The 1153433-nt window shown below is 41.2% G+C and overlaps 1 protein-coding gene across 1 annotated transcript; it reads left to right on the top strand.

Annotated features, from left to right (window-relative positions):
* The first annotated feature begins 215059 nt into the window (after positions 1-215059).
* On the top strand, positions 215060-221371 carry LOC125460104 (cytochrome b-c1 complex subunit Rieske, mitochondrial). Its single transcript, XM_048547214.2, has 2 exons — positions 215060-215346; positions 220584-221371. The coding sequence occupies exons 1-2, from the start codon at positions 215136-215138 to the stop codon at positions 221192-221194; spliced, it is 822 nt and encodes a 273-aa protein (XP_048403171.1). The 5' UTR covers positions 215060-215135; the 3' UTR covers positions 221195-221371.
* The last annotated feature ends 932062 nt before the right edge of the window (positions 221372-1153433 follow it).

Here is a 1153433-nt window from a genome sequence, read left to right as displayed (position 1 = left end):
GTCTTCCTTTCACCTCCAACACAGCGCTCTCCTCCTCTCGGTCCACAAGAGAGTGGGTCTTTATTGTGTTCCAGATGTAATCTGGTTCACAGAGCTTGAAGGTTTGTTCCCAGATGTTTCATCACCATTTTTTTATTTAAAAAAATATACTTTATTCATGAGATGAACAAAAAAACCATATTTATACACCTACCCAGTCATGCAAGCCGCTCCAGGTTACCCAGGGGGTACGTACACCAACTAAAGGAAAAAAAAACAAAGAAGAAAAAAAAACAAAGCAAAGAAAATACCCCGGCAGTTGTCACCCCGCACAGTCCCAGTTGGCCCCCTGACCAGTTGGGGAAGGTGCCAGCTGGGCCCAGTTACCAGATAGGGCTCTTTTTTCTATTCTGGACGAGGGGTTTCATACCGTGGTCTTTCCCCACTGCGCCTTGGCGGCGGCTGCCCCAAGCTTTAGCGCGTCCCTCAGCACGTAGTCCTGGACCTTGGAGTGCGCCAGTCTGCAGCACTCGGCCGGGGTCAGTTCTTTCAGCTGGCAGACCAGCAAGTTGCAGGCAGACCAAAGAGCATCTTTCACCGCATTGATGGTCCTCCTGGCGCAGTTGATGTTGGCCTCGGTGTGCGTCCCCGGAAACAGCCCGTAGAGCACGGAGTCCCGCGTCATGGAGCTGCTCAGGACGAACCTCGACAAATACGACTGCATCCCCCTCCAGACCTCCTGCGCATAGGCACACTCCAGAAGGAGGTGATCGACAGTCTCGTCCCCCCCGCAGCCACCTCGAGGGCAGCGTGCGGTGGCGCAGAGATTCCAGGCGTGCACAAAGGATCTCACTGGCAGAGCCCCTCTCACCGCCAGCCAAGCAATGTCCTTGTGCTTGTTTGAAAGTTCTGGCGATGAGGCATTCTGCCAAATGACTTTGGCAGTCTGCGTGGGGAACCACACGACGGGATCCACCCTCTCCTTTTCGCGAAGGGTCTCGAGGATACTACGTGCTGACCACTGCCTGACGGCCTTGTGGTCAAAGGTGTTTCCTTTCAAAAATTTCTCCACGAAGGACAGGTGGTACGGGACGGTCCAACTACTTGGAGCGTTCCGCAGCAACGAGGCCAGACCCATCCTTCGCAACACCGGGGACAGGTACAACCTCAGTAAGTAGTGACACTTGGTGTTTGCGTACTGAGGATCTACGCACAGCTTGATGCAGCCGCACACAAAGGTAGCCGTCAGGGCGAGGGCAGCGTTCGGTACACCCTTTCCCCCATTTTCCAGGTCTTTGTACATGGTATCCCTGCGGACCCGGTCCATCCTCGACCCCCAAATGAAGTGGAAGATGGCCCGGGTGACAAGTATTGTATATCTTCACACAGAGAGAAAGTCTATCCAAATTTAAACTAATTTGATTTAATCTGCATGCCAAAAGACAAGTATTGTATATCTTCACACAGGGAGAAAGTCTATCCAAATTTAAACTAACTTGATTTAATCTGCATGCCAAAAGACAAGTTGCTTGACCACCCTTAACCAGTGTCACATATGTGGTATGACATCTTGAATGCAACTGGTTCACAGGTGAAGAGATTTATGTTAATCCTGTATTGGTGAGATTACATGAAGGTTATATCGCACAATTTTGAACAACAAATCTTAAAAATAGATGCAGGGGAGAGTGGTTATGGTTTCAAAGACATCAAAGACATTTCTGAAATGACTGCCAGACTACTCGGACCCCTTGGCATCAGGGTAGCCCACAAACCCACCAACACACTAAAACAGCAGCTAATGAACTTAAAAGACCCTGTACAGACAACAAATAAAACGAACGTCATCTACAAAATACCTTGCAAGAACTGTGACAAACACTACATTGGACAAACTGGCAGAAAGCTAGCCACCAGGATACATGAACATCAACTAGCCACAAGACGACATGACCCACTATCACTCGTATCCTTACACACAGATGAGAAAGGACACCACTTTGATTGGGACAACACATCCATCCTAGGACAAGCCTAACAGAGACACGCATGAGAATTCCTAGAAGCATGGCATTCCAACCGGAACTCCATCAACAAACACATTGATTTGAAGCCAATCTACCATCCTCTGAGAAAAAGAACAGGAAATGACATCACCAACCCAAGGAAATGACATCACCAACCCAAGGAAACCTAAACAGATAAATAGAATGCGGGACATAACACCAGCACTTTGTCGGAGGCTCACTGATGATGTTACCTAGAATGGTGACGAAACGTCTGGGAACAAACCTTACACCTCAGTGAACCAACTTACATCCGGAACAAAATAAAGACCCACTCTCTTGTGGACTGAGAGGAGGAGAGTGCTGTCTTGGAGGTGGAAGGAAGACGTTGGGTTGGCTGTGCACCCTTGCAACCAGTGGATCTTAATGCTGGGTTCGGCCTAACACTGGTTCAGGGGAGCAGCCAACCTGCAACGATGGCTGCGGCAAGTGCTCGTGCCCCAGGTCAGGGGGTCCGGAACACCATCCGCGTTTCCGTGAAGAAGGTGGATGAAGGTGCACCTGTGGACCACACCTTCTTCGTGAAGAGGGTCCTGTTGGACTGTTGTGGGTTCGCTGCTGCGGACATTTACTGCCTGCAGGGTTTCCCCGGAGGAGGTTTTTACGACGTGACCTTCAGGAGTGCCAAGCTTTGCGAGCGCTTCCTGGAGGTTTTCAAGGAGAAAGGAGGTGAGGGCCCCCTCTCTGTATTGCCCGCTGTCCCGCTGTTTGTGATGCCAGCACAGAGGAGCCGTATGGTGACTGTACACATGTACAACCCGCATGTGCCAGCAGTTTATGTCCTGACCTTCCTCGGAAGGCATGTGAAGGTGGAAGGGGACCTAACTGACATCATGGACCCCTTTGGCATCTGGACGAGTAAGAGGCAGGTCAAGGTGACGCTGAGGATGGGCGCAGACGGGAATGTCGTCCACCCACCGTCCAGCTTCACGATCGGCGGGAGCAGGGGCTACGTGACCTATGCAGGGCAACCTAAAGTCTGCCATGCCTGTGGTAGGTCAGTTCATGTGGCGGCCGACTGCAAAGCAGGAACTGCAGGGAGGAGGGACACCTTGCAAAGGATTGCCCCCAAGTGAAAAGCTGCAACCTTTGCGGGGAAGCGGGCCACCTCTATTAGGGCATGCCTGCGGCGGGGGACCATATACGCCCAGGTCGCCGGCAGGGCCAATGCGGGCCCAGCCCCGCAGGATGGGCCCGAGGCCAGCAAAGCACCCCTGCAGGCTCCGATCCCCCCCGACAACCCGAGTCGATGGAGGTGGCGACAGGCGACCCAGGGGAGTGGACGACGGTCAGGAAAGCGAGGAGGAAGGTGCGTAGACAGGCCCAGGAACCGCAATCATCAGGCGGGAAGAGGCAGCTACAGGGGGGCTATAAGAGCTCCTCTGACGAGGGGGATTCGGAGAGGGCCCTCCCGAAGCAGAAGTTAAAGATCTCGAGGGGGAAGGAAAGCAGCACCCCACTTCCAGGTGACGGGAGGCATCCCGAGGCTCCCTCCGATACCCAGTCAAGTGCCGCTGTGGCACTGGAGGGCCTCCCGGAACTTCCAGGCGGGAAGGAGGAAACAGCGCGTCCCCAGCCTGACCCAGAGACGGACCTTCCTGCCTCTGCACCCCTGACGGGGGGATGCCACCCGGAAGGCAGCACGGACGGTTTTCTGAGCCCAGAGAGCGTCCAGCGGTTAGCCCGGGCAATGGGCACGGAGGGACAGATAGATGGGCAGGACCTTGGACTTGGGGAGGGTACTGCGGTCACTGCCCACAATGGGGCCTGTGGGCCTTCGATCTGGTCGGGGGGTAACGACTGTCGCTCCTCGGGCCTGGCTATTCTGCTGCGGGGGCGCGGCTTCACCATCTCTCAATTTCAGGAGGTGGTGGGGGGCGCCTCCTAGTGGCTGACGTCACCTACAGGAACGCTCCCCTGAGGCTGATCAATGCATATGCCCCAGCGGTATGGAGTGAGCAGTTGGCCGTCCTGCAGCAGCTTCCACCCCTGCTGGCTACATCCAGGCCAGTCATCCTAGGCGGAGACTTCAACTGCATCATCAATGCAGATGGAAGATCCGGCATGGGGACAGCGGGTGGGGGGAGTCAACTGGACGTCACATCCTGAATCCTGATGGGCACGGTGAAGGACGCCAAGCTGCTCGACGTCTTCTGCACCCCTGCAGACGGAGCGCAGCGGAGGTACACCTGGTCAGGGCCAGACGGGTCTATTCGCTCAAGGATAGACTTCCTGTTTGTGTCACGGGCGTTCTCGGTCAGGTCCACCGGCGTCGAGCCAGTGTTCTTCTCTGACCACTGCGTCCTGCTGGCCAGCTGTCACTTACAGGATGACCAGCCGGCCGGCAAGGGGACGTGGAAGCTCAACACGACTCTGTTGACCCCAGAGAACGTCGAGGAGCTTAAGAGGGAGTACGCTGGTTGGAGAACCGTGAAACCCCTCTTTGAGTCTCCGGGCGACTGGTGGGAGACGGTGAAGGAGAACATCAAGAGGTTCTTTGTCCTCAAGGGTGTTCGGAAGGCGAGAGAGAGGCGGGGAAAGCTGTTGCGACTCCAGAAAAGGGTGCAGAATCTGCTCCTTCTGCAGTTGATGGGGGTCGATGTCACGGAGGACATCCGCGAGGTGAGGGGCCAGTAAGCCTCGCTCTTCGTCGCGGAGGCCGCCCGGATAATCTTCTGGTCCAGGGTCCGCTCCGTGGAGCAGGACGAGACGTGCTTGCGTTTCTTCTTTCAGAAGGTGCACAAAGAGAGCTCTGTGCTTAGCCGGCTGAAGGAGGACAACGGCTTGGTGACGTCGTCTCGGCCCGACATTTTGAGGATCAGCAGATCCTTCTATGCCGGACTGTACGACACGAAGCCCACGGACAGCACGGCCTCCGAGTCGTTCCTGTCGTCTATCACGGAGATCTTAGACGACGGCACGAGGGAGTGGCTGGACCGGCCGATATCCCTGGACGAGCTGACCAGAGCCCTCAAGTCCTTGGAGAGGAATAGGACTCCCGGAAGCGACGGCTTACCGGTCGAGCTGTATTCCGCTCTGTGAAGCCTGGTCGGCCAGGACCTGCTGGAGGTGTACGATAGTGCGCTTCAGGCAGGGGAAATGTGCAAGTCCATGAGGAAGGGCATCAGCACCCTCATTTACAAGAGGAAGGGGGAGAGGGAAGAAATTAAGAATTGGCGTCCCATTTTACTTTTGAACGTGGACTACAAAATCCTAGCCAAGGTCATAGCCAACCGGGTCAGGTCTGTCCTGGTGTCAGTGATTCACCCTGACCAAACCTGTGCTGTGCCGGGCAGGAAGATCGCTGAGAGCCTCGCGCTCATCAGGGATATGATCGCCTACGTACAGCACAGGCGGGTGGACACCTGCCTCGTCAGCCTGGACCAGGAGAAGGCCTTCGACAGGGTCTCTCATGCTTACATGAGGGACGTCCTCTCCAAATTGGGGTTCAGGGAGGGCATCCGCAATTGGATCCGGCTGCTCTACGCCAACGTCGTTTACGCAGTCTCGATCAACGGGTAGGAATCAGACAGTTTTCCTGTTAGATCTGGAGTCAGGCAGGGCGGCCCGCTCTCTCCTGCCTTGTTCGTGTGCTGTGTGGAGCCCTTCGCCGCATCCATCAGGAAGGACGTGAGCCTGAAGGGCGTGACTATCCCAGGCAGCGGAGGCCTTCAGGTCAAGACCTCCCTGTACATGGGCGATGTCACCGTCTTCTGCAACGATCGTCGGTCGGTGAGTAGACTATTGGACATCTGTGGCCAGTTTGAACTGGCCTCGGGTGCCAAAGTCAATAGGGGTAAGAGCGAGGTCATGTTCTTCGGGAACTGGGACGACCGCTCCTTCATCCCCTTCACCGTCAGGACAGACTACCTGAAGGTGCTGGGTGTTTGGTTTGGTGGAGCTGGGTCGTGCACTAAGGCTTGGGAGGAGCGTATCACCAAACTGAGGCAGAAGCTGAGCAGGTGGACGCTCCGGTCCCTCTCCATCGCAGGTAAGAACCTGGTTGTCAGGCGCGAGGGGCTTTCGGTATTGTTGTATGTGGCGCAGGCCTGGCCTATTCCCTGGACCTGCGCCGCTGCAGTCACCCGGGCCATCTTCCACTTCATTTGGGGGTCGAGGATGGACCGGGTCCACAGGGACACCATGTACAAAGACCTGGGAAATGGGGGAACGGGCGTACCGAACGCCACCCTCACCCTGACGGCTACCTTTGCGTGCGGCTGCATCAAGCTGTGTGTAGATCCTCAGTACGCAAACACCAAGTGTCACTACTTACTGAGGTTCTACCTGCCCCGGTGTTGCGAAGGATGGGCCTGGCCTTGTTTCCGCGGAATGCTCCGAGTAGTTGGACCGTCCCCTACCACCTGTCCTTCGTGGAGAAATTTTTGAAAGGAAACAGCTTTGACCACAAGGCCGTCAGGCAGTGGTCAGCACGTAGTATCCTCAGGACCCTTCGGGAAAAGGAGAGGGTGGATCCCGTCGTGTGGTTCCCCACGCAGACTGCCAAAGTCGTTTGGCAGAATGCCTCATCGCCAGAACTTTCAAACAAGCACAAGGACATTGCTTGGCTGGCGGTGAGACGGGCTCTGCCAGTGAGATCCTTTATGCATGCCCGGAATCTCTGCACCACCGCACGCTGCCCTCGAGGTGGCTGCGGGGGGGACGAGACTGTTGATCACCTCCTTCTGGAGTGTGGCTATGCGCAGGAGGTCTGGAGGGGAATGCAGTGGTATTTGTCGAGGTTCGTCCCGAGCAGCTCCGTGACGCGGGACTCCGTGCTGTACGGGTTTTTCCGGGGACGCACACCAAGACCAACATCAACTGCACCTGGAGGACCATCAATGCGGTGAAAGACGCTCTTTGGTCTGCCCGCAACTTGCTGGTCTGCCAGCTGAAAGAACTGACCCCAACCGAGTGTTGCAGACTGGCGCACTCCAAGGTCCAGGACTACGTGCTGAGGGACGCGCTAAAGCTTGGGGCAGCCGCCGCCAAGGTGCGGTGGGGAAAGACCACGCTATGAACCCCCTCGTCCAGAATAGGAAAAAGAACCCTATCTGGTAACTGGGCCCAGCTGGCACCTTCCCCAACTGGTCAGGGGGCCAACTGGGACTGTGCGGGGTGACGACTGCCGGGGTATTTTCTTTGCTTTGCTTTTTTTTTCTCTGTTCTGTTTTTTCCTTTAGTTGGTGTACGTACCCCCTGGGTAACCCGGAGTGGCTTGCATGGCTGGGTAGGTGTATAAATGTTTTATTTTTTGTACATTCTATGAATAAAGTATATTTTTTCAAATAAAAAAAAGGTGATGAAACGTCTGAAAACTAACCTTCCATCTCAGCGAGCAAACTCACATCCAGGACCTCTACCCGAGCAACAAATCTTCTCAAAACTTGCTAACACCTCGTGCTTTTTCTTTGGGAATCCATAACCTCATTTATACTGAGCGGTATAATTACCCTTCAATTTTTTGATCTGAGTCTAATTATGTCTGAGAAGAATTGTATATCTTCACATAGGGAGAAAGTCTATCCAAATTTAAACTAATTTGATTTAATCTGCATGCCAAAAGACAAGTATTGTATATCTTCACACAGGGAGAAAGTCTATCCAAATTTGAACTAATTTGATTTAATCTGCATGCCAAAAGACAAGTTGCTTGACCACCCTTAACCAGTGTCACACATGTGGTATGACATCTTGAATGCAACTGGTTCACAGGTGAAGAGATTTATGTTCATCCTGTATTGGTGAGATTACATTAAGGTTATGTCACACAATTTTGAACAACAAATCTTAAAAATAGACCAGTAAAACTTTGCCAGATGATGGTTCTGCACTTGAGTCATAAAACTTTCTTCTAGGGTTACAGATATGAGCAGTTAAGTTCAGAGATATGTCTGCAACATAGACATCATTGTTATAAATACTACTGCTAATAATTGTTTTACCTGTGGATTCTGCAAAGAATCAAAGTGGCCATGGTGGTCTGGAACCAATGTTGAAGTAGGTCTTCCTTGTCTCCTAGCAACAATTCTTTAAACCTAACTTCAGCTCAAAAGATAAATGGGATCTTGGACTGCCTCAGGGTGAAAACACCAAGGCAGCAGCCCAAAAATCACACCAAAACCTCCTGCTAACAGTCATGTAAACCAATTGCACATTGATGAATTAGAAAATCTTGTGTTTATGAATGCTCCTGGTTGATTTGGGAATTTATGGTTGGACCTATGTGTGCTGTTGATGGTCTATCTCTTGGAAAGCCAGCTAGCATTGCACACCTGAACATGTCGAGATAATGACTGGCACCAACAACAGACAATTTTTACACGGTTGTTTGTCCTGGAAAACAAAACTTTATGATCTGTCTTATACATTTTTTAGGTCATGAATTGGAAGAATAGGATCAAGTAACAAGCAGGTTGAGGCAGTGTTGACTTGGCAGACACAAGTGATAATTGTGTTAAAAGGTTACCACCAGATGCAGGAGGAAACAGTCGTTCTTCTAGGTTGCTTGAGATTTTTTCACAATCTCTCATAACACACTGACCATTCTACTGATCAAAATTCTAAAAGGGCTGTAGCCTTCTCCTGTACATGTCCTGAATGTGCATCCTGTTTTGAGGGTAGTTTTACCTGTGGGCTGCATGTTATCATGTTCACTCTTTACTGATCTTCTCCCCGTGAGATTCTGTCTTGTGCCACCCATGTGATGTGTAGCTATCGGTCTGCTACAATAGATTTCTGGTATTGACGATCAAGTTGCTTCTCATCTAAAATTCAATTTAAGGCCTTGGAGGTGGCACCTATTCTGATGCCATAAAACAAACAGCTGAATTGTTGAAAATTTGCCAAAATGTGGAAAGTGAACTCTCAGAAAATGTATTGATAAAAGGAACTCGTTACCAGAACTAGGTAGGAAAGCAGATGAAAATTGAAAGCTTTTATTGGTAATACTGTATGAAATTGCTTTAGCACTCTCCATTGGCACAAGCTACTAGTTTTAATTTCACTGGTGAATTTCAGGAAGTTTGAGAAATCCATAGACCTAATGTGAAAGTTAAAAGCATGTGTAAGTATTAACCTAATTGAGTGATTAATATTTGTTATTTAGTTAAAAAAAAACCCCACCTATCCTGGAGAGGCTGCACAAACTCAAATGAAACCTGACGGTTTGGGGGCAGCTTTCTAATATGTTGTCAATTTCAATATTTTTGACCAAAGATATACCTAGGTGCACATTCTTGGATCTTAAAATTCACTGCTCGGCTTCTATTTACTGTCTAGCGTGCTCCCTCCATTACCAACATAAGATTCCGTGAAGCACTTTTCACTTTAATGTTGTCTTCATGTTAATGTCTAAATAATAAAACTCTTTCAATGACAGATATGATTTATGATGTAGTGCTATAATCACAATACCATTCTCTCCTATTACTCATCAGGCCCTTTCAAAGGAATTGGTTTGAAATCGATATCGATGCATAGCAAACCTTCACATATTGCTTCTATATGTTGAGCATGACATATCCTCAAATTTGTTGAATTGTTGTAGACCTATTTATAAATTACATTTAAATAACAATATTGTAAAATCCTGGCTGCAGTAAAAAGTAAAAGAGACAATTCCACTCTTGGTCTGAATGTGTTTCCTGTCAAGTAAACATTCTGAAAATATTCCTTTTTCTGATGCTCAGGCTGAGAGAGTTGTATAGAGTAAAGCTTTTAAATACAAAACTACTCATAGTTATTTTCTTGGGCCAGAGAAATGCTGACAATTGATTCTGACAGTGACAGTTTCCGATATGCCTTTTGGCCATAATTTGAATGTAACTCTATTCAAGTGTGGTTACAAATCAATATTCCATTCTTGTACTTCTGTATCATTACATTTCTTAAAACAAATCTCTGTAATCTTCAGCTGTGGCACATTGACAGATGCTCTATTAGTTTGGACATCTGTTATAAATTACAACATTTAATCCTCTGATGGTACAAATATAATAATTTTTGATGATTTATATTTTGCATTTTCTTCTAAGATAATCAGTAAGGCATTGGTTTTGCTGACTCATTAATTGTATGTTCTTTTATTCCTAATTCTTGGCTCATCAGATATTTTCCTTTAGTATGTTTATTCGATTTCCTTTTTCTGTAAGTTATGATGGAACCTGCTTCCACAGTCATTTTCAGAAGCAGGTTTTGGAACACACAGCATAAAAATAAAGTTTGCTCTTGTCACCTGAAATAAGGGAACATTGAGCTGCAACAAACAGGTTGGTGTGCCAAGACTCCCATGGCCAGCTAAGAAATCAGTGCCTGTAAAACGCAATAGAATGTTTAAAATAGACTCTATATTAAAATCTCAAGGTCTAAATGTGAACAGTATATTTCTTGCATGTGCAATACTCTCATCTCCACCAAATACTTGATATATTTCATAGTGAGGAAGTTGCAAGTATAAATTGCATGGTCAAAAATTCACAGTGACAACACTGAAACCAGTCAGCAATTCAGTCTGAGATAACAAGGTGCGGAGCTGGATGAACACAGCAGGCCAAACAGCATCAGAGGAGCAGGAAGGCTGATGTTTTGGGCCAAGACCCTTCATCAGAAATGGGGGAGGGGAAGGGAATTCTGAAGTAAATAGGGAGGGAGGGGGGAGGTGGATAGAAGATGGATAGAGGAGAAGATAGGTGGAGAGGAGACAGTCAGGTCAAAGAGGCGGGGATGGAGCCAACAAAGATGAGTGTAGATGGGGAGGTAGGGAGGGGATAGGTCAGTCCAGGGAGGACAGATAGGTCAAGGGACAGGATGAGGTTAGTAGGTAGGAGATGGGGGTGGGACTTGAGTTAGGTGGAGGGGGTAGGTGAGAGGAAGGACAGGGTAGGGAGGTGGGGGCAAGCTGGGGTGGTTTTGGGATGTGATAGGGGGAGGGGAGATTTTGAAGCTTGTGAAGTCCACATTGATGTCATTAGGCTGCAGGGTTCCCAGGCCGAATATGAGTTGCTGTTCTTTCAACTTTCGGGTGGCAATGTTGTGGCACTGCAGGAGGCCCATGATGGACATGTTGTCTGAGGAATGGGAGGGGGGAGTTGAAATGGATCACGACTGGGAGGTACAGTTGTTTATTGCGAACTGAGCATAGGTGTTCTGCAAAGCAGTCCCCAAGCCTTCTCTTGGTTTCCCTGATGTAGAGGAGGCCACAACGCGAACAGCAGATGCAGTATACCACATTCGCAGATGTGCAGGTAAACATTTGCTTGATGTGGAAAGTCTTCATGGGGCCTGGGATAGGGGTGAGTGGGGAGGTATAGGGGCAGGTGTAGCACTTCCTGTGGTAACAGGGAAAAGTGCTGGGAGTGGTGGGGCTGGAGGGGAATGTGGAGCGGACAAGGGAGTCATGGAGAGAGTGGTCCCTCCAGAAAGCAGATAAGGGTGGGGAGGGAAGAATCTCTTTGATGATGGGGTCAGATTGCAGATGGTGGAAGTGGCGGAGGATGATGCATGGCATCCAGAGGCTGGTGGGGTGGTACGTGTGGACGAGAGGGTTTCTGTTTTGTCTGTTATTGCGGGGAGGGTTTGCGAGGGATGAGTTGCAGGAAATGCGGGAGACACGGTTGAGGGCATTCTCGACCATTGAGGGAGGGAAAGTAGCAGTCCTTGAAAAATGAGGACATCTGAGATGTGCGGGAGTGGAATGCCTCATCCTGGGAGCAGATGCAGCAGAGGCATAGGATTTGGGAATAGGGGTTGGCATTTTTGCAGGAAGATGGGTGGGAGGAGGTGTATTCTAGGTGGCTGTTGGAGTTGGTGGGCTTGAAATGGATATCGGTTTTCAGGTGGTTTCCAGAGATGGAAACAGAGAGGTCCAGGAAGGAGAAAGGGGTATCCGAGATGGTCCAGGTGAACTTAAGGTTGGGTGGAAGGTATTGGTGAAGTGGTTGAACTGTTCAAGCTCCTTGTGGGAGCATGAAGTGGCCCCAAAACAGTCATCAATGTAATGGAGGAAGAGGTGGGGTTTTGGGCCATTTTAGCTACGGAAAAGGGATTGTTCCACGTAACCTACAAAGAGGCAGGCATATCTTGGGCCCATGTGGGTACCCATGGCCACCCCCTTTGTCCATACGAAGTGGGAGGAATTGAAAAAGAAGTTGTTGAGGGTGAGGATGAGTTCGGCTAGGCGGATGAGGGTGCCGGTGGAGGGGTACTGGTTGGGCCTAAGGGACAGGAAGAAGCAGAGGGCCTTTAGGCCATCTGCATGGGGAATGCAGGTGTAAAGGAATTGGATGCCCATGGTAAAGATGAGGTGTTGGGGACCAGGGAACTGGACGTTTTGGAGGAAGTGGAGGGTGTGGGTGGTGTCATGGACATAGGTAGGGAGTTCCTGGACCAAGGGGGAGAAAATAGATTCGAGATAGGTGGAGATAAGTTTGGTGGGGCAGGAACAGACGGAGACAATGGGTTGACCAGGGCAGTCAGGTTTGTGGGTTTTGGGAAGGAGATAGAAGTGGGCAGTGCGGGGTTGGGGAATGATGAGGTTGGAGGCCATAGGTGGGAGGTCACCTGAGGTAATGAGGTTGCGGATGGTTTAGGAGATGATGGTTTGGTGGCTGGGGTTGGGGTCATGATTTGGGTGCGGTTGGAGGGGGTGTTGGAGGGTTGGCGCCTGGCCTTGGCGATGTATAGGTCAGTGTGCCTTACTGCAACCATGCCTCCCCTTGTCCACAGGTTTCATGGTGAATTTGGGATTGGAGCAGAGGGCTGCATGTTCCGTGGGGCAGAGTTTGGAGTGGGTGAGAGGGGTGAAGAGGTTAAGCGATTGATGTCACGATGGCAGTTGGAGATGAAGATGTCAAGGGAGGGTAGGAGGCCTTGTGGTGGTGTCCAGGAGGAGGGGTGTGTTGGATGTGGGAGAAAGGGCCAGTGGAGGGAGGGATAGGCTCACGGTTAAAGTAGTAAGTGCAGAGGCAGAGGCGGCGGAAAAGCTGTTCAATGTCCAAGCGTGAGCGGTATTCGTTGATGTGTGGGTGGAGGGGGCCAAAGGTGAGCCCTTTGCTGAGGCCTGACCGTTCGTCCTCAGTAAGGGGGACGTTCGGGGGGGGATGGTGAGAACTAAGCAGGGCTGGGTGCTACTGTCTCCTCTGGAGCTGCTGGCGGCACAGCAAGTTTGGCGTTGTCAGAGTTGTGATGGTTTTGGTTGTGGGCGGAGTTGCATCAGCATCAGTGGTGGGCGGAGTTGCGTCAGCATCGGTGGTGGGCGGAGTTGCGTCAGCATCGGTGGTGGGCGGAGTTGCGTCGGCGGTGGGTGGAGTTGTGTCAGCGTCGGCAGTGGTTGGAGTTACGTTGGCTGTGGGTGCAGTTGTGTCAACGTCAGCTGTGGGTGGAGTTACGTTGGCTGTGGGTGGAGTTGCATTGGCAGTGGGTGGAGTTACGTTGGCTGTGGGTGGAGTTGCATTGGCAGTGAGTGGAGTTACGTTGGCTGTGGGTGGAGTTACATTGGCTGTGGGTGGAGTTGCATTGGCAGTCGGTGGAGTTGCATTGGCAGTGGGTGGAGTTACGTTGGCTGTGGGTGGAGTTGCATTGGCAGTGAGTGGAGTTACGTTGGCTGTGGGTGGAGTTACATTGGCTGTGGGTGGAGTTGCATTGGCAGTCGGTGGAGTTGCATTGGCAGTGGGTGGAGTTACGTTGGCTGTGGGTGGAGTTGCGTCGGCAGTGGGTGGAGTTACGTTGGCTGTGGGTGGGGTTGTGTCAGCGGTGGGTGGAGTTACGTTGGCTGTGGGTGGAGTTACATTGGCTGTGGGTGGAGTTGCATTGGCAGTCGGTGGAGTTGCATTGGCAGTGGGTGGAGTTACGTTGGCTGTGGGTGGGGTTGCGTCAGCGGTGGGGGGAGTCAGGTAGGCGGTGGCAGCACCAGCGTCGGCACGTGCATCACCTGCACATCGGCTAATGTGGTATATTGTATCCGCTGTTCCCATTGTGGCCTCCTCTACATCAGGGAAACCAAGCAGAGGCTCAGGGACCACGTTGCAGAACACCTATGCTTGGTTCGCACTAAACAACTCCACCACCCAGTCGCGAACCAGTTCAAGTGCCCCTCCCACTCCTCAGATGACATGTCCATCCTGGGCCACAACGATGCCACCCGAAGGTTACAGGAACAGCACCTCATATTCGGCTTGTGATCCCTCTAGCCCAATGTTATTAATGTGGACTTCACATGCTTCAAAATCTCCCCTCCCGCTACTGCATCTCAAAACCAGCCCAGCTTGTCCCTGCCTCCCTACCCTGTCCTTCCTCCCACCTATCCCCTCCTCCCACCTCAAGCTTCACCCCTATCTCCTACCTACTAACCTTACCCCGCTCCCTTGACGTGTCCATCCTTTCTGGACTGACCTATCCCCTCCCTACCTCCCCACCTACACTCACCTTTACTGGCTCCATCCCCGCCTCTTTGACCTGTCTGTCACCTCTTCACCTATCTTCTCCTCTATCCATCTGCTATCTGCCTCTCCCTCTCTCCCTAGTTATTTCAGAGTCCACTTCCCCTTCCCCCTTTTCTGAAGAAGGGTCTAGGCCCAAAATGTCAGCTTTTGTGCTCCTAAGATGCTGCTTGGCCTGTTGTGCGCATCCAGCTCCACACTTTGCTAGATTGGGTCTGTGTTGTGTTATGGCACAAATTTGAATATGTTTGATTTATTGCTGCCAAGAAGTGGTATATACCGAAAGCATATATATCATACTGAACGAAAAAAAAACTTGGTACCGTTTATATCCCTTGCGTACTCTGATTGCAGAATGGACAGATTTAAGTGTAATTGTTCAAAGAGCTTTTATTCCTGTAAATGTGGTAGAATAGATAATCACTTGAAATGCACAGGAGGACATGGCCAAGTGTAAAGTTAAAGTGAATTAATGACCATGTATTATACAGAGGCAGTAGATTGGAGGCTTAGCCACAGACAATACAAGGAAGGAGCATCTTCACCTGAAGTGTACCTTCTTATACAACCTGTCTTCAAAGCAAGCTTCAAAGTACTTGTGTGGGTTGGAATTAATTGTATATCATATGTGCTTAATGCATAAAGGTTTTCAAAAGATGAGAGGTTTTGAAACTGTAGGTAACTACAAAAAGGCTTCTTCTGATGAAGAGGTAAATTTTCGATTTAGTATCATTGGCAAAAGAAGTAAGGTAAGGATTTTTTTTTTCATTCAGTGAATTGTCAAGATTTGGGATATTTTGCATGAAATGGTGGTCAAAACTTACTCCATAAACAATTCCAGAAAAGTATTGGACAGCTGTCTAAGGATGGGAAATCTATAGGATTGTGGGACAAATACAAGGGCACGCATCATGGCTTTCCACAGAGTCAGTCCAGGCAAGTGGTGTGAAATTGCCTCGTCTTTTATTTTGAGCTTCTGTGAAAATTTAATCATATGATAGCATTATCATTACACTTTAACAGAACTGATGATCATTAAATTTCCGCTGATGCTACATTACATCTACAGTGATATTAACATTGATTATTAAACTTCTCTTTCCTGCAAGGTGAGCCATTATGGAACTTAATAGCTAAAACCAGTTGAAGGGGCTGATTGAGTTGCTTCTATGCAGAGCTGCAATGCAGATATTGTAAAACCCTCTTTCTTTGGAGTAAAGGTTCTGGCTCAGATGTCAATGGCGTACAACATGTTAAGTAGAGTTCCACATCATTTGGCACTCCTTCATTATGTTACTAAACAATAGCACATACAATGACACAAAGCTTAGAAGTGCCAATGTTCACCTCAGGAGATCAATCAATCATCAGACCTCTGATGCGATTTTTACGCAGCTGACCAACATGTTCTCCCTGGCTGCAGTGGCACATTTTTTACAACATCCTTTTTGTTATATTCCTTCTCTTGATTTGAATGCATCGTACAAGCTAAGACCTACTTTTGGCCCATTTACTTGGATTTCAATTATATCATTGTTCTGTTTGAAGCCATCGCCAATGTATTCTATTTAGCCTGTCTTCAAGGTAATTCTCAAAGAAACACAAGCACTGTCTGCAGCGTTATCTCCAACTTGTGAGGCACAGATCCCTTAGGGCTCCAACAGAGTTTTTGAAATTACTTGGGACATTTAGCAAAAATCTGTGGATCTTCCCAACATGCCTTTTTGTTCTCATATCCATGGGACAGTTCTTCAGTCAGGGTACTAATTTCTTCTTTGATGCCCATTCCACCACCACGACAGATGCAGCGCACAGAACTTCGCTGCAACCAGTTTATATTCATTAACAGGAAAGAAGTAAAAGCTACACTTCTTTAATAAAATAACACATTTACAATTCAAGAGTAAGTTGTACATTGGCTTACATTGTGTGTGTGTGTGTGTGTGTGTGTGTGTGTGTGTGACTTACAGAGTGGTCTCACAACAGCTAATCCCACTTCTGATGAAGCTGTGCCAACTGCTGCTAACATGATTATTTGTAAACCTCGATGCCAATTTTATCCTTTGTTTATTTAAATGGGAACAGCAGTTGCCCTTCAGAGCATTGCAACTTCCCTCCTTCTAATTGGTGAGCTCCCACTGAGAGCTATTATTAATGCCTATAGTGCTCATTCACTTCATGCTGCTGATGGAAATAAAAATGAGTACTAGTTGTCGGGGTTGTATCTAATCACTGTTATCTGATATGCATGTTAGAAAAGATTCCAGAATAATATAGGCCTATTAAGTGAAACTATGTATTAAATATAAATCCTGCTCCATTATTCCCAGTATAATAAATAAATACAAAAACACCAGCAATTTTGAGTTTTAAATATTTTGATTTTTTTTCCTAAAAGTTCTACAATTTGTTGAAAATAGCATTTATCACATTTAAAGTTCTACAATTTCAAAATAAAATTTTTACAATTTGTTGAAAATTGTATTTATCAAATTACATTGTGACCCAATACAATTGGCAGGATTGTGTGGTAAGTTTGCAGCTGTCTGACAACATGATTTCTAGATATGCAAATTCAGATTCCTTCAGAACCTGGCCTCTAATATACTATTGTTGGCAAATTCACAAGAACAATATGCCGATCCCACTTGTCAACTGAAAGACCTTTCCATAATCTTGCAGAAAGTGGATACATCATCCTAAGGGAAAACTGAATGTATGTGTCATTTCTATATCATTAACAACTGGCTGTGAAAATTTATGCAAAGACGTAAATGATATTACCAGGAAAAGTGTGTACTCACACTTATGGCTTCAGCTCTCCACAAGAGGCCAGAGAGTAAGTCCAAATTGAAATCAAATTTATGGTGAAGAAGAAGCACTCTGCTGATGGATCTTTCTTCAGACATTCCTGCCAGATGGCATAATGGCAAAGATTAATGGTCAATACGATGCTATAATAAAAAAAAGAGTAGGTTCTTTATGCATTTGCCCTGAGAGATTTGTATTTAGACTTAGAGTCCCCATTGTGTGGAAACAGGCCCTTTGGGCAATAAGTCCACATCGGACATCAGAGCATTCCACACAGATCCATCCCCCTATAACCCACCTAATCTACATATCCCTGAACGCTGGGTAATATAGCATAGCTAACCCACCTAACTGGCACTTCTTTGAACTGTGGGAGGAAACCCACACAGATACAGAGAGAATGTGCAAACTCCACATTTACAATCATGCAAGAGTGGAATTGAATCTGGGCCCCTGGTGCTGTGAGGCAGCAGTGCTAACTATTGACTCACCATGCCCCCCATTTGGATGGGTAGGTATATCATAACTCTGTAAATACCTTGTAGCAGCCTGCTGGGTGATAAAATACAGATAGATGACCAACTTGGCCGAACAGCAAGGGATGCTGGGTATATTGGCCAAGTGAAATTCTGAAATCACAAAACCCACACACCAGACAAAGTGCAAAGACAGCAGCCAGGTGCTAATACTATTAGTATAATGTAAAAGGCGACAGTTTTATTCCGCACAGACACCCCCAACAATTTATCCACTAAACACAGGGCAGCCCAGACAGAAAGGCATTAGGTCCTACTACACAAAGAAACTAAATGATTGGCTCATGTTTCAAACTAGTAAGTGTATCCCCCTGATTGGCTAGATCTATAGAAAGTTCTAGAAAACCATCTAAAAGAATCAGAAGAAAAGTTCACCAGCAGACCCCTCTCTTGGGACTACTCTCAGAATCTCTGGAATTGTTTGAGACCTTCCGAGGAGACCAGCACGTCAAGAGGCAGAGCCCTGCTGACGATCCAGGGAGAGAGGGAGAAAGCAGATTCGCAGACTCAGAGGCAGAATCACAGAGAGGGCAAATGTGTAAATTTACAAGAGACTTGGGAAGAATTGTTACCTTAAAGGGCCAAATAGGATTGGGGTACCATTTTAGTGTTGAAGATTATTGTAATTTTGTTCCGAATAAAGTAGGATTGTTTTGCTTTGATAACGGCCTTTGCTTACATTGACTTGATGGCGTTGGTATTATGGAACACCTGGGCAAAATCACTTATAACATTCTGGTCAGAGTTGTCTAAATTGTTTTAAGGCGAGATGGGACAACAAACTCAAAAGACAAATAATAGATTGCAGTATCATCATGGTATGCAACCTTTTTGTAACCTTTTTGAAAACAATGAGCTGAATGACCAGAGATAATGGGAACTGCAGATGCTGGAGATTCCAAGATAATAAAATGTGAGGCTGGATGAACACAGCAGGCCAAGCAGCATCTCAGGAGCACAAAAGCTGACGTTTCGGGCCTAGACCCTTCATCAGAGAGGGGGATGGGGGGAGGGAACTGGAATAAATAGGGAGAGAGGGGGAGGCGGACCGAAGATGGAGAGCAAAGAAGATAGGTGGAGAGGGTGTAGGTGGGGAGGTAGGGAGGGGATAGGTCAGTCCAGGGAAGACGGACAGGTCAAGGAGGTGGGATGAGGTTAGTAGGTAGCTGGGGGTGCGGCTGGGGGTGGGAGGAAGGGATGGGTGAGAGGAAGAACCGGTTAGGGAGGCAGAGACAGGTTGGACTGGTTTTGGGATGCAGTGGGTGGGGGGGAAGAGCTGGGCTGGTTGTGTGGTGCAGTGGGGGGAGGGGATGAACTGGGCTGGTTTAGGGATGCAGTGGGGGAAGGGGAGATTTTGAAACTGGTGAAGTCCACATTGATACCATGCAGCCATATGGTATCAATGTGGACTTCACCAGTTTCAAAATCTCCCCTTCCCCCACTGCATCCCTAAACCAGCCCAGTTCATCCCCTCCCCCCACTGCACCACACAACCAGCCCAGCTCTTCCCCCCCACCCACTGCATCCCAAAACCAGTCCAACCTGTCTCTGCCTCCCTAACCGGTTCTTCCTCTCACCCATCCCTTCCTCCCACCCCCAGCCGCACCCCCAGCTACCTACTAATCTCATCCCACCTCCTTGACCTGTCCGTCTTCCCTGGACTGACCTATCCCCTCCCTACCTCCCCACCTACACCCTCTCCACCTATCTTCTTTGCTCTCCATCTTCGGTCCGCCTCCCCCTCTCTCCCTATTTATTCCAGTTCCCTCCCCCCATCCCCCTCTCTGATGAAGGGTCTAGGCCCGAAACGTCAGCTTTTGTGCTCCTGAGATGCTGCTTGGCCTGCTGTGTTCATCCAGCCTCACATTTTATTATCTGAGCTGAATGACCAGTTTGGTGTTGGTGTTGAGGGAGAGATGTGAGACATGGCACTGAAAAATGCACCTGGTCTCCGTCAAATAGTCTCAATGATATTTAACATTTAGCTGAAAGGTACTTCACAACACATACTACTGATTGGTCAGTGTAAGCAGACAGTCTGGCTGTCATTTTACATAGAACTGAGCAAAGCCTTCCTTTAGTGGATCAACATCTCATTGCAGATAGCGAATAGTTCTCTAGTTCTTGATTAGGAGATAAGTGGGCCATGAAAGAAAAGTGAGAAAAAAGGTGTATAGCAGTAGAGAGTTTTCACAAGATACTCTCCCATTCCTCATTCTCCCTCAGACAGAGCTGCAGTCACTGTCTCTTTCCCGAGAGATTGTCTACCTACAGATAGATACATGACTGGCAAATTTTTGTTGGGGGACTTTAAAGGGCTTTGAAACCCAAAGTGTTTCCAAGGGCAACAGAATGAGCAACATGCTCCCATTTCACTGAAACAACCATATCGCACCATGGACAGCAATTTGTTACACAAGGGAATTTGGTTGTGTACTTGTGACATGTTAATCCAGTTATAATGATCTTAATCTCAACAAATGTAAGACATCATTTGAACCCCTCATTTTTGTGGCATTTACTTTGTTTTGTTCTATTTCACTTAGAACAGTAGGCTTTCAGGTGAATGAAATGATCAACTTTTGGGAAGAGGAAGCAATGTCTTTTTGATGATTGGTGTATTAACAGGTGAAATGAAGTTCGTTATATGGATACCAGGAAGCACCAGGAGCTGACAAATGGATGAACATGTATTAAGTGAAGCATGTATATGGGGCATATCTACTTCCTCCCCCCACCTTCCTCCTCCTTTTTTGAATACAAGCCATTCTCTACCTTCCTCCAGCTGCAAATCCCACTCATCTCTATGGTACTATGTTGTGAAGGCCACAACCAATCCTGAACATCATTGCCTGGGAATATTTAAGGGAGCCTCTAGATTTGCCCAGGCTTCTGAACTGCTTCTTTGGCAACTAATCACTTGCTGTCTTACTGGCCTGGTGATGATTGAGCCTCTGTTGTATTTCTCCTGGTGATTCAGTGTAGGGGTTCTTTACAAGAGTCAGCAACCACCTGCACCTGATAGCTCTGGTCACCCAGGAGCCAAATGCTGAGAATTGTAATGAAAAGATCACCTGTAGCAGATGTGATTGAAGAAAAGGCTGAAAAGTCTCTGAATATCTGACTTTGACCTTGTGTTGGTTGCAAACAGTTGATATTAAGGGAGGCAAAGCTCTTCCAATTCACAAAGACATTTTGTCAGTCTCAGGAGAGCTTGATTGATTGATTGCTCATAAGTAGTAATCAACTCCCTTACTCCTGTCATCCAGCCTAAGACCATAGGATCACAAGATGTAGGAGCAGAAATAGGCCATTCAGCCTATTGAGTCTGCTCTGCCATGCAGTGAGACCATTGCTAAGGTGATAATCCTCAAGCGCATTTTCTTGTCTTTATCACATAACACTTGATTTCCTTACTGATTAAGAATCTCTCCATCTCAGCTTTGACCATATTTAACAACTCAATCTAATCTGCCATCTGCAGTAAAGAATACTGCAGATTCTCTACTCTCCGAGAGAAGGAATTCCTCCTCATTTCTGTACAAAAGGTATACAAAAATGTATAACCCTTTATTCTGAAATTATGCCCTCTAGTCCTAGACTCATCCACAGGAGGAAACAACTTTTCTGCATCCACCTTGTCAAATTGCCAAAGAAAGCTTTATGTTTTAAGAATGTCACCCCTTGTTTCTCTAAATTCCAAAGGCCTATAGACCCATCCTCTCTTCATACGACAGTCCCTCTGTAGCTGATATCAACCTAATGAACCTTCTCAGGACTGCCTCCAATGCCAATATATCTTTCCTCAGATAACAGTCCCAAAACTATTCATTGTATTCCAGCTGTGGCCTGACCAGTGCTATGTATAGTTTTAGCAAGACCTCCCTATTTGTCTACTCCACTCTCTTTGAAATAAAGGCCAATATTCCATTTGCCTTCCCTCTTATTTACTGAACTTAGGTGCTAGTTTTCACCATTTTGTATGTTTTAGTTTTTGATGAGACAATCTCCTTGCTCACCTTTGTTAACCATGAGTGGTTGACCCTTCTCTTCTTTTTGACCAGAATAAGTTTTTGCTGAGCATTGTGAAAATTTCCTTAAATGTTGGCCAATGCTTTTCCCCAAGTCCACTCTAGGCAATTCTTTCTTATACCTCTGCAATGGTCTTTATTTAAAATCAGCATACTGGTGCGGGACCCAAGTTTCTCTCCCTTGAACTGAACTTGATATTCTATTATGATGTGATCACTCTAGAGGTTCTTAACTTCTGATATCTCTTATTAATCCTGTATCATTACACATTACTAGATCTAAAATAGCTTATTTCCAGGTGGGTTGTACAACATACTACACAAAGAAACAATCCTTGATACGTTCTATAAATCTGTTTTCCATGTTACACTTGACAATTTGATTTGTCAAGTCAATGTGTAATTTTAAAGTTACTCTGATAATTACAGTGTCCTTCTTACATGCCTTCATTATTTCCTGATTAATACTTCGTCCTACAGTGAGGCAAGTTTTTATGTCTCTATAAACACTCCCAGTCATGACTCCCTTACAAATTCTTATTTCCACTGAATGTGATTATTTCAATCTCTTATGTTTTTTTCACAACTCCCACCATGGCAATATCTTCATTTATTGTCGACGCTACCTTGTCTCCTTTGCCTTTTTGCCAATTTTTCCGATACTTGCAGCAACATCTTTGTAAAAGCTATCAGCTCATGCTCATTTGTGCTGCCAACCCATTAAGCACCCTGATCACTGCTCCCTCAGTTGCTGAAACAGAGGTCCAGTTATATGTGCCATCAATGAGATAGAGTGGAACAAATCACCAAGGCTCCTTCAATACAACCTTTCAAACTTGCAACCTCTACCATCATAAAAAATATGGACAGTAGATAGATGGGATGACCACCACTTACAAGATTCCTTCCAAGTCACATTGTCTTGATTTGCTACAGTGCTGCCATTTCATTATTACAATTGTGTTAAAATTCTGTAACTCCCTTCCTAACAGCATGGTGGATATAACCAAACCACATAGACTGCAGCAACTCAAAAAGGCAGCTTATCAAAGCTTTTTCAAGTATAATAAGGGATGAGCAATTGGTGTCAGTCCAGCCACTGAAGTCTGTGTCCCATGAGTGAACAAATAAATAACTAAATCAAGATTGAAAATCCAGTTCAAAAACTAGGGATGATGAAACTATCATCAATTGTTATGGAAACTCACCAAGTTCAATAATATCCTATTAGTGAGTTAATCTGCTGTCTTTACCTGGTCTGATGTCGATGTGTATTCACATGGACGGGAATGTGGTTGAGTCTTAATTGCTCTGAAGAAGCGGCCAACAAATGTTTACTATAAAAGAATATTAAAACTCATATGATGTTGCATGCTGATTAAAAATAAGCTTATAGGTTTGAAATACTTGAATGGTATTAAATTAATATTTTTAAACAAAAAAAAGTCAAACAAATGAGCATGTTCCCTAATATTGGGCTGTGCTTGATACCCTAAACATACAGGCACATTCATACTTGAGCAAACACATGCATTTGTACTAAAACTATTTTACAGTGAATAATTGCAATTAAATTGCAGCTTTTTGAAACAGATCTCTGAAGAATTTAAGTCATTGTTTTTGGTTACTTGCTGAAAGAATTTAATCAAGTTAATAATTCACCTTTAGCAAACACAATGTTACTCATTTATTTGTCCTAACCTTTCCAAATGGTAATTAATTTTGTCTTGGATTATTTTCACTAAAAAATTCCCACCTTTAAAATTAAGCTGATTGGCATTTTGTTGCTGGGCTTATCCTCCCACACCTTTTAAATAACAGCAGAAAATTTACTATCCCTTGTCCTCTGGGCCAACTCCCCGACCTAAGGTTCTAAAATTATGTCTGAAGTCTGCAATTTCCACCTTCAGTAAATTGGGACAAATCCTTTCTGAACGAGCTGACCTTTTATCTTTGATTACTGCTAATCTGTTAAGAGCTTCCCCTACATCTGCTTGTGACAAATTTGATATCACTTCTGCCTCATCCATTAATGCTACATTGACAATGTCTACTTCTCTCATGAATACAGTCATACAGCATTGGAACAGACCCTTCTGTCCAACTCACCCATGCTGACCATGTTCCCAAACCAAACTAGTCCCACTTGCCTGCATTTGGCCCATATCTGTCCAAACTGTTCATATTCAAATGTCTTTTAAATGTTGTAACTGTACCAGCATTCAGCATTTCCTCTACAAGTTCGTCTGACACATCTCTTTGTTAAAAAGTTGTCCTTCATGTCTTTCTTAAATCTTTCTCTCCTCACCTTAAAAATATGCCCATTAGTTTTAAACTCTCCCACTCCAGGGAAAAGTCTGTTACTATTCACCTTATCTGTGCATCTCATGATTTTATGAACTTCAAGAAGATTACCCCTCAACCTCCTACGGTCCAGTGAAGAAAAGGTCCCAGCCTGTACAGCCCATTTTTATATTTCTGGCCACACCCTGGTAAATCTTTTCTGGATCCTCTGCCATTTAATAATATTCTTCCTATAGCAGGGTGTCCAGAACTGTACACAGTACACGACTAGAGGCCTCACCAATGTCCTGTGCAACCTCAACACGATGTTCCTACTTCTGTGCTCAATGGTCTGAGTGATGAAGACAGGTATGCTAACTGTCTTCTTAACCATTCTGTGTATATGTGATGCAAATTTCAAAGAATTATACAGCTGAACCTCTGGGTCTCTATGTTCTACAGCATTACCCAGGGCCCTACCTTTAATTATGTAAGTTCTGCCACTGTTTGTTTTACCAATATTCAATACCTCACATTTATCAAAATTAAACTTTGTCACTTATCAGCCCATTGGCCTAGTGGATCAAGATCTGTTTGTAATCTTAGATAATCTTCTTCACTGTCACTATAATCATCAATTTTGGCATCATCAACAAACTTACTAAAGTTTTCATCTAAGACCTTGGGTATATCGCCTGAATCCTTTGGAAAGTTTAATTTTTCAGACCTATTTAGCCGACCTTTGATTATAGTTTTACTAACGCAGTATAAAAGATACTTGGGTTAATCTTAAATTGGGCCCGTAATCTTTGATTGAAATTCACTTGGATTAGTTCAACTCACTGAATTTAATATTCCCTCCAGTTGTGATCACTGAAAACACTCTCATGAAATTTGCTCCATCTGTTCCACTCCATTCCCCAGAACCAGTTCTAGTAAGACTTCTTCCCCCAGTTGGCTGAAATGCGTTGATCAAGAAAGCATTCTCATACAAATTTCCAGAATTGCTCCCGGCTTTGCCTTTTAAGCCATTACCATCCCAGCATATATTAGGATAATGAAATCCCTCATTATTGCTCCTCTGTTATTTATTGCATCCCTCTGTAATTTACTCATTAATTTTTTCCTGTATCTCTCTCCCACCAATGTATATAGCCAGGTGCAAAACTTTTCCTCTCAATTCTTTAAATCTAACCAAAATAACTCAGACTTTGACCTCTTGACTACATTATTCCACTCTAGCATTAGTTTCTTTGATCAATACTGCCTGCTATTTTCTCTTTCCTCCCTGCCCGTGTGCTTCCTGAACATTTTGTAGACATGAATATTAATATTCTAGTCTTCTCTTTATTTGACACAGGTCTCTGTATTGCCATATAAACATAAGCATCATCTTATGCTTGCAGCTCACCTGTTATTTGCCACTCCTTGTGTGTTTACAAGTGTACGGTAGGTAAGGACAAAACCATTTTCACTTTTCCTCATTGTTTTTAAAGCGTTATTTGCTTTCAGCCAATGAAATAGAACATAGAGAAGAATCACTTTTCAAATGCCCTTGACATTTTAAGCTCAATCATAGGTTTGATAGACAGACAGTGTTTCCTTTGACAACTTGAACATGATTTTAAAAGTTAATTTGCAGTACATAAACTTATAGATTATCATTAATACGAATGGACATCTTGGGTATTTGAGACAGAAACACAAAAATAGGTCTGTGACTTTGTAAAAGAACAATGAATATTTTAATAAAACACATTAACATTTTAAGTTAAACTTGAATCTAAAAATGAAGTCCATCAATGTGAGAACATGCTTTGAAATATTCCTGGAATTTTGATTGTTTCTTTGAACCTGTTAAGCTCCCCTGGAACCACATTCCTACCATTGTATTTTTCTTTAATGTTACCAGTTTTGTTACTGAATGGTGATGACTTTGGGATTTACAGTCTCCTCTCTAAGCACATTTAACACATATTTAGAGGGATATGGGCTAAATGTTGGACACCGGGACTAGATTTGTTTGGGATACCTGGTCAGCATGGACAAGTGCTGCACATCTTTATGGAACTATGTGAGCTGAAAGAGTTCTGAGACCTCATCATCTTCCACAAACAAAGGCAGTTTGAGATGAGCGTACATTTTATAATCCAGGATGGATGTTTAAATGTATGCCTTTAAGACTGCCACTCAGTGACCTAGATTTTGCTAAGAGTTGGGAATAGGACAAAATGCTCGTTCCCTGCCCAGTAGAAAAGTCAGCTGCAATCCTACTGACTTTACAAGTGGCTGTTCCACAGTGGCAATATGTCATGGGCATCCTTAACAAGCTGTGAATGAAACAATTTGGCTGGCAGCTCTTGCAGTCCCAGTATTCAGTAATGGGCCCTGTTGGAAATGCAAGCAGATCCATGGAGAAGACAACATAGATTCCAGAGTGAGGTGAATCCTGTTTTTTTCAGATGGGGAGAGATTCAGCATGAAGGGAGGATTAGGAGGGTCATAGTGGCCTGGATTTGGAGGACAGAAAGGAGCTGGGATACTGTCTTAGGGTGGCTGTGCCTATAGTGTGCAAAGAGCAATCCCAAAAGGAGGCATCCCAGCACCTTCCCATTTCCTAACATCAGATAGTGAAAAACTAAGGATTCTACTCACACGCCTTCTACCATTCACCATTTCATTACAGTGGAGACTGATTGAAGCCTTTAATTTCCTCTGTAATTGGACAGTTAGAGGTCTAAGGGCACTTATCCAAGCGGAGAACCTAACCAGGATTGGAAGGGCTGCAGAAAGAACTCTGGACCCCATTGTACGTGACATCCACCTCAACTGAAAACATGCCCAGCAGTGACTTGTGAAATTCATAGTAAAGTGACTGGAAATTAAAGTATTCTTTTTTAAACAGAGTAAATGTCTGGTTTCGTCTTCCCCTGCATTCTCAATGCTATCTCCACTAATAAGGTCAATGATATGCTCTACAGGAGTATTCAATGTTGGAATTGTTTTAGGGTATCTTGCATTTGTGTCTGATTTCAATCATTGAATACTATCTTGCATAAAACTGGAGGGAGAGGACAAAGTACTGAGAGAGCTGAAAGCTGTGGCATTATAGTCTCAGATACGCTGCATAGTACAAATGAAGGATGCCAATTATTTCCATGAAGTGAAAGATCATTGCTGTGAACACAGTTTGTAACTGCACATTTTGAGAGTGACTATAGCAAACATGCTAATATCACCGTTGAAATAGTGCAGTCATAATGCAGTGTAACCAGAATGCCATGAGCATACACACAAGTTCATAACATTTTCTTAGATTTCCCATTAACACTTACAGGACCATGTTAGAACCCCGTCCACCCGGGCTGCATGCACTGTTTGCAGCACAACTAAACAGTATGAAATTGTATAATCTTCAGTTTGCAAGAAAGTTTGTACAAAGTTTAGATGTAACTAGTTAAAGTCACAGCTATTGCTTCAGTCTTCAATGCAGAGGGTGGAAATGCTTCAAATGTTTCCTGGAATATTTCCCAAGGCTGTAATAAGCAAAACAAATGGTCAAAAAAAAGAAGTAATTTTAGAGACAGAAATTGGAATCAGAGGCTATGTGATATATTATCAACATGCAAGTCTTCTGTTTGATGACTTTTTGTTTAAACAATAAAATCACTAACATGGTCAGTGCTTGATCCAGATGAAATCAGAATCTTGACCTATACTTAACAGAAGGCAAATATTAAGAAGCTAATTAGACCCTATGAAGCTCCTTTCCAGTAAGGACAGGCTTTGTGACAATTTTATTAAAAGTATGACAGTAAATCATTGTCTTCAAATGTGTTTATCAGATAGTCAAGTCGACAAATCTCTCATTTCTTTAAACAATTAATTAAGTGATGGTAATGCTGTTGAATGCCAGGTGAAAATGATTAGTTTCTCCTTTGTTTGAGATGGTCTTCTGCTCCAGGGGTGTGTAATAACATCTCTGAACAGGTTGATTAGACAAATAAGTTAAATACCAAAACTTTTCAAGATAGTCACTTGTGCATTGCAGATATCACTAACTACTTATCAGCCAAACCTAAATGTTGTGCAGGTCACGCTGCATTTGGATACAAATTGCTTATTTTTTTCAGGAATTACAAATGGAATTGAACACTACTATCATCAGCCACCTCATGATGGACAAGTTTACCGAGGAAGCTTCTGCAAATCACTAATCTCAGAAACTCCTGCAGTGATACCTTGGATTGAGCTTCCATTTTTTTTGTGACAGGCATAACTCCAATCATTAAGGTGCCTTACTTCTGATTATATTAATGTCAATTTGATGAAGGCTTCCTTGACCAAATGTTGCCATAAAATATTAATTTCATAATTTCCTCACAAACTTAAATATTGAATTACTTTTTCTTTTTTTAATTACCTATTTTAAATTTTGATATGCAAAACTATATGGTTTCCTTATCCACAAAAAAAACTGGATTTTAATTACCTCCAGATATCTCATCCAAAACTACATTGATGAATTGTATTTCTGCCTTGTGGCAGAGTGCGTTCTGACCACATCTAACAGGAGGAAGTGCTTTATGGAGAAAACCCGAGTTTTGTTAAGAGAAAGCATACTTATTTAGCTTCCTTCGACGTTGATCCCCTTCACCCACTGTCTTTACTTAGCAGAAAAGACATTGCAACTTTATTCACATTATCACAATATCATCATTGAAACCCAGCGCACATCTTTAAGGGGATAGATCCTATTGGCTCTGAGTGGTTACGGTCGACTAAGTAGAGCTTGTTAAGTTTACGAACACTCAGTGTTTGCCAGATACTATGTAAATAAATAACTTATCTGTGCTTTTAAGTGTTCATCTGCTTGTTTTCCATCTAGGTGATTAATGTTGAAAATCAACCCCATAGGTTTGAAAACCCTTTCCTTTTCTTTCTTTCACTGCATTGCATATAGTCCCACTCTCAGTTGTCCATCTGCACATTGTCAATGACAAGGAACTAGCTAGCTGCCAGTGGGGATGTCATCTTTAATAAGAAGGGCTGCCAGTCAATTGAAGGACCAGAAGCTCAGCAGTGTCAACAGAAGTAGTGACTATTTGTGGAGCTGGAGGAGGAGCATATGGGGATGATGAACTGAAAAATGGGATTTATGCACATCAGGGCCAATTAGGAAGAACCCAGAGAAAGGAGGATGTCTGTGAAAAAGGAAAATCTTATTGCTGTCAGGGTGGCTATTAGTGCTTGGGAGGATCTGACGTAGATTCCGCCATCCTTAGAGTTTGTCAGAAAGCCATCAGGGTTTGGCTGGCAGACTCTTCACGTGGCTAAGCTGCTGCCAAAAGCCAGTAGACCCTTCATAAGTCACTGGTCAAATTGTGCAGTACTGGTGGCTCATGGTTGGGGTACAGTGCTGCCCACTATTCCTTTCCTCCAGAGATTTTTCTAATCAATCTGTTCAGGTGTGTTACAACACACTTCTGGAGCACTTGGGTCTTGAACCCAGGCTCAGAGATAGGGACATTACCACAGAGCCCCTTAAAGCCTGCTGCACCTGGAATTCCAAGGTGGTCCCCCATCCAGGTACTAACCAGGCCTGAGTTGGCTTAATTTCCAAGAGCTCTCTGCTACTTCTAGCAGCCCATGTAATTAGTGCTGATATAGGATAAGCCACTATTCAGTTTTAATAAGAAGATGTAGATTATTAGAAACATATAAGATTCTTAAAGGGTTTGACAGGGTAAATGCTGAGAGAATATATGCCCTAATGAGAAAATCTAACTCCAGAGAGCGTGGTCTCAGAATTAAGAGGCACAAAGTTAAAACTAGGATGAAAAAGAATTTCTTCTTTTAAGTGGTTATGAGTCTTTGGAATTCCCTGCCAGAAAGCTGTGGGAGGCAGAATCCTTGTGTCTTTTTAAGGCTGAGACAAGGAGAGAGGGAGATAGATATTTCATCAGTAGAGAAATCAAGGGTCCTGTTGAAAATAGTCAGGGGAGTATCAGATCAACCATGTTCCTACTGAATGATAAAGCAGGTCTAGGGGCTGAAAGTCTACTTCTTTCCCAATTTCTTACAAACTTATTGTGCTCAGGAGGCTAAGGAAATTCAGCACATTCACAAAGACTCTTTTTATAGATACATCACAGAAAGCATTCTAACTGGTCACACCAGAGCATGGTATGTCAACTGTTTTGCCCAACACTGCAAGAAATTACAGCGAGTTGTTTAAGCAGCTCAGTCCAACATGCAAACCAGCCTTCTACCCATTGACTCTACCCATATGTCCTGCTATCTTGGGAAAGCAACCAGCATAATCAATGACCCCTCCCACCCTGGTTAAATTCTCTTCCACTCTTTCAGTCAGACAGAATACATAAGAGTTTGAATACACGTATGAATAGATTCAAGAACAGCTTCTTCACCTTTGGTATCAGACTTGTGAATGGATCTTTCAAATGTTAATGTTAATCTCTCTCTCTCTCTCTTTATACACATTCTTTGTGGCTGTAACACTGTATTCTATGCTCTGTTCTGTCACCCTGATGCATTTTGTACCATAGAATCTGCCTGTATAGCACAGAAACAACACTTTTCACTGTATCTCAGTACGTGACAACCATAAAATCAATTAAACCAAATCAAATCACATAAAAAAAATAGCAATAGGTGCCGGTTACAATGACTAGTTAGGCATAATTACAAAGACTGTACAGAGGCAGTCTCCATTGGATGCTTGTGCTAGCTGGCCCAGTGTTCTACCCAAATATATGTGACACCATCGGATTGGGTATGTCTCAATCCAGCTTCAACATTTAACCCTTCCACAACCATTATCTTATCTAATAGCCCTCTGTTGTGGCAGGGCTGCATCATTTACAATTTTTGTGTTGTTACTTATCTTTGCTTAACCCAAAATAATGAAAATATTGAATTAAGATTATAATAAATAGCTTTAATAGCTATCGAAAATCTTCACAAATCAAAGCCAAATGATTAACAATTAGCGTACTATAAAGATAAGAACGTGGAGATATGAAGATGGAATAAGCATGAGGGGCTAAATGGGCTATTCCTGTTCCAACTGAAGATTAGGAATGGTTTTAGGTACCAGCTATTTTTAGTACGCTTTTTTTATTCATCCACTGGATGGTGGTGTCTCTGGCTAGGCCAGCATTTATTGCCCATCCCTAAGAGTCAACCCTATTGCTTTGGGTCTGGAGTCGCATGTAGGCCAGACTGGGTAGGGATGCCAGTTTCCTTCCTAAAGGACATTGTGAATCAGATGGGTTTTCCCAACCATTCACAATGGTCATTATTAGTCTCAATTCCAGATGTTTATTGAATTCAAACTCCATCATCTATCGTGGTAGAATTTAAACCCAAGTTCCTGGAACATTACCTGGTTCTCTGGATTAACAGTCTAGTGATAATACTTGTAAGCCACCACCTCCCCTAAACTGCCACCTATACTGTTTGAACCAGGACACTTCTGTTACTATTTACCGAGTAATTAGTGTCCCAAAAGAAATTCATCAGCATTAGATGAATTCCATTTAATTTTAAGTTTCCCAACCCATTACTAATGAAGCAATGATCATGATTTGTCATTGGTAATAACAAGAATATTGTTATTTTTCTTCATGCACAGTTAAACATGGAAATCCAAACTCTATGTGAGTTTACGTTTTTCATCTAGTTGAAATCTTTGAACTGATGAGGTCTTCCACTTTATTCTGCTCATTGTAAAATCTGTTGGAAAAGTTGCACCTCATTGAATGGAGAGTAATTAAGTTTTAAATGGTACTAAGTTTGTAGTTACCGCTGACCAGCATTACTCATGCTGAAAGGTTAATTTTATATTTGCCATATAAGAATTTTTTCTATCATGGTAAACCAAAATTCTATACATTGTTCAGACAATATTTAGAGAATATTTCAATATCATGTCTTTGTCCCAATCATTTATTTTGCGCTTTATAAAATAAAAATTGATATTGAAGAGAGTTAGAGTTTTTTAAAATTTCTGATATGCCGTCAGTGGGGATTCACCCTCCTCAAGAACGTTAAGTTTTTGGCTGGTTGGAAATCCTTTTGACTTCATGCTTGATTTAAATTGACACGGGGAGAAAAGAAATGCTTGCAGAGGTTGTTTGATATTTGTGGGCAGTTTTCTTTGAGGTCAGTGACAAGGGCCATTGTTTACCACTGACTGTGAAATCTGGGTGATTACGGTGAAAATTAAAACAGTCAAGGGAATGTTTTATTGATGCTAGAGAGAACAGGATAATTTACAAATGAGTCAATCAAAATAATTCAAATTCAGAACATGTTCAGAAAGAAGTTGTACAATAATTATTGCAAGTGATGTATTAACAGGCATGAATGTCATACACTTTTCAGAACATTTGATTAACTCTCTTAGCTTGAACTGAAAGATTAATTGTTGACCATATGCAGAGATAGTTCATATTTGTAATCGCGAAACACCATTATCAGCACATGTGAATAAACATTCAAAGGAAGCAATAATCAGCTGGTCATCATATGATTAATTTCTTTAAAAGCTTTAATGCAATTTGTTAGAGTTAATTATATAATTGTTGATCCCATTCGTTCGTACAAACTGTTGAAAATGGGGCAAAGTTGTCCAAGCTTTTTCTCATGCTTTCTTTAATCTCAATCTCATATCTTGTGCTAAAACGGTAAATGTGAACAATGAATATATTTAGATTGTGAACTGTGAAACATGCAAAAAATTAAATTACATCTAAAAATGTGACCCCTTTTAATGAAGGAAGAGAAACTTAAGGATAGGGAATCGATGCCTGTGCAGAAGCAATTAAAAACACAGCTAATTGCAGATCTGGTTTTAAATGGATTGACTATATGTCAATATTAACAACTTCTGCAAAGCAAACTAAATGGAACATCTAAAGATAAATTCTCTAGGGTCCTTTTCTACTCATTACTGGCCTCAAAGAAAACTGCCCAAAATGTTTGAGCTGTCTCTGTAATGCATAGTCTCTCCTTCAAAAATACCTAACCTACAACATGTGAACAATGGTGGTAATAGGATATCAAAAAGAAGAGTAACACAATTAGACAATGGAAGAACGTATATCTTCTGAATTAGAATTCAGTTTTGTCCTACTGTGAGAACAGGTCCTAATCAATAATTTCCTTTCTTCCCAATAAATGTGATCAAAGGGGCATCATTCCCTTGTCCTACTTAGCCCCTCAATAATCTTCAATATGACCACTACATCATTTTGTTTCAATGTCTCCTCTTTGTTCTCCGATCATTAATTGAACTGCAGTTGCATTTCTCTTGTTATGAAGACAGTCGGTTTCCATTTCTGCAGCATTGCTACATTATTTCAAAATGATTTGGTAATTGCGTGGAACCTTATCATTCCCTAAATGATGTGGGCTGTGGCAAGAAATCTAGCAGAGTGCATGAAAAGTTGAGTGAGGCCTATCTTGATGTTGGGAGGAACAAGCTGTATCTCCCAAAAACCTTGTGATAAAATTCTCACTCGGCATTTGTGATATACCTGTTATCACCGTCATTAACGGCAATTGTACCTCATTAATGTGCAACTTCCTATCATACCATCGTCTCAAGAAAACCAGATGCCGAGAATTCTCAGCACGGAAGTCTGACTGGGTATCTAGTGGCTCAGTGCACACTCCTCAGGACCACCATCTGGGACAAATGGTATCAGCATCTCAGGGCACACTCCAGGGCAGTGCTGCACATACCTGTGTCATACATTTCACACCTACATTTCATCCGTGAATAAACATACATTTCTAATGTTCCTCATCACTCATTACTGCATCACAGATTGTGTATTAAACTTGCAATGTATCAGTCCTCACCACTTGGTCTGATCAAAGAAATGTATTTGATGCGGTTCCAGTATTTGAGCCTGAAAATGCGATTATTTCAAATTTCTGGAACCACAAGGCATAACGTGATAGGAACAGATGTCTCTGAGTAGAATCCAAGCATTATAAACATAATAAATTCTGAATTAACGTGAAAAAAAATCAAACTGACTTAGTGCTAGAGTGGGAGAAAAACAAAACTGTCCTCTCAACAATTAACAAATAGATCCAGCTCAGGATGTTTTGGAGGCTGATGATGTTATTGGGATGCTTGGGAAGATTAAACAGAAGTGCAAGTTGGTCGTCAATGTTTCCAAATTGCTCTAATGAAAAGGAAAATGTCTGTTTTTTTTTCCCTGGAGAGCAGAGGAGAGAAAAGTTTGGGAATTTGTGATAGCTGTGAATAAAGGAGGACATCAGTACAATCCCAGTCAAACTTTCTGGAAAAAGAAATATGCTACACATTTCCAGAAATATGTAAAGGATTGGATACACCAAAATGAACTCCAACCTTTGAGGCAGGAACCATGTGAGCCATTTAAGCAAATTGAGAAATGTAACCAACGAATGTAACTTCAAAGGAAGAGAAAATAAAAGCATGGTAGGCCAGTTTATTTGGAGCCCTGCGCAATTTTTTATTAATTCATATGATGTGATTGTCACAGGTTCACACATAACTATCTCCCATCTCCAACAGCCCTGAAGGTGGTGGTGAACTTCCATCTGAAACAGTTGTAGTCAGTTCAGTGCAGAGCTGTTAGGAAGAGAGTTCTGGGATTTTGATAGAGCAACAGTGAAGGGAAAATGATATGGTTCCAAGTCAAAATGGTGTGTTGAGAACTTGTAAGTGATAGTGTTTCCATGAATCTGTTGCCCTTGTTCTTCCAGTTGGTACATATCATGGGTTTGGAAATTTTTTTGTCTAAGGGGTTTTGATGAGTGTAATTTAGAAATGATGTACTCTGCTACTACTGTACATTAATAGTGGAGAGACTGAACATTCAAGATGTTAGGTAGGGTGCCAGTTAAGCGGGTTGCTTTGTCTTGGAAAGTGTTGTGTTTCTTGAGAGTTTTGTAACTGCAATTACCCCAATGAATGGAGAATGTTTCATCACAATTTTGAAATGTACCTTGGACAAGCTTTCAGGAGTCAGAATATGAGTTAACTGTCATTGAACCCCCAGACTCTTATCTGCTCTTGTAGTGTTGGTATTTATACGGCTGGTTCATTCCTGCCTCTAGTCAATGATAAACCCCAGGAAATCCATACTGTCAATCATCTTCCAGTTTGGCCTATGTAGTGTTTTTCACAGTCCTTGCACGGTATTTGTTACTGACAAACATAATGATCCCATACCCAAAACCAGCAAAACTGCAGTAATATACAAAATACCATGGTGCCATGGTATTGTTGCATGGTATTTTGTATATTACCCCAGTTTTGCTGGTTTTGGGTATTGGATCCATTACATTTGTCAGTAACAAGTACCATGCAAGGACTGTGAGAAACACTATACCAAACCAGAAGAAATTGATTGTACAGATATATGAACACCAACTCGCCACCAAGAGACATGACCAATTCTCAATTGTCTCACTACACACAGACAGCGAGGAACACAAATTCAACTGGGACAACACATTGATAATAGCACAAGTCAAACAAAGACATGCCAGGGAATTCCTGGAGGCCTGGTATTCCAATCAGAACTCCATCAACAAAAACATTGAAGTTGACCCTGTGTACAAACCACTGAGAAGCAAAACTGGAAGTAATACCAACCAGATATGGTAAGAACTGCAGATGCTGGAGTCAGAAATAACACAGTATGGATTGGAGGAATCCAGCAGGCCTGGCAGCATGAGAGGAGCAGGAAAGTTGATTTTTAGGATCAGAGCTCTTTCTGAAGAAGGTTCTTTACTCAAAACGTCAACTTTCCTGCCCCCCTCATGCTACCTGGCCTGCTGTGTTCCTCCAACTCCACACAGTATTACCAAACACCCCAGCAAACTGAGGCATATAAATAACAAGTGGGCCAGAACAGCAACACTTCACCGGAGGTGCATTGATGATGTTACCTAAGCAGGGTGATGAAACGTTTGCAACCAAACCTACCAGCTCGGTGAGCCTGTCTATAGCCTCAATTTTCCAGGTTGCTGGGTAATTGCTTGTGCTCTAATTGTACTGAAACAGCTTAGTTAGGCATGTAGCTATTTCTGGAGCACAAATCTTTAAGACTAATGCTGAGTGTTGTCACTGCCAATAGGATTTGTAATATCCAGTGACTGTAATGGTTTCTTATGTCATGTGGAATGAATTGAATTGGCTGAAGATTGGCATCTGTAATGTTGGTATCTCAGGAGGAGAACAAGCTGGAATATCCACTTGGTGCATCTTGCAGAAGATATCTGTCACTGTTTCAGCGCTTGTTGATGTGCTGTGGTCCATCAGCATTGAAACGAGGATATCTGTGGAACTGCCTCCTCCATTGAATTGTTTAATTGTTCATTCATGAGGTGGCAGAACTGTAAAACTTAAATCTGATCCATTGATTTTGGGATTGCTTAGCTCTGCCTCTTTATTTCATCTTACATTGAATGGCATGCACATAACCCTATGTGGCAGCTTCACCAGGTTAACAATTCATGTTTTCAATGTCCTGACTCTACAGGTGACATGCCCTCCTGCAATCTTCATTGAACCAGGAGTGATTGCCTGGTTTAGTGGTATTCCAGACCATGAGGTTACCGATAGCAGTTGAATATAATTCTATTGCAGCTGATGGCCCATAGAATTTCATGGATGAAAACACCTGAGCTGCCAGACTTATTCAAAATCTATCCCTTTCAGCACAGCTTCAATGTCTTTTCAGTTAGCACAAAAAAAAATTTCCACACCACAATGAATCAAAGAATGAATTGGAGCAGAATTTTGGGAGAGGCAGGGGCAGAATCACCGGGGAGGAGAATGCCAGGAAAATTTCAGGTGGACATGTGGGAAGAGAAATGGGCAGGAAAGAGCTCTGCAAAGATGTAAGGAAAGACTAAGATGGGGGAAAAGAGAAGGAGGTTAGGGGAATGGAGGAAAAGAGTTCAGGGGAAACAATCTGAAGGAGGAGAGATATAAAAGGAAATCTGGAGGTATGGGGAAAGGTCAGAGAGAGTTCTGTCTGGGCTGGGAGTGGGAGCAGAATCTTGGGGAAGGAGATGGGGCTGTGGGGGAGATCAATTGAATCCTGGAGCAAGATATAAAGGAGATCTCATTTCAGGTGGTAGAGATCAGTGGAGCTCAATTCAAAGGCTGCTTCTTATTCTTTTTGACCAAGGTTGAGCTGTGTAGAGATTTTTGGAGGATTTCTCTCTCTAAGATATAGTGAATTCTCTCTCCACATCTTACCCAACTCACCTCAATAATTACCATGCCCCTATGGCATTTATTATGACTGATTTCCACCCCACCTTAGCACATACTGTTCCAGGAGCAACTCACCACTCAGTGGTTGTCTCGGAATTCACCAGCATCCATTGGGCTCGTGCCATCTCTAAATGCCCAGTGTGTACATGAAGAAATGATGTCAGTCTGCTGCATGGTTATGGCAGGCAGGGGGAAATTGGCACAAAATACCCCACTCCCTCTGTGTGGGCAGTGTCTTTGAGGTCCTGCTGAAGAAATGTTGCTCAGGATGGATTTTCTCTTCTTCCAGGAGCACTAGAGGCCTTGACAGCAGACCGTGCCCAGAACTTGTAGGGACCTCGACAGCAGACCACGCCCAGGACCTGTAGGGGCCTCGACAGCAGATCATGCTCAGGACCTGTAGGGGCCTCGACAGCAGATCATGCTCAGGACCTGTAGGGGCCTCGACAGCAGACCATGACAGCATGTTGTCTCAGCCATCTGTAGGACTGCACAGCAGTGAGGAAGGATGGTCAATAAATTCCCTAATCTCAAGAATAAATGCCATCGTCTTTTCTCTGGTCCCTTACACTCACTCTATCTCTGCCACTGTACCTACTTCCCACCAAGACTCATGCTCCATCACTCTCAATTTTATCTGCATCATCTTCGTCATTCACTATCACACACACCTAACTCCCAGAAGCACTAATCCTGTACTGCCTACTCACTCACTCAGGACACATCCCAGCCTGCATCACTAGTAATAGCAGTGTAATAGCAGTAATACCATTTTCATCTCCTGTATCTCTGCCTCTCTCTCATTCCAGGAGGAAAACTGGTCCCAACTGGGCTCATAGAGCCAAGATGGGTGGTATGCTATATGTCATCAGGCTCCTCACTCCCTCACCCCCTATAAGGAGAGGATCATGTCACTGACTGCTCTGAACTGGGCCTGGGCTGGTATCAGACGCTAGCCTTCACTTACTGTGTGGGAAACACCTGAGACAGTGCTGTGTCTCTTGACTGAGGCCAGCTGTCAAGTTCCTTGGTTCGTTGCCTGTGCTAAACAGCAAGGCAAGACAGCAGTAATATGAGACTGATATCTCTGATTGAGGGGCAAAATGCAAAAGGCAAGGATTCTGTGAGCATCCAGGTAGGCTCAGAGCGAACAAGAGCTAGTGAAGAGCCTGGAGAGGCAGCCTGGTCCAGTCCATGAGCTGGGTCCATGTCCCTGAGGGCCCAGTGTTCCTGCAGCAGCATTACAGTGATCGTTGTCAGTGCAGCCCAAGACACAACGTTGAATGAAGAAGTGCTTTGTAAGTGGATCAGAGGTGTGTCATGAGGGTTGTCAGAGGCCGGCACATGTTGGTGCTAATGTCCATGGATATAGAGTGTGTACGTGGCTAGTGCCCCCAGATGTCAGTTACCACAAAGCCTGCCATTACACATCACCTGTTGTTATGGGGACAACAACTAACATTAACAACTATTCACCCTCCTTCCCTGATCGTTCTCTACTCCTTTGTCTACCCAACAGCCCTTCTCTCTCTTTAGGCTCTACCTCATTGTTTACTCCTTATCCTACGTCCCTCCCTATTCTCTGCATATAAACTGACATTTTACCAGCCACCATCAGTTTCAAGGAAGCGTCACCGGACCCGAAACATTAACTCTGATTTTTTCTTCACAAATGCCGCCAGACCTGCGGAGCTTTTCCAGCAACTTCTGTTTTTGTTCCTGAGATGTCAGTGCCTGTTTTCTACTGTGGAGACTGGTTGGAGAAAGCTGTGAGCTGAACCTGCTAGCTGCTCCCTCTGGTTTTTCTGTTGTATTTTCCTGATGTTGTTTGTTTGACAAGTTTCATACAATAGAAGTCTGAATATTAATGAGGTGAGTTGGGCTGTTAACAAGATGTTTAACAATCAATAATAAGTCAATCAGCCTCTCACAGCTGCCTGGTGAGTTTTTTACCACACTGTTTGTGAAAAGCATTAAACATGGTGCAAGTTGCTCCCAAAGTCGAGACTGGCCTTGTTGCTCTGATAGCTAATTGTGCCACGCATTCTTGCCACAGCCCACATCACTTGGAGCCCAAAAGAATCTACCCTGAGTGATGGGAGATGGGAGTATTCCTTCTATATGATAGGAAATTGGCAGGGGAGAAGGGGATATCAATTAGGTGTTGGGAAATTGGGGAGTGGTGGGGTACCTCGATCTGGATGGTAGGAATTTAGGGGCAATGGACCAACTTAATCCAGCTGGTGGGAAGTTAGGGATAGCAGGGCAACTTAATCTGGATGATGGAAACTTAAGGTTAATGGTGGGAGACTGCAGGTTGAGTTCAATCTAGGTGGGAGGACATTACATTTTAGAACTAAGTATACTTTGTAATGTTGACTATAGCTTTATCATTTCCCCAATATTCCTATAAATTGTAATGATGATTCAAATATCTCTTCATTGAGGATTAGGGTAACAATAAATTTGACTTAAATACATTTTTTGGAGGGTTTGGGAGTGGGGTAAACATAGTCAAGCCATTAACAGAATGAGGTTTCATAAGGCACAGGAACATATGCATATTCATAACCAGGAACTAAAAATGAATTGGGAGGTGAATGCGCTCATATTGCTTGGTAAGCAGGCTACACAGTACATTGTATAGTTTAACACAACAGTTGGGACGAAGAAAAATCCATGGCACAATATTTTTGATGTCAACTGATGTGTGAAACAGTTCAAATTTTGTCTGGGCAAATCATGATTGCTGACTTTCTTATGAACATTATCCCATGTTAATTTAGTCGGTTTCTGTGCAGTGAAAGGAATTATGTGATACTAACCAGCAATATTAGAGTGCAATGCCATTTTATTTGATAAATACTGATGACAGTGATGCCAATTGATACATACTTGGGTTGTCAAATCATAGCTATTTGACTATTCTGGACTACAACTGATGTCAAATGATAGCCAGATGATTGCATTTGTGCAAAATGATATCATATGATAGATTTTGAATGTAAATCAAAGCTTTTTAAAAAAGTATCGAACGGTGTCAAACATTTCTGTTAGGAACTTAGAGTTACAATCTCACTCTGAAATATAAACCAGAAAGAGAAATTATTCCTGCAGCTGCCATATCTCATTCGTTGCCACAGGAGAAGCATGAGATCCAAGATCTGAGGGTTAAGATCTAACAGCTAGTTTATAGAAAACTACTGAAAAACTAATTGAGCCCAATTAGAGTTAAGATCAATAAAGATGTAAAATTACAGCTGCTAATTCAAAGATGGCCTGTTACAATGCAACTAATACAAACAGCGGTATGGCGGTAGTGGTCTATCAAATATTATCTGGCTAGATGACAGTGCTTACCTGGATGGATTGAGAATCATCCAAAACAATGTGGAGGAACCTTCTCCACAAGGTACATAAAGGCCACAAGGGAATGGAAAAGTGTGAGCTCAGAGTCAGATCGGCTGGGGACATTGGCATTTATGAAATAATCAGAAGAATAGCATTTATATGCCCAAAACATAGAAATACACCACAAAAAGAGATCTCTATGTTACTGTACAGTACACTCTTATTAGGACTTGATGTGCTCCTCATATCACAGAGGATATCAGAAAATGACAATTAGCGAGGTGCAGTGGGAGAGTTTCCCCATGGGAGCAGATGCTCATTGCTGAGCAAGAAAGACTACGAAGCTAACCTGGCTGCTTCAGGATGTGAGAAATCTCTGCCTTCAGCAGGAGAAGGGATCATCACTCTGCTTGTGGCATCATTATGTTCTTATACAGCACAATGACACTCACAACACTCAAATCTACCAGAGTCCAGTGAATCAGAAATCAGAAATCAGATGCACACCCCAAATACCACATCACGACCCCATGACTGGCAAATTTATTGACTCAGAAATTGCTTGAATTTATAATTTGAATTTATAAATTTCCTGCTCCTCAGAACCCTCCAAAAATGTCTTTGACTGTGAATCTTAGTGTAACTCCTGCACAACTATAAAATTGAATCCATTCCAGGCACATAGAACCCTGAACTCTTTACACATGACTTCCCATTCTAGGTCAAACCCTCCACTCCTCTGCTCCTCCTTGAGGTCCTGCAGTTGGTATTTAGTACACTAGTTAGGAAATCACAATGTTCATAAAAATAATAGAATACAGTCTGTTATTTTAAAAAAAGAATTGGAAGTATACACAATGCTCTTAGATCTCTCTAAAGAACCAATTAGAATTGGGATTTGTGTGCAGATTTTAGAAAATCTTAGAATTTTAGAAAATTAGTCTAAAGCAGTAATCTCTGGATTACTTCCAGCGCCATGAGCAGGTGAGCATAGAAATAACAAATGAGATAGATGAACATGTGGCTGAAAGGAGGAATAAAGGAGGGAGTGTTTACATTCCTGTGTCATACTCTGGGAGTGAATGCACCTACATGAGACAAGTGGATTTAGAATACATCAAAATAGAATTGGGACTGAGTTACTTGGGATGCATTTTGTTGTGCTATTGTGGAGGGTTTAAATTACCTTAGCAGGTGTGTGGGAACAGGAGAGAATATTAGAAAATAATACCAGTAATAAAATGCCAGGAGATGCAGATAGCAATAAAATACAATAGTAAGTAAACACATGATTCCAGAGCAAGAGACAAAATACTGAGATGTAAATCAGGGATACATAGCATGTAAATGAATGCACAGTATACATTTAGTAAAGATTGGAAAATTACTGGCACAGATTGCCATGTGCGATTATGAAAATTGTTGTGATAATGGAGACTTGTCCGAAGGAAGGACAGATTTAAGTGATAAATATTACTAGTTAGAGGTGTTCATAAAATATAGAGAAGGCAACAAAGGAGGGGTGGTGGGATTTTTGGTAGAGTATTACAATGGTAGAGAAAGAAGATGTTTCAGAGGGTTCAAGGACACTTTCAATCTGGAAGAAGTAAAGAAATAAAAAATATGCAACTATGTATTTGGGAAAATATATAAACAATCAATTAGTGAGAAGGACATGGAGGAAAAATATCTGAAAATAAATTGTAGAGAGCTGTAATGGGGGGATTGTCTAGGTAATAATTAGGATGGTGGTAGTGTATTGTGCAACAACGAACAGACATTTCTAGATTACGTTCATGAGAATTTCCTACAGCAAAAGTATGGGAAGTTACGCTCCAGCTATTCAAAAGCCTGGTTCGGCCACACCCGGGGTATTGGGTCCAGTTCTGGTCACCTCATTAGAGGAAAGATGTGGAAGCTTCAGAAAAGATGCAGAGGAGATTTACCACGATGTTTCCTGGAATGGAGGGAAGGTCTTACGAGGAAAGGTTGAGAGAGCTAGGGCTTTTCTCTTTAGAATGATGAAGGATGAGAGGTGACTTGATAGAGGTGTACAAAATGATCAAAGACATAGATAGAGTAGACAGCCAGAGACTTTTTCCAAGTGTGGAGGTAGCTTTTATGAGGGGATTTAATTTTACAGTGAAAGGAGGTAGATATCGGGGAGATGTCAGAGGTACATTCTTTACTCAGAGATTGGTAGGGGTGAGGAATGCATTTCCGGAGTGGGCAGTGGAGTCAGCCTCACTAGGGGCATTTAAGCAGCTATTAGATAGGCATATGGATGATAGTATAAGGTAGTGGTGGAGGTCATATAGGCCTAAGGTTTAGGATAAAAATTTGGCATAACATCATGTCCCGAAGGGCCTGTACTGTGCTATGTTCTGTGTTCTAAAATGTATCGAAGCTAACAATAAAGGTAGCACTGCTAGAGGTGATTCTTGGGAATGAAATGACAGAGCAGGTTATTTAGGGATAATGATCATTATGCCCTATGGTTAGGATGGTGGTAATTAATGGCATGTTTATCACAGTTTGCCAAATCCAGAGAGGGTACAGAGAAGAACAGTAGCATTTCTATGTGGCTTTTCCTAACTTGACAAATGTGATTGATGCTGTGAATTAATAGCCACTGTTGGAAATATTGCATATTTTGGATGCATGAGTGGATTAACGAGCATCGTCTGACTTTTGCATGTTTGTCTCGTGATATGGTTATCAATAAAGGTATCATGACATCAACACTTGCAACTATAATGGCCTTTAACAAATGCAACAAAAACAAAGTTGCCAGAAAAGCTCAGCGGGTTCTGGCACCATCTAAGGAGGAGAAGACAGACTTAACGTTTTGGGTTCAGTGACCCTTCCGCAGAACTTCTGAGGAAGCATCACCAGACCCAAAATGTTAACTCTGTTTTCCCCTCTACAGATGCTGCCAGTACCGCTGAGCTTTTCCAGCAACTTTGTTTTTGTTTCTGATTTACAGCATCTGCAGTTCTTTTGGTTTTTATTTGGCCTTTAACAAAGTTGTGCACTTTCTATCAATCTGTTCAGCATCCTATTTGCTGCAACAATATGGCTTGACAGCACAAAAGCTTAACAGTGGAATGAATTCTCAATGGTGCAGACAGTGCCATCTTTAAATTCTGTTGGATGCATGTTAACATGAAGGCAGTGCGGAAAATCATTTGTGCCATGCCTGTTACGTTAGTTGTGAATCTTTTTGTGGTTCTTGTGTCGTTATTAGGATCAATAGAGGCTCGCCTACTGGGAAACTTTCAGCTTTTTATTAAGAATTATTAAGAATTGTCTGTTAAATACACACAAGGCAAGGTTTAACGCAAGGCATCACACAGAGCTATCTCTCAATGGAGTCCTCTGTCAAGCAATCTTACATTAGTGATGAAATAGACTTAACATCAAATCTTTAGGCTACTTTTCTCTCAACTCTGACTCTATTTTAATTTAATCCATTGTTTGTATTTTTATACATCATGTTCGTTGTCAGCTTGCTTGCCAACAAGTCCTTAACATATTAAATACTGGGAAAACTGAAGTAATCATCTTCTATCCCCACCATAGACTTTGCAGCCATGTCATAATTGTGGTCCTTTCTTGGTTGTTTTCTTATAATGAACCAGGCTGTTCAAAACTTTGGTGTTTTATGATGGTCCAAGGTGAGCTTCTAGTCTTATGTCAACTTTATTACATGAAATGATAACTTTATGTCGTGCTACTCCCTTCTCATTTCATTTGCTGAAAGTCTTAACCATATCTTTTCTATTTCTAGACTTGACTATGTCAATTGTTTTGATTTTGGGGTTACTGTTTTAACCATCTACAAACTTCAACCTACCCTTATTCCACATAATCCCCTCAACTATCACCCTTAATCCTGTTGACCTACATAAGCTCTAATTTGAAATTCCAGTTTTTGTGCTTTAATGGCCTCACATGTCCTACCTTTGTTATCTTTGCTACTCTGTAATTTCCTCTGGTTCCTTCTCAGAAGCTGCATTACTCTGATTAACTGCATGAGCCTGTTCACTTCACTCCACTCTTGGTGCAATGTTTTCAGTCACCCTGTTCTATAATGCCCTCTGTAAATCTCTTTGCCGCTTCACCCTCAGTCAGATTCTCTGTAAAGTCACCTCATTAGCAATGATCATGTATTTCTGAAGTGTGTTTATATGTACATTAATGAAGATATATAAATTAAGGTTATTGTCTTTGAAACATCTGAATGATTTATGCCACAAAGCAATATTAAAAAATTGTTCTTTTAGGTATTTACATGACAACATTTAAATTGCATTTATGCATTTTAGGCATCATTTTCCTCTTTATTACACTGCATAACATGATCTTCATTAAACTTTGGTTACATAAAAGTCAATTATTGATGCAATCTTTTATCTGTATCAGAAATTGTTCTATTTAATTAGAGCGGCGTTCAGAAGTTGGGATTGGTGAGGTTAATGATTTTTTTTAAAGAACAACAGAGAAAATCGTTTTCAACTAGGCCTTTACAGTTTTCTTGAAGAAATCAGTTACAATTGCAGAATAAATGGAGCAGATAATTACAACAAAATGTGATCAGGCCTGAAAATAGGCACGGAGATCGTGAGGCATGGTTAACTTGATTAACTCTGCGCTGCCTACTCATTGCAATGATTGTATATATGCAGCCTGTGCTAAGCTTGCTGCTGAATGTTTCATGCCTGAGCAACAAGCTCAAAATTGTGAGCGACAAGCACTTCTTAAGGCTACTAGACACCATTTAAAAAAAGGGCCCAATTTAATGTGAACAGGCACTGGAAGTGTCTGAGTTGGGAGTAAATGAAAAAATGGTGTAACAAGACGGAGACCATGTTCCATGGTTCTCTAATGCAAAACGAGAGGCCTTGACGCAGGAGGTGAATAGGAAATGGATCCTCTATCTGTATAGTGCTCAATTTATCACCACTAGTTTATTCACTTACCAATCTTTTATCATGACTCATACTTCACAGTCAAAGTTTAACCTGACACTTGCACAAGCATTGCTACAAGCTTCCCACTCAGACCTCTCTGTTAGCTGTTCAATCACGTTGTCTGCGCGAGAAAGAGTGAGTTTGTTATCTTCTCCTTCCTCCTCCTCCTCCGCTGCCCACCACAAGGCTGGTAACAAGAACTGTGGCTCATAATAGAAAGGGTGAATGCAGTTGACCATCGTGAATCAGGATACACAACTTTGTATGCAATATAAAGCCCACCTAGTAATCCAGGCAGTGAAAGTATTGCTCAAACAGTAACCTTCAATTGTTTTAACTCTAACGTTTCATGTTGCAGTATGACTTACATTATATGCATACAAGACATGTGTTCACAATGAGTCCAGTTAGCAGATATCTCTGATTGTCCAGTAGTCACCCTCTTCTTTTTCATCCTGGCTTAAATGCTGATTGTGTAGTGCATAGGTGCGTAAGAAATGCACCATGACTGCAACAGCATAGGAATCTTTGGCCTGAATGATGTATACCAGGACAGGAAGATAGGAAAAGGAGGTGGGTTAGCTCTTTTAATGAAAGTGTAGATCAGAATAATAGTGAGAATGATCTTGGTTTGAAGGATGAGAATGTAGAATCAGTTTGGGTGGGCAGAAGAAATAGCAAAGCGAAGACGTCGCTGGCGAAATACTTTATAGGCTCTTTCTCTATAACTACTCTGTAGGACAGGGTTAACATCCAGAAATCATTGAGCTTTGTTAGAAAGGTACTGCAATGGAAGATTTTAACCTTTCTATAGGTTGAAATAATCAAATTAGCAGATGTAGCCTGGACGTTAAGTTCTTAGTAGTGTGGTGAGTGTAAATTTTTAGAAAAAACAGTTTCCAGTAACAACCAGGGAACAAGCTATTTCAGACATGGCAATGTGCAATGAAACTGGACTAGCTAACTAATGGCCTCATAAAAAGGTCCCTGCTGGAAAGAGTGATCTTATGTTAGAATTTCACATGGAGTTTGTAATTGAGAAATATGGGCCTGATACTGAAGTCTTAAACTTATGCAAAGGCAGTTACAATATTGGAAGACTGGATTGGGAGTATACTATAAAAGGAAATGTATAAAAGTAGTGACAGACATTTAAGCAGATTTTTCATAACTCTCGGCAAGGATCCAATGAGAGAAAGGGGATAATAACCTCCGCCACCACCCACTACCAATCAATCTGAGATAGGAAACCTACAAATGAAGTCAGAAAGCAGAAACCTATAGGCCAGATAATCTAACTTCTGTCATTGGGAAAAGTGCTGGAATTTATTATTAAGAAATTAGTGTCAGTATTTTTAGAAAATCTTAAACATCCAGGCAGAATCAACATCGTTTTGTGAAAGAGAAGTTTTGTTTGATGAGTTCATGAATTTTTGTGTGAGCATTTAACAGGCAGGGTGGATAAGCCAGAACAAGTAGATGTAGTGTATTTGGATTTCCAAAAGGCATTTAATAAGATTTGTTATCAAATATAACTGGACAGGATAAGACGAGATAACAACGTGTGGAGCTGGATGAACACTGCAGGCCAAGCAGCATCTTAGGAGTACAAAAGCTGACACTTTTCTGATGAAGGGTCTCGGCCTGAAACATCAGCTTTTGTGCTCCTAAGATGCTGCTTGGCCTGCTGTGTTCATCCAGCTCCAGACTTTGTTATCTCGGATTCTCCAACATCTGCAGTTCCCATTATCTCTGGACAGGATAAGACCTCATTATTGGAGATTAAAAATAAGCATGGATAAAAGAGTGGTTAATTAATGGTGAGTCAAGATAAATTGATAATGTTTAGGTAGCAAACTACGTCCATTGGACTGCCACAGGGATTAGTGCCAGGATGTCTATAATCTACTTCAATAACTTGGGTGAAGGCACATGTTGTCAAATAACAGCTCTGAAGGGGTTAATGTTCAAATTATATTGTCTCCACCTATTTTACTGATTACACAATCTCTGAATAGAGACACAAAGTTCTATTCTATCTTCAGGACGGACCAGATAGATGTCTCTGTAACAGCCTGTTATGCCTAACCAAATGTAGCTGTGCTTATTGCTATCATGCAATAAACCTATATTTAAGGACAGCCCCTTTTGTGGACACCCTACAGTAGTGTATACCCTGTCAGTAAACAAGATAAAGCAAAGACAAAGGAGCAGTTGGTGGCAATGAAAGACTCCAACCGAATCTTACCCAGGATCACATAATTGTCGACTGGCAAACACCACAAGTTATCAGGAGTAATTGCCTGAGAACATACCATAGCACTGACTGTATTGTTGTCAAATGTGCTGACAATGCAAAGTTAGACAAAAAGCAAATTATTTAGAGGATTCAAATCAGGGGCGTAAAGATGGCTTAAGTGAATAACAACAACAACAAAGAAGCATCATGTCAGAAAATATAGTTTTTCTTTGTGACAAAAAGAGTGGAAAACTAGAGTGTAATTTAAATGGGGAGAGGGTGAAGAACGGTGCTGTGCAGGAGAATCTGGGTGGGTTTACGCATGAGTTGTAAGACACTTTGCATGCAGGGCAGCTGCAGTTCAAGAAAGCAGCTCAAACCAGCTTCTCAAGGGCACTTAGGGATGGGCAAAGAAAAATGCTGTCCAACTAGTTAATTAAAAAAGTACACGAGAAATTTGAAAACAAATGAAAGATTTGCCTTTAAGAAGGAAAGACATGCTACAACTGTTTGGGTCTTAAGTGAGACCACACCGAGACTGTGTACAATTGTGATCTGTTTACTTAAGGACGTACTTGCACTGGAAATAAGTTCACCAGCCTGATTCCTAGTATACAGGAGTTGCCTTTTGAGGAAAGGTTGAACTGATTCAATCTACATTAATTAGAACTGAGAAAATTGAGAAGCAATCTTACTGAAATGCATAAAATGTAAGATTCTGAGAGAATTTGACAAAGTTGACACTGAAAGGGTATTTCTCCTCATCGACAAATCTAGAACTGAGGGCGCTATTTCAAAATAAGGGGTCTCCCATTTAAGGTAGACAGAAGGAAGAATTATTCTCTCCTTCAAATTCTCTTGCACAGAGAGCATTGGCGGTTGTGTTTTTGAATATATTCAAGGCTGACAGGGAGTTAAGGATCATGAGGGGCAAGCAGAATGAGCATAAGTGTTGAATTAGACTTTGATCACATGCCACATCTGTAGACTCATCACCTTTAATTAGCGCTACAAACCTCCCTTCACTTGCACTAACTCAACAACTGACAGTAGAGTTCAATAGGAACTAACCTGAAAGTGATTGGGGATTCCTTCAAACAGCGCTGGTGGGTGAGGTCTTTCCTGCACTAACTGTATGATCAGTTGAAAGAGCAAATTATTTGTACAGGCCAAAACTGGCAGCAAGTGTGTTAGATCAGTTTTACACCCCAACATCATAATTGCCTTTTCATAAATTAGAAACACTAACGCGCTGCACCGAAGAAACTAGGAATTGAGGCAAAATGTTTCTGTGTAGAGCTCGTTCCTATTCATTAAGCAACTGTAGATTATAGGATTGAACATCACAGATGCAATCAAGAGCCTAAATCTGCTGTTCAATTTACTGGAAAAACATTTTACCTGATTCAAAACATTCTGTAGGATCTGGCCCAGTATCTGTGTCAACACACTTTAGATTTTTGATCTGGACTTCAGTCATTGGTACTAAATGCTTTATGTTGTTTAGGTTAGAATTCTGTTTGATTAAAGTGATTAATGCTTATGCTGTCAGCTTTTTACAAAGCTGCTGTGAGCCACAGAATTGAAGTTAATGCATAATTCTGAAAGTTTGTGCTCCAGATGTGAAGAGTACAATATTTATGGGCATTTTCCTACATTTTTCTAAGTTCCGTATCTTTGTGATCATTGACCATGATGAAGGTGGATGGGTTTGCACAGAAGCTTGCTGTTCAAGTGTCTAAGGATACATGAGCTTTTTACCAATAATTTCCATTTTATTATAAAAATAACAAGGCATCAAAGGGCAGAATGATCTGCTACTGGAAGTTGATGGCAGGAGAGGCATTTAATTAGGCAGGATGCTGTCATACTTAGACCCACAGCCTTCCCTTCGCTATCAAAATTAAGTTCTGGTTGAGAGGTACCTGGTCAAATTTCTAGTCTCATTGCCAATTGAGGCTCTTAACAATTAATGACTCAGGGAGGACACATTGCCATTTGAATTAACCTAGCTTGCAGTTGGACCTTTCGCTTTTGGGCATTCACCATAGTTCCTAACTTATAAGCAACTTGTTACCTCAAGGAACACTTAGACCAAAAGTAACCCATGCTTGATTGAAGGACCGAAATCAGGCATGGTGCTTCTGCAAATCTGCATCCCCCCAACATGCTGTGACCTTACAACCCCAGCCCAAGAAATAACCCATTCTCCACTTCACCAGTCCTTGTTTTGGGTTCTCTGTGAACTTAGGAATCTGATGTAGGAGTGTTCTTCAGGCAGTACCCACTGTTCCTTCTGTGGTGCTGCTGAGACAACATCAGCAACCCCTTGTAGATCAGCTGGCAGTGTTCGTTGGGCAAGTCTCTTGTTTGGGGGTAGTGACTTCAGGAGAAGGCTCACCACTGCCTGGTTGATATGTGGCCCAGCGGACTTTCTTTGGAAGAGGTAAATTGGCCTCTCACCAGCTCTCGAGACGAAATAAAAAAAATTGACATCTGGTTGGGATTCCCCACAATATTGGTAAGGCCCCAGAAGCTGAATCATGTGGCAAACAAATGCTGTCAGCATCTTGCTCAAATGCAAGTTTCAAAAAGAATGTGATGGGTCTTATGAGAGTAATGATTCATAATTTAAAATGATATGGGGAATATTAGTTGCTGATTAGTTGAGAGTCATTCCAGAAAGCAGAAATTGATGGGGGCAGAAGTGAAAGGATGTAAAGAGAGAAAGCTTATAGGAGTAGATAAAGTCACTCAGCAGACGCCTGGAAGAGTTAGAACGGAGCAGAGAATGTGAAGATTTCAATGGATCTTTTTGAGTTGGCTGGCTTATATGCTTTGTGGGATCTACGAAGAAAATTCAACTTACACCTGTTCTTGTGCTATGTCTCACATCTAGTATGGAATATACCTTAATGAGATATGCCTGTAATATCATTCCTGTTTCATGATTTGTGACCTATTAGCATAACGATCTCAGCCTCTACTTTGCTGGCTTCACTTGTAGCACACATGCTCAGGAAGCGTACAATAGTTTGTAATCAAATTACTCCGTACTAGACAAGGCACAGCTGTGCCTGTGATTGTAATATATGTATGATGTGGAAGTGCTGGTATTGGACTGGGGTGGACAAAGGCAGAAGTCACATGACATGAGGTTATAGTCCAATAAGTTTGTTTGAAATCACAGCTGTCTGAAAGCTGTCTCAAATAAACCTGTTATACAACAATCTGGTATCATGTGTCTTCTGACTTTGTAGTATAGGTAGATGCAGAAACTGTTCTAAATGTCAGATCAGTATTTTAGTACTATATTGCCCATGTCTACTTCTTATATTGTGAGAGCTAATACATATATTGCCTTATGAGGCATAGGTAACTTGCTGAAATTAAAAACCGATTACTGCATTTACACATAGAAAATGAGGGCCAGTCAGGTCACCTTATACAAGGGGAATATTCACAGATTTTAAATGCTTCCTGAATAGCCTATAACTGTAACAGTATATCTGGAAGGATTGTCTGATATTGAAAGCCATTATGGTGCAGGTGTTTCTGGAAAGTGAAATGCTAATCCTGTGCTGGTATGAAATGCATAAATGATCAGAAATAATGCATTTTATGCTTTATAAATCTGTCGTAAGATCCATACAAATATTTTCAAATGAAATAGAGAAAAACTTTGCATTATTGTTTTAGTGAACATCAAAACTTTGAAGTAGATGCTCATTGGAGAAATGACTGTCCTAATCAAACCCTAATTGCGATATAATTTGGATAGTATTCAGAGCTAATTGCTGAAATTCAAGACTTGATTTAGTATTACCAAATAATCCACTTTGAAGTGAGCTTTCAAATTGGATTCCTTTGAATTTTGTGCCGTGACAAGCTGCTGAAGTTTGATCTGCACGAGGTTTGGCAGGGGGATGTCAATGCAACCTCTGCAATAGGACAGCAACCTATCGCCCTGATTGGTTCTGAAATCAGAAGGTCAAAATCTTATTATTGAGTAGCAGCCATCTAATGATAATGGCTAAGTGGAGGCTACTTAAATATTCCAGTCACTTTTTTCGGCAGTTGTTAGGGAATACATCTTCTTAAAAGATCATCTGAAGGTTGCTGTATATAGATCACTTCAGCCTCATACTTCTACAGCTATTTCTAACAAGTTTAGTAGCAAAATCATTGTTACAGTGCTATTTTAAGATATCTTAACCGATCCTCATAAGTAGTTTGTATTGTCTGGTGTCATTTAGGGATAGTTCCTTCAGAACAATCAACTGCAATGGAAAGTATCTGTTCAAAGAGTTTATTTCGTTCAAAGGGAATGAATCATTTCAGTTCTCTTTTGTTGCTGTAATTTAATCAATAACTGCCATTACAAGTTGCCATCTCTCTCTTGTCTGCTCTTTCAACGCTTAAACACATGACGTTAGAAAAAATCAATGTTTAAATTTCTAATAAACAGCTTACATGCATTTCATGGATTTGTGTTCTTTCCTAGTCATATTTCAAAAATCCAGAATATACCTTCAATATTAAGATTCAAGTTATTCTTATCAGAAAATACAAACATATTTTAATGATATGACATCAAAATTATATATAAATAAGTGTTAATTCCATAATTGCAGAAAAGATTTGAAATGATTGAAATCTAAACTATTATTAGAATTAATAATTACATGGCTATGCAACCTATATCTAATCTCTCAAAGCCAAATTTTTTTATTATTCATTCAGCCACCACCTGAATGAAGACATAGATCATGTCATTAAAAAGTAAATCCATTAAGATAATTCAATTTTTGATATTAAATAGCAATGTACAAAATGTTTTTATGTTTCATAGCGTTGTAAAGCACATGAACAGACCCTTCGTTCTAACTAGTCCATGCTGACCATAATCCCAAAGTAAACTAGTCCCACCTGCCTGCTCCTGGCCTACATTGCTCCAAATGTTCCTATTCATGTACTTCGCTAAGTATGTTTTGTTGTAACTGTGCCCACATCCACCACTTCTTCAGAAAGTTCATACAAATGAACCACCCTCTGTGTAAAAGAATTTCCTCTTATGTTGTTTTTTTTTAAACCTCTCTCCTCTCACCTTAAATAGAGAAATTTGACAAAAGGAATAAAAATGTAGTCCTATCAGTTCCTAATCTTACTTTGATGCACATTGTTGCGAAGCTATATAAATATGTAGTCTGAGTTTGTAGTTATTTCAGTTTGACTTTAAATAAACACTTTTGAAATGGTTTAGCCCTTGGAATGACTAAAAATCTAACTTAATGTCTTAATTTACATGACCATTTAAAGGTCAGTCACATTAAAATCTTTAGTTCAATGGATTTTTCTTTCATAAATTGTCTCAATTCACTAGAATAGTACTTTGTAAGGTGGGGACATTTTTATTGCACTTGGAAGCTGAGGCCTTTATAATGCCTTGTTTTTGCTGACTCCTTTTTGGTGGGAAATGGAGGAGGAAAAGCATCAATAAAAGTTGGAAAAACTACACACAAAATCTGTAAAACATCAGAGACCAAAGCAGATGGATAGAATAGAGATGACCTGAGTGCTGCCATTCCTACCACATCAACTATGCTGACTCAGAGAATTGCGCCTACAGGTTAACAAACAGCAGTGTTTGAAGAAGCTCTGCTTTACCACAGAGGCGGTAACTATTGTGCTTTATCTGACACATTAAGATCTCTGCTGGTGTCACCAAAATCCTTGATTTCATTGACTTTCTGGGTATCTCAGCCACAGTAATTGAAATTCTTGAAAAAGAAACTTGCTTTATGAAGTGCAGCATTGTTTTAATAGGAACCAAACAGGAAGAAATTCCTTTAGAGATAGTAGGAACTGCAGATGCTGGAGAATCTGAGAGAACAAGGTATAGAGCTAGATGAACACAGCAGGTCAAGCAGCATCAGAGGAGCAGGAAGGCTGATGTTTTGGGCCTAGACCCTGCTTCAGAAAAAAATCTGAAGAAGAGGCTAGGCCCAAAATGTCAGCCTTCCTGCTCTTCTGATGCTGCTTGGCCTGCTGTGTTCATCCAGCTCTACACCTTGTTATCTAGGAAGAAATTCCACACTTCTATTAGTGAAAGTGTCTGTTAACAATGGTAAAGGAGTGGACAAATTGTCAAAGAGATTCAAGCGAGTCAATTTTTCCCGAAAAATGTTTTTTTAAAAAAAATTGCTAGTGGGATATGAATATTGTTGGTAAAACCTGCTCCAACTTCTGGCTAACTATAAACCCGATCTTTCAATCACTCACACTGGCATGATCATTGCAAACAGTCAACAAGTAATTCCAATCCCAGAGGACACTCAAACTCCAGGAAGATGAATTTTCGAATGCACGTTTCAGAATGCCTGCTACTGACAATGACTGGTGTGTTTCATATTATATTCAGCTCCATTATGATGATACATAAGAAGAAAAAAGAACCATATTGGAGGCAGTGGTGAACGATAATCGCAGTAAAGTTTTACTTGCAGACTCAGAGACCTACATTTACAGAATAGAAAGCAAACATGGACAGCCATAGGGGAGGGGAAAAGCTACACAGGGTGATTTGCTCCAGGAAGGGAGCCACGTCATGGTTTGAGTTTCCCCTGTCCCTGTGCGCCACTACCACTGCACACCCCCCGACCCCACACCCACAAAAGGGATGGATCTATCCATGGGCCTGGAATTTTTAAACCTACCTCTCAAAGCAGATATCAGGGAGTTTTGAAGGAAATTTAAAAGCAAGACCTAAAAACCAGTAATCTCAGGATTATTCCAAGTGCTAGTGAGAGAATAGATGTAGGTTTGAACACATCAAATATTTTGAGGCTCACTGACCGGTTCTGGGGCAGGCAGTATTTCTACAAGCTTGGACAGGTTACACCTTAACGATACTGGGACTACAATCTTCGTCGGGAGATTTGTTAGTGTTGTTGAGGTGCATTTAATGAGCCTATCAGGGAGATGGGAACCTGAAGGCTCACCCACTTTGGAAGGAAACAAAGTTAGTCAAAGCCAAAAAGCTGCTGAAATACTAGGAGACAGGATAGCTTATAAAAGGGAATGGGAGAATGGCAAAGAAGATAAATGATTACGTAGTGTCTCTTTTCACTGAGGAAGACACAGGAAATCTCCCAGAATTAGAGATCTAGGTGCCGAGGCAGAATAAGGAGTTGAAAGAATTTAATATTTGTAAGAAGGTTTTACTTGAGGAAAGTTGCTAAGTCCATAACAACTGATATTCTACATCGCAGAGTGTAGAAGGGGTGGCTACGGTATTAACAAAGATGAAAAACAACAACAAAGAACTGTACAGCCCTCGAATAGGCCCTTTGGTCCTTCAAGACTGCACTGACACTGCATGCCTTTCCAAACAAAAAACCTTTTGTCACCACACAGTCCAGTATCTCTCTGCATATTCATATATATCTTTCAAGATGCCTCTTAAACATTGCTATTGTGTCGGCCTCCACCACCACCTTTGGCAGCACATTCTAGGCACTTACCACATTGTGTGTAAAAAGCCTGTCCCTCATATCTCCTTCAAACTTACAACCTGTTATCTTAATCCTATGTCCCCTAATAATTGATATTTCTATCCTGGGAAAAAAAAAGACTCTGGCTCTCCATTCTATCCATGCGTCTCATAATTTTGTAAGCTTCTATCAGGTTGCTTCTCATTTTTTTGAAGTTCAAGTAAAAAAAAAATTTGTCCAATCTCTCCTCATAACTGTATTACTTTCCAAACCAGCCAACATCCTGGTAAACCATTTCTGGTAAACACTCTCCAAAACCTCTATATACTTCTGGTAGTGCGGTGATCAGAACTGCACAATATTGCAAATGTGACCTAACCAAAGTTCTATACAGCTCTAACATAACTTGCCAATTTTTAGGCTGTATGCACTGATTGAAGAAGGCAAGCATGTCAAATGCCTTTTTGATCACTTTATCCATCCTTGTTTCTACTTTCAGGGAACTGTGAACCTGTATGCTCAGATCCCTATGTATGTTGATGCTACTAAGGGTTCCATCATATATGGTAAAGTTACCACCTGCATTAGATCTTCCAAATGCATCATCTCTCATTTGTCCAGATTAAATGCCACCTGCCACTTCTCTACCCAAGTTTCCAGCCTATCTATACTCCCTGTATCCTTTGGCAATCTTCCTCACCATTTGCAGGTTTCTCAATCTTAGTCTGAAAACTCACAAATCAAGCCACTTGCATTCTCCTGCGAATCAGTTTTATGTATTACCAACAATAGGGGCCCCAGCACTGATCCCTGTGGACCATTACTGGTCACAGATCTCCAGTCGGTAAAACAGCCTTTCATCGCTACTGTCTGTCTTCTATGACGAAAGCAGTTCTGCACTGATTTTAGCAGCTGCCTGTGATCCCATATGACTTCATCTTTTGCAACAGCTTACCATGACGGACCTTGTCAAAGGCCTTGATAAACTCCATATAGACAACATCTACCCCTCTGCACTCATCCATCATTTTTTGTGACTTCCTCAAAAAACTCAATCAAGTTTGTGAGATGTGACCTTCCCCATAAAAGGTCATGTTGCCTGTCATTAATAAGTCCATTTTTTCCCAAATGTGAGTAAATCCTAACCCTAAGAACCTACTCCAAAAATTTCCCTACCGCTGACATAAGGCTCACTGGCCTCTAATTTCCCAGATTATGCCTGTTACCCTCATAAAAATATGTTGGCTGTTCTCCCGTCCTCTGGGACCTCACTTGTGATTAAAGAGGATGCAAAGATTTCATACAAGGCCATAACAATTTTATCCCTTGCCTCCCTTAGTATTCTGGGATCAATCTCATCAGATCCTGGGGACGTGTCTACCTTAATGCTTTACAAAACACCAACACCTCTTCCTTTTTTATATTGCCATGTCCGAGTATATCAATTTGTCCCTCCCCAGACTCAATATCCACTGTAGCCTTTTCCTTTGTGAATACCAATGTATTCGTTAAGGACCTCATCCACTTCCTACTGGTCTATGCATAAATCCACACCTTTATTCTCGAATGAACCTGCAGTTTCACTACTTGTTCTTTTGCTCCTTATATATGTATAAAACACCTTGGGATTTTCCTTAATCCTGTTTGCCAAAGATATTTCATGGCCCCCCTTTAGCCCTCCCAATTCCTTGTTTGAGCTTTTTCCTGCAATCTCTATGTTCTTCAGTGACCTCTGTCTTCAGTTTCCTAAACCTTATGTCGCACTCCCTTTTTTTTTACTAAACTCTCACTTTCTCTTTTCACTCAAGGTTTTCAAACCTTGCCATCCTTAGGTTTCATTTTCACAGGAACATACTGGTCCTGAATTCTAACTGATTGACCTTTAAAAGATTCCCACATGACTGATATACCTTCAAACGGCCACCGTAGTCTACATTCTCCAGTTAGTGGATGCCTAGTTGATGCATAGATTCTTCAATTATTCCTGCAGATTCAAATCTGGCAAGTTTCATACAAATATTTAAAAAGATAGTGAGAAAGGAAACAAGGAACTACTGACCTGTTAACCTTACATCAGTACTATGGAAAATGCTAGAATCTATTGTACAGAATGGGATAAATAAACATTTGGATAATAATGGTCTGTTTGGGCATAGTCAGCATTGATCTGTGAATGGGATATCATGTTTGATGAGTCTTTTGAGGATGCTGTTACAAAATTGATACAGGGAAGTTGATGGATGTCTTTAGATACAGTGGCCCACAGAAGTCTAGTGAGAAAAAATAAAGCTTGTGTGATAGTAGGTAGCGTATGGGCATGGATTAAGGATTGGCTAACAGGCCAAAAAACAGAGAGAAAGAGTAAATAGGTCCTTCTTGTGTGGCCAGGCTGTGGCTAGTTGGGTACCACAAAGGTCAATTCTTGGGCTCCGACTATTCACAATATTTGTCAAAGGTTGGGGTGCTGGGGCTAAATGCATTGCTTCCAAATTTGAGGATGATACAGAGCTATGTGGGACTGTGTGTCATGAGGAAGATATAAAGTGCCTTCAAGACGATTTGAACAGCCTTAGTGATTGGGCAAGAATATGAGAGAATACGGAATGTAGTATGAAAAAATGGGAGTTCATCCACTTTTTTAGGGAAAGCAGTTGTGCAGAATGTTTCCCAGATGGAAAGAGATTGGATAGTTTATATTACGAAGGGACAATGTGCCGTTCTCAATAAGATACTGAAGGCGAGCATGCAGCATGCTATTGGAATGTTAGTCTTAGTTGTAAAAGGATCTGAGTGCGAAAGTCTTGCTTTCCTTGTGTAAAAGCTTGGTTTTATGCCACATCTGGAATACTACACGCAGCTTTGATCTCTATACCACAGTAAGGATGTTATTACCATTAGAATGGATGCGACAAAGGTTCACCACGTTGGTTCCTGGGATGGTAGGAAGGTCCTATGAAGATTAGACAAACTGGGCCTGTATTCTCAAAAGTTTCAAAGAAGGTGTCGTTATCTTATTGAAACCCAAAGAAATACCTAATGGGATTGACTTATTAGAAGCAGGTAGGATGCTTTCCCTGAATAAGGATCCTAGAACCAGTCGGCATGATTTAAAACTAAGGGAGATAACACTTAGGACTGAGATACGGGGAATTTCTTTTCTGCAGAGGGTTGTGAATCTTCAGAATTCTCTATCCCAGAGGGTGGTAGAAGCTCAGACCTGTGTATGTTTAAGACAGAAGTTAATACGTTTATGGTTACCAGGGCTGTGAGAGTAATGGGGATAGTTAGTTAAAAGGTATTAAAGTGTTCCAACAGCCAAGATCATAATAAAAGTGGCTGAGCAGGCTCAATTGCTGGACGGCCTCCTCATACTCCTGTATTCTTAGCACCTAATCATGGAAACTGTTCAACCTGCTAAAAAAAAGTAGTATTTGGAATGAGTTTATGCGCAACAATTTTTAAATTTTCAGTACTTTTCTTGATATGAAATTAAATGCAAACAATTTTGCTTTCATTGTCTATCCAAAGCCATAGATTATGACATGGAAATTCCATCCCTTTGACCCTTAGTTAAAGAACTGGGATTCCTTATATTGAACAGATCCAGTATTCAAAACACAAAAACTTTGCTCCTTTACAGGAAAGTACTTTGTTAAGATCTTTGAGCTCTTTAATTAATACACAGGTGGAAGATTTAGCTGGTCACATCTCAGCCTTTTCAGAAGAGCACTTAGCAGGAGACAGAGCCTTGTAATAACAGTAATAGAAAATGTTTCGCAAATAAACTCTGACCTGGCATAATGTACAACATATCGCTTCTTGAACATGATAAAAAGGTTTTGTTTCAGTGTGCTTTAGACTGGGAAGCCAATCAAAAGCTCCTTCTCTCCACTGGTATAACTAGACATTTTGAATGAATTTCTTGTTAGGACCAGGAACTGGGTGCTTCATTTTTACTTTTGCATTTATAGCTAAAGTTTCTTGTCTTTAAATACTGAGAGTCCAAAAATACCTGGGCCATTATGAGACAGCTCTTGATCAATACAAAGAGGGTTTTTACGCACATCAGTTTGAAAATGATAGTGTCCCTTAATCGTCACTTGGCAATTGTATTCTGAGGAAATTAAGGTTGAATTTATGCCACAACTGTGCTTCCATTGGAAATCCTGAAAACTTTTTGGACTCCAGCCAGGATTGCATCCACACCATGCAAGGGGTCTGAGTTGATTTAGATTTATTTAATATTGTCACTTGTACCTAGGTGCAGTGAAATGTGTGTAATATTGCCATCTTGGTTTACAGAATAAATTGCTGAATAAATTGTGTAAATGGTAGTATACTGAATAAATTAATATCAAATTAATATTATCAGAACTGAGTAATGTTCTATGTTCTATGTTCTATGAGACAGCTTCAATTTTCCTTCTCCAATGGGTTCACCCTCTCTCCTTCTCCAGTCGCTGCTGTCTGATGTCATCCCTGGGGTCCTGGCAATGTGCTCCTTTTCTGCTACCAATTGGCACCATCACTTCTGCATTTGCCACCTCCAAGCTGGAGAGGGTCATGGTGCCTGGGTCCTGCACTTCCTCCAATGCTGGGCATCGACTGATGAGTCCTGGCTCCAGCTTGACCAACGGGGTCCTGGCTCGTCTTCTGATGCAGCCGCATGAGATGAGCAAGAATGGAGATACATGGGGCCCGGGTCTCCCACAGGAGGACATCAGGAGATGGCCTCAGCACATTCAAAACAAAGAAAATATACTGGAGCTACCTAGCTAGAAATTAAATGATGAAGCTTTGGGTCCACAGCATGAGTCCATGAACGGCCGAGCTGGCTCACAGAAGCCGAATGTTACCATCCCCATTGCCACCATTGTAGATTACCATCCAAGTATGCGAGGAAGATTGAAGGCACTTGCTTCCCGTTATAGTGAAGTATAATCATTCACTAGTCTGCATGAGTCACGCAACCAAACATTTTACTCAAACATATTCAAGTGAGGAATGGATAAATGGTTGGCAGAGACACGATGGTTGAAAGGACTGTTTTAATGCTGTAAAAATTCTATGATTCTATTCCTTCATGAGACATACTTTAGTCTCATGGCAAAAAAAATCTCTCCAAATAATTTTACCCAACTTGGACTTAATCTAAAACACAAGATTCAACCCAACACTTGGAAATTTCTGTACTGCATTCCCAAAGACTATGATTTTCTGAGAGAATAACAGTCGAGGCTGTCCACTATTATGGAGAGAACAGAACAGGAACTTCCAACATACACACAATCACAGGGCAACGAGCAAATTATCTTGGTTCCATCCAACTTTCCCTGTCCTTATTTTGATTTCTGTCCATGACTTTGCATTTAATTTAATCTTTTAATTCATGCTTATTGTTTCAGTCTTATTGGAGGGAATTCCAGTCCCAGATATGGTTGCAGATAACAAAGTGTGGAGCTGGATTAACACAGCAGGCCAAGCAACATCTTAGAAATGGCTGCAATTGTGTCAGGTATGGATCATGAAATTTTGTAAGAATCTCAAACTAAACATCACAAACGTATTGATTGATTTAAAAGAGAGGGATGGAAGGAATCAACTAGCCCAGTCTCACATTGCAGTCTGGCCGTGTACATACGTGTTGAGACTGTTTGCCTCAGATTTTACCTTTTCTTAACACAAGGCCTTGGGAAGCCTTCACGTTAAAAATAGGGGAGCAAGCTGTGTCCGATAGATGAATGTTTTTGGAGCATAGCTAATGAGTCAGGAAGAGCAGTTCATTTCATGTGATCAAATCTACCTGCTTCCCTCTCCAGGATTGTTGATCCCCTCCTTCTCTGAGGCTCACAGTAAGATTGGAAAGCTGACCAAGACCCAAAACCCTCCTTGCATCCCTAAACATCACCCCATGCTCTTCCTGTTCCCCGCTATGTTAACACAAATGTAGCTGCAGTTTTATTATTTCACTTGGGCTGGTTGCGGCTCCTGGCAGAATGTGCCCTACTCAATGTGGAGCCAAGCATGTGAAGAGACAAATTCTTTTCATTGATTCAAATTCACTACTTGGGCATAATAAGAAGAGCTTTGCATGTTCTTTAATTTAATTAAGTGTTTTTGTGAGCACAGAACTTTTCAGGTCAATCACCGTTTAATGGTTATTTCACGAGGGAACTTTGCAGACAGAGATGCGCCTGTAAATGTCAGATGAAAAAGACATGACATTTGCGATTGTGCTTGGAAAAATCACAAAACAATGACTAGAATATAAAGCCTATGCGCAATAAGGTATCTTTGTTACTTTTACTGCCAATGGGCTGCTTTCCATTACTGGCAGTGCCACTAGGAGTGCTGGCTGTTGCCAATCATACACTGAGGCCTTCACCAGTGATCATTGAGGAATCTGGACACAGAGATAAATGGGGTGAGTTAAAGTTGAAGTGGAAGGGATCACTGGCAAGAGGAAGGAAGAGAGGTTGATGTAAAACAAGCTGAATGGTAATGAGATAACAAAGTGTGGAGCTGGATGAACACAGCTGGTCAAGCAGCATCTCAGGAGCACAAAAGCTTTTGTGCTCCTGAGATGCTGCTTGGCCTGCTGTGTTCATCCAGCTTCATACTTTGTTATCTTGGATTCTCCAGCATCTGCAGTTCCCCTTATCACTCAACGTTAATGAGGCAGTTGCAGCCTTTAGAAGGCACTTAACACACAATTATCCCTTTTAATTGGCAACTCACTGTTAGCTAATGAGAAACCTGCCTCGCCACTGGGAGAGTGTGTAAAAGATGCAGACGTCTGCCCTTCTATTTGAGGTACACTTGACTGGATTTCTCATCTGATTCTGCCACAAATTTCACCAAAGACTATATTGTTCAGATCTGCCCTTAGCACCTGAAAGAGGGCTCCCTGACAAATCCATCAGGGTTTAAAAGGTTGCCTTCAGAAGGTACCAGAAACCCGTCAAATTCAAGAGAATCCACTAACAATCTCGACCTCGACACCCTTCCCCCGCTGCACTAATCCCTGGTGGATTCAGTTGTGAGATTAATTATACCCCACTTTAGCCCATTCTTAATTGACTCAGTAGAGTCAGTTTTCTACTGATGGAAATGGAATTCATAGTCTTCCATAAAGAGACACCTACCATGCAACTTGTTTGGGCAGGTTCCATTGTAAAATGCCTCTCCCTTTCTCCATTTTCCCTTTCCCTTTTTCTTATAGTTGCTTAAAATGTATTCAAACATTAACCTTTAATAGTGCTGAAAAATGTCAATGGTCTGGAAAACTCCTTTTTTTTTCTCACTCCACGGAGGCTGCCTGACCTTTGTGTAGTTCCAGTGATTTCCATCTTTTATTATAGATATCCAGCAGCAGCAGTACTTTGCTATTGTCCTTCATCTGTGTCATTCCCTCAAGATTTCTGTGGTCTCTGTTCCCAGTTACTTTCCAGAACATTTAACAATTATCAACATGTTGGAGTAGAAAGTCTCATCCCTCCTATTAGACAATATTCCATGACAGTGTTGCCAACCCAATGGATTGAGGATGAGATTTCTAAATTCCTGGAAGTGCAGGGTTGGATTAGAACAAGTCAGCATGGATTTAATAAGGTGGAGATCGTGCCTGACAAACTCATTAGAATTCTTTGAAGAGGCAACAAGTAGGTTAGACCAGGGAAACCCATTCGATGTTATCTCTCTAGACTTCCAAAAGGCCTTGATAAAGTGCTTCACGGGAGGCTGCTGAGTAAGATGAGTGCCCATGGTGTTCGAGGTGAGCTACTGGCTTGGATTGAGGATTGGCTGTCTGACAGAAGGCAGAGAGTTGGGATAAAAGGCTCTTTTTTTGGAATAGCAACCGGTGATGAGTGGTGTCCCATAGGGTTCAGTGTTGGGGCCACAACTGTTCACCTTATACATTAATGATCTGGATGAAGGGACTGGGGGCATTCTGGCAAAGTTTGCCGCTGATACAAAGATAGGTGGACAGGCAGGTAGTACTGAGGAGGTAGGGAGGCTGCAGAAAATTTAGACAGTTTAGGAGAGTGGTCCAGGAATTGGCTGATGAAACTCAACGTGAGCAAATGCGAGGTTTTGCACTTTGGAAAAAAGAATACAGGCATGGACTATTTTTTAAATGGTGAGAAAATTCGTAAAGCAGAAGTACAAAGGGATCTGGGAGTGTTGGTCCTGGATTCTCTAAAGGTTAACTTGCAGTTAGAGTCCGTGATTAAGAAAATGAATGTAACGTTGTCGTTTATCTCAAGAGGATTGGAGTATAAAAGCAGCGATGTGCTTCTGAGGCTTTATAAAGCTCTAGTTAGGCCCCATTTAGAATACTGTGTCCAATTTTGGGCCCCACACCTCAGGAAGGACATACCAGCCCTGGAACGTGTCCAGCGGAGATTCACACGGATGATCCCTGGAATGGTAGGTTTAACGTGCGATGAATGGCTAAGGATCCTAGGATTGTACTCATTAGAGTTTAGAAGGTTGAGGAGAGATCTAATAGAAACTTACAAGATAACGTATGGCTTAGAAAGGGTGGATGCTGGGAAGTTGTTTCCATTAGGCGGGGAGACTAGGACCCATGCACACAGCCTTAGAATTAGAGGGGGTAAATTTAAAACGGAAATGAGGAGACATTTCTTCAGCCAGAGAGTGGTGGGCTTGTGGAATTCATTGCCACAGAGTGCAGTGGAGGTCGGGACATTAGATGCCTTCAAGGCAGAGGTGATAAATTCTTGATCTCACAAGGAATTAAGTGCTACAGGGAGAGTGCAGGAAAGTGGAGTTGAAATACCCATCAGCCATGATTTAAATGGCAGAGTGAACCCGATGGGCCGAATGGACTTATTTCCACGCCTATGTCTTTTGGTCTTATGGTCTTATGGATTAGCCCTTGTAATGGAGATCACCTACTGGTACAAAAATGATAGGACTCGTCTGCACTCCTGAGGTCTATCTATCTATTATTTCAACACAGTGTTGCTAAACCGTTGGAGGATTTTCTTTCCTGAGTTGTTTTTTCTATGTTTCCTTCTTCTCTGCTACGACCATTTATATGCCATCTGTTACCACCTCTTGTCTCATTTGCTATCATCCTTTCATCCATCTGACCTTTCTTTTCATTTAATAATTCCTGCCTTAAACACTGAGATTCTTCTTTATTCTTTCCATCTCCCTATTCACTTTCTATTTGTGTTTGTACACTATTTTAATTCACTAAGCAGTCTGATTCTTCATGCTTTCAATGTAATTGAAAAAGCTTAAAGTGGCCATGATGTAGGCGTATTTCTAATGGTATGTCTGATTAGCCCAAGAAACACATGAATTGAAGCTCAGAATCAGTGTAATTTTGGTCCATAATGAGCAAGTATTTTGTAAGGTTTTGTCCTTTTCAAGGATTTTGATGGTTCTGAAAAAATGTTGAGAATTATAAGTATGTGGGCCAGCTCCCACAGAGCCCCAACCAGTTGGTGTCTGTGTAGGGACCTTATAACCACAGTTGTGAGTGACTGTATCGGGCCCAAATGTCTGTGGTTAATGAATTGTGCATATCTAGTTTTACCTATCAAAGGAAGACAACTGTGGGAGGGGAAGGACTGAACTGTCTAGAGAAAATACATGCAATTGTTGAATCTGCAATAAGGAACAAACATGGAAACATAGAAAATAGGTGCAGAAGTAGACCAGTTCACCTTTAAGCCTACACCACCATTCAATATCATCATGGCTGACCATGCAATCTCAGTATCCTATTTGCACTTTCTCTTCATAACTCTTGAACCCTTTAGCTGCAAGGGCCATGTCCAGCTCCCTCTTGAATATATCTAACTAATTGGCCCTAATAGTTTGCTGTGGTAGAGAATTCGACAGGTTCACAACCTCTGAATGAAGAAATCCTTCCTCATCTCAGTCTAGAATAATTTACTCCTTATTCTTATTCTGACCCCTGGATCTGAACTTCCCCAACATCGGGAATGTTCTTTCTGCATCTCGCCTATTCAGTTCGATCAGGATTTTACATGTTTCTATGAGGACTCTCCTGATTCTTCTAAATTCCAGTGAGAACAAGCCCAATCGATCCAGTCTTTCTTCATATGCCAGTCCTGACATCCCAGTAGTCAGCCTGGCGAAAGGCTTGACATGCACTGCATTCTTCATTTTTAAGCAAAGGACTTAAATTTGATGATGATACAATATCTCCTTTTCTTTCAAAAAGGTTTTACTTTCATGTTTTACATTTTCTTGTGTCAGTTACTTTAAAATAAAAAACAGAGTTTGGTGTACATCACATTTCAATCTCTGGTTCTGGAAAGGTGATATTATGACAAAGTGTATTGGTTACGAATTTATGGAGATCTGCAAAAATTTATCTGTGAGTTGGCCATTAAAAATGAATGACTTCACAATACCTTCCAGTCAAAGATGAATACTCTTTATTTCAAACCTTATGCCAGAAATTAGTCCATTCTAGGTATCACATGGTCATATATAAGCTATAAATTAGCCACATCTTCTCTGGATTTACAGTGACAGTGTTGACAATAAATATTATTATTCTTTGTTGAATCATGTCAGCTGTGATATACTTCAAATCAATGTGTCGTTTCTGTTAACTTTAAACTGCATACTAAGTTAGAAATGAAATACTTTAACATATAATGGAAGATCACTTGAGATAGGGATTCTGTATTGAAATTTATGCCAATGTGCAGTTAAAAACAAACATACCCCCCTAATTAATTTATATAAAACTGAGGCAAACTAACTGGAGCTAAGCAAGGCCAGTTTTAATGCTTTAATAGATTTTGCATCAATTACCCAAGTGAGTTGTCTGCTATAAAGAATATGCAACCAAATATAATGGCAACCAGATGGCAATTGCTAGTTCAAGTACTGCAAATTATAACTTCTTTAATAGTGGTATGGCCTTTTTACTGTGACAACATATGAGTTTTTAATGATTGCCTCCACACTTGATTTGCCACCAGTGTACCATAACAGGCCCACCACCTTCACCACACCTGATCATGTCTGCCTAATCCTGACGTAACAATAAAAGTCATCAATCTTCAAGGGCACCTTGGCAATGAGGGGCACTCATGCCCAAGCTGCAGACTGAGCATTGGCCACTACTAGCAATGGCATTGATGGCTAAACAGCAGGCCAACTGATTGAAGGCAGAAGCAATTATTTTCCACAGGATAATGTCAAAAATTATATCAAGATTTTCCTCTACAGATTGAACTACTAGACCTAAGAAACCCTTATTTCTTTTTGAAACACCTTAATGACTTGACAAAATACAAAGCCATTAAATAACGCTGAAAAGAAGCAGGTGTCTTAATGAATTTAAAAAAAGCAACACTTGGGCAGACCTGCCCATTTCAATGAGAATTATTTGTTATTTTTGGAAAAGCAAAATAATCCATTAAATTGTAACAAGACCATAAGACTATAAGACATAGAGGCAGAAATTAGGCCATTTGGCCCACAGACTCTGCTCCACCATTCAAGCATGGCTGATAAGTTTCTCAATCCCATTCTCCTGCATCCTTCCCCTAACCCTTGTCTGCACTATACCAATGATTTCTGATACTGTTCAGCTTATGTTTACCTGCTAAGTACAATTAATGCATTTACCAACAGATTTCATTTAATGATAATTGATCTAGTTTTATTCTCTCACAGTCAACATAATGTAACAAGAAGTATTCATCAAAAAATGTGCAAATTATCTTAACAAGTTTGACTCTTTTTAGTTTTAAATTATGTTTGTAAAATTAAGATACACTTTTTATTTTTAGTTGGTGAAAGGAGAGATACCAAGGGCCTCTAAGTATGAGATAAACACGTCTACTCAACCAGAACAAGTACTCTGGAGAACTGAGCTGTCAATATTACCTCTCCCGACCAGCCAATAACATACCGCTAGCGACAGGATCCTGTCCCTGGAGAGCTCATCTACATAGCTCTTTTCAATCAATGTTTCTTTTGTAAATCAATGATTTTTGTCTTATTACTATGACTCAGTCCTGTGTTAGTGATTATATTGTGCTGAAATATTTCTTCATATTTCTAAACTATTGTGTGAAACAGTCTCCAAAATGCACTGTTAAATCTCAATGCCCCTGTGTTCATCCAAAAAGGATTTTGGAAAATATACATAAATAAAAAGTGATCCTGCATTCACTCTGGGTAAATTGCTATTTATGTTTGGCAAGCGCCTTTTCATAAGTTAGAGTGTATTTCTGAAAAAAAATCTTGAGGCTCATTTTTAAAAGCCTTACTTCTTTCAAAGCTTATATTCACAGAATTTGAATTTTTCTTCATATCAAGCCAATTTTGTAACAACTCCCTGCATAAAATGGCTTTGTTTGTGTAAATAGTTTTGGTCGGGTGACACTTTATTGCACAAGCAATGAAATCCTCATTTTATGTTTTGGATTTTGTGGTTAATGTTGAAGAAACAGCCATTGACTTTGAAGGAAGATGACCACAAAAAAAAATCTAATGATCTCTGTGATATGAATTTCCCTTGCCCCACTGTTCATGTGAACTTTGTTTCCAATCAAGGGGGATGTCCATGTAAGGTTGCAGACATGCTCACCGAGCCGATGGGTTTGGTTGCAAATGTTTTGTCACCCTGCTAGGTAACATTGTCATTGCGCTTTCGGTAAAGCGTCGGTGTTCTGCCCTGTTTGTTATTTATGTGCCTCAGTTTGCTCGGGTGGTTGGCATCACTTCTGGTTTTGTCCTTCAGTGGTTTGTGTATCATTTATATACATATACAATATTGTTTATAGATGATCTACAAACCACTGAAAAACAAAACTGGGAATAAAACCAACCACCCCAGCAAACTGGGGCATATAAATAACAAGTGGGACAGAACACCAATATTCACTGGAGGTGAACTGAACATGTTACTTAGCAGGGTGACGAAACGTCTGAAATCAAACACATCAGCTCAACAAGCAGGCCTACAACCTTATCCGCAACCCGAGCTACAAATCTTCTCAAACATTTTAAAGGGTCCCATGAATCCAGCAACAGTGATGTCATCAGTAGAGAAAGTGCCTAATCATGTTAAAGTATTCTTAATGCCAACAAGCTAGGAAGTTAAAGGGTTTGGAACTTTTTTTACTTTTAATTAAAATATTACAGGCAGTAAAGGCAATAATTGTGGAATTTACACATTGGGATAAGGTAAAAGTTGAATGACTGTTAAAATTTTAAACATTTTAAAAAGTGATTTCTAAAAATTTTAATGGAAAATGTAACATACTACAAATATAAAATTAATTTTACAAGCCAATGAGGCAGTTATTATGAATTTAATATGCTGTTAGAACCCTAGTTACGCATCTTTCAACAGTGAGTCAGATTGTTGAAGGTTTTTACGATGAGGGTAACTGTGTAAAAGAGCAAGCTTTTTGCAAAATTTTAATTACTGGCTATATATGTGCATTAATCTTTGAAGGTGGCTGGACAGGTTAAGAACATGGTTAGTAAGGCTTACGCCATTCTGGAATTCATAAACAAAGGCACAAAATACAAAAGCTAAGACATTGTGTAAAACCTGTATGAGACACTGGTTTTGCCTCAAATGAAGTATTGCATCCAGCCAGGTTGTACACACCTTGGAAACGATGTGGAGGCATTTGAGATGATGCAGGGAGTGTCAATGAGAACCGTTCCAACATTGAGGGTTTTCAGTTAACACAGAGAGATTGAAGCTGTTTTTCATAGTGTAGAGTACATTAACAGCAAATGTGATAGAGGTGTTCAAAATCATGAGGGGTCCTGATTAAGCAGATGGGGAGAAATTGTTGCCATTGGTGGAAATATTGAGAACCAGAGGGCATTGATTTTATCTGATTGGAAATTTAAACATTGGTGAATTTTTTTTTAAACACAACATGTGATCAGGATCTGAAATACACTGCTTCAGATTGTGGTGATGGATTCAATCAAGGAATTCCATGAGGATTTGGATACGTTATCTGAAATGATAAATGCTCAGGGCTACAAGGAAAAGTAGGAAGCTTGCAGAGGACCAGCACATACCTATAGACACAAATGATCTCCCTTTTAGTTGTAACATTTTGTGATTCTATTATTTCTTCTCGATTGCAGTTTGGATGGCTTTCAAAAGTGCATCCTATGAAGAAATGTAGGATCACTACTGCCAGACCTGCTGAGTTTTTCTAGCAATCTCTGCTTTTGTTCCAGAAATAGTATAATCAGTTTTTGAGGAAAAATGATGGAGAGAACTGACAGGTTTATCATCATTACTTCTGTAAAACCTCAGTCAATGTCTTGTTCTGAAAATATTTACCACATTTATGCACATAGTGAATCCACAATCAATGCTCGTTGTGAATAAGAATTGGAGTAATATGTATTCAACTGAATAAATTTCAAGTATACAATGCTGTTCAAAATGTTGACTATAAATGTTAATATGCAAAAGATTTACAAACTGTTGATCCTATATGAATTGATGTTAAATTAGTGAAACTTTTCTGAGTTATAGAATGTTCTGTGATCAAGATTCATGAGTTGATTACAAATCAAATTTTAAATTATGACAGTTTTGTTTTGAATTCTCAAATAAATCTGATGAAATTAAAAATAAACATTGAACAATTTGCTTTAAAGATTCCTTAGTGTCTACTTGTTGAGATTAGGACGTTGACATCAGGGCAAAGAACAAGTCTTGCATGAGCCAACACTTATGAACAGTAGGACCTGCTGTTTGCAAGTGTGTCGCCTGCTTAAGGGCAGGTTCCTGAAGCTGCTAGCCCAACCAACGATGGCAGGCCGTGGGAGAGTTCGGCGCTGCTAAGATAGGCAAGAGATCTATGGATCCTGGGTTGGCAAGCTTTAAGAACATTTTGGAGGAGAGGAGAGGGTTGCAGGACATTTTTTGTGAGATGATATAGGATAATGTAGGCTGCCATTCTTACTCAAGTCTCCTTATTTAGGCTGTTGAGTCTCTGCCTCCAATGGACCCCCAGATTGTCACAAGGAAGCTGCCTCCATTAAGTTGGCAGCTCCCACAGAGGCAAGGGAATCATTGTGTTTTATCAGAATACTGACGCTTTGTAAAATTGTCCTTATTTATGAGAAGAATGAGGTATACTGATGGCAAGACCATGTTGGCGAAGTTGCCACCTCAATATGATTTCCCCTATTTTAACTGTTTCACTGATCTCCCAGTTTACCACATGGGTCTGATAAATTTCTGTCCTCTAGGAAAATTAAATGAAAAGATACTTAGGCATAGAACTGGTATCAAAAGTCAACTCATTTTAGAAAACAGCCAATTTTGATTTCTATTGATTTCAATGAAACAAAAAGAATGAAGAGACTTGCATTTATCTGACATTTATCATGTTCTAAGTATGTCCCATTCAATGATATACCATTGAAGTGTAGTCACCGTGGTGCTGCCAAATTGTACACAAGAAGATGCCATGTGCTGGTCAAAGGCAGTAGATACTGGGAACACCATTCCCCGTAAGTTCCCTTCAAGCCACTCATCATCTTGACTTAGAAATATATTGCTGCTCCTTCGTTGTTGATCAGTTAAAATCCTTGAACTTCCTACCTAACATCATTGTGACTTTACCTACAGCAGTCGTTGAAGAAGGCAGCTCACCACCACCTTCACAAGGATATTTAGGGATGGACAATAAATGCTGAGGTCCACTGAGGCCCACATCCCAAGAATGACTTCAAGCAATGTCACAAACGATAATAGATAAAGTGACATTGGTTGAAGTATGAATACTTGCCAAAGCAGCAGAGAGAATTTCCCTGCCCCTTGAAATAATTCCATGTCAGGCTCTTTCACCTCTGCCTGAAAGGGCAGAGGGGCCTCAATGTAATGTATAATCTAAAAGACAACACATTTAAAAATGCAACACTGCCTAGTATGCAGCAGTATATGAATTTCACCCGGGCTATACTTACACAATCTATTCCTTTTACTAGCTGCTTTTTATACTGTTTTAAAATGAAGGCTTGAATTTATTGAACACAACTATAAAAAAAACTCATTACAGTCCTAAAAGAATATACTCGCTGCAGGCTTTAAACTTAATTTATGCATATTATGCCCTCTGGTACAATGTGCATGAATTATACATTTCATCACATTTATATTTCTTAAAACTGTGAATAAACATTCCAGTATAATTTACTGTGTTTTATATTTGCATATACCAATCAACTCTGCACTATAATGCTTACCATTATCAATTTCTTCTCCCATCACTATGGACTATAGCAAAACATATTAAAACTTATTTAAAATTTTCTGTTTTAACTAGTCTTTACATTCATGGAAATCTTTTCATAGCTTGTGAAATGCTTATGCCACATTCAAATGTTTTTTCTACTATAAAAGAACTGCTTAATATAAATCTGTTGCAAAATATTTTCTTTAAATTTTCATGACATTTTTCTATATGATGTGTGCATGTTTTTTTCATGTTGCTTCTCTTTAGGTCACAGAAGGTGATAGAATTGTGATTGAAAAGAAGAAATAATAAACCAACTCATCACATTTTGACCTCTGCTACTCAACCACTGTGTTGGAATACAAGAGCTAAGATTGAAAACGAAACCATCACAGCATGATTGGAGCCTCTGTAAAGAAAATTTGCAGTGTCACATATGCATCACCAAGCCTATAATCTGTTTTGTTGAGAGGAGGGAAAAGCATGTGATATTATACTGTCTATTGTTTCACTTACAAGAGATAATAAAGCATGTCAATGGAAGGTAGTTTTCAAGAAGTAAGTATCATAGAATTTGGAAGGACAAAATCTTTTTTATGAAAGGTTATTATAGTATTCAGTAAAGTTCCCGTAATTTATTAGGTTGCAGGATTTTTTTTTGCATTTATTCATTCACAGGAAGGGGCATTACTGACAATTCCAAAAATTTTACTCAAGTTCACTTTCCTTTCCAAAGGCAGGATCAAGTTGCCTCTTGAATCTCTGCTCTCCATGTAGTATAGGTGGATCCATAGTACTGTTAGGGAATTCCAGAATTTTGAGCCAGCTGCAGTAAATTAATAGCAGTATATTTCCACGGCTTTATGTAAGATGAACAGGAACCTGCAAGGAAGAGTGATCCTGTGCTCTTGCTGCCCCTTTACTTTTTTAGATAATAGAGATCCAATGTCAGGAAGGCACTGCCAATGAAGCCTCGACAAATTATTGCAATGTGTATTGCTGATGACATGCAGCCAAGAGGACTGCTTTATTTTGGATGATATTGAGCTTCTTGAGTGTTGTCAGAGCTTCAGTCATCCAGGCAAGTGGACATAATGGAATTTTTTTTGCAGGTCGTGAAAAGGCTTTTTGCGTCAGTAGGCACACATTGCAGAATAGTTAGTCCCTGATCTGCTGTTGTAGTTATAATATTTATGTAGTTTACACAGTTAAGTTTCTGGTCAATGAATACATCCAGAACATTAATGTTGGGAGATTCAAAACTACTAATGCCACAAAATATATAGATAATACTGTGTCTTGTTAGAGATGGTTATTGTTAGCACTTACATTATGTAAGTATAATCTTACAGCCCAAGCCTGAATTGTACTCAGATCTTTCTGCAAGTGGGTATGTACTGTTCATCATGTGAGCAGTTGCAAATGATCCCGAACACGCGCTTTCATCCTTACATCTAACCTAATGATTGAGGGAAGTTCTCTGATGTAGCAGCTGAAGACAGTTGGACTGAGGACAATAAAGTGAAGGACTCCAACAATTATATCTCGGGGTGAGATGATTTTGTGGCAATGGAAGTATTCAATCTGATCGAACCAAATTTATTTTAATAATGTCGATTGCTGTCGCACTCAGTCAAATGTAATTTTGAGCTAAAGGGTAGAATTCATCACCTTAACTCTGGAATTCAGCTGTCTTGTCCATGTTTGGACCGAGGCTGTAATGAGATCTGAATTTGAGTGGCCCTGGCATAAACCAAACCAAATATTAGTTAGCAGGTTATTAGTGAGTAAATCAAACCTTCCACTACCTTGTCAATGGCTGAGGGTAGGCTGATGGGTCAGTAATTACTAAGTTTGGATTAGTCTTGTTTATTGTGAATAGAACAAATCAGGGCAACTCTCTGGTAGTTGCCAGTTTGTGGCTGTACTGAACAGTTTGGTTAGGGTTGCTGCTTTGTCTGGAACATTAGTCTCAGCACTGCCGCCTGGCTCTATCAGGGCCCATAGCTTTACATAACTTGGAGCAGAAACATATTTGGATCTTTTTAATGTGTCCAACATGTTTGTTTTAACTTTCTTTGTGCTTACTGGCAGTAGCTTAAAAGAAAACAAAATGCAAGCACTCTGCATTCTATCTTTCAGGTTCTGCTTAGGTGTTAATGTGGAATGAATCAAATGGGTTGGAGCATGCCATTGGTGATTTTGAGTGGATTAAGAAGAGTCTAATATGGATCATCTATTCATTTCTGGCTGAAGGTTGCTACAAGCTTTTGAACTTTGCCTTTTGCATTCATTTATTCAGTTCCACCATCATTGTGACAGTGGGTGTTCAAGAAGCTTCTTCCTCTCAGTGTTGAATTCTTTGTCTACTTCAATTCACATTTAGATGTAGCTATACTACATATCTTTGTAATGTTCGGTAGGGTCTCCCAATTCTATGTTTTCTCTGTTTATTATGCATGTGGATCCATCTTATAGATTCAGGTTGGTGCCTTATTTGTAGCTGCTATTCCTGGCAGGTTTTTCACATTCCTTGCTGGACCAAGGTTGCCCCTCAAGCTTAATTTTAGAGTTACACCTAAATTACAACAATTATAGTTTTGCGCTATGAGGGTATTGGAGAATATTTTTGATCTCATTAACTCTACGTAAGTTCCTTAATGTAAGATCCTTGATGTAAGTACACTTCACAAGAGTGAAAGGTTGGCTAAGGGAGCTGGAATACTGGGGAAGAAGTGAACAGCATGCAAACAGGATGGACTATAAAATCAGTTGCCGTGCTTGTCATTCCATGCTTGCGCTCCCATCCCTTCTGGTGAGGGAGATGTCAGATAATCCATTCTCCCATGAGCTAATTGAAACTCATAAATGACGAATTAATGACAACTTTTGGACCTCCTCCCACCACTGCTGAGGAATCGCATGGTGGGAGGTACTTATCAAGTCACACCTTAAAACTTGTTGAGTCCTGGGCCCCCTGTGTCCCAGGGCTCACCAGATGCAGTAACCTTCAAACACCTTGCCCCCCAACCCACCATTCACTGAGGCTTGTGAGTCTAGCCCCACATGGACTTACCTCAAAGTCTGGCTTTGGGGTCCGTTGCTGTTCCTTTGGTGGACATTGCTCCCAATGGCAAAGCTAGAACAATGAAGCAGCCAACATCCTTACTGCCCAGATGTTCTCCTTGGGGGGGCCTCCCGCTTGGGGAGGTGTGGGCATGTTATCTCAAGTTAAAGAAAGGTTGTCAGCTTTCAATGACCCTGTGAAAAGCCAACCAAATCGATGCATGATCAATCCTAATTTTTATATGATGACATGGAGACCACTTCTCTAGCATACAGATCAGCTCCATACAGCATCTTATCTCTTTCAGCACAACCAATTATTCATGCCTTACACCAACTGCAGAGAACCAAAACCTTTCATAGTCCACATCAAATAGTGCAAATCTTTTCAAAATGAATTAAATGAATTAACTGTCGAGTCATGTTTCAAGGACTACGGTTTTTTAATGCATTCTAATTCCTAGACTTCAACATAGATGAACAGATAAGTTCTTCAGTTAGATGTTTATTTCATATTCTTATGGGGAAAAAGAGGAAAAGTAAGATTTTTTTGCATGACCAGTTTACGGATTTTACAATACTGACAATATTGTAATGTTGCTCCATTTGTGGCAAGATAGTCATGATGTTGACAGGAACTTTAATAATAGCAGATGACATTTATAGCGGTAAATATCACATCAATGTCATTGTGATAACACCTTTATAATGTATTAAAAGTATCACAATTGGTACACTTTACAGAGCCATTTTTGACTACCATCTAGCTTTCAACAAATGTCTGTTTCATTTATAATGATATAATGAAATTATACAACTGCCAATAAACATTTACCACAGGGTACAATATGTATGATTATACTGTTAGGCTAACATAAAGTGTAATCACATTTGAAATATTTATTTTATAGTTACAGAGTCAGATCGAATAGTTAAAAATAGAATAGGAAGAAATGAAAATTTCCTCCCAAAGGCTCTCATTGACATAATTTTTTTTTCATTAAGATGTCTCAGCTTGTTAGAGAAGATCAAATGCAAATGCTGGTCAGGTTTCAAGCTTGCTTGAATAGATTAGAGGTATAAGCACCAAAGGTGCATTACTGGCAGGAATTGACGCCTTACATCATGACAAATGACAGCAGCAAGTCAATATTACAGCTGATCAAAGTAAACCTTTGTATTCTTATTGACATTGATTCCTGTAATCTCTCTTGAACTAATTACTATTTTATTGACAAAAATTTTAAGTCAAACATTAAGAGAGATATTTTCTGCTGTGTGTTTGTTTTCCAAAGTAAGTAAGTATAACAACAAGGGAACGAGAGAAATAGTTGAGCTTCCTCCTTCTCAGTTGCTATTTAGTCAGTGATGAAAAATAGTTAAGATTGTTATAGGTCAATAATTGAGAAATTCTAGTGGAAACGTGCAGAAGGTATTAGAAATAAAAGTGGATTATGAATTCAAACACACTTCTGAGTTAGATAAAAGAAGGAAGGACAAAATATCAGATATATTAGGAAACCAGCACTTTATAAATCAAAACTAAATAGAGAGCTGACTAACAGTACCCTATTACAAGAGATTCTGTGTGCTAAATCATAAGAAATTTAACTTTTACTTTGTAAAATGAATATATTGATGGTTCAATTTGAATTTCCAAACAGAATACTTTTAAACAGTAAAATATATTTATTTGGTAATGTTAACAAAGAAGAATTAAAAATGAATTGAGCCAAAAGTTCCTGATTTTCTTCTCTTCACCGGGTGGTTAAGAAAAGCTTGAATAGTTAACAAGAATTTAACAAGCTTTTTAATAATATATCAAAATTATGACTTTTTTTCTGTACTAAAATTATGCTTGGATGAAATATTTCTATGACCAATTACAGACAAGTGAGTCAGCCCACCTTATTTCATGTTCATTGACTGACCACAACAAAGATTTATGTTCTTTTTAGCCTGAGGCTATGCCTCTCCACAATAATAAAAAATACAGTTCCGTTATTACTGTGTGAAAGAATGGGCAATTTTATTATCTGTGACCACTGAGAAAAATGAGAAAGATGTGTCATCTAACATACATAAGCGGAAGTACAAATTTACAGAGAGGTAGGGCCCAATATAAAAGGAAGATAAAAGAATATTCAGTCTTTATGGTATCCTTTGAAGTGCATGTTTTTAATCTAAAACCAACCCTGTTTAAATGATGTAACATCAGTGGTAGCAAACATTTCACTTGCGCTTTCAGTTCTAGGTGTTCTCATGTTTATTACTATTTAGACTTTATATAAGTCACTTGTCCTTCTTGAAAGGCTACAAGAAAGAGATAGAGCTTTCTTCATTTCATTCCAGTCAGAAATCCATCTCTCCTACTCTGACAAAAGCAGCTCTCTGATATATAGCTGGCTTGTGATTCTAATGTCTGCGTTCATTGTTTCCATGCTTGATAACATAGGAAATGCCTTTCATCTCCAAATGTGAAACTAATCATACAAGTGTAAATCAGAACAAGTGATGAGAGTTTCTTTATGCCTATGTAGTTTCAGTATTTTTTGATAAAATGTCAGTTTCAGCTTGATTTTGTTTATTCCACATTAGTTCCACAAAGCTTTATTAACCCGTGTGGTTAGTTATTTGCTTGGCAATTTTAAGTCAGAGACTTTTACCTTTGAAAACCATTTTAGTCTTTGGAGATCCCAGGTGTTAAAATCAGATGATGGAATTTTAACTCCTAGTTCATAGAATCCATACAATGTTGAAACAGGTCCTTTGGCTCAACAAGTCTGCACTGACCCTTAGAGAATCCCACCTACATCCATCCCCCAATCAACATATCCCTGAACGCACAACAGGCAATTTAGTGTGGCCAATCCACCTAACCTGCACATCTGTGGGATGTGGGAAGAAACCTATACAGACACAGGGAGAATGTGCAAACCCCGCACAGACAGTTGCCCAAGGGTGGAATTGAACCCAGGTCCCTGGCGCTGAGAGGCTACATTGCTAACCACTGAGCCACCGTGTTTGTAACAGTATCAACATATGTAACACAACTGATTATGATAGATTTGCAATAAATATTTTTGAAATAGTTGGAATATGAGAACTGTTTTAAAATAACCAAATTTCATGAGATATCCTTTGGATTAAGAAGCAAAATACGCATACATCACCAATACTTCCATAAACAGGACAATCTGTGTCATGGTGAGCACTCTGAACATTAATGTGTGTTTACAGCCTTTTCAATAGAGCCACTGAAGTGGATCAGGAGCAGAAATTGCAGGAGAAACTCCATGGGTTTTGCAGCATCTGTGGAGAGAAAGCTGAGTCAACGAAATTCTGAAGAAGATTCTCTAGACCAAAACATTGAATTTACTTTCTCTCCACAAATGCTGCCAGACCTGCTGTGGGTCTCCGGCAATTTCTGTTTTTGTTACAGATTGCCAGCATTCATCGTTTTTTTTTTCTGTTTGTTGCTAAAATAGAGGCTGGTTGATGTTAGTACTGCACCGATCACTATCATTTGTACAATTATTACTTTATTAAAGTTTGCCAGAATTGAAAGCATTGTTCACTATTTACAAATCTTTTCTTCTTTCATGAGCAAAAATGATTAAATTAATACATATGCTCATAATATAGAAACCATAATAAAAACAAAAAGTTCTCAATTTATAACAGGTCTGGCAGCATTTGTGGAGATAGAAACAGTTGATGTTTTATTTTACCTTTCTTCAGAACATTAACAATCTGTGTTTAATCTTCTAAAAACATATTTGTGAACTTTGTCCAAAATTGAAATTTCCATAAAATAGTAAATGTTTGTAAAAATGTTTCATTGGTTTAAAATTGTATTCTAGAACAGAAAATTAAGTCAAAGATATAGCAAATTACCAAACACAGATATAGATTGTAATGAAGGCTCATAATAAGTCATTGTTTGGATACATTGGAACGACAGCAGACAAAACCATCCATAGCCCTGAGTTTGATTTGTATTTCGATATAAATGATATTCAGAAAGAGAGACACAATTTTGCTTTCATTTTTGAGTTCTGTAAATGATAAAAGGTTACCTGTAAATTTGTTTGCATACATTTATGTGAAGCTTTTAAAAACCTGGAGGTGAATAGCCCAGCGTTTAGAGACAAAGATAGAGAAGAGGGAAAGATTAGGATGTTAGGTTGTTGCTGATGGTAAAAGGGTTGAATTTTTGTTTCTTGTATTTATGACAAGGCTCCTTTAAATAGTTTTTGTACAATACAATATAGTTAGTGTGCTTTCTACTGTTGTGTGATAAATTTTGATGTTCCTTTGTTGAAATTGGCAGCCTTTGGCAAATATGTTCAATGACTGATCACCGCAATACGCAAATCTACAACATCAAAACTTAGGATCTGATGAGTCGGGTTTCATTTTGGGATCTGACTTGTTCAATGTTGCCATCAACTGGATCAAAGCAATTTGAAAAATGTTTTAAAACATTGAGGTAATTTTGAACTTGTAGAATTTTTGAGCAGTTATGGAAGGTATGGAGTTAAGAAAAGTAGTGGGAGCAGTGGAGGTGAATTTAAATGACCTTTTCTCCGTGAACTTTTAGGAATACTTTTATTCACTCCTACGAATCATTTAAATCTGACAAGCAACTTGTCGCCTCACGTGAAATCAGTTTCAAGTGCAACTTCTGATAGGTCTCCCAGAGGCTTGATTAAATAATGAATGCATGTTGTAAAGCTAGACAACATTATCTTTTCCATGGTTTATTTGCAAACTGTTGAGAAGCAGCAATGAAGAGGACAAGCTTCAAGCAAGCTCCCCAGTGCTCAGATACTTTCTGGGAGTTGATGTGAACAATGGGAGAAATCCTAGAGCCTAGCCACAGAATCCCAGATAATTTGCAGCCCGGGAAGGGTCACTGAACCCAAAATATTAACTCTGATTTCTCTTCACAGATGCTACCATGTCTGCTGAGCTTTCCTAGCAACATCTGTTTCAGTTTCTGATTTAAAGCATTCACAGTTCTTTCAGTGTTTATATGAGTTCTCTGATTGGGGCTGTCAATCTAGTCCGATCAGGGAGCCCTGGCTGACAGATTTAACATGTGTCAAAGGCTCTGTTCACTCAGAAAGCGGGCTGCGTGGGAGCTGGATCAGAGTTGAGGGCTCTATGTGTAAATCAAGGGTGACTGGATGACTGGATACTGGCTTCTGTGGAGTTACTTCACTCAACCTATACCATAAGGTGACCTTCATATTCATCTGTATCAGCCAGTGAAGCTGATTGGTGCTTACAGGGCTACAAGCAGATATGTTTGACCCTTCAGTAGGTGCCTTTGTGTATGAATGAGGAGGCTTCACCTCACAACATTATTCTGGAAACTGTGGTTGATACCTAAATTCAGCTGGAATCTGCCGGAAGAACCAAGTTTTCAACGGTTATGAAATCAATTGCATAGATTTGGAAATACTAAACGGCAATACCAAAATTTACATCTCTGGGCCTTTTGTGTTTGCATTGAAACAATTGAGTGTGCCCCGCAGCCTGAGAGTTAGCATCTCTTTATAGTATTTTATTTTACAGAGTGACCGGACAAACTGCCAGTTTCTACAATTTAGTTGAACATGAAATCAATTAAATTTAACAATTTAATTTAACATGAAATCATTTCACAGTTCACAGCTTGGAGTGCAGAAGTTTTCATCAGTTATACTTGTTAAATCACAAGTGAACCAATTACAAGAAGTGCAAGGAGCAGTGTTACAAGTGTAATGTAATTGGCTTCGCAGTCACTGTCCTGTTCGTACTGACAAAGACTGCAGACCACCTACCATTCTGATTTAGTCCTGTTGTGTCAATAGAGCATGGCAGTTTAATTTTGAAAAGCCAAAAAAGACAATCGTAGTAATCAATCTGAATAAAATATATAATAAGAACTGCAGATTCTGTAAATCAGGAGCAAAAACAGAAGTTGCTGGAAAAGGTCAGCAGGTCTAGCAACACCCTGTGAAGAAAAAGTCAGAGTTAATGTTTTGGGTCCTGTGACCCTTCCCCAGAACAAACTATAATAAAATATTATATGCATTGTATTATATTAAAAGTAATGTGTGAATAAAATATGTGTCCACTGTTAAATCAAAGAGTTATAGAATATCAACAAAGAGGAATGTTACAATCACCAGTCATGTCCATAGCTTGATTAGTGAACAGTGAATTAATTTAGCTCCCTTCTTATTTTCAAATCCCAAATTAAAAATTTCCTGCAGAAAAGCTGTAATTTTAAAACAAGATTAAAAGTTAGTTTATTTAACAATTATAGCTTAAAGTTACTAAGTGAAAACATGATAGGTATTAAATAAACTACAGATGCACAGATTAAAAGTGGGTCTGAGGGGAAAAAAAACATGTCTAAAGATGGAACTTCCTTCAGTCCAATATCATTGCAAGCCTGTAATCAAATGGAAGATCTCTTTTTTTGAAGTGAAGAGGTTATAAATGTTACAGTATAATTCAGCATACTGTGTTGGGCTCTGCAGTTATGGATTTGAAAACCTCTTCCACAGGTAGACTGAGGAGAACAGGTTTTGAAAAGAAGTGCAGTCTCCCTAACTTCACTTTTATCTCACTATGGATTGTAGCTGTTAGTGGCCTTGTTCAGTAAGCCAGATAGCATCGGCATTCTGCTGTGTGATGGACATTTTACATGTTTTGAACAGGATGTATTAATTGAGCATCTGAACCTTTAACAGTTCACAAATTGCCACCTGGACAGCTAAGGGTTTTACCGAGGAATGCCCTGTCACATGCCTCCCGGCTGCTGTTCTGTTTTTCTATCCTTTGGCAACCATTCACTGGTTCCATAGAACTTTCGCTGCAATATTTCTCTTACATGCCATGTAACATGGCCAGTGCCTTTCCTCCCATTAAGGATGTGAATGAAATAATCATCATTGCTGATATTACTACTTAGTGTGGACTAATATATTTAGCAGTGAATGAATCACTGTTGGGGACAATTGCAGTAAGGACCTGGTCTCATGGTTAGCCAGTCTAGGTCCTGGTGCATCTGTCAGCTAGTTTTCTTTTTGAAGAGTTTGATGGGAGGCTTTTGAATGCTCTTTGGCCATTGTGCAGACCTTGAAAAGTTATGCCTGGAATGTGAAAATGTACTGAATAAAGAACGGGGTCAGATTTTCCGATAGGCACCTTTTCATCTTCTGTAAAATGACCTCAGGGAAACAAATTGCCAGCTCCATTAGGGTGAGGATGTATTGATGGCCAGTTTTGGATTTGAGTAGCAGACCTACACAATGTAGCAACATCTGGCCAAAGGGAGAGACAGGTTTAATTTTGGCATGTGGATTTTTCACCATCTAGCAAGGATGGCAGGATTTGCAATATTGGGCCATGCTGGACCAGCTGTGATGTTGGTAAAAGTGCTTACTTATGCTCTCTGAAGTTTTTCAGGTATCCATATTTACAGATCCGGCCCTGGAATTCAACACGTATGTTGCAGGATTTCTCCACAAAACATGGATGGCACTGTAAGCTGCTGGAGCACCACCCCGTCTTCATGTGCTGGTTTCCCATTGGGACCCAAGGTGAAGACACTGTTAGATAAGATTTGAATATGGAAGGCCATCTGAGAGGTTAATAAAGAAGGTTTTGACTAACCAACTGAGCAACATGCAAGTTTTTAAACATGAGTTTTCCACCAGTCAAATATGGGTTATTTATTTCAACAAATAGCAACAGATATTGTGTGCAGTTGTTCCCTGAATGTTATTGTCACTGTTATTTCCATGAGTGATATTTTTCTGTTTGTTCTTTCAACAAGTAACCTTGACACAGAATATGCAACATTTATGAACTGTAAGTGACTGTTTGCACTGAATGCTTGGAAACTGCATAAAATGCCTTTAAACCTGATATGAAATTAGAATGCTATAACAGGCAAAGATCAATTTACTCTCAGGCCTAAAGATCAAATCATTTCTTTTTTTTTCTGTTGGGATTAATCACAAGCTTATTTCTTGCTTACATTAGTGCCTTTAAAACACAGTATTAATTCATTACAAGCAGATAAATAATACTGGTAAGGTGCATGAACTTTGAGGGTTGATCAGCACATGGGAATATGATAACGTTGCAATCACTGAAACATGGTTGAAGGAAGGACAGGACTGGTAGCTCAATTTCCTAGCTTTAAAATTTTCAGATGGGTTGGAGGGGAAGTAGGAGAGTTGGGGCTATTGTATTATTGATGAAAGGAGACCATCACTGTAGTAAGGATGGATGCTGTCATTGAAAGGTCTTCAAAAGAGGCCATCTGGGTAGAGTTAGAAATAAAAAAGGTACAGATACTTTCTGGGATTATACTACACCCCTCCCAACAGTCAGCGGGAGATAGAGAAGCAGATATGTAAGCAAATCACAGAAAGGTGTGAGAGGGTAGGATTATAGTTGTAGGGACTTCAGGCTTCCTAACATGAATTGGGATCACTTTAGTGTGAAAAGATCAGATGGGTTGGAACTTTTAAAGTGCAAGTAGGATAGTGTTTTGTGCCAGTTCTTCGTCCTCCTAGGTATAATGCAGTGTTAGATCTAATCCCAGGCAATGAAGCCAGTCAAGTGTTTGGTAGCGACAAAAACTCTGTAAGCTTCACAGGCACTCTGAAAAGCTTTAAGGATAGTGCAGAAATGAAGCGACTAAATTGGGAAAAGGCAAATTTCAACATAACTAGATATGATCTGGTAAACCAAGGCTCAGAACAACTACTTGCAGGTAAATGTACACTTGCAAAGTTCTGAGGAAGAGTCACTCGACCCGAAACATTAACTCTGATTTCTTTCCACAGATGCTGCCAGACCTGCTGAGTTTTTCCAGCAATTTCTGTTTTTGTTTGGAAAGTGAGAGTGGTTTACAAGAAGTATGGTGAGAATTCAGGGCCAGCCTGTTCCTCTAAGAGAGAAGGAGAAAGGCAGCATCTTCAGCGAACCCTGATTGTCAACGGATCGAGAGTTTTGTAAAGAAGGAGAACAAAGCATTTATCAGGCATGGAGTATTAAAAACAAGGGAGGCCCTCCAAAAATATGGTGTCACAGATTGCTTAAAAAGGAAATCAGGAGAGCAAAAAGATAACACAAAATATTTTTGGCAGATGGGATCAAGAAAAAACCTCAAGGCTTTCTATAAGTACATTAACAATAAGAAGAGTAGGAGTAAGAGGGAAGGAGATGGCTTAGTGGTATTATTGCTGGACTGTAAATCCAGAGACCAAGATAACATTCTGGGGACTCAGGTTTGAATCCCCCCACAGCAGATGGTGGAATTTGAATTCAATAAATATCTGGAATTAAGAATCTAATGATGACTGTGAATCCATTGCCAATTGTTGGACAAACCCATCTGATTCACTGATGTCCTTTAGGGAAGGAAACTACCATGCTTACCTGGTCTGGCCTACATGTGACTCCAGATGCAGACCAATGTGGTTTTCTCTTAACTGCCCTTCAGGCAATTAGGGATGGCAATAAATGCATCCCATGAATGAATAAAGGAAAAAAAATCAGGGAAAGAAAATGGCCTATTAGGGGCCTAAGGGGTAATCTGTGCATGGAACCAGTAGGCATTGGCAAGGTCTTAAATGAATATCTCTTATCCATGTTCACAGAGGTGAAACATCCTATCAGTGGGGATTTCAGTTGGAATTGTGGGGTTCTTTATTACATTAAGATTAATAAAGAGGAGGCGTTAAATGTTTTAACTGGAATACAGGTCCACAAATCCTCTGGGTCTGATGAGATGTACGCCAGGCTGCTATAGAAGGCAAGGGAGGAGATTGTTGGGATCCTGGTGAAGATATTTCATACCTTACTAGTTACAGATGATGTGACAGATGACTGGAGGATAGCTAAAGTGGTTCCTTTGTTCATGAGGGACAGCAGGGATAGACCTGGTAATTGCAGACCAGTTAGTCTGACACTCAGGATTTGGTGTCAGGACTGAATCTGTTTGTAATGTACATTGACAACTTGGATGTGAATGTAGGAAGTATAATTAGTACAATTGCAGATGACATGAAAATCTATTGTTGACACTGAGAAAGATAGTCTCTGGCTACAGTGTGATAGTAATCAGCTGGTAAATTGACCAGAGCAATGGCAGATGGAATTAAATTCTGAGCAGTGAAGGGCGATGCTAATAAGGGAAGGACATGGACAGTGAATTGTAGGTTCCTCAGGAGTACTGAGGAACAAAGAGACTTTGGTGTATAAGTCCATAGATCCCTGAAGGTGTCAGCACAGGTAGACTGAGTAGTGAAGAAGGCAGATCCTTGTCTTCATTAGCCAGGATGTAGGATTCAAGAGCAAGGACATCTTGTTACAACTTTATCAAATAATGGTTTTGGCCATGGATTGAATACTGCGTGCAGTTCTGGTAACCACACTATTGGATGGATGCGATTGCACTGGAGTGGGTGCAGGAGACATTCACTAGGATATGCCTGAGTTGGAAAGACTAAGTTATAAGGAGAGATTGGATATGCTGGGTTTGTTTTCCCTGGAGCAGAGGAGGCTGAGGGAGGAATCTGATTGAGGTATACAAAATTATGAGAGGCACAAAAAGAGTAGATTGGGAGAATCTTTTTCTCATGGCAGATGCGTCCATGGCCAGAGTTCATAAGTTCAAGGTGAGCAGCAAATGGTTTAAAGGAAATCTGTACAAGAATTTTTTTTTACCCAAAGGCTGGTAAAAATATGGAACACGTTGCTTGAGGGGATTGTGGAGGCAAATATTCTCACAACATTTAAGAAGCATTTGGATGAGTACTTAAAATGACAAGGCATATTAGGTCATTGGCCAAATGCAGGTAAATAGGATTTTTGCAGTTTACTGTTTGTTGGTCAGCATAGACATGGGTGGGCTGAAGGGCCTGTTTCTGTGCTGTATGATGCTCTATGACTCTAATGTGCCTCTGCAAGTTGTATGACTTGAGAATTTATAGGTAAATATCTAGAAAAGTATACAATTCAGAAAAATTCTATTGTGCAAAAAGAAACTGGTCTAGTAGAATTAAATTTCTTATTGGTCAGATAGATGCTAGAGAAGGTGGAATCAAAAAAATCCAATGCAACAAATTATCTAATGATGCAAATAACTACTAACACAAAAACAAATAGCATTTGAGCTCGGAGCCAGAAGAGAATGTTTTATTTCATCCAAAAGGTGCATGGTTCTTCATGCAAAACAGAACATCAGAACAAAATGGTAATAAGTTGTCGGTGATGGAAATCATGTTTTGCAATAGGAAATGAAGTACTTTCTTGAGTAGATCCATTGTTTTCTTCTACAATAAAAACATGAGATTTCTGAACGGTTAAATGAGCTCACAGTAATTGTGTTACTTTATGAAATATCTTTTGTGTTTTATCTTCACATATCACTGTCTTGTAGGCAATATAAGTAAGAAGAAAGTTGGATGTACACAGACAATACAGTTTCTGTTCACCATTAATTAGTTAAACTTGATTGTGAGCTGCACCTGCACATATTGAATTGTTGCTAGTGTCTTCTCTCATGTATACCTTAACTTATTAATCAAACAAAAGAGGATGGAAGTCGCATGTTAAGCATTCTATCTCTTCATTATCAATGGATATGAAAATCAGGACAGATATAAAACTGGCTGTAATGTTACCATTCATTCTATCACACAATGTCAAGATCTATGGCAACATATTACAAAAGGGCAGATATCAATTTTTGAGCTTTTTCCTTGGCCCCTGAGTTCCACAGCAGTACAGATGTTTCTCTCTATCTACACTTCCAATTGTTTTCAAGATTCTAAACAGACCCAATGAAACCACTCCTTAAGTTTCCTTACTGTTACGAATAGAATTTAGTTTCTGCAAGCTCTTGTCATTTTCTAGCCCTTGGATGAGTGGAACATTATGATGAATCTATGAGCCACACTTTTCAAGGCTAATGTATAATTTCTGAGTGCATTACCCATCCTTGCACAAAGTATTCCAGATGTGTTTCGATCACAGCAATGAGGCCAACAAACCAGACGAGAAAATCAATAGACAATATTTCACTTTTTATGACTTTTGCTTTAGCAATCAAACCAAAATTGACTTAAATTTAACATGTATTAACAGGTAAATGACAGTCAATATGATGTTTAATTCACACATTGATGTAAATTGTAGTAGTTCTACCAGACATAGGGCTTTTGTTCCTTTCAAGGAAGATGCCTCATGGTGGTTTAACCTGAAGTCATTGCACCTCAGGTAGGGGGATTTGTGAGAACGAGAGTTCTTTGTGGTAACCATAGCCAGTGCAGGAATTGCACCCAAACTATTGGTGTTACAGTACATTAGAAACCAGCTAGCCAGCCAAGTGAGCTAACCAACTCTCTTTTTGCATATTTAATCGCAGATACAACAAATTTAGGTTTCACAGATTTACCAGCAGCCTATTTAGTGCATATATTACTAATGTCAACCATTAAGCCCTCCAAAGTTCCAAACTTTGCTAAATTTCTGGCTGTTTTTTAAGGATGTAGCTTCCAATCTTCAGCTAACAGTAATACACATCCTCGAATTCCATCGTTATGATCTTAAGTAAAATGGTGCACATCCACAAAATCATCTCAGCCCTGCACACAATGGTCTTGTTATCCTTATCTGAGCCCTCAGGGATAATTCTGTGCATTGTACAGCCGGTTGTAACATTTGTCTATTGCCAGCTCCTGAATCTAGTCTCTGTATTTTTCATTTTTGACTGTGCTGCTCAACTTTATTCCTTCTCTCCCTCTACAGAAGGCTCGCTATGTAAGCCAGTTTTCTCTTGTGCATCCTGGGGTCAGGTACCTGTGGCACGTGCATCTAGCAGCATGACCATCTTGGTGGATAAACGTGCCACTGGTTGAGGATAACAATCAATATGTTTCCTATCTCAGACAGTCCTGAGCCACAGGCAGCCTTGGAACTGCAGACATGTACACCTCATCTAGGTTTCTTGTTCCTTGAAACAAACACCATTTGCAAACTCCACATATTGCAGATATTGTATAGCTGCAGCAAACTTCCTGCCTTTTATAGTTTTGGTCTCTGTTTGTAAATTCTGACACCTCATTCAGCTTTCTTTATATAATCAGTGTACATCAATGATAAAATATCAATAGCACTCTACTGTTCCTAGATATTTAGCATTTATATAATATCTGTTTCTATAGCAAACAAAATAGTTGGTCCTCCATGTAGTGATTGTGATGAGGTGAGCCAGGTAGACCTCATAGAAACTGAGTTCCCTGATTGGACCAGGACCTTCTGCCACTAACTTGGTTCTGCCTCTTCTTCTACCATATGCGTACCTCTAAGCAAAGTAATTCTGGTAATCAAAATACAATTGTGTCTTGCTCTTGTATATGAAAGCAAAATAAAAATAATTTCCAAACTACATGCATTAATATCTTATCCAAAAGATAATACCCTTAACAATGTTGTACTTGCACAACCCTGCACTGAAAGACTACAGACTACAGGCTTCCTCATGATAAATAAGCAATGGTGACTTCCTCCATACGTGATATTAACATAAAGAAAGTGTACTTGTATTCATATACTGGTTTGATCTTGAAAGGAATGAGAGATCATAATTAACAAAATACTGGTAGTTAATAGCCAGTATTCATGTTGATACGTTATAGGTAACCAATTGCAGCAGGAACATTTGAAGATCATCTCACCCAAGAATTAGCATTAGCTTGGCTGTCTAATTTAGAAAGCATGTGCTTCTCTAACCACATCTGGGATTTTAAAAAATATATTATGGAACAAACTGGGAAGACCTTTGACAGATTTCAGAATCCTTCAATTCTGGGCCCAAAATGAATGCAATCCTGCACCTCTAAATATTTGGAGCCATTTACCCATCCTGCTCTTCACTTCTTATTCGCACACATTTTTTAAAAAAAGCCACTATTCAATTGACATCTCATAAAGTTGTAACTTAAAAGTCACCTTTGGTACCCTTTTCAGATATATAAATACCCAGCTGGATTAAAAAAAAACTAGCTGCAGCTCTCAGAAAAACAAGAATTTTGCCAACAAAGCAAACCACTATTGCTTGTTCAATCAGATGTATATTGCTTTGCTCTAATCCGAGGCCTGAAGTGCGTAGCAATAGGTCAAAGAATATAATCAATTATTTGATCTTGATGGTAGCTTCATCCACATCTGCATGAATGAATTTCTGATTGGAGGAACAACTGTTATGTCAAGATCTATGAAGCAGGGCAAGGTAATGGATTAGTCACCATAGCTTCAATTAATGGTTTCATTTCCCAGTGGCATAGTAATGTCTATCAACTAAGAGTTCCTGTCAAAAGCAACTAGACAACGACAACAACAGTTGCACTTAATTTACAGAATGTGCAAAATCCTAAAGTCAAGAATTGACAGAGCCATCCGGTTTTACCTCAGGACAATACATAAATGATTTTCTTCTTCCCGAAACTTCAGCTCAAAACACAATAATTTGCACTGATGAGTGAGTGATTGGTGCGTGGTATTAATCTCTTAGGCTGATAAACATCACATAATGCTTTCCTGTAATGGTAAATTATATGGTACTGGAAAATGTGAGGATAATATATTTTTTTAACTCACAATTTGTTTATTTATACAAATATTTGAAATTGTAAATTTTGCTAATTAATAAAATGATTATTAATGAAAAATGAAGAGTCTTTTTCATCCTTTTGTTTACAACCTTGAGTACTCTGGTAAGAGATGATGTAGAATTATTCTATTTTGCTGTTGCCTCCTGTTTCACCAAGTTATATCCATCACTTATCTATTCTGTACATGCAGATTGAGACAGAGGGTTTTCTGCTAAGAATTCCTGCCAATCTCTGTGAATTGGGCCAAAGAATTACCCTCTATTTTCTCTATAATTTCAAAAAGAAAAATTGCACCTATTTTGAACCTATCTTATCTCAGCTAATACATGCTGATCTAATTGTAAGTGCATTCAGAGATTCTGTAATGTGGTTTTGCACGAGGCTACTTTTGTTATTATAAAATATGCTACCACTTGATTTGTGGAATGCATATATTAAATATAGCACAGTTACCAGTTAATGCCAAGAAAAAGATATTTTTCAACCTTCAAGTATGGCTCATGGTTTTCAATCAAAACTAAACCTCAAAAAGAACTGGGAAAATGTCTTCATGATACTAAAATTTCCCATGTGTCTATTTTACATGGCATACATCAGCAAACTGAGGTTTGTATTGTAAGCAGAACGTTAGATAAGGTAAATTAATATTCAGAAGAAATAACACAGATAATGTCGATCTCTGTAGGTGGCGGTTCTTCCTCATCACATTGCCACTTTCAAGTTGCTTGTTTGAAACTTGGCTCTGTTGTAACTGCATGTATCAACATCACACAAGAATAACCTTGAATGTTAAATCTATGACAAATATGTCCAGTCAATGTCAACATTTGTCCAGAAGACAATAATATGCTCATATGTAGTAAATGCCTGCTGGAAATTTTGGATGGATTCTTTTAAAGATCATCCAGGCAATGAATCTCTTGGGAATTATATTGTTATTTCTATCTGCTTCAACTGTTTACAATAAGGAACAGATAAACCTTTGAGATTCCAGGCTATATACAGCATGATAATCTCAAAATATGCATAGGTATGCAATTCAGAATAAATTGTGTTAATTTTCAATTTCAGATCCTTAGATAATAAAGCAGTCCACAGAGTAGGACCTTGTCAAAATTCAGGCTTGAACTGGTATGTACCAAGTAACATTCAGCTTCAATGGAATTACCATTGACAATTCACCAATTATCAATACCTTGTGGCTACCATTAATCTGCATATTAACTAGCCCAGCATCATAAAAGCGGTTATCACATGAGCAGGTTATACTCTGGGTATTCTGCACTGAGTAACCCACCTCAGTTTATCTGTCCAATACCCTACAGCATGTCAGAAATATGATGGAAACTGAGGCATTTATCCAGATTCCAGATGATTGGAGCTCCAACAACTCTCAAAGAGCTCAACTTCATCTGGGACAAAGCAGCTCATCTAATCAGCATCCCATCCTCAACCACAGTATGCACTCATTGCCTCTCACCAGCGTACATGTTCTTAATGATACAATGCAAGGTTTCTTCTACAAAGCCCCTCCAAACCTGTGACCGCTATCATTTCAAAGGACAAGGACAGCAGATTCATGGGAAAATAACATACATGTTCTTCTCCAAGTTGCACACTGCTCTGGCTTGAAACAAAATTTTCATATCATGTTCATTGCAGAATCCAAAAACAGAACTCCGGCTCTGAAAGCACTTTAGGAGTATTTGCTAGCCCCACCCACCCCGTATCGCACCCATTGCAAAATTTCAAGAATGTGGCTCAGTATCACCTGCCTCCTGCTCAAGGACAATTAAGAATGGGGAAAAAATTCTTAATTTTACCAGCAAAGCCATTAAATGAATAAAAAGTGTGGTGGGCAATGCTTCCTGATCAATACCATTTGGTGCTTGGATGTAGTGACCCTGATAAACCATTGCTCCCCAGATTTACAATATCTTGCTGAAAAATGCTGTCCCTACTACCTGTCACAAGAGTTCACCTCTGCCATCCCGACAGCAGTCTACATACCATCCATGTGGATGTGAACAATGTCCTGGGTTCGATTTACACTGCCACAAATGCTCTAGAAACAAAATTCCCCATGGCACTATTCATTGTGGCTGGTAATTTCAACCAATCCAACCTCAAGTGGGCATTGCCAAAATACCAACGATGCATCTCCTGCCTCACCAGAGGACCGAACATTCTGGGCCACTGCTAGACAACCATCAAGGACACCTACCACACCATCTCCCGCCCACACTTCAGGAAATCACACCACTGTGCTGCGTTTCTCCTCCCAGTCTACTAGCAGAAGGTGAAACAGGAGAATCCCTCATGAAATGAAGTACAGTGCTGGTCTGAGACAGCGGAAGACTGTCTCCAGGATTGCTCGAACTCGATGGACTGGACTGTGTTCAAGTGTTCAGCGGAAAACCTGGACGATTCATCACCACCATCACAGACTTCATTAGCAAATGTGTGGAGGACTGTGTACCAAAGCTGTCAATCCGAGCGTTCCCCAACCATAAACCTTGGATGAACCAGGAAATTCAGTTCCTACTGAAGACCAGACGTCCAAAAATTCAAGCCGGGGTGACCCGGGCCAATACAGTTAATCTAGACATAACCTCCACAAAGCCATCAGGGATGCCAAGAGGCAGTACTGGACCAAGTTAAAGGCCCAAACATATCAAATAGACTCCTGTAGCCTGTAGCAAGGCCTAATCAACATTACCACATACAAAATGAAGCAGAACAAGATACTGGACAAAGACACATCCCTCCCTGGCGTGCTCAGTTGGAACAGAATGCTGGTGGCGCGATGCCCCGTGCTCCGAAAGCTTCAGACGCACCTGTTCCCTCTGTCACTGCTGCAGTTGCCAGATTAGTCTTCTTGGGAGTCAACGGGCCTGGACAGTATCCCCCGGTCGAGTACTCAGATCCTGTCCGGGCCAACCGGTGAGGTACTCACGGATATCTTCAACCTCTCCCTCCTACATGCCAAAGTCCTCACCTATGTCAAGAAGACACACCAGCATTCCCGTCCCTAAAAAGCACTTGCAATGTGCCTTAATGACTATCACCCAGTGGCTCTGGCCTCAATAATCTTGAAGTGGTTCGAGAGTCTGTTATGGCTGTAGGAGTATCCTGTACCTGGCCTTTTAATGTGACTTGTACCTGACCACACTAAGCGACCCATGCCAGTTTACAAGATAGCAGACAGAAGCTAAGCAAAACTAAGCAGCCAGCTCACACAGTGAAATACAATGTAACCTTTGAACAGAACCGCTAGAAGGTCAGCTAAAGAACGCTGTATGTTCCCATCCAAGACAGTTCTGATAAACAGATGCCTTAGGACAGATAAAGGACAGTTTCCAGCTTTATTAATGGAAGGATGATTGTCCCAGTAAATGAGTGATGTCAGGTGCTAGATTAGGTCCGCAAGCAGCTGCAAAGCATAACAGCTAAAGTTATTTTGTAGTAAATAGTTGCCTCTTTGACGCTATCAGCAATATTAAATTGTTTCTGGCTAAAAATGCTCTAACTATAGAAGTTGGTTTCAATACATAACCAGGATATAATACAGGCCTTAAACAAAAATTTAAGCTTAGATGTAAAGATTAACTCGCCTTAGGAGGCTCCTTCTCTTGTGCCCTGAACCAGATAGATTGACCGCAACCAATAAATTATAACTTGCTGACAGTAGAAGTAGTTGCATAATGCTTTAGACTTATAATTAACTTTATAACAGAAGTTAATCTTGGAGCAATCAGCTAAAACTAGCTAACTTTTTATTTTTACATTATGTAATTGGGACAGTGGGAAAACAAAATAACTGAATGTGACAAAAGATGGCACTAAAATACAATGAGAAATAGAATTTGAGCTGCCCTTACAGATGAACAAGCCTAACAAAGTGCAAAAGGAGTATAGCCATTAAACATCTGGAATGCAAATGAATAGGATGCATGGAAAGATCCCAAGGTCTAGCGATTACAATGTCTAGCTAATACCATAGGATCAACATAACACCATGGGAACCTGGGGCTGTCTGTAGAACTGCCCATCATTGGTTAGGTGTCCCACAGGATTGGGTGTTTGGATAAAGGGGAAGGATGATGACTATGTTATATTCGATGACTGTTAACACAAAGTGTATAAAAATGCTACATTTTTTTGTAAAACTAGATGGTATATCATCTATCTATCTTCTGAAGCCAGATTTAGGGAAGATCCTCTTGCCCTCTCCCGACCTAAACTGGTTCCTGCTTGAATAAACATCTTCCACTTGTCTGAATCCTGCCTGCCTCCTGGTCTTTGTCCCACATCAGAGAAAACCCTCCAACAATGGCCGACATCAACTCTAGTCTCCCAGCCCACCTCGATCCCCAACAGCTTGCTTACCAATGTAACAGATTCACAGAGGATGCCACATCCCCAGCACTGTACTCATCCCTGGAACATGTGGACATCAAAGGCACCATCAGACTCCTAGATAACAAAGTGTGGAGCTGGATGAACTCAGCAGGCCAAGCAGCATCTCACTAGAACAAAAGCTGATGTTTCAGGTCTAGACCCTTCAGAGAGGGGAATGGGGAGTGGGTTCTGAAGGTAGGGAGGGAATAGGTCAGTTCAGGGAGGACAGACAGGTCAAGGAGGCAGGATGAGGTTAGTAGGTAGGAAATATGGGTGTGGCTTGAGGTGAGAGGAAGAACAGGTTAGGGAGGCGGGGACAAGCTGGGCTGGTATGGGATACAGTGGGGGGAGGGGATGAGCTGGGCTGGTTTTGGGATGCAGTGGGAGAAGGGGAGATTTTGAAGCTGGTGAAGTCCACATTGATAGCATTGGGCTGCAAGGTTCCCAAGTGGAATATGAGTTGCTGTTCCTGCAACCTACGGGTGGCATCATTGTAGCACTGCAAGAGGCCCATGATGGACATGTCGTCTAAGGAATGGGAGGGGGAGTTGAAATGGTTCGCGACTGGGGGGTGCAGTTGCCACCCTCCCCTCCAACGCCATCACACCCGGAACTTTCCCCTGCAACCACAGGAAGTGCTACACTTTCCCCCACACCTCCTCCCTCACTGCCATCCCAGGCCCCATGATGACATTCCATATTAAGCAGATGTTCACCTGCACATCTGCCAATGTGGTATCCACTGTACCCGGTATGGCTTCTTCTACATCGGGGAAACCAAGCGGAGGCTTGGGGACCGCTTTGCAGAACATCTCCGCTCGGTTCGCAATAAACAACTGCACCTCCCAGTCACGAACCATTTCAACTCCCCCTCCCATTCCTCAGATGACATGTCCATCATGGGCCTCCTGCAGTGCCACAATGATGCCACCCGTAGGTTGCAGGAACAGCAACTCATATTCCGCTTGGGAACACTGCAGCCCAATGGTATCAATGTGGACTTCACCAGCTTCAAAATCTCCCCTTCCCCCACTGCATCCCAAAACCAGCCCAGTTCGTCCCCTCCCCCCACTGCATCCCAAAACTAGCCCAGCTTGTCCCCACCTCCCTAACCTGTTCTTCCTCTCACCCATCCCTTCCTCCCACCCCAAGCGGCACCTCCATCTCCTACCTACTAACCTCATCCCGCCTCCTTGAACTGTCCGTCCTCCCTGGACTGGCCTATCTCCTCCCTACCTCCCCACCTATACTCTCCTCTCCACCGATCTTCTTTTCTCTCCACCTTCGGTCCGCCTCCCTCTCTCTCCCTGTTTATTTCAGAACCCACTCCCCCGAAACATCAGCTTTTGCACTCCTGAGATGTTGCTTGGCCTTCATCCAGCTTCACACTTTGTTATCTTGGATTCTCCAGCATCTGCAGTTCCCATTATCTCAGCATCAGACTCCTGTTTATCAACTACAGCTCCACCTTCAACACCATTGTGTCCTCCCGACTGATCTCCAAACTCTGTGCCCTTGGTCCTGGTGTAATTAGATCCTCAGCTTTCTGACCTATAGGCCGCAGTCAGTGAGGATAGGTACTGCACCTCTTCCACAATAACATGGAACACTGGAGTTCCCCAAGAATGAGTGCTCAGCCCCCTACTGTATTCTCTGTATACCTATGACTGTGTTGTCAAATTCTGAATAAATGTCTTCTACAAGTTCACTGATGACACTGCTGTGGTGGCATGGATATCCAACAATGATGAGTCAAATTACAGAAGGGTGATAGAGGGCTTGGTGATGTGGTGCAATGAAAACAATCTGGCTCTCAATGTCGGCAAAATTAAAGAACTGGTCATCAACTTCAGAAAGAAAGGAGGAGAACACGGCACCATTTACATCAAAGGAACCGAGGCTGAGAGAGTGAAGAGCATCAAGTTCCTCGGAGTGATGATAACCGACAACCTGCACTGGGCTTCCCATGTAAATATGACAGTCAAAGAAGGCACAACAATATCTCTTCTTCCTCAGACAGCTCAGGAAATTTGGCATGCATATAAAGTCCCTCACCAACTTCTACAGATGCACCATTGAAAACATACTGTCCAGGTGCATAATGGCCTGGGATAGTAACTGCTCTGCCCAGGGCCGAAAGAAACTACAGAAGGTGGTGTGCACAGCCCAGACCATCATGGAAGCCAACCTTCCATCCATAGACTCTATTTACATGGCTCACTGCAGGGGAAAGACGGCCAACATCAAAGACCCATTGTACTCCAGTAATGATGTCCTACAACCACTTCCATCAGGCAGAAGACACAAAAGCCCGAACGCATGCATGCGCAGATTTAGAAATAGCTTCTTTCCAGCTCTTATCAGACTGATGAATGGAATCTCTAGCCTCGAATAATGCTGATCTTGTCAATGTTGATCTTACCTGTGCAATGTAACTGGTATGCCTCTCTTTAATCCTTTTTGATCTGTACAAGCTTTGCTTACTATGATCTGCGTGTACCACTTGCAATCGAGTTTTTCACTGTATTTTGGTACGCATAATAATAAATCAATTAATCAAAAAAACAAACTTGGATAGAGAAGAAAGAATTTGCTGCTCAGTGTTTTAAATTCTTGTTTGATTTACCTAAATTACACAAAAGATTGTTTAATGAGCTTCTGGCTTGTGCTCCATCCTTTATTGCAAACATATATGCTGCATATGTGAATATTGAATTCCAGTGATTAAAGATAAAGCAACATGTAAATTGCTGAATGCAAGCTTGTATTCCATTCTAAAGGCCTCCTGACCTCTGGTGGATGGTGCTCCACTGCATTGTAAGTTTACTCTAGCATGCTTATTTTGCACTTAAGAATTCATCCACTGATGCAGCCAAGCCAGAGTATATCAATCCCAGTTGCAAGCCCAAACAGAGGGGAGGTGTAGGGGCAGGAAGAGCATTTAGCTGTAAAACTACCCAATGTCTTTCTAAAAGTATAATGATCTGGTGGATGATCAATTGTGGTGACCCTGTGTAACATTGGAAAAGGCAAAAAGAGTGTGTTTACATTGTATGTAATATTCTTTTCCACAAAATCCCTACAGGCCATTCAGCCGAACAAGTCCACAGCGACTCTCTGAAGAGCATTCCACCCAGACTCGCACCCCTACCCTATCCCTGTAACAGTACATTTCCTATGGCTAATCTACCTAATCTACACATCCCTGGACACTATAGGCAATTTAGCATGGCCAATTGACCTAACCTTTTTGTATATAAAATCCATGTCTCAGGATGAAATCATGACAAATGCAAACATAAATGTGGGGTCCACTGTGCTGTAGCATTGCTTTTGTGAAAGCTAAACTTGTGTCTAAATTTGAAGCTAATCCTTCTCATAAAACATTGATACGTGTTATATGCACATTTGCACACAGAGTGCAGCATCACAGAAATGGGACTGAATCCTCTGTCTTTTGGCTAAGTGCCAGTTTTGTGAAGTTTCTCACTGTTGTTTACTAAACTCACCTCATCAACTACCCACCCAACCACTATGGCACCCTTATTGTCCAATTCTAGCGCTGTTCTATTTGTTTGCTATACTTGGAACAACTTGCCACTGCTTGAATATCTTGGTAGGGACCAGTGTCCCTGATGCTAGTGCCACCTTTAAAAAGATACCCAGAGAAGCATTGATAGTCTGGAAATGTTGACATGGTTTCTGACATTTACCCTTGACTTGGCAGAGGAAGGAAAATTTGCACCTCATTTTGTCAGTATTAATATCCATGTGGATAGGAACAACTTCATGTAACAATTGTATAGGACTTTGGTTCGGCCACATTAGGAACACTGCACATGACTCTGGTCGCCACATTGACAAAAGGATGTGGATGTTTTGGAGAAGGTGCAGAGGAGGTTCACAAGGATGTTTCCTGGTATGGAGGGGGCTAGCTATGAAGAGAGGTCCAGTAGATTAGGATTATATACATTAGAAAGAGGAAGGTTGAGGGGGGGCCTCATTGAGATCTCCAAAATCATGAGAGGTATAGCCAGGGTGGATAGCTAGAAGCTTTTTCGCAGAGTAGGGGACTCAATTACTAGGGGTCATGATTTCAAGGTGAAAGGGGAAAAGTTTAAGGGAGATATGTGTGGAAAGTTCTTTACGCAGGATGTGGTTGGTGCCTGGAATGCGTTGCCAGCAGAGGTGGTAGAGATGGGCACGATAGTGTCAGTTAAGATGTATCTAGACAGATACATGAATGGACAGGGAGCAGAGGGATACAGATCCTTGGAAAATAGGCGACAGGTTTAGATAGCGGATCTGGATCAGCGCAGGCTTGGAGGGCCAAAGAGCCTGTTCCTGTGCTGTAATTTTCTTTGTTCTCTTTGCTTTTTGTTCAACCTCAGGACCAGTAAAGGAAGCCACAATACTAGACAATGGCAGCCTGGTCACTGTAATCTCAGTCCAGCAATGCAGGAAGAAGGTCAAGGTTCCTCTCCACTTGACCAGCTTCTCTCCAATACCTCACACTTACTGTGCTTCAACTACTGGGCCCACTTCCCACCAAAGTTCATGTTCTACAAGTCTCACTATCACAACATCTTTGTTTACTCACTATCACTCACCTTAACCGCAGGCACTTCCAACCCTACATGCCCTCTTTGTCACTGACCGACACATTTGGGAAATCTCCCCACTTGCATCAACAGCAAGGTCAGTGCCACCGACTTTTGTTTCCCTTAATACCTGCCTTTTGCTCTTTTGGAGAAGAAACTAGCCCACAGTGATGCAGAAAGATTTAGCATGAGTGTCAAAAAATGCTTCTTTGAACTGCTGGGAGGTTGTGTGCATGCCAATTGCTGAGCCAACACATTGGCTTCTGCTGGTGAAAACCAACCTTGTTTACTGACCTCACAGTTCAGTGCAACAGAAAGAAATAATTGGAGGACTGTTAGTGGGATGCTGCCTGACACTCAGGTCCTCATCCCTTAGAAGAATATAGAACATAGAACATAGAATAGTACGGCGCCGGACAGGCCCTTTGGCCCACAATATTGTGCTGAACTTTTACCCTAATCCTAAGGTCTATCTAACCTCCACCCTACCTTATACTAACATCCATATGCCTATCTAATAGCCGCTTAAATGCCGCAATGAGGCCGACTCCACTACCCTCTCCGACAATGCATTCCACACCCCGACCACTCTCTGAGTAAAGAACCTATCTCTGTCGTTTCCCCGATATCTACCTCCACTCACTTTAAAACTGTGCCCCCTCATAATAGCTACCTCCACCCTAGGAAAATGTCACTGGCTGTCCACTCTATCTATACATCTGATCATTTTGTACACCTCTATCAAGTCACCTCTGTTGTTGCTCTAAAGAGAAAAGCCCTAGCTCTCTCAATCTTTCCTCGTAAGATTTCTCTCGATTCCAGGCTATATCCTGGTAAATCTCCTCTGCACTTTTTCCAGCGCTTTTGCATCTTTTCTGTAATGAGGTGATCAGAACTGGACACAATACTTCAGATGAGGCCGAACCAGGCTTTTGCATTGCTGGGGCATAATGTCATGGCTCTTGAACTCAATCCCTCTATTAATGAAAGCTAACACACCATACCCCTTCTTAACTATTCTATCCACCAGCGAACTGTGGACTTGAACCCCAAGATGCCTCTGCTCCTCCACACTGCCAAAAATCTTTCTGTTAACTCTGTATTCTGCTTTCAAATTTGTCCCTCCAAAATGAATCACCTCACACTTTTCAGCATTAAACTCCATCTGCCACTTCACAGTCCAGCTCTGGATCCTGTCAATGTCCCTTTGTAACCAAGAACAGCCCTCCACACTATCCACAACTCAACCCACCTTTGTATTTTCTGCAAAATTACTAATCCACCCTTCCACTCCGACATCCAAATCATTTACAAAAATCACAAATAGAAGAGGACCCAGAACAGATCCTTGTGTTAACACTTGCAACTGAGCACCTTGTTGAATATTTTCTGTCCACTACCACCCTTTGTCTTCTCAGGGTCAGCCAATTCTGAATTCAATCTGCCACGATTTCCCCATCCCATGCTTCCTTACATTTTGCATGACCCTACCATGGAGAACCTTATCAAATGTCTTACTTAAATCCATGTATACCACATCCACTGCCCTACCTTCATCCACGTGTTTGGTCATGTCTTCGAAGATTTCAATAAGTTTTGTGAGGCATGATTTACGCTGACTATCATGAATCAAACTGTGCCTTTCCAAGTGATCATAAATCCTATCTCTCAGAGCCATTTCCAATAATTTGCCCACCACTGACGTAAGACTAACTGACCTGTAATTTCCAGGGCTTTTCTTATTCCCTATTTTGAAGAAGGGAATAACATATACCTCTCTTCAATCTTCCGGCAGTATACACGTGGACAGTGAGGACAAAAAATAATTGCCAAAGGCCCTGTGATCTCCTCCCACACTTCCCATAGAATCCTTGGATAATTCCCATCAGGCCCAGTGGACTTTTCTATCTTCAAGTTCCTCAACATTCCTAGTACATCTTCCTTACTAACATCGGCCTGTTTCACACTGTCCTCTCCAACAAATAAGTCCCTCTCAGTTGTCAATACCAAAGAGAAGTGTTCATTAAGGACCTCTCCTTCGTCTTTAGGCTCCATGCACCAATTCCCTTTGTAATCTTTGATTGGTCCTACCCTTTCTCTGGTCATTCTCTTATTCTTCACTCGTGTTTAAAAAGCCATGGAGTTTTCCTTCATCCTATCTGCCATGATTTTCTTATGCCCCCTTCTAGCTCTCCTAAGACCTTTCTTCAGCTCCTTCCTGGCTAACTTGTATCCCTCTAGAGCCTTTTCCGTTCCTTGTTTCCTAAACCTTACATAAGTATCTTAGAACCAAGACTCCCTCATTCGAACGCATCTTCCCTGCCTGCTAGGGACAAACATATTGAGTACATATCAAGAGGAGAGCATCCTCTGATAATAATTACCTTGAGTGGCTGACTGATTACATCCAAGTCACTGAACTGCGATTGGATGCTGCCTCTGACTTCCTGTGATGTGATCTTCTGACTGAAGGTTATTTCCCTGATGACTGAGGACTGCTGACAACCATGACAGTGTCCTGGCTTTGTCTTTGCACTAAATGGCTCAACAATACAGTAATACTGTGATCTTGGTACCTGTGGCTGAGGTCCAAGGCACAAAAAGGCAAGACAAGACAGGTATGCTGTGGGCATCTAGGTAGGTTCAACTAAGAAAGTGAGCAAACTGAGCAGTGAAGCAGCCTGGACCAGTCATGACCCTGTTTCACGTCCTTGAGCACAAAGTGTTCTTGCTGCTGCATGTCAATGATGGTTGCTTTTGTGCCTCGCGGTGCAACATTGAAGTGCAGATGCAACCTGTAAGTTGATTACATATTGAGAGATTGACATATGGCAGGTGGCAATGTGAGTGGGCTTGGGCTGCATGCGGTCAGTGCCCATGAGGGGAACCCTGAGATGTTGCTGCATTGTGTCCAACATGCAGCTCCTTTGGAACAAAGGTTGGATTGGAGTTCCTTCTAGTTCCATGTTGAAAATTGTTGATGTTTGCTCCTGATGGATGGTGAGATATAAACCCGTGAAATTGTGTAGAGTACTTTTGAATTGAAAGGCAGAAAGTTAGAAGGTGATGGAGTGAAGAATGCATTGTCATTTAAAGAGGTAAAGTGATTTTCTAAGCTTGGAGATTTACATAGCTGAAAAGGTACAGACAGCTCTGAAATTGAAACCTTTATCAATTGGCTGTGTGATTGAAAACCTTCGGCTTGTTTTAATTTTTCGGCAACTAGCTTGAAGATCATCCAATTAATTTAAACCAAACACTTAGAGATTGAAAACCAAATGATTTTAAATTTGATGGTTGTGACAATCTTGGGCCAATCCAACTATGAGAAAATTGACAGGTCATCGGGGGTATCTGAGAAGAAGGTTTTTGAAAATGGAGGTGACAGCAAACCATCATCTGAGGAATAAACATCTAGCTCTCACAGAAATCTCTAAGCTCTCAGGAAACAGTGTTTATCTATAAATGATACTGTGACACTTCTAGCTAGAAGTCCTTACAGAAGAATTTACAGCGAAAACACCCCCAACAGAAGGCTCAGCAGAAGAAAGGCATTTATGACTGTAGAAGGCAGAACATTCTGGAAGACACACCCTATCTGGACTTTGAGAATCTAAGTTTTAATTCAGTTTCCTTATTACTTGAGTTTATATAAGTGGGGCTTGTGTTTATTAGAACAGCAAACCCAATAGAATTTTGTCCAATACAGAATTGTTATTAGTGAAGGGGGAATTGATTGATTTGTTCGTAGTGCTGTTAATTTGTTCACTTGTTATGGTTAAATAAATAAGTTGTCACTTGTTGCTTATAAAGTGAATATCAGGGATTTTCTTTCATTTAACCACTCCTTTTTAACAGATTAGGCGAGGTGAGGTGAGCTACTCTGGGTGTTTCAGGTTTAATTATTAGAAGGGGACCTCTACTCCTGCCATAACAGGCTGGGGGCTTGTGTTTCGATTTTAATTCTCAGAGGCGTTCGACCTCCCCTTCCTAACAATACGAATGAGGCAAGATACACAGTTAATAAAATTGTTACCAAGCAATAATCCTCCTTAATACCTTTACCTAACAGCAATCATTTCTCAAAATCTAGAAGTTGGTTAATTAATATAATGAGCTGCTCCTTATGGAAAAAAAGCCTCACTGAGTTCTCTGATGATTCTACTTGATCTCTCGTCATATCCTGTGTTATTGAGGGCATAATAAGTTTCAACCACTGATCTTAAAATGTAGGATACATTAAAATAACTTCTCTATTTTGGATGAATTTAACAAACTCAGATGCCTAGATATTTAATTTTAAATCCTTTCACACAAAAGGGATTTGGGAATTCTCTTAAAGTTATAGGTTAAATGTAAAATGGTTCACACAATATATGTACACAAACATATAAATTAGAACGAAGAGTAGGCAATTTTGCTTCTTGAACCTGCCCCACCATTTAATAAATTCATAGCTGACCTGATTGAGGCTTCAGCTTCACTTTCCTGCCTATCCCAATATTTTCAGACTCCTTTCAATCAACATTCTTTGTTCCTTTGCCTTAAAAATATTCAATGACATGCCTCACTGTTATCTGCGGAAGCGAATTCCACAAACTTACAACTGTCTGAGACAAAAAATGATTCACCTCCTATAAATCATAATTAACCCCTTGTCTTTAAACTGGGCCCCTAGTTTGACTTTCCCCTATTAGGGGAAGCATCCATTCAACATCCACCTTGTGGAGCTTATATTAGTAAAAACGTTTGCCTCTCATGCTTTTACACCACAATGGATTTAGTGCCAAACTGCCCAACAACACTTTTCCTCAAAAGGTAATGCCCTCATCTGAGGAATGAGTTGAGTGAACCTTCTCTAAACTGTTCCTGACTAACTTTATCCTTGTCAAGTAAGGAGATCAAAACTGTATGCCAAGTTCTAGGTGTGATGTTATGAGTGTCCGGTACAACGCTAGCAAGACATCACTACTTTGATACTTAATTCTTCTTGCAATAAATGACAACATACAAATGATTTTCAATCCTAAGCACTTGCTGTAATATTTTGTGATGCATGTACCAGGTCACCCAGATTGTTTTGTATCTCATTGCCCTGCAATTTCTCTCCATTTAAATTATATCTTGCTTTTCTATTCTTCCTGTCAAAGAAGATAAGCTCACATTTTCCTACATTAGTCTCCATGTGCCAATTGTATTTTACCCATTTACTTAATCTAACCATATCCTTCTCCTGACTTCTAATGTCCTCTTCACAACCTATTTTATTATCTACTTTTGTGCCATCAGCAAATTTGATGGTCAAACTTTAGATCCTTTCATCTGACACATTAAAAAAGATTGCAAATAGTTAAGGGTCCAGCAGTAATCCCTGTGGCATGTAACTCATTACATTTTGTTAACTTGAAACTGACCCATTAGCTGGTGAGAGTAATTGTTTTAAACTTCTCCTTCCCTTTCACCTCTTGATTCACATTTATTTCTGATATGTTATTTGTATCCTCTGCAATGAAGAAAGATGCAAAATATTGGTTTAATTCATTGAGTTATCCTCACTTCCCATCATTATTTCCTTAGACTCACACTCCACAGGTCCAACACTCTCTTTGATTGTTCCTGTACTTTGCTAATGCTTGCAAAAGCTTTACTATCTGTTTATATATTTCTAGCTAGATTTCCCTCATACTTAATTTTCTATTTCTTTTTTGTTTCTTATATTCTATTTAATCTTCTGATACGCTACTAATATTGACAGGAGTGTATTCCTTCTAATTTGGTTTGATACCATCTTTAATTTCCCTTCAAGTCTTTCTTTCTTACTGAAATGTATCTTTGCTGAATGCTATTGTATATCTCCACTGACCCATCCCTAAAAGTAACTTCATTAGAGTGGAGCACAAGAAAAACATCCTAAAAGAACAAAGCTCATGAAACAACATGTGAAAATAAATAAATTGCCATGTATTTGAAATATGCCTGCAGCCTTTTCTTCTAATTGTGTATAAGGAAATCAAGCAGCAAATTTTGGCTCTTATTAGTTTGAGGATTGCCAAAGGTCGTTTTGAAAAATGTTCTTGCACCAATAAGACTAAAGGAACATCTCAGGCACCTAGTGGAAATTCTCTGGTTGATAATGTGATATATCATCTCCTTGACCATGCTAAATTTCACAGGGTCATCCTCTTGGGTGCTATTTAAGTAAAATTGTTTTAACTGTACAACATTCAATTTGTGACAGCCAAGTCTGCCTTTGCAATTTAGCACATGCTCATATTTTTCATGCCTTACTTTTCTCATCTTCCTAGATTCTGATTTCACTGTGTGATTGTTTGAGTGCCTGCATTACTATTGCTGGAATCTTATTTCCATCGTCTAGTACTGTGTGCTCCAAAACCTATCACTTGTGAGAATTCTGGTCTCCCATTTCTTTCTGGAGCTTCAGAACCATCCGTTATTAGAACAGGGATTGGCATCTTAATAATCAGGCCACAAGCAGTCTATAGTACTGTGTGCTCAAATTAGATTTGGCAATATATTTCTTATGATGATATGATAGCTATTATCAACACTGGTGTAATAAGATCTTCATGTATCTGTTTTTACCAACCATAAATATAAATTTCCATATGTCCAATATTTCTGAGATATTATTGAAATATTTTCATTCAAAGATGTTCCTGCTAAAAAACAATCTTGTTTATTACATGAGCCAGGTATTGTGGTATATAAATGATGGTTGCTTGCTTTGGAGTTTATTTTTTTTGGAATGTTCTGAATAATTGTTTTTATTCCAGTCATTGCCTGGAGCTGTATAAATTATCAGTCTGTATTGATCAGTATGTTAACAGGCCTAAGGAGAAATCAATTTAGTCTAGCCCTGCTTTGTAATTTTCTTTTCAACTTGTACATACTATTTGCGAGGCCAATGACCTGTGGTATGAATTAGCATAAATGAATTGTCACTGGCTTGTAGAACTTTTAAACATGGAGAATGCACATTCTGATACATTGTCTCTGAATCGTATCATCTCACCGATGACTGTTCGTATGCCTAGAACATATACTACTGTGATGGTCCATAGATAACAGAAAGATATAATGCTGTAGGGACAAATCTGTAGCAGTATTTGATGTAACACGATGTGAAGCTGGATGAACACAGCCGGCCAAGCAGCATCAGAGGAGCAGGAAAGCTTGATGTTTCGGGTCAGGACCCTTCTTCAGAAATGAGGGAGGAGCAGGGGATTCAGAAATAAATAGGGAGACAGGGGGAGGCGGATAGAAGTTGGATAAAGAAGAAGATAGGGTGAGAGGAGACAGACAGGTCAAAGAGGTGGGGTTAGAGCCAGTGAAGGTGAATGTAGGTAGGGAGTTAGGGTTGGATAAGTCAGCCCAAGGAGGACAGACAGGTCGGGGGGTGGGGTGGGATAAGGTTAGTGGGTAGGGGATGGGCGCGGGGCTTGAGGTGGGGGGAATGGTTAAGGAGGCGAGGACTAGCTGGGCTGGTTTTGGCATGTGGTTGAGGGATGGGAGATTTTGAAGCTTGCGAAGTCCAACCTCACACCGCGTTATGTCCGATTCTCCAGCAACGGCAGTTCCTACTATCTCTGTAACAATTCTAATCCCGCTGTGAAGCCTCTTCTAAGGATGCCTTCTTTAAAGAAGCTCCCCTCCTCCCTCCGGAAAAACCTCAGCTCATCTCTCTCCCACTGCAACCTTCTTGTACTTTCTTCGGCCCTGAAACTGCTCGGCCACATTCTAAAGCAAACCAAGTACTACAGCCACATTTATTTCTGAGTACCTGCCTATGGAACCGGATAATCCCCAAAGGACTGAAGTCTACGTTTAAACCTTCCAAATTTGGCCTCAACCATGACGACTGCTACAATCAAAACATTGATCTCCTACAGAAGCGTTTCCCGCCGCAACTTCTGAAACACACACTTGCTGCAATGCGCCGGCATCTGCAACCAAGCCTACGCCATCTCAGAGCCTCCCTCTCCCAGACATGCAAAGGACCTCTCCTAATTTTATCCTTCATAAGATCCACAACCCAAACTCTCAATTTTACTCGGCTTTATTAGATTGTAAAAACCTAAAGTACTTTAAACTCTCTGGTGCTTGCCACCAAACCCAGAACCTTCCCCAGCATTCGCCTGCCGCCATTAGCCATGTGACCACCTTTGGAGCACCAACGGCTTTCATGGATGACGTCACATCCGCTGTCACCCAGTACACCACTTCCAGTACAACCGACGCCATCAACACCGCTGCTGATGCCGTCGCCGCCTCCGTTTCCAGGGCCGACACAGACATGCTCGATTTGCCAGCTGACATCGCTCCGCCAATGCCGACGCCGCCCCACCCACTTCCGATGTCACCCCGCCCATCACTGACACCACCCCACTCATTGTTGACTTCGCTCCACCCACAGCCCACGTCGCTCCACCCACCAATTTCACAGCCAGCATCTCGAGACAGCGCAATAATACAGAGCCGAGTCTTCACCATGCCCCCAGACCTCCCCCTTACTGAGGACCAACGGTCAGTCCTTCGTAAGGGTCTCACCTTTGTCCCCCTCCACCCACACATTGATGAATATAACTCTTGTCTGAATATTGAGCAGGTTTTCTGCCGCCTCTGCCTCCGCGCTTATTTCTTTAATCATGAAACTATTCATCCCTCTACTGACCCCTTCTCCTGCCTCCAATGCACCCCCTCCTCCTGGACACCACCATCCCTCAACTTCTTCATCTCTAATTGTCATCGAGACATCGATCGCCTCAACCTCTCCACCTCTCACTCACTCCAACCTCTCCACCACAGAATATGCAGCCCTCCGCTCTCTCCACTCCAGTCCTGACCTCATCATTACACCCACGGACAAGGGAGGTACAGTTGTAGTATGGCACACTGACCTCTACATTACTGAGGCCACACACCAACTCTCTGACACATCCTCCTACCGTCCCCTGGATCACAGCCGCACCCCTGAGCACCAAACCATTGTCTCCCAAACTATTCACAACCTCATCACCTTAGGTGACCTCCCACCTACAGCTTCTAACATCATTATTCCCCAACCCCGCACTGCCGGCCTGTATCTCCTTCCCAAAACCCACGAACCTGACTGCCCTGGTCAAGCCATTGTCTCTGCCTGCTCCTGCCCCACTGAACTCATCTCCATCTATCTGGATTCCATCTTTCCCCCCTTGGCGCAGGAACTCCCCACCTATGTCCGTGACACCACCCATGCTTTCCACCTCCTCCAGAACTTCCAATTCCCAGGCCTTCAACACCTCATTTTCACTCTGGACATCCAATCCCTATACACCTGCCTTCCCCATGCCGATGGCCTGAAGGCCCTCTGCTTCTTCCTGTCCCACAGGCCAAGCCAGTCCCCCTCCACTGACACCTTCATCCACTTATCTGAACTTGTCCTCACCTTCAACAACTTCTCCTTTAGTTCCTTCCACTTCCTAGAGACAAAGGGGGTGGCCATGGGTACCCGCATGGGCCCATGCTATGCCTGCCTCTTCGTAGGGTACATGGACCAATGCCTCTTCCGAAGCTACGCTGGCCCTATCCCCCATCTCTTCCTCCATTACATTGATGACTGTTTCAGCACCGCCTTGTGGTCCCACGAGGAGTTCGAACAGTTCATCCACTTCACTAACACTTTCCACCCCAACCTTAAGTTTACCTGGGCCATCTCTGACATCTTTCTCTCTTTCCTGGACCTCTCTGTCTCCATCTCTGGCATCCACCTGGAAACCAATATCCATTTTAAGCCTACCGACTCCCACAACTACCTAGAATATTCCTCCTCTCACCCACTAACCTCATCCTCCCCCGCCCCCCAACCTGTCCATCCTCCCTGGACTGACCTATCACCCCCCCTAACTCCCCACCTACATTCACCTACACTGGCTCTAACCCCGCCTTTTTGATCTGTCTGTCTCCTCTCACCCTATCTTCCCTTTTATCCATCTTCCATCTACCTCCTCCACTCCCTATTTATTTCAGAATCCCCTTCCCCTCCCCCATTTCTGAAGAAGGGTCCCGACCCGAAACGTCAAGATTTCCTGCTCCTCTGATGCTGCTTGGCCAGCTGTGCTCATCCAGCCTCACACCATGTTATCTCAGATTCTCCAGCATCGGCAGTTCCAACTATCTCTGTAGCAGTATTTGATGTGGTCTGTTTGTCCTTTCCTGTTGCATCAGTGTTTTTTTCCAAGATTTCTAGATTTCCTTTTTGCATGATTGTATATCTCCTGAATATCTGTATTGTCTGTTTGCTTAGTAGATGAGACTGTTGGCTTGCATAAAATACCATAAGATACGTTGCATATTTTTGGCCTCAGATTCCAATGTAATAGTGGTTGAGACTCTGTAATTGTAATGATGGAAAAACTATCAATGTTTATTATCGTTACTGCACTGCAGCCCCAATCAACTTCTGAAATTCACACATGCTCAGTTAATTATAGAAATCCAGAATTGGTCCCAATCAGTCCCATTAGGGATCCATCTTGATTTGCCAAAATCTAGCGGCAATGTGCTCAGCAGTTAGTAGAATTTATTCTGGCTGAGTAGAGAAGGCTATTGACCCACTTTGACACTGCACTGATGATTAAGGTGATCCACAGCAGCTGACTTCTGCTGCTATCTTCATCTAGACTTCCTTGGTCAGGCACAATGGCCTCTTCTTGCCATTTCTTAGGATGAGCACCTCATGCTTTTCCTGTACAACCTCCTCCTATTTCTTTTTGAGTTTGATTCATCCTTGTAGGATGTAAGCCTCCCTATTTTTTTGTGAGAGATGTTTGAACATTGTCGGTAATGACTGACCTTGATCTTAACCTCTGCTATGAGCCAGTTGGAAGAATTAGCCTATTGACTATCAGGCTCCTACACTGCACCATGAAGCTCCTGATCTGGCTTTTAAGCCTTGGAGTCAGACCTGAACACAAAGCTCTTAGCTTAGAGTAGCAAACGGACTGCTAAGTCACAAGGCAGTCACCTCATGGTTTACCCATCTGTATTCTTCAGGAAAATCCAGGTTGAACTCAATAAGTCTGTAAGGTTTGAATAAAACCTTATTTTGGCTTTAGTTCCCATGTAGAACAGTTTAATTTTCCTTGCACTGTTTAGAATCTTTTCTTCTTCCAAATTATCTTGTTTTAAATAAAAGAATGGAAGCAAGTTGATTCTCTGTGGCTATGTGATCAAGCTGATGCCAGGACTGAGGGAGTCAAATGACTTGAGGCTGCTGCTAACAATTGAACAAATGTCCTGCTTCATTGACTTTAATTGGAGTCTCACACCATTCCAGTCAACCGCAAAGCCAATTGCATATGAACACAGTGGGCAGAAAATTGAGCAGTATGGATGGCTTGCTCCTTGCCTTGAAAGGAGAGTCTGCAGCCTGCTGCCAGAATGAGCAGCCTGGTCCATAGCCAAAACCCATTGTGGGAATGCTCATTTAGTAGTAAGTGGGACATTTACCCCTCAGTTGGAGGAACATATACCACCGTCTGAAATTGTCAATCTCTGGCTATCCCAGTCATGCCCGACCTCTGTGCTAAACATTGCTGGAACTGAAATAATCCCAGAATGAAGGCACCATGATGCTATATTGGGGTTAACCAAGCTCTTAACAGCTCAATCGACCCTTATTTATGTGTGGCGGGCACGTTGCCAAATTTTGGAAACCATCCACCATCTTTATTATGGGATTGAGTCTTGAGACTTTTTTGGAAAGTTGTGGCTTGGGCACTCTCCTTACTCAACATGCCCTCTTCACCAAAATTAACCTGGCAAGACATTTAATGATCAACTCATTATTAGCAACCTGAAAAGAACATAAGAACATAAGAAATAGGAGCAGGAGTAGCTTAATTGAGCCTACTCTGCCATTCAATAAAATCATGGCTGATCTTTTCATGGACTCAGCTCCACTTAATTGCCCACTCACCATAACCCTTAATTCCTTTACTGTTCAAAAGTCCATCTATCTTTGCATTATAAAGTAAGTTCAACAAGGCAGTGTCAGCTGCTTCACTGGATGGGGAATTGCACAGATTCACCACCCTTTGGGTGAATCAGTTCCTCCTCAACTCAGTCCTAAATCTGCTCGCCCTTATTTTGAGGCTATGCCCCATAGTTCTAGTTTTGCCCACCAGTGGAAACAACCTCCCTGCTTCTACCTTATATTTTCCCTTCATAATTTTATATGATTCTATAAATTGTAAATGCCAAGAATATAGTCCCAGACTACTCAATCTCTCCTCATAAACAAACTTTTAACTCCAGAATCAACATAGTGAACCTCTTGTGCGCTCCCTCCAGTGCCAGTACATCCTTCCTCAAATAAGGAGAGCAAAACTGTACACAGTATCCAGGTGTGGTCTCACCAGCACCCTATACAGCTGCAGCATGTCCTCCTTGCTTTTAAACTCCATCCCTCTAATAATGAAGGACAATATTCCATTTGCCTTCTTATTTACCTGCTGCACATGCAAACAAGCTTTTTGTGAATCATATACAAGGGCACCCAGGTCCCTCAGCACAGCAATATGCTGCAATATTTTACATTTAAATAATAGCCCATTTTGCTAATATTCCTGCCTAAGTAGATAACCTCACATTTACAAACATTGCTAGAGCTTTGACCACTGGCTTAAACTATCCACATCCCTCTGAAGACTTTAAGTGTCTTCTGCACAACTTTGCTCTACCACTCATTTTAGTGCCGTCTGTGAACTTTGACACACAACATGTGGTCCCCAACTCTAAATCATCTATGTAAATTTTAAATAATTGCGGTCCCAACACTGAACCCTGAGGTGCACCACTAACCATCAAACCATTATTATGGGATTGTTTTTCGCCAACCAGAAAAACACCCATTTATCACCACCTTCCTGTAAAAATTCCATCCCCTATTCCCAATTCCTTCGCCTCCCCCACATCTGCTCCCGAGATGAAGCATTCCACTCCTGAACATCCCAGATGTCCTCTTTTTCCAAAAACCGCAACTTCCCCCACACAGTGATCAAAAATGCCCTCGGCCTTATCTCCTGCATTCCCCGCAACTCATCCCTCACACCCCATATTCACAATAATAACCAAAACAGATTCCCCCTTGTGCTCGCGTACCACCCCACCAACCTCCAAATCTAACGCATCATCCTCTGACATTTCTGCCATCTGCAATCTGACCCCACCACCAAAGACATTTTTCCCTTCCCACCCTTATGTGCTTTCAGGAGGGACCACTCTCTCTGTCACTCCATTGTCCGCTCCTCACTCCCCACCAACCCCACCACCCACGGCACTTTTCCCTGCAACTGAAGTAAGTGCTACACCTGACCCTATACCTCCACCCTCACCCTGAACCCGGGCTCTAGGAAGACTTTTCACATCAAACAGATGTTCACCTGCACATCTGTCAATGTTATATACTGTATCTGCTGCTCCTGTTGTGGCCTCCTCTACATCGGGGAAACCAAGTGGAGGCTTGGGGACCGTTCTGCGGAACACCTACGCTCAGTTCGCAACAACTACACCTCCCAGTCGAGATCCATTGCAATTCCCTCCCCCACATTCCTCGGACGATATGTCCATCCTGGGCCTCCTGCAGTGCCACAACGATGCCACCCAAAAATGCAGGAACAGCATCTCATATTTTGCTGGGAAAACCTACAGCCCAAGGGTATCAATGTGGGTTTCACAGGCTTCAAAATCTCCCCTCCCTCGGCCACGTGCCAAAACCAGGCCAGCTAGTTCCTGCCTTCCTCACAATTCCTCCCACCTCAAGCCTCACCCCCATCCCCTTCCCTCTAACCTCATCCTGCCCCCATAACCTGTCTGTCCTCCCTGGACTGACCTATCCCCTCCCTAACTCCCCACCTACACTCACCTTCATTGGCTCTAACTCTGCCTCTTTGATCTGTCTGTCTCCTCTCACCCTATCTTCTCCTTTATCCAACTTCTATCTACCTCTCCCTGTCTCCCTATTTATTTCAGAATCCCCTTCCCCTCCCCCATTTCTGAAGAAGGGTTCCAACCCAAAACATCAAGCTTTCCTGCTCGTCTGATGCTGCTTGGCCTGCTGTGTTCATCCAGCTTCATACTGTGTTACGTAATTTATCCCCACTGTTTGCTTTTTGTCAGTTAACCAATCCTCTATCCATTCTAATACATTCCACATAATGCTGTGCACTTTTATCTCATGCAGCAGCCTTTTGTGCAGCACCTTGTTGAATGCCTTCTGGAATTCCAGATGCACCACGCCCACCGGTTCCGTGTTGTCCACCGTGTTTGTCATGTCCTCAAAGAATTCCAATAAGTTAAACATGGTCTGCCTTTTATGAACCGATGCTGCGTCTGCCCGATAGGACAACTTCATCTCAATATCTCACTATTTCTTCCTTGATTATAGATTCAAACATTTTCTCCACTACTGAAATTAAGCTAATGGGTTTATAGTTACTCGCCTTTTGTCTATCTCCTTTTTCAAACAGGCATCACATTTACTGTTTACCAATCTGCCAGAACCATTCCAGAGTTGAGCGAATTTTGATAACTTACCATGAGTGTATCTGTTATTGCGCCCCACCAGCTCTTTTAGTCCCCTGGGATGCATTCCATCAGGGCCAGAATACTTGCCTACCTTTAGCCCCATTAGCTACAAGCCCATTAGACAAGCAACAGAAAAACCTGGAAATGAATTGGTATTGTTTATGCTTACTTAGCATGCCATAGCAATTACAGGGAAGAAATAAGAAGTTATAATCCTTGAATCATCTTTTGGGAGAAGTTAAGTTATATAAAGATGTTTACTTCCAAAGAAATTACTTTAAATTGTTGAAAAGACAGCTTATTAATTTATGACAGAATAATAAATAGTTGAAAAAATGTAAAACATGCTTGAGGGGAAATAAGGACTGAAGTGAGGAAATAAAGGGAAATAAATCTTCAGAATCTGTTAAATTGTTACTTTGAGAGCTCAGACATGAGTCAATGGCTCATGTTGAGTTATTATGAGGTAATAACATATATCTAATCACAACAATGTACAATCAATGCAGCATTTACCCTCAGCTCTCTTGTCAATGGCAGTTCTCACTTTGACAGCAGTATGGCTATGTTAATGAGTTTTACTGACATGAGAGGACCGAAGAACCACCTCTGGAGGTGGCTTTCTATAGTCTTTGTATAGGTAGTACTGCAACTAGTCAAAGGATTAAATAGGTTAGCAGTGGTAGAATTTGACATTAATAGTTGCCATTTCTAATTCTACTATTGAAACTAATGGAAGTGCAATCATGGACACACAGTTGCTCTCAGATAACAAGGTGTAGAGCTGGATGAACGCAGCAGGCCAAGCAGCATCTTAGGAGCAGGAAAGCTGACGTTTTGGGCCTAGACGCTTCATCAGAAATCAGAAGTCTAGGCCCTAAACGTCGGCTTTCCCGCTCCTAAGGTGCTGCTTGGCCTGCTGTGTTCATCCAGCTCTATACCTTGTTATCTCGGATTCTCCAGCATCCGCACTTCCTATTATCTCTGACACGGTTGCTCTCAGTTGCCACTGATTCTCTGAATTGTATCCAGGAGTTAAAGTACATGAATTCAGAGCACTTTGGTTTTTGTATGCTAGATGTCCAGACTATAAAGATCACCTTATTTGAGATCCAAGTGAAACAGCTAAACAGTTTAACTAAGCTTAAGCAGAGCTTGGCAAAACACAACAGTTAGAGAAAATGAAGCTTTAACTAGAATAATCCTGAAATCAAACCAACTATTAATATGGAACCCAGTATACTACAGGCAAGAGTTTTGTTATAACTCCTCAGTATATTACTGGCAAGTAGCTTGTTGTTTGTCCAGGCCTGTAAAGGTATGTTACTTCCAGTATCATCTCGAGTCAAATGGGATTACTCCTAAACTGTGCTGGAGGATACACTAACAGTACTTTGAAATACTCCAGGCATTTAAGGCTGTGGGGTTGAATTATTAAATCCAACGTCAAATTCATCTAATCTCCCATCATCAGATTTGTATCCTATACCAAACACACACTGAAAATAAGGGAACTTAAATACTGAATTATATGGAGATATAAATGGGGTGAAGAAATAACAAATGTAAAGAATTTGCTTCAAACGAACTTCAGGCCTGTTGCCTTTACAAATGAAGACCTTGGTTCAGACCATTGTGTTCATTGATGGTACCTGGTTTAATTTTCATAAAAGTTTAAAACGAAATACCTCTGGATCAAATGCATTTTCTATGCGAAGGAATAGTGACAAGGCGGGTATATGTCTGCAAAACTGCTGACAGATTGCATTAAAAGATGACAGCTGTTGTCATTGGAATGACAGCCGTGCATAAATCATATTTGTAAGACTGGATGATCTGTGGAGCTCATGCATCATGTCTGTAAGCAATCATGTTAGCTAACATTGAGTTATATTAGAAAGGATTTTTTTCCTGCTATCCAAGTGTACAGGTCTGTGGTTATGGAAATAGTTGCATTTCTCAAGATGTTAAGAATTTTTCTGTGAAGGTTATAGATTCAACAGAAGACATTAAAAGCTATAGAAAGAAGACCCAAGAAAAATTGCTGCAGAAGTTGGTCAATTTGTCATTAATCTTAAGATACTTTAACTGGATATAATTACATATGTCAGACTTCCATTTTCTAAGATTTGTCAGGAATATAACCGGACAGCCTGTTTGCTGACCATGCAGCAAGTGGCTTTTTTGTCACCTGTTGTTCACAATGAAAGCACACAATGGGCAGCATTTTCAGGATCTGGGAAGACTGGAAGGCAGGCTTGTCGCTTCCAAGCCAGTGCACAGGAGACAAGTCTGGGGGCCAGAAAGGCCACAAGTCCTCATAAGCAGGGCAGACAATTAGCTGCGCAAAGAATTTGTTTACACATGCGTTTGAAAAGCTCAATGAGATTTTCTAATATACCTGTAGTTTTATAACATAATAGCTAGGCGAACAGATCAATTTCCTGCAGGCAGCAATGAGTGACAGACTGTGGGGTTGGAGGAAGGAAGAAGAGGAAAGGTATACATTGGTGGGCAGTTGGCATTAATATTTCTGGCAGGCTTATATGCCTGACTGTTTACCTGGTTGGGGACATGACCATCAAGCACCCTGTACACCCGCCACAATGGAGACCTGAATTCACTCTACTAAGTTTTTAAAACATTGTACAAATTTGCTGAGTGAGCACCTTCATACTGAGGTGTGCTCCTATTTCTATACCTTGTATTACAGTTCATTGCTTTACTGAACCGTGAAGGTTTCTGAATATTTCCTCCCAGATTCCTCCTGCTCTCCCTAAATAGAGACACACCTTTGTTTGACACCCTTGGTTTTGGGATGCAGATATCACTGTTACTTGCAAGAAAACTGATTTTAGCTTTGATAGAGGGCTGATGAATCTATTCTCCCAACTCCCATATGGTTAAGAATGCAATTCTTCAAATGGTACTTCCTTCAATCTGGGACACAAGAGATGTTAATATCAGAGTGAGAGAGCAGATATGTGTTACATTACTCGACAATGGAACAGAGATCACAGAAAATCTACATATTACTCCTAATCATTGCACTTCTTTATTATACGAAGCAGTGTGTGTAGCTTTCACTACAGCAGGCCAAGCAGCATCAGAGGAGCAGGAAAGCTGATGTTTCAGGCCTAGGGGGGACAATGTTCTGAAGTAAATAGGGAGAGAGGGGGAGGTGGATAGAAGATGGATAAAGGAGAAGATAGGTGGAGAGGAGACAGACCGTTCAAAGAGGCGGGGATGGAGCAAGTAAAGATGACTGTAGGTGGGGAGGTAGGGAGGTGATCGGTCAGTCCAGGGAGGATGGACAAGTCAAAGGGGCGGGTTGAGGTTAGTAGGTAGTAGTTGGTGGTGGGGCTTGAGGTTAGAGGACAGGATAGGTGGAATGACAGGTTAGGGAGGTGGGTGAAGAGCTGGGCTAGTTTTGGGATGCAGGCCCCTGCAGCCTAATGGCATCAATGTGGACTTCACAAGCTTCAAAATCTCCCGTTCCCCTACCACATCCCATTCTTGCTTCTATGATGCTGCTTGCCCTCTATGTTCATCCAGCTCCACACCTTTTTATCTCAGGTTCTCCAGCATCTGCAGTTCCTACTATCTCTGAGTAGATTTGAATATTTGTTTGGTTGACAGAGTGGGAATATTGGACACAGTGTACGAGAAATAATTCTTTACTGTGAATACTCCAGATCTGGGAACAAATGACAAAGCAGACCTTTCATTTCTCTCAAAAGAGAAGCCAGAAATCATGGGAAATAAATATGTCAAAGGTGAATGTGACCAATGAAATGACAGTATTCCAGACATTAAATTGTTCTCTCAGGATACAGTCACAACGAAAGAACACAAGATTAAATATTTGTTTTGAGGAGGCGGAAGTGCTTAGGTCTTCTTTAACCTTAAATTTAAGTGGCATTGTTCATGAATACTCTGCTTTCTGTTTTGATGAGAATTGTTTAGAAGGTTAATAAAACGTAATGTTGTCTAGTCACTTCACAGAACCAACCAAGGACATGTAACAACAACAACAGCCGCAGGTTCATCAAGAAATTCACCCTTGAGCTGAAGGCTGCACCACTCCAAGGAAGCAGGAAGCAGGCTATATGCAGGTTTAATCACAAATTAAAACAAGAGCAGATTTAGGAAATCCTACAGCCAGCAAGATTTCAGAATATGGATTTCGAAAAATCCCTTCAGACAAGCTTGCAATGCAGATTCATGGACACCGAAGCTTCCGGCAAGCTGGGAGATATCCCACCCACATTGGCAGAATTGTATGCAACCTATCTTCACAGTCATGGGCAGGGAACATTAAAATTAACTTGAGACAGAAAACAACTTCAAGGGTTAGAAACATCAACAAATGTAATCAGCTAATAAAAAGCTATCCTGGGATGCACGGTGCCGTGCCCATCCTGCATTGCCATCCATGATCAGTCGATTCCTAAATGCGACCTACAACTTACAAATAGCTGTGACCTCACCTGGAGGGCATGTCTTTTTATCTGAGCCAAAGTGCATATTCAACTTCAGAGAGACAGGATTTCAAGGGGAAGTTGCATCATTCATGTACCATTATAGCTCAGACTAAAGTCATTTGTAATCTTATCATTATGCATATTAATTCCTGCAGTGTCCAACGGTGTGAGGTGCAAACGCTGGTCACAGGCAATCTTGACGATGTCACCAAAATTAAAGTAAAATGCTGTGGCTATGGGAAATATAAACTGGGGAAAAAGAAACAGAAAATGCCAGAGAAACTCAGCAGTTCTGGCAGCCATTGTGGAGAGTAAAACACAGTTAATATTTTTAGCCCAGTGATCCTTCATCAGAGCTCACTTCAGTCATGAGAGGCAGGTGCAACTTCTGATTGTCTGATTTTTGTTCACTGTCAGGGTTGATGAATGAAGATAACTGTTTTGAATGGTTTGAAGGTTTCCCTGTCTGGTCCCAGACTGTGGCGGGTACATCCACCTATTGCAAGTGAGAGAATCAGCTAGCATCAGACAAGACGGAAACCATTGGGGGGCGTGGTATCCAATTAATGAACTGAGCTCAAGTTCATGGTATGAGAAAACTCGTTGCATCTTGCTGTGAGAAACTCTCCATGGAAGTCAACAAAAGTAATACTCAGGATAACAAAGTGTGGAGCTGGATGAACACAGCAGGCCAAGCAGAATCTCAGGAGCACAAAAGCTGACGTTTCGGGCCTAGACACTTCATTAGAGAGGGGGATGGGGAGAGGGAACTGGAAAAAATAGGGAGAGAGGAGGAGGCGGACCGAAGATGCAGAGAAAACAAGGTAGGTTGAGAGGAGAGTATAGGTGGGGAGGTAGGGAGGGGATAGGTCAGTCCAGGGAAGATGGACAGGTCAAGGAGGTGGGATGAGGTTAGTAGGTAGAAAATGGAGGTGCGGTTTGAGGTGGGAGGAAGGGATGGGTGAGAGGAAGAACAGGTTAGGGAAGCAGAGACAGGCTGGTCTGGTTTTGGGATGCAGTGGGGGGAGGGGAAGAACTGGGCTGGTTTTGGGATGCAGTGGGGGGAGGGGAAGAGCTGGGCTGGTTGTGTGGTGCAGTGGGGGGAGGGGGCGAACTGGGCTGGTTTTGGGATGCGGTGGGGGAAGGGGAGATTTTGAAGCTTGTAAAGTCCACGTTGATACCATTGGGCTGCAGTGTTCCCAAGCGGAATATGAGTTGCTGTTCCTGCAACCTTCGGGTGGCATCATTGTAGCACTGCAGGAGGCCTATGATGGACATGTCATCTAAAGAATGGGAGGGGGAGTTAAAATGGTTTGCGACTGGGAGGTGCAGTTGTTTGTTGCGAACCGAGCGGAGGTGTTCTGCAAAGCAGTCCCCAAGCCTCCGCTTGGTTTCCCCAATGTAGAGGAAGCCACACCGGGTGCAATGGATACAGTATACAACATTGGCAGATGTGCAGGTGAGCATCTGCTTGATATGGAAGGCCATCTCAGGGCCTAGGATGGGGGTGAGGGAGGAGGTGTGTGGGCAAGTGTAGCACTTCCTGCGGTTGCAGGGGAAGATGCCGGGTGTGGTGGGGTTGGAGCGGAGCGTGGAGCGGACAAGGGAGTCGCGGATGGGGTGGTCTCTCCGGAAGGCAGACACGGGTGGGGATGGAAAAATGGCTTGGGTGGTGGGGTCGGAATGTAGATTGGCGGAAGTGTCGGAGGATGATATGTTGTATCCGGAGGTTGGTGGGGTGCTGTGTGAGAATGAGGGAGATCCTCTGGGGTCGGTTGTGGTGGGGGCGGGGTGTGAGGGATGTGTTGCGGGAAATGCGGGAGAAGCGGTCAAGGGCGTTCTCGACCACTGCGGGGGGAAAGTTGTGGTCCTGGAAGAACGTGGACATCTGGGATGTGCGGGAGTGGAATGCCTCATCGTGGGAGCAGATGCGGTGGATGCGGAGGAATTGGGAATAGGGGATGGAAATTTTGCAGGAGGGTGGGTGGGAGGAGGTGTATTCTAGGTAGTTGTAGGAGTCAGTGGGCTTGAAATGGACATCAGTTTCTAGCTGGTTACTTGAGATGGAGACTGAGAGGTCCAGGAAGGTGAGGGATGTGTTGGAGATGGCCCAGGTGAACTTGAGGTTGGGGTGGAAGGTGTTGGTAAAGTGGATGAACTGTTCGAGCTCCTCTGGGGAGAAGAGGCAGCGCTGATACAGTCATCAATGTAACGGAGGAAGAGGTGGGGTTTGGGGCTTGTGTAGGTGCGGAAGAGGGACTGTTCCACGTAACCTACGAAGAGGCAGGCATAGCTTGGGCCCATGCGGGTACCCATGGCCACCCCTTTGTCTGTAGGAAGTGGGAGGAATCAAAAGGGAAGTTGTTGAGGGTGAGGACGAGTTCGGCTAGCGGATGATGGTGTCGGTGGAGGGGGATTGGTTGGGCCTGTGGGACAGGAAGAAGCGGAGGGCCTTGAGGCCATCTGCATGAGGAATACAGGTAATGTGGTATATTGTATCCATTGCACCCGGTGTGGCTTACTCTACATTGGGGAAACCAAGCGGAGGCTTGGGGGCCGCTTTGCAGAACACCTCCACTCGGTTCGCAACAAACAACTGCACCTCCCAGTCGCAAACCATTTCAACTCCCCCTCCCATTCCTCAGACGACATGTCCATCATGGGCCTCCTGCACTGCCACAATGATGCCACCCAAAGGTTGCAGGAACAGCAACTCATATTCCGCTTAGGAACCCTGCAGCCCAATGGTATCAACATGGACTTCACAAGCTTCAAAATCTCCCCTCCCCTTACTGCATCCCAAAACCAGCCCAGTTCGTCCCCTCCCCCCACTGCATCCCAAAACCAGCCCAGCCTGTCTCTGCTTCCCTAACCTGTTCTTCCTCTCACCAAACCCTTCCTTCCACCTCAAGCCGCACCTCCATTTCCTACCTACCACCTCATCCAGCCTCCTTGACCTGTCCATCTTCCCTGGACTGACCTCTCCCCTCCCTACCTCCCCCACTATACTCTCCTCTGAACCTATCTTGTTTTCTCTTCATCTTCGGACCGCCTCCCCCACTCCCTATTTTTTCCAGTTCCTTCTCCCCATCCCACTCTCTGATGAAGGGTTTAGGCCCGAAACGTCAGCTTTTGTGCTCCTCAGATGCTGCTTGGCCTGCTGTGTTCATCCAGCTGCACACTTTGTTATCTTGGATTCTCCAGCATCTGCAGTTCCCATTATCACTGATACAAAAGTAATACTCAGCTGAGTTCTGGTAAGATTCAGCGGACTATGTTTCAGTCTGGATAATAATCAATAAACAGCGATTGATAATCTGCATAAATGGAAGTTAGAGTGTGTCTGATCATGTGCCCTGGTCATCCATGAGAATATTTTTCTCTCAACAAGTAACAGGTCAAACTATAGAGATTTGAAAGCAATGTCTTCACAGAGCTTAAAGCTGTGCTTAATAAGGAGTTTGAGAAGACCAATATTCAACAAGAATTGGAGCAGTTTCACTTCCTTAATGAGAGTACTGATTTAAAAGTGATTCACACAACACAATCAAACCATGAAAATTGATAAAGAAAAGATTGTCAATAATTTTCCTTGTACAGAGTTTGCCAGTATTCTCACACAACTGACACAATAGAGAGATACAATGACAAAGTAAAATATCTCTCTTTTACAGAAATATTCAGATCTCCACGTCAATATGAACAATTAGTTAAGGTGCCACAATTGAGTGATTATCAGTGTTATAATCATAGAATTCATACACTATGGAAACACGCCATTTGGCCCATTCAATCACACTGATGGTCCGAAGAACATCCCACCCAGTCCCAATCTCTCTACCCTCCTCCTGTAACCCTGCATTTCCCACGACTAATCCACCTAACCTACACATCCCTGGACACTATGAGAAATATAGCATGGCAAACCCACCCAACCTGCATATCCCCAGACCATGGGAGGAAACTGGAGAACCTGTGCAGACAGGGGCAGAACATGTTCTTAAGTAGCAAAGGAAAAGTCTTGAGAGAGAGAATAAAAATCTTCGTTTAAGTTTACAGATGGCTATCATGGCGATGCAAAACCTTGTTAATGATAGAAATCATATGTAGAATGAGAGTGATCTTTTGAAAAATGGCTTAGAAATAAACGGGAAGTAACCTAAGTTGTCATGCAGCCAACAGCGCTGCATAAAAATATCTATAGACCCTGGCCCAGAAATCCATTTCATTATCAATGATGATTCTCGTCTACTTTCTGGTGAAGCTCCACAAATAATTTTGCCTGCAGAGAAACTGCCTTTCTGCTGCACCCATGTACTCACCTCCCCAGGCAATAATAATAGACATACATTATATAGATCTTCCAAGGGTGCTGAGTGCACTGTTGGAGTTGATTTCTTGTGCAAAAGAAACTTGTTGAGAGATATGAAAAGTGGAAATAATTAGTTAAATGAACATGGCTAATTGTTAATGGTTAGAAGAAGTACTGTGAAATAAGCTGTGTGACATGTAGAGTAAAGCATTTATCATATTTTCATTCTGAGAATAGCTCCTGAAGATATGTAAAAGGAGCAATGTCATCATGTCAGATCATCTGGATTTGTAGAGTTTTGGAGTTCCAGAATATGTTCCCTCTGGTCGTGTGCTGTAAATAGTTATGTTTTATAAAACTTGTTAATGTTCATTCAGATGCTTTTTTTTAGCCCAGCGAGCAGTTAAGCGTCAAAAACAATTCCATGGATCTGGAGTCATACGTAGGCCAGGCCAGGTAGGATGGCAGTTTCCTTCCTTAAAGGACATTAGTGAACCAGATGGGTTTTTCTGACAAACATCAATGGTTTCACAGTTATTATCAGCCTCCTAATTCTACATATGTTTTTAATTCAATATCCATGATCTGTCTCAGCAGGGTTTGAAACTGGATCCCTCGAATATTATCTGCGTCTGTGGATTAATAATCTAGTGATAATCCCACAACACCATCATCTTCTCAAAATCTCATTTTACTACAAAATGTTCCACACTCAGAAGTAGTGAGCAGGAGGGGTCTTAAATAAACAAGGTGTTGGTATCCCTAAACGAAGCCAGTTTCCAATTTACACCAATGTTAAATCCAGGGTGTGAAGGTCTTTGGTTGGCCCTCCTGCCTTGCCACTAACTAAAGGCTTTTAGTGGCCAACTGAGAATAATTTAACAGTCTCAGATTGTTACCACTCAGATTAACTCAGCCACACGAGTCTGTCGCTATGCCAGTGAGAGGGAGGTAGTTGTACATCCAACAGCACTTGTCTCTGACGACCTTTCCACTTCAGCCAACACTTCCAAAACTAAGAAGCAATCCCCTCTATCATTTGACTTTATCCAGGGTCCTCCATAATCATAGGGCTCTGAGAGTGCTCTTCCTGTGGCAGCTATGGCGTCCGACTTGGTACTGCTGGATGCAGGACCTGCCAACTTCTGATTGGTCAGCAGCAATGTGTCCTCATAATCCTACCTCCAAGGAAAGACCCACATAAAGGACTTGCCAACATATGTGCAATTCAGCAGGGACTCCTGGGGCAGCATAGGAGTCCACTTGGCTCTGCAGCCGGCAAGCAAAACCCTCAACATCTAAAGGAAATTCTGCCCCATGTGTGCATTTTTGACCTGAGATCAAAGCTGTTTCTTGTAGCTTCCCTCCACGATGAATGTTCGGCACAATGAGTGTGTTGAAATTGCTAAAGACACAAATTAATTAGGAACCATGCCTTAAAATGAGCTTTAGAAATGTATACTAGCCTTCAAAGGCAGAGATAGTTTGAGGTGGAAATTGGTCTTCACACTCTTCCTTGACTTCTTGTTCAGCTAAATTATCATCCTCCTGTGGCTCATTTAAAGGTCACTGCTTTTGTTACATTTACGCTGAGAAAAGCTCATCACAGAATACATAGCTTCCTCCTAAGGTATTAACAGGCTGTTGCCTGTGGATATCTATGGGTGTCCATAGCATGGTCTAGTCAAAATAGCATACATGGATGAAGTGTGCATGTGTACACTGCATTGAAACCTCCAGACCTTGCAAAATAGGAGGTGCAAGATCCAATTTCTAAGTGCTTGCTTCTGATCCACAACGCGAAGCAATGAAGTATAAACAGGAAATCTTACCCCTGACATGAAATGTGCTCAATTTCCTTATCTCATGGTTTCTCAACAAATGACCCCAGCTAAAAGCAGTGAAATGTCTTTTCGTTGCTTTGATGTTGCCCTGATCCTGAAGTAGAATTTGTTCTTTTCCTCTGTTGACTTCATTCAACTTGAGATTCTACATTTTTCAGGTTTCTTCATGACAAGTGGAATTATTCACTTGAAAGGTGAACATTATTCAATGTGTGTGTGCTTCATTATATGGTGCACATAATTAAAGCAAGTACAATTAACTTATAAATATATGCATGAAAACAAAGCAGCTGAGAAACAGTACTCTATTCCGGTAACTGGTACCAATGATTAATTTGTGATTGGTGAGGGATTTCTGAATAGAACCTTTTGTAACTAATTATTTAGGATGAAACCAAAAGAATCCATGGTACTATTAGTGGTAAAATTAGGCCCATAATTGTATGTGAATATTCAAGCCTTATTAACATAAGGAAGTAGAAGTATTGGAAGGAAGACATTCTTAAGGAACCCAAAGAATTAGACTCCAGTTTCATTTGATCTGACATCACTTTGGTATTGAGCACATGCAATTTGATTCTTAAGGTAAAGGCATAGTTAAACTGTTTCTTCTCACTATTTAAAGAAGAACAGGGGAATCCTCCCCTGTGTAGACCAATGTTCATTGTACATTTTTTAAAAAAAAATCATTTACTGGATGTAAGCTTTGCTAGTTGGATCAACATTTCTTGCCAATCCCCAGTTGCCTTTGGGAAGATAGTGATGAGCTGCCTTCTTTAAATTCTGTTTGGGGTTAGTACATCAAAAATTCTAAAGGGAAGGGAGTTCCAGCATTTTGACCCAGTGGCAATGAAGGAATTGTGATATATTTCCATATCAGGATGGTAAGTGACTTTGAGGGGAACTTGCAAACGATAGCTTTCATGTGTATGTGCTTCCCATGTCTGTCTAGATAGTAATGGTCATGGATTTGGAAGGTGCTGTCTAAGGACTCTTGGTGAGTTGATGTAGTGCATTTTATAAATTGATGCCTCTGTGCATCAGTAGTGGAAGCAGTGCAAGCTTGAGGATGTGCTATTTGTGTGCCAGTCAAGAGAGCTGCTGTCTTGAGTATTGTTGGAGAAGTATTCATTCGGGCAAGTGGGGAGTAGTCTATCACACTCCTGGATTGTGCCTTGCAGATAGTGGATAGGCTATGGGAAGTCAGGATGTGAAATATTTGCTACAGGTTTCCTAGCTCCTGATCTGTTGTTGTAGCCACAGATCATGGCCAGACCTGTTCAGTTCCTGGCTCCACCCTCTAGTATTGTAATAATTGGGGATTCCGTGAGGTAATGCTTATTGAATGTAAGGGTATGATGGTTAGGTTTGTTCTTGTTGGAGATGGTCATTGATTGGCACTTCTATGGCCCAAGTGCTACTTGTCACTTATCAGTCCAAACCTACATATTATCAGGGTCTTGTAATTGGACATAAACTGAAAGAAATTGTTTGAACCGACTCATTTATTGTCATGTATTCAATGTAATAATACGGTGAAAAGTGTGTACCTTTGCCAGATATACATAGAGCCATTCACATTAACTTAGAATAGGATAAGAAAACGAAATAAATTAAGAAGTCCAACTTTCCTTCCCACTGCTGTAATCCTGCTCTGGGCTTTCCAGCACACACCATGCCTTCACCAGAGTCCTGATCCAGGCTTTCCAGCCCTCATCATGCTTCCACCAGAATTCCGCTCCAGGCTTTCCAGCCCACACCATGCTACTGCCAGTGTCTTGCTCTTGGCTATCTCACTAGCCTGATCTTGCTGCTGCTGCCTCACTGGCATCATAAATGGTGATGAATATTTTGCAATAATAAGTGAAAATCCATACTCCTCACCTTATGATGGAGAGGAGGTCATTGGTGAATCAGCTGATGAGTGGAGAGTGTTATACTGAGGACTCCTGCAGTGCTGTCCTAGAGCTGAGAGACTGATCTCCAACAACCACAATCATCTTCCTTTTTACCGGGTATGACTTCAACCAGCAGAGAGAAAACCCCCTTTAATTCCAGTTTTACTAGGGCTCTTTGATGCCATGCTCAGTCAAACACAGCCTCGATGTCAAGGCCACTCACTCTTACCTTATCTCTAGAGTTCATCTCTTTTGCCGATGTATTGAACCAAGGCTATGAAGATTTCGGGAGATGAATGGGCTTAAAAATGACTAAAATTAAAGAATCTGACAATGTCTCATTGTTGTTTATGTGAGCTCACTGTGTACAAATTAACTGCTGCGTTTCCTGCATGGCAACAGTGATCAGTATATCATTTGTTATGAAGCCCAGTGGGGCACACAGAAAATATTAAAGATCTTGTTGAGCTGTGCATTGTTTCTTTTGTTTGGTGTTTCATGTCTCTTTCTAACTAAACACAATATTCAGAACAGAATCCAGCAAATTAAATATTAATTAATTCTTAGAATTGTTTTTTGATGATCAAATAAACATAAGCCAAAAATTAGCAGTCTCATCTAAACTTCTCAGTGAAGAGTTGCTCCAGTTAATTTCCCTAAAGTATTTTGAAGGAGTAGCATTTGTCATTTCCGTTGAAGGTATTGCATTATATATCTCCAGACATAAAGGAAGGAAACAGTGAAGCAATGCTATGATGAAATACTGATATTCAAGTGGGTTTTGAAATTGTTGGCTAAAACAGAGGCCTGTAATGTAATTCTGCTGCTTTAAGAACAGAGGAATTGAGTCTACTGATGCTTGAAGTTGACAAGACACCAGGACGGGATAAGATACATCAAATGATGTTAGACCATAAGACCATAAGACATAGGAGCAGAATTAGGCTGTTCAGACTATCAAATCTAGCCCACCATTCAATCATGGCTGATACGTTTCTCAACCCCATTCTTTTGCCTTCTCCCCATAACTCCTGATCCCTCACTAATCAAGGCCTTATCTATCTCTGCCTTAAATATAGTCTATGACTTGGTCTTCACAGCCTGCTGCAGCAGTGAGATCCTCAGATTCACCAAACTCAAGCTGAAGAAATTCCTCTTTATCTCAGTTCTAAATGGTCATCACTTAAATTTGAGGCTCCACCCTTGAGTCATGATCTGTTCTGCCACTGGATACATCATCTCTACAGCCACTCTATCTGAGGCAGCATGTTGAAGGAAATTGGAGTGGAAATTGTAATGGCATACCCATAACATTCTAGTCTTTCCTAGTCTTGAGGGATGTGCCAGTGGACTGGAGTATTACAGACGTCACGTGCTTGTTCAAAATAAGTTAACATGATCAAACCAGTAATTACAGAAAGGTCAGTTTAACTCCAATGGTCAGGAGGTTTCTTGATTCAATTATTCAGGATAGAATCAGTAGCTGCATGAGAAAAGGAGGGTTATTTAAATACAGGGATTGTAAGAACTGCTGATGCTGGAGGCAGAGATAACACAGTGTGGAGCTGGATGAACACAGCAGGCCAGGCAGCATCAGATGGCTATAACACAATATTCTGCATTCTGTTCCACTACCTTGTTGTACTTATGTAAAGTGTAATTTACCTGGCTTTCACACAAAACATTACATTTCACAGTATCTTGGTACAAAGGAATAGGGCATTTTAGATTTTTGTAAAATAAAACCTCTGATTTTGGACATCAGTAGCTAGAACAATGTTTGCGACAAGTCCCCCAACATTTCCAGTGAATTACAAAAAGACATGTAAAAAGTGAATCATATAATCATAGAATCCCTACAGTGTGGAAATAGGCCCTTCAGGCCAACAAGTCCACACCGACCCTCAGAGCATCCCACACAGACCCATCCCCCATAACCCACCTAATCTGTACATCCCTGAACACTACGTGCAATTTGGCATGGCCAATCCACCTAGCCTGCACATCTTTGGACTGTGGGAGAAAACTGGAGCACCTGGAGGAAATCCACGCCAACGCAGGGAGAATGTGCAAATGTGTGAAATACCAGGGGTTTGCGGACAGACAATGTAAGTGTGAGAATTCATGTATCAGAGCAAAAAGCAAACAGGGCAAAAAAATTCAAAGGTACTCAGCATGGTTGCCAATTTTTGTTGGGCTCTTGATTAATATTGATATACCACCATTTTGACCTTTGACTGCACAAAGCTTTGATCAGGTCGAGAACAGCCAATGCACAGAATCTGAGAAGAAAATTCTTAGAACGGCCTTCAGAGAGGGATTTTTGACCATGTAGAGTAAGGAGGTTTGGGCCTTGGTGAGATGGCCCTCAGAAGGTCAATGTGGACTCAGTGGGTCAAGTGGCCTGCTTCCACTCTGTAGGGGTTCTATGATGTATCTAAGACCAGAGGGCATTGGTTTAAGATGGGGAGTAAGTGGTTTAGAGGACATCTGAAAAAAATTCTTTTAACCAGAGGATAGTAGAAATATGGAACATGCTGCTAGAGAGAGTGGTAAAAGCAGGTACTCTTGCAACAGTTAAGAAACAACTGGATAAGCATTTAAAATGCCAGGGCATAGTAGGCTATGGACCAATTGCAGGTAAATGGGATGAGTATAGTTTGCTGTTTGTTGGTTGGCATAGATGAGGTGGACCTGTCTCTAAGCTATATGATTCTCCATGATCTCTGTCAAATCTTGTGCCCAGTTATTAAATGGTAAACATATACCCACTTCAGAAAGATGGCATTTTTCTTAACAAGTGACTGAATGTAAAATGGCTAGACACATTCTATAATTTCAAAAGTTGTTTCTGTCTGGATCATCTATTCTGATATTGATCTTATACCAATTTAATTGCGATCATTAAAATAACTAATGACATTCACCAAGTATTAGTTGACATTATCAATTGGCAAAAGTCTGTACCTTTTCTTGAACTACAGTTTTCAATCAAATGTAATTGAAAGTCAACAAGTAAATACATGAGAAAATTTCACTAACAGTTAGTCCAGTCTGAAATGACTTATAAATGGTTTGGCATAAGTGAAAATGTGGAATTGTTTAGGAGAATGCCACTTTTAGGAAAAACTCACAAAATGCCTCACCATTACTTTAATTTCTTTGCCACTGGCATATATCAGCTGTCTTTGTTCTATGGATGTTTATGATAGATTGGTAGGGTTTGCAACAAACAGGGACCATTGATTGTGCATTGATCAACAGTGATTTATGAGAACCTTCAGGTTAAAAAGGAAAGCTTCATAGCTGGAATAATGCAGTAGCTATAGAAGTGTCCAAGCATTAAAGCAAAGCTTAACAATAATGAAATAATAAAACAAATAGGTTTGGCTGCAATGAAAGATTTTCTATTTTTTTTTTCACTTCTTGACAGCACCATTTCAACCAGTAGCTTTCAAATTCTAACGAGTTAGTATTCCAAAACAAACTCAAGTGAATCATTTCCATAAGAACTGGTCATGTTAATATCTGCTTTGGCACGTAATGTTCATTTTTATATAATTTTAATTGATTTTTTATGGCAGTACTTTCTTTCTATGTATGAAAATGGCACATTTGCACAATATTTTTTCTGATCTTCAGTGTTGAAACATAATTGCTGAAGGTGCTTCAGTGTGTTAGCATAAACTTTTATACAAGTCCAAACGTCAATTTAGCTCTGATATGATAGTTATTGCAGAATTATAGTACTTCAGAAGGATATGAAAAATTGCTTGATTGACGGCTGAAGTTGTTAATCTGCCTAGATGGCTTGTCTTTGTCATAGCGCATTTGATTAATCTTTAAAGCTCTGGTAGTAACCTTTTCACTGTGTTTAGTTTCTTTGTAGTTTATTTTGTTGCAGATACTGATGCCTACACAACAGTAGATATATCAATCTAAAAATAAATTGTGGGCCAATATTGATGAGAAATTGCATTATGCATGTTTTTATTTCATTTTGATCCACTTTCTAGCCTTTGATTTGGTTTAAAGTTTTACTTTCAGGGTCAGGTAACTCAGTTGACCAGATGTCTGGTATTTGGTTCACGTTAACACCAACAGTAAGTTGGTTTGTTCAGTTGGCTGGATGGCTGGTTTTAATGTAGAGTGGCATTAACAGTAGGAGTTCAATTCCTGAACCAGGTGCTGTAACCATGAATGCCTTTCTGCTTGCCTGAGGCATAGTAACCGCCACCGGTTGCCTCCCCCTCTCTAATGAAAGAGCAGCCTTATGGTCTGATACATCTATGGTATCTTTATCTGGCAGATATGAAGCAGACTTGGGACCTCCCTGGTTGTCTTGCCCCTGAAGGCAATGGTAAAGTGTTACGGAAAACTAGCCAAGGAATTCACTGAGGCTGATGCACGAGGAACCAATCAGCCCTAGTGTCTGCCTTCAAGAAGAACATATATGAATGAATGATTATTTGTGAGTCATAATGACAATTAAGGCATTCCACCCTTCAGCTGAATGCTGACACTCTAGGCAGCAATCTAGTTAGATCTATTCCTGCAGCCCAGCCAAGTTTCATTTATCCTCACCCCTTTTTCTTTTGAAATCATTCATCATCTTGTGTCCTCCACACTAATGGGTGGCAAATTCCAGGTTATTGACCAACCATAGCATAAAAAAGATTGTTTACATTTCCCACTACATCTCTTCCTAAAACCCTATCATAAGTTTTTACACCCAGCTTAAATCTCGCCTCAAAGTTTGTTGATCAAAGGTGAACTATCCTAGATTCTCCAAACTAGCCTTGTAGCTAAAATCTCTCACTGCTGGAACCACTCTGTTAAGTCTCCTCCCACAGCCTCTCAAGGAGCCTTATGTCCTTCCTGAAATATGCTGACCAGAACTGGGTGCAATACTCTAGTCTAACCTAAAATGGTATATACCAAGAATTGGTATAACTTTCCCTCTTTTGCACTCTGTACCTCTACTTGTGAAGTTCAAGATCCTGTAAGCTTTGTTAAATACCCTCTCCATCTCTGCTGCCACCTTCAAGGACTATGAACATGAGTTCCCCAGTCCCTTTGTTCCTGTACATCCTTTAAAATTGAGCCATTAATCCTATAGAGCCCTCCCTATCCCTTGTGCCAAAATGCATTACCACACATTTAACTTTGATTTCAAAGTATTTGTTCACAAATGTGTGCGTTCCACAGCCAGCATTTATTGCCCTTCATTAACTGTCCTGGAAAAGGTAGTGGTATCAGTGCTCCAAAACCATTTCTGTTACACCAGCCTCAAGCTCTGCATTGATTCCCCTTTCTACTCCTTTGCTCCCTCACTCATGGAATTCAGAATAATTCAGCGATTACCATCTTTGAGGTCTTATTTTTACATTTTCCCCTAGTTCCTGAAAATGTGATCTTAGGACTTCACCATCTGCTCTCTTTGTGTCATTGGTACTTATGTATACCGTAACACCTTATTTTGGGACTTGATTGGAGTGCAGGGCAGAGATAGGCTTCAAATTACAGTTACTCATTTGCTGGAAATGAAAATGACTAAAGCTTCAAAATGCATTTGAAAATTCAAAGGCTTTTCTCTCTGATGGCCTTAGTGAAGAGGTTTGAGTGGTTTCAACCAAATAGCTAATGAGTAGAAATCTACAGTTCAAAGTGAACTGGCTGAATGCTGATTGAGAAATTGCAGGTGGTGGCCAAAAAAGAAATTTGTGCACATGTTCTACACTCTAATAACATTCTTCACAGCGATGAACGCACAATTCACACAAAATGATTTAAGAGTAGTGTGATTATTTACCAATATTCCACAAAGAGCAAGTATACACACATTGAACCTTAAATGAGAGAATGAATAGTCACAATTGTTTATCATTGAGAAATCAATACTGTGTCCTGTTCCTTCATCAAAAAATGAATACTTCTTGAGGAAATTAAATGCCAGGTAATAAACCTAAAATAGATTCTGAACAGAAAAAGACAATAGTGTAGTGATTATTTGCACTTTGATTTATTTTATTTTATATTATTTATAATTATAATGCCCATTGCATGCTGCATTATAGTCTATTATTGACATAGTTAACAGTGAATAACAAGTCCTGGGATAAATTACATTTGGAAACCTAGTCAATAATATATAGGGCTGTGTGTCTTCTTGTACATTACATTACAATGGTCTTTTGCTTACTTATTTTGCTTTTCTTTGCAGGATGGTATTGTGGCTCAGTCGTTAGCACAGTTACATCACAGCGCCAGGGACCTGGGTTTGATTCCACCTTTAATGACTGTCTCTGTGGAGTTTGCACATTCTTCTTGAGTCTGTATGGGTTTTGTCCCACATTCCAAAGATGGACCAGTTGGTTGGATTAGGTATAGAAAATACAGTTCAGAGAATCATAGAATCCCTACGGTGTGGAAATAGGTCCTTCAGCAAGTCCAGACTAATCCTCAGAGCATCCCACACAGAACCAATCCCCATAACCCTCTTAGTCTACACATTCATGAACACTATGGACAATTTAGCATAGCCATCCAGCCCGGGTTCCTGGTGTTGTGAGGCAGCAGTGCTACAGGTTACAGGGATGGAATGATCTCCAGAGGGTTGGTGTTGACTTGATGGGCTGAATGGCCTATTTCCATACCATAGGAATTTGATGATTACATTGTAAAATAAATTAGGCTTATTTGCCACATGTTTTCTCTTTTAAAAATGGTGTTATTATAATTTCCTCTAACAGTGCAGAAATACATCCAGCTTCTACATGAAACATGTGTAATATATAACTGTAACAAATATAAAAGGTTCTTTTGGTCATCTTAAGAGATATTTATATGAAAATATAATATATATGGCAGAAATGTCAGTTATCATGAACCTCATAATTGTTCCTGGCTGTTAGAGAAGGAATTTCTAGGATTTGAAGTTATCATCCATGAAAATATTTGCACCTAGCACCAGTTTTCAGAGTTAATGGCTCAAAAAAAATGCTAATGACTGTGTTAAGACAAACTGAAGTCAGTTGAGTGCATCCTATGGGATATTTAACCAAATAGGAAAACAACATTAAACAAATAAATAAATCAATTAAAATTAAAGAGTTTTCTGGAAGATGTGTTGATGTTAAGTCAAATGTAACCAACTATAGTCTGTAAACAAACTTTTTTCTAACTGAGATTTTCATCTGGCTTGTGGAGAACAAACATATTCCCTGGATTTTTCATTGTGAGTAATAGTAGGACAGTCAGTGCTTATCACGGTTATGGAGTAATTAGAACAGTGACACATGGCCTATGGACATGGACAGTTGAACGAAGAAATCTAGAAGCTGTAGTTAGAGTTACCATGCCACTCCATAGAGTATGTTTGAATAGTAACAGATTAATTTCAATGCCAATGTGTGATGCAGGTGTATCTTTCCATTAATTCATAGAATCCTCACAGTGTGGAAACAGGCCCTTCAGCCTAACAAGCCCACACTGACCCTTGGAGCATCCCATCCAGACCCATCCCCCATAGCCCATCAAATCTACACATCCCTGATGGGTGGAGACTGGAACATTCCATCGGAAAAGATTGGCTGCAGATCTGTCAGGGGATGTCAACCTGACGTTGCCCACCCAATAAAACAGTCCAGAGTGGCCCATTGGCACATCAATGCCTTTGGCCAACATATGCTGCAGTAATTAAACAAAGAGATGATCCATTGTGTTTGCTTTACTAACATTATCCTACACTCTTTCCATAGGAGAAATAGGCCCAGATTTCCAGGCAGCAGTCTGGTGACAATATTTTACACATCACATTATTGACATCCCTCATGGAGGACAAAATGCTAGTGTTGACAAGTTGCCAGGGAGACCATTCCTTTGCAGACACTGATGTGGAGGTCAGTCAGAGGAGTAGGAGTTGCATCTTCAATAGGCAAATGGGAAACCTCAATTAAAGCTATTCAACTATGCCTTTCCCTTTCTGATTCACTGTTGCAGTATTTTCAGCAAATCTGTGCAGTGTGTAAACACTGAAAGCAACAAATTATTTCTTCAGCTAATCGGCTTAAACACATAGAATCTGCCAAGGGGTATAAATTAGATTCAAATCATGCATGTAAAGTGAAATGTATATTTGCAAAGTTAGATGAGATTTACAAAAATAGGTCATAATTTTACCTTTGAAAAATTGGTGGAGATGAAACACAGAATCTAATCCAGGATATATAAACCAAGAGGCATAAATTAGATTCTCATGAACATAAAGTGAAATATATATTTGCAAAATTAGATGAGTTTTTAGAAAAATACAGGACGTAATTTTACCTTTGAAAAGTTGTGGAGATGGTAAGGGCCCATGAAATTGCATAAAGTGGCACTGGGTGAGGGTTCAGATGCCATGACATCAACTGATAATGCCATTTAGGGCAGCTAGTGAGTTGAGTAGGGAATGTTTTATTCTGTGCTTAGTAACTTGTGATAAGTTCAGAAAACCACCGTCTATTGCCTTCTCAATGATTTTTCACTGGGTTCTGATTGCTTGTTCAAAGGTTGTAAAGAGTTTCCTCACTCAACTGGACCTATTAGATATAATCTAATTTATACCACTTTGTTTATATATCCTGGATTAGATTCTGTGTTTCTGTGAGGTTACTTTAAGCTGATTAGCTGAAGAGATATATTGTTGCTTTCACTGTCTACACACAATGTAGATTTTCTGGAGATATGGCCACACTGAATCATAAAGGGAGAGGCTTAGTTGAATAGCTTCTTTCAAGGGCAGCATGGCGGCTCAGTGGTTAGCACAGTTGCCTCACAGCGTCAGTGACCCGGGTTCAATTCCACCCTCAGGTGTGTGGAGTTTATATGTTTTCCCTGTGTTTGTGTGGGTTTCCTCATGCAGGCCAGGTGGATTTGCCATGTTAAAATGCCTGTGGTGTTTAGGAATGTGTAGATTGGCTGGGCCTGGGTGGGATGCTTAGTGTGTTGTCGACTTGTTGGATTGAAGGGCTTGTTCCCACACTGTAGGGAATCTATGATTAAAAATTTCACTCAACAGGTTATGGCCTAACAGAAATACGTACAATTTCCAAACAAAAACCTATGCCTGGCAGCCACAAGCCCAGTGAACTGGTTTCCAATAAAGAGGTCCAAGTCATTATCTTCGGTGATGTGATTTATGAGAAAACCTTTAAAAAATGTTCTAATGTGGTCATTCAGTGGATGTCCTTAAAAAAAACAATTCTAGGCCTCTGCACAGGACTGCAAACACATATCTGTTTACAATTTTCTAAGCACAACACCTCAAAAATATCAAATAATACATCTTCATAACAATGGGGTTAAACCCACAAACAGTCCATACCATACTAAGCTGCAGTTTAGCTTTATAATCAGCCAGCAAGTTCAAATGCAGCAGCCAGAGATGATTGGCTTAAGATGAAGGAATCACACGTAAATTTGGATTTTATTATTTTAATTCATGTGCTGTGTGCACTGTTGGTTAGGCCAGCATTTAGTGCACATCACTCATTGCCCTGGAGAAGGTGATAATCTGCCTAGTTGAATGCTTACATTGTAAGGAGAGAAGAGATACCCACAGTGATGCTAGGGAGAGAACTCCAGGATTTTGACCCAACAACGGTGAAGGAATGCTGATATATTTCCAAATTCATGGTGATGAGTGGCTTGACAGGGAACTTTCAAGATGTGGTGTCCCTTTGCATCTGCTCCCTTTGCACCTGCTCCCTTTGTCCTTTAACCTGGTAGAGGTTATGGGTTTGGAATGGTCACGTTGAAAGGTCATTACTGAGCATTGGAGTTTGTCCTTTTATGCATTGTTATTCACCTGCTTATTGATTAATAGTTACACATTAACTGCAAAGTTTTCTGTTGGAGTTTTACTTTCATGGGTGGAGTTGATCACACTCAGTACTAATCTAAACATAAATTATTGCTGCCTTTACAACTATTTGTAGACATGTCTGAAGCATGAAGAAAATCACAATCCAAGAAATGCGGCTTTCACCCCCTGAACACAGGCCTTGAATGATGCATGAGAATGATCAGAATTAATTTATCATGAAGGTTTTCAAGATTGCCTTCATTTTCACATTCAGAGATTGAGCAGTTTATCGGCGCAGTGTGCATCCAGATATCATTAGTTACCATTTCATAAATCTCTAGCTACCTCTCTAATAGCTTAAACCCCTTTATAAACCATTTTGCTTTTAGGTGAATAGGCCAGACAGCTCACTAAATTGAGAATTGAAGACTAGAGAGGACTTGGATTCAAATTCCAGAATCCTTCAAAATAAATCAAATGTGTACCATAATTTTGAATATGGAACACAACAGCAGAAAAGATTGAGCAAGGTTTATCACATTGTTGCACTTTATTGCTTGCTGATTGAATCAGCACCTCCCAGAGTAGTTTTCCTCTATTATGCCTATGTAAGATATGTTAAACATTTAGGCCTCTTCTCCTTCAAATTGGCCTTTGCATTTTGCTTCTTCTGAACACACACCTATGCTTCCTTGAAGGGAGTGACTGCCTTGATAGAAGTGATGCTATTGCGGTCACATTTCGGGATTTGCCACCTCCCTGCTTAGTTTTCACCTGAGTGCAATTACCTACCCATCTGGAAAATTCAGCTCGAACTAATCTTTAGCACAACCCTAAAAAAAACGTGCTAATTGTTGATTTTAACAGTTGTCTGAACGGGTGAAAACTGATGGCTAAATTTAGTTAAGACAATCTGTACAAGCATAATTCAATGAGCTACAATAACAGATATATATTTGGATGGACAATCGAGCCACGATCATAAAGTCAATCTGATCCTTGTGTGAAGTGTTATTACAAAAATAAATGACCCATGAGAACCACCTTGTGGGGAGTAGAATGGTATCAATAAAAACATGCATCATTACTTTACAGCAGACTCAGTTACAACATAGCTATGTTAAACCCAGCAGGGAGGGAGATTTATTTTGCTCTGTTAGTCTGTGCTATACATAAATCTAGAATGGACAAGTGAACGTAGCAGTGAGGAAGAATTCAATTAAGATTCATAATGCGTGGTCAGTCTGCTGCTGCCCAATTGCCCTCCTATCCACGTTCATTTCTATCTTCAAAGTTCAAACACTTTGCGTTCAACAATTGCCTCCGTAGGCCCCAACATAACTGATATTGTTAAACATTCCATTCCTCATGCAAAATTATTACTGTTGTATTCAAAAATGCCATAATTTATCCATCTCTGCATTACCCATCTCTCTAACCACTATAGAACTTAATGTGTTGTCACTTCTCATCTCCATTTTCATTTTTCCAAAATCTCACTTTACAAGGTGGCACATCACAAGGCAATTAAGCTTAGAGGACAAATGATGGTCTTGTCAAAGATGTCCATACTTTATAAATGAATAATAAAAAGATACAAATTAGTAATGCTTTGCATTCAGGAAATGCCATGAAGTTAAATGTTTAGCAAAAAGAAACAGGCTACTAAGCTCATTTATCAAAAGATTTTTTTCTAACTTGTTCAATATGAAACCTCATGCATTATTCTCCCTCTAATGCTGGTAGCTCCCTCAGGTGTTCTTATATCAATGGTGTGGGCGTGTTGGTGTTGGACTGGGGTGGACAAGGCCGGCAGTCACACCACACCAGGCTACAGTCCACAGGTTTGTTCGAAATCACAAGCTTTTGAAGCTCCATCGCTTTGTCAGGTGAAGTTGAGAAAAGCGTGGGCGGTGTTCCCACATGTGATGCTAGTGTCCATGTTGATGACCTGACATGTCTTGCAGAGGTTGGGAATGACAGAGTTGTGTGGTGTTGTCCTGAAGGCTGGGTAGTTTGCTGCGAACAATTGTCTGCTTAAGGTTTGGCAGTTGTTTGAAGATAAGAAGTGGAGGTGAAGGAGTGATCGTGGACAGATGTTTATCATCATGGATGACATATTGAAGGCTGCAAAGAACTTGTTCATGGACTGCACCAGGCTGCATCTCAGGGCTGCTTGCTTGCTTTCTTAGCACTCACTCCTTTTGCATCAATCTATACAAACCAGTATGACAGAAAGAGCTCCTGAAATGGAAATATGAAATACTCATAATTTGTTTGAATTGTGAGGGTTTTATGGCTTAACAAAATTAACATGGATGAACATTAGCTTGCTTTCAGTTCAAAAGAATCAGGAATTTTTTTCAGGAAAGCTTGCACATTGGAAAGCTTCTATTTTTAGTTTTCAGACATCTGCTTGGAGTTAAATCTAAGAACAATTTCTCTTGGAGAAATAAGTTAGTTCAGAATACCGATGAAAAGGTCAGCTCACTGTCAAGATTTTAATCAGAAGGTTCCAGACCAGAAGTGCTTACTTAGAGCCCGGAAGGTGTTATTTGAAACTCAGAAAGCCTAAGTTCAATTATGCGAATAATCTAGGAAATTGCTATCAAATGCTCAAGACTGAGAACTGAAAGAAATCGATAATTTATACCTATAGATGTAATAGAGAAAGGAATTGGTAAATGAACACTGTAAAGTGCTGGATTTATAGTAGATGTGAATGTATTTTTATTCTGGGTTTTGGAATCTTTCAACTTCCATCATGTATTTTTCTTTTATTTTATCTTCATTTGTTTTTGCATAATAAACTTCTGTTTTATTGGTGCAAACAAATCTGCCACATTGTGTACTTGTGTGTCATTAGAAGACTACCAGTTAAATAAAATAAAACCAGAATATGATTTACCAAATCAAACTCGATTACAATTTGTCAAGTAATAACATCAATAGAAAGCATAACAATGACCTCCTGCCATTAGTAAACATTACTTTACTGTGTGCAGTCCAAACCCTTACCAAAGTCCTCCTGAATTTATCTCCCAAGATAACAAATGAAGCTCACTAAAACATGTAATGCAAAAACTGGATTTGTCAAACTGGATTTGTCTAAGTGAAAACATGGAACTCTAGTTGCCAAAAGAGTAATCATGTGTGATATACCCATTGCCTGCACATTTAATTCACAACTTGGACCATTGAACATTGCTTAGTGGTAAGGAATGGATGGGCTCCAGAACTTCAAAGCTGCTATTCTGGCTGGTCAGAAACTCATGCACAGAGCTGATTGTGAAAAGTAAACATTTATTTACAAATGTAAAAGAATAATTATAACAAAATGATACCCAATCTCACCAATATATCCTCAGAGATCTTCTTCTTTAGTTCACTCCCCCTCCACTCAATGCAATCCTGGAGGTTCCACGGCTGTGGTGGAGAGCGTATTGTCCAGAGCGAATTCTGATGGTCTCACAAGTTTTGTTGGGAGACCTTGGTGGCATATATGTCTCAAAAGGTTCCAGAGACAGATGCAGACATGCTGAGGAGGGCTGGGGGTGGCAGGCAAAGTGGAGGTGGAAGGCACGGCACTCTGGAGTATCCTGATAGGAGATTTTGGAAGAGGAGGAGGGGCGTTCTGTTTGGTTTCTCCTCAGGCTGAGTGCTAACTGGAACCATCCTGTCTCCTTGTGAGGCATTCATAATAGGAGGTAATGGGAGAGTACCACAATAATGCCCAACACTTCTTACTTTGTCGCCAGGGCAAGGAGGTTTCTGCAATCCATCATAGCAGTCCCAGTGTTCACCTGCTAGGTGAATATCAGGCACTCCACCACCTATTCTGACTCTATAGGCTATGCTGTGGGCCATTTTCTCCTGCAGTAAGTGAAAGGGAGGGATTTAATGAATGAAAGTGGTGAGAACTATAATGGAGAAGGGGAGGTTAAATGATAGAAAATCCCTGACATTAAATTTACAAGTAAAAAGTAACTATTTATTTATTTAACCCTAACAGCAAACAAATTAACAGAATGACTAACAAACCAAAAAGTTCCCTTCTAACTCCTAACCATTCCCTGACTGAACAAAATTCAACTGGTATCCTAGTCCAATAAACACAAGTCCCACTTAAATAACCCAAGTAGTAAGAAAAATATTTAAACTTAGCCCCTCAAAGTCCATACAGAATGTGCCTTCTGGAATACGCTGCCTTCTCTACTGTCTCTTGCATTTCATCCGCTGATCTTGCTGTCAGGATGTTTTCTCTGTGAAGACTGTTAGGTAGAAGAGTGGTGGCACCTTTGATGAATAAGAAGTTGCTTCCTTAGAGAGCTTAGTGATTTCTTATGAGAGTTAGGTGCTTATCCTTCAAGGCAGAGATTGATAAATTCTTGATTTCACAAGGAATCAAGGGCTATGGGGAGAATACAGGGAAGTGGAGTTGAAATGCCCATCAGCCATGATTTAAATGGTGGAGTGGACTCGATGGGCCAAATGGCCTTACTTCCACTCCTATGTCTTATGGTCTTATTTCTCAGTTGGTGGTTTGCTCTCACACTGATTTTCAAAATCCTGCTCCTCATAGATACCTTGCATGACATATCAATTTTCTTACGATACCATTGGCTCGAGTTGTCACAACTATCAAATTTAAATTCAATTGGCTTTCAATTGCTAAGTGCTTGGTTTAAGTTAATTGGCTGATACCAGCAGGTTGCTGAAACATCAAGACAAGCCTAAAGTTTCCAATCACCACAACCAATTGACACATGTTTCCCATTTTAGAATTGGCTGGAATCTTCCACTAAATGCAGATGCCTTTTCTTTCCTGTATAATTCTCTAAGGTTAGAAAAGCTCTTTATCTCTCAAAGGAACCACACACTCTGCACAACTTCATAATTGTGCAGATTTAAGTAATGGTGTAGGTGGGAGAAAGGTTGTGAGATGCCACAGGTGATTGAATAGGCAGTTCATAGAGCATTCAGGATTATTAATGGGGGCAAATTGCATAATTAGAGCTATGGATAGGGCTTGCAACTAACTGGTGGAGGAGTGAGTTCAGTTGCATGGAAAATTACGGAAAAAATAAGGTAGGGAGAAGGGCTCAGCAGAAGTCATTAAGTCTCCAGAACAAATAATAGGACAGAGTATATGGAAAGGATCAGGAATCTAACTTCAGGTGCTGCAGATAAGAGGGCAACTATGAGAAAGGGGCCAATGAATGCAGGACTGATGGGTGTTGTACTTAAATGTAAGCAGTATATGAAATAAGATAAATGAGTTTGTAGCGCAGATTGAAATTGGCAGGTAAGATGCTGCAGGTATTGTTGTAAGGGAATGGGTAATTCTGGATTTGGTGGTGTGTAATATTGCAATCTTGACTAGAGAATTTAAGGTGAAGGAACACCTTGGGGGCAATGACCACAATACAGTAGAATTTACTCTGCAGTTTGAAAGGGAGAAGCTAGAATCAGACGTAACAGTATTACAATTGAGTAAAAGTAACTACAAACGCCTGAGGAAGGAGCTAGCCAGAGTAGATTGGAAGGGGAGCCTAGCAGGAAAGATGGTGGCATAGCAATGGCAGGGGTTTCTCAGGGTAATTTAGGAGACACAGCAGAAATTTATCCCAAGGAAGAAGAAACATATTAAGGAACCAATGAGGCAAATGTGACTGACAAGGGAAGCCAGGAACAACATAAAAGCAAAGGAAAAATCATATAATGTGATGAAGATTAGTTGGAAGTTTTCAACTTTGGGAAGCCTTGAAAAACCAGCAGAACATATTTAAAAAAAACAATAAAGGGGGTGAAAATAAAATTTGAGGGTAATTTGGTTAGTAATGTAAAAGAAAAACTTCAAGATATTTTTAGATGTATAAAAGCAAGAGAGAGAGACAAGAATGGACATTGGGCTACTGATATATGAGTTGGAGAAGTAGTATTGGGGAACAAAGAAATGGTGGGGCTTTGCACTAGTTTTCATAGTGGAAAACATCAGAAACACTACGGAATTTCAAGAGAGCCAGGGACAGAAGTGAATGTAATGGTCATCAGTGTGGAGAAGGTGTTGGGGGAAGCTGAAATGTCTGAAGATAGATAAATCATCTGGATTAGATGCACTACATGCCAGTGTCCTGAAGAAAATAATTGAGACGTTTGTGGATGTGTTGGCATTCGAGGGAGCCCAGAGGAAGCTTGCAAGAATGATGCCAGGTATCCCAAGGGCTTGTCCTACAAGGAATGATTAGAATCATAGAATCCCTACAGTGTGGAAACAGGTCCTTCAGCCCAACGAGTCCACACTGAACCTCAGAGCATCCCACCCAGACCCCATCTCCCTATAACTCACCTAATTTACACATCCCTATGGGCAATTTAGCATGGCCAATTCACCTAACCTGCACATCTTTGGACTGTGGGAAGAAACCGGAGCACCTGGAGGAAACCCACGCAGACAAGGGGAGAATTTACAAACTCCATACAGACAGTCGCCCGAGGGTGGAATCGAACCTGGCTTCCTGGTTCTGTGAGACTCCAGGCTTGTATTCTATGGCATTTATAAGAATATGGGGAAAACCTTATTGAAACTCACAGAATACTGAGAAACCTGGTTAAAGAGAACATGGAGAAGAGATTTCTACTTTTAGGAAAGACTGGGACTGGAGGGTACATCCTCAAATTGAAGGAATGACCCTTTAGGATTGAGATGACGTGGAATTTCTTCAGCCAGACGGTGGTGAATCTGTAGAAGTCACTGCCATAGAAGACTGTAGAGGTCAAATCATTGGGTGTATTTAAACCAGAGATAGATATGTTCTTGAATAGTAAGGGGATCATGGATAGGGGAGAAGGCAGGAGAATAGTCGTGAGAAACATATCAGCTATGATCGAATGACTAAGTAGACCTGATGTGTTAAATGGCCTAATTTGGCTCGTCTATCTTATGGTACTATGGGATTAGCGGGTGCGAGCAGGTGAGGGAACATATTGTGTGTACCAGTGAAAGTGGTCGAGCATGAGGATTGACAAGAGATGGATCCACCAGAAGAGAAAAAGTGAGTGTGAGGCAGCAGAGAGCAATAGCCTCACTTACACTGCTAGAATGGAGGAAGTCAATGACCTTCATTTGACACTGCTGATGTTTCCATCAGATTGCGGGCACCACATTCACCCAGGTAGCAGCAGGGCTGAGCTGGCAGGGTCTTGTGTCTTGGCCTCCTCTTCCTATCCTGGGGGAAGAGGATATCTCACTCTCTGCACTATCCCATTCAAAATGAGGTGCTCTTTATCTGGGGTGTATGTCTCCAAATGTGCAGGACAGCTCCGGACTGCCAGCACTTGACAGGATGAGCAATGGTCTTTTAAATATAGTACAGGTATTAGGAATCTTGGGATATCCTGATAGTGGTGAGTACTTATGGCTATGGTGGGGAGGGCATTGCCAGCATTTTCTGTTTTTCTTGTACTACATTACAGGTATTCTGTGAAGTCATCAGGTTCCAAACATTGGCCATTGTTCTTATTGCCACTTAAGCGTGTGGTGGAGTGCCTGGAATTAGGATGTCCCTTGCCCTACATTTAATCATAATTTCAAACTACATATTATCCAGAGTATGGCTAGAGAAGTAAATAGTATTTGCTTCAGTTTGTGTAATACCAAATAACAGGTATCCAGTTGGTAATAAATTATACTAGCTTCGTTGATGTTGCAAGAGATTTGCTTGCCCAGATCCTAAAAACAAAATCCAACCACCTCTTATAATAACCCTTCTTACAAAAAATTATATAGAGCCTGAGAATGTGGCTGCAAGCATTGATACAAACCACTGCCAAATTCTATTCCACTCCCACACAAAACGTTATCTCCACACAATTCTATTAAGAGTCTTTCTCTGAAGCATGTGTGAAACTTCAAAGTTTCACACATTCAGACAAGATTTGCAAAGATGTTGCCAGGGTTGGAGGGCTTGAGCTATAGGAGGGGCTGAATATGCTGGGTCTATTTTCCCTGGAGCATTGGGACCTGAGGGTGACCTTATGGAGGCTTATAAAATCATGAGGTGCATGGATAGGTTGAATGACCAGGGTCTTTTTCCCTAGAGTACGGGAGTCCAAAACTAGAAGGCATAGGTTTAAGGTGAGAGAAGAAAGATTTAAAATGGGCATAAGGGTCACCTTGTATGGAATAAGCTGTCAGAGGAAGTGGTGGAGGCTGGTACAATTCAAACATTTAAAAAGCATGTGGACCGTTATACAAATAGGAAGTGTTGAGAGGGATATGGATCAAATGCTTTCAAATGGGACTAGATTTATTAAGGATATCTGGTCGGCATGGACGAGTTGGACCAATGAATCTGTTTCCATGCTATGCTGCTCCATGATTCGATGACTCCATGATGCCAGACACTTCATGAAATCAATGGCAGAGCACCTAAGCAGATGCATTTTTGTACTTACACTTGAAATGGCTCTCTTTGGATTCTTTGAATCATTAACTGTTATTTAGAGGAATGGTTACTGTGTCATACCAGTAGGCATTTTAACAGCTACAAACAAAGCAATCTTCAGCTACATCTTTCTGAATAGGTTGTACTCTACCTGCCATAATTCTCAAAATAATCCAATGGCGTATATCCATGCAGTCATACCCGTGATTATTTGTCATATCATTTTCACCATTTATATTATTTGGCATCACTTTCATCGACAAGGATTACTTTATCTACATGGAAAAACTTAACAATCCATTGTTGCAAAATTTACGAAGAATCAAAATGTAAGATCAGAAGCAGAGCATTTTCACACAAATGTCAGTAGGGCTCATTTCAATGATTGATAGGGATGCTGTTGTAGGTCAATAGATCTTCATAGGCATAATGTTATTTGCCTGCTAATTGCACAGTATCAATCCTGTCAACAAAAACAGGATTGCTGTGAAATGCGACTTGTGTGTTTTCACTTTAATATCAAGTAGGTGATAGACAATAGCATAATGTTGCAGGTATTGTTTGTTAGGGCAGAAGATCAGACAAATGTTTTAGCTTTTAATAAGCTGCTTTCAGAAGGCATTGTTATGATATCAACAATGGTTCAAAATGAACGTCAGGATCTCTTCCTGCCAATTATTTGGATTTTTATAAAATTATTTCCCATGCAGGATAATTAATTTATAGAGACATTTCTTATATGTGTGTAACATGCTGCTGGAACTTTGCGCTCTTTAAACGTAAACACAAACATCAAGGACCTATCTGTGAATACAATGAACAATTTTTGATATTCACAAGTTTGAAACAAACATGCATTAAATATAATGTGTACAATCATGCAGATAATTGCAAGGAGCTTTTTTTTTAAACTCTGAGAGGAAGATCATCAATAAAGATAATGAATATTTCTGGCAAAATTCAAAATTTAAAACTGGAAATACTCTGCTGAAGTGGTAGCATGGGTCTCTTCATTAAGGGAATAGATCGGAATAGATCAATTGGTCTCAAGTTTGTAAAATTAATGACATGCAGAAGGAAGCTTTAATTACAGTAATTTGCTGAAAATATTTTTAAATAAGCCCTCAAATGGAAAACAAGTCATCAAAAATTACAAACGGAAGAATGAAGATTGTCAGCAGACTAAGAATCATGTCAAAAACTAATCTGACACAATTCTAAAAAACATATGGGATTTTTTGATAAAGTTCATAGATAAAATCCCATACAGTGTAGAGGCAGGCCATTTAGCTCATCAAGTCCACAGAGGCTCTCTAAAGAGTATCAAACCTAGATCTACATCGCTAATGCATCCCTGCATTTCCCATGGCCAATCCACCTAGCATTCACATCCCTGGGCTCTATAGGCAATTTAGCACAGTTAATTGACCTGTTCTGCACATCTTTGGACTGTGGGGGGGAAACCAGAGCACCTAGAGGAAAGAGATAATGGGAACTGCAGATGCTGGAGAATTCCAAGATAATAAAATGTGAGGCTGGATGAACACAGCAGGCCAAGCAGCATCTCAGGAGCACAAAAGCTGACGTTTCGGGCCTAGACCCTTCATCAGAGGGTCTAGGCCCGAAACGTCAGCTTTTGTGCTCCTGAGATGCTGCTTGGCCTGCTGTGTTCATCCAGCCTCACATTTTATCACCTAGAGGAAACCTATGCAGACACAGGGAGAATGTGCACAAGGACAGTCACCTGAGGCTGGAATTGAACCCAGTTCCCTGATGCTGTGAGCCACCATACCACCCTCTATTCAGAAATGGCTGGAATAAAATTGGGCTCACTAGAAACTTTTCTTATTGACAGCAAACACATCTTCACATGTGTGCTGACTGCTGACTGAAAGTGTGCCAAAGGTCATCTTGGTTTAGTGGTTAGCATGCCTACACTTCAGGTCTGCTGAAGTGTGTAATGTAGGCACACCATAAAGTTACTTGTGTGCAACACTGATTTAACGCTAATGCTGAATGCTACATTCCTTCCATCATGAGGGAATGACCTTTGCCATCATGCGAAAAACAGAGAAGTGGGACCACAAAAGAAAGAGGATGACATTGAGGAGGATTAGGAAGGAATATTACCCTTTTACACCCAGAATGTACAGAAAAGAAATCTAATCCATACAAGTTACTAATAGCCTCAGTTCCAATTCCTGACAGTAATAGCTCTAGGCTTATTTCCGTTTGATTGCCACTTCATGCTTTTTGCCATGATTCAAAAACCATTACAAAAAAGAAAATCCAAAGCAAAATTATAAATTATTTAAGTTATATTGTATGAAAGTATGATAATCATCTTGGTATACTCTCTTGTTCTGCTATGCTGTGCTACTCTAGTATCTGCAGCATGGCATATAGAAGGCTGGTGATTACAGTGATTTAGACTGCAGATTGATTGATAGCTAACTTCAATCTGTACTGGGCCTAGAGGTCCCAACTTCGGGCTGTGTTATCTTGGCATGGGTGACAATAGCCGAGAATGATTGGCTGAGAAGCACAACAAGTGTTCTGATAGAATGGCAGGAGCAAGTGACATTCACACAACACAAGAGCCATGAAATGGCCATCTCCAGTAAGAGAGAATATACCATTACCTGTTGACATTCAATGGCATAGGGTCACTAAATCATGCACTATCTACATCCAGGAGATACCTTGGACTATAGGCTGAACTGAACAAGTTAGATAAATACTGTGGCTGCAAAAACTTGCCTCCTTGACTCCACGAAAACTGTCTACTGTCTATAAGCAAGAAGTGTGCTGGAATATCCTTCACGCACCTGGAACCTCGAACAATACTAGCAACTTCAATATTCATACCCCTCACTATGTATGCTGGATAGCACTATCTACAAGTTGTGGTCCAGAAATTTATCAAGTCTTTGTAAACAGTATGAGGCAACCATGGCTGACAAAGGAAGCCAAGGATAGCATAAAAGCAAAAGAAAAAGCATACAATGTGGTGAATGTGTAGACCTGAATGACAGAAATGTCTGAAGAAGGGCCACGACCCAAAACATCAGCTTTCCTGCTCCTCAGCCCTACACCTTGTTATCTCAGATTCTCCAGCATCAGCAGTTCCTACTATCTCTTAATGTGGTGAAGATTAGTGGGAAACTAGCAAATTGGGAAGCCTTTAAAAACTAGCAGAGCATAATTACAAACACAATAAAGGGGGCAGAAATGGCCTCTACTACCAATCTCTGCTACCAAGAGAAGCAGATACCTGAGGACATCAACACCTGCTATTTCCCCTCCAAACCACCCACCATCAGACCTGGAAGTCTATCAAAAATGGTGAGGTGAGAGTGACTGCCCTTGACATCAATGCTGCATTTGATTGAGTGCGGAGTCAAGAAGCCCTAGTGAAACTGGAGTCAATAGGAATCAGAGGGAAAACTTTCCACTGGTAAAAGATATACCGAGTTCAAAGGAGATGGTTATGGTTGTTTGAGGTTAGTCATCTCAATCTAGGGAATCTCTGCATGAATTCCTCAGTATAGTGCCTTAGACACAACTGTTTTCAGTTGTTTCATCAATGACCTTCCCTCTATCATAATTGGGGATGTTTGCTGATGGTTTCACAATATTCAACAATATTCTTGACTTATCAGATACTGAAGCAGTCGATCGTACAAATGCAGCAAGACCTGGACAATATCCAGGCTTGGGCTGAAAATGGCAAATAACATTTGGCCCACACAATTACCAATGACAATCTCCAACAAGCCAGAATCTAACCATTATCCCTTGACAGTCAATAGTTTTCCTACTATTGAATTCCCCAACATCCTAAGAGTTTCCATTTACTAGAAACTGAACTGGATCAGCTACATAAATATAATGGCTATGATAGCAGGTCAGAGGTTAGGAATTCTGCAGTGAGCCACTCACCTTCTGATTCCCCAAAGCCTGTTCACCATCTACAAGGCAAAAATCAGGAGTGTGATGGAATATTCCTCATTTGACTGTTCGAAAGTAACTCCAATACCACGCAAGAAGCTTGACACAATCCAGGAAAAAAGCAACCCGCTTGATTGGTACCACATCCACAAGCAGCCACTTCCTTCACCATTGATGCTCAATAGCAGCAATGTTTATGATTTACAGGATACATGTAGAAATTAACCAAGGTTCCTTAGACAGTTCATCGAAAAGCAATTTCTTAGCACTAAATACCAACTTACTGTCACATGTATTTTTACAAAAAAGAATACAGTGAAAAGATTTATAAGTTGACATACCAACTTATAGTTGCACGTATATGAAGAGCAGAAGTCATAAATGAGAAGGAAAATAAGTAAAAGTTCATCAAGTTTCAATTAATGGCTCTTGGGTTTGGGGTACACTGAAAAACTGGGCTAAAACATCCATGTAAGTCTGGGCCTAAATCGCAGAGCCAGGCCTGGGCCTGTCATGTCATGCTGAGATGACACCTCTATGCCGGGACTAGACCTTCATGCTGGGTGGCTAGAATGCCCTGAAACCAGCTCCAAAGAAAGAATGAGGTGTCCATGCCAACAGGATACCTTGCACCAGGACGAGACCTTAATGCTGAGCTGCTGGAATACCCAGAAGCTACTGAAGAAGACATTCACAATGGGGCAAGAACAGGAGAAGGAGCCTACAGAGGGGAATAGACAGAATGAGTAAGTGGGCAAATACTAGTAATATAGTGTAAAAAAGAATGAGATAATGCACTTTTTCAGGACAGATAGAAGAAAGTAATATTATTTAAATAGGGAAAAAATGCAGAAAGCTACAGCACAGCAAGACGGCCCTCATGCATGAATCACAAAGAATCTTGCCTCCGAGTTCAGCAAATAATAGGGAACCACATTCATGTTCCTCTCCAAGCCACACATCATCCTGACTTGGAAATATTTCACTGTTGCTGAATCAAAATCCTGGAATTCTCTCCTGAATGGCATTGTGCGACAACCTAGAGCAGGTGAACTGCAGCATTTCAAGAAGGCAGCTCACTACCACATTCTCAAGGGCAACTGGAGACAGATAATAAATTCTGATCATTCAGGAACACCCACATCCCATAAATGAATGAAGAAACGCCAAATTGAATATTGGTCTTTATTTGAAAGGGAATCAAGTACAAAAGTAGGAAAATCTTAAAACTATATAAGTCATGAATCATACAATACCTGAAATACTGTAAGCAGTTTTAGTCCCTTTATCTATCAAAGATATACTAGCATTGGAAGCAGTCCAGAAAGTGTTTGTTAGGTTGATCTTAGGTATGGAGTGATTTTCAAATGAGGAGAGATTGAATACATTGAGGTCATGCTGAATACAGTTTAGAAGAATGAGAGGTGACCTTATTGAAACTTTCAGATTCCTGCTTTTAAGGGAGATAGGAAAACATTCTGGCAATCACAAAGGATGAAATATTTCATACAGTATTCTTAATTAGACTATGATCAACTCAACTTTGACAATCTCCAGGCTTTTCTTGAAAACAAGTGAGAATATTTTTCTTGTTTCTTTATTCTGTAAAGCTTACGAAAGACTACCAATGTCATCAATGCCACAAACCTATGGACCAGATTTCTTTTTCCTGTGGAAATATTTAATTTTTATGACAGATTTGGTCATTTTCCCAAATATTAATAATTTGGAAATGCTTTGCCTGTTGAAATAAAAGTAGGTTCCTTATGGTACGCTCCTAAGTCTGGCTAAGTTGGCTCACCTCATTTGGACAGCAGTAGAATAGCTCGGTGCTTCTGAATCAGAGTGAGGGAAATCGGCTAAAGCTGAATGTTCCCAACTACTATCTAGTGATGACTGAATTAAGTGAGCAGCAATATTTCATAGACAAAGGCAAGATTAGATTCAGTTTTGTTTGATTTCAATTGAATGACCAAACAACACTCACCAGCAAGGGTCAGACATAAATAGAGTACGCAAATGAATTGGCAGAAGGAGATGAATGTTCACAGTATCAGACTACGTTAATGGCTCAAATCTTCAGAAGTGGAGTGAAGGTGCTCAAACATGATTGTTGATATGAACAATAAATCCATATACATTGCTCTATATTTTCCAAATGTGTCCACTTCATAATTTTTAACACTGATTTGGGGAGAGAAGGTTTTTAGATTAAAGCATCACAGCCATTGACTAGCGTGCAAATAATAAGGTATTCAAATTACTGTTACTTTACTAGTCTGCTAGTAATTCTGCACCAACCAATTCCCTGGAGTATATAATTGTCTTTAAACTTCTGGATTAATCCATCATCTACATGTAAATTTGGGGAGGAGCAAGTACACAGATATATAATAGTTCTACATCAACTAATCAATTGATTCAATTCAAAATGATTTAGTATAGAAAGTAACGAATGATCAAAAGAGAATATGAAATTTAGCTTACCTTCTATGCCAACAAATTAAACAATGCAATACTTAAGTTATGTTTTATTTCTTTCTGCATATCAGCATCACTGAAGTATCAAACAAATTTGAATAGCCCAATTAAAGAAAACTTTAGTATTAATGAATTAAATTGACCGAATCCAATTCAAATCACTTCCAGTTCACAGTAATTAAATGCATGTTCTACTCTCCAACTATAGGTCCACACTTTGGTCAAGTAAAGAATTGTTTTTGAAGGAGGTTTAGTCACATATATAACCTAGTACACGATGGAAACGCTTGAACATAATTTTAAAAGTCAACAACAAAAACAATATAAGTCACATTAGCTTAGATATTCCGAAAAAAACTGTGCAGTGAGTGACACCTTAATTGCTTAATAATGTTTTAAACAAAGGAACGTAATTCTGTCAAAGTAAATCTCTGGAGTCCATATTAATGCAAATAATTGATTCTCTAATAAGATTTGGCTGCTTGACAGATAAACAAAACATTATGATAAAATGCCATATATTCTACACACAATCATTTTCTGCTACAACGTGTTACATACAAGAGTATATAGCTAGGTTAAAAAAATGGTCCTTCTCTTTTTTTTAAATATTATGGCATAAAAGATATATTCTACTAATACATCTGCCAGCTGATTTTTGTCCACAGTTCACAATAATTTGCTTATAGAACATTTTTAGCATACAATTTGAGAATGTTGTTGATGCTAATGGGTAGATCTGTTTCTGATGCGTTCATAACAAAGACCCATTTCATTGCAGATTTGTATTTCAGTACAATTTGCGACCTTATGATCTGGCAAATCCTCCACTCTTTCATTACCATCAAACCAGAAAATCAACCCTAGTTAAATGAAGAATGCAGGAGAGCATGGCATGACCATCATCAGGCATGTTTAAAAATGAGGGGTCAACCTGCTGAAGCACCTAAACAGAATTGCTTGCATGCCAAACAGCATAAGCTACAATTGATGACAAAGCTAAGTGTTCCCACAAACCAACAGATCAGATTTAACTACTTTGACATGTTGTGATGCCCTTCTGGGGCAAGTGTGACTTGAATCCAAATTTTGTGCTCAGAAATAGGGACACTACCACTGCATCACTGGAGCGTTACTTAGATGTAAGCTCTGCAGCTCAGCCACATCAAGTTGTGAATGACGGTGGGCAATTAAACAACTCACTGAAGAAGAAGGTTCCACAAATATTCCCATACTCAAGAATGGGGGAGCCCAGCACATCAGTGTAAATTCCTGATTAATTTGCAACAATCTTCAGCCAGAGGTGTCGAAAAGATGATCTATCTCAGCCTCCTGAGGAGATGTCCAGCATGCCAGTGCAGATTTCAGCCAGGATAAAGCAGTAATCTTGATTAGTGCCACATCCAGAAACATTCACTTCCTCCAACATCGATGCTCAGTAGCAGCAGGGCAGCATTGTGTACTATTTGCCTGATGCACTGTAAAAACTCATGAAACTCATCAGGCAGCATCTTACAAACCCACAACCAGGACTGTTTAGGAAGGAAAAGGCAGTGGATACATGAGAACGTTCACAACCTGCAAGTTCCCTTCCAAGTCACACACCATCCTAACTTGGAAATATATTGCTGTTCCTTCAGCGTCACTCCGTCAAAATCTTGAAACTTTCTCCCTAATGGCATTGTGGGCTTAGCCACTCTGGCTGGACTTTAATGGTTCAAGAAGGCAGTTCACCACCACCTTCTGATGAGCATCTAGCGATGGACAATAAATGTTGGCCCAGTCAATGACACCTGCATTCCATGATTGAATAAAATTTTAAACAGTTTCACTCACTTGTCAGTGACAGATTTTCTAATTAATCAAACATGCTGGTATAATATTTCATACTTTCATTGCTAGGATGCAATCAGATTGAGAATGAAGGGACTGCTGCTGATTTTTAATCTTTTAGACTCCATCATCATACTCTACAAGCATCCTGTACAGATACTCTACGTTGCCTCCTGAAATATGTAGACAGGTAAAAATTCTGAATGTGTAAAAATATGAAAGAGGACACAATGTACCAAATTGTTCTACAGGGAGTCATATTGGTCCAAAATATTGACATCCCAATAATCCAAAGCATTGAATTTCATATGAAGGCTTCTCAGATAAAAGTTACATATTGCTCCAAAGTCATAGTCACTGATGCAGTAGTTATCAAGAGTAGTCAGTACTTGGTTAAGGGGAAGCGTGGCAATGTGGTATTATCACTGGACTATGACTCCAGATATTCAGGTAATGCTGTGGGAATGTGGGTTCAAATGCTACCATGGCAGATTGTAGAACTTGAATTCAATTTACAATAAAATCTGGAATTAAGATTTTAATGATAACCTGATTGCCTGAAAAAATCCATCTGGGTCACTAATGTCCTTTAGGGAAGAAAACTGCCATCCTTCCCAGGTCTGGCCTACATGTAACACTAGATTCATAGCAATGTGTTCAACACTTAATTGCACTCTGGGCAATGAGGGATGGGTAATAGTCCAGCCTAGTTGGAGTTGCTCTCATCCTGTGAATAAAGAAGGGAAAAATAAATGTTTTGGACTTCCTTTGGCAGCATGGATCAGTGGTCAGCACTGCTGCCTCTCAGCGCCAGGGACCCATGTTCAATTCCACCCTTGGGCACCTGCCTCTGTGGAGTTTGCACTTTTTCCCCATATCTGCGTGGGTTTCCTAAGGGTGCACCAATTTCCTCCCACAGTCCAAAGGTGTGCAGCCTATGCTAAACTGTCTGTAGTGTTCAGGGATGTGTAGATTAGGTGGGTTGCAGGGGAACGGGTCTGGGTGGGATGCTCGGAGGGTCAGTGTGGACTTGTTGGGCTGAAAGACCTGTTTCCCCACTGTAAGAGTTCTATGATTCCTTGTTCTCTGCTGTTATAGTTTATCCAGTAAATCAATGCGTAACAGGGATCTGACCATATGGACCAAAAGCTGAACATGGGTGCTGAAGATACAATAGAGCTTACTTTAGCATTTGGCTTTATCTACATCAGCAAGTCTTCTGTCGAACATCACTTCATCCTCTGTTATTCTGACCAATAAAGTCATGCACCAAACCTCCAAAGCACCACTAAGAATTTGTCACCAGTCGTTCAGAGTGAGACTCAGCATTGAGCTGAATTTTTCCAGCCCAACAGCAACATGGGCAATTGCAATTCAGTTAGAGATATGTGGTGAAGTTAGAAAAATTAGACTCTTGATGTGGAGAAAATAAGTGTGAATTTCCAGCACAGTTTGAATGGTGAGATGAGAATCTCACTAGTGAGAGTAAATGACATAATTGCATTCATTTACATATCATTGATATGTAATCTAAGCTCATTGATCTATAATTTCTCATTCCCTCATTGCAATAGAAAGAAACTGAATGGAGACAATGTCCAACATGGAAGTCAGAGCTGCAGTTTGCTGCTTTTACATCCAGGTCTCCATCTTGGACAGCATTCCTCAACAGCTTAGAGTACATTCCACAGAGACCAACTGCCCATAGTCACCTCCCTCGTCCCCCTCATGGAGTTAGGATATGCACCAGTGTCACCACAATTGTGACCAACTTAGAATATAATTCTGCACTCTAATAGTGCTCTTTGGGGCACTCAAGCACTTGTCGTTGTTCAAAATAAAGCAATAATACTTGGGAATGAACATGCTAGTTATACCAGAGTACTGTTATGTTGTATCCAAAAGGCAAGTCAGACCAGTATGTATCACTCAAAAGTTTACAATGCTGTGCTAGGACGCTTTGGGTTCAGGGATAGGCAAGTACTCATGCACTAGAGTGTAATGTAACTCAAGGTTATTAGTTTGCTGTCTTAGAGCTCAGTCACTTTGCACCTACTTAGATGTTCACTGCATCTCTGCCACGTCTTACCTTGCCTTTTTGCATTTTACTGACTCATTCAGAACTTAGAGCCTCACAGTCCGCCTGTCTTACTTTGCTTTTTAGCATGAACTTGAAGCCAGGCCACTCATCCTGGTTGTCAGCAGTAAACAGTCCAAGGAGTGGGCCTACTGCTGTACATCACCACACTATGTCAATGTCACACCTACAGCATGTGTCAGCAACTTACACAACGAACAACTATATGTACACCAACCAGCTACCATCTTCAGGGGCATAGCCTTCAGTCAAGTCAAGTATTCCATCAGGGGGTACTAGCACAGTAAGACAAGGGCACCCTTTGATATCAGTCCAGAAACTTGACCTTAGACTTGTCAATTGGCTCCCTTGGTGTCTATCATCAAGGAGTCTGTGTAGTACGGTCTGGGAATGGGCCATTGTATGTCGTGTAGATCTAGTTCAGCAAGTCTGGCAATTAGTGGTATGTTAGTCCGAGAACTGCACTGAGACCAGTCAGAGATATGGGCACTTTTTTCTGAAGAAGGGTCTCGGCTCGAAATGTCAGCTTTCCTGCTCCTATGATGCTGCTTGGCCTGCTGTGTTCATCCAGCTCTACTTTGTTATCTCAGATTCTCCAGTATCTGCAGTTCCTACTATCTCTGAAACACTCATCAATAGGGGCTCTCTTTAGAATTCACTTACAGGCATAGGCCATGGTCAGTCCAAGGAAGCTAAAAGGGGGTTATCAGGGCCACTCTTGTGGTGGAGACACTGGGCTCAGTGTTTCACATTGCTGGCTCACAGCGGCGGGGACCTGGGTTCAATTCCAGCAACTGTTTGTGTGGAGTTTGTACTGTATTTACATGGGCTTCTACCAGATTTTTTTTATTCATTTGTAGGATGTGAACATTTCTCACCAGCATTTATTGCCTGCCCTTAGTTCCTTTATTCATTCATGGGATGAGGGCGTTGCTGACTAGGCAGCATTTATCACTCATCCTTAATTTCCCAGAGGGCGGTTAAGAGTCAACCACTGTGCTGTGGTTCTGGAGTCACATGTGAGGCAGACCAGGTAAAGATGGCAGTTTCCTTCCCTAAAGGACATCAGTGAACCAGATGGGCTTTTCCCAACAATTGACAATGGATTCATGGTCATCATTAGATTCTTAATTCCAGATATTTACTGAAAGCAAATTTTACCACCTGACGTAGTGGGATTCGAACCCTGTTACCCCAAATGTTATCTGGGTCTCTGTATTAACGTCTATCAATAATACCAGTAGGCCATCACCTACCAATGTGCCCTTGAGAAGGTGATGGTGAGCTGCCTTCCTGAACTGCTGAAGACCACCTGCTTTTCGGTTGACACAATGCCTTTAGAGAGAATTTTAGGATCTCGACCCAGTGAAAGTGAAGGAACAGTGATATATTTCCAAATCAAGATGATAGGTCGCTTGGAAGGGAACTTGCAGGGGGTGGTATTCCCATGTATCTGCTGCCCTTGTCCTTCTAGCTAGAAGTGATCATGGATTTGGAAGGTGTTGAGGAAGAATCTTTAAGAATTTCTGCTGTGCATCTTGTAGATTGTACACACTGCTACTACTGAGTGTCTAGTGATGGAGGGAGTGGATGTTTGTGAATGTGGTGCCAATCAAGTGGCCTGCTTTGTCCTGGATAATGTCAGGCTTCTTGAGTGATGTTGGAGCTGCACTCTCCAGGCAAGTAGAGAGTTTTCCATCGCACTCCTGACATGTGTCTTGTAGATGATTGACAGGCTTAGGGGAGTCAGGAAGTGAGTTACTCACCATTGTATTGCTAGCCAGATGTTCTGGGTGCTCCAGTTTCCTCTCACAGTACAAAAATGTATAGGTTAGGTTGAATAGTCATGGTAAATTGACCTGCTTTGTATAGTGATGTGCAGGTTAGATGGATTAACCATGGAAAATGCAGGGTTAAGGGAATAAGGTAGTGGAGCAGGGGGTGGGGGAGAGGCTGCATTTGTGTTGGATGTTCTTTGGAGGGTGTGTGCAGACCTAATGGGCTAAACGGCTTCTGTCCATACTGTAGGGATTCTGTGGTTCAATGAAGTCATTTACGAGGATTAGAGACAGCATGCTGGGATGCACAGTGAAAGTAATTGTGAAGGGAAACAAATCAACTTATAAGGATGGGAGAAAATAGAGTATGGGAGGGCAAGATATTGTGGGGGGGGTGGGAGCGAGGTTATTGATGTTCGCCATTAACCTGGCTTCGATGGGGAGACAGTGCTTTCTGATGTCTGGCATGACTAAGCTATATGCCTGGGACTCAGGAGGTGAAGTAAGGGGATGTGCAGTTAAAGAAATGGGTTGGTTGGGAAAGTGGTGAGAATCAAAGCCAATGGCGTTAACAGGATTGGAACACAGAAAAGAGCTTGAAGATCTTTGGATAGTGCAGGTCACCTACTCTGAGAAACTGAGCCTATGACTCACTCTGTGATGCTCTATCTCATCCCCATCCAATTCACAAGTGCTGAATCAAAATGGAAATGGCTGCCTCTGACCTGGAGTGAAATAAGTGGCTTTTTCTTCTGTCTGAGGGAAGGAACTTAGTGTTGGTGGGAAATGAGACCTTTAAAAGGCAACAGCATTAAACAAACGCTCTTATAGTACATCTGTCATCACAAAATGTTCTATGTGGACCTCAGGCATTGACTTACTGTGCTTACTAAAAATCCCCATGTATTGGCCACATTGTTCAACATCACATATTAATCTTACTCATTTCTGTGAAGCACAGGCAATGCCATGGGAGCTTTAAGATGCACCTTAGTTGCTAGAGTGGCCATTACATTTCAAGGTTCTAAATGCCTGCACAGACTGCAACCCCTTTTAGTTCTCATTAGTTTATTACATGTGCACTAAATTATTAACAAATTCATAAGGGTCAAACATTTTGACACTCTGCCACTTGTCCACTACATTGTCCATGCCTGAATGCCCAAAGGGAACTTCTGTGACTGATTGCCAGTGCGGACTATATGTTGCCCTCTCAAGCCTCACAGTAATGTTATTGCTACATAATTGTTTGTTTATTATATTCATGGTTGCTGGAAGTTTGCCTATGCTCATATGTAAGAACCAAGAGAACTGCCGATGCTGTAAATCAGGAACATAAACAGAATTGCTGGAAAAGCTCAGGAGGCCTGGCAGCATCTGTGGAGGAGAAAACAGAGTTAACGTTTTGGATCCAGTGACCCTTCCTCGGAACTCAAACCAGTTCTGAGGAAGGGTCACTGGACCTGAAACATTAACTATGTTAATATGTTTTGCTATAAAGGGTGAACTTACAGTCACAGTGTCATAGAGATGTACAGCACAGAAACAGACACTTCGGTCCAACTCATCCGAGTTGCCCAGATATTCCAGATAAAAGTAATCCCATTTATCAGCATTTGGCCCAGATCCCTCTAAACCCTTCCTATTATATACCCATCCAGATGCCTTTTAAATGTTGTAATTGTACCAGCCTCCACAACTTTCGCTGGCATCTCATTCCATGCACTCACCACCCTCTGCATGAAAAGGTTGCCCTTTGGCTCCCTTTGAAATCTTTCTCCTCTCATGTTAAACCTATGACCTCTAATTTTGTATACCGCACCCTGGGGAAAGGCCTTGGCCATCTACACTTTCCATGCCCTTCATGATTTATAAACCTCGATAAGGTCACCCTCAACCTCCAACGGTGCAGGGAAAACAGTCCCAGCGTATTCAGCCTCTCCCTATAGCTCAAAGCCTCCAGCCCTGGCAATGTCCTTGCAAACATTTTTTGAACCCTTTCAAGTTTCACATGGTCCTTCCTATAGCAGGGAGACCAGAATTGCATGCAGTCTTCCAAAAGTGGCCTAACTAATGTAGCAGTCAAATGATATTGATTACAAGCCAGTGGTTTCATGGTAAAAGATTTTTTTTTAACCGTCATACTGGGCACAAATAGCACAGAGTGGTCGGAGTTAAAGAAATACGAAGAGAATTCAGGTGATCAGAAACATTTGGAATATACTAACAAGCATTAGGCAATTCAGTTTCTGGAATAGTTATTCAATAATGGAACAATAAAATTGCAGCATGGTATATTTTTGCATACAACATATTGTATTATTTAGTCCTAGTCATTATAAAGAGGCCTGAGTTCTTGAATTTGCGTTCTCCTCAAACAGTCTGTCTTGAACCCAAACTCTTGGCATAAAACCATGCAACAAAAGTTAAGTAAATTAAAAACTGAAAGCACTGGAGAAACTCAGTAAGCCCAGCAGCACGTGTGGTGGGAGAAACTGAGTTAACATAGCACATAGAACATAGAACATTACAGCACAGTACAGGCCCTTCGGCCCTCGATGTTGTGCCGACCTGTCACACTGATCTGAAGCCCATCTAACCTACACTATTCCATGTACGTCCATATGCTTATCCATTTTTTTTTTCGCACCCCCCCACTCCTCTCAGTAACACTGACTGACTATCACAGGGCCCTCACCTCGCTCCTCTCAGTAACACTGCCTGTCACAGGGCACTCACCCGCTCCTCTTAGGAACACTGCCTGTCACAGGGCCCTCACCTCCTCATGTCAGTATCGCTGACTGACTATCACAGGGCCCTCACTCGGACCTCTCAGTAACACTGACTGACTGTCACTGGGCCCTCGCCTACTCCTCTCAGTAACACTGCCTGTCACAGGGCGCTCACCCGCACGTTTCGAGTCCGTATGATATTTCTCCAATACTTAAGGGATCTTGGAAATTGATTTTTTTTGTGCTACAAAATAGAAAACAGAAGCTAGTGGAATAGATGATGAGTGTGCCCAGAGCAAAAGATAAAGGGAGTTCTAATGGAAGGGGAGAAGAGCAATAGATAAAGATTGGGTAATAATGGTAGGTATGAATAATAAAAATTAGGACAGCACGGACACATGGCAGAGGAGGGTCAAGTGGAGGGGGTATAATTAAAACAGAGGACAATGTTCATGGTCTGAGCTTGTTGAACTCAATGTTAAGTCTTGAAAGCGGTAAAGTTCTTAAGCAGAAAACGAGGTATTGTTTCTCCAGCTCGTACTGAGCTTTGCTGGAACATTGTAGCAGATTTTGGACAGAAATGTTTGATGTAAAAGATTAATTGTATTAAATGGGGACAAGAGCAAGATTTCTATTTCACCATCTCCCCCTCCCCTCCCCGTGACTATGGCTGGAGCTGGGATCCGTGTCTTCAGACCGCATGCCTCCTCAGCACTGACAGTTTTAGGAAGCCCGAACTCAGTTTTGAAGGGGCCCTGAAATTTCAGCCCATAGCAGAGATAGCTATTCGTTGTCATCATGTTTTCGCCAAAATGTGTAAGTAGACATTGTCATCTATAAAAAAAATCAAAAAATAACTGTTTTACATTTATTGCTGTCCTTGAAAATCTCAGCCAACAACTCAGACTAAGGAATATGTAGTTCTAGGACCAGTCTGATTTTAAATAAATATAAAATTAGCATACTTGCTAATTTCTTTGTCAGCATGCCGCAGTTTTTAAAAAATTTATACAGCTTAATATGAATATCTAATTTTAGGAATAATCATTAAGTCTGTGCTCTGTGAATGGAGTGAATGGAAACATTCATTGATGCCTGTATTCACTGTAAGACATGTACCAGCCAGCAGGGGAATAAACGATCTGAATCAGGCTTGAAGACTCTGATGAGCCTATGTTAATTAATGACATTATTGATGAAAATTTGGTTTCAACCATTCTGTGTCTTAAATTTACTTAGGTGTGTTGTGTTAGTTGACAATCCTGACAGCATCTTATCCCTATATTTAAACCTCATGGTCAACCAATTAAATGCTTTTGCTAATAACTCATGATTAATTTAATTTCAATTGATTTTAGTGCCAGTGATTTAGATTGTCAATGCAATGTAACAAACTGAAAATCTAAATACTAAGTAACGTTAAAAGTGCGAGCATTATAAATTCATGCTGTTTGCGCATTAAACACATACAGCCTGCTTTTAAAATTATTAGATCAGGCTACAAATGTTTGGTTATTGTGTAAAAATCTCTCTCCAATCGTTGTGTGGGTGACTATGGACCACATGAATTGCAATAGTTCAAGAACCTGGTTCACCACTAGGCATTTACGAATGCTAGCCGAAGGAGAAGAACTGAACCAATAATGCTATTATATCTAACAACAAATAACTCTATGATCAATGATTGAGGGGTGTGAGAGACATGGGCTATAGTGGGACCTGTGGCAGCATCAGGCAAGATGTCTGGGATAATGGGAACTGCAGATGCTGGAGAATTCCAAGATAATAAAATGTGAGGCTGGATGAACACAGCAGGCCAAGCAGCATCTCAGGAGCACAAAAGCTGACGTTTCGGGCCTAGACCCTTCATCAGAGAGGGGGATGGGGTGAGGGCTCTGGAATAAATAGGGAGAGAGGGGGAGGCAGACCGAAGATGGAGAGAAAAAAAGATAGGTGGAGAGAGTGTCGGTGGGGAGGTAGGGAGGGGATAGGTCAGTCCAGGGAAGACGGACAGGTCAAGGAGGTGGGATGAGGTTAGTAGGTAGATGGGGGTGCGGCTTGGGGTGGGAGGAAGGGATGGGTGAGAGGAAGAACAGGTTAGGGAGGCAGAGACAAGCTGGGCTGGTTTTGGGATGCAGTGGGTGGGGGGGAAGAGCTGGGCTGGTTGTGTGGTGCAGTGGGGGGAGGGGACAAACTGGGCTGGTTTTGGGATGCGGTGGGGGAAGGGGAGATTTTGAAGCTGGTGAAGTCCACATTGCTACCATTAGGCTGCAGGGTTCCCAGGCGGAATATGAGTTGCTGTTCCTGCAACCTTCGGGTGGCATCATTGTGGCACTGCAGGAGGCCTATGATGGACATGTCATCTAGAGAATGGGAGGGGGAGTGGAAATGGTTTGCGACTGGGAGGTGCAGTAGTTTGTCTGGTGTGGTCTATCTTGTCATCGGAAGCATCTCATTCTACCTTTTTATGCTTTACCAAGTGGTGAGCCGACTTTCTCATAAATCTATAAACCATAAGACGCCAGAGCAGAATTAGTCCATTCAGCCCATTGAGTCTGCTCTGTGCAGCAGCATATTGCCAATTAAGAAAGCCTAATGGCTGTTAAATGCCTTGTTAATAGTCTAACACACCTCGTTGATATCCAAATCTCTATCTTATCAAGCTTGCTGGATATCAAGAAAACACAACATGGAAACCAGAACAGCTACCGTCTGAATTCAGCTCACCACTGGCTCTGAAAAACTCCATGCTGCATTTGACAAAACTAAATCACAGGCCATGATTCACAGGAACCAGTCACATGCACCTCTTGTCCATGGATATCGGCATTCACACTAACCAACGCCTTATAAGCATTCTGCCACGTCTCTGGTACACTGGTAGGATGCTCTGGATTGCAGGGTGCATCAGCAGCTAGCATTGAAAGGCTGCAGCATGAACACATTGCACACAAGCACAGACACCCAGTCCATGAATTGGACCAGGCTGCATCTCAGGGCTGTTCACTTGTTCTCTTACTGCTCACTGATTTAATGGTCACTGACTTGCTCACAGCTTCCATGCCATGCCTTGCTGTGTTAATTGGCACTGTCAGAAACCAGGCAGCTTCCCTTGCTGCTCAGCATGTCTCAGTCAAGGGGGCATGCGTGCTGTAGTATGGCCGATTGGAGGGTGAATCTCGCACGTGTACGATGTGTCAGCAGCTAATGTGGAAAACACACTGCATGTGCAGCAAGCAAGCAGCCATGTCCCAAAGTCTTCGGGGACTAATCATAAGCAAAGTCTTTTGAGGAACCCATCAATCAAGGGGCCCTTGTACTGTGAGTCAAAGCCCCTGAAAGGAAACTCAGCAAGTTATTCTTTGGGATCATGGGCTGCAGGCTGGAGGGAATGATGGATGACAGTTATGAATGGGAGCTTCAGTATCTGCAAGGGGTGTGGGTTAAGGCTAAAAAAGGAGGCGATTGTCCACAGTCAGGAGCACCCGGGCTTCGAGGGGGTGGGGGCAGTGTATGATCACATTTAGCATGGGGATGGGTGTGATGGTGGGCAGGTGCAGGCTCTTGTAGAAGGGGTTGGGGGTAACTTGGAGAAGTACGAAGCCTGTTGGGTTTATGGGAAGGCCAACAGAAAAGGGATTTACATATTTGGGGGCCTCACTGACACTTACGGGTGGAGGTTAGAAACTACTGACCAAGAAACACTTACTTTCCATTGTGATGGAAATTGGATGTGTGCAACGGGGAAGAAAATGACTGTGACCACACTTGGAGTGGGCAACTTAAATATCTTGGCCCAAGAGAGGGATTGCAAGACCCACAGATGTTAGGGCATTTAAAGGGAATAATCATTGACAGGACCCTTGCCATTTTATATTAACTCAATCTGTTGTGTCATACTTGATCATCTAATATCTGAAGATACAGGCTTGCAGTACTGCTGAACATTGTATTCAAAAATGCACTTGATGTCGCTTCTAACGTGACTCTTTCCAATCTGCACCTGGCTTATATCCCTGTGATATTAGAAGCTGCATCTGGTAAGCAGAAAATCCTATGAATTTCCTTTTCATTCAGTTGTGGAAATATAGGATGGTAACAGTTTTCTATCACTATTTGACCAGATACAGGGCGAACTAAACAAAATCCATATTTAGCCATGTGTGACACAAGGCAAATTAATTTGTTTTATTTCTTAACAATTGTCCTTAAAGTATATCCCTGCATTGTGACGTTGTGAGCAAAGCATCATGTGTCTGGGTACTTTCATTAAATTGTCAATAATCTCACTTTACACCTCTTAGTCATTGTGAACCAACAACTCTATTTTGGAGGCAGGCCTGGCTCTTGGACGCCACAACAATATGTTTTGTGAAGATTTGCTCCAATGTGACATTTTTAAATTAATTACAGTTGTACTAACATTTCTTTCAGGGTATTAATTTTGCTCTTTCTGACTCTCACCGCCTTCCATTATTAGTATTGTTCTCCCTGAGGAAAATAATGACAGCAAGAGAATGTATCAAACTATTTACTCCAGTGGGACTGGCTTTTCCTCAAGTCAGCAATGCATTGGCCCATTTTACAACAGAACCTATCCATCCTCAATGTATGCTTCATGTTCCACTTATCAATGCACATAACCTGTAGTTTTCTGATCAAAAACCTTAGCTGCTATTCCTCAGCTCCCCTATTCAATTCCTACAGAGCTCATCAACCAGCCTAAATCAGGTTTAACAAAGTAACGTAAACTATAGAGGAATCAGGATGTCTATACTTTTTGCCCTTCTAAATCTAATCAAAATGATCCCAGTTATTTTTCCGAAGCAGAGTTATTGGACGCAAAATGTTAATTCTGTTTCTTTCTCAACAGATTCGGCCAAAACTGCTGAGTTTTTCCAGCTTCGCAAGCATCCATTTGAATAGATAGACTGTCCATTTATGTGGGTAGATTTCCTTGTCTATTCCACTTGGCTACAATGTACGTCCCCGTTACACAGCAATTTGTTACCCATTTATTGAAGCAAGCTACATCGTCCTCCTTAGTTACCAAATAGCATTTAAAGCAACTGTAGCGACATTAAATTATTTTGAAATTTAATAAAATATCGTGAAATAGTCATGGGTCGGGGAAAACTGGAGCATATTTACAAGAATGTTCCCAGGGTTGGAGGATTTGAGCTGTAGGGAGAGGCTGAATACTCTGGAGCTATTTTCCCTGGAACATCACTGACTGAGGGATGACATAGTACAGGCTTATACAATCATGAGAGGCACGGCTAGGGTGAATTGTCAAAGTCTATTTCCCAGGGTAGGGGAGTCCAAATCTAGAGGGCATAGGTGTAAGGTGACAGGAGAAAGATTTAAAAGGGACCTAAGGGCAAATTTTTGTGGTGCATGTAAGGAGCGAGCTGCCAGAGGAAGTGTTGGAGGCTGGTACAATTACGACATTTTAAAGACATCTGCATGAGTATATGAATGGGATGCTCTTAGAGTGATATAGGCCAAAAGCTGTCAAAAGGGGCTAGTTTTATCTAGGATATCTGGTCAGCATGGATGAATTGGACTAAAGGGTCTGTTTCCGTGCTGTACAACTCTATAAATCAATATGGGCTAATAATTGGAATCTTAGGATGGTATTACAAAGACAGGGTTGACAAGATTGTTTCACTGAAAAAAGTTAGTTTGATCTCTGAGGCCCCCATCATACAATATGACCGTAAAAATAAGACTCACCAAAGTACAAAAGGTTGGCTTCCTTATGGCAATTGTAGGTACCTTAACCATACAAATAATGGGATAACTACTACAGGTAAAATAAATCTGTAACAGATAAGGAGGTGGATATGGTTCTTTGGGTCAAAAGAGATCGAAGGGCATGGGGAGGAAGTGACAACAGGATACTGGATAATCTGCCATGATCACATTGATTGGTAGGGTAGGTTTGAAGGACTGAATAGCCTTCTACTGCTCCTATTTTATTTGTTTCTATGTAAGCAAGTGATCATACACTGCCCTCTTATACTCCTAACTTTAAAGACCAGTCTGACCATATCCAAGTGGATTGAGATGAGAGAGCATTGGTCAATCCACATGGACAAGGAGAACCACGACTTTGACTGGGACAACACCAAGACCCTGGAACAGGCTAAGCAAAGGCAGGCATGAAAATTCCTAGAAGCATGGCATTCCACCAAGCATGACATTAATAAACACATTGAATTCGACCCCATATACATTCCACTACGAAGGAAAACCGGAAGTGAGGCAATCCAGCTCAACGGACCGCAGAGTTTAAAAACTAGGCGGGAAAACACACCGACTCTTCTTCGGAGGCTGCACTGAGGATGTTACCAACAAGGTAATGAAATGTTTGCGAAACAAGAAACCAGGTTGGCGAGCCAACCAGCCTCAACACCCACAACCCAAGCTGCAAATCTACTCCAAAACCTCAAATATGTGTCTAGCTCCTTCTTAAAATTACTCATGAACTCAATTTTTTGGGTAAAGAATTCTAGATGCCAACAAATTTGAAAGAAATGTCATATTTTTTAGATATTTTACTAAAGAGTTTGAAATTATGAGCACTGACTAGTGATCCAATTGCTGGAGACAATAGTTTTTCTCTATCAGCCTTATCAAAATTTCTCAGCATTTTTAAAGAGGTTTATGAGGGTACCTCTTAATCATTATGTTCCAAAGGCACTGATCCCAACATTTTCAAACTCTTCGTAACTGAGGTGCCTCATCTCTGGTAACACCCTCATCAACTTTCATTGTATAATTTCAAAATGTGGTGCAAAAATTGTTCAGAGTACACCTTTATAGAGCAACCAAAACTCTAAGTGGTTATTTCTCCCTTAATAGAAATTAATCATTTGACAAGTGACAATCACAAATATGAGTCTTTGCTGCATGAACAAGTATTAAAAACTCTGTAGCATGTAAGATTGACACTCTTAAGTGAGCTGCAATGGGTTTTATTGAATTATCGTTGCATTATTGCACAGATTTCAAAAGTGTTATACCATTAAGAGAGCTTGACATTTGACACTATGGTAGAAAAGGTCTCCATCTTGCTCTTAGCTCACTAGTTAAGCAATCAGTCAGTTGATCAGTGAGTCAGCTCGTCATCTATGTAGAAGTAAAGAAAAAGCAGTGCCTGATACTTCAACATTCCTGCAACATCTTAGGAGCAGGAAAGTTGGCATTTCAGGCCTAGACTCTTCATCAAGTCCAGAAACATCAACTTTCCTGCTCCTAAGATGCTGCTTGGCCTGCTGTGTTCCTTCAGCTCCATACCTTGTTATCTCGGATTCTCCAGCATCTGCGGTTCCTATTATTTCTGATTTCAATGTTCCTGTTGGTTTGTGTCTTAATAAGATTTCTACTACATGGCTGATTTCCTAAACAATCATTTACACAGCGGGGTGCCTACCAATAAACATCTTGATGGATAGCTGCATGTGTTTATTGAATGGGAAAATTTATTCAGTAAAGGAATAAGCATCTCAACAATATGTTTGTTTACACAAGAGAATGAGCATTTAAATAACATGCTTGTTTTCATAGAGAATTAGTTGAGGAATTTCAATACAGTAAATATATTTGTATTAATGAGTGTGTTTTCTTTCAACAGTGGCAACACTAATAGTTAAATTATTTTCATTTTCTATCAGCATGTTTCCTGAAATATGCCTGTGATGGATTGTAGGTGAGCCAGTAAGGGCAGCAGGAATAGCACAGTGTGTGTGTGTGGGGTAGATGAGCTGGCACCGAGTTGGCATGGGTATTATAAGAGGCCATTTGGATGTTTGGGGCATAAGTGAGAAGTCACATCACTTCACCCGATGAAGAAACAGTGTTTTGAAAGCTTGTGATTTCAAATAAACCTGTTGGACTATAACCTGATGTTGTACGGCTTCTACCTTTTACCAACCCAGTCCAACACGAGCACCTCCACATCATGGGGCATAAGTGGTTATTGAAGATGTGGAAAGTGCTTAAATGGGCTTAGGTGGTAACGCAAAGCTGTGAGGCATGAATTAAAATGGGTATGTGGAAGCCTTAGAGAATGATGCCTCATGGGGAAATAGTATAAGGTAGCATGAGAGTATATAGGTTCATGGACAATGGGTACAAGACACAAGAGTTTGAGAAGCTATAGATGGGGAACAGCAGCATCAATTGACAAAAATTTGTAGGGAGCAAGTGAATGAGAACATAGCTTTGGATTGCATGGCTGGACATAATGAGTGAGGGGAGAGAATAAGTGAGATCAGGAAAAAAGTTTTAGAATTTAATCTTTATTTCAAAACTTTGTTTTTCAAGTAGATGAGTAATGTCAGGCTTCAGGAGTCACACAGCCTGACTCCTATTCCAGACTGCCTCCTGGGCTGAAATGCCACAAGCTATTTTTAAAGGTTGAGATCAGGGTTTCTCCTGCCTCTGTGAACATAAGGAGGAAGAGAGAAAGAGGCTGTGAGAAGACTAGAGAGAGGAGGACTTGAGTAGAGCACAGTAGATTGCAATGAAATGGTGTGGGATGCATCATGAAGTGAGAGGGAGGCTGTAATAGAAGTTGAGGTTGAAAGACGGTTATAGGAGATAACAAAAGTGGATGGGGGAGGACAAGGGCCAGGCTGCATGAGTGAGGATAAGTCTAGAGCATAAGAGAAGGAGGAGAAGCAGGCTGCAAGGTATGGAATTTGCAACAAAGAGACGACAGGTTTAAATATGTCAGTAAGGGAATACGCCACTGACTGTGAGCCAGAAAACATTCTAACCATTTGGGGTAATGACTACCTTGCAAATGACTATGGAATCTCTCACTCAAGACTGCATTACATCAGAAGCTACTACATGGGAAAAAAGTGTAATATATACAACTTGAATGGATACTCTGTGAATTACAATTTTAAATCTGAGATTAAGATTTGAGATGCAGCAAAAAGAGTTGTCACTGCCTAATGTAAAGGCTCTAGCTGTGTGTAAAAATGATGGAAATATACTAACTGTTATCTCACCAGGAGGAAGAAACTGGCTTCAGGGTGATGGCTTTTTGCATGTAGAATTATGTGCCATTTATTTTCGACAAAAAGTTATGTTAACTTATGCTTGTTGACTTGTGCTGGCTTAAACATTGTAGCATATATAAAAGTAATGTTTTTGCTCTCATTTGGGTTTTGGGCTCAATAGAAGGTTGACAGTTATTGAGAATATTGATGCATCTTCCATGTCTGCTTCCATCTGAGTCCAAGCACCCAATATATCAAAATAAATACAAAAGGTGCTGTTACTGTGTAACCATGTCACCTAATAAGTCAGAGAAATTGAGTTTTGACAATTACTCTCGCCTGCATTGAACAAATGATGTATATGTTTATAAAATTTATATAATCAACTCCTTTGGTTACCTCAGTTTGCTATATGGCTGGTTTGTGATGCAGAATTATGCCAACAGTGTGGATTCAATTTCTGCACTGGCCAAGGTTACCATAACAGCCCTCCCTTCTCAAACTTGTTTGAGAGACCCACAGATTAAACCCAACACCAGTTCTCTTTCTCATGAGATAGAAGCTTCTGGTCTTCTAGGGCTAAAACAACTTTCCCTTTGATAAACAACTCCAGGTAATGTTTCCCAAGAACCTGCAAGGTTTTTTTTTATCAGATTCTGAATTAAAATCTAGGGTTTAGATTCTACAAGATTGCACAGCTCTCATTAGTGCACTTCATTCAAAATCAGCATATTCCCTGTGACCATTGAATTTTAAGTACTAGATGAGTTTCCACAATCTTTTTGTGCTTGTATAAAGACCATCAAGTTCAAAGCCAGCCCTGGTCATATAGTTGACGACAAAATGCAGTGAATTATTCATCAGTTGTTCCATGACTCACATTCATTTCAGGATTTAAGAACTAATCTGGAACTTTTAGGCACAGGAAAACTGTTAGGCAAGCTTAAAAACTTTTGTAATATACATTTTTTCATTTCCTTAGAGAAACTGATCACTGTAGCTCAGTGTAATTAACAGATGATTCTGCATATTTTTCAAAGCCATTTTTATTCATTTAAAATCAAGTTGTTCATAGGTGGTAGATTGCCACTGATTAAAAATGTTTATTTTTGTCTGATTTTTAGCGGTATCAATTAAATTTCATCAGTTTGATACCCTTAAACATACAAGGAATATTTTAAAAACTCTCTTTTCCTAAAATTATGTTTTAAGCCATTGTCCAAATGTGCTGGTGATGCATGGTAAATGTTGCTTTTCGTGATACTCAAATGGTTTTGAGTAGAACTTCAGAGAAACAAATTACTTCCAGAAGCAAAAATGATTCATCACTTCATTCAGACTTTTAGGGGCTTCGGTAAAGAGAATTCCTCACTGAAATTGTTTCCCCACCCACACTACTGAGTAAAAAGGCATTGTAAAGCCTCTCCACCTTTCTCCTTGCAACCATGTTTTTGTCACAAATCTCCCTTTCTTGGCCATGCACACGATATATTGGTTGAAAGTCAGTGTGTACTTAGGGGCACATTAGAACCACTGAGGCAGAGGTGAAAAATGTAATCCAATAGATTTTCTTAGTAAGCTATGGAGAGATTTTCCCATCATTGATTTTATATTTAATTTTTTATTCATTCATCGACTTTGCTGCTGGACCATTATTGCCCATCCCTAGTTGCTGTTGAGAAGGTGGTGGTGAGCTGCCTTCTGGAACTACTGCAGACCCTTTGATGTAAACTCATCCACAATGCTGTTAGGGAAGGTGTTCCAGGATCCAACAACACTGAATGAACGGTATTACATTTCCAAGTTAGCTTGGTTTGTGACTTGGAGGGGTACTTGCTAGTGGTGATGTTCGCGTGAATCTACTACATTTATCCTTCAAGGTGGGAGTGACTGTGGGTTTAGAAGGTACCATCAAATAAGATGTGGGGAGATTCTGCTTTGCTTCCTGCAGATGGTGCACACTGTTGCTCCTGAGAATTAGTGGTAGAGAAAAGGAATGTTTGTGGATGTGCTGCCAATGAAGTAGAATGTTTTGATTCTGGATGGAGTTGAGCTTCTTGAGTGTTGTTGGGTTTGCACTAATCAGGCAAATCGGGAGTATTCTATCATACTCCTGACTTGTGCATTATGGGAAGCTATTTTTATTGGAGATGGAAAATTCAGAGGGTAAAAGTTAGCGTTATTAAAGAGTTTTTAAAAATGCCTATTTCTTCTTGCTTGAGCTGTGATTGAAAAACCTTGAGTAACACTGATTAGTTGCAACAAAACCTGGAAGACTTTGGTTTGGAATGTAAAATAGACTTTCACTTAAAACAATTAATGAGTTAATTTATTTGTAAAATAAATGAATCTTAAAATTGGAACAGCAGTGAGAAAGATGATTACACACATCAATGATCAAATACTGCGAGGAACGCAATGTTTTGTATGCTACTGCAGTAGAGACTGACAATTGGTTATGGCTGAATAATATATTTTTTAGATGTTTGACTGAGATTAATTGGTGATACTATTGACTGAGATTATTGGTGAGTTGAAGTAGATTATCTGTGGGTCAAGGAAATGATCACAGTTACAATATTTCAAAACAAATTGGATTATGTTGAAAACAATACTACTTGTGCACAGTCTGTTATAAATAATGGGTTTAATGAACCAAGCAGTTTTATCTTATTCTAAAATTTAAGCACATTTAAAAAAAACTTAGAGTGCACATTTCTGGAAAAGTTAAAAATGCTGCGATATCTGCTTTTTAGTGTATTTTATCGTCATGGAAATAATTATGCTGGAACATGCAAATGAGATTGGTGTTCGATAGAATCATAGCTGAATTAGATTTCATCTGGCTTATGCTGGTCCCTTATTTATATGTATTATCTGCCATTTAACAATGGCTTCATTGGAGAATATATTCACCGAAACATCAAAGAGACACCTCTCGGGTACAGTCAAGCACTTGCAATAAACTCTCATTAATTTTTTTCTTGGGTGCAAAGAACTTCTAAAATGGAACAGTTTAATATCAATGAACACTCAGCTGGGAATCTATAAGAAGTTACAGAGATAGATAGTAAAATTTAATTATAATGTTGCATTGCTTTTTAAGACCTTGAATTCCAAACAACAGAAACGTCTGCTGTTGAAACGTATTATCTAATGAAACGGCTGTTTTTAAAATTCAAGTAATGACTTGCTAAGAACATTGCAGATATTGCACATTTCAAAGTGGTTTGCTCCCACAATATATCAGGGGCCTGTTAATTACATGCATAAACAAACATTGTTCCTTCTTTGCGACAGCAATTTTGTTTCTGTGTGGCCTTTCTCTGTCAGTTCCATAAAATATACATTTCACTACACCCAAGAATGGCCTGCATGTCTAAACCATTATACGCTTTCTCTGCTCTGACATACTACGAGGCCAAAGACTTTGTGAGCATTTCTTTCTCTTTATGCTTGTATAAGCTTCTTCACTTCACTAAAAAAAACAGATTATTGACTTCTCTCCATGATACCTGTTATTAGTAAGTCAGATTTGACAATGTCCTTTTTTGGAAAATACCAGCCCAATATTACCATAAGACACATTTTCTTTTCCTTTACAGCTGTAACATATGATTTATTCCCATTAAGTTATTTTGAAAGTCCCCACTTGCACTTGGATAACATTTTAGGTAACGCTATTGGCATTTGCTCAGTTACCCTTCTCTGATTTCTTTTACTCTTAAAGAAAATCTGCCACTTTTTCTTAGCAGACACACTTGTGAATAGACCATTGCTTCTATTTTTCTTCTTCTTGAATGGCTTAAAGTCAGCTTCTAGCTAGGTAAATTTGATAAAGGAAACATTTAGATCTTAGTTACAAATTGCACTGAACTGTTCCAAATTCTCTTTTTGGCACTTCTGTCCCTTGAAATTCCCTCATGCTTGTCATGGTGCTCCTTTCAGCCTGGTTCCTTTAAGGTTTTGGTAAACTATAGCGTTATATATGAAACTATGTTTTAAAACATTTGTGTGGAAGAAAAAAGGTTTAAAAATCCTGAAACATGTCACTTCTAATTTTGTACACAAAATAAATATCCCTCTTTCCCACACTGTTATAAAGACCTAATTTTGGTGGATTAATTTAATAATTTCAATTCATGCATTTAGAATAGGCCGGGGAATGGATAAACAAGGAAATTAATGCAGAAGTGTTCAGGACCATTTCTTCAATTTGACTTTGACAAATTTTAAATTACCACAGCCTGTAAATAAGGATGAACACACATTTGATAGTTTTTTGTATGCAACATTAGAATAAGTCTGTTGGCAGAGGTTACTGTTTTATGCTGTGGTGACAGCCTATTATTCTAGTGAAACTGATAATTCAGAGGAACACAGATCACTTGCATTAGCATTTCTTTACATAGGGACGTGATCAAGATGTTAAGAAACAATCCTTGTCTCTGCACAGGGAAGGTGCAACAAAAGATGTCAACCTATGATCATACTCTAATGCCAGTTGAACTGCAAATATAGAACATTGTTCCAAGACGGAATTCCTGTTATTTCATGAAAGGAATGAAATCCTATCAGTTTAATTAAATCCATCTGAATAAGACAATGCAGATAGGGTGGATGGCTGATGTGCAGTCATTCTGTATCACCAACTTAGCAAGAAAGATGACCAGTTGTTCCACAGAATACACGTGCATCGTAAAAGTGAGGGTTTCTTTTTATTATTTGTATGTAAAAATAGCAGTTATGGTCTTAAACCACCAACAGTTTAGTTCATTTGGAAAATTCATGTTAAATATATATAAATTCATGTTAGACTGATAAAACTGATATGTTGTATTGCCAGTAATGTTTCAATGTTTTTAGTATTACTTTGATCAGTGAGCAGAAATATTAGCATGCAAATATGGGTGGGTCATGTCACTCATTAAAGATTTTCAAACTCTGGCCTGCCTGCTGCATGCTCAGTCTATGTGTTTTTATAGAAGTAGGGCAAAAGACAGGCACCCAATTTGTTCCAAGAACAATTGAATGGCAATTTAAGTATGAAAATGAGACTGACATCTTTTGATCTAACCTGGTTAGCAGCTTTATAGTGGGCATCCATGTTTCTCATGTCTCACTCTCAGGAAACATAGCAGTTGAAATGAAGTCAACACAGCTTCAAAAAGTCATTTTCCTAACTGTCAAGCTCTTGCCATCATTATCCCATGTAAAGATCTTCAGGAATTGGCCATAAAAGGGCAAGGTGCAGCTATTGTCCACAATATAACACAGCAGCGATAAATAGGATACATAGCTGGTGGTATCATAATAATACCGTTACTGGCATAACATTCACAAAAGAGGAGGAAAACAACAACAAACTGCCATTCCCAAATGTCATAGTAGAGCGAACAGCCAATGGGGAACTTCAAACCAGCGTCTACAGGAAAACAACACACACGGACCAAATACTGAACTACAGGAGCAACCATCCCAACACCCACAAACGAAGCTGCATTAGAACATTATTCCAATGAGCCACCACACACTGCAGCACAGAGGAACTACGCAGAGCAGAGGAAAATCACTTATACAGCGTATTCAAAAAGAACGGGTACCCTATGAACACAGTCCGCCGATTTCCTCAGCAATAAACCCAAACAAACAGACAAAACGGGCTCAGAAACCATAACCACTCTCCCCTACATCAAAGACATTTCCGAAATGACTGCCAGACTACTCGGACCCCTTGGCATCAGGGTAGCCCACAAACCCACCAACACACTAAAACAGCAGCTAATGAACTTAAAAGACCCTATACAGACAACAAGTAAAACGACCGTCATTTACAAAATACCTTGCAAGAACTGTGACAAACACTACATTGGACAAACTGGCAGAAAGCTAGCCACCAGGATACATGAACATCAACTAGCCACAAAACAACATGACCCACTATCACTCGTATCCTTACATACAGATGAGGAAAGACACCACTTTGATTGGGATAACACATCCATCCTAGGACAAGCCAAACAGAAACACGCATGAGAATTCCTAGAAGCATGGCATTCCAACCGGAATTCCATCAACAAACACATTGATGTGGAGCCCATCTACCACCCTCTGAGAAAAAGAACAGGAGATGACATCAACACAGGAAATGACATCACCAACCCAAGGAAACCTAAACACATAAATAGAAAACGGGACATAACACCAGCGCTTCACTGGACGCTCACTGATGATGTTACCTAGAATGGTGACAAAACGTCTGAAAACGAACCTTCCAGCTTAGCAAGCAAACTTACATCCAGAACCTCAACCTGAGCTACAAATCTTCTCAAAACTCACTAACAAGAGGTGATGTCAGGTTATGTGATACTCAGTATGTAGAAAGATTAACTTCATGATAGCTATGCAGGAATCCATCCCTGCGCTGTATATAATGCATACAGTTCCAGAAATCATTTTGGTTGCTGAGATTGACAACATCGGCATTCCCCACTTGAAGGTGACTGGAGTGCCATTGTAACATTGAAATGACATAAGCAGTGTTTCAGTTCACCAGCATCCTGATGATTATTTTGTGTAATTTATAAATGATTTTGACCACACAGTTCCAGCAATTTTGATGCCAAAATAATTTGTGAACTAGACTATAAGATATAGGAGCAGCATTAAGCCATCAAGTCTGCTCCACCATTCAATCATGGCTAATATGTTACCCAGCCCTATTCTCCTGCCTTTTCCCATAACCCTTGGCCCCCCTACTAATCAAGATCAAAAAGAACACTACCTTAAATACACTAATGATGACTTCCACAGCCTTCTGTGGCAATGAGTGCCATAGATTCACCATCCACTGGCTGAAGAAGTTCCTTCTCATCTCAGTTCTATAGGATTGTCCTTTCACTCTGAACTAGTGCCTTCAGGTCTTTGTCTCTCCGGCTAGTGGAAACATCTCCATTTTCACTCTATCCAGGCCTATCAATCAGATTGTACCTATCAGATACTCCTCATCCTTCTAAACGCCATCAAGTATGGACCTAAAGTCCTCAACAACTCTTTATATGACAAACCCTTCATTCCCAGTTCATTGTGAGCCCCTCTGGACCCCCTCCAATGTCAGCACATCCTTGCCTTGAAAGGGGACCAAAACTGATCACAATATTCCAAACACAGTATTACTAGAGCCTTATACAGCCTTAGTAGTACACCCCGGCTCTTGTATTCTAGCCGTCTCAAAACGGATGCTAACATTGCATTTGCCTTCCTAAATGCAACCTAAGACTGCAAGTTGACCTTAAGAGAATCCTGAATGGGGGCTCCTGGGTTCTTCTGAGCTTCACATTTCTGAAGTGTTGCACCATTTAAAAAATAGTCTATGCCTCTATTCTTCCTACTGAAGTGCATAACTGTAACTACTCCCTTTTTATTCCATCTGCTTTTTCTTTGCCCATTCTTCTAGACTGTCCAAATCCTTCTGTATTTTTCCCACCTTTTCAACATTACCTGTCCATTCACTTATCTGCAAACTTAGCAATAATGTCATCAGTTCCTTTGTCCAGATCATTAATATATTACATGAATAGTTGTTCTAACACAATTCCTGTGGACCTCCACTACTCAACAGGTGCCACCCTGAAAAAGACCCTTTTATCCCTACTCCCTGCCTTCTGCCAGTAAGCCAATCATCTGTCCATGCCAGGACCAGGAACCTAGCACCATGGGATCTTATCTTATTTAGCAGCTTCTTGTGTGGCACCTTGTCAAAGGTCTTCTGGAAATCCTAACGTATCACGTCCACTACTCTCATCCGCTCATTATCTTCTCAAAGAATTCTAATGGATGTATCAGGCATGACTTGCCCTCCACAAAGCTGTGCTAACCCAGCCCGATATTGACACTGATAAAATCTCCCAAAACAGGCACAAAGGTATTAATTAAGGCCTTGATTATTGTAACAGTAATGGCACCAATTTCTGTCATTACTCCACTGGTTCCAGTGAAGACAGGAAGGCTGCAGATTTAGCTACACTAGTAAGTCATCTAATCAACTGCCTTTCCTACTTCCATGTTAACCATCTTTTGGAGGAGAAGACACTGATTATTGGAATTTGTGCATGTGTAGGTGAATATGGAGACCCCAAAGTTGATTTCAGTGATTTGATATTTCTCCATAAAGTGTGCTTGTGAATTCTTCGAGGAGTTAATGGGAACTTGTTATTTTTACACCATTGTTCTCACAATTAATGCCTTAAGATGTTTCACCCTATTAAATGAATTGTAATTGGGTTTTTAATATCTTACAAATTCATAATTACCACTGAGTCCTTTTAAAGCTTGGAAAGACTAATTTCACATTTTAAAAATGTCGAAGTTCATCATTAAAATAAAACAATTCCATACATTGTTAAAATAATCATTCGTATTTGTTTATTGATTCCATTTTGAAAATTGCAGTTTCAAATAATGGAAGAGCAGCTTCTATTAACAATCATTAATCAAATGCATTTCACATTCTCTGTTTATAAATTTGTTATAAATATTCCCAAAACCCTCCATAATGCTTAATTGTCTCACTTTAGAGTGATCTGCAAACAAAGCAGGAGTGAGGTGAGGAAAATCTTTTTCACTCACCTAGTAGTTAGGATATAGAATGAATTAATTTGATTTAATTTGATTTAATTATTGGAGACAATCAAGTGGACCTTGGATAATTATATGGATAAAAATAATGTGCAAGAGTAAGGGGAATAAAGCAGGAGTTTGGAACTAGATAACACAAACATAGTGGGCTGAATGGCCTCCTTATACACTGTAACATTTCTGTGATTCTGTGACGTAAATTATGCTGTTACTTTGTCCAATTGACTTACAAAGAAAATTTCCAAAAAATATCCTAAATTGTTAAAGACTTTGAAGTAACAGATTTGCCTAAAAAAGATTTCACTGTCTCATCTAAATTCTTTACCGATTTCCAATAAGAATCAACTTATGGAACACACATTAAGTATGGAATATAACACCTCACGCACAAGACCTAACTTTGGAAAGACCTCAGTCCAAATCCTTAGACAGAACATTTATATTTTTTTGTGAAGGTCTGGAAGTAGGAATGAGCAGACAATAAACCTGGAATTATAAGGCTTTTTTAAAAAATTGGAACAAACCATGTAAAGAAGTAATTTTATCACACTGGCAGAACATCGTTAATCCTATCAACACTCCAAAAAGTGGATAAATGCCTTTAATCCTCGCCAGCAGTTTTGTGAAAACACACCCTTGAATTGATTAAATTGATATTCCTATTCAATGAGTTTTAATAACTAGAATGATCAAACATTAAACTGAGTAGCCATCCCACTTAATTCCTCAATATCATTTGACATTCAGAGCTATTTTAATTACAACTTTGTTCCGTATTCATTCAATGTTAGGAAGAATTGTCATGTTCGTTGAAGGGTGTTTTATAATTATTTACTTTTAAATATTTGAATATGATTTTAAATTGAGTTGAATAGCATTGTGAGTTTGAAGTGAATGCACTTACTTTGGATTTTTTTTCAATTACTCAGCAGGTCTTTAAATTAAGAACCTGCTGAAGGTATTGACAAAATGTGTCAGAAAGGTCATGAATTTGAACATCTACTATCTGCTTTACATAATTTTATAGTTATCCAGTTTGTATCCCCACAACTAATCAGTGCATATAAGAAAATGCTGAAAGAGTGGGCTGTTATGGCCTAGTGATAGTGTCCTGCCTCTGAACCAAGAGACCCAAGTTCAAATCCCACTTGCTCCAGCTTTGGAACAGATCACCCATAACACAGGAGAACTCTGGTTCGAATCCTGCCATGGTAGATGGTGGAATTTGAATTTCATAATTATCTGGAATTAAGAACCAAATGATGACCATGAATCAATTGTCGATTGTCGGAAAAACCCATCTGGTTGACTAATGTCCTTTAGGGAAGTAGCCTGCCATCCTTACCTGGTCAGGCCTACATGTGACTCCAGACCCACAACAATATGGTTGACTCTTAACTGCCCTCTGGGCAGTTAGGGAAGCTGCCTAGCCAGTGAAACTCTCTTCCCGTGACGGAATAAAGGTACAAAATAAGGCAACTCAAATTTTGACTAAATTCAACTTCCAAAATGTAGGACAGAAAGGTACCGATGCACTTCTATTACTTTATGGGTCAGTGCTAAATGAAGTACTTATAAATTTCATCATTTGTACACTTCATTGCACGTAGAGTCAGAATAGTGTATTGGTTTTAAATTTGCATAATTTTAATTCAGCATTATCCTTCCTTTAATATTCAGCCAACCATTCCCTTGTTATGTAACTATAATGGTGAATATTTTGTATTCACTGGCGAGATGTAGGTGTCAATGGCTGGGCAGCATTTATTGCCTTGTTCTCGTGGCATTGAGACGGTGGTAGTGAACTGCCTTCTTGATCCAGTGCAGTCCACATTTTGTCAGTTAATCATTAGAACCTTAGGGAGGCATTTTCCGGATTTTGACCAAGCAACAGTGAAGGAACGGCAATATATTTCCAAGTCAAGATGGTCAGTGGTTTGTAGGGTAGTTGTAGGTGGTGGTATTCCTCTGTATTGGATGCCCTTTTTCGATCTAGATGGAAGTGGTTGTGGGTTTGTAAGAGGCTGTCTAAAGGTCTTTGGTGCATTTCTGCAGTGCATCTTGCAGATAGCACACACTGCTGCGACTGAGCGTCAATGGTGGAGGGAGTCGATGCTTGTGGATGTGATGCCAATCAAATGGGCTGCTTTGCCCTGGATGGTAACAAGCTTCTTGAGTTTGGTTGGAGCTGCATTTGATAAGGTTCCCCACGGCAGGCTCATTCATAAAGTCAGGAGGTATGGGATACAGGGTGATTTGGCTGTCTGGATTCAGAATTGGTTGGCTGACAGGAGGCAGAGAGTGGTTGTAGATGGTAAGTATTCTGCCTGGAGGTCAGTGCTGCGTGGTGTCCCACAGGGTTCTGTTCTTGGCCTCTGCTCTTTGTAGTTTTTACAAATGACTTGGATGAGGAGTTTGAGGGGTGGGTTAGTATGTTTGCTGATGACACAAAGGTTGGAGGTGTCGTTGATAGTATCGAGGGCTATTGCAGGCTTCAGCAAGACATTGACAGAATGCAGAGCTGGGCTGAGAAATGGCAGATGGAGTTCAACCTGGATAAATGCTAAGTGATGCATTTTAGAAGGTTGAACTTAAATGCTGAATATAGGATTAAAGGCAGGATTCTCGGCAGTGTGGAGGAACAGCAGGATCTTGTTGTTCAAGAGCATAGCTCTCTCAAAGTTGCCACCCAAGTGGATAAGGTTGTTAAGAAAGCATATGGTGTTTTGGCTTTCATTAACAGGGGGATTGAGTTTAAGAGCCGCGAGGTTATGCTGAAGCTCTACAAAACTCTAGTGAGACCACACTTGGAGTATTGTGTCCAGTTCTGGTCGCCCTATTATAGGAAAGATGTGGAGGCTTTGGAGAGGATGCAAAGGAGGTTTGCCAGCATGCTGCCTGGAATGGAGGGCTTGTCTTATGAGGAGAGGTTGATTGAGCTCAGACTTTTCTCTCCGGAGAGAAGGAGAAAGAGAGGTGACCTGATCGAGGTGTACAAGGTAATGAGAGGCATGGATAGAGTCGATAGCCAGATACTTTTCCCCAGGGCAGGATTGACTGCCATGAGGGGGTCATAGTTTAAGGTGTTAGGAGGAAGGTATAGAGGAGACGTCAGAGGGAGGTTCTTCACCCAGAGAGTTGTGAGCGCATGGAATAGTTTGCCAGCGGTAGTCGTGGAAACAGAGTCATTAGTGACATTTAAGCGACTGCTGGACATGCTCATGGACAGCAGTGAATTGAGGGGAATGTAGGTTAGGTTATTTTATTTTTGGATTAGGATTATTCCATGGCACAACATTGTGGGCCGAAGGGCCTGTATTGTGCTGTACTTTTCTATGTTCTATGTTCTATGTTCTATTATTCCATCACCCTGTTGACAACACTGAAAATCATCAAATGAGGAGGTTCACAATTTCAACAATTGGAATTAATAAATTCATTAAAATAAATTACATAAATCAGCCAATGATCTTTGAATCAGCAGATTAAAGGAGACCATTTCTTTTTACAGAATGGCTGTTATGTAAATACTATAAATGGAACCCACTTCACTGTTTCTCCTTCACTTCTTTATTTACAGCTTTGGGAAGCGGAGGAAACAATGACATGACAGGTTATATCAAACAGGTCACAGAATTCTGGAAAGTAAACTGTGATATTTAATAGATTTGTAGATTCATACAGAGCAAAAAAGACCCTTCTGCCCATTGAGTCTGCACCAATTTAACTAGCACTAAAGGTGCTCTCATCTCAATTTCTTGTACCAGTCCCATATCATTAAATGTTATGATATTTGAAGTACTCATCCAAATATTTTTCAAAGCTTGTAAGATTTCCAGCCTCCATGACCTTCTCAGGCAGTGCATTTCAGATTTCCACCACCCGCTTATTGAAAAGGTTTCTTTTCCCAAATTCACTCTGAATCTCTTGCCACTTACCCTGAAACTATGCCCTCTTGTGATTGCCCCCACAATCAAGGGGAACAGCTGTTCTATATTGACCTCACCATACCCCTCAAAATCTTATACACCTCAATCATGTTTCCCTTCAGTCTTCTCTGCTCCAAAGAAAACGATCCAAGCCAATCTAGTCTCTCCTGATAGTTCAATTTCTCCATCCCAGACAACATCCTGGTGAACCTCCTCTGTATCCCCTCTAGTGCTATCACATGTTTCCTGTAGAGAGGTGACCAGAACTCTGCACAGTGCTCTGCTTGTGGCCTGACCAAGAATCCATATAGCTGCACTATTACCTCCTTACTCTTATACTCAATGTCATGGCTTAAGAAAGCAAGTGCCCCACATACCTTCTTAACTATCCTGTTCGCATGCGCTGCCAACTGCAGGGACTTGTCAATAATTACTCCAAGATTCCATAGGAACAGGAGTAGGCCACTCAGCCCCTCGATCCTGGTCCACCATTCAATAGACCATGGCTAACTTGTAGCCTAAATGTAAACACCTGCCTTTGACCCACATCCTTTAACGTCTTTGCTTAACAAAGAAACCTATGTCAGATTTAAAATAATCTGATCCAGCATTGTGGAAGTGAATTCCAAATATCTACCACCTGTTGTGTGTAGAAGTGCTTTCTAACACCTGTGCTGAATAGTCTGGCCCCAATTTTCAGACAATGCCCCCTAGTTTTGGAAACCCCAAATAGTGAAAGCAGTTACCCAAACAAAAATTACTGAAAAAATCTCAGAAGGTCTTGTAAAATCATCGAGACAAAACATCTTGGGTTCAGTGGCCCTTCTTCAGAATGGTGTTCTTCAGTTTTGAAGGTATTTGAACATCCACACATACACCCCACTATAGTGTAAATCCTTTTTTTTTGGTCGAGCAATATCCCAATGTTTTCTACAATGAAAGAATATATTTATCCTAAGGAAAAAGCTATTGAAGAAATTGCTATCAGTTTAATTATAAGGAATTCATAGTAAAGATCTCTATGATATAAGAATTCAAATAACAATTCTTTGAATGCAACTGTTCATAATTGCGAAAAAATATTTTTCACAATAAATCCCATCATACCTTAGGCAGAATAATTATACTTTTAAACCTGCATATAAACAAACATACTTTTATTTATAGCCAAAATTGATGGTAGAACAGGGAGTGAAAAGGTTATCTAAGATTAAAAAGAGATCTTGATAAATTGGACCAATGGTCTGTGGAGTGGCAGGTGGAGTTTAATTTGGATAAATGTGAGGTATTGCGTTTTAGTAAAGCAAACAAGAGCAGGATTTTAACAATAAACGGTAGGCCCTGGGTAGTGTTGTAGAATGGAGGGACCTAGGGGTTCAGGTACATAATTTTTTGAAATTTGTGTCACTGGTAAGACAGGGTGTTTAAGAAGGTATGCAGCATGCTTGCTTTCATTGCTCAGACCTTTCAGTACAGGGGTTGAATGACATATAGGCGAGGTGACACATTGGTGAGGCCTCTCCTGGAGTACAGTGTGTAGTCCTGGTATTAAACCAGAGAGGGTTCAGAAAAGATTTAGCAGAGAATTGCTGGGTTTGGAGGGTTTGAGGTACAAAAATAAACTGGAGTGACTTTTTTCACTGGAGCGTAGAAGGTTGAGGGGTGGTCTTCTTGAGGTTTATAAAATCATGAAGGACATAGATAAGGCGAATGACAAGGGTCTTGAACCTAGGTCGGGGGTGTTCTAAACCAGGGGACATATTTTTATTCAAAGAGTGGTTCATGTGTGGAATGAACTACCAGAGAAAGTGGATGCAGGTACAGTTATGATGTTTCGAAGACATGTCGATAACTACATTAGTAAGAAAAGTTTGGAGGGATATGGGCCAAGCACAGGCAGTTGGGTCTGGTTTAGTTTGGGAACATGGTTGGCATGGGGTGGTTGGACTGAAGGATCTGTTTCCATGCTGTAAGACTCTTTTTACAAAATACATCAAAATTAACTAGCAGAAAGCAAAGCTCAACTAGCCTTAAAATTATGTTATAAAACATAGGATAAATCATAGTCAGGCATATTAATAAATAACTTTGAAGTAATTTAATAATTCTGCAGTCCTAATTTGTGGACTGTCCATTTTATTCTTAGTCACCCCAGATGTGTAAATATTTCTCTACCCGTAATAACTGAAGTGATGCTGATTTGCAAAAAGTAATATAAAAGCAGAATACTGATTTACAACTAATGGAATTATATTTTATTATGGATTGATATTTAAAATTAATAATCAATTAGGTAGGGGGAAATTACAATTTTTTTCCCATTGAATAATTAGATGCTACTTTGACATGACTAATGGTTTATCATGCAACATGATTAATAATTTTGTCCTCTTCCTTCTCCCAGTGATAGATATTAGACTTCAAATATAGAAATAATATAACATAGAGATTCACGAGTATCATGATGGAATGTTTGAGAGTTTACAAAGTCCATAGCTCTTCTAATCAATCAGTGAGAAGATATAACCTGCGATCCAAATTGCAGGAAGCGATAATATAATACATTAAATTCTAAATTTCACATTTAAATTCCCGATAACTATATTGTCTCTTTTAAGATGTTGAAAATCTTCATCCATTGCATCCAACAAGAGAAAATAAATGAGGTTTAGTTATTACTTAGGCAGATCTATCATTTTTGTTTCTATGGGACTGTACTTGTGATTAAGGTATTTGGTTTGCAGAAACTTCGATAAATATTCTTATTTCAAACGTAAAATTCCTCTCCTTTCCATGATTCAGATTCGCAGAAAAATACTATTACAGCAATACTGTCAAAAATAATTTTTTATAAGGTCATCCTAAAACTTTGAATTATTTTTAACTTATGAAATTGCTTGCCTTTCCAATTCTTTGTTTAAAAAAATCTGTGATGGACCATGTGCTGATATAATCCTCCCTAGGTACTTGACTTGAGGAAATGCCCATTTTGGGAGGCACAGTGGCTCAGTGGTTAGCACTGCTGCTTCATAGCGCTAAGGACCTGGGTTCAATTCCGCCCTTCGGTGACTGCCTGTGTGGAGTTTGCACATTCTCCCCATGTCTATGTGGGTTTCCTCTGGGAGCTCCAGTTTCCTCCAACAATCCAAAGATGTGCAGGTTAGATGGATTGGATATGCTAAATTGCCTGTAGTGTCCAGGGATGTGTACGTTGGGTGGGTTAGACATGGGATATGTTAGGTTACAGAGAAAGGGTAGGGGAATGGATCTCAGTGGGATGCTCTTTGGAGGGGTGATATGGACTTTGTGGGCCAAATGGCCTGTTTCCACATTGTTGGGATTCTATGAAATCATACTAAACTAAATTTGTTACTGTCTTAGATGTGGTTCTATTGTTTCTATTATGTAACATTTTCATTTTCATGTCTTTCTCATTTGGTAGCTTGACAAATGCTTTGATAAGTAGGTTGCATTACTCCCTACCTTAAATCTTCACTTTGTTTTCTCTTTCCAGTTATGTATAGTCTCCTGATTGCACCTCACAGTCAATTCAGTCAGTTAGGTGGCAAAAATTACACACATGAAGACTTGACAAACTAAATCTAATGACATTTATTCATAACACCAAGTGAAATGCAGCGAATTAGACTAATGTTAAAGTACATGATACCGGGATTTAAGTGGACAGGTTAGCAGAACCCATGGTAATTCTCCTTCAGCTGTTAGACTGTCACTTAGATTAGAAAAAAAAGCTTATAAAATGGGACTGTAAACAACAAATGCTGGTGATCGCAATGGGTCAGGCAGCATCCATGGAAAGTGAGCCAGCTAACATTTTGAGTCTAGATGGCTCTTACATATCTGTAAAATAGGATTCATTCTGAAGAAGGATCACTAGACCTGAAACATTAACTCTGCTTTCTCTCCACAGATGCTGCCACATCTGCACAGTTTTTCTAACAATTTCTGCTTTTGTTTATAAAATGGGATTTTGGATATTATCAATCCAAATATCTCATACCTTTGGTACACTGTATACAAATATACCCTTCACGTGCATTTCTTTAGTCTAAAGAACTGTTATATTCTTGTACCAACAAGAAAAATGTGTATATTGATTTTGACTTTACCTATTCAGTGAATTTGAAAAAAATGCTGACAATTTTTAAGGATTGTACCAAACAAAAATGCAGTGTTTTTGGCTTTATAATGGTATGAGACTATTTTCATAGACACCAGCGAATCATTTTTAACTTGCAGCCGCAATGATACTACAATTGATTGTACCATTATGGACTGAATGGCAACACTCATACAAGCATTTCAGATTCAACCTTGAATAGCTTATGTCATTCCAATCCAATGCCACCTAAGGTAGGGAGCTAGGGTGACAAGGCTGAAGAATGAGACCATTTAGATAGCTCCTTCAGGAGGCGATATTGACATGATTTGTCAAATGGCCGCTTTCTATGTTCTAAAATTCTACAATTCTGTCATTGTGGCCATAACATAAGCCTTTGCTTGACTCACAGAATAAACAACACAAGTCTGCCTGAAAATTGAAATAGGTAAAGAGTAACAAGTTGGCAGGCCTTTGTATTTTACTTTTCATTCAGTACAACGGTGCTGACATAAGCATAAATGAGCAGTAATGAAATGACTGCCTGTCTTTAGGACTCAATGAAACAAGAAGACTTCTACAACAAGACAAAATAATTGCGATAATTGAAAGTACTTGTGGAGTGAACTCGATGGGCCGAATGGCCTTACTTCCAATCCTATGTCTTATGGTCTACTTATTTTTTTGCTTATGATGATGTGTTGCCTATCTGCTCAATTCTATTCCATTTAAATTTGTCAATCATTTGTTTGTTTACCTATTTAATGGTATCTTGTGTGTACATTAGAAAAGATAACAATATCAGCCACATGTCACAAACTTTAAATCTTATGTGTAAGATTACTTGTATGCAGCAAATTCAATTATTCATTCCTAACTAACCATGCCACACTTTAAATAGGCTGTACTTGCTGACTCTGCACCTTGCAACTCACATTCAGTTGCAGAGTGCAATACAATTGCAAGTACTTTGTAAAACAATTAATTATATTTTTGCAATTGTAATACAGAAAAGAAATGGAAATTTTAATCCCATGCAGCTTCTTTCAGGATCAGCTGATACTAACAGCCTGTGCTGATCCATGCAAATCGCTGACAGTGATGCCATAGGCAGCCACTCACATCAAAAATGCTGCACCCCAATCAGAGGAAAGGATGCACCACACTGTTCTTGCTCCCTCTTACCCATCACTCTTTTTACCCTTCCTCCTGCTTCCCTGCTCCCTCCCCCCACTTTATTTTATTTCCCCTGTTGTCAGCCTCCCAATTAAACTCAGAAATCAGAAATGGTAATGCAAAATGTGACTATCCTCCAAAGCTGTCCAACATTGACAATATCTTTCGTTCTGTTCCCATTGAAATGTATCAAAGGTCATCAAATTTCTATGCCTGCAAATGTAGAGACAGATTAAATTTATCATGAAGTTTTGGAGTTCTAATTTCAATTTAAATATTCCCATTAACTGTGATAATTATTAGCAAACAACATCTGAAACAAGTGTGCAGTCTGATTCTGTCAGATTTTAATTATTGCTAGACTCTTTTAACGTTATTTTACTTTTGCTTTCATTCTTCAGGTACAGGCCAGACGTATTCCAACAGCAGTGAAAGATAATAGAAACAAAACTATCTCCATCCTTATGGATGATGAGTTCCATTCTGTCTCTCCCATTTCCCACTCCTTTCAGCTACCTGCTGCTTGCTTACCAGTCCTTTTGTCATCCCACGTTTTCCACTGTCTTGCCAGTCTTTCCTGCTCAATACTTCCTTCATTGTTATAGTTCATTTCCTGTTCTCTTCTCTCTGCTTTTGGTTCTGTCCAGTTCTCTCCTGGGTCCTCTGTTCTTTCCATCTCTCACATGTTATGGAGCAGCAGCATATCTCAAGTTATAACTTCAAATTACAGCCTAGTGATCAGTTCCGGGGAAAAAAAATTACCTTTGTCTGTATCCAAGAAATTTTCTATTGGAACAGGTTGCTGTCAATTGAAACTAGCTTGGTAGATACTGTTCCACATCAAGTATGGCTATCTAGAGGCTCCTCCATTCTTACTATCTGCATCAGGTATATTAGACAGACTTACTGTCAGATCATGTATCATTGGACAACATAAAGCTTCTAAGTTTAAGTATAAAATATTGCTAATCTTCTGTTTGTCCAATGCATCTCAAATTTCTTGTGTATTTCCAGGAAAGAGGGGAGCAGTATTTAAAACAGGATTTAGTGTGTCTCAAGGTTATGAATGACAAATATGTTCTTGCCGCCAAATATTTACTAACACTGAAGGCATTACCAATTGCTTCCATTCATCTATGGAATATGTTTGTCACAAGACTGTAAGACCTCCAATGTGATAGATTTGTCTCAAATATTATCAATTATTCTTAAAATAACTCCAGCACATTTGGCATATTAGGGAAAACTCAGCGATTCTGCCTTCTCAGTGAAAAGCTGTGTTTAAAATAAAGGCAGTCCAGCAGTCCATGTGAGGCATTCCACAGATTGTATTAGGTTGCTGAATGTATGAAATTTGATGGCATTTTGTGATAGAATGGCAGGTTTTGCAGAGTGATCTAACAATTTACAATGAAATTTAATAAAAACAAGCAGAATGTCTATGAAAGTCACCTCAATTTACGCTAAGCAATAACCAGCTGCTGAAAACATATTGTTTGAAACAACATACATCAAATCAATGCATTTTCAAACCATCCTTAACTCTTCAACTGCAGGGCAAAATGTACAAATTTTCATTATTTTGTTAAAACATTTGATTTTTGGCCAGCAGTGCCCAAATTTCATGTGATCCCTTCATTGGATCAGTGATAATTGCAGGGAACTCATTGTCTGTCAAGCAAAGGACTATAAATAACCTTAACATGGAATTCACCAGTTTTAAAATCTCCCCACCCCTAGCCTCATCTCACATCCAACCCTCCCTCTCATCCCTGCCTCCTTGACTGACACGGCCTGTCCGTCTTCTCTCCTGCCTATCCACCTCACCCATCCCACTGACCAATCCCCACCACTCCTCTCTCTATTTGTTGCCCAGATCCCTTACCCCTCCCTATTTCTGAAGAAGGGTCTCAACTCGAAACATCAGCTGTCCTACTGCTCTGATGCTGCCTGATCTGCTGCATTCCTCCAGCTCCACACCATGTTGTCTCTGACTCCAGTATCTGCAGTTCTTGTTATCTCTACAATGCCTGAGTTATTTCTAAAAAAAATTTTTATGTTCAGTGGAAACATAGGTTAAAATTATTATCTCTTTTCTCAAGACAGTATATCAGCCTAATTATAATTGTTTATGTTCAATTTGTTTCTATAGTCCTCAAACAGTTAATAATTGATTATGCAAGCAATATTTCAACATTTGCATTGTTCTTGATTAAATTGCTACTGAAGATTTACAATGTCTAATCTAATAGAATTAAAGTAGATTAGACTGCAAACTGAAGTAACCTTTCTGAAGCTTTTTAATAACTAAGGATCAATGACCTTAGAAAGAAAGTTAAAATATTTTAAAAATATTTAAGATATTTAATATTTTAAAATGTTGAAAGAACTTGTATAGCACAAAGTTGATTGGTGAGAATTCAAAAATGCATTAATAATAGTCTGGGTGTCAATTAAAATGTGTACAATGTAAATGCTCATAATTTTGTTTTTGTAAATCAAAAACAAATATTGCTCTGTAAAGAAAAAGGCAGGTAACATTCACTGCTTTGTACATACAAATTGGGCATCTTTAGATGACTGTCATGCGTAATTAAACAAACATATCAAAAACTGCAATGCAAGATATGACTCTCCTCCATAAGCAGTACAAAAAATACATCTTGCTCACTGTTCCCTGTTAAAATGTATTAAAGACCATGAAGTTCCTGTATTTAGAAGGTGGTTACAGATTGATTTTACCATAGACAGATAGGACTTGTCAATTTAAGTTTCAATATCTTTTTGAATGGATAGAATTTTAAATCCTAATTATTCTCAAACAAAATCTCAGGCATTGGAAATTAACTTTAATGTGTATGCAGTCTCATTTTTTCAGATTTCAATGGTTATCACAATCTTTTAATGTACTTTACTTTCTCTTTTGTTTTGGTGCAGGCTAACAAAATATATTCTAACAAATTGTATATCTAAGGGCATCAAAGCTGGTGCTCTCTGGATAATGACAGATGAAAGTATGATGACGGGACAAAAAAGGGGTTTATTCACCTGTTAGCTGATCTAACCGATTAAGCTAATCTTGACTTGTGAAAGACATTGAGAACAGAACAGAAAATAGATAGGCTTGCAGAATGGACAGACAAATGACAGACACAAATTAATACCAAAGTAATTGAGAGGAATTATAGATTTCATGATATAGTTGTAAAGAGTGAAGAGAGACAGAGTAACATGGGAGTTCATGTCCACAGTCTGTAAAAGTAGCAGGACATGTTGAGTTTGTGATAAAAGATCACTGAACAGAAACGTTAACTCTGCTTTCTCTCTGCTGAGTTGGTCCCACAATTTTTCTTTTCATTTCAGAATTTTAGATGCATTAAGTACAAATGCATGGAAATGATGCTGAACCTTATAAAGTTTCCTTTGGCTATAACTAGAGTTACATTCTGTTCTGATCACCACACTTTTGAAAGGATCTGGGGGTTCTTGAGAGGGTGCAGGGAAATTTACCAGAATGGTTTCAGCAATTAGGGACTTTATCTACATGTTTAGTTTGGAGAAGTGTTTATTCTCCTTGGGACAAAGGAATTTGAGGCAAGATTGATACAAATGTGAAACTTTATGGCACATTAAAACAACATAGGTACAGGCCATTCATTATCAACCTTGTTCTGCCATTTATCTTGATCTTGGTTAATCAAAAACTTTAATGATTTTTGTCCGCACTGTGCTTGTAATCCTTGACATCACTGGTAATCAGAAATATATCAGTCTCAACTGAGCTGTCACAGCCCACTAAAGTAGAGAATCCCGAAGATTCACAACCCTCTGTTCGAAAAAAAATGCATCTGAAAAGCCCTATGGTGCAGCTATGGACCATTCAGCCATCAAATGTGCACTGACCCTCTGAAGGGAAGGCACAGTAGAAAGGCACACAGATGCAGGGAGAACATGGAAGCTCCACACAGCCAATTGTCCAAGGCTAGAACTGAACCTGAGTCCCTAGCACTGTGAGGCAGCAGTGCTAACGACTGCATTACTGGGCTGCCCTCTCCATCTTGGTCCGAACTGGCATCTCCTTTGTTAATAAATTGTGCTTCCTGCTTCTAGGTTTCCCAACAAGGAGAAACATCCTACTTACATCCACACTGTAAGTACTTTTAGATTTCAATGAGATTGACTCTCTTTCTTTAGAATTCTAGAGAATATAGGCCAATTTTGACTCATCTCTCTTCATTAAGACAGGCATGCCATCCTGGAATAATTCTGATCAACTTTCATTACACTTCCTCTATGGAAATAATACCATCCTGAAGTAAGAAAAACAAAACTGCACACAGAAATACTGGATAATAAAATGTGAGGCTGGATGAACACAGCAGGCCAAGCAGCATCTCAGGAGCACAAAAGCTGATGTTTCGGGCCTAGACCCTTCATCAGAGAGGGGGATGGGGTGAGGGTTCTGGATTAAAAAGGGAGAGAGGGGGAGGCGGACCGAAGATGGAGAGAAAAGAAGATAGGTGGAGAGAGTATAGGTGGGGAGGTAGGGAGGGGATAGTTCAGTCCAGGGAAGACGGACAGGTCAAGGAGGTGGGATGAGGTTAGTAGGTAGATGGGGGTGCGGCTTGGGGTGGGAGGAAGGGATGGGTGAGAGGAAGAACAGGTTAGGGAGGCAGAGACAGGTTGGACTGAAATACTGGTGCAGTTTAACCAAACTTCTTTGCAACTGAAGCAAGTATTCCTGTACTCAAATCCTTTTGAGATAAATCTAACATTCCATTAACCATCTTAATAGCTTCCATGTTCACCTTCGGTGACTTATTGAGCAGAACCCCTAGAGTCCCTTATCACAAGTAGGCTTTATAAACTCTCACCGCTCAAGCAATACTTAAGGGAAGATAAGACAGGCAAAGAAAATGATGTTTCCATTGGCAGTTGGCATAAGGACTGGATGTCACAGATTTAACATTGTGTCCAAGAAGTGCAGAACTTCTGTTTACGAGTGGTAATAGACCAGGAGCTCATGCTAGAGCAACTGGTGGAAAAAGAGGTGATAAATAGTTTTGAAAAATTTGGATGGGTTCTTGAGGATGGTAAACTCATGTGGTTACAAGAACAAGACAGATGGATGGGATTGGCTGTACTTTTCTGCAGAAAAACTCAATGGGCCACTTTTCTCCTTCTGTGCTGTAATGACTGACTTCTTTTTCCTTTTTTCTAAACATTCTTTCCCCTTCTTTGATTCATTTGATATGCTTGATTGGGCATGCAAGTTACTATTGTAACTCACATTTATTGCTTCAAATACTCTTTATTAAGAATGTTTCAGTGAACTTCAATAAGGAGATAGAGAGTTGCTTACTCTGTTCATGCAGTACCCAAATTTACTGTAACAGTTGTGCAGCATTTCAAACTTTAATTCATTGCAAATTCCAGTGTAAAGATAAAAACAATTAAATGAATATGAAATGGTCTGCTCCTCCTCCTACTGCACTTAATTCTGGCCCATAATCATTTAAAAGTACCATAGAATATTAATTTGCTCGCAAAGTTTGTTATGCACAAAACAAAAAGAAGTAAAGAAAGAGAATGTCTGAGGAAATTATATTTATATTTATGGGCATGCAAATTCACATTCTGTCTAATGCTTTGTTATGATGCCTGTGGAACACTCAGTTGTGGTGCTTGTTATAGCCTAATAATGGCATTGATGCTGAGGAATGAGGATATGAAAAAGTGTGATATGTTATAGTAAGCATATAGTACTGAATTTCAGCAAGGATTTATGAGCCTTAGTGTGATCATATTGACTCTCAAGCATTAAAAATGAATGTTTATTTGCCTGCATACTTATTTGTCTAAAACAAACAATGTGTAAAGCACTTTTAGAATTCTAATTTCACAAGATATTCTGGGCTAACAACAGAGCCTTTCACAATTCTATTCAAAACATTGAAATAGAAAATGTAAAAGAATGTTAAAGGTGTCTTAGATGCAAACTAGACATTCTTCAACGAATACACACACACACACACACACACGCACACACGCACGCACGCACGCACGCACACATACACACACAAATTTCTGTAGAAATTCAACAGGTATAGCAGTATCTGTTGAGAGAAATCAAAGTTAATGTTTCAGGTCCAGTGACCTTTCTTTATCACTACATGTTGTTACTGTGGTTTAATTTGATAGACATTGTTAAAACTATAGCCAAGCAAAAAAATACCACAGGTATGTTACTCTGCATTTAGCATCAGGTTACTTAAATGTTTATGGAAAAACAGCATGAGGTATTTCATGATGATTTATTATTTACAGCTAAAAGATTAGAAGATTGACATTTCCAAATGCCAGGCTTCCAGTAAAAAGGATGAATGAATAATCTTCATATTCAGCTGTAAATTACAATCAGGAGGTGCTACTACCCTAATTGAGTGCGTAACTGAAACCCCCACCATTATCTTTAACCATTGACTAGAAATATAACTGGAATATCCAGGTAATTACTATGGCTACAAAAGGAGATCTCTAGCTGCAAATTCTTTAGTAAGTAACCATCCTTCTGACTCCCAGAGCCTATCCAGCATCTACAAGGTTCAACAACTGTAGGACGAAACATGTTCCACTTTCCTGGAGTACTACTCAAACATTGTTCAAAAAAATCAACACCATGCAAGACAAAGGAACCCAAACGATTGGGACCCCATGTGCACCTTAAACATTCACTTCTATCACCATTGATGCACAGTAATGGCAATGTGCACTAGTTACAAGATGTACTATACAAATTCATCAAAACACCTTCCAGAGCAATTTCTAATCCTCTGATCTTCACCACCTAGAAAAACAAAGACAGTTGGTGCACAGGAAGACCATCTGCTGCAAGATCCCTTCCATCCTGACTTGAAAATATATCATCCTGCAACTGTAAGATCCCGTCCAGTGTTTGAAAGCATAAATCAAGATTGACACTCGAGTGCAGAAGTGAGGGGCATTGCATTAATGGAGATGGTATCTTTTCAGTGAGACATTAAATTTAAGATCAATCAACTTACTTGGGTGGCTATAAAATATCTGTGGCATTATTCTGAAGAAGCAAAGGAGAATTAACCCAGTATGGTGGTTAATATTCATTCCACCCTCGGCCAACATCACAAAAACAGGCAATCTGCATATTATCACTTTTTTTAATTGTGGGAATTTGCTTAGTAAAAATTGATTGTCTTTTCTTACCATACAACTTTGATCATACTTCAAAGATTTTCATGGACTGTAAAGTGCTTTTAGACACCAAGTGTTTGTGAAAAGCACTTAACAGATATCACAGCTTCTTTATTTTCTTATTGACCCTTCACTGTTGCTGGATCAACATCCTGGAAGTCCCTTTCTATTAGCTTTGTGAGTGTGCTTACTATGCAAGGATTGCGACAGTCAAGAGATTAGTGCCAGCACACAAAGTCAAGAGCAGTCTCCAAACCAGTCCAAGGGCATACATATGGTCAGTCAGTTACTCAAAGCCATCAATATCAGGATTCTCTCCTTATAAGGGGTGAGGAGCCAAATATAATGCAGCCCATCACCCACATTGACTCGCTCCTGCTCTATTGTGAGCTGTTTTCCTCCTGGAATAAAAGAAGTAGCTGCTAATAGGGATAAAAATGGATATAACAGTTGTAATAGTTGGTGCAGGTGGGAAGAGATCCCAAGTAAGTGAGGAGGCAGCACAGAGGGCATGAAGGAATAGTAGTGTCAGGGATTGGGTTGGTAATAAAATCAAAGCAGTGGTAAGAAAAGAGAAGGTTGAGGCTGGTTTAGAAGTTAAAGGGAACAAATTAGAAAGACAAGGCAAGCAAGACCTCAGGAGTGAACAAGGTGTGACTAATGAATTAAACTAAATTCATTTCAATGCAAGAGGCCTAACAGGTAAGGCAGAAGAACTCAGGACGTGTCTGGAAACATGGAATTGGGGTATCATAGCTCTTTATAGAAACATGGCTGAGAGAGCAACAGAACTAATAGCTCAATGTTCTGTGTATAGGTGCTACAGGAAGGATAGAAAGGGAGGCAACAGGTGAAGGGGGGTGGCATTTTAGATTAGGGAAGATATCACTGCTGCACTTAGAGGATATTGCTAGGGAATTGTCCAGTGATGCTGCATGGGTGGAACTGAAAAATAAGATGGAGATGATCACTTAGATGGGATTGTACTATAGGTCCTCAATAGTCAGTAAGAAAATGAGGAGCAAATAGGGCTGTATTGGTAGGTATTGTTAACTTTCCATGCATAGACTGGGACTGCCATAGTGTTAAGGGCTAGGATGGGAAGAATTTGTTAAGTGTGTTCAAGAAAATTTTCTTTATTAATGTCAACACGTATCTAGTAGAGGAGAAGCAAAGCTTAACCTTCTTTGGGAAATAAGGCAGGCAAGTGACTGAGATACTGGTGAGGGAGGACTTTGGGACCAGTGACCATAATTATATTAGCTTCAAAATTGTAATGGAAAAGGATAGGCCTGGTCCACAAGTTAAAGTTCTTAATTGGATCAAGGTCAATTTTGATGATATTAGGCAAAGGCTTTCAAAAATTGATTGATTTAGTCATTAATGAAGCATTTTTGATAAGATAAATCAAGAAAGCCGACTAGTCCTTGCAGAGATAAACCCTCTGTGAAACTCTGAAGCAGATAATAAAAGGTTCAGCCCCATTGCCACTCCATCATCATTGTTGCATTACTGCTGCAAATGTGCAATCTATACATGGGGCATGACAGCAACTCAGCACATGTAGACAATACATCACAGCCTCACATCTCTACCACCAAGATCATCAAAAACAATAGTATCATAAGAATGTTATACCCCTCACTTACCCCTCCAAATCATGTAGCCTTTTGATTGACTTTACTTGGCTGTACCTTTTTCTTTTATCTATTTTGTTAACATTGTCCCAAATAATGCTCGTTAATCTGGTGATTGTTCAGTGCTATGTTTATTGTAATTCAGTATTAACTTTTCTGCTGCTGACCATACAATATGTAAGAGTGAATAATTCATATCTAATTAGTCACTAAGAGATAACCCAATGAACCTGAAAGCTAAATTGTGAAATATTTGACTGGCATTGCTTGCCTACTCCAATACTAATTTCTGTCTTATATGCTTCAGTTCGTTCTCAACAATCTGTTTAAAATGTTGCAATAATGTGTAATAAAATTTGTGTCACCACTTTTTCCGGCTAGGTTGAACCATAAGTTTCCATCAGGCTCTGTTTCAGTGAACAGTTTTATAAATAAACTTCACTGATTACTGGAAAGCAAGTCAAAAGACAAGAAATGAGTTTAATGGATCATATAGGGTTTTCCCTGTCAACTTCTGAGCTTTATCATCAGGTTTAAATGTGGCTCAATCGTTTGTACTGTGTGGGACACAGTCATTCAATTCAACCTTCCACATGTTGGCCAATTAAAGGTTAAGAGAGGCTTATCATCCAATTCGAATGATTGTGAGATCTCAGGCTGGCTAATCAATCTAACAACTAAGAGATTGAAAGAACTAGAAGGATAGCAAGCATAAGTAAGTAATGGAGAATACATGTCAACACAGACTCTAACTTTTAAGATTTTAAATTATAAGTGGCTTTGTCAATCAGGTTTATGGGAGTGGGGAACTTACATAATATGAGGCCTTCAGCTGCTACAATATCTAAACCTGCCTGGAGATGTGACTCTAATCTGCTGCTATGAGGATGTCTCCAGGCAATTAACCTAAACCCCACCATCTGCTGCGTCTTGGAGGATGAGTGAAAAATTTCAATCAGTCTCCTTTTCACTCAAAAAGCTGGCTTGTTCACCTGTTCTCTCTCCTCTCACTTCACTCCTCCTCCACCAATCCTTACTCTGGGAAAATTATCCAGAATGGAGCCAGACCACCAAATGGCTGTGTTATTTTTAGTGCTTAGCCATGTCTGATCTGAGCTCTGGTGGAGGCTTAATCTCTTCTTTTTCTTCTCCTTAGCCTCCACCCATTCCACCATCTCCTGTTCCTCTGACCAAAAGGCAGGTCTGACTCCTAACAGCACCATCTCCACCACAGAATGGCAAGGAAACAAGTCCCAAACATACTCACATAGAATGAGGACTGAATTTCATGCCAATCTGATCCATATCATTCGGCAACCAAATTGGAGCCTCAATACCAAGGCCATATATTCTTCACAAGCACAAATTACTGTTATCTACCAGGTAGCTGTAATACATCTTCAAGCCTGCTTTAGGTAACTTTTCTTGTCCACTACTTTCCCCCTAATCAATCAGCTCTGAGGTGTTACTAAACACTTCTAGACCAGGTGGGACTTGAACCCAGGTCTACTCAGTCCAGGGGTGGGGACTAACACTGTGCCACAAGAGAGCCCCTTAACCTTTCATGTGCAGACAGACAAAGAACTGTCTTCCTGATAGTTTAGAGTAAGTGTAAATGTATTTCAATTAGATGGGATCTCCAGTATTTCTGCAAATTAACATTACTTGAAGTTTGATGTCTTGGTATCTGTAAAGATTCAATGATGTCCGGGTTAAGTTGTAGTTTTAGGTCTGGTTCATTGTTCTTTTAGAGTTGAGGTGTGATATGGATCTTCTCACTAAACAATGGGTCCAGGTGGCTGTCCCTGTGACTGTGCATTTCCTCAGAGCATAGCCCAGATATCTTTTGTTAATTTTAAAAGTTTTGTTAGAAGCCCAGGCTTTGTTTGAAACTCCAGGGTTTTGGCCCATATTTAAAATGAGAGATTTTTGCCCAATCCTACAAGATTGAACCCACATAAAACGATTGGCTTGGATGGAGTACCCAGCCGTGCATGCAGATCCTGAATGAATCAATTGGTGTGAGTATTTACAGGCAACTTTTACCTCCCCTTATTCCGATCTGAGGTTCCCACCTGCATCCCTATGCAAAAGAAAATCAAGCAATGTAATGTGCCTTAGTGACTACCATCCAGTGGCTCTGATATCCATCATTATGAAATGCTTTGAGAGGTTAGTAATGGCACACGAACTCCAGACTCCCAGATTGCCTTGGTCCACTACAATTTGCTTACCATCATGATAGGTCAATGGGAAATGCCATCTCCCTGCCCCAACACTTGTCTCTGAAACATCTGGATAACAAGGATACCTATGTCAGACTCCTATTTATTGATTATAGCTCTGCCTTCAACACCGTAATTCCAACCAAACTCATCTCCAAACACTGAAACCTAGGACAGTGCTGCCCTCTCTGCAATTGAGTCTTCAACTTCCTGACTCACAATCACATTCAGTAAGGACAAGTGACAACATCTCCTCCACAATATCCCTGAACACTGGTGCCCTGCCAAGTTGCATACTCCGCTCCTTACTATATTTCTTATATACTCAACACGGTGTGGGCAACTCTAACTCCATTTACAAATTTGTTGATGACACCAGTATAGTGGCATGGATCTCAAACAATGATGAGACAAAGTACATGAAAGAGATAGCGAGATTAGTAGCTTGGTGTAAAGACAACAACCTCACCCTCAATGTCAGCAAAATGAAAGATCTGGACATCAACTTTAGAAAGTGGAGTAGAGGACATACCCCTGTCTGTATAAATGGTGCTGAGGTGGAGATGGTCAAGAGCTTCAAGTTACTAGGAGTAAGTATCACCAACAATCTGCGCTGATCCATCTATGTTGACATAACAGTCAAGGAAGCACGATACTGCCGCTACTTCCTCAGAAGGCTAAGGAGATTTGGCATGTCCGCAACGTCTCTCAGTAACTTTTATAGATGCACCGAAGAAAGCATCCTAACCAGATACATCCAAGCTTGATATGAAAATTACACTGCCCAAGACCACAGAAAATTAGAGACAGTTGTGAATGCAGCCCAGCACATCAGAAAAACCAACTTTCCATCCACTGACTCCATCCATACTTACTGCTGACTTGAGAGAGATGCCAATGTAATCAAAAACCCCTCCAACACCAGTTATACTCTCTTCCACTCTCTTCCATCGGATTGAAGATGCAAAAGTTTGAAAACACATGCCAACAGATTCAAGAACAGCTTCTTACGTGCTGTTATCAGACTTATGAACAGTCCTCTCTTATGTTAGAGGTGATCGTTCTCTGTATTTTCTATGTAGCTGTAACGCTATAAACTGCATTCTGTTTTCTTTTCCTTTATTCATGCATGGAATGTGGGCATCACTGATCAGGCAGCATTGAATACCCACCTCTAATCGCCCATGAGGGCAGTTCAGAGTCAAACTGATTGCTGTGGGTCTGGAGTTCAATGTAGGCCAGAACACGTAAGGCAGGCAGATTCCTTCCCGAAAGGACATTAGTGAACCAGATGGGCTTTTCCCAACAATCAAAAATGGATTCATGGTCATCATTAGCCTCTTAATTCCAGATATTTATTGAATTCAAATTCCACCATCTGCTGTGACAGGATTTGAACATAGGTCCCCAGAGTCTCTGGATTAACAGTCCAGCGATAACAACACTAGGCCATCAACTCCCCAGTCTAAATATCTAGAATTAAGAAATTAGTGATGACTGTGTATCCATTGTCGATTGTTGTAAAAACACATCTGGTTCTCTGATGTCTTGTGGGGAAGAAAACTGCCACCCTTACCAGGTCTGGTCTACATTGACTCCAAATCCACAGTAATGTGGTTGACTCTCAACTGCCCTCTGGGCAATTAGGGATGGGCAGTAATTTCTGCCTAGCCAGTGATGTCCTCTTCCTGTGAATAAAAAAAAAATATCCTTATGTCTGTATGATTTGTCTGGATAACACGCAAAACAATACTTTTCACTGTTGCTCGGTGTATAAGACAATAATAAATCAAATCAAACAATTTCTGACAATCGGTAATAGCTTTGTGGTCATCATTAGATTCTTAACTTCAGATTTTCATTGAAGTCAGATTCCAACATCTGCCATGGCCATATTCGAACCCAGCTCCGCAGAGATTATTTGGGTGTTTCAATCAATGGCTGTTATGTTTCACTGAGATGATGTCACAACAAAGCAAACATTAAACTGCTGTGTTTCTCAGACGTTAAGTAGAATATAGAATCAGTTACGTTTGGACTAATTAGGCCAGAACTTGACCTGTGGTAGTGTACAATGGATGTTGGTGAGTTCACTGTCCTTGTATATTTACAGAGGGCGACAGCAAAGAAACAGACCCTTCAATCCAAACAGTGTATGTTGTCCATAATCCCAAACTAAACTCGTTCATTTGATGTATACTCATATTCAAGTTGGATATAAAATGAGTTGTTAACTTGCATCAGAAAAGGATGGATTACAACTTGCTCTTATTCATTTTACACGATGACAGAGATAAGAATTAAGTCATTTACTTCAACTTACTCGTAATAATATCGAATCTCACCGGCTGGTCACTCATTGCTTTAATAGCCACATGACTGTAAACACTTCACTGACACTACTGAAGTCCACTGCTAATCTTCAGAAAGAATCAAAAGTGAACTCAATCGAGAGCACAGTAATTTTGATGGCGCTGGCATGGCGAGGTAAGCAACGAAACAAGGAGCAAGGTCTTCCCCGATCGTTTCAGTAATCAACGTTCTGGATAGGTATATATTCCTTTGGCACTGTTTTCTGACATCTCTAAGTAGCTCCACCTTTTGCTGTACAGCCTTTGCTATGATATAGCCTCTGTTGCTTTTCTGCACCTCAATTCATCTCAAATTAATTTCTAGTTCTTTATTTCACATTCAATTTTTGTTTCTCTTTATTACCTACTCATGCCATTTTGTATTCATTATAATATTCCTCAGAATTTTCTTCATTTTGGGCCTCTGTTAATATGTTACACTCTCTATTTTGACAGAGAACTACATTATATAAGAATACATTTATTTTACACTCAACTGGTCTTTTATTTAAATATTTCCCACTGCTGACCTATCCACTAATTTGTTGGTAGTGCCTTTCGTTGCAGAACATCACATTTTTATTTCAGTCCAATACTCTGTTACCATGATTTTTCAGGTAGTATTTAATGGAACCTGTTACAAAGAAATGTGGAACAGGAAGATTTAATTACTGAAAATGAAAAACCTAAAAGATCACTAATGTTTTTATTCTTGCATGAGATGTGCGAGTCAGTAGACGAGTTTTTAATTCCAGATTTATTAATTGAAATCAAATTTCACCATGTCTCGGTGGCATTTGAACCCATGTCCCTAGAATATTAATCTGACCTTCTGGATGACAAGTCAAGTGACACAACTTTAATTCTGCCGCCTCGCCTAATTTTGCAAGTATCACTATTATTATTATTTTTTTCCCTTTGGAACCAAAATCTTTGCTTCCTGACGTTCCTTTCTACATGTGTTATGACCCTGCCCTCAGCACCTGGTGAGGAGGTAAACTGAGTGACTATCCCCTGCCACATGGTTGGACTCATGACAAGTGCTCACCACACACATTTAAAACTTACATTGTGATTGCTTATATGGCAACTTCTGTTGAAGAAGTGCCCACTTCCTATCTCTCTGTTGGCATCAGCAAGCTTCTCTTACATTCTACCCTTTGCCATCCTTTTTTTTATTTCTATATTGAATTTATGGTGGAATTGTGATTTCTCATCAATTCTCTTACTCCATTTAAGTTAATTTTTCAAATTTATTTCTCAGACCTAACTCAGGCCACTTTCTGTTGTCTATTTCCTATTGTATTAGAAACTAATTGATCTAAGAAGCATTCTAAACTACACTGCCTGCTTTGACAATGCTCGCTAAAGCCTAATTTGAGATAGTTAAAATCTCCAATATTATTGTCTTGTTATTACTTTGTGTTTCTCTGAATTCTCTGCAGCTCTCTTCCTAGATATAATATCCATTGTTTGACCTGTAATACACACTAATGGAATACAACTTCCTTTCCTATTCTTTAAATCAATCCAGATGTATTGCATTTCTAGTTGCGAACTATCTATGCTATTTGTATGTATTTTCATTGCCGTATGGATTGCATTTTTACAGAATCTCTCAGGTCTCTGCTTTTCTGCTCGGCAGTTTGTAAATCGTACCACTCGTTAAATTCCTCTCCATATCTTTGCTACCTGTTGTCTTTTTCCTGCTGTCACACTTTACAATCCCTTTCTACTGTACAATGGAACTTGATTATCAATCGTTTCTCATTTCTAAAGATCTTACAACTGAAACACTAATCAGCCCTTTTGTCTGTATGGGTGCTGATTGAGCGACATATTTCAAGTACTTTCCAATTTTATTTCAAACTCCTAACAATAAGGACATTTCTTGTTTCATTTATTCCTGTAGACTGGGAATCTGTTCATACCTGAGACATGAGATTTGGAAGAGTTCAATGTCATAAAGCTTACATGGAAGATAAAAATAGGCAAACTGTAAATGCAGATCCTTTTTTAAGGGCTTTTGTGAATGGATTGTTTTATGGCAAATTGCCGAAACTTAAAAGTTATAGCCTCCACTTCTGTAGTTTTGTCAATGTTTGATTATTGCATGGTTTTGGCATCTCAAAATTCTTGTTACAGCATTAATTCTCTATTGTAATTGCAATTCAATGCATTAGCTGTTTCATCCTGTAAACTTGACCTACTTGATATTCTGTCAGAGTAAAATGATATTGGCAGGAAAATGCAATGTGGTAATTAATTAAAGAATGTTACGATACCCTTGAGAATGCCCGTTGGTATTCCAACCCCATTACTCCTACAGTTGTCATGAAAGTTAAAGATTTAATCAAATCACTCTAAGTCCCCAATTTTTCTGACTGATGGATTCAGGTTAACAAAAGCACTGACCAGGTTTCTGGTCAGGTTTCTGACCAGGTATGCAATTGGAATTACAATGTATTACATATAAATCAATTCTAACCACAGGCAAAATATGAATTATGAGCATATGACTCCACTGGCTGAAGCTCTAACCCCTTTCTTAAACTGCTACATGCACAGACAAATAAACAAATATAGATGTTACGGGTGGAGAAAGAATAAATACTGGGAAAACACAATTCAATGGAACTAATCCACAGGATTTGATGTGGTGCCCATTTTGCACCTTCCGAGATCATAGAATATCTACAGTGTGGAAACAGGCCCTTCAGCCCAGCAAGTCCATGCTGACCCTTGCAGCATCCCACCCAGACCAATGCCCCTATACCCACCTAATCTACATATCCCTAAGGGCAATTTAGCATGGCCAATCCACCTAACCTGTACATCTCTGTGACTGGAGGAAATCAGAGCACCTGGCGGAAACCTACACAGACATGAGGAGAATGTGCAAACTCCACTTAGACAGTCACCCAAGGGTGGAACTGAACCCAGGTCCCTGGTGCTGTGAGGCAATTGTGCTAACCACTGAGCCACTGTGCCACCCCATTGTCACCAGCTGATCTCTTGATTCTTTTAGTTCTTTGCTGATGGCATGAGGAAATTGGTACCATATTTATAAAGGAGATAGCAAGAACTTCAGATGCTGGAGTCAGAGGCAACAGTATGGAGCTGGAGGAACACAGCAGGCTAGGCAGCATCAGAGGAGCAGGAAAGTTGACATTTCAGGTTGGGACCCTTCTACAGAAATGGGAAGGGAGAAGGGAGCTGGGAGATAAATAGAGAGAGGAGGGGTGGAGCTAGGGGAAGGATACGTAGGATGGTGATAGGTGAGTACAGGTAGGGAGTGATGGGGTTTGGTCAGTGTAATGGATGGGGTAGATAGGTGAGAAAGAATGTGGACAGATTGTGTCTGGTCAAGGAGGCAAGAGGGAGGATGGGTGCAGCAGGGGAAAGGTACTTGGGTTGGAGATAGTTTGGATGCTGGTAAGGGGTGTTGGGGATTGGTTGGTGGGAAGGGCAAGGTGGATAGGTGGGGAAGATGATGGACAGGTTGTGTCAGGTCAAGGGGGCGGGAATGAGAGAGAGGCTATTTATAAAGATTTTCCGTCACTTGTTAGAGGTAAGTTTGCAACAAATTGTGCAACAGAATAGCTATCTTCCATGCGTTGGTTACTTTACTGAAGAGAGAGAGAATGGTTTTGATGGTTTTAGAATGTCTGGCATTTCCTGTTCAGTTTGCAAGGTGGTGTGAAGGTTCCAAGGTGAAACAGGTTTGCATGTAACACAATGGCGTGGAATATTCAGTAACTTTGTGCCTGAGCACTGATCTGGAATTGAATGGGTTGATAGCTGTGTAGGCTCCAAAGGGTCTGAAATTTTTGAGGTTGTTTATTTCCTATAGACTGGCTTGCATTGTTTAAGATGAGGTGTGGATGGGAGGTTTTCCTTTGGCTTCATGTAGCTAGTCCCTGTTCCAGATATCTGCCCCTAGTCTTGTATATTTCCCAGTCTGTTCCAGCCAGCCTTTTCCTGGCTCAGTTGCATCCCATGGTTCCTGGAGTCCCAGTGACCTAAATCCAATATACTGTAGTTCCCATAACTTCTCCCTTCAGTGGATTTTTAAGTCTAGGGTATGTCCAACAACTGATGGGGATTTTTGGACCACTTTATACATGTTCATTTGAAATCACAAGTTGTTGAAGCGCTGCCCCTTCATCAGGTGGTGTGAAGAGAAGCACATAGGTGCATCATTTATAGGCAGACAGAACAAAAGATCAAACAAATGGTGTGAGTGGACTGTCGATAGGCTGAATAACAAGTCTTTGCAGGTGATCAAAAGTCTCTGACGGTGTGAGTAAAGTGTCAACAGCTAAATAGCAAGTGAAGGGATGATTTATCATCTGATTAATTGAGACAGAGCGAGAACTACAAAAAAAAGGTGGTGATGAAAACAAACCAAATGGCTGGAATACCATGATAGGTATAAGAGTTCATGCTGAAGGTCTAACCAAAGTAACACATAATCCAAAACAGTACAAACTAATTAAGGTAGAGAGATCATAACATGTTAGCAAGGTGACTGTGTCAAAACAGGACAGTAAGGAAGACTTTACAAATACAGGGTTACCTGTAGCACAACATGAGCCCACAATCACAGTTGAGGCCATCTTAATGGGTACGGAACTTGACTATCAGTTTTTGCTCAGTGGTTCTGCCTTGTCGTGTATCTCGAAGGCTGCCTTGGAGGATGCTTGTCGAAAGATCGGAGGCTGAATGTCGTTAACTGCTGAATGGAAGGGAGCATTTTGATACCATCGCTTTGTCCTGTGTAACATCTGCATTGTAGTTCAAAGATCCTAACTTAACCATGATTAATCATATACTTTTCAACCTCTACAAAATTGACTGACTCCAGGCCTATCAAATTTCTATTGACTGGAAATTCTTATTTACAACCTTTCCACTTTGCTCAGTGTTGTTTACTGCAACGGCCAGCTTGTTATTTCTCTTCATATGATACCACTTTTCATAAAAGCCACCTTTCCTACATGAGATGCCATACTAAGACCTGTCCCATTACTTCTACTTTAGCTTAACCTTATTGGCTCTGCATCATCAATGAAGCAAGTCCCTTCTTCAATTCCTCTCCTTTAGAGCTATGTTGATCAGAACTCCCACTCTCCTCGGAGTGGTCTACACAATACCTCTTTTTTTTTCTGGTTTACTTCATTATTTTCAAATGCTTTCCTTAACTGTTCTGCTTTGGTTCAAAAGCTTCTTTAAAGCCTATGTATTTCGCCTTGGCTTTCATCAGTCTAATTGCCTCCCACATCTTCTGTTGTATCCAGGTTTATTTATTTCTCTGTTCCAGGGTGTTTTATTTTATATGTTATTGTTGATGTTATTCCTCTACTCATGTTAATACTGTGATAAATATTTACTGTTTCTGAAAGAGACCAGGTTCAATAAGTCTGTGAGCTCAGACATTAAAAAAAGCTGTTTACTAATACATTAAAATATATTTCAATATACTACACACAACATAGAAAATGTATTTTCCCCTAGGTATTTGAGAACATCTAAATAAAGTGATATTACAGATCTAGTGCAAGAAATTTCTGCAAGAAATTACAAAGAGTTGTGAATGCAGCCCAGTCCATCATGCAAACCAGCTTTCTATCCACTGACTCCATTATACTTCCTGCTGCCTTCGGAAAGCAGCCAACATAATCAAAGACCCCTCCCACCACAGTTATACCCTCTTCTATCCTCTTCCATCCTGCTGATGTTACAAACATTTGAAATACGTACCAACAGATTCAAGAACAGCTTCTTCCACAATATTATCTGACCTATCAGTGGATCTCTCCTTTATATTGGACTTGATCTTTCTCTGCACCTTCTGCATTCTGTTCTATTCGCTAATGTAGTTATGTAATGTATGATTTATCTTGATAGCACACAAAACGTTACTTTTCTCTAGATCTCGGTACATGACAATAATACATTAAATCAAATCAATAGAGATTAGTTTATTTATTTTTTATTTCTATGTTATGATCCTATCTTTGTTATTGTCAGTATTTTTAAGCATTTGATTATTGTTTTCTTTGTTACAGAGGAGGACTCTTTGACTTATTTTCTGCGATACTTTGCCTTGCTAAGTAAGGGTGAGTTCATAAATGATTCCAGAGGTGACTCCAGCTGAGATTTATTGGCCACTCAAATTTGTTATTTGATTGATGTTATATTTTTGTGTTGTGTAATAGAAATCCTGAAAAAGTCACACTTGGTACTGATGTACAGTGCCTTCATCCTACTCAGTTAATTTTGATAACCTTTTCCCCTCAAAATATTTGTTGATACACTAGCTCAGTGCCAAAGGAGCCAAACTTACTCCAGAGGAAAAAAGTCAAATGAAATCAAGCAAAAGAAACATCTTTGGCAACATCGATTTCCCTAAGACTTCCACCACCGAGGAAGATGAGAGTAGCCCCAGGAATATCACTAATTTAAGCCTTCCCTCCCAGACATGCACCATCTGGACTGTCACGTGTATTGCCATTCCTTCTTCATCATTTATCTTGCAACACCTGGAATTCCCTATGTACTACCATCACTTAAATACCATTTCAAAGACTGAAGTGGCTAAAGAGAAGGGACACTGCCAACTATTTATAACTGTGCACATTCTGACGTATGTTGAATTCAATGAAGTAAATGCAATGGGATATAAAAGTTGATTTTAAATTTAAGAAGGGAATTCTGTTAGAATTTTAGAGTAAGAAAAATAACAAATGTTGGAACAGACACTGAATACCCAACAGAAATGGTCGGATTCATGCCTAAAAGTTGAAGAGTTTAATTATCTTTGTGATTGTACCATATGGTCACACAGATGCTGGCACCTCCTCTAATGTTGTCATCCAAGTATCCATTTGTTATGAACGGCTGTGGACACTTCAGTTGTTCAAGCAATACATCCTCTGCATAAATAAATCAAAGACATATTGAAGTATGCAGTATAAAATGTATTTTCCCCTGGACATCATTTAAATTTTTCCCATACCTTGGTGCTTTTCGCATACTTCTGCACTTCCTGAAAAGTTTTAAAAGTTCTTTCATAGAAAGTGGGTGTTGCTGGCTAGTCTTTTTTGGCCATCTTTATCTTCCCTTGAGAAAGCGGTTTTGTGGTGTACTTGAACTGCTACAGATCATATGGGAATAAGTACCCAAACAGTATGTGAGGAAGGGGATGCCATGATTCTGATTTAATGGCAGTGAATGAGTGGCAATATAGTTCCAAGACAGGATGGTATTGGCTTGAAGGGAAACCACACATCTGCTGCTCTTGTTCTTCTAAGTGGGAGTGTTGTGGATTTGGCTGATTATGCCAAAGGAACCCTGGCCGATTCCTGCAGTGCATCTTGCAGATGGTGTACACTGCTTTTACTGTGTGTCAGTCATGGAAGGAGTGAATGTTTAAGGTTGTGGATGGTGTAGGCGGAATGCTGAGTCCTGGTTAGTGCCAAACTTCATGAATGTTGTTGGAGGTGATTTTAAAAATTGCAGCATTCCTTCAACGATCTTTGGCTTTTAAACCAGTTCTTTTCAGTTTAGTTCACAATCAAAAATACCAATATGGTCTTTACATTTCTGCTCTTCAATGCCTCGCTTTAGAGAAATGATACCTTTCGATCAAAAGCTGCTGTCAGGGCATTTTGCTTGCACGGACAAGTAGCCATCTCATGGGTTCAACCAAGGTGCATCTCAGGGGTCTTCACTTGGTCTCTCAGCACTTGCTTGGATGCCCACATTGTCTCTGCCTTATCTTGCCTTTTTGCACTCTGTCCCCTCAGCCAGAGTGACATGCTCAGTGTACCTCTGCCGTGCTGTGCCTTGCCTTGCCTTTGGTGCACACGCAAAGTCAAGCAGTTTGTCATGCTTGCCAGCAGTGATCAGTCAAGGGGGTTAGACATGTTGCTGTATGTCAACATGCTAAATCAATCTTTCATCTGGACCATGTGCCAGCTGCACATGCAGTAAACACTCTGCCGACGCTTCAACCAAACGGCCATATCTCAAAATCCAAGGGTGTTAGGTCCTCAGCCAAGTTGAGGGAGTTACTCTTCAGTCATGGCATCCCAGTCAAGTAACTGAAGGGCAACCTCTAATATTAATCAAGTGGCTTGCGGACAGTCAGTGAAATATTTGAAGTGTTCAGGGCCAGAGATCTATATCTCTACAGTCTGGTCAGTGGGTGATGGTGAGCCCTATAAATCTAACTAGCCCAGGGAGCCATGGTAAGTGAGGCAGGAAACTACACAAAGAATATTCAAGGTTTCGTCAGTCATCAGTCGGGGATGTCGGTCCAAGTTGGTCACAAGGATGGACCACAGTAAGTCCTGGTGCCCATTCACTAAAGGTCAAGGGGGTATTACCAGGTCCTACTGCTGTGGAGGGTATTACCAGGTGCTACTGCTGTGGTGGTGGGGGGTGGGGTGTGGGGGGATACTGAGGAGCTCACTGTGGAACTTGGAGCAGTATGCCAAGATGCAGAAGAGATAACAACTGTGAAGGAGGCAGCTCGATAAATAGGAAGAAGGACGATAGGCCATAGAAGTGAAAGGGATAATGCGGGAGTTGGATCATTGACACTCAGCAAATCCTGAATTTTATGGGTGTGGAAGAGTATACTTTAAATTTGGCATGTTGACTCCATATTCTTGGGGTTGGGGGATAAAGTGGGAGTAGAAGAGTTAGATAAGACCAGTTATGTGGGAATATGGGAAGTTAAAAGTAGATGTGGTTGAAGGGGACCGCTACTAAGAAGAGAATGTGTTCACCAGGGGTAAAAAGCTGAGCCTGAACCTCAGTGCATGAACCCTGTTTGCCATTTCCTTCTATTGTGTTGGAAATAACAAAAGTGTAATGAATATGAAAATGGCTGCCATCACATACTAACTGGACAGTTTAAATATTTCATTCTTGTCAGAGGAGATTTTACCTTTGAGCAATTTGAGGGCCTTTGAAGAGTAACAGCATTAAACAGATACCCACACAGTAAAGCTGAAACACACCTGCAATCTCGACATGCAATGTGAAACTTAGGCATTGACCTACTGTGTGGAGTGCAAATCTTGCCAGAAAGCATTTTGACCATTTCAAGCAGCATCATGCTTCACTCCTGCTTATGGCTGCGTTGTACAAAATATGCCTTGTGGCCTGGAAAGATTTACCCTAGTTTACAAAGTAGCAATCACCTTCCAATGCATAAGGTACTGGAGCTGCTGCCTTCAGAATTTGGACTATAAAAGTTTGTGTGGCACTAAGGCAGACTTGTCTCTGCCACTTCCATCTCAGACTCTCAATTAAATAAATGTTCACACACACACAGCTGATGTTGAAAAGTGAGCATATATTGACAAATGTAATAATGTTTTTACAATGAAATGTCACCTAAATGCCTTCAGACGTCATCTTCTTTCTTTTCCTCTCACCACGTCTCAGTGCAGCCTTGGATTCATTTGTCAATGAAAATCATTCCTTCTTCAATCACCTTCTTGCCCTAAACTGCTGACCACTCAATTTCACCTCCTGGTTCCCATCTTATCTGATGGGCCTTCCCTTTACAGCTTTGTAGTTCTCTCCTCTAAATTTCCCCTCATAAACCATAAGAATTAGGAACAGGGATTGGCCATTTAGCCTCTCAATCCTACTCTGCCATTCAACAAGATGATGGTAAATCTGACATCCCTAACCTCCACTTTCCTGCTTTTCCCCATAGCCTGTATACTGGAATCCCTGGAGTACTGTGAGCAGTTTTGGTTCCCCGTATTTAAGGAAAGCAATTGTTTCATTGGAGGCAGTTCAGAAAAGATTCACTGGGGTGACTCTTTGTATAGAGGGATTGTCTTATGAGCAAATAGTAGTTAGGATAGGACTCTATACACTGGAGTTGAAAAGAATAACAAGTGATCTCTGTCAAATGTATAATATTTCTGAAGTGGTAAATGCTGAGATGTTTCCCCACATGGGAGAGACGAGGACTAGAGGACATAATCTTAGAATGAAGGGGTACCAATTTAAAGCTGAGATAAGGAGGAATTTCTTCTCTCAGAAGGTTGTGAGTCTTTGGAACTCCTAGCCACAGACAGAGAATAAGGTGCAGAGTCCTTGTGTGTATTTAAGGTTGAGACAGATAGATTCCTGATGAGGAGAATTAAGGGTAATGGGGAAAAGGCAGGAAAGTGGCCATGAGGAATGTCAGATCAACCATGGTCCTATTCATTGGCAGAGAAGGATCAAGAGACCAAATGGCCTGCCTCTGTTCCTATTTCTTGTGGGTCTTAGAAGGTCAAATTTAGAGGGGAGAACTACAAAGCTGTAAAGTGAAGGCACATCAGATAACATGTGAACCAGGAGGTGAAATTGAGTGGTCAGTAGTTTAGGGAAAAGGATAAAAGGAGAAGGATTTTCATGGACAAATGAGTTGAGCGAGAGCAAGAAGGGGAACAGGAAAGAACCTACAGAAAGATGCAGATTCAGTGCTCTGCCATGCAGGCCATTAGAAGAATTTTGACCAGATTGTCTGCTGGAAATGGGGCCGGGTAGAGGCAATTTATTGAATGGTATCAATTTGATTGATAACAAGGTCCAGAGAACTCTTCACAGTTGGAGGTGAAGCTGGTAACAACAGGGGAGAAGAATTTTTTAGACGATGGCTTGAAATTAGGAAAAGCAAGATGTGAATTATCTTTATACTCCAATAATGATGCTGGAATAATGAGCAGTTTTAGCGCACTACAGCAGGACCCAATAATGTTTACTAATGATGAATAGCTTGAAGTTAAGAGAATGCAGCTAAATGCGACTAAATGTGCCATGCAAGGAGACTGATGTGGATTTTGCCTTCAACACGGTACTTAATGCAGCAATGCTTACCCTTCATAACACAAGAAAATAGTTATGGATAATTTAGTGTTGAAGGACCCAACTGACACTAAAAATAGCTATTATATCCCAACATTATATTCTTCAGGCACAACAATGTCCGGGCTAACATGAACTATTAGGTTACAAACAGCATCATGCTCTGGTAGCATATCATGCCTCAGGTAATTTGCTGGGAAAGATGGAGTATGAGACCTTTATACACTCTGGTCACATGCTAAGATACAGTGATGATATGAGAGTGTCTCTTAAAGGCAGACTGACATGATCATGAGATAACAAAGGTCTTGGTAGAAATGGTCTCATTTCATTTCACAAACGAGGAAGTTAAAGTCTTACAAATGTCGGACATATACATTCAAATTGACTTAAAATGGATGGTCGAGTTGACAGTATGTTTCAAAAATAAATAAGTGGATCCTTAATTTCAAAGCGTTCATTTCTCTCAGCTCTCTGTCCATGACCTGTTGTTGATCTATATTATTGTTGAATATGCATGGCCCATACGGCCCTCTAGCCTTATATGCTGCCTAGTTTGATAGAAATGTGTGTTGAAAATTCCCTTCCTCATCTTCTTTATCAGAATCAGTTGTACAATGCCCTTCATATCACAAAGCACAAAATCCTACTAACAAGAAGTTAATCTTCGTGCCAGCATAAAACAAGGGCCTTATTGTAAGAGAAAGTAGGAATTGCTGATTCCTCACGTATCACCCCACCAACCTCCAGATTCAACTCATCATTCTCCGTCACTTCTGCCATATGCAATCTGACCCCTCTGCCAAGGATATGTTTCCTTTCTCACCCTTATCTGCCTTCCAAATGGACCACTCTCTCTGTGACTCCCTTGTCTGCTCCACACTCCCCACTAGCCCCACCGCCCCTGGAACTTTTCCCTGCGACCGCAGTAAGTGCTACACGTACCCCTACACCTTCCCCTTGCCTCCACCCCAGGCCCCAAGAAAACCTTCCACATTAAACAGATGTTCACCTGCACATCTGCTAATGTGGTATATTGGATCCGCTGTTCCCGTGTGGCCTCCTCTACATTGGGGAAACCAAGCGGATGCTTGGAGACTGCTTTGTGGAGCACCTATGCTCACTTCGTATCGAACAACAACATCTCCCAGTCACAAACTACTTCAATTCTCCCTCCCACTCCTTGGACGACATGTCCACCCTGGGCCACAACAATGTCACCCAAAGGCTGGAGCAATAACACCTCATATTCCGCTTGAATTCCTGCAGCCCAATAGCTTCAAAATCTCCCCACTGCCGACCTCATCTCAAGACCAGCCCATCTCGTATCCACCTCCTGGACCTGTTCATCTTCTCTTCCACCTATCCGCTCCTCCCATCTCACTGACCAACCCCCATCTCAACTTCCTACTTACACTCAACTTTCCTGGCTTCATCCCCGCTTCCTTGACCTTCTGTTTTCTCTCCACCTATCTGCTCCTCTATCCACCTTCTATCATCACCACCCACTCTGTATTTATTTGAGCCCCCTTCCCCTCCCCCATTTCTGAAGAAGGGTCCAGACCCAAAACGTCAGCTTTCCTGTTCCTCTGATGTTGTCTGGCCTGCTGTTTTTTTCCAGCTCTACTCCTTGCCCTCTTTGTGATATGCCCAACTTCAGAACTGGTTAACACTATCGTACTCAGGACAATAAAAGTAACTTGTATGTTTCACTAAATTCAACTGGCTCAGATGCAGTTTGGAAAAGAACCCATTTAGCCCAACTTATTTCATTGCTTGGTACCTTGATTAAAATTTTAATAGATGAAATCTGCAAGTATTTCATTGCCTTAATGTCGGATGGTGTGTACTGTAATTTTAACGTAATATTCTCTTTCCTTCAACCATCCAGCATTGCTGTTTTACGAGCAATTTGTTTACCTTTGTTACCACATGATTGATATACTTTAATGTTTTTAGCTTCATTACTTAATTATGAAAAGGTATGTCATGCTGCAATTCATAGATTGCTACTGTATGGAAGAGGTCCTTCAGTCCATCAAGTCTGCATTGTCAAAAACACAGCTGCGAATGTCTCTGGAATAAAATGCCATTAATGCAGTATTATGTAGTCTAGATGGGATCTAGGTGTTCAACATATCCTTTTGACTCTGCTTCATTCTCACAAAAACACATTTTGGACCAAATATCCTCAACATTTTCTGTATTTACAGAGTCATACATCATGGAAACAGATCCTCTGGTCTGGCTCTTCTGTGCCAACCAGACATCCCAAACTGACCTAGTCCCATTTGCCAACGTTTGGCCCATATCGCTCTAAACCTTTCCTATTCATATACCCATCCAAATGTCTTTTAAATATTGTAATTGTATTCGCCTCCACCAATTCCTATGGCAGCTCATTCCATACACGCACCACCCTCGGCATGAAAATACTACCCCTCAGGTCCTTTTAAATCTCTCCTCTCTTGCCTTAAACTTATGTCCCCACCTTAGGAAAAAGATCTTGGCTTTTCATGCTCCTCATGATCTTGTAAACCTCTGTAAAGCCACACCTCAGCACCCCACAGAATAAAGCCCCAGCCTATTCAGCCTCTCCCTGTAGCTCAAGCCCTCCAACCCAGGCAATACTGTGGGTAAATCTTTTCTGCACCCTCTCAAGATTAACAACATCCTTCCTATAGAAGGGTAACCAGAATTGTATGCAGTATTCAAAAGTAGTCTCACCAATGTCCTCCACAGCATCTGTGATAATGGGAACCGCAGATGCTGGAGAATCCAAGATAATAAAATGTGAGGCTGGATGAACACAGCAGGCCCAGCAGCATCTCAGGAGCACAAAAGCTGACGTTTCGGGCCTAGACCCTTCATCAGAGAGGGGGATGCTCTCCTCTCCACCTATCTTCTTTTCTCTCCATCTTCAGTCCACATCCCCCTCTCTCCCTATTTATTCCAGAACCCTCACCCCGTCCCCCTCTCTGATGAAGGGTCTAGGCCCGAAACTTCAGCTTTTGTGCTCCTGAGATGCTACTGGGCCTGCTGTGTTCATCCAGCCTCACATTTTATTACCCTCTACAGCATGTACAGCTGAAACATGACACCCCAACCCCTACACTCAATGTTACAATCAATGAAGGCAAACATGTCAAACACCTTGTCCACCTGCAACTCTACTTTCAAGCAACTATGCACCTGCACCCCTAGGTCTCTTTGTTTGGCAACATTCTCCAGAGCCGTACCATAAGTGTATAAGTCCTACCCTGCAGCTATTGATGGTTCAATAACCTCAGAAAAGGGCCCAGCAATCTCTTCCCTAGGTTCCTACAAAAGCGTGGGGAAGAACCTTATCACGTCCCAGGGATTTATCTACTTTTATATGTTTTAAGACTCCCAGCACCTTCTCTTCTGTAATATGAGCTCTTTTCAAGACATTGCTATTTATGTCCCCAACTTCTCTAGCCTTACAAAAATGCAAAGTCCATCTACCAAACCTCGGCCCACTGGCCCATCTGATCAAGGTCCCATAGTACTCACGATAATCTTCTTCACTATCCAATGCTATTTAATTCGGTGTCTTCTTCAAACTTACTGACCATACCTCATATACTCATGACCCTAAACCCTATAATGGCGAAAAGTAGTAGACACAGAATTGGTCCTTGTGGCACATCACTGGTCACAGGCCTCCAGTCCAAAAAAAATCCTCCACCACCAATCTCTGTCTCCTACCCTCAAGTCAATTTTGTAACCATTTGGCTAGCTCAGACTGGATCTGATGAATTCAAACTTTACTAAACATTCTACCATGTAGAACCTTGTCTAATACTTTGCTAAGTCTACTTAGACAACATCTACCGCTCTGCCTTCATTAATAGTCTTTGTCACCTCTTCAAAAGACTAAATCAAGTTAGTGGGACATAATTTCCCATGTACAAAGGCATACTGACTATCCTTAATCAGTCCTTACCTTTCCAAATACATGTAAATGCTGTCCCTCAGAATCATCTCCAACAACTTACCCACCACTGACTTATATAGTTCCCTAGCTTTTCCTTATAGCCTCTCTTAAACAATGGCATCACATTAGCCAACCTCCAGTCCTCTGGCACCTGACCTGCGGCTATCGATGATACAAATACCTCAAAAAAGGGGCCCAGTAATCTCTTCCCTAGCTTCCCACAAAGTTCTGGGAAGCATCTGACTAGGTCCCAGGGATTTATCTACTTTTATATGTTTTAAGACCTCCAGCACCTCATCTTTTGTAATATGAACACTTTTTAAGACATCACTATTTATCTCCAGAGTTCTCTAGCTTTCATGTCCTTCTCCACAGTAAATAATGATGTGAAATACTCATTTTGTATCTCACCCATCTCCTGAGGTTCCACACATAGGTGGCCACCTTGATTTTTAAGGGGCACTATTGTCTCCCTAATTACTCTCTTGCACTAATGTATTCTTATTAACTCTATTTTCCAAAGCTATTTCATGTCTCATGTTTGGCCTCCTGATTACCTTCTTATGTATATGCCTACTGCCCTTATACTCTTCTAGTGATTCACTGAATTCCAGCTGTCTACACCAGACATATGCTTCTTTCTTTTTCTTGACCAGCACCTAAATTTCTCTAGTTATCCAACATTCCCTATACGTATTAGTGTTGCCCCTCACACTAACAGGGACATTCTGTCTCTGAACCCGCAGGATCCCCAGTTCTTTGTTACTTTGTAAACACAACCCAACACCTTGGAAGAATCCAACTCCAGAACAATACTTGGCTTTTTCACTTCTGCACCTGCGCAGTGCAAAAGGACAATACTCGAGATCGGAGATAATGGGAACTGCAGATGCTAGAGAATCCGAGATAACAGTGTGGAGCTGGATGAACACAGCAGGCCAAGCAGCACCTTAGGTGCACAAAAGCTGAAGTTTCAGTCCTGAACCCTTCATCTAGCGCGCCCACTGACGGCTGTGGCGTCTGCGCACTGCTCATTGATGGCACTGGCGGCTGCGCTATGGCGTTCGACTCAGCGCCTGCGCAGTGGTCGTCCCCGTGTCCTCTGGCTTAAGGTCGCTGTCGGCGGTGTCCGATTGACGGTTTCCCGTTATGTTGTCGTTGATCGCTCGTTCGGGGCCTTTCGCCCCGTACCTCTCCGCCACCACCAACATCGTGCCGTTGCAGCTCAAGCCGCTGGTGCTCGGCGTGGTTTCTAAGGCCGATGCGGTGATTGTGGATATAAAGAGGCCGGTCCTGTGCCGGGAGTCGTTGCAGGGCCAAGCGGCCCGGAGCGGCGCTGTTGTTACCGCCGGCCTGAACGGTGAGTGGAGCGGGAGGGTTCGGGGGAGAGTAGTTCGGATTCGGAGATTGAGCACTCGGAACGCCTTTCTCCCACCCGGGGTCGGAGGCTTCTGTCGCCGCTGCATCCTGCAGCGATTCGGCCTCGCTGCTCCCAGGCTCCGTGACCTTGTGGATCAGGGAAGTTGTTCTAAGTCGGTCAATGTGAGAATCTGTTTTAAAACCTAGGCCTCCAGGGAAGTCAATCACACTGCAGTTGTATGCAGTGCTACACCCTTAACCCTCTCAAAACCAGCATCATGCCCAGTAGTTTTAACTCTAAGCAAAACGCCGAAGATGCTGGGTGGTCCAGGCATAATCCAGTGGGAAGACCACAACAGTTGACACTTCCGCTCGTGATCTTTCAGTAGAGCTGTTAGGTCAGTTTTTACCCATGCGCAACCCACCTGTAACTTCTGTCAGAGATAATGGGAACTGCAGATGCTGGAGATTCCAAGATAATAAAATGTGAGGCTGGATGAACACAGCAGGCCAAGCAGCATCTCAGGAGCACAAAAGCTGACGTTTCGGGCCTAGACCCTTCATCAGAGAGGCCCGAAACGTCAGCTTTTGTGCTCCTGAGATGCTGCTTGGCCTGCTGTGTTCATCCAGCCTCACATTTTATTATCTTGTAACTTCTGTCAACTGGGTTTTAAATGAAAACCAATCTGTAAGTATACCTAGCGAGGTTGCACTCCTCTATTGCAGCTTCACCACTTTAGCCTGACTGAAGGTTGGCCTCTGGCGTAAAAGGAGCAGTGATCAAGTCTGAGATAATAAGGTGTAGAGCTGGATGAACGCAGCAGGCCATGCAGCGTCAGAGGAGCAGGAAAGATCACGTTTCGGGCCTAAACCTTGCTTCAGAAAGTGTTTTCTGTGGGTTTGATTCAGGGGCTGGTGATGTTTGTGTTCACAGGTGCAAGATGTGGGAGCCCTTGGAGTCAATCTGGCTGTCTAACTTTCTCTGGGCATGTAGTCTATGAATAATTTAAAATGGAAAAGTAGCCTCTAAAAGTGTGGAGGATTGTTCCCTTTTATTTTACCAGCATTAGATTTATTCTCTGAATCCCTCCACTATCTCCACTGTTTGTCCCACTTGACTGATTTAACTGTTCTAATTCATATGTCTTGGGTTAAACTTTGTACATGTCAGGAAAGTGAAAATCTAATTTAATAGTAAACAACAGGCTTGTCCTTTTGATACAGGTTTCAGTTACTCTGCATAGATGTATTCTGTCTAATTGCTACAATTTCCAGTGAGCCTGTAGAAAGTATCTGGACAGATGTAATTGTAATGAATAGATGTTCAATAATTGGAGATAACAAGTATGGAGCCTGTTTGGAGAAAGAGCTTATACAATAGGAGTTGATGATGTCATCTGTTTGTGTAGTTTTACCTTAATAAATGGAAGTTGCCTTCCACAGTGGCCTATCAGGTAGTGGGATCCAGGAGTGTAACAGTTTGCAGCCTGTAACTGAAATAAGTTTTTTGTTTTATTTTTCCTGTTTGATGTTTTATTTGTTAAATCTTAATGTATAGTGGAAATAAATGTCTCCAGTTGTCCAATCACCGAGTACCTTATTCTCATTAAATTCTTTCTTTTTTTTGCATAACGTGCTGGAGGGGATTGCACTCTGCCAATATGCGTTGATGTAAAATGCAACTGATGGTGTTGTCTTAACATGCATTGAGACGAACTTGTCTTCCGCTTGACATGCTTTAAACATGAGCAGGATATGAAACATTAATCACTGAATGTTACTTTTAGGAAATTCCACTTTTTATATTACGACAATTGTACAAATATTGAGGTCATCCATTTTAAACAAAAAAAGATAGTTTGGGGTATTATTGAGGCTGATGAAGCTGGGGATAGTGGAGATTCCAAAGGATTTTAGGGTTCACATACACCAATCACTAAAATGTAGTAATTGGGTAGAAAATTCATATCAGGCCACTCGGATGTTGCCTTTAAAACCAGAAGGCAAATAACAATGTGGAAACAGAAGATCTTCTCTGCAGCCTTCATCAGTCCCATAGAAATGAAACTGTTTATTTGAAAAATCTTTTGTGCTTTTAGTTTCACTTCACCCCTGTGCTCCTGATCTTTGGGCATCAGGTGCAGAGGGGTGTGGGTGTCGGAGACCTCCTTGTTTGTCTGCTCCTGGGTTTGGCCAAGTTGGCTATTAACAGGTGTGGACATTGGACAGTGGAGTAGATCATAGTTGCCAACTGTCTGCCCTCTTCTGTCACTGTCGTTCATGATCAAGTTTCATTGGAGAGCGAGAAAGTGGTGTTCATCAGTGCACTCGGTGTTTTGAGGAAATTGTGGGCACATCTGCCTTCCGGAGAGACCACCCTCTCCGCGACTCCCTTGTCTGCTCCACACTCCCCTCCAACACCACCACACCTGGCAGGAAGTGCTACACCTGCCCCCACACCACCTCCCTCACCCCCATCCCAGGCCCCAAGATGACTTTCCACATCAAGCAGATGTTCACCTGCACATCCGCCAATGTGGTATACTGCATCCGCTGTACCCGGGTGGCATCCTCAACATTGGGGAAACCAAGCGGAGGCTTGGGGACCGTTTTGCAGAACACCTACGCTTGATTCGCAATAAACAACTGCACCTCCCAGTCGCAAACATTTCAACTCTCCTTCCCCCCCCCTCCTCCCATTCCTTAGACAACATGTCCATCCTGGGCCTCCTGCAGTGCCATAATGATACCACCTGTAGGTTGCAGGAACAGCAACTCATATTCCGCTTGGGAACCCTGCAGCCCAATGGTATCGATGTGGATTTCACCAGCTTCAAAATCTCCCTCCCCCTACTGCATCCCAAAACCAGCCAAGCTCATCCCCGCCTGCCTAACCTGTTCTTTCTGTCACCTATCCCCTCCTCCCACCTCAAGCTGCACCTCCATTTCCTACCTACTAACCTCATCCTGCCCCGTTGACCTGTCCATTCTCCTCGGACTGACCTATTCTTCCGCCCTTCCGCCCTACATTTACAACTTTGCAATATTTTAAAATGCTAATTGGTCTTTCTTTACTATATTGCAAAATATATCCTTTAAAGTCCAAATTGATTTGACAAATGGATCATTCCTACTGCAGATTTATGTTTTGGTGTATATAGAAGTATGCACATTAATCTTCATTTCTGATGTTAATCACAATCATGAACATTGCTTAAAACCACATGCTTATTGCAATAAATAAATCGATAGAAGCTCTCATTGTTCATTCAAATGAAAGATTTCAGAAGGAAGTTTAAGGCCAATAGTTTGTAATAGGTCTATGGCAAAAAAGGAGAACTTCGAAAGCAGCCTTAAAAATAAAGGAGGTATGGGTGCTGCATTTCAACTTAAGATAACAAGGCCAAAAAATGTCAGTGCATAGCACAGTAGAAAGCATCCAATAAGATGCAGCAGCAAGTGGAATTAAAGGTCCTGATCAATTTGCTTGCCAGCACAACTTTGATGTTTTTAATTGGGCAAAATGGACCATGGGCTCCCCTCAGACCAGATTACAGGTGTTGGAAGAAATGTTGATGTGATTGAAATTTTGATTGACGAGTTAGGTTGAGTGTTTATTTTTCAATGTTGAATGCTGTTTATTTTGGTTGAGACAACATAGTCTTTTGGATGTAGTACTTCAGGAGAGGTAGTAAATGTAGAATTTTCTGCCACAACAGTCAATTAAACGTATAAATTGCAGGACAGTAAACAAATGCTAACAAGTCAGGCCATATAGTCAAGAGTGTACAAACGTTTGCCTTGCTTGCTTTCTTTTTTAGTAGTAGTAGTCGTAGTAGTATGTAGTTTCCCCAGCACCCGTGTATGCGAAAGAACCGGTGACACGCAGGACCCCCGACGGGTAATACCTATATGAAAGAAAAAGTGAAGGGGAGGATAGAGATCAAATCAAAATAGAGTTGGAGGGGGAAACAGTACTCCAGTCCCTAAATGCATCGAGTGTGTTGGTGGTCACCTCGTGCTTGCTCTTCAAGGACACCCGAGCTTAAATACAATGATGGAAGAGGGTCAGGCAGTGGGCTGTGATGACCCCGTCCACAGGCTGCTGCCTGAACCTGTTAACGGCCAGTCCCAGGAGCAGACCTACAAGGAGATCCTCCACACAGGGTGCCCAAAGATCAGGAGCGTGTGGCTGAAATGCAACCAAAAATACAAAAGAATGTTCTTAAGATAACTGAAAAGGGGGTGCAAATGCTCTCACACAATATGCATGTGGCCCATGGTCTCTCCAGGGCCGCAAAACAAACAGTTGGGCTGAGAGTCCTTGAACTACTGAATCTGTGGTTACAAGGGCCTGCTCCACCCCGGATCTCTGAGGGAAAGAAGGTGGATTCCTGTTGGGAGAGAGCCCTCCACTGGGGATCCCTACTACCTGTCAGCCAATAGGCACGCCATTTGATTAAAGGAGAACAACCCTCTGTACAGAGCCAAGAGGTGACTGAGGTTGAGGTCACAGGCTCCCAGGCGAGGTATAGGATCCTGGGACTAATGTGAAATTCTGTCTGAGCAGGGATATGCACAGATGGGATTCTATCGCACACCTGAGCATCCTCCAACTGGTGCACCATGTTGGGTCCGAGCACCACCGGTTTAAGGTGTTGGATGGCAGTGGCTGCGAGTTGAATGTCTGCTGCTGCCCTGTGCACCAATTTCTGCAGCATTATCCAGCCCAGGCCTCTGCCACCCAGCATGTTCCCAACCCTGGTTGCCCCCTCAGCCACAGCCCTCTTCTCTGCCAGCCATTTGAACCTGCGATTTGTGGAGGTGTGGATTCCTGAGCAACAGGTCTCTGACAGCCATTACTCCTGATGTAGGGTAGGTCTGCCGCAAGGTGACCATGTCCTAGACAGTGATCAAACCCTGGTAAAAGACAGGCATGTCCTGAGGGTGACTGGCGAGCCATCCCGGTCAAAAAACAGGAGCTGCGTGTCATGGTTGAAGTTAAGCACTTCCTTGTTGAGCAGGGGTGCCAATAGTGGTACAAGTTAGATTCAGCAGGTTTTGGAAAAATGTATGCAAAAGGATTTGCATGATTTGTATTGTTTACCAAATGTTAGGGGAAAACTAAATACTGAAATAGTAATCAGACAGTTTAAGCTTTAGAAAATACAGATTTTTAATGGTATCACTTTGAGAATATGGGAAAATAATTTTATGTTGTCTTTTTATCTTGCATAGTTTCATCTAGAGTTCGATATGCACACAGCGATATCAAAGTTCCAGACTTCTCTGATTATAGACGACAAGAAGTTCAAGATGCCAGGAAATGCTCACAAGATAGCAGTGATTTCAGGAGAAGTTTCTCGTATTTATTAACTGGAACCACAGCTGTTATGGGAGCCTATGCTGCAAAGAATGTTGTTACCCAGTTTATCTCAAGCATGAGCGCCTCTGCTGATGTGTTAGCACTGTCTAAGATTGAAGTGAAGTTGAATGAAATTCCAGAAGGCAAGAACATGACCTTCAAATGGAGAGGCAAACCTCTTTTCATCCGCCACCGTTCGCCCAAGGAAATTGAGGTTGAACAGGCAGTGTCCTTAGCTGAGTTGCGACACCCAGAATTAGATTCTGACAGAGTGAAAGATCCAAAGTGGATGATTGTAATTGGTGTTTGCACTCACCTGGGCTGTGTACCAATAGCCAATGCTGGTGATTATGGTGGCTACTACTGCCCCTGTCATGGATCTCACTATGATTCATCAGGGAGAATCAGGAAGGGCCCAGCTCCACTTAACTTAGAAGTGCCACCATATGAGTTCATTAACGAAGATCTTGTGATTGTCGGTTAATGTTATGAACTTTAATTCAAGTACCTTCCACTTTTACTGGTGTATCTGCTCTACTGAACTGAACCTTTTTAGCACCGGCTTGTTTAAAGTAGTCTTTTTGATTTCGAGTGCTTGTGGGGGCAGGGGGATGATGTAAATCAAGTTTACCATCAATAAATATTGATTTTTGCATCATCAGCAATTGTGGTCCAGTTTTTGAAGAGTATGTCTTGCAATTTCAGCTCACATTGGGAATTGTGTAGGTCACCATCAAAAACTTATTCATTTGCATGCGTGCAGTCACTACTGGAATTGATTAAAACATTCTTGCACAAATGCAATCTTTTATGACCGTGTCGAAATTTAAACTCTTCCTGTAAACAGTGTTTTAAGTGCGTCTTGCTGCATAATTTTTTTATTGCATTATGCACAGTAAGTTTATATAACTAGTTTTCCTTATTTCAGAAAAGTGCACACAGCAGAAAACATTTTCTTTTCGTTTCTAGATGTGAAAATATAGATTAGTACTGCAACTGATGCTGTTCTATCAAATGTCTGCTGTCACATATTCTAGCAATTTCATGCAGTCGTACTTTCAAAAACCAAGCCAGTGGGGAGCTGAGCTTTAACAGTTCTAGAATAAGCTCACTGGTTCCTAATTATCATCAAATCTATGCGTGTCAACCTGCATGTTAGCTTGAGTTCATGGTAACTTTGAAACTAAACTTCACAGAATTAGATATCTGCTTCTTTATATTGGGGGGGGGGGAAAAAAGACACACCAGTGCTGATGTCATACTTATTGTTTCCCCACTTCTGCTTTCCTGTGCTCTACACAAGGACCAGACTTGTAATTTCTAAACTTATGTATAAAATTGACTAAAGCAACTGGTTTGCACCATCTATCACTAGGAAGGAACTAAGTTTGTTTTGCTAGATTTCACACGAATGTTTTCCTTGAGAATATGCAAGTTTGTAAATACATGAATTTACAAGTTAGGTGCATTATTTTAAAATATAACTAGAAAAATGTCCAGAAGATTTTTACTTTTCTCACTTCATAACATTGATGCTCAACTTTGTGGATTTTATTCATGATTGAGTTTTTCTAACTTGATAGACACTTGCTTATATACATGATGTATTTCACTTGAAATACGTATGGAACTGTAATTGCATTTATCCTAAGATGGATTGATTTAGATAGAAAACCACTTTACAATGCATACAGTAGTACTTTGTGTCCTGTGCTCTTGATATCATTTGGAAAATGATTTGATTTGAACTTAGGCAGTTCTGAGGAAGGGTCACTGGATCCAAAATGTTAACTCAGTTTTTTTTTCCTTCACAGATGCTGCCAGACTTTTCCAGCAACTTTTTTTTTGTTCCTTTTTACCTCCTGGGAGCTGATTCATTATTTTCATTTTCTTATATTCATTTCTGACTTTTTTTTATTCCCTAATTATCACTAAACCCCTCAGAAGTATACATATACAGTAAAGCAGTTAGTATTGACATGGTTCATTCACTGGATTTGTATGCAGAATAGCAATTTTGCCATTATTAATAAGTGGCTTCATTCAGCATTTTCAGAGTTGCAAGGACCATTGTTGAAAAGATGTAAGATTATCATTAAGTAGAATGTAGCTTGATTCAAAAGAAGTACGATTATTTTTCACACTTAACCAACATCTTAAAAATATTGATCTATGTGCTCGTATATGGCTATAATTGAAGTATTTGCATAAGCGGCACACAGGAGGTGTGTCATGTAACAGAATCATTGTTGATAACTTCCTCCCCTTTTAACTCTCAGAGCTCCATCTAGTGTTTGAACTACTGATTGACTGTAAATCATGCAGTGCAGTTTAGTTCAAATGTGGTTCCATCATACTGTTGAAGATGGTAATTATTCTTAATTTTCTAACTTTTCATCTCCCCTGCTACACCTTTTTTTTGTTTCATTGGTCTCTTGAATATTTAATTAAATTTTACATTAGCCTAAGGATTTTTGGCTCAATCACGGTCTTGGGAAACTGGAACCCAGGGGACAAGAGGGGTTGAGTGGAGTGCAGGTTTTCCATTCATCTTTCTGGATCTCAATTCACACTGTGAGTGAGGCTGATGAAACATTCAAATATGATCGAGCTGAGATAATGTCAGCCCTGGCCGCCTCGTGAACAAACAGGTTGGATGCAATCTTAAACTCGGTGTTGTTTGTCTTAGCGATGGAAATGAGATGCTTTCCCTGATCTGATTACCTTGTAACTTTGGAGCAGGTGACAATGCTGTAGTGCTCATGATTTTTTTTTCTTTCGCCCTTAAATATTGTGATTTCTTAAACTTCTTTAGCAATAAGTCATGCCAGAGAATAATGAATTTACATGTTACATGATAAGTTTTAACATCGTTCTCTGAAATTAATGAACGGGCAAATTCCTTTGTTCCATCTAGTGTACTAAATTTCCAGTTTGACTATCAATACTGCTTTTATATTTCAAACTGTGGCCTCTGAATAACGCTGTCAATTTCAGTGAATCATTGCACATTCTGAACTGTGGACTTTTATCAAGAACTATGTTACAACTGTTTTTGGATTTCATGATAATTCTTGTAATGAGCAAAGTAAACTATTTTAATTCTGTCAGCCTAAGCCAGATTTAAAACTCCTCTCAGAATTATAAAATGATCATCCCTATAACAGACGTGATGAATAATAATATGAAACTATAAGCTTGTTGAATTTATTTGCAGAAACCAACTGTTAAGACCAGCAATGCAGACATAGGCTTATTTGAGAAATTTTCCTTGGTAGTTGTACACTAATAATGCGTTTGATATGCTGTGTAGGGATTATCAGGAGAATGTACTTGTCGTAATGTTTTAGTATTAATTGTATAAGCCTAGAGGTAGTCAATACCAGTGCTAACTTGCAAAATGAATGTGCATCATCCTAAAGTTCCCTGTATTTTACAGTGCAATTTTAACTACATGGTCAGCATATTTTGCTACTAAAGATTCTTCTTCTGTTTCCTGTCACAAGCTTTTTAATATGCCGTTTTTTTGCTAGTTCTTTTTGTGCAATTGCTGCTTTAAAGCCTGTGAAATAATTGGTTTACAGTCATTTATATTTAAATTGGTAAATTGATCTATATTAGCAAATAATTTTCTGTTAGAAAAGATGTTCCTGTTTAAAATGAGCAAGACTTTCAACACTAATGCAGTGCAAAGATGGATTTAAGAATGTTGTACTTTGAATGAAATTGAATTTGGAAAGTAAAGGATCTATTGTTGGCAACAGACAATAGGACACCAGCTTTATTCTGTGTTTGCAATAAATAATTTCAAGATTTAAATACAGAATAAGTTTGCATTTATTCCACAATATTGTTTTTTTTTTAAACAAGCAATTGGGAAGGGAAATGGTGCATTAGCCTTTATTATATGGGCAATGTAGGGCAGATATAAACAAATCTGATTGCAATTGAATGAGGCTTCGGTGGGAGCACATCTTGGACCCTCTGTGTAGTTTAGATCTTTTTATCTAAGGAAGGATTTCCTTCCAGTGAATTTTCATTAAATTCGTCTTGTGTTGAAGGAGTTACCCTAGGATGAGGGACTGAGTAAGTTTTTGGTCTATCTTCTTTGGCATTTTAAAAGATTGAGGTGATCTCATTGAAATGTTCAAAATTATAAAGGGGCTTAATCCTGATGGATTATTGTTGGTTGATGGTGAGGGATTGTTCCCATTGAGGAATTGAAAACATGAGGGCACAGTCTTGAAATAAGGGGTAAAAATTTTACAACTGACGTTAAGAAAAAATTACTCAATGGGCATATGACATGTATTTGTGCAAGTATGTGGTCTGTCACTTTTTAAAAGTCTGATCTTGTGATGTAATGATGCTGTCTGCCAGCTTAGTCTAACCTTACTACCTGTAGAGTGAGCACTCCTTTATAAATTTCCTGTTGTTTTAACACTGCAGTCTCTTGTTCCTCTTTGGAACATTAACAATGTGAGTCTTTGCAATTCTTTATTGCAGTGACTAATGGATCCCGCCATGTTTAATGTACTTAATGCCGAATTAGGGAATTGAGGGATTATGGAGAACAGACTGGCAAGTAGGGTTGAGCCCAAATTCAGGTGTGATCATATTAAATGGTGGAGTAAGTCTATGAGCCATACATTATGTACTCCTTTTTCCTATTTTTATTGTTATTCTATAATCCTATACAGAGGAAATTTTGGCTCTGCAAAATTGTTTTATTCAACAGCTACTTTCATGACTTTTTGAGCAGTTTTTGCTATGACCTGTGCCAATTGGGACTATCACAGCGACTCCTCAAACTCATTCATTTTGTTTGGAACAATTCAACCAGCAGAAAATTTATGACCATTTGGAAAAACATAATCATAAGCAAAAAACTTTCTCCATCAACAATCTCATTTGCAGACATTCAGCCCTGATGAAGTATCACATCTATATTCATTTTAAAGGTCCGTACACAATTGATAAGCTTGCGAGTGTTTCAGCGATTTCCTGTACATTCACCATATGTAATTCAGTGCTGTCTTTCCCCAGCATACATAAACACAGAGTGGGGAAATATCAGCCAATATACTGTTAAGAAAAGTCTTTTTATATTCTTGGTTACATGGACTGCTAAAACATCTTAAGACTTCATTATGGCTCTGGTCTGGGAGCTGCCAAAACTGCCCTTCTGTTGGTATGGATCCATTCCTTTTGTGAACTGCATCTACTCGTGCCCCCTTTTCAATCTGTCTTTCTCTGGGTTGTAAATTTTGTAGTAAAACACTTCAGCAGTTATTTAGTAATTTAGCTTAATTTAACATTCTTTGGAACTCTTATCTTGACTCCTCCATTAAAACATTGTTTTTATTTAGATGTGGAACCACAAGTAACCTTCATGGAACTGAAGAGCAAAAACCCATTTACCTCTAGAGCCCAAATTTCCAAATGATAATATAAACATTCATCATAAGATGTATTACAAATACTCCAGATACTTTTTGCTTTATGCACAAACTTATTTCTCAAAGATCGGTAAAATACACTGACAGAAACATGTTTTGAGAGGCTAGTTGGACGTTTTCCCTGCCAAACCTTGAGGGAAATGGACTGTAAGTTTGAACTAGAAACTCGAAATTTACGAAAAAAGCCAAAATCAAATGACCATCTCCAAAAGACCTAGGGACCAAACTTAATGGAATCAAAATCTGAATGAATGTCCGAAATCAGCAGGTTTGGCAGCATCTATGGAGAGACATACAAAGGTAATGTTTTGAGTCTAATGACTCTTGTATTAACCATGTACAATGATTCCAGTATTTTGTTTTTATTTCATGTCTCCAGAATCCTTAGTACTTTGGTTGTATTAGCAAGATCTTTATGGGTAGGATCACATTAAATATGAAATTTAAAGATAATAAAATGTCCGGCTGGATGAACACAGCAGGCCAAGCAGCATCTCAGGAGCACAAAAGCTGACGTTTCGGGCCTAGACCCTTCATCAGAGAGGGGGATGGGGAGAGAGAACTGGAATAAATAGGGAGAGGGGGGGAGGCGGACCGAAGATGGAGAGTAAAGAAGATAGGTGGGGAGATAGGGAGGGGATAGGTCAGTCCAGGGAAGACGGACAGGTCAAGGAGGTGGGATGAGGTTAGTAGGTAGAAGGGGGTGCGGCTTGGGGTGGGAGGAAGGGATGGGGTGAGAGGAAGAACCGGTTTAGGGAGGCAGAAACAGGTTGGACTGGTTTTGGGATGCAGTGGGTGGGGGGGGGGGGGGGGGGGGGAGGGGGGAGAGCTGGGCTGGTTGTGTGGTGCAGTGGGGGGGAGGAGACGAACTGGGCTGGTTTAGGGATGCAGTAGGGGAAGTGGGAGATTTTGAAACTGGTGAAGTCCACATTGATACCATTAGGCTGCATGGTTCCCAGGCGGAATATAAGTTGCTGTTCTGCAACCTTCGGGTGGCATCATTGTGGCAGTGCAGGAGGCCCATGATGGACATGTTCATCTAGAGAATGGGAGGGGGAGTGGAAATGGTTTGCGACTGGGAGGTGCAGTTGTTTGTTGCGAACTGAGCGGAGGTGTTCTGCAAAGCGGGTCTCCAAGCCTCCGCTTGAGTTTCCCCAATGTAGAGGAAGCCGCACCGGGTACAGTGGATGCAGTATACCACATTGGCAGATGTGCAGGTGAACCTCTGCTTAATGTGGAATGTCATCTTGGGGCCTGGGATAGGGGTGAGGGAGGAGGTGTGGGGGCAAGTGTAGCATTTCCTGCGGTTGCAGGGGAAGGTGCCGGGTGTGGTGGGGTTGGAGGGCAGTGTGGAGCGAACAAGGGAGTCACGGAGAGAGTGGTCTCTCCGGAAATCTGACAGGGGAGGGGATGGAAAAATGTCTTGGCTGGTGGGGTCGGATGTAAATTGTGAAAGTGTTGGAGGATGATGTGTTGTATCCGGAGGTTGGTAGGGTGGGTGTGTGAGAACGAGGGGGATCCTCTTGGGGCGGTTGTGGCGGGGGCGGGGCGTGAGGGATGTGTTGCGGGAAATACGGGAGACGCGGTCAAGGGCGTTCTCGATCACTGTGGGGGGAAAGTTGCGGTCCTTAAAGAACTTGGACATCTGGGATGTGCGGGAGTGGAATGTCTTATCGTGGGAGCAGATGAGGCGGAGGAATTGGGAATAGGGGATGGAATTTTTGCAGGAGGGTGGGTGGGAGGAAGTGTATTCTAGGTAGCTGTGGGAGTCAGTGGGCTTGAAATGGACATCAGTTACAAGCTGGTTGCCTGAGATGGAGACTGAGAGGTCCAGGAAGGTGAGGGATGTGCTGGAGATGGCCCAGGTGAACTGAAGGTTGGGGTGGAAGGTGTTGAAGTGGATGAACTGTTCGAGCTCCTCTGATGACTGTATCGGCGCCGCCTCTTGCTCCCCAATGTACTGGAGGAAGAGGTGGGGTTTGGGGCCTGTGTAGGTGCGGAAGAGGGACTGTTCCACCCTACGAACCTCCGGATACAACGCATCATCCTCCAACGCTTCCGCCATTTACGATCCGACCCCACCACCCAAGTCATTTTTCCACCCCCACCCCTGTCTGCTTTCCGGAGAGACCACACTCTCCGTGACTCCCTTGTTCGCTCCACACTGCCCTCCAACCCCACCACACCCGGCACCTTCCCCTGCAACCGGAGGAAATGCTACACTTGCCCCCACACCACCTCCCTCACCCCTATCCCAGGCCCCAAGATGACATTCCATATTGGCAGATGTGCAGGTGAATCTCTGCTTAATGTGGTATACTGCATCCATTGTACCCGGTGCGGCTTCCTCTACATTGGGGAAACCAAGCGGAGGCTTGGAGACCGCTTTGCAGAACACCTCCGCTCAGTTCGCAACAAACAACTGCACCTCCCAGTCGCAAACCATTTCCACTCCCTCTCCCATTCTCTAGATGACATGTCCATCATGGGCCTCCTGCAGTGCCACAATGATGCCACCCGAAGGTTGCAGGAACAGCAACTCATATTCCGCCTGGGAACTCTGCAGCCTAATGGTATCAATGTGGACTTCACCAGTTTCAAAATCTCCCCTTCCCCAGCTGCATCCCTAAACCAGTCCAGTTTGTCCCCTCCCCCCACTGCACCACGCAACCAGTCCAGCTCCCCCCCCCCCCCCCCCCTCCACACACTGCATCCCAAAACCAGTCCAACCTGTCTCTGCCTCCCTAACCGGTTCTTCCTCTCACCCATCCCTTCCTCCCACCCCAAGCCGCACCCCCATCTACCTACTAACATCATCTCACCTCCTTGACCTGTCCGTCTTCCCTGGACTGACCTATCCCCTCCCTATCTCCCCACCTATATTCTCTCCACCTATCTTCTTTACTCTCCATCTTCGGTCCACCTCCCCCTCTCTCCCTATTTATTCCAGTTCCCTCTCCCCATCCCCCTCTCTGATGAAGGGTCTAGGCCCGAAACGTCAGCTTTTGTGCTCCTGAGATGCTGCTTGGCCTGCTGTGTTCATCCAGCCTCACATTTTATTATCTTGGAATTCTCCAGCATCTGCAGTTCCCATTATCTCAAATATGAAATTTAATTGGGTTGAAAATTCTGAATGCTCAACTTCTCCTCAGATTCCCTCACCATTATTCTACACAGGCTTTGGCTCAAAAGTTGAAACCACAAGTCTTAAAACTACAGGCTGCTCGTAGTTCAGAACATTCTAGAAGACATTTTGTCATTTATGTTGCCTTTAGACAGTGACAGCAGAGAGAATGTCTTCGTCTTTGAGTCTACATCACTCCTCTGTAAGGGCTTTTGCAGTGAATGACACCAGTGCCAAGGCGCTCTGATGTTTTCGGAAGATTTTGTTAATGTGTGATACTAGATATAATTACAAGTATTATTGAAAAATTAATCTGGTACAACACATGCTTTTAATAAATTTCATCACAGATTGTTACTTTATCCTTGGTTTTTTTTCAATATGGATGTGAATCAACTTTGTTTCCATGACAAAGAACATAACTCAATGTCAAAACTATTGCAATTAATAAAACTTAAGACCTAGGGACCAAACTTAATGGAAACAAAATCTGAATGAATGTCCGAAATCAGCAGGTTTGGCAGCATCTATGGAGAGATATACAAAGGTGATGTGGAAGATTTCATTACCTTCATAATTCCAAGCTGTTAATCTGAAAAATACAGTTGCATATGGAATAACATAAATTTTTGGAACGCAATCTCACTACCCTATTAATGCACTAAGTCACAGGTTCGGATGCAGTGACTTTTCTTATGCAGTGTTTAACACTTAAACTTGACTGCATTATCAAGATATTCAGTGCACTTCATGTGAAAGTGTGCTCCAGTGGAGGCAGAAGTGCCCACCATCATTAGGATCTCACCATATTAATGCCACTGAAGCAGGAACTGGCCTTCATACTATGGTGCTCCATTACTGTTGTTGAGGAATTAGCCCAAAAAAGGCAAGTTAGCTGCACACTTTATGGACAGGGATCTGGAGTTGCTGGTGGATGGGGTGGTAGAGAGAGGAAAGCTGTCTTTTTTTTCTTTTTTTTACAGCCCACTGGAGGAGGCCATGAGACGACTCAACCTGGGTCAGTGCTGTATCCTGTGTTAAAGGAATGTGCAGGACAAAGATGAGTAGTTTTCTGTGCTCCTCAAGGATGAGTGCCGTGTCAGTCTGCTGTCTCGGGCAGGGCTACACCCCCATTTTAACTTTGACACTGCACACGCCGTTCACCAACCACACTTCTCACTAATCCGTTCATCGTGTCCATTCCACTGTCCTCATATATGTCACCTTCTCCAACTATTACTCCTCCTTATCCTCTGCACTTCCTACTTACTCATAAGGGATAGCTCACCACCTTGCCAGATACTGCATTACTGCTGATTGTTCTTTTGTCTACTTCAATCCCTTTCCTCTATTATCTGCAGCAAAAACTGGACCAAACTGGGCTGACGGGGCCTGGACGGACCTGGTCAGTGAAGGCTGGTGGTGGAAGTTGGCTGTCAGATATGTATCTCATTTCTTTCACGAAGAAATAGTTCAATTGAGTAGAGAAGAGCACAAGTATGCCTGTGGACACACTGAAACCTCAATGGCAAACCATGTAAGCTTTAATGTTGCTTTGCTGACCTCTCCCAGTAATGCCAGTGCTAACCCATTTTGCATGTGCACAAGCTTTTATTCCTCTGGCAAAATGAATACTCTCCCTTCTCTAATGCGGGTATTAACAACACCTAGTGAATGTCTGCCCAAAGAGGTCAGCGCAGGAGATCCTCAGGGCCACGTCTATCTCCTGAGGAGAAACTGATTCCTCAGATGACATACCAGCAAGGCGTTCATTTGCACCCTCCACCAATTCAGACAATTTCACCTCAGTGGGTATTCTATCAAGATTAGACATGGCAGCATTATTTGGTGAGCGTATCACTAATCTATCTCAGCTAGCTGAGTTGTCTGTCTCCAGCATGCGAGCATCTGGCTGTCATCATTGAGAGTTTGTGATTGCAATGGAGACCCAGGTTCAACCCATTCGGTATCTGGCTGATACATACAACCTATCACTCTAGCCAAAGGTGGTGAGCATCAGTGGCAGGGAGCGAGGGACCTTGATTTCAAGTCCGGTGCCTGTTCCTCGCAGAGACACTAGTTGGTGCCAGCACGTAATCATAGGGAGGAGGAACCATACACAGACACTCTTGAAGATGCTTCAGGATACTCCAGAAATGCCTTGGCATTCTGCCTCCCATGTCTGTGATGTCAAAGCTTGCAAGTGTTACTGTTAAGGATGCAAAACCCCCTTGAAATTTATTGTCTGTTCCATTACGGCCCTTATGAACATGTGAGTAGCATTGTACCTTTATTGTGTGCCAGTCGTAGGGTTTTGTAAAATTGTCATTAGCCATGTTTGAAGGGAGTACCCCTTGTCTCCTAGTAGCCATCCTTGTATGGCCCATGGACCTTGGAAGGAACCTGTGAATGCTCTGGTTATGTGTCATTTGTGGCAGTTCCAAGAATATGATCTGGAGAAAATGACATCAGTAACATCCCAGATACAATAATAATGTATTGAGGATTTAGAAGTGCCATAGAAGTCCCCAGTTTCTCCTTGATGTGAGCCACTAGTATAAAATTTCAGAGCAGCTATAACCTGGACATGCACCAGGATGTTGGGATGGGATAGCCATCCAGTCCTTCTGAGTGCTTCTGTGTTCCAGCTGTTCACTCATTTTGATGATGATGATGACCCAGGGACATCCTTAATTTTGCGTTGTCTTTCAGAGATGAAGAAAATGATGGGACTGTAGATCTAGATCTTATCATTCTCCCCTTGGTGAATCTTCACCTGCTGCTTTTCCTTCTGATAGCTGTGTGGGCACTTGGTGCAGATTCTGTTCTTTTTGGATTGTTAACAATATTTTCATAGAATCATACCATAAAATCCCTACAGTGTGGAGCAGGCCATTTACCCCATCAAGTTTATACTGACCCTCCAAAGACCAACCCACTCAGACCCATCCCCTACATCATTCCTGCATTTCCTACTCCATTGGGCAATTTAGCACGGCCGATCCACGTAACCTGCATATCTTTGGACTTTGGAGGAAACTGGAGCAGCCAGAGAAAACCCACCAAGAGACGGGGAGAATGTGCAACCTCCACACAGACAGTCACCTGAGGCTGGAATCGAACCCCAGGGGTCCCTGGCACTGTGAAGCAGCAGTGCTAACCATGAACTACCATGTTGCCCTTGTGATTTTGATCACGGTCTCAGATTTGAAGCACGGCCAAAATGACTCCAGCCTTGGCCATGTTCTTGTCAGGTGCGTGAGTTGGTAAACTTTGGGGAGTGTCAGATAAACAATTTTCTTGCTGGAGATCCTGAGCTGTCGCATCCATCATGGTGAAGCCTTATGTTATTTGAGATAGAGATTTCCTAAGGAGGTCATTGCCGTGTTTCTGTAAGGAATACTGAGGTTTACCACCTTATTCAAATGTATGTTGCATGAGCAAAGTTTTGATGCTATACTGGGAGAGTAGAATTCAGCCAGTGAGCCAAAATGGTAGCTGTCCCATCCGAATCACACAGAAAAGACTTCCTTGTATATCATCGACCATGTCTTTGCATATTTACAGTTTTTAGGAGGTGAATAAAGCAGCACTGAAGCACTGTATTCCAGCCCTAACTACAGAATGTGTTTCTTACACAAAACGTTCAGGTTACAAGTTTGTGTCCATTTGCCTGATTATATTTGCTGAGCTCAAATTGAAAGGAGGCAATTATTACTCATAAGGTAATAGTCATAAATGCTTGAGGTCATAGATCTTGTTGTGCACTTGTGGACAATGAATAACCTACTAATGAAATGCAAATTGAAGCCAAATAGATGGCATTACTGAATTACTTTGTTTGTGATTATTCCAATTGTTATTAGCATAGCCTACAAGTGTTTCATTCCAACTTGAAGGGAAAGAAATAATACTTTATTCCACCCATATTTCAGGCAACATCAACCGTTTTGTTTGACTTTTGATCCAACTTGGCAAGGTTCCAACTTGTGTTTTTGTGAAAGAGTCCTAGGCTCTGCCTAAAGCTGAATAATCCCTCTTACTCCCAATCTTTAATCTTCTCTTTGGTGCTGTCCCTATGTTCCCAATGACCTTTCAGCCTCTTCCCCATTTCCTTTGGGTCCTATTACATATGTAATAATGTGTCTGCTTTACATCCCAAGTCTATGGCTTTGCAAATTCCTTGTTGGCCATATATTTTCATGTAAAAAACAGAGTGTCTATAGCCTGTGCGAACACCCCACAATACAGTTTAATGCTGTATTTAATTCCATCTCTGTCTTGAGTTGCCCCCATTCACTATAATTATCCCTTTAGCAACCTAGTGCAATGATCCTCATCTCCAGGCCTGAGTTCCCCTTTCCCCATATCTCTATGAGCTTCCCCCGATAAGCCTCGTGACCATTAATGCCCAAACCTCGGGCTGACCATGGCCCACAAAGCCAAAGAGGTTTGGCAGCACAGCCCCAAATGAGCAGGGCCTAGTTCTCGTACTGATATCTTCACAGCACTACCACTTGACCCACCTGTAATCCCAGGGCTGGTAGAACTTGATCTGCAGGAATGACAATGGCCTAGGCCCTGAAAGCAATCACGTGATTCATGGACAAAAACAAAGTTGCTGCAAAAGCTTAGCAGGTCTGGCAGCATCTGTGGTGGAGAAAACAGCATTAACGTTTTGAGTCCAGTGACCCCTTCCTCCTTCCCCAGTTCTGAGGAATTGTCACCGGACCTGAAATGTTAAAACTATTTTCTCCTTCACCGATGCTGCCAGACCTGCTGAGCTTTTCCAGCAACTTTGTTTTTGTTCCTGATTTACAGCATCCACAGTTCTTTTGGTTTTTACATGATTCATGGACACTGGTAAGAGCAAGTACCTGACTAACCCTAGCCAATCCTCACAGACTAGAATTGGATTTATCCCTTGACTTTGTAATACTATACCCCTGACTGCCTGTAGCCATTACTGGTTTAATTTGACTTTCAGACATGTCTATCTGTTTGAAGCACATTCACCGTATTTGTCACAGAAACTGCTGGTACAAGCTGTAGATGTGATATGAACAGCGACATGTCCATCTCCATGGCAGTTAATTGCTCCGTATCATGTCAAACTGCTTGCCTCTCCGTCTGCGTTATACAAAAACAATGCAGGCCACAGAGACTGCTTTTACTTGGAGGCTGCCAAAGTGTGTGAGTGACAAGAAAGCAAGCCAAGAACCATAAAGGTGCATTCTGTGCAGATGCATGCAAAATCATCTGGCAGGCACATGCACATAGTTGGTGTCTGTGAGCTTCGATGTCAACTGTTCAAGGGCTAATGTGTATGAGAGTTGGCCTGAGAAAAGCCATGATGTGGCAAAGTGGGTGGTTTGTTGATGTCAACTAGCATGGACAAAATGTCAAGGAGAATGATGGCATGGAGCTTGAAGGGGCATTGTACAACACACACAATTGGTTGATGACTGGTATAGGTATTTAATGAACTGAAGTCACATGCTGTGGTTTTCTTTACATGAGGAATTTGTGCAATCCAGTTTATTGGGGAAGGGAAGAATAATGAAACATAAGTTCATAGCAATAAAGTAGTTGATAGATTCTGAAGTTGCCATTTAAAGATTAGGAGAAAACTGGACATTTTTATGACATTGGTGTTCTAATTCTTCCACTTTTGCATCATTTTCTCAATTTTACCACACTGCCATTGTCACACCATGGAGATAAAATTCCTGCTGTTGGTCTCTAAGAAGTTCAATAAATATGGGAAACCAGTGGAAAAGCAGAGTTACGGTCAGGGATCAACCAACTTGCTCAATAGCAGAACAGAGCTTGAGGGATCCTTTGGCCGACTTAAGCCCTCATTTCTTATGTTCTCCAATATGAAAGGTGAACTTCCATCTTCCTGTATTATGAAAACTCTCTTAAAAATCGACATAAAACAACTAGATGAGCAAGGAATGTATACTCGTTTGGGAATTCACCTGATTTTCCATAAAACTAAATTGGTAGTCGGCATAAGGAGGGAGGAAGTGTTGGGTATCCTAAAAGGCATTAAGGTGGACAAGTCCCCAGGTCTGGATGGGATTTATCCCAGGTTATTGAGGGAAGCGAGAGAGGAAATAGCCGGGGCCTTAACAGATATCTTTGCAGCATCCTTAAACACAGGTGAGGTCCCGGAGGACTGGAGAATTGCTAATGTTGTCCCCTTGTTTAAGAAGGGTAGCAGGGATAATCCAGGTAATTTATGACCTGTGAGCCTAACGTCAGTGGTAGGGAAGCTGCTGGAAAAGACACTGAGGGATAAGATCTATTCCCATTTGGAAGAAAATGGGCTTATCAGTGATAGACAACATGGTTTTGTGCAGGGAAGATCATGTATTATCAACTTAATAGAATTCTTTGAGGACGTGACAAAGTTGATTGATGAGGGAAAGGCTGTAGATGTCATATTCATGGACTTCAGTGAGGCGTTTGAGAAGGTTCCCCACAGCAGGCTGATGGAGAAAGTGAAGTCACATGGGGTCCAGGGTGTGCTAGCTAGATGGATTAAAAAAAAACTGGCTAGGCAACAGGAGGCAGAGAGTAGTAGTGGAAGGGGGTTTCTCAAATTGGAGACGGGTGACCACTGGTGTTCCAATGGGATCTGTGCTGGGACCACTGTTGTTTGTGATATACGTAAATGGAAGGTGTAGGTGATCTGATTAGCAAGTTTGCAGATGACTCGAAGATTGGTAGAGTAGCAGATAATGAAGGGGACTGTCAGAGACTACAGCAGAATATAGATAGATTGGAGAGTTGGGCGGATAAATGGCAGATGGAGTTCAACGCAGGCAAATGCGAGGGGATGCATTTTGGAAGATCTAATTCACGAGCCAACTATACAGTAGATGGGAAAATTGATGTTCAGAGAGATCTGGGTATTCAGGTCCATTTGTTCCCTGAAGGTAGCAATGCAGGTCAATAGAGTGGTCAAGAAGGCATACGGTATGCTTTCCTTCTTCGGACGGGGTATTGAATACAAGAGTTGGCAGGCCATGTTAGAGTTGCATAAGACTTTGGTTCGGCCACATTTAGAGTACTGCAAACGGTTCTGATCGCCACATTGCTAAAAGGATGTGGATGTTTTGGAGAGAGTGCAGAGGAGGTTCACCAGGATGTTGCCTGGTATGGAGGGTGCTAGCTATGAAGAAAGGTTGAGTAGATTAGGATTATTTTACTAAAAAGACGAAGATTGAGGGGGGACCTGATTGAGGTCTACAAAATCAGGAGGGATATAGACAAGGTGGATAGCAAGAAGCTTTTTCCCAGAGTGGGGGACTCAATTACTAGGGGTCATGAGTTCAAAGTGAGAGGAGGAAAGTTTATGGGAGATATGCATGGAAAGTTCTTTACGCAGAGGGTGGTGGGTGCCTGGAACACGTTGCCAGCAGAGGTGATAGATGCAGACACGATCGTGTCTTTTAAGATATATCTGGACAAGTACAAGGATAGGCAGGGAGCAAAGGGATACAGACCCTTAGAAAATAGGTGACATGTTTAGACAGAGGATCTTGATCAGCGCAGGCCTGGAGGGCCGAAAGGCCTGTTTCTGTGCTGTAATTTTCTTTGTTCTTGTTCTTTGGTCAGCAGATTTGGGAGATCAAGATTAGATCAATGAGCTCTTCCCCATCTGACTTGCATGTTATAGCTACATCTAAATGGTCCAATAGCTTCAGGTAAGAGAATTGGGAAAATTCTTCTTGCCACTTTTCACATTTGACTAGTCTTTAACACCTTCACACCACTACAGTTAATCATATCTGTTACAATCACTTAGCATTGAGGAAGATTAATGACCCACTGTATCTAAATTATAGTTTAGCTGATAGTAAATTATGCACTGAAATTTCTGTGAGTAAGGGACATACCAGTCCAAACTGAACTCAATATCAGTAGGCAGTGTTTCTCTCCATACTTCCTCATGTTGCTGAAGCTTGGAGAATTTATAGATATCATACAAAAGCCTGAGAACAATATCAACTGTGTTAGAAGAATCATACAAAATAAATATGAGCATCTTCCAAGATTTAGACATACCAAGCACAGAGACCAAGGCAGTTTCATATTAGCTACTGCAGATGGAGCATGCTTTTAGAGTGCCCGACTGTCCAATCTGATGCATAACTCAGGCAATGGAGACATTCTGGAGCCAGTTTCAAAATCTCTGTAAAATTCTGCTGTATTGACATGAACACATGGGAATCAAATGTTGTTTCGTATACAAAACAGAAATTTCTCATCAAAACTGTCAAAACCATACAAATAACAAGATCACCCACTTAAGCAAGCATGAGGAAAGAGACAAAGAGAACAGCTGGTTGAGCCAGAAATCCTCCACCACCACCTCTACTTGTCAATAACCAATTTCTTCCCTGTGGGTGAGCTTGCAAGGCTAGAATAGGGCTCAGAGCCCATATGTAAATCCACAACCAGTACTGACATCTTGCTTTCACTCAGCCACACACAAAATAGAAACACACTTGATGGGAGGGATTGCCGATTGAGGTAGAAGTTGGATTGTTGTAAAACTAGAGAGAAATTGTAACATCCATCAAGTCAGTAAAAATCAGGGAACTATTTGCCTGCTTACTTGACTGCTGACCAATGTTTGCACATTAGCTGAAATTAAAGTTATTTTTTGAAAATGTTCAAACACTGTACTGCAGATGTTTCTTTTGTGATTGCAACATAAGTAAGTTTCCATCTCCTATTGATAAAGTCCATTAAATGAATATAATTCTCCAACCAATACAATTATATAACTAAACAAAATACAAAGCCATGCTGCCCCAAAAGCCCTCATTAATCAGTTTTCTTTGTTCAAACATTGTGGATTATTAAGTATTCCAAATCTGTATTAAAATTCTCCCAAACGTAAATCAGTTATCAACAAAGTGGGGCTGAAACTCATGTATTCTCATTTATTGTACCTATAAAAGCAAATAATATATAAACAAGTTTCTCGAGTAATTTTATTTTGCAATGATGTTTCTCCCACCACCAAAGTAAATCCTGTTAACAGCTCTAATTATTATGGTAATGTGTCAGTTTGTGAACTAACATTGTGCTATGAAGCCAAGAGACTATTTTGTAATGCACACAGAAATAATCAGATCAAAGTATGATTTACTTATGCATGCAGCTTGCTTTTATTTTCAGCAATCAGAAAGAGTAAAGTGCAATATAGATACAAAAGCCAAATATTACCTCAATTCCATCCAATATAGTACCTTTGTGGAGTTGTAACAAGATCAGTAGTATTTGTATGTGTCACAAACATAAATATTAAATAAACCACATAGAAAATTTTCATTGCAGCAAGTAATTTTTAATTAACCTATTTGGATATTTTATGACATATTTCTGCAGCAGGTGAGACTTGAACCCAATGCTCAGGGCTCTCTTTTCATTCATTTAAATATAAATTATATTCACTGTTAATGCAAATAGAGAAAAGAAGGCGAGTCCTTCACATTCAACAGACTCTTAACTTAGCTTTTTAAAGAACATTGAACATCTACTTATATGAAATAATCAGTTTTGGAATTATAGTTCTTTCTTAAAAAGGCCAATGGATATTCTAGTTCACAAAATGGGAAATAAGCTAGGAAGTTATTCCATTAGTTTTGCAGAATTCATTGTCAACTTCAGGCTTTCTTGCAAGAAGTAATCTATGTGGTTTGCATTATACAACACCTTTGATGCAGAAAAAATGTCCCAACTCACTGATTAGCACTATATTCAGATAAAAATGACATCAAGACAAAGAAACAGGTGTTGGATGGGATGCTTAAAAACTTTAAGAAAGTCATTTGTTTTAAGAACAGTTCACAAGAAAAAAGGAGGTCGAGAGATTTCAAGACAATGCCAGATTTTTATGACGGAGATGAAAAGTGGGAGTCAGGAAATTTCCCACCTCCATGAACCCCTCTCCGTCCTGATGGAACCTGCCTGCCCGATTTTCATATGGAATAAGTAGGTATGGGCTGGAGTCAAGCCTGATGCCCCTAAAGGCAAGCACAAAGTGGTCATGGAGAGAGGGGCATGGTGAAGCTGCCAGGTGAGAAGGAACCTGTTCATGAATTATTTTAGATCTTCACCTCCTCATACCAGATTCAACGTTCATGCATCTTTCATGCCTGCCTGTATCTCCTCTGCCCTTTCTGAACCTTAAGCCCCTCCATGTTCACTCACCCAATGCTCAACTAATGAACCGTATATTAACACTTAGACAGCTTTGAAATGTTCGTGAAAAACAATCAAATATTCATTTGAAAATCATTGTGTAATGGTATTAAATCAAATGCAGTTATTGAATAAGTCATTAATTTTGTTTAAATAAACACACAGACATTACAAAGGTTCAAACAAAAATCAAGTTTATTACAATGAATGAAATCTATCATATAGCTAGCACCTCCCACTGTAACTGTGTTAACCAACACCTGGCAGCTGAGTGTGTTACTGTGCCTTGGAGTATCGTCAGGCATAATACGACCAGTTGGCAAAACAAATGACTGGTCACCTTTCAGCCCGCCACATTTTCAGGGTGTTGCTTATGCAGTTTCAATGGAGAATGCTAGTTATATCGGACAGCTTTATTATTCTGTAATAATTTGGTCTTTGTTTGAAGTGGCTTTTCAATGCCTGCATGTTATTTTGGGCAAAATTAAAGGTTATGTCAATGGAAATTTCATTGTGCTTGAGTGACGGTTTGAGGAATGGTAAGAGGTGGAATTTTTACTCAGAGCAGCTGTGAACTATGTCTTCTGAAAACAAAAGAACAGCCTGACTCCATCAAAATTGCAAGAGATACGAAATGGCCACTCTGACAGTGGCTCACCATTAATTGGTCACAGATTGAACAAATCAACGTCATGGGAGGCATGCATGTAAATAAAGTTCATTCATTTACAGTTTTCCTAAATACAATGGCTGTGGAATTCAATCCATGATAAAGCACCAATAAAATTCCTAGAATACCAATTCATAAAAAGATAATTTGACTTATTTAGTCAGTGATGCTAATCCCAGCTTTCTATATAAATATAAAAAAATCAATTACTATCCTCTTACTCATAATGAGTAATCCATAGGTGATCAGTTAAAACATCTACAAAAGAACAGAAAATAACACAGTACCCACAAGTGTTTTCAAAGAATCAAAACTGTCTAAGCTTTACTTATCGATCTGCTCAGATTCATTAACACTTAATTGAATTTAATCAGCAAAGTTAGCACAGCAAAAAACTCCAAGTTGCCGACAGCTGCATTTAGCCTCTAAACAAGATGTTGTGTGTCATGTGGTATGATGCTTTTTAACTTGTAAAGCAGATGTATTGTGACTAGCAGAAATTGCAATCCATTATTACTCTCTGAGTTTATGATTTTCTATTGCTGAGGGAATTCATTGTTTACTGAAAATGTACAGCCTATTTATGAGTCTTTTTGGGTTTTGGCTAGGTCGTTACCAATATTTGTTTGATGCATTTCATATTTTGTGAATGAAGCCTGGGCTGTTTTAACAACTGAGCCTCATTGATATCCCATAGGAAGGATCTAAATTCAGTCCGCAGTTTAAAGCTTTTCTTATTGAAGGACCGGTTTGATTATTTGAAGTATAGCTGCCCCAGTTGCCCCAAAAACATAAAATAAGAGAATTTGTCTTCACCATAGTTCCTGACTGTTAGCTAAGCTGCAGCCTAATCATGTCAGATTTTAAGTTGCAGTTCTGTCTCAATAACATCATCGGGATCTGACATGATATATGAAGGATCATCATGGTATCTGCAGGTTAATTCTCTGAGGAGTAAAGCAGGTTAAAATCCAAGATGGCAGCATTTGGGCAGATTTCTGGTTGCTGCACAATTTGGGCAATTTTTGCTGCCAATCTGCAGTAGTCACCTAAACATCATTAAATATTGTAGCACGTTAACACTTGGACAGAATTCTGTCTCATGTGATAATACTGAGAAAACACATTGGGAAAGATTTATAATCTTGCTCAATAATGATTTTAAAGCTTTAGAAAATTATTGCAGTCATCTGGATTTTATTCCTATCTTGCATATTGATTTCAAACTAAAGTATTGTGGTTGTCTGCTGGTTGGAATGATAACAACACAGTGATTACTAATCCATACAAGTTTAGGCTTCGGGTTTGTAAGAACGTGAAGTCAATAACATCAATGCTGTTATTGAAGCCACATGTTTGAAGAGAATAGCTTTAACTTCAAGTCTTGCAAACTTTAGTATATGGATTAGGGTTTTTGAATTACTTGCAGAATCAGTACAGCAAACAGCTCAAAAAATCGGCAGTTGTGAATTAGCTTACTCTGCATTTACTGAACTTAAAGCTTTCTCCAGTTAATCAAACTGTTAGAACACAAGTGAACTTTTGTTATTTATTTACTTACTCTTCCTGTGCATGCATCAAATTAAGCACATTTTCCCAGGGGGAAAGAAAGTCTTTGCTTCTTATATCTCATGAGAGTAATAATCTCTTTTCTGCATCATACAGGATTCCTTCAGACTGAATCCTTTTCATTCCATCTCTGATAACAGCAATGCTTTTTTAAAAGCCTATTCTTCTAATCAACCTGTTCAGAGATGTTATTACACACTGCTTTGAGCAGGTGGACTTAAACCTGTGGTTCCTGGTCTATAGGTAGGGACACTACAACTGAACCTCAAGAGGACTCTAAAGATAAGTGATATACTCAAATAAGTATTATCTTTTTATCAGTGTTGGTTACTGATTATATGTGTTGTTTTAATTTGTAACACTTGCGATTATGTAACCTGTTCTGAGGAAGGGTTACCAGATCCAAAACGTTTACTCTGATTTTTTTTCAACAAACCTGCTGAGCTTTTCCAGTAACTCCTGTTTTTGTTGTTGTTTATGACAACTTTTAGTTAGTTTTGTTGTTTAGCCTTATCCTGTTATCAGCAAGAGATGGGAGCTTTTATATTTTCATTAAGTTCTATTCAAATATGTGTTTGGAGAAAGTGCCACCTGTCTAAGAACCAGAACTGTCATTGCAAAAGTTGAGATAATTTCTTGTTCCCTTTGTAAGTAATATTTCATTCTTATTTCTGTCCATCCTAAGTGACAATGGATGTGAATACATTAACACTAATTTAACAGTCTATTTCAGACACAGATGGCCTTCCATCCACTACTTTCAATATATATCCCCAATACCACCAATGCACAGTGGCAGCAGTGCATATCATCTAGAAGATGCCCTGCAGACACTTACCTGTCTTTCCCAGTCCACAGGCTCTACTGCAGTGAAGAACAAGGCAGCGGGTACACAAGATCACAACTACCTGCAAATTCACCTCTAAATCGCACATCATACTGACTTGGAATGCTATAATTGTCGCTTCACTATCACTGAGTGAGAATCATGAAACTCCCTTCCTAACAGCATTGCAGTTTGCATTCCAGGCTTATCGACATTGAATGCAAAATCAATTCAAGAAAAGTGCCCACAGTTACGTGACACTTGGGGAACTGCAATGACTTCCAAGCCCCAGTACTCCCAGGGTCACAACAAAAATCAATGAATGAATAAAAGTATACAAATTTCCCAATTGACCAATTTACCTGTCTACTGGTTTTATGACCAGGATTCTGTACTTGACAACAACTGAATGTTTAGCACAAATAATAGTTTTGTTTACCTGTGGATAAAACTTAAGTACTATCAACATATAATGCATTTAGTTGAAACTCTTTACATCCCCTGCATACACATACAGAAAGGCACACAAACATTGGAATTGGAGTAGAGGGAAAAATTGGGGAAACACAGTTCAATAGCATCAGTGACTTCTATTGGCCTTCTCCAGTGTCACAATGATGTCGCCTGCTAAGTGGAGGAGCAGCACCTCATATTCCACCTTGGGAGCCTACAGCCCAATGGCCTAAACATTGATTTCACCCGTTTTAAAATCTCCCCACCCCCGGCCTCATCCCACGACCAACCCTCCCTTTCATCTCCGCATCCTTGACCTGACACAACCTGTTCATCTTCTCTCCCACCTGTCCACCCCTCCTACCTCACTGACCAATCCCCAACACTCCCACCCTGCACTCACCTATCACCATCCCAACTATCTTCCCCAGCCCCACCCGTCCTCTCTCTATTTATTTATGAGCTCCCTTCCCCCTCCCCCATTTCTAAAGAAGTGTCCCGACTGGAAACTTCAACATTCCTGCTCCTCTGATGCTGCCTGGCCTGCTGTGTTCCTGCAGCTGCACATTGTGTTATCAATAGCACTAGACCACAGAATGCAATGAGATGTTTGCTTTGCTTCCAGATACCTTATCTTCGGTGAACTTCTTCTCCAGATTCTTTCTAAGAGGCACAGGGCATTTGATACACAAATTATAAAGTCTTTTTATTACTAGTTGACAACAGCTTACGGTAACTGCTGGAAAAATATGGCTTTCTTCAGACTTTTGCTGCAGAGATATAGAGATACAGCCTGGTTTTTCTAGTCAATGGTCTTCTGCATCTGCATTATTCAGACATACCAGTATTCAGTTATGCAGGTGCCAGTCAAAGAGTGGCTGTTATGCTGATGATTTTTGTTCTGAGGAAGAGTCACCAGACCCGAAACGTTAACACTGATTTTTTCCTTAGAGATGCTGCCAGACCTGCTGAGCTTTTCCAACAACTTCCATTTTTATTGATGATTTTTGTATCTGCAACTGTTCACAATCATACAAAACAATTCAGCTGGCCAATTCTCCCTGCAAACACGCTAGTGCCATGCTATCTTATCTCTCCTCTCTCATTGCTTGCAAAGCAACAGTGCAAACGTAACTCACAATGAGTTCCAGAAGCTTGTATTTAAAAGTACAACAATTCCCTCCACAATTCTTGGCTTTAAAACAATTGTTGCTTCATTTCTCTCCACAATCAAAACTAAATTGTTGGGTTCATAAGCATTTCACAGAAGATATCCAGACAAGACAGTATAGATCAATAGAAGTTCTGATTGGTGCTGGGTATAGCACACCGGCTGATATATGGAGTACTGCCTGTGTGGTGAGCTAAGAATTTTCCCTTTCAATTTAAGTAAATTTTCAAAGGAACAGAAAACAATGTAATTTCTTTTAGTCCTATTTTATGTCGAATTTTTCTGCAGATAGGTATGTCAGTGGCGTAACTTGTAAATTTAATCTTGGTAATTTTAGTGTTCCAACTCTACTTTGTACAGCATTTATTCTTTTAATTAAGATTTTGAGAAGATTATGGGCTGAAGACCTGGTTGAGTACAAAATCATAACTGTTAGTGTAGTATGAGAGAATGAATCATTGTTTGAGGTGCTTTATTGCATAAAAATTGAAATGCAAAAGAGTAAGGATAAGTCAGACACAATGCCACTGTCATTGACTTGAATGTATTGCAACTCTGTCACAATTTCCAAGATATTGAAATAGTAATTCACCTAACTGTTGTTTAGGCTATAATCTGGTGAACATGCATACGAATGAAAATTGTCAATCTGGACTTTGTAGCTTTCACAGCATTGTACAAAACTTATCCAACCCTTCTGACATGTCCTAGATAACATTCTGCCCTCAGCCAAAACTAAGACAGGTCATTTAAGCCAATAATTTAATGAGACCTTCTAGTGTGCACATAGGCTATCGCTTCTGCTGATATGAGCGCATTAATTTACTCATTGAATGTAGAGACCTTTGAAATGCCATATGGAAACAAAATCCACATTCATATGATCTTTCCTTAGTTGTACAATTGCATTAATTTTCAACTTGTAGAACATAGCAAGCAATAACTTAACACTGATGCAACCCAAATGCTTTTGAGATTCAACAGTATCAATGTTTTCACTGGGTGCAAGTTCATTTATGAAAGTTGTACTGATGGTATTCACCATGGTAACTGAGCCGTCAAGCATTTTAGCTTTCAGGATTCTGTATCTTAGGAAACCTGGATTTTGAAAATACATGCTGCACCTGCAGTCTCCACCTCATACATGATCAAAGGCAACAACTGCATGAGAACACCAGCCCCTAACAAATTCCCTACTAAGTCAGCTTGGCTTGGACAAACATTATCATTCACTAATCGTTGCTGGGTCAACATCCTGGAGCTCCCTGCCGAATCATTTTGAGCACCTTCCTAACATGAATTCCCATGTCTTAAGAAGGTGCAGCACCACCTTTATGATGGGCACCTCAAACAGGCAATGAATGTTAATTTGAAAACATACATCTTAACAATTAATTTTCAAGAACTTTTCCTATACTTCTCAATACAACCTGTTGTAGGTAAAATATTACCAAGTTTGATTCTAGTGAGTCAGACACAGTTTATTAACAAAAGCTTTAAAAGCTTTAGGGAGAAGCAGGGACCTCAAAGGGGCCTCACCAAACTTCTCAGCTATTACAGACTATTTCAAAGCAAATATGCATTTGCTGTTACTTGCCACCCTCTCCCTCAAGTCATGTACACAGTTCTTTAATCTATTCCTGGTGTCTTGCAAGACGGGAGTTTCATCTTGATTCGATCTAAAAGTCCTTTGTGTCGTTGATCTCTTCACTTCTTCCTTCAGTAAGTTAATGTCTCTTAAAAGTTCATGTCTTTACTTCCTTCTTCAGTAAATCACTTTACAATGTCTTCTAAAAGTTAGTGTCTTTAAAAGTTCATGTCTTTACTTCCTTCTTCAGTAAATCACTTTACTTACTCCTTCAGTCCCCCCTTGTGTTCAGAGCCATGAGTATTCATGGCCTCTAGTTCACTTACAGTCATGGTTTAAACGTTTCCGTGTCACCCATTAAGGGGCACTCAACAGTCTTGTTGGTGTGCACACTTGCACCTGGCATAATTTTTGCAGTTAAGATTTTACAGCACGAAGTAAAGACAGCCATAACAACACAGCAAGCAATAATAATGACAATCAATATAATTAAGGCATGCAGAATGTACCGTGCGCACCCCCCCCCCCCCCCCCCCACCCCACGAGCCACTTGAGCCAATCGCCCCCTTTCCCGGGGCCTTGTCTGAAGGCATCAAGCTGTTTACAGATATCGTTAAAGGCCTGGGTGATGTTGTAGGACTCATCCGTAATGTGTGTTATACTTTTGTCTGCTACTATCGTGCACACCCTGCCCTGCTGGGCTAACTGGTAATCGAAGGCATACCAGGTCTGCTGCGCATAGAGTCCTAATTCAGCAAGTGCTTGGTTTATACCATCCAATCCCCTTGTCATACTATTTCCTAGAATGGTCAGTCCACAGACGACGTTGTTCCTATTTTTGGCACTAATGACTCCCGCTGCTCCCCCCAGAGGCAAGGCCCCAAGTAGCCAAGTGAGGACCCCAGTGCTCCCGAGTCCTTCCAGTCTGCGCAGAATTTTTTGCTAATGGCTCAGGTCACTATCTTCCTATGGGTGTGTCCTCTCTGGGGGCATGGGATGGTAAGCGGTCCTATTGTCCCCACTGCAAAGAGGACTGGGAGGGTTGGTGTGGCTGCTGTGAAGGCCTCATTGAGGAGGAACACAAAGCCCTTCTTGGCTCGATAGCATGTGATAGCGGATCCATTCTGTATTGTATACTGCTGAACATACCTGTCAGACGGGTAGGGCCCACCCCCATCGACGGAGGGCGAGGGATGAGATCTCCCCAGATTGGTAGGAGTCAAACGGATACCTCCATGTCCCAGTTCCATCGCCATAGGAGGAGACGTGTGTGTTATTACAGTGACCACAGATAAACTGCCTACCAGCAGTAACATTGAGACACCATTGCTCATTGCAAGTGCATGTTAACTTGCCTTTGTTAACTTGGCAGTGCTGACGAGAGAGCATCGTGTCTGCACACAAGAGGCATTCTTGGGGACCAGGGCGTATGCGCATCCCCAGTCCTGTCCCTAGAAGCATAATGGATAGCTAAGTGGGTTGGAGTGAGTCATGTCATTACATCCCAGGTGCCTAAACCTCTGGGGTCATTGGATTCGTCGTCATCCCTGTAACGGGACAATATGACCTGGCCACCCCACCTTGTCATCAGAGTTAATCAGCACAATGCAGTAGCCCTGTATTCTGCAACGGTATGTACCGGTTTGGCCCACAGAGGGTGCTTCTGACATATCTGCCGTGTATAGGTCAAGGGGGGTCCACCAAGTGGTGGCTACAAACAGTGCTGCAACTGACTGGGCGAGTGGGTAACACACGGTCTGATTACCGTGTAGGTGTATGTGGATCTTGTAAAACAAGTTATCCTCTAATCCCGACACCCCTGTAGCCATGACAATACGGAACACTGTGACCACATACATCACCTTAAACATGTTTACACTCAAATGGCAAAAACTGTGTCTGACCACTTTATGTTAACAATGTTCCAAAGGCCCGCGCTCCCGATCAACTTGCTTGGAGGTCTAGTAGAGGGTCGTTCTGTGAGTCAAACATATCTTTCAGGGTCTCAATTGGTGTCTGCATATTCTTTAAGTTGGGACCACTGTTTCGAGACGCCCTTTCCTCGCATATCTATGCAAGCGCAAGTGTCTTCACTGATGATAACTTCATTGGGGCCATTCCAAAAGGGGGAAAACTCAGGTTTCCAAGGTAGGGTCTTTACCATAACCTTGCCACCTGCGGATAGTACTTTGGGCCAATCCTCTAATTCCCTCTGTTCATCTTGTCCTTCCTGTCTGTCACTTTCAGTTTTGCACAACACCTTTAACTGGGCGCTCAGTTCCAGCACATATCCCAGGGACGTCAACATCTGTTGTCTTTCTACTGGTGTGAAGAACCGATATCTAGCAGTTGGGGCTGTCAGGGTCCCAACCTGGATGACTGGGATGAGGTTAACTTCCTCACTCAGACCGTCCTCTGGTGCAGTGGGCCCCTCCCTGGGGTGGTAAGGGGCCAAGGGTCCCCACTGACCCTCTACAAAGAATTGGTTTGTTTTTTCTAATTCCCTAATTTGTGATTCTAGGGTCCTTTTTCTCTCTATCCACCTCCTTGTGGACTCTGGCGCGTGCCCTGTAAGGCAGGCCAATTGGTATAGTTTCCTTAGTCTTATCTTTCTCCTGACCTGAAAGCCAGTCTTGTTGTTCTAGGGCCTGGCACAGATCCCATCATTCATTAATGTCTATCCATCAATAATGAGTGACCCCAGGAGTCCCCATTGTTCTTCCCCTCCCGCCATGATAAATGATAGGTTTATACTCATGACCTCACCCGATGTCGAGGCTTTGGAGACAGTGCAAAGGAGGTTTACCAGGATGCTGCCTGGACTGGAGGGCTTGTCTTACGAGGAGAGGTTGACTGAGCTCAGACTTTTCTCTCTGGAGAGAAGGAGGAAGAGAGGTGACCTGATCGAGGTGTACGAGGTGATGAGAGGCATGGATAGAGTCGATAGCCAGAGACTTTTCCCAAGGGCAGGATTGACTGCCACGAGGGGTCATAGTTTTAAGGTGTTAGGAGAAAGGTATAGAGGAGGCATCAGAGGGAGGTTCTTCACCCAGAGAGTTGTGAGCGCATGGAATAGTTTACCAGTGGTAGTCGTGGAAGCGGAGTCATTAGTGACATTTAAGCGACTGCTGGACATGCACGTGGACAGCAGTGCATTGAGGGGAATGTAGGTTAGGTTATTTTATTTTTGGATTAGGAATATTCCACGGCACAACATCATGGGCTGAAGATCCTGTACTGTGCTGTACTTTTCTACATTCTACATAAAGGAAAATTGAAAAAAAGTGGTCTTTACACCAGTGCCACCACCTCCTCCAACATATTTAACAATTGCTAATCTAGTCAATAATGCCCACATCTATTGAATGAACTAAAAAAAAAATGTGGTCCGGAGATCCAGGATGAAGGGATTTCCAATGATCATAGCTGTGAATGGTTACTTTCAGGAAGAGATAGTCCAAACACATTTTAAAAAATATCAGACTGCTTTTGTTTGATTTGCCAATTTTGGTGGGGAAAGGATCTGACTGTTTGGATCCAAACTAGATTTAGTTAAATAAAAAAGAACATGTAATAATTTACCATCTTTTGTCTTAAATCTTTCTGTGGAATTTATCCTTGCACAGAGTATTCTGTCCAACATTCCCACAATGCTTCTTGGTTTCTGAATAAGTATTAGAACATAGAGCAAAGAACATTTACAGCACAGTACAGGCCCTTCGGCCCTCGATGTTGTGCTGACCTGTCATACCAATCTGAAGTCCATCTAACCTACACTATTCCATGTACGTCCATATGCTTGTCCAATGACAACTTAAATGTACTTAAAGTTGGTGAATCTACTACCATTGCAGGCAAAGCATTCCATTCCCTTACTACACTCTGAGTAAAGAAACTACCTCTGACATCTGTCCTATATCATTCACCCCTCAATTTAAAGCTATGCCCCCTCGTGCTCGCCGTCACCATCCTAGGAAAAAGGCTCTCCCTATCCACCCTATCTAACCCTCTGATTATCTTATATGTCTCAATTAAGTCACCTCTCAACCTTCTTCTCTCGAACAAAAACAGCCTCAAGTCCCTCAGCCTTTCCTCGTAAGACCTTCCCTCCATACCAGGCAACATCCTAGTAAATCTCCTCTGCACCCTTTCCAAAGCTTCCACATCCTTCTTTTCATGTGGTGACCAGAACTGTACACAATACTCCAAGTGCGGCCGCACCAGAGTTTTGTACAGCTGCAGCATAACCTCATGGTTCCGGAACTTGATCCCTCTATTAATAAAAGCTAAAACACTCTATGCCTTCTTAACAATCCTGTCAACCTGGGTGGCAACTTTCAAGGATCTGTGTACATGGACACCGAGATCTTTCTGCTCATCTACACTACCAAGAATCTTACCATTAGCCCAGTACTTTGCCTTCTGGTTATTCCTACCAAAGTGCATCACCTCACACTTGTCCGCATTAAACTCCATTTGCCACCTCTCAGCCCAGTTCTGCAGCTTATCTCTGTCTCTCTGCAACCTATATCATCCTTCGTCACTATCCACAACTCCACCGACCTTAGTGTCGTCTGCAAATTTACTAACCCATCCTTCTACGCCCTCATCCAGGTCATTTATAAAAATGACAAACATCAGTGGACCCAACACCGACTCTCGCGGTACACCACTAGTAACTGGTCTCCAGGATGAACATTTCCCATCAACTACCACCCTCTGACTTCTTTCAGCAAGCCAATTTCTGATCCAAATTTGCCACGTTGTCTTATGTTACAGATCTACTGTTAAGTTAGTTGCGTTTAAAAACTCATAGGGATACACCATCCAACTTTCATGAGGCTATGGTGAACACAAACGTTAAAGCCAATTGTCCTTTATTTTCTGATCTATCTAGAAAACAAATTCCACAGAAAACTTGAAAATGATACATTGTGCTATAATTTTATTTCATTCCATTAAGGTGGAGTTCAGTTATTCTCTTCTACCCTTGATTCCCACAGATTCCTCTGTACCACAGTAAGTTTGAAAATCACAGGGAAACAGTAAATGCAAACCATGCCTTTAAAATAACAGACAAATAGGATTTAGCCAATAAGTTAAATTAGAAAAGTACTGGCTTTGTTGACTGTATAAAAATAATTCAAAATCTTTCTACAATAAGATGTAAATTAACCTTTACTTGCTATGCATAACAAAATCTGCCAGTGAAGTGCTCAATTCAGCAAAGATGCTTCAATATCAAAGGTCAGCTGTAGAAGAAATGGAATATAACAGTACGCAACTGGTTAAATACTATTCTGCACTGGAAGCCAATGCATTGGAGAAGCTATAGTTGACTGACAGCTCAAAGGAATACTTTGCAATGAACTTCTAAATTCTAGGTGTAATTCAGAATAACCAGGTCAGGGCCATATTCAAGGTCTTGACTGGTGAAGAATTCTGACAGCTCGTTCTGATTTCCAAAAACTAGAGGCTAACTGCATTTCAACAAAGCTATCACACATCTCCAGCATTCAGTTTAGATCTCCTCATCATTAGATTCTTAATCCGTTCACTTAAACTTAAAAATGGTGATTTCTGCAAATTCTTCTCGAACAATTAAAATGTAAATCAATTACAGTGTGTCTTTAAAATGGTAACATTTTGCTAGACTATCAGACCTGTGGAATTCCATTCAAATATGGTGGGCTGCTGACGTGAAACTAACATTGACAGCTGAGGTTTTTATCATGTAGTTGTCACTAATCATATTGAATTATTTTTATTGATTCATGGAATATGGGCATTACTAGCAAAGCCAACAGTTTAATTTATCCTTAATTGTCCTGAAGAAGTTGGTGGTGAATCATCTTTTTAAATTGATTGCATGGTGAATGTATTCTCACAATGTAATTGGTGAGCCAATTGAAGGCTTTTCCTGCAAAATAATGAAGGAACAGCTATGTGTTTCAAAGTCATGGTTATATGTGACTCAGAGGGAATCTTAGGAATGATTTGTACTGATGAGCTTACCGCTTTCTTTGAAGGTGCTTTTGGAAAAACTTTGGCAAGTTGCTGCAGTGCATCTTGCAATCAGTCTTAATGCAGCCGCAGTACAGAGGTGGTAAAGGCTGTGAATATTGAAGTCATGGATAGGGCATAGGTCAACTATGGCTGGCAAATGAGTCACACGGCTGGGAAGGCTGGAAACCCTTCACTTAGGACCACAGTTTTAAACAATCATATGGACAACATTATTACTGAAGTCAAAAATGTATTGACTGCATTGATTTCAGAAACCATTTTTTCTGATATGTGAAATTTAGTGAAGTTGACATTCTGAATGATTGTGGGAGTTATTTCCTCTAAATATTTTAGGCACTAAAGAATCTTCTTTACTGCTAGGTACCATCTGACAAAACAGTTGAAGTGCTCACCAGGAATAGCAAACTTAGTTAATAGCTCACATCATTTTGTTGGCTAATACTGCAGTCGCTGACTTCTCTTAAAGCAATCGACAGAACAGAATAAAGAACCCATTGGCGTGTATTGCATAATGCTGGAAACCACATTTTGTTTAACTTCGCTCTTCATGGGGAAAGGATTGGAAGGGATGAGTTAAAGCAGTGTTGTTCAATTTCTCGAAGTTTGGTTATGTGAATCTGTTTACTATTGATGCTCAGTGTTCAGCGAAGTCACTGATCTCTGGATAATTCATCTATGGTGCCTGAGAAACACTTGCAACTAAGGATACCAAAGCACCCATGAAAACTTTATTGTAATGGGCTGTGGCTACAATTCTGTTATAAGTGACCAGGCATATTCTATTACCACAGCATGTAATTGATGCCTGTTTTCACTTGGTGCACCAAATAATAGACAACAGATAATAGGTGCTGGAGTAGGCCGTTCGGCCCTTCGAGCCAGCACCACCTTTCATTATGATCATGGCTGATCATCCACAATCAGTATCCTGTTCCTGCCTTATCCTCATAACCCTTGATTCCTGTATCTTTAAGAGCTCTGTCTATCTCTTTCTTGAAAGCATCCAGAGAGTTGGCCTCCACTGCCTTCTGGGGCAGAGCATTCCATACATCCACCACTCTCTGGGTCAAGAAGTTTTTCCTCAACTCTGTTCTAAATGGCCTACCTCTTATTTTTAAACATTGTCCTCTGGTCCTGGACTCACCCATCAGCGGAAACATGCTTCCTGCCTCCACAGTGTCCAATCCCTTAATAATCTTATACGTCTCAATCAGATCCCCTCTCATCCTTCTAAACTCAAGAATATACAAGCTCAGTCGCCCCAATCTTTCAACATATGATAGTCCCGCCATTCCGGGAATTGACCTTGTGAACTTACGCTGCACTCCCTCAAAATCAAGAATATTCTTCCTCAAATTGGGAGACCAAAACTGCACATAATACTCCAGGTGCAGTCTCACCAGGGCCCTGTACAGCTGCAGAAGGACCTCTTTGCTCCTATACTCAATTCCTCTTGTGATGAAGGTCAGCATGCTATTAGCTTTCTTCACTGCCTGCTGTACCTGCATGCTTGCTTTCATTGACTGATGTACAAGAACACCTAGATCTCATTGCGCTTCCCCTTTACCTAACTTGACTCCATTGAGATAGTAATCTGCCTTCCTGTTCTTGCCACCAACGTGGATAACCACACATTTATCCACATTAAACTGCATCTGCCATGCATCCGTCCACTCACCCAGCCTGTCCAAGTCACCCTGTATTCTAATAACATCCTCCTCACATTTCACACTGCCACCCAACTTTGTGTCATCAGCAAATTTGCTAACATTACTTCTAATGCCTTCATCTATATCATTAATATATATCGTAAACAGCAGCGGTCCCAGCACCGAACCTTGTGGTACCCCACTGGTCACTGCCTGCCATTCCGAAAGGGACCCGTTTATCACTACTCTTTGCTTCCTGTCAGCCAGCCAATTTTCAATCCAACTCAGTATTTTGCCTCCAATACCATGTGCCCTAATTTTGTTCACCAATCTCCTATGCGGGACTTTATCAAAGGCTTTCTGAAAGTCCAGGTACACTACATCCACTGGCTCTCCCTTATCCATCTTCATAGATTCATCCTCAAAAAATTCCAGAAGATTAGTCAACCATGATTTCCCCTTCGTAAATCCATGCTGACTCTGACCTATTCTGTTACTGCTATCCAAATGACTCATAATTTCATCTTTTATAATTGACTCCAGCATTTTCCCACCACTGACGTCAGGCTAACCGGTCTATAATTTCCTGTTTTCTCTCCCACTCCTTTCTTGAAAAGTGGGACAACATTTGCCACCCTCTAATCCACAGGAACTGATCCTGAATCTATAGAACCTTGGAAAATAATTACCAACGCGTCCACTATTTCTAGAGCCACCTCCTTAAGTACCCTGGGATGCAGACCATCAGGTCCCGGGGACTTATCAGCCTTCAGACCTAACAGTCTATCCAACACCATTTCTTGCCTAATACAAATACCCTTCAGTTCGTCCATTACCCTTGGTCCTTCAGCCACGACTGCATCTGGGAGACTGCTTGTGTCTTCCCTAGTGAAGACAGATCCAAAGTATCTATTCAACTCATCTGCCATTTCCTTGTTCCCCATAATAAATTCACCCGTTTCTGACTTCAAGGGCCCAATTTTAGTCGTAACCAATTTTTTTCTTTTCACATACCTAAAAAAGCTTTTACTAACCTCCTTTATATTTTTGGCCAGTTTTCCTTCATAGCTCATTTTTTCTCGGTGTATTGCCTTTTTAGTTTTCCACCGTTGCTCTTTAAAAGCTTCCCAGTCCTCCAGCTTCCTACTCATCTTTGCTACGTTATACTTCTTCTCTTTAATTTTTTTACAGCCCTTAACTTCCCTCGTCAGCCACGGCTGCCCCCGCCTCCCCTTAGGATCTTTCTTCCTCTTTGGTATGAACTGATCCTGCACCTCCTGCATTATATCCAGAAATACCTGCCATCGTTGTTCCACTGCCATCCCTGCTCGGGTATTGTACCACTGAACTTTGGCCAGCTCCTCCCTCGTAGCTCCATAGTTCCCTTTATTCAACTGCAATACTGACACTTCCGATTCTCCCTGCTCCCTCTCAAACTGCAGATTAAAACTTATCATATTATGGTCACTACCTCCTAATGGCTCCTTTACTTTGAGGTCCCTGATCAAATCCGGTTCATTGCACTACACCAGATCCAGAATTGCCTCCTCCCTGGTAGGCTCCAGTACAAGCTGTTCTAAGAATCCATCTCGGAGGCACTCTACAAACTCCCTTTCTTGGGGTCCAGTACCATCCTGATTCTCCCAGTCTACCCGCATGTTGAAATCTCCCATAACAACTGTCGTGATACCTTTGTGACAGGCCAATTTCAACTCTTGATTCAACCTGCATCCTACCTCCTGACTACTGTTTGGGGGCCTGTAGATAACTCCCATTAGGGTCTTTCTACCCTTAGAATTTCTCAGCTCTATCCATACTGACTCTACATCTCCTAACTCTATGTCCCCCCTTGCAAGGGACCGAATATCATTCCTCACCAACAGGGCTACCCCACCCCCTCTGCCCACCAGTCTGTCCTTTTGATAGCGCGTATAGCCTTGAATATTAATTTCCCAGGCCCTGTCCACTTGAAGCCACGTCTCAGTTATCCCCACAACATCATACTTTCCAACTTCCAACTGAGCCTCAAGCTCAAACACCTTATTTCTTATGCTTCGTGCATTCACATATAACATTTTAAATTTGTTTCTCCCCTCACCCTTCCTATCGATCCCTATTTTACTTGGCCATACTGTACGATCCCTTCTTGAGTTTTCTGCTCTGTTGATTCTGTTGTCCTTCTTAACCTCTCTTATTCTCGCTTTCCCTTTAACTTCATTCTTAAATTTCCAGTTTGGCCCTCCCCCCATTGCTTAGTTTAAACACACCTGTGTTGCAGTGGCAAACCTGCCTGCCAGAAAGCTGGTCCCCCGATTATTAAGATGCAAACCATCCCTCCTGTACAATTTATTCTTACCCCAAAACATACCCCAGTGATCCAAGAATTTAAATCCTTGCTTCCGACACCAGTCCCTCAGCCACACGTTCAGGTCCATTAACTCTCTGTTCCTGCCCTCTCCAGCCCGAGGAACTGGAAGCAAACCAAAGATAACCACCCTGGAAGTCCTGCTTTTCAGCCTTCTTCTGAGTTCTCTGAAGTCCCACTGTAGAATGCTCCTCCTTTTCTTCCCAACGTCATTAGTGCCAACATGCACCACCACCTCTGGGTCTTCACCTTCACCCTTGAGGATTCTCTGCACTCTATCAGTGACGTCCTGGATCCTGGCACCAGGAAGGCAACACACCATCCTCAAATCTCGCCTGTTGCCGCAGAAACCCCTATCAGTCCCTCTCACAATAGAGTCACCTATTACCACAGCTCTCCGTGATGTCTGACTTCTCGGCTCTGCCTCTACAGCAATTTTTGACTCGCAGACCTGTCCACCTCTCGGACTGGCAGTGTCGTCTGTCTCAGCAGTTTCCAAGACAGTCAGCCTGTTTACAATAGGTGCTTCCTCTGGGGTCTCTTGTGCTTCATTCATGTCTTCCTTTGTCATCGACATCCCCCTTCTCTCTTCAGGTATCCTCGGTGTAGTGGCCTTGCTGAAGGTCCTGTCTAGAAAATTCTCATTCTCTTAGATGAGCCTGAGGTCTTCTAGTTCTTTCTTCAGGGCTGCAACAGCCTCCTTCAGAAGCTGAATGTGTACACACTTACCACAGCTATAGGAGCCAGAAACATCATCAGTGTCCCTGACCTCCCACATCATGCATGCAGCACACTGAATCAGCTTGGCAGTCATGTCTTCACCCTCTTCAACAGTGGCGTAATCTCCTCACTGAGCCTCTTCACCGAAAACTCGCACTTTACTCACCAGGCACTTCCCTCAGCCCTTGTGTGTTTGCTGTGAGCCTGTGGACTCTTAATTAGGTTAGAGGAGGAGGGTGGGAGGGAGGCCCTACCGTATAGGACCTGGGGCTAAGAACACACCTACTTAAATAGCACTCCGCTGCAAAAAGGACCCGCTGGCTTCGAGGTAAGTACTTAAATAGCACTCACTTACCTTCCCAACTGCCTCTCTGCCCTGACCTCATGTCCGCCCGCCTCGCTCAATGTCTTCTATAATTAAGACATGGTGCAGTAGTCATCTTTGGGTATTATTACAACTGAAGTTGGAGATATGCACTATCATCTCAAGTTCCGCCAAAAACGGCTGTTTTTTTAAAACTGGCCCAATGTTCTTTTAGATGCCCGAATTTAAAAAAATCTATATATCACTTCAGTCCCTTCAAGTGACCCACTATCCAAAGTTTTTTAAATGAGAATCCTTAAAAGCTTATTGGTATGGAAGCATCTTCATAACAGAATGTTTATCTTAAACAAGAGAGGCATATGTTTGTACGCTTGCATGCGTAATGTGTTTATAGGTATATTGGCGAAGGGTTTTGTCATTCAGGAGGGATTTTTATGTATCAATCAAAGCAGTAGACACTAAGTATGATACAGCACAGAAGTACATTGTCTTTTGTACCAATGTCAGCTCTTCAAAAGAGCGATCCAAATGCCCAATTTCCCTACTCTTTCCCTCATCTAGAGCCATGGAGTCATACAGCATGGAAACAGACCCTTCAGTCCAACTCACCCATACCAGAATCTGAAGTGGACATGACAGATGTCACTACCTCGATACTTTTGCAGGGCTGAAAGAGAATTCCTTTGTTCCTAGTTGCTCCAGGGCATAAGAGGCAAGCTACTGTGCATTACACACTGCCTGTGTCCAGTGGAGAGTTGGAGGAACCCGAACTGGTGCTAAAATCCCCCAGGAGGAGCTACAAAAAAAATGAAGCGATCTATGGCCTTAGATTCAGAGGGGAAGAGATGTCATGATTGTAATGAGGTCAGCCAGCTGGACCACATAGAATATGAGTTCTCTGATTGGGGCTGTTAATCTGGTCCAATGAGGGAACACTGGCAGAGAGATATAAGCAGGGGTGGCAGAGGTTCTGTTTACTCTGAGAGCTAGCCCTGAGGAAGCTGGCTCAATATCAAGGATTATTTGGCCCATCATGCCTGTGCGAGCATATTCATAGAGATGTTCAATTCATCTCAAATCCAACATTAAAAGCAAAATAATGTGGATGTTGCCATTTACTGTCTTCTGTCCTCAACCCTATTCCAGGCTCTTGTTTTTGTTTCTTCTCCCCTTCTTCACTTTCAACAGTATATAACTCAGCATATTTCAAACTTCATTCAGTTCTGAAGAAGAATCAACTAAAAATTTGAAAGGTTAACACTATTTCACTCTTCACAAATGCTACCAGACCTGCTGAGATCAATGACAACACATCCTAAACAATTGTCATGGCAATATAGCGAAAGAATGTTCACATAAGAATCTAAACTCTTATCACACATTCACCGAGCGCTATAAGGTGACCCCTAAACCTTTTATGTTCCAGCTTAAAAAAGTGTCCATTGTTAACCAGCCTCTCCTTATAACTCCAACACTCTAATCCTGGTAACAACCTTGTAAGTCTTTTCTGAACCATCTCCAATTTAATAATATCCCTCCTCACGCAGGTTGGCCAGCACTGTATGCAGTTCTCCAGAAGTGGCCTCACCAAGGTCCTCTACAGCCGCAACACATTTTCTCATTCTGTCTGCAAATGGGTGGATCCTTTGTTCCAATTTTTCTTCCTCCTGTGTGACAATGTGAGGATAGTTCTCTTATATTTAACATGAACCTCTTCAGTTTCAGGAAATTTTATCTTTTCTTAAGAGTTATGCTATACAGCATTCGACAAGCTATAATAAATCTAGACATTCCTTCTCGATTACTATAGTGCTCTATCAAATTTGCCCAGAAATAGCAACAGAAGCTTTGGAATGCTGCTTAGTCAGTTCTTTTATGGTTCTGGTATTAGAGTCATAAAGTCAAACAGCACGGAAACAGACTCTTCAGTCCACCCCGTCCATGCTGCCTGTGTACCCAAACCAAGCTAGCCCCACCTGCCTGTGCTTACCCATATCCCCCCAAAACCTTCCTATTCATGAACTTATCCAAATATCTTTTAAATGTAATAACTAAACATTCATACATCGCTTTTTCTAGCAGTTCGCTCCACACACAAATCACTCTCTGTGAAGAAGTTGCCCCTCAGATCCCTTTTATACCTTTCTCCTCTTACCATTAAAATATTCTGCCTAATTTTGAACCCTCCCATCTTAAGGAAAATACGCTTGTCATTCACCTTGTCTATGTCCCTCATGACTTTTTTAAACTTCAATGAGATCAGCCTTCAGTCTCCTACACTCCAATGAAAGAAGCCCCAGCTTTTCTAGTCTACTTTTATATCTCAAACCCTCCATTCTCTGCAACATTCTAGTAAATATTTTATGAACCATCTCCCGTTTAGTAATATTCTTACCATAATGGGGTGGCCAGAACTGTACACAGTACTCCAGAGGAGTCCTCGCCAACATCCTGTATAACCTCAACCACCCTGTCCACCTGTGATGCAAATTTCAAAGAATTATTGAACATATCATTCTATCTGTTCTGCTATTTTGTCTATGTTTCCCATTTTCAAATTATGACCACATCTATTAAGTGTATACCTTAATACCATCTTCGTAAATGACTTTAACTCATTTTAGCCTAGTCTAGAGAATTGGCTCAGGACATAACTATTGTGAATGATTTTTGGGTAGCCACTATCAATGTACAGGTTAAATTGATTGGTTTCACAAACAAATGGAATTGAGGAGCCCATAAATCAGAGTATTAAAGACCATTAATAAAGTAGGCATGGATGTGTCATGAGTAAATAGCCAGTGACACTTCATGCTAAATCACTTCAAATGAGGGTCTTCCACATCCATATAATAAATGAACAGGCAAATCCAGTTCCATCCTCCAAATTTTAACATTATCTTTTAATTATCTGTGACAGGAGAGCACAATTATGAATCGCAATGCCACAGGAAGCCAAAAATCACTAACCTAATAAAGTTCCACAAATAGATAGTTACTTCTGCAATTGTGATGTCCACTATGAGTTACCTATCATAAGGATACAAGTTTGCGGCTCATACTACAAGTAATTTTAAAACTTACAACATAAAAGAGGCTATGTAGCTTCATACCCATGCCAGTTTTCTTGTAAGAGCTGTCCAATTAGTCCCAAAAATCCCTAATGATGCCTCACGCATATCCTGTATATATACACTTCCCTTTCAAACATTGTTTCCTGTGTGAGATTAGCAATACTAATTGGAGAAAATTGTTTATGTCCAAATTGTATTTGTTCAAGATAAGGTCTTCGGCCAATCTTCTCTGCACTGTTTCTCCAAACATTTCAACCTAATTCAAACCTTCTGCCTTTTCCCCTATCTCCTGCATATTGTTTCTATTTAAATAATCATTCAATTCCTTCTTGAATACTCGGCTTGGACCTGCCTCTGCTACACCTCCAAACAGAACATTTCAAATCCTAATTACTCTCCACTTATACCTATTTCTTTTGCAATGCACTTTAAATCTATGTTTTCTAGTTCTCAATCTGTTTATAAATGGGAATAGTTTCTCCCTATCCACTTTTTCCAACCCTTCATTATTTTGAGAACATATATGAAATCTCCATTTAGCCTTCTTCTTTCCAAGGAAGCAGTCCAAATATCTCAACCATGGAACCGTCCTCCTAAACCTCCTGTATACTCTCTCCAATGTATTCACATCCTTCCTACAGTGTGACACTCAGAAATGTGCTAAGTATTCCAGCCAATATTTTATATAAGTTCACTGCTATCTCCCTGCTCTTGTATTCCATACCCCTACTAATGAAGCCGAGAATACTGCTTGCTTTTGTACAGCTGTCTCAATCTGTCCTGCTACTTTTAATGACTTATATACATGTACCTTAAGGTCTCTTTTTGTTCCTGCATGCCCTTTAGAAGAGTACCCATTGTTTTTTAATGTCTTTCTATCTTTGAATCAAAGTGCAGCACCCACGCTTCTCCACATTAAACTCATCTTCCACTTATCTGGCCACTCCACCAATGTATCAATGCCCTTTTAAAGTTCTACATTTTCTGCCTCACAATTTACAGTTCTCCCATGTTTATTGTTCCCTGTGCAGGATCTAGATCATTTGATATATCCGGAAAAGCAAAGGTGCTAATACGATTTCCTGGGGATCTCCACTACAAATATTCCTTCAGACTGAAAAAGACCTACTGATCATTACTCTCTGTTTCTTGATCCTCGACAAACTTTGTATCCACATTGTTTGTGTTATTTTAATGAATGATAATATTCCTCACAAATCTGCTGAGTGGCACTGTATTGAACGCCTTTTGCAAGTCCTTGTACACCACATCAACAGTCTTCTCATCAGCTCTCTTTGTTACCTCTTCAAGTAAACTCTAGCATGTTGATAAACATGTTGTGCCAGTAACAATTCCATGCTGACAGATCCAAAGTGATACATAGTTTTCCATATGACTATTGATTCCATCACAAAGAACTATTCGTAGAAGTTTCCTCACCACCAAAGTTAAATTGGAATTTCTGGGCCAATCCTTACAATCCTGTTGTTTAACAAAATTATGTTTGCAATTTTTAAATCCTTTGGCACCATACTGAATCCAGAGCAGAGTAATTGCCAATACTTCTGCATTTCCACTGTCACTTCTTTCAATATCCTGAGATGCATCTCATTTGTTCCTTATGCTTCATCATCGTTAAGTATCAGCAGTTTATCCAATAAACCTCCTTATGAATTTTAAACACTTCTAGCAACCGTTTTCTCCTCTATCACCATGGCCTGTGAATCATCTGCCTCAGAGGTAATAACTGATATAAAGTATTTATTTAACATCTCAGCCATCTTGCCTGTCAAAATAAAGTCCCTAATTAGCCCTACTCCTCCTTTTAGCATTCTTTTATTATTAATGTGCTAAAAAAACTCTCTGGGATTTCATTTTATTGTACTTCCATAGCTCTCTTTGCTGTTGTAATTCTTTTCTCATCTCCCTTCTGATCCTTCTGAATTCAGCTTGAGAACCCTGCAGCCCAATGGTATCAATGTGGATTCCACAAGCTTCAAAATCTCCCCTCCCCCCACTGCATCCCAAAACCAGCCCACCTTGTCCACGCCACCCTAACCTGTTCTTCCTCTCACTTATCCCCTCCTCCCACCTCAAGCCGCATCTCCACTTCCTACCTACTAACCTCATCCTGCCCCCTTGACCTGTCCATCCTCCCCAGACTGACCTATATCCTCCCTACCTCCCCAACTACACTCACCTCTACAGGCTCCATCCCTGCCCCTTTGACTTGTCTGTCTCCTCTCCACCTATCTTCTCCTCTATCCATCTTCGATCTGCCTCCCCCTCTCTCCCGATTTACTTCAGAATGTTCTCCTCATCCCCTTTTTCTGATGAAGGATCTAGGCCCAAAACATCAGCTTTTGTGCTCCTAAGATGCTGCCCAGCCTGCTGTGTTCATCCAGCTCTACACTTTGTTATGCTGGCTTTCAATTCTGTTTACTACCTGAAACCTGCTGCATAAAGACTTTTCTTTTTTAACATAATTTCCATTTCCTTTGTCATTCATTTACATGCTGAGGAGTGAGGTCATGGCAGTTTGCATATGGAGCTGGCAGTGGTTTTCCTCCAAAAGACCAACTCATTTCTTGTGGCGGAAAATCACAATGCTCTGCAAATACTTGGGGGATATGTTGAAAAGAATGAATTTTTTTTTCTTGGGTGAAACTTGAGTTTAAATGTCAGAACCTCTTCGTCCATGGATCAAGCCTGGAAATGTTATTCCTGGTATTGTTTAGGCTCTTTCCCCATATGATGTAGAACAAAACAAAAGCAGAAGTAATAATACACAGGCTTTTTACGATAAATTCTTTATGGCACTATGATGTAAGTTGAGTCATTTATGTATAATGTGTATGTTGATATAATTTATGTTATTAGTATGGATTTTATCTTATGCATCTGAGGGATTTAATGATTAACCTGACAACATTTCTGGAGTCATGGCTTTTTTTTAAAACCAGTATGAGAGAGGGTCCCTGGAGTGATAATAGGAATTTTTTTGCATTGGGTGAGTTTTACGAGCAGACAGGATAAATATTGATAGGCATTAGTTTGGTTTCAGATAAAAGAATCAGAAATTGACTTTTTATTTTCTGTTCAGGGTGAAAAATCTATAGTTGGAAAGCTTCTGTTTTCAATTTGCAGACAGTGTGGTTGGAGTTAGATGTAAAAACGCAGCTCTTCCTTGAGAAAGGAGATAATTCCTAACTGTACAAAATAGGTTATCTCTGTGTAAGGATTTTATTTTGAAGGTTCCATGCTAGAAATGTTTGGCTTGAACTCTGAAGGTGTCATTTAAAGCTGAGAAAGTCTAAGCTTAATTGTGGGAATAATCAATGAAGAGGCTATCAAACTCTGAAGACCAGTAATTACGTCAAACCTATAGATGTGATAGACGAGGGAATATTCTCCAGTGCTTGAATAATATACTGTGCTGAAATTGATCAAATTCTGTTTTACTGCATGTTTTTTTTAATTCAAATTGTATCAAATGCAAGTAGCATGGTCTATTCTATTTTCAGTTGTTTGATGTAATAAACTTCTGTTTTATTGTTAGAACCAAAACTACAGCTTTGCATGCTGTGTTTCACTGAAAGACCTTCGTTAGGTGAAAATAAACCAACTTTAGATGGCCAAGCCAGATTTCATACTGACCTAACCTGTCCAATGATAACATTAATTAGTTTATAACAGTGCACAGCATCTATCTAACTCACTACTTTTACAGTCTTGTACAGTTAGCTACATAAATGCTATATGTAATCGCTATGGGTTAAATATAACCACAAACCATCATTTAGGAATTGTTTGTTTCCTTGCAGAATTCACATTTTCTTTATGCTTTATTTGTTCATGACGTTAATTTTGTTTACAGATCAAATGGCCTGCCATTCATCTTGTCCCTGCACAATTAAAAGTATGTGGCTGGTCATGACATTGTACCAATGACAGTGACATTTTTTTAGTCTTGAGAAAGGGAATGACTTGAGCATAAAATCATTAGAAGACTGATTTTCAAAGTCACTAGCTACCAGCAGTTTATTCATTTCTGGCATAGTTTATCAAGAGTGTCAGAACTGCTGAACACGTTACTTGTGAATGCCTCTGGCACTCAAAATTCTAATAGCCAGATTGCTGGACTTTACAGAGCAATGCAATATCATCTAATAAATCCCTGAAAATAGAAAGAATTGATTATGTTCTTCACCAGTGGTTCATGGAGAAGGATTGGCATTAGTTTTGAGGTTTTCTATTTAACATCCAAGGACTAGACAGCTAGATGATTTCACAAACTTACAAGGTGAAGCATAGTTAATTTTTCAGGAATTAGAAGCTCATGTTTTAATCCTACAGAGGTGGTGGGATATTGCAATACAATTTCATTCTACATACCCTTCCAGTTTCAATGCTCTGTTTGTCAGGTTTAGAACCATTCTATTCATTTATCTCCCTCTCATTTGGAGCAGGTGATAATCTGGTATGGGAACATAGCCAGAGGCCTAGATGATTTTAACAATCATAGTTCATTTGATTATCATTCTTTAGCTGCCCAGAGGATATTCATTGGGTTGAGGAAAAGGTTGCCAACAGGAAGGTTAGTTCAGGAGGAGAGACATCATGGAAGTCTCACAGTTGGCATTGCCAAGTGGTGACAGAAGAAATTAAAACTTTTCACATAGGCCCTAGGGCAGCAGGAGTGGTTCTTTAAGTCCCACAAAGAAATTAATTTTTTGAAAGAAAGATCTTGGGGGGTCTAATTGGAACCTGACAGTTCCTTTTGCAGAGTGATTGCAGTAGGCCAATTGAAGATAACAATATCTAAATACCTGATGTCTAAATCACAGTATCTTTATGCCACAGAAAGGTCATTTGTCTGTTGTGCCCATGACTAATTCTCCTTTTCACATTCCATAACTTTCTGCTCCCCAAAGCTTTTCTGACCTATGAGCTGCAGAAAGTGTAGGCAACCCCCCACTCACTCCCTTACACTTCCTGCATTGCAACCTTACATTGCACCTCTATATTTTTCAGGCAACCAAATATACCTGACCAAGCAGTGAAGGAACAGCATAAAGGTAGTGATGATGACGAGACCCTTGTAGCCACAAGCTCGCACACCAGCGTATCATTGTTATCGGTGTTGGTGATGTGGCCTTAGTGGAAACGGGTCTAAGGCAACAGTGAGAGTCTGAAAGAATGTGTGATGTACATTCATGAATGTCCTTGGCAGTTCATGAGAGGTCAATGATGTATCTTTTTTGTTCTATGAAGTATGAGTACTGAATGCAATGTGGAGATAAAATGTCGAATTGGAGTAGGATTCGTGGGTGAACAACAATGTTGTAATACTGTGAATTACGCAAAGTGGTGTACTGAATTATGGCATATGGTTTATCTGAGACCTCATATTGAACCATAATCTTTATAAAGACTACAGTTCCACACCAGAATCATAAAGCATTCAGTCTCAAACAAAATATAATTCTGCACTGATATTACTGAGGCCTGGGTATTCCATGGTTTAGAGTGACTGAACAAATTAGAACAAGACGCCTGTGCAACAACTAACGCTGCATTAGTTTAGAGGATGGCATAGAGGTGAGACTAGGCATGATTGGCCTGCATCTACAGCTGGATGATTTCACACACTTACAAAATGAAACATTTAACTTTTCAGGAATCAGAGGCTAATGCTGGAAGCCGACAGCAGCTGTGGGCATTGCAGTGAAATTTCTCTCTGTATACTCTTCCAGTTTCAGTGCACTGTTGGTCAGTTTTGAAACCATTCTGTTCGTTTATCCCCTCTCAGTCAGTGTAGATGATAGCCTCAAGTGGCACCAACCCTCACCAATAGAGGGTGAGGGTTAGACAGGTTCTGAATCAGAGAATTTTGGTGAGGACTTCCATAGGCCTGGCTAAAAAAGAAATCTGATGAGTGTCCACAATTCAGTTTGGTGCATTGGCAAGTCTGCTTGAACACTTGAGGACAACATCAAATAATATTAAGGGGGAATCTTGCCTCAACTTGGCGTGGGGCTTTACATAGAGTTTAGAGACCATCTTTCCACATGAACAACTCTATTAGCATACTTGTGGACCCAGCCTTGGTGCAGCTTCTGATGGCTGATGTCTCAGATTCTATTGCAATGCCATCAATTTCCATGAAATGTTCGAGAGCTTTTAGTGAGAGCTCAGACATCTGTCTTTTATAACTCGGTCTCACTCCAAGAAGTTTTTCCTCATACAACTGATGCCTCAATGACTGTCACCTCACTTTTCTTCATCCTTTCCCTCTTTCTTCTCCTCCTCCCATTTTTAAAGAGATGTGAACCAGTACCTATAGATCTCTTCCTTCTCGCACCTTGCATTTATTTAACTTAAACTCTGCCTGCTAATCCTCAGCCCACTGGCCCAGTTGATCAGGATCTTGCTGCATTCCCAGATAACTTTCCTCACTGTCCACTATGCTCCCAATCTTAGTGTCATCCACCAACCTACTAATGGTACTTCCTATATTCTCATCCAAATAATTTATATTGATGATAAATAGTAATGGATCTCCCACTGATCCAAATGGTACATTGCTGATCACAGTCCTCCAGTCTGAAAAACAACACTCGACCACCACCCTTTGTCTTCAACCATCAATTTTGAATCTAATTGGCTAGTTCCACCGGGGTCCTGTGAGATTTAACCTTACTCGAAAACCTACCATATGATACCTTGTCAAAGGCCTCACTAAGATTTATGTAGACAATGTCACCCGCTCTGCCCTCATCTACTTTCTTTGTCACCCCTTCACAAAGCTCAAACAAATTCATGAAACACAATTTCCCACGCACAAAGCCATACTCACTATCCCAAATGATCCTTGTCTCTCAAAATGCCTGTAGATCGACTCTAATAACTTAGTCACCATGGACATTAGGCTCACCAGTCCACTGTCTTCAGGCAGTCTCCTGCAGCCTTTCTTAAATAATGGCACAATATTAGCCACCTTCCAATCTTTGAGAGTTTCACCTGTGGCTGTCAATGATACAAATGTCTCCTCAACAGGCCCCACAATTTTGTGCTTAGCCTCCCACAAAGTCCTGGGATAAACTTCATCGGATCCTGGGAATTTATCTACCTTAATGCCAGGAGGACCATATTTCTACAGCATGGAACACACTTATTCTGTTTGAGATAATAAAATGTGAGGCTGGATGAACACAGCAGGCCAAGCAGCATCTCAGGAGCACAATAGCTGACGTTTCGGGCCTAGACCCTTCATCAGAGAGGGGGATGGGGGGAGGGAACTGGAATAAATAGGGAGAGAGCGGGAGGCGGACCGAAGATGGAGAGTAAAGAAGATAGGTGGAGAGGGTGTAGGTGGGGAGGTAGGGAGGGGATAGGTCAGTCCAGGGAAGACGGACAGGTCAAGGAGGTGGGATGAGGTTAGTAGGTAGCTGGGGGTGCGGCTTGGGGTGGGAGGAAGGGATGGGTGAGAGGAAGAACCGGTTAGGGAGGCAGAGACAGGTTGGACTGGTTTTGGGATGCAGTGGGTGGGGGGGAAGAGCTGGGTTGGTTGTGTGGTGCAGTGGGGGGAGGGGATGCACTGGGCTGGTTTAGGGATGCAGTAGGGGAAGGGGAGATTTTGAAACTGGTGAAGTCCACATTGATACCATATTGCTGCAGGGTTCCCAGGCGGAATATGAGTTGCTGTTCCTGCAACCTTCGGGTGGCATCATTGTGGCAGTGCAGGAGGCCCATGATGGACATGTCATCAAGAGAATGGGAGGGGGAGTGGAAATGGTTTGCGACTGGGAGGTGCAGTTGTTTGTTGCGAACTGAGCGGAGGTGTTCTGCAAAGCGGTCCCCAAGCCTCCGCTTGGTTTCCCCAATGTAGAGGAAGCCGCACCGGGTACAGTGGATGCAGTATACCACATTGGCAGATGTGCAGGTGAACCTCTGCTTAATGTGGAATGTCATCTTGGGGCCTGGGATGGGGGTGAGGGAGGAGGTGTGGGGACAAGTGTAGCATTTCCTGCGGGTGCAGGGGAAGGTGCCGGGTGTGGTGGGGTTGGAGGGCAGTGTGGAGCAAACAAGGGAGTCACGGAGAGAGTGGTCTCTCCGGAAAGCAGACAGGGGAGGGGATGGAAAAATGTCTTGGGTGGTGGGGTCGGATTGTAAATGGCGGAAGTGTCGGATGACAATGCGTTGTATCCGGAGGTTGGTAGGGTGGTGTGTGAGAACGAGGGGGATCCTCTTGGGGCGGTTGTGGCGGGGGCGGGGTGTGAGGGATGTGTCGCGGGAAATGCGGGAGACGCGGTCAAGGGCGTTCTCAATCACCGTGGGGGGAAAGTTGCGGTCCTTAAAGAACTTGGACATCTGGGATGTGCGGGAGTGGAATGTCTTATCGTGGGAGCAGATGCGGCGGAGGCGGAGGATTTGGGAATAGGGGATGGAATTTTTGCAGGAGGGTGGGTGGGAGGAGGTGTATTCTAGGTAGCTGTGGGAGTCGGTGGGCTTGAAATGGACATCAGTTACAAGCTGGTTGCCTGAGATGGAGATTGAGAGGTCCAGGAAGGTGAGGGATGTGGTTGGAGATGAAGAGGTCGAGGGAGGGTAGGAGGCCTGGGGGTGGTGTCCAGGAGGAGGACTTGTGTTGGAAGCGGGTGAAGGGGTCAGTGGAAGGAGGGTTGGGTTCCCGGTTGAAGAAGTAGGCGTGGAGGCGAAGACGGCGGAAAAACTGCTCTATGTCCGACCGTGACTGGTATTCGTTGATGTGTGGTGTTGGAGATGAAGAGGTCGCATCCCTTCCTCCCACCCCAAGCCGCACCCCCAGCTACCTACTAACCTCATCCCACCTCCTTGACCTGTCCATCTTCCCTGGACTGACCTATCCCCTCCCTACCTCCCCACCTACACCCTCTCCACCTATCTTCTTTACTCTCCATCTTCGGTCCGCCTCCCCCTCTCTCCCTATTTATTCCAGTTCCCTCCCCCCATCCCCCTCTCTGATGAAGGGTCTAGGCCCGAAACGTCAGCTTTTGTGCTCCTGAGATGCTGCTTGGCCTGCTGTGTTCATCCAGCCTCACATTTTATTATCTTGGAATCTCCAGCATCTGCAGTTCCCATTATCTCTGATACTATTTTAACCCACTTATTCTGTTTGAGTTGTTTTGGATTTAGACCTTACCCAGCCAGGCAGGTGAACAAACAATCTTTTTATAGTCAGGTGAATTTCATAACGTATCTTAAAAACAATCACTTTGATTGAGGACTGCAAGACAGAGCAAGAAAACAAAGAAAAGAGTTTCCAGAGAATTGCCAGTGCTCCAGTTAAAGGTAGATTTGTGGTGCCAAAAGCTGCAAAGGAAGCTTTACTGCTGAAGGAGCAGAATGCATAATCAGAGGTCAGGCAGACAAGTAGTTTGTGATTTATAGAATTATACTGTTTACCATGTATTATTACTTGTTAAAACGAATGAAAAATATGTAATTCCCTGTGGAGTATTAGTAAAGCACACAAATTGTCCCATCCTCCTCCTTTGCCAGTGTCCCACTGAGCGAAACAGCTGTAGGTAAAGCTCACCAGTCTCTTGCCCGTCCCACACCTTCATCCACTTATCCTTCAGACACTATTGATTGATCAATAATCCTCACACATTACTTGGCCTATGTATTAATTTTCCGATGTAAGTTACACTGCAATTTAGCCTCAAGGTTCCAAATATGTTTCTTGAATAAAGTGGCATTACAATTAAAAACACTTCTGCTATTCCAACCAGAATGGTCATTCTGCAACAAATCAATTTTTTCTTCTTATAATGCCTTCAACAGAGAAAGGATCTTCCTGTACTCTTGGATTCAGGCAGCACTGTTCTGTGTTTCAGCTTTTGATAAATGTATTTTTTTTGAAGGAAGTAACAAAGAGGTAACGTTATCTATAATTTCTCAGCAGCCAGCAGGGATATGTGGCAACAATAAAAGCAACTGCAACCACAGTTAGATGTGGAAATTCCTCCCCGCGATGAAGGCCACACCACTGCAGGGAAGGTAAAAGAAGACCTTAATAGGTTAACCACAAATTAAAACAACCATGCATCAAATATTTCTACAGTTAGAAAAGTCACAGATCACAGAATTGTTATGGGGCAGAAAGACATTCAACTCGAGCCTGCACCAGCTCTTCAAGTGTGCGTCATCAGTCAGTGTTAATCTCCTGCTTTTTCCTCACATCCTTGTACACTAGTTTTACTCAAATAATCATCCTAAGACCTCTTGAATGCCTCAACCTGACCTGCCTCCAGCACTTTTCCAAGTCGCGTATTCCATGGCCTAACTAATCACTGTGTAAAAAAGCTTTATCTCACATCAGAACTGCCGATATTGGAGTCAGAGATAATACAGCGTGGAGCTGGAGGTACACAGTGGGCCAGGCAGCATCAGAAGAGCAAGAAAGTTGATGTTTTGGATTGGGACCCTTCTTCGGAAAAGGGCAATTAATACCTAAAACAAAAGATATTTGTATGATGGGTGCAAGTCAGAGCAAAATGTTAACTATTAGTGATTTACGAAGGCATTGTAAAATAACTTGCATGAAAAGTAGCGTGAAGGGAGTCATGCCTTTACTCCAGCTGAACTTGTTTATGAGGGATTATGTCACGGTGACGTTAGAACGCAGGGAGCTGGATGCGAGCCTGGGTTCAGAAAAAAGATCTTCTGGGAACATGTCTTGTATAAAAACATTGGAACTTGCAAAATAGGTGTGGGAATAGGATATTCAGCCTTTTAAGTCTGCTGCACCATTTAATTTATTTGTGGCTGATCATCCAACTCACTTGCCTGTTCTTCTTTCTCCCCATATCCCTTGTTCCTTTTAGGCCCAAATGTTATATCCAACTCCTTCTTGACATCATGTGACATTTTGGCCTTGACTGCTTTCTATGGTAGTGAATTTCACAAGCTCACCACATTCTGGGTGAAGACGTAATTACGTTTAATAAAACCAGTTAATGATTCCTACAAGAGTAAAGTTACCGTGGCTGTGGTTACCATGAAGGTCACTCCTTTTCAACACCCCCCCCGCCCCTGACAGATGCATGGTTAACCTCAGATTAAACCATTACAAATCATCTTACAATAACATAAACCCAATCTTACAACACTGAGATACATGTCCATTCCCCAAAGGTGGAGTTATGTCCTAATTTCCAAATCACATCTTTGCCTGTCCTCATACATCTCCTGCATCTTCTTTACGTTCAAGCTCTTTAAAATGAAGAAACAAATTCATACCCACTTGGAAAGACATGGGTTAGTTTGGTATAGTCAGCATGAAGTTGCCAGAGGGAGGTCATGACTATCAAATTTGTTAGAATTTTTTTTGAGAATGTGATTAAGTGTACTGATGAGGGAAGTTCAGTTGATGGATTTTAGCAAAGCTTTCGACAAGGTCCCAAATGAGATATTGATTAAGAAGGTTAAAACATTCGGAATTGAGGAAAACTTGGCATGATGGATCAGAAACTGCCTTAATAAGAGGATGCAATGGTAGTGGTGGAAGGCAGTTTGAGCGACTGGAGGCCAGTGACCAGCGGTGTACCACAAGGATCAGTATTGGGGCCCTTATTGTTTGTTATGTACATAAATGATATAGATGAAAATGCCAGAGAATGTTGAGCAAATTTGCAGACAACACCAAGTTTGATAGAGTGGTTAATAATGAAGAAGATAATTACAGGTTACAGGAAGATATAATTGAGTTGGTCAGATGGGCAGACCATTGGCAGATGGTATTTAATCCTGAAAAGTGTGAGGTGATAATACTTTGAAAGGAGAAACAAGTCGAGGGAGTATTTAATGAATGACAGGACAGTGGGTAGCTTAGAAGTACAGAAGGATCTTGGGGTAATTATTCACAGATGCCTGAAGTTTGCAAAGTATATGAATAGCACAGTTAAAAAGGCATATGGGGCACTTGCTTTCATCAGTCATGACATAGAGTACAAGAGCTAAGCAGTAATGTTGGTGTAGTACAGTATGTTGGTCAGGCCACAACTGGAGTACTGTGTGCAGTTCTGGTCACCGCACTACAGGATAGATACAATACCACTAGAGGGGAGTGAAACGAGTTTCACCACAATGTTAACCAAAAGAACCGTGGATGCTGTAAGTCAGAAGGGTCACCAGATTTAACTCTGATTTTTCTTCACAGATGCTGCCAGACCTATTGAGCCTTTCCGGCAACTTCTGTTTTTATTTCACCACAATGTTGTCAGGAATGGAGAAATTGAGCTATAAGGAGAGAATAGATAGGCTTGGATTGTTTTGTTTAGAGCAGAGAAGACTGAGGAGGAATCATGATTGAAGTGTAGAAGATTACGAGGGGCATAGACAGGGTGAATAGAGAACAGCTGTTACCCTTGGTTGAGGGTTCAAGCATGAGAGGGCAGGAGATTCAGAGGGGATTTGGGAAGAAATTTTCACTCAGTGGGTGGTGGGAATCTGGAATGCGCTGTCTGGGAAGGTATTGGAGGCCAGGATCCTTACAAATATTAAAAAAAAATTTGGAGGAACACTTGAGATATCATAACATTACAGGGTATGGGACAATGCAGGAAATTGGGATTAGTGCACCGATAGATAGTGATAGTTATGTTGGTGCAGGCTCGATGAGCTGAAGGGCTTTTCTTGCATTGTATGAATCTATGAATCATTCAGCACGATGTGGCTCCAGCCATTGTTCATGCATGTGAAAATGGTGTTATCTGTACGTATCATGTATAACTGATTCACCGTTTATTCCCAGATCTGACTGGAGCACCTCACGTTCCATAAACATAGCTTTCCAATACTCCTGGAGAGCAGAGAATAACCACAGCCTCCTTTTCGAAGTACTGTTTCATTCTTAAATTCTCCTGCTATTTCACCTTTATCCTCTGAGAACATTTTTAAAGAAGATCACATATTTCTTCATAACCAAGGTAGAAAACGTTCTTTCAACTTTTCTGGATGCTTTCCCCTTCCATGTTCTCACTATACCTCTCCATGGGCCCTCCTTACCCTGTGTCTGAACTTCCAGCTAGTTTAATTCTCGTTGTAAATGGCTTCTTGTCCTCAAACATTGCTCTTCTTTCCCTCTCAAAAGCATGATGATCAAACTCAGTCTTCCAGCCCACTTACAACTACTCTAAAATTCAAAATGATCACCTTACTGCCAAATTTCCAAAGTCCTTGAGCACTCTGCTACCATTTAGATTCATGCCCATTCTCCAGTTCTAAATTTCATTCCCTCCGATAGTTCAATCTCTCCCACAACTCTGAAATGGCCTGAATCAATTTCACAAAGAATGTTCCCTGTGCCCGTGAAGGTAATGAACTAACTATCCTCATTCTCTGCAACCTTTGACACAGTTAACTACGTTTTCCATTTCCAAACTCCTCTGCTGCATTGAAACCTCTATGGAAATGCCCATGCTTGGTTCTACTTTTATTTTTCTAATTATATTGCTTTCATATATCAATTGCAATTTCAATGCAGTTCCAGCAACAGCTTTTTTTCAACTCACATGTTATCTCCTCAGGACTCCCTTGAAAATCCATTTTTGTTCCCTTCTTTCTTTTCAGCTATGTGTTGCACTTTGTGACATTTTCCACATTATGTGGATGACAGTTCTTGTGGTGCAGTGGTAATGTCCTTATCTCTGAGCCAGAAGATCTGGTTCATGTCACACTTGCCCGGAAGCTGTGTCATATCATGACTGAATAAGGTGATTGAAAATAACTACACAGACAATATCCAGCTCTGGTCATCCTTCAACTCCATTTGATTTCCCTTGCTTCTACACTATTAGACTATTTGTCTCCCTTCAGCTCAGGAAATTCAAAATCAGTTGGTTTAGTTCAAGCAATTTCTGGTGGAAAGTCTGTCTGTACATGGATATCAAACACCAAGATGATCAGATTAGCTCCGTCATTAAGTAGCTTGCTAGAAATTTATTGTCTAGGTTCACACCTGAAAAATGGCTAATTGTTGTAAGTAAGTAAGTAAGCTTCTGACAGTGTTTTTTAAAGTGTTCCTCAGCAACAGTCAATGAAGAGTGAAGATATAGGAAAAGCAATTTAGCAGAAACATTGTTTCTTTGAGGACCTGCCAGTACAAACCTTCATTTGTCCTTACAATGAAAACTTTTTAAGTTACTATTGTAATTTAAATTCTCAGCCATCGTTCATTTCTTTTGGGATTTAAATTCTTATTTGTTTTAAATGTTTGTCCTCCAGATCACATCATGTTGAAAGACGCAGGTTACATGTGTGGAATAAAGTTTATTTTCCTGGATTGAGTTCAAATATGGATTTTCCAAGGCCTAAATTGTCTGCTCATTGACTATAAATTGTACTACTTGTTTTTGTAGAAGCAATACATAATCATATTTCTGAATATTTTAAAAATATCCAAGCAATATTTCCAAGAAAAATGCATTTGCATTGAGTAATTCACTAATGGATCATCTGAAAAAATACTCCTTATGTGACTGTTTCCTCTTACCTTAGCTACTCTAAAATAGTAAACTTGTGTTTTCATTAAAATGTCTGCAGGCATTGCTTTCTGCTTATGTGATTAGCCATAATCACTCACAGTTAATTCCACCGATAGGAAGTAAAAGTGCAACTAAAAACCAAAATCAATTCATGTACAATAAAGAATGGCTGTCTTAGAAAAGAACTTCACTAGATTCTGTCAGCTTTCTGCTGAGGTAAAATAATTTATAATTTTAAACGTGTGGTATGCACAAATGTTTAAATTCAGAAGAGTAAATTTGTAACTGAGCATGAATTCATTACCTGTACTTCAAAGAAAGATATTTTTATACCACTCGCTCAGTTAAGAATGGTACTTCCTATCCTTGTGCATTTAGATGTCCACATGAATGATTCAGTCATAATTCTTTCCACAGCCCAGTGTCTGTCATATGTTTTGTAAAAGTATGGTAAAGAACTCAGTACAAGAAATAAATGGTGCCAATTTTAACTTTCCTTGTTTGGTTGAAACAAATCAGCCTGAAAGTCCCCAGCATATTTGTTACATTGTTCCCATTGAGAGCTATTTTACTGACTACTTGATTTGATTCCTTCAGGGGATTTGTGCTTCACTGACTGGGCCAGTATTTGCTGCTAATCTCTAATTGTCATTGAGAAGGTGTTGATGAGCTTCTTTCTTGAGCCACTGCAGTGCATTTTATACAGGTAAACCCACAATGGTGTTAGGGAGTTCTACGATTCTGACCCAGCAACAGTGAAGGAATGTCGATATTTTTCAAAGTCAGGTTTGTGCAGGTACCCACAGCTGGATGATCTCATTGGAAACACTGACATCAGGGGCATTTAGCATATTCTAGGCTCTTGAAGTGTTTTGAGCCCAAAATCAAAGAAGATTCCTCCAACTTCTTTTGGATCTATTTGAGAAACCATACAACTGCACTTCTGAAGAAGATATTCTGACGAAGCGTCTAGGCCCGAAATGTCAGCCTTCCTTCTCCTTTGATGCTCCTTGGCCTGCTGTGTTCATCCAGCTCTGCACCTTGCTGTCTCTGCACTTCCCTAAGTAAGTTTTGGCAGACCAGTCTCCAGTAACAGGGCTTGCTGCCTGTAGGACCAGGGAATCATGCTTTCTCAGTGGTTGTTAAAATCAAATCATTCCTAACTTCACCTGTCACACAGCCCAAGGCCCCATTGCTTGAACAGACAGTAGTGTAAATAGCATTGGTAATCAGTGTCAACAACTTGCTTTTACATAAAACAGCAATGCCTTCCTCAGTCCTTGGTTTTCAAAGCAGTCCTTTTCGCATTTCAGTCCAGTCTCAAAAATACAGAAAAATAAAAAGATACAGTCCTTACATAGTACAAAAGCTAAACAGTGAAACTCAGGTCTTTTCATTTCATGTTCCGAGGGATTCTTAAAATTTATATCATTTTCCTTTTATCTTCCTGTCAATATTAGACACTCCTCTCTCATTACTTTGCAAGCTCATGACCTGCATTTGTATGTGTGTGTATGATTGTGTGTTTTTTTTCAGGGTTGTGGGTACTAGGGATCTACTCTCTCCCATTCAAGAGATCTTTGGAATTGGCTCTCCTTCATTTTTGATCCGGTGAACTAAGTTCAGTTGAAGTGTGACAGCTACATATTCAAAAATAAAAGTAAAGATATTGCTGTGACTGACTGAGATGGGTTTTCTGAAAAAAGGTTTTTGAAAACAGAATTGCAGATAATTTTAAAAGTATCTTTAATATATTGAAATGCTGAGATATTTGATGCCAATATTTTCATAATGCAGAATGAAATACCTTATGAAAAACTAGGAAGAGTTAAAAGTGATAACTTTAAGCGTTTAGAGTAAGAGTTCTGCTCAAAAGCCAGAGAAACAGATATTGGATTATGTAGAGCTAGAAACTGAGGAGAGTGAAACAGAGAAGTTAGAATTGGAGCAGCAAACATTAAAATTAGAATTTCAAAAGAAAAGAGAGAAGGTGATGAGGAAGCGATGGCCTATAGTATTATTGTTGGACTGTTAATCCTGAGACCCAGATGATGTTCCGGGGACCAGCGTTTGAATCCCACCATGACAGATGATGGAATTTGAATTCAATAAATATCTGGAATTAAAAGTCTAACAATGACGATGAACCAAACTCAATTGTCGGGAAAAACCCATCTGATTCACTAATGTCCTTTAGGGAAGGAAAGTGCCATCCTTACCTGGTCTGGCCTACATGTGACCCCAGACCCACAGCAATGTGGCTGACTCTTAAATGCCCTCTGGGCAATTAGGGATGGGCAATAAATGCTGCTTAGCTAGCGACATCCTCATCCCATGCATGAATAGAGAGAAAAAAAATTCCAGGAATGGACAGTCAAAGAGAGAGAGAAATGAAGAAAGGGAGAGAGAAAATTCCAAGGTAAGAAAAGAGAGAGCTACAATTCAATCAGTTTAAGGTGCAAAGGAAGATTGAAGCAGATTTGGTGAGAGAACTACACCCAACTCAGTTCCTCTTTTTCAAGTTCTTCCAAGTTTCCCCATTTAATCCCTAATTTTGAGGAGTATGAGGCAAACAACTTCCCTATCTCTTTTGAAAACCTATAATCGTGGGTTAAGGTGGCTTGTCTCTTATTGGACTGTTATAGAGCAGGCTGATAGGGAGAGCTGAAGAAGTTTATCCCCCCTGAATGAAGAGAGACACACCAACTCTAGTACAAGGAAAGGGGCTATTTGACATGCATACTGAAAGAACTCCACAAAGTCTGTATCCCGTCACCAAGCCACCCTTTATTTTCATATGGATAGCACAAGACACTGACCGAGTTCACTCAAAGCCAACTCCAAGAGTGAACAGAACCCCTGACACTCTTGCCTATTTCTGTCAGCCGTAACTCCCTGATTGGGCCAGGTTTTCAGGCTCAATCAGGGAAATCATATTCAATTATCTCCACTTAGCTGACCTCTTTCCAATGACTACACATATCAGAGACATGCAGACTAAATTTCCATATCATCAAGAAACATCATGACCAGGCATGCCTGGAATATAAACAGCTGAAGCAGCTCATTTTTCACCACTGGTTACACAAACTTAAAACTGAAGATACTTACCTAATTGAAGCATGATAGGTACCTGTTAATAAAGGAAATTTGTTGTAACTAATTAAGGTGGGGTTTAAAAAATGATGGGGGGGGGGGGCACGCTTGCCCCTTCTCTCCTGGTCATAACAATACTAAAATGTTAACTCATGTTGAAGTCACTCAACTTTCATGCTGGTGATGCCATGGAGATTTGTTGCTTGCTCCTGACCCCGTCAAGCTAATTCACATACCAATTGTATATCAAGGCTCAGTTGTTTAAATTGCTCACAATAATAACTTTGATTGGTGATATTTGTCGCAATTAAATTTGATTTTTTTTAACTTTTCAACTGAATCCGAATTTAAAAAGCATAATTTATCGATTCCAGGGTCCCAGCACAAAGGTTTACCCATCGAGAGTTTATTTCAGGAAAATGGGTCTGTGTTCCCCACAACTTTTTCCCCATTAAAATTAATTGGATCCTCTCCAACTCCCCAAGCTCATAAAATCAGTGCCTTTGTAAATATAATGATCTGGCAGAGATTTTTGCATGACTCTACACAAGTACTTAGTTTATCTCAGAGATAGAGTAGATGTGTGATATCAATTGGATGTGTTTTTCCTTCTAAATTGGGTCCTATGTTTTGAACAGGAGGGATTCTGTAGGAGCGCGCACCCCCCCCCCCCAACTGGGAACAGAAACTCAGCAGGCAGGCAGGATTCAGGCTAGTGGCAGATGTTTATTCAAACCCGCAGACAAGGGTGGCGCAGTGGTAGTATGGCGCACTGACCTCTACATCGCCGAGGCCAAACGCCAACTCTCCGACACCACCTCCTACCACCCCCTCGATCATGACCCCACACCCGAGCACCAAACCATCATCTCCAACACCATTCATGACCTCATCACCTCAGGGGACCTCCCACCCACAGCCTCCAACCTCATTGTTCCCCAACCCCGCACGGCCCGTTTCTATCTCCTTCCCAAAATCCACAAACCTGCCTGCCCTGGTCGACCCATCGTCTCAGCCTGTTCCTGCCCCACCGAACTCATCTCCACCTATCTGGGCTCCATTTTCTCTCGTTTGGTCCAGGAACTCCCTACCTACGTCCGTGACACCACCCATGCCGTCCACCTCCTCCAGGGCTTCCAATTCCCTGGCCCCCAACACCTCATTTTCACCATGGACATCCAGTCCCTATACACCTGTATTCCGCATGCAGATGGCTTCAAGGCCCTCCTCTTCTTCCTGTCCCGCAGGCCCGACCAGTCCCCCTCCACCGACACCCTCATCCACCTAGCCGAACTCGTCCTCACCCTCAACAACTTCTCTTTTGATTCCTCCCTCTTCCTACAGACTAAGGGGGTGGCCATGGGCACCCGCATGGGCCCCAGCTATCCCCATCTCAGACAACCAGCTTGTAACTGATGTCCATTTCAAGCCCACCGACCCCCACAGCTACCTAGAATACACCTCCTCCCACCCACCCTCCTGCAAAAATTCCATCCCCTATTCCCAATTCCTCCGCCTCCGCCGCATCTGCTCCCACGATGAGGCATTCCACTCCCGCACATCCCAGATGTCCAAGTTCTTCAAGGACCACAACTTTCCCCCCACAGTGGTCAAGAACGCCCTTTCCGCGTCTCCCGCATTTCCCGCAACACATCCCTCACACCCCTCCCCTGCCACAACCGCCCAAAGAGGATCTCCCTCGTTCTCACACACCACCCCACCAACCTCCGGATACAACGCATCATCCTCTGACACTTCCGCCATCTACAATCCGACCCCACCACCCAAGACATTTTTCCATCCCCACCCTTGTCTGCTTTCCGGAGAGACCACTGTCTCCGGGACTCACTTGTTCGCTGCACACTGCCCTCCAACCCCAGCACACCCGGCACCTTCCCCTGCAACCGCAGGAAATGCTACACTTGCCCCCACACCTCCTCCCTCACCCCTATCCCAGGCCCCAAGATGACTTTCCATATTAAGCAGAGGTTCACCTGCACATCTGCCAATGTGGTATACTGCATCCACTGTACCCGGTGTGGCTTCCTCTACATCGGGGAAACCAAGCGGAGGCTTGGGGACCGCTTTGCAGAACACCTCCGCTCGGTTCGCAATAAACAACTGCACCTCCCATTCGCAAACCATATCCACTCCCCCTCCCATTCTTTAGATGACATTTCCATCATGGGCCTCCTGCAGTGCCACAATGATGCCACCCGAAGGTTGCAGGAACAGCAACTCATATTCCGCTTGGGAACCCTGCAGCCCAATGGTATCAATGTGGACTTCGCCAGCTTCAAAATCTCCCCTTCCCCCACCGCATCCCAAAACCAGCCCAGTTTGTCCCCTCCCCCCACTGCACCACACAACCAGCCCAGCTCTTCCCCTCCACCCACTGCATCCCAAAACCAGTCCAAACTGTATCTGCCTCCCTAACCTGTTCTTCCCCTCACCAATCCCTTCCTCCCACCCCAAGCCGCACCTCCATCTCCTACTTACTAACCTCATCCCACCTCCTTGACCTGTCCGTCTTCCCTGGACTGACCCATCCCCTCCCTACCTCCCCACCTATACTCTCCTCTCCACCTATCTTCTTTTCTCTCCATCTTCGGTCCGCCTCCCCCTCTCTCCCTATTTATTCCAGAACCCTCACCCCATCTCCCTCTTTGATGAAGGGTCTAGGCCCGAAACGTCAGCTTTTGTGCTCCTGAGATGCTGCTTGGCCTGCTGTGTTCATCCAGCCTCACATTTTATTATCTTGGATTCTCCAGCATCTGCAGTTCCCATTATCACTGATACAATTTATTCAAGCAGAGACTAGTTGATGCAGGGAGAGGGCCAAAGAATCTTCATCAATTTGGAAGGAAGATCAATGACATACTCTGATTTATACAGTGAAAATACAGCATTTAATACATTTTGTTACGATAACCAAATACGGTGTAGTCACTGCCCTTCCCTCTTAATCCACACACCCAATCCTGTGCCTGACCTAACCAATGATGAGCATTCTATTGACTGCCCCAGGTTCCCATGATCTAATGGTGTTAGCTAGACATTGCAATCTCTGGGGGGATCTTTCTATGCATCCTATTCATTGGCATTCCAGAAGTTTAATGCCCATACTCTTCAGGTTTTTCTCAGGCTTCTTATCTCTAAGGAAAGTGTGAATTCTATTGTTCATTGTACTACATGTGCTTCATTTTATCAAATTCAGCTATTCTTCTAATATTTCCCACTGTCCCAATTTCATTATGTTAAAATTAAAAGTCACTTAGTTTAACTAATTGCTATATGGCTAATTTATGATTTAAAGTTAATTATGAAGTGTAACATTATACAACGAATTCTACTGTTGGCATTTTGTAATTTATGGGTTTTGAGCAATCTATCTTGCTCAGGGCATAAGAGAAAGTGTCTCCTAAGGTTAGTTAACCTTCACATCTAGGATTAAATTTTTTTTGTACTACTTGTATTACATTCTGATTATATGGTGAAGCCAACTTCTATGACTGAAGTGTTTTTAACTAGAAACCATTTAACATTGCGGGTAGCTTCAAAGAAGCAACTATTTGTGACAAAATAACTTTAGCTGTCATCGTTGCAGCTGCTTAGGGACTTCATCTAGCACATGATGTTATTCATTTACTGGGACAATCATCCTTTCATTAATAGTCTAGAATTGTCTATAAGTCTAGATGTAAAAGAACTAAAAGTCTAGAATTGGTCATTTATCTGTCCTTAAGCATCCTTTTATCAGAACTGCCGTGGATGGTAACATACAACGTTCTTTTACTGACCTTCTAGAAGTTCTGTTCAAAGGTTACATTGTATTTCACTGTGTGAGCAGGCTGCTTAGTTTTGCTTAGCTTCTGTCTGCTATCTTGTAAGCAGGCATGGGCTGCTTAGTGTGGCCAGGTACAAGTCACCTTACATGGGCAGGAACAGGTCACCCCTACAGAGTCCATTCTAATTTCACATTAGAGAAAGTGATGAAGAGATAGGAATGTATACTGAGCATGGCATAACCCCCTCTATCAATTTAAAATCCAGCCCAAACTTTTCCAAAGAGTTGCATGGAATTAGGAATAATCTGTTGTTCATCATTAAATCATACCCTTTATTTTCCTTTGCAATTGGTAAGAACTACCAATGCTGGAGTCAGAGATAACACAGTGTTGTGCTGGAGAAACACAGGTGGCCAGGCAGTATCAGAGGAGCAGGAAAGCTGATGTTTCAGCTTGGGAAGCTTCTTCTTTTATTAGGTTTTTCTTTTCCTTCATTTATATTTAGCTTTATTGAATCAAGCTATTTTTTATTCAATGTAATTTTAGTCAATTCTAACAAGCCTGGAGTCTTCATATTCCAACAATACCTTTTACAAATGCTTCAGATACAAACATAGTCAATTGCTGAGAGTAGGTTTTCACAGTCTTATGTTTTGATGCTCAGCATAGTTAATATCTTTTGAACCAGTTGTACTGGCATCAAATGTAAAGTGAAATTGAACCATGAATGAGCACCATATGGGTATGTGGCTTTGGACAAAAACACTGTGAATGTCAGGGACCGATAGTGACGTACTGTGTTGGACAACCAGGTAGAAGGATGAGAAACAATAAATGGCAATGATAGAGCTGTTTGTGGAATAAACTCTGTAGATTATATTGAGGCCTCATGGAACCGATTCCAAAATAGCATTGATATTAGAATTAGGTTTATTGTCACATGTCCTCACACGATCACAGGCAAAGAAAATGATGCTTATGGTGAAGGGGCTGATAAGTATCACGCCACTTAGTTGAGCATCCGGTTACTTCTCACATTCCCCACACCTCATATTATTGAAAATGACAGCACATTGACAAGAAGCCAGCTGAATTGAGGCAATAGACAATATAACCTGTGAGCCATCTGTGAAATGTGAGCAGCCAACTACTCTTTTATTAGAAATACTTTGACAGAATGTAGGTGTCACTCCCCAGGCAGGTATTTATTGCCCATCCCAAATTATGCAGAGTGCCGTGGATCTGGAGTCACATGTAGGTCAGACCAGGTAAGGATGGCAGATTTTCTTTCTTAAAAGATGAGTTTTATAACAGTTGACAGTGTAATCATTGAGCTAGCTTTTTATTTCAAGTTATTATTGAATTCAAATCTTAACCATTTGCCATGATATGATATGAATTCATGTTCCCAGAACATTAGCCACGGGATGTTCCCACGACACCACCACCTTCATTCTAGGCCCTTAGGTTGCACATAAAAGAAACACAAGAATACATAGTATAAATATGTACAGGGAGACATTCAGAAAAAGATGTCATAAGAGAAAGTAGGTTGTGTAAAGACTGTATTATTTCATTTTTCTGTGATTTTGATTATGGACTGAAATGGAAATAGAACTGCATTACAAGTCAAGGATTATTGAAGGATTGCTACACTTTTTAAAAGCAAGTAATCTGACACTCATTGAAAGTGTTGCTTACACAGCTATTTGTTTAAGGTCTAGTTACAGACGAGCTGGAGCCAGGAGCTTGTGTAAAAGGGTTTGACTAGTGACCAGTTCTGAATGGGAAAGGCCTTCTGCCTGCCAACAATTGGCTCCCAGGTAGCTGAACAGCTTGGGAATGTAAATATTTGGGAGAAGCAAATAGATCTTCATTAGTTTTCAAATAAAATGACACTAAGTGAAACTAATGCCCTTTCAACCGTAACATAGCTGCACTCTTTGCTCTTATATAATCATGGCAATCGCCATCACTGAGTGAAAATGTCAGTGCTTCATAAGCATAAACTTTCCTGTGCAACTCAAACTTTAACCGTTTTCAATAATAAAGCAACATGATATTTTATCATTGTTAATTGCAAAAATGCCCACAATCAACTGCTATGCCTTACTGGGGCAATGCACTGGAAATCAAACCTTGCTGTTCCTGGAATCATCACAAAAGTTAAAATTTTAAGAAGTATATAGCATTTTCCAGTTAATCTGTATTTCAGTCCCAGGTTCACAGAAAGCACAAAGCAGGTTTCTGTGCTTTAGAATGACTATTTATTATAAAATAAATAGATTCTAACTACAGAAAGAATATCATGAACCATCAACATACAAATCTAGTTAACTCTAACTCCAGGCTTATAGTTAACCCTAGTCTGTTTATAAAACTCCCGCTGTCAAAATATATGCAAAGAGAAACAATAACATATGAGTATAGGGATAGACTGGGAAGGCAGTTCAGTGGTTCCTGACAACAGGCGTTGCTGAGATGATCTTTTTGCTGATCAAAATGCTGTTTCTCAATCTTCCTTCCTTTCACTTATTTGAAGGAAGCACTGGGTGACTGGTTAACAATTATAAAAGTCTTTGACTTATCAATTATCCATAGAATCCCTACAGTGTGGGAACAGGCCCTTTGGCCCAACAAGTCCACACCAACCCTCAGAACATCCCACCCAGACTCATCCCCTAATCTACACATCCCTGAACACCACAAGCAATTTAACGTGGCCAATTTACCTAGCCTGCACATCTTTGGACTGTGTGAGGAAACCCACCCAGAGAGAACAGGCAAATTCTATACAGTCAATTGCTTGAGGGTGGAATTGAACCGAGGTCCATGGTGCCATGAGGCAATAGTGCTAACCATTGAGCCAATTATAGGCAACAGGTTACAGCACTTGAAAAGGGGAAGCAAACTATCTTCAGGCTTGAGATGTTCTTTACTGCTGAGAAAATAGACAGCTCCTGCCCTTGTGATGCCTCTTACAGTAAATTCTGCAAGAGTCTCCTAATTGATCTTGTGATTTTTTTTCTGACCTGCATGACAATGACATACAAATGTATGGTCACAGGGAAATAATATGTGTGCCTGAAGATCTGATGCTGAACTGACCTGATCTCATAAGGAGAAGTTAAGTCCTGGTGGCTGAATGCTGACTGGCAAAAGTAGCATGCTTGTCGCAATTATTTGGCACAACCAACAAACTTTTAGGTAATTGTCATGAAATTTGATGATTTATGGAAATTAATGATTGGAAGAGATGTGAAATGTGTGGTAATATAAATGTGTCAGAGTTAACTATATGTCTGAAGTCAGATTTAACTGGAATTATATGCTGATGGTTTATAACGATTTATCTATAGTTAGAATTTATTTATTGTAATAAATAGTCATTCTTAAGCCAATAATTACACATGGTGAAATAAATGTTGGTGACAATGTGGTTTCCTTTTAATAAATCTCAATAAGTTTTGCTGCATGATTGCACATTAGAACTAAAAGGTTGACCGTTTGTTCAGGTAGAAAATTGCAACTATTTATTGATATAAACTTCTTGTGTTAATACACATTTCTAACCTTACAAAGCAAAACACTTTTAAATATTAAGAGCAATTACAGAGTTCATTGTTCGATATAAATATTCATAAGCTTATGAAATCTGTCAGCACTGAGTAGAGAGGCCAAATGAAAAGCTTTCATTTCCTTTCAGTGGATCCATACAATCAGATATCTTCTGAGTGTTGAGTCCAGGCAAGAAATCAGACACTGAATTTTTATCTGGATAAGTTTGACTTTAAAATTCACTTTATGAAATATTTATATTTATTTAGATTTTTATATACATATTGTGCTACAAGTAAAAATGTTTTGAATAAGAGCACCAGATTTATAGCAATAAAGCGACCAATAAGGAGATAAATCAAAATTAGCCTAAAAGTAAGAATCTCTTCAAACTTATGATTAGTACAAAGTACATACTCTCCTAAATGACACAATGGCTCAGTGGTTAGCACTGCTGCCTCACTGCACCAGGGACTTTGGTTCAATTCCACCCTTGGGTGACGGCCTGTGTAGAGTTTGTACGTTTTCCCTGTATCTCCGTGGGTTTCTTCTGAGTGTTGCAGTTTCCTCCCACAGTCCAAAGGTGTGCAGGTTAAGTGGATTGACTGTGCTAAATTGCTCATAGTGTCCAGGATGTACAGATTAGGTGGATTATCAGTGGGAAATGCAGGGTCACAGGGCTGCGTCTGGGTGGGTTGATGTGGACTCAACGGCCTGCTTTCAGCCCATAGTAATTCTGCGATTCCAAAGTGGTGGAGGAATTCAGTGCAACATGAAGTGGAAACAGGAAATTTATTGAGCATTAAGTTCAAAACATTTGCAGTTGGTGGCAATTTATGTATTTCATTATAGTACACATCAGCAATTCTTTATTTACAAAATCAATAAATCTTTTGGCATTTTTAGCACAATGGGTTATATGATGATGCAATGGCTTTAAGAGGTGGATATTGTCCTGGTTTATTTTATGAAGAAAGGTTGAGGCAGAGGTACCGAGCGGGCTGTTCAAAGTCTAAAAAAGTAAACAATATGTGAGGCCTGAGATTACAAGCTGTAGAGCTGGATGAACACAGCAGGCCAAGCAGCATCAGAGGAGCAGGAAAGCTGACGTTTCAGGTTGAGACCCTTCTTCAGAAAAAAACAGAAAACATGTGAGGCCTTGTTTTTTTTCTTAAAGTTGGAACAATAGAAAAAATCTAGATGGGTGGGGTCAAGCAAAGCAAGTGGCAAGTAAAACTTGTGACTATAGTGGTAAGGTTAAAAATGATATCTTCAAACCAGATCACTAAGGGCTAATTGTTAAGAGTTAATTGGACATGACAATAAGCAATTGAAGACAGTTGGGGAATCACTAGTTTAGTGCAAGATGGTTGTTTCAGCTGTCAGCCACCTGAAGGATGGTTTTCTGCACAGTGGAATGCCTTGGAGTGTACCGAGAGCGCAGAGAATAGTATTAATATTTGGGACTCTGCAGCACTCGATGGACTCCGCCTTGGACTGAGATTGCAATTCGTGCTGGGAAACCCAAGTTCTCTCGCTCAGTCATCGTAAAGCAGGGTCACTGATTGATAGTAGGCACATCCTCCCCCCACCCTATCGTAAACAGATAAACTGACATTTTCCTAACTACCATCAATTCTGAAGATGGCTCACTTAATCTGAAATGTTAACTCTGATTTCTCCCTTCATATGCTGTCAGACTTGCTGAGCTTTTCCAGCAATTTCTGATTTTGTTTCTGATTTACAGCACCTGCAGTTCTTTCAGTTTGTATTTAATGAGACTCATATCTAACGTAGTATAAGCTCATAGACCCAATCATTAGATTGCTTATGTTTCTAATACACCCAAAGTAGGTTATAGATTATATTATGTAGTTTCAGCTAATAGATTTACTTATTAGCTTGCATATGTTTCTAATATATCTATATTATTATTTATAAATGTAATAATTTAGATTACTTACCCATAGAGTTATATTTGCCTCAACCCACCAAAATCCACTATTGAACCATAACACTGCCACACCAGTGTTGGGTAATGACCAACTCCAACATCCATCGCCCATTGACTTTCAGTGATATCACCATCTTTAAACATTCTAGGGGGGTGCCATTGATCAGAAACTGAACTGAACTGGTCATATAAATACAGTGCCTATAAGAGCAGGTCAGGAGTTATGATTCTTGCAGTGCGTAATTTACCTCCTGACTCCCCAAAGCTTGTTCACTGCCTACACAGTACAAGTCAGGAATATCATGGAATACTCTTCAATTGCCCGAATGAATGGAGTGCAACAATAACCAAAAAGCATGGCACCATCCAGAATAAAGCAACATACTTGATTGGCACTACAAAAGCTTTCACTTCCTCCATCACTACACTCAACAGTGCAATGTTGTGCACCATGTACAGGATACAGTGTAGAAATTTACCAAGGCTCCTAAAACTACACCTTCCAAAACACATAGTGACTTCCATCTAGAAAGAGAAGGGCAGCAGATACATGGGAATATCACAACCTGCAAATTCCCCTCCAAAGCACTCACCGTCCTGACTTAGAAATATGTTGCTGTGTCTTCTGTGTTTCTCAGTCAAGATTTTGCAATTTCCTTTCTAATGACGTTGTGGGTGTATCCACCCCAAATTGAACATAAGTGTTCAAGAAAGCAGTTCACTACCACCATCTCAAGGCCAACTAGGAACAGACTATAAATGTTGGCCCAGCCACCGATGTCCACATCTTGTGAGTACATAAAAACAAATGCTCTCAAATTTCGTGTGTTTGTGTGCTTCTCTTAAGCTTTCACACTTTCTCTTCAAATATTTTGAAATTCTGAGAGTCTGATTAATGACATCTTTGTTACAAATATTTTCACCTGTATGTCTGTATCTGGTCACCCCATTACAGGAAGGATGTGGAAGCATCAGAAAAGGTGCAGAAGAGATTTACCAGGATGTTGCCTGGTCTGGAGTGCAGGCCCTATGAAGGAAAGCTGAGGGACTTGGGTCTGTTCTCATTGGAGAGAAGGAGGCTAAGAGGGGATTTAATAGAGACATACAAGATGATCAGAGGATTAAGTAGGGTGGACAGTGAGAGTCTTTTTCTGAAGATGATGACTTCAGCTTGTACAAGGGGGCATAGCTACAAATTGAGGGGTGACAGATTTAAGACAGATGTCAGAGGCAGGTTCTTTACTCAGAGAGTGGTAAAGCTGTGGAATGCCCTGCCTGCCAATGTAGTTAACTCAGCCACATTAGAGGCATTTAAACAGTCCTTGGATAAGCATATGGATAATGATGGGATAGTGTAGAGGGACGGGTTTAGATTAGTTCACACGTCAGCGCAACATTGAGGGCTGAAGGGCCTGTTCTGTGCTGTATTGTTCTATGTTCTATGTATTTGATGCAATGAATAATAGAATTAACAGTGATACCCAGATGAAGTTATGTGGCTAATTTGCTTTCAATTTTGTGGCTTGTGCATGAAAAGTTCAAAAATAAATTGGTTATGGGAATTCTAAATTTTCTGTTGCTTTACTTGGTGATATGTTTGCAATGTTTTAACTATGTAGCTTGGATATAACCAGTAACCTGATGGGAAGTTTTTATTTTGTTCTTCAGAATTGCACTTGATGTGTCACTGTGGGTGTGAAATCTTTAAAAGGCATGAAATGACAGACTTCAAAGTGTTTAGTTATATAGATAATACTTATTTCATCACTAATTCTATGTTTACTTTATTTATTTGGTTGAAATAATTATAGTGTATGGAATACATCACAATGGGTGTTCATGCTCTTTTCAATGGCCACAAATTTGCACACAATCACTCAGATGCTCACAGCTGGTAAAGCATCAATATATTTGGCTGTGTAACTACATTCAGTGTGGTAATACTCTATTCCTGGCATTAAACTAAATTAATACAAAAGTATAAAACAAACATCTTTGAAATTCCTATTTTGCTGACTGACAAAGTCATTACTTCTGGTGTGGATGGTATGTGTGGATGTACATATATTGCCTTCTGTAACTACAATCCAGCGGACCGGCAGGCTTACTTGATTACTTAGTATTCTGTTTACCGTGGGGAAAAAGTACTTTTTTTTCATCATGATTTGCTTAAAAACCTATAAGCAAATTCTTTGACCCAGGACTTTATAATAGAGCCAATTGGTTAATACCGTTATGGATGTTTGTTTTAAGTTTGTAATTCTGTTCATCGCCTCTATTATAAGAGATAAGCAAATCCATTTATATTTGTTTAAAAATAAATGTTGTTTCACTCGTGATCACCTTTGAAGCACTGCTTTGAAATATTTGCCACAATGATACCGATGTTCTGCTCAGACAGGTAAAAATCTTTGTCTTTGAAGTCTGAAATAACTGTGCACAGTTTGCTATCCCATCAACATGTTACTCTTTATTTGCCTGTGCACAGTACATGAACCTGGAATGAGGAGAGTCTCTGAATCTCCTGTTTATATCTGTCAACCAGTGCTCCCTGATTTGCCCAGGTTAACAAGACTAATCAAGGATCTCATAGTCAACGAGATTCACCTGGCCCTCATTCCAATGACTACAATGTCATAAAACAGTTACCTGTTCCCCTATTGAGTGAATCATTGTGTATTTTTCAATCTGACTAAGCTCATGTTGCATCGGAAATGACAATGGTCAAATTCTGATGTAGTCCCATTATATATTTTTGACCATTTTGTGTTTTATTAGGGGCATTTCTGAGTCCAACATCAATCCTTAAAAAGGGACTTCAGATCCCATACAAACAAAAGTATTTTGCCATCATTCCAGTACCTATGGCAACAATACCAAGACACTAAGCCCAGAGAGCTATAGTCATCGTCCTCAGATTATTGTCCTCTGTTTCATGCTACCATGACCCTTCCCCCAGTAATTCACAGAAATTCACAGAACCCCCACAGTTTTGGGAGCAAGCCATTTGGCCCATCGTGTCAACACCAACCCTCCAAAGAGACATACAGACAAAAGGAGAATGTGCAAACTCCAAACAGACAGTTGCCTGAGCCTGGAATCGAACCCAGGTTCCTGGCGCTGAGAGGCAGCAGTGCTAACTGCTGAGCCACTGCATTTAATAGGCAATTGAATAAATGTCATGATCAAATTAAGCCACAGATTAAAAATCACCGTTTAACATTTCACTTTAAATATGAACATTATTCAGCACATAGCATGCAAAGATTAATTCAAAATTTACTTTCCTCCTTGAAGTATTAGAAACAACTAAAATGTTAATCCTGCCCTAATCCTTCATGTAAAATTGATCCTCAGCATATATTTGTTAATTTCCAATGTGGTGAAATGCTACCACATAGTTTCTGTCTTGTCAAAGGTTTCAACCACTTTTTATCTGCTCTTTCTGAGTGCAAGAGGCTATACATAAACACACTATTAAAGCTCTTTGACACTGAGGTGTCAATCACAGAAACTACAATGAATCACTGCACTTTCTCATTGATGAATCCATCTTTGCCCCAGACACAGTTGTCAATCAAAAGCTGAAACTGAAAAAGTACTTTCCCCAGACGTCTATCACACAGAATACTTGCAATTGAGTGAATTGACTTGGTTCAAAGATCTATGCTAAATATTTAAGCATTAGATTTTTGATGTGTATGTTGCACATATGCTTGAGAATCAGTCATTCCATGTGTATTTAAGACTTGCTGATCCATTTACATCTTTGACTTGACCTTATAAATTAGTATTTGTTAGACCGTAATGTACATTCTGTGCCACTTTCAGAAACAATAGCAATAACTGATTTGATTTTTACTATGTTCCGACTATTAAAAACAGAATCAGATAAATACTCTATAATAATAAACTCGGTTTTTAATATCAAATCTTTGCACAGATTTCACCCTTAATCTGAGCTGAAATGATGAGTATTCAAACTGAAAGAAATATTTGACATGATGGAAAAATGTTCATGTTTTATGCAGTTCCGTGTGAGCAGAATGATTTCCCTAGACATTAGTAAAGCTAATGTGATATTCATAAACTGAGCAAATTTATATCTTCTACTTCAGCAAAGTTTTTCTTTGAAATCAAGGTGTACAACAGGAACAAAACAATCTTCGTCTATTATTCTGCTTATTGCCTCAATGACTTCACTCAATTTAGGTAGAAGCTACATTTATTAAAAATATGCTGGGGATCTGACTGATTATGTATCATATCCCATCAAATGTTTTCTGTCCTAATTCAATGAAATTCACAGACCTGTAATTCCCCATTGTTCATTTGCTTCCTTTTTTGAACGATGGGTCACATAAGCCTTCTTCAACATGGGAAACTCCTTGGACCAAATGGGACTGAAACAATTATCACATTTGCTTGTCATGCTGTGAATAGAAAATATATAGAAATGAATCGAAAAACATGTGTTCCCAATGCAGGTGCAGAGTACTACATATTTCATATGGAAAAATGAAGACTTTCTTAACAACTTATGTTGAAGAGTGAAGGGCAGCAATCCAGCAGATTTCAATCCAATACTGCTTTATGTGTAGCAAACCCAGTTTTAATTATTTATTATGTAGAATTTCATTTAATTTTACCAAATGTAAATCAATTGTTATCTTTATACTAAGGAGAGACGTTTATTAGGCATTGTGCAACTTAAACACTCATAAAGGTGAATGTACACAAACTAGAAGCAGAGTGTAAATGACATAAGAAGCATAATTCATAACAGTTTTGGTGTTGGTTATTAATGTTATGTCAATATTTTCCTCCGCTTGGGGACCGCTTTGCAGAACACCTCCGCTCAGTCCGCAACAAACAACTGCACCTCCCAGTCGCAAACCATTTCCACTCCCCCTCCCATTCTCTAGATGACATGTCCATCATGGGCCTCCTGCACTGCCACAATGATGCCACCCGAAGGTTGCAGGAACAGCAACTCATATTCCGCCTGGGAACCCTGCAGCCATATGGTATCAATGTGGACTTCACCAGTTTCAAAATCTCCCCTTCCCCTACTGCATCCCTAAACCAGCCCAGTTCGTCCCCTCCCCCCACTGCACCACACAACCAGCCCAGCTCTTCCCCCCCACCCACTGCATCCCAAAACCAGTCCAACCTGTCTCTGCCTCCCTAACCTGTTCTTCCTCTCACCCATCCCTTCCTCCCACCCCAAGCCGCACCCCCATCTACCTACTAACCTCATCCCACCTCCTTGACCTGTCCGTCTTCCCTGGACTGACCTATCCCCTCCCTACCTCCCCACCTATCTTCTTTACTCTCCATCTTCGGTCCGCCTCCCCCTCTCTCCCTATTTATTCCAGTTCCCTCTCCCCATCCCCCTCTCTGATGAAGGGTCTAGGCCCGAAACGTCAGCTTTTGTGCTCCTGAGATGCTGCTTGGCCTGCTGTGTTCATCCAGCCTCACATTTTATTATCTTGGAATTCTCCAGCATCTGCAGTTCCCATTATCTCTCATCAATATCAACATCTCACTCTGCTACATGATCAATTTGCAAAATCCTGTGTGCTTTTGAGGTGACAGTGAAGGCATTGGATGACCCCACCCCCCACCGCCGCTGCAAAGCCTTGTCATTTGCAATGCTATCTTGCATCACAATATAAACAATTAAAAATATCTTTATCCTTTCATGAGTTGCGGACATCACTGGCAATATTAGCATATATTGCCCTTAAACTGAGAGGCTTGCTAGGACATTTCAGAGAAGAGAGTCAAATGATGTATGTCTGGAATAACATTTAGGTTAAGCCAGGTAAGGGTGGCAGATTCCTTTCATTAAAGGACATAAGAGAACCAGATGGGCTTTTACAACAATCAATGGTTATTTCAAGATCAGCACTAGATTAGATTAGATTCCCTACAGTGTGGAAACAGGCCCTTCAGCCCAACAAGTCCACACCACCCCTTGAAGCATCCCACCCAGACCCATTCCCCTATAACCCACACACCCCTGAACACTATGGGCAATTTAGCATGACTGATCGACCCAGCCTGCATATCTTTGGACTGTGGGAGGAAACGTGCGCAGACACAGGGAGAACGTGCAAACTCCACACAGACAGTCGCCTGGGGGTGGAATCGAACCCGGGTCCCTGGTGCTGTGAGGCTGCAGTGCTAACCACTGAGCCACCGTACCACCACTAGTTCCTTTCAATTTCATATCCTTGATTGGTTTAAATTCCGCCATCTGCCATGGTGAGATTTAAATCCATGTTCCCAGAGCATTCAGCTGAGCCTCTGAGGGCAGTAATCCAATAATATTACCATTACATCTTCAGTCCTTTTTATATTGTTCGGCATTTTGTTCAGTGGCTAACTTTTGGATTCCAACTGCGTTTCAGCTATGTGTTGGATTGCTACCTTTCCCTGACAACGCACATTGCGCCAGGCCCACCTTGCATGGATCACCTGTTCTAACATCTGGCCTTGTTCAGACTGCAATAAATCAGGGAGTACACCATCAGGAATTGGAACAAGCTAATCTCCAAATGCTTCATCATCACATGAAGCAGCCACCTTTTAAATATCAGCAGTATGTAATGAGGCCGCAGGGAGCTGGAACCCAGGACTGGATTGGGCATGTTTAATAATAAAGTTCTTAATATTAATATAAGCATCAAATGATTCTGGCAGTGATGGGGTATCTGTTGAGGCGTCATCAAAACCTTGCTTGACAAGTCTTTCTTTGGCAATGTAGCTCACTACATATGAGATTACTGAACTGCAGCAGCTGCTGCTTCAAATGCAGACTTAAGGGGCTGATCTATACTCGTGAAGCACTCTTCTCTAACTCTCACCTAAGTGCTTGTATCATTGGTTCAACAGCCCCAAACGTCTTTCAGAAAGAGCCAAGACTGCTGGCCCAATGCAGACTGCGGCCACTGTGGAATTTTTCTTGCCTTAACTCACTTTGAGTAAGTCTTCAATGACTTCACCTCACTTCAGGTAACCCTTCAAGTCACTGTATTAATGAAGTCTTATGACAATTTTATTTGTGTTTCCTCAATCGTCACCTATGGTTGACCAATCTTGGCTTCATATTCCTCTGAGAAAACCACTTTCTACCTTAGACTGGTGTCTCTGCTACAATTACTATGTTGTAATCTGGGTTCTTCTGATCTTCATGCAAGTTTTCAGGCCAGATTACTGAGTTACTTTTAAACAATGTTTATATGAGACTGTACATGATGACATGGTTACAGCATGGAGTAGGTACAGGTTCTAACCTCCTAACCTCCTAACAGCAACATGCAACTACTGTGCGAACCATTTCAATTTCCCCTTGCATTCCTTCTGCACCTCCCAGTTGTGAACCATTTCAACTCCCCCTCGCACTCCTTAGACGACATGTCCATCCTGGGCCTCCTGCAGTGTCACAACGATGCCACCCGAAAGTTGCAGGAACAGCAACTCATATTCCGCTTGGGAATCCTGCAGCCAAATGGTATCAATGTGGATTTCACAAGCTTCAAAATCTCCCCTCCCCCCACCGCATCCCAAAACCAGCCCAGCTCATCCCCGCCTCCCTAACCTGTTCTTTCTCTCACCTATCCCCTTCTCCCACCTCAAGCCGCACCTCCATTTCCTCCCTACTAACCTTATCCCACCCGCTTGACCTATCCGTCCTCCCCGGACTGAACTATCTCCTCCCTACCTCTCCACCTATACTCACCTCTACAGGCACCATCCCCGCCCCTTTAACTTGTCTGTCCCATCTCCACCTACCTTCTCCTCTATCCATCTTTGATCCGTCTCCCCCTCTCTCCGTATTTATTTCAGAACACTCTGCCTATCCCCCTTTTCTGATGAAGTGTCTAGGCCCGAAGCGTCATCTTTTGTGCTCCTAAGATGCTGCTTGGCCAGCTGTGTTCATCCAGTTCTACACTTTGTTATCTATGCAACTACTGAAGACACAGTTTCATCACAGATTACCTCAGGGGCTCAAATCCATATTCATTAAACATAATCTCTTCACCAATGATCAATTATAAATGCAGACAATTTGCTTTAAGTACAACGAACAAGATAATAACAGAATGTTTTGCAGTCTTGTTCCTAGCTTTCTTTTATCCAAACTCTTCTTTCCAACTGAATCTTTTCCAATCTTTTCATCAGTATTGGCGGCGATAAGTTATCCTTATTAAAGTCAATGAAAGCCAATTATTTCTTTAAGTTTAGCTGGCTTGCTTTGTTAAATTGAACATTCCGAGTGAGCTTTGCCACCTTCGCAGGTAAGCTGCCTAATTTCTTAATCTCCCTTCCTTAGAAAGACAAGGAAACCAGCAGCCCTCAGATCACAGAGATTTCAATATTTCCTTGCTAAATAGATTCATCTATCAAAACGATTCTTCAATTTTGGCAGCACAGTGGCTCTGTGGTTAGTAATGCTGCCTGACAGCACCAGTATGATTCCAGCCTTGGGCGACTGTTTGTTTGGAGTCTGCATGTTCCCCCCATATCAGTGTGGCGTTCTTCTGGGTGACCCAGTTTCCGCTCACAATCCAAAGATGTGCAGGTTAGTTGGATTGGTCATAGGAAATACAGGATTATAGGGATGGGGAGGGTTGTGGCCTGGGTGGGATTCTCTTCAGAGGGTTGGTGTGGACTTGATTGACCAAATAGCCTGCTTCCACACTGCAGGGATCCCATGATTCTATTTCACAAACTGCATTGGATAAAAATTATGAACAATCTTCCTAACACATGCTTCACTTAAAAAATTCCCCTGCCATTGAAAAACAGCTCACTTTTGAGGAAGAATGTTATCTGGAGGGAAAATTGTCCTAAGTGGAATAGCTTTTAAGAAACCTAATCAGTGATTATTGCTTAATATCAAGATATATTTTATGCTTTAATTAGGTATTAACATGTTAGGTATAGTTACATTTATTGTAACATACTTCTATTTTTTTCACTCATTATGAAATAGTCATTAAACTTAAGTCCAGTTGCAATACATGTAATGTAACAGAAAATAAATACCATAAAACTGATTTTAAAAAAATGGTCAACTTCAGCTGATTTACGAAGCTGTGTATTTTAATATAATTATTGGCATGTCATAGTATCTATGGTTAGTTAGTTAAAAAATGCAAGGTGAGTATATGAAACTAGTGTGATGGAAATTTAAAAGAATTAAAGGGTATAATATTTGTGAATACTGTTTGAATTTAAAGGGAACAGTGTATATGAGTATTGTTTGAAATTGAAGGGGACAGTGTATGTGAGAATTGGTTAAAGGGCCAGTGAATCAATGTGTATAAGTATCTGTAATAAGCTGAATAGTAAAGGAATATGAATTTGAACTGAGTTATAAATACATGAGGGCTGTTTCAGCTCCTACTCAGGAATCAGATATGATAGGGAAAGTGTTCGCTCACCTAACTTCAGACGAGGATGGGGAAGTATTTTGTAGCAAGAGCTGATGGTAGAGCAGGTGTTTAAGTCAGGCCTGAATTTGATGCTGAGTTGATCATGGACAAGAGGCTGGAAAGGGAGTGTGCTGTTTTCCACAGAGCATAATTGAGTTCATACTGCTAAGTGTCTGGTATAGATCTGAATGCTTTAGAACGGGGTGGGAGGATGGATTTTAACGTATATGCTGTGGCATTGGAAGATAATTTCTGAGTTCCCACATTGTGGGGAATTGGATAGCTTCAGATTTTGTTTTGGATGGGCGCTATGTCCTCAGTAAAAAGGAGAAGTGAGGCTAGGGGAGAGCTGCTGAGGCTGTTTTTATCATGAGGAGGTCAGAGCAAAGCCATCAATGTCATTTGTGGGTTTGGTGAGATAAATAAGATTTGTTTACACTATTAATTCTGAAAACTCAGATGAGGTATTTATGATCATAGACCATATTTGGTCATTTGGTATACCTTTACTCTATTTAGCACTGCTATTTATTAACATCTGTAAAAGCTTGAAACCTAGTCCCATTGTCAATTATATAATTATGATTTGTAGAATGCATAATTATGCTGACTACTCTGTTTCTCAGTAGCCTGATAACATTTAACAGGAAGTTTCTATTTCTAGCAAGATCATTAAGATTTACTTGGAATCATACAAATTAATGAGTTTTCTAAGCTATTTGTTAGAATGATTTTCATGCTATCTTTGAAGTAAACTTGCTCCCCTTTGAAAAATTCTAATAATTAACTATGCATATTCTTGGTACTTCAGACTATTGGGAAGAGAAGAACATGCTTGCTTTTGAAATAAGTCAACAATTTAAATTGCTTTCAGTGTACTATTGATTCAAACATGCTGAAACAAAAGATAAAGCAGTTCAAAATGTTTGAGTTCAAATTGCTTCAGCCGCTGAATATTGGCTGAGGTAACATTTTAAATTGTTTGTTAGTCTGTTTGTCTGTATACAATTTATTATAAAACCTAATGGCAGATTTTGACAAAACTTTGCACATATTATTGGCCAAAGGAAAAACTGTTTATTTCTTGCAAAAATCAATCAAATCCTGAAATATTTAAAGATCCTTTAAATTTGGACAATAGGGTGAATCAACGTTTTTATTTTGGAATGTTATGACTTATTGATTTAGGATATTGTGGATTTTTTTTAGCTCCTGTGGCATTTCTCGTAGTTGTTATTGTGTGAAAATAGTTTTTGGAGAAGATTGTTGGATGAGAATTCGCCAGGAACCTCTTCAGTCTGCTTCATCATTTGTTTCTTTTGCCTTGTAGCTGCAGCAGATTAAACAGGCAAGGAATAGTCTAAAGGAAGAGCTTTGTAATTGTAACTGAATTGAATTGTTACAACTAGGTGTGGAGGGATGAATTGGCTTCCCGCTTTTTAACCCTTATCATTAGGTTGCAACAAAGATTTTAAATTCTGCACTAGTTCACACTTCAATTATAACATTGTATTTGTTCATATTAAGAAGTCAATTATAAGGTTCCCTTGAACAAAAAAATAAGCAGTTTATTACTTACTAAGCCCTGACAAAAGTAATAAAGTGTGACATTAAACAAACCAACACGCACACATTAACATTTAAAAGGGGACAGTTTCTACTACTAAAAAGGTCAAGAATAGGCAGCTTGAAAAGTCCTTGGTGTTACTGAGATACTATAATTGGTTTTAACTTGAAACCATAGTTGTTTAATTGTCTTATATCCTCAGCAGTAGTAAAATTTGTGGAAAACTTGGTGTTCTCAGAAAATGGATGTTTCTCCAATTCACTTTATCACAATGCACTTCCTTGAAAGACTGAAAGAAACAAGAAGAATGTGCCCTCCATGTTTGTTGTTAGCAATCCATTGCTGCTGCTGCCCCAAAGTTGTTTGCCTGAAACAGAACTCTCTTCTGTCTTCCCATTGTCTGCCTTCATTGATTTTTCATGCTGGATGATCTGCAGGTGTTTTTCTATAAGACCATGAGAAACAGGAACATAATTAGGCTATTTGGCTTATTGGGTTTGGTTGGTAATTCTTTGATGGCTGATATACCATGGATGGTAGCTACTGACTAATGGAGTTCTGCAGGGCTTAGTGATGTTAACAATCTGGATAGAGGAACTGAGGGCATGGATGGTAAGTTTGCAGACAACAGAAAGATAGATGGAGGGACAGGTTGAGCTAAGGAAGTGAGCAAGTTGCAGAAGCACTTGAACAGGTGAGGAGAGTGTGCTGAGAATGGAATACAATGTGCGAATGTGTCGGGTTAGGAATTTTGGTCAGAATAATAGTGACGTAGACTATTTTCTAAATAGGGTAAGGCTTCGGAAGTCTGAAGCACAAAGGAACTTAGGAGTCTTAGTTCAAGATTTTTTAAGGTTATGCACAAATTAATTTAGAAGTAGAAAGAAAAATGCAGTATTAACATTCATTTCAAGAAGGTTAGGAGCACATGAGCAGGTCTATACTGCTGAGGCTGTATAAGCCTTTGGCCAGGCAGTATTTGGAATATTTTGAACAGTTTTGAATCATGTTTCTAAGGAAAGATTTTTGGTATTGGAGCAAGTCCCCAAAGATATTAAGGAAGAGATTTACAAGAATGATCCCGGGGATGAAGGGCTTGTCATATGATGAGTAGTTGAGGGCTGTGGGTCTGTATTGAATGGAGCTTAGCAGGAATCCAAAGTATTCTAACAGATTTGTCTGGCATGACCTCCTCTTGATGATGACGTGCTGACTCAGCCTTATTTTACCAAGCACTTCCAAGTACTCCATAAACTCATCCTTAATACTGGACTCTAAAATCTTACTAATGGCCAAGGTTAGACTAACCAACCTATGATTTCCCATCTTCTGCCTCACTCCCTTCTTATACATGGGTGTTACATTAATCTTTTCCGGTCCTCTGGGATCTTCTCTGTCTCCATTGATTCCTGAAAAATCACCAACAGTGCATCTCCAAACTCTTCACCTATCTCCTTCAGAATGTTGGGGTGTCGTCCATCCTGTATGGCTGATTTATCTACCTTCAGATCTTTCCTCTTCCCCAACATCTTTTTCTTAGTCATATCCACTACACTCACCTCTGCCCCTGGCTCTCTTAAGGTTCTGGTCTGCTACTGGTGTTTTCCCAACGCAAAGTCTGATGGAAACTAACTATTCAGTACCCCTGTCATTTCGTTGTACCCCATTACTACTCCTCCATCTCATTTCCCAGTCGCCCGGCATCCACTCTTGACTGTCTCTTACCTTTCATACATGTAAAAACACCTCTTGCAATCTTCTTTCATATTACAGTTATCTTATCTTCATTATTTCCTCTTTTATTGCATTTTTAGTTATGCTCTGTGGGTTTTAAAGGTTTCCCATTAATCTTCACTGCATTGCATGCTTTTTCATAGAATCTCTACAGTGTGAAACCAGGCCATTCAGCCCAACCAGTCCACACCACCCCTCCAAACAGCATCTCACCCAGACCCATCTCCCTGCCCTTTCTCTGTAACCCTACATTTCCCATGGCCAATCTACCTACCCTGCAGCTCTTTGGACTGTGGGAGGAAACCAGAGCACCCAGAGGAAACCCATGCAGTCACAGAGAGAATGTGCAAACTCCACACACAGAGTCGCCCGAGGGTGGAATTAAACTTAGGTTCCTGGCACTGTGAAGCAGCAGTGCTAACCACTGAGCCACTATGCTGCCCTATCTTTTGCTTTTATGCTGTCCCAGACATCCTTTGTCAGCCATGGGTGCCTTGCCCTCCCCATAGTATGTTTCTCCTTCCTTGCAATTAATTTCTGCTGTGTCTCCTGAATTATCCCCAGAAACTCCTGCCATTACTGCTCCACCATCTTCTCTGGTAGGCTCCCCTTCTCAGCAACTGTGGCTTGCTTCACCTTCATCACTTTGTAGTTACCTTTACTCAATTGTAGTATCATCACATGTGATTCCAGCTTCTCCCTCTCAAACTGCAGGGTGAATTCTATCATGTTGCGGTCACTGCCTCCTAGGATTTCCTTCACCTTAAGCTCCCTAATCAAGTCTACCTCATTACACATCACCAAATCCAGAATTACCTGTTCCCTAGTGATCTACACCACAAGGTGCTCCAAAGAAAAACGTTGTAGACATTGCACAAATTGCTTTGCTTGGGATCTGCTACTAATCTGATTTTTCCCGTCCATATGCATATTGAAGTCCCCCATGATTATTATCATAGTGCCTTTCTTACATGGTTCTTCCATCTCCTGATTTATTTTCTGCCCACATCTTGACTACTATTAGGGGACCCGTACATAATTCCTATCAGGATTATTTCCCTTTGCAGTTCCTCAACTCTATTCATATAGATTCTAAACCTTCTGACTCTATATCATTCTTACTATTGATTTAATTTTATTTCCTACCAACAAGACAACCTCCCACACCATCCCTCCCCCACTTCCAATCCCCACCTCCACTGACTGCCTGCCTGTCCTTTCAACAGGACATGTATCCTTGGATATTTTAGTTCCCAGCCTGAAATCCTCACAGCCATGTCTCTGTGATTCCCACAATTTCAATCGGGTACAAGCTCTTTTACCTTGTTTCATATACTGCACACATTTAAGTACAACATCGTCAGTCCTATGTTCACTGTCCCCCTTCTCTTGTTGTCCCATTATCTGCTGTGCCTGAAGTTAGATTCCTGATCCTTTCCATACTCTGTATCTTATTACTTGTTCTGGAAACCTGAATTGCTTCTCCTGAGCCCTCCCACCCTTTAACAAATGTAAAGTTTTCATCCAACATGTGATTATTCCACCAAGTTAGAAGTCAACCAGAAGTTACAAACTGAGTTTCATTCACTTGTTATAACAATGTGAATCTCGGCTCAGACTGATTCCTGTTTACTGATAGGCTCATGAACTTGGCCCAATCTGGTCACGTGACCAGAGCAGCCATGTTATGTTAGTATTTATTTTATCTCTTTTAAGAAACATTTTAGTCCATAGAAAATTTCAGGTCTTAAAATCAGGTGATGGAAGTCAGAAATTGATCGTCCATTTTTATCACCATTGTAACAAGTTAACCTGAATGACGAAAACATGCACACTGCTGAGTTGCCTTTACTCTTTTGCTGTTTGAGAACGTAGGAAGTATTTTTGATGTAAAAATATACCCAACGAATTCTTTTTATCTTTGAATTTCAATTTGTAACATAAAGTTTCTAAAAGATATGCAAACTATTCTGAAGGCTAACAATGACATTTTTATCTAGTGGGAAGGATTTTCCTGGGAAGGAACCAAGGGATCGGTTAAAGTGTGTTTGCTTTAATGCAAGGAGTATCAGGAATAAAAGTGATGAACTTAGAGCATGGATCAGTACCTGGTGCTATGATGTTGTGGCCATAACAGAGACATGGGTTTCTCATGGGCTGGAATGGTTGCTGGATATTCCAGGGTTTAGAACATTTAAAAAGAATAGGGAGGGGGGAAAAAGAGGAGGGGGTGTAGCACTACTAATCAGAGAGGGTATCACAGCTACAGAAGCTTCCATTGTCGAGGAAGATCTGCCTACTGAGTCAGTATGGGTGGAAATTAGGAACAGCAAGGGAGTAGTCACCTCGTTAGGGGTTTACTACAGGCCCCCCAATAGCAGCAGGGAGATTGTAGAAAGCATAGGTCGACAGATTTTGGAAAAGTGTGGACGCAGTAGGGTTGTTGTAATGGGTGACTTTAACTTTCCTAATATTGATTGGAACCTCCTTCGAGCAGAAGATTTGAATGGAGCTGTTTTTGTAAGGTGTGTTCAGGAGGGTTTCCTAACGCAGTACGTTGACAGGCCGACGAGGGGAGAGGCCATTCTAGACTTGGTGCTCGGAAACGAGCCGGGGCAGGTATCAGATCTTGTGGTGGGAGAGCATTTTGGTGATAGTGACCATAACACTCTCTCATTCTACATAGCTATGGAGAAGGAGAGGATTAGGCAGAATGGGAGGATATTTAATTGGGGAAGAGGAAACTATGATGCGATTAGACACGAGTTAGGAAGCATGGACTGGGAGCAGTTGTTCCATGGTAAGGGAACTATAGACATGTGGAGATGGTTTAAGGAACAGTTGTTGGGAGTGATGAGTAAATATGTCCCTCTGAGACAGGCAAGACGGGGTAAGATAAAGGAACCTTGGATGACGAGAGCGGTGGAGCTTCTAGTGAAAAGGAAGAAGGTAGCTTACATAAGGTGGAGGAAGCTAGGGTCAAGTTCAGCTAGAGAGGATTACATGCAGGCAAGGAAGGAGCTCAAAAATGGTCTGAGGAGAGCCAGGAGGGGGCACGAGAAAGGCTTGGCAGAAGGAATCCGGGAAAACACAAAGGCATTTTACACTTACGTGAGGAATAAGAGAATGGTCAAAGAAAGAGTAGGGCCGATCAGGGATAGCATAGGGAACTTGTGTGTGGAGCCTGAGGAGGTAGGGGAAGCCCTAAATGAGTTTTTTGCTTCTGTCTTTACGAAAGAAACGACCTGTGTAGTGAATGAAACCTTTGAAGAGCAGGTGTGCATGCTGGAATGGATAGAGATAGAGGAAGCTGATGTACTGAAAATTTTGTCAAACATTAAGATTGACAAGTCGCCAGGCCCGGATCAGATTTGTCCTCGGCTGCTTTGGGAAGCGAGAAATGCAATTGCTTCGCCACTTGCGAAGATCTTTGCATCCTCGCTCTCCACTGGAGTCGTACCTGAGGACTGGAGAGAGGCAAATGTAATTCCTCTCTTCAAGAAAGGAAATAGGGAAATCCCCGGCAATTATAGACCGGTAAGTCTCACGTCTGTCGTCTGCAAGGTGTTAGAAAGGATTCTGAGGGATAAGATTTATGACCATCTGGAAGAGCATGGCTTGATCAAATACAGTCAACACGGCTTTGTGAGGGGTAGGTCATGCCTTACAAACCTTATCGAGTTTTTTGAGGATGTGACTAGTAAGGTTGATGAGGGTCAAGCTGTGGATGTGGTGTATATGGACTTCAGTAAGGCATTTGATAAGGTTCCCCATGGAAGGCTCATTCAGAAGGTCAGGAGGAATGGGATACAGGGGAACTTAGCTGCTTGGATACAGAATTGGCTGGCCAACAGAAGACAGCGAGTGGTAGTAGAAGGAAAATATTCTGCCTGGAAGTCAGTGGTGAGTGGGGTTCCACAGGGCTCTGTCCTTGGGCCTCTACTGTTTGTAATTTTTATTAATGACTTGGACGAGGGAATTGAAGGATGGGTCAGCAAGTTTGCAGACGACACAAAGGTCGGAGGTGTCGTTGACAGTGTAGAGGGCTGTTGTAGGCTGCAGCGGGACATTGACAGGATGCAGAGATGGGCTGAGAGGTGGCAGATGGAGTTCAACCTGGATAAATGCGAGGTGATGCATTTTGGAAGGTCGAATTTGAAAACTGAGTACAGGATTAAGGATAGGATTCTTGGCAGCGTGGAGGAACAGAGGGATCTTGGTGTGCAGATACATAGATCCCTTAAAATGGCCACCCAAGTGGACAGGGTTGTTAAGAAAGCATATGGTGTTTTGGCTTTCATTAACAGGGGGATTGAGTTTAAGAGTCGTGAGATCTTGTTGCAGCTCTATAAAACTTTGGTTAGACCGCACTTGGAATACTGCGTCCAGTTCTGGGCGCCCTATTATAGGAAAGATGTGGATGCTTTGGAGAGGGTTCAGAGGAGGTTTACCAGGATGCTGCCTGGACTGGAGGGCTTATCTTATGAAGAGAGGTTGACTGAGCTCGGTCTCTTTTCATTGGAGAAAAGGAGGAGGAGAGGGGACCTAATTGAGGTATACAAGATAATGAGAGGCATAGATAGAGTCGATAGCCAGAGACTATTTCCCAGGGCAGAAATGGCTAGCACGAGGGGTCATAGTTTTAAGCTGGTTGGTGGAAAGTATAGAGGGGATGTCAGAGGCAGGTTCTTTACGCAGAGAGTTGTGAGAGCATGGAATGCGTTGCCAGCAGCAGTTGTGGAAGCAAGGTCATTGGGGTCATTTAAGAGACTGCTGGACATGCATATGGTCACAGAAATTTGAGGGTGCATCCATGAGGATCAATGGTCGGCACAACATTGTGGGCTGAAGGGCCTGTTCTGTGCTGTACTGTTCTATGTTCTATGTTCTAATGACATTTTTATGAAAAAATAATAAAGCACAGTTGCAAAATAAAAGATTTCACACAATCAATTCTCCAAAGAAAATTATTAATGTTAATAATAATGTGACAATGCACATTCTTTTTAACCTTTTTAACCTTTTTGTTAATTTGTTGAATAACATTTCAATAGCAAGCATCAAATATTAGAAAAGGAATTAATTTCTAAAAGCACTCACTATGGCTTAAATAATTTGACGAGGCCAGTATCTTTGTGTAATGTAGAAATGTGTAAAGTATAAGGTGAATGCTGTTCCTTGCAGCCAAAACACTTTCTTACATAAAAACCCTCTATTTAGAACCAGTGGCAGTTCTGTCAGTACATCAGGGATTGGAGTGGTAAAGCACTTAAGTATTTCTTGTGAACACAAAAATATGTTCAAAGATTATTACCACGGGGATTATAATAGATAAGAATGAACTGTAGATAATGTAAATGACTTATGTGCCTCCTCCATACATCTCTGGCTGCTGGTTCAACTTGCCTCTTTCTCAACTAGAAAAAAAGCCATCAGAGGAGATCCAGTTGATTATAAAGTATTGTACTTGTAGGGAGAAAGAAGAAAGTTGGCTGGGCATTCTAATTGAGACAGAACAAGACCATTAACACCCTGGATATTATATTTGACTTCTGGCTCCTCATCTGCACTATTATCAAGATCATCTACTTCTACTCCTGATGCATTTCATACCTCCAACTGTCCTCCAACACAGCCACTTCTGACAACCTTAATTTCATGCCTTTATTATTTCCAGACTTGACTATTCTAATGCTTTCCCGTCCAACCTTATATCATCCGTCCTCATTAGCTTGAACTCACCCAAAACTCTGCTGCCCATATGCTAATTCACAACAAGTTTCATTCTCCCATCACTTCCGTGTTCGCTAACTGATTTTAGCTCCTGACCTGTCAATGCCTTGAAATCAAAACTTCTTGCATTTGTGTTGAAATCACTCCACGTCCTCTCCTCTCTCTGTCTCTGTAACGTCCTCCAGTCAAGATTTTCAAATTATGCCCTCTTCTGCTTTTCCGACTTTTTAAAAAAAATATTGTAACCCCACAGCGTGGAAACAGGCCATTTGGCCTGACAAGTTTCCAAAGACCCTCTGAAGAGGATACCACCCAGACCCGGCCACCAACCTATCCTTGTAATGGCATTGTAATGACATTTCCCATTGCTCATCCACCTAATCTACACATCCCTGAACACTATGGGTAATTTAGCATGGCCAAAATCCACCTAACTTGGACATCTTTGGACTGTGGGAGCAAACTGGAGCATCCGGCAGAACCCCATGCAGATACAAGGAGAATGTACAAACTCCACACAGTTGCCCAAGGCTGGAATCGAACTTGGGTTCATGGTGCTGAGGGACAGCAGTACGAATCATTGAGCTGCTATGCTGTCCCTAGTTGTTCCTCCATGAGCTTCTCTGGCTCAGTAACTATCTTCTCTTCTTTAAGATATCCCTGAAACTTGTTTTTGACCAAATAGTTTAGGCCAGCTCTTTGAATATAATGTTATGTGACTCAGTGTCAAATTGTGTTTGATACAGCTTTTATGAAGCACTTTGGGATGTTTCACCATCTTAAAGTTGCTATAAAATATTAGTGCACAGCATATTTAATTATCCTTTATCTCAAAAGATCTCCGGACTTTTCTGCAGCTTCTCTCTCAAGTGTAATAATTGAAATGCATATTTTAATGTCAAAAGGACTGTTATGTTGGAGAGGAGAATTTATTCCATATTAAAGGTTGTTGACCATCAAGTGAGCATGAATTAGGTAGAAACCCAGTTTCAAATATCTACACAACTTTGTTCAACCCATTCACTCTATTAATTTGTGACAATGCCAATTTTTGAAGTAAATTTCCATTCCAATGCACAGCCAGATCTTTGAGAAGAATCTAACCACAAGTTATTTGAGACTGTTGTAATCAGACTCCATTGAGGCCCTAAAAAGACAAAACTAAAAAATGTCATGACAACTTTCTGGGAATTGTAGCTTGAATTGCAGAAGTTAAAAATATAGACTGACAGATGAAACATGCATCAAAGACAAGAGGGAGAATTTTGACCTCGTGGTGGCTGATCAACAGGAAAAATATGTTCGCTGCTCAGGAGATTCACTGCAAAGTTTATTCCATTTCACCAGCTGGATCTTATTTGCATAGACCGAGCAAACCGGTTCCTCGGGGAGGGAGTCCATAAGCAGTTCTAAGAAAAAGTCACTAGACCCGAAACATTAACTCTGATCTTTTTCTTCACAGATGCTGCCAGACTTGCTGAGCTTTTTCCAGCAACTTCTGTTTTTGTCCATAAGCCGTTTACTCAGTTTGAGACAATCTACACTGGGAAATTTAGAAATTGCACAATGATCACTCGTGAAAAAGCTGAAAGAGGATTTCATGAACATAGAAAGTGGGACTGTGAAGCAGAACCCATTGTGGAATTGACCAAATTATTCGTGAGGTTCAAAAATATGTTCTGCTTTTGCCCTTAATCTGTTAACCAGGGTAAAATGATAGGAGTATCGATGATGAATATTTATCTATGCAATAGGTTGACATAGGTTTTGGACACTAGATAAGATTAGATTCCCTACAGTGTGGAAACAGGACTTTTGGCCCAACAAGTCCACTCCGTCCCTTGAAGTATCCCACCCAGATCCATCCACCTATAACCCACACACCCCTGAACACTACGGGCAATTTAGTATGGTCGATCCACCTAACCTGCACATCTTTGGACTGTGGGAGGAAACCGGAGCACCCGGAGGAAGCCCATGCAGACACAGGGAGAACGTGCAAACTCCACACAGACAGTTACCCAAGGCTGGAATCGAACCTGGGCCCCTGGTGATGTGAGACTGCAGTGCTAACCACAGAGCCACTGTGCCACCATAAGTCATAGGATCCCAATTTACATCAATTTATGAAAATCCTGCTCGGTCAGATGAACACTTCAATGGTCCACACAAACAAAAATGTTAAAATGGCTGAGGGGCAGTAAATGAGCAAAAAGCTTACATGTGGATTTTAATTTTGTACCAGCCACACCTCCATCATGAATAGGGAATTGTTAAAACTTGCCTTTATCTGTTGGCATACCTTTAAATTCACTGAATGGATAAAGCATTAGCTGAAACCAGTAGCAGAACAAGTATCTTGCATCGTAGTGCCATGAATAGCTTTAGTAGGTGTGCCTAAGACAGATGCATGAAAACATTTTGTACTATTCATTTGAGGTTTTAGTATTCTATCAGCTTCAGACTTGCATGAAGATTAACGTGGACCCATATCTTGTTGCTAGAAACTCACAAGTTCTGGCAAAGCTCTTTTTGCAATCAATATATTCAGTTTTTATTGTAATAGCTTATTTTCTTTCTATAATGTATCTGTTAGATGTTGTGTGAAATGTTTATTAGCCTGGTGGAATGATCATTTAGAATAATGAAGTTGCCCCACTACTTCCAATGCAGCACTAAAGGGGTAGAGCTTCCATTTATATCTGTGGATAATTATGTCTCAATACGCTAATCATCTGAAATGAATATCTGTACAATCAGACTGATAATCTTAGGTCTCATTTCTGTTTTTTTTTCAGTTTTTCTCTCCCACAGAGTCAGTACAAAGTTGTGTTGTTCATTATTATTTAATCGCAAATTCTATTTAAATGTAAATATAAGCAATTCTGTTATACAACCTTCTGAACATCGCAAGAAAATGTCATCAGATAACATAGTTTAAAATTTGTAAAGGAAAGTTTGATTTTGTAAACTATATAGTAGCAAATTAAAAATGGCACCTTGACTTCTTTTACCATTGTATCTTTTAATAGAACACAGCTTCATTAGGTTTAGTGTCAGGAACATAGACAAATGGAACTGTTATAATGCCCCACCAATAACAAAACAGAAATTTCTGGAAAAGCTCAGCAGGTATGGCAGTATCGGTGGAGAGAAATCATAGTTAATATTTCAGATTGTGTGACCCTTCAGAACTGATGGTAGCTAGGAAAATGTCTGACATTAAATTAATTATCTTCTTTTACACATGCTCTGAGACAATTTCTCTCACTTTCTGAGTGTTTATAAGGCTGTGGGCTCTTTTCATGTTTTGATGTCAGGAGACCTGGCATAGTATGGGTAACTCACAAGTGATAATATTTCTTCAGGTCAGGCTATATAATTGAATATTTTCCTGGGGTAGGGGAAAGTTCCATTTCCAGCGGCACAGCCAAGAAGTAGGGCAACTCAATCTAAATATTGTGTGGGTTGGTATATTTACAACCTATAACTGTGAGCACTTATACTTTTATGTTACTTCTTTCGTAGGTTTCACAATTGTCAACTGCTGTAGCCATGCATTAAATCTTAGTTTACTGAATTCCAGAGCATTTACTTCTCTTTGTAAATGAGGGCACTGGGATATGTTTGAAAATAAATCCACATTTAATCAGAATTAACCTGATGTAGCACTCCAGTTCTCAGAGGACAGCTTAGAATTCATTATTTTCAAATGGTTATCAGATCTAGAGTGCAGCTATGGAGACAGCTTTGCTAAAGCAGCAAGTCTATATTGGTGATTAGAACTGTTTTGAGTATAATTTTGTTCTGTGTGTTCATGTTTGTAATGAATTTAAAATTAATTTTATTTGTTTAATGGAGCTGCCATCTTTTAAATAAATTGGTTGCTATGACATTTAGTTTTAGTTAGACCAAATGCTGAAGCATACAGTGTAAACTGCCAATAATGAATAACCTGCAAGATTACAAAATGCAACGCATAAACTCTCTATTCTAATTGCTTTACCAGAGAAAGGAAGTATACAATGTTGCACATCTTGTTGAGTACAAAGTTTGAAGAAAAATTAATCTGAAACTTAGTATCTGGTTTGGACTGTAGATTTATCATCTGCTCAGTTCGAGGACAGGATTTGTGGTACTGTTGGGGTGGTCAGTATGTTAGGGACATGCGTGGAATGAATAGTAAAGTTTCAAGAGTAACTCAGCACTGATGTTTATCTTACGAAAAGAAGGTAACTGTTGCTTTTTTTGTGCAATCTCATTCTGTCGGTTGATCATCATTTTCATACTTATTCATAGCCAGATATGTTATAGGCTGAGTACAGGATTGAAAATTTTGTCATTTGTTTGAAAATGGGGAAGTATGATTATTGGCAATTATGATACGATTTGCAGCATATAGCAATGTATGTTTTTCAACACTTTACTTGGGGAAAGGATCAAGATCTTGATAATCCACTTACTAACCACTCCAGTGGGGCATATGCTTCATTTTAATGCTGCTGCTCATGAAATTCTTGGTCGACATCTGCAGCTGTTAGGGGGGAAATGGGTATATACTGTCACTTGCAAATTATTCATTCAACAATTTCTTCCTAAACAGTTATTATTGATTTGGCAAAGTAATAAATTTGCTATGATTTTTGTTATGAATGGAAGCAAAGGTATCCATACTGGATAGGTAATGTGCAACACTTATGCTTCCATGGCAATTCAGAAGTCTACTCCATTGTCGATGAACTGATATTTCAGCTCCTTATTACTCAGCCATCCATTTGGTGTGCTGTCTAAAAGTATTTCTTAACTTGTACAGTTCACAGAGTTGAAAGACATCTGATACTCGGGAAAACTGAAATGAAAGCATGGCTGTCAAGATTGCATACGATCTTATTAGACTCTGATAAAATGAATGGGTGCAAGTTAAAATGTCCTGTGGCAGAGTGTCATGACACAATAGAGGCCGGAGAATGGGCGGGGATGGCCGAGGATCGGGTTTGCACTGCTTGTCACCTTCCTGATACCGTGCTATTCTCTCTACAACAAGAAATGGCAAGTACAACCTTCCTGCCCAGAAGCTGGCTCAGGTCCTTAAGCGGTCATTTAAGGATGTCTTCTTTCGGCCACAAATATGGACTGTAAAAACTGTTGGCCTCACTCTGAGCTCAGGACAGTCCTGATTAGGCACCTTATGACATTGGTTTCCCTCACAAAACCATTGTCAGCCTCTCCTCCCTACCAAAGCCCACCTTCCCCTTGAGAGCCTGGTTAGTGCTGATGAGCCCCACTACACTCAGTTTGGTTTCAAGCTGACATGGATTATGCTCTGCGTGCTATGGGATGCCCATCAGTGGCTGATGCTCTGATGGCACAGCTAGCACTGACGTGAGGCATGCCCACTGGTTAGCCATGGCCCATCTTGGATCTCAGCCCTTAAAGTGACATGAGTCCTAATGCCAGAGATAATGGGAACTGCAGATGCTGGAGAACCCAAGATAATAAAGTGTGAAGCTGGATGAACACTGCAGGCCAAGCAGCATCTCTGTGCTCCTCAGATGCTGCTTGGCCTGCTGTGTTCATCCAGCTTCACACTTTATTATCTTGAGTCCTAATGCCAGGCAGTTAATAGTCTAATGAGCACAGAATCAGGTCAAGGCTCTTTGTAAGAGTTAAGGCATGTTTCCACCACACCCTCCACCACCAACACAAACTTCAAACTGCTCTTCAGGCAGAGTCACCTCCGTCCTGTCAAAATTTAAAGTATGCGTATGTACAGTGATGAGTCTGCTTTCAAGAAAAAAAAAGATGATTTTATCAGAAGATAGGAAAGAGTTTTGAAGTTTGTGGCAATTGCGTGGTTTTACACTGCACAATATTTTGAGATTATTGAGTCCTAAAGGGTTTTGTAGGAAATAAAAAAAAGCAAAATATTTATAAAAGATTGCTCATTTTCAGATAAATAACTCACACCAAGTATAGTTCTGCTTCAAAGTTTATTTCCAAAATGCAATCATTTCTAATCACTTCCCTGGCACACAATTATTCACCCACTTCCAATTCCTCATCCAGCCACCTCATATTTTAAGCCTTACAAGCAGATCGAAACTGAATGCTCTTCCAAGCACTTATGTTCACTGCACTGAATCCCAACCTTTTGCCTTGGCAATTACTGACATATATGTAATATTTTCCCAGATGACAACTGATGACATCTTGCAACACTTGCCACCTCTGCCATGATGTGGTACTAGATGAGGGTTGTTTGAGGTGATTCATTGTCACCAATCCACTTTTGTCTTTGCTTTGTCTTGGGCCTATCCAATCATTAGTAGTAAGGGATTTACCATAGCTAATTGTGAAGAAGGGTCACTGTTTTTGAATTAGAAAAAGTTCTATTGCATGATAGCAATAGGCAACACTGAATGTGGGCAGACACAATTACTAGAATTTAAGCGAATTGGTCCAAATGCATCTCTCCTAAAGATAGGGTAAAACACTTGTGTATGCCCACAGACTGTATGATATCAGCAGAACAGCTGAATTCAACGTAACATAACAGTAATCTGTTCAGAACCATTACTCTGTCTAAAAAAATAGGGGGCATGTTAGTGCTACAATCAAAACCATGCGTGTTGTCTGCTTCAATCCATGTTTGCTGAATGGCTGCCTGAAATTAACAATGTAAATTACATTATGGCTAGTTCATAGTATACTTTTGTCTTGAAGTGAATGGCTTTTTATCCATTCAAACTGAAAAACAAACACTGCGGATGCTGTAAATCAGGAATGAAAACAGAAGTTGCTGGAAAAGCTCAGCAGGTCTGGCAGCATCTATGAAGAAAAAATCAGAGTGAACGTTTTGAGTCCAGTGACTGAGGAAGTTTCCAGCAACTTTGTTTTTGTGGCTTTTAACCCAGACCTGGGAAGCAATTATGAAAAGATTCCCACTGACATTAATGTTGTGCACCAACATATGTAATGGTTGATCGTTTTATTTTGCCTTAATATGACCTAACTGATGTGAAGTGCAAAAAGGCAATTGTTTATAAACATCTCCTAAAACTATATCCTGTTGTTTTAATATTGGGGCAAAGTATAATCCAGATGAGGAACAATGAACTGGCTTACCTTCTTTATTCATCCAACCCCTCGGTTGGTTGCAATAAAGTTGTTATTGTGAATAACTTTCTCCTAAATCCTATTGAACCCAAGTTTCAAAAAGTGTTATTTTAACCAGACTTTCTTGAAATAACAGAAAGGGCGTGTTTATTATTTACTACATACACGCAGAAATCTAATGCCATACACATACACCTTAGACATTAGTGGTGAGACGGAACCAAAGAAGTTAAAGAAAATAGGAGTTGAACACAGCTAAAGGAGCACAGCAGGCCAGGGAGCATCAGAGGAGCAGGAACATTGATGTTTCAGGTCAGGACCCTTCTGCCTGTCCTGCTGTGTTTTTCCATCTCTACACTATGTTATCTCTGACTCCAGCATCGGCAGTTCTTACTATCTCTAGATAGTTGAACAGTAGCTTTCATGATTCTTGGTCTTGTGAGTTGATTGAAGTTCCTTTGTCCTGATTTCTTTTTTAAAGTAATTTGCAGTCCTGGGAGTGAAAAAAGGTCTTTGATCACCTAGAGCACAGGGTGACTACCAGCTACTTGACTGTAACCTGAAGCTTGAACCCAACTTGGTAGACACAAGATGGGTCACACGCATCTACCTGAGGAGAGTTGAATGTGATTTTATTGTCCTTGTCCTTGCATTTTCCTGGAGGATATACCAGACATGTGCATGACACAGTTAGGGCCTGATTTTAATTCTGGCAATGGGTTTGCAGCGAGAATAAATCGTACCCAAGGAGCTGAATGTTCTGATTTTCTAACAGTGTTTTTTTGAGTGAGATTCATGGCAGCCATGCTGACGTGTCCCATGGTGACTTTTCTTCTTCAACCTGCTCTTCATCATGTTAATTATGAAACGGCTCTCTCCGGTGCCAGACTTGTGGAACCAGACAGGTGAGAGGTGAAAATGTTCGCCATTGCTGGGGCTTTGCAATGTTCACTCTGAAGGCAACCATATTTAAACTCTAGCTGTGCACCCACTTCAGACACTCCATGCCAGGAACAGCACTTCACACTACGTTCCTGCACCGCTATCCTGAAGGAAATGGTCAAAGGAAATTGAGCTGCTTCTCTCACTGACAGAAATTGGGAGGTATTGGTAGAAGAGATGGTGGAAAGGAAGGCAGTACATTCATCCTGCTGACTGGGAAAGGAGGCCAAGCTAGCAACCACAGTCAGTCTGGTCTGAGACCTGGGCCAGGTTCTTGGGTGAAACTCAACACACAGCAATACAGAAAGAAGGGCAGTGATCTTCTGTGCTTTGCAAATGTAAGTGCCACCATCTTCTCTCTGCTACCTCATACTTACAGGGCCAACACTCACTCTAACTCTCCGACTGCGCAATCATCTTGCCAAAACTCATGGACTATAACTCTCACTATTGCATGTATCTTTTCCACTCAATAACTCTAATCCACCTCATCGTCCCAAATGACTAACCCATCCTGTGGTCTGTGTTTCCTACTCACTCACTAGGGAGACATCACTGCCTTTCCTGATTCTGCATGAAGATGGAGTTGGATGATGTCTCAGAGAAAAAGTGGCAAGTTGAAGCCTCCAGGTAACTTTCATGACTTTCATGATAGGAATTGATGCCCCCTAGTCTCTTCGGCAAGGACAGGAGAATTGGAAGCTACATTGAAATTTGATGACTTTGCCTCATAATGAGATGCTGGTGCATGGGAATAAGGTCATCGCTGTTCATTTGCAAGTGTATGAACTTGCCAGTTAAACCGTAGAAGAAAAATCTTACTTTTTTCTTCATGTTAAGGTTCTGATTTTTTCACATTTGTCATATGCTCCAAATGTTCTTGCCATTACCCATGTTCTTGCTGAGATATTTGTATCATCAATAGCCACAGGTAAGATGCCCGAAGACTGGAGGATGGCTAATGTAGTGCAGCAACTTAAGAAAGGTGTTAAGGAAAAGCCAGGGAACTACACACCAGTAAGCCTGACATCAGCAGTGACCAACTGGTTGGAGGGGATCCTGAGGGACAGGATTTACATGTACTTGGAACGGCAAGGACTGATTAGGGTTAGTCAATATGGTTTGTGTGTGGGAAATCATGTCTCACTAACTTGATTGAGTTTTTTGAAGAAGTAACAAAAAGGATTCATAAAGGCAGAGCATTGGACATGATCTACATGGACTTCAGTAAAGTGTTTAACAAGGTTTCTCATGGTAGATTGATTAGCACGGTTAGATCACATGGAATACAAGGAGAACTAGCCATTTGGATACATAATTGGTTCGAAGGTAGGAGATGGCGTCTGATGGTGGTGGAGGGTTGCTTTTCAGAGTAGAAGTTTGGGACCAATGATGTGCCACAACAATCGGTGCTGCTTCCACTGCTTTTCATCAACATAGGACGTACGGTTAGTAAGTTTGCAAATGACAACAAAATTGGAGATTTAGCGGAGAACAAAGAAGGTTACCTTAGAATACAATTGGACTTTGAACAGTTAGGCCAATAGACTGAGGAGTGGCAGACAGAGTTTAATTTGTATAAATGTGTGATGCTGCATTTTGGAAAGGCAAATCAAGGCAGGACTTAGACACTTAATGGTAAGGCCCTGGAAAGTGTTACTGAACAAGAGACCTTAGAGTGCAGGTTCATATTTCCTTGAAAGTTGAGTCCCAGGTAGACAGGATAGTGGAGAAGTTGTTTGGTATGCTGGCCTGATTTGGTCGGTGTATTGAGTATAGGGGTTGGAGGTAATGTTGTGACTGTACAGGACATTGGTTAGGCCACTTTCGGAATACTGCATCCAATTCTGGTTTCCGTGTAATAATAGGATTTTGTGAAACTTGAAAGGGCTCAGAAAGGAGGGTTTGAGCCATAGGGAGAAGCTGAATAGGTTGGGGTTATTTTCCCTGGAGCTTCAAATACTGAGGGGTGACCTTACAGAGGTTTAAAAAATCAGAAGGGGCATTGGTAGGATGATTAGCCAAGGTCTTTTCCCCAGGACAGGCGAGTCCAAAACTAAAGAGCATAGGTTTAAGGTGAGAGAGAAAAGATTTAAAGGACCTAAGGGGCAACTTTTTCATGCAGAGGGTGGTGCATGCATGGAATGAGCTGCTAGACAATGTGGTGGAGGATGATACAATTACAACACTTAAAAGGCATCTGGATGAGTATATGAACTGGATGGATTTAGAGGGATATGGGCCAAATGCTGGCAAATAGGACTGGATTTACTGAGGATATCTGGTTGGCATGGGGAAGTTGGACTGAGGGGTCTGTTTCCATGTTGTTCAGCTCTATGACTCCATGACTCGAAGGGAGCTTTATACTGTGGCCTCAGTTTCTGATGGCATTTTCAACTGGTTTTGCGCACACGTATTAGATGAAGTGTGCCTGTCTAACTCCATCACTTCTTTGTCTGGCAGCCTGGTGTGTGACTGCAGGAAACATGGATACATCTGGCTCCTTCTCCTTCACTTCTTTCTCCTCCCTGAATGTCAGGCATTCTTCAATTTCCTTTCACTGCAGCTAGACTCCTCTGTACAGCACCGAGTTATGAAGAATAGAATAGACTGCAATCATCCTGTTGTGCTGGTGCGTAATGAAGGCCACTTCCAGATATGCCCAGGCACTTGAATTGCAGCTTTAACAATCCACACTTGTTCTGTTATTGCCTTTTGCAGATGTGGCTTCTTGCACTTTCTTCAGATTCACTGATAAGTACATAAATCAGTAGCTGGGCTTTCAGAGGAGCCTTGTATTTGAAGAGGTTGTAAGAGAGCATTAATGGGGTTGGAGGGGTCTTTGATGATGTTGGCAGACCTTCCGTGGCTACGAGAGGTATAAACAGAGTCTCGTGGATGGGAGTTTAGACTTCCCTGATGGTCCAGGCTGTGCACTCAACTTTCTGCAGTTTCTTACAGCTCTGAGCAGAGCAGTTGCTGTACCAGGCCATTAGTCACCCAGATAGAATGCTTTCTATGGTTTGTCTGTAAAAGTTGGTACGGGTCCTTACGGACATGCTGAATTTTCTAAGCTGCCTGAGGAAGGAGAGGTGTTGTTATGCCTTCCTAACCATTGCATCTATGTGGGAGATCCAGGACAGATTATCGATTATCATCACTCCTAGGAACTTGATGCTTTTGACCCTCTCAGCTCTATTCATCTAAATAGGGATGTGTCCTCCTCCTTTCTTCCTTGTCAGGAATTGAGATGCCAGCAATTGAGGCAATGTGAAAGAGAGACACCTACAAGGCTGTGATTGCTGCAAAATAAATCATGTCAGTTCCCTGGATGCCCAGCAAGGACATGCATAAGAGCTTTGTAATGGTCACTAACTAGCTGGAATCCTTTTGTAATGCATGAATAATCCTAGCTGATCAGGTGAGACTGTTATTTGTCACATGTGCATTCAATCTCCTCCAGTAGCTGTAGCAATCCAGCACCATCAATGAAGTTGATAATTGTCTGAGCTTGACTAGCCTCATCTGCAGTAAAAATCAATTAATGGGTGGCCTCGGAAAACGGGGCATCCCTGAGCTGCTTGGTAGTACAGTTCTGTGAACGAAAGTCTTGATGATATGTACAGCGCTAAACACACTACTCCTGGCTTAGGAGCAGACTTCTATGAAAAGCCCTCGCCTTTCTCAGAGCGTCTTGCCTTCTTTGCTGCATCTGCTCTACCTTCATCAGATGCTGCAGTCCAAGTGAGACTGCAGCTGTGGCCTTGGTGATATGTGATGTAAATAGAGATCTTTCAGTAACAAACAACATTGTTTCGAAGTCCAGCTTTATTACACGCAGGCCACTTCCAGATCTGCCCAGGCACATGAATTGCAGCTTTAACAATCCACACTCGTGCTGTTATTGCCTTTTACAGATATGGCTTCTTGCACTGTCTTCAGATTCACTGATGAGTACACGCAGATTTTACCAATCTGTTGGAACAATTTCAATAACCCATTATTTCTACTAATTCTGCAAAAATCAACAGATGATGGCTAAAAAAAACTAATGTGCAAAACAGATCAATTATTTTAAAAAACACTGCTAAGAAGACATTGAGGGAGTTAAATGGATGTGATTAAAAGAGCACTAACAAAAGTGGCAAGTTGAAAATGACAGATCATGAGACAAATCAGCATTCAGCTTGGTTCATTTCATGACTACAATTTTTTATTCATTCATTGGATGTAGGAAACATTATTGGGACCAGCATTTATTGCTCCCTGTCCCCTAATTAATTATTCTTGAGAATGTGGTGATGAACTGCCTTCTTGCTGCACTCAATGTGGTGGAGATAAACCCACAGTGGTGTTAGGGAGGAATTACAGGATTTTGACCCAGTTACAGTAAAGAAACAATGAGATTGTTTCAAGTTAAGCCTGGAGAACAGCTTGCATTTGATGGCATTTCCATGTAGCAGAAGCCTTTCCCTTCTAGGTGAACAAAGTTGTAGGTTTGGAAGGTTCCATTTAAGGTATATCATGTACATGGTCACACTGCCACCACTGCGATTTGAAGGTGCAATTTTGAAGGTGTTAGATGAGATGACAATCAAACAGGTTGCTTTGATCTGAGATAATGGGAACTGCAGATGCTGGAGAATCCCAGATAACCAAGTGTGGAGCTGGATGAACACAGCAGGCCAAGCAGCATCTCAGGAGCACAAAAGCTTTTGCTCCTGAGATGCTGCTTGGCCTGCTGCGTTCATCCAGCTTCACACTTTGTTAGGTTGCTTTGATCTGATAGTGTTGAGCTTCCTGAGTGTTGCTTGGAGCTATATTCATCTAATAAAGTAGGGAGTCTTCTACCACCCTCTTGGCTTGGGCCTTGTAGATGGTGGACAAGTTTTGTGGGGTCTGAGGTAAGCTACTTGCTGTAGGATTCATAGTCTCTGATGTGGTAGCCATTGTATTTATGTAACTCATCCGGTTTAGTTTCTGGTCAATAGTAACCTCAGATATTGATAGTGAGAGTTCTGGATTGGTAATGCCATTGAATGTCAGGGGATGGTGGTTGGGTACTATCCTGTTGGAGGGGGAAATTGTGTGATATCATTGTTACTTGCCACTTTTCAGTCCAAGCTTGAATGTTGCCTTGTCACATTGAACATGGATTGCTTCAGCATCTGAAGAGTTGTGGACAATGCTGAACACTGTGCAAATATCAGCGAATATCTCCATTTCTGACCTTATGACAAAAGGAAGGTCATTGATGAAGCAACTGGAGATGATTCAGCCTAGGACAGTACCCTGAGGAACTTCTGCAGAACGACGTAGGACGGTGATGATTGACTGCCACAAGCCAAAGTCACTTTCAAAGTAACAAGGAACAAAAAGCGATGTATAGCACAGGAATGGGCCCTTCAGCCCTCCAGGCCTGTGCCGACCATCATCGCCTAACTAGAAAACACTTCTGCCCTTATTCGGTTCTTGTCCCTCTGTTCCCTCCCTATTCAAGTAATCATCCCGATGCCTCTTAGATGTCACCAATGAGCCTGCTTCCACCAACTCTTCTGGCAATGTGTTCCAGGCTCCTACCATTCTCAGTGGGAAAAATGTCCCTCACACATCTCCTTTACACTTTTCCCCTCTCATCATTGAATCTGTGCCCCCTTGAAATTGAAACTTCAGCCCTGGGAAAAAGGCTCTGACTCTCCACCCTATCCATACCTCTCATGATTTTGAAGACCTCTATCAGGTCTCCTCTCAGCCACTGTTTTTCCAGTAAAAACAACCTTAGTCTTTTTAACCTTTCCTCATAGCCAATGCCTTGAGACCAGGCAACATCCTGGTGAAGTTTCTCTGCACTCTCTCCAAAGCTTCCATGCCCTTCTGATAGTGTAGTGGCCAAAACTACACATAATACTCCAAATGTAGCCTAACATGCGTTTCATATAACTGCAACATGTTTTGCCAATTCTTGTACTCCATGCCCAGCTGATGAAAGTAAGCATGCCATATACCTTCTTAATCACCTTGGCCACCTGTGTTGCTACTTTTAGGAACTGTGGACTTGCATGCCCACATCCATCTGTATGGTAATGCTCCTATGGGTTCTGCCATTAACAGTATAGTTCATTTATAAATTTATTCCTCCAAAATGCATCACCTCACATTTGTCTGGATTAAACTCCATCTGCTATTTCTGTGCCCACGTCACCAATCTATCTATATCTTGTTGTATCCTTTCATAATCATTGACACTATCAGCAACTCCACTAATCTTCATATCATCTGCAAACTTAATAATCAGACTCACATTTTCCTCCAGATCATTTATATATACTACAAACAACAGAGGACTAAAACTGATCCCTGTGGAACACAAAGATAGCAAGAACTACAGATGCTGGAGTCAGAGTCAACTCAGTGTGGAGCTGGAGGAACACAGCCGGTCAGGCAGCATCAGAGAAACAGGAGGGTAGATGTTTCAGTTCATAACATCTGATGAAGGGTCCCAACCAAAAACTTTGACTCCCCTGCTCTGATGCTGCTTGATCTGCTGTGTTCCACCAGCTCCAAACTGTATTGTTCCAGTGGAACACTACTAGTTACCAGTCTCCATTCCGAAAAACTGCCTTCCACCACTACCCTCTATTTTCTGTGACAAAGCCAGTTTTGTATCCGTCTCGCAAGCCCACCTTGAATCCCATGTGACTTTAGTTTTTGTACCAATCTGCCATGTGGAACTTTTTCAAATGCCTTACTAAAGTCTATATAAACTACATCTGCAGCCCTTGCCTCATCAATTATCTTTGACACCTCTTCAAAAAATTTCAGCCAGGTTGATGAGACATGACCTTACCCATTCAAAACCATGTCGCTAACTGGTCCATTTTCTTCTAAATGCTATATGTCTTGTCCTTCAGTATCTTCTCCAAGAGCTTCCCCACCACAGGAATTAGGCTCACTGGCCTATAATTTCCTGGATTATCCCTGCTCCCTTTCTTAAATAAGGGAACAGAATTGGCTAATCTCCAGTCCTCTGGAATCTCACCTGTGGTCAAAAAGGATGTGATGATTCTGCTAAAGCTCAAGCTATTTCTTTCTATGCCTCTGGCAGTAGCCTGGGATAGTCCCATCTGGCCCTGGGAACTTGTCTACCTTAATGCAATTTAGAATATCCAAAAGTTCCTCTGTCAATATATTGACATTCTCTAGAGTATTCACACACTCATCCCTGACCTCAACACCAGTCATGTCCTTCTCCTTGTTGAATACTGATATAAAATACTCACTAAGAATCTCTCCTACTTCCTTTGGTTCCATCCATAGCTTTCCTACTTTGTCCATGAGCGGGCCTATTCTTTCCTTTGCTACCCACTTTCTTGTAATAAATGCATAAAAAGTCTTGGGATTCTCCTTGATTCCGTTTGCTAAAGGCATTCCATCACCCCTTTTAGCCTTCCTAATTCCGTGTTTAAGTTTCTAAGAATTTCTCCACACTCCTCAGGGGTTTGTCAGTTCGTAGCTGCCTAGACCCAGCATATGCTTCCTTTTTCCTTTTGACTAAGCTTGCAATTTCCCTTGTCACCCATGGTTTCTGAATCTTGGCAATCCTAACCTTCAGATTGCAGGGAAATGCATATCCTGCACTTTAATCAACTCCGGATACCACGCATTATCCTCCGACACTTCCGCCATTTACAATCCGACCCCACCACCCAAGACATTTTTCCATCCCCTCCCCTGTCAGCTTTCCGGAGAGACCACTCTCTCCGTGACTCCCTTGTTCGCTCCACACTGCCCTCCAACCCCACCACACCCGGCACCTTCCCCTGCAACCGCAGGAAATGCTACACTTGTCCCCACACCTCCTCCCTCACCCCCATCCCAGGCCCCAAGATGACATTCCACATTAAGCAGAGGTTCACCTGCACATCTGCCAATGTGGTATACTGCATCCACTGTACCCGGTGCGGCTTCCTCTACATTGGGGAAACCAAGCGGAGGCTTGGGGACCGCTTTGCAGAACACCTCCGCTCAGTCCGCAACAAACAACTGCACCTCCCAGTCGCAAACCATTTCCACTCCCCCTCCCATTCTCTTGATGACATGTCTATCATGGGCCTCCTGCAGTGCCACAATGATGCCACCCGAAGGTTGCAGGAACAGCAACTCATATTCCGCCTGGGAACCCTGCAGCCATATGGTATCAATGTGGACTTCACCAGTTTCAAAATCTCCCCTTCCCCTACTGCATCCCTAAACCAGCCCAGTTCGTCCCCTCCCCCCACTGCACCACACAACCAGCCCAGCTCTTCCCCCCCACCCACTGCATCCCAAAACCAGTCCAACCTGTCTCTGCCTCCCTAACTGGTTCTTCCTCCCACCCATCCCTTCCTCCCACCCCAAGCCGCATCCCTACCTCCCCACCTACACCCTCTCCACCTATCTTCTTTACTCTCCATCTTCGGTCCGCCTCCCCCTCTCTCCCTATTTATTCCAGTTCCCTCTCCCCATCCCCCTCTCTGATGAAGGGTCTAGGCCCGAAACGTCAGCTTTTGTGCTCCTGAGATGCTGCTTGGCCTGCTGTGTTCATCCAGCTTCACACTTTATTATCTTTAATCAACTGGTGTGCAAAACTCTGCTAACATGCCAGATGTAGATTTGCCCTCAAATAACTGCTGTCAGTACACATTCCCCAGTTGCTGTCTAATTTGGGATGTAATTGGCCCTTGCCCAATTAAACACCCTCACTGAAGGCCACTCTCGTCCTTGTCCATGACTACTCAAAATCTTATGGAGTTATGATCACTAAGCCTAAAATGCTCTCCGACTGAAACATAAATGACCTGTTCTGGCTCATTCCCTATAACCGAGTCTCGTATGGCCCCCTCTCTGGTTGGATTGGAAAATGTACTATCTCAACAAGCCCTCCTTGACATGTCTAACAAATTGCTCTCCAACCAAGCCCTTGGCTCTAAGGGCATCCCAGTCAATAAGAGGCAAGTTGAAGTCATCCACCACAATTACCCCATTTTTTATACTTTTGTAATATCTGACTGCATACCCATTCCTCTGTTTCATGTAGGCTGTTGGGAGGTTGATAGAAAACCCCAAACATTGTGATTTCACCCTTCCCATTCCCGAGCTCCACAAATAATGCATCACTGCAAAATTCCTTCAATGTACCAACCCTCAACGCAGCCATGATGTGATCCCTAATCAGCAATGCAACTCCCCGTCCCTTTGCTTTCCTTTTCTATTCCATCTATAACGATATCTTGGAATGTTAAGCTGTCAGTCCTGTCCGTCCTTTAACTATGTCTCCGTAACAGCAATAAGATCATAATTCCATGCATAATTCTCTTACCTGTTATACTTCATGCATTAAAGTAAATGCACTCCAGCCTCTAGTCCCTTTAATCCCTGCGATTTACCTCTGCCTGCTCTTACTCTGCACTAGGAAAATCTCAGTTTCACTTTTGTCCCCAGTTCCTGCACTTACTGGTCTGTTGTTCTGGTTCCCATCCCCCTGCCACACTAGTTTATATCCTCCTGAAGAGCTCTAGCAAACCTGCTGTCCAGGGTGCTGGTGCCCCTCCAGCTCAGGTGCAACACATCCTTCTTATACAGGTTCCACCTTCCCCAGAAGACATCCTAAGGATACATATTTCTGAAGCTGTCCCTCCGACAGCAGCTCTGCAGCCATGTGTTTAACAGTAATAATGGGAACTGCAGATGCTGGAGAATTCAAGATAATAAAATGTGAGGCTGGGTGAACACAGCAGGCCCAGTAGCATCTCAGGAGCACAAAAACTGATGTTTCGGGCCTAGGGTCTAGGCCCGAAACGTCAGCTTTTGTGCTCCTGAGATGGTGCTGGGCCTGCTGTGTTCATCCAGCCTCACAATTTATTATCTTGTTTAACAGTATGCTGTCTCTGTTCGTAGCCTCACTAGCCCATGGCACAGCTAATACTCTTGAGACTACTACCCTGGCAGTGCTGTTTTTTAACTCCCTACCTAACTCCCTGAATTGTCCTCACAGGACCCCTTTCCTTTCCCTTCCTATGTCATTTGTGCCAATGTTTTCCTTCCATTTCAGGATGTCCTGTACCCACTCAGAGATATCCAGGACCCTGGCACTAGGAAGGCATCACACCACGCTTGAATCTCATTCACAGAAACAGAAATGCCTGTCTGTGCCCCTGACTATTGAGTCAGGAGCTACTATCGCTTGCCTGGACTTTGCCCCATCCTACTCTACAGCAGAACCTGTCGCAGTGCCACAGGCCAGGCTGCTGCTTGTACTATCACCTGAGAGGCTATTCCCTCCTACAGTCGTCAAAACAGTATACCTGTTTGAGAGCCACACCACCTCCTACCGCCTCCTCGATCATGACCCCACACCCGAGCACCAAACCATCATCTCCAACACCATTCACGACCTCATCACCTCAGGGGACCTCCCACCCACAGCCTCCAACCTCATTGTTCCCCAACCCCGCACGGCCCGTTTCTATCTCCTTCCCAAAATCCACAAACCTGCCTGCCCTGGTCGACCCATCGTCTCAGCCTGTTCCTGCCCCACCGAACTCATCTCCACCTATCTGGACTCCATTTTCTCCCCTTTGGTCCAGGAACTCCCCACCTACGTCCGTGACACCACCCACGCCCTCCACCTCCTCCAGGACTTCCAATTCCCTGGCCCCCAACACCTCATATTCTCCATGGACGTCCAGTCCCTGTACACCTGCATTCCGCATGGAGATGGCCTCAAGGCCCTCCGCTTCTTCCTGTCCCGCAGGCCCGACCAGTCCCCCTCCACCGACACTCTCATCCGCCTAGCTGAACTCATCCTCACACTCAACAACTTCTCTTTTGACTCCTCCCACTTCCTACAGACTAAGGGGGTGGCCATGGGCACCCGCATGGGCCCCAGCTATGCCTGCCTCTTTGTAGGTTACGTGGAACAGTCCCTCTTCCGCACCTACACAGGCCCCAAACCCCACCTCTTCCTCCGGTACATTGATGACTGTATCGGCGCCGCCTCTTGCTCCCCAGAGGAGCTCGAACAGTTCATCCACTTCACCAACACCTTCCACCCCAACCTTCAGTTCACCTGGGCCATCTCCAGCACATCCCTCACCTTCCTGGGCCTCTCAGTCTCCATCTCAGGCAACCAGCTTGTAACTGATGTCCACTTCAAGCCCACCGACTCCCACAGCTACCTAGAATACACCTCCTCCCACCCACCCTCCTGCAAAAATTCCATCCCCTATTCCCAATTCCTCCGCCTCCGCCGCATCTGCTCCCACGACAAGACATTCCACTCCCGCACATCCCAGATGTCCAAGTTCTTTAAGGACCACAACTTTCCCCCCACGGTGATCGAGAACGCCCTTGACCGCGTCTCCCGCATTTCCCGCGACACATCCCTCACACCCCGCCCCCGCCACAACCGCCCCAAGAGGATCCCCCTCGTTCTCACACACCACCCTACCAACCTCCGGATACAACGCATTATCCTCCGACACTTCCGCCATTTACAATCCGACCCCACCACCCAAGACATTTTTCCATCCCCTCCCCTGTCTGCTTTCCGGAGAGACCACTCTCTCCGCGACTCCCTTGTTCGCTCCACACTGCCCTCCAACCCCACCACACCCGGCACCTTCCCCTGCAACCGCAGGAAATGCTACACTTGTCCCCACACCTCCTCCCTCACCCCCATCCCAGGCCCCAAGATGACATTCCACATCAAGCAGAGGTTCACCTGCACATCTACCAATGTGGTATACTGCATCCACTGTACCCGGTGCGGCTTCCTCTACATTGGGGAAACCAAGCGGAGGCTTGGGGACCGCTTTGCAGAACACCTCCGCTCAGTTCGCATAAAACAACTGCACCTCCCAGTCGCAAACCATTTCCACACCCCCTCCCATTCTCTTGATGACATGTCCATCATGGGCCTCCTGCACTGCCACAATGATGCCACCCGAAGGTTGCAGGAACAGCAACTCATATTCCGCCTGGGAACCCTGCAGCCATATGGTATCAATGTGGACTTCACCAGTTTCAAAATCTCCCCTTCCCCTACTGCATCCCTCAACCAGCCCAGTTCGTCCCCTCCCCCCACTGCACCACACAACCAGCCCAGCTCTTCCCCCCCACCCACTGCATCCCAAAACCAGTCCAACCGGTCTCTGCCTCCCTAACCGGTTCTTCCTCTCACCCATCCCTTCCTCCCACCCCAAGCCGCACCCCCCGCTACCTACTAACCTCATCCCACCTCCTTGACCTGTCCGTCTTCCCTGGACTGACCTATCCCCTCCCTACCTCACCACCTACACTCTCTCCACCTATCTTCTTTACTCTCCATCTTCGGTCCGCCTCCCCCTCTCTCCCTATTTATTCCAGTTCCCTCCCCCCATCCCCCTCTCTGATGAAGGGTCTAGGCCCGAAACGTCAGCTTTTGTGCTCCTGAGATGCTGCTTGGCCTGCTGTGTTCATCCAGCCTCACATTTTGTTATCTGAGAGCCACAGGCGATTCCTGCACTACCTGCCTGCCTCTCCTGTTTGCCACCCATGCATTTAGCTGGACTTATTGTGTGACCACCTCCCTAAAGCTAGTGTCTATTGCTCTCTCTGCCCACTGTATGCACTGCAGTGTGTTCAGCTGCTTCTCCAACAGAACCATGTGGTCTGTGAGGAGCTGCAGCTGGTCACACTTCCTGCTGACATAGCTGTCAGGGACTCTAGGCTGCTCCCTGATTTCCCATATCTGGCTGGAGGAGCATACCTTCCATAGCAAGACCTATGCGCATGCATTTGATGCACGTACATAAAACCCAGTACTCAACAAATGGTGATTGTTGTAGTTCAAGTTAAAAATGTTGGGGAGCAACACAGTTGCTCTTTCTCACCACAACTAGCACCCATAGTGTCAAATATTTGTGCAAACTGGGACCAAATCTCTGACCAAATACAGATGTTCTTGTTTATTTTGATGAATCAAAGAATGAGTGAAGCCATTCAATTTGACTACAATCATTTGGGATTTGCTCAAGCTCAAATTTGATGATCTGTTTCAGAAAAGATGTATTGTTTACTTAAAGTTATTGTTCCCTCTTTTAATCTTACCATCTTTCTTAAACTTCATTCACATTGAATGTTCTGTTTGTAATCTTCAGGGAATGTGCTGCTGCTGCTGGAATTCAGTTATTCTTTTACTGTTATACAATTTTGTTGGGCAGTTAAAGCCTGAAACATAGATAAGTGTCATGTTATCACACCGTCTTTCAAAGTCAAGGCAAATTACATTCGAGTATGTGATGAAACGAAAAAAGATGAAACAAAATGAATAGTGTTCTGTTTAACCACTGAGCATTCTCCAAGTTTAGTTTGTCACCTCGAATGCAAGCACCGACACCAGTCTGTGGGGAATAAAGGGCAGGAGTGCAAGAGTTGTTGTTGATTTCAAGTTCATAAAAAAACATTTGAGTAAAAGAGAGAAAATGCATTAAAAGCTGCAAATTGAATTATCACTGTTCTGTCAGACTATACTTTGGTGGTGGCAGGAATAAAATGTTGATTTATGGTCTGATTGGGTACACTGCTGGCCATTTCTGAAGTTTTGGCCAGATCTGGCTAGCATCTGGAGGTAGTTTGCCGGCAGCTGGCTTGCAGGGTGAGCCTGTGAGGCCCATTTCCTTGGAGCTACAGCAGTTAGAAGGCCAAAGCTGCTGTTGTTGCCATCTCGCAGAGGGGTTCACTTACCACAAGGGTTGTCTCGCAGCTGGGGCTACCATTTATTTACTTAAATTCTCACCCTTTTTTGAGAAAGCATTTCAGTTAGAGCTGCTTTTTGTGTTCTCCACCTCTGACATTGAATCTCCCACCTCTGCCAGTTGGGCTGCTATCCTTCATAGGTTGCCAACCTTTTGACTGGACCTGCAGCTTCAAAGATCCATTCATCACTGTCAAATTGTTGGCAGATCCAAAGAAGCCCTTTTCATTGAGTGCCTCTGAGGAAATCTCCTCAGTGGGGAAATTGACTTCACAGCAGGGTCATGAACTGAAAAATAATCTCAACACACACCCATTGTTTAAGAGCAAAATAATGTACTGTGTGAGAGCACATCTTTCTATGTTTCCATGTGTAGGCTTTAGAGAGCAGTATTATCATAAAAGGATTTGTTCAGAATGAAAATGAGTTGTGATATTTTTAATTGTTGTGGTTTTAATAGTGCGCATTTGCCTAACACCATTTTAGAATTTATTTTACCACATTTTTGAAAGCTGTTCATTGAGGTGTAATAATTATTAGATTTTATATACAATGGACTTTAGGATATTTCCTTTTTTCCTTACTTTTCCCCTTCCTGTTGTCACCTCATGCTTCACAGATGACTAAATATCAGTGCCCTGAAAATACAAATCTATTCCTCAACAATCCTCTTCAAACCTTTCACAGATGGTAGTGCACAGATGAATCCCTACAACACAGAATGTTTTTAGATATAAATTTATTTTAAATTGGTCACATTGCACATATTTTTTATTTTTTTTCCTTGCTTGTGATATTTGCTTCTATTGACAGCTCTGTCTTAAGCCAGGATTGTGCCATTTTGAGGTATAAAACTGTGCCATTTTACGATTGTCTTTGCTGTTCTATGATTATCTACAATAAGACCTATTGAATACACTAGCATATTACCTTGTTCATCCTTGGATTTATTTGTTAATTTTAAATAATCCTGAATTTTAAAATATCTTCTCCAAGATGCTGTATCTTGTGTTCTGCGCAGTTCATCCTTAACTTTGAATCTTTGCAGAAATATTATACCTCCTACTATTTCTCCTGAATGTACTTCTAATTCCTATTATGGTGAAGTTGTTTTAAATCTGTAGCATTTAAAACTCATTGTAATCTGCTGCCTCTTCAGCTGTCATGTCTGCATTCATCGAAGCTATTTTAAACCATAATGCTTGTTAGACTCTGCACAGCTGCAAGGTTGATAACTTCTTGTTGCAAACTTTCTATGACAGTAATATTACATTAATTCCTCAATGGAGTTTTCAATTTTGTTAAATAGCTGTGTTGTTGTGATTTACAGCTCTCAAGGTTTTAAATTCTGTTCCACTGCAATACAGCTTTTCTGCACTGTATGCTGGTTTTACCTACCTATTTAATAAAATAAAAAGGTAACTGTGCATTTTCAGGGTTTTCCCACCTTTGGCAGCCAAGATGAATGTTTTTCTAGTCTTCCCCAGGCAAAATAAACATTTCCTTTTCTTTTCTGGTCATCTTTCCATCACTACCACAGTTTCATTAATAATAATAAATTTTGACCAAGCAGACAAAGCCCATGTCCCATGAATGAATTAGAAAACAAATTAGTCCTGGTCAGTGAAACCTTAACTTCCTTTTGACTTTTCTTCCTCTGCAAGACACTTTGCCAAAATTACCCTAAATTTTGCTCTTTGACATCTTAAAAAAATTCTGAAGCTTTACCAATTCTATGAAATACAACCTAAACTATCTTTCTGGTCCTTTCATTATCCAACACAGCTATGATCAGTGGAGTCTACACACAATGGCAGCATTGCTCAATTTTGAGAGTTACAAACCCTCTTTTTTATTTCCTTGTCTTCTCTTTCAGGATCTTGCACCATTTTTGTGAATTTTTTTCTTGTTTTATTTAGGGCTATTTAAATCTCCTCCTGAAGCCTTCTCTTGCTTCTTTGAGAGCCTTCTTTCCTAAGGTTCTTGACTTGTCCTCAGAGTAACTGGCTTTTTCTCTTTCATAAGTCTACACTCCTCTACCTGTGCCTCATACCAGATTACTGCTGGAGGTTTATCTTTGGAGTCTTATTGGTCCCCTGGCTCTTTTTGTGTTTTAATTGGTGGCTGCCTATCTGTATCGTCTTTATGTAACAATGCTTTTAAAGGGGCAGAATCACTTTCCTCCAAAAAAATGTTTTCTTCGGTGTAAAATAGATTCTGTCACTCCACTGCTAATCACCACGTTGCATTCTGGTTTGGGTATCTCTGCCACCAATTTTCATTTCTCTATGTTGAGTGCACAGCCTTTCTAATATAATCATAGATGATAGATCACTGCTGAGTCTAAACAGAGATGCACTTGACTTAAGTGACATAGCAGCGTATTGCATAATAATAGACACTGGTTATGATATCTTGCTAAGCACAATTATTTGGGACTATTGGGAGCTGTGCAGAATATATCTACCCCCTTGAGGGAACTTAGAACCATGGGGTCATGCAGCACAGAAACAGAACCATCGGCCCAAGTCGTCCACACCAACCAAGTATCCTATATAAATTTAGTCCCATTTACCAGAATTTGGCCATGCCCTCCTAAACCCTTCCTATTCATATAGCCATTGAGGTCCCTTTTAAATGTTGTAATTGTACAAGCTACCACCACTTCCTCTGGAAGCTCATTTCATATCCACCACCATCTGCGTGAAAATGTTGTTCCTTAACTTTTATATCTTTCCCCTCTCATCTTAAACCCATGCCATCGAGTTTTGGACACCCCACCCTGGCAAAAAGACCTTCCCTATTTACACAACCCATGTGCCTCAAGATTTTATAAACCTCTGTAAGCTCACCTCTTAACCTCCGAAGCTCCAGGGAAAATAGCTCCAGTCCATTCAATCTCTCCCTATAGCTCAAACTGTCCAACTCTAGTAACATCCTTGTAAATCTTTTCTGAACTCTTTCCAGTTTCACACCATTCTTCTTACAGGAATGAGACCAGGACTGCATGCAATACTTCAAAATTGGCCAAACCAATATTCTATACAACTGCAACATGACCTTGCAAATCTATACTTAAAGCACTGACAAATGAAAGCTAGCATACCAAATGCCTTATTTACTATCCTATCTACCTGTGATTCTACTTTCAAGGAACTATGAACTCCAAGGTCTCTTTGTTCAGCAACACTCCCCAGGACTTTACCATTAAGTGTAAAACTCCTGCTCTGATTTGTCTTTCCAAAATGCAACACCTCACATTTCTCAACTGTCATGACTCAATTACTGTGACAGTATCGGATTGAGTGAAGCTTAATGCAACATGGAGTTTAACTCCTTCAGAAACATTACATTATACACCATCTGTCTTGCTCATTCAACCAGAATGAACAGTTTTCTCCAGCATCTTTGTCCAGACACATCATGATTTTGAATATACCTTACTAATTGAATATTTTCTGCAGTAGCAGATTGAAAACTCAACCACTAATTTGGCATTTTTATATTTGTTGAGTTTGATGTTAAGGAGGAATAAACAGGCATGAAATTTGTGAAGTATGAATATTTTACTGTCAGAAAATAATCAGTTTTAACATTAATCTAAATTATCTTGAGATCACATCTTTTACCGTCAATCATCATCGAAAATTAAAGTGTTGTTGACTTAATCCTCAAATTGTGAAGATCATCCAATTTATGTCAAATCTATTCAGAGATATTTTCACTTACTGGTGAACGAGATAAGAGTTGTCTTTTCAATTCATTTGCTATTCTTAACTCAGCAATCACCCTCAATAAAGTGATTTAAATGTTTAGTTTTTTTTAAAAAATCTATTAAACCCCTTTCGTACATGGTTTAAGCATTCTGAGATGGTAGAGGCACCTGATAAATTGATCAGTCTCAAATGAATACCAAATCTTTTCTTAAAGCACTGCAGATGCTGATTCCAAAAGTGCATCTTTTCAAAAGAAATAAAATTAATTTTCACAACATAAGCTTTCAAGAAACGAAGTCTCTTGTTTGATAATATTATATTTTGAGGTAGTGTTACCAGGAAAGCTGATATTCTGTATACTTTCTAAATGGTGCATGCAACATGTAGGTAAATCTGGCTGGGTGACTTCACAGCACAAATTTCTGTGTTTCACCTTTGGGCAATTGATTTAAGAAAGGTTCAGTTTGTCTCCATTTTGCCTGTGAGGTCCCTTTCATACGCTTCTGTATTTACTGTTCAATAGTCCCAAAGGCAGGGACCTGAAAATCAATTGCCCTGAGCATGCACAAAATGTTTTCTGGTGGTTCTATATTCCACTTTCACTAGAAGAGATCGCGGTCTATTTTGCAGTTAGCCATGCGATTTTGCTTTGATTTAAGATATTGACAAACATTTTTCTGACAGGTGATTTACATGAAATCAACTGACTCTGATCTAGCTGATACTGAGTTGCTTGTTGGAGTAGTTATGAAGTATAACCTCATATTAATGAATGTAGAAAAGTTTCTATATTTAATCATTCACCAGATATGGGTATCACTGGCAAGGCCACCATCCTAACTGCCCTTGAGAACATGACGATGAGTTGCATTCTTAACTGCTGCAGTCCATGTGGCATGGGTGAATGATTGAATAAATTATTTATTGTCACACGTATTTTATAGAGAAAAAAACAGTAAAATACAGTGAAAAGATGTTCCACTGTCACCATAATTCAGCAACATTTTGAATAGTTTTAAGAATAAGAAATGCATAGAAAGATATAACTTAAAGAGAGTGCATCAGCCCTGAGTCAGCTCGTTAACAATGAGGCTTGTACAACCATCTCTCTTCCACCGCCTTGCCTCTATCTACACTGGACTCAAGAAATGTTGAAGCCACCAGTCTTCAGGCATCATCTTTGGCCACTGTGCCGATTAACCTCCATCACTGCCTCACCGCCAACAGCGCCGAACCCCCCAATGCCAGAGTTGCATCACTGGGCCCACCTTGTCGATGTCCCCATGATGTCTTTCCAACTCTGCTTCACCACTGCCAGTGCCAGGCCCAACCAGTGACAAAGTCGCCGATCCGCAGGCACCATCTTCTGCCACTGGGCCTACTTCGCCAACATTCCTCTGCCATTTTAACAGCTGATGATTCTGATGCCAGGTCCTGGAAAAGTAAATAGGGACTCACTCACCACTGCCATAAGATTTGCACTGGACCCACTCAAGTCTGCTCTGGGCTCATTTACCACCACCATGAGGTCTCTGCTGGTGTTCCTCACTGCCGCTGATGCTGCCCGAGCTCAGGCTGACAGGTAAGTAAAAGGGAAAGAAAGGCAAAAGAAAAGAAAAACAGTTGGAGCAGACGAGCCCCAGCTCTGGAGCCCTACTCCGCTACCAGCTTGATGATGAACCCAGTGCTGTCAGAGAGGGAATTTTACGATTGTTGCCTCAGTGACAACAAAGATATGGTGATATAGTTTTGAGTCCGAATGATGAGTGATTTGGAGGAGAACTTCAAGTGGTGGTGTTCCCATGCATCTGCTGCCCCTTCACCTTTTAGCTGATCAAGATTGTGGGTTTGGAAGGTGCTGTCTGCGCAGTCTTGGTGAGGTGTTGCAGCACACCTTGTGGATGGTACACACTACTGCCACTGTACATTGATGACAGAGAGAGACAATGTTGAAAGGATGAATAACCAGCTTTAGGTGCTGGGAGAGCTGTACTCTTTGAGTCTGAATCAAAAATTATTTTGCAAAGAAAATATCATTGTATTTGCATAGCCTAGCTGTCTGGATCTACCTACTGTGTGGGATGATTTCTTTTTTAAAATAAGTTTCGATGGCAGAAAGTGCTATGATTAGATTATATTCAATACTTACCTTCTAGATCTCTGTTGGATTTGTGACAATAAGGCTGGAATTTATTTGTGTTGTACAGATATTCATGAACCTTTAAATACAGTGGGGATTATATTTCTTTCACCCGTTGAAATCCTCTGAAATGCCATGAAATTTACGAATATAGAAGCAAATGGAATATGAGCAGGAATTGACCATTCAAAGCTATGCCAGTATAGTGTAAGCTCTTGGTGAATTTCCTACCTCAGCTTCAATCTCCAACCTGATATTATTTGTAACCATTTCCTTTTATCTAAAAATCCATTGAGCTGAGCCTTAAATTACGCAACTATAGATGGACACACAAACTTCATGTGTGGGAAATTCCAAAGATCCATTAGCTTCTGAATGACATATTTTACTCCTCTTACTTCTAAATGACCGACTCCTTGGATAGCTTGAAACTGTGAGCATTGATTTTAGACTGTTCTGTTCAAAGAAACAGTCTGTCAGTACCTGTCCCCACCGTCTCTACAGGGCTCCAGTTTGGACTTCCTGAAAAACAGATGGACAGACCCCCCGACTGACCACAATGAATGGCCACTGACCTGACTGACTCAGATCACTGGCCCTTATCTTTGTATCTCCCTGAATGATGATACGCGATTCCCCCAACTGCTTGGGCTGACCCTGCAGGACTAAACACTGAACACCCACAGTCTGGGCTGGGACAGATCTCCTGAACAGGAATGTCAAATGTGTAAGGCTGAATACGTTGAACCCCTGGATTTGTGTGGGCTGTGCTGCTCACTGTGAGTAGGGGCACACCCTGACATTGAGTGCCTTCCCACGCCCTCCCTTGGCCAGCCTGAGAATCAGCACCCACCCAGTTTCTGACATGGCTATTTAGTTGAATAGACAATGCAGTGTGTTTGCTGTAGTACATGCTGTAAGTTTTAGATTGACGTCTCAGCATGCTATCCAAGCAACTGAACCCACACTGACAAGCCCAACAAGCAGCCTGTCTGTGAGTCTGCACTAAAGAGTGCATCAAAATGGCAGTAGTGCCAGCATTTGGCACTGCCTGAAGTGCCGATGTGCTAACAGGCAAGGCAATGCATGGCACTGATTGGTTGAGCATACCAGTAAGTGCAGCACTCCTTGCTCCAGTGCTCTGCATCTGCTAATGGCCTTTTCTTCCATGTCTTGCAAAATTGATTGAAAGCTGGGCATTTCCTTGCTGCATGCAGAAAACCATACTTTCCACATATATTTACGTGTTCTAGTGATTCTGTCAATTGTCATTTTTGGACTTTGGAGCTGTAAGCATCACTGACTTATGAGGTATTTAAGTCCATCTTTCAGCAGCTCCTTGACACTACAAGTTTTGAGCTTCAAGACAAAGCTCTTTTCCTTGTGCACAAACCTCAGTGACTGTGGTGACATATTGGCAGCTCGAGAAATAGTTTGGCTGCAGAACCTTGGATTCAGGATCCAAAACCTCATAACTGGCTTCAACAGCCACAACTAGTTCCTAATTCTCTAAGATCCAAACAGTTACTTGCAATATTGTCCCGAAGAAGGCCGGAAAGGCACAGGATCAGAATATCAATTTTTGGGTCTTCCCTACTGCTTTGCTACTGAAACCATCCTCCAACAGGCTGAGAAAATTCTGTCGAAAGAGTCTTTAAAGTGTAATAGATAGTTTAAGTAAGGGGCAAGGAGGTGGCAGATGAAGTATAATGCAGTGGAATGTGAAGTTATTCATCTACTAGAAATAACAGAAAACTATAATACTTTGAAATGATGTAAAACTATTAAGTATTACTGTAGAGACAGTCTGAGCGTCCTTGTACAAAAACCACTGAAAGTTAACAAATATTTACAGCAAGCATTTAAAGTGCTATGTTAGCACTTACTGCAAGAGAGAACAAGCAAGACTTGCTGCAATTGAGCAGGCCTTTGTTGAGATCACATCCAGAGTTATTTGGGCAATTTTGGTGTCCCTATCTCAGGAAGGATAAATGTCCCTTAGAGGGTGTGCAAAATAGTCTCAGCTGATTGATTTCTGGGATGAAAGTGTACAGTGAGAAAAATGGGCCGTCATTATTTAGAAGCTGAGAAAAATGTGAAATAATCCCTTGGAAACAGAAAAGATTCTGTGAAGGCTTGGTTTGGTAGATACCAAGAGGTCGTTTTCCCCATTATAGAATCAATCCAAAGATAGGAGGATTACCATTTTAAACTGAGAAATGGAGAAACTACTTCGTACATAGCATTGTAAATATTTGGAATTCTCTATCCTAGTGAACTGCGGATGCTCTCTGTTCGAGGTTGATATTACCATTAAGTGAATCAGGGTATATGGGAATAGTGCAGGGAAGTTGAGTGATGGTCATGATTATATCAAATGAAAGAGCAGGCTATGGGGACTAAACAACATTCTTTAGCTCTTTTTTCTGATATTCTTATGTGTTTGTGTCAACCAGATGGATAGGAAGAAAGTCACCGATAAACATATAGTTAGTGACAAGAGGTAAGATAAGTGGCCCTATTTTCTGGCGCAGCATATATCTTTGCACAGATGAGTAGCAGATCAGATGATTGTTCAGAATATTAAAAAGGTGGAGAATGACTAAAATGTTAGTCAGAAAAAGAAATGGGAGGAAGCTAGCTGGGAATGTGAAAATGAGTAGCAAGAGTTTCTGCAGATATTTACAAAGGAAAAGAATAAGTAAAGTTACGGTTGCTCCTCAGTCGAGTGAGTAGGGAATTAATAAGGAAGTGGTAGATGAAATGACAAATATATTTTGCTTTTGTCTTCATTGTAGAGGATATTTAAAAACAAAAAATCATACCTATAAATCAGGAGGTGGAATTGAGAGAAGAAATTAGCAAAAGTACAATTTGCAGGGAAGCAAACTGATGGAGCTTTGGAATGGCAACTCTCCAAGTCATAGAAAGTCCACAGTGTACAAACAGGCCAAGCCTCTGTAGAGAATTCCAACCAGACCCATCCTCCTTCCTTATCCTTGTAACCCTGGATTTCCCACAGCCAATGTACCTAACCTACAAATCCCTGAGCACAATGGGCAATCAATCTAAATTACACATCTTTGGACTGTGGAAGGAAGCCAGAGCACTCACAGAAATGGGAAGAACATGCAAACTCCACACAGACAGTCAGCTGAGGGTGGATTTGAACCTGGATCTCTAGTGCTATGAGACAGCAATGCTAACCACTCAATCACTGTGCCACCCCAAGTCCTAATGGACTTCATGCTAAGGACTTAAAAGGAGGAGCTGTTGATGTTGTAGATGTTGATGTTAATTTCCCAAAACTCCCTAGATTCAGGAAAGGTTCCTTCAGATTGAAAAGTAACAAGTATAATACCTCTGTTTAAGAAGGGAAGGAGGTAGAGAATAGATAATTATAAATCAATTAGCTTGATCTCTATCGTGGGAAGCGTATTATAATTGCTAAAAAGATTTAATCTATGCACTTGGAAATCCTGTGGTTAGTCAGGAATAGTCAGCATGGTTTCATCAAAGGGAAATCATATCTAGCCAGTTATTTGAGTGATTTGAAAGGTTAATATGCTCTGTGGGTTAAGGGGTGCCTTAGATATACTATGTTTGAATTTCCAGAAGACATTTGATAAGGTACCAAAACAAGGGTTGTTGTAGAAAATAAAATCTCATGCTATGGAGATAATTTATCCACATAAATAGAAGATTGATTAGCTGGCAGAAAACAGAGAGTATGCATAATTGGACCTTTCTATGACAGGTAGGATGTGATAAGTAAAGCCGTGCAGGAGGTCTATGCTCGGGCTTCAAATTTTCACAACATACTTTGATGACTTAAATGAGGGATGCAAAGGCATGGTAGCTATCTTTGCAGATGACACCAAAATAGATTGCAAAATGTGTTGTGAAGAAAACATAAGTAAGTTGTAGGCAGTATATATAAGATGAGTGAGTCAGCAAAAATCTGCCAGATGGAGTCTAGTGTCTTATGAATATAGCTTGATCATATGGGCTTGTTTCTATTTGAGTTTAGGAAGTTGAGGTGTGACTTGACTAAACTGGATAAGATCCTGAATAGTCTTGACAAAGCAGATGTGGAAAGAAGGTTTCTTCTTGTGGGTAAGTCAGAACTGACTTTAAAAAAAGGGGTAACCCTTTCAGGAAGACAAGAGGGGAATTTTCTTCTCTCAAAGGATTGTGCGATTTTTGGAATCCTCCGCCTCAGAAAGTTGGGCAAGTTGGTTGTCTTTACCAATGTGAGGGGACTGATGAATCATGAAGTTGAGAAGATCATCTCAGCTGAGACTTAAGCTCCTTTCTTGTTGATCCGTGTTGAGAATCAAGTATATTGCACTGTGAGTCTTATTTTCATTCAATTAAAGAGTTTAAGATCCTTCTCAATAATGAAATAATATTGTGTACACTCTTAGACTCACAGTAATTGACAATTTTTAAGAGAAGGTGGATAGTTTGCTCTAAGGCAGAGTAATTAAGGGTTACTGGGGATAGATGGGAATTTGGGATTCGAAACACAAACAGATCAGCCATAATTTTATTGAATGGCAGTGCAGACTCATGGGCGCTGAGTAACCTATATTGCTTCTATTTCACATGTGCATACTCATATAATCGAACTCACCCCACCACCCAAAAGCTGTTCAAATTTCACACAAGATACCAACTGTTAGCTTGAGCATCCTGTTAATATTTCACCCCATTCTTACTTTTCCTTTGTGTTCAGTTTTACAGAATAGATTAATGAGCTCCACAAGAAATATGAGGAAAGTAAAAGATGCTTAGGAAATTCAATATCAGTGTTTCAAGCTAAATTTTTCCTGATATAGACTCATAGATTCAAACAGCACAGAATCAGACCCTTTGGTTCAATCACTGACAAGACATCCCAATTTTATCTAATCCCAGCAGGCCAAGCAGCATCAGAGAAGCAGGAAAGCTGACGTTTTGGGCCTATTTCTAAAGTTTCTGAAGAAGGGTCTAGGCTCGAAACGTCAGCTTTCCTGCTCCTATGATGCTGCTTGGCCTGCTGTGTTCATCCAACTCTATACTTTGTTGACTCAGATTCTCCAGCATCTGCAGTTCCTACCATCTCTGAAACAATTTTAACCCCACTGCAAAGCCTCTTCTAAAGATGCCTATCTTGAAGAAGTTACTCTCTTCCCTCCGGAAAGACCTCAGTGGATCTCTCTCCCACTGCAACTCTCTTGTAATCTCTTCGGCCTTGAAACTGCTCGACCACGTTCTGAAGCAAACCAGGTACTACAGCCACAACACCTTTCTTAGCACCTGCCTATGGAGCCGGATCATCCCCAATGGACTATAGTCCACTTTTAGGTCTTCTCAATTTTTCCCCAACTGCGACAATGTCTATATTCAGAACATTCAGAAGAGTTTCTCTCTGCGACTCCTGAAACACACACTCGCAGAAATGCGCCGGCATCTCCTGGCACACTACAATCAAGTCTACCCCACCTTAGAGCCTCCGTCTCCCAGACCTGCAAAGGACCTCTCCTGTTTTTTATTCTTCATAGGATCTACAACCTAAACTCACAATTCTACTCAGCTTTATTGGACACTAAAAAGAATTTCTGAAGAAGGGTCTAGGCCCGAAAAGTCAGCTTTCCTGCTCCTCTGATGCTGCTTGGCCTGCTGTGTTCATCCAGCTCCACACATTGTTATCTATTGATCTAATTCCATTTGCCAGCATTAGACACATATCCCTCCCAATCTTTTCTATTCAGAAACATATTGAGATGCCTTTTAAATGTTGTAATTGTACTTACCTCCACCACTTCGTCTGGCAGTGTGTTTTATGCATACACCATGTTCTGTGTGTAAAAGTTGTCCCTGAGGGCCTTTTTAAATCTTTTCCTGTCACCTGAAAGCTATGCCATGTAGTTTTGGACTACCATCAAGACTCAGGAAAAAGACCTTGGCTATTCATCCTATCCATGCCCCTCATGCTTTTATAAACATCCATAAGATCACCCCTCAGCCTCCAATGCTCGAGAGCAAAAAGCTTCAGTCTATTCAGTCTCTCCCTGTAGCTCAAACCCTCCAATCCCAGTAACGTCCTCGTAATTCTATTCTGTGCCTTATCAAGTTTAACAACATCCTTCCAATAAAAGGGCCACTAGTCGTCTAACAGTGGCTTCATCAATGTTCTGTACAGCCGCAACACGACTTTCAAACTCCTATATTCAAAACATTGACCAATGGAGGCCAGCATGCCAAATGCCTTCTTCACCATGTTGTCCACCTGCAATTCCATGTTCAAGGAACTATGCACCTGCACCCCTAAGTCTCACTGTTTGGCAAAACTCCCCAAAATAAAAACATGTCATTGAAGAAGCACGAAGTTGAAAAGTTTATCTCAGTTGAGACTCAGAAAGGATGAGAGTGGTGGCATAGTGGCTCAACGGTTAGCACTGTTGCCTCACAGCGCCAGGGACCCAGGTTCAACTCCAGCCCCAAGTGACTGTGTGAAGTTTGCATATTCTCCCTGTTCCTGTTGGGTGTTCCAGTTTCTCCCACATTCCAAAGAGGTGTAAATTAGGTGGATTGGCCTGGCCATGCTAAATTACTAAGTGTTCAGTGATGTGTAGGTTAGGTGAGTTAGCCATGGGAAATGTAGTATAGGGAAAAGCTAGGGGATTTGGTCTGGGTCGCATGCTCTTTGGAGGATTGGTGTGGATTTGTTGAGCCAAATGCTCTATTTCCACACTGTTGGGATTCTTTGGCATGGCTAATGCGTCTTCTTAATGATCTGGTCTTCCTTGAGAAGCAATTTTAAAATACTGTGAGACTTGTTTCCATGGCATTAAGGGTTAAAGATTTTTCTCTCTCACGAAATTATACACATATGTATAGTGTCAAATTCATAGTAATTTTCATTGAACGTGAACTTTGAAGTCCAAGGATATTGTAACTGGCTCTCATTGCGAACGTATATGTTCAGAACCTGGTATTATTCTTATTAGTTTCCAGTTGATTGAAAGTGCGCGATCACAAGACTGAACAAAGTTTACACTATATGAGATAAACTGAGACCCATTTCTTCTTAGTTGCCCAGTCATTCATCACTTTAAAAGGACATGTGAGATTATGGTGAGCCAATTCTATCACTTTGAACACACTGACTGTCTTGACATAATATATATGTATTCAAATCCAGTGTGACAGCTCTGTAATTCATTTAATGATAACTATGTTACATAATAAATAAAGTATCTGGTGTCATTTCCCAAAGGGGCATGGTAACTTTTGATGGTGGCAATCTAGTTACAACATGCCAACAATTGTACGATATTAATCTGATGACATGGAAACCCTTGCAGTCTGATTTACATTAAGCGTTAATGATTTGTTGGGAATATTAGGCTAAAAGTTAACTAGGAAACCAGGATGATGTTAATTTAGAGCTGTCAGAATCACAGAATCATAGAATTAGAATCATAGAATTCCTGCAGAGTGGAAGAAAGCGACTTCGTCTATTGAGTCCACACTGACCCTCTGAAGGTCATCCCACCCAGAACCACCCTTCTACCCTATTCCTCTAACCCTGCAGTTGTTATGGAGGGAAGATTTCACTTCGTAGTAGTGGTAACAACTCTACTGGGTTTAATGTATCTTTGCATACGTCCATGTAGCTAATTTGTGTGATGAAGATCCATGTTATTTTGATCTTACGATTCCACATAGCCACATTTGTTATCATAAATAGACTTTCATCAGATTTGGAAAGTCAGTGTCTGAAACAGGGTGCCTGGATTGCTATCATTGCATTTAATAAGTCATGGATAATGCTACCCACAACTTTCTAATCTGTGCTGTTGATGGACCAGCTACTTTGCAACAGACAATGACACGGAATCTATCATAAGATATTTGCTTTGATTTGTTTCAATATGTGGCAATAAAAACTGATTTAAAGCTGAATACTGCATTACGATTCATAATGATGTAAGGCTCTATTTTACAATATAGCCACATATGTGCAGCAAACCAAGAGGCGTAGGAAATTAGCCCTGTAGGCATTACATTCATTCAAGACGCTGCAAGAATACAAAGTTCACGTTCTTATAGAAAATAATTGGTATGTTTGAACCGATGCAAGACAATTATGAGAAGCAAAACAAAAAGGAAATGGATTTCATTTTGCGACAGAAAATTCCAAAGTCTATAAGGCTTACAAATGAGATGAGCAGACAGGCCAATGATTTTCTGTATCTGAAATAAGGAAAACCTAGGGACGGAATCTTTTCCGTTCCTCAACTCTTATGGTGAGAAATTCAGGAAAATCAGTCAGATATCCAGCTATGATCTTGCTGATGTTGAGTCCTATTTTCGAACCAAGTGCTGGATAGCCATACCAGATTCTCGCTAGTGAGAGGCCTATTTGTGAGGGTTTTCACTCATTTATCACTCCAATTACTATTTAATCTCATCTCAATGATATGCAGTTTGCTATTCTCTCACAACATCAGACACAAACTAGACCCTGAGAATTCCCAAAATGAACTTCAGAACAAGTACCTGGTAGCTCTAGCTCACTGCTTACTCCCCAGAATTCTATCACACAAACCAGTCACTAATATTTGAGGGCACACTCCATGGGCAGCACAAACATGCAAAATGCATCAACGGATATTGGCATCCAACATGTAGTAACCTCATCACATCATCATGGCATTTCTCTGATCCATCTGAATTAGAATTAGAATTACCTTTATTGTCTCGTACTCCAATGAGAGCAATGAAAGTTTACAAGTCACCACTTATAGCACCATCTTATGTACAAAGGTACCTAGGTACAGATGCTTAAATACAAATGCTTAGTAGAAAAAACGTTAGAAAAATAAAGAATTAAGAATCCAGCATTTCAGATCATAGGAATAGAAAAAGAAATAGAGAATAACAATCCTTCGAACCCACATCACACCAGCACCTGGCCCCCAGCCTGCACCAAGACTTGCCTCCAGATGGCACCAGGGTTCACCTTGAGGCTGGGAACCTGCTCTGGAATCATCTTAAGGCTGAAAGTCTGCACGGAGGTCACACCAGGCCAAATGACTGCCATGCTGGGCTGGGAGAGACCACTATGTTGGGCCGGGAGACCGTCATGCTGGGCCAGGAGAGACCACTATCTTGGGCCGGGAGACTGCCATGCTGGGCTGGGAGAGGCCACCATCCTGGGCCGGGAAACTGCCACGCTGGGCTGGGAGACACCACTATGTTGGGCCAGGAGACTGCCACTCCAGGCGAAGAGATCACCAACCAGGCCCGCAACGAAGCCAAGATGCCAAGTCTGCACTGAGGCCTGGAGTTCAAGACACCACTGAGAAGACAGAAGGGAGGTAAACACAGAAGAGTAAAAAAAGAAAAATAAAGTAAATAAAGAAAAGTAATGGATGGAGAGGATGAATTTATGGCTGAGGAGTTCTAAAATAATAGACAGCAAATTCTGACTGTAAACTTTTAATCAATTTAGAATGACCCTTTTAAATACTTATAGGCCACTAAAAGCTTCTACAAGCCAGCAGATAAAATGGTCAAAACATTTTACATAATATGTACAAATTACTACATGTTTTTTGCATATATTCAAAAAAAGATTTCTGGAACTTGCAGTGGTATTGTGTGGATGAAAGGAGATGTCAATAGAAGTTAACATTTGACCCATCTGCTGCACTTCTGTCCTTATCCCTCCCTTCCTTCCCAGTTGGCATGAGGAATTCCCTTGTCCATGCTTTCCATCCCACAAGTTTCCACATTAAAATGATCGTCCTTTTTTTTACTGCCATTTCAAGCAGGGGTTGCCACCGTCAAACATATATTCCCTTCTGCTCTATTATCAGCATTTTTGCAGAGATCATGCTCTCCTTGATATCCTAGTTCACTCCTCTGTCACTCCAAATTCGTCTTCATTCTCCTATAGAATCTTCCCGTGCAATTGCAGGGGATGTAACACTTGACCATTCAGCTCCACCCTGCTCAATGCCCAAGGTCCCAAACATACCTTCTACGTGAAGCAATACTTCACTTGTACTTCCTTCAAACTTGTCCATTGTATTTGCTTTTCATAATCTGGTCTCTTTTACATTGGCAAGACCAAATGCAGACTAGGTGATCAATTGCGGAATACCTCTGCTCTGTCCATGGGAATAATACTGATCTCCCAGTTGCATGCCATTTCAATAAACCACCTTACTCTCATGCTAACATTTCTGTCCTGAGCCTGCTGCAATGTACCAATAGAAGACAGCACAAACTCTGAGAACCACTCCTTATTTTCCACTTAGGTACTTTGCAGCCTCGAGGTTTTGACATTGAATTCCATAACTTCTGAAACTGATTGTATTACGTCTGTTCTGCACTTTTCTTACATTCTCTCCACCTCTCCTCTACATCCTTGTTTCTTTATGTCTTTTTTACTTTGCGCTTTGTGGCGAGAGCCCACGCCCTTCCATTCATATCTTAATTCATGAGCATTTTACACCTCTGAGTTTCTTTTTCCACCATTAGCAACTCCTTTGTCTTTTGCCCCTACTCCTATTGAAAGGATATGTAAAAAAAAGTTCCCAACAACTTTTAGTTCTGAAAAAGTCATGCTGAATTTGAAATATTAACTCTCTTCTTCTGACAACAGATGCTGCCAGATTTGTTGAATTTGTCCAGCATTGTATGTGCTTGTTTCACATTTCCAGCATCTACTTTAATTTAACATGAGTTTTCTGATTTAAAAAAAAATCTACATGTAAATGTGGAACAGTTAAGAATGCTGCAACCCAAGTTTATCCTGTCAGCTGTGGTACTCTTTTATAGATGGTGAATTTACCTTAAGATGCTTACAATAGTACCTCTTAATGAGGAGGGGCATTTATTTCAAACTGTCTATCACACTATCATTGCTCATCAGTTTAAAGCAGTAAGTAACTGTTTTGATCCTTGATTTATGTCAAGCTAACCAAACTTCACAGCAGCTGTAGCAGAAATATTGAATTTCAAATCGGTGCTCAGTGGTAGTACAGTACATTTCACACTTTGCCAATTTTCTATGAGATGGACTTTTGTCCATCTTAGTCCCAGCTAATTTTCACTTCAGTGCCTTCAGTTGTGGTGGCTGGGGAAAGAGAAATTAGGATGGAATTCTTACGACTGATAGTTTTCAATGATCCATGCTTGAAGTGTAGACCTACAGATGATAACTAAACACAAAATGCACTTTGACAATTCTTCTTTCATTCTGCTCTTCTTTTTAAACAATGTTCTCCAGTTCTAGTTTTACACGAGTGGAACATTTGGTACATAATCTTATGACATCTTAAATACAAATGTGAGGAAGAAAATATAAAGGAAGTAAACCATGAAGGAATGATCAACGATCACTTAATCTGACTGAAATATTTCCAATACTTTCAGCACTTAAGAACAGCCTACAAGACCTGGCTACCCACTTTATGGACATGATATAAATACAACAGGCTGCAAACAAGAATATCAAGCAATTCATTTAGGGCAGTGAAATTTTCATATTAATATTTGAGAAGATTCTATGACTCTCATCCTGATAAAAGGGGATATTTTAATTCCGGTTCAGGTTTCCACCATTTTTCCCCAAATTGTCTTTTTTTTTACATATAGTAATGCACTGTTTAAATATTATTTATTGTAAATGGAGATCAAGTGCGATGAGCTTCTGTCCATTTTCTATTAGGCCCGTGTGGTGTGTGCACATATTTTGAGCAAAATGAGTCAGAAAATGTATGCTACTGTGCATAGTTTGTTTTTACGGTGAGGTAGTAACAATGAGCAGTAGAGCTTTTCGTAATAGGTCCATCTGCTATACAAGGTGCTATTCTGCTGTTTTGCATTTGGCTGCAGATTCAGGTTGGAGATTTTTACAGCTGGTTCAAATTATATTTTAGTCTCATATCACAATGGTAAAATAATTTGAATGATTAGCTTTGATTCGTTTTTGCTTTTTGGATGATTTAAATTGTTCTATTTGTTTCCATTTATTTCCTTTAATGGGCAGTCAGATCACACAGTACTGCACATATGTTGTATCTAAATTGTACAAGAGAGTTTGTATGATCAGACTTATCAAATTCTGGAAAGGAAACCTTTGAGAAAAGGCTGAGACACTAACACAATATTGAAATGGTATTAGAAACAAGTCTATGTACAATAACTTAGGTTACTGCCTACTTTTTATATTCTGAGAAAGCAAACACAAGGCATTGTTTAATGTAGTTTGTGACTGTAGATGAATAAAAGAACCTTCTGGCAATATCAAAGTTTTTATCAATCATTTATTACATGGGGAAGTCTTTCTACTGCTACACCTAATATTACCAATACCGGAAGACCTTTTATATTTACTATACAGGGTAAGTATTTTATTTGAAGACTTTAGTTTGGAAGATTTACTTGCAGCAGAATGCCAAGTATCTGCTGATAGTGAACAGGAGATAGCAGCAGGGCATATAAAATTAAACATTGTGGAAATTAGATCTGAATACCTCTTTTACTACAGTGAGTTTTGGGAAGTCAACCAATAGTATAATAGAAGTTGTATTGTTTCTTTATAAGAACTAATGGCACCTGATTAATCTCAGCCCAATAACAACTGATAAAAATGATAAAGGATAATTTAAAAACAAAATCCAGACAACTGGAAAAGTAAATGGAGAAAAGTTGGGACTTGGCTTTTCCAAACTAACCTTTATATAAAACCTCTACTTATCACCAGAATAGGTAAATTGTTAGAAAATGGCATCCTATTTGTAAAAGACCGTGTGAAATTTCCACTGGTATTGGATCCCAAAGCATTTTTTAAAATTTGTAAACTAACCAAATGAATTTACACAAGTAATATCTCAAAGTAAACACTCAACCTTCCCTTAGCCACTTGCAGTAAAAGGAGTATAAACTCTTACAGCCAATTTGAACAAAAGAATACACTCCTGGTCAGTTGCATCACAGAAATGATCACAAAATACTTAAGGATGAGTGGAGTCATTTGGCCTGTCCAATTCATTTGCTGAGGAAAATCTCACCTCCTCCCACTGCTGAACTAAATGGTTTCTGAATAATTCCCAGGTTTCTACCTCCAACAGACTACTCAGAAATTTATTGCAAGTGTTAATCATTCTCCAGATGAAGAACCAATCCTGACTTTAATATGATCGTTTAACAGTTTGAACATGTTTCTCCAAGTGTTATTAGCAATATTCAATTTAAGCAGTTTTGAATTAAAATTTCCATACCAGATTTTATGCATTGTGTCCCTAAAGGCTTATTTCTCAGACCACCCTCTTTATTGCTAATGAAGTCCCAATCCATTCAGTCTTCTTTCATTACTCAAAGCTCTTATACTAAAGATCATTTTGAATATGGACATCAAGCTGAACTGTTTTCAATTGACTGATAACACTCCATTATCCATTTTTATTTGGAAAACCTCACAAATTTCTGTTAATGGTTTGGGACAAATATCATCTACCCCTGGAGATTTGCTGACTACATACTTTTCTCCAGATTATTAATTGCACAAGACATATTTACTTTTCTAACTAGCCCCCAACGTAGAATTGAATTCCTTCTTATGGAGTTATACTCCACATATCAGGTGGAAATATTTCTTCGAAGTTTTGTCCTTGAAATGGGTGGCATGGTGGCTCAATGGTTAGCACTGCTGCCTCACAGTGCTGGGGACCCAGATTCAATCCAACCCTTGGGCAATTGTCAGTAATGAGTCAAATAGCATATAAAACAGACACTTCAGTCCAACCAGTTCATGCCAAACATAATCCAAAACTAAACCAGTCCTGCCCACTCCTAACCTATATCCATCCAAAGCTTTCCTATTTACGTACCTATCCAAATGTCTTTTAAATGTTGTAACTGTACCCACATCTATCACTTCATCAAGAAGTTCATTCCACACACAACTACCCTCTGTGTAAAAAAAAAACTTTCCCCCATGTCATTTTAAAATCTGTCTCCTCTCACCTTAAAAATGTGCCCCCTTGTCTTAAAATCCCCCATCTAGGGAAAAGACAACTACCATTAACTCTATCTATAACTCTCATTATTTTATAAACTCCTACCAGATCATCCCTCAACCTCCTAAGCTCCAGTGAAAAAAAGAGCCCAGCCTATTCAGCCTTTCTTTATAACTCAAACCTTCCATACCCGGTAACATCCTGGTAAATCTCTTCTGAACCCTCTCCGGCTTAATAATATCCTTCCTATAACTGGGTGACCAGAACTGGACACAGTATTCCAGAGGTGACCTCACAATGTCCTGCACAACCTCAACATGATGTCCTAAATCTTATACTCAGTTTACACAGTCTTCCCATGTCTATGTGGGTTTCTCCTGGGTGCTCCAGTTTCCTCCCACAGTCCAAAGATGGACACGTTAAGTGGATTGGCCATGCTAACTTGCCCATTGTGCCCAGGGATGTGCAGGCTAGGTGGGTTAGCCATGAGAAATGTAGGGTTAAAGGGATGGGATAGGTCAGTGTGCATTTGATGGGCTGAATGGCCTGCTTTCACACTTTAGGGCTTCTATGATTCTCACTAACAGCTTTATACCGTTCTCTAATAATGTCATTGTTGAAATTTTGTAACCTTTCTGTCTTGAAGTGCTTTGAGGGCAGGCTTATGTTGTCTTTCAATATGCTCTCCTCCAGAGAAAACAAATCATATGTTTCATTGCCTCAAAATCTGGATCAATCATTTGTCTACTAATGGATTCCTTTCATTTTGAGCTTAGGGTTCCTAAACATGCACAAAGTGGTATCATTTTTTGTGTAAACCTAAATAAAATGAATTGTTCAAAAAATGATTAAATTCTCCATTCAGCCTCTGAAAGCCCAAACTGTAGAATTCGCTGTCAGTAGCCTTCTGCTTCTCTCCATCATGTTCTTTATTTAAAATATTTCTGAAAACATTTCTTTTTGTCATGCTTTTAGTAATGTGTTCTAATATACCCTTATTTGGCTCAGTGTCATGCTTTGCTTTATAAACAATTTGTATTTGTATTGTACCTTTAATGTAATAAAACAGACCAATAGGAACATTATAAAACAATAATGGATTTAAAAAATACTTTATTTAGGTATGCACCCGTTAAAATATTCATCAGAGCTGCATTTTAGTATCCCTGTACAAGGTTAAGAAATCCTACTTCATTAGTAGCTTCAAGATATATACCAGGTCATTGACTTGCACAACCATGATATTTTTGAGTGAATAGTCAAAAAATTTGTACGTTAAATTGTGAAAAAAAAGGAAAATATCTGCTTAAAATAATCTGATGAAAATTCACAATTCTGCTTCACAATGGTATTCGGCGGCCAGGGTTGTAGCTATTCAGTCATAATCCATCAAATTAATTGGAAAATTATTTGAAAATACAACAGTTGGGTATAACTAGTTGAAGTCAGAGTTAATATGGAAACAGCGTTGGCATGGAACATTGTTAATGAAACAATGGCAAAGCATATCATCATAAATAATGCACTTTTCAGTTAACTGGAAGGCAAAATAGCTTAAAGAAGCTGATCCTTAAATTCTATGGGATTCTCTGCAACTTGCACTATCGATTTATCAGATGGTTAAAGCAACCTCCAGAGTAACATGGGCTTAGATTTTCTGGTCATAATTGTTGACACATGTATTGCCCTGCCTACTTTGGCCTCTACTTGCACACTTTGAGGAGAAACTAAATCATCTTTGGAATTAGTTGAGTGAGAGATAATTATGTTGGATCATGGGAAAAGCAGGTGGATGGATAATCGGGATGATGGAATAGTTTTTTTTATTTCCAAATTATACCTTATTCACAAAAAATCTTTGTATGTATACATAGTCACAAATACTGTTGGTTCTGTACAGTAGCGTGAGGGAATAGTTGGCTATGGATGTAGTTAGCTCAGCATAGCAGAGTATTCTAGTGGGAGCTGACGGTGTGGGGTTGTTCACTCTATCTGGTTATACTGGCTAATCACTGAGTTGGATCAGATGCTAACTAGCATAGCCTTTCTTAAGTAAGTATCCAGCATACCTGGCTCAAATCTCTAAGTCTGAACCCAGTGATAGAGATATGCAAGGTTGCAAGCTGCAGCGTGTGGTACTTGGGTGCTTTCTAAACAAAAAGGTGTCTCAGTGGTTAGCACTGCTGCCCCATAGCGCCAGGATTCCACCTTTGGGTGACTGTCTGTACGGAGTTTGCACATTCTCCCTGTGTCTGTGTGGGTTTCCTCCGGATGCTCCGGTTTCCTCCCACAGTCCAAGATGTGTAGGATAGGTGGATTGGCTGTGCTAAATTGCCCGCAGCGTGCAGGAGATGAAGTTTAGGTGGGTTATGAGGGATGATTCTGGGTGGGATGTTCTGAGGGCTGGAATGGACTTGTTAGGCCGAAGGGCCTATCCCCACACTGTAGGGATTCTCTGATATATGTGTGGAATGCCCAGGTTACGAAATCAGTCCACCAGAAGTTTAAACTTCCAGGGAAATTTCAGTGCATGCATCCGGATGTCCGGAGGGTCCTGCTGTGTGTACCCAATCTTAAGATCAGATTTAAACAACCTAAATACCAGAGGATTTGGGCCATAATAAACAGCTGTTTATGGCATATAACTAAGCCTCCGGTGCCAGTCATACTATTAGTATTCCTGCTTCTGGGCATTTTTATTGTTACTTTCCTAATTGGATATGGAATGTGTGCTATTTTTATAACTTAATTAAATGTGACCTCAACTTAATTTGATGCTCATTATTGCGCAATCAATGGTTCAAATGACTTCAAGAGACTATCTTTGATTTGCCACATTACTCACTATGTTGCATGGTTTACTTGTAGAAATTATTATCGAAAAATGTTATCTATCTCTTACTACTTAACAATCACCAACATAAAAAAGAATGGAATTATCATTGTGGGAATTAACTAAAGAATCTAAATGAAATGGAAACATACAATCTGCATCTGTGCAAATCTTTCTAATAACATGGCCACGGTAGTCCATTTACCCAAAACAGCATCCTGTAATTAAATGCAAGACTTAGTATTTATGAAAACCAATCACAGTAGACATATTCAGGTGAATTATATTATTTTGGGCAATTTTTCTGAAGTTGTTGGATTAAAGCTGAAAGATAAAGTCACAATAGTCCTACTCCCTCCTTGGAGAGAGAGCTATGACTCGTGGTGGTTTAATCTGGCAGTCACCATGTCTGATTTGAGGGGAGAGGTTGAAAGGAGAATCTTTCGTGGTAATCTTGGCTGCTACAGGAGTTGAACCCATGCTGTTCGTGTCACTTTGCTTTGTAAAAGACTCAACCAGTCAACTAATCTAACTAATCCCTTTCTCATTCAATGATTATTATGTTTTTCGAAAACAAAATAAAATGAATTATGATAGAAATGGTTTGTGCTTGCATCTTGAGTTCAATGTGAAAGGAATGATGATTGCTTTTCATTGCAATGGCAGAAGTCAAGAAAGATTTGGAGTTTTAGCATACTTTAGAGTGGAAATGTCCAAAAATCTAGTGTCTATCCTGGTGTAGCAGCTTGTGCAGGTTATCTGTGGACAAAGGGTAAAAACAGCAAGTCTCTTCACGCAAACAGATTGAAGAATCCTTGTTTAGTCTTGCAGAGTCCAAAACAGAATGTGTAAAAATCAAGTTTAAATCAGATTTCAATCTTGCAGGGAAACATATTAAAGAATGAAGAATGCAAATATGTCTGAAGGGGCAATAATCCAGACAAACAACAGATGTAAAATAAAATCATGTCTTTTTTTTTCAAAAATCTATGGCATTACATATCATAACAATTATTAGAAGTAATTAGGATTTGTATGAAATGAATACATCAAGATATTTCACAAAACAGTGCATTCTATGCAGATACATCTTCTGCTCCTCCATAATTGTTTAAAAAAAATCAAGGCCACATGGGCTTTTCAGTAAATATCACAGTAATGTACACTAGTACACTTCTTACTGCACTAACATTAATGACCTGTGCCACTGCTACAGTGTCCCTTATGTCTGATTCTATCCCCACTATACCATGTGCCATTCCTGGAATAGCTCACTGCTCAGCAGATTTCTGTTGAAAGAGCAACATTCCTGACACATGCTCCATATTTAAAATGTCGCTGTGCACATGGACATTCATTGACATCTGAAGCTGTCCAGCTCATTGATGGGCATTTGTAGCAAAGAAGGGAAGATGGCACTGCAATTCTCTGGTAGTCAGGTGCGAGGTGACCATCTGGATCTGTGAACTATCCATTGAACTGGAAGAACTGCTATCAGTTCCCAAAAAGGTCTCTCTCCATCAGGGAAAGAACTATACTCTTCTCCCTGCTACCTCACATTCAAACTGTCATTGCTTTCCACCAAATTCATGCTCTGCCATTCTCACAATTTCCTGCAACATCAACTCTCACTCACTCTTGCTGATCTCAAACTTCCTCACCATTAATCATACAGAACCTCTGCACTGTCTTCTCACGTACATGCATCACCTCACCAACCTTTGAACACCTGCACCAACACTAAAAGCAATTCTACACACTTTCAACCCTGTCTCTCCCTCCCTTTCTCTCATTCCAAGGAAAAACATCCGATGATAGTGCATAGGGTGCTTGGAAGGATGGATGGATGCTTGGTGTTCGCCTAATCATTTCCTACAAGGAGGAGAGCTACATGCAACACCTCCAGGGTTGGCTCAAGAGGCAGACATACCCACACACTCATACCTCAGTCACTCATCCCCAAGACCAAAGAGATTGCAATTTGGGGATGGTGAACCTGGCACCACTTGCCCCATTCCTCATAAAGTGCCGAGACACTGCCCGGAGGCACTCAGCCAGAGAAGACTGGAACCACCATCACAATCCTGCCTTCCCTCTTGACCCTTGGGATTCACCCTTGCCAAGAAATCCACAGTAGGCCTGATTCTGCCATGAATCTCATCATAGTACCAATCTCTCAGAGCCTGACAGGGATTTCCATCTACAGGATCTGCTGAAAATGCTACTCCCTAGAATTATGTCTGCCGACTTACACACAGCTAGCTTATCATTGGGATAAAATGAGATTCAGCTATCTGACTGGTTTATGGCTCACACCATTGACTTCAGTAAGGCCCATTAGCTTTAAACCATGCTTTCAAAATTGTCTCTTTCATTTTTCACCTTAGATTTGAAATCTTCAGACAGTATTGTCTTTTGTTCTAATAATAGACCAAATAATAATCCATAAGCAAGATATCTTGTTTGCAAAATTTTTACTTCAGTTAGTTAAGATGCTTTAAAACTTATGCTTTATGAAATAAGACAATAGATTATTATTTCTCATATATGGCAATGCATTCACATTGACCTATTTGTATGGCAGTTGTAGTGCAATGCTAAAAAGCAGACCTGAGTTTTACTGTTTACCCTAGTATGTTCTCTGCTAAATGGCTTGTATTACATATGAACTTATAATACATTGCAGCCCATGTCTGAACAGAGAGATATCAGGCTAGAGACAATTTCATATTTCACATTTGTATGCTGATCTGAATCTGAGATGTTGTCTCAAAGTGTAAACAAAATGGTTTCACATCAATGAGGAAGTGAATGATTACTTTACGATGACTTTAATTTGTTTCTTTGCAATTAACTGTTAAATTAGTAAATGATCTTTCAATATATATTTCAAAGTACTTAATTTGGACTTTATAGTGATAACTGTGTTAATTAATTATTATTAAAGATATCAACATTGGACTGAATGCAGCGAGGAAGAACTGATGTTTGAAAAAATATCCCATGCGTAGACAAGAAATTATTAAGTGTCTTCAGTTGGTTGTTTAATAATATTATTATTACTATAATAAACTTTTTTTTACTATTTTGATTGGGCATTTTGCTCATATATTATGTTTATTCTTTCTGAAACCCATGGTTTAATCTAAACATGTCAAGAAAGAATGCCCTGCACTGCAAACAGTTCATTATGAGATATCATTCAAGCTTCTAGAAAATATATGTATGCAGCATACACACATGACTTGCTGTCTGCTGTATTGATTTTTAAGTGTCTTTTTAAAGAGAATATTGGTCAGAGAATTGATGACCTGCAGCACCTAGGCAGCAGTTTTCCAAGACTTGAGGTAATGGTGCACCTCTCAATGCTGCTAACTGACTCTTCCGTGCAAAAAGATGCTGCAGTGGTTCAGTAGAGGTCAACTGAAATAAAATTAAAGTGACAGGCAAAGACTATGTCTCCACAGGAGGATGCAAAGTTTTTTTAAAATTAGAAAATGAACAGCTATCAGGACAGCAGCATTGCACAGGTCTGATTTTGAAACTTAAAATGTTTTGGAATCTTGTGATTTCAGATTTCACTTCCTTTGCATCCAATAACATATTTTACTATATAGCTGAGAATAATGAAGAATGGGGGTATATTCTGCCTGTCCTGCATCTGCTGGATTTTTAATAAGGCTAACCAAATAGTTATACTTTTCCACTTTCTCCACATGGTCCAATATTTTTCTTTCACATATTTACCAATTCACAGAGATCTAACTTCAGAATTTCAAATAAGCTTCTGTTCATAAGTGACTTTTATTAATAGGCTAGTTCTCGGACATACTTGATTTCTCAGGTGTTCTAGATTTACACATTACTTTAGAAATCAAGTATGTCCGAGATAGATACGTTCACATATACTTATGATAAAGGTATATGGGCATTGGCACATTTGTTACTTAGCTTGCTGAATATTTTTTCAAGTTGAGTATTACAGCAAAAGCTTAAAATCTGAAAGGAGCATTTTTTGTAATAAATGTAGTTTCAAAATTAGAAGCTGAATGCAGTGGCCCTGAAACAATAATGTGAGACGCTAATATATAATTTTTAATGCATGGATTTGAAATTCCTCTCTGTAATATGCCTGCAGGCATCAAATCATTTAAAATAAATAGATTAATGTCTCTACTCACATAGTAGAGGGAGAAAACTTTCAGTTGAACAGTTTCAGCACTGGAATATTTTGAAGCATTTAATATAAGGCTTAGTTCTGCTTTGGATGAGAAAGGGGCGTTTTTGTGCCTGGTTGTTTTGTGAAGGTGTTAGCGGAGGTGTAACACACATGATACTTTGTAGTCAGTAGGCTTCTCCATTGATTGGAGATAGTTACTGTTCAAACAATGCCACTGAAGCTTTCCAGAGGTTATACTAATTTTTGGTAATGCGTTAGTGTTCTTGTGACATTGTTCATCAGTACTGGGCCTACATCAGGGAAGCCTATCATCCTCTTCATGAACCATATTCGGTAGGTGTACCCTTGAACAATCCCAATATCTTGAAATCAAAAATCGACAGCAATATGGAATCTTATGAATCCCAAGCATTGGACTTGCACTCTGCATCCTACAACTCAATGTCAAGGGACACTACAACGAACATACATGTAGCCAGTTCCATTGTCCAACAACATACCTTCAGTGTGATCTACATTTAACGAACATATCTCCCATCAATTGAAACCAGGAGGTACAAGGTAGATGGTCTGATCTGATATGGCCCATCATGCTCCTTAAACACCATCATGCCATGTTTGACCAAACAACTATTACCAATGTAATCCATTTGCTTTTCACTGAGCATTCCTCATCATCAAGCTTATGGCCTTCCAGATAGCAAATGCCTACAAGCCCCCTAGTGCCAACTGGGCCCAACATATCTTTACAAATTAGCTGTCTGTGCTGAAGGTTGGAATTGGTGCCATACAAACTGAGACGACTGTTAGTGTAATGAAAATAATGAAAATGTTGCAAACTAGACCTCACAATAATGCACTTCTCTCATCAACAACATATTACCACAAGAACCTTTCCAACATATGGAAATATGTCTTCAAATTCCACCACAGCTAACGGCAAAATTTGAATTCAATAATATCATATCTTGAATTTAAGAACAAAGCTAGTTACAAAAATAGTAACCAGGAAAACATTGCCAATTATCTTTAAAAAGTTATCTGGTTGATTACTGTCCTTTAGGGAAGGAAAATCTGTGATCCTCACTTGGTATAGACTGCATGTGACTCCAGACCCACATCAGTAAGGTTGACTTTTAACTGCCATCTAAAATGGCCTAATGAGCTAATCAGCTTAAGGGTAGTAAACCCTGTCCTTTCCAGCAGCACTCATATCCTATGAAAGAATTATAAGGAAAAAAAACCTATGATACCAAACAGCCTGGGCCTATCTACTGTACTAGTTGGAAGCATGAATGCTCTCTGGATTTATACTAAATCAGATCAATACACTGCAGTCTATTTCCTGCATCCTGTCAAGGCTAGCCCAAATTCCCACACAGCCAGCACAGGTCACCTCTGAGATAATGGGAACTGCAGATGCTGGAGAATCCAAGATAATAAAGTGTGAAGCTGGATGAACACAACAGGCCAAGCAGCATCTCAGGAGCACAAAAGCTGACGTTTTGGGCCTAGACCCTTCATCAGAGAGGGGGATTATCTCTGATACAATTTTAACCTCACTGCAAAGCCTCTTCCAGGGATGCCTAACCTGAAGAAGTTACCCTCCTCCCTCCGGACCAACCTCAGGGTATCTCTCCATCTTCGGTCCGCCTCCCCCACTCTCCCTATTTATTCCAGAACCCTCACCCTATCCCCCTCTCTGATGAAGGCCCTAGGCCCGAAACGTCAGCCTTTGTGCTCCTGAGATGCTGCTTGGCCTGCTGTGTTCATCCAGCTTCACACTTTATATCACAGATCACCTCTGATCCATTTTGCTCTTCAATTACCAGCCACCAATAATTCAAGGAAGTGGTAGACCCTGGTTGACAGGGCTGTTAAGAAGGCATACAGTGTTTTAGCTTTTATTAATAGAGGGATCGAGTTCCGGAACCATGAGGTTATGCTGCAGCTGTACAAAACTCTGGTGTGGCCGCACTTGGAGTACTGCGTACATTTCTGGCCACCGCATTATAAGAAGGACGTGGAAGCTTTGGAAAAGGTGCAGAGGAGATTTACTAGGATGTTGCCTGGTATGGAGGGAAGGTCTTACAAGGAAAGGCTGAGGGACTTGAGGCTGTTTTTGTTAGAGAGAAAGTTGAGAGGTGACTTAATTGAGACATATAAAATAATCAGAGGGTTAGATAGGGTGGATAGGGAGAGCCTTTTTTCTAGGATGGTGACGGCGAGCACGAGGGGGCATAGCTTTAAATTGAGGGGTGAAAGATATAGGACAGATGTCAGAGGTATTTTCTTTACTCAGAGAGTAGTAAGGGAATGGAATGCTTTGCCTGCAATGGTAGTAGATTCGCCAACTCTAGGCACATTTAAGTCATCATCGAACAAGATTATGGACGTACATGGAATAGTGTAGGTTAGATGGGCTTCAGATTGATATGACAGGTTGGCACAACATCGAGGGCTGAAGGGCCTGTACTGTTCTATGTTCTATGTAAAATTGGGAAGAATAGGGAAGGATTGGAACCAATTGAACCAAAACAATAATGTAATATATTATGACTGCAGCTGGTAGTAACATTGAGCTAGTCATATCTCAGAGTCAAACCTGGTATTTCATTTCTGCAATTTGGTTTCCATGGTGGATAATCACTCAAATTACTTACACAAGGTTGTCTATGTTACTTTAACAAAAGAACACAAGGTGATGACTCAGAAGAAAGAAAAACAAAAGTATATAAAAAGCAATTAAAAAGATCTTTGGATAAGCTACAAAAATAAAACTTTACCCTTTTCCCAGCAAAGTCCTTGACCGCCAATCAATACCAGTGAAGTATCTTTAATTTCTTATTTAACTGATGAGGTTGCAAGAATACCATTCTGTTACTATCTCTCCCTGAGATACTTTCCTCAGCTGAAATTTAAGAAAAACCCTTTCTAAACAGTTTTAAGACTTTTTTCCCACTCTGAAATTCTGGACTGCCAAAATGAACTGCCCTTCTCTAGATATGAAACCTGATTGTGATCTCAGGATGTCTTAATGTTTGTTGTAAAAGTTCAGCTTGGTAAATATTTCATCAATCAATTCACCAGGTGGTTTATCCAGTAATTTACCTGAAACCACATCCTTTCTTAGAAACAGAAATTGCTGGAAAATCTCAGCAGGTCTGGCAGCATCTGTGACGAGAAGTCAGAGTTAACGTTTCGGGTCTGGTGACTCTTCCTCAGTTCTTTTGGTTCTTATGCTCTCTTTGAAATGATATTTTAAATCACTGTTAAACGTGAAGTTCTGTCTTTTGTCATAAGAAACAAATTAACTTTTCAGAACTGAAAACTAAAATCTGTGGTATCTCTATTTTAAAATCTAATTTCAAATATGGCAATAACAGATTATATGTTTTTATTACGCATAACATCCTAAAATTTCCCCTTGCGTCAAACAGTCAGTTGCTTCTGCAGGGTCATCTACAAAACAGCCCTTAGAATGGTGACAAGGGAATACAACCCTGTGTAGATATCTTGCCTGGAAAGCGAGTATGTCTCTTTATTCAAACTTCATTGTAAATCTTCCAAAGATGCAGATGTAGCAGACTATTTGGTTGAATTATCAGATAATGCTTGCCAAGCCAGACTGCATGAGACAACAGAGAATCTAGATTTTTTTCTGTTCAAATCAGAAATGTTGGAGAGCCCTAAGTCACCTCAGAGAAGGCTTTGTGCCCGTTATCACCTAGCCTGCTATGTCTGAAATCTGGAAAAAAAACGGTGTTTGCAATGTAATAGCTGTTTGCTGCTTTATGCTAAAGGGTATCATTAAAGCATTTTTAATATTTGAATACTTCCACAAACTACCACCATCATATTACTTGGAGGAGGGTATGTACCAAGCTGTCATGGGTTGTTATGAGGCTATGGAGCACTATTAGAGGCACATAGGTTAGTGTGGGCAGTATGAGTGGCTATAGTGAGTATTGAAAATTTACAGTTTGATTGACAGTTCCAAGAGTTTATTGTGATATTAAAGGATTAACTGCTTTTGATGTGTATATGGCATTAATTACTCTGAAGGATTTAAATGTATTGAATACACTTTCAACAACATTTTTTTTTGAATATAGTGATGTCAGTAATAGGTTCTTTTGAATTTTATTTTATTTCACATGGCTCCCGAGGTCTGTCCTTGGTGGACAGTGGCTGAGGTGGCTTGGAGAATATTAAGGTAAAGGATAGTGAGCACAGAGCATGCATTAGCATAAGCTGGACTAAGTTAGCATAGGGTCTAGAAGGGACATAACAGGGTGAGTGGGAGTTTGTGAATCACAAGTCATAAAGCTTTGGCAGAGGGACATAGGTTAGTAAGAAGAGTATGGGTGGCCTTGGGAATGTGAGAATACATTAGCATGAATGAAACATGCAAAATAGACAACTGCAAAAGTAGTGAGGGGTGTGGGCTAAAGAGCCAAACTATTTTTATTAGAATTGCGAAGATGTCCCAGAGCACTGAAGCAGGCCTTTTAAACAGACTGCCTTGGCACTCCAAAGCCCATGTGGCTGTCTCCACGCACTTTCTGGGTATACTCAGCCAGAATCTAACACTGATTCTTAGAGTGAAAATCTGGCTGCTGTGAGCTGGCTCTCCCAAGCCAGGAAAATACACAACTCAGTGCACATCCCTGGTGTGCAAAGCCTCGGGCCTCGTTGTCAAGGTGGGAGAAGTTCCACTTAATTTTCGGTTGGTTTTGCTTTAGGTTTCTTTCTTCATGACTATCAGACAACATGGGTCTGCCATCAGGCAGAGGTTTGATTGAGCCCCGAACACCCACTGCCCAATCCAATATGTTTTGTTTCATCTTGGGCTAAAGGAAATATTTTAAAACACAATTATCTCTGAAATTCCCACATTTATAACGAGGAAGTGAAAATCTTTTTTGCAGTCCTCTTGTCCTATTCTGGTGCTTTCTTTTGCTAAATGTCCATAATTTTTAAATAGTCTAAAAGCAGATCTTGGGCAGCACTGGTATTTCAATGTAGTCAGAGGGCCTTAAGCACTGGGTGAACATCATTGGGCAACTGCAACCTAAACTATTGCATCAACACATTCCGAGAGTGAAGCACAACTACAAAGGATGAAGGGTCTAGGCCCGAAACGTCAGCTTTTGTGCTCCTGAGATGCTGCTGGGCCTGCTGTGTTCATCCAGCCTCACATTTTATTATCTACAAAGGTTGCATTGGCTCACAGTCAGGAATTTGTTGTGTATACAAAACAATGCTATTTATTTACACACACACTGGTATAATGATCACTCAGAAACATTCCAGATATGGGTAGAAACAAATGTATATATTGATTCTATTTAGAATGGAAAAAATTGTGACCAAATATAAATTCTCAGATAAACTCACTTTTACCACTAACTACAATAGAGGCTTCTTATTCAAATGAAAGCAGTTATTTTTAATTTTTCATTCATTCAGGTGCTGTGTATACTGCTGACTAGGCCAGCATTTATTGCCTATTCATGACTGGTCTGGAGAAGGTCGTGGTGAGTTACTTCTTGAACCACTACAGACAGTCCTGGAGGTACTGCCAGTGACAGAAACAGAAATTGCTGGAAACGCTCAGCAAGTTTGGCAGCATCTCTAGAGAGAAACCACAGTTAACATGACAGGTCCAGTGACCCTTCCTCAGAACTGATGGTGGCTAGGAAAATGTTGGCTTTTAGGCAGAAGATTGGGTGAAGGGGGAATAAGAAGTAAACAATAGGTGGTGATAGAGCTCAAAAAGAGAGAAGAACAGTTGAACAGAAAAGGAGTGGATAACAGTCAGCCTAAGAGAATGAATGGCTGCTAATGGGGACTATTCGTGGCTAACAAATGATACTGTGTCATAGCAGACCATGAAATAACAAGGCCTGGAGTGTAAGAAGTGGCGTAAGGACATGGGAGAAGGTGCCTCAAGCCCTAAAGTTGTTGAACTCGATATTCAGTCTGGAAGGCTGTAGAGTTCCCAAACAGAAAATGGGGTGTTGTTCTTCCAGCTTGTGCTGAGCTTCATTGGGACACTGCAGCAGGCCTGGGACAGAGATGCTGGCCGGGTGACAGGCAACTAGAAACTAAGGATTTTTTTGCGGGCAGAAAATAGGTGTCCTTTGTCATGGTCACTCAGTCTATGCTTTGTTTCCCCGCTGGAGAAGACACCACGTTGTGAGCCTCGAATACAGTAGACCAGGTTGAGTGAAGTGCAGGTAAAGTTCTGCTTCACCTGAAAGATAAGTTTGGGCCCTCGAATACAGAGGAGGGAGGAGGTAAATGGTCAGGTGTTACACTTTCTGCAGTCACAGGGGAAGGTACTCCCACAGTGTTTTAGGTATGGAATTCCAAGATTCTAACCAAGTAACAATGAAGGAACTGTGATATATTTCCAAGTCAGGGAGTTGTATATCTTGGAAAACTTGCAATTACTAGCATTTTTATGAATTTCCCACACTTGCTTTTCCAGGTAGCAGATGTCACCTGTTTGTGAGATAACTGTTAAAGATGTATTTCACCTTTTTCCCAGAATTATTAATTTAAAAGAACCCATTCCTTAGATTTCTATATCAGCGTTGAATTCTATCTGCTCTTCATCTTTGAACCATTGCAATTAATTCCATAACTTTATTGGAATAGCTATGGCTTTATGCATATGAAATATATTGTGATAATATGAAATGTCATATGGTATAGAAATGATCTTAAATACAACATTGTTGTAAATTGGATGCTTAATACCCTTGACCGTGACCATAAAATCCACTTAACAGAAATAGATTTTGGGAGCTAATACCCACTCAGTGTGATACTGCAACATTAAGTTCATCAAATGTCACCATCTCTAAGGCCCAAAGAATATTCAAAAGGTGACTTACTGTGTATTTCTCAAATTAATGTAGTCACAACCTAAAGTATTCCTTTGCTCGATATCCACACTATTTCTTCCTTATTGTAAAGCCTATCGAGCTATCATTCTGCATGTGGGGAATGTTCCATTGGTGAATTGTGTTGTCTTGGTAACAATACAAACTTCACGAAGAGTGGCAGCAAGTTAATAAAGGACAGCTTTACCTGCTGAAAGATCAAATTCATTATAGAGTCTTTTAATGTTTCTCTAATATCCAGAACAATTTTCAAAATAATCAGCACATAGTATCATTTAATTATAACCAAAATATTATACACCTGTCACAAAGCCTTTCCAAACATTTTGCTTAAGAAAACCTAGCATGATAAAGATTCATTGTAAAGAAGTGTAAATTTAAATGTATTTGACAAAATAAAAGTTTATTTATTGAATGGAAGCATTTCAACTGGTGATGAGGTACTGAGTAGTTTTTCACACTAATCAAAAAGCAGCTGACTTTTAGAAAAGAAACTTCAAACTTATTTGTTGACTTATCATTTGATCCTGCAATTCTACTGGTCCTACACAACTGGGGACATACAGTGGAATAGACTGTGAATGAAACAATTGGGTATTGGCCATTTGTAGGTATGGGGATTTTGATGTGTGGATTAGCCCAGGCTTGGTTAAGGTGAAATATAAACAGAAAATGCTGGAGGAACTCAACATGTCTGACAGCATCTGTGAAGAGAGAAACATTTCAATTTTAAGATGAATCTTCTTCATTTCTGTTTATTTCACATTCCAGCATCTGCAGTATTTTGCTTTTATTTGATCGAAAGTGATACAGACAATGTGCAAACTTCATGTTGCCAGTTCATCACAGTTCGTGGATAGCAACCACTGCAAAGCATGTTGCTAAGTGACTGCATGCACCACAGGGGGTTAAACGTATGCAAGATGAATAGAGCTAGCTCAGGCTTTACCTTGCCAGCCTGGACGTCTTAAAGGGGAAGTGCTTTCAGGTTGTAGCAGGTGCTAGTAGAGTTTGAAGGTGTTTTCCACAAAGGGAGGTAGAGAAGCCGTGGTGGAGTAGGCCATAGAGAGGTTCTGGGGTCTCTTGTGTAGCACGGGAGACCTTAGTTTGGGAGGTGGAAAAAAGGGTATTTTCTCATAGAGGGTGTGAGGGCCTCTTGACAATGAAGTTGAAAGAATTGGGAGCAGATAATCACAGAAATTAATGCATGGAATCTGCCACTTAGCACTTGGTGCAGTGCCAATAAAGGGCAATCACTTCACAGGAGTATGATGTACATGTATTTCAAAGGAGGTTGATCTTAAATAGCCTTCAATCACTATGATGTGGAGGTGTCAGTGTTGGACTGTGTTGGACAAGGTTAAAAGTCATATGACACCAGGTTGTTGTCTAGCAGATTTATTTTAAAACGCACACTTTCAGAGTCTTGCTCCTTCTTCAGGCATTATTGAGAAAGGTAGCATCAGACACAGAATTTATAAGCAAAAGCAGTTCATAGAATTGATGAGAATATATTGAACAAACCTAAAGTGGCTGTTAAATTTTAAATCAGTTAAAAACAAGATGCTGGTTCTGCGCGATTAAAATGCAAATCCCAGAATTTCTTTCAAGTCATTGACCCGTGATAACTAAAGGCTTTATAAGTGTACCAGAAGTGACATCTCAGATCAGACATTGTATTTTAGGTGTGAGGCCTTGCTTAGAATCTGTCAGGCTGGTTTTATTTCCAAAGTTGGAATTTTTAAAATGCCACATTGACTGCCTACAAATTGTGTGCTTTTTGAACAAAATAAAATGTACATGCAATTACAAATCTGCAAATGCAAATTCACCCCATAGATTCACATGTTTGTGTACGTGCACGCGCGCGCGTGTGTGTGTGTGTGTGTGTCTGTGTCTGTGTGTGTGTCTGTGTGTGTGTGTGTGTGTGCATGTTTGCAGATTAATCAATTGAAACCTCTATCTCAATTGAAAGCAATGGATCTTCTGCCTGCATCTGGGAAGTTAAACAAAAGCCTTCAGTTCCTGATGAGCTGCCAATACTCACATAAAAGTCCCAAGATGACCAGACATTTCGACTCTCAGTTGGAAGCAATGGATCTTCTGCCTGTGTTTAGTTAATGTGACAACACATAGAGCTCTATGCTTTGAATCTCAATATTACCAAAGCAAGTAAACAAGACATGAGCATGAAAATTGCTGAATGCTATCTACAGATTGAAACATCCAGTGAGGTTTGATAATGACTTAAGAATAAAGATGGTCATATATAAAATATGGTCAATATTCAAAGTTGGAAGTGAGTAAAAATGAGTGGAATTCAATCAGAAAACATTGTATGTAATTCATGCCTTTTATGCATTGACCAACAGATTCCTTCGTTTCGGTTCATAACTCGATGCAGAGACAAGAGGCATCATTCCAACCAAAGCAGCAGAGGCATTCCAAACAGAATCTGGGACCAAACCAAAGGTTTTAGAATGGAAGCGCTATTACAAAGCCTGCACAAGTATGAACCTATATTACTTGGTAGGCAGTGTCTACAAACTATATGTAAAATATCCACCATTAGCAGATTACCAATGTGGCCAGACTTAAGAAGCAATTCATGTGGTGTGGTCTGTAAAGCACAACTTAAAATTGCCCAGCTTTCAATAGTGTATGTCTGGCATATGGCACCAGAGAATATTGGAAGCACAGATACAGAAGGCAACAGCTAAAACAAGTGGTTCAATGTCATAAGAAACCACAAATAATGTCCAGACAAGTGCATAATTCCAAGTCACTAAGGCCACAAAATAGAACAAAATTAAAATCCAAATAATTTCCGTTTCTGGAAATCGGAAACAAAAATAGAAATTGCTGGAAAAACTCAACAGGTCTGGCAGCCTCTATGGAGATTTTTTGTGTTCAGCCATCTTTCTTCAGTTCTGTCTCTATCCAATTTACACAAAATTATGTGGACTTATAAATGTGGCAAATGTTGATTCAACAGATTATTGCCAAACCTGCCATGTGCAATACAACAGAGATCCTGTCTCAGGGACCCATCTTATTCAAATATTGTTACAGCAACTCAACTTGGTTATCCCAGATATTTTATGTTCCCAACACTATGGGCCCAGTGAGTATAGGTCTTTCTGGCATTTAGTGACCTGTCCCTGGTCACCATCCACAACATCATCAAGACAATGACAATGACCAGAAACTACAGGATGTTAACAAAAACCCTATGGTTATACTCAGTGAAGACCACCATACTCTGCAATGTAGATCATCAACTGACAGTATACAAGGCACAGTTGGAACCGAATGTGTATACTCATTCTGAAATGTGAAAACTTCATTGTATTGCAAACCCAGTGCCAAACTGCTATTCAGCAGACAAATGCGCACAACCCTCCCCGTCATCACTCATCATTACTCCCAGGAGTACAAGATGCATTCAATGAAAACCAGGGGAAGATAAAAGATGTCTACAATTAGTCTGTAGGCAATGAGCTACCCAACCTGAATATCAATAGTCGAAAGTCTATTGCAAAAGTCTGCTGCATCACCCAATTGACAGGATACGCAATCCAGCAGAATTTGTCAGAACATGCCTGCAGCTAAGATCATATCAAATACAAACACCAAATGGAATGACAGAAAATGAGCTAGATGCCAAATCAAAATGTCTTGGGCTCCTGTAAGAGGTCTAGAAAGATAGTTAGTCTCTTCTGCATTCAATTATGCAGGTTTTCAAAATCTATGAATATGTAGGTCCTTATAAATAACAAATAATTATTACTTCCTCAAAACCATTGGCCTTCCTTAATAAAGAAATCATTTCTGCTGCAACAGCTTGAGGCTAATAGCTTATTCAGTGATATACCTCTAGTGTGCACTTAAGTAGAGCCTAACAACATACGGCATAGAACTTTCATTGTTCAAAATGTTATCCTTTATACTCAATTCTAATAGCTCCTACATTGACAGTTTGGAAGCTGCTATCAGCACTGATTAATCTATTAAAGTAATAATGGCATCAGGCAGTACTTAAGTGCATTCTGAACATCCTCAGGTAATTAACAGCTCTGTGATTAAATCTAAAGTCAGCAGTTATAGCAATATTATTCATTGTTTATAATTGTTATAGAGCAATACTTGTAATCAATTAATCATGATCAGTATTTGATAATTGAAGAGTTAGAAATAATTATTTCATTTATCATTTCATACATATTTCTAATACTCCCTGAAGATTTGACTCACACTAAATTTATTGCCTATGGTTCATAGAATCCCTAAGGTGTGAAAACAGGCCTTTCAACTCGACAAGTCCACACCAACCCAGGTCCATCTCTCCGTAACTCACCTAATCTACATATCCCTGAGCACTACGGGCAATTTAGCATAACCAATCCACCAAGCCTGCATGTCTTTGGACTGTGGGAGGAAACCAGAGCAACCGGAGGAAACACATGCTGACACAGGGAGAACGTGGAAACTCTACACAGACAGTCGTCTGAGAGTGGAATCTAACCCAGGTCCCTGGTGCTGTGAGGCAGCAGTGCTAACCACTGAGCCCTCGTGCCACTTGTTCTTACTGAGAGGAATGGCATTATAGGAGACATATTAATGTAACGACATACCAGTAATGACAGTTGCAGTTGTCAGCCAGTCTTTGAGGTGCTTGTGCTTGGTGATTGGTGGTGTCCCTAACCTGAAGCCGTGAAATGTGGGATGAAGTTCCACCTGCTCCAGAGGTGTATAGTAACGTCTCTGAACAGGTTGATCATAATATCTCAGAGAATCTTTGCATTTCAATTTTGTGTCTGATTTCTACTTGTTTTCAATTCAAGATTCACTAAAAAACGTTAAAATTGTCAATTTACATCAAGAGTTTTGTTCACAATTTAGGTCTGTTTTAATAATTCATTAAACAATTTAGGTTTCATAGGTTGCAAACTAGAACTATTCCTCAGTTTCTCATCTTCTACTGCACAATATTATATCATGACATAACTTTCAATGAACAAAGACCATGAAAGTAGGACTGGTTTCCTACATGATTAGGCAATGCGTAAAACATAGTCAGCTCATCAATCAACAACTGGGCTGCAGGGTTGGAGAAATGAGAACCAAGTAATCCCACCAATCTTCCTGTGACATAAGAAGTTCAAACAGAATCAGTTCATCTGGCCCTAAGCACGTCCTGCCATTTAACAAGATCATGACTGATCTGCCCCAGGTCCCAACTCCTCCTTTAAAGTATTATCAAACCTTGGGACCCTCGTCAGGCTGAATTTTACATCCTTCTTGCTGAAGTGCAAGTTGTCTGATTTTTTTGAGGTTTTCCACTACAAGCACTAGTAAGATTTCTTGCATTTTGCCAAACTCACTGCTTGTAAAGATTGTGCCTTTTTTCTAAAATAAAACATTTGTGTACTTTTAATTAAGAACTGAAATAAGAAAATAATTGTTTTAAAAATCGAGGATTGCTGTATGTTTGAAAACAAGTAACCTGACGCACATTATGAAATTACTGGTTAAAATGTAGTTGTAGACAAACTAGTGCTGAGTGGTTGTGCAAAGATGGAGCTTTGGGTGGTAGAAGTAGCTGATTGGTTCATCAACAAATGACCTATTATCAATGTCAAGGGCCTTGTTCCTATGTAATTGGTTCTCAGACAGCTGAATGGCTTGGAGCTATGAACAAGATACAGAGAGCCTTCATATCACCACCATTTTTGGAGTTTGTTCTTATTTTTTGCAGTAACAGCCATTTTGAGTCTGTCAACATCGCTTTCTCCTTCAACAGTTCTTGTAAGTTATGACTTTTAATTTATGTGTCAGAGACCTTATATATTTCTTTTAAGCAACCTGTTCAGGATGTTAAAACACACCTCTGGAGCAGGCGATACTTGAACCTGAATTGCCTAATCCAAAGGCAGAGATAATACTACTGTATCACAAGAACCCTAGAGACCTTCTATGAGTGAACCAGCGACACTGTGCATCTTGCAAACCAGTAGAAGCATCCATAGAAGGATAACCAAGGACACTACTCTGAATAGCACAGGAATCTTAAGAAGCATCTCAACAACTTTTGTGAACGGAACCGCTGAACTGCCTTCCCAGTCTTTTCCCTCCATCCACAATACACTTTTTTGACCTTGTGAGAAAGTGTGTGTGTGTGTGTGTGTGTGTGTGTGTGTGTGTGTGTGTGTGTGTGTGTGTCTGCACACATAGTTTTAAGATCATAGAGTTTTATTAGTAGTTATATGTCAATGGCTCATTACTCACCTGTACCTAGAGTCTATTTACTTAAAATGAATTGCAGCTTTTGCTACGTACAGAAATTTGTACTGTTCTGTGATTTTGCTCAATTTGCGGGTAAATTGGTGAATTTTGTATACTTTCTAAAATCTTTAACTTTTCTGCCGACTCTGGGAAAAGCAGGGTTGGATTTTCAATGCTCAATACTTCCTCTTGCACCCTCCACCAGCTCAGATATGGTCACCCTGTTAAGAATATCATTTTAAGAAGTTTAAGACCTCATGCTGATGAGCACCTCACTATGACAGTTCACTAGCTGGCCAAGGAAGAAATATTCCAGGCCATCGGCCCTCAGAGCACTGGAACGTGCCTGCAACATGCTCAGTTGTTCAGCTGTGGGCAGGATCTGACCCTATGTGTTTTTAGTCTAATACTTCATCTATGTACACTGGGGGGGAACAAGAGAGGCTGACTTGTATGTGGGGCACAATGGTCCTCAATGTCCAGAAGTTGCAGTAATCATGCAACTTTCTCTTTGTTTCCATGCACAGTTTTCTCAGGGTCTGCTGGGGAGGTGCACACACATGCACTGCACCTTCTCAGGCATTGGCCTTGAGGACCAAAGGCATAGCAATGTGGTAGTGAGGAACCTGGTACATATTCCAGATGCCCCTTCCTCACAAGGAGACAGGGCTACACCAGGTGGCACACAGATGGAGGAAATCTTTTCTCAGGATATTCCAGAGGTAAATAGTTCCTCCACTTCCATCCTGCATGACGCCTCTGACACTTTGAAGCTGAACTTGAGGAGGGTTGACTTCCTTTAGGAAGAAGATCCTTAGCTTTCAGACTCAAATGTCCCCAGGGTTGGCCAAACAAATTTCCAGGGCCAATGGCATCCACTACCAAGTAGGATCCCTCCAGCCAGCTGTGGATTCATAGTCTACACTGAGACATGGTGGGAGAGAGAGAGACAGAAAATAAAACTCATTAATGCCAATTCTGATGAAGAGACATGCTGGGTTTGAAACATTGACTTTGTCTCTCACTTCACAATTGCTGAGAGACTTGTGGAGTCTCTCCTGCATTTTCTGTGGATATTTCAGATTTCCAGTATCCACAATATTTTGCCTTTATATATTAAGGAGTGCTTTGGTCATGTAGTGAAACAACACTCTATATGTACTTTAACATATTTACCCCCTGCAGCCCCCTCCATAGAATGAGACAGTTTCCCTCCTGACTGGTCACTGCCATTTCTTTCCCCATTGTGCAGTTTTGATTTTCAGCACAATGGAAGGTGACCATGACTGTTCCTCGGCCAGTGGCTTCTACCTTTTATGTGTCTGGGAGACCCTGAAAATCTAGATTCACTTCCTGATTGCCCTTCTAGGGGCTTTGCATCTGCCCAGGTGCCCATTGAGCCTATCTGCATGAATCTGTTCCCCTTGCCCCCTGCCCCTGGCAATATAAACTGACCATGCAAAATGAAGCAAGGGAGCTCCTGACTATGGATGACTATTCCTCCAGCATAGCTCCCTTCCTACTCATGCTTTCCTATATTTACCCTCTCCCCATACAAATGCTCTTGCCTGGCTTCGCTATTGTCATCCCTTTCCCCTCAATTACATTTCTACCTTTGAGCTACCAAACTCAAAATGAATGAGAATTGCTCAGACCCCACTTTACTATTAGATCACTGATACAGTGTTAGGCCTTCCCAACCCCAGCCACACCCCAGCCCCAGACTGCGCATCATGCAGCCACAGAACTGACTGTGTGAAATGCAGAAGCCTCTGACTGAGAACACGCCATCCAAACACCAGTTTGTGGCCAAAATCCTTGACTGGCTTGGCAGGCTGCCCTTGATTTATTGCGAGTTGTGTGGAATAATAATAATAAGTGTTGCGTCTTTCAATACAGCTGCGATGGCAGCCACATCATGGCATCTAGAGGACAGTTGAGATTGCAGATTTTGATCCACTCAATTATTTTCCAGACTTCACTTATACGATTCTACACCCTGCCCCATCTCTCACTACCCACCTGGCCAATCCTGTTCAGAAGATCCATTGTTTTTAGTATCAGGAGCATGATTTCTTTCAATCAAATGTTGATTCTGTGCTTATATACAGTGTTCATGGGCTTCCAGTTAAGAAACTTTGCACTGCTATCATCAAAGCTGCATCACCTTACTACCTACTATAACATTTTAGCACCACCTTTATTTACTTCAATAAAAATGTGTCAGATACATCATGGTCGAAAAGAAGTTTTTTCAACAGTCACTGTTTGCTTATACCTGAAACCCCTTTGTTTGAATTCCTCATCAATAGCAAAGTGTATGTTTGCCATATTGTCAATTGTGAGGGAATAATTAATACACTAGTTTAAAAATGAGGTATATAATTTTAATTAAATAACTTTGCCGATATCTAACTGCCAGTAATCATCAGACTGTTGCACATACTATTAGCAGCTGGCTGTATCCGATATCTGTTTGGTGGCACTCAGTCTCAATGGCAGTCCTATTACCATCATGCAATTAGCAAGTCTTATGCATGTGGATGATAACACAATCCAGTAATAATACCTCATACTATACAGTTGGATTGCTTTAATACAGAGCTATTAAAATATTGGTGGTGACAGCAGTACCAAGGACCCTCATGCAAAAGAAGTCTATGCCTGTCAATAACAAAATCCTGTAGCTTCCAAGTATGCAGGCATAAATCATGTGAGGAGTCCTGTTGCTATTTTGCACTTATCTACAATTTAATCCCTGGTACCAGTATTCATACTGTGTTTAAGAAGACAGGTGGCTATGCTAATGCATTCTATGTTTGGACAAATGGTTTAATTGTGATTTTAAGGAACATTCTGCTTCACGTCATGCTGAATTTGGTGAATGAGAGAGGTTTGCATGAAGTCTTCTTGTGTAAAATTGCCAGATCAATCATGCTGACCATTTCTAAATAGTGATGTAATGCTTGGACTGTAGTACAAAGTTATATTGAGTATAAGATGGCAGTTCTTATACTGCTTTAATGTGCATTGAATTAATCAACTAGAATGGTCTCTTACCATAGTTTTTCAACTGATATTAATTTATTACTAAGACCAAAATAAATAATGGAACCTTAACTTTCCTTACAGTAAGTTATGAAATAAAATGTTGAATTCAATATTGATTCAAAATATGAACAAAAAGCATCTTTGGATGAAACAAAACAAATTTGCAGCAATAAAAAATGGAAATAACACTTCTTTAGCAACATAATAAATGTTGAAATATAATATTCCTTAACAAAAATGAATAATATTTTACTTTGGACTGCAAATATAAATTTCACAAATAAATGACAAAAACCAGTAAGCAATTCAGTAAAAACTACAAAATTTCAACGAGAACATAAAAAAGCAAAATTAATTCACGTAAATCACCTCAGAAGAATAAGATTTAACTCTTGTGTCATGTTGTTGCTTACACCATACAAGAAAGTCAGAATAGTGATCTACAACATGCTAGTGAGGAAAGGCATAAGTGTAAGATGAGGTAAATGCTCTCTGTGTTTAAAGTAATATAAAATCTTCCACAAGACTGTCACCACCATAAATTGCCAAAAACCGAAAGAACCATGAATGCAGTGAATCAGAAACAAAAACAGAAGTTGCTGGAAAAGCTCAGCTGGCCTGGCAGCACCTGTAAAGAAAAAAATTAGAGTTAAAGTTTCAGATCCAGTTCTCAGGAAGGGTCACTGGGCTTGAAATGTTAACTCTGACTTTTTTCTTCACAGATGCTGCCTGACCTAGAACATAGAACATAGAAAAGTATAGCATAGTACAGGCCCTTCGGCCCACGATGTTGTGCCATGGAATATTCCTAATCCAAAAACAAAATAACCCAACCTATATTCCCCTCAATTCACTGCTGTCCATGTGCATCTCCAGCAGTCGTTTAAATGTCACTAATGATTCCGCTTCCACGACTACCACTGGTAAACTATTCCATGCGCTCACAACTCTCTGGGTGAAGAACCTCCCTTTGACGTCTCCTCTATACCTTCCCCCTAACACCTTAAAACTATGATCCCTTGTGGCAGTCAATCCTGCCCTGGGGAAAAGTCTCTAGCTATCGACTCTATGCATGCCTCTCATTACCTTGTACACCTCGATCAGGTCACCTCTCTTCCTCCTTCTCTCCAGAGAGAAAAGTCCGAGCTCAAAAAACCTCTCCTCGTAAGACAAGCCCTCAAGTCCGGGCTGCAACCTGGTAAACCTCCTTTGCACCCTCTCCAAAGCCTCCTTGCTGACCTTTACCATAAATCGATAACCACTTCTTCAAGTAATGTTCTTCAGTTAGCGAGTTTTGAGAAGATTTGTAGCTCAAGTTGAGGTTCTGGAAGTGAGTTTGCTCGCTGAGCTGGAAGGTTAGTTTTCAGACGTTACGTCACCATTCGAGGTAACATCAGTGAGCCTCCGGTGAAGCGCTGGTGTTATGTCCCGCTTTCTATTTACCCGTTTAGGTTTCCTTGGGTTGGTGATGTCATTTCCTGTGTTGGTGATGTTATTTCCTGTTCTTTTTCTCAGAGGGTGGTAGATTGATTTGGAGCCAATGTGTTTGTTGATGGAGTTCCGGTTGGAATGCCATGCTTCTAGGAATTCCCGTGCGTGTCTCTATTTGGCTTGTCCTAGGATGGATGTGTTGTCCCAATCAAAGTGGTGTCCTTCCTTATCTGTATGTAAGGATCTGTTTCAAGACCATCAATAATACCCTTACTGGCATAACATTCACAAGAGAGGAGGAAAACAACAACAAACTGCCATTCCTAGATGTCACAGTAGAGCGAACAGCCAATGGGGAACTTCAAACCAGCGTCTACAGGAAAACAACACACACGGACCAAATACTGAACTACAGGAGCAACCATCCCAACACCCACAAACGAAGCTGCATTAGAACATTATTCCAACGAGCCACCACACACTGCAGCACAGAGGAACTATGAAGAGCAGAGGAAAATCACCTATACAGCGTATTCAAAAAGAATGGGTAACCAATGAACACAGTCCGCCGATTTCTCAGCAACAAACCCAAACAAACAGACAAAACGGGCCAAGAAACCATAATCAAAGACATTTCTGAAATGACTGCCAGACTACTCAGACCTCTTGGCATCAGGGTAGCCCACAAACCCACCAACACACTATAAAACAGCAGCTAATGAACTTAAAAGCCCCTATACAGACAACAAGCAAAACGAACGTCATCTACAAAATACCTTGCAAGAACTGTGACAAACACTACATTGGACAAACTGGCAGAAAGCTAGCCACCAGGATACATGAACATCAACTAGCCACAAAACGACATGACCTACTATCAATTGTATCCTTACATACAGATGAGGAAGGACACCACTTTGATTGGGACAACACATCCATCCTAGGACAAGCCAAACAGAGAAACACACGAGAATTCCTAGAAGCATGGCATTCCAACCAGAACTCCATCAACAAACACATTGATTTGGAGCCAATCTACCACCCTCTGAGAAAAAGAACAGGAAATAACATCACCAACGCAGGAAATGACATCACCAACCCAAGGAAACCTAAACGGGTAAATAGAAAGCGGGACATAACACCAGCGCTTCACCGGAGACTCACTGATGATGTTACCTAGAATGGTGACGTAACGTCTGAAAACTAACCTTCCAGCTCAGCGAGCAAACTCACATCCAATGTTCTTCAGTGTAAAAATTTACCATATTTCTGATTTTATAGTGTAAATTTAGCATTGGATTTTCAAGTTTTCCAGTTAGATGTCTTACACTGAAATTGTACACATATGATAGTTGTGATCATGTTGAAGATGGATATCAGATTCCAGTAGCTGCCTGGGATGAACACTGGCCGCATTAAAAGATATTCATCCAATTCAGCATTCCATGATGAAATAGGTGCCGAGGAGTTTTTAAATTCAATTCTTCCTGCTCTTCCCAAGAAGATTATGGTATCAAAACTCAATACACCAGCTACATCAATGCTATTCAAATGAGTCCTCACTCGATGAAAGTAAGCCATTGTAAGGTATATTTTGGATTTTAAAAAAAAAACATTATTTGAGATTAGACAGTTGTGCCAAATACAGAACTGATTTTTAGTGAATCAACAAACAAATTGGAGGATGTGGTCACTGGCTTTTAGTTGTAGCTGTTCTGCTTGACTCCGTTAGCTGCGTGTGGCCGAGAAAGAAAGGTCATGATGTGGAGGTGGCGGTGTAACACCAGGGTGGACAAAGTCAGAAATCACACAACACCAGGTTATAGTCCAACTGGCTTATTGCAATCACAAGTTTTGGAGCACTGCCCCTTCATCAGATGTAGTGAAGAAGAATGTATATGCACTGAATTTACAAGCAGAGAGATCAATGGGCAGAGAGACCAAAAGATCATGCAAATAGTGTGTGAGAGAGATAGTAGGAACTGCTGATGTGGGAGAATCTGAGATAACAAGGTGTAAAGCTGGATGAACACAGCAGACCAAGCAGCATCAGAGGAGCAGGAATGCTGACGTTTCAGGTCTAAACCCTTCAGAAAAAAAAATTCTAACGAAGGATCTAGACCCGAAACACCAGCTTTTCTGTTCCTCTGATGCTGCATGGCCTGTTGTGTTCATCCAACTCTACACAAATAGTGTATGAAGGTATTGTCAAATGATACCTTTGATCACCTGCAGAGAGTTATCAGATAGTGTGAGTAAAGTGTCAACAGCTGAACGGTAAGTGAAGGGCATGATCTATAATCCAATTGCTGGAATAACATGCTGAGGGTCTAACCAAAGTAAGAAATTATCCAAAATTGTACAAACAAATTAAGCTAGAGAGATCATAAGTTGTCAAGGTGAGACAGTTGAACCAGGACAATAAGGAAGACTTTACAAACACAGAACAGTATGGTGAGGTTACATGTAGCGTGACATGAACCCAAGATCCTGGTTGAGGCCATGGAGATTGACCATGTAGACTGCCTCAACCAAAAACTTTTGATTTCAAACAAACATGTTGGACTATAACCTGGTGTTGTGTGACTTCTGATTTTAGAATAAAAGGAGATGTTGCTGCAAATAAAATGGCAACAACTGCTAACAAAGTACCAACAACAGCTTGGCAAGTCCTGATCCTTGATAAAAAAAATCCCACCCCTTACCGACCTCTTCTACCAGAATCCCCTTTCCATTATTGCAGATGAGGAGGCTTTGACACGCTTGCTTCTGCTGCCACGTAACTATTTCAAGTTGAAGAGCCACTTTAAGTGACTGCCTTTATGCAGTGACAAGAACGCCCAAATTATGTGAGCCGTCAATCACCAGGAAGAACACTCACGTCTTCCATTCTGAGAAAAATCCACTGACCAAGTTAACAGTCTTATCCCGTGCAGATAATAAATAACATGCTAATGAGCATATGTAAATTTTAATCATAACCAATATATTTGAGCTACTGTGAACAGAATAGTGTTCTGTATTGTTTATTATGATATCAAGGATGTCATCTCCCAAAATTAATGAACTATACAAAAACCTGGCTTGTCAATAGGATTGAATTAATAACTGTAAGTAAATAACAAGAATAAGTATTAACTGAAATAATCTTGTGACTTTTGATAATTACAAGACTTCTGAACAGTGAATATCAAACTTAGAACATGCCTCCATTTCATTATCAGAACAATTTTTGATAGACAGTAAAAACAATAACTGATTTAAACTTTAATTTTTTTTTGTAGTAATGCTATTAAAATGAAAGTGTGGTATATGTGTACGCATATATCTGTTTGAAATCCAGTGACAGATACCTCTGACAGTTTTAAAGAGATATTTCAGTTACACTTGATTAGTTATGCTGATAAAGAATGTTCAGTCAATCAAAGAAAGCAAATGTTATCAGTATGTATGGAATTTAATAAGATGCTATTCAGTAAAGTATATCCCAAACTTCGAGTCATGTGCTGTTCCTTAAAGGGCCATTTGACTAGTAATTATTTTATCAAACATTTTGTATATCAGAGAGGGAGCCAGCTGATTTGTATTTTATACCCATGACAACCAAGTGATGTGAAAAATGTTCTGATGACTTATCATTTTTGTTATTTGTGGTTTTGACATTTTAATATGAAGTCTGTTATAGTTTAGTTCATACTTATGTTTATCATGGTGAGGAATGTTAAATTTTTTAATTGAATCGCTGTGTCATAACGTCATATATTTCCCAGACACACAAAGTAGGATTGTGTGCAACACAAAGCACACTCTAAATTTTCCCAGTGATAAATGTGGGGAATTCTCTTACCTCTGAGAGTTGTGAATGTTTCGCTAAATATGTCATTGAATATACTGAGGATTTAGACAGACAGGTTTTTGGATTCTTAGAGAACCAAAGACCACGGGAATTAAACAAAGGACTGTGGATGCTGGAAATCTGGAACAGAAACAGAAAGTGCTGGACAAACTCTGAAGTTCTAGCAGCATCGGTGAAGGGAAAGCAGAGTTAATGTTGTGAGTCTAGTGACCCTTCTTTGGAACTGACGATATCAAAGGGTACGGGAAGATTACAGGAAGTGGGAGTGAAACCAAAGAACAGGAATAGTGGAGAAGGCTCAATGAGCTATATAGCCTATTCCTGATCCAAGTTCTTCAGTTCTATGTAATATCAAGTTAATGTGGTGGGATAAATGTTTCTAAAAAAAGAAAACAAAGTCTTCCTTCAGCAATAATAAGTGTCTATCCAGTCTAGTTTTTTTTTATTACGAAGTTTCTATATTCATTTTCCTCTGTAATAAACGTTTACCACACCAAAGACTATGCTTAAGACAAACCTTGAACTGCTTAGTTTCAAGAGTTAAATTTATCTCTTCACTTCTGCATTTCCTTTGAAACAATACTTTTACAGCAAACAGAAATGTTCCACAGGACTGTTGCAACGGGAAACTTCATTCCATTTTGTCGTTGCTCGAATTAAGTCCAGGCTCCAAGGTTGAGTAGTTCTTTTTCAATTAAATGTAGATGAAACTGTAGATAATGTAGGCATACAATTGGTAGTGCAGCACCATGCCTTGTGGAGCTCCGTAGCTCTACTGCCAACTTGCACGTAGGAGATGTGCCATCGGCAGTTGCCTGCATTGATTGCCTTGTGGTGGTCATGAATTGGAGTGACATAGAAAAGTATGCCCAACAGTCATAAATGGTATTAACGTGACATCAGTTGCTTAAGGTGAAATGACAGAATACCAAATAGGCAATGAATGTGCAGACAAGGTCTTTGTATTCACTCTTAAAATAATTAGTATTATGAAGCAGTTTGGGCCATTTCTAAGACTATATCAAATAGGCAATTCAGCAAATTGTAGGTAAGGTGTTTTTGATGTATTTTCACTGGGGCATATTCTTTGGGATCATTGTTTTGAAACATTAGAACAATTGGCAGCTATATGATACAGTCTGTATGGGTTGAAAGATCTTATCCTCCTATGGACATCGCGTGAGCTATGCAGGATTGTTTGGTGTGAAACGTGACAAGGATATGTTGAGAAGGGGCAGAGGGGAGAAGCTTTGTGAAGCAGGGGGAGACATTTTGTGAAGTGGGAGGAGAAGCCTTGTGAAGTAAGATGTTATCCTCAGAAGAATCTTGTCCAAAAAGGATATTCCAGAATTAACACTTTTACTTCGCACTGAGCCAGGACTAGTTTGTTTTGGATTAAACAAATGGGAAAGGGATAGGGCAAAAACAAAAGTGAAAAGTGGAGAAATGATTTGCATAATGATTTAATTATGATCTGGAATGCATTGTCTGAAAGGATAATGGAAACAGATTTGACAATAAATTTCAAAAGAAACTTTGGGCATAACCTTGCTCATTTCATCTTTTCAAGTATATCAGGAATGAACCCTGGATTTGGAATGTTAATTGAGAAATGAAGCAGAGATTTGTGAGGATTCAAAAGGGAATTATCAGCTAACATGTTCAGACAAGTAATAACATCTCTGAACAGGTTGATTAGAAAAGTAAGTTTAATTTAAAAAACACACCTCTGACCTCACTCTGTCTGGTACTCCAAAAAGTTCAAAATATAAGTTTATAACAACTGTAAATTGTAGCTATATTGCACCCAGAGGAAGCCCATGCAAACATGGGGAGAATCTGCAAACCACACAGACAGTTGCCTGAAGGTGGAATCGAACCTGGGTTCCTGGTGTGAAGGTTGTGAAACATCCCAGGGTATTTAAAAAGTGTAACTTGTAATGTCAACTTGAGTAGAAAGTAACACTCTTCTGAAGGTGAATCATTGTGCACAGTGATCGGTAGTCTCATCAGTTCTAATTCCCAGTGCCATAAAATAATTTATTAACTTCACTCCTACTTAAAAGCACACACTGTTTTAAAAAGTATTGTTTCACATTCTGGATATAAATACTTCCTTGCCAACAATAAATTTACTAATTCAAGTCTTACCATAGTTAGTGAATGGGCTTACAAGTCAAAAGTTTCACAACACCATGGGCAGCATGGTGGCTCAGTCATTAGCACTACTGCCTCACACTAGCAGGAACACAGGTTCGATTCCACATTTGGGCACCTGCCTGTGTGGAGTTTGCACATTCTGCCCGTATCTGCATGGGTTTGCTTCAGTTTCCTCCTATAGTCCAAAGATGTGCAGGTTTGTTAGATTGGCCATGCTAAATTGCTTGTTGTGTTTAGGGGTGTGTAGATTAGGTGAGTTACAGGGAGATGATCCTGAGTGAGATACACTAAGGGTTGGTGTGGACTTGTTGGGCTGAAGGGCATGTTTCCACACTGTAGGGATTCTATGATGATGTTTCATCATGTAATCTAACATGCCCTCCTTGCTGGACAGTATGTCAATCTCTGAGCTTCATTTAGTAAAATTAGAAACTGCATCGTTGCTTGATAGACATAAATCCATTTATATTTGTTATGCAACAATTCTAGCACTTGAATGCTTTGGAAACGACGCTATTGAAGGGGGTTCACATGAACAAGCAAAAGAAATTGATTTGTTTCTTTGAATTTATATCTCATGAAGATTTCAAAAGCACGTTAGAGTACATCTTGAATTAGGTCCTTTGAATTCAGCAAAATAACAAATTAATCAAATATTTTCAAAATAGTGGAAAAGAAATCCTGCAATTTTTCATCATTATAAAGGCAAAGTAAAAAGTAATTCCATGGTTCATTGAAAAAACTTGTCATCTCATTATGGTTCAGGAATGTGTAGTGCAGGGTGGCATGGTTGGTTGGTTATTCCATTTCTGAGTTCTTTCATTCAGCAACTTTAAAGGGGAAGTTGCACCATTGGGATCTATATTTTAAAATAGCTAAAGGAGGTTATGATTAACACGTCATTTTGTCCTTTCAAGTTTCTTCAAAATGATTTTCTGAACCTACTTTTTTGCCAGTGATAACATTGTCAGGGGAAGTGGCTGAGACAAATATCCCAAGCTTAAAGCACAAGAGAGCTGACTGTTAATCAGTGGGGGCAGATGCTTACCCAGATTGTATCACTGATCGTCAATTTGAAACATGTATATTAATTCTTTGATTTTCATTTTCCAAGCTAATTCATCTGTAATATTTTATGGATTCACAAAGTTTTAAAATATTTTGAAAGACCAAAGCAAATAAATGAGAGACATCTTTCCTCTTTTTCAAATAAAATATTAACAATGATCTAATTTTTGTAAATCTTAGTACTATAACAGAATATCTTTTCTCAGTTTGCAATTGCATTATAGTTCGCATATATGTCGAACATAGTTGATGAGTTCATCTGGAAAATATTCACTGAGGATAATACAGGTATAATCACACTTGCTTCACAAACAATTCAGCAGTCTTAGCTTTTCAATCCAAGTATAGAGTATTGAATGCTTGTAAACAATAATGGCACAAAAATGGAAAATATCTCACTTATCTACTATATCCAATCTATATGGAAGTGTTTGTTTTCATGATGAGAAAGACTGTCCCTGCTATTGGAAATTAATAATTATGATTCTGTTATATATTTTAAAAGTGTACCACTCCTACATTTGGATGGTATACATTTCACTCAACCATACGTGACATAACTAATGTCAATTTCTACAGGATCAATAAGAGTGCATGACGCAGAAACTGAGCCATTCATTCATTTTCATATTTATTAGCTTCAATCTATTATTTGCCTATAAATGATTATGAACTGGATACCTGGAAGTGCATAATTCTGTTATAGAAGACCGTGTCAACATCTGGACTCAGATATTAACAATTAGGCTCATTGGGATCATGTTATCATGCAGGAAACTCATACACAAGTCCAGAGCATTCAACTATAATAGCTCATTATCTTTACACTTTTGGATTTGGTTTTGATTGCATGGCAGCAGGTGTGATGTAGATGGGGCAAATGAATTATTGAAAATAACAAGAATCCAAAGATAAACTAATCTTAGTGGTGCAGCTGCCTAATGGGTAGTCAATGCAGCCACTTAAGTGTCCAATGAGAGACCACTTGTCACACAAACCGGCATTTATTCAATGTTGGGAGGGTCTGCAATCTGGGGAGGCCTCCAACATGTCCTGTGGAAACTTCACCCATGTTGAAAGCATTTAGCTCTTAGTCTGGACAGTGGAAAAGTCCCAGTCTCATAAATCAAATTCTAAGCACTGCAATGTTTAGATAGACAGATAAAATGGCAACTAATGCAAGGTATATTTCAAGATATAATTTCATCTTTAATTATTCCAGGTATATTTTTAATCAATAACAAACCCTGAAATAATTATATGCCTAGAGAATATAATTAAAAAACCTTTGACCAAAATAGTACCATAGATATAAATTAAAATTAAAGTTACCGGTATTCATTTTTTGGGTTTGGCCAGTTTGGAATATTTTTGGTCATTTTAAAATTATGAATAAAGGTCAGCAATATATGGAGAGTTGCATTTAAGTATTAATTACATGTAGAAATGTTGACAGCCACAAACAACCAGCCACGATGACAATCAGTTGACTATTTTCTCATTAACATTTAAGTAGTGTTGAACAAGTCGTCCGTATGGCAACAAAATGCCATCTATCGGCTAAAAGGTACGTAATGGATATTGTCATAACAGTGATAGTTTTTGACCTGAAATTCACCCACCTGCCAAATAAAACATTTGCAGGTAAAAATTGTCATTATTCCTACCTTTATTCTACAGTTTGTATTACAGCGCATATAGGCAGTACATTTATTTAGATATTCCAAAATACTGCTTTCTCCAAATGACTATTTCCAAATAAAGACACACTTCAATATTTTGTGTCTCTATCTGACATTGTTTGCATGTCTTCTTACTCACCATGAAGCTCATTGTAGCGTATTCTAATCAGTTCTCCAGCACATTGTGCTAGGAATTTGTCCCTCATGATTGCAGAGCACAATGACCCAAAATGGTGTTGGACAAAGTTCACAACCATGAGCGTGTATATATATTATTTTAAATCAAAGGAAATAGTATTTTATACCTACTGATATCTTGCAAATGGCCAGGAGGTCAGGCAAACCAAAGATTAATTCCACTTTTTATTTTTACTCTTTCTCTTCTTAACACTATGGAAGAAATAAAAGATTTAAATGTGCAGAACTGACTTCAGCTCAAAATACCAATTAATGTGTAATTGCTCTCACGATGTAGCATTTATGTGGGAATTGAGGCTTGCAACAAATTACTGTACAAAAGTTCCAAACTCAGATAATTTTGAATGTTTGGTGATGTAAACACGTTGGAGGTTGATTTTAATTGTGGAGGACACCATGTACATGCTACTTACAAGCTAGAGGTGCAAAGTTCATGGTCTGACATAGCTTGCCACCTAAAAAGTCTCTGTCTCTTGTGTCAAGTCAGGCCAATGAGCAGAACCAGGAGAGTTGAGGTTGTAATTCCAAAGGAATTGGGCAAGGGAGGTGATAGATAGAGTTGATTCTTTTTAAGGCTCAGAAAGGGCAGTTCTTCTCCTCTTGGCTCCATAAAGTTAAATCTAAAGACATATTTTCCTTCTTTTTAATTGACTGGCTGTTATCCCTCTAAAATCAAAATGTTCGGTCACTTTATGACGATCTAATTTTTTAAAAAATCGCCCATGTGATGTGCAGTTCCAATCATTTGTATCTCAAATTGGCAGCCATAGCTAAATCATAGTCGTGGTAACAGGACAGCAATGGAAAAGGCTTCCTACCTGAGATGGAAAGATGCACCGTCATTGACAGAATCCTACTGAAGATGGTAGCATCATAGTACCAAAATACATTGAATGGTCAGTGATTCCAACTGCATTTTAAGGCTGCTACAATCCCACGTGGGCCAAAAAAAAGGAATTTGAAATCATCTCTGTTGGTAACATTCATACCACCACAATCATACCTATGCATACAAACAAATGTTAGTTGACAAGTAGTGACCATACATATAGTCCTAACAGTTCTCAATTTAATTAGCTTTCACAATATACTTGTGAATATACATACTCATATACTTACAATTAGCATCTGTTGCATATTTCAATAAATTTATGCTGTAGGAGATTTGTTTCAATTAGAGCTGCCTTTAAACGAATAAATTTTGTTGCATTTCCAAAATTGTGATTTACAATATATATATAACACACACACACACACACACACACACACACACACACACACTAGTTTGCATTTTGTTTGTGTAAAATATTTCATATATTTGATAGAACATAAATTTCTGTTCTCTAGTTCCTGTTCTAGCTAGCATGTGGATTGGGAATAATCCTGAGACTTGTTTCTTTGAAGTCCTGCTTTATAATTTATTTACTAGCCCCCTATATATTCTTCTTGCAGGACCCCATCCGTCAGTTTCCCTATGTCCTTGATACCAAGACCTCTAGCTGTTCTTCCTTCCCCTTCAGAATATCCTGTAGCCTATCAGTGGCATTCCTGATCATAGCATCAGGGAGGCAAGAAACTCATGTCATATCAGCAGGTGCAGAAACATTCTTCTGTTGCCCTTATCATAGAAGCCTGTATCACTATTGTTCTCCCGCTCTCTTTTCTTCCCCTGATGCCTTGGACTTAGCCTTCACTGTGTTCCCTTGAAAAATCATCTCCCTGAATATTATTCAAAATATATAACCTGCTCAAGAGAAAGAGATAGTCCCAGACATTTACCTGCCTATTGTTTGACTCTGTCTGGAAGCCATCCACTTCCTTTCTGCTTCAGCATTCTTCAGCTTTGGAGATATCTACAAAATCTCAATTTTGTGAATAACCAATGGTGACTTCCACCATCACCCCAGACCCAAGAAGCCAATTTCCAGTAACTGCAGATGGAGATACTTGCTGCACACTTGGACACCCTGGATGCAACAAGAGTCACATCTCTGACTTCCCATCTGACACAGGACCAAGTTTCCACCTTGCCGAGCTGTTTTGCCTTGGCGTATATTCAAACTACTTTATTTTCAATTTACTTCTTCTGTTTTATGGAATATTAAATTTACATCACCAACATTACCCTGTTCCTTATCATTTAACCAATCTTAATCTAAACTAAAGCCTACCTTTGCCTTTTAAATACTGGTTAGTAATAATATTCACTTAGCACAATCACTGTCCTTCCCAGGCTGGCTCCTAGTCCTAATCAATGAGCTTATGTTTTCCCACAATGTCACTATTGAATATTTCAGAAACTCACTCTTTTTGCGTAGCTTTGCAAATCCTGGTTTCCTTTAAGCTGTTATGCAGTGACGTCGTACTTCTGATTTCTTAAGTCTCCCAGACCTGAACATTTCTGCCACTCTTATGTTAGTTCTAACTTCTCCTCTGTTCTCTTGTACTGTTTTAAACCTCCCGACTCTTATGCTGGCTCTGATTTCTTCACTGACCTCTCGCACTGTTTTAAGACTCTCTAATGTACTCTTGCGCTGTTTTAAACCTTTCAATCTCCTGCTGATTCATAATTATTTCACTTCATTTATAATTTGAAATTTTGTCATAATTGCACTGTTACTGAATCTTATATTTATAATTTTTTAACAGTAATTATGACATATATGGATAAAGTGAAATCTTGCCCTTCATTCACATTACAACTAAATGCGTGAATCAGAGCTCTGGGCCTCCATTATATTTTCAAAAAGAACATTCTTCTTAGCTAAGAAATTCTGCATCATCTTCCCTTAAATACCCTTTAACAAGCGCATGTTTTGTAAATTTTATATGAGCAAAGATTTAAATCATGATTGATATAGACTGCAACCTCAATCATTGCCTATGCCTGCTCACCTGTTTGGTCTTATCATTTCCTTCGTTAAGCTTAACACAGAGAGGAATGTTCGCCAAATGATGTTGGAGTCGTCATAAATTTTTGGAAATGGTATTTAAGCTGATGTCAAATTCTTCCTTTGAAGTCTTGTATCATTAAGCACATCATCTTACCGGTGGCTCCAATGATTAATTTACATGCTCAAATTTATGAAAAGTACCAAGAAATCTAAAACAGTAGAGTATGACAACCAGACAATGAATAACTTTGAAGTATCAAGTTTTTTACTCCCATGTATCTGCATGACTACTTAAAGTACCTGATATCAATTGTCCTTAATTTCATTGGTATTTTCAGGGCTCATGCAGGTATTGTGCCACCGGTGGGCAAAATAGACTGAGGACATTTGATCTTTTGTTCATTTAGATACATCAGTTCCGTTATCGCACGAAATGTAACATACCTGAACCTTTCTTAGCTGAGAATATTTTATGCCAGTCAAAATCCCTTAGACATTTTTTGGAAAGCTGCTCTGTTAATTAATGCAGACCTATCTTGGTTCATATATCTCTTGCACTTCACGTTAAGTTTACACACAAGAGAAAAATCTAACAATCTTTACATACTTGAGCTGAATTTGCCAAATGAATTTTGAGGTGGTTAGAATTAATTTTACTTCATTCTTAATCTAACGCTAACACATTAGCTGAAGGAGTTGATTTGATTTTATACTGGTTACATTTTGTTTGAAGAAAGGCAGTTGTACACAGTGTATTTGATGGCTAGCCACAATCATATGGCATCTAATTGTGTTGAAAGTTGTTTTCATTTTAGTCCGTGACACCCATTAAGCACAATAATTGAAACCTGGAACTGAATCTGACAAGGTGTAGAGCAGGATGAACACAGCAGGCCCAGCAGTATCAGAGGAGCAGGAAGGCTGACATTTCGGGCCTAGACCCTTCAGAAGACGGTCATTTTCTGAACAAGGGTCTAGGCCCGAAACATCAACCTTCCTACTCCTCTGGTGCTGCTGGGCCTGCTTTGTTCATCCAGATCTACACCTTGTTATCTCAGATTCTCCAACATCTGCAGTTCCTACTATCGCTGAATCTTACATTTGATTTTGCTAAGTCCGGTTTCATTGAGATTCAAGGAGGGTTTTCCTCCTCGAGACCTCATGAGTTGACTCACTGCATCTTGTCAAACCTGATGCTTTAACTACCCACCTTGTTCCTTTGGAGTCCATTTTTACACATTCTAGCCATTTTACCTTCATAGAACCTGGAACAAATCATTGCAGCCAGGATATCCTGGAATTCACCATCATCCTTGGCAGTGGTGTCACATCTAAAAGGGCATTGTGGATCTATACAGGCACTGTTAATCCAGGGCTGCCCTGGATAGTTCCTGCCATTTGCCCTGGACATGGTAGACATGAGAAATTAGTGCCCTGCTTGGTGGGCAGGAATCTTCAATTCATGGTGGATGATGTGCTGAAAATATGGGACATCCTCATCCCTCTGAACCAGCAATGGAGGCCATGACATCAGAGCATCCCAGCTTGCTCTGATGTTGCTACCTGGGTCAGTGAAGTCAGAGGCATCTGGATGAATGCACAGAAATGTAGGAAGAAGGTCAATGACTTTTTCCACTCTCCAGCATTAAGAGCCACCATCTCTTGACTGTTACCTCACACTCATAAGAACATAAGAACTAGGAGCAGGAGTAGGCTGTTTGGCCCTTCAAGCCCCTTCTGCCATTCTATAAGATCATGGTTGATCTTTTTGTGGACTCAGATCCACTTACCCGCGTTCTCACCATATCCCTTAATTCCTTTATTGTTCAAAATAAATCTACCTTAGCTTTAAAAACGTTTACTGAAGTAGTGTCAACTACTTCACTGGGCAAGGAATTCCATAGATTAACAACCCTCTGGGTGAAGAAGTTCCTTCTCAATTCAGCCCTAAATCTACTCCTTTTAATCTTGAGGCTATGCCCTCTTGTCCTAGCTTCACCTGCCAGTGGGAACATCCTCTTTACTTCTATCTTATCTATTCCCTTCATAATTTTATATGTTTCTATAAGATCCCCCCTCAATCTTCTGAATTCCAATGAATATAATCACAATCTACTCAGTCTGTCCTCATAAGCCAACCCTCTCAACTCTGGAATTAACCTAGTGAACCTCCTCTGCACCCCCTCCAGTGCCAGTACCACCTCCCTCAAGTAGGGAGATTAAAACTGCACACAGTACTCCAGGTGCGGCCTCACCAGCACCTTGTACAGCTGCAGCGTAACCGCTCTGCTTTTAAACTCAATCCCTTTAGCCATGAAGGACAAAATATCATTTGTCTTTCTAATTACTTGTTGTACCTGCAGACCAACCTTCGTAATTCATGGACAAGGACACCCAGGTCCCTCTGCATAGCAGCATGCTGCAACTTTTTACCATTCAAGTAATAATTCCTTCTACTATTACTCCTACCAAAATTATTGACTTCACAGTCATTTACAATGTATTCCATCTGTCAGACCTTTGCCCACTCAATGTATTAATGTTCCTCTGCAAAGTTTCACAGTCCTCTGCACACTTTGCTCTGCCACTCGTCTTAGTGTCATCTGCAAACTTTGACACCCTAAACGTGGCCCCCAGCTCCAAATCATCTATATAAATTGTAAATAATTGTGGTCCCAACACCGATCCCTGAGGCACACCACTAGTCACTGCCAGCCAGAATAACACTCATTTATCCCCACTCTTTGCATCCTGTTAGTCAACCAATCCTCTATCCATGCTAATACTTTACCCCTAACACCATGCATCCTTATCTTATGCAGTAGCAACTTTGTCGAAGGCCTTTTGGAAATCTAGGTACACCACATCCACTGGGTCACCATTGTCCAACTTGCTCGTCATGTCTTCATTGAATTCCAAAACATGTGTCAAGCATGACCTGCCTTCATGAACCCATGCTGTGTCTGCCCAACGGGACAATTTCTATCGAGAAGCCTTGCTTTTTCTTCCTTGATAATAGATTCAAGCATCTTCCCCACAACACAAGTTAAGCTAACTCATCTATAATTCCCCATCTTTTGTCTACCTCCCTTTTTAAACAGTGGTGTCACATTTGCTGTTTTCCAATCTGCTGGGAGTGCCCCAGAGTCCAGCAAATTTTGGAAAATTACCGCCAGCGCACCTGCTATTTCCCCCGCCATCTCTTTTAGTACCCTGGGATGCATTCCATCAGGGCCAGGAGACTTATCAATCCTTAGCTCCATTAGTTTGCTCAGCACTACCTCTTCCATAATAATGCTTGTTTCCAGATCCTCACCTACATTTGTCTCTTTGTCAACTACTGTCACAACTATTGTCACTTTGTCACTTGTTCTACCTTTGCTAAAATATCCACCTCCCGTAAAGACTCATGTTCTATCACTCTCACTACGGCCTGAAACATCTTCCCCCACTCACTGGTCTTCCAAGAAGAAAGTGTCAAAGACAAGTGGATGTGCTGCCCGACATTATGACACCTCACTTATTTTGAGGAGAGGATCCTGAATCTGTCCACCCTGGGTGGCCGACTGACTATGTCCAAATCTTTGATCTGATATTGGAGCTGTCTGTGACTTATTGTACTGTGAACATCTGACGGAAGGCTTTCTGAAGCTAGCATAAAATTACAACAGGATATTGATAAATAATGTGGATGGTCAAAGCTGCAGCAGATGGCGGATTTTAATATACACAAGTGTAAGGTTATTCATTTCAGACTGAAAAATGATGGATCAGAATATTTTTTAGAAGGCACAAAGTTAAATACAACAGATATCCAACAGGATTTGGGGATTCAGATGCATAGCTGTTTAAAATGGCATGCAGGCTTGCAGAAAATAGTCAAGAAGGCTAATGGAATACTGGCCTTCACATCTAAAGGACTGGAGTATGGTGATGCAGATGTTATGTTGCAGGTAAACAAAACCCTGCTTAGATAAAAACCGAAAGAACTGAGGATACTGTAAATCAGGGACAAAAACAGAAGCTTTCCTCAGAACTGAAGGGTCACCAACCTGAAACGTTAACCCTGAATTTTTTGTTCACAGATGCTGCCAGACCCGCTGAGCAAAACCCTGGTTAGGCCCCACGTAGAGTGCTGTGAGTAGATCTAGAAGGATGTTTTGGCCCTGGAGAGAGTCCAATGCAAGTTTAAAAGGATGATATCTGGACTTTAAATTATGAGGTGAGATTAGACAAATCAGGTCTTAGTTCTCTCAAATTAAAAAGTTCAGTGCTGCTCTGATCAATGTTTTTCAGGAGATTTACAGGGAGAAACAGAATAGATGAAGATAAACTATTTCCACTGGCCAAAGATTCCAGAATCAGGGAACATAACCTAAGAATTAGGGCGAGGCCAGACAGGAGAGATGTGAGAAAACACTTCTGCATGGAAAGAGTAGCAGAGGTTTGGAGGCATCTTCCTCAAACTGTAGTTAATGCTAATTCAATTGTTCGATTTACTTCAGAGATAGAAATTTTTTTATTAAGCAAGGGTATCAAACAATATGGAACCAAGGCAGGCATTTGGAGTGAGGCCACAAATCAGCTTTGGTCTTATTGAATGGCAGAGCAGACTTAAGGGGCTGGTTGGCCTATTTCTGTTCAAATTCCTATTTTCCTTTGTTTCTAACTCCACTGACCCGACCATGGATTGGAACCATGTCACGGTTCCAAGATTTGTGCCTGTGTTAGATTACAAGGCAATATAGTCGTACTGTGAGTCGAGTCTCTCTGGCCGAGGGTCAAAAGACAAAGACAATACAAGACAAGGACACTGTGAGTGTCTAGGTGGGCCTAAAGTGAGTGAGCAATATGACAGCAAGCAAACAGGCTAGAGAGCCTGGCCCAATACTAGGCACAGAGTGTCCTTGCTGCCACATTACAATGATAATTGCCTCTGTGTCCTGAGGTATGGCATTGAAGTGCAGAAGCGTCCTATAACTGGATCATGGATGTGCCATTAGGGGAGTTTGAGGCCAGCATGACAAATGCCAATGCCTTGGACATGAGACGATGCTGCCTGGTTCTTTGAAGCAAGTTGATCGATTGATTGATTTACTGCCACGTATCTCAACGTACAGTGAAAAGCTTTGTTTATGAGCAGTACAGGCAGATCATAGCAAGCAAAGGATGTACAAATCACAAGGACTTAGAGGTTATAGTATTTGAAGCTAGACTTGTTCCTGAACCTGTTCATGTGTGTGCTCAGGCTTCTGCAACTTCTGCCTGATGGAAGAGTTTGTATGAGACCATTGCCAGGGTGCAATGGATGTTTGATGATATTGACCACCTTTCCTGGCAGCAAACCGTGTAAATAGAGCCCATGGATGGAAGGTTGGCTTCCATGATGGTGTGGGCTGTGCACACCACCTTCTGTTGTTTCTTACACTCCTGGACAGAGCAGTTGCCATACCAGGCCTTAACATACCCAGGTAGATTTCAATGGTGCATCTGTGGGAGTTGGTGAGGGACCATATGGACACACCAAATTTCCTGAGCTGTCTAAGGAAGAAGTGTTTTTGTTCCTTCTTGATCATCGAATTTATGTGGGAAGTCTAGGGCAGGTTGGCGGGTATCGTCACCCCGAGGAACTTAGATGCTCTTCACCATCTCAACCTCAGTTCTGTTGATGTAGATGGTGGCGTGTTCTCCTCCTTTGTTGGGGGATGGCAATGCCAAATTGTCCATTGTGTTTAGGGATGTGCAGGTGAAGTGGATTAGCCATGGGAAGTACAGAGATGGGGGTGGGTCTGGGTGGGATGTTCTTCAGAGGATTGGTCCAGACTTGATGGGCTGAACAGCCTCCTTCCACATTGTAGGATGGTATGATGCAAAGCTAAAGCTTGGACAGGTCACCTTTACCAGGCCAGAAAAGATTGTCAGCATTTCTGCAGACTACTCAGCCATTGTCTGCTGAGCAAATCCTCGAAGATTACAAAGGTGTTACAATAAAGCTTTGAATGCTTTTCTGTAGATTATCAGCTCAGTGTAGATGAATGTGTGAGACCGTTGAGGACACATCCAGCTGCTCTCAAGCCCAGCCTGAAAGACAAGGTAAACCATAAGATATAGGAGCAGAATTAGACTATTTGGTCCATACAGACTACTCCATCAATTGATAATAAGTTTCCCAATCCTCCTCTTCTTTCTCTCATAATCCTTGATCTCCTTACTAATCAAAAACTTATTTCTGTCATTAAATACGCCCAATGTCTTGGCCTCAACAGCCTTCTGCAACAACGAATTCCACATATTCACCACCCTCTGGTTAAAGAAATTCCTCCTCATCTATGGATTGTGCCTTCACATGAGGCTGTGCACTCAGGAACTAATCTCTACTACTAGTGGAAACATCTTCTCTACATCCTCTCTATTCAGACCTCTCGACATTGGGTAAGTTTCAGTGAGAACTCCCCCCACCCCACCCCCAATCCTTCTCAACTTGGACTCAGAGTACGGACCAAAAGTCTTCCCCTTCAGTTTCTCTACTTCCTCAATGTTACCTGCCCCTTCAGTCATCTTTGTATTGAGGTGGCAAAGCAGGGAGTAATGAATAAAATGATGGCTCTTGCAAACTAAATTAGCAGCATGGAAACACTCAAAAATTCCCGAAAGCTAAGTGTATGCGTAAATCCAAAGAATTTCAATAAAATCTTAGCTGCCATCAACAATTGAAGAATGTTTGTTACAAATTTTCACAGGCTCTTTATTATCCCCAATGTGAAAGATAGTTACTGGCAACTGAAAATGGATGAAAGCAATAGTTTGGATGCCTTTTGAATGATTCAGATTATTGCGTATGTTTAACATTCCCAGAATTCTACAACATTATCAATGTGATAGGCAATGATATTCGTGAAACCGATAGTGAATAATCTGCAACCCTGTGGAGGAGACATTATGGAAGAAACCATCATAGACAATGATCAGGATCTAGTGTGACTGCTAGAAAGTGCTCATGAGATCAACTTGAAGGTGGACAAGAAATTGAAGATGACTGAACTCAAGTACACATCATGTATGGACAGATGAAGGACATTGCCTGGATCCTAATGAGCTGAGCTAGAGCAGAGAAACAGCAATCAACAGCTATGAAAACAATGGCTAAAATTTGATTCTTGGAACGTTTTGGTCCATATTTGTTTGCTCCATACTGGTCATTACGATAGCCAACTAAGCTGGTCGGCTCACATCAATATCTGGATATTTATAAATTAACTAACAAGATTCGATGAAGCTTCACATGAGTATTTGGGACTGTTCTGTTTGCGGTTCTATTGAGATCAGACATAATTCAGGTCCCTTTTCAAATCATACATTCTTTCTATATTTTGTTATTCCCATTATAAACATTAATGTTCAGATTTATGAGGAAAACTGTCTATATGACCAAATTATGCTTTAAGTATAGTCTCTCAATGATGATGCTGCAATATTTTCATAAGCGGGAGTATGAAATTTCCATAAAAATTACAAAAGCAGTTTCTATTATAAAAGAGAACATGTTAATTTATAATGAAATAAAGTTGGCAGGAGGTAGGATGTGATGTAAATTTTTTCTACTTAATCTCCTGCAGTGTCACATATGGGGACAAAAGTGTTCAGAGGCATTAGGGTGATAGAGAGTACAAATGAACAGATATCATTTAATTTCCATTTTACAGTGATAATTTTCCATTTCCTTTATAACTTCCTAAATCCACATTTATAGCTGGTAGTGCTAGTAGCACCTTCACTGGCATGTTACCTGGAGAAGTTGAATTTAAAACAGAAAATTGAGTAGCAAGGTACACATGTAATATTGTTTTAATTGTCAACGCAGGAGCAAGAATGCAGTTTAAACTGTAACACTATAAGGAGTTAAAAGGAAATAATTGGCATCAGAAAATTTGGAAGCAACATTAAAGATGTACAGGGTTGAATAAGAGATACAGACATTATTTAATTATTACAGAGAGGCTATGAAAAGATAAAATAGAAGAGCAAAACTAAAAAAGAACAACAAACAATAGTTTTAAAAATAAAAATTAGAATCTTTGGCATGAAGCATTTTTATTAATTCACAATAAGAAGGCATTGTACGTAAAGTAATTGTCCATCTCTGTGTCCTGAAAAGGTAGTATTGGACTTTGTCCTTGAATAAATATAACTTGCTTTTAGTCAAGCTATAATAGTCAACTGTGAAAAATTCCATCAATTTCTGGTTGTTCATTTTAATGCTTACAATTCACCTGCTGTCAATGAATGTTTGATTGTTGTTGGGTGACAGTTGGGTGCTGCAAGATTCAATAGGCATGCACTACACACAGTGTTGACAACTCAGGTTATCTGTAGTGTCTGTGACCCCTTCCTGACATTAGGCCCATTGCTTATGTGCATCAGGAGCTGAACATCCTTGGCAGGCCAGAGAGTGAAGTTATTTGGTCACATACAATATGTGGCCAGTGTTCTGAATCAAAAAGCAACCAAACCAATTGATCTTACAGATTAGTTTGCTTTTTTAGTTGGATATAGCAAGGTCCTTCCAATAAACAATCTCCATTGTTGACACCAGTGCAACACCCCTCCTACCTACTGCCTTAATTGTATTAATTATGTAACCAAACTCCTGGGTGCCATATTGCAGAATTACCTTGGAGAAGAGGCAGACGTGTTCACTGTGTTTACATGTGACAGCATGTTGTAATGAATATGCCTTTGGGGCCATACTTAGAACCCAGATGAGCACTATTTCAGATGATATGAGCCAGAGGCAGCCCATGTGATTGCAATGCTCTAAGAGAGGCAGGATGCCCAGCAGTGTGGAGATAGGGTCAATGATCTGAACGCTGCGAGGGGTAAGTGTCGCCATCACCTCTCTGTTATCTCCCACAGGATCACCACTCACTTTAACTCTGCACACCGATGTTCACGGAATACGTCTTTCACTACTACATGCATCATGTCCACTCTCCATCTCTCACCCACCTCATCCTCCCAATTTATAACCCTCTACACTTCCTACTTGGGATACTTCACTACCTGCCCAAATTCTGGGCCATCACTAACGACTGTTAGGACTTGGGCAAAGACTAGTAAGAGCCTTAATGACATGTCTCTGCAGCTGGTCAAGGATGAAATGCCCAGAATTCTGGCACTCGGTGAACTGCCAGGTATCTACTCAGCTCCAGAGGATAAGCCTGTGTTTTGACTCATCAATGATGATGTCAAAATTTTTGATTCAAGATGGCGCCAACACAGTGAACGTTTGGAAACCCTCTACAGCAGATCTTATTCTCATGTTTCTTATGATCTTTGTATGTTATGACGTGCCTGTACTGCATGCAAAACAAAACTTTTCACTATACTTAGGTATATGTGGCAACAGTAAATCAAATCAAATGCGCAAATACACATGGACACATCAGGCAGGTTCAGACATATTTGGTAAACTGGAACAAAGGATGGAAGAATCCATCAATGTTATTCATACCATGATGAGCCTAGCAAGTTTGCATCTGCTGCATGGACAGTTGAAGACTACCTTGGGGATCGAAGTCTAGCACGTTTGATGTTTGCCAAAAAAAACACACAGGCCTGTCCTTCATTGCTTTTAGATAGAGCTACACAATATTAATGGCAAGGCAAAAGTAGAATTGGTTTCTTTAACTTCATTCCAGGTGCACCTTCTACCCAGGAAGACCGGGTGGTACTAATGGGCAACTACGGGGAGGGAAAGATTTTCCTTTTGATAAGTTCTACAGGTTGGTGGTAGGTTGCTCTCTAAACAACATGGACGCAGTCTATGGTGGCCTGCACTTGGGGGAAGTCAGCAATGTCTGGGCTGATTGACTGTCCTTATCATGGCGGATGTTTGTGAAGAGTTGTGTTCTGAAGAAAGTGGTATCGGTGACATCTTGGATACATATATGTGTTGAGGATTAGAAAATGCCACATAGGCTGCCGGTTGAAATGAACTACTGTCTTATGTGACCTTGACAATCACTGGGATGGGCTGGCACCCATTTCTTCTGAGCACACGTTCTCCTCCAGATGACAGTTCAGTGATGATGGTTGAGATATCATCAGTGAGCTGATTCACCGCCTTTCAGAAGATTGAAGAAAATGACATGGAGGGCTGTAGATCCAGAGATTTGTCATTCTCCTCTGCCTGTTTGGTGGATTTGTAGTTGCTGCTTCTCCCTCCAGAGGTTCTGCTACAATCACTGGCGATTGCTGTTTCAGTGTTTTGGCCATCTAACTTGCTGTACATGTTCCACACAGCAAGCTGTCCAACCCCCGACAGAATGTTCAGTGCTCAGAGATAGCAAGAACTGCAGATGCTGGAGTCAGAGATAACAGAGTTGGAGAAACACAGCAGGCCAGAGCGAATCGGAGGAACAGGAAAATAGATGTTTCAGGCCTAGACCCTTCGTCACGAAAGTCAACTTGCTCCTCACTTTCACAAACTGCCTGCCTCTTCCTCTGCACTAACAAGCAATATAAGCCACTTAGGCCATCAGCTTATTACTGAGCCCTAAAGACCATGCACACTTAGATAACAGAGCGAGTCACAGAGGCTATCAGACCGAAAGTCGTTGCTAAAGTTGGTCATTGTGTGCTAAGAAATCAATATGAAGTAGACAGAGATAGAGGCTGGCAGCTTCCAAGTGAGTTCATGCTAAAAGAGCAAACTACGTGCCATAAGATGCATGTACCTCTATGAATCTGATAGCATCCTATATAAATGGCTGAGATGCGCGTCTGCATCTGCACGCAAAAGCAACCCGGCAGAAACTTCCAAGTTATAACTGCAAGCTCCAAAATAAAGTGTTGAAGGCCTGCAGTGGTCTTTTAGATGGACTGAGAGAAAGGCACAATGATGTTTGAAGCTGGAAGTTTGCTGATGCCATCTTGCTAGGAGGATGGTGGTCTCAGATAATGACCAGTAGCATGATTGTTAGAATAAACTTTTGGCAAACTGCAGCCACCAGGTACCGGCTCTAATTGACATGTTGGGAAAGTGTACCATCCAGTTATTTTTAATGGAAGAGAACAGAATTAGACGTGGTTTACAAATAAAATGAGTTGAGGTTTTAATTAGATGCAAATGCTGGAAATAAAGTTGTCACGTTTCAAGAATAGGATTCTGAAGTCACTAATTAAGGCTTGAGGGGATAATTGGGAAAAGTTTTCATGCTGTCAAGAATCTAATCTTTTCATTCTCACCACATTTTCCTTTCTTTCACCTCACCACTCATAAAACAGCAGGCATAGAGAAATTCTGCTCAAAGTGTTTTAACAAACTTTAAAATGGAAAGAATAGCATTTATTGTTCATCAACCTAATGAATACAAGAAGCGAACTCACAAACTCACACGGTCCAGCACACACAGATAAAATGGTAATTACAAAAAGCGGCATGCGTTTAGATCTTAAAACTTTAAAGGTTCACAGTCGTACTTGAATAATACGGCTGAAATTGAACTCATCGTAGAAACAAGCATTCTTAATAAAAATGCCAAATCTACACCAATTAATAATTAAAATATTTTTATTTTAAAACTATACAAAATTGGATCCAGTCATTAGTTCCTGAGTAAATTGAAGAATACCACTCTCAATGTTTTCAAAATTGACCCACATGTACCCAAATGCATAAAAGCTCCACTTTAAGTTTTGTTGCCTACTCAAAGGCCTGCTAACAAACACAAACTGGTTTCAATAAAGAGATTGACTTGCATTTATATTTGTTTCTAAGGTTCTGGGGTGTCTCCCAGACAATTAATTACTGTTTTCAAAGTGTAGACATTATTGTAAAGTAGGAATTTTATCCTGGTGATGTTGCAAGTTTCATAAGTGGAACCTGCTTTGATCATAATGTTTTTAAATCTAATACAAAAGAATTGCTGAAACTTGATTGCATTAGATGCAAATTGCAGCTAAAATTCTGTGATCTTTTGCACTTGTTATATGAATACAGGTGAATTATGCTGAAAAGAATAGCACAATCAAACAGAAACTTGAGACCATAAAATAAGAAAAGGTTTGTTTTCATTTATTGCACGCTGAGTTATCTCAATACCTCCATCTCTCACCTTGGGAAGTCTTCAAGTTTCCTGCAAATTTCTTGCCTTATATATTTTGCTAAATATATAATTAGAAGTTGACTCTAATATGTTTTTCACTTTTTAAATTGCTTTTGTTAAGCATTCTAACTGAAATTGAAATCAACACATTAGACAATAAATTGACAGCAAACTAGGACGTACTGTGTTGTTCTTTAACATCTAGAACAAAGGTTCACGTTAAGCTCAAACTAAAAATCTTAAGCATCTCTATCTGCCGACTATGAGTGCGCTGTGGAAAATTATTTTGGCAGGCTTAATCATGCTCAAGGATCTACAGTTCAAAACAGCCCTTATATTGGCTCTAATTGGCACGCTCATTCCTCTCAGAGAAACAACAGAATAACTGATATGAGAAAACACCGAGATATAAGTGACAGGCCATGTTTATTTTGGGGATTTGGTTGGTTATGCTCAGGGAGATGTTAATAGATTTGTGAGGAAAGTGAGAACTCCCATTTGGGGATGGATTTCATTTTACTGAAACACAGAGGGAATGAACAGGTGTGTTCAGGAGGGTTTCCTAACGCAGTACGTTGACAGGCCGACGAGGGGAGAGGCCATTCTAGACTTGGTGCTCGGAAACGAGCCGGGGCAGGTATCAGATCTTGTGGTGGGAGAGCATTTTGGTGATAGTGACCATAACTGCCTCACATTTTACATAGCTATGGAGAAGGAGAGGATGAGGCAGAATGGGAGGATATTTAATTGGGGAAGAGGAAACTATGATGCGATTAGACATGAGTTAGGAAGCATGGACTGGGAGCAGTTGTTCCATGGTAAGGGAACTATAGACATGTGGAGACGGTTTAAGGAACAGTTGTTGGGAGTGATGAGTAAATATGTCCCTCTGAGACAGGCAAGAAGGGGTAAGATTAAGGAACCTTGGATGACGAGGGCGGTGGAGCTTCTAGTGAAAAGGAAGAAGGTAGCTTACATAAGGTGGAGGAAGCTAGGGTCAAGTTCAGCTAGAGACGATTACATGCAGGCAAGGAAGGAGCTCAAAAATGGTCTGAGGAGAGCCAGGAGGGGGCACGAGAAAGGCTTGGCAGAAGGAATCCGGGAAAACACAAAGGCATTTTACACTTATGTGAGGAATAAGAGAATGGTCAAAGAAAGAGTAGGGCCGATCAGGGATAGCATAGGGAACTTGTGTGTGGAGCCTGAGGAGGTAGGGGAAGCCCTAAATGAGTTTTTTGCTTCTGTCTTTACGAAAGAAACCAACTTTGTAGTGAATGAAACCTTTGAAGAGCAGGTGTGCATGCTGGAATGGATAGAGATAGAGGAAGCTGATGTGCTGAAAATTTTGTCAAACATTAAGATTGACAAGTCGCCAGGCCCGGATCAGATTTGTCCTCGGCTGCTTTGGGAAGCGAGAAATGCAATTGCTTCGCCACTTGCGAAGATCTTTGCATCCTCGCTCTCCACTGGAGTCGTACCTGAGGACTGGAAAGAGGCAAATGTAATTCCTCTCTTCAAGAAAGGAAATCGGGAAATCCCCGGCAATTATAGACCGGTAAGTCTCACGTCTGTCGTCTGCAAGGTGTTAGAAAGGATTCTGAGGGATAAGATTTATGACCATCTGGAAGAGTATGGCATGATCAAATACAGTCAACACGGCTTTGTGAGGGGTAGGTCATGCCTTACAAACCTTATCGAGTTTTTTGAGGATGTGACTAGAAAGGTTGATGAGGGTCGAGCTGTGGATGTGGTGTATATGGACTTCAGTAAGGCATTTGATAAGGTTCCCCATGGAAGGCTCATTCAGAAGGTCAGGAGGAATGGGATACAGGGGAACTTAGCTGCTTGGATACAGAATTGGCTGGCCAACAGAAGACAGCGAGTGGAAGTAGAAGGAAAATATTCTGCCTGGAAGTCAGTGGTGAGTGGGGTTCCACAGGGCTCAGTCCTTGGGCCTCTACTGTTTGTAATTTTTATTAATGACTTGGACGAGGGAATTGAAGGATGGGTCAGCAAGTTTGCAGACGACACAAAGGTCGGAGGTGTCGTTGACAGTGTAGAGGGCTGTTGTAGGCTGCAGCGGGACATTGACAGGATGCAGAGATGGGCTGAGAGGTGGCAGATGGAGTTCAACCTGGATAAATGCGAGGTGATGCATTTTGGAAGGTCGAATTTGAAAGCTGAGTACAGGATTAAGGATAGGATTCTTGGCAGCGTGGAGGAACAGAGGGATCTTGGTGTGCAGATACATAGATCCCTTAAAATGGCCCCCCAAGTGGACAGGGTTGTTAAGAAAGCATATGGTGTTTTGGCTTTCATTAACAGGGGGATTGAGTTTAAGAGTCGTGAGATCTTGTTGCAGCTCTATAAAACTTTGGTTAGACCGCACTTGGAATACTGCGTCCAGTTCTGGGCGCCCTATTATAGGAAAGATGTGGATGCTTTGGAGAGGGTTCAGAGGAGGTTTACCAGGATGCTACCTGGACTGGAGGGCTTATCTTATGAAGAGAGGTTGACTGAGCTCGGTCTCTTTTCATTGGAGAAAAGGAGGAGGAGAGGGGACCTAATTGAGGTATACAAGATAATGAGAGGCATAGATAGAGTTGATAGCCAGAGACTATTTCCCAGGGCAGAAATGGCTAGCACGAGGGGTCATAGTTTTAAGCTGGTTGGTGGAAAGTATAGAGGGGATGTCAGAGGCAGGTTCTTTACGCAGAGAGTTGTGAGAGCATGGAATGCATTGCCAGCAGCAGTTGTGGAAGCAAGGTCATTGGGGTCATTTAAGAGACTGCTGGACATGTATATGGTCACAGAAATTTGAGGGTGCATACATGAGGATCAATGGTCGGCACAACATTGTGGGCTGAAGGGCCTGTTCTGTGCTGTACTGTTCTATGTTCTATGTTCTATGTTCTATGTTCTATGTTCTAAGACAGGGGCAATTGGAGGTAATGGTCTTCTGTCTGGGAACCGTGGATCGACTTTGATAAAATGCTTAACATGTAGAAACTGAAGTGCACAGTAATGGTGGGAACACCCTTTGCACTTTCTACTAATCAGACATCATAATGTCAGCAGCAGAACTAAACCATCTCCATTGGATACAAGAGCAGGATGGAAATGTTACCGTATTTTTGGCACAAACAAGATTCACCATAATGAGCACAAATTAAACTTCGGGAAGTGTTACCCAGAAAAGCTCCTTTCCACCAATGATAGCTCTTAGGGAAATTGACATGTCATATGCCACAGACCAAGATTCAGTGTGTGCTGGTAGTGCTTAAGAGGTGATGGTGGGGTAATGTACGACATTACAAAAAGGCAGAGGAACAGTTGGCCAAGATTTAGCATCTTGTCCCTAATCGTTTTCACCCACTGAGCTGGCTGCTTCTCCATTTTACTGGGATAATGCAAATGAAGAGATGAATGAAGAAGTGAAGCTAGTCATCAAGGATCAGCCAAGATCATGGGCACGTTTATGTATAGCACCATGCTGTGTTAATCTCACTCCTGCATTATATGCCAGCCCTGCAGATGGCAAACACAAAGTGTAGGCACTTCAACCCAACGGTCATGCTATAAAGTCAATGAGGAGTAGTTCCCAACAAGTCAAGGGAGACACTCTCCCTTCATTCAGGAGATGTGGCACAGCATCATAGAATCCTTACAGCATGGAAGCAGGCTATTTGGCTTATTGAGTCCTCACCAAGACTCCAAAGAGCAACACACCCAGACCCACCCCACTATCCAATCCTAGTAAATCTGCATTATTCATGGCTAATCAGTGTAGCTTACATATCCCTGGACAACTATGGGGCAATTTAGCATGGCCAAGCCACCAAACCTGCTCATCTTTGGACTGTGGGAGGAAATCCATGCAGACATGGGGAGAATTTGCAAACTTCACTCAGACAGTTACCTGAGGGTGAAAGTGAATCTGAGTCCCTGGTGCTGTGAGGCAGCAGTGCTTACCACTGAGCCACCATACATTAGGAGCAGCCTCTCTTATATGTCTAAGGGCTTGAGTGTTATCAGTTGATCACTTGGGACAGTCAGTATTGAGACATCCATGCCTCTACAGTCTAAGAGATTGCCTAATGAGGAAAGGCTAGACTGTCTGGGCCTGTGTCCTCTGGAGTTTAGAAAGCTCAGGGGTGACTTCATGGAAACATGCAAGATCCTGAGGGGACTTGACCATATAGTTGTATAAAGACGCGTCTCCTTGTGGGAGAATCTAGAAGTCGGTGTCATAGTTTAACAACTGGGGTTGCCCACTCAAGACAAAGATGAGGAGAAAAATCCTTTCAGAAGATTTGAATCTTTGGAATTCCCTTTCTCAAAACAAAACAGTGGATGCAACATCTTTGAATATTTTTAATGGCGAGAAGACAGATTCTAGATTACTAAAAGGTTAAAAGATTATTGAGGATATTGGGGAAAGTACAGTTGATGTTAAAATCAGATCAGCCATGAACTTATCGAATGATGAAGCAGGATCAAAACACTGAGTTGCCTACTTGTGTTCCTCGTTCATATGTTTGTATGTTCACCTCTTCCACTGAAGAAGTGCTGAAAACATCCAAAGGAGCTGTTATCTTTCTTGTGTCAATGAGTGGGATCTTATAGGACTCGGACTGACATGGAGGTGACATTGAATGAGAATTGCATGATAAAACCATTGAGGCCTAGTTTGATGGCAGGAGCATCTTGCACCATCTTTTATGATTTTCACAAGTCAAAATGCAAGTTTCTTGCTAGGCAATGGTGAGTTGCCAATTTAAGGGATCATTGCTTCTAAATACCTTGGTGGCCCAGTTCACCTCATTAATATTCAGATTCCCATCTTATAAAATGTGCTAAGCCAGCTATTGGCCTCTCAATGCAGAAATCAAAGCAGATGCATCGTGACTTGCTCTGAACAACCTTTATGTTAAACCTGGGGCACCAACATCTCACGGCACTCTCCATGGCCACCAGCCTCTTACATCTCAAGTCTATAAACATTGAAATCTGACATGTGCCAGTCTTTAAGAACCCTCATTACACATCTGCACTCAGGAACTCACACCCAGCTCATGGATTGCACCAGTCTACATCTCCAGGGTTCTTTGCTTGCCGTCCAAGTCCTCACTCAGACATTTCATGGTCAACTGTATTTATTGCTCTATTACTTCTAAAATCAAAAGATTCATCAATCAGGTTTCTTTATTCGATACAAAGTTATTGATTAATTATGAACCAAAAGAAACTTTGCCCCTCTAAATAATGTGAAACACACACACTAGCAGACAGACAACAGTTGAAAGCAAATAATGGATTTCTATCTGCAAAGATGTACTTTTGAGAAAAGAAAACTTTTTCCTAAAATAAGTCTAAAGTTCTGAAATGCCAAAAGCATAAAGTTTGAGATTCTCAGACAGCTGGTGATCTGACATTCCATCATGTGTCAGCATATAAGCTAATTTCTCTGGGATCTTAGCAGATGCAGTTTGCTCAGGAAACACCATATCAAGAAGACTTTTAGTCGGTCTTCAAGAGGAATCAGTTTTCACACCAGTTTCAGAAAAAAAGAAGCATCAGAAATGTGAGCTGAGCAGCCTGTCCCTTTGTATCTTCTACCATCAGAAAATCCAAGATCAATTCTAAGCCTGCAAAACGCTGTACAGACAGAACTGTCAGACCTAAAAATAGTCAAGTATTTACCCCGAAGTGAAAACAAGCAATGAAGACTCATAATTAACTGGAACCACGTAGTTTTCAAGAAATGCTTCGATTAAAACAACTTCCAATGTAATTTTACTGACTCGTTTATGTGACAAAAATGATTAAATGTGAAGCTTTTATAGTACTCAGTGTCCAGTGATGATTCTGAGCCTGACAGATGAGCTGTCAACAGCAGTTCTCTCATTGGCGCTCTTGTTCAATAGATCTTCTCTGACTGGCTGACAGCCCTCAATTGGCAGGCATTCCAGCCTCACATTCCTTGATCATGGATGAAGCTTCTGTCTCTGTTTAGCTAAATGCCTGATTGAGTTTCCCTACAAGAGGCAAGGCAGGGCTGCCACTTATTCTCCAGCTTAAACCTTATTACTTCCACAAGATTCCATTCATTGCCACTCACAAAAACACTGTCTACACTTCCAATTTTACTCGGTTTAAATATGCTTTCTTGAAATTGTACCAAAGCCAAAAAACAACACTTTATGAACTACAGAAACGAACAAAACAAACACATTTTACATGCTCTGAGATGAACTCCAGTCAGGCAACCATAAATAATTAATAGATAGGAGAGCCTGGGTAACAGTGTTGACAATTTAACAAATTTAAAACCAACAGACTAATAATTTATGTGTCACAGTAAAGAGCTAGGAAGTCAGTCACTTTATTACAGCATAGAACTTTCATAATATACTGAACAGAACTGATCAAACTGATGCAATGACAAAAAAGCAAACAAAGTGTCAACAGAATGAACACATAAAGAATACAGCAATTTACAAATTTCAGGTTCAAATCATTGCTGTTTTTGCAAAATGGTTGAAAACAAATTCTGTGAAACAATGCAAGAAAAGTAGTTTTTCAACTTGTGATATAGTTCAGCTGAATAATTTTGTCTGGTAGGTTTGTCTCCTGACATTTGATACAGATTAAATATCAGAAAGGCTGAGATAGGTTCAGCTGTGAAAAATAAATAAAAATGGATGTAGTTCTCCTTACAGTTTATAATCACAAATAATGGCTGTTATTCTCCTATTTAATTTCTTATACTGTACACGAGTGTGCTCACTCAGGTTAAGGCATGTCATTGGTGCATGAAGATTTGTAAAGCTCTGCTGTTGTGGTGTTAATCATGGAATATATTGGGGCATTCTACTGTTGAAGAGATGTAGTTGGAATCTATCGTGTTTTTAAGGCAATTGTTTATGTATATTTTATGAACAACATACATAGAATTAGCAAGATTTTTATGCTCTTGCACTTCTCTCCAGTGTTTCTCCATTCTATGTGATCTCTTATACAGTGACTGACACAGACTGCTATTACATGATCTAGCATTAACTCTTTATTCTACATTTCTCTTCTAAACTATTGGTTTTATACAGTACCTATACATCTTCCTACATCCTCCCTTCAAAATCTCTATTCCACAGTGATAAACATTGCAATGATTTCACTAATCTCCTCAATCCTGTTGATGGTTTTTTCAAAAGAGTTCGAGGATCTGATTTCTCCAAATTTACCATTGTGTGCTGAGAGTCATTGTTTTATAAATATCAATTATTTGAACACGTTCTCTTCCTTGGGCAGCTAGTTCCATTCTGTTAATATTTTTCTTCTCATTCAAACTGTCACACTACAATTTTGCCTTTATCCCTTCTCCACCCACAGGAGTAGAGAATATTTATTTCATACAGCTTGTTTGAGTCCCTGCAGCTTTTCTGTTTTCATCATAAATATGAAAATATTTATCTTTTCAAGAGAGTTCTTATCTTCCTTTTCTGGTTGACAGTTGCTATTCAATGTATCTGTTATGGCCTGACAGTTGTCCAAAAAAAATCCTGTTGTAGAGTCATATCTCATTAGAATTAATTAAAATCTTTGTATCCTTCTTAACATTATCATAGTTCCTTACACATTCAACATTATGCAAACAGCTTATGGTCTATTGTAATTACAAACCCCAGACACAATCAGAAAAGTTTTCACATGCCCCAATAGCTGTTAATGCTTATTTGTTGATCAAAGCGTGCCTTTGCTTTGCTTTGGTTGATGACCCGGGCTCATTCTGCCATCTTTTTTGAATTTGCAAGAACACCGTCTCAAGCCTTGTTAATGATACATTAACCACTATAATGTTTAAATATTTTGGTATCATTATCAGTTAGAATTTCTGATGAGATAAACATTCTTTCTATTTTTGCAAAGGAATTATGCTGATTTTTATTGTGGCATCATGCTTGATCCTATTGTTGAGATTGTTTATTTGTGTGAGATATGGAGAACATTTTCCCAATTGGTTGGCCGTTTCATTGAAACCTCTGCAACACGGCGTCATCTCTGGATAGAGAGAACACTTTGACAGTCCTTTCTTCTGTGTGTTTGCTGTAATGCCTATTTGCTTGCACAACATGCCTCAAGAACTTAATTGCTGACTGCGAGAACTTGAAGTTCTCCTTCAATGTTAGCCCTGCCTGCTGGAGCAGAATACAGCACTTCCTTTCATAAACCATGAATCCAAATGCCATGCACATGATAAGTAACAGTTTCCAATCCCTCCAAGACAGTTGTCAATGTCCTTTGGCATATTTCAGATTCAGAGGTGATGACGAAAAGTAAACAGTCACAACAATATGATACAAGTGGTGTGTTGAATGTTTTTGAATGTGGATTTCTCACACAATGGGAACTACCAGAATTCCCTGTTAGCATTGAGCTTGGTTAAAGAAAAATCTTTTAAAGTTGTGACATCGTCTCAACCAATGATACTGTAGGGTGGATTTCTGTCTTTACAGCTTTATTTGGTTTGGTAGCACTGACACAAATTCTTAGTGAGCCTTTCAGTTTGGAACTGGTACTGTGCTAGAACACCAGTTGATTGGCTTGGCCACTAGTGACACGGCTTCATGGCGAAGCAGGGCCTCAATCTCAGAAATGAGTGAATAATCTTCTGAGAAGTGAAGAGAGAAATTCACTTGGTGACTGTTCTCATTGTTATGTTCTTATCCTCCCCAGGATGCTGAATAAAGTTGAAAATTTATTTCTGAATCCATTTCTTTCATTTCCTTGCTATCCGTTCATCAGCCTTGAAAATAAGTCTCAAATTCACGCATACTTTTCTACTGAGTAAAAAACACCCTTGATTTTGTCTCATGTACAAATTCTTTACTATTGTTCTGCCTACATCTCCGACTGCCGCATCCGACCTTTTTGCACTTTATTTCCTCAGCTAGAGCTTAAAATTTCAAAGTCCCTCTGTCTTGTCTTGCCCTTCAGTACAGACACAAAAGCAGGCAGCTTATCACAGCTGTCAGTGGTGATCAGTCAAGGGGGTCAACACATTGCTGTATGTCACCCTGTTACTTAAATTTTTCACCTGCACCCACGTGACAGCAGTGTTTGTGGCAAACATGTTATTCAACCATTTGGCCATGTCTTAAAGTCCAAGGGGATTAGTCCTCAGTCAAGCTAAGGGTGACAGCCTGCAGTCAAGGGCTCTTGGCTCAGTAAGTCCGGGGAATGGTTGAATATTAGCCCAAGGGTTTGGATATGGCTAGTCAGCCATTTGTGGTGCTCAGGGTCTGTATTATTACAGTTTGAGACAAGGCCGCAGTTGGTCTTGCATGTCAAATGCCAGTTCAGTGATATGTGGAATGTTAGTGACAGAGCTTGCACTTGGGTCAATCAGGGGCCCAATTATCCATTAGTTGGGACTGTCCATCCAAAAAATTCAGAGGGTGGCCCACAGTGAGTCTGGAGGGTCAACTTGGTGAAATCAAAGGGGATTATCAGAGCCCTCAAAAGTGTAATTGGCTTAGAAATGATTTCCTTTCACCATGAACTGTAAGTATTCCCAACATGGTCTCATACACAATGTTCATTTCTTGTGGAGGAAGGATAGCATGTCAGGCAGAAGGTTTCAGTGATGTTATCATATTTGCAATCTCCTACAGTATTTGTGTGACATAATTTGTGCTGCATTTATTAAAGTAAGATCCATATCACAATGGTCCATGTAGTGACGTTGGATGGTCCTCCTTGGCCAAGTCCTCCCTGTTGGACTGAATGAGCTATCATTTGTTGTGTAATGAATGCTCACATTACCAAGAATTTGTTCTGTTTCTGATATTCCCCAAATGGGTTCATTCGAACCATGACCAATGGATCCAGTCACTGTAGGGGCTGTAATTGCTGTGGTGACAGTGAAATAAAAGAGCAGGAAAAATGAGGAGGAACAAGTGCACCAGCAAGCCCCAGTCCAACAGTACCTTTGAGTAAATGATGAACAGCTTCCACATGAAGACATTACAGCTGACGATTCCGTTGGGGCAAGCAGAAGGTAGAGGAATGAATGAGTATATCATCCTCCAGAGGAGTAAGATACATTAATTGTGGACTAAGGATGTCCTGATGTAAAATGAGCCTTTGTGATCATTTAATTTTTAAAATTTAGTTCCAAGTTTCTTCTTTTGTTGCTTGAAGTTTGTCAACTTTAGTTTTTTTCAGCTGGTGTGTCCAGCCAAGAAAATGGGACTAGCAGAGAAAAGGAATCATTGCTCCACCTGTGGGTCCTTCCTCAGCCTCAGTTTGTCACTCTGTAATCTCCTATCACTGCAGCCATGGTAAAAATTGTGGCTTTTTAATACTCTTCAGAATTATACTCACATTTTGCCTATTTTCTTGTGATATTTTCCATTAATTATCACCATCTTTTTAAATATAACTTGCTTATTATTTTTCTCTTCCAGTACTGGTGTTATTCTTGAACCCAATTCAATTTGCACTTGGAGTTGTGAATAACCTCCCCATCTAGTTAGAATAGAAAAACTAAGAGCTATTTACATTTGGCATACATGCAGGAATTAAAATAGTGCTAAAGAACACAGGAAGAAGAAAATTTACATGATCAGTCCGATAGCGACATTGAGGAAATGAGTGACAAAAAGCACCATTGTGGAAAAAGAATAGAGTTTAAAAAGGCTAAGATATAATTTTTAAAAAGCCGAATAAAAGTTCCACTTCAGCATTCACCAATCCTCCTGTCACTGTTTCCACCCTCACCAATCTTCCACTAACTGCTTCAGTACCACTAATCAGCAAATTTCTATCCATTCAATTTAAAGGGAAAGCCCAGGCTGGTCAAATTAAGTTTAAGCACATAGCCTCTGCCCCTTCCCTGACCTCTAGAGCAGTAGTACGTCCATACTAACCCTGAATGACTATTTCAAATTTGATATTTTTAACATCTGAATTTCTGTCAGAAGTGTAGGAAATGATTAGCACCAATTCCTAATTGTAATAATGCTACTGCTTTTGTTTTCGGTATCTTCCCAAATGACAATTCAGGGCAAAAAAAATTTGGAAAGTGAGGCCTCTATGATTTTAAAAGCTGACCACTGTAAAGATGAGGAAAACCTCTGCTCCATTTTTTTTCCAGTTTCTAATTTAATGTCCTGTTTTTTATGAAATATTTTAAACTTCTGTGACTTTCGGACATTCAATTGGTAAAACAACAGTTCCGTATGTTCATTTGAAATTGAAATACTGAACAGATGCATCTAATCAGTGTAGAAAGAAGTATAAAATTTTAAGGCAATATTAAAGGGTTAAATCAATGGGCAGCTGTGGGAAATATAGATAAGTATGAGGCCATCCATTTTGAAGCTAAGATGTATGGATCGGCATACCTCCTAAACAGTAAAATGTTGGAAGCAGTTGGAGTCCAAAGAGACACGAGGATCTGTTTAAATGTATCAATATTATGTCATGCAAATCCAAAAACGTTTCAAACAGGCCAATGGAATACCTACTTTTATACCAAACGTAAGAGAATTTAAGCGTTAGACATTATATTTCAACTATACAAAGCACCTCTTAGACCAGACCTAACACAAGAAGTGCTGTCTTAGTTACCATGTCTCAGGAAGTATGTGAATTTGGAAGAAGTCAAGGTAGGAGTTTCATGCTGAATGAAGGGCCTTAAGGAGTGTAGTGGAAGAGCGGGACCTTAGAGTTTAGGTGCACGGATCTCTGGAAGTGGAGGGCAGTTGAAATGGCTTTTAGCACACTGGCCTTCACTAGTCAGGGCACTGACTGTAGAAGTTGGGAAACTATGTTGCAGTTGTACAGAATGTTGGTGAAGGTGCACTTGGAGTATTATTTTCAGTTTTAATTACTTAGCTATGGGAAAAATGGTATTAAACTGGCAAGAGTGCAGAAGAAATTTGCAAGGATGTTGCCAGGACTCAAGGCACTAAGGTATGGGGAGAGGTCAAACAAACTAGAACGTTTTTCTTTAGAGCGTAGGAGACTGAGGGGGAATCTTAAAGAAGTGCATAAGATCATGAGCAGCATGGATAGGGTGAATGCACTCAATCTTTTTCCCAGGGTTGGGGAATCGAGGACTAGAGGGCACCAGCTTACAGTAAGCGGGGAAAGGATACATGGGAACCTGAAAGGAAGTTTTTTACACAGAGGGCCGTATGTAAATGGAATCAGCTGCCAGCTGAAGTGGTTAAAGCGGATACATTAACAACATAAGGAATGAATTTGGACGAATGCATGGATAGGAAAGGTTTAGAAGGATATGGGCCAAATGTAGGGAAATGGAGTTTGCATGGATGGACATTTTTGTTGGCATGGACCAGTATGGGCTGAAGGGCCTTTCCCTGTACTGTAAGATTCAATGACTCCAACTGCAGCCTAGATTTACTACAATTATACATGGATTCCAATGGTTAAAATATAAGGAGAGATTACACAGACTAGGATTGTATTATTTGGAAGTTGGAAGATTGAAATGTCATTTAATTGAAGTTTTCAAGCCAGTAAGAGGTGTCATAGGCAGAGAGAAACAATTTATGCTGGCTGGCGAATCTGGGACTCAGGAATATTATCCAAGGATGAGAACCAGGCATTTCAGGAATGAAGGTAGAAGTGTTTCTTATGTGAAAAAAGTCGAAGAAGTTTGAAATTCTCTTCATAACTGGCATTCAAAGTTGAGTAAATCAAAGACGTTGAAGGATATTAGGCAAGCGGATGTTAGGAGTTAAATCATGGATTAGTCACAGCCTCATTAAAAATTTGGTGGTGCAGTCTGGAAACAAAACTGACACTCCAATTTCTATGTTACTGGGCAATACATTGCTGGATTTTACATTCAATGCTATTAATAATTTAATCAGTTCAATGCAAGTGTTTGTCACAAAAATGTGTGCTATTTGCCACAGGGTATCAAAATTGTTAGATCATTTGAAAGCTGAAAATTAAACTAAAGTGATTAATTTTCTTTTCAACTCACCAGCTGTGTTAAGATATCAACTGGCTGATGCCAGAATAAGATGAAGTCATTAAACAGACCTGCCACTATTCCCCTCTCATTGGTTACATTCTTTTTATGCATTCTGGAAATATAGACTAATCACAGACCTGTAGCCTTGGGCACATAATCAGTTTACAGCTCTCAGCATGCATAGCAAACTTCACCGTGGTATACAGATGATTACCTAATTTCACATTTGGGAGGAAAATTATTTTAATACTAAAGAGATGTTTTATTGAGGTAAAGAAATTTGTCATCCTTGTGCAAACATTAAGCCCTCTCTTGCCTTTACCCTCTCTGGTAAACTTTATACAGAAAGATTCCCCAGTAGAGACAACTACCTTGAGTTGCTTTTGTTATATGCAGTCGGGCATTTGGACTATTATGTTTGTTAGTATAAGTCGATAAATTCATTTGGATTGAAGAAAATAGCAACAGCATGAATTTCACATACAAAAAGAATGAGGCTTTTCTTATTTGCAGATTTCTGTAAGGGACTCACTTCTAAATAGATTTATCCAGCTTCTTATGCACCATGGCACAACTACTTTGTAAAACGAAAACACATCGTGCTATTTGATGATAATAAAATGTGAGGCTGGATGAACACAGCAGGCCAAGCAGCATCTCAGGAGCACAAAAGCTGACGTTTCGGGCCTAGACCCTTCATCAGAGAGGGGGATGGGGAGAGGGAACTGGAATAAATAGGGAGAGAGGGGGAGGCGGACCGAAGATGGAGAGTAAAGAAGATAGGTGGAGAGAGTGTAGGTGGGGAGGTAGGGAGGGGATAGGTCAGTCCAGGGAAGACGGACAGGTCAAGGAGGTGGGATGAGGTTAGTAGGTAGATGGGGGTGCGGCTTGGGGTGGGAGGAAGGGATGGGTGAGAGGAAGAACCGGTTAGGGAGGCAGAGACAGGTTGGACTGGTTTTGGGATGCAGTGGGTGGGGGGGAAGAGCTGGGCTGGTTGTGTGGTGCAGTGGGGGGAGGGGACGAACTGGGCTGGTTTAGGGATGCAGTAGGAGAAGGGGAGATTTTGAAACTGGTGAAGTCCACATTGATACCATATGGCTGCAGGGTTCCCAGGCGGAATATGAGTTGCTGTTCCTGCAACCTTCGGGTGGCATCATTGTGGCACTGCAGGAGGCCCATGATGGACATGTCATCTAGAGAATGGGAGGGGGAGTGGAAATGGTTTGCGACTGGGAGGTGCAGTTGTTTGTTGCGGACTGATCCCAGTTTGAAACATTCTCATCATTTGATCTTTTCAATCAAATAGGTATACAATACATGTAAAAATGGCATCAGATGACATTAGCTAAATTGACATCAGATTATCAGTTGCATATAGATTAAAGTAAATTCTATTATCATGCCTGAGAGGATATTTACAAAATCAACCCCAGTAAATTTTCTTACTTAAATTTCATCTGGAAAGAGCACGTGGAATAATTTACTTGCAGATGTTAGACTGAGATTGTACATGTATTCCACCAATGGTTGGGAGAGTTTAATTAATTTGGTAGCTAAGTAACACAGCCTAGAAATACTCCTGTGTTAAACTTTGGTCCATGGTATGTCCTACATTTGGGATCGTCTGCAGAAACCCTGAGAGAAATAGGAGGTGACTGGCCAGATTTCTGCCATGACTGTTACGTTTGTAATCATTACTGAAATATACATGCATAATTCAGGGAAGAATAGAATTTAGTTTAGCTGTTTATCAACACGAATAAATAATCTATTGACACTCATCATCATAAACAACTATAAACATATACACAAGTAACAGTCACTCGGTAATTATTGGTGTGGAGCCTCAAAAACAGCAATTGCTCACTGTTTCATAAAACAAATTTAATAATATATTTTCTCATAAACAAGAAGAGCTGCTTCCTGTTGTATGCTTCAAAAATTTTTTTCGAAAGGGTAAAATTGGGAACTTTTCCAAAATCTAGGAGTAGGTTGTCATTGGTTCTTTCAGGACAGCCACTACATTGGAGAATACCACCTTTAATCTTAGATCTATTGTCAAATTCATTGTGTGGTGCCTCATGCGTCAGTGTCACAACAGAATTTACACTGACTTAAGGATATATGAGAACATATTCTCAGAGGGATGCTTGTTGTCCCACCAAATTGCACCTTTTCAATTCCTCATCACATGCTTCTCTGAGCTATAATTGCTATTAAATTATATCTTGGTGATTTACATCGACTGGAGATTAGGTTATGCAGCTTACATCTAGTTTACTTGACTGGTAACAGGACTTCACGCTCTGATTTAAGTAATCTTACGTTGCAGAGCACTGATTGTTACATTTTGATATGAGTGAATTATCCAAACAGAAGGTTTAGAAAGTCAACATCGAAAGTAATTTTCTCATAATTTTTGTTGCAGTCTCATGGACTCCAATATGTTTCTTGGATGGATAGTCAGCTCCAAAGTGTATGTTATTTCCATTCCTTTAGAAGAAAATCAAGACTGTCTCGGCTACATTTACAATTTTATAAACACGCTGCACTCATTAAAAATTCAGAAGGAGAGAAGGTCGAATGTGCCTGTAAGTAACCCCTCTTTTCCTTTAATTTTGCATGACAAATTTATTTCACACATTAGGTGTTGAAGCCACAACAGTAACCTCATTTTGAGTGATCTTGATGTTGTCCTTTTCAAACTCAGATCTCACATCATTGATGCTCAAAGGTTTTGATAACACACATTAAGAGCCTTTCTTCAAAGAATGGTCTTTTCATTGTTGGGTAAAAAGTAAACCTGCAGAAATTTAAGAAGATCAAGTGATATAGCTTGCATAGTTAAACAGCACACAGGAGCACTGACATTTGAGAGTGGGCCTGATACTTGCACTCATTCATTCACACACCAAATTTGCAACCTTTTTCCACGCCAATAAGAGTAGGATTCAAGCAGGGTAATCTCTTCATAAAAGAAGGAAGGATAAAGCAAATATTTCAAAATTAATGGGCAAAGAATATACCAATTGGACAATTTTAGCATATTTCTATCTATTTTTCACCATATTAAATGTTCTTTTGAGATTTTTCCTGTGCCTTTCTGTGAAATGCAACAATAGGATAAAATTCCAAAAATAGCAGCACAGTTGCACATTACACTGGATATAGAGCAACACAAATGAGCAAATGCACATTAGTCCCAGACATTTCTTTTGGCAGTTTAAGAAAGATCTCCCATTTATATTTATTAATTCTCAGCTATTTTCACTCATTTGAGGGCTATTTAACAGCTTTACATTACTTCTTTGTCCTCAGAACTGAGAATGTTTTCTTATTTTAGAAAGGAAATCAGTAGAAAAATCTAAAATAAACAAAATAAATGCATGTACTAATTGAAATATGACATTAAGAAGTCAAATTGGTGGAAGAGGTTTCAGGGAGCTGAGAGGCAGTTGCTTTGTATTTGCTCTGTTACAGTAAGCAATGTGTGTGTGGTTTAGGGAAGGATGCATTTGTCCAGTTTTCCACGAAGTAAAAGAGAGAATGCAGATTGTTGCTATTGCAGATCACAGTTTTCCAGTTCTGGAAGTCAGGGAGATGAGATGACAAGGTGTAGAGCTGGATGAATACAGCAGGCCAAGCAGCATCATACGAGCAGGAAAGCTGATGTTTTGGGCCTCGATCCTTCTTCAGAGGTTGAGGTTAGTGCCAATGTCATCTCATTTTGCTTATGCCCACCCTGGAAGTGAGGGAGATGAGTTGAGGTCAGTGCCAATGTTATCTCCTCATACTGCTCATGCCCACCCTGGAAAAAAAGTTGGCCACAACCTGACTGACACTGAAAATGTTGCCTTGCAATGATAGTATTCATTGATAGTGACGGCCTTTACAGGATGAAAGTCTGACTTACCCCCTCAGTGAAAACTAGAATTCACAATTATGTCTTCCCACTGAAGATAATGTAAAAACACAATCATTGCATACACGTTCAAGTGCTTGAACAGAATTTCTTGACCTAACATGGTCATAATGACACAGGTTCCTGTGTAAATGATTGGGAGTTGGCCCTTTATTTGACACTCTGAAGACATGTCAAATCTTACCAAGGAAGCTAGTGGAATTTAAATTTAATTAACAATAAATCTGGAATTGAGAAGTCAAGTGGCTAAAGAAAAGTCTTCATGAACTTAACATTGATTGTTGAAAATTCATCTATCAGACTGATGTCGTTTCTGTATTTACCTGGTCTGGCTGACAGCAATGCGACTGACTCTTAACTACCCTCTGAAATGGCCCAAAAAAATGACTTAGATCAAGGATAATTAAGGATGGGCAATACATCTTGACCTTGACAATGACGCCCACACCTCGTCAAAAAGTTATAGAGAAAAGCAATGTATGAAGTTAGTACACTAGTAAAAGCCTAATTACATCCCATTCCACCAGATAATTTCCTTTCAAACATGTTTACAGCAATGCAAACAATGTAAGAGTAGAAGTTAACACAATTATATTGCTCTTCCATTGATTGCAGTCTTGTGAACTTCAACTGTGTATTCTCTACACTGACAGTAATGTCCAGAATTATGTCGAGACCTTTGGAGACTACAAAGTTGCTGTCAGTTTTAATGGAGTATAGACAATGAAACTGTGACAGCTCTGCATCTGCAGGACTGTTGTGTTACTTCTTGCAGTAGATGTCTGGCACACCTTTAAGGGACATGCTTATGATGCCATCACTAAATCACAGCAAGCAACCAAATGGAAAAATGCTGACAGTCTCCGTCTTACTGCACTCCATTTTCTTGAATGGGAAACAGTGAAGGAAATGGGCTACAATACATCCAAATTGTTTAGCTTGAGATCAGACATGAAAGTGCCTGTGATTGATATCTATGCGCAGAGATACCAGGTGCTGCAATAAAAATTTGTTGAATTCCTATATACTGCATGACATAGCCCATCCTGATTTCCATTGTCACTTTAAGATTAGGGGATGGATCCAATGGTTTTGTTCACAGTCTTGCTTAAGATTAAAATGACCTCATCTTGTTTTTAAAGATTTGTGACTAGAATTCATTGCTAATGCCTTTCCACTTTAACCAACCAAGTGGATATGATGTAAAAACAAAATCATGGTAGACAAGTTTCAAGAGCTCCAACATAATTTCTGGACTTAGCAATTCAAAAGCCACTAATTACCAATAGTATTTGGACTGGTTAAGAATATATCAGCTCCTGAGTTGTTTTTGTGAGGACAAATCTCCACTATTCACTGATCATGGTTTAACGTTGAACCAGGATTTTTTAGTCTTCACTCCTCAAAGCTCATAGTAATGTGAATCACATGGACCTCATATCAAAATAGAGCTGCTGATTAATTATCCTCGATACCTTGTCTCTTTTATTCTGGAAACAAAGAATTCAAATATTTCAAAGAATAGTTGCTTACAACCCAATATTTATAGCGATTTGAAGACTCAAGCCTTTATCCACTATTGGCTCACAGCCTGCTGTTATTATCTGCAAGAATATATACTTTATACTTTATTCACAATAAAACAATCTACCACCCCAGCCTGTAGTCCTCAAAAATACCATCACCCTGGTTTGTTGACAGGCAGACTCCAGGACTGTTCCCAGGATTCCCTTAGTTTTATCTTAAATTTAAAGCAACGGGCTGAATTTTACGTTAAATTGGCAATTAGTCAATTTTGGGTGATTCTTATGAAGGTTTTTCTTGAAGACCAAGCACAGTTTTTCACGCAATCATCAAAAAGTAACCCCAATAGCTGTTCACCATGACCCCATGGCACCTTGGTCAGCTCATTCTCCCAATCACCACAGGTGGAACTATTCACCACCCCTAGGATTCTGGGATCCCTGATACTTCTCAAAACTCACCCACCCACCTCATCAAATACTGGGAATTCAATGCTCCAACATCATGTACTTAGTGGGAAGATAGAGATACAGTAGAAAGTTGCCACACCATAGCATTTAATATTAATGGTAGAATTACTTTATAATAATAATAAAATATATGACAAAGTTCATCACAGTTCAGTTAACTGCTCTTGCGCTCAGGAAAGCTGATTAGGGAAGGATGGAGTACCCTGTAGATGCAGCCCGGATGACACTGCCATTCCAGGGCAAGAATGCTACGCCAAGACATGACTGGATGAGACTGCCATGCTGGGGCACTCATCACTGGGACAGGAGAAACCTATTGTTCTCCATCTGATGCTGCTGCCGATCCACTGTCCATCCCTTCTGACGAAGCTTCGGCTCCTTCAGGTGCTCGGGCCTAGCTGAGCGGACAAGCCTCAGGCTCAGTTCCCCTACTCTGTCACCATCTTAGTAAACCAGTGCTTCTTAAAGCATGTAGATAGTACCAGTGAAACTTCATTGCAAATACAATCACACGTTCAAATATTAATTGCTATTTGAGAACCGGCCTGTACGGGTTACTTGACATGTCCTTAGCCTCATCACATTTTAAAACCTGTCTAAATGAGTGCTACATTTCCCTTAAAGCCCAGTGTAGCCCAACATCTTCTCATTGTTCAATGCAGAACTACCACATACTGGAAAGCCTTCACATAGTTCAAAACACTTACTTTTAAATAATAATAGCAAAAGCAAACAAGGCAAAAATACAACAGAAGCTGCATTTGCGTCTCTGAAAGGACAGTACACTGTGCCTTTCAAGAAGCAAATTTATGGTCAATGAGTGATCACTGCACCCAGGTTACATCCACAAGTCACTGAGAGTCCCCATTAACAACTATTCACCCACCCAGCCAGACTGTTATGAACTTCTTTTTTCTATCCAATTGCTCTTCTCTCTCTTCAAGCTCTATCCTATCATTTACTTCCTACCCCATCCCCCTCCCTATTTTCTGCATTTAAGCTCTTGTTTCCCTAGCATCCACAGTTCTTTTGGTGTAAATTATGTGCTGTCTGACTTGTTGCCTTTGATATTGCAGCACTCTATCGTGTAAAAAATAATGCTCACTCTGCTCAATGGCTTCATCTTCCTTCTTGGAATTCTGCTGCTGCTCTCCCAGAGCTCCCTAGTCCATCACATTCTGTGGTTGCCTGCTGTAGAGCACAGCATACGAGGATTATGCAAGCTGCCTGCTTGATATGTCACATTGCTTGCTTCTTGATGACCAGGGTGGAAGTATTAGCCCATTATATCTTCACTTGACCTCAATCAGCGAGTTACCTTACAGTGTCTCCATCCGTGGTTGCAAGAGGCTAGCCCTTGCCTCTCAGTAACTATCTTAGAACTTAAACAGGGCCATAAGAATCCTCAGGGATTTAAGCATCATGGCAATTCCCAGGTTACCTGACACAGACTTCTAAGGTATGTTAGCAATGATCACAAATGACTGGTAAATTGAGATAACAAGGTGCAGAGCTGGATGAACACAGTAGGCCAAGCAGCATCAGAGGATCAGAAAAGCAGACATTTTGGGTCTAGACCCTTTTTCGGAAATTTCTCAGATTCTCCAGCATCTGCAATTCCTACTATCTCTGACTGGTAAATTGATGGAATGGAACTCTCTTCTGTTGAAGAAATCATCTGTATTATGATATCATACTCTCGATGTGATGTGTGCACAATCTATAGTGCCCACCTACACCGGGGGAAGCCAGCTACATTAGCAATGCCTACTGCCCGGGTTGCAGCCCTGAGCCTGTCACCGGGAAACACAGTGTGATATGGCACAAATTGAATCAGAAACAGACCAAAATACATTTGTGGGTCAAGGATTAATAATTCACACGTACGTCTCCAGTGGCTCCTTGAAAGCAGCCGGTTGCATAAAAAATTTAGTGCAACTGACATCTTAATGGCCAATGGGATAGGATAGGCCACCCATTCTGCCATGTCACAAATCCCACTCCAGCACTTGGCACGGTTCAGTCGCTGTGACCACAGCCTGTGGCAACATGGCTCCTCATTCATTTGGAGGAAATGGCATCGAGGACAATACGTGATTCTGTCCCTCCCGTACCTCCTACACATCCCTAGGGCACCTTCAGCTGAGACTTTTTCATGTGGAGGTTGTTTGCCAGCTGCTAGAAGTTACTACTAGCCCTGGGCTTGCTGGCTCAAATGTTAATCCTCCATTTCTCTGTGTCTTTGTTGCATCACAACAAGCACAAGAATAATTCCTGTACCTTGTCCACTGCTTTTTAGCATCTATATAAATGATCTGGATGTGAATATAGGAGGTATGGTTAGTAAATTTTCAGATGACACCAAAATTGGCGGTGCAGCGGACAGCGAAGAAGGTTACCTCAGAGTACAACAGGGGCTTGGTCAGATGGGCAAATAAACTGAGGAGTGGCAGTTGGAGTTTAATTTAGGCAAATGTGAGGTACTGTATTTTGGAAAGGCAAATCAGGGCAGGACCTACATACTTAATGGTAAGGCCCTGGGTAGTATTGCCTCAGAAAGAGACCAAGGGGAGCAGGTTCATAGTTCCTTGAAAGTGGAGTCATAGGTAGACACGGTAATGAAGAAGGTTTTTGGCATGCTGGCCTTTATTGGTCAATGCGTTGATTATAGGAGTTGGGAGAACATGTTGCAAATGTACAGGACATTGGTGTGGCCACTTTCGGAATCCTGCATCTAATTCTGATCTTCCTGCTATAAGGAAGATGTTGTGAAACTTGAAAGGATTCAGAAAGCAGGTTTTGAGCTACAGGGAGAAGCTGAATAGGCTGGGGCTATGTTCCCTGGAACATCGAAGGCTGAGGGGTGACCTTGTAGAAGTTTATAAAATCATGAGGGGCATAGATACGGTGAATAGCCGAGGCCTTTTCCCTAGGATGGGGGAGTCCAAAACCAGAAGGCATAGGTCTAAGATGAAAGGGGAAAGATTTAAAAGGGATTGAAGGTGAAACTTTTTCATGCAGAAGGTAGTGTGTGTGTGGAATGAGCTGTCAGAGCTGGAGGCTGGTACAGTACAACATTTAAAAGGCATCTGGATGGGTACGTGAACAGGAAGGGTTTGGAGGGATAAGGGTCAAATGCTGGCAAATGGGAATAAATTAGTTTAGGATATTTGGTTGGCATGGATGAGTTGGACTGAAGGGTCTGTTTCCAAGCTGTACATTTCTAATCTAATCACTCTAATCAAACAGCTCAGGGACCACAGGAAAAATACGAGGTCCTTGGTAATGTAAGTAGTCAGCATTCACATTGCTCACAAATGAAGGTTTTGTTTAATCCTCTGATTACATATGTTTACATGGAACTTAGGCACAGATGCCAATTCCTGATGAAGTAAAGCCATGTTGTTTGGCAATGGTTTATTGAAAGTACTGCCTGAGGATAAGACCTGTCATAGAAGCTTAGAAGATGGGAGTAGGCATAGACCCTCGAGCCTAAAGGTTTATATTTTGTCCTTAAAATATGGTTCTGGACTCTCTCCTTCATCAGTAATATGCTTTGTGCCTCTAACCTATCTAGTCCTGTTAGAATTTTATAGGTTTCTATGAGATTCCTCCTTTATTATTCTAAACTCAAGTGACTCCAATCCTAACTGACTCAATCCCATCTCATATCAATCCTTCCATCCCAAGAATCAACATGGTAATCCTTCGCTGTACTCCCTCTGTAGCAAGAACAACTTTCCTCAGATGAGGAGACCAAAACAACACACAATATCCTGGGTGTGGCCTCACCAATGCCATGTGTATTTGTAGCACAATGTCCTTGTTCCTGTGCTCAAATTCTCTCATAAGAAAAGTCAACATACAGTTTTACTACCTGCTGCACCTGCATGCTTACTTTCAGTGACTAGTGTATGAGGACATTCAGGTTCTGTTGAACATTCCCATCTCTCAATTCATAGTCATTCAAAGAATAATTGTCTTCATATATTTGCTACCAAAATGAATATCCTCACATTTATCCACATTATACAACATCTATGATTATTTGCCCACTTACTTATCCTGTCCAAATCATTCTGCAACATCTCTGCATCCTGCTTATCCTTCCATCCAGCTTCGTATCATCTGCAAATTGAGATATTACATTTAGTTCATTATCTAAATCATTAATGTATATATTGTGATTAGGTGGTGACCTGGTACCAATCCCTGTGGGGTCCTCCTGAAATGGCTGCCATTCAGAAAAGGGTTTATTTATTCCCACTCTTTTTCTTTCTTATCTGCTAACCAATTTTTTTATCCATTTCAATAACCCTTCAGGGGCTCTGGTTTCCTCCCACAGACCAAAGATGGGCATGCTAGGTGGATTAGCCAAATTGCCTGCAGTGTTCAGGGAAGTGTAGGTTAGGTGGGTTATAAGTGACAGGCCTGGGTGGGATGTTCTGAGGGTCGGTGTGGACTTGTTGGGCCGAAGGGCCTGTTTCCACACTGTAGGGGTTCTATGATCTATATCAATACACTACCACCAATTCCTTGTGCTTCAAATTTACACACTATTCTCTTATGTGGGACTTTGTTGAAAGCCTTCTGAAAGCCCAAATAAATCATATTGACTGGGAGATGGAGGGCCCAAGGAGCAAGTGGTGAACTGGAGCTGCCGAGTGACCACGCACATCTTCATGTCAGGAATTGTTGCCATCTAGTTTCTATCTGTTGGTTGCGAATGCAAAACAGCACATCAATGATGCAAGCTAAATTATGCATGCCAATGAATGCTAATAGGCCTTTCACTACTCACTAGTGGAAATCTCATCTCACTGTTCCACACTCGGGTGGAAAATAAGGGTTTTTGCATTCGGCATCAAGAAGCTCCTCTCTGTTAGCCTGATGTGATTTTCCCAATTTTCTCAAAAATGCCTATGTCATTTCTTGCCTGCAAAGATTCCATCCACAGTCCCAAGCCACAACAGTTTAAGAATTGTATTAGGTCTGCCCGTCTATGGAATTACATTTCAATGTACGGAAGTATCAGCCTTCTCCCGAAGGCTGTGCCAAAGGTTTCTGCAGCTGAATACTGTTTGACCTTGCTCTTCAGGTAGCTTTCATGACTCTAAGCTTTGCATAGAGAAGTATCATGGCCGATGATGTTTCACTGAGACGGGATTATTGCTTATTGAAAACACTTCCCTCTTTGCAGTGTCAGTATTTGAGCTAGTTCAAAAGCTATTGACAGTGTTTCTTTTTTGTCATTGTCTCCCAGCTCTTTTTCCTCTAGCACTGCCTGGCCAGATATCAGTTTTGAAAGGAGGGAGGAACAACAGTAAGGTACTGATGAAGGTCAGGGAAGATAAGAAGAGGTGTATGTATGCACAGTCTGCAGTTTGTAAGCGAGCAGATATAATGGGATTTGGAGGAAGTGGGCTGTACGAAGGTTGATTATGTATGAGCACAGTTCCACCTCCAGTTTTCAGTTCTGTCACGGGACACAACCTCAATCATAGCCACTTTGATGAGGAGAAGTACAGCTTTCTGTATGAGGTAGAGATATGGAGTCCATATCTGCTTTTATTGGTTACACACTGCTTACTGTTGTTGTACATCTCTTTTGTCTTGTGATTGAGAGGGATACATGTATGAGAGAGGAGAGTACTCTGTTGTGTAATGTAGCTGCTATACAAATCTGGGTCTCAGATACTGCCCAGTTTTACATTCAGATTGATAACATGATTGGAGAAGTCTCCACAGGGTACCCCTTAGCACTTATGCCAACAGTTTGCCTTTTGGGGAAATTTATTTGATACTCAATGATTTCAGTATCAATATAGAGGAATACTGTGGACCATTCAAAGGATTTTCTGAAAATAAAAGTAAAAATTAAAAGTGTAAAACCATAGCTGTACACCTTTCTATAGAAAAAAAACAATAAATGTAATGGGTATCACAAAGTAAAATTTTCCCCAGTCTAGGAGCTGGTGTGATTATAACAAGCTCAGCCAGGTGGACCTCATAAAATACAAGTTCCCTGATTGGGGCTGTTCATCTGGTCCAATCAGGGAGCCCTGGCTGACAGATATAAACAGGAGCATCAGAGGTTTTATTTACTCTGAGAAAGCAGACCAGTGTCCTGTATTATGCACATATAAATCAATGGTGATGTGATGAAGGTATAACAGCCACTGTGGAGTTATTTTCGTGGTGATGAGAAAGAAATACGCTTGCTGCAGTCACCTTTGTGTTAGGATAAGCATTTTTAGCATCACGCCATTATTTAGGAAGCTTGACTTTCGGTGCTGTCAAAGCTGGGCCCGGTATGTGGAAACAATGTTTCAGAGATAGTAGGAACTGCAGATGCTGGAGAATCTGAGATAACAAGGTGTAGAGCTGGTCAACACAGCAGGCCAAGCAGCATCAGAGGAGCAGGAAAGCTGACATTTCAGGTCTAGACCCTTCTTCAGAAGGTCAACCAGTTCTAATGGAGCTTGATACTGGCAGGGCTGTATCTGAGTTTGCGGAAGATGTCTTCACTCTAGACTCCAACCCTTATATTTGTATAAGACCTTGGCTAAACAAAGGACCTATACTAGGGAACCTTTACAGATTAAGGGTACAACTTCAGTTCCTGTCTCTTATAAGAAGCAGTTGATTCAGTTACCACTGATTGTAGTAAAAGGTTTGGGCCCAAACCTGATGGGATGAAATTGATTGAGAAAGTTTCACCTAGATTGGCTCAATGCTTTTCAATTAGAAAATGGCTGCTTGAGTGAAATTTTAATTAAATATATGGAAGTTTTTCAGGAAGACCTAAGGACTATCAAAGGAACAAAGGCCACTTTGCACATTGACTAGGATGCGGTTCCACGATTCTGCAAGGCCAACCAGTGTCGTTTGCTTACAAGGAAAATTAGAGGCAGGAATCATCAAACCAGTCCAGTTTGCAGAATGAGCAGCGCTGTTCATATTGATTGTGAAGCCTGACAGATTAGTTCGCCTTTGTGGGGATTTAAAAAAAAGTAAACTGTTTTTCACAACTGGATAAATACCTCTCAAAGAGGACTTGCATGTAAAGCTTGTGGAAGGCTGTCCTTCATGATGTTGGACATGATCCACGCATACCTGCAATTGCAATTAGATGAGGATTCCTTAGGACGCTACAATTAATACCCATGAGGGTTTGTACCAATTTGTAAGTCTGTGATTTAGGGTATCACCACTTTGTGCTATTTTCAGTGGAGGACAGGGAATATTTGTCAAAGTCTAGCCCAGGTTATCATTTATGTAGATGATGTGCTAATAACAGGGAAGACAAATAAAGAACACTTAGAGAATTTGGACATTGTACTTAGATATTTCTTCAAGTCAAGCATATGACTTAGGAGGGAAAATTGTGCGTTCCAGGTACCCCAAGTAACCTACTTAGGCTACAGAGTCAACTAGACCAAGTGACACCCTTTAGAAGATAAAGTGAAGGTGATCAAAGGTGCACCAGTTCCCATGTCTGTACCAGAGCTGGGATCTTTCCTTGGATTCAATCACCACTGACAATATCAGACTTTTGACCCAAAAAGATCTGCTTCTGGCAAATCTAAAACAACTCGTGGTGACGGGGGAAACAAAAGGGCCATCACAACCAAAATTGAAAGTTTTTGTATCCGGTGAGATCAGATCACAATCGAGTTCAGCATTTTATCATTGGGAGCAAGAGTGATAATCCCAAGCAAAGTCATTGCCAAATAGTGGCTGAATTCTGCCAGGGCTGTCCAAAATGAAGATGTTGGCAAGAAGTTATGTCTGGTGGCCAGGATTGGTTGCAGACATAGCAGCATTGGTGGGGCAGTGACCAGAGTGCCAATAAGGACAAAAAGTACAGTCAGCAGCTCTGTCACATTCATGGGAACGGCCAGATAAACCTTGGGCCCAGTTACACATACGGTATGCCAGCCCTTTCTTCATGTGCTTAGTCAATGTGGACACCCACTCAAAGTGGCTGGACATGTGTAGAGTTCATTCATCAAACACGGGGATGATGATAGAAAACCGTCTGCATCACTTTCAATTCATGAGCTCCTGGAAGTATTGGTCACAGACAATGGCCATCATTTACCAGCAGGGAATCTGATTATTTTCTAAAGTTGAATCGAACAGCATTCAGCATATAAGGACAATCCCATACCATCCATCACCCAATGGTCTGGCAGAAATAGCAGCCCAAACTTTGAAGGCAGGCTTAAAGAAACAGCTTATAGCTTCACTCAATATCAAACTATCCTGGTTCCTATTTAATTATTGGACCACATCACTTGTAACTACAGGGATAAGTCCAGCAGAGTTATTAATGGGGAGAAGACTCTGTACCAGATTAAATCTGACCCTGACCTGGGTGGGGGGACGGCACCAGGGCAGATGAAATAACATCAGGAAATGCCAATGCCATACACAAGATTCGACTTCATGAGAGACAGTTTACTTCAGGGGATGAAGTTTGGTGTAGGAACAACAGAAATGCCCCTGCATGGATAAGAGACATGATCAATGCAACTTCAGCTCCCGTGATGGACAAAATTTGGGTAGGTGAGGTAGTCATGAGCAAACATGTACACTACAGGAAAGCTGCAAACTCTCAAATGGGGCAGGAGCAAAACATACTCTGCCCTCAGAATAGTTGAAGGTCTGTTGGGACTCATGGATTCTACCCCTCCACCTAGCATTGAAGAAACCTCGGGATCTGAGATTGTTATGACAGATGTCACAGCCTTTATGTCTTTACTGCTTGAAAAAAAGGCTAAATCTCTTCTGAGGCGCTTTGGGTTTAAGAGGTGGGCAGCAGGCCTGTACATTCTACCTGTATCTGGGGCTGAGTCAGAAGATCTGGGCCCAGTGCAAAAATGCACCAGGAGAAGCTACAAGACAAAGAATAGGCCTACATCCCTGGATTTACAGACGAAGGGATGTAGTAATTGTAATGAGATCAACCAGGTGGATCTTATAGAATATGAGTTTCCTCAGTGGGGCTGTTAACCTGGTCCAAACAAGCAGCTCTGGTTGATAGATATAAACAGCAATGTCAGAGGTTCTGCTCACTCTGAGAGCTGACTCTTAGGAAGCTGACTTAGTGTCCAGTACTAGGTGTGTAATTAAAAGGTGATTGGGTGATAGTATACAAGCCTTTGTGGAGTTATTTAAGAAATATTTTCTAAGATTCTTTGCTATATTATATGGTTGGCAACCATTAGCCATAAATTAGTCAAATGAGCAGTATTGCATGACATGATAACCATATCCAAATGAATGGGCTCATAAATTCCAATTTTATGAGGTCAATATTGATTGAAGAGAGATTTAAAAATAATTTGCAAGAAGCTTTGTAGTTTGTCCTTGGCAGTGAATGTCATATACCCATTACTCAACAAACCTCAGAAAACAAATGTAATTGTTCATTTATCTACTTGGTTATGGGCTGACTGAATTAAAACCAGCTGAATAACTTTGTTTAATTAATGAAAAAGATTAGTGTTAAACAATTGAAAAGCAAATGACATCTAATAAATCAAATAGCTCCCTCCTACTAAAACATTCATCGATTGGAAAAAAGTGTAGTCCAAGGATGGTGTAGCAGCACTGGTTATTCACTCACGTAGTTGGTGAGGAGAACCATTCAATGGGGAAAGTGGAAAATTGTGGGCAAACATAATGTGATTATGTCCATTTTAAATAAGACAGAATATGAAAGGCTAGTGCCATTAATTTCACTCAACACTGCTTGATATGGATGGGAGTTGCTCAGTGGGGGAGAAAAGCACTAAGATTCCAAAGGATAAATCTAGTGGAATATGACAAATATCAAGCACACAAAATCCATGAATGAAAAATCATGTTATGTTACTGGCAGCATGAAATATTTACCTACTTTCCAAATTGCAGAGTTTCAAAATACTGTCCTGCTAACAGATCATAGAAATCTATTGTTCATTAAGGTAGGCTGAGCAAGGTATCCCACTGGAGGCAATTTTATAGGGAATTTTGATTAATAATGGAATTTCCAGGTGAATAAGAAAGTAAAAATTGTTACTGCTGCTGTGGAGAAAATTATCATCTTAAATAAGTTTTTCTACAACAAAATGAAATAGAGATCAGGACATTTTATCTCGAGGTCTTAAGATCCACATAAATGCATATTGCTGTGTGAAAGATTAAGGTCTAGAAATTGCTTTGAACCACCTCGTCAGAGCAAACTAGGTGTTGTAAAACATCCCCTCTGCTATTATAAATAGGCCTCATGACTTATCAAAATTACACCTCCAGCCTCATTTAGCTGAATTAGTTGCATTGGTATTTGAAGCAGACATCAATGGCAGGCCACTGCATTGTCCTTGTAGTCAGGGGCACAACCATGCTGCTCCAAGCACCAAATGAAGGAATTCCTCTTTCTTCCAAAATTGGAAACACTAGAAACTTCAATTAACTGCCATGTTGACCAATGCTTACATAATGAGGATTGTGCCACAGCTCAACCTACCTGTCGTCTTTCTGTTGGAGCTACTCTCTTTTTGCAAATTTCTCCGATGCGAAGTTTCAACTGGGCAGTCTGTGGCTGGCAGTAATGGTCCTAAGAGCACCAACAAACACTATAATGCTTTGCAGAAAAGCTCACACAAGCCTAAGTGCCTGAAGGAACAAAAATCAATGGGCAGAAACATCCCATCCTCAGGATGACATGGGTCATGGCGAGAAAGTTGGGAAAATCACATGAGATGGCCAGCAAGAATCTTCTCAATGTTGATATATATGTAAGAATTGAGCACAACAAATTAATTGAGAGGGAAAGATTAATAATCAGAATCAAAAGCCAGAAAAAGGCAAAGATTCACCCATCAATGATGCAGACAATTGTGAATACTGGATATTCAAGTGTGAGTTGATTAGACATTTGGTTATAGTTAGCACTTTGGAAGAAACCTATTATAGTTCAGGAAATAAAATGTGAGGCTGGATGAACACAGCAGGCCAAGCAGCATCTCAGGAGCACAAAAGCTTTTGTGCTCCTGAGATGCTGCTTGGCCTGCTGTGTTCATCCAGCCTCACATTTTATTATCTTGGAATTCTCCAGCATCTGCAGTTCCCATTATCTCTGATAGTTCAGGAAATACCTAGGTGCAATAAAAACTTACAATTAGTGAGACAAGCCGAAGTAAACAAAGAAAACTAAGTCTTTATTTGGGATGCTAGTGAAATATTTTTATAGAAATAATCATTTAGGGCAGTATAATATGTCAGGCACAACATTGAAATTATATGAAAAGTGAATCCAGGCAAGAAGACAGATAAGAAAGTAGATCTGATCAGTATGGTAGCTTAGTTGTTAACACCGCTGCCTCATAGTGCCAGGGACTTGGGTCCAACTCCAGTCTTGAATGACTATGTGGAGTGTGATCATTCTCCCTTTTCTGTGCAGGTTTTGTCTGGGTATTCTGGCTTTCTCATACAGTCCAAAGCTACGCAGGTTAGGTGGGTTAGCCATGCTAAATTGCCCTGCAATGTGCAGGCTATTTGGATTAGTCATGGGAAATTCAGGGTTACAGGAATAGAGTAGGGGGTGGATCTGGATGGGATGCTCTTTGAAGGGTTAGTGCAGACCCCAAGGGCCGAATGACCTGCTTCCACACTGTAGGGATTCTATGATTCTATTGTACAGTGTTCTTCTATTTGATAGGAGAGGCTGTATGGCTTGTTGGAACACATTTCTTGTTCAATATTAGTCCTTCTTCCAGCAAAATTTCAGCATTGCTCTTTCTTATTCATCATGTTCAATTTTGAAGGAATTGGAAGATCAATAATATGAAAAATAATTCTTTCCCATCCCTCCAAGATGCCTGCCATTGTAATTTAGCATGTTTCAGGTGCAAAAGTGATGGAGAAAACCTAAATAGTTAGAACAACACTTTCCAAAAGGTTTGATGAACATCATTAAAAGTTTACATTCTCATTCATGGTAACTGACAGAATCCATAATGAACATCAGGCTTGGTGAAAGTGATCCTTTATCTTCACTTCACCAAATTTTCATCTAATTATTCTACAAAGTAGATTTCTCTCTCTACAGCTTTATTAAATTCTTAGTGAGCCATTCAATTTTAGACCAAGCTCCATTCCAGAACATCAGCTAGTAGGGTTGGCCACTGAAAAAATTCCTCAATTTCATGTTTTGCTTTTTCAGCTGGATGCATGATTTTCCCAGAGTGGACAGGCAAAGTGACTTGGCATCTGCTCTCAGTTTTTGTGGCAAAGGCTTTTTTAGATTCAGTCATTTTACTGTATCAGAGATGTCCAATACAGATGACTCAGTGTCACATTTGACGTGTATTTGATGCCCATTAACATCTATACCTGAAGTCCAATACTCCCCTTGTGATTCTTTTATTTCCTTCATGAATGTGATTTTAGTCTTAGCTGGCTGTTCAATCTATTTGATATTGCTTTTTTTAAAAATGAGATTTCTTTCTGTTTTATGATTACAATCTTTTCACCTGGGCAGGCTGTTTCAAAAAAAAATGTGGGCCGTGCAGTAGAATGACATCCACAATTTTAAAATCTAGTGTTTTAAAACCCAGAGAAGACAAGGGCTATTAAGGAGTCCAATCACCCAGAAACATTAGGGAACTCAGATGTTCATGGGACAACTACTTTTAAAAAAAACTGTGGATGGTGTAAGTCAGAAATTGCAGAGATTGCTGGAAACACTCAGCAGGCATTGCTTTTAATGTCAAACAATCCAGCAAATGAAGTAGAATTGGGAGAAGAACAGCTCTGAACCAGTGTGAGGTGGTGCCGATGGACGGAGAAGTTGAGATGTGCATATGAAGGGTCTGTTCTGAAGAGGGGTCACCGGACTTGAAGCATGAACTCTGCCTTCTCTCCAAAAGTACTGCCACATCTGCTAAGTTTTTACAGCAATTTCTGTTTGTGTTACAGATGTTCACAAAAGTGGACAATTAAATGAGCTAATTTTTACATCTCACACAAGTAAATGAACTATTGTGGCACTTATCATACCGGATCTAACACGGTGTTGGAGGGGCCATCAGCAGAAGTCCTTTGAAAAGAAATATGCTAATTTCATCAGAAATTCCAGCTAGTATAATGCCGAGCTGCCAAACCTGCTGCTGGTGATGCTTTGTCAATTGCATGAAGGACAGTGTCACTCCATATCCAAAACAATGACTAAACAAAACCGGATTACTGTGCATCCAAGTTTTTAACAGAAACAGAACAGTGATATGTAGTGATGTATTTTAAAAAACTCACTTTGTCATGCAAAATAATTCTGATTCTACACTGCATTTTACAATCGAAATAGTCTGTCATTAACAATATTCTTGAACACAAAGAAAATGCAAAAATGCCACCAAAGATAAAAAAGATCACATGATGAATAAGAGCCTTTGAAAAGACATGCTTCAGTAGATATCTTATGTGAAGTTTAAATGTATATAAGTAATAGAATGTTAACAAATAGTTATCTTGGAAAGACCTTAGACCCCAGCAAACTTGCTGAAATAATGTAGTCCGCCTAGCCTTTCCAAAATATGGAATGTTTTCACACAGGAACTAGTTGAGGTAGGGACTTTTGCATATTTTAACACTAAAGTATGTAAACATTTAAAACTATAGATGATGTGAAGGAGAGTAGTATTCCCCAATAATTTTGCTCCCTCTGGCTAACAGTCAATACAAATACACTAGGCTTCTCTAGTTCTGTGGAAGACCGCTGTTCACTGGTTAATAGACTTAGCTAAATTGACCAAAAGAAATTCAACTTTATCCATCTCAAATAAGCATTTACACAACATTAGTTTCTTCCACATTAAAACAATTTACAGCAGAAACAAACCATCTTCTGTTAAAAAAATTCTGTGGACAAATACTATTCACTGATGTTTTACAACATTTTTGGAGATGTATGACTACATAAATTATTTGGTACATGGTGTGTTAAGTTAATATTTGAACAATCTATACATTATAAACTATGCATTGTTCATAAGACAGGAGTTTGAGTTTGAGTATTTCTTCCATAAACACAACAACTGCAGTGATATCATGGTCCAAGTAACAATTTAATGTATTGTACTGCTACATGTAAGTGATGGCCATCCTGTAATAGTAAATGCTGTGAAACCTTTTATGTCAGCCACAAAGACAACTAATGGGTTGCTTATATGTTTTTCCAAGGATTCTCATTCGCAGGCAAACACACGTTGCAACTCCACTCATTCCTCTCTCTCACGTCATCTCCTCATATAAAAACCGAAAGAACTGCAGATGCTGTAAATCAAGAACAAAAACAGAAATTGCTGGAGAAGGTCGGCAAGTCTGGAAGCATCTGTGATAAAAAAAAATCAGAGATAACGTTTCAGGTCCAGTGACCCTTCACTTCTGTTTTCAACTCCTCACACATTCATGTGCACAACTAACATGAACACTCACCCTCATCCTATTTCCAGCTCACACCCATTCTTCAGCATTGGTATTATGACTTCCTCTTTAACATTTCTGACTCTTACAGCAGAAGAATGCACAGAATTCCAGGCAGAGCACTGCATAAAAGAAAGCTTTGTGGTTGCTGAAGATCTAAAACAAAAATAGAAATTGCTGTAAAAACTCAGCAGCTCTTGTAACATCTGTTGAGAGAAGTCATATTTCAAGTCTGATGACTCTTCCTCAGGACTGGCAGAGAACTGTAGTTGGCTGACCAGTGGTAGCACATTGACTGTCTACTTGTGCCTACATAGCCCATTGTGAAGCAAGTGTTAGTCTATAAGAGGTCACAGACATCATAAATAACCTACCATGAAAAACTGGGCTTCCTCAGGCATAGTGTTAACAGACATAAATCAAGTTGATTCTTAGCACGTGTTAGGGGTTTTGCCATCGTCAAGTTGAAACGCTGTACCCATTTCCTCTGTCCTGTGAAACAATATCTGGCAGAAGAAAAGGAAGCTGGTGTTGCTCTTGTTCCTCCTGCTGCTACTATTGTTGCTCCTTTTTCTTCCCATCAGAAGCCTGATGTAGGACTACATTTTTTCTCATGTATGCTGCACCCATTATACAGTGAAGACAGATAGCAGGGAAGATGAAATTGAGTTTTTAAAAAGCCAACAATCATTACAGAGACTTGCATAAAGTTGGAAAGCACATTGTTAGAACAGGTGCACCCTGGTGAAACCCTGGAAGTAGGTGGAATTATGTCAGGTGTCAGATACTAACCCCTGGCCACACCTAAACCTGCCCCAATGCACCCTGCAGTACTTAAACATTTTGTGCCCTGAAACAACATAACACCGTTTTAACGTGACAAAATCTGAACGCATTTGTTTTCAAGAACATAAGAAATGTAATCTATTTGTATTGGCTCACTAGAATTGTAGAATCTCCTCTTCTCACCATGGTTACGTACTTCTCTTTCTAAAAGTTGCTCAGCAAATAATGCCACTAAAACTTGAGCATTCCCTGCAATATCTTCTGCAGCAAATCTGATTGGATTGCAAAGAGATCAATACATGTACTGACAATTAACTCTTCAGTGTAAAACGTATACCCCCAAAATGATTAAAATCATTCAATTTACTGAATCATTTTGATAAATAGGATATGACAAACCAAAAGTGTTATAAGACCTAAAACTGAACGCTTGAATTGCTGGTATAGTCAAACTGCCATTGGTGTTTTTGCTCTGAAATTGAGGTCAGATACTCAAAATCTGCAACACCCTCTAGGACTCATAACCACCAGACACCCTAAGTGAAAACATCTATCACTTTCCAAACTTGACAGACTATCTAAAGCAAACTCTGTGTCATGTTTATCAAATTATTCAAGCTCTTGTCAAAATGTTCATGCCTGTAATATAAATTTATTAATTTTTCTAATTGTGATTGACATTCAGTTCAATTCTCCTTCAAATACCATTATGATTATCTGATACCAAAAGGAACTTAATGAGCCCTAAAACAAGATTTACAGCAGAATTTTTAAATTGTTTTTGAACATTTGTGCTTTTCTGTTTCAGCTTAGCAGCTATATGTTCAGTATTTTATTTTACCATCTTTTGAGTACAATAACTTCCTAATTGTACTCACCCATTCATGTCTACTGGCAAAGTTACATCTACCTGGTAATTACTTTTCAGAAATGACAAGCTCTGTAGGAGACAGTCACTGCACTGTGCACCTTAGGATTAGACATATTAATGGCATTTGTAGTTAGCTGCACCTTTTCAAAATAATATTCCTTTATCTCCTTTAAGACATGCTGCAATACTGTTCCAGTAGCTTGATTATGGAGATGCGAACAATGCCATTGTTCTCTTTATATCATCTCAGGCTGTACCAGCAAAATTTCACCAGCTTATATATAGAAAAGTATTAGACTGTTTCTTGGAGATAGTAAGAACTGCTGATGCTGTGTCAGTGATAACACAGTGTGGAGCTAAAGGGACACAGCAGGCCAGGCAGCATCAGAGGAGCAGGAAAGTTGATATTTTGGGTTGGGACACTTCTTCAGAAATGGGCCATTTTTGAAGAAGGGTCCCAACCCGAAACATCAACTTTCCTGCTCCTCTGATGCTGCCAAGGTTGTTTCATCACATACCAACGGGTTAAGGGTTATGGTCAATAGGCGGGTAAGTGGAGCTGAGTCTCAAAAAGATCAGCCATGATCTTACTCAATGGCAGAGCAGGCTCATGGGGCCAGATGACCTACTCCTGCTCCTGGTTCTTATGTTCTTATGTACTTATGTGTCAACAACAATTTTGTTTTAACTTTGTTCTTTAATAATCTAGTCAAAATGCAACAAAAAATGAGATCTATGGATTCTGTTTATCTGCCTAGCTCTGGTGCATTTATTTAAGCTAAACTAATATGTATAGTAAAGAGTTGGCAGCAGTCACCACTTGTGCCTTGGGTGCTACAATAGTGAGAGCCTCTGCTTATGTGACAACATTCAGGCACTTGGTTTATTTGTGTATTGAGCTCCTAATTGCAGATTACAACCTTGGCTCTTCTTGTCTGTGGATATGTCACCAATGTGTTGATTGTTGTCCTCAAGTTCCAGAGCACTATCATTATCTCTGTATTTTCTTTTATGTTTGCTGTGCAATGTAGCATGAAGTACACTTTTCTCAGCTGTCTTCTATTCCTTTTCTCAGCATTTCTTTGTTAGGTGTTATGACTTCGTTAGACCTGGGCACATGGCAACTATGTTCCCTTTGTGGCATGAGCAACTTTGACATTTTGTCTGCACATAGTTGAGATAAATCTGCACTTGCACGCAAGTTTTGCACTATCACCATTCTCCCTTGTTTGTTAAGAGGTGGAACCTGTATCTCAGAGAATTTAGAATGGTGGTGGCATGTTGCAATAATTTTAGTTAGCTTTCCGAGCACAATATCTGCTGGAGAAGGTTACCCCATATTCAGAGGTATAGATTTGAGAGTTAACATGCCAACACATCTTTCTTGTTTCATAGCCCTGCTCTTCAGGATAAGTAATTTAATGATATGAACCATTTGCTCAGCAAACCTTTTGGTCCAGGATAATATGGTAATGACATCACATGATTCACATCCCATTTGGTACACAAAACCCAGAAAGGTCTACCAGATAAATGCAGTTTTGAAGGTTCCAGTGGGTGGAGAACATTTCTGGTTTAATCCAATGTGGCTTGAACTGATCACCATAAGACACAGGAGCAGATGTACTGGGATAGTAGGAACTGCAGATGCTGGAGAATCTGAGATATGAAAGGTGTAGAGCTAAATGAAATCTGAAGAAGGGTCTAGTCCGAAACATCAGCCTTCCTGCTCCTCTGATGCTGCTTGGCCTGCTGTGTTCATCTAGGTCTACACCTTATATATAGCAGAAGTACTGAGTTTGCTCCATCATTCAATGAGATCATGGCTGATCTACTAATCCTCACATTCACTTTCCTTCCTTTTCCCCATAACCTTTGATTTATTTAATGATTCAAAATCTGCCTATCTCAGCCTTGAATATACTTAACGACCCAGCCTCAACAGCCCTCTGTGATAAAGAATTTCACAGATTTACGATCATCTGAGAGAAGAAATTCCTCCTCATCACTGTCTTAAATAAATGACCTCTTATTCTGAGTTAATACACTTTAATCCTGAATTTCTCCTAGAAGAGGAAACAATCTCTCTGAATATATTCTGTTAAGTCCCCTTGGAATCTTGAGTTTCAATTAGGTCACCCATCATTCCTCTAAACTGCACTGAATACTGTTCCAATCTTCTCAATGTCTCCTCATAAGACAGTCCTCCAAGCCCAGTATCAGCCTAGTGAACCTTCTTGGATTGCCTCCAATGCCAATATATCCTTCCTTAGATAAGGTGCCCAAAACTAGTGCCTTGCATAATTTTAGCAAGACTTTCCTATTTTCATCTTCTATTCACTTTGAAATGAAGGCCAATTTCATATACCTTCCCTATTTACCTCTAAACTTGGATGCTAACTTTTTGTGATTCACACACAAGGACACCCAAAACCTTTTGCTCTGTCATTTTCTGCAGTCTTTCTTCATTTAAATAAAACTCTCCACCTTTCTTCTTCTTAATCTCACATTCATTATACTCCAACTGGCAAGATTTTTGCCACTCAACCGGTCTGATTCGCTCTTCAGACTCTATGTTATCTTCACTATTAGACTTCCCACTTACATTTGTGGATGTCACCAAAAGGTACCTATATTGCATTCATTTTCCTCATCAAAGTCATTAATACATATTGTAACTATTTGTGTAGTCGTCCATTTTTCTTTCATTTGATGAATACAGTGATTCTTGAAGGAAAGCCCATTTTACTATTAGTAATGATGGCAGTGTAACACCAATTAGCTAATTGTAAGTGTAAGGGAAGAAGGATAGTTTCAAAATATGGAGTAGGAAATGTAACGGTTAAATCTTCGAGATTTAACTTCTAAACATGATTATTGTAATGAGTGCAGATTGGTCCATTTCTTCTGTTAGGTTGGGCAGTTCTGCCTGGAAATAGCATTTTCCATACCTTCATCCTAAGCAAATAGGTGTTCCATCTTAACTTGCAATATTATGTTCACGCCTTGAAACATCAGCTTTACACCTGAAACTACTTGTTAATACTCTACCCGGCCGAACATTAGCAAAATACACAGATCTTACTACCCAATTTACAATTTACATGTAGCATTAATATTGTATTTTGTCTGCCACTGATCAGAAACATCAACTTTTCTTTCTGACAGCAAGATAAAGCTGACATTTCCAAATGCTGAAACAAGGCGTTTAGTCAAATTACTTACTGATGGACTTTGTTGTGCTTAAGTATTCTGTACTTAGGTTTCACCGCTGTGTGTTTAGGCTTGATTTGAAAGGTGCTTAAAAATTGAATAAATCACGTAAAGCATGTTTGATTCGAATTAAGTAGGAAGTAGCTGTCAAATCAGCAGCAATAAAATGAATATCATATTTTATGTTTTATTGTGGTTCCATTGAAATTTAACCTGTGGCATTTTATAAAATTTATACATCTCTGTTATTCAAAATAAAGCATAGAAAAGAACTTTACCATTTATATGTGCTATAGAAGTGTATAACTGACATATATACAAAAAATTAAGTTATTATATGTGAGAAACATATGAGGAATCAAGGGCTATGGGGAGAGTGCAGGGAAGTGGTGTTGAAATGCCCATCAGCCATGATTTAAATGGTGGAGTGGACTTGATTGGCCGAATGGCCTTAATTCCACTCTTATGTCTTATGGTCTTATGGTCTAAACAGAAATGGATCCAAGGTTAAGGTAATTCTAAGCGTGATTGGGCAATTTCCATTGAGTTGAGGTATATAATCCTCATATACATAGTCTGCATATGTTTGAATTGAATTAGCTTTATTGTCACATGTACTCACATGAGTACAGTGAAATATTTACAAGTCGCCATGAAGGGCATCATCTTAGGTACCACGGTAGCTCAGTACAGATTCTTAAGTACAAATTCTCATGGAAATAATTTAGAAAGGTAAAGAAATTAAAAAGTCCAGCAATACATCAGAAAAATAGTGAAATAACAGTTTACAGTAACAATCCTTCCAACCCAGACTGTGCTGGGTCAACAGTGAGGCCGGGAGTCTGAGTCCACACTGAGGCCGGGGATCTGAGTCCACACTGAGGCCGGGGATCTGAGTCCACACTGAGGCCGGGGGTCTGAGTCCACACTGAGGCCGGGAGCCTGTGCTGGCTTTTAACCCTGCAATGCCGATGTTACCAGATGATAGGCGGTAAAGAGAAAACATTTTAAAAAATGGAATGAAAGTGAAAATAAAGAAATGGATGGATTGGATAAGCTCTGACTCAGGCGTACTACTCTGCTGCCAGTTTGGGGAATTTATTTGTCCATATGGTGCAAGTATGTGCATTTGGCATGTTTCTTTATTTCATGAGATTAAACAATAAGATTGCTAATTTCATCTACTTCAGTAGCCACATGGAAAATATTGCCCTTAACTCTGGAACTGTACATGCATTCTTGTGATTGTGGGGATTAAAATAGACTCAGAAAGTTATATTGACTTATTGTTCTGATTCTGCCAGCTTAAATTTTAAATTGCAACACCAGAGCCGAGGAGCAGAGCTTTTCTTTAAACATACAGATGCTGCCATTGAACCTGATTGTAATCTTAAACTGAAACTACAGCATTGCAGATTTAACAAGCAACCACCAGGTCAAAACCATCAGGAATGAAAAGAGAAAAGAAGGAGTAAAATCAATTATTTTTAGTAACCTTTAGTTTTCTAGTGGTATTAATAATAGTACTCCCCATGGAGTCAAAAGGAAAACTCAACTTGGTCTTGCCTCAGGACTTTACTTCCTTCCTCTCATGTTTTTAACTTCCTCTCTCGATCACTGCCCCATTCCCCCCATCCCCAAACTGCCCATTTACGTGCCTGCTGAATGCCCTTCTTCCCAGTTTATGATGTTCTGCTCCTTAATCTAACAATTGTGTAGTTGTGTTTCTGTCCAACCTTTGGCCAGTGTTGTCTGAAGCCAACAGCATAAATGAAGCCTAACCTTCCTGGTTGGACTCTTAGTCTGCCAATTCTGGGCCATTATCTGTATTTTTACCTGTTAAGATCTTCCCTTAGTTTCCTAATTTGATTTTATTATTTTGCATCCTCCTCTTCCCCAAAGAAAATTAGCTCAGCTTTGTTTATTTTTCCTCACAAATTGAATTTCCAGTAATTGAGAACACCATCACTTCTTGCCTAGGTTGCTTCATAGACATGGTCATATCTTTCCTATCATTTGGTGATGAACTGTCCATACTGCTCAAGGTGTGTAATGGCTTACATCAAAACAAAATGATACCACTTCATTTGCACTCCGTCCCTCTGCTAATGCAACTTGGTGCGTCATTTATCTTTTAAAACAATTTGTTAATGTATTGCGCTGATATAAACACATTTTTAGTGATTGGGGACATGAAGAATTTTTGGAGATTTAACTCAAATCAGCAATAGATTTATAAACCCATGATCATTCCATAGTTATGTTCCAGCGATTGAACTATTCCATCTATATGAACTATTAATAAACTGTGTCAATAAAGTCATTGTTCTCCTAGGTCTGGATATTTCACAGAAATTTTTCTGGTGACAAATGCAGAGCAGAGTGAACATTTTCCCCATCCTATTGACACAGCCTGATCCTATCTCAGGTTGTGGGACAGAATTTTTTTTTAATTTCAAAAATATACTTTATTCAAAAAAGATCTTCATATACATGCATAGTCACTGAAGCAATTCGATTCTACACGTTCTTAGCATATGGAGGACAAACAAACATTGGACATTGGAACTGTGAGGAAAGTCAATAAATGAGCCCAAGGCATTTCTTACTTATGCAAGACAGTATTTACATACATTTGAGGCACCAGGAGAGTCCAGTAACTAATCAGACCTCCATTGTACTTGGGCCAAAAGACATTAGACGGTGGTCTTTCCCCACGGCGCCAACTGCCACAATGTTTAGTGCATCTCTGGGCCTTGGAATGTGCCAGCCTGCAGCACTCAGCCAAGGTCAACTCCAGGCTCTGGAACATCTGCAAGATTCAGGCAGACTAAAGAGTGACTTTCACAGAGTTGATGGTTATCCAGGCACAGTCGGTGTTTGTTTTGGTGCGAGTTATGGGAAACTGACCGTAGAGCACAGGGTTTTGTGTCATGGAGCTGCTTGGGACGAACCTCAACAAAAACCACTGCAACTCTCTCCAGACTTTCTTTGCAAAGGGACAGAATTCTGGATGCTTTGAGTACAGCAGTTATTCTCAATAATACTGTATACCTGCACAGACAACCACAGCATAAGAGGGATAACTGTATTGCTTGAAGATCTTTTTAAAAGTCCAATTTTAAATAAATCATTTTCCGAAGGGAACAGAACCTATTATCGTAGTGGTTGAAGTCATGGGAAAACCAGCTTTTGAAATGACAGCTGACTCCAATTATGCTAAGTTGTACTCACAAGCCTGCTTAATAAGGATACATGCAGCCCTGGGGAACGGAGGGGAGGGGGCTAGAGTTATAACCTTTTCAGTCCCATCTCATGACTGTCTGATTCCCACAAAAATGAACTAAAATGCAAGAAAGAAAATAGGTCATCAGTAAAAAAAAGCGCAGAAATTATCTGTCTAAGGCCAAATTCTTGTCCAGCAAGATTTCATAATGTGTTCATTTCTAGACCAGAGGAAGTTCAGGGCTCTGACCTTTATATAAGGCAGATCCCAAATGGAAGAAACAGAATTATGAATCATCCAGGGATATCTAAAGTGAATTCTGAACAACCAGCAAAGAAGCAAAAACAAGTTATTTTGTATTACTCAATATGAAGACCACTTTACCCACATTCAGTTGACATATTTACCTTCAGAACCTGAGAATTGCTGAGGAAAGACACATCTTGTCAAAACTTTTCATCTTGCAACCTTCAGGACAATTTGCAAGAATATCAATAATAAAAGACAAACTACCATTTATACAGTATGCAAGGAGATTGGTTGGCAAGGAACTCTGACTGATAGAGGCTTTTCAAGACAGAATGCAGCAGTTAATGATGATTGATTGTTAACTGCCAGGCTTTGTTTATATTTCAAAGCAGGAATGTTGTCTCTGATTATACTAATACAGAGGGCCCTATTCTTTGCAAACAGAAAGAACATGTGCTTACATTGTGCCTGTTTTGAGTTAACAGAATAGGTGACAACCATTAGCTGGTTATTTTCTCAAGACAAGTTCATCATCACTCAAATTAGAACATCTCACGTAAGCTACTTTCCAGTGGAGATGAGCTATGGACTTAGAAATTTCCTTTCTTATTTTAATTGGGTTTTTTTCCCATTGCTGTTGCAGATTTGGTCCTGAGAAGAAAAGAGATTGGAAGATTTGAGAAACTTGGAGCAGACAGAAGAAATCTATAGTACCCCTCCCAGTGAAAGCAAACACTCAGCTTGGAAAATACAGTGAAGCTTAACTTTAGACTGAGGTTTTGTTGATAAAATGAAGGATCACTTATCCAAATTTAATTGAAAGATTCTATGAACTTTTATGTCCAGAGAATAGTTATAATATTGAGACGAAATCAAAGAGCATTTTGGATGGCTGTAGCATGCCTTTTGGTTGGTTCCAAAAATTAGAATGAATCTTTAAGATTTCACAAGATGCAAATCTTAGGGGCAAGCAAAAAGTTGAATAAGTTCATTGCATGTGATTGCTTATATATAATAGTGTTAAAATAATAACACTTACTTTGTTTTTTTTTTAATAAATTGACTCCCAGGAATTTATTCCCCATTCCTAAATTCCCTTTGAGAGGGTGGTGATGACCTGCCTTCTTAAATCACTGCAGGTACACTCAGAAACGGAGTTTATTTTCACGAAATAGATGAATGCTACAACATTGTCTATTCACTGCTTTCTATGTAGCTGCAATTGTCAGTAATTTACACCTCTACTTACTACATTACAGTTTTGGATCACCTGATCTACTGTTTAGTCATTCAGATCTGTCACAATCTGATAACATCCATCCTGCCTCAAAGAAGTCACAAACTGAGCTGCCCCTCTTTCTGCTTCATCTGATGGAGTACATGCCTTTGGATTGAGGCATTTGCATCATCACATCGTCAGCTACCACCACATAATTCATAATCAGCCTTTTCCCATGGCAGTTAACTTGAAAGTGTCCCTCTACAAAGCATCTGCATTGAAAAGCAATAAGGCCCATCACTGTGTTTTCTGTACCACTGTTACCCCGTCTATAAACAAACTCTGAACAGTCAGAATGCATTTCAAACTCCTCCAGACATGCTTTACATTTTCTATTTACAGTATTGGCACCAGTATTGTTGGACCAGATGACTGAATTCCCCATATTACAGATATATTAGCTCCTGCAAAAGCTGTGCCCTCATGTAATCTTAAACATCTTTGTACTTACCTCTATGCATTTTTCTCATCACCAATGTCGCATCTCAGGCTGAAAGAGTGACACTGACAGTCACAGATTTAAATCTAACAATCATTTAATGAAGATTTTGTGAATGTGACTTCTTATTGATCTGAAGCATGCTAGCTGACTTTGTGCCTCCAGGTCAAGTGACACCCTGTGTTGCACAGATTGTTTATTTGCAGCATTGTACCTAATACTCAAGTCAGCATCATTACAGCTGCCCACAGATTTTCACAGTTTATGTATTGTACTTGAATTGTGAGATCCTGACCTAATATCCGAAAATCAAATGTTTTTTTAATGATGCCTATTAGCTATGTTGCAAATTTTATTTCACAAAGTTACTCATATATCCAATAAATAGCTTTGTTGCTATTTGCATTTCACTAAATAGTTGCATGTAATTTTACCTTTTACACTGTCTGTAGTGATGTGTGTTTAATGGCTGTCATAAATTGCACACAAAGGCTTTTATAGCAAGGGCAGAAATTACTTGACTATTCAAAGTAGGCAGTACACTAAAAATACAATTGCATGTCTCTAAACATAGCCTGAGTAGGATAAATATTTGTCTATTTTTCAGTGTTGTTTACTTTCTGTTTGCTGCAGTACATGGCTTACAAGCATTATTGTTATGAGAATCCATCATGAAGATGAGCCCTGAACTTCTGTGATGCTGCAAGTTCCGAAACTGAATCTGCTCAATTGTGATTGTCATTCTCCATTCACTTGTCAACCAATTTTCTACGAGAGCCTATTTCTGAGGGAAAAGATGTAGGCAAGGCAGAACAAAATCTGAAACTGTGAGTGAAAGACTTCCACAGCCTTGACAGGGAAGAAATGAATTTCTGAGTAAACTGTGAACTTTGTTAAAAGGTTCACCTAGGATAAAAGTAGATTTAAAGCAGGAAGCATATTACATTTTTTTTTCTGTCAGAAGTCCATCAATCTTTACGGAAATTTTCAAACCTCTCCTTCTCCTCCTCCTTTCCGCTAGGCAATAATTCTTGCAAGTACAGAGTTCCAGTATTGTCAGCATTTCTCTGGTCGCTCACCCAACTGGCTATTTGCCATGTATAAGCTTTGGTTGTGTTCATAATGTGGGGAGCATTGCAGCTAGTTGATCCTGCTCTTGCCTGATGTGAACACACATCCACTTTCCAGAATTAGGAACTCTAGCTGATTTTTTTTCTTTTTACCTTGGGGGCACAGAGACAAATTGGAGAGCTTTGATGCTATCAGATTGAAACCATTTCTTTCAGCATAAACAGGCATTGCTGAGACCTTCCTGCACTGAGTGATTCTGTATTATAATATAGAATGCTTTGATGTTCCCAACCATGCAGGCTTTCAGAATCAATATTTGATAAAGTAGTAGATAACTAGCCAATAATTCCCATGTGATCCATCCTCTCTTCAATTACATTTTCATTTCGCTTTCTGGGCAAATCATTCTATTTATTTGCTTTTTGGAAGGTAATGTTTACGATTATGAAATAGCAGGATGGTGTTCCAGTAATTTAACTCCTTAGTGATGTTTTGAACTTTGGCTTGATGCCATGAGTTTAATTATTTTCAAGTGCAATTGCAATATTATCACAGAGTTATCTTGAATTCAATCGTTGTAAATAAAGCTCAAAAGATGATTAAAATATGCCTCAACAATAGCACAAGATGCAACTGGGCAATTGGCCTGCATTTTCCTGGCTCCATTTAAATGGGCCTGGGGATGAAGCCTTGGCAAATGAAAGAAATTCTTGGGTGCCACACTGGGATAGCTGCTTGCCAATGAATTCCTACCCCTAGGGGATTTTAACAGATATGGTTGAGAATGGCATCGGCTGCCTGCTTCTTCATAGTGGTGAGTAGCTAAATGACCCAATAAAAACCCCACAAAGGGAACATTTTGTGTTAACACTGTAATGTCTGCGATCTGTTACTGTGTGTGCCAACCTAATGGAGACAGTCTCCATATCACTGGCAGAGGCCTATCAGAACCAGAGGCTCCATACACCAATGCTGTGACCCTGAGGGTAAAATACCAGAGCCCCATCTATCACTGATACTCTGGGTGGGTTTCCACTCCACCCAAATGCTCCCACTTGCTTTGGGACATTTTATTTATTGCAACCAACAGCATCTCTAAATTGAGGTGCCCTCGCCCGTCCCCACCTACTTCACTCTCCCAGTGATGTTGCTGACTTGACAACACTGAGAGAACTCTGATTGGAGCTGATTCTTCCAGACCCCATTTGCTTCCCTCGAGGGGATACAGAGAACAGAGTCCACCTATTAGGATGCCTCCTCCTGGAAAGATGCACCAATAGATATACCAACATTATGGGCCATCATTCAAACTGAACTTCGGGAGTCCTAATGCCAACTGTGAAGCCTAGTCACATCAGGAGTATAGGTAGAGTTAATTGTAGGCATCTTTTCTCTGAGATGGGAGATTGCAAGATTAAGGTGCATATTTTTAAAAGTGAGAGAAGAGAGATTTAAAAAGACGTGGGGGCAATTTTTTTTACACTGCAGATGGTTTGCATGTGAACTGAACTACCTGAGGAAGTGTTGGATGCGAATATAGATACAATCTTGAAAAGGCACTTAGAAAAGTACATGAATGGAAAATGTTTGGATGGTTATGGACCAGGAGCATGCAGGTGGGACTAGTTTAGTTGGGATTATGTTCAGATGAACTAGTAGGACTAAAGGTTCTGTATCTGCACCATATGACTCTATAGCTCGATGGCTCAATAACTAACACCCATTAAGGATATAATACATTATCTAAGTCTTTTCCCTCATGTGGACATTTGTAGGTTATAGTGGGGCAAGTCTTTAGTCACTAATACACTTGGAACAAGTCTTGCTTCTTTCTAATCCAATTTCATTGCAATAAAAGAGAAATTGCAAACGCTGTAAGAAGTTCAAAATGTTAAACTCTTAAATTTTGGAACCTGCAATCTAGGTTTTGATGTAACAATTGAGGATGCAAGCAAACATTGAAGTATGTTTAATGAGCTGATTAGGTCAGCCTAATGCATGAAAAAGCTATAATTTCAAAGATTGCAGTATCCAAATCATTTTTTGTTACTATAAGGACTTGGTGAGCATGTCATTAATTTCCATTAGGTTGACAGTATTCTCTATATGTACAACCTTCATCTGAAAACATTCTGCTCTTGCAGTGCTGCATTTACTTGGACTTCTACCCCTGTCGCAAAGGCCTGAAACAGCATTTCATATTGCCTGATCTTCACTCTCATCATTATATTCTGATTTGCTGCTGACTTTGAAATCATGTACACTTGAATTCTTTTTACAGAGGAAAACAGAGCATAGTTCTTGGGAGATGTTGTTACAAAAGTCTGGTTGTCTTCACACTCAGGCTTAGGCAGGTCAGAGGGATACCAAAATAGATGGTGAGAACTGGGAGGAGGATGCGAATCTTAGGCAAGTCCTCAACTGTATTAATTGTTTCTCAAAGAAGCCATTATTAGGCTCCCAAAAGAAAGAAGAAGAAATTGCTGGATGCGGTAAGTATAGATTGAGTTTGCGTGAAATGCCAAATTTGTTTCATTATTTGGCATGGCATAGACAGATAGTTACAATCATCCAAGGGTCAATCAAAACTTGTAATTTCCTTTTGGTCCTAAATTGCGAATCCTAACAATAGATTAGCACTGACACAATGCACTGAATGCTATAATATTCCGTATTTCTATCACACCGATGCAGTACAATAACATTATAGAAATAGAGGCATGTGCAAGAAATGTAAACAGACTGATTATGACAGGAGCCATTATTTTGTATCTGTAATTACTGTTTTACTGGCAGTGCCCTAATGAAGAAGTGAAAGTGTGGAAAGGACATCAGCTGCAAGATGAAGAATTTGTAGATCAGCTGAACATTACTGAAAGTTTCCGCTCATTGCTTTTCTGGCAATGTACATCAGCAGATGCCAGTCACCATTCTCTGGAGTGCTGTGATTTTGACAATATTGCTCCTTACAATTGCTTAGCATAAGGAAACCTCCTTGTACCATGCATGTGAAAGGGAGCGCATCATTTTGAGTTGCCCTATCTTAAACCTTTACCAAGGAGAAGACAATTTATCCCCTCTTTCAGTCCATGATGGGTAATTAAGATCCATCAGATGGAAGTGAAATTTGTTTGGTATGATTAGGATTACCCAAAAGCAATGTATACAGTGGGAGAGAAAACACATGCATAATAATTCCTGAATTTTTTAAAAGAGACCTTAGCTAATGTTATTGCTGGACAAGTAAGATTTCGGATTGAAATCTGTGTGATAGATCATTTTCTTGGTTTTAATTAGATGGTCTTTCACTGAAATACAAACTTGTGATGTTGCAGGTTTAGGTTTGACAATAGAACAGCAGTTTATTATGTAAAAACAAAGGATAAATTGAAATTTCTTTTAAATGCCAGGGAAACTGCAGTTGTTTATAAAAATATTTGAGAAGGATTTTTAAGGGTTTACGTCAATTGCAAAGGGACTTATTGGAATTTACTTGACCTGGAAACTATAGTGACAAGAAAGAAATTAAGACAAAGAAAAAATACAGGCGGAATTCAGTCAATACTCAGATGCAGACACAAAGAGAAAGTAAAGACATAAAGAGAAACACAGAATTTACATGAGGTGAAACTAACAAAGCTCTCAATGAAAGGATTGCAATTTAGTTTGTCTAGGGAAAGCATAAAATTCTAGAAGTTCCTGGTGAAGTGATGCTAGAGCAGGCTAAAAGGGGCTAAATTCTAAAGAAAAATGGTGTTAATAACTCTGACATGCTAAATAACTAAAAGTTTATGTCAAAGGACTGGTTTAAGAACCTGGTGTTGCTGGTTGGCTGATTGAGAAGGAATTCCATTTAACTATGACATCACAATTGATGAGATGCAAATGAGAGAGGATTCATGCCCATCAATATGAATCCTATCCTCAGACTTCAGATGGAATACACCCGGCATCAAACATGATCTGAGGACCAAATCTAGTCAGTGAGAAAGACAGATATGCAATGGCTGAGTTGGAAAGGCTGTGAGAATTTACATTGTACCATATTTGCATGGAAAGTGGTACAGATGATACTGCTTACATGAGGTTTGTTATATTTACTACTTAAAGTGAAATTTATCCTTTCAGTTGAAATCTTAGACTTCTTGTTCATTGATGTTTAATTTGTATTGGTTCTGATTCATGCAACATAAGAAACAGCACGTGGATGCGCTGGTATTGAAGCTATTTTTCAGACACATTTGGGTAATATTATGCTGCTAAGTTAAAAAGAGCAGCATACTTCAAGGAGGGTGTCATGTTTCAAGTAATCCCAGGCATGGTGGAGGTGTGAATCTTTTATACACTTTGTATACACAGATACAGTGATGAAATTTTGAACATATCTCTGAAATGTGTACTGACATAATGACACGAGGCATAAGTAAAGACCATATGTTTTTATTCCTCTGTATTTTTAATTGTTGACTGAAATGAAGAAAATCACTTGTTTGAAAGCCAAGAATTGTTGAAGGATTGCTGTACTTTTTAAAAGCTAGTAATCTGACACTTGTTCTGAGTGCTGTTTAAATGGCTGTTTGTTCAAACAGTGGGAGAAGCTTAGTTACAGCATGCTGGAGCTTGGGGACGGTATACAGATGGACATTTGGTGGGCAATAAGTAACAGATTGATCTGTGAAACAGTGATCAGTTATTGATAAGAAAGGCCTTCTGCCTGCCAACAGCTATGAGATTGACTCCAGGGCAGCTGAACAGCTAGTGCATTTGAATGATTGAAGAAAAGTCAATGGATCTCAGATAGGGAAGGAACATACCCTTTACTCAGCACTTAAAAACACCTCAAGCCTGAAGAAAACCAGTTTATGTTTGCCTTATCACTTGGTGTAAGCTGAGTTAGAGTTAGAGTTACAGTTTTAACTAATAGAATTATTTTACAATAGTTTGTTGTTGTTCATCTGCAGTGAGAGTGTATTTATCAGAAATACATAATAATTCTCATTAAGTACTGAAGCCTGATCCATACTTAGATTAGATTCCCTGCAGTGTGGAAACAGGCCCTTTGGCCCAACAAGTCCACACCACCCCTTGGAACATCCCACCCAGACCCATCCCCCTATAACCCACACACCCCTGAACACTACGGGCAATTTAGCACGGCCAATCCACCTAGCCTGCACATCTTTGGACTGTGGGAGGAAACCGGAGCACCCGGAGGAAACCCACGCAGACACAGGGAGAATGTGCAAACTCCACACAGACAGTTACCCGGGGTTGGAATCGAACCCGGGTCCCTGGTGCTGTGAGGCTGCAGTGCTAACCACTGAGCCACCGTGCCACCCTAATACTGTCCGAGCATTTTTCTCAACCTGGGACAAAAACTCAGCAGGCAGGTAGGATTCAGGCAAGTGGAAGATGTTTATTCAAGCAGAACCCAGTTTATGCAGGGAGAGGACCAAAGAATCCTCTCCTGAATCTGACTTCAGAAGATATATCAATGCCATGCCCCTGCTTTTACAAAGAAATTCAGCATTTTTTATACATTTTGTGTTACAATAATCAAATACAATGTAGTCATCTCCTTCCGCTTAATTCGAACACCCAATCCTGTGGGACACCTAATCAAGATGGGCTCTTCCAGGTTCCCATGAATTTATGGTATTAGCTAGACATTGTAAACTCTTGAGATAGTGGGAACTGCAGATACTGGAGAATCCGAGATAACAAAGTGTGAAGCTGGATGAACACAGCAGGCCAAGCAGCATCTCAGGAGCACAAAAGCTGACGTTTCAGGCCTAGACCCTTCATCAGAGAGGGGGATGGGGAGAGGGTTCTGGAATAAATAGGGAGAGAGGGGGAGGCGGACCGAAGATGGAGAGAAAAGAAGATAGGCGGAGAGGAGAGTATAGGTAGGGAGGTAGGGAGGGGATAGGTCAGTCCAGGGAAGATGGACAGGTCAAGGAGGTGGGATGAGGTTAGTAGGTAGGAAATGGAGGTGCGACTTGAGGTGGGAGGAAGGGATAGATGAGAGGAAGAACAGGTTAGGGAGGCAGAGACAGGCTGGGCTGGTTTTGGGATGCAGTTGGGGGGGGACAAGCTGGGCTGGTTTTGTCATGCAGTGGGGGGAGGGGACGAACTGGGTTGGTTTTGGGATGCAGTGGGAGAAGGGGAGATTTCGAAGCTGGTGAAGTCCTCATTGATACCATTGGGCTGCAGGGTTCCCAAGCGGAATATGAGTTGCTGTTCCTGCAACCTTCGGGTGGCATCATTGTGGCACTGCAGGAGGCCCATGATGGACATATCATCTTAGGAATGGAAGGGGGAGTTAAAATGGTTCGCGACTGGGAGGTGCAGTTGTTTATTGCGAACTGAGCGGAGGTGTTCTGCAAAACGGTCCCCAAGCCTCTGCTTGGTTTCCCCAATGTAGAGGAAGATACACCGGGTATAGTGGATACAGTATACCACATTGGCAGATGTGCAGGTGAACCTCTGCTTAATGTGGAAAGTCATCTTGGGGCCTGGGATAGGGGTGAGGGAGGAGGTGTGGGGGCAAGAGTAGCACTACCTGCGGTTGCAGGAGAAGGTGCTGGGTGTGGTGGGGTTAGAGGGGAGTGTGAAGCGAACAAGGGAGTCACGGAGAGAGTGGTCTCTCAGGAAGGCAGACAAGGGTGGGGATGGAAAATTGTCTTGGGTGGTGGGGTCGGATTGTAGATGGCAGAAGTGTTGGAGGGTGATGCGTTGTATCCGGAGGTTGGTGGGGTGGTGTGTGAGAACGAGGGGGATCCTCTTGGGACGGTTGTGGAGGGGGTGGGGTGTGAGGGATGTGTTGCGGGAAATACGGGAGACGCGATCAAGGGCGTTCTTGACCACTGTTGGGGGGAAAGTTGCGGTGCTTGAAGAACGTGGACAACTGGGGTGTGCGGGAGTGGAATGCCTCATCGTGGGAGCAGATGTGGCGGAGGCAGAGGATTTGGGAATAGGGGACGGAATTTTTGCCAGAGAGTGGGTGGGAAGAGATGTATTCTAGGTAGCTGTAGGAAGTAAAGGGGGAGGGGGAGAGGGTTCTAAAATAAATAGAGAGAGAGGGTGTGGCGAACCGAGTGTACGTGCACTACTGGGAGGTTCAGTTGTTTATTGTGAACCGAGCATAGTTGTGCGACTGGGGGAGGTGCAGCTGTTTATTACGAACCGAGCGTAGGTGTGCGTCTGGGAGGTGCAATTGTTTCTCGTGACTGGGAGGTGCAGTTACCACACTTGGTTCGCAATAAACAACTGCACCTCCCAGGTGCGAACCATTTCGAATCCCCCTCACATTCCTTAGATGACATGTCCATCCTGGGCCTCCTGCAGTGCCACAATGATGCCATGCGAAGGTTGCAGGAACAGCAACTCATATTCCGCTTGGGAACCCTGCAGCCCAATGGTATCAATCTGGACTTCACCAACTTCAAAATCTCCCTTACCCCCAATGCATCCCAAAACCAGCCCAGCTCGTCCCTGCCTCCCTAATCTGTTCTTCCTCTCACGCATTCCCTCCTCCTGCCTTAAGCTGCACCTCCGTTTCCTACCTACTAACCTCATCCTGCCCCCTTGACCTGTCCATCCTCCCCAGTCTGACCTATCCCCTCCCTACCTCCCCACCTACACTCACCTCTACTGGGTCCATCCCCACCCCTTTAACTTGTCTGACTCCTCTCCACCTAACTTCTCTATCCATCTTCGATCCACCTCCCGCTCTCTCCCTATTTATTTCAAAACTCTCTCCCCATCCCCCTTTTCTGATAAAGGGTCTAGGCCCGAAACATCAGCTTTTGTGACCCTAAGATGCTGTTTGGCCTGCTGTGTTCATCCAGTTCCACACTTTGTTATTGTAATCTCTAGGCCTTGGAATCTTTCCATGCATCCTAATAATTTGCATTTCAAAAGTTTAATAGCTATACTCCTTCAGCCCTTTCTCAGGTTTGTTTATCTGTAAGGACATCTGAAATTCTATTACCCATTGTATTTTATTGCATTCAGTTACTCCTTTTATTTTCCCACTGTCCCAATTATATAATGTTAAAATAAAAAGTCAGCTCTTTTTAACTAATTGCTTAACTTCTGTTATAAAGTTAATTATGTGTAATATTATACAGTTACTTCTACTGTCAGCATTTTGTAATTTTTTGGTTGCAATCAATCTATCTTGTTCAGGTCATAAGAGAAGGCATCTCCTAAGGCTAGTTTTTTTTACATCTAGGTTTAAATTTTTTTTAAGGCTTATATTATATCCTGGTTATGTTTTGAAACCAAGTTCTATGATTAAAGCATTTTTAGACAGAAACTGTTTAATATTGCTGGTAGCTTCAAAGACGCAACTATTTACTACAAAATAACTTTAGCTGTTATCCTTGCAGCTGCTTGCGGACCTAATCTAGCGCCTGACATCATTCATTTACAGGGACAATCATCCTTTCATTAATAAAGCTGGAATTGGTCATTTATCTGCCCTAAGGCATCCTTTTATCAGAACTGTTTTGGATGGGAACATACAGCTTTCCTTTACTGACCTTCTAGCGGTTCTGTTCAAAGGTTACATTGTATTTCACTGTGTGAGCTGGCTGATTTGTTTTGCTTAGCTTCTGTCTCCATCTTGTATCCTGGCATGGGCCGCTTAGTGTGGTCAGGTACAAGTCACCTTACATGGCCAGGTGTAGGTCACCCCTAGACATACTTTCTGTTAACCTAGGTAAAGAAAGAAAGGTAAATTTGGGAAGTCTGCACACCTTATGAATTTTTTGACACTTGTGACGGCTTAGTTTCTTGTCCATTACCCCTATGAAGCGCAACACATAACTCAAAAGTCTATCCTCTTACTAATTCAAATTTATCCATGCTTCAAAAGCTGTTATTGCTACCTTTTATATCATTTACAAGTCTTCCATTCTCTTTCAACTCTTTCAATTCTTTTTCACCTTCTGTCTACAATGTTTATTTTCCTCAGGTTTTTAATATTAACAACCCTCATGTTGTCTTTTATCCTTATGTTAAGCATCAATTTTTGGTTTAGCCACTTGCAGCAACACTTTCAAACTTTTTTATTTCCATTGCCTTTCATTTGTCACAATTATTTGGTATTAGCCAGAAAGTTCAAGCATCCGCTCACCTCTACCACTAATGCTCGTGCTCTGAGCAAAGCCTGACATTCCTCAGCCTGGTGACACCCAGGTATGGTGCCAACACACACTTCCTTGAAGTAAACGAATACAGGCTGAGAAATATTTTGCGCTCAGATAAGAAGCTTCAGGAATGCCGTCTCCAGCTGCCCATGGATTCCTGAACTGGTAGTTGTTGCCTTATTTCAGCAGGTACTAAATTCAGAAAACTCTGCCAAAATAATATGTGAAGTGAATAAAATGTGTCATGCTTCATAATGCTAGTAAGTGAGTCAAGTGGAGTGAGTGAGTCAAACAATGTGCAATGTCAGTAGTTTATGTGTTCGGACATATTTGATTATGATTTCACGTAACTTGGCCATTCGCACAGATCTGTAGATTTACTTCTGCATTTAACTGTTTCCTCAGGGCTTGGTTGCTGGTATTGATGATGATGGCTACTTGCTTCCACTGTCTTCCTAGGCTTTCTGACCCTCTGGACAAGGAGGCCCCCTATCCTTCTGCATACCTTTTGCACGAAGCTCTCCAGGGCTGAATGAGAAAATCTGTCTTTATCCTATTCTTCCATCAGTGTGAGCATCATTGTTGTGTCCAGTATTTTTCGACAATCACTAATTGTCCTTGAGAATATGGTTATGAGCCACCTTCCTGAATCTCTGCCGTCCATCTGGTATAGGCACACCCATAGCACTGTCTGGCCTTTAGCAGTATTCCCACTTTTCTTCCTGGGCAGGGACTCTTATATGCAAAGTGTAGATGGAACATGACTTTTGGTGATAAGAACTGTGATTGTCCTGTTAATTAGATCAATTTATATACCACAATCTATGGTGCTTCTGATACTGCGTAATTTTTATTACAATCTGTAAAAAGAGCTTCCCAAAATCCAGAGTTTTGAAATTCTTGAGGTATATTTATTTCCATATCGTTTAAATTGTTAAATGCTTACTTGGTGACAAAGCTCTTTTGTTTTGCTCTAATAAGAGGGATACTGCCAAAACTTTTAATCTTGCACTGAATAGGCTAGTATCACAAGACTATCAATAACCAAAGAGAACATTTCATACTGGTTGAGAAAATAGTGCTAATTGGCTGGTACATAGCCTTGGATTGGTCATGGTGCTGCCAGGGAGAATCTTTGAAGGCTGGCACATCATACACTCTTGTTGTGAATATCTGTAGCTTCCAGAAATTTTAAGGGAGCCTAACTGCTAATCTTGTGTTTGCTATTAGCTTCGTAGTATACTTGGTGGAACTTGACATGCTTCAACAGCATGTCTTATTTTATAATATTTAAATTATTATGGGATACCTATTTCTTTGCCAGTTAGATGCATGTGCCAAGATGGGTATCATACGTAGTATATTAGCTGTTGATCTTCAGTTTCAGCTACATTAATTAGTGAGATGGAAAACCATAAAATTGTCTGAACTGAGGTTTGACATGCTTTCAGAATGCTCTCTCATAGTTGGTTTTATGAGTTGTAGTCCATATTAGTTTCAGTTATGATATTGACTAAAGGATATTGAGAGTCATTTTACAGTTTGAATCCTGTGCTCAAGCCTTTGTCATGGGGATTCATGGTTATCCAGTACCAAGTAGGGGAAATATTGCAAGTGTGTTGGAAGTGGAAGTGTGGGCGCAGTGGGAGACTTGACATGTTTGCTGTAGTTTAATCCTTTAAGAGTGAAATGTAATCCCAATTAAATTAGGGGATTAGCTATCTTTCCAGTACCAGTAGTTATTCCTGGCAAGACAGCAAAGTAGTGTAGAATCACTGAAAATACATTTTTGAAGGAAATTTAATTCCGGAACATCAGCTTTAAAGAAAAGGAAATATTTTTAGTGTAATATTTAATGGTAAAATATCTAAAAAACAAAAGAATTAAAGGGAAAAATGTTAAAACATGCAGTTCTGTCCCTGTAACGGAAAATATAGCATCTCGAAAAGAAAGTTGCATTTATATCAAGTCTTTTATGGCCTCAAAATATCTTAGAGTGATTTACAGACAGTTAGTTTACTGAAAGTGTTTCATGACTAGAATGTGAGAAACACAACAGTGAAATTATACATACTTTGTTCCTACAAATATCAATGAAATAAATGAGCAGGTGACCTGTTTTTGATATTGCTTATGGAAAAAGTACTGGCCAGGCTCTATCAGAACTCTTATGTTCTTCAAACATTTTATTTTATATTTTACAATATTTTTATATTTTACAACAATCTGAATGGATGTATACCCTTAATGTAACAGTTCAAAGAGGTAATCTCCAGCAGCGCTGATCTGAAATGTCAGCCTAAAGTATGTGCACAAATCCTTGCAAAGGCCTATTTTAAACCAGATGATTGCCTTGAAAGTAAAGTATAGATACCCTTCTTTTTCTTAAGTCTGTTTGCTACTCATGGTGGTGCACTTCTACCAGACAGTTAAATATGTCCTTGATTGCTTCAGCTATAATTTGCTAAAATGCATTTTTTAAATCACTTTCAGTTTAAGTAAATTAGTGACGGCAGTTTCTTCAAATATTACAGAACAGAGAGAGATTTGTCTCATTTTCCAAAACAAAAATCATGTTTGATAAGGGAAATGGGTAACTTACAAAGGCATGGTTGTTGGTGGTTTTCTCTATACCACTTTTTTTAGCAAAGCTCCGAGTATGCAATACAAAGTTATGATTTCAAACAGCAATCTATATATTTAAGAGATCAGTGAAAAAACTGATTTGAATATCTTGATGCACATTTGTCGGAAGAAGTGAAAACCTCCAAATTATGAGGCTGTCTAACCTCTTGAAATCTAGTCTCCATCTATCTAAAGCCAATGAGGGCAAAATTCAATTGATCTCTGAATAATTGATAATCCATAATTACTCTTTGCCCATTCAGTGCAAAGCAGACAACATGCCAACTTGGTACTGATTGCTGGTTGAATCATTCCTGCATCCAGACAGCACTAACTGTGAGAGATAATGGGAACTGCAGATGCTGAAGAATTCCAAGATAATAAAATGTGAGGCTGGACAAACACAGCAGGCCAAGCAGCATCTCAGGAGCACAAAAGCTGACATTTCAGGCCTAGACCCTTCATCAGAGAGGGGGAATGGGGAGAGGGTTCTGGAATAAATAGGGAGAGAGGGGGAGGCGGACCGAAGATGGAGAGAAAAGAGGATAGGTGGAGAGGAGAGTATAGGTGGGGAGGTAGGGAGGGGATAGGTCAGTCCAGGGAAGACGGACAGGTCAAGGAGGTGGGATGAGGTTAGTAGGTAGATGGAGGTGCAGCTTGAGGTGGGAGGAAGGGATGGGTGAGAGGAAGAACAGGTTAGAGAGGCAGAGACAGGCTGGGCTGGTTTTGGGATGCAGTGGGGGGAGGGGAAGAGCTGGGCTGGTTGTGTGATGCAGTGGGGGGAGGGGACAAACTGGGCTGGTTTTGGGATGCGGTGGGGGAACTTCACCAACACCTGTCACCCCAACCTCAAGTTCACCTGGGCCATCTCCAACACATCCCTCACCTTCCTGGACCTCTCAGTCTCCATCTCAGGCAACCAGCTAGTAACTGATGTCCATTTCAAGCCCACCGACTCCCACAGCTACCTGGAATACACATCCTCCCACCCACCCTCCTGCAAAAATACCATCCCCTATTCCCAATTCCTCCGCCTCTGCCGCATCTGCTCCCAGGATGAGGCATTCCACTCCCGCACATCCCAGATGTCCAAGTTCTTCAAGGGCCGCAACTTTCCCCCTGCAGTGGTTGACAACGCCCTTGACCGCGTCTCCCGCATTTCCCACAACACATCCCTCACACCCCGCCCCCGCCACAACCGCCCAAAGAGGATCCTCCTCGTTCTCACAGACCACCCCACCAGCCTCCGGATACAACGCATCATCCTCCAACACTTCCGCCATCTACAATCCGACCCCACCACCCAAGACATTTTTCCATCCCCACCCTTGTCTGCCTTCCGGAGAGACCACTCTCTCCGTGACTCCCTTGTTCGCTCAACACTGCCCTCTAACCCCACCACACACAGCACCTTCCCCTGGAACTGCAGGAAGTGCTACACTTGCCCCCACACCTCCTCCCTCACCCCCATCCCAGGCCCCAAGATGACTTTCCATATTAAGCAGAGGTTCACCTGCACATCTGCCAGTGTGGTATACTGTATCCATTGTACCCAGTGTAGCTTCCTCTACATTGGGGAAACCAAGCGGAGGCTTGGGGACCACTTTGCAGAACACCTCCACTTGGTTCACAATAAACAACTGCACCTCCCAGTCGCGAACCATTTCCACTCCCCCTCCCATTCTTTAGATGACATGTCCATCATGGGCCTCCTGCAGTGCCACAATGATGCCACCTGAAGGTTGCAGGAACAGCAACTCATATTCTGCTTGGGAATCCTGCAGCCCAATGGTATCAATGTGGACTTCACCAGCTTCAAAATCTCCCCTTCCCCCACCGCATCCCAAAACCAACCCAATTTGTCTCCTCCCCCCACTGCACCACACAACCAGCCCAGCTCATCCCCTCCCCCCAATGCATCTCAAAACCAGCCCAGCCTGTCTCTGCCTCCCTAACCTGTTCTTCCTCTCACCCATCCTTTCCTCCCACCTCAAGCCACACCTCCATTTCCTCCCTACTAACCTCATCCCACCTCCTTGACCTGTCCGTCTTCCCTGGACTGACTTATTCCCTCCCTACCTCCCCACCTATATTTTCCTCTCCTCCTATCCTCTTTTCTCTCCATCTTCGGTCCGCCTCCCCCTCTCTCCCTATTTATTCCAGAATCCTCACCCCATCCCCCTCTCTGATGAAGGGTCTAGGCCCGAAACGTCAGCTTTTGTGCTTCTGAGATGCTGCTTGGCCTGCTATGTTCATCCAGCTTCACACTTTATTATCTTACAGTGCACTCGTGTTTCGTTCTCCCTCTCATATTCCATCTCCCCCTCATCCCATATGCTCTCTGACTTAAAAGCCCCACATAGTATACCAATGGCCTTTTACTTTCTCTTCTCGCTGTAACACCATCTTAAAATGTACCTTTCATCTTCAGAATGTTATAACCGGATCCCGTGTGAGAGTCCCCAGTCTGTTCCTGTTTCAGACAGTATACCCCAACCTGTTGTCTTGCAATGTTACAGGGCCAACACAGCAAACATGTCCTGGGGAATAAGTTACTGAACTCTTGACGAGACTGTGAAAATTGGCAGAACACTTGAGAGTGGGTCAGCACTTTGGGAAATGTTGAAGGACCGCTTTGTTTCTAGAATAAATCATATTGTGACCCAAAGGAAGTTACTGACTGAACCAAATCAGGATTAAAGAAAGCCAAAGAGCTGGCTCTTTTCCATGAAAATGCAATAAATGCTGTTCAGGAATTTTAATGGTCTATAGACAATATCGTCCTCTATCTCTGGTTACCCTCACACTGCAAATCCAAGTCCCCGGGGACAATACTTGTGGATCCTGTTGGTTTCAAAGGAAGGACAATTGGATTCAGAGGCCCCAAGTTCCAGTACTGGATGTTAAGTTTCTCCACAATGAGGAGTAAGAATGTCCATGCTGCACTTGTTATCATAGGGTCTGCTCCAGTCAAGGCTACAGAAAGAAGCAAAATCTCTGTCTCTCTGTCTCTCTGTCTCCTTCCCACAGTATCTTGAGATTCAAACCAGGGATCATGACATGACATTGAAGATGTACAGTCTAGTCAGGCACTGGAGGAAGAGCAAGAGGCTGTTATAAAGACATGTCACTTAATTTTCATATTTGATCTACCATCTCAGCTGTTAATATTTGTGTACTTTCAAGAACTGATGACAAAGGAATGCATGTGCAGTGACATCAGGGATGGGTAGGTTGCAACTGAAGTTGAAGATAAACGTAGTGCAGGTACCAGGAGGGTCAGGTCTGACATTCGTTCCACTGCCAACAACTCAAATGAAAACTTTAATGAGGCAGACTTTCGAAGAACACTGGATGCATGCAAAAGGAATGTTTGATGCATATCGAGCCTGTCAGAAAACCTACAGTCAATATTAAGGCACATGGTGAATCTGCCACCAACTTGGTAAAAGCTTTATGCAGAGTATGAAACCTATGCATTTCAAACATATCAAATTGGAGGGCAACTCTGTTTGTCTACTTTTTGCTGCAACTGTGAAACAAGATCTATTCACAAACATCACAGCTTATATTGTAGTGCAGTCAGAAGTCATCCAATAGCTCAATGTAGCAGCAGAATTTCAGTCAAAGGCCAGTATTAACACTGCGTGTAAGATATGAGGTCATGTGGTAACACTGAGCATAAGTGGGTTGCTGCAATGTAGGCTCAAACTGCTGTTTACATCACTTTGAATTCATGTGCAATAAGCCTTTCGGGACACGAGGAGCCCAACAATCTGCCCTTCAATGGGTTACTAGGTTTGCAGTCCCTTGATATCTTTGCCTGAGATTAAACTTGCTCGCTAACTATAGACCTTGGAGATATCTGCTCTTTGTATTGTTGAATCTATCGTGATGCAGTGGCACAATCAAACAATACAAAGTGAAGACTAAGTATCGACAGAACTTTAGAAACTGCCTGTTCCATACAACAGCTCAATATTCAAACTGATGCCTGTTAACCCTGCAACTTGTCCTCTTCAGCTTCATGGCAAATTGCTCTGAGATTTGCAGGTACAAGATGATAAAGGGCCAATCAGCAGGGCCAGCAGGGAGTCAGTAAGGGAGTGACAAGTGAGATGGTGACGAAGAAGCAGCAACAATGGGTACATTACTTCTGATACCTGTTCCTATATTGTGTTGGGGCAGAGTAATGATGTAAATAGTGCCAATTTCCTGTTTGATTGTGTTAATAGGCTTTCCAATAGTCGCTTGGGATCTGATCATGGTCCCTTTTGACATTAGTGTATTAAATCCGAATTCTCTGTTCAATATGTTTTCAAAGTATGACCTTTACGTGTTGAGCAAATGTTTGGAACTTCCCTTAACCAAGTGCATTACAGTACCTTTGTCTACATTAAAAGATCTGTAACAGATTCTGATCTGTCTGCTGGTAATTATTCCTTCTGTATGGAAAATATGTTTAAGTCCCCATTTTGAGAAAAGTGCTGAATTGAGCATGCTGAAAGTGCAACGTGATTTGGTACTGTGGACGATGTTAATCTGCAATGCTACTTGCAATTCCTCTGTCAGCATTATTGTCAACATAATGAAACAGAAAGGGTTTATTGGCAGTATAATTTCACTTTTTGTTATTCTTCCCTTGACTGCTTTTACATGGCAACATTGCATTCTATTTATTTCCAACATTTTTCTCATCGTGTTCTAGCTAAACTTCAATACTTTGTAAAATACCAGCAAACTGGCATTGGTCAACTGCTGTTGCGCAATCACTAAAACAAAAATATAAAAGCTTGAATGGCTATCGTTGATCAATATGTTGCCAATGCTTTGAAAGTACAACCCTCAAGACTAATGCAGATCAGTACATGACAGTTTACTTATTAATTAACAATGATTGCGCTTCAGTTTTATTTCAAAATGGCAACCATATAAGGTTTCCTCAAACAAACCTCCAGTATGAATAAAGATGATAGGATGCATTTATACTGTAGGAGCTGTTATCTGTCAAGATCAGACATGCTTAAGTTTTGTCATCCACCAGGAGAGGAGAGAGAACAGAAACTGCTGAGAATACTCTGTCGGCCTGAAAGCATCTGGGAAGGAAACAATTGATGGACAAAATTATATCAAACTTAAGGGATGGGCTGAGAGTCAGTGGTGAGGATGTCAGTAATATAGCAGGGAACTGTACTGTGATGCATTTCCACCTTCAGGCATTTTCCCAATGGTGGGCTGCAATGTGGATTAGCTCCCTTCTTTAAAGAGGCTTTTGCATTATTTAAGGTTGTTGATAGGGTGGCCCCATTGTGTGTATAAGCTATCAGCCCAATAGGGCAGCCTACTTGTACTGGCCAATATGATCACGGTGGGCTGAGCATAATCTCAGTGTGGGAGTTCCTTAGACTCATAAAGAGGGTCTACATGCAGGAAAGGCAGCCCCCAAATCTCCAAAGATTGTCCTGTAGGCATCCCTTCAGACCCTCACCCCTTCCCAAATCTCTTTGCTTTCTTAAACTTACCAAGCCCACTGCTGAAGTCTTTTGCCTGTGATCACCTCTCCCAATTTCAGATCTGCTCATCTTCCAAAATAGGAAGAACAACAATGGTATTTTCCCAAGCCTTCCACATCAACATCATGAAACTGAAGCGTGCGGTAAAATTCAAACGTTCTGAAGACTCCTAAAATGATAGCTTAGTATCTGCCTTTACTGATATTGCAAAGGGCATTTCCAGAATTTTTTATTTTCGATTTTCAGGAGCCATGGTATTTTATTTCTATATTAAGTCATGAGAGATGCTACATGGGAACTCCCACAACAGGCAATATTTTGCAGCCACAACTTGGCAATGTGGTTCAAAGCCATGTAGGATGTCAGTAGAAGCATCTGCTTCAAATGCCTCACAACATGAACCAAAATCCAGCTGGGAAGATGTGTTATTGGAAAATGTAGAAAGTCCTTGAAACCAAGGGTAAATGTGAGGAAGGGAACATTTTTATTTGTGCACAAATATTGTAAGAAGAATGTACCATGAACAGGGAAATGTATTTAGACTGCAAAGGAAGTAGATAATACTATAATATCATTGTATGCCAGCACTGCCAAGATATTATAAATGTTGGTTTCTATCAGATCATCTGAGATTTAATGGATAGATTTACGATCACCAATCCTTCTTTCTGGTATAATTCGAGCTACTGATCCCATATGGGAAGAGATATCAACATGTCACTTTCAGAACAAGGTAAGGTCTGATTTGATTAAACAGTAAAGGTTGATTACATTTTACTTAGTAGCTGGTTACAAAATATCTACAATGCATGATTGTCTTTTGTGAAACAGCAGTGTCAAGTAAATACATGTTACTGTTGGCAGCAGGTAGCTAAAGCAGTAATAATCTGTCAGGTGCTCTCTGCAATTCCACTGAACACATGGAGAACTCATAAGACACACCTCACTACCCTGACTATCCCTTCAAGAACTGCCCTTTCTATCCTGATAGGAAGAGATTATCTTGCAGTATCAGTTAACCTTTCCAGGTACCAACTATCCTTTGTAGCAAATAGACTGGAGGAGGTTACAAATCTGGAAATGATTTGCAATTAAACTCTACGTGAAAGAAAACAAGTTTGAGGTATAACAACTACCATCTCAAGCACAGAAAAATGAAAAAAAAAAGACTGTAGTCAAAAAAGCAGTTTTTAAACTTTCTTTTATTTACTTTACCCAACTCTGATCTCCTCTACATAGCCTAAACAACAAACTATCACACTTTAGCAGTTGGTGGGAGCAGAATCGTTGAACAAACTGGTGATGGAATTGCTCTTATGTGTGATGGATACATCACAAGCTGCTGTATAATGAATTTAATGATCCTGTTTAAATTTTAGTGAATGAATAGATGTGTGGTTGAATGGGCATGCAAATAAATGAAAGATAAAGCAATTTGATGCAACTTTAAGAAAAATACTGAAAAAGCTCATCAGGGCATATGACCCTTGTGCAGTCACATAGGCCTTACACAGACACACAAGTATAAAATTAAAGGGGGATAATGTTTAGTAGAGAGGATGATAAAAAGAACTGCACGATTTTGAGCCATTTAGATGTCCTTGACTTCTAAGACTTTAACCTGAGACCATGGTTGATTTGTTTGCTTTTTGGACAATCAGCAATAGTGAATTTGCTGGTTATCTTTTAAGGCCTCAGTTGTTAGATACTACTTTCTAGCCAGTGTTTTCAAATTGGGTGTTCATTTCTGCGAGAGGAAAAGAGGGAATGAGAGAGAAAGAGAGAGATTTTACACACTTCAGTCAGCAAATCTCAACTCCATCTTCTTCAGTGGCCTCTATTTTTGCAGCAGCAGTGGGAGCAGTGAGAGCAAGGACTGGGGTCTGCCGGGAAGTTAAGTTAATCCTTTAAAAACTTACCTGCTGAGCAGGAGCGGACACGGGACGGCTGAGTAAGTGAGGTAATACATTTGGACGGTTGCTTTAGTGTCTCCCACCCATCCTCCTCCTCTAACCACAAAAGAGGTTCTGAGCACTGATTTGGTACTAGTTTTTTTTTTAAAAGCCTGTTTGGGAATTCAGAACAGTGGGAATGGGTGTTAGGGCAGTTGCATGCTCCTCACATAGAATGTGGGAGGTAAGGGTCACCAATAATGTCCCCACTGTCTTCATCTGGGGAAGTGTACCCCACTCCAGCTCCTTGGAAACCGCGTTAGGGAATTGAGCTGGATCTGGATGAACTTTGGATCATTCAGGAGGCTGAGGGGGTAATTGAGAGGAGTGACAGGGAGGTAGTCACACCTAGGTACAGGAACAAAATAGATGGGTTACAGTCAGGGGGATGGAAAGGGAACAGGCAGACAGTGTAGGGATCCCCTGTGGCCATTCCCCTCAATAAAAAGTGTACCGTTTTGGATACAGTTGGTGGGTGGGACTTATCGGGGTAAGCCATGGGTTACAGATGTCTGGCACAGAGCCTGCCCCTGTTGCTCAGAAGGGAAGGGGGGAGAGGAGGAGAGCGTTAGTCACTGGGGACTCCATAGTTCGGGGAACAGATAGGAGATTCTGTGCGATTGAGAGAGACTCACGGTTGGTGTGTCGTCTCCCAGGTGCCAGGATCCGTGATGTCTCGGATCATGTTTTTGGGATCCTTAAGGGGGAGGGGGAGCAGCCCCAAGCGATGATCCACAGAGGCACCAACGACAGAGGTAGGAAAAGGGATGGGGATGTAAGGCAGAAATTCAAGGAACTAGGATGGAAGCCTACAGCTAGAACAAACAGAGTTGTTATCTTTGGTTTGTTACCCATGCCACGTGCTAGCGAGGCGAGGAAATAGGGAGAGAGAGCAGTTGAATATGTGGCTACAGGGATGATGCAGGAAGGAGGGGTAATTGGGGCTCATTCTGGATAGGTGGGACCCCTACAAAAGGAATGATCTACACCTGGACCAGAGGGGCACCAATATCCTGGGAGGGAAATTTGATAATGCTCTTTGGGAGAGTTTAAACTAATTCAACAGGGGAATGGGAACCTGAATTGTAGCTCCAGTATATGGGAGGTTGAGAGTAGTGAGGTCATGAATAATGTTTCAAGGTCACTGGAGTATACCAGCAGGCAGGAAGGTGGTTTGAAGTGTGTCTACTTCAATGCCAGGAGCATCCGGAATAAGGTGGGTGAACTTGCAGCATGGGTTGGTCCCTGGGAGTTCGATGTTGTGGCCATTTCAGAGACATGGATAGAGCAGGGACAGGAATGGTTGTTGCGGCTTCTGGGGTGTAGATGTTTCAGTAAGATCAGGGATGGTAGTAAAAGAGGGGGAGGTGTGGCATTATTAGTCAAGGACAGAAAGGATGTTTGATGAGGACTCGTCCGCTGAGGTAGTATGGACTGAGGTTAGAAACAGGAAAGGAGAGGTCACCCTGTTGGGAGTTTTCTATAGGCCTCAGAAAAGTTCCAGAGATGTAGAGGAAAGGGTTGCAAAGATGATTCTGGAAAGGAGAGAAAGTAACAGGGTAGTTGTTATGGTGGTCTTTAACTTCCCAAATATTGACTGGAAACGTTCTAGTTCAAGTAATTTAGATGGGTCAGTTTTTGTCCAATCTGTGCAGGAGGGTTTCCTGACACAGTATTTAGATAGGCCAATAAGAGGCAAGGCAACATAGGATTTGGTACTGGGTAATGAGCCCAGCCAGGTGTTAGATTTGGAGGTAGGTGAGCACTTTGGTGATAGTGACCACAATTCAGTTATGTTACTTTAGCGATGGAAAGGAATAGGTACATACTGCAGGGCAAGAGGTATAGCTGGGGGAAAGGCAATTATGAGGCGATTAGGCAAGGTTTAGAATGCACAGGATGAGAAAGGAAACTGCAGGGGCTGGGCACAATTGAAATGTGGAGCTTGTTCAAGGAACAGCTACTGCGTGTCCTTGATAAGTATGTACCTGTCAGGCAGGGAGGAAGTGGTCGAGCGAGGGAACCGTGGTTTACTCAAAAAGTTGAATCTCTTGTCAAGAAGAAGAAGGACACTTGTGTAAAGATGAGGCGTGAAGGCTCAGTTAGGGCAATTGAGAGTTACAAGTTAGCTGGGAAGGATCTAAAGAGAGAGCTAAGAAAAGCCAGGAGGGGACATGAGAAGTCTTTGGCTGGTGGGATCAAGGAAAACCCTAGAGTTTTATATCGGTATGTCAGGAATAAAAGGATGACTAGTGTAAGATTAGGGCCAGCCAAGGACAGTAGTGGGAAGTTGTGCGTAGAATCTGAAGAGATGGGAGAGGTGCTAAATGAATATTTTTAGTCAGTATTCACACAGGAAAAAGACAATGTTGTCGAAGAGAATACTGAGATACAGGATATTAGACTAGACTGTAATGAGGTTCATAAGGAGGAGGTGTTAGCAATTCTGGAAAGTGTAAAAATAGATAAGTCCCCTGGGTCTGATGGGATTTATCGTAGGATTCTCTGGGAAGTTCGGGAGGAGATTGCAGAGGCTTTGGCTGCGATCTTTATGTCGTCATTGTCGACAGGAATAGTGCCAGAAGACTGGATGATAGCAAATGTTGTCCTCTTGTTCAAGAAGGACAGTAGAGACAACCCTGGTAATTATAGGCCAGTGAGCCTTACTCCAGTTGTTGGTGAAGTGTTGGAAAGGATTATAAGAGAGATAGGATTTATGATCAACTAGAAAGGAATAATTTGATTAGGGATAGTCGACACGGTTTTGTGAAGGGTAGGTCGTGCCTCACAAACCTTATTGAGTTCTTTGAGAAGGTGACCAAACAGGTGGATGAGGGTAAAGCGGTTGATGTGGTGTATATGGATTTCCGTAAAGCGTTTGATAAGGTTCCCCATGGTAGGCTATTGCAGAAAATATGGAGGAATGAGATTAAGGGTGATTTAGTGGTTTGGGTCAGAAATTCGCTAGCTGTAAGATGACAGAGGGTGGTGGTTAATGGGAAATGTTCATCCTGGAGTTCAGTTACTAGTGGTGTACCACAAGGATCTGTTTTGGAGCCACTGCTGTTTGTCATTTTTATAAATGACCTGGATGAGGGTGTAGAAGGATGGGCTAGTAAATTTGCAGATGACACTAAAGTTGGTGGATTTGTGGATATTGCGGAAGGATGTTGCAGGTTACAGAGGGATATAGATAAGCTGCAGAGATGGGCTGAGAGGTGGCAAATGGAGTTTAATGCAAAAAAGTGTGAGGTGATTCACTCTGGAAGGAGTAACAGGAATACAGAATACTGGGCTAATGGTAAGATTCTTGGTTGTGCGGATGAGCAGAGCGATCTCGGTGTCCATGTACATAGATCCCTGAAAGTTGCTACCCAGGTTGATAGGGTTGTAAAGAAGGTGTACGGTGTGTTAGGATTTATTGGTAGAGAGATTGAGTTTGGGCGCCATGAGGTCATGTTGCAGCTTACAAAACTCTGGTGCAGCCACACTTGGAGTATTGCGTACAGTTCTGGTCACCGCATTATAGGAAGAATGTAGAAGCATTGGAAAGGGTGCAGAGGAGATTTACTAGGCTGTTGCCTGGTATGGAGGGAAGGTCTTATGAGGAAAGGCTGAGGGAATCAAAGCTGTTTTCGTTAGAGAGAAGAAGGTTAAGAAATGACTTAATAGAGACATACAAGATGATCAGAGGATTCGATAGGGTGGACAGTGACAGCCATTTTCCTGGGATGGTGATGGCTAGCATGAGGAGACATAGCTTTAAATTGAGGGGTGATAGACATAGGGCAGATAGCTGAGGAAAATTCTTTATTCAGAGAGTAGTAAGGGCATGGAATGCTCTGCCTGCAAGAGTGGCAGACTCGCCAAGTTAAAGGTCATTGAAATGGTCATTGGATAAACATATGGATGATAATGGAATAGTGTAGGTTAGATGGGCTTCAGATTGGTTTCACAGGTCGACGCAACATCGAGGGCTGAAGGCCTGTGCTGCACTGTTATGTTCTATGTTCTACCAAAAACAGCTCGTGCTCCTAAGATGCTGCTTGGCTTGCTGTTTTCATCCAGCTCCATACTTTGTTATCTCAGATTCTCCAGCATCTGCCGTTCCCTTTATCGTTGAAGTATCATTTCGTTTTTATATTTGATTTCTGTTTATGTTTTTTTTCATATTGCGGGCAACCAATGTGTTATGTATTTGCTTGTCCAGCATACTGCTTATCTCATGATTGATGTTTTTTTAGCAAGTTTTGAGACGATTTGTAGCTCAGGTTGAGTTGCTGGATGCGAGTTTGCTCGCTGAGCTGGAAGGTTAGTTTTCAGACGTTTCGTCGCCATTTTTTTTATTTGAAAAAACATATTTTTTTCATAAGATGTACAAAAAATTAAACATATTTATACACCTACCCAGTCATGCAAGTCGCTCCGGGTTACCCAGGGGGTACGTACACCAACTAAAGGAAAAAAAAACAAAGAAGAAAAAAAAACAAAGCAAAGAAAATACCCCGGCAGTCGTCTCCCCGCACAGTCCCAGTTGGCCCCCTGACCAGTTGGGGAAGGCGCCAGCTGGGCCCAGTTACCAGATAGGGCTCTTTTTTCTATTCTGGACGAGGGGTTTCATACGGTGGTCTTACCTCACCGCGCCTTGGCGGTGGCTGCCCCAAGCTTTAGCGCGTCCCTCAGCAGTAGTCCTGGACCTTGGAGTGCGCCATTCTGCAACACTCAGTTGGGGTCAGTTCTTTCAGCTGGCAGACCAGCAAGTTGCGGGCAGACCAAAAAGCATCTTTCACCGCCTTGATGGTCCTCTAGGCGCAGTTGATGTTGGTCTCGGTGTGTGTCCCGGGAAACAGCCCATAGAGCACGGAGTCCCGCGTCACGGAGCTGCTCGGGACGAACCTCGACAAATACCACTGCATACACCTCCAGACCTCCTGCGCATAGGCACATTCCAGAAGGAGGTGATCGACAGTCTCGTCCCCCCCGCAGCCGCCTCGAGGGCAGCGTGTGGAGGTGCAGAGATTCCGGGCATGCATAAAGGATGTCACTGGCAGAGCCCCTCTCACCGCCAGCCAAGCAATGTCCTTGTGCTTGTTTGAAAGTTCTGGCGATGAGGCATTCTGCTAAACGACTTTGGCAGTCTGCGTGGTGAACCACACGACGGGATCCACCCTCTCCTTTTCCCGAAGGGTCTCGAGGATACTACGTGCTGACCACTGCCTGACGGCCTTGTGGTCAAAGGTGTTTCCTTTCAAAAATTTCTCCACGAAGGACAGGTGGTACGGGACGGTCCAACTACTCGGAGCATTCCGCGGGAACGAGGCCAGGCCCATCCTTCGCAACACCGGGGACAGGTAGAACCTCAGTAAGTAGTGACACTTGGTGTTTGCGTACTGAGGATCTACGCACAGCTTGATGCAGCCGCACACAAAGGCAGCCGTCAGGACGAGGGTGGCATTCGACACGTCCTTTCCCATATTTTCCAGGTCTTTGTACGTGGAGTCCCTGCGGACCCGGTCCACCCTCGATCCCCAAATGAAGTGGAAGATGGCCCGGGTGACCGCAGCAGCGCAGGTCCAGGGAATAGGCCAGGCCTGCGCCACATACAACAGTACCGAAAGCCCCTCGCACCTGACAACCAGGTTCTTACCCGCAATGGAGAGGGACCGGAGCGTCCACCTGCCCAGCTTCTGCCTCAGTTTGGTGATGCGCTCCTCCCAAGTCTTAGTGCACGCCCCAGCTCCACCAAACCAAACACCCAGCACCTTCAGGTAGTCTGTCCTGACAGTGAAGGGGTTGAAGGAGCGGTCGTCCCAGTTTCCGAAGAACATGGCCTCGCTCTTACCCCTATTGACTTTGGCACCCGAGGCCAGTTCAAACTGGCCGCAGATGTCCAACAGCCTACTCACCGACCGACGATCGGTGCAGAAGGCGGCGACGTTGTCCATGTACAGGGAGGTCTTGACCTGAAGGCCTCTGCTGCCTGGGATAGTCACGCCCTTCAGGCTAATGTCCTTCCTGATGGATGCGGCGAAGGGCTCCACACAGCACACGAACAAGGCAGGAGAGAGCGGGCAGCCCTGCCTGACTCCAGATCTGACGGGAAAACTGCCCGATTGCCACCTGTTGATCGAGACTGCACGTTCTTAGCAGAGGCAGTAATGCAGAGACTCGAACAAACAGCTCTGCCAATCATCCAACCCAAACTTTGGGTCTGCTATGTGGATGACACCTTTGTCATCACTAAACAAAACAAATTAGAGGAAACATTCAAGACCATCAATAATACCCTTTACTGGCATAACATTCACAAAAGAGGAGGAAAACAACAACAAACTGCCATTCCTAGATGTCATAGTAGAGCGAACAGTCAATGGGGAACTTCAAACCAGCGTCTACAGGAAAACAACACACACGGACCAAATACTGAACTACAGGAGCAACCATCCCAACACCCACAAACGAAGCTGCATTAGAACATTATTCCAATGAGCCACCACACACTGCAGCACAGAGGAACTAGGAAGAGCAGAGGAAAATCACAGATACAGTGTATTCAAAAAGAACGGGTACCCTATGAGCACAGTCCGCCGATTTCTCAGCAATAAACCCAAACAAACAGACAAAACGGGCTCAGAAACCATAACCACGCTCCCCTACATCAAAGACATTCCCGAAATGACTGCCAGACTACTCGGACCTCTTGGCATCAGGGTAGCCCACAAACCCACCAACACACTAAAACAGCAGCTAATGAACTTAAAAGCCCCTATACAGACAACATATAAAACGAACGTCATCTACAAAATACCTTGCAAGAACTGTGACAAACACTACATTGGACAAACTGGCAGAAAGCTAGCCACCAGGATACATGAACATCAACTAGCCACAAAACAACATGACCCACTATCACTCGTATCCTTACATACAAATGAGGAAAGACACCACTTTGATTGGGACAACACATCCATCCTCTGACCAGCCGAACAGAGACACGCATGAGAATTCCTAGAAGCATGACATTCCAACCTGAAGTCCATCAACAAACACATCGATTTGGAGCCAATCTACCATCCTCTGAGAAAAAGAACTGGAAATGACATCACCAACGCAGGAAATAACATCACCAACCGAAGGAAACCTGAACAGATAAATAAAAAGCGGGATATAGCACCAGCGCTTCATCGGAGGCTCACTGATGATGTTACCTAGAATGGTGACTGATTATCTGGGAATGAACCTTCCAGCTCAGTGAACCAGCTTACATCCGCTACAAAATAAAGACCCACTCTTTTGTGGGCCGAGAAGAGGAGAGTGCAACTGTGTTGGAGGTGGAAGGAAGACGTCAGGTTGGCTGTGCACCCTTGCAACCGATGGGTATTAATGCTGGCTTCGGCCTAACGCTGGTTCAGGGGAGCAGCCAACCTGCAACGATGGCTGCGGCGAGTGCTCATGCCCCGGGTCAGGGGGTCCGGAACACCATCCGCGTTTCTGTGAAGAAGGTGGATGAAGGTACACCTGTGGACCGCACCTTCAGGCCCCTGCAAGGACCCCCCTAGTGTGCAGGAGGGCCAGGTGGTGCAGGAGGGACCAGCTCCGCAGGATGGACCCGAGGCCAGTAAAGTGCCCCTGCAGGCTCCGCTCCCCTCCGACAACCCGGAGACGATGGAGGAGGCGACAGGTGACCCAGTGGAGTGGACGACGGTCTGGAAGGTGAGGAGGAAGGCGTGCCGGTGGGCCCAGGCACCACAACCATCAGGCGGGAAGAGGCAGCTACAGGGGGGCTATAAGAGCTCCTCTGGCGAGGGGAATTCGGAGGAGGCCCGCCCAAAGCAGAAGCTGAAGACTTCCACTGAGAAAGAAAGCAGCACCCTACTTCCAGGAGATAGGAGGAGTCCTGAGGTTCCCTCTGACACCCAGCCACGTGCCGCTGGCTTCCACGGCCTCCACGAACCTGCAGGCAGGAAGCAGGAAACAACGTGCCCCCAACCTGACCTAGAGCCGGACTCTCCTGCCTCCGTATCCCCGACGGCGGGATGCACCCCGGAAGGCAGCATGGACGGTTTCCTGAGCCCGGAGAGCGTCCAGCAGTTCGCCGGGCAATGGGCACGAAGGAACAGATGGAGGGGCTGGACTTTGGACTCGGGGAGGGTACTGCGGTCACTGCCCACAATGGGGGTATGAGTTGTGAGCATTAATGTGCAGAGCGTCAAGTCCAGCGCACGATGTGTGTCCACATTGGCCGACCTGACCACCGTCAAGGCAGACCTCCTGTTTCTGCAGGAGTGCGGGATACCGCACCTCGGCAGGTAGGGAAATGGTCAGGCGCCTGGACCTGTGGGCCTTCAATCTGGTCGGGGGGGTAACGACTGTCGCTCCTCGGGCCTGGCTATTCTGCTGCGGGGGCGCAACTTCACCATCTCTCAAGTTCAGGAGGTGGTGGGGGGGCTCCTCCTCGTGGCTGATGTCACCTACAGGAATGGTCCCCTGAGGCTGATCAACGTGTACGCCCCAGCGGTACGGAGTGAGCGGTTGGCCGTCCTGCTGCGGCTTCCACCCCTGCTGGCTACGTCCAGGCCAGTCATCCTAGACGGAGACTTCAACTGCATCATCAATGCAGATGGAAGATCCGGTGTGGGGACAGCGGGTGAGGGAAGTCAACTGGACGTCACATCCAGATTCCTGATGGGCACAGTGAAGGACGCCAAGCTGCTCGATGTCTTCAACACCCCTGCAGACGGAGCGCAGTGGAGATACACCTGGTCGCGGCTAGACGAGTCTATCCACTCAAGATAGTCTTCCTGTTTGTGTCACGAGTGTTCTCGGTCAGGTCCACCGGCGTCGAGCCAGTGTTCTTCTCTGACCACTACCTCCTGCTGGCCGACTGTCACTTACAGGACGCCCAGCAGGCTGGCAAGGGGACGTGGAAGCTCAACACGACTCTCTTGACCCCAGAGAACGTCAAGGAGCTTAAGAGGGAGTACGCCGGTTGGAGAACCGTGAAACCCCTCTTTGAGTCTCCGGACGACTGGTGGGAGACAGTGAAGGAGAACATCAAGAGGTCCTTTGTCCTCAAGGGTGTTCGGAAGGCGAGAGAGAGGCGGGGAAAGCTGTCGCGACTCCAGAAAAGGATGCAGAACCTGCTCCTTCTGCAGTCGATGGGGGTCGATGTCACGGAGGACCTCCGCGAGGTGAGGGGCCAGCAAGCCTCACTCTTCGCCGCGGAGGCGTCCAGGATAATCTTCCGGTCCAGGGTCCGCTCTGTGGAGCAGGACGAGACGTGCTTGCGTTTCTTCTTTCAGAAGGAGCACAAAGAGAGCTCTGTGCTTAGCCCGCTGAAGGAGGACGACGGCTCGGTGACGTCGTCTCGGCCAGACATTTTGAGGATCAGCAGATCCTTCTGTGCCGGACTGTATGACGCGAAGCCCACGGACAGCAAGGCCTTCGAGCCGTTCCTGTCGTCTATCACGGAGGTCTCAGATGACGGCATGAGGGAGTGGCTAGACCGGCCAATATCCCTGGACAAGCTGACCAGAGCCCTCAAGTCCTTGGAGAGGAATAAGACTCCCGAGAGCGACGGCTTACCGGTCGAGCTGTATTCCGCTCTGTGGGACCTGGTCGGCCAGGACCTACTGGAGGTGTACGATAGTGTGCTTCGGGCAGGGGAAATGTGCAAGTCCATGAGGAAGGGCATCATCACCCTCATTTACAAGAGGAAGGGGGAGAGGGAAGAAATTAAGAATTGGCGTCCCATTTCACTATTGAACGTGGACTACAAAATCCTCGCCAAGGTCATAGCCTACTGGGTCAGGGCAGTCCTGGAGTCGATGATTCATCCTGACCAAACCTGTGCTGTGCCAGGCAGGAAGATCACTGAGAGCCTCGCGCTCAGCAGGGGTACGATCGCCGACGTGCAGGACAGGCGGGTGGACACCTGCCTCGTCAGCCTGGACCAGCAGAAGGCCTTCCGCAGGGTGTCTCATGCTTACACGAAGGACGTCCTCTCCAAATTGGGGTTCGGGGACGGCATCCACAATTGGATCCGGCTGCTCTACACCAACATCGTTAGCGCAGTCTCGATCAATGGGTGGGAATCGGACAGTTTTCCCGTCAGATCTGGAGTCAGGCAGGGCTGCCCGCTCTCTCCTGCCTTGTTCGTGTGCTGTGTGGAGCCCTTCGCCGCATCCATCAGGAAGGACGTTAGCCTGAAGGGCGTGACTATCCCAGGCAGCGGAGGCCTTCAGGTCAAGACCTCCCTGGACATGGACAACGTCGCCGTCTTCTGCGCTGATCGTCGGTCGGTGAGTAGGCTGTTGGACATCTGCGGCCAGTTTGAACTGGCCTCGGGTGCCAAAGTCAATAGGGGTAAGAGCGAGGCCATGTTCTTCGGAAACTGGGACGACTGCTCCTTCATCCCCTTCACCGTCAGGACAGACTACCTGAAGGTGCTGGGTGTTTGGTTTGGTGGAGCTGGGGCCTACACTAAGACTTGGGAGAAGCGCATCACCAAACTGAAGCAGAAGCTGGGCAGGTGGACGCTCCAGTCCCTCTCCATTGGGGGTAAGAACCTGGTTGTCAGGTGCGAGGGGCTTTCGGTACTGTTGTATGTGGCGCAGGCTTGGCCTATTCCCTGGACCTGCGCCGCCATCTTCCACTTCATTTGGGGGTCGAGGATGGACTGGGTCCACAGGGACACCATGTACAAAGACCTGGAAAACTGGGGGAAAGGACGTGCCGAACGCCAACCTGGCCCTGATGGCTACCTTTGTGTGCGGCTGCATCAAGCTGTGCGTAGATCCTCAGTACGCAAACACCAAGTGTCACTACTTACTGAGGTTCTACCTGTCCCCGGTGTTGCGAAGGTTGGGCCTGGCCTCGTTGCCGCGGAACGTTCCGAGTAGTTGGACCGTCCCATACCACCTGTCCTTCGTGGAGAAATTTTTGAAAGGAAACACCTTTGACCACAAGGCCGTTGGGCAGTGGTCAGCACATAGTATCCTCGAGACCCTTCGGGAAAAGGAGAGGGTGGATCCTGTCGTGTGGTTCCCCATGCAGACTGCCAAAGCCATTTCGCAGAATGCCTCATCACCAGAACTTTCAAACAAGCACAAGGACATTGCTTGGCCGGCGGTGAGAGGGGCTCTGCCAGTGAGATCCTTTATGCACGCCCGGAATCTCTGCGCCACCGCACACTGGCCTCGTGGTGGCTGCAGGGGGTACGAGACTGTCGATTACCTCCTTCTGGAGTGTGCCTATGCGCAGGAGGTCTGGAGGGGGATGCAGTGGTATTTGTTGAGGTTCGTCCCGAGCATCTCCAGTACACTGGACTCCGTGCTCTACGGGTTGTTTCCCGGGATGCACATCGAGACCAACATCAACTGCGCCTGGAGGACCATCAATGCGGTGATAGACGCTCTTTGGTCTGCCCGCAACTTGCTGGTCTGCCAGCTGAAAGAACTGACCCCGACCGATGGTTGCAGAATGGCGCACTCTAAGGTCCAGGACTATGTGCTGAGTGACGCGCTAAAGCTTGGGCAGCTGGCGCCAAGGCGCGGTGGGGAAAGACCACCGTATGAAACCCCTCATCCAGAATAGAAAAAAGAGCCCTATCTGGTAACTGGGCCCAGCTGGCGCCTTCCCCAACTGGTCAGGGGGCCAATGGGGACTGTGCGGGGAGACGACTGCCGGGGTATTTTCTTTGCTTTGCTTTTTCTTCTTTTTTTTTCCTTTAGTTGGCATACGTACCCCCTGGGTAACCCGGAGTGGCTTACATGACTGGGTAGGTGTATAAATATTTTATTTTTTGTACATTCTATGAATAAAGTATATTTTTTCAAATAAAAAAAAGGTGACGTAACGTCTGAAAACTGATTTTTTTTTCTGAATTGGTGTCTTCCTCTATATGGCCCTTCTCATTGCGGCATTTAACTATTGTATTTCTGAAGATTCAATTTTTTCAATTCAAAGATGGATTAATTCAACTTTCCGTTCTGCTATTCAAATTCTGGTTTACAACATTCATCATAATGTGATACAAGGTGTGTGATTTATATTTTTTTAATCTAATTTATTTTTCAATTTTTGTATTTTAAACTAGTAGCATGTGGATTTTTTGTGTCTGAAGAGGTTCAACGATTAACTTATAAGTATTTCCGTCACCATGTTGTCTTTAAAATATTGCTTTGGTGAGACATCTGGAGGGTAACGGGGATTTATTTATGTTGTTCACTTGGAAACTCTCCCAATGTAAACAACATAGTGCTTTCAGATTGAAGATTCTGAAATTTATTTTTGGGCTTGGGGAAACACGCATAACCTGGAAAATAAAAGCTATTTAATTGTATTCTGGGGAAGTTGCGTAAGTCTTTGCTGAAGCTGGATATGTAAAACAGTTTCTCCTCAGAAAGACAAGATAATAAAATGTGAGGCTGGATGAACACAGCAGGCCCAGCAGCATCTCAGGAGCACAAAAGCTGACGTTTCGGGCCTAGACCCACTGATGAAGGGTCTCGGCCCGAAATGTCAGCTTTTGTGCTCCTGAGATGCTGCTGGGCCTGCTGTGTTCATCCAGCCTCACATTTTATTATCTTGGATTCTCCAGCATCTGCAGTTCCCATTGTCACTGATACAATTCTCCTCAGAAAGACATGTAGTTTAGGCTGTTAAGAAATAGATCACCTCAGAATAACGAGTTTAATTTAAAAGGTCCAGACTACAAGTATTTGGATTTAATCCTGAAGGATCTTTTTGAAACTGAGTCCATACACAATTGTATGAATACTCCAGGAAGAGGCTATCAATCCTCAAGATGGGAAAATTGATACCTCAGTTAAATTAAGACCTCTCGATGGGAAAGAGAAACAGATTCTCTCTGGCATGATTTCTGTGGTGGAATGTTGTTGGAATGAATGGCATTGTATTTTCTTGTGGGTTTAAAATCTTTAAAATGTTTATTTATGAATAAATGGTTTGCTTTTTTTAAAATCTCCACTTCTTTTCCATGATGAACTTTGTTTTATTGTTAAACCCAAATCTGCAGCTTTGAGTGGTTGTGTTTCAGTGAATGATGACCTGATAAAAATGAGAGTTGAACCCAAGACTCATCTCAAAGCAAGCAATCATATTTGGTATGTTTTTCAATTACAGTAAGCTGTTTTGTATTAATCAATAAATGAGAGACACCTCCCCATAAAAGTGACAGCATCAGATTCATTTATGACCTCCATTACACCTTTTCATATAAGTAGCCCATGGCTTTATCGGATCTATGAGACATTTCCAGTTGAAATCCTGAAGTGACCATCTCGGCTTACAGTTAAAACCATTTTCTTCAGTTACAATGTGTAATCTATGTTTAGTGATTTCCATTAGATGAGGATACTGGAAAGACCAATCATAAGGACTCTGGAGTTTAAACAATGAATAAGCAAGTAAGACAGATCTGCTGATCTCCCTACTGTTCATGTCATCAAATTCCATGTGAACATTTTGCCAGCTGTTTCCATGAGCATAATAATATTCAGCCATTTTGCTATTTGCTGCCAAACCTACCTCCTTAGGCATCATTTGAAAGGTTAATACCTCCAAGCCAAACATTAATACATTCCATTCCACTATCTCCTGTGAGATAAAACTCAATTCCAGTTTAACAAGCTCACCTTACTGCCACATTAGTGTCAAATTTTCTAATCTGCCAAATTTGGATCAGTGCCTGTCTGATGTCTTACTAGGGTCATGAGACACATTTCACACTTGTTTTCCACTAAACTGTGAATATCATTTCTGAGTGCCTTAATTTATGGCTAAGTTCAACTTTTCTTATCAGAACATGTCTGATTCCTGAATGGGTAGTAATAAAGGTACCTAATCACAAATATTTATCTAAGGGTTGCAATTATTAACTGGTATTAAATCATGCTATTGAGATCAACAACCAGAAAGATAATTCAGAGGTTGTCACTTAGAAATATACAGGAAAAGCATGAAAGCATTTAACTGCATAAAATAAGCTTTGATCAATTTTGATTTCCAAGCTGACTTCTCATATCTTGTAATCTTCACCCAATTGTTATCCCATTCAAAAACCTAGTTTTCCCACATTAGTCAAGTTCTGCTCAAACATTCCATTATGATCTTATAACATGCTATTTTAGAAGAAAATCCAGTAGATTTTAAAATCACATTTATTATAATAAATTTTAAATCTATTTATATCTAATTCCTTCCCATAATGAAAAATATTGTGTGAAACATTTTGCAAAAACTGACATTTTAGAAAATTCAATTTTAATATTTGCCATAAAATACATGACAGTACATAAATATTGCTGATCTTGCAACTGATTCCATAGATTTTAAGCTTTCTTACTGAATGGGAAGCTAAATAGGTAAGAAACAGAGTATAGAACATTTAAACCAGATCTTCATGCATTTTGCCTAGTTTTGAGTCTGTAATTGTATTATCAGTGTGTGCGAGCAATTCCCGTCAGTTTTTGGGTGGCTGTACATAAATTAGTGCATAATAATTTCCACCCAATTTAGCATTGTTTTATAAGCTGGCTTTTGAGAGATATTATGGCCAAAATTGTAAACAACAATTAGCTTTAAGAGACATTAATTTATTATTGGCATCAAATTTAATCTTCACATTCTCACCTGCTGTAGTATTGCACATGTCTTGGCATTACTGTATTTTGCAAGGTCAGTAGTGACACAGGGATCAGGAACTGAGCAAATGATATATTACTGCAGATCAAGATATAGTTGAAATCTCACCAGAAATGGTTTAATTTCTCCCCTGCCTGTTCTATGAGTTCTGAGTTTCACAAATATCAATCTTTGGTCTTTTTCTCTTTCATATTCATGTGTTGCACCTATACTGCCCTTGTGTAATATCAGACATGTGCTTATAATTGTGGGTCAATCCACAGCAGGAGAACTGCAGCGGTTCAAGAAAACAGCTCACCGCCACCTTTTCGTGGGCAGCTAGGGATGGACAAGAAATGCTGGCCAGCCAGCGACGCCCACGTCCCACAAATAAATAGAAAAAAAAATTACCTTCCAGATTAACATTGGCACACAAAAATATGTCCATCACAGTCTAATAAATAATGCATTTATAGCCAGAAATCTCCTGCCCATCAAATTCAAGGTACGGAAAGTGTTGGGCTTGTGCATAATTTATTGGTTTGCATGAGATCATTTCCTCATAGAATCGTAGAATCTCTACAGAGTGGAAAAAGGTAATTCGGCCCATTGAGCCTGCACTGACCCACTGAACAGCATTTTACCCTGACCCAGCCCTCCATCCCATCTCCCGTAATCAGTACTTACCATGGCTAACCCACCTTAGCTGTACATCATTGGATATTATGGGACAATTTAGCATGGCCAATCACCTAAGCCTCATAACTCTGGATTGTGGAGGAAACTGGAGCACCTGGAGGAAACCAACGCAGACACGGAAAGAATGGGCATCATCCAAATAGTCCAAAATCTTAACTAAAAATGGACAAATAAATCTTGTGGGTGATATACTGATTTAAAACAGATCCAGAAGAGAGCTACAAAATGATTTACTAACTGATACAATCTCGGATACTTAAATGGGCTGAAAGGCCAAGCTTGTGTAATCTGGAGTTCCACAAAATAAATTGGCTGATAGCATGTATACAAATAGTTTAACAGATTGAGGAATACTAGGAGAACTGAATATTTTCTGAACATCGCTTTGGTTGTTCTTATCGCTGAGAGTCGAGGACAGCGTTGCTGGCTAGTGTAGTAGATACACACTCTTTACTAGGAGCAAGGAGTGACTTGGGCTGGTTCTTGATTAAAGCATTCCAGAAAATTATATCTCTGAAGATGTTGTGGGTAGGGGCAAGGGATGACAGAAATATTTTGTTATGTTAATATTTTGTTAATATGCTGTGGAGTTGGCTTAATAAACCTGCTTACCTTTACTTGCTAATCAGGTTTACACATTTGAAATAGGAATTGTTGATTTTAAAAATCGAGGTGGGAAATCTCCACTCATTGTTGGACATAAAACTTCCAGTAATTTTATTTTTATTATCTTGTGATCAACAAAATGATGAAAGTAAATGGGATAGCTTAAAGAATAACTTGCGATTAGTTTTGATTGATACAGCAAGTCAAATTCGTAATATCTTTTAAATATCTGTGGAGTGTGCAGTTTTCTCCTTGAATGTCGTTAATAACTTGGGTTTGCATCAGTTATAAAGGGATTAATTGCAATTTCTTGAAAAATACATGCCCATGTGAGGTGGTGATCCCTATCATGGGAAGCATTGCCAACAGGAAAGAAGCTTGTAAAAAAAATCCATGTGACTGGCAGATACAAAGAGATGCAGACACAAAGGAAAGCTACAAGCAGAGGAGATGGAGGATAAAAGTCATCGGTGTACTGATGCAAAAAGAAGCAAAGTAGAAAGAAGAACTCAGATTTCTTGAGAGAACAAAGAAATCTTTCTAAGAAAGAGGTCAGTTATTTTGTTTGGCAGAAATGGAGATACAGATGTTGGTGGTAACTTGTGAGGTGGCTGAAATGATCTAAAACCTCGAAATCTGTGTTAATAGATCAGAGATGCCATGCAGTTGGATGCTTTTCCAAACATATTCAAACTGTGAGCTTGGGTGTTGTTTGTTGGTTATTTCTGAAGGAACATTGGAGAGACAAAAAATCAGGACTCTCATTGGCAAAGGGATAGTGTGTTTATAGAAATGGGTCTAGCTGATGACAATAGTATCCAGAAAGAGCAAAGGTGAAATCTGTTGTTTAATAAGTTTCCTGACTTACCTTGTATAAGACCATACTGTGAGCTATGCCTAATGCCATATGTCTGTGTGGAGTAAAGCAGCTGTTTGTGGTTGTTGCTTTAACTATACAAAAGTGAAATTTACCCTTTTATTTGCAGTATCATTTGCTAGTTAATTCATGTTTAACTTGTGTGAATTCCAAATCATACTGAGGTAAAAGACACCAAAAAGTAAAATGTTGTTGGTAACAACTTCATTTTGGGTTAATTGAATAAATTTGGTTATTTTAGTCCCCAACAGGGATTTTAAGGGCCTAGGCCCGAAACGTCAGCTTTTGTGCTCCTGAGATGCTGCTTGGCCTGCTGTGTTCATCCAGCTTCACACTTTGTTGTCTGGGATTTTAATAAACTACTTTGGCGACTGTTATATTGCCCCCAATTTTCACTGTTTAAACATAGAAACATGTAAACTAGGAGCAGGAAGAGGCTATTTGGCCCAGATGAGTCAGTTCATCATTCAATAGGATCATGGCTGCTCAATCTCAATACCATATTCCTACCATCCCACTAGAGCCCTTGATGCCCTTAATCTAATAATTTTTGTCTTTCTTGAATATATTCATTGACTTGACCTCTACAGCCTTCTTAACATAATGGACTTATTTCTTCCTATCCCTATTTTGCTAAGAACATTCTACATCTTTGCTACAATATGTTTTAAACATAGCTTTTCACAGTGACAGGAAGTGAAAGCTGTTGTCTGATAAGATGCCATAATTTCAGTCTTAATTGGGGATTATTCACTTGTGTTCAAGTACACACCCAGACCTGGCTTTGAAGCAGCTACACTGCACATTCTGCAGATGATATAGACAGTGGAAGAATCCAGTTCTGGGCCTTCCTTTAACAGAGCACACAAGGACAGGAAGCTAGTTACAATAGTTAATCCTCTCATGTCACTTCTAATAACTCCAAAACAAATTACAGGAGGCATTGATTCTGGTCTGAAAATCAAATTGTAACTTTTCAACTCTTTTATATCACACGGTTTGATCACATCTCATCTATAATCCAATGATTTCCTTCTCTGGTTTTTCAACTTGACACAGTAAAGAAACAATAATGAATGAACTTCAGCTTTGCATAGAATTGTGCCAGACTGTATCCTCCAATTTGTTATATAATACTACAGTCAATTCAATGGTTAGTTATAATAAAATCAATTGTTCTTTGAAGCAGAGGAAATTATTCAAGTCTTATAATGGTAGTTAGGCGTTATAAATGTCTGTCATGATGTGTTTCTACATTTTGAGACATACTATGAATGCAAAATTAATTCTGGAAGTAATCCATTGTTTTGACAATGTCACTTCTGGGGTGAATAAAGCTGAATGCTAATTTAAACAGACAGAAATGTGGAATTATTTGGAATGTTCGTATTATGTATGTGGATGCAGGGATCAAAACATTTAATGTTTACAAACTGAGTTTTGTCTGCATAACTATGAAAAGATAAAATCTCTTAAGCAACATTAATTACACTCAAATAAGCAATGACTGCTTCAAATTTGTCCATAATTAGGGTTCTTGTATCTCTATGCAATAAATCAGGGTCAATATAAACTAACAAAACATATAGAAATGAGCATCACTTAATATGTTGGTGTCAAAGAATTTAATAATATTATTGGTTCATTCTTTTGAATTGATAATTTTATGTTTCTTTATTCAGGGCAGCCTTCTAAATTAAATGATAGTTTAATCTTGCACGCCTCAGTGCTGAAAGCAATTATGGAACTTAGATGAAACTGTCCATTTTAACACCGTCTATCTGGTAGGAGTGGAGCAGAGTGGCTGTACAATGGCAGGACACATTGCTGTGTGCCACCTAATCCTGTATTTTCAATGAAATAGCTGTGTTGCCTTACTTTATGAATACACCTAAATCAAGGTATTCTCATGCAGTTAGGATGGTAATGCCATTTCAACATAAACAATCCCTGAGTTCCACCGAGCACTAGAGCTGCCAGTAAATCCTAGCCAAGGCAGGGGTGGTATGTTATTATCAGCAGGAGGTTTCCTTGCCTGTGTTTGACCTTAAGACTTCATGGCATCCAGTCAATGTTGAGGACACTTTTAGTTATGAAGTGAGATTGGATTGACTGGGACAAAGACAGAAATTGCTGGAAAAACTCAGCAGGTCTGGCAGCACCTATGGAAGAAACAGAGTTAAATTTTGAATCCAGTGACCCTCCTTCAGTTCTGAATTACCAGCACAATACCATCATCTTCCCTTAAATATATTCAAGGTGGTTTGGAGCTTCCTGCAGGGATGGAAGGTATTGGTGGGACAATTCTTCCTATTATACACAGCTCCTTCCCTGACTTTTTTAGCTGGGAGAGCGGGGAAGCAGCCAAGGGTCCTCTTGTCTCCATGCAGGTGGATGGTCACTTGATGACTTATTATTAAATTGATACATTCATTAAATGTAATAAAATGTAATGAGGCATTTTACAAAGAGCCAACAAGGAAAATTTACATTAACCCATATGATGTCATAGAAAAGTAAATAGACAGAGTTAGCTTTTAAGAATATCAGTGGAGGAAAGAGGTAGAAATGCAGAGGGGATTAGGAAAGGAATTTTGGGGGCCAGAGCTTTAGCAGCTGAAGCCACAAGCACCAAATGGTCGAGCGATTCAAATCAAGAGTTCGCAAGGGGCTAGAATTAGAAAATCACAGTATTTTGTGATGGGTGCAGAGCTTACGGAAAACACATAAATAAGGAAAGATGAAGCTATGGATGGCTTTGAAAACAAGACTGAAATGTTTAGATTTTGGTCTATAGCTCAAGTGTAAAATGTGAAAGGGATTTTGTGTGAGTTAGAATCTGGGTAGCAGAGTTTTGGATGATTTCATTCTTTTGAAAGATAGGAGATTTTTAAAAAGATTCCACGTAGCATTTTGAAAATCCTGCAGTTTTGTGTTTCTCAGTCATGACTTTCCTCACATGCTGTGAAACCATAACCCAGTGAGTATCACCACTCACTGAATTCTGCAGTTCTGCCCACTTTCTATTTATGCTGTGATTGAGCAGCCATGATTATTATGTTGTGCTCCCTGACCTGTGAATTTGATTTTTGTTTCTTATGTCTTGCCAGGATATTGGGAGGCAAAATGCAATAGTACTATGGTATTTAGTTGGGGCTTAGGAATAATATTCACGAGATTGCTGATTTTTTTGTAGCATTTACCGGTAAGGAGTTGGTCATTGGTTGAATTGGGGAATGTTTCTGGAATGACAGTTGAAAGAGAGTGTCACAGGACAGAGAAGTTGGCTTGATGTTCAGAGTTTGCTTCAGCATAGAAGACTATTTTTAGGGCTTCTCCTTAGAAGGCTTTTCCTTAAATTGTGATAATTTTGCTCTAATCATTCATGGTATAAGTGGATACAATCTGTGAAGTTTGTTGAGTAAAAAGTGAACATCAAAAACGCTCTTCCCAATGTGTATTAAGAATATGCTGTTCAGAATATCAGCTGGTATTTTGTATTTATACAGGTTAGATTTACGCAGTTGAAATTATGTAGTATGTTGGATTTTAGATATTATCAACAGAACAAATGTTACAAATATCTGTTTTTATCACATGTTGAAAATTTTATTTATAAAGGACTTCAGAATTATAATGCTTTGCTTGTGCATAATTAATACCTTTACAAACAAAACTAAATAAAAGTAAATTTAATTTTTAACATTTCAACATTGCTCGGGCAATGAAAAACTAGTTAATTTGACATTAACCAAAGTGGTTCTGAAGTACACCTGTAAGTCAACATTATTTTCTGAAAATATTGGAAAGTTAAACACTTCCAGTTCTGATGTTACATCTATTATATTTAATGCATTGTAAATCATGCCTGAGGGACTCAATTTCCTACAATTTCCTAAACTTCCCCTTCACTACACACTTAGCAGTTCTGTGATTCATTGAAGTTATTTTGAATTAATCCACATGGCTGGAAAGTTAAATTAGTTACCTGTTTGATCTGTTATTGAAGTCAATACAGCTGGTATGTTAGGTTATAATTACCCTGTACAATCTTGAATAAATATGAATATATAAATTTCCAATATTTTACATTAGAAACCATTCAAAACTTCATTATGTTGCAGCTGCCACATTTGTTTTAAAAATTCTTGATTCTCAGAGATGTCAGATTTTTAAAAGTGGATTTTCACTCGAAGCACAAAGGCAAGAAAATAAAAATGAAAGCTATTTTGATGAATGCTATGTTTGTTTGTTTTTATGTCAACCAAAGAATTATAATTGTCCATGAATCATTTATCACACAAAGGCCCCAGCTGCATTTAACATCAGACCTGCTAGAAACAAGCCTTGGAAAGCTTTCCTTTGTTGCAAAGCTTTCTGGAAAAATAAATAACGGGATGCATCATTTTCCACCATTTCATAATAACATAAAAATTAAATGCCATGTCAGTAGAGATCCATAAAGTTATGGAGATTTTACAGTGCAGGAAGATGCCCTTCAGCCCATCATATCTGCATCAGTCACCAAACATCCACAATTTCTAATCACATTCCCCAGCACTTGGTCTGTAGCCTATTATGCTATGGCATTTTGAGTGCTAATCTAAATATTTCTTAAATGTCGGAAGATTTGCTGTCTCTACCAACCTTTCAAGCAGCAAATTCCACATACCCACTACAGTCTGTGTGAAAAAGTTTTCTTTTAATCACCTGTAAAATCCCTGTTCCTTAGCTTAAAATTATGCCCCCCTGGTTTTTGACCCCACTACAAAGGGGATAAGTGTCTCCTAAAGCTACTCAGTCTATATCCCTTAGAGCTTCATACATCTCAATTAGATTTCCCCTCTGCCTTCTCTCTTCCAAGGAAAACAACTCAAGCCTATCTATTCTCTCTTCACAACTAAGTCATACCATCTCAGACATCATTCTGGTGAATCCCCTATGTACTCTCTCCAGTGCAGTCAGGTTCTTTCTCAACTGTGGTGATGAGATCTATACACTGTATTCCAGCCATGGCCTAAATGACATTATATGCAGCTCCAGCATCTCCCCCTTGGCCTTGTATTCAATGCCTTGATTACAAACCGCAGGTATCCAATATGTCTTCTTAATCACATTATCTATATGTCCTGTCACCGCCAAACATCAATGGACATGCATACCAAGGTCCCTCCTATTGCATTTGTACAATTTAGCATGTCGTTGCATTGTAAGTTCTTCTAAAATGCATCACCTCACATTTTTCAGGGTTAAATGTTATTTGCCAATGCTCAGCCCATTCATATTGTCCTGTGGTCCTAGGCTTTCGTCCTTGATATCAACCATACCACCAATTATTGTGTTATTTGCTAAACATGCAGGTTACGGAGATTGTGCTTATTAAGGATGCACATGTGTAGTTATAATTTTCCTTTAATTAGTTTAAGGTAAAAATATTCAACTGAAACCCAGGCTCCACCTAAATTGCTTGACTCATTAGTGCCTCTTTCTTTCAGTTCTCCCTTTGTTCGAAAATTCCAGAGTTGGTTCCAGAAGGACAGTGGGACTGAAGCATGCGATGGGAGGACCAGTAGGCAAAATAGTGAGCCTAAAAATTTAGGATCTCATGGGTGTCTGGTGCCTTCCATAATGGGCGTTGCTTAGTACAAGACAGATAAAAGTGCAAGTAGGAAAATGATTGATATAAGTAATTACAAAGATAGTTTCTATTGCAAATGCTGACATCAAAAACTTACTCAACCATAAATAGCTCAGGTTTTTAATAAAGGCGTGTTATTGGAAATGATGTCTCAGAGCTATGCGTGGTCTTTCATGTGAAACAGGATTCAGTCGTAATTAAGCCTGCAGTGTAATCATAAGTTTTAACCTTAATTTAACATTTTAGTTATGAAATCTACAATCACTTCTTTATGGGGATTATAATATACCTCCCAATAATGTGTTTGAAGGCAGGGGGAGGCATGGAGTTGAGGTGCATGTAAAATCCAGCTGCCCAAACACCTACTCTCACTCAGTGTGAAAGATTACATGAAGCAGGGGTGGTGTCTGCCCATTCATCAGCCTAATGAAGCCCTTAGGTGGCAAACAAGTCACTACTTTAAAGAGCCCTATTATGCCCAAAGGAGGCTGTGACTTAAAAGGTCCTCTTCCCCTTTATCCTTCTCTTCTGGTTGCTCGAATATAAGTGCTTAGCACCCTGCTCTCCCTGATTCTAGACTTCTCTGGGCTTCTCAGTGTCATGGGACTATCTCTAGCCCTGGCAGTGGCTATCGTTCCTAGTTTCCAATCGACCAATTGGCCAGTGCTCTCTGAATTAGGAGAAAGCGTCATTTTTTTTAGTATATTCATTAATGGGATGTTGATGCCACTAGCTAGACCAGTATTTATTGTCCAATCCTAATTGTACTGGACAATGTGATGGTCAGCCTCCTTCTTGAACTGCTACAGTCCTTGGAGTGTGGAGACAACCATGCTGTTGTAATAAAAGGGAGTTCCAGAATTTTAACTTATATCACTGTTCCTTCAGTGTCATTAATTCAAAGTTGGGATAGTCTGTGACTGGGAAAGGAATTTTGGTTTGTTGGATTCCAAAGCATCTGTTGCCCTTGACCTTCAAAGAGGCATAAAGTGCAGGTTTACAAGAAGCTGTCAAAGGAGCTTTGGTTAGTTAATGCATTGTACCTTACAGATGGAACGCACTGCTTACACTTTATGTCAGTGATGAAAGGAGAGCATACTGAAGATAGTGTATGTGATGCCAATCAAACAGGCTGTTTTGTCCTGGATCGTGTCAAGCTTCTAGAGTGTTGTTGGAGCAGCAAGTGGAAATTTTTCCTTGCATTCTTGGCTTGTGTCTTGAAGATGAAAGCACCTGTCCAAAGGGAACTTAATACAGTTGCAGGGATTTTGGTCAAACCTGGAGATTTTAAAAGAAATGAAGAGACGCGCAGAAAACCATGAATAAACTTGAATGTTGAATGTCAGAATGAGGGATACTACTGAATGGACTGCCTCAGTATTATATTTTGGGATCATCATTATTTCTGGCCTCAATGACCTAGCTTTCAAATCTCAATGTAAAGTAATCCCATTTTGTTATTGTTAACAAATTAGGAAAGGTTACAGAAATTGAAGGAGACAGTTCAGAAAGAGTTGGCCAAAATATCACCACCACAGAAAGTTGGATATAAATATAGCTGGGAAGTTTTACACAGTCAATTGTCATGGGTTGATTTTGGGTAGGCTGCCTTTTTTGTCGCAAATGTTTTGAAATGGGTTTCAGGTCAGAATTGAGTGTGCTTTGTTGTTGTTTGGGGTAGAAATGTCAGGGATCATCTGATCATGTAGCAGTGATCACGGTTGGTTGGAGAATGTGAGATGGAGATCATTCAGGTAGAGATAACAGGTTCGGGGGGCAAATGGACATCCAGATGAGTTTGAGAGCTTGAAATCAGTGATAGGTAGATTTCAGGTTTTAGTGATGTGGGAGTTTGAGGCTAGAAATACTACAAAAGTTTACAGATTAGTTTGTTGGGCCAGGACAGGTAATCCTGTTCTTCTTGGCCCACAAGCCATGCTGTATAGCATTAACTGATGAGTCCAATCCACCTTTTCTCCTTGTACCTGACTCGTTTTTTGATGTCTGGGAACTTAAGCAAGATGAATTAAAAATGGAAAGGTTATACAAATGGATGCATGCAGACTTCCTAAAGTATTTTTATCTCTGGCCCACCTTCTGCAATTGGATTGACCATCTGCAGTTTGCATTGTATCAATGAAAACTTGTTTGAATTCCTATTTCAGAACTTTACCATTTAAACTTCCACGAGACCCAACACCAATGTCCAAAACACTAGTTAAAAAATTCTATAATTTCATGGAATGAATTTTGTTGTAAACAATCGTCAATAAGCGTTTACCATTATACATTGTTGTTTTGTATAAAACTCACTGATTATAACACCTCAGTGTTGGGATATACATCTTGCGCAGTCATGTAAAATGGGCAAAGGCAAATTGATCATTTGCTTACAACTCCTTCATACATTTCAACTGATGTAATTCAACAGAAAGATGTAATGCAGAAGTCTCAATGAAAGATGAATTTTAAGGTAATAGATGACCTCAGAAACTATAACCCATAAAAACAAAAACAGGAGCACATATTGTAAAAGGAGAGGTTAGGTGCCAGAGAGTTTAGAGTTGAAATCATGTAACACACTGATCTGTACTAAAAGCATGCACCCACGTGCATTATCCAAGTATCAACATTTCAATTAATAGGTTTGAGCATCTGGAAAGTGTTATCTCAAGTGAAGTGAAAACATTCACGTTGATAAAAGAATTTCTCACATCAATAATATTTGGTTCTAATGTTGTCAATCTTAAAGGACATGTTTTTAACCACTTGAATTAAAGCAAATACAATCACTGGAAGTTATACTTTATCCCTTCCTGAATAGCTTGAAGGATATTTTTTAGAAAGCCTTTCAGGAATTGTTCATTTTCAATCAGTCTGGATGGTACTGTCAGCCTAGAACTGCCCTTTGTGGTTCACATAGTGGAACAGGAACAAAAAAGCAAATGCTTCTTATGGCACATAGATAACACAGCAAATGCGGCATGGTGGCTCAGTGGTTAGCACTGCAGCCTCACAGTACCAGGGACCTAGGTTCGATTCCCGCCTCGGGTGACTGTCTGGGCGGAGTTTGCACATTCTCCCCGTGTATGTATGGGTTTCCTCCGGGTGCTCTGGCTTCCTCACAGGGTCTAAAGATGTGCAGGTTTGGTGGATTGGCCATGCTAAATTGCCTGTAGTGTTCAGGGGTGTGGGGGTTATAGGGGGATGGGTCTGGGTGGGATGCTTCAAGGGACAGTGTGGACTTGTTGGGCCAAAGGGCCTGTTTCCACACTGTAAGGAATCTAATCAAATATAAGTGCACACTTGTAAATCTATTGCTATTTTAAAAATCAAGCAACTCAGCTTCACTTTTCTTAACATCCCACCATGGAATTATGTTTTACTTTGTCTCAAAGCACAGTGTAACCTAACATCATTTCAATGTTCAATTTGTGACTATCACATACAAGAAAGCCTTTGAACAGTTGAAAGCATTCAGGTTTATTCAAGAAAAAAAGAAAATAAAAATTAAACTAATAGAAGCTGCTCTCACCTATTGGGAATGTGTCAATGAAGTCTGTCTGAATTGAACCACACATTGCTATGCTCTGCCATACAGGAGGTAGTGTTTCTCCGACACAAAATTCTCATCTTACTCTTTGGAAAACTGTATTCACTTTTCCAGTTCTTCAATGTCCATCGCATCCGCTCATGGCCTGCCCCAGCTTTGCAGGCACAGTATACAGGAGTTCTGCAGCACATTCTGTATAAAATGTTCTGCAGGGCCTTATTCCTGAATTCAGCACAAAATACAACAGGAGATTGTAGGAGCTGTATGAGTAGTGAGATCTTGTCTTACCATTACCACACCTCTCAAGCAGTGAATATGAAGAGATGTTGGTGAAAGCATAAAGCACAATGTAGAGGAAGTTAATCTCATGGCCTTGAGCAGCCTATGTGATCTGTGACTCATATGTGAATTGTGACTCATAGGTGCCAATTTAAATATTGACTGTGATTACTTCTGCTTCACAGGGATAACTCTTTTCAATCTACAATCACCAATGGTATGGTCAAGATTGCTTGTGACTGACCCACCATGGATCAAATCAAAGAAAGACAGCCATTATTCAAGGGCTGCCAGTACAGCAAGTCAAAGGGAGCACCTGATCTCAGTCTAGGCGCTTGCACACAATGTATCAGCCACTTGCGTGGTCAGGCACAAGAGTTCTGTATCATTACATTCATGTCTGTGGACCATGGTCTGTCCTGCAGGTCCAGTGCAACTAGTCCAGGGTTTAGCAGTAAGTCAGTCTGAGATATCACAGCACCTTGCATGTGAATTGTATTCAGGGTCCAATTGTGTAGGGTACAGATCCTGATCACAATCAATCAATCTTGACTATGCCATTGGTCGTTGCAGATTGAAGATTGTCATCTCAGTGAAGCAGAAGTTTTCAAAGGTGACATTTAAAGTCTCAATTTTAGGTCACATTTCTCAACGCCTTGCACTGCTGTGACTTTCGTGTCAAGAATTATCACCATCTAGTTTCACTCCATTGCATGGGACAGCAGCAAACTGCTTACAAATGAGGTGAGAATGACTCACTAGCAAGATTCGTGTCTTGTCGTTCAAACCTCAGGAGCAAAATCTGACCTGTTTTTTCTTGATGTCAAGAATCTCATTTTTGATTTTTGTCACATTGTCCCAAATGGCTCACCATTGCCGATGTCATTCTGGGGTTGGGAGAATTCCATCTGATGATTTAATTCCATTGCATATTTGCCTCTTTTATTGCATGGTTAGCTCAGTACTGCAATTGATTTGTGGGAGAGCAGATTGTACAGGGTCCAGGATCTAATTGAACACATTCCAATCAATGATCTTGGTGCAACACAGAATCTACAGGACCCCAGTATATACATACTTGGAAAATGCTTTAGTGCTATAGACTCCTGCAAGGAGTGTTCTTTGTGCAGTCTTCAATAAGCTGATGGTATTCCACACACTAGTGAACACACACAAAGAATTTTTGACTCATCCATGTCTTCTTTTGTAGAAAGTGCAGAAATCATAGATGCAAAGGAAGAAATCAACATTTTGTTTACCTTTAATTTGGGCAGGAGACAGGGGCCTATGATAGATTTCTTTTTTCATTTTGACCAAGACAACTTCTTCCAATCTCTTTTTTAACCTTTCCACAGATATTGCCAGATCTGCTGAAAACTTTCATCTTTTTTATTGCAGTCTTCTAACATCTTTGAAGATGTAACTAAGTACAGTGAAAAGCTTTGTCTTGTGAGCAGTACAGCCAGCACAGCCAACAAGGACATACAGATCATTGGACATTAGATAGAATGAAGCATACAAGCTACACTTCACAGGAGGTGTGCAAAGCAAGATCAAGATTATTTGAATTTGGAAAGCTTATTTAGCAGCCTAATAACAGCAGGGAAGAAGCAGTTCTTGAATGTGTTGGTGTGTGTGATCAAACTGCAGTATCTTCTGCCTGATGGAAGAGGTTGTAGGAGACCATTACCAGGGTGAGAGGGGTCTTTGATGTGTAATATTTTGCTTGTTTAAGAATAAAACTATGACTGGATAACAAGCTGTAAGAGCTGGATGAACACAGCAGGCCAAGCAGCATCCAAGGAGCAGGAAAGCCGACGTTTCAGGTCTGGACCCTTCTTCAGAAAACTGGATTATGATTTATGTGGATCACAGTAACAGGTGATATTAATGGAATCCTTACAGTGTGGAAACTGGCCATTTCACCCAACTTATCCACACTGACCCTCTGAAAAGCATTCCACCCAGAGCCTTCCCCCTACCCTATCCCTGCATTTCCCATGGCTAACACGCCTAACCTGCACAATCCTGAACAGTGTGGGTAACTTAGCATGGCCAATCCATCTAATGTGCATATCATCAGACTGTGGGAGCAAACTGGAGCACCCATTGGAAACCTATGCAAACACAGGGAGAACATGCAAACTCCACACAGACAGTTGCTGAAGTATGGAATCGAACCCAGAGCCTGGTGCTGTGAGGCAGCAGTGCTACCCACTGAGCCACCTACTGCCCAAATTTTGAAATTTTTAAAATGTGTATATTGCTCTGTTCATACAAAAGAGATTATCCTAAATTGTTTCTTACCAAGCATGATACGTTTACTTAAATACTTATACATTTGCTTCTTTTCTATTTAAATTGTTCAGATCAATCTTGACCAAAAACCCAAACACAATTTGTTCAGGAGATCAATTGTGAATTACAACTCTTTGGGAAAATCAAATAAAATAAATAAATGACACACATCACAGAACTGAAAGATGCCCTGTGCGCTACCATGCAACAAAATATCTAATATTGAAATTCAATTAAGAGTAAAAGGTGGTTAGCAATAGCTGTAATGTGCTATATAGTGCTTACATTTCAGTGTGAGTGATAATGGGAACTGCAGATGCTGGAGAATCCAAGATAATAAAATGTGAGGCTGGATGAACACAGCAGTCCACAAAGCTTTTCACTGTACTTAGGTACAGAAGCTTTTGTGCTCCTGAGATGCTGCTGGGCCTGCTGTGTTCATCCAGCTTCACATTTTATTACATTTCAGTGTGCTTTAGTTTGCTTAAGATGCAGATAGTTACAACATGGCAATATTTATAGTAGCCTTTAGCTGCTTAAAAAAAGCAGCCTAGGAGCTTCAACATTCACCAGACATTCGGCGCTGTCTTTTCTAATTTGTTGATTGTAAAGTTAATGTTGTCACTAGTTTATAGAAAATTAGAAATAAGCTTTGTTCGCAGTTAGTTTCTACCAAGGTAAAAGTTGTGAACAAGAATCAGAGTGCCAATTATTATACCCTGGTTGTTCTGTATCTTAACTCCATTTACGTACCCCAATCCTGGAACTCTCAATGACACCTAAAGAAAATACCAGTTTTTGAGATTTTCACCTAACCCATTGTTACAACCAGAGCCTAGCCACAGTTCCCTAACTTGTTAACCGTCCAAATCGGATACCTCAAATTTTTAAGCTCCCAGGGAAGAAAAGATAAACGTGCTCACTTTCACCTAACCACTTGGTTGGGTGAAATAAGTTTGATTTGATAAGGATCCATTCTGTTGTAGATGCCTTTCCCCCAACTCCAAATGAACATGTGTTTTAGGAGGAACTAATTTAACCAGGGCTTTCTAAAATTAATAAAAACATTGAATTTAATCATTACTGAACATAAGAAGAAATAATAACATAAAACATATAAACACAAATTAGAGTTAAGAAGAAATTAGTCCAAAAAAAAAGTTAAAAGAATGGACCAGTCTCCAAACAGTCAATGAAGAGCAGTTACACATACATCGCAACAGTTATTGGACGACATTGGTAACACTGACATTGGCAAGTTCAGCAATGATTTCAAGGTTTTGGATTTCATATATTGATTGAAATTCCTTTATCCTGTTTCTTTATGAACTCACATACAGCATACAGCAGGAACTGTCTAATCCTTTTGCTTTACCTTCAGTGCAGAGGGTGATTAAAATAGCTCTTGTCAAAGATATGGCCATGCACTAAGATGTCTGCCCAACAACGCACTAACAGATTGGATTTCCTGCATTTGTCTTCACCTTTTTAAGCAGGCAGTCACAGCGACCAGCGTACCACCAGCAACAGGGCTCCAGACTCTGTGGAAAGGACCTAAGTTGAGCACAGAAGGAGCTAAAGAATTCCTTGGATCCCAGAACAATCATCAGTAGCATATTATGCAAACAGGGGTTAAGCTCAAATCTCCATACAGTGAAACATGTTGCACTCTGTTAAGGATGGTCATGGCTCAATTACACATTCATTTTTGGCCTCAACATGAGCAGTAACTTCATGAAGGTGCCATGCCAGCTGAGGGACCACCCGATGGCATTGAAACGGGAGTGCGCACAGCACTCCAATATCCTTCCTACCCCATCAAATACTCAACTTCTGACTGTCTTCAGTAAAGGCTATCAATATGCTTACAGGGACGTGATGGCGTGCAGCTCCCATGGGACCCTTGGAATAATGGGGCCCCTCAACCAACACTGCTGCTCATTGCTGCTCATTTGAACATGACTGAGATGCCCAAGTTCAATTTATGATCACTAATGGTACGTTGCAAATCACCTTTGACTAGCAGCTGGCAGCTGAACACTTTCACTCAGCATGCGTGGCAAATGAACGATGAAATGATTGCAAGTCAAACATAGCCGGTGTCTGAAAATGGTTGCTTCATGTTTTTGTTGCTACAATATCGAGGTATCCAATGTGGTTGCCTGCACTTTCACCCATCAAATTGATACTGACTCCATGGCACCCTCCAGCCTTTTGCAAGCAACCCTTATCTACAGAATAGAAAGTGATGGCCGGGATTGCAGCTCGCAGCAAACAGCATCAACACTGGGTCCTGCCTTGTCATCATGTACTCCCCTAGCGCCTCTATGTTCCCTTTTACCTCACTTTATTATCATGGCAGCACATTTCCACTCATTCCTCCAAGTGGCGAACTGCCACATTAACCTTCTCCTATAACCATTCTCTCTGACCCCCCAAACACTGGCATTACATTCTGATGATGCTCACCTTGCTCCTCTACTCTCCGCAGTGGAGGTCATGGTGGTGGCCACAGTCAATAGCGCTCTCCTCAGTCTACCATGACCAATGATACTGTTTCATATTCCCCTTTTGCCTTGAACTTAACCCTCCGCCCTGTCATTGTGCCTATCCCCAATTCTAAAAAGGCCTCTGCTTACCCCCACCCCAGCCTTAACTTCTTCACCTGTTCTGACTGTTGGACTGGAGTGGGACAGATCCCCTGATTGTGAATGCCCCAAGTGGACAACTGGCCAAGTCAAAGCCCCAGAACTGTGTGCAGACAGTGCCATGACTGATGGTACTGGAACCCCGACCAATAACACCCTGAAATTAGACTGAGAATGAGTTCCCATCACTTTCCGACATGCCATTTGGTTGAATAAATATGTTGAGTACGTAGGACAGGCATATACAGGTATGCTGTAGGTGTTAGATTGATATTTTGATGCGCCATTACCGAAGAGATCTCTGCCAACAAGTATAACAAGCTGCCCGTCTCTGTGTGTTTGTGCTAAAGAACATGACGATACACCTAGTGCTGAGAGTGTTTGACATTGGCTGAAGTGCCAATATGTTAACAGGCATGGAAAGGCAAGGTGTGGATGGTGTGAGAATGCAGGCAGTTGCTAAATTACAGAATGAGAGGATAAATTAAGTTTTTTAAAGTCCAGTAAAGTGAAAGGAAAACTACCTCGAAAGCTGGTAGCTTGAGCTTTGTAATCTGTGTCAGAGTTTGGGCACTTCAAAGATGTTGATGGATGATCTGTACCTCATTTTATAGACAACAGTTTGATCTGTGGCACAAAGAGAGTCAACATCCACAGACAGTGCTCAATTCTTGCAAATTGTGTGAATGAGAGAGATCTACACAGAATTCTTACCTCCTCAGAGTCTCATGTGTTTGTTGTGCTGTACAGGTAAAGTGGTTTTTGACAAAGGGTCACTGGGCCTGAAATGTTAACTGTGCTTTATCTCTGCAGGTGCGGCCAGACTTGCTGAGTTTTTCCAGCAATTTCTGTTTTTGTTTGTTGCTTAGACAATTAAATGGTTTTCTGATTGTCACATGATGTCTCTCCAAAAATAACGCAATTATCTGAATATCCTGGTGCATTCCAAATGCATTGTTTCCTTCACTTAATGATGTCTGGAAAAATCTTTATCATATCCAGGGTCACATTATCAAACTGATTATGTTTTCACACGGTTGAGTGCCCAGGTGATTGCCTAAATGTTTTGCTAATGGATATGAGCATGACCCCTGTTCATAGTCCTTCAAGGCAATCCTTCCTTTTGGGCCTTCACAGACAAGAAGGCTCCATTTAATGTCCTTGGAAATTATAGGGTAGTGTGATGTAAGTTTAAACAAGGGCAATTATGATGGCATGAAAGCAGAACTAGGGCGAAGACAATAGAAATGCAGTGGCAAACATATAAGGGGATATTCCAAAAAGCATGAGATAGATACATTCCAAAAAAACAAGAAAAATTTTAAGGGAGAGACCTGACATCAGTGGTTAACTAAAAATGTCAAAGATACATCAAATTCAAAGCAAAGACATATAATTTTGCAAAGGTAGCTGACAGGTTTCAGAACTGGAAGTGGTACCAACAGTCCAACAAACAGCAGCATCTAAATGTGTCAGAGATAATGGGACCTGCAGATGCTGGAGAATCTGAGATAACCAAGTGTAGAGTTGGATGAATACAACAGGCCAAGCAGCATCTTAGGAGCACAAAAGCTGACGTTTAGGGCCTAGACCCTTGGGCCTGAAACATCAGCTTTTGTGCTCCTAAGATGCTGCTTGGCCTGCTGTGTTCATCCAGCTCCACACTTTGTTACCTAGCAGCATATAAATAACAAGCAGGACAGAACACCAATGCTTAATGCACTGACAATGTTACCTAGCAAGGTGACAAAATGTTTACAACCAAACCCACCGGCTCAGCAAGCAAGCCTACAATCTCGTTCACAACTTGAGTTACAAATCTTCTGGAAAACTTCAAAAAGAGGGGAAAATTAGCAAAAGACAGAAAGTTGGCCAAAAATATAAAAACAGATAGGAAACACAGAAAAATAGGAGCAGGAGTAGGCCATTCAGCCCTTCAAGCCTGCTGTGCCATTCAATATGATCGTGGATGATCATCCCACCTTCTCCCCATACCCTCTGATCCTTTTAGCCCTAAGAACTATATCTAACTCCTAAAACATTAAATGTTTTAGCCTCAGTTGTTTTCTGTGGCAGAGAATTCCACCAGCTCACCACTCTCTGTGTGAAAAAAAAACTTTTCCTCATTCTCAGTCCTAAAACACCACCCCTGTATCCTTAGACTGTGACTGCCAGTTCTGAACTCCCCGATCAATGGGCTATCTTTCCTGCATTTAACCTGTCCAGTGTTGTTAGAATTTTATCAGTTTCTATAAGAACTCCCCCATATTACTCCAAACTCCAAGGAATGGTGTCCTAACCAATCCGATAGATAACACAATGTTGGAGCTGGATGAATACAGCAGGGCAGGCAGCATCAGAGGAGCAGAAAAGTTGACGTTTAGGGTCGGCATTCTTCTTCAGAAAAAGCCAATCCAATATCCCTTCTTACATCGGTGTCTTATCGAACTGATTCCAGGAATCAGTTCGATAAACATTTGTTGCTTTTCCTCCATGGCAAGAACGTCATTCCTCAGATTAGGGGAGCAAAACTGCACACAGTAATCCAGACGTGGTCTCATCAAGGCCTTGTACAATTGCAGTAAAACACCCCTGTTCCTCTCGCTGTGAAGGCCAACACATCATTTCCCTTCCTCACTGCCTGCTACACTTGCCTGACTACTTTCAGTGACTGGTGCACAATGGCACTCGAGTCTCATTCTACGTCCACTTATCCCAATCTATCACCATTTGTTGAATAGCCCACCTTTTTTTTTGCTACTAAAGCAGATAAACTCACAGTTATCCATGTTATACTTCCTCACCTCCCCGACTTCTGAAGAAGGGTCCAGGCCTGAAACGTCAGCTTTCCTGCTCCTCTGATGCTGCTTGGCCTGCTGTGTTCATCCAGCTCTACACCTTGATATCTTAGATACTCCAGCATCTGCACTTCCTACTATCTCTGAAGCATTTTTGGCCTGCCGTGTTCAGACAAGTTGAACAGGTGTCTTGCATCAATCTTCACTAGTGAGGATACAAGCAGCATCTTAGACGTAGTTGTGGATCAGGAATTGAAAGGGAGACAGGAAGTCAAGAACAGTACAATTACCAGTAAGGTGGTACTAAGTAAATTGTTGGAACTGTGAAATGTAGGATTTTGCGATCAGTAATTTGCTGATGTTTAGCTAGTTCAAATCACCCCCAGATCCCTGGTTCTTACACTGGCCTTATTTAGGAATGTGAAGTAAAGAAAACAGTTGACAGGTGTTTCAGAGCAAAAGAATCTCTGCATTTATTAAATACAAAAGGTAAGTATAATACCAGAAATAAAGGCAAATGTAATAATGCAGTGAAATTGACACATTCAACTATACAGAGGATAGATTAGATACATTTAAAATTAAACACAGGTTAAACACTATATTAGAAGCTAAGCAGCAGTTTTAATAGCAAAATATTTAAGCAGGCTTCCTATCCTTGGGGTCCATGCACTGTCACCACCCACCTTCCCCTCTCTGCTCGCCAGGTTGGAAACTTTGGAGTCTTGGGAGTTTAAGCTCAGCACTGGGGAAAACTAGCGATTTTGAAGCGCTGCTGGCCATTCCCACTTGCCATAACCGGTGCCTCAATGAAGGCTTCAGTTGGTGTAGGCCTTCAGTCTGGGTTGAGTCCACTGGTGCAGTAGGAAGCATATTGGATTAATCAGGTGACTACTTGTTTCTCCATACTTCATGGTGGTTGTGCAGGTTGTCAACTCGCGATTTGTCCGAGGCCTCATAGTGTCAATCGGGTCGGTGGTTTTCGGAGGTTGTCAGTTCTCAGGTCTGCTGGTCTTTGTCAGTTGCCATTGGCTCCCTTGGTAGGGGACAGGCCTATGTTGATAGGTTTTGGAATTGCTGTCAGGATCCCACTTCTGGGCATAGTTATGTGGAAGGTCTTTAGATGAGGTCAGGGCCTGCAATATTACTAGTTGCAGGCCTCTTATCTTTGTGCCAAATCTGAGCTTGCCATTGTGTTGGTGGTGTTCCTTTTGAGATTAATTGGCTCCCTGACATTTAAGAGTGGGTGTGAATGTATTTTGATTGAGGTTGAATGTTCGATTTTTCTCTGCATGAACATTGATTGAAGTTGAATGTCTGGTATCTGTATAGGTTCCATAATGTCTGGGTTGGAGTAACCTGAGGTGTAAACGTTAGTTTCACTCTCAAATGTTACATTTGGGTGATTGTTCTCTTAGTATGAAGATATAAATTGGATTTTGGGGCTGAATAATGGTCCCAGACCAAAAACATTCTGGCCCTGTGTGTATTCGTTGCTCCCAGAGGTTGGGCTTTCATTCACTATTTCAGATATTAGAAAAGTCTTGGGTCTTGACCCTGTACTGTAGAAGATGCGGATTTTTGCTCAATGCAATAGAATTGACCAGTCTCCAGGCCTTGATGGATTTCATCCTAAAAGTCTTAAAAGAAGTAGCTTGTGAGATAATTAATGTTTGGTAATTAATTTTCCAAAAGTCATTAGATTTGATGAAGGTTCTGTTCATTTGGAATATAATGAGAGAAGCAGAAATCAGGAAACTATAGGCCAGTTATCCTAACAACTGGCAGAGGGAAACGTTAGAAACTGTTATTAAAGGTGTTCTGACAAAGCATTTGGATAAGTTCAAGGTAATCAGGCAGTGACAAAATGTATTGTCAAAAGGAAATCATGCTTTACCAATTCATTAGAGTTATTTGAAGATGTAGCTTGTTCTGTCAATACAGTGGGTGCATTGTATTTAGCCCTCCAGGGCGCATTTGTTAAGGTGCCACATTAAAAGTTATTATTTAAATTAGACTTCATGGTGTAGGAATAACATTTTGGCATGGGTAGCAGATTGGTTGGCTAAAGAAAGCAGAAACTTGAAATAAATGGATTTTTTCAGGTTGGCATAGGGATCAGAGCAGGGGCCTCAACTCTACAATTTATAGCAATAATTTGAATAAAGGAACCAAAGTGATGGTAGATGATGACACAAAGATAAATAAGGTTTCAGAGTAGATTTGCAGCTCAGGTTGTAGATGTTGTGGTTGGTTGGCTTGTCGAGCTGGTTCATTGTTCTGCGGACTTTTCATTACCCTGCTGGGTAACATCATCAGTGCAGCCTCCAGTGAAGTGCTGTTGTGTTTTCCCACCTGGTATTTGAACTCTGGTCTTCTTCAGGGGGCTGGATTGCCTCACTTCCGGTTTTCCTTCACAGTGGAGTGTATATAGGGTTGAGCTCTATGTACTAATTGATGGCTTACTTCATGGAGTACCAAGCTTCCATGAATTCCTGTGCAAGTCTCAGCTTTGCTTGTCCCGGGATCCTGGTTTTGTGCCAATCGAATTGGCAGTTCTCCTTATCCATTCGATTGGGACAACACCAGGACCCTGGGACAAGCAAAGCAGAAACAGGCACAGGAATTCCTGGAAGCCTGGTATTCCACTAAGAAAGCCATCAATAAACACATAGAGCTTGACTCCATACACACTCCATTGCAAAGGAAAACCGTAATCCAGCTCAACGGGCTCCAGAGTTTAAATACCAGGCGGGAAAACAACAGCGCTTCACCGGAGGCTGCACTGATGATGTTACCCAGCAGGGCAATGAACCGTCTGCAGAACGATGAACCAGCTCAGTGAGCCAACCAACCACAACACAGATAAATAGGAAATGAGTAGTGAAGAGGTCATAAGGTGTCTACAAAGAGATATAGATAGATTAAGTGAGTGGGATATGATCTGGCAAATGCAGAACAGTGTGAAATTGTCCATTTTTTCAGAGTGAATAAAAAAATGCATATTAACTAAATGGCAAACGATTACAGAGCTCTGAGATGTCCTAGCGCATGATTCACAGAAGGTTAGTTTACAGCTACAACAAGTAATCGGGACAGGAAATAAAATGTTATGTTTTAGTATGAGGGGAATCAAATACAAAAGCAGGGAGGTTGAGATTCATTTAGGGGGCATTGGTGACTTTGTATTTGGAACACTATGCTTAGAGAAGGATGTTAATGTGTTGGAAGGAGCTCACTGAAAGTTTACTAGAACGATACTTGGAACAAGCAGATTGCCCTGTGAAGAAAGGCTACACAGACTAGGGTAATATCCTCTCAAGTTTAGAAAAGTCAGAGGTGACTTAATTGAAACATAAAATCCTGAATGGAGTTGACCATTTTCATGTCGAAAAGATGTTTCCTCTTGTGGGAGAATCTCAAACTAGGAGTTATAGTTTAAAATTAAGGCTTTGCCTATTTAAGACAGACGTGAGGACTTTACTTTTCTCTCAGGGAGTTGAAAGTCTTTGGAATTATCTTCGCCAAACAGGTAATAGGAGCAGAATCTGAATATTTTTAATATATTTACCTCTGCCTTAACAGGATGGTGAATTATTGGGGACATGCAGGAATGTAGTGTCGAGGTTAAAATCAGATCTCTCATGATCTTATTCAAGGATGGAGCTGGCCAGAGGGGCCGAGTGGCCTAGTCTTGTTCCGTGTTTGAATGTTACTATGCAAGTATGTACTCATCTTTGACAATGATTTCAAATCACTGGCTTTACTCGATTTTTGCGAACATATTTCAATGAATGATTTCCACCCAGTAAATTCATTAAGTCCTTTCTTTAATTAAGCGTGGTTTATATAATCTCGCCTCAATAGTTTTTGTCAAAGTGACTTTGGCTACTGTTGACTAGCCTGCTTTAAATGTTACGTCCCCTTATTTGATATTCCATTCAGTGAAAATAGGAGAGTTACTCTATCAAAACTTTAATCGGCTTAAACAGCTCAATTAGATAATCTCTAATCTTCCATAATCAGGAAGTAGATTTTCATCCTCACCATCTGGACATCAAACAATGCTTGTAGGGCACAGAATGTAAAAGCTGCCTGGAGAAATGCATGGTTCTGACAGGACCTGCCAGATTTCCTTTCCATACATCTTAATGAAAAGAGGATCAGGCAGGACGTATTATCAGCAACTCACTGATGTGTGTCTGTAGAATTCTCTTCCCTAGACAGTGGTGGAGGCAGCGTTGCTCAACCTTTTAAATATAGAGACAGGTACCTTTTTGATCAACAAGAGAGTCAAAGATTATGAGGGGTAGGCAGGGAAGTGGAGTTGGATACCTCAAGCAAATCAGGTATTATCAGATGGCAGAGCACACTCAAGGGCCGAATGGCCTAATCCTGTTCCAAATTCATACATGTATATTTATGTTTGCATATTCACTCTACCGAGGTTATACATAATAGTCAGCTATTAGATCAAAAATTGAGTCTACAGTGTAATCTCTGTAACACAGCATTGGTTAGACCGAAAATCTTCACCTACCAGACTTTCTTAAACCTAAAATTGCATGAAAATTGCAGAAACATTGCAATGGGTTATTTTCACAGCACCAAAAAATTTCAGGCTGATGATTTTTTTGGCAGAATGCCAGTTGGATAAATACCTGTGGTGCAATTCTTGCCATGAGTCCAAACAGGTTTCTTAGCTGTATCTTACCAAACTCACCACTCTTTGAGCCCTCATGGCAAGAATCATGTCTGATCTCAGATCCACCTTACCACATCCTGTTCAATGGGGAGCTCACCACTCTGCAGAGTTTCTCCCATAGGTCAGCATTCCTTGTAGCTGCACCAATTTCCAAAGTCTGCTGTTCATCTATAGGATGCTGCCATCTAGAAGCTGTGCTGCTTGGCTGTGGAAGGAATGAGGAGAGATGGTGGAGAACAGGCAGCCAGCATGAAATGAGAAGGGCCTGAAGATCCTTGTGGATGAGCTGGTGGAGAGAAGTCCCCTTCCTGAGGACTGGCAGAGGAGGCCATGCCACCATGTCATGGTCATGTGTCCAGAGATTGCCATCCAGATCAGTGCCATCTCCAAATTGAGGAGCACTGGGCAGCAGTGCAGAATGAAGGTGAATGAACTTCACTCTATCAGGGTAAATGCAATGCTCTGTGCTACCTCATACTTATCTGTGTACTGCGTCACCTCCCATCAAAGCTGACACCCCCTCTGTAGCATGAAATACTTTCCTTCAATTGTTCTCATTACACCGCATCCTTCCACACCACTGACGGTGCATACTTTCTGCACTGTCCCCTCACTCTTTCAGAATACCTCAACCCCTTCCCCCACATGCACCAGCACTGAGCCAGGCCATCTACTTGTATCTTACTTATTCAGCTCCTTTATGTCATTGCAGGAGAAGACATCCCATAACAGGGTGGAGTGACAGAGGACCAGTGGTCGGGTGCCGGATATCTATGTCCTTACACACTGTGAGGAAAGGATATCTGCCCTGGCAAGAAATGATGGGGAGCATTCCTGTTGGGATGTAGAAACATCCACGTCCTGATAGCTGAATAAGTAACACCTGTTACCAATGTGAATTCGGATGTATGAATTAAAAACAGGATTAGACTATTTGGCCCTTGAGTGTGCCCTACCATCTGATGATACCTGATCTGCTAGAGGTGTCCAATGGGCCACATTAATAAGACATCAATCCCACTAGCCTGAGGCCAGAATGCTTTTGGTTTTTAATGTCTTAGTGGTGGACCCACCCTCCACCTCCCACATGGAGATCTTCCTAATCTCCTCAGATGACAGTGCAGACACTTTGTAGGGAGCATTATCTATACAGCCTTCTGCAACCCCTTCAGCAGTGTGAGTGAGGACATCCCAATGGGCTCTATAAGGGCAAACGGTGAATTCCAGGTATCGACAGCTCTGCAGCTGGGTGTAGGAGAAGCAATCTGAGGGACCATCAAAGACCAGATGCCTGCAGAACCCAAGCTGAACATATCCTTATGGTCTGGGTGATGAAGGACTTTGTCTAGATGCCCAGGAAGGGTAGCAGTGATTGGCAGATGTGCAGGATTTAATGGCTCTCACCGTGGAGAAGCTGGAGTGATGTAGCCAGTCCCACAATGACTGAAACCAACAAATGCTGGAGATCACAGCAGTTGGACAGCATCCACAGAGAGACAGTAAGCCAACATTTCGAGTCTAGATGAGTATTCATCAGAGCTGAAGTGAAGTGTAAAAGAAGGTGCATTTATGCAATAGTTGGTGGGTGGGTTGGGGTTGGAGTGCTTGGGGATAAAGGATGTTGCCAGTTCAGGTTAAATGATCAGAATGTGAAAATAGCAGAAGAATGGTGTGTCTAACTACCAGACTTGAAAGAACGGACAGTCCCACTGAAGTGGGAGAAAGGGAGAGAAGACATAGTGATAGAATGTAACAAAGAAGGGGAAGAAATGGGAAATGGTTCACAATTTGAAGATATTGAATTCATAAAGCCCACAAGTCTGTAAAGTGCCTAGTCTGAAGATAAGATGTGGTTCCTCCAGTTTGCACTGTGGTTCACTGGAACACTGCAGCATACCAAGGACTGACACACATGCATGCAAGTAGGATTCTGCATTAAAATGACCAGCTATAGGGAAGCTGGAATCATGCTTGCACACAGAGCAGAGGTGTTCTGCAAAATTGTCACCCAGTCTGTGTTTAGTTTCTCCAATATAGAGTAGGCTACAATGGGTGCAGCGAATACAAGACACAAAATTCGAGGCGGTACAGGTCAAATGCTGCTTCACCTGGAAATACCGTTTAGGCCCTCGGACAGTGAGCACGGAGAAGGTGAAGGGGCAGGTGTTGCACCTTCCACAGTTACATGGGCAGGGTGCCATGGGAAGGGGGAAATGGGATTAATGGTCAATGAATGGACTAAGGTATCCTGGAGGGAAAGATCCCTGCGAAAGCCTGGAATCACTCAGACACTGCAACAATGCAGCCAATTCTGCCACTGTTTGCTTGCTTTCATGGATAGGTTGCTGTCTGCCGTGGAGAGACAAACTGCCTCCATTCCCTACATGGAATGGGAGTGCCCAGTGCATTGTAGTGGGAGGCAAAGGAAGAGGATACTACTAATAGCATGCAAGGGCTTTGGCTGAGAATCTCATATAAATAGCTTGTGCAGCATATGATGTGATTTGAAAAGTTTTAGTTTAGCTTACAACATGCTGTAAATAGTTTGTTTAGCAAATAAGGTCATGTTGAAAGTTTGATTATCAAGCACTGTTAGTTAAATAGCTACTACCTTCCATAAAGCCATGTGTGTCACCATTCACCTGGTTGTTTCTATATCTGTTCTGCCTGTTGACATTGTGTAGCACTCTTCCACATCACTCCTTGGCATTAACAATGCACTTAGGATGGGGTTACATGATAAACAAAAATGCTAAATGCATCATTTGGGAGCAGGGGTAGCAATGTGTAGGTGTAGGATTGACTCATTCTTACACTTTCCCCTTACAATTCGTCTCAGTGCCAATATGAGTCACTTGGCAGCCACTCACCTCAACATCGCACTCTATCCATGTGCTTCATAATTCAAATGATAATGAGCAGTCACAGAGTCTACAGCACTGAAAAAGACCATTTGGCCCATCAAGTCTGTGCCAGTAATACGCTGCCAGTGGCTTTCAGCCACAGAATTAACATTTCACTGAAAGCCTCAACATTACCCTCTCTCTTCTGGGTGCCAACTCCATCTGCACTTCTGAAAACAAGTTGCTGAAACTCACCATAAATAGTGTTCACACTGTTGCATTGCAAGCAGTAAGAGAGGTGAGATAAGATAGTACATTGCTGGAATATATGTGCAGAAAATGATTCAGCCAACCACAAGTAGCTGATTGGTTTGTGCAATTGTGACCAGTTATGTTTGCCAAGGGTTATCAGCCTGACAACAACTCTTGTTCCTGAGCTACTGAACAGCTTGTGGATGTGAGGTTTTCTGAACCGGGAGAAATCTCCAGACTGCTGAAAGAACAGGTTCCATGTCAATATTTCTTTGCTGTAAAATTGCCTGAAGCCTGAAGAATGACAGTTGTTTTCTCCCAGCAGTTGACATCCCTCACACCCCGCCCCCGCCACAACCGCCCTAAGAGGATCCCCCTCGTTCTCACACACCACCCTGCCAACCTCTGGATACAACGCATCATCCTCCGACACTTCCGCCATTTACAATCCGACCCCACCACCCAAGACATTTTTCCATCCCCACCCCTGTCTGCTTTCCGGAGAGACCACTCTCTCCGTGACTCCCTTGTTCGCTCCACACTGCCCTCCAACCCCACCACACCCGGCACCTTCCCCTGCAACCGCAGGAAATGCTACACTTGCCCCCACACCTCCTCCCTCAACCCTATCCCAGGCCCCAAGATGACATTCCACATTAAGCAGAGGTTCACCTGCACATCTGCCAATGTGGTATACTGCATCCACTGTACCCGGTGCGGCTTCCTCTACATTGGGGAAACCAAGCGGAGGCTTGGGGACCGCTTTGCAGAACACCTCCGCTCAGTTCGCAACAAACAACTGCACCTCCCAGTCGCAAACCATTTCCACTCCCCCTCCCATTCTCCAGATGACATGTACATCATGGGCCTCCTGTACTGCCACAATGATGCCACCCGAAGGTTGCAGGAACAGCAACTCATATCCCGCCTGGGAACCCTGCAGCCATATGGTATCAATGTGGACTTCACCTGTTTCAAAATCTCCCCTTCCCCTACTGCATCCCTAAACCAGCCTAGTTCGTCCCCTCCCCCGACTGCACCACACAACCAGCCCAGCTCTTCCCCCCCACCCACTGCATCCCAAAACCAGTCCAACCTGTCTCTGCCTCCCTAACCGGTTCTTCCTCTCACCCATCCCTTCCTCCCACCCCAAGCCGCAGCCCCAGCTACCTACTAACCTCATCCCACCTCCTTGACCTGTCCGTCTTCCCTGGACTGACCTATCCCCTCCCTACCTCCCCACCTATACTCTCTCCACCTATCTTCTTTACTCTCCATCTTTGGTCCGCCTCCCCCTCTCTCCCTATTTATTCCAGTTCCGTCTCCCCATCCCCCTCTCTGATGAAGGGTCTAGGCCCGAAACGTCAGCTTGTGTGCTCCTGAGATGCTGCTTGGCCTGCTGTGTTCATCCAGCCTCACATTTTATTATCTTGGAATTCTCCAGCATCTGCAGTTCCCATTATCTCTCAGTTGCTGTATGCTGTTGCTTTTAACAGGTAACTAAGAGACTATGTAATTAGTATAATAATCATCCTGTGCCTCTGGCAGAGAAGTGAAAAAAAACTAGAGAAAGGACATCAAACAACAAAATGCTTTTGGAAGGAAAAGGAATACCAGATTAAAGTCTGTGGGCTGACACTATGAACTGTGTTCCCCAGTGTTTTGCCTCCCACTGTAAGACCAATTTTCTTTGTCTGTCTGTGTCTGCAAGGACTTGAAAGAGGTTTAGAATTATATGCTGATAGATCATAGTTTGTTTACATACAGTTGTAACTTATTTCATTGCAATAAGTAATCATTCTTGTTAAGTGCTGGAAATATTTTCTGTTAATTTGACTATCAGGCGGGGAAGTTAGAGGTTTTGCCATTCTTTGTATTGAAAGGGAAAACGGAGAATGCACGCTTACGGGTAGTACAAAGTGTGTGCTGCAGCTAGAATGAAGCCCCACTTGAAAATCAGAACAGAGAGTAACTTAACAATAAGTTGTTACTTCTGCCAGCTCTACTATTTGGTTATTGTTTTAAGCGCAAACAAGGCAGTTGCAAACCTTGCGTGAGAACTTGTCATATGTGGAGAGAGCTAAACGTAAAACATTATAGATAGTGTGTAACTTGTTTATATACAGTTCTTTGCTGTCCTTTATGGAGCCTCATTTCTTATGTACATACAATTTATGGCTTGAATGATGAGCGGATATGTAATGAAAAGATTGGGTAACACAATTATGTGTATTTCTTTAAATGTAATTGGATAATACAGTCATGTGGGCCACATTGCATAACTTGCATTCTAATCAGTGTTGGGCTGATGCAAAAGTGCAAGGCTTTAATTGAAAGGTATTACTGATAAAAATGATAAAATGTGAGGCTGGATGAACACAGCAGGCCAAGCAGCATCTCAGGAGCACAAAAGCTGACGTTTCGGGCCTAGACCCTTCATCAGAGAGGGGGATGGGGAGAGGGTTCTGGAATAAATAGGGAGAGAGGGGGAGGCGGACCAAAGATGGAGAGTAAAGAAGATAAGTGGAGAAAGTACAGGTGGGGAGGTAGGGAGGGGATAGGTCAGTCCAGGGAAGACGGACAGGTCAAGGAGGTGGGATGAGGTTAGTAGGTCGATGGGGGTGCGGCTTGGGGTGGGAGGAAGGGATGGGTGAGAGGAAGAACAGGTTAGGGAGGCAGAGACAGGTTGGACTGGTTTTGGGATGCAGTGGGTGGAGGGGAAGACCTGGGCTGGTTGTGTGGTGCAGTGGGGGGAGGGGACGAACTGGGCTGGTTTAGGGATGCAGTTGGGGAAGGGGAGATTTTGAAACTGGTGAAGTCCACATTGATACCATTAGGCTGCAGGGTTCCCAGGCGGAATATGAGTTGCTGTTCCTGCAACCTACGGGTGGCATCATTGTGGCACTGCAGGAGGCTACTGATCTACTGATAAAAATGGTTTGGATTGGAAACTGCTTATCTGTAAGAGCAGCATAAAGTCTTTCAAATTGTGATGAAGATTTGATCTGTATGTCACATTCTTTTGTCTGAACTTCTCCCATGCATGCATGAATAAACTTACAAAAAGATTTTCATCGGGTTTCATTGGGTCTTAGAGGAAAGAAAGGGTCGAATTTGCCCATTAGCTTTACTGGTAAACCCAGGAGTAATGGGGCTCAAGAGTCAGTGCACTTTCTCCAAGTGTATCAGAACACCTTTGAAGCTTTAAGTTTATATGCATAACAGAGGAGAATTCACAGACAGCAGTAAAGAAACTGTATGTAAACATGTCAAAACTTCTATCTATAAAGTTATCACACTTAGCATTCTCTATATCTGACAAGATAACCAAATAACACAGCTGGTAGGCATGACAGCTTATTGAGAATTACTCTCTATTCTGCTTTTCAAGCAGGCACACATCCCATTCCTAGTTGGTGGGAGGTTCGTATATTTATTCAAATGAGAGCTGGAGGCAAGAGATAAGACCAATGACACAATTTTCAACTGTGCCCTCAGACTTCAGTTCTGCTCACTGATCAAAATGGGGAAGTACAAGTAGGGCATAGCCATTTCCACCGAAAAATTAAAGTAATCTTCACCAGAAATCAGGAACAATTAATAGGAGGTTTGGGGAATATTTCTGTGGTAGCGATTTAAGGCTTTTAGATTTAAAGTATTTTCTGATGCAGGTACGTCACAGGTTTAATTCCTGATACTTTAAATGCTGTTGCTGAAACCTTTTCATTTGAATCAGTTTCAGAATCCTTTCAGGTGGTTCATGAATCACATTGTGTTGATTGGGAAAATGAATGGCTATAATGGTTCAGTTGGGACAGTGGACAGGTACTTCATTAAAGGTTGAGTTAAACCGATTTTTTTGGCAATTTAGCTGAGGGCTATTGGAAACAAGAAGGAAAGTAGAATTCAAGTTACAACAGATCAACCATGAGCTTGTTGCATGGTGAAGCAGACTTAGTGGCTGAATGGGGGAGGGTGGGGTGTATTTATTTCAGAATCCCCTTCCTCGCCCCCATTTCTGAAGAAGGGTCTAGACCCGAAACATCAGCTTTCCTGCTCCTCTGATGCTGCTTGACCTGCTGTGTTCATCCAGCTCCACACCTTGTTATCTTAGTGGCTGAATGACTTTCTGATTTCATGTAGACCCTGTATGACAGACCCTTCTGACAGTGAGAAATACAAAATATAAATTTCTCATCTTTATTAAACACACCAAATTCACTCAAATTGACATAAATCAACACCAAATCACAACATGTAGGGAAACTGACAGAAAATATGTGCTTGTTCAGAACCCCCTGAAGAAGGTGACTAGCCTCCAAAAGTTAGCTCTGTTTTCTCTCCACAGATACTTGCAGTCTTGCTGCGCTCCTGTCGCAGTTCCAGTTTTTGTTTACTCCAGATCTCCAGTATCCAGTTCCTTAATTTGTTATCATAAAGAGTTCACTGACAGGAAGTTAATCAAGAGAACAGATCTGTCCTGAATGCTATTAAGCTATTAAATACTGTTAAGGTTTCATTCATCCCCACAACTAGAAAGCTATGTACCAAATTAGATTTCGTTGTTATGCACTTTGTTTTATTTTCAGATTAAACTATTTAAAATGAAATAGCTTGTCACTACACAGGCCCCATCACAATCCAGCACCAATTCCATGAATGTGTACAACCTTGATTCTGAGCAATTATGATGAGCGTTCTGATTGATTTAATTAAATAATTTATTGTCATGTGTATTCAGTGTAAAAATACAATGAAAAGTGTGCACCTTTGCCATACATACATGGTGCCATTCACATTAACTTAGAATAAGATAAGAAAAAAGACTTGAGAGTCCACCTTTCCTTTTCCACTGCTGCAGTCCCGCTCCAGGCTTTCCAGCTCTCACCTGTTTCTGCCAGAGTCCCTTTCTCAGTTGCCTCACCAGCTTGCTGTTATATTCCCTGTGTGCATCAACTTTTCTTTGCATTAGTTCATTGAATGCAGCCATTCTGGCCAAACTAAGTTTCTCTGAAAAGATGGTGGTGAGTTGACTCCTTGAACCATTACAGTTCTTGGAGTGCATGTTCATGCATAATACTGTCAGAAAGGAAGTCCCAGGTTTGTGACTGAGCAGAAGTGTCCAAATGGCAATATTGTTCCATTAGAATGCTGCTTGGCTTGGGGAATGGGGGAGTCTTGCAGGTGGTGGTATTGCCATGCATCCGTTGCCCTTATCCTTCTTGGTGGTAAAAGTTTGTTAGATGCAATTGAAAGAGACCTGATAAATTACTGCATTGTATCTTGTAGATGGTGCACAACACTGCCACTATGCATCAGTGGTTAAAAGGAGTGAATGTTGTAGATGTTAAATGGGATGCCTGTCAATTAAGCTGCATTGTCCTGGATGACGATTAGCTTCTTCCATGTTGTTTGAGCTGTCCTCCTCCAAACTAGTGGAAGATATTCTATCAGACTGTTGACATATGTCTTGTAGGTGGTGGACAGGCATAGGAAGATAGGAAATGAGTTACTCACCGCAGAATACTTAGCCTCTGACATGCTGTTGTATCTGCAGTATTTATATGGCAATTCCAGTTCAGTTTCTAGTCTATGGGAACCCTGTGATGTTGATAATAGGGAATTCAGCAGTGGTAATGTGTTTGAATGTCATGGGGTGATGGTTAGATTCTGTCTTTTGGATGTGATCTGGCACTTCTGCAGCACAAATGTTACTTGTCCTCTATCACATTAAGTCTAGATGTTGTCTGGGTATGCTGTCTTTGAACATGGGGTGCTTCAGTAACTAAAAAATCAAAAACAATATCCAATCATCTGTGATTATCCAAGCTGTGACTTTTGGATAGAAGAAAGGTGTTTGATGTGGTGTATGAAGATAATTGTACTTTGGGCACTATCCTGGGGATCTCCTATAGCAATGTCTGAGATGATTGACCTCCACTGCCATTATCATCTTCCTTTTTGTTAGCTATGTCTCCAACCAGTAGAGAGTTTTGTTTCTTAAAATCCTGTCAATTCAAGTTTTGCTAGGACTCCAGATGCCATTTTGGTCAAATGCTGCCATAATGCCACATTAGGGGCGTTTAAACAGTCCTTGGATAAGCATATGGATAATGAGGGGATAGTGTAGGTGGAGGGGCTTAGATTAGTTCACAGGTCGGTGCAACATCGAGGGCCGAAGGGCCTGTTCTGCGCTGTATTGTTCTATGTTCTATGTTCTATAAAGGTATGAAAGTTACTGACATATATAAAAACAAGAAAAAAATCTATTAGTTTACTATCAATGAAGGATAAATCATTAAAAGTGAAATACAAGTTGGATTTAAATTATCTTTTGCATCTCAGGATGTTCCAAAACACTCTATAGCTAATGAAACACATTTGATATTTAACCTGATGTGGCAGACATTTCATCCACAGCAAGGTCCTACTCATTGAAAATGAGACAAATGACCAGTGAATCTCATGATGGTTGAGGAATAAATTTTGGCTAGATGTTTGAAGCATTCAAAGGCACAGTGGCACATTGGTTAGCACTGTTGCCTCACAGCACCAGGGACCTGGATTCGATTCCAGCCTCGGGCAACAGCCTGTGTAGAGTTTGCACGTTCTCCCGGTGTCTGCATGTGTTTCCGTTGGGTTCTATAGTTTCCTCCCACAGCCCAAAGTTGTGCAAATTATGTGGATTGGCTAGGTTAAGTTGCCTGTAGTGTCCAGGGATGCACAGGTGAGATGGATTAGCCACAGAAAAGGAAGGGCTAAAAGGATAGGTTGGGCCTGGGAGGGATGCTCTTCAGAAGGCTAGTGTGGACTCAATGGGCTGAATAGCCTGTTTGCACATTGTAGGGATGCTCTTCTAATCCCTTACTCCTCTTTCAATGAGGCCTTGGGATCTTTTACATATTCATAATATGCATATACAAAGCATCTGTTAAGCATTCCAATGGAATAATGTCACCTTAGACCAAGCAGCATTACCACAGAGATAATGGGAACTGCAGATGCTGGAGAATCCAAGATAACAAAGTGTGGAGCTGGATGAACACAGCAGGCCAAGCAGCATCTCAGGAGCACAAAAGCTGACGTTTCGGCCTAGACCCTTCATCAGAGAAGGGTCTCTGATGAAGGGTCTAGGCCCGAAACGTCAGCTTTTGTGCTCCTGAGATGCTGCTTGCCCTGCTGTGTTCATCCAGCTCCACACTTTGTTAACATTACCACAGAGACAGTGGGAGCTGCCGGTGCTGGAGAATCTGAGATAACAAGGTGTAGAGCTGGATGAACACAGCAGGGGAAGCAGCAGCAGTGGAGCAGGAAAGTTGATGTTTTGGGTCTAGACCTTAAGAAGTTATTTGGATGAGCACAGCAGACCAAGCAGCATCAGAGGAGCAGGAAAGTTGACATTTAGGGTCTAGACCTTAAGAAGTCATTTCTGAATATCAGCCTTCCTTCATGACTTCTTAAGGTCTAGACCCTAAATGTCAACTTTCCTGCTCCTCTGATACTGCTTGACCTGCTGTGTTCATCCAGCTCCACACCATGTTACCTCACCATTACCACAGTGGTGTGAACAAGATACAGTCTAAATTGTACACACAGATCTTGTGACTGTGATCTTCTAAACTACCATTGAAGCATGCTGACAAGATTAAAATAAACAATAGGGGAACCAATAAAATCATCTAAAGACAGTTTCGCTTATCCTCTCAAATATTGTTTTAAAAATTCAGGTTCAGAGGCTACAGCAGAAAAGGAATTAGAGACATTGCTACAATCATACTGAAGATGGACTATCAGTATTCAACTTTCATCATTTGAGTTTGTTACCTGAGATTTTCAGTCTCTGAAAATCTGGTCTGAACCAAACTTAATGTCTCATCTCCACCTATCTTCTCCTCTATTCACCTTCTATCCGCCTCCCACTCTCTCCCTATTTATTTCAGAAACACCTTCCCCTCCCCCATTTCTGAAGAAACGTCAGTTTTCCTGCTCCTCTGATTCTGCTTGGCCTGCTGTGTTCATCCAGCTCTCCACCCGTTACCTCTGATAAATAGTTGGATTCAGGTTTCTATCACGCAACTTGATTATTCACAAAAAGTGCAAACTGCAAATGCCTCAACCTTTCTGTCTGTATCAGGTTTACCTCCCACCGCAGAAATCTTCCTCGTATGTTCCTTGCCTGTCTTTCACGTGCATGTGTCCTCGCATGGTCATTACACATATAAACTTATATTTCCTTAAAATATTCGAGTCATTGCTAATCTAAGGAGAAAAATAAAAGGCCCCTCTGTGCGGTAATTTTGTAAAACAGAATAAGCAAATTTCCCAAATAATGCCCAAATGAAGATTCCACTTTTTCTAAATTTTGTGTTAATATGAATCAGAATCAACATATAAATCAAACACAAATTAACTGGTAAATAACAGTCAAAATGAACTACAAACTACATCTAAATAGTAGATGCAACAAAGACTATCTCCCAAGATTATAAGTATTTGCAGTACTTCCTACACAAATGTGGCCATCTGTGCAAGTTCAGACTTTTCCATCTTAATGCCTGGTATATTATTCTTTGACTTTTCTAGCTCAATGCATCCAGCCTTCAAGTCACCTGTTTCACTCAAGCTTCTGAAGACAGAAGTCACCCAAATAGCACAATCCTACTGAACATCCTTAGATAGGTTAAGAACAGACTTGATGGAACAAATTTCTCAGCAAGTCTTTTAAATTGCTACTTTAATAAATATTGTTAAGTATTCTGTATGGTTTGAGTAAAACTGACATATAACAGTGGAATTACCGAATTCACAAACCATGCTCCAAACCAGTCTTTGGCTTTCTGTTCCTTTATACATCAACTCCTATAAATATTCCTTCACTGAACCATCTCTGTTGCAGCTTCTTCATTTCTGGTGTGATGATACTGTGTCTTTAAGAAGTGTATTTTGTCCTGGGTTTTTTTTTATGAAGCAGGAACAATAGAAGCAGCCTGAATGTGTGGGAACCAGCTTTCACATAACCAGAACATTCAGTTTCAGCTTTCTGCAGTTACTGGGTCTTGAAGCTGATGCGGAAGCTTTTATTCCTCTCTGTGTTACAGTTAAAAGCTAGGGTTCTCTTCCTGCTGCTAGAATTGCCTGTGAGACAATCTATTTCACTGAATTTGCCTTTGCCAACGGTATGTTTATGGGCTGTTACATTTTGGGAACAGTTAATTAGTGATAGTTTACATACATATAAAATACTGTAAAGTATTTGGTAGACTTGCAGTTAAGCCAATTCCTTTCTTTATTTTTATTTTGTCTGTCTTTTAAATATAGAATAAAAGTAAAACATATTTTGCTGAAAGTCAAGTAGTTATACAGATCAAATTGCTTCTGAAGTGCAACACTTCAGTTAAAATGGAAACCGTTAGCATCTGGGCTATCTTCTTAATATATTTCAAAGTGGGTCTGCTCCATAACAAGAAAACAAAGTGTGTAGCTGGATGAACACAGCAGGCCAAGCAGCATCTCGGGTGCTCCTGAGATGCTGCTTGGCCTGCTGTGTTCATCCAGCTACACACTTTGTATTCTAGGATTCTCCAGCATCTGCAGTTCCCATTATCTCTGCTCCATAACAAATTGGGAGCACTTGTCCAGATCAAACTCTCTAATTCCAGGTTAGGTTTAGGACTATTGGATTCAAAGGCAGTGAGTAGTGAGTATTGGCGTTTGTTTGTATTTTGGGTGTTGAAACAAGGTGTGCCTTGTGTAGTAATGGCCCTTTCAGTTGCTAAGAGTTTCCTGGGGGTGGAAGAAGTCACTTTGTTGGTTTTACAGAAAGTGAGCAAGGCAAAGCTTCGGAATTGGCAATCAAGTTGAAGGTGAAGTTGCTCGTGTCTATGAGGAAAGGAGAAATAATTGCAGCAATAGCTCTATATTTACAATTGCCAGGAATGCAATCAGAATCATTGGAGATTGCTAAAATACAATTGCAAATGAAGCAGCTTGAATTAGAGGCAATAGTAAAGGAAAAAGAAAAAGAAAGAATAGCCCTGGCAGAACAAAAAGGAAGAGAAAGGTAAAGGAAACAGTTTGAATTATGATTAAAAAGAGAGAAAAAAGTGAAAGAAAAGATAGCCCTGCAGAAGAAAGGGAAAAAGAGAGTGTTCTTGATCTTTGGAGGTTGGTATTGAAAAAAAATCAAAATCGATTGAAAATGTCAGAAGTAGGAGTGGTGATGAGGACAGTGATGGACAGCAATCCCATTGTCACCAAAGCTTGGTAGGTATCTATTTAATTATATCCAAGTGTTGCCTAAGTTCAACAAGAAGGATGTAGAAGCCTTCTTCACTTCATTTGAGAAACGTGAGATAGAGGTCAAGAAAGTTGGCACTTCCTACTTAATCACTGCTCATCTTTTCTGTTTCAATCAATGGCTTGGATACATAAACTAGGCTTTCTATCTGCCTGGATTTTAAAATGTATTGTCGCTAGCCCAGTTGATGATACATCAGTAGCTATGATTGTTGGTAATTCTTTGTTGAAGTGATCTGACATCTTGGATGAGATAAGCATTGTCTTGAATCCCTCCAAGGATATATGTAGATGTAACCACTCCCATGAATTTCTTTTGTTCCATGACACCATGCGCTGCTATGAAATTGTTGATGGTTTCAGTCTTTTGTGGATCTGATACCTGTTGCGTCAATGTTGTGCTCCAAAAACTCACAATTCTAGTTCACAGTCAGTCCTTTTTCTTCGAAGTTTTTCAACCTGATTCACCTAATCTGTACATCCCTGGACACTATGGGCAATTTAGCATAGCTAATCCATCTAACCTGCCCATCTTTGGATCGTGGGAGGAAACTGGAGGAAACCCGCACAGCTACAGGGAGAATGTGTAAACTCCACACAGACAGTCACCTGAGGGTAGAATCAAACTTAGGTCCCTGGTGCTGTGCTAACCATTGTGCCACCGTGCCACTATGCCACCCGTGCCTTCTAGAACTTCTGAGATGTTTATCATTGTTCTTTGAAAGAAAATTGAGGTGTTAACATAATATTTTCCAAATTCTGTGACAAATATTTTTAGTAACATTGATCCTTCACCCAGAGGTAGTTGGCAGAAGCCACTATTAGCAGCAATTTTGGTCAGAATTGCTAGCTTCTCCAAACTCTAGCCACGAATGTTATATATGTTTCTCTTCATTACTTTGATTGTGTAAGATCAATTTAATTTGCATTAAAATTTTCAGTTTTGGTACTTGCACCATGCCAAACAGCCAATTAATTGGCTTTGTCACTGGCGAAAATGTTCTTTCTTGAAGTGTTGCCTTCACTTTGCATTTTCATTTTCTTCAAAAGTGAATGTGGAATGTTATTGAACATTATAGGTATATGTTTTGCACATGGCCTTAACATATTATGGGAAGCTATTTCTAGCCTTGCAAGGCCACTGAACAATTTTGAGAATCCTTTTCTTTCCTGTCTATCCAATTTATTGATTGAGTCATAGAGATGTACAGCATGAAAACATGCCCTTCTGTCCAATTCGTCTATGCCAACTACGTATTCTAAATTAAAGCAGTCCCATTTGCCAGCATTTGACCCATATCGCTCTAAACTTTTCCTATTCGTATACCCATCCAGCTACCTTTTAAATATTATAATTGTACCAGCCCCCTCCACTTCCTCTGGCAGCTTATTTCAAGCATGCACCAAGCGCTGCATGAAAATTTTGCCCCTTAGGTCCCTTTTAAATCTTTCCTCTCTCACCTTAAACCTATGCCTTCTAGTTTTGGACTCCCCTACTGTTGGGAGAAGACCTTGTCTATTCACCTTCTCCATGCCCCATGATTTTACAGACCTTTACACGGTCACCTCTCAGCCTCTGAAGCTCCAGAGAAAAAAAGCCCCAAACTTTTCAGCCTCTCCTTATCGTCCACACCTCCAACCCTGGAAACATCCTTGTAAATCCTTTTTGAACCATTTCTGTTTAATAACATCCTCCCTGCAGCAAGGAGATCATCTTTCAATTAAGTGGAGAATGAATGGAAACATTGTGCCTCAATGATGAATTTGCATAAATTTGAATCACATCCAGAGTCTCCGTGGTTTCGCTCTCTTTATATTTTGTTTGAATTTGAGTTTGAGATTAATGCCTTCTGGTCCCTGGAGTGGAAAGGTGGATGGCAGGAGGAAGTCTCGTTTTAACCAGTTTTTTTTTCTGAAAGGGACTATCCACCTACCCAGTGTCTGGCATGACATTTGTTTTTGTGCTTATTTACTTTAATTTTAGCAGTTCAATAATCTATCCTAAGTATGTTAACTAGTTGGTTTTAGGCTCTTTAATTACTTGAATGATACTTTTTCTGGTAGTTTCCTCATTATTCTTGAGTTTGACTCCATTTTCCTGTGAAATATATTCTTTAGGTAGAAGTACACTCTTTATGCTAACGCAGCTTTTCTGATTGCGGCAAGAAACCATTGTAATAATGGGCACCACCCTCACTTTCTGCTTTCCCTACCTTACTTTAGAAAATTGTACAATTTGAATTGACTTTTTCCACAAAGCCTCACTTTTTGGTGCTGCTGTTATCTTGTTGCTTGTTTGGTCACTTGCTGTCACCATCTGTATCTCAGTGTTAATGGGAACTGCAGATGCTGGAGAATCCAAGATAGTAAAATGTGAGGCTGGATGGTCTAGGCCCGAAACGTCAGCTTTTGCGCTCCTGAGATGCTGCTGGGCCTGCTGTGTTCATCCAGCCTCACATTTTAGTATCTCAGTGTTGTTTGTTGAAAGAGGTTGTGTCCCAGGTAGAGTCTAGAGAGAATGCTAAGCTTAGGCTGTTGTAAAATTACTGGCTTATTGAACTGTCTGTTATTTTATACTATTAAACATAGCATACAGCTGTTCAGAAAATAATATCAATTTGGAATCTGAAGTCATGAGATTTCTTATGTCAATGGGAACATCTTTGCGATGAGATGTTAAAGTGAGGCCCCTTCCACTTGTTTCAATGAATGTAAAAGATCCTGAGACACAATTATGAAGGAATTATCCTTGATGACCTAATCAATATTTATCCTAACAATATAACAAAAAAAATAGATTATCCGGTCATTATTATATCGCTGCTTTACTAAATGCACAGTAGCTGACATTTTTCCTACATTACAACAGTATCACATTTTTAATTGTATGGATAGAACAATATATAAAAGTGCTTCTTTGATTGCAAAGCTCTGCAGACTTCTGGTCTCCTGTGAAAATCTCTAAATAAATGCAGATCTTCCTTTTAACAGAATTGCACCAACTTTCCATTTGCTTGCATCAACAAAATATTTTTGCTAACGTTGATGAAAACATTATTATTCTTCTAATGTGTTAGGAATATTCCAGCTTTTGTTGTTTCATGTAAAACCCATTAACTCAAAACATAAATCTTGACTTCTTGAAGTATAGGATTTGAGAACTGACATTATTTTCCACACTTAATATTGTCAAGGTAACCTTGTGACAATTAAATATCTGAATTGGCAATTGTAAAAATTATGACCAGCATGTTTTAGTAAGCTTGCTAACCTGTCAGTCTGGGAAAGGTGGGGAATGCCATGAACAGGAGGCAATAATATGGGCTTCAGAGCACTTGATTTATTTTTTGCTTTCTTGTTCCATGTGCTTTGAACCTAGATTGCTTGGGAGATATTTAACTACAGAAATCAATTCTTCCATGAGTAAAAAGAAACTGATTATTATGCCTTGTCATAAAAATGTAATCGCATCTAGTTAGGAGAGAAACTTTTTGATCATTTATCAGGACTAAATGAGGTTGCATTTAATACCACAGTAAGCATAGCTAAGTACCCCTAGCCATTTCATAGAATGAAGGGATGAACTGAACAGCAATCAGGAGAAGAATTAAGGAATTTAGGAAGACAGAATTTAGTGAAGCTTTTGAAGATGGAGAAAAATGCAGGGAATACATATTTTGAAAAAGGCTTCCAGACTGAAGAAAAGAGAAATTACAAACCTGATAAGGGAGTGAAAAGAGAGGAGAATATATATTAAGACTAAATTCAAGAAACAAAGTATCTTAGAAGTGCAAAAGGCTAGAAGGGGTTGCAGAGTTAAATGGCCGGCATCAATGATGTTTATGGCAGTGTGCTAGACATATCTCGGGGGTGGAAATAGGCAATTTGTTTGATGGTTATTTTGTAAGTGTCAACTTGGACTGCTCAATCTCTTTCACATAGAACAACTTTCTAGTTCATAAATAATGGACACTTATAACTTCACAATCTGCTTAGATCTGAACCCAAAGGATGATGCATCTCAAGGCAATGTCCAGTCCCTGAAGAAAATTTCTGTTGTGCATTTTCCAATTTATGTTTAAAAAATGTCAACGGTTTACATCTCATGATACAATGTGGATCATCCAGCATGCACCAATACATATAAAGAGATATCGATGTAATGATGACTGTCTGGCCAGCACTTAGGTACTAAGGTTCTTTTTTGGCAGGTTACAGCTCAAAAAAAAAACAAAATAGCAGACAATGTACTAGAAATAAATATAAACCATCAAAAACAAATTTAGAACTGACATTGAGAAAATTGTTATTTTACTCAGGATGACAAAGACCAGAAATAATCTATTAGGATACAATATATAAATGTACAAAATATTATTAGATACTTTGGTAAATTTAAGGTAATGGAGGGATCAGCTTCAGTTGGTCCAAAGAGTACATGATATTCTTTACATATTAAAAAAAGGCATTTTAATCTTTACCCTTACAGCTTGGTTACTCAAAAATAATTCAAAGAAGTGAACATTCATTTATTCCAGGAATTGTCCTGCCTGATCAAAAAGACTTTGAACTGTCAAATCTCAAACTTCAATGGATAATGCTTTATTGGTATTGCATTATGACGAGAACATTCTAGCACCAGATGAATTCTGTAAATGTAGCACTTTCCAACCAGGTTTCCAACATTATGCTATGATTGATGGAAGATTGGACAAGACCTCTTTAACACAACACATCAAGCACAGCCAGGGATGGTTAATGTTTTATAGGTGGCATACATATTTAACCTGAACAGCAACATTAATTCCATCCAGGATGTTCGGGTATTTTGCACAATGTTTGAAAAAGACACTGACCTCAAATTGGGGGAAGAAAAGAGATAGTAGCCCTTCTCAAATGGATCCTTGCAGATAGTTGACCATGTTACATATGTACAGCACCTCATATTCCATCTTGGAACCCTACAACCCAATGTCCTCAATGTGGACTTTACTAGCTTCAAAATCTCCCCCCCTCAACCTCATACCAAGACCAGCAGCCCCCCTCATTCCTGCTTCATTGACCTGTCCAGCTTCTCTCCCGCCTATCCGCGCCTCCCTCCTCACTGATCAACCCCTATATCAATTTCCTAACGACACTCACCTTTCACCTTTACTAGCTTCAGCCCCATCTCCTTGACCTGTCCATCTTCTGTCCCACCTATCTGCTCCATTATCCGCCTTCTATCACCACACCCACCTCTCCATTTATTTTCCCTCCCCCCTTTCTGAAGGGTCAAATCCTGAAACTTCAGCTTTCCTGCTCCTCTGATGCTGCCTGACCTGCTGCGTTCATTCAGCTCCACACCTTGTTGCCTCAGACTCCAGCATCAGCAGTTCTTACTATCTCCATGTTCCATATTGGTCACATTCATTCCCAACACTACAATGCAATATTGACAATGATCTGAGAGGTGGATCACTTTTCAGTTAAGATGAAATCCTCATTCAATTGCACATAACTTCATTTTGTTTGCATCTTAAATATAAGTCTGTGGGTTCAGACCAGTCACCAGGGAATAAAATGTACTGAAAACAGCAAGTGCTGAAGAGTCATCTAGACTCGAAACTTTAGCTTCAGAGATAATGGGAACTGCAGATGCTAGAGAATCTGAGATAACAAAGTGTGGAGCTGGATGGACACAGCAGGCCAAGCAGCATCTTAGGAGAACAAAAGCTGAAGTTTCGGGCCTAGACCCTTCATCAGAAAGGGGGGATGGGGAGAGGGTTCTGAAATAAATAGGGAGAGAGGGGGAGGCGGACCGAAGATGGATAGAGGAGAAGATAGGTGGACAGGAGAGTATAGGTGGGGAGGTAGGGAGGGGATAGGTCAGTCCGGGGAGGACGGACAGGTCAAGGGGACGGGATGAGGTTAATAGGTAGGAAATGGATGTGTGGCTTGAGGTGGGAGGAGGGGATAGGTGAGAGGAAGAACAGGTTAAGGAGGCGGGGACGAGCTGGGCTGGTTTTGGGATGCATTGGGGGGAGGGGAGATTTTGAAGCTCATGAAATCCACATTGATACCATTGGGCTGCAGGATCCTCTCCACCTATCTTCTCCTCTATCCATCTTCAGTCCGCCTCCCTCTCTCTTCCTATTTATTTCAGAACTCTCTCCCTATCGCCTTTTTCTGATGAGGGGTCTAGGCCCAAAACTTCAGCTTCTGTGCTCTTAAGATGCTGCTTGGCCTGCTGTGTTCATCGAGCCCCACACTATGTTATCTTGAAACTTTAGCTTGCTGTTTCTCCATATTGTTGTCTGACCTGCTGTAATCTCCAGCATTTGTTGCTTTCAGTATAGATTCCAGTATCTGCAGTAATTTGTTCCTACAAAGAATAATGTATTACTGAATGCATGTACTCTTTGACCTCTTAATAAAAACAACAGTACTTTCTCCAAATTTTATCTTGAACAAATTATTACATGAAACAATGCATTGAGAGGTGAACAACAAACAGAGAAGGAAAGAACACTTCATTTCACAGGAAAAGATAACAAGAAATAAACAAAACTGAGCAAGCTGGAGAGCATTCACAGTTCTGTGTAATTGTTTCACTGTGCTCCACGAAATACATTTGAAGAGAGTCCTATTGGTCTCAAAATGCTTACTGTTTGTCTGTACAGCTGCTGCCAGTCCTGCTGAGTTTCTCCAGCACTTTCTTCTTTTGTCTACAGTAGAGAAGACTTTATGATAGAGCATGTGCACTATGTGATTTGTCATCTGCCTCAGATCACTTCTATTTTTCCTAATGTGAAATCTGTTTCTGCACTATGTAAAAGAATTAATGTCTAAAATGTCAGGTATGTTTCCTTCACCTTACCCTCGGTCTTTACAGCTGTGTCTACAGGGGATGTTCTCCCACTTAACTGAAAGTGTTGCCAAATCTCTTCTTTAAAATTGGAAGGTATGTGGCAAGTCTTGCACAACTGCTGTTTATTGTTTCAGCCACCTGAAACTGAAGGTTGTACAACCAATAATTATAACTTTTTAAAGTGCCAATAACCCATGACAGCATTTAACTCCGCCATACTATATTTACTACAATCAAATGCTGTTTACAGCTCCATTTCCTTCGCTCCAGAAGAATGTCAACAATTTCGAGGACCTTCCACATTTACTTCCAGATTCCCCGCTCCCTTAGTGGAGTTTACAATTTATGTACTGAGTTGTATGAATTGTCCTATGATTTGGGAGTTTAATGGGAATTGAGTTTGGACTGGCCAAACCCATTCTCATGCATCATATTCAGTATGAAGATAAGGCCTCAATCTATCCATTTGAGCTAACATGTAAACATTACCTCAACAAATTCCCTGTTTTTATCTGTTGAAAGTGGTGCTGTTGCAGTTTCATGGACTATCCACTGCACCATGGCCACTGTATGTCTTATGTATGGAATGCATCACAGCAAGGTAACTTCAACAAGTTTGTATCCTGGTGTTCGAATGGCTAGTCTTTCAGCAATATTTAGCAGTCTGAAAGCAGGAGAAAACTGTTGCAGAGAGAGGTTGGATGCTGAGAAGCAAGGGATCATAACCAGGTATCGGTTTTAGGGTAATCTGGGAAAGGAGCAGGGTCAAAGGACAGTAACACTATATCAGCACCAAACTTCTCAACATCAAACACTATGGGCCACAGTGTTTCTGGCCGATGATACTAGGAGTCATATACGCTGTGGGGCTCAGCAGATCTTTATTCCTCCTGCATCTACTCTCTCTCCTTCTATTGTGTATCATCATGTTTCAGAAAAACAGGGAGGAATGCTAATAGTTGTGTAGCACTGTCATCGCTGAATCGCTGGATGCGACAAGAGGCAAGTGCATGATTAACAGTATCAGTAAGCGAATGAGGATGAGGTTGAGTACCTGGTTGCTAAGAATGAAGATAATAAAATGTGAGGCTGGATGAACACAGCAGGCCAAGCAGCATCTCAGGAGCACAAAAGCTGACGTTTCGGGCCTAGACCCTTCATCAGAGAGCAGGATGGGGTGAGGGCTCTGGAATAAATAGGGAGAGAGGGGGAGGCGGACCAAAGATGGAGAGTAAAGAAAATAGGTGGAGAGACTATAGGTGGGGAGGTAGGGAGGGGATAGGTCAGTCCATGGAAGACGGACAGGTCAAGGAGGTGGGATGAAGTTAGTAGGTAGATGGGGGTGCGGCTTGGGGTGGGAGGAAGGGATGGGTGAGAGGAAGAACCGGTTAGGGAGGCAGAGACAGGTTGAACTGGTCTTGGGATGCAGTGGGTGGAGGGGAAGAGCTGGGCTGGTTGTGTGGTGCAGTGGGGGGAAGGGGACGAACTGGGCTGATTAGGGATGCAGTTGGGGAAGGGGAGATTTTGAAACTGGTGAAGTCCACATTGATGCCATTAGGCTGCAGGGTTCCCAGGCGGAATATGAGTTGCTGTTCCTGCAACCTTCGGGTGGCATCATTGTGGCAGTGCAGGAGGCCCATGATGGACATGTCATCTGGAGAATGGGAGGGGGAGTGGAAATGGTTTGCGACTGGGAGGTGCAGTTGTTTGTTGCGAACTGAGCGGAGGTGTTCTGCAAAGCGGTCTCCAAGCCTTCGCTTGGTTTCCCCAATGTAGAGGAAGCCACACCGGGTACAGTGGATGCAGTATACCACATTGGCAGATGTGCAGGTGAACCTCTGCTTAATGTGGAATGTCATCTTGGGGCCTGGGATAGGGGTGAGGGAGGAGGTGTGGGGACAAGCATAGCATTTCCTGCGGTTGCAGGGGAAGGTGCCGGGTGTGGTGAAGTTGGAGGGGAGTGTGGAGCAAACAAGGGAGTCACGGAGAGAGTGGTCTCTCCGGAAAGCAGACAGGGGTGGGGATGGAAAAATGTCTTGGTTGGTGGGGTCGGATTGTAAATGGCGGAAGTGTCGGAGGATGATGCGTTGTATCCGGAGGTTGGTAGGGTGATGTGTGAGAACGAGGGGGAACCTCTTTGGGCGGTTGTGGCAGGGGCGGGGTGTGAGGGATGTGTTGCGGGAAATACAGGAGATGCGGTCAAGGGCGTTCTCGATCACTGTGGGGGAAAAGTTGCGGTCCTTGAAGAACTTGGACATCTGGGATGTGTGGGAGTGGAATGTCTTATCGTGGGAGAACTACATTGGGGAAACCAAGCAGAGGCTTGGAGACCGCTTTGCAGAACACCTCCGCTCAGTTCGCAACAAACAACTGCACCTCCCAGCCGCAAACCAATTCCACTCCCCCTCCCATTCTTTAGATGACATGTCCATCATGGGCCTCCTGCACTGCCACAATGATGCCACCCGAAGGTTGCAGGAACAGCAACTCATATTCCGCCTGGGAACCCTGCAGCCTAATGGTATCAATGTGGACCTCACCAGTTTCAAAATCTCCCCTTCCCCAACTGCATCCCTAAACCAGCCCAGTTCGTCCCCTCCCCCCACTGCACCACACAACCAGCCCAGCTCTTCCCCCCCACCCACTGCATCCCAAACCAGTCCAACCTGTCTCTGCCTCCCTAACCTGTTCTTCCTCTCACCCATCCCTTCCTCCCACCCCAAGCCGCACTCCCATCTACCTACTAACCTCATCCCGCCTCCTTGACCTGTCCGTCTTCCCTGGACTGACCTATCCCCTCCCTACCTCCCCACCTATAGTCTCTCCACCTATCTTCTTTACTCTCCATCTTCGGTCCGCCTCCCCCTCTCTCCCTATTTATTCCAGAGACCTCACCCCATCCCCCTCTCTGATGAACGGTCTAGGCCCGAAACGTCAGCTGTTTGGCCTGCTGTGTTCATCCAGCCTCACATTTTATTATCTTGGACTTCTCCAGCATCTGCAGTTCCCATTATCTCTGATGCTAAGAATGAATCCTGGTTTCCAGGAAGTGCTGTTTGGTAAATGATGGGATTGCAGTGCACCGTGCAGCAGGAGTAGTAGTAGGTATGAAATCCACTTTAAATGCAATTTCTCTGGTGACCATTGACATTAGATCATTAGAACTCCTGTGGCACTGCTGTCAAATCCTTAGTGTTATGCCCCCCAAGTCTAGTTGGCAAAGGAAGAAATGTCTTTACTTAGTGTACATTTGCGCACAAAGTGAAACATTATAGGTACGTTCCACCTACCCGTGCTCTCATTTCTGTGTCATTAAACGTCTCTTTGTACTGTCTCGAAAACAACAGTGCAAAGTAAGCCTAATGACAATGAATTAACCAAATAAAAACCGAAAGGACTGTGGATCCTGTAAATCAGGAACACAAACAAAGTTGTCAGAAAAGCTCAGCAAGCCTGGCAGCATCTATGGAGGATAAAAACAAAGTTAATGTTTCTGGTCCGGTGACCCTTCCTCAGAACATGTGTACAATGAATTAACCTCCATTAAAAGATGACGTCCTCTTAAAGGGAAAGCATTGCTTTATATGTCCTCAGGTAACCACCCAATCAATGCTTTCCACCTCTCCATACTCAGCATCAATTGTTATCATTAACCCAGGTTTGCCCTTAGTGGGCTTTGCATGTAAATAATTTAATTGTAAACGCAGGTAATTTGGTAGTGGATGAAAAGCACCATGTATGAGTTGGGGGTCGGGGGAAACTTCTGGATGTATGGAAAAAAATAAGCACAAGTCCAAACTTAGTAGCTGACCTTTCCAAACGTTTTCCTCTTTACGAGGGGTAGGCCTGAAGTGTCTCCTGGCCCTCTAATGGAACCATAGTTTCCTTCTGCTTCCCATCAGCGCACCTAATGCCTCTAGCACTATATCTTTTTGTCTGGATCCCTCTGTCAGCCCTGATGTTCAATTTACAAAAATGTTTGCTGTGACAATCTTTGCACAGCATCCCTTTAAGTGGCCTTGCCTTTATAAAAAAGGAGGTTGCCTGTATTATGTGATCTACAACAGCATTGTTCATGCGTTGTCTTGCGTGCGCAGTTTGCTAGCAGTAGTATGAAGGAGAGAGTGCTGAGAATATTCAGGTAAAGTGGATAGACAAATAGCGTCTTACCAACCTCAATCTGCATGGATATCTGCATGTTGAAAGTCATGGTAATTAAATATTGTGCCCATAATATGCAACAATTTTCACATGAGAGGCCCTCTGGTGTCTGAGCATTCTGCAAAACTATGGTCTAAATTCTCTCATTTTAAGACAAAGTGTTTTTTCAAGTGAGGTTGATAGATCCGCTCCATCAGGCCCACAGCAGCTTTCCTCATGCAATCTTCCATTCTTCTTCTGACTAATGATGCAACCAGCCTCTTCAGTGTCCACTCCATAGAACCAACAGGAGAAGCGAAATTGCCCACTGCTGCTGGGACTTTGCAGTGTCCACACATATTTAGACCCCAGCTGCACAGCACTTCACACGCAGCAAAACCATCATCTGCCCTTCACACTGTGGCTCTGCACTGTTATCCTGAAGAAGTAGACCTGCAAGGAAAGTTAGCTGAGGCTGGTGGTTAGCCATTATTGACTTGTGTGCATGAAGCTGGTGGAGGACAGTTGTACAGAGACTTTGTTGTGAAGATAGAGTTGCAAGGTAACTGCTCTGATTTTCATGTCAGGAACTGGCACCATATAATTTCTTTGGGTACAGGAGGAGAATTGGGAATTGTATAGAAATAAGGCAAGTGCAGGTTTAGATGATAATGAGATGCATACATGGAACTAAAGTAGTTGCTGCACTTTAGTGAGGTTACAAACTTACTGCTCATATATTAAGAGGACAACTTTTATTCTCAATGATAAGTATCTGATTTTGCCATATTTTCCCAGCTTCCTCATCTTGGCCCACATTGAGTCATAGAGTCATAGAGCCATAGAGTCGTACAGAACAGAAGCAGGCCTTGTGGTCCAACTCATCCATGCCAACCAGACATCCTATATAAGTGTAGCCCCATTTACCAGCATTAGCCCTACATCCCTCTAAGCCTTTACTAATCATATAGCCATCCAGATGCCTTTTAAATGTTATAATTGTACCAGCCTCCACCACTTCCCCAGGTAGCTCATTCCATATACGCACCTTGCTCTGAACGAAAAAGTAGCCCGTCGCACCTTAAACCTATACTCTGTAGTTTTGGACTCCACTGCCCTGGGGAGAAGACTTTGACTATTCACCCTTTCCATGCCCCTCATGATTTCATAAGCTTCTATAAGGTCAAGCTCCAGTCTCTGACACTCCAGGGAAAGTAGTGCCAGCCTATTCAGCTTCTCCCGAAAGGCCAAACCATCCAACCGTGGCAACATCTTGTAAATCTTGTCTGCGCCCTTTCTCGTTTCACAACATCTTCCCTACAGGAAGGAGACCAGAATTGCAGGCAAGATTCCAAAAGTGGCCAATCCAATGTCTTGTACAGCTGCAACATAACCTCCCAATTCCTGTGTTCAATACACTGGCCAATAAAGGCAAGCATACCAAATGCCTTCTTCGTGATCCTATTTACCTGCGACTCCATTTTCAAGGAACTATGAACCTGTGCAGCTCAAATGAACTGAAAATTCTGCCCATTTTTCTTAAGGCAACAGAAAATAGAACCCTCTCCAATATCTATCTAATCCCTCTTTAAATTATGTTGTAATCCCTGTGCCAACAGTTGCTTGGAGAAAGCATTCATCATCCTAATAAACCTATCTGTGAAAATGCGCCATTTAACATGCCCTTCAGTAGTTTATTGCATTGAAGTAATTTTTTGCTTATTACTGATTTTAATCAATTAGAACAAATCACATAACTCTCAAAGCCTTTCACAATTATGAAATCTCTGGCTTTGTCTAAAACAGTGAAGTAAATCCAGCATTTAGTACCTTGTTTTCATAACCGTAACTGTCTGTTGACATAATATTCTAGTGGGTCTGTTCTTTCTCCACTGGTCCAATACATTTCCTGTACTGGTGCCCAGAACATCTCCTAGTATTGAAACAGAGTCTTATCAATGCCATCTATGAATTCAAAATTCCTCAGGAATTTCAAGATCAATTTTTTTTTCTCACCATCAAGTGTGATGCAATCTTTGATAGATATTTATTTCAGGCTGTAATAAACTTCAATGTAATTGTGACAAATGAAAGATTTTTGTTCCATTGAATCCGAATAAGAATTTTCTGGTTTAGAGGCAGAGCAACACATATTAATAATAAGTACTTTGCTGCCCAGTTAGTGCGATTACAAATGAATAAATACAGGAGAATGATAATTTGTGAATTGTGGAGCAGTCCGTTGAAAAGCTTGCTTATTTTAATTGGTAAAAGCAGTTGAGTTGCTGCTTTTTTGCTTCTGAAAGAATCTTCACCCTATCAGTTTTGACACTTAGCAGCCCCTACTATGGGACACCTCAGGTTAAAGTCAGAAATGCAGAACATTGATGTGCTGCTGAACCCTGTCTGACATTGAATCCATCGGGCGAACTATTTTCTTTCACTTGCACAGCATTGTCTGCATTTACATGTACCTCTCTATGTTATCACAAAAGTCTTCTCAGACTGTAGTTTACCTAAAACACCGTAAATTACTGAAACATACTTATTTCCCCACATATAGCCATGTATTCATCTAAAACTCCAGCCATTTCCTCCCTAAGCACCCTATACTTTTTAATATCCTCGCCAGAGTCTAAACTAGGCAGATACAAGTTAGAATACTTAATTACTTGTAAGGTGTTGTTCAAAAATGCAAATTGAGGGAAAGAAAGGTTTGATTAAGAGTGAGGTAACAGTCAGAAAGAAAACATAAAAGGAAAAATATAACTTTTTAAATTGCCACCAATAATTAAAACGTGCGGGAATGAGATGCCACACTTATAACATTAAATTTGCAGTTCCAAAGAAGAGGTAATTGCTACTAATCACACTAGTAAAAATTAATTTACATCTGCATGCAGCAATCCACCTGTTTAGTGGAAATCCAGAAGTTAAGTACTGCAACTTCACACACGTATCAAAATTATTATCGTCTGTTAGTGAGGTGTTGATAATATTAAACTGATGGAGGAACAGGGAAGATTAGGCATTAATATATGTATGTATATGTCTGCATTTAGCCTAAGAAAACCTTCTGCCTAATTTATTCCAATGTTACTCTTTGTGTAAAATTTGGGACAATGAGTAGAAAAAGTTGCTGCAGAAATAAAAGTCCAACATAATCCTTTGAAATTTGAGTTGGCAGACTAAAATTTTAGAGGAATCTTATGTCGCATCCAAATTGATTTTTTTTTCTGTTTCAAAAACTGTTTCACTATATCTCTATTGTTACAGAGATAGTAGGAACTGCCAATGTTGGAGAATCTGAGATAACAAGGTGTGGGGCTGGATGAACACAGCAGGCCAAGCAGCATCAGAGGAGCAGGAAGGCTGACATTTCGGGTCTGGACCCTTCAGAATGGTCCAGACCCGAGACGTGGGGTCTCCTGCTCCTCTGATGCTGCTTGGCCTGCCTGTGTTCATCCAGCCCCACATCTTGTTATCTCATTATATCTCTATGTCTTGTTTTGGAGTTTCTCTATGCCAAGCCACTGTTCACTCCCACCAGCATACATCCCAACTCCCCAAACAAATCCAACTCTGAAGAGGCAATAATGGGTTTCCCATTGGATATAATCCTGAATATCACTAGTTCTGGGAGACCGAAATGAAAACAAGCAAAATGAACAAAAAAGGGTTTTTTTCACCACTGCCAAACTCATTACGGGATCAAGACTGGAGTTGATCAGGAGGACTCAGTGATTGTGGTTTATTTGGACTTTTGGTAGGCTTTCGACAAATTCCAGAAGAAGAGATTAACCTGTAAAACTAAAGAACATGGGATTGTGGGTCATGTATGATGATGGATGGAAAAGTTTGTTAGCAGACAGGAAGCAAAGTGTATGAATAACTGGGTCTTTCTTTGAATGACAGGAAGTGACTATTGGGAAACTGCATATGTTAATATAGGTTAATGATTTAGTTGAGAGAACCAAATATAATATCTTGAAATTTGCAGATGACACAAAGCTGGGTGGAAGGGTGAGTTGCGAGGAAGATAATTTGATGACTTTTTGTTGCAAAATGATTTGGACAGGCTGAGTGAATGGGTAAATGGATGGCAGATGAAAATTTATGTGCAGAAATATGGGGTTATATACTTTAGTGGTAAAAATCTGGAGTAAAATGGTGGAAGCACCAGCTCAGTAATAACAAGCTAAGTGGAGCCCTGTGGGTTTCGGTAGGCCCACTCAGCTCCTGACCTCATTACAGCCTTGGTTCAAACATGGACAAAAGAGCTGAATTCCAGAAGTGAGATGATAATGTCAGCACTTGACATCAAGGCTGCAGTCAACCGAGTGTGGCATCAAGGAGCCCAAGCAAGACTGGAATTAGTGAGTATTCGGGGCAAACTCTCTGTTGGTTAGAGTCATGCCTTGCACATAGGAAGGTGGCCATGATTGTTGAAGTTCATTCATCTGAGCTCCAGGACATCTCTGCATGGGTTTCTCAGGGTAATGTCCTGGGCCCAATTATCTTCAATGACTTCATCAATGACTTTCCCTCTTTCTGAAGGTCAGAAGTGGGGATTTTTGCCAATGATTACACAAAGTTCAGCACCATTCATGACTCTTCATACACTGAGACAGTCCATGTCCAGATGCACAAGATCCGGGCAATATCCAGGCTTGGGCTGACAAGTGGCAAGTAACATTCATGCCACTTTAATGCCAGGCTATGACCATCATGAATAAGAGACAATCTAACCACAACCCTTGACACCCAATGGTGTTACCATCACTGAATCCTGCACTATCAACATCCTGGGAGTTATTGATCAGAAGCTCAACTGGAGTCACCACACAAATACAGTTGCTACTATAGCAGGTCAGAGGCTAGGAATACTGTGGTAAATAATTCACCTCCTGACTCCCCAAAGACTGCCCACAATCTACAAGGGACAAGTCAGGAGTGTGATGGAATACTCCCACTTACCTGGATGATTGCAGCTCTGAATCCACTCAAGAAGCTTGACATCATCCAGGTCAAATCAGCCCACTTGTTTGGCACTGTGTCCACAAATATCCACTCCCTCAACCACCAACATTTACTAGATGCATTGCAGGAATTCACCAAAGATCCTCAGATAGCACCTTCCAAACCCATGGCCACTTCAATCTAGTCCACAGCAGGTGGACTGCAATCGTTCAGGAAGGCAGCTCACCACCACCTTCTCAAGGGCAACTAGGGACGGGCAATAAAGGCTGGCCAGCCAACAACACCCACATCCCATAAAACTGAATTTTTAAAAATAGCTGTCCTTGTATACCAGTCTCTGATGGTGAGCATTGAGGTGCAGCAGGCAGTAAAGTAGGCAAACCGTATTTTAGCCTTCATAGCCAGAGGCTTAGAGTGCAGTGACATGATATCTTGCTGCAATTATACACAGCATTGGTGAGGCCACACCAGGAATATTGTTTGCTGTTTTGGTTTCCTCATCTGATGAAGGTTCTTCTTGCTGTAGAGGTAGTGCAGCAAAGATTTATCAAATCGATCCCTGGGATGGCAGGTTTGACGTATGAATTGAGATTGAGTTGATTAGGATTGTATTCACTCAAGTTTAGAAAATTGAGGGAGGAATCTTATAGAAACCTATAAAATTCTAATAGGACTAAACAGACTAGATGAAGGACAGATGTTACTGATGGTGGGGGCGTTCTGGACCATGGCTCATATTTTAAGGATAAGGAGTAAACCTTTTAGGGCTGAGATGAGGAGAAATATCTTAACCAAGAAAGTGGTGAGCCTGTGGAATTCACTACCACACAAAATAGTTGAGGCCAAAACATTATGTATATCGAAGAAGAAGGTAGATGTAAGATAGAGATAACAAGATGTAGAGCTGGATGAACACTGCATGTCAAGCAGCATCAGAGGATCAGGAAAGTTGATGTTTTGGGTCTAGACCCTTCTTCAGAAAATAACCCTTCTGAAGAAGCATCCAGACCCGAAACGTCAGCTTTCCTGATCCTGAGATGATGCTTGGCCTGCAGTGTTCATCCAGCTCTATACCTTGTTATCTTGGATTCTCCAGCATCTGCAGTTTCTACTGCCTCAGAATGTAAGATATAGTTCTTTTGACTGAAAGGAACATGGGATATGGGAGGAGAGCAGAATTAGGATATTAAGCTTGATGGTCAGCCATGATTATATTGAATGGTGGGGCAGGCTCAAGGGGTTGAAAAGCCTGTTCCTATCTTCTATGTTTCTATATAAGGTATTGCTATGTCCAGCTGAACCAATAACAATGCTGCCAAGGCTGTGTTTCACAATGGAAACCATCATTGAGCTAAGTGACATTCTGTGAATTGAAGCTACAGATTGCTTCAACCATTGACACTATGTGGGCAATGAGTAAGACAGCCACCTGACATAATATAACTTTTAGTCCCAAATACAGAATAATGGGTGACATCTTTTGGCTTCCACTCTGGGTGGCATCGACAGCAAACACATCGCCTCAAGACGGCAAAGAAGATTACCAGACTCGGGAGGCCAATTTTTTTGGTTCAGCAGTTGGAGCTATTGGTTCACAACAAATTAATTTAAAAACGTATAGGTGGCCTCCGCATCTGATTTGCATGCATTCCCTCTACCCAGCCATTTGTACAGGAAAACCTACCCAGACTAATTTAGGCCTGGAATAAATGCAGAAGGTTTTGGGCTGGAAATGAAGGGCTTGATTTTTGTTACTGAGGAAATCTCTTGAGTTAGGAAGTTTTTTGACCTGGCAAACCTGCCTGAGTTTAAATACCCGGTCACATATTTTTCACTCCGGGGCAGGGGTGAAGTTGTCAGCTGGAATCATGCCTACCAAGGACGGAAGACTAATTTAAGCAGCCACTGGGGCAGGTGAATGCTGAAGCAAGCTGGGCAAAAAGGCCAACTCTGTTCTCTAGGATGGAGTCTCAATGTAATAAAATCCCAGTAGCCCTTACATTTCACATTATCCCATTGTCATCATCCCCAATACACACACAGGCACAGGATAGTGAAGAAGACATAAGGAGGTTGCAGATGAATATGGTTAGGTTGAGTGAGTAAGCAAAAACAGAGGGAATACTGTGTAGGGAACTGTGAAGTTGTTCACTTTAGCAGTAAGCATTAAAAAAAACACAGTATTATTTGAATGAAAAATGACTGTGCTATTCCGAGGTATGGACGGGTTAGGTGTTTGAATGCATAAGCCATACAGATTTAGTAATTATTTAGCATGCAAGTATAGCACACGCTCAAGAGAGCTAACTAGTCCATCCTTGGTAGAATTGAGCTTTAATATAAGGATGCTATGCTTGAGTTAGTAAGGGCATTGGTGGGAGCATATCTCAAATTTGGTACGAAGTTTTGGTCTGCTATTAAGGAACAATGTAAATGCATTGGACACAGTGCAGACGAGCTTTGCTGGATTGCTGTCGAAATAAATTTATTAGATTGATACCTGGAATTATTGGGTTGTCTTCTAAGGATAGATTGGACAAGCTGGGCTTGTTTCCACAGAAGCTGAGTAGTTTAGAAAGTTACTTGATTGAAGTCTTATAAAATGCTGAATGATCTTGCCAAGGTAAATGTGGAAATAATGATTCCTCTTGTGGGTCAGTCAGATATTGCCCTTTTAGGATCGAGATGAGTAGAAGTCTTCCCCTCACCCCCATGTGTAAATTTAAAACTATTCACCTGAGAAGGCAGTAAAGGTGAGGTCTTTAAATATTTTTAAGGTGGTGATTGATAGATCCTTCCTGGACAAGGGAATCAAAGGTGGAGAATGTGATACTCACAACACAAATAGTTCTGCTGAGATCTTATCGAACGGCAGTTCAGTGCCAAAGGGCTGAATGCCTGCTTCAGATATTCATATATCATTAAAATATCAATAAAAAATGCACTAACACTTCACATCTTTTCATTTGTCCAAATAAATATTTAGATACTGACAAAAGAGACTACATAAAGAACAAATTAATATAACCATCTAATTCTCTGCTTAGTTAATCTTTTCATTAGGTCGAATTCTCAGACAAACATGCAGAATGACGACACCCAGATTTAGGTGGCTAATTCAGCAGTACTATATTTACTGTTTTTATTATGTGGTTCATTGGTCATATACATAATGCATACTGAGTGGTTCATCACTCAGGGGCAATAAATTGGTATGTGTAATATGAGTAGCCATAGACAGCAGCTGGAATTGGCATTGAGTTGGCATGGAAGGCATGAGGAATGTGTTTTCAATTAGTAGGGCCTTTTTGAACATGGCTCTCAAAAGATTTCCAAAGCCAGATTCATCATGAGCCCTCTGTGAAGTCATGAACTATAAGACATGAAGAAATTGACCTGACTCCATACAAATTTCAGGGAATCTAGGATGTGCATAGTCTCCCAAAAGGAGCCAGCCAGGGTGGGAATGCAGAGTGATGACTTTGCATAAATTGCTAGTACTGGTGACGGAGAGGGGAATTCTGGGCTCAGATTTTGCCTGCCATTTTTGAAGTCTGCAGAGACTTGGTAAAAATCTGCCCTGTAGTGAGCCTGAGTTATTGCATTGGGTTAAATGGACTGCGATCAATGCCTGAACTGTTTAATTTAACTACTGTATTGTGTCAACATAAATATGTGAAGGCATGATTTGAGAAAAATCTGTTCCTCTGAAATGTAGATTGAGTCATGGAAGAGGTGCAACAAATAGAACTTTTCATTAGATATGCAGCTCACAATCGGAGTGCCGTTTGTATTTGCTGTGATTCCAGTGGTCACAAACATCATCTGGGTCTTGCAGTGGGACAAAGAACACCATACCCATCAATCTAACCTCATGATAAAGCACAATGTTTAGCTTCAATGAATTAAAATGTTGGAAAAATCCAAAAGCTAGGTAATAACTGGACTTGGAACATTCCAGCTCTCACCGATACAGTCACAAATCGCCACTTACATTGCCAGCTTCAATAAATATAGCTATGCATTAGGTTTTCACTGTTTTACACCCTCTGTGCCTGCTGTGCTAACAGTTTTCACAGTGAATTCCTTTGGGAATTTCAGATCTTTCTGAAACAATAGCTGGCTTCTAATATTGTCATTTTTCAAGAATGACATATGATTCCTTTTAAAGCAATTTACACATTGACACAGCACCTTGTAAAACAAATCACAATCATCCAATATAAAGAGCTCAGCCCAGCTAGAATAGGCTTTAAAGCAGATATCCTGTTCTTCTCGAACACCTCTTCATCATCTGATCCTGCAAGGAACTTGTAGGCTCATAACAGATCCTTACAACCCCCAAATCAAATTTGCTGTATGAATGGAATGTGCTTATACATTAGATTTACTTAGCGGCTGTATATTTGGATACAGGATGTTAGCTTGAGGCTTTACCATGAAATATTAAATGTACTGAGTGCAACGTTGTGATACTTCTTCAATAACTGGATTTAGGTGAGTGAATGAAATAGAAAATTTCTCTGTAGCTGAATACACTGGCTTCTGAAATTCTATTCTGCCTTGCCTCATGCTGAATTGTAGAGTATGGACATAAATTAAAGCTCATTTTAGAATACTAAGATTTTGAATAAATTATTACAGCAGTTAACATGGGCGCAAAGGATTTTGGAATCTCCGACCTGATGAGTATCAGTTCACATTTTAATATCAGTCCATGGCACAACTCACATAGCCAGAAGCCACACGACTTAAGCTTATAAATTCTGTGTCTGTGTGCTTCTCTCTCTTTTCACCTGATGAAAGAGTCATGCTCCAAGAGCTTGTGATTTCAAATAAGCCTGTTGGATTATATGGTCTGAGGAAGGGTCACCGGACCCGAAACATTAATTCTGTTTTCTTCTCCACAAATGCTGCCAGACCTGCTGAGCTTTTCCAGCAACTTTTTTTTTGTTCCTGTTGGATTATAACCCGGTATCGTGTGACTTCTGACATAATCCACCCCAGTCCAACACTGGCATCTCCACATCAATTCACATAATTCCAAGCAGAGTAGAACAACATCGCTTCATCAGAGGCCTCACTGATGATGTCACCGAGCACGGTGACAAAATGCCTGAACGAAAACAAGCCAGCTCGGTGAGCAAGTCAACAACCTCATCAATTCGCATAGTAGTAGATGTTAAATTATTGTTAGCTCCATGCCGGGTCGTCAAAGACACAGCAGCAAATACTTACTCAGTGAATGAAACAGTTAAAGATACTTTTCATCCATCATTCGCAGGAGCTTTGGTGGCTACCATTGAGAAGTTTATGACTCAGACTGAATTGCCAATGATCAAAAGAAGGGTGTATGACAGTGGAGCTAATGAAAATGGCTAGATCAACATATTTGGCTTTTCATGAGGAACCCTGGGGGCTACCTGGGCATGAAGCTTGAGTCATTTCAGTGTGTGGAATTCATTCACCTTGCCTTCTGCCCGGATCCAGTGGGAATTATTCATGATCCATTGGACAGAGTGGGAAATGAGCAAGGGGTCATCAAAACTGGGGGCACAAGTGAGTGATCAGATCACCTAGTGATGGACAGTGAAAGTGGGGAGGGTGCCGGGGCAATGTGGATGCTTATTGCTATCTATATGGAGAGAACTTCAGAATACATCAGCACAGAAAGATCTGGGTGTCCATGAGTATGAATTGCAGAAAACTAATATGCAGCTAAAGTAGGCATTAGGAAAAGTAAATGACATCTTGCATTTATTGCCAGTGGAATAGAGTATAAAATAAGGAGATATTGCTGCAACTGTACAAGGTATTAGTGAGATTGCACTTGGAGATTTGTGTACAGTTTTAGTCCCCTTATTTGAGGAGGAATGTAGTTTCATTGTAGATAGCTCAGAGGAGATTGATTCCAGAGATGTGTTTTTTCTAATGAAGGGAGATTGAGCAATTTAGGATGCATCGCGGGATGCATCCAATGGCCCTTAGCTTGCATTGTTCGCACATGCTCCCATTAACATTTACCTAGAGGTTGTCAGCCTTCGCAACCTCACATTCCTTTCTCATTATACACTCACTGCCTTCAGCTCTGACAGAGACAGCGACTTGGCGTCCAGGCAGCGTTGGTGCAATGGCATGGCCTCATGTCACAATCAGTTGGATAAAGAAGCTAATCTCCTCTCCACTACCAATAGCACTTCCAGGTCATTGTCTGTAAAGCAGTGATCAAGGTTTCCTTACGTCTGGGCCACATCCTGCGCATAAAGACTCCTTCCCGGCTTGCAGTGTCTGAAATTGTGTGTGGATATGTTTTAAGTGTGTCAATGAAAGGCATGAAAACCAGAAGGTCCAGAGAGTGGTGGGCACTCCTGCCTCCCTGGCTTCACAATTCCTTGGGAGAGATGCCCAAGAAGCTGGCTGTATAAACCATAAGGTGAAGAGCAGAAGATTGCATGGCAAAAACCACTTTGAGCAATTGGCTGACCAGGCACCAGGAGTCACACTGGAACAAAAACACTTCAATTGAAAATAAAAAAAGTTCTGCCCACACTTTCTGGGTGCTGTATGAGGCTCCCAATCCCTTGAATTAAAATTGCATTGATGGGTGATTGACAACATTGAGCAATGGCCATTACAATTTAATTTTGCTCAAGGCTACCTATGAAAGCTGGTTTTCACAATATTACAACCCTGCAATTACAAAAGATGTGGTGTAAGAATGTGTTGGTGCAAATTCCTCCCAACATTTTAATGATCTGCCCACCTTGTTTTGTCATGAGTAGGCTGCTATAAATCTGACTTTAAATCGGAAATATAACATTCCTTGGGAAATTTTTACAGGTGAACATACGTACAGTCTTATGAACAAGACGCATAATGAGGACACTTGGGCCCCTCAAGTCAGTTCTGCCATTCATTCATTTTATGATTGGCCTGATTACTTTACATTCCCGCCTTTCCCATGCTCTTTTCCCTTTCGCTCATCAAGAATCTACCTACTTTGCCTTTAAAAGTATTCAACGAATCTGCATTGAAACTAAAGAAACATTCTGGGCCTGGGGTAGAATTTTCACAGGTAAAAGGACATCTGACGAGAGGAAGGCTTTCAACACCGTAATGACAAGAGTTCAAAGGCACAAAAGCACAATTTGCTGAAAAAGCTCAGCAAGTCTGGCAGCATCTCTGAAGAAAATATCAGAGTTAACATTTTGGGTCCAGTGGCCCTTCCTCAGAACTGAATTGGTGTGTGGTATGTTTTAAATGTAGCAACAAAAGGCAGAACCAGGGAAGGGTTATCGGACCCGAAACGTTAACTCTGATTTTTTTCTTCATAGGTGCTGCCAGAGCTGCTGAGCTTTTCCAGCAACTTCAGTTTTTGTTCCTGATTTACAGCATCCACAGTTTTTTGGTTTTTAAGAGTTCAAAGGCATTATGTTGGTGTTAGACGCAGAGATGCTGGTGTTGGACAAAGTCAGAAGTCACACAAAGCCAGGTAATAATCCAACAGGTTTACTTGGAATCACACAAGGCTTCAGAGCACAGCCCTTTCATCAGGTGAAGAGGAGAGCACATAGACACAGAGTTTATAGGCAGACGGATCAAGGGCGGAGAGATCAAAAGATCATACAACTGGTGTGAGTGGAGTGTCCAATAATAAACGTCTGCAGGTGACCAAGAGTGTTAAACGGTGTGTATAGTGTTTATAAAATCAATCAGTGCTGTGCTGTCATGACAATCAGGCAGAGTCAATAGGAAAACTCCAAAGGTGACATCTCAGATCAGATACTCAATTGTAGGTGTGAGACTGTTCAGAATCTGTCTCATTGCTTCAACCTGGAATCAGGCTGGTTTTATTCCAAAAGCTGAAGTTTACATGATGCCTCGCTGACTATGACTACAAATGGTGCGCTTTTTGAACAAAATGGAATGTATCTGCAAAAAAACAAACATCTTGGATGATACGATCCACCCCATAGATTTGTGTGTGTGTGTGTGTGTGTGTGTGTGTGTGTGTGTGTGTGTGTGTGTGTGTGTGAAAGAGAGGGAGAGAGAGAGAAAGAGAATGTGAATGTGTGTGTGAGAATGTAATAAGTAATTCAAAACTGTACCAACTAATTAAGGGAGAGAGATCATAACAATTTATTAAGGTGACGTTGCCAAAACAGGTAGTAAGGAAGATTTTACAGATCCAGAACAGTGTGGTGGAGTCACCTGTAGTGCAATATGAACCCAAGGTCACGGTTGAGGCCGTCTTCATGGGTACAGAACTTGGTTATCAGTCTCTGCTCGGCGACTCTACGTTGTTGTGTATCTTGGAGTTTGCCCCAGAGGATGCTTACCCAAAGATCAAAGGCTGAATGCTCTTGACTGCTGAAGTGTTCCTCGACTGGGAGAGAACATTCCTGTCTGGCGATTGTTGTGCAATGCCTATTCATCTGTTGTTGTAGCATTTGCATGGTCTCGCCAATATACCATTGCCTTAAAGTATCCTTACCTGCAGTGTATGGGAAAGACAGCATTGACTGAGTCAAATGATTATCTGCCTTGTACGTGGTGGGTAGTGTTCCCATGTGTGATGACAGTGTCCAAGTTGATGATCTGACATGTCTTGTTGAGGTTACCATAGCGAGGTTGTACAGTGTTGAGGTCGATATTGTCCTGGAGGCTGGGTCGTTTGCTGCAGACAATGGTCTGTTTAAGGTTTGGTGGTTATTTGAAGGTGAGAAGTGGAGACGTGGGGAAGATCTTGGCGAGGAGCTCATCATCATTGATGACGTGTTGAAGGCTGTGAAGAACATGGTGTAGTTTCTCCACTCTCAGGAAGTACTGGATGATGAAACATACTCTATCAGACATATCCAACATCATAGAGGATGACTTCTTTAACATGTTGAGGGTGGAAGCTAGAGAAGTGCAGCATTGTGAAGTTATCCATGGGCTTGCGGCAGAGTGAAGCACTAACATGTTCGTCCTTGTTGACGGACACACACACACACACACACACACACACACACACACACACACAAATATATGGGGTGGATCATTTCATCCATGATGTTTGTTTATTTACAGGCACATTCTATTTTTTTCAAAAAACACACAATTTGTCGTCATAGTCAATCAGTGGGGCATCTTATAAATTCCAGATTTTGGAATAAAACCGGCCTGATTCCAAGTTAAAATGAGGAGACAGATTCATCAGAAAACATCTGAGTTGGCTCAGAACTGGGTCACCAGACCGGAAACATTAATTCTGATTTTGTCTTCACAGCTGCTGCCAGGCCTGCTGAGCTTTTCCAGCAACCTCTGTTTTTGTTCCTGTAGTTCGGTCGGTTTTGTCTCAGTCAGACATGGCGCCCTCTTAACTAAACTATCCTGACTGTTGATTACGCCTTGTCTAAGTGTAGAGTATTTCTGTCCCTCAGAAGTGATTCCAATTGTTTCCCCAATATTACATTAGACTGACTAGCTTGTAATTTCCCAGTTTATCTCTTACCCTCTTCCTGAATAACGGTTTCACACTGGTAGCCTTCCAGTCCTTTGGTTTCTTTCCTGTGGCCTGAGAGGAGCTAAAAGTTATTGCTCAACCAAGGATACCCCACAATTATGGTTCACAGGGCCCTCAACTGTCTCCAACCCATTTCCTGACCTTTGGCCCTCAGCCCCTCTATAGCCTCTCACACCAATGATATGGTCCCTCTAATTCTCACTTTACACCCTCCCAGCAGGGAGATAATTATTTTTTATTGGCATTTTATTAAATTATTTAATCATAAGTTATAATGTGGTATAACTTCTAATTTTTTGCTTTCTGTTAAAATTTTCAATCTTCCTAATTTTTGCACTACCTTAAATTCCCAAAGTATAAGGTTTTAAATTTAATTCTTTCTTATTCAGATTTTGCAGAAAAGCTTGTTTTCTCTGATTTATGTAACTAAATGCTTCTATTAATCTAGATAAAATGTTTAACTTTCGTATGATCATAGCATTTAATTCAAACGCTTTTTCAAATTACGCTTACCCTACTGTACTAAACAATTTCACACTCTGAACTGCTTCATTATACACTTGTATTTGTTAAACCTTTTTAAACAAGGTATCATGTATTTCTTGAGCTGGTTCATTTTATTTACTCTTCTGTCCATTCTAGGGTTAATGTAGCTTAATACTGTGCAGGTTTTCATGTACTTTCTTATTGTTTCTGACAAGGCCATGAAGGAAATACTTGCTTTGAACATTGTAATGTTGATGCCTTCAATATTGAGCTGTTTAATATGAATTTAACATGGTTCAGATGTATTAAAAATTTCCAAACCAATCCTTACTGTTTAATGGCTTGCCAGTTTGAGTAACCAAAAGATGTATTTTCATATCATTTTGCATTATACTTGGAATACAATGTATATTCCAGTTTAACAAAGCCTTTGCTTGAATATCACTGTACATCTTTGATACAAATACGCCCAATTGACGTAAGAACCTTTAAATGTGATAAAAATTTCACAGTTCCAAAGTTTAGCACTAGCAACTTTATTTAGCAGTAATGGCAACAAATAACTGCTTGATATTTCTCTGGTTCAAATTGTATTGTGTGTTGAAATCTGGGTATTTTTGCACACAGGGACCTTCAATTATTCTAGCTGTCAGTGAATGCAGAGAAATTCTCCAGCCATTATAATTCACTGAGACATATATGAATACGTAAAATTTAACTGGGCTGTGGATTTGTTTTAGTTGAATACAGTTGAATTCATTTGGTGGTTCCTTCTTTTATGATGGATTCAACTCAAACAGGAGGACACAAAAATAAATTTAAAACACAAAATAAAGAAAAAAATACTCTACGAACAATAAATTTTGTATATTTATGCAGTACCAGAATAACATTAGATTATTGATTAATCATTACAGCAGGATTTTCAACTTTAAAAAATTTTACGCAAACGTTGCAATTTCAAAAATCCAACACAGCAAGCAAACAGCTCAACAGCTAGAAAGGACTGCCTGGACCTTTCTTTGTTTTCATTGGTGATAATCACATTAAAATGGCTTACAAAGTAAATCGCAATGAAGCAATAATCATGTTTAAGGAATATGACATTTTTTGAAAAAATTTATTGAACATAAAATTTCACCTTGTACATTATATTAAGAAATAAAAAATGTGTAGCTGAACTGTAGAAAATAGCAAAGAATTAGAGGTGCATAAGATTGAAACACTTGCATGTGAGAGTCATGGAGCCACACTCATACACCATGGAAATAGACTGTTTGATCCAAACGATCCATGCCATACATGTTCCCAAAATAAACTAGCCCCTCTTGCCTGCATTTGCCCCCATCCCTCCAAACCTTTCCTACTCATGTACTAATCAAATTGTCTTTTCAAAGTTGTAACTATATCCACACTTTCTCTCAGTTTGTTCCACACGCAAACTACTCTCTGCGTAAAAAAGTTGCTCCTTATGTCCTTCTTAAAATTTTGTCCTCTCACCTTAAAAATATACCTCCTACTTTTGAGCTTTCCCCACTCTAGGGAAAAGACCCTTGCTATTCTCCTATGGGGAAGAGATGGCCTAGTGGTATTATCACTGGACTATTAATTCTGTGACCTAGGTAATGTTCTGGGCACCCAGGTTCAACTCCTGGCATGGTAAATGGTAGAATTTGAATTCAATTTTAAAAGATCTGGAATTAAGAGGCTAATAATGACCATGAATCAATTGTCAGGGGGAAAATAAACATTTGGTTCACTATTGTCCTTCAGGGAAGGAAATCTGCCATCCTTACCTGGTCTGGTCAACATGTGATCCAGACCTGCAATAATGTGGTTGACTCTTAACTGGCCTCTGGACAATTAGGGATGGGCAATAAATTCTGGCCTAGCTAATGATGGCTTCAACCCATGAATTAATTAAAAGAAAACCTTCTCTACACATTTCATGCTCTTGTAAACATCTATAAGGTCACCCCTCAACCTCCTTTGCTCTGGTGAAAAAAGGTCCCAGCCTCTCCTTATAACTCAAACCCTCCATTCTTGGCAATCTCCTATAAATCTTTTCTGAACCTCCTCCAATTTAGTAATATCCTTCCTATGGCAGGGTGACCAGAACTGCACACAGTACTTCAGAAGAGGCCTTATCAATGTCCAGGCGACCTCAACATGACATTCCAACTCCTGTACTCAAAAGTCTGAGCAATGAAGACAAGCACACTGCATACCTTCTTAACCACCATGTCGACCAGTGATGAAAATTTCAAAGAATTATGCACCTGAACCCCTAGGTCTCTCTGCTCCACAATAAATTTTATCTCATTAAGTCTGTGATCAGTCACTTCCCAGCTTTCTGTGCCTGCTACTGACATCCCAGTAAAGCACCAAATAACCTCTTGCTATGTATATTATTTTATTCTCATGAGGAAATGGTGTATTCATTAAGCTCAAAACATCAGTTAACATTATTCTTAATGTTGTATATTGAAGTAAATGTTAAAAGACTGGGGATTTTGTCAATTGATACTCAAATTGGTGTTAACAGCCATTGGAACAGGGCTGCATGTTAATTCTTACAGATTCCTCAGATCTATTCTTGCTTTGGAAAATGAGTGTTAAGAATTGGGAAAAATGGAACAGGCTGACAGCCCAGGTAAGGTTTCTACTATTATGGAGATCTATAGCTCTGCAATCAACTGTCTTCTTATAATAAGTGGCAGGATTCTTTACCAGCTTCTCACATCTGGATACTGTGATTCACAGCCTCACCCGCCTTGACATCATATCCTCAGTACCTGCAGCTAATCTCTCTTGGCATCCCTACTGGATAACATTCCTCAGGCTGATCCTTGGTTAGATACAATTTACTATCTGCACTCTATCCAATTCATTTTGGGAACTGGTGGCTAACAAATGCAACTCTTCGAATTTTGTCACAGCATTTATTTGATTCAGCAGGCTCCATAAATAACATTAATATACACCATTCATATTTTATAGAAGAATTCTTTATTAACACATCAACTTCTCACAAACCTTTTATTTTGCAATCTCCTTTCTAATGCACCTCATCATAAGACACAAAAAATCAATCAACAAAGTGCAGAAAGAAACAGCTCATTTGATGTGCTGTTTATCAGCTCTCGCACTCAGGGCTGAATCTTATATTTTCTTGGTTAAGTGGCAGTTGCAACAGTTCTTTTTGTAGAGTTTTTTGCTTCAAGGTCTCGCGAGTTCCCATGGCGACCCTCTCATTCAATTCTAACCCCATCTTACGAGGCACCATTCTCTAGGCTGATGCAAACCTGAACAAGCACAGTCAGCCTGGAGCTGCCTTCAATGTTCCTGACATTTACGCCAGGCATGACAGACATGGGGAATTTCGTCCCTTACTTTGCAGATATTGGCCTGGTGGTCCTTCTGCATAGGGTGGTATATAAGTTGGATGTCCTCTTTTCCAGGAACAGCAGAGAAAGTCACAATGCCAGCCTGGTCCAAGATTATCACATCTCAGTCATCTGAAGGATTGCACAACAACATAGGAAGAAGATCAATGCCCTTCTCCATTTTAACAGAGGAAGTGCAACTATTTTCTCCCTGACATCTCAAAATCACTCTTTCTCTGGCACTGCATCCACATCCCATTAAGAATCATGCTCTTTCTGTCACTATTGCCTGAAATATCTTCCCTCATTCAATCTCAACCAGCCCATCCCCTTGAGACCACTAACCCTGCATGCCCTCAGTTTTGCCTACTCATTCACTCAGAATAAATCCCCCACCTGAGCCAACACTAACAGTTTCACTTCCTCTAATACCTGCCCCTCTCTCATTCCAGGAGAAAAACACCCCACAATGAGGCTGCAAGAGCCAAGAGCAGTGGTATGTTGCCAACATTCAGCTCCTCATACCTTACGTGGAGATCATTCTGACTCTGATCTCCTAAGTGGCCTACTTACTGTGTCAAAGCCTCTGAACTGCTATTGGAGCCTGCTCTTGACTTACTGTGCTAGGACACTCTGAACAAAAGCTACCTTCCCTGACTAAACTAAGGTCTGCCAATAACCATGGTAAGCTTCCCAGTTTTGTGCCTGTGTCAAATAGCAAGGCAGTAGAACAGTACTGTAGCCTGGTATCTGTGGCTTGAGGGGGCAAAGATCAAAATGGGAAGGGAAGACAATACAAGACAGGGATGCTATGCATATGCAGGTGGGCTCAGAGTGAGTGAGCACCGTGGCAGCGAGCACAAAGCCTGGAGATGCAGCCTGGTCCATGCCATGTGCTGGGAGAGTGTCCGTGAGTGCACAATGTCCTTGCTGCCACGTCACGACAATAGATGTTGGTGCTCCCCAAGGTGTAGCACTGAAGTAAAGAATCACACTGTAAGGGAGCTGGACATGTGCCTTGCAGGTTCTTTAAGGACTGCACATACTAGTTGCCAATGCCTGTGGACCTGGGATGCCCAGGTCAAAGCCCATGCAATGTGTCCTGAAATGTTGGAAGCTGGCATCCAACATGGTGGTCCTTTGGAACAAGTAGCAAGCTGAAGTTGCCAGGTTCCCACGCTGATTTCCATGTTGAGAAAGCTGAATGTCCAGCTTGTTTGGCACTTCTGCTGAACTGCGAAGTGTTTAACAAGAAACAACTCTCTTAATTGGCAATTTGCTGCTTTCGAGCAAGAAACTCATCCCACTACTCAGCAAATACACGTGCAGAGAGTTGCTCCCAACATCACAATAGGCCTTGCTGGAATTAACACATAATTCTGCAACAAATTTCACCGTAGATCATATTATTCAAGCCTATGTAAGATCCCACCTGGAATGTTTTCTTTTTGGAAAAACTGATCCACAAGCACTTTGTAAGAATCATCTCAAGAGTAGTTATGAGCTTACCAGATTTTAACCAAAGTTATCTATATTTGTGCAAAACTAATTTTTTATTTGATGTACAACAATCTTAGAGAAGTTGCTGCTAATTATCTCCCCCATTTCAGTAGACATAATTCTTGAAAACTTAGAGTAAGTTCAAATTATTCGTTATTAATGTCCTCAGCTTTACCTGAAAATATTATTAGTGAAAGCATATAATGGTATAATTAGAGATATAATTTCTTATTTACAATGAAAATCATTTGATTAGTTTGTTTAATATGAAACAATGTTTCAGAAGGAATATTTTAATGTGTCTTTGCCATTTAAGAAGGACAAAGTTATTCCATGAAGCATATTGGCATAAAAATTACAATCATAGCCACAAACTCTATTTCTAATTCTAATTTGATTAAAGAATGTCCACTTTTTGATGAATTCTTTGTTGAACAGGAGCTTTCTCTTAGTCACCTGTTAAGGAATCCAGGGCAGTGTTATGAAGTCTTAATGTCTAGGAGACGCTTTGAAAGTTACTGTGAAAGGGTATGCATATAAAGTGGGTGAGGGGTACGGTAGGAGGTGGGTGAGGGACATTTCTGGAGCAGATGGGTGGGGAGATATGGTGCCAGACGGTAAGTGGTTAGGGTACCCATGGGTAGGTGCCAGTGTGTCAGGTAAGAGAATGAGTGTGTTGAGTAGTTCAGGAAGTTGGAGTGGGTGTGTATGAGGTCTTGTTAGCAAATGCTGAGTTAGTCGAGAGTTTAGTTCTCTCACTTTTCTGAGTTAACTACTAAGCTTAAATGAGTTGGAACCCTCTGAATTCTCCAACATTAGGGGATTTTTTGGAGCGTTCTACCCACTGAGGAATTGTCCATTAGAATTTTAAATTTCCTGCTCAATTTCCTTGAGTCAGCCACGCCAGGGATTGACATAGTCCTGATGTACAACTGCATGCTACACTGCTGCAAAAACTATTGAACCAGTGGAACATTGGGGCACAATCCTGGACAGGACACTCAAGCACAAGTTTCATAGCTAACATTTCACAAATGAACTTTACGTCTGCTGATACTTACTATAATGAGTAGTTTCCCTACAGATTATTTAATTACTACTAATTATTTACAGTTCTGTGAACAACGTTGTTTTAACATAATTTGCTTTATTGCACAGAGTTCACAGCCTCTCAATGGCAAAATTAAAATAAAAGCTAAAGGAATGTTTAATTCACTCTGCACATTCTTCCCTTAACATGCCACCTCAAACTGCTACCTTCATGAAGTAATGTAAAATTGTAAAATTCATTCCAAGCAAGATGAACATATTCTATAAAAGCAAAGTCACTAGTGAAAATAGGTCTATGATATTGCAACAAAGCTAGTCATATTTTCAGAGATCATTTGTATACATTTGTGTCAAAAGTATTGCTATTGTGAAACATGCATTTTAAGAGCAATGAATGAAGTAATGTTAAATATTTGATTTATAATATGAAGAGTAATAAAGGAATGTGTTTTTCATCTTGTTACCAGCGTTTTATTTGCAGTTTGATTCCTCTAAACCTAATAATTATAGATGCATTTAATCCAGCATGATGTAGCCTAAGATTAGTTAGTTCACTGAGGGTGAACATTGTGCTAATTTATGTTTGCTTTCCTGTTGGGGAAATGAGTGATGGTGTTTAAATTTCACAGCTATTTCTGGGAGCAGGTTATAATGGATGAACGCAGGCGGATCCATATTTGATATTCCAGTGGCAAGATAAATTTCAGGTATTTCTCTGCTTGAAAATTTAAATAATGATCATAAAGATTTGATAACCTCAAAATAATCTCTCTGACTATAAATTATCGATAGGGATGCAGGTGCTTAAAATGTTCCCCTGCGACACATCTGCTTCCGTTAGCAGAGGAAAGCTGTTTCCTATAATACAGTTGATGTAGTACCAAATGAAAAATACTGACGTTTGTATGGCACAACAAACCAGTGATATTTTTTCAGAGGATAATATTGGCTTGTGTTTTTGTTCTTGAATTTTATAAATAAATTAACAGATATGTAAATGTATGTATTTTTTTTTCTCTTGAAAATTGGTCATTATTGTACATTTTGACTTTTGGAAACTGAATGTCAGTGTGCTGCACATTTAAACAGTTGGGATATACTGGATAACTGAACTGTGGAGGCTATTGGCTTACCTAATGGAGGATGCTGGGTGACTAAATGCTAGTGCTGGGCTTCGATTGATGTAAGATAGTATGTAACTGCTTGGTGGAATTGTTTGTTTACCAAAGTCCGGCTCAATAGATCATATTTTGTTTTTTTCTTGGTTTTAATGAATGGTCTGTAAAAACACTCTAAATGTTACACAATGCTGCAAGTGAGGATTTAACAATAAAACAGAAGTTTACTACATAGCAGAAATTAAGACAAAACAGCATAAACCAGATTATTTATATACAATACAAATTTAAAATATAATCCCACTAATCCAGACAACTGCCCTCATACAAGTGAGAATTCTCTATCGTATCTATAAGGCTTAATTCAATGAGGGTTCATTTCCCAGTTTTGAGATTCTGACTACCTCTTCCTTCAGCCTTTATTCAACTGATCATGGACTTTCTCAGTTTCAAGAAACCACTTAGAATTTTAGCCAAACTATTCTGGTCTGGAACTTTAAAACTAAACTCCTTATACTGAGATAGTTTATTTCTTAATAGTTCTAAACTATCTTCTTTCTTTAGGATTGACAGTTTTACAAACACAACTTCCGCCAATACTTCTGTAAAACTGTTGAACTCTAGCCCAACTTCTTTTCAAGCTATTGTTTTTTTCAGGGAAAAAAAAACTTCTATCTAAAATCTTAATGCAGAGCTGTTTACTTTAGCCACTTATAATTCTTCCAATACAAACAACTTCCCATTAGCCTCCAAAAACTATATTTCTTGCACTATTCTAAAAAACAGGGATATTACCATAACTACAAAAATACTTGCACATTATATCCCTTTAGACATAAAGATCAAAATGCGCATGTCATTACCTACAAGAATGACCCATTGGGCCAAGTGGTTTACTTTCAGAAAGTGAACCTTTTTGTATCAATAATGCTATTAGTATCAACTGTGTTCAGATAGAGGTAGTATTCTTATATATTCAGTCAATTGCATCCTACTTGTAGGATGGACAGAAATCAAGTCTTCACCTACACTTAGTTGTCACTACTGGCTCCAAACACCACAAGTTGGCTCACTGTCTCCCCTAACATGCCAACTGTACTTTTTTTATTTATTCATTTATGGGATGAGGGCATCGACGGCTGGGCAGCATTCATTGTCCATCTCTAATTGCCCAGAGGGCAGCTCAGAGTCAACCACGTTGCTGTGGTCTGGAGTCACATGTAGGCCATACCAGGTAAGGATTGTAGTTTCCTTCCCTAAAGGGCATTAATAAACCAGATGGGGTTTTCCTGACAATCGACAATGGATTCATGGTCATCATTAGATTCTTAATTCCAGATTTTTCCAAAATTCAAATTCCACCATTTGCTGTGGTGGGATTTGAACCTGGGTCCCCAGAACATTATCTGAGTTTTTGAATTAACAGTCCAGCGATAATACCATTAGGCTGTTGCCTCGCCTCAGAAAGCAAGCTCACACTGATATAAATCAGGGGTGTTATGTTACCACCAAACATCATGAGCTTCAGAGGGGAAATGTTGAACTTGATAACTCCTGAATGGATACCTCTTTTGATACAGGGTGAAAGGATTCCAAGAGGACAACATGACCATCAGGTTCTGGATCAAAGGCATGCTACACCATTTTTCATGGATTCCGATTGTTGGTTTACGGACAGTGAATAAAAAAAAAAATGGAGGTAGTGAGGGTGTCATCCAGCCATCACTGGCAACTCAGCTAGGAGATGAAATTGGATCCAAACTGGGACATGAGAGATAAGCTTCAGTCTTAAATAGTGGGTCCATCAGCATAAACTATACTCAACCTTACAATTCCTTTGTGGAGGGAGGGAGGAAAGCTAATCAATCTCGGTTGCAACACAAGTAATCCTGTAGCGCTAGGAATGGGGCGACTACAGCAGGTATAAGGCAACGTTAAGAGTCACTGCTGCTATCCCATATATGAGTGAGCCATAATATCAATATCAATCATTTTTTGCTTTTAATATTTCATAGAATCCCTACAGTGTGGAAAGAGGCCCTTTGGCCCAACATGTCTACAGTGACCCTTGGAGCATCCCACCCATGCCCATCTAATCTACACACCCCTGAAAACCACAGGCAAGTTAGCATGGCCAATCCCCCGAGACTGTGCATCTTTGGGCTGTGGGAGGAAACTAGAGTACCTGGAGGAAACATACGCAGACACGGGGAGAATGTGCAAACTCCACACAGGCAGTCACTAAACGGTGGAATTGAACCCAGATGTGTGGCACTGTGAGGCTGCAGTGCTAACCACTGAGGCCCCGTGCTGCCCCATTTTGATGAACCTTTACTGCATTGGGGAAATGAAGTGTAGACTGGGTGACTTCTTCACAGAACATCTACATTCTGCTTGCAAAAAGACACTGAATTATCTGTTGCCAGCCACTTTAACGCACCATCCTGTTTCCTGGCCAACATCTCTGTCTCTGGCTTGCTGCAGTGTTCCAGCGAAGCTCAACATGAGCTGGAAGAATAACAAGATAACACAGTGTAGAGCTGGGTGAACACAACAGGCCAAGCGGCATCAGAAGAGCAGGAAAGCTGATGTTTTGGGCCTAAGCCCTTCTTCCGAAAAGACCCTTATCTGAAGAAGAGACTAGGCCTGAAACGTCAGCTTTCCTGCTCCTCTGATGCTGCTTGGCCTGTTGTGCTCATCCAGCTCTACGCCCTGTTATCTCAGATTCTCCAGCATCTGCAGTCCCTACTATCTCTGGAGGAACAACACCTCATTTTCCCCTTTGGGATCCTGCAGGCCTCCGGACTCAATATTGAGTTCAATAACTTTGGGGCCTAAACTCGCTCATGTCCCAGCCCCCTACCCCACACACCAGGCCTTGTTATCACATAGCCTGCCATTACACACCCGCTGTTGTTAGTCACTGATAGTCCCCATTAACAACCATTCACCTTTTCAGCATGATTGTTATCAACTCCTTTGTCTGCCCATTGCTCTTCTCTCTTTTTAGGCTCTATCCTATCATTTACTCCCTCCCCCATCCGCCTCCCTTTTTTCTGCATATGGACTGATATTTTCCTAGCCACTATCAGTTCTGTGGAAGGGTCACCAGACCCGATACGTTAACTCTGACTTTTTTCTTCACAGATGCTGCCAGGCCTGCGGAGCTTTTCCCGCAATTTCAGTTTTTGTTCCTGATTTACAGCGTCCGCAGTTCTTTTGCTTTTTATTTAGAAATATTCTGAAACTCACCTCCAAGAACACAAGAAAAGTGCTTAGACAACACCACTTGTCCCAGTGACACTTGACTTCTTCTCACAAGGAATCAAGGGCTATGGGGAGAGTGCAGGGAAGTGGAGTTGAAATGCCCATCCGCCATGATTAAATGGTAGAGTGGACTCAATGGGCCGAATGGCCTTACTTCCACTCCTATGTCGTATGTTCTTATGGCCTTTTGGCTTTTATGGCCTGTGTGTTCGGCAGACTAGACGTCAATATAACGGCCCTGAATGAAGTCCCTTGGAGCAAGACAATGCTGACTAAACCCTCTACTGGGCAGGGAGAATTCGAATTGCCTGTTCAGTGTCTGTTCATGGTAAAGAAGTCTATCACCACTAAACCTTGAAGCTTACCAACTGGTTTATCTGTACTTATCATGCCCCTGTGTCTTCCCCTCCAAGATCAGCAGCAGGTGTCTCTCATTGGCATTTACGCTCCAAATATGAAGTTTAACTCAACTGTCGAAGATAAGTTTCACACAGATCTTCATCAACTAGATGCCCATCCCAAGGACAAAATTGCTATTCTTGGTAATTTCAACATCAGGGCTGGTCATTGCAACATGGCACAGAAAAGAGCACTCAGAAACCAGAATGTTAGAACGTGCAATGAAAACTTTTGAACTTACGTGCAGAAAATAAGCTCTTCATTCCCAGCATGTTCTTTCATCAAAAGGATGACATTAAGATTACTTCAAGATCCCTGCTCTGATCACAGGCACCTGAGGCTACATCTCCGTGCACCAATGTGATCTTAACAATGACCTATGTACTTGGCCCATACCCAATGCTGAGCATCATACAGCCCATCAACTCATTCACTTAAAGCTGAATTTCCATTTCAAACCTAACCCCAAGCCCAAAACATACCTAGAGACATCCCAAAGACAACCTGCGTAGCTCATCCTACAAAGATAGGCATCGAGCAACCTTACAGATCAGACTGAAGCAATAGATCTCATTGCTAATTTCACTCCTAATCAACTCCAGAAACACAAAGCTGCACCATTGGAAAATTCAAACAGGTTATTTGACCCAGTACCAAGAAAAATAAGGACTGATTTAATGAAAATGACATAGAAATCCAAAACTTGCTCACAATCAAAAAGGTCAGGTCATTGAGCTCACTTCAGTCAGCTGGCCACCCAAGAGAAAAAGGCAAAGATAGTCTACAATCAGGCCTGGTGCACCCTTCAACTTTAACTGAGGAACATCTAAAATGGTTACGCGATCACAGTGTTGAAAAAATTGAGGGAACTGAAGATCTTACAGAAGATGTTTAGATCTACTCCCAGGCTTCAGACATCTTCAGGATAACACAAAGGCACAGAAGAAACTAATCCATAATCTCCTTTTCACTGACAACTGCAATATTCTGCCCCATAGTTAATCAGACCTGTAATGAACAGGTATTTCTGAGGCAACACAACTCTTTAGATTAACAATCAGTTGAAAGAGAACTGAAGACCTGTTGTAGCCTGCAGCCCAAGAAGAATATAGACCACCAAGCTTTGGCATTGAGAAACCCTGAGCTGAAAGTTGTCAAGAAATTTTCTTATTTGGACAGTCATCTCATTTAATGCCACTATGGACAAAGAAGTGACAACAGGATTTCAGAATAAAAAATGCACACATGGAGCAAACACTGCATCACAGCACAGAATAAACTCAAGGTGTAAATAGATGTAGTCCTTACCATCACACACCCCCTTCTACATTGTGCTCAGTCATGGATCCTGTACTCACTGTCATATACCACTTCTAAAGTGCTGTCACCAGCACTGCTTCTGCAGCATTTTCAAGAACTGCTTGCAGCAAACCAACACACAAACTGAAAACCTAGAAACAGTCAACATCACTGACATTGAGAGCATCTTTCTGTAAAGCCAGGCCAAGATCAAGTTGTACAGTGAGCAGTAATTGGAACTGACTGGCCCCACACAAGCATATGAAGAATTCCCTGAAGAGCACCCTCTCTGTGTTACATTGACCATCAGCAGTGAGAAGCACAGGTTATAGTTTGTATCACTGTGGGATGCTAAATTAAGATTGCTATGTAGAGAACTATGTGAATGAACCAAGAACTTGAATGGTAGAGGAAAGGGTGAAAACGTTGGATCCAATTTTCCCCATCTGCGATGGCACCATCACCTGCGACCACTGTAAGACAGTCTGGCAATCATGGCTATGCCTGACTAGCCATTAAAATGGGCCTGCAACCAATGAGTACGCCCTTCATAAAATATTTATCTATTAAGAAATGTTAAGTGTAGGTGTTCTGATTTGCCGTCAGTAATCTGTTGATTTTGAGGTGTTTTGAATCACCCCCAGACCCTTGGTTCTGACACTACTGGACCAAAATAGAACATAGAACATAGAACAGTACAGCACAGAACAGGGCCTTCAGCCCACGATGTTGTGCCGACCATTGATCCTCATGTATGCACCCTCAAATTTCTGTGACCATATGCATGTCCAGTAGTCTCTTAAATGACCCCAATGACCTTGCTTCCACAACTGCTGCTGGCAACGCATTCCATGCTCTCACAACTCTCTGTGTAAAGAACCCGCCTGTGACATCCCCTCTATACTTTCCTCCAACCAGCTTAAAATTATGACCCCTCGTGCTAGCCATTTCTGCCCTGGGAAATAGTCTCTGGCTATCAACTCTATCTATGCCTCTCATTATCTTGTATACCTCAATTAGGTCCCCTCTCCTCCTCCTTTTCTCCAATGAAAAAAGTCCGAGCTCAGTCAACCTCTCTTCATAAGATAAGCCCTCCAGTCCAGGCAGCATCCTGGTAAACCTCCTCTGAACCCTGTCCAAAGCATCCACATCTTTCCTATAATAGGGCGACCAGAACTGGACGCAGTATTCCAAGTGCGGTCTAACCAAAGTTTTATAGACCTGCAACAAGATCTCATGACTCTTAAACTCAATCCCCCTGTTAATGAAAGCCAAAACACCATATGCTTTCTTAACAACCCTGTCCAATTGGGTGGCCATTTTAAGAGATCTATGTATCTGCACACCAAGATCCCTCTGTTCCTCCACACTGCCAAGAATCCTATCCTTAATCCTGTACTCAGCTTTCAAATTCAACCTTCCAAAATGCATCACCTCGCATTTATCCATGTTTTCCCATCTCAGCTCTTGCTCTTTATTAATGACTTGGATGAGGGGATTGAAGGATGGGTCAGCAAGTTTGCAGACGACACAAAGGTCGGAGGTGTCGTTGACAGTGTAGAGGGCTGTTGTAGGCTGCAGCGGGACATTGACAGGATGCAGAGATGGGCTGAGAGGTGGCAGATGGAGTTCAACCTGGATAAATGTGAGGTGATGCATTTTGGAAGGCCGAATTTGAAAGCTGAATACAGGATTAAGGATAGGATTCTTGGCAGTGTGGAGGAACAGAGGGATCTTGGTGTGCAGATACGTAGATCCCTTAAAATGGCCACCCAAGTGGACAGGGTTGTTAAGAAAGCATATGGTGTTTTGGCTTTCATTAACAGGGGGATTGAGTTTAAGAGTCGTGAGATCTTGTTGCAGCTCTATAAAACTTTGGTTAGACCGCACTTGGAATACTGCGTCCATTTCTGATCGCCGTATTATAGGAAAGATGTGGATGCTTTGGAGAGGGTTCAGAGGAGGTTTGCCAGGATGCTGCCTGGACTTGAGGGCTTATCTTATGAAGAGAGGTTGACTGAGCTCGGTCTCTTTTCATTGGAGAAAAGGAGGAGGAGAGGGGACCTAATTGAGGTATACAAGATAATGAGAGGCATAGATCGAGTTGATAGCCAGAGACTATTTCCCAGGGCAGAAATGGCTAGCACGAGGGGTCATAGTTTTAAGCTGGTTGGTGGAAAGTATAGAGGGGATGTCAGAGGCGAGTTCTTTACGCAGAGAGTTGTGAGAGCATGGAATGCGTTGCCAGCAGCAGTTGTGGAAGCAAGGTCACTGGGGTCATTTAAGAGACTGCTGGACATGCATATGGTCACAGAAATTTGAGGGTGCATACATGAGGATCAATGGTCGGCACAACATTGTGGGCTGAAGGGCCTGTTCTGTGCTGTACTGTTCTATGTTCTATGTTCTATGTTCTAAACTCCATCTGCCACCTCTCAGCCCATCTCTGCATCCTGTCAATGTCCCGCTGCAGCCTACAACAGCTCTCTATACAAAATCCTGGAATTTTCAAATAATTCTATAAGTTAAAAAAAAAGGCAGCTGGGCTATGCTCTGGAAAGACTACACAGAAACAGAGATAGCTGCTTGGAACCATTGTTCAACCTGAAAGTCCAATCTACACATCCACTCTAAAGGAACAGGAATGTGAAACGAAGAAGGCAGTGGGCAGGTGTTTCAGGAGCAAAAGAATGTCTGCTTTTATTAAATACAAAAGGTAAATATATTACAAGAAATAAAGGCAAATGTAATAAAACAGTGAAATTGACACTCAATTATACAGAGGACAGTAAATAAATACACTATTAAATCAAATACAGGTTAAACACTATTAAAATTAAACAACACGGTTTTAATGACAGAAACTTTTTGTAAGTCTTCCGATCCTTGGGGTCTCCGCACCACCCACCATCCCCTCTCTGCTAAGTAGATTGGACACTTTGGGGTCTCGGGAGTTTTAAGCTCAGCAGTGGGGTTAAATAGATTTTGAAGCACTGCTGGCCATTCCAACTTGCCATGCCCAATGCCTCAATCAAGGCTTCAGGCAGTGTAGGCCTTCAGCCTGGGTTGATGCTGCTGATGTAGTAGGATACATAGTGATTTATCAGTTGAGTGCTTGGTTTTGTGGTGGTTTTGAGAGTCAGGTCGGTGATTTTGGAGGTTGTGCATTGACAGACCTACTGGTTGAGGTTGGTTATCTTGATATGGAACAGGCTTACATTGGTAGGTTTCAGATTGCCTTCAGAATCCCTCTTCCAGAGATAGCTGTGCAGATAGTTTCCGGGGAGAATCACACCCAGGTGAGATCAGGGCTTACAATAATTGTGGGTCTTGTATCTTTTGCACCAAATCTGCGCTTGTCATTGTGTTACTGGTGTTCCATTTGAGGCAGTTGAGTTCCTAATAGTTTGATTGAGGTATGAATGTATTTTGAGTAAATGGAATGTCTAGTATCTCTGTGCATGAATATTGATCGAAGTTGAATGTTTCGTATCTGCAAACGGTCCATTCAGTTTGGATTGGGTGGGGTTTAGGCCTAGTTGATTGTTCCTTTACAGTGCATGTGTGAATTGGATTTTCAGTTTGAACAATGGCTCCAAGCAGCTATCTCTGTTTCTGTGTAGTTTTCCCAGAGCATAGCGCAGCTGGCTTTTTTTTAATCTTTTAGAATTATTTGAAAATTCCAGGATTTTGGGCTAGTATTTCGGAATACGGAGATTTTTATGCTCAATCCTATAAAAGAAAGAAATAACGGTATTCACACTTCAACAATAAAGGACCAAGATACATAAAACACATCTGTGTATCTTGTCAGCTCCTAAGTTATACAGTTTCTTTCAACAAACTGGACAACATAACCTTGTAATCAGTCACCTCAGCCTTCCTTTTACTGCCAGCTTTCCTCACCACTGAGAAAGCAATTGGGGAAACAATATATTTTAAAATGTGTTCCCAATATTAACTGGCTAATTTTAAACTTACTTTACTGAGCCAAACAGGAGGCACACCCACTGGATCTGTCCTGTCCTTTTCTTTCAAAATTCAGGTTGAGCTCTGGTCCTGTCAAAGTGTTTATAGAACTATAATCACATTAAATCAATAACAAATCTATATTTGATTTGATTTATTTATTATCACTTGTACCTAAGTACAGTGTAAAGCTTTGTTTACGAGAAATACAGGCAGATCATAGTAAGCAAGGATGTATAGATCATAATGAGAGAAAAAACTTAGACAGAGACACACAGGTTCCATCACACGGGACGTCTGCTAGACAAGGTCAACATTAGCAAGATCAGTATTACTTAAAGTTAGAGAGTCCATTCACCAGTCTAATAATGGCTGGGAAGAAGCTGTTCCTGAACCTGCTGGTGTGCGTGTGTTCAATCTTCTGTATATTGACAGTAAGTTCTTCACTAGTTTACCAGTTTAAGAACCTTGTGCAATTCCTACAGAAAACGAAGAGTTAAGTTACACAACTATATATCCTATCCTCAAGATATTGTAAAGCGTTTTGCATTGTATGTTGAAGAGTTGAATTTTGTAGCCAATCTGCACATAATACAGAATGATGAAACAAATTAGATAACACAGTGTGAAGCTGGAGGAACACAGCAGGCCAGGCAGCATCAGAGGAGCAGGAAAGTTGACGTTTCAGATTGGGACCCTTCTTCAGAATATTTCTGAATTGAATCATTATTTTTGAAGAAGTCCCAAAACTGCTTGGCCTGCTGTGTTCCTCCATCTCCACATTGTGTTATCTCTGAGTCCAGCAACTGCAGTTCTTACTACCTCAGGGTGAAACAATTGATCAGTTTATCTATACTGCGGTGATTCAACAAGGAGCTTTTGTCAAGTGAACTCACTTGTCTTCTGCTAAACTATGCATAAAATCCACTTGATCAGACAGATGAGTCTTCAGTATTAAGAAAACAACAAAAACATTGACAAGGCAGATGGGTTACAGTCAGGGGCCGGAAAGGGAACCGGCAGGCAGTGCAGGGATCCCCTGTGGCCATTCCCCTCAACAATAAGTATACCGTTTTGGATACTGTTGGGGGGATGACTTACCAGGGGAAAGCAGTGGGGCACAGGTCTCTGGCACAGAGTCTATCCCTGCTGTTCAGAAGGGAAGGGGGAAGAGGAGCAGAGCAGTAGTCATTGGGGACTCCATAGGGGAACATATAGGAGGTTCTGTGGAGACGAGAGAGACTCACAGTTGGTGTGTTGCCTCCCAGGTGCCGGGGTAGTGATGTCTCTGATCTTGTTTGTGGGATCCTTAAGGGGGAGGGGGAGCAGCCCCAAGTCATGGTCCACATAGGCACTACCGACATAGTTAGGAAGAGAGATGGGGATTTAAGGCAGAAATTCAGGGAGCTAGGATGGACGCTTATAGCTAGGATGAAAAGAGTTGTTGTCTCTGGTTTGTTGCCCGTGCCAGGTGCTAGTGAGGTGAGGAATAGGGAGAGAGAGTTGAACGCGTGGCTACAGGGATGGTGCAGGAGGGAGGGTTTTGGATTCTTGGATAATTGGGGCTCTTTTTGGGGTAGGTGGGACCTCTACAAGCAGGATGGTCTTCACTTGAACCAGAGGGGTACCGATATCCTGGGGGGGAAATTCACTAAGGCTATTCGGGTGGGTTTAAACTAATTCAGCAGGGAGATGGGAACCAAAATTGTAGTTCGAGTATAGAAAAGGTTGAGAGTAGGGAGATCCAAAATAAAGTTTCAGTGATGCAAGATGGCACCAGCAAGCAAGAAGTTGGTTTGAAGTGTGTCTACTTCAACGGCAGGAGCATCCGGAATAAGGTGGGTGAACTTGCAGCATGGGTTGGTACCTGGGACTTCGATTTTGTGGCCATTTCGGAGACTTGGATAGAGCAGGGACAGGAATGGTTGTTGCAGGTTCCGGGATTTAGATGTTTCAGTAAGAACAGAGAAGATGGTAAAAGGTGGAGAGGTGTGGCATTGTCGGTCAAGGACAGTATTACAGTTGCAGAAAGGATGTTTGGGGACTCGTCAGCTGAGGTAGTATGGGCTGAGGTTAGAAACAGGAAAGGAGAGGTCACCCTGTTGGGAGTTTTCTATAGGCCTCCGAATAGTCCCAGAGATGTAGAGGAAAGGATAGCAAAGATGATTCTCGATAGGTGTGAGAGAAACAGGGTAGTTGTCATGGGGGACTTCAACTTTCCAAATATTGACTGGGAACACTATAGTTCGAGTACTATAGATGGGTCAGTTTTTGTACAGTGTATGCAGGAGGGCTTCCTGACACAGTATGTAGACAGGCCGACAAGGGGCGAAGCCACAATAGATTTGGTACTGGGTAATGAGCCTGGCCAGGTGTTAGATTTGGAAGTAGGTGAGCACTTTGGTGATAGCAGTCACAATTCTGTAATGTTTACTTTAGTGATGGAAAGGGATAGGCGTATACCACTGGGCAAGAGTTATGGCTGTGGAAAAGGTAATTACGATGAGATTAGGCAAGATTTAGGGACCATAGGATCGGGAAGGAAACTGCAGCGGATGGGCACATTAGAAATGTGGAGTTTGTTCAAGGAAAAACTCTTGTGTGTCCTAGATAAGTATGTACCTGTCAGGCAGGGAGGAAGCTGTAGTACGCAGGAGCCGTGGTTACGAAGGAAGTGGAATCTCTGGTCAAGAGGAAGAAGCAGGCTTATGTTAGGATGAGATGTCAAGGCTCAGTTAGGGCGCTTGAGGGTTAAAAGGTAGCCAGGAAAGACCTAAAGAGAGAGGTCAGAAGAGCCAGGAGAAGACATGAGAAGTTGTTGGCGGGTGGGATCAGGGTAAATCCTAGGCTTTCTATTGGTATTTAAGGAATAAAAGAATGACGAGAGTAAGATTAGGGCCAGTCAAGGATAGTAATGGGAAGTTGTGTGTGGAGTCAGAGGAGATAGGCAAGCACTAAATGAATATTTTTTTACAGTATTCACTTTAGAAAACGACAATGTTGTCGAAGAGAATACTGAGATACAGGCTATTAGACTAGGTGGGATTGAGGTTCATAAGGAAGAGATATTAGAAATCCTACAGAGTGTGAAAAAAGATAAGTCCCCTGGGCCAGATGTGATTTATCCTCGGATCCTCTGGGAAGCCAGGGAGGAGATTGCCGAGCCTTTGGCATTGATCTTTAACTTGTCATCGTCTACAGAAACATTGCCAGAAGACTGGAGGATAGCAAATGTGGTTCCCCTGTTCAAGAGGGACATAGAGACAAACCTGGTAATTATAGACCAGTGAGCCTTACCTCAGTTGTTGGTAAAGTGTTGGAAAACGTTATAAGAGACAGGATTTATAATCATCTAGAAAAGAATAATTTGATTATGGATAGTCAGCATGGTTTTGTGAAGGGTAGATCATGCCTAACAAACCTTATTGAGTTCTTTGAGAAGGTGACCAAACAGGTGGATGAGGCTAAAGCGGTTGATGTGGTGTATATGGATTTCAGTAAAGCATTTGATAAGGTTCCCCATGGTAGGCTATTGCAGAAAATACGGAGACATGAGATTGAGGTAAGAAGACAGAGGGTGGTGGTTGATGGGAAATGTTCGTCCTGGAGTCCAGTTACTAGTGGTGTACTGCAAGGGTCAGTGTTGGGTCCACTGCTGCTCATCATTTTTATAAACGACCTGGATGAGGGCGTAGAAGGAAGGGTTAGTAAATTTTCAGACGACACTAAGGTCGGTGGAGTTGTGGATAGTGGCAAAGGATGTTGTAGGTTACAGAGAGACATATATAAGCTGCAGAGCTGGGCTGAGAGGTGGCAAATGGAGTTTAATGCAGACAAGTGTGAGGTGATGCACTTTGGTAGGAGTAACCGGAAGGCAAAGCACAGGGCTAATGGTAAGATTCTTGGTAGTGTAGATGAGCAGAGAGATCTCGGTGTCCATGTACACAGATCCTTGAAAGTTGCCACCCAGGTTGACAGGGCTGTTAAGAAGGCATACAGTGTTTTAGCTTTTATTAATAGAGGAATCGAGTTCCGGAACCAAGAGGTTATGCTGCAGCTATACAAAACGCTGGTGCAGCTGCACTTGGAGTATTGCGTACAGTTCTGGTCACCTCTTTATAAGAAGGATGTGGAAGTTTTGGAAAGGGTACAGAGGAGATTTACTAGGATGTTGCCTGGTATGGAGGGAAGGTCTTATGAGGAAAGGCTGAGGGACTTGAGACTGTTTTCGTTAGAGAGAACAATGTTGAGAGGTAACTTTATTGAGACATATAAGATAATCAGAGGGTTAGATAGGGTGGATAGGGAGAGCCTTTTTCCTAGGATGGTGACGGCAAGCATGAGGGGGCGTAGCTTTAAATTGAGGGGTAAAAGATATAAGACAGATGTCAGAGGTAGTTTCTTTATTCAGAGAGTAGTAAGGTATGGAACGCTTTGCCTGCAATGGTAATATATTTGCCAACTTTAAGTACATTTAAGGCATCATTGGACAAGTAAATGGACGTACATGGAATAGTGTAGGTTAGATGGGCTTCAGATTGGTATGACAGGTCAGCACAACATTGAGGGCCGAAGGGCCTGTACTGTGCTGTAATGTTCTATGTTCTAAGTCAGTTAGTGTCCATTAAGAAAACAGTTGCAAACCTTTCAATTTAGCCCCCTTCATGGAACTGCAACAGCTAAGGCTACTGCTGCCAGCTCGTAAGCTAAGACTCACATGAATCTGGTACTCAGTAATAATTATATTATTTCAGCAAAGATGCAATAATCTAATCAGCTTACAGTTTACAATAAGCCTTGACAGGCAGATTCAGAAATTATTCTTGTGATCATCCACTGTACAATTAATTAAGCTATTTAAAGTAATTGATTTCAATTTATACACTTGGGATATCCTGTAACACCATCTTATGTCAGTGACAGCTAACTGACTGCCTGCTGACTGTAACTAAGATTACATATTCTGTGAATGTTTCTTTTGCATATTTCTGTGTATTGCGTGATGGGTGTAAAGATGTAAAGGTCGTGTGAGACAGCAACTAATGTGAAAGATCCAGCCGACATAAACCTTGTGTTTATCGCCCCCATCAGCATGTTGCAAATTTACATTTCTTTTTGGGGGAAAAAATACTTTCTAAAGGCACTTCTCCAGGATCCTTTTGATGAAGCATTCAGTGCTTCCTACCATTGTTGTTGAGGATTCTGATTCCACTTTCTGCAGCCTTGCGATGGCTCTTGCTGATGTCCTCTCTAAGCATTATTTAATGCAAATGCACAAATTTCCACCTGATTGATGCCAGTTTTCCAGTGTTCAGGGACAGAAAACAGCGAATTAACGGCAACTCCTTCTGTTGACCCTATGCTGACTAGTTAAATATTCTGTTGTGTTACTTCATCAAGTGCCAGGGGTGACCTGCAAAAACAGCTACAGCCATAATACCTTCTCTTTTTCTCAGTCTCATGTATTATTGCAGAAAATGAGATGCCATTGATTGGTCACTTAAGGCCTCAACAGCCAGAGGACAAACAGTTTGGCTGATGCCTCACCTCTCCATTTTAATATGTTTGACAGTTCGGGAGTGCATAGGAAGATGATGATAACTCACTTTATTTTATATGTTCTCTCTTCCCCCACAATGCTTAAACACTTCCATGCAAGATACTGCTACACCTTGGATATAGCTACTTTGTGTTGCCTGGAATTGATTTCTGTATGAATCTGTCTGCTCCTCGTGCTGATGTAAGAATTCACCTCTTTCAGTGGAAGAGGACATTCATACACTGAATTGGACTCAAGTCATATGAATCTCTTCCTATTTATCCTACAAGTTCTTTCAGGTTTACTACCTATATATCTTCTGAGTTAATCTGTTTCTCTAAAAACTGTTGCCTCAATCTCTGTGTCTGTTTCCGACACAGACTTTTTGATCTAGTTTCTAAATCAATGCTGTTTTCTCCCTGTGTATTGGGTTATATGCTGTTATTTCTTTCTATCTTCTTGACCTTCACATTGTTCGGAGTGGTTATTCTTAACCAGAAATCACACTTTAACAATAATTTTTCTGCTTTCAATCTTTTTCTCATGAGTAATTCTGCCAGTAATATTTATTCCTTCTTGGTATTTCTCTGTAGCTGAGTACTGTTAACTCCCTGTATGCATTAGCATTAGATGCTTCTGTCTTCACAAAAATTTTTCAATATTAGCATGCTGTTCAGTAACTGGGCCCATTGTTTGAGACAGAGTTACCTCATCTACGTGCAGTTCTCATCTGCTTTTTGAGTTACATTAATTTCTCTGAGTCTCCCTGGTTGATTGTATGCTGGTTACTGTAGTAGAATATAATTCCAAACTTTCAATGAGGATTAAGTTTGTCAGTCTGATCCACTGTTGCCTTGGATATTGTATCAGCCTTAATCGTTGCTGCCTGGGACATAAACTATCACATAGCAGTATCTTATTAGTCTGAGCCTGCACCTTTATATTCAGTACAGAATCCTTGTAATTTCCGTTGATCCTAGTAATGTGATCAGTAGTCCGTGGTCTGTTTTGACCTGGAATCTCAATTCCATGAGATAATCTGCAAATCTTTCAAATCCCCATTGAACAACTGAGGCTTCATTTTCAATTGCAGTGTGTCTGTTCAATTTTTATCAATACTTTTGATGTGAAGTACACAGGCTTCCGGGTTCCCTTGTTCTATATCTCTGAATGAGACCTGCACACAGTTCCGTGGATGATACATCTGCAGTTTAAAAAGCCTGGGTTACAGTGGGCTACTACATCAAGGGAGAGCATCTTCTCCTTAACGTTTTGAAAAGGCGCAGTCTATTCCTGACCCTTTTACTATTGTTAGCCTTTCTTCAACAATTCACTTATGCTTTCAATGATATTAGCTAACTTAGTGTTTAACTTTTCTATTTGGTTCACTGTGTCTAAGAAGCACAGCATGCACTTCGGCACTTCAATGAAGGAAATACAATAATGGCCCTTTCTGGGATCCATTGTGATACGTAACTCTTGTGCCATTGAGAATTGATATTTCCCATTGAGTGTAAGGCCTGCACTTTGCAAGGTTCTTAAAACCTCTCTGGCCCTGTGGTTATGCTTTTTCCTTTGTTTGACCATTTGGTCATCCATGCGGCAAATTGTCCCTTGCTTTCTTACAAGAATCCTAACAACACTCTGAAAGATTTCTGGGCCAGTTGAAATTCTGCATGGTAGAACATTGAAACAGTATCATCCACAAGGTACATTGAATGTAGTCAGGAATCTTGATGTATAGTCTCAGGGAATCTGGCAAAAGCTGCTATTTGTGTTTAAATTGGTAAAACTTGCTTCTGGCTAAATTGGCCAAGCTGTCAACAACTGATGAAATTTGACAAACTTCTCTTTGAATCCCAGTGTTCAATCAAATGAGATCTAGAGATTTTGTCTCCCACTTGGGAAAATAAGTTGTTACCTGTCTTGAGCATCATCTTGTCAGTTTAGTTACTAGTGATATTATTCCCTCTTTCTATCATGCCGTTTAATTGCGCGTTCACCTTTTCTAATATTGGGTGAGAGATATTCCTTGGCAGATGAGTTTAGAATTCTGTTTCATAGTAAAGTGATACTCTGTTTTAATTTATCTAATTAAGCTTTTGAATAACTTCATAAATTCATGATTAAAACAGTGTCTTCCATTTTTGTCTTGGAGCTTTGCATTCATATTTTTCATTTTTATTTTCTAATCAGCCTGTTCAGAGATGTTATTACACACTTTTAGAGTGGGAGGTCTAAAGAAAATCAGGCCTCCTGGCTCAGAATTAGGAACATTACTACTACACTGCAAGAACACTATTACACTGACCTTCTCTAAAAAACTCAGCTAATATGTGTTTCTACTCAGCAGTGAAGTGTTCTCATTCTTCAAAATGTAGAAAATCTCACTGAATACTTATCCTTTATCACTGAGTTCCATGATGAGTTAACCATGCATCCAAAGATCTGTGCCTGCTGAACATACAGTTTTACACTCAAAGATTGAACATCCAATAATTTTAACCAAAGCAAGCTGTTAGTCAGTACTGAAACAGCTTCCCCTACATTGTGTTTAAATTCTGTATTTTTAGTGATATACCAGAATCTTTGCTGGTCTTCTTTGGACATGCTTAGTAATGTTGATTTCATTGATCTTCATTATTAATTTTTTTTTGTTTTCAGAATGAATTCCTTTTGTAAGTTTTTATTTCCATTGGTGGGACTATTCCTTTGTATCTGCGGTGATGTAGATGTTGCTCCTTTGCAGTACTTCTTGAAGTGAATTATTCTCCCACATTGATAGGGCTCAGCTTCTCCCACTGGGCAGTTGGTGTGCCAGTGGTGTTGTCTTGAACCACACCTTGAACAGTCCAGAATGGGCAGTTTCATTGTTTCCCTCTCTTTTCACATGCTGGTGGGCTTCCGGGACGGAGAGAATTCCTTCCTGGTGCTTACCCATTTGAACAGACAAATGAATCCTGGGTGTTCCCTTGAAGAATAGACTAATTCTGGGCCCAGATCGCCACTTGAGTTGTATTTTGGATCAGTCGGTTTAGTATGAACTCCTCTTCTGATGAAGGAAATCTGACAATTTCATTTTCCTAATGCCATAATGATGCAAGTTAAAATTGCTCCATTGATTCCCCTTGTGACTGGGACCTTGTATTACCCTCACCCTGGACTAAAGTCTGCATCAAATACCTCGATTAATGTTTCATACTTTCATTCACATGATTCCTCATGGAGACATTACCTGTTTATGGAAATATACCAAACTGATCTCTCTATTCCTTTATATGAAATCCTGCTGCAGTCCTGCATTTCTGCCACAGCCACTTCCTGACCTCCATTTCTGGCCTCATTTGTACTGAGCACCTGCTACTGCTTGTGCAGCATTTTTAAATTGCTGGCTGCTGCATTCACCAACTGACTTGTTTTGTATGTGTTTAAACTGCTTCTATTTAAAGATAGACTCATAGTTTTCCCACTTGGATTTCTTTTCTCCTTGGATGGCTATGTCTTTGTGAAAATGAAGAATGCCAATATTGTTATTATATTATGTGAAACAGTGACGCATCACCTGCTGTCACTATAGTATATACGTCAAAACACCACGCCGGTGTCAGTATAGTCTATGTTATGATCATAGTCACTGGAACTATCTGAGATGCCTTGAGGTGGATTTACTGTCACCAATCCTCCGTATTAGTATTAATTTAAGTTATTGATACCAAGTGGGAAAAGATTCCCATTGTGTCTTTGGCATAAGAGAGGACCAGGCTTTTTAAACAGAATCGCTTTATTACTCAGTACTTAGTAGCTAGTCCTAGTACATTTCACTTACATGATAGTCTCTATTAAGACATCAAGCTGTGCTTAAGAGTAATTGCACATTATTATTTAGCATAAGAATAACTCAAACAAAACTGGTAAGCAAATTGGTTGGCTACCTCACAATCTGAGAGGGAGATCTTAATCCTGATGTCAGATAACTCTTTAGGTTCTAACTACCTAGTAGAACATCTACTCTCTTCAGTACAGAACATTCTTATTTAAACTTTCACATTTACAGGTTACTGAATGCAGATTGCTCATGTAGGTTAAAAGTCCTTCTCTCTTCTGCTTTATTGTCTCATGTGCTCAACTGATGTCAGATTAGCATAATCCATTATATCATCATTTTTTGCAACTCCACTATGCTACAAATACCATGCTCCATCTTTTATTGTTAGACTTCAAGGGCCCAGATGAGTGATTTGTATCTTTGTGTCCTGCAGACTTTCAGTCTTACTGATCTTTTAATAATGTTTTATCCAAAATAAACATTAAAAAATGCTTCCATCAATCACCATATAATAGCTATCATATAGAAGACTGTCGTTTCTAATACTTTCTATATGATAGTTATTATACAGGAAGAAATAAGGTGCAGATAATTTCTCCACTGTTATTTCTAATGACAGTGGAGAAATTATTTGCACTTGATTTCTATGTTCACGCTTTAATGATTGTGTCTTCCCTCTCCTTAACATCACTTCTTTTAGCAGTGAATCATAAGCCATATTCTGCCATCATCCACACAAGAGCAACTTTTTTAATTAATGTGCAAAATTAGGCACAATTAGATGACACAATGCCTTCTTGATTGATTAATATAACAACCTTGAAGTGTATTTTCAGCAACATTTTTAGCATGTTTATATAGCTTTAGGGTATTCAACTCACAATGATGAAGATCTTATTGCATTTATGACCCAATTATACTGTAAGTGTTGGCTTTACATCAATGCATGCTTTAGATTAATCTGAAACATGAGCTCTAAGTTACGATGTTTGTTTCAAGATATGTAAAATATGTTTCTGTCAAAAAAGGAAAGCTTTTGTATGGATGTACTTTCATCCATGAAGAAAATATCACGTGTCCTCTTTCTAATGTTATAAAAGGGTTGACTACCCTGTGGCTTCTTTGTCTATCTTTGAAATGTAAAATTAATTTATCTGGCCATCTGCAAACTGATATTTCCCTGAGCAGTAATTCCTCATGTATAAGGCTTGCCAAAATGACAAGAGGTTATTCTTTCACTTAGATCAGTATGGCATAGTCTAGTCTTGTCCTGGGATTCCAGCAAAGTCAGGAAGTTACAGAGCTGTAGACATCTAAAGCACAGAAAATGGAAATTCAGCCCATCAACTCTATGCTGGTCAAAAAGGCACCTAACTATTCTAAGATAAAATATGATAAATAAGATAAACTGTAGATGCTGATGGCCTGGAAGAAAATCGGCAATTGCTCAAGAAACATAACTGATCTGGCAGCATCTGAGGAGAGAAAGCATATTTAGTGTTATGATCCCAATGACCATTCAGAAAAATATTTCATATTCCAACCACCCAATGATTGAAAACAGTTTTCCTAACATTTCTTCTACACCTCACTTCCCTGAACTTAATTTGACGTCCCTTGATCATTGTTCCCTCCACCAAGGGGAAAGTATTTTCCTGTCTACCCTATATTTGCCCCTCAAAATATTATACCACTCGATCACATCTGCCCTCCGTGTCCTCTGCTTCAAGGAAAACAATCACCACCAATCTCTCTGTATATTTAAAATTTCCAGCCTAGGCAATATCCTGGTAAATCCCCTCTGAACCCTCTTCAGTGCAGTCATATCCCTCCTCTAATGTGGATTCCAGAACTGCCCTCAATAATCTCATTGTGGCCTAACCAATGTTATATACAGCTCCAGTAACATCTTCCTGCTCTTAAGCCCTAGGCCTTGACTAATAAAGACAAGTATCCCACATGCCTTCTTAACCACTTTATGCACCTGTTCAGTGGACATGCACACTAAGATTCCAGTGATCCTCAGCACTTCCCAAGGTCCTGCTGTCATCCTGTATTTCCGTGCCTTATTTGGCCTACCCAGCATCATTTCAAACTCATCTAGATTGAATTCCATATGAAATACTTGGACTATTATACTATTATAAAGGTACTAATTATTTTTGTTGACCCACATAATAGTAATGGAGTGTAAGAGTGTATGAAATAGCAATACTTTGATTACTTTGATTGGTAACAACTTGCTGTGATGCAGACTTCCTCCCACCAATCAACGTTTTGAGATGTCCATTTACATAAACACAACTAAATTTTTTAGTGTAACAGAATAGGCATGCTTCAGTGATTAGCAGTGCTGGCAGTCCAGAATAGAGCTGAGTGATGACATTCAGTAGAAGTGTAAAAAGTGGGATATTTTGAGAACAGAAAAAGCAGCTTAAAACTGGGTACCTCTGAGGAGCTATTAATCATCAGAAGCAATAGAATTGCATTTCACAATAATCTGTCATTTTGTCCTATGTCATTTACCTAAATCTTCTGCCTCCCCTACCCAGGTGACTAAAACTGACTACCTACATGCAGTAAAGGCAACATGCTATAGACGGAGCTAACCCAGTGATTAAGCCATGCAGCAAAACTCGGGCAGTATCCAATCTTGGACTCATGTGGAATGTGGCATTCATGTCACACAAGTACCAGGAATTGACCGTCTCCAATGAGACAGAAACAATAATTTTCTCTTCAAATTCAATGACTTTACCATTGCAAGTCTCATATCATTAACATCCTGATGACAGACATTGACTTTAAACTCAACTAGTGCACCCTTATAACAGCCATGCCTTTAATGGAGCAAGCGAAAGGCTAGGGATTTTAACCTGACTTGTCAAGGGCACTCTTTATCTATATAAACAGTGAAAGAAACTTGATGCCAGCCATGACAAAGCAGTTTATTTGGCTAGCACCTCATTCACCAACCTAGACATCCCAGTGCCTCCCAATACCTCCATCACTGACTAACTCTAACCCAAAAGCAATGTGAAAATATCTTCAAGGTACTCTGTAGTGACTTATCGAAGTTTCTTTGGCAGAACATCCACCATTTAGAATGACAACAGCAGCAAGTTAGTGGGAAAACCATCATCCCCAAGCTTCCCTCACAATCAGACATCACCCTGATTGAGGTATATATTATTGATACTTCATTATTATTGGATCAAAATCTTGAAACTCCCCATTAGCCGGCACTATGGGCATACCTTCTTCACACAGTTTACAGTAGTTCAATAGGAAGCTCACCGCCTCCTCTGCAGGACAACTGGAGATAATGCAATACATATTGTGAGAAGTAATTTCAAAAAGTCCTTTGGCATTATAGCAGTGACTTTAATTTCAGTGAAGTTGAAGCATAGATGATGGATTTGAAACATGGCAATGATTAATTTCTAAAATGTACCTGGAAACTCTCAAATCATTAAACTGCTAAATTAAAATTTAGAAGTGTCCTGAAAAAAAGACAAAATGTATAATTTACTGTGCTTCACCAGAGGCAATAGGTTGTCTCAAATAGATACATTGTCAGTTGTTTTTCAGAAAGCTATTCAATCAGCTTTAAGGCATTTAAGTAAGGCAAATACTTGGTCAAAGCTTACTTTTCTGAATAATTCTAACTGATGCCTTGGGGGTTTAAATACTTTATATTCAATATTAATGACAGGCCTGGCTACCTTTCCCATTGGGCCTAAACAGTAATTATTGGGGTATATAAAGTAATTCACACAGAGCAATGAGTTCAATTGTTGCTGTACAGAGACTATGATTGAACTAAAAATGCTGTAGGCTGTTGCTTGATGTGAGATTAAAATAAGGCACGAAGGAAATGCAAGACTTCCATTTTTCTTGTACTGTTGATAACACATTAATAAAATCCTATCTAGTGATCAGCACTGATGCTAGAACTATGCATGCTACAGTGCTGAAATTCCCGAGGCACATTTTGAATTATTGCATCAAAATATCAATCAGCTTTGTATTATGCTTCAATGGATAATTAAGACAATACAAGCTTGGGGATGATTAGATCTTCAATCAAAGCAACTGAATGTTGAATCCACCTGGAAAGAAAATTGATTTTAAAAATAGTTAATGGTGTTAGAACAAAAATAAAATTGTAACAGGGTAACAGGTAGAAGCAATCCATCCAGAATAAGAATCAATTAAAGTGGTTCATTCACACAAGCAATATGGAAAAGAAGAAAGTGGAAGCTGAGAAATGAGGCAATTTTTTTTGCTGTTGTGACATCACTGTATTGGGAGCTGATCAAAAATCAAGAGTCAAGCTCAGGGTGCTGAAAATGCTCTGAGGTACTGCAAAATATTTTATAAATACAAAGCAATGAAAGGTTATGAAATTTACTTTGTTAGATTGGTCCCAATGTAGGTCCAAACAAACAGTAAAGGAAATGTTACCCTCCCTAATGCTTTCCAGATTTAGTCCTGAAATGTCTGATCATCACAGACAGTACATGTAAACCTTATGAACTTCCAGGTATCTCTTGACTATTAGAGTTGTGGGGCTTATAGGAATTTACCCATACTGGTTAGGAAGAACATTATCCTATCATGTCATCGACCAGTTAAGGATCAGAGTTCAACATTTGTTTGTCTGCCTTATGCTTATTCATGGTTTATGTTGTTACTGTTATTGGGTGTTTCATTCAGCATCTTTCTTCTAAAAGGTATTATTTTTCCTTTTGCTTCAGCTTCTATTCTTGATTCTGCTCTCAAATCTAGATGTTTGTTTTATTCATTCATGAGATGTGGGCATCACTGGCTGGCCAGCATTTGTTGCCCATCCCTAGTTGTCCTTGAGAAGGTGATGGTGAGCTGCCTTCTTGAACCTGCTGTGGCTTGACTCATAATGCCAATAGGGAGGGAATTCCAGTATTTCGACTCAGTGACAGTGAAGGGACAGCGATATATTTCTAAGTCAGGATGGTGAGTAGTTTTAGAGGGAACTTGTAGCTGGTGATGTTCTTATGTATTACCTACCCTTGTCCTTCTAGATGGAAGCGTTTGTGATTTTGGAAGGTGTTGTCTAAAGTGAATTTGTTTTGTGAATTTCTACAATGAATCTTGTAAATAGTAAACATTGCTGCGACTGAGCATTAGTGGTGGAGGGAGTGGATGTTTGTGGATGTAGCTCCAATTAAGCGGGCTGCTTTGGATCAAACTCCTTGAGTGTTGTTGAGGATGCACTCATCTAGCCAAATGGGGAGAATTCCATCATGCTCCTGACTTGTATCTTGTAGATGGTGAACAGACATTGTGGAGTCAGGAAGTAAGTTACTCACCACAGTATTCCTAGCCTCAGACCGGTTGTTGTAGTCATTGTGTTTTTGTGGCAAGTCCAATTGAGATTCTGCTCTGGAGATCCTCAGCCCAACTCAAGTCCAGAATCATGTTAGTCCCCTGTACATCTCACACAAGTCTTGGCTTATGGGTATCCCTGGAAGGAGGTATTCATAGAATGATCAAATCCCAATTCCAGGACACCTCTATTCTTTGTGTCAGCCCAGGCCATCTCTGTTCACTTTGAGTCTTCAACTTTATTCTTCAAGCCATCAATAACAAACTCCTTCTTGCTTTGACTGGCACCTTATCTTCCACTACTTTCCTGTTTCACTCACATTCTCCCATCCCTCCCTTACTCTTTTTGTACAACCGTGTTAACATTTTACATATAAACGACATTCAGGATCAGGATATTCAGTCCTACTAACCTGAGATGCTCATCATGTTTGACAAAAACCTTTTACTACTCTTCTCCATCTAGCCCTTCTAGCTAATTCTACTACTCCCTTTCCTCACACCATCATTCCCAGGACAATGACAGAGCACTCCTTGCCCTCACCTAAGACGCCAACAATTTCCATAATCAGCAAAACACCCAGCCATTTTTTTCCTTTATTCATTCACAGGATGAGGGTGTAACTGGCCAGGCAGCATTTATTGCTCATCCCTAATTGCTCAAGGGCAGTTAAGATTCAACCACATTGCTGTGGGCCTGGAGTCACATGTAGGTCAGACCAGGTGAGGATGGCAGCTTCCTTCCCTAGAGAGCATTAGTGAGCCAGATGGGTTTTTCTTGACAATCAGCAATGGATTCATGGTCATCATTAGATTCTTAATTCCAGACATTTATTGAATTCAAATTCCACCATGGCAGGATTTGAACCCAGGTCCCCAGAGCATTATCTGAGTCTCTGGGTTAACAGTCCAGCGATAATACCACTCGGCCATTGCCTCCCCAGCCTTTTGCTAGCTTCAACATGATGTAACTACCAAATACAATTTCCTCTGCCCTCTCAGACCAATTTTGTCCACTGCACCATCCCAGTTCATTCTACATTCACCATTAATACTCTTTACCTTCCATAATGTTCCTTTCTCTTTAAGTATAGTAGATGCAGCATTTACTCTTTTGTGCCTAACTCCTCACAGTCCAAGTCTCCAGTGTTGTGTTATGTATCATGGTCAGTATATCTTTAAGAGACATGCTCCTCATATCATCATGTCGTCACAGTATCACTGTATGTGTCTTCAGTGAATAAAGGTCTCAATTTACCTTACCACTGGAACTACAACAGGCTACTGGAAGCATGCTGCTCTGTTTAACCCAGCTCCTTACTGTGAGCTCAGAAACACCATCATACATTACATTACTGAACACAAATTCCATACGTTGCCAGTAACACACTTCAGCAATCATTCAGAAAGTCATATTGGCTTCCTGAAAACATAAATGGATTTGGTACATGGCAACAAATCATTTTCAAAGGAAAACAAGTTTATTTTAATACAAGAAATATTATGACAAGACATCACATCCATGTCACACCAGGGACACATGGATATCAAATGCTGTATATGGCTAGCAGGTGAATCTGCGTGTTCACTGAGGATGAATCAGGATATTCAATTATTCAAGTGTGAAACATGCCAGTTGTACCAACCCCAGCAGTGGAGGTAGCCTCTACATCCGCACCATGTTCTATCCACTTCTAACATGAGAGTAGCAACAGAAATGTTCTTCAATCACATTATTGTGATGAATTACTTCTCTAAATTTCCCATTGTTTGATGACCTAGCAACACCACAGGTGTGATCTTTGTTGACATGATAAGTTTTAGTTTCAGTTTATTCAGTCAGACTCTGTCTATTTCAAGATATTGAAGACTGCAATTCACTGGCAAACCATTCTGAGACATGTTATCAGAGATAATGGGAACTGCAGATGCTGGAGATTCCAAGATAATAAAATGTGAGGCTGGATGAACACAGCAGGCCAAGCAGCATCTCAGGAGCACAAAAGCTGACGTTTCGGGCCTAGACCCTTCATCAGAGAGGGGGATGGGGGGAGGGAACTGGAATAAATAGGGAGAGAGGGGGAGGCGGACCGAAGATGGAGAGCAAAGAAGATAGGTGGAGAGGGTGTAGGTGGGGAGGTAGGGAGGGGATAGGTCAGTCCAGGGAAGACGGACAGGTCAAGGAGGTGGGATGAGGTTAGTAGGTAGCTGGGGGTGCGGCTGGGGGTGGGAGGAAGGGATGGGTGAGAGGAAGAACCGGTTAGGGAGGCAGAGACAGGTTGGACTGGTTTTGGGATGCAGTGGGTGGGGGGGAAGAGCTGGGCTGGTTGTGTGGTGCAGTGGGGGGAGGGGATGAACTGGGCTGGTTTAGGGATGCAGTGGGGGAAGGGGAGATTTTGAAACTGGTGAAGTCCACATTGATACCATATGGCTGCAGGGTTCCCAGGCGGAATATGAGTTGCTGTTCCTGCAACCTACGGGTGGCATCATTGTGGCAGTGCAGGAGGCCCATGATGGACATGTCATCAAGAGAATGGGAGGGGGAGTGGAAATGGTTTGCGACTGGGAGGTGCAGTTGTTTGTTGCGAACTGAGCGGAGGTGTTCTGCAAAGCGGTCCCCAAGCCTCCGCTTGGTTTCCCCAATGTAGAGAAAGCCGCACCGGGTACAGTGGATGCAGTATACCACATTGGCAGATGTGCAGGTGAACCTCTGCTTAATGTGGAATGTCATCTTGGGGCCTGGGATGGGGGTGAGGGAGGAGGTGTGGGGACAAGTGTAGCATTTCCTGCGGTTGCAGGGGAAGGTGCCGGGTGTGGTGGGGTTGGAGGGCAGTGTGGAGCGAACAAGGGAGTCACGGAGAGAGTGGTCTCTCCGGAAAGCAGACAGGGGTGGGGATGGAAAAATGTCTTGGGTGGTGGGGTCGGATTGTAAATGGCGGAAGTGTCGGAGGATAATGCGTTGTATCCGGAGGTTGGTAGGGTGGTGTGTGAGAACGAGGGGGATCCTCTTGGGGCGGTTGTGGCGGGGGCGGGGTGTGAGGGATGTGTCGCGGGAAATGCGGGAGACGCGGTCAAGGGCATTCTCAATCACCGTGGGGGGGAAGTTGCGGTCCTTAAAGAACTTGGACATCTGGGATGTGCGGGAGTGGAATGTCTTATCGTGGGAGCAGATGCGGCGGAGGCGGAGGAATTGGGAATAGGGGATGGAGTTTTTGCAGGAGGGTGGGTGGGAGGAGGTGTATTCTAGGTAGCTGTGGGAGTCGGTGGGCTTGAAATGGACATCAGTTACAAGCTGGTTGCCTGAGATGGAGACTGAGAGGTCCAGGAAGGTGAGGGATGTGCTGGAGATGGCCCAGGTGAACTGAAGGTTGGGGTGGAAGGTGTTGGTGAAGTGGATGAACTGTTCGAGCTCCTCTGGGGAGCAAGAGGCGGCGCCGATACAGTCATCAATGTACCGGAGGAAGAGGTGGGGTTTGGGGCCTGTGTAGGTGCGGAAGATGGACTGTTCCACGTAACCTACAAAGAGGCAGGCATAGCTGGGGCCCATGCGGGTGCCCATGGCCTTCACCAGTTTCAAAATCTCCCCTTCCCCCACTGCATCCCTAAACCAGCCCAGTTCATCCCCTCCCCCCACTGCACCACACAACCAGCCCAGCTCTTCCCCCCCACCCACTGCATCCCAAAACCAGTCCAACCTGTCTCTGCCTCCCTAACCGGTTCTTCCTCTCACCCATCCCTTCCTCCCACCCCCAGCCGCACCCCCAGCTACCTACTAACCTCATCCCACCTCCTTGACCTGTCCGTCTTCCCTGGACTGACCTATCCCCTCCCTACCTCCCCACCTACACCCTCTCCACCTATCTTCTTTGCTCTCCATCTTCGGTCCGCCTCCCCCTCTCTCCCTATTTATTCCAGTTCCCTCCCCCCATCCCCCTCTCTGATGAAGGGTCTAGGCCCGAAACGTCAGCTTTTGTGCTCCTGAGATGCTGCTTGGCCTGCTGTGTTCATCCAGCCTCACATTTTATTATTCTGAGACATGTTGTCTGACTCATATCCCATCATCACCCCACTAGTCACACTCAAATAAACGAGCTCATGTTATCAAATTAATTATCATTAAGTATCAAGCAACAAATCAAGATTTTTTTCATTCCTTTGGTGCAGTTTCATGCAACACCAGTGGAAAAGATGTTAGAATCCCGAGCACAATACATACTTGGAAGTCCAATATGAATAACCTTGTGCAGCAACTAGTTGTTGAACCATTCCAAGACACAGAACATTCTTCTTCAAAGACAAAGAAAAGAACAATTATTGAGCAGGCAGGGAACTACCAAAATTCCAGGCTGGGCTCAGATTGAGTCAGAAACACAAATACAAATTTATGGGTACGAGCAAAGGTTTCTCATTTATGCAGCCAGTTGAGATTTTTTGAAATTATTAGTTATCGTCATGCTACATTGCGAAACAACAAACGCTAACTCAGCCTGACGTATGACACGCCAATTATTCATGAAGTGTTTGGGGAAAAACGCATTGATGGTAAATTTGTGATGATGTTGAATTACAGCAATCGGCAGGAAAAGAAACAAGTTGTTAAACGAGTAACAGGGAATGATGCATACATTTCCAGACATGTATTTGAACGTCAGATCAGGATGAGTTGTCAAGTTGTTAAAGCATTACATTGATGCTTGAAAACTCATATCTGTTTGTAAAATTGTCAGATTAGCAACACCTGCCTATGTGCAACCATGTATATCTGTTTGGAATACTTTCATTATCTTTGTGTAAAAGGGGCTGTTGAGTTTGTTTTATGGCTAATATATTAATTAACATACATACTCCTTTAATCATCACTGTAACGCAGTATATTACCTGAGGGTATAAAGGTCTCATACTCCATCTTACCCCGGGATAATCTGAATTATATGCTGCAGGAAGCACACTACTCTGTGCAACTTAATGGCTTAACATTAGCCCTGGCACTTATGTACCTGCGAATGTAATGTTTGTATTTAATAGCTAGCAGCAAAAAATGTATGTCGGATTCTTTAACACAATGATATCCATATCTGATTTCTTATTTCACAAGGGATAACAAGAATTATCGCATCAGATTAAAATGTCAATCACCAAGTTTTTCTTCTAAGCCAAACAGTGATTTACTCATGCTTCATTAACTTTCACTTCCTGCATTCACTGCTCATAACTGGCCAGCTCTACACTAGGAGGTGAACTGCAGATTGAGCAAACATATTGTAGAACACTTGGCTCTTGTGTCCACAAGTATGACCCTGAGTGTCCGGTTGTTTGCCAATTCTGTACATTACTCACATGCTGACTTTTCTGTCCATGGCCTGTGACAGTGTTCCAGTGAAGCTCAAAGCAACCTCAAGGTGCAGTGCCATATTTTTTGAATCAGCACTCAACAGCCTTCTGAACTATGCATCCATTTCAACGACTTTAGACCATTACTGTTGACTCCATCATGTGCCTTTATTTTATTCACAATTTTTTCCCCATTTGTATTGCTACATTGGCGGGGGTTGGGGGGGTAGTGGGGAAGAGTGGGAATCTGATTGAGGTGTACAAAGTTGTGAGGACTACGGATATATAGATATGGTAGATAGGAAGAAACTTGCCCCCAACTGGGGGCACAATTTTGAGGTTTGGAGCAGAATGTTTAGAAGGGATTTGAGAAATTTATTTTTACTTAAACAATTCTGCGTATCTGGAACTCACTGCATAAAAGAGTGGAGCAGGCAGGCACCTTCAAAATGTTCTGGGAATATTTTATTTAAACCCATTTTCCAGCACTGGAAACACCATAGCATACCAGGCTATGGGTCAAGTGCTGGAAAATAGGTTTAAAATAGATAAAATAAATATTTGATGGCTAACACAAATGTGATGGGCCGAAAAGCCTCACTGCATGTTGTCAAAACTCTATAACCTTTGATTTCTCTTTTTAGAGTTTGCATCATGAAATCTATTATTATTTGCCCCTCCACTATTCTAATCTATTACGGCACTTCTCCTTTGGATACAGAATTGGCTATCCAATTGAAGATGGGGGTGGTAGCAGATAGAAAGTACTCAGCCTGGACCTTGGTGACCAGAAGTGTTCCACAGGGATCTGTTCTTGGACCTCTGCTCTTTGTCATCTTTATAAATGACTTAGATGGGGAAGTGGAATGGTATGTTAGTAAGTTTGCCAATGACACGAAGGTTGGTGGAGTTTTAGACAGCATGGAGGGCTGTTGTAGATTGCAACGGGACATTGACAGGCTATGCAGAGCTGCTCAAAGAAGTGGCAGATGGAATTCAACCCAGAAATGGATGAATTGATTCATTTTGGAAGGTTGAATTTGAATGCAGAATACAGGGTTAATTCTTGGCAGTGTTGAGGGACAGAGGAATCTTAGAGTCTATGTCCACCCAAGTTGATAGGGTTGTAAAAAAGGCATATGGTGCATCGGCTTTCATTGGCAGGGGGATTGAGTTTAAGAGCCGCGAGGTTATGCTGCAGCTCCATAAAATCCTGGTTAGACCACACTTGGAATATTCTGAAGAGGGGTCTCAGCTCAAAACATCAAACTTTCCTGCTCCTCTGATGCTGCTTGGCCTGCTGTGTTCATCCAGCCTCACACAGTGTTATCTTGGAATACTGTGTTCAGTTCTGGTTACCTCATTATAGGAAGGATGTGGAAGCTTTAGAGAGGGCACAAAGGAGATATCCAGGATGCTGCATGGATTAGAGGGCAGGTCTATGAGGAAAGGTTTAGGCAGCTATGGCTTTTCTCAAAGGAGTGAAGAAGGATGAGAGGTGACTTGATAGAGGTGTGCAAGATGATGAGAGGCATAAATGGAGTGGATAGCTGTAGACTCTTTCCCAGAGCGTAAATGACTATTACGAGGGGGCATAATTTTACAAGAAGATATGGAGGGATGTCAGAAGTACACTGTCTTTACAAAGAGTGTGGTGGGTGCTTGGAATGCCCTACCAACGGTGTTAGTAGAGTCAGATATATTAGGGACATTTAAATGATTCTCGGATAGGCACATGGATGATAGTAAAATGTAGGGTACGCAGAGTAGTTTGATCTAAGAGTAGGATAATAGGTCAGCATAACATCATGGGCCAAAGGGCCAGTACTGTGCTGTACTGTTCTCCGCTCTTTTTTCCTCCTGTCCCTTTCTCTCTTTCCGCTGTCTTAAATATGCCCATGTTTTTATTCCTCTTCAGCTCTGGAGAGATTGCTGACCTGAAATATTAACTCTCTTTCTGAACTTGCCTGGCCTGCTCATTTTTACAGCTTTTTAAATTCTTATTTATGTTTCAAGCATCCATTGTGTTGGGCTTATGTTTTATCATTGCTCCTCTAGTGAGATTGGAGACATGGGGAGAGCTTCAGATGTTGTTTATCTGATGCTCCACTTGCCTCATGATACAGCTGCTACTCCCCTGTCTGACAATCCAAGAAATCCTCTTGTTGATCTCTGGAGCTCCGCTACATAGTTGAGCATGAGCACTTTCTGGTCTTCTCTGAAAGAATATCGAGAAAGTCTAAGCGATTTCCTCACAATGATAATACAACTTCCCAACTTCTTCAGCCAAAGACAAAATTTGCAACAAGCAAAAATGTCTCTCGTAAACTATCAACCATTTTCACAGTTGAACAAGGGGCAATCAATATCTAAGGTCTAGTTTAGAATATAATTGGTCTTTCAATAATTATTAATTCTAGTGAATCTCCCATGGGGTGATTTGCTGGTATATATTCAGACATTTGATTATTTCTGTTTTAATGAGTGCTATGCTCCTTAGAAATGGTGAATGGATAAAGAAAGAAACATGTTGCTGACTGGTATTGCACTTCCAGATGCAAATAAATCTGTGAGAACAATTGTAGCATAAATAGGTGTATCATTCACACATCACAGTTACTCAAATATATGTTTATGTGGTTTGATGCAGACCTACCACATAGAATGAGGAATTGAACAAGTCGGTCATACGAACAGAAACGTTAAAAAAATAACATCATATGTTGCAAAATCTGTGGAACTATGGAGTTAGAATTCAACTTCCATGTGTCTTGAGGTGTCCAAAAATGGCTATCAGAGCTTTTAGACTCATACACCTAGCCCTTTGACATTCTATTGATTTCAATGAAAGAAAGTAACTGGCAGATTGCATGTGGGTAGCTGATCCGCATATATTGGAGTATCAAGTTACAAGCTATGAAATGTGCACGTGAAATTTCTGTGAATGTTCTTCTGCTGCAGTTATTTAAATGTTATTTCGGGTTAAGAAGACAGCCAATTGAACAGGAAGAGGAATTTCAACACCACTATTTCTGGTGGTGGATGTGACACCTGCCTACATCAGGTGGGAGTCTCACGCTGTAGAAATCAAAATTCTAATGAAGCCTCTTTGGCCACTTCCATCTTGCACAGCAATAGTTGTTCTGCGTGAAAAGTATTAAACTTTCCACCCTGGGACCAGGATGAACTTGAATACTCCTCTAGACCCTTGCTTAGGAAATCTTTCCCAGCTACCACCAGGTCTATTCTTGTTGTTTAAGCCAATGCAGTTACCTGCATGTAAAAATACTGGTGTGGAGTATCTCAGGTTGCGATGCCCACACATACACTGTACCTATGCTATTTGCTCCTTTTCTTTAAGAAAGACTCTTTAACCCTCTGTGTTTTGTAAAACCAATTTATTAACATCTGTCCATCATGGGTTCTCAAACACATCTCTCAAGTGTAGAGTGTAAGACCTCTCCAATTACAAGCTCATTCTAGACTGGCCTCTTTTTTCTTCCTGATCAGCTGCATTATCAAGATTTACATGAATCTCCGTATATCACAGAGGATCCAGCTTTCAGGCCAGCAGAAATAAGTGTAAAGATCCTGAGTTGCATTGGAGTTGAAAATGTTAAATGACATATGGGAGAGATTTATTTTGACTGCTCGTCATTATTCCAAAGACCAATCAGTTGGGCAATTGATAATGCATCAAATTCCCATAAAAGTGATGTGTGATACGTCCAACTTCCACAATTGTTGAAGTTTGTATTTAATATGTCAATCAAAAATAGTGCCCACAGCCACCAAAACCTCAAGCCAAAGCCTAGCCTAATTGCAGCCCCAAACTGTTCCACCAACTCCAAATCAATTCCATACATTTATAACAGAATATAAAAGGATATTAAACTGTCATATCTACAATAAAATCATTTTGACTATTCACCAACGGGAAGAAGGTTAAAGCTGGAAGCATCAGTTTTGGACAACAACCTCAGGCCAACTATAACTTCACAAGGAAACAAAACCAATAGAGAGAAGCCATAGCAAAAAGCTACAGAGACCATAGAATCCCTACAATATGGAAGCAGGTCATTCAGCCCATCAAGTCCACATTGACTGAGTTGGTAAAACTCTGGACATGGGTCAAAAGACTCCGTTAGATTTAAAACCAAGACATAACCTGATAAAGATACAGGAAGTTGGAAGACACAGTCATCTGGTAAACAGATCAGCTGTGATCTAATATCATCAGAAGGAATATTCAGGAGAAACAGGAAGGCATTGAAAAGGGTGTTCCTGATGACCAGGCAGTCTGGAACTGGAGGCCACAGTTAAAGGATACAGGGTGGGCTATTTAGGACTGAGATGAGGAGAAATTTCTTCAGCCAGAGAGTGGTAAACTTGCAGAATTCTCTGCCACAGAAAGCAGTTGAAGTCAAAACACAATGTTTTCAAGAGGGAGTTAGATGTATTTCTTAGAGCTAAAGGAATCAACGAATATGGGGAAAGAACAGGAACAGCGTACGGAGTTGGATGATCAGCCATCTTCATATTGAATGGCGAGCAGGCTCGAAAGGACAAATGGGCTACCCTTACTCGTATTTTCTATGATCTTGCACAAGCCAAGGAGTGAGACTGAGTATGATTATCATAGGATGTGGGAAAGCATATCTATAGTGTATCAGATGGTGTACTGAATGGTGCCATCATCTTAGTACTGAAATCAATCAAACCATATTGGGTCACCAAGTCAGAGCTCAAGGTTGTCTTAACCTGTGAGCTATGAACTTTGAAGGGTTGGGGCTGGACAAGACGGAGATATTACTTATTATAGTGAAAACGGTAATAATAATATTAAAAATTACAAAGACTAAGTAAGAAAAGATCTGGAATAATGTAGATCAAGTATAGAGAACCTTAAGGGAAGAAGTGAGGTTCATACAAATCATGATTATGTAACTGATGACTTGACTTCAACATCAAAAGGGAAGGTTTTTTCTCCTGAATATCAGCTCAGGATTTCTCACAATATTAGATCTCGAGCGATCAACTCATCTAAAGTACATGGATTCTGATTTCCTGTCCCTTAAAGACAGGGCAGAGATTCTGGTTAACATTGACAGAGCTTTTGCCCCATGTCTAGGTTTGTACCACCTCTGCTACTTTGTGCCTGAGTTTTTTTTTAAAACCTACTTGTGGTTTAAAATGGGCATGCATAGAGAGATGTTTTAGACTGTGCTAGGGAGTTGTATTTGAGAACCTACTGTGCACAGATGTAAAAAAAGAGTGTGGCAGTACATAAGGAGTTGAAGACCCTTACCTAGAGATAAGGAACAAGCAGCCTCCTGACAGTATACATATCAACTTCTATGGTCCAGAGATACCCCAGTGTGGTACCTCATTATGCAGGTCAACTAAAGGGTAGCCTGGCAGTTTTCACCTTAAAAGAATGCTGGTTAGTACATTGCATGGCAATTAGGGTCATCTGGCTGTGAATTCACCAATCCAGATTGGGTGGATAGCTGGAAACATAACAGAAAATATGGAAGACAAGATAAACCACAGTCGTTTATCTTGTAATAAATTACAAGATAAACGACCGTGGTTTACCTTGTCTTCCATATTTTCTGTTATGTTTCCAGCTATCCACCCAATCTGGATTGGTGAATTCACAGCCAGATGACCCTAATTGCCATGCAATGTACTAACCAGCATTCTTTTAAGGTGAAAACTGCCAGGCTACCCTTTAGTTTATCTTTGGCAACTGCTGGTGGGAACAGCAAGGACAGACAGCAAGAAAGATAAGGCATATTAAAATGCCTGAAAAGTGTCATACAATGCTGGTTGGCTGGAAAGTCAACACATACATGTGCAATCAACACCAGACCAGGAAGGTAAGCTGAACTGGTTCAGCTGGATTTGACCAGATGGGGAGTTTAGTCTGGACAGAAAATGAGACAGATTGGGTTGAGGGATAGAGTTAAAAGTGAAAACCTGAAAATGAAAATGCAGTGGCAAGCAGGGTAAAAATATAAAATACAGGAAAGCTTAAACAAAACACTGCTTCTTCACTGGTGAGGAATTAATGTACAAGGTCATATGGTATCAATAAATCAGTGAGCAGGTATGAAGTAACTCAATCATATGATATTCATACAAGTACATCTATTTGTCATTACATAGATAGATGAGGGTTAATTAGAACAAAATAAATATTTCTACTGTAGCTTTAGGTGACCCAGAACCTAGATATCATACCTTCAATGCAAATAGAAAACCTATTTTTTTTAATCCTAGATGTACCACACTATATACATTATACAAAAACAAGGTAACAATGCACGACTTATAAACATACCAAGCGTATTGTGCAGGAGCTATATAATCAAATAAATTATCATTCGTCAGTCATTCATAGCATTTCTGATCTACTGAAGCATCCTGCTTCATGATTTAAGACTTGTGCTCTCAAATGTATTTATAACTAAGTTAATTATTAGGAGGATAAAAGCAACTGGTATGATCTCCACGTGTCTGAGTTTAAAGTTAATATGCAAACAGGAACAATGAGTAACCATCCCAATTAAATCATTACAGGGTTAATTCTCCAACTGTGTATTCCTTGCATGGAGCTCAAACCAGCAAGAGTACACATTGGAAATTTTGCATGCACAGTGGGTAGTATTCTGCCCATGTATTTGGGTCAAGAGACCATGCATAACAAGGTCTCTCATCACCACCAAATAAAAATGTAAAATTAACTTTATATGTTCATTTTCAAATGGATTCTCTCCCATCTGTGAAGTAATGTGTGCATGTGATAGCTTGAAGGTTCTTAATGGTCACTTAGGGCACATGTTATGGCCGGTCTATTTGATATTCAACTCAAGTGCTACAAGATTCAAAGCCCATCCAAATGTCAGCAGTCAGCAATTTATGCTCCAATTGCCTCAAAGATAAAAATTAGTTAATAACATGGTTGCAAACATTGCGGTTCGATTAGAAGTGTTGTTCACAAAAGCTAGTCCATACTTCAAATGAAGGAAAAAGAGTTCTGGGGAGCTGTTCTAGGATGGTTCCACTCCCCCTCCCATTCTTTAGATGACATGTCCATCATGGGCCTCCTGCAGTGCCACAATGATGCCACCCGAAGGTTGCAGGAACAGCAACTCATATTCCGCTTGGGAACCCTGCAGCCCAATCGTATCAATGTGGACTTCACTAGCTTCAAAATCTCCCCTTCCCCCACCGCATCCCAAAACCAGCCCAGTTCGTCCCCTCCCCCCACTGCACCACACAACCAGCCCAGCTCTTCCCCTCTACCCACTGCATCCCAAAACCAGTCCAACCTGTCTCTGCCTCCGTAACCTGTTCTTCCTCTCACCCATCCCTTCCTCCCACCCCAAGCCACACCTCCATCTCCTACCTACTAACCTCATCCCACCTCCTTGACTTGTCCGTCTTCCCTGGACTGACCTATCTCCTCCCTACCTCCCCACCTATACTCTCCTCTCCACCTATCTTCTTTTCTCTCCATCTTCGGTCCGCCTCCCCCTCTCTCCCTATTTATTCCAGTTCCCTCTCCCCATCCCCCTCTCTGATGAAGGGTCTAGGCCCGAAACGTCAGCTTTTGTGCTCCTGAGATGCTGCTGGGCCTGCTGTGTTCATCCAGCCTCACATTTTATTATCTAGGATGGTTATTTTTCTTAGAAGCAATGAAATGGAAGTCCACGAGCAGGAAGAACTCTATGTTAAAATAAACAAATACTGAAAGATTTTTTAAAAAATAATCTCTTTGGACCAGATTTTTGACATGTTAAAGGGTAATATTTGTTAACTGTCTGAACAAATCCATTGAGGACAGTGGACTGATTCTCCGTGCAATCAGTCCAACCAAAGGACTGAGAACTCCCCACGTGCTCAGCAGCATCACCGGGGGAAGAGCTGATGTGGACAATGAGTGGTGTGTCTGTATTCAGCAGCCTAGCAGGGGTGGGGGCTACCCATAAGTGTTTTGATGGTGTGGGATTTGGGGGGTTGGGTGGGGGAGCATGGGGCCGGGGTGTGGGGGAACCTACACAAGTGGCAGCCTCCCACAACAACCGGGGACCATCAAGCCCTGAGAAGATATTGTCTGCTTGTGAAAATAGTATCAATTGGCTCTTCACTCATGCAGTTAGCCACCTACTTGGGTCAGCGCAACGTAAGTCCACTGCTGCAGAATTGAAACAGTAACAAAACTGAGGTGTGCACTTTCCAAAGTAACTCCCTCGTATTTAACCTATCCCTTGCCTCAAGCCTCACCTACAGGGACTACAAACATTTAGACAAAGATGAATGCACCTAAAGCTGAGTGCAGAAAACTTCGCTGAATAAAATGCCAGTGCACTTTTAAAATGCACACCATTTGTGCAGAGTCAAATTGGGCCTGAAATGTTCTGTAGATGTGCACTCCCAAGTAGTACAACTATTATTTCTGATGATGCACGGTTGATGCACAATGTTGACAGCTGGACATTAATGTGGGAAATTATTTTCCATATATTAAGGCACATGAGAAATCATAGACTGTATGGTCAGAATTTCCCAATATGTGTATTGCACCGGCAAATCTTTGCATCAGAATTGTGCAGTCAGATTTTGTGAATATCTAGGCAGTCTCATATCTTTCACTTTAATCCACCTCAGGCAGGTAAAGGGAAGGGAGGGCGGTGGGGTGGAGAGATTAGCAAAATACCTTCAGTCATGTTGGCAATCCATGTTAATAGCAATCAAACCTATTTTGTGTCAATGCAAAAGTGCCAGTGCTATATCCTGCACTAAATTAAATACTGGAAAATGCCTGTATTTGATTAAGATGTGAGCCAATGCAACTTCAATGAACCTTAATATTCAACCATATGAATTTACTCGTTAAAATGCACCACTTGGCTGATTTGTTAGCAAATTTTATGTTCACAAACTTAAAGTTCAATGCCTAAACAAATAAGAAATTATCTAAAGGTGTATGAAGCAGAAAACAGACTACAGAGAAATGTATAGTTATGTCCTGCAGGGGTCAATATTACAATCACTGTTTTCAGTACAGAAACGCATTGGCCTTGCAGTTGACACAGAAATACTGAAATATATTGTTAGTGACGTAGTAATAGACTTCGGAAGGGTTAAAAAAATAGGTTGGTGAATTAAGCAGACACATAACAGCTAAAATCTACCGACATATGAAGTATTTCACACTTTCTACAGTGATAGGCAGAATGAGGAGAGACCATAAACTAAATGTTAAAGAGGATGCAAGAATAAACAAACCCGGGGATAAATGTGCTCAAGTCTTTGAAGGTGACAGGGCAACTTGAGAAGGATGTTCGAAAACATGTTGCGTACTTAGCTTTATCAAGTATAAAGCTGTTAATTAACTTGCAGGAGCATGTGGACGTTGAAGCAGATAGAGTGGGGTTAAAAGCAAGCAAACTGACAGTGCATCAGGAAGCCAGTTCCAGCCCATCAACTTTAATATGCAATTGCAGTGTGTTAGGCTATATTAACAACTCTCTTAGGAGAGATGCGCTGTCAATTTTAACAAGCTAATCACTAACAAGATTCTTCCTCCCATCAATAAGGAATCCTCCTTATAGAGCCTTACAAATTCCAAATTTCAATGGTAGGACTCTGGGGAGTGTTGCCACAAAGTGGAGTCGCAGGGAGACAGGGTGGTGAAGAATGAGTTTGGTAGACTTGCCTTCATTGGACAGACCATTGAGCATAAGAGTTGAGATGTCTTGTTACGGCTGTACAGGATATTGGGGAGGCCACCTTTGGAATACTGCATGTAACTCTGATCTCTCTGCTATAGGAAGAATGTTGTTAAACTTGAGAGGGTGCAGAAAAGATTCACAAGGATGTTCCCAAAATTGGAGGGTTTGAGTTATAGGGAGTGGCTCAATCGACTGAAGCTATTTTCCCTGGACCATTCGAGGCTGAGGAGTGACCTTGTAGAGGTTTATAAAGTCATGAGGGACCTGGACAGGGTGAAAAGCCAAGAAGGTGGTGGTGGTGGGTTGGAGGGTGGTGGTAGTCCAAAACTAGAGGGCATACATTTAAGGTCGGGGGAAAAAGGACCTGAGAGGTAACATATTCACAAAGAGAGTGGTGTGTATATGGAATGAGCGGCCAGATGAATTGGTGGAAGTGGGTAAAATTACAACATTTGAAAGGTGTATCAGAGGTAATAGGAACTGCAGATGCTGGAGAGTCTGAGATCTCAAGGTGTAGAGCTGGATGAACACAGCAAGGGAAGCAGCATCTTAGGAGCACAAAATCTGACATTTCAGGCCTAGACCCTTCATCAGAAATGGGGGAGGGGAAGAGGGTTCTGAAACAAATAGGGAGAGAAGGGGAGGCAGGTCAAAGATGGATAGAGGAGAAAATAGGTGGAGAGGAGACAGACAAGTTAAAGAGATGGGGATGAGCCAGTAGATGTGAGTGTAAGTGGGGAGGTAGGAAGGAGATAGGTCAGTCCGGGGAGGACGGACAGGGCAAGGGGTTGGATGAGATTAGTAGGTAGGAAATGGGAGTGCGGCATGAGGTGGGAGTAGGAGATAGGTGAGAAGAAGAACAGGTTAGGAAGGTGGAGACGAGCTGGACTGGTTTGGGGACGTGGTAGGGGAAGGGGAGATTTTGAACCTGGTGAAATCCACATTGATACCATTGGGCTGCAGGGTTCCCAAGTGGAATATGAGTTGCTGTTCCTGCAACATTCGGGTGGTATTGTTATGTCACTGCAGGAGGCCCAGGATGGACATGTTGTCTAAGGAATGGGAGGGGGAGTTGAAATGATTTGTGACTGGGAGGTGCAGTTGTTTATTGCGAACTGAGTGTAGGTGTTCTGCTCCTAAGATGCTGCTTGGCCTGCTGTGATCATCTAGCTCTACACATTATTAACATTTAAAAGGTATCTGGATGGGTATACGAATAGGAATAGTTGAGAGGGATATGGGCCAAATGCCAGCAACTTGGGCTCGATCAGAATGGGATGGCTGGTTGGCATGGATGATTTGGACTGAAGAGTTTGTTTCCACGCTGTATCTCTTTATAACTCTATTTTATTCAGGGAAGTGCTAATTAAAGACATATTTTTGAGTACCTATATTCAATTTTGTCAATTCTTTCACTGCACGCCCAACTGCAAAGTCCATCAAATGTCATGTTTGCAATATCCCTTTACATACTGGGTTTGTGATCAACTTTTGAAGGTTATTGTCATATATATACAACCTAACTGGTCAGGGAAGTCAGAATCAATGTGTTCATGTAGCGTCTGGCTTAAAAAGCTACAAACTTTCCATAGAGATAATAGAGGGGGTGAAGGCATTACAAAATAATTTCCAACATCTTTCAGCTCTGAAGAAGAGTCATATTGGACGAAGTCGCTAACTCTGTTTCTCTTCCCACAATGGGACCAGACCTTTGAGTTTCTCTAGTATTCTGCTTCATACATAGATTTATTGCCCTCACCACGGGGCTTCCTGTGCACTAATAGAAACATTTAACAGAGGATGGTTGGGGTGCAATTGATGTCCCACTCTGGGTACCACACTTTTGGAAATTTGTCCAACTGTGAGCAGACACAGCAATAGAATGGCACCAGCAATTGTTTCATGGAAAGGTTAGAGAAGCTGTGTTTGTTCTCTTTAGAAAAGAGAGGATAAAGAGGATGTTTTATTGACAGAATCAAAATTGTGAATGTTTTGTTAGTTTCTCGGTGTTTACTCTGTTTCCAGTGGCAGAAGAGCCAGCGAATGGATGTGAAGCACCTGACAAAAGAACCAAAGGCGATATGGGAAAAATAGTTAAACAGTGAACTATGCTCTAAAATGAATTGCCTGAAAGCATGGTGGAAGCAGATTGAATGTGTCCTTGCTGTATCACAGGTACAATTGCCATCATTCATTAACAATTCTATTCTCCTAACTGGTGCTGGCCTTTCCATCTAGGCATCAACATGTGCAAAATTAAAGACCATTCAGTGGATGGCAAATAAATATGCTCTGAGTCATGCAGAATTCATACTTAAAGGCTGTCCTTTTCTGCCCACTTATGTGAAGTGTAACTGATTACTCATGGCTTTGCCCTTTAAAACAACCTTTCCACTGCACACGCTAAAGAATTAAGGCGATATTTTTACATCCAAAACACATTTCAGAAAAGCTTTCAAAAGAATTTCAGAAAGATTAGATTGAGGAAGGAATTCAATATTGGTTGAACACTTTAAGTTAGTTTTCAAACAGTAAAAGGAAAAGAGTGCTACAACTAATAGTTAATAGTCTAAGTAATTGAATCCAAAGTAAACCGATGAAATGTATCGATGGATAATTAGTTAGACTAGTACGAAAAGATGAATGAAGAAAGAATGTAGCAAGAATGATTAAAGACTTATCATACATAACCCCAAAGTGAAGCCAAGTATCTTTTAGAAGCACAGAACTACCTAATGTTACAGCGACCATTTCAATGAAAAGCATAAAATTGTATTTTCTCCTTATGTCATTGACGAATAGAACATAGAACATAGAACATTACAGCACAGTACAGGCCCTTCGGCCCTCGATGTTGTGCCGATCTGTCATACCGATCTGAAGCCCATCTAACCTACACTATTCCATGTGCGTCCGTATGCTTATCCAATGACGACTTAAATGTACCTAAAGTTGGCGAATCTACTAGCGTTGCAGGCAAAGCGTTCCATTCCCTTACTACTTTCTGAGTAAAGAAACTACCTCTGACATCTGTCCTATATCTTTCACCCCTCAATTTAAAGCTACGCCCCCTCGTGCTCGCCGTCACCATCCAAGGATAAAGCCTCTCCCTATCCACCCTATCTATCCCTCTGATTATTTTATATGTTTCAATTAAGTCACCTCTCAACCTTCTTCTCTCTAATGAAAACAGCCTCAAGTCCCTCAGTCTTTCCTCGTAAGACCTTCCCTCCATACCAAGCAACATCCTAGTAAATCTCCTCTGCACCCTTTCCAAAGCTTCCACATCCTCCTTATAATGCGGTGACCAGAACTGTACACAATACTCCAAGTGCGGCCGCACCAGAGTTTTGTACAGCTTCACCATAACCTCTTGGTTCCGGAACTCGATCCCTCTATTAATAAAAGCTAAAACACTGTATGCCTTCTTATCAGCCCTGTCAACCTGGGTGGCAACTTTCAAGGATCTGTGTACATGGACACCGAGATCTCTCTGCTCATCTACACTACCAAGAATCTTACCATTAGCCCTGTACTTTGCCTTCCGGTTACTCCTACCAAAGTGCATCACCTCACACTTGTCCGCATTAAACTCCATTTGCCACCTCTCAGCCCAGCTCTGCAGCTTATCTATGTCTCTCTGCAACCTACAGCATCCTTCGTCACTATCCACAACTCCACCGACCTTAGTGTTGTCTGCAAATTTACTAAACCATCCTTCTACGCCCTCATCCAGGTCATTTATAAAAATGACAAACAGCAGTGGACCCAACACCAACCCTTGCAGTACACCACTAGTAACTGGTCACCAGGATGAACATTTCCCATCAACTACCACCCTCTGTCTTCTTTCAGCAAGCCAATTTCCGATCCAAACTGCTTTATCTCCCACAATTCCATTCCTCCGCATTTTGTGCAATAGCCTATTGTGGGAAACCTCATCGAACGCCTTACTGAAATCCATATACACCACATCAACCGGTTTACTCTCATCTACCTGAGATAATGGGAACTGCAGATGCTGGAGAATTCCAAGATAATAAAATGTGAGGCTGGATGAACACAGCAGGCCAAGCAGCATCTCAGGAGCACAAAAGCTGACATTTCGCGCCTCGACCCTTCATCAGAGAGGGGGATGGGGAGGGGGAACTGGAATAAATAGGGAGAGAGGGGGAGGCGGACCGAAGATGGAGAGTAAAGAAGATAGGTGGAGAGAGTGTAGGTGGGGAGGTAGGGAGGGGATAGGTCAGTCCAGGGAAGACGGACAGGTCAAGGAGGTGGGATGAGGTTAGTAGGTAGCTGGGGGTGCGGCTTGGGGTAGGAGGAAGGGATGGGTGAGAGGAAGAACAGGTTAGGGAGGCAGAGACAGGTTGGACTGGCTTTGGGATGCAGTGGGTGGGGGGGAAGAGCTGGGCTGGTTGTGTGGTGCAGTGGGGGGAGGGGACGAACTGGGCTGGTTTAGGGATGCAGTAGGGGAAGGGGAGATTTTGAAACTGGTAAAGTCCACATTGACACCATATGGCTGCAGCGTTCCCAAGCGGAATATGAGTTGCTGTTCCTGCAACCTTCGGGTGGCATCATTGTGGCAGTGCAGGAGGCCCATGATGGACATGTCATCTAGAGAATGGGAGGGGGAGTGGAAATGGTTTGCGACTGGGAGGTGCAGTTGTTTGTTGCGAACTGAGCGGAGGTGTTCTGCAAAGCGGTCCCCAAGCCTCCGCTTGGTTTCCCCAATGTAGAGGAAGCCGCACCGGGTACAGTGGATGCAGTATACCACATTGGCAGATGTGCAGGTGAACCTCTGCTTAATGTGGAATGTCATCTTGGGGCCTGGGATGGGGGTGAGGGAGGACGTGTGGGGACAAGTGTAGCATTTCCTGCGGTTGCAGGGGAAGGTGCCGGGTGTGGTGGGGTTGGAGGGCAGTGTGGAGCGAACAAGGGAGTCACGGAGAGAGTGGTCTCTCCGGAAAGCAGACAGGGGTGGGGATGGAAAAATGTCTTGGGTGGTGGGGTCGGATTGTAAATGGCGGAAGTGTCGGAGGATAATGCGTTGTATCCGGAGGTTGGTAGGGTGGTGTGTGAGAACGAGGGGGATCCTCTTTGGGCGGTTGTGGCAGGGGCGGGGTGTGAGGGATGTGTTGCGGGAAATGCGGGAGACACGGTCAAGGGCGTTCTCGATCACCGTGGGGGGCAAGTTGTGGTCCTTAAAGAACTTGGACATCTGGGATGTGCGGGAGTGGAATGTCTTATCGTGGGAGCAGATGCGGCGGAGGCGGAGGAATTGGGAATAGGGGATGGAATTTTTGCAGGAGGGTGGGTGGGAGGAGGTGTATTCTAGGTAGCTGTGGGAGTCGGTGGGCTTGAAATGGACATCAGTTACAAGCTGGTTGCCTGAGATGGAGACTGAGAGGTCCAGGAAGGTGAGGGATGTGCTGGAGATGGCCCAGGTGAACTGAAGGTTGGGGTGGAAGGTGTTGGTGAAGTGGATGAACTGTTCGAGCTCCTCTGGGGAGCAAGAGGCGGCGCCGATACAGTCATCAATGTACAGGAGGAAGAGGTGGGGTTTGGGGCCTGTGTAGGTGCGGAAGAGGGACTGTTCCACGTAACCTACAAAGAGGCAGGCATAGCTGGGGCCCATGCGGGTGCCCATGGCCACTCCCTTAGTCTGTAGGAAGTGGGCGGAATCGAAAGAGAAGTTGTTGAGGGTGAGTTTGAGTTCGGCTAGGCGGATGAGGGTGTCGGTGGTCATCTACCTGTTTGGTCACCTTCTCAAAGACCTCAATAAGGTTTGTGAGGCACGACCTTCCCTTCACAAAACCGTGCTGACTATCCATAATCAAATTATTCTTTTCTAGTTGATTATAAATCCTATCCCTTATAACCTTTTCCAACACTTTACCAACAACTGAGGTAAGGCTCACTGGTCTAGAATCCTTGTAAATCCTTATAAATCTTTTCTGAACCCTTTCAAGTTGGGCATCTTTCCTATAGCAAGGAGACCAGAATTGAATGCAGTATTCCAGAAGTGGCCTAACCAATGTCCTGTACAGCCACAACATGACTTCCTAACTCCTATTCTCAATGCACTGAGCAATAAATAAAGACAAACGTACGAAACAACTTTTTCATTTCTCTGTTGACATGAGACCCCACCTTCAAGGAACTGTGAACCTGCATTCCAAGGTCTCTTTGTTCAGCTACACTCCCCAAGACCTTACCATTTGGCGTATAAGTCCTACTCTGATTTGCCCTACCTTTTGGTTTCCTGTTCTTCTTGCCATAGCAATACCTTGGCCAATCAGAATTGACTTGTGAACTAATAAGCATACTTTTCTCCTGTTGTATAAGTTGTTATGACCATTTCAAATTTGCCATTCATCCTACTGAGAGCAAGCTAAGGAAATCTTTTGGAAACATGCCTCTCTTTACATCAAAGGCAAGAGAAATAAACTAGACAAACTATATGGCTATTAGTTCTAATGTAGATGTCCTAGAATCCTAATGACAGAAGATAGCTTTCTTTGGAAGGGTAGGAGGACAAAATGGACTTTAAAAAATAGTGGACTTGACTCTCTAATTTCGAAGACCAGATCGAGCTGAATCCATTTCCGCAAGGAGGATAAATGAATACTAGAGAACCATCAGGGCTATATTAAATGCAATCCTAACCCTTTTCAATTATTAGGCCATAAGGTCATAAGATATAGGAACATAATTAGGCTATTCAACCCATCGAGTCTGCTCTGCCATTCGATCATGGCTGTTGTGTTCCTCAACTCTACCCTCCTGCTTTCTCCCTGCAATCTTTGATCCCCTTACTAATCAAGAACATATCTGTCTTAAGTGACTTGGCCTCCACAGTGTTCTGAGGCAATGAGTTCCACAGATTCACCACCCTCTGACTGAAGAAATTCCTCCTCATCTCTGTTCTTAAGGGTCATCCTTTCACTCTGAGGGTTTGCCCTTAGGCCCTAGTCTCTCCTATAAGCGACAACATCTTCTCCACATCCACTCTATCTAGCCCCGCAGCATTCTGAACATATCAATAAGATACACCCTCATCCTTTTAAACGCCATCAAATACAGGTCCAAAGTCTTCACCGCTCTTCAAATGACAAGCCCTTCATTCATGTTAACCTCATCTGGACCCCCATCATTGTCAGGACATCTTTCCTTAGATATGTGGCCCAGAACTGCTCACAATATTCCAAATGTGGCCCGACCAGTATGTCTCAGCTCTTATATTCTAGCCTCTTGAAATGAATGCTAGCATTGCGTCTGCCTTCCTAACAGCTAATGAATCTGCATGTTAATCCTAATTCTTCTTGTGCTTCAGATTTTGGAAGTCTTATCCCATTTTGAAAAAATAGACTATACCTCTATTCTTCCCACAAAAATGCATAAAGTGGCATCTTCCAACATTGTATTCCACCTGCTTCTTCTTTGCCCTATCCAAATCCTTCTGCAGCCTCCTTGCCTCCTCAACAATACCTGTGCCTCCACTTATGTTGTTAAATCTGCAAACTTAGCAACAATACCCTTGTTTCCTTCGTCCACATTGTTAATGTATATTGTGAATAGTTGTAGCCCCAACACTGACACCTGTGGATCTCAGCTAATCATTGGCTACCATCCTGAAATGAACCCTTTATCCCCACTGTCTGCCTTTAGCCAGACAGCCAATCCTCTATCTACGTCAGTACCTTGCTACCAAAATCATGGGCTTTTATCTTAGTAAGCAGCCTGCTATGTGGCACCTGTCAAAGGCCTTCTAGAAATCTAAATAGATCACATCAAATGGCTCCCCTTTATCTAACTTGCTTTCTAATTCCTCAAAGAATGCTAACAGATTTGTCGGCATACCCTCCCTTGATGAAGTTATGCTGATTCAGCCCCTTTTTTAACCATTCGCTTCCAAATACTCCACAATCTCATCCTTAATAATCAACTCTAAAATCTTACCAATGACTGAGGTCAGACTAAACATCCTACAATTTCCCAATTCTGCCTCCCTTTGTTCTTAAGCATTGGTGTTACATTAACCAATCCTCCGAGGCCCTCCAGTGATTTCTGAAAGATCACCACCAAAGCTGAGACAATCACCTCGGCTATCTCTTTAAAACCCTGGGGTGTGGTCCATTCAGTGCAGATAATTTATACATCTTCAAACCTTTCAAATTCTCCAGCACCTTTTTCTTCATGATGACCACTACAATCACCCCTGCCCATGACTCTCTTGAAGTTCTGTTATACTACTGGTGTCTTCTACCGTGAGGACTGAAGCAAAGCACCTGTTCAGTTGCTTCACCATTTCTGATTTGTTCCCCATTACTACTCCTGCAGCCTCGTTTTCCAGTAATCCAATGACCATTCTTGCCTTTCTCTAATCTTTCATATACTTTTACAATCTTCTTTTTTATGTTACATTTAGCTTGCCCTCATATTTCATCATTGCCACCTGTATTGCTTTTTTTAGTTGTCCTCTTCCACTTTTTAAAGGCTTCCCAATACTCTGGCTTCCCACTAATCTTCAGCACACTGTATGCATTATCTTTTGCTTTTGATATGCCCCGATTTCTCTCGTCAGCCATGGTTACCTCATTCTCTACTTAGTGTATTTCTTCTTCCTTAGAATGGATTTCTGCTGTGCCTCCTGCATTACCATAGAAACTGCTAGGCTTCCCTTCCAATCTCCTCTGACGAGCTCCTTCACTCAAGTAAAATACTGTTATGTCCAAGTCCAGCTTCTTCTCTTAAACTGCAGGGTGAATACTATCATTATGGTGTATCCCCCTGTGTGTTGTGTGTGTGTGTGTGTGTGTGTGTGTGTGTGTGTGTGTGTGTGTGTGTGAGTGTGTGGGGGGGGGGGAAGGGTCGGGGGTGCTTCCCATAAGCTCCTTAATTAAGTCAGCCTCATTACACATCACCAAATCCAAAAAAAAATCTGTTCCCTAGTAGGGTCTACCACAAGCTGCTCCAAAAATAAAAATCTTGTAGGCATTTCACAAATTCCTTTTCTTGGCATCTGCTACCAACCTATTATCCTAGTCCACCTGAATACTGAAGTCCATGTTTGTTATAATGGTACCTTTCTTACATGCCTTTTCTATCTCATGATTTATTTTCTGCCCCACATCCTGACGAGTGCTAGGAGGTCTGCACATAACTCCCATTAAGGTCTTTTTGCTTTCGCAGTTCCTCAACTCAAGCCATATAAAATCTGTGCTTTCTGACCCTATGTCACTTACTATTATCGACTTAATTTCATTTCTCACTAACAGGGCAGCCCCACCCTCACTGCCCATCTGCTTAACTTTTCAATAAGACACATGCAAGGGTAGCATGGTGGCTCAGTAGTTAGCATTGCTGCCTCAGAGTGCCAGGGAACTGGGTTTGATTCCAGCGTCAGGTGGCTGTCTGTGTAGATTTTGCATGTTCTCCCTGTGTCTGTGTGGGTTGCTCCAATTTCCTCTCACAGTCCAAAGATGTTTAGGCTAGGTGAATTGCCCACAGGGATGTGTGGGTTATAGGGGGATGAGTCTGGGCGGGATGGTCTGAGGTTCAGTGTGGACTTGTTGGGTCAAATGGCCTGCTTCCACACTGTCGGGATTCTATTTTATATCCTTGGATATTTAGGTCATTAGCAATGACTGTGAATACCTTTATGCAAACCAAAGCTAATGTTAAGACCTTGTAGTCCACTTTAAACTAAAATGTATAGATTTGATTTAGACTCCATTGTATAATTGCTATCAAAGTATGTATGCAACTCTCAATAATCAATATGACAGTGTCAATGGGGTCGCCCAGTAGAGATGTATTTTTTCTTAAAAAGTTACTTTCAAAATTATATTTAATCTGCCAAAACAGTAAAAGTAGAAATTATGTCTAAGGCATGTTCAGAAACTAAATTTAATGAACCCAAGTAATTTGTTAACTGGTAACTGAAAATAATGATCATTAAACTCTGGATTGCTGCAAAAATCCACTTGGTTTTATAAGTCAAACCTATCACAATGTGGCTGCAGTCTAGCACTAATTTAGAGTTGCTATTTTCTTATCTTCACACTCCTTCTGGGAAAATGGTGAAAAACAGTGAAAGGAGTTATACACTGACAAAGTGTAATTGCTCTTTCCATGGCTTTAACTAGCTGTGTACTAACCAACAGAGCGATCTGTTCAATATGGGAGGAGAGCTTTAAGTTTTCCTAAAATCCATACAATACACGAGGGGCCTTCACTTCCACATCCACCAGGAGTAAGTGTCCTGCTGAATATCAAATCATGATAGAGCCTGGCCTGCACTCTCTTTTCACTCGGAGTACTTATGTTCAAATATCACACCATCTGACTTAGAATTAGGAGGATTCTTTTCCCCGTTAAGCCAAATACTCTCCCAGGTTTGTTAATGTGATGAAAATTGAAATCAGAAATACATACGTTCGTTATTTAACTGCAAGGCAACTAAACAGTTGTTGTAAGGATTTTAAGGATATGGGTATGGTTTTGAAGCTGTAGCATATGTAGGGACTGTCTTATGAGAGGAAGTTGGATAAACTGGTCCTGAACTCGTTGGAATATATAAGAACGAAAGGTGACCTTACTGAAATATACAAGATACTCAGGAATCTTGACAAGGTCTACATGGAAATGTTTCTCCTTGTGGGAGCGGATAGGGCCAGTGGGTATAATTTCAGAATAGGCGATCATACAGTTAAAACAGAGAAGAGGAAGAATTTCGTCTTTCAGAGGGTAGTGAATCTGCAGAATTCCTAACTGGAGAGGGCAGGTGAGGCTAGGTCATTAAGTATATTCAATGCTGAGATAGATAGATTTTTAATCAGTAAGGGAATAAAGGGTTATGAGGAAAAGATAGGAATGTGGAGCTAAGGATTATAAACAATGCTTGATCTCATTGAATGGTGCAGCAGACGCAATGGGCCGAATTGCCTACTTCTGCGCCAACATCTTATGGCCCTAACTGTTGCTCATCACTACTTGATTTGAAAAGATGTGTCTTAAAGCAATTGTTTTTTCAACTCGGTGACTTGTAAGTCCATTTTAGAAAGCATAATGGCTGCTGATGCTAGCCATGATATATGTTTTGGCTCCAGTAGGCTATTTCTACTTGATTTGACAATGCTTGTGTTATCACTTGTAACATGAGAACCATACATTGGTAGTGTGGTATTAATCCTAGACAGTGTTTAATACAGCTGACCGTTCTGAACAAACATTACATTCACAGAGACATGTGCCTAGCTAGTTCCAAGCTACGCAGTTACAAAGAGTGGCATGCTTTCAATCAGCATGTAATGCTTCAAGTAGCTTGAGTTAAGAGATGTCTGAGTTATTTAACCTTTAACTCATTTGTTATGATATCATGATGACATCATGAACATGTTTCTTAAAAATATACTGAAACAGTAACTGTGTGATACAAAGCAACACCCATAACAGTTAAAGAAATAAATCTATAATGTAGGCCAGGATATGTTTACAGACCATTGTAGGTAGGGCCAAACTCCTTCTCTGGAATCATCACAGTTATCAAATTGTTTATTATTGTGAAAGGGGAGTTTTACAGTTGAGATTGTGCATCAATTGTTGATTTGTGTAGTCTGGCTGAGAGGGTTAACATGAGAACAAGATACACTGTTAAAATAGCAAGTAATCAGAAAGTCAAAATCACCCTAGTAGTCAGGACAGAGTGTTCCACAAAGCATTTGGTCTTGCAAATATACACCGCGCCACATTTTGAGGAGTGGATATTGTGGTCCATATTGAATCAAGTCCAACTAAATTGCTGCTTCACTTGAAAGGTGTGTTTGGGGGCTTGGACATTGAGAAGGGAGTAAGTAAAGGGGCAAATAATACACATTCTGTGATTGCTTAGGAAGGCTCTATGGTGGAGGACGCTGGAGAAGATGTATTGGGAGTAACAGGGGAATGGATCAGATTTTCACAGAAGGAATGGGCCCTTAAGAAAGTTAATAGGGAGAGGGAGTTTAATGGTGGCATCCTACTGGAGGTAGCAGAAATAGCATTTCTCTATTTAGTTTTCATTGAAGCTTTCAACATTAAGTACGCTGGTTTACAAATTCTATCAGTTTGTACTTGAATAAGGACCGCTCCTACTTCCCTAGATGATGCACCGTGGCTACTACAATGAACAAGCCTGAATTACAATGTGCTAAAATATCAGTAGATCGTAATTTTTATTTAATCTTTTTAAAAACTGCTACCAGTTCCTGACTTCAATAATAAAGCTGCCTTTTTCCAAAAACTCTCTAATGGATTGTATAAGACTGGCAAAACCTCCCCACCTGAGTCACCATTCCTGAGAAGCACAAAATATCATTTACACACTTCAATGCCAGAACTTCACTCATGGCTCTTGCTGCCCTTGGATGCACTTTGATGTCTTCTTTTCAGATAATTTGTGCTAAGAATGTAGTTGTTATTCTAGAGACTTTGCATTTCTCAGTTCATGCATACCTGTATAGTGTACTACCTTTAACAGATCCTAACCCTCTGCCTATGCTCCTTCTTCAGTTTAAGTAGGCTTTTATCTATAAGGAAAAGAGCTCCTTGTTTCTGTTCAAGGATTCTAGACCTTTATTTGGCAAATCTTTGGTGCAGAGGAGATACCAAATGGCAGATGATTTAGGCAATAGCACTCAAATGTTGTAATAAATATAGTCAGCAATCCTGAGATTTGTTAAAAGCCATCTAACATTTCCCACAGCTGATAGAGTTCTGTGAAAAAATTGTACGTTGCGATTTTTACCAAACTACTGTTGACAGATGGAATGGGATAGATTTCTTCTCACTCTGTTTTTAACTGAGGGAGATTCACCCATAATTTTAGTTTCCATTGGTTTTTGGAACAGTTACCAGCCCTGAGTGCCACTGTATCATTTCTGTCACTAACAATATGACCCCGTTTTCAAACATGCTTTCAGAGATTTAAGTTTCTATAAAGAACAAGGAACTATACTGGGAGATGGTTCAAATGGATTTGATATCTTCTTCTAGAGCAATGTAATTCTTCTGCTTCAATTAGCCCAGATCATTGAATAACTTTGGAAATTTTTACCAAAATTCTCTGATCATTTTTCTGAAGCATTGGATCTACCCTGCCTCTAAGAGAGTGAGATGAAGACACGCATTTCTGCTCAACAATAAAGTATTCTGATTCCACAGGAGATATGATATTTCACTGACATTTCATCCTCCATGATCAAGCTTCGTGATGGTTTTCCCACATACTTGAAGATCTGTGTCTCTTTGGAGTTTTATCTTGACTGGTTCAGCTGTAATGAACTTCCGCTGTGGTAATCTCCCTGTCAGTATTGAAACAGTTGTTTCTGTTGAAAGCTTAAGTTCTACTTTAAAGCCTTGCGCTTTCAAGCTATGATTTTTAGATCTGTTTTGATTGTCCTTGACCTCTCCTAGGAATGCCATTTTCACTTTTTGTTCTATATCTTAAACGTATTGAACATTTTCCTTGTTTTATGATTTCTTTTTCTGTGGAAGTTTTCCCTTTATGGAATCATTTCATGTTTTTGAGGTGATGAAGGTGCACCAAAACTGTGCCTCTCTGATGAAGGGTCTAGGCCCGAAACGTCAGCTTTTGTGCTCCTGAGATGCTGCTTGGCCTGCTGTGTTCATCCAGATTCACGCTTTGTTATCTTGGATTCTCTGGCATCTGCAGTTCACATTACCTTTAAGAGATGTGTTGCATCCTGTTTCCAATGGCAGTGGAAGTTCATTAGAGCTGAACCAGTCAAGATTAATCTCCAAAGAGACACAGATCTTCAAGTATGTGGGAAAATCATCACAAAGCTTGATCATGGAGGATGAAACGTCAGTGAAATATCATATCTCCTGTGGAATCAGAATACTTTATTGTTGAGCAGAAATGCATGTCTTCATCTCACTCTCTTAGAGAGAGGGTAGATCCAATGCTTCAGAAAAATGATCAGAGAATTTTGCTGAGGGGTGTTGTCACAGTGATACTGAAATGTGTCCTCAGACAGACAGTTAGTAAACAGCTTTGAGTTGTCCCTCAGTCAGGCTCACACAGACCCAAAAGGATTTTGGTTTTGCCTTTAGTTAGTTGATGGGTTTGCTTGGTGCTAGAACTGAAAGCTTGAGTCGTTTGCTGCTGGAGTGAAGTCTTAGAGAGAGATACTTCCTGTTAAAAAATCAAAAAGGTTAGAATATTTCTTCCTGAAGAAAGACAGTGCATAAGAATAATAATTGTGTTGCCTAATTGTCTTTGCAAAGGCTGTGTTTATGGGATGCTGCATATTGGAACAGTTGATGATTGTGGTTAAGTAATTTCAATAGAGTAATGTTATGCTAATTATTTCTTTTGGTGTATTTTAACTGTGTTGTAAGAATAAAGTATGTTTTAATTAAAGCTTTGAGGTGGGCCAATCAAGTCAAATCTGGAACAGAACACTTCTACTTGCCATTTTAAAAAATATAAAAGTTAGGGGCTAGGCCGTCTCCATAATATACACTGGGTGGTGGGGATGGAGGCGGGGGGGGTGGTTGATGGGGCTGGGATCTGGTCTGTTCCATAACAAAGGTGTTGTTAACTTGCAATATTTTCTACAGTTATTTGACTGGCCATACTTACTTGCCCATTGGTCATTTTTTCACACTTATGATTCTACACATCATGTACAAGCCAATATTGCCAATGATTGTTGATTTCCTTTTAATATTTTGGTGGGCTTTTGAGATGTTGATGATACCGTCTTGGGCCCTACCCATCTGACCATGTCAGAAGCAGATTTAATGTTTCCTTACAGAACTAAGATGCATGGGATCCACAGTGACTTGGCTCCATGGATTCAGAATTGGCTTGCCCACAGAAGACAAAGGGTAATGGTGGAAGGGTACTTTTCTGACGGGAGGTCCATGAATAGTGGTGTTCCACAGGAATCCATACTGGAACCTCTGCTGTTTGTGATATATATATATAATATATCTATATATATGAGTAAGCTTGCAGATGATACCAGGATCAGTGGAGTTGTGGATAGTGTAGAAGTTTGTTGAAGGATACAGTGAGATAAAGATCAGTTGAAGATATGGGCGGAGAAATAACAGATGGAGTTTAATCCGGGTAAATGTAAAGTTCTGCACCTTGGAAGAGCAAATGTTAAGGAAAAACATATGGCTAATGGTAGGAATCTGAACAGCATTGATGTACAGAAGGATTTCGGGGTTCAAGTCCATAGCTCCTTGAAAGTGGCCACACATGTAGATAGGGCAGTAAAGAAAGTGTATTGGCTTGCTTGCCTTTACTGGTCAGGGAATTGAGTATAACAGCCAAGATGTCATGTTGTAGCTTTACAAGATTTTGCCACACTTAAGGGTATAATGTTCAATTTTGGTCTACATATTAAAAGAAGGATGTGGAGGCTTTGGAATAGGTGCAGAAGAGGTTTACCAGGATGCTGCATGGATTAGAGGGTATGAGCGATAAGGAGAGGTAGGAAAAACTCGGGTTGTTTTCTCTTGAGTGGCCGAGGCTGACAGGAGACTTGATTGAAGTTTATAAAATTATGAGATGCATTGTTAGAGTTGATGGTCAGAACCTTTGTCCCAGAATTGAAATTTCTAAAACTGGGGGACATGCATTTGAGGTGATAGGGGGAAAGTTCAAAGGAGATGTGAGGGACATGTTTTTTACATAGAGAATGGTAGGAGCCAGAAACGCTCTGCCAGAAGTGGTGATGGAGGCAGATACAGTAAGGGCCTTTAAGGGACTCTTAGATCAGCACGTGAATATGCAATGAATGGAAGGATATGGACCAAGAGCAGGCAGATAGGAATTGTTTCATTTTGCAGCATTTTTGGCACAACATCATGGACCAAAGTGTAGAAGTTGTGCTGTACTGTTCTATGTTCGCTATTAAACTTTGGCCTTGATTTCTCCTTGCAAAGTGAATTGGATTGCCTCTTCCAACATTAAATCGTCAATCTGATAACCACAACTTCACAAGTGACTACTATACAGTCTCTTTTTAAGTCATCATTCAAAGGCCCATACCCACAACATCATACTGGGTGTTATAAATCCATGATAAATGCTTCTATTGATTCTACTAAACACTGCAAATATTTCACATTCTATCACTAAATTTCTTTTACGGCTAAATACATGCCAAATGCTTTAATAAATGCATCATACTCTGTAGTATTTTCTACTATGCTTCATTTTACCAGAACATCATTAGGTATTGAATGTACAGCAAATAAAAATGTACTTACTCGATGGTGCTGCTCCTTCTTGTGTTAGACTGAAGCCATTAAAAAGCATTGAAATTGTAGCTTCTGAAACCCCTATTTCTGGTTTTGTTGTGGGTTTTCCATGTTAAATGAAATGTGAAGGTAACACCAAATCTCTACTGATGTTGCCACCTTTATACGCTACTGAGCATGACATATTCTGGAAAATACTGGATTTTCCTTTGTTATTTCCAAAGTATTTGAATCCTGAGATTTTCCTCTCTGGAATATTGCTGGTTCATAGATAGACTTCAAAATCTTGCAAGACTCTTTTTCCCACTCTTTGGCATTGTTACACTCTGTAGCCCTGAAATCAAAGACTTCAGAGGTCTTGTCCTGCATTCTGAGTTTTCCCTTTTTTAAGATGTGTCTCATACGCTCTGTTTTAACTTCATATCTGGTTCTGGACAATTTGTCCAAGCTGCTATCGTACTTACACTTCTGCTTTTAGCCAGCATTACTGGTTGGCCATCGAGATAGCATTCTGGAATATCTCTGAGCTGTGGATGTCAGCACATAGATAACAAGGTGTGGAGCTGGATGAACACAGCAGGCCAAGCAGGATCAGAGAGGCAGGAAAGCTGATGTTTCGGGCCTGGAACCTTCATCAGAAATGGGGGAGGGGAAGGGGGTTCTGAAATAAATAGGGAGAGAGATACCGGCGGATAGAAGATGGATAGGGAAGAAGATAGGTGGAGAGGAGACAAGCTGGTCAAGGGGACAGGGATGCAGCCGGTAAAGGTGAGTGTAGGTGGGAAGTCAGGGAGGGGATAGGTCAGTCCAGGGAGTATGGACATGTCAAAGCAGCAGGAAGAGGTTAGAAGGTCGGAGATGGGGTTCGGTCTGGAGGTGGGAAGAGGGAATAGGTGGGAGGAAGGACAGGTTAGGGAGGTGGGGACAAGCTGGGCTGGTTTTGGGATACAGTAGGGGGAGGGGAGATTTTGAAGTGTGTGAAATCCACATTGACACTATTGGGCTGCAGGGTTCCCAAGCGGAATATGAGGTGCTGCTCCTGCAAACTTCGGGTGGCATCATTGTGGCCCTGCAGGACGTCCAGGATGGACATGTCGTCTGTGGAATGGGAGGGGGAGTTGAAACGATTCGCAGCTGCGAGGTGCAGCTGTTTAGTGCAAATCGAGCGTAGGTGTCCTGCAAAGCAATCCCCAAGCCTCCGCTTGGTTTCCTCGATGTAGAGGAGGCCACAACGGGAACAGCGGATGCAGTATTCCACATTAGCAGATGTGCAGGTGAACATCTGCTTGATGAGGAAAGTCTTCTTGGGTGCTGGGGTGGGGGTGGGGGGGAAGGTGTAGGGGCAGGTGTAACACTTCCTGCGGTTTCAGGGAAAAGTGCTGGGTGTGTTGGGGCTGGAGGGGAGTGTGGAGCGGTCAAGGGAGTCATGGAGAGAGTAGGCCCTCCGGAAAGCAAATAAGGGTGGGGAGGGAAAATGTCTTTGGTGCTGGGGTTGGATTGCCGGGAAATGTGATGGATGTGGTGGGGCTGGCGGATGATGCATTGGATCCGGAGGTTGGTGGGGTGGTACGTGAGGATGAAGAGGATTCGGTTTTGGTTGTTATTGCGGGGAGGGGGGTGTGAGGGATCAGTTGCGGGAGATGCGGGAGACACGGTTGAGGGCGTTCTTGACCACTGAGGAGGGGGAAAGTTGTGGTCCTTGAAAAACGAGGACATTTGAGATGTCCGGGAGTGGGATGCCTCATCTTAGGAGCGGATTCAGCAGAGGAAAAAGAATTGGGAATAGGGATAATAAAGTGTGAAGCTGGATGAACACAGCAGGCCAAGCAGCATCTCAGGAGCACAAAAGCTGACATTTCGGGCCTAGACCCTTCATCAGAGAGCTTTTTTTAAATAGGGAGAGAGGGGGAGGCGGACTGAAGATGGAGAGAAAAGAAGATAGGTTGAGAGGAGAGTATAGGTGGGGAGGTAGGGAGGGGATAGATCAGTCCATGGATGACGGACAGGTCAAGGAGGTGGGATGAGGTTAGTAGGTAGGAAATGGAGGTGCGGCTTGGGGTGGGAGGAAGGGATGGGTGAGAGGAACAACAGGTTAGTGAGGCAGAGACAGGCTGGGCTGGTTTTGGGATGCAGTGGGTGGAGGGGAAGAGCTGGGCTGGTTGTGTGGGGCAGTGGGGGGAGGGGACGAACTGGGCTGGTTGGTTTGGGATGCGGTGGGGAAAGGGGAGATTTTGAAGCTGGTGAAGTCCACATTGATATCAGAGATAATGGGAACTGCAGATGCTGGAGAATTCCAAGATAATAAAATGTGAGGCTGGATGAACACAGCAGGCCTGCTGTGTTCATCCAGCCTCACATTTTATTATCCACATTGATATCATTGGGCTGCAGGGTTCCCAAGCGGAATATGAGTTGCTGTTCCTGCAACCTTCGGGTGGCATCATTGTGGCAGTGCAGGAGGCCCATGATGGGCATGTCATCTAAAGAATGGGAGGGGGAGTTGAAATGGTTCGCGACTGGGAGGTGCAGTTGTTTATTGCGAACCGAGCGGAGGTGTTCTGCAAAGTGGTCTCCAAGCCTCCGCTTTGTTTCCCCAATGTAGAGGAAGCCACACCGGGTACAATGGATACAGTGTACCACATTGTCAGATGTGCCGGTGAACCTCTGCTTAATATGGAAAGTCATCTTGGGGCCTGGGATGGGGGTGATGGAGGAGGTGTGGGTGCAAGTGTAGCATTTCCTGCGGTTGCAGGGGAAGGTGCCGGGTGCGGTGGGGTTGGAGGGCAGTGTGGAGTGAACAAGGGAGTCATGGAGAGAGTGGTCTCTCCGGAAAGCAAACAAAGGTGGGCATGGAAAAATGTCTTGGGTGGTGGGGTCGGATTGTAGATGGCGGAAGTGTCGGAGGATGATGCGTTGTATCCGGAGGTTGGTGGGGTGGTGTGTGAGAACGAGGGGGATCCTCTTTGGGCAATTGTGGCAGGGGCGGGGTGTGAGGGATGTGTGAGGAACCACACATCAATGAATACCAGTCACGTTTGGACATAGAGCAGTTTTCCCGCCGCCTTCGCCTCCATGCTTACTTCTTCAACCAGGAACCTAACCCTCCCTCCGCTGACCCCTTCACCCGCTTCCAACACAAGTCCTCCTCCTGGACACCACCCCCAGGCCTCCTACCCTCCCTCGGCCTCTTCATCTCCAACTTCCGTCGAGACATTAACCGCCTCAACCTCTCCACCCCGCTCGCCCACTCCAACCTCTCCCCTGCAGAATGGGCAGCCCTCTGCTCCCTCCGCTCCAACCCCAACCTCACCATCAAACCCGCAGACAAGGGTGGCGCGGGGTAGTATGGCGCACTGACCTCTACACCACCGAGGCCAAATGCCAGCTCTCCGACACCTCCTCCTCCTGCCCCCTTGATCATGACCCCATCCCCGAGCACCAAACCATCATCTCCAACACCGTTCATGACCTCATCACCTCAGGGGACCTCCCACCCACAGCCTCTAACCTTATTATTCCCCAACCCCCACAGCCCGTTTCTATCTCCTTCCCAAAATCCACAAACCTGCCTGCCCTGTTCGACCCATTGTCTCAGCCTGTTCCTGCCCAACCGAACTCATCTCCACCTATCTGGAATCGATTTTCTCCCCTTTGGTCCAGGAACTCCCTACCTACGTCCGTGACACCACCCACGCTTTCCACCCCCTCCAGAACTTCCAATTCCCTGGCCCCCAACACCTCATTTTCACCATGTCCCTATACACGTGTATTCCGCATGCAGATGGCCTCAAGGACCTCCGCTTCTTCCTGTCCTGCAGGCCCGACCAGTGGCCCTCCACCGACACCCTCATCCGCCGAGCCGAACTCGTCCTCACCCTCAACAACTTCTCTTTCGATTCCTCCTACTTCCTACAGACAAAGCAGGTGGCCATGGGCACCCGCATGGGCCCCAGCTATGCCTGCCTCTTTGTAGGTTACGTGGAACAGTCCGTCTTCTGCACCTACACAGGCCCCAAACCCCACCTCTTCCTCTGTTACATTGATGACTGTATCAACGCCGCCTTTGCTCCCCAGAGGAGCTCGAACAGTTCATGCACTTCACCAACACCTTCCACCCCCAACCTTCAGTTCACCTGGGCCATCTCCAGCACATCCCTCACCTTCCTGGACATCTCAGTCTGCATCTCAAGCAACCAGCTTGTAACTGATGTCTTTTTCAAGCCCACCAACTCCCACAGCTACCTAGAATACACCTCCTCCCACCCACCCTCCTGCAAAAATTCCATCCCCTATTCCCAATTCCTCCGCCTCCGCCGCATCTGCTCCCATGATGAGGCATTCCACTCCCGCACATCCCAGATGTCCAAGTTCTTCAAGGACCGCAACTTTCCCCCCACAGTGGTCGAGAATGCCCTTGACCGTGTCTCCCGTATTTCCCGCAACACATCCCTCACACCTCTCCCCCGCCACAACCGCCCAAAGAGGATCTCCCTCGTTCTCACACACCACCCCACCAACCTCCAGATACAACGCATCATCCTCCGACACTTCCACCATCCACAATCCGACCCCATCACCCAAGACATTTTTCCATCCCTTGTCTGCTTTCCGGAGGGACCACTCTCTCTGTGACTCCCTTGTTCACTCCACACTGCTCTCCAACCCCACCGCACCCGGCACCTTCCCCTGCAACCGCAGGAAATACTACACTTGCCCCCACGCCAGTGTCAGTGGGCTTGAAATGGATATCGGTTTCTAGGTGGTTGACAGAGATGGAAATAGAGAGGTCCAGGAAGGGGAGAGAGGTATCAGAGATGGTCCAGGTGAACTTAAGGTTGAGGTGGAAGGTGTTGTAGAAGTGGATGAACTGTTCGAATTCCTCATGGGACCATGAGGTGGCGCCAATACAGTCATCAATGTAACGGAGGAAGAGGTTAGGTTTAGGGCCAGTGTAGCTACAGAAGAGGAATTGTTCCACGTAAGCTACAAAGAGGCAGGCATAGCTTGTGCCCATCCAGGTATCCATGGCCACCCCCTTTGTCTATTATGTACTATTATACACAGCAACATTTCTTTATTTGCATGTGTGCACAGTGGGCTATCAAATATAGTTCTCTAATGTAATGTCTAAGATCTCTCATTCTGGACCTCATTCTCATTCGTTCATACTTGTTCTAAACTGGTGTCTTCTCCCTTAATGATGTCAGATTCATATGATCAGTTCCACATCATGATTTATATAAATCTCATTTTACCACATCTAAGACTTAATAAGCAGGCAAATAGTACACTATAATTAACACAAAATGATGACTTGAACAACTTTAACAAACCAAATTGACATAGTCAATCATACAGCACAGTCTGGAAAGAGCCCAGGTGGTCCATCAAATACAGGCAACCCTCCAAAGTGCCTACCCAGACCCATCACCCCTACCCAAACCTTGTAATGCCACTTTTCCCATGGCTAACCCACTTGCCCTACACAAACTTGGATAACATTGGCAATTTAGCATGGCCTAGTGGTAATATTGCTGGATTGTTAATCCAGGTACCCAGGTGATGTTCTGGGGACCTGAGTTCAAATCCCATTACAGCAGATGGTGGAATGTGAATTTAATAATATCTGGAATTAAAAATCCATTGTCAATTGCACAAAAACCCATCTAGTTGACTAATAACTGTCATCCTTACGTAATTTGGCCTACATGTGACTCCAGACCCACACTAATGTGGTTGACTCACAACTGCCCACTGGGCAATTTGGAATGGCCAATAAACGCTGACCTAGCCACCGACACCTGCATCCCCTGAATGAATAAAAAAAATTCATCTAACCTGCATGTCTTTTGACTGTGGGAGGAAACTAGAGCATCGAAAGGAAACCCACGCAGACATGGACAGAATGTATAAACTCCACACAGACAGTCACCTGAGGCTGCAACCAAACCTTGGTCTCTGTCCCTGTGAGGCAGCAGTGCTAACCACTGTGCCATTGTTTTATATTAATTGCAGATGATGACAGAAAAAAGTTTATAATGTCAGGAATTTAAGCATATTAATACTAAAGATCATATATTTCCCTTGATTTTTTTCATAATAATGATACCACATTAGTAGGAAAGTGCATGGGATCCAAAAGTGTCTTAATGACTTATTAATCTTAATTTCTTAACTCACCATCAATAGCAGAATATGTTCCCAACATTCTACATGTCAAGTGTTCTCTCATAAAAACCACCTTCCCTTAAGTCCCTTAATTCAAATTTTCAGCCATTTCTGTTCAGCCAAGGAGGCTGAATACATTGGATACAGCAAAGCCTCTGGACCATCTCTGGTCATAATGCCAAAGCCATTCTGCAGCAGTGACCAGCACCCCCACACCCCACCCCGCCTTGCCCTCTCCCCCTTCCGCCTCCCAACTTAGGCCCATGCAATATGACACGGCATCCTGATTTTGACATAAATTAGCACCATGGAGTGAAAATCAGGCAAGTCTGTAATAGATAGGACAAAAACATCCATTACCTCCTGGCTTGCTCGTTTTCTACAACATTTCCTTTGATTCTTTTTCCTACCATGTTCCCTCCTGCCCGTTTCAACACACAAGCGCAATAAATATGAAATGAGATGAATGTCAAAATTGACCTTTGAATATTGCTCCTTGATGCCCCAGTACACTGGATAGCCTTCTAAACTGCATCAATGTGCATGTTTGGAATACAATCATCACAGCATTGATATCAATGGCTGGCAGTGTGAAATAAATATGCAAATGTGGAACTTGGGCAGTATTGGAAAATAATTTCATACATTGAGCTGCCTAACTATTTTGGTGACAGGGACAGTGTTTTATCCGGAACTATTCTCAAGAATATTAACTTCAGTCAAGTAGCTAGACAAAGACTTCATTTGAATAACCTCTAAATTTCAACATTTATATTGTACGTCTTTCAGACACAGCATTGCATTGTAGTGCACGTATGTTAGTTACTTTATTTCTGTTTTTTTTCTATATTTATTATTTTACTTTCCTCATCACAGGCAAGCTACCAAAGCAGCTGTATTTTAAATCCAATTTGGATTTGTTCTGGCTGAGTTTGTGACTTCAGTAAAAAATAACTCGGTATTTCTCGCTCCCTGGTTCAGATCTGCAGTCAGCATCTGTGAAAGCTGCAGTGTGTACGGAGGCACATCATTGGTGTTTGGGGTACAAACCTGTAATCTTTAGCTGTACTCAGACTAGTACTCCCACTTCTAGTCAGTCATGAAAAAAGAAAGATAAGCTAATCTTGCAAAGAATAGTTGAAACAGATTAATTTTAGAATTGTATTACTCCCTTGACTGGCAGATTTGTAGACAGTGTTCAGAAATTTCTGAAGAGAAGAGGAAAATAGTTCATGTGATCAAATAAGAAATATCAAAAATTCAGCACTATTTGAGCATAATCATTGTGGAATATTAAAAGTATTCCATGAAAAGGATATGTCATATTTTGTCGTCAACTGTCAGGATAGATTTTGTACATGAGGCTCTGAATGGAAATTTTGCCATGTTGGGGCTTCTATCAGGATTTGGTGCACAAGACCAATGCATCCTACATACAATTTCCACTCTTTTATTTTGTGGAAGAATGCATGTTCCATACTTCTACCATCATCTGGGAGAAGAGTTTTCCCTCCGATCCTCTCTAAAACAATTACTCCCCACCTTAAATTTATGCCCTCTGGTCTAAGACACATCTGTCATGGGGAACAGATTCTCTGTTTATGCTTCTCAACTTTGTATATCGTTTCCAGGTATACAATCAGTCTGCTCGACTCCAGGGAAAATGAAACCAGCCTTCCCAGTGTCTCCTCATTAATAGTCTTTTAATCCCGGGGAACATACTCATGGATCGCCTCTGTACACTCTCCAGCACAAACATGTCTTAACATGTTCTAGAACCTCATCATACCAGTTGAACATTCCAGCTACAATGTCTTTCTCCTTTGTCAATACATATGAGAAATACTCAATTAAGACCTTACACTCTTCTTCTGGTCCCATGTACAAATTGGCACTTTGATCTCTAAAATACACAGCCTTCCCAGGCAATCTTCTTTCTCTTAATATACTTATAAAATGTCTTGTTGCTTTCTTTAATTGTATCTGTTCAAGACATTTTATGGCTGCTCTTTGTCCTCCTAATTTATTTTTCTTGGCACCCCCCCACACCTCTCTACTCTTGAAGGATCCACCCTGTTTTTAATGTTCTGTAGTGAACAGACACTTCCTTCTTTCTCTTTATCAAACTCTTGATGTCCTCTAGCATCTGGTGTTGTCTGGACTTGCTGCCTTTGCCCTTCAATCTTAGAGGAACACGCGCAACCTGATCTCTTACTATATGACATTTAAATATCTCCCACTTTTTAAAGATAGGCTTGGCTGCAAGTAGCTGTTCCCAATCTACATTTGCCATTCCGTCTAATGATGTTGAAATTGGACTTCCCCGAATTTACATACTTAATCTGGGCACTAACCTCATCTCTTTCCACAAAACGTATAGAGCTATGGTCACTATTCCCAAAATATTCATCCACTGACTTTTGAACCACTTGGCTCATTTCATTCCCTTGCATCAGACCTAGCGTTGTCCCATCTCTAATCGTACTTTCTGTGTACAGGCACAAAAAGCTCCTTTGGATGCACTTTAAAGACTCACCCCACCTAATTTTTCATGCTCAGGCAATCTCACTTAATGTTAACAAAGTTGAAATTCCCTATTATTATAACTCTATGCCTCTTACACTTCTTAGTTATTTGCCGACATATCTGCTCCTCTATCTCCCTCTATTGGGAAGCCCATAGTCTAATCCCAGAGAAGTGATTGTCCCTTTCTAAGGTCTACCCAGATGGCCTCATTTGAACATCCTTCTAAGACATCTCTCTCATTATTATAGTGACAGTCTCCTTTATCAATAATGCAATGGCCCCATCTGTTTTACATCACCCCCATTCTACCTTAAATGTCAATATACCTTGGAATGTTGAACTGCCAGTTCTGCCCTTCCTTCAACCATATCTCAATAATATCATAGTCCTATGTGCTGATCAATGCTCTAAGTTCACCTGCCTTACTAGTCAGGCTCCTTGCATTAAAATAGATACAAATTAACTTTCCGAATGTCCAGTGTGCATTATCATGCCCATGTAGTCTCCCTTTACTGGACTGTCAAAGTATTCCTTCTCTCTCTGACTGAATTTTGCTCTCAACTTTAAATCTACTTTGTGCCCCATTTTCCTGCCAAATTAATTTAAAATCTCCCCAGCAGCAAAAGCAAATGTCTCAAAATGGGTTTGGAACTTATTCAGTTCGGGTGCAATTCGCCTAGCTTGTGAAGGTCCCATCTACTCCAGAAGGTGCCTCAATGATCCAAAAAACTAAAGCTCTCCCTCCTACACCATCCTGTTCGCTACACATTCATCTGATCTATCTTCTTATTTCTTTACTCAGTAGCATGTGGTACTGCAAGTGATCTGGAGATTACAACTTCAGTAATTCTCCTTGTTAATCTACTATACAACTTTCTAAATTCTTGTTGCAATCCCTTATTTCTTCTTTTTACTCATATCATTGGCACTGGCATGCCCTGTGACTGCAGACTGTTCACCCTCCCTCTTCAGAATACCCTGCAGCTGCTCTGAGATATCCCTGTTCCTGGGCACCATGGAGGTAACGAACCATTTGAGAGTCTCAATTGTAAGGGGAGTGCAGTCAGCAAGCCCCCTTTTACTAAATATCTGCCAGTCTTTTTCTTGTGCAGCAGAGCCCTTCATCGTGCCACAAACGTGGCTGCTGCTGCTTTCCTCTGTGAGGCCACCCCCCACTGTATCCAACATGGTATCTCCTGGTGGTTATCCAATGATTTTCTGCCTGTGTAGTCCTTACTTGTGGTACAATCGCTAAATGTGTCATCCACACTGTTCTCAGCATCAGGAATGCTGTATCATAGGTCGATCTGTAGCTCGGCCTCTCCATGTGGCAAGTCAGGATCTACTGCTCAACATACTTCCTGCACACTTGGTCATCATAGGCACTGGAAACGTCCCTGATTTCCCACGTATTGCAGGAGAAGTATTCCATGGGGCCAAGTTGTCCAGCCATTGTTATCTGTCCCAAATGGAAACAATAAAATCAGAACAAATTACTCAACCTTAGCTACCAGTCACCAAATCTTACTCTCTCTCTCTGTCTCTGTTCCTGACAAACTGCAAACCACCAAAATAAGGACTATACACTTTGTCTCTCTTCCAGCACTACCCTTTCAGGTGCTACAGCTGGTTCCTAAGCAGCCAATCAAACCATCACTTCCCTGTGACATCACCTTGTTTGTTTCTCGCCATTCAGAATGAAGATTATTTTTATTTTTATCATTCACTGCTCAGTGCAACCTCCTTCTCCATAGGCCCAGCTCCAAGACTCCAACTCCCAATTAGTGTCTCTGCACTATGGTTTTCCTTTGATGTCACTCTTTGTTTTGGCCTGGACCCCCAATCTTGGGCTTCAATGTATCACGTTAAAAGAGCTTACAAACTACGAACTAAAAAAGTAACGAAAAACACTTCTTTCCCTCTGCACTGAATTCCCACGTAGCTCCAAAATCTCCAGACTATAAGCTCATTCGGGCTGTGCCTCACTCTGGATGTGATGTCTCCTTCTTGACCATGTGACACTTATTAATCCAGCCTTTCTTACAAAGATTAAATTGTGCATGAATTAGGCTTTATGGTTCAGGCCTAATTAAAACAAAGAGGAAATCTGCAGAAACTGCATTTGTTTTCTTTTATTTTATCAACATGTACTGTAAAATAAAATGTAACTAATGTACAAGTAGATTAAAACCTTGGATTAAAATGTGTGATGTTCCATGATGACTAGTAAACTTGAAGAATAACCTGCAGATCATTGTGTAACTCATAACTACCAATTCTCTGATGGGGCATTAAACTCGAAATGTTAAATATGTTTTCTCTCCACAGAAGCTGTCAGATCTGTTAAGTTTCTCCAGCAATTTTTGTCTTCATTTCAGATCTTCAGTACCCGCACTTCTTTGTTTTGTTTTTGTGTACAAATGTATTTAGTTAATATAAGCTGCATGATTCTCTCAAATCTCCAAGGCGTAGTTTATTTTTTCCATATTATGTTGCACACTATTTAACAGGTCTAATTAACACTGTATGCCCAAACATTGTGAAATTACTCCATAAATCCACGCCATTGCTCGAATTTATTCATTACTTGCTGAACTTGTATTTTTAACCATAAGTTCTTGTTTGCATTTAAAAGCCTTCATTAGATTTTATGGCAACATTTCAATTGTCAGTTGAAAAATTGAAATTGCCAATTTGTCTTAATCTGAAGTTCTATTGTTCACTTACTTTCCAATATGAGTGCAGGTAAGCAAAAGAGATGCATAATTTTCATGACATCATATATATATATATGTGTGTGTGTGTGTGTGTGTGTGTGTGTGTGTAACATATGTTATATATTTTATATATATATAGTTTATATATATATATATATAGATTTATAAAAGTTTAAATAATTGGATGGAGTTTGCTAAGACACTGCTGTCAATTGTATTTATTAGCCTGCTGATCAGTTATACTGCATGGAATGGTGTACGAGATTGCTCACTGTGGTAGCTTGATAAAGAACTGAGCTGGTACTGGTTTAATGTAATGCAGACAGAAACACCTGCACTCAATAACATTATGAAAATCCTCTGCATCAAATGTGTAGAATGGCAAAGATTTTTCTATTATGTATTATCTATTAGTATTATCTTCTCACTTTTGCAGCAAAATAGTATGCAACACACAACAAACAGTACATTGTGGAGCTGGAGGAACACAGCAGGCCAGGCAGCATCAGACGATCAGGAAAAGTGGCGTTTCGGTTCAGGACCCTGCTTTTATTGCAAGGTCCAACGAAACATACTACACCTTGTTTAATGAATAGCTAGCAATGTCAAATAAGTATGACAAATTGGTCAGAAATCTCAAGACATTGCTCACATCCATTTTAAGGCCTTCAACACATGTCTGGATTTATAACATATTGTGACCCCTTGGCTGAAAAGTCAAGGGGAGCCCATCTATGATCCTGGCAGCTGCCCTGCAGTCATTAAACATTGGAAGTGGTGTTTCATTTGTTTTAAGGCAAGACATCCACCCATTACTTAGAAGGAAATGACTTCTTGGAGAGCTACCAGCCAAGATGAGCCCAGAGCTCAATATATTCTGCTGGGGCTATGAACAGTTGCCAATGCTGAGGAGCCTGGATTAACAAGGACGCCTGGGGTTGGCTGTTGTGGTGGCAGTAAGAGAGGTAAGCAAAGAGATGGGGTGAGGTGTTGAAGAGACTAAAGCTAAGTTTAAAGATGAGGATGAACTTAGGGGAGGTGGGCACCTCCAACAAGTTCACGGGTTGAGCTGAAGGAGGCACACTCACTGGCTTGAAACTAACTAGTGTAGCTAAAGGTGTTGGGTTGGCTGCTTGGTGTAGACGCTTCCATGCCAAGTGTAAAATAACAGGGATGGAAGGGGAGAAATAATAAGACCCTTAAGTCCAATGAATTGGCCACTGAAACACCTCAATAGGCTCAAAGTTTCATGGGACACCAAACAAATCCCTCACCTGCTGTAAAAATTCTGCAAGGTCAACATAGTGGGGAGGCTACCCACTAGATTTTACATACCAATTACCTTCAAACCCATCACAGGGAATATAAAATCCACCCAACTTCTGATGTTGGATGAGACCCATTCTGACCTTTGTACTGATCTCCATACTAAGCCGAATTATCCACTTCCTAGGAAGAATCTCTGTTGTTCTTCGACACAGTGTCACAGGATCTTTTGCACCCACTTGAGAAGAGAGTTCGGACCTTGTTCAAAAGACAATTTCTCTAAGAGCCCTGTACTCACTCTGCTCTGACTGAGATGTCAACCCATATTTGGTACTTACCTTTCAGGAATGGGACTTGAACTGACAGCCTTATTACTCAGAAGCTACAGTGAACTGTGGCTGACAGATCTGCTCTTCTGCAATTATTGAAGTAGAAGTATCTTCCTTGATGCATTGTTTGCTTGAGTCCTGTGCCAGTGTGGCTTTAGAAAGTATCCATTCCTGGAAGGATTCATTATCCGTGATCTTGATTTTAACCAACTTCTGATACACAGGCAACAAGGTGTGGAGCTGGATGAACACAGCAGGTCAAGTAGCATCAGAGGAGCAGGAAAGCTGATGTTTCGGGTCTCGACCCTTCTTCAGAAATGGGGGAGGGGAAGGGGATTCTGAAATAAATAGTGAGAGGAGGGAGGCAAATAGAAGATGGATAGAGGAGAAGGTAGGTGGAGAGGAGACAGACAGGTCAAGGATTGGAGTTGGAGCTAGTAAAGGCAAGTGTGGGTGGGGAGTTAAGGAGGGGATAAGTCAGTCCAGGGAGGATGGGCATATCAAGCAGGTGGAATGAGGCTATTAGATAGGAGATTGGGGTGGGTGTTGAGGTGGGAGCAGTGGATAAGCGGGAGGAAGGACAGGTTAGGGAAGTGGGTATGATCTGGGCTGGTTTTGGGATGCGGTGGGGGGAGGGGAGATTTTGAAGCTGGTGAAATCCACATTGATACCGTTGGGTTGCAGTGTTCCCAAGTGAAATAGGAGATTCCGTTCCTGCAACCTCCAGGTAGCATCATTGTGGCACTGCAGGAGGCCCAGGATGGACTTGTCCAAGGAGTGTTGGGGGGGGGGGTTGAAATGGTTTGCAAATGGGAGGTGTAGTTGTTTGTTGTGAACCAAGCGTGGGTGTTCCACAAAGCAGTCACTAATCTTCCGCTTGGTTTCCCAAAGTAGAGGAGGCCACAACAGGAACAGCAGATGCAGTATACCACATTAGCAGATGTGCAGATAAACATCTGTTTGATGTGGAAAGTCTTCTTAGGACCTGAGGGAGGAAGTGTAGGAGCAGGTGTAGCAATTCCTGCGGTTGCAGGGAAAAGTGCTGGGTGTGGTGGGGCTGGTGGGGGGTGTGGAGTGGACAAGGGAGTCATGGAGAGAGTGGACCCTCCGGAAAGCAGATAAGGGTGGGGAGGGAAAAATGTCTTTGGTAGTGGGGGCAGATTGCAGATGGTGGATGCATCGGAGCATGATGCGTTGGATCCCGATTTTGGTGGGGTGATACGTGAGGATGAGGGGAATTCTGCTTTCATTGTTATTGCTGGGAGGGGATATGAGGGGTGACTTTCGGGAAATGTGAGAGACACAGTCGAGGGCGTTTTCAACCATTATGGAGGGGAAGTTGTAGAATGTCCAGGAGTGGAATGCCTCATCTCAGGAGCAGATTCAGCAGAGGCAAAGGAAGTGGGAATAGGGGGTGGCCTTTTTGTAGGAAGGTGGGTAAGAAGAAGTGTGCTCTAGGTAGCCGTGGGAATCAGTAGGCTTGAAATGGACATCGGTTTCCAGGTGGTTGCCAGAGATGGAAATAGAGAGGTCCAGGAAGGGGAGAGAGGTATCGGAGATGGTCCAGGTGAGGTGGAAGGTGTTAGTGAAGTGGATGAACAGCGTTAGCCACGAGACAGACGATAAAGGATCTCGATTAAAACCAGCGATGTAAAACATTTATCGTTTTGTATTTGATCATATTTCAGTTGCTGTTGAACTAAATCTACATGACTCCTTGTTATATGACATGTGGATATGATATTTAATTGTATCCCAGACACATTCTGTTCCACATTTCCAACAGCCAGGGATGACCAGAAAAACAGGGCCTCCTCTTCTATGATGAATGCTTGCATCTTTGACAGCCCACCTGTCATTCTTGCACTTGTACTTGGCACTTTTTTCCCTTCAAAGAGGGAAACCATAGCTCAATACATGGGTGTGTTGCTATGTCTTCACAGCACAAATGGGCACAGTACATTCCTTGGGGATGACCATGAGGGAGAGGCATGCAGTTGCAGAAGGATGAGCATGGATGGGAGTGGTGGATCTTTAGGAAATGTGAGGAACGCTGAAGGCATCATCATAAGGAGATTGTGGCTTAGCGTGTATGAGGAGTCATGTGAAAGTGTATTATTCAGCCTGAACATGCATGTTCTCACTCTGATGCCACGCACTCAGGATCAGACAATATGCATCCACCTTTCTTCTCAATCATGTCCCACCCACTTTGGAGAGAAGGGTGCAGCAAACTGTGGAAACATTGCCTCTTTCTCCTTTCCTCCAGTCCATATCTAAGACTTTACCTCCGAAGAGGATCCTCAGAATCTTAGATCTGCCTTCTTTGACGTGCTCCTTCATGTTGACCCTGCCAAAAAGAGCCATTCATGACTTTCAGTTACCAATGCAACTTCCCTTTAAGAGAGACAGACTGCCTTTAAGAGCTGGAAAAGTAGCTAGAACATGTGAAAAGCGAAAGAACCGCAGATGCTGTAAATCAAGAACAAAAACCGAAGTTGCTGGAAAAGCTCAGCAGGTCTGGCAGCAACTGTGAAGAAATAATCAGAGTTAACATTTCATGTTTGGTGATACTTCCTTCAGAAAGTTCTGGAAGGGTCACCGGACCTGAAACATTGACTCTGATTTTTTTTCTTCAAAGATATTGCCAGGCCAGCTGAGCTTTTCCAGCACCTTCTGTTTTTGTAGCGAGAACATATGCCAGGCTTGCAGATTTTCATAACCCCTGTTGCATGTGCAGACAGCAAGTGATAGGGATCATGCTGAGCTGTGACCACAATCACTCCAAAGGCCAGTGAGGTTGGGGTAATTAAAATTTACAGATGCCTATAACCACTAGGATCAGTGTGGGCAGATTAAGATTTGTGAATAATGGTAGGTATCAGTATTTAGCCTGAAAACTTAAAGCAGGCAAGGCTTCTCCTTTAACATTTACATTGATCATTTCGGCATTTTGCAAATGAGGTTTCGCACAGCACTGTGTTTACCCTCCATGTTGTGTCAAGCTGAGCATCGGAGCAGTTAGGTATGGCCCTGACTGCAGAATTATATTACCAGTGTGAAATTGAAATTGCTTCGTACTGACACTCATGTGTGTGAATGTCTTCATTAAAGGGCCATTTTAACATTTGGCAACTTTTTTTAATCTATGGGCTGTAAAGAACCAATGGTATCGTGTGTCAGCCAATTTATAAGGAATCACAGGTTACAATGTGGCGATGTGAAAACAAGCACAAAAATGCAAAACATGGTTTTCTGAAAAGTCCCTTTAGCCCCTATAATTCCTCTGCACAACAAAAGCTGAATATCACATGTACAAGTGTTGGAGGAGAAAGAAGAAAGTGAAAATTGAAAGGTCAGCAAACCAGCCAGCTCAGGAACAAAACTGGCAGATTCCTGGGAATCAGTCAAGTATAGTACCAGCAATAGAGAAAGTGACTTATTTCATGCAGAAAATGAAAAAAAGTTTCAGTTCAAAATTCACTGTTTACCAATGATGGCAGATATGTCAAACTCACAGCAACCAACTTGATTAAACAAAATGTATTGTTTTGCTCCTATTATATTGATCTGAAACAACCTAAAATAGCTAAATCTGAAGTGTGCTGGAAAATTGATTTCATTGCATTCACGTTATGTATTTTTTTCTAATACCTTTCCCCCTGTTGCTTGCAGTGCCAGTTATTAAATACTGAGCCCTAATTTTCTACATTCCGATGATAAGCCTCAAATGCCAGAATATTGTACACTTGCAATCTAGGGTTTTTTTTGATTTATTACTGTCACACGTACTGAGGTACAGTGAAAAGAGTTGACTTGCGTACTTTACAGGCAGATTGTACTAAACAAATGCATTAAGGTAACAGCAGAGTGCAAGAAATAATGTTACAGCTGCTGAGAAGGTACAGCAAGAGATCAACATTAACATTAAAGAGGTCTATTCACAAGTCTGATAACAGCAAGGAAGAGGCTATTCTTGAATCTGTTCATACATGTATATATTATTTTATCTTCTCCCCAACAGAAAAGATTGTAAGAGATTATAACCGGGACAAGAGGGGTCGTTGATTAGGTTGGGTGATTTCCCAATGCAGCAGGAAGTCAATGGACGGACTGGGCTAAGTTCACAACTCTCTGTAATTTCTTTTGGCCTTGGGAAGAGCATTTGCCATGCCATGCTATGATGGATCCAGCTTTCTATGGTGCACCTATAAAAGAGCCGTTATGGACATGCCAAATTTCTTCACTCTTCTGAGGAAGTAGAGGCATTGCCGTGCTTTCTTGGCCATGGTTGGGCCAGGACAGACTGTTGGTGATTGTCAATCCCAGGAACTTGATGCTCTCGACATTCTCCACCTCAGCACCATTGATGCAGATGGGGTGTGCCCTCCACTATGCTTCCTGAAGTCAAAGACCAGCTCCTTCATTTTGCTGATGTTAATGGAGAGATTGTTGTCTTTACACTATGCAGTTAAGCATTATATTTCCTTCCCATACTTATGTCTCACCACTGTTGACATCCAACTTACAACAGTGTTGTAATCAGCAAACCTGTAAACGACATTGGTGTGGGAACCTGGCCACACAGTTGTATGTTATGATGAGCATAATAGGGTGCTGATTTGTTGCCTTACAGAGCACCGGTATTGAGGATTCTTGAGGACAAGGTGTTGTTGCTTATCCTTACTGACTGTGGTTGGCTTATCTGGAAGTTGAGAATCTAGTTACAGAGTGGGCAACAGAGAGCTAGGTCCCGGAGTTTAGAGATGAGCTTGTTTGGAATTATGGCGTTGAAGGTGGAACTGTGGTCAAAAAGTAGGAGTCAGATGTAGCTATCCTTGTTGTCCAGATGCTTTAGGGATGAGTTTAGGGCTAGGGTGATAACGATGATGTGGATCTATTGCACCAGTATGCGTTTTTCAAGGGCTCAAGACAATTTGGTAGGCTGGAGTTGATGTGAGCCATGACCAACCTCTTGAAGCACTTAATAATTATGGATGTCACAGACACCGGGCAGTAGTCATTGAGTCACGTGGCATGGTTTTTCTTTGGCACTGGGACGATGGTGGTCTTCTTGAAGAAATGGAGACAATTCAACCATCACCTAGGAGAGAAACGTTCAGATCCTACAAGTACCACTGAGGAAAGAAGTGGCCTGACCAAAAAGAGGAAATGTGAAGCATTCTGGAATTCAGGATGAGACCAGATCAGGGAGGTTGGTCAAAACGTGAAGATTAACCATGTGAAGTATAAAATTTTGTGGGGAAGGTGAAGATGTTCCTAAATGGGATAAAAGTTTCAAGGGATAAAGTTGCAGAGTAATGAGACATAAGCATAATTTGCACTGATAAATCCTGACGTTAGTGTCACATATGTATGTAGAGAAATGTGGGGAGGGAGCAAAAGATCTGTAAGTGTCCCAAGAAAATGTCTGTGAATCCTCCTGCCAGGTGGTCTCCATCTGGCCCAGTCACTTTCCATCGCTTCACCCTTTGGGAGGCTGATCTAAGTTCTGCGGCAGTAATGAGGGTATGGAAACATCTGAGGCTGTTGAGATGGGTGGCATTATTTCACTGACCTTCTGTTCAAAGCGAGAGTAGAATGCTTTGAGCTCATTAGGTAGGAATGTACTGTGAAATGTGATTCTTTTCAACTTCTCTTTGTATCCTGTTATGTTTTGTAAGCCTTGCAACAAACAATGGGTGTCCATTTGGTTAGTCTGCGTCTCAAGCTTAGTTTGGTATTTCCTCTTGGTGCCTCTGATGACCTTGTGAAGGTAATACCTGGATTTCCTGTATAGGTCAGGGTTGCCTGACTTGAAAGTTCAGATTAACTTCTTTGGCATACAGTCATCTAAACACTTATTAATAAAGCCTGTAACGGGAGTGCCATACTAATTTAGATTGGCCACTAAGTTCTTGAACATCGACCATTCCACTGACTCTAAGCAATCCTGTAGAAGCTCTTCCTTTGCCTCAGACCAGCACTGCACTATTTTTTGTTCTGAGTCCTCACACTTCAATTTCTGCGTGTAAACTGGGAAAAGGAGCACAATGTTGTTGCCTGATTTTCCAGAATACACAAGGGTTTGGAGTGGTAGGTATCTTTTATGGTTGTGTAGCAATGGTGAAGGGTGTTTGGAACTCTGTTGGTGGACTGCATCCAACCTATGAATTCAAGAGTGACCCACTGACAGCTATTTCCAGTGAACCACTACTGCACTACTGAAAAACATCCCTCCACTGCCAGACACACCATCACTACACATCCATTGCCCCTGTCCTCCACAACATTTAACCTCCCCACAGCTGCTCTGTTTTATCAAGTGTATTTAGTTTCACTGCAATTGTTCTTTGTCTTCTGAAAAATAGTTCCACATTTTTATTCGTTTCCCATTCAGTGACAATGAACATGCGTTCGCTCTATTATACCTTGATCTGTTTCACCCCTATGTGGCCTCACTTGTGTTTGTTTTTCTCTGAACATACTTCTCACTGTTGAGCTCTTACTGGGCCGTAGCCTTATTAATTCTTGTGTTCCACATCTTTTATTAAAATTTCTAGCCTAGTTGCTCTATGCTCTCCTTTATGGCATTTTACTCTGTTATAACCATTCCCAACATTGCTTAGCTGTAACATCGAGATAGAGATGGAAACTATTTTAATCTGCAACCCATCAAAAGCTAATGGTGCAATCTATTCTGTAGTGGTGATGAGCTAGATTTTAATAATGTAAGTTTTAAAGTTTTTCTTCTTGATTTTAAAACTCGTTCCTCAGATTCTCCATTTGCTTGAGGAGATGGTGTGAACTTGTGACATAAATAAAATCCTATTTATGTGCAAATCTCTTGAAATGCTCATTTACAAACTATGGTCTTTTGTCTAAGACCACATTGACTGGAATTCTGGGTGTTGAGACTATTTTGTGAGTGTTTCCATTATTGGTTCAGCTGTAATCTTGATTAATCTTTTATAAAAGAGAACACCTTGCCTTAGGACTCGAACAAACTCAATCCCACGTGGCCCTATGGCATTGATAGAAAATGTGATTGTAACAGTGGTGCTTTCTTCTGGTGGCTGTTCACCAAACAAAATACAATTATTGATCATTGGTCGTATTGATTTGAGATTCTGAGCCACTGTTGTGCTCTTGCTCAACACCTTATAATGTTTAAGCAATCTTGATGAATTGTCTGAAGAATTTCAAGTCTAAATGTTTTTGGTATTACAGAATTCTCACTGAAGGTCAACATGTTGATGATGACTGTGAGATGTCTATCCTGGTAGAATACTGGGGCAGTATGGCACTCTTCAATATATAGTCTGGTCAGCTTTTTATTTGGATAACTTCTTTGTCATATTTTTGTCTGTACTGGACTTTGTGAAGTTTTCTTCCTTTATCTGGTAAATATGTTGTGATTTCTGAAATGTAAGCTTCAACCTCATTGATGAAACCTAAGTCTGCTTTCTCTGTTGTACTTTCCAATATTGTTGACAGTATGTCTGCCGTCATCTGGTACTTCCTCTGTGCTCATTCAGGTGTTCAGGTATCCCTTGTCCCCTTTTAAATATATCCTAGTTTTAGAGTGGGCTTTTCTGAATTCTCCAGCCAACTGCAATGTAGTTATTAATCAACTTTGTTCTACATAATTCTTTATCATGCTGAGACCATCATTATTTTTCTTTGTAAAAACTGAAAGAACAGTAGATGCTGTAAATCAGGAACAAAAACAAAGTTGCTGGCAGCAGAGTTCTGAGGAAGGGTCACTGGATGAGGAAGTTTCATCGAACCCAAAACGTTAACTCTATTTTTTTCTTCATGGATGCTGCCAGACCTGCTGAGCTTTTCTAGCAAATTTGTCTTTGTTCATTATTTTTCTTTGATTTTCCTCATGTTTTGGGTTTGCAAACGTGAATTGAGGTTAAAAATTGAACTTTGAGCTGCTGCTTCTTTTAAAAGAGAAGAAAATAAAAGCCGTTATTATCTGTTAGCAACTGTCCTGTAAGATAATGTATCTTAATTACTGTTCGAACACACTGTAGATGAATTGGCATTAGTATTACTGTGGCCCAGGCTGATAGCTGGTTGGATGTTGGACATTGTCAATGAAGAGAGGCATTAGGGCTGCCAATAACTGAAATGAACAAAATGGCTGATGACTGCCCATACCAAATACAACAGAACAGAACAAAACCATTTCCAGTCCTCCTCCCATTCTCTAGATGACATGTCCATCATGGGCCTCCTGCACTGCCACAATGATGCCACCCGAAGGTTGCAGGAACAGCAACTCATATTCCGCCCGGGAACGCTGCAGCCATATGGTATCAATGTGGACTTCACCAGTTTCAAAATCTCCCCTTCCCCTACTGCATCCCTAAACCAGCCCAGTTCGTCCCCTCCCCCCACTGCACCACACAACCAGCCCAGCTCTTCCCCCCCACCCACTGCATCCCAAAACCAGTCCAACCTGTCTCTGCCTCCCTAACCTGTTCTTCCTCTCACCCATCCATTCCTCCCACCCCAAGCCGCACCCCCATCTACATACTAACCTCATCCCACCTCCTTCACCTGTCCGTCTTCCCTGGACTGACCTATCCCCTCCCTACCTCCCCACCTATACTCTCTCCACCTATCTTCTTTACTCTCCATCTTTGGTCCGCTTCCCCCTCTCTCCCTATTTATTCCAGTTCCCTCTCCCCATCCCCCTCTCTGATGAAGGGTCTGGGCCCGAAACGTCAGCTTTTGTGCTCCTGAGATGCTGCTTGGCCTGCTGTGTTCATCCAGCCTCACATTTTATTATCAACAAAAATATTGAATTAGACCTTGTGTAGAAACCGCTGAGAAATAGAACCAGAAATAATAGTAAAGATCCCAGAAAATCGAGGCACATAAATAACAAACAGGACAGAACATCAATGCTTCACTGGAGGCACACTGACAATGCAGGATGACGAAATGCTTCCAAACAAACACACTGGCTCAGCGATCATGTTTACAACCTCATGCACAACCTGAGCTACAAATTGTGTCAAAACGTTTAAAGCAACAGAACATGCCTGACAGTAGTCAGAGAGCTTGGCCACAAGTAGAACAATAGTAACTCCGTAGACTCAAGGTCAGCTACAATTGTTGATGCATAAGACATTGACAAGAACATTTCATACTAATCTCTTTTGAATTAATTAGTCAATCTGTTAACTTGTTCGCTAAAGAATTCCAACATTAGGTGTAACCACTTCACTTGGTTAGATCTGATATCGTAACAATTAGTAAAATTCAATATTCTTTTGTTTTTCCCTCAATGAAGCTAATAAGAAGTTTGAAAGGTCCTTAAGTGATAAACAAGTACCCAATTAATTGGCTTAGGAAGGAATTTACTTGAATACAGTGTATATATTGAAATTGCTGAGTACAGCCATACTTGCTTCGGTTTAAGGACAAAACAATCTAGTTATGAAGGGATGACTCAGCATTGCTGAACAAAATTTGGGATGGTAGGTGTGGTAGATGTGCTTTCAGCTTGAGCTGTGTAAAATAGCCTACTGAGAAACTTTTTGTTCACCTTTTTGCTATGCTGTGCTGAAGATAAAGCTACAACAAAGATTACCCGAATCTACCACCAGTCTCAGTCTCTCATTGAAGGCTAAGAGATCTAACAATATGGTGCTGCGAGCAGAGTCGCTGAGGCACATTAGGCCACATCTTGGATAACAGGCCTACATCGGTGCCTATAGACTCCTCTTTTATAAAAGTCCTTGGTCAATTGTCTAGTTTCAGTCTCTGCTTTACACGACCTCGAAACTCTCTGAGTGGTAGATGGTTTCAGTCCTGATTACAGACTCTGATTTTGGCAGAGACTACAATTAGCCACCGACCCGGCTAAAAAAGAAAAGCCTACGCCTCAAGATCCAGAAAGAACCAGTACAACGGTGAACATAGAGCAACAATTTGATTTACCCAAGGCCTGTACTGAGATCTGACAGAAGTATGGTACCTCTACAGGACAGATGTCCCTGGATGACATTAAATTGATCTGGAGGGAAATGACCTGTATGAAGGATAAAGAACAAACAAGGTGGTCCCTGGTCCTCATGGGACAGATCAGGCCGTATAATGTGGTCATGGCCCATTCCCAGTGTGATTGGGATTTGACTGGTACCAAGGACTAACTAGAAGCAGTTTGTGAAGAATTAAAAAGAATGAAACTTGAATTAGAAAAGTCGGCCAAAAAAAACGAAAATAAAAAAACAACCCTGTCAAGAATTGGTAACACCATTAATAGATAAGGGTAACCATATCTGGTCATGGCCAGGATACCATGTTTAAATCGATTACAGCATCTATGGTGAAAAGCTCGGACAGAAAGTGAGAGATCAGCTTTCTATGCTGTATTCCTTGAACTAAGTGTTAACTCTTTATGGTCTGGTTGGAATGCACTTTTGTTCATTGATGGTTAAATGTTCTCATGTGTCATATTTGGTTTTGTTCCCTGGAGCTCAATATTTGGAAATGCTTTGAATTTAGTTTGCATTTTGAGAATGCATTTTGGGAATTTGAAAGACTGACGTTTGCCTGAATCAGAGTGGAACATGCTTGGTTAATGTAATGTCTCTTCAAGGATGTTTAAATTATCACATTTGAAAGTTTATTTCCTGACCACATTGAACTTCCAAATACTGTTTTAACACGAGTGAGCCTTTAATATCAGATGATAAGATTTGCTCAACATTAGTGTACTTTGACTGAAAGTATCAAAAATATCTGATGATATGTTCTGAGACTGGTGGCGGAAGACAAAAAAAAATGTTAGAAATGGGCTGAAGCAGCAATTGAGGTTAAAATGCATTTAATGAAAGGGAAGTTTAGGTGAGAGTACTAAACTGATAGCTTTTGCGTGGTGAAGTTAGTGTCCTTGTCTATCCTTTTAAGGGAACTGAATTTAATGATTGAGTCGGTTCGCAAGACTCCGGGACTATACCTGGAGAGATAAATAAAATCTCATAGATATTTTGATGAGATCATAGGCGAATCAAGCACATGTGACATGGTCTTGGGACACTGATGTAAGTATGCAACAGTGTTTGTTGCCCTGGAGGTACAAACATGTGGGAATGCATGATAAAAGATTTCACTGAAGAACTGGTCTCAGACATGCACACTTACTTGACAATTGGATCTGTGTGACCTTAAAGAGCACAAAACATAATGAAAAGGATAAGATGCTGACACATAATCTATTGAGGAACTATCTTTAAAACAGTTTTGACAACAAAAGGGCCCAAAATGATGACATGCAAATACCTTGATAAAAGAGAGAGGAAGAATAAGTAAATTGAAAGGAAATTCTGATGAACACACTGTAATTTTTAAAGCTGTATTATTTGAGACCACAGACGTTGCATTTGGAGGTAGTTACCACTCAATGATACAACCAGTCATAAAATTAACAAAGAAGGAAACATATTGAAGAAGTATTCTCAAGGCAGTTACAGATGAAGAGAACAAGGGAAGCTTTGAGCCCATTGATGATATTATTTTACTATTAGGGAGTGAGGTGATCGGTGGATAGAATAGAAACAAAATTAAGGGCTGTACCAAGTGTTGCTGATCACCTAAGCTGCAATAAAAGTCTAAATGAAGAAAGCTTGGATACATGCTTCACGCATTAAATGCACAACCAGTGACTGAACTTGAAGCTTCATAAAAACTATAACATTTGAAGTAAAATGTGGAGTTTGTTGTGTTACTGTATGTGTATTTTGAGTGTTTGCTCACCGGTAATATACCAATGCCTCACACTAGAAGGGAGATGAAGGAAAAGGGAATTACATGTGTTCACCTTTTTGTATATGGCCTATACCTATGCAAGTGAGCTAATGTTTCCAGTTAAAGATAGTAGGAACTGCTGATGCTGGAGTCTGATTTAGCAAGGTGTAGAGCTGGATGAACACAGCAGGCCAAGCAGTATTAGAGGAGCAGGAAGGCTGACGTTTCGGGCCTAGACCCTTCTTCGGACCCTGCTTCTGAAGAAGGGTTGAGACCCAAAACGTCATCTTTCCTGCTCCTCTGATGCTGCTTGGCCTGCTGTGTTCATCCAGCTGTACACCTTGTTATATAATGTTTCCAGTTGTTGGGTGTGGTCCCACATACCCAGCCACTTGAAAGAAGGCATTCCTTTAAGACCAATTCCTTTTAATACGTCCAGAATGACAGAATGAGTAGTTGGCTGGAATGTTTCCTTCGAGGATCAGGCAAGACTGGCACAGCAGTCCCCAGCAGGGACAGGAGTCCATTGGGTATGTATGACTGACCCACAGGGGCAGTGGGAATCAACGGATTACAGCCTGTCAGACGTGGTGTCAACCTAATTACAACACTTTGCAATGACCTCCTTTCTTGACCCTTACTAATATCTCTGGGATGGGGAAACAATCAGGAGAGATATGGTTATGTAAAACCCACACAGAAGGACAGGAGATGGAATATAGCATAATGTTCCCAATATTGGAATGTAACCCAGGGAGTTAATTCCACCTTCCTGGTGTTCCAAAACCTCACTAGCAAAGGGCCTTTCCAGCAAAGGTGGTATCCAAAGATAATAAGTAGGTTTACCCCCAGTAACAGTATTCACTCTGTTTGCGGCCAGAAGGCCTATGCCTCGTTACCCCACCATGGACCTGTTGCCAGGTAAGGTAGAGTACTTGCAGACTGGAAGGCTGGAGGTTAGGATTTTGTGTTTGCAAAATGCTAGGATGGAAAGCAGTGCATTGTACCTTGAAAAGATGATGTGCTTTTCCTATGTCTAGAGATTCAAAAAGATGCCTGGGGGTGGCAGCTTGTAGGTTAGCAGGTGCACAGAGGGCACCCAAATTGAAACATTTGTATCAAAAAGCCAGACAGTTATTAGGCCAAGCAACAGTTTTGTTTTGTTATGAAGACAACAAGTTTTGATTTTAGCCAATCAATTTAAATCAGGCCCTTATATGCCAAAAAATTTAAATCTGATAGTTTCGACAACATCAGACCAATCTTGTTGTAACAAATGAATATGTCATCAAGGGTATAAAAGGAGAGGACAGTTGGAAACTCAGGAGTTAGCTGTCATCTGCTAGAATTAACAGCTCTCAGCTCGCAAGAGAGAATCACTGATTCTCACAGTTTTCTCCAAGTTTAGAGAAAGTGCCATCTAAATCAAAGGTACCTATGGCATATCTTGTTAATATACCTGACAGAACATTCAACAGAGAAGGCACAGACCATTCTGAAAGACACTTAACCAGGCTGTTATTTTGAGAGACTAAAATTTGTGCTTTTTCCCTTATTTTATATAAGTGGGAGTTATATTTATTGGAACAGCATACCATTAAAATCTTGCTTTTTTTCTGGAATAGTTAGTAGCTAGAAGGGGTTTATTCAGTTTATTAACAGTTTAGTTAATATGTTCACTGTTAGAGTTAGATAAATAAATTGTTATTTGTTGATTGTAAAGCCACTGTCAGGGATTTATTTTATTTAACCATTAGAAGTCACTGAATGGCAGATTATACCACTTTTTACACTCGCGACATGAATTATAAGCCGAGGTCCTCCTCTTAGGGTATTATGCTTTTAGTTCTGAGAGCGGGGTCAAACTCCACTTTACAACGGATCGGATTGTCTTATTTGCGTTATGTCATTCCCTTTGTCCGTCACTCATTCTCCCTACCCAAGATACCTCACTAGCAAATATTAAAATGGGCCATGACAGAGACAGGGAGATTCTTTGCCATCCTGGTCCCCAGGTGTGGGCCCACTATATTGGCATGTATATTAACATGGAAGCCTTCTTGAAACAGGTGGCCAATGATAGTGAAATAAACATTGAATTGGTAGCCAACCATAAAATAATGCAGCAGAACAGAATGCCCCGTGATTGGATACTGGCTGAAAAGGGAGCACAATTAAGATGGCCTAATTGGGACCTAATACTGCCCCAGCCAACTGCGAAGCAATCACCACTTTAGCAGCACATATCAAAAAAACGGACAAACTAAAACAACTCCCATCTGCCACCTGGGCAATTGGCTGGCTGGCTTTATTTGACACATAACTGGTGCAGCTTATAGTGTTATTCTTTGTAGTATTCTCATTTGATAGTGCTTGTTTTAGTTGGTCAAATGTTGTTGCCAAGGGGCTGTAGGTGCTTCTTAGCAGTTGAGATGCGTTGGCATTTCTGACAGACCTTTTCTACACCATTCATACTATGTCTAAGCCTGCCTTCACTTGCGTGCTTTTTGATTCACTTCAGAGAGAACGAAAGGGAGGATTGTAAGGTCTACCTGTGACAGAATTGTACAAAATGGCCATTGACTGCCCATGGCTAATGCAGCAGAACATGGCTGACACTAGTTAGAGAGCTTGGACACAAGTAGAACAATAGTTGTTCTGTAGACTCAAGGTCAGCCACAGTTGTTCACGCATATGACACAGATGAGAGCATCTCAGACTAATCTCTCGAATTATTGAATCAATCTGTTAATTTGTTAGCTAAAGAATTCCAATATTATGTATAACCACATAACTTTGTTGGAATTAATATTACAAGAATTAGTAAAAATCAATATCCTTTTGTATTTCCCACAATGAGGTTAATAAGGAATCTAAAATGCCTTTAAATGGTAAGCAAGTATCTAATTAATTGGCAGTTGACATGGTGCACCTGACAAATGGTTGGGAAGAAATTTACTTGAATACAGTGTATACATTGAAATTGCTGAGGTTAAGGACAAAAGAGTCCAGTTATAAAGGGACAACTCAGCACTGCTGACCAAAATTTGGGATGGGGGTGCTGGATGTGCTTTCAGCTTGAATTGTACAGAATAGGATACCTAGAAACTTTTTGTTCACCTTTTTGCTATGCTGTACTGAAGATAATGCTGCAATAAAGGTTGCTTGAATCTACCATCAGAATCAGAGTCTCATTGAAAACTGAGATCCAACAAGAGGAATGGTGCTAACTAGCCAACCACACAGAGTGTTCAATGGAAAGAGAGAGAGAAAAAACATTTTTTGTCAAGATACATTGATTTTGAAAAGCTTCCGGACTGGCTGCTCTGTTCGACTCTCTCTAGTCCTCTCCAATTACTAAATTGTTGAATGTTCTGATAGAAGAACCGAGGTCTATAAGAAATAAGTAAATATTCCCAAGAGACTGCGAAAATTATTCGCATTAACCAATGACTTCAGAATTTGAGCAAGATATTAAGTCCCAGAAACCTGTGAACAACTCACTGTCCAAGGATTTCTTGAAAGCTTGGTATCCGTCATTTGAAACTGTTTAATTGAACTGGCAAGTTACAATACTTATTTTATTTTATTTCAATTCATCCTTTAGCTGCATCTGTCAGTCTCTGTGTGGGTGGTGGTTACAATCAAATAAGATTTATTAGTTTTAATTAGATCTAACATTCATTAGATTTCCTTGTTTATTTTTGTTCTGCTTAAGTTACTTAAGTTATTGTTAATAATAAACAAAAATTAACAGTTTAAGTAAGAAACAAAATTATCAGTTTAAGTTATAAACTTTGTTAATAAGATGTATTATTTAGAAAGTCGGTTTAAGAATTATTGGGCAATGTGAGGGTCATCGAATGTTTTAATTTCACAATGTTGTGAATCCAGTGATAGTGAGGCTGAAGAAGGGTTAAAAGAGTACAGTGTAAAATTCTGGTTGTCAAGCTATTAAATTTGATGTACATGCATGGAGTGGGTGCAAAACGTATTTACCAAGATGATACTAGTAATATAGGTAAATGTTTATCAGGAGAGAATGAAAAGCTACCACTGAAAAGAGATGGTTGAGGTGTGATCTGAAAGGATTTGATCAAGTGGACACATGGTGAATATTTGATCAAGTGGACACACTTTGCAGGAGAGCAATGACTAATTACTGTCAATATAAGATAATCACCGTGAAATCAAATAGGCAGTTCTTAAGAAACGCATTTATCCAGAATGCGGGGAGAATAGGGATCCTCCCACCGCAGGGAGTACAAACTCACTTAGAGGGAGGCTAAAGAAGCAGAGGAAAGGGAGGGGAATAACCTCAGAGATTTAGATATAGATTTAAATCAATTAGATGGGATGACAACAGGCTTTACAGCACAAAGTCTACCCTTTCAACCCAACTGGTAATGCTTCACTTAAATCCATTCCTATCTTTCCTCACCTAAATCTTCCAGTTATTCCCCCCCCCCCCCCACCAACACCCCCCCCCCCCCCCACCGAAGTGGGTGTACACTGCCTGGGGTGGCACTCTAGAGCAAAGTGTTTCTTATGAACTCCCTATTTGATTTCTAGGTGAGTACCTCATATTGATGGTATCTAGTCACCCATTTCCCCACCCTTACCCAAAAGATGCTGGGAGAAATTGGGTAGGAAAGTATAAAATGGGAATTATGTCCTGAACCAGCTGCACATTTACCCGTTGCAGTATGTTACACTAAGATAGGATTACAAGGGACATAAAACACAGAGATGTAGATACAGATTTATATCAATTAGATAGGATTACATAGGATATATAGCATAGAGATTTATGTATAGATTTAGATCAATTAGATAGGATTACACATGTTGTACAGCACAGACATTTTGCACCTATTTCCGTTAATTGGGTCTGTGCAATCACTTTAACCACTCCCTGTGGTGACAGAGCACACATTTTGGATAAAAGTGTTTTTTTATGAACTGCCTGTTTGATTTTTCGAGGGCTGATTATCATATATTACTGGTATCTAGTCATCACTCTTCTGTAAAGTTCTCTGTGTGACTACTTGATCAAAGTCTTTCAGTGTCTTAAAGACTTCTTTCAGATCACACCTCAGCCTTTCCTTTTCAGGGGAAGAGATCCAGCTTTTCATTCTCCTCTGACTGATATTTACCTGCATTACTGGTATCATTCTCAATGCCTTCCCATTATCTTTATAGCATGACAACTCAGATTTACACCAATCTAACTGAGATTCTGTGCACAACTGTTTTACTTTACAATTCTACTCCTCCTGAAATATAATTTAGTGTATTTTAATATAGTTTGTATTTTTATGACTTTGTTAACCTGTGACACAACTTTTAGTGATTGGTTTATTTCTACACTGAGATCCCATTGCCCCTCTATCCTATTTACAGTCTTACTTTCTAAATAATATACAACCTCTATATTCTTCTGACCTGAATGTCAAGGGACGTTAATTTATTGTAACTGGTCTACTAATACAGAGACCCAAGAAATGTTGTGGGGATTCAGGTCTGGTTTGAATTTTTTGAAAATCTGGAATTACAGGCCAACAATAACCATTAAATTCGAGGGAACACCAGGTGCGATTCATTTTCTAAGCCTCAAATAGAGCTCCAGCATGACTGGAATGTTATTTCTAAATCTTATTTTTTTTTAAACTGGCTTCAAACTGACAAACCATGACTCGAAAAGAGGCAACACCATCTTTGAGTCTACTGAATGGCCATCAGGGTTTAACTGGTGCCCTCCTCAGCCCGTGAAGATCGCCATCACCGCTCTTTAATTGCCAGAACTGAGGTGATGATCTTAAACATTACTTAAGTGACTTAATTAAGCCCCTGGTCAGGAGTGCTGTTCACTCCCATCTCCTCTGCTGACTAGGTGGAACACTGACAGAAAGTCAATGAGCTGGCACCAAAAGGTTGAGTAAAAATTCCCATCATCGAAAATGCTGGACAAGACTCTGGACTTTTCAAAACTTTTATAAGTAAGGAGACAGCTGGGCTGAGCTCTGGGGAAAATATAGAAATACTAAGATGGCTGTCTAGAACCATTGCTCAGCCCAGAATTTCAATTTACACTTCCACTCTAAGAGAACAATCAACCAAACCTAATACTCTAGACCAAAAATAACTCGTACATCTCTGGCTACCCAGTATAAACAACATGGGGCCTATGCAGATACTGAACATTCAACTTCAATCAAAGTCCATTCACAAAGATACCAGATATTCAACTTCAATCAAAATCCAATTACACATATTCTTAAGTATTCAGAAGACAATTGACTTCAAAGCGAACACCAGAAACACAATGGACAACACAGATTTGAGGGGCGATAACAGGCCATACCATCTGTATAACTACTAACGCTGATCTGTCCTGAGGGAGAGCCTTTTTCAACAACAAACTTCTGTACAAACAGCTTCCCCATGGGCTACCAGCCTCAACTAGCAGCATTGAACCAAGAATCATAGAGGCCAAACAGAGAAGCTGAATTGGGACGTCAAACCAAGGGTATCATTGCAACAGAGGACACTGAGAGGGATGATGCCAAGCAAGCATTGTCTAAACAAAAGCTTCCAGACACTGGCCTGTTCTGAACCAATAGAACCAACAGTAAAAACCTCAATAGCCAGCACTTCAAAATCACATTTTCACCAGTGGTGAGCTTAAACTCCTGAGAACCCAAAGTTTCCGACCTAGCTAGTAGGGAGAGGAAGGCGGGTAGTGACTGTGCGTAGGATGCTAAGGGTAGGAAGCCTGTTTAATGCTTCTGTGATTAAAATGCTCTTTGGGTTCGAATAGAGTTTAATCAGTGTTTAATTTAATAATGGATTTAACTACACTCCTCTGTATAATTCATAGGGTTAATTTTGCTGTTTAGTGCTTTTACCTGTATTTCTTGTGTTATATTTAACTTTTTGTATTTATAAAATACAGAGATTCTTTTGCCCTGAAACACCTATCAACTGCCTTCTTCATTCCACATTTCCTAAATAAGTCCAGTGTGTAGAACCAGGGATCTAGGGGTGATTTCAACAATCTAAAATCAGGAAATCGCTGAATGCGAGGCAGAATCTGACAACAGTCCTCTATTTTATGGCTCTGCTTATCAGAAATTCGTCAGAAAACTGATCAAAATCCAGCCCCAATGAAAAGGTAAACTGGCCCTAGTCTTAGCAGACCATAGCGCTGCTCTCTCATTAGACACTGATGACTGATAGTGGTTTAGCCTGAGGGTCACCAGGCCTTGGCTAAGGGGAGAGGTTGAGAGAGTATCCTTCAAGGTAACCAGGCCTTGGCTAAGGGGAGAGGTTGAGAGAGTATCCTTCAAGGTAACCTTTGCTAGAGCAGGAAGTGAAGTCATGCTATTGGCAACAAGCTGCTAGCCAACTGAGCTAAGCTAACCAAACCAACTCACTCAGACCTCTGATGAAGGGTCTAGGCCCGAAATGTCAGCTTTTGTGCTCCTGAGATGCTGCTTGGTCTGCTTTGTTCATCCAGCTACACACTTTATTATCTTCACTCCAATACTGCTCTGATGACAGATACTGAACTAAGATGCCCTAAGTACACAGGCTATTTTTCCTTCTGTTTTTCACAGTACCAACAAGTGCATCTGGATAGACAGAAATGGGACCATAATAATTTTTAGTCTTAAGAAATTAGCTTTGGACTGATGCAAAAAATAGTGTTTTTTTCTGAATTTATGTTTCTAACAGGAGGCTAGTTAGTTGAAAGGTTTGTTAAATCAGCAGATCACCAAACCCACCTACTTTACATATTCTGTCCTTTCTCCCTTGCTCCTATTTATTTTATCAATGCAAATAGGATAAGTTGAATGTAATCACTACACAAGACTATAAAATATCATGCATATCATTGAACATCAGAAAGGTAGTCTTGACTCTGCTTCACAATCTTTACAAATTGCCTGTTTTCCATGTATTCTCCTCTGAACCGATCACCAGTGGTATTCTCCACTGAGCAAAGTCAGTAGCTTATGATCTGCGTCCATCACTTGTTCTATTATTTATAATTTGATTATAAATCAGATTTTCCATGAAATACAACAACAGTGGTATCAAGGCATATTGATTTGTTTCATGGAAATTGTCTTCAGCTAGGATATTAAATCAGCATGGCGTGTATAATGTAATTTGCAAAACTTTACTGTTTAATATTTATACCTATTTAGAAATATTAAAGGGCCATCATTTTATGGAGTAACATATTTACTGCAGTTTTATTGACATTACTAATGACATTGAATGTTCAGAAATCAAACTCTTTAGAACATGTTTATGTGTGCTTCAGTTAGTACTCATTAATCTCAGCAAATAGACAATTACCAATTTTTAAGGGACAAAATAGTTTATTTCACACGTTAAAATCTAATTTAGTTCTGACTAGTGCAATGAGTGAAGTCTTAGCTGAAGAAAAAATATCATGCTCAGTTCCATCATCAGCTCAAGAACACCAAATCCTCAACTTCCAAAGTATCATTATGGGTATTTGACGTGAGATGCACTGTGAGATTGACACTCCCTTTTGCTGCATTGCTTTGATGTACTGTTCATTTTTCTCTTCAAATTTGTGATCAAGATTTCAACAATACACAAGGTCTGTGCTGGCCAAATGCACCAAGTTGCCTTATCTTGAAAAATCAGAGTTTGCTGGAAGTTTGATGTGGAAGGAAGCAAAGTGCAGTAACCAAGCTTGAATTGAACAGTGGGCCCAGCAATTTCACCAGGATGCTGGTTCCTAATATGTCTGCTTACAAACTCACTGTCCAAGGATGATAAAGCAGTGAGGACTCTGCTGGCAGAGAAATGGGTGCTCCTCCTAGACACCAAAAGGGAATGGAGCAGTTGCAGTAGAACACGGAGTCTTGAACTCCAATGGCTCCAGATGGATGCCTTATTATTCAAAGGTATCTTTTGTCAGAAGAACCATTGAGATGGGTGATCTGTCAGTGATTAAATAGTCCCTACTGGAGAATGAGAGGAACAACACCCTGGGCAATGGTTTTTGTCAACGTTCATCCCGAGCAGATCTGTGACATGGCACTCTGTGTTCTACAGGCTGGTCCCTGGATGCACACTGAGAGAAGAACAACTGCACCTGGAGGACCATCAACTCAGTAAAACACACTCTTGGTCCGCCCAAAATTTGTTGGTCTTCCAGAGGAAGGAGTTGGCCCCAACTGAGCGTTGCAGACTGGCACAATCCAAGGCCCAGGACTGTGTGCTGAGGGATGCATTAAAGCTTGGGGCAGCTGCCACCCAGAAACAGCGTCTGAGGTCTTCCTGCTGAAGGTAGATGGGGTCTGTTCAGTTATTGGACTTTCCTAGCGATTCAATGTTTGTAAATATAAGCTTCTATGTGTAAGAAATGCCTTTGGTCTGTTGGGATAGAGTCAAACTCAAATATTTATTTAGTTACTTGCCATGATACTGTACAGAACAAGACTGCATTTGTGTCAATGTAAATATAGGCAGAGAGATTTTTTTAATGAATAAAATAAACCTTTGAAATAAAAGAAAACAACACCTCATCTTCTGTTTAGGGACCTTACAACCTTCAGGACTCAACATCGAGTTTAACAATTTTAGGTCATGAGCTCCTCCTTTCTATGTCTATTAACTACCACCACACCCCAGTTCCTGTCATGAAGTGAATTGCTTTCAGCACAGCCAATGATCACCATTATCACATATCCAGTTTCTCTTCTTCCTGGGCTTACTATCAACAATCCCTTCATCAGCCTTCACTTTTCTCCCTCTCTCTGGATTCCCTCAGCGTGAAGGATAGGTACAGCAAGTTATGTGAGCTTTGGGTGACCAGGGAACTTATAGCCTTGGTCAGAAAGAAAAAGCATATATTCATAAGGTCTAGGATAATGGGAACTGATGAAGCCTTTGAAGCACATAAAAGAAAGTAGGAAACAACTTAAGCAAGGAATTAGAAGGGCTAAAAGGGGTCATGAAAATTTGTTAGCAAACAGCATTAAGGAGAACTCCAAGGCTTGAATATAAAAAGCAAGGGGGTAGCCAGGGAAAGGGGTAGCCCATTCAAAGAGAAAGGAGGAAAATCAATATGTGAAGCCAGAAGAAGCAGGTGAGGTCTTAAATGATCGGTTTGTGTCAGTATTTACCAACAAGAACGAATTGGTAGAGGCTGATCTCAGGGAAGGGAGTGTGGCATTTGGAAGCCAAGTTGCTATTAAAGAGGAAGGGATGTTGTACATCTTAAAAAGTATCAGGGTAGATAAGTCCCTGGGCCCTGATGGGATCTATCCCAGAATACTGAGGGAGGAAAGAGAACGAATTGCTGGAGCATTGACAGCCATCTTTATATCTGGTTTGGCCACAGGTGATGACCTAGACAACTGGAGAATAGCCAATGTTGTCCCATTGCTTAAGAAGGGCAACAGGGATAATCCTGGAAATTACAGGCCCGTGAATCTCATGTTGGTTGTAGGGAAATTTTTGGAAAAAATTCTCAGGAATAAGATCTAGAAACAAATGGACTTATTAGCCAGCATGGTTTTGTGTGAGGGAGGTTGTGCCCAGCCAGCTTGATCGAGTTTTTTGAGGAGGTGATGAAAATGATTGATTGAGGGAAATGCAGTTGATGTTGTCCACACAGACTTCAGTCAAACCTTTGACAAGGTCCCTCATGGCAGAATGGTACAAGAGGTGAATTCACGTAGATGAGCTGGCAAGATGAATGCAGAACTGGATTAGTCATAGAAGAGAGAAGGTATTGGTGGATGGATGCTTTTTGGAATGGAGAATTGTGACTAGTGGTGTTCGACAGGCATCAGTGCTGGGACCGGTGCTGCTTGTGATCTACGTAAATGATTTGGAGGAAAACATAGCTGGTCTAATTAGTAAATTTGCAGACAATTGTAGGAGTTTTGGTTGTGATCAGTAAAACTGTTGATGTTTTAAGTGGTTCAGATCGCCCCGATCTCTGGTTCTGACACTGGACTTAATTTAGGAATGCAAAGTGAAGAAGGCAGTAAACAGGGCAAAGAATCTCTGTTTTTATTAAATACAAAGGTCCACATATCACAAGAAATAGAAGAGAAATGTAATAAACAGAGAAATAATACAAAGGTGAATAAATTACAAGAGATAAAAGAAAACAAATGCAAAATAGTGATACCGATACTATTAGTTATTAGTGGGTGGCACAGTGATTCAGTGGTTAGTACTGCAGCCTCACAGCTCCAGGGACCCGGATTTGAGTCCAGCCTCGGGTGACTGTATGCGTGGAGCTTGCACATTCTCCCCATCTCTGCGTGGGTTTCCTCCTACAGTCCAAAGATGTGCAGGCTAGGTGGCTCGGCCATGCTAAATTGCATGTAATGTTCAGGGCTGTGTGGGTTATAGGGGAATGGGTTGGGTGGGATTCTTCAAGGGGCAGTGTAGACTTGTTGGGCCAAAGGGCCTGTTTCCACACTGTAGGGAATCTAGTCTAATCTAATCTTAATTTAGCACAGGCTAATTATGATTATAAACTAAACTGTAGTTTTAAACAGTACTTAATCAGATCTCCTAAACTTGGGGTGGTCTGCACTCTCATCAACCCACCTTTCCCTCCCTGCTAGCTAGGCTGGATACTTTGGGTCTTGAGGAAAATAAGCTCACTACAGGGGACAAACACGTTTCACATTACAGATGGCCATTCCCACTTGCTGTAGCTGGTGCTTCGCTGAAGACTTTGGACGTTGCAGGCCTTCAGTCTGGCTTGAGTCCGCTAATGCGGTAAGACTTGTTCTGGATGTGTCAGGTGAGTACTTTGGTTTTCTTATTTTATGATGGGTTTTGCGAGCAGGTTTTCACCTTGGGATGTATCTGAGGCCTGCAAGTGTTGATCAGGTCGGTGGTTCTTGGAGGTCATTGGTTGTTCAGTCTGCAGGTCGTGGTCAGTCACCGGTGGTTTGGAGATGGCTGTAGGAGTTGTTCTTGGTGCGGTAGCTCTCTGGAGTCCTCCTCCTAATGGTAGCTATGGAGAATAGCTCTTGAGGCATATCAATCTTCTTTCTTCTCTCCATCTCTCTTTTTTCCCAGCTGAGATCGGGCCTGTAATTATACTAAATTGCAGGTCTTTTAGCTTGGCACCAAAATCTGCTCTTTTCAATTAAGTTACTGTTGCTCCCTTTTGAGGTGAATTGCCTTCCTGACTGTTTAGAGTAGGTGTAAATGTATTTGCCATTGGTGATGAATAGGTTTTCTGATTATTGTAATAGTATCTGTGGAGTTGCTTTGGTTTTCTTGATTCCCAGAATGTGTGTTAATGTCTTTCCATCAGATGTGAATAGATCATGTGGAATGTCCAGCGTTTTGTGTGACAGAATATTAATTGGAATTAGAATATCCAGCATTGGTGTAGGTTCCTCTTAGTCTGAGATTTTGTCATTTTCTGAAGAAGGGTCTAGGCCCAAAACGTTTCTGCTCCTCTGATGCTGCTTGGCCAGCTGAGTTCATCCTGCTCTACACCTTGTTATCTGAGATTTTGTTTATAGGTTGGATTGTTCAATCTGGTGGATTGTTCTCTCAGAACTGAGGTCTGAATTCCATTCTCGGTTTAACAATAGCTCGAGGCAGCACTCTCTATGTCATTTCTGAAGAAGGATCCCGACCCAAAATGCCAACTTCCTGCTCCTCTGATGCTGCCTGGCCTGCTGTACTTCTCCAGCTCCACACTGTGTTACCCCTGACTCCAGCTCGTCAGTTCTTACTGTCTCTGAGGTCTGTCTCTGTGTCTGTGTGAGTTCTTACCAGGACCCAGTACATCTGCCCCTTTAAAGTATTTTGTTTTTAAATTCAAGGTTTGGCCCAGTGATTTAAAATGAGAGTGTTTCTAAAGTCGAGCCTTTTAAAAATGATCGGATTTTTGCACAGTCCTACACAATTGGTGTTGACATGGATAGTGAGGAAGATTGTCAGAGGATACAGCAGGATATAGGCCAGTCGGAGGCATGGAGAGAAAAATGGCATGTGGAGTTTAATGCAGACAAATGTGAGCTGATGCATTTTGGAAGGTCTTGTACAACGGGGAAATTACACAATGAATAGCAGAATCCCTTGGAGTATTATCATGCAGAGGGATCTGGGTGTACAGGTCTGTTCTGTTTGTTCTTCCTGATTTACAGCATCCACAGTTCTTTCAGTTTTTATAAGATTGTGAATGGCACGGATAGAATGGAAAGTATGAAGCTTTTTCCTAGGACAGTGGGGTCAATTACTGGGAGACACAGATTCAAAGTGTGAGGGGGGTGCTTAAAAGAAATGTACAAGGCACGTTTTTCATACAAAGGGTGGTGAGTGCCTAGAACACATTGTCAGAGGAGGTGGTGGAAGCAGACACAAAAATGGTATTCAAGAAGTAGTTGGACAATTACATGAATAGGAAGAGAAGAGAGGGATATGGATCCTGTAAGTGAAAACAGTTTTAGTATGGAAGAGCAAAATGTGTCAGCGCAGGCTTAGGGGGCTGAAGGGCCTGTTCCTGGGCTGTCCAGCTCTTCGTTCTACTGACTCACTCTTGCCCCTTCCCCCAATCATCAGCATAAATATCACCTTTTCCCACTGCAATCAGTTCTAATGAAGGGCCCCTGGACTCAGGAGGTTAGCTCTGTTTTGTCTTTACAGATGCTGTAGATTTGCTGAGTTTCTCAAGCATTTTCTTTTATCGTTTATTTCAGATTTCTAGCATCCACCGTTCTTTGTGATTTTTTAAACACGTCTCTCCATCTCTGTTCAGCAGGCAGCCACTGGGACTCTCCCTGGTACCTCACTGGGGAGTCATCCTGACACCGCTCTATGCTAATCATCCCCAGGCTGGGATAATTCAATCTTTGTTTTGAATGTGCTAATGAACTGTGAAGTATTCATATACATGTTAAATTGAAACAAGGCCGGCACTGAAGAACCTGGGATTTTTATAACTCTTTCAGATTACATATATGGTTTGAAGCTATGTAAAAGTTGGCACTTTTTCTCTAAATTTACATTTCTCACAGAAGGTTGGTGATTTTAACCAAGGTAAAAGCATTAAATTCCAGAAGGACCTGTCTGGATCACAGCTTTCCCTACTCCATGAGTTAATTTGTACTACTCATTTCCATAAGTATTTTTGAAAACATGAAAAGTAAACTACTGCAATAATTTAGTTTGAAAAAATAACAACCACTGCCTGTTTGCTCTTGCAAATAGCAATTGTACAGGCTTTTTCCCGCTTTCATTAACTATTGAGTCTGCAGATTATGGATTTTATAACGGGAAATCAAAGCAATCTCAGTGCAATAAAATCATAATAATCCAATCCAAAGTTTATTACTTGGTTACTTGACATGGAAATAAGCTTTCACACAAGTGCAAATAGACTGCACCACCGAATGAGAAAAATGTTTATTCTCAGTTCAACCCACTTCATCAAGTCATTTCAACCTTTGAGAAAATTTCCACATAGTTTGTTCAAAAATGTAGTTTTGATAACACAGTGTAATTTGTTATAGATCAGTAAATAAAGAGGCCAGCTGTGTTATGCAGTACAAGTCTAATCATTTTTTAAATCAAAGATATACAAAAAATATTCCTTGAACATGTTACAGAAACCAATACCTAAAGAGACCAGTGAACGGTGATGAAAGCAATTTTCCCACTGAGTTGCAATCACAGAGAGATGACAGATATCAAATTAATTTATATGCAAGTGCATTTGTAAACCATGACTAGCAACAGAATAGTTTTGTTTCCCCTATTTTCTTCAAGGGAAAGACATTTTCTGTTGGCTAGCTGCACTCATGTAAGTTGGAATATTAAAGGTTAAAGATTATTCTTGTCAAGGATTCTTTAGTCCAGTATTTTGAACAGAGCTATTAACTCATTTTGTCGAAGCCGAAGTCATTGATGCAAAATGCAAATTCTAACTACCACCCTGAACCTTCCCCAGATGAAGGAGTTTTTGGACTTACAGACTGTAGAGGTTATAGCTGAACTTATAGTATTTGTATACTGTATTTATAACTGAAAAAAAGTATCATTTATAGGATGACAAAGTGAGTGTGCACAGTAGACACTTTCAGAGCCCAGGTTTTTAAAGCAGCCCCAGGAGATGGGTTGAGAGTTGAGCGCGGAACTACATCCAATCAATTTCCCAATGCAGTCCCACTGTCGAGATGGAGGGGTTGGATAAAGTAAAATCCCAATGAAAGGCCATTGTATAGTGTCATTGGCCTTTTGCTGATGGTGGAACAAGGTCCTTGTAATCTAAATGGAGCAAGTCTCCTGGTTGTAATTTCCCTTGAACAGAAGTTTCACAGAAAAATAAGTGTCCCAAGCAGGGAAAACAGCTATTGCCACATCAGTACATTCCCCAAGAGAGCCATGTGATTTTTACATATAGAGTGAATAACATCCTGTTGGTTCTCTAGTTCTCTTGACTGCCTTAGCAGCGCTCCCCTTTTCTCAGTAAGTCCGCCAAAGGAGCTGGTAATAGCAGGAGCCTGCCATTCTGAATTAGAACATCGCACCCACAGGTTACCAAGTCAGTAAGCAAGACAGAAACACGAGGACTGGCTTTGTAGCCCTATATTTCAAAGGTCTGGTGAGAGTGACTGGAAGGCAGCATTTGACATCAATATGCTCCAATAAAATGGAGCTCACTTGAAATCAGGATAACTCTCTCTCCAACTAGGTTCTGAACACACAAAAAAGGCACTTTTCTATCTTAAGTATGTATTTTATTCACAAAAATCTTTAAATCGCCAAAGCAGTTTGGTTCAGTACAGTCTTAGCATATTGAGAACAAATAAACATTGAGTTTGACCCTCCCCACTGTTCCAAAAAGCCCCAAAGCATTTTTTGCATATGTAAGATACATATGTTTGAGACACTGGAGGGTTCCATAACTGAACATGCCCCTCGAAATGGGTAGCGATTATCTCAGCCACCGGACACCATTGCAGGAGTGCCCCGCACATAGGCCTAATCATCTTCAGCTTCTGAAATGACATTTCTTCCGTCATCAGGTCAGAGTGACAATGTTTGATGATAATTGTATAACTTTATGTTCCATTAACAATTCCTCAGATGGTAAATGCCTGCATTCAGCAAGATCTGATCGATATTCAAGTTTTGATTAATAAGTAACATACACACCACATCAGCACCAGGCAATGCCCATCTCCAATAAAAGACATTGCCAGGCTTAGCATTTACAAGTATTACCACCATCAAATGCCCAAAATCAATATCTCCAGGGGTTACCATTGATCAGAAACTGGCTAGTACCAACTACACACACTACGATGGCATTCTCAATAAGGCATTCAAAAAACATACAGGCCAAAGAATTGTATCAGTGATAATGGGAACTGCAGATGCTGGAGAATCCAAGATAATAAAATGTGAGGCTAGATGAACACAGCAGGCCAAGCAGCATCTCAGGAGCACAAAAGCTGACGTTTTGGGCTGAGACCCTTCATCAGAGAGGGGGATGGGGTGAGGGTTCTGGAATAAATAGGGAGAGAGGGGTGGCGGACTGGAGATGGAGAGAAAAGAAGATAGGTGGAGAGGAGAGTATAGGTGGGGAGGTAGGGAGGGGATAGGTCAGTCCGGGGAAGACGGACAGGTCAAGGAGGTGTGATGAGGTTAGTACGTAGGAGATGGAGGTGCGGCTTGGGGTGGGAGGAAGGGATGGGTGAGAGGAAGAACAGGTTAGGGAAGCAGAGACCGGCTGGACTGGTTTTGGGATGCAGTGGGTGGAGGGGAAGAGCTGGGCTGGTTGTGTGGTGCAGTGGGGGGAGGGGAAAAACTGGGCTGGTTGGTTTTGGGATGCGGTGGGGGAAGGGGAGATTTTGAAGCTGGTGAAGTCCACATTGATACCATTGGGCTGCAGGGTTCCCAAGCGGAATATGAGTTGCTGTTCCTGCAACCTTCGGGTGGCATCATTGTGGCACAGCAGGAGGCCCATGATGGACATGTCATCTAAACACAACACATCCCTCACACCCCGCCCCCACCACAATCACCCAAAGAGGATCCCCCTCGTTCTCACACACCACCCCACCAACCTCCGGATACAACGCATCATCCTCCGACATTTCCGCCATCTACAATCCGACCCCACCACCCAAGACAATTTTCCATCCCCACCCTTGTCTGTTTTCCAGAGAGACCACTCTCTCCGTGACTCCCTTGTTTGCTCCACACTGCCCTCCACCCCCACCACACCCAGCACCTTCCCCTGCAACCGCAGGAAGAGCTACACTTGCCCCCACACCTCCTCCCTCACCCCCATCCCAGGCTCCAAGATGACTTTCCATATTAAGCAGAGGTTCACCTGCACATCTGCCAATGTGGTATAAGGTATCCATTGTACCTGGTGTGGCTTCCTCTACATTGGGGAAACCAAGCGGAGGCTTGGGGTCTGCTTTGCAATAAACAACTGCACCTCCCAGTCATGAACCATTTCCACTCCCCCTCCCATTCTTTAGATGACATGCCCATCATGAGCCTCCTGCAGTGCCACAATGGTGCCACCCGAAGGTTGCAGGAACAGCAACTCATATTCCGCTTGGGAACCCTGCATCCCAATGGTATCAAGTTGGACTTCACCAGCTTCAAAATCTCCCCTTCCCCCAACGCATCCCAAAACCAACCAGCTCAGTTCGTCCCCTACCCCCACTGCACCACACAACCAGCCCAGCTCTTCACCTCGACCCACTGCATCCCAAAACCAGTCCAGCCGGTCTCTGCCTCCCTAACCTGTTCTTCCTCTCACCCATCCCTTCCTACCACCCCAAGCCACACCTCCATCTCCTACCTACTAACCTCATCCCACCTCCTTGACCTGTCAGTCTTCCCTGGACTGACCTATCCCCTCCCTACCTCCCCACCTCTACACTCCTCTCCACCTATCTTCTTTTCTCTCCATCTTTGGTCCGCCTCCCCCTCTCTCCCTATTTATTCCAGAACCCTCACCCCATCCCCCTCTCTGATGAAGGGTCTCAGCCCGAAACGTCAGCTTTTGTACTCCTGAGATGCTGCTGGGCCTGCTGTATTCATCCAGCCTCACATTTTATTGTCCAGGCCAAAGAATTGTTCATATTTCATTTGATCAATGAAAATGATTGCTATTGGCTTGCTTAAACAAAAGGGGATGTGGCAGGAGTTATCTCCAAATGGGGTGAATGATCTTTTCACACCTTCGCCTTTTCCACAGGTATTACATTATGATGCATTAAAAAATTAAAATGGACATAATTCATTCTTATTTGGACAAAAGTTTGTCAGTTAGGAAGGGTTGGCTTGGAACTAATGCAATTGCTTCTGATGAATTTGATTGAGTTGTTTAAAAGAGGAAGAGAGATCATTGATGAGGGTAGATCAGTGAATGCTGTCTACGTGGTTTACAACAGTAGAGAATGATCATTGCATGCCTGAAAAGACAATGTTAAATAGCAAAACAGCATATGATCAACAGAACTAAGAGTGTTACTAAGGGATAGCACTAAATCCATTGCTTTTCATATTGCATATAAACCTCGCAATGGAAAGGCAGTGTAAAGAAAGTATTGTTGAAACATGCATCCACAATATCCTCTGTGAGATCACGGCCATGGCATATTGATGGATGATGATACCTTTAGCTAGACAGTGGTCCAGCGATATCTCACTCTACTCTGTAATGAGAAGTCAATATTTTGTCATTAATTAGTAATGTGCACCAAAAGGTATACAATGGCTGTAACAACAAACTTATACTCTGTATTGTGTAATCATTTAACATTAATTATACAGTAACACATGAGCATACTTCACCGAATGTTTTCCACTGACTTCAAAGACAAGGCACTACGTTTTGACTTTTGGCCTAGGCATCTGATTCTCTTCCAGATTTTATTCTCTGACCGACAGAAAAGAACTGGATGGTCAAGACAGCTGTGCCAAGTGTGTGGAACCTCTGCCTCTTTTTGAAACTAAATTGGAACAGAAAATTGTGCTGTCAGTTTGTTTCAAAAATGATGGTAACCTTCAGGAATGTGGACGTGACATTAATGCCATTGGACTAGTGATCAAGTCAGCTATACAGGTGTGAGTTCAAATACTGCCCACAGCAGCTGGTAGAATTTACTTTTAATTGATAAATCTGGAATAAAAGCCTCTATCTCAGTAATCTTTCTCATTCACTGATGTCCTGTAGGAAAACAAATTTACCATCCCTACCTGATTTGGCCAACACGTGGTCCATCGCCTTTTCCACAGGTATTACATTATGATGCATTAAAAAATTAAAATGGACATAATTCATTCTTATTTGGAGAAAATTTTGTCAGTCAGGAAGGGTTGGTTGGTTGACTTTTTAACTGTCCTCTGAAATGGCCAAGCATTATTCAGGTGTGTCAAACGGTACAGAGAAATTGAAAAATAAACCAGACACACCACCTGCCATTGGCTTAGATACCAGAAAACAACAAAAGCACAACCAGCCCAACCTGTAAAGTCATCATGACTAGCATCTGAGGATTTGTGCAAAAATTAAAAGAGCTATTTCTCAAATGGGCCAGGCAACAGCTTATCAAAATTCTGCTCACTGAATCTATTTCTTACAATGTCCGAGACTGCTCTACCACCATTTCTGGACATATTTAATTTGTGATAATCAGCATGGATTTGTGAGGGGTAGACCAATCCTCACAGACCTTATTGAATTCTTTGAAGAGGTGACCAAACACATGGATGAAGGTGGAGCAGTGGATGTGGTATACATGGATTTAAGAAAGGCGTTTGATAAGGTTCCCCATGGTAGGCTCACACAGAAGGTAAGGAGGCATGGGGTAGGGGGAAATGTGGCAGATTGGATTCAGAATTGGCTGACCATTAGAAGACAAAGGGTGGTAGTGGATGGAAAATATTCAACATGGAGATCAGTTATGAGTGAAGCACCACAAGGAGATTTGGATGAAGGAGTGGAAGGGTGGATTAGCCAGTTCGTGCACAACACAAAAGTGCGTTGAGTTGTGGACAGTGCAGAGGGCTGTTCTAGGTTACAAAGGGACATTGATGGGATGCAGAGCTGGGCTGAGAAGTGGCACTTGGAGTTTAATTCTGAAAAGTGTGAAGTGATTCATTTTGGAAGGAAAAACTTGAAAGCAGAATATAGGGTTAACTGAAAGATTCTTGGCAGTGTGGAGGAACAGAGAGATCTTGGGATTCATGTTCACAGTTCCCTGAGAGCTGCCACCCAGTGGATAGAGTTGTTAAGAAGATGTATGGTGTGTTAGCTTTCATTAATGGAGGGATTGAGTTCAAGAGCTGTGATATTATACTCCAGCTATACAAAAGACTGGTTTGGCCACATCTGGAGCATTGTGTCCAGTTCTGGTCACCTCATTACAGGAAAGATGTGGAAGCATTGGAAAAGGTGCAGAGGAGATTTACCAGGATGTTGCCTGGAATGAAGGGAAGGCCTTATGAGGAAAGATTGAGAGAGCCAGGGCTTTTCTCTTTAGAACGACGAAGGATGAGAGGTGACTTGATAGAGGTGTACAAAATGATCAAGAGGCATAGATAGCGTGGACAGCCAGAGGCTTTTTCCTAGGGAGGAGGTAGTTATTATGAGGGGGCATAGTTTTAAAGTGAGTGGAGGTAGTTATAGAGGAGACATCAGAGGTAGATTCTTTACTCAGAGAGTTGTCAGGGAGTGGAATGCATTGCCAGAGATGGTAGTGGAGTTGGCCTCATTAGGGGCATTTACTTGGCTATTAGATAGGCAAATGGATGATAGTATAAGGTAGGGGTGGAGGTTAGATAGACCTTAGGATTAAGATAAAGGGTCGGCACAACATCATGTCCCGAAGGGCCTGTACTGTGCTGTACTGTTTTATGTTCGAAAGATACTAGCAATCCACTCTTGATTATTTCTCCCTCTATCTTTTGTGTCTAACTTCATCCATAACACAGTGCTGGCTTTGTTCTGCCACATTCTTCCCCTCAGTAATTCTTCAATGAGCTTCTCTTACTGATGAGAAAAAAATGAAAGGATTGTTGATGCTGTAAATTGCTGGAAAAGCTCAGCAGATCCGGCAGCATCTGTGAAGAGAAATCAAAGTTAACATTACAGGTCCAGTGACCCTTTCTCAGAACTGATGGTGATTGGGAAAATGTTGGTTTATGTACAGAAGTTAGAGTGGGGGAGGGGTTGAGGAGTTAATGATAGGTGGAGACAGAGCCCAAAGAGAGAGCAGAACAGTTGGACAGACAAAGGAGTAGATAACAATCTGGCTGTGAGGGTGAATAGCTGTTAATGGAGACTGTAATAACAAGGCCTAGTGTGTGGATTTGGGGGCTAGGTCATGGGGGAGTTCAAGCCCTAAAATTGTTGAATTCAGTAATGAATCTAGAAGTGTTGACAGGTCCCAAAGTGGAAAATGAGGTTTGTATCTCTAGCTTGCCCTGAGCTTCACTGGAACACTGGATCATTTTCCCAGCTACCATCAGTTCTGAGGAATGGTCACCAGACCCGAAAAATTAACTTTGATTTCTCCTCACGGATGCTGCCAGACCCACTGAGCTTTTCCAGCAATCTCTATTCATGCCCCTGTTATTGCACGCCTTTTTAGTTCCTGTTCATCTCCATTCCCACTCCTAGGGTGATCTTAATTCCCAGCCTCACCCTTCTTTAAGTCTCCTCATTCAGTTCTACTGCTGTTTCTCCCTCCGCAAGATGCCTTACAACTCTATTCTCTACCCCCTTAACTTCCAGCTCCTACTTTGTTTCCCAATGTCCCAATTAATTTGATCCTTCCCCTCTCAATTCCAATTTGCTGCCACCATCCTCCAGCATCGTTCCACTGCCCCTGATAACCATATCTTTAACTTATTTTCTGTTCCTTTCCTTTGCATGCAGTGGACCTACTTTTAATGCCTCTTGTAGTTTGCAGCCCTCCCCTCCACCCAGCATTTAGGACAATAAAGTTTGTTCTCCTTTGTAAGTTACCTGCCCCCATCAGGTTTGTTTTAATGAGACAGTGTTGCTGCCCTGATTGGGAGAGCTCGTCTGCCTGGTTAGCTTTAACACTGACACTGTATTAAGTCTAATGCATTCAGCTTGATGGCCAAGGCAACATGGTGACATAGTGGTTAGCACTGCTGCCTCACAATGCCAGGGACCCGGGTTCTATTCCAGCCTTGGATGACTGTGTCTATGTGGAGTTTCCATGTTCTCCCGTTATGTGTATGGATTTCCTCCGGGTGCTCCAGTTTCCTCTCACAGTCCAAAGATGTGAAGGTTAGGTGCATTGGCCATGTTAATTTGCCCATAGTGTCTAGGGATGTGTGGATTAGCCATGGTGAATGCAGGGTATTGGGATTAAGGTGGGCTGGATGGGATGATGTGATCTTTGGAGTGTCGGTACAGACTTGGTGGGCTGAATGACCTCTATCTGCACTGTATGATTTCTTTGAAAGTGTGTTCTCATGAGCTGCTGAACACAAGAAACCTTCAACCCTACACTGAAAACATTGCAATGTAAGACACCCTAACATAGAACATCGAGAGCTTTCAGCCTAAATTTGGAAATGTTTGCACAACAAAATGGTTCTTTCTGAAGGAGCCAAGTAATGGATCAATGGTTAATTCAGCAGGTCTGGGAGAAGGCATTATACTTTGACAGGAATACAGATAGTAGGAACTGCCAATGCTGGAGAATCTGAGATAACACGGTGTGAAGCTGGAAGAACACAGTGGGCCAAGCGGCATCAGAGGAGCAGGAAAGTTTGAGTTTCGGGTCGGGGCCCTTCTTCAGAAATGGGGGAGGGGAAGGGGATTCTGAAATAAATAGGGAGAGAGGGGGAGGCAGATAGAAGATGGATAAAGGAGAAGATAGGGTGAGAGGAGACAGACAGGTCAAAGAGGCAGGGTTAAAGCCAGTGAAGGTGAATGTAGTTGGGGAATTAGTGGGGGACAGGTCAGTCCAGGGAGGACGGACAGGTCAGGGGGTATGGGATGAGATTAGTGATAGGAACTTGTCTTTTCTACATAATCCAGTTTGTGAACAAGGGGTTTCTGGTTTTGACTAATATAAATTGTTGCTGTAAAAATCATTTCAGCCGGCTGGATGTTAGTAAGTATTCATGATGTTCAAATGAAGGCAAAACAGGTTCTGATTATAAAGAACCTGACAAACTCTAAAGTTCAGAGACTGTAAAGCCAAATGTTTCACCCACTATTGGAAAACAGAAAGGTTGCCTTCTACCCGGTTAAATTCCTGCACTTACCCTTCTGAACCACTGGGCATACCCTTAACAATCTACTGCTGGCTCGCCCATAGACTGTTTGTAACATCAGTAGAAGAGGTGGAGCCAAAGTAACAAGAATATTAATCCTTTCCTTAAAATCTCGCCCCAAGGGTGTTTCCCCATGGTTAGTCCATTTTACAATCATGTATATAACCATTTTACATTTACCCACATCACTCTAAGATTATTCTACCTCGTTTTAAGTCTCTGATTTCACGAGTGGCGGTGACCTGAATGTTTCACACTTTTCCCAGACTGTACGTGCTCTGGCCTTTAAGGAATGTTAGGTATCATGCTTGCGAACTATTGACCTGGGTTGTGATATGTGGATCATCTATTCACTGAGGATAATAAACTCTCAGATATCCTTCACAGAGGACATTATATTTTGTAGACACTGTTATTAGATCATTAATTTATTTGGGAACCCCTAATTTCATGAATGTCCATCTGGAAGTCAGCTGCTTTGTTGGAAACAGGTGCTTTCTTTATTGTATTATCTTGGATTTCTGGATCAAACAATTGGTTTTTTATTGGCAGTTGGAAGAGGGAGTATTTTTTTTCAGTGTCCTGTATGTTTAAAACTGATAGTTTCTTGTTCATGATCATGTCCTGTATCTGCAGACATCAGAGTGTCTTGCATAGAGTCATATTGCAACCCATCTCCCTCAGCTCAGGCTGGATGCATTCAGTCACCCATTGTGGTTGCTTGACTGAGAATGTAAATGTTTTCAGACTCTCAGTTGCTGAAAGATTGCTGCTAACCTAGCCCTGTCTTTGTAACTGACATTGACTTCTGTTTAGAAGGCAGAGGATTGAACATTTTCACACAGTCTCTGACTGTGAAGTCACTATGTTAACAATGTTAAACATCTCTTTTCTGCCAACATAAGTGAGCTCAATTGATCTTTCTTCTGTTTGGTCTTTGCCACATGTCTGGAAGGCTCAATTAAGTCCTTTACTGGTTGCCTTGAGACTGGTTGCTTTGATGAACAGTTTTGAAAATGTAACACTCCATAGTGATAGCTGTATGTTTGTCAGCCCTGTGAGCCCTTGTTTCTCAGCCCTGTGAGCCCTTGTTTCTCAGCCCTGTGAGCCCCTGCTTCTCAGCCCTGGGAGCCCCTGCTTCTCAGCCCTGGGAGCCCCTGTTTCTCAGCCCTGTGAGCCCTTGTTTCTCAGCCCTGGGAGCCCTTGTTTCTCAGCCCTGTGAGCCCCTGTTTCTCAGCCCTGTGAGCCCTTGTTTCTCAGCCCTGTGAGCCCTTGTTTCTCAGCCCTGGGAGCCCTTGTTTCTCAGACCTGTGAGCGCCTGTTTCTCAGCCCTGTGAGCCCTTGTTTCTCAGCCCTGTGAGCCCTTGTTTCTCAGCCCTGGGAGCCCTTGTTTCTCAGACCTGTGAGCGCCTGTTTCTCAGCCCTGGGAGCCCTTGTTTCTCAGCCCTGTGAGCCCTTGCTGTTTCTCAGTGCTGACTCTAGATTTTAGCATCAGGTGTTTGGCTTGATCTCTGTGTAAGCTTGTCATGTGTAACTTGGTCCTTTTTCCATCTGTAATTTCTCATGATTTTTCTTCTTCTGTCAGACTCTTCCACAAGATTTCTTTTGTTCACTTCAAAAATTCTGAGGATTCTCCAATTCTGTAGCTCCAGTCTAAAGTTAATTTGCAGCTTTTTCATTGATCCTTGCAGTTACACCTCAGGTAGCTGAATGTTAATGATGCAATGTATGTTATGACAGTTATGAGCTCTCTCTAATGGATGCTTGCCTTTCTTTTCTGGACTTTGCATCATTTGTTATAAAAGTTTTTTTTTTCTCTTTTATCTTAGGAATCTCTGCCTTAATCACTTCCAGCCTTCAGTTGCTCCTTAAAAAGTCTCATTTGCAATGGCCTCCATTTTATTTTGTTCATTCATGCAATGTGAGTGTTGCGAACTGGGTTAACATTGATTGCCCATTCTTGGTTGGCCTTTACAAGGTGATGGTGAGCTGCCTTCTTGAAGTGCTGCAGTTCATTTGGCATAGAAAGATCCAGAATGCTGTTAGGAGGCTGTTGCAGGATTTTGATCCAGCGAAGGAATGATGGACGGTATCTTTCCAAGTTATGATGGTGAGGGATTAAAAAGGAACTTGCAAGCAGTGGTATTCCAATTTATCCACTGACTTTGCTCACGTAGATGATAGCATTCATATGTCTGGAAGATGATGTCTAAAGATCGCTGCTGAACATCTGTAGTGCATCTTGTGCATCGTATTGCTGCTTCTGAAAGTCAGTGGTGGAGGAAATGGATGCTTGCCGATGTGATGCTTGATGGTGTTGATGATGGTGCTTTGTCCCGGATCGTGTCAAGCTTCTTGACTGTTGTTGGAGCTAAACCCATCCAGGCAAATGGGTAGTATTCCATCACACTCCTGGCTTGTGCCTTGTAGATGGTGGACCAGCTTTGGGGAAAAAAAGAAGTCAGCTACTAGCTACAGGACTTCGAGCCTCTGGCCTGCTCTTAGAGCCACAGCATTTATAAGACAAGTTCAGTTCAATTTCTGGTCATTGGTAACCCCTAGTATGTTTATAAATAGGATGCCAGTCTTCAACTAATTTGATTAATTTGAATGATGGGAATCCAGAATCCAGTATTGGCTGCAGAGCCAAAACATTTTGTGACAGTATTATGGAGCTGTTGAGCTCCAGAACTAATTGTGACCCTAACCAAGCTATTCTAGTATTACAGCAATACTAAACATCTACCTGACACTGCAGAAAATTGTTAAGATAAGCCCTGCCCACAAAATTGAGTCATAGAGATATATAGCATCGAAACAGACCCTTCAGTCCAACTCATCTATGACAACTGGATATCTTAATTAAATTAAGTCCCATTCTCCAGCATTTCGCCTGTATCCTTCTAAACCCTTCCTGTTCATGTACCCAACCAGATGCCTTTTAAATGTTACAATTGTACCAGCCTTCACGATTTCCTCTGGCACCTCATTCCATATATGCACCACCATCTGCATGAAAAAGTTGCCGCTCAGATATCTTTTAAACCTTTCCCCTCTCACCTTAAACCTATGTCCTTTGGTTTTTGACTCCCCCAGCCCGGTGAAAAAACCTTGCCTATTTACCACATCCAGCCCCCTCATGATTTTATTAACTTCTATAAGATCACCGCTCAATCTCTGATGCTCCAGCTAAAATAGCCCCAACCTGTTCAACTTCTCACTATAGCCAAAGCCCTCCAACCCTGGCAGCATCCTTGTAAATCTTTTCTGAACTGCTTTCTAGTTTCACAACATTCTTCACACAACAGGGAGACTAGAACTGCACACAATACTCCAAAAGTGGCTGAACCAATACCCTGTACAGCAAAGCAGGACAAATATAATCAACTAATTGCCAGAACATCAGGCTCTTCTTAATTATTGGTAAAGTAATGGAAGGTGTCATTGGCAGTGCTATCAAGCAATAGTCTGCTCTCCAGCTCCCAGTTTGTACCCCCTCGGGAGCTCAGTTTCAGACCATTTTTTACATTCCTGATCTACACATAGACAAATGAAATAAATTCCAAATGTGAAACAAGAATGGCTGCTTGGGTGTGAGGGAAAATAAAAACCGTGTTAAACCTGGCAAGCAAGAAGATGGCCGTGGTTGTTGACTGCTGATCATTTCAAGTCCTCATTTTAGGATCGTATACCCAAACATCTTCAGCTGCTGCATCAACACCTCTCCTCCATTATAGAATCAGAAGTGAAATATTCACTAGTGATTGTACAGTGTTCAGTATTATTCATGACTTCTCAGACAATGAAACATTTTGTGTTCAAGTGCATCAAGACCTGGGTAGCATGCAAACTTGAGCTGATATGAGACAAATAACATTTACAAGCATTCAAGAGTCAGACAATGAAAAAGGATCCCAACCCGAAACATCAGCTTTCCTGCTCCTTTGATGCTGCCTGGCCTGCTGTATTCATCCAGCTTGTTATCTCAGACTCCAGCATCGGCAGTTCCTACTATCTTCTGATAATGACTAGCCATAACAAGATTGTATCTAACTATCTTTCCTTGATGTTCAACAGCCTTACCAATGGTGAAACCTCCACCATCAACAAGCTAAGGTTAACATTGACCAGAAACGTAACTTGATCAGACATATAGTACTGGAGCAAGTCATGGACAGGATTACTTGTTGGAAGTAACTCATTTCCTGACTCCTCAAAGCCTGTCCACCACTTACAAGAAACAAGCAGGAGTGTGATCGAATACTGTCCACTTACCTGGATGAGTGCAGCTCTAACAACTTTCAAGAAACTCTATACCTTGAAGACAATGCAATCACTTAATCACCTTAAACATTTCACTCCCCCCATGACCCGCACACAATTCCAGTAAAATCTGACATTTACAAGATGCACTAAAGTAACTCACCTACCCTCCTTCAACAGTACTTTTCAAAACTTTTGTCTCTATCACATATGTGCGGACATTGGGGAACATTACAAGTTGTAAGTTCCCCTCTAGCCAGACTTGGCAAGTTGCATTAGTGCACCTTGAGGGTTATGTGCAGGTCATGGAGGGAGTGAATGTTTAAGATGATCAAGTGATTGCATTGTCTTGGGTAGTATTAATTTTCGTGAGCTCTGTTAGACATGCACTCATCCAGGCATGTGGAGAGTGTTCAGTCACACTCTAGGCATACACCATCCTGAATTGAACAAGACTGTTTTTTACTCTTTGTAGGTCAAAAACTTGGAACTCCATTGTATGTGTACATATACCACATGCAGTACAACAGTTAAAGAAGGTATCCCACTGTCATCTTCTCAACAGTAAACATGGATGGACAAGAGGTTGTTCGCATCCCATGAAAGAATAAAATAAAATCAACCTGAATTGCCTAATTATCATTAGCAGGAATGTGTGTGGGTGTCACTTGGGCTGAATTAGTTGCTCAGTAGGTCTGTCACAACAGTCCCAGAATTTTTATGCCTGAGGTGCTCTGTTTTTAATATGGAAAATAACTTGTGCATGTTGATTGTCTAGACAGGAATTCACATCAGAATTTTTTGGATCAATAATCTTTCATATCCATTAAAGTACTGACTGGTGTAAAACAGATGTAATCTGATGACATGACAGAAAATTTGAGTGTAACCTGTATAAAGAGAGATCTGACGGAAGCAGCACACTGGGAGAACAACAATTATTTGAGAAACAATGCTTGGATCAGTGGTTTAACTGTTATCTAACTAAGATGCAAATCTCATAGCTGCTTTCTGTGTTACTTTACAAGAATGTATAACACAAAAGAATATGGCATTAGCTGCGAGAGAAATGAAAAAAAAATGATAAAAGGACACTGAAAAAGATGTCACAAATTCACTGTCTGATCTATTAACCTAGCTGGAAGACATAAAGACAGGGCAAAAGGTTATTGTCTGGAGAAGGAAGTCTGTCAAAAGATGCCACCCGTGCCATTTGAACTAGGTCCTAACTCTCTCAGTTACCCTACCACATAACCACTGTATCCCAACCTCATGGACTGCAACAACCATCTAATGATTTGACCTGGGCATACTATGGAGTACAGAGGCTTGCTTCCTTTTCTTCCTTGAGCACTGGTGCATCATTCTCCATGGAACCATATATGGAATTAAATCTTCATAACACACTCAAATTAAGGGAGATGTTAAACATGGACTTTAAATTTATATACATAATTCGAAGAAACTGCTTACCTTAACATCCCGTTTAGTCATCTTCTTGCTGCAATAGTGCAAGTGCTCAGCTCCTTCTCTGCTGGTGCTTCAATCTAAGTTGTTTCTGTGTCAGGTAGGGGCGGGTCCCAAACCTATGTAGGTCCACACTACACACTAACCATCTAGTGAACTGAACATCGTTCATGGCAACTACTTGCATGAATAATTCTTAATTCTCTTCTTCGAGTATAACTGTATGATTCACCAACTCTCATGCCCTTGAACATATTCTTTTCAATTTCTTGCTTTCACTAATTAATCCAGTTTTGTTGTTGCTTTGGAAGATAGTGCAGAATGGACATGAGAGAGCAATTAGGACTTCCAGAATCTGAACATCTACTGCCCTAATGGGAGCAGACAATGAACATCCAAGAATTGTGCTTGGCTCTTGTTTTTGCAGAAGGTGAGGTGAAGGGCAGAAGGCTGTCAATAGTTAGTGACTGGACACTAATATCATAGAATCCCTACACTGTGGAAACAGGCCCTTCAGCCCAACAAGTCCACACCAAACCTCAGAGCATCCCACCTAGACCCATCCCCCTACAACCCACCTAATCTACACCTCCTCGAACACTATGGGCAATTTAACACAGCTAATCCACCTAACCTGCACATCTTTGGACTGTGGGAGGAAACTGGAGCACCCAGAGGAAACCGGAGCACCCAGAGGAAACCCACACAGACACGGGGAGAATGTGTAAGCTCCACACAGACTGTCGCCCGAGGCTGGAATCGAACCTGTGTCCCTGGTGCTGTGAGGCAGCAGTACTAACCATTGTGCCACTGTGCTACCCAGTATATCAGTGTAATGCAATCAGTGTATCATCATTTGTGAGGAGCACAATTATAATCTTTTACCCACCTTGTCACCCATTCTTATGTTGTACCTTTCTTTCATGTAGATCTATTGACCAAGGTAACATAAAGAAGGTACTGATTACAAAGACAGAAATGAAGGAGGAAGTTAGACTCAGACTCACCCGTAGATTCCTATAGAGACTGCTTACCTAGCATCCCAACAGCTTTTACTTTTTTTCATATCTGTATGTATTTTTACACACAACTCTCACCATGACATTTTTTTCTGCAAACACGAACCGCCAGCAGTAAATGACAGATGCAGCCAATTAGAAATTTATATAGGCAATGCAAATCATCAAAAAAGAAGGAGAGATTGTGAGAGTGGGAAGAACTAAATCAAAATGGAATTGGAATGGAAAATCTAACAGATTTTAATGGTTAAAACTAACACATTCTTGCTAAAAACACTCTTAAAACTAATTCATGGGATTTAAGCAATGCTTTCCTATTGCAACAGCAGTCTGAGTTACATGCTGGAATCTATTGAACAAGATGAAAATTGCACTTACTAAAAACGGTTTCATCTTTAAGCTGTAATTTGTGAGGAAAGTTCGGGAATAATTGTAAATTAGCTCACCTGGTAGGAAACTGACCCTATCCATACAATCAGCTGCAAAAACAGAAGTTGCCGGAAAAGCTCAGTGGGTCTGGCAGCACCTGTGAAAAAAAATCAGACCCTTTCAAGGAAGCGTCACCAGACCTGAAATGTTAATTCTGATTTTTAATTCACAGATGCTGCCAAACCGCTGAGCTTTTCCGGTAACATCTGTTTTTGTTCCTGATTTATGTCATCTGCAGTTCTTTCAGTTTTTATCCAACCGATCAGCAGCCTGTTTTAAGCATCATATAATTTTACTATTTATTGAAATAAAAATTAGGAGGCAACAGTTTCCCACTAGGCAAATTAACTTAAAAGGTTTCTCTTTTAAATCAGTTCCGTGACGAAAGCAGAAAACCGCATGGAGAAAAATAAAAACCTGAAAATACAATTGCATAAGAATGCATTTTTAAAATTACTTCAATGACCATAGTGCCAAATGAACTTAAGATAAGCTATTTTTATAAACCACATCTACACTATAGTGTTTCTCCTAAAGACAAAATGTAGTGAATGACATTATCAAGCAAGGCCATACAAACTGTTTAAATAGAGCACAGAAAGCATGGTTTTCCACAGACAGCATAGCTTTGGTGTTGAAACAACTTCAATGTGACCTGAGATCAATACTGCAAATCATAGTTGATCTTCGGAGTGTAATTTCTATCAGCAACACATGATGCCTGTGTTGTGGAATTGTGAGATTCAGGTTTTGCTGAAGTATGAATTTTGCTGACAGTGAACATGTCGTCAGAGATAGTGGTATTCCTGTCACTCTGACCAAGAGAAGCATGTGGACCTGGAAATGTGAGAATGCTATAACTCTTTTAAAGGCAGAAAAAAGATGCCTAAAGGTCAAGTTTGACTGGTGGGTGCATTTCCTCATTTCATGCCGGAAATGAACCACCTGCAATCTTAAATAATAAGCTCTTCCGTAAGTGTCCAGGAATTGTGGCTCATTGAGTGCACATTGTAATATATAAAATATAACATTTCTTTGCTAATTGTGCAATCCTTTTGTGAAACTAGGCCAAACCCAATGCCTGACTCACTCCATAATAAACTCACCGAGTGAACCATGATACTATCAAGCATCCAGGTGCATTCAATGGGACTATTTGAAGGGAATCATCCATACTGTACATATATGTTCATGGGTAGTCCTGGTAATCTCTATTGATTTCTGGAATTTTTTGTCTATTTCAGTTCTGATGTTGAATTCTCTTTTGCTAACAAATGATTGCTGATTTTGAGCTACTTAAAATGATCAGAGGGTTAAATAGGGTGGATAGGGAGAGCCTATTTCCTAGGATGGTGATGGTGAGCACGAGGGGACATAGCTTTAGATTGAGGGGTGAAAGATATAGGACAGATGTCAAAGGTAGTTTCTTTACTCAGAGTGTAGTAAGGGAATGGAACGCTTTGCCTGTAATGGTAGTAGATTCGCCAACTTTAGGTACATTTAAGTCGCCATTGGACAAGCATATGGATGTACATGGAATAGTATAGATTAGATGGGCTTCACATCGGTATGACAGGTCGGCACAACATCGAGAGCTGAAGGGCCTGTACTGTGCTGTAATGTTCTATGTTCCATGTTCTATGTCTTCACTTTAATTTTATTGTAGTCTTGAGGAATTTGATAGGTCTGCTTTTGGGGTCGGAAAATAAGAGATTGGTAAAGAAACAGGAAACAGCAGGAATAACAGTGAGTGGCACTGTGCAGGAAGCCACAATTCGAGTACATTTTCAAGAAAATCTTGTCCTTTACCAAGGAGCAATGTGTCAGCCAACTTCACTTCAAGGAAGCAAGCATTTGTTTCAGTCACACCTTGAATCTTATAATAGCACACAGAATGCTGCACCTCTTGATGTCAGGGGATTGGCTTATGACAACAGGTATTTTCAATATGTCCCAGTTTGACGTGAACCATTGTCAGTCAAGGACTCTGAACAACTCTGAACAAGGAGGGATAATTACATTATTTTCGATATGGACACTAATGCTAGATGAGGGGACTCCCATATTTTCACTCTTGGCATCCAATAAGCATCCTGCCACTTTCTAAATAGGCTGGGATTCCATTCTCACTACATCTAGTGCATATAACCTTACACAATATGCAGGTTGGTGTTCAGTTCCCAGGTTGCATTCATGCCTCTTTTATCCTGTGCCAAATCTTTATGTTGTCAATGAGTCTGCCAGGTCACAGGTTGGCTGCATTATGATGAGAGATATCCCCTTAATAAATAACTACTGCCAGACACCCAGACATTACTGCACAGTAGACTTCCAATGGGAACCATGTGGCTGCCAGAAACGTTATTGAGCATATCATCTTGTACCCATCGAGGCCAGTAATTCATTACAAGAAGCCCTCTCCTTTAATCTACCCTTTAAATTACATGTGGTGCCACTCCAAATGCTTGGTGCCATCCTCCGAATTTAAAAGTTATGTTAGGGTTTTGATATCATTTTCTTAAAGTGCCAGCTTATGACATGTCCTTTCAATATAAAATGTTCTCGCAGAAGCAGACTGCTGTGATTTCATTTATTCAGATAGTGAATAATTAATTTATTCCAGCCTTCATTGGCTGGGCAAGTGGATTCTTGAATAACACTGCCTGACTGCTCAGGAGCACAACAAATCTTGAATTCCAGGTTTTGCGGAGTCTGCTTATTTCAGTCTGGAGGTCTATATTGTGGAGTCTGGATGTGTTCAGATGTGAGGTCAGCTCTGATAGCCATTATAAAATAAAATGCCAATGTAGTAATACTTGAAAAATGATCATTTTTATGAGCCTGAGTCTGATTAGGATCTGCATATGCCAATCAGCAAAGAGAATAAAATGGCAAAGGTAGACAGGCTCCACAATAGGGCAGATTCCCTCCATGCCAGATGTGGACCTGGGACTGTAGTGAAAGGTAAAATAAGAAGAACTTCTGAGGGCACATGGTTGGCACACGTGACGCTTCATTGTATATATGTTTCTCATATTTGTAAATATACATTCACTGTTCATCGTAGCTGTGGAAGTGAATGTTATTCAAGCTACAACTACAAGAATTAGTAGTCACAAGCTACAAGTCTTTGCCATCCTTATTACTGTATGATGTTTTATGGTCTAAAGTGTGAAGTGACCAGCTCCTGCACCATGCACAGGCTGTGGGACCTTGCTATTTCGGCAGCCTGGATCAGTCTTTCCAGACTGTTATATGTTGCTCATGTATCACAGCCATTAGCGAGATTGCTTCATGTCGCTGCATTTGGGCCAGGATTTGAACTCCACAGAGTAAGTCATTGCTGTGGGTTCACATCACATGTAGAAATTTCAGATATCTTCATCTGCTCGATGTGGGTGCCTGTTTAATATTATTGCTCTTTGAAAAGCCTCACTTCAGTCAAAAGTGGACCCCATTCCCTCACAGAATAAAGCACTTATCCTGCCCAGTCTGGCTGTGGTGACAGTCATTTCCATCCCCATTACACAATGCATAACAATGGAAGGAAACAACAGTGATGCCTCATGGAAGGAGTCAGAGATTCTGCCTCTCATCCAAGGTGGTGACCCTGAATCTTCATGTTCCCAAAATCCATGACTGTTGAATTACTACAGCCTGACTGATCTCTGTGCAGCTCGTCAGCTGACTTACTGCAACTCTCCAGACTGGTTACACTGGGGTTTGTATTCTATAGAGCTGACTGAGGTCCACTTCCAGGTCTGTAGAGGTATATATCACAAGACATTGACTACCCCAAGTGCTGAATTGACTGTGCCCATGCCCCTGGATTAAATGGGAGTCTGCTCTTGACGTATTGTGCAGGGATCCCCTATCTCCATTGAATTGACTGAGGATAAGCCAGGTCTATCCTACCCTGAAGGTGACAACGCAGGTTGATAGAGTGGTCAAGAAGGCATTTGGCATGTTTTTATTCATTGGACGGGGTATTGAGTACAAGAGTTGGCAGGTCATGTTACTTTCGATCGGCCACATTTGGAATATGGCATACAGTTCTGGTTGCCACATTACCAAAAGGTTGTGGATGCTTTGGAGAGGGTGCAGAGGGGGTTCATCAGGATGTTGCCTGGCATGGAGGGTGATAACTATGAAGAGCGGTTGAGTAGATTAAGATTATTTACATTAGAAAGACAAAGGTTGAGAGGGGACCTGATTGAGGTCTACAAAATCATGAGAGGTGTAGACAGGGTGGATAGCAAAAAGCTTTTTCCCAGAGTGGGGGCTTAATTACTAAATGACATGATTTCAAGGTGAGAGGGGAAAGGTTTAAGGGAGATATGCGTGGAAAGTTCCTTACGCAGAAGGTGGTGGGTGCCTGGAACACGTTGCCAGCAGAGATGGTAGAGGCGGGCACAAAAGCATCATTTAAGATGTATCTATACAGAGACATGAATGGGCAGGGAGCAGAGGGATACAGGTCCTTGGAAAATAGGCGGCAGGTTTAGATAGATGATTGCTGCGGGAGGAGGCAGATTGTTGCATGAGGAAGGAGAGTGCTGTCAGAATGTTTGAGGGTTGGGCTAGGGTGGAATAAATTTGTTTTTGTCCACGGCTTGAGCAGTCAGGGTTGCTTTACGGGCTGAGGAATTTAAATGTGAGGTGGTTCTTCTTAGAGGTGGGGAAGGGCGCGAGGTCGGTCTCAATTTTACTCGGTGGTGGGACAGTTGGGGATGAGATTGTTCAATCGTCATTAAGAGAAGGTCGTCTAGGCGGGGTGCGTTCGTTTGCGTCCATTTTCCTTAAAGAAATGACGCGCTGCCTGGGATTCGGAAGCGGTAGGAAAGTTCTGGAAGGCTATTGCGTTAGGCTGTCGGGGATGGGCGTGCAACGGTAGGGTTTGTTTTGGCGCTGGGCTCGGCGAATCTTGGGGATGGCGGAGGGACAGAGACTGGGTGGGTTCGCCATTTTGAGAAGGTTGGGGTGGGTGTGTCTCCGGGGCCGTCCGCCATAATGTGCAGCTCGCAGTGGTAGGGCCACCATTATGTGAAGGTCTAGGGCTGGGGAAGATAAGGTCGTGTTAGTTGTGGAAGGGAATCTTCTAGATGAGGCGTTTCCTGCACACTTTGGCATTGAATCACACTTTTTCCAGATCGCTTGCGTTGATGTGGAGAAAGAGTGATTGGAGGGTGGGTTCTTAAGCTGCCAAAAATTACTGATATTTGTTGGTGTAGTGTGTGGTTATCTGCAGTTGAGAGCAGTCTTCTGTGACTGGGCTGGGATGGCAAACAGTTTTTGTGCTTCATAGTAGGCAGGAGCAGAATGCTATGTGGGTGTGATAATGATATGTGAAATTCCCCTGCATGTATGTTGATCTGTTACATGAGTCATCATTTTCCTGGGTAATGAGCCTGGCCAGGCGTTAGATTTGGAAGTAGGTGAGCACTTTGGTGATAGCGATCACAATTCTGTTATGTTTACTTCAGTGATGGAAACGGATAGGTGTATACCACTGGGCAAGAGTCATGGCTGGGGGAAAGGCAATTACGATGAGATTAGACAAGATTTAGGGAGCATAGAATGGGGAAGGAAACTGCATGGGATGGGCACATTAGAAATGTGGAACCTATTCAAGGAAAAGCTCCTGTGTGTCCTAGATAAGTATGTACCTGTCAAGCAGGGAGAAAACTGTTGAGCGCAGGAGCTGTGGTTTACGAAGGATGTGGAATCTCTGGTCAATAGGAAGAAGAAGGCTTATGTTAGGATGCAAGACAACAAAATGTGAGGCTGGATGAACACAGCAGGCCAAGCAGCATCTCAGGAGCACAAAAGCTGACGTTTCGGGCCTAGACCCTTCATCAGAGAGGGGGATGGGGTGAGGGTTCTGGAATAAATAGGGAGAGAGGGGGAGGCGGACCGAAGATGGAGAGAAAAGAAGATAGGTGGAGAGAGTATAGGTGGGGAGGTGGGGAGGGGATAGGTCAGTCCAGGGAAGACGGACAGGTCAAGGCGGTGGGATGAGGTTAGTAGGTAGCTGGGGGTGCGGCTTGGGGTGGGAGGAAGGGATGGGTGAGAGGAAGAACAGGTTAGGGAGGTGGAGACAGGATGGACTGGTTTTGGGATGCAGTGGGGGGAGGGGAAGAGCTGGGCTGGTTGTGTGGTGCAGTGGGGGGAGGGGACGAACTGGGCTGGTTTAGGGATGCAGTTGGGGAAGGGGAGATTTTGAAACTGGTGAAGTCCACATTGACACCATTAGGCTGCAGGGTTCCCAGGCGGAATATGAGTTGCTGTTCCTGCAACCTTCGGGTGGCATCATTGTGGCACTGCAGGAGGCCCATGATGGACATGTCATCTAAAGAATGGGAGGGGGAGTGGAAATGGTTTGCGACTGGGAGGTGCAGTAGTTTGTTGCGAACTGAGCGGAGGTGCTCTACAAAGCGGTCTCCAAGCCTGGGGAAACCAAGCGGAGGCTTGGAGACCGCTTTGCAGAACACCTCCGCTCAGTTCGCAACAAACTACTGCACCTCCCAGTCGCAAACCATTTCCACTCCCCCTCCCATTCTTTAGATGACATGTCCATCATGGGCCTCCTGCAGTGCCACAATGATGCCACCCGAAGGTTGCAGGAACAGCAACTCAAATTCCGCCTGGGAACCCTGCAGCCTAATGGTATCAATGTGGACTTCACCAGTTTCAAAATCTCCCCTTCCCCAACTGCATCCCTAAACCAGCCCAGTTCGTTCCCTCCCCCCACTGCACCACACAACCAGCCCAGCTCTTCCCCTCCACCCACTGCATCCCAAAACCAGTCCAACCTGTCTCCGCCTCCCTAACCTGTTCTTCCTCTCACCCATCCCTTCCTCCCACCCCAAGCCGCACCCCCATCTACCTACTAACCTCATCCCACCTCCTTGACCTGTCCGTCTTCCCTGGACTGACCTATCCCCTCCCCACCTCCCCACCTATACTCTCTCCACCTATCTTCTTTTCTCTCCATCTTCGGTCCGCCTCCCCCTCTCTCCCTATTTATTCCAGAACCCTCACCCCATCCCCCTCTCTGATGAAGGGTCTAGGCCCGAAACGTCAGCTTTTGTGCTCCTGAGATGCTGCTTGGCCTGCTGTGTTCATCCAGCCTCACATTTTGTTGTCTTGGGTTCTCCAGCATCTGCAGTTCCCATTATCTCTTATGTTAGGATGCGATGTGAAGGCTCAGTTAGGGCGCTTGAGGGCTACAAGGTAGCCAGGAAAGACCTAAAAAGAGAGCTCAGAAGAGCCAGGAGGAGCCATGAGAAGTTGTTGGCAGATATGATCAGGGTAAACCCTAAGGCTTTCTATAGGTATTTAAGGAATAAAAGAATGACGAGAGTAAGATTAGGGCCAATCAAGGATAGTAGTGGGAAGTTGTGTGTGGAGTCAGAGGAGATAGGGGAAGCACTAAATGAATACTTTTCAACAGTATTCACTCTAGAAAATGACAATGTTGTCGAGGAGAATACTGAGATACAGGCTATACGACTCGGTGGGATTGAGGTTCACAAGGAAAAGGTATTAGAAACCCTACAGAGTGTGAAGATAGATAAGCCCCCTGGGCCAAATGGGATTTATCCTAGGATCCTCTGGAAAGCCAGGGAGAAGATTGCCGAGCCTTTGGCATTGATCTTTAACTCATCATTGTCGACAGGAATAGTGCCAGACAAGTGGAGGATAGCAAATGTGGTTCCCCTGTTCAAGAAGGGGAATAGAGACAACCCTGGTAATTATAGACCAGTGAGCCTTACCTCAGTTGTTGGTAAAGTGTTGGAAAAGGTTATAAGGGATAGGATTTATAATCATCTAGAAAAGAATAATTTGATTATGGATAGTCAGCACAGTTTTGTTAAGGGTAGGTCGTGCCTCACAAATCTTATTGAGTTCTTTGAGAAGGTGACCAAACAGGTAGATGAGAGTAAACCGGTTGATGTGGTATACATGGATTTCAGCAAGGCGTTCAATAAGGTTCCCCACAGTAGGTTATTGTACAAAATGCGGAAGAATGGGATTGTGGTTGATATAGCAGCTTGGATCGGAAATTGGCTTGCTGAAAGAAGACAGAGGGTGGTAGTTGATGGGAAATGTTCATCCTGGAGACCAGTTACCAGTGGTGTACCGCAAGGGTCGGTGTTGGGTCCACTGCTGTTTGTCATTTTTATAAATGACCTGGATGAGGGCGTAGAAGGATGGTTTAGTAAATTTGCAGACGACACTAAGGTCGGTGGAGTTGTGGATAGTGACGAAGGATGTTGTAGGTTGCAGAGAGACATAGATAAGCTGCAGAGCTGGGCTGAGAGGTGGCAAATGGAGTTTAATGCGGACAAGTGTGAGGTGTTGCACTTTGGTAGGAGTAACCGGAAGGCAAAGCACAGGGCTAATGGTAAGATTCTTAGTAGTGTAGATAAGCAGAGAGATCTCGGTGTCCATGTACACAGATCCTTGAAAGTTGTCACCCAGGTTGACAGGGCTGTTAAGAAGACATACAGTGTTTTAGCTTTTATTAATAGAAGGATCAAGTTCCGGAACCAAGAGGTTATGCTGCAGCTGTACAAAACTCTGGTGCGACTGCTCTTGGAGTATTGGGTACAGTTCTGGTCACCACATTATAAGAAGGATTTGGAAGCTTTGGAAAGGCTGCACAGGAGATTTACTAGGCTGTTGCCTGGTATGGAGGGGAGGTTTTACGAGGAAAGGCTGAGGGACCTGAGGCTGTTTTCGTTAGGGAGAAGAAGGTTGAGAGGTGAATTAATTGAGACGGATAAAATAATCAGAGGGTTAGATAGGGTGGATAAGGAGACCCTCTTTCCTAGGATGGTGATGGCGAGCATGAGGGGGCATAGCTTTAAATTGAGGGGTGAAAGATATAGGACAGATGCCAGAGGTAGTTTCTTTACTCAGAGAGTATTAAGAGAATGGAACGCTTTGCCTGCAACGGTAGTAGATTTGGCAACTTTAAGTATATTTAAGTCGTCATTGGACAAGCATATGGACGTACATGGAATAGTGCAGGTTAGATGGGCTTCAGGTCGGTATGACAGGTCGGCACAACATCGAGGTCCGAAGGTCCTGTACTGTGCTGTAATGTTCTATGTGGATCGATGCAGGCTTTGAGACCCAAAAAGCCTGTTCCTGTGCTGTAATTTTCTTTGTTCTTTGATAATTTCCCTTGGACTTTGAGACATAGCCATTTGGTTGAAGGTCATTGATAATGGGAACTGCAGATGCTGGAGAATCCAAGATAACAAAGTGTGGAGCTGGATGAACACAGCAGGCCAAGCAGCATCTCAGGAGCACAAAAGTTGACGTTACGGGCCTAGACCCTTCATCAGAGAGCTTTTTTTAAGTAGGGAGAGAGGGGGAGGCGGACTGAAGATGGAGAGAAAAGTAGGTTGAGAGGAGAGTATTGGTGAGGAGGTAGGGAGGGGATAGGTCAGTCCAGGGAAGACGGGCAGGTTAAGGAGGCAGGATGAGGTGGTAGGTAGGAAATGGAGGTGCAGCTTGAGGTGGGAGGAAGGGATGGGTGAGAGGAAGAACAGGTTAGGGAAGCAGAGGCAGGCTGGGCTGGTTTTGGGATGCATTGGGGGAGGGGACGAACTGGGCTGGTTTTGGGATGCAGTGGGGGAAGGGGAGACTTTGAAGCGTGTGAAGTCCACATTGATACCATTGGGCTGCAGGGTTCCCAAGCGGAATGTGAGTTGCTGTTCTTGCAACCTTCGGGTGGCATCATTGTGGCACTGCAGGAGGCCCATGATGGACATGTCGTCTGAGGAATGGGAGGGGGAGTTGAAATGGTTCGCGACTGGTAGGTGCAGTTGTTGGTTGCGAACTGAGCTCTCTGATGAAGGGTCTAGGCCCGAAACGTCAGCTTTTGTGCCCCTGAGATGCTGCTTGGCCTGCTGTGTTCATCCAGCTCCACACTTTGTTATCTTGGTTGAAGGTCATGTTTGCTATGTATGTTGCTGTTGCAAATGTGAGATTGATATACTACAGCAACATGACCACCATCTTGATTGATCATTGCAGATAACCATGACAAGCTGCTTGGCTTTGTGTCTGTGCCATTTGGCAAGTCATGCAGAAGGATATTGAGCATTGAAATTCTCCACTGCCAGACTATCCCAGGATAGATTGGTGTCCTTGTCACTTTTAAAAGGCCACTGAATATCTGGGGGAGATCTGTTGATCCAGAGCAGCCCTGCAAAAGAAAATTGGCATCTGACTTTGCCAGGAGGGACCTGGATGCCCTACTGGAAAATGCAGACATGAGGCCATGACACCAAACCGTGCGAGCCTGGTCAGACATTGCCAGCAGTGTCAGGAATGCACAGCGATGTAAGAAGAGGGTCAATGACTTTCTCCACTCTCTCAGTGTGTTACCATCTTCTCCCTGATGCTTAACACTCCTTTATTTCTGTTTCTACCTCCCTCCAAGGTTCATGCTCTACCACTCTCAGTATTTCTGCAACATCTTTCCTCCCTCACTATCACCCACTCCAAACCCTGATACCATCTATCCTGCATGCCTCCTGCACTGTATACTCACTGGCTCAGGACACCTCCCTGGCTCAGTTGGCTGGACAGCTGGTTCGCAATTCTGAGTCATACCAAAAGTATCAATTCCTGTCATGGCTAAAGCTATCATGAAGGACTCAACTTCTCAGGCCTTTTCCTCACCTGAAGTGTAGTCACCCTCAGGTCAAACCATCACCAGTCGACTCTCTTTGTCTGTCTCTCTCTCTCTAATGAGAGAGCAGCCCTATGGCCCTCTGGGGCTATGGTGTGACCTTAAATTTACCTGCACTGCAAGCAAACCTGACACTGAGAATTCCCAACATGGAAGTCAGTTCCACTGGAACAGTAACCACAGTTCCCATCCACTCTCATTTCTATTAGTTGGGCCTCTCTCTTACGCCGGGGGAAAAGCAGCCGACAATAGGGACAGAAGTGTCAATATGTGTTGCCTGATGGTCAGCTCCTCACCCCTTCTGTAGAAAGCATCCTGACTCTGACTAACTGTGACATTGGACCAGGCATGGAGGCTAGCCTTGATTTAGTGCACCAAGAAATCCTGCCTAAAGGTTGTCTCCCTTGAGTTGACCGAGTACTGCTGACAACCATGACAAATTTCCTGGTTTTGTGTCTGCCCTAAATCGCATGGCCAAACAGCAGTTTGATGAGCCTGCTATGTCTTGCTGAGGGGCAAGGCAAAAAAGATGAGGCAAGGCAGGGATGCTGTGAACATTCAGTTTGGCTGTAAGTGAGTGAGCACAAAGTCAGCAAAGGAACAGGCAGGGATGCACTTGTGTGCAGTACATTAGCTGGGTGCCTGCCCCTGAGTGCACTGTGTCCTTGCTACAATGTTAAAGTGGTACTTGACAATTTGCCCCAAGATGCAGCATTCAGGTGCAGAAACGTCTTGTCAGTGGATTGAAGATGCACAACAATGAGGCTGGTACATGTCAGATGCCATTGTCTGTGGATGTGCAGTTTGTGAGGCTGGTGCCCGTAGACAGTGTCCTGAGATGTTGGTGCCTGGTGTCTAATTTGAAGGTCCTTTCAAGCAGATAGTGAACTGAATTTATCAAGTCTCTTTGAAATTGGTGTCCCCTTTAAGCCTGTGTTCTCTTTGTATTCCATATTCAGTATTTCCTGTCTAATTTGAGACCTACTCTAACTGTCTTAAGGTAGCGACTAGGTTTCTACCAGTGCAAACAAAAGATTTATCTGGCACTACATTACTGCATAATGTTTTCAAAAATAAGAAGGTTTCTTCTTTGAAGGAATGAGAATTAGCCGTTAAATGGAGGTCAGCAAGAGAACAACTGCCATCTGATGTCAATTACTAATTGTCCAATAGTAATTGGTGAAAAGGATTTAGACAATTGATGGATACAGAGCAAGTGACTCGGCTCCAGAAATAGGGTCATCAACAAGTGCTCAGGGTGGAGAGCAGTCCTCATTGGGTGGTCTTTAGCGACCTGTTTCTCTAGGTGGAAAGTGGATCAGATGGCAAGGAGAAAGACCCTAGCACTAAAGCTAGAAAGCAGGATGTTGCCCTCAATTTTTAACATGACTAACACATTCATTGCCAACAACTTGTTTGTCCCCAGTTTCAGTGAACCACCCCCAATTGTCATGGTTACACACTTTCTTTGTCTAATTAACTGATGTGGCGTAACTAAACTGCAACTTTGTAACAAACTCAATGAGCTATCAGAAAATTGTAAAAAGTTGCCAACTGGCACAAATTGTCTGACTTCAATGTTGAGAATTCTCAGTGTCAGGTTTGCTTGAAGTGCCTAGTATAATATTACTGAGGCAGGATCTGCATTTAATAAGGTCATTAGCATAGCGCAATCCCTCTTAGTTGGCAACTTCCTGCTGTTTTTACTTCAAGTCAAGATGGCAGCAGATTAGCAGTGCAAAGTGCAGTTTCTGGAGCTTGGAGCTTGGAGCTTGTCTGGTCTGTCTGTTTTGACTGTGTTTTCTTCTTTCTCTGCTTTTTATTAAACTTTATACCTAAGATTTGCATCTAGGTACCTTTGTACCTGAGGTGGCACTGGGAACTGGTGACTTTGTACACTTTTGGCTGTACTCCTTTATCCCTGTACTTGAGTACATGCAGCAATAAAACCTGATTCTAATTCTTACCTTGATACCTGCAACTTGGTTAAAAGATGCAGTGAGGGGCTCCTGACATGAGAAAGCGCTCATCGGATTTCTTACACATTCTGCCACGTTACTCACTCTTTCTTCTATAAGATACTACCTATCTGTTTGAAAGGAATTCCCCAGTTTTTCTATTAGGCTACAAGTTATTTCCTCTCTTAGCATAAGCTGCACTGACTGATGTATGTCTTGAGCACTGATGGGTTTAGTGATCTATTCTCGCTCTATTTAAATGTATGTAAAATCAAAACTGTCATCAAAAAATATTTTTGTTAAAAACTTACTCGTCAACTTTTTACATGTGAAAAGCATCTTTAACATAGTTCAATAACCAAACATTAAGAAAGAGAATTTTGTTCACTGTCAGATACGTTAGGGATATTTAAGTGACTCTTGGATAGGCACGTGGATGATAGTGAAATGTAGGGTGTGCAGGGTAGTTGGATCTTAGAGTAGGATAATAGGTCGGCACAACATTGTGGGCTGAAGGGCCTGTACTGTGCTATACTGTTCAATGTTCTATGTATCCAATGAAAAACATTTCACAAGAGGAACGAATGACGTTGAAAATCAAGGCCATTATGATTGAATACATAGTGGTTACAATGTGGTACATATATCTCTGTGTGTTTATATTTTGTTGGCTTGGTCACAGTTTCACTGTTTTAATCAGAATAGTGTATACTTTTTAAAAAGTGAATAACATATTGTTACCCCACAGTCTGAAGTGTAAACTCAGCACTGTGTGTGTGAAACATGATTATTGCATCAAAATTCTGTGGGAGCAAAGCTGAACATTACTCTTCAAATATGGCGAGGTTAGCTTTTTCAAACAAATCTTTAGAAAACTCTTGGAAGGTTGTTGATTGCTATTTAATACCACAATTTGGTTATGGATTCTAATAGTTACCACTATATCATATGTTTCTTCTGAGGCGGTTGACTTGCTTGCCGAGCTGGCTTGTTTTTGTTCAGACATTTTGTCACCATGCTAAGTGACATCAGCAGTGGAGCCTCGATGAAGCATAATAGTAACTATAATCACAAAGATGCAAGTAGAACAGACTTCATGGCTCCACTGATGTTACCTAGCATGGTGACAAAAATAGCTGGACAAAAACAAGCCATCATGCTACTTTGGTTACTTTGTCCCAGTTAAGTTCATGGCCTTCAGTGTCTGAATGTAGAGATATTAAGGAGTGTTCATTGTGCTGATGTTTGTGTATTCTGATGGCTAGTTTCCTCATTGTCTGTCTAATGTAATGTTTGTGGGAGTTGTTGCGTGGTATGTTGTATTTGTTTGCATTGTATTTTCACAGGGATTAAATTCATAAGGGAAGAATAAACCAACAAACAACTACCATTTCTGAATGTCAAGGTAGAATAACTGACAAATGGAGAGTTCCAAACCTCAGTGTACCAAAACCGGAAATAACAGTACACGCCATGACCAACTGGACGGTATAAGCTCCAAAAAGAGTAGAATAATATCGCTTCATCGGAGGCTCCACTGACGATGTCACCTAGCTTGGTGACAAAGCGTCTGAACAAGAACAAACCAGCCCAGCAAGCAAGTCAACAACCTCACCCACGACCTGAGCTGCAGATCCTTGCCAAACCTTTAAACAACTAAGGGCCTAACACACTAAAAATTGCCACACAATGGGAAACCTTCGCCAGACGAATGTGGTCTACCCCAAACAACTTCACTTTCTCCACAAATACCTCAGGAACCAGGTACTACCCCACAGCATGAAATACAAACCTCCACTCAACAACCCACAGGCTATAAAATAGCTGAACAGAACAGACGCAAAATGTTGGGAGCAATGATTAATGATGCCCATAGCCGACTCCACAGGTATGAACGAGAAGTTGTACACCACAAATCACAGTATCTAAACTCAACGGACCAGCAATGGACTACAGCCCTAGGACAGGCCATCACCATCAATCGACACTAAGCCAAAACTAAGAGGAGACATGAGCTACAGGAGAAACTCATCAAACTGATCCACTACAAAGACAAGGATGACAACAAACCAGACACATGAATAAAAAAGTGATAATGGGAACTGCAGATGCTGGAGAATCCAAGATAATAAAATGTGAGGCTGGATGAACACAGCAGGCCCAGCAGCATCTCAGGAGCACAAAAGCTGACGTGCAGTGGGGGGAGGGGACGAACTGGGCTGGTTTTGGGATGCAGAGGCCCCAAGATGACTTTCCATATTAAGCAGAGGTTCACCTGCACATCTGCCAATGTGGTATACTGCATCCATTGTACCCGGTGTGGCTTCCTCTACACTGGGGAAACCAAACGGAGGCTTGGGGACCGCTTCGCAGAACACCTCCGCTCGGTTCGCAATAAACAACTGCACCTCCCAGTCGCAAACCATTTCCACTCCCCCTCCCATTCTTTAGATGACATGTCCATCATGGGCCTCCTGCAGTGCCACAATGATGCCACCCGAAGGTTGCAGGAACAGCAACTCATATTCCGCTTGGGAAGCCTGCAACCCAATGGCATCAATGTGGACTTCACCAGCTTCAAAATTTCCCCTTCCCCCAATGCATCCCAAAACCAGCCCAGTTTGTCCCCTCCCCCCACTGCATCCCAAAACCAGTCCAGCCGGTCTCTGCTTCCCTAACCTGTTCTTCCTCTCACCCATCCCTTCCTCCCACCCCAAGCCGCACCTCCATCTCCTACCTACTAACCTCATCCCACCTCCTTGACCCGTCCGTCTTCCCTGGACTGACCCATCCCCTCCCCACCTCCCCACCTATACTCTCCTCTCCACCTATCTTCTTTTCTCTCCATCTTCGGTCCGCCTCCCCCTCTCTCCCTATTTATTCCAGAACCCTCACCCCATCCCCCTCTCTGATGAAGGGTCTCGGCCCAAAACGTCAGCTTTTGTGCTCCTGAGATGCTGCTGGGCCTGCTGTGTTCATCCAGCCTCACATTTTATTAACATGAATAAGAAACCTATCTAACAGACAGCTCACAGAAACTGAGGGAGCTGTCCTATTACACGGACTGAACTATAACCACAAAGATGCGAACAGAACAGACTTCATGGCCAGCCTGGAGAGTACATTAAAAGGCAACAAACTCATGGATGAAACATAACAAGTCATCCAACAAACTATAATCCCCATGCTACATAGAAGGAAGAAAGGGGACAACCTGAGAGAAAAGCAATAGATAAACTCAAGAAAGACAAGAACATCAATATCCTACCAGCAAAGGGCACATGACCGTCATTATGAGCAAAGCGGACTATGTTAAGGAAGCACAGACATTGCTTGCTGATACAACCACTTACCAACAGGTGGCATTGGACCCAAATCCGCAGCTAGGTGAGAGGATCACTCAGACCCTGTAGCGATTCATGAATGCAAGACAGATAACCAAGACAGAGTTCATGAGAATGAAACCAGAAGACACAAACACCCCCCTGCTTCTATGGACTACCTGAAGTATATAAACCAGACATCCCTCTCAGACCCATTGTCTCCCTTACAGGCACATGGTCGCACAGTCTGGCCAAGGACATGCAACAGAGACTGAAACATTTAGTAGACGGATCACCCCATTCTACCCACTCAACCTAAGATTTTCTCAATACCCACAAGAACACAAAAATCAGCGACGACAAGATTACAGAATCCTTTGACATCACAGCTTTATTCACATCAATTGACATCCCACTGGCCAAAGAAACAGTGGCCACGTTACTAGAGGAAACCGCAACACAGACAAGCAACTCCATCAGCAAGGATAGCATACTTAAATTACTAGACTACTTGCCTCACCACATACTTCATCTTTAATGGTCAAATATCCAAACAGATCAACAGTACAGCAATGGGTCACCCATCTCAGTACTCACCACAGAAGCAGTCATGCAAAGACTAGAACACAGCACCCTCCCCGACATTCAACCTAAACTGTGGATCTGGTACGTAGACGACACATTTGTCATTATTAAATGCAACAATTAGAAGAGACCCACCATCTCATCACCAGCATATTCACAGGGAGTAAATTCATTGGGAAGAAGGAAACAATAATCAACTTCTGTTTCTGGATGTCAAGGTAGAACGACTGGCAAATGGGGAGTTCCAAACCTCAGTTTACAGAGAAACAACACATACTGATCAAATCCTCAACTTCCACAGTAACCACCCCAACGCCCACAAACAAAGCTGCATTGGGCCACTGTTTGAATGGGCCAGGACACACTGCAACCCTCCAGAATTACACCAGGAAGAAGAAGAATACTTACGCAAGATCCTCGCCTTAAACAGATATCCGCACAACTTCATCCGCAGATGCCTATATAACAGACAACAGCAGGAGGACACAGTAGGCCCTACCACACTTACCTACATCAGGAACATATCGGAACTGACAACGAAACTCCTAAGCTCACTGGAATCATGGTGGCCCCCAAGACCACAGCCACTCTACTACAAGCACTTACAAGGATAAACGACCCCATTCCCACACTATGCAGAACCAAAGTGGTTTACAAAATACCTTACAACAACTGCCACAAACATTACATCAGACAGACAGGAAGGAAACTAGCCATCAGAATACACACACATCAGCTAGCAGCAAACAGCACAATGGACTCTCCTTAATCTCTGCACGTTCAGACAGTGAAGATCATCAGTTTAACTGGAACAAAGTAACCATAGTAGCCCAAATCAAACATAGACATGCACAGGAATCCCTAGAGGCATGGTTCTCTACCCATACTTCAATCAAAAAACATATAGAATTAGATCCCAAACATAAACCTGTCCAGAACAAACCCGGAAATGACACTGCTCACTGTAACTGTAGTGTAAATTCCAAGCGGAGTAGAATGAGATCACTTCATTGGATTGTTCCACTGCTGATGTCACTTAGCATGGTGACAAAACGTCTAAACGAGAACAAGCCAGCTCGGCGAGCAAGTCAACAACCTGACCTACAACCTGAGCTACAGATCTTTGCCAAAACTTTAAATATGTTTCTTCTGAACAGATTTGTTACTTTTTAACACTGTGCAACGCAGTCTGATTTGTTCTCTTTTGTCTTCAGAATTAAATGATCGTATGAGCAGATAATATTCCGGTTTAAAAAAGTAAGCCCTTTGTGAAAGAATGAGCTTTAGCCGTGGAGCAGTGTGGTTTGTAAATGTTTGCCATGTTTGAATTGTATATTGTGTTATTTGTTAATCGTTGGAGAAGAAAGAGGACTAGAGGCAAACTTTTAGATCTCACAAAGATCTGGGGAAATGGATGGAGAATGATACTATTGGCAGTATGCAGGCTTCCTTCCCGTTGCTGTTGATACTGCCAACCCAGAGAGCCCATCCAATCCACTAATGAAAACAATTTAGGTTCTTAAAGAACCCAAGAATTTATGGAGGGACTTTGAGGTATTTTAGTTGCAATTCATCAGCTACACAATGCAACGAGAACAGACCAGATGCATGAAGACTGGCATATCTTATATGGACCAGTTGTGGCCACCCAACAAAGTGGATGACTGTGTGAAAGAGGCAGTGATTGAGAGAGGCCCTCAGCCATTGGATCAGTACAGATTATGAGTGGAGTAATCGCTATGCATCCAGGATTTTCAGGGGTCTACACTCTCTGGCATTGCATGAACAAGATGGAGAAATTACAGCTGAGTGTGAGGAAAGCAGCCTTTGAGCGGTTGGGGTTTATCCATTTATGCAGTGTAGACCGATCAGGCCACAGGTAGTTGGGTTGGAGTCGGAGTGCAGCTGGTACAGGTGACAGTGAGCGGGGAGAATGTTGGGTCAGGTAGAGAGGACGTGTTGGATCTTGTGCTGCTTGAGTTCCAGGGATTGGGGTATAGAGTCTGCTGGCTGAGGTGGTAATGGCACTTGAATGTCACATCCTGGGGGGAAAGTGAGTGTCAGGTCTGGTGGTGGGTTCTGGAGATGAGGGGCCTTTCACCTCCTGTGGGAAAGGTGTGTGTCAGGTTCATGGGAGAAAGGGACACCATTGGCTCAGTTTTCTGGAGGTGTCAGAGGGTTAGGGGAGGAACAATGCGGGGAATACGAGGTCCATTAGTGTCTGTCAGTTTAGTAGTTTCCCACGATTTAGATTCGGATTTTAATAGTCCAACGTTTCCACAGTAATTGTTTTCTTAACTGCAGCAGAACACTGACTCCTCCAATTTACATGACACTTTAAGAGGGTTTCAGGCACGAGAGAGTTACCAAGTGGAATCTTCAATTTCCCAGGCAATTCCCTTGGAGGTATTAAGTCCAGTTCCCACAGGGTCCTGTCATGCTGTCCCATTTACTATGCACAAATGACTATTTGGTCATGTGAAAAGGGCTGATATCCTCATCATAAAACCACACTGGTCTGGATGTGAGTTTGCTCGCTGAGCTGGAAGGTTAGTTTTCAGACGTTTCGTCACCATTCTAAGTAACATCATTAGTGAGCCTCCGACGAAGCGCTGGTGTTATGTCCTGCTTTCTATTTATCTGGTTAGGTTTCCTTGGGTTGGTGATGTCATTTCCTGTTCTTTTTCTCAGGAAAAGGAAAATCACCGAGACAGCGTATTCAAAAAGAATGGGTACCCTTTGAACACAGTCCGCCGATTTCTCAGCAACAAACCCAAACAAACAGACAAAACGGGCTCAGGAACCATAACCACGCTCCCCTACATCAAAGACATTTCCGAAATGACTGCCAGACTACTCGGACCCCTTGGCATCAGGGTAGCCCACAAACTCACCAACACACTAAAACAGCAGCTAATGAACTTAAAAGACCCTATACAGACAACAAATAAAACGAGCGTCATCTACAAAATACCTTGCAAGAACTGTGACAAACACTACATTGGACAAACTGGCAGAAAGCTAGCCACCAGGATACATGAACATCAACTAGCCACAAAACAGCATGACCCACTATCACTCGTATCCTTACATACAGATAAGGAAGGACACCACTTTGATTGGGACAACACATCCATCCTAGGACAAGCCAAACAGAGACATGCACGAGAATTCCTAGAAGCATGGCATTCCAACCGGAACTCCATCAACAAACGCATTAATTTGGAGCCAATCTACCATCCCCTGAGAAAAAGAACGGGAAATGACATCACCAACCCAAGGAAACCTAACCAGATAAATAGAAAGTGGGACATAACACCAGCGCTTCGTCGGAGGCTCACTGATGATGTTACCTAGAATGGTGACGAAACGTCTGAAAACTAACCTTCCAGCTCAGCGAGCAAACTCACATCCAGAACCTCAACCTGAGCTACAAATCTTCTCAAAACTCGCTAGCATGCTGGCTCTTCCCAACTACCTTGAGTTTTTCCAGGTGCCCAGTTATGAACCTAATGAGTGATTCTTACACTTTCTCCACAGTAGGCATCAAGCTAGTTGGTCTACAGTTTCCCATTTTCTGCATCTTTCCCTTTGTGAAGAGGTTATATTTGCTACTCTCCAGTGTAATTGAACCTTTTCAGAGTTTAATGATTTTTTTGGAAAATTAACCTACTACCTTATTAGCCATTTATTTTTAGACCCTGCAATGCACTCCAGCAGGACGAAGAGAGTTATCAGCCTGCAGCTCTGCAAGTTTGCTCAGTACCATTTACCTACTGGTCATAATTTAACTAAATTCCTCTCTTTCTGCAACCACCTGATTTACATCAAACTAACGTCTTTACAGCAGCTCACAAAGTGCTGCATTACCCAATAGAGCTAATAGCTTCATTTAAATGATTCATTAAGAAAAGCTTTAGTCCAGAATTGCTGCAATCCAAGCAGAATAAACAACTTTCAAATGTTCAAGACAGAAATCCCATATTGGCAAAAGCGATATATAATAAATAACACACCAGGGTAGAAAATATTCATTCCAGAGGAACAATTGAAGCAATAACAAGGTTTGGAAAGCAGTAAACTTAGTTCTCCATTTTAAAACAGTTTTGCAACTGGCACTCAAACAGTTATAGGACTTCTGCATCATGGATAATATTGTAGGGAAATTGTTGCCAGGAATAAATAAGAGAAATGATTTTAACACAGGTAACAAAATTCTGAAATTAACACCAAATATGGATTCGGTAGGCAAAGATTCTGCCTTCGAAGTAATAATGTTCCAAGAGTAAGATGTAAAACCTAAAGCGGGGGTGGGGGCAAAACATTTTCCCATGACTACTCAAACTAGTCACTTGACGTTTAGAGAACACATAATCTGTATTATGTCTTTGATTAACTGAAGACACTAATGTTTGATCAGAGATAATGGGAACTGCAGGTGCTGGAGAATCTGAGATAACAAAGTGTGGAGCTGGATGAACACAGCAGGCCATGCAGTGCTCCGAAGATGCTGCTTGGCCTGCTGTGTTACACTTTGTTAACACTAATGTTTGGCGTTCAATGATCAGAACAAACTGTAGGCTTCTCCAAAGACTGCAGTAGCTGGGGCCCTGTTAACTGCTGTCTGAAACTTGATGAAAATCTTTGCATAAAAATTGGAGGCAACCTACTAAATTTTTTCTGCAGAACGGTCCTGACCCAAAATGCCAACTTTCCTGCTCCTCTGATGCTGCCTGGTTTGCTGTGTTCCTCCAGCACCACACTGTGTCGTCTCTGACTCCAGCATCGGCAGTTCTTGCTACCTCTGATGCTAATTTAGAAGTTTTCATTTCCATTGTTAGAGTAGCCACTCCAATATCAAATTAGTATCACTTCAATGTTTTTACAGTGACATGTCATTGAGACTGAATTTCCAAGTGCGTATGCCGAGGGTTGGTAGTAAAATTAGTGATACCTTTAGTTGGCTGTTCTATATCTTAATGCCGTTTTTATATTTTACCAGTGTTTAGGACAATGGAGGATGATCTTTGGAGATTGAGATGATAGAATACTACTTGCAAGTGATGTAAGTATGAATCCATAGTATAGGAACAAATTACTGCAGATGCTGGAATCTGTACTGAAGACAATAAATGCTGGAGATCAGTGGGTGAGACAGCATTCATGGACAGAGTGCAAGCTAACAGGGTCGAGATGACTTCATCAGAGCTGAAGTGAGGTGTGGAAGGGGCAGCATTAATGCTATAGTTGGGGTGGGGGAGGTTGGCGTGCTAGGGAATAAGGGATGTTGGTTGTTTAGATTAAGTGATCAGAATGTGAGAATTGCAGAACTATGGTGTGTCTCACTCCCAGAGTGAAAAGAACAGACAGTTCCTCTGGAGTTGAGGGAGGGGAGAGAGGACATGCTAACAGAGAATGTAACAGGTAAAAGCTAAAAGAAAGGGAAGGAGTGGGAGTTGGTTCACAATTTAAAGGTGTTAAACTCAACGTTAAATTCAGAAGGTTGTAAAACCACTTCGTTCTTGCCAGTCTGGCTGTTATAGACACACCATTGCTCTGCCTTTCTCACATTCCGATCACTTAATCTGAACTATTAGCATCCTTTCTCACCCAGCACTCCGACCCTGCTCCTACGCACTATTATATAAATGCTGCCTCCTCAACACTTCACATCAGCTGTAACAAAGAGCCATCTAGACTCAATACCTTAGCATGCTCTCTTTCCATGGATGCTGTCTGACCTCCTGCGATCTCCAGCATTTTTTGTTTTCAGAATGAAGCCACAGTGACAGGCCAACATAAATTGCATGACCTAAGCAACAAACACCAGGGCTACGGCCAACAATGTGCACTAAGCTTAAAATAATCTGTAATAGGTGCAGTGAATTGCACCTACCCAAAAGCTGTCCAACTTCTCTTGAATCTGTGAAACCTGTGGTTTCAAGGACCATTTCTATACGTGTACAGGAAATCTTTTCTTCGAAAGGTTAAGCCGGAGCCTGGAACAAAACACCAACAAAAGGTATAGCATCACAATAGACAATAAACAATAGGTGCAGGAGTAGGCCATTCAGCCCTTCGAGCCAGCACCACCATTCATTATGATCATGACTGATCATCCACAATCAGTATCCTGTTCCTGCCTTATCCCCATAACCCTTGATTCCACTATCTTTAAGAGCTCTATCTATCTCTTTCTTGAAAATATCCAGAGACTTAGACTCCACTGCCTTCTGGGGCAGAGCATTCCATATATCCACCACTCTCTGGGTGAAGAAGTTTCCCCTCAACTCTGTTCTAAATGGCCTACCTGTTATTTTTAAACTGTGTCCTCTGGTTCTGGACTCCCCCATCAACAGAAACATGCTTCCTGCCTCCAGATTGTCCAATCCCTTAATAATCTTATATGTCTCAATCAGATCCCCTCTCATCCTCCTAAACTCAAGTGTATACAAGTCCAGTTGCTCCAATCTTTCAATATATGATAGTTCTGCCATTCCAGGAATTGACATCGTGAACCTACGCTGCACTCTCTCAATAGCCAGAATGTCCCTCCTCAAATTTGGAGATCAAAACTGCACACAATACTCCAGGTGCAGTCTCACCAGGGCCCTGTACAGCTGCAAAAGAACCTATACTCAACCTATATTGCTCCTATACTCAATTCCTCTTGTTATGAAGGCCAACATGCTATTAGCTTTATTCACTGTCTGCTGTACCTGCATGCTTGCTTTCATTGACTGATGTACAAGAACACCCAAATCTCGTTGAACTTCCCCTTTACCTAACTTGACTCCATTTAGATAGTAATCTGCCTTCCTGTTCTTGCCACCAAAGTGTATAACCACACATTTATCCACATTAAACTGCATCTGCCATGTATCTGTCCACTCACCTAGCCTGTCCAAGTCACCCTGTATTCTCATAACATCCTCCTCACATTTCAACTTGCCACCCAGCTTTGTGTCATCAGCAAATTTGCTAATATTACTTTTAATGCCTTCATCTATATCATTAATGTATATTGTAAATCGCTGCGGTCCCAGCACCGAACCTTGTGGAACGCCACAGGTCACTGCCTGCCATTCCAAAAGGGACCCGTTTATCACTGCTCTTTGCTTCCTGTCAGCCAACCAATTTTCAATCCAAGCCAGTATTTTGTCCCCAATACCATGTGCCCTAATTTTGCTCACTAATCTCCTATGTGGGACTTTATCAAAGGCTTTCTGAAAGTCCAGGTATACCACATCCACAGGCTCTCCCTTGTCCATCTTCATAGATACATCCTCAAAAATTTCCAGAAGATTAGTCAAGCACGACTTCCCCTTTGTAAATCCTTGCTGACTCTGACCTATCCTGTTAATGCTATCCAAATGATTTGTAATTTCATCTTTTATAATTGACTCCAGCATTTTTCTCATCACTGACGTCAGGCTAACCAGTCTATAATTCCATGTTTTCTCTCTCCCTCCTTTCTTGAAAAGTGGGACAACATTAGCCACCCTCCAATCTGCAGGAACTGATCCTGAATCTATAGAACATTGGAAAATAATTACCAATGCGTCCACAATTTCTAGAGCCACCTCCTTAAGTACACTGGGATGCAGACCATCAGGTCCCAGGGACTTATCAGCCTTCAGACCTAACAATCTTTCCAACACCATTTCTTGCCTAATATAAATTCCCTTCAGTTCATCCATTTCCCGAGGTCCTTCAGCCACTATAACATCTGGGAGATTGCTTGTGTCCTCCCTAGTGAAGACAGATCCAAAGTACCTATTTGACTCATCTGCCATTTCCTTGTTCCCCATAATAAATTCACCCGTTTCTGTCTTCAAGGGCCCAATTTTAGTCTTAACCTTTTTTTTTTCACATACCTAAAAAAGCTTTTACTAACCTCCTTTATATTTTTGGCCAGTTTTCTTTCATAGCTCATTTTTTCTCCACTTATTGCCTTTTTAGTTATCCTCTGTTGCTCTTTAAAACTTTCCCAGTCCTCCGGCTTCCCGCTCATCTTTGCTATGCTATACTTCTTTTTTATCTTCATACAGTCCTTAACTTCCCTCATCAGCCACGGCCGCCCCTGCCTCCCCTTAGGATCTTTCTTCCTCTTTGGTATGGACTGATCCAGCACCTTCTGCATTATATCCAGAAATACCTGCCATTGTTGTTCCACTGCCATCCCTGCCAGGGTATTGTACCATTGAGCTTTGGCCAGCTCCTCCCTCATAGCTCCATAGTTCCCTTTATTCAACTGCAATACTGACACTTCCGATTCTCCCTTCTCCCTCTCAAACTGCAGATTAAAACGTATCATATTATGGTCACTACCTCCTAATGGCTCCTTTACTTTGAGGTCCCTGATCAAATCCGGTTCATTGTACAACACCAGATCCAGAATTGCCTTCTCCCTGGTAGGCTCCACTACCAGCTGTTCCACGAATCCATCTCGGAGGCACTCCACAAACTTCCTTTCTCGGGGCCCAGTACCATCCTGATTTTCCCAGTCTACCTGCATGTTGAAATCCCCCATTACAACTGTGGTAATACCTTTGCGACAGGCCAATTTCAACTCCTGATCACAACACTGGCAGCAAGGAAAGTTTCAAAAGGTGTGCAAATGTAAATGCATCAACATGGTTCAGAGCCAACCGTGTGAAAGGCACTTTTCAGAAGATGATGAAACTTTCCATAGGTTAACCTACACTGGATCCATGGTATCATGATATCAGAAGGTTTTACAACCAGTTACATGCCCTGACAAAGCAGACTAACACATTTTAAAAGCTAAAATCAAAACGGAAGCCAGTGCCAACATATTGCCAATATGCAGTTGATGAGAGACCATCTCAGAGTGTACTACAGCTCACCAATCCTTTATTTTTGCAGATTAAGTACACAAGCTCCTCTAAGTTTCCTGAAATGTTCTACCTGATAGGTATCAACTGTCCATCAGTGGCAGTATGGGCAGCATGCACAAATCTCAGTAGAGTGACAACTCAGGAGATTCAAACAGCATCAACTTTAGGAGATCAGGCCACATATGATACAATCAAATCAATCAAAGACCTTCAAGAATATGACTTTAAAGTGAGATATAAATCAAGTCTGATGATGACATATCCAATCAGCTGAATAGATTACTCAACCCCCACAAAAATCAAGATATTCCTCTCAATGTTCACATTCAAGGCCTAGTGCATGAAGTAAGATCTGAATGTTGATCTTGTATGCTTTGGTTAGATGCAATGTGAACAGTTGCAATCGGAAACTGAAAACTGAACAACTACAATAGCCAGAAAAGATCATTTTGCAGAGGTGCCCTGACAATTTTAGAAAATTACTGTGAAGAGTAATTCATTTTGGTCATACAGATGTGAGCTTGATATATCATGACAAGTCATTCTCAAGGGAGAGCGAATCCTAAAATCCGACACATGCGCAAAGTTATCATGCCCACACTTGCAACAGGGAATTAAGGGGACTGAATATACCAAAGTGCTAGCACTTAAATCTGTGCATTGGCCGAGGATGAATTGGTCTGGAATGAACCAGGCTGTCTTGTGCCTTGTATATACACGTGAGGCATGCAAATGCATCGTGTCCTGCAATGGAGGAAATCTCTATATCTACACACAACATTTCCTTGGGCAAGAGATCAACAGGCCTATTTAAGTACACAGGGGAGATAAGATCCTTGTGATCGATTATTTCTTCAAATTTCCAATTTTCAAAGACTTAGCAACACCATACTTGTAACCACTGCTGACAAAATGTGTTATTTTCAATTTATTTGGAGTCCTAGGTCAGATAGTGTCTGACAATGGATCTCAATTCACTGGCAAACCAATTAATTTCATGTGCATAGATGGGGATGGCCCATATCATGTTGTTAACATATTATCCATGACCATTACATATTGAGGAGCAAAGCAATATTTGCCCAATGCAATATCTCATTTCAATGCAAAGCCAATGGAGAAGGGATTACTATCCTCTGCATAACTTATGTTCGGAAAGCAAGGGTGAATGCCTTTGTTAAGTAGTCAACTGTGTAACCATTCCAAGAGATAAGGCATTCTTCTTTAAAGACAGACTACAATTGAGGAGATCCTCAACAAGGAATCAGTAGTGAATTGATCTAAATCTAGACATCAAGTCAGAAAAACAAACACAAACACATGGATGCAAGCAATGTTTTTTTCAAATATGTAATCAGCTCAGATCATACAAAGTCGTTCCCGATTGTGGTGCTACATTCTGAAGGAACAGAAGCCAGCTCAGACCATTGTACAACACACCAACCATGCACAAAGGAAGTGAGAAGTAACATTGCAGTGATGATGATTGCCTGGTATCACTGAGTAACAGCAACCAGCAACAAGACAACAAGCGTAACCGAGAACACTTACGTCTCCAGATGGCTATATGGTCACCAGATGAAGTTGAGTTTTCAAACCTCCAAAGTGTGACATTGATGTTTGAAATGTTAGTCTTGTAAACCCTGTTTCACCTATTTGTATAAAATCAAATTTACAGCATGCGCCTTTGTACAATAATGTATATTGTCTGGGATAAGTTTTTAATCAAACAAAGAAAAGTAATCTTATGCTCACAACCTATAGACAGTATGTCAGCTTACCTTTAGGAGATATGTCCATGTTCGTGGCATTATGACTATTGAGAACACCAACTCACACAAATACAACAAACAACATCCCCTGCACTTGACTTCAGCAAACACTCTTCTCACAGCCAGTCTGACTACCTTGGGACTTGATATCACTGAGCCCCTGGAAAAGATACCTCTCCCTCCAGTGGCTCATCTCCATCCTGGACCTGAAACCACGCCCCCACACCCCCACCCCCACCCCCACAAACCCCAAAGCCTCCTAAGCAATCCATCACTGACCTGATCCCCTGAAACCCTACATACCTGGCATCTACCCACTAGCACTGCAAATTATACAGCACCTTGCCCACTTGGCACCCTAACCCTCTAACCAACTGGCACCATAACTCCACACTTCGCTAACATACTTATCTTTTATAGCAGCTGTCAAAGTGACTGACTGTGCGTCTGGACCTATAAATCATTGGACACAGCACAGTGACTGCTGAAAGAGGGGAATGGATTCTATGTCAATTTTCTTTGCTGTTGAATGCTTTGATTCCTGGACAGGTTTGTAAAAGGAAGCCAGTATTCAGGAATCTCCATGTAGAAGATAGATGAAGATAAGTGAGTACATTTTAATCTAATCAGAGCAGAATTAGGTGTTCCACCTAACCTGGAATATCTAGTCCAATAGTTGTCCATAATGATTAGTAGTAATAAATATCTGCCGGATTATTTAATACAATAATATCCACTGCCAGCTTTTTCAGTCACAGGAGAGAACATAAAATAAAGGTGGAAACAAATTGACATTTCTAAACCAACTCATACAGTCAGGGAAAGAGCTCTGTCAGCTTCAGAGACATCAATGGGTTCCTGCAAGAAAGGAGTCATTGCTTGACACATGTGGCTATCGAAGTCTCCACAAGCTGTCTAGCAGTCTTCACCAATGAAATGGGCTCCTGTTTAACTGTTCAACTGGTTTGTGATCACCCAAACTGAATCCTTCAGGTGTGTTCTTGGTTCCTGAAACACAGCCAAGCCTATGTGCTAAAGTGTTCTGGGCTTTTCTGGCCTCCTAAGCACCTTCACAGATGGTTACGTAGCGTAAATGGTCTACCCAACAAAGACACTGCTAGTCAAGTCTATGAGGAACCTACACGTGGATGCAGAGCAGTTTTGTAGCATTTGCTATAGGTCAATCATCAAGGAAACCTTGAGAAGAGGACCTCTTGCTTTGCTTTTTCAGTTTATAGCAGAGTATGCTCACTGAGCTGGAAGGTTCATTTTCAGATGTTTCGTCACCATTCTAGGTAACATCATCAGTGAGCCTCCAGTGAAGCGCTGGTGTTATGTCCCGCTTTCTATTTATGTGTTTAGGTTTCCTTGGGTTGGTGATGTCATTTTCTGCATTGGTGATGTCATTTCCTGTTCTTTTTCTCAGAGCGTGGTAGATTGTCTCCAAATCAATGTGTTTGTTGATGGAGTTCCGGTTGCTCTTTGCTCCTTGTTCCTCTTGTTATGAAGGCCAACATGTCATTAGCTTTCTTCACTGTCTGCTGTACCTGCATGCTTGCTTTCATTGACTGATGCACAAGAACACCTAGATTTTGATGCACCTCCCCTTTACCTAACTTGACTCCATTGAGATAGTAATCTGCCTTCCTGTTCTTGCTGCCAAAGTGGATAACCTCACATTTATCCACATTAAACTGCATCTGCCATGCATCCGTCCACTCACCTAGCCTGTCCAAGTCACCCTGTATTCTCATAACATCCTCCTCACATTTCACACTGCCACCCAGCTTTGTGTCAGCTTGTTAGTCAGATCCTTTTTTGTTGAAGATGGCAGTTGGAGATGAGCACCAGCAGGACAGTTGCAAGCAATAGATAAGGGAAGGACTCCTTTAGTCAGGTAACTGTAAATATAAGGTTGGCAGCCTTCTGAAGATGGTACCATCATCTGCTATGGCATTAGTTATCACCAAACCACAACTGAACTTTCTACTCAAACTATTGATCAGATGGCCCCATACCTTGTGTTACATATAGAATAGGCTGGTTGGCACAAGTTTCACTTCTATGTCAAATTTCAGCAAAACATTCTAAATCTTTCCAGTGGTATCATTATAGTAGAATATACAGTGAAAGAACTAACAAGAGAACTAACCTTGTTCTAATACACAAAATAAGTAACTGCTTAAAAAAAGAACAGCTGCTCCCATTGACCAGGTTAAAACTGCTGTAACATTAATTGCATTTCTTAATTCTTTGTTAACTGTTGGCACATTTCTCATGCTGTACAGTCTCCCTAACTGAGAGCTCATGCCCCGTCTGGCCCATGTACCTCAATGACTGTCTTATGTTTATTTCCCCTTTAGCTGCCTAAAATGCATTGGTCCCTACTTAATGCTGGTGACCAATATTACAAGTAGCGTCAAATATTATCATCTATTGCTATGTAGGCTAAAGACTTTGACACACATCCAAAAGCATTAGCTAATCAATATATGGTTTTAAATTAATGTCAGGAAACATTTTAGTGGAAAATCTTTGTCAACTTTTCAGCTTGCCTTTTTCCACGCCGATCTCGTCTTTTTTTGTTGTAACTAACATGAAAATGGTCAGGAACATAAATAACAATACTCCTATTTCAAGTATCAATAAAAAAGTAACCGAAAAAATAGACTGTCTGTGGTAAATTGTGGCTATCTTAAAGCACTTGATATTTCATGTCATCAGTGGCAAGGGTTAAAAAGGTTTCTCCCTGTAATGGCACCCGCAAATATGTCTCAAAATGAGTTGAGTTAGACCACCCAACATAAAGCTGGGTGAGCCAATCTGGAAAACTGGCATTCAATTAAGGTGCAGATGACAGAACAAATTCCTTGTATTTGATATTGATGGAAAGTAAACTTACGTAATTAAGTAAAATGAACATCAATAAATCCAGTTAATGTTATTTTAGAAGTGAAAAAGTGAAAGATTTACTGAAGTGATTATCCTGAGGTATGAAACAGCAAACGTTGTTCTGTAAGTAAAAATTCCAAGAGATTGAAACTATCATTTTTTTGTCAAGTTAGAGTTTTAGATTGTTATTTGCTAACAAAATATGATAACTGGTTCACATGCAAGTGTTCATATATCAGGGACTTTACTGAAAGATTGTCAGTGAAGATTTTGTTGGATTTTCCTCTGATTCATTGTTTCTTTTGAAATTGAATCAGGGTGGTAGATGAATAACAAAAACAAAGTTGCTGGAAAAGCTCAGCAGGTCTGGAAGCATCTGTGGAGGAGAAAACAGAGTTAACGTTTCTGGTCCGGTGACCCTTCCTCAGAACTGAGTTAACTCTGTTTTGTCCTCCACAGATGCTGCCAGACCTGCTGAGCTTTTCTAGCAACTTTATTTTTGTTCCTGATTTACAGCTTCCACAATTCTTTTGGTTCTTCGATGGTAGATGAATAAAGTGTGTTCTTTGGGTTTAATGCCTCAAATCACTGTTGGAAACTGTGTTTGCAATATCCTTTAATTAAGTTCGCTTTGAGTTTTATGTAATGTGATCATTCTCTATGAATTGGGTTGGTGTGTGACCACTCTGTTTAGCACATTTCATCCAACTACTGCCCAAACATTTACTGCCACTTTGCAGGTGGTAAGGTAAACTGTAGGAAAGTATTCTGTGGAGATACTATACTTAGGAGACTGCTTTGAAATGCAATGTGGTACTTTTCTTGCATAATAATAACTTATGTGCTTTGGATGGCTCAGCTGGGATTTTTTCCAGTGATTCTATTCAACTGTATTCAAAGTACAGACTTGTGCTGAAGAAATCTATTTCTCAATGTAACTTTGTATATTCATATGCTGAAGAGAGTAGGATAAGTATAACATTTGAACTGTTACGAGGATTCAGACTTGAATTGGATGATTAATGATACCGGCAAAAGTATAGGATTATAAAATTCTCAAGTTTGCTCTATTGAACAATGTTTCAAAATTACATGAGTATTCATGACTGATGAACAAGTTAATAACACTAACCAGTTTCCATTAGTGGCAAACAACTTATAAAGTGAGGAAACAATTGAATTAAAAGAGGTTAGTTTATTCATATACACAAAAGATGAATCCTCCCAGTCCAAAGAAACTATTTTATTTTAAGCTACGAGATCAAAATTTTGTGTGTTCAGTTCTTGGATAATGTCCACAAAATTGAATCTTTGATATAATCCCAAGCCACGCCCTTCAATCTCTTTGCTTCAATGCACAGAATAATTGAGGTCCTTCTTCCAGGCACTGTCTTTAACTCAACCATGGAAAACTGGCACTTTGCTGCAACTTTTTTGCTTTAATTCTTATATGTGACTAAAGGGTTACACATTTTCTGAATGATATTCATTGTACCCGGCCCAGCTGGTTCTTTCCAGTTACTATTCACATTAGAAGTGCTGATCAGATGCTGCTGGGCATTAGACATAGTTTCTGACATGTTAGCCAATGCCCTGCTCTTATACACCTTTGCACATTTGTCCATTACCTACAGTGATCAGTGATTGGTCTACCTGGCTCATCAACTCTGTGAATATTCAGTGTAATTTCACCTCTCACAAACATAGTGCCAATGGTCTGTTTCAAAATACCAATTTTGACTGGTAAAGACTCCCACAGAGGCCCAGCATTCAACATGCTTATTACCTATCACTGAGGTATAACTTCAAGTTGTTTCGAGGTTGCTTCTCCTCTGGCCACAATGACAATCACAGGAGATCCAAAATGTTCATAAAACCCTTTAATCAGATTCTTCTTCACAGTGTTTCGATAATCATATGCACTTGTTCCATTGAAATCTTGGCAATATGAACAAATTCCATATTTGATGTCTTATAATTACAAGCTGTTAGGCATCTTATTGCCTCCATCCTGACATCAGAATAAGTTCAGTTTTCATCATTATATATCACTCTCTCAACCTTTATGCTCCCACAAAGATCAAGCTGACAAAATAGCTAGTTTAGTTTATTAGTCATTTTGATAAAAATGGTTGATTGCTAAATTTTGGGCATAAAGTGACCAGCAGAAGTTCTCCTCGTTTGTTTGAATTGTGCCATGAAGTCTGTGGTCATAGCATTTAGCTGAAAATTGACCAGTTCCCTCACCATTTCAGTGAGTGCCGTCAACGTTACATAAAAACATTGTAAGCAATTAGTTTGCTGTGTCTCAGAGTGATATCACTGAAAGTGACATTTTTTCTTAAACAAGCTCCTGTTCCTGTACATAAATATAAAAATGTGTGAGGAATGAATTAACTGAATTTTTATTATGACTGAAGGATTCCAAAGGCTAGATAAAGAGAAAGGATTTCTCTGTTGGGAGGGGGGTGTGATGGTCTAAAACCGGCAGCGTTATATTAAAATTAGAACAAGTGTTTTCAGAACGGATATCAGGAAGCACTTTTATACAGAAAGGATAAAGACCATTTTGGACTCTTCCACAAAGCATGTTGAGGCTAGTTTTATTAAAAATTTTAAAATTGACATTGATTTGTTTGTTTAGAGAAGTTTACAAAATCATGATGGAAATTTAAAAGGCATCCAGATGGGTATATGAATAGAAAGGGTTGACAAGGATATGGGCCAAATACTGGCAAATGGGACTAGGTTATTGTAGAATATGTGGTTTTTAATATGACTGAAGGATTCTAAAGGCTAGATAATGAGTTGAATGAATGAGTTGAACCAAAGGATCTGTTTCCATCTTATATGTCTCTATGACTCTATGTTACCAGAGTAGCTTAAAAGAAAATTAGAAGCTTTCAGAGTGGTGACTTCAATTGATATTTTGAGAATCAGTGTAAATATTATACCTTGCAGGACTCAAAACAATTCATTCTTAAAAATGACAGGCAAATGTAATTATTGGGTTAACTTCTGAATTATTGATGAAATTTACTTGACTTTTGTGAAAATATGGTTTAACCAGATAATTAGCCTATAACCTTTTCAAGTTCTATGTTTAAACAGAAAACTAGTTCTTCCAGGTCTATTCAATTTCTTTGTTTATTTTTAGATTATAAGACAGTAGGAGCAATGTTGCGTAGTTACTAAAATGCAATACATAAAATATTTTCTTGTTGACCAAGTAATTTTTAGTTATTCCCTGTTTCATAATTCTAACTGCCCTGGTGACTTTGTAATTGTCTTAATTGACAAAATATTACTGGCATCTGCATCCAATGTTTGAATCTAATTTGAGCAATGACTACGATATCAAAATAACCTAAATTTATTCAGTACCTTTCACAAACTATGACACATGACAACTGAATCACTTTCCAATTGTAATGACAATATTATAGAAAGGGAAATGTGGCAACAAAGTAATACACTGATAAAGATAAATGACTAGATTATACATTATAGTGAAATTAGACAATAGCTAAATGCTGGCCATGTAAAAAAACAGCACAAATATGTTTTTTTGTCTGCTTAATGCCTTGGAATAATTTATGTACAAAGAAGGGGTCACATGGGACCTCAGCAACACTTAATATGAAAGAAAGCATCTCTGACAGTGCAGAAGTTTCTTAGTGCCGTGCTAAGAGTGTCAACATAGGTTATACCCTCAAGACTTTGCAGTTGGACCTGAATCCAAAATGTTTTGCAGCTGCACGAAGAAAGCTAAGCCAAGATTGACAATTTATAAAGCATCCCTCTGGCAGTGCTGTAAAACCAGCTCTCCACCACCTGAAAATTATTTTCCTGCACTTGCACAGTCAAGTGACAGGTTTTTTTTCGCTTTCAGGAAGTCAACGTGCCAACCCACCTTTGTTGTAAAGCATACATATCCAGATGAACGAAAATAGAATATTAAAATAAGCACAAGGAACAACAAGAATCTCACAAACACCAAGAAATTTGAACAAGTGAAAGTTGTGTCTGATAGCAGTTTTAGAAAATAATTTATTTTCGTTGTAATGTCATTGTTGTTGACTGGACACAACCATGTAATATAAGACAATAAATTACTTCCATCCTTTCTACTGGGAACAGCAGCCCATGCCATTAATAATCTTTGTTGTCATGCTACACACTGAAACTAGCAAACAAGCATAAAGTAATAAGCATTCTTTATTCCCCTAAAGAACTGCTCAACAGATAGAAAATAAATATTCAGGAATATGTGATTAGAAAAACATTTACCATTATATAAAGACAAATCATATCTCAAGTCATAAAATCATTGAGGGACACATTGTATTATTGAATCATAGAACAGCAAATAATTATATGCACTTTATCCTGACCAAAAATTTTGGAGTTCAAATATGGTCAATTACAGTTCATATCGAATTACTACAAACAGAATATAAAGTAAGTAAGGACATGCTATGCACTTGATAGGCATTCTGGCATGGAGTTTCCATTTTGGAGTTAAAGTCTGGTGATGTGTACATTTGCTGACATCACAACCATCATGGTCACATTACCATGCCCACCTCACTATCACATGCAATGATGTGCACTGTTGCACTCATACACATCATAAACTGTTAATTTCTTAATACGCCCATCCAGGGCACTGCAGTTCTGACTCACTCACTGGGCATAGCTCACAACCTGGTAAGGTTGAATTTCACATCAAGTTTCTCCTCATGCGCCAATGCTCATTACGCTGAATCTGTTTATTTCCCTCATTCAAGGAGACCTAGTGCACAATTAAAAAATGAAGAGAAAGTCATTACCAACGGAGACAATTCTCATGCCCTGAATGCCCCACCATGTTTGAAAAAGGTACAGGCCCAGCTTCTGGGAGAGGGTCAAGACTGGACCTGCACTGGTGGAGCGATTGGGTAGCAAATGCCAGTGAGGAATGTTGTGAACCGCTCTTCTTAGAAGTTCAGTCATTTTCAGATGTTCTGCCACAAAAGGGTTTGCGCTTCTTCAACAACTAATTTTCACTCCTCTCCCATAAATGTAAGCAATCAACAGACAGCACAACACAAGAGGCCCCAGAGGCTTACCAGCGCAAGCACAGGCACCCCTGAGGAGGTACACTGAAACCCAAGAGATACCCCAGCAAGGCATTCATCTGCTCACTGCACCAGTGCAAAGGCTGTCCTCTTAGTGTGTGCTCTGGCCAGATTACACTGTGGTGAGCACATGTCTGTAACTGTGCAAGAAGAAATGCCTGAGGTCGCTGAAATTGAGAAGACTGCCAGAGACCAGGAACCTGCTCAGTCCCAGGCAAAAAATGGACTTCTGTACACAGCTCTAACTGACATGGTTAACCCACAGAGACAAGCAGGGAGGAATCTGGTGGATATTCTGGAGGAACAAACGCAGAGAAGGCTGGAGAAACTCAGCAGATCGAGCAGCATCTTTGGAGGCAAAAAACAAAGTTAGTGTTTTGAACCAAGTTTGATTCTCTTTTAGAGATTCCTAAGGTCCTCATGGGACTGAAACTAAAGGTGGGAAAAATCCATCCACTGTAGTAACTTCAATACACTACCACTTGGCTGCCTCTATTGAAAGGTAGCAGCTGCCTGAGAGTCCCAGATTGAGCAGAAGGCTCTGTCGCTACATGATATGCATTCTGGCCTACATTCCAGCATCAATAGCTGTGTGGGAGGAAATAAAGCTTGGCTTTCACTTTAATGGAGAGAGGAGGGGTCAAGATATCACAGACCTCCATGAGTCCCACTCTTTGGGAATGCCCACAAGTGTGCGCGGTGAGCACAGAGCCAAGGCGTCCTGCAGCAAAGTTACCACATCACAAACAGATGGAAGAAAAGCTTTGCTTCTATCACAAACAAAATGGTCAAATGAAACACTTCTCTTCTCGGCCAGGGAGGCGTGTTGAAGAGAGGCTAGAGCGGCCTCCCAGCCAGCTGGATGCATTGTGAACAGAACATGTCCACATAACACAATCTCCTGGAAGTGGTTGACTTCAAGGTTTCACCTGTCTCTCTGATTTGTCAGACCTTAGCCCCACCATTTCAGTATCTGCAAAGGTCTTCCTGAGACATCTCAGCATCAGCTTCCTCCTCAACGGAGACCTCCTATTCATCCATTTCATTCCTCTCAAGTTATCCCCCTTTGTGGAACCAGATAGTGGAGAGTGTAGCCAACATTGCCTGTGGTATACTGTACTGCACTCCTGTCTGGCCCAAGCATTGGAATCTCTGCTTCAGGAGGTCTATGGTCTGTTCTACAAATGGTCCTCATTGGAAACGTGCAGTTTTGAAGCTTTGCTTGGTGTCACTCTATGGATTTCTGACATGTGTCATGAGCCGGGATAGGAGGATTGGCCCTTAACAGTAACCAACCACCCCTATTTGTCCCAAGGAGCAGTGCTGCCAACTGCTGCAGATACTTCTGCGTGTTTCAGAACATGGAATACTCACAACATGGCAACTCCCTGGATATCATGCACAGGCCAGCAATATCTGGCTTCTGGGGTCACAGATATCAGCATATTCATGGAGTGGAAACCTTTCCTATTCATGGAGACCGCTGGTTGCTGATAAGAAGTTCTGATGGTGACAATGATTGCACCCTGCTCCAGTAGAAACCCCGCAATAGCAGAAAAATAGACTTCCTGATCCACACATCCAACAAGACATTCAGAAATAGTTGGACCTCAGCAAACAGAGCTTCAGTCACTTCCGGGATGCAGTCAGAAGTGGTAACCTATAACACTGTGCAGGTGTTCCCTGATGTGATTTACAGCTTTGGAAATGGAAGGTCAGCGTCACCATCAGAGCAACTGGGATGGGTTTCCCCTTTAGTCCTCATGAATGGAGACATTTGGCAGCAGCTGGCAGATGTAAGAGACAACAACCCAGGAACCTGACAGTCATATAGCTGGATGGAGCCCTGCCGTCTCAGCTTCAAGCCAATGCACTTGGTTCTGTAGATTCTCTGGTGCAGCCTCTTGTGCCTCTACAGGCTGGTTCACAGCTAGTGCCAGTTCCTGCTCCTGCTGTTAACATGACAACAGTGGATGTCTGCACCTACCTATGCGAAGTAAGGTGACCAAAAAGTTGGCATGGTTGACCTGTGCCATTTTGATGTATTTTCAGGCGATCTGTGGGGACAGTATAGTCATGCTGATTGTGGTGTTTCTCTGAGAGTTGTGCACTGGCAGCCTGCTCCATCATGTCTAGGAAAGTCCATTAGCTCCCAGTGTTTCCCAGTGGGCATCCTCCCTGACCATTATGTGTTCCTTGGGAAGCTGTTCCTTTTGCGGCATCAAAGGACAGCTCCTAGAGAGCAATGTGATATGTGCACCTCACGGTACACAATGGTCAGCTTGCCTACAGGGAGACAGAGACAGAGCACTTTTAATGTAGCCTTTGTAACATGGCACTACCAGCCATAGCCCTTATCACCCAGCTCTTCCTCTTGCGTAGCATGGTATTCAGCTGGAATGCCAGACAGGCAGTGCTTGTAATAATTCTCTGTGTTGTCCATGCTTTGGACACTTTGACCAGTCTATGTATTATTACCCAAGCACTCTTGAAAGTGAGGCAGAAGCAAAGGGGCATAGAATTCAGTTTGTGGTTCAACTCGATTTTATTAACAAAGTATTCCTCATTAAAACACCAAGTGAGCATTTCCCAAATTCCCACAATATGAATTCTCTATCTAGCTCTATCCGTGTGAGAAAGAATATTACCCACAATAAGCTGAGCAGTTGGAGTCTCCTTCCTCTCTGACATAAAGAAGGTTGTCTTCCATGAAGGTAGGTCTGGCAGGTCAGGGTGCATCTTCTCCTCAGCCTTCTTGGCTTGCTGCACAGTTTTCTGCTATGAGTGTTAGCCATGTCTTCACTGAGAGGCTGGCTTCCAAGCGCCTATGTTGTTATCCACGCCTCGCCCCAGATCTCCCAGAATATTCTGTGGCTTTTGGCCAATGAGGTTATAAGGTCTGTTCAAGTCATCCAACGGTGTCATGTCAACTCTCCATTGTTGTCATGTCAAGGAAGTATAAAGTGTGCACACTCAGGCAGTCAAGATGCCAGAAATCTGATCAACATTTCTCTGAATCACATTCCTTATACTGGCTATAACAGGTTCCCCTTGAACCTAAAACAGTGGAAACCAAGATCAAAGAAGTTACAATGTAGCTGCTTAATGCATTTTGGCCAATTATCTGTCAATCCTGATTTCTCAGGCTGTAGGTCAATACAAAATGCACATTTTTTGGCCTGTGGGCACTTTATCACAGTTCACACTCCAGGAAAGCTTTCACATTGCATTTGCCTCCCTTGTTATGCAGCTTACTGCACTCCTAAAGGATCATAGAGTCATGGAAATGTACAATCATGAAAATAGACCCTTCAGTCCAACTCGTCCATGCCAACCAGATACCCTAAACTAATCTAGTTGCATTTGCAAGCGTTTTGTTTATATCCCTCAAAGCTCTTCCTCTTCATATCCCCATCCAGATGCCTTTTAAATTTTGTAATTGTATTAGTCTTTACCACTTGCTCTGGCAGGGTCTAGGCCCGAAACGTCAGCTTTTGTGCTCCTGAGATGCTGCTTGGCCTGCTGTGTTCATCCAGCCTCACATTTTATTATCATTCTATACACGCACTAGCCACTGTTTCAAAAAGTTGTCTCTGAGGTCCCTTTTAACTCTTTCCCCTCTCACCTTAAACCTATGCCTTCTAGTTTTTGACTCCCCTTTCCTGTAAACATTTTCTGAATCCTTTCAATTTTAACACACATTTCCCTTTGCAGCGATAACAAAATTGAACACAGTATTCCAAAAGTGACATAACCAATCTTCTGCACAGCCACAACATGACCTCCCAATTCCTATTTTCAATGCACTGGCCAATAAAGGCAAGCATACCAAATGCCTTCTTCACTCCCCTGTCTTCCTGTGACTCCACTTTCAAGGCCATAAGAACCTGCACTCCAAGATCTCTTTGTTTGGCAACACTCCCTGGACCTTACCATAACTGTATAAGTCCTGCCCTAATTTGCCTTTCCAAAATGTAGCAATTCACATTTATCTAGGTTAAACTCCATCTGCGACTGCTCACCTTGGCCCATCTGATCAAGGCCCTGTTGTACTCTGTGGTAATGTTCTTGGCTGTCCACTATACCTCTAATTTTGGTGTCTTCTGTAAATTTACCAATCACACCTGTTAGATGCACATCAGTTTAAGGTCATCAGCTAGACCCACAGTGTGAGGCATTTGGATGCACGAAAAACTGCACCGTTACATATTCAGGACTCTTTTCTGTGTAGCCAAACATTAACGTAAACATTGCAAAATGAAAGGTCGTAGAGACAGCTAAACACAATACGATCCATTTGTCAGAGGTAATGGGAACTGCAGATGCTGGAGAATCCAAGATAATAAAATGTGAGGCTGGATGAACACAGCAGGCCAAGCAGCATCTCAGGAGCACAAACGCTGACGTTTCGGGCCTAGACCCTCTGATGAAGGGTCTAGGCCTGAAACATCTGCTTTTGTGCTCCTGAGATGCTGCTTGGCCTGCTGTGTTCATCCAGCCTCACATTTTATTATCTACGATCCATTTGTCAATGTCCTGGCAATCAGAATCTACCTGTCGGGTCTGCTAATTAAGATTGACAGTTACTGTTTTTGCTGTATCTCCATGTGAATGATGGCCTGACAAACCACCATCATTTTCTCATTCGGTGTGACATGGTGTCCCTTTTATAAAGTTCTGCTTCCTGTATCTTAATTCTGAAGTGTTCAAGATAAAAAAGTCAACTGTTAGTCTCCTTTTAGCAATATTGAAGTCCTGTACTATGAAGCCTTCATTTATACACTTCTAATATTTCCTGGGTAACCTTTAAGCTTCAGTGTATTAGAACACACTGATTTCTCCAATTTTAGAAGATTTTTTTTGGAGGGTTCCAGATGCAGATGATTTGCCAATTGGAATTTTCAATTTCCTAATGGGCCACCTGCATCAAGGTATTCATGTAATCCGAAAGCACAATTCCAGTCAATGCTACTGTTATCTGTACATTGGAGTGTCTGGGCCTACGAATTTAAATATCAGATCAAATAAATACAAACAACAAGAAGGAAGCTGGATTTATAAATTGGTTGAAACAATACGTTGTCTAACCTCGACGTTATCAACTGATTTAGGGGACTGAAATCTAGATTTGAGGATGGAGTGCTATCAATTGAAGGGCTCGTAAGGGTAATCACAAATACTTTGTTTTCTTTTGAGATATAAAAGGCATTTAAAGCAGCTGTGAAATTAGAAAGAGCTGCAAACGATGCTTGACGGATGTAGGGTGGCAGATCAGTAGCTTTCCTAACCATGCAACCCCATAGGAAGTATGGGTTGAAGACAGAGACAGCAACATGCAATTATATTTTTTTTCCAGTTGAATTTAGAAACCAGCCAGTTTGACAGTTACTTTGCAACGGGATGGAAGTTAGCACTTATTTTCGTATCTACAAACGCTTGAGATCAAGACTTCATCTTTATATGCATGAAATATAGAAAATCATTCTCTAATGGTACAATTTGGTGCTCCACAAACAGCTGTACAGGAGAACAGATTTCCCTCATTGCTTTTAATGTGTGTGCGAATGTTTGTGTACATACCAATGTCATAGTAACCTTGTAACCTCAATGTTGACAGGCAGCAGTTAATAATTATAACAGCCTTCTAGAATACAGGCTGCTGTAAATCATTTTCCAACTTTACATATCCATATGTTGGTCTCTTATTGACCTCTTGTTTTCAAAGAGTGAGCCTTGAAAGGAACACTTGTAAAAAATTCGACTAATTGTGAATCAAATACTTGAATAAAAGACATAAATATGGAAGACAACTACAATTAAATAATTGTTGTTTTTATATGAAGGAAGCTTGTCCTTTCTTTGAAAGACATAATGTAAAGGATACTTAAAATATGCTAGTTTTATAAACGTGCTCGTGAAGGCTCATCCTTCCTATTCCTCATAATCTGGTTGATCCTGTATAGATGATCAAACTGTGAAAGTACCACAACTGCTTTTCACAAAATAATGAACTTTTTATTTTAAAGGTTCAAGCCACTAAACAAAGGGAAGGGTGCTCTAAATGCCCATTTTTCTATAAGTACCAAGTTAAACTCATTATCCCCTTCTATGAATTGACCCAAAATGAAACGATGATTTGTGAGTGTATTTACTTACATTGCCAATTTACGGAGTTGTTTTATCAATGTAATTTTTCATTTAGCTTTATAGCACAAGATGGATAAATAAATCAATGGATTTGACCAATGTAGTCTCAATAATCTGTTTATAGGTGCTTAGCAGTCAGAAGTTGATGGAGCAATTTGCATCATATTAGTAATAACTTGCAATTTTATATTGTACTTTCAAAATAGAAAACAATGCTTTCCGTAAAGTTAAGAAATAGACATTATTTTAAGGAGGGTCTTACAGGACAACAGGAGTGGCAATGCAGCTTAATGACAGAATTCCAGAGCATGGCATCCAGATTGTTGAAGGCACCTCCTGGGATGGTACAAACTAGCATAGCTAACCTGAACGCGAAGCTGGGTGGTCTTCAGTATTCCTTCCAAAGCTGACATAAAGCAAATTTGGAGGTAACAAAGTGTGAAGCTGGATGAACACAGCAGGCCAAGCAGCATCTCAGGAGCACAAAAGCTGACGTTTCAGGCCTAGACCCTTCATCAGAGAGGGCTTTACCAGGTTTGATTCAGGACATGGTTGATCAGTTTCAAGGCCGAAGAGATTACAAGAGAGTTGCAGTGGGAGAGAGATTCCCTGAGATTGGTCCGGAGGGAGGAGGGTAACTTAAAGCAAAATTGGATTGCATCTACCTACAAACCGTCCTGACAATCAATCTCCTCCACTGCTTGCTAATCAACACAAGCCTAATCTTCATTGGCATTTCATTGGCAGCTTGCCATAATCATGGAAGCCAAACCCCAAAGGGTGTATTGGGTGTGTCTCAAACCACTTAGGTGTAAGGATAATTATACACTGTTCAGTTATGCTGTAAAATGGGCGTGCTGCAATTTCTGTGCCGAGGTCCAGTCGGTGGAGGTCATTGATGGGTAAGATTTTGTACAAGCAGGGAAAAGCTGTTTTTTTCAGAAGTCAAAGTAAAGCAGCTAAGCAGCATAGAACATTTCTTTGTTTGAAGAAGGATTAGAAATACTTCTGTCCTTCAAGACAGCTGACACACGATTTGTTCTCACATGAAGATCTAAATTTTTCATCAAGAAACAACATATGAAAAGGTCAGTTCAGGTTAATTGGTACGCTAAGCCTTATTGCCTATGTGTATCATCCCTGTTGCACAAGCAAGTTAAGCAGGATTAATCCATCCTTCATTTCAAATTTCATTTAAAATTATTTAAAAACCAAGAACAAAATTTAGAACAGCAGTTTTACATGGTATTTTGTGATGGTCAAATGTAGGTTCAAATCTCACATTGCGAATTGATATGAGCAAACTACCCATTGAATAATGTAAGTATAGCAATCGTATGCGTTCCGGTATAATCGGACATAAATTGAGAAAAAGCTGGAGAAGATCAATATGTCTGGTACTATCTCTGCTGAGTTTCTCCAGCATTTTCTTATTTCAGATTTCCAGCACCTGCACTATTTTGCTTTTATTTGGGTATGTTATACTTAGTCCTGAATTGCATGTTTAAAATGCACAACCCTTGCCCAGATTAAAGAATGGGGCAAGTAGGACATGTTATGAAAAGCTACCTTTTACAAAGTTGTTGAAAAAAATGCAATCAGCATAATTTTATCATTAATAGATTTCCTTAATATTTCCTTTCTCATCATTTTATCATTCATTTTCAGCTGAAAATAGTGTGTGACATATTAAATGTTTTACCCTATCAAACATCCTTACCCAGTTGAGAAGATGGAACACAAAATTGTTAACCTGTCAGGAATTATTATAATTAATCCACCAATGATGAAGACCAGTGGGCTCAGTTCAATTCTGTAATGCACAGATATTATAACACAGCATTGTAGTGATTGGCTTGTGGGCTGAGCAGTAAGCAATGCCTGACAGTACACATTAAATGTAAAAAAGCTACAGTTACATAAACACTTGTTTTGTTTGTAAGCTGTTAGATCTAATTGCCAAAATCAGTGTATATTCACAGACTACAATTAGGACACAATGCAAGAAATAATATTGTTCTTTGCAGTTAGTTTGATCATACTTAAAAATTTATTCTTTCATAATATGTATCAAGGCATTATTTATTTATGTGGATATTAACTAAGATTACGCTGAGGATAAAGCATACAAATGTAATTCTCACAGAAATGTCCATTGTGTATCATAATAGACTGGCAAACAATAAATGCACAGTAATAACAGAGCTTTGCTTTTATTGAGAAAGCCAAGTAAACAAGAAAGTAGCATAATCAAGAAATCAGGACTTTAGAGTAATTTCAAACACATTTCTTCCATTGTCTCACTCAGTAGACCTGCCATTACTTGATTTCCAATCTTAGGTAATTGATTATGGTATCTCCAAAAATAGTTCATGTTCCTATCCATGCAATATCACCTGCTGCTTCAGATATTGCCTCAGTCTGCACTTTTCTTGTCAAGTACATACTCTTCCTTGGCTATATCATCCACTGACGTAGGGTCAGAAGATAAAAAGATATAGGCCATTCAGCCCATCCAATCTACTCCACCATTCAGTCATGGCTGATACATTTCTCAGACCAATCACCTACATTCCCCCTATAACTCTTGATCCCCTTACTAATCAAAAAACCTATCTATGTCTGTCTTAAAGTCATTTCATAGCCTTCTGGAGCAATGAATTCCATAGATTTACCACCTTCTAGCTGAAGAAATTCCTCCTCATTGAAATTCCACTGAGGTTGTGCCCTTATAAATGAGTCTCTCCTACCAGTGAAAACAACTTCTCCATATCCACTCTATACACACCTCTCAGTATTCTATAAGTTTAAATTACATTCCCACTTCATCCTTCTAAACCTGAGGACAGACCCACAGTCTTCAACCACTCCTCATTTGACAAGCCCTTTATTCCAGGAATCACTCTTGGAAACTCTACAAGGCCAGTACATCCTTCCTTCATCTTCTGCCTCCCTTCCTCCATTCTTCAACAGGTGTGTTACATTAGCCATTTTCCAGAGCTCTGGGACCCTCTCTGACTCCAGTGATATACGAGAGATCACCACAAATGCCTTTACAATCTCCTCAGCTATCTCCTTCAGAACCCTGGGGTGTGGTCCATCTGGTCCAAATGATTTATCCAACTTCTGGCCTTTCAGCTTCCCCAACCCCTTCCTCATGGTAGCAATTACACTTGTTTCTGATCCCTGGTTCTCTTGAAGTTCTGGTATGCTACTGGTGTCATCCACTGTGAAGACTGATGCAAAGTTTACATTCAGTTCCTCTGCCATTTCTTTGATCCCGTTTACTATTACTATTTCTCTATCTCATTTTCCAGCGGTCCAACGTCCACTCTTGCCTCCCTCTTCCCTTTTATAGATCTAAAAAAAATTTGCAATCTTCTTTTGCTAGATTATCATCATATTCATCTTCCCCACCCTCTCCCCCACTTTGATGCCATTTTAGTTATCCTCTGCTGGCTTTTAAAGGTTTTCCAATCTTCTGGCTTCTCCCCAGTCTTCAGCACATTATATGTTTTATTTTCTTTTGCTCTTATGCTGCCCCTGATTTCGCTTTTCATACTACTGGGTTCCATCACAAGATGTTCTAAAAAAGATCTTGTAGACATTCCACAAATTCCCTTTCTTGGGATCCACTACCAACCTGATCTTCCCAGTCCACCTGTATATTGAAGTGCTCCATGATCATTATTGTCATACCTTTCTGACATGCCTTTTCAATCTCCTGGTTTATTTTCTGCTCTTTGATCTGACTACTGTACATTAACACCTATTGGGATCATTTCCCTTTTCAGTTCCTCCACTCTACCCATGCAGATTATGCTTCTTCTGATCCCATGTTACTTCTTATTATTGATTTAATTTCATTTCTTACTAACAAGGCAACTATATCCTCTCTGCCTATCCTTTCGACTGGATGTGTTCAGTTCCCAGCCCTGATCCCCTTGCAGCCACATCTCTGTGATGCCCATAGTATTATACCTGCAAATTTCAAAACTTATTTACCTTATTTCAATACTGCAGACATTTCAGTACAATATCTTCTGTCCTGAATTGCTTACGCCCTTCTCATCGTGGCCAAATTTTAAGCACTTAAGCTACACAGTGTGACTGCCTCGAACACAGCATCAAAGTAATTCTTCAGCTCCTGGGTGTGCCACAGAGTCTGAAGTTTGGATTCCAGCTCAGTAACTCTGAACTCAATGTTCCATGGCGATGCAATCACATCCAACAGATGTGGCCACTATGGCTCACAATGGAATCCACTGGCTCCCACATCATGCCATTTCTAATATAATTAATTAGGTTTCATTTACTGTCAAAAATATTATTCTCAGATAGTCTCTAACTTATTTTACTTCTTTCTGAATCTCATCCAATTTAAGGCTCGTCCCAAATTTAGGTCCCATACCAACCAATCAGACCACAGCTTTCATGTGACATCACTTTCTAAGAATAAAATGAAAAAAAAATGTGAATACTGGAATGATCAAAATCCCTGGATTTAAATCGTACTCACTGCTGCTGGTGTTGCCCTTTTCCCACTCAGACAAATGCGGAACATTCTCTGTGCAGTATGATTCCATGACTCTCTGATTGAGAAATCCCACACAGATGCTCAGTGGCATCTTGGGAAGCAACCAGTGTCATAAAAGGTAATCACACCTATCACCTTGACAACCACTGGGATAGGATGCCACTCACCTCTACAGGTGGCAGGTCCCACCCCAGCAGTTTTCAGTTCTGTAAGAGTGCCCCAGAACTTCATCAGTCTGCACCAACACTGGGCCTCATTCATCCAGAGGAAGTAGCATTGAGACCAATAGGCTCTGACATTCCTAACTCTGGAGGGGATCTTCAGCTGCAATCTTGGCATCTGTTGGAGGTTGGTAATGGTCTTGGGCTTGTTGATGCATCTGCAGCCTTACCTTTATTAGATGGCAGCAGCTTTGATAATAACCCCTGCTGTGATGGGATCTGTTGGCTCTACTTGCAATGAACCTGTGTGGAGAATATAAAAACAGGTGATGCCCTTAATAATGTGAACAGTCAGTATTAAGTCGCACACTAATGATGGTTTAGTGTTCTTCTCTATACAGTGGGACATAGGGCAGTCCAATAGAAGGGGCAATGGAATAACTGAGGCATTGGAAGTGCTGCATGAGTACTGGCCCCTGCTTCTCCCAGCCCTAGACCCTTCAACAGAGCGGGGGATAGGGAGAGGGTTCTGAAATAAATAGGGAGAGAGGGGGAGGCAAACCGAAGATGGATAGAGCAGAAGATAGGTGGAGACAGATTCCCTGAGGTTGGTCCGGAGGGTAACTTCTTCAGGTTAGGCATCCCTGGAAGAGGCTTCGGGTCTAGGCCCGAAACGTCAGCTTTTGTGCTCCTGAGATGCTGCTTGGCCTGCTGTGTTCATCCAGCTTCACACTTTGTTATCTTGAGAGTTACCAGTTCATCTGAAACAGTGAGCATGCTTTTCAGAGTGGGAAAGTCAACTCTAAGCCCGAAATGTCAGCTTTTGTGCTCCTGAGATGCTGCTTGGCCTGCTGTGTTCATCTAGCTTCACACTTTGTTATCTTGGGTTCTCCAGCATCTGCAGTTCACATTATCTCTGATCACAATTTTAACTCTCAAGATGTTTTCTTTTGTCTCAAAATTTTCATGTAGTTTAATAGCAGTAAGGCTGATGGCTTTGTAATTTAATGACTTACCTCTCTGTGAAAATACCCACATGTGAGTTTAGGACTGCTACAACCAATTCTTTCATAATTAATGTTGGCAGGGACAGGAGCTTTATCAGTGTTGTAGATTTTATAACACCAACCATCAGCTTGAGGTTGCAGTAGTTCACAGCCACCAACCTCTTTCCTTAATGGGTCTAACCGTAAAGCCTACTCGGTTTACAGTGATAGAGGAAAGTTGTGAATGTAGTCTGTTGAATGATAACAATCAGTTGCAAGTTATATTATCATTACTATGTACAGAGATTTCTGCTCTCTTGAGCAGTGTTTGCAATGGTGAAGTTGGGGAAATATAATGAAAATGGAAGAGTTAGATTTCCAGTGTTGATAAACATATTTTCCACAGTGGACTTAAATAGTGAATCTAGAATCTTCCTAATGGATAGCGACTACTTTATTTCCATGCATTTATGTCTTATTGTTACCCAAGTCACCTATTTTCTGTGCAGTTTTCAATTCTCCTCTTCATCCCCAAGAAACCAATTCCTGACTTGAAAGCCAGAACAGTTTCCTAGCGATTGCAGCTCAACAGTTGCATCTCTAGGCCTTCGTCAAGCTCTGTCTTCACTACAATGTCTTTGAATGCTCCATGGACTCTGTTCTCCTCCAATCTTTTTCCATGCAAGTGGGCAGCTGAAAATTAACAGCCCCACCACATCATTATGCCTGCTTTTGGACCACTTTGCTTCTTCAGGGCTTCACTGTGCAGTTGAGGGACACATTACTTGCATGCTTCTGCCAGTCCACTTTAAGAGGGAATACACAGACATCTCACACATTTACACAGGATGCTCCTTATTGCTCCTGGCTTCATTTCTTATCATCCACTCACTTTGCATGTCCTGAAACTCTGCCACTTTCTGTGGCTTGCATTGCCTTTATTGCAAGACAGTTGGGGAATAAAAGTAAATAAGTCCTGTTACATCCGTAGAAGACATTGGTGAAACCATGTCTGGAGTACTGTATACAGTTTTTCTCCCTTTACAAGGAGTGATATATTAGTGACAGCACAAAAAAAGGTCCCTCAGTTGATCCCGGGAAGAAGGGCATGTCTTACAAAGAAAAGTCGAGTAAATTGGCTCACACATACTGGAGCTTAGAAAAATAAAATAAAAATCTTATTGAGACGTGAAAGATTCTAAGGTAGAATGACAGGGTAAATTCTGAGAGAATGCTTCCCTTTGGAGTGACTCTAGTATATGGGGTCACAGTCTAAAAATAATGGATCTCCCATTAAAGCAGCAATAGGGAGGAGATTTCTTTCTCAGAGGGTTGTTAATCTTTGGAATTCTGTACTCAGAAAGCAGTGGAGGCTGGATCATGGAACATATTCAAGTCTGAGTTAGATTTTTGACCTAAAGAGAGCCATGAGCTATAGAGCTAAGGTTACTTCAGAACAACCACAATCTAAGTGAATGACAGAGCAGGCTTTATGGGCTAATGGCCTACGCTTGCTTCTATTACTTATGTTCTTTTTTGAAAAATTTTCTTTAGAAAACGACAAGTGAATCTGCCTTTTCTCTAACTGTACATTCCAGCTCCTAAGCACTCACAGCACAATTTTTTATCAGTCTTTTTAAATTGATGTCCTCTGGCTTTTGACTCCTCTGCCAAAGGGAATAGTTACTCTCTGTCTACTCTTGTAGACCATTCACAATTTGAATACCCGTAATAATTCATCCCTTAACCTTTACTTTCCTAAGGAGAACAAACCCCAGCTTTTCTAATCTGATTTTTACACTGATAAAGCTCTTCCCTAGTAATATTCTTGTAAATCTTTTCTGTACCCTCTCTGAAGACTTCACATCATTCCCAAAGTGCTGGACTCAGAATTGGATGCAACATTCCAACTGAGGGCAAACCACAGTGCTTAAATGATTAGTCATAACTTATTTGTTTTGGTGCTACATAGATCATTTCATCAACATAGTCTGCTTTGCTCTGTTCTAGCATTCCCTTCAGAACTGTATTCTTAACTTGGTGTTGCCTCTCCTCCTTCTTCCTAACAGAGTGCGTACACCTCACATTTCTTTCCATCCATTCCTCCAGTATGTCCTTCTAATAGCCTATCACACAATCCTCAAATATTTATTACATATTACATTTTCCTACTAAACTTTGAACTTATTTAGAAACTGGAATGTATATTTCCAAAATTGTCATCCATGAGTCAAACACTTCTCTGTTCAGAACTTATTTAACAGGTCTAGTGCCAAAACCTGACATGCTGAAACTTAATTTAGTTGATTAGACATGTCAGATTGAGATAAGCAATGACACCTATATAAGCCAACAAAATTCCAGGACAATCTGTGTTCATCACTTTCACAGTCTCTGTAAGGACTGTGATCAACAGAAAACTTGTTTTCCAAATCAGCTTCACCACTGAGAAAGGTTTACCTTAAAATGTTTGCTTGAAAAAACTACATTTTTTTAAGTATTGGGCTGATATTTCAATGTCTGAAGACAAGCAACTTCCTAAATTTCAAGCATGTATCCTAATTTTCCATTATTCTTCCGCAACTCAGGGTTGCAGCAATTCTTAAGACCTGGTACACACAGGTTTTATTAACGTTCACAATTCATCCATGAAATTGGAGTGAAATGCAAACAGTGACTGATAACGCCTTTAATTAATGCACCCACGAAGTTAAAAGAAAAAGGTCTTGTAGAATAAAACTACGCTCAAGTATATGTGAAGAACATGCACTCCACAAATACATGACCAAACAAGGTTAATATTTTTCCAAACATCAAGTCCACCTCAATATGTGTAAGATGCAATTTTCCTGTGCCCACAAAGAAAAAAAAAGAGTTACACAGTATATAATCCTACTGCCTAAGTTTCTGTTATTGTCTTTATGGACTTAAAAAAAGTGCATCTAGCTACATATCCAAAGGAAGAATAGGAACTGGCAAGCAATGTGCCTATGATGTAAAATGGTATAAAATATACCAGTTACTAGTGATACTGCAGCCTATCTATGTTGCCAAATTCATGGAATACTATGTCACCTGGATTCTTTAGTCATCCGCATAGCATGTCAATTCCAGGTATTTTTTTAAATGCTGTCCGCATATCCTATCCTGAGGAGCCGAGGTAGCAAATGTACTCCTTCACCCAGATCCCAAGCATTGACTGTCGTCCCAACCCTTCCACCTATAGCATATTCCAATACCAACCTTCCCTTCTTGATGTTCTCAGGTTGTTAAACTCACAAGATAACACTGATGCCTTTGCCCAAACATGAAGCTTATAGCAATCTGACAGGTGCCTACCAGTCCCTATTCAGCATACTGATGGAGCTTGAAGGTAAATTCAATTGTTTCTTGCACCTCTTAATTCAATTGCATTCTAATCACAAATGGTGAATCTTGTCCTGAACTAATCTCCAGGCCGTAATGTTGCTCTAAAATTAAAGGGAAGGCAACTTATTATTTTCAAAAAGGTTACCTGTATAGTCTTGCCATACAATTCACGTTTCAATATAGCATTAAACATGTGCACATCATAGTATCAATAGCAATAAAGGATATAATGCCTTTCATAAATCTAGCAGCGCATTTTATACAGATCGATACATTGTGACCATCTGCTTTATTTTCTGACAATGGTGTTAATCTTTCCAGCTAGATTATTTATTAGAATAATCTTTTCAATAAGCTAACAAGATTCCACCTTCCAGTTTGAAATGTTCAAGAATATTTAAAGGAAAATAATTAATTACATAAAACCTTCATTGAAGCCACATGATAATGTGATTTCATGCAGGCTATTCTGTTTTCAATCACTTCCAGTCTTTTTTCTGTTACTGAATGTAGACATAGTGACTTTGACAGCATGACTTGAATGCAGACAGTGAGCTATTGTGAGTCACATATAAAACTCCAGTTATAGCATCACAGAGTCACACAGCTTGGAAACAGACCCTTCAGGCCAACTAGTCCACACTGACCATGTTTCCAGCCAAACTAAGCCTATTTGCCTGCATTTGGCCCACATCCCTCCAAATTTTTCATATTGATGTACTTATCCAAATATCTTTTAAACGTTGTAACTGTACCTACATCCATCACTTTCTCTGGCAGTTCATGCTACACACAAACCACTATCTGTGTAAAAGCTATTCCCCTTGTAATTTTTATATCTTTCTCCTCTCACCTTAGCAGTATCCCCCCAAGTTTTGAATTCCTGCACCCGAGGGAAAAGACCCTTGTGGTTCACCTTATATGTGACCCTCATGATTTTATGAATCACAAATGGGGTATCCTTAACATCCTACACTTCAGAGATAGTAGGAACTGCCAATGCTGGAGAATCTGACATAACAAGGTGTAGAGCTGGATGAACAGAGCAGGCCTAGCAGCATCAGAGGGGCAGGAAAGCTGACATTTTGGGTCTCGACCCTTCTTCAGAAAAAATTTTCTCTGAAGAAATTTTTCTGAAGAAGGGTCTAGGCCCGAAACGTCAGGTTTCCTGCTCCTCTGAAGCTGCTTGGCCTGCTGTGCTCTTCCAGCTCTACATCCTACACTTCAGTCTATTTTTATATCTCAAACCCTCCATTCACAGCAATATTCTGGTAAATATTTTCTGAACCCTATCTAGTTTAATAATATCCTTCATATCGCAGAGCAACCAGAACTCCAGAAGAGGCTGCACCAACATCCTATACAATCTCAACATGACATCCAAACTCTTAAACTCAACTCTTAAAAGATCTGAGCAATGAAGGTAAGCAAGCTAAATACCTTCTTAACCACCCTGTCTATCTATGATGCAAATTTCAAAGAATTATGTACCTGAGCCCTTAGATCTCATTGTTCTACAATGCTCCCCGGTGCCCTAAATTCACAGTTATCCAATTTAAACTCCATCTGTCACTCCTCAGCTCATTGACCCAATTGATCAAGGCCTGTTTGTAATCTTCTTCACTGTCCACTATGCCACCAATTTTGCTGTTACCTGCAAACTTACAACTATTGAGGAGGAACTTCTTCACCCAAAGGGCTATTAAACTGTAGAATTCCCTGCCCAGTGAAGTAGTTGAGGCTTCATTACTGAATGTTTTTCAAGCTAAGACAGATAGCTTTTGGATAGTAAAGGAATTAAGGGTTATGGTGAGATGGTGGTTAAGTTGAACTGAGGCCATGAAAAGATCACCCATGATCTTATTGAATGGTGGAGCAGGCTCAAAGGGCCAGATGGCCTACTCCTGCTCCTGGCTCCTATGTTCTCACACCTCTCATATTCTTATCCAAATCATTTACATCAATGACAAACAAAAGTGGACCCAGTACCTACCCCTATAGAATACTATTTGGACCTCCAGTCCAACAAACAACCCTCCACCACCACTCTCTGTGTCCTACCATAAAGCCAGTTTTGTATCCAATTGGCAAGCTCATGCCACATAATCTAACTTTATCGATTAGTCTAACATGTGGAACCTTGACAAAGGCTTTACTAAAGTCCACGTGAACAATGTCTACTGTTCAGCTCTGCCCTCATCAATCTTTTTGGTTACTTCATGAAAACCTCCATCAAGTTTGTGAGACATGATTTACCTCACACCAATCCAAGCTGACTATACCTAATCATTCCTCGCCTCTCTAAATGCATGTAAATCCAATCTCTCAGAATCAGTTCCAACAACTAACCCACCACCAATGTCAGACTCACAGATCTATAGGTTTCAAGCTTCACTCACAGCATTTCTTAAACAATGGCGCAACATTTGCCACCTCCAGTCCTGAGGTACTTCAACTGTTGGTTAAGAATGATGCAAATATTTTTGCTAGGGGCCCCACAATTTCCTCCCTCACATTCTACAACGTCCTGGAGAATTATCTACCTTTATGTTTTCAAAAACCTCTAGCACTTCCTCTTCTGTAACATAAACTGTTTTCAAATCATCGGTACTTATTTCCCTGCGTTCTCTAGCTTCCATTTCTTTCTCAACAGTAAAAACTGTCGAGAAATATTCATTTAATGTCTCTCCCAACTACTGAAGTTCAAATAAAGACGATTTCATTAATCTTTAAGTGCTCCTTCTCTCTCTTTAGTCCCTCCTTGCTCTTTATGGATGATCCATGACTTTATCTGCCAAGGCTATCACATATCCCTTCTTTGCCTTCCTGTTTTCCTTTGTAAGAATGCACCTACGCTCTATACATTACAAGAAATTCAGCTGATCCCAGTTGTCTATATCTTATATATGTAATATATGACTTTCTTTTAAATCTTGATTAGAACCTCAATATCTTTATTCATCCATTATTCCCTAATCCTACCAGCTTTGGCTTTCACTTCAAGAACAGTATGTTTCTTAACTGTCGCTATCACACTACTGAAGACTTCCCACTTGTCAGTTGTGCCATTACCTGCAAACAGTGTACTCTAATTGACTTTTGAAAGTTCCTGTCACACACCCTTAAAATTTTCCTTATTTCACTCTCTGATGCTAGATGTCCTATACTCAGCAAATGTCTCAGCTTTATCTCTCTGCGTGCCCACCGAAATGAATTTTGGGCTTGACATGATGTCAAACTCCTCTTCCAATGTCTTTGCCTTCACACCATTTCTATGGGCAAGAGTCCTCTCCCTGTCCCACAGACCCTTTCGCCTACTCCAACATTTTCCCTCCACCTGGGCCTCTCCCACTAACCTTTTAGCTGCACTTGATGTGTTCATTGAGAACTGTTGAAGTGCTATTGGTCACCTGAGTTTCTCTGTAACCCCCCACCAAATCTAACCTATCTCCCTCCAACATGATTGCAGTCCATGCACTTAGAACCAACCCTGACTTTGTTATTAAGCCTCCTGAGAAGGGTGATGTTTTTGCAGTCTGGCATACTGATCTCTACATTGCAGAGAATAAACACCACCTCCTCCTTTCTTCCCCTGGACCATGACCCCACCATAGTACATCAGGCCATTGTATCAACTCCAGCCACTGAGCTCATGTCATCTGGTGATCTCACCTGCTATTGCGTCCAAGCTTATAGTCCCACAGCCCCCCATAGTTCGTTTCTACCTCCTTCCAAAAGCCCACAAACAGGAACAAAAACAGAAATTGCTGGAAAAGCTCAGCAGTTCTGGTGGTATCTGTGAAGAGAAATCAAAATTAACATTCCGGGTCTGGTGAGTCTGACTTATTATTTCAGCCTGCTCCTGCTCCACAGAACTCATCTCTTCTAATCTTGACCCAGTCTTTTCTTGCCCTGGTCCAGATCCTGCCCGTGTACATCCGTGATTCCTCTTACGCTTTACGCCAATTTCAGAATTCCCAGTTTGCAGGCTCCAGCCACCTTCCCTTTACCATGAACATGCACATCCATCCCCTACCACGATGGCCTCAGAGATCTCCGCTCCTTCCTGGAGCAAAGGCCTGAGCCATCCCCACCCACTCTCCTCCACTTGGCCGAGCTCATCCTCACCCGCAACAACTTCTCTTTTAACTCCTCTTATTTTCTTCAGGTCAGTGGAGTGGCCTGGGTACCCGCATAGTCCCCAGTTATGCCTGTCTCTTTGTGGGGCATGTGGAAAATTCCTCGTTCCAATCCTATTCTGGCTCCTGCTCACAACTCTTTCTCTGATATGCCGATGATATCATTGGTGCTGCTTCCCTCTCTTATCTGGAATTGGAAAAGTTTATCGATTACCTCTCCAATTTCCACCCTGCCCTCACTTTCACCTCATCTATCGCTGGCTCTTCATCTCTGTTTCCATTTTTGGGGATAGACTGGCCAATAATATCCAATATAAACCCACCAACTCCCACAGCTACCTAGACTCTATATCCTCACATCCTGCTTCCTGTAAAGGCTCCATCCCATTCTCTCAGTTCCTCCGTCCCTGTAGCACATGTTCCAAAGAGGCCAACTTCAACAAAGGAGCTTCCGAAATGCCCACCTTCTCCCTTAACTGCGGACTCCCCAGCACAGTTGTCGACATGGCAACAGCGATAGTGTTTCGCTTGTCCTTATCGACCATCCCACCAGCATCCACATCAAAAAGGCCATTAGCCACCATTTCTGCCACCTCCAGTGAGATGCTACTGCCAGACACATTTTCCCCTCCCCTCTCTTGTCCGCCCTCCGCAGGAATTGTTCCCTCCGTGACACCCTGGTCAACGCTACCTTCACTCACAGCCCCATAACACCTTCCCCCGCAAGAACTGAAGGTGTAGCACCTGTCCATCTACCTCCTCCCTGCCCAGTATCCAAGGGTCCAAACACACCTTCCAGGTGAAGTAGCACTTTCCCTGCACTTCACACAATCTAGTCTACTGCAATTGCTGCTCACTGTGTGGCCTTCTCTACATTGGCGAAGCAAAGCATAGACTGGGTAACCGTTTTACAGAACATCAACATTATGCTCGCAAAAAAGACCCCGAGCTCCCAGTTGCCTGTGACTTTAACACACTTCCATGTTCTCCTGCCAATATCTCTGTCTCAGGCTTGCTGCAGTGTTTCAGCGAAGCTCAGTGCAAGCTTGGGGACCCTGCAGCCCTCAGAGTTCAACACTTTAGGTCCTCGCCCCCAACCCCACACACCAAGCCTTGTTATCACACAGCCTGCCATTACACACTACCTACAGCCACTAATAACCTCCCTTACCAATTATTCACCCTTGTGGCCAAATCAAAATGGACCGGGTTATCTGTCCAAATGTTCTTTTGTCTCTTTGGGCTCTATCCTTACCTATGTTTACTCCTTCACCCCTCTCCTCACCCTTTCTTCTGCATATAAACCATCTTTATCCGAGCTATCACCAGTTCTGAGGAACGGTCACCAGAACCGAAACATTAATTTTGATTTCTCTTCACAGATGCTGCGAGACCTGCTGAGCTTTACCAGCAATTTCTGTTTTGTTTCTGATTTACAGCATCCACAGTTCTTGTAACTGGAGATCCCGCTTTCTCGTTCTCGTCTTTCAATTGTCGGCTTGGTTCAGTAGGCAGCACGTTATATCTTCAAATGTCCTGGCATCACAGACTGACATATTCTGATGGAATATTCCATAGGTTGGAGCCCTTCAGTGAAACGTTAAGGTCTCACCTATTTATCTCTTTGGTGCAAAAGGGGGTGAAAATTTGCACAACCCTAATTATGAATGGTGACATTCTGGCAATTCCCTGACTGTTAGCAGAGCTCACAAAAAGCAGAGATAACAAAGTGTGGAGCTGGATGAACACAGCAGGCCAAGCAGCATCTCAGGAGCACAAAAGCTGACGTTTTGGGCCTAGACCCTTCATCAGAGAGGGGGACAGGGAGAGGGTTCTGGAATAAATAGGGAGAGAGGGGGAGTCGGGCCGAAGATGGAGAGAAAAGAAGATAGGTGGAGAGGAGAGTATAGGTGGGGAGGTAGGGAGGGGATAGGTCAGTCCATGGAAGATGGACAGGTCAAGGAGGTGGGATGAGGTTAGTAGGTAGGAAATGGAGGTGCAGCTTGGGGTGGGAGGAAGGTAGGGATGAGAGGAAGAACAGGTTAGGGAGGCAGAGACAGGCTGGGCTGGTTTTGGGATGCAGTGGGGGGAGGGGACAAACTGGGCTGGTTTTGGGAAGCGGTGGGGGAAGGGGAGATTTTGAAGCAGGTGAAGCCCACATTGATACCATTGGGCTGCAGGGTTCCCAAGCGGAATATGAGTTGCTGTTCCTGCAACCTTCGGGTGGCATCATTGTGGCACTGCAGGAGGCCCATGATGGACATGTCATCTAAAGAATGGGAGGGGGAGTTGAAATGGTTTGCGACTGGGAGGTGCAGTTGTTTATTGCGAACCAAGCGGAGGTGTTCTGCAAAGCGGTCCCCAAGCCTCCGCTTGGTTTCCCCAATGTAGAGGAAGCCACACCGTGTACAGGGGATACAGTATACCACATTGGCAGATGTGCAGGTGAACATCTGCTTAATATGGAAAGTCATCTTGGGGCCTGGGGTGGGGGTGAGGGAGGAGGTGTGGGGGCAAGTATAGCATTTCCTGCGGTTGCAGGGGAAGGTGCCGGGTGTGGTGGGGTTGGAGGGCAGTGTGGAGCGAACAAGGGAGTCACGGAGACAGTGGTCTCTCCGGAAAGCAGACAAGGGAAAAGCAGATTAACTTTTCAATTATTTCACTTGGAATTCCTGGTATGCAATTTGGAAGTCATATTTGCACACAAAATTCAATGACCACAGTTCAGAATTATTTAATTGGTTATACAACTCATTGATTATTTTGAGATCACTGTAGAACACTGTAGAAATACAAGTCTTTTTTTCTTTCTCTATTTTCCTGTGAATGATACAGGCTGTGTTTAGTATTTCTTTGAGTGTGAAGTCAATTTATTTTACGGGTATGATTTTTACTGGACTGTGAAATAAGGTAAGCAACATCTCCTGCATATTTTGCCTTGTGAAAATTTTGACTGCTAGTCAGCAAAGTGTCTAGCAGGAGTACAAATAACACAAGTTTCGAAAATCCTTTTAATGGAAACTGCTTGAGTAAACTGGTTTTAATTGGAAACCTTAGATTATTTTAGAATTTGTTTTCACAGCTCACAAACTAGGTAGCCTTCTTCCATAAATTGTAGAGCAAAATTTCAAAAGATTCTTTTTGTTATCCAACAACAATGTTCATTGGTAAATATGCTGGCAGAAAAATATAGACCAGAGTCATGTCTATATGTTTGTTTAGAGCGAGTCACTTCATCAATTTGGGAGATACGAAGTAAAATATGGCGCTCTCGGTGTTCATTTCCACAATATGTTTGCTGGTAGTTCCAACTAATGTCTGGAAGTTTAAACAGATACAGAAAGAAAGGTTTGAAATTGCTTGTATGAATATTTGCATTCAAATTCATTTGGAACAGAGCCAAAATGAATTCATGTTCTCATCAAAATGATACACAGAAATTTGCAACTAATGTGTTAACATTAAAGCAAAGTTAGTCTGAGGTCCAACCCTACAAAATTGAGGAGCTGTAAAGCTCCATCAGAATCCTCTGCCCAGAAAGACTCTGTTCTGTTTTATTCGTCATTAGCTCAATTAATGATTCCAGTAAGTTGCTATGAACTGTGCAATGAAATGATTTGGTTGTAAGTACTTCTAATTATTTAATTATTCAAAAGTACTGTACAAACCACTCATTCAAAAATGTCTACAAGTAAAAATATAGTTAAAATAGTCAGTTTAATTGTTTAATTTTAATATGAGATTTCCATGAACTAAAAATGGTTTTAAAAGAAAACTGATGGCCTAAAATGGCTACCCCAATCACATCATAAGCCCAGGTAATTTACATGAAAAATAAGAAGGTGGTTGTGTCAGAATTACCATTTTAATCAAGGTGCACTAAACTCAGTGAGGTAACCAGAAATGTATCTTTCCAGTTTTACTCATGCTTCCATAAATACCTTCACAAATTGGAGATAAGAATTTACCTGCAGATTGCTCAGTTTGAGAAAGATAATTGAGGTCAACTTACAATATACAAGGAACTATTATTTCATAGATTGCTTTAAGTAAGAAAAAGTAAGGAGAACGGAGAAAAGTATTCTGGCCTGATAAAAACACAGCCACTGGAAGATCTTCATCTCTCATTTAGCCTCTATTTCAATCTCAGAAAACAACGTCAATGATAAAGCTGAGGAAGGTTATGAGGAATGATCACTGGACCCAAAACATTAACTCTAATTTCTCTCCACAGATGCTGCCAGACCCACTGGAGTTTTTCCAGCAATGTCTGCTTTTTTTTCTGATTTCCAGCATCTGCAGATCATGCAGTTTTTAATGAAAAAGTTACTTGGAAAACTTACTGTTGAGTGAGAGATCATGCAAATCAGCAAGCATTGCTGTTCTTGAGGAAACATGCAGCAGCTAAGCAGTTGGAATTTATGTTTTATGCTTGCATCTCAAAGTCCTTAATTATCTGTAGATTGCAATTGCCTTTATCTCTCTGCCTGTACCACAATCACATATACCAAATAACAAAGTGTGAAGCTGGTTGAACACAGCAGGCCAAGCAGCATCTTAGGAGCACAAAAGCTGCCGTTTCGGGCATAGACCCTCCTGATGAAGGATCTAGGCCCGAAACGTCAGCTTTTGTGCTCCTAAGATGCTGCTTGGCCTGCTGTGTTCATCCAGCTTCACACTTTGTTATCTCGGATTCTCCAGCATCTGCAGTTTCCATTATCACTGATCACATATACCAATGTATGTTCATTGCCTGTTAGTTGTTGCATGTTTGATGTTATGTTTTCTAACTTTTCCTCAAACCTGTAAATTACCTCTCCTTCACGCTTAATCTGGCCAAATAAGTTTAACTGAAGCATGACTACTGAGTGCTAAGGGCAAGAACAAAAAGAAAGTGTTGCAGCTGGTTGAGAGGTATTAAAAAGAGAGGCTTTGAGATGTCTCCTCGCCTGCTTGTAACATGTCTAAAAATACATCTAGAGAGCCAAAAAATGTGAATAATCATGATGCTGATACTATTTCAGATAATACTGTGAATATATTTCACCAGTCACATGTGCACTTATGTTTTCTCATATCACTGGAGAAGATACTTTAAGGTGGAACTATGGGCTGTGTTTCAGGCAGACAAGTGGTTTTGAAACACGAATATGATTTCTCTTCAACTCATTTGGGCATTTAGACATAATGTATGTACCTTAACTCAATTCTTATATTGTTTTACAATGAATTGTGCTGCAGCTAAAAATTTAATATACTCAGCATACAACATCTGCACTGCTACAAGAACAAAAGAAAATGTTGTCTGTTTTTCAATCGTATTGTTAACCAAATTGTTCATGTTGATCAGGTATTTTAACGCTGTGTTGCCTTCAGCAATTTATTTTTGTTCCGAGCAAATTTTGGTCAGATATTCACGGAATATAAATTTGACATTTTTGGTGTACAAAGAAGACATTAATCTTAAAGAAATGATCTGCATCTCTGTTTCACCAATTTACCAGATAAAATGAAGCATCAAAAATGTGCATAACTTTTTTTGCAGATGATCTTGGCATCTTAATCATGAAAGCTGTAAATGATGTTCAGAGTTCCAATGGTTAAATCACGCCCTAGGTGTGTGTTGTTAGATTAACCTCTTGAAGCTTATTAATATTCATAAGATGAGTCATAACAAATAAATGAGATGTCGCAGACAACGAGTGGCTGAACAACTTGTAATAGTAATTTTACACATTTGCCTATCTGCCTCACGTGCTACCCTCATGAAACTGATCCTACTGTAGAGAAAGGGAAAGTGGAGAAAAGTGAGTTTCTTTGATTTTGGGTTTCAAAATTATATAGTTGACAAAAGGGAATCATTTTTAAACCAACTCACCTTTAAAATTGAGTGTTTTGGCTTATTGTCTCATTACTGCATTGATTCTCCTGACCACCACTTTAACTGGCCATTGTACCTAGATGGAATATAAGTAGATGCTTCCTGAATGCATGTAGATAGTCATTTCACGATGTTACGAAGACCCTGGTGCAAATTCACCTGAGCAGCTCCTAAGTCTGTCTCCAGATGACTCACTGATTAAAAGCGCCACAGCTCTTTCCCTCCCCTTCCCTCTGACTCAAACCCCTCCCCCAAACCCACCTCCTGTCGAATATTTCCCATCCCTCCTAATCTTCCACTCTTTGATGCTGAATATTCTGTATTCAGCAAAGGTCTCAGCTTTCAACAAAAACCGAAAGAACTGCAGATGCTGTAAATCAGTAACAAAGACAGAAGTTGTGAAAATGTTCAGCAGGCCTGGCAGCATCTGAGAAGTAAAAATCAGAGTTAATGTTTCAGGTCCGGTGACCCTTCCTCAGAAAGTCTCAGCTTTAACCCTCTGCATCCCCACTTTAACAAATTTCAGGCATGTTCTGATGTCGAGCTCTTCTTCTGTCTCTTCGCCTTCGTGCCCATTTCTTTTAACAAGAGCCCTGTCCCCATCCCACAGACCCCTTCGCTCAGCTCCAACACTGTCCCTCCACCTGGACGTCTCCCCCTGACCCTTTATCTGCACTTGATCTGTGCATTCAAAATTGTCGATGTGACATTGGTTGCCTCAATTTCTCTACATGCCTCACCCAATCCAACCCATCTCCCTCTGAACTGACTGCACTCTGTGTGCTTAGATCTAACCATGATATTGTTATTAAGCCTGCCAATAAGGGTGGTGCTGTTGTCATCTAGCGTAGACTGAGCACCAACTCTCAGATACCTCCTCCTAGCTTCCCTGGACAATGACCCATCAGGATGCATCAGATCATTGTACCAACTGCAGTCACTGAGCTCAATTCAGCCGGTGATCTCCGCCCCACTCCACTGCCTCAAAGGTGATAGTCCTCCAGCCCTGCGCAGCTCATCTCTACCGCTTCCAAAAATTCATAAACAGGATTTCCCAGGCAGACCCATTGTTTCACCCTGCTCCTACCCCACAGAACTCATCCCTTCCTACCTTGATTCAGCCTTTTCTCCTCTGGCCCAGCCCTTACCCATGTATATCTATGACTCCTCTGACAGTTTAGGCCAGTTTTAGAATTTCCAGTTTGCAGACTCCAGCCACCTACTCTTTATCATGGAGGTGCAATCCCTTTACACATCCATTCTCCACCAGGGTGGTCTCAGAGCTCTCCGCTTCTTCCTGTAGAAAATGCCTGAAATGCCTCCACCCTAAAAACCCTAACAACCACCTGCCTCTACTTCGCCGAGTTCATCCTTAATCTCAGCAACTTCTCTTTTAACTCCTCTCATTTTCTTCAGATTAGACATGTGGCCATGCATACTTGCACTTGCCCCCATAACGGCTGTCTCTTTGTGGGGTACATAGACTATGTCTTATTCCAGTCCTATTCTGGCCCTCACTCACAACTCTTTCTCCGGTACATCAATGATATCATCGGTGCTGCTTCCTGCTTTCATCTGGAGTTGGAAAAGTTCATCAATTTCATCTCCAATTTCCACCCTGCCCTCACTTTCACCTGGTCTGTCTCTGACTCCTCCCTTCCCTTCCTCAATATCTCTGTTTTCATTTCCGGATATAGACTGCCCACTAACATCCATGATAAACAAACCAACTCTCACAGCTACCTGGACTATACATCCTTGCACCCTATTTCCTGTGAAGACTCTATTCCATTCTCCCAGTTCCTCTGTCTCATATGTTCTGATGATGCCAACCTTGACAAGGGAGCTTCTGAAATGTCTACCTCCTTCCACAACTGAGGATTCCCCAGCTCCGTTGTTGACAGGGTTGTCACCCCTTCTCTTCCTTCTGCAACAGCAATAAGGTTCCCCTTGCCCTCAACTACCATCCCACCAGCGTAAACATCAGGAAGATCATCAGCTGCCACTTCCGCCACCTCCAGCGAGATGTCACCACCAGAAACATATTCCCCTCCCTTCCCTTGTCTGCCTTCCATAGGGACCGTTCTCTCCGGAACACCCTGGTCTGTTCTTCCTTCATTTCCAACAACAGCACCCACCCCCCACCCCCCCAACAGCCCCACGTACCTTGCCCTTCAACTGCCGAAGTTATAACATCTGCCCATTTACCTCCTCCCTCCCCAGTATCCAAGGCCCTAGCCCTAACCCTAATTCCAAGTGAAACAGCACCTCACCTGCAGGTCCCATAATCTACTTTACTGCATTTTCCGCTCACTACGTGATCTCTTCCACATTGGGAAAGTAAAGCATAGACTGGGTGACTGTTTTGCAGAGTATCTACATTCTGCCAGCAATAAACGACCCTGAGCTTCCAGTCACCTGTCACTTTAACGCACCACCCTGTACCCTTCCAACATCTCTGTCTCAGGTTTGCTGCATAGTTCCAGCAAAGCTCAGTGGAAGCTGGAAGAAGAACATCTCATTTTCTACTTGGGGACCCCTGCAGTCCTCTGGACTGAATGTCGAGTTCAATAATTTTAGAACCTGAACTCCCCAGTAATCCACCATGAATCATTGTGAATGTACTCTTCCACACTCCACTTCATGAATGAAGTATCCGGCCTCTCCAGTACCCACTGTGTGGAATCACATGGTTGGCCAGCTGGACATTTGTGCAAACACTACAGCCTCTGCTGGCACCATATTTAATATCCAACTTCAAATCATTTCAGAAGCTACAAACCAGTTACCGTCCCTCTGCCCTACCTGATTCCCATGGAAATGCCTGGGTTAGATCCTCAGTTCACTGAGCTGGGCGTGCTGGTGGACAGGTGGTGAGAAGGAGGGCAGTACATCTTCCCGCGTCTGGCAAAGAAGGCTATGCTTCCAGACCCAGCCAGCCCGACCAACCCCGAGACAAAAATCAGATGAGATTTTGAATGCCTGAGGTGGAACACCCACCTTGCTCTCCACTGACATTGTGCCCACTGAACCCACTTGGTCCACTTTGACTTTCAGCATGGCAGTTTGGCTGAGGCACATGCAATATGTTTCCCACATAAACTGTGACACATGCTGCAGTGATAATGGGAACTGCAGATGCTGGAGAATCCAAGATAATAAAATGTGAGGCTAGATGAACACAGCAGGCCCAGCAGCATCTCAGGAGCACAAAAGCTGACGTTTCGGGCCTAGAACATTTATCAGAGAGGGGGACGGGGTAAGGGTTCTGGAATAAATAGGGAGAAAGGGGGAGGCGGACCGAAGATGGAGAGAAAAGAAGATAGGTGGAGAGGAGAGTATAGATGGCGAGGTAGGGAGGGGATAGGTCAGTCCAGGGAAGACGGACAGGTCAAGGAGGTGGGATGAGGTTAGTAGGTAGGAGATGGAGGTGCGGCTTGGGGTGGGAGGAAGGGATGGGTGAGAGGAAGAACAAGTTAGGGAAGCAGAGACAGGTGGGACCGGTTTTGGGATGCAGTGGGGGGAGGGGACGAACTGGGTTGGTTTTGGGATGCGGTGGGGGAAGGGGAGATTTTGAAGCTGCTGAAGTCCACATTGATACCATTGGGCTGCAAGGTTCCCAAGCGGAATATGAGTTGCTGTTCCTGCAACCTTCGGGTGGCATCATTGTGGCACTGCAGGAGGCCCATGATGGACATATCATCTAAAGAATAGGAGGGGGAGTGGAAATGGTTTGCGACTGGGAGGTGTAGTTGTTTATTGTGAACCGAGCGGAGGTGTTCTGCAAAGCGGCCCCCAAGCCTCCGCTTGGTTTCCCCAATGTAGAGGAAGCCACACCGGGTACAATGGATACAGTATCCCACATTGGCAGATGTGCAGGTGAACCACTGCTTAATATGGAAAGACATCTTGGGGCCTGGGATAGCGGTGAGGGAGGAGGTGTGGGGGCAAGTGTAGCATTTCCTGCGGTTGCAGGGGAAGGTGCAGGGTGTGGTGGGGTTGGAGGGCAGTGTGGAGCAAACAAGGGAGTCACGGAGAGAGTGGTCTCTCCAGAAAGCAGACAAGGGTGGGGATGGAAAAATGTCTTGGGTGGTGGGGTCGGATTGTAAATGGCGGAAGTGTCGGAGGATGATGCGTTGTATCCGGAGGTTGGTAGGGTGGTGTGTGAGAACGAGGGGGATCCTCTTTGGGCGGTTGTGGCAGGGGCGGGGTGTGAGGGATGTGTTGTGGGAAATGCGGGTGACGCGGCCAAGGGCGTTCTTGGCCACTGTGGGGAGAAAGTTGCGGTCCTTGAAGAACTTGGACATCTGGGATGTGCGGGAGTGGAATGCCTCATCATGGGAGCAGATGCGGCGGAGGCGGAGGAATTGGGAATAGGGGATGGAATTTTTGCAGGAGGGTGGGTGGGAGGAGGTGTATTCTAGGTAGCTGTGGGAGTCGGTGGGCTTGAAATGGACATCAGTTACAAGCTGGTTGCCTGAGATGGAGACTGAGATGTCCAGGAAGGTGAGGGATGTGCTGGAGATGGCCCAGGTGAACTGAAGGTTGGGGTGGAAGGTGTTGGTGAAGTGGATGAACTGTTCGAGCTCCTCTGGGGAGCAAGAGGCGGCGCCGATACAGTCATCAATGTAACGGAGGAAGAGGTGGGGTTTGGGGCCTGTGTAGGTGTAACACATGCTGCATGTGTGATATTCATGTGGTGCCACAGAACAACATGTCCACCATGTTGCTCAGCGTTCTCACCATGGCAATGTGCCGGCCCTCTCTCTTTGTTCCAAAAAAAGCAATGTATGCCATGCTAATTCATAGCTGAAGTCAGTGAATGTGCATTAAGAAAGCAGTTTCCAGTATATAGAAGCTAACAGCAAAACATGAGTGACCACTAAGAAAGCAAGCTTAGTGTCATAAAATGTGTCATGTGTAGATCCATGTAACATGTGGTTTCTATTTATGAAAGATAAAAGATTGAGAGGGCATAGATTTAAAGTGATGTACATTCAAAGCAAGGGTGATGTGAGGAAAAATAACCTTGTCTCACAGGAAGGTGTTAGGATATGGAATGCTCTTCTTGGAAATGTATGAAGTCAGGTTCAATTGAGACAATCAACAGGGTTTTGGGTTTCTTTTGGAGAGTAATGGTGTGGATGGATATGGAGGAAGGGCAAGTGATTGCACTAGATTCTAGAGCTGGAGTGGGTAGCATAGCTGGCACTGACACAATGGGCTAAATGGCCTCCTGAAAGCTGTAATTCTGTGACGTGTTTATCCCGGGTTGAAAAGCAACGTGGCAGTAGCATGCAAGCTGTAAGTGTCCCTGAGCTCCAAAGTAAAGTGCCAAAGGGTCGAAATGGTGTGTGAGTTGGACCAGGAGGCTCACCATAATGTATTGGGGTTGATGGTTTACCAATACCAAACTGTATGGGTGAGACATCAAACAGAATTGTGGCCAAGAAGTAAGCAGCAATGTTGTTTTGAAGTAGCTGCTCCAGGATGGCTGGGACACGCACTCGGTGAGCTTCAGCCGACACCTACCCACTCTGACTAACACTGATGAACATTTGAACCATCTAGTTTCTCACTGGAGAGCTGGAAGTGGAACAAATATGTATGTAAAGCAAAGTGAGGCAATGAGATGCAAGTGCCTGGAACTGAGGTCGTTGGCACTCAATTACAAGATTCAACTCACCATTTAAGGCTTGAGAGAAGATTCAGAAAAAAATTGTCTTCAGTGTGAAGAATCAAATTTTGTCATTCTCACTGCTTTTCCCACCTTTTCATCATTGCTCACGATTCACCAAGGAAAGGAAAATTCCAAGCCATAGGAGGGAAGAATATCTGAACTATGTCCATAGGTACAGTGCCACAAATATGTAAAATGGACTGAATCAAATTGCAAGCACAAACGTTGAAAAGGAAATTTCATTCAAAACACTATTTCCTGAACTGTTACTTTTTAATATGACAAAAACAGTGCATTGCAGAGCTCCAGCGTAATTTAATTTTTGGTTCTCAGAAAATGTTGGTGTACCATTATGTAGAAAATGAAAACTTCAGAACTCTCAACTGCTGATCAATTTATATTGCAGGTTACTGCATTACAGTGACTAATACAAATCAGCCCTCTGCGAAGGACTTATATTTACCAGAACATAAGCCTGTTTCTTAAAATCATATATATTTCTTAAAAAAAATCTTAAGGTAGTTGCCACATAAATCAAAGCCACTTAAGCAATATCCAGGATCATGTTATTATATATCTTCATATCAATCCATTTACAATTTATTGTTATTCATCCACATTTAGCAGAAACTACCTTTCTAGGGAAAAATCTTTCAAGGTAAAACTATCAACAAATCCAATTGTTTTAGATACCAGTCACGGTTGGACATAGAGCAGTTTTTCCGCCGTCTTCGCCTCCATGCCTACTTCTTCAACCGGGAACCTAACCCTCCTCCCACTGACCCCTTCACCCGCTTCCAACACAAGTCCTCCTCCTGGACACCACCCCCAGGCCTCCTACCCTCCCTCGACCTCTTCATCTCCAACTGCCGTCGAGAAATTAACCGCCTCAACCTCTCCACCCCTCTCACCCACTCCAACCTCTCCCCCGCAGAACGGGCAGCCCTCCGCTCCCTCCGCTCCAACCCCAACCTCACCATCAAACGCGCAGACAAGGGTGGCGCAGTGGTGGTATGGCGCACTGACCTCTACATCGCCGAGGCCAGACGCCAACTCTCCGACACCACCTCCTACCGCCACCTCGATCATGACCCCACACCCGAGCACCATACCATCATCTCCAACACCATTCACGACCTCATCACCTCAGGGGACCTCCCACCCACAGCCTCCAACCTCATTGTTCCCCAACCCCGCACGGCCCGTTTCTATCTCCTTCCCAAAATCCACAAACCTGCCTGCCCTGGTCGACCCATCGTCTCAGCCTGCTCCTGCCCCACCGAACTCATCTCCACCTATCTGGACTCCATTTTCTCCCCTTTGGTCCAGGAACTCCCCACCTACGTCCGTGACACCACCCACGCCCTCCATCTCCTCCAGGACTTCCAATTCCCTGGCCCCCAACACCTCATATTCACCATGGACGTCCAGTCCCTGTACACCTGCATTCCGCATGGAGATGGCCTCAATGCACTCCGCTTCTTCCTGTCCCGTAGGCCCGACCAGTCCCCCTCCACCGACACTCTCATCCGCCTAGCTGAACTCGTCCTCACACTCAACAACTTCTCTTTTGACTCCTCCCACTTCCTACAGACTAAGGGGGTGGCCATGGGCACCCGCATGGGCCCCAGCTATGCCTGCCTCTTTGTAGGTTACGTGGAACAGTCCCTCTTCCGCACCTACACAGGCCCCAAACCCCACCTCTTCCTCCGGTACATTGATGACTGTATCGGCGCCACCTCCTGCTCCTCAGAGGAGCTCGAGCAGTTCAACCACTTCACCAACACCTTCCACCCCAACCTTCAGTTCACCTGGGCCATCTCCAGCACATCCCTCACCTTCCTGGACCTCTCAGTCTCCACTCAGGCTACCAGCTTGTAACTGATGTCCATTTCAAGCCCACTGACTCCCACAGCTACCTAGAATACACCTCCTCCCACCCACCCTCCTGCAAAAATTCCATCCCCTATTCCCAATTCCTCTGCCTCCGCCGCATCTGCTCCCACGATAAGACATTCCACTCCCGCACATCCCAGATGTCCAAGTTCTTTAAGGACCGCAACTTTCCCCCCACAGTGATCGAGAACGCCCTTGACCGCGTCACCCGTATTTCCCGCAACACATCCCTCACACCGCGCCCCCGCCACAACCGCCCTAAGAGGATCCCCCTCGTTCTCACACACCACCCTACCAACCTCCGGATACAACGCATTATCCTCCGTCACTTCCGCCATTTACAATCCAACCCCACCACCCAAGACATTTTTCCATCCCCACCCCAGTCTGCTTTCCGGAGAGACCACTCTCTCCGTGACTCCCTTGTTCACTCCACACTGCCCTCCAACCCCACCACACCCGGCACCTTCCCCTGCAACCGCAGGAAATGCTACACTTGTCCCCACACCTCCTCCCTCACCCCTATCCCAGGCCCCAAGATGACATTCCACATTAAGCAGAGGTTCACCTGCACATCTGCCAATGTGGTATACTGCATCCACTGTACCCGGTGCGGCTTCCTCTACATTGGGGAAACCAAGCGGAGGATTGGGGACCGCTTTGCAGAACACCTCCGCTCAGTTCGCAACAAACAACTGCACCTCCCAGTCGCAAACCATTTCCACTCCCCCTCCCATTCTCTAGATGACATGTCCCTCATGGGCCTCCTGCACTGCCACAATGATGCCACCCGAAGGTTGCAGGAACAGCAACTCATATTCCGCCTGGGAACCCTGCAGCCATATGGTATCAATGTGGACTTCACCAGTTTCAAAATCTCCCCTTCCCCTACTGCATCCCTAAACCAGCCCAGTTCGTCCCCTCCCCCCACTGCACCACACAACCAGCCCAGCTCTTCCCCCCCACCCACTGCATCCCAAAACCAGTCTAACCTGTCTCTGCCTCCCTAACCGGTTCTTCCTCTCACCCATCCCTTCCTCCCACCCCAAGCCGCACCCCCATCTACCTACTAACCTCATCCCACCTCCTTCACCTGTCCGTCTTCCCTGGACTGACCTATCCCCTCCCTACCTCCCCACCTATACTCTCTCCACCTATCTTCTTTACTCTCCATCTTTGGTCTGCCTCCCCCTCTCTCCCTATTTATTCCAGTTCCCTCTCCCCATCCCCCTCTCTGATGAAGGGTCTAGGCCCGAAACGTCAGCTTTTGTGCTCCTGAGATGCTGCTTGGCCTGCTGTGTTCATCCAGCCTCACATTTTATTATCTTGGAATTCTCCAGCATCTGCAGTTCCCATTATCTCTGTTTTAGATTTGTTCATAGATGCTTTAAGATCTTTTTTAAAATATTTGTTTTTATAGGGCTTATGCTCGCAAACTATTCTGTTAAATAGAATAGATCAACTAGGATGATGTAGGAGTGTGACCATGCTGTGAGAATACCAGTTAAACTGATTAGAGAGACCAAGACCATCCTCTCTATGTATAACATAACCACCTCTTCTTCCAAGTTCATTGAAGCCCAGAGGATCCAAAGAAGAGACTTCCAGCTGGCAAGCACATTTAGAAAGTTGTATCAGAGATAATGGGAACTGCAGATGCTGGAGAATCTGAGATAACAAAGTGTTGAGCTGGATGAACACAGCAGGCCTAGACCCTTCATCAGAAAAGGGTCAAGGCTCGAAAGTCAGCTTTTGTGCTCCTAAGATGCTGCTTGGCCTGCTGTGTTCATCTAGGTCTACACTTTGTTACATTTATAAAGTTACTGACTAGTGACAGCCTCCTACCACTGAAAGGATGCATAGAGTGTGGTTCTACTTAAAACAGCTGATATTTATACATGTTCTTGTATAATCCTCTTTGGTCACTACTTTAAATCATCTCCTATCTCAATTACTTATCTGACTAGATTGAAAACGCTAATGATAATTGTATCTGTTACAAGGAATGAATTTTGACAAACTCCACTACGATTTTGAAAATGGCGTTCATACTAAGGATCATGAGCATTATAAATCAAAGTATGATCCTTTACAAGTAAGAACATAAGCCTAACATTTCTAATTCCTTCTCATAATCTGGCCTTCAGAGTCCTGTTATTTATTTTGATGATTGTACATTTCTTTCCAAAGCCAAAGATTGGAAGCCATCGCTGTACACTGTACTCTGAATGTGTTCTCGCCAGAGGTTAGTACAGCTGTGGCAAAATTTCCTTTCTTTTATATCCTAGCCCTCTGCTTATAAAAGCTAACATTCAAAGTCTTTAATACGATTTCTTAATACCTGACTTACATTTTCATGTTCAATGTGTATGAACCCACAAGATTTCTGAAAACAGTTTTCTCTTCTTATTGAAATGAGGAAAATATCCGTTAGACTTTCCACCAAATCTCCACTGCCACATCAATTCTATTCCAGATCAACCACTTCCTAGAAAAAAGGATAGATGTGTCTGCAAAATTCCCTTACCTTCTGGTGAGACTCACTGTTTTGCATGATCCCCAACCTCGCAGCTTATTTTAAACTGGCATGATGGAGAGCTGACTTTTCAGTATAAGCTCCTGAATTAACTCCAATCCTCATGCTTCAATGCCATATTCTTAAACTTGTCAAGGTCCTGTTTAATTCCTGGTTTGACCATTTCAATACACTGGTTACCAGTATGTTGCAATGTGATACTAAATTACATTGTTGATCAATAAGTACACTGTCAGGCTCACAGTGCAATGCTAATGTATTTTTCTAAACCAATTACCTAAAGAGCATTAATCAACAAGGTCACAACAACCATATTCTGTGCATCTACTCATTTCAGCATCAATCAAATTTTGACTTTTCTGGATAGTGCTAAAGGAATAAACAGTGCTTTGCAAACTGAAAACATGATTCATTGTAACTGCTATTAAAAGTGACCTTGAATCACAGCTCTCTAATTTTTTGGGGGGCTTGTTACTGGAAATTCTACCTCTTTTAAAGAATAATGGCATAACAATTGCAATTCAGAATCCACGAGTCCCAACTTACTGCATTAGTTTCCTCCCGTTGTAGTTCATCTTTTCACAATTGATTTACATGTTGAAAGGAAATCTATTCAAAGCAGAAGGTTGGAAATTAATTTGATGCCATGTTGGCTTAAGCAATAGTATAATATATGGAATACTTGTATTAACTCACATAGTTGCTGAAAAAGCTCAGCAGGTCTGGCAGCATCTGTGAAGAAAAAGATCAGAGTTAACATGACCCATCCTCAGAACTGATGGTAGCTGGAAAAACATCAGTTTATATGCAGAAAATAAGGAGGGGAATGGGATAAGGAGTAAACATTAGGATAGAGCCCAAAGAGAGAGAGGAGTATTGGATAAAGGAGTAGATAACAATTTGGCTAGGAGGGTGAATAGCTGTTAATGGGAGACTGTTAGTCACTTAAAATATGTGTGTAATGCATGTGATAACAAGGCCTGAGGTGTGGGGTAGGGAGCTGGGATGTAGGAGAGCTTCGGCCCTAAAATTATTGAACTCGATATTGAGTCCGGACAGCCGCAGGATCCCCACGAAGAAAATGAGGTGCCGTTATTCCAGCTTTTGTTGAGCTTCACTGGAACACTGCAACTAGCTAAGACAGAGATGTTGGCCAGGCAGCAGGGTGGTGTGTTAAAGTGGCAGGCAACAGGTAGATCAGCGTCTTTTTTGCGAACATAATGGAGATGTTCTACAAAGCAGCCATCCAGCCTATGCTTCATTTCATCCTCATGGATCTTTTCTGCACTCTCTAATGCCTTCACATCCTTCATATAATGTGTTCCCAGAACTTGGCACAATACACCCATAGAGTCCAAACAATATCTTTTACAAGATTAATGTCACTTCCTTGCTTTTGCACTTTGCTCCTAGAAACACTTCTCTACATTTAATTTCATCTGCATTTTTTTAGTCATGCCATCAAACCATGTTCTTTACAAGTTCTACAATATTCTCCTCATAGATCACCATTGTCCCACATTTTGTATCATCTGCAAACTTGAACATTGTGCCCTATACATTAAGGCTTGGGTGATTAATTTGCAAAAAAAAGAAGGCTCTTAATGCTGAACTCAGGAAACTCAATTATAAACCTTCCTAGGGGGCAGCACGGTGGCACAGTGGTTAGCACTGCAGCCTCACAGCACCAGGGACCCGGGTTCAATTCCTGCCTCAGGTGACTGTCTGTGTGGAGTTTGCACATTCTCCCCGCGTCTGCGTGGGTTTCCTTCGGGTGCTCTGGTTGCCTCCCACAGTCCAAAGATGTGCAGATTAGGTGGATTGACCATGCTAAATTGCCCATAGTGTTCAGGGGTGTGTGGGTTATAGGGGGATGGGTCTGGGTGGGATGCTTCAAGGGGCGGAGTGGACTTGTTGGGCCGAAGGGCCTGTTTCCACACTGTAGGGAATCTACTCTAATAGTCTGAAAAAAAATCCATTAAACCACCACTCTCTGTCTCCTGCCCCTAGGATAATTTAGTACCCATGAAGCTGTATGATCTCTAATTTTGGTCACAAGTCTGTTGTGCAGTTCTTAATTAAATGGCTTTTGGTTGCCCATTCACACCATACTAAGTGTGTTTGTCCCATCAGCACTTTTGGTTCCATCATCAAAACTGCAAACAAGTTAATTTGATATAAGCTGTTCGAAGTATATCCATGAGAGATAATAGGAACTGCAGATGCTGGAGAATCTAAGATAACAAGGTGTGGAGCTGGATGAACACAGCAGACCAAGCAGCAGGAGCAGGAAATCTGATGTTTTGGGCCTAGACCCTTTTCTACCCCATGTTATCTAAGTATATCCATGTTGGTTTTACTTAATCACTAACGTTGGCTCAGGAAGCAGTTAATTTTGTCCTAAATTATTATTTCGAAAAGCTTCTCCAACACCAATGTTAAAAAGATTGACCAGTAGTTACTTTTTTGAACAAGGATAGTAACAAGGGCAGCACTCTCTTCCTTGGCAAAACAAGCGTAAAGCATTAAGTTAATATACGAGTCAAGCGCCCGACCTCCATGCATAAGTTTCCTTTTTGGCCTCATGAGTCATAAGAAATAGGAACATGAGCAGGTTAGCTCTCCTCTTCAGATCGTCACCACTACTAATATCAGATTGTGGCTGATTGGATTGTGGTCTTTAGCCTACTTTTCTACCTACTGTCATAATCCTCTCCTCCTATGGTCAAACAAATTCTGTCTCACTCAATCGTAAACATATTCAAGAGCCATGAATGTCTGAGGAAGAGAATTACAAACACTAACAATGCTCTGAGGGAGGAAATTTCTCATTATTTTCATCATAAACAGAAGGACTCCTTATTTTTAAAATATGCCCCTGGTTCTCGATTCCCGCTTGAAGGAACAATACCCAACATTCCAAGACCTACGTATAATGCTTGTAGAATGTACAATCCATGAACTATGTGAACTCGGCACAATTATTTCAAGTGTACTCCCTCGATAGCCAAGAAAAACAAGTCTAAAAATCATATAGAAACACCGCCTCCTCCAAGATACTCCCATTCCCCAAGTCAGGTGTTATCACTATTCTTTGACTATTGCCTCAACAATATTCTGGGTTTACCTTCTAAACTTATTCAACTAGCACTGCAAGAGGACTATAACAGTGATCAATACATCTGGTGATAATTAATTAAGCTTCTGAATGCTTCTGTTGACATTGAAGCCTAACAATAGTTTTAAACAAATTAATGGTTTGATTGCAGATTCTTTGAGACAATGTTCAACCTGAATGATACAGAATACAATGTTGCATCGTAATGCTTATGATATAGCAAGAGCTGTAGATGCTGGAAGTCAGAGTCAATAAAATGTGGAGCTGTGTCCTGACAAAGGGTCCTGACCTGAAACATTGACTTTGCTGCTTTTCGGATGCTGTCTGTCCTGTTGTGTTCCTCCAGCTCCACAATTTGTCAATTTTGATGCTTATGTAGAGTTTAGGATATGTGATATGATGTAGTAAACAAAAATCCCATTATCCTAATAGTTCAGCAAAACTAATCTGCAATTATCTATTTTAGACATCGCAGGGGTAATAGAAATGTTCCAATACAAAATGTTATGTGGAAATTAGGAAAGAAGAACAGCCAAGTAGTGTAGAATCAGGAAATCTGTCCCTGGAGCTGATATCTTACTCCCCAAACAAGAAGGAAAAGTAATGCAGTTTAGATTGTAAAATAAACGGCAGAGTGGCTCAGTGCTGCTGCCTCACAGCACCTGGGATTTGGGTTCAATTCTAGCTTTAGGGGATTGCCAGTGAGGAGTTTGTATATTCTCCCAGTGTCTACGTGGGTTTCCTCCCGGTGCTCTGGTTTCCTCTCACAGTTCAAAGATGTGCAGGTTAGGTGAATTAGCCATGGGAAATGCAGGGATGGGGTCGACAGGTGGATCTTGGTAGGATGGTCTTCAGAAGGGGCAATGTGGACTCGATGGGCCAAATGGCCTACTTCCATACTGTGGGATTCTGTGTGAAATCATAAGATATGGGAGCAGAAGTTGGTCATTTGAGGCATTGAGTCTGCTCCATCAATCAATTATGTCATGCTTCTTTCCTGCCTTTTATAATAGTAACATGTAAGAACATTTAGAAGACATACAAACAAGTAAGGAATTGAGGGATATGGATCATGTGCAGGCAGATGGGAACTAATTCGGAATGATAACATGATTGGCACAGATAAGGTGGGCTGAAGGTCCTGTTCCTGTGCGGTACTGTTCTGTGTTCTTGAGCTCTATGCTCTATAACCCTATCTCCCCAACTGATTAAAAACCAATTTCAGCTCTGAAGTAACAAGATGTAGAGCTGGATGAACACAGCAGGCCAGGCAGCATTAGAAGAGCAGGGAAGATGATGTTTCGGGTTTGGACCCTTCTTCAGAAATGGAGGAGGGGAAGGGGACTCTGAAATAGATAGAAAGGCAGAGGGGAAGTGGATGGAAGGTGGACAAAGGAGCAGGTAGGTGGAGAGGAGACGGACTGGTCAAGGAGGTGGGTTTAGAGCCAGTAAAGGTGAGCGTAGGTAGAGAGTTAGGATGGGAGTTGGTCAGTCAAGGGAAGACGGACAGGTCGAGAAGGCAGGGGTGAGGCTGGTGGGTTGAACATGGGGGTGGGGAGGTCAGTGAGGTGGGAGGAGTTGGTAGGTGGGAGAAAAGATGGACAGGTTAGGGAGGCAGGGACAAGTTGGGCTGGTTTTGGGATGAGGTTGGGGGTGAGGAGATTTCGAAGCTTGTGAATATACTTAACTGTCTAACCTCTACAACCTTCTGCAGTAAAGCATTTCACACATCCACTACCGTCTGAGAGAGAAAAATATCTCTTCATCTCTTTCTTAAATGGGTGACTCCTTCCTCTGGGGTTATTCCTCTGGCTCTAGGCTATCTATGAAGTGAGCATCCTTTCTGCATTTACCCTGTCAAACTCTCTTAAGAAATTCAAGATAATAAAATGTGAGGCTGGATGAACACAGCAGGCCAAGCAGCATCTCAGGAGCACAAAAGCTGACGTTTCGGGCCCAGACCCTTCATCAGAGAGGGGGGTGGGGAGAGGGAACTGGAATAAATAGGGAGAGAGGGGGAGGCGGACCGAAGATGGAGAGTAAAGAAGATAGGTGGAGAGAGTATAGGTGGGGAGGTAGGGAGGGGATAGGTCAGTCCAGGGAAGACGGACAGGTGAAGGAGGTGGGATGAGGTTAGTAGGTAGATGGGGGTGCGGCTTGGGGTGGGAGGAAGGGATGGGTGAGAGGAAGAACCGGTTAGGGAGGCAGAGACAGGTTAGACTGGTTTTGGGATGCAGTGGGTGGGGGGGAAGAGCTGGGCTGGTTGTGTGGTGCAGTGGGGGGAGGGGACGAACTGGGCTGGTTTAGGGATGCAGTAGGGGAAGGGGAGATTTTGAAACTGGTGAAGTCCACATTGATACCATATGGCTGCAGGGTTCCCAGGCGGAATATGAGTTGCTGTTCCTGCAACCTTCGGGTGGCATCATTGTGGCAGTGCAGGAGGCCCATGATGGACATGTCATCTAGAGAATGGGAGGGGGAGTGGAAATGGTTTGCGACTGGGAGGTGCAGTTGTTTGTTGCGAACTGAGCGGAGGTGTTCTGCAAAGCGGTCCCCAATCCTCCGCTTGGTTTCCCCAATGTAGAGGAAGCCGCACCGGGTACAGTGGATGCAGTATACCACATTGGCAGATGTGCAGGTGAACCTCTGCTTAATGTGGAATGTCATCTTGGAATTTTTGTCATCTTTTATTATCTTGGAATTCTCCAGCATCTGCAGTTCCCATTCTCTCTCTCTCTTAAGAAATTTACATGTTTCAATAAGATCACCTTGCATTTTTCTAAACATGCCTGACCTATTCAACGTCTCCTCATAAGAAAATTCCTCTAAGCTTATGATTAACCTAATGAACCTTCTCTGAACTGCTTCCAATGCCAGTCTATCTTTTCTAAGATAAGGGGACCAAAGCTGTTCATGGTGTTCTAGGTGTGGTTGAATTAGTGCTTCATATAAGTTTCAGGAGGGCCTTCCTTTTCATATTACATTTCCTTGGAAATAGAGGCTAACATTTAATTTACATTCATTAGTATCCTCTGAAATTTGATGCTATCGTTCTTGTGATTTATTTACAAGAAAAGGTAAATCCTTCTGTCCTGCTGCTTTCTCAGATATTTCTCAATTTAAATAATATTCACCTCCTTTACTCTTCTTGCCAAAATACATAATCTCACATTTTACCACATAATATTCCATCTGCTGATTTTTTAATACCTATTTACTTAACCTGTCTCTGTCTCTCTGTAGGCTCATTGTGTCATCCTCACCACTTGCTTTCCACAGCAGTTTGCCATCCACAAACATGACAGTACATTAACTTATGTGCAAGGTCTCCAAAATCGGTCTGTGCTACTGCTTTCTTTTCCAATTTAAATAATTTTCAGCTCCTCTACCCTTCCTGTCAAAGTGCACAACATACATTTCCCCACATCGCATTTCATCAGCCAAGATTTTACCCACTTACTTAACCTGCTTACACCCCTTTGTAGATTTATTCCCATTCCTATCTTTGACCCTTTCCAGAATAATATGAGATATAATCATTATGACCACTATGTTTATAATGGTCGCCTATCACTATTTAATCTAACTGTCCAGCTTTACTTCTTCAGACTTAATGTAGAATTGCACCCATTTTCATGGTCTTGTTGCGTACTAACTAGAATGCATCTCAGGAATTTTGTGCCTAACGTGCTTTTCAAACTGATTGTCACCCAGTTGGTACTTGAGTATTTGAAATCTCCAACTAGCATTGCCAAATTGTTTTTGTACTCATATTGTTTTGTATTTATAATTGCACTAACATATCTTCTCCTCCAACTCTGTCCCACTACTAGAGACACTGTAGCACACACCTAACCTAGCTGTCCTTTTCCTTTGTTTCTGAGTTCATCATATAAGGCCTCATTTGAAGCTTCAGTTAGTAAGCCACCCTTTCTCACCATTTTAATTGATGCCACCTACGTCACCTTTTTGATCTTTTGGTCTCTTGCTACCTGAAAACTTTATATCCAGGAATGATGTATTGCCATTCTTATGCCTCTTTCAGCCAAATTATATGCCATCCACTGAGCCGCCTTTGTAGAGGGAAGTAAAGCTCTCATTTTGCCAGTTGCTACTGATGAAGCCTTCTTTTTCAAGGGAGCTTTTATTTCCAGGGTGACATGGTGGCCCAGTGGTTAACGCTGCTGCCTCACAGCACCAGGGACCCAGGTTCAATTCCATCCTTGGATGACTGTCTGTGTGGAATTTACACCATTCTCCCTGTGTCTGCATGGGTTTCCTCCCACAAAGATGTGCAGACTGGGTGGGGTGGCCATGCTAAATTGCCCAGTAGTGTCAAGGGATGTGCTAGCTAGGTGGATTAGACATGGGAAATGCAGGGTTGCAGGGGTAGGGTGGGGGATTGGGAAGGGCTAGATGGGATGCTCTTCAGAGGATCGGTTTGGACTGGGTGGGCTTCATGGCCTGCTTCCACACTCTAGGGATTCTATGATCCTAGCTATCAGATCCCTGCTGACATCATGTGAATGCTTAAGCAATCAGAATGTTGGTTGATGATCAGCCAGAGGTAACTGGTAGGTAGCTCTGACTAAGTACCATTACGTAAGACAGACTAGGCAATATCAGCATGGGACATGAGGGTTTGTGGCCAGAGAGACGCATCTGTAGTAAATGTCCCAGCCAGAAAACAATCTGGCTCATGGGATTTGAGTTTGAAACATAAAGTAGGGGGAGGAAATTTTGAATAGCATCCTCCTCTGCACAATTACATCTTAGAGGAAATCATTGGAAAGAGAGAGCATGACTTTTCCTCAGCAGAGCCCATTAAATCAAGCAGAGACGTAAAACGAGAAACAGAAAGTACTGGAGAAACTCCGTGAGTTGAAATGTTAACTTTTTGTTCACTCTACAGATGCTGCCAGGCTTGTTGAGTTTCTCTAACACTTTTTGTTTCTGTTTCAGATTTCCAGAGTCTGACACCCTTTGCTTTATATTACAGGCAGTGAAAGGCTTGCCACAGAGGCAGACAGAAGCCCTATACGTGAAAATAATGTAGTTTCTCTCTGTCAGGATAAGGATGCTGGCTGTAGAGTAGATGGAGAAACAGAGGAAACATTTCCGTTATTCAGTGTCATTTAAAAAATCTCTGGGATTATCTTCTTGAGTTCTGATAAACAAGGCCAATATACTACAAGTAATTAAATCTTAAATCCACTCATTGCTTCAACTTCTAGAAGTTGCCTGTCTGATTGTTTGACATCTATTGGGAAAGTATTGCAAGGTTTGCACTGGCATAAAGGGTAGTGGTCTCCCCGGAAAGCACACGTAATGAAACTGGCCTGATAAAGAGTCTCTAGCAAACAAGTTTGGGGAGGCGGTAATTTTGATAGCCAATAAAACCACATGGCTCGCTGGTCCAGCAGATAGGGTACCAAGTTGCAGCAGTCTCTATTAGATCAATGATAATCTGTTGTGTGAAGCATAGCCTCTGTACGCACTGCACCTCAAAGAAATCCAAGGAGCATGACAGGCTCTACAAGTTATGTAAAGACTGTGAGTTCACTATGGCTGCTTTCTCTTCACAGACCTTTTCTGACAGGCTTCCTTCCAAGCAAGCTGGGAGCTTAGAATTGAGAAGTATTTTATGAAGAATAGCACACATGCTCTAATAGTCTGCTTGCCGATGTGCAAAGTCCTTTTAAATCCAGCATCAGTCATGACGGCAATCCAGTTGCTCTATGTTTCAGTGGGACTTCTGGCTTGAGTAGTTATAATTATGATTGATATCAGAGGATTTCAAGCAATACTTATTTATATGAAGTACCCACCTCTTTATGGCATGTCGATCAGCCACAGAGTTAAAATGATCACCAGTGGATTTCCATGGAACAGGACAGTATAAGAAGTTATCCTATTTTAACTACCCACCTGTCTTGATGCTAGTCAGGTTAAAGACAGAATTCAAGTTGGGAATCAGGTTTATAAGTTCCTTATAACCTAGTAGATAGTCAATTCACAGTTTCATTTACTTGATATGAGCAGTTTTCAGTTTCAAATCTCAGGTTATTTACAATAAACTTTGCAGTCAGTCAAGAGGAAACTGCACATTTACAATCAGCAATGTTCCACTATATCTCATGTTTGATGAGATTGTTTGTGATACATCCCAGACAAGGTTCTATTGAAATTCAAAGGTTTTTTGTTTCAAATGAAGCTCTGAGGCAGATTCCTAATCAAGTTAAAAAGCTTTATTTTATTCATTTTTATCTAATTTTCTCCATCAAATTTATACTAATTACATTTACTGTGTATCTTCGCATATATTTTGAAAAATTATTTAAAATGCCTTGGTTGCATAATTACAAAGTTGGTGATTAGAATTTAAGTCATTTGAAAAACAAATCACTTCACCGATTTTTCACATTGCCTTACATTTTAAAGAAATCTTTTTAATGTTGTGGAGTTCAACGTCACATTAATAAAACAGTGAGACTGATAATTCAGACTCATAAAGTCATTGAATCATGGAGTCATACAGCAGAGAAGCAATCCCTTCAGTCCAACCAGCCCATGCCAGACATAATCACAAAATAAACTAGATCCACTTGCCTGCTCCTGGCACATATACCTCCAAAACATTCCTATCCATATAACCATCCAAACGTCTTTTAAACATTGTAACTGTATCTGCATCCACCACTTCCTCAGGAAGTTCATTCCACACACGAACCACCCTCTGAGTAAAATATTTGCCTCTTATGTCTTTTTTAAATCTCTCTCCTCTCATCTTAAAATTGTGCCCTCTAGTCGTAAAATTCCCCATCTTAGGGAGAAGACAACTACCAGCCACTTCTATCTATACCCTCTCACTATTTTATAAACTTCTATCAGATCACCTCTCAACTGCCAGCGAAAATATTTCCAGCCTATCCAGCCTTTCCTTATAACTCAAACCTTCCATACCTGGCAACATCCTGGTAAATCTCTTCTGAACCCTCTCCAGCTTCATAATATCCTTCCTATAACTGGGTGACCAGAACTGGACACAATATTCCAGTACAGCCTCAAAATGACATCCCAACTCCTATATTCATCCCTAGTCAGTGTTTGCTTATCTAAATGTCTATAAGTCCTTTCCTTTATAATCACCTCCAACAATTTACTGACAACCAAAGTCAGACTCACAGGTCTATAGTTCTCCGGCTTCTCTCTACAACCTTTCTTAATCAAAGGTACAACACTAGCCAACTTCCAGTCATCGGGCACCTCATCACTAGTTATAGAAGATGCAAATATTTCTGCAAGCGGCCTTGTAATTTCCTCCCTTATTTCCCTCAACATTCTGGGATATATCAGATCATGTGCCAGAGATTTATCCACCTTTATGTTCTCTAAACCTCCTGAGCTTTTTCTTTGGTAATGTGAACAGTTTTTAAAACATCAAAGTTTATTTCTCTGCATTCCTTAGACTCCATTTCTTTCTCCGCAGTAAAAACTGGCATGAAATATTCATTCAGTATCTCTCCCATCTCCTGGGGTTCAACATAAAGATGATCTCCTAAATCTTAAAGAGGTCCAATCCTTGCTCTAATTACCCTTTTGCTCTTAATGTATTTGTATAATCGCTTTGGATTATCCTTAACCTTATCTGCCAATATTATCTTATATCCCCTCTTTACCTTCCTGATTTCACTCTTCAGAATGCTCCTACACTCCTTATATTGTTTGGGAGAATCAATTGAACCCAGCTGTCTGTATCTAACATAAGGTGCTCTTTTATTCTTGATTAGAGCCTCAATATCTTCATTCATCCATTGCTCCTTAATCTTATGAGCCTTACCCCTCACTCTAAAAGGAACAAAATGTTTCTGAACTCTTGTCATCACTCTCTTTGAAGCCTCCCACTTTTCAAATGTCCTTTTACCTGCAAACAGTCTACTCCAGTCAACTGTTGAAAGTTCTAGTCTCATCTGATTAAAATTTGCCTTACTCCAATCAAAACCTTACATTTTTAAGGAAGACTTATCCTTTTCCGTAACCATTTTGAAACTAATAGAATTCTGACTGCTGGACCCAAATTATTCCCCCACAGTCTGGCTGCATTGAATGCTCGTTGCATTAGCATCCCAACAGGCTGATCCCAACAAATAATACCGCAACATCAGCAGATTAACATAAATTCCCTGCCAATCCAGCTCACAATTTATAGGACTGGATTTTCCAAGGAGTGGCAATCTTACACAGATTCTGTCCATTGATTTTTATGGAAGAAGGGAGCACCACATATCATTCTGCTCAGGGCTCCCTCAGATCAACAGAGGTGTACTTCCATTCTGAGAGTTCTTTCATTGTGTATGATTGTTAGATGAAGGCAAACCATGTCTTCTTTTGACAGCAGTCAGCTGCTGTATTTTGAAATTTAAGGGTCCTGAAAGTGGGTAGGATTTGAGGTAAGCGATACCTTCTTTAGGGTAGGTCAAGATGGTTGAAAGAACTTGGTCCTGGTGGGGTGGGGGGTGGTGGGTGTTGGTTCTCCTAGTGGCAGCAGGAGGGTTAGGTTCAGAGATTGGGAGTTCTGTCCAGTGGCGGTGGCCATGAGGATAGGAGGATGTTGGGGTCTGGTTCTGCTGTACGTAAGTGATCTATAGGCAACTGTAGCTAATTTAAGAATGTCTAATACCCTAACCTTTCCTGATTAACTGTTCTTTTTTTCATTTCACTCGCATTCCACTAGTTATGTCTTTCCAACCTAAAGAAGACCCATTCGTCTTGACTGACTGTTAATCAATTCTCGATCCATCCTAATACATTACCCATAACATAATGAGCTCCTATTTTGTACGACATCTATTTATTTGGTATCTTACTAAATGTTTTCTGGATGTCCAAGTACACTCTATCTTCTCTTTTATCAACTCAGCTTGTTATATCCTTAAATAACTCGAGCAAATTGGCAAACATTTTTGACCTCACACAAAATTATGTTGACTCCATTTGATTGTGTTAGATCTTTCCAAATGTATGGCTATTTTCTTTCCAGAAAATGAATTCTAGCTTTATCAGACTTACAGATGTTGGGCTGTCTGCCGCTACTTTCTCTCTTATTGTCTTCTGCATCAGAAATGTTGCATTAGCAGTTTTCCATCTTGGTGTAACCCTCCTGGGGAGAGGTGAATTTTAAAATACTTTTATATTTGTCCTTAGTATCTTTTGTTCAGCTTGGTTTTCCTCAACCTTCACTCAATCATTGACCCTCATTATAACATTTTAATGCAATATCATGAAGTATAGAACATAGTACATAGAAAGAACGTAGAACGTTACAGCACAGTACATACCCTTTGGCCTGCAATGTTGTGCTGACCTATTAACTGACTAAGATCAAACTACCCTGCATACCCTACATTTTACTCTCCTCCAAGAGTCGCTTAAATGTTTCTAATGTATCTGACTCCACTGCCACTGCCGGTAGCACATTCCACGCACCCACCACTCTCTGTAAACAACCTACCTCTGACATCTCCCCTATAACTTCCTTCAATCACCTGTGTAATAGCCATTTTCCTGCTGGGAAAAAGTCTCTGGGTATCCACCCTATCTATTCTTTTCATCATCTTGTACACTTCTATTAAGTTGCTTCTCATCCTCCTTTGCTCCAGTGAGAAAAGCCCTAAGCTCCCTTTACCTTTGTTCATAAGACCTGCCCTCCAGTCCAGACAGCATCCTGGCAAATTTCCTCCGCACTCTCTCTAAAGCTTCCACATCCTTCCTATATTGAGGAGACCAGAACTGAACACAATATTCCAAGTGTGGTCTAACCAGGGTTTTATAGAGCTGCAGCATAACCTCGCAGCCCTTAAATTCAATTTCCTCTACCAGTGATAGCCAACATGCCATACGCCTTCTTTACAACCCTGTCAAATTGGGTAGCATCTTTGAGGGATCTGTGGATGTGGACCCCAAGATCCCTCTGTTCCTCCACACTGCCAAGAATCCTGCCATTAACCCTGTATTCTGCATTCAAATTCGACTTTCCAAAATGAATCACTTCACATTTTTCTGGGTTGAATTATATCTGCCATTTCTTTGCCCAGCTCTGCATCCTTTCATGTCCTGTTGCCACCTTAAACAGCTCTCCACATTGTCCACAACTCCACCAACCTCCATGTCATTGGCAAACTTACTAACTCTTCTACTTCCTCATCCAAGTCATTCATAAAGATCACAAAGAGCAGAGGTCCCAGAACAGATTCCTGCAGAACTCTACTGATCACCGAGGTCCGTGCTGAATACTTTCCATCTACTACTGCCCTCTGTCATCTATTGGACATCCAGTTTTGTATCCAGACAGCCAAATTCCCCTGAATCCTATTCTTCCTTACTTTCTGAATGAGCCTACCATTGGGGACCTTATCAAATGCCTTGCTAAAAGTATATATATTCACAGAGTACAGCCATTTGCTCCCTATGTCTTTGCTGAGACTTTGTTGTAGCATCCCTCCATAGCCTTATATGTTCCCTTTAAAATAATTATCCAATTTCCTCTTGAAATTTAATAGCATTTGTCTCAAGCATTTCTGTGGCAAATCACCAAATGTTCCAATTAAGAACCATCTGTGTAAATACATTTTTGCTCACATCATTCCAGGCTGCCTGAGTAATCTATTCAAAATGATGACTTTCTGATGATGATTCCTTATCAGAATGACAGCATTTTCACTACTATCTCTAGCAAAACGATAATTTTACTTTGTGCTTTTTAAAATTTCCATTAAATCTCCTCTGATTAATCTTTTCTGCATGAATGGAAATAATTGCAGAATCTCAAATCTCACCTCATCATTATAAATGTTCTACTTCCAGCATCTTCAGACATTGACACTCTGAGTCCATGGCAAATTTTATTTATTTGGTATTTTGTGCACTAAAAAGCTATGGCTAAAGCCTTTGCAATCTTCCCTCCGATTATTCTTATTAATTTAAGGTGTGCATTGAGAGCGGTTTCACATACCTCTTGTTCAGTCATGCTTCAGAAATAGTTCCTCTTTTTATAACTGTTGGATTATTAATTATTCCATGTTTTTCTTGAATGCGCTAATTTTGACAATCATTTTAAAATACATCAGATAAATTGATTACTAATAGAAATTTCTACAAGTAAAGGCCCTCATATATGAATCTACAAAACTTGATCATGTTCTGTTTTCAGCATGTGTCATTTTTTTCAGTTTATGATTTATCACCTCAATTGAAAGTCCCCTTTGATAAATCTCCCCTGAAGCTTACATGGTCAAAGGAGAACAATCCATGCTCCTCTAATTTCTTCACATAACTCAAGTGCCTCATTTGCAACATTATTCTAACTGATTTCCTTTACATCTTCTTCAATTCCTTGAAATCTTTCCAGAAGTTTGGTGCCTGAATTCAGATGCAAGGGGCTCATTATTAGCTTCAGGATGCACTGTGGTTGAAGCTTCCAGATAGTATATGAAAACTCAGAAGCAGTTTCTGGCCCCATCTGTCCATGACATGTTAGTGCAATCACACAATGATCATTTTGCAAAGATAATAGGAGCTGCAGATGCTGGAGTCAGAAATAACACAGCGTGGAGCTGAAGGAACACAGCAGGTCAGGCAGCATCAGGGGAGCAGGAAAGATGGTGTTTCGAGTCCAGACCTTTCTTCAGACCCTTTTTCTAAAGAAGGGTTCCAACCCGAAAATGTCAATTTTCCTGCTCATCTGATTCTGCCTGGTCTGCTGTGTTCTTCGAGCTCCACACCATAATCATTTTACATCTGGGGTTGAGATTGAATTTGCACTCGACAGCATAGAGTGGCCCCACATGACCGGGGTTCAAACCCAAAATTTAAAGTTCTGTGATTGAATCTGGAGGAAGTGTGGGTTTGAAGCAGGAGATGAAGAAGTTTCAGAACGGATTCAGTATGGTCAAAGTTTGTATGCAGCTTCAGTGACATCTTCTTGAAATATGATGTAATACAAACTTGGCAAATTGATAAGAACTTCAGGAAACAGGACAACATTTATTTATTTGATATATTTTACAGAGAGCCAGCCTTATCACTGTGAAGTTTAAAGCTCACTCTGATGAGTCCACAGATAAATGTAATATTTATAGGAAACGTTGTGATATTCATGTTACAATTTTCTATCTTAGGTGTCTGCTTTTATCTGTTGTTTTCCAAAGTCTTTACAAACATTGTCTGTACTTCACATAAGGCTGACTTTACCTGCTGATAATTTATGGCCCACCTTCATACATCTGTGGTTCCCAGTTATCCTTACAATATGCTGGAAAATTTAACTTTTAAGAAACTGCAACTGATTTCATATATTCATCCATGACTCTCATTCATTCTCATCTTTTCCAAATGTTATGTCTTACAGTCACCTTCACTGAATATACTGCATCCGTTGGATGAACAGATGCCATCATATTTGTTCAAAGATCTAAATGCTTCCTGTTGCTGGGGAACAGAACATAAACACTAGGGTGCAGAGATCCTCCAAGATCCCAGAACTGACAACTGTTGAGGTGGAAGCACTGGTGTACAGTGAGGTTTTGGACACTCTAACCACTGGAGTTGTGGGCCTTCGCAAAATTTGGTGATGGAGTCAAATGTAATCTGCACAAATTCCAACCTAAGAGTAACGTCAGCTTCAGTTCAGTCATGAGTGAATTATCTTCATGATGAGAGGTGGGGATATCCTTACTTTAATTGACATCGTTTAATTCTGATACAACACACAGTAGCAGATGTCAGAACTCACAAATGATGATTCCCGAGAAGAGCTGATTCATCTGGAGTTTGCACTGTCAGAGTGATGCTGATTGTAGGCCAGTTCAATACTCTCCCGTCAGTGGATCCAGTTAGGCAGACAGTTGGGTTTTCACCTGCTGACTCGCATATCACTATTCAGTAAGAACAGACACGTGTCATAGACATAAGTGGAGAATGCAGCTTCCACCCCCTCCTAGTCCTTTAAGGCAGAATACAAATGCTGTACCTCAGTGGCAGTTGATAAAAATCACACGTTGTCAAGAAGTAAAGAATGCATACTACAATAACAAACCTTTCATGCACATTGCTATGATTGCAGAGAGAATGAGTAGAGAACAGAATCCAAAATCACAGAAGTGCTACAGTGCATAAGGAGGCTATTTGGTCAATTGTGTCTACACTGGTTCTCCAAATGCGCCTTATGATTTAGTGCCATTCTTCTATCGTTTCCTTGTGCCAGTGCACATTGTTTCAATTCAAATAGGCATCCAATCACCTCTTGGATGTTTCAATTGAGTCTGCCTCCAACCCACAATGATGGGCCAAGTTACCTCCTTCTGCATGTAACCACCTGGCCTTAACAAAGTCGATCAAAGAGAGTTTTCGTTCAAAAACTAAGGCATACAAAGCAGCATAAACAAGTGATAGGCCAGAGGTTTGAGGATGTCATTAGGGACCAGATGTGGGTCATTTGAAAGCTAATAGAAGCTAGGAAAAAATTGGTCATGAAAGTAAATTAGGAAGAGTTGGAAAGTGGTCATATGGGAGTCGTGCCTGAAACATTGTTGCAAAAAGGGATCAAGCATAAAAATCAGCTGACTACTGCTGCTCTCCACTGCAAGCCATCTCAGCAAGTCCAAAACTAAAGAGGAAATAGCCCTTCCAGCTCCACCTCCACCTTGCGTACTATATCTGAGTGGTGGCTAGGAACTTGCAGAGGGTACGTTGTCACTGTATACACCTGATATCTCCAAGATAACAAAGTGTGGAGCTGGATGAACACAGCAGGCCAAGCAGCATCTCAGGAGCACAAAAGCTGATGTTTCGGGCCTAGACACTTCATCAGACATGACGGGTCCAGGCCCGAAATGTCAGCTTTTGTGCTCCTGAGATGCTGCTTGGCCTGCTGTGTTCATCCAGCTCCACACTTTGTTACCTTGGATTCTCCAGCATCTGCAGTTCCCATCATCACTCACACCTGAAATCTCCATTTGTGCAGAGATTTGGTAAGTCTGCACTTGAGATTAGGATCTAGACTCTAGACATGCGATGAATCTTTACTCTGTCATACTGGACATAGAAGCAGTGCAGCAGTAACAAAGCAAGATGGGGAAGAGGCATAATGACCTCTCTCAACATGCTCCTTCTTCTCTAGGGGACCAGAAGTTTACATCTAGCTCTAATTGTGTGTATTTTCTTTCAGGTAGACATACACATGATATCACAAAACCAATAGTGTTAGGGTAATTTCAGCAATTTTAATGCAGCCACAGTAACAACAGTGAAATGTTCTAAACCAAGATGTCCACACCCAGGAGGGAACCCCAGGCTCCCAGTGACCAGACATTGATAGACCATTCTGTGTTGTGGTGTCTCAACGGATCTGCAGCCTTTTGATAATCAGGATGTCATCGCTCCATTATCCTGTCATCTGCTCTGCATCCAAACCATTCACCACTTCATCAGCAGCATCATCTTTCCTTTTGCATGCTCAGAGGTGACAGCTGGTTCCTCCATCCCCAGAGGGTTCGGCAGATCACAATAATTCTGGAGCATTGTTCTGGTGAGTACAGAACTCATCACTTTCAGTCCGATGATGTTTTCTGATGCTATCCTTGTTGAGACATGGTATATCTCCTTGGCTGCACTTTGTGAGTACCACATTGATGCCATTAGCCTGACCTCCATGTCTTCTGTGGGTTTCCCTGCCACCCAGGAGACAGAACTGCAATTAATGAGGGCAAACAAACACACAGAATAAATGGGGATGACTGAATCAGGTGAGCTCCCCGCAGCATGTATATAGCTGAAGGATTTGTTTTCATGTGAATATAAACCAGCTGCACATTTGTAGTGAAGTGATTTTCTATTACTGAAAGCTGCTGGCTGATCCCTTGCATCTTTCAGCATCACAATTGAGTGGTCAATTACCTCTTGGATCTGTACAAATCCAGTGATGGCAGAAAATCCCACAGCTCTAACTCCCTGGCTGTTGGGGTCTGTCATGCTTTAACAAGATCATTTGCTTTCCTGAACAGGGTATTATTGGCCTCCCTAGTTCATTTGCAAGTGGCTGTCTGTGAGATACCATCCATCTCCCAGTGGAACCCCTGGAAAGATCCAAAAGGGAAGAAATTCTATGCTGCGTGGACATCGATGTGCAGTGGATTGCGCCCTAATCCTTTGGTCTTCCTCGTGCAGCTAGGATATGTGAGTGACAGCAGCCAGCTATTTTTGACGCTGCCTGCCTGAGAAATCCAGCGCCCTACCCTGCCTGCAGTACCTTCGATTGTGTGCCATTGCTGACCAATGCACTGGCTCCAGTTGGCAGCATCTTGCCCTGCCTGATCCTCTGTTTTATAATCTACCCCATCTTCGAGGATCACAATCGAGATCACTTTCTTGTTTATGCACGCAATGCATCCAGGAGTGATAGCCATGGAAGTGGAAGCCACAACTGGCCAATCTTCCTCAATTACTATTGCGTTTTCTCCGCTCAATCCTCAGCCCAATACTCTCCTGACTTTAGACAAGTTTTACGCACGCTGATGAGAGCCCTTAACATTCCTCAGAAAACCTTGTACAGTTGTACATCCTCCGCCTAATCTTCAACTTACACTACATCATCCTTGGCACTTCCTCTTTCACCATTGAACTTCCTACAATTACTGACAAGTCTCAGAATAACGTTCTCGTCATGATGCCTTGTCTCCCCATCAGCATTCTGGACCTGTGGTCTTATGGCTTTGAAGTTCCCTGTAAGATGCAATTTTCTCCCTCTGTCTGCATATGGGATTGTGGTCCTGTCACCTCCCTCCCCCCACTTCTCCCTCATTCAGTAGGACATGTCCTGATGAGCCTGCTGGGATCACTGCTGAAGGATCCTTATGCCTCAGGTAGCATCGTGGATGCAGTCAGAGGTGAGGATATACCTTACCGTGGTTCTCATCCATTCAACATATGATTATTAGGCTGCCCCTCTAGACAGTCAATTGAGCTCACCCCAGACAGCTCTTCTCCCACTCTAAGGAATCACAGAGTGACTATTTTGAAAAGACATTTAAAAAATAGCAGAGGTCACATTCGAGGCCCTCTGCACCTCTTTGTACACTCCTCTTGTCACCCATCAACATCCTCCTCCCATAACCCAGGGGACACCTAAAATAGTCATTGACACATTCCCCCTACCCTCACATTCCTGGTTAAACTTGACACTATAACTACCAAGCTTTACTTGCCTCCTCTCCCTTCTGCGCTTACATCGATTAGTGTCCACATCCCTCTTTCGTACACTACCTGCTGGGTTTGATCCCATAGTCCCTTCTCATGAGACCATCTGATAGCTGGCCATGACCCTGAGCTATCTCTCGACTCCATCCTGCATCCTCCTCTCATAGTGACTCTGCTGCCCAGTGTCCTCAGTTCAATCCACAAAACCTCACATGGTCAGAACTGATGCTGCCTTTGGGGCAATCTCAATCTAACCATTTCTATACTGAAAACCTACACCCCCCACCAATATCAGGACCACCATATCTGTATCTTCCCTCCTCTGCATATCCCTGCACCTTTGCTTAACCGGTTGGCTTGGACAACTTGCCATAACCCTCCCTGACTTGGGGAGCCCTGTCCCTGATCCATTAGACAGCAGCCTCCTTCTTCCTTTCCTCCAACAACCCTATCCCATTGCCTTTTGATTGCTGCTTGGTCTCAATCATTGTCTCATTGATCAACTCCCTGAAATAATGGTCACTTCCTCCAACTCCAGCAAGTTGACTATTTTACTGCTACGTGCCACTGATTTACAGTTGTCCAAAAGCACACATATTTCTCACTGGCGGAGAATTGCATTGGTAAGATGCAGTTACTTCTGGCAAGATTGCCTTTATATGAGCATCCTTGACATACAAATGAATGCAAAATGAAGTCAGGGAGCACAACTCAAACCACCAAGATCTTAATATCCTGGTTTTGTCCCTCTGTCAGGAAGCTGCCCTCCCACTCAATCAGGTTTCCCTGCCTGCCAAGTTTCTTGCTCCCAGGAACAATACAAGATTTCACTGGGATTGGTCATTTTTGAGATTCTTATCTTTCACAGTGTGCTGAAGTGTAAGAGATGTTTCAGAGAGACATGTCAAGTCAATTTCAGAACTTTGCATCCTTCCGAAAGCAGAACTTAATTTACTTGCAGAAAAGCTTCAGGGGAATCACAACCCGAAACATGTTTATACAGGCAAAATATATAGGTGAAAAATTATCTTCCTGATAGAAGCTGAGCCATTGATTTTCCTGGAATATTTTTTGTAACCTTGGTTTAGAAGCGATATTGAGCTGTTCTTTTATTCACCTCAGCAAATTTGCAGATGACCAAGCTTGTGAGTTTTGCACTGAGTCATCACTTTGTACAATAATGCACTCAGCCTCCTGATATGTTCACTGAAACCCTCTGCTGTCTTTTGCATCAAATCTCCACTATTCAAAAACTTCTCTGTTGCGACAACATCATGCTTGCAGGCACTTTATCTTATATTTCAGAAGTGCAGAAGTGGTAATGTTCAAGAGTGGTAGCGAGCGAGAGTCGGCCTCTGTGCTATCAGACACAAGTTAGCAGCATTGCCACAGTGAATATTGGTGGGAAGATGGCAAACTGGCCAGGTTGGAAACACTAGTGACCAAAAAAGATTGTGGGTTTGTGAAGGATTAATTAATGATGGCCAAATGTGAGCTTCAGTCCATTAGCTGGAAAGGGGGGGGGGTAGAACAAAATCTGAGTGAAATCTAATAGGCTGGGCCAGCACAGAGACTGGAACCGAACCACAGAAGGAAAATTATTCACATAAAACACCAAGTGAAGCAACAGAGACTTTTTAGGGAAGAAATAAAAATGAATTTGCCCAAAATGCATTTCATGTCTCGCCAACAAACACTGAAATATTTTACATAAGTGTGGTCATGATTTGTTGAAAATGCAGTAATAAATTTACGTATAGAAATATCATACAAACAGAAATGAGATAAACATTCCATGTACTCTGTCCATTGAAGAATTAATCTTGATGAGGACACCGGAATAATTTCCCTATTCATCTTCAAATACCACCACACAATCTTTTATGTCTTCAGTCAACAGCAGGAAGAGCCTTAGTTTGACATCTCATCCAAAATTTATTAAATCTAATGGTGCAACACCTTCCTCCTTCATTGTTCCCTGAATTGTGCGTTCAAGCTTCTGGCGTGAACTGCAACCCACAATTTTCTAACTAACAAAACCAAGAACGTTTTCATGGAAGTCAGTACTTTAAGAAAGATTGGAGATGAAAAAGCACAAGAAAAACAAAAATGTTTGCTGAGTTGATGCAGACACATCAGAAGTTGTTTATGCAGCTCGACACTTTCAGTTTCATTTTGGCATTTATTTCGAAATATGGTTATAGGAATGTGTAACAGGAAAATTGGACACAAATAAGGAAACACAGCAAGACAATGTTAGCAATTGTCAATAATACCAATGTTAAAATATCGACCTTGGCAAAAAACAGGTAGAGTTATCAAGCTTCTTAATATATTTTAGATGGAATAACAGACCAGGTTGAAGGCATTCACATTGGTCTTTTCAGGAATGATTAAGTGGAAATTGGTTGAGTTGATGAGATGAGACTAGCCCCCGTCACCTGTATTTTCCTTCATTCTGTGCATAAATTCTATTCAACTTCAGGCAGTGCTACAGGCAGGAATTCTTTACCACATGATTACTAATAATCCCAAAAATGAAACCAAGACAGAATTTAGTGTCGTCCCCTCTGCTGAGGGGCATTCCATCAGTGGACAAGAAACAAATGGGGACGCTGCCACCTTGCCATCTCGACCTAGGTTGTGCAATGATGGGAATACCGGAGTAATCTTTAAGTAATTAATGCCCACTTAAGGGCTTCACTCCTCCTTCAATGATGTTTACCCAACAACAAGCAAAGGGCTCGCCAAACGGGGAGGTGACAAGCAAATTATGGTACATTTGCTTGCAATTCCAAGGAATGCCTCTCATTCATGAGCATTCAGAGCTCGATCCAGGGACCAGTCTTCAGGAATGGGGGAACCCCGTGAAACGCACAACTGGCCCTTGCTGCCAACGTCTGCCACCTCTGCCTCCCACAGGCTCCCCTACTCAGCAACCACTCACCTGCACCTAGATCCCTCCTCAAACTCCCATCAATACCCAGTGACAGAGGTACTAAAGGTGTCTTATTGGTTTGCATCCTTCAAGAGGCAGGAATGTAGCCCCTGGTGTCATTGACTTCTTAAGAAGAACTGGTGATGTGGTTGTCCTTTCCCAAAAATATTGACATGGGCTTCCACCAGCTCTTTAGGTGGCATCCCCGTCACTGTCTTTGCATCCTGTCCCAGAGCTAATACTCTCTCCTATGAGATATAGTAGCTGGGACATTTAATCAAGTGCAAGGGTGGGGGATTTAGATTCTACCGTCTTTCCACCTCTAGTTCAATAAAGTTGGTGGCAGCAAGACTTGTTAATAGCCTCCTAACCTCACTCACGTGATCAATTGATGCCCAGTTAATGGCTTCATCCCAATGCAGTGAGTATTAACCCAGCCACAGCTACAGACTTACCATATCGAAAGTGTGTGAGCATATTTGTTTGCTGAAAGTCAGTATCCATTCTTGTTCTCAACACCATCCCTCGTGGACCACCTCCACCACCACCATCTCCACCCTCCGCCCAATCCCCCTCCACTCCCACAAAAACAGCCTGATCTCTTTCTCACTGTCAGTCATCTGTTCCTGCAACCCTTCCTGATTCAAGATCTTAGTCAGGTATAGCTTTAGCAGCAGCCACCATTTATGTGATGGCATGAAAATTAAAGCAAAGAACTGTGGATGCTGGAAATCTGGAACAAGACCAGAAAGTGCAGGAGAACTCAGCAGGCCTGGCAGCATTTGTGGAGAGAAAAACAGAGTTAACTTTTCAAGTCCAGTGGCCCTTTGTCAGAAGGGTTCACTTGGGTTAGCTACCAATATTAGCTGCCATCCTTGACAATTTTTTATTGTTGCTAGCCTGTTAAATGCTTGATTGGGCTCAAGATTGATCTTGAGACGAGAGGGAATAGGGATCTCTTGGATCAACAGGCAGAGCCTGAGTGCGCCATCACCTCTGTGAGATTTTGCCCCTGATTGGTCATTTGCTACAAAATTGTGGATAAATAGTAGTAGGTACATTTAAGTCGTCATTGGACGAGCATATGGACGTACATGGAATAGTGTAGGTTAGATGGGCTTGAGATCTGTATGACAGGTCGGCACAACATCGAGGGCCGAAGGGCCTGTACTGTGCTGTAATGTTCTATGTTCTATGTTCTAATGCTAATCTACTTTTACCGTAATAGTGTCAGTTTTAATGATATAGTTTTCCCACTTGAATATTCATTGTGAAGTGTATAATCTGTGTTGGTTTGTAGATATTTTCCAATCAACCTATTCAGAGATATTATTACAGACCTTGGGAGTAGGTGGGCTTTGAACTCAGGTCACCTGGCTCAGAGATAGGGACACTATCACTACACCATATGAGCCCTACATTTGGAAACTGACTTTGGCACTTATAGATGTTTTTAATCAAACTGTCTAGGAATGTTATTACATACCTTTGGAGCAGGTGAGACTTGAACTCAGGCATCCTTGCCCAGAGGTAGAGACACTGCCATTGCACTACTAGACCATTTCTTGGTGTTTTCTATATTTTTTGTTATACTTATGTTATCTACTATTGCTTAAGGTTCAGTGACACATAAATAAAAACACAATTGTGTATATAGAATCATAGAGCTGTTTAGCATGGAAACAGACCCTTCAGTGCAACCTGTCCATGCCGATCAGATAGCCTAAATTAATCTAGTCCTATTTAAACTCTTCCTATTCACACAACCATCCCAACACCTTTTAAAGGTCATCATTGTACCAGCCCCCACCACTAACTCTGGGACCTCATTCCATACATGTACTACTCTGTGTATGAAAAGTTACCCCTTAGGTCCATCTTAAATCTTTGCCCTTTCACCTTAAACCTATGTCCTATAGTTTTAGACTCCCCTGCGCTGGGAAACAGACCTTGACTATTCATTCTATCCGTGCCCCTCTGATGTCATAAATGTCTATAAAGTCAATCCTCAATCTCGGACGGTCCGGGGATAATAGCACCAGTCTATTTAGCCTCTCCCTATCGCTCAAACTCTCCAACCCTTGCCACGTCTTTGTAAATCTTTTCTGAGCCCGTTCAAATTTCACAATATCTTTCCTATAGCAGGGAGACCAGAATTGAATGCAGTATTCCAAAAGTGGCCTAATCCATGTCTTGTACAGCTGCAACGTTACATTCCAAACCTTTTACTCAACACACTGACCAATCAAGGCAAAAATACCAAACGCCTTTTACATTACCTTGTCTATCTGTGACTCCACTTTAAAGGAACTATGAACCTGCACTCCAAGGTCTCTTTGTTTGGCATCAGTCCCTAGAATATTACTATTAAGTGTATAAGTCCTGCCCTGATTTGCCCTACCAAAGTGCAAAGCTTCACACTTACCAAAATTAGATTAAATTACCTACAGTGTGGAAACAGGCCCTTCAGCCCAACAAGTCCACACCACCCCTTGAAGCATCCCACCCAGACCCATTCCCCTATAACCTGAACACCACAGGCAATTTAGCAAGGCCAATCCACCTAGCCTGCACATCTTTGAACTGTGGGAGGAAACTGGAGCACACCCACACAAACACAGGGAGAATGTGCAAACTCCACACAGACAGTCACCTGAGGCTGGAATCGAACCCGGGTCCCTGGTGCTGTGAGGCTACAGTGCTAATCACTGAAACACCGTGCCACCCTAATTAAACACCGTCTGTCATTCCTTGGCTGATCAGCCCATCTGATCAAAGTCTTATTGTACTCTGAGGTAACCTTCTTGGCTGACCACTACACCTCTAATTTTGGTGTCATCTGCAAACTTGTAAACCAGAGCTGCCAAGTTCAAATCCGAATCATTTATATAAATGACAAAAAGCAGTAGACCCACTGATCCTTGCAGCATATCGCAGGTCACGGGTTTCCACTCCGAAAAGCAACTTGCCACCACCACCACTGTCTCCTACCTTTAAGCCTGTATCCGTATGGCCGGTTCTCCCTGTATTCCTTGTGATCTAACCTTGCTGAACAGTCTACTATGAGAAGCCTTGTTGAATACCTTACCGAAGCTCAGATAGATCACATCCACCATTCAGACCTCATCAATCCTCTTTGTTACTTCTTCAAAAGACTCAATAAAGTTACTGAGACACATTGCCCCATGCACAAAGCCATGTTGACTATCCTTAATCTATCCTTGCCTTTCAAAATGCATTTAAATTCTGTCCCTCAGAATCGTCTCCAACAACTTACCCACCACTGATATCAAGCTCACCGGTCTGTAGCTCCCTGGCTTTTCCTTAAAATGTTTATTAAACAGTGGCCCACATTAGCCAACGTCCAATCTTCCAGCACCTCACCTGTGGCAATCGATGAGACAAGTATTTCAGCAAGGGCCCCAGTAATCACTTCCCTAGCTTCCCACGGAGTTCTCAGGGACACCTGATCAGGTCCCAAGGATTTATCCACCTTTATGCGTTTTAAGACGTTCAGCACCTCCTCCTCTATATATAGACACTTCTCAAGATACCACTATTTATTTCCATAAGTTCTCTAGCTTCCATATCCCTCTCTACCGTAAACACCGATGTAAAATACTTGTTTACTATCTCAATTAACTCCTGCAGTTCCACACGTATTATTATACATGCTTTTCCACCACCAGGAAAACACCCATGCGGCCGATTGAACATTGACAAGAAAAGACTGTTACCTGTAACATAGCGTGGAGCCGGAGGAACACAGCAGGCCAGGCACAATCAGAGGAGCAGGAAAGCTGGCAACATGGCTCAGGAGCCTTTCTCAGAAATTTCTGAAAAAGGGTGCCAACCAACACATCAGCTTTCCTGCTCCTCTAATGTTGCCTGGCCTGCTGTGCCTATCCAGTTCCACACTGTGTTATCTCTGACTCCAGCTTCAGCAGTTCATACTATCTACAAGGCTGTTACCTGGGTTTTCTTTCAATTGTTTTAGCCCTGTTATATAATCAATTTGTTCAGGGATATTATAACACACATCTGGAGCAGGTAAAACTTTAACCTATGTCTCTTGGTTCAGGGGTAGGGACACTAACATTGCACCACAAGAGGGCTGGCTGGGATGCCTATTCACTGACTATTTAACAGTCTAAACATGTGAACCAATTATTTCACAAATGACTTTTCAGTCAAGCTATCAACCACTTGAACCACAAGGAAAATGTGAAACTCTTAACAACAGAAAAAGCAATAGATACATGTGAGACATACTCTAATGTCATTGTAATGTAATATAGTTAACTTGAAATGGAAAAAAATATATTAGCTATATTTCACTGAGTTTATAAGTGTCTGAAAAAGATACATTCTATTAACAGTTCTGCTTCAGATTCAGTTTGAGGCTGTTATTGTCTTGCCTGGGTTTTGTTGTATATTGATTTGTTTCTCATTGTGTTTGATTGAATCTGTGACTCTGTCAACCTTGTCTCATCCTTAGAAGAAATATGTTATTGATGTACTCTTGAGAAGGTAATTAGAACTGATCATGAATCTTCACACATCCAAACGGAAGCCCATTAAGATTGTATCTAAGATTGCTTTATACTTTCATTTTGTTTTATACAGCTACATGCAAAGATTTCACTTGAACACATGCTCTGCTAAACCAATTAAATAATGTAATAGTAAAATGTACGTGGCCACTGTTGGTTACAAATAAATTTAGAGTCTGAAAAACTAGCAAGATGTTTAGAAAGGTCAAAGTTCAGATAGGTAGAATATGCCATGCTGTGTTTAAGAACGCAGAGGTATCAGAAATAGGATTAGTAGTGCACCAATCACGTCTGTCTAACCTGACTAAGATCTTGGCTAACCTACCATTTCACCTTCACTTTCCCTCCTCGCTCCATATCCACTGGGCTAGAGAACTCTAAAACTTCACAATCCTCTGAGCAAAAAAAAATTCTCCTCATCTCAATCCTGATCCGATGACTTCTAGTTCTAATCTCTCCCATGAGTGGAAAATGTGCCCCAACATCTAGCAAATCTGACCTTCTTAAAATTTAATCCATTTCAACAAAATCACTTCTCATTCTTTTAAACTGCAAAAAATATCAACTTATCTAACTCAATATTCCCCCATAAAATAATTAGATTAGATTCTTTCTGAAGTTACCATGCCTAACAGTTCCTGTTAGTTATTGAGGAGAGCCATTTTCTGAGTGCTGAGCACTATCTGTTACTTGTTAAAACATGTTTGTGGACCTACTTACAGAACCTCATGGATTTCTAGTGCAGGAAAAGATAAGACAGTCCACTCTTCCTAGCTGAGATAATGAGAACTGCAGATGCTGGAGAATCCAAGATAATAAAGTGTGAAGCTGGATGAACACAGCAGGCCAAGCCGCATCTCAGGAGCACAAAAGCTGACGTTTCGGGCCTAGACCCTGCATCAGGGAGGGGTTTGGGGAGAGGGTTCTGGAATAAATAGGGAGAGAGGGGGAGGTGGACCGAAGATGGAGAGAAAAAAAGGTAGGTAGAGAGGAGAGTATAGGTGGGGAGGTAGGGAGGGGATAGGTCAGTCCAGGGAAGACGGACAGGTCAAGGAGGTGGGATGAGGTTAGTAGGGAGGAAATGAAGGTGCGGCTTGAGGTGGGAGGAAGGGGTGGGTGAGAGGAAGAACAGGTTAGGGAGGCAGAGACAGGCTGGTTTTGGGCTGCAGTGGGGGAAGGGGGTGAGCTGGGCTGGTTGTGTGATGCGGTGGGGGGAGGGGACGAACTGGGCTGATTTTGGGATGCGGTGGGGGAAGGGGAGATATTGAATCTGGTCACTCTTCCTAGCTTTCCTTTTTGTCATTTGCTGCTCAAAGGCAATAATAGCAATAGCACCACTTGTGATAGCTGCCAGGTAGTTATTTCTTGTGCTGAGATAGACATGCCAAGTTTCCTGAAGCTCACTTTCAAGGAGTTGTTCAACCTTAACTTCAGCTTACTTCACAGGCAGTGTTTAAGTTTTCATTGTGTATGTATGACCACTACAGAGATTTAATCGTCAGTGATCCACGCAATCTGATGATGAATGTTTCAATTCTAAATTTTCTTCTCAGCACTGGCACCCCATCCTTGCATTTGATTCTCATGAACTTCCAAAAAGATCTACATGAACCCTGTCCAACTGCTCAATATGTTGGATGTAGGCAGTACACACCTCATGGACACCAAGAAGGGTGGATATTACCATAGCGCACAACCCATTCTGTTAAATTTTTGATGATGTTTCATGTTTGCTTTCTTCACAGTTTCATGTGTAAATGGGCAAACACTGAACTTTTTCAGGCAATTTCATTTGCCACTTTGCTATCAGTACAGATGTTTACGGAGATTGTGCTTCTGAGTCAAATGAAGTTCATCCATAATTTGCATTTTTACCATAGTATCCTAGGTATGATATCACCAAACCTGATAAAATTACAGCAAGGCTTCCTGTGCCAATTGCCTTGCAAAAAAAAAATAAACTTGCCATTTGCTCTCCTAATTGCTTATGTGTATGTTAACTTTCTATGATTCATGTGGAAGGACACACAATAAATGTTGACATTTATTGGCTCTTACCGATTAGAAATTATTCTGTTTCCTTTCCTTTCTAATAAAATGGCTATCTTCATATTTCTTTACAGTTTACTGTATTCACCACCCAGTTAATCTTCTCCCTTAACATGAGAATTCCACTTTACAAATTCTGTGTTAGTTCCCTACAGTCCACACGATTACATCAGCAAACATGGATAGGTTACACTCAATTCCCTATCTACTGAATAATTATGCTTGACAGAGAGTGTAATTGAAGTATCAATCTTAACTGTTGTCAGGTGGCATTAACACTCACAAATCACATCACACTGCCTGACAGGAGTGAGATTCAATTCAATCTTTCCATCCATTGTCTATTTATCAAGGGACAGGTACCCAAATCATATCTCTGCTGCTCTAGCCCAGGTCTTTAAAATTACCTCAAAAATCTCAGCAGATCTGGCAGCATCTGTGAAGAGAAATCAGAGTTAACGTTTTGGGTCCGATTACCCTCCCTCAGAACTGATAACAGCTAGGAAAATGTTGGCTGATATGCAGAAGATGGGAGGTGGAAGGGGGTATGGAGTAAACGATAGGTGGGGATAGAGCCCAAAGTGAAGAAGAGCGGTTGGACAGACAAAGGAGTGAACAATGATCAGGATGGAGCGTGAATAGCTGTTAATGGGGACTGTTAGTGACTAACAACGGGGTGTGTAATGGCAGGCTATGTGTGGGATAGGGGGCTGGGACATGGAAGAGTTTCGGCCCTAAAATATTTGAGCACGATACTGTGTCTAGAGAGCTGCAGGGTTCCCAAGTGGAAAATGAGGTGTCACTCTTCCAGCTTGCGCTGAGCTTCATTGGATCACTGCAGCACACCTGAGACAGAGATGATTGCCAGCGTACAGAGTGGTGTGTTAAAGTGGCAGGTAACTGGAATCATAGGGTCATTTTTGTAAACACAACATAGATGTTCTGCAAAGCGGTCACCCAGTCTACGCTTTGTTGCCCCAATGTAGAGGAGATCACACTGCTAGCAGTGAATGCTACAGGCTAGATTGTGAGAAGTGTAGTTAAAGTGCTGATTCACCTGAAAGGTATGTTTGAGCCCTTGGATACTGAGGAGGGAGGAGGTAAATGGACAGGTATTACACCTTCTGCCTTTGCAGGGGAAGGTGCCGCGGGGATGTGGGGGATGTTGACAGTGAAAGAAGAGTGGACCAGGGAGTCCTGGAGGGAACAGTCCCTGCAGAAGGCAGACAAGGGAGGGGAGGGGAATATGTGTCTGATTGTGGCATCTCGCTGTAGGTGGCAGAAATGGTGGCTGATGATCTTCCGGATGTGGATGCTGGTGGGATGGCAGGTAAGGATAAGGGGAACACTATCGCTGTGGTGAGAGGGAAAAGAAGGGGTGAGGGTGGAATGCGGAAGATGGATCAGAAATGGTGGAGGACCCTGTCGACAACGGTGCTGGGGAATCCTTGGTTGAGGAAGAAGGTGGCATTCTGGAGGCTCCCTTGTCGAAGGTGGCCTGATTGGGACATATGCGGTGGAGACAGGGGAACTGGGAGAATGGGATGGAGTCTTTACAGGAAGCAGGGTGCAAGGATGTATGGTCCAGATAGCTGTGGGAGTTAGTGGGTTTATAGTAGATATTAGTGGCCAGTCTATCACCAGAAATGGAAACAGAGATGTTGAGGAAGAGAAGGGAGGGGTCCGAGATTGAAGAGGTGAAAGTGAGGGCAGGGTGGAAATTGGAAATGAAATCAATAAACGTTTCCAATTCTAGACGAGGGGAGAGGGAAGCAGCAATGATGATATCATAGATATATCAGAGAAAGAGTTGTGGGTGGGCGCCTGAATGGGACTGGAGTGAGGATTGTTCCACATACCCGACAAAGAGACAGGCATGACTGGGGACCATGCGGGTACCTACGGCTACACCTCTGACTTGAAGAAAACGAGAGGAGTTAAAAGAGAATTGTTGAGCTTTCCTCTTTTCTCGTCCAGAAACGAGATGTAGATTGGGTGACTGCTTTGCAGAACATCTAAATTCTACTCCCAAAAAATAGCCCATGTTTCCAGCTGCCTGTCACTTTAATACACCACTCTGTTTCCTGACTAATATCTCCGTCCCAGGCTCGCTGCTGTGTTCTAGCGAAGCTCAGCGTAAGCTGGAAGAACAGCACTTCATTTTCCACTTAGGGACCCTGCAGTCCTCCGGACTCAATATCGAGTTCAATAAATTTAGGCCCTGAACTCTTCCATGTCCTCATCCCTGATCCCAAACCCCAGGCCTTGTTATCACATAGCCTGTCATTACACACCCATCTATTGTTAGTAACTAACAGTCTCCATTAACAGTGACTGACCCTCATAGCCAGATTGTTATCAACTCCTTTGTCTGTCCAATTGCTCTTCTGTCTCTTTGGGCTCTATATCCACGTATAGTTTACTCCTGTCCCCTCTACCACCTTGTCTTCTGCACATAAACCAACATTTTCCTAGCTACCGCCCATTCTGAGAAAGAGTCACTGGACCCAAAACATTAACTCAGACTTTTTTTCACTTATGCTGCCAGACCTGTTCAACTTTTCCGGCAACTTCTGTTTTTGTTCCTGATTTACAGAATCAGCAGTTCTTTCAGTTTTCAAGAGATTACCTCTCAGTTTGTGAAGGGCCCAGACCCGAAACATCAGCTTTCCTGCTCCTCAGATGTTGCCTGGCCTGCTGTGTTCATCCAACTCTACACCTTGTTACATCTCAGTTTGTGTCTTGAAAGGACATCTAAATATTTCCCCTCAGGTGTTTGTTTCGTTATTTGGGCTGGAAGTTGCCCTTTTTCAAAGCTTGCAATGTCTGCACAAAGACCAGTTTGTATGTGTGTCCTTGGTCAGATAATAGCCTTCCTGATGAAAGTACAAAGATATCCTGACAGTTATTCTTTCTGTGTGTCTTCTGGCAGACTGCAGACGATTGTTTTTCAATAAGGAAAGTGGGAAGGGTGGAAATAGATGTAGAGAAAGAGAGAAAGAGAGCTATTATAACATATTCAACTTATTTAAAAAAGATGCCATAGAACATAATGCAGACAGTCATTAGGGTTCTTATGGCACAGTGGTAGTGTCCCTACCTAAGAATCAGGAGACGGTCAAGATCCGCTTGCATCAGACATGTATAATAACATTTGTGAAAAGTTGGTTACACACAGACAGCTATTACATTCAGATTGGCCTTCTGTTGTAATATTATTTCATAATATTATTACATCAGACACTTCGACATGTTTGCGTCTCGCAGCTATTGACCCTTGTAATAATTCACTAAGATGTTGATTCTTAATTATTATCTTCCGAAAGCTCCCTTCTTGATTCCTTGGTTAAAATAAGTCCTAAGTTCGCTGTATGGGTGCAGACTCATTGTTTTTGTACCTGTGTTAAGCTACCTAATCAATAACTGTTAAATGCACCAGTGGAGACAATTCATGAAATGACCAAGCCTTATTATGAACATTTATTTGTAAGGACAGGAATGCATCATGTATATCTGGCATGTCTCCTTTCTCCACATAATTGGATTCACCCATTCTCGTCCAAGCCATGAAGTATACGGATTTTGAATGAGTTCAAATCAGATCCTCTTTCTGTCAGATTGCCCGAGTTGGCCAATTCCACCTTCTATCCAAATTTTCTATCTGCCTTGGAGCAGTAGTTTGCATGTGCTGCCATGTGTTAGTGGCAATGGGCAGGTGACAGATGCACTCCAGCTACAGGCTACCTGAAGTTAGCATCCCATTCTCCTTTGGGCTTTTAAAAAAGCTATTACTGTGTTTATTTTGAAGATTACTGGGCTTGTTATGACAAATAACAGATATTTTATGCAAATATATTAGATAACTAATTAAAGATGGAAGTGTTTTAACTCTTTGGAGTAATTTTTTGTTGTGCTGGGACAGAATGTCAGGTTGGGAGCTATCGCTTTGTGTATTATGCCTTAATTTCTTTTTTTAAAAAGAAATACAAAATCCCAGCTATTTACAAATGAAGCTTACTCGCAGTGGAAGTCCTCACCTCTGCCAGGTCTTTCTGGAATTTCTGCTACCACCGCCATATTTAAAGCCCAGCTGTGTACCAGGCCAATAGTTGCCAGTGATGAGTAGACCTTCTCAACACACGGTATGAGAGGTGCACAACAATGGACAGTTTCTGAGGCCAATTTGGTGGCTCTGGTAGCACTTATTCAGATTAGAATCTCGCACTCATAGAGATATTGCTGCTCCAGCACATCGCTAGTCAGATTGAGCATTGTTTAGCTGGCAAGTGGACGCTGTTGGTGAAGGCATAAACATGGAGCCTGTTTTTTTCAAAGCACAAAATAATTGTCCATAATTGGATGCAATTCCATAATTAGATTTCATTAATATCCTGAGTGTGTTATGAATTTCGCTACATTGTTAGTTGGGCTTGTCAAATGGCACATATAGTAATATAGAGGATCGCGTCCTTCACAGATAGAAAGAACAAAGACAGAAATTGAACCCGCTTCAACCTAAAAAATAAGGCACCATCTGTTCTCTGGTTCATTTCTGCAAGTAACGCCTTGACTGGTCAGAGTCAACTTAAAGCTAGGCAGTTAACTGTCAGTCATTATCTGACTAGCGCATTCTCCATTGGCAATAACTCTACTAATCAAAGTCCACTTGGCAGCTAACTAGCCAGGTCTTCACACACAGTACAAAGCTTCTTCTTTTCTACATTGGTATTCTTCTGATTGTACTGATGAGTACCAGACATAAAACCTTCAAATAAAAATTGCTTTTTAAAGCAATAGTCAAATTCCAAAGATATTAGGAGTAATTTGGCCAATAGCCTGATTAAAGTGAGAGTTGTAAAGATAATCTTAGGTGCAATAGCTGCATCAAACTATCACAACTAATTAGTCCCTGAGTAGCTGACAACAGCAAATGCTGTTGACATTCACAGCAAGTTTAGTAAACCATTCGTCAATGGCCTGTTTTGTGCTGTTAGTTCATCATCATCAGAAACTCTCCATTATCAACTGAGATGAAAGCATTTTCAAATGAACCCCACCCCAGAGAATACTAAATGCTTTTAAGATAGAAGTAACAGAAGTTGCACAGTAAATATTTCTGTGCTTTTACCAACATTTTTACATAGAAAGAGAGTTCATTATGGTCTAATGAAGTGATGTAATGGGTATAGATTTTCAGTTAAAATTTTGGAATATACACCAGTGTAAATGTAGTGCGTTCACACCACCTAGATTAATAATAACTTTTCAGCCTGTTTATTGATGGTATTAAATATTGATAGCATAGTTTTTTTCAAATTTGTTTCTTGATAACATGACATTTTATCTGTAGCAGAAACAAGTAAAATGCGTATCGTTTTTTTGTGTTTATCTAAATTTGAAAAGAATGTTAGAATATAGACCGCATGCTGACCTATTCCATTTCATTTCAAACTGCTTAATGAAAGCATAGTTTTTCTATTAAAGGACAGATAAATGGGAATTGCAAATGCAGTTGTGATCAGTGAAAGTATTGGCATGATTAAAAAAGTTAGACAGTTTTGAAAGTGAGTTTGAAATTGTTTGAGATCGACATAAATCATAAAACTGTTTCTTTGCAAAGTAGTATTTTGAATTATTTTAAAATAATGTCACTATATTGAACACGTCGGTTTTCATTTATATGCCTCATGTTCCCTTTTATTGGCTATCCAGGCTACTCATCCTTAAATTTCCTTCCAAATTAGTTTTGCATAGTGACCTAAAAATATTAAAAACAGCTCTTGTTAAATTAGCTTAAATGTATAAATATTGAGTAATTAATTTTCTTTACATAGACTGGTTAATGCTATTTAGAAGTAGGATTCTATGAGGTATTGTCGACAATGTTCCACAGTTTTATAACTGTTTGAATAACGCTAGACAAATGTGCCTCAGAGATATTGAAGCAAAATTCACATGCTATGCATATTTGCTCCCTATTGCCTAAGTGAAACGATTGATAATAAACAAAATGGGATGGTATAGAGTAGTTAGTAAAACACTCATCTATTTTGGCAAATTTGAGCTATATTAGTTATTGCTGAAATGGACCTGTTTCCTTAAAATGTACACACTGGTTCCTGTTGATCAGAATGATTTCAATATGACTTGAGTGCTAAGGTATCCATTCAATAGTTACCTTTTCTGCCACAGTTTAAGGATATGGGATAGGCCACTTCGGACTGAAATGATGAGAACTTTCTTTACCCAGAGAGTGATAAGCCTATGAAATTCTCTGCAACAGAAAGTGATTAAGGCCAAAACATTGAATGCTTTCAAGAAGGAATTAGATATAGTCTGTAGATCTAAGCAAGCAAAGGTCTTGGAGGGAAAGGGGAAGCAGCATTCTGAGTTGAATGATCAACCATGATCTACTGAATGACAGAGCAGGCTTGAAGGGCTGAATGGCCTGCTCTTGCTCCTATTTATATTTTTCTATCTTGTGTACACTTTCACTTTGTTCAGCTGATCACAGTTCACATTCCTTCAAAGTCTTAAGATTTGACAAAATTTTCTAATGCATTGAGTTTCTGTCTGTTTTCCATCTTTCTGCCACTATCTTATTTCTCCTCTTTGCTAATTTACAGGTTATCCCAATGTGCTGACATTATTTTTCACGTTGCTTTGTTTCAGAGGAGGCTGATAATTTTACAAGGAACAGATCATTTATCTTTCAAGCGGAGTTAAAGCTTCAGTAAGTCACTTGCTGATTAAATGACAACCCACCGTGGAACCAGCTCTGATTATTAAAATTTCTACAGGAAGCCTGTGATCCAGAACATAGTCAAAAATGAATTAGGCAGCGAGTCGAGATGCAACATCAGTTACACCATGCGACTTTGACATACTTTCCTCCCTGAGAATGACTTTATAAAGTATTAATGTAGTGTGTCAGCTGTGACAGCAGGAAAAGAATGTAACCCAGGGGAATGAAAACAATGATTTTTGTAATAAAATGGGAGACAACTATTATACAGTGATCCTAAGTGGAATAAAAATAACATATCATGCAAATTATCGGATTTTTGTTGCATATGCATCAGAAGCAACAATTGTTGTAAGAACTTTTGAGAAGAAATAGGACGATGACAACAATATTTAGCTGTGAGGGAACTTTATGGTGCTGTCTGTTACTGTAAACTGTGAAAGCCCTGGTAAAAGTCAACAGTCTATTGCTCAGCATACTATGAGCCGCCAGCCTAGATAAAGGCACCCAAATGAGAAAGTAACTAATCCTTCTTTTCTTTAGTATCTCAACCACAGTATTTCAAACTTCAAGTGGTGTCAGATGGAAGAGGAAACAAGTAATTGGTGAAGTTGTTGTTGGGTAGCATGATGGCTCAGTGGTTAGTGTTGCTACCTCACGGCACCAGGGGCCTGGGCTCACTTCCAGTGACTGTCTGTATGGAGTTTGCATATTCTCCCTGTGTCTGTGTGCGTTTCAGCTGGGTGCTCTGGTTTCTTCCTACATCCAAAAGGTGTGCAGGTTAGGCAGATTGACTGTGCTAAATTGCACATATTAACCAGAGATGTGCAGGCTATCTGGATTAGCTGTGGGAAACTGGGGGGCTGGGAGTGATGTGGGATGCTCTTTGGAAGCTCAGTATGGACAAAATGGCTTGCTTCCGCACTGTAGGGATTCTATGACATCCACTGGTTTCTCTTTATTTACAGCAATAGTTACATCTTCAAAGCATTACAGTAAATTGAACATGATTTTCTTTAGACAAAACCATATTGGCTCGACCCTGTTACTTTGAACTTCTCCAAGTGGCCTGTTATAATATCTTTAATCATAACTTCTGACATTTTCCTTAAGACAGATGTTCAGCTAACTGGCCTTCTGCTTCCTCCCTTTAAGAATAAGATTTATCAGCAATTTTGTCATTCTAAAGGAAACTTGATTAAATATCATATGCTTTGGAAAAGTCAAGCACTTCATAATTCACTTGGGAAACCTGCAGCCCAATGGTATCAATGTGGACTTTACAAGCTTCAAAATCTCCGCTCCCCCTACTGCATCCCAAAACCAGCCCAGCTGGGTCCCTGCCTCCCTAACCTGTCTTTCCTCCCACCTATCCCCTCCTCCCACCTCAAGCCCCACCCCCATCTCCTACCTACTAGCCTCATCCCACCCCCTTGACTTGTCCATCCTCCCTGGACTGACCTATCCCTCCCTAACTCGCCACCTACACTCACCTTTAATGGCTCCAACCCTGCCTCTCTGACTTGTCTGTCTTCTTTCCACCTATCTTCTCCTTTATCCATCTTCTCACCGCCTCCTACTCTCTCCCCATTTATTTTAGAATTCCCTTCCCCTCCCCCATTTCTGAAGAAGGGTCAAGGCCCAAAAGGTCAGGCTTCCAGCTCCTCTGATGCTGCTTGGCCTGCTGTGTTCATCCAGCTCTACACCTTGTTATCACAAATTCTCCAGCATCTGCATTTCCTACTATCTCTCCACAACAACAATTTCACCAACTACTTCTTTTCTCTTTCATCTGACACCACTTGAAATTTGAAATACTGTGGTTAAGGTACTTTAAAATATTCGTTCAGGTTAAAAAGTACAACCCAGCTCTCAACAGTTTTTGAAAACAATCAGAAATAGTCTAAATAAAACACTACTATACTAAAATACAGTGTGAATATTTTATACAAAACTTGTGACACTTTGAGCTCCTTTATCCAAACAATTTCCATTAAAATTGTGCAATTTAAATTATTTTGTATATTCACGAATATTTATAGAAGCACCAATAGTCGTCATAAATCTAGAAAAGCAAATTGTTTCATCACATTGACTTTCAAAATTCAAGTCAGGGCATTTCTTGCCCTCACATGTCTCAGTTATCATCATTCTTTAAATAAATTATCACAGACACAGTTAGATATGAAAGTAGGAAATGAAAGGGATTGTTGTATGTTTCATAAGCTTCAATCAGGAGCAATATAATAATTCAGAGATAGTAGGAACTGCAGATGCTGGAGAATCTGAGATAACAAGGTGTAGAGCTGGATGAACACAGCAGGCCAAGCAGCATCAGAGGAGCAGGAAGGCTGAAGTTTCGGGCCTAGACCCTTCTTCAGAAACATCAGCCTTCCTGTTCCTCTGATGCGGCTTGGCCTGCTGTGTTCATCCAGCTCTAATCTTGTTATCTCGCAATATAATAATTACTGATTTTCATTAATTCCATGTATCCTTCCATGTGATTGTGCATCTTAAGACCTGCAAAATCTATGGATTAAAAACAAAATTACCCTATGATGGGATTGTAAACAATTATTTGGAAATACTTAAGATGCTTTTAGCAAGGTAAGTACAAAAAGGAACAAGATATTATAAAACAGTGCCAATCAGTTGTAAAAACTAACAAGTTGTAAAGCTAATATAAAATAGGTTTATTAATCCTTTCATTCTTTGTATCTAGTACTTTGAATTCAGAATCAGTTTAACCGCTGACAGATTAATAAATGTCTCCTGGAAATGATTCTTTAATGTCAGAGTGTGCATCACTTCATAATGACAGGACTATTGGAGCCTGAAATGCAAACTTTGTAATGTATATTATAGTTCATCACCTGTGGTGTTTTGCAATTTTCAATCTGGAAAAGTTTTGTGTTAGTCTTTGCAGTTTTTTTTCGCTTTTCATCTTCCTCTCCAGTTATTTATAGTTCTATTCTTCAGTTTCTATCTTTTTTTACCCCTTAGAAATTGTAGAAACACAATTCAAAATTTAACTTTAGAGTAACTAAATGTATAAAACTCAAGCTTAGCTGCAAAGGAATCCAAACAGAAAATATTCGAAATACCCAGCAGCTCAGGCAGCTTCAAGGAGAGATAAAAAAGTTTATAGGCTGAATTTTCCAGCTCTAAACAATTTAGAGGCAAATAGCAGAAGCTAGTCAGATTTGAATGACATGAGCTATGCGAGATTTGTGGTAGAATCACACAGGATGTCTGGCGAGGCCTATCTCAACATTAAAGCAACTCGTAAATTTTGCAAAGTGACACAACAAGTTTCTCAAAAGGCAGGGCCAATTTGCTAAGAAAAGGGTATTTTAGTTTGTTAAACATCATCTTGCAGCTCATCTCATTGTATTCTGCTTCTTATCTAACCAAATGCTTCTAACAAGTTAGATGTTGAAAATCATTGACATTAATATCAGAGCGGGAACCTGGTGACCTCAGCACACCACTTGTTCCAAAGGACCTGCATGATAGACAATTGGCTACAACATCTCAGAACAGGCTCCAAACGCACTGACCAAGTGCACTCTACATCCACTGACACAGGTATCTCTGGCGTGTTCCAATCTTTAAGAACTCTGATGACACATCACCTTTCCAGTTACTGTACACTTCTGTAAGTTAATGCCATACTTCAGGGTGAAATGACAAGTACATTTTGGAATGGAAGGCCTGTGACTAATGGTGTTCCAAAGGGATTAGTGCTGGGACCTCTGCTGTTTGTGAGCTGCATAAATGATTCGGAGGAAAATGTCACTGATCTAATTAGTAAGTTTGCAGACAATACGAAGATTGATGGAGTTGCGGTTAGTGAGGAGGATTGTCAAAGGATACAGCAGAATACAGATCAGTTGGAGGCATGTGCAGAAAAATGGCAGATGAGGTTAATCCAGACAAATGTGAGGTGATGCATTTTGGAAGGTCAAGTACAGGTGGAATTTATACAGTGAATGGCAGAACCCTTAGTAGTATTGCTATGCAGAGAAATCTGGGGTGTACAGGCCCACAGATCACTGGAGGTGGCAGCACAGGTAGATAATGTAGTAAAAAAAGGTCTAAGGCATGCTTGCCCTTATTGGAAGGGACACTGAATACAAGGATAGACAAGTTATGCTGCAACTTTATAGAACTTTAGTCAGGCCATACTTGGAATATTGCATACAGTTCTGGTCACCATAATACCAGAAAGATGTGGATGCTTTGGAGAGGGTACAGGAAAGGTTCACCAGGATTTTGGCTGGTATGGGGGATTTCAGCTCTAAAGAAAGGTTGGATAGACTAAGTTTGTTTTTACTGGAATGCAGGAGGTTGCGGGGCAACCTGCTAGAAGTCTATAAGATTATGAATGGCATGGATAGAGTGGAAAGTATGAGGCTTTTTCCCAGGGTGGAGGAGTCAATTAATAGGAGAAATAAATTCAAAGTGTGAGGGGGAAAGTTTAAAAGAGATGTGCAAAGCAAGTTTTCCACACTAAGCAGTCCTAAGGGTGGTGAGTACCTGAAAAATGCTGCCAGAGGAGGTGTGGAAGCAGAGACAAAGGCAGAATTCAGGAAATCCCTGGACGAATACGTGAATAGGAAGGAAATAGAGGGATATGGATCCTGTAAGTGAATACAGTTTTAGTATGGAAGGGCAAAATGTGTCGGCACAGGCTCAGAGGGCCTCCTCCTATGCTGTATTGTTCTTTGCTCTTTGTTCTTTATTCTACCATTGTAATGCTGTAACAAAGACAGTTTGCACTCAGGGAAATTGTCCCAGCTAGTGAACTGGAACAGGCTGACCTGTTCGCTTGCTCTCAAAGCACTCACTCACTCTGAACCTGCCTTGATGCTCACTGGAACCCTGCCTTGCATCACCTTGCTTTGCAGTTTTGCATTTTGTCCCCTCAGTCAAAGATTTCAGGCATGAAATACTGCTGCTTTGCTGTCACATTTACTGTAGACACAACATCAGGTAACTTGGTACAGAGATAATAGGAACTGCCGATGCTGGAGAATCTGAGATAACACAGTGTAGAGCTGGATGAACACAGCAGGCCAAGCAGCATCAGAGGAGCAGGAAAACTGACATTTCAGACCTAGGCCCTTCTTCAGAAAATGAAGAAGGGTCTAGGCTGGAAACATCAGCCTTCCTGCTCCTCTGATGCTGCTTGGCCTGCTGTGTTTATCTAACTCTACACCTAGTTATGTCAGGTAGCTTGTCATGGTTATTAGCAGTCCTTCATCAAGGCAAGGGAGATAGGGGTTCCCAACACAGTAAATCAAGGGAAGCCTATGCTATCCGATACAGGAGTTTGGAAATGGTTAGTCAGCTGCTCATGGTGTACAGAGTCAGGATGTACTCCACATAGGAGGTAAGGAGCTGAATGTCAGGCAGCCCTGCTTTCTGCCCTGTTGTGTGTTACTTCCCTCCTGCTCTGAGTGAGTGAGAGTGAGAGAGAGAGTGAGAGAGACTTGTGTTGAGGCAGATAAAAGTGGGTGACACAGCTGCTATTTTTGGTGTAGGTGGGGCGGTGTCCTGACCAGGTGAGTATGCAGTGCAGAGGGCATGTAGGGTTAGTGGTGTCAAGGTTTGGGCTGGGTGACAGCAACTGAGAGAAGATGTTATTGGTGATGGAATAGAGGAGTAAGAACTTCAATGGAAGGTGGGTGCAATAGCAAACATTGAGAGAGTGTGATATATCCAAGAGAAGATGATGTCACTTATGCTGGAGAGTGGAAAGTGTCATTGACCTTCCTCCTACAGTGCTGTGCATTCATGGAAACAGACTCTTTGGCCCAACCAGTCCAAATCGAGTATATTTTCAAACAAAACTAATCCCACCTACCTGCTCCTGGCCCATATCCCTCCAAACATTTCCTGTTCACGAACTTATCCATACATCTTTTAAATGTTGCAACAGTACCTGCATCGACCACTTTCTCTGTCAGTTCATGCCACACAGGAGCCACTCGCTGTGAAGTAAAAAGTTGACTCTTATGTCCTTTCAAATCTTTCTCCTCTCATGTTAAAAATATGCGACCTCGTTTTGAACTTCCCCATCCTCGGGAAATGACCCTTGTAATTTCTCCAGATGGCTGAGTCTGTGCTGACTCAGATGGCAACTTCAGATGCTTGTATGGGTTGGTGTCATGGCCTCCACTGCCGATCCTCAGGGAAGAGGACAACCCATCTGAGCATCACCTCATCCAGTAACACTGCCAACTCCCTGCCACAAAGCAGGGCACCAAATTTCCCTTGTCCGCTCTGTCTGGGGTAAATGCCAGGAGCTGTGCAGGGCAACTTTTGGCTGACAGTGTTTGTCTAGTTGCATAGCAGCCTTCTAAAGACAGTGGCAGCTAATTCCTGGAAAACGCATGGTAAAGTAGGACTAGAATTTGATGAAAGGAGTCCCATTGGGGTAGAGCAGGTAGTTAATGAGGTGAGTTTAGTCAGATATGGTGAGATAACACACTAGCCCTTGGAATGAAAAACCCTCCAAAAATACACCTCAATGCTGGCACTTTGCAAAAGATGTTTATCAACCACTGGAATCCATAAAAATAATAGGATCAGAGGTGATGCTTTTAAATTTTTGAGCTAAATGTTAAATGTGGAAGTGTTCAGCTGTAAAGTTTTCAATTGAAAGATAAAGTACTTATATTTTTGAAATGATTACAATGTGCTTCACTGGAACAGAAAGACAGGTGGGAAAGATTATTGTGTAAATTCCTTCCGAACAGTACACCAGGGAACTTTATTCACCAGAGAATATTTGATGTAAAATGGAAATGCACTTTATAAGTGCACTTTTTTACACCGAGGGTGGTACGCCTCTAGAATGAAGTGCCAGCAGAAGAGGTTAAGGCAGGTTCATTAACAATATTTAGAAGGCAGTTGGACAAATATATGAATAGAAAAAGTTTAGAAGGATGTGAGCCAAGTGCAGGGAAATGGGGTTGGACATTTTCATCTGTATGGACCAGTTTGGGCCAAAGGGACTGTCTCCATGCTATAGGACACAATGACTCTATAACTCTATGAAAATTGACAGCTAATAGGAAGGATGTTTTCACTAAAATACCAGATGAGGCAAATGGATCAGTGGACCAGGAGAGGATTGAAATAGCGTGAGTCAGTGCTGCTGAAGTGAGATTAAAAGGGCACTTGTGAAAACTCAATGTCCTGACTGCGGCTGTCAGGATGTGCTCATTGCACTGATTCAAGAGGCATTGAATATCTTGGGGCTTTTTGCAGTCATGTGTGCAATTTCAACGGGAATCCACATTAAATCAGTTAAAGCAGGAGGCCATTGCTGAGGGAAGAGATATGCTGCTAAAAGCTAATTTTGGTTGATAACTTATGAAACAGAATGCAGGAAACAGAAAGCAATAAATTTGAAAAGGCAAAAGAGATGAATGGAAGTTTCAAAACCATAATAGTACAGAAGTTAAGTACCTAAATTGGGGAAGGCCAATTTCAATATCGTTTGACAGGATCTAGCAAATATAAATTGGGAGCCGCAACTTGCAGATGAGTCTGAATTTGGAAAGTGGGAGTATTTTAAAAGTAGTATTGTGAGAGCTCAGGGCAAGTCCAGGGGACTCTAGACGCCAAGAGATATTGAGAGTTTGATAACGAAAAAGAAGGAAGCACATGTCAGACACAGTGCTTTTAAAAAACAAGGAGGCCCTTCTCATTACTGAGATTTTCCATCCCAGGCAACATCCTGGTGAATCTCCTCTGCATATTCTCCAGTGCAATCACGTCCTTCCGATAGTCTGACAACCAGGATGCACATAGTATTATATCTGTAGCCTAATCAATGCTCTGTAAAGTTTCAACAGGGCTTCCTTGCTCTTTTGTTCTAAAGAATATATATCTAAAGAAGGCCAGCATCCTGCATGCCGCCTACCCATGTCCCCAAGGAGGAATATGGGCAGTGTACAGCCTTGCTTAGAGAAGTACTTAGGAGGGCAAAGAGAGGTCATGAAATATCTTTGACAGAAAGGATTAAGGAAAGCCCCAAGGCACTTCATGAGTATATTAAGAGCAAGGGGATTACCAGTGAAAGAGTGGGAGCTATTAGAGACCAAAGTGGCAACGTGTGCATGGAGCCAGAGGATGTGAGTGAGGTCTTAAATAAATATTTCTCATCTGCATTCACAGAGGTGAAAGACATTGTTGCCAGGGGGTTCAGTTGGGATGATGAGCTTCTACAGCATGTTAAGATTAGTAAAGAGGAGACATTAGATGTTTTATGGGGCATAAAGATGCATAAATCTACAGGAAAAAAAACAGAGTTAACATTTCCGGCTCGGTGACCCTTCCTCAATACCAGTTCTGACAAAGACTCACCAGACCTAAAAAGTTAACTCTGTTTTTTTTCCCCTCACAGATGCTGCCTGACCTACTGAGCACTCCCAGCAACTTTGTTTTTGTTCCAGATTTATAGCATCTGCAGTTCTTTTATTTTGTTATAAATCTCCAAGGCCTGATGAATGTCTGAGGTTGCTATGCGAGTCAAGGGAGGAAATTGCTAGGGCCCTGGCAGAGAAATTTAATACTTCATTTGCTACAAGCGAATTGCCAGATGTCAGGAGGTTAGCTAATGTTTTGTTCACGAATGGCAACAAAGATAGGAGAGTTAGTCTGATGTCAGTGGTAGGGAAATTATTGGATAAATTTCTGAGAGACAGTGTTAATCAACATTTGGAAGGATAGGGATTAATCAGGGGTAGTGAACTCGGATTTGTTGGAGGGAGATCCTGTCAGACTAACTGAATTGAGTTTTTGAAAAGGTGACTAAATGTATTGATGAGTAGTGCGGTTGATGTGGTTTACATGGATTTCAGTAAGGCCTTTGACAATATCCGACATGGAAGGCTGGTCTAAAAGGTAGGTGCCAATGGGATCCGAGGTAAGTTGGCAAGTTGGATCTGAATTAGCTTACAAACAGGAGGCAAAGGGTGATGGTGGAGGGTTGCTTTTGTGATTGGAAGCCTGTGGCCAGTGGTATGCCACAGGGATTGGAGCTCGGAGCCTTTCTGTATGCCATATACATTAACAACTTGAATGTGAATGTAGAAGATCTAATTAGTAAGTTTTCAAATGACATGAAAATTGATGGTGTTGTGGATAATGAGGAGAATGGTGAGAGGCTACAATTTGATATTGATCAGCTGGCAAATTGTGCAAAGCAATGCTACATAGAATTTAATCCTGATAAATGTGAAATGATGGATTTTGGAAGATCTAAAAAAGGAAGGACTTACACAATGCGTGGTAGATCCCCTAAGAAGTGTTGAAGAACAAAGTGCCTTTGGTGTCCGAGTCCATCGATCCCTGAATGTATTAACACAGATAGAAAGGGTGGGGTAGGCGGCATGCAGGATGCTGGCCTTCTTTAGATATATATTCTTTAGAACAAAAGAGCAAGGAAGCCCTGTTGCAACTTTACAGAGCATTGATTAGGCTACAGATATAATACTATGTGCATCCTGGTTGTCAGACTATCGGAAGGACGTGATTGCACTGGAGAATGTGCAGAGGAGATTCACCAGGATGTTGCCTGGGATGGAAAATCTCAGTAATGAGAAGAGACTGGATAGGCTGGGTTTGTTTTCCTTGGAGCAGAGGAAGCTGTGGGGGGATTCATTTGACGTATATAAAATTATGAGAGGCATAGATCATAAGAAACTTTTCCCCATGTCATATGTGTCTAAAACGGAAGGACACAAATTTAAGGCAAGTAAGTTTAGAAGTGATCTGTCAAAATTATTTTCATCCAGAGTTGGGGGTAGCAGAATGTAAGAAGCAGCTGAATGAGCATTTAAAACGCCAGGGTGTTGTAGGCTGTCAACCAAATGCAGGTAAATGGGATTAATGTAGCTTGGTGTTTGTTTGGTCAACATAGATATGATGGGTTGAAGGGCCTGCTTCTATATTGTATGACTCAATGATTCTATGGCTCTCTGACTCTAAATCTGATCGGACAAAAGAGCTAAACTTCTTCCAGCTGGGCATTCTTGGGCATGTATGTCACAGATATTAGAAATTGAAATAAAAGCAAAGTGTGGTGAAATCACTCAATATATTGAACAATACCTGTAGAGGCAGTAAAGGAGTTTAGGAGCTGAAGTCCCTGAACAATATAAGTCAGCTGCGAAAATGTGGTGTGATCAGAAAAATGATATTCTCAATGTCCAGAAGACAGGTTTCAATTTGAACCCACAGTTTGAACAGTGCGACAAGACTCTGGCTAGTGAGCAGCAAGAGGGTTATTTGCATGTACCTACATTTCATCATTACCCAGCATCAGTTTATTTATGCACAGTTTCCGATTCTCCCATGTGCTGGAGAGCAAGTGGACAGTGACAATTTCCAATATGAAAGTTAGAGATGGTCCCAGGCAGCACCTGCTCAGTGCTTGCTCCTTCTGGCCTTCAGGTTGGCCAGCAGTCCCCAAAATCTCAGGGTAAGCTCCATGGGAAACCTATGACCCCATCCACAGAGTTTGGCATCAGACATTCACCAGTCTTACCACATCCTTGTGGCATATCTCCAACTGGGTTTAGGAATACAGTTCTCCACTGTGTTATTGCACTTTGGAGCACACTGACAACTTACATTGTAATGCTGCTGCTATGCACAGTCATGGGCATTTATCTCTTGCACCAGAGCAAGGTGAAAGCCAGGACTGTTCATCTGCTTTCTTAATGAGTACCCACTTCTACTCAAATGTTCACAGGATCTCTGCCTTGCCTTGTTTTGCCTTTTTGAACTTTGCCATCTCATACAGAAATTACAGGTGCACAGAACTTCTGTCTTGTGTTGCATTTTTAGGGCAGACTTGAAGCCAGGCAGCTTATCATGCATTTCAGAAATGATTCATCAATGGGGTTGATGTGCTATCACCATGCTACCCAAAACTTCTTACCGACAGCTTGTGCCAGTAGCTTAAGTGGCAAACTTAGGTGCATGTGTTCCTGTTAAATGGCCGTGTCTCAGAGTCTATGGGGAGTAGTCCTCAATCAAACTGATACAAGTTGGGGGGCCCCAACACAATCAGTCATGGCAATGTCGGAACTCAGACTAGGGGCTTACACACGCTCAATCAGCTGCTTGAGTCTGTCAGCATCAGGTATTCGATAACTTTACAGTACTGGGAATGGGCTATGGCCAGTCCAGCAGAGTGAGTCAAAGTCAAGCCTGACAATCAGATCACTGAAAGTCTAAGTGGGTTATCGGGGGTCATTACAGTGGTAGAAAAGTTGAAGACGTCAAATACATGGACCAGAGGAAGAATGCTAGGATGCAGGGGGTACAATAGTTGTGCCAGCGAACAACTCTTCAGGTGAGCATTGGAGATGATAGCAATGGAAGACATGGATTACTACCAGATGGGCTTGCATTGTCTACCATCACCATGTTTCAATGGGGCCTAATGATTCACAATGGCTGGCATGGTTAAGCTGTAGGTCTGTCAAAAGGCTGGGAGTAATGTGTAAAGGGAAGACATAAACAAAAGAGTTAAGTGGATATATGTGGAAGCTCAGACTCATGAGGTTGAAAAACTGTGCAAAGAAGAAAGGAACACAAACATTAGCGTTGGGAGTGTTGGGGTGGGGTGGGGGAACCTGGGTTACCAGGCTGAGTCTGCAAGTCATTCTGTGAAATACAACCTGTCTTTAATCTCATCTGTATTGTGAGTGAACAATAGAAATGAAGGATGGCTGTGGCAGGGTAAGTGTTCTTTCTGAGTCTGAGTGTAGGAGCTCTATTTGAGAGGATATGATGCTCTTAAAGGGCCAATTGCATCTATCAGGCATTTACACGCCTGATAAATAGTAGAATACTTTGAAAAACTGAGTCGGACACAAAACCAGCAACAAGCAATCTTGAACATGTTATTGGTCAACACAGATTGATCTTAGTCATCTCAGTGAAGCAGAAATAATCACAGGAGACCTTTAAAGTGTTACTTGTGGGCATAATTCACAAAGAAATGGAAGAGGAACAGAAGTAGCAGCAAGTCCAGTGGATGTCAAACAGCCTCCAAATGAAGAACCCACAACAGAAAGCCCCTCAGAATACAAGAAAGGTAAGGAGGCCCAAAGTTTATCATCTTCAATGCTATTTCACGTGAATGAGTGAGGTGCATTGTTACCACAGACTGAGGATATCGTGGGACTCTGCCACTGAACAATGCCAACACTGGAGAAATACTTGCAATCTGAAGGAATGGACGATAGCTGCACTTAGATTTTATGCAACAGGCTATATCCAAATGTCCACTGGCGACTTGTGTGGGACTCCTCCATCTTCAACCCACAAAAGTATCCAAGCTGTTACTGATGCAGTTAATACCTGACCATACACCCCCGATCACATTTCCCCATTACGAGGTCAGTGATGCAGGCTTTGCCAAAGTAGCAGACCATTGAAACTCGAAGTAAACACAAGAAACAGCAACTCACAGTTTAATTAAGTTCTTTACTGCATTCCTGACTCAATATTGAACTTAACAATTTTAGATCATTTCCATTGGCTCATTTACTCAGCTATTAGCTGTTGATGATAATTCTAATTTATTCTACCCAATTATGCCTCATTGAGACCCATATTAAGTTTTCTCTTCCTACTTACATCTCATCTTACACTTATCACAGGCCTCCCCTTTTGTTCTTTCCCTTTTTCCTTCTTCTCCCATCTCTCGACATGTTTAAAATCTGTTTCATCACGACCTTTCCCTTATTCTATCAAAGGTTTATCAACCTAAGTTCTTAACTGTGTCCCTCACCAGAAGCATTACCTTATCTTGCTATTTATTTCCATCATGTTATGATTTTATTTTCTGCATCTGCAGGATTTTATTTCTGTTTTATTTTGCTGCAAATAAATCAAAACAACCAAAATTTCTCGAAAATCACCACACATCTAGCGAATGAATGTTCTTGTAATGTATGTTTAGCATGAAAGATAGTAGATGTGACTGTCTGACAGGTAAAATTTGCAATGAAAAAATCCTTTTGAGGCGTCAGCTTGCAGTGTCAGATAACGTCTGGAATCCTCTGTGAATTGACTATCACTATCAACTTGCTGTTCTGCTCTTCTATTTCACTGCAATGATAGAGCTGCACATTTCTGGATGGGTTTTCCAAACACAGCAGTGGTCCAATGAAGATCTACAAAGTGACATTAGGGGAAGACAAGACGTACTGCCGTCTAGACACACCAGTTGCCATAAGGTAAGCTTAAATGTCCATTGTGCATGCTAATGAATGAGTCAGAGGGATGTATGTTTTTGAAGGGGTGAACGGGTGAGTGAAAGACAGGATGGCATAGTGAGCGAGGGAAATGGGTAGGTGGGTGGGGTAAGGAGATAGATGGGTGAGGCACAAGAGTCTCGCCAGCATGCGGTGTCAGATGGATATCATAACAGATGAATAGAATGGCAGGTGGTTAGGATGGCAGGTTGGTAGGCAGGGTAGCAGGTTTAGGATGGCAGAGTGAGTGAGGATCAGGTGGACCAGGCTAGTCATGTCAGGAGGAGTTACCAGACCAACAGCTGGTCAATTTGGGGAGGTCAAGGCTCAATGGGTAGTCAGGTAGTGCAGGCTAGTCAGGTTGAATTGGAAAGAGTCAGTAGGTCCAGGGGTCTGATTTATAGTTATCCCGGGATTAAGTGAACATTTTTCTGTCAAACAATCCAGGAAAGTAAATCAAAATTATCTGAAGTCTCTGACTTGAATTCAGAGTTGGAGAATTTTTTACTGGGTGCCTCAGGAGCAGCGGAATTACCAGTCGGATGTTCAAACTTACCAGGTCTTCCACTTTGCCTCAATGCATACCTCGGATTGTATGACCAGTCCCCAACAATGCAGATGATGCAAGTTAAATACAGAGAGCATGATGTTCTTAGCACATTTAATAGATTATAGACAGATTATTAGTGGTCTACAATTATATTCGGTAAGGGGCAATTCATTATTGTTTTATGATGCTTGATCTGCAAAAGTATACATTGACCCAGGCTATCAGCTGGTCGGGAGTGTGTGTGGGTCCAAATTCTGGAAGCAACATAGAATGCAAACTGATGCCATGACAATGAATAGATGTGAGCAGAGTCATAGAGTCATAGAGCACACATCAGTCCCTTTGGTCCAACTCGTCCGTACCGATCAGACATCCCAATCTGACCTAGTTCCATTTGGCCCATATCCCTCTAAAACTTTCCTTCCAATACCCATCCAGATGCCAGTTAAATGTTGTAATTGTACCAACATCCACCATTTCCTCTGGAAGTTCATTCCATACATACACCACGCTCTGCCTGGACGAGTTAGCCCTCGGGTCCTTTTAAATCTTTTCCCCTGACCTTAAACCTATGCCATCTAGTTTTAGACTCTCTTACCTTGAGAAAAAAGACCTTGGCTATTCACTCTATTCCAAGCTCCTCATGATTTTTTAAACCTCTATAAGGTCACCTTTCAACCTCTGATGCTCCAGGCAATGCCCCAACCTATTCAGCCTCTCCCCATAACTCAAACCCTCCAATCCCAGTAACAGCCTTGTAAAACCTTTCCAAAGCCGCTTAAGTTTAACAAAATCCTTCCTATAGAAGGCAACCAGAATTGCATGCAGTATGCCAAAAGTGGAGTCTCCAATGCTTTGTATAGCTGCAAATTGACATCCCAACTCCATAAAGTCAATGTTCTGACCAATGAAGGCAAACATGCCAAATTCTTCAATATCCTACCACAGAAATAAATAAACTCAGGATACAATTTTCATCAAACGACTGACTTCAAAAACAAACTTTAAAGAACCATCAGAGCAATTAAAAGAAACCTTATTCAGTGGAAAAAAAACATGACTTCTTCAACTTTGTTATAAGTACTATCTAGAGAAATCCAGAAGTTCTAAAACCAGCATCCATGTCTTTATTTTAACAATTAATTTATGGAATGCGAGCATCACCGGCAAGTCCATCATATCTTGCCCTTCTTTATGGTTCAGTGGTTAGTATTGCTGCCTCACAGTGCCAGGGACCCAGGTTTAATTCCACCCTTGGATGACTGTCTGAGTGAGTTTCCTGCGGGTGCTCCGGTTTCCTGCTGCAGTTCAAAGATGTGCAAGCTAGGTGGGTTGGCCATGCTAAATTGCCCATAATGTTCAGGGATCTGTAGCCATGTGTTAGCCATGGGGAGTGCATGGTTAAAGTGAAAGGGTAGGGGGGTAGGTCTGGATGGGATGCTCTTTGGAGAGTCAATGTGGACTTGAGCCAAACAGCCTGCTTCCATACTGGAGGGACTCTATGATTCTCTGTGGATTCTGAGATATAGAATAGAATAGAATGGAAGAGAAATTTATTGCCACATATACTTTTACATGGAGGAGATTTGTAGCTCTGGTTGATGCCCAGTGGTTGTAGGAGTCTTACAGTGATTACTATGCTAAGTGGAAGAAGAATATTTCTCCTGGGTTTTCAAGGATAATGGATATCCGAAAAACTGGGTCAGAAGATGCCTACATGAACAATACCAGAAAGATACCACATGCCCTGACACACTCATCATGCTACCTTACATCAGGAACATATCAGAACTAGCCACAAGACTCCTACAACCACTGGGCATCAGAGTGGCACACAAGCCCACATCAACTCTACGACGACTGCTCACCTGAACTAAAGACCCACTCCCTGCCACGGACAGGGCCAATGTCATCTAAAAGATGCCCTGCAGAGACTGAGCGAAACAATACATCGGACAGACAGGAAGGAAGCTAACAACAAGAGTACATGAACACCATTCAGCTACAAAAAGACACGACCAATACTCACTCATCTCGATCCATGTGGATAAGGAGAACTACCAATTTGACTGGGACAAACCAAAATCCTGGAACAAGCTAAGCAGTGATAGGGAATTCCTAGAAGCCTGGAACTCCACAAAGAAAGCCATTAATAAACACATATAACTTGACCCCATATACACTCCACTTTGAAGGAAAACTGGGAGTGAGGCAATCCAGCTCAATAGATTCCAGATTTTGAAAACCAGGCAGGAAAAGTCACCAACAGTTCATCGGAAACTGCACCCTGCACATCAGGGTAATGAAATGTCTGCAGAATAACAAACCAGCTCAGCGAGCCAACCAATCTTAACACTTTTACATGAAAAATACATTGAAAAGTTTTAAAAATCACCACACCATGGCAACAATACTAATGACAGAAGTCAGACATAACTATAAAAAAAGTGTAAAACATGGTGGTGAGTTGCTGTTTTGAATTGCAGGAGGTTATTATGAGACTAAATTCCCCGAACAATCTGTAAATTTGGCAGAATTCACTGGAATAAACAGACACTAGGTTTGCATGTTGTTGTACTGAGATAGGAACTAATGCCAGGGTTTTCAAAAGATCCTCATGGGGAAAAGAGACCCACAAAAGTGACAAAGGAACATGTCAGAGATAACACAAACTCAGAGCATTCTAAAATATACTAAGAAATGCCAATGCTGGACTCAGAGATAACACAGTGTGGAGCTGAAGGAACACAGCAGGGCAAGCAGCATCAGAGGAGCAGGAAAGTTGACGCTTCGGGTTGGATCTATCACATTGTCAATGCTAGGAACAAGTTGCATTCTGACTGAAAAGCTGGTCATTGTAGGAGGTAACAAGGTGTAGAGCTGGATGAACATAGCTGGCCAAGCAGCATCATAAGAAGCGGAAAGCGATGATGCTGCTGCTTGGTCTGCTGTGTTCATCCAGCTCTACACCTTGTTATCTTGGATTCTCCAGCATCTGCAGTTCCTACTATCTCCGGTAGTTGTAGCACCCATTTGCAGGTACAGGTCAGGATCATGGCTTGGAGTACCAAAGATAATTTAAAAATAATAATTTTTTTAATGTCTACCTCTTTGTAAAGAGCAAGGGGCCCAGTTAATTTGCTCAGGACATTACAATAACACTCCTATTTCTAAGATCACTAATCCACGTACATTTAACTGTCAGTGGGAGACTCTGTAGCACTTGTAGTTGGTACAATGTTATTCACATGTCACTGATGCAGTGAGACCAGGGCTGAGTCACACTCCTTACGTATTTTCACAGCCAGCCACGGTACTGAAATTCACCATGTCTATTGATTTATTCTGGCAGTCAGGATTTCAGAAATGAATTAAAGTCAGACCGCACAATCTTTACTTATTTATTACAGTAGCAGAGAATAAAGTTTTGACAGATTTTGTGAGGCATTTTAAAGTATTAACCTCTAGTTGAACTCATTCAAAATTAGGCTCTAAACTGTCATGGAATATATTTAATGATCAGGAATAATTGACAGGAAAGACCAGGCAAACACTGGCTAGCACCTGGATTAAACAGAATACCAGGCCCACTGTCTACCTTTTGTGCTGGGAAGATATTGTATTAATTTCAAGGGGAATTGGCAAGGCTTAGAAGAATTTTTCTTAATGTGAAGGTGTAAGCTCAGGAAATTCCCAATATTCATTCCAAGCAGATGACATTTCGAGCTGGGAGTGAAAATTCAGAATGAAAACAAAAGTTGTGGAAAATACTTAACAGCTCAGCCTGCAAATCTGGAGAGATAAGCAGAGCAAATAGTAATGGTGGCATCAAATGATCAGCAGGATGATAAAGGACAGCCTAAAAACTGTTATATTAGAGGAGAAAACATTTAAATAATCTATTCATATCCTACTTAACAAATATCTATCTACCTCACACTCTCTGACCAGAATGGTAGCAGGCAAATATATGTTAATTTTTTACACCACTGACCATTCTTAAATTATCATGACTTTTTGACAAAATTGTTGGAGCAATGCCACAGCTGGAGAATTCGTAAACTGACATGCTGAAGCTAATGTGCACTTGGACAACAGAACACATGCAAGTCAACCATGATTTGATTTCTGAAGAACGGTCCTGAACCGAAGCGTCAACTTTCCTGCTCCTCTGATGCTGCCTGGCCTGCTGTTTTCCCCCAGCTTCACACTCTGTTATCTTTGATTTTAGAGACTGGGTTTGCATCAAATGACAATATTGTGACCATAAGTTTGCATCATCTCTACCTTGACCAATGCAGATTAAGTGGTTTTTCGGTACCAATGTTTATGATGACAACATGAAGTGGGATGTGAGATATTCACTAGTGAGAAGACTCGGATATTTTGGGAACAGTGATTATGAGGAAAGTCTCCTTTTCTGATAATCAGCTGTAGTGCAGAATACTCTGTCTCATTGGGTTGATCAGACAGACCACAACCTCAAATTTGTAGATCTAAGCATAGTCACCAGAGTCTTGCTTATTTCAAGTTCTGTACTTAGAGAAAATGGGCAAGCTAAATGTTAAGAAAAGGCAATGTGTTTGTTTTTTGTTTAGGATAGTTTAAATTAAATTATTTAATTTTATCAGGCAAAAGATGTAATAATTAATTGTTCTCTGTTTGATTGTGTCAGTATTTTGTTATCTATTTATACGTAGAATTTTTAAGTATTTCGATTCCCGACAGTGCAGAAATCGGCCATTTGATCCAACAAGTCCACATCAACTCTTCACTGTGGATTGGTAAAGCTTGGATATAGATCATGAGAAAAATAAGTAACCTGTAAAAAAAGCTGGAAACTAGAGCTCCCAAAAAGCACTGAAAAAAAAACCTATTGCATATGCAGAATTTAGCACTGTTTCTGCATAGCTCTGAATTAGAAAATGCTTTTTGAAAGTAATACCATGCATATGATCTAGGTGTGTGTGCATTCATTAGGAAGTTATGTGGTTGAATGAACAGTGTGACACTATGTGATGGTACTATGATTTTAAGAGGTATATTTTGTCCTCTTCTTCTTCAAGCTGCTCAGGAAATTTGGCATGTCCATAAGGTCCTTCATCAACTTGTACAGATGTACCATTGAAAGCATATGGTCTGAGTGTATAACAGCCTGGTATGATAACTGCTCTACCCAGGAACGTAAGAAACTACAGAAGGTGGTGTTTACAGCCCAGACCATCACGGAAGCCAACCTTCCATCCATGGACTTGCTGCCGCGGAAAGGTGACCAATATCAAAGAACCTGGTAATCACCTCATACAACCACGTCTGTCAGGCAGATGATACAGAATTACACATGAGCAGGTTCAGGAACAGCTTCTTTCTGGCCGTTATCAGACTATTGAATGGACTCTAGCCTCAAATTATGAAACCTGCAATTGTAACCTGTATTCCTGTAGGTCTTTTTGATCTGTACATCTTTTGCTTGCTGTGATCTGCTTGTACTGCTCGTAAACAATGTTGTTCACTGCATTTCAGTTCACATGACAATAAAATCAATCAATCAGGAATCAATCAAGAATTTGTCTTTGCCAAGGATTTGATTCTGGGATGCTAATGTATTGAAACATTTTCTGCTTAGTAGTTAAATAATCTATTATAGTGTTAAGTTTTTAAATAGAGTTGTTATTCCAATTTTTCTTTCTTTTGTATGTAATTTAACTATAGGATAAGAAAATGTGTGTAACCAATCAAATTATATCCGGAATAGCACCTTACAATTGCATATAAATAAGAAACAGTTAGATTCTGGGCTATATCCTTGATATATTTGGAAGAGGTTGGTCTGGTCCATAAGAACTAACAAGAAGAGTTTTGACAAGTAAACAAATACGGTCTATTGAACCTCTGCATTATTTTCAGGTTATAAGAATTGGCTTTAAATTACTACAAAGACTGTTGGGAGTACCAAACCTCCCATAAGATCCCAAATTACTCTTCCAAAAAGTCCTCAGGTGTTTACTGCAGTACATAGTGCTTATTGCGCTCAATCAACTATTAACCTTCAGAGATAATGGGAACTGCAGATGCTGGAGATTCCAAGATAATAAAATGTGAGGCTGGATGAACACAGCAGGCCAAGCAGCATCTCAGGAGCACAAAAGCTGACGTTTCGGGCCTAGACCCTTCATCAGAGAGGGGGATGGGGGACTATTAACCTTGTCAGTTTCTTCCAGAATCATGGGCAACATGCATGGCTGTGAGAAAATGACAATTTTCTGCCTTACAGATAGATGACTTTTGGTATATAATATTTTTGAGTAAAACTGAACATTAGGTGAGTGACTTTTAATTAAATTGACAGATGCAATTGATCACAAGCAATTTATTAAAACACTTTGGTTCACCTTTCTTCCTTAACGGCCTATCACTATTTTCATGTAACTTTTTACTAGTTTCCAACATATTGTATACAATTACAGCTGTATTAAGCTGCTGATTCTTTGAAAACATAATTTTCATCTGGAAAAAATTTAACAGCACTTGAAAACTGGTTTTGTTCTCTGGGGTTAGCCCAGTTGCAATTGGGGAACATTTGAATGCGAACAGAAGTTTTATCCCAAAATATTAGAAATAGTTTAAATCATTGAAATGTAGCTTTCTATCCATCAGTTAGTTAGAAATTGAAATTAAATTCTACAGCCTTGTTCAAAAATGATAAACATAACACGTAGTGTAAAACAAAACAATCAACCAGGAAGGTCAATTTTGACATTCATTAATCTGAAATATCAACTTTTTCCCAGCTGTCACAACTGCTGCATGATCTGTTAACTATTTCCAGCATTGAGTGTTTCTTTTTCAGATTTCCAATGATTACAGCATTTTGCTTTTCTTTTTAAACTCAAAGTCCAAGGATCAACTCTCAGTCTATGTTCCATTCAGCGAAACTTTGCTGGGGTAATAATTTTATTCTCTCTAATGGATCACACGGAGAGTAAAAATAACTAATAATGATAACCTTGAGATCATATTGAAAAGAGCACTTGTCAAAACCTGTCTTTTTTGATTAGGTTATCGCGAAGTACAAGACAGCATGGATTAGGTAACACCAAGCTAGAAGAAAGAAGAGTGCTTCACATTCTAAGGAAACTGTGAATATCCAAAAATTGAAAACTCAACTTTGCTACCACTGGGCTAATTGGTGGTAGTAGACATTAAAATCAATGTAGTGCATATATAAAGTAAAAATTTGGGTGTTGTGTATTCAGTACATAGGATGAAAGTCCACAGTTTGTAGAAATTCACACCCTTGTCAATGCTATCACTTTCCGCTTGTGGTGTATACCTTGGCTTATTAGCTACAGCCTTAGAAATGCAAGCCAATAGAATGATTCAAGCACGTTATTGATGATCTGCAGTCACATGTAAGCTAGAGCAGGTAAGGACAACAGTTTTCCATCTCAAAAGTAAATTTGTGAACCAGATTTCTTCTCACAACAAACAAAAATTGTTTCGTAGCCATCCGAAATAAAGTTTCAGGGAAGCAAGATGGCACCGGCAAGCAAGAAGTTGGTTTGAAGTGTGTCTACTTCAACGGCAGGAGCGTCCGGAATAAGGTGGGTGAACTTGCAGCATGGGTTAGTACCTGGGACTTCGATGTTGTGGCCATTTCAGAGACATGGATAGAGCAGGGACAGGAATCGTTGTTGCAGGTTCCGGGATTTAGATGTTTCAGTAAGAACAGAGAAGATGGTAAAAGGGGCGGAGGTGTGGCATTGTTGGTCAAGGAAGGTATTACAGTTGCAGAAGGGATGTTTGGGGACTCGTCAACTGAGGTAGCATGGGCTGAGGTTAGAAACAGGAAAGGAGAGTCACCCTGTTGGGAGTTTTCTATAGGCCTCCGAATAGTTCCAGAGATGTAGAGGAAAGGATAGCAAAGATGATTCTCGATAGGAGTGAGGGAGACAGGGTAGTTGTCATGGGGGCCTTCAACTTTCCAAATATTGACTGGGAACACTATAGCTCGAGTACTATAGATGGGTCAGTTTTTGTACAGTGTGTGCAAGAGGGCTTCCTGACACAGTATGTAGATAGGCCAACAAGGGGCGAAGCCACATTAGATTTGGTACTGGGTAATGAGCCTGGCCAGGTGTTAGATTTGGAAGTAGGTGAGCACTTTGGTGATAGCGATCACAATTCTGTTATGTTTACTTTAGTGATGGAAAGGGATATGTGTATACCACTGGGCAAGAGTTACAGCTGGGGGAAAGGCAACTGCCTCACATTCTACATAGCTATGGAGAAGGAGAGGATTAGGCAGAATGGGAGGATATTTAATTGGGGAAGAGGAAACTATGATGCGATTAGACATGAGTTAGGAAGCATGGACTGGGAGCAGTTGTTCCATGGTAAGGGAACTATCGACATGTGGAGACGGTTTAAGGAACAGTTGTTGGGAGTGATGAGTAAATATGTCCCTCTGAGACAGGCAAGAAGGGGTAAGATTAGGGAACCTTGGATGACGAGAGCGGTGGAGCTTCTAGTGAAAAGGAAGAAGGTAGCTTACATAAGGTGGAGGAAGCTAGGGTCAAGTTCAGCTAGAGAGGATTACATGCAGGCAAGGAAGGAGCTCAAAAATGGTCTGAGGAGAGCCAGGAGGGGGCACGAGAAAGGCTTGGCAGAAGGAATCCGGGAAAACACAAAGGCATTTTACACTTACGTGAGGAATAAGAGAATGGTCAAAGAAAGAGTAGGGCCGATCAGGGATAGCATAGGGAACTTGTGTGTGGAGCCTGAGGAGGCAGGGGAAGCCCTAAATGAGTTTTTTGCTTCTGTCTTTACGAAAGAAACGAACTTTGTAGTGAATGAAACCTTTGAAGAGCAGGTGTGCGTGCTGGAATGGATAGAGATAGACGAAGCTGATGTGCTGAAAATTTTGTCAAACATTAAGATTGACAAGTCGCCAGGCCCGGATCAGATTTGTCCTCGGCTGCTTTGGGAAGCGAGAAATGCAATTGCTTCGCCACTTGCGAAGATCTTTGCATCCTCGCTCTCCACTGGAGTCGTACCTGAGGACTGGAGAGAGGCAAATGTAATTCCTCTCTTCAAGAAAGGAAATAGGGAAATCCCCGGCAATTATAGACCGGTAAGTCTCACGTCTGTCGTCTGCAAGGTGTTAGAAAGGATTCTGAGGGATAAGATTTATGACCATCTGGAAGAGCATGGCTTGATCAAATACAGTCAACACGGCTTTGTGAGGGGTAGGTCATGCCTTACAAACCTTATCGAGTTTTTTGAGGATGTGACTAGAAAAGTTGATGAGGGTCGAGCTGTGGATGTGGTGTATATGGGCTTCAGTAAGGCATTTGATAAGGTTCCCCATGGTAGGCTCATTCAGAAGGTCAGGAGGAATGGGATACAGGGGAACTTAGCTGCTTGGATACAGAATTGGCTGGCCAACAGAAGACAGCGAGTGGTAGTAGAAGGAAAATATTCTGCCTGGAAGTCAGTGGTGAGTGGAGTTCCACAGGGCTCTGTCCTTGGGCCTCTACTGTTTGTAATTTTTATTAATGACTTGGACGAGGGGATTGAAGGATGGGTCAGCAAGTTTGCAGACGACACAAAGGTTGGAGGTGTCGTTGACAGTGTAGAGGGCTGTTGTAGGCTGCAGCGGGACATTGACAGGATGCAGAGATGGGCTGAGAGGTGGCAGATGGAGTTCAACCTGGATAAATGCGAGGTGATGCATTTTGGAAGGTCGAATTTGAAAGCTGAGTACAGGATTAAGGATAGGATTCTTGGCAGCGTGGAGGAACAGAGGGATCTTGGTGTGCAGATACATAGATCCCTTAAAATGGCCACCCAAGTGGACAGGGTTGTTAAGAAAGCATATGGTGTTTTGGCTTTCATTAACAGGGGGATTGAGTTTAAGAGTCGTGAGATCTTATTGCAGCTCTATAAAACTTTGGTTAGACCGCACTTGGAATACTGCGTCCAGTTCTGGGCGCCCTATTATAGGAAAGATGTGGATGCTTTGGAGAGGGTTCAGAGGAGGTTTACCAGGATGCTGCCTGGACTGGAGGGCTTATCTTATGAAGAGAGGTTGACTGAGCTCGGTCTCTTTTCATTGGAGAAAAGGAGGAGGAGAGGGGACCTAATTGAGGTATACAAGATAATGAGAGGCATAGATAGAGTTGATAGCCAGAGACTATTTCCCAGGGCAGAAATGGCTAGCACGAGGGGTCATAGTTTTAAGCTGGTTGGTGGAAAGTATAGAGGGGATGTCAGAGGCAGGTTCTTTACGCAGAGAGTTGTGAGAGCATGGAATGCGTTGCCAGCAGCAGTTGTGGAAGCAAGGTCATTGGGGTCATTTAAGAGACTGCTGGACATGTATATGGTCACAGAAATTTGAGGGTGCATACATGAGGATCAATGGTCGGCACAACATTGTGGGCTGAAGGGCCTGTTCTGTGCTGTACTGTTCTATGTTCTATGTTCTATGTTCTAATTACGATGAGATTAGGCAAGATTTAGGGAGCATAGGATGGGGAAGGAAACTGCAGTGGATGGGCACATTAGAAATGTGGAGCTTATTCAAGGAAAAGCTCCTGTGTGTCCTAGATGAGTATGTACCTGTCAGGCAGGGAGGAAGCTGTAGAGTGTGGGAACCATGGTTTATGAAGGAGGTGGAATCTCTGGTCAAGAGGAAGAAGAAGGCTTATGTTAGGATGAGATGTGAAGGCTCAATTAGGGCACTTGAGAGCTACGAGGTAGCCAGGAAAGACCTAAAGAGAGAGCTCAGAAGAGCCAGGAGGAGACATGAGAAGTTGTTGGCAGATAGGATCAGGGTAAACCCTAAGGCTTTCTATAGGTATTTAAGGAATAAAAGAATGACGAAAGTAAGATTAGGCCCAATCAAGGATAGTAGTGGTAAGTTGTGTGTGGAGTCAGATGAGATAGGGGAAGCGCTAAATGAATATTTTTCAACAGTATTCACCCTAGAAAATGACAATGTTGTCAAGGAGAATACTGAGATACAGGCTACTAGACTAGGTGGAATTGAGGTTCACAAGGAAGAGGTATTAGAAATCCTTCAGAGGGTGAAGCTAGATAAGTCTCCTGGGCCGGATGGGATTTATCCTCGGATCCTCTGGGAAACCAGGGAGGAGATTGCCGAGCCTTTGGCATTGATCTTTAACTTGTCATTGTCTACAGGAATACAGCCAGATGACTGGAGGATAGCAAATGTGGTTCCCCTGTTCAAGAAGGGGAGTAGAGACAACCCTGGTAATTATAGACCAGTGAGCCTTACCTCAGTTGCTGGTAAAGTGTTGGAAAAGGTTAGAAGGGATAGGATTTATAATCATCTAGAAAAGATTAAATTGATTAGGGATAGTCAGCACGGTTTTGTGAAGGGAAGGTCGTGCCTCACAAACCTTATTGAGTTCTTTGAGAAGGTGACCAAACAGGTAGATGAGAGTAAACCGGTTGATGTGGTGTATATGGATTTCAGCAAGGCATTCGATAAGGTTCCCCACAATAGGCTATTGTACAAAATGCGGAGGAATGGGATTGTGAGAGATATAGCAGTTTGGATCGGAAATTGGCTTGCTGAAAGAAGACAAAGGGTGGTAGTTGATGGGAGATGTTCATCCTGGAGACCAGTTACTAGTGGTGTACCACAAGGGTCGGTGTTGTGCTATTTGTCATTTTCATAAATGACCTGGATGAGGGCATAGAAGGATGGGCTAGTAAATTTGCAGATGACACTAAGGTCGGTGGAGTTGTGGATAGTGACGAAGAATGCTGTAGGCTGCAGAGAGACATAGATAAGCTGCAGAGCTGGGCTGAGAGGTGGCAAATGGAGTTTAATGCAGTCAAGTGTGAGGTGATGCACTTTGGTAGGAGTAACCGGAAGGCAAAGTATGGGGCTAATAGTAAGATTCTTAGTAGTGTACATGAGCAGAGAGATCTCGGTGTCCATGTACACAGATCCTTGACAGTTGCCACCCAAGTTGACACGGCTGTTAAGAAGGCATACAGTGTTTTAGCTTTTATTAATAGAGGGATCAAGTTCTGGAACAAGGAGGTTATGGTGAAGCTGTACAAAACTCTGGTGCGGCCGCACTTGGAGTATTGTGTACAGCTCTGGTCACCGCATTATAAGAAGGATGTGGAAGCTTTGGAAAGGGTGCAGAGGAGATTTACTAGGATGCTGCCTGGTATGGAGGGAAGGTCTTACGAGGAAAGGCTGAGGGACTTGAGGCTGTTTTCATTAGAGAGAAGAAGGTTGAGAGGTGACTTAATAGAAACATATAAAATAATCAGAGGGTTAGATAGGGTGGGTAGGGAGACCCTTTTTCCTCGGATGGTGACGGTGAGCATGAGGGGGCATAGCTTTAAATTGAGGGGTGAAAGATATAGGACAGATGCCAGAGGTAGTTTCTTTACTCAGAGAGTATTAAGAGAATGGAACGCTTTGCCTGCAACGGTAGTAGATTCGCCAACTTTAGGTACATTTAAGTCATCATTGGACAAGCATATGGACGTACATGGAATAGTGTAGGTTGGATGGGCTTGAGATCGGTATGACAGGTCGGCACAACATCGAGGGCTGAAGGGCCTGTACTGTGCTGTAATGTTCTAAGTTCTATTAAACTTTTAATTCCAGATTTTAAAAAATGAATTCAAATATCATTTCTGCCGTGGTGGGGTTTAAATCTCAGTTCTTGGGGTTTTGACTGGGTGTCAATGTTACTTTTCCATCAACAATGCCACTATGCCATTGCCTCATCCAGATGTGACCTGCATTGAAACCAGATGTGGAGGAGACATCTCACAGACCTTGTCGGCTCCAATGGATGATGTTTCATTGTGGATACACAGGCCATCATAACGTAATATTCTGATATCTGCCTTTTAAATGGGTAGAGCCCCATAGCCCTCGAGACCTATTGCTGGAAATTCTACATTAGGAGCAGATCCAAATCCAGTAGAGGTCGATGCTAGTCCTGGGTTTTTAGATGAATGCGATTCTCATCCATTCAGGTGGAAGATCTTAGTGCAGCAGCCCCAGAGATGACCCTCTGTGTCTGGAGCCGTTGTGAACAGTTCCGGTGAGATTATTTTTTATATCAGAAATAAAACAGCACCTCGGTAATATGATCAGTTAATAGTCACGGCTCACACAAATAACATTTGAATAGTGTCCTCCAAAAGCTAGGACATGGAGGCGTGGCTTGCACATAGAACTTACACATTGTTGACCTGATTCAAATAATTACACCCCTCTGGGATAGCATGTGGAAAGTCAAGATCAGTTTTCCTTGGGTCATCACACAGGTCAAAAAAATTGATCAAGTTATGCAAAGTCCCTAGTTTACCTATCTGACTGAATCAGATTTACAGAAACTGTATTTAATAAGAAATATTATTTATTACAAATAAATATACTCTAACTACAGTAAACAACTATGAATTGTTGACATATAATAATAATAGTTAAAATTTTGGACCCCTTATAAAAGCAGCCACACACACATGAAGGCAGACACAGTCTGATATAAAAAAAATCCTTGGTGTTATGGTTTGGGAGTAAAGATCTGGGGAAGCAGTTCAGTGTTGCTAATCCTCAGGATGCTATGGAATGTCCCTTTTGCTTCATCTCCAGCCTTTTCTTTCAGGTTCCTTCACTTCTTCACAAGATGTGCAGAGCAATTCGTTCAAAAATTATAAAGTCTCTTACTTGTTGGTTAAATGCAACAGCTTACAGTAACCGGTGAGAGAAATAGATTGGTTTTCTTCAGCCTCTAAGTATTTTACTGGAGGAGTAAAGAGTGAGATGATCTTCCCTTTCAGCAGTCCAAAGAGATCTACATTATTGCTCATGTTTAACTGCCCAGAAGCCAGATTCTTTTTGTAGGGTAGAGGTAGCTATTACGAGGAGATATAGTTTTAAAGTGAGTGGAGGTAGATATAGGGGAGGCATCAGAGGTAGGTTCTTTACTCAGAGAGTGGTAGGTGTGTGGAATTCATTGCCTGAGAGGTTAGATAGACCTTAGGTTTAGGGTAAAAGTTTGGCACAACATCGTGGGCTGAAGGGCCTGCACTGTGTTGTACTGTTCTTTGTTCTATGTTCTAAGCCAATCTGATAGTTGCTGTCAACCTTTGGCATCCACAATTGCTCACATTTCCGCAAACCAATCAGCAACATGCTATTAGCTGCATCTCACTTTGTATGCAAACCCTAGAGCCGAGCCATCTCCTCTAATGTGAATGTAGCTTACAGTGAGTTTGAATAAGCTACATTTTAAAAGTACAGCAATTCCTTCCTCTGTCCTTTGTTATAAAACAGTCTTATTTCCCCCAAACAAAACTCAGAGTGTTAACTTAGCTTTGTCTCCACAGATGCTGCCAGACCTGTTGGGTTTTGCTAGCAATTTCTGTTTTGAATTTTATTTTCCAATTCAATCCACAACTTAAAAAAGTAAATCAAAAAGATGTGTTCTTTACAAGATGTACACTGCTCAATTCTTTTGGCACACTTAGACTAGGAGATTGTACGTGTTGCAGCAAAAATGAGCAACTTTTCCACCCACACCCAACACCTCACAGTATCCAAGAAAACCACCATTGTATATAGAATAATGGTGCAGGCATTTTATAGACCAAGATGTAAAATGAGCAGCTCCTGCGATTTGTGCCAATTGCAACTTTGACAACTAAGATAAATATTAACAGGCCACATGACACAACATGTAATTCATGTTAATGTAATGTTATCCTTATTACGTTGCAAATCATTCCCATTATTAGATGACATAATTTTCATTATAGGATAACCTTCTAAAATTGCCATACAAGTCCTGATTAATAAGATTAATTTGTAATGTTGATTGATATGGTCAAGATCATGACCAAGATTGTTGGTCGTCACAGGACGCAAATGCATGTTGAATTATGTGATTAAAGATGTCTTTCTCCATTATGAAGAAGGGTCACTGGTTCCAAAACATGAACCCTGCTTTCTCTCTCCAGATGCTGCTAGACCTGTTGAGTTTTCTCAGCAATTTCTGTTTGTATTTCTGCAGGCAGAATTCAGAACATATCACATGAGCCCCTTTGGTCCTCCATGTTACCGTAAGTTAAAGTGACTGCCCAAAATATAACAATCTTATAAGTTTTGTATGTGTAATGCTATCCTTATTACATTCTGATCATTCCAATTATTAGACAACATAACAATTTTTATTACAGAGTAATCTAAAATTGCCATACAACTTGAGTTCTTCTTATGCTGTACTTAGTGCTCCCTGATTGCCTATGACTGATGTAATGATTTATGCATGTTCTCAAGCTGTTAAAGAGGGCCGCATGCTGAACATAATTCCAAAACTTACAAATTTACTGCTATTGCTACTGTCTAATGGACTGCAGCTGGATGGTAAGCTTAAATAGAAACTCCCATCAATTTTATGCCCACTCAAACCACTCAATTTTCTTCATCAGAATTGTACTTTGCATGCTGCTTGCTATTTTGCTTCTCATTGTATTTGCTTGAATTTGAGCTGTCCATGATTTTAAAATCAATAATATTTGTAATAATACAAGATAGATATATTGATCACCTTATTTCGAATTTTAAAAATATAACAGATCAGAATATTTGAATGTTAATTGCTGAAATAAACAGCAGTTCACGATGTGTTTCCACAAAAGTAAATGTCTAATATGTAGCACATTAGAGAAAACAGTAATATGCAAGCTGGCAATACAACACTTTTGCAAATTATTTGCATTTTTTCTGCTTTCCTCTTTGTTTAACTATTCTGAAGCCTTTGGGCCATGCTGAAGGCCATGGTCTCAAATTGTGTTTTCTTTATTTGGTAGGTTATTTTTGAGGTTCTGGCTTTGTAAAAGCATTGACCTAGATATTTGGTTTGAAACATCTATAATTGCAATTTTAAATGGCCCACAAAACTCCCAATATGGTAGTCATGAGGTGGACACATTTCCAGTTGGAGGTGCACAGCCTACTTTATTGAAAAAGGTCGGTGTGCTGATGGCTAGAGATGGCAGAATAATTTATTGAAATTAACATTTTTTTTTGTCTTGCAGATTCTGTTTCTGGTTACCCCAGAGCGTTATTGCTGTGCTCATCTGGCATGCAATACTTATCACAACTTGTGTCTCTAACACATTTAGTGCTTGGCAATTGGGTGATCATTCTGAATCTGGGCTTGCTACACATTTAATTCAATTCACAATGTTGAGTGTAATTGAAATGAAGAGTAACTTATAAGTTGGTGGTAACAAGGTGTAGAGCTGGATGAACGCAGCAGGCCAAGCAGCATCAGAGCAGCAGGAAGGCTGATGTTTTGGGCCTAGACCCTTCTTCAGAAAACCATTCTACTTTGGTTAGAATGCCAGACCAGCTTTTATATTTAATAATTTGGCTTGGAATTTCCTGAAAATGTACTTTGAAACAACAAGGCGATGCAACTTGCAGCATGACAGATTAAGAAAATTTGAATCTACATGCACTGATATTTTATGTTCCATACAAATTTCTCTGATCTCATTAGGGTAATTATATGAAATCACATCTAAAATCCTTTGTCACATATTAACAAAGTTCCATATCCTATTTAAAAATGCTGTTCAATATTTACTTTTCAATTTATTGATAGCATGTGTGAATCCCTGACAAGGGCATAATTACTTTGCATTATTAATTGCTTTTGAGAAAGTACTGCTGTGTCACCTTTTTCACTACTTCAGCCTTTGTGATCCTTCATAACTTGTATTATACAAGACATCAAAATTAATGTTTTTGATAGACTTTTCTTATAAGTTGACCCCCTTTTCAGCCCTGTCATGCTACACTCACTTTGGAATTTGCTTCAATTTTTCATCTCTATAAATGCATGTTGTGATTCCCAGTAACACCTAACTGGACGTAAGGGATCACTAAACGATGAGGACTTTGCATCAGAAATATGTAGTATTTCAAGATGGTGATCACCCACAAATAATCAATTATCCTTTCATTTTCAGCCTGGGAGCCAATCTGATTTTTTGCAAGGATTTATCTAGATGCTAACATAAAATGTACACAATGCAATTATGAATTGTCTGAATTTCTACCAGTTCTAAAGATCTACAATATATTTGCTCTATGTCTGAATGTATTACGATACCATTAGAATTATTGCATCAAAAATCAAAAAAACAATTCCATCATTGCATTTTCTTAAACAGGTTGTGTTAAAATCCAGGCCAAGATATTTATTTATTCTTAAGTGTGATCAGATGTTTTCAACACCTGCGGAGTTACAATAAAGCACATGGCAGGACTTTCGTTTCCAGGGGAAATAAACTCAGGACGTACTTATGCTCAATGTTACTTAGTGGAGCTTTTTTCAATGAGCTCTTAGTCTTGCATAGCTCAAATATAATGATTCTTTTCGATCATGTTGAGTCATCAGGGATGGTTTCTTATCACTTTGCATATGTAAAGAAGGATCTCATCAGTTCTGGGAGGTTGTCATCTCTTTAGTGTAGCAGACTAAATTTCAGTACAGAGTTCTTGGTGGTTTTCTGATGTGTATTTGACTTGGGCAATTTTAACAGTTGTTTCCATTGGGCGTATAAGATGAGCAACAAGCTGCTTATCTTGTAGCATTATGCCTTTTTTTTGCAGAAGCAAGTTGGCATGGAAGGAAGAATTGATGTGTTCTCCAACAATTTGACAATCCCTGAATGTCTCCTTGGTTGTTTTGCTGATTTCCAGGTCTCAATTAACTGGACAATCATGAGTGTCAGCAGGAGGTGGCAGTCTTGATTACACATTGGCAACAACCACATCCAGAAACCAGAAGGAACAGCAACAATGGGAGAGATAGAGCACGAATGATGATAACGATATACAGTGAGTTATTTGTGATGGTGAATATTTTGTAGTGGCAATATGAAAATCAAAACTTTAACAAATTAGGCTTATTAGTCTCCAGCTGATATGAAGAAAATGTTCATAGTGAATTGTTAAATTATTTGTGTGCTGGGAGGAGAAAAAGATGATTTCAATTCTCAAATATGCAACTATATTAATGTAAGCAGAAGAAAACAGGTTTCAATAAACAATGAAAGCAGTTGACCTGAACTTTTCTAAGTTTCATTAGACCAGAGACAGTCTGCTAGGTGAAGCATTTCCTTCCATATTGGAGAGGTGGAAAGTAGCAGATGTTGTTTCTCCTATTGCTCAAACTTGTCACAGCACGGCATGTTTTATCTGGAAAAAAGACCGGATAGTTCTCAATGAGATAATGGGAACTGCAGATGCTGGAGAATCCAAGATAATAAAGTGTGAAGCTGGATGAACACAGCAGGCCAATCAGCATCTCAGGAGCACCTCTCTGATGAAGGGTCTAGGCCCAAAACGTCAGCTTTTGTGCTCCTGAGATGCTACTTGGCCTGCTGTGTTCATCCAGCTTCACACTTTATTATCTTGGATAGTTCTCAATGCTTAGTTTTCTTGATGAAAGACACTTAGAGAAGCAGCTGAGTATGTGATAAACAAAATGAGATGTGATCTTACTGAAACATAGTATTTTGAAGGGACATTACGGAGGATGGTTCCCTCATAGGAAGATCTCAAACAAAGGTGCGCAGTTTCAAGATAAACGGTCTCTTTTTTAAGGTGGAGAGGATGTTAGTGTTTGAAATTCTGCCCAACCTATGACTAAGAAGTTTGGGTCACTGAATAGGTTCAAGGTAGAGTTTGACATATTTTTGATTACCAAGAGAGTCAAAGATTTTTGGTGTGGGGTTGCAGGGTGCAATGACTGGCATAAAAGTAGAGTTAAAGCAAGATGAAACAAACCATCTCTGATGAAGGGTCTAGGCCCGAAATGTCAGCTTTTGTGCTCCTGGGATGCTGCTGGGCCTGCTGTGTTCATCCAGCCTCATATTTTATTATCTTGGATTCTCCAGCATCTGCAGTTCCCATTATCAATGAAACAAACCATGATGATCCTTACTGGCAGAATAGGCTCAAGGAGCTGAATGGCTTACTCCTGCTGCTATTTCTTATTTTCTCATCATCTTGTGTTCTTACGTTCTCATGAAGAGGAATGTGCTTTTGCACTATAAAAATAATCAATATATTTCCTAAAGTACAAGGCAAGCAAAAATTATACAAATCTGCTGGCCGATGTTGAACAACTATGACTATAAAATCAATCATAAAAAGATCTGGTTAAAATATAGGTGGTGGCAATGGCTTCACACATTATTAGGAGCAAACAATATCAAAGCTCCCTAATCTAATATACCTTTTAGCTATTTTCAAAATGCACAAGCGATATTTATGCATTTAAATCTAATTTTTATTGTCATTTTTAAGGAAAGATATTCTGAAAAACTCAGACAAGAAAGGTGGGTTTCAAAGGAAATCTATAAATAAACATTTAAGTAGCAAGTATTCTTTGTCAAATTAATAGCTTACAATTTTAATACAAGCCAGAATGTGTAGTTACACATTTTGAGTATGGACTGATGAAAAATCGTCCATTTATCTATGCAACAGATGAAATTTTGAAAACTGAATTCTCGACTATCTTCATGTGCCTTTGTATTAATGGAGTTTTCACTGATTGTTCAATCTGGTTTTACATCCTACAGAACCTACCAATACTGTTTAATTGACAACAATGCTCAAAAACAAACCCTGAGAGAAGATAAATATGTCCCTCATCAGAGCAGGTCAATTTCAGTCTCCAGCGTGCTTGGGCATCAGAAATGCTGCAATAATTTAGCTAAAAATCACAAGGGCATACTGCACAGTGTGAATATTTCACTGTTGAATGAACTGTGCTTCAGAATGAAGTTATCAAGTAAGATGTCACTTGCATTAATGCTGTGCTATTACTCTCAATAGTTTGGGAGTAACAGGGGAATGGAATGTTATAACTACTCACATGATGACAAGAATTAATCTTCATTTATGATATTAATGATAGGGAAATAAGGTAACAGCTAAAATGTGCAAAGTACAAAAAACTATATGAGGTAATAGTTTGAAACATACAACAGTCTCCCCCTCCCCCACCCCTCCTCGAGCAGGGAGGAATGCAAATTGGGCAGGATACTGGGGAGGATTTGCCTTTGAGAGGTTAAGAAAACTGTTCCCCCATGGGTTGTTTTTGAGATTTTCTTGCAGGTTCCCTTTTGAGTTTCAGGATCAACGATTTTGTTGTTTTTGTGGACTCCTTTCTTTCCTTTCAAATAATTATCCAATTGCTATTTGAAGACTGTGATTGATTCAGACTTCTTGACAATATCAGGCAATGCATTCTAGAACTCACTGCATAAAATAGCTTTTCCCCATTATAGCTACTGGCCATTATTGTCAATTCTTCAAATTGTGTCCTCTGATTCTTAATTCTTCCACGAATGGGAATGGTTTCTCTTAATCTCTCAGGGCAAATCCTCATTTTGACAACATTGCCTCCTAATCTTCTCCAAGAGCAACAAACTCCAGTTTCTCCAACTTGCCCATGTACAGAGATCCTCCAAACCTGGAAACATGTTTGAAAATCATTTCTTCACCGTTCACATTCTGAGTAATCTGCAGTGAACTTTTACCTTGCCCCAACCAATGTCCACCTCCATAAATGGAAACAAAATAGAAACATAGACAGGAAGGAAGATGTTCTATTCAATTTGGGGGCAGCTACTTGATGAAACTTATTGCCTGGAATTGTCAGGCATAAGAAGTAATGAGTAAATAGATAGATAATGCTTTCTGGTAGCTATTTAGTTCTGCACTGCTATGCCTGAGAGAGCTAGGGCATTATACGTAAAATAAATGCATCTTTTGAGTTTTATTGTGGCTGTTGCATTCATTGCTCAAAGCTTGAAGTTGTTGCTTTTATTTTAGACAAACCTATTTATTTTCCTAAAAAGAAAGTTAAGATGACTTCCTTAAATAATCACGCAACCATTATACAACAAAAACAGACCAACAAAGCTCTGGTGCCATCATCCACCTGGACTGTATTATTATCTGATCTCAGCCACTGCAATTAGCCAGGCAATACAATTATAGCATAGAGAGGAGGCAGTCAAACAAACTCCCCAATGGTCATTAGTCTGGAAAGTCTGATTTCAGAATTCTTGAAGTTTGGTCTCAACCTAGGGTAGCCAGTTGCATGAGTTCCAGCACTTCCATTTGGTTCATGCCTGCCATCCTCTTTCTTCTCAACTGGCAACCAGAATGTTCTTTCAATGTTCTCACAGTCTCCGCTCTGAGACTGTGTCTGGCCTCTTGATTTCCAAGTTTCATGCATCAGGACACATCTGCTACTCCTTGCTGTTTGACCTAGCTGTTTGTTCCTCTGCGCCCTGTCTGTTGCACTGTGCATTCATTCCAAATAACTGTGTAGCCACACACCTGAGTGGTGAAGGAACATAGAAGGGGATCTGTATTTGGAGGAGTTAGACCAGCAACAAGGGAGAGACAGGGACTGTGAATGGATGACCATCTCCTTACCAATTCCGTGTCTCACCGTCATTGCTTCTTTAATAAAGATACACAGGGGTACCCTTACTTAAACTTTTCATCATATCATTGTGTTTTTCATGGCTATTAATGAAGTTTCCAAGCTCAAATGGGCAGCACACTTTGTGGGTGGCAGGGTGGCTCAGTGGTTAGCACTGCAGCCTCACAGTGCCAGGGACCCCGGTTCAATCCCAGCCTCGGGTAACTGTCTGTGCAGAGTTTGCACATTCTCCCCATGTCTGTGTGGGTTTCCTCCGGGTGCTCTGGCTTCCTCACACGGTCTAAAGATGTGCAGGTTTGGTGGATTGGCCATGCTAAATTGCCCATAGTGTTTGGGGTGTGTGGGTTATAGGGGGATGGGTCTGGGTGGGACGATCCAAGGAGCGGTGTGGACTTGTTGGGCCGAAGAGCCTGTTTCAACACTATAGGGAATCGAATCCAAATCACCTTTGTTTCCAGGTGAATGGTGACAGGCCACCCTCCTTATTTTTGCTATGAATGATATTTTGCCAATACCTGGGACTGTGGCCAATACTTCATGTTCCAGGTTACAGAGATTCATAACTTGTACCCACCCCTGCACTGGCCCTCACATGGCTACAAAATCCTGCCTATGAGCTCTACAATATCCCATACTGAGTGGACTCCATGAAATGAGTCTAAGCTAATGGTATGAACCGAAAGCATAAAACTGTTTCAAATTTAATAAGCAATGTCAATCCCTCTCAAGATGGCTGATGAAGACAGTGGAAAATTGTCAAGATGATACAGTATAAACAGTATTCTCAACATAATTTGTTCAACATTCTTTGAAAAGCATCTGTTTGCCCAGTTCCCAAGAGGTGTGCTGGGTTAAACTGGACCATTCTGTAACATTACGGAAGGAATATGTCCCAGAGTCCTTTCATTGCAATCATACAGCTGCCACTTCAGGCAGAATGAAATCACACTACCGGTCATCCAAATCCCTTGATACTAGAGATAATGGGAACTGCAGATGCTGGAGAATCCAAGATAACCAAGTGTGAAGCTGGATGAACACAGCAGGCCAAGCAGCATCTCAGGAGCACAAAAGCTGACGTTTCGGGCCTAGACCCTTTGATGAATCTGCTGTGTTCATCCAGCTTCACGCTTGGCTCCCTTGATCCTAGCTTTCTTTTCCTGAGTCTTGCACTCAGACAGTCTAAATTCATGACACCCACTGACAACAGTGCGTTTTCAGATGCCAAGCAGCTGAACAGGGAGAGCAAGCCTCTCTCATATGCCTTTTCACAAGGAGAAATGCATTTTGTTCAAAAAAAAAGTGAACAAATTTCAGTGAATGTGTCGGGTCAGAATGTATGTCCAAAGTTGGTAAGGCAAATGACACTGATTCTCATTTATGAGCAAATCACAAAGCTACTTCACATGAGGGCAAACACAAAGATCTGGAAGTTGTGTATAATTTGCAATACAGAAATAAAACATTCAGTGTAGCAAATCTATTGTACTGTTGATGTTCCACACTGACTCCTCCCACTCCATTTCACCTCATCTTATCTGCAAATCCTTCTTTCTCTTTCTTCCTCAAGCTCTTATCCAGTTTCCCTCTAAATACATCTCTAATATTCACCCCATATTTTCCAAGTGGTTGCAAGTTTGAGAATCTCATTATCACTCTCAGTGAAACAGTTTCACTGAGCCCCAGTTGGATTTCCTAGTGACTAGGAGCATTCTTGGAGAGAATACAGAGTTAATATATTGAATCCAGTGACCCTTCTACTGTCAGACCTATTGAGTTTCTCCAGCAATATCAGTTTTTGTTTATTTCAGATCCCTAGCATCTGCAGTTCTTTGACATATTTTATTATTTACTAAATTGACCAGAAATTCAATCTGGCTAGTGGACAATGTTGCATTATCCACCCATCATATTGGAGTGCTTAAAATTTAATCCCGTAGAATACAATGGAACTGAATACCAAGCACTGGATAAAACAGACACTGTCCCGATGCCATCCATTTTTAGGGATTAGGTGAAATAAATTACTACCCCCTTATATATTTAATCCACAATATTGTTCTTGTTTCCACCAGAAATATTTTACCCTACAAAACTCTACTGTTATCAGCTTATAGATTCCAATTCTCTCCTGGTACATTTAGATTCTTACATCCTGACTTTAAATGTGCAAATAGGAGAGATTTGGATGAGTTGAAACCTCATCTTTAAATATTTCCCAAAAATAAGTTATGTCCTTATTCCTTCTACTTACCAGCATAAGGCTTCGACACTGATACCGTGTGCCTTGCTAACTGTTGAAAGGGCAAATGAACTAGAAATAAGAATATTGGGAAAGAATGCGAAGGTCTCATTGCAAGGTTCTTCAGAAGCACTTTGAAATAATGGAGGCTTGTTGAGCATAGCTATCTTCTTTCCCAGTGATCAACTGAACTCTAAAACTGTATCCGATGAGATCGAACATGTGACCAGATTGAAGGTTATGTAGTATTCATAGCTGAAGGTCTGGGTTGCACAGTCCTGTTATTAGCTTCCCACAGCGGCATCTTGCTATTTGATCACCACTCAACTATTTTGAATACTGTAAAATTGTAAGCTCACCCCAGATGGTTAAGCTTTATCTTTTACAGTCAAAGATTATTTTCAACAGTGTGCCATGTCTTACTTGCTTGCAAAAGGCCTCTCTGGAATTGAAAATTTACTACTATAATTCAGAAGTCTCATTCCTTCAGATTTTAATGTTTTGACAATTTAAAGGTATCAATTGACATTTGATTTCATTTTTCATTCCTTTTTCTCTCGTTTTCTCTATTTATTTAATGTTGCATTCCCTCATTTTATTTCACTTTCTAAGTATGATTTGGCATTGGTTTGACTGTTTTAATTTACTGTCACCAGGTCAGATCACATGTCATTCATTTCATAATCCTTCTATCAGATTGGTTGAAGTAATAATTGTTGATTGTCCAGATCAAACTGACCCTCCATGCTTTGTGAACAGTTCCACATCATTTATATTCACACATCCAGCAATATCCAGAACCAAATTTTATGGAATTTAGTGGTAAGGGCAAGATACTTGTCAGTGACTGTAAATTCTGGCACATTTTTTTCCTCTATAAAATATAAAAGTTCTTCACATAAAGAATTTCCATTCGTTTGAGACTATATACATTTTTTTTAAAATTACCGTCAAATGCTTTAACTACAATAAAAATTCTTCCCATGAATGTGTAAACAACTTTTGTCTTCAAACAGGTGGTGAGAAAATTCAAGATCTTTTGAAGTGATAATGTCAACGGTAAAGAAAAAAGCAATGACTGGAGTTGATGTTGGGAAGATTTTAGTCACACTTAGATTCCTGCAAAAAGGCTACAGTGGTAAATGCAAGAAGGAGCACATGATATTGCACTGAAAAATCCTACAGCCTCAGATGATTAGGATCAGCTGGTTCTGTTGTTTGCAAAGTACTTTTGTGTCTAATCCAAATTATGCAAAACAGAAAGAGATGCGCAAGGCCTCATTAACATTATGACATCACATTAATAGCTAATAGCCTCACAATAACAGGACAAGATTAGCAAACAAATCTGTTTTATTTGTTAGTGATGAACAAAGCTGCCAAAAGCTGAATATTTAGATTTCTCAGTCATTTCCATTTTCAGAGGTCTGACGGTTCACAACAAATATTAAATCATTCTATGATATGAAGAAATATAGCTCAAATTGAAAAAAAGCAAGGATGTTTATTAGCCTTGTTGAGAAAATTATTTGTGATGGAGATAATTTCTGCCTCCTTCACGAAGCAGCCCCATGAAATTCAATTTATAGCAATAGTTATGCAGATTTTAACCTTAATACAACTAGGCAAAACTAATTTTGAGCAAAGATTCAAAATAGAAATTTATCTTACGAAAATTTTATAATGCCTTTCCTTAAGTTAATAATTGTCTGTCACAGTGCATTGATGAACCAGTTTAATCACACAAAATGTACCTTGAAAAATAAAATTGCCTGCCATTTTTTCTTAATAATTGAGTTATTTATTGTACTACAATTTAAAATGAATGAACAAATAACAAAATAGACGTTTTTGCAACAATGTGATTAGATTTATCATTGATTTATCTTTTATATCTTTCCATATCTCTATTAATATTGCTCGAGGTGAACTCCTCCATAGTCTCATGATGTGGCAATTCCTTGAGAAGATGTTCAGTGCATCCATTCTCTGGTGGTGCACTTTCGGTAGTCTATTCTTAAAAGTTAGTGTGTAGAGGTCTTGATCTCTCATCTCCTTAGCAGGGCATGGACCAAGTTTCACACTTCAGCTGTCCCTGTCCTCCACAATCTTTTCTATTCTATACAGAACCTTTTAACTTACTATCATTCCCACTTGCTGGCTCATTCAATATCTTCATGAGTATATGATTCTGCAAAATTACCTGTAATTAACAGAGCAGATCAATGATTAGAAGTTCTTGAAGCTACAGAGAGCCTCAGGCAAGCACAAATTATTAGATGTTGTTTTTGCCCAACCCCCTGACTGAGATGCAAGGGGAAAGGAAGAGAACAAACTGCTGACCCCACCTTAGCAATACTAATTCTCTATGACTGATGCATTGAGGCAGGCTTGTATCCAAATGGCAAAGACTTCTTGCTCCATTGCACCCAGACCTAGATTCAAGCTATTACTGTCCTTCTTGAAAACAGAGGTAACAAGGTGTAGAGCTGGATGAACACAGCAGGCCAAGCAGCATCAGAGGAGCAGGAAAGCTGATGTTTCGGGCCCAGACCATTTCTGAAGAAGGGTCTAGGGCCACAACATCAGCTCTACACCTTGTTCTCTCAGATTCTCCAGTATCTGCAGTTCCTACTATCTTCTTGACAAGAGCCTGGATATCATGCATCAAACTGTCTGGAAAGGAAATTGGGGGTGGGGAGGTGCTTCATAATAAATGGCTAAATCAAGGGCTTGAAACTTGTTAGGATGCACATGTGGCTTTGAGAATACAGTAGGTAGAAAAGTGTAATGAAACAGCGAAGTGCTAAATAACTAATAAGAATACGTAGTGTTCTCGGGTGCCACCAGTAAACAGTAATATGCTGCATGAGCCTGCTGCGAGTGTTTGAGACTGTTAATGACTCAGTGGAGATGAATTGGTGTATGGACATAATTTCTGTTGCAAATGATGTAGCCTGGAAGTGATGGGACCGTTTGGAGTAGTTTTTGCAAGGGTGCGTAAAGCAACAAGTTGGGATTTTGAAAAACAGACATGATTAATAAGCTGTTCTTTCCTTTATTATCCTTCTTACAGCATTAAAGGCACCTCCTTTAGAGACTGCCTGCATCGGCCTCTTAAAGGATCTCCGCTGAGGTTGTCTCAGAGCTGTGGTCTTGGTTGAGCATAGGCTGCACTAAAAGCTTTAAGTTACCTTACGAAATCTTGATACCCTTTCATCAGACACTGGTTTTCTTTAAGTTTACCTCTAAATTGATAAATCCATATCTTCAATTTAAGAGGTGCATCTTACTTTCAGCGTTGCTGCCTTTCTATTTATGGCAATAGACACCGGGAGATATTTGCATCACCTTTGCTGACTTAGTTGCTCACCCTGAAATCTTTTGGGCAGCTCGCCAATGGGAAGGTAATGCAACCTGACTGACCAAATGGCCTGAGCCTGTCATACATTATCACTGACAAACCTCAGACCATCAAAACTCATCAGACACTGATTCGGCTCTCAGTGATAGAACCACATTAAGTGCACAATTTGGAGGTTTGTTAGATTTATCACCAGAATGATTTTATCACTGACACTGCCTGATGCCTGTGCTGGGCTAAATACGGTGTTCACGTATCAAAGTATATTCAAAACAGTGATCCAGCAGCTTATTATAAAATATGAAATTACTGTGAATATCAGACCTGTCAAAGTAGGCAATGAAAACTACTTTGTTGATGATTTTACAGCCGTTTACAAACAGTACAGATCTGATTGGAACAATGTTACCAACAACATGACCTTGAAAAGAATTGCTGATGCTTGCCAAAGGTTGATTTTTTTAAAGCTTGGTAGAGTTAAAACATGAAAGTGTCATTTTGAAAGGAGAATGCATAGATGTATTGGATTTCTCATAGGTCTGAGTGAATGGTTTGACCTGCTGTGAGTGATTATTATGCCAGCATTGTTTAGTATATCCCTGATATGTGAAGACGTGATATTTGGCCCAGCTGGGTGCTTTTCTATCAATCTATTTTTTAAAGGCAGTGGCTCATGGCAACACTATGACAGACAAAGCAAAAGTTCAAATATTGAGCAGAGTCCCATTTGTAACAGCATTTTGCTTCATAAAGCTTATTTATATTTACATTTATATAACAACAATGTTATTTTGACAACAGTGTCACAGGGTCATAGAGTCCTACAGCACAGGCCCTTTGACCCAAACTTCTCTGTGCTGACCAAAATGTCCATCCACGTGAAACCCATTTCCCCGCACTTGGCCCATATCTCTCTAAACCTTTCCTATCCGTGTATCTGTCCAAATGTTTTTTAAACGTTGTTAATGCACCTGCCTCAACCACTTCCACTGGCAGCTCATTCCATAGGCGTACCACCCTCCGTTGCCCCTCAGGATCCCGTGTATTCTTTTCTCTCTTACCTTAAACTGATGCCCCCATCCCTTGATTCCCCAACTCTGGGAAAAAGACTGAAAGCATTCACCCTATCTACGCCTCTCATGATCTTGTACACTTTTGTAAGATCCTGCCTCAGTTTCCTATGCTCTAAAGAAAAAGGTTTTAGCTTGTCCAATCTCCCTCTATAACTCAGTCCCTTGAGTCCTGGCAACATCTTTATAAATTCCTGCTGCACTATTTCCAGTTTAATAACATCCTTCCTATAGCAAGGTAGCCAAAACTGAACACAGTATTAGAAGTGCATCCGACCAACGTCCTGTACAACTGCAACATAACTTCTATGCACAAAACCCTGTCTACCTGTGACTCCACTTTCAGAGAACTGAGCACCTGGACTCTACTTGTTTCCTGTTTAATCATTAACAAGATAAGGACATTGCTGGCCTGACAGCATTTATTGCTCATTGGGTAGGTCAGGGTCAACCACATTGCTATGCGTCTGGAGTCACATTTAGGCATAAGTGAACTAGATGGACTTTTCCTCCAACAATCAGCAACGGATTCATGGTCATCACTAGATTCTTCATGTCAGATATTTTATTGAATTCACATTCCACCATCTGCCGTGGCAGGATTTGATCTCAGGTCCCCAGAATGTTATCTGGATTAACAGCCCAGTGATAATACCACCAAGCCATTGCCTCCCCTCTGTCAGAGGTCTCTCTGTTCCACTACTCTCCTTAAGGCCTGACCATTCACTGTGAAACTCATACCTTGATTTGACTTTTCAAAATGTAACACCTCACACTTATCTAAATTGAACTCCATTTACCATTTCTCAGCCCACTTCCCCAGTTTATCAAGATCCTGCTGCAAATTCTGGTAACCTTCCTGACTGTCCATGATACCACCTATTTTAGTATCATCCAAAAACAGACTAATCATGCCTTCTCATTCAAATCATTGATTGCACTGACTCCAGAGGCACACCACTAATCACAGGCCTCCAGTACAACAAGCATTCTTCCACTATTACTCTCTGCTTCCTACCATCAAGCCAATTGTGTATCCGATCTGCCGGGTTTCCCTGGATTCCATGTTTCTAACCTTCCAGAACAACCTATCACGTGGAACCTTACCAACGGCCTTACTGAAATCCTACGGCCTGGACCTCATCAACCTTCTTGGCCACTTCATCAAAGAACTCTAACAAACTTGTGAGGTGTGATCTCCCACATACAAAGCCATGCTGACTACTCCTAATCAAACCCTATCTTTGCAAAGCATGTATGTCTTAACCCTCAGAACACTCTCAAGTAAATTACCTATCACAGATGTGAGGCTTGCAGGTCTTTAATTCTCAGGTTTTTGTTTGCAGCCTTTTTTTGAGTAAGGGCACAGCATTTACTACCCTCCAGTCTTCTGGGACTTCAGCCGCAGCTAACCATGATGCAAATATATCAGCCAGGGGCCCCGCAATTTCTTCTCTAGTCTCCTGCAGGATTCTTGGATAAGCCTGGTCAGGACCAGGATAATATATCCACCTTCAGACATTCTAATACTTCCAACACCTCCTCTACTGTGATATAGACTGTCACCAAGACATAAGAACTTATGGAAGTTAGTGGCAAAGTCTTCAAGTCTTTCTCCATGGTCAACACAAAGAAGAAATATTCATTCAGGACCTTGCCTATCTCCTGCAGTTCCACACATACATGTCAAATGTAATGAATAATGTGATAAAACTTTCAATACATTTCACAGGAGCGAGATTTCCTGCTGAGCGACTCAAGAAAACATCAGAGCTGATGACTAAAATGCTTCCCCAAAGGTGTAGGAGAATGAGCATAGAGGTTTATTTAACTGAAGGACCGTTTGTACATGCTAAAAGGTCATGTTAGTTAAATTTGAAAATTTGGTACTATTTTTAGGCATTAACGTCAAAATTGTGAAAATGATGAAGGCACATTTTATATCACTTAAGTTCTGGAAGTGTCAAATCAGACTTGAAAAATTAATTCTGTTTCTCTCTTCATAGCTGCCACTAGACCTGATGAGTTTCTCCAGTATTCACTTCACTAGTTATGGTAAATATTACATTGAACCAAGGGTAATTCAACTGGTGATAACAAAACAATAAAACCAATGCTGTGATTGTGCTTTGGTTTCAAAATGGGAGCAGCTACATTTCTGCCACAACCTGCAGCAGTCAGTATTTCAATACAGGTGTGCCCTGTCTTTTCCAGATGCTGGAAGGTGGGTAAATCTTAGTGTCAATTAGCTAATTCATTTACCATTTTGGACCTCACATTTTAAACTCCTTGTCTTAAATATTCATAGGTGGGCATGCTGTAAAAGCGCATTTTAAAAGAATCAACAACAACTTTCAGGTGAGGTAGGAATTTGACTGCATTTAGTTGCCGCAAGGTTGGTTGAAATGTTGTGCACAATGTCAATGGAGGAATTCCCACGCAAATTGGAGTCAGAAGATAATAGAGCTGCACTTCTGGAAGGTATTCAATTAATTTTGAAGCGCTCTGAACAGAGAAAGTGCTACCTGTCAAGATGGTTAAACCTGAAGTACCTCATGTACTGGGGCCAAATTGGGAATTTCTGAAGAAGGGTCCAGGCCCAAAACGTCAGCTTTCCTGCTCCTCTGATGCTGCTTGGCCTGCTCTGTTCATCCAGCTCTACACCTTGTCACGTACTGCTGCTTTTTTAGTCTTAAATGAGAGCAATTGCGATGGTGTGAAAGCAGTCTAACCGGTAAATTGGGTCAAAGAATAAGATAGTAGAAATACAATGAATGACACTTAAGGGCATGTTTCAGAATACATAGATGTCAAGGATTAGAAAACTTTGCGCATGAGCAGACGTGAGAGAATGCATATTGAAAGGGTGTATCTAGAAATTTGAAGCATAGAAGGAATTAAATAAGTAAGTCTGTTTTTTCTTTATTTAATGATGAGCAGTTTAGTTAAAAAGTTAATAAGCCAGCTGACTGACAGCGATAGTTAACTGTCAATCACCTGAAGCCTGAATTGGCCCTCAATAGGTGTTGATTACTATTGAAGCTGAAGTAGTGTGAGTCGTGGCAGTATTACCTCAGATCTATTTTTAAAAAGGGCTTGTTGGAACTGTGCAATCAGTCAGCTTTGTGCGTGAATAGTTAGGACAGAATACATCCTGAGTGAGACGTAGCTAGAGTACGTGTATGTATCTGGGAATTCAAAGCACATTGGGAATTTAATATGGCTAGCAAGAAGTGTTTGATTTTAATTTTTGGTTTATACTTTGTAAAGTTTTTTTTTAGGTTAACAAAATGTGGAGCTGGATGAACATAGCAGGCCAAGCCGCATCTTAGGTCTAGGCCTGAAACGTCAGTTTTGATGCTCCTAAGATGCTGCTTGGCCTGCTGTGTTCATCCAGCTCCACACTTTGTTATCTCAGATTCTCCAGCATCTGTAGTTTTCATTATCTCTGATACAATTTTTTTTAGGTTTATTGTTTTTAAGGACTCTATTCAATAGTAACAAGTACCAAGGAATAAGGGTTATAGAATAACTTGTATTATTTGACACTAAGCAGCTCCCAAAAAAGTTTAATTAAAGAGGGTAAATCAGAATAAAAGAGATCTTCCTGCTTTCTTTGGGAGGCCTGAAACATTTACAGTGCCCAGTATATGTGCAAGACATGTCTCCAATTATCCCTCCTGGAAGCCCAGGTTTGGGAGGTGGGGGGAATGTTGGTGGGGACACTGAAATGTCTGTGACACACAGAATAATGTGCATGACACATAGAGATGTGGTCACAGTACCGGCTAAGACTCTATGGGCAGGAACAGAAAACTTTCAACCTGGAAAAAATGAAGTGATTCATTTTGGAAAGTCAAATTTGAATGCAGAATGCAAGGTTAATGGCAGGATTCTTGGCAACGTGGAGGAACAGAGGGATCTTGGGATCCACATCCATAGATCCCTCAAAAATGCTACCCAAGTTGACAGGGTTGTTAAGCAGCCGTATGGTGTGTTGGCTTTCATTGGCAAGTGGATTGAGTTTAAGAGCTGCGAGGTTATGCTGCAGCTCTATAAAACCCTGGTTAGACCACACTTGGAATTTTGTGTTCAGTTCTGCTTGCCTCATTATAGGAAGGATGTGGAAGCTTTAGAGAGGGTGCAGAAGAGATTTACTAAGACGTTGCCTGGACTGGAAGGCAGGTCTTATGAGGAAAAAGTTGAGGCACATTGGGATTTTCTCATTAGAGTGAAGAGGAATGAGAGGTGACTTGATCAAGATGATAAAGATGTACTAGATGATGAGAGATGCAAATAAAGTAGATAGTCATTTACACCCTGGGAAAAAGTCTCTGGCTATCACAAGGGGACATAATTTTAAGGGCCTGTACTGTTCTATGTTCCATGTTTCTATGAATAGGTGAACATCAGACAGAGCAGGAGGATTAAGCAGACTGTGTTATAGTGTCCTGTGACTATTTCCGTGCAAAACAGACCATATTGGATACTGTTGAGAGGAAACAGCTACAGCCAAATTTGTTGCATTGTGATTGACTCTGCTGCACAGGGGAGGAATTAAAAATGGGAAATTACAATAACTCTAGAAGATTCAATTGCAAAGGAAACAGGCAGGTGGCCACGAATAAAATTCCAGGATGGTATGCTGCCTCTCAGGTGCCTGAGTTGTTACAGATTATTTTGGAGTGGGTGAACAATCAGTGATCATTATACACACCCGTACAAGAGCCATAGGTTAAAAGAAGAAGGATGAGGCCTTAAAAGTCGAATATAGGGAGTTAGGAAGTAAGTTGAAAAGTCATACCTTCAAAGGCAGTGATCTCAGGATTAGTACCAGTGCTTCGTGTTAGTCAGAATAGAAATAACAAGCTATATCAGATGAATACATAAACTAAGAGATGGTGTTGGGCAAAGGTTTCAGATCCCTGATACATTAAGGTACGTAAATGTGCAGATGACACAAAAGTAAGTGGAAAGTTAAGTTGTAAGAGGGATACAAATAGTTTGCACAGAGATCTTTGACAGGTTAAATGTGGGCAAAAAGTAGGCAAATGGAATATAATGTGGGAAAATGTGAAGTTGTTTACTTTGGAATGAAGGAAAAAGGGACAGAATTATTTAAATGAAGAAAGGCTCCAACATAAAGGGGCTTGGGGGTACTTGTGTGCAAAGCACAGAAAACTAGAACGTGGATGCAGCAGGCAATCAGGAAGGCGAATGGAATGTTGGACCTTTTTTCAAGGGGATTGGAGTGTAAGATAGGAAAGGCCAACTACTATTGTATAGGGTGCTGGTGAGATCACATCTGGAAGACTGTGAGCAGTTTTGACCCCCTTATTTAACGAAAGATATTATTTCACTGGAGGCACTCCAGAGAATGTTCACTAAGATGTTGCCTGGTACAGAATAATTTTTTTCTGAGCATAGGTTAAGCAGGTTGGGACTCTATACACTGGAGTTTAATAGAATGAGAGGTGATCTCATGATAACATATCAGATTCTTTTGGGGCTTTACAGGGTAAATGCTGAGAGAATGTTTCCCCTCATGGGAGAATCTTGGATAAAAAGGATGGTCTCAGAATAAAGGGTGAAAGTTTAAGACTGAGATGAAGAAAATTTTTTTGAGGCTTGTGAGTCTTTGGAACTCTTGCCAAAAAAAAGCTTTTGGGCAGGATGCTTCTGTATGTTTAAGGCTGAGAGATCCTTAATCAGTACAGTAATGGGGAAAGGGCAGGAAAGGAGACATGTGAAATGTTGGTTCATGATCCTGTTTGTAGGCTGAGCAGTCTCAAGGGTTTGAACAGCCTACTCCACTTCTTATTTCTTATGACTTTGTAGACCAGTTCTGAGGATGGTGAAGTCATGACAAACTAAATGGGTCACATCTGGGCAGAACTGGGACTGATGTTGCAGGCAAAGAATTTGCTGGGGCATTTGGGGAGGACTGACATGGGTCTTGGAACCTCCCCAAGGAATTAGAAGAGACAGAACTGTGGTCAACAATAAAAGGCAGATAGGGGAGATTCAAGATTCAGGATCAAACACAAGGTTGCAGGAAGATATCATGGAAAAGAGACAAGTAATGTTAAAAAAGACGGGCCTGAAAATTTTTGTGCCTTAATGAGTGAAGCGTTAAAGAGACATGGCTGCTGGACCATGTTGGTCGCACCCTCGCACCTGCACTAGGCTTCCACTTCTCTCCCATCAGTCTTGCCGCATGTGCTTGGGAGGCCAGGATCGCTCTTGCCCTGCCAAAGACGCCAATAAAGACATTTTGTTTTAGAAAGGAGAGAATAAGAAAAGAGCAAAAGTAAAAAGAGAGAAAAGAAACAAAGGAAGCACAGATGGAAGCGGACAAGCCCCAGACCAGGAGCTCAAACACAGTGTTGCGACTCTGCTGCCACCATCTTGGAACCAGTTGTAGTGGATGCATAGGTCGTCATCTTCTGATAGCCTCTGGAATTGTTTCTACAGATTGCAGCGTTGCTCATGCAATTCCCTTTTTAAAAAAAGGAGGTAGAGAGAAAACCAGGACTTATGTACCAGTCATCCAGATATCATTAGTGAGGAAAGTACTAGAGTCCATGATAAAATAATTAATACCAGAGTACCTGGAACATTGGAACAGGTTTGGACCGAGTCAGCATGGAATTTTGAAAGGAAAATAATGCTTAACAAATCTACTGAAAGTCTTTTGAAGATGTAATTGGTGAAATTGATGAGGGGGGGGCAGCAGATGTGGTTTGTTTGGACTTTCAGAAGGCCTTTGGTACATGTGTATAAGATTAGAGCACAAGGGATTAGAGATAGAAATTGGTTAACAGGCAGGAAACAGTAGGAATAAACTGATCATTTTCTGAATAGCTGGAAGTGACTTAGTGGAGTACCACAGGCATCAGTGCTAAGACCCCAGCTATTCATATAAAAATGAATTTAGATGAAGGTACTAGAACATAGAACATAGAACAATACAGCGCAGAGCAGGCCCTTCGGCCCTCGATGTTGCACCGACCTGTGAACTAACCTAAGCCCATCCCCCAACACTATCCCATCATCATCCATTTGCTTATCCAAGAACTGTTTAAATGCCCCTAATGTGGCTGCGTTAACTACATTGGCAGGCCGGGCATTCCACACCCTTACCACTCTCTGAGTAAAGAACCTGCCTCTGACATCTGTCTTAAATCTGTCACCCCTCAATTTGTAACTATGCCCCTTCATACAAGCTGACATCATCATCCTCGGGAAAAGACTCCCACTGTCCACCCTATCTAATTTTCTGATCATCTTGCATGTCTCTATTAAATCCCCTCATGCCTTCCTCTCTCCAATGAGAACACACCCAAATTCCTCAGCCTTTCTTCATAAGGCCTTCGCACCAGACCAGGCAACATCCTGGTAAATCTCCTCTGCACCTTTTCCAATGCTTCCACATCCTTCCTGTAATGGGGTGACCAGAACTCCACGCAATATTCTCAGTGAGGCCGCACTAGCGTTTTGTACAGTTGCAGCATGACATCTCGGCTCCAGAACTCAATCCCTCTACCAATAAAACCTAACACACCGTAAGCCTTCTTAATAGCACTATCAACCTGGGTGGCAATTTTCCGGGATCTATGTACATGGACACCAAGATCATTCTGCACATCCACACTACCAAGAATCTTTCCATTGACCCAGTATTCTGCCTTCCTATTATTCTTCCCAAAGTGAATCACCTCACATTTCTCCACATTGAACTCCATTTACTACCTTTCAGCCCAATTCTGCAGTTTATCCAAGTCTCTCTGCAAACTGCAACACTCTTCCACACTGTCCACCACTCCACCGACTTTAGCATCATCTGCAAACCTACTAACCCATCCACCTATGCCTGCGTACAAGTCATTTATAAAAATGACAAACAGCAGTGGTCCCAAAACAGATCCTTGAGGTACACCACTAGTAACCGAACTCCAGGCTGAATATTTCCCAACAACCACCACTCATTGCCTTCTTACAGTTGACCAGTTTTTAATCCAAACTGCTAAATCTCCCTCAATTCCATGTCTCCGTATTTTCTCCAATAGCCTACCATGTGGAACCTTATCAAAGCCTTTACTGAAGTCCATGTACATCATGTCACCTGCCCCACCCTCATTCACATGCTTGGTCACCATCTCAAAAAACTCAATGAGGTTTGTGAGACACGACTTGCCCTTGACGAATCCATGTTGACTATCTCCAATCAAATTGTTGCTTGCTAGATGATTATAAATCCTATCTCTTGTAATCCTTCCCAAAACTTTTCCTACAACAGATGTAAGGCTCACAGGCCTATTATTACCTGAGTCATCTGTACGGCCCTTCTTGAACAAGGTCACAACATTTACAATCCTCCAGTCCTCTGGTACTAAACCTGTAGACAATAAGGATTCAAAGATCAAGGCCAAAGGCTCCGCCACCTCCTCCCTAGCTTCCCAGAGAATCCTCGGAAAAATCCCATCCCGCCCAGGGGTTTTATCTACCTACACACCTCCGTGAATTGATAACACCTCCTGCTTACTAACCTCAATCCTTTCAATTCTACTCAGTCTTCTCCTCTACAGTATTCTCCTTTTCCTGAGTGAAAACAGATGAGGAATATTCGTTTTGCACCTCTCTGATCTCCATAGGGTCCACACACAACTTCCCACTTTTGTCTTTGACTGGCCCTATTCCTACCCTAGTCATCCTCTTATTCCTCACTTACCTGTGGAAAGCTTTAGGGTTCTCCTTTATTCTACCTGCTAATGTCTGCTCATATCCCCTCCTTGCTCTTCTTAACTCTCTCTTTAAATCCTTCCTGGCTAATCTGTAACTCTCCATCGCCTCATCTGAACCATCTCGTCTCATCGTCACATAAGCCTCCCTCTTCCGCTTAACAAGAGATACAATTTCTTTAGTAAACCATGGTTCCCTTACCTTATCACTTCCTCCCTGCCTGACAGGGACATAACTATCAAGGACACGCAGTATCTGTTCCTTAAACCAGCTCCACACCTTGATTGTACCCATCCCCTGCATTTTGCTACCCAATTCTATGCCTCCTAACTCTTGCCTAATCACATTATAATTGCCCTTCCCCCATCTATAACTCTTGCCCTCTGGCATGTTCCTATCCCTTTCCACCACGAAACTAAACGTAACTGAATTATGGTCACTTTCTCCAAAGTGCTCACCCATCACTAAATCAAACACCTGGCCTGGTTCATTACAAAGTACCAGATCCAGTGTGGCCTCTCCTCTGGTCGGCCCTTCGACATACTGTGTCAGGAAACCCTCCTGCTCACATTGGACAAAAATTGATCCATCCGACGTACTAGAGTTAGAGCATTTCCAGTCAATGTTAGGGAAGTTAAAGTGTCCCATAATGATCACCCTGTTCCTTTCACTCCCAGAATCGTTTTGCCAATCCTCTCCGCCACATCCCTGGAACTTTGCAGATGCCTATAAAAAACTCCCAGCAGTGTGACCTCTCCTCTCCTGTTTCTGACCTCAACCTCAGTAGACGAGTCCTTGTCAAAAGTTCTTTCAGCCATCGTTATACTGTCCTTGACTAACAAAGCCACACCTCCCCCTCTTTTACCACCTTCCCTGATCTCAATGAAAGATCTAAACCCTGCAACCTACAACATCCATTCCTGGCCCTACTCTATCCATGTTTCTGAAATGGCCACAACATTGAAGACCCAGGTACTAAAGCATGCTGCAAGCTCACCTACCTTATTCCAGAAGCTCACCTAAATGTAATATCTCCAAGTTTGCAGATGACACAAAGTTGGGTGGGAGGGTGAACTGTGATGCGGATGCAGAGATGTTTCAGTGTTACTGGAACAAATTGACTGAGTGGGAAAATACGTGGCAGTGTAATGTTTATAATTGTGTGGTTATCCACTTTGATAGCAATATAGGAAGGTTGATCATTATTATCTAGACTTGGGTGTCCTTGTACCCCTGTTGCTGAAGATAAGTATGTAGGTGCAGCAGGTAGTGAAGAAGAAAGTTGGTCTGTTGATCTTGACAGTGAGAGAATTTGAGCACGAGAGCAGCGGTGTTTTACGGCTATTACATAGGACCTTGGTGAGGCCGCTCCTGGAATATTGTGTGCAGATTTTGTTTCCTTATCTGAGGAAGGATGTTCTTGCTATGGAGGGAGTGCAGCGAAGGTTTTCCAGACTGATTTCTGGAATAGTGGAACAGAATTATAAGAAGATATTGAATCAGTTAAGATTATATCCACTGGATTTCTTATGAATAAGGGGGATCTCCCTCGAAACCTATAAGTTTCAAAGAGGTTAATTGCTGGAAGGATGGCCTCACTGACAACGGAGCCTGGAACCGGGAGCGACAGTCTAAGAATACAGGATAAACTGTTTAGAACTGAGATGAGGAGCAATTTTTTTCATTCACAGAGTGGTGTGGCAGTGGAATTCACTTCTACAGAAAGCGACGTAGGTCAAATCCAATATGATTTCAAGAAGGAGTTGGATATAACACTTGGGCTAAAGGGATCAAAAGATATGGGGGCGGGGAAAGGCGAGAGCAGGCAATTGATTTGAATAATCAGCCATTACCATGATGGTAGGGGAGCAGGCTCAATGGGGTGGGTGAATGGCCTCCTCCTCCTATTTTTCTATAAAAACTGAGAGAACTGCAGATGCTGTAAATCAGAAACAAAAATAGAAACTTATGGAAAAGCTGCGCAGGTCTGGCAGCATCTGTGAAGAGAAATCAGATGTAATGTTTCAGGTCCGGTGACCCTTCCTCAGAACTGATGGCCACCATAACTGTCTTTTCAAGTTAAAAGATCGTTAAGGGAAATGCTGATCTGTAAGCCGTTCACAATGACTCTGACAATTACAATTCTTGTGATCTAGCTTCAATTTGTTCCCTAATTAATGAAATGGCAAGAGGTCAGTTAACTTAATTTTTGTCTTCAATCTCTGCAGCATTGTTTGGAGAGTTAAAATTTTTCAATCAAATTTTAAGTCATCACTTTTAACTACGCACCAAACCTGTGAGAATTTGTCAGCCTCAAAAATTAAGGCAATGCAAATTTGAGTCTTCTGTGATACATTATGTTAGCAATTTACACAGAATAAGTTAGCAGTGAATAGGTCAAGTGAAAATACTTGAACAGCATTTTGCATAACTTCAACCAGTATGTTCAGCCAAAGGTCAACAGAAGAATTAGTTTAATCAAAAGCGTGCTATAACACAGCTGTAGAAATATATGCAATTTTTTGTACTTTGGGATTTCTGTAGTCAACTTAGGTGACTGCTTTGAAATGACAGATCATTTCTCAAATTCATGGGATGAAAAAGGGCATCTTATTGTAGCTGGGCTCTGCACAATGGTGTGGAACTGAAGTTCTACATGGCCACGTGAATCTTTCAAAAACTGAAAGATGAGCTTGATTAATTGATCAGATGTGTTAGGCCTCCAGGGCCTGAGAATTTCTAGGTGCAGTTAATTTGCATATTGGAGAAAAGAAAATATAAAATATTAAATTTGCACTGATATTTACAAATAAACCTTGCATTGCTAGTGAGAATTGATGTTACTATTGGTGTTTACCAACAATAATTCTTATCTCACTAAGTTTTCTTAACGTTTATACACTCAGCAATACATCAACCTCAATTATTGCAAGAGCGCAACACACACGCATTAAAGGTATAATGTGTTAATGTGCTCTTCTAATTTAACCAGATGCAGGATTACTACAAATTGTTTTGTAGGTGGAACTGATTGCTGAGCACATTCATCTAAAGTGGCACATCTGGTCAATAACATGATGATTGTACGAAAATCTAGGGCCTCACAAATTAAATTGCACTATGTCCATTTTACAAGTATAGAATGGGCTCCCATGGGTACAAAGTGATGCTTATCTTGAGGTAAAAAGTATACTGCCTACAAAATTAAATTTGGCTCCTCTCTAGATGTCATCTTATGCTGCTAATTACTTTGAGCCTTTTCCAAAAAAAGGTGTTTAATAAAGCATTGTGACTTGGGGGAACAAGAGAGTTCTGGCTGATTCTGGAGAGCCCTTGCTCACGGTTCTATTCCAGTCATCGGTGGTCTGATGGGGTCTTTTGGGGATAAAGGTTGAGGAAATCACCCAAGGAAAGAAGAAGAGTAGGTACTTGAAGGTTTTGGAGGGCATTGGGTAGAAATCTATAATCACAGCAGGTCTTCGCCGATGAATAATTGGTTAAAGCTTTGGTGCTCTATTTTGCAGATTATCAATCAGCTATTTCAGTTATTGCAAAAATTCAGCCCTTACAGTCAGGCAGCAGTGAACACCCATGGCAGTGTAATCAATGGGTGTAAATATGGAAAATTGTAGGGCAATGGTGGAATGAGGATGATTATAGTTAAGCACAGGCCATGGCATGTCCCTTAATTTTCTTGTTGCAGCCTACCACAGAAACATAGAAAAACAGGAACAAAAACAAAAGTTGCTTTAAAGGCAAGTCATTCTGACCGTAATAGCGAGAAAGCAACCAAGCAGGATAATTTTAATATTGGATATTATTTGTAAAACAATATAAACTTTAGGAAAAGTTGCAAAAAATGTTAAAACTACAATTGCTACCATTCATTTGTATATGTCAGTGGAAATATTTCATCCATAATCATATAAAGTAATCAGCAGAAGTTTCTTCCAGGCTGTGTTGGTTTTTCAGGGCAATTCATTTAATTTCAACCAATGTAAAAGATCAAAGAATTTGAAGCACAAATTAATGTTGTGAAAATTGAATTTCTGTTAGTTTTTGTGCTGGACTAAATAAACATTGTAATAGAAGCCAGCCCAAACAAAATTAAAAAGCAGACCTCAGATATAATTGATCACTAGGAGTGATGACACCCAAATAATAAAATAATCAAACCAATACATAGAAACATAGAAGATAGGAGCAGGAGGAGGCTATTCAGCCCTTCAAGCCTGCTCTGCCATTCTTCACAATCATGACTGATTGTCCAACTCAATAGCCTAATCCTGCTTTCTCCCCAGAACCTTTGATCCTATTCACCCCAAGTGCTATATCTAGTTGCCTCTTGAATACATTCAATGTTTTGGCATCAACTATTCCCTGTGGTAATGCTCGCCACTCTCTGAGTGAAGAAAATCCTCCTCACCTCCATCCTAAATTGTCTACCCAAAATCCTCATACTGAGACCCCTGGTTCTGGACACACCCACCATCGGTACATTCTCTCTGCATCTACCCTGTTCAGCCCTGCTAGAATTTTATAAATCTCTATGAAATCTCCCCTCATTCGTCTGAACACTAGCAAAAACAATCCCAACATAGTCAATGTCTCCTCATATGTCAGACTCGCCATCTCCAGAATCAGCCTGGTGCGCATCGAACCAAGTGAATATTGGTCAAGTCATTTTACATAGCTAGTGTTCATGTATCCTGGTCATTAGTTTCCTCCCCATTTGTCAATGTAATTTTTATTGCACTTGCTGAATGGGATTCTGTATATCACGTTAGTTCTGTTTAACTGTCGGTAATGGGTCTTTAGACTTTGATGACATTTGACGCAGTGTTGATGTAGGTTTGTGTGCAATCAAGATTTTATGCCGTCTTAGGAGTCTGGTTGTCATTTCTGACATATTTTTGATGTAGGGTAGCTTTGCTAATGTCCCCTTTTGTACCGGTTCCTCTGACTGTTTGTTGTTTTCTTCCTCTCTAGTGAACTTTATGCTTGTGAAGATGTTGTTAACAAGTTCGTTTTCTTCTGTTTTTGTGCATTTGATTATTAAGAATGTCTCATCCACATATCATATCCACAGTTTTGGCTGAATGATAGGAAGGGTTGTGTGTTCCAGCCTCTGCGTCACTGCTTCCACAATGAGATCTGAAATGGTGATCCATTGACATAGCGTTAGCCAGACAGACAATAGTCACACTATTAGCAGGACCAGGAGCACTGACCCTGAATACAAGCAACAACATCAGCAAGGACATCTCACCAAAACTACTAAATTTATGCCTCACAACGCACTTCATGCTCAACAGCCAGATATTCAAACAAATCAATGGCACACCTATGGATCACAAACAACAAATAGCTACCATTCTTAAACTTCATGGTGGACACACTAACTATGGCGAATTCCGGACCTGAGTACACAGAAAGGCTATATACACGGACCAAATACTGAACTTCAACAGCCACCACCCCACCATACACAAACAGAGCTGCATTAAGACATTGTTTAAATGAGTCTTATCACACTGCAACACCCCAGAACTCCAGAGAATGGACGAGGAACACCTGCACAAAGTATTTACCAACAACAGATACCCAAGAAGTTTCATCCACCGATGCCTACAAAACAAACATCAGTCAGAAGACACAGTACAAGAGAAGACTCCAGGTATGACTTTAATCAGCAGAGAATTTCTCCCAACTCCCATTGCCTCTAGTTTTGCTAGGGCTGCTTGATGACACACTTTGTCAAATGTGGCCTTGATGTCAAAAGTTGTCACTTCCACCTCCTCTGGAATTCAGCCCTTTTGTCTATATTTGAACCAAAATTGTAATGAGATCAGGAGCTGAGTGGTCCTGGCGGAACCCAAACCGGTTGTCACTAAGCAGCTTAGTGCAGAGTAGGCTGTGTACAAGACGTACCTGAATAATTTTCCATATTATTCAGCAGATGCCAGTATTGTAGCGAGATTGGAATAGCTTGTCTAGCGTGGGGGCAAATTCTGGAACTCGACTTCAGCCTTATGACTAAAATATTGTCGTGTACCTATGGCATTTGCAGTATCCAATGCCACCAACTGGTCTTGACATCACATAGAGTGCATCAAAAAGTTTGACAACTGGCATCTGTGATGGTGGGTCAATTTTTTTTTGATTTCTGTATAATGTGGAAGTTAGTTCTGGTTGCTGTCACTGTGGTGTACAAGCCAAATCTGCACCATATATGGAAACTGCAAAAGTAGCTTGTATCTGGTGACCATGCTCTTATCCTCAATCAGGAGGGTATGTCACTCTCGCATTCCCATTTCCCATTCCCCATTCACCTAAGTTTCTGTAGCACACATAAATAGGCTGGAATAAAGAGGATGCATACAGTGTAGTTTTTATAGAGTATTGGAACCTCAAAGCTTGTTGAGGGAGTATGATGTGGCATGTAGACACATGGTCCTTGCTTTCCTGACTTTGCCAGAGTGAGAATTGAAAATTAACGTGCGAGGGGATAGACAATCGATGGAAGTTTAGCTCCATGAAGCCCATCTCCTCCAAACCACTTTCAGATCAAAATCAAAGATAACATCACAAAGACATGGATAAGTAAATTTTTTCCCTAAATGTTTGTTCATTTACCTTATCGTTTAAAGCCCAGGATATTTAGGAGTAGTTGTAAGATATTATTAGGATTAGTAAACTTTGAGTGGTGATGAATCTTCTTAGGAGTAGCAGAGTTTGTTAATTATCACGAAATTAATAAAAATAATTTAATTAGGACACAATGAAAATTGCAGGGTAAGTGATGCATTGTCACTGCAGGACGTGGGGTATTCCACATGCCAGTTGGATCCAGCCAAAACGTAACTATGGTAAACGCTTGCAGCATAAGGATCTTCAGCTCAGAGTTTATGTGCTGTAAGCTGAGCTGCAGGCACTGTTGCATCAGTGAGTGGGAAAGTTATCTGGGCATTTTATTCCAAGAGGTGATCGCATCCTTTAGGATGGAGTCCTCTGACAGGCTCGGTGGTCAGGAAAAAGAGTGTGTTACTGTGCATGAAGCAGGTAAAGTGTCGCAGGAGATTAAGGCACATTGGGAACAGTAATCTTTGGCTTGGCTGCACATGGAACTCTGCCATTCTTGTTGTTCCAAAGCTGGGGTGCCTTGGACACATTACTGCTCCCAGTATTCCTTTGCTGAGACTGACTTTCTGCAACATTGTGACCCTTGATGTTTTGCTATTTTTTGCTGGTGATTGTGACTTTCATTGCCCCACCCTTCATTGTCAGATAAGCAATTGTCATTGTCCGTCTGGAAAAGCAGTTTCAAAATTTGACTCTATATTAGTCAGAACTTCCTAAAGTTTCTTTTGTCAGTTTTCTGGTTGCCTCACTATTGAATCCTCTTCATATATTGGTGCCAAACACTCTTCCCTGACTAAAAATAAGTGTTCTGAGGAAGGGTCACTGGACCCAAAATATTAACTCTGTTTTCTCCTCCACAGGTGCTGCCAGACCTGCTGAGCTTTTCCAGCAACTTTGTTTTTGTTACTCTACCCTTGCTGCTCACCCATACCTCCCTCCCCTCCCTCTCTGCCTGTTGATCTGTTTCCCTTTCTCCTTGCTTGTGGTATTTTCACTTCAGGTCTTGATGAGAGAAGGGTTGAGTTGGACACCTTTACTCTTCCTTTCTCATTCGTTGCCTTAATCCTTGATGCACATATGTAACAGAAATCTTAAATTTCAAGAAGGACATGGATAGAGCTCTTAAAGATAGAGGAATCAAGGGTTATGGGGATAAGGCAGGAACAGGATACTGATTGTGGATGATCAGCCATGATCATAATGAATGGTGGTGCTGGTTCTAAGGGCCGAATGGCCTACTCCTGCACCTATTGTCTATTGTCTATTGCCTAAATAGGATCTATAAAAATGGTTTGCTTAAACACAAGTTGCAATTATAAAATAAAGGATTGCAAAGTGAGTAAGTGCATTCACTCGCTGAAAAATCTGAACACTGGCTTTTTGTTCAAATCTTTTGATGGACTTTTCAAAATTATGCTTGGTCCTACACTGCCTTTGCCAAATTTTCAATCTTAACTACTAATAATCTTAGTTTACAATAGACTCCACCCCTCCAGCTTTGTCTCCATTTGATTTATCTTCAAACATGTTGATGACTTACCAAATGTGTTATCAACTCTGTAACTTTCTGATTGAATCCATTCAATGATTCAATTGCCCTTAGGGCATTAAAAGAACCTTTAACACTTGACTCATCCATAAAATGGATGAAGGACTCATTTATAAATCAGAAAATAAATTAATGAAAATAAAATTAATAATAGGAAAGTATTATTTATTGGCACATGTAGCCTAAAACACAAAAATTGTTTTCAAAGAAGCCTGATTTCAGAGTGATAACAAAGCATTTGGGAAAAGAGAATATTATAATAATCAACATGCTATTGTAATCCCTGACTTATCCCTGACATGCAAATTTCTGACTGTTCAACCAGTATACATATGAGCAACCTACAGACACAAATTAGATGTCAGTTACAACTGTTTTATTCAAGTCTGGTTCAACGTCTGTTCATTTCAAGCACTGCTACTCAATATAACTATAATCAGTATGATAGTCCAAGACAGAAACTATTCAATAAAATATGTATAGTTTATCCTTGCTTATTATTATTTTTTATCCAGTTTAACATTAATTCATAAATAAATGCAACTCAGGTCAATCAATTCAAATACTTTTTTAAAAAATGAATAGCTTAAGTTACCTTTTTTGAACCGCTTTGCTCACCATAAGTAATTGAATTTTAATCGCAGCCAGCTTCCTTTGGTGCTAATGACTCCAAAGGTATTAGCATCTCATAATTCTAAAGAGCTCAACGTAGATGTTAATTTTTTATAGAAAACATGATTGCTCCTAAAGAGGTTAATACCCATTTGAAAATACAACTCCACTCAGAGTAGATCAAATTAAAGATTCTAAACAGTTGGATTCTCTATCATGCAATTAAAACAATTAAGTTATGTTATTTAGTGGATTAACTTATTCAATATGATCTAACATTTATAAATGTTCTCAGTGCATTTTTGAATATTCTTTATCTTTCATTCAACTCACATATCTGTCTTCTATCTTGCAAAGCAATTGCCTATAAAATATATATTAAAATGGAAAACTCTCTTAAAAAATTCAGCAGTGGTAAATGTCATTGCTTTACCATGCGGCACAAATGGAAAGAGAGAATTTCTCCAAGAAATGTCACAAGCTCCAGCTTACAAATCCTTACTTAACTTCTGTTGTTGTTAGTAAAAGATATGTGTTTCTTTTATATCATCTCTTATAGCTACTGCTATTTGTTCTTTCTACTACCATCCAGAAGTTTCTGTCGCTTAATTTCTACCAATAATGCTTTAAGACTAACTCTATAATCCTGACACACTGAATAGGTACAAATAGGCAGTGAGGATTGAAGACCAAGTTAGAAGCGATCTCAAATTCATCTCATGTGTTGGATAAAAATGTACACTCTGGCCCCCACTGAACCAACTGACATTAAAGGTAGAATCTTCCAGAAGTGATGAGCTTGTTAATAGGAGGATAGGAAATGAGCCTGATTTTGTTCTGGTGTGGCATACCTGGCTACACATGATTATTTTTATAGAATCCCTACAGAGTGGAAACAGGCCCTTTGGCCCAACAAGTCCACACTGACCCTCAGAGCATCCCACCCAAACCCATCCCCTTGTAATCCACCTAACCTACACATCCCTGAACACTATGGACAATTTAGCATGGCCAATCCATCTAGCCTGTACTTCTTTGGACTGTGGGAGGAAGCAGAGCACCCGGAGGGAACCCACACAGACACGGGGAGAATATGCAAACTCCACACAGACAGTCGCCTGAGGGTGGAATCAAACCCAGAATCGCTGGCGCAGTGAGGCAGCAGTGCTAACCACTGAGCCACCGTATCGCCCAATTATGTGATAGGCAAAAAGGAATTTTTAACCGCCTTACTCTATAGGATGGGATGAAGGGCTAAACTTGTTGGTGATCTTCGACAGCTACATGACCTTGAATGATTCCTCTGAATATTCCAATGTGTGCTGAAGCTGGCACAATCAATACATTTTTCTGCAGCTGTTTTTCTGTGTCTTGCTGTTTATTATACTATACAAGTGAGAGAGCTTTGTTTCAAGTTGCTGGACTTCATCTTGGACAAGGATTATGAACGGTGCCAGAAACAACCTCAAGCCCCAGACCAGCCATCAATCGAGGGGTCCCTGATGGGCAGAGGGTGTGAGGCTTATTGTTTCTTCCTTTCCTTTTTCATTATTTTTATTAATAAATTCTCCTTTTTTTGTCATTTGTTACGCTCAACAAATGTTTATATTTAAGCAAATTGCAATTATTGAGTCTTCTCTTAACTACATTTAACTGAATCCAAAAGAACCACTTGGACGCATTCTGTGATCCAAGACGAGGATGGGGTTCAGGAAAAATGTTTAAGAGAACGAAAAAGCAACCTGATGCTCCGGAAGCCTTCCATATTCCAGGGTGGAATGTGGCAGAGTCTGGATTCGGGTCTGTGACCGAGGAAGATTCACTGGACCCGAAATGATTTCTTTTACAGATGCTGCCAGACCCGGTGAGCTTTTCCAGCAATTTATGTTTTTGTTTCTGATTTACAGCATTTACCGTTCTTTCGGTTTTTGTTCACCTGTTTCTCAACTGTTTGAGACATTTTCCCTTCCAGAGGAATCTAGGCCTTTAGGCATCCAATGGCCTTTAGGCCCTTCCATGAGTTTGTACATATACGATGAGTAATGGTTCAATCAGAGTAGATGTTATCAAGCAAGATGGCTTTGATACGGCCCTTTCTCTGTATCAAGTTTAAAAAGTGAGCAGGTGTTAGCGTCCTATTCACGAAGATGTAGCAACAGCTGGACCTAGAAGGGATCCCATGGCAGCACTATCTATTTAGGATACATGATGTCATTGAAATTAACTAAGTAAGTAGCTAAGTTGGTTTTCTTGTGGTTCAATCCTGATGAGTCCAAAGTGAGAATGTTTGATTTCAATGGTCTCTTTTTCGTAATGTTTAAGAGACAATATTGTAATGACAGCTTACCTCTTTTTTTCTGACTCTAGCCAAAGTGTTTCTGATTATACAGCATCATAAGGGGCTTTGCAATAATATCCATCCCGCCTTCTAACTCTGTGAAATAAATCTTCCTTCATGGCAGTTCCAGGAAACTGCATTAACATAGAAAATGTTCCAGGTAATCTTACATCCTTTGTAATTTCCTATGGGTGGAGATCCCACTGAATTTAGAAGGCCTGTCAAAGCTTGAATAACAAATAGGTGCAACTGGCAAACCCTACATCCTCGGGAAACTGGTAATATCAAGGAAGTTTCACCTGGATGTCTGCCATTGAAACTCATTTCCAAATTTATGTAATAGATTATAACCTTAGCAGTTCCTTTTTAATACTATACGAAATTTTTACGCAAGGAATGGCTTATTTCTGTCAAATTCTCTGCAGCATGTGGGAGCAAATCAGGAGCATAAAGATCTTGAGTGTATGTCAGAGTTGAGCTACACATAAAGTTGTGGTCAATCTAGCATTGCTTTTCTCATTTGATGATGTAACTCAACACCCAGCTCCCTACAGAACTATATACTTTGCATGCACTCCTCCTTCGGTAGATTGGTCATGGAAAAATAAATATGCTCCTGTGTTTGTGCCTGTTGCCAGGGGCTGTTCAAATTCTGTAGTGTCTACGTTAGTTTGCTGCCCATTATCAATTAAATATAAACAAACCTTGGCGTTGCTATTATGTGTGAGCTGTGCAGCATTTGCTACAGTGCCCTTATTTTAACTCCACTTCAGCAGACAGGCAGTGACAGGACTTGTTTACTAAACATCAGCCGAGGACAACACCAATTAAATCAACTGCATTACAAAGTGAACTTAAGAAGTGTATTGCTGCTATGAATAAAGTTAAGATCTTAGTTGCAGCAAGCCTGTAGTGCCAATTGGGTCAGCAATGCAGAAGGCCCTCTAAGTGGTAGGCATGCTGCTTCAGACCATTTCTAGTGCAGACTTGAGAGATCCTGGCTTTGTACTGTATCACTTTGGCATGCGCTACCTCAGGCAGGCTCAGTGGCTGATTGGCTGACAAGTGAACACTGAAGGAGATGTTGGCAATGAAAGCACAAACGCTGGAATTCTGAGGACAACAGGTTTGTGCATCATAGATCAACATCTAGTGGCTTGTAGCTGGGGTAAAGAACTATTACAAATCCTCCTTCCTATGTTATTACAATGGGTTTTCAGTCAGCTGTCATAGAGGTGCGCCGCACATAAGCCCCAGCAGAATTACTTCTGTCTTTCATATCAAGATGTAGCCGATTAGATCATTGTAATTCCATGCATGTCACATTGACGCTTAGGCATATAATCTATTTTTAACACAAGGTAGAGAAGACACTATGTCTCCAACATCAGACCATGCCAGAATCCAACTGCTTCTACACCCAGAGGCTGTGTGACATTGCTAGACTGGGAGGAGTAAAGTATTTTCAAGTATTACTTTAAACAACAACATACATACCCCTAGCAGGGCACCTCAGCAATCCATTGAAACATTGATTGCCATACTACAGCATGAGCCTCCATGTCTCTTTAAGCATGGAGATTTGCAACCTTAATGTCAGCAGTCTGAACTTACAAGCAGCAAGCATGAATCACATGCATTTGCCTGAGCTGCAATGGAATTTAACGTCTCAAATACAGACACAGAGTTGAACCTGAAAGTGTTCATGTCGAGTAGACCAGCACTTCCATACTAGAAAGAAAAGGCCAAAACTCCATTCAAGCCACTGTGTACCATACTCAACCATTCTCCCTGACAGTGACAGGCCCTGCTAGGTGACCCAAGAATTTTGGTGCAGATTTTTAGCCATTTTCTTCTGAATTTCATCCTACCAACGTCTTCTGCTGTGGTAGAACTCATCTGCAATGTCATGCTCCAGTGAGCTGGTAAGTAAATTATCCTTTCCCTTTGACATAGTTACAGATCACCTTCACCAAGTGACTCACCACATGCTGGCTTCATCTTCGCACCAATCTGTCAGATGTGTGCAGTGCCAGCATCTGAGCTGGTGACATATCAAATGACAGGGTGTCTTTGCATAGCTGCTTTTGAAAGCATTGGTTCACAAGGAGAAAGTGGCAGTGAGTGAAGGCAAGTGGATTGAGAAACAAGAATTTCCTGGTCACTTGATACACAGCTTATACTTACTGGATGGAGGGTTAGAGCGTGGTAGGGTTTGATAAGAGTCATACGGTAGGGTTACACTGTTATCCTGAATGATCTCAGTGATCTCCGTGATTCTAATCACATGATGCTGAACACAGACTTCTCTTAAACAGTTCAGTCCTTCAGTCTCTTTCCCTCTATCACACACACCTCCTACCATGAGCCACCCTGTCCTACAAGAGAGACTGAAGAATGCATTGTATATTTATGTGATATGCCTGCCAGAGGTGAATAGCTGGAGGCACATGGGATCAGTGCAATGTGGATGTGATGTCGGCAACACGGGGTTTTTGAGAGTGAAGTGAGTACCTGAATAATAGGAATAAGTGTTCCAGGGCCTGCTGAGTGATCAAGGAGTGGTGCATTCAGCAGTGAGAGACATTGGTGGCTCGGTATGCAAGAGTTTCATGTCAAGATGCTTTACTGCTGCTCAGCATCCTGTTTGAGCATTCAGTTCACCAGCAGCAAGTTGCACTTGGCTGAGCACTGCAATCACAAAAATGAGGAGGCAGCACAATGTTTTCACGCTGCTGTTCTACAGGACCAAACAGGGTCTGATTGCAAGTCATGACCCCTGTGCAAAACATGAGCAAACAGATTTTTTGACTCTTTGCTCTGTTTTGGAACTGGAATATAGTGATACATTCACCAGCAGTTGCTAGTATCAATTTAATACTCTTTCACTCCGCCTGCCTTAATGCCAAAAGAAATTATCATTCATTTCAAATTACAGCACAGAACTTATGGCCTGGAATAGAGTAGAAATAAAATTAAGATTCAATTGCTTTGATCTGTAGAATAAAGCATGTACACAACAAAAGAAAGAGCTCCTTTCATCCCTGTGTGGTTTTTCTTCAAACTCAGCCATCAAAATTCATTTCTGTTCCTGTTTTCTCACTGGATTATTAACAATAGAGATGCTGAGTTTTAATCCTGTTCAAATCCAGAGCATTGTTAGAATTGAGGAAAACAAATCTTTCAAGATGTCAAAATGTTAAAAAGGAAAAGGTTTGTTATCATAATATGAAGTTGAAACTGTGTAATTATGTAGATAAATGATATAAATCCTTATAATTGTTGTGCATTTTCTGTGTCAGGTTAAAATATTCATCAATAACATTTTGCATTAAGGGATACAGATTGAAAATGACAACTATCTTTATTCCTATCAATTTTTAAACATGTATATCAAAATGGATGACATATTCATCAACAATACACAAGAAAGTGGAGAACTTTAATGACTACTGGCAAGAAGAGATTAACTAATGAGTTAGATTTAATGTATCTTATTAACAGACATATAAACTTGGTTATAATGTAATTTTTAAGCTTATGGAGGTTAACAACACGTAAATATGCAATATATATAGAATACTTTCATCACACAAAAATGAATTGTCAATATGCCAGTAAAAACATTAAAAACAGATAAGAAACTGATAGAATTGTGGTATAATTATAAATTCCAGAAAAAAAATGACCTGAAATGGACATGCATATCTCAAACTTCCACTGAACAACTAATGGCAGTTTTTAATCACCCTAACACAATGTGTCAGTTCAGTATATATGCACTACTAATTAAGATTAGTTTCAAGTAGCAAAATAAATGACAAAATGGCAGTTCTGAGTAGGTGTCATCAGACCCAAAACATTAACTCTGTCTTTTTCCTTTACAGATGCTGCCATACGTACTGATCTTTTCCAGCAACTTTTTGTTCCTGACAACATAAACCTGTTTTTCAGATAGATATTAAGAGCAAATGGCTAGCTCTTACATAGTTCTGATTGACAGAGTTTGTTGTTAGGAGAGTGCTGGAAGTGTGATGAATTGAGGGGTGTTGGTGGTGCAGTTAGGGGGATATGACATTTTAAACATTTACTCAACTACCTTGACCACTTATGTGAGATTGTTAAACTTCTTGTTGCAATGTATCCAAGTTCTCAAGACGGACACCCAGCATTGACCACAGGTCTATCTGGTACTGCATCTCAAGGCATGTCTGGTGTGCCCCCTGGCCCTTTAGAAACAGAACATTTATTATGTTCTCTATCTACAGTACCTGGGTTTCCAGAGCAACATTGGAAGAGCATAGAACCTGTTCTGGCTGAGAGGGAAAGCTCAGAAACTCAAGCTATGCTTTGCAAGGCAGAGATGCTGTGAGTGTCCAAGGGTGTAGAAATATCATGTAAGTGATTCAGAGATGTGCTGTGTAGCTTCTTGGAGTCTGGTGCATGTCAAATGCCAATGTTTAAGAATGTGGCTAACGTGGTTGGTGCCCATTGAATGTGCACTGAGGTGTTTGTGCCCAGTGTCCAGTGTGGAGATGCTTCGGAGTAAGCAATAAGCTAAATTCATTAAGTTACAGATTTGATTTCATGTCAATCATTCTCAACATCTGGATTGTTTGGCACATTTGGAAAGATTGGAAGTTACATGTTAATGAGGCAAGTAGTGCCATTAAGAAAGAGTTTAATAAGATATAACCCAACTTAATTAGCAGCTCGCCATTTCCTATGTATAGATTCACCTCACTACTTGACGAATGCACAAAAGATATGGTGAGTTTCTCCTGACATCAATATAGGCCTCACTGGACTTCTCATTCAATTTTGCCACAAATTTCACCATAGCTTATGTTGCTCTGGTTTCTCTAAGATTCCTCCCATGATCTTTAAGTTATTGGGGCATGTGAAATTAAAGGAGTTATTTGAGGCTTGAAATGAACATTACCAAAGACCACATAGATAATTTATGCAATTGATAGAGCCCATTAAACATTTCCAAATGTTATTAATTTGGATTGCAGCGAGTTTTGAGAAGATTTGTAGCTCAGGTTGAGGTTCTGGATGTGAGTTTGCTCGCTGAGCTGGAAAACTAACTTTCTAGCTCAGCGAGCAAACTCACATCCATTTGGATTGCACTTTGTTTCTTTTTTGTTGTGTAAGGTTGTTAGGTCTGAAAGCGTCAATATTGGAGTGCACTGAGACCACCAAATGTGATATTGTCATATGGATGTGGAGAGAGAACAGATAAGAATCTCAAAAGAGTAAGACCTACCACCTGGATCTTCATCATATTCATTGTAAATAATGTCTATCAGTCTATATTTATCTGCATGCTAGCATGTGATAAACTACCACTCTTCTTGTTAGTATATCAACTGGCTTTCCTGGACCACGTTAGGCCAAGAACACCTTATTGATCCCTACCAAGAAAAAGGACGGTGGCAATAAATCTACCAGAATTCTTATCCTGTTGCACAAGTTATGGTGAGGATTCATCTCACAATATTTTAGTAATAAAAATCACGAAGACAGAACTCCCATGAGCATACATGGGGAGCATTGGTAACAGAGGGTCAATTAAGTTCACCAAGCATGACACTTTTTGACTCATCACCGTGCTTAGCAATCATCTAACACATACTGTGAGAAAGTACTTCTCTTAATGCAAGTTAATGAAAATCTGATGCACAATTTGTAGTGCTGATCATCATCATTATCCTAAGGGTTAATACAATTCTAAAAATGGTTATCTGCTTACATGAAACCGGTTTCTGTGCATTTTAATAAGAACGAATAAGCACAAAGATAAAAGTGAAATTAACTCATTCCGAGCAGGGAGAAGAATTTATTCTGAGCTTGGTAGTGGGGTCTTGGGAGTATGAGGAGCACAAACTTGAGAAAGCAGGGTCACAGCGAGAACTGAAAGAAATATTTAAACTGAAGCATGGTAGAGCATCATGAGTGGAAAGTCAAAGGACGAGGAACACTGGGAGTTGCTGTAAGAATTAAAACAGTTATACAGCAACAGCGGGGAGATAGGAAAAACACTAGCCGAAAATAAAATCACAAAATGAGGACAAGGGGGATTCTGTCTTTGTTTTTGTTGGGGAGAGGGGATGTGAGAACAAAGGTGCAGGAAACCCAACCACATCTCTTGCGGTTCCCAAGCCTCTGCCCTCACATCCCCTTCTCCAAACAAACATAAAGACAGAATTCCCTTTGTCCTCACATATTATCCCACCATCTTCCACATCCAACGTATCATTCTCCGCCACTTCCGCCATCTACAATTGAACCCCCAACCACAAATCTATTTCCGTCCCCACCCCTAACCGCCTTTCATAGAGACTGCTCTCCCTGCGAGTCCCTCGTCCGCTCCACACTCCCTACAAGCCTCACCATCCCCGGCACCTTTCCCAACAACCACAGGAAGTGCTACACCTGCCCCTACGCCTCCCCCTCACCTCCATTCAAGGCACAAAACAAACCTTTCATATTAGACTGAGATTCACCTGCACATCCGTCAACATGGTCTACTGCATCCGCTGCTCCCGATGTGGCCTCCTGTACATCGGTGAAGCCAAGTCGAGGCTCAGAGGCCACTTTGTAGAGCACCTGTGCTCTGTGACAAATGACAACAATTTCCAGTCATAAACCATTTCAACTCCCCCTCCCACTTCCTGGGTGACACGTGCATCCTGGGCCTCCTCCAGTGTCACAATGACACCACGTGCAAACTGGAGGAGCAGCATCTCATGTTCCACCTCAAGAGCCTACAGCCCAATGGCCTAAGTGTGGATTCTACCAGTTTCAAAATCTCCCCACCCCCAGCCTCATCCCATGACCAACCTTCCCTCTCATCCTACTTCCTTGACCTGACACAACCTGTCCATCTTCTATTCCACCAATCTGCCCCTCCAACCTCACTGACCAAACCCCACCACTCCCTACCTGCACTCACGTATCACCATCTCACCCACCTTCCCCAGCCGCGACCCTCCTCTATTTATTTCCCAGCTCCCTTCTTTCCCTCCTTTTCTGAAGAAGGGTCTCGACCTGAAATGTCGACTTTCCTGCTCCTCTGATGCTGCCTGTCCTGCTGTGTTCCTCCAGCCCCACACTGTGTTACCTCTGACTCCAGCATCTGCAGCTCTTACCATCTCTAAGTGAGTCTAAACTAAGCTAGTTTCAGGGAGGAAATTTTCATTGCAGTTCTTCAATGTGAGATTACTTCTGAGAATTGAGCTTGATAAGTTGATGTTGCTATGTACTTCAGCTTGTGGCATGCAGAGCACAGACACACAGAACTAGTACCAGGAAAAGAAGTAAATCCCACTCAGAAGAAAGCACAGAATCCCTAGAGATTTTTTTTATTATGAAGCAACGTGTATGCTAGCAGAAATGGGCTGAAATCAGAAAATGTTGTGAATGGCTCTGGCCCACTAAAGTCAGAGAGTCATAGAATAATACAGCATGGAAACAGGGCCATGCTGACTATGGTGCCAAATTCCAATTGCTTGCATTTGGTCCATATCTCTCTCAACTCTTCCCATCCATGTACCCATCCAAAGGTTTTTTTTTAAAACGTTGCCATTGTACCTGCTTCAACCACTTTCTCTGGCAGCCCATTCCATATACGCACCACTCTCTGTGTGAAGAAGTTACCCCTCAGGTCCTTCTTAAATCTTTACCTTCTCACCTTGCACCTATGCCGTCTGGTTTTCAATTCCCCCATGTCTGGGAAAAAGACTATACGCATTCATCCAATCTATGCCCCTCATGATTTTATACACCTCAATATTGTCACCCCTCAATTTTCTACGTTCCAAGGAATAAACTCCTATCCTGACCAACCTCTCCCTATAACTCAAGCCTACTCCCCCCTGCAACATCCTCACAAATCTTTTTTTGCACACTTTCCAGTTTAACTATGTCTTTCCAATAACAGGGTGACCAAAACTGTATACAATATTCCAAGTGTGGCCTCAACAACAACTTACACGACCGTAACATAATGTCCCAAGTCTTATACCCAATGCCTCGGCCAATGAAGGCCACCATGCTGAATGCCTTCTTCACCACTCTGTCTACCTGTGATGCCACTTTCAAAGAGCTATACACTTGTATTCCTAGGTCCCTTTTTCCACAACACTCCTCAGGACCTTAGCATTTACTGTATGACTCCTACCTCAGTCTGACTTTCCGAAGTGCAACACTTTATCTGTATTGTATTACATTTGCCAGCCCTCAGCCCACTTCCTCATCTGATCAGATCCCTCTGTAATTTATGACATGCTTCTTTGCTATCAATGATACCTTCTAGTTTTGTGTCATCCACAAACTTACTAATCATGCTTTGTACATTCATATCCAGATCATTAATGTAAATAACAAATAACAGAAATCCCAGCACCGACATCTATGGCAAACCACTAGTCATAGGTGTCCAGTCTAAGAAACAATCTTCAACCATCACCCTCTGCTTCCTACCATCTAGCCAATTATGAATCCGATTAGCTAGCTCTCCCTGGATCCCATGTGACCTAACTTTCATGACTAGCCTGCCATGCAGGACCTTGTCAAAGGCTTTACTAAAGTCCATATGGATAACATCCACTCTCCTACCTTCATTCATTCTCATGGTTACCTTTTTGAAAAACTCTAAAAGATTTGTCAGACATGACATCCCACGTACAATCCACATTGACTATCTCTGATCAGACCTTGGCTATTCAAATGTCGGTTGGTCCTGTCCCTCAGTGTCTTCTCCAAGAACTTGCCTACCACTGATGTCAGGCCCACTGTCCTGTAGTTCCCTGGCTTGTCTTTGCTACCTTTATTAAACAATGGAACAACATTAGCCATATTCCAGTATTCTGGAACTTTACCAGTGGCTAAGGATGAAGCAAAAATCTTTGCAAGGGCATCTGCAGTTTCTTCCCTGGCCTCCCACACCCTCCAAGGATGGGCTTGAAACTGAGTCCTGAGCATTTACTTCAGCCTGTGAACCAAGTTGTTGTTAGGTCAGTTGAAAAGGAGCTCTGGCAAGTAACACCACTGTAACAGCCATGATCCAAAGAGGACAGTTTGTAGAGGTGCAAATTGCCAGTATTAGTGGTTTCCAGTGACCTTGGATTGAGGAAAGTTGCTCGTGAAAGCGACTTGAGGGCCACAGCCCATAATGGGCAAAATGAGTGGTCGTACGTTTCCAGAGGCAGAGTTTGACAGACCTTGAGACTGTCAATGATGTCACATTTGTGCTGAGACAGTTGTCACAGTTCCATTTCTTTTATTGGCTGAAGAGAACAGCATTGTTTCTATTCTAGTACTTGAAATTTCTTGCAGATTTCTTCAAGGGGATCATTATCTCTGGTAAGTCTTTGTGGTATCTTGAATCATTATAGTCCTTGTTTCTTCCTAATGGTGTTTTCCATGGAATTGTATGCAGCACATTTTCACTTGTGGCTGAGGAGTTTGTCCTCAATCTACCTGAAGATGTTTTTTAAAGTAGGCAGACTTCGCAATTCGATTTTTTTGATTAGTTTGGACTTTTTCGTTCAGCCTCAGTGATTCAAATATTGGCTGAAATCAACTTACTCACATTCCCAATTGAATTACCTGAAGATTCCTTCCTTCCTGATGGAATAGCGTTGACAGTTGATAAGGATTTTTCTTTAGAAGATGGAGAGGTCAGATATACTACTTGAACTTATTTCTAGTCACCTCCATATGTAATGATTTAGATTTGTATTAATAAATTGTTCACTGTGCTGTGTTTCATTCTGCCTCAATTCCATTGCAAGTGTTTCAATTGACTTCAGTGGTGTATACTGTTTAGGTACAGCCTCTATATGTCTGCCTTTCTTCACTACATTTGTTGATACTTGGAATTCAAGCTCTTCGATTTTGTTAGCGATGGAAAACATTTCAAGCAAACTCATATTGTCACCATGTTCTCTCTCATTTATGGTATGAAACAATTTTCTTTATTCCAAAGTAGTTAATCTCAGGGAAGTCTTTTTTTTAGTTAAGGTTCTGCTATATATTTACAGAACCCTCTAAGATTTTACACTGGCTATTCTTTGACTTATTATTGTTTAAACAAAGAAATAGAGAAAGTTATTACACCTCCATGCAGATTTAAGGCTGCAGAAACTTCAGGCATGATTTAAATAGGTCAATGTGGAAAGAAAATAATTGCTTCATGTGCCCACAGCAAATCACAAAGAGAACAAGTTAACATATTGCGTTATTCTGTGGGACAAGTTGCAGACCATGTTGCTAACAGATATGAAGTTAAAGAGGTAATGTGTACTTTCAATGATGACTTAAAAGTGTTTTGATAACTATTTAACTTTAAGAACAAATCATTTCATGGAAAGAGCAAGATTTAACAAGAGAATACATTCTCTAAAACAGCTGTTGACAAATTCGTCAATAATCCTTTTACATTGTCACAGTTTTGTGAATATGGAATATTACAACCACACGCATTGAGAAACATTTCTGATTCATCTCTTTGAGGTCTTTTACAATTGAAGGAAGATCTCATACTGCAAAAGGCTGTCCACTTTGCGTTAGATTCTGAGATTTTTTAAATCTGCCAATAAGTATGAGGAATTGAAGGACAAGTTTCCTCCAGATGGCACCAGAACCGATCAACTTCATAAAGTAGAGATCTCCAAATAATTGCATGACAAACCAATGTAAAAGGAATTCCAATCATTTGATGATATGGCCCAAAGTTCAAGATGGGGACAACAAACAACAAACAAAATCTGTAGCATTGTCCAGTTATTTTTGCAAGGAGGTGTGAAAAATCTCAAGAAAATATGCCATAACCAGAAACTAGCCTGCAACAAAAGAAACAACACTGGTTACATCCAGAAATAAGTCAATAATTTATACTGCCAAGGCCCCAGAAACACCTTCCAGGTGAAGAAGCATTTTACTTGCACTCGTTTCAACCCAGCCTACTACATTCTCCATGGCTTTTCATCTCAGCATTTCACTCGGACAGTTCACAAATAAAGCCTGGTATTACTTTTAACAATTCATTAATCAGCAAAATCCTCTATACTTGTAGTTAAATGCCTTGCTAATCTCTGACTTGTAATAAAAATTTATAACCTAGCAAATCTTTTTCCTATCCACTTGGGTTTGATATCTTTAATTTCTTCCTTATTCTGATGAATTAGACATTCCTGGAGAAATATGTCACGGAGTACTTTAAGGAGACATGAGGTGAAACAGACACGAGGCTAAAGAAACAGATACCAGTATTATGAGGAAAACATAAAGTGCTCAATGGATTTTTAAAATTATTCATTCAAGGCTTAGGGTGTCGCTGGCTAAGTATTTTTATTGTCTACCCATAATTGCTCAGAAGGGAGTTAAGAGTCAACCACAATGCTGTGGGTTGGGAGCCAGACTAGTTAAGGGTGATGAATGTCTTCCCCTAAAGGACATTGGTGAGCCAAGTGGGGTCTGCCATAGTTTTATAGTCATCATTCAACTCTCAATTCCACATTTTTATTGAATTCAAATTCCACCTAGGTGTCAGGATTGATAGTCCAGCAATAATATCACGAGGCCAATACATCACTATAAAATCTAAAAAAAACACAACTGTAAGAGTATAATAATTAATCATAAAATTGAACATGATGTCTTTAAAATATCAGAGTGGGGTATAACTCAATAAATATTTTCAAATATTAAAAATAAAGAATGAATTATTGGTAATAAAGCAACGTAGGACAACTAATGGTTGGCACATGTGAAAGTCAGGGAAAATAATAATCAGGAATTTATTTAGTGTCTCCAAACAAAGAGAATAATTGATTAAGAATTATTTGATCAAATAGAAAGTGCATCAGAGCAAAGGGAAGTTTTCCTGTATGCTTTGTTTTAATTGCTGAAAATTAAAGTGTTTAATTAAAGTGTTAAAGGGCCAAAAGAAAACAAGAGTCAAGGAACTGACTTAGAATTGTTTCCAGTGCAATATATTACTAATGAATTCCAGGATGATGTTATCTCCAATCTAATACTTCGTAGTGATACTTAAGTGAAGGAGACATTTGGGAGGTAGGAATATTTTGCATACTTGTGACTACCGTTGCTACTGACATAACAGGAGTGCACTGTGTTTTTCTAGTCGCCCTATGGGCTACCACATAAATGTGGTAATTTACTCCGCTCCTGATACAGTTAATCGTACGCTTTCTTCATCTAAAACTTGGAATGACATCATCCCTCAATCAGATTTCTTGCTTGTTATTCATTCACTCATAAGATGTTGACATTCCTATTTGCCCCTTGAGAAGGTGGTGAGTTGTCTCTTTGAATTGCTGCAGTCTACCTGCTGTGGTTGACCCATAATGCCCTTAGGGAGGGAATTCCAGATTTGGTCTAGTGACACTGAAATAATCACGATATATTTCCAAATCAGGATAGTGAGTTGTTTTCAAAGGTGGTGCCATTCCTAAGTATCCACAACCCTTTTCTTTCTCGATGGTAGTGATTGAGGGTTTGAGAGGTGCTGTCTAAGGTGTCTTGTTGAATTCCTGCAGTGCATATTCAAGATTGTACACATAGTTGTTAGTGAGCATAGATGGTGGAGGGAGCGGATGCTTGTGGATGTTGTCCCAAACAGGTGGGCTGCTTTGCCCTGGATGTTGTTGAGCTTCTTGCATATTGTTGGACATGCAGGCAAGTAGGGAGTGTTCAGTCACACCCATGACTTGTACCTTGTAACAGGATGCCAACAGAATTTATTTAAAGGTAATGCCTGAACTCTAGTGCCTGTGATACAGTAGTTATGTTTATCTACCCAGAAAAATTAAGCAATGGCACTAGAAGTTTAGTCAGGTGACTACAGTGGTATTTTTGGCTACAGAATACAGGCATGCCAAGTGTGTCCTGCCCAGAGGTAGGTATTCCCTCCTCAGCTTGACCCTCCACAGGGCTGAGGATGATAGACAGTGTTAAAATGGAAGGCCCAGCCACCTCTGGAGTGTTCTCAGAGGAAGTGTCCAGTGAGTGTATGTCTTGTTCTGCCTCCACTAAGCACCAATGGAATGCAGCTCTGTGACTGGATCCCACAGGCTCTGAGACTACATGAGGTGTCCTTCATGCCAGCTTTCAAGCTACTCATGGATGCAGCCAGACAGTCACATGCCTGAAACATCATGGTCGCAAAGGCATTGTTGCTGCTGCAGTCCTGCAGTTCTAGTGTCAGGTTGCCCAGTGCCCTCTGATAAATCTACCTGCTGGTTCTGTACCTGCTTCTGCATGTCGATGAAGTCCTTGTTTGGATGCTCCCTTCTTGCCTGGGGCTGAGCTGCTGTCTGGTCTCCAGCAGTCCTCAGAGTACAATTGGATCTGAGCCATTTCTTCCATGGCCAGCTGCAGACACTCACCAGAAAGTGCTTCCAATTCTAATCTAACTAACATACGACCTAGGGTCAGTACCTGAGCAGGTGGACAGTACAGGTGGCAGTCTGTGCTCAGTTCCTCAGAGGTTGAGGAGGCATGCCTTGAGGGCAGCCAGTCCCCTTGACAACAGAGATCATGGACATCCCACTACCACCTGCAGGAAGTATAAAAGATAATGATACAACTACAGGATAGAACTGTGGCAAGGTTAGCATTGGACACACATTAGGAGAAAATGGGAGAGTAGTGCAAAAATGACCTTCCTAGTTAGCTTGGTTACCAGGACATAGAAATTTCTGCATTGTCACAGAAGTGGTCCTGGTCTCTGTTGGCCAAGGCCAAAGTCTTTTCCTCGTAGTGGGGGTGAAAGGATGAACATCTGACATTGCACAATCCGTCCTGGCCTTTTCAACTCTCTTATGGGAGAAAGAGAAGAATTGGGTGAGGTGGAAGTGGGCACCACAGGTTTTGGTGGTGGTGCTGCAGCTTGGACAAAGGTGGTGAGGTGTCCTGTGTGAGTAGATAGGTAGCACAGAGGCCTTACTGTGTTTGTAAGGTAGGGATTTGTGGAAACAAGAACAGGTGAGGGAAGATGTTGCATGTGATTGTGAGAGTGGTAGAGCACAAACCATAGAGAGAGATGAATACAATAGCAGAGACAGAGCATGAAGGGGCAGAATGCCAAGGGTAGCACATACATTTGCTGAGCAGAGAAGGTCATTCACCTTTTTCCTTCATTGCTGGTGCTTCTCTGGACCGTGAATACTGCAATGACCTCTGTGATGACATCTGGTCAGGCATCTCTTCTGGTGATCCATTTAGGAAGGATTGGCCTTCCCCTGCACTGACAAATCCACCAATACCTCCAGGACTCTGTCCAAAATGTGGGGAGGCAATTTCTCCTTCTCAGCCATGTCCGGGCTCAATGTCAACTCCAGACTCCAGCACTTGATCAGGTCAAGCGTAGCCTTCCAAATATGGCACTGATGTCAACGATGCTGATATACCATTGGATTGTAAGGGGTGGTAAGTGCAACTGGCAATGGCAGGCAGGAGTTTCAAGCTCGCATCGGATGCGAGGCATGTGTACAAGTGTAGTAGGCAGAGTATGAGGTGGGTTTGAGACAACCTCATGAGAAATGCATGGAGAGGAATCCACCTGTGAAATTTAAGAAAAAAGGCATTGCTAAAAGTAATTAGATTCAGCCTCAGAAGATCTGCCCTACCTATTCTTTGTTATGATTATGGAGATTACACAGCTCAAAACTTATCAAACTGCAAGTGTGTCCTTTTCAAACAATAAGATCAGCTGCAATGAAACAAGAAGAAAACAAAGGAAGGAGATATTTGGCTCATTCTATCTCATCACAAAGCATCTTTTGAAACAAAATAATTTGAATTTTCTTGTTACCTTAATTTTGTCCTGTCTTTTGCTTTTGTTCTGTATATTTAAAGTTTGATTTTTTTTCATTCCTAACCTAAAATCTCTATTCTAATCTCTTCTCCTTAAAATTGTATCACTAGGAACTTATGGTTATGTTTTTTTTTCCATTCTGTCATCACTTTGTGAGCAGCTTAATTTGCAAAAATTGACTGTAGGGAACAGTCTTTCAGCAAATTAAGTGCCTGAAGTAGAAGACCTCGCACAACCTGAATAGGCAATTGCTGAAAGAATAGGCTCTCAATTCCAATCACATCTCAGTAAGTGAAATCTTCCCTGAGGGTTTAGTTTTCTCTGAAGAGGCTGGCAGGCACAGGAAAGCTAAATACTATAGCAAGCCTAACGTTTTTTTTTCCTGAAGAGTCGTTGAATGGTATAAACAGGACATTATTTTGTAAATGAGACACATTTCATACTATCCTGAACTGTACGATTGAAGAGTTTCCAAAATTATTTTCCTGTGTGAAAACGTCCTTTTATCATAATAGATTTTACATAGTGGAAAATCTTTATTTTAATCCTGATTAGCAGTCAAATGAAGGAAATAACTTGATGATAAAATTGATGGTTCCAAATACAGGTACAATGATAACAACTTTTGAATAGCCTGTGGTAAGACTCAGAGATGGTCCAAGTGAAGGTGAGAGCAAGATGGATGCTGGAAGATGGAATTCAGATTCTTACTTTCTCTTCCTTGACTTAATTGTTTCCATTTCTGAAGACAACCTGCCCACCATTATGACTCCTACCGTTATGTCGAATTCATCTTCTCGCACCCTGCTTCCTTCAAGGATGCTATTCCATTCTCTCGCTTTCCCTGTTTCCACTATATCTGTTACAATGATGCCACCTTGACTTACATTCGATTTTGTATCTCTTTTTCTCTTTCACCATCATTAACAACTTCTTTGTCCTTTAAATTGGGCCTCTACAATATCTGGAACAAAAACAAAGTTGCTTTTCTGAAGCAGGGTCCCGACCCGAAACATCAGCTTTCCTGCTCTGCTAATGCTGCCCGGCCTGCTGTGTTCCTCTAGCTCTACACTGTGTTATCTCTGGAAAAATTCAGCAGGTCTGGCAGCACCTGTGAAGGAAAAAACAGAGTTAACGTTTCGGGTCTGGTGACCCTTCCTCAGAACAGAGGAACAATATCTGTCCTTTTGCCGCTCCTCTACCTCAGTCAAAACTATTGAAAAGAAACATTTTCCAATCTGACAAAATGGTGACTGGTAGGGCACTCTACCCAGAGCTGCTCTACTTCGCCTGTTTATTTCATTGCGACTCTTTTTCTTTTCTCTCTTTTTAACAGTCTTGGGGTAAGATGTTGGATACAGTCCTGGAGCAGGGTGAAGGGAGGCTGGATCCTGAATCAGCACAAGGGGAAGGGAGTCCTGAAGCAGTTCAATTTAGCTTACAGCAGCTGATATCCATAAACATTGACCTAGCTAAAGAAACAATTGCCACACTGCTGGAAGAATCAAGTAAGCAGGCAACTCAGCACACCAACAACATCAATAAGCACACCACCATGAAACTATTAGATCTGTGCCTCACAACCCACTTCACCTTCAATGACAGCATATACAAACAAATCAATGAAGCACCAATGGGATCCCAAAGATCATCAGGACTGATTGCAGAAACAGTGATGTAAAGGTTAGAATGGAAAGCTTTCCCCACTATACAACCCAAACAAACTTCCTGTGAAGGACACAAATTCGACTGGGACAACACATTCATGATCGTACAAGCCAAACAGAGACATGCCAGGGAATTCCTGGAGGCCTGGTATTTCAACTGGAACTCCATCAACAAACACGTTGAATTAGACCCTGTGTACAAACCACTGAGAAACAAAACCTGAAGTAATACCAACCACCCCAGCAAACCAAGGCACATAAACATTGGCGCTTCACGGGAGGTGCACTGACAGTGTTACTGAGCAAGGTGATAAAACACTTGCAACCAAACTCACCGGCTTGCCGAGCACATCTACAACCTCAAAGTGTGTGTGTAATTTGTCTTTAATATAAGTTAAAAACAGGTGAAGTGTTCCATGTTCTGTGTTTATGCAATATTATGACTTTGCCCGTCTGTCAGTCTGCTTTGGGCTTGCAAGCTGCATGTACAAATCAGTTGATTTGTTGCGTTGTCTACATCATAGCTTATAATGCAGTTTATTGTTTAAATAAAGTACCCCACATTATTAATCAATCCCTGGTGAAAGATTAATTATGAGCTCATTATCACTAACATGACGGCCTCTGCTACTTAAACCCAATAGGGTGCCGCTAAAGGTAAAGTGCACTTTGGCTGGAGAAAGTGCTGTATACTGGAAGTATCTGCAGTAGAGTCTTTGACTTGCAAGAAATTAAATGTCTTCTGTGTAGTCAAGGTCAGTGAATATATCTTCAAATGCATCATCACCTCAACTTGGCACTAGCTCAGGGTCTGCTCAATTCATCATAGCACCAATCCACTTATTAGCACTCAATCAATCACTCTCGATCTCATACCTTATTTTTACAGCTTCCCTTCACCTTCAAACATGTAGAGCTTCTGCAAACCTCACACCTGTATCTTAAAACTTGCACACTCTGTCAGACCATGGCAACCTCACCAAACACTGTACCAACTCATAGACACATGAATTTTCTTCACAATTCAGTGAAAATGCAGAATACAACCAGATGGAGCATCATATAATCAGTAGGGGTGTGGGTATGGCTTCATGACCCTACTGTTACGGGTAACATGTTTACCAATGTCACCCTGACTGTGACTGTGTCCAGAAGAGGTAAAAAATGTTATAGATGACAGTATGCTCAGAATTAGTGTCGATTTACACAACCTACTTCCCCAACCACTTCTGATTTCCAAGCAACAAATGATGCTAGCATGCTCCTCTTAGGCTCACCACAATTCTACCTTTGCACCTTTCTCTTTTCAGATACCCAAAGCTTTCAATCTGTCATGAAATAGTCAAACTGAAAGAGATCATACAAGGGCATCACATTGAAAAAGAAACAACTTCACTCACTCTCACACTTGTAGCTCAGTACTTGACACTGCTTGTAAAAGATCGTTAAGAAATAGGAGATGAATAGCCAACTGCCAGTCAAGGGTAAACAGGTCTCAGAGCACCGAAGGACACGGCTGCACCTATGTTGTCCTATAGCACATCAGATGAGCAGTTCATCTGGACAAACGACAGGTGGTATCTGTTTCATAAGTGCAATTAAATGTTTGATGCTTTCCTTCCTTGTGGAAAATTTCAATAAATATGGAGCAGTTTGGCAGCAAATCATCACAGAGTGTTGTGCAGAAATTGGTGTTTATTCTTTCCAGTGTAGGAGTGATGGCCAACTCCACAAGAATACTCGCAGGCTCAACCATAAAGTAACATCAGATGACTCGTACATTAACTTCCACCACAGCCAGAGCACTGAGCAGTGGAAACTCAGGCTGAAGTTATGCAAGTTCAACTTCCTTACCAGCATTACTGTAGCTGTCAGTATTCAACACATTGTCAAAAAGTTCAAGCAACCTGAGCTCCAACATAATGCTAGGATTGTCAACGCACCTGCCTGAGGCAGTGATAGGTAGTTCTAGGGAGAACAAGCCTATTGCCCCCTTTCAGGATAACACCTGATGCCCATCAGCAGATGCAGTTAGTATTGTGTGTCCGCCAGCCGAGACTAAGGCTACCCATGTCAGGGTAGTCGACGCTAAAACCAAGCCTTCTGTTGCTCTATTTTGATGTTAACCATGGTCGTCTACAGTCAACCACACTGAACATTAGCAGGTTTCTATCAGCCAGACTGCCGCCACTGGCTTTGCACGCAAAGGAGCACCAGAGAAAGCAAATGCACATGCAAAAATGGCACAGCATGAGTGCAGAAAGTCTTTAGGTGACATTTGTATCCAATATCATATGGTGTGATTTAGGGTTTTGGTATGGATGTTTGTTCCGTGATGGCATTTCCTTAACTCTGTGGCTAAGTGGATGCTGTGACAGTAACAGACAGAAGGGAACGCGTGGGACTATTTGCCACTTGGGAATAGGCATCAGGTTTCCTAGGACCACACATGATTGTATCATGAACATCTTAATGAGAAAGGGCATTACTAGAATGATACTATGGCTTTAAGAGATGTATTTTGTCCATTTTTTTAATGAAGAAACATTGAGACAAAGGTGAAGACGGTCTTCTCCAAAGCCAAAAATGTAGATTTGATGAGGCCTTGGGTTTTTCTTTTAAAGTTGGTATAATAGAAGCAACCTGAATGGAGGGGATCAAGCTCGCACAGAAACAGGATTTTTAGTTTTAGCTGCAGTGTTGAAGCTGAATGTGGAAACTTTTATTCCTTCCTCTGTTACAGCTATAAGCTGGGATTCTCTTCATGCTGCTAGAATTGCTTATAAGACAATCTATTTTACTGAATTTTACTTTGCCAAGAATGTGTCTATGGGATGTTGCAATATTGGAACAGTTAATTTATAGTAATTATTATGGTTAAGTCAATTATTTTACATCTATTTTGTCTGTATTTTAATTATTATATATGAATAAAGTGGGGTTTGTTTCAAGCCTGAATTGCATCCTGAACACAATGCCTCTAGAAGGTTAAGATCTAATCTATCTTCTTAATATGTTTCAAGAGGGTTTGGTCTGGCCCATAATATTGCCTGGCCCCTTCTTTTCTGCTCAACCATCTTCTGGGCGCTCCAGTTTTCTGCCACAGTCCAAAGGTGTGCAGGGTAGGTGAATTGCCCATGCTAAACTGTCCTGCAGTATCTAGCAATGTGGAGGCTGGTGGATTAGCCACTTTAAAAGTGAGGTTACAGGCATAGGGTGAGGGGCTAGGTCTGGGTGGGATGATCTTCAGACAGTTGGTGTGGACTCAATGAACAAAATAACATCTTTCCTCTATCTAGGTGTTTATTACTCTATTCCTCCTTAGTTGTTCAGCATACATCACACGACCATATCTGACTTGACATGGCAAGTACTGCAGGCCCTTCTGATATGGTCTCAGGAGCGGAAGTGTTGTTCAAGTATTGTACTGAATCATATTTTGTGTGGCATCATGGCCCCATTATTTACGTATACTGCTCCATGTGTGTGGGTTGAGTGGCAGAGCCTTGAGCCTCTTGTCTCTGAGTAGACCATGATATTCGATAGCCTGTTACTCAGTTTCATTTTGAAGACTCAAATTCAGATCGAATATCTGACTGTCACAGATTGAAGGCAATGGGTGTTTACCAGTATACCAGGTATGGAAATTCACAATGTGCTAAGTATGTTCTCTGAGTAGCTGGATCATTCTGGAAAGAGAGAATTAATCATGTTCTGTTGCCTTTGTACAGAAATGTAGACATCTCCCTTAAGCAACAGAGTTAGTGCGCAGACAAATGTTGTAACTATCACCCCCTGCAGTGTAGCAAGAACCAAACACATATCCTGGTTACAGTTGCCTTTGCAGTCCCTCCCAATCCTGTCTTTGACCGGCCCTTCTTTCAGACATTTGTCACATTTACCCATTCTCCAAGTTATAATGCGGTGAAAAGAAACCACTGTACTGATCTCTATGCAGAATCCTTGAAGTCAATTATGACTAAAGCCTTCAAAGCCTAGTTACTCACACCCTGAATATCTCAGCAGGTTTAAGTAGCAGTATACATCTCAAACTATTTTCACAAACATACCAAGAGCCAATTCAAATAGTGCTATGTCCCCTTAAAAGCTGAGCTAAAGGAGTTGAAGGTGGTCTTTCTTCCTGCTGAATGTATAAAACCATAGAGTTTTACTGCATAGAAACACACCATTTAGTCCAACCAGTCCCTGTTGATTATGTTGCCAAGCTAAACTTGCCTACCAGCCTGTGCTGGGCTCATAACCGTCCAAACATTTCTTATTATCCAAATGTCATTTAAATATTTTAACTGTACCTGCATCCACCAATTTATCTGGAAGTTCATTCCACACATGAACCATTCTCTGTGTAAAGAATGTTACCCTTTGTGTCTTTACTAAATCTCTCTCCTCTCAACTTAAAAAATATGCTCCCTAGTCTTGAAATCCCGCACCGTGCAAAAATGACACATGCCATTCACTTTATATATATATGCCTCAAGATTTCATAAACTCCTTTCAGGTCACCTTTCAACCTCCTACACTCCAGTGAAAGACACTCCAGCTTATCCAGCAATAACAAGATGTAGAGTTGGATGAACACAGCAGGCCAAACAGCATCAGAGGAACAGGAAAGCTGACGTTTCGGGCCTAGACCCTTCTTCAGAAAGGTCTAGGCCCAAAACGATGGCCTTCCTGCTCCTCTGATGCTGCTTGGCCTGCTGTGTTCATCCAACTCTATACCTTCTTATCTCAGATTCTCCAGCATCTGCACTTCTTACTATCTCTGAAACAATTTTAACACTCCAGCTTATCCAGCCTCTTGTTTTAAATCAAACCTTCCAACTGCTTCATGTGTGTGGTTAGCTAGAGTTCAAGCTTCACAATGGTACCAATAGCATCAAATTAATTTTTAACAGTGATTGCTGTCACAGTCTGTTGACTCTGCATATTTCCAGCAAGTGCCTCTGCATCCACACTAGCTCCCTGTCAAAGTTGATGCCTACATCTGTCCACATGAGAAGCATGTGCCAAAGCAGATGGTACATTTTTGGATGCAAAATGGTAGCAACTGCACTAATAATACAGAAGACTCACAATCGATTTATGTTTCTATGCCTTTTGTATCACTTATGTTTACAAATAAAATAATGGTCAACAATGAAATGCTCATTAAGAAACTGGAGTGTTTTAATATTCATAATTCACTAGTTCATCTAACTCACGAAAGAGAAGGATTGGCATTGTTAACCTCTACGGATACAGAGAAATACTGAAATTTAATGAATACTTTCGAAAAAGGTCAGACAATGGACTTGGGGAATTATTTTCAGTTAGCCATTTATAATGTGCTAAACTTGGAGGCCATTATAAAGGTGTAATTTAAAACTATCAGTGAGAGCAAAGGCAATAAATTCAAGCCAACAAGGGTTTACAAAAAATAGGTCATACAGCAAATTAATTAGAATTCCTTCAGATCATAGTTGAGTTCATGTATAAAGGGTAATACAGGCTTTCAGGTGGATCTGATATGGTCCTTCTCAAGAGAGTTATGTCTGAAGAGAAACTTCATGACATCAAGGAGCTGGTAATAGTTTGAATAATTGGCTATATAATAGGATAGTTATGGATAATTATAGTTCTAATTGGACAGCTGTGACTAATGAAAGCTTCCTGAGATGGATTCCGGGATGACTATTTCCAAGGACTGATCATTATGGGACTGATTTTGTAGTCAGTGGCAAACGGATACCTTCAACAGTGAAAATCGAATGGTATGGAGATAACAGACTGAAAAACAGCAAAAGGAAATGTTCAAAATCAAAACAGTTATATTTCTAGTGTTTCCTGAATGACAAAGAAAATTTAAAGTTTTTAAATATGACCTTAATCACACTGGAGCTAACACTTCTGGCACATTGAAGTGGTGTGTTCATGGTATGTGACTTCCTGGCGCAAATGACCTTTTGCACACTAGAAGAAATGAAAAGCACAGAATGAGGATAAAGATAATGCCCTCAACAGTAAGTAATAAACCTTTGGAGGAAGTTGTTAAAGCAACTACCTGTGATTATGGTATTGAATACATTGGATTTGTAAGAGGAGGCTGAGAAATTCCTCTGTGCTTGACTGAAAGTGTACTGGAACTCCAAGTAGTAAAAGTAGCATTCTAACTGCACTTCCAGTAAGGATGTCAGTGAAGCAGGAACATAGAACAGGACAGCACAGTGCAGGCCCCTCGGCCCACGATGTTGCACCGAACATCATCGAGAAAATTCCCAGCCATTGCCTGGATGATCAAATAACATAGCTTCCTTGTAATCATTGCATTACAACCTGTATCCTTCTTTATAACACCACGAGAAATTGGATGTGAGTGGGATGAGAAGGAAGAGGAAATATGACATGTAGCCAACCTTGGTGGAGCATTCCACCATAAGTAAGAGTGGATATGAAGTATGCCACCCATGCCTGGCTGAGTTTAGTTAAATGATGCTTTAATTATAATAATTAATTATTTAACATGTCTCTATCATCGATATGTAGAAAGAAAATTGCTTAGGACAAACAGATTGGTGTAAAAGGAAGCTATTCAGATTGGACAAGAGTAGAAAGGGTGAATTTACTAGGATCAGCACTGGTAGGCCTGCTACTTGGATCATATTTCAATGATTCTGGCTGAATATCAAAATTTACTGCTGATTTTTTTTTTAAAGAAATGCTGAGAGTTTGTAAGAATAGCATAATGTTCCATAATATTAAAAAGGAGAAAATATTTAAACTGAGCAGTTAGGTTTGAGAAAGTAGGGCATATAGAGTAGAAGATTCATGGGGACATAGAATAGAGAGTTCAGAAATAATGGAGAAACTTTTATAGGATGCTGATTGTGTTACGCATTGAGCAGGTGTCCTATTCTGGTTGTTATCCTGGAAAAGGAACTAAGAAACATTGAAGAAAGTGCAAAAAAAAAATCACAAAACCGGTCCAAGCAAGAGTTTGGAGAATTCAGGAAAGATTGGAGAGACTGAAGCATTCTTCTTTAGAACACTACTGAACTAATAGAGATTTTTAAAGTGATCTCTTGGTTACTCAGGGTTACTGTAGAGAGAATGTTTCTGCTTATGGGAGAAAGGGCAAAATTCCCTTCCTCAAACAAAGGTAAAAAGGTAGAACTCATTGCCATGGGAGTTGGTTTGGGAAAATTCCTAAATTGGGTTTCAAAAGGACATGAAAGAATATGGAAAACAAAAGATATTTAAAAGTAGCTGAAGTTAAGTTGAGAAGGATGAAATTGAAGGGGACTTTCATACTGCATAAACATTATTGCAGAATATTCGAATTGAATGGCTGTTTTGTATTATTTCTTCTATGTGATACCTCATCGACCCTGGGCATCAGAAACAAATCGGAGGGCACACCATACTGCTTCGATATGACACTAGTTTGTCAAATAAGCCTGTGGTGCCAGCCAAGTTCATTATTCCAAGTGGGGCCAGAGGACGACTTTAAAAGGGGTAGAGGGAAATCTAACTTGCTCTGAAAAGAAGAGACTTTTGTCTTAAACAAGATGTTGACAGGTTTCAAGTACAAGTTACATTAATAAAATAGACAGTGGTACAAAGACTTTGAAAAGACTTACACAAGTTATATCTTCCTTAAGATCTAAATGTATTCTGGCTTTTCCCACTTAAATCTTTAGTGTACTGTTGGATTTGGTATAACTTAAAGTAATCTTTGGCATTAACCATTTCACAATCATATATAACAACAATCCTCAAACATTTTTCCCCACAATTTATATTTATACAAGGTTTTTAATTTGAAGACTGTTGACCTGATTTTGCTCTAGAGCCTGTGAGATCTCACTCCACCAAACGTTCATTTATCTTTAAGATCCTTTTAAAAGATATTGTTCAAGCCAAATCTAACAAATGGTCCATTACCTCATCTAAAAGACCCTTAGACTCCTACCTTTCCTTCTCAGAGGAACATTCTCTTACTGAAGCAGATGACTGCCTGATAACATTAGCTGGATGGTCTTCAATCTTATGAACTTCTTTCATGGAAGAGGCTTCCTTTTTTTGTAGCATCCTGGATTTCACAGCCTGCCAACTTATTTTTGAAAGCATCCTTGACCTTTGTTCCAGGTAGTTTCTTCTTAACCATGTCCTGAAACTATGGACATTTGTTATCCCAGCTCTCTCTGATGAAGGATCTAGGCCCGAAAAGTCAGCTTTGGTGCTCCTGAGATGCTGCTTGGCCTGCTGTGTTCATCCAGCTTCACACTTTGTTATCCTTGGCAACTTCAGTGAGTTTTATGCAGGCCTTGTTCAATTTGTGTGAATAAATCTCTGTCTCTGTTGCTGGCATTCCTTCCTCAGTAATTAAAGATATAAATACATTCTTTTTGAACTTGTGGTCTGATCATTTGACATCACATTTGAATCTGCCATAATGACTTGTATACCAGACTGTCTTGTAGTCTGAACAACTTCAGTTTAAAAATTAATCAATAAGCTCAAGTGGGTTATATTGGCTCATTATGTTTTTCATCAGTTGTGCCTTAAGACCATAAGACAAAGGAGTGAAAGTAAAGCCATTCAGCCCATTGAGTCCACTCCGCCGTTTAATCATGGCCGATGGACATTTCAACTCCACTTACCTGCACTCTCCCTGTAGCCCTTAATTCCTTGCGAGATCAAGAAGTTATCAATCTCTGTCTTGAAGACATTTAACGTCTCCGCCTCCACTGTGCTCCTTGGCAATGAATTCCATAGGCCTACCAGTCTCTGGCTGAAGAAATGTCTCCTCACTTCCATTCTAAATTGATCCCCTCTAATTTGAAGGCTGTGCCCATGGGTCCTAGTCTCCCTGCCTAACGGAAACAACTTCCAGCATCCACCCTTTCTAAGCCATGCATTATCTTATAAGTTTCTATTAGATCTCCCCTCAACGTTCTAAACTCCAATGAATACAATCCCAGGATCCTCAGCCATTCATCGTATGTTAGGCCTACCATTCCAGGGATCATCCTTGTGAATCTCCGCTGGGCATGCTTCAGTGCCAGTATGTCCTTCCTGAGGTGTGGGGCCCAAAATTGGTCACAGTATTCTAAATGTGGCCTAACTAGAGCTTTGTAAAGTCTCAGAAGCACATCGCTGCTTTTATATTCCAACCGACTTGAGATAAACGACAACATTACATTCTCTTTCTTAATCATGGACTCTACCTGCAAGTTAACCTTTAGAGAATCCTGGACCTAATACTCCCAGATCCCTTTGTACTTCTGCTTTATGAATTTTCTCACCGTTCAGAAAATAGTCCATGCCTGTATTCTTTTTACCAAAGTGCAAAACCTCACATTTGCTCACGTTGAATTTCCTCAGTCTAAATCTTTCTGCCGCCTCCCCACCTCCTCAGTACTACCTGCCTGTCCACCGATCTTTGTATCATCGGGAACCTTCGCCAGAATGCCCCCAGTCCTTTCATCCAGATCATTAATATATAAAGTGAACAGCCGTGGCCCCAAAACTGAACCCTGTGGGACACCACCGGTCACCGGTTGCCATTCCGAGAAAGAGCCTTGTATCCCAACTCTCTGTCATTTCTCAGACAGCCAATCCTCAGTCCAAGCCTTCTTGCAAACTTCTCTGATTTTGTCATTTGAACTCACTTCAGTGTTGACAGAAGTAGAAGTCATCTCTGCCAAACTTGTGTAGTCACAGATTTTCATCAAGTTGACCACGTAGAATCATAGAACACCTACAGTGTGGAAACAGGCCATTTGGACCATCAAGTCCATACTAACCAGCCAAAGAACATCCCACGCAAACCCACCCTGTCCCGAAAACCCTGTGTTTACCAATTATTTGGCATGATTGTTTCTTGTCACTTGTTAGTCCAAGCCTGGACATTGTCCAGATCTTGTTGTAGTTGAACATGGATTATGTCAGTACCTGATGTGTTGCAAGTGCTGCTGAACATTATTCATTCATTGATGAGCATTCCCCTTCTGATTTTAAGATGGAGGGAAGATCATTGATGAAGCAGCTGAAGATGGTTGGGCATGGAACAGTACGCAGAGGAACTCCTGCAGAGACATCGTAGAGCTGAGATGACTGACATCCAGCAACTGCAACCATCTTTCTATTTGCCAGCTATGTCTCCAAACAATAGAGAGTTTGCCCTCAATTCCTACCATTTTTGCTGGGGGTCCTTGATACCGCACTCAGTGTAGTACTCAAGTGTGGCCTTGATGTCAATGGCCATCACTCTCACCTCACCTCTGGATTTCAGCTTTTATGTCCATGTTTAAACCATGGCTGTAATGAGACTTGGAGATGAGTGACCCTGGTGGAACCCAAACTCAATGTTACTGAGCTGGTTATTACCGCTTGATAGAGCTGTTGATGATACCTTCCATTACTTTACTGATCATCGAGAGAAGACTGATGGAGCATTAATTGGCCGGATTGGATTTGTCCTGCTCTTTACGTACAGGACATGCTCGGGCAATTGACCACATTGTTGGTTAGATGCCAGTGTTGTAGCCATATTAGAAGAGCTTGGCTAGGGGAGCAGCAAGATCTGGAGCGCAAGTCTTCAGTGCTATTACCAGAATGTTGTCAGGGCCAACGTCTTGCTGTATCCAGTGCCTCAAATCATTTCTTGATATCATGTGGAGTGAATCAAATTGGCAGGTGATTGGTATCTTTAATGTTGGGGATCACTGGAGAAGGCTGAGATGGAAATCCACTTGGCACTTCTTTGAAAATTGCTGTGAATGCTTTAGCCTTTTCTTTACACTCATATGGTGAGGTCTTCCACCATTATGTATGGGGATATTTGTGGAGCCTTCTCCTCAAGTGAATAAACTTGCTAACTGCTTGTCTTTCACAGCCTAATAACGAGGTCTATTTGCTTTCTTTGCTTTAGCAAATACATCCCGTTTCCTGTGGCCTTAAATCTGTATTTAACAGCCTCCCTAGATGATTCATGCAGTTCGTGGCATTTGTAACAATGCCTGTGGCATATAATTTTAATAAAGATTCACATTTACTTTAACAGCTTCACAGAATGTATCCTGTTTTCTGCACTCTTATGGATTCTGCTGTCCTTTGTCATGGCTCCATTAATGGATGTCTCACCGTTGCTATAGCCTCAATAGCGTCTGTTTCCTTCTGTTAGACTTTGCCAGCTTAGGCTCCAATATAACCACTTCATCACTTTATTTCAGGCTATGCGACATTGCCAACTCAGCTTGAATTATTTTGATGTCACTTGAACTCCCTTGCTGTAGCCATGCCTCACTGTGTCCACTTGGTTCGGTGGCAATGCTTATTTTGCACTGTAAGTACTTCACTTTTTTCACTTCTAGCCCTTTCAGCAAGAATGAGCATTTAGTTTTTGAAGTTTCCACCTTACTCACCAGGGATATTACCATCACTCACCGAACGTCCAAGGTCCATTTGCTTCCTCTGGCTGTACTTTCAATTGATTCTGTTCCTTCAGTTAATCAGTACTTGATGCAATCTTTAACTGCCAGGTATGAGTAATGTACCAGCTCTATGGAGTTTCTAGCTCTCACATGCTTCTGCCTTTCTCTAACCTGATATAAAGGTCTTCATACCTTGATTATAGATTTTACCTTGTAAAATCTAGTTGTGGGCTTGATTGCTGTGGACTATGTGCCTGAATTGCTCCTAAAGCTGTAACTGGAAATCTGGATTCAACTGAATTTGTTCTGTTACAGCAAAGTTGAATTCCAATCCACAATGCTGCCTACCGTGCTGTCATGGTGCAGCTAAATTACCTACAGAGGCCACCACTGACAACAAATTAAATGAGCATGCAACGCCAACTTCTGCCAACATTTTCTGACAGGTTCTACATGATCTAAACTAGTAGAGAGTCGGGGAAACTTCAAATAGAGAGCGAAAGAGATAGCAGAAAAAGATAATAAGCAGACTGGCCATCTCTTCACCCCTACTCCTCAGTAGACATCCATTTCTTGCAGGTACATTTTGCATTTTGGCCTTCTAGGAATATGCAATAAATGAGGCTAATGAGTAACTGCAATGCTGGTCGCTATGTGATAAGATTAAAAGGCATGCTAGTGAATGAAGAAATGTTAGAGAACTCAAATATTTATGTGTATTAACCTGGTTTGAGTGCAAGTGAACTGTGAAGGCCATATTTTAAAAAACACTCCATAGTCATTTTTACTTTGCAGGTGAAACTATTCTCTTGACTGAGATCTCGAAGTCAGTTAGGTAGCAAGTAAAAGGGTTCGATCACTCAGTGCTAGAAACTGACTGGCCAGAAAGCCAATCAAGTGGAATTAGGACAAGATGCCTCAGAGATGCCAGTCAAACATTGTCAAAAGAAGTAGGAGAAAAGAATTTCAACTAATTTGCTAAAGTCAAGCATCCAAAAGTCAATTGTTCGACTACAAATATTCCACTATCTACTCTTTGTGAAAGGCCCAGAGAAACTGATCAAAATATCTTTGAACTCTTACTTATTTTGTCTATTTTAAGCCTGGATAAATTGGCTCTTTGCAAAAAAAAATCATTTGACTTCGGAGAAAGGCATACTTGAGGGAGGGATCATTTTTAAAGGAACCTTGTCACTAGGCAAAGTGGCAGGTCAATAAAGGAGATCCCATTCATCCTTCCTTGCCTGGGAGTTTAACGGCTCAGGGAATATGTTTGGAACCCTAAAGCTTTGTGGAACCTAACCAGGTCATAACACACAGAGACTATGAGGGGACTCACTTGGTTTTTAAGTCATCAAGATCCATGTGTTTCCTTACTCAAATCCATATGATATCTTGAGATTTGGTGGTATTTAATGCAGTGTTCCACATTAACCTTTTTCCAAACCAGTATCTTTTACACCGTGGTTCAGCATTAACTGGAGAATTCTGTTTAAGTTGGGGTTCTGTACAAGAAGTATGAAAGCTGTAAAGAGGGTGGAGAAAAAAATGATTACATGGATGATTCACTTCAGACAGTTCGACTGGAGAAGCTGCAGTGGTTCTCCTTTAGGGAATAGAAAGTGAAAGGATATTTGATGAAGCCTTTCAAAACATTGTTGGGTGGGTGCGGTCTGGACAGTACAATGAGAGAAACCTTTCTCATTGGCAGAAAGATATAGAACTAGTGGACACTGATTCATGTCATTGGCAAGCGAACCAAAATGACATAAGGAAAATCAATTTTTTAACTGTAAGCGTTATGATCAGGAATGCACAACCTAAGAATGTAGTGGAGGCTGATATAACTACAGCTTTCAAAAGAAAGGTATTCCAAACAAAAATATTTGCAAGTCAAGGAGAACCATGGGGACAGGGACTGCAATATTCTGTCAGCTAGAAAAGCTAGATTTTGTGAACTGAATGGTCTACTTATGCCCAAGAGGGAGGTGACAGTCAATGGTATTATCACTAGGCTGTTAATCCTGAGACCCAGGTAATGTTCTGAGGGCCCAAGTTTGAATCTCACCATGGTAGATGGTGGAATTTGAATTCAATCAGAACTTATGGAATTAAGAGCCTAATGATGATCATAAATCCATTGTCAATTGTCAGGAACACCCATCTGGTTCACTAATGCTTTTTAGGTGAGGAAACTGCCATCCTTTCCTCATCAGGCCTACATGTGACTCCAGACCCACATTAATATGGATGACTCTTAACTGCCCTCTAGGCATTTAGGGATGGGCAATAAATGCTAGTCTAGCCAGTAACACCCTCATCCTATGAATGAATTGAAAAAGAAATGAACCATTCTATTTTTCTGTCAAGAACTTTGTGAGACAGCTTTGTCCTTCAAGACCTGCTGAGGTCAGTGAGTCATAATCCTCATCATACACTTCTGTTGATTGAAGTTTCACACTCAGAACACATTTTGTCCCTTTGTTACTGAGTCCCTGGTCCAATGTAATGTTCAACATAGAGGAATAGGGATGCTTCACCTGAGCAAGAGTGGTTGGTGTAAATTGAAGGTTTCTTTGTTTTCTTGTATATGTATGACAACATTCTAAGGTCTAGAATTAATGTTATGGCTTCCCAGGTTCTCATGCACTTCCACCCAACAGGGAGCCACTGTGCTCAGTCTGCATGCAGAGTGTCCTGTCCTGCCAGTAGATTACATATAACAATCCAAGACCAGACCACTAGAGATGTTACAATCTATCTACAGGCCAGTAACTTTTATTTCTAAGTAAGTGTGAATCCAGGGGGCTTACAAAGAATAAAGTGACATGATTCCACAGTTTTGAACAACCAACAACGAACTGTAAAAACAACATTGTTTACAATCTAGAATATATGTACAACTTGTATTGTAATACCCAGAATTAACGTCTAGTAAGTATTGGTAACAGGGTATAATTAGAACTTCACAGCACACACCAAATAGCAAATGTGAGCAAGACAGATTCCTTGGATTTTTCACCAATTCCCTTTATGTCAATGACATGGTGGATCATAAAATCTCATTAAACTACACAGGGGATTGCAATTTTCCACTTTTGCTGATTTAGCCTTGAAACTTCAACTCAAGAACTGGTTAGAATCATAGAGTCATCCAGCACAGAAACAGACACATTGGCCCAACCAGTCCATGCTGACCAGTTTTCTTAATTTGAACCAATCCAATTTGCCTGTGTTTGGTCCACTTCCCTTCAATTTTTTTTCCTATTCATGTACCTGTCCAAAATTATTTTACATGTTGTAATTGTACTTTCCTCTACCACTTCCTTTGCTAGTTTGATCCATATACGCAACACCCTTGGTATGAAAAAGTTGCCTGTCAGATCCCTTTTAAATCTCTCCCTCTCACCTTAAACCTATTCCCCCCAGTTTTGGACTCCCCTGTCCTGGGGAAAAGACTTTGACTATTCACTTTATCTATGGCCCTCATGATTTTATAAACGTCTATAGGATCACCCCTCAGCCTCCAATGCTCCTGGGAAAGATGTTCCAACCTATCCAGCCTCTCCTTATAACTCATACCCTCCAGTCTTAGTAACATTCTTGCAGATCTTTTTTGCATCTCCTCCAGTTTAATAACATCTTTCCTAAAGCAGGATGACCAGAATTGCATGCTTTACTCCAAATGTAGCCTTACCAATGTCTAGTACAGTGATAACATGCCACTCCAACTCCTGTTGTCAAAGCCACATACTTGGTTCTCATTGCTATGGACTTACTCAATGCCCCATTCTCATCGATCACCCTCCTTTTCTGGGCCTGTGCTTCCCTGGTCTCCGAAACTGCAGTCCAGTATCCATTCACAGATATAACCCCTTCACTAACAGAAGGTTTCACTGAGCTAACACTGCCCTTGGGCTTTTTCCCTAAGCTTTAATCTTGCTCAGTTGCATCCAGAAAATGTTGCCCGTGAGCTTTCAACCTCCCCTCTCAGCTGTACTGAACTAAGAATGGTGCAGGTTCTTTTGATCTTGCCACAGCTCAGAGATCCCATGGGTGCTCATTACACATATAGAGTTGTTCAAATGCTCTAGGACTTCCCTGAGCCATTACTACATAAAACCCATTTGCTCAACTGCCTTTAGCAGCACAGCTAATAGCAGAACTGTGTCACGTGATTTCAACATCAGTTCTTGGATGTCTCCTTCTTCACAATACTGTACCCAGTAAGCTTCTCTTCGGTGACCCTCAAACTGTTCTATTGAAAATCTTGTACTAAGCCCCTTCCATATTGCTGGTCAGAATTGAATATTGCTACTTAGCAATTCTTGAAGCTATCTGTTTTTAAAATATTACCACTCAGTGATTGCTGGATTGCTCAATCCACAAGAAGGGCACAAATGGATCATTTCATCACACAAGACTTAAGGGATTAAATTCACATGTTATTCATTTGACCATTGGAGCTCAGTCAAAGTTATAACACATTAGACTATGCAAGATATGGAACATTTTATTCTTCAAATTCCTTGTTACATAGTTTTGCAAAGTCAAGCTGAAAAATGAAGGGATATTAGCCAAACAATCTATGGTCTGATACATTAACACATGTATAAAGCCCTGGTAAAGCCCAGATACAGGGGGGTTAACAAAAATAGTTACGCTAAGGTTATCATAAATGGATTATGATGTCAACTAATTGTCTGCTAGTGCTTTAGCATTGAGGCTATTGTTTGTTTATGGATGGTATTATGGTTGTTAGTAATTCATAGTTAGATTGTTTTCTTTCTGATGAGCAGCAGCTTGCGCCAAAGCATATAAAATGGAATTTTAACTGGAGGTGAGATTTCAGCAGGGCATGGTGAGCACCAAACATAGGCCACACCCATACTGGGGCCAAAGTGATTTTAATGTCATGGCCTCATTTAAATATGATTGCACATTCAATGGCACCAGAAAATGGGCAGCTCATTCACTTTGTTTGAAAATGTTTGGCAGACCACCTGATTTTGAAGAGAATGTTTTCCCAGGGGCAAAGTTTAATAAATTTAGACAGAGCTGGTTAAAATTCACTGCCAGGAACTTGAGGCCAGTGATGATTTAGTGCATGGAGATGTTCAATGGCTTTGGGACCACAAAAGAGTAGTTTTCAAGTTGGCAAGTCATAACACGTGAGGTTCCACACAAATCGATGCTTGATCTCAACTGTTTACAATTATACCAATGATTTAGATTAAAGTACTGAAAGGATTGTTGCTAAATATGCTGATGATACAAAGTTAGTTTGGAGACCAACTTATGATGAGGACATGAGGAAACTGCAAAAGGAAGTACATATGTTAAGTGAGAGGTGGGGTATAATGTGGGAAAGTGTGAACTTGCCCACTCTGCAGGAAGAATGGATAGGCAGGATATTATTTAAATGGAGAATGATTGCAGAACTCTGAGGTATAAAGAGATCTGGATGTGCTGGTACATGAATCACAAAAGTTACTATACAAGTACAGAAATGATTAAAAAGGCAAATGAATGTTGTGTTTCATAGTTGTGCAGGGCATTTGTGAGATGACGTCTAGAGTATTGTCTGCAGTTTTCATCTCCTTATTTAAGAAAGCTTATGATTGTATTAGAAGCGTTCAGAAAATGTTCCCTCTGGAGGGATAGACCGGCAAAATGATAAAAAAATCCTCCCTGTAATCAACTGGCAGTATAAGTCATTTGAAAATGGTGTCTGTCTTAAAGAAACAGGTTTTAACATAATATAGTAATGTAGTGAACCTATAAAATATGGATTAAGTATAGTTCACATGTGTCATAACAGTTTTGCTTGTCACAAATCAGTAGAATAAATGTTCTTGTGTGTTGCCAGATCCTTGTGAATGTCATCAATCTCCGTTATACTTAGTTCAGCATCATCAAGCACTTTGATATTACAAAGTACCTTCATGCATAGCATTATGAGCAGCATTCTGCATAGCTTCAATAGGTGGTAACATTAAACTGAATTGAGTAAGGGATTGTGGATGGCTCATTATGTCCTGAAGTGACTCTCAGCCAATTATTTTTGCAGTGATATTCCCACATCCAAATGCTACGTAATGGATGTGCATTCCTCCTTTACCTCGACGAAACGTCAAAGTCTTTTAGAAGAATCCTTTCTAACTAAACCTTATGTTACAAATTGTTTGTGGCACTCAAATATTGCTTTGTCACAAGTGACACACAAAGTGAAAGTTGTCTTCTGGACAAAATTAAATGCAAACAAAGTGATGACAATAAAACACAAGATTTATCACAAATGGAAACTGTATTAATGTCCATTTGTGTCGGTACAACCAGGGCCATATGGGATTGCACAAAGTAGCTAACTTATTGACAGGATATTTCGCAGCATCTTTACATATAAAAGTGTGTGTAAAATTGAAATGTGCAAATTAAAATTGTTTATGTTCTTGTCATCAAGTGAAATTTTGGATCATTGCCAAGAGATTTCTCTTTCATCCACCTTTCTTGAAATTGGTTAATATGTTAGACTACTTTGAAGAAAACTACTGAATTAGTAGGATGCAATAGAGTCATACAGCACAGAAAGAGACCTTTCAATCCAACCAGTCCAAGCTGACAATGATCCCAAATTAAACTAGTCTCACCTGCTCGTGCTTGGCCCATCTCCCTCCAAACACTTCTTATTCATGTACTTATCTACATGTCTTTTAAACATTCTGACTGTACCCACATCCACCATTTCTTCTGGAAGTTCATTCCACACTCGAACCACTCCCTGTATAAAAAAAATTTACCCCTCATGTCCTTTTTAAATCTTTCTCCTCTCACCTTAAAAATATGCCCTGTAGTCTTGAAGTCTCCCACCTTAGGGCAAAAGACCTGCCATTCACCTCATCCATACCCCTCTATTTTATAACCTCTGTAAGGCCACCTTTCAACCTCATACAGAAGGTATTCCTCAAAGAAGATTTTACATCAACAGGAAAAGAGAATAAAGAGATACGGAAGTGTTTAACAGGATAAAATGACAATATACACTGACCAGGCAGAATGGCCCATTTCCAGATTGTGTTTCCAATGTTCCCCTGTTCATTTATTATTTTGTTTAGCAGGCACCTAAAAGACACAGGTCCCATTTTCACCAGAGTGAAATACAGATGAGATTCGAGGGCCAATTTTATGGCTTCTAGTTAGTGTATTTGAAGGTGGGGGGGCCAAATAAAATAAAGTTGGGGACCAGTCTGCCACATTCTTCTCTCCACCGATCATTGTGTCCTCTATATAAAGAAGGAAATAATGTACTACTACTTTATAGTGATACCCCTTTAATAGATCAACATGCAAACAACCAAATATCTGGATGTTGTCACATGACAACAGGCTCTCAGAACTGCAGCATTTAAGGTCCAAGCAATGTCTGAAGATTGTTCTCTATTATGGATGTTAGTTTATAATCTGTTAGTTTGTAAATAAAGCTGATAGATCTTCAAGTAAATGAATGCATGCTTTGCATTACATTTAGATATTACAAGAATATTGTTAAATCATGTGCTAGGATTTCAGTAAAAAACAAAAGACAATCTTACAAGCTTGATGCCCAAGGGAAAGAACAGCAGACAAAACATAATAATAATCCAGAAGTTCCTATAATACAGAAGCAGTTGAATACAAGATTCATTTTGCAATTCAGCATCAATAGATCAAATAGTAAGTGGGTGATATAACAAGAACAATAAATGCAGATTTTTTGAAGTTGAACTGTTGGAGCAAATGATGGAGTTGCTAATTGCCTCAATGCCAATTGAAGCATTCCAAGCAGACCTCTTGGAAACAAAGGAAGGCCACTTCATCGATTCATTGCCAGCAGATGGCAAAAATACAAAGTTCTTGTAAGTGCACAACAGCACCGCAGGCATTAACAACAATAAACAGCATGGACGATGTTGCCAGGACACAAAAATCAAAAGCAAGTTGTGTGGCCAGTGCAATTTATCACACCCACTGGAAAATTGTATTCAATATTTCAAGATATTTGCAAGGTACGTTGTACAAACAGGTACTGTGTAAAGTCTGTACATTTTTATTTTTCAGCACTTTTGTAGACTGAAATAGGAAAAGGATTATTTTAAAAACTAAGGATTGTGGAGAGAATTTCTAAACTTTTTAACAGTCAGGTTATCTGGTCCATTATAAGTGCTGTTCACATTGTTGTTTGTTCAAACAGTAGGGAAGGTAATTACAGATTAGCTGGAGCCAGAGATGTTTTAAAAAAAAGGATTCAGCTGGCAACAATTAGCTGATTGGTCTGTGGATAAGTGACCAATTGGTGATGACAAACATCTTTGTCTGTCAACAACTATGATGTTAGCTCTATGGTAGCAAAACAGCTTATGTGTCTGAATGTTTACCAGAAGCCGTTAGACCTCTAGATAGGAAGGAGTTGTCCTTTGTTCCTGCTGTGACTTAAGCGTGAAGAAATCCATTTTATTTCTCCTTATAAGTTGTTGTAAGCTGATGCTAGCAATCAATTAGCCAGAGCCTTTATAAGTGTGGATCAGTCACCCTGTGCCTCCTGCAAGCAAGTGAAAGTACCTGGTTGAAAAAGACTAAGGAGCAACAGATCCTAATAAGCCAAAAGGATCATCTTAGCAAATGTTGTCAGCAGAGACCACTGAGCTGCATTCCCCAGTTTCTCCCTCCATGCCTAAGATCCATTATTTGTGTGTCTGCCTGTGTCAGTATGTACTTGTGTATTGAGAGAATTTTATAAAAGAGGGTTAGAGTTTTATCTAGTAGAGTCATATGTTGACCATTCATAATTATTTGTTTTTAGCTAGTATCTGTTAATTTAAAATAAATAGTAAATTATTTTAGGTACAGAAACATGGTCCTTGCTTTCTGTCTACCTGGTCTAAAAGATAGGTAAATAGAGGAATTTATAAAACCATTAACTTCTGCAATGGCCCCAGGAATAGTAGAGCTTGATTACCATATCAGACACTAAAGGCTTTCTCTGCTTTTCTGTTCACAAACTTTGCCATTCCTGTTGAATTTCTCAAAGACCTTCTGTTTTAATTACCCTAACCATGCAGTTGCCCATGGTCCAATTGCATCAGCATTCTGCATGGTGACATCTATTATAGTGGGCAGCCTGTTGCCTCTGGTAAAATTTTTCCTTCTTACATACCATCCCATGGACTTAACTGTAGAATCCTTTTTGTAGGATAGGGAGTTGATATTTCAGACCGATATGTCTATCAGTCTGTTATTCTGACAGTGATAAAGCCACAGTGGAGTGCATTTTCTTCAAAAGTGACTTGGCTGTCTGGACCCTATGTTCAGCTTCTCCATCTAACTGTGGCCATCTCCATTACTTTAATGAATCAAAACTGGCTGTATATTGTAAAGGACTCATTCGCAAACTGTGGCTTGTTATCTAAAATAGCCACATCAGGATTACCATGCACAGCAAATATTTCATATTACATGCAAATTTGTGGTCATGGTTTTATAGCATTATTACTTCTATCCACTGTGAAAAATAGTGAACGGGTGTAAGGTAAGACCATGCATCAAGAGGTTTGTTCCTACAGATGTCCACAGTATGGTGGATAGACTGGTGTGCGTCAAGGGCTTTCACTGCTCAAGCCTGTGAATAAAACAGAGTTCACAGTCAGCTATGACATTGCCTATCTGTTTTGTGATTCCTGGCCACCCAACCAATGTAAGATCTCTACTTCTGATCCTTGAGTGCCTCAGGTGGCATTTTGTCGAGGACACATTTCCACAGTAAAACTTGAATAATCAGTCTTCAATCAAACACCAGGCAGACATCTACAATTGTGAAATATTGCTGATATTCAGAATAGGTTTCACAGCCAATATTTGGGCCTTTGGTCAGGCCACGCTTTGATGCAATTCCAACAAATAATCATGCATTCTCATTACTTTCTCCTCTTGCCATAGCTGTTGACTCTATTTTGGAAACCTGGCCATTGCACAATTATCATTTTGCCCTAAGTGTATGACACAATTTTATTAACAAATTCCTCTTCAAGTGTTGTCAAATCATAGCCCATTGCTCCACACAGCATATCTGCCTTTGTCTGTAGCTTCCCCTGTGCATATATCATCTCATAAGTAGACCACACAAGGCAGAGTTGAAATCTTTGTCTCTGTGGAGGCTTTCTTGCCAATTCATTCCCATCTATGTCCATCTCTATAAGCACTTTTACAGTATGGAAGTAGTCTGAGAATCTCTCACAAGTTCATATAAGCAAGAGAACCTCCTTCTCTATAGCGGCATAACTCGTTTCTATGAAGAAAATGCACTAGAGACATACAGGTGGCATGGTGGCTCAGTGGTTAGCACTGCTATCTCAGAGTGACAGGGACCCCTGGATTCAATTCCAGCCAGCCCTGGGTTACTGTCTGGTGGTGTTTGTTCATTCTCTCCACGTCTGTGTGGGTTTATGCCAGGTGCTCTGGTTTACTCCCACAGGCAAAGATAAGCGGGTTAGGTGATTGGCCTTAATTACCCCATAATGTTGAGGGATGTGTAGTCTTTGTGGCTTCTATCTTAGCCATAGTAAATGCTGGGTTATGGGATGGCATGTGGGGGAGTTGGGTGGGATGCTCTTCAAAGGGTCAGAGCAGAAGCAATGAACCGAATGACCTCCGTCTACATCAGTTTCCAACATCCATCTGATTGCTGCTCCTAAACCTGCAGCTTAAACAACAGCACCAATAATGTTTGTAAAAGAAAGCATTGTAGTGGGCAAGGATATCTAAGCACATTTCCATATCCTCAATCTTTCAGAAAACAATCTCCTCGTGCAGTATCCAACATCAACTTGGCCTTTTCTTGAGGAGGTGTTTTAGTTGTAGTTGCTGAATGAGCTCAGACATTTGCCAACTAGGAGAGAGGGAAACATCTTAACAGCCTCTGTTTTTTGTGTATTGGCCATTGTTGCGTTTCTGTTGACAGGTTGTTGCAAGAAGTGAATAGATTCCTTGGAGAATTCACACATGTTGACATTCTAAATATTTTAAAACAGCACGGACTCTCTGATAGTAGATTATTATGTATCAATCTGTCATTCGCATTCCATATGTCATCATATAAACCCTACAGAATATGAACTAGTGAAAAATTTCCATGACCGAGGAATCTTGAATGGCAAATAAAAACTGAAAGAATTGCAGATACTTTAAATCAGGAACAAAAACAGAAGTTGCCAGAAAAGCTCATCAGGTCTGGCAGCATCTGTGAAGAAAACAGATCTAAGGAAGGTTCACCAGGCCCAAAACATTAACTCTGATTGTTCAGTTCAGAAATTAGAGCACTGCCAACATTTATGTACTGATTATGTGTGCATACCACTTCATCTGACAGCAACATTAAAGATTGTATCAGTGGGATTAAGGGAACCAATGTTGACTGTAATTACAAGAGGCAGGGCATGTATGCTCAATTTTCTATAGTGCAAATTAAACAATGTAAAAGCATGTATCAACAGAACTAAAGGGAGAAAAACTTGCAGTACATTGCTGCCAGAACTCCAGCAACTTCTGTTAATATTGAATGACAACCTGTTCAAGCAAATGTCTTTCAAACAGTGTCACAAAAAATGTGGAAAGCAATCTTGATTGCTCACCTAGTGGCATCTGCCAGAGCCCATTGTTAATGTTAATTTAGTGAAAGCTGTCCTTTTCGATAATCTGGCTAAATTCTATCTGTTGTAGACATGATTTGGTTCATTGTTGCCTATGCCTTATTGAGCTATGTAAGGCCAATATAAATTCTGATGGGCATATTGGGTTTTGATACATTAATTATGCCCATGCACTATTTGATTGGTCTCATCACAGGGAAAATGAAACTCATTTTGGTCATTTAACTCATGTTGTTTCTGAATTTATTTCATCAAAGGATATGGAATCCACTTTGCTGTGTAGATATATAATCGCTTAGCATCTTCCATTATCATGATGCTTTATTCAATATTAAGTCTCCCTAATCCTATGACAATTTGGGCTATTCCTCTGCAAAGAAGATTTTGTCCAATTTGTCTAACTTCTGAAAATAATTGATTCTGAAGTACTATTATGATCCCAGCTGATGGTAATACAAGTCAGATCCCAGCATGAAACCTGGCTTGAAAGATCATAAGTTTAATTTTTGAAGTTGGCTACTGTTGTGTTAGTCCCTTAAAAGTATAGACATGATGTTCCCGGTGATCTTTAACAAATAACACAAGGTTATTACAAATTCTTTTTTAAAAATAAAATGATAGTTTCAAAAGATTTTATCATAATCATCAAAACATAGTTTCAACCTTTTTTTCTGAGCAATATCCTTTATAGATATTCAATTCCAGTGAAGTATATCTCCTATCTTAACTCTTCAATTTCCTACTTAATTGACACTTTCTAGCTTTGATGGCCTCGAAACACCTTTCCAGTTCTGATAGCCAAAAGCTCTTTTTAGTTCTGACAGCTTTAACACTTGGAAACTTGTAGATATACTTTCTTTTCAATAACTGGGTACTGTTTGTATCTGTGAGGTTTCCTTGCTCAATAATTTGGACATTGGATCTTGGTATCTATGGGTGGTTGACTGTCAATACTGGCTTACCATGTATGTCTCTGGGATTTTTGTATCTTAAAGATTAAATGGGTTCTGTTGCTGTCCAGGGATATGATTCTCCCTCTCCTTTCAGGATTTCTGTGTGGTACTTCCCAATTTTGGCTTCTAGCACGATATATTGTAAATAGCTTTCTTCAAAGTCAACTCTTCTTTGGATTGCAATAAATCTAATGGAAACTCATCAGCAATTCTAATAATAATTTCATCTTTTGTGAATTCTGATTTTAAAGCTTCGCAGTCCAAGTTCTCAACCAATTTGCAGTAGTATTTAATAAATACTTACTTGCTTATTTCCTGAATGCTGAAATCTTCTAGTAAATTGTGTTCGTTCATGGGTTTTATTTTTATAACATTAAAGTAAAGGTTCAAATCTCATAACATTTCAACAAAAATATCTATGCCTTACTTTATGCCTTGCAAACTCTAATATAATTTGCTGAAGTCCAATTTAATGCATTTACTGGTTCTTCTTTTGATTTAAAGCTACATTTGAAGGCAGTTCTGTATCTTGAGAACTGCTTTCTCCAAGATAATTAATTCTGTTCTGATTGGCTCAACTCTGAAATTTAATCTTCCTGACAATATTTTTTACCGCTGCCATTTATCTTTACTTTAAAAATTTGAATTCTGCAATGCATCAATACTACAATATTTTGCTTGCTTTAAAGACTTTTATTTCTGCAGTGAAATAATACTGCTTCTCTAGAGTATTGTGTTGTGGTCTTTGGCAGTCAACATGGAAGATACTCACCTTCTATGGCTAAAATGAAGGACTTCTATCTTTTACAATCAAGTAAATAATTTGCCTTTTAATTGTTTTACCGAATGAATGTCAATGCCTGCAGCTGCAAAGCCCATTCTCATTTTCTTCGTGGTTGTTCCTAGATGATTCATGTTGTCTTTGGTTCTGCTAATAATTCCCATTGCCTTGTGGTTTTAACAGAGATTCCTGTTGTGTTTAGTGGTTTTACTGAATGAACTTTAGTGTCTGCAACCTTAATAAGTTATTCCTGCCTCTAACATGGTTTCAATTATGGATCTTTTGTTGTTATTGTGACCTCTTACTTCATGTTTCTATTAAATTTCTGAATTGTCCCTTCGTTATTTTATTTCTGACTTTAGCATGTTCCCCGCACTCTGACCCCATTTTTAGGTAACTTAGTGGTTTTTGATTTCACTTACTGTACCCATTCTTAGTGGTGCATATTTACTATGATGATGACACTCACTCCAAACTTCTTTTAGCTTTCCCAGCCTGTAAATCTGCTGTAATTTTTAAAGCATTCTTCTTCACTCAAGGAACTCGAGATGTCTTATAAATTCTGAGAGGATGTTTCTCCTTATGGGAAGTGTCTAGGACAGGAGGGCATAGTCTCAGAATGAAAGGGCACCAATTTAATACTAAGCTGAGGACAAATTTCTTTTCTCACGAGGTTGAGAATCTTTGGAACTTCTTGTCACAGATAACTGTGGAACCAGAGTCCTTGTACATATTTAAGACTGAGAATAGATAGGTTCTTGATCAGAAGGGAAATCAGGGTTATGTGGAATTGGCAGGTGTCAGTGTGCAGTGGCTTTAAGAGGTGTATGTTGTCCTGATTTCATTTAGAAGTAGAGATTCGGGGACAGGTGATGAGCAGTTCATGAGAAAATAAACAACTTGTTTATTTGGGCTTTTTAACAAGTTGGAACAGTAGAAGCAGCCTGAGTGGGTATAGTCAAATGTTAACAGATCAAGGATTTTTAGTTAGTTTTCTGAGGTCTCAGCAGGGTTGGAAGGCAATGACACTGCTACGCTCACTCTCTCTCTCTCTGAGGAGCTGCTGCATTTATTTACTTCTAGCTGAAAGGATTGCATGTGAAACAATCTATTTCTCTGCATTTGCTTTTTGCCATGGATGTATTTATGGGATGTTGCCATATTGTAACAGTTACTATTTAGTAGTAAAATAATTTATTATTTTGTTAAGTTTTCCAATAGAGTTACGTGATTCTGAGCTCCTCTTTCTTTTGTTATATTTTAACTATAGTGAATAAATTGTGTTTTGCTTAACATTAAGTAGTTTGACCCATCGAATTTCATCTGGAACACAGCACCTCGTGTTTAGGTTTGAAGTAAGAAAATGTTAGGGTCTAAGCTTATATACATCCACATCCAGAAGATCATCAGACATCATTTCTGCCACCTCCAGCAAGATGCCACCACCAGACACATATTCCCCTGTCCTCCCTTGTCCGCAGGGACCGTTCCCTCTGGGACACCATGGTTTACACTTCCTTCACCCCCAACATCTCCTCACGGCCCTACGGCACCTTCCCCTGTAACCGGCGAAGGTACAGCACATGCCCGTTTACCTCCTCCCTCCCCAGTATCCAAGGGCCCAAACATACCTTCCAGGTGAAGCAACACTTCACCTGCTCTTCCAAGAATCTAGTCTGCTGCATTCGCTGCTCACAATGTGGTCTCCTCTACATTGGAGAAACGAAGTGTAGACTTGGCGACTGCTTCACTGAATCTCTACCCTCTGCTTTAAAAAAAGACCCTGAGCTACGTGTTGCCTGCCACTTCAATGCACCACCCTGCTCCCTGGCCAACATCTCTGTCTCCGGCTTGCTACAGTGTTCCAGTGAAGCCCAGCGCAAGCTGGAGAAACAACACCTCATTTTCTGGGGGACCCTATAGCCCTCCAGACTCAATATTGAGTTCAATCATTTTAGGGCCTAAACTCTCCCATGTCCCAGCCCCCTACACCACACACCAGGCCTTATTATCACATAGCCTGCCACTACACACCCACTATTGTTAGTCACTAACAGTCCCCATTAACAACTATTCACCTTCCTAGCCTGATCATTAAATACTCCTTTGTCTGTCCAACTGTTTTTCTCTCTCTTTGGACACTATCCTATCATTTACTCCCTCTCACGCCCACCTCCCAATTTTCTGCATATAAGCTAACGTTTTCCCAGCCACAGTCAGTTCTGAGGAAGGGTCACCGGACCCGAAACATTAACTTTGTTTTCTCCTCCACAGATGCTGCCAGACCTGCTGAGGTTTCTCAACTTTGTTTTTGTTTCTGATTTACAGCATCCACAGTTCTTTTGGTTTTTATTTTCTAAGCTTATATACTTTCATAATATGCATTGAAGGGGTCTGATCTCGCCCATTACACAGGAAACTGAATGTCAGAAATAATGGATGAGCCATGATCCTATTGAATGGTGGAACAGGCTCGAGGCCCAAATGACGAACTCCAGTTTCTGTTTCTTATGGCCTTTATGTTCATTGAGGCAATCTCTATGTGCCAGTAGTGACTGGTGTTCCAACTCCCTGTAACTTCCAACTCACACTTACTTCTTCACTTCTCTTCTCAGGTCTGAAGTGCTTTCAACATTGACAGTACATTCTTCATTCTATCTTGTTGAAGCTTGTCACTGTTGCTCTTTAGAGAGTTTCTGGACTGTTTGCTCTTCCAGCCATTGACTGTGTCTAGAAGCTGTTTGTTTACAGCTGCGACTCGAAAATTCTTCTGAGTTCACTAGAATGTCCAATTTTTTTACTTACCTTTAGTTTTCATGTGGTGCAGCCAAATCAAATTCCAATCTGCACCACTGTTCACCAGGTTGTGTGATAAATCCTCAATTTTGCTCATCAAATTTCATGAGCTATCTGAAGTATTTGACACCATAAAGGCAGATTTTCTGCTACCATTTTCCTTTTTGTTTTCTATAGGAACTACTTTGTCTAGTGTGGTAGAGGAAAACCATTGCACCATCAAAAGAAAAGATTTTTAAACAAGATGCAGTATATTGCATGATAGACCCAGTAGAATTGGTGTGATTGACATTGTTACTAAGACTATGAGAATTTCTGGATGATATGTTTATTCCTTTTGAGTTTCATAATTATTCTTCCCATCAAATTCTTATGACATTGGCATACAGGGCGAAGTTAATGCATTAAACATTAACCCTTTCAGAGCCAAACACATTATGTAAAACTATATTCATTGAGGTCTCGAAGCTATGTCCACACAAAATCCCTGTATATACCATTAGTTTAATACTCATTTTCACTTCTTCTCTGATTCTGGTTTTAGTCCCAGCAGTGTCCTTAATCTCTTCTGCCCACTCCTGCAATAATAAAGCTGCTAACTAATCTGATCCAACTCAAAACTAACTATGGCTGCTCCTTATCACTATTGGCCAGCAGATTATCAAGCCCAGAAAGAAAAGTCAGTAAAACTTGCAAATGACATCTGACTTGTTTTGTACACTTCAGAACAGCGTTCCAGGATAACCAGTATATTAATTTCTTTTGCAGGTTTTTCCCTTCTGGATTAAGTGCCAACTGACTTGTAAATTCATACCGTAATCCATCCTCCAAAAAATCTACCCATTGGCAATACTGATGATGATCACTGTATTGCTCTAATTGCACTGTCAAATGGAAATGAAATCAGTCTGAGACCCAAAAAATTGATTAATTAGGTGTGGAACCTAGACACTCAATACATTTAGAAAAAGACACTTTCCCTTTCCTTCAAAACTCAGAATATTTATACTGCTAACAGGCATCACAGTATAATTACTCTCTGTACGAAAGTGCCTCTAAACCTGTTAGCTGATATGCCTTTTAACTTCTAATTTTTCACGTTGTCATTTGCCAATCATGGAAGATTATGCAGCTCACACAGTTACCATTAGCTATTTTTACAGGGCACACACCAATAAGTTAGACTAAATTTGTTCTCGTTTTACATTCCAACAGTTCAACTAATTAATCTGGATAAAGAAAATCACAAAAGGCACTCAATTACTTTAAAATATAAGAATAGGAATCCTATTACCTGATCATTCTGAAATTATGCAAAGATCTAAAGGCAGAATTGGATTTTTCTAAATAAGAACAGGAATTATTAAAATAAGTACCACGTCTCCTGTATGTTACAATAATCAAATTAGTAGAGCTCTAATAATGCACAGATTGATCTGACGTTTCAAAATTCTGCACATTTGATTATACTGTACATACAAGGCTGAACATAACAGCCTTAGACATTAAAAAAAACTTCAAATAGTTCATATTTTAATTATTTAGCAAATTTTTAATTCATGTTTTAAAAACCTAGATAAGGTCCAAACTTCAAAAGATAAAACAAGTTATCTAAATTTATTGACAAATATAGATGAATTTTACAATTATTTCCATTATTCAAGCAATATTTTTCATTCACACTATTCAAAGACTTATGTAAAGTGCATACCTTCTATTTAGCAATCTACTGTATAAGATGGAAATTGAAAGACAGCCCTTGGTAGAACATTTAGGAAGTGAATTAGCATCCTCCAATAACACCTCACATCTACAGTGTGCAAACATAGCCTCTGCGTTATGCATTCACTATCTATTGATGGACAAGATAATGCTGTCTCCATCTTCCTTTTGTTCTCTCTGTCCATGAAGCCCCTAGCAATATGCATCAGAGCAAACTTAAATGTCGGTGAAATGCTGTCTGAATATATAGGGTACAAACTATCATTTTAAGTAATAGCTTACTGATTCATTTCCGGTATGTTTCAAGTGTCAGAAATTTTAGGTAATACTAAGGCACGAACTCAGCTGTTCCAAAACAATTCCGCATGCAGGATGTTTCCATACAGATAACTACATTATGCTGAAATTCATCATACTGTAATGAAGGAGCAGTCTATTGTGACATAACATGTGCTCTCGTCAGATGAAACAAGCTTTCATTTTCAATTTTAAGGCATTTAACCAACAAAGACAAAATCCTGTATTAACTCTTCTAGTTATTCAAAATGTGGCAGTCCAATGACTTAGAAACCTTGGTAATCCACTAACTAAATTCTACTGGGTAGGCTACACACTCACTTAAATATTCCACATTTGCTTCAGCTTCCAAAACAAACATGGACTCCAGTCATTCACTGACTAGCTACTGCTACTGGCAAAGCATAAGGAATTGTTGTGCCTTGGCGGGGGTGGGGGGGGGGGGGGTTAGCGTTTCTTCCACTCTTTCAGAATCTCTGGGTGAAGTGTCACCTCAGGACCTCATGGCCCAGGAAGGTACATTCATACCCCAGGCAAACAGATTGCTTATCAACCTGCAGTTTCTTTCACCACACACTCAATGCAGACATTAACAGCAGGCGCAATTCCCATGCAGTCATATGATAGACAAGTTGTTGGAGTTTCTCCTATTACTATCCATAGCTCCAGATTACAAATTGCATGATAAAGTGTGTGTAGCCACCATAACGTGGAGCCCCTGAGTGATCTGTAATACATAACCACACTGGACAAACCAGGATTGCCTTATCCATGTCAATACCCTTGAACATACTTTCTGACAGACCATTCTGAAGAGGAATCATAGTGGATTCGAAACTTTAACTCTGTTTTTCTCTCTCCACAGATGTTTCCTGCTGAGTTTCTCTGCCACTTCCCATTTTTATTTCGGACAAAGACTACTAAGCAGTGATACTCATAGTAACCCTGGATAAGATCTGCACCTTCTTGAAGCTCTGTGGGCTACATTCCCTAATCTGACTCCAAACTCATGGCCTGAGTAATTGCTCATCTTAAGAAGTTTCAGAACCCGGCATGAGAGACCAACTTTTCCACAATGTCTTTTGAGCAGATTAGCTGAAAACATTTACAGAACCAGCAGTAGTTTATATAATTTATTATATAAATAACACATTCCCTCTTCCTAGAAACCCTAGCCATAGAAACTTACTTCAATTTTGTGCACTGTGTTTGCCTCCAAACAAAGAATGATGTTATAATATGACAGAAGCAGTGTTGAGAGTTTAGTTTTTTTTCTAATATACTGAAACTGTCTTGTTCTTTTGCTGTACATGTTTCTATCCCCTCCCATTAAACTCAATCATATGACAACTATTCACTTTCTTCACAGCTACACTCTCAATGGTTGCTCTCCTGCTGTGGTACTGTTTGTTTGGTCTCCCTCAATTTCTTATCACTCTTTTCATCTTAAGTAAAGGCAGAAAAATGGCTAGGAACAAGCAGCAGGGTTTTCAGAAGCCAAAAATGAGAAAGTTGTGTCATTATTCTGTACATTCAGTCTCCATCAGAAATGAATAGTTGTAAAGGTTTTTTTTTAAATCTTTTCTCCCTGTTGCTTTCCATTTCAGCTTAATTTTTTAGAAGTCCCCAATGTCAATAGGTCCCATAGTTATATATCATCCCACAGCTATATTGGCCTATAGCAGAAGGCAGCATTAATTATAGTACAATAGAAACAGTACTGTGGATGCTAGAAATCTTAAACAAAATAAAACACTGAAAATACTCAATAAGGCAGCATCAATGGAGAGACAAACAGAGGTTTGAATTTTCCTCGTTCTGATATGCTCTGAGTAATGGCGAGAAAGGAAACATCCCGATACCCAACATTGAGAAAACTGTCCCCAATTTCCCACATTAAGTGGTAATTTCAGAATTTTGAGCAGTGACTACCTTATTTTCATCTCATTAAAACCCTAGCTTGTCTTATTTAAAGTCCAGTTCTCTTCTCCTTTACTGAGAACTGAGATGGTGCAAATTCCTTCAATGTAAATCAGAGAGGCATCTGCCAGCTACAGTTTGATGCATGCTAGCCTTGGCCAAAACGTATCTGCTTGTCCTGAATCAGCTTGCTACATGTTCCATGGCCACGGAAAGTATAGTTCCAAATGGGCATGCATGGGAACTTTCAAATTCATGGCTCTGAGGTAAAGCGCGTGCATTAATAATTATGAAATGGGGCTCTGCAAAACTGTTGGGGAACAACTATCTACCTGCTGGTGTTGCTGACCAATGAAAAACTGATGATCTCCAATTGACCAGCCGATCTCTGCATCTGGAATTCAACTCCTTGGGTCTTTGGTCCTGGAGGTAGCCCAATAACCTGTTGCCTGATTAAATGCTTGATTGGCCTTAAATATATAGCAATATCACAAGTTTCCCAGTCAGTGGGTGATGCATCTGGCACTTAGATTAAATATCACCCATTAACTTTTCAGTTGTGGATCAGGATCCTTCCTCTGGTTTAGATCTGGGTCCAGACACCAAATAATGCATTCTGTACACATGTACTGAGATTCCTTAAGACTCACAGGCAATTAATGGCAGAAAGTGAAGAATTAAGGTCAATTTATTACTAATTTAAAATGGCCACAGTTGTCTAGATAACTAGCATCTACAGCTGTGAGCAAGCTGTCATTATGGATCAGGGGCAGATTGTGTCCCATTGCCAACTGATAGAAATGGTTTCTTACTGATTTCGTACTAAAAGCATTGACTAGTCCTGATTGTGTTCTGTGAGAAGCTGAACCCAGCAAAGAAATTTGTCCCCAAAATATAGCCTCAAAAATTCAGAAAACACCCTTCTTATAATGACAGACCTTTTCATGATCATTATTTAGATTAAAGTTGAATTTTATAACTTGGGTAGAGTGATTTCTCTTTAAATCCTTAACCTTTACAAATAATGATCCCCAGACATTAGATTTTATCAAGCATACATTTTGTTAATTGGTCAAATACTACTTCACTGGAAAATGTAATGATTCTCTTGGAGATAATTACACCTAGATGTCGCTTTGCCATTACCAACAGGGACATTCTATCCTATATTTTATACATATGTCTAGTCAGCCATTACCTGTTTTAGCAGTCTTCTCCAGAACTATTGTCAACAGAACATTCTGGCAGCAAAAAGCCATCCAATCACCTGAGAGATTTTTCAAAGTCAAGAAAATTCAAAATGTTTCAGCAACAACTGAACAGAAATACCCAATCATATTGTACTGCTTAATATCTCACCATGCACTAGTTTATATATCTGTCCTACAACAATTACTTGTGAATAAAAATGAGACAGCTTATTTGAAAAGCAAAGCAATCTCTGCAATCTTTTGAAGTTTCCGAAGTCAGCAAGTGACAATCACTTGCCAATTTGGGTGAATATCATCTGTCTTCCTTCAAACATAGTTTAATTGTAGGACACTTAATATCAAATGAATATGTTAAAACTGAATTGATTTCTTGAAATGCAATAGTTGCTTCAAAATTGAGCTCTTGTCTTGCCTCCTGTCCTTGTCACATTAATTTCAGGGCTTTTTTTTCTGTGAGTTACAAAAAAGATCTATTTCCTCAGTTGATGATATACATAATTCTTGAGCTATTAAGCTTTTCTGGAATCACGGAATCATAGAGCTGTCCTGCACAGAAAGAGGTCATTCAGATAATCATGCCAGTACTGGCTCTTTCAAGAGGCAATCTAGTATCACTCAATCACTCCCATGATATTTCCACATCCCCTCAATGTTTTTCTACTTTTAGTATTTTCCCAGTTCTCTGCTGATGAACCTGTATCCATCATTCTATCAGGCAGTGCATTTCAAATTCCAACTGACCAATGTTTAAATAGGCTTTCCTCATGTTGCCTCTGATTATTTTGTGAGCAGCCTTGGGGCTGCATGTAAAAACAAATTTAAAGAGAGGATAACATGGGAACGTATGACAAAATATGAGAATGGATTTTCCACAAGTTCAACAAAAAGAAGAAACTTTGTTGTTTCCATACCAGGAATTGGTTAAATGTTACTTTTGGTGAGTTTTATCAAAACTACAGGCCCTAATGAGTTTTCGCACACTACCTTCCTGTACTTACTTCATTACCCTTACACCATGCCCCTATATTGCCCTGCTCATTACATTCCTGGCACTGGTGCCATCTTTTAACACAATCCTGAACACAGTCAACCCTGTCTTCATCTGCCCTGCAGAGTTTATTTTATTTACTTGAAATATATTGCACCCCTTGTCCAGCAGGACCCCAATATTCCCTGGTTTGTTGACGCGTGCTGTTCATGTCCCTGTCCATGGAGCATGCCCTGAAATGTTGATAACTGATGGAGGTTCAGGTGGTGAGCTGTTTTTGCCACATAAAGTCACCATAGCCCTACTGGACCACAGAGCTGCTCAATCGTTCACCAGAGATGGCTGGTGGTGTTTAACTTGAGGGCTCTCATACTTTGGATGAGGGGAGAGGTTAAGAAGGTAACATCAGTGAATGTAGGAATTGAACCCATGATGTTGGCATGACTCTGCATTACGAACCAGCCATCCAGCCGACTGAGCTAACTGGCTCCCATTTGCCTGGTACCACTCTGACTGTCACATTAGAAATTTTTACTATCTAATTTTTATCCGGATTTGGGAAACTGAAAAGTAATGACATGAGATGTTATGGTAATGAGGATTTTAATACATGCAAATAAACGTCTCGCTGATCACTAGTGACAATCTCATCTCACCAATCAACACTTGTTAGGTAAATGGGACTTTTTCTTCACAACAGTGGGAAACTCCTCATTGTCAGTCCCATGTAATTCTCCCAATTGCCTTGTCAATGGCATGTCTTGGAATGCCTGGGAATGTTCTACCCAAAGTAATATCAATACTTCAGAAACTTTAGTCAAGTAATCATTTAGACTAAACATCTCCAAATCCAGCCTCAAAAAATGAATAGTACTGTACTTATTCCACCTTATGTGACAACTACTTGGGTAACTAGCTACATGATCCTGCATTAGACTTACCTACTGTTAAACTCTATGGAAGAGACCTCTGACTGAATAGACAATAACTTAGTTACTATGTCTGGAAAAGTAATATACAAACTCCCACAAATTATTTATCTTATTTTTCAGGCCTGCAACTTAACAGACTACCAGGTGAAAAGACTAGCTCAGTATTTCCAGTTTACCAGAAATTATTTAACATTAGAGTATCAATTGTCCATAATTGTGTTCACTAATGTGAGTAACAGCAGCTTAGCTGACTGTAACTTAATTTATGATAGCACTGGTCATTCAGAATTTATCTGAAGCACGAGCTCAGCATCATTACTCACTTTTATGTATCCTGCTCTTGTAAGTCATTTTACTTCACTCACACCACACTATGTATTAGGTTCCAGAGAAATATCAAAATTCACACAATAAAAAAGTTCTGGAACAGCAGATTTGAAACAATGGGTGATACGTAATGCAAGTAATAGGATTTCACCTGGAGGTTGAAGAGCTAGTGAATTTATCCCCTTTTGGGATGACCCACAGTCTAAAGTGCCTATTGAATGGACGGTGGTAGGCCATCCCCAGGATGCTTCTGGCCGACCAGCAGTAACATTGGTGTCACACGAGTACCAGGCATTGGCTATTTCCAATCAAAAGCAATCTAACCATTTCCACTTGACATTTAGTGGTGTTATCTTCAATGAATCACCCACAATCAACATCATGGGAGTTAACATTTACTAGAAACTAAACTGGACAAGCCATAAAAAATACAATGGCTAGAAGAGGATGTCATAGGCTGGGAAACCCAGTAGGGATTCTGGTTTGCGATCAGTAATTCACTGATTTTTAGGTGGCTCAAATCACCCCCAGATCCCTGGTTCTGACACTGGTCTTATTTAGAAATGTGAAATGTAGAAGACTGATGTTTCAGGGCAAAAGAATTTCTGTGTTTATTAAATACAAAAGGTAAGTATAATACAAGAAATAAAAGCAAATTTAATAAAGAGTGAAATTAACACATTCAAATATAGCGAGAACGGTTATGAAATACACTATGAAATCAAATACATGTTAAACACATTTAGAAATAAACAGCAGTTTTATTCACAAAGAACGTTGGTTAGACTTCCTCCCCTTGGGATTCTAGCACTGTCACCACCCACCTTCCCCTCCCTGCTAGCTCGGTTAGAAACTTTGTGGTCTCAAAAGTTTAAGGTCCCCACTGGGGGAAATCGTGATTTTGAAGTACATTGGCTGACTGTTCTGTTTGCTGTGCCTCGATGAAGACTTCAGACGATATAGGCCTTCAGTCTGCGTTCAGTTTTCTGATGCAGTAGGATGCTTAGACCATAACACCATAAGACATAGGAGTGGAAGTAAGGCCATTTGGCCCATCGAGTCCACTCCGCCATTTAATCACTTACCCACACTCTCCCCATAGCCCTTAATTCCTTGTGAGATCAAGAAGTTATCAATCTCGGTCTTGAAGACATTTAACGTCCCCGGCTCCACTGCGCTCCATGGCAATGAATTCCACAGGCCCACCACTCTCTGGCTGAAGAAATGTCTCCTCATTTCTGTTCTAAATTGACCACCTCTAATTCTAAGGCTGTGCCCACGGGTCCTAGTCTCCCCGCCTAACGGAAACAACTTCCCAGCATCCACCCTTTCTAAGCCATGCATTATCTTGTAAGTTTTTATTAGATCTCCCCTCAATCTTCTAAATTCTAATGAATACAATCCCAGGATCCTCAGCCGTTCATCGTATGTTAGGCCTACCATTCCAGGGATCATCCGTGTGAATCTCCGCTGGACACGCTCCAGGGCTAGTATGTCCTTCCTGAGGTGTGGGGCCCAAAATTGGACACAGTATTCTAAATGTGGCCTAACTAGAGTTTTATAAAGTCTCAGAAGCACATCACTGCTTTTATATTCCAACCCTCTTGAGATAAATGACAACATTACATTCACTTTCTGAATCACGGGCCCAACCTGCAAGTCTTTAGAGAATCCTGGACTAGCGCTCCCAGATCCCTTTGTAATTCAGCTTTATGAATTTTCTCACCATTTAGAAAACAGCCCATGCCTGTATTCTTTTTGCTAAATTGCAAGACCTCGCATTTGCTCATGTTGAATTTCATCAGCCATTTCCTGGACCACTCTCCTAAACTGTCTAAATCTTTCTGCAGCTTCCCCACCTCCTCAGTACTACCTACCTGTCCACCTATCTTTGTATCATTGGCAAACTTCGCCAGAATGCCCCCAGTCCCGTCATCCAGATCATTAATATATAAAGTGAGCAGCTGCGACCCCATCATTGAACCCTGCAGGACACCACTTGCCACCGGTTGCCATTCCAAACAAGAGCCTTTTATCCCAACTCTCTGCCTTCTGTCAGACAGCTAATCCTCAATCCAAGCCAGTAGCTCACCTTGAACACCATGGGCCCTCACCTTACTCAGCAGTGTCCCCTGAACTTCCAAGAATTTAGAAATCTCATCCTTAACGATGGATTCTAGAATTTTACCAACAACCGAGGTTAGGCTAATCGGCCTATAATTTTCCATCTTTTGCCTTGACCCTTTCTTAAACAAGGGGGCTATAACAGCGATTTTCCAATCTTCTGGGACTTTCCCTGACTCCAGTGACTTTTGAAAGATCACAACCAATGCCGCTGCTATTTCTTCAGCCACCTCCCTCAGAACTCTAGGATGTAGCCCATTGGGCCAGGAGATTTATCAATTTTTAGACCATTTAGCTTTTCTAGCACATTCTCTTTTGTAACGCCTACCACACTCAACTCTGCCCACTGGCTCTCCCTAATTGTTGGCATACTACTCACGTCTTCCACTGTGAAGACTGACGCAAAGTACTTATTAAGTTCTTCAGCTATTTCCTTATCTCCCATAACTAGCCTCCCAGCATCAATTTGGAGCAGCCCAATGCCTACTTTTGTCTCTCGTTTGTTTCTTATATATTGAAAGAAGCTTTTACTATCATTTCTAATATTACTAGCTAGCCTACCTTCATATTTGATCCTCGCCTTCCTTGTTTCTCTCTTTGTTATCCTCCGTTTGTTTTTGTAGCCTTCCCAATCTTCTGATTTCCCAGTGTTCTTGGCCACTTTATAGGCTGTCTCTTTTTCTCTGATACATTTCCTGACTTCTTTTGTCAGCCATGGCTGTCTAATCCCTCCCCGGATAATCTTTCTTTTCTTTGGGATGAACTTCTGTACTGTGTCCTCAATTACACCCCTCTAGGCTCTGCTTCCAGTTGATTTTTGTCAGTTCCTCTCTTATGTCCCTGTAATTACCTTTTTTTAGCTGTAACGCCATTACATCCGATTTTACCTTCTCTCTTTCAAAGTGCAGACTGAACTCTACCATATTATGATCGCTGCCTCCTAACTGTTCCCTTACTTTAAGATCTTTTATTAAGTCTGGCTCATTACATCGCACTAAGTCCAGAACAGCCTGCTCCCTTGTGGGCTCCATCAAAAGCTGCTCCAAAAAGCCATCCTGTAAGCATTCCATGGATTCTTTTTCTTTGGATCCACCGGCAACATTATTCACCCAGTCCACCTGCATATTGCAGCCCCCCATGATCACTGTGACCTTGACTTTCTGACATGCCGTACCTATTTCTCAGTGCCTCTTGCGCCCCTGGTCCTGATCACTGTTGGGAGGTCTGTACATAACTCCCATTATGATTTTTTTACCTTTGTGGTTCCTCAACTCCACCAACACAGACTCCACATCCTCTGACCCTATGTCATTCAGTGCCATAGATTTAATTTCATTCTTAACTAACAAGGCAACCCCACCCCCTCTACCCACCACCCTGTCTTTTGTGGATTTATTGGCGAGTACTTGGTTTTCCTTACTTTTCAGTGTTTTTGTGGGCCAGTTTTCACCTCAGGATGTGTCTGAGGCCTTGTAGTATCGACCAGGTAGGTGAATTTCTGAGGTTGTCAGTTCTTAGGTCTGTTGGTCTCGGCCGGCTGCTGCTGGTTCTCCTGGTGTGAAACAGGCCTGTAACGGTGGGTTTTAGAATTGTTGTCAGGATCTCTCTTCTGGAGGGAGCTGTGCTGATAGCTCATTTGCACCCCGTTTCTGGGGATAGCTGTGGGGATAGCTCTCGGGGTGACAGCTCTCTCAGATCAGTTTGGGGCCTGTAATTACACGAATTGTGGGTCTCTTATCTTTGCACCAAACCTGCACTTGCCATTGTATTACAGTTGAAGTCCATTAGCTTGCCAGTAGTTAATGAATATGTGGAAATATATTCTGATGGGAATTGAATGCCCAATATCTCTGTGAATGAATATTGATTGAAGCTGAATATCCTGTATTTGTAGAAATTCCATACTGTCTGTGCTGGGTAACTCAAGATGTAAAGGTTTGTTTTAGTCTAGAGTAAAAACCAAAAATACTGCAGATGCTGTAAATCAGGAACCAAAACAAACTTGCTGGAAAAGCTCAGCAGGTTCAGCAGCACCTGTGAAGAAAAAATCAGAGTTAATGTTTTAGGTCTGGTGACCCCTTCTCAGAACTGAATCAGGCCCAAAACATTCACTGTTTTTTTCTTCACAGATGTTGCCAGCCCTGCAAAGCTTTTCCAGTAATCTTATTTTTGTTTTTAGTCCAGAGTGTTAGGTCTGCTTGATTAAACTGTTAGAGTGGAGCAGTAAATTGGAATTCCAGGCTGAACAGTCCCAGACAAGGGTCTTGTCCAGTATCTTAGATTTTTGCTAAATCGTACAACCTGCAGTGAGTAACTCACCTCCTGACTCACCAAAGCCTGTCCACCATCTACAAGGCACAATTGTCTGTATAAGTGCAGCTCCAACAATATTCAAAAATCTTGGCACTATCCAGAACAAAGCAGCTCACTCGATTGGAACCGCATTCTGTTAACTTTGAGCTACCTCAACATCCTCACATTTAAATTTGTCCTCTCATAGAAGGAACTCATCCAGAAACTAACTTTGGGCTCATTTTCCTACAGGAGGAACAATGAAATTAATGAGGCCAGACAACGTCATGAAGGGAGTATGTAACTTATTGCTCAGTACGAGTTTTACTCTATCAAGTGCAGCTAATCCCACAAAGCTGGACATCCTAAATTGACTCACAGCTGAAGAAATCAGGCCTGACAGAAAATTGGCCAAACCAAATTAACCAGCAGCCAGCAGCTGTCAGCTACAGAGAACTATTGAAGCCAAGATCAAAGAGGATACAATGATTCAGGGGGAGCCAGTTACATCCAGCCTGAGGGTTGTGTAGTGGAGAAATTTCAGAAAGACTTTCTGGCACCTTAGCTTCCAGACAGTGCCTGGGGCAATGCACTTTACATCTCCTCACAGGCAACAGTGAAGGGAGTTAGCGTGATCCCATTGGATGTTTTAAAAACAGCTCATGACCCCTTTGCTACAGAACATCCTGGAAGGTTCAGGGTGAGGGGGATAAAATGACACACCTGGAACCTTGGTAGCAAAGTGTGCAGCTGGATGAACACAGCAGGCCAAGCAGCATTCCCTGTAACCCTCTATTTTTTTCCAGATAATTACCTTATTCCCTTCTGAATGCCTCAGTTACATCTCTGCTTCCACCACACCCTCAGGCAGTGCAATCCCTTTTCTCATCACCTATGGCATTGAAAAACTTTTTTTGTTCTCATGTCACTGTTGTTTCTTTTGGCAATTGCATCAAATCAGTGTCCTCTTGTTTTGGATCCTTCCAAGCAACAGGAACAGTTTCTCAGAGATAGTAAGAATTATCGATGCTGGAGTCTGAAATAACACACAGTGTAGAAAGAACACAGCAGGCCAGGACCATCAGAGGAGCAGGAAAGCTGACGTTTTGGGTCGGGACCCTTCTACAGAATTGGGGTAGGGGAAGGGAGCTCTGAAATGAATAAAGAGGGGGGAACAGTGATAGCAGGTAGATAGTGGAACGGATAGGGTAAGGGAGAAGACGGACAGGTCAGGGAGGCAGGGATGAGGCTAGCAATGATGAGTGTACGTAGGCAGTGGTGGGGATTGGTCAGTGAGGTGGGAGGAGTGGACAGGTGGGAGAGAAATGTGGACTTTACTAGCTTCAAAATCTCCATATCCCTAACCTCATCCCAAGACCAGCATCCCTCTCATCCCTGTCTCATTGACCTGTCCATCTTCTCTCCCACCAAACCGGCCCACCCAACTCACTGACCAATCCCTACCACCATCTATCTACACTCACCTCTACTAGTTTCATCCCTGCCTCCTTGACCTGTCTGTCTTCTGTCCCACCTATCCGTTCCACTATTAACCTGCTATCACCACACCCCCCTCTCTACTTATTTCAGAGCTCTCTTCCCCTCCCCCATTTCTGAAGAAGGGTCCCAGCCCAAAATATCAGCTTTCCTGCTCCTCTGGTGCTGCTTGGCCTGTTGTGTTCCTCTAGCTCCACACTGTGCTATCTAGGAACAGTTTCTCCCTGTCTACTCTTCCCAGACACCACAACTTTGAACACCCCCATCAAATCCCCTCTTAAAAATCAGTCCTTCTGGAGGGAGATTCTGAAGAGGAGTCTGAGTCCCATGTTCAGTAACATAAAGCAATCTTTATTCAGAGTTCCTTTACCACAGGTTTGGGAGAGGCCAGAGCCTACTCTGAATCATTTCATGTGGAGCCCAGTTGGCCTTTAAATCCCAGCTCAGATGGCAGGTCAGTGATACTCTACCTTTCCCAATAAAAGTCAGGATATTTATACTTACCATAATGTAATGTTTGCACACAATGTTCACATCAGTGCTTACCACATCCCCTCTGACCTACACATCCAACCCAGTGAATACACGATCAATAATGGACAACTTCATGGTCCACCTTAGGTCCTCCCATCATTTAGTGATCTTTGCAAGACCCCTATCACCTGTCCTTGGGCTCTTAGGATTATTGACCACATTCCAATTCCAAGTGTTATGTCCCTTCCCAGACATTTGTCTGTCGCATTGTAAACTTGCCTATTACTAAGGACTTTTCAGATTCTGTCACACAATTCATATCCCTTGGTCATCTTAATACCAAAGATTCAAAAGGATGTTAATTTCTACCAATTGTTATAAGGTTTGTAATATCAGCTCTAATGTTATTACTTGTAAGATTATACATAGTTAAACCCGATACTATGTTTCTGTGACAAAGCTAACAATTTCGAGAGCAGCTTCTGTAACTTGCAAAGTGAAAGTTGTTTATTCTTTGAGATCATACTGATTCTGTTTCAAAATTGTTTCTGCCCCCACTTTGCTACATTATTTGTCTCTTGGTACTCTTACGAGGTTACCTAGTTCACAGCTTTTTTTGTTGTTCTAATCTTGCTGATGGAGAAAATAGTTTCTTCAACAGCATCTCTGCATTCAAGGCTATCTGTCTCCAAAAATTAAATTCCCCAATATCTAATAAATTTGAATTCCAATTCTCGTGTGATTATGTTTCTACTCTAATGTGAAATTATAATTGTTTAAAAAGCCTCATCTCAGTTAGGCCAAGCTTTCCCTTTCAATTTCACATAAAAATCTGAAATCTGAAATTGGATGGCTTTCGTCTGAGCTACCTTATCAGAGTCTTAATGTTTTCATTCTAATCCCATCTTACTCAGACTCAGAGGCATTTTGTCATATGGCTGTGAAGGTCATGGTTTGAGCCATATAAAATTCTACATTAGCTAAAATTTCCTTCGATTGTCTGTTGTCAGTTAAAAAAGAGCCCTCCAATAGCCAGAGATAATGGGAACTGCAGATGCTGGATGAAGGGTCTAGGCCCGAAGCTTTTGCGCTCCTAAGATTCTGCTTGGCCTACTGTGTTCATCCAGCTCCACATCTTGTTATCTCCAATAGCCATTTTGTCATATTCAGCCATAGGCAACTACAGCAGTTCTCCTTGGGGAACATTTCCAGCTTCTCCAACAAAAGCACATAGCTGAAATTCCTCATCCCTGAAGCTGCTTTTGTAAATCTATTTTTAACTCCTCCTAGAACCTTCACATCCTTTCTGAGGTGTTGTGCTCAAAACTGGTGCCAGTGGTAAAAGTCTAAAATGAGCAGCCATCTTTGGATTGTAATAAATCTAACTTTAACAATTCTGTCTTTTGTGAATTCTGATTTCAAAGCTCCACAGCCACAGGTCACCAGTAATTGGTAGAAGTCATTAATTAAATTAGCTACAAATTCCCCAGATCATGTTAAATCATGCCCATTCAAGGATTTTGTTTGGTCTCAATTTGGCCTCAGATCTTCTGGTAAACATGCTTCAAAGCAAACCTTGGGATATGTACAGTCACCAAGCAGAGGCTGATAGCTAACTTTGGTCCCAATGAGAACAGGCTCAACCGGGATCTTGGGTTCACATTGCACTACAGGTGACCACATCACTTAATACACTCTCACACACACATACATAGAGAGTCTCTCAAGCGCATTCACACACACACACACACACACACTCTTTCTCTCTCTCACACACACACACACACACACACACACACACATGCGCACGCACACACATATAATTCTGTGGGGTGAATTTGCATTTGCTGATTTGTAATTGGAGATTCTTTCTATTTTCTTCAAAAAGCACACAATTTGGAGACAATGCAGCATTTTATAAATTCCTATTCTGGAAATAAAACCAGTCTGACCCCAAGTTGATACACACCAGATTGTAAACATGGCCTCACACCTAAAATGTATGGTCTGACTTGGGATGTCACCTCTGGTATATTGAGGCAATTGACAAAAGCTTTAGTTATCTCAGGGCAGTAACTTGAAAGAATTTGCATATGAATCCTTTCTAACTGATATTTAACAGCCATCGTAGGCTTGTTCAAAACATTCGCATCAGTTCTATATCCCTTTGATCTTTTGCTTATAAATCCTATGTCTGATTCCACCTCTCTCACTGACACCTGAAGAAGGAGCGAGACTCCAAAAGCTTGAGTCTTCCTATATTCATCATGAGATTGAGTATTTAGTTCTGAAACAATCCAGTATCTTTACTATTTTTGTAAAGCTCTGGTCATTTATTCTCATTACTTTAACGCTATTTTAGATGTGAATACAACAAAAGCCGGAGATCGCTGTAGGTCAGGCTGTTTTAGATTTGCTGCATTTCATTGTTGTGTGTTGTATTTTCTCGAAATAGCTAATGATTCTGAAGTAGATAAGTGCTGATGGCATTGAAGCTTGTAATGTTGCATTACTGTTTAATGGCAATTTTCTCACCTTTTCGTGATCAAAATAGTGGTTTCCCACCTTTTAGAAGGTCTTACTGCTTTCTGCAGCCCGAATAGTATTAACCTGCTTCTTTGTGGGGAGTTGTTGTTCTTTTCAAAGCTCAAAGCACAATGCAAGCCCTCTTCTACTGCTGTGACCTCAATAAATCTCACCACTGAAACTGCCATTTAAAATATGAATGTCTTGGTCTTTTAATGGTTTAATATTTTCAACCTATTTCCATTGGATTCTGCCTTCAAAATCTTTCAAATTGCTCTTTTGTCACCTTCAATGCAGGCTGCAATTTTTCTGACCTTCAACATCATGTCATCCAACACCAAGCTTCTTGTTATGAGAAGTAACACAAACATTGCCACATCAATTAATATACCATGTTGGAGGCAGAACCCACATCAATGTGGTCAGCTGCAGAGAATGCCACTTGTGCCCTTCCCCACATTGGGTAAGACAGTTAAACAGATAAGGTAAAGACTACAAGGTTCTGTTAGAAAAGTTGGAAAAAAAGTGTAAAAAATTGTTGAAGTGCTTCTTAGTATCGTAGTTGTATATTTAGCGATTTGGCTGTTGGCTCACCTCCAAATGCCGCTTCTCTTAGAGAATATCATGGAGTATTGGAAAATTTTGTAGTTTGATAAAAAGAAACTTGGTAGCCTCCTCTATGGCCATCTCCAAGCACTGGAGTAGAAGCCCAAAGCTTTCCTGGCTCAGAGTCAACAGTCACCAAGAACTTCCCACTTCTTAATAATGTTTGCTGTTTTGTTTCCAAGAAGTTGGATAATATTGTTATCAAATGTACAAGTGTCCTTTGCATTGTTCAAACCAACAAACTGACACTAGAAGGAAATGTTAGCTTGGTATGACATTGAATTCCTGATCATAAAATCTAATTAATGTTTCTTCAAATGGACCATCACTTTATTGTCTCTTAATTGATGGTACATGAAATCAAGTAGCCTTGAAATTGGATATTTTGAATATTAACAAAGAAACATACATCATGTTCATGTGAAATTTATTTCTACTCTATTTTAAAATCGGTATTTTTGCTGATAAGCTGGGTCATAAATCTAATTGAGTCAAATTAATTTTTACTTGTCCGTAGCATATTTTTAAACATATTTAATTGACTAATCCCACATTAAATATTAAGATTGTCTATTTATTAAAAACAATTACACTAATGCCCTTCACATGTATTTTATCAATATACATCATGTTTGTAATATCCCTGTCACCGAAACTTGTAATAGTTAACTTTCTAAATCATTGGTTAGATTGTTGAGTTGCTTTCTGTGAATGAAATCATTTAATATTGTTATCTTGAAAAAGAGACTTGTTACTAATACCTCAGATTAGGTTTTCAAATGCATCATCTATTGCAATCAATTTTGGATTTTCTGAAGCTGCTTCTTGCTCGACACAAAGCCAAATGCAAATGCCTTGTAAAATCCCATGTTTCAGTTATTGCAGCAACAAACATTACAAAGACTTAGAAAAACATTGCCTACTTTAGGGGAAAAGTTAATTAAGTTATTGGGACTTTCATTTAAGTCATTTCATTTGTCATAACCTTAATTCAATTTAAACATAAAGCAATTTATTTTGACTAAGAATGAGACTTTTTTTTATTAAAGCCATAAATATTTTCTAATTTTAGAATACAATTTCTCTCGGATTTTAGGAAAGCCTTCAATGAGGTTCTGCATGGTAGACTAATTTGTAAAGTTAGATCATATGATATTCAGGGCGAGCTTCCCAATTACATAATTGGCTTAAAAGTAGGAGACCGGGAGTAGTGGCAGAGGGTTGTTTTTCAGGTTGGAGGTCAATGTCCAGTAGTGTTCCACCAGGATCAGTTCTGGGTTGCCTTTTGTTTGTCATTTACAAAAATTATTTCGATGACGCTATAGAAGGCATAGTTAGTAAGTTAGCAGATGATACCAAAATTCGTGGCATTGTAGACAGTAAAGAAGGTTTTCTACACTCATAAAGGGATCTTGATCAAATAAGTCAATGGGATGAAAAAATGCTAACTGGAGTTTAGTCTGGATAATTGTGAGGTATTGCATTTTAGTACAGAAACAAGGGTAGAGCTTATACAGTTAATAGTAGGGCCTTCGGTAGTGTCGCAGAACAGAGGGACCGCAGGGTTCAGGTGCATAATTCTTTGAAGATTGCGTCACATTTACACAGGGGGATTAAAATGACGTTTCGCATGCTTTCTTTCATTGTTCAGTCCATTGAGTATGGGAGTTAGAATTTCATTTTGAGGCTGTACTGTTCTGATAACCCAGTTATAGGAAGGATATTACTAAACTGAAGAGGTTTCAGAAGAGATTTACCATGACATTGCTGGGTATGGAAGTTTTGAGTTACAAAGAGAGGCTGGATAGGCTTAGACTTTTTTCAGTGGAGCGAAGGGGGTTGAAAGGCAACCTGGTAGAAGTTAATGATAGTTTTCCTTTCACAATGATGGGGTATTTCAAGACGAGGGGCACATTTTTAAGGTGAGAGGAGAAAGATTTAAAAAAGACATGAGGGGCAAATATTTTATGCAGAGTGTGGTTTACGTGTAGAATAAACTTCCTGAGGAAGTGGTGGATGTGGGTACAATTACAAAGTTCAAAAGACATTTGGATGAGTACAAGAATAGAAAAGGTTTGGAGGGATATGGGCCTGGAACAGGCAGGTGGGATAGCTTAGTTTGGGATTATGTTCAGCATAAACTGGTTGGACCAAAGGGTCTGTTTCCATGGTGTATGACTCTATGACTCTATGGCTGTACAAATCTATATTTCTCAGTTAACAACAAAGAACAGTTTTCATTTTTCCTGCTGAAACGCTATTACATGTTAGAGAGAATTTCAATGACAATGGGACTTGTCTGAGAATTAGAATCTATCTTTAGAGCATTCTGTGGACCATTAATAACACTGGCATGAAACAAAATTGCTTCATTAGTAAGCATAGGATTAAAACTCATAATTCTATTGGCTTTGTAATGGCATCAATATGTGTTTCTCAAAATACAAATTAAAGAGGATATTAATAATGTTAGAATGAGATGGGTTTAATGAAAATTAGTGTTGATTTCTCAGAGGTTATTTTATTAAATCATTGTAACAAATATTTGTGACCTAAATGGTTTTGAAATTTTTTTTCAATGCACTGCACGTTAGTAAACAGAAAGTAAGTCGAGAGATGTTCTAAAATAAATAACATGAAATCCGTATACCCGTTTATGAAAGTCTATTTGCTAAAATCTTTAGTTTTGTAATGTGGTGACAGGTATTTATCCAGCCATGGCCTAACCAGCATTTAATTCAGTTCTAGCTTTGCGAACTTGCTCGTGTGTTCTATATCTCGAGGAAATAAAGGCAAATATCGAGGCTTTTTTTTCTGAAGAAGGGTCCAGGCCCAAAACATCAGCTTTCCTGCTCCTGTGATGCTGCTTGGCCTGCTGTGTTCTTCCAGCTCTACATCTTGTTATCCCAAGTATTCCACATGCCTGCTTAACTACCTTATCTATCTGCTCAGCTACTTTCAGGTATCTGTGAATGTGCACACAAATATCCTTCTAACATCCAGTACTTTCTGGGGTCCTGCCACTTATAACCCCTTTTCTCCTTAGCTCTCCCTAAGTGCATCACCTCACATATGCATTGTCACTGTCCTATCACACTGAAGCAAGGATTCTCTCCTCATAGGGGTTAAGCAGATGAATGTTGGGCACATGACCACCCATCTTGGCACTCTCTATACTATTCTAATCTATTTTCTCCTACTAGAAGACAAATGGAGGAATTGAGTAAGAGTAAAGTGTTGTTCACAGCAATTAGGGTTGGAGCAGGTGGGGATAAGGTGGTAAGGTACCGCAGGTGGACACACAGTGGGCAGAAATGGCGAGTAGTCTGGGGGAATAGGGTGGGAGAGGGGGATTGAAGGAAGGTACTGCATGAAAAAGTGAGAATTGTAGAGTGTGAGCCTTGTTGGGAGCTGGAAACACGAGCAGAGCTGGACAGAGTGAAAGAGCAGAGTAAAGATGATGGCACTTCCTCTTGTGGAACACAGAAGGGAATTAACCTGCAATGTTAGCCATTTCTCCCACCCATGGAGGCCTTACTGACCTGGGTGGCAATTTCAGACCAGGCTGACAGAGTCTGGTAATCTCCTCTGGCTCTGCACCTCCTCATACACCTAAACGGTGAAGTTCAACTTGTGTTTTGCAACATTTGACCTGATGCACAGCTGAGCTTTAAACATGATGTCAGTGATGAGAAACCTGCTTCGTCCTGGAAGGGAACAAGCATCTCCTTTGCTGGTGAGATCGTGGAGGTGTGGTACATACTTAATGAAGTAAGATAAACCCTCCACTAATCTTCCCAAAATTGCCATTTAGTAACTATTTTGTGAAGATGCAGCAGAGATGCTGATGAGTCCAACTGACAGGCTCAACGATTGGCTTTCAGGATATCTTTGGATATGAGTTGGGGACATTCTGTGGTGCAGATACCTGTGCTCAGATGTCTGCTGTTTGTTGTCTTTTGTCAGGTGGAATCGTCCATTTGATCGACCCAGCTAAGCTGAACACTGATGAGCATGGTCTCAATATTAGAAATGTGGCACCTTGCAAGAATTTGGTGTTTGATATTTTGTCATCCACTTGATGTTGTGGAAAGATCTTAAGTGGCAAAGGTAGAATACATCATGTTTCTTGATATGATTCTGGTAATTTGTCTCATGGCAGTACAGAATTTCTGGAAGAACTACAGGCAGGTAAATTTGGATCATTGTTTGGAGAAAACTTTTCGCTGTTCCCAATGCTTCTGGGTAAGTCAGCTTGTAATTCAGCTTGTTTCTTTGAGTCTATGAGCAGTTTCATCATCCAGTGTGGTGTCACTGGAAGACATCAAGCTGCTAGTTTGAGTTGGATGGGAAAAGAGCTCAGGGATACATTTGTATATCAGTCCCCACAGATTGAAAATTTTGCAGCGTTTATAACATTTATACATTTATTACCTCATGGTTTTAATTGATATTTTAAAATGTAATAATTAGAGATAACGAGATATATCATTCTGAGTGCCCTGACATGCTAATATTTTAATTAAAATGTCATAGTAATGTTTACATTGAGTTGTGATTCACATTTGTCATTATGAGCTGGAACATTATGCTAAATATTCAATTTGGTGGAAATGTATGCATAACTTGTATTGGGTTGGTTCGAATATATACTTATGAAGCCATATGTCATAATTCAGTCTATTGTAATGCTTAATAAAACTTTTAGGCCAAATAAAGGAGAACAGGAATATTTATAAAGGACAAGCGTTGCTAATCGGTATTTAAATGAAGGAAAATGTTAGTTATATATTAACGTTTCAGTTGCTAGCGAAGTTGCAATGTAATGATGCAATCTGGAGCTATTTGGAAACTCCATTTAAACAATTATTCTCATCAGAAGACTCCTTACACTAACCCACCAAAGGACTTTGTATAGTGACTTAACTGTGAAGGCTTAGCATGAACACACAACAGTCAGTGATAATATAAGCCATATAAATTCCTGTGAAGGCATTACATTAGGATATGTGTGCACAGGACATTAGCTTGAAATTACTGAGAGCAATGATCACAAATGAACATTTTACTGTATTTCTATTATACTCCTTTCTCCATTATTCTCCAAGAGACCTTTACTCACTTAAAATAAACTTCGTTTATAATAGCTAAGAGAGGAATTTAGTATGAGAAGGTTAAGCATTTGTCTGAGCATTCACCCTTTGGTTATTTGGTTACTTGTTAACTGATTTGGTTCTGAAAAATAAATGTATACTCTTATTTTTAAAAATACTGGTGTGAACAAATGTTTTGTGTCCAGGTGCTATTGAGTTGTGCTACTTAATGGTCAATATTTAATGCATTTTTGGTGAGTTAATACTCATTATGGAACTAACACTATAGCCCAAACTAACTGGCTAACAAAACTTTAGAATCTAGTAGGTAGATTGATATTGACATTGAATCTTAACTCCTCAAATTTTATTTTTGCGATTACATATTCTAAACAGATTTACGAAATTTACCAAATAAAATCATCAAATAGCCAAATAGAGTAATATTTTTTAAAAAACAATTTTGTTAAAGAAATGCTAAATTCCAGACTGACTTTGGGGCAATTTGTGATGCAAGTTCATGTACTAACTGACAGAAAACAAGGAAGTAAAATGCCCTCATTTACTTCATTTGTTATTAAATATTCGTATGTGAAAGAAAAGATCAGAACATTTGAACTTATGAGAAATCTTCAAACTTCAAGAAATTGTTTCAGAAAATTGTGAAATTTTATCAGAATGGGAACATTCATCATTAAGTTAATATAAAATTAGTTTGCTAGGGCGAGAGGCATTCTTCTTCAGAAGTGATTTCGATAAGGTACACCATTTTTTAAAAAATCCAGTCACACTTGATTAATAACAGATCATTTTTGACATTAGTATTCTAATGTTAAATGGCAAGTTCTTGTCAGTTATTTGATTTCTAATTGATTGCAGTCTATAGAGGGCTTCAACAACATAATCTAAAGAAGGGCACAGAATCACTGACCGCACAGGATTGCCACATTGAACTGCAGATGTGCAAACTTCAGAAGTTGCTGTCAGTTTCAAAAGAGTAATTTTGCCACAAAATTTAGTTAACTCTATCTTTGCAGATAAACCTGGGAATATACTGCATGCTGTTTACTTGCTTAGCAATAAACAAAACATGGTGGATGCCTTTAGAAGATCAAATGACTTTGGGAAGCTTAAGGGAGAAACCTCAAAATCCTCAAACTTGATCCCTAGATGAGCTTCCCATCATAAAATTATGCCATGACTAAGAATCCACCTCCAACTAAGATTTCCACTGTCAGTAGATTATGTGATGTTCCCCTGTCTCATCTCATCTGCCACTGAGACATTCATCCATATCATTATTGTCTCCAGACTAGTCAACACCTAAAGACACCTGCACCCCCCCATGAACTTGCAAACTCCCAAAACACTGCTGTCCATGGCTGAACGCATTCTAAATTTTGTTGACCCATTACTTTTAGGCTGTCTGATCTAACCCTTGATTAAACAATGGCTTAACTTAGAAATCTGCATCCATTCAAATCCCTATCTAATTAACACTGAGATGTCAGTGCTTTCCGAATTCTAATCTTTTGAACATCCCTGATTGTCATCATTCCAGATTATCAGTAACTATACCTCCAACAATCAAGGCTCTATAGACACTTAGATAATAAAGTGTGAAGCTGGATGAACACAGCAGGCCAAGCAGCATCTCAAGAGCACAAAAGCTGACATTTCTGGCCTAGACCCTTCATCAGAGAGCTCTCTGATGAAGGGTCTAGGGCCGAAACGTCAGCTTTTGTGCTCCTGAGATGCTGCTTGGCCCGCTGTGTTCATCCAGCTTCACATTTTATTATCTTGGATTCTCCCGCATCTGCAGTTCCCACTATCACTCATCTATAGACACCAACCCTGTTTTTCTCTTATTTTTCTTTTGTTTGGTTTGGAACTCTGAATTGAGGTTAAATGTTGACCTTTGAACAACTGCTTATTTAAAGGGGAAAACAACAAAGACAGATGTTTGCTGTTGGGAACTGACCTGAGAGAAAATGCAACTTAATTGTTATCCTATGTAAATGAATCAGCACAGAGTATATCTATGCTCTTTGTTGGCAGCTGGGTGGATGTTGAATTGGCTAACCAAGGGAGGGCCGGTGTTAACCAGCTAACCACAGAGAATGTTGATTGGAAACTGAAAAACAGTAACAGTTCTGAGAGTGAGCTTTCCTGCTCTTCTGATGCTGCCTGGCCTGCTGTGTCCCTTCAGCTCCACACGGTGTTATCACAGTTCTGGTTGTGTTTTGACAGGTAGTGTGATTTTTGCGAGCTCTAGAGACACTGTTGCATTTTGCTCCCTGCCTAAGTATTCTCCAGTTATTGAATTGTTTAAAGTTCTGAAAAAGGAATCCCAGTCTGTAAGGAATAGGTAAAAGTCTCCGAAGCTCTGCAGAAGCTTGGAACTCAAGAGAGATATAGAGTGTCTGTAATATAACCCAACATCCAAGAATTTCATGAAGCCATTTCCATGGGCATTAAATTGAGAAATAATGATTCTTTTACTTTGTTTATTTTTAATTTATCCCTTTAACTGTGTCTGCCTATCTGTCAGTGTGTGAGTGGAGTTTACAATATAAGAAGATTGGGCTTCGGGCCAAATGCTGGCAAATGGGAGCAGATTTATTTAGGATATCTGGTTGGCATGGGTCAGTTGGATCGAAGTGTCTGTTTATGTGCTTTACGTCTCTATGACTCTTCAATCATAGTTTCATTTAGATTGCCTTGTAATTTATCTATATTCTGCTAAATTTACATTCTTAATAGTACATTGTTAAATTTTTTATTTAAGTTATAAACCTGGGTGTCCAAGATCTGTTATTTGTGGAGTCCTGTTGAGAGCAAGTGAACAATTTTAAGGTCATTGAATGTTTTAATTCCACTGTGTTGCAAATCCAGTGACAGTGAGGCTGATATGGTTTGGCTTGCTAACCCTGTCTCATAACAGTCCTAAGTTCTGGCATCTTTCCATTGAATTTCTGTATCTCTGTATTTTGCTTTCCTCATTTAAGACATTCCTTAAGGCTTACCTCTTTGACCAAAGTTTTAGTCTACATCCCTAAGTATTTCTCTTGTGGCTTACTGTCCAATTCTATTCGATAATGCTCCTGTGAAGTGCCTGGAATGTTTTCATTGGTACTACAATATTAGTGACGTATAGTTATAGTAGAGAAAAGGTAAAAGCAGTTTTTTTTTAATAGCAAAACCTCAGGACTGGTTAATCCTGTGCCACGTACTACATGTAATAAATGTAATAAATTCTGGCCAAGTCAATGATGCTTTATCCCACAAAAGAATTCCTTAATGCCAAGGCATAAACATGCTGAACATTTGTTTTGCTTGCAATGCCATTCACGAATGCTTGTGAATGAAAACATAGACCAGTCACATCTGTTTGGTGAACAATTAGTGATCTATGGAGCCTAATTGCCATGTATTACAGGTTTCCATTCTGGACTCAATTCATTCAAAACATTCAATTTATTGATTCATCTTTAGATGTGATATGCTATGTCTCTCTACTGTACTCAGGAAGGTGAGAGTGATTTATGCTGAGTACAGTATTTCCCTCCTGGGGAACTCTTCCTTAAATTTTGTCTAACAAAGGCTGAACCTAAATTTGCGTATTTGATACCAACTAGTGAACTCTCTCTGGCAGGACGATGCAACAGAGTCTACTTGGATCAATTTGCTTCAGTTTGATAACCTGGATTTGACAGTGCAGGTAGGCCAATTTAGATTCTCAGCGATCTGATATCGGAACAAAACATCTTTTCTACATTACCATAGCGATTACACTTCAAAACACTTAACCGGCTGCAAAGGCCTTCGTAATTTTGTGACATTATGAAAGGTACTTGTATATAAATGCAGGTTTTGCTTATTTTTCTGCAGATTTATTCTGTATTGATTTCCAGAATCAATATTTTTTGGGTTTTATTTTATTCAATTGTATTAGTGTGTGTTCAACATAGACCTTACTCCATCCTGGAAAAATTTTGGATAAAACTGTGTTGTTAACATTTGCCTTTTATTCTGAAAATTACAGCCTATGCCCCAAAAAGTAGTGACAAGTGGCACTTTTCTTGGTTTTGGCTGAGAGTTTAAAAAGCATTTGTTGGTGAATTAAGCAGCCAATGAGCACCAGATATTTTAAATTTATAGTATCAATGATTAATTTGCTGTGACTATGAAGTCTATTTATAGCTGAATGGTTCATCTGCAAAACCCTATCTGCACTATTTCATTCTAGTCATTAAACCAAGCCATATAAAACTATGTGACAACAACTATTTAAATAATACAGGCACAGATTTTGAAAGACTAGCTCTTTATAAAGCATCAGATAAAACCCCAAGGAACAGATGGAAGTAACTTTACTTAAAGGACAAGCTAAAAACTGAACAACTGCAGTGTCCAGTAGAATAGAAATGCCAAGTAACAGTAATGCATCTGCAAATCATTCTTATAAGTTTTATTCTCAACTGCACGATGGGTGTTCTCATGTGTTATCAGCATGTTTCCCTCCAAAGGTTACTGCTATTATTTGAATATATGGGAAAACTTGAAAACCAGAACATTTTAATATTCTGATTTGAACACAGGGTTCACCTTTAAGTCACAGATCATCCTGACTGCTTCACTGTGACTGGATCAAAACTGTGAAACACATTCCCAAAACCACAATGGGTGCACCCACATCACAAAGACAGCAACAGTTCAAGAAGGCAGCTGACCACTAAAAGCAGTTGAGGATGGATAATAAATTTTGGCCAAGTCAGTGATGCTATACCCCACAAAAGAATTATTTTTAAAAAATATGTCAATGCCAAGGCAAAAACCTGCTGAACATCTTTTTTTTGTGCAATGTCATTCATGAACATTTATGAATGAAAACATAGACCAGTCACATCTTTTTGGTGATCAGTTAGTGATCTATGGAACCTAATTATCCTCCAAATTGCATAGTTTCTGAAAGTGATTTTTATTCGTTTCCCTGAAACTTATTTGCATATTGTTGACCATGTGGACTGTATTTTCCACTAGCCAAACAATCATTATTCCAGTGTAGGTGGGCACCCTACAGAATCCCTGTCATAGCAAAATCCAAAGGAATTGCTTGGTAGAATGTTCCGTTGGACAGTTCCTCTATATGTGGAACACCATGAAAGTCAGCATCTAAATTAGAGATGTTAAGCAGGAACAATTAGACATAGAACATAGAACATTACAGCACAGTACAGGCCCTTTGGCCCTCGATGTTGTGCCGACCTGTCATACCGATCTCAAGCCCATCTAACCTACACTATTCCATGTACGTCCATATGCTTATCCAATAACGACTTAAAGGTACCTAAATTTGGCGAATCTACTACCGTTGCAGGCAAAGCGTTCCATTCCCCGACTACTCTCTGAGTAAAGAAACTACCTCTGACATCTGTCCTATATCTTTCACCCCTCAATTTAAAGCTATGCTCCCTCGTGCTTGCCGTCACCATCCTAGGAAAAAGGCTCTCCCTATCCACCCTATCTAAACCTCTGATTATTTTATATGTTTCTATTAAGTCACCTCTCAACCTTCTTCTCTCTAATGAAAACAGCCTCAAGTCCCTCAGCCTTTTCTCGTAAGACCTTCCCTCCATACCAGGCAACATCCTACTAAATCTCCTCTGCACCCTTTCCAAAGCTTCCACATCCTTCTTATAATGCGGTAACCAGAACTGTACGCAATACTCCAAGTGCGGCCGCACCAGAGTTTTGTACAGCTTCACCATAACCTCCTTGTTCCAGAACTCGATCCCTCTATTAATAAAAGCTAAAACACTGTGCCTTCTTAACAGCCCTGTCAACCTGGGTGGCAACTTTCAAGGATCTGTGTACATGGACACTGAGATCTCTCTGCTCATCTACACTACTAAGAATCTTACCATTAGCCCTGTACTTTGCCTTCTGGTTACTCCTACCAAAGTGCATCACCTCACACTTGTCTGCATTAAACTCCATTTGCCACCTCTCAGCCCAGCTCTGCAGCTTATCTATGTCTGTCTGCAACCTACAGCATCCTTCGTCACTATCCACAACTCTACCGACCTTAGACTATTAAGTACATAGCCTAACATCTATGTAGCTATTCAATAGATCGTGTATGTACCTCACCCTCAGCTACACTTCAGCAGGATCACTTATACCCCCACTCCCAGCCCTGGGCCTGATATGGCCATGGAACCTGACATCCCCTTCTTGTGCTCTGCATCTAACCGCCCTTCACCTGCCACCAGACCCAAAACCCCTTCCATAGCCAATGGGCTTGATCTCCCCTTCCCTGGTCTGCACTCACCCACCCCCTTTCCCTCACTGCTAAGCACGCTTCCCCCTTCCCTTGCTACCAGACCCACCACCTTCCCTCATGCCAACCTCAATATCCACATCTCCATCTCGAGCCATCCCAAATTCCCCTTTGCAATCCAGTCAGCCATAAGCATGCAATCACTTTCTTGGCCCCCTTGCCACCTTTTAACCTGGCACACTATCCACTTTGTATCTCACCTTCCCATTTGGCATCCATTGTGCCTTGTACATACTCAGCTGGCACCCTTTTTCCCTTCTCAGCAGCCAGGTAAGTTGGCTTCCAGTTCAGGGGGGTACAGCTGTCCTTTACAGAATGATCCCTGATCAGAATCTCCAGTCAGAAACATGAAGTTCCCTGTTTTCACAAAAAGGAAGGGACAATTGGAAATCTATGTGTGGTTGCCACTCCTCAGAAAGTGCAATCCAAGGTCTTCCATGAACCAAAGCAGTCAGACTGTGTGTTTAAGAATTTAATTTCCTAAAGAAATTGTATGAATGTTTTCATTGATATATTTATAGAAACATAGAAAATAGGTGCAGGAGTAGGCCATTTGGCCCTTCGAGCTTGCACCACCATTCGATATGATCATGGCCGAACATGCAATTGAAGTATGCTACGCCTGCTTTCTCTCCACACCCTTTGAATGCTGACCTGGTGCTGTTTGACTAACCCAGCTCCAAATGGATATTGTGGTAATTGTAACAAGGCCAGCCAGCTGGACGACATAGAAAATGAGTTTCCTGGTAGGGGCTGTTAGCCTCCTCCAATCAGGGAGCCCTGGCTGACATATAAAAAGGATGAATATCGATGAAATAGCATCAACAATTCTTGTGGTTTATATGAATATCGATGTTACTGTCACACTGGTAGCTGACTCTGTATGAAGCACCACTGAGCCATGTGGAAATAAAGGATGAATTTGTAATGAGGTACCAGCCTCTGTGGAGTAATTTCAAGTGTAATGCCAAATCCAAGCATTTATAGCCCATGTTTCTGTGGGTAATTCAGTTTTAAAGGGCTAAAATGAGTTTAAATGGAGAGTTTTTGAGATGATGAGGGTCTCACAAGGTACTCACAGAATGGCAATAAACCTGCAATAGTGACCTTTGAGGAAGGAGAGCTGATTCACGAGCCAATCAGGCAGGTGATAGCTATCCACAGGATTAGGGCCCCAGGCAGGAATCGCTCAGCCAATCCAAGACCAGCATTTCTTTTGCTCAGCAACATCAAGAACTTAATCTTTACAAGCTTCTCAAAGGCTGACAAACAAGTAATGTAAGATTTTAAAACAACCTATTCTTTACTTTTACATTTATATTTAACCTTCTTTCTTAGTTTTGGTTTTTCTTGGAGTGATTTTTTTCTCCGGGAAAGCTGCGATTGTAGTAATTCATGTACTAACTTTTCTTTGTGTTTTGTGGTGGCTTTTGTAGTTCTTTGTTGTCGCAGACTGCTCTTTCCCACAAGTGAGCAATGGACAACCTTGTGATCACTGCTTAGCTGGGCAGGGGTTAAAGAGATGTGTTTTTTGCTATGGATATTTACAAGAACTAATTGTTTTCCAACTGGTTCTGACAAGCTAAGAACTGAGGCTATTTGGAATGCTCGAATGCTGAAGTTTTTTTTATATAGTCAAACATTGAGCTCTTCTGAACCTTGCAAATCTTCCTCAAGATGGGAGAAATCCACTAGACGGACAAGGGAAAGGTAAATATAACTGCCTGGCAATGATCCCTGATGAGAGGCAACTAGGTAAATAAACTTGCTACCAGTTCTTTAACTTTAACTCTATTTTTGTCTTCACAGAGCTGCCAGACCTGCTGACCTTTTCCAGCAATTTTGTTTTTGTTGTTGTTGTTAAACATGCAGCTAGTGTCTGACAGCCTGAAGAGGGTGGCAATAATATGAGTGCTGTATCTCACATTGCAAGCATTGGAGATTCAAGAGAATACACATAAGCTTCAGAGTAGTCTGGTCAATAACTGAAGTTGCAAAAAGATCTCATTTGGTGACTTGACCAGCTGAGGATGGACCTTCCACAAGGGATTGCCAGTCGTGTGAGTCTCAAGAGGAACTATACATAAATGCATAAGAAATTATTGATAGGCCAATTTGATTACATCACATGTTTGTTGTTGAAAGTGAGAGTAAGACCAGAACATTGAGGGTTGATTGTCCAGGTAAAAGAGCAGGAGTAATGGAAATTCACCATGGTGATTCATTCAAAGTCGATTGTGACAATTTTACAAAATCTATTAATAAAGCCATACAAAATCTACTTATAAACCACACAAAATGTTGTGCCAATTCAACATGTTTCAAATATAACTTTTTCTTAAAATTTCTCAAACGTTTTTGCTAGTGTGGCTTATGTTGGGCAATTGGACTGAAACAACAATATCAACTTAACAGATAGCTCAGGTAATGGTGCATTGTGCGTCTTGTGGATTTAATAGCTAATCTCTCCAACCAGCTGAATGGTGCAGGAACTTATATGCCAATAGTTCGAGAGAGAGCTCTGATATATCTTCTATTGTATTTAATACTTAATTTTAATATTTTCAAATTTTAGGTAATTGAACATGTAAATAATTGAGATGAGGAATTTTTTTTCACTCAAAGGGTCAACAATCTGAGAAATTCTCTACTTCAAAAAGTTATGGTGGCTAAATCACTAAATATATTCAATAAAAAGGGAGATACATTCTTTTAGATTTTAAAGGCATGAGGGGATATGAGAGAAAGTGGGAATGTGGCATTGAGGTCGAGGATCAGCCATGATCCTATTGAATGGTGGAGCTGGTTTGCAGGGCCAAATGGCCTATCCCTGCTCGTTGTTTCTTTGTTTCCATGACTGCTTACATTATCTCATGAGGTAATTTGTTAATCTATTGCTAGTAAGAATAATTGATGAAAAACCTAGAAATACTTTTTAAGCTCACTGGGTGTAAATACATTAAAAAATGGAAATCGTTGGGCCTAGATGCAAAGCTTTTGTGAAATTGAGATCTTTATTCAGGTTACTGAGAATTCTTTCCCCTACAAAGGTGGGCCCTGGCTCTGGTAGATATTCCGTTCCTGGAATCATGTACAAATTGTGCAAGTTTTAGAGACTCCACTTAAGCTGTCTCTAGGTACTTGAGTATTAACTGCTCGTGTAATTAGGTCAGCCACGCCTCTCTTATTCTTAATCCCAGTCTGACCCCTCGTAGTTGCCAACACTTCTGCCTTGCCATTATTGTTGCTTTTCTCCCAATTACTATCGGTCCTCTTTCATCACTTCCATCCCACACACTACCTCTGCCTCTTTCAGTTTCCCTCGCACATGCTGCCTCTCCCACCGCATTGCATCCCTCCTGCTGCTGTGTCGCCCCTTTATCACTTCCCTCCCAAACTCTCCCACTTTCCACTTGTATTCATCTCACTGCTTCCTTCACAACCCTCCTACCCGCCTCCTTTTCTGGCTTCCCAGCCGTCCTACTTGCTAAGTATCTCTCTCAACGCTGTGCACGGCAAAACAGCAGTGAGTGGGAGGTTTAGGGATGGAAATGGTGAGGAGAAAGAAAGAACAAATGGGAGGAATGCGGCAAGTAGGAGCGGGTCTGTTGGTAAGGTGAGGTGAGGTGGGAGTATTGGCAAATTGGGAAATCAAAGTGCTGGAGTAATGAGAAAGATGTAACTTATTAGGATTTGCTAAATTATTAAAACTTGGTAATTAGAACCATAAATAAAGCATAAAGTTTTATTTCATGCACCAATCTGTCGGTCCGAATAAAAAAGTTTTATTTCCAATGGCAAGCAAGTCAATAATTTTGTTTAAATCCCAAGGGAATAGATGCAAGTACATTTCTAAAGAGCAATTGCAAAATATGTTGTGGCAAGTTTTACTTTATTTCATTGCATGTAAATTTATCACCTCAATTATGTTAATCATCCCTGATTTAATATTCTTTATTCCGAATCTCTGCTAACTTTTCAAAACTAAACTATAAATATACTATAGAGATAATGGGAACTGCAGATGCTGAAGAATCTGAGATAACAAAGTCTAGGCCCAAAACGTCAGCTTTTGTGCTCCTAAGATGCTGCTTGGCCTGCTGTGTTCATCCAGCTGCATGCTTTGTTATCTCTACAAATACACTATATGTTTTTTTGCTTCTACTGGTGATGCACGTTCCATTTTACCTAGATATGAGTGCATATAACAACTTGCGTTCCACACACTGACAGAAAAAATTAAGAGGGAACATTGGCCTCCACCAGATGTTATCCCCTTGTGGGGCAAGAGGTGTGGGATTGGCTATATAGATTGTAATGGAAATGGAAACACCAAGAGCCTCTAGAAACCAGCGTCAATGTCCCAGCAGCTATTGAAACAATCCAACCGAAGATTAAAGCCTACGTACTTCCATGTAGTTGCAGAAAAGAGTAAAGGATTGGTTTGGCTCAGTTGGTTGGATGGCTGATCTATGATACAGAGTGATGGCAACTGTATGGGTTCATTTCCTAAACTGGGGGGATTACCACAAAGGACTCATCTCTCCCCTCACCTGAGGCCTGGTGACCCTCAGGTTAAAGCACCACCAGTTATCTCCCTATGTCTGGTAAGACTATATGACTTTATCTTTTCCATATGCGTAACCGAATGGCTATTGTTATGTCTCTGGGTGCTGGTTTGCTCTGTAGGAGGCTCAGAGATCAGGTGCCCAGCCTGTAAGATGATAACAGCATGTTTAGTTGGAGCAATCGATGCTTCTGTTTGAACTTGTAATGGGGCAAAAATCATGGTCCTGGGTATGGAGTGAATGTAGGTTCCTTGATTTGCCTGGGCTCAGATTCTGTTTCCTTCAACATTGTAATAGCGAGCAGCAAACAGAAGAATGACAGAAGATAACCAAGTGTGAAGCTAGATGAATACAGCAGGCCAAGCAGCATCTCAGGAGCACAAAAGCTGACGTTTCGGGCCTAGACCCTTCATCAGAGAGAAGGTGAAGGGTCTAGGCCCGAAACGTCAGCTTTTGTGCTCCTGAGATGCTGCTTGGCCTGCTGTGTTCATCCAGCTTCACACTTTGTTATCTCGGATTCTCCAGCATCTGCAGTTCCCATTATCTCAGAAGAATGACAGAAATTGGTTTAACTTCTGCTTTAAGCTAAACCTGTTGCCTTCTGGTTGAGATACTGGCCTGGAGTATTTCTCGAATGTCAAAGTCTGTCAACACACTGTCCCTGAGGACACTTGCTGGTGTCTGAATAAGATACTTCTACTTCTAAAGTAGCATTCCTTTACTCTCATCCCAACAAAGTACACTCTCAAACACAACTTTCTGATGTAATGTTTATAATCACTGTCTCCAAATGTTCATCCAAGATTGGTGTCTTCTCTCTTACTGATGTCAGAGTCAGGTGTACGATTATAGTGTCATAATTTACTTGAATCTCATTGTACTACAATAATGAGCAGGAGGGAATGACGCCTGCCACCACTGGCCTGAGGAAGGAACTCGAGCCAGCTACTTGCCGGTGCCCACTGAGTGTGTGTGCTCATGAGCTGGGAATGGGCTATGGATACAGCAGCAACTACTTTCAATGGACACTCTCTGGTTGCAGTTCCACTGGGATCCCAGGTGCCGTAAGCCAATTCTAAACAAGGACAGTGACACAAAGTACTTTTTTTTTAAAATGTATAAAAAAACCACCTCCTTCTGATTGTGTTGGGCCTTTGGATCTTGCTCTCCAAATTAGCTCAACAGCTTCTGCCTCACTGTCAAAGTTCTGTGTCAGCATATCTGCTGATATCTTTCAAAATATGTCTATCCGAAATAGTAGCATTATACCCCAACCAGAGTGATACTGGACTTCAGGGTTGGCAAGAAATTCCTGATGTTCTATGACAGATAACATTACCCCATTATTTGCATGTTATTCAAATACTCCAACAATATTGAATGTATTGTTTGTCTCATTACTTCCAACAGAAAATGGCTTGAAGTAACAAAGAGCACTCAGAGCATCTGAGAAGCAATTTCCTTCCTGCATCAGTGTGGTTATGTTGGTTCCCTGTAGCTCTAGCAGAAAATGTGCCATTAGGATTCATCAATCATTTTTCTTTAAGGTGTTTTGACAATTTATTAGGTGCTAGCTTTCAGTTTAACAAGGCAGAGCATTTTGTAAATTGGTTAAAGGGATACTTGATGGGGGAAAAAGCTTTATTTTAGAAACCTCATCCTTGTAGTAATAAATGTTTACTGAAGTAAAATACTGTTGTACCAATTCACTTATTCATAGAAAGACATGAAAAGATAATCATTACTCATGTGGATATAAAAGGATACAGTTTTGGATTTTGCTGGAACGTAGTCTCACTGAGTCTTCCTCTCTATCTCCTGCAGAGCATGTAGAACAAATGATGGATTAGCTGTTGTTTGGCTGAACATTAAAAGTCTTTTTCATTCAATTGAATTTTTGTTAGAGGCAATAAGGACATTTATCACTGGTTTTTCTGCCGTCTCTTCTTTCTATGTTTTAATAGGATGCGCACAGGAAACCTACTCTAAGTGATTCTTCAAATTGAGTGACCAGTAAATGCAGCATTTGTTGGGAGAAATCCAACTGCAATATTTTTCATTCAATTTATTGATTACTTTGCAAGCAATTATTAAGAAATCTTTTTGAAATAAATTTATCTTGCAATTTAATATACAAAATTCTCCATGACCTTTTCTTTTATTTGTTTACAAGATGTAGGCATCACTGGCAGGGCCAACATTTATTGTCCATCTCTGATTGCCCTTGAGAATATGTTAGTGAACTGCTTTGTTGAATATCAGCAAGCCATAAAGGAATAGTGGCAATATAATTACAAATGAAGATGGTGTGTGACCTGGAACATAATTTGCTATCCTCCCTAATTGTGTTCCCACGCATCTGCTGTCCTCCTTCAGGATAGTTGAGGTGGAGAGTTTATCACGTCCTGTCCAAAAAATCTTGGTAAGTTTCTACAGCACATATTGTAAATGGAGCACACTGCAACACAGTGAGTTGGTGAATATTTAAGCTGGTTGATTGTCACTTAAGTTATCTGCTTACGTGTTATTTGAACTATACTCATTCGACTAGTTCCACCTAGTTTCAGAGCAAATTCCACCACATTACTCACTTTCGAGTAAATAGTGAAAAATCTTTGGAGAGTCAAGTTAATTGACGCAAAATTCCTAGCCTCTGGTCCATTCTTTCATAAAGCGTTAATTGGCCAGATTAATGAAGATCCTAATCAAAAATGACTCTCAACATATTGATAGCATAGGATTCAGTGATGGTAATGCTGTTGGACAGCAAGGTAAATATCTTAGACTGCCTCTTGTTGCAGATGGCTATTACCTAGTGTTGTATCTGCAGCAATGAAAACTGCTACTTGCTTGTAGTTGGCATACATTGTTGCTACAAGCCTCTTTTTTATGACTGGGTCTAAGACTTTACCTAGTCTATAGTGGTGGAGGAAAACCACCAGTGAGCCATGATGAAAAGAAACTCCTGTCTTCAGAAAGTTTTATTTATAGCATATTAACAATCAGGTACAAATAATTTAGATATTGTTACAAAGAGTATGAGGAGAATTTAAATATAGATCATCACTTGGGGCGGAATGGTGGCTCAGTGGTTAGCACTGCAGCCTCACAGTGCTAGGGACCCAGGTTCGATTCCAGCCTTGGGGTGACTGTGTGGAGTTTGCACATTCTCCCTGTGTCTACGTAGGTTTCCTCTGGGTGCTCCGGTTTCCTCCCACAGTCCAAAGATGTGCAGGCCGGGTGGATTGGCCATGCTAAATTGCCCGTAGTGTTCAAGGGTGTGTGGCTTATAGGGGGATGGGTTTGGGTGGGATGTCCCAAGGGGTGGTGTGGACTTGTTGGGCCGAAGGGCCTGTTTCCACACTGTAGGGAATCTAATCTAATCACTGCCTAAGATCCAAAGATGCTATGCCTTTCCCCTACCAAGTCCTGAAAACATCAGGTTGGTTGGAGATTAATTCAGTACTCAACATTGACTCTTTCAAAGCCATTACCTTATAAAACACTTGGTACACGCTACTTGCCACTTATTAGCTCAAACTTGAAGATTGTCCAGATCTTGCTACTTGCAAGCATAACTGTTTCATTACCTGTTTTAGGCATTCTTGGAAACTACAATCTGTTAAATTAAGGTATTCAAAGCTAAATTCATAAGTGGCCAAAAATGAATGGCCAGTCTCCCAGAATTCTTTACACATTAATGCTGTTGAGTTGCTTTCTTCCTCACTGAATTTTGTGTATTTGGATAGTTTGCCTAATTTGAGTAAGCTCCATTCCCAAGCACAAGGAAAACGGTAAAGGAGTGTAGCGCAGCAAACACAGCCTACATAGAACAAATACAGAGGGAGCTTCCTCTTCAGTTTCAAAAAGTTGAGGAAGGTTTACTGTGTACCTAACCTAGAGCTGTAGCTATCCTGGGAAGGTTTGCTGGGGACACTGGTGAGGGAACTTTAATTTCAGTTTAATAAATGGAGCTTTACTCTGTATCTAACCTCACGTTGTGACTGTCCTGGGAGTGTTTCATGGACCCAGTGTTGAGACAGCTTTAATTTCAGTTTACATTTGTCTAAAAGGGTAGAGAAAGAATTTACTTTGTATCTAACCCTTGCTGTCTCTGTCCTGGGAGTGTTTGATAGGGACAGTGTCGAGAAAGCTTTACTTTCCATTCAAAAGAATAGAGGGAGCTTGAATTTCAGTTTAACAGAGTAGAAAGAGCTTTACACAATACAATACAGCACAGGAACATGCCTTTCAGTCCACCAAGCCTGTGACAATTGAAGAAACAGCTTTTGTGCTCCTAAGATGGGGCTTGGCCTGCTGTGTTCATCCAGCTCCACACTTTGTTATCTTGGATTCCCCAGCATCTGCAGTTCCCATTGTCTCTGTGATGATTCTAATCTTAATTTAGACCTGCTACCTATTGCCCATATGCAGTTTCTAACCCTCTCTGCACCTCCTGTTTACGTGTCTATCAAGATACACTTTAAATGTTGCTAATGTGCCTGCTTCCATCACCTCCACTGGCAGTGCATTCCAGGCACCAACCACACTCTGTGTGAAAAACCTTCCCTGCACTTCTCCCCTAAACTTTCCCCCTCTCACCTTAAACCTATGTCCTCTTGTGGTTGACCTTTCCAGCTTGGGAAAAAGCCTCTAACTATCTACACTATCTATGCCTCTCATAATTTTGTAGACCTCTATGAGGTCACCTACTCAGCTTCTGTCTTCCAAATAAAAACAATCCAAATTTACCCAACTTCTTCTCTTAACTAAAATTCTCCAGACCAGGCAACATCCTGGTAAATTTTCTAGCCCCCAATCCAAAGCTTCCATGTCCTTCTAGCCTGGCAACCAGAACTGCATGCAATATTCTAATCCGTATCTAACCCTGTGCCGTCCATGTCTACAGTATGTTTGAATTTTGAGAAAACTTTACTTTCAGTCTAAAAGAACATCTAACCCAGTACTATACCTGCCTTATAAGTGTTTGGTGGGGAATAGTTTAGACAGGGTTTTAATTTCAGCCTAAAAGAGTAGATAAACTTTACACTATATCAAACCTCATGTTGTAATTGGACTGTAAATGATTGATGGGAATAGTGTTGGGAGCTTCTCTTTCACATCCAGAAGAGTAGAGAGAGGTATATGGGTTACATTGCACAGGGCACATGCTAGGCGACATCAACATAAACAAGACCTGCATTATTTGACGTTTGAGAGTCCATTCATCAGTCTAATAACAGCCAGGAAGAAGCTGTTCCTGAACTTGCTCGTACGTGTGTTCGGGCTTCTGTGTCTTCTGCCTGACAGAAGAGGTTGCAGGAGGTCATAACCAGGATGCGATGGGTCTTTGATGTTGGCAGCCTTTCTGTGGCAGCAGGCCATGTAAATGGAGCCCATGGCTGGAAGGTTGGCTTCTGTGAGGGCCTGGGCTGTGCTCACCACCTTCTGTGGTTTCCTCCAGTCCTGGACAGAGCAGTTGCCATACCAGGCCGTTATGCACCCAGACAGTAAGCTTTCAATGGTGCATCTGTAGAAGTTGGTGAGGGACTTTATGGACAGGCCAAATTTCCTGAGCCACCGAGGAAGAAGAGGTATTGTTGTGCCTTCTTGACAGTCGCATCTACATGTGAAGTCCAGGACTGGTTGTCGGTTATCATCACTCTGAGGAACTTGATGTTTTTCATTCTCTCAAACTTAGTTCCGTTGATGTAGATGGGGGTGTGTTCTCGTCCTTTCATTCTGAAGTTGATGATCAGTTCTTTAGTTTGCTGACATTGAGAGACAGATTATTTTCATTGCACCATGTCAACAAGCCCTCTATCTCCCTTCTGTAGTTTGTCTCGTTGCTGTTAGATATCCATCCTACTATGATGGTGTCATCAGCGAACTTGTAGATCGTGCTCATTCAGAATTTGGCAAAGCAGTCATAGGTGTACAGGGAGTACAGTAGGGGGCTGAAGGCACATCCTTGGGGTGCCTCCAGTGTTGAGCGTTATTGTGGATGAGGTGCAGTTACCTGTCCTCACTGACTGTGGCCTCAACATCAAATTAGCCAATTACAATACTGCTCTGGCAGAATAATGAAACACATTGTGCAAGAAGGCCAAAAAGGCTGATACATTCTTGCTCACTAGCATAATGTGGAGGAGATCCTATGTTCCAATTTAAAAGGTGTTTTCATTTACAGCCTGCAGAGAAGATCAGCTGCAGAACACAATAAAGGAAAGTTTTACTGGTAATGTTGAGCAAACCTCTGACCGCAACAGGTCCTTAGTCAACTGCAACACTTTCTTAATGCCCTATCTCAGTTCAGTGAATCTGTACCATGCAGAAAGAGGCCATCTGGCCCACCAAGTCTGCACCAACCCTCTGAAAAGCATCCCACACAGACCCACGCTCCTACCTCATCCCCATAACCTGCACATCCCTGGACACTCTGAACAATTTAGTGTGGCCAATCCACCTAATCTGCACACTTTTGCACTGTGGAATGAAATCAGAGCACCTGCAGAACCCCACGCATATACAAGGAGAACATGTAAACTCCACACAGATGGTTGTCTAAGGCTGGAATTGAAGCCAGGTCCCTTGTGTCGTGAGGCAGCAATGCTAACCACTGAGCCACTGTATGAGTGATAATGGGAACTGCAGATGCTGGAGAATCCAAGATAATAAAATGTGAGGCTGGATGAACACAGCAGGCCAAGCAGCATCTCAGGAGCACAAAAGCTGACGTTTCGGGCCTAGACCCTTCATCAGAGAGGGGGATGGGGTGAGGGTTCTGGAATAAATAGGGAGAGAGGGGGAGGCGGACCGAAGATGGAGAGAAAAGAAGATAGGTGGAGAGGAGAGAATAGGTGGGGAGGTAGGGAGGGGATAGGTCAGTCCAGGGAAGACGGACAGGTCAAGGAGGTGGGATGAGGTTAGTAGGTAGGAGATGGAGGTGCGGCTTGTGGTGGGAGGAAGGGATGGGTGAGGAAGAACAGGTTAGGGAAGCAGAGACAGGCTGGACTGGTTTTGGGACGCAGTGGGTGGAGGAGAAGAGCTGGGCTGGTTGTGTGGTGCAGTGGGGGGAGCGGACTAACTGGGCTGGTTTTGGGATGCGGTGGGGGAAGGGGAGATTTTGAAGCTAGTGAAGTCCACGTTGATACCATTGGGCTGCAAGGTTCCCAAGCGGCGTATGAGTTGCTGTTCCTGCAACCTTCGGGTGGCATCATTGTGGCACTGCAGGAGGCCCATGATGGACATGTCATCTAAAGAATGGGAGGGGGAGTGGAAATGGTTTGCGACTGGGAGGTGCAGTTGTTTATTGCGAACTGAGCGGAGGTGTTCTGCAAAGCGGTCCCCAAGCCTCCGCTTGGTTTCCCCAATGTAGAGGAAGCCACACCGGGTACAGTGGATGCAGTATACCACATTGGCAGATGTGCAGGTGAACCTCTGCTTAATGTGGAAAGTTATCTTGGGGCCTGGGATAGGGGTGAGGGAGGAGGTGTGGGGGCAAGTGTAGCATTTCCTGCGGTTGCAGGGGAAGGTGCCGACCTTTGTTCATTAACAAACAGCTTGTCATGGGCATGTCCATAGACACAGGTCAGATGCAGCCCAAATCTATGAACATTGGCATGTGACATGTGCCAGCCTTTAAGATTCATCATGGTACATCTCCATACTTACATTGTGCTTCTGCCTCAGGGAACGCCAACTATCTGTTTAATGCTGCAGAAAAGACACTGCACTCAGGAGCATACACGCAGCTAATGGACTGGACCAGGCTGCATCTGCAGGCTGTTCACTTCCTCTCATAGTGCTTGCACCCTCTGAACTAGCTGGATGCTCACAACGTCCTACCTTGCCTTTGGGAAATGATCCCCCTCAGCCTGAGACACCAGGCCACAGCACTGACGTATTGCCTTGCCATATAGTGCAGACTCAAAACCAGGAAGCTCACTACGGTTGCCTATTATCCAATCAGGGAAATAACCATTGGTCAGGGGTCCCAGCATGAAAGTAAGTCAAAGGAAAGCTCTGAAACCAGCCCAGGGGCTTGGACACTGTCGGTCATAACGCCATAGATACACTTAGGGCAGACAGGATCAGAAATTTCTACATGTGAAGGGGCAAAAGTCCGAATGGTGGGCTGCACAACATCCACTTGACTCTTTCTGCCCTATTGGGGCTGTTATCTTCATGGCAAGAATGAGACGCTAGTATTGTCGGAAATGAAAGGCTGTGGCACAGCCGTTAGCTGGTGAGGTATTCTGAGCAAGTTTGTAGGCAGCACAGAAGGCATGCGGGGTTCATGGTTTCAAGAGTTGTGATGGTTGACTGTGAGTGGGGAAAGATGTTTTTGGCAATAGAGGGAGTGGTAGAGCCTTGGTGAGAGGGCAGCTCTGCACTGACAGCACTTACCCTGGTGCACAATGGTGATTTAAAGATGGTACCAAATGGAGGCCTTAAGTCCTTAATAATTTCACTTAGTTTAACTAAAAATACAGAGAAATCAATAAATACAAGCAGTTGGTTCACAATGAGCAAATTTAATACTATTTAGCCCATGATGGTATTTCAATATCAAGTTCCACCAATATCTCTTGGTTCCAACAACAAATTGTTCTGTTATGAAGTTTGTATTTCATTGTTGAATTGTACAGAAATGTTTATTGGAGAAATCAATTTCTTCCAGCTATCCAGTCAGTTATTCAGGTAATGGAGGAAAATAATATCCTAACCTGATCGCATGCTTGTACATTTATTCCTTCATATCATAAATAACAAATTTTCAAAAGTAACTTGTTTACTTTCTTTAGGCTTCTTACATCTTAAAATTATTCTATATTCAAGTAACAGTGCTGAGGGACTAATAGGCTCCCTTCAATTTTTAGTACTTTTCAATTTTTCTTATTTCATTAGAAACCATTTAGATTTTTTGTGCGCATATGCAATTTATTTAAAACCATTTGTCCTTTTCATAAAGCTGGAATTCTGTTAGCTGTTCTTTCAAAAATATATAAAAATCTGTCATGGCTCTGTTAAGAACCCAGTAAGTCATTTAATATGTCCAATCATACCTACTGAGAGACTGTTTAAAACTCCTAAAGTACAAATGCTGAGTAGATTTAAAAATACTGTTATTTACTTCAAGGGACACAGTGTCAAGCTCCTAAAGGCATTGCACCTTATGTAATATTTTCTTAGCAAATACCATTTTAGACTCCTGGGATTTGAATACTTTTCTCTTCCACTTTAATCACTACAATTTGTTTTCTCACATTTTTTCTTCAATATTAAAAGAAACAATAATAACAAAACAATCCATGCTACATCCCATAACATTTGTAAGCACCATTCAAAATTTAATATCCAATATTATATCACAAAATTTGCAACCATACAACCAGTTATCAATTCAAACAACTGAATGTTTAAAAATTGCATCTGCTGAGCATATGTGGAAGCATTTCTTTAAATTTGGAATCTGTAACAATTTAATAATTCTATGATTCTGTGAATTAAAGGCTATCACACAACGAGCATGTCAACTAACTAAGAGTTTCTTTGTGCATTTTTGAGACTTCCATATTTACAACATGTTAATTAACCTTAAAACTTCCAGTTTCGTTTTTTTTTAAATTACATGCATTCTGATTGGCTTGGAATATAGTTTGGTACATTTCCAGCTGGATTCATATCACTTATCTCTGGCAAGGCAAATTAATTCAATCTCATAAAGGGGCAAAGCAACCCATTAAATTGAAAAAAAAAGATGTACGACTCCGTTTCTAAGTTCTAACAGAGTCAGGAATCACATTTGTATTGTTCCACAAAGATTCAAAAAGGTAATATAAAAGCAGTCTAATTAGACCTCACAGCTGCCCTCTCATTAGAGAGAGACAACTGTTGGGGGTTTAACCTGACAGTCACCACACCTCCACTATGGGGAAAGGTTAAGTTGGAGGATCTTTCATGGCAATCTCAGCTGGTGCAGGAACTGAATCCATGCTGTTGGCTTCACTTTGTATTGCAGACCAGCTGCCACAGCCGACTGAGCAAACCGACCTGCTGTGAAGATATGTATGTACACATATGACAAAATAGAACTTGGAACAATGTTAAAGACCTAAATGAAAACCAATCAACAAAGGATTACGGACATCAAAATAGCTGCATTCACATACAAACTGGCCTTTTACAGTATTTTATCTATTCTTTCTCCTTCACATCTTATTAAAATTCAAGCCTTTGACCCTTTCTTTTGTCCATTTTCTGGGAATCATCCCCACTACTGATGTTTTCCAACTCTCTAATGCAGACATCTACATCAGAGTGGAAAGAGGAGCAGTTTAATCTACTTCAGTCAACACACTGTGCTGCATATCTCCAGATGCATTGTGTGCCATTGACTGCATCACTGTTGAAGCCGGAGCTGATTTGACACTTTTAATTGTTGGTCATAGGCTGCAGTCAATTTTGGATCTGGCCTACTCTCAGTGGGTGGAGATAAATAGCACAAATGGACATAGATGGAACTGGACTTGAGGTTGGCATTTGTGTAGCCACAGGTATCAGTATGATTGGATGTGTTGGGGTTTATGCAAGGAAGGCTGTGTGAGCTGGTGCAGATGAAGCAATGTAAGTTGTTACTGGAACAATCTGCATTGAACAGGATCAGGTTATTCCTGATCTTCCCAATTTTGACTGCATGAGTGCTGTAGGTTTCTACTCCTCTCATTCTTCTGATGTCATTTTGTTTTTTTTTCTTTCCACATGCAGTGATAATTGCCATCTGATATGTTATTATTCCTTCCAGCGCAGTTATGTTTTCATGACAAAGAGAAGGGTCTGCTTTATGGAATTCGTATACCTTTAATTTTAACACATCCCGAGTGTCCCCTAAATGACCACTACTACAATGTTTTTCTCACTGATTCCTCAAGTTATGTTTTATAATGATCCACTTATTTGGCAACTGAATACTGACGTTTTTTATGCTTTTAGAGTCATTGAGTCATACAGCCAAAAAACAGACACTTCGGTCGATCTAGCCCATGCTAAACGTAATTCCAAACAAAACTCGTCCAACCTGCCTGTTACTGGCCCATATCCCTTCAAACCTTTCCTGCTCATTGGCCAATCTAAATGTCCTTTAAACGTTGTAATTGTATGTACATCCACCACTTCCTCAGGAAGTTCATTTCACATACAAACCACCCTCTGTGTAAAAAATTTGCCTCTTGAGTGTTTTTTAAATTTCTCTCCTCTCATCTTAAAAATGTGCCCCCTAGTCTTGAAATTCCCCATCATAGAGAAAAGACAACTACTATCACCTCTGATCTATACTTCTTATTATCTCGTAAAACTCTTTCAGGTTACCTCTCAACCTCCTACGTTCCAGTGAAAAATGTCCCAGCCTATCCAGCCTTTCCTTATAACTCAAACTGTCCATACCTAGCAACATTCTGGTAAATCGCTTCTGAACTCTCTCCAGCATCATAGTATCCTTCCTATAACTGGCGACCGGAACTGTATACAACATTCCAGAAGAAGCCTCATCAATGTCCTGTACAACCTGAACAGAATGTCCCAATTCCTGTATTCAAATAACTGAACCACGAAAGCAAACTGAGCCACGAAATGTCAAATGCAATTTTAACCGTCCTGTCTATATGTGACACTAACTATAAAGAATGATGTACCTGAACCTCTAGGTCCCTCTGTTCTGCAACACTATCCAACATCCTACCATTAGCTGTATAAGCCCTATCCGTGTTTGTCGTACCAAAATGGAATACCTCACATTTAGCCAGATTGAAGTCCATCTGCCATTTTTCATCCAGTTGGCCCACTTGATCAAGATCCCTTCGTAATCTTAGAAAATCTCCTTCACTGTCTACTATGCTACCAATTTTGGTATCATCGTCAAACTTACTAATCAGGCCTTCTACAATCTCAACCAAATCATTTATATAAAACAAACAAAAGTGGACGCAGAACAGATCCCTGTGGAACACCACTGGCCACAGGCTTCCAGTCTGAAAAGAAGCCATCCACCATTACTCTCTGTCTCCAGCTGTTGAGTAAATTATGAATCTAATTTACAATCTCACCCTGAATCCCATGTGACCTAACTTTACTAATTAGTCTACAATGCAGAACCTTGTCAAAGGCTTTACTAAAATTCAAATAAATAACGTCTACTGCTTTGTCATCAGCAACCCTGTTGGTAACTTTCTCAAAACACTCAGTCAATTTTCCTCGCACAAAAAACTATGCTGACTATCCCTAATCAATTTTTGCCTCTCTAAATGTCCATAAATCCTATATTTTATAATCACCTCCAACAGTTTCCCCACAACTAAAGTCAGACTCACAGGTCTATACTTCCCCAGATTCTCCTTACAAGCCTTTCTGAAACAAAGGTACACTAGGCACCTTCCAGTCATTAGGTACCTCAATTGTAGTTATAGATGATGCAAATATTTCTGCAAGGGGAACGTAATTTCCTCCCTCACTTCCCACAATATTCTGAGATACATTTGATCAGGTTCTGGATATTTATCCACCTTTATATTCTCCAAGTCCTCCTGAACTTCCACTTCTGTAATGTGAACAGTTTTTAAAACGTAGCAGTTTATTTCTCTGCATTCTCTAGCCTCCATTTTTTTCTCCACAGCAAAACCTGATGCAAAACATTCATTTAGTATCTCTCCCATCTCTTGGGGTTCAACAAACAGATCTTTGATTTTTAAGAGGCCCAGCCCTCTCTCTAGTTACCCTCTTGCTCTTAATGTATTTGTAGAATCTCTCTGGATGATCCTTGACCTCATCTGCCAATGCTATCTCATATCCCCTCTTTATCTAATAAAAACCAAAAGAACCCCTGCGGATGCTGTAAATCAGGAACAAAAACAAAGTTGCTGGAAAAGCTCAGCAGGTCTGGCAGCATCTGTGGAGAAGAAAACTGAGGAAGGGTCACCGGAGCCGAAACGTTAACTCTGTTTTCTCCTCCACAGATCCTGTCGGACCTGCTGAGCTATTCCAGCAGCTTTGTTTTTGTTCCTGATTTACCTTCCTGATTTCTCTCTTAGGAATGCCCCTGCCCTCTTCATATTGATTAAAAGATTCAATTAACCAAGTTGTCTGTATCTTTAAAAAAAAGCTTTTATTCTTGACTAGAACATCAATCTTTATTCATCCATTGTTCTTTAATTTTACCAGCCTTACCCTTCACTCGAACAGAAACAAAATGCCTCTGAACTACTCCAATCAACTTTTGAAAGTTCTTGTCTCATACCATTACAATTTGCCTCACTCCAATTAAAAAGTTTAACTTCTATGGAAGATTTACCCTTTTCCATAACCATGTTGAAACTAATGGAGATAACGTCACGGGATCCAAAGTGTTCCCCTACTTTTGCTTCAGGCACCTGCCCTGTCTTATTGCCCAAAACAAGGTCTAGTTTTGCTCCTTTTCTAGTAGGAGCATTCACATATTGTTAAAGAAAATTTTCTGGAGCGCATTTGACAAATTCTTCACCATCCAAATCTTTAGCACCATGGTAATCCCAGTCAGTGTTTGGAAAATTAAAATCCCCCATTATTGCAATCTTATTATGCTTACATATATCTGACATCTCCCTACATATTTGTTTCTCAATTTCTCGCTTAATTTTGTGGGGGGCTATGGTACAATCCCATCAGAGTGATGTTTCTTTTCTTATTTGTAACGTCAATCCATATATTTACACAGATGATTTTTCAGAAATATCTTCCCTCGTTACAGCAGTAATGTATTCCTTAATCAAAAATGTCATCCCCCTCCCCTCCTTCTGTACCTTCTTTTCTATCCTTCCTGTAGCATCTAAAACCAAAACCATTGACCTGCCGGTCTTGTCCATCTCCCAGCCATGTTTCAGTAATAGCTATGATATCTCAATTCCATGTTCTTAAACATGCCCTGAGTTTGTTAGAGTTTGTAAGACCCATTGCATTGAAATAAATGCAATTAATTCTTCCAAGTTACTACACACTCTGACTCTCTCTTGTCTTTCTTTTCTAATTGATGTACTCTCCTCACATTCAGAACCTACCACATCAATCCTTCAATTTACACGACCACTTAGATTTCCTCCACTTGCCTTCTCTATCAGTATAAAGTCTCCCTCAATAGAATGAACAAATCTCCCTGCTAAGATATTGGTCCTTTTCCAGTTTAGGTTAGACTCATCCTTTTTGAACTGGTCTCTTCTATCCCAAAAGACATTCCAATTGTCCAAAAATCTGAATCCCTGAACAATACACCAGCTCTTCAGCCATTGATTCATCTCGTTTAACTTTTTGACACTTCCCTCGTCTGAGTTTGGCACTGGGAGTAAACCAGAAATTACTACTTCTAATGTTTTACTTTTAATCTTCTACCTAGCCTCTTAGATTCACTCTGAACTGCTTTAATCTTTTCGCTAAAAATGTCATTCCTAAAAATGTGTACATTAATTTCTGGCTCCTCAATCTCACCTTTAACAATATGCTTGAAACGTTTAGCAATGTCCTTAATCTGAGCACCAGGAGAGCGGCAAACCATCCTAAATTTATGCCCACTGTCCCAGTATCACCTGTCTATGCCCCCTGACAGGACAATTCCCTATAACAATAATTCTATTAAGTCTTATCAAATGCTGCCTAACATAAGATTCGTTCCAGTGTCCGATAACTGATTGGTCCTTTCATGTACCTCAGAGAGACTATCCCCGGCAACTGTTCCAAAAGCTGCATATCTATTTGATAGAGGAGTAGCCACCAGAGACTTTTGAACTACCTTCTTACCTTTCCTGACAGTCACCTATCTGACTGATCCTGCTGTGTAATTTCTAACTTTTCTAAATCTACTAGCTGTCTCAGTCTGTACCTTATTTATGGCCTGAACACCATCAGGCCTAAACAATTTTTCAATAACTTATATTTAAGATAAACTACCTTTCATTACCTGCGGAAAATAATGATAAACTGGAGATTATACATAGAAATATGTCAAACATTTAAACCTTAAATAAAGTTAACCAATTAGCTGATTAACTGCATAAAAATGACTTCTCTGCAATAAATTCCCAGAAGAAAAAAGCCTTCTCTGGAGCTGACCACACGTCGGACTCTCCGGGACCAAAACACAATGCTTTATTTAAAAAACAATTGTTTAAAAAACCTTAGCAATGTAAACAGAAGAAACCGTCTAAAACACATACAGACAATTTTACATTCTGACTTAAGGACAAAAAAGAATCTCAGCCATTCACCAGAGACACTTAAAAACATTAAGAAGTCTGTCTGAAAAAATTCCTTTTCTTTCTTTGTTTTATTTAGTTTCTTTTGCATACTAATAAATCAAAATGGGGAAAAAATCTTACGTTAGTAAACTATAATGACTACAAAACTGTAAAAACTATAATAAACCTTTAACTAAGCTTACAATTCCAGGAGCAGCTGCAAGATCCACACTGCTCACTTTAACCATCCTCGCTGTGTACTTGTTCTCTCAATGATTTCATAAACAGCTTCATTTAGATATTTTAGAAAATTTGTTCAGTTCTGTCAAAGTCTTGATCTTGGCATCTTAATTACTCTTTTTGTTGCCTAATATCTATTGCTCTGAATCAAGAATTATTTTTCAAATCTTTTTATTTAGAAACTATTTTTTGTTTATGTAAACAGCAAGTTATACTTCAAAGATTTATTGATCCATCTCTCTAACCATCAGATTCATTAGGTTATCACATCATACAGTGCACAATTCTTTGCACAAAACCTTAGCAGACTATGACTTTTAGAGTATGACCAGAGTAGTTTAGATAGTTTTGCATTAGTTCATTTTTTCCACTTACCTAATTAAATGTTTCAAATTCATCTCTTCAAACTTTACGGTTTAAGCATTCATACTTAACAGAGATACATACATAGGATGTGAGCACTCCTAGTTGGGCCAATATTTATTGTCCATCCCTCGTTGGCCTCATAAAATGATGATAGGCTGTCTTCTTGGACCGCTGTGGTCCACTTTATGTAGATATCCCATAACAAGGAATCTTCCTGCCTTGAGATAAACTACCTCAATTTTCACACAGACAATATCCCCTAACTGAAAACTGCTAGAAATCAGGATGTTCTGGACTAATTGTCCTCACTTTCGAACAACCTGAATCTGAAAGCTGATGTGGGCCAATGCTGCACTGCCTCAGTTGTCTGGGGAACATTTACACACGTACACACAGCATGGTCCTCAAATGCTTATTTTATAATCCCTTTTAGATTAAATTCCCTTCATTAGCAGTTCTTTTTGAAATACAATTTGCTAATAATTTGGCAATGTTTAATTTAATTGGATCATTCAATGTTTACATGATCTTTCACTTTAAGACAACGTATCTCATAATATTCACCTTACTTTATATTGAACATTATATCATTCATCATTATGTCTGAGTTCTCTTTCCAGGACATTCCTTGCTGATAAGAATTTGTTGGAGGAGACTTGACTGTTTCAATCTCTCAGGCTGTTTGTTTCTCACAGTGCTTTTAAAAATACAAAGTTATTATGACTTATTGGTAAAAATTAATATAAATGCAGTAATTAACTAATGAATATTAATTACTTCAAGTGCAGTATAAATGAGGTGTTTGTTATACCATAGTCAGATGCTGCTATTAATTTAGTTTGTCACTGTTTTGTGTTGTTAAGTGTGGCAGAATAAAGACACGAGCAGTGTTGATCACACAATGGCCTTTTTACCTAGGATTAGCAAAATATACATGTTTTTTAGAAGTTTCTAAAATTACCATTTAAGTGAACCTTAACCTTAAATCTAAAATTCAGAACTACTTACATCGGTGACTCCTCTGGTTGTTTCATCGTTTCCACTAGATAAGTTGTAAAAATCTTTGCCTTGTAAACAGTGCTGCAAGTTAACAAAAGCAGAAATTGCTGGAGAAACTCACCAGCTCTGGCAGCATCTGTGTGAAGAAATGCAGAGTTAACATTTTGAGTCTGGCGACTCTTCACCAGAATGGTTCTGATGAAGAGTCACCGGACTTGAAATATTAACTCTGCCTTCTCTCCACAGATGCTCCCTGACCTGTTGAGTTTACCCAGCAAATTCCGCTTTAGTTTCAAATCTCCGGCATCAGCAGCACTTTGTTTGATTTTAATGCTGCAGGCTGCCTGCTGGGTGCATTAGTGTAAAGATGTTTGTTTTGTCTCACACAACAGTATTAACTTAATGCTGTTAGTTCATTTTAACCTTCAATGTGCTGGTAATATTAACCTAAGCAGGCAAGACAACCCCTATATTCCTCAGCATCAGCAGGTCAGGTTCAAATGTATGGAACAAGAATGTCATGTTGCCTCTGTTGATGATAAAGGCATGGGTCCATTGACATTCCCAAGTAGTTTTGCCAAGTAATTCTTCAGTATATTTCAGGTGGGTGTCAGATAAACCACTGCAGCAGCTTTTATCCCTCTTCAGAAATTCCTATCTTCTCCTCAAATCGCAAGTGTCATCAGCAGTAACAGATTGGCACTGTGGGAACAGCAGGGATGCTTCTGTAGGTTGCTCGGAAAGAAAAAGGCCACAAATCAGCAGGAAAATATTAGCTCTAAAGGTCAGTGCTGAATTCAGTGAGTCAAAGATAGCAGTCAAAATCCAAACTCCAGCACCATGACAGTCAAGCTCCAGTTGATGGAGTTCTTCAATAAATAATTCACAATACTGCCAGCATGGCTTTGATCCAGATCCTCAGCAAATGGTAAAGATACATCACAAATTACATTCTGAATTCAGAGAGAGACACATGCACGTTCATCAGGATCATTCATTTGGAGTTGGCAGTATTGTACACAAAATGTTGCATTCAAATCTTCAAAAGCTCCCAGAAAGTTTGGATTGTAGTGCTGAGGTCAATTCTGTGCCACGGGTAAGACAGGAGGCAGATACCTAATCATGGCAGTCGGGACAGAGATCAAACTCCATGCTTTTGAGGCCAATTTAATCCAAACCAACCAACCACTCCTCGAGCAGGACCATGAGTTGCTGCAGTAATATATATTTTTATGTTGTAGCCTGGGGCTATAGATGATATTGGACAAGTCTACAATTCCTATCCATGACATAGCTGATCAGTAACATCTCCAGCTCTTACCAACTGCCTTTGCAATATGACTGAGGTGTAAACAACTTGATATTCAATCTGTTTTCTCACTGTAAGAACACATGTTCCATAGCCATCAATTCCTGACATAGGACTTGAATGCAGAGGTTTAGGCTCGGAGGAATAGAATCTAGAACTGCGCTATATACATTCTCCACATTCTATGAGCTAATGTGAGAGTAGTGGGCGAATGAGAGCTCCTTCAGTTCACAATCATACATCAAGAAACAATTCTAATGTATACTTATTTCTTCATATTCAAAATTCTTCTTACAACATAATAATTTAGATACCGTCTTAGGAGCCACTATTCCAGAATGTCAGAGATAGTAGGAACTGCAGATGCTGGAGAATCTGAGATAACACGGTATGAAGCTGGATGAACACAGCAGGCCAAGCAGCATCAGAGGAGCAGGAAAGTTTGATGTTTCGGGTCGGGACCCTTCAAGCTTTCCTGTTCCTCTGATCCTGCTTGGCCTGCTGTGTTCATCCAGCTTCACACTGTGTTATTCCAAAATGTCAGTTTTTTTTCAGTGCAGTGAAATCTATTGTTTAATATTATCTGTGCGCTTGTACAGTCCAGATTTATAACATGCATCACTTACACACAGGTGCGCAACAGAAAACAATCAGTAGGAGTACTAACTTGTAGGAGAGACCTTCAGTATCCATCCCAAATGGAGACTTTGAGAAAAATATAACTAGAAGCTGAATACAGAAATCATAATGTACAATACAGATATTTGCATCTTGTTGGCCACGATTTTGCTGTGAATGGCAAACTTCACATGTCACTTGTTCATCTGCTAATAACTTTTCTTTTGGACTTTGCACAACAAGTTATTGCAAGCAGGACATTTGAGTTGTGAGGCTCACTCTATCAGGTAACAATGGGACATGACAATCAGGAGGAAGTCTATGTCATGTGCAAGTTAGAATAGTGAATTTAATGTTACCTCAGTCAAATGAAGAAGAAAATGAAAATTGCATTGAGAGACAATTAAAGAGACAAAAAACACATTTTTAAAAATGTCCAACTACAATTGAATGCTGAAGGAATAACACTCCAAGTTCATAAGAGTTCATTTTCAGAGTCAGGGAAAATGTCTGAAAAACCAGAATTTGTTGAAGAGGCAGATAATATTAGATCAAATGAGGAAGCTAAAAATGTTATGAGAAAATTGTAAGCTTCAGAATTTGAAGAATTTTAAAACAGCAAAAGAGTACCAAGAAACTGATCAAGAAAAAGAGAGTAGGATAGGAATGTGAAGTAGCAAAAAGTATAAAATGCTTTTTGCATGTAAACTAAAAAGATTAGATAAGAAAAATGTCCATTATAGGCAGAGACAGGTGAGTTTATAATAGGACATAGAAAAATGGCAGAAAATTTATATAAGTATGTCATGTCTTCTTCACAGAGGAAAGCATCAGAAGTCTCCATAAAATAAAAATCCAACAGTCTAGTGAGAATATAAAACTGAAAGAAATTAGTTTTAGTAAAGAAGTAATATTTGAGAAATTAATGGTTCTGTAAGTTGGCAATCCCTGGGTCCTGATGACCTTCATCTACAATGTTGAAAGAGATGCCAACAGAATTAATGGATGTCTTGATGAACATTTTTCAAAATGCTATTAATTCTGCAATAGTATCTGCAGATTGGAAGGTCACAAATGTAACCCCACCATTTCTTAAAGGAGGGAGAGAGAAAGCAGTGACCTACAGTCCTGCTAGCCTGATATTAGCATATTGGAAAATACAAGAATTTTAAACAAAAATCATACATGGAATGTCGATTATGCTGGCTAGGCCAGCATTTACTGTTTACCTCTTATTGCCCGGGAACACTGTGAATTGTTCAACCATGTCAGAGGGCAGTTAAGACTAAACTACATTTTATGGGATTGGAGTTACATGTACGCCAAACCAGGTATGATGTGGTAGAGTTTTTTTGGTTGTGTTAATAGCAGAGGCAATAAGGTGGAACCAGTGGATGTGGTCTATTTGGATTTTCAAACAGTATTTAATAAAATTCTACACAGGTATTAGTAACAAAATTAAAGCAGGTGGGATTGCGGACAATATTGTTGGCATGGACTAAAGATTGATTAATAGGCTGGAAGTAGATACTAGCTTTTTTTAAATTCATGGACGTAAAATGAGCGTTGCATGGGAGGGAAATTAGTCAAACATGATTTCTCAAGTTGACAGACTGTTACCAGTGGGCTACTACAAAGACAGTCATTGGGCTAAAACAGTGTGGAGGTGTTATCTCAGAAAAATTCCACACTGTTTTATCTAAGAAAAAATCCACATTGTGTTATCTCAGACTCCAGCATCGGCAGTTCCTACTATCTCTTAGTCAATGGGCAGCAGCTTTTTAAAGTCTATATCAATGAGTTGTACGTTAGCAGCAATTTTTCAAGAATGTTTCACTTCTTACTTGTTTTCATTTATGATCCTGAAATGTCTTTTCTAATTTCATGAATGCTACTGTCATTGAGAATTATTGGGTAAATTTGTTTCTGAGTCAATTTGTTGGTTTTCAATGAGCTATTATGCCCCCTTTCTTGCAGATGCACCTGCAGCACAATCAGAATAAGAAGTCTTGAGAAAAATGATGTGGATCAAGCTATGTAAAATTATTTGCTACTGCCACCTTTCAAAACATTATACAGATAGAATCATAGAGTCATACAGCACAGAAAGAGACCCTTCAGTCCAACCAGTCACTGCTGACCATTATACCGAACTAAAGTCGTCCCACATTCCTGTACTTGGCCTATATCCCTCCAAACACTTCTTATTCATGCACTTATCTAAATGTTTTTTAAATGTAACTGTACCCACATACACCACTTCCTCCAGAAGTTCATTTCTCACACAAGCCAACCTGTGTAAAAGCATTGTCTCTCATGTCTTCCTTAAATCTTCCTCATCACACCTTAAAAATAGGCTCTCTAGTCTTGAATCTTCTTTCCTAGGGAAAAGGCACCTCCCAGTGACCTTATCTCTGCCTCTCATGGTTTATAAATCTCTGTGAGGTCATTCCTCAAACTCCTAAGCACCCATTATTTCTTCCTGTATACTCTATCTTATATTTCTGTTGTTGTGGTACCTGTAAAGCACTGGCACATGTGACTTCTTGCCTTTATCAATCCTTGCCTTTACTCCAATTTGTTTTTATGCATCCTTGTTATCTGAACTTATGCAATCCCTCCGCTTAGAACTAATGCCATTATTCATTATCAAAGCCACTTCATCATCTTCTTCCTTGCCTCCTGAGCTTCCTAAATGCCATGGCCTTTTCAATATTCAGGTCCCAATCTATATCATCCGACAGCCATGTCTTTACATTCAAGAAAGTGTACTTATAACATATAATGATCCTCTGAATAAGCACACTAGTAAAATTAGATCTATGTTTCAACTAACCAAACTCTTCGGACTCATACCCTTCTGGCTCCTTTTGTTTTTTATATACTCACTGAAAGTAATTTCATTGTGTTGACATTGCAAAAGCAGGAAACTCACAGCTGCTACAGCATTGACTCACTTGCATTCATTCTAGTGAGGTAAGTGGGGACATAGTGGTGGAAATGTTTAAACTACATGAAGGAAGACTTGGAAAACAGTCTCATTATGCAAAATGAGCACAAATGTTCATCCCACAAAAACAAATGCTTGCATGAGAAATAGTTTGGAAATTTGCCTTCGATATACATTATCATTCACATCTAAAGTTTATGCGGATAATTTATGTTGCGATCTTCTAATTTTAACTGCTTTGCTGCTCACTGTGTGCTTTTATCTTCTAGGTCATTATCTTCTTACCGTGCACAAGTCAAGTTTGTTCAATGTGTATCAATTAGTGAATGTAAAGGTTGTATCGCATGAAAAATCTAACGAAGATTTATTCATGCTTCTCTAAAGCTTAAGTATCATACATCGTAATCAATATTGTCATTCCCTTTAACAAGACATTTCTTAACAATATCAAAATCCATCAAGCATTACGTAAGACAAAATGGTAATGAGAACATGTGGCTATACCAAATGAATTCATCAATGTAAGCCAGTATAAGATATTTTAAACTCTTTTTTTGTCAATTTGATTTTAGTTTCACATACTTAAACCAATTTTTTAATCATTGATGTAATCTGTTTACATACCATATATTATAACCTGGATAGATTAGTGAAAAACACTAAAATTTACATTTACCATGAGCTACAACTAACTATAGTAAATTTATATTAATCATATATCACATAAGATCACCACCAGTTTGATGTGTGTATTAAAAATACACACATATTACAGGGAGATATTGATAGGTTAAGTAAGCAGGAAAAAGTTGGCAAATGGAGTGTCATGTTGTTCATTTGGAACTGAGAACAAAAGAACATATTAAAATGGAGAAAAACTGCAGAAGGCTACAACATAAAGGGACATGGGTGTACTTGTGAATGAAACAAAGAAAACTAGTACACAGGGCAGCAGGTAATCAAGAAGGCTAATGGCTTATTTCAAGGGTATTGGAATATCAGAGTAGGGAAGCCATACTGCAACTGTACAGGTGCTAGTGAGACTACATCTGGAGTACTGTGAGCAGATTTGGGACCTTTTATACAAGGGAAGATTTCATTGGATGCTGTTCAGAGAATGTTCACTCGGATGATCCCAGGTATGGAGGGATTGTCTCACAAGTAAAAGTTAAAACAGGGTGGGACTCCACTGATTAGAGTTTCGAAGAATGAGAAGTGGTCTCATGGAAACAAATTGATTTCTTAAGCAGCTTGACAGGGTAAATGCTAGGAGGAAGTTTCCTCTCATGGGAGAGTCTAGGACTAGAGGACTCAATCTCAGAATAAAGGGATGGCAATTTAAAATTGAGGTGCGGATGAAGTTCTTGCCTGAGGTTATGGGTCTTTGCCAAAGACAGCTGTGGAGGCAGAGTCTTTGTGTATATTTAAGGCTGAAATAAATGGATTAGTGATCAGTGGGGGAATGAGGGAGTGGGCTGGAGAGGTTGAATGAATTTCACCTATTCCTATTTCTTGTGGTTTGTGATCTTTTTGTTTTCTTCATATATGTATCACTGACAAAGTAGTGAATCTTGTTCTTGAACCATAACGTAGAATCATAGATAGGAAAGTATATTATTTACAGATGATTAGAGTCATAGAAGTAAGCAATTTAATCCAACAAGTTTTTTTTGTAGGATGTGTACAAGGTGAGCATTTGTTGTCCTTCCTTAACTGCCTTTGAACAGAGTAGTTTGCTTGGCCAATTCAGAAGATGGGTAAAGTTAAGCCACGTTGTTGTAGTCCTAGAGTTACATGTAAACCAGACAGTGTATGAGGGCAAAGATAACAAAGTGTGAAGCTGGGTGAACACAGCAGGCCAAGAAGCATCTTAGGAGCACAAAAGCTGACGTTTCGGACCTGCTGTGTTCATCCGGCTTCACACTTTGTTATCTCGGATTCTCCAGCATCTGCAGTACCCATTATCTCTGATCACAAGCGTATGAGGGCAGCATACTTCCTTAAAGATGTTAGTAAAGCAGGTAGGCTTTTATGACCGCTGATGGTAGTTTCATGGTCACTAACATTAGGAGTAGCCTTTTATTCCAGATTTATCAAGTGATTGAAATTCCACCAATATTTGTGAGCATTAGCCTTGGTCTTAAGATTACTAATGCAGTGAAATTCCCACTGTGCCAATATCACCCTCCAGCTTATACTGATGTTTTTGCATAAAACATTTTGTCTAAACCATTTTCCAGTTTGTTCCCCATGGCTTTTAATAACACTGTTTTCGTTAACTACATAATTTGTTTTGAAAGCACTGTGCTTCAGCAGTAGCTTTGACAGATAATTCCTCATGGTAACCATTCATTGGCAAATATTTTGGTTTTAATTATGAACCAAATTAAAAATAATGTTAAATGAGGGCAGTTATTACCATCTCATTAACATTATTTCAGGAGCAATATCAGTGGTCAACGTTAGATATCAAAGTTTTATACTCCCCAAATATTGCCTTAACTTTGTCTATTTATATAATATTCAGTTTTTTTTCTTTTAGATGCTCTGTGCTCTGCAGTATTTTGCTCTTGATCTTAAATATTATGTTCATTGTGGTCACTAAGAAACAAGGAGAGTTTTGGAAGAAAGTCAAAAGACTGATCTCTTGTGTAAAATGTCTGAATTGTGAGGAAGAATTGGAAAGTCTTGCGCTTTTTAGATTGTATAATTTGCATCTGAAAGGCATGTAAGATGTTTGTGCTGTAGAACGGTAAATCGAAACTATTACTTTAAATTGCCCACACATCCAATGTTCCTGCTATACTGTGCAGTGGTGCAGAAGTTTCAAAGCATATAGCAAGGTTTACTCTGGGGCAATAAAGCATTGTGTGCTCATGCAAAATAAAAATGTAAAAGCACAATATACTAAGACGCATCCATGCCACCACAATTAAATTTTAAAGAGTACACACTCCACATGTTTTCTTAAAGCTTTTGTGAATTAATATCCAATGAGGGCAGCTTCGCTGAGTTGTTACATCCCCACAGACAAATGTCCAGTTAGTACTCTCCACTTGCATTTGGTGAATGGTTGGTCATCAAGGCTCCAGATGGAAACTGGTATCTGTAGCTCTGTATTCCAGCTTCAGGAGAAACTTCGATTGAAAATATGGACTACCTAGGTATTACATTATACCACGTCTGAATTGTAACTTCTGGGAGGGGAGGATCACGGGAGTGTGACAACAGGCAAATCTTACTACAAGTATGAGATAGGGATGTGGATGATAGTGTAAAGTAGGGGTGGAGGTTAGATCGACCTTAGGTTTAGGGTAAAAGTTCAGCACAACATCGTGGGCCAAAGGGCCTGTACTGTGCTGTACCATTCTATGTTCTATGTTCTATGTATGCAAAATGGGATGACACTGAGGTGCTCTTTCAGTATTTTTCAGGGTATTTTAAAGGATGAAGTCACTAGGATAAATACTAACAAGCTCCTCTGTAACTCATTGCTTATGTTACAAATCGACCCCAAGTGATCTGCAAGCTATTAAGGTTCCAGATTGATACCCTAAATCAGTAAGCTTCAAAGCGAGGGAAGATGAACTCTTTATTCATCTGCCTCTTTGACTGATTGTAACAAAGTTTGTTTCAAAAGGATCACTCCTTTGAGGATGCCTCTCTTCCATTTATGGTTTTTTTTTGTTTTTAAATTATGTTTTTAATAAATGAATATAACATTTTTGTTTGGCTATCAAAAGAGTGAGTTTATTAGTTTCTAAATACAAAAAGAAATGGTGATGCAACACACACGCACACAAGTTAAGAATATGAATCGAGTCCAAAAGAAGGACAAGCTAGGAAGCATACATATCAGCCTATCTGGATTGTTCACAGAGATAGATAGTGAATTCAGAAGTCGGTTTTAGGATTCTTATAAGTTGGTTGAAATATTTCCGGTCCTGTCTCCTTGAGATAATGGTTGGATAGCAACACTCAGAACAAAAGATTCATTCTTATTTTGTTTCTTTCTGACGGGTTTTCTGGCTAGTTAACTTCTAGAATAATGGAACCTTTTTACCAGCATTACTGGGTGGTGTTTCGACTGTGACCTTCACAGCACACTAGCACTCAAATCCAGGCTAATCATACATGAACCTCAAGTTCATCAGCACACTCCCTTCCACTAGCACACACAGGCCATAACTTCAGGCATTTTAACCCCTTTTCTAATATATCCTTGGAAGGGCAAAACCCAACAAAGTCTGTAAGAGATAGCTGTCTGCTGACAGAGGAGGCAAGATTGTCAACCACTTTGTTATCTCTCCCTGTTAAGTCTTTAACACTGTTGGAAGTTTCCCTGGTACCCTACAGGACTCTGTTACACAGCAAATGAATTTACACCCACTGTCATTGTTTTTGGTTGTCATATTCCTGTTTTGAAGTACACACCTTTGAAACAAAAAAGTTTAGGCTTTTATACTTTGGGATAATTGTTTATTTTCATGACACTTAAATAAAAATGTGGTTGCGGACAAAACCTTGGGGAAAGCAATACTGCACAGGGTTTCAAATTTACTCTGCAGAGGTAAGGTTATTAACCAAAACATTCAAAGTGTTTCATCATGATTGAATATAACACATTTGCATAATACATTACAAAATGATTCATGCACCATCAGCTACAATAAAGTGCATTATTCAAAATCATAAATGTTTTATGATTTCAAAATTTTCCACCAAATTTCTTGGCAATCAATTTGCCCTTTCCCTGCGGATTTACTTTTTATCACAGTAACACATACATAAAGGTCATTATAGGCTAGAAAGCTTTGGTATTTAATGTATCAATATTAATGGACACATCAGAATTGCGCAGTTTGTCAAAAATACAGACAGCACGAATCTCTAGAATTATTCATGCATTAGTTTGAGGTGGAATGATTAAAGGTAGAATCTATATCAAAATGTTCAATTTTAGCTCCCTTACTGTTACAAAGAATGTGCAAATATGAGAATATTCATGCCCTGTCTACAATGAAATCATATATGAGTTACATACTTCTATGTTTCTCTGTCAGACTGTAATCCGATGTAATATCTTGGCAATAGAAACTCAAAATGGTGCACGTCAACACTAATACATCTCTGATTACAGTCTTGTAGCTCCACTCCCTGTTTTCAATCCACATTGAAAGAGATATGCTTCTTGTGTGATTTTTTCAATTTGTGGCATTTGGCACTGTGGCTTGATCCCAAATCAAATCAACTTGTAAAGACCGATAAGGATCATTGTTTCCTGTCTGCTTTCAAACCACAATGCATTACTACTTGTGAACCCTGTGAAAGGGTCTCTGAGTTCTAATTTTTCAAGAAATCAGCAAAAGCCAGAGACAAATCTAACCCTTTTCTCTCAATAAGATCTCATTTAATCATCCAAAAGGAATAAATATACCTCAGGTTCACAAGACTATCTAAAGAATGTTTTTCAAAGCATTCTGTCAGAGCTGGAGAGAAACATATGGGTGATTTAGCAGAGCATGGTGCAGAACTGTCTTGCTTATTAAGCATCAATGGAAAGTCATGCAAATTGGGCACAGCACATCACTGCTAAAATGTACATTAAAACTGAAAGCTATTCCCTCTCAGCAGCATTGATATTTTGTAAATCTGTGTAGTTCTTTACTTAAAAATGTGATTTCTGAATCGACTCATAGTGGTTACCTATCACACGGCGCTGACTCTCATGAATATAAAATGCAAACAGCCTACTCAACAATGGCAATTCCCCACCATCTACAGGCAACTTAAGGAATCATTTTGGATGGTTTCTAGCAGATTGTCCTGTCACAAACTACTTCTGGTCAGGCCAATTTATTATTCTAGTAAACAAAGTGCTGAAGATTGAATATTCAGTAGATCAATGTGTGTAAATAAATTATTGCACAGAAATGATCCCTGACGATATTGTTTCTGAGTATGGTCAGTGAGAGTTAAAGCAATGTGAGGAATTATCCATGCATTCATGCAGGTCCCAGAGAAAAAGAAAGTATTTTAGTGATGAATGATCACAAAAAGAAGGCAATGTACCCTTGTTTGCTGACATCAAGCAATTTGTTTTAAAATGTGAATCAAATTTATAAACTTTTTTAGTTTTGTGTAAGTGTAGCATTTGATTCACACATTGTATATGTCTGCAAACCAGATGTCTTAAATAAACTATATCGTATTTATAAAAATATTCCTTTTTTCACACGTTCGACATCTGACTCATAAACTGTAATCATTGATTTTGTTTCTTCTCAGCTTCTCAAAAGTAAACCACAGAAACTTATTCTGTGGATCCTGCTACCTCAGCAATTGCAGATCCACTATTTTATGCTTCTTTTTAAACATATCTAGTGTAAAAGTTTTGATGATTTCAAAACAATAAAATGTAACATGATTTGTGATTTTATTCCAAACAGTGAAATTATTGATTTTTCGTTAAGATTCATTCTTAAAGGCATATCCTTGCTAATATCACAGTGTTGTAGTCTTTTTGATCCTCTCCCATAGTTAGTTATGTGAAAAATCAAGTGCGACATAATACTTACTTGATATTAATAATACACTGTTTGCTTGTAACACCGTTATTTAAGGTTGCACAATGTTGCAGGCAGGGAGTGTGAGAATATCAACTCTTATGGCCTTAATTTCTTTTCTCCTTCCCTGTGCTCTATCACTCAAAAGAAGCTTGTTGGAATATAGTTCAGTGTGTATTCCTAACTCTAGCTTCATTGTATTTCTAAGCTGGCTAACTGGCAGATGAGCCTATCATCTCCAAATACATGAATTATCATATATGTTTGAATTAGAATAGAGATACAAATCTCTTGACATTGAATCAGTTGTCTTTAATTAAATTTATTTGGAGTACAGACAACTTTATTTGTTCTCCACAGGCCTATCAGAATTTGCCTGGATCTATGGTCAGATCACTGCTGCAACAAATTTTGAAGAAAATACTTTACTCGTGGACAGTTATCTGGAATAGGCAATCAAATAATGGAAGTTAAAGTTTGATAGTCCATATTTATCACTATTGTAACATCTCCCCACCATTGAGAATAAATACAAACTACATTTTAGACTTTTGTTTACAACAAACATCCAACAAGAAGGTAATATGAAACAGCAGTATAAAGATTGGGAGGACGACACGTGCATGCCCCGTGTTCACTGTCTGTGAATTAACCCGACTTCAAAAGCTGTTTTGTGACTAGCAGCCACAGTTATTCCATGGGCTGCGCCATCTATCCAAGTTTTAACTCTTCATTGCCCAGTTCTATAACCCATGTACTGGATTAAGGTGTTTTTATAAATTAGATCTCTAGACAATTGGTGATGTAAATGTGAAATTTGCCCCTTCTAAGAGATTTGACTTGCATGAGACTGATTTGACTGGTTGGGTTTTTGGGTTTTGGTTCTGTTTCCTGGATCTCCCAATGGGGAATTAGTTTTTATCACACTGATAGCCTCCTCCCCCCCCCGTTGGCCTCCATTCGTGATGTCTGCTATAGAATGTATCCCCGTTCCATTTTTTTGGGTAAAGGCTCTTCCCTAATCAGCTCTACTTTCCTGGAACACTCTGATCATCAGATAGATATTGAGCCACTGTAATCCTCTCTTTCAGCTCTTCCACTGAACGAGGCTTCACCTTCACTTTCTCCAGGCCTGTCTAAGAATCCTCTGGTTTTCCTGTAACTTTACCATGAAGGTATCTATTAAACTGCACTCTGGATCTGGCCTGTCATCTTTTGTCACCGTCTGAAGCCTTTTTTTATGGCTGATGGCCCACTAACTCTTTCTGATATTGCTGTCTATTCTTCATACTTTGAAATTCAAGTTAGCCACACCCATGTGTTACATGTTTTACTGATACATCAGACTTCTGAACCTCTTCTGGGTCCCAGCCACTTCCCTCAAAGTTAATTCAAGTGGCCCTTACTGAGCCATTCCAAACCTCATGCATTCTATTGTACCCTGTAGTTGTCTCAGATTATTCCCTACTTTCCATTCTCTGGTTTGCCTCTTTCTGATTAAGGGATATATTTTGCTACCAACCAAATTGTCCCCACTGAGACGTAGAAAACAATCGTTGGGACTCCAATGGAGTATTGTGTTGAGTTATGTGCACAAACTTTCAGAAGGGTGTGAATGCATTCAGGGTACTGAAAATGTTTGAAAATGGTTCCAGGGATGAGAACCTTCAGTTTGTGTGATGGATTGGAGCAGTTGAAACTATTTCCTTCAGAGAGGAGAATTGTGAGGAGATTGCCTTTAAGGGATTTGTTATATCCTATTTCTTTCAATGAGGAGTGTTGTAAACCTGGTGTCAATGTGTCTGGCTCATGGTAAGCAGAGTAAATAGCTTTGAGCTTCTTTTAAAAAGTAGACAAAAGAAGGCATGAGCGTGTGGAATCAGGCTCACGCAGACCCAATCAACTTATTCAGAGAAGATCTTACACTTTTCTGGAGCAGGTGGGTCTTGGACCTTAGGCCTTTAGCTGAGAGGTAGGGAATCTACAACCACATTACAAGAGTCCTAAGTATTTTGAATCAATCTGTTCAGATAGTAGCTCGAGCAGCCCAAACAGGAGTACATTGAAAAGAGCCCATCTGGAGCTCATGATAGTATGATGGTGGTTTCAGCAGCAGATAAGCTGAGGCACAGTAAAAGCAAAATTATGTTATAGAAATGAGAAAATACTTTAAACCAATGTTTGTCATAAATTCTTTAATGGTTGGATGGAATTGAGAAAGGCATTTCTTTGATCAATAATGCCTTTGCAACTTGTTTTAAACTTTAAGAATCATAGAATCCCTACAGTGTGGAAACAGGCCCTTTGGCCCAACAAGTCCACACCGACCCTTGGAGCATCCCATCCAAACCAATCTCCCTGAACACTACTGGCAATTTAGCACGGCCAATCCACCTAACCTGCACATCTTTGGATTGTGGGAGGTAACCAAAGCACCTGGAGGAAACCCACACGACACAAGGAGAATGTGCAAGCTCCACACAGACAGTTGCCCGAGAGTGGAATTGAACTCATGTCCCTGGTGCTATGAGGCTACGGTGCTAACCACTGAGCCACTGTGCTGCCCCAAACACCCAAACTTCAATCTTTTAACAAATGCTTTATCCCAAGTGGTTTACAGCACAGAGATTTGAGTTCTGACAAACACCTAACCACAATCCCTCAGTAAAACAGGATTTTCTTTGATCTCCTTAGAAATATGTTTGAGCAGCTAACTTTGCTAATGAACCCATAAATTAGGCACATTTCCCCTTACGACCAAGTGACTAGAGAATGCACAACCTTGTTGAATCCCCAGAGACTTAAGTGGCTGCTCCAGATTTCCCTATGTGATTTATTTCCCTTGTTGCAATACCATTTTGTAGCTTTTATCTGCAATGGCTTGTGGTTGAACAAAGCTGGGTAATAAAGGAGATATTTTCCAATCTTATAATTAATTCTTTCTGATTAAAGTAATAAGAATAGTATGACCGAGTGAAGGAGTGCGTTAGGAGTGGGGGCCTAAAAGCATAAAATCCTCTTATTTTCCACAACAGGCCCATGAAGCTGTCAGATGAAGTTCAAAAGTTGCGTTCCATAGAATGCAACAGGAAATACATGCTGCTGGTAACCCTCAACACTCAGAGGTTACCTTGTAACCCAAATAGCTCAGCTGCGGTGTTGACATGATCGCCTGTTTTTGACCTAAATTACTTTAGTTGCAGTAAAATCACATCCTTTACTTCATCTTTCCATTTTTACATAGCAGTACAGTTCCAATGAAAACTAGGCTGTTTGTAAGCAAAAAATATTTCTTTCAAAGAAATAAACTAATAAAATTTGCTGGATCTTCTTTTGTAATGATGGAGTTAAACTAATCTGACAACATGAAGAAGAACAAAGCTGCCGACCACCTTAAATTAATCTCTGGACAAAAGAAAAAGATTGTTGATTGGGGTAAGCAAAATATATTCATCAGATAATGATATTGGCCCAAAATTAATTTTCACACATGTCCAACACACTAAAGGTAAGCTTCACTCAGCTATAGAACGTTCCCTTCTTCAGCTCTTTATTTGTGTTTTATAGGAAAGATTAAACATGGTATTAAAATGTTAGTTCTATTCAAATAATTAGAGTTGGGTCAAATAGGGCAAATTCAATTAACTTTAGACAAATTGTAATTTCTGAATCATTTGTGCCAAGATTGTCCAAGTTACATAGGATTTAACATTAGCGTTCGTAACTCGCTCAAATAAAGCTCTTTTTAGTAGTATGTTGAATGTGTGAGTGAAAATGATGAGGAAGGCATGCTGAGGCTAGGTGGGATACTGTTCACAGGAATATTGTAATGTTATCAACACCACTGGAGAAGAGAGTAGAAATCACACTGAAGAATCTACCAACAATTACAGTTCCTCCCAGGGGGTTGTATAGCTGTCAACCTATTCAATATTCTATTTCTTTTTCTGGCATTTTTAAATTTTATTTTCAGATTTCTGGGTTCCCTTGCCTAATTTCTAGAATGATGCACTACACCCTAAAATTTTCTCGTCGATTTTTGTTATGTTGAATGACACTTCTTGATTTACAGAAAACAATTGCAAGAATTGTTTGGAAAACAATGCTTTACATTTACAATTTTATGTTCTTATTTTGCTTTTCTTGAAATCTATTATCCTATTATTTTATTTATTTATGAAGGAACAAAGAAATTTTGGCATTTAAAGAATTTTTTCATGACATTTTTCAAAATTGCAGTATATTATTTTCACTTGTAATATGACAAAAAAAAGCCAAGTTGCTTAATTATCAATGTTTTGAAAATCAGAGGCTTTTTTGCTGTAAATGCTTAGAATTTTTCAATGTTTTAATATTCTAACTGCTGTCTTTTTGTTTCAGTTACCACAATGGTATTTATTCTTTCTGGGATGAATTTAGTGTTTTTGATTAATATTTGCTCTTGCCATCCTGAGCAATTGTTCATGAAGATGTTTATAGTGATCCTTCTGGTTAAAGTACTTTGTATCTTACTGCATCAAGAGGACACATTGTAGAGTCAATATAGCCTTTGTCAGTATAGAAGGGCTTTGTGCATGAAACACCACACATTGTTATTCAGAGCACATGCATTTATTCATTTAATGCTTTAGCTCTCCAGATCATTTTGACATCCTTGGCTTTAAGCCCTTACTATCATGTGAAGAAAAAAAATAATTGTTGATGACAACAAGAGAAGACAATCAGCAAACATTCTGTCACCTTTAAAATGCATTTTTAAAACAGTATAATAATGAATTGATTCTTTTTCAGACTAAAAAATCAAAAATTTAAAGGCTTGAATTAAGATGCTAATTCAGTGGTGTTCATCCTTTCATCAATATTAAGCCAAAAGAACGACAGAAAGAGACAAAATTTGAAAATGTTCATCAATAAGAAAACCACTTTAAATAAAAGACAGGTTTGTCTGCCCAGCTCTTCCATTTGATGACTGATTGAGAATTATATGTGACCTAGGTTATTTAGTATGAAGATCAGCTAAAGTGATAGTCTGTCTCTGTGGTTAATTATTATTCTCCCATAGTATTACTTTGAAATACAGCTTATTTGCTTTTAACCCGCTTAAAGAAAATATCTTTGTCTGACACGCTTTTTTTTTCAAAATTGTCCTTTGTATTCGTTTTGCTTATATTCATATTTTCTGCCACTTTAATCTTCAAATCTAATTTTGCGCATTGCACTTTTACGAAAGATTAAGTCTACACAAATTGTAAACAGAACTAACCTAGAAAATTGCATGTTTCTCAACAATCAGGCCAAAAGAAGATGGGAATGTTTAACTCAATCGACGTCCAAAGTAACATTGGTATATGGTCATATGTTTCATTTATTTTGTTTCAGAAATACCACTGCATGGACCAAAACAAAAGATCAAAATATGAAGAGTTTGTGGGCATTTTCCAGTAACTCACAGAAGGTATATCACTTTTCATTAAGCTAATAAAATACAAGGAAGCTGATGGAAGAATTTCATATGTGATGGCTACTCTATGCATAAAAACTATACTACTTTAACAGTGCACTATTTCAAAGCTGCCTTTTCTGGATGTTTTATAAATATAATGCAAGCTGCCAAATACACAGCTGGTTAAAGCACTGATTGCAGAGTTATACAAATAGGATGATTCTAGGCTTGATATCCAATCTGTGTTGAATTAACTATATAGCGGCTGGGCAGAAGCTGCAGCAAATAACTGGGTTAGAAAGAAGTGTCTTGAGCAGGATCCTTGTTTCTTACTGTCAAGCATCTCCCAGTCCTGTGTGAAGACAAGAGTCAGCACAGATGCAATGCTTCAAGCCATCAAACATTTTGCCAAGAAAGGCTCAGTACCTCACATATGAAGAGAAGCTATTTATTCAAACACTGAAAGCTAATTAGCACCAAAAAATACTACAAAAATTAGTAGCTAACTTCTTCACAAAGAGGAGCAAGAATGGATGGGAGAGTATGATTTGAGAAGTGGAGGGAGTATTAGTTCAAATGGAAAAAACGTTCGGTGAATGATTGGTTTAGACGATGTTAAAAGCAATTCAAAGGTGTTCTCCCTTCCTAAACAAAAAATGTTCTATGAAGACAATCTTTCTCCAGAATTTAACTTATTAAAACAGAAACATCAGCCCCAAGTGTTGATCTCAAAACATTTTGTGGAGGGTTCCCCTCTGTGGGCTCAGGAGACTTTTCCCATGCAGTTTTACACTTTCCCCCTCATTAACTTAGCACTCCACCTCCACCACTACACTGGCTTATTGAACCCATATGCAAACATCACCAAATCACACTGCACCCAAATAGAGAGATTCCTGCTTATACACATTAAATTTGGTGTTTGAAAGCCTCCCACAACAGATAATCTGTTGATTTGGGGAGAAATACCCCCGAAGTACTCTCCTGGTCTTCTTCGAGGAAGTGCCATGGGATTTTTACATTCTGCGGAAAACAGCACCACCAACAGTACAGCATACCCTCAAAATTACCCTGGAATACCAGCCAACATGTCAGCAATTCTAGAATCAAAGTTGAACCCATAATACTCTGACAGCAAGAATTTTCCAAATAAGCCACAACTGGCACTAATCTACAACAAGCTATCTGCTTAAATAATTACATACTACTTTTCCCCATACCAAACTATGATTTCATTTGACACATAACTTATGCTTAATCATTGCCTTAATAGCTGAAATACTTCTTCTATTCAATAATAATAATGATAGACGTGATTTTATTTTTAAATTATATCTCTGGATTTCCCAGCTCACAGAATTCTACATATAACAACTGTCACTGAATTGAAGATCCCTTACTGTCACGTGCATCCAATATAAAAAAGTGTAAAGTGCATACTTTCACTCGTACATAAGCACAACTCACAGAAGAAGATAACAAAACATAACTTAACGAGAGTCCGATTTTTCCTTCTCTGCTGGTACAGCGCACCACCACCAGAGTCCCGTTCTGGGCTTCCCAGTCCACACGGTGCCACAGAGAGAATACCTCGCTACAGTCTTCCCAGCCCGCACGGTGCCACAGGGAGTATCCCGCTAGAGGTTTCCCAGCCCGCACGGTGCCACAGAGAGAATACCTCGCTACAGTCTTCCCAGCCCGCACGGTGCCACAGAGAGTATCCCGCTAGAGGTTTCCCAGCCCGCACGGTGCCACAGGAAGAGTATCCCGCTACAGGCTTCCCAGCCCGCACAGTGCCACAGAGGGTATCCCGCTACAGGCTTCCCAGCCCGCACAGTGCCATAGAGAGTATCCCGCTACAGGCTTCCCAGCCCGCACAGTGCCATAGAGAGTATCCCGCTACAGGCTTCCCAGCCCACACAGTGCCACAGAGAGAGTACCATGCTACAGGCTTCCGAGCCCACATGGTGCCACAGAGAGAATACCTCGCTACAGGCTTCCCAGCCCACACGGTGCCACAGAGAGAGTATCCCGCTACAGGCTTCCCAGTCCGCACAGTGCCACAGAGAGAGTATCCCGCTACAGGCTTCCCAGTCCGCACTGTGCCACTGAGATGGTCTCAGGATCAGGGCTTCCCAGCCAGCACCGTGCCACAGGGAGAGTATCCTGCTCCGGGCTTCCCAGACCACGTTGTGCCACAGAGAGAGTATCCTGCTCCAGGCTTCCCAGACCACATTGTGCCACAGCAAGAATATCTTGCTCCGGGCATCCCAAACCACGCCATGCCACAGAGACAGTATCCTGCTCTAGGATACACCAGCCCACACTATGCCACCAAGAGATTATTGTGCTCTGGGATACATCAGCCAATGCCATACCATTGAGGGACTGTCCGCTTCGGGCTTCTCATCCCGTGCAATGCCACCGTTGGGATCCTACACCACGTGGAAGCAAAAGTCCCGTTCCAAGTTTCATAGGCTGACTGACTGACTCTGTAGCCATGCTGCCCCTAAAAGCGCCGCTGCCATTCTGGAGCCCATCAAAGCTGCTTCCTGCTGAAGAGCTCACTTTATAAGCTATGTTTGAGGAAATAAAGGGTAGAAGGAAAAAGAGAAAAACAAAAATGCAGACAAAAAGGACAAATCGGGGCACAGGAGCCCAAACACTATCTACTCTGCCACCACCATCTTGGCTCGCTATATAACGTGTATTTGCTTATGAGTACTTTATGCCCTTATAAACTCGTTCCACTGAGAACAAACAGAAGATCTCAAATAAGGATCATTACTCCTAGAAAACCTTTCAGATTTAAAGAATTACCGTCATTTATTTCCTACAGCAACCAAAGGGGTTATATTTGCCTACGATATATAAATCTTTATTACTTTGGAAATTAATATCTTATAATACAATTAATAAACATCTGAATTACCTTCAATACTTGGACATTGACTTTTATGAATTATTGCAATTGACAAACAAAGATGAAAGACAAAAACTTATTAAATAGAACACCACACAAATAAGACGTTTGGATGAATGCTTAGGTTTGAAAATCAGTTGATTATATGACAAGAAAAGACTAGGAATATATACATCTATAATTTTTAAGGTACAGTGCAAGAATGAGTTAATTTATGAGACCAACATGAGATTTAAGGACGAGTGATATAGTTCTGTGCTTCACTCAAATAATTTGTGATCCTTCATTTAAATGGATGGAAAATGTTGATGAGTCTGAACTCAAAATTCTAGTTTGAACTCTTAACAGAGCAAGCATTACCATTAAAGTAGAATAATAGCAGAAAGTTCTCAAAATGCTTTAAGAACTCAAGGTCTGGTTGCAACTGTGAAAAGAGAAACAAAGTTAATAATTTCTGGTTATTCATATAATTAACTTTATCAATATCTTTATTTTAAGTCTAAGATGAAACTGGTGCTGATTATCAATTGCATGAGCACATATATGGCGGGGGGGAGCTTGAAACATTGGATATGGAATGGAAGAATAAACTTCCTTCATAAAAAGAATTGGATGTGTCATGACTTCAACTTGTCCAACTGGTTTGGAATCTAGTAACAGCAATAGCACAGGATGGTTGCTTAACAGTATAGATTAGAAACTAAGATTTCTTTCAGATTGAAGATATTAATTGGAGTTATTTTGGAGAAGAAGCTGCAGGGTTCATCAAATCCTTGGTCATGCAGTCATAGATGTCTACAGCACAGAGAAAGGCCCTTTGGCCTATTGAGTTTAGGTGGTCAAAGACAACAACTAAATTATTCAAATGTAATGTTCCAGCACTTGGCCTACAGCCTTGTATGCCTTGGCGTCACATATAAATACTTCTTCTGTGTTATGACAGTTTCTGCCTCTACCACCCTTATAGGTTGTAAGTTCTGGATTCCCAAAATCCTCTGGAAAGAAGAAATTCTACCTCACATCCATTCTAAACCTCCTTACCCTGAACTTCATTCCATGTTCCTTGATCATTGATCCCTCCACCAATGAGAAAGTATTTTCCTGTCCCCTATCTAAGCACCCCCCTACACACACAAAATTTTATACATCTCAATCACGCACTCCCTCACTCAACTCTGCTTCGAGGTAAACGATTGCCGTCTATCAAATATCTCTTCATATCTAAAACTCTCCAGTCTAAGCAACATCCTGGAAAATCCCCTCTGCACCCTGTCCAGTACTATTGCATCCATCCAATAACATAGATTCAAGAACTGCATGCAATACTGTAGTTGGGAAAGAATAAGAAATATTGTCCATTGGCCTTTTGAAAGTGAAGAAAATAGAAAAGGCTGTTTAAAAGAGCCTTAGCTGGAAAGCACTAGATACGGAGTGTTCTAGTTTGAAGGAAATCTGATGCAAGCAGAAATCTGAGGAAAAGAATCCATAAATCCTGATGCGTTTATATTTCGTCTTTGGGGCAATATTCTTTTGACAGAGGATATCGCAGACTGTGCTTGAGGATTCTTGTGGTGTAGTGGAAGTTTTCCTACTTTTGGAGCAGGAGACCTGGGTTCAAATTCCACCTCCTTTGGGGGTATATCTTTGTATCTCTTACATGCTGATTGGAAAATATTGCTGTAGGCAGTGCTTAGATTGATGTGGAAGGAGAAAAGTAAGATTGAGGAAGCCAATAAATATTCTCCAAATTAGAAAAGATCAATGTACCTTGATTTCAATCTCTCCAACTACTTTGAAATTTATTAGCAGTTCCAGAAAATTTGGCTCTTGATTTCAATACTATGAGGACATTGGTTCATCAATTTTTTAAGTTGGCTTTCTGGTTGCAAAACTTAATTCTTTATTTCTCTGCAATTAATCAAATGATCTTCGACATTTAGTTGGGAGCATAAACTTTACTAAATTACCTGAAGTGAGAACATAACATAAAGATACCAATTTAGCGCGCATTAATTTCTAATATAGGCTAGCTCAAAGTTGGCTAGGCTGTAATGACTTAGTTGATAATGATCATGCGCATCTGTATTTCACTCATTACCAACTCTGTGTTTCAATCGCATTTGTTTTGATTAATCTTTGTTAAGTTATCACAACAGCAAGTTGATTTCTCAAATTGTTATTTATAGAACTTGAATGTCGATTTCACAAATGAGGGCTATGGTAATTACACACAGTGATAAAAGAAGTGATGACTGTATTTGCTTATTATGAATAAAGCTGGAAAATAATTATAGGCTGGTAGGTGAACATTGCCAGGAGCTGCTGAAAGCTGCGTATTTCATACTCTTGAAAGAATTCTTAGAATATCCTGTCAGTGCCAGTATTAAACAGTTGTAGCGTCAGATTGAGTGGTTATTGTTTCAAAAGTTCATAAAATGTCAAAATTCTATTGCTTGACCAAGTGTTTCAGACTTGTACCTTTTCACAAACACAATTAGCGACATTAGCCATCATGTTCATGGTGGCATTGCTCTTGCATCTTTCAGCTTTCATGTCGCACTGATGGTCCTGACCTGTTGGGTGCCCATCCTGTAGAATCAAGCAGTGGGAGAGGCCTTTGAAGTGGTCCAGTAAGCCACTCAGTCAACTCATCAGCAAACTTGTCAACCACTTGGCTGTAACCTAAATATTAAATCAAGCCATGACAAAGATACACCCAGACCAACTGAATCTGTGGTGCCCTCGTCACTAACATCAGGAGATCATCCCCAAAGTCTCAAAGTTTCTTAGAGAGCTGCTTAGCACAAGCCTGACAAAGTCATAATCACAGAATTGCACCTTCCAGCAGTTTTAGTTTCCCAAATCTACTACCTGTATTGCCCGAAAAGACAAAGACATTAAGTGGATGCTAATACTATGACATCCATGTTCCTCTCCAAATAACAGATCGTTCTAACATGGAAGTATGTCGATATTCCTTTTTCATCACTGGACAAAATCCTTTAGTTTCAGATCCAGTAGGGGTGTATGTAAGCCTAAGTAAGAAAAACCATTATTACCACAACGCTACCTTTTTAAGAATAACTAGAGATGTTAAGAAAATATTGAAAATAAGAACAAAAATAAAGCACCAACTACTAACTTCAGTATTAAAGGAACATGTACTTATTGACAGCTATTTGGACGAAAATTTCAGGGCTCAATTTTACATGTTTTCACTTAGTCTGACTTATGTTGACACTTTTTTGAGGAACTTTTGCTGCTAGGTCTAATATTATCATGTCTAATTTCCACCCAGTTTTATTACGTGTTACCACAACAACTCACCACTCAGTAGATATCAACCAAAACACTGACATTCCTTACATCTGTGCCCATTACATACCTGGACATGCGTTAGCATTCCAAAGCTCCTTTGCTCAATGATGAAGAATGGGAAAATTTTGGAAGTGAGGAAAATGTCACTGCAATTCTGACAGAGACCTGGAGGTCCATTTGTCAGGATGGTCCAGAGGACAGGTAACCTTTATCCAGAGGCTGCTCCACCAGACTTATCCAGCCTGGCCCAAGGTCACCACCTCAGATAGTGTCATCTACAGAGTGTGAAGGAACAGCTAGCAATGCAGAAGAAAGACCAATTATCTTCTCTACATTGTCACAGTAAATGACATACTCTTCTCTCTCCTATGTCATAATCACATCATCTCTGCTACTAAGTCCATCTCCATCAAGTGTGTGTTCTGTCACTCTCACTATGGCAGGCAACATTACTTGCATTTGTTATGTTGCCCACCATCCACCCCCCCCCCCCCCGACGTCCCCCCAACGCACACACACAGACACACACACACACAGAGTCCCTGAACCCCGCATGTCTTTGAGCTGCATCCTTAGTCCTTCAGTACACCTCAACTCTTTTTCTCCATGTGTTTCAGAATGATCAGTTTTGCCACCCTCTCTAACATCATTCATTGGCCCCTTTTCTGTTCATCATAAGACAAGACAGCCCGTAACAAAGCAGAGAGCATGATAAGGTCAGAGAGTGCCCAATATCTGTGTCTTCACTTCCTACAAGGAGAGAATCGTTGCCTTCATAGGAGAAGACCAGATCTCTCCAGCAAGGTTGCAGAAACATTTATGTCCCATCAAACATGCAAGTGTCACTCTTCATTTCACTGCAACTCTTATGTTAACCTCACTGGTACTCTCAATCATTACACTTCACTTGTAACCATTGACCTACTTTCTGTTTTGTCTTACAGTCTCTGCTAGCCTGTCCTCAAACTCTGCAGGGAAGCATCCATTTCACCAGAAGCTCCATCCCCAACCTTTGAGGACAATAGAGGAGACGCTTCAGCGGATACATTGCCAATGTTGCCAGCTGCAACCCTACCGTCCCCACCAGCCCAGAAATACTTGCCTTGGTAGGAATATCAGACTTAGAAACTGTGAGTACAAAATCTGGTGTGCACCTCACTGTGGCAACATTGCAGCTGCAGTTCGGAGGACTGCCAGAGACAAGATACCCACTCAGTCCCAGGCAGGAGATGACGCCGAGGTGTAGACAATCAGAGACTTCATCCACCAGCACGGTGATGGAGGCAGCAGCAGCAGACAGCTAGCTATGTGAGACACAATGGTCCTTGCTGCCCAGAAGGAGCATCCTGTGGCCAACTGTCCACTTTCATGGACAAGATGGTTGCTGGTGTGGAGAAAGAGGGCCTAGCATCCTCAGGGCTTGCTGGAGAGTTTCACACTCCCTCAATCCATTGCCTTGTCTCCACTCCCCAGGTCCAAAGGTGCACCTTTCTCACAAGGAGACAAAGTGGTGGCTGGAGATTGAACCACACACAGGTCCCTCCTCACTTTCCATTTAACACTCTGAGAGATGGCCAGGCCTGCTACCTTCTAACCTTTGGAAGTGCAAGCTGAGGAACATCAACTTGCCCTCAGCATGTCTGGCCCATCCAGACACTAGCACCCCCAAAAAGAGGGGGCTGTCAAAGAGCTGCCCAGCAGTGGCTGTTCCAGGGAGGTTCAATACAAAGAGAGGGTCAGTGCTCGAGGATGGTCAGGGAGTATGCAGCCTGTGTCCTGTACATTACAGGGGCAAGTGAACTCTTTCATTTCCCTTTAAAAGCCCAATGATCACTGTCTGTTGCAGCCCCCTCTCTTACTAATCGACTCTCTTACTAAGCCCACTCCATGTGGTTGGAGCCATTTTCTTTCCCATTGTTCACTTTTGATTTCCAGCAGTGACGGGTGATGGGAGCCAGCAGTGAGTGCATTTCTGTCTGTTAATGGCTCTCAGCCTTAGCCTGAATGTGTCAGTGAGTCCTTGGACATCCACATTCACTTTCAAACAGACAACCTTGGGAACCCTACATGCTTCACATTTTCAAAGACCCCAGCCAACCTGTCCATATGCCCCTACATCTTTGGTTTCCACCCATACAAGGTGGCCATGCCAGGTGTGGCCATTCACTGTCCCCTGCCCCCTTGAAACCAGAGTGCTCTCGATGGCAGATGAACTCTGTCATGTCAGCGAATATGCCAGGCACACATTCTGGTTTCCTTGTTGAGTTTTCCCAATGACAAGCTCGGCGATTTTGGTAAGATAAGACGCTGAATGTTACTGAGCTAAGTTATGACATTAACAAGGTATTTAATGAGTGTTAACAAGGTATGGACCTGGATGAACACAGCAGGCCAAGCAGCATCTTAGAAGCAGGAAAGCTGACATTTCAGGCCTAGACCCTTCTTCAGTAATGGGGAAGGGAAAGAGGATTCAGAAATAAATTGGGAGAGAGGGGGACGCAGATCAAAGATGGATAGAGGAGAAGATACGTGGAGAGGGGACAGACAAGCTAAAGAGGCAGGGATGGAGCCAGTAAAGGTGAGTGTAGATGGGGAGGTATGGAGGGGATAGGTCAGTCCAGGAAGGACAGACAGGTCAAGGGAGCGGGATGAGGTTAGTAGGTAGGAAATGGGGGTACGGCTTGAGGTGGAAGGAGGGGATAGGTCAGAGGAAGAACAGGTTAGGGAGGCGGAGATGAGCTGAAATATGAGTTGCTTTTCCTGCAACCTTTGGGTGGCATCGTTGTGGCACTGCAGGAGGCCCAGAATGGACATGTCGTCTGAGGAATGGGAGGGGGAGTTGAAATGGTTCGTGACTGAGAGGTGCAGCTGTTTGTTGCAAACCAAGCATAGGTGTTCTACAAAGCAGTCCCCAAGCCTCTGCTTGGTTTTTCTGATGCAGAGGAGGCCACAACGGGTACAGCGGATACAGTATACTACATTAACTGATGTGCAGGTGAACCTCTGCTTGATGTGGAAAGTCTTCTTGGGGCCTGGGATGGGGGTGAGGGAGGTGATGTGGGGGCAGTTGTAGTGCTTCCTGCAGTTGCAGGGAAAAGTGCCGGGTGTGGTGGGGCTGGAGGGGAGTGTGGAGTGGACAAGGAAGTCAGGGAGAGAGTGATCCCTCCGGAAAGCAGACAAGGGTAAGGAGGGAATGTTTGGTGGTGGGGTCCGGAGTTTGATAGGGTGGAATGTGAAGACGAGTGGGATACTTTTTTGGTTGTTATTGCAGGGACGGGATGTGAGGGATGAGTTGTGGGAAATGCGGGAGACACGGTCGAGGGCATTCTCGACCACTGAGGGTGGTGAGGCTGCGGTCCTTGAAAAACAAAGACATCTGAGATGTTGCTTGAGGTGGGAGGGGGGGATACATGGGTGTTAATCCCCATCAATTGTCATCACACCACTTTGAAGAGAGAATCTCACCATGCCACTGATGAAAAGCCCAAGAAATGGCCAGAGATGAATAAAACATCGAGATGAACCTCACTGCCCTTCTTGTCCAATTCAGCCCTACACCTCTCCATTGCACATGTCACTCAAACTTCAATTAAATTCCATGTCCATGTCATATGGCAAGACGGGACATGACTTTGTTTTGAAAAACATGTCAAATTCTTTTAGTTTTAGTTTTACTGCAGTTAAAAATCAATAAAATGTCATTTTAATTACAGGACTCTCCAGTTAGTTCTTTCAATTAGAAATATATTCTCATTCTGCAACCAATAATGGAAATACAGTCACAAAGATGTTTTAATTATTAATGCTGGGCCAGATTTTATGTTGCATGATGAAGACGCAAACAGATGTGAACAGCTTAGTTACTAGGAACAGCAACCATCTCGATACAATGCCATGTTGGCAATTGGAACATTTCATGGAGATTTCTTGTTGATCTTTGAAAGGACCCCGAGGCTCAGAAACGTAAGGTAACTGTGATCGTCAGTGCCAATGGTCTTGCATGCAGATGGAACTAATTCACAAACATACACACAAATTAGGAACAGAAGTAGGTCAATAAGATCAATCAGATTATAGTTTATTTGTTGATTTAACATTCTCTCTCACCCCCAATGAACTTTCACCCCATAGCTCTCAAGAATCCATCTCCTTCTCCCCTAAAGATATTCAAAGACTCTTCTTCCACTCCTGTTGAGGAAGAGAGTTCCCAAAAAACCATGGATGTTGGAAATCTGAAATAATATTGGAGATTTCTGGAAAAATTCAGCAGTTCTGGCAGCATCTGTGGGGAGAGAAACATGAGTCAACATTTCAAGTTCAGTATGACTTCTTCAGAACTGTAGAAGAGGTTCTGTAGAAAAGCCATACAACATGCAAAACATTAATTTGTATCATCAACAAAAGATCTTGGAGAATTGGCAACTCTATTCTCGGAATGAGCTCCTAATTCAGTAATTTAAGAAAGTGGGTTCTTGCAGTTTTATGCAAGGCTTGCCATCTGTAATGTTCTTTTTGCCAGTCGTGACACTTGGAATCAGATCTGACATTGCCACAACCATTTTTATGGCACATCGGGAGCGACATTTGCCAGCTGTGCAAACATGAAATGCTGCCCAATATTTTAATGTAATATACAATTTTAACGAATGCAGCGCATCACTATACTGTTCTAGAATCCAATACTGATTCCACCAACAAAAGCTGTTATTGTAATATATTGTTAATATTGTTAATATATAAGTTTTCACATTATTCAGCTCCTGCTGTTGCTGATTGTAATATATGAACATAGGCAGGTCTTTATTCATGGTCTTCCTCACATTTCCCGATAACAGGCAACCTAATCAACATTGGGCCTTAATGAAAAGCTCATTTTAGAGCTCCTCTCAGTAAGAGAAAATGTTATCCAAAAAATATGAAAGTGAAATGTCTCAATTAGAACAAAAACTCAGCACAATTGTTTTATTCTGGCATTACGAAAGTGATTATCTTTAATTGACTCTGTGGTGTTGTAGGATGTCCTTGTGTCACTATATAAATGTCTTATAAAAACAGAAGTCTTTTTTGCCTAACAACAGAGATAAATTAAATAAATAATTTAAATTAATACAATTAGGAATGATTAATTACATACCTTGGCCATTGCCCTCAATATATTTATTTTCTATTATACTGGAGCTCAAATTGGTCATTACTTTTAATTATCTGCAACTCCACTTACCTGACTTTTATCAAAATTACAATACAGGGTAATGACAAATGTTGGAAGCAAGGAATACCTTTCTGAATGCAAGCATTTGCTTTTTTTTGTTAACAGAAAGTGCTGGCATCATTTAAATGGTAGAAATATCAGTGTACAACATTGAAATACAGCAAAACATGTTCGACAAAATCATGAACTTGTTTAAGTTTTCACATTATTCAGCTCCTGCTGTTGCTGAACCAATGTTCTTTAATTAATGTGCATTATCATGTTGACAACATTTAACATGGAATTAATCAGGATAATATAAAATATGAGATAATTAAAAAGTCACCTACTGCTGTGCTGTGAATAATTTGACAATCCACAGAGCAGCTATAAAGATATGCTTTATAAAACATCGCAATCTAATAATGAGTTACCAAATGTAATCACTGAGCAAAATTTAGTCAAATATCACTATATTTTCAGCTTTATTTAATAACAGCATAAATTTAACAAATTTGTAAAATGCAGAGATGTATTAACATGACAGAATTTATTTTGTTATGCATCTGATATAAAATCAGTTGTCACCTTTGGGCTGAAAGAGTGTGCGATGTTAGCATACAAATGCTAATATCATGTCAGTGCAGTTTTTTCATGCCTCTTTTAATGCCTCTTTAAAATATCTGAGACAGAAAATTTGGATGGGCACACAAAGAATGCTAGAATATCATTCTGTTTATTAGGAAAACAAATAATTGTGATAGATAATTTGCATAAATCCTCAGTTGACAACTATGATGAGAGCTCAGACTGCTGCTGTTTTGGTTTTAGCCCCTACACCTTCATTGATTTAGAAAGTCTGAAACAAAGCTTACATAGTTGTTTTGAAATTTATCATGATGCTTGCACTCTGTCCTTACACAGAACGGTGAGAGTGCTACAGCTCATGCACCCTCAAAGTGTCATTAACTTTATTGAAAACATACAAATTGCCTCTAGGAGATACTCCAGAAGGTATCTCAACCAATACTGTTAGTTTCAAAAGTTAGGCGACTTCAGTTGAAACCTGTTGGTATGCAGCCATTTCAAGGACCTGCGGTAGTATTTCAATGTTCTTCCATTCCCAGAGCCGCAGCCACTAGGGAGCCATGTCATCAAAATGCTAGAATAGCTATACGAAAACTTGAAAATTTCTTAAAAACAGGGTTGAATTTTATCTAAGATTTCTGTCTTGAACTCACCAGGACAATTCACAAGAATACCAGTTCAAGAGGAAAACCAATATTTGTACCGGACTACAGGAGACTGCTGAATGGTCGGCAAGTAGATTGTGTTAGGTAGTGGTGTTGACATGGAGAACGTACCAATTTATAATTGACCGTTAATTGCCAAGCTTTTTGTTTAAAATTTTAACCAGGCAATTTGACTCTGATTGTTCGGTGCAATGCCTTAATAAATGAATCCTTTCATTGTGATCACTTATATTATTGATTGTAAACAGACAAAGCTTTTGTGCTCCTGAGATGCTGCTTGGCCTGCTGTGTTCATCCAGCCTCACATTTTATTATACAGCATGTGCACATATTCTTTTGTATCAATACGTGTAGCTAGCAATATCCACAAATGTACTACTCTGACAGCCTGGTTGATCATTCTAAATTGGTTGTCCGTATAATTCTTCATATATTTTACAAGAATCAGCTTGTTGATTATTCTCAATACCTTGCTTGTTGTGAAAAGCTAAAGAGTATGGTGTTTGATATGAAATACAGATCTTTCAGCGTTGTGGCTTAAATTCTCAGTATCACACTCGCCCTGTAAATCATATCCCATAATATTCATTTCTGTCGTAGACAAAACATGTTTTTGGCTTGATGGCAGCATCCTGTTAGTGGTAAACTACGCCCAGGTTGCTACTGCATGGTAGTGGCTATCTTCACGTGTTCCTTAAACCTAAGAGACACCTTAACTTCCCAGGTTAATCCGAGGCAGACTGGGCACTTTTCAGGACCAAGAACATCCACCTTAATGTTTTTCATGAGTTTGCACAAAATACTGCAAGAAGTGATTTAATCAGGGAAGTCATTACCATGCAGGATGAATTTGATGTGCCCTATTTCAGGATTAGGTTTACACAGTGAATAAATGGCCTAGCCTCTATTTAGTGGGTTGGCAATAATGTCAATCTTATAGCATGTGAAACTGTAGGAACCCCAACATGGACGCTGACCAGTGGCACGAATGACAGGGTTACGGGAAACAGCAGTAGAGAACTCACTGGTCAATTTCTCAACTAGGTTATGGAGAAAAAGGAGCTCATTGGACCATTCCATATCAACATCAATTAGAGGGCACCATGGACATGAAGAAAATTCTTACACCTCCTTCTCTTCAATGAAACCTCATTACCCACATTTAGTGTTCACAGGGTCAATCCACATCAGAACCCCAGACCTAATCTTGTAAATCATATTAAAAGCTTAGTGTGATGTTTTTAAGAGGTTACATTACACATTGAATAAATATGTCTTTGCAGCTATAAAATTCTCATAGCTGACAAATCCAAATAAATCTGTGATTAATAAGTAGTGGCATAGCTAAAAATGACTTGATGTCCAGAGAGCAGGAGAAACATAAACTTGGTGAAATAATATGGCAGATGCAACAACAAACTGAAGTTAGCGTAATTCACAATTTAGTTTTGGAAGGTTTTGATATTTTCACCATTGTGCTTAAATATTAATAAGGAATTTAAGGAATAACTAAGGAATAAATGAACTTTATTCAGTTTAGGCACGTTAACGATCACAAGGAAATGTCTATGTTTCACACAGATCGTACTGTAATCAGTTGAATTTCTTAGTGAAAAAATAAGTCTTGTTAAGTAAATGGATTTTATCAAATCAGAATGCCATGTATCAGTCAAATAGTACCAGGCAATTTTACCTCACAGATAAAATAATTCATAACTTTTAACTTCTCCTGGTACCAAATAAAACACCGACAACAAAGAATTATTGCAATTCCTGTATTTGTATTTGCTTTTTTTAAAAAACAAACTATCACACACGCACATATATGGGAACAATGAAACATTCAGTGACTGTCATCCACACATGTAGACTGAAATTGAAACTCCAGAATGCACTAAGTTATAGAAGGTAAATGTTCAGAAAGGGTTAATGCTGCAAACTGCATTAAACTCCACCCAATCTGATGATAACATTAGGACTGAAGTGAGGAAAGCAGAATATCTTAGAATCTCCAGCAGGACAAACCTGTTACGCTCCGGACCAACGTATAGCTTATTTCTGTAACTTATACCTATTTGCTGTAATGGAATAAACTGCAAATTGTTTGAGACAATAGCCCCTTCCTTTTAGATTAGAGGTAGTTTTCCCCCACCACTTTAGACCTAGTAAGCCCTGTAGATTCAATCAGAAAAGAATATAATGGCAGCTATCTACCCAGCTACATGTTGGCAGTGGTTGACATTGCATGTTCATGTGATTTGGTGTCAATGATGGCCACTTGCAGATTCAATCTCGCTGTACCATTACAACATGTTAGGCAGAGTTATGGATTAAAGTTCAGTCTAGCTGTACAGAACAAATTCCAATGAACCCAGAAGAACATTTCCAGTTACAGTCTTAAAATCACTTCAGACTGACAACATTCAGCAAACAAACTCATGGGAAAAGTCTACAAAGGAGAATCAAGTCAGGAGAAATAGCACTTCAGACCTAGTTAGAAAAATGTTGAATCAGTGCAAGTTATAAGCTATATGGAGCTGGCACATGAGTCACACTTAGCAGTTGGAGATATTATGGACCAAACTGAACTCCCTCAGAATATATCAAGAAAATAGTCTAGATCACAACTTTTTCTTACTTTTAAAGGCAGGTACGAGGTGTTGTGTTCCAGATGCAATTTGATTAGCTGAACTTCCAGGCTTGAAACAAACCATGCTTTCTTTTTCCATTATGGTTAAAATACAAACAAAAGAAAGAAGAATTGGAATAGCTTAACTCTGCTGGAAAACTTAACAGACTTATTATATAACCACTAAGCAACAAATGTGCCAATATATTAACATCCCATAAACACATCCTTGGGAAGGGCAAGTTCAGTAAAATAAATTGTCTCATATGCAATTCTAGCAGCAGGAAGAGAACCCAATTTTTTAGCTATAACAGAGAGAGGTATAACAGCTTCAACATCCAGCTTCATGTCTCCAGCAACTCACAAAAGTTAAACTCAAATCCTGTTTCTGTGGGAGCTTGACCGCACCCCTTCTATTGTTCCAACTAAAAAGGAAACTAAGGCCTCACGAGCTCTTTATTTCACTGGCCAGGAACATTCCTCTTAAGGCCATAATATTGTCTCACAGATTGTATTAGGCGTTGTTATCTGTAGCAGCAGTTTGATTAGATATTTTTCTGCGGAGAGCCAACAGACATCTGAGGCTGCACGAGTGAATTTACTATCCCTAGTGAATGAGGAGAAAGCTTTAAAAAATAAACAGTGCATGTAAGTACATGCTGAAGAGGCTAGAAGAAATAAAGAAACTCAAAGCAAACATTATTTTCCTTGTAGACAGAGATTAAGATGCACAGTTATATTAAGAAAAATCAAGGTGCAGAGAAGTAATTTAAATCAAGGTTGCAGCACTAGGAATATCTCAAAGCCAGAATTAAAGTGATAATGAAGCAGAACAGAAGAGAGGTTTATACAGACTAATAGAAAAAAAACACTAAGGACATGATAAGACTGCATTAAGAGTGGGAGATCCATAACTGGAGCTGTGGTTAAAGCGACAAGAATATTTTAAGGCTGAAAGAACCAAAAATCAATTTGGGAAGCTAGTAAAACCAACAGAAATCTTTATTAAAACAGTAAAGCATCGAGCATTAGTAGCAGTGTCATGGACAGTACAAACCGTCTAAAGGAAGTTCTTAAGAACCATCTTTAAGATGACAGGCAGCAGGATTTGTATGAAAAAAATCTTCAAAGATGATTGGAATTGCTGTAAAACTGCAGAATGCAAGTCACAATCCACTTTGTGTAAAGGTGTAAAACCTTAGCCACAGAAAGGTTGGGAATCTTCATCTTGGACAGAAAACCATGGGCAAATCCTCCTGGAAGCAATACTAGGAACTAACATTATGATGTTGCATTGTTAATGTCCTTTAAGATAAGAGAAATAAAACAGATATGTAATATAGAAGATTAAAATAAATCTTCCAGGCAAAGAAACTAGAGCAGCATGATTTTTACTGCAGGATTATAAACTAAAACAGGGATAATAAACATGTGGCAGATTTGAAAACATTTGAAGTAAGAAGAATTTAGGAGAAATGCCAGGAATATTTAATGTCACAAATGGACTAACTGAAACGCAGAATTAGATATCTTAGAGGAAACAGTCCTCAAGATATTGAATTGCTTTAAATCTAGATGCCAAATCAGAGCTGCACAAGTAAACATATGTTTTTATTCAACCGCACCTATAGCTGCTGATGATATAGCTTAGCAAAACATAAAAGAGACGAAATACTTTCGATGAACTTTTACAGGCTTTGATAACTATTTTAGTCAAAAACTAAATCAAATTCTTGAAAAGGCTAAGATTTAACATAAGAGCTCAGCATCTAAGGGAATCCATATATAATTTAATTGATGACATCTCCAGATTAATAGAAAATGTGGTGAATTTAAAGTCAGCTTTAAAGTCAGAATTTATGAGAAATCAAATTTTTTGTCGGAATTGCTGTTGAATCCTTCTTAAATTTGCACTGTAAAGAAAGCCATTCAGGTAGAGTTAGAAGCAGAAATCAGAAAGAACCATAGAGAAATCCTGGGAGGAGAAGGTCAACATTACCACAAGAGAGCAACAGAATCCATCAGTTCAGAAGGTGTAAAAAAAAACCTATATAATGACATGACAAGGCAACACAGAGAATAGGCCAGGCACCAGGATATGGTGTTAGTATTGTGGAACAAGAAAGCATCTAAAAATGTTATATCTGTGAAACAAGAAGTCACTTTCAGAAGACATGCTGGTTAGGACATGATTACAAAGCAGCAGTAAATCAGGTAGTTAATTCACACAAAAATGTAAATGTATCAAAGCAAACTGCAATATAAGAGCCAGCCATTGTATTCAGGATGAAATTGGTAATTCAAATAGTTCATTTTGACAAGTGATTTATATTAATTGGCATCTCATTTGTTTTAAGTTTAATTGAGGGAAGATCATATACCATAGACAAAGAAACAGATGTTAGCACCTAACAAGTGAAACTTGCATAATCTAAGATCTGAAGATTAAAGGCTTTTTAAAAGACACATTGCAGCACAAAGGACATAGACTGTAAAAATTATACATATTTTACAATCAAGAAATCCAGCCCTTGATTTGAAAAGCATTTAAGTGGCAAAAGGAGTTAAATTAGTTATAATTGACAGGGAGCAGGTAGAAAGACAAACCGTTACCACCTCGTCAAAGAGCAGACAGCTATGGAACTATAAGCCAAGGTAATACTAATTATTGATCAAACAGTTGTAAAACAGCTCATGGGGAGATAGTATTATATTGGTATTGTACCAGAAATCCAGAGAGCCAGGCCATTGTTGTGGGGACATGGGTTCAATTCCCACTATGGCAGCTGAATTCAATTAATGAAAAATAGAAATGAGAGCTCGTCCTTTAGTGACTGATGTCCTTGAAGGAAGAAAATCTGCTATCATTACTCAGTCGGGCTATTGTGGTTGACACTTATCTATTCTCTGAAATGTCCTGGCAAATGTGGCAATAAATGGGCAATGCCTTGCCAGTGTCGCCCACATTGAATAAAAACATTTTTTTTATAAGGAACAACTTGGCAGGGAAGAATGATAAAAGATTTCATTGGCTTTCCTTGAATCATGGTGGAACTCAAAAAGAAGAAAGAATCTATTGATGTCACCTCTGTTGGAGTGAGACAATTGTTTCACATGGTCAACAGGATCAAAATCTGTGATGCAACATGTTAGCAGAAATGTCTTCTGTAGCCATCATCACTGAAGAAATCAGCAAACTTTATGTGAAAACTCAAATGATTAGAAGGATAATGAGCACTGTGACCCATTTAAGCTCATTGATGAATCTTTAATTGAGGCTATATAGATAACGTAACACCCGGTTGAACAAATCATCTTGACAAATTTGATTTTGCTGTTAGATGATGGTGACACATTAATGGAGAACATTTCAAATCTTCATTTACTAAGGAAGAATCATCAGTACCAATGACAGAGATGACACTAGCTACTCAATGTTTAAGTATTATGACTAAGGAAGTGAACATATTGGATTCACCAGCAGAGCAACCACAGGGAATGAAGGCAAACATTCAACCTAATCAACACATTGAAGTTCAAAGTCTACATACGTCAGCACAAATTTACCTACAGATACCTAATAAAGATTTGCTCACTCAAATTGAAGGCGATCTGCATGAAACTGCATCGATGACACCACTAAGGTAAAAGATTCAAGACATAGTCAAGATGAAATTGTCTGGCTCAGAAATCCAGGATACTGCAAAAGAAACTATCTGTTTCTTCAAAGATAATGGGAACTGCAGATGCTGCAGAATTCGAGATAACAAAGTGTGGAGCTGGATGAACACAGCAGGCCAAGCAGCAGCTTAGGAGCACAATTCATGCACACGATATGGATGTTGTACACTCAGCCAGTATTTATTTTCCATCCCTAATTGCCCCAGAGGGTAACTGAGAGTCAACTATATTGCTGGGAGTCTGGAATCACATGTCACATGTAGGCCTGAAAGGTAAGGATGGCAGATTTCTTTCCTTAAAGGACATTAGTCAACCAGATTGTTTTTTTTCTACCACTTGGCAATGGTCATTATTAGACCCTTAATCTTAGATTTTTGTTGAATTAAAATTCTACCATTTGCCACGGTGCGATTTGAACCTGCATCGTCAGAATATTGCCTATGTCTCTGGGTTAATAGTCTCATAATAATATCACTAGGTCATCACCCCCTCTAATTGAATGGGAGGGGGAGTTGAAATGGTTCGCAACTGGGAGGTGCAGTTAGTTTATTGCAAACCAAGCCGAGGTGGTCTGCAAAGTGGTCCCAAAGCCTTCACTTGGTTTCCTCGATGTAGAGGAGGCCACAGTGGGTACAGCGGATACAGGATACCACATTGGCAGATGTGCAGGTGAACATCTGCTTAATATGGAAAGTCTTCTTGGGGCCTGGGATGGGGGTTAGGGAGGAGGTGTGGGGGCAAGTGTAGCACTTCCTGCGGTTGCAGGGGAAGGTGCCAAGTGCTTTGGGGTTGTACGGGAGTGTGGAGTGGACAAGGGAGTCACGGAGAGAGTGGTCCCTCCGGAAAGCAGACAAAGGTGGGGATGGAAAAATGTCTTGGGTGGTGGGGTCGGATTGTAGATAGTGGATGTTTCGGAGGATGTAGTGTTGGATTCCGAGGTTGGTGGGGTGGTATGTGAGGGCAAGGGGGATTCTGTTTTGGTTGTTATTGCAGGAAATGCAACGGAGTGGCTTGAAGACCGCTTTGCAGAACACCTACGCTCGGTTCGCAATAAACAACTGCACCTCCCAGTCGCGAACCATTTCAACTCCACTTCCCATTCCTTGGACGACATGTCCATCCTGGGCCTCCTGCAGTGCCACAATGATGCCAACTGAAGGCTGCAGGAACAGCAACTCATATTCTGCTTAGGAACACTGCAGCCCAATGGTATCAATGTAGGTTTCACAAGCTTCAAAATCTCCCCTCTCACTACTGCATCCCACCTCAAGCCACACCTCAATTTTCTACCTACTAACCTCATCCTGCCTCCTTGACCTGTCTCTCCTCCCCAGCCTGACTTACCCCCTCTCCACCTCCTCCCTTCACTCACCTTTACTGGCTCCATCCCTGCTTCTTTAACTTGTCTGTCTCCTCTCCACCTATCTTCTCCTCTGTCCACCTTCGATCCGTCTCCCCCACTCTCTCTATTTATTTCAGAACCCTCTCCCCCTCCCCCTTTTGTGATGAAGGATCTAGGCCTGAAACGTCAGCTGTTGTGCTCCTCCGATGCTGCTTGACCTGCTGTGTTCATCCAGCTCTACACTTCGTTACCCGTTTCTTCAAAACAATTATCTTCCATAAAGCAAATTCAGGAAATTAAAGGCCACCCAGATGATGTTATAGAACAATCACCTGTTTCAACAGGAAAGGGTTCCTCTGCAAGGGAAATTCAGGAGGTAATGGTCTTTCAGTTTAGGAATACACAAATTACCAAATTCACAAGGAACAATATCCTTCACAGATTTCATCCAAGGGCCAAAGGATCTACTGCTGGAGCGTGGCTTAAAAGACACAATTGTGTCCAGAATAGAATTAAAGTCACAGTCCTCATTATGCAATGAAAGCTTAATTGATGATATGCGCCCCTAGAAAAATCTGAAAATGCAAAGAAAGTATCTACTAACTGTGCCACTAGCCAGCTAAATTACCTGTCTGCCACTGATAAGTGCAGTATCAAACCAACAGCCCTTTTGATTTGGGAACACTTCATCAAGGTTGTGTGATTCTAATGATGAAGGTTAAGAATGCAGCAGGCTTCTGTTCGAGAACAATCTCTGTCAGCCTGGTGGGCCACCCACATCAGCAGCACATGTGAGAAAGCAACACACTTCGTGATGCACACTGTAGCTTACTCCCTTCTGTCCTCTGCAAAATTGCACTATAAATTCATCATGAGAAGGTTTTTTGGCATCTGTTACCAATATCAACATTGTACTGACTTCTGGCTCAGTGTACTTACTACCATGCCAATCTGATAAATCTGTTTTTTTCAGATTCCAGAAAGTTGTCAAATATTGTAGATCTTTCGGAATATGAACTTTAGTGCAAATACTTAAGGGATAATTCACTTTAGTAGACAGGACAATGCTCTCAACTTTAAAATAATGAACTATTTTACTGGCTATTGAAATATAATTTAGCCACTGAGTCAAGCAATATATTCTATCAGAATGTTTTGGCCTACATTAGCTTCCCATTGGGCAATGCCTAGATTTTAAAATTCTCATCATTGTTTTCAAATCCTTCCATGACCTCATTCCTCTATATCCCCGTAACCTTTTTATCAGCCCTGTAACCATCTGAGATCTCTGTGCTCCTGCAGTTCTGGTCTAACATCTCCAATTGTAATCACTGAAATATTCATGGCTATGCCTTCAGCTCCTGAGACTTTAAGCTTTCCATATCTCTTGTTTCAGGTATGATTTAAAACCTAGCTCTTTGACCAAACTTATGATCATTTGGACTATCTCCTGAAGGCTCGTTATCAAATTTTGTTCGAAATATCTCGAGCAAAATACTTGAGAATGTTTTATGCGTTAAAAGTGCTATATAAATGTAGGTTGTTATTGAAAAAAAACCTAGAAACTTCCCTTAACTCAGGGATAGAACTGATTTTTAACAAGTATTTGTATGAAACTGCTATAGCTGTTGCTATAGGACTACACAGGACAATATCCTACAATGTGCCTGGACACAAAAATAAGCACTTCTTCAAAGCTGCTGCAACCTTAAAACAAAGCCCATGCCATTTAACTCTCACTGTGTGTAATGCTCATGACTGATAACCTCTTGAGCTTCTGCATAAAACACCACAAATGATTATAAAAAAGTAATAACAAGTAAATAACAAAAACAGGCTTTTAGACATTTAATATTCATCATGAGAGAATTTTGCGATTTACTCTTTCAAAAGCATGAAAGTGAATACTGCAAGAGGTCATTCCACTTCAAATACTGCAAATAATATTTGAGAAGCATACGTCAATAGTTCAGAGAACATGAGTTCAATTTCTGCAGCAGCCACTTGGGAATTTGAATTCCGTTTTCAATAAAATATAGAAATTAATCTTAGAATTATTAGAACGCAGAAGGAGTCCATTCAGCCTGTTACATCTGTACTGACTCCTCAAAGGTGCAACTGAACTTGTACCCTACTTTCTTTAGAAAGTTCCCTTCCTCTATGCAGACCAGAGGTCTGTGTGTGGTAGCAGAGTCTGGAACCAGAAGTCAACATGTCAGCACAACAATCAGCTTGTGGGGAGCCTCGAAGTGGCTATGCAGCCATGCAGCAATGTTGTTTGGAGGGCATGTTGTTCTAGCCTTATTCCCAGCTTTTCTACCCAAAGCATAGCACATCCTGTCTTTTCAGATATAACCTAATTTCCTCTAAAATGTCTTAATTGAAATCTTCGGAAGCAGAGCGTTCAAGATCCTAACCACTCCGAACCAAAGACTCGCACAGTTTAGGTGATTAGCCATGCTTAATGCAGGGTTACGCAGATAGGGTCTGAGTGGCATACTCTTTCAAAGGGTCAGTGCAGGCTCAATGGCCTGTATATGCACTGTAGGGATTCTATGACTTGCGATGTGAAAACATTTTCCTCATGTCTCCAGTGTGTTATCTTGTGAGATACCACTGACTTTTCATAGTGTTAAATTTTGTCTGCCATGTGTCCACCCATTCCACCAACATTTGTTTGAAATTCTATACTGTCTGACTCAATGTTCACAATGCTTTCAAATTTTATATCATCAATAAATTGTGAAATCATGTCCTCTATACTTAAGTCTAAACCATTAATATACATCTGACAAAAGCAAATGTCGTATTATCAAGATAAAAAAGTGTGAAGCTGGATTAACACAGCAGGCCAAGCAGCATCTCAGGAGCTCAAAAGCTTACGTTTCGGGCCAAGACCCTTTGTCAGAGAGGGGGATGGGGTGAGGGTTCTGGAATAAATAGGGAGAGAGGGGGAGGCGGACCGAAGATGGAGAGAAAAGAAGATAGGTGGAGAGGAGAGTATAGGTGGGGAGGTAGGGAGTGGATAGGTCAGTCCAGGGAAGACGGACAGGTCAAGGAGGTGGGATGAGGTTAGTAGGTAGGAGATGGGTACCACATGGGTATTGGCTTCCTTCAGTTAATTATTCTCATTCTGGATGATTCTTTGATCTGTTCCATGGCCAACCTGAACCTTGTGATATAATGATCCTGAAACATTCCCCTAATCACATTTGATCGATTTAGCCCACTTTACTTTCAAGAATGAGGATTAGATCTTATCGCCTTCTACTGGACATGTTTTTTGCTGGCGGGCACATAAAATATATGGAGGTGGCTAGCTGATCACTACCATCTCACTCCTTCCTACTCTTTTAACACAGGGTGTGGATAAGGCAATCACGCTCCCAGCCACCTTTAGGCCTACTGACTCCTTTATCTGCCCAATTAAATGGCAATTCAGGACCTTATTTCACATAATATGCTGGACTGTGGAAGGTGGGTGAGGGTGGAAAGATCATTTTGTACAATGAATCAGTTAAAAAATAGGAAGGGAAAGCATTCATCATTTGGCTAGGAATAGTGGGCAGATCTTTTGGGTGTGCCTTTTGTGCAACAAGATGCTGACCCAATTTTTTGCCTCCCTGCCCTCCATCCAAAATCGACCTGCTTAGATCTCTTATTCCCATTACCCCACCCATTCCCTACCCTTCCTCAAAATGCCTGATCCTTCGCTCCATAAAAAATGCTTGGGACTTTCTCTGCTTGATTCACCGTCATTGTTCTTCATGGAGATGCTTCTGATGTTTCTGTCCTAATGGCACCCACGTACTGAAGTCCAGCACTGCTTAAGGAGACCCAAACTGATTGGAGTACAGTGAAAAGTAAGCAAACTTGCCACTCTCCAGAACATCTTTGGGTATAAACAGAAGCAGAAATAAAAGAAACAGCCAATAGGAAGTGTCCAGATCCCCTGCATCCACTATTTTCCTTGCCACCAGAAAAACAAAGCACAAAGTCCATCCCTTAGTCTGCAAACACTCAGGTTCCCCAGGTCCCTGCATGCAATCCCAGCTGGAATGCCACTGCGTCTGCCATCAGGCACTCGGATCCAACCATAGCCTGGAGCTGCACTGTCAATGCTGGAGCCATGTCATCATTCTTTGGTACCATCTTGCCTCCACCAATATCATCAACAACATGACCCTGCTGAAGCTGCCGGCTCCTGAACTTAGCCCACTATACTGAAGCAGCCAGTGCCTCGTACTGGTTCACATTGCAGCTGCTGCTGCATTCTGGGACCCGCTCCTCAGCACTCCGGGAACGGACCACTCCCACCACTGCCCACAATCCGGGAATGGACTACTCCCACCGCTGAGCACAGCCAGGGAACGGACTACTCCCACCGCTGCCCACACTCTGGGTACAGACCACTCCCACCGCTGCCTATACTCTGGGAATGGAGCACTCCAACTGCTGCCAGCACCCTGGGAAGTGACTGCTCCCACCACTGCCAACAGTCCGGAAAGGGACTACTGCCACCGCTGCCAACATTCCGGGAAAGGACCACTCAATTCACACTCCTTCCAAACTCAGAGACCCTCATCTGATTCACACTCCTCCCAGACTCAGTGATATTGACAAGCTTCTGAACTGTGACCACCAGCACACCATCTGCTACAACATATATTAACAGTGTTTCTACCCTGCTTTTGTTATCACTATGAAAGTGATCATGAACTTATCAATTTATTGGACATGAATCTGGCTGCCCCTACTCCAAATGAAATATGTGAGGTTTATAAATGAATGTAGATAGTCATCTTGTTACTATTACATTATCTGCCCAGGTGGGATTCAAACCTACGTCCCCAGGACATTCACCTAGTGTTCAGGCTGAGGGCCCCAGTGAAATTATCACTACACTCCTCATCACCAACTATGGCATGATTTATACAACTCCATAAATGGAAATTCTAATGCCATTTGAAGCACTCTTCAGCTGTTCTCAGGTAAAGCTGAATAAAGTTTGATAGAGTCATCATACTTGCAATTGAGTATGCATTTTTCTTATTAGTTAATCAGTTTGAAACTATTTTCTGCTGCTGTGAATTTTACACACTTAGGCAACTTCTGACGAATAGTTCATGGATTATAATCTTGGATGTGGGTAGAGCAGAAGCAAAAGGAATGAGCAAACTGATGTGCAACTAGGGAACAGGAAATAGAAGGAAGTGTGCTTACAGGAATCTTTAGCTGACACAAAGACCTCAACCCAACTGCCGGAACTATCACAGCCTTGTCTATTTCAATCAAGGTCACTGTAGCCTTGAACATCTTCCCCTTCAACTCATAGCAGTGTGCCACAGAATACTAACAACATCAAGGTCTCTGTAGTCTGAGCTTGCATTAAACAGGTGACTGATGCCATGTCTGTTGCAACAAAGACAATAATTGCTTTCTAAATTGACATTCAAAAGCCTCAGGATGGTGCTCCAAGGATGTCAAGGTGGCTCGCTGGTTAGCACTGCTGTTTGACAGCACCAGCAACCAAGATTTGATTCCAGCCTCGGGCGACTGTGTGGAGTGTGCACATTTTCCCCTTGCCTGCGTCAGTTGCCGCTGGGTACTCCAGTTTCCTCCCACAATGCAGAGATGTGCAGGTAAGGTGGATTGGCCATACTAAATTGCCTGTAGTGTGCATGCTAGGTGGATTAGCATTGGGAAAGTCAGAGTTATAAGGTTAGGATTGGGCGGATGATTCTGGGTGGGATGCTGTTGGAGGGTCAGTAAGGACACAACAGGCCAAATGGTCTGCTTCCACACAGTAGGTGCTCAAAGATTGTAAAAGTAGCTCAGGCTGCAGCTTGATTTCAAATCTGAGACTTCATTAACTTCAATCACATTGTTTCCTGGGTTTTCCTTCAAATGAGTTGACCTCTTTCAAGAATAGTAATAATAAATTTCACTCCATGTATAGCTACGGCAAAAACATAAATCTGTCCAATGTTTTGCTAGCTGCAATGAATTAAATAATCAAGTTATTTTTATATGATAGCTTTCATAAACATAGGAAATGCATTTGAAGTACAGTTACTGCTATAATGTAATCAGGAGCCACTTTGTGCAGAGTGAGGTCCTAAATATCAAACTAAATGCGTTCACAAACATAAAAAGGGTTAAATTCATATTAAAAAATAGATGCTAAAAATCTGAAACAAATCTCTCCACAGATGCTACCAGACCTCCTGAGATTTTTCAAGCAATTTCTGTTTTTAGTTAAATTTTCTTTTTGTGGAGATTGCTTCAGAATACACCATCATCATTCATCTTAATGCATCATATCTGTGCACTAGCAATGATTCTTTCATTCCTAATATCTATGCTATCTGCATCTTATGAAGTTTCTAAAAGAGTAACTGATAGTTCTTAGGACATCAATCCTATCCATTGCAACTATGTTAAGAATTATCAGTTTAAAACAATCATACACAACTCATAGAATCCCTACAATGTGGAAGCTAGCCATTCGGCCCATCAAGCCAACATCATCCCACCCAGATCCACCCCCTACCCTAGCTCTGTAACCCTGCATTTGTGACAGCCAGCCGACCTAGCCTTCACATCCCTGAACACTATGAGCAACGTAACATGGCCAATCCACTGAAGCGGCACATCTTCAAACTGTGGCAGGACATTTGAGCACCCAGAGGAAACCCACACCAACATGGGTGATGTGCAAATTCCACACAGCCTGAGGAATCAAAGCCAGGTCCCTGGCACTGTGAGGGAGCAGTGCTAACTACCAAGCAACCAATCCAACCTTATGGAGCAAACAGACCATCATTATAATGAAGCACATTTCATCACCCGAATAACAATGATGCATCTCATGACAATCTTCCACAATGATTGCAATCGTTAGACTATTCTGGCAGGCTGTTGCTTTGACTGAAATGTTCAGGATTATCACCATCTGCATGTCGTATCCTATGACAAGGAACAAATAAGTAACTACTGGATGGAGTGGTAAAATGACCAATAAATATCCAACTGGAAGACAGAAACTATGCAATTATTAGAAACAAACATTAAGTTTCAATAAGGAGCATTAATGATCAGAACTTCATGTGTTAATAAAACATCGTTTTAATTGTTTCCCTGCCTGTTTTTAACATGAATAGTATTTGTCTCCTTTGATGCGCGGTCTGAGAGACATTAGAACTCACATGCAACTTGCACATAAAACTTTTATTTTATTGGCACCAGTGACGCGACCAGCGCAAAATTCAAGAAGGTTGTTGCCAGCAATAGGAACTATGCAATGCTAGCAATCAATGAGCAGATTTGTTGTCAAATGAAAACTGATAAATGTGTCACAGTCTCCAAATAGGAGGTAGAATACACCATTTCTCTAATGCCTTTGTATGAGATTGGCATTTTAAAAGACCCAAGAACTTCCATTGGGCTCTCACTGTTGCAGAGTATGGAGAACTCCTGAAATTCGCTGAACATTTTGTCTCTCATTACATTAACAAATGCTCCTGCATCTGTGTGAGAACCTACCTATAACCAGTCAGTGGTCATTGTCACATGTATCACATGGCTGCTGTATCTAAAAGACAGGACAATAGGATGTTCAGAGTCATCAGCTTCTACACTGGATGATCTATCCTGAAGTGTGCAATGAAGGACAGAGCTGAGAAATTCCATTAGATCTCCTACCAATGTGGGTAAAAAGAAACAAATATTCTCTCTCTGTCTGTCTGTCTGTTTCTCTCTCTCCCTGATTAAAAACAACTTGTTAGCAAAGCCACGATTGAAGGAAACTGAACAAACATTTTTCAGTTAACTATTCAATTTCCCATTAAGAGCTGCTGGAATCACTCACTTTAATATTTCAAAATCTATTTGCTATGGACAAGCTGAAAATTGATTCATATATTCTTTGTTACTATCACTTCTTGGACTCACCTTTCATTTTCAATTTATATAAATGTGTCTGTTATGGCCACAGATCATAACCCCAGAACACAGATAGACTAAGTTTTGAATTGCAACAAGTGTGATTTTTTTTTTCCTTTTTGGAAGAAGTCTTATATAATTGAAAGATGAATACTGATGCAAATCTAGTAGCTGTTGGGAGTGAAAATCTGGAATATCACACCTGAAAGCATCAAAGAAGCTGATAGAGAAATGCACAATAAAGTGAACAGTAATCTCAGGCAAGTACTTCAGACCATGAACAATACCGGAGAAAAGGAAGTAGTTAGTGCAAACATACATAAGAACAGGGGTGAAAAGGATCATGTATCTTTTAATTTTTACATTTTTTTTAGACCTGCTTCTCATTTCCAATACATGTGTATGTATGTTCTGTTACTTCATCATGTATTTTGCACCTGATAAACTCTTTCATTGACTCAAAAATCTTTAAATTGGCCCATTTTAATACCTAAATTCCTTTGCACTGGATGAAAAGCATCCACAAGAAAAGGGATGCCAAATGTGGTCTCATTGAAGGTGGGATGGGTGTGGGAGTGGGGCATTAAAAATACTCATCCTACATTCCCTCTATTTTCTTCTGCTACTGTGTGGACCTTTGAAGACTGCACATGGTAGTAACGTCTGAAACCGCAAGTCAATGCATCCACAACCAGTGTGTGCAGACCCTCTGAGCAGCTGCGTAATTTAGAGGGAATATTCTTCAAATCTATCCTACTTACCTTCAAAATGAATGACCTCATACTCACCTGTGTTCTAAATCATCTGGTACAATTTGGCATATTCACTCCATCAAGTAATGTCACTGTATAATTTTATACTTCCAATTACATAACTCATGATGCATCAATCTTTCTGTCATCAGCACAGTTGGATATATGGCCATCTAATTTGTCATCTAAGTCAATATTTAGTACAATGCATGGTAGACATATCCTTATGGAATATTACTAAGCATTTCCTTTCAATCTTAGTATATCCCAGTGGAGTGTCCTTTGAGCCACTCTACATGGGTTTTTATGTTGGAAAGAATCTACAGGAAAAGGCATAGTAGCTAATTATATTGCATCCCCAAGACAATGTCTTTAAACGTAAGCAAGAATGGAAAATATTCTTGGTGTGATAAAACTGCCTATCACAGAGAGGTTAAACAAATTATAAAGGAGTGGACGCTATTTGTGTGCTGTTGTGTTAAGATGTCACCAGGCTGAGCATTCCCAGTGCTTTCTACAATTTTCTTAAGACCGGAATAGGGGCCATATCTTCACTTGAGAATGTTAGTTGCTTTTTAAGAAACTTGGAGATGTTATTGACTTATTCACAATTTCTCTCCATGCAGATAAAATTCCTGCCTTTGGTTAAACAATGTCCCTTTGTCCCCAAAGTATTATCTTCCTAACACCAGCATACAAACCCAAAGGAGTGAATGGGGATGTGTTATCAACCAGGCTGTTTACTTCTAGCTCCAAAGTTGTAATGAAAGCTTCTAGACCTAAGAGGTGACTTTTATTTAAGAATAAACATTGTCCCTTCATGCAGTTGGCGCTAACATTGGAAAATTCAATTTGGTCTATCTGCCCACATGACAAGCAAATGCAGCATCAATTTTTCCTTCATCACAGAGGCAGTGTGTCTGTATTCCTGTAAAATAGCAGCAATAGCCACCAAATAAACTTCTGGATATCTAACTTTTGAAATAGGAGTGAAAGATAAATGCTGATGCATTTCTGACAGGTAACCATTGCAAATTCAGTGAAAATTTGACACTCTCAGGTCAAAAGTAAATCACACTCAAAATATACCTGCCATGTCCATTCTACGTGTACATGTCATCCACTGCATGGAAGTGTCATCTGAATCTCACTTACTCTCCCTGCTGACATGTACTGTGGTCATGAATTGTGAATTGTAATGGTAATATTTCACAGTAGATGTCTCAGTTTCTATATATAACCAAAATTGCCCATGGTAAGGGAAAGGTGTATTAATTCCTGAAGACAAAACAGCACGCCGATTAAAAAAAAAGTAGGTCACCACGCACTTCTGACACAGTTGAAGTTCTGCACATTGCATATGTAAATCATTCTATTGGCCTGACTTTATTTCGGCTATAGACACACAAGGAAATGAGACGCTAGTACATTTATTGTTTCTTATGCAGCTGTTTGATAAATTAAAAACCAATAAATGTTGGCACCCTTGGGTCTTGCTGATAAATTTGTCTCACTTTCTAATATCTATAGTAACAAAGCCAAGTAAGCATTTCAACTGTAGGCAAGCAATTACTTCTGGCCCGTAACAACCAATCACTCTGTGAAGGAAGCATATCCCATCTTTTTAAAAGTTGACTGTGGAATAAGGCACAGCCTTGCGGATTAGGATAGACAGAAAGGTCATCTTCACACAAAAGTGTGTAAAGGTGGTTCTAGATTCAGCAGCTGTGTTTATAGAGACAGCAGAAAACTAGTTTTGCTTGCATGTACCAATCCTGGAATGGAGTTCATAGAATCCCTACAGTGCAGAAAGAGGCCATTTGTCTCATCCAAGTTGTCCAAGACCTTCGGAAGAGCATCCCAGCCAAACCATCCCCATAACCACACATTTACCATAGGTAATCCACCTATCCTGCACATTCAGGATAATTTGGCATGGCCAATCCAGCTACTGTGCACACCATCTTTGGACTGTGGGAGAAAATTGGAGCACCTGACAGAAACCCACGTAGACATGGGAAGGACATATAAACTCCACACAGACAGTCACCCAAGGATGAAATTGAACCCAAGTCCCTGGTGCGGTGAGGCAGCTGTGTTAGCCACTGAGACACCGTGCCACCATTTACGAAGTTACATCTTAACAAGTGGAGAAATTCCTCATGTGAATATGATTAAGTATGGAACTGAAAATGTCCATTCAGCCTATCAAGTACAAAAACAGAAATTGCTGGAAAAACTAAGCATATCTGACAGCATCAGTGGAGATAAATCAGAGTTAATGTTTCGGGTCCTGTGACCCTTCTTCAGACACTGCCAGACCTGCTGAGTTTTCCCAGCAATTTCTGTTTATGTTCCTGATGTCCAGCATTCACAGTTCTGTTTTTTCTATTCAACCTATAAAGTGCTTTGTTTCCAAAAAACACCTGATCTTTAATATTGTAGTTTCTGATGCAAATGCCAGGATCAGCTCTGCTGTCAGTGCCTCGCCTGCTGTTGCCCTCAGCATGGATTGCAAGCTGATTGGACATGGCCAGAAGAAATGGAACGTTCATGGTATGAGGAGCGTGAAGTGAAGAATCAAGAAACACTGGCAATCGCTCAGCAGTCCCACAGGGGCTTCCAACATCCCTCCATCCAAATGGAAAAGAAACAAATGTCTTCTAAAGTTTTAGCAAAGATCTGTAGCTCGGGTTGTGGATGAGGTTGCTGACCTGATCGCCAAACTGGCTTGTTTTTGTTCAGAAGTTTCATCACTACGCTGGGTAACATTGTCAGCAAGGCCTCCGATGAAGCAACGTTGTTCTACTCTGCTTGGAATTTATACTGTCCAGTCCATTATGGTGATTAGTGTCATTTCCAGTTTTGATCCATATGGGTTTGTATATGGGGTCCAATTCTATACGTTTGTTGATAGCATTACATATTGAGAACCATATCTCTAGTATTCCTGTGCATATCTATGTTTGGCCTGGGATACTATAGTTATATTCTTCCAGTTAAATTGAAGGCCTTCATTGTCCGAGTGTACTGATATTAAGGAGAGTTTGTTGTGCCATTTTGCTGTTAGCTCATGTATTTTGATGGCTAGTTTCCTTCCTGTCTGTCCAATGTAATGTTTGTGGCAGTCATTGCATGTTACTTTGTAAACCACATTCGTTCTGCATGTTGTGGAAACATGGTAGCACACAAGCCCGCAGCCACTCTATTACAAACTCACAAGGGTTAAAGACCACATTTCCACAATGACAAGAGGACACAGGGTGCCCTAACACACTAGCCATACTGCCCAAAATCAAGAACATATCAGAAGTGACAATGAGATTCCTACGACCACTAGGAATCATGGTAGCAACAAGCCCATGGTAACTCTACGACAAACACTCACAAGGATTTAAGACTTCATTCCCACAACATGCAGAACCAACTTGGTTTACAAAATACCATGCAACTACCATCCTTAGGGTTCCTTCACCGTAAGCCCCCTTATCAAGTCTGCCTCATTGCACAACACTAAATCCAGTATTGCCTGTTTCCTAGATAACACAGTGTGAAGCTGGATGAACACAGCAGGCTTAGCAGCATCAGAGGAGCAGGAAAGCTTGACACCCTTGGTCCCGACCTGAAACGTCAAGCTTTCCTGCTCCTCTTGATGCTGCTTGGCCCGTTGTATTCATCCAGCTTCACACCACATTATCTCAGATTCTCCAGCATCGGCAGGTCCTACTTACCTGTTTCCTAGTGGGATCCGCCACAAGCTGCTCCTAAATGCCATCTTGTAGACATTCCACAAATTCCTGTTCCTGCAATCCACTACTTACTGATTTTTCCCAGTCCACCTGCATATTGAAATCCCCCATGATCACTGTAACCTTTCCTTTCTCATACACCATTTCTATTTCCTGATGTATCTTGTGCCCAAAACCCTGACTACTGTTTGTAAGCCTGTACATAACTCCTATTATGTTTTTTTAAACCTTTGCGAGCTCCTCAACTCTACCCACAAAGATAGAATCCATCTGACTCTAATTCGATTCTTGTTATTGATTTAATTTCAGTTCTTATTAATAAGACAACCCTACACCCTCTGCCCGTGTGTCTTTTCAATAGGATGTACATCCTTGGATATTTAGCTCCCAGTCCTGATCCCTTGCAGCCACGCCTCCGTGGCGTCCACTGCATCATACCTGCCAATTTCGATCTGTGCCACCAGCTAATTTGCCTTATTTCATATATTTATTTTATATTCAGATACAACACCTCCCATCTTGTATTGGCTGCCCTTCTTCTCATTGTCATTCATTTATACCGTGTGATTGAAGTTTGATTCCTGGCCCTTTGCGAAGATTCTGTCCTATTTTGTGTGCTGGAGAATTTAATAACCTCTCCTGAGTTTTCCCTTCTTTTCATACTTTTCCATGCCATTGAATCCACCCCCACATGTGTTAACCTACTGCTTTGTTTCCCATTGGCCGTTATGCCTCTTGGAGTTTTACCCTTCCCTTCCCCTTGAGTTGACCAGCCTACTTACCCTTTTCACTAGAACATTAGCCCCTGCTTGATTCAGGTAGAGACCATCCCAACATTACAGATCCGTCCTGTTCCAACACTGATGCCAGTGTCCCATGAAAAGGAACTCCCCTTCCTGCACCACTGTCTTGGCCACATCTCTGTGCCAATTTGCACATGTCTTGTCCAGTAATCTGGAGATTATAACCCCTGAGGACCTGTTCTTTAATTTAGTTCGTAGTCCCTGATAATCCTTAAACAGGTCCTCCTTCCTAGTCATGCCAATGTTGTTTGTCCCAATGTAGACCACAATAACCCCCTTCCCCTCCAATATTCTTTAAATCTGGCCCATCACCGTGGAACCAGCAGGCAACATACCATGCAGGACTTACAAAAGATGCTATCTATTCCCCTAATTATAGAATTCCCACAACAATTGCATGCCCTTTTGTTTTCCCCACTTGAATGGCCTCCTTTGGCATAGTGCCACGGCCAGCTGGCTCACCCTCCCCATAGCCCTGTTTCTTATCCAAACATGGAGCAAGTACCTCATACCTGTTGGACAAGGTCAAGAGCTGAGTCTCCTCTGTTCCTGAATACAGGAATCTCCTACCTACCTCACTTGAGGTCACACCCTACTGTCCGAGCTCACTAACCGAATTAGTAGGCTTAATCTACTGGGTGTGACTGCTGCACATCTGTGAGGGGGGGATTTACCTGGTGTAATATGTACATGTAACAATGGAAGTCATAGAGCAGGTAGAGACAATAGTTAAAAAGGATCTTGGATTTTATAAATCACACCATGTAATATGAAAAATAAGAATGTTAATGCAAACTCTTATTGAACACTGGTTCAGAATCAACTGGAATATTGTAATAAATTCTATGCAGCACATTTTAGGAAGAGGTGGGGATGCTGTTGAGAGTGTGTGAAAAAGATTTGCAACATTGCAAAAGATTTGCAGGAATCTTGGACTAAAGTCTCGTAAGACCATAAGAAATAGGAACAGGAGGTAGTGGTTCAACCTCTCGAGCCAGCTCTGCCATTCAACAGAATCATGGCTGATCTGACATTCTTCACATCCACTTTTCTGCCCTTTCCCCATACCCTTGATACCCCTACAGATCATGAATTTATCTCAGTCCTAAGTATACACAAGCACTCTGCTCCCTGGTTGTCTGTGGTAAGGTGTTCCAAAGCTGAGCTTCTGTCAGCTCTCTGGGAGAAGAAATTCCTCCTCATATCAGTCTTAAACTCCTTAAACTAATATTCTCCTAACATTTATGCTGTCAAGCCCACTAAGAATCTTATTTATTTCAATGAGATTAGTCCTCAGTTTTCTAAATCCCAGTCAGTAGAGACCCAACCTTCAAACTCTTTTGGGGTAGAGTATAAAATTTAACAGCACCAAAGTAAAGAAAATCTTCCTCATCTCATTCTAAGGATTTATCCCTCAGCCTCCAGACACGGGGACATCCTTCCTGCATCTACCCTGCCAAGTCCTGGAAGAATTTTACACATCTCAATGAGTTCACCTCTCAGTATTTTAAACTCTAGAGAATATAGACCTCTGCTTCACACTCGATGTAGCTATGAAAAAGTAGCTTCAACAACTGGAAACTTTAGGTCAATGCAGTTGCAGAATGATCAAAGAAATAGAACAGCTGAAGATAATTATGAAAGACAACTCATGCAAATTAGAGATAATAGGAACTGCAGATGCTGGAGAATCCAAGATAATAAAGTGTGAAGCTGAATGAACACAGCAGGCCAAGCAGCATCTCAGGAGCACAAAAGCTGACGTTTCGGGGGTCAGCTTTTGTGCTCCTGAGATGCTGCTTGGCCTGCTGTGTTCATCCAGCTTCACACTTCATTATCATGCAAATTAGAGCATAGTTTTAGTGTAATATAATCAGTTGTTAGGGGAAGAGTGATTGTGTCTGACAAGATACTGGGGAATTAAATTCTTCCCCTTCACAAACACATTAAGCATTCACAAGCCAGCAGCCAGCAGCAAAACTGTGCACCAACAAGCCTCAAAATACTTCTCACTTGAACCTCAGATGTATACCAGTCCAGTAACCCAGTGTGACATTCCTTTCCACTTTGCACACAAGTTTTCCTGGGGCGCCTCTGGATGGTTTAATACTACCAAATTCTCAGATAACTGAACTAAAAGTTCTCAATCTTGTTTGACAAGCATCCTTATTTAGGCGACCTTTTTGAACTGATAGCCACTGAAACATTGTATAATATTTTAACTCGTCAAAGCCTAGTTTGGATTTGAACTCAGCTCTGAAAGTTGAAAAACCTACAGCACTACCCACTTCCCCTTTAGGTTCCCATATCAGATTCTATTCCTTGTAATCTACAAATCAGGAAATTGTACAGCAAAATATATGCCCTTCAATGTATATTGTTTTATCCCTCCTCTATATGTGGCATGGAATTAACCAGAATATATGGCTCAACAGATTTAATGAAATTGTTAGTGATTATCATTTGAGAATCCCCATTGCTATCAGCAAACTGTCATTCCTACTTAAGCACCACAGCACACTGATCAGAAACCATTCAAGCCTGCCATTTATATTGATGTTTTTCAAGCAATGAAATATGGTCCTTTTTTTTGCAGATGGACAACTCACCCTTGCATTTGTTCACATTGTGTAAATCTCCAGCTTTGAAACCATAAAACATCTGTCAAGTGCTTATTGATCAATCGTAAACTGCAAATCGTTTATCTCCTATTATCCTCTATTATACTCCTTTCATGACTTTGAAAAGCGATCCTAAAGCAGTAAATGCTTAATCTGTGCTTATTAATTATGAAATAGGTTTCATACGGTTCTATGGTGCAATTTCAGATGATTAGATCTGTAGAAGAGAAAATTTTAAACCACTTCTATTTACTGCTATTATTCCCAATTGTCTCCATCAAATGAAAGAAATCAGAAAGACAAGCATTCATCAAGGCTAGATCATTTACTGACATAGCAATGAGCAATGTACTGCATTCAGTTTTCCTTTGAGGTTTGTATAAGAATATGCAACCCATGTAATATGTATTGAACTATATTTCTAAAAGTCACGCCATATTTTATTCCAATCAATACTTCTCTTTTGATTCTATGAAGGTGACGTGTAGTACAGTTCTCTGACAGGTTTGAAGCTTATTGCACTCATAAAAGATGGCATTTTCATTGATTACTATCTTAATGTAAGTCTGATCTGGCCAGCCACTGACTAATCCCATCAACCTCTTTGCTCACTTATTAAATACCTGCTAGCTATTTTGCTTTATCTTCAGGACACAGAATGTTCTGACAGGGATGTCAAGACACGCTTCAGTCAATTATTAAACCCCATTACATACTTTAAGATCCTCAGACAATAATTATAACCAGCGATCTATGAACAATTCCCATTCACATATTGTGTTGGACTTTCTGAAATCATCACATCACTGCTTATCAAATATCAAGCATTATTCTGCAAAATGCAGGGGGAAGAGTACACTTTCCAACAGCTCTGGGGGTGGGGAACATATCTTCCAACAATTTTCCACAGACTAGGAGCAATATTGCAAACTCTGTTTCTGGAATATGGCCTTATAAAGTGCAGACGCAGGTAAAGGAGGTTGGTATGTCTGATTTGCTGCAATTAAAGTATATTAAAAGTTTTTCAAGGTTATATACTGCAGGCCAATGCCAGCCATATTACTTTCGCAACTGCTATAGTAATCAGACCAACTTTGTAACATGATTTGAGAAGCCTCAACCAAATAAAACTGGAACACAAGTATCTGAACAACCTATCTTATACAATTTCCTGCTTAATGTTATACAGCGTGGAAAGTTTTCATTTCTGTTTTGCCTTTTTGCATTGCCTTACGTGTATTGTAATTGCTACATTACACTTTGTTCCTGTTTAGGTTTTTTTTTGCATTACTTGCCCTTCGTTTAACATTCATTTTCCTTAATAAAATTGTAGACTTCGACTCATATTTTATTTGCAGCAAGCAAAGATAGCAATCCTACTGGGGGTTTGAACAACACTGCTAGATTTGGAAGAAGTGTTTTTGAGAGATAGCAGAGCTATGTATGACTAGGCCTCATCTCAATGTCACAATAATTTTCCTTGACTACAACTACCATGCCAAAGTCCCTAACAGTCTATTATATGACAACAATGGAAGATGACATAGAGGAGTGAACAAAGAATAGTTACATAAGGTCTACCATCAAATAGAGGAAAGATAAACTCGGATGGTTATACTTCCCATTATTAACAGTCAGTTATAAAAATTACCCTTGCAATAAAGCAGTAGATCCCTCTTATCTTCACCCAATCTTCTTTTTACAATAATTGCTTAGCAAGGTTTAAATTGCTAGCTTCTCTCTGCGACCAACATTTCTTGAGCATGAAGAAAAATAGATGATCCAAGTGAGCCACAGATTTTAAATGGTATATAACAGTGTACCTGCCAATATTCTTTACCTACTACAGATATGCAAATCCAACGTGACCACTCAATTTTTTTTGGATCATAAAGGTTTGCTTAAAATCTAGAATGCATTCTTTCATACTCTGATCCTGTTTCTTTCATGCACTTTTTCTGCCCTCATCTCAAACCTTCCACTCTCTTCTGCTCTCTCTGATTCCACCTTCCTCACTCACTCTCCCTCCATCTTTCATTTCCTTCTATTTCTAATCTATCTCCAGCTCCATTCCATCTCTGACACCAATTCTCCTTATTTCTTTTCCTATCATGCACCTTTGTATTCCCAACCCTTCATTTCCAGTTTAATATTCCTGCCCCTTTTTGTTGCTCCACAACCTTGCCCTTCAATTATCCTGCATACAGTTCTTACTTTCACTCTCGTGATCCCTCATTCATACTTGCTTAGCTCTCTAATTTTATACTAACTCATTTCTCAGTTATATACATTTCTTCTTTATCATATTATTCTAAATTATCACAATCCACTAGTGTCCAGCATAGATCCAATTTTCACGCATTTGCACTTCCACTCCACGTAACATAATCTGGTTCTTTCCAAAAGGGAGTGAAGAAACAAGACACTGGCTCTACCCATGTAAAATTAGATTTTAAACACTCATCCCTAGTGAACAAAAAATTTTAACTTCCTCTGCTTCAAGGAATGATCTTGTTTTTTATATTATCACACACGTTCTTCCATCTGGAGAATTGTGTGGGGTGCCAGAACTGCATCATAATCCCTCTCTCTGTGGTCAGCAACATTTTTATCTATTTTCAATGCTTCTCTATTGTGCATATTTCTAACTCTCCTACTTGACTGCCTCCCAGTGAACACGAAAATTACGTCAGCTTGTTCCAGAAAGTGGGTTTTGAATCGTTTATGGAATAGTGCTTAAAATTGCACTGTATGGTGGCATGATGGGAAAAAAGTGTTTCGCTCCTCTCCATTCCTCTTCTCTCCTTTCTTGAAAGACTCTCCTCTTCCCTTCTTGCACAGCACATTAATTGATTAAGATCAGGAACATGCTCATAAGCATTGAACATTGCTCATTTAAAAGTTTCATAGTCTGCAGATACTTCTTCTGACAACCAGGAGTACACATTTGTAGCTCCACCAAACAAAATACTCTGTAACATTAAAGTCCAAACTTTATGCCATCACATTTTGCCATGTCGACCTTCCACATGAATCTCTCCCTTCTCTGCAATCATTACTTCCTTGACAACACATTTTTATTTATTTTCCCATATCTCATGTCACCGTGTGGCTGTCCCAGCTTGGATGACATTCATTTCGGTGTCACTGATTCACACAGTGGTGCAACTTTCTGTGCATTCTAGCCCCACTTCAGCATCTTTCCATCATTTCCCTTACCACCATCTTTTCTATAATCCTAATGTACGTCTTCCTATCTCACTATTCTCTCCTTTCAGCGCCAAGCATCCTTATCTAACCTGGGCTGCAAGTCAATTATGCCCTGTTATGATCTCAGCTGATGGTAATTCTGGACAAGTCAAATTTCAGTGTCAAAACTGATAGGTAAAGTTGGCTGCCATAGTTGTTAATCACTGAAAATATTCATATGCCAAAACTAATGAACTTCTTTTTTGACATTTTCATATTCCTCCAATTTCCTTGTTGATTACCATAAGAACATTTCCCCGCTGGGAACTGGTTGTAATAGACATTATAAGAATCTGCCAGAACCTCTGATTATTAGCTCTTTGGTACTGACCTTGTCTGAATAAGACTTAAGGGTTATCAGAATACTATTTCAAAATTCTTCCATTATCTCAATTTCCTTCATATTCTCAAAATTATTCTCTAATTTGGTGATTGAAACCACTGATTGCAAACATTTTCTTTTTTCACTTGTAAATTCAACAAATGGTTTTTTTCCTTAATGTCCTAAATTCGAATTGCTACGCTCAGGGAAAAAATAAGCACTGACTATCACTGTTCTTAACAATTTCATAGTCTCCAAATTCTTCTTCCTACAAGCTGGCATATGTATTTATAGCTCGGCCTGTCCGAATACCGTGTCATACTAGGATCCAAATATCCTTTGTAAACTACTACTTCCCAGCTACCTTTTCAAATGAGTTGAATTATCTTTCCGCTCTAGTCTCTGCAAATTTAAGAACCAAACCTCGATGTGCATTTAATTCTAATCTCTCATGCAAATCAGTGCCATACTTGATCAATACCTCCTTTTCCTTTCTTTATTCTAAACTTGCCTCTATCGAAGTCGTGTTATCTGATTTCCCTCTCTTTGAAGATCAATCCTTCTCAATTCTATTAGTTTTTCCATTACTCTTTTCATTTTCTGCTCTTTCCAATTCAATTTTCTTTTTATTTCCAGTTCTCTTTTCTGTTTTTCTCCCAATTTAAGTTTATTTTCTACTCCTAGAAAAGTCTTAGCAACATACATAGCCATTTTGAAAGTCTAACCTGTTTAATATCCTTTTCTACAACACTTTTCCTTTACGTCTAGTAGCTCTACGTGATCATTTCTCTAAAATTCACTGACTTTCTATTCTACCAAGAGCCTCTACTTTGTAATGAACTTGGCTGATGGTAATACTGGGGAAGTGAGGACTGCCTTCATAAATCACAAGCTTAATTTTTGTAGTTAGTAACCATGGTGGTCAGTCTCTGGATATATTCACTCATGGCGACAACTGTTCTTTATCACAAGAACATACCCTTATCAAACAAAAGAAGAAAGAGATATGATTGTTTGAAAAGATCTTAACAAACAGCAAATCACAGTTTTAGAGATAATGGGAACTGCAGATGCTGGAGATTCCAAGATAATAAAATGTGAGGCTGGATGAACACAGCAGGCCAAGCAGCATCTCAGGAGCACAAAAGCTGATGTTTCGGGCCTAGACCCTTCATCAGAGAGGGGGATGGGGGGAGGGAACTGGAATAAATAGGGAGAGAGGGGGAGGCGGACCGAAGATGGAGAGTAAAGAAGATAGGTGGAGAGGGTGTAGGTGGGGAGGTAGGGAGGGGATAGGTCAGTCCAGGGAAGACGGACAGGTCAAGGAGGTGGGATGAGGTTAGTAGGTAGCTGGGGGTGTGGCTTGGGGTGGGAGGAAGGGATGGGTGAGAGGAAGAACCGGTTAGGGAGGCAGAGACAGGTTGGACTGGTTTTGGGATGCAGTGGGTGGGGGGGAAGAGCTGGGCTGGTTGTGTGGTGCAGTGGGGGGAGGGGATGAACTGGGCTGGTTTAGGGATGCAGTGGGGGAAGGGGAGATTTTGAAACTGGTGAAGTCCACATTGATACCATATGGCTGCAGGGTTCCCAGGCGGAATATGAGTTGCTGTTCCTGCAACCTTCGGGTGGCATCATTGTGGCAGTGCAGGAGGCCCATGATGGACATGTCATCAAGAGAATGGGAGGGGGAGTGGAAATGGTTTGCGACTGGGAGGTGCAGTTGTTTGTTGCGAACTGAGCGGAGGTGTTCTGCAAAGCGGTCCCCAAGCCTCCGCTTGGTTTCCCCAATGTAGAGGAAGCCGCACCGGGTACAGTGGATGCAGTATACCACATTGGCAGATGTGCAGGTGAACCTCTGCTTAATGTGGAATGTCATCTTGGGGCCTGGGATTGGGGTGAGGGAGGAGGTGTGGGGACAAGTGTAGCATTTCCTGCGGTTGCAGGGGAAGGTGCCGGGTGTGGTGGGGTTGGAGGGCAGTGTGGAGCGAACAAGGGAGTCACGGAGAGAGTGGTCTCTCCGGAAAGCAGACAGGGGAGGGGATGGAAAAATGTCTTGGGTGGTGGGGTCGGATTGTAAATGGCGGAAGTGTCGGAGGATAATGCGTTGTATCCGGAGGTTGGTAGGGTGGTGTGTGAGAACGAGGGGGATCCTCTTGGGGCGGTTGTGGCGGGGGCGGGGTGTGAGGGATGTGTCGCGGGAAATGCGGGAGACGCGGTCAAGGGCGTTCTCAATCACCGTGGGGGGAAAGTTGCGGTCCTTAAAGAACTTGGACATCTGGGATGTGCGGGAGTGGAATGTCTTATCGTGGGAGCAGATGCGGCGGAGGCGAAGGAATTGGGAATAGGGGATGGAATTTTTGCAGGAGGGTGGGTGGGAGGAGGTGTATTCAAAATCTCCCCTTCCCCTACTGCATCCCTAAACCAGCCCAGTTCATCCCCTCCCCCCACTGCACCACACAACCAGCCCAGCTCTTCCCCCCCACCCACTGCATCCCAAAACCAGTCCAACCTGTCTCTGCCTCCCTAATCGGTTCTTCCTCTCATCCATCCCTTCCTCCCACCCCAAGCCGCACCCCCAGCTACCTACTAACCTCATCCCACCTCCTTGACCTGTCCGTCTTCCCTGGACTGACCTATCCCCTCCCTACCTCCCCACCTACACCCTCTCCACCTATCTTCTTTACTCTCCATCTTCGGTCCGCCTCCCCCTCTCTCCCTATTTATTCCAGTTCCCTCCCCCCATCCCCCTCTCTGATGAAGGGTCTAGGCCCGAAACGTCAGCTTTTGTGCTCCTGAGATGCTGCTTGGCCTGCTGTGTTCATCCAGCCTCACATTTTATAATCATAGTTTTAACCTGTTTTCCAGCAATATCTTTTACACATCTTCAATTTCAGAGAAATTCCTACTCTTACCTAAACTCTTCAGTTTCTTTTTTATTTCAAAAATATACTTTATTCATATAACATCTCTTTGTGTATATACATTGACACAAAAGCAGTTCAGTTCTGCACAGCTGCTTTTCAAGTAAATGCACAAAATGTTGGAATTTGACTATGCACAAAAGCAAAGACACTTCTTGCACATACAATACTAAAATGTACATGTGTTTGACACACTAGGACTGTCTGATAACTGAACAGACTGCCATTTACCTTTAGCAGTGGTATTTCCCCACTGTGCTTTGGCAGCAGCTGCCCCAAGCTTTAGCACATCTCTCAGCACTTAATCCTGTACCTTGGAATGTGCCAGTCTGTAAAATTCAGTGGAAGACCAACAGTTTTCAGGTAGACCAAAGAGCACCTTTCACCACATTGATGGTCCTCCAGGTACTGCTGATGTCTGTCTTGGTGTGCATCCTGGGGAACAGACCTTAGAGCATGGCTCCTCCATCATGTAGCTGCTCAGGATGAACCTCCGTACAAGCCAATGCATCTTCCTCCAGACGTCCTTTGCAAAGACAGAAAGAGATGCGTAAGTCTCAACACCGCCTCCCCCAACCCCCGCACAGCCACTTCAAGGGCAGCATCTGGTGGCGCAGGCTGAGCAGGCGTACTTGAAGGATCACAATAGCATCCTTCTCACCACTAGCCAAGCAAAGTGCTTTTTGGAAAGTTCTGATGATGAGGCATTCTGCCAAATGACAGTCTGCTCAGGGAAGCACACAACAGGATCCACCCTCTCCTCTTCCATCAGAGTCTTGAGGATGCAATGTGCTGACCACTTCCAAATGGACTAGTGGCCAAAGGTCTTTTTCTTTGCAAATTTCTCTACAAAGGATGGGTGATATGGAATGGTCCAACTATGTGGAATGTTCCACGGCAGCGAGGCCAATCCCATCCTTCTCAATGCCAGGGACAGGTAGAACCTCAGTACATAGTCACATTGCTCTTTGCATGCCAAGGTTCTACACACAGCTTGATACAGCTGTATGCAACGGTGGCCATCAGCGTGAAGGTAACATTGGGTACATGCTTCCCCTTTCTAAACTCTTTAGTTTGTTAACTGAGTCTCATCAGTTCTTCTCCTTGGTCTAGTGAGGCAGTTCTATGACCTATTTTCGATACCAACAGCACAAACCTCTCTTCAGTTCTAACAACTTAAACTCTTAAACTGCCATAGCTTGGAGATTTTCTGATGAGATAACTCGTCTCCCATGCTGAAAACTTGATTCTTCTGAGCTGATGTCAGAACTAAAGTAATGGCCTCTTGTTTGATATTCACACTGTATAAGCATTCCATAAATTAATACCCTGACCATCCTGCCTGGAACTTAACTGAATCACACACTTTCTTGGAAATGACATATTTAGATTACAATTTCAAATGACTCCCGATCTCTTCAAAAAAAGTTACCTTCATAGAGCTGTAAATCACAACCCATCATTCTCCATTTTAAAAATTCAAATCACTAAATTACAATAACATATCTCATACATCTTCAACATATCTTATGCTCAAATCTTAACCCCAACATTGTAATCATTCTTTTCTTTCTGTTTGTGAGGACACAGGCATTTGAACATTGATTTACATATTTGGTTGCAGATTTTCACCATTTAAGGTCATCGATGGAACATAAAACAAATATAGGCAGACAAAATCTGCTGAATTCATTATAGGATAGAACTCTCCTTAGGTAATACTTAGAAAAACATTGGGAATCGATTTTCAAATAGTTACATCATGAGAAGTAGACAAATTTGTAAATGTTCAAAAGAAATCATCAAAAACAGATCAGATATAAGTTAAATGACAGATAGATGCTGAAGTTAGAGTTGCCATCATTGCCTAAAAACATCCTGGAGATTTTATGTTAAGATCATAAACCTACTCCAAACTTTGGGTAGCTAACACCTGATCACCTGCAATTACCAATTGTCTCTTCTTTATCCAATTAGATGCTTTTTGAATAATAGTCAAACAACCATTTTATCTCCCACATTCAACTTTACTACGGCTAATTTGTAGAATGACTGATAATGCAAAGTGAAATGAGGCCATGAAGAATAGTCATTTTCTGTTTTGTTTATGTATCTGTATTTAAAGGTTTATGAATCTTATTTTACCTCTTCCACGGCATGATTTCCAAATCACTTAGCTTTGTGACTGGAAAGCTGTTATGCATGAAAACCTCCAAGTTCTGTAATCAAACAGCATATGTTACTGAACCACACAAGTAATCTTCAGCAATCAAAAAAATCATACCACAGGAGGCTTTCTTTTATTCTAATTTATTCTAATTCATAGCTTGTACTCAGGCAGCTGGCCAGAAATGTGTCTTACAAGTCTGCAGTCAGTAAAATGTGTCAGAAACTCTTGTTATCAATAGAAATTGAAAGGTGAATGCAAAAAAACGGCAGAAACTTGAAATGGTGAAGGAAATATAGTGGACATCTGGGAAAATGGGATTTTTCAAAGGCATAATAAAACATATAAAGGATCTAGGGGCTGACAAGTCAAAAGATGCCATTTCGAAAAATGTATCCATACAATGTAACCTGATATGCAAACTACTAGAAGACAATCATAGAATGATTACACAGAGGGAAGACATTCGGTCCATCATATCTGCATTATCTCTTCGAGATGGTTACAATTAATTCCAAACCATTGCACTTTCCTCTGTAATTTTAAAATTCATCTTAAATGGAGACCCAACTGTCTTTTAAACATTAAAGTTTGAGTAGGAAGAATAGAGACTTTGAATATTATTTAAATGGAAAAAGACTGCAGACAGTTTCAGCAAAGTGGGATTTTGGCGTTCACAGGGTATAAATCATAAGAAACTAACGTGTAAGTTCAGCAGGTAATAGGGGAAACAAATGGAATTTTGGTCTTACTTTCAAAGTGAATGAAATATTAAAAAATGGGAAAATTTTCTAAAACTATCCTCCAGACAATAATTGGTCCACACCTAGAATACTGTGAACAGATTTGGTCCTTTTAACTAAGGAAAGATTCACTAGTGTAGAAGATAAGTTCACCAGAGTCGGTCCAAGGGATTTTCTTATGAGGAGAGGCTGAGTGGGTTGAGCCTATGCTCATTGGAATTTAGAAGAATATTAGGAAACCTTATTGGAATTATAAGATGCTTAGGAAACTTGACACGATATGAACTGTCCAATGGAGCCAGTGTGGTGCCTGGTAGTCAGTTAGATATGTGTGTGTAAAGTAACATCAGTAAGCACAGATCATACGTATTACATCTGGGATATCGTATCCTTGTAAGTAGTTAGTGTATTAAATAAACTTCAAGAACCCTCGTTCAACAAAATCACTCTATCGATGGCAAACGTTATGTGGCTTGTTATTTCAAAAACCATGTCATGGCATCTGATCACTTCAGAGTTTAGGGAAACACACCACCATCTATTTTTGAAAGGGAAAAGGAAGTAAGAAAAATAAATTAAAAACGATCTCTATTATGGGTAGGTGGGGAGGATAGTAAAAATAATTCCGTTCACTTCTCCTTTTCAGTTCATGACTAACCCCTAGCATTTTTGTGTCCTTGAGTTGTTTTTCCCTAGAAATTAAACTGCTCGTAATTATGAATACCTTTATTAGATCTGCAGCATTATATTGCAGCAACCATTTTAAACTTCAGCATTTGTTATATTTGCCTAACCTTAGAACAGTCACAACCAATAAACACTCTGGGCTGGATTCTCAATACATAGTTGTGTTAGCAGTGGAATAGGAGCAATACTAGCCCTGAGTTCCACTTGTTACCTCCCTATTCCTGTGTTGTTAATTAGGTGCTATCGACTGCTGCTGCAAAACAGGCAAAAAAATGTTGTTTAATACTTCAAATGCGGCAGCAGGTTAAGAGGTAGGAAACAAAGGAATGATGTAGAAATGAACAAGTAAGGAGCAGCACGAAGGTTATCAGCCTGAATACCTCAAAGGTTCATTAATGTTTGGATAGGGAGCATTTGGGCAGAAATAGTGCTATCATTTATTCCTGATCTATTGAAAAATGTTATCTGCTACATTTTTTTATTTTGGAATATTAGAGAGTGCAGTTATACTGCTGCTTTTTATACACCAAGTGATGATATATACATATAAAATAATTTCTGCTCTGTGTCCTGTAGCATTAATGTTATATACTCATGTCCTACATTCTTCTGTTTAATAACGTAGGTATGTTGTCATGTATTAGTAGCTAGTACTAATACTAGCTATTATAGCATTAACTTGTATGATTTATGTCCTATTAAGATCCATTGAGGATAGTGATCAGTTCATCTCCTCACCATTGTCTGGTCACAACAAATATTCTTTTTAGCATCTAGCTGTTACAACTCAATAACATGTAGTTAATCAGATCAAAAATGAAACAGAGCCAATTTCAAAGCTTCTGGGAGTAAAGGAAAGTGGAATTTTATTACTGTTAAACATGAGGGAAAAATGAGAAAATGAGATGCCAATCAAACACAGAAATAACCTTAAAAAGAATATAAATAGTGGTGTGTATCTCTACAAGCAGGAAAGCAAAGGCAGTTCCACTTTAAAGTTTTAGGATACTTTAGGTGGTGGGAATGAAGCCTGAAACCCGATGGTTGAGCTATTGTCATGTTTCCTCAGGAATGGTGAAGCCTGACAATAACCTTGATTTCTCAATGAATAGTGATCTTTCAAAGTTGTTTTCAACTAGCATTGTTTTCTGAGACAGAGAAACAGATTGAGAGAGACAGAAGGAGAGAAGAGTTTTCAGTAACCTTGCTGTTATCATGTCATGTTGCTTTCTCTTGTTATTCAAAACAAGCTACTGAAATATGGTACATCTGTACTTTCCAAAACTATCTGTCTTTTCAAATCTAAGGCTCCACAAGTAACCTTTCACCTCTATCATGTAATGTGCGTACACAAGTATAAGTAAGACAAGATATGATTTTTTTAACACTTCACTGCGTTTCAGTGTTGCGATGACTAAAATGGATATTCTGGTTTTATGTATTCCCTGCTGGTTACCTGAGCTTGTCAGATGATCACAGCAGCTATTCCAGTGCAGTGCGCATCAGTGACAAAGTGAGTGCATTTTGAAAGTGGTTGATAGGGTGCCAGTCAAGGTGGCTGCTTTGTTTCAGATGTTGCTGAACACTGGAGTATTGTTGGAGATGCACTCATCCAGGCATCTGAAGCCATAAAGGCAGAAGGGCGAGGGAAGTTATAATGAAAAATGGTGGAGTGATATATCTACATCCTTAGTGTTTGCAAGATACAAGAAATGATCTTGCATTTTGCAGAAAAGCTACATTTGCTGATATGAGTTCTTAAACATGGAGTTGCATTGGATAGAGAACATGAGAAAGTGGAGAGATTGTAGTGGTTTGAGCAGTGTGTGAGGCTAATGATGCAGTTGGTGGGAAAGGACATTTGAAGATGTATACACTGACTTTGACCACTCATGGCAGGTCATTTTAATTCTATCTTCATACCCCAAATAGATCGTTAAGCTACAGTGTTGATATTGACTGCAACAAATACTTGATCGCACTGCATCTGAGCATCTGCCTGGAAAGCCTTCTAGCCTCCTGAGTGAAGAGGACTTCTGTCTTCCTGATGTAGTGGTGCATCCTAGAACCCTGGGACAGGCTCTTGTTATGCCATGTTTCCTGATCTTTTTCGTTACTTTCAGGCCCTGTTGCAGCCAAAATGCACTTGGCCTGTCAGATGTATTGTCTTGCTTTAAATAGTGGGGACTAGGTTTAAGCAGAACTGGCCATGCATGGACTTGAGACCCTTGCTGACAGCTGCAGCCATTTACCAGTACATTCAAGGCAAGGCTGCACAACTCAATCGCTATAATTAGCGGTCAACGTAACATTTGCTGAAATGAGGCAATAGTTTGTTGTCAAGTGAACCCATATATTATATATGATGCAGACCCAACACTGACATGTAGGCAGCTCTATCTTTTAAAAAGACTCCTGTGGACATGAGCAATGCTGGACAAATCCACATTGTTTATCAATGATCAACTGTTGAAATGTGGCAGTGATTGAGACATATTACTTGTGGTAGTCTTATGTGTGTTAAGTGGTAGCCTTACAATAGTATTAGACTGGGCAATACCTGGATATTAACTTATCCATGGTGAGGAAATAGCAATGTGAATCCAAGTCAGGAGACTGGGGTAGGAAGAAAGAGGAATGTGTTGATAATATCTCATGGCCAGTGAAAATACCTAAAAACTGATGTATGATATGTGTGCAATAGAGGAGTGTGGAAGACAGTGGCATAGTGGTTAAGAAACCCAGACAAACGTCTTGGGGACATTGCTTATGGTGGGATTCAAACCAATGGTGAAACGTAAATTCAGTAAAAATCTGGAATAAAAAGACGGCCAAATAATGATCCTGTACCATTTCTATAAAATCCAATCTGATCTATTGAATATTGACAGTTAAGGCCCTGTGGCACAGTAGTAGTTCTATACCCCTGGACCAGTCAGGCCTAGATTCAAGCCCTATCTGCTCCACTGTGTATGGTAATATCTCTGAAGAGGTTAATTATACTTTTTTTTTCAAAATTGTTACTTGATCTGGCCTACATGTGATGCCAGATATATAGCGATGTGGTTGATTCTTAACTACTCTATGGGCAATTTGAGTTGGGCAGTACTGATTTCATTAATGACATAATTGAATAAAATAAAATTGCGCTTGAAAGCAAGATGGAAATACAAACTATCTTCAAAACCAAGCAGACTACAAGCACATTTTGATGAAGAGTCACCAGACTCGAAACGTCAATTCTGCTTTCTCCCCACACATGCTACCAGACCTAACATTTGTGATGAAGGGCCCAGGCCCGAAACGTCAGCTTTCCTGCTCCTAAGATGCTGCTTGGCCTGCTGCGTTCATCCAGCTCCACACCTTGCCACCAGACCTGCTGAGTTTCTCCAGGAATTTCAGTTTCTGTTTCAGATGTCAGCAACTACAGTTCTTTGTTTTATTCTTAACCACATAGTCATACAAATCGTGTGTAAGAAACTGTAGAGGAGATGGAATTGTGACTTTGTCTAAATGGGTCTGCAGCTAGTGTAGCATTAGTGTATCTCCTGTACATAATGATGTAACAGGTCTGCTCTTGCTAATGTCCAGTCTTCATGCAAGGCCCATATAAATACTCTGATGAAGGGTCTAGGCCCGAAACGTCAGCTTTTGTGCTCCTGAGATGCTGCTTGGCCTGCTGTGTTCATCCAGCCTCACATTTTATTATCTTGGAATCTCCAGCATCTGCAGTTCCCATTATCTCTCTCCCATATAAATACAACTTTGTTTTATCCTTCTTACCAAATTTATGCCAATCACTATTTTGGTTAAGGCATAAGAAAATCCATCATTTTAACCACTCCTGAAGCAAGGATTCAACCGTCTGAGTTACTAAATGTTTCAACACTTGCTTGAGGGTCTCTGATGTAGCATTGTACTGACTCAAGGTAGGCAGTGCCAGCACCGGCTGTCTTCAGAGAAACATTGCAGCCCAATAGAACTCTTAAAGAAAGTAAGTAATGAATTGAATGAGGAGCTTCTCTTAATCCTCAATCATTTCCTCTCCCAATTATCTACTGGTTCCAGGTCACACTCACTGTACCGTGCCCATGACTATAGCAGTTTGATTCTCTTCCCTCCAACCTTCATCAGTGGGCTGTTTCGCCACACTGGCTCCAAACAATGAGATTCAAGGCTCAATATGAATATAATTATTAAATCAATTCCAATTGTGTTTCAAAAACTTGGTAAACCTGAAATTCTGGCCCTGGCTTTGGCGACATGAGTCTCCTATAATTTTGTTTAAGCCCTGTGATACTTGGATTTTTTTCCCCTACAGGAGCTTCTAAAGGACTGGATACATGTTCCACCAAAGCGTTATTGTACAAACTTATGCCTCTGTTCTTTATATGTTTTCTTCTCACCAGCTAATACTGTATTAATGGGTAGATCAATATTTTGCTTCTTTTTAAGTCATTAGAGGCAATTTTGGATCGCAAGCCATTCTCGATAACATTGTGAGTGAATATTATTTTTCACACTTCTTAAAAAGCACTGCCAAATCCCTCCAGACACTTGCAAAGGTTCAAAACAAACCTTTATCAGTCCAATGATATGCCAAGTTGTCGGAGTTCTGCTAATAATACAGGACTTTCTGGGGAGGTCAACAATTACGGCTCAACAGTAAACCACAATCTCCCCTGTGATGTTAACACGCTTTCCAATAATAGCTAGATAAGGTAAAATTTCCTTTGAATGTTAATAGCAAAGCCCAATAGAGTGAAATTCTACTCAGAAACAAGATTCTGACCTGCTTGAGCTGAGGACTCAGTGATTTCACAGCCACGTGCACTACCTTTAACAAAGTGGCTGAGAATGATCGACTTTGTTGTTTTCCTAAGCAACACATATTATTTGCTGTGCAATATTTTTAAAAGCCCTGTTACTGTAGCCTGTCATTCTAACCTCGCATACATACAGCATAGTTGCTTCAGTTTATTAGTTCTGGCTGATTTCCATCATGTTAAATATTCTGTAAAATTAACATGGAGGAGGAAGAGGAGGAGAAGGACCTCTCTTGTGTTATATCTTGCATTTTTCATACCCAAAATGCTCAATAAAACAACTTGTGATGTCCTTTGTTGGAAAATGGAGTTTGACTATCGATGATGGCCAACTGAGTATTCTGAATGACCATTAGAATATTTTGCTCATTTCTCAAATTATCAACTCTACCATATGCAAAAAGCCAAGTATTGTTTTGATTTTAACATTTGTGTGAATCTTGTAATTGCAATGTGTAAATTAACTTGGCATGTAAGACATCCTCTTTTCTCAGTTCCAAATTGTGCAAGTAGATTAATCCCCCTTTTCAGCATTTAGTAATTTTCACTTCACAAATGCACTTTGTACTAATTGATACTTAAAGCTTGGTAGAAGGGTTTGGAAGGGTTCAAGATATGCCCAATCTTTTGTGTTGGTTGCTGATAACTTTTCAAAATGGCAATTACCCAGATCTACCCAGCAAGTATCTACTGGTACTGTTTTTCGACAGATTGTTTGAGGTTTTGAAGCACAACTAAAACATTGACATTGACATCTTGTCATGACAGAAGATCAGAATTGCAAGATACTTTTGCTTATATCAAAGTTTTAATTCCAATGTTTTTTTTAAGCAGAGAACTGCTACAGCAGCAGATGTAAATTCAGTGACTGTCTGCTCGAGTCCCTAGTATACATACATGAACAGACAGACACAGACAATGAAAACAACATGGCTGTGATGGGCAAAGGGAAAGTCAGGGGAGGCAGTTTAGTCATTCCTGTTCACAAGGGTCACTGAGGCAGTCCTTTTGGTTTACCCTGCTCCTTGATTCTCCTTCTCTAGATACTCTCAGTTACTTACAGAAATTACAAGGTGTCTGGTTCACACTTATACAGTCTTGGATAGTTGTACGAAGGTTGATTGCTGCTCCTAAAACTGAATCCCTTCTGGACTTTGTAACTTGAGACGATAAAACAACAGGACAGATGGAATATTAAAAATTGACTCTACACTGCTGAAAAGTCAGATTTCAATTGATCCTTGAATGCATCAATAATATTCAAGTGCATTAATTTAATAGGATGTTTAATTGTTTTCAATAGCTAAGTTAAGTAGCAAAGTAAGTTTGAAGACTACATGAAGAAGCTACAAAGCAGAATATGTAGCTTAAGTGAATGAACATAGTCTCATGTGGGAAGCTATAAAATTGGCCAATCTGACACGCAGAATGAAGAAGTAACATCTTATCTAAATTGTGAGAGGTTGCAGAACAATGCTTTGCAATAGGATTTGGGTACCTTAGGGCATGAATGATAAAATGTTAACGTACAGGAACAAGTATTTAGGAAGAATGTTCTATCACCCATCCAAGATGGCAGTGAAGTAGCAGTGCAGCGTACAAAGCTCATCTGCTCTTTGGGCTTTTAGTTTTTTCTTCTTTCATTGATTTCTTTTTGATCTTACTTTAATCTGCCTACCTTGTGTGGAGAGCGAGTTTGTGCAATGTAGAGGAGATCAGTGCAGAGGAGAATGAGCTGAGCACACTAGAGCCAAGTTATGGCAGGATGAGCGAGCCCAAAATGGCTGACAGCGTGGTCCCTTGGCATCAGTAGCTGTGGTGAGAACGGGCTGCCCAAGTGGACAGCGGCAAGAGCAGATAGCTTCAGGTTGAGGTTGGTGAAGATTGGAGGCAAGGCCTGGTGTGGTCTGCTTGAAGGACTGCAATGCCAGACATCTTATTTCTTTATTTTTCTAATTTATTCCTCGGATTTTGTACCTAGGTACCTTTTACCTAAGATGGTATGAAGTGCAGTAATGCTAAACTTTTTATCTCTTTATTTTTTCAAAGATCCAGCACCTAGGTGTCTTTGTACCTAAGATGGCACCGTAAGTGGTAACTTTGTAAGCTTTTCACTGTGTTCACATGAGAATGTGACAATAAACCTAATTCGAAATCTAATTCTTTTGTTGGGAATTGTTTGCAAAGACAGGGACCCCATTCTTCTGTTACAAAGGGTACTGGAGAGTCTATGTTCAGTGTACTATGTACTGTATAGTCTGTTCATATGAGGAAGGCTTGGAATGCATGTAAACAGTTCGGAGAAGATTCACTAGACTAACGCACAATGACTGTGTTTGGGAATTTCTAACACCAGGTACCAGTGGAGTTTAGGAAAGTAGGAGGAACTTGATTGAAACATGAACCCTGACAGGTCTTACAGCATGGATATGGATTTTTATATTTCCTCATGTGGGAGAATCTCAAACAAGGTGAATACTTAAACAAAGCTATCACTGTTATAAAATAGTGCTCATCCATTGAAGACAGAGGTAAGAATATATTTTCGCATAGATGATCATGTATCTTTGGAACCTTGTTGGTCATAAAACAGGAGAGGAGCCTTTGAATATTTTTCAGGTAAAGGTAAATTCATGATAAGCAAGGGAGCATAAGGTTACTGGGAGGTAGCCAGGTATATGGAGTAATGAGAATCACCATGAACATTATGGATAGACCAGGATGTCACCCACTCCCTTTCATTTGGATGTACATATGCTCATACCTTCATTCTCAACACAAAGTAAGTAATTACTACTTTATATGGCAGGAAGGCTGAAATACTTCATTAGAAATGGTGCTGGGGAAACAATTATACCTATGAATTCGAAGCATCTAAGAGACTTGCATTAGGCTTTTGTTTCAAAGTGGTCTTTATAAGTACAATAAATCCAATGTATCTCCCAGTAATATCGATACTTCCCTTGCCCTCACCTGTGATTGTGCCTCATTCTGGATTCCTGCCAGCAAGATATGTTTCCAGTTCAGTTTCCTATTCATTGGGCTTCTCAGTTCATTGCCATTCTGGTGGTGATTTCCTTTAATGGAGTGATGTCATGTTCCTGGGAACTGCTATGTTAACAGCCTATACCAAGTGATGTGGCTGCCATGATGCCAGAGTGCCTGAGAAATCCTGGCCAAATTTCACTTGTGAGGTGGGAAATGGAGAATTAGATGTATGCAGGACATTGTTTGGGCCCCTCTCATTCCGTCTGCACCACAGCTTCCAATATGTGAAGTATAGGGGGTGTGGTCTTTTGTACCTCATCAATACTTGGTGTATGGCAGAGTGAGAATCCTGGGTGCATCTGATTAGAGGGTTTCCTAGAGGTTTGATCGTAGGATATTCTGAGCACATGACAGAGCAATGAAGAGCAGCGTGGGGTTGGGAGGATGGAAAATGGATGTCTCCATGTGGGAGCAGTCCTACACTTTTCGTATGACGTCCAGGTCATTCTCCTCAGTGTAAAGAGTCTCATGTCAGGCATCCCCCAGTCTGTACACGCTTGTTCTGCCAAATTATGGGCTATCTTCTTCTGTAATGAAAGAAATGGAGGTAACCCAGCTATTGGCACTGATACAGCTGGGCAAAAGTTGGCGTGGTGTTCCAAAGCAGTGCTGAGGTAGCACAGAGGGCATGCAGGATTAGTGCTGTGGGAGGTTGGAGGAGTGAGAATGAGTGAGTGAGGGAAATTGTGGTGGCACATTAGTCTCTAAGGGGGTGGGAGAATGGATGCAGTTTGAGGTAGTAGAGAGAAGAGTGTGGCACTTACGCTGGCTCAACAAGTCAGGTCATTGACCTTCTTACAGCACTGCTGGCTATTGCTCTGGACCAAGGAGATAGCACGGACCTGGTGGTGGTCTCTGACCAGACTACCAGGATATGGTGGCATGGACACTTTGCCGGTCCTCCTGGACCCTCCTCTGTGACATCCCTTCAAACAGGACCTCCAGGTCCCTGTCGGAGAATTGTGGTGCCACCTTCCTCTTCTCTAATGATCAGAATCTGTCATTTAAGAGCAACCTTTAAACATTGGCATGGGTGCAAGCGATGCCATTCTTTTGGAGGATGTTTGTTGAATTGTGTGCCACTCTGGGCACTGTGGGTGGTTAACTGAGGATGCAATCAGATGTGAGTAATGCCATGGGCAGAGATAGTTGAGCTTGACAACATGGTGAGAAATCTATCTGGGCCTTGCAACAGCAATCCCTTTAAAAGTAACCGGATACAACTTGGGCTTAACTGAAAAAGTCATCTTCATTGTGTTTTTTTTGCCTTTTCTCACCAGTCTGTAGGCAGAGAGTGCCAGGCCATTACCACTCACTGCATAAAAATAATCCCTACGTTTCCTCTGTATCCCTGCTCATACCTTAAACTATGTGATATAGTTGGATAGGAATAAATGATGGTCCTTTGCTTGTTTTCAGATTTGAAATTTTGGTATAGTTGATAGCATGATGAAAACACTACAATTGCAAATTGCCCAGCAGTGAGCCTTTAATCTCCTTGCTGTCCATTGATGATCCAGCTCTCTTCTGCTTCAGTTGTAGAATCCATCTGATTCCCAGCTGATTAGTGCAGTGATGTATCTATTTTTATCAATCTACATAGTCCACTCAATCTGATCTTAAGGATTTGAAATGTCTTTGCTCAATAATTGCCAGGCAAGTAATGAGTATTCATTCCTATTTCTTCTCAAGCACATTAATCATTGCTTCCTGGTAACATAAAAAGGCTTGAGCATGGTCAGAGAGATTGTTTTGGCCTTAGTAATATAAGCATACACATATCTCAAGATCATATAAATTTAGCTAGAAACTAAAACTTAAAAATACCTGAACACTTGTGTAATTAAAATGCCTGTTTTCAGTTGTAATAAAGAAAAAGTCTTGGACACTTATTTTTCTTGTATTCTGATGCAAAGTGCTCGAAATTTTGAATATTTTGCGCTGAAAATGATTAATTTGTTAAAAATGCACGTCCATTCATTGTGCGCAGCCTGAAAATTGAAAAAATTTAAACCTTTCCTGAAACAGCAATTATATTGGAATAATATGACTGATAACTGTGAATTTCTATCTGCACTGTAACCTTCACAGTTTAAAGGTTAAATACTTAACCGCAAATATCTTGATGAAAAAAAACTAGCGTATGCAAAAGGCTTATGATGAAAGAATGAGATGTTTACATTAAGGCCTTAATATTATATACATTCTATTATTTTCTTCAGTTTTTGCATCATATACATTTCAAAAAACATTGAAACTCATAAACACATTAAAGATTTGCATATTTTTGTTGTCAAACGTTAAGCAGAAGCTTATTATGAACATGTGTTGATATAACTTCTCCATTAAGGAAAGCTACAAACAATGCTTATTCCATCAAAGGTCACACTCGTAATTTAATATAGTGAGTGTAGTGTATTTTTAATGAAGAAAGATTTCCATTAATGAGTTCCTGTGCTTTATATTGCAATAGTAGGTAATAGATGGCTGTAAAGAGAGCATTTGTCTCCTCCTTTCTCATTAGAACTACTGTCGTAACTCTGGTTAGCTGAGTCAGTCAGTCATGCTGAACAAAGTAAAGGTACTCAGCAAGATGTCCACAGAAATCACAAGTAGAGTATCCATTCCTTTCACAGATTAGGACAGTTGATAGAAGATATTAAGGAGGAAGAAAAGAGAGAAGTGAGGAAGGGAAAGGGGAGAGAGCACAGAGAAGTGGTCAGGAGATGGATGAAGTATGAAAGAAAGGATTTGGGTATTAGTAGTATGGCAAAGGGAAAGATTAAATTCAGTCAGGGAAGGTGGGGTATTGAAAGTGAAAGCACAGGAGAGAAGAAACAAGACAGGAAATATGTAAAGTGATATAAGTGCAGTGAAGCTGGAAATAAAAGGGACAGAAATTAGAAATTGAATTAAAATGAGATGAATAGACCATATAAACCATATATGCATGTTTGCAGAAAACACTAATTCTTAGTCACAGCAAATTATGCAGATGTGAGCAGGTTAAGTAAGCGAACTGTGGCAAATGCAGTACAAGGTGGAAAGCGAGAGTTCAAACATTAGGATTGAAGAAAGACAAATCAGATGTTTTTGTCATAGTGAGCAAAAAGGATTTGTGAAAGAATAAAAGGGATTTAGTTGGCTATGCAGTCAATTCTTAAAAAGCTACTGAAAAGATTCAAAATAGCTCAGGAAACTTGGCCTTTAAGAGGGGAAGATTAAATCAGTGAATCAAACCTTGATAATAATATATTCAAGATAACAAAGTGTGGAGCTGGATGAACACAGCAGGCCAAGCAGCATCTCAGGAGCACAAAAGCTGACGTTTCAGGCCTAGACCCTTATATTCAGTTTTGAGCTGAAAGAAATTGTCTTTGACAGTATTTATTGCTGGTTCACAAGAATAATATCAGGGTTTGATGAATTTAGTCAAGAAACTTAGAACAAAGAAATCTTAAAATGAGCATTAGATGAAATCAGGAAACATATTTTCCACACAGACAAATAGAAAAAAACTATGATTGCTGAGTTCGCTGAAATTTATTTGATAGATTTTTTTTGTTAGCCTATGGTATCAAGAGCTGTGAACCAAAGTCGTGAGTTAAGAATATCAGAAATTACCTACTGGTCTTTTGATTAGTGAAATTAATACGTGTGTTTCTGTCAACAGAATTAATTACAGATCGTGATTTCGCTGAGGTACTTACTTAACTACAATGTTGCTGATAGATTAATCAAGAGGAATGGGAAGAAACAACGTTGACAACCATCCACATTCTGGTTACCTCATGCCTGCCATTCCCTGTGAAGTGCATTGTTTCAGCACCAACTGTGGCAAATCTATCACAGTAAGAATTGACAAAGGGCTCACAATTATGCAATGATATATCTTTCTATAGATTCAGATTCAGGACAGTGAAGGTTATTTTTAAATTGTTCTTTAATTGTATATTTTGCCAATAATAGCAACTAAATTTAAAGGGGCAGCAGAAACAAAACTAAAATGTACTCAATGACAGTGGTATGAAATTTCTGCAGAGAACCCCAGATTGTGCAGCCTGATTGATATTCCCTAAGTACCAATGATAATATGATTAATGTCATCTACCTAGCTCCTATTCAGTAAACCTTTCTTGCTGATTTTTCTTCAGCCCCACAAAAACAATGAAAAATAGCTTTTGGGAATACTCATTCCCCACCGCCACAGAAGAAATAGCTAATAAAATTGATATTTACAAATAACATGCTTCAAAGTTGACCTAGACAGGCCTTAATACTAGCATGCACCTTGGTCCCTACAGATACTTGGTTTCAGAATCGAAGTAGAAAAATGTGATATTGTTATGTTGTCTCTTTGAGCCATCCATTGTCACTGTTTTTAAGCTGATGTTTTGTCATTGTTCCTAATACAGTATTACTAGCTTGCCAAAGTGAGTGATATATTCTATTGGACCAGACGATCTCCCACGAGACTGATGCATTAACTATGCTAATACCTGATGCAGAAATCCCAAGTGAAAAGGCATAGAAGTGTAAGACTAATCACTATAGTTGTGACATTATAAGATATATCAAACAGGAAAGCAATTAGAGGGAATAAGATTACGGCAGACATTTTTAATCAAATTGTTCAGAAATGTCATGACATATGTGGAGTAGATGGGTCTTCAACCCAAGCTACAGGAAGCCAGAGGAAGGGGCATTACCACTGTACAACAAGAGCTCTTAGACATAGGAATATGGAAACATAGAAAATAGGAGCAGGAGGAGGCCATTCGGCCATTTGAACCTGCTCTGCCATTCATTATGATGTTCATTCAACTCAGTTGCCTGTTCCAGTTTCTCCCCCATATCTTTTGATTCATTTAGCCCCGAGAGCTGTATTCAACTCCTTGAAATCATACAATGTTTTAGCTTTGCCAGTTATCTTTGACAGTGAATTACGCAGGCTCAGTACTCTCTGGGTTAAGAAATTTCTCCTCATCTCAGCCCTAAATGGTTTACCCCATATTCTTAGACTATGACCCCTGGTTCTGGACTCCCCAGTCATTGGGAACATCTTTTCTACATTTACCCTGGCTAGCCCTGTTAGAATTTTATAAGTTTCTGTGAGATTTCCCCTCATGCAGTGAATAAAAATCAATCCTAACCGATTCAACCTTTCTTCTTACAATAGTCCCACTGCCACAAGAATCAAGCTGGTAAACCTCCATTGCACTCCGTCCAAAACAACAACATCCTTCCTCAGAGAATGAGAACAAAAGTGCACACAATATTTGAGGTATGATCTTAACAAGGCCCTGTATAATTAGAGCAAGACATCCGTGCTCCTGTACTCAAATCCTCTTGCAACCAAGGATAACATACCAATTGCCTTCTTTACTGCCTGCACACCTGCATGCTTACCTTCAGCGACTGGTGCACAAAGACACCCAGATCTTGTTGCACACTCGCCTCTCAATTTGTAGCCATTCACATAATAGTCTAACTTCAAGATTTTGTGACCAAAATGGATAACATCACATTGATACATTCTATATATCATCTGCCATGCATTTGCCCACTCACTCAGCTTGTCCAAATCACACTGACATCACTGTATCTTCCTCACAATTCTCCCTCCCAACCAGTTTTGTAGCATTTGCATATTTGAAGATATTACATTTAGTGCCATCATCCAAATAAATAATATATGTTGTGAATGGCTGGGGTCCTTGGTAAGTATGCAGGTGCAGGCTGTAAAGAAGACAAATGGTACGTTGGCCTTCATTGCAAGAAGTTGAGTACAGGAGCATGGATGTGCTGTTGCAGTAATACAGAGCCTTGGTGAGGCCACACCTAGAATATTGTGTGCAGTTTTGGTCTACTTTGCTGAGGAATGATGCCCTTGATCCCAAGGGAGTACAGAAAAGGTTCACCAGGCTGATTCCGAGGATAACAGGACTGTCGTATGAGGAGAGGTTGAAAAGGTTGGCATTGTTTTCACTGGAGTTCAGACACCTGAGGGGGTATCTCAGAGACTTATAAAGTTCTAACAGGACTAGACAGGGTAGATGCAGGGAAGATGTTTCTGATGGTGGGAGTGATCAGAACCAGGCGTCACAGTCTGAGGATTTGGGGCAGACCATTTAGGACAGAGATGAGGAGACATTGCATCATCCAAAGAGTGATGAGCCTATGGAATTCACTGACACAGGAAGTAGTTGATGCCAAAACATTGAATGGATTCAAGGGGGATGCTAGACATAGGGGATCAAGGGGTTATGGAGGGAAAGCAGAATAAGGCTATTGAGTTAGACGATGAGCCATGATCAAGAAGAATGGCAAAGCAGGCTCAAAGGGCTGAATCACCTCCTCCTGCTCCTATCTTCTGTGCTAACTGTTCCCTGTGGCATCCCAATAGTCACTGCTTGCCATTCAGGAAATTAATCATTTATTGATACTCTTTATTTCCTGTCTGCATACCAGTTTTCTATCCATCTCAATATATTACACCCAATCACGTGCATTTTAATTTTACACATTAATCTCTAAAGCGGGACTTTGTTGAAGAACTTCTGAAAGTTCAAATAACCCACACTCACTGGCATCCCTTGTCAATCTCTGTGGCAAAGAAAATAATGGGCTGCATTTTACCAAAAATCAACTAAATATCAATTTTGCAAAGTTTCATGGAGTTTCACCAAGTTTCTCTGTGACCAATTCTCCACTGCCCATCTCATTATGCATGAATTACATCTGTACAGCACTGTACTCACCTTACCTTGTACAGAAATGTCCTGCTGCCTATAGGGAATTTCCAGGATTTCCACTATTGTACTATATTTGAAGCCCAGGTGTCCATCAGGTCAAATGCTGCCAGTCAGGAATAGCCCTTCATCGTAGATGTAATGGCAGGGAAATGATGAATGAGAGCTTCTGAGGACATGTAGCTTACAGAAGTGATGCCTCATTGGAAATAGAAGACCACATTTATAAAACTTAATTGATGTGTTGCATTATCATCACCTAGGGTGGCACAGTGGCTCAATGGTTAGCGCTGCTGCCTCACAGCACCAGGGACCCAAGATCAATTCCACCCTTGAGCAACTGTCTGTGTGGAAATTGTACATACTCCCTGTGTCTGTGTGGGTTTCCTCACAAAGTCCAAAGATGTGCAGGTTATGTGGATTAGCCATGGGAAATGCATGGTTACTGTGTAGGGGGCAAGTCTGCATAGGATGCTCTTCAGAAGGTAAGTGAGGACTTGTTGGGCTGAATGGCCTGTTCCATACTGTCAGGATTCTATCAACTGTCTTTGTACCTGTAGCTGCAAAAATGAAGCTGCACAGGTTACCCATGGTTAGCATGTTATCACTTTCAATTCTGTTTGAATGAGGCTACTCCTTCCCTAACACGCAGCACAGTACAACATTTTGTCATTGTTTAGTGTCAGAGCATCACATATATTATGAAGTCTTCAAATAGCTGTTAACGTTAACGGTCTTTAAACAACAGGTCAAGCAAAGAAACAACAAAATTGTATTTTCTTCTGGAACTAAGGAAGCTCTACTTGTATTTTGAACAACAAAAGAAAATTACAGATAATGAATGATCACTTCACTCAACTCAACTATTGGAAGGGGGTGTAAATTTAGTCCTGCCTGGCATGTTGCATTTTGACACTGTAGCGCTCCATCATCATGAAAAGAATGTCCTTTCTGCTCAAAGTCCTCATCTTCCTCTTTGGAAAACTGCTTCCATGTACCAATTTCTTCAGTGTCAATTCCATCCACTTTGTCTGTGCATTAGACAACACACAAGGATTATATGGTATACTCTGCCTGGAGTGAATTATGAGTAACCACACCCTCCTCCCACCAAACCCCCATAGTAACAGTGGGTTGCAATCAATACTTGGCCTCAATCAAGGATTGTGTAATGGAGTCATCAGTCACAGTTTCAGAGGATATCCCTCATCTCCAGACAACCATCCGTGTACAGCATTCAGCCTTTGAAATGATGTAGGAACATGGGAGTTTAAGAATATTGTCATAGAAGGATGTCGTGAAACTTGAAAGGGTTCAGGAAAGATTTACAAGGATGTTGCCAGGCCTGGAGGGTTTGAACTATAGTGAGATGCTGAATAGGCAGGGGCTATTTTCCCTCGAGCATTGGAGGCTGAGGAATGACGTTATAGAGGATTACAAAAGCATGAGGGGCATGGATAGAGTAAATAGACAAGGTCTTTTCCCTTGGGTGGGAAAGTCTAAAACTAGGCATCATAGGTTTAAAGTGAGAGGAGTAAGATTTAAAAGGGACCTAAGGGGTAACATTTTCATGCAGAGGATGGTGCGTGTATGGAATTAGCTGCCAGATGAAGTGGGCAGAGGCTGGTACAATTACAACATTTAAAATGCATCAGAATGGTTATGGGGGTTAGAGGGATATGAGCCAAGTGGGACTAGATTTATTTAGGGTATTTTGTTGACATCTTGTTGGTTTGAAGAGTCTGTTTCCATACTGTACATCTCTATGACTTTATGAGTCATGGGGATCTGCATCACAGAAAAAGGGCATTCACCCCAGCCAGTCTGCGCTGGTGAAAATCAAGCACCTAACTATTTAAATCCAACTTTCCAGCATCTGGTTCATTACCTTGTATGCCCTGGTATTGCAAGTGCAAACCAAATACTTCTTAAATATTAAGAGGGTTTCTGCCTCTATTACCTTCCAGATTACAACTACCATCTGGATGAAAATATTTTTCCTCACATATCCTCTGAAACTCTTGTCCCTTGCCTTAAATGAATGCCCCCGATCACTGATCCTCCATCAAGGGAAAATGTTCTTTCCTGTCTACATCACCCATAATTTTATATATCTCAACCATGTCCCCTCTCAGTTTCTTCTACTTCAAAAGGAAAATAATCCCACTACATCTAACAAAAACAGAAAACAGTCCTGAAGAAGGGTGACTGGACCAGAAATGTTAATTCTCTCCACAGATACTTTCCAATCAATTTCTATTTGTGTTTCTGATTGACAGTATCCACAGTTCTTTGTTTGTTTTTGCCCAGTATATCCAAACTTTCTTCATAACTAAAACTCTCCATCCCAGGCAACATCCCGGTAAATCCCCTCCATGCTTTCTCCTGTGCAATCACATCCCTCCGATAATGTAGAAATGCTTACAATACTCTAGCTGTGGCCTAACTAACATGTTATACAGTTTCAGCATAATCACCCTGCTCTTAAACTCTGTGCCCCGGTTAATAAAAGCAAGTATTCCATATGGCTTCAAAACCACTTTATCTTCCTGTCCTGCTAACTCAAGGGACCAGTAAATATGGACATCAAGATCCCTCTTAACATCAGTGATTCCGAGGATTGTACCATTCATCTTGTATTCCTCTGCTTTGTCTGTCCTTCCCAAATGCATCACCTCAGACATATCTGGATTGAATTTCATTTTGTACTGATCATTCCATCTTTATCCTCCTGTAATCAAAGATTCTCCTCCTCACTATTTAACATCCCACCAATTTTTACATCATGCACAAACTTACTGATTAATGCTTCTACATCCTAGCATCTTCCAAGGAACCTGCATAGACTTCTAGGAGATGTTATGAATAATCACATATGATTTGAACATTGATCAAGTGGAACTGGTACCTATTGATCAAGTGTGCTGCATTATAACCCGATGCTCTCTGTGTGATGTGTGTACTGTCTTTAGCCCTGCATCTGGGGAAAGCCAGCAATGTTAGGAAAGCCTAATGCCTGGGCTGCAGCACTGACCTCATCATGGACAAATTATGTTAAGCAGTGTGGTCTGTCAGAAACATAATCACTGACAGCCTTAATATAATTGCAGTTTGAGGATTGAGACAATCACACAAGTCCCCAGTGAGTATTTGAAAACAGCAATTAGATTCAAAAATAATAAGGTTGTCACCTCAGTGGTCACCAGGACAGGATGGAGAGCTACTCCTTAGGATCACAACTTCAATCCCATCAGGTGAGACAGCTCTGTGGTGGTGTCCCAGGACATCCTCAGTCTACAGCAGCATTGTATCTTGCTCATCTGGAGCAAATGCATTGAAGTTGGTTGACCCCGAGTCTCCTGTGCTTTCCCTGAGTTCTGAGGGGGCATTGAGCTGTGACTTCTAACCTGGAGTCTGTTCGGATGTTGATGGTGCTGCTGCTTTGGGCTGGCTGTAAACTGTTCTTCCTCCATTTCTCTGTGCCTTCATTAGACAGTAGCCTTAATTCCAATGATCCAATGTTGGGAATATCAGAAACCAAACAGCTCTTTAGTAATGTGAGCAGTAAACAATTGCATCACTCACAAAAGACAGCTTACCATAGTCCTCATTACTGTGGGCAAGAAAGGGGCCCAGAAGTGCCCTAGGATGCTGATTCATAGACTTTGACACAGTAGACCATTTTCTGATGTATGCAACACAAGCCATGTCGCACAAATACCATACAGCATTGTAAATCCTATAGGATTACTGAAACCTCCTCCTCACACCAACCGGAGGCCCAGTCCTCAGACTGTAAAAATACAGAATCCCTGACTTGAATGCTCCAAGTAGTCGACTGACTTGTCTAAGCCCCTGAACCAATATCAGATAATGGCCTTGACTAACTGTGACAGGACTCCCATCCACGGTCAATGTCCCTTGATTTCCCTTAGACGTTGAGATACAACCATTTGAAGGACATTCAGCGTGTTTGCCAAGTAAGCTACAGGCACTTAAATGTAGGCGTGACATTAATGTAGAATGGTGCCATACAGCAAAATTGAACACCCCTTTGAACAATCACTGCTGCCAAGCAAGACATGTTGCCTGTAGGTCCTAAGTTAGGTACCAGTTCAAAAAAAGACAAGACAAGTCAGAAGTGTTAAAAGCATCCCCATGGACACAACATGAGCATGAACTAAGGAGGCAAGATGAGAGTGTTGAGATGCAACCTTTCCAATGATCAGGTGGATCAGCTAGCTGGTGTGTCAGCAGCATTGCCATTTGAGGGATCAGTGAGCAGCAGTGACCAGCATTGAAATGGAGAACTGTATTGTGAGGCAGAGATCTGCCATGATGATGCAGTGAAGCTGGTACACCTCGGATGCCAACCTCCATGGGCAGTGGGCTGCCGGTCATTGCTGCCTATGGTGTGTGCCCTGAGATATTAGAGAATGTTGGCCAAGATGGTAGGCCTGGGGAAGCAAGAGGTAAGCTGGAGCTGCCGGATACCCACTGAGGCATGCTGGGGATTGTCACAGTTTAATTTCTGTCTGGGACTGACTAGGACAGTAACAACCTGCATATCGATGAGGCATTATAAACTAATAAGATGGTAATATATGAAAAGAGGCCCTTTTTCACTCACCAGTGAAATTCTCTTTATGGTTTTAAAACATTGGGTGGGAAGCCTCACTACTGCTCTTTGATAGCGAGAATCTCTTTCTTTCAATCTCACCATATTTTCCAAACTGACTCACCATTGCCTATGTCATTTAGAGGCTGGGAAAATTCCAACCCATAATTTGAAAGACACTTTCCAATTTATGTTAACACAAGAGACAGTGTAAATAAATAGTCGTAGAGTCATAGAGATGTACAGCACTGAAACAGACCCTTTGGTTCAGCTCATCCATGCCAACCAGATATTCTAGAAAAATCTAGTTCCATTTGCCAACATTTGGTCCATATCCCATTTAACCCTTCCCGTTCATATACCCATCCAGATGCTTTTTAAATGTTGTAATTACACCAGTCATCACCACTTCCTCCCGCACTTCATTCCATATATGCACCACATTTGTCACGAAAAAGTTGCCCCTTATGAGGCTTTTAAATCTTTCCCCTCTCACCTTAAACCTATGTCCTCTAATTTTGGATTCATCCCACCCGAGGGAAAAGACCCTGTCTATTTACTCTATTCATTCCCCTCAGGATTTTATAAACCTCTATAAGGTCACCCCTCAGCCTTCAACGCTACAGGGTAAATAGTCCCAGCCTATCCAGCTTCTCCCATTAGCTTAAACCCTCCAACCTGGAAACATCCTTGTAAACCTTTTCCGAACCCTTTCAAGTTACACAACATCTTTCCTATAGTGGGGAGACCAGAATTACACACAGTATTTCAAAAGTGCATACCAAACATCATCTTCACTATCCTCTCTACCTGCAGCTCCACTTTCAAGGAACTAGGACCCTGCCCTCCAAGGTCTCTTTGTTCAGCAACACTCCGCACATCCTTACCATTAAATGTATACGACCTGCCCTGAAATATTCTCCTCATACAGACTTTTGATGTTACAATAATACCATGTCAATATTGTGACTCAAAAACTGAAATTGCTGAAAAAGTTCAGCAGTTCTGGCAAGACCTGTTAAGAAAAATTGGAGTTAACATTTCAAGTCCAGTGTCCCTTCTTCAGAACTGATGGTAGCTAGGAAAACATTGTTTTATATGCGGAAGATGGGGTGGGGTAGGGGCTAAGGGGTAAATGTTAGGTGGGGATAGAGCCCAAAGATGGAGAAGAACAATTGGACAGAAAAAGGAGTGGAAAACAGTCAGCCTAGGAGAATCCAAGATAATAAAGTGTGGAGCTGGATGAACACAGCAGGCCAAGCAGCATCTCAGGAGCACAAAAGCTGACGTTTCGGGCCTAGACCCTTCATCAGTGCCATACTACCACTGCGCCACCCTTGTCTGATGAAGGGTCTAGGCCTGAAACGTCAGCTTTTGTGCTCCTGACATGCTGCTTGGCCTGCTGTATTCATCCAGCTCCACACTTTGTTAGAGATAATGGGAACTGCAGATGCTGGAGATTCCAAGATAATAAAATGTGAGGCTGGATGAACACAGCAGGCCAAGCAGCATCTCAGGAGCACAAAAGCTGACGTTTCGGGCCTGGACCCTTCATCAGAGAGCTGTATCCTGGATTCTCCAGCATCTGCAGTTCCCATTATCACAGCCTAGGAGAATGAATGGGTACTATTCCTTGCTAACAATAGGTTGGGTGTGATAGCAGACCACGTGACAACAAGGCCTGGAGTGTGGAGATTGGCGTAAGTACATGAAAAAAGGTGTCTCAACCCCTAAAATTATTGATCTTGATATTGAGGCAGGAAGACTGTAGAAGTTTCCAAGTGGGAAATGACTTGTGACTTACTGTTTTCATGCTCCGAGAATATTGTCTGTCCTCTTCAGGGATCACCAGATGCACAGAAGGCCAGCTTCAGAATAATTCAGTTCCTACACCATTTAAAAACCTCTGAGAATGTTAAAGTTTACTGCTCTGACTTCATGTCAGCTTTCAAGGGAATGCTTACACTCCACACCATGAGCGTGATAGTGTCACAAGTTCACCAGTTTTACAACTCGGTAGCACATTGTTGTGATTGACATGTCATCATTCGCTTTCAAAATAAATATTAGCAAAAGCAGCCGGTTTAGCATTTCATGAAACAACGTTACCTTTAAAAAATTGCTGCTATGCGTAGCTGCTTAACTCAGTGGCACTTTACATTTTTTCTGTGCAGCAGCACAGCTCAGTATTTATCACAGACATGAATGTAGACATACCAGGCTTGTGAGCTGACCTAGAGGTGATGGAATAAGTGGGACATGAGCAGTAAGATTATGAAATTCACTGAATGACAGGAAAGAGAAAGCACTTGTGAATGACTGTAGTTCAGACTTGAAGAAAGCATATAAGTGGGGTTCCCCAGGGGCCAGTGTTAGGACTCTCTTAGTCCTGATGGGACTTGACTATGTCGGCCTTAAGGTGATGTTTCAATTAGTGGGGGAATCTCAAACTAGGGAACGTATGTACAGAATAAGGAGACATTGATTTAAGACTGAAATGGAAAAGAATTTCATCTCCCAAAAGGGTACTGATCGTTTGGAATTCTCTACCCTCTTGTGGAGTTTAGGTCATTGGAAGTATTTCAAGAAGAGATAGATAGATTTTTGTTATAATCGGAGAGTTGAGTGCTTTGAGGAGCTAGTAGAAAAGAAGGAGTTGAGCCCTGGCACAGATCAGTCATGAGCGTATGGAATGATGGGGCAGGTTTAAGGGACTGAATGTCATACTCCCGCTCCTATTTCTTATGTCTTTATTATTGCATAATCTATAACAATGATATAGGCTTAGATGTATAGGGCACAATTACAAAGTTTGTGGATGACACAACACTTTGAATTAATCTAATGGCAAAGAGGACAGTGGTAAACTTAAAAAAAACACACAGACAGATAAGTTTCATAATAAATTTAATACAGAGAAGTATGAAATGATTCATTTTGCGCGAAGAACAAATAGAAGCGATATGAAGTAAATGGTACGATACTAAAGGGGGTGCAATCTCAGACGAATGTTGGATAAATGCTCAAATCATGATAGATGGAGAAAACAGTTGATAGACCTTACAGGATCTTAGACTTTATACATAGGGAATAGAGTACAAAAAAAAGGAATCTATGCATAAAAGACTAGTTCAACGTCAACAGAACTATTCTTGTCTGTTCCTGAGGATTTATTGTTTAAGAAAGACTTTAGAGTTAGTTCAGAAAAGTTACTGAGGAAAGGTTTCTAAGCAACTTCAGTTGGGCAGATAAATTGGAGAATCCAGTCTTGTTCTTATTAGAGAAGAGGCTTTTGAGAAAAGTATGCAAAATCTTGATAGGTTGGGACAGAGTAGGTAGAGATAAACTGTTCCCATTGGTAGAGCACAAAACATAGATCCAGTACAGCACGGATAGAGGCTCTTCAGCCTACCATGTTTGTGCTGACCTTGATGCCATTCTAAACTAATTCCCTTTGCCTGCACATGCTCTGGCTTTATGCCCTGGCTGTTCATGAGTCTGTCCAAATGTCTCTTAAACTTTGCTAAAGTATCTGCTTCACCACCTCTCCTGGAAACATGTTCCAGGCACCTACCATCCTCTGTGTAAAAAACATGTCTTGCCCATCTCCTTTTAACTTTCCCACTTTCACCTCTATCCTATGCCCCTAATATTTGACATTTCCACCTTCAGAAAACAGACAGATTTCGGCCATCCATTCTATTTTTTTCTTGCATAAATTTTATGTACGTCTGTCAGAGCGCCCTTCAACCACCAACACTCTAGCAAAAACAATCCTCTCCTTATAGCTCATATACTCCAATTCAAGCAAAACCCTGACAAATCTCTTTTGTACCGTCTGCAAAGCTTTCACATCCCTTCTATAGTGTGGGGACCAGAAATGCACATAATACTCTAAATGTAGCCTAAAATCCTATACAGTTGCAACATGACTTTCAACTTTTATACTCAGCACCCCAAATGATGAAATCAGCCAAGCTGTATGCTTTCTTTACCACTTTCTTCACTTGTGTTGCCATTTTCAGGGAGCTATAGATTTGAACCCCAAGGTGTCACTGTATATCACTGCTCCTAAAGGTGCTGCTATTTCCTCTTGCATTTGACGTCCCAAAATGCTTTACATCACACTTGTCTGGAGTAAATCTGCCATTTGTCTGCCCAACCATCCAATTAATCTATATCCTGCTACATCCTTTTGTAAGCTTCTTCACTAGTCACAACTCCACCAATTGTTATGTTGTCTGAAAACGTACTAATCAGACCACCTACATGTTCATCCAAGTCATTTATATATATTAAAAACCACAAAGATCCCAGCACTGATCTTTATAGAACATCATTGGCAATAGATCTCTCATCAGAAAAACACCCCTCCACATCTACGTACTATCTTCCTAAACCAAGCCAATTTTGTATCCAACTGACCAACTCACTGTGGATCCCATGCAGCTTAATTTTCTGGAGCTGCCTAGCATGGAGGGAACTTGTCAAATGTGTAAGTAAAGTCCATATAGACAACATCCACTGTCCTACCCTTGTCAATCATCTTCATCACTTCCTCAAAAACCTCAATCAAGCTTGTGAGACAAAACCATCTGCACATAAAACCATTCTGACTATCCTTAATATTCGATTCTTTTCCAAAGATGCGGGAAAATACTGAATTAAAGGACATTTATGATATTGATAAAAGATGCAATGGCAATATGAAAGAAACACTTTTTAAAAACTGAAGGATTCAGTTGTGGAATGCACTGGCTGAAAGCCTGTTAAAAGGCAAAGTCAATCGAGGCTTTTTAAAAAAGCAAACAATGCAGAGCTACAGAGAAAATATGGTGGAATAAGGCAAATTGTATTGCTGTTAGATAAAGTTGGCATGGACACGATGGGTTGAAATACCTCCTTCTGCGCTGTTACCATTCTATGATTGTATTACAGCAAAACTCTATGAATAAAGCCTGCATTATACCTTTTAAGCTGCAGCACTGTTGAGCATATTCACTGCTGGAAGGAAATATTGGTCAGAAAGTTATTTTAATTGATTCCTGCAAATAGACCAGATGTGTAAGGCTTTCCATTTAGATGAAAAAAAGCGATGTTTTAAAGAAACCCTTTTGTAAGATATTTCCTTGTGTGTGAACATAAGCGAGGCCAGCAGAGGTTGTGCATTACTAATTTGCCATTCACATGGTGATGGTTCTTATATAATCGCAGACAGAGGTCCCCACTGCTGCCAGTATCTTCTACATGATGCTTTCTGCTAGAATCACCCGAGATGTCATGGGAGGAAACACTGCCCCCAATCCTGCTTGCCTGTATCAGTGTAAATTGCTGAAACCATGAGGAGAAGGATGCCACGTGAGTAAAGATTCAATCAGAATGAGCGAGAAATAGGATTTTTCACATAATAGCTAAATTCATTACATCTTAGATTAAGTATACATTATGTGCTATGTGCTGTTAACAGTAAGAAGAATTACTGAAATATTGTACTCACTCTGGTGAACACATACAGATCTCAGGGAACACACAGATCTCTAATCAGCTGCTCCTTAGCAACAGTCCTTCATATGATGTGCAGACCTTATTTTACGACCTCAGTTAACCCTTTCAAGTGCTAATTGCTTTGTACAATGTCTTATCATTTCTTGAGCTACTACAGTTCATGTGATTTTGAAGTTCATGAGGGAGTACAAGATTTTTGACCCAATGACAGTGAAGGAATAATGGTATTCTTCCAAGTCCATATGGTGTATACCTGGAAGGAGAATAACAGCTAATGATATTGCCATGCTGTTTCCCTTGTTCTTCCAGGTGGAAAAAGTCACATGTTTAGACCATATTTGGGACTAAAGGTGTAATGAAGTCAGGATCTGAGAGCCTTGGGCAGAATCCAAGCTGTCTATTGTATATGGTTATTGCTGTCAAGAAATCTTAGCAAGTTGTTGGAGGATGTTTTGTGGATAGTTGACACTACAGTAAAGTGAAGGATAGATAAATGTACCCTGACTAGCCTTGACCAGTTTTCAGTAACCTTTTTTAACTCGGGTGTGTTGTGTGGTGCGATACACAAAGGGGGTTAAGTCAGTGGAAGTTCTAACATAACTTTATTGAACACATTATCAAGGAAAAACAGTATTTATCAGACTCTACAATTGCACTTATGTCACAGGATTCTTCATCTAACAGTCTTAAATTTCTAATGAAACAATTTCAAATCTACTCTTGGTATGTACTTCTCACATGCATTTCAGAGAATTTGTAATGCCCCATCTACAGGTCCCTACCACTGTCTTTGAACTTTTTTGTCCAAAAGAACCAGTAATACCCATTCAATAACGCTGAGACAGGCTCACCTTTGATCTTTGGCAGTTGGTTGAAGTTTCAGGATCTGCAATTGCCAATTTGGGCTTCCCCTGTCGTCAAGGGCTGGCTCTAGTCCTCAGGTTGTCTCACCAAGGCAGTGTTTCTGGAGGCGCCATTGAAGAAGGTGCAAAATGCAGTCAGCTGGAGCACTGGGTTTCCCCATGAGTAACCGTCTTCATAAAGATTCTGTGACTTGTGTTAAATACTAGCATTGGACAGGAAGATCCAATGAGGTGGCTACTTTCCATATTTGAAGGTCGCAGAATATGGTTTTGAACCTTCAACAGCCAAATTCTGTCCCTGCCATTTTGAACTTCTGGCCTCTCACTTAACTGGGTATCACCAAGTCAGGTGTAATATTGTTCTCACTAAGTAGCTTCACTGTAGGTGTAAACAATGGTATATTCTGAAACAATGCAGTCATTAACACCTGGCCAGACAGTGCCAAGCCTGTCTGGATTTGACCAGAATTTGATTGTCCAAGGCCTGGCTGCATAAATGCTATCTGTTGCAGTTCTGCAGCTTGTAAATTGCACAGTTCAGCTCGTTTTAAACATGCCTTCCACATTCTGAGCTTTTAATCTATGATCATGAAAAAAAAACACAATATTTCCATAGCAATCCTGGAGGTCATAGGTCACATAACAACCACATGGCTGCCATTGATGTTTACAATAGTAGATGGATGTTGCCGCTCTGTCCTGGTTGGTTTGGAACCTCTTGTTACTTGGAACTGCACTCTTCAATGCATGCCAAGAATTTTCCATCACATTGTGCAGTCATCAGTGGACAGTGTCTTGCTTCTAACCTTGTGGTGGTCATTGACAAAGCAGCTGAAAGATGGTTGGGCAGACACTATCCTAAGGAACTCCTGCACTAATGTGCTGGAACTGAAATTATTAGTCCATGACAACCTCTGCCTTTATGCTACAAATGACATTACTCAGGAGAATTTCCTTTGAGACATACTGACCTTAATTTTGTGAGGGCTCCTTTATCCTAGTCAAATGCTGCCTTAATTCCACAAAGTTAGCCACTGTTAGCTCACTTTTTGAGTTTAACATTTTTGTTCATATTTGGGATGAAGATTGCAAATGAAATATGGTCTTTAGCAGAACCTAAACCGAATGTTAGTAGAAGACCATTGCTTGACCTTTGCTGCTAGATAACGTTGTCAGCAACACTTTCTCTAATTTTGTTGATGCCTGAGAGTAGACTGATAGGCTGGTAATTAGCCAGATTGAATTGCTTTTGCTTTTGCTTTTCGTGGGCAGGAGGTACTTGGACAGTTTTCTACATTGATAGCAGGTGCCAGTACTATAGTTGTACTGGGATTGACAGCAGATACTTGTACTATAGCTGCATTTGGAACACTTGTTAGGGGCATCACTAGTTCAGTAACTCAAGTCTTCAGTCCTAAAGAAATATAGGAACTATTACCAGAATGTCACCAGGGCCCTAAGCCTTTTCAGTGTCAAGTGTCAGGCATTTTTTAAAAAAATATATATTGAATGTTATAAAGCAATTTTCCACTCATCCTGAGCTCAGCCCCATAATAAAAACAGTAAGCAATCATAAGAATCAGTGGCCTGCCCTCTAAATTACATAGAACATATAACAATACAGCGCAGAACAGGCCCTTCGGCCCTCGATGTTGCGCCGGCCTATGAACTAATCTAAGCCCATCCCCCTACACTAACCCATCATCATCCATATGCTTATCCAAGGACTGTTTAAATGCCCCTAATGTGGCTGAGTTCACCACATTGGCAGGCAGGGCGTTCTACGCCCTTACCACTCTCTGAGTAAAGAACCTGCCTCTGACATCTGTCTTAAATCTATCTCCCCTCAATTTGTAGCTATGCCCTCTCATACAAGCTGACGTCATCATCCTCGGGAAAAGACTCTCACTGTCCACCCTATCTAATCCTCTGATCATCTTGAATGTCTCTATTAAATCCCCTCTTAGCCTTCTTCTCTCCAATGAGAACAGGCCCAAGTCTCTCAGCCTTTCATCATAGGGCCTTCGCTACAGACCAGGCAACATCCTGGTAAATCTCCTCTGCACCTTTTCCAATGCTTCCACAACCTTCCTGAAATGGGGTGACCAGAACTGCACGCAATATTGCAAGTGAGGCTGCACTAGCGTTTTGTACAGAGTATGGTTAGCAACAGCAATCAGATAGCACTGGAGCTCATAATTTATTTTTATGCACTTAAAAAACAGCAAGAAGGGAGGAAAGGGATGCTGCTGTCATTGCTGGGTTCCATTTTCCTATCAGGGACAATCCCTGAAATGAGGGCACACCCTTCCAATTCTTATCATCCCCAATTTTTATAAACCCATCCAATCAACCTTTTGAGATGTTAAGTTGTCTGGTCCAGGCCTATCCTTGGAGAATGCAATGGCGAGAAGGTAATTTTTATACCTTTCTCAAAGGGTGAACGTCTAAAGGAGTTGGTGTCCCTGGCACATCAAGAGTCAAAGGGCTAGCAATGGATTTCAGTAGCCACCTACTTAAATGGCTATTAGTTAACCACTTTGGCCATTCAAGAAGGTTATCCATAGATCTCCTCATCCAGAAATGAGTGAAGTAGTGAGGAGGGAATGAGTTTCTGTCCAGGACTAACTTACTCAATTGATTGCTCTTCTCATTATTTCTCTAGCCGCAAAACAGAAAGAGGCAAATTACACATGGAATCAACCAAAGATTCTTAGAAACTTCACACATTTACAAATATCTCCATTGACTTCTGAGTTATATATTTGTATATTTTTTACTCACATTGCAGGTAACTGTCAGCCTTCAGGAGTCAGGCTTCATCAGCAGTATCTGCAAATTTAACACAATTCTTGTTAGAAATCTGAGTAATTAGGTTTATTTAACTCATTGTACACAAATTACAATAAATCAACACAAAAGGATTTTGCTTATGGGCTTGGACGCTGATTTAGATCATCTTCCGTTTTTTTAATCTTTGCAGGAATTGTTCAACTTTTTGAGAAGATATTGTGCATTTTTTAAAAAACAAAATGATTCTGAGAGAAATAAATACTGTGACAATTTAATATACAGAAAACTTAAAAATGGCTCCTGCATACATTCAGACTTTCTGCAAAAATATTAAGTTGAGCTGGAAAAATCTTTATATCCCAGCTGCAGGGAATGATGAATATGTAGCCTATGATCAGGTGCAGGTCAAATAATTCCTGTCTTCAGTGGTAAATAGCTGAGGAAAAAAGCGTCAAACTATGAAGTCAAAATTGAGCGTGATTTGTCATGAGGATTTCATGTTGATTTTCTGGTATATTACAGACATGACAGTGCAAGCTGAATTGATGTGGTTATTCAGAGTATACTGTATTAGCATGTATTGTTCTATAACCTCACCAGATGCTGCAACGATTATTTCAAGTTTGTAACTAAAGTAGAGATAAGTTATTTTATCAATTCCTTATGGGTGCCAAAGATTTATTACTTATAACTATATTTTCAGTTTTAAAAATTCAATGGCCACAGTGTCACGCCTATTTTAGAATTACATCAAAAAAAGGAAATTTCTCATGTTCAGAAGCATCACCAGCACATGTGAATATTGGGACAAAATTAATAATTTCTGAAGATCAGAAGAATTTTATTGCTGATTGAGCATGTAGAAAAAGCTTTGAGTAAAATAAAAACTTGTCATCTTCTGCTTCATTGCTTCAAATAAAATTCTGAGATGAAAAAAATCTCTCAGCTTCTGCAATGAATTGACTAAGCTGATAGTACTTCATAACTTTACACAAGGACACAGAATGACCATTTAATTTTGAACAGTAGAATGCCAAAGGATAAAGCACAATTCTAACTGTTTAAGTGTTAATGTTGTCTCAACCAAGTAAAGTTTCTAAGGATGTGATTCTTGCTTTGTTTAAACATTCTACGATAGAGTGGCCCATTTAGATGTGATCAGTAATCTGGGTAATAAATCTACTCAACCTTGTCCCAGTTTTTCAACATGATGTTGCATCGCGACTAATTTGCACAATTGCTAGTGTAAAATCATACTTGAATCCACTGCTTGCTCCTCTGCACCTCCATCTTGGACACATGGCAAAGTCCCAGATACATTTCATGGGCAGCAGGCCCCATTGACACCAACATGTACCAGCCTCTCCACATCATTATGGCACATTTCCAATCCACTTACAGTATGTTTCTGTACTTAAATCTTGCATTATGGAGTGCATTGATATCTCATTGAAATGCTGCTACGAGAACACCTTGTGCACAGGAACAGGCACCCAGCTCTGCACAGGGACAGACACGAAACTCATGGATGGACTAGGCTGATTCTCAAGGCTGCTTGTTTTCTTCACACTCTCTTACTTGGTGCCTACCTGGATGCTCTCAATATCCCTGTGTTGACTTGTACTCCTTTTACTGTTTTGCTCCATTAGCCAGTGTTAATAGGCGCACAATACTTCTGTCCTGAATTACCCTTTTAGCACAGACACAAAGACAAACATCTTGTCATGCCTGTTGACAGTCATCTGTCAAGGGGGAAGCCATGTTATTGTACAGCACCATGCTACTTTAATCTTACAGACCCACCTTGCACTTACACAGGTAAATCGTGCAGGTACTTCAATCAAATGGCTATATCTCAAAGTCTAAGGGGAGGAGCCCTCAATCAATTCAATGGACACACCCTTTAGTTACAGGGTGCCAGCTTCTAAAATTATTGAGAGTCAGATTCACTTCTCCTATCAGGAATGTTGTCATGGCAGCTGCCTTGTTGATCAGATCATCTTTTAGTTGTACAAAAAACATGGGTTTCTACATGTTGAGTTAATGAAGTTACATATTGATCAATCAGCTTTTCTTTTTAACCCTGGTTCTGAACACTTAACATGTACTGTTCACACAATGTTTCTATAAAGTTCAAAGCATGCCTTCAAAGATTTTAAAATTCCTGCTGTGTGTTTTTTTGCAGTTCTGAGAAATTTACAGTAGAATGCAATTTTAAACAGTTTTTCCCCACTGTGATAAAAATACAGTAACTTGTATTTCTTCCATCTTGCCCAACAAATCTTTTGCCATGTCAGCAAGCATGAAAAGAAAGCTCTGAATTTCCAAATATCCCCATTCATTTCAACAGGAGCTGGTCCAGGAAAGTTGTAGCCATTTTATCTTAGTGAGTGCTTTAACTGTGGCTTGCTTCTTTATTTGCCACTTTTTGTTTCTTTTAGTGGCAGGTCACAGTTCTACCCCACCTGTGTATCCTCACTGGTAACTGGGATCTCTTACAGCTCTGCAACACTCACTTCAGTGTCACTTCTGACACTACGTAGCATGTGCACAATGTAGTATTGAGTTCAACATGATGTCTTTGTGTAAGTAGATAAGATGTCTGCCTACTGTGCTCATAGTTCAGGTCACATGATTATGGCAAACTAAGAACAGCATTTCTATATGATTGCATTGTAACCCAATAATTAACCAAATGCATATTGGTGGAAATGTAAAATGAAAACAGAAAATATTGCAGGTGTGTCATCTGTGGTGTTCGAAAGATGGCTAACATTTCAGGTTGGTGACCTGTCATTTGAATTTTTGAGTGCTTTCTAGCTCTTTCATTATTCAGTTAGCCCGATGTTCTCCTGCCTTCCCAGAATATTCCCACCTACTCAATAGCACACCATACCTGCTAACGCTAGTGCATGGTTTGCAATATCTGTGCAATTTGAGGATACATGTGACAGCCTTTATGCCTCTTCTCTATATTATTGTTCGCACACTGTCACCTATTTTAATTTATGCATACAAATTTATAAGAACCATAGAATGGCTACAGTACAGACGGAGATCATTCAGACCATTGAGTCCATGCACATTCTTTTAAAAAAAATCAATGAATGTAGTCCGATTCCCCAACACTCACTTCAGTGTCACTTCTCCTGCAATTCTTTCCCTTCAGCTATCATTCACTGTTCTATTATAAACAATCACATAATCTGCCGCGCTGCCCCTGAAGATAGTAAATTCCAGATTGTAACCATTTGCTGCATCCAAAAATTATTCCTCATGCTGCCATTGACTCTTCTCACTTTAAATCTATATCCTCAGGATCTCTCTCCTTCTATTAATGGAAATGCTATAGATCCCTCACATGTTTGGGCACCTCCATCAAATCTTGTCTCAAACTCCATGTCTCCAAGGAGAATAAGCCAACTTCTCCTAACATTCGATTTAACTGAATCCTTCATCCTGAAAACGTTGTTTATAAATCTTTTCTGCACCCTCTCCAAAGGTGTCATCTCTCTCCTAAAATGCAGTACCCATGATTGGACACATTGCTTCAAGAGGAAGGAAAAAGTATTTGGTTAGGAGTGAGTTTTATGTTAATGGGGAAAGTATAAAAGGGGAGTCAATTAGAAGATCAGGAGAATGCTACCTTTGGAATGTAACTGAACGAATGTGCGTCAGGAATGTGTTAATTTAGATAAATATAATGAGAGTTGGCTCATTTATTTTTGTCAGTCAGGGAAACGCTGAGCTGGTCACTAAAATGATTAAGTTGGGTGGAAATAGGTTATAGCCCAAGGGAGCACTATAGCTCATTCCTATCACCACGTCCCCTTCTCCACCTACACGTCCGCAGTGGCCAGAGGCTTGATTTAAATCATTTAAATAAGCTATCGCGGTGCTGAGTAAACGTGTAACCATTTCAGCAAGGTTAATTTGAGATTGCTATCCTCTCTATCTGTAGCTCTCGGTTAAGTCCCTGAAGTGTTTTGGACACTTGCAGGGAGTTGAAGGTCAATGGAAGGCAGGCTTTGGGGTCCCAACATAAACTTGTGAAAATAAATACCATTCTGTTTTGGTGTTGCCCTGTTGTGGTAATTTAGAAAAAGATGTCCACAAATTTAGCACTGATCCAAACGTGGGCTGTGTCACTACAAAATATGTCACCATTCTGCTTGTTTAATTTCTTAATTTTTATATTCTGTGTTTGATTTCATCAGGTGATTGTATTTATGATTGAATTTGTCCCCTTTCTCTGGGCCAGAAGGTCTGGATTTGAGTCCTACATGCTTTAACAATGTATCATAGCACATCTGAACAGGGTGATTAAAACTTTTACAATTAACAGAAAAGGTTTTTGCAGCCTAGTGTTCCTGTGAGCTAAAAGGCCCAGGGTCAAATCCTAGCTGCTCCAGAGATGTGTTATAACACATCGGCACAGATTGATTGAAAATATTGGAAAGGAGATTGGATCAGATGCATCATGACCCCAGGAAATGGTATTTTTGAGGGGCTGTTGTGGCACAGTGGCAGTGTAGTTACTTCTGGACTAGAAGCTCAAGGTTCAAGTCCTACCGACGCTAGAGGTATATAAAAATGTTTATCAACACAGTCGTTATAAATTAGCAAAAGTTAATGGGAGGGGCTCCAGTGGCACTGTGGTAGCATCCCTACCTCTGAGCCAAGAGCCCCAGGTTCCATCCTACTTGCCCTGAAATGTGCAATAACATCTCTGAACAGGTTGATTAGAAAATATCTGTAGCTAATGAAAGTGATGTACTTGATAGTTCAGGTGAATCTTATTTATTTTATTTTTCCATATACTGCTATATAAATTGCTAAAAGCGTCCAGGGACGTGCAGGCTAGGTGAGTTAGCCATGGGAAATGCAGAGTTACAAGGATAGGGGAAGGGGGTGGATCAATGTGGGATGCTCTTCAGAGGGTTAACATGGACCTGTTGGGCCAAATGGCCTGCTTCCACATTAAGGATTTTTTTTAAATGTTCTATTTTCAACAAAAAAAATCCACAAGATTCAATTGAATTGTTTAGAATTGAATTTCATTATCAATCAATACCTGTAACTATCTGGAATATCTTTTTGAAAACGTTTGAAAACAATTTACAAAAATCCACACAAAATTCTAGTCATTCACTTGAATATTGTGTTTAAATATAGACATGTAAACTAGAACAGCATTTGAATACAACAATACAATTCACTTTTGTTTAGCTTGTATCTGTGAAAGACAATGATATTTAATGTCAAGTAGACTAAAATGGGGCAGAAGTTATTATTTTTAGATATTCTTATGCTGCAGACTGAGGCTTTATTTTTTGAACATGCTTGTTCAGGTCATTTTAAACTTTTGTCCATATATGTCCTGTAACTATCCTTTCCTGACTTATATGTACCTGATGCCAAAATGCCAAACCTGTAATATTCAGGAAGATCTCTGTTTAAGTGGTTAATTTTCCCTCCGTTTTTATATTCATGTTTTAAGATATTTCTGTGCAGGGTTTAATAAAAGGCCTCAAGCCAAAAGTGTAGTGCATAATTGTACTGTTATCATTCTAAGTGGGTTTACTATCAGCAGCTGCCCACAGCACAATTTTCCTATTAAAGCCAGAAGCCCACACATAGATTTCATTTTGCTGCTGCAATCACTTTGATAAACTGACAGTGGCAACACAGCTCTCCAAACATATTATGTTTTCATTAAATGGCTAATCTAAAACCAATCAAGCAAAACACATGGAGTTACTATCCTGAATAACAATTTTTTTTTTTGCTTACCACTGTATTACATTAATACAAATCCACAGTAATTGGTTAAGAGTAATTGACCTACTGCTTCTATACAAGTATTTGGATCTTCAATGTAGGCCAGGTCAGGGAACTTTGCCTGCAGCATCCTACTACATGGTGAATTTAGAGCTTCTGACCCTGGACGTTGCAAGAATTCAACAACAGGAAATAAAGCAGAACCACCACCTGAAGACACAACACTTTTAATTAATTCCTGCCCTTGTTTCTAGATGTCACACTGTTCACGCGCCTGTGTGTAGACTGATGTCTACTGAGATCGACATGCAAACAACATGTTGCATTGACAGCAGTGCATCGCAATGGTGCTTGCTAAATCAGCCTCCTACATTAAAACCTGTGATTTGTCTTTGTCATGGTGTGGTGAACATGAGCTCCCACTGCAGCTTAACGCACTTTGAAGAAATAATTTTAGCAAGGATAAATTGAAGGAGGCTGCACCCAGCTCTGCTGAAAAATAATCTGTTCTCCATTAGACAGCCCATTAGGTTGGTGGTGATTTTAGGCTTCAGGCTCTCAGAAGCTGGTGTTACATTTAGTCACTTTAATTGCTGTTAATGGATTCAAAGTCACTGTAGGACTTCCTGAGGCATAAATTTACATGTTAACCCACCCCCAGACTGTGATGAGATTTCAGCTGATAGTGAACTGCTAAAAGAAGATCTAACCAAATTGTTATCTGATTATCTTTAACCAAAACACTTTCTGCCAGCTTGACTGCATTTCACAAATCAAGGCTATATTTCAACATACACAATAATCAGCAGCAGTGTAGAACTTGAACAAATTGTTGGATTTCTGCCAAAAGTTGTTTTGCATATCTAAACATTTCTCAAAGCACTCAGCTCTGTGGAATATTAATTATTATACCAGCTGTTTCAATTTTCCTGATATTAGAATGGACAATAAGAGTAAAGTGACAACAAAACTAAATAGTGCTTTACGCACTCTTTCAAGAATACTAATTAAAACAGCCCTGTGTACATGCATGAGGATGAAAACAGAATGTCTGAAGTATGTGAATTTCAAGTGATGGCCACATAACATACAATGATTAAGAGTGACAATGATTAATACATCCAGATTTTCCTCTGTTTGTTTCCTCATCAATAATTGATAAAAGAATTCTTTTACTGTGATAATGTACTTCATGCTTCAAATATGCCTTATATAGAAGTCATAGAAATTTGGCCCTTACCTTAACAATCCTGAGAAATTGTGTGATCAATAAAAGCATTAACTCGATCTCAAGCCAGTTGGTAAAGTAAAAATAAACACACTGGTACTTGCCTTCATAACAAGTCAATTTATAGGTTATAGCATTACAAATGACTGCTTCCAATGTACAACCTTTGCATCCTAGCAGTCTCTCTTTAAAATTGCTCTAGATTTAGAGTATTTATAATTAACTAGACAATGCCTGTCACTTGCTTTTCCTTACAATATAACTAACTTACCATTGACAAAGATTATTAAGTCACAGGTATTCCCTGACATAATAATTTAAAAAATTTACTCGCCCTTATTGTCAGTTGACTTGAACCTATGCTATAGTGCAGTGTTGAAAATCTCTATTCAACAATTAGACATAGAGGAGAAGGAAACAATGTGAGCAATGTGTCAGCGCATGTAAATTATTAAAAATATTGTTCAAAAATGAAGGAAATAGCAAAGTAAATATTCCTTCTTCTTGCTTTGCATTTCCCAAAAAACACAAATGCATAGTAAAGTATTAAGATTCAGGAGGAGGGACTTTATGTAATACATTTTGTACAGCATTTGAGAGGGTAAATTTACCAAATATGAAATCTAAATATGTGACATCCAATAAGCAATGTATTGTGAGTAAGAGTAGAAAATTTTTGCATGAAGCAGTCTTAAATATCAGTTTTAAAGTGCAACAGCAAAACAGTGGCAAAACATTCTACCACCCAGTAAATTATAGCGTGTTTCCTTGATGATTTATAGATATAGGCTTCATTGTGTTAAGAAAGAAGTTGCTCAGGGGTGAAAGGGGGCAGGTTAGTTCAAATGGCGAGTGTGAGAGTGTCATCCAGAATAACACCAAATGCACACTTCCTACTCCAGCTAATATGGACGTGGGGCCTGCTTCCTTGTTCTGTCCTGAGAGTGGGAAGTAATGGCAAGCCACCAGAGTCAAAAAGCTGCAAAGGAAGACATTTCAGGGTGAAATAAATGTTAAGACAAGGAATTGCTGTTGATCAGAGCATGCATGACTGAGAGCATGGCTTTGAAATGTTTCAGGACATTTCAGGCAAATTACAGAGCTCCATATCTACCAAGAAAATAATGTCAATGATGTAACTTATATTTATGAAAACAGGATGAGGAAAGATATTCAATTGTGATGAAATATGAGAATAATAATCTTGTTCTAAGGGTTTATAGTAAAAGTTCCAGTAAGTTATATTTGAACACTAAAGCTATATCTAACAAAAATGGAAATTTGATCAATTGGTACAATGCATCTGTTAGGGAACAGAATAGTAGCAGAGTACACAGTTTTAGAAAAGAATCTGTGAAAACAAAAGGAGTCACTTTGTTATCTATAAAATAATTTCCAAAATTTTTCTGTAATGTGCCATTTTTCCACTTCTGCTTTGTACAGAAAATCTGATATGCTGCCCCTTACTGAAGTTCAGAACCTGGCAAGTACTGTTAGTTGTCACATTATTTTGTGTATAACCTTGTTCCATCCACTACATATTCTGATGGATATTGTCCATAACTGCATTCCTTGAAATCTGCATAACTTTCCACCAAAAGGGTTGCTTTCAAAAAAAATTCTAAATATCTATTTAGAATAATTCTCAAAAGTAATTTAAAGCAAACTGGTATGACAGAATGCATTGGACAAAGCAACAATGTAAAGAAAAATCAATAATAGCCCTTTGTGAGTCACAATAATCTAAGCTTTCAGTAGCAAAATGTAACTTTTGATTACTTACTGAACTAGAAGAAAAGTTTTGAATATAGTTCCCAATGATAGTAGTAATAATTTTGATTTCTTGTGCTGTTAGGACAAGAATCTTGACAGGTTGCAACATGTTTATTCACTTAGGTTCTTTGGATCCATTCTTGAGAATGGGTAAAACTAGTTTATGTTTTTATTGTAGAAGTAATACTCAATTACTGCCATGAGGAAATGAGAGATAAAATTAACAACTCTAAATGTCTCCATTTCCATATGTAGCCACAGAAACTTAATCCTTCCATCTGTTTTCTAGATACAGCAGGTTTAAGAAGTTTATTATGGAAAGACAATTTTTTTTTCAAATTGATTTGTTCAAGGAAACATGTCTGGAGTGGGAAGGGACCTGAATCCAGGCCTCCTAGCTCAAAGATACAGATATTGGTACTGAGCCACAAGATCCCTATCATGGCAGCTTACTGAAAAATGCTAATTAGTAGATGTTTACTCTAAATGAATACGTTTCCCCAGTAAGAGATTGCAAATCTGATTATGCTAATTTTATGGATGAATTGCAACATGCAGAAAATATATTCTTTTGCTGGAACAAAATATTTGCCAAATAGGGAAATATCCCAAAGATTAACCAGAATTATTTCAACCAGAGGATTTCACATGTGATCCATAAGTTACATGTTTTTCTTCACACTTTTGTTTGCAAAATCTTTGCACCACAAATTGCAGGAAGTTTGCAGCTGCTGGTGGAATGGTGAAGGCAATAAGTCATCTGGGACCGTGGTAAATGACAGTATTAATGATCTATTTAAATCAGATTGATTTCCATAATTGTGCTAGATTTGATTTCTTTTGTGATACCAGTCACAGTGGGCTATCCAATGCTTGTGTTTGGGTGTGGTGGCCTCTGCTGGACAGATTATCCTCACTTTCAAACACCAGTTTACTCTCCCTTGCTTCTCTGAAACTGTGTGAACCAAGTGACTTACAATTCCTGTGAAGTTATCTTTTTTATAACTTATGACTAGAAAAGACAGAAGACCATCCCCTCATATTATTCCAATAACTTTTACAATTTTCAGCATGATTAATGGTTCGGTCACTATTTCCCATGATGTCCAACGTAATCCGAAAACGCTTTTTTATGCCTAACTCATAACATTGTTGAAAAATTCTGATGGGACCATTTAACAAACTGAACAATATGGTTCGCTGCAGTATGCAGTCTTTAATCACATCTTTTACTCCCTTTCAGTCATTAAACCTTTCAGTCATTAAACGTTATTTGAAATTTGCACCTTGTGACAGGCAACACTGAATCAATAACTATATATGATCATGTCCAGTGGAAGTGATAGCATTATTTGCATGGATATCAGTAATATTTACAACAACTGCTCAATACAGTATGAACTGGACTGCAGCTCTGGAACTTGAGTATTCCAGGAATTTAAAAGCATATAATGTTGGAATGTGACACAACAGAATAATCACAACTGCTTACTCTTTGAGATAACAAAGTGTGGAGCTGGATGAACACAGCAGGCCAAGCAGCTTTTGTGCACCTAAGATGATGCTTGGCCTGCTGTGTTCATCCAGCTCCACACTTTGTTATCCCCGATTCTCCAGCATCTGCAGTTCCCATTATCTCTGCTCACTCTTCCCTGTTTCTGTTATCTTTCCTAGCCCTCCAAGCTCCTGAGATTTTCACATCCCCATTTTAATCACTCTACCCATGGCAACCACGCATTCAGCTCATTTAAAAATTCCTTCCCAAAACTTTAAACCAGACCAAGGATTTTGAAGATCAATGATCCGTACTTGCTATCAGTATGACAGAGCATATGGATATTGGAGATGGAAAGGAAAACATTGACCTTTGGATAATGAATCCATGGGAACATTGTGAAAGGAGATCAGTTAAAGCATTTGGTTGAGACACTTCATTAGAATGAAATAGTGTCTTTGCCAATGCTCACAAATAAATTAGCTGATGGTAATTCATAGGGGCATGAATTTGCAATGAGTTTAATTATTCTTTATTTGTCCAGTTATAATACCGGTTTCTCCCTGTGTGCTCCCTCCATGTATTGGCAACTTAAGCAGGAACAAAAAGAAAACATTTGTTGCAAGTCACATCAATGGATCAAAAGGATTCACATTACATTTTTTGATATTTAGTGGCACAGTTTATTTCCATAACCTAATGATTTATGAAGCGATAAACACAATAAAAAAAGATTTAAAGCTGGATATAAACAGATTTTCAACCAATAAAATGCATGCATAAAAATAGTCTTCTGCACATGACAAACATTCTTAGTAATGGAAAGTGCATAACAGTCAGAGGAATTGTAACAAGACAGAGCGATTCACTGATGAATTAGGGATAAGCAAGGGGCCTTTAGTTCAGCCCTCAAGTACATTTGGCCATGTCCAACAGGAAGTTTGGGCTTTGGGTCAGTAAAAATTCCTTTCAAATGAGTGTTGAATAGTTCTTGCTATTCCAACCACTCATCCAAAGTTTGCAAACAATTTTATATCTTTAAAATAGATGCAATGGGATCATTAGAATAGTAATTAAATCATAGCTAATTCTTCAGAGTTCACATGACAGGCAACATTCCTTTGATAGGACCAGCAAATGCTAGAAATACTCAGCAAATCGGGCAGCATCCGGGAGACAAAAACGGAGCTAACGGGTCTGGATTCTCACATCCTGACGTGCTCACAGTGTGGAGAATCCAGAGTTGAGGAGCACATTCATCAATGTGTCTTTAACAGAGTCACTGAAATGACATCCCAGTTTCAGATTTCCTAACCAATTGGAATGGACCAGTGCGATATAAACCTGCCTGTTACTGCTGAAGCTTCACTATTTAAAGGGGACAATGAGAGGATGAAAATGAAACCATTCCACAAGTGTCAATAGTAAGTTAGCTACAGAAAAAACAATGGTGCGTCCACATGGAATCTTACTCCCCAGATCTGGGATGTGCCCTGGGATATCGTGTAATGGGTTGTACAGCCACAAAGAGGGATTCTGTTCCCTACAGATGAAAGTTTACTCCAGAGACCAAGAAGGCAAGGCTGTTTCAAGGCAAACTCCTCACATCTCCAGTTGCTTAGCACCCACAGTGTCACCCCAGTTTTATTCCATTGTCATAGCAATCCCTTATTGTGATTCTGCACAAATGCCCTCTCATCCTCTCAGGAAAGCTAACAGCAGAGTCAACACAGTCTCCTTTCTCTTCAAAGGAGAAGGGAGCATGGAAGACCAAAGTGATCTTCCTCTTATGAACATCCTGCACAGAGGGAATTGTGGAGGTAAGCCATATTTCAGCATGCAGAGCTAGCAAGGAAGAACTGCCTGGTGACTGTGGACTTAATGGCCTCTGCTAAAGTACATTTGGTGACAGGGAAGGCAATCAAATAGGCTGGGATGTTGCAAACAAAGGAGGTACATGATGAGGATGCCCACGCGTAGCTTTGTTGTCTCTACCAATTGAATCACTTAAGAAGTTAGCACCCAATTACAGGCCTCAGCCCACTGTTTCTGGTTTTAACACCATGCCTGATCAAAGGACCTGGGCATCAGGGAGGAACTGTGCCCACTGAGAGCCACCCCTGCTCTCGCTGCCAACCCTCTCCCCTCCACAACCCCCACCCTATGACCATTCTCCTGCCATTGTGACATGGAAACCAGTGAGAATCTAAGGTCTCAGGTGGGAGTAATATTGACATAGCAGCCCATCCAAGGATTGGGGGATGACATGCTTGCTACTAGCCAATGCAGTGAGACATGCCAGGCTGGACTGTTGATGTGGGCCTCTTCTGCCACTTAGTAAGTCCCAGCTTTGGTGGGAACAATTGACTACCTTTGGACACGAGTTGGTCATATGCCTTCTTCACCTAAAGGTAACTTGCATCAGGGGAGGAGTAGTGCACAAGCAATAGCAGCAGTAGCACTTTCCAGGCCACTCTGCCTGCTACCTTGTTGTCAGGAGTTATAATTCTGGTCCCCAGGAATGGGATGTTGATGGAGCTGGATGCTGCAGTGAAGAATCCCTGCCAGAGTACAGAAAATGGTGCTGAAAATTATGCAATCAAGAAACATCCCCATTCCTGACCTTATGATGGAGGGAAGGTCATTGATGAAGCAACTGAAAATGATTGAGCCTAGGAAAAATGACTGATCTCCAACAATCAGAGCCATCTTCCTTTGTGCCAGTATGACACCAAGGAGTAGAGACTTTACTCCCTGATTCCCATTGACTCCAGTTTGCTAAGGTTCTGTTGCCTTGATAGCAAAAGCTGTCAGTCTCACCTCGCCTCTGGAATTCAATTCTTTTGTCCATTTTCAAACCAAGGCTGTATTGAGGTCAGACCCTGAGTGGCCCTGGCAGAACCCAAAGTGAACTTCAGTGAGCAGGCTTTGCTGAGCAAATGCTGATGGATAACACTGTTGGTGACACCTTCCATCACTTTACTGATAATCGAGAGTAGATTGATGGGGCAATAATTGACTGAATTAGACTTGTCCTGCTTTGTGTGGACTGGCACATGCCTTGGTATTTTCCCACTTTGTTGGATAGATGCCAGTGTTGTAGCTGTGAAGGCTAGCTGCTGGAAAGTGCAGGTCAAAAACAAGAAAACTCCAGTGTAATGGAAAAGACATCCAAGTTTTAGGAATATCCTTCCCACATGTGAACGCAGTCTCCCTGTCATATGTTTTTTCTACTATCCCACAGGCCTTCCTGAGAATGACCAAATATATTTGAGTTAAATGCAATGTCAGCATGTTTCTACCTACTCCTCGACTCACAGGCACATGGTACATCTCAGAATCTTCACTGATATCCTCCAACTCTGGCAGGTTAAAAATTTACCTCCATTAGTTCTGTACCTCACTATACAGCCTGAACATTTTCAATATATTTTCAGTATTTTCAACTGTCTTTCACAATTCTAACATTCACAATGTCCAGAAGAAGTGTCCCTGGACTTCAAATGTTAACTCTGCATTCATCCATAGATGCTGACAGACCTAATGAGCTTCTCCAGCAATTTCTCCTCTTGCTTCTGATTTCAAGCATCCACAAATTCTTCATTTTATCTGCAATGTTTTGCTCTTATTTAAAACTCCTTTAATAGTTGAGTGATTGTATAATCATTTTGCACTAGAGCCCCTTGCCACCTGAAGAAGACATTTTCTCAGGAACTTAAAGCAATTTTAAGAAGCAGAAAACTATTTACATATTGATCTAACTAGTGGTGAAGTAATTGTTGCAATTATTGTGTACATATGGACTAAAATTTGGAGATCAAATATATTGCAGGGAGAGAGATTGGCAGTATCAGAATGCAGGTGAAGAATATATACTTTCACAACCACAAAAATTTAACAGGCAATGCATTATTCATTTCAAAAGTTTATGTAAATACAAATAATTGTGGAGTATGCGCCCTTTTGACTGAAAATGAAATAACTTAGCAGACTGTTAAAGTTTACTGTTAGATTGAGGAAATGAAAAATGACATCACAAACAAGGCTGCTGTTTAAATTACTTTGCATTGTGAAAAGTGTAAATAGCTTAGATATATTCTCAATGTGGAATATGTATTTCAGATGAAATGAAAATATACAAAGAAATGGTTAGATAATTTCCCAGTTTAAAAACATTAATTTCTGTTGCCAAAATGTGAAATACTCAGTACTTTTGTTTTAGTCAAACTATTTGAGAAGTTAAATGGCAAATTACATTCCTAAGCTTCTCTATCTTTACAATAGTACCACAAGGAATCGAAATATAGAACATCATGATTTTATACCTTGCTGTCTTCATTAGATAACAATGAATTCATTTTTAAAATTTATATAATCCAAGGCATTTATTCAGTATTTAGCTGAAATTTGTTATGGAGTTAGAACCCAGGAGGTTGTATGTTCAAATCCATCCAAAAGAAATTTGAAATTGAATCTATCAAATCTATTAAATTATGGGCCAACACCAAAAAAATGATTATAAGACCGGACAATTAGTTGTAAAAGCCCAATTAGTCCATTGATGTCTTTCAGATCAAAAAAGGAAAACTTGTTATTCTTACCCATTCCAGACAGTATAAGGTTAGAGTCCCTCATTCGTTGGCAATAGTCAAAAAAGTAATGGCTTACCAGACTTGCTCATGTCCCAAGAATAATACTAATTTAAATTGGTTATCAGGACTGCTGCAGACATAGTTAAAACATGCAAGCACGTATAAAATATATTCAGTAAATATTGTTAGCAGCATTGTCAGAACACTTTGTTCATTTTCACTCAGCTTATTATTTACAAATCAAAAATAAATGATTTTTATGACCAGGAGTGGAAGATTAGAATGTCTTTCTACTTTCCTTTCTGCTCGGTTGATTGTAATGGGTGTGTTTGAAATTTGAAAGATGAAATTGACAATCCAGTGCATGTACTTAGCTGTCTATTTGCTACCTGTCAGGGATTAGGCAGAAGGTTTATTTGTTCTTTTATCAAAGTAAGAGGTAAATGAATTCTTCAGAATCTGACTGAGGCTAAAACACGAAATAGTTAATAAAAGTCCCAAAACATAATGCACAATCTTGAAATCCATAACACATAAGTCATGAAAAAGTTAATAGTTTATAGTTGGTGTACCAGTCAACCATAATTTGCAAGCTATTGGTTCTCAGCTGAGATTGGCTGTTTATACTGAAGCTGGAGTGTCCTCTCTCTTATGGAAATGCTGTAGAAATTCACATTCTCCCTTGGCAAGAAGAAAGCTTTAGTTCACCACTTGACAGGATTCAAGAATTAGCTGGTCAACTAAAGGGGGTGGAGAGAGACACAGAAGAGAAAAAACAGAAGTCCTTGCCCCCTCATTTGAATGTCCTCCCAGCCCGAGTCCAACCACATGTGCAATGCTGAGTCAGTCACTTAACTACTCTCTAATTGACATTAGAGGTTCAACAATTGATTATATATTTAAAAAGTAGCCCATGTCTACAATCAGTTGAGCCATAGTTTCATGGCAACTGGTGATTCAATTTTAATGTTTTGTTGTTTATTTGGAATCTTCATTTTTATGGGGTATGCTTACACCTCTGCAGGGATTTATTGTCTTCAATGGTCTTCAGGTCTACATCTCCTTGAAATGGATTGTGACCTGTATAACAACATGTATTGGCAGTGATTTTTTTTCGTCAGCAAATTCTGTTCTTTTGCTTTAGTGAAATGATTTTGGTTTTAGCTGAAATTGCCTGTTTTCAAAAGTACAACCTGTGAATCCAGGAAATAAAATGCAAAATTCATTTTTGCTGTTGTATTCATGAAATGAATCAAAAAATATGATGTACATTCTCAATAATCATGGTGTTGAAATAGAGAGGAATGATTTCACATGGATCAGGCTGTATTCAATTGCTGCACATATTTGCTGGAACCTCACACTTTGCTAAAGTAATAACATATTCAAAATTCTGATTCCCAAGCAACACAGATTGATTTGCGCTTTAAGGTCTATCGTTCGATAAGGTTCCCCACAATAGGCTATTGTACAAAATGCAGAGGAATGGAATTGTGGGAGATATAGCAGTTTGGATCAGAAATTGGCTTGCTGAAAGAAGACAGAGGGTGGTAGTTGATGGGAAATGTTCATCCTGGAGACCAGTTACTAGTGGTGTACCGCAAGGGTCGGTATTGGGTCCACTGCTGTTTGTCATTTCTATAAATGACCAGGATGAGGGCGTAGAAGGATGGGTTAGTAAATTTGCAGACAACACTAAGGTCGGTGGAGTTGTGGATAGTGACGAAGGATGCTGTAGGTTGCAGAGAGACATAGATAAGCTGCAGAGCTGGGCTGAGAGGTGGCAAATGGCGTTTAATGCAGACAAGTGTGAGGTGATGCATTTTGGTAGGAGTAACCAGAAGGCAAAGTACTGGGCTAATGGTAAGATTCTTAGCAGTGTAGATGAGCAGAGAGATCTCAGTGTCCATGTACACAGATCCTTGAAAGTTGCCACCCAAGTTGACAGGGCTGTTAAGAAGGCATACAGTGTTTTAGCTTTTATTAATAGAGGGATCGAGTTCCAGAACCAAGAGGTTATGGTGAAGCTGTACAAAACTCTGGTGCGGCCGCACTTGGAGTATTGTGTACAGTTCTGGTCACCGCATTATAAGAAGGATGTGGAAGCTTTGGAAAGGGTGCAGAGGAGATTTACTAGGATGTGCCTGGTATGGAGGGAAGGTCTTATGAGGAAAGGCTGAGGGACGTGAGGCTGTTTTCATCAGAGAGAAGAAGGTTGAGAGGTGACTTAATTGAAACATATAAAATAATCAGAGGGTTAGATAGGGTGGATAGGGAGAGCCTTTATCCTAGGATGCTGACGGTGAACACGAGGGGGCACAGCTTTAAATTGAGGGGTGAAAGATATAGGACAGATGTCAGAGGTAGTTTCTTTACTCAGAGAGTAGTAAGGGAATAGAATGCTTTGCCTGCAACGGTAGTAGATTCACCAACTTTAGGAACATTTAAGTCGTCATTGGACAAGCATATGGATGTACATGGAATAGTGTAGGTTAGATGGGCTTGAGATCGGTATGACAGGTCGGCACAACATCGAGGGCCGAAGGGCCTGTACTGTGCTGTAATGTTCTATGTTCTATGTTCTATTATCAGCAGTCAAATCTTCCTTTGGCATGAATTTCCAATGCTTTGAATAGCTTCTAAATTGCCACCATAAATTTCCTGTGCAACAACAGTAATGGCTCAATGAGATTTCAGGGCTAATCACCCATATCAACGGCTCTGAAACAAAAAGGCAAAAGGTCAATTAAGCTTCAGTAAAGGTTCTTCACTCCCACAGCAACAGTGGCAATACACCTGTAGAATGAACTGTTCTGCAAGCCTGTGTTCCTCATGTCACATCTCCACACCGGGGTTACGTTGATTTTTGTTTTGCATGGATCTTCTTTCCCCCAATCCCATTGGAGGAGATTGTCAAAAGGTTGAACTAGTTTTCTGAGCTTTTTCCCAAAGACCTAACCTGTAGGTGCATAACTCCTGACTTCAACTTCAATTCAAATTACCTTCATCTCATCATTACCCTTGAATGATAAGTGATGCTATCATGCCTGTGTTTTCCCCCTTCACCAGCGAAGGTTTATTTCCTATTTCCAGGTGTGAAATATTGAAATAAAGTTTCATATTGCTCAGCACTTCAGGTCAGTGCTAACCGAATTCAGGTTTCGTCTATGACTCTTCCAGACTGTGAAAATATTTCAATAGCTGTGGCATCTAGGTCACTAACTGAGCTCAGCAAAGCCTTTAGCCCCAGGTAGACACCCTCCTTCACCGATTCCATGACTAGGCCTCCCTGAGTGACCAATTGTGCACCAAAAACTTGTACTGAAGTAACACCTTTAATGTAACAATGTCCAAAGGTGGTTGACAGGAGAAAGTGAAATTTGACACCTAACCAAATAAGGGGATACAAATCAGGTCAGATAACTAAAATCTTGATCAAAAACGCTAGTTTTAAGGATTGTCTTTAAAAAAAGCAAGAAACAAAGGTGGGGCAGCTTAAGGGAGAATTCCACAGAGGTTAAGTGTCTGAACACATGGCCGCTGATAGCTCAGCAATTAAAAATCAATAATTTTCAAAAAAGTTAGATCAGTATAGAAATTTAGGAGGAATATGGACCAGAAGAGATTAGCGAGATCGGAGATGTAAGGTTGGTGATGATGGAAGGTTGGTGAGTATTTTAGAATTGAGGTACTTTTTATTCAACAGTGAGTATAGGTCAGTGAGAACAAGAGATAGCGTGTGAATGACAACTAGTGTAAATTATGATGTTACCAGAAAAACATTGGGTGGCTTCAAGCTTTTGAAGGTGACAGGTCAACCAGGATTGTGTATGAGTAGTCAAGTTTTGAGGTAACAAACACATACATGAGGGTTTCAGTTGCAGACAAGTGGAGACAGTGATGGATTCGGACAATACAGAGAAGGCAAAGTTGAAGGAATCAGAAACTTTAACACACCAAGAGTATGCTCAGGAATCATTCAACTGATTAAATGTAAAGGACTGCTGCTAACAATTGTTAAATGAAAGGCACATCAATTCTTGGAAGAAACCTGTGCCAATCAATCACTATTCAACATCATTTAATCACCATGCAGGATTATGTGCACATCTACTTTAATTTCATGCAAGTAACTGGAATAAATTTGTTTTATTAAGAAGAATTCTGCAACAAAAAAAAATTAATCAATGAAGGATTAGTCTACCAGGTAATGTAGAAATCTGTTCAAGCGTGCGCAAAATTCATAAAAAATCATAGCATCTTCATTCTGTGCAAATCTGTCCATTACACCAAACTGTCAACTTTAATAATACTTTCTACACTCAATTATTTGATGTTTTGGCAATAACATTCACTGCAAGGGCAATCACTTTGTAATCCTTCCAGGGCCTCAGAAATGCCATCTGAACTAATCATAAATCTGGTATCACATTTCCTTGCTTAAGAAATTGTTTGATTTTTAAAAGTTGTTTTCTTAGAATGTTCACAATTTCACAAAAACATATTTGCCTTGGTCAAAAATTTCAACATATGCAGGGAACAATTAATTTAATCTTTTTGTGGTTCCTGGAGTAATATGCTATCAAAAGCCAATACATAGTACAATTAGAGCTTAGAAAATATTGCATAAGAACAGGATTGCATACAGCAAGTATGTATCAATACTGACTAAGCAAGCCGATGGTGTATTACATCAACATAGCAGCCAAGGTAGTGAAATGAAACTGATGTGAAATACTGGAGTAAACTGGTTTCATGAAATTTACTTCTTATATTGATTCAAAAACACAATTAAAACATTTTTCAATATTGTCACTTTTACTGCAGCAACATAAGAGTTCTTCAACTTACACCAACAAATCCATCATTACAGGTTCAGTGGCTGAGAAGTCAAACTGCATTAGTGTTATTCTGTTTAATGTAACACCGACTGACATAGCAGTGACCATAGACTGGGATTCAGTCTAGATCTGATTTACATAGTCACAAATAGGTTAATTAAATATGTAATCTGGTATTGATCCAACAATTATGCCGTCCTTTTTAAAAAGGAACGATTTTTGCACTCATCCGGCTGGTGCTAAACGACAAAGGACACCCTATCAGATATATCCCACGTCTGCCTTCTGAGGAGGTCATTACGGTTTTTCACTGTGGCACATTGGAACTGGCGATTGAGGAGTTGAGCATTGTATCCTGTTCAATGACGGCGTTCTTCAATACCTTCAGGCATCTGCCTTGATCTTCCTCATCCTTCCACAGACCCTGTGTGTGCATAGGGCTTGTCTGTAGGGGATGGCTGTTTTAAGATGTTTAGGGTGGAAGCTAGAGAAGTGCAGCATCGTGAGGTTATTGTGTACTTGCGTTAGAGTGAAATACAGAGGTATCCATCCCTGATGGAGATGAGTGTGTCCAAGAATGAGACTGATTCTAACGAGTAGGCCATGGTAGTTCTGGTGGGATGAAACTTGTTGATACACTATGTATTGTTTCAGTGATTCCTTGCCATGAGTCCAAAGGAAGAAAATGTTGTCAATGTATCTGGTGTAAAGTATTGGTCAGAAGTTCAGTGCAGCAGAGAACTCCTGTTCGAACCTGTGCATGAATATGTTGGCATATTGGGGAGCAAATCTGGTTCACATGGCTGTTCAGTGTGTCTGTACGAAGAACTAGTTGTTGAAGGTGAAGACATTGTGGTCAAGATTGAAGCAGGTGAGTTGTAGGATGGCATCTGGAAATTGACAAAAGGTGTTATTGAATACTGAGGCTGCTGCAGCAATGCTGTCGTTGTGGGGAATGCTGGTGTAGAGCGCTGAAACATCCACTAATGAGGAATGTTCCTTGTTCAACTTATCCATGGGAGCTGAACTTCTGGCTTGTGCATACCTATAAAGCCCCAGGTAACGGCCTTCCAGAGAGGCCAATCCGACTCCTTCTTTTCCGGCTCTCCGACAGATCGGTCTGTTGACTGATCTGGTTCGTTGGTTGTCTCATTGGGCTCGCTGCTGACATCTTGGAAGAATTCTCGGAGTCTCATACATCTGATGAATTCCTCCATGGTGTGCCGCGAGATCGAGGTCCATTTTGATTGTAGAGCAGAAAATGAGTCCTCGGCTGAGAACTTCAATCTTGCCCAGTTGAAGGGTGTGGTCAGATAAGTTGACAATGGATTTTCCCCAGGTGGTGCTGCTGTCAGCTGTGGTAACAGGGGAGACTTGGTTCTTGCTGGTGGTGATGCCAAGTTTCTGCAGTTTCTTGTTCTTAGTGTACATGTAGGTGGTGTAGTTCTGTTGCCTTGTCTGCTTGGCAGTGTCTTGTAACTGTGCTGCTGTATCTTGAGCGGCAAGCTGAGAATATGGACTCCATCTTGATTTCAAGGCTACGGCGCTTGCTGCAGAGTAGGTGTACGAGGTGATTGAGGAGTTTGCGGAGGTGGGATGGCAAAGTCCTTCAGCGTAATCAGTGTTGTAGGTTGACTTGAGTGGGTTCGTGATTTGCAGTCCTTTCAGGATCTTCTCTGCTTTCTTGCATTTCTGTAGAAACTCGAAGTCTGTGTCAATATGCGTGATCTTCTTGGAGATTCTCTCCCCTTTGAGCTAGCAATTGGTGATGTCAATGGGAGGCATGATGTAGTGGTGACACCTATTTCAATCAAAAGTGTGGAAATATGTTTTTCTCTCAGGAAGATTATGATTCACTTCCTCAAAAGACAGTGGATGAAGAATCTATAAATATTTGTAAGGCAGGGGTAGGTAAATTCTTGATTGCCAGGGATGAAAGATTAACAGGGATATGCAAGAGCATAGAGTTAAGGCTAAAATCAGATCAGCTACAATCTTATTGAATGGCAAAGCAGGTTCAAACAGCCAAGTGGCATACTCTTGTTTCTTATTCATATGTTCACGTGACAAATTATTCACTATCTTAACTTCAGTTTAGCTTCACATTTGTTGCAAAGTATAGCCCACTATAGCACAATTACAAGATTCTAGATTTAATATCGTCAACTCAAATACCTTTTTGGGAAGCACTGGTTCTGCATTTGTATGTTACCATATTTTATTTAGGAGGTTAAAATTCCAAAATAGTTTACCATTTTCACTCTCTTTTGGTTCTAAAGAAATGACAGACCGTCTATGTATTATCTTCGTGTCTAGTTTGCCTTTCAAGCGTTTAAACTAATACTTATAATTTTCACCAAATAAGCAACCTTCTAAGTTTTAAGTGGGTCACATCCTACTGAAATTATGCATTATAATTATTAATTTAAAAGCAAAATGTAAATTTGTTGGCATTTTTTGTTTTTAAATCAGTAAAAGCTGAAATGAAAGTAATGAATAAGTAAATCATCATGAAGTTTTTAAGTCTTAGTTGAAATGATAATTAATCACACCAAAGGAAATGTTGACAGTGAAATCCCATTGTATTAAAGTGCTTAGAAACAGAGAACGATGTATTGATTAAAATTTAAATAAAGGTAGATAAACAATAAAATGCATTAAAGTCGGTGCCTATTAAAACTCAATCTTGTTGTAAATGAAGAATCAGTGACTAGCAAATATCTTTCAGACTAAGATAATGAGTTTACATTGACAGGTTGTTTTTAAAGTGCTTTCTTCTACATCTTTCTTGTTTAAAATGAGAAATAAACATGAATAATGTACTAAAGTTACCTCCAACCCTAGATTTTATAGTGGTGAAAGTATTCCACTACATGTGAATGAATACTACACAGATAAAACACAGAAAAATATCATTTATTTCTTGCATAAATGTATAACTCACATGGCCAGGTGTATTCACTGCTGATTACAATGTTCCAAACAAAATAACCAAATAAAACTGTAGACATATTCTATTTAACAACTTTCATTACAATTAGTCTTCATCAAGGACAAATGTCTTTTTAATATTGAAAGATGAAAAACAAAGGACTTCATTGTCCAACTTGCAAAAATACCCACCAAACATTCAGTGCCATATAAACATGATCCTATGCTGCATCATAAACACACTCAGCCATAAAATATAATAAAGTGTGAAGCTGGATGAACACAGCAGGCCAAGCAGCTTCTCAGGAGCACAAAAGCTGACATTTTGGGCCTAGACCCTTCATCAGAGAGGGGGATGGGGTGAGGGTTCTGGAATAAATAGGGAGAGAGGGGGAGGCGGACCGAAGATGGACAGAAAAGAAGATAGGTGGAGAGAGTATAGGTGGGGCGGTAGGGAGGGGATAGGTCAGTCCAGGGAAGACGGACAGGTCAAGGAGGTGGGATGAGGTTAGTAGGTAGGATATGGAGGTGCGGCTTGGGGTGGGAGGAAGGGATGGGTGAGAGGAAGAACAGGTTAGGGAGGCAGAGACAGGCTGGGCTGGTTTTGGGATGCAGTGGGGGGAGGGCAAGAGTTGGGCTGGTTTTGGGATGCGGTGGGGAAAGGGGAGATTTTGAAGCTGGTGAAGTCCACATTGATACCATTGGGCTGCAGGGTTCCCAAGCGGAATATGAGTTGCTGTTCCTGCAACCTTCGGGTGGCATCATTGTGGCACTGCAGGAGGCCCATGATGGACATGTCATCTAAAGGAAATGCTACACTTCCCCCCAGACCTCCTCCCTCACCCCTATCCCAGGCCCCAAGATGACTTTCCCTATTAAGCAGAGGTTCACCTGCACATCTGCCAATGTGGTATACTGCATCCATTGTACCCAGTGTGGCTTCCTCTACATTGGGGCAACCAAGCGGAGGCTTGGGGACCGCTTTGCAGAACACCTCTGCTCTGTTCGCAATAAACAACTGCACCTCCCAGTTGCAAACCATTTCAACTCCCCCTCCCATTCTTTAGATGACATGTCCATCATGGGCCTCCTGCAGTGCCACAATGATGCCAACCGAAGGTTGCAGGAACAGCAATTCATATTCCGCTTGGGAACCCTGCAGCCCAATGGCATCAATGTGGACTTCACCAGCTTCAAAATCTCCCCTTCCCCCACCGCATCCCTAAACCAGCCCAGTTCGTCCCCTCCCCCCACTGCACTACACAACCAGCCCAGCTCTTCCCCTCCACCCACTGCATCCCAAAACCAGTCCAGACTGTCTCTGCCTCCCTAACCTGTAATTTCTCTCACTTATCCCTTCCTCCCACCCCAAGCCGCACCTCCATCTCCTACCTACTAACCTCATCCCACCTCCTTGACCTGTCCGTCTTCCCTGGACTGACCTATCCCCTCCCCACCTCCCCACCTATACTCTCCTCTCCACCTATCTTCTTTTCTGTCCATCTTCAGTCCACCTCCCACTCTCTCCCTATTTATTCCAGAACCCTCACCCCATCCCCCTCTCTGATGAAGGGTCTAGGCCCGAACCGTCAGCTTTTGTGCTCCTGAGATGCTGCTTGGCCTGCTGTGTTCATCCAGCTTCACACTTTATTATCTTGGATTCTCCAGCATCTGCAGTTCCCATTATCTCAGCTGTAAATATTGCAGACTCAAGAGCTGAGACTTGACTTTTGTAGCAAGGATGTACCCAGTTAGAACAAGGGTAGATAATCTAGCAGTGCTAGACGTTCTAGTTATGTGTAGAATGGTATGATTCTGCCATGCATCAATTGCTATAATTATCTGCAGACATGTTGCATCAGCCTAATCAAGTATGTGCTTTGGGATTGAGTTTTATCAGATTTGTTAATGGTTATGTTGGAAAGTGAGAGGAAATTTAATTGTGCAGCTGAGTGGCAAATGGGAATCTTCTATCCAAATCCAATGGGTAAACCAGTAGGAGGAAGATCCATAGATAACCTTCCCATCCTGCCACCAATTATAGCTCTTAAGTGGGTGATTAATAATTCCGGATATTCCCAGAAAGATGCTCCACAACAGGCAGGTGATTCTCCTATTATCTTCTTGCCTCAGCTGTATAGAATGGTATTTAGGCCACATATACTGGATATAGTTCTGGTAACTGTACTACTACAAGAACATGGAGGCCTTGAATGGGACGCGGGACACGGGACACGGGACACGGGACACGGGACACGGGACACGGGAAGTAGCTGTGAGAGAGATTGGACAAACCTGGTTTGTTTTCACTTGTACATTGAAGGGTGTGGGTTGTCCTGATAGAAGTTTACAAAATTATGAGAGGCATGGACAGTCAATCTTTTTCCCTGGGTAGAAATGTCAATTACAAGGGAACATAGATTTTTTTTTAATCCATTCACAGGAGAGTGCATTGTTAGCTAGGCCAGCATTTATTGTCCACCTCTAATTGCACTGTTAAGAGTTAACCACATTGGTGTTGACTGGAGTCACTTGTAGGCCAGACCAGGTAAGGGTGAAATTAGTGAACCAGAAGGATGTTCCCCAAAAGGCAGGAATGGATTCACGGTCATCATTAGATTCTTAATCCCAGATTTTTTATTTCTTTTGTCGCATTCAAACTCTACCATCTACCATGGTGGGATTCAAGCCCAGGTCCCAGGATATTACCTGGGTGTTTGGATTAACAGCCCAACAACAATACCACTAGGCCATTGCCTAAAGGGGTAAATTTAAAGGAGATGTGAGAGGCAGGTTTTTTACATAAAGAGTGGCATTTGCCTAGGATGCACTACAATGTGGTAGAAGCAGATATAATGATAATATATGTTATGTTATCTATCTAGACTTCCAAAAGACCTTTGATACGGTGCCTCATGGGAGGCTGCTGAGTAAGCTGAGGGCCCATGGTGTTCGAGGTGAGCTACTGGCTTGGATTGAGGATTGGCTGTCTAACAGAAGGCAAAGAGTTGGGATAAAAGGCTCTTTTTCGGAATGGCAACCGGTGACGAGTAGTGTCCCGCAGGGTTCAGTGTTGGGGCTGCAGCTGTTCACCTTGTATATTAATGATCTGGATGAAGGGACCGGGGGCATTCTGGCGAAGTTTGCCGCTGATACGAAAATAGGTGGACAGGCAGGTAGTACTGGGGAGGTGGGGAAGCTGCAGGAAGATTTAGACAGTTTAGGAGAGTGGTCCAGGAAATGGCTGATGAAATTCAATGTGAGTAAATGTGAGGTTTGCACTTTGGGAAAAAGAATACAGGCATAGACTATTTTCTAAATGGTGAGAAAATTTGTAAAGCAGAAGTACAAAGGGATCTGGGAGTGTTGGTCCAGGATTCTCTAAAGGTTAACTTGCAGGTAGAGTCCGTAATTAAGAAAGCGAATGTAATGTTGTCGTTTATCACAAGAGGGTTGGAATATGAAAGCAGCGACGTGCTTCTGAGACTTTATAAAGCTCTAGTTAGGCCCCATTTAGAATACTGTGTCCAATTTTGGGCCCCACATCTCAGAAAGGACATACTAGCCCTGGAGCGTGTCCAGCGGAGATTCACACGGATGATCCCTGGAATGGTAGGTTTAACGTATGATGAATGGATAAGGATCCCGAGATTGTACTCATTAGAGTTTAGAAGGTTGAAGAGAGATCTAATAGAAACTTACAAGATAATGTATGGTTTAGAAGGGGTGGACGCTAGGAAGTTGTTTCCGTTAGGCAGGGAGACTAGGGCCCGTGGGCACAGCCTTAAAATTAGAGGGGGTAAATTTAAAACTGAAATGAGACGACATTTCTTCAGCCAGAGAGTGGTGGGCTTGTGGAATTCATTGCCACGGAGTGCAGTGTAGGTCGGGACTTTGGGTACCTTCAAGGCAGAGATTGATAAATTCTTGATCTCGCAAGGAATCAAGGGCTACGGGGAGAACATAGAACATAGAACAATATAGCGCAGAACAGGCCCTTTGGCCCTCGAAGTTGCGCCGACCTGTGAACTAATTTAAGCCCCTCCCCCTACACTATCCCATCATCATCCATATGTTTATCCAAGGACTGTTTAAATGCCCCTAATGTGGCTGAGTTAACTACATTGGCAGGCAGGGCGTTCCATGCCTTTACCACTCTCTGAATAAAGAACCTGCCTCTGACATCGGTCTTAAATCTATCACCCCTCAATTTGTAGCTATGCCCTCTTGTACAAGCTGAAGTCATCATCCTCAGAAAAAGACTCTCACTGTCCACCTTATCTAATCCTCTGATCATCTTGTATGTCTCTATTAAATCCCCTCTTAGCCCCCTTCTCTCCAATGAGAACAGGCCCAAGTCCCTCAGCTTTTCTTCATAGGGCCTGTGCTCCAGGCCAGGCAACATCCTGGTAAATCTCCTTTTCCAATGCTTTCACATCCTTCATGTAATGGGGCGAATGACTTGGATAAAGGCACAGTGAGTAACATATTATTACACAGTTTGTGTCATCAACAAACAGTATGTCGGAATACAATGAACAGAGGGATAGCTCCCTCTCTTTTACTCACTCCCTCCTTCATGCTCTCCATCCTTCACACTCTCCCTTTAAAGAGAGAGTTAAGAAGAGCAAGGAGGGGACATGAGTAGACATTAGCAGGTAGAATAAACGAGAACCCTAAAGCTTTCTATAGGTATGTGAGGAATAAGAGGATGACTAAGGTAGGAATAGACCCATTCAAAGACAGAAGTGGGAAGTTGTGTATGGACCCTGTAGAGATGGGAGAGGTGCTAAATGATTATTTCTTATCTATTTTCACTGAGGAACAGGAGAATATTGTAGAGGAGAAGACTAAGTTACGGGCTACTAGAATTGAAAGGATTGAGGTTAGTAAGCAGGAGGCGTTATCAATTCTAGAAGGTGTGAAGGTAGATAAATCCCCTGGGCGGGATGGGATTTTTCCGAGGATTCTCTGGGCAGCTAGAGAGGAGGTGGTGGAGCCTTTGGCCTTGATCTTTGAGTCTGCATTGTCTACAGGTTTAGTACCAGAGGATTAGAGGATTGCAAATGTAGTGCCCTTGTTCAAGAAGGGCAGTAAAGATGGCCCAGGTAATCATAGACCTGTGAGCCTTATGTCTGTTGTCGGGAAAGTTTTGGAAAGGATTATAAGAGATAGGATTTATAATCATCTAGCAAGCAACAACTTGATTGGAGATAGTCAGCATGGATTCGTCAAGGGCAGGTTGTATCCCACAAACCTCATTGAGGTTTTTGAGAAGGTGACCAAGCATGTGGATGAAGGTAGGGCAGTTGACGCGGTTTACATGGACTTCAGTAAAGGCTTTGATAAGGTTCCACATGGCAGGCTATTGCAGAAAATACGGAGGCATGGGATTGAGGGAGATTTAGCAGTTTGGATTAGAAACTGGCTTTCTGCAAGAAGACAACAAGTGGTGGTGGATAGAAAATATTCAGCCTGGAGTCCGGTTGCTAGTGGTGTGCCTCAAGAATCTGTTTTCAGACCACTGCTGTTTGTCATTTTTATAAACGACTTGGACGCAGGCATAGGTGGACGGGTTAGTAAGTTTGCAGATGACACTAAAATCGGTGGAGTGGTGGACAGTGTGGAAGAATGTTGCAGGTTGCAGGGAGACTTGGATAAACTGCAGAATTGGGCTGAAAGGTTAAAATGCCCACCAGCCATGATTTAAATGGCGGAGTGGACTTGATGGGCCCAATGGCCTTACTTCCACTCCTATGTCTTGTGGTCTTATGGTCTTATGAGGCATCTTGACAGATATATGAAAAAGCAAGAGTAGAGGCAAAAGGTTTTTAGTTTATAGAGGGCATCATCTGTTGGTGCAGTCTTGTTGGGCTGAAGAATCTGTTCCTGCGCTGTGCTTTTCTTTGTTCTTAGTCCTTAAATACCACCCTTTAGGTTTCTTATTAGTCTCAGTGAATTGGTAATTTATTGCATAGCTATAATGCATTATAGTGACACTATTCACATTTTCTTCCAGCAAACTGATATTAGTTCAATGTTTAGGGCAGAATTTAACCTTTCCTAGTATGGCAATAGTAATGGTGAGTGCGAGAATGGTGCCAATGGAAAGATCAAATTCTAACCATCGGCAAAATCTTGGATGATTATCCACCTCAGCCTTAAATGGTAACTTCAGAATCTTACCCATGAGTACTGGTTATCTTATTTCTATGCACTTGGATCTCATTCATTTTTCAACTCACTCTATTGACATTCCACTTCCAATTTCCCTCTCTTCCAACAAGAAACGACATGAGCCAAAACTCTAATGGGTAATTCAGAGGGGCTGCAGGTCATCAAATGCTTGTCCTGATCATCATGCAATTTCTTCTTCTGAACAAAGTCCCTGCATGCTCCATTGCCACAATCTATCTAGACCCTTTGTCCAAGAAACTTGGCTTAGCAAACTACCTGCCTCACCACATCACCATGTTCTTGCTCTTGGTCTCCAACTCAAGTATCCTACTTGTGCCTTCAACATTTTACTTTGGAACTGATAGACACTGACAATTTTGCATTTTTCTGCCATGTTGTTTTGCATTTGGGGACAGCCATGCACCTCATGCATCTACACAGGATGCTTTTGTGTCAACGTGGATGCTGGCATTTTGTGGTGCTAAAGTTTTTGTTGGTGCTTCTTGAATTTTGTGCTAAAAGTGTCCTATTCTCTGTGTAGGTGAAATGACTGTGTTAGCACATAAGGTCTTGAGATCACAATTCCAACCTACCGGCCTGCTTCTGTGGTTTAACACCTGAGTGAAAAACTGGCAGCTTTTGGTAATGTAGAGCACTGAACATTCAATCTATCTGTCAAATAAGGGATGGAGATGTGCGGCTCTGTGATGTCATTCCACTCTGGCCTCTTTCCCTTTGGCTCTTGCATTTGCCACTTAATTTGAAGCTTTTGCAATGTATTTACAGTGTAAGCTGCTGCAGAACATGACAGCAGCTTACACTGTAAATACATTGCAAAAGCTTCAAATTAAGTGGCAAATGCAAGAGTCAAAGGGGAAGAGGTCAGAGTGGAATGTGTCCTTATTGGGGTGTGTAGTAATAACATTAAGTCTGGTGGTACCACTAAAACCTGTTGGGCTTGTCCTATTCCAGTCAAGAGAGTTGCTAATGGTTAACCAGGCATTTTGTCTTACAAGAATTGAGCAATCAGTGTCCTTGCAGGAAAAAAAATGGTCCAGAATCAATTGTGCAGGTCAAGTGCAACAACTCAGGGATTACAAGTAGATCATTTGGGGTGCTGTTGGGACATCAGTCTCAAGGGTGTGCCACAGTCAGTCTGGGCTGGCCTGCCAAGTCAATCCAGGAAGTGGGTCACCATTACTCCTGACATTTGGTCAATAATTATTGGTGGCTTATTGGAGAGTGTGTCTGTGGAGTCCTGGAGAAGGCAGTCACCTCAAGTCTGGGATTACAAAGTGTGGAGCTGGATGACCACAGCAGGCCAAGCAGCATCTTAGGAGCACAAAAGCTGACGTTTCAGGCCTAGACCCTTCATCAGAAAAAGAGGATGTGGAGAAGGTTCTGAAATAAATAGGGAGAGGGGGAGGCAGATCGAAGGTGGATAGAGGAGAAGATAGATGGAGAGGCAACAGACAAGTTAAAGGGGCGGGGATGGAACCTGTAGAGGTGAGTATATGTGGGGAGGTAGGGAGGGCATAGGTCAGTCTGGGGAGGACAGACTGATCAAGGGGGGCAGGATGAAGTTAGGAGGTAGGGAGTGGAGGTGCGGCTGAAGTTGGAGCAGGGCATAGGTGGGAGGAAGGCCAGGTAATGGAGGTGGGGATGAGCTGGGCTGGTTTTGGGATGCAGTGGGGTAGGGGAGACTTTGAAGACTGTGAAATCCACATTGATACCATTGGGCTACAGGATTCCCAAGCGGAATATGAGTTGTTGTCCATGCAACCTTTGGGGGGCATTGTTGTGGCACTGCAGGAGGCCCAGGATGGACATGTTGTCTAAGGAATGGGACGGGGAATTGAAATGGTTCGCGATTGGGAGGTGCAGTTGTTTATTATGAACTGAGCGGAGGTGTTCTGCAAAGTGGTCCCCAAGCCTCTGCTTGGTTTCCCCAATGTAGAGGAAGCCACACCGGGTACAGTGGATGCAGTATACCACATTGGCAGATGTGCAGGTGAACATCTGCTTGATGTGGAAAGTCATCTTGGGGCCTGGATGTGGGTGAGTGAGGAGGTGTGGGGGCAAGTGTTGCACTTCCTGCGGTTGCAGGGGAAAGTGCCGGGTGTGGTGGGGTTGGAGGGGAGTGTGGAGTGGACAAGGGAGTCACGGAGAGAGTGGTCTTTCCAGAAGGCAGACAAGGGTGGGGATGGAAAAATGTCTTTGGTGGTGGGTTCGGATTGTAGATGGCGGAAGTGTCGGAGGATGCTATGTTGTATCCAGAGGTTGGTGGGGTGGTATGTGTCAATGAGGGGGATTCTCTTTTGGCGGTTATTGTGGGGACACGGTGTGAGGGATGTGTTGTGGGAAATGCGGGAGACACGGTCAAGGGCGTTCTCGACCACTGCGGGGGCAAGTTGTGGTCCTTGAAGAACGAGGGCATCTGGGATGTATGGGAGTGGAATGCCTCATCCTGGGAGCAGATGCGGCAGCGCCGAAGAAATTGGGAATGGGATGGAATTTTTGCAGGAAGGTGGGTGGGAGGAGGTGTATTCTAGGTAGCTGTGGGTGTGGGTGGGCTTGAAATGGATATTGGTTTCTAGGTGGTTGCCTGAGATGGAGACAGAGAGGTCCAGGAAGGTGATGGATGTGTTGGAGATGGCCCAGGTGAACTTGGGGTTGGGGTGGAAGGTGTTGGTGAAGTGGATGAACTGTTCAGGCTCCTCTTGGGAGAATGAGGCAGCGTCGATACAGTCATCAATGTAGCAGAGGAAGAGGTGGGGTTCAGGGCCAGTTTAGGTGCGGAAGAGGGATTGTTCCACGTAACCTACAAAGAGGCAGGCATAGCTTGGGCCCATGCAAGCACCCATGGCCACCCCTTGGTCTGTAGGAAGTGGGAGGAATCGAAAGAGAATTTGTTGAGGGTGAGGATGAGTTCGGCTAGGTGGATGAGGGTGTCGGTGGATGGGGACTTGTTGGGCCTGCGGGACAGGAAGAAGCGGAGGGCCTTTAAGCCATCTGCATGGGGAATGCAGGTGTATAGGGACTGGACGTCCATGGTGGGGACCGGGGATTTGGAAGTTCTGGAGGAGGTGGAGGGTGTAGATGGTGTCACGGACGTAGGTGGGGAGTTCCTGAACCAAGGGGGTGAAGACGGAGCCCAGAAAGGTGGAGATGAATATAGTGGGGCAGGTGCAGGTCGACCAGGGCAGGTGGGTTTGTGGATTTTGGGAAGGAGATAGAAGCAGACGGTGTAGAGTTGGGGAACAATGAGGTTGGAGGCTGTGGGTGGGAGGTCACCTGAGGTGATGAGGTCGTGTATGGTTTGGGAGATGGTGGTTTGGTGCTGGGATGTGTTTCATTGTACTGGATCATTGAAAGAATGATCACTGTGATAAGGATCAATTACAGATAATAGTGTGAACCTCATTTTCAATGAGAGGGGATTGGCAGCTCTCAAAACATTGGAGCTGGGCAGGCGGTTGGTTAAAACAGGCATCGATAACTCTTAGGGAGTCTGCAGTGCCAGCAAGGACCTGGGGTTTCTAAAGCCATGAGCTTGGGGGTAAATTAGACACATTAGGAATGATATAAATGAGCTCAATCAAAAAAAAAGAGAAACTGAAAGGTCATTGGGGTCACAGGATAGCAACAGCAAAGGGAATACAAAGGATGGGGAGATTATTGTGTTGGAAATAGAACCTGCAAGTCATTCAGACTATCACAAAGTCAATAGCACAACACTATACAAAATGCAAAGCAAGCAGAGTGAGTTACTTTCTTTCTCCTGGGTAGGAGGAGGGAAGAGTAAAACCTTTGATTTTTAGGGCCTACTTGGGGTAATTACATTTTTCATGGCTTCACTGATTCCATAATCACAACTATCTGCCTTTAATTTGCACTTCATTGTCGGATTATTCATTATTCAAGTATGCAGAATTAAACATCACCTCAAACAATCCACAGCATCTGATTGTGCACAACGTTTGTCTCCTCATCACATATACTAAATATGTGTAATGAAAGCAAGAAACTTAAAAGCAAAACCTGAGTTTCAATTTGCCAATAATATTTCACAGTAACTGCTGGAAGACAATGCTTTGAGTCAGGTTCTCACACAGAAATGTAAAAAAATGCAATGGATTTGAAAGGGGTTGTTTTCCTTGTGCTTTTGTAGTGGCTTACTCACAGAATTCTACTGCTGCTGTGGCTTGGTTGTCCACTGTATATTTGGATAAGGTAGATAAGTGACCTAACAATCTCAGAAGTCCTATCAAAGCAAAAGAATTCCCTCCTTGACAAGTTTCATTAACATGAAACTTCATTCTTTTGGAAGTGACGACTCAGAAGTTCCTCCATTAAACATGGCATTATCATGCAAACTTTCTCTGCAGGTTATCTGCTCGCAGACCTCATATGGAAAATATTTCAAAAGTCATTTTTCTCTTGGTAATTTAGTGAAGATGATGCAGAAAGCTTAGCAAGAGCAGCAACCTCCACTGGAGCACAGAAGCTGGCAAACAAGGTCCCCACGGAGGCTGAGGAGATTGGTAATACCCTGCAGGTATAGGCATTTTCTTCAACTGTGTCCAAGACAGTGCAAACGGCAGTTAAAGATGCTCTGCCTCATCATCTCCAAGCCGTGCCTTATGCTGGAGGAAGATGTAACTTCACAAGGATTATGCAGCAGCCCTCAAGGTCACAGCTGCCCTGAATTGTTATGCTATGGATTGTTTTAGAGTGACAGGGATCCTGCATTATATCGCCTGATCCTCCACTCATAAACACATCCAGGATGTCATTTTGCCAGAACACACCTCCTCATATCCTTCATCCTTGATGATGACAGTCAAGCAGGCTGGACATTGGGATTATGCACCATCACTGATTTCCCCAGGTACAGGATAATATAGACAGTACCCTGTATGACGGTATCCTATCACCAGTCTGCAGCATTTATGAACAGAAAAGACTTCCACACCATTAATACTCAAACTATATGTACTGGCGATGCCAAACTTGTAGCATGCAAATGCCTTGGGTCTTACCGACTAGCGAACTCATAGTTTTCTGCCTCTTACCAAGTTCTTCAGCCCCTACAGGGACGACTGCTGGAAGATACGTTGTATTTCACCCAAACATGGTTCACAACACCTTGAAGAAGTCCTCATACTGATACAGAACAAAGATACAATGCTGCTCATTCTTGGACTTGAGCAATAATGGAATGGATTATAAGCCTCCTCAACATGAGGTTTTGATCTCTGCACTACTCTGCCAGGCCTCGTAGGTACACCCAGAAAGTTTCCCCACATCATATTGTGCCCTTCACAACTGAAGATGACACAGGAGATGTCCTGGGCATAGATGAAATGGAGGCCCAACAGCAATCTTCTGAGGGTGAATGTGAGGCTGAGGACTAGGGCATGAAACAATGAGGCCATCTAAGAGACCATGACACAGCAATGCATCACAGAGCCCAAGAGACCAGAGAAAACTTTGTAGTACCCATTTTCAGGATGAATGGTCTGGGTTCAGACTTTTTTTAAACTTTTCAATGATTTTGCTCTTAATTTTTCAAGCAGACCCTGTTTAGTGCAAAGGACATCTGAGCCTTGTCAACGCTGCAGCACTTCACTACTTGTGATGCTGCCTTCTTATCCACGTGATTGTATGCATGATATCCTTGGATTATCCCAGTTTGAAGTATCTACAAATAATCCGCCCTACATGACCATTAGGAAAAAGTAGCAGTGAGACAGTGCACTTACATCACCTGATGTTACCATTAGTTAGCTGTAAAGAAATCTGTCAGGATATGGCATCTAAGTGATGTGTAGTGGCATCACTTACTATAGCCATCAGGTGGACAGGAACCCTGAGGAATCTTCTCTTGACTGTTCCATCATTGAATAGTTACCAGTGTTTTAGTGTGCACATTGACTGCTGCTGCCGCCTTGAAACCATGGAGCATCCTTTGGGACAGCCCTGATGCTGCAAGAGGCAGCTGTCTGCAATTTTTTCAACGGAACGCTGCACTCTGAAGTAAAGCACACTTGGCCTGCCCTTTGTACATCTCCCAGGTTGGTATCACAGATTGCTGCCTTGTTGATAATTAATACGTAGAATTCATTTTCTTCCCATTGAGATGTGTGAAATCATAACTGATTCCATTCTCTAATTCAAAAATTGGGTGTGAGTGTGGAATGACGTGTGCAGACCAGACCCTAGCACAATCCCTGCACATTGAGTTTAAACTCAGTGTCATCTACATTACTTTGCGGCAGGAGGGCTGCAGTCCCCAATGTAATGGCTCAAAGTTCCTTGGTATCTGAGACAATTTGCAGTCAAGGGATCAGCTGCTCATAATGATGACCAATGCTTGGTGATTCCAACTTTTTTTATTCTTGGAATACCTGCAAAGGCATTTATCTCTCCCATAGGTGTGACTTCACCAGATCTGACAATGAACATTTTATTAAAGTAGACATTTTAATTGTACACATGAAAATATGTCTACCATAAATGGACGAAGTGGTGTCTGTATATTGTGCCTGCTGCAGCATTTCACTACTTGTGATGCAATCTTCTTATCCATGTGATTTTATCATATCTTTGGGTTATCCCAGTTTAAATTATCTACAAATAATCTGCCCTACATGACCATTGTCACTGCACCAAACTGATTGTTATGAGTTCCTACATTGACAAGACAAATGAAAATTTAACTACAAAATCCTTCAAATTAAAAATGATTGTCTTTGCCACAATTTCTTAGCTTTACTGTGGGGCACTTGGACATTGACAAATGCATGAATGATTTACAGCAGCAAAAATCAAACAATTTTGAAATGATTGAAGTTGAATTATTAAGCAAAGATGGGAAAGGAGCACATCATTTGGCAATCAACACTACAACATTGATCCACTGGACCAACGGACCAACTAGTTAACAAAATTAATGACATTATGACTCTGTGTACCACTGCTGATAAAAGTAGCATAAATCAGTGCTGTTCATACCCACAACAATACAGAATGTGCCTGTGTTCAGTCAGACACAATAATTTCAAGTTGGGGAATCCTTCACATTAAGTTAATTTTTAATTCAAATTCAAATGAGCATTGATCGATATAATTTATTCTAGTTTTCCTGTCTCCTGATTGTATTTAACCTTCATAGCCATGTGGCTCAAATATTACGATAGTCTGCTCTTCATATTTTTAAAAATGATATGTTATAGTTTCCAAAAGCAGTCAGTTGTACTTACTCAACATATTTAACTGACATAATCTCTACTCTTTTAACAGAGACAATTCTTAACATAATCAAGATAATCTGAACCAATTTGGAAACTAGGAAAGTTTGGTAATAAAGTGACTTCTAAGGATAGCTTTAAAGGAGGACCAGTGGAGGGGTTTCGAGATATTATGAATCTATATTATGTATTTCAGATATATGAAACTGAGCTTTCAATTGTGGACAGAAGAACCGGTGACTACAGAATGATACTGTTAGAACAATATCTTTTGTTTTGTGACTTTCGTAAATTGTGGGCTGCAATAAGAAATCTGTTTTAAAATTAGTGTTTGAAAGGTGGTTCTATGTTTTGAAAGCAAATCACCTGACACCCATTGCAGGCATAATGGAAACAACTGTTTGATCATAGTGAGAAGTGAAGTTTGAGTTTGTGATTGTTTAGAGCTGAGTGAGTATGTAGTTGCAGCTCTGATTGGCAAGAAGAAAATGACTGGTCCTTGGGCATGTGACTCGTTCTCAACAACAGAGACCTTTTGCCTGCTAGCAGTTGTGATAGTTAATACCTTAGGTTTTCAGGAAACTGAACAGCCTGGAGCTGGGAACATGTTACATAGAAAGAGAGAGAGAGAGAGAGAGAGAGAGAGATGCTCAGGTGAGGTGGGAGGTGTAGGTGTAGCACTTCCTATGGTTGCAGGGAAAGTTGCCAGGGGTGGTTGGGCTGGTGGGGAGTGTGGAGCAGATGATGGAGTCACGGAGAGACTGGTCCATACAAAAGGCAGATAGGGGAGGGGAGAGAAATATCTCTTTAGTCGTGGGGTCAGATTGTAGGTGGTGGAAGTGGCGAAGAATGTTACATTGGACCCAGAGGTTGGTGGGGTGATATGTGAGGGCAAGGGGGATTCTGTCTTTATTTTTGTTGCAGGGAGGAGATATGAGGGCAGAAATGCGAGAAATGCAATAAATGCAATTGAGGGCATTTTCGATCACTGGAGGGGGAGAAGTTATGGTCCTTGTGATAAGAGGATATCTGGAATGTTCAGGAGTGGAATGCCTCATCTTGGGAGCAGACTTGGCAGAGGAGGAGGAATTGGGAGTAGGGGATTACATTCTTGCAGGAAGGTGGGTGAGATGTGATGTAGTTTAGGTAGCTGTGGGAGTCAGTAGGCTTGAAATAGATGTCGGTTTCAAGGCAGTCACCAGAGATGCAGATAGACAGTCCAGGAAGGAGAGAGAGGAATCCTTGTGGCAGCATGAGGCAGCACCATTACAGTCATTGATATGAAGCAGAGAAAGAGGTGGGGGATAGTGCCAGGTTTGCAGCGGAAGGATAGACTGTTCCATGTCCTACAAAGAGGCAGGCATAGCCTGGGCCCATGCGGGTGCCCATGGCTACTCACTTTGTCTGTGGAAGTGGGAGGAGTTAAAGGAGAAGTTGTTAAGGTAAGGACGAGTTCTGTTAAAGCAAGTGAGGGTGTCAGTTGGGGGTACTGGTTGGGTCTGCGGGAGATGAAGAAGCAGAGGGCTTTTAGGTCATCTGCGTGAGGAATACAAATGTATAGGGATTGGATGTCCATCGTGAGGATGAGGGGTCATGGGCCAGGGAATTGGAAGTGTTGGAGGAGGTGGAGGGCGTGGGTGGTCTCCCAGGCGTAGGTGGGGAGTTCATGGGCTGAGGGGAGAAAACAGAGTCAAGGTAAGCGGAGATAAGTTCAGTGGGTCAGGGGCAGGCAGAGACAATGGGTCAGCTGGGGCAGTAAGGTTAGTGGATTTTGGGAATGAGACAGAAACGGGCGGTTCAGGATTGGGGAACGATGAGGTTGGAGGCTTTGCATGGGAAGTCACCTGAGGTTATGAGGTCATGAATTGTCTGAGAGGCAATAGTTTGGTGGTGAGGGATGGGGTCATAATTGAACAGGCAGTAGGAGGAAATGTCAGCGAAGTTGGCGCTTGACCTTGGCTGTGTAAAGGCCAGTGCGCCATACCACTACTGCTCCCCCTTTATCTGCGGATTTGATGCTGAGGTTAGTGTTGGAGCGGAGGGAGCAGAGGACTGCACGTTCTGTGGGGGAAGAGGTTGGATTGAGTGAGAGAAACGTGGAGAGGTTGAGGCGATCGATGTTGCAATGGAAATTGGAAATGAAGAGGGTGGGAGCCCTGGGGTGGTGTCCAGGTGGAAGGGGTGTGTTGGAGGCAGGAGAAGGGATCTGTAAAGGGAGGGTTAGACTTGCAGTAAAAGAAATAAGCACAGAGGTGGAGGACGCAGAAAAACTATTCAACATCCAAATGTGAAGCATATTGATTGATGTGTGGGCAGAGGAGAATGAAGTAACTCCCCCTCACACTCCCTGGGTGACATGTTCATCCTCCAGTGACACAACGATGTCACCCACAAACTGGAGGAGTAGCACCTCATATTCCACCTCGGGTGCCTACAGCCCAATGGTCTTAACATGGAATTCACCAGTTTTAAAACCCCCCCATCCCCAGCCTCATCCGACGACCAACACTTCCTCTCAACCCCGTGTCATTGACCTGACACCCATCCACCCCTCCTACCTCACTGACCAATCCCCACCACTCCCTACCGGCACTCACCTATCACCATACCACCTACTTTCCCCAGCCCCACCCCTCATCCCTCTATTTATTCTCCAGCTCCCTTCCCCCTCCCACATTTCTGAAGAAGGGTCCCAACCCAAAATGTCAACTTTTTTGCTCCTCTGCTGTGTTCCTCCAGCTCCAAACTGTGTTCACTCTGACTCCAGCATCTGCAGTTCTTGCTAGCTCTAACTTTAAACAGACCACTTTTTGTAGCAAACTACCCGAACTTCAGGACAACGTGGGCAACAGAACCATACAACCCTGCCATAGCAACCTCTTCAAGACGAGTCAGATCATCAACATGGATACCACCATCACATGTGGGAACACCACCCACCATGTGCATGGCAGATACTCATGTGACCCAGCCAAAGCTATTGATCCCATATGTTGCAAGCAGGGATGCCCTGAGGCATGGTACTCTGGTGAGACCATGCAAACATTACGACAATGGATGAATAGATAATGCGCGCGCGCGCATGCACACACACACACACACACAGATCCTCTCTCATACACATGCTTCGTCTCACACACAAACAAATATGGACATACACACACATATGAATTATTTTATCCAAGAAGTTTGTAAAGTTGTGGATAAATTCTGTGTTGCTCAAAAAAAAACTTGGCACAACTTTAAAACATAGAAAGATTCTAAGCAAGATTTTACACCCAGCATGCACTGTCTGACCTGAGATGTCTCCTCTTCAGTGCACTGATACAACCTTTATTTATCTCAGGACAATGACTTGAGAAGAATCTGAATTTTGTATTTTATTAGTAGCCTCCTTCCCACTCACTACGCCTGAGGAGGGAGCTGACCTCTGAAAGCTTGCATTTTCAAATAAACCTGTTGGACTATAACCTAGTGTTGCATGATTTTTAACCTTGCCCACCCTAGTCCAACACCAACATCTCCATATCTGAAGAAAACCTGCTTTATCTTCCTGCAATTGTGTTGTAGGCTATGACTTTTAACTGATATGTCAGACTGTTTTCTGACATGTGAATCAGTACCTTGTGCCTCTTGTCAACCGTGGAAGTATCTGGAAAAAGATGACTGAAGCAATGTGCTGACCAGTGGAAGACTCATAAAAATCATCTCAGTAGCAGAACCTGGGAACAAAAACTATTGAAACCCAATCAGTTTGCACATCAAGCCAAGTTCAGTTCAGTTTAGCTGGCTAGACAGTTGGCTTGCAAGGCAGTGTAAAGCCAACAGTGTGGGTTCAATCCCTACACCAGCTGAGGTTACTATGAAGGGCTTTCATTTGCAACCTCTCCTATTGCCTGAGGTATGGTGGCTAACAGGTTAATCACCTCCAGTCTTTCCTCTCTGATGAGGAGCCCTGGTCTGTTAAGACTGTGGCAACTTGACTCGTGTGTCAAGTGAATTTGTTAGTGAGTTAAAATTAGTAATATTTAATGTCAATGATTACATTTACATTTACCTACTACCTAATTACTTGTAATAAATAGAGATTCCTGTTCAGTGCAGAAACCTATCCCATGCTTTCAGGAAAATAGGGAAACTTTGCTTACGTTACAAAATCTGAAACTTTATGAAGGCTCTGGGAATAAGTCAGTTTCCAGCATGCAATCTGAACAAATTATAACGATAGAGATAACATGGTGTGAAGCTGGATGAACACAGCAGGCCAAGCAACATCAGAGGAGCAGGAAACCTTGACGTTTCGGGCCGGGACCCTTCTTCATCCTCTGATGCTGCTTGGCCAGCTGTGTTCATCCAGCTTCACACCATGTTATCTCAGATTCTCCAGCATTGGCAGTTCCTACCACCTCTGTAAGAATTATAACAATACACAGGATTGAAGCTACAGAGTAATTTAAACCCTGAATATGGTTGGGCAGATTGATGTAAAAATGAACAGATGTCATTTCCACTGAGTTTAACGAAAGTAGAGAGGTGATGTAGGTTGATAGTAGGTGCCTACCATCAGTAAGGATGAAGGACAATGCACAAGGTTCATAGAGCATATCATTTGAGACTGTGGTTTGAGCCATTTTGATTGCATAAAATGCAGAAAACTGACTAGAGAAATTCAAACATAGAGTTGCAGAAAAGTTGCAACTGATTTGGAATGCATATTTTTGAGGACATTGAGAGAAAAGGTCGATTAGAGATGGGATGATAGTTGAAGACCAAAGAAAAGAATGTAGCTCGGTTTTTGATCACTGTGGTGCAGATTTTCATCCCTGGGTCAATGCACGGAGACATGAGAATCCCTGATTTCTTTACAAATTGCTGCTTCAAATTCCAGGCTGGATTGGAAGCCAGGACATGCAACCCAGGAAGGCTTGAAAAGAATGGCCTGTGCAGCCTGGAGAGATCCAGCTCTGTGTTGCAAGTTTTTTTTTAAAAGCTAGAACTTGAAACAACTCTTTTATACTCACACCCCACTCACCACATTCTAACCATGCCAAACCATGTCCCCTAAGATCTGATACCCATCACTTTACTCCGTGCCCCCCAACACTGCCTCTATCGCGACACTTGTTTTTTCCATACCCTTTGTTCTACCTAATGTCTTGTACCCATGCCCTGACCCTTTATAACTCCAAGCCAACTTAATGGCAAATCATGCCAAACTGTGCTGCCCGTTTGACCACTCTCTGCCCATTTACTTACCACGACAATTCAACTGGTATAAACCTTGAGATAACAAGGTATAGAGCTGGATGAACACAGAAGGCCAAACAGCATCATAGGCGCAGGAAAGCTGACATTTTGGGCCTAGACCCTTCTTCAGAAGAAGGGTCTAGGCCCGAACTGTCAGCTTTCCTTCTCCTATGATGCTGCTTGGCCTGCTGTGTTCATCTAGCCCTACACCTTGTTATCTCAGATTCTCCAGCATCTGCAGTTCCTACTATGTCTGGTACAAACCCTGGGCCAACCACAGGACCCATGTACAGATGAGACAAAATACAGTTCTGTTAAATAAAGTAAGTGTATTGCAGACTCCAGTACACTAAAGAAAAACATTCATCCATAAAAACACATTTAAATATCTTCACCTTAACAAAGCCTCATAAAACAAACATTTCATTCAACTGCAACAAGCATAGAAATTCATAGTCACACATCAAATAGCTCAAAGCCACTGTTGGCTCAAAACCATAGCTGTCAATCAAATTGTGAAAATGGAGGGGCACCTAGTGAAATAATGGATCCTTATGAAATCAGTCATACTACACAATCCAGTAATAACAATTCTCAGGCAAATGTCAATAGACAGATTGAACCTTGTTTAACTCTCCAAAGTTTTTTGCAAAGAGCAAAAGGCCAGGAATTTGTTAAAATTTTGACAGTGTTTTGATAGTTTTAATATTTCTTTGACTGCTTTGAAATTTCTTCGCGAACTTGACAATTCCAATGAGTTTATCAATCTTCTATGGACAAGTGTGCATACTTTAAGAATCACAAAGGGCACCTCACCTTGGCCAAAGAGCACCTTCCCTTTCTCAAAGGATACATTAACTCCAGGAAAGAGCAGCCTACCTCCCTCAAAGGTGGCCTGGGAGCAGATCCAAAGAGGTACCTTTTTATTTCCTTTACTTCTTCAAAATAGGTACTCTGTATTTTAAAAAATTCAGGCAAGGGAATGAAGATTTGTGTGCATGAAGGAAGTTAAAATGTTGTCGTCTCAGAATTCTGACATCACCCTGCCCTCTTCTGAGTTTCAACAGAGCAGCGTTGAAGATTATTGGCAACTTCTTTGGATAATTAATAAGTAACTAAAGAAAATGAAAAGAAAATTAAGCACAATTTTAGCCTTAATTCTGGATTTTATAACTGTTTGGCACCTGTTTGGCCACTTGCCAGCAACTTGGCAGTGCCACCATGGCAGTGCAAAGTGGAAAGAGCTGCTTCCATGAAGCTAACATGTTCAAAAGTCATCAGTCGCAAAAATTGAACAGCTCCAGCCAGTATGGGGTAAGAGGCAGCTGCTCAGAACACTTCTCTCAGAGAATATTCTCACTGTTCGACTGATGCTTCCCAACTTGTTGGAAGTCAATTCACCAGTCTAGCAGTTCACACGTACAGCTGCTATTCTTTGCTGCTACCTTTAGATTTTAGATTTTATTGTTCCATGTGCTTGAGTGCACAAGAGGAGGAGTACAGTGATAAGTGTATAATCTCCCAGACCTGGCACTATCTTAGGTACCAAAGTACTTAGTTACTGAAAAAGCTTAAGTACAAAGTTGTAGGAGAAACAAGAGTTAAAAGTTAAACATTATTTCATAGAATAGTAGAAAAATAAAGAAATCGATTATAGTTTACATTAACTAATCATAGCATAAACTAGGAGTAACCTAGTCTTTGATGAGTCCTCCACTTATCTCACTCTCTGGGAGACCTCAGCCGTCTGTTGTCAAGGCAACTGCTGCAGATACCATTGCTGCTGCTGAAACTTCTGTCTCTCCATTCTCCCCCCAGTGCCTCCAGAACATGTCCAGATGGGATCCAACTGCATGCCAAGCTGTGACACCGCTAAGAAACCGACACACACATGGCCGGAGACCAGGCCTGGGACCCACCACAAACTGCCAGGAGAACAGACTGAGAGCCGCTGCGAGCCACTGAGAGACCAGGCCCAGGAACCACCAGCGCCACAGCCTGAGACCAGCCCCTCCCTATTCCAGTTCCACCTCAGCTGAGGGGCACAGGCAAAAACAATATCAGCACGAACAGGGGCAGAGCCATCGCCAGCTGTTTTCTGCTCATCCACACACCTCTTCACTAAGCAGCAATAGTGCCTATCAGGATCTGGCTGAAAGGAGACAAGATCCCCAAACACAGTCAGCAGGCAAGGGTCTGTTCTCTTGATATGTCAGACTCCTGGAACAAGATTACCTTCCCAGTGAAACTGATGAGCACATTCTCAGTAGCAATAAGACACTGGACCCCAACTAATGTCCTACCATAAAAACTGCACTGTAATATTGGCATGAGTCTCTAATCTTCCTGCATATTACTTCCTGCATATTTCTTCCTCTTAATCCTTCCCACTAGCAATACAATTGCACCTTTTTTGTTTCTTAGCTCAAGCCAGATTCATTCTACCCTTGAACCTTCTGGAACATCCATTTTATACATTTTTTACAAGCTTTTAATGTCTGTTAAGTCATATTTGTTTACATAAATAGACATTTTTCCAAGACTTGATATATCTTGATATTATGAAGTGTATGGAGATTAGATGATAGACAAAGAGGTAATTCAGAACAATTGCGGTTTTCAACATACTGTTTCACCCACATAGAATTATGTAGCAAAACATATCCTATTTTGCAAAAGACATTTAACATTGGTTACACAGAGTGATAAATTCCAGAAATGTATCAGATGTTTTTCCCGCAATGTTAATATTTTCGACTTTATTTTGCTGTTATGTTGGAGCGATGAGGCATCATGTGTATGAGTTGTCATGTGTAAGTGTATTTGTCTGAAAACTCTGCCTTGCAGAAATATCTTATAATAATTATCCAGCCTAATGTGAGAGTTGAGCAGCTAAATGAATTGCCCTGCTGATATAGATAATGGGAACTGCAGATGCTGGAGAATCCGAGATAACAAAGTGTGGAGCTGGATGAACACAGCAGGCTAAGCAGCATCTTAGGAGCACAAAAGCTGACGTTTCGGGCTGTTACTCTCCTATTCTTATCCAAATAGACTAAATCATAAGACCACCCTTTTGGAGATGAAGCAATGATTGCTCATGTTAATACAGTAACTTTAACAGTTATTGCAATCTTGCTGATAGGCTGCAGAGTTGTTAGGCATCAGTAAGTCAGGTTTTTTTTTCATGTCTTTATGAATAAACACCCTGCAATGCACACTGTAGATGAAATGTTGTAAATACCTAAAAGGTATTAGCATAGCACTGAACTAAGTACTTTGCAATTATAGTTTTTCTTACAAATACACTTCTAATAATTTATGTTGCATGTAGCCTTTTATTATCTCTGCAACGTTAGTGCCTTTGATCTTCTTTTGATTAAATTCATGCAACCAATATGAATGAAATGGGAACTGTTCAACAAGAATGAGTAACAGTTCAAATATACATGAAAGAAAGGGAAAATTAGCAACTTGAGCAAGAGTAATTTTTCATGAAATTCAGTGTGAAATATTGAAAAGAGCAGGAAATGATGAAGCCTTTAGTGAAAGGTGAGAGTTTATGTTAAAAATATTTTGGCCGGTGTGTAAATGAGTCTTGATTTTGTTTCATAAAATGAGTACACACTGTGGTCAGTGCAGGATAACAGAATGATACAAAAACCAGGGCCAGCCATGCACTTTACTCTTACAATCTCGGTGGAGGCAAATAATTTTAAAAAGAATATTCAGACTTTCGTTAAGGGCTGAAATTATGAGATCGTATGTTTTAAGGTATTTACTGTGAAAAAAAATGTTCTATTGACTAAATGCTATCTTTTGAGGGAACTTATACTTGAACCCCCGAAACAAAATGCCACCTTCTTACATTAGCACAACTACAGAAAGCACTTCACATGTATACTGCCCTTTAAGGAGATAGCCAATTCTCTGAAAATCAATTCAAAGTAAGTCTCAACTCACAAAAATTTACATGTTCTTTTTTCTTTCTCAGCGTGTTTATTTCTCCAATTTGAATTTCCTTTGTAGTAAGAGTATTGCTGGAAATGTTCCTTCCAGGATAAATCAAGCAAATAGTTTAGTTTAAACTCTGCAAAAATTCAATCTTTTCAACTGTGCACTGGTTTTCATATTGCTGTACGGCGACCTTTGTCATTTAGCTGCTTTCTCTGTCTCTCCCAGAATCTGGCAGAATAACTGTTATTGTGATTTTCCAGGGACTTCTCAAAAATCTCACCCCCACAAAGCCGCTTTCAATGTTAACATGAATTATATGTATTGAAAACAAAAATTGCTGGAAATCACAGCAGGTCAAACAGCATCTATGGAGACGGAGAAAGCTAACGTTTCGAGTCAGGAATCCATAGCATTACAGTCAGATGTGGCAACATCTCGTCCAATGTCACTTAGCTGCGGTTTCATGGTAAGTCATGATCAATCGGAGACGGTCCTCTTTCAAATCGTTCAGAGGGGTTGGCTACGATTGGTCCAGGGGTCTATTCATTGTAATTCAGTCGGGTCAGACTTGAAGTGGGGATGTTGGAATAGTCGGTGATGAAGGGTCTAGGCCCGAAACGTCAGCTTTTGTGCTCCGAAGATGCTGCTTGGCCTGTTGTGTTCATCCAATGCTACACCTTGTTATCTTGGAAAAGTCGTTTGTTTGGACTGGGGGAAGCAAAGGGGATGGTACAGTTGCCACAAAAATGACTGCAGCCTCTTTGCCTTGAGGCTGTCTGGGATATATCTTTAGATTTTTTTCTCCCGAATTATGTGGATCCACAGGAGGTGCAGCAATAGGACAAATTAAAAAATGAGGATATTCTTCAAAAGGAGCAGCACCTTCCACACCCTACAGTGCATCAGCAATGCAGACAGGACTTCTTTGTGAACTTCATTCAATTGACTGAGTTACGTGAAGTCAACTTTTACAGATTGTAAATGTTGCGATGCTGCAGAGGCCAGCACCCCTGTGTAATCTCAATTGCAAGTACAGTTTACTGGATTCATCATTTTATGCTTTTCTTGAAGTTTAATAAAAGTTAAGGCTAAAAAATACTAATGGAAACTTTCTGCCATCTCATGCTCCCTTAATCAATTTTGACAAAGTTTCAAGCTGGTATGGGTGCTATGGAAAGCATTGCTATCATTCAAACGAGAGCAGCATATGGCGCTAAGACTGGCCAGTCTGCCTTCAAGCTTTATCAAGGAGGCTTTTCTTATCCTTTCCCTCCCACTACACCAAGGTAGAGTTGCAGGGTCTGCGATGGGGGCGGAGAAAGACTGCCCAATATTGACTTTTGAGTTTGAGTTATGGCAAAGGACCCCAGGGATATTAAATGGTCCATAGCTGCTAAGAATGTCCTGGCCAGCTGCAGATTCACGCTCTTCAGCTTGAAGTTACATAGAGTTGAGGGTTACAGATAAAGACGAGGCAGAGGAGATCACCTCTAGTGTGTTCTGACATCTTGGGAACCTATAGAGCTTCTTCCTCCACCTGGGTTCCTACTGGCCCCTTATGGGAGAAGGGCAGCTGGAATGAGGCCCAGGTCCTTTCTCCTTTTTCACCTTGCCCTTGGTGCTGTGCACCAATAGCTGCAGCAGTACTCTGCAGATCAGTGGGCATCTCCAGCAAATTCTCAGACTGCTGGACCTGGCTCTCCATGGCAGCTACCAACCTGCCCATGGTGGCAGCCAGACACTCACATGCCAGAGGCAGCTTGGCACAACTGGCATCAGTGGACTCTGCCAACCTTAAATTTAATTTTGGCTATCTCTAACATATCTGCCCACTGTTCCTGTGCCATCTTGTGCATTTCAATGGCATTACTAATGGTTAACACGATGGAGTCCTCTCATGCCTGGGTTTGTTTAGATCTGTGGTCACCCAGTCTTCCAATTGCCAGCTGCAGAGATATGCCAGTGACATGTTCACCAGCAGGCACTCCTGACTCTAATCTAGCTAACATTGGCACATTGAGCCAATAGGAGGTGCAGGAGGCAGCCTTGGTAATGCATCCTCAGAGACCTGTTGTTTCTTCTTCAGAGATGGTGGAGGTAGCTGATGTGCTTAGGGACTGCTCTCCTTGGAACAGAAACTGTGCAGATGATGTTGGTACTTGTAGGGGACAAGAAAGAGAGGACGGTTGAAAAAGAAAGGAGAAAGTTTGGTGATGTGAAGAATACATTCACAATAGTAGTAAAGGCATAGCAGCACCTGACAATGAATCCTATTTGGTAGCCAGGACATGGGGGTCTCGGTATCTCCACATGAGCTGTCATAATCCTTATGGCAAAGATTCTGTCCTCATGGAGGTAAGGAGACAAATGTCAGGGACCACACGACCCACCTTAACACTCTCCTTTCTCTTGAACTGACACAAGGGCAGAGATTCCAGGAAATAAAAGTGGCTGACACAGCTATTAGTTCTGGTGCAGTCTGGGGAGAGATGATGAGCTGTTCCAAGTCAGTGAGTGAGTACAAAGTGCAGAAAGCAATCAGAGTTAGCTGTCTGATGGTTGTGCGGGGGGCAGCTAGTTCAAAATGAGTGAGGAAAGATGCAATGTGAAACAGTGGGAGTGGGAGCTGAAGAACGTGAGTGAAACTGGGTGCAGTGGCAGAATTAGAGTGAGTGTGTGGAACCTTTCCTGGCAGAGTGCGGAACTGGCTTATTCCAATACCATGTATTCCATCAGACTGTGAACACCACACTGACCCTCAGAGCAATTTCAGATCAACCTGAGTGGCTCTGGTGCTGCAGTCACATCTGGCAGCCATCAGGAAAGAGGGCTGCCCACTTCTCCACCTTGCCATCCACCAGGCCCTCCAGGTCCCTGTTAGTAAAGCAGATTGTCAACTTACTTCTGTCAGTCATCACTAGGACAATTCTTCCCACATTGCTACCGTCAAAGGCAATTCAGGGCCTGTACATTTGATCTAGTACAAAACTAGGACTTAAATATGGTTCCAGCAGCACAGATCCTGGAAAATCCTGGCAGTGGTAAGTACCTCTGCCATTGGTCAATGTAAGATAGTGTAAGAACAGCACCCTCGGAGCATGGTGGATACGTAATGAGGGAAGAAGCAAAAATTAATGTGAGAAAGCTCATTGAAGCTCATGGGAAAAAAAGCCCTCCATCATACTCTCTGAAGTTGACACCCAGCTGATTTTTGGTCAAATTTAGCCCACTGTTTCTTTCTTCATTGATTCAGTTAGACCTGTTGAGTTCTCCAACACATTCTGTTTTTACCTTGTAGGAAAGAGTTATTGTCAAGGACAGGAGGATGTGATTATGAGTGAGGGAGCTCTAGGGATCAAGGAGGTAGAAGTTGGAAAGGCTCAAAGCTTGCAAATTGTTCAGCAGACTGAAGGTCCATGCAGCCAGTACAGACAAAAGCAGGCACTGCAAGGCCAAAGAGCAAATTTACCATGACACGGCTCAGCAAGGGGATGTAATATCAATGTGGTGGCAGGAAGAGATAATTTGGTCAGGAGAATAAACACAGTCCTCTGTAGCTGAGAGTGAGTCCAGACAGTTATGTTGCCTGCCCTGTGCAAAGTTTGTGTCATCTCTTCGGAGCTGGAGAGAATTTCACAGTGAAAGGAGTAAGATCCAGTTTTTGCGATCCACATGATTTCCAATGACATAGACAAAACTAGAAAGGAGGTTCTTCAAGCGGAGTATGAGCATCTAGTTTTAAATCAAAAGGATGAGCCTCAATGGGAAGGACATATGGATTATGGATGTGATAAGACGATAATATGAGCACAATTCCAGCCATTGACACTGCCTGGGGAGAGGTTTCACCAGCACGAAAATAAGAAATAAAACTTTGTTGCTGGTTTTTGGTTTGAACATTTTGAATTTTTCAGCAAGGATCTGAAACAAGGAAATTTTATGGTGGATGAACTGTAAGCAATGCAATAAAATTCAAATTAGTGAATCCAATATTAAATCCTCTAGTTAGAATCAAAGAGTCATAGAGTTATACAGCATGGAAACAGACCCTTTGGTCAAACTCGCCCATGCTGACAGATACCCGAAATTAGTTTAGTCCCATTTGGCAGCATTTGGCCCATATCCCTCTAAACCCTTCCTATTTGTGTAACCATTTTAAATGTTAATTAAATTTTAAATGCCTTTTAAATGTTGTGATTATATCCACCTCCACCACTTCCTTTGGCAGCTCGTTCCATACACACATCACCCTGTACATGAAAAAGTTACCATTTAAGTCCCTTTTATATCTTTCCCCTCTCATCTCAAACCATTGCCCTCTAGTTTTGGACTCCCCTACCGTAGGGAAAAAACCTTGGCTATTTACCCCATCATTGCCTTTCATGATTTTATAAACCTCTACAAGGTCACCCCTCAGTCTCCATTGCTCCAGGGAAAAAAGCCCCAGTATATTCAGCAACTCCCTATAGCGCAAACGCTCCAATCCCAGCAACATCCTTGTAAATCTTTTCTGAACAGTTTTAAGTTTAATAACATGTTTCCTATAGCAGGGAGACCAGCACTGAATACAATATTCCAAAAGTGACCCGGCCAATTTGCTGTGCATCTGCATCATGCCCTCCCAGTTACTATACTCGATGCACTGACCAATGAAGGCAAGTGTACAAAATGGATTCTTTACCACCCTGTCTATCTGCAACGCTATTTTCAAGGAACTATACACCTGCATCCCAAGGGTGCTTTGATCAGCCACACTCCCCAGGACCTTAAAATGAACTAGCCTGCCCTGGTTTGCTTTACCAAAATGCAGCACCGCATTTATCTAAATGAGACTCCATCTGCCACTCCTCCGCCCATTGACCCAGCTGATCAATGTCCCATTATACTCTGAGATAATCTTCTTCACTGACCACTACACCATCAATTTGGGGGCCATCTGCAAACTTACTAACCATACATTCTATATTCATATCTAGATCATTTATGTCAGTGATGAAACGCAGTAGATATAGCACTGATCCTTATGGCACACCACTGGTCACAGGCCTCTAGTCTGAAAGACAAACGTCCACCAACACCCTCCGTCTCCTACCTTCGAGCCATTTTTTTATCCAATTGGTTAGCTCTTCCTGGATTCCCAATGATCTAACCTTACGGACCAGTCTACCATTGGAGCCTTGTCAAATGCCTTGCTAAAATCCATACAGACAACTTCAGCTGCTCTGGCGTCATCAAGCTTCTTTGTCAGCTCGTCAACCAAGATGGTAAGATCCAATTTCCCGTGCACAAAGACATATTGACTCTCCCTGATCAGTCCTTGTCTTTCCAAATGCATATAAATCCTTTCCCTCTAATAACCTACCCAGCACTGACATCAGGCTCATCAGTTTATAGTTTCCTGATTTTTTTCTGGCCACCCTTCCTTAAATAATGGCACTACATTATCCAACCTCCAGTCTTCCGGCACCTCACCTATGGCTATCAATAATATAAATATTTCAGTGAGGGGACCAGCAATCTCTTCCCCAGCTTGCCACAAAATTCTGTGATACATCGGATCCTGCCCTGGCAATTTATCCATCTTTATGCTGTTAAGATGCCCAGCACTTCTGTAACATAGACACTTTTCAAGATATCACTATTTATTCCCCCAAGTTCTCTAGCGTCCATATCCTTCTCCACAGTGAACGCTGACACATAATACTTGTTTAGTATCTTACCTATCTTCTGTGGTTCCATTACATAGGCAACCATGTTGTTTGAAGTTAGTGTTCCATTCAACAAGTTTTGTTGTCTTGGTTGTAACTAAAGAATAATTTATTTTGATTGTACTTCCAGATCACAGAACTTTATCATACAGGAGAACCATCATGTCTGCACCAGCTCTCCAACTGAGCAATCCATAGTTCCATTCTCCAACCTTCACTCCATAACCTTGCATTTAATTATCCTTTTTGCATTGCATATCCTTTATCCTCCTGCACTGAGTTTGTTAGCTTGAAGCTATCAACCTCATGTTTAACAGCATACAGTCCCAGATAAAGGCTCACAAGCTTATATCATCAGTATCTTTTATTGCCCACAATTAAATAAAATATCATTAAATCTCACTTATCAAACCTTATATATATTGAAACTGCAACTAACTATTTTAATATAAATTCAATCCTGCGCCATGTTTAAACTGTCAGTAGAAAAGCGAAATTGACACCATAGAGATTTCTAAATCTTTGAGACCAGCTTTCTTCGAGATTGGTGGCAAGTTCTGTTAAAACATTGGACTGGAGACAAGGAGTGACGATGACCCACATCTTACAGCACAAAGACACAGTCCTCATATGAAATTACACCCTGACCAAGCACCTGACAAAGGCCAAAGCCAGGGAACTGTAGTCAACAAAATGTGCTGGGTCATCCAATTGATGGCTGCCCCAATGGACTTCACTGTGGACTACTTCCCTATGACATTCCAACATGTTGCACTGCTTGCTGCAGACACTGTGTGATAGACAACATGTTGCAGGGCGGATGTGGGTTCAGCCTGGGACTCCGCGTCGATGAGGTGGGCCCGGTGATGAAAGGCTGGTGCCTGCAGAGTGGAACTCGTATGTTAGTAGGTCTGGTGTAGGTGGCAGCAAAGTGTTGGAGGAGGGTTGGCAGCACAGGCATCATTGGTGAGCCAATCAGGACTCAGGGGGAAGGCAGAAGAAAGAATTTAGTCTCTCTTTCAGTTATATTCTTTACTCTTTTTCGTCTCAAACAATTCAAAAAGGCACTGGATTATAGTGATAGCTGAAACTTTACATTGCATCTTACTGTATTACTCATTGTAAACTGCAAGTGACAATAAATCATTCATTCATGTGAATTGGTATTGAATGAACAAGAGAACAGCTCTTAAAAGACAGTGTAATAAAAGACAAGTAATGCGTTCCTTTCCCTGTGTGGTAACCGTACCCAATGCAGTATATACTGCTGGTTGTTGGTATGCCTTGCAAGACCAGCCTGCCCATGCAGGGTGAAGTGTCAGTGCACTGGAGGATGTCACCATGGTGGCCATGGTTCCCTGAAAGTGGAATGCTAATGTCAGTGGTTTAAAGGGATAAATGACTGACACTGCTATCATGTCCTGCCCTCTAGTTTGCCCATGGCAAACATGGATCTTCTGGAGTACGCAATAAGTTGAACATGTTCTGGTTTCCATGTCAAGTTTTCCTGTTTTTCAGCTTTTAGTTTGGTAACATGAATTAATAAGCCATTTAATAAACAGTAAAAGTATCAATTGGAACTTGCCGCTTTCAGGCAAGAATCATTCCACGCATCTGAAGAAAAGCGGGAAGTTGTGGCAAGATGGCCGCAACTTTGAAATGACCGTTCCACTGCTAATCTATGACTCATCTCGCCATGACCAGATCGGTCAAAGCCAGGTAAATTTCCATCCCTTAGTTTGCAGTTAGTTTTCTCTCAGCACTCATCACCTTTTGCAAGACTGGCATCATTCCCAAAGACAGAGGGAGTCTTTATTCTTGATGTTACTGCAAATTCCTGGATATTACTCTATGTTTCTGGATGTGTTTCTCTAACAAAATCTTCCAGTCATGGATTCTCACAGGAGAGGGGTTCAGATGCGTCAAAATTGACTACCGTCTCATGACGGGAACCATTTATTTTTGTGAAGATTTTTTATGTCCCATTATCAGAGTGTCCCATGTGATCCTTGTAATAGATAGCAGGTGTTCAATCTTCCTCCTCATCTAATGAGTTTCAAATTTAAGTGTTCATTCTACACATATATACATTTGAGAAGACTTGGTCTCAGAGATATTTGAAGGTCTCCTTGTGATCTTTACATTCCACATGATGAATTTTAATGTCCATGTAATTGCTCTTTGGACAGATGTGAGTCTCAGCCATTTTATTTCAAAATTCTTTTGTAAATTCCTGTGACATCAGCTATTTTCAGGTAAGGTGACTTTGGCAACCATTAAATATCCCAAATCATCCTTTAATTGTTTCTTTCCAACTAAAGTTTAAGGCTTTTAAGATATTTGATGAGATTTCTATATCTTATATCATTATGACAAGTTGCATCACATCTTATGTATCATATGCAATTTTCACAGTCACACCGCTGAAACAATAAATCAGATAAATGAATAGTTAATCTAGTTAAGGTGGTATTGGTTGAAGAATAATTAGAGGCCATGGCTTTAGAAAAATCTACTGTTCTTCCTTAAATGTGGGATCTTTTACATGGATTCTAATAGAATCCTTGAATCAAATTGACCATAGAAATTCTTGGCGCATTGCAATTGTATTTTGACAGGCCGTTTTCATGCCATTAATTAAAATATGGGATGGATTCTAGCATTCAAGTGTTTCTATTTAATTTAGCATTCTATTCACATCATTTGTGCCAAGCTAGCTGCAGCTTTAATGGAACTTTAGACCAATAATTTGCTGTGATTTTTTTTTACTTCTTACAAAGATTCCTCTTAACCATTGAACTGATAAATACCTGCACCTGATGATAAGTTCAATGGCAGAGTGATGTTCCTAACATACACACATCATGAGGAGGATGAAAAGTAAACAGCAAACCTTCCACTTCAAATCCAGAAGGGTGTATGGCTAATGTGTGCTACTAGGTACAACTCTGATGCTTTTTCCAAATTTTTCCCACATCAGAAAAGATAAACTTTCAGTTTCATCACAAATATTTTTATGTAGCTAAGCAGAAGCCCTCAGATGTATAATGGGTTTCCTTCTTTAGTTTTAAAGCCATTTGGCATCCATAATGTCTGTTATATTCAATGTTTCAGTAATTTCCAATTTCTTATTTAAACTCTTATTCACCTATTTCCACATTAAAGAACTATTTCTGTTTAAAATAAACCAAAGTTAAATTCATCAATGTAAATATTTTAATAGAGATCACTTTAAAGATTTCCTACAAATAACTCTGGGTCAACTTAAGAGGTACATAGAAACATAGGTTTCCTTTGTGTGATAGTTACAGTTTCGATAGCAGCAAATGGGTTTTTACTTCTGCAAACTGTGCCAAGCATCCAAGGATCTGAGGGAATAACCTTGGTAGAGAAATTAGATTTTGCTCAATAAACTATTGGGTATAAAGATAGCATTCTCCAGCTACTCTATAATGCAAATCAGTAACAGGATTTTTAGTGGGTATTAATTAGCTATTACTAGGATACTGATTACTTTTCAGGTTAGTCATCAGGAAATGGAGCCAGATGAAAAGGTTTAATTACATTGCTATACTGACATTTGTTAACCAGCTAACAAAATTGGAAGTCTGTATGATGACAACATTGAACAAATCCGTTTTCTAAGACTGAACAAATCTATAATCTTCCATCTAATAAAGCTTACCCAATTTTCTGAATACTACAAATTTAGGCTTGCTCTAGTTATCCACCGACATTCAGTGATGTCAGTCTGAGGGTCTTATATGTCTGACAGTTAATCCCCACTGTGGCATATTGACGTGCAATCATCAACGTTATTACTGCCTGCAATCCCTCATGTTAAAGATGATTCTATCTTGTGGATGGCTGGGTATAAGTGGGATGTAGGTTTCACTGATGGCTAATGTTCCCTATCTTAAACTTGCAGGCTCTCGCAAAGTGAGGGAATTGAATATCGTTGGTAGGGGTGTGGCAGACGATTGGTTCAACCAACCAGCATGTCGATCTCTTTTGCCATTTGCTCTCAGTCACAGTTGTTGTTGTTTGGAAGGTCTTGAAACCAATTCTAGTGATGAATGACCATTTTGGATACAATTCAGCATTTGCTTCCTGCGTGTTAATGTTAACAGAGAAGAACTTAATGGAGGCTTCGAGATTTTCTTTGAAAGATTTCTTCAGACCTCTTGCCAACTGACACCCTGCCATGGTCCTGGTGTCTAGTTCTGTACTCTGTGTAGTCTCCAAAGCTTCAGCACTGTAGAGAAATTTGGGAAGAGCCCCTCCCTATAAACTGTGGGTTTTGTGTTGAGATGTAGACTAGTCTATGCAAAGTATGTGGTTAAGGTAACATATTGAATTCAATGGTGCCTGAAATCCAGCACCCTTATTTTGTTCAACCTGTATGCAATTCCAGACACACAGCAATGCGGTTGGTCCATTACTGCCCTTTGAAATGGCCTAGCATTCAGTTTCAGGGCAGTTGGGGGTTGGCAATAAATGCTAGCCCAGTCAGTGATACCCACATCCCATGAATGAATAAAAAATGCGATCTATCATTTACGTTTTCATCTTTTAACTTCTTTAAATAAGCCATACTTTAAAATGCAACATCGACAATAACCATATTTTTTCCTCATTTTTGAAGGAAATGTTCAAAAGATCTCAAAATAGGATACTGAGTATGGAAGCTATCAGAAGCAATATCATTCATAAGCTGAGGTGAGAAGTCATTGAAATTCTATTCCACTATATGTTGCACAGACTAAATTGTTCATCTGTCAATGATGATAAGGAGCATGGTATTATTTAATCTCGGTCCCACAGTTACAAAGATTCTGTCACTGAGAATTATTCTATTGCATCAAACTGTTGTGTGAAGCATTAGTCACACTTAGGAGTATTTTGAGGTGGGGGAAGCTGTGGTGGGGGGAGTGGTGGATTTGGTGGTGGAGTCTCAACATTTCCAAAGAAATGTCACATTGGACTCAAAGCAATAACTCTGTTTCTTTCTCCTGTAATGCTGTCAGAACTGCTGAATTTCCCCAGCTCTTTTATTTCTGATCTCCATGAACCACAATATTTTGCTTCTATTTGACTGTCCTTTGATTCCCTGCTTTTGAATACCCAAGGACTGCTGAATGCCAACCATAATGTTTCTGCATCTATAACATACTGTGGCAAATCACTACCTAATGTGTGCTGAGGTGTCCCATTTGACCTTGTCATGTGGCATAGCGGCTTTGAATATGAACACTTGTAATTGATTGGAATGCTCATTCATAAGAAACTTGGAAGAACCTCTAACTTTTACCATTGCGTCCTTACCCATGTTAACCCCAACCAGACTGGAAAGAGAAGATAAAATTATTAAGCTATGAAACCTAATCCACCTACTTCCGTTTAATCACAGCAGATTTTGGAAGGCCAAATTATTCATTCTGGAGAAGTGATCAGTTAGTTTAATCTATTAATGAGGCTGCATTACACACCGCTATTTCAGTTTAATAGCTGAAGGCAGTGTTTTCTAACCACTGAGGGGGGAATGAGAAACACATGCAGGATACAGAAGTATTAGTGGCAATTCAGAAGAGGTTCACTGGATTGATTCCAGTGATGAGAAGTTTGCCTTGTGAAGAGAGATTGAGCAGTTTAAGCCTATACTCTCTGAGTTTAGAAGATTGAGAGGAGATCTAACTGAGGTATATAAAATGATAAAGGGGACTGGCAAAGTAAAGATAGAAAGGATGTTCCCTTATATTGAGCAGTATAGAATGAGAGGTGACAAAAACAGAAGTTGCTGGAAAAGCTCAGCAGCTCTGGCAGCATCTGCGAAGAGAAAAACAGAGTTAACGTTTTGGTTCGGTAACCCTTCCTCAGAACCTTCCTCGCCAGATCCGGAACATTAACTCTGTTTTTTTCTTCAAAAATGCTGCCAGGCCTGCTGAGTTTTTCCAGCAACTTTGTTTTTGTTCCAGATTTACAGCACCTTTCATTCTTTCGTTTTTGTTAAAATGAGAGGTCAAAGTTTTAGGATAATGGGAAGTAGATTTAAAACAGAAATGAGGAGAAATTATTTCTGTCAAAGGGTGATGAATCTGGAATTTACCAGGCCACAGTGAGGTGGATGTTGGGAAATTGAGTAAATGTAGGGAGGAGAGAGATAGATTTTTTTCATTAGTAATGGGTTGAAGGGTTATACAGCACAGGCAGGAAAGTGGAATTGAGGCTGAGATGGGGTCAGCCATGATCATATCAAATGGCAGAGCAAGTTCAAGGGGCTGAATTGCTTACTCCTGCTTGTATTGCTGGTGTCCTCATGTTCTCAGTGTGTTTCCAGCTCTGTTTGCGAACAAAAGGAGCAGGTATATTTCCTGTATCCCCTCACCCCTCAATTAAGCCGGCTGAAAAACCTGCCCTGCACAATCCCATCTCACCATTAAAGATCTCACCACTACTTTTTCCCTCTTTTCCACTTACTGTTGGGATCCAGACGTTTTTCCTGACCTAGATTTTGAAATAAAATAAAAGCAAAATACTGCAGAAGCTGAAAAACTGAAACAAACAGAGAGAATGCTGGAGGAGCTCAGTAGGTATGGCCACATCTGAAAGAATGGCCCTTCTCTGGTCTGCTGTACTGTGGGCTCACAATGTGGCCTTTGTTACATTAACGGCACCAAATGCAGACTGAGTGACCATTTTGCAAAATGCCTCCACTGTGTCTGTAGGAACAACCCTGACCTCCCAGTTACTAGCTATTTCAATGAAACACCTTGCTCTCATATTATTTCTGTCCTGGGCCCTGCTGCAATGTTCCGACAACGCACAGTACAAGCTTGAGGAATAACAACTCGTCTTGTGCTGAGGCATTTTACAGCTTTGAGGTTTCAACAATGAATTTCGTAACTTCAGAAACTAATTGCATTATGTCTGTTCTCCATTTTTCTTACATTCTCTCCCTTCGCCCACCCATCTTTGTCCTGTTTGTATTTATTTTGCACTTTGTAGTGAGGACCCATGCTCTCCCTTTCACACCATAATTTACACACATTTTACGTCCCTTGTCACTTTCACCAACATTAACAACCCTATCGTCTTTTGCAATGGGCCTCCACGATATCAGTCTCCTTGTCCTTTTTCTGCTTCAGCCAAAATTTCGTAAAAAGTAAATTTACAACGTCTTTCAGTTCTGAAGGAGAGTCGTGCCAGACTCAAAATGTTAACCCTGTTAATCTCTCCACAGGAACTTCCAGATCTACTGAGTTTCTCCAGCATTCTGTGTGCTTGTTCTGGATTTTCAATGACCAGGGGCCACTCTCTTCATATCCATGTGAGTTCTCTTATTGCAGGATTTCCTGCCAGGCACTGGCCACCCTCATAATCTGGCTGGCTGCTGGCCAGCACGTAAAGCAAAAGGATTCCAATGAGATCCCACAGTTACATTCAGCAGGCCAACCATTTTCAACAATCCTACCAGTTTCCCAGCTTTTGTTTCATACCCCGGTTCACTTCACATCACCCCATAAATACTGGAGCTTATGTCTCAATTTGTGCCATTAAGTTTTTGGATTGTTTAATAAAAAGAAGGTGCATATTTATTTCCTTAATATGAATGGAGTATTTTTCAAATAAATTGCTAAAGTATTGATTAATCTTATTAGTCTCAAATCATCACAAGATATCCTGATTCACAAGCAATGACAATGTTTCTTGTTGGACCCATGCCACAGCATCAGCTCAGATTGAAAGCATTAACCCAATTTCTGCACATTTTATTAGAAGCACTCCAGGCAATGACAACTGTGGTGCACAGCAGAGGCTGAGGTGATAGCAGATGATGGCATGGAGCACCTGCTGGCATAACATCTGTGCCAACATTCACAGGACATGGCTGGAGACTTCAAATGCTCATTGAGCAGCTGTCCAATTTTTACCATGTTCAAAATCAAATTATTCATTCCGAGGACACACGCATTTTGAGTAAACATTAAGCTAAAACAGCAAATAAACAACAACTCAAGCTTAGTTCCTGGTTTACTGCAAAGACAAATGCAGATTAAGCACGAATTGAATAAGTATAAACAGCAATAAAGCGATTTTTCAACATAATTCCCTATTGTTTATTATATTTTAGTTTCCTTCTTTTGTTTCCCTTTAGAGTTCCATCAGCCACGTGGGTCATAGCCGATGCATTACTGTTGAAATGATTGCTAGAAGGTGCACAAGTTGTACAGCATGATCAATCCTTACATTATCTCACATCCCCATAGCAAAGTCTCCAGCAACCACTTCACAAGAGAAATTTGTTAAGTAGATCACTGCACAGTTGAATTGCAAGTAATATTTAGTTGCAGAGCATAAGAGTTTGCCAGGATATTTGACCACTCAGGTTATGTCAGATGAAAATGGAGCCTCTTATACAAGATAATAGGATGTCTTAGGGTGGAGTAAATAGCAGCCCTAGTGCTCAGCAAGAAACTCTGGTTCAAATCCCACTCCAGAATTTGATGACAAATGGAAGTGTTCGCATTGTGGCCAAAGAATTTGAGTAACAAATCATTCTAATACATGCCAATGGTCAAAAGTAAGTGTTGGGGAGATTTCTGTCTATGTGATGGAAAAAATTGGTTCTGATACCAAAATAACTCCACAGAGGACTGCATTCCATCACCAGGTCACCATTTGTTTACATGTGGAAAGTCCTTGTCACCTATCCAGCTTCCTTAGAGCCAGTTCTCAGAGTGAACAGGATGTCTGACACTCTTGTTTATATCTGTCAGCCAGGGCTCCCTGAATAGACCAGATTAATAGTCCCCAATCAGGGAACTCATATTGAATGAGGTCCAAGTGGCTGACATCATTACAATCACTGTAGACGCTACAATCACTAACACAGCTTCTAGATTTGATTATGCCTATATGCCTTGTTGCTGGAGCAACTCAGACTTGCTTAGCAAGTTATAACATATCACTACCATACGCGTTAATGCAGTCTACAACTGTATTCTTTTTCTTTTAATCGAGCAATTCAGTTCATAATTATGATCAATCCTCATCCATTCCAGGATAATTGTGAAATGGGCTAACTGATCTCTGAATATAATAGACAAGAAATCATCAGTCTGGGCACTCCACTCTTCTCCTTCTGAACCTATTAAAAATCTTGCTTATGAGTAGGTAGTACATTTTCTGTCAGCTACATTCCTTAACATGAGAATTATGTTTTTTTGTTCAAAAAAACATGTGGGGCCCTGTAAGGGACACAGTAGATAAATCAGCCCAATCACATTGTACGAAGCTTTATATGCTATAATTTAAATGAGATAATGGTTCTGAAGGAATTAATGTTCAGGTTACATTGGCTCCATTACCCTGCTGCTGTCTTGTATAGTATATGGGTGAAGACAAAGAGCTGAATTTGCTACTTAATGCTAAAGTGTTTCTACCGTGAGATTCAGGGTAGTTGCTGCACATGTTTTGTGTCTACCTTCCTCGCAAAAATATCAGCTTTTCACCTCATTAGTTGTGTAACTGGTCTCTACGGTGCCTGCCCTATGCAGATGTGTGCTCGGAGTGGCAGAAGTAATTGCTAGTGCCGAAACATTGTAACATTTACACAAGCGGTGCTGTACTCAAACCCCAGCTCCACAGCATCTCAAAGACTACAAACTGGGAACTCCACCTTCTCATTGTGATCTTACACCTTTGGAATGGAGCAAATAGCCTATAGAAGGACTCACATTTCACCAAAAGAGACCAGAAGCTGTTTGTAATTGCGGTGGTTGAGAGGGTGACAGCACATTTTCAGCCAGACCACCAATGGAGCTCATACCACCAGCTAGAGACAGCTTACACAGAGATAGTGACCCAGCTCGACTTAGTCTCCCAGGTTTAAAGAAACACCCAGCAATGCCAAAAAAATGTCAGTGATCTTCTGTGTTCCACAAGGGGAAGTGCTACCAGCTTCTCTCTGCTGCCCGACACCACTCACTGATACTCAGTGAGTGCACACATTTGAACCAATGTTCATGCATTGCAACCCTTACTGTTATATGCAGCATGTTCACTCAGAGGTACTCATCTGCCTCTTCCTCCCAAATTACTAACCTCTCCTGCCTCCTGTGCTTCCTACTTATTCACTGGGGTCCCCTCACCACCTCTGCAACCCCTGCATCACCACTAGTGGCTCTCCCATGTGTTCTCATCATTCTCAATCGCCTCCTCTTTCTCATGACTGGAAGAAATCTCTCCTAACTGGGGCATTACCAGTGGCTCCTCACCAATATGAGCAGATAATGCTGCAATTGTCTGCTGAGGAAGGGGACAGCTCAAATGAAAATACCAAGATGTTAATGAGAAATCAACTGAGTGAGCTTCAAAGTGCTCTCCTGTACTACTCTCTTGTTAATGCCAATGATAACTCATTCTTAGCTTGAACAAGGTTTTGGCCCTTTCTCACAATTAGTACTCTCTCTTTTCTGGAACAAGTACTGGCTGTAAGAAGGAAAACAGCTCTGCTGACATTTAGCTCAACATCCACCTCAGGAGGAAACCACTGAAACACCAGAGGATGCACCAGCAGGCATTCAACTCTACTCTCTACCAGCTCAGAGACCTGCACCTCAAAGGCTCTCTTTCCAGTTTGGACTCAGCTGAACTACTTGATACATCTCTGCAGTTAATCAACGAAGACATGCTGCAGGTCTCTGCCATTCAAATGGCTGCTCAAAACTAGGCACAACTCCCAGAGCAGAAGATGGCCCCATGGTCTTGCCTCTTAGATACTTCATCAAAATACACAAGGAGGCTTAGGAACACCTCACTCTAGGTGCCCCTTCCTCACAGGGAGTCAGAGTAGTGTCTGAAGGTAGCCATTGGAAGGAGTAACCACGCACACAGGACATCCCAGAAGCTTACTCTCAGGATATTCAAGAGATGCTTGGCCCCTGCACTTCCACCCTGTCTGTGATGCTGGCAGCTGTACATGTCTAATAACCTTTATTGGTTCCACTTCTTATAGCATGTCACAATGATGTGGTACCCCCCTTCTGAGCTATACTGCAAAGTCCTGCTGGAATGATCCAGACATTGCAACTTCGACTTAGACAGGCCTATGGTCTGATTTAATAATGGCTCTGGTCAAAGCATGGACAGCATTGTATCTTAACTCTGTATCAATCTGAGAGTTTTGTCAAGTTGACATGAGCCATGATTAGAGGGTTTACCCCTTCTCTCCAGCAGCCATCCCAGTAGAGCCCAAGAACCCTGTTGAAGGCAGTTACCTATGAATCTTCCAAGCATTATGGCACCTCCCAGAATATCTGGTTCACACCTCCAAAATCTGGCATCTATAATCACAGGTAAGCGAGACGTTAATAGAATGGAAGCCTTTTCCGTTCACAAACTCTGCAGGTTGGTGACAGGGTGCTCTTAAAGCAATGTGGGTGTAGTCTATAGTGCCCTATGTCTGGGGGACAAAAATGATTTGGATCTGCGCAACAGGCTTCATCATGGTGTAGGATATAAACTGGTCTAACCTGAAGAAAATTGCATCTGTAAAATCCCACATGCATTTGTAGTTGAGAATTGAGAGAAGATGCACAGATCCCCAGCAACTAATCCTGTGGTGTGAAAATTCAAGGCCCATGTAGACAGCAATTGTTATGGATGACCTTAATCCTTACAAGCAGAAGCCCTTTCCCAACAACTGACACAATTTGGTGTCTAAGGTTTGGGACCTCCTTAGTCTCCCTCTGCATTGTTTCTCCAATAGCTGGAGAGAATGACAGAAAGATAGAGGGTCTGGTCACTCTCCTTGAGGGGTTTACACCTGCTGCTTCTTGCTCTGAGACTGTGCAGCAGCTGCTAGAGATTCCAGACTTTCTCCATGCATGTAGGCATCACCAAGCCACCAGCTTCACCAGCTATTCCAGTCCATCAGCATTTCATTTTCAATCACAGAGATACTTGTAACTTGCAAGTTTGCTTTGCACTCATCTCCTGCATCAACAGAGGATCATCTTATGGCTCTCAGCTTACCTTCGTAAAACTCAATCAATTTGTGCAGACTGGGAGGCTGCCACGCTCTCTGGTTTGCATCACTGTTTAGCACATAGGTCCTTGAGTCAGGATTACAAACTACAAGCTTTTACTGCTTGCATTGCTTTTTAGCACAGGATGTCACCATCCAGAACTCTGATCTGTCAAGAGGCCAGTGTTGAATGGCATTTTGCAATCAATGGGATCACTTACAACATGTGCCAACTCTTCAAAAAATTGTCATGTCTCAAAGACAATAAATAAGATCCCGCCATTAGTAGAGTGAAGGGGGATTATGGTCAGGGAGTGCTGGCATATTCAGTCAAGTGGCTTATTTGAATTAATGCCAGTGTTTTATCTATGGCCAGTTGTATAGGTCAAGAGCAAAAATTCAAGGCATCACATATAGTTCAGACAAGGGGCTGTGGATTCCAATGCAGGGGGCCAGGCTGTGATCAGTCAGGGCTGTCTTCCCAAGTCAGTGTGTGGGTTCAACACAGTCTGCCTTGGGGCGGTTCTTGTTGGGGTTGGTGGGAGTGAAAGGGACAAAGGGTGTAGCTCCGGTGACGGCGGAAAACTTAAGTCTGGAATGAAATTAACTGGAATGATTAGGTGAGGGAATGATGGTAGTGCAATGGCGCAATTCCAGACAGATGATTGGAATCACACAGAAAGTCAGGAACCTGAGTTGTGGTGGAGGGGTGTCTCAAAATTTACAGTCACCCTGGCCTCAGTATCAGAAGGATTTCCAGGGAGAAATTCTACATGAGCTAGAGAGAAAAACAAAACTGCAGATGCTGGAATCCAAGGTAGACAAACTTCAAGAAGGACCTGAAGAAGGGTAATACCCAAAAGATTGATTGCTTTTTTCCTCCAGATGCTGCTGTGTTCTTCCAGCCTCCTGTTTGTCCAACAGAAATTCTTCATGAGACTTGACAAAATTGACACTTTGCTATTTTGTGGTAAACTACAGCCCTAAGACTGAAGCTGAGGAAATGAATATTATAGTCAGTGGATCAAAGTGCAAAGTATAGTACAGCATTGGAACACACCGTTAGGCCCATTGATCCTGCACCGGCACATATCAATTTTTACAACTAAAAGCCTCTTGCCTCGACACATCTGTATCCCTCTATTCCTGACTATTCATTATCTATCAAGATGCCTCTTAAACATTGTTATTGTATATGCTTTTACCACCGTCTCTGACAGCAAATTCCAGGTAATTACCACCCCGAGTGTAAAAGACACGTCTCTCACATCTCTTTCAAATTTTGTCCCTTTTAGCTTAAACCCAGGTCTCCTTGAAATTGACATTTTTGCAGATGTTATTATCAATAAAATCCAATAAAGTACAGACAAGTTTGAAAATACCCTAAAACTTGTTGATAATCAATTAAAGAACAGATAAAATTTGTTTCATTAATCGTGTGCTGAGGCATGACTGGCCATTCCCGTACTCATTGTCCATTTCTAACTACTCTGAGAGAATGATGGTGAACAGGCAGCTTGAATCATCACATTTCTTGGTGTGTCAAGCCACCAAAAATGCTGTTCGGATGGATAGTCCTGCATTCTGATGTAGTGAACAATGAAGGAACAGCAATATATTCCAATTTGGCTGAGTTTCTGGTCAATGGTGACCCCCAGGTTGTATTAGCAGGGAATTCAATGACAGCTTGCCATTTCCCTAGAGTTTATGCACTACATACCTTCACCAAAGGTGATCCAGGACCAAATTCAAAAGAATACCTTGCTACTCCAAATTCTGAAAAATATAAAATAATCCTCTAGAACTTGACCCATGTACTCCCCACTGCCTCTCAACTCCCCCCATGCTTCACTCATACCATTTCATGTAACACAATAGCATCTGCCCAATCCAATAGGCTCTCATACTCATATGCTATGCAAATGCCTACTGAGCACCACTAACCTTTCCCTCTTCACCTTGCTGATGTACTGAGTGTTGTCTTTAATGGGATGCTGATCCAGCAGTCATTTTTTTTTCCTGGAAGGTGTCCAGCTTCTTGAGTGTTGGTGGAGCTGCACTGATTTAGGCAAATAGAGAGCATTAAATCACACTCATAATTTGTACCTTGTAAATTGTGCCAGGGTTATAATGTGGCTTATTCACCTTGAATTCCCAGCTTCTGACTTGTTGTTGTAGCTACAGTATTTATATGGCTGGTCCACTTCAGTTTCTGGTCAATGGTAACCCCCACATTTTAAGACTTTGAAACATTTCTTGATAGGTCAACACTGATTGACACTTGTTGACTGATCTTGAGAGGTTGGACAGTTTCAAGGGGTTTGGGAACCATATTTGCACAGTTCTCTCCACAATTAACTGTTTCAAAGCACATCTGGCCTTGCCTGGTGTGTTGGAACCATATGCAGAAGTGTTTCCTAGCTCTCCAAGGGGATACTTTGGCTGTTAAAAAAGAGATGCTCTGAGTACACACATGCTCTGATCTGGCCTAACCTCCACACCCCAGGTTCAACACTTTAGAATTCCAAAATCCCAATTGATGCTGTTGGTCATTTCATTGGCCTCCAAGCACCTTACATTTGTGAATGATATCCCTCTCCCAATCCTGTCCACACAAGAATTGAGGGAAGTTTGGCTCAGAGCTGGACCAGCAGTTCCTGGTAAAGTTTGTATTTTTTGCCATGGCAGAGAAGTTCTCAGTCCTGGCAAAAACTGGGGCCATTGTACCATTCTATGGCACAAGGTTAACTTGAAATTAAATACAAGTGACTAAATTACCCATTAATTCACAGTACATGTCAGCTGACACTAAATTTTGTACTTTTGATCAAACTAAGCAAAAAGAACTCACATTTAGCACTAAACAAAATAACCATTGGATGAGGTAACATGAGGGCTGGAAAAGGGCAGGCTTGTTGTAACCAAGTGTGTTCTAATGGCACTGTGCAAATATATTTTCTATTTATGCTTGTAAATTTAAGCATGTGAATAATATTCTTAACAGGCTTTCTAAACATTCGAACAGGTGCTGATGCAATGCTGTTGCAACCATGGCTTAAATCTCTAAGCACATGTTTACCAGCAGATTAGTCAATGAATTTTGGGATACATAAATAGGAATAATTCAGCTGATGATATTTCTGTGACAAGGCTAGAAGTCACATGAATCTTGCTTTTTTACTAGTTCACTTTGCTTTGATGAATGGTTCAATTTCCAGACAAGATCTCCATTAAAGCCTCCTTGCATAATCTTGTTTTCAAACAGATTAATAAAAAAGCACACTGTAAACAGTAAATGATTCCTTGAAATCAAAAAATTGCTTCACAACTTTATAATTTCCTGAATTTTCACTTTGGTCACCACTATTCATTAGATTTTGAAGATTTTTAATTACCACTACAGCAGTACTGCGGTGCTGGAAGTATAAAACAGCTCCTGTTACAGTGGCTGGATGTCCATGATTCATACTTCATTGCAGAACTGCCAAACTCCAATATTTGTACTAAATCTATTTCATATTTCTCCTTAATGACAAAAGTAATTAACTGAATCATATGGAAAATGGAATAACAGGGGTTTTAATCATGCGGCAAGTATTCAGCCCATTACAGGGTCATGGCAGTTATCAATGTGTGACAAATTAATGCTTCTTAATTATAAAAGCAGCAGTAAAGCAATTAAGCAAAAGTGTGGGATTAACATAATCCCTTGACTGCTGCAGTCTGCCTCGAAATATGCACTAGATAACAGACATGCCTTTATCATACAATAGGTTTAATCAGTTTTCAACTGACAGCCATTTAAATCACAGTATAAGTGAATTTTGTCTTTAGAGCAATGGATAAAGTGATGTGCCATTACAATGAGATAGGAACATGGAGTCAACATTTAGCAATAGGTACGTTTGATAAATGACAAACTTTTATTTTAATAAGAAAGATTCAGTCAGATCATTTGATAACTATTGCTAGTTTCTGCATCTACTTCGCTCACTCAGATAAATGTTATGCCATTCCATAAATAATTCATCCAAATTACTTGCAGGTACTTGCTAGCTAGTGAACTATTTTTCAAGTTTATTATTACCGATCGTTCCGTGGAAGCACTGGTAAAATGATTCTTCAGGTGGCCGTCCAAAGTGGAGTTCACAATTTCTCCACATTGTTTCTGTGAATGAATGAACAATATATGCTCAGTGATTTGACCTTACTTGTCCTGAATTAGATTTTTTTTTCCAGTCATGCTTTGGAAAAATGTCTTCCAATTATAAACAAATTTAGATATAAAATTAGAAACATATTTAAACTGTTAACCATCTGAAATGTTATTGAACCTGAGGGTGTTATATTTATGTCAACCCCAAATGGAATTAGGAACTGCATAACACTTAATCCAAAGCTTTCATTGCAATAATTAAGAAACATTTACACGCTGTCAAGTTCAATTATAATATTTCATGGTTACATTTGGAATCTCCTTTCAATTATTGTCACAGACTGAGAGAAGCAAGTCGTTAAATAATTCTGTAAAATACTCATGTGAAACACCTTATAGATCAAAACTATTAATTATGCTTCACTACAAAGATCAATGGCTAACCTGTTGATCAACGGTCATAAGTCATGTTCAAATTGCAAAATGGAAAGCTTTGACAAAGTGTTTTTCTCTTGAGCAATAATCTCATATGTTTAGTGAGATTACCTCTTATTTTTCTCAACTCCACAGAGTGTATGGGCTGGATTTTCAGCCAGTGAGAGTTAGGAAAATTCCTGGCTTGGACAGCCTGCCTTGGGAGAAATGCCAGAGTCTTGCAATTTTTTTTTGTTTCCTTCTTTAGGATAAGAGACCTTATATAAGGGTGTCAGGTATGGAAGATTGACTGCTAGGCTCATTGTCCCAGTTCCCAATTGATGTTTAAGTATCAATATTACATGTCATGTAGAATCCTTATTACGGTAGCTGCTTCTCAGTATCTTCTGGTTGAGAAAGCTACTCACTGGGGGCTCATGTGAGAGAATGGTGATGTCCCTGCCCATGAGACTAGGTGTGCTGGGTTCAAGTCCCACCTACTCCAGAGATGTGTCATGGTGTCCTTGAATAGGTTAATTGGAAAATATCAGGGACTGCTTGCTGCTGTGGATTTTGTCATGGCTGTTGGCGCTTGGTACAGTTAATTGAGAATTCCAAGACAGTACAAAGTGTACAAAGACAGTACAGTCTTAAAATCTAATACAGACACTATATTGTTATTTCATCCATGTGCAAAGTATCGTCTGAGATCTGATCTTGATAGACTTTGCAGTAATAATCTACAATAAATGCGAGCATAGCTTTGCATAGGCCTAGGGCCATGTGGCATGTTGTTTTGTTAAATAAGGATGAAACTACAGACAAGGGGGCAGTTACGTGCTAAGTATCCAGCATTGATTACATTTAAGCAGCATATAACATAGAAGTTCCACACCTCGTGGGTTTTGCCATCGAAGAATTGGAACTACATTACAGCTGGACCACAGCTAAACTTCTTGGACAATCAAATAATATTTAAATCAGCCTTAGATGACATAAAGATAGGTGGAGGGAAAGGCTGAGGATTTTGCAGAAGAACTTGGACAGACTAGGCCAAAAAGTGGCAGATAGACGACAGTATGGGAAAGTGTGAGGTTATGCATTTTGTTAGGAAGAACAGGAGTTGGGCTATTTTTAATAAGGAAAGGCTTTGAAAATCTGAAGCACTAAGGGATTTTATGATTAATATGTGGGTTCAGTTGGCAGTTAGGAAAGCAAATACAACATTAGCATTCACTTCGAAAGGGCTAGAATACAAAAGCAGAGATGTCCTGCTGAGGTTGTATGAGTTTCTGGTCAGACCACATTTGGAATATTGTGTATACATATTGTGGAACAGTACTTGGAATAGTGTTTTGGCCCCCATATGTAAGGAAGGATGTGCTGATCTGGAGGGAATCCAGAAGAGGTTTATAAGTCCCCAGAAAGAAGGGCTTGTCATTGAGTTTGTATCAGTGATAATGGGAACTGCAGATGCTGGAGAATCCAAGATAACAAAGTGTGGAGCTGGATGAACACAGCAGGCCAAGCAGCATCTCAGGAGCACAAAAGCTGACGTTTCGGGCCTAGACCCTTCCTGTCTGATGAAGGGTCTAGGCCCAAAACATCAGCTTTTGTGCTCCTGAGATGCTGCTAGGCCTGCTGTGTTCATCCAGCTCCACACTTTGTTATCTTGTCATTGAGAAATGGTTGAGGACTTTCTATTCGATGGAATTTAGGGGGATCTGATTGAAACTTACAGAATAAAGACAGACCTGGATAGAGTGGATGTGGAGAAGATATTTCCACATTTAGGAGAGACTAGGATCTGAGGGCACTGAGTGAAGAGTGAAAGGTCTGCCTGAGATAAGGAGGAATTTCCTTAGCCGAAGGATGGTGAATCTGTGGAACTCATTGCCACAGAAGGCTGTCGAGGCTAAGTCAATGAGATTATTTAAGACAGAGATAGATAGATAGATTCTTAATTAGTAATGGATCAAGGGGTACTGCGAGAAGGCAAAAGATAGGAGTTGAAAAGCATATCAGCCGCAATCGAATGAAAGGTGGAACATACTCAATGGGCTGAATAGACTAATTCTACTCCTATATCTTACAGTCTTACCTTATGTCAGGTGAACGCATATTAGGAGAGAATCCATTTGATTTCAATTTTACCTGAAGTTAGCTATTTAAAACATTTGCAGTTACAAATAGAGACTTCAGTCTGTTACAACTATGAGAATATCTTTCCAAAATGTCCTTCTTAGATAATCGTAGGGAAAAAGACTGGTGTCATCCATGAGATGGGATTAAAAGGGCCATGTATTCATCACTTTGTATTTATAGCTTTAAAAAAGCCATTGTAAAGTGTTTATACAATTATAATGCCAGCCAACTTAGATGTAATAGCCCTTGGCAAATCTGCAACCAAAGGATTAGTGTTAAATCAGGGTGATAGGTACAGGATTCAATTTTTAAAAACTTAATACTCCATTCTCATCAACTGACCATGTCCAGATCATAAAACATATTCTTCAAAACTAAAATGCTAACATGGTGAAAAACGTGCACTGACCCAGATGTGGAATTTTGTTTTTGCTGAGCTATGAGATCGCCTCACCATGAACAAATTTGAGGTATATTGATCCATTTCATATCAGACTCCCACTGTGAGACAAAGTTTCTTAGGAAACTCTGATTCTAAAGTAGTGGTAAATTGAGTTTTAGCTTTCAGTGCTGTGAAAATGACCTTTTTTAAAGGGTCATAAACATTTTTTAACAGTGGGTCAAGACAGCATTAAAATCATGCAATCTAAGCAAAATGCCCAAGCAAATTGTTTGGTGAGGTAAATGCAGAGGCAGTTACTAATGGAACATTTAACGGAAGGAGATGAACAGCCTGCAGGCCCAGTTCAGAGAAGAAAATATCTAAATCGATAGAAGGGTTTTTTTAAGATTCAGCAATCTCCAGGCCAACAGAACTGGAAAGAAGTCTTAAGCAATTTTGGAAGTCTAAGTAGAGGGGGACAGGGCTAGAAAGTGTCCCAAATTATTTTCTTAGAGCTCATCAATTAAATAAGAAAACAAAGAATGAAGAAAGAAGTGATCATCCATAAGGGCTGTGGGTCTATAGAAGATATTGCCAGGAAATGGGGTAGCTCTTTCTTCATGCTGCCTATGATAAAATCTTTCCAAATTGTCATATGTATCTTTTTCTTTTATGTAATAAATTTATGTTCTTCTGTTAAAAATATCTTGGCAGCCTTATATGAATATAGAGGGCTGAATCCTAAGTTTTTTGGCCAAGTCCAAGTTGTGCTGAAATTTTGGAGGGTTTTTGGCCTCGTCAATTTTCTACATATTATACCCACCCCAAGCTATGGCTTCTGTGACATCCCATTCCCACCTCATCTTAACATGCACCATTTCAACAACTCGTCATTTAGCAGGTATCCACCAAAGGACAAATATCTCCTGCACACACGCCATCTTTGAAAGGCTGCTGTGCACCCAGACAAGAGTTTGTGGCCAGCATTGCTTCTCATCAATAATAGCACACAGCAGCCGCAAAGCCACACTGCCTACAGAACAGCTTATGGCTGAGAGTCCCTCATACATACTACCCCATTCTCTCTCCCTCGTCACTGTTCAACCTCCAGGATACACACTGGTTTATAAAATCATGAGGGGCATAGATAAGGTGACTAACAAAGGTCATTTCCCTAGGGTGGTTTAGTTTAAAACAAGGGGGCATTTTTTAAGGTGAGCGGAGAAAGATTTAAAAGGGACCCAAGGGATAACATTTTCAGACAAAGGATGGTTCATATATGGAATGCTCTGCCAGAGGAAGTAGTGGATGCAAGTACAGGTGCAACATTTAAAAATCATTTGGACAGGTATATGAGCAGGAAAGGTTTAGAGGGATAGGGGCCAAACACAGGCTAGGGGCACTAGATTAATTTGGCAAACTTAGTCAGCATGGACGAGTTTGATCAAAAGATCTGTTTCCAAGATGTACGATTATGCAAGCTTAATGTGGCAGTACCAGGGCCATAGTATTGCCTCCTAGAATTTGTATTGCATTTCATTATAGCTTGTAAAGGATAACCAGCAGCTATATGTGAAACTTAGAATGAATTTAACAATTTTTGAAACGAAACATTATTAATATGCCAAATATTTCTGGACTGTTTCTGCATTGATGACTTATTTTGTGTATGAAAGTGTCGCAGTTTGCAAACTCTTAAAAGATAGTGCTGGCTTCCTTTTGTGCCAATATCATGGTTTAGAATTTATAATGCACCATTGGTGTGATGCAAGGATATATAACTACAAAGACAATTGAAAACAACAGAATCAGGAGTGTGAAATATTAACATAAAATTTAAGGGCAACTAAATATCGTCCAAATATTTTGAAGAGAAAGAAGAATGCTTTTGAGGCTGGTACATTTAGCTTTATGAAATTATGAATGAGATCCTGCAGACAGTTTCTTCTTGCTGCTTTATGTTCCCTGGAATTGAGGTCAACATGGCGAAGTAATGAACTACCCTGGGATGCCACACAGTTCAAACTAAAAAAAGTCCTTAACTAGAGAAGTGGTTCCTCAAAACATTTTAGGATGAATAATATTTATGTGTTTATTACAGTTCTGAAATGTTTATGCATCTTCTTTCTGACAGCATTGTATATTTAAGATCCTCAGAAAATTGAGGCTGTCCCTGGATTTTTCAGATTTAGCATCTCTTTCATTTGATGACATTTAGTACTATTTACGTAGATTACACCTGAAAGATTATCATGGCAATTCTGTTAAAATTGGAAGTCAACATTATATCTCTCAAAATAACTTCCTTAAATGGGCAATAAACAATTGCCCCCAGTGGGTCCATTTCTAAATGCACTGAGTGCTGTGGTGTGGCGCTGATTTATAGAGACCAGGCAAGCACTAGATTCAATTGTTGGTCTCTGTCCAGCCGGGTCAACTCTAACAGAGCTTGGATGAGTTTGTATCCCCAGGCTGGAAACAGTAAAATAACTCAGGGCTCCAAATTGGATTTTGGTTTTATAATCCACAGATGAATGTTCATTATTCTCTGTTCTGTTCATAATGTTTGGTTTGGATCAGAATTGCAATGTATCTGAAAGAGTTTATAATATGCCCTGCTGTTGTAAATGATCCATTTTTCACATGAAATTACTGTATCATTGAAAATGTCTTCCAACTTTGGACGTATTTCATTTTTACTACAATCAAGATAGTGAATTTTCATTGCATCTTTAAAAGAAATGCTTTCAAACATATTTTAGCAGAAATGGTATATTTTATAACAGCATGATGTTTGATTGTTAAGGATTAAGAAGAAAAAGTTTTTTTTCACAACAGGAAAAGGTCTTCACAGTTAATATTACTTTGCAATGGATTTCAGCTCACTGATCTATTTTTTCATCACATCCTTAAGACTTTTTTCACATTAGAAATGCATACATTTGATTTCATAGCTCTTCTATATTACTCACTTTCCAAATATTTTATCTTACAGTTTATTACCATTTAAGAGCTCATGTGAAATTTTATTTAAATTCTTAGCTCTGAATTTCTGGTTTTTGTACAGTGTCACATATTCAGCTTTTCAGTATAGTTAACAATTTGCCAAAAACTATTTTGTCAGGATGTGAGTTTGCTCGCTGAGCTACAAGGTTAGTTTTCAGATGTTTCGTCACCATTCTAGGTAACATCACCAGTGAGCCTCCGACAAAGCGCTGGTGTTATGTCCCGCTTTCTATTTATCTGGTTAGGTTTCCTTGGGTTGGTGATGTCATTTCCTGTGTTGGTGGTGTCATTTCCTGTTCTTTTTCTCAGGGGATGGTAGATTGGCTCCAAATCAACAAACACATGGATTTGGAGCTAATCTACCATCCCCTGAGAAAAAGAACAGGAAATGACATCACCAACACAGAAAATGGCATCACCAACCCAAGGAAACCTAAACATATAAGTAGAAAGCGGGACATAACACCAGCACTTCGTTGGAGGCTCACTGCTGATGTTACCCAGAATGGTGACAAAACATCTGAAAATGAACCTTCCAGCTCAGCGAGCAAACTCACATCCAGAACCTCAACCTGAGCTACAAATCTTCTCAAAACTCGCTAACTATTTTGTCAATTCAAAACTAGAAGGCAGATTTTTAAGGTGAGAGGAAAAAGATATAAAAGGGACCTAAGGGGCAGCTTTTTCACACAGAAGGTTGTTCATGCATGCAATGAATTGTCAGAGGAAGCAGTAGGTGCAAGTACGGTTACGATATTTAAATGATATTCAGACAGGTACAAGAATAGGAAAGATTTAAAGGAATAGGCATCAAATGCAAGAAATGGGTCTGTTTCCATGCTGTATGACTCTATGACACTATAAATCTCTTAAAATCTCTTTGCTGCAGAAAATAAGCCAATCATCCATCACTGGTTCTTGCCATGAAGGTAAAACTTTTAAAAATTGTTTTTCTAGAATGTGAGCATTGCCGAATGTGTTGCATGTACCTATGTCCATGGATTCATAAAGCACTGTTAATGCAGTAAGTATCCCAAAGCATTTCACAGGAACTTTATCAAACAAGCATAAGTTTTTGATGCCTAACATCATATTAACAGAAAAGATTTATTGAGTTGAGCTTTATTAAAGCTTTCAAATTAATTCCAAAATATTTTAAATGTATTTTTCTTCAACAAAAACTTCAGTATTCACTAAACGTTGAAAACAGTGCAGGTCAATTAACAACTAGGGACAATTTTGATAAATACAAGAAGATTCTCAAATGATGTTTTCATTAGTTTGTTTCAGCATGTATTGTAGATCCACCCCTAAAATTATTTGATATTGGTCCATATGCTTCACTTTAAAATGCTTCATTAAACAATTACTTCTCCACATATTTCTCTCTCTCTCTCTCACAACATGCCCAACGTTCAGTGTAATCCCTGGCACAGCTAGACTAGATAAATTGACCACCTGTCATAACAGCATTTGGGAAGAGATGAACAAAGAGAGAAATAATGTAACAACATGAAAAGGTCTACAATATTAGTAACTTTGTTTTCTAACTATGCAGATCTTAATTTTCAGTAATAGAAAATAGATTGATTTTGAGCTTGCCATCAGGGAAAATAATCGCCATCGCTGATCATTTACCTGGTGTTAACTTCCATCATTCAACAAAACGATTGTGTAGTTTCTGATTGCTATTCCAATTTTCAGCCCCATAACAAGTTTAAATCTATCTAATGTGTCCAAAGCAGATTCATGTGACTTAAAACATGCAAATTATCTGGAAACAGTGCTTAACCAGGCTATGTTAAGAATGATATTATGGCACAAGGTTGCTTTGTTCATGGAAATTTTAATTTACCATTAGATTTTAGAGCCTAAATACTAATTTTTGACCTAAAATTGATTGTAGATGACAATGTAAAAGCTGTCTGCAAAGTAATCAATGAGAGATATATATAAATAATGCTTCAGTGAGACTCTGACTGTGTGAGATTGTTACATGTGAGTTGTTGGATGGAGATGAAGGGTTAGTGATGGGTAAATGTTAATTATGTCAGAAATCATAAGTGAATGTTATAATGAGGCAGCAGTACTCGCATTATTTTACAGAGTTCCTTCTTGATGAATAAAATCTCCAATGTGACCTTCTGGGTTTATCATCATGCAATTCATGTAAAAGACTCATCGAAGTCAGAGAACAAGTGACTCAATTCTTTTGAGGGTGATTCAAATACCTATATATGGTGAAGAAAATGCTATTATTAATTTAGGTAATTAGAGCACTTTGAAAGTAATATCCAGTACATTAAAGGATATGTCCCCTGTGTCCTGAGGAGTGCCTTCAAAACTGAAATTTTACAGCACTGTGACAGAAGCTCATTTCTAGATGTGCTCTACATCAGTTGGGTTACATTAAGCTCTTGATTTCAACTACTAATACTTCGACAAAAAGAGCCCAGTGAATCAGCTATAAAATTTAGAATCAGTCTTTTCTTGATTAATTATGTTCATATCTGTTGTTATCTAGTTGATGTGAATCTATGCACAATTCTGGTATAATAAGAGAACGCATATTTCCAGAAAAGCTATTACGCATACTTTTAACAATGAAAGTATATTTACAGGCCCCTACTGTGCATCGCTACTTATATCTTGATCTACCAATACATTCATTCAATGCCCCTGAATTTCATATTTTGAGCTGTGTAGTTATAAGAAATAATATAAATTTAGTAAAAGCTGGAACTGGACAAACAAATTCACGTACCAAGTTCAAAATCATGACAAATATGACAAGATCAAGAGTTTATAACCATGGGAAGTGATCCAACTTAGACATTTAAAACAATCAAATAATTTGCAAAACTTTGGCCAACATTTTTTTTCTTCACAAAACTCAAATCTTTTAAAATCACAATAATAACTGCACACATAACCTTACTACAAGATTATATTTTGTGGCCAAGTACCCGCATTACAAATTGCATTCATGAGATTAAACCTCACAAAACATGGGCATGCAGTCTTCTAAGAACTACTGCTACAAATTATGATGGAATTTTTGAGCCATGCCCTGTGGAGTAGCTTAATGTTTGATGAAGTTGTTGATTGGATGATGTTTTGCACCACAGGCTTGATAGTTAGCTAATTTGACAATTATTGTAAGATTAGGGTACTGAGGAAATAGTGGTATATATTGATATAGAAGTTTAACTATGATTCTCATTGAATTGCAGAACAGAATTGAGAGCCCAAATAACATTCTCCTGCAACTGGAACAAAAAAAGAACAAAACAATTTACAGCACAGAAGCAGGCACTTCGGCCCTCCAAGCCCGCACCGACATGCTGTTTGTCACAACTAAAACCCGCTACCCTTCCAGGGACCATATCCCTCTATTCCCATCCTAGTCATATATTTGTCAAGATGACCTTTAGAAGTCACTGGTATCTGCTTCCACTATCTCCGCCGGCAGCAAGTTCCAGACACCCACCACCCTCTGTAAAAAACCTGCCCTGTACATCACCTTTAAACCTTGCCCTTATACCTTAAGCCCATGGCCCCCGGTAACTGACTCTTCCATCCTCAGAAAAAACTTCTGACTGTCCAGTCGGTCCATGCCCTTCTCAATGTTGCAGACTTCTATCAGGTCGCCCCTCAACCTCCGTTGTTCGAGTGAGAACAACCCAGGTTTCTCCAACCTCTCCTCATAGCTAATAAAATGTGAGGCTGGATGAACACAGCAGGCCAAGCAGCATCTCAGGAGCACAAAAGCTGACGTTTCGGGCCTAGACCCTTCATCAGAGAGGGGGATGGGGGGAGGGAACTGGAATAAATAGGGAGAGAGGGGGAGGCGGACCGAAGATCCGCCTCCCCCTCTCTCCCTATTTATTCCAGTTCCCTCCCCCCATCCCCCTCTCTGATGAAGGGTCTAGGCCCGAAACATCAGCTTTTGTGCTCCTGAGATGCTGCTTGGCCTGCTGTGTTCATCCAGCCTCACATTTTATTATCTTGGAATCTCCAGCATCTGCAGTTCCCATTATCTCCTCATAGCTAATGCCTTCTATACCAGGCAACATCCTGGCAAATCTTTTCTGTACCCTCTCCCCAGCCACCACACCCTTCTGTTAGTGTGGCGACCAGAATTGAACACAATATTCCAAATGCCGCCTAACTAAGGTTCTATAAAACTGCAGCATTACCTGCCGATTTTTCAACTCAGTCCCCTGGCCGATGAAGGCAAGCATGTCATATGCCTTGCTGGCTACCTTTTCCACCTGCATTGCCACTTTCAGTGACCTGTGTACCTGCACACCCAGATCTCTCTGCCTATCAGTACTCTTAAGGGTTCTGCCATTTACAGTATATTTTCCATCTGGATTAGACCTTCCATAATATATTACCTCACATTTTCCAGATTAAACTCCATCTGCCTTCCCTCTGCCCAACCGATCTATATCCTGCTGTATCCTTTGATGGTCCTCATCGCTATCCGCAATTCCACCAACCTTTGTGTCGTCTGCAAACGAATACTAATCAGACCAGTTACATTCTCCTCCAAATCATTTATATATATATATATATATTACAAACAGCAGAGGTCCCAACACTGATCCATAAGGAACACCACTAGCCATAGCCCTCCACTCAGAAACGTATCCTTCCACTGCTACCCTCTGTTTTCTATGACTGAGCCAGTTTTTTATCCATCTTGCAAGCTCACCTCTGATCCCATGCGATTTTACCTTCAGTATCAGACTGCCATGAGGGACCTTGTCAAAGGCCTTACTGAAGTCCACGTAGACAACATCCACTGCCCTAGCTTCATCGACCTTGTCATTTCCTCAAAAAACTCAATCAAGTTAATGAGACATGGCCTCCTCTTCATAAAACCATGTTGCCTCTTGCTAATATGCCCTTAATTTCCAGGTGGGAGTAACTCCTGTCTCGAAGATTCCTCTCAAATAAGTTCCCTGCCACTGAAATAAGGCTCACCAGTCTGTAATTAGCTGGATTATCCTTGCCACCCTTCTTAAACAAAGGAACAACATTGGCTATTCTCTAATCCTCTGGGACCTTCCCTGTAGCCAGTGAGGATACAAAGATTTCCCTCAAGGCCCCAACAATTTCCTCCCTTGGTTCTGTCAGTATTCTGTGGTATATTCCATTAGGCCCTGGAGACTTGTCTACCTTAATATTTTTCAAGACCCCCAACACCTCCTCCTTTTTGATTTCAACATGACCCAAACTATCTACACACCCTTCCCCAGACTCATCATTCACCAAGTCCTTTCCTATGGTGAACACTGACACAAAGAATTCATTTAATACCTCGCCCATTTCCTCTGGCTCCACACATAAATTCCCGTCCCTGTCCTTGAGTGGGCCAACCATCTGCCTGGCTACCCTTTTTCTCTTTATAGATATATAAAACTAATATGCTCTTATCTGATAGAAGAAGCCCAGAATAAAGGGGAGATTTCTCTTTATGAATAAAAATACATCTTATCTAATTTTTCTAATACTTGCATAATTTATTTCATTGACCCTGGAATTCCCATCCAGTATACACATGCCCATCACAGCCATGCCCTAATGTTGTTGATGCTTTCACATAGCCTCTCCATGGATTTCGCACACTTGAGACTTTCTAATGTTCTTAATTTCCTCAACATCAGCCCTACATTCTGGCAACAATCTATTGCCTCTGTCAAATCCCATGGACCACTCTGAACTGCAGCTGCATTGCCACAGACCCCTTCTAGTCTAGTCAAATCCCAACATCTCTCCCACATCCTTTTGCCTGTTTTATCTAAACGACAGAAACACTTGCCAAATTTTCCAAATTTTTACATTTCCCCAGATCCTTGGACATATTGTGACAAGATGAGGCGCGATACACTAATGATCTGCAAGTATCATTCTGTGGTACTTATGTTAGCTCCCATGACATAAGGATGAGAAACGATTCATGTAATATTGAAGAATGCAATTAACATTTATTACAGGTTTTGGTATTTATATATTTTCACAACAATCACAGGCACTTGCTTGTCTGGGCTCAAGCTGGACGATTTGGATGTACTGTAGCGCATTTCCCTCAGTGTGTCATACTGCAAGAGTCCAATCAAATGGAGACTGAGAGCTTTATATCATTTCAATACATGACAAGACAGAGTGGTGACATCATAAGCATGTCTTTTAAATGTCTAAAACTTATCTGCTGTGAGACATAACACAACAGATAGGGTTTTCCCCTATATTTATCATTTCAAGCATTCTACATATTAGACTAGATTAGATTAGATTCCCTACAGTGTGTAGATATACTTTGACCATCTCAAGTGCTACACTAATATAATATACATAGCACCACTGCCCAGACTTTCCAATGGCCACATAGTGGCCTGACAGAAAATTGGCCAAACTAAATTAAACAGCAGTCAGCAGCTATTGGCTACAAAGATCGATGGAAACCAAAATCAAAGAAATTACAAGGTACAAGGGAAATCAATTACAACCAGCCCAATGGGTTATGAATTCGAGAAGCGTCAATCAGATGTTCTGGCATCTTGACCGACTGAGTATTTGCACTTTACACCTCCCGGCATAGCATCAGTGAAGGGTGTTGGCGCCACCCTATTTGATGATTTGAACCCAGGTTATGACTTCATTGGTCAAAGCCCACAGAACATACTGGAAGGTCTGGGGTGAGGGGGGAATAAAAGCACACGCACTTGGGGGCTGCACCCTCAGTGAAGACTCAAAAGGAAGACAGTGCAGCCAGCCAGGAAGGCATCCAGCAAAAGATGCACCCTGACCTGTGAGACCTACTTTAATAGAAGATAGCCAGCCCTACATCACAGAGAAAAGAGATTCCAATGGCCCACCTCAAACACATAGAACGTTCTGGATAATATCCTTTCTTAGATGGATAAAGCACAAATATTGTGGAAATTTGGGAAATGCTGACATGATGTTTTAATAAGGAATATTTTGTCAATGAAACTGAGTTGAAACACAAACTGAATTCCATGTCCCTTTGTCCACCTCACCAGCAAGAGTGCTTGGCTAGAGTATTTTTAATACATAAACTGGTCAAAGTGTCCAAAGAATGATCAACATTGTTTCTGAGCACTGAGTTGAGCATTGGGGTTCTGTGTAATCCTTAACGTAACAAGGTCTGAGGGAATTGCCCTGGAAATTAAGGATTCCATTAGGTAATTCCCTCTGCCTGGAACAGTGACAGTCTCCGGTGAAATTAGAGGAGACAGAGTGTTCTTCCAATCACTCGGGAAAGGTTAGGTATTAAAAATCTAGTATAATCCTTTACTAACTAATCAGCCAGCACCCCAACCTTACACATATCTATGTACATACCCTTTCACAAGAACATTCAAAGTGGAACTCTGAGATGCTGGACCTTTAAATCATCAAATATAGCAACTGACTGTTATAAAAAGGGGCATGGCGTGTCTTCTTCTGACTGTTCTGTACTACAAAAGGCCTTTCCGAAACTAGGAGCTTGTATTGTTACATAAAAAAGGAATGAAGTGGCAATTTGCATGTGGTTGCCAATCCTCAGAAAATCTGGCGCTTTTTTTGAAACCAATCTTCTGTATGTTTCGTTCAGTGTTCATTCCTCTATAACTGTTCGAACCATTTGCTTCTTGCAGGCACCTGACATCAATCTATACGGAATTTGAAATCATCAAATAATCGACAACTCTTAATTTTCCTCCTTGTTCACCAGTTAATCTTTCACTTTTCCCAGCCAACAGAACTATTCACTTTACCAGTGAAAATTGTATTCCTCCACTCAAACTAGAAATTAATTTTAATTACCCCCTGTGAACATCCTGGGATTTACCATTGGCCAGGAAGTGAACTGGACTGGCTGATAAAAGCAATGGCTCCCAGAGCAGGTCAGAGGCTCAGAATGTTGCAGCAAGTAACTCACGTACCAACTTCCCAAAGCTTATCTACTATCTACCAGGCACAATTAGGAGTGACTGGATGAGTGTAGCTCCAATAAAACTCAAGAAACTTGACGTCATCAAGAACAAAGCAGGCAGCTTTGATGTCTCAGGCAACCAGCTTGTAACTGATAATAAAATGTGAGGCTGGATGAACTCAGCAGGCCAAGCAGCATCTCAGGAGCACAAAAGCTGACGTTTCGGGCCTAGACCCTTCATCAGAGAGAGGGATGGGGTGAGGGTTCTGGAATAAATTAGGAGAGAGGGGAAGGCGGACCGAAGATGGAGAGAAAACAAGATAGGTGGAGAAAGTATAGGTGGGGAGGTAGGGAGGGGATAGGTCAGTCCAGGGAAGACGGACAGGTCCAGGAGGTGGGATGAGGTTAGTAGGTAGGAGATGGGGGTGCGGCTTGGGGTGGGAGGAAGGGATAGGTGAGAGGAAGAGCAGGTTAGGGAGGCAGAGACAGGCTGGTCTGGTTTTGGGATGCAGTGGGTGGAGGGGAAGAGCTGGGCTGGTTTAGGGATGCAGTAGGGGAAGGGGAGATTTTGAAGCTGGTGAAATCCACATTGATACCATTGGGCTGCAGGGTTCCCACGTGGAATATGAGTTGCTGTTCCTGCAACCTTCGGATGGCATCATTGTGGCACTGCAGGAGGCCCATGATGGACATGTCATCTAAAGAATGGGAGGGGGAGTGGAAATGGTTTGCGACTGGGAGGTGCAGTTGTTATTGTGAACCGAGCGGAGGTGTTCTGCAAAGCGGTCCCCAAGCCTCCGCTTGGTTTCCCCAGTGTAGAGGAAGCCACACTGGGTACAGTGGATGCAGTATACCACATTGGCAGATGTGCAGGTGAACCTCTGCTTAATGTGGAATGTCATCTTGGGGCGTGGAATAGGGGTGAGGGAGGAGGTGTGGGGACAAGTGTAGCATTTCCTGCGGTTGCAGGGGAAGGTGCCGGGTGTGGTGGGGTTGGAGGGCAGTGTGGAGCGAACAAGCGAGTCAAGGAGAGAGTGGTCTCTCTGGAAAGCAGACAGCGGTGGGGATGGAAAAATGTCTTGGGTGGTGGGGTCGGATTATAGATGGCGGAAGTGTCGGAGGATGATGCGTTGTATCCGGAGGCTGGTGGGGTGGTGTGTGAGAATGAGGGGGATCCTCTTTGGGCGGTTGTGGCGGGGGCGGGGTGTGAGGGATGTGTTGCAGGAAATGCGGGAGACGCGGTCAAGGGCGTACTCGATCACTATGGGGGGGATGTTGCGGTCCTTGACGAACTTGGGCATCTGGGGTGTGCGGGAGTGGAATGTCATCCACTGTACCCGGTGTGGCTTCCTCTACATTGGGGAAACCAAGTGGAGGCTTGGCGACCGCTTTGCAGAACACCTCCGCTCGGTTCGCAACAAACAACTGCACCTCCCAGTCGCTAACCATTTCCACTCCCCCTCCCATTCTTTAGATGACAGATCCATCATGGGTCTCCTGCAGTGCCACAATGATGCCACCCGACGGTTGCAGGAACAGCAACTCATATTCCGCTTGGGAACCCTGCAGCCTAATGTTATCAATGTGGACTTCACCAGCTTCAAAATCTCCCCTTCTCCCACCGCATCCCTAAACCAGCCCAGTTCGTCCCCTCCCCCCACTGCACTACAAAACCAGCCCAGCTCTTCCCCTCCCCCCGCAGCATCCCAAAACCAGTCCAACCTGTCTCTGCCTCCCTAACCTGTTCTTCCTCTCACCCGTCCCTTCCTCCCACCCCAAGCCACACCCCCATCTCCTACCAACTAACCTCATCCCACCTCCTTGACCTGTCCGTCTTCCCTGGACTGACCTATCCCCTCCCTACCTCCCCACCTATACTCTCTCCACCTATCTTCTTTTCTCTCCATCTTCAGTCCGCCTCCCCCTTTCTCCCTATTTATTCCAGAACCCTCACCCCATCCCCCTCTCTGATGAACGGTCTAGGCCCAAAACGTCAGCTTTTGTGCTCCTGAGATGCTGCTTGGCCTGCTGTGTTCATCCAGCCTCACATTTTATTATCTTGGATTCTCCAGCATCTGCAGTTCCCATTATCTCTGACACAGCTGTAACTGATGTCCATTTCAAGCCCACCGACTCCCACAGCTACCTAGAATACACCTCCTCCCACCCACCCTCCTGCAAAAATTGCATCCCCTATCCCCAATTCCTCTGCCTCCGCCGCATCTGCACCCACGATGAGGCATTCCACTCCCGCACATCCCAGATGTCCAAGTTCTTCAAGGACCACAACTTTCCCCCCACAGTGGTCGAGAATGCACTTGACCGCGTCTCCCACATTTCCCGCAACACATCCCTCACACCCCGCCCCCGCCATATCTGCCCAAAGAGGATCCTCCTCGTCCTCATACACCACCCCACCAACCTCTGGATACAACGCATCATCCTCCGACACTTCCGCCATCTACAATCCGACCCCACCACCCAAGACATTTTCCATCCCCACCCATGTCTGCGTTCCGGAGAGACCACTCTCTCCGTGACTCCCTTGTTCACTCCACACTGCCCTCCAACCCCACCACACCCGGCACCTTCCCCTGCACCGCAGGAAGTGCTACACTTGCCCCCACACCTCCTCCCTCACCCCTATCCCAGGCCCCAAGATGACTTTCCATATTAAGAAGAGGTTCACCTGCACGTCTGCCAATGTGGTATACTGTATCCATTGTACCCGGTGTGGCTTCCTCTACATTGGGGAATCCAAGCGGAGGCTTGGGAGCCGCTTTGCAGAACACCTCCGCTCAGTTCGCAATAAACAACTGCACCTCCCAGTCACGAACCATTTCCACTCCCCCTCCCATTCTTTAGATGACATGTCCATCATGGGTCTCCTGCAGTGCCACAATGATGCCACCCGAAGGTTGCAGGAACAGCAACTCATATTCCGCTTAGGAACCCTGCAGCCCAATGGTATCAATGTGGATTTCACCAGCTTCAAAATCTCCCCTTCCCCTACTGCGTCCCTAAACCAGCCCAGCTCTTCCCCTCCACCCACTGCATCCCAAAACCAGACCAGCCTGTCTCTGCCTCCCTAACCTGCTCTTCCTCTCACCTATCCCTTCCTCCCACCCCAAGCGGCACCTCCATTTCCTACCTACTAACCTCATCCCACCTCCTTGACCTGTCCGTCTTCCCTGGACTGACCTATCCCCTCCCTACCTCCCCACCTATACTCTCCTCTCCACCTATCTTCTTTTCTCTCCATCTTCGGTCCGCCTCCCCCTCTCTCCCTATTTATTCCAGAACCCTCACTCCAACCCCTCTCTGATGAAGGGTCTAGGCCCGAAACGTCAGCTTTTGTGCTCCTGAGATGCTGCTTGGCCTGCTGTGTTCATCCAGCTTCACACTTTATTATCTTGGATTCTCCAGCATCTGCAGTTCCCATTATTTCTCTCCAAAGCAGGCAGCATGATTGGCACCATATCCACTCCTCCCACCATCAAAGTACAGTAGCAGTAGTGTTTACTAACTATAAGTTGAACTGCAGAAATTCACTAATGACTCTTAAACAGCATCTTTCAAACCCACGACAACTACTAATTAGAAGGACAAGGGTAGCAGATGCATGAGAACAGCACCACTTGCAAGTTTCCTCCAAGCTACTGTCCGTCCTGGCTTGGAAGTAATCAGCTTTCCTATGGATCATACTACTTCAGTGTGCGGAGTTTCCTTGAATTCCATCCATTTGCTTTAAAGATATTGTTTATAGACAAATTTAAAGAGGTACAATTGTTGCCCAATGTACACCTTCGGTAGCAAGGAAAATATAAAGTTCTGCAAACATCACAATTGTATTTAAAAACATCAAATGCAAACTAAATGCTGTTATATAAATAAGAAGCAAAGTTTACATCAAGTCTTTATACCAACATAGAAAAAAATTCCCTATATATTTAAATATATTACTTTGTATACAACAATAATTTATTTGTTCACATTTCCTTTATTTACATCTTTTTTTCAATTTCTCTCATTACTATTTACTGTAAATTAACTTTATTTCAATATTCCCATTAATCCTAGAACCATCTAAATTATGTTTTGACCGTAGATTGTTATTACAACAAACAATTTCCCTTTCTTTGTAAAACAAATTCTTTACCTTTCAAGGAGCAATGTTACAGAGATTTATTTATTATCACCTATGTTGCTGCAACAATTTGCTTTTTCAAATTTCTCCATGAGCAGGAATATGAAGATGGAATATAGTCGAAAATTAATGCAATCTCACTGACTGGTGAAGCACCATACCATTATAAATTTGTAATGTGTGGTGCAAAGTAATCAAAGCCACACAAGATCTGTTTATAAACCTCTGACTCAAATGGTATCTCATGGGAATCCCAGAGCAGGGTCTGTGAGCTGAGGAGCCTGTTCCTGGGCTGCACTGTTCTTTGTATACCAACCAGAACTGGGCTAGAAATGTTGCATTTGCCATTCAGCCCCCGTGTATATAACCATAATTTTTGAGTAACACATTCCCATCAGTCCTTTTTCATCACATTTTGTAGTTTGGCTCAAAGTAAAACTAAACTGAAGAGGAATGACAGTTCAAGAACTGAAGAAACCATTTGGAAACTACTGCGGATATATGGTGTCAATGTCTGGACTGGAGAATCTACAGGTGAACCTGTCCTCTTGTTTGGCATTAGAAATTGTCAGAAAGGTGGAAATATACTGTGAAGATGATGAAAACAAACTTGTGATGTCAAGAAAACACTTCCTGATCTCCCATCAAGCCCTCAATCACAACTTCACATTCCTACCATTCAGCTGTGACTGCATAATTTCAATGACTTTGTATTTGGAAATGATGTTCTTCTTTTGAAAGCCTCTTTACTGTGTCGAGGGGATCATATGAGGCTTCATTGTGTACGATGCAAGGGCTCAGAATTTCCCTCAATAAAATTACCTTAATTTTGTAACATTCCACACAGGCTATTTGTTCATTGAGCTCATACGAAGAACGTGGCCATTGAAGTCATTGTGGGTGGGAGGCAGTTCTGAAGGCAACATGAAAGGAGATAGTGGTTTAAGAACAACAGCTGCACAGCCCCCAGATGGTAAAGCAGCAGAAAAAGAGCCGCCAAGGAGGCAGGGGTGAATGATTAGGCTCACATTTACGGGGCTTGCTGTCAATGTAGTCAACAGCCGAAAATGCAGAGTCGAATAAAAAAAATAGACAGAGCAGGCTGTAAATAAGCTTGTCCTATGAATCATTTACAAATTGTGTCATCTACTGGGGGACCCTTTGTATTCCGAAGGTCAAGGTTACAGCAGCCTAGAATTTTACAGCTGCTCGTTTCAAGGGGCCATCCTTGACCCATGAACATATCCATGATATCACTAATGCTAGTTTATTCCAGGGTGTATTTTTTCATGGCATTTCCCCATGACAATGATAGTCAAGACGCTCAGGCTGTGGGAATTGCAATCATTGCTGGTTACTTCCAAGTGTAGGGTGCTGCGCCACATTGGTTTGGAAGTTTCCTATCATCAACATAATGAGCTTGTGAACAGAAATGACTTGCACTCATTGAATGACCTCAGGTTAAACCACCATTAGCCATCTCTGTCTCATAAGAGAGCAATACTATGGGACTATGGCTACTTTACATCAAAAGATATTGCAGCAATAAAAACTCAGGTGAGTACATTGGCGTAGATAGAATTTTGGCTGGTGAATAAGAAGTAGAGAGTAGATTTAAATGGGTGTTTTTTTCAGGTTGGCAAGATGTAATGAGTGGCGTGTCACAGGAATTGATGTACTGAGACTTCAAATAGTTATAACATATTTACATAAATGACTTAGATGAAAGGACAGAGATAATGGGAACTGCAGATGCTGGAGATTCCAAGATAATAAAATGTGAGGCTGGATGAACACAGCAGGCCAAGCAGCATCTCAGGAGCACAAAAGCTGACGTTTCGGGCCTAGACCCTTCACCAGAGAGGGGGATGGGGGGAGGGAACTGGAATAAATAGGGAGAGAGGGGGAGGCGGACCGAAGATGGAGAGTAAAGAAGATAGGTGGAGAGGGTGTAGGTGGGGAGGTAGGGAGAGGGTAGGTCAGTCCAGGGAAGACGGACAGGTCAAGGAGGTGGGATGAGGTTAGTAGGTAGCTGGGGGTGCGGCTTGGGGTGGGAGGAAGGGATGGGTGAGAGGAAGAACCGGTTAGGGAGGCAGAGACAGGTTGGACTGGTTTTGGGATGCAGTGGGTGGGGGGGAAGAGCTGGGCTGGTTGTGTGGTGCAGTGGGGGGAGGGGATGCACTGGGCTGGTTTAGGGATGCAGTAGGGGAAGGGGAGATTTTGAAACTGGTGAAGTCCACATTGATACCATATGGCTGCAGGGTTCCCAGGCGGAATATGAGTTGCTGTTCCTGCAACCTTCGGGTGGCATCATTGTGGCAGTGCAGGAGGCCCATGATGGACATGTCATCAAGAGAATGGGAGGGGGAGTGGAAATGGTTTGCGACTGGGAGGTGCAGTTGTTTGTTGCGAACTGAGCGGAGGTGTTCTGCAAAGCGGTCCCCAAGCCTCCGCTTGGTTTCCCCAATGTAGAGGAAGCCGCACCGGGTACAGTGGATGCAGTATACCACATTGGCAGATGTGCAGGTGAACCTCTGCTTAATGTGGAATGTCATCTTGTGCCTGGGATGGGGGTGAGGGAGGAGGTGTGGGGACAAGTGTAGCATTTCCTGCGGTTGCAGGGGAAGGTGCCGGGTGTGGTGGGGTTGGAGGGCAGTGTGGAGCGAACAAGGGAGTCACGGAGAGAGTGGTCTCTCCGGAAAGCAGACAGGGGAGGGGATGGAAAAATGTCTTGGGTGGTGGGGTCGGATTGTAAATGGCGGAAGTGTCGGAGGATAATGCGTTGTATCCGGAGGTTGGTAGGGTGGTGTGTGAGAACGAGGGGGATCCTCTTGGGGCGGTTGTGGCGGGGGCGGGGTGTGAGGGATGTGTCGCGGATGAAGGGTCTAGGCCCGAAACGTCAGCTTTTGTGCTCCTGAGATGCTGCTTGGCCTGCTGTGTTCATCCAGCCTCACATTTTATTATCTTAGATGAAAGGACAGTAGGTTTGGTTGCCAAATTTGAAGCTAACGCAAAGATAGGTAGGAACATAAGTTGCAAAAGAGATAAAAAGGCTACAAACAAAAAACATTGATAGGTTTATAGAACAGACAAATTTATGGCAAATGGAATATAAGGTGAGGAAAGTGAAATTGTCAATTTTGGCCGGAAAAATATAAATGAATACATCCAGATCAGATTGAATAACAGAGCAGTCTTGAAGTGCTGAATGGCCTACATTTGTTGGTAATTTGTATGTTCATATGTACGTAAGCATTTTTGTGTTTCCAAATTGAATGGAAACTTTCTCAAATCCAGAAAATTTTGGAAAATTAAAATTAATTTATCAACTTTTTCATTAGTCACTTTTTTAATAATCAAGGATAAATTCCTGTAGAACTTGAGGAATTGCCGGCCGATAGCTCCAAATTTTACTTATCAACAACTGCCTGCTGATTGTTATTTTGTTGCATTCCTCCCTTCCTTCCATTTTGTGATTTACACAAGTTCAAGGATGTCACTTTTGCCCTCTAAAAATTAAAGTGATGCAAAATATCTGTTCGGTTTTCTGCCATTTCTTTATTTTCTATTATTGATTCATCAAACTCACGTTCTAATGGACTCATGCTCACTTTGTTCAGACTTTTCCTTTTTAAGCATCTGTACAAATTCCTTGTTGTTTTTACAGTGTTACTAGCTTCCACTCATACTTCCCCTTAAGTTTTTTTTTGTAATTGTTTTGTGTGTTTTTTTGAAACATTCTATCCAATCTTCTGATGTACCATCTACTTTTGTACAATTACATGCTTTCTCCTTAAATTTGAAAGTGCCTTTAACATTTTTTAGTTAACTACAGAGGATGGCTTCTCCTTTAGGAATATTTCTTTCTCCTTGGAACATAGTAAATTCTTTCTGTGCATCCTCAAATAACCCCTTTATCACTGCATCTCTATTGACCACTTCCTTTAAATAATTTGCCAATTTACTTTATTTAATCTTGTTTCCATTTCCTCATAATTGCTTTATTTACATTTGAAATACTCATCTTAGATCAACTCTGCTCTCAATAAATCTAATTGTATTATGTTTGCAGCTACCCAAGAATGCCTTCACAATGAGATCTTAATTGGTCTTATTGTGTAGCATAATATCAAGTCTGATAGATTGTGAACTCTGGTTGGCTCCAGAACTCACTGTTCTAACTAACTATTACCAAAACATTTCATGCATTTCTCAGCTCGGCGATATTTGCCCATCTGATTACTCTGACCTACGCATAGATTAAAATCCCACATGACTATCACAGTATTTTCTGACAACCTCCGATTATTTCTTCCTTTATTCTCCATTGTATCATATAGCTACAACCTACAACTAACTGCTTACTTTTTTCTCATTCTGCCCTGATGCTTCTACATTCTGGTTTCTTGAATTTAAGTCTCCCTGTAAATTGTGTTAATGCCATCATTCGTTAACAGAGCTGTCCCTTCTCCTTTTCATTGTTTGCTATCCTTTATAATTGTCATGTACCCTTCAATATTCAAACTGTGTTACCCTGCAGCCATGTCTCTGTGCTGCTTTCAGATTGTCCATCTTTAGTTCAATTGATGTTTTGTTTAAATGCTGCTTGGATTCAGATACATTGTATTTAGAGTTATCCTTCTATTATTTTCATAACCTCTACCCTTTATCAAGAGCAGAGTTGATCGAAGACGAGTATTTTAAACGTAAATAAAGCAATTATGAGGAAATCTTGATTCAGTCTATGATTTGCATCGTCAATCCCCTGCTCTCGTGGTTATCATTTTCTATACTAATACCATTCTCCCTTCCCTCTTTGATTTACCATACCTTTCCAAAGTTGATCCCTTGCCCCACTATTTAATTCAAAATCCCACCACATTTCAGACGATGTGACTTACGAGAATGCTGGTTTCAGCACAGTTCAGATTTGGGCTATCTAACTGGAACAGCCCGCACTCCTTCCAGATCAGGTGCAGGTGTCTGACTAACCAGAACCCACTTCTCCCATGCCAATCTTTGAGTCATGCACTCATCTCCCTGATTTAATCTGTACTAAACCAGTTTGCATGTGGCTCATCCTTACTGCAGGCACCGATACCCTGGATTACTCTGGCATCCAGGAGCTCCTAGATGCTGCAGCCATGATGCACCGCCTGTCTGGCCATCTTTAATGTGTTTTGAGTAAGTAATTATATTATTCAAGCATTTATTTTCCCTTTTCATATATTTTATTAACCTTAACACAAGTTCCTGTACTAGTTTAAAGCTTAGGAGTAGAATAAACCTTAATTCCTTACTTTACAAACACTTAGTTTCTCCCCTGTAATAGAGTAACGGCCATTTCCCACAGAATGAAAAAGTTTAAAATAAACAAAAAGAATTGGAGTCACAGGTAAACTGGGTAGTGAAGAAGGTGTTTGGTGCAATTGTCTTTATTGGTCAGTTCATTGAGTATAGGAATCGGTAAGTCATATTGCAGCTGTACAGGACATTGGTTCAGTCTCTCTTGGAGCATTGAGCGTAATTCTGGTTTCCCTCCTACAGGAAAGATTTTGTGAAACGTGAAAGGGTTCAGAAAAGATTTATGAGAATAGAAATGGTTTAGAGGAATATGGGCCAAATTCTGGCAAATGGAATTAGGTTTCTGTAGGATCTCTGGTTGGCATGGATAAGTTGGGCTTAAAAGTCTGTTTCAGAGCAGTATATCTCCATAACTCTATGATGCTATGAACTTCCTTGCACACTTCATCTATTCTCTTCCTCATCCAAATCACAGCATGAGATGCATAAATTCCTCTGAGTTAGCTCAGCCCAGATGTAGACGAAACAGTTAAACTTACCATCTCAGAAGCACACTGAATTATCAACCTTGATTGTGTGCTTCAATCCTGGCACTGTATTCAATGACTTCTCATAGAGACATTTAATTAACTAGGACAATAGCAAGTGAGGACATCAATTCCAGTCCCTGTCCCAAATAAGTTAAGAATGGGAATGCTGATGGATGTCATACCATCACTGCTGCCATTTGAGACCCTTACATATGCAGGTAATGCCTACTAAAGGCTTCATCCTTTTAGACGTGGGTAGGGAAAATCGTCATGCAAGAATCCTGAAAAGCAAACTCTGTTGGAGTTGTTTCTGGGCTTCCAGGTAGTAGAGGAGAAGGGTCTTCTTTGTCAAGCATACAGGCCCTTATCATCAGATCCATCATTGGGAAGGAGAGCCCTAAGAATGACCATCCTTAGCCTTTGCTGCCAACTTTCCTCCCCCTCCTGCAAGCTGACTCCATGATACCACTTTGTGCCTGACTAACTTATGACCAGGGACCCTACATGAGGCCTTGAGTGGGTGGAATATCAGTTGTCACTGTCTCCCTGGTAGCATTGTCTCCAATAACAGGAATCAGCCTCCCATTGGTTGGCAGCCCTCAGCAAGGCAGATTCTGCCCCTGGGGACATTGTTCACAAGGAAGACTCAACAGTTCTCAGTTAAATGCTTCAGGGTTATTTAATAAAATTGGCCTGCCAAAAAGGAGGTAACACAAGCTCTTACTAGCTCTCCTGATGGTATACAACACCCCCGTCACCTCCACTAAATACTGCCCCTGGAATTGGATGACAGCTCATAAATTTAGGAAAAGGAGGCAAGTGTACTACTGCTAAGACACAGCTAACTAAATTAAATCCTCATCTAGCAGAGTTTCTCCGCCAAATGCATTCATTTCACAATCCCCATGATTCTCCATCCCTTCAAATTAATGAACAGAAATCTGCAGCAGGCTGGAAATTGTTTGAATGGGAACATAGTGAATTCAATATGTTCTGCCGCAGAATGAGAATAGAAAGGATGCCACATGATATTGCTGCAATTGGAAACTTGTTATCCTGTCAGTGTGCTGAAGGGAGGCTTGGCACATTTTCACAAAGACGAACTGAAAATCAGTAGTACTGCTTTGTGCTGCTCACATTACGTACTAACAGCGCTACAGTAGGGCATACGGCAGAGGTCCGCCAGAAGACATAGTTGTATATTGTTACACGACAATGATGAATGGAGGATTTAGAGTAGCAATATCTCAGCTCATGTGTTTTGCCAGTGTAGGTGACCAATGTGCTCACCTCCTGTGTCATTAATTTGTTTCAGAGATCCACAGGGACTATCACAAAAATGACTTGCTGCCTCATGTACAGGTTTACTCTACTGTGAACATGCACATTGATCAAGACAGCAGCTCATTACATCTGTTCCCCATGAATAAAGCAACAACATGAATTTCTTGAGATTTCAGGATCTCCTGTGTTTCTTGCTTATTGGCTCTATCAATGTGAAATAGCCACATTCTCACGTTGGGATTATGCCCTGACAAACCCTCCTGCTGATGTTTAATATTGAGCCAAAGGTTTGTCTGGCTCATCACATTCTCATGGCATGAAGCCCATTGAGCTGAGTAAACAGTAGGAGGTGTTCCTTGACATCCCAGTTATGATAATCCCTTTGAGATTGAAACTGTACTGTGTGATATTAGTAAGAAATACACTAATATGCTCAACCAAAACCTTACTGTCTGCTTTTGAAGACATTAATTCACTCATTGTAAATGTGGCATTACATTTATCAAAATAATGGAGCAAGACATTTTACACAAATGGGTTTGTTACTAATATCGCATCATGATTTCATCCACTGGACACCGTCAACAAGATCATTTATGAATAAAAAGAAGCAAATTGATTACTATAATGTGATGCTAGGCACAAAACTCTTTTAGACTGATCAGAAATTTAACTAGTGCAGAGTTTCATTTTGCATGCTTCAAGCTGACTGAGTTGTGCATAATTGTCACTTTATAGCTGTAAAATGTCTTAAACTTCTGACAAAATGAGTGAGCACATTCATCCTTCAAAACAATTCCATTTTAATAGACTGGTGATTTCAACTTATTTTCATTTAATACTGTTACTGACATGGATCAAAACTATTAATAAGCACAAACTCTGTCAATCATGGCAACCAGTTGTTTCAGTCAAGTGCTCCTTGCAATCACTGTAACTAATGACTTCTCTAGGTTTATACTTCTTGCAACATACAAGTGCTTACTTCGAACTGAAATATCTATAAATCAGAGTATCTTTTTCAGAAAGACAAATGTTCTCACTAAAACACTTCTGAACCATAAAACATTAGGAAAATTTAGTCAGATAATTTTAATCACACCTAAAGAACATGGACACATCTTGACAAATGCATAAAGAACATTTTTTTTACAAAATTGAATTGTTACAGCTCATGCAATAGTTTGCAACTCATGTATTCCAATTTAATAACTAGTAGGGAAGAATGTCAGAAATAAAACTTGTCAATCAGATCATGCACCTCAAAAACAAATCTTATCTTTCCTCCAACTTAATAAACCAAGACTGCACCATTTTCTGAAATGACACAGCTGGAGAACATACTCCTAACCTCTGCCAATTGTACATTTGAACCAAATGTCAGGAGACACAAAAGAACATTCTAGATTGAACTTCACATGAATTTTCTCTCACTCCCACTGAGTGTAGTCCTCATCTTCACTTTGTTAGATTCATTAATTTTCCATACAAAGGCCCACCTGCTCTACCTCCTCCCTCATCTGCTACACGGTGACCCTCAGGTTAAGCCAGATTCAGTTGTCTCTCTCTAATGAGAGAGCAGCCCTTTGGTCCTATGACAACTTTATCTGCAAGCAACAGAAACCTGAATGAGAGGGAAGCTTGAAGAAGTTACAGGGAATGGGAGGGCACTGCAATGAACTAGTTTAAACACAAAGATGAAACTTAAATTTTAGAGTTTGGCAGACTGGGAGCCAATGAAGGCTGGAAAAGACCACTTTAATAGCTGAACTGTACTACAGCTATGTTTTGCAATTTAACCTTTCTTGATCATCGCTGCATTGTAAACTATACTTTTGCTAAAATAAGTATTATGTTACAACAAACAACATAACGCATGTGGCGATACTGAAGGAATTGAAACTCACCATGGATGAAAGTTGTGAAACTAGTTGGGAAAATATTATAGAAATCTAGTTTAGCAGTGACAGACTGGGTTTCAATATCAGCTACAACAAAAAGAAAGTTGGAAATGCCCAGCAGGTCTGGCAGCATCTGTGAAGGAAGGAACAGTTCTGAAGACGGGTCACCGGAGCCGAAAGGTTAACTCTGTTTTTTAATTTCACAGATGCTGCCAGACCCGCTGAGCTTTTCCAGCAACTTTGTTTTTGATCCTAATTTACAGCATCCGCAGTTCTGTTGGTTTTTATTCAGTATCAGCTGGTCTGAAGTAGAGGAAGAAACATGTTGCTTGTATAAAGACGGAGAATAGAATCAGATGCCCAGCTCAGGATGGAATATGACTAATACTGTGAATAGCATCATTCAATCTGAGACCGTGGTCAGGGAAGGAAAGTTTACAGCATGGGCTAAAATTTATGACCTGAATATTTCAAATCTTTAACAGGAGGAAATAGGTCTCTTCCAAGACTGGAGAACAGTCTAACACAAAGACAATGCAAGAATGAGAAATATGGTGGAAATGTACAGCAGAATGTACAAGGGCAAGAAATGCGTGTCAAACATTGATTCTTGGAGTCTTTGCAGGGCCACTATGCAGGTTTGGACAAAAGTCATTTTGAGAGATGATTTGGTTGCAATTGGATAAATAATTCATGGAATGGATGAGGTGTGTTTTCTGTTCCACAAGTATTCATAATAATAATAACAAACAATTCTTAAAGCAATGGTATTCTTTTGAAATTTTTCAAATATTAGCACAACAGGGCAACTATGTTTTGTTTTGTACCATCAACATCTGATTTGAAGCACGAGAATGTTGTGTCAAGACAGTGATATATGAGAATGCTACTCCAAGAGGGTAAATGGCAGATATGACAACAGGGCAATATTGAAATTTGTTTGGCATATCAAGTACAGGGTATTTGCAGAAACAATGGCACTGCTCACGCATCCACTATTAATCCTTCCTAGAGTGGACAGAATTAAATCACCACATGACACATCTTAATGTATCAGCATAATATATTTGTGATCAATCCTGTTTTACAATGATATTTATAACAGTATTAGAGAATACCTAAGGGAGGAGTAACTCAGCATATTGATATAACACTGCGTTAGCATTAAAATAATCCATTCCTGTTATTTCAAACACAGAATATAACTTTATTTTCATGTATAACAAATGATTCTTTGCAATTAAACCTTCCTTAATTATCATTATGTGGTAACCTATGCTTTTGCTAAAATGTGTTATTTTACAGCATTTTAGCAATTTAGGTTTATATGCTACGTTGAATTCTCTAAATAATGTGAGTCACCTGGAGATGCACTGATTTACTCAGGGAACAAATAACATGTTGGAAAATGTAATCAGCAAATAATCTTTGGCCTGGGTTTAGTATTGACTACTTACATCAGGGCAATGACCAGATTAATAAATTCTTAGTATACGAGGGCACAACCACCTTATATTTATTTAACTTGCACCACTGTTTTCTAGCGCAACAGAATAACTTAATTAGATACATAATTGGAGTTCTGGTGCACGCTCATGCAAAAAGGCTAAACAACACCAAGGAGAAATGAATGTCTGTAGCAGACATAATCTTAGAGATTCTTGACATAACTTCCAACCAATGCATTTTGTTGCATCAGGGTGCAACATTTTTGATAGAACTGCTGAAAAGACTAGGTTATTCGTACAAATTTATACTCAATCATTTTTATAATCCCTAATGTGAGAAACAAGATCAAAACATGATGGACATTAACTGCAATGAAGAGTCACCTCAACAGTTTTGTCCAGCATTTTCAAAGATGTTAGGACAATAAATCTTGGGATGTTTATACATTCTCTGTATTTTGCTCTTTCAATTCAATTGACACTGAAGCTGAGTTGCAAAATTAAAAGCAGAAAATCAGAGTCATATGGTAATCAAAAATATTTTGTGTAACTACCACAACGCAAACGTGATGTATTCAATAACAACAGCCAAAACAAAGTGTTCTGAAGATACTGGGTGAATCCTTTTGGTGACGGTGAAGTTCCATATCTGTAGCTGAAAGGAAGAGTCGAGCCAGCTCCCCATCTTTGTTAGGAGGCAAGGCCCAGGGTAGCAGATAGCCAATGGCAGCCAAACAATGACAGTAGTTAGCACTCAAGGGAGCTGTTGGTCTAATCAGAGGGCAAAAGGCCTACAAGCTTGTGGTGGCCTTTGGTGAGGCTGCCAATCTGGAGAAAGGCATTCTTGAAAAGTAGGTAATTCTGGTTGTTGGAAGCCGAGCTCAAGAAAGAAGGTCCCCGAAGTGGGGATTCCATACATCAGCGATACTTGCGCCCTCGGAACAACCATTGCTACCTGTGGTAGGCCATGGAGTGCCTAAAGGGGGGCCTCACCACGCCCAAAAATCCCTGGAAAACTTTCTGGTTTGAACCAGCAGTTTTCCCCATGCAGCATTGGTAAAGTCTTCCAAATAATTAAAGAATTGCAGCATTGTGAACGAAAGTAGTGGGAAAGGATATTACATTTTGGTAATGGATGTATCTACAGTTGAGGTGGTGAAATGTCTGCAGAAGCAGGAAATAGTCTCCAATTTGCCACATTAGTGACTCAATTGACCACCAACAGGCAGCGAAGCACCAGCTTTCCCACCATCATGCCATATGAGCAGCAGCTTAGTGGCAATCTCCAGCTGTTTTTGAAGGGCTCAAATGGTAGGAATGATCATCTGCCTCAGAATGAAGGTATGCGGATGTGAGCTTTGGACAATATGATGTATTGTGCATGGCCACTCACCAACTGCTCATTAATTTTTGAGTGGCCTTGTGGTTACAGTATCTAACCCCATTGAAATAGGGACCACAGAACCACTTGCATACAGTTATTTGTGCAAAGGTCATTTGGAATCCTATTCTCCAGGAAAAGCCAAATGCTGCTCATCCTGTTTCTCCCAGTTAAGATTCCCAGTGAATTTCTAAGAAACTTTGGCTGACAGCCAGGAAATATTCAACTAAATGTCAAAAAAACGATAAGCTTCTCAACTGCAGACATATCATTATCAAAATGTAATAACCTTTTCCACTACTTTCTCTCATGATGCTGAATTTCTTTAATTATTTTGAAGACTTCATCAAATGAATTGGCATTGATCTCTAAGACTGAACATTTCATTACCACGGATTCTCATCGGCAGGACAGCCCATGAGCAGCAGCTTAGGTTTTATTGCATTTTTCTGGTGGTTTAGGAACACTGAATTAGTTTTCTTGAGATTTCGCAGTGACTCCAGTTCTCTGCTACCAACTCCTGGCTTTACTGCATCTCCATACCTAAGAAAAGAGATGCCATAGTCATGCAGAAAGAAAGATTCTTCCACGACTAGTCTTCAAATATTCCTAACCACATACATAAAATGGTGTTTTTATAATTTTAAACCATGTTACATAAGAGTCAAAAAAATCCCAACAAGCAATCCTAAAAAAAATTCTATTAACTGAAAAGATCATTAAATAGGTTTTAGAAATGTCTTCTATTTAGAAACAGCCCAGTGGAGGAGCAGGGTCAGGGGCCCGGTGTGGGAGCGGGGTCAGGGGTCTGGTGTGGGAGCAGGGTCAGTGGCCCGGTGTGGGAGCGGGGTCAGGGCCCGGTGTGGGAGTGGGGTCAGTGGCCTGGTGCAAGTGCGGGGGCATTGGCCCGGTGGAGGAGCAGGGTCAGTGGGCTGGTGTGGGAGAGGAGTCAGGGGCCCGGTGTGGGACAGGGGTCAGGGGCCCGGTGTGGGAGCGGGGTCAGGGGCCTGGTGAGGGAGCGGGATCAGAGGCCCGGTGTGGGAGCGAGGTCAGGAGCCCAGTGTGGGAGCGGGGTCAGGGCCTGGTGTGGGAGTGGGGTCAGTGGCCTGGTGCAAGTGCGGGGGCAGTGGCCCAGTGTGGGAGCGGGGTCAGGAGCCCGGTGTGGGAGCGGTGTCAGGGGCCCGGTGTGGGAGCGGGTTCAGGGGCCCGGTGTGGGAGCAGATTCAGGAGCCCGGTGTGGGAGCGGGGTCAGGGGCCCGGTGTGGGAGCGAGGTCAGGGCCCGGTGTGGGAGTGGGGTTAGTGGCCTGGTGCAAGTGCCGGGGCAGTGGCCCGGTGGAGGAGCAGGGTCAGGGGCCCGGTGTGGGAGTGGGGTCAGGGGCCCGGTGTAGGAGTGGGCTCAGGGGCCCGGTGTGGGAGCGGGGTCAGGGGCCGGGTGTGGGAGTGGGGTAAGGGCCCGGTGTGGAAGCGGGGTCAGGGGCCTGGTGTGGGAGCGGGGTCAGGGCCTGGTGTGGGAGTGGGGTCAGGGGCCTGGTGTGGGAGCTAGGGCAGGGCCCGGTGTGGGAGCGGGGTCAGGGGGCCAGAGTGGGAGCGGGGTCAGGGGCCCGGTGTGGGAGCGGGGTCAGGGGCCCGGTGTAGGAGTGGGGTCAGGGGCCCGGTGTGGGAGCGGGGTCAGGGGCCGGGTGTGGGAGTGGGGTAAGGGCCCGGTGTGGAAGCGGGGTCAGGGGCCCGGTGTGGGAGCGGGGTCAGGGCCTGGTGTGGGAGTGGGGTCAGGGGCCTGGTGTGGGAGCGAGGGCAAGGCCCGGTGTGGGAGCGGGGTCAGGGGCCCGGTATGGGAGCGGGGTCAGGGGCCCGGTGTGGGAGCGAGGGCAGGGCCCGGTGTGGGAGCGGGGTCAGGGGGCCAGTGTGGGAGCGGGGTCAGGGGCCCGGTGTGGGTGCGGGGTCAGGGGCCGGGTGTGGGAGCGGGGTCAGGGGCCCGGTGTGGGAGCGAGGGCAGGGCCCGGTGTGGGAGCGGGGTCAGGGGGCCAGTGTTGGAGCGGGGTCAGGGGCCCGGTGTGGGAGCTAGGGCAGGGCCCGGTGTGGGAGCGGGGTCAGGGGCCCAGTGTGGGAGGGGGGTCAGGGGCCCGGTGTGGGTGCGGGGTCAGTGGCCCGGTGTGGGAGCGGGGTCAGGGGTCCGGTGTGGGTGCGGGGTCAGGGGCCCGGTGTGGGAGCTAGGGCAGGGCCCGGTGTGGGAGCGGGGTCAGGGGCCCGGTGTGGGTGCGGGGTCAGGGGTCCGGTGTGGGAGTGGGGTCAGTGTCCTGCTGCAAGTGCAGGGGCAGTGGCCTGGTGCGAAGCTTAGTGAGAGCCAGGGCCACACCACTTGGATGCCCCCTGCACGGTCAGCTGTGGAGAGCCCCTAGAGACAGACTGTGATGTTTGTCTTTTTAACTTTGCTTCTTGTTTTTTTGACTTATGGTTGCATTGTGCACAGCTCTAATGTGACTTTTCCTCATTTCTCTATTCTGTAACTAAGGAATGTACCTAGGTATTCTACAACTGAGACGGTGCCCTGTGTTGGTGACTTTACACTGTGACTGATCTTGTAACTGAAGAAGCTGTATCTAGATACCTATGTACCTATAATGGTGCTGTAAGTGGCGAGTTGAGAACTTGTCACTGTACGTGTGAGTATGTGACAATAAAACTAATTAAATTCAATACATGTTTTCTATCTGCAGTTTCTTTATCGATCATTTTTCTTTATGCCCTGTGTAATTTAAGAGCTGATGGTGCTGGGATAGGGTATTAGCGTGGATAGAGGATTGGCTAACCAATGGAAGACATATTGTGATAAAGGGGTCATTTTCAGGATGGCACCTGTACTAGTGCAGTGCCATATGGATCAATGCTGGGGTCATAATTATTGGAATATGTACCAATGACTTGGATGAGGAAAGTGAATGTACCATAGACAAGATGACAGAAAAATAGCTGCAAAGGCATATAATGAGTTGACGAAGAGCTGGAGATGAATATAGATAGGTTGAGTGAGTGGGCAAAAATTTGGCACATGGAATAAATTGCAAGAAAATGTGACATTTTGCATTTTGGCAGGAAGAATAGAAGTGCTAAATATTATTCAAGTGGAGAAAGACTACTGAAAGCTCAAGAATAGAGGGATTTGGGGGTCCTCATGCATGTGTCACAAAGAGCTGGCATTCATGTTCAGCAGGTAATAGGAAAGGCAAATAAGCTACTGGCTCTTATTCCAAAGAGAATGGAATATGAACATAGGGAGGTCATACTAATAATGTTCAAGGCACTAGTCAGTCCACGCATGGATTATTGTGAACAGCTTTGGTCCCCTTATCTGACGAATAATATATCGGTATTGGAAGCAGTTCAGGAAAATGTATCTCCAAAATTCTTTACCACAGAAGCCTGTTAATGTTGAATCCTTAGGCATATGCAAGGGTGAGACAGACAGATTTTTAATCAGTAAGGAAAGCAAAGGTTAAAAGGGAAAAACAGGAAAGTGAAATTGATGATAATCAGATAAGCCATGACCTCATTGAATGGCAAAGAAGGATCGATAAAATGAATTGCTAATTTCTATTCCAATGCCTTATTGTCTAATGGTTTCTTGCCAACATTTTTAATGTTCGTTTGAAACAAGTGTTTATTTTAAGATTGATTTTTTGGTTATGTACAAATTAGTAAATACTTAAATAAACTACTTTTTCAAACAGAGCACATTAGAATGTGGAATAGAGATCACCCTCATCTCTGTGCTGGTATCAATTTGATTACATACTGAAGCCTCAAATTCATGGCTCTTTGACTTGCGTATGGCAGAATTGAAGCCTGAATGAGACGGAACATGGTGAGAAATGTGGCAGCATCCTGCAAAATCTCCAGCAAGGCCAATCTCGACCTTGGGAATAAATCAGTGGCTCTTTTTACTGAGGTGAGATTCTCTCTAGGCATCAGTGCACAGTCTATTAAAGGGGATCATTGCTTCCTAATGACTTTATTACCTGCACATCTTAAGAGGGAAGTTACAGCAGGAATCTGGAAACCTCAGCTCACCATTGTTCCAAAGGATTGCCATGCTGGGCACTAAACACCAACATCTCAGGTCACAATCCATGGGCACTGACCACACACACCCCAAATCCACAATAATGGAATCCAACATGTGTCAACTTATGACAAATTTCTGATCCCCTTACAATATGCTTCTGCATTTCAATGTTGGACCTTAGTGTGCAGCAGTGACTATCATTGTAAAGTGGCAGCAAGGACACTTTGTGCTCAGTGACACAGGCCCAGCTCATTAACTGGGCCAGGCTGCACCTCTAACTGTTCGTTGCCTTCTTAGCGCTCACTCATTCTGAGCCTACCCGCATGCTCACAGCTTCCATTTAACTTATCACAGTTATCAGACAAGCTAAGGGGGTAGTTTTTAGTCTGGTGTCCCAGCGCAGTAAGTCAAGGGCAGCATCTGGTACTAGTCCAGGCCTCACATATGGCCAGACAGTTATTCAGGGCGGTCAGAGACCCTGCTCACAAAACAGGGTGTTAATTTTCCTCTGTTTGTCCAAATTACTTTTTCATAGGGCACTGTTTCTTGAGGTTGACAGAAGCAAATAGAGAGATTTCCAGCTCAGATCATTACAAATTCATTTTTTGTTCTCTCCACTGCTTTACCAAGGAGTTTTTTTAAACTTTTTTAATGATCGAGAATAGAATGAGGAGAAGTATTTGGCCAGATTAGAATTATCCTGCTTTCTGTAGACAGGACATTAATGGGCAATTTTCCACATTGTTGGGCAGACACCATTGTAGCGACACCCAAGCTGCTTGACTAACCCAGACTTTGTTGGTTCCAGAGCACAAGTATTCAATCCTATTGATGGAATGTTGACAGACCCTATAAGCTGTGTGATATTCAGCGCCTTTAGTCATTACAGATTCAACAGCACCAATGTCATCAGGATCTCATCTTTATACAAGAGAAGGGATTAGCACCGATATGATCTATGCATATGATTTGGTAAAACATTCCTCACCATGTCTGAACACCAAGGTCTGAGGAGCCTCTGTGTAGCATGCCAGGTAGTGGCAGAGATGCAGCTCAAATTAAACCTGCTGCTATGGAGTCTGGTGGCCATGCTTTATCAGTTGCTGCTAAAGGCATGACCACCCCCTGAATTTCTTCACCTCTGGATTATTCTAGGGCTTTGCTGTAGATATCTAAAGGATCTGGCAGTCAGTCACACACAAACACATGAGACTGCTCCTTTGGCCAAACCAATAATTAAATAAATTTTGTCTGGCATTTGAAGAATGAGCAGCAAATCCCATTTGTGACTTTGAGTGGATTCTCAATTGCAGGGGGTGTCACTGACTACACACACTGACTGGACTATCTGTCAATGTGAGACAAAAATCACCCACTCAAAATGTGGCCATTGCCATCTTTGAGGAAGCCCCAGAAGGAGGCGAAGGAGAGTTTATGTGACTGCATATGACCACCATGTGCATCATCAAAAACACCATTTGAATTCTCGAGAAGTGTATCCAGTGAACAGATCTGGAATATTGGAATCAGTAGGCCATTCAGCCCCTCAAGTCTGTTCCATCATTCAATGTGTTCACAGCTGATCTGTGGCCTAACTCCAATTACCTGCCTTTGGCCCATATCCCTTAGTATATTTGCTTAAAACAAAATCCATCCGGGCCATTCTATGTATTTAGCAGCTTATCACATTGCATCCAGGAATGTGGTACCATTCCTCTGCTGCCAACCATTACTGCCACCTCCATTTTTGAGCCCCTAGCTTCTACCTTTTGTTGTCAGGCAGGAGCATATCCTTCCAGATCAACAAAATCTTTTGTACAACATCCAGGAAAGGATCAACTGACCGGGGTACAAACCCTCCTGATTCCATTCTTCCATTTCTTTCTCTTGATTTTCTACCTTTTAAATACCTGTTCCCCATCAGCAATGGCGCGAAGCAGGGCTGCGTCTTGGCACCAATGCTCTTCGCCATCTTCTTCAACATGATGCTGCAGGAAGCGAAGGAGGGCACCTTGAACAGCATCTACATTTGCTTCCACCCGGACGGCAATATCTTCAATCTGCGCCGCTTCCTCACTCGCACGAAGACAACATGGGACCCCATCATGGAGCTGCTGTATGCGGACGACTGCGCCCTACTCACACACACAGAGGATGCGCTACAGACTGCAGTGACGCGCTTCTCTGAAGCTGCAAAGGCTTTCGGGCTAACGATCAGTCTGAAGAAGACAGAGATCCTGTACCAGAAGCCACCATGCAGCGCATACAACCCACCTCGAATCTCGATCAACGTCCACCCCCTCATCACGGTCGAACGTTTCACGTACCTGGGAAGCAGAATCTCCAACGATGCTACAGTCACAGGAGACATCGACAATCGCCTTGCGAAAGCAAATAGCGACTTCGGGCGACTGCGGACACGTGTCTGAGGAAACCACTCGATAAGCATGTTGACGAAAATCCAGGTTTACAAGGCCGCGGTCATCACCACACTGCTCTATGGCTCTGAGGCCTGGGTTCTGTATCGGAAACAGATGCAGCTGCTGGAACGATTCCACCAACATTGCCTGAGCTCTATATTGGGTATCACTTGGCAGGACCGCGCCTCTAACAACGAAGTGCTGGAAAAGGCCCGGCTCCTCAGCATCGAAGCGACCCTTCTCCTGAAGCAACTGCGATGGTCAGGCCATGTATCGTGGATGGACAACACCAGAATACCCAAGACAGTGTTCTTCAGGGAACTCTGCGATGGCAAAAGAAACTGTGGTGCCCCGCGCAAGCGCTACAAGGACCAACAGAAGCAACAGCTGTCTCAGGCCGGCATCGCCTCAACTGAATGGCAAAAGCTGGCCTCTGACAGGAACGTATGGCGGAAGAAAACTATGACGGCGACGGAGCAGTTCGAATGTTCGAGGAGAGCAGCTACAGAGGACAGATGGAAACGCAGGAAGGAGGCCTCATCTCAAGGCCCGCTGTCCAGAGCATTCCCCTGCCCAGACTGCCCCAGAATCTGCAGGTCCAGGATAGGACTCTACAGCGACCAACAGTTGTGCCAACGAAATCGCGGACGAATCTCTTCCCAACTGATCCTCGCAAGCGAAGAATCTGCCTGATGATGAAATACTGGTGCTGTAAACCCATCATTAGAGTCATCATCTTTCCCACTGATTCTAGATGGCTAAAAAAAAACCTGGAAATAATGTACTAATGCAGGGGCTGTGTTAAAAAGCTGTCAACCGAACAGACCTCTGTACATTCCATGACCACCGGAATCCCCACTCTCCCAAGCAACTAAAATGTATATATCCAAGAAATGGTCCATGGTGATTTGGTCCATGGATTTCTGGTGCAGCTTGCCTTTGTATTGCTGACCCAGAGATAATATGTTTACAGAAGTACTATTTCGATTCGTTTTGCCATTCGATTAAAGTTGTTTAGACATCATGTTCACTGTATTTATGTGCTGGATAAAAGATTAAATAAACATTTCATGAAACCATTACAAAACATTAACAGTAGGACAATACTCCTCCATCTACTAATAAAACCAGAAATGTAGATAAATTGACAAATTATTCACCTCATTACATTTTTATGCCCCTTGTACAATAATTACTGAGATTGCTTATATCACAGTGAACATCAAGTAAATGCTATATGTGGTTCACATTCAGACATTTCTGGTCATTGTGCATACTACATTAGGTACAAGCAATTGTTCCCTTACTTTATATCCAACCATGGATTTCAACCATTACAATCACAGCCCGAACTGCAGCTCTGCAGTAGGATCCTTGTTTCAACTTTGTCCTGTAATTAATACAAATTAACATTAGTTGACACATTTTTCAACACCAGTTTATGGAGGTGGTCATATTGACACATCAACATGTCCAGCTATTTCTCCAGAAAGTTTTAGTAAAGACTTGCTTTTCTTATGTGGTCATGCAACTATTTCTCAAAAGTAATGCAACCCTCACAAGATATTATCAAACTATTCATCCAAATTTGCTGACTTGTTAGTTACTTATAAATGTACATGTATGATGATTAAAGTGGAATGATAATTATCGATGTTTTCCTCTTATCCAATCGTATTCAAGAAACTTTAGGATTTAAACCTGCAGGTTTTGTTTGTTTCATTACAACAGAAAAAAATGACAAGACAACTCAAACGGAAATTTAAGTCATTACTATTTGACTAATTTCAGTTAATTCAGTGAGGTGTAGTGAAAATTAAAACTAACAGCTAGGTTTCACTATCTAGAATTTTAAACCTATTTAGGAGGCAGATCTTTGGTAATTATTGTCATTTGTGTGCCCCAGCAATAATTCTTGATTTTGGGCATTCTCATAAGCTCATTTACTCCTAGCAATATGGTTAAACAATCCAATTAATGTCTAGATGTAATCAACCAAATTAAACATCTTAACAGCTCAAAATTAAATCTTGGCCCGTTCAAGCACGCTGACATGCATCTTACCATTAAAAACGGAATCAAAATGCAGAAAGGTCATCGTTCAGGATCCTTGATCTTCATAGTTTAAATTAAAGAATTTAGTAAAAAGGAAAGATCAATGGACTAAGAAAAATAAGTCTGTTAGGAACGTGTTTAACTGTTATAGCTAAAGTTCTCAAATTAAATAAACTTTTGAAAATTTTGAATACTGGTAGAGTGAAAGGAATGCATGGCTTTGTGTGAGGGAAAATGTATTTCCCAAATTTGATGGAGACTTTTGAGGAAGTAACCAAAAAGATTGAAGAGGCCAAAGTGGTAGACACTGTTTATTTGAAATTTAGAAAAACCTTTCATAAAGTGCCACATGGTAGACTAATTAGTAAAGTTAGATCACGTGGAATTAAGGAATGCCAATTGGATACAAAATTGGCTGTAAGGTAGGAGACAGAGGGTGATGGTGGAGCATTTTTTTTGGATTGGAGGCCTGTGGCCAGCTGTGTTCCACAGGGATTTATATTATATCCAATTTTGTTTGTCATTTAAATAAATGATTTGGAAGAAAATATAGAAGTCAGGGTTAGTAAGTTTGTGGATGAAAACAAAATTAGTTGTATATTAGACAATGAAGAAGGCCATCTAAGATTACAAAGTGATCGTTATTAATTGGGCTGAGTCGTGGCAAATGGAGTTCAATCTGAATGAATGTGAGGTATTACATTTTGTTAAACAAACAAGGGCAGGACTTATACCATTTTAGATAGAGCTCTGGATTGTGTTATAGTTTAGAAGGGGTGGACGCTAGGAAGTTGTTTCCGTTAGGCGGGGAGACTAGGACCCATGGGAACAGCCTTAAAATTAGAGGGGGTCAATTTAAAACTGAAATGAGAGACATTTCTTCAGCCAGAGAGTGGTGGGCTTGTGGAATTCATTGCCACGGAGTGCAGTGGAGGCCGGGACATTGGATGCCTTCAAGGCAGAGATCGACAAATTCTCGATCTCACAAGGAATCAAGGGCTACGGGGAGAGTGCAGGGAAGTGGAGTTGAAATGCCCATCAGCCATTATTTAAATGGCAGAGTTGAATTGATGGGCCGAATGGCCTTACTTCCACTCCTATGTCTTATGGTCTTATGGTCTTATAGGACAGAGAGACCTAGGTGTTCAAGTGCGTAATTCTTTGAAATTTGTATTACAGGTTGACAGCTGTGAAGGTTTGTAATGTACTCAGTTCTTTTGCGTATAGAAGTTAGGACATCATATTGAGGTTATACAGGACACTGGTGAGGCCTCTTCTGGAATAACACGTGCAGTTCTGGTCACATTGTTGTAGTAAGAATATTATTAAACTGGACAGTGTTCAGAAAAGATTTACAAGGATTTTTGGTGGGAATTAAGGGTTTGTGCTACAAAAATTGATTGGATAGGCTGTGTTTTTTTTCACTGGAGCATAGGGAGTTTAGGGAGTTGACAGTGACAGGTGACAGGATAGCAAACATCATTTCCCTAAGGTGGGGAAGCTCAAAACTAGGGAGTATATTTTCAAGGTGAGAGGAGGGAGGTTTAAAAAGGACAAGAGGAGCAACTTTTGTGTACAGAGAGTGATTAGTGTGTGGAATGAACTACCAGAGGAAATGGTGGATGCAGTCCAGTTACAACATTTTGAAAGGTGTTTGGATAAGTTCATGAATAGGAAAGTGTTGAAAGGGTATAGGCCAAGTGCAGGCATGTGGGGCTAGTTTAGTTTGGGGACATGGTCAGCTTGCACTACTTGGACCGAAGGTTCTGTTTCAGTGTTGTATACTCTATAACTCTACAAGTAGGAGCAAAGAAAGAGTCATGCTTGAGGTTAAGATGGCAGTACACCAACTAATTCTTTCAACTCATTCAGGTCTTTTTCACTTTTAAACACAATCACTAAGAGTATTAAGTTCATATAAGTTAGTAATCTATAAAGCCACACACATGCCAAATATGAGACTTTTAGCCTGGAATATGATTAAAAGACAGGTGGAGTGTTACATTTTATGTTACTAAGGAATTCTAAGATGTATTTATTTATGTTTTTAACTCTGGAAATACCAGATAGGAAGGTGGAACAGAAGAAACCCAGAGATGGTTTCCCAGGAGAGCAATCGCCTTCCCACCAACCCATCACAAAAAGTCACTTTTGGAAGGAGACAACAATCCCAAAATTTTCTTAGATTTTATCCAAATATATCCTATGAAAAATCTAGGAGCACTATTAAATCACAACCTTGTTTAAAATAATGCACATGAAGTAACTTTAACTAATTTATCCAGTTAGAAAGTTTAAAGCAAACTACAGCAGATGCAGGAGTTAGATTGTGGAACCATTTTAGCAAGATATAGTAAAGTTTGTTGTTGGTTCAAAACTTGAATCCTGCGGCTTTTTTCTCTTAGTAGATCCCCTGAAACTCATATGATTAAGTAAAAAAGATAAATTACTGGTCCCTGGCCAGGTAATAACATATATTTAGTGGTATAATCCAGGAATATAATATGACTTGGGGGTTGCTGTAGGATGTAAATACAAGATGACGTGAGTGCTGTGGCTAAAAGAAGTTAAGGTTTTTCACAGTGAATTTAATATTCATTGAAATATTCATAATCAGTTGCTAAGATTCCTCTGGAGAGAGGATTTCCCTTTGAGTGATTTGTAAAACTAACTAAGCTAAGATAATAGCATTTAGTAAAAATAAAATACTGATGTTGGAATTAAAAGCAAGGGCTGAGAAATCAGATATTGTTGAGGTAATAGTGCAAAGCCTGATGTTGGAAAAAAAGAGTCACATTGGCTAGAATGCAACATGTGACAGCTAGAATTAAGTGACAAATGAAGTAACTTGAACTAAAAACAAAAAAAAAACTTGAACTTTTAAGAGCAAGGTAAATGTTTGAACTTGAACTCCAGAGAGAAAAGTTAGGAAAGAGAATGTGAAGTTCAGAAGGAGAAATAAACCAGGAAGCATGAATTACATAAGGAAAGTTGGATAAGGCCAAACTTAAGTTACAGACCGAAAGCGAACCTAATAGTTTAGGTCAAGAGGGAATTCCCGTTCAGAAATTTGATTTAACCAATAGTATTCATTTCATTTCTAATTTTTTGAAAGAAGCGCAACTTTGAGAAAGTTGCCCATCAAGTAGGGGGTCACAATTTCAAGATTCTCAGTGAAAGCTAAGAGTGAGACGAAGAGAAACTTCTTTACTCCGGGACTTGTTAGGATTTGGAATGCATTGCCCAGGAGAGTGGTGGAGACAGATTCCATGGGATGTTTTGAAAGAGAGCTGGAGATACATTTGGAAGTGATGAACTTAGAGGGCTATGGAAATAGGGCTAGAGAGTAGAATTAGCTGGGTTGCTCTTTCAGGAGCTGGTACAGACACGATGGGTTGAAAGGCTTCCTTACGGACTACAAAATTCAATGATTCTAGGATGGGGTAGGATTCATGACTCTTATGTGACAAAGTGCCTTGACTGGGAAAGTAATGGATTTTTATCCTTATCTTTCAGAAGAACAATCCTCAGCACATGAGATGATTAAAGATGTGATAATTAATATCTAACAGCATGCTCATGGAGTTTACCAATTCAGTTTTAGAATTGTAAAGGTAAAACCCCAGAAAGACAGTTGTGGAATTCCGTAGGCAAGAAGTAACATCAATTGTTCATTGAAATTAGAGTAAATGTTTGAAAATGAAAAGGAAATCATGATCATGGAAGACTTCAGGGATAGCATGCCGCAAACAACTAAGTCCTATCTCAAAGAGTGTTATGTATCTAAAGTCAAAGAGTCAACGGATCTGGCAGATGCTTATGATATTTCTCTTGGAGAGGTTAATTTATCATTAAATTTCTCATTTGGGAGTCCATATGGTAACTAGAGAAATAGACAAGAATATAGCTTTAAAGAGAAAGCAAAAATTGTTTTAGTCAGCACCAGTGCTAGTTTGAGAATAAGTGATGTTAGGAACCAGTAAGCTTTTGTTCCCATAAGGCAGGGAATGTGAAAGCAAGTTGTGGGAGGCAGATGGGTAAACCAGTGACGGTAATAGAAACGTTTAAGTAGCCTTTATAAAAGACTGCACCCATGAAGGAAATGGGATTTTAAACACATGACAGAAATTTCCACAGAGAAATTTCAATCAGAGAGTGAAGTTTTGAAGAAAGCCATCATGCTTTTTTTTTACTGTGGGAATAGATAGTTATGAAAAGGATTATGAGGATTTTCTACTTGAAGGTGAAGTCACTCCATTTCTATCCAAGGGAGAGACTAGAACCTCATTATCCTGAGTGATACTGGTTTGGCTCATAGCTTAATGTTAGGAAAGAATTTGAATCATCCTTCCAAACATTTGCTAAGGTAAAATCTAATAACATAGGGTGTTGATGGGAAATGTTTGTCTTTCCCATTTCATACAATATATTTTAAATTGTGATCTGATAAAGGAGTCTTGTGCAGTTGGAATTGTTCCTAAATTGCTGAGTTAAAAATATAAATTTTATATTGGGAAATTAAGTAGCAGGCAGTATGGTTTTTCCACCAGTAAGCAGTGCCCCAGTGATGAGAAGAGATAATGAGAACTGCAGATGCTGGAGAATCCAAGATAACGAAGTGTGGGGCTGGATGAACACAGCAGGCCAAGCAGCATCTCAGGAGCACAAATCTGATGTCTCAGGCCCAGGCCCTTCATTAGAAAAGGGAAATGGGGAGAGGATTCTGAAATAAATAGGGAGAGAGGGAGAGGCGGGCTGAAGATGGGTAGAGGAGAAGATAGGTGGAGAGGAGGGTATGGGTGGGAAGGTAGGGACGGGATAGGTCAATCCGGGAAGGGCGGACAGGTCAAGGGGGCCGGATGAGGTTAGTAGGTAGGAAATAGAGGTGCGGCTTGAGGTGGGAGGAGGGGATAGGTGAGAGGAAGAACAGGTTAGGCAGGCTGGGACGAGCTGGGCTGGTTTTGGGATGCAGTGGCGGGAGGGGAGATTTTGAAGCTTGTGAAGTCCACGTTGATACCATTGGGCTGCAGGGTTCCCAAACGGAATATGAGTTGCTGTTCCTGCAACCTTCGGGTGGCATCATTGTGGCAGTACAGGAGGCTCAGGATGGACATGTCATCGAAGGAATGGGAGGGGGAGTTGAAATAGTTTGCGACTGGGAGGTGTAGTTGTTTATTGCGAACTGAGCGTAGGTGTTCTGCAAAGCGGTCCCCAAGCCTCCACTTGGTTTCCCCAATGTAGAGGAAGCCACACCGGGTACAGTGGATGCAGTATACCACATTGGCGGATGTGCAGGTGAACATCTGCTTGATGTGGAAGGTCATCTTGGGGCCTGGGATGGGGGTGCAGGAGGAGGTGTGGGGACAGGTGTAGCACTTCCTGCGGTTGCAGGGGGAGGTGCCGGGGTGGGGTTGGAGGGGAGTGTGGAGCGGACAAGGGAGTCGCGGAGAGAGTGGTCTCTCCGGAAGGCAGACAAGGGTGGGCATGGAAAAATGTCTTGGGTGGTGGGGTCGGATTGTAGATGGTGGAAGTGTCAGAGGATGATGCGTTGTATCCGGAGGTTGGTGGGGTGGTATGTGAGGACTAGGGGGATTCTCTTTTGGCGGTTATTGCGGGGGCTGGGTGTGAGGATGTGTTGCAGGAAATGTGGGAGACATGGTCAAGGGCGTTCTCGACCACTGCAGGGGGGAAGTTGCGGTCCTTGAAAAATGAGGACACTTGGGATGTGCCAGAGTGGAATGCCCCATCCTGGGAGCAGATGCGGCGGAGGTGAAGGAATAGGGAATACTGGATGTAATTTTTGCAGGAAGGTAGGTGGGAGGAGGTGTATTCCAGGTACTTGGGGGAGTCGGTGGTCTTGAAGTGGATATTGGTTTCTAGGTAGTAGCCTGAGATGGAGACAGAAAGGTCCAGGAAGGTGAGGGATGTGTTAGAGATGGCCCAGGTGAACTTGAGGTTGGGGTGGAAGGTGTTGGTGAAATGAATGAACTGTTCGAGATCCTCTTGGGAGCCTGAGGCGGCGCTGATACAGTCATCAATGTAACGGAGTAAGAGGTGGGGTTTAGGGCCAGTGTAGGTGTGAAAGAGGGACTGTTCCACGTAACCTACAAAGAGGCTGGCATAGCTTGGGCCCATGTGGGTACCCATGGCCACTCCCTTAGCCTGTAAGAAGTGGGAGGAATCGAAAGGAAAGTTGTTGAGGGTGAGGACGAGTTCAGCTCGGCGGACGAGGGTGTCAGTGGAGGGGGACTGGTCGGGTCTACAGGACTGAAAGAAGCGGAGGGCCTTAAGGCCATCTGCATGGGGAATGCAGATGTATAGGGACTGGACGTCCATGGTGAAAATAAGGTGTTGGGGATCGGGGAATTGGAAGTTCTGGAGGAGGTGGAGGGCGTGGGTGGTGCCGTGGACATAGGTAGGGAGTTCCTGGACCAAGGGGGAGAAAATGGAGTCCAGATAGGTGGAGATGAGTTCAGTGGGGCAGGAGCAGGCGGAGACAATAGGTCGACCAGGGCAGGCAGGTTTGAGGATTTTGGGAAGGAGATAGAAGCGGGCCGTGCAGGGTTGGGGAACAATGAGGTTGGAGGCTGTGAAGTTGTTTCTGTGAGTGTAAGCTCTTTGGCTATTTGGAATCCAGATAAACAAAAAACTGGTTCAAGCAGAAGTACTGCAGTATCTACATTAGTAGTAAAGGACAGTGCAGAGGCCAAATAGGAGACCATAGAGGAGCCCAACAAGGCGCAACTTTGAGAAAGTTGCCAAACAACTAGAGTGGAAAGGACTGAGATCACAGAAGTGACTTCAGAGCATTAATAATATCTTACTCCAAAGCAGGACTGCTTGGCCGTGTTGAAGCTCAGGTGGGAATCCAGGCATGTAAGCAATTCCCAAAAGAAGTTAAAATCCCAAAGATGTTTGAAAGATTATTGTTCTTGATTAGGTCACAACCTAAAAATTTTGGAAAGGAAAATCAAAGCTCAAAAAGATATCTTTTCATTTTCTGAAGCCAATATATGCTGTGACCAGCAAACTAGTAGAATTAGGGATAAGCAGTGCATTCCTCCAACCATGGTCATAACAATAATTTGAAATAAATATTTAGTTATTGCTTTCAGACTGGCAAGGTTGTACAGTTGAAGGAGATTATTGAAGTATTTTGGACTGAAGGTAGGGGAAAATTTAGGAAAAAAATTAAAACTAATTCATTGAGCCAGTGGGACCATACAATTAGGGAAAAATGAGAACTTGGAGTTTTAACAGATCAGTAGCAATTAATAGACTTCCAAATTCATTTTCATCATTTGTCAAACAGAGTTTTGATGCTTTACTTTGCGGCAAATATTACAAAAACATCATCTGTTGCTGTCTCAACGCTGAAGTGACCAGGGAAATTTATATACTAGATAGTTTGATACATTGCAGCAATCTTCTACATGATGATGTCTCACTAACCCTGTTCAAGCAAGAAGTTCTGTTTGGCAAGAGATCAGCTCATATGGGAAGGTATAGCATTATCGCAGTCATTGTGATCTGCTGGATCAATTACAGTTGCCTATTGGGTCAAGGAGGGGTTTTCCTGATTTTTTTTTCCATATAGACCTGAACACTTAATCTAGTTTTTCACCTCTCACCATTTTCATATATTCACACAAATCAAGGTTGAAAAACTATATTCATAGATCATAATGTCAAAATGGTTAAAAGGTCCACTGTAAGTCAATAGTAAATCAAAATTGTATTTTCTGTCTCTCCTCCTACCAAGTTATCATTATCTTTATCCTATGCATTTTCCTGCCCTAATGAATCAATACTGGATGTGACTAGCCATGAGTCAATTTATTCATTCGAATAACTTGTTTAAAACGTATTAATCTAATCAATCTGCTAGTTATTCCAATCCCTTTAATCACGGTACAAGAATCACTGCCCTTCACAACAAGTGAGCTCATTTGAAGTTCGCTGTTACAGTCGTCATTTGGCCTAATGTGTGCTGTGCAACTTAATCATTTTTCTGAAATAATAAAATTACTGTAACCAGCCTATAAGACTAAATTCATTAGAATTTCTAACATTGTGATATTTCATTACATTGTGTTCATTAGTTATCAAAATTGTTTTAGAGCCCACTAGAATCAATGTGTTAATAATTTGCATTACTTTCTGTCTGCAAAATATGCATAATTAAGAAATGTTTGAGTCAAAATAGCTCAATTATGGCTTAAGAGTTTCTCAGGTCTACATGTTTAAGTTTTCATTGGCGTCCCGCAACCTCCTATGCCAAGTCCAGTGGCAGAGTGGCGAAAGCTGCAAAGAAGTAGAAAATAAAATTCCTCTGGAGTTTTGCTCCAATTCTGGACTGCAGCAGAGTCAGAAACACCCTACAGACATTATCAGTATATAAATTTAACACTAGAAAGTGTTGCATTAATTCCATTCTAGTTCCTGTTTAGTGATAATGGGAACTGCAGATGCTGGAGAATCCAAGATAATAAAATGTGAGGCTGGATGAACACAGCAGGCCCAGCAGCATCTCAGGAGCTGCCTGCTGTGTTCATCCAGCCTCACATTTTATTATCCTAGTTCCTGTTTAACTGTGTGGGCAGTAACATTTAATATCCAATCTGTGGTACTAAATGCAACTGACCTATAAATGAAAGACAGCCAGTTCAGGTGGAGTACTAAATGTATGCAGATATTAGCAACAGGCAGTACTTTTCACCCCTTAGGTAATCTTACGCTTTGTTTTTTTTATTGAAAATAATATGCCTTAACTAGTCACTTTTCTGTAAATGGCCTTCCTTTCCTCATACACTAAAGAAAAGGCTTCAGCAATTCAATGGCTTAAACATTTAAGTGAAGAAGTTGTTCTTAATATTAAGCATTATTTGAGTGGATGATAATTGTAGATATCTAAATTTGGGGCACACAGCTCCATAAGAGGAAATGTTTAACTAAAAAAAGTGATCTAAAACAATGGCAGCTATCTTCTAATTGCGGTGAAGAAGAATTCAACCTGAATTTTAAATTATGTATGTCTGCCATTCTAATCTACTGACTTCCTCTGCATGTTTCTCAAAAAAAATGTGTTATTGGAGATATTTGACAGCAATGGCATTTTCAATGCAGTACCCTAGGTAATATGCTTGAACTGGAACCATTTATATTTTACAGTGAAGTTAACAGGGGAAACAAAAATGCAAAACGTAAACAATAAGATATGATAATGGTGCTATAACACAATTCAAAAAAATGAACTAAAGCTTCAATTAATTAACTTTCTGCAAAAGATTAATGCTCAGATTGACTGGGATTTCCCACCACTCCAGATTGAAATAGAGTACCCCCTCTCACTGTAGCAGGTTTTATATAGGGATGATGTCAACAAATGAGCCATGCGGAGAACCTAGGGACACAAGTTCAAATCCTACCAAGAAAGCTAGTTGAATTTAAATTTAAATAATAGAATCTGGAATTAAAAGCTGGTCTCAGTAGTGGTGACCATAAATCCTGATCTGTCATTCTTATTTGATTTAACCTATGTGTGATTTCAGACCACAACAATGTGATTTACTCTGAGATGTCCTATAAAATGGCATCATAAGCCACTCAGTTCTAGGTCAAATAAGAATGGTCCACAAAATCAAAAGTTAGCCGAACAGTAGCCATGTACCTACTGTTGTAAGAAACCATCTGGTTCACTAATGTCTGCATGTAACTCCAGATTGACAGCAATGGTTCACTCTTCACTGCCCTTGTAAATGAATGAGAAAGCCATTCACTTCATGGACAATTGGGAAAGGGCAATAAATACTGTCTCCACCAGCGGTGCCCACATTCCATGAACAAATTTTAAAAGTGTATCAATGCCAAGCTAAATCTAAGCCAGGCACCTTTGGCCTTTAGCCTTCTAATCATTCATGACTACATTCCGTGGAATCACTTTGATGTATCTGCAAAAACACAACATTTATTAGTTCCATTTTTGTCGCCCATTGTCCAACTTCCAGCAGTCTCTGTATCTCCATTAAAGTATCACAGCTTCCTTTCACTACTTCATCTTTCTTTACCAGATTATCTCTAAAGAGGGGAAGCTCAAACACATTCAAAGTAGACAAACACATGAGATAACCCCCATGCTCTGATTGATGGAGAGGTCTTTGTTCTTGACCACTGCTGCACAGTTCTACCCTTGTGATCTTGAGTTGAAGACAAGCATTGAGGTAATGTCAGTAAGGGACCCTCCAGAAGCTGTTACACAGCTGTTAATACAAGTGAAGCCTCTGTGACAGATCCCTGCTATATAGGTGATCACTTACTCAGATGGACCCCGAAGGTTGAGGATGGCGATTATGATGGTAAGAATATTACGTGAGAAATGATACCCTCACCTCATTAGGGAATGGTTTAGGCCTTTAATGGCATTCTGGATTGATGAAGTGGGCACATGTTAGGCTACAAATGGAATCCACTCTATGTATCTTTAGTTCATTGGCACTGCTGACAGGTCAATACTACAGAAAGGATATGCATTCAGTGTATGTCAGTGTGCACTTTGACCAAATGCTACTACATATAGTGGCCCAGGAGGTTTGCACTTAAAGGGGGAGCCCATATGTTCAAAGCCCTGAGCCATGGTGGTGGACATAAGTTAAATGCACCCTGTATTCTCAGCCCATGATTCCCCACTGGCAAGGAGAAGTAGACAGGCTCACTGGGGTGGCACGGTGTCTCAGTGGTTAGCACTGCTGTCTCACAGCACCAGGGACCCAGGTTCAATTCCAGCCTCAGGCGACTGTCTGTGTGGAGTTTGCACATTCTCCCTGTGTCTGTGTGGGTTTCCTTCGGGTGCTCTGGTTTCCTCCCACAGTTGAAAGATATGCAGCTTAAGTGGATTGACCATGCTAATTGCTCATAGCGTTCAGGGAAGTGTAGATTAGGTGGGTTACAGAGGGATGGGCCTGGGTAGGATGCTGTGAGGTTCAGTGTGGACTTGTTGGGCCAAAGGGCCTGTTTCCATACTGTAGAGATTCTACAATTCACTGCATTGCTGGTCAAAGTAGTGTTACCTTGCTCGTGACTTTTGAAAGTTTACACCATGCTGTGCTCACCATGGCCATGTCTGTCTTCCATTATCCAAGGGGAGCTGCCCACAGCTGTCTTCATCTCCATTACCCACTCCTGTATACAAGTGTTGTGCTCCTCACACTTGATGCCATGCTGTCTCATTTTCTGTCCATCAATGTAGGTTTACAGTCGGATTGAACAAGGAGACAAAGGCGCTGCATTCAGGTCCCGGTCTCCTCCAGAGGCCTGAGTTAAAATCCCACCCTGGCCATTAGCTTTGTGGTGGTGATGCCCTTGTGGTATTATTGTTAGAAACTAATGTTCTGAAGACCGTGTTTTGAATCCGACCAAGTATCAATTTTTTAAAATCTGGAATTAAGAAGCTACTAATGACTGTGAAAACATTGCCAACTGGCAGAAAAACCCTATTGGCTCACTAATGTCCTTCGGGGAAGGAAATCCAGCATCCTCAACTGGTCTAGCTGACATGTGACTCCAGACCCACAGTAACGTGGATTGACTCTAATTGCCCTCTGAAATAGGCCTAGCAAGCCACTCAGTTCAAGGGCATCTGGGGATTGGCAATAAATACTGGCCAGACAGTGATGCCCACGACGCATCAGTGAGTTTAAAAAAAGTATCTGCACTGAGTCTTTCTCCTACTAACAAACAAAGAGGAGGAATTCTGTATTTGGGTCTTCTGCACCTAATTCCTCTGGACAGAATTTCAGCTTTGGATCATTTCTGCCACCTTCAGCCAGGCCTGCTCTGTTTGCCTAGAGGACTTTTTCATCCCATTCTCCTAAAATAAGATCCATCACATATTCTTCATTGCATCCAATGTGAACTCAAGGGTTGCATCTATGAACCATAAGACAGTCCCGCCCACAATTTCAAGCTTCTGCCTCTCCTCCTGCTGACTACTGCCTTCTATTGGTACATAATATGGTCACCACAGGGCTGGCTGCCAACATGCCTACAAATTAGGCCCACACTTTAAGAGTCCTTCCTCCAATCCATATCCATAGGTGTGGCTCTATGGCTCAGTGGTTAGCGCTGCTGCCTTACAACACTAGGGGCCCAGGTACAATCCCAACCTCAGATGACTATCTGTCTATGTTGAGTTCGCATGTTCTCCCAGCATCAGTGTAGGCTTCTGTTGGGTGCTCTGGTTTCCTCCAACAGTGCAAAGATTATGCAGGTTATTTGCATCGGCTGTGCTAAATTTCCCTGCAATGTGCAGATTATGTGGATTGGATAGGGGTCTGGGTGGGATGGTCTTCAGAGGATCAATGAAAACTCATTGGGCTGAATGGCTTCTTTCTGCTCAGTAGGGGTTCTATGATACCTGCTACTTACAGGCCATCAATTGCCCTTTAATCCCAACCTCAGGCAAAAGTGGGGAATTTGTATGATTTCCCATGCTAGAACACCATACTGGCATAGAGTTGAAGATGGGTACCAACCCCAAATTCAAGTTCCTGTCTCTAATGTCAATGTACCTTGTACCAAAGTATACAATTCTGCACAGATCTGTACTGCAGACCTCTACACAAAAGGTTGAAGCTGGCAAACATATTTCATAGCTGACCTTTTACAGTCACCACAGGGAGGCTACATCTTGTGAATATAAACTACAACCTCTAACAAAAGGAAAGGCCTATGTATCCTTCAGATAGATTTTCTGTATCTGACACTTGTGGCCAATTTGCAAGATCAGGTAGCGAATAAAAAAACAGCCATCGATAGCAACAATTCCAAAGCAGCTGCAGTAACTGTTCTAGTTTGGAAATGAATGCTAGGTAATTCACACACCAGTACACCACTTATCATATAGAAGCAGCAAGGGCAATGAATAGAAAGAAAGCATAATGATCTATCTCACTGTTAACGAGTGACGTGGAAAGCAAGTAATTTTAAAGAAATACTGAATTGTAACTGACTGCCATAGAAGAAGTTATAATTGTGTGAAGTCAATGTAAATGATCATTAAGGCTTGTGTGTGTGTTTTCTTTTACTAAATGGAGTATGAAACTGAGTCAACGGTGTTCATTAAAGTCATGGGGTAGAATCTGAGCAACGTGGGCTAATGGTGAGATGCAAGCATAATCATGTGAGCGACCAAAAAAGCCTTTCTTAATAAGTGGTTGTATCTTTTAACCAAGTTCCAGGATTTTAGAGATGAAATTTTTGCTTGGCATCAGGAAGTCATCTGTTAATAGGACTCAGGAACAGGAGTAGACTATTCAGCCCATTGAGCCTCCTCCAGCATTTAATATAATCACAGCTGATTGAACACTTCAATCCTATAACCAGTACTATCCCCACTTTAAGTACACTTAAAGACTGAGCTTCCAAAGTCCTCTGGTGTAGACAATTACAAAGCTTCATACTCTGAGGAAAAGCATCTCCTCATCTTGGTCTTAAACGACATCCCCTCTATTTTAAAATTGTATCCACTAGTTCTGGAGTCCCCAACCAGGGGAATCACTTTCTACCGTCTACCCTGTCAATCCTTTTAATTATTTGTACATTTCAAAGAGATCACTTTTCCAGAGAATACAGACCCAGTTTGCGCAATTTCTCTTTCTAAGACAGTCCTGCCGTCTGGGAGAGCATCTGATAAATCTTCATTGTGTTCCCTCTATGGCAACATTATCCTTCTGGAGATAAGGAGACAAAAACTTCACATAGTACTCCAGGTACAGTCTTACTCAGCTCCTATATAATTGAAAGAAGACTTTACTACTCCTGTACTCAAATTCTCTTGTGATAAAGGCTAACATTCCATTAACCTTCCTAACAGCTTGCTGAATCTGCATGTTAGCCTTCAGTGGTTTATTGACAAGGACACCCAAGTCCGTTTGCACATTCACACTTTCCCTAGTCACTTGGCTCTCTACCTCTGGGAGATTTCATGTAACTTTCTCAGTGAAAACGGACACAAAGTAATCACTTAGCTTCTCTGCCATTTCTCTATTCCCCATTATAAATTCTCCTGACACTGTTTTTAATGGACCACATTCGTCTTAACCAAATGTCCCAGCCAAATATTTCATTTTTACACACATGTAGAAGCTTTTACTGCAGGCATTAGTAAGATTAGGAGAACACGAGCCTTGGTGGGAAGTCAGAACAGTAGCAGAGATAGAATGAGTGTAAGGTATGTGAAAGAATATTGTGGCACTGATGCCCAGAGATGTAACACACCATCCTGGAGTCATGTCTGCAGTCACAGAAGTGCCTATCTACACAGAATGCACTGCCTAAAATGTGGTGGAGACTGATTCAACTGAGGCATTCAAGACAACATCAGTTGATTATTTGAATAAAAATGATGGCAAAGGATTTGGAAAAAGCAGGATTTTTCCACTGGGTAATGACAGTGATTTAACAAGCTGGTGCAGACTGGCAGCCTCCTTAGCCATAACAATTCTGAGATCCCTGACTATTGAGTCTTTTACCACTAGTGCTCTTCCTCTCTTTCTTCTCTCCCTCGCCCTGTGTAGCTGTGCTGTGGCTGCACTCCATTCAGGAGCTCCCACTCTCATTATTTTCCAACACAAAAAATATTTCTGAGTGAAATGCACTCTGGGGATTTCCTACTACCTTCCTACCTCCCTGCTAACTGATGTTCAGACCTCCCTTCTCTGAATGCACTTCTTCAAGTTGTGGACAGCCCACATCTAATATTATGCTATCCACTCAACTCTCAGCCTCAGGGGTGTACTGCTATTCTAGCAGCCAACAGGCATGTTCTAAAATCTGGTGCTCAACCTGGTCAAAGCAGTGGTACTTCTTGCAGATATGGTTATCCTGGCTGGCAGGAATGTTTAAGAATACCCTTACACTTAAGGTTGTGCAACACACAGGGCTAAGTTGCGCTGCTATATCTTTAGTTTAAATAAAAATTACTGTATATTTGAGGCAAGTAGTAAATCATTGAAGTTTTTATTTTAGAAATATTTGTTATCCAATCTATTCCATTGCTTCTGTTTGGGAAGAACAGGTGCCACATATCTCTGTCTTTAATAGGCTTAGATCTAATTGCTTGCCATGCACATGACATAGTTAATAAAAGAGAATACCAACTGCCATTTAGAATTCAGTTTTTAAAAACTCTTTTATGAATCATAAAGAGACATTTAAAAATGGATTCAGTATTCTCCCTTAAAATTTCTAATCAAGTATTTTATTTGTAGATATTCTTATCGCACATTTTGTGTCATATCATTCCATCATAATATTCCCAGCAGCAGTTTACTGGCAACACAGCTCAACAGGCAAACTAATCTACATACAGCCGCTGGTCTTGTTCAGCAAAGTAACTTAGAGACAAATTATGATGCCAGAAAAAGAGCTCATTAAATTTTTATATTAGATTGTAGCATCACCCTTGGTTCCCTAAGTACTCATCCCTCTTGCTACCTCCTGGCTTAAAGCTCTCAGGGCCTCTGCAGAATTTGAAGGTGTGATATGGAAGTGCCAGTGTTGGACTGGGGTGGACAAAATCAGAAATCACACAACACCAGGTTATAGTCCAACAGGTTTATTTGAAAACACAAGCTTTCGGAACCTCTCTCCTTCTTCGGGTGTTAGTGAGAGAGATCGCACCAGACACGTAATTTGTAAGTAAAAGATTAAAGGGTCACAGTCTTTAAATTGCTACAATTTGGAAATTGTACTATATTTAAAGGAAAAGCTGTACTTTGATTTAATGGTGCAACAGCAGGAATAAGGGAAAGTCTTGGCCAAAGTAATAAGGTAATAAAAGTAATCCAAAGCAGAATAAAGTCAGTACAAAGGAAGAAAAGGTAAGATGTGACAGCTCAGCTCAGTTGAGTGGAGTGTGTTTTTTTGCATGGAGGAAGTCACAGATCACTGTCTTAAATGACCACATGTGCAGGAAGTTCTGCCTGTTACAGAAATGTGGAGTTTAAAAGCAGCTGGGTTCACTATGGTGCATCTGTGAGAGCAAGAGTTATGTGGCTTTCAAACTTTCAAAGAGGTGGTTACAATGTAGCTTTATAGCCTGGAGGCAAAAATGAAACTGATTACTGCCAGGCAGGCCAAGGAGAACAAACAGGTACTCCAGGAGCCTCCTGAGGTCCTGTGCATATATCTGTCTCCAATTCTGGAAGCTGATGATAGTGCCTCAAGTGTTCAAAGTAGTGCAGTCAGAACCATATTTGTGGATCCTTGGCTCGGTTGTACAGGAGAGAAGCAGAGGAAGAAATGAGCAATAAGGATATGGGATCCAATTAGGGAAGTGTCGGGCATTTCCATTGCCATAAATATGACTCCGGGATGGTATGTTTCTTCTCTGGTACATTGATCAAGGATGTCACAGAGTTACTGCAGGACATCCTTCTCAATAAGGTTGTACAGCCAGAGGTTGTGGTCCACGTTGTTAACAATGGCTTAATGAGGAATGGGGATGTGGTTGTGAAATCAGAATTTAAGGAGCTAGGTATAAACATTAGCAAGCAGGGCCTCAAATGTAGTCATCTCCTGGTTACCTCCAATGTAGTGAGTACAGAACTAGAAGGTAAGACCAAAGAATGAATGGCTGGAAGGGGAAATGCAGGCTTAGTGAGTCTCCAGAATTCCTGGAGCATTGAGATTGCTTCTGGGGAAAATGAAATGATCATTTGGAGAGTTAATGCAGACACAATGGGCCGAATTGCCTTATTCTACACCCTAACACCATTGTGATTCTGTCATCCATATTAGTCAAACATAAAGACAAGAATTCCTTTAGTTCCTGTGTAGCAGCATTGTGAATATTTTCTTATGGAAATGCCTACTATTTTGTTCAAAATATGAGATAATAGAAAACTTCACAAATACATATCGAATTTTTACATGTAACAAGAATTGTTATGCTTAGCTTGTTACACCTTTTTTCCAAAGTCACAGTGCTATCTTCATCACAGCTCTGTACCAGAAAGTATTAAAGAAATGTCATTGTGTGTTGTTACTAATTAAACAATTACTCAGTGTGTTGCTTCTCAGTTGTCACACAATTACATCAGTGCCATGTGTTTCATGGTAATTTAAACAGTGTGCTGGACATGTGTCACATGCAGCTCAGAAGTGTAGCTTATTTAAACAACGGTGTCAAATGCTAGTAGTGTGTTGCCCTTACATTGTTCTATGTTATAGAAGGGACAAGGAATTTCAGAATCTCTTCATCATAGAGTTGGCCACAAGCATCTTCACGTTTACTGCAGAAACTGTCCTTTGAAATCATTCTGTAAAAACTAAATAGTTAAAATTTCTCATAACCAGCTTTAATGGTGCCTCTTTTCCTGATATCTTGACATTTTGATTACTGAACTGTTGACGAGGAAGGCCCTTTGCAACCTGTGCCCTGCACCACGCTCTACTCAGAGTGCAAAAGCATAACATTTACAGTGGTTAGAAAGCCTCTCCATAAATATTTCAAGACAAATGTTCAAAAACAAATCAATGCCAGCAGTTTTCAAAATTAAAAACAGTTCATAACTGCAGTCTTATGAATAGTGTTAACATTTCAAACTATGCATGCAGCATGGCTCACAGCTGGGTGGGAGGGTGAACTGTGAGTCTAGAGGAGAGATGCTGCAATGTAATTTGAACATTTTGAGTGTTTGTGCAAAAGCAATGCAGATGAAGTATAATGCAGATAAAATGTGAGATTATCCACTTACAAAATTAGGCAGGCAGATTGCCATCTGAATGGCAATAGATTGGGAAAGGGAGAGACGCAACAAGACTTGGATGTCCTCATACACCAGTCACTGAAAGTAAGCATGCAGATGCCGCAGGCATTGAAAGAGGCAAATGCTATGTTGGTCTTCGTAGCAAGAGGATTTGAGTACAGGAGCCAGGGTGTCTTGCTGCAACAATTTCCAACTACGACAGGACCTTAGTGTCATCACACCTGGAGTATTGAATGCAGTTTTGGTCTCCTTATCTGAGGAAGGATGTTCTTGCTCTGGAAAGAGTGCAAAGATTTATCAGATTGATTCCTGTGATGGCAGGACTAACACATGAATAATGATTGAATCAGTTCGGAAAGAGAATTGAGAAGAATGAGGGCATTCTCATAGAAACCTATAAAATTCCAACAGGGCTAGACAAAACAAAAACTGGAAGGATATTCCTGATGACCCAGGAGCCGAGAACCAGGGGTTACAGTTTAAGGACTCTGTAGAATCTTGTGCCACCGAAATCAGTTGAAGCCAAAATGAATGTGATCCCATTCAGGAATGTTATTTTAAATATCCAACACCTCAACATTTCCTGTATTTACAAATGGCTGTTTTATATTGTCCTGACTAATGTACAAATCGACTAGCAGACAAACTTAGGACAAAACCCGTTGCAACCCAAGGGCTATCTGTACACCTAAACCTTCACTTATGCGAAGTCTTATTCATCCATGATCCTTGTATTCTGTAAGGGAATTATGCTCACTATTCAATTGTACCAATTGTCATAACATTTAAAAGGATCATGTTCAATTATAGTCCACATTTTATCACGCTAACATTTCACTTTGTACTTCATTATAACCATGCTCAGTCATGCTCATGTTTCAAGAGCTCCCAAGAACTGCAAAGCCATCTGCGATACAAAGACAACCTGGTAGATGCTTGAAATTAAGATCCATGTATTATTTGAACATCTCTGCCGAGTTTATGATCCAAAGAGTAACCTGAGGAAACAGGGAGTTTGAAAAGTTAGCAGCTCCTGTGACTCTGGGGAAGGATACATGGACCAAAATCCTTTTACAGCATCAAAATTAAAGAAGTACTTAGCTCCTGAGAATTTAGGATTACAACCTTGCAGGGCAGGAATCCAGTTTGGACATTGTTTAGGTCACCTTGGATCAAAACATACAAGTATAGTGCCACCTTTATTCAAAACATAAGTCATTGAGCCACACCATTCAATCTGATGCTTGACTTTCCACGTGACAATATTTGACCATGGAATCCAATTCTGGTTTATTGATATTGAACGTGAATACTGCACTTATGAGTTGGGTTAGTGTTAGGTTGGCACATCTTTTAAACATGGAATACTGCATCACCTATAAAGTTACTAATAGCATCAATTCTGTCTAGGTAAAGATTAGTCGAGTCTCAAAGATTCAATGTTGCAGTCTGGAATCTTTGATACACACGCAAAAGTTTCTGGAAAAGCTCCGCTGGTCTGGCAGCATCTATGAAGAAAACAATCACAAAGCTAACGTTTCGGGTCCGGTGACCCCTCCTCAGAATTGACGGTAGCTGGGAAAACATTGATTTATTTGCAGAAATTAGGGAGTGGGATGAGGTAGGGAGTAAACGATGGGCCAGGAGGGTGAATAGTTGTTAATGGGGACTGTGAGATCATTATCAACCCCTTTATCTATCCATCTGCTCTTCTCTCTCTTCAGTCTGCATCCTATCATCTACTCCCCATCCCTTCCCCCACCCTATTTTCTGCATATAAACTGACATTTTCCCAGCAACCATCAGTTCTGAGGAAGGGTCACTGGACCTAAAACAATAACTCTGATTTTTTTTCTTCACAGATGCTGTCAGACCTGCTGTTTTCTTTCCTGTTTCACAGCATCCGCAGTTCTTCCGGTTTTTGTCTGAGATCTACAATGTTGCAAATGATAGGTTTGTTGCTTTGTGGATCACGATAACATGGAGATCCGTGCTTGTTGGCAGATCAATGTTTCAATGATGTAAGAGATTACAGATATTTATTCTAAAATTGGATTGAACTTTAACCTGATCTAAAATGTGAAATCTTAAAGTTTCAGTGTCCAAAGCAAGAAACAGGATGACCTGTCGACTTATGTCTCTTACCTCCTGCTCCACGAAGATTTTTCAAACAACTGCATTTCTAACAGACTGCCAATGGATTCACATCTTTCCGTTGTTCTTTCTTGCATAGTTTTAGCTCCCTAAAATGCTAGAATAAAGATCTGTACTCCGTAAAATCAGGTTTGTACTTCTTTATTGTTGTTCTTTTATTTGTTGTTGTAACATTAAAAGTAACTATTAGCTAATCGTTTCAGAGAAAGTAGGAAATGCAGATGCTGGAGAATCTGAGATAACAAGGTGTAGAGCTGGATGAACACAGCAGGCCAAGCAGCATCAGAGGAGCAGGAAAGCTGACATTTCGGGCCTAGGCCCTACCACCCACGCCCTCCACCTCCTCCGAAATTTCCAATTCCCTAGTGCCCAACACCTCATCTTTACTATGGACGTCCAGTCCCTATACATCTGCATTCCCTATGCAGATGGCCTAAAAGCCCTCTGTTTCTTCCTCTCCTGCAGGCCCAACCAGTCGCCCTCCACTGACACCCTCATCCACTTAGCCAAACTCATCTTCACCCTCAACAATTTCTCTTTCAATTCCTCCTACTTCCTACAGACAAAGGGGGTGGCCATGGATACCTGCATGGGCCCAAGCTATGCCTGTCTCTTTGTAGATTATGTGGAACAATCCCTTTTCCATAACTACACTGGCCCTAAACCCCACCTCTTCCTCCGTTACATTGGAGGGTTTTTCAGCGCTGCCTCGTGCTCCCACAAGGAGCTTGAACAGTTCATCCACTTCACCAAAACCTTCCACCCCAACCTTAAGTTCACCTGGACCATCTCTGATACCTCTCTCTCCTTCCTGGATCTCTCTGTTTCCATCTCTGGCAACCACCTGGAAACCGGTATCCATTTCAAGCCCACCGAGTCCCACAGCTACCGAGAATATACCTCCTCCCACCCACCTTCCTGTAAAAATGCTATCCCCTATTCCCAATTCCTTTGCCTCTGATGCTTCTGCTCCCAGGATGAGGCATTCCACTTCCAAACACCTCAGATGTCCTCATTTTTCAAGGACTGCAACATCCCCCCCCAGTGGTCGCGAACTCCCTTGACTGTGTCTCCTGCATTTCCTGCAATTCATCCCTCACAGCCCCTCCCCACAATAACAACTGAAACAGAATCCCCCTCGTTCTCAAGTACCACCCAACCAACCTCCAATCCAATGCATCATCCGCCGACACTTCTACCATCTGCAATCCGAACCCACAACCAAAAATATTTTTCCCTCTCCACCCTTATCTGCTTTCCAGAGGAACCACTCTCTCCATGACTCCCTTGCCCACTCCACACTCCTCTCCAGCCACACAACTCCCAGCACTTTTCCATACAACCGCAGGAAATGCAACACCTGCCCCTACACCTCCCCCCTCACCCCTATCCCAAGCCCCAAGAAAACTTTCCACATCAAGCAGATATTCACCTGCACATCTACTAATGTGGTATACTGTATCTGCTGTTCCCGTTGTGGCCTCCTCTACATTGGGGAAACCAAGCGGAGGCTTGGGGACCGCTTTGCGGAGCACCTATTCTCGGTTCACACTAAACAACTGCACCTCCCAGTCGTGAACCATTTCAACTCCCCCTCCCATTCCTCAGACGTGTCCATCCTGGGCCTCCTGCAGTTCCACAATGATGCCACCCAAAGGTTGCAGGAACAGCACCTCATATTCAGCTTGGGAGCCCTGCAGCCCAATGATATCAATGTGGACTTCACAAGCTTGAAAATCTCCCCTCCCCCTACGGCATCCCAAAATCAGCCCAGCTTCTCCCCGCCTCCTTACCTGTCCTTCCTCCCACCTATCCCCTCCTCCCACCTCAAGCCACACCCCCATTTCCTACCTGCTAACCTCATCCCGCCCCCTTGACCTGTCCATCCTCCCTGGACTGACCTATCTCCTCCCTACCTCCCCACCTACACTCATCTTTACTGGCTCCATCCCCGCCTCTTTGATCTGTCTGTCTCCTCTCCACCTATCTTCTCCTCTATCCATCTTCTATCCACCTCCCCCCTCTCCCTATTTATATCAGAACCCCTTCCCCTCCCCTATTTCTGAAGAAGGCTCTAGGCCTGAAACTTCAGCTTTCCTGCTCTGCTGATGCTGATTGGCCCGCTGTGTTCATCCAGCTCCACACCTTGTTATCTCATATTAGCTAATTGCTTCCTTTTTTGTGGTACCTTTTTGAATGAGAGAGAATGTGTGCATGAATGATTCCCAAACCTTTTCACGTCTCTACATATTTTTCCATCTTTTAGAAATTTCTCAAAACCTACAGATTTGACCACACCTTTGGTCATCTTGCTGTTCTATTTTGTAACATTCCTGTGAACAGTCTTGAACATTTCATTCTGGCAAGATCAGTCTAATTACTTTTCCCCAGCCAGAGATATGTTACTTCATTGGCATTGCTATTTTTTGACTGCAACACTTTCCTTAGTTTAAAACAAAGCATGAAGACATCATCTTTGAAAAAGTTGGTTAATAAATCACTCAAAGGCTGCATTGTGTCAGACTAATGATTAGCCTAAATTTTCCATATTTTCTTAGATGTGTTTGAGTGGAAGGGAGGATTCATAGTAGTTTGCCTGCACTATTGTGATGGATAATTGAGGTTCCAATTGAAATGATAACAATTTTTGCATCGATATTTGTTTGCAATAGAGCTGAGTAACTTACTTTGATATTTTTTGTCTAACATAAAAAAATTAAACGGCCTGTAATGCAGTATGGTGTCAATTTTTGCAGTCTGTGCTCGAACAATGGCTTAAATAGATATTGACATTTTATAATTTAGCAACAGAGTTGTAATCCATAAAAGCAATATTCTGGCCCAGGCTTCAAATCCTATTAATTAATCAAAGATATCATGAATCCTTATGTTGCATGGCAGTAGCTGTTGACTCTAAAAATAACTGGCTTGAGACAAGTCCCGTAGAACTCAACATGCCCCCCATGATAGGATAATGTGACCGGAGGTTAAAAAGAATTTCTTCTTGAAAATAGTAGAATACGACCTAACGAAAGCTCTTCCAGAATAAAAACTGAACAGAAGTTAGAAACATAGTCTGCTTTATTTCTCATCAGTGAGACATAATTTCATAAAAGAATTGCATTCTTATTTGATCAAAGGGAGGAATGATTTTCTTTTAGAATTGAGTTACCGTAATCAAACCATTCTCTTCCCTTCGTGCAAGTTATAGAATATAATTATTTTACAAATCAGTGATGATTGTGAAGTTACTTAAGCCTGCTTCAAAACCCCAAATTCAAAATTGTCCTATTTTTATTGTTTTTTCTTTTTTTATCTCCTAGTGGAAGACGGGTCAGCAGTAATGTGTTTGCTCCAAATCACCCATGGTTATTTATATGTATGCTCTATATAAGTGAAACAGTAAAAAGACATCATTGTGCAAAGGCTTTATTATGCCTTTCCCCACCACCAGGAAAACATCCACTTGGCCAATGAAACATTAACTAGCAAAGCCTGTTATGGATCATGCTATCATCTAAAACATGAGGGGGTGTGCATAGAGGGAAGGAGAAGACTAGATCAAAATGGTGCTAGAGGGAGGAAATAAAGCACTCTACTCCTATGCAAACTATTAAATGGAGCCAATTTAAGGTAAAGGTGAATTTGACCTTAACATGTCCAACCCTGACCTGCTGATGGTTGAACATCATTCTCATTACTTTTAATGTATCAGGGAAGGAGCAGCAATAGGGAATCATGATGTATGGGGAGTCTTTGGCTTTTATGGCAACCTACCCCGAGGAGAAAGCAGGCATAGCAGGAATGGCAAACTTTTTTAAAAAACAAATACACACATGAGGCAGAATTTCCACCTTGTCTTGGCAAAGTCTTTTATTGAGTAGGTTTCATGGAATCTGATTTATCACGGCTCATGTTGAGTTTTGTCAAACAATCTTCTGTTCATCACCTCTTCAAAATTATGGACCCAGTCTCTTCTACATCACTCCCATGGAGTTGTGTGGCAGGAGAGGCAGAAGAGCTCACCACTGATGAGAGGCATAGGTACAGTGGTTAGTCAGAGACATTTTCTCAGAGCCGAAATGACTATTATGAGGGGCATAATTTTAAGGTGATTGGAGGAAGGTATAGGGTAGATGTCAGAGGTAGGTTCTTCACACAGAGAGTGGTGGGTGTGGCTGCAGTGGTAGTGGAGTCAGATACATTAGAGACATTTAAGCGACTCTTGGACAGGTACATGGAGGATAGTAAAATGTAGGGTATGGAGGGTAGATTTATCTTAGTACGATAATCGTTCACCACAATATTGTGGGCCAAAGGGCCTGTACTGTGCTGTACTGTTCTATGTTCTATGTTCTTGCTGGATCACACTGCTGGTGCCATAGTTAAACCCCAAGCTGTGCGTCACTTTAGCCAGTGCAGGGCAGGAACTGCCCATCACACTGTGGTGATCAAGGAGACCTTAGCTCCCTGCTTTGCATACGGGAGACTCGATGCACTTGTGGCTGAGTTGGTGGAAAAGGCAGCCAGTAATTTCCCAGCTGACTGCCAAAGGACAACCACAATGACAAAGTCAGGCAGCTTTAAGAGTGGTGCTGTGTCTCAGGTGAATCAGAATGTGGAGGTTCCAATGTTGGACTAGGGAGGATAAAATTTAAATTCACATGACACCAGGTAATAGTCCATCAGATTAATTTGAAATCACAAGCTTTCAGAATGCAGTCCCTTCATCAGGTGCCATGACAGGAGATCACACAGACACATAATTCAAAGGCAGAGAGATGAAGGGCAGAGAGAGCAAAGGATCATACAATTGGTGTGAGTCAAATAGACAAACACAAAATGTCTTCGCAAAAATTTGTAGCTCGGATTGCGGACACAGTTGTTCATTTACTCGCCAAGCTGAATGTTCCATGGCATGCACACATTTCATTACCATTCTAGGCAACATCATCATTGCAGCCTTTAACTAAAGCATTTGGTGTTCTGCTCTGTTCCAAATTTATATGATCTTCTGGTGTGGTGGGTCTTGTCACTTCTGTTCTGTTTTTCGGCAGCGGTCTGTGTACAGGGTCTATTTCTATGTGTTTGTTAATTGAGTATGTGTTGACAACCAGGCCTCCAGAAATTCCCGTATGTCTGTTGTTCACTTGTCCCAGTAGAACTAATGGTCTTCATTTTCTGTGTGTATCAAGACAAGTGAATATTGGTCATGTCTTTTTACTGCCAGCTGGTTTTCATATATCCTGGTCATCCATTTCTTCCCCAGTTGTCCAATATAATGTCTGTTGCAGTCACTGATTGGGATTCTGTATATTACATTAGTCCTGTTTACTGTCAGTATGGGGTCTTTAGTCTTTGAATACATTTGATGCAGTGTTGATGTATGTTTGTGTGCAGTCATGATCCTATGCGATCTTAGGAGTCTGGTTATCATTTCTGATACATTTTTGATGTAGGGCACAGTTACTAGTGTCTTCTGCTCTACCATGTCCTCTGACTGTTGTTTGTTTTGTAGGCATTGATGGATGAAATTTCTTGGGTATCTGTTGTCGATAAACGCTTCGAACCTCTTCCATTCTCAAGCGTTCTTGGGCATTTCAGTGTGACATGGCTCATTTGAACACTGTCATGATGCAGCTCCGTTTGTGTATGGTGAGGTGGTTGCTATTGAATTTCAGGATGTGGGCCGTGTGTGTGACCTTCCTGTACACTCCTGTCTGGAATTTGCCATTAGCCTCTCCACCATTACATCTAAGAACAGAAGCTGTTTGCTGTTTCCTTCCTCTCCCGGTGAATTTTATGCTTGCAAAGATGCTGTTAACAAGTTGGTGGGTTTATTCTGCTTTTGTGTGCTTGATTATTATGAATGTGTCGTCCATGTGTCTTATCCACAGTTCCAGACTCTGCATCACTGCTTCTGCGATGAGACCAGGTCGTCACAGCTTTTCACTGTGGCACGTCATAACAGGCGATCGATGAATTCAGCATCATATCCTGTTCTTATGAGGGTGTCCTTAAAACTTTCAGGTGCCTGTCATGTTCCTGATCATCTGAACAGATCCTGTGTATGCATAGGACTTGTCTGTAGGGGATAGCTTTTTTTACCATGTTTTTGGTGGAAGTTAGAGAAGTGCAGCATTGCGGGGTTATCCATGGGCTTGCTGTAGAGTGAGGTACAGATGTATTTGTCCCTGCTGGAGATGCATGCGTCCAAGAATGAGACTGATTCTGAGAGCAGTCCATTGTAAGTCTGATGGTGGGATGAAACATGTTGATATTGCTATGTAGTTGTTTCAGTGATTCCTTGCCATGTGTCCGAAGGAAGAAAATGTTGATGTACCTGGTGTATAGGTTTAGTTGGAGGTCCTGTACAGCAAAAGAGTCTTGCTCAAACTTGTGAATGAAAATGTTGGCATATTGGGGTGCAAATTTGGTCCCCGTGGCTGTTACATGTATCTGGGTGAAGAACAGGTTATCAAAGGTGAAGATATTGCAGTCGAGGATGAAGTGGTTGAGTTGTAGGATGGCGTCTGGAAATTGGTATTGAGTACCAAGGCTGTGGCAGCAAAGCCATCATCGTGGAAGATGTTGGTGTAGAGTGTCAAAATGTCCATTGTGATGAGGAATGTTTGAACAAGCCCTACACATATGCAGAATCTGCTCAGATGAGCAGGAACGCGAAGGACAGCTGAAGATTTTAAGGGATGCTCTCATAGGAACATGGTACAATGGTCAACTCATTGATCGCCAGTTCCAATGTGCCACAGTGAAAAACCACAATGATCTGCCTCAGAAGACAGACACAGGATACAATTGATAGAGTATCCTTTGTCATCCAATACTTCCCTGGAGCAGAGAAACTACGTCATGTTCGTCACAGCTTTCGATATATCATTGATGATTATACACATCTCATCAATATCCTCCCTACACCTCCATTTCTTGCCTTCAAACAATCACCTAAAGTTAAACCATTGTTCGCAGCAAACTATCCAACCTTCAGGATAACATCGACCACAACAGCACACAACCCTGCCACAGCAACCTCTGCAAGATGTGTCAGATCATCGACATGGATACTACCAACACACATGGGAACACCACCCACCATGTGCATGGCAGATACTCATGTGACTTGGCCAACATTGTCTATCTGATACGCTGCAGGCAAGATGCCCTGAGACATGGTACATTGGTGAGACCATGCAGAAGCTGTGACAATGGATGAATGGACAATGCACAACAATTGCCAGCAGGGATGTTCCCTCCCAGTTGGGGAGCACTTCAGTGGTCAAGGGAATTCAGCCTCTGATCTTCAAGTAAGCATCCTCCAAGGCAGACTCCGAGGTATACAATAATGCAGAGTCACCAAGCAGAGGCTGATAGCCAAGTTTCGTATCCATGAACACAGTCTCAATCATGACTTTGGGTTCATGATGCACTACAAGTGGCTCCACCTCACTGTTCTGTATCTGGAAAATCTTACTTACTTTCCTATTTGGACAGTATCACCTTGATAAATTATCATGATCTCCTTACCTTGGGTTACTTTGGGTTACTTATCTCACACTCACTCTCTCTCACACTCACACACACACACAAACTTATGGGATGAATCCTTTCATTCAAGATGTTTGTTTATTTGCAGATACATTCTATTTTGTTCAAGAGACACATCATTTATAGTCACATATAGTCGTAATAAAATTAGCCTGATTCCAGGTTAAAACTCTGAGGCAGTATCTGTGCAAGGCCTCACACCTACAGTTCGGTGTCTGACCTGAGATATTACCTGTTGTATATTCTTGTCGCTCTACCTTTTTGAAATTTGAATGGTTATGCAGACACTGATGAAACCTTTAATTTGATTGATTAAGATGCAAATTTCAGAATCTGACTTGAAACAGATTCTGAAATTTGCATCTTAATCAATCAAAACTAACAGAGTTCTCCATATCCTGCATCTGCAATTTCTAGAATGCAGGAATGTATGAATGATCAAAGCTCCAACAGGAGGCAGTCAGTCAGCCATTTTAGATTTGTTCACTCCACTCACGCTAGATGTATGATCCTTTGACCTCTCTGGCCTTCATCTCTCTGCTTATAAACTCTGTGTCTGAGTGCTCTCCTCTCACTGCACCTGACGAAGGAGCTGTGCTCCAAAAGCTTGTGGTTTCAAATAAACCTGTTGGACTATAACCTGGCGTTATGAGATTTTTGATTTTATCAGATGAATCAGAACACACAGCAGTGCAGGGAAGGCTAATGTCTCTCTGTGCTCTTCAAAATTAAGTGCCACTATCTATTCTGCTAACTCACACTGACAGGATGACCACTTCCCCATTCTGTCACTGCACACCTATCACACCAAGGTTCATAGACTATCACTCTCACCATTGTACGCGTCATTTTGACTCAACAGCATGCACCCCGTTCATCCTCCCAAACTTCTACCCCTTTCTGCCCTCTGTGCTTCTTACTCATGACCTGATGACATCTCACCATCTATCCTTACTCTTCCTTCACTAGTAATGACTCTCTCATCCATTTCCATCATACTAAGTCCTCTTTTGTCTCACATTCAAGCTGAGAGGGTGAAGACCTTGGACACTTGGTGGGAGGAGCCTGTGCTTGATTTGGCCGGAAAAGAGTGTGGGAGCTCGTGTGAGATCATGGAGCTCTTCACAGGAAAGCTTCATTGCGTGTAGCTCTCTGGTCTCCCCTTAATACTAACTCATTGGTAACCTGCATATACTTTCATCCCTTTTAGACAACCGATTGCTTCTCCTATACAGATATGAACAGCACTTAGCAAACCATCACAGAGAAGACGCCAGAACCAATGACTGTCAGTTCCACCTCCACCTCAAAGGAGGAAGTCAGTGACCCATCAGAGGTAACACTAACAAAATTTCCACCTGTACCATCCAGCAGCCCAGAGTTTTACCTCGGGGGTTTACTATCTGGATTAGATTCAGAAGCACAACCTAGTGACTTATTTTTCTAGCTAGTTAAAGAAGAAACAGCCCATATTTCAGACACTCTAGAAGATCATTAGAGGTCCGATACCGACTCAGGCCCTTGATCTCATCATACTGTAGAGATAGCCACAAGAACTTCCTACAGTTTTGTCAGAGGCAGTCAGTAGACTGGGTTGAAGGATGGAAGAGTCCATCAATTTTGTCAGTAGTATATTGGATCTGGTGGGGATTGGTGTGTGGCTACATCCACGGACAGATTGACTAATGCCACAGAAACCCAGCTCCAACACAGTCAGTGACTCCTGGATGTGTGCATGGACCCGGAATCTATCGCTGGAGACATAGCTCTGAGCGTCACTAGCAAGGAGAGCCGGGAATGAGGGATCTTCTCCTCACTCCACATGGCCCTCCCTCACACCGAGGCTCAATATGGTCAGTAGGGCATTCATCAGGAGGAGCAGCCAACACAGGGCAGCCAGAAGCTTCTACTCTGAGACTCTGGAGGTGGCCAACCCCTCCAACTGCACCCGGCCTGTGATGCTAACAAACAGAGAGGGGATCTGCATCTGGGCAGAACAGTCTCGAAAGCCTGAGCCCTCTAGACCCAGGAGTGATCAGCCAAGACCTCCGGGCCAACAAATCCAACTACAGAGCAGACTTCCTTCACCCAGGCTGCAGATGTCCGGGCTGCTCTTAGATATATTGGGAGAGAAAGGAAAAGTAAAGAAACCTACTCAAAACACATAGATTGCATGGCTGACGTATTTGTAAATAAATTTAGACTCTTGTAAATATGGGTTCACTCACATTTTGAAATGTCTGCTCCAGTGCCAGTCAGTCCTGGTGAAGTTGCGCACATTGAGAAATGAGCAGCCTCCAGACATCGAGGATGTAAGAAATTGTAATGGCCGAGTTTTCTCATCACTCACAGGCAACTGGCTCATTGATTGCAGAGAGCATCAGACAGACATCAGGGGGTCCTTGAAGAGTGACATTGTCAACTGCAACCAAGGTGTTGCACTTTACCTGTAGCCTCAATGTTGTCCATATTTATGTGCAAGGATAGTGAAAGGGCCCGCCCTGCAACAATACATTCACACTTACCTTTTACACACTTATATCCACCTTGTGAGTGCGGGCACACAATCACTGATGATCCCACATATCCCTGCAGGGAAAGGTTTGTTCTATCTAATGCCTATTACCAGGCAGTGCTCTGCCAATCAAGTGGGAGATGTGCAATGGGCAGTTTACATATCCACTCGGCTAACCAACAATGGAAGGTTAGAAAAGGAGTGGCCCAGGATTTCTCCCAACTTACCATCAATCCTGTGACATCATTGAGTAACACACAGATATCATATGCAGACTGAAGCCTTAAAAAACAATCTGCCCTCAGCTCAATTATGTTGCTGCCCTGTCTCATTGACTTTCTATTTTCTTCCTAGCAGTGAGTGGGATCCTACAAAGTGTAGATCTTTGAAGAGGAATCACATAGAGCAATATAATCATATGGATAGTGGGCTATTGTGATGCAGAGATCATGTCCCTACTTCTGAATCCGAAGGCCCAGGGTAAAGTCTCCTCTAGAGATGTGTCACAACATGACTGAAGAAGTTGATTTAAAATATCAACAATCATATGGATAATGGAACATTCATTCATCAAGAGAAAGGTTAACAACAGCAAAAATAATTGGATCCATGTGTACTTGGAGCAGTCAGGAGCTGCTTACCACTGAAACAACAAAACAATACACAATGAAAGGAAGTCCAAATTCAGCTCATTCATCTTGGAATGGAAACGGAGAACACTAGAGAAACTCTGAAGTTCTGGCAGCTTCTAAGTTCAGGCTGAAGAATCTATGTGCTAAAAAGCTTCAAAAGCCTGAGAATCTTGCAGTCTCCAACTAAGTCCAATGGGATGAAAATGGTGTGGGAGTGGACTTGAGAGCAGTCATGATGATGTGGTGAGGCTGATAAATAGTATCCATGGAACATGCAGGGGAAGGGCATTGAGAATATCATCTGAAGATCCGAAGAAATAAGAGGTGAGGCTCTGCTGCCAGGAATCTGCTCTGACTTCCATTTTAGGAATTGGTGCCATCTGGTTTCTTAAGGAAAGAGAGTAGAATTGGAATTCGCACAGTTATGAGGCAAGATTTGCTAATGATGAGATGCAAATGTATGGAAATTGAGTAGTCACAGCTCAGTGGCTAGTTTCAGAACTCGCTGTTTAAGCCCTAAATGAAAAAACTAGAACTTTGTTCTCAATGCCAAGAATGCCAATCTTTCCATGCTTAAACTGCATTTTCCCAACTTTCTCACCTTGTTATGACCAGACTCCAGAACAGGTTTGCCAATTTATTACAGTCATAGAACCATGAAGCATGGAAACAAGCCCCTCAGTCCAACCAGTCCATACCGACCAGTTTTCCCAAACTAAGCTTTGTCCCATTGGCCTGCATTCTGCCCATATCCTGCTAAACTTTTTTTTACGTATTTACCTATTCAAAATCTCATTTAAATGTTGTAAACGTACCTGCATCTAACATTTTGATTGGCAGTTCATTCCACACACAGGGCATTGTGTGTGAAAATGCAGATCTTCAGGTCCCTTTTAAAATCTTTCCCCTCTCACCTTAACATTACGCCCCCTAGTTTAGAATTCCCCTATCCTCGGGAAAAGACCTTTGCTATTCACTAACCTATGCCCCTCATGATTTTATAAATGTCTATCAGGTCACCCCTCATCCTCCTACGTGCCAGGGGAAAGAAAGTCCCAGCCTATCCAGTATCTCCCTGTAATTCAAACTTCCCAGACCTAGGAATGCCCTGGTAAAGCTTTTCTGCACCATCTCCAGTTTAATAATATCTTACCTATAGCAAGGTGACCAGAATTGTATGTACTACTCCAAAAGTGACCTCATCAATGCACTGTACTGCCACCCCACGACATCCCCACTGTTCCAGGCAGGCTACCCCAAATCTTTAAGCTCTCAGGTGAGGAGGTACGAACTAGGTCCCATGGGTTATTCACCTGCCCACATGGTTAGCTACAACAAGGTTAATTTAGGAAGGACCCCTTCCTTTGTAAATAACTTTCTCCCAAATCCAAATATGTTTCTTTTAAAAAGAGACAATTTAACCAGGCTTTCCCGAGTTAACAAAAACAGTGAGTTCATTAATTGCTAATGTGGCAATATTGTGTCTTTAAGAATGTGTTCTGTCCTGCTTCTCTTGCAGAGTAGTTTTGTCACAGTGGTACCAAGGTGTCTCCTCCTGGCAGGCAGTTTGAGTGTCTCCCTGGGCTGTTTCTCACAGTAAGACAAAAGAATCATGAGCGGGTGGGGTCAACCTGACATAGGCCCAGAGAACTTCAGTTTTACTTCCAGTTTTGTTTTGTTAGTTAGCTGTTGGCACAGACAGGTACAGTTCTCTCTGCTCTAAGATTGAGGAGTTGGAGAGTTTTCGTCTTAACTATCAGAAAAGGCAGATTGTTTCTTTCAGTGTTTCTTTCCATCGGACTGGAGAGAGACTACACGTGAGAATAACAACTGTTTTGCCACATTATATTTTGCCAGAGGGTGCCGAAAGAGTATTGTTGGTGATTAGTGGTTAAATAATATATTATCTTTTTAAGTATGTCAAGAGAGTAAAATTATTCCAATTCTTCATTTTGTCGCATTTTAATTTCACTATAAGAACAAAGTACGTTTTGATTAAAGCTTAGTGGTAGACCAATTTCATTCACAGCCTAGGTGCTTTCTTCCAGGTATCTCCATAATATATTTTGGGGGAGTCTGGTCACAAACACGAAATTTAAAAAGAAACAATAAAACAACACACGTCTTTTATTTCAATTGTGTGTGAGTACAAAACAATAAAAATTAATAAAAAGATCAATGTCTGACTTGTTCATGAAGGGGTGATGACATTGTGGTCATTTTTGGATGGCATCAGTTACATTACATTGGCAATTCAGCAATTTTGAGGTTCTTGGATTTGCAGTTTCTTCTGATTCCTTTTAATAGCAACTGACTTCTAACATCCAGCATGGGAAACAGTTTTTCCTTTTGTTTTAGAGTTGGGAACCCTGAATATATCTTAGAATAGATAAACACTTGAAACACCATAGCACACAAGGCTACAGGCCCGGTGCTGCAAAATGGGATTAGAAGAGATAGTTGCTTAATAAATGTTAGGGACATGATGGGTCAAAGGTCTTCCTTCCAAGATGTAAAACCTCTGACTCTATTCTGACAGATATTTATCCTGATGTTCCAAAAAGGAGAGTTTGTGCCCAAATCAACTGTATTTTCTCTTTAGTTTATGCAAGAACTTGATTGAACTCATGCTGGCTCCTGAGTCCCAAACTCTGACAGATAATCATGTTTTTGATTCTGCTGTGTTTTTAAAAGGAGGACAGATAAGAATTTATTTGGTTTGCAAACCTTTTGGGGCCATATGCTGTCTGAAGTGCTGTATCATGAACTTTAGAAGATGCTTCAATTTTCAGAGGCTCCATTCAGCAGAAAGTTTACAACTTGTCTGTTTAGATAAATTAAAAAAAACTGTGACACCGTGCAGTTTTACAGAATGAAATAGTCTTGATGGGAAATATGTGTGGGATCTAACAGAGGGAAATCTGCAAACAGGAACAGTGTAAATACAGTTTAACATAATTGCAGGAATTCATTTGAATTTAGCCAAACTGCAAACAACTGTCACTTTTTTCTGTTAAATCTAATTATTGCAAGGCTCATCTGAAACTTTATACTTGTTTTCCTTGCTTTAAGTTCAGTACACAGCCTTCTCATATCCATTGTCAAAGAGCATTGCTGAATGTGACAATTTGAATCACATGATCAACAACAATGCGTCCTGACATTATCTCCTTCTGAGCAGAAAGCAATTTATGGGAAAACTCTGCGACTTAATGCTCCAGAGATTTAACATTTGAACTGATAATCATTTTTCTGGAAATTGCAAGATTTGTCATTTGATGAATTTAATTTTCATGTTCAGTTCTTTTCATCTTTCATTTACTTTTCATAACCAAGGTTTTAATTGATGCTTTCCCTTTGCTTTTGTTCAGCATGTCTGTAACTTATTTTCAACCGTTGTTTATGTTGGATCTTATTCAGAACAAATGCTGTTTTGTTTATCACCTTTCATTTCTTGCTGTCCTTTAACTGTCTACTTTGCCAGTTCTGCGCTAACTGAAAACAGGTACCCGCTGGGCTTCAGGTGATCTCATCTGAATTGAATTGAAGTTTCAAAATGTCTGTGTAAGCTCTTAGCCCAGGGCCTTCATTGATGTTTTTATTAGCTTGTTGACATTTTGAAAGTTTATTTTGGCAGATATTTGCTGATGAAAAATATATCCACACCATTTAAAGTATTATCACAAACCGTAGAACTTTTACATTTTCAAGCAGAGGCTAACTTTCTAGCAACTAGAACTTTAGTAATCCAACTTTTCTTGAAAAGCAAAAAGTGTCTAGCCTTTGCAAAGAAGAGGACAGCTCTGAACATGCTGAACCTTTCTATTTGTAAAAATGTTGATGGGTCACAAATTCAATAATAACGTGACTCAACAATGATCAAGCTACAAACGTACAGTCAGCAATATCTCATATATGCCAATGCTAACACCCTACTGATAGATGCACAATCTATTTAAACACAATTGCATAGTTAACCTCAGCGGTAGAAAGAACTGCCAATGCTGGAGTCAGTGATAACAGTATGGAGCTGGAGGAACACAGCAGGCCAAGCAGCATCAGAGGAACAGGAAGGTTAACGTTTCGGGCCAGGGCCCTTCTTCAGAAATGGGGGAGGGGGAAGGGATTTCTGAAATAGGATGGAAGATGGAATCAGTGATGAATACACACATCTGTCAGGAAAAGGTTCATTCAAAGCATCTGTTTTTCAAAGGAACACACTGCCATTCAAGGCTGGGAGATGTACAATCGGCAGTTCACATCTTGACCCTCTCTCACAGTACAGCAGTCTGCTGGGAAAGCTGACTCGGTGCTGTCCTTCAGGATGGTCAAGCATTTCAAAGCAACAGTCAACACATGTTCTGAAACACTGAAGGGATACTGATGATGGAAGGGTCAAACGAGATTCCTCAAGATACGTGTCTACCTGATGGCTCTCATAAAGTTCCCAAATACACAACACTCAGATGTTGCATCCTGACAATGACTAATATTAGCTGCACATGATGCTTCTGTAATATCTTACTGGTGGTCATGGAAAGTAAGCTCTGTGTATACATTTTAAAGTGGGATCCCCCAAGTACATGATGCATACAATCATATGGATAATTTATTCAGAAACACAAAAACTCAAGAACTGTAAAAATAACTGTGTCTACAAAAATAGCAAGATCCACTGTATCCTTACAACCAAGCAGAGGTGTCTCGTCAGATTAGCAACAGACAAACAATTAAACAAATTTTAAATCTGGTTCATTCATTTGGGAAGCATGTGCTAATAAGTTTGTTTCTTGGCAGGGCATGCTCAGACATGATCGCTTAGATAGCCTTCCTGGTGAATGTTCTGAACCTCAGTCCAATGTTAAATCCCCCATTTGGTCTGTATGCAGGACATACCCTCTTTGTTGGCTCCAGTTCTGAAGGGCACAACAAGTCATAATGCTGTGAGATGTTATATGCTGTATGGCAGGGCACTGCCAGAACGGTCCAGGCATCACAGTCTCATATTCAGGAGGCTTATTATCTATTCCATTATGACCCTGGTCAAAGGATGATGAGCATTGAATCTAAAATCTGTATTAGTTTGGTTTCGTAAAGTCTTGTTATGAAGGTTTAGTTCTCATGCCTCAACTGCCATCCTGCATGGGCTGAGGACCTTGGAAAGAGAAAGTTATTCAGTATCAAAGGGTCATGTTACCTCCCAGGATATCCGACAGACCTCCAAACTTGGCATTGTCAGTCCATATAATTTCAACAGTAGTGGGCTGGAAGCTTTTTCTGTTCATAAATGTTACAGGTTGATGATCAGTGCTCTCAAAGCAAGGATATACGCAACCAAACGCAGGACAACTGAACAATCGAATGCTCCAGTAAACCTCATAAACAGTAATAGGATGAATGACCAGATTTCTCATGGAACTTGTCAATTGGACACTTATTCCAGAACCCATGCACTTGTTAGTGTCTGCACCTACAGGCAGCTGATGCTGGTGGAGAGTCTTTGTAACCTAGCTGTTGGTTCTCATTGTCATGAAGTGCTGTACTCTGCAAAAAATGGTATCAGATGGAGTACAGGTGCATTTGTTGGCAAAGAAATATAAGATGCCACCAACAGGGTCTGTGCTGTGTGACACTATGCCCCCACTTGGTCCCTGAAATGAGCCATTGGCATTAAAATGCAGGGCAGCTGTGACCTTTTCAAAAGTTGGGATGGGAATGCCATTGGGTCCTTCTACATGTAAATCCTCTGCAAACAGATGGTACAGTCCTGAGCTGATGGTACAGACATTCTTAATTGTTGCTTGCATTGTCTTTCAAACAAATGTAGAAAGTGATAGTGAGGTCTGTAGGTTAATTCAACGCAGGTATCTGCCACACAGACCTTTTCAAATATCAGATGTCTCATCTCATTTGATTTTCTATTTCATAGTCACAGTCAGAGTCATACAGCTTAGAAACAGACCCTTCAGCTCACCATATCTATGCTGCCCAATGAACACCAAACACACTACTTCCATTTACCTGCATTTTGTCCATTGTCTACTATACCTGGTATTTTACGTGCTCATCCAGATGTTTCTTAAAATGTCGTCAGAGTACTTGCCTCTACCATCCCCTCAGGCAGCACTGCCCATATTCCTCCCACCCTCTGGATGAAACTTTTTTTCTCAGATATATTTGATACCACCTACTGCTCATCATAAACTTGTACCCTCTGATCTAACACACTCTGTCATGAGGAAACTATCACTGTCTCACTATCTACACCTCTCATAATTTTGTATATGTCAATTAGATTCCCCTCAGTCTCCTCTGGTCCAGGGTAAACCCAGCCTATCCAGTCTCTCCTCATGTCTGAGACTGTCAATCCCAAGCAACATCCTGCTGAGCTCCCTCTGCTCCCTCTCCAATGCAATCACAACCTTCTGATACTGTGGTGACCAGAACTGCAAGTAAGCTATCCCTGACTAAGCCTGATCACTCCCTGCCTTTCAAAATGTTGATTAATCCTGTCACTCAGAACTTTTTCCAATAATTTCGATATTCTGAGGTCGGTCTGAAATTACCTGGCCTATCACTGCTGCCTTTTTTTGAATAAAGGAATCACATTAGTTATCTTCCAGCCATCTGACACTTCACCTGTGGCCAGTGAAGGATTAATTATATCCACCAGGGCCCCAGAAATTTCCTCCTTTGCCTCCCATAGCACCTTGGAATACATCGCCTCAGGCTCTGGGTATTTAAGCATCTTTATGCCACTTAAACATCTGATACATTCTTTCTTTACTTTAATGCCGTTTTGTAATCAACTTGTTCAGAGACATACCTCTGGAGCATGTGGGAACTGAACCAGAGCCTCTCATTCCAGCAGTAAGATCACTACCAGTACACCATAAGAGGGCCCAGTATTAATATCACCATGTTCTAAAACCTCATCATCCCCAGCTACAATGTCTGTCTCCTCCATGAATACAAATGAGAAATATTCATTTAAGACCTTAACCACATCCTCTGGCTCCATGCACAGTATGCAGCTTTGGTCTCTAATGGGATCCACTCCTTCCCTAATAATCCTCTTACTCTTAATATGCTAATGAAATGCCTTGGGGTTTTCCATTACTCTATCTGCCAAATAAGTTTTGTGGACTCTCTTTGCCCTCTTAATTTCTTTTGCTAAGCTTTTTCCTAACCTTTCAACACTTTTTGAAGGGGGTTTCTTGTTTTTAATGTTCCATTCCTAACATATGCTTCGTTAGTCCTTTACATCCAGTCACCAATGGCTGAGTGTTAAATATTCTCTCATGATGTTTTTGTGATGCACTGAGGGAGCATTTACCATGTTCAAGCAATTGTAAATATCAATGGGGAGTTTTCAGAAATTTTCACTTCTGTCATGAAATTACAAGGGTTCTTGAATGAGTGTCTAATTGACAAGTGCCATGAGAAATCTGGTTATTCATCCTATTACTGCTTTTGAGGTTTACTGGAGCATTTGAGTGTTCAGTAGTCCTGTGTTTGGCTGTGTATATCCATTGTCTCTTCGTGCTGTTAGTCAAGCCTGGGCGTTTCAGCTGAGAAAGAGAAACTAAAAACAAATGATAAGCCTGCAACGGCAGGCCTTTTAAAAGCATCATAAATAAAGCTCCTGTTTAGACAAAGAAACTAGGGTCTTACAGAGGTGTAAAACATCTCTTACTGCGCACAATTTGGCTACCATATTTCCACACAACAAGTGACAATACTTAAAAATTACTTCATTCATTATGATACTTTGAGATGATGAAAAGGCAAAAGTATATATCTTTCTTACATTTTTCATTGATTGTGCAGTTCTGGATGTTGCACCAGTTTATTTTGAAGAGTTTAATAATGTCACTGCAAGGAAAATGGTGTATTTCCTCACCTGGATAATAAAATGTGTCGTGGGAGATGCGGGAGACGCGGTCAAGGGCGTTCTCAATCACCGTGGGGGGAAAGTTGCGGTCCTTAAAGAACTTGGACATCTGGGATGTGCGGGAGTGGAATGTCTTATCGTGGGAGCAGATGCGGCGGAGGCGGAGGAATTGGGAATAGGGGATGGAATTTTTGCAGGAGGGTGGGTGGGAGGAGGTGTATTCTAGGTAGCTGTGGGAGTCGGTGGGCTTGAAATGGACGCCCTTGACCGCGTCTCCCGCATCTCCCGCGACACATCCCTCACACCCCGCCCCCGCCACAACCGCCCCAAGAGGATCCCCCTCGTTCTCACACACCACCCTACCAACCTCCGGATACAACGCATTATCCTCCGACACTTCCGCCATTTACAATCCGACCCCACCACCCAAGACATTTTTCCATCCCCTCCCCTGTCTGCTTTCCGGAGAGACCACTCTCTCCGTGACTCCCTTGTTCGCTCCACACTGCCCTCCAACCCCACCATACCCGGCACCTTCCCCTGCAACCGCAGGAAATGCTACACTTGTCCCCACACCTCCTCCCTCACCCCCATCCCAGGCCCCAAGGTGACATTCCACATTAAGCAGAGGTTCACCTGCACATCTGCCAATGTGGTATACTGCA

Source organism: Stegostoma tigrinum, chromosome 16 (assembly GCF_030684315.1).
Source record: "Stegostoma tigrinum isolate sSteTig4 chromosome 16, sSteTig4.hap1, whole genome shotgun sequence".
Lineage (NCBI taxonomy): Eukaryota > Metazoa > Chordata > Chondrichthyes > Orectolobiformes > Stegostomatidae > Stegostoma > Stegostoma tigrinum.
Note: the sequence above shows the minus strand (reverse complement) of the source record. Positions and strands in the feature narration are given on the sequence as shown.

Excerpts from the sequence above, each read along its gene's own strand:
- LOC125460104 (XM_048547214.2), top strand. The coding sequence starts at position 215,136 with ATGTTGTCGTTGATCGCTCGTTCGGGGCCTTTCGCCCCGTACCTCTCC. Across the intron at positions 215,347-220,583 it reads TGTTACCGCCGGCCTGAACG|TTTCATCTAGAGTTCGATAT; the intron begins GTGAGTGGAGCG and ends TATCTTGCATAG.